The 1,148,673-nt window shown below is 41.2% G+C and overlaps 17 protein-coding genes and 3 long non-coding RNA genes across 45 annotated transcripts; 11 read left to right on the top strand and 9 right to left on the bottom strand.

Annotated features, from left to right (window-relative positions):
* Positions 1-39,672: 39,672 nt before the first annotated feature.
* On the top strand, positions 39,673-99,363 carry CTNNAL1 (catenin alpha like 1). 2 transcript variants are annotated; one of them, XM_075416657.1, is made up of 19 exons: positions 39,673-39,874; positions 58,519-58,708; positions 65,818-66,005; positions 70,179-70,298; positions 72,329-72,418; positions 72,728-72,898; positions 73,928-74,128; positions 76,958-77,044; positions 80,783-80,941; positions 82,673-82,765; positions 83,075-83,225; positions 89,915-89,952; positions 93,157-93,207; positions 93,309-93,463; positions 94,235-94,283; positions 95,412-95,468; positions 95,610-95,729; positions 97,966-98,049; positions 98,148-99,363. In XM_075416657.1, exons 1-19 carry the CDS (start codon positions 39,749-39,751, stop codon positions 98,307-98,309), a joined length of 2,292 nt encoding a protein of 763 aa, XP_075272772.1. In that variant the 5' UTR covers positions 39,673-39,748; the 3' UTR covers positions 98,310-99,363. The 2 variants fall into 2 exon arrangements, with proteins under 2 accessions (XP_075272772.1, XP_075272773.1); XM_075416658.1 differs by having other exon boundaries at positions 97,966-98,032; positions 98,148-98,233.
* A 26-nt stretch (positions 99,364-99,389) lies between these two features.
* ABITRAM (actin binding transcription modulator) lies at positions 99,390-102,429 on the bottom strand. Of its 2 annotated transcripts, XM_075416659.1 has the most exons (6): positions 102,369-102,429; positions 102,212-102,263; positions 100,709-100,838; positions 99,893-99,969; positions 99,752-99,821; positions 99,390-99,683 (listed from the first exon to the last, which is right to left on the bottom strand). In XM_075416659.1, exons 1-6 carry the CDS (start codon positions 102,421-102,423, stop codon positions 99,555-99,557), a joined length of 513 nt encoding a protein of 170 aa, XP_075272774.1. In that variant the 5' UTR covers positions 102,424-102,429; the 3' UTR covers positions 99,390-99,554. The 2 variants fall into 2 exon arrangements, with proteins under 2 accessions (XP_075272774.1, XP_009942486.1); XM_009944184.2 differs by lacking the exons at positions 102,212-102,263; positions 102,369-102,429 and adding an exon at positions 101,486-101,649.
* Positions 102,430-102,684: 255 nt separating this feature from the next.
* Positions 102,685-126,445, bottom strand: SLC39A6 (solute carrier family 39 member 6). Of its 3 annotated transcripts, none has more exons than XM_075416653.1 (10): positions 126,094-126,445; positions 124,999-125,758; positions 123,120-123,300; positions 122,665-122,834; positions 120,480-120,692; positions 118,783-118,852; positions 117,112-117,489; positions 109,823-109,903; positions 107,663-107,853; positions 102,685-106,883 (listed from the first exon to the last, which is right to left on the bottom strand). In XM_075416653.1, exons 2-10 carry the CDS (start codon positions 125,728-125,730, stop codon positions 106,731-106,733), a joined length of 2,169 nt encoding a protein of 722 aa, XP_075272768.1. In that variant the 5' UTR covers positions 125,731-125,758; positions 126,094-126,445; the 3' UTR covers positions 102,685-106,730. The 3 variants fall into 3 exon arrangements, with proteins under 3 accessions (XP_075272768.1, XP_075272769.1, XP_075272770.1); XM_075416654.1 differs by having other exon boundaries at positions 126,315-126,445; XM_075416655.1 differs by having other exon boundaries at positions 126,382-126,421.
* Positions 126,446-182,960: 56,515 nt separating this feature from the next.
* On the top strand, positions 182,961-311,855 carry TMEFF1 (transmembrane protein with EGF like and two follistatin like domains 1). The gene is made up of 10 exons (XM_075416651.1): positions 182,961-183,293; positions 254,194-254,303; positions 258,476-258,605; positions 266,795-266,821; positions 278,175-278,271; positions 293,306-293,454; positions 294,329-294,394; positions 304,455-304,578; positions 308,651-308,809; positions 310,382-311,855. Exons 1-10 carry the CDS (start codon positions 183,059-183,061, stop codon positions 310,464-310,466), a joined length of 1,182 nt encoding a protein of 393 aa, XP_075272766.1. The 5' UTR covers positions 182,961-183,058; the 3' UTR covers positions 310,467-311,855.
* Positions 311,856-312,039: 184 nt separating this feature from the next.
* On the top strand, positions 312,040-328,060 carry CAVIN4 (caveolae associated protein 4). Its single transcript, XM_009941294.2, has 2 exons — positions 312,040-312,547; positions 325,981-328,060. Exons 1-2 carry the CDS (start codon positions 312,137-312,139, stop codon positions 326,647-326,649), a joined length of 1,080 nt encoding a protein of 359 aa, XP_009939596.2. The 5' UTR covers positions 312,040-312,136; the 3' UTR covers positions 326,650-328,060.
* Positions 328,061-330,127: 2,067 nt separating this feature from the next.
* LOC104335546 (dynein axonemal heavy chain 5) lies at positions 330,128-506,865 on the bottom strand. Its single transcript, XM_075416652.1, has 77 exons — positions 506,825-506,865; positions 506,383-506,569; positions 502,340-502,440; positions 500,687-500,875; positions 500,515-500,589; positions 498,117-498,200; positions 496,638-496,709; positions 493,660-493,761; positions 492,559-492,745; positions 491,223-491,388; positions 491,023-491,116; positions 489,809-489,907; positions 488,246-488,427; positions 485,859-485,978; positions 484,956-485,157; positions 483,663-483,758; positions 482,756-482,929; positions 482,573-482,662; positions 481,701-481,856; positions 480,348-480,487; positions 478,545-478,696; positions 475,731-475,938; positions 474,835-474,922; positions 474,592-474,715; positions 474,316-474,479; positions 473,065-473,157; positions 471,727-471,930; positions 469,857-469,937; positions 469,369-469,773; positions 469,091-469,209; positions 466,774-466,910; positions 464,952-465,114; positions 461,418-461,529; positions 460,962-461,090; positions 459,424-459,623; positions 459,167-459,320; positions 456,521-456,787; positions 456,191-456,319; positions 455,575-455,790; positions 453,799-453,945; positions 452,032-452,204; positions 449,160-449,338; positions 439,146-439,333; positions 437,752-437,946; positions 430,336-430,470; positions 428,994-429,183; positions 424,913-425,130; positions 423,730-424,041; positions 418,462-418,551; positions 418,127-418,363; positions 417,438-417,605; positions 412,711-412,917; positions 411,443-411,772; positions 409,876-410,082; positions 409,546-409,788; positions 408,555-408,709; positions 405,588-406,252; positions 404,024-404,304; positions 403,445-403,660; positions 400,625-400,792; positions 393,662-393,880; positions 391,029-391,205; positions 387,111-387,305; positions 383,217-383,372; positions 382,776-382,958; positions 379,370-379,540; positions 378,560-378,938; positions 377,167-377,438; positions 375,164-375,328; positions 370,248-370,515; positions 362,167-362,288; positions 360,612-360,959; positions 354,268-354,456; positions 346,498-346,630; positions 337,251-337,459; positions 332,146-332,367; positions 330,128-330,825 (listed from the first exon to the last, which is right to left on the bottom strand). The coding sequence occupies exons 2-77, from the start codon at positions 506,543-506,545 to the stop codon at positions 330,607-330,609; spliced, it is 13,968 nt and encodes a 4,655-aa protein (XP_075272767.1). The 5' UTR covers positions 506,546-506,569; positions 506,825-506,865; the 3' UTR covers positions 330,128-330,606.
* Positions 336,497-341,721, top strand: LOC142360875 (uncharacterized). The gene is made up of 3 exons (XR_012763477.1): positions 336,497-336,660; positions 339,145-339,350; positions 341,000-341,721. It is a non-coding gene; the product is annotated as an uncharacterized LOC142360875 (long non-coding RNA).
* An 883-nt stretch (positions 506,866-507,748) lies between the features above and the next one.
* Positions 507,749-536,289, top strand: EXOC3 (exocyst complex component 3). 5 transcript variants are annotated; one of them, XM_075416650.1, is made up of 13 exons: positions 507,749-507,820; positions 510,971-511,155; positions 515,208-515,427; positions 517,429-518,110; positions 522,570-522,687; positions 525,495-525,620; positions 527,138-527,238; positions 527,719-527,829; positions 528,571-528,718; positions 530,037-530,159; positions 533,339-533,500; positions 534,803-534,930; positions 535,383-536,289. In XM_075416650.1, exons 2-13 carry the CDS (start codon positions 511,012-511,014, stop codon positions 535,552-535,554), a joined length of 2,235 nt encoding a protein of 744 aa, XP_075272765.1. In that variant the 5' UTR covers positions 507,749-507,820; positions 510,971-511,011; the 3' UTR covers positions 535,555-536,289. The 5 variants fall into 5 exon arrangements, with proteins under 5 accessions (XP_075272765.1, XP_075272759.1, XP_075272761.1 ...); XM_075416644.1 differs by lacking the exon at positions 507,749-507,820 and adding an exon at positions 507,938-507,994; XM_075416646.1 differs by lacking the exon at positions 507,749-507,820 and adding an exon at positions 508,587-508,736.
* A 797-nt stretch (positions 536,290-537,086) lies between these two features.
* PDCD6 (programmed cell death 6) lies at positions 537,087-547,654 on the top strand. Of its 2 annotated transcripts, none has more exons than XM_075416643.1 (6): positions 537,087-537,254; positions 540,185-540,246; positions 543,499-543,543; positions 544,710-544,862; positions 545,553-545,662; positions 547,111-547,654. In XM_075416643.1, exons 1-6 carry the CDS (start codon positions 537,169-537,171, stop codon positions 547,207-547,209), a joined length of 555 nt encoding a protein of 184 aa, XP_075272758.1. In that variant the 5' UTR covers positions 537,087-537,168; the 3' UTR covers positions 547,210-547,654. The 2 variants fall into 2 exon arrangements, with proteins under 2 accessions (XP_075272758.1, XP_075272757.1); XM_075416642.1 differs by having other exon boundaries at positions 537,090-537,254; positions 544,710-544,868.
* Positions 547,655-548,243: 589 nt separating this feature from the next.
* On the bottom strand, positions 548,244-585,266 carry LOC142360874 (uncharacterized). 4 transcript variants are annotated; one of them, XM_075416637.1, is made up of 16 exons: positions 585,133-585,266; positions 584,766-584,857; positions 583,742-583,810; positions 578,253-578,286; positions 571,086-571,136; positions 569,097-569,174; positions 566,199-566,335; positions 565,524-565,643; positions 565,136-565,166; positions 559,008-559,029; positions 558,379-558,403; positions 557,437-557,475; positions 555,949-556,050; positions 555,040-555,145; positions 553,736-554,605; positions 548,244-552,957 (listed from the first exon to the last, which is right to left on the bottom strand). In XM_075416637.1, the coding sequence occupies exons 2-16, from the start codon at positions 584,838-584,840 to the stop codon at positions 552,902-552,904; spliced, it is 1,815 nt and encodes a 604-aa protein (XP_075272752.1). In that variant the 5' UTR covers positions 584,841-584,857; positions 585,133-585,266; the 3' UTR covers positions 548,244-552,901. The 4 variants fall into 4 exon arrangements, with proteins under 4 accessions (XP_075272752.1, XP_075272754.1, XP_075272755.1 ...); XM_075416639.1 differs by having other exon boundaries at positions 584,766-585,266; XM_075416640.1 differs by lacking the exon at positions 571,086-571,136.
* Positions 585,267-593,374: 8,108 nt separating this feature from the next.
* AHRR (aryl hydrocarbon receptor repressor) lies at positions 593,375-679,827 on the bottom strand. The gene is made up of 11 exons (XM_075415289.1): positions 679,797-679,827; positions 662,966-663,037; positions 655,670-655,851; positions 621,372-621,472; positions 604,832-604,921; positions 603,388-603,517; positions 601,824-601,957; positions 600,285-600,484; positions 598,172-598,290; positions 597,073-597,214; positions 593,375-594,494 (listed from the first exon to the last, which is right to left on the bottom strand). Exons 2-11 carry the CDS (start codon positions 663,025-663,027, stop codon positions 593,375-593,377), a joined length of 2,280 nt encoding a protein of 759 aa, XP_075271404.1. The 5' UTR covers positions 663,028-663,037; positions 679,797-679,827.
* A 26,296-nt stretch (positions 679,828-706,123) lies between these two features.
* MSANTD3 (Myb/SANT DNA binding domain containing 3) lies at positions 706,124-724,545 on the bottom strand. 3 transcript variants are annotated; one of them, XM_075416635.1, is made up of 4 exons: positions 724,183-724,545; positions 720,856-720,913; positions 718,246-718,691; positions 706,124-716,904 (listed from the first exon to the last, which is right to left on the bottom strand). In XM_075416635.1, exons 3-4 carry the CDS (start codon positions 718,658-718,660, stop codon positions 716,495-716,497), a joined length of 825 nt encoding a protein of 274 aa, XP_075272750.1. In that variant the 5' UTR covers positions 718,661-718,691; positions 720,856-720,913; positions 724,183-724,545; the 3' UTR covers positions 706,124-716,494. The 3 variants fall into 3 exon arrangements, with proteins under 3 accessions (XP_075272750.1, XP_075272751.1, XP_075272749.1); XM_075416636.1 differs by lacking the exon at positions 720,856-720,913 and having other exon boundaries at positions 718,246-718,294; positions 718,388-718,691; XM_075416634.1 differs by lacking the exon at positions 720,856-720,913.
* Positions 724,546-724,648: 103 nt separating this feature from the next.
* LOC142360873 (uncharacterized) lies at positions 724,649-748,586 on the top strand. 4 transcript variants are annotated; one of them, XM_075416631.1, is made up of 17 exons: positions 724,649-724,973; positions 725,570-725,715; positions 726,618-726,686; positions 727,144-727,174; positions 730,166-730,225; positions 730,664-730,744; positions 731,403-731,539; positions 732,874-732,996; positions 734,581-734,623; positions 735,808-735,927; positions 736,981-737,113; positions 738,677-738,722; positions 739,041-739,100; positions 740,871-740,978; positions 742,668-742,764; positions 743,757-743,954; positions 746,406-747,154. In XM_075416631.1, exons 2-17 carry the CDS (start codon positions 725,665-725,667, stop codon positions 746,432-746,434), a joined length of 1,386 nt encoding a protein of 461 aa, XP_075272746.1. In that variant the 5' UTR covers positions 724,649-724,973; positions 725,570-725,664; the 3' UTR covers positions 746,435-747,154. The 4 variants fall into 4 exon arrangements, with proteins under 4 accessions (XP_075272746.1, XP_075272745.1, XP_075272747.1 ...); XM_075416630.1 differs by lacking the exon at positions 746,406-747,154 and adding an exon at positions 747,162-748,586 and having other exon boundaries at positions 724,650-724,973; XM_075416632.1 differs by lacking the exons at positions 726,618-726,686; positions 746,406-747,154 and adding an exon at positions 747,162-748,586 and having other exon boundaries at positions 724,650-724,973.
* A 2,138-nt stretch (positions 748,587-750,724) lies between these two features.
* Positions 750,725-812,627, top strand: TEX10 (testis expressed 10). Of its 2 annotated transcripts, none has more exons than XM_075416629.1 (16): positions 750,725-750,798; positions 751,253-751,365; positions 754,017-754,205; positions 755,039-755,745; positions 760,540-760,783; positions 762,782-762,894; positions 765,171-765,409; positions 770,064-770,199; positions 775,139-775,314; positions 775,578-775,755; positions 791,754-791,842; positions 793,037-793,170; positions 807,731-807,811; positions 809,698-809,879; positions 810,880-811,090; positions 812,316-812,627. In XM_075416629.1, the coding sequence occupies exons 3-16, from the start codon at positions 754,026-754,028 to the stop codon at positions 812,427-812,429; spliced, it is 2,784 nt and encodes a 927-aa protein (XP_075272744.1). In that variant the 5' UTR covers positions 750,725-750,798; positions 751,253-751,365; positions 754,017-754,025; the 3' UTR covers positions 812,430-812,627. The 2 variants fall into 2 exon arrangements, with proteins under 2 accessions (XP_075272744.1, XP_075272742.1); XM_075416627.1 differs by having other exon boundaries at positions 751,253-751,419.
* A 182-nt stretch (positions 812,628-812,809) lies between these two features.
* INVS (inversin) lies at positions 812,810-921,378 on the bottom strand. Of its 7 annotated transcripts, none has more exons than XM_075416620.1 (17): positions 921,360-921,378; positions 914,575-914,744; positions 907,020-907,186; positions 869,521-869,694; positions 863,817-863,984; positions 857,580-857,760; positions 854,175-854,284; positions 849,703-849,874; positions 844,821-844,976; positions 843,115-843,344; positions 841,442-841,548; positions 837,928-838,140; positions 829,420-829,721; positions 824,065-824,872; positions 817,630-817,862; positions 816,597-816,677; positions 812,810-813,719 (listed from the first exon to the last, which is right to left on the bottom strand). In XM_075416620.1, exons 2-17 carry the CDS (start codon positions 914,678-914,680, stop codon positions 813,604-813,606), a joined length of 3,324 nt encoding a protein of 1,107 aa, XP_075272735.1. In that variant the 5' UTR covers positions 914,681-914,744; positions 921,360-921,378; the 3' UTR covers positions 812,810-813,603. The 7 variants fall into 7 exon arrangements, with proteins under 7 accessions (XP_075272735.1, XP_075272736.1, XP_075272738.1 ...); XM_075416621.1 differs by lacking the exon at positions 921,360-921,378 and adding an exon at positions 911,533-911,588 and having other exon boundaries at positions 914,575-914,654; XM_075416623.1 differs by lacking the exon at positions 921,360-921,378 and having other exon boundaries at positions 907,020-907,113; positions 914,575-914,626.
* A 147-nt stretch (positions 921,379-921,525) lies between these two features.
* Positions 921,526-978,701, top strand: ERP44 (endoplasmic reticulum protein 44). The gene is made up of 12 exons (XM_075416616.1): positions 921,526-921,719; positions 945,831-945,903; positions 947,734-947,773; positions 950,877-950,992; positions 962,550-962,734; positions 963,225-963,340; positions 967,409-967,466; positions 968,814-968,930; positions 972,095-972,206; positions 972,660-972,801; positions 975,866-975,968; positions 978,121-978,701. The coding sequence occupies exons 1-12, from the start codon at positions 921,663-921,665 to the stop codon at positions 978,220-978,222; spliced, it is 1,221 nt and encodes a 406-aa protein (XP_075272731.1). The 5' UTR covers positions 921,526-921,662; the 3' UTR covers positions 978,223-978,701.
* Positions 978,702-980,663: 1,962 nt separating this feature from the next.
* Positions 980,664-1,016,326, bottom strand: STX17 (syntaxin 17). 2 transcript variants are annotated; one of them, XM_075416617.1, is made up of 9 exons: positions 1,016,231-1,016,326; positions 1,010,909-1,010,991; positions 1,009,441-1,009,622; positions 1,001,442-1,001,507; positions 991,783-992,002; positions 986,523-986,641; positions 986,391-986,441; positions 984,164-984,250; positions 980,664-983,458 (listed from the first exon to the last, which is right to left on the bottom strand). In XM_075416617.1, exons 3-9 carry the CDS (start codon positions 1,009,561-1,009,563, stop codon positions 983,219-983,221), a joined length of 906 nt encoding a protein of 301 aa, XP_075272732.1. In that variant the 5' UTR covers positions 1,009,564-1,009,622; positions 1,010,909-1,010,991; positions 1,016,231-1,016,326; the 3' UTR covers positions 980,664-983,218. The 2 variants fall into 2 exon arrangements, with proteins under 2 accessions (XP_075272732.1, XP_075272733.1); XM_075416618.1 differs by lacking the exon at positions 1,016,231-1,016,326 and adding an exon at positions 1,016,030-1,016,097.
* Positions 1,016,257-1,044,532, top strand: LOC142360872 (uncharacterized). Its single transcript, XR_012763476.1, has 3 exons — positions 1,016,257-1,016,578; positions 1,041,259-1,041,357; positions 1,044,400-1,044,532. It is a non-coding gene; the product is annotated as an uncharacterized LOC142360872 (long non-coding RNA).
* A 1,032-nt stretch (positions 1,044,533-1,045,564) lies between these two features.
* NR4A3 (nuclear receptor subfamily 4 group A member 3) lies at positions 1,045,565-1,074,873 on the bottom strand. Its single transcript, XM_075416615.1, has 8 exons — positions 1,074,440-1,074,873; positions 1,072,090-1,072,251; positions 1,068,555-1,069,441; positions 1,066,216-1,066,345; positions 1,065,122-1,065,294; positions 1,059,609-1,059,808; positions 1,058,199-1,058,377; positions 1,045,565-1,048,528 (listed from the first exon to the last, which is right to left on the bottom strand). The coding sequence occupies exons 3-8, from the start codon at positions 1,069,437-1,069,439 to the stop codon at positions 1,048,266-1,048,268; spliced, it is 1,830 nt and encodes a 609-aa protein (XP_075272730.1). The 5' UTR covers positions 1,069,440-1,069,441; positions 1,072,090-1,072,251; positions 1,074,440-1,074,873; the 3' UTR covers positions 1,045,565-1,048,265.
* Positions 1,074,874-1,097,857: 22,984 nt separating this feature from the next.
* LOC142360756 (uncharacterized) lies at positions 1,097,858-1,101,397 on the top strand. Its single transcript, XR_012763335.1, has 3 exons — positions 1,097,858-1,099,039; positions 1,100,224-1,100,375; positions 1,101,138-1,101,397. It is a non-coding gene; the product is annotated as an uncharacterized LOC142360756 (long non-coding RNA).
* The last annotated feature ends 47,276 nt before the right edge of the window (positions 1,101,398-1,148,673 follow it).

The following is a 1,148,673-nucleotide window of genomic DNA, read 5'->3' as shown; positions in this document are numbered from 1 at the left end:
TAGACAATAATTTATTCCAGATGATGAAAGTTGTTTATGTCTGAGAAAATAGTTGATTAAGACCTTGCCTGTATCTATGCATGACAGTTGCTCACCGTCCTGTAAATCTGGTTGAGCTTGGTCATTTGCAGTTCTTCCCTTATGGAGTCAGTGACAAGTTGGTCACCTACAGCTTTCTTAAACCCAGCTAAGCTTTGTATTCACCAAGAGAATAGAAGGTCACTGTAAAATATTTTTAAGAGGAGAACTAATCCACAGAACTGTCTGTGTTGCTTAACACCCTAACATCTCATGGTAGCAGCAATAATTAGATCTACCTTCTCCAGCTCCCACCGGTGAAGCTGGTTCCTGTTCTTGCTTTTCTGAGAGGACAACCTTTTCAAACCTTACAAGTTCTCCACGTGCCTTTTTCAGTGTTGTACCTGTTGCTGAAATCCCTAACACTAAGTCCTGGTCCTCCAGTTGTCCGTATTGCAGGCTGCCACCTGTCCTCCCCATCCCCGTGCCCTTTCTGTAGAAAGAGGAGCACAGTGGAAGGTAAGACATATCTCCCTCCCATCCGCCACATCAGTCCTGTCCCACTGCAGGGCCAGGAATGCGCGTACTAACCCGTAGGACCAAAGGTGATCGGAAGTCCAGTAAGATGGACGCAGCTTAGGATGGCAGGCTTTGCGCTGCGTTTCTGAGCAAACACTGCTGCCTTGCTAGCTCTGCTGTTGCCTGCAGCCGAAGGGCAAAGTGGGCTGGCACATTTTGTTATTTCCTAAATTGCTGATCCCCTCGCCCCACAGAGCGAATATCGTAACTGGATGTGACGCAACATTCATAAATGAGGACACTCCTTATCTGTCAGAAATGTTCTTATTTTCTGCACTGTTTTCATGTTCCAGCAGCCACATAATAAGATACAGATCTTCAGAACTGGCCTCTTTTTGTCAGGACATGTTGTGATATTCCTACATCTAGTAAGCAGCAGAGTTCCTTCAAGGCAAGTACAGTTACGTTTCAAATAAACCACCATGATGTCATACATTTGTTTCCATTCCCATTTCATTGACAGACATTGGAGGGGAAGAACAGATATTGTATTTTCATTCATTTTGTAGTCAATGGTCAGATATTTGAGCACCACTCGCAGAATGTATCTCGGTGCCTATATAGCTCTCACACGTAACAAAAATTTGCGCAAGCGCATCTAGCTCTCAAAAGCATGTCCATCTTTTCAATGTTATTTGGTTTCAAGCAGTCACTGATTTCAGTCATTCTAGGTCTTTTAGGTTAATACTTGTGACCCCAACGTTCTCCTCCGCTTCTGAGCTCTGTGATCAGTTTGATCTGTTTGAGCAACTGAAAGATGCGATTCTGATCTTCACTACCTGGAAACCCATTGCTCTGACATACAGGTATTTTAGTCCCATTCCTGAGCCCAGCAAATAGTTTACAAATAATTTTGGTGGCACTAAAGAAGTGCAGGTCTTGTTTTATTTTCCTTTGAGTGCAGGCTGGTTTAAAATAAACTCAGTTTGTGTTGGTGACCATCATTTATAAAGGCCTGGGAGGAGATCACAGGTAATGAAGATGTCTGAATGGGATGTGCTCTGAGCCCTGCATCTGCTGATGTGGCCCCACTATATACGGGGTGTATGGTAGAAGCTGGGCAGCCTGCAGCATGGCTTTTACCACAGTACACTGAGGTTTTAACTTTGCTAATGACAAAACTTAAATTAATTTAATCTCTGAAGTGGAAGCTAAGTCCTTTTGCTTTTCCAAATGTAGGCCCGGGGACAGTTCTGAGCTTTGTCAGCTCTGTAGAAGCAAACCACCCAACATTGTATGAGATGTGCTACAAACTTTTTCCAGAGCTGCTTTTGTACCGTCTACGCAGGCTGTCCTTGGCCTCCCACTAACAGGCTGGTCAAAGCCCTCTATGGCTAATTTTCTTAAACCTTGGCAAGTGGATCCCCTTATTTCTTCCCCTTGTTGAAAAGAGCTTCTGCCTGTATGTTGCTTTTTGCTGTGCTACAAAAGCACATGTATTCTCTGCTAATGAAATACGATAATAGCCTTGCCGATCTGTGCTGCGCTCCTTGATTTTCTTCCTTGTTCAGCTGAGGCTGATTTTCAAACCTTTTCAAGAATTCTTAATGAGAAAGAATTTTTGCATGGATCATCCTACCTCCCACTCACAGCAATTGTTGCGATTTTCTCCTGTTATTTAAGGCAACAATATTTCTAAAGAGACATTACTTATGTGGAAAATTATTACTTGGAAAAAGGTTTCTTCTCCCACTGCTATTTCACAGTTTATCAGGTAGGATCAAGCTAAAATGGCTAATCCTATATCCAGTTTGCAGTCTGTAAACCACATATAATAATCCTATTTTGAAGTCTAGCAGCACATTTAGGAGGGATTGGATGACTCAGAGGAATAAAAAAGGCTGGGTGAGTATCTGAAAACATTTTCTTGATCAGTCGGTAAAAGACTAAACAGAGTTTTCCCCAGGGAAAAAAAAAAAAAAAAAAGTTTTTAGTAGCTTGAAACATTGAAAACAAGGTCAGATGAGATAGTTTATAGAAGAAAAATGTTGTACTAAAGCAGATAATAAGCAAAAGGGCTTGAGAGTCTTTTCTGATGTTTCATCTCTATGGAAAGGTAATTAGGTATGTGCACAATTACAAAGCAAATGGCATGCTTGATGATGTTTTTCTCAGTCAGATTTGTTTTCCTGTTCTCCTAATTTGGCTTTAATTAATAGTAACACAAATAGTTTTTTTCTGAATATAAACCTGCATTAAGGTTTTAAATCATGCCTGTGATGCACTTGGATAATTTTGGTTAGTATCGGGGAGAATACTACTTTTTCTTTATATGTGCAGGTGGAGAAAACGGTACCCAAGTACAACACCAATAGCCATGCTTTGTTGCATGTGTGAAATTTAGCAAAGGGAATTAACAGCAGACACAAGTGCTCCCACATGAAGGATAATATTAAACAAATCTAGCTTTAAGTCCTGACCTTCCTACCCATAATTCCTGTCAGGAGGCTTTGAAGTCTGATACTCAAAAGCCTATGAAGCTTGGAAACTGGGAACAGCATTTCACAGGTATTAGCATGATAATTAGGACTCTGTTTTACACATCATTTTAATTTGAAAGTAAGTAATCAGAGTTTAGATGACACTTTGCTTAATTATATTGAGTGTTTGACATGAAAGTAAATTAATAGCAAATTGATTTCCACCATCTGCTACTATTAACACCGTGAAAACCAGAAGAACTTCAAACGCCACATCTTTATCCATTTTTTAATATTATTATCTAAAATAGATATTGCATCTTTGTAAGAAACAGCACAATGCACTTGATGGAAGAATAAAGCAGCCAAAACAGTTCTCTAGAGACACAGGAGAAAACTTTGGGACTCTGGGAGCAGAAGACGTTAGCGGGGTGTGTGATGGGCATTCAGCCTGTGGCCCACCACTGCCCACAACGTGCAAGGCAAACACAGTTTCCCGAGCGTTACGCATTCCAGAATGTGTGCTGGAATATTTTGGGTGCAACTGGATGAGAAAGGGAGAGAATCCTTCTACAACATGGAGACAACTGGAAACTAAGAGCACATGTGTTCGGATTTGTCATTATTCCTTATTGCTAATGAAGGCTCTGTACATCCCAGCCTGAGACAGCCCTGAAGTGTTAGCACCCCTCAGTTTTACAGACAGGTTAATGGAGAGACTCTTTGGAAGTGTTCTGCCTTTGTTAATGTCTTGGGGTGTTTTTTTGATCTCACAATGCAAGTTATTTGACAATTTAAATATAGGAACCGTTACCACACTAATATTTTTCTTATGAGGAATATGTAATTGGAAATTGCTTCCTCTCCCGAAGAGCATGGCCTTCTGTATAAATTATACAAATCATATGCAACAAAAATAAATACAATGAGAATGTGTTATGGCAATAAAGCAGTGAAGGTATTTTCAAGTGCAAATGTTTATTTGCTTTCACAATACAGTTTGAAAAAGCTGGACAAAATCTGGAATATTTCAAAGGCAAACACCAATCCCCACCTAAAGCTATTGTTGTTAGGGGTTCTCTCACACAGTGGGTACACTTCATTTCAAACCAAAGGCTATATTGCATCCAGCAAACACGTGCTGTTACTGTGATCTGGTAAGAGCTGGGAAAGGTTGTGCTCACTTTGCTGAGGAGTGGCTATTTTAAAATACTCACATTCCTGTGTCCGTAAGACAGAGATGTATGATAAAGGTGGGTCAGGTGTGGTACTAATTCACAGCAGCCCAGGGGTCAAATGGAACTGCCATGTTCTGTCTCTTGAGATGAAGGTACTTTGAAAACACTTTTTCAAATAATGTGAACACTCTAGCAACATCATTCTCTCTTCTCATTTTACTAAACAACACGCAGAACTACTGTGCTTGTGCTGTCTTCTTTACATTGCCTTTGGCTAATGGTTTTCTGACCATTTTAGGGAGCAGATTAGCTAAAAGAAATTATTTTAGACAATCTGGAAAATAATCCAGCCCAACAAAGTAGAAAAGCACAAATGAAAAAACTCCAGCAACTAAGTGGAAAACAGCCAGGTTGCGCCGAGGCAGAGCTCAGAGTCCTGCAGCCAGCAGTGAGCAAGGCACTTACTGCCGCCAACCCTTGGTGCTCTGCGGGATGCCTGCAGATCAGATTTTGACAATTTCTTATTGCTCTTGTTCACCGCTAGCTGAGCCTTCTCACCAAAGTTCCTGTCCTGGTTGTAAGAGTAAGCAGTGTCAGCAATCTATAGAAATGATAGACGTTAGGGGTTGTAATTCTCTGGGATCCCAAATGGGCATCTGTTTGAGCCCCTAGGAGACAAAGAAAATAAAAGTGCTTTTTGCCAAGGAATACAGCATTACCAGCTCCTGAAAGTGGAACAAGGCTATTTCCCCAGCAACCTCTGAGACTCCTGAAGCGTTATAAAGACATCAGCTTTATGAAGGCATCAAGAAGACCTGAGAATCTCCTTACAAAGAGCATCCCTCAGCAACCAGCCAAATGCTGTTTGTTTTCCCCTGTATTTTCTCTCAGCAGCAGTCCTCATGCCAGATTTGTAATCGGAGTACTTGGGTCCCCACCTCACATCGAAACCGGGGCTCAAGTCTTCCTCTTCAGCTGCAGGTCTCCTGCCGGAGATGCTCACCTGTGACCACCAGCCACCACCTCGTCAGGCATGCTGGCTGTTCTGGCCATGCTGTGAGCAGGCTGGTCTTTACAGGGCCCAGCAGAAACAGGGTTTCCTTGAAACTTCTATATCTGTGCTTTTTTGTTCACAGTGACGGTCTTTAAACGCATTAATACGGAATATAATTCTTTAAAAGCTTCTGGGCACCCTCCTTGGTGGGTATAGTTCTTAAAGCTTATTGCATCTTGCTAATTATGAAATCTAACCTAGTGTGAGTACAAACATTTAACATATACGCCATCTTCAGAAGAGATATACCAATGCCTTTGATTTATGCTGCAGCGATAGTGTAAGCTACGTGGATTGTAGATCTGTGTAGGTTTGTGAAGATAAAAATATCAACAGTATAAATGATTCTACGTTAGCTAACACCTTGCCAAACAAATTAATTTAGGTCACATAACTCCAGTGCAAAATTCAGGTGATTTCTTTGTATGAAATATCCTTAACATCCTATTTCATTTTCAGACAATATTCAGACAGCTCCTGAGAATGGCTGTGAAATTCAGACCAGTTTGTCAAGTATCACTCTCACAAAAGAGTAGTTTTAAATCCATTTTCCCTTGAAGGTCTCTCAGATCAGGTGAGTGGAAAGTTTGAAAGTTCTTTTACATAACCAAATTTAGACATCTTTTTATCAGCTCTTCAGTGGGTTTCCCAACCTAGTGGTGACTTGCTTTGTGAAACTCTAAATCCAGAGAAGCCAGACATGGCTTTGTAATAATTACCATTGTAACTGGAGAAGTATGTGAGAAAAAAATGAATCATGCTAACATAGCTAGAAAATAAAGGCAAACCCCTGCTTTTAACAGAAGAAATAGATTTGCTATGCTGGATTTCCATGAGAAGACTGGAAATTTTCCACTCCAAAGTGGGAGCAGTAGCTGCTGTGCTTATACAGTACAACTGCAGAGCCGGTGTGACGTCCCTGGGTGGGCTATGGGCTATCTCTCTGTGAGACATACCATGTGTGATAAAAAATTAAGAGATGAAATCTAGAGGCTTAGATTTTTACAAAACGTGTTTGGTGTGAAATTCTAGGGAGACAGTATTTGCAAATGGTGTTAGAAGCAGGCAGATATTATTAACTGATCCTGCACATCTACTTTACGTCTGTGGCATGAACCGAACTTATAGTTCTTACTGCATTAAATATGTAGTAAAAAAAAGCACAAAACATAAGAAGATGTTTCCAGCTTCTTTTACAAAGTGACTTTAACCACAATAGCACTTGACTTTGTATGACTGGCTGCTCGACCTCTGTAGTCAACATAGAACCAGTCAAGGAAAAACACTATCTTACTTTCCTGGGTCTGTCTGTACTAGGAATTTAGATTATTATTCTCACTGGAGCACAAGGCAGACTTACCTTCTCTTTAACATGAGAAATAAGGAAAAGATGCACCTGAATTTGGGGTAAACCTGCCAAATCTTGTCAAATCAATGGTCATATTAAGAAGTACAGATTCATTTCCTTGGTGGCGATCCTATGAATAAAAGATTAATCTGTTATACCTGTATTATACCTATATTTTTAAAAGGTAATGGGTCTTGACACTCAGGATGGCCATAAAAAGGCAAATTTATCATTTTCTTTTACCGATTCTTGTTTCTCATTATAATGCTGTGACATTCGATTGCAAATCCTTGAGGGAATATAGCCTCCCAAACACAAAATTTGTTGCTGAAGTGATTTTTAATGCATAAGAACAATTGCAATGATCCAGACTCCTGGGACAGATTTTCCTAGCAGTTATACTTGCACAAATCCCAAACTGGAAGCAGAGCTGTTTCTGTTAAACAGGTAGTGCTGTGAACAGCAGACCTCAGGAGGCCTGCTTGCTTTCGGTGGGATCTCCCTGCTGAGGTGCATTCAGCAGAGACACGCTCTGGTGGAAGACTAGGCTCCCCAGCATCTAATAAGGTATGAACTCCAGATGAAGCTTTCCTGAAGCTGGGGCACTGACACAGCACCTGACAGACTGGTTAATGTCAACCAGCATGGGGTGCCTTGGGTGAGGGTTCTGATGGCCATGTCTGTATCAGGGAGCAAGCGCAGACTGATAGGACCAGGTCTGTAGGGAGGAACAGGACATCATAGTCTCTGCTGTCTACAGTTCAGGGATTTTTGAGCATCCCTTGCCTAGTCTTATGGACTATATGCCCATATGTGACTGAAGTATGTTAAAGACAGTCCTGGAGAGCATCTCCCAGTTCAGTTTCATCAGAAAGGAATCCCTTTCGTACACACTGAGACCACCCCATGACACAAAACTATACAGAGCAAGAGTGGGCAAATGGGAAATTTGCTTAAAATTAGTACTTAAAAAAATTGCTAGAGTGCCACCTACATATATGGTCTCTCTCCTTTCTCACCTGCTTTCTTGAAACGTACAGGAAAATCGCATCTTTGAAGCATCTGTCTTTTTTTTTAAATTTATTTGCAATATACTGACGGAGTCCTTGACTGTGACTTGTGTTCAAAGGTTGTAGAGGGAAAATGAAGCACATCATACACAAAAAGCAGTATCACATACTCTATGTACATTAATTGGGGCCAGTGTAGAGTTACATGGGCTTTCCTGTCACGCATGTGAGCATAAAAATTAAGTCTTAGGGTCAGGATGTCAATTTATTTAAACGTTCACTGACTTCAGATTAGATGCGGTGTTTTACCTAAGTCAGAGACTTGGAGCCTTGTGTTTACAAAGTGCAAACTCATTTAACTCAATTGATCTGAGAAACACTTCTGATTAAAAAGACTTTATTAGGGATAACTGTTCATTATGCATACCCACAGCTTTGCAGAGAAACTCATTCTCGGCATCCCGCTGTGACAGAGATTAGTCATTATGCAGTAAAGCTGCACTGCTGGGACCACATTTGCATTATTGAATGAATTAGAGTCTTACTTAAGAAAAAGCAGTCCCATAGCTGTGATCACCACCCCAAACCTAGGCAAATGTGGCCAGCAAATGTTACAGGACACCTCTCACCGTTCGGAAAGAAGCCTGCATCTGCAGTCGTCTGTCACAGTTATTCAGACTTGCACTGACGTCTATGAAACACAACAGAAGGGACACATCATAGAAAATTTACATTAATAGTCAAGTACCTGCTATCAAAAGCAAATCAACAGTAGATACTGCTTATAAAACATTACAGTAGTGAGTTTTTAGCTTTTTTCCCCATTGCATGAAGCCTGCAGCACCACTGAAACACATCTACATCTGAGCTTTAGCATGGACCTTTCTCCCAGTGCGCTGCCTGACCCGCTGCTGCCATGGCCATGTTAGCATACAGCCAGGTACTACTCGGTCAGCCAGGAGTAACCAGCTGTTGAGGTGCAGTCAGGAAAAGCTGTTAAGTGGTCTTTACACAGCCATCTCCTCTCTGGGAAGTTCCCTCTTCATCTCAGCATAAGTTTAAGCAGGCATGTGGAAAGCATCTTTTTGAGTTTGAACTAAAGGAAACTAGAAGGACTCACACAGTGAACATGCATTTTGGGAGACCACAAAAACGAGCTGAGGCATTTCACCTTCTTAAATGGCCTCTTGGCCACCCAAGGACACTGAAGATTTTCCAGTCCTTTTCAAGACAATTTTAAACACAACTGTAATAAGGCAAGGTGTTTGACTTCAAACCTGTATGAATTAGGAGCCTTCACGTGTTCAGTGCAGATCAAAAACTTTCCCTATTTCTACACAGCTACAGACTGCCACCTTTCAGCCTCTGTTTCTGCCTTTTACTCACGAAAAGCGGGACAGAAAACAGAGCTGCCAGCACGTCCTGGCCATAGAAAGGGATGAGAAAGGGCTGGTGGCCAAATGCAACAAGCTGGTCCATTTCAGAGTACGAATACCAAATCCAGTAACATTTTAGACAAAATACCAAAACCATGCACTCCAGAAGCACACGGTCCCAGTCTGAAATGAAGGCAGCTTTTTACCCCCTACGGTAGCTGTTACTGCAAGCTGTGAGCAAACGGGTGACTTCAACTCAGTTCATGTTTTCAAGGTTATCATCACAATCATAATTCCACAGACCTAAACATAATAAGGTACAGATCCTGGCTGCTACAGCCCTCTCTGAGAAGCAAATTAAAAAGGAAGTTACAAGTCTAGCAAAATACCAGGAGCCTAAATATTTATTATATCTGGGTCTAAGTGCTTGAACTGTGGAGACTTCGGGCTATTGCAGATCTACTCTAGGACCCCCCCAGGGTCCAGTCAGACCAAATAGGCTGAACTGACCCAGCAGCTCAGGGCTGCTAAGAGGACCAGTCCTGCTCCCTCTCTTCCTCCTCCTTTTTGTCACCAGCATTCTCCTTCCTCCTCTTACTGCAGTGGTCCCCAGCTCTTTCCTGAGCTAACTTGGTGCTATCTGACCTTTCAAGGAGGCAGCTGAGCTCGTGAAAGTGGTAGAAATTAACCCAGGAAAAACAAAAACAAGAAAAAAAAGAGAAAACTAATTTTTAGCAATAGCAAGCTGTGAAGTCAGCTCAGCCATCTCATTGCATCTTTAGTCCTGCTGAATATGACACAAACAAACACTGGCTGTTCTTGAAAAAAATATGCCGAGTTTTTCAAACAGCAATATATGGCCTTTATTACTCTTGCAAAGTTGTATGAAGGTGCAAGACAGTAGAGTCTGGCTCAAAATTTGTACAGTTCCCTTGTGCTAATTAAATGTTCTTTCTTTGTATCAGTTCCAAGACGCTACCTGAATTTTCAAGTGTTTTTGAAGACAACTGCAATTCCTTACTTGAAATTAAGTACCAAAGGCTTAATATTTAACCTGTAGCTGTTGTCAGCTATTTAACCTTGTCCAGAAGTGAATGGATAATTCCCCTTTGCTAATGAAAGTGTAAAAATATCTTTAAATGACCTTGTGCCAATTTTATGGTGAAAAGTCACACTTCAGTAAAGCTACACAGCTAATAAAAGTGTTGACCTTTTGTTCTTAGCCATCTAAAGACGTTAAAATCTGACTGAAACACAATTATGCAATCTTAGACTCAAAGTGTAGTTAAGTGAACACGTATGATTAAATAAAACAAGGGGATACAACAAGGGGGTAGTGGCAGCGAGGACCAGCCAGGCAGAGGCAAAGCCAGCTGAGCCCTGAGGAAGAGCTGTTCTAATTTTCTCTCACTGATTCTCAGCTGGTTGTAACATTTTTGTTATCAGCATAGACTTCTTTATTTGGACAAAGAGTGACTAAGAAGGGGTGATTTATTCACATTAACAGACAGTCAGTACCAATGACTCATTAACATATGATCAGAGAGGGTTTGTAACCCTGCAGGCCTGTGAACAGGGCTGAGCAAATCAATAGAAGAAGAAAAAACAATGATGAGCTTGTGTTTGAAAATTTGTTTTAGGAAAGTAAGCCAGACAAGAAGGTCATTAGTTATCAGGAAACTAGACTGACTAGTGGATATTCCTATTCAAGGAACGAGCTTATTAATTTTTCTGAAACGGCGTCTTGTGCAGTCATATGAAACCAGAGACTATGCTGCAAAGGAAGGTCAAAGGACCTGACACATGGCCCAGGGAGCTGCCTTGGGCTCGGAATGGCTTGGAGGTGCCAGCCTAGTTACGCATCCAAAGGAAACAAGAGATTTGGTAAAGTGCAGTTCATCAAGCTCTGTTCATGGCCCTGAAGGCTGAAATACACCCTTTAATTTCATTCTGTCAGGGTGGGAAACACCTGGTGTAGCCCTGTGAAAGCTATAAAGGGTGATTTGAATTTTAGCCCACTGCTCTGCTACAGCCTCTTCATAGTTTTTAACACACTCAGGCTCGTCAGGCTCATCTGGACAAGAAATCCCCCTTCTTACAACTCTTGTGCAGCAGCTCTCCTGGTTTCCACTCAATGCCAATGACGCAAGACCTTGCTCCTCTAAAGAAAAAATTTTACAGCTCTCCACAGAGGAAATAATATTGCCTTCTGACTCAGACATCATAAAAAAAAAAAACATTTGCTTTGATGTGAAATTGTTCCAGAATGCACATAAACAGACAGGGTTTGAAATTTTAGTGCAGAATTTGTCCTTCGGGCACAGTTTACGGTCTCTGGCAAAACTGTGTTTTAAAACACTTGATTTCGTCATACTTCTCTCTATCGCTGAACTGGATTAAGTCCAAGTAAGCTCTTATCCTTTTCCCTGTAACCAGGCAGGTCTCACATCTCACTGTAACTGGAGTGGTGTCTCTGCATTTGAAAGGAAGAGAAGCTACTTTTAATCTCCTAACTCATAAGTGATCACCGTCAGAGTTTCTTCAAAAGCCTCCAACAGCCAGAAGCAGGATCACACTGCCAGTTTACTCTCCTCCTTATCACTCGTCCTGGGGGAGGATTGCTTGGGAAACAACATTGGGAAAAACATTGGGAAACAACATCCCGCTCCGCGCTGCGGGCTGGAAACCCCGTCTCTCGCTGCGGGCAGCGCCAGCTCTCTGGAGCGACAGACCCAGCGCTGCGTTCAGCGTTGCCTTTGCAGGCAGCCCGGCCGCTTCCCACCGCTGCGAGAGAGACGCGGTGCCTCTGCCCACGCAGGCACGGCAGGGTGGGCTGGAAATCACCCGGCGGGCCGGCACGGTCTGTTCCACACGCACGGTAAATAAACAGAAAATAATGGCTGGGAGTTTTTCATCTGTGCGCGGGAGCTGCAGCGTGGCCTGCTTTGGTTTCAGGGTGTCGGGAGAAATCTGTGTTTTGATTGTTCAGACTTCAGAGCAGCTGCTGCAAACGTGATGTGCCTGAATGTTTCTTCTGAGCAAATGCTGGCAACAAAGCAGCTCGCAAATTCTGCTAAAACAGCTTATCTTCCATCTTCCTGCTCACCCTTCATAGGGCTAACTGAAGAGTCATTAATCCTCGAAAATTCAAGACAGCTATAAGTCTCTTTAATTTGCACCTAGCTTCCTCTAATCCAAAATGATTGTTCCAGAAGCCAAAAATAGCTGCTGCACATATCCAGCTGTCCCTTCATTTTACCAGAGATGACCTAAATACCAGTGGGGATAAAAAGATCCTACATATTTTTTTGCTAAATATCTGTGTCCCATCACAGGCACTCCCCAGTAATAAAATTTTCTTGGGGGCTGTCACTGGCTTTGAAGCTCTTTGTGGCAGTGGAGCAGCAAAACCAAATCACAGCAGAAGAGAAAATTGAAACTTAGAGGACATGAGGCTGACACTGAACTCAGCTATTTGCTTAAAACTTTGCCAGAGGGAAACACAAAGCTGTTAATGATGGTAACATTCCAACCCAGAAGGCAGGTTTTTATCCCATTCCTGGAAGGTGAGCTATGCTCTAGTTTCCAGGCAAGGACAATGGTTCACAGCAAAGATGTGCAGGTGCAGACATAAGCCAGCAGTGGCCTTCGACTTCATTCAGGCTGGGACGAATGCACACACTGCTGCTCTCTTCCAAGGGGCTGGTGAAGTGACCCATTTTTTAAAACCAAATTTTAATTTGCAGGTCTTCCATGAGTTGTCAACATCCAGTTTGAAAGCACGTGCCTGTAGACATCATGACTTAGACACAGCAGCTTGGGTCTTTTGGCCACCTCGAGGCCGTAGAACACCAGACTGTCCTCCCAGTTTACTATGTTCAAAACCCCCCTTTTGATTTCAAAATTTATCGTACGAATACAGGAAGCATGATGACTAGAACCATGAACTCTGAACACAGGGCTCTGCCACCCAAAAGATGTTTTCCTCTGACCTCTAAAAGAAAACGTCTTCGCAGCTCTCTCCTGCCAGGGCTGTCTGCATCAGAAAGCTGTGTGATGCAGTTGAAGCGAATCTAACTTCACAGATTGCAATCAGAGGTTGTGGTGATGATCCAACGTTGATGTTAGACATGTTTCAGCTTTTGTCTGGTCACCTGGACTGACTGCCCAGTAATGGCTGGGCACACTAAGTGCAGTCCTGAAGCACACTGTTTGATGAAACCAAACCAAGCATTTTGTTTGGTATCATCTGAAAGGAAGTTTGGTTTAGGGACCTTGGGAAGACCTCATCCACACATGCCAAGACCACTCTGTGATGCAAACCAAAGCACAGTAAGTGGACACAATCAGGAGAATCACTTCAAAAGCGTAATTCTGATCTGAACTACATCATTAATGACAATACATTCTGAGTCAGCCAACATCTACCTGGGCTTAGCTAACCAGGGGCTAAGTTTCAAGGACAATGTCAAAAAATGGGCAGATTCTGATGCACTCAAGTCTGTAAAGGTTGATGAGATCCCACAAGGGTCAGCACTCTCTGCTGGCAGAATAACCTTTTTCACCATGATTGCACTCCACCTTTAATTGTAATTTTTTTTCATTCACTTCCCAGAAGGATATGGAGAAGGCTGAACCATTCAGTCAAACGCTACTGGCGTGAGTTTTGCCAGGCAACACCAACAGATCTAATTGCTGAGTGGAACTGGTTTCAGGCTGGAGTTCAGCCTGAGAAAATGAAATCTTTCAAAAAAATCTGAAGACAAAGCCTAGGAAAAAATATAATTTTATGTTATTCTGTGGGTATCCTGACTTTCAGACTTGAAATATAAAGTCATGGCTATGGAGTTTTATTTGAGATTGGCTTTTGAAGACTGATGTTCCCCCACTTTTATTTCTGCATTTGTAACCCACTTAGGGAAATGGCAATCAAAAAACAAACCTTTCAAAGGCTTCACTTAGAGCTATATGAATAGAAAATACTTAATGTTATTTGAAGTCTAATATGTTTTATTGCACGTTTAGTGAGTACTGTAGGAAGGGCAGAAACATGAAACAAACCAGCTCTTCTGGTTTCTATAATTTTTTTTTTTTTTTTAAGTAGTGGCTTTACCAGAGCTTTATGGAAGTTTCATAACAGGCTCAGCATCTTATAAATAAAGGAGAATTTCAGCAGCTGGGGGTTTTACTGTGTCACTAATGTGTTCTCACACACTCACGATCACATTCCACAAAGAAGAGTTATGGCCTTTTGAGGGAAGTGGCAAGCGTGCTGGGACCCTTCTGAGCTTAGGGCAAAGACCACATGAGTGTTCCAGAGACAGCAGAGGTGGAGCACATCCCCCCAAAAAACATGAAATGGAAATTCTTTCTGTTTTCTGAAGACTAGGAACAGTTGTGACAAGTATGGTGAGTGCTTACTTCTAAGGAGACTTGCGAGTGATTGAATTAAATCCTGAACTCCAAATTTCATAAATTCATTCATAAACTTCATATGGAAAGCTTCAGCTGCTGCTGAAGTGTAAGAAGATACATTAGCTATCTTCCAGAGAAGCTCTAGTCTACTTCCAAGATCTTCAGCTAAAATTACCGTCTACAATAATCCTCTACAGGATTGTGCTATCCTACCTGCTTAAAATATCATATACAGTCGTATGTGATGCCTGTCTATCTAATGGATCTGTACACAGGCACTAAAGAGGCAAATAATTGATTGTGAGTTAAGGTTGGCTGTGACCCTCATGTATTTCTATTTTTGTTTAATTATATACCTATGTACATGATGGTCATGACTTTAAAGATGATTAAAACATCCCATCAGCAAACCAAGAGATACCTTTTCACTGTAGAAGAATTCTACATAGATCAAAAAAGGTAAGAGCTTTCCAGCTTTTCATGCTGGATCGTCAGACATAGGACAGCATAGCAAAAGAGAAAAATCATAAAAATCAATTCCAGCATTTCTGCTAAGTAACAGCTTATTTTGTTGGTAAGAAAAAGGCAGAAGTGACTTCTTCTATAGAAGCAATAAAAAGAGTGCCAAGCAAAGAAATCATGATTATGACAGTAGATTATTTAACCTGAAGTGGGTGACTCTTCCACCTATAATTTGGAGGGAAAAAAAGCTTCATATATTTCAAAAAATATAATAGCTCCTGTTTTAAAAGTAGAAAATAATTAAAGACTGTGATGAAAAGGACATATTTTTCTCAGTGACCTCTGACACTTTATATAATTGGAATGAAGTAGTTACCATAATCATATTAATATAGGTTTACAAGGGGAATATTCTAGTATGTATCTGCATAAATTCAAAAATATTTCTTTCTATCTAATCAGTCAGATCTGCATAAAACAATGACATATGTAAATGATAACTCTGTATTTGAAAGTTACGCAAAAAAGCTTTCTAATCACTCTTATACGCCAAAAAGTCAAGGAATTTCAGGATATGTTTCGTTTTGTCAGCAGAATACACAAATATTCTGAGGCTTATTCACCAGAAATGGTTGTCTGTTTGTAATGCCATTGAGAGGAACTTAAAAGCTTTTCCAGCTTCTGTAAGTCACCTTTATATGTTAAGTGGGGATTTCTCAAATGAAATCTTTAAATTGGTTAAAAGATGATGAAGGTGTGGATGATGGAAAACCACTTTTGGTAACTGAATGCTACTTATGTTTCTTTTACCGTGTGCTAAAAGTCTTGTTATGGTGTAATCTCAGAGCAATCTCATTTTATATGCTGAGGTTTCTGAAATGATGCATTCCCTGCAAAGAGTTACAAGAACTGATGACAAATTCTTTTGTCATAGAGCTGACTTTTCTCTAAGAAACACATCAGAACAAAGCACAAGGTGTGAGAAGGGATTAACTCAGTGACACACCTCAACTCTCAGAAACCCAACTTGAGTTTTTTGTATCAGTAAACAAATTTTCAGCCACTTCCTGTGGAAAAAAAAATCCATTTTCAACAGGTCATAAGTATAATTGAAGGGCTGAAATGTGACAAAAGGCTAGAATTGGGTTGTTTGATAATAATATGTATGAAGCATAATATGTGTTGAGAGATTCGGTAGAGAATTATATATCTGAGGGAACTGTGAACTTGTACATAAAGCTTACAGAGTTCTCGCTTAAAACATTTTCTGATGTTTTCTGATGTTTTGAGTTATTGTCTTTACTTCCATCCAAAGGTGATCACATTGTTTTTATTGCTCTTGCAAAGTCCAGAGTTTTTAAGTCTTGCCTGACAATTCTACCTACTTCCTCAAAGACCCACCACAAAGAGTTACTAAGGGATTCCTGTGAAACACAGTATGTTTCAGGTACTTTGGACTTTGAGAAGAGATTAGAGGTGGCATGCAGAAAGGACATTTGGGCTCTGCTGATGCCTCCCTGCAAAACCTGGAGATCCTAGGGGGTCTGAATATTTTCATCAAGGCATGGTGGGTACCTTAACCAGGTGTTACTTGGGAGGTGAGGACAACAACTTTACAAGGAGAGCTGAGGAGCTGGTAGCTTTCCATTAGTGTCTCACTGAACGATGTACATCTTCAGACACAGGACAGGGCAGGGGAGCTGCACTTCATTTCTTACCGGGCAGTCTTCCTCAGTAGTATCACCTACCGGGGGGCTCCAAAAGTGCAATGACTATTTATTACACATCTTCTCCACAGAAAAAATGTTGTTTTCTCGCAGCCCAGTGGAAGTGCTCTCCAGGCAGCTCATCAGAAAAAAGCAGGGAACCTTCTTGTCATTCAGGGGTGCTAACCCCACACCCCAGACCCAGAAGTGGGGTTTTGTCATGAGAAACTGTTCTCAAACACCACAAAACCAAAAGATGCATATGAAAGGAAAAGAGCATGAGACAGCTGTAAAAAATAATTCTGCAGCTGTTGGTCTCAGTTCCCAGCTCTCTACCATTTTCCCCTACTTCATAACAGCTGCTGCATAGACCTTGTGGCAGAATTCCAAAATCTTCAACACAAGTTTACCCTATGAGAAAATCACAATTTCATTCCTATTTCCAGTTTCAGAAGAAAACAGCACCAGATTCTGGGGGATTTAACCCACAGTCTGCTAAATCCTGAGAAGGCTTTCAGAAATCACGTGGCATTTGCCATTGAGGTGGCTGTACACGAAGGTCAGTGCAAGTGCAGTGCAGTAACCCGGAGCAGTGAGGACATGAGGCAATAGTGCAGCTAAAATTGCTCAGCTGTAACATAAACATTGCACCTTCCATATTCTGACGGAAGGCAGCCCTGAAGACTACCCAAGTTGGACGCAAAATCTGAACACAGGTCAGCAGCAACAACTGACATGGAGTGGGGGACCACTGAAATTCTCTTAGCTGAGCAGTTCCTACAGGCATCCTAGCTTCACATGCCTCAGATGTATCAGTATGGGACAAGAGCAGTAGTTGCTCGTCTCATGGGTGATGAGTGATTTCACACTTATTATTCTCGGTCCTTTGAACAGTTATGCCATCCATTTAACTAATCAGCAGTATCAGTCAGCAGGGGAAGGGATAATGATCAATAGCAATGCTTTGACTTGGAGATCCTTCTTAAACATTGTCAGTGCCCCATGAGAAGCCAGTTACAGGAAGATTATTTATTTCTATAAAATGAGAATATGATACAATATGATACAAAAGGAAATTAGCAGAAGGGCCCTTGAGGAAAAAGTCCAAGATTCTTAAGAACAGGCACTCAAATGCTACTTTAGAATTGATGCTTATCATTACTTAAACTGTCATTTATCATTAATTTAAGTTTAGGATTAGCTATTAAGTTGTAGGAGGAAGTATGTTAGAATCATATGGAACACAATAGACAATCTTAAAAATCTTCACTGATGAGAGCAACACCAAAAAAGACTATTTACATGATTCTGCTCTACTGCAAGGGTTTCCAAATGCTACAGCAGATAAAAATGAGTGAAGAGGACAAGAATGCTTAGAAATGGCAGTTTGAGACCAAATATTAAAAAAATCCAAAACATGCACATTAGGGAAAATTAGCTGAATGCATAAATTACTGGGTGCTTGGAAAATAGCTGTGCTTCTCCTAAGTGTCCTGGTGCCTTATCCCCAGAGAACCCAGAGACCTGTGTTTATTTCCTCTCTCTGTCATAACACAACACTGAATATCTCATCTTTGGGTAATTTATCTACTCTTTAATCTCCCAAGTATTTATAATAGTTCAAGATATTTGTGCTTTAATGTAAATGAGAACTAGGACTAGGTATTCAGCAAAATAAAACCTCCTGCCTCTTTACATGAGCCTTGGGCCTCTGACCAGCCAAAGCTAATTTCAAAAATAAAAATGGACTCCTTCCCTGGAAATTTGAAATATCTTGTGTCATACCCAGCATCTTAGATAGTACCAAGAAATATTTTTGAAAAAAGATTAAGATAGTACCCGGCTGCCTGCTGTAAGGTCTGATTATTTCCTGTTATCCCTTGCTCTGAAGAAAGTTCTGTGCAAATCCACAAAACCATTTAGATGGGGTGAATAAGGGTGAATGAGAGCATGTGGAGCAACTGGAATTTGTTTTGTGGGCTTGAGGGGAATAATCTGCCATTAGCAAATTATACTCAGATAAAACACCATTAAATTTCAAGTAGTGAAGTGACAAAGTCCAAAATGCCTGGAAAAAAATGCTGTTGGACACTAGCAAACAGAAAAATGGCAAGAACAGTCAGTATAAAATTAAACTGATCAACCAATAACACCTCCAAACATGCAAACAAAGGGAACTTGTCTGCCCCCAACACACTGTGCCAGTCCTAATGTCACGGTTCATTGGAACCTCCCAAATTTACAGGACAACATACCCTGTGAACCAAACTTGAGTTTATGAGGTCATTTGGTGAAAATCAAACAAGGACTTAATGTGCTTCTAACAGACCAGCCTAACTTGTTAAGTTTCTAATTCACTGCTTCATAAACACACAAATTCCTGAACTCACAAACTCACTGACTCACACGTTCTCGCATGCTTATGTACAAGACAGGTCCCTGGCCGAGGGTGAGAGAACTCCTCCATCTTCCTCTGTCATGGTGCGTGCGTCCCCGGTATCGAGCCCCAGCAGTCCTGCTGCTCTTGGATCCATTCGAAAAGTTTTTTGGGCGAGTTGACATATTTTTACCTTCCACCTTGGAATTTTGGTCTATACTGCCTGTGTAAGCCACACCTACCCCTTCCCTTCCCTTCCCTTCCCTTCCCTTCCCTTCCCTTCCCTTCCCTTCCCTTCCCTTCCCTTCCCTTCCCTTCCCTTCCCTTCCCTTCCCTTCCCTTCCCTTCCCTTCCCTTCCCTTCCCTTCCCTTCCCTTCCCTTCCCTTCCCTTCCCTTCCCTTCCCTTCCCTTCCTTACCATTTTCCTCCTCTCTGTGACCTCTCTCTTCTTCTTCCCCAGCACCTCACTTTCCTGAAGCCAATGCATACCTCCTACTCCAAGAAGTATTCCTCATTTGCCTGTCCAACAGTTTGTACCTCCTCTTCATCCATCCTCTAACTTTGGCAGTGCTTCTGGTGCCATAGGACCTTCCTGAGACAGCCCAGCCAACCTCTTGGCCGGTCCATATCCAATTGTCCTTTTATTTCTCTCCACTACCTCAGTCCTATGAAAAATACAGATAATACAAAGAGAATGGAAGTCAGTGTCTCATGTCCAAGAATAAAAGCGCATCCTCTCTTAAACAGAAACAGAAACTATTGGCCTTGGAAGAAAAAAATGCCAGTTAGCATCAGGCAGGAGTTTGTCTTTGTGGAGACACTGTGAAACACGTTGAAGGGTGCGGTGATTCTTAACAATGACTGTGATAATGCTTAAAAAGAGGAATCCAAAGGCAAATGCTGAGTGGAAACAAGAAAAATAAAATGTTATTCAGCAAGGGTTCAGCCCATGGTCTTTAATAGCAATGTCTATGAATACGAGCTTCTACTGAGGTACATATTAGAAAGTGAAATACTCTGAAGTATCACAGCTTAGAGGTAAAATTCTTTAGAATAGGATTTGATACACACCTGTTAAAGCTATTCTTATTTCATATTGCAGGCCATGCTCTCGTTCTGTACGAACAGCAGGACACACTATCTCCACACCAAAATGGAAGCGCTGTGGAATAACACAGACTTCTGACTACACCAGCACAAGAAAATGCAGAAATTGGAAGGCTCTAAAAGAAAATGCAGAAAACTGCGTTATGAAGAAAAATACTTTGAACAGAAAAAATATTTCTAAGGGATTCTTTTGCTTGTAGCAATGAGAGCACTTCTGTGCCAAGGCACAGATCCTAAATGTTCTGGACCCGTCTAGTGACTTCTGTTGATGGAGTACTGCTAGTCTGTTCCAACAGATAAGGCATGCTGGCTGTCACCATCACGGATATGAATTTTACCTTTCTACAAATGAAATACAGGCTTAGGAAGCCAGCAAGCAGCCAAGCCTAGGAAAACAAAACTGGAATCCAGATCCCCTAAATCTTCGTCCACTGCTTTGCACAGTGACCTGCCATTTTATCTCAGTCTAAATTCTTACACCATCCCAATCCCTGCAGCACTGACGTGGGACTCACAGGACAGCCCAGCTGCTCAGGACCCAGAACTTTCAGCCCTGAAACAGCACTAGAAATTGAGTAATTTGGAAAGCTATTACTCTTGTGCCCTTCTGACCTGTAGTCTAAACAAGAGGATGTTCTTGGGTAACTGTTCCTGTAAAAGGTCTTTAAGAAGTCCACCACATTTTTTAGTTTTTAGTAGTATTTATTAAAAATGAGAATTTGTAGTTCCTGGGAATTCCACCATTGAAAAATGGATGGTAACCAAAAGCCAAAATACTGATTTATTCATTTTCAGTTAGCAAATTTCAGTTGAGAAATGTAAAACTACGTAATTTTGTCTTGCTTTGAAACTAACTTGTCCTTTGGCCTTCCCTTGGTACCTCAGATGCAACTCGTATTCCCACTCTTCTCAAGCGTCTGGGCTTCCCAGACCAGTTGCTTTTGCCATTGCCCGTGGCCCCTGCAGTGCCGTGCACCAGCTTAGTGATGGGGGAGAGTGCCTGACTGAGAGTAATTGGAACTAAGAAATAAAAACATTTCAAACCAAGCTGTCTCAATTCGAGTCAGCCACCTCTGAAATCTCCTAATGAAATAAGTGTACTTTTTTTGCCTAGATATTTTTTATTAAGGAAAGAAACCGTGTAAAACTTTTTACTAGCCTGACCTACATTGGGAAAGAAATGCATCTCTAGATAGATGTTTCATTATTGGAGTTTAACTGGAAAGTAAATCTGATCATTTTCCTTTAATCTCTACTTTCTTTTTCAAAAAGATATTCAAAGGAATGATAATTTATACTAAAGTGATGGAAATCCAATAATTTAAAAGTTATCTTTGGAGAATGACTCTTTTGTCAAACTTCAGTGATTTAGAACAACTCTGACGTAGTTCATATTCGTATCCACTCTGTATTAATTCTTCTGCTTCCATTTTTCTGTCATGTATATTACACAGTGCAGCTGCCAAGTACAGCTTATAGTCTGCTCAGCTTTCATGAATTTTTCCTTTTATGTTCATAATGAATTTATAAAGCAGTTTATAATGAAAATTCACCGTATGAGAAAAACTTATGAGATATTTTTATGGTGCATGTCAGAAATTTTGCAATTTAAACTGGGAAGCAGTAACTGTGAAGTCATTGCCATACCCACGGTATGTTTTAGTCATCTGTCCACAAGATGCATAAGCTGGAAGAAAAAGGATTTAAAAAAATTCTAAAGGAGATTTTCCCCTTCTCAAGAGCCAACAGAAATAAGATTCTGAGAAGTGGAGACTACCACTGATATCAACTCTCTGTAAAGATAACAGCAATGGAATATGCTGAAGGAATTGATTCACTGTCTGTTGTCTCCTTTGGTATGTAGACATAGATAAAAGGGAACCATAATACAACAACGGAACTAATGACGGTTTCACCCATGCTTGGAAATCCCCTTCCAAACAAACAGCAAAAGCACAAAGAGCACTTCCACGAGATCCTTCAGCTAAAAGTCTCTAACTTGAACATGACAGTTGCGAGGTAGCACAATACATAAGAAAATACAGCCTCATGAAAATAAGTCATGCTCAGCTAGAGATTTATATATTTAAAGCAATGCTTCTGAATCCCCAACTGTAATCCTCAACCAGCTGTTGCAGAGCAGAAAGCACTAGTACGCTTGCTCACAGTAAAATATCCTGCTTAATAAAGCCATCCATCTTGCAACAATCTCAGATTCTCACTGGATGGGAAACCCAGTCACGCCTGGGTTGCTGCTCTAGTCAAGCTCTGAGGTGCACCAGCAACGTGTGAATATTTGCCGGAGGAGATCACCAACCTCATCTGATCTATCCCTGGTTTGATTCAGTGTACAAACCAGCAGATAGGAGAGAGGAAAGTTAGGCCTCACTTGGGAGGGCTCATGAAGGAGTAGGACAGAAGAAGAAGGGAGTGGAGTAGATTCTTTCCTGGGTGAGAAGGACAGTTACATTGTGTTTGAAAACTGTTTTGGAAAAAGAGTGCTATTCCAGAGAACCACAGGATCTAGGTCTACCTGCAGCACTTTTCCCAGTGCTTTGAGTTTGGGGAAAACAGGAAGAGAAGGATGCAATCTGCAGAGGCAGAGGTCCTACTTAGAATCATAGAGTATCTCGAGTCAAAAGGGACCCATAAGGATCATCGAGTCCAACTCCCAGAATTTACAGAACTAGGCACCAGATGAAGAGATCTGCTACAGACCTGGATATAGTATGCATGACTTGGAAGGCTGGCTGACAGTGAAGTTTATGCCATAAAGGACCAGTAGCTGAACTCATGATGCTTTGCTTGACCTTAAAAATTGATTGCAGCAGAACTGAGAGCGTACCCTTCAATTTATTTTTTTCCATAAGTGGGTAGGAGAGAAGACCAGTAAACCAGAACTGAAGGTCAAGTTTGGGAGGGCCAGCATAAAACCTTGTCCACACACTCAGACAGCAACCACGTTTGGTGCATCGAAGTCATAGGTACACCTCTTCTGGCACCCTTAACAGAGTACATTTGAGATAAACTGAACAATAGAAGTTCTCACCATATTGAAATTGCTCAAGATGTGCCAAAAAGTAACAGTAAATTCACTAAGTATTAGTCATATTAGTAACATTTTGATTTATTTCATGAAGTTAGAAACATGACTCAGATTGTCAACATTTGCACAAATATTTGAAGCCCTTTTGTGAGCCCTTTTGAATGCCTGCACAGAAGAGTAAGGACTGCCTTCTGTCCTGCATGAGACCGCAAGGAGCTCTTGGCAGACAGATTTATCCTCTTCTTGAGGTGGGCAGAGCACGTAAAGCACTGTGGCCTTGTGGGTCAGTGGGCTGGGCTGCATGCCGGAACAGGAGAGGAGGAAACTGGCTGTGCCAGGAAAAAGGGTGGTGCAAACTGTTTCCCCTCTGCGACAAGGAGGATGCCTGACACTGTGAGTCAGAGTTCCCATAGCTATGCTTCTCCTTTATATAGGTTGAATTGCTTGGTGGAAAGCCAATGTTCCGGGTGGTTTTTTTGTTTGTTTGGTTTGTTTGGGTTTTTTTAGAGAGAAACGGTTAAATCCTTTTGTTAAAAGTATCTGCCTTGGGTTTCCCTTGGTTTAGGGTGGTAACGCTTCTTCATTGTATTATGCAAGGACTGGAGCGGTTCTCCCTGAGATTCAACAATACCAGTCTTTGAAGGGTGTTTTTCCATTTAGCACTGTGTTACAACAAAGTGTTACTGTTGTATTAGTCAACTTTCCAATTTGCTTGACAACTGAAAATCTCAGCCTCTGTGCTTCTTCCCTTGCCGTTATCTGTCTCTGCAGTGATCCTTCTGTTCTGTAATTATGAAACCTTATTAAATGTCTTGGAACTGATAACTTCTCCAATTTTTTGACTCCTATGGTTTCTCACTGCATTAATGGAAATAATAGCCAGTGTGAAAGTAAGCCTGAAGCATCCTCAGGCTTTACTATAATAAATATGCCTACTAAGGAGCCATCTACTATACATGCACTATCTTTGTGTGCATATAATGCTTGGCATATTTTGCTGCTATAATCAGAATTATATTCTAGATATAAATGATGCCTAACTGCCTCTCATGGAGCTTTTAGGTTGCTAGCTTCTCTTAAGCAGTATATTATAATATATTCAGAGATTTGCATAAGTAGTGGAGCCTACTGCAGAGCAGCTTAGAAACCCTCTCTGGCAAGAACAGAGTAGAAGCAAATGGATGGGCTGCAGGAGAAATACACAGCCAGACTGATGCTGGGTAGAGTGGATGGTGAGATTATGGCACCGGTTAAAAATATAATCCACCAATGACTCAGCTTCTACTTGGCCAGCTTCCTAACTATTCAGAATGCTGTCAGTGCAAAAACCATGAGCTATCACATATGTATCAGCAAAACCACACAGTGATTCTCATGGTTAGAGCAGGGAACGGAAGAACCTAGGCATCTGTTCCTGACATAGCTACAGATCTCCTGTGGATGTCAAAGTAAATGGAACTCTTTATGTTCCCCTAACTCAGTCTGCAAACTACAGAAAGAAAAAAAGATCTGGATATGTTGTAAAATAAAAGTCTTGCCTTTGAGGAGTTAAAGGAAAAGCAAATATGTTGAAGTTAGTCCTAAATCACTAGCTCTTTTTGCTGTAGCTCCTGGTAAATTCCTCCCTGTAAGAAATGCCAAAACGAATTTAAAGTTCAGTCTCTCCTGGAAGTCTCTTGCTTTTGAGAAGGAGGGGAAAGGAAAGGCACCAACCACATAAACGCGTTCACTGTAGAACTGCAAATGAGTCTGCACAGTGTTTTATCCTTCACCAGTGCTCTTTGTCTCCTTCTTTTCTGACTGCATTCTTGGAACATCTTGTACATGAATTTATAAGACTATTTGTTTTATTGCCACATTTTTAACTGCACAGGCCACACTGCAGCCTGAGAAATCCATTTGAAAGGAATGGCAAACTTTGGTTAACAACAATTCTAGCTAAAACTGAAAGCTATATGTTTTTCTTACATTAGAATTAAAAAAAAAAAAAAGGCGCACTTTGTCAGAATCAGGACATGAAAGGTAACTGGAGAGCTGAAATGTGTAAAGACCAAAATGCTATCAAGCAGAGTTTAACTGGAAATTATAGAATGTAGCATCGATTGCAAGTACTCATGAGTTTTACATATTCAAAATATACAAAAACTACCTCAATATTCTTACAGTGGATAAATAAGTGTCTTTTGCAACTTGACAACTATAAGCGAACACCTGTTGATAAACAGAATTAACGTCAGACAGAAATATTTAGAACTTGAGAAATGTTTTTATTACAAAGCGAGCTGGAAGTCACAAGCTGTGCCTGGAAGAGAGTGGGGGTGGGAATCAGCCCAACACTGTGGGTGTAAACAGCTGCTTGCAGGTGAGGTTCCTCCAGGTCCCTCGCTTCAGAAGTCAGCAGCACCACTCATCTGACGAAAGTGATGGATGTGCTGCTCACCTGATTGTCTGAGCAATGGCAGGGGATGGAGGCGCTGCAGGCACAGGTCCTCCAGCAATCTTTTTGCACCAGCTAATATTTCAGTTGTGCTGGGTAAATTTCATTTCATGGAAAACATGACAAACATCAGAGAACTAACCTAAGCACAGAGATTTCATCAGCAGGCTTTTGGTTATTGCAGACTGCATGGATGACAGGATCCATAAAACTATTGTAAATAATAAAGGAATTAGCTAAACAATATCATTAAAATGATGACAAAATAGAGTGTACTTGTTTGAATCATGCAAATTCCCTTGAGATAAATGACACAGAAAATGATCACAGAGACAAAATACAGGTTAGACGCATTAGTTGATGAAAGAAAATAAGTTAAGGGGTTTTTACAAATACATTTAGGAGAAATTAATATGGAAGGCAAGCTTAGGAGCTGCAGGGCTATACTTCAGGATGCAAAGACATGTTTCTTTGAGAACATCAATTCCTAGCCAGAAAATGTTGTTGGATTGGCATTTTTTAATGAGAAGATACAAAATCTGTTAAAAAGACTACTGGATACTTTTTTTACCCATAAATATTTAAATTAATTTGTTGCATCAATTTTATGCATTATTTTCTTCATTCATTTGACTGGTACCATCTGTGATATGTTTGCATAAAATTAATTTCGGTCTCACTATGAAATATTTGTTAAAAGTAATTCTGAATTTACTTTGGAAAATATACACTACAGAAATCTGATAAAAGCTCTGTATTCAACCAAGTAAAATAAATTGTCAGGGAATCTATAACCAGTTATGTTAGCTTTCAAATAGTAAAGAGCAGAGTATAGGAAATTAAAGAAAACTAACATTTTCCAGTAAAGCCTACACTGGAAAAAAATTTGAAAGAAGTGATATTCAGTGCATCACGATGTTATAAATTATATGACAGACTGCCAGCAAACAACAACAATGCTCTTTATAGTCTCCTGTAAGACATCACAGGTGTCTGGGCCATATTACTGCTATTGAGTAGATGCTGCTGCACAAAGACACTTCAAATTTTGTGCAACTGCTAGTTCAGGTTTTCCTTACCACGACTGATACATCGTTCCTGAGTCTTTCAGATACATAGCCATTTTCAGAAACTACCAGCTTTGTGACTTAGTACTAGATACTGTAACTTAATCCAGTATCTCTTTATTGTGTTGAAATAAGATGTGTTACATACTTATAAATGCTAAGATTCATACTCATAAAGTATCTGGGAACTCACTTTGTTATAGGATTGCAGATTCCTGTTTGAATCTCAGATTGAGTGATTCACAGCTTTCTCCAGGTATTTAAGCCCTGCGTCAGAGATGGTGATAGCTGAAGTTTACTTGCTCTGCATTATACTGGAGCAACAAGTTCCATGTATATTCAACTTATAGCTTAGGAAAATGTACTAGAGAAATTGCTCTAAAGAGAAAGCTTCGTCTATTAAACCTGCTTAGTCTGCCTGCCTTGCCTGTCCTCTGTGCTTTAGTGCTGTGGAACAGAGGAGGCTCAGCTGTCTCTGCTTGCCAACACGCTTAGATGTGAAATGTCCCTCTGAAAATACTGAACTCTTCCACAAAATAAGATTAAAGTTGGCTGAATGGTTGCAATGAACTGGTTAGTGCTTAACAACTTCATGGCTGGAAAAGTATGTAGAGTTTGAATGTCCATGTTGGAGCATACTGGTATTTTTTGATATGGAAGCATATGACCCAAACTGCATTACTTAGCACAAAGAAAGGCAGCTATTAACAACAAGGCTTTGACCTCAGATAAAAAATTGAAAGGAATGGGCTACATTTAGCCTTTTTATCCTTGATCATAGTTCCTTGTATTGTCTTCTACCAAGGCTGAACTTAATAAAGCCTTACTTTCCCACCTAACAAACTCTTCTCTTTCCCTTCAATTAACAGTTTCAAAATTTTGTCTATCATCCATTGGAAAAGGACAAAAGTGTCAACAGCAAAATGTCTCAACTAAAAATTGTTAAAACATCCACTCAGCTAAACCATGCGTATCCTTTCTTTCTTGGAGTAGTATGAGATCCTGTGGGATGATAATACCATTCGCTACTTCTTCTGACCTAGGATGCTCTCCAGGGTTGAGATCTATGGAAAGTAAAGGACAGAGAATTGAATACATCAGTTCTCCCAGCAGCCTCACACAATTCATCCAGAAAAGGGAACGCTAACTATGGTTGGAGAAGCTTTCGGTGCATTCTTAGGATCCAAGGAAAAACTCTCTGAAAAAAAAACCCCACAGAAAAATCTGTGACCAATTCTTCTGAAGCAAAACTCCCAAGACAGGACAAGAGGAAGGTATCATCTCCCTTCTTGGAGCAAATCTACTTCCCCTCTGTTGGAGGTTGTAATTGATTTTTGATCAGAAGAGTCTGTGTCTCTGAAAAGGAGAGGCATACCTGACATTCATCGTCGGAAGGTGAAGTCAGTCCCTATTGGGGACCTACTGGGGTACTTGATGATCAGCACTGTTCAGGGTGAGCGGGTGCGTCACATAATCAGCAGACAGCGGGGAAGGGTTTCCTCTCCCCTCCCTCAATTTATTTTTCATCCATCTCATTAGAAACAAAGTAAATGTATAAAAAGCTGAGTAAATAAGGATGAAATGTCTCTCATTGTCAGCCCTAGAAGCACAGGACAAAATCAGAGTCACAATGACTATAAATATTGTAAGGTTCAGTAGGTGCATGCTCTCTGCACCTAATTCCTTCCAGCAATCCTCCCACACTACCCTGCTGAAAACCGAGAGCATCCATAGTGCTGAGCAGAGGATACCTTAATAAGGAAGGAAAGTTTTCAGGTGGTAGGAAGCCAGAATACAGCAGTCTCTGAAGAACAGAGATTGAGCTTACGAGAAGGTGGGCTATAAGAAGCGGGGACTCACAAAAGTGCTTTTTATTGGCCTGTGCCTGACCCAGAGGACTCCAGATATGACAGCTAACTTACATGGGAACAGTTTCAGGCCAATGTCTGAAGGGTTGTGACTCCCACCACGGAACTCCGTTCAGTGGATCCTAATGGGAGAAGTGTAAGGTACCAAAACAATTTGTTGAGTTTTATTCTTCTTTGCTAGAGACTTGCAACCAAGTATAGCTAGAAGCAGGTTTGCTGTATTAAAATAAGGAATATGACAGACTGGTGATTCCAATCACATAAGCATTTTGCTCTGCAAAAGCTGAGAAAAAAAATCTCCGATGGGATAACAAACTCAAGATGTAAACGAGGAGAATGTTAACTGGAAAGGAGTAGTGGTATGTGATATAAAAGTAACAGTCGAATACAAACTGCATGGCTAGAGTACAATTTAATCATGCACATTAAGTCTATTGGGATCAGCCTATCTACATCCCCGTCTGAAGATAGGTGCTTATGCCTTCTGTAAGGCGTCCTTGGAATGGTGAACTTTCTCTGAAACTCTTATCACAGATACGACATTTTTTTAAGAAAGTTTTAAGAGGAAGACCCAAAATAATGCATGACTTACAAGTGAAAAGTATTCATTCAGTTTCTATTAAGAAGGTGTTGGGCGAAAATGTCTTAAAGCATCTTCAAATATGGAAAAGAACATTAGGAGTGAAGAAAGAAATATTTGTGCTTAAATCCTTATGTGGACTCTAGCACCATTTGTTTGGTATGAAAGGTTAACATTGCTAAACTTTAATATGAGCTGCTCCAGGCCACACTTTTCAGAGCCAGTAGTAGTAGCCCCAGGGCAGTAAATCATCAGTACATTAGTAAAATGTCAAGACTGAAAATTTCCTATTTAATCTATTAATTATTTCCAGATTTAGGTGAGAATTAATCGTGGGGAACACAGCAGTTTCTGGTTTGTATCAGGATGAAGAAAAATCCTGTCTGAGATTTCTTCAAAAGAAGACACCACCCTGAACCACCCACAGCTGAGCACGCACATGGGAAGTGGGAATTTAGTTTCAAGACCATAGTCTAAAGCTGGCTAAGCAGGGATTTTAGTCAGGTTCCGTAGGCTACATGTGTGACCTGGACAGCAGGCTACACTGATCTGTGTGGATCTTCATTTTCCGTCTTGTCTCTGCTGTGCTCATTTTTTTAAAAATTATGAATCCTAATCAGCTGCCTTTCAAAGTCAAGGAGAAGCTCTGCTAGAGCTAAAAGAATATTATCATTTGCTGTATTCCCTCAGAACCTTGATCATCACTTGTGAGAAGGACAGAGAGTAGACAAAATACAGTTGTTACACAGTTCCTGCTGAAAGGGCCAAGATTCGCTACCCAAAGCATGTCAGTATTTGAGCATGACAGGTAGAGTAGGGAGCAATTCATCCATATATATTGGTCTGTGATATTTTAAATTTCAAAATATATATTATGCCGCTCTGTTAGGACACGTAGTATTGTAAGAAATCAAAATGGGTACATATATAGATTTAGACACTAAATGAGAATCCTGAAGCTAGCTGTGGGCTAAATAGGTGACAAGCCCAAAACTCTGAAAACACAAAGTGTCTCTTATGGATTGGTTTGTCTTGTCTTCAGAGAAGCAGGACTTTTGCCATTCTTTATAAACAGGAGCAAAGAAACATTTTATTGGTAAATTATTCTCTCCTTACCCAAAACACGCAATTAGATTTTGCATTCTGATCAATTGCTAGAAGAGACTAACTGTGAAACAAGAAAGCTTGAACTTTGAATTGGCTTACACCTGCAATTTGCAAACTTGTTCCCATTAAAGGAACATGTACAGTGTGCTGAGCATGCCTAAATGTGCAGTCCTCATTTGGCACCACATCAATTTACATCAATGGAAGCATTTCCAAGTAAGGACTACTGTTAGTGAGTACAGGAAAAAAAAAATCTGTCAGTGTGCTCCTTACATTCCAACACCCCATTTTGCTTTCAAAACTTTCACCTATTAAGGCCTGTCTACATTATGGTATTTCCAAAAAATGGTTGACATTGCACTGGCAACTCAGTACAAGTGTCAAGTTCTAAGAAATACTTCTGGTACTTTGAACATGACTGAAAAAGAGAGGTTTCTAAATTTTCGTTTATTTACATTATGTTTTCTGAAACTTTTTATATTTAGTATAAACTTACTGAATGTACTTATTACAAAAATCCTTGTGTTCCCTTGGCAATAGCTTGCTGCTTCCCTTTCCATTTCAGCTGCACTTCCAATTTTCTGCTCCAGTTCTGATACTCCAGCATGTACTCTCCTGCTGCCAGAAACAGAATTGAATCCTACCAGCTGCCTGTAAGGGGTTAGGCTAATGATTTCTCCAAACAGTACAGCAGTCTAATTTAGCAACAATACACCCTCTATATTTTAGCATTAAAAGTACTTTGTTGGTAATGCATATTAGTTACGTCTTTGTTGGGTTTAAGTTGGTTTGTTAACTGAGAAACTTGGACCCATGTTTTAAAAAGAACACATATTGAAACAAAGTCTTTTTTAGTACCCTGTTAATAGGGAATTTTAAGCAATGCTATGACCAGGAGCTTAGAAGCCATCTTTTTTAGAACAGATCCAGGGTAATTTAACGATGTCACATGGGTAAAATTCCCTAACAAGTGCCAACAGTTCAGAGGTCTAGCAGGTATGAAAGACACAGTGCCCTTGGATAGCCTCAGTTTCTTTCCTCTAAGGAGGTAAAAAAAAAATAGGAGGAAAACAGAGCAACTGGGATAACCGATATCCAGTGAAATATACTCTTAGATGTTGCAAAGACTTACGCACGAGAGCAATCTAAATAGAACCCATGTGTATTAGCATCTGTGTAATTTTTTTCTACTATCTCATTAGCATCACAAAATGCAGACCAATGGGATTTTGATAGCCAGCCAGCTCATGCATGTTGCAATTACCCTTCCTCTCACATAATTCCCATACTTTCCTCACATATCTGTGCAAACTAACAGAATTATCTGTGAATATTTTTGAATCGTTAACATCTAGAAATGGTATATTTAAAAATAATACACAGATAATTCAAACTTTTCAAGGAATGTGATATTTATTGCATCAGTAAGCTAGCAAATGCAAATTTGAAAAGAAAATAGCTTCTAATCTAAGTATTCATTTTCTGATGAATTAAAATCACCAAGTCATTCAGCACAATTCAAAATGAAAAAGCTGACATATCATTTATTGTAAAGGCCATGGCTATAATAGGAACAGCATTGTTTCCCTTTCTGCTGGTCTCACACATTCTTTTCAATCTTGATTATTTGTCACCCTGTTAGGGGACTTCTTATGGTAATGAAATCCTTTTGTCACTGATGTAACTGGAGCCTTTTGCTGCATTTTCCCTTCCTACGTAAGTTACAATTGCAGTTATAAACACTGCGGAGGTTTCTTATGAATCACACAATTGCAAACTGTTCGAAGGAGACACGCTCCTGGCTGTTGCTAGGTGGCAAATGCTCTTAAAGATTTTGCAGGCTAGAGATTTCTTCAAACCTTTAATCCTCCATATTTAATCCTCCATATTTATTTTATAACCCACAGGAATGGTTAAAAAAAAAAAAAAACGCCCCTCAGTGCTAGGATAATAGAAGATCTGGGCTCCCCAGTTCAAGAAAGATGAAGAGCTACTGGAGAGAGTCCAGCCGAGGGCTACAAGGACGATGAGGGGACTGGAACATCTCCCCTACGAGGAGAGGCTGAGGGAGCTGGGCTTGTTCAGCCTGAAGAAGAGAAGGCTGCGAGGGGACCTAATAAATGCTTATAAATATCTGAAGGGTGGGTGTCAGGAGGATGGGGCCAAACTCTTTTCAGTGGTGCCCAGTGACAGGACAAGGGGCAATGGGCACAAACTGAGGCACAGGAAGTTCCGTCTGAACATGAGGAAGAACTTCTTCCCTCTGAGGGTGACGGAGCACTGGAACAGGCTGCCCAGGGAGGTTGTGGAGTCTCCTTCTCTGGAGATATTCAAGACCCGCCTGGACAAGGTCCTGTGCAGCCTGCTGTAGGTGACCCTGCTTCGGCAGGGGGGTTGGACTAGATGACCCACAGAGGTCCCTTCCAACCCCTACTATTCTGTGATTCTGTGATTCTGTGGTCTGAAAGAGATAAAAACATTTGGCTTCAAAGCTTAATCCAATCCCTAACTGCAGGTCAGCTGAGACTTTCACGAGGGATGATTATCACGTATCTGCATATTACAAAGCTGCTCATACCTTGTTCTAAATCTAGTGTGCCAGGTCCTGTTTAGAACAGGGTCCTAGATGCAATCAATAAGCCTCAGACATAGTCCTATGAAAAATGCACATGTATAAAAGAAGAACTTCATAAAGTGCAAGGAGAAAAGCCCAACTTCTTGCTTAGCATGTACGAACTGATCATTTTGGGGTTGATTTTGCATGATATGTTACAGCAGCACCGAGAGTTTTGAAGAGTATATTAATGCATTGATAAATCTATATAGTGTTCATCTGAAAAAGGTCCTGTGCTCTGCCGTCCCTAGGGTATGACTTTATAAAACTGCACTTTACTAACACTTCAAGATGAAACTGTATTACACGTGTCGCTTTTGAAATGAGGCCAAATTCACAGGTGAAGATCAACTGATGAGACTTTTCACCTCCAAAAGCTGTCACACCAACATCAGTAAGTGTTAGACACACGTCCACCAATAATATTCATTAAAGGACAACACAAGGAAACTCTAAACAATGGAAGAAAACACCAGGCTTGACTACAGAACACCTTCAGCTTCTCCTCAATACCTCATATCTGTGTCAAAGTCATAGGTCCCTGTCTGTCGCATGGACAGAGACCTTGCGAAGGTAGTTCCTGCAGCTGGAGAACACTGAAATCTCTGACTAGCACAGCACTTGCTTCCTCTTACACATCTCCCTCACAGCCCGGCCCTTATTCTCACGTCATTTTCTGCACCCTCTTTCAGCCTGCCCTTTTGTCATTTATTCCATCTCCTTACATTTGGCCCTTATACCAGGCTCTCAAAAAATAGTCCTCTTCAGTGTATGTGGAGGTTTCAGAAAATTTACTTGTTAGTCTACAAATAAATATTTCAAAATATAAAAATGATTTTCAGAATTGTATTCTTCAGCTAAATTTAGGAAAACTGTTACAAGGACTACAAAAAGCATTTCTCTGACTGTCCCATTCCATTTACATACATATCGTTAAATTTAACCTTTGTGAGCCAGCCAGAATCTTCTCAGCAAAACAATGGTAAGAATTACTGGGTTTTGACAAATGTAATTTTTGCTCTAACCACACTTTTTTAGACAAAGCTATGCCATTTCTTCTGAAAAATAAAAGAATTAAGCATTCTGAGAGAAACCCCTGTCAGAAAACCACATCAAAGTTTTTATTCATATAAACCAAAAGCACGGGTCTTCCAATGGAAAGTCTTGGGTCACTCTTGCAGTATCCATTGGTGTAGATTTTTCCTTGCCAATACAGTCTCATGCTATCATTAAAAAAAAATCTGACAGGATTGAGAATGGTTCCTTGGCTGTTCCCTACCTCAGGCACGCACATATGTGCTACAACTGTAGGTGGTTTGGGTAAAAAACATCAGTGAAAATGTTGGATACATTCTTCAGACCCTGATTTTAATGATCTTTCTTTAATTCTGATCCATTGACTAAAGTTTCTGTGCTCTTTGCATTCAGCATGTCACAGGAAATTTATGCTTTAGACCTAGATGTGTTCCCCAAAATAGGCTACTCATTGCAGAAGTCTCCTGATGGTGCTACGATTTGTGAAGCATACTGGGTCCTTACACTTCTTGGAGAACTAAACTGTATTCTTGTGTGCTCTGTAAAAGAGACACTCAAGCCATGATGGGAATCAATATCTGATCATTCAAACAAGGTTCCTTATTTTCTTTGTGACAGCCATAGGGAACAGAAGTGTTTTGTAGGGGTACCGCATCTGGTAGCATGGCCAAATAGCTGTTACTGCTGAGGATTTTGACAGCTACCAGCTTGTAAACTCAAAGGGAGCCACTGCCTGAAATCACCCTCGAGCTGTACAGGCACACAGGCATTCCGGATAAATATTCAGAATAAAAATAAACACTAGCTGTAGTCCTTTGAATATGTCTATATGTTATTTTTACATCCCCCTCTTCTTCATAGTTCCTATAATAACTGGTGCAATCCCATTGTGAAACTAGTAATTCACAAAATGACAAAAATACATAGTCACTGTGTAGTCACATAAAATGTTCTCCATGTAAAAAAGTAATGTTATCTCTGTAAAGTGAAGTATTTTACTATGGGGTACGAACTAACTGTAGGAGATTCTTTGGTTTTATAAAGAAGTGTAAGGTACTTTGAAGTTAATAAGCACTAATAATCAGGATTAGACATTTCAAGCAAAGCTTGCTTCCCATCTTCTGACATTTCTCAAAAGCCTAAAATTTTTAGTCAACTTTCAAATTACTGATTTCACAAGTTGGCTGCAAAACATCCCCACTGAAGCAAAAAGAAATATGACTTTGTCAACTTTTAGATGAAACTGGAGGCAATCAAGGGAGGAGTTTAATCTTAGAGTGGATTTCTAAATTTCATCTGGAGAGATGATTGATGTGCTTTCCCCTCCCACACTGCTCTAACTTTATTCTCACCCGGAGGAAAGAGAAAGGGAGCAACCTGACACTTAGCCCACTCAGCTCTGCTTTCCAGACTGCAGCTGGAGACAAGGAAGCAACAGAGGCACTGCTTCCTCTGACCCCTGGATATTTGGGATGCTCTCTATGGAAGGATAAAGAGCGATTACCCAATCTTGGAATTAATCCTTCAAGTGTTATTAATTTTGATAATTCCTATGTCTTTATCTGATTCATTATAAGCATGCATGGAAAAATGCTTATTATCAAAACCTACTGAAAAACACTCTTATACCACCAGCTGGCCTTCACCAGTATTTCCCTGTTCTCCCTGGTATTTGTGTTTCCTAGATCAACTGCTCTTTGCGGCCAGAAACTGTTAGGCTCCTCTTCACAGCGCACAAGTTCAAACCCGTCTTGACTGGTTAAATGGCATCTGCTTTGCTGCATGTGCCGCAGCAGCATATACACAACTATAACAGCCTGTTTCCTGAGGGTTAGACACAAGGTTTCTTCCAGTGGAAAAGGTTTCTGTCCTCATCACTGACCTTGCACCAGTCAAAATGACCAGATTAGCAAAAACGTTACTTAAACTGTTTAAGCGTTACCCGTCTCCTTCAGCTTTAGACAGACCAGGGAACGCACACATCTTAGGTGGAAGGTAAGAGCAGGTGCTAGCTAGTGCATCAAACTAAGGGTGACTGACAGCCTCTTCAGACAAGCCATGGTGCGGGTACAATGAGATGCGTTTACTCATTAGCACATTTCACATCATTCCCATCAAAGCTAAGGGGCCGGCATCCATGGCCAAAGGCCGAGCTACGTGTAAAGGCTCAAACCAGCTGCCCTTCTCAGGAGCACCGTCACTGTCACGGTGTGGACATTAGGACCATAGCTTAGAGAAAAGTCTGAGAATTTTGGCACAGCACTGTGCTGAACAGTAATGTTTTCTCCTACAAAAGATGCCTCGGATAGGAAAATCAAAGGTGAAGAGCTGGATGAGAGAAAACTTGTTTACCTTCTGTGTGAGAACCTGTCACAGAATCCAGGCCTCCGAGAGATCATGGGCAGAGGAGCAGAAGGTGTCACATCCTTGAGTGGAGTCTGGAAACAATATGAGGAGGAACAGATTGACATATTCATAATGCTACAAGGATATGAATCACTTCCTCCCCCTTGATCACTGACAAAGTTATGAAGTTAGAAATATAGCCCACCAGGCACTACTCTCATCTTCTATCCTTGCACTTCAAATGCCTTTCAGATGCAAGGTAGAACTAAACAGTGGTAGCTGTCTAGAAACTGCCATGGCCAGTGGTCCTGCTCCTGCATTACAGGCGTGAGGGACATTCTTTTTGGGCTGACGGGCTATTGCTTTCCTGAATCCATCACACGGGCTGAAAATGATAGTATGCAAAATATTCTAGTGCGGTGCACTGCACATTTAGAGGGCTCCCTCAGAAGTATGTGTGGGCATGCCAAAGGTGTGGTTGTAATCTATCACACTGGCTCATTCAAACTGTCTTAATGTAATTAAAAAGCACAATTCAGCTCCAGGCTATCATTTTTGAAGATCTCCTCAAGATGTCTTCAAAGATGTTAGCCTGCAGCATGCTAGAGCTTTTCAGTTGTGTTAAATTAAAACCATCACAACGGGCGTTCTGTTTGCCCAGCACAGGACCCAGAAGCAGAGCGTGTGGTTTCCATGTTTACGCTGGAAGTACCTGAGGAGGACAAGTGGGAGAACTAGACAGTGTTGTAACTAGCACTACCCACTAATGCTGCTTCTCTAGCAAAAACAGAATGGAAGCAGGAAAAGAGAGTGGTAGATTGGGAAGAGGACTTCTCTCTCCAGAAAGGCGCTGAAGAGTTCCTACCATTTGTCAAATTTGTGTAGGGATTTATTTTTAAACTGCTATTTTTGCTACCTTTCTTTTTTTTATACCAAAGTTGTTTTCTTTTTCAGTATGAAGTTAAGATCTTTCAAATTCATCGTTAACCTCTGCTATTAACTCTGCTTTGAATCAGTAAATGTCGTCCCTGGGAAGTCTGATCCATTATTGCATTGAAGAAGATAGACAGATGTCTTTGAAATTAAATGACGCAGACTTGGCTGACCATACCAAGTTATAAGCCATGTGTGCATCCAAGTGTGCATATGCTTCTAGTTCATTTCTGATGTGAATCTATGAATCACATCTGTAGATAGTGATGACGTAGATGATTTATATTATGGCAATATTCAGAGAAAAGTTAATGAGTGAGAATGAACAAGTCTGAAGGAGGAAACTTTAAGTATAAGGGGACAGAGGGAAGAGGGCAAAGGAATGCACTTCTCTCTCTCTGGTATTACTGACGCTTTGTCTGGTGTATGTTTCAGCTCCTATGACCCAGAAGTCTCCTGTACCAGTGTACAGTCCTGGGGAGGCTGCAACCACACCTGCCCTACGTATTCTACCAAAAAATAAAAGAAAACAACAGTTTGTTTCCAAAGGCTTAGAATCTGAGTATTGAAAAGTAAAGGGAAAACAAATGACCTGAAAAAGAATGAAAGATGTTGTTAAAAAAAATGAAAATTTTAGGAGAAAAAAACCCCAAGAAATGTCAAGTGTGCTCTAAACCATTTTGATCAAGCATGACTAGCATTTATTTCAAGTCTACACCATCATTTAGATGTTTTTATCCCATGGCAGATTTAAGCTTTCAGTTCTCTCCTGTAACACCTCATGTTATATAAGATGTCATTTTAGAAAACATGAGACCATGCTGGAAGCCAGTTTCCTGAAGAGCTACCAAGAGGGTCATATCGTTATCTAGGTTTATACTTGCAGTTCTGGCAGTTTTCTTTTTTAATAAATATGGATAACTCCATAGGACTCCATAGAACAACAAATGCTGTCCTTTATCTTATGTCTAGGTTTCAAAGCTGTGCAAAAGAGGTCAGAAATCTTTCCGAAGACAGAAAATGATAAAGAGTACTTGATCTAACAATGTAAAAAAGCCAAGGACACTTTTACAGAGTTGTGTTGCCTGAGAGCTGAGCAGTCAAACAAACACAAATCATCAGTTCTGAGCAGGAAACTAAGTGAGCAGTTTGCTCGCCTAGAACCCAGGGAGTGCTTGTCGGCTCGGGCATGTCGCTGCGCTGAGCTACCCCAGTTATGGACCATGGCTGCTTTGCACCTCGGTGACTTGGATCACAGCCAGAAGAGCTCCATTCTGTTCCCACAGTTCTGTGTAGGCAAGCCTGTGGAAGATTCAGCTGCACCAGGTGCATAGAGCCAAATCAGATGGGCGAGAATTCATGCATTGAGCCTTCTTGAACGCAGGTTGCAAACTAATGTGGGCATGTCCAGTTCTGGGCTCCCCAGTTCAAGAAAGATGAAGAGCTACTGGAAAGAGTCCAGCGGAAGGCTACGAGGATTATGAGGGGACTGGAGCCTCTGTCCTATGAGGAAAGGCTGAGGAAGCTGGGCTTGTTTAGCCTGGAGAAGGCTGAGAGGGGACCTTATAAATGCCTATAAATATATTAAGGGTGGGTGTCAGGAGGATGGGGCCAGACTCTTTTCAGTGGTGCCCAGCAACAGGACAAGGGGCAATGGGCACAAACTGAAGCACAGGAAGTTCCGTCTGAACATGAGGAAGAATTTCTTCACTCTGACCGTGACAGAGCACTGGAACAGGCTGCCCAGGGAGGTGGTGGAGTCTCCTTCTCTGGAGATATTCAAGACCCGCCTGGAGAAGTCACAGAGGGTCCGCTTTAGCCCCAAGGCTGGGCACAACCAGACCCTCACGATAGCTGTTCTCTTTCTGGAAGCGGCCAGCGTGCCCCGCACGGAACACAAACCTCTGAAGGGCAGGAGAAGCCTCCCCCCCCTTCTCTGGGGGGCTGCGAAGGGCAAAGCTGGCGGAGTCGGGCTGGAGACAGCCCACCGGTGCTCCCAGACGCTGCGGGGGACGCGAACCGTGGCTTCCACGCTCCCTGAGGAGAGAGAGCTGGCTCTGCCTCGCCCCGCACCGGCCCCTCCGGCCGCGACCCCCCCCCCCCCCCCCCTCCAGGTTCGCGCCAGCCGGTGCCGCCGCAGCCCAAGGCCGGTTACCGGCCCGGACTCCCGTCTCCTCAGTGGCCAACCAGCCCCTCGGCCACCGCCTGGTCCGCCCTCCCCACCCGGGCAGGGACAGACCCTCCAGCCGCCCCCGCCTGCCTCGGGCGAAGCGACGGAGAAACTCCCGCTGGGAGCGGTGTCGGCGGGGACAGACCCCGGTTTTCCTCCTCCGACGGCTCCGGGGCTCGGGCGTGAGGCGGCGCGGGAAGGGGAGGCAGCGCGGGAAGGCGGGGCGGGGGTAAGCCGATGGCTGCCGCTGCTGCGGGGCGGCAGAGGCGGGAAGGGGGCGCTGCCCCTTTAAATCCCGTCCCAAGGGGCGGGGAAGGGGCCGTGAGGGGGGCTGAGCGCGCGCGCGCGCGGCATCTCCCGGCGCTCCGGCAGCGGTGCCCCGGCGGGCGGGGAGGGGGGGGCGCGGCGGGGGCCGCGGCTGTGCCAGCGGCGAGCGGGAGCGGAGTTGGCCGAGGAGGGAGCGCGGGCAGGGGGTTCGCGGCCGGCTCGCCGGCCATGGCCACGTCCCCGTGCAGCAGCAGCGGCGTCTCCTCGTCGTCCTCGTCGGGGCTGGGCGCGGACGCGGGGCTGGAGATCCGCACGCGCTCCGTGGAGCAGACCCTGGTGCCGTTGGTGTCGCAGGTAGAAATGCCGCCAGGCGAGCCCCGTCCCCTCACGTTCCCCCCCCACCCCTCAGGGGCCCGCCTTCCCCCTTCCCGCCAGGGACGGAGCTCGGACCCCGCCGCCGATAAAGTTTGCGCGCTTCGGGGTCGCGGCGCTTCGTACCCCCCCCCCCCCCCTCAGGCCGCCGTGCCGTTGCGTAACGCCGGTGGCGCGAAGGCGCTGCGGTGCCGTCGGCGGTTTGAGCCCCAGGGAGACGCGGCGGGGCGGCGGGTGTCCCCGTCCCCCCCTGTCCGCCCTCGCAGCTCGGTGCCGGCGGGAGCGGTGGGCTCTGAGGGGATCTGGCGCAGGTTTGCGTTCGGGCGGTTCGGCCCCAGGGTTGCCTTGGCGGGAGCTCTGACCGCGGCCGGGGACGGCACCCCGGTTCCCAGAAGTTGAGCGGTAACGCGAGCCGTGCCGTGTTGACCTCGTAACGTGTCCCGCGCGGTGCTAGACGGGCTTAAAAAATATGAAAACATCAGGCTTTGAAGTCGTCTGCTAAGTAATTATATGCTAACCACTCCGGTATTGATGTTTTCGGGGTTTCTTTTTTAGATCCGTAGTTACAGAGTTAGTATTTGATATACCTGATGAAATTTTTCTTTCTTGAAAAATAACGCAGGAAAACAGCACCGTGTTTGCTTTGCAGCGTTTTTGCACTTTGAGCGCTGGTTATTGAAGTTAGCGAGTCAAAACTGATCTATGCAAAATCTTCAAACAACGTGTCACAACTATGCAAAAATAACCAGTCCTGGTGAGGTCAAGTTATGTTTCTGTTATTGTAGCCCATCTGGAAACAAACTGTTGTCAGCCTTGTTTTGCGTTTGTACAGCTGGGCTGTGGGAAATGTTTGTGATGGATAATTGCGGTTCTGTACTTATCGTGGTAATTTGTCTTTTTTTCTGTTTGAAGAAATCCCAGTCAGTTCAAAGAAGCCCATCGCAGGGATTAAACCTCTTGTTTCAAGGCAAAGTAAAATTAAAGCGCAGTGAATTTTCTACTCTTGAAACAATTGAGAGAGGTAAAATACGGAGACTGCTTTTAGGAAGCTTAAGAACAAATAGAAACCCCTCCCATTGCGAACTTTATTGCATATGTTAAATTCTTATTTTTAACAGATATCTGCAAAGATGTGCACATTCTTGTTCCTCTGGAACACTCTTTAAGAGCAGTGGTCTTATTTCTCTGTGGATCCATTGTGCCTGTAATGTGTCACGTATGGTTTTTCATTGACCACAAAACCTGTGACTGCGTCTTCCAGAAGTGCTAAGCATCTTTCACTTCCCCAGTACACAGTGTAAGGTGCCCGAGCATTTCTGAACGCTCAGAGCTCACTGTTCTCCTGGTAAAGCGCTTCAGAGTGCAGATGAGCTTGTTCCCTTGAAGCGCGAGCGCTGAGCTCCGTTCAGATTCAGGCTGAGGTTGCTGATGGTATCAGCAGTAGTTCCCTACACTTGCCTGATAAAATGCCCCGCTTCTGCTGTGCTGATTTATCAGTTCCGTCTGTACTGTTTCATCTAGTAGAGGTCTCACTGGCTGGCTTTGTTGGGGTATTTATGCAGAAAGGGTGTTCATAGATTACTTAATCTCACAGAAATTGTTTTTATACTCAGCATATACTATGTATCAGCAGTTTGGGTCAAATTCACTTGCAAAGGGGTTTGTTCTTGCTGTGAAGTTAACTTCCCAGTTTACCCTTTTGTTAAAAGCTGAGAAGCGCTATGTGATACCGGTGTACTACTGGGAAAAAAAAATAGTAGGAATGTTGCTGCTGCTTTTCGCTGCTTATTTTAAGCAAGGAGGAAACAAAAGGTGCCCTGTCTGACAAACTCACTTTCAATCTCTCTTGTGGAGCTGAATCTAGTTTCTTTAAGCAGGGGGGGGGGGGAGGGGGGAAGGCTGAATTGATTCTTATTTAATACTGCATTGTGCATCCTCCTAATTGACATGTAATACTGTAAATATGTGTTTGAACATTTGCTCTTACTCAGCAAGCATGAGGGTTGTTTTTGGTTTGTTTTTTTTTAATTGTACTTTGCAGCCAGATTTTTCTCACAGACTGTATAGTATCACAGTATATTTGCTGCCAGCAATGGTATAAGATTCCTGTTTTCCCAGCAGGAGAAATCACCCTTAAAGTCATTACTGGATAAGTTTATTAATAAATTTGGTTTCAAAACTTACTATTTACAGAGTTGAATTTGGTCTTCATTTCCTCTAGATCTATTCAGACACTGATGTGGCCCTTTTCTAACAATGCCACAAATGACAAAAGAAGATTGCAGATTTAAGCCACAGTATTAAGCGTATTTGCTAACACTTCTTTTTCACTATCTACATATCTGTACTGTAAAGAGAATCATTCTATGTTATTGTGCAATGCGTGTGGCATGCTGTTCAGAAAATACGGCTTTTGAGGTCAAACCACACAATTTTCTTTAGAACAAGTAGAATTCTCTTTTCCTGGATAAATGTCGTTAGTTCAGTGTTTCACATGTAAATAGTACAGCATTCTTTAAAATCTAGACATCTCCTTCACTGCTGCTACCCATTTCCAGTCTAATTATGTTGGGTTTTATTTTTTTATGGAAAGTTTTTGGCAACACAAGTCAGGAAGGGTGTTTAAAGTGGTCAGTGCTGACTCATTTAATAACAGGTCATTTAAACAGTAGAGGAAAGGCAAAGATGGGGAAAAAAGCACTTTCCAGGATGTGGCTCCACCAGCGACTTCCTCAGCTGCCATTATGTACCTGTTTGCTAGTCTAGCAGCAGTTGGGTATCTTCACGGCAGTAGGAGTCTGTCTGTCTGTCTGGATCTGTTCTAAGGAAGCACTCTGAGAAACTGCAGAATCCTTTTTTTTGTCAACCTTCACAGTCAGGCACTTTGGAAAAGTTCACTGAGAGCTCTGTCTGTCTATGTTTCTGAAAGAACAAAGTCAGTTTTCATCGTTGAAGGTGACCTATCCTCCAGTAGGTGTAGACCTGTGCGATGACAGCTCGCTGCTCAACCTCCAGAAAGCCCATTTTGGCGTAGGCACTTTGGAGAGTGATTGTGTGCCCGCATGTTACTGAACATGTTTTTCCAACTTTATTGTTACAGGAGATCCTGTCAGAGGTTTTGGAATTGACTTGACTTTTATTTTGACTATATAAGCTTAAATAACTACAAAAAACCCATGATACCAATGTTTCTGAATTTTGTTGTTGTCAGTCTTGGATTCTGAATGAGTTAGCAGTGGTACATGCCTTGAGGTAGATTAAAGAAACCTGTTCTTTACTATGGTATTGTTCCCTTGGCTTCTCTGAAGCTAGCTAAAATAATTCCCATTTCACTAAGTGTTATGTAGTTATATAATGTTACATAATGTTCTGCCAGTATTCTGTTTTTCCAGAAGTTTCTAGAGTTAAGTATTAGAGTCCAGAGAAGAACCAGCAGCTGATGTTTTCCCATTTATGTGAGAAGCTCACTGATGCAGGTTTCAGACTGAAGGTGTGACTTTAGAATAGCCATACTGGATCAAGTTAGAGGTCCGCATATAATCAGTGACCTTTTCTCTGTTTTTCTTGGTCAGTGACTGGTGGCGTCCCTCAGGGACTGATACGGGGACAATATTGTTTAACATATTTATTAGTGATCTGAATGTTGGGATGATGGGCCAGCATGTTCAACAGGCATGTGAACTCCCCTAGAGCAACTTGGAGAGCGTCTGATCCACTGGAGGGCAGAGATGCTAGACAGAGAGACAGGCTGGAAGGATGATCTGACAGGAAGTTTGTGAAGTCCAGTCAGGCAGTAATACCAAGTCCTGCATCTGGACTAGGAGAACACCAGGTAATAGCACAGGCAGGATTGGCTGCCTAGAGAAAACCTTAGCAAGAAAAGACACAAGGGTTCTGGTGGACAAGGAGCTGAAGAAGAGTCATCAATGATGGCCAGCTGCACGCTGGGTTGTTAATAGGACTGTCCTGGCAGGCTGCAGAAATGGTTCTTCCCTTCTGGTTGGCACTTTGAGACAGCACCTGGAGTACCACGTGCAGTTCTGGGCTCCTCCGTACAAGGCAAAACATTGACATAGTGGAGCATAGGGGAGAAGCTGAAGGAAGTGATTTTGTTCCATCTCAAGAAAAGAGGCCTAATAGTCAGCTTGGACCTAGCTTTCATATAGGAAGCCAGGATGATACTTTTCCGTCTGTATCACTTCAGTCTGCAGTGATTTTTCATCTGGCCAATGGCAGAGTTTACTGCGGTCTACTACTAGCCACCTAACGGGCAGTATGGAGAAGACAGAGGCAGACTGATCCCAGACATGTATGGTGATAGGACAAGAAACAATGGACAGAAGTTGGGGCATGGGAAAATATGAAATAAGAAAAGGCCTTTTCCAGTGTAAGGGTGGTTGGACACTGGATGAGGTGTGCAGAGCACCTACAGAGTCTGCATTTTTGGAGATGTTCAGAACTAAATGGATGAGGCCCCGAGAAACAAGCTTTAACTGGACTTGGTTTGAGCAAGGAGCTGGACTGGATAACTAGATAAAGTCCCTTTCATCATAAACAAGTTTGACTTTTTTTTTTTTTCCACATAGGTATGTATTGTGATGAAAAGATCTTGCTGCCGAGGAATAATGGTCAGCTAAGACCTGTCTTTTGTACAGGAAGCTAGGATGGTACTTCCCCATCTGTATCACTTTAATCAGCGGTAATTTTTTGTCTTCTTCCCTGGTCAGTGTTGCAAGATGTTTCTGCTGTTCTGTAGTCAAAGATTATCTTTAATGTCCTGAATAACTTAGGATCATCAGCAATTTTTCATCACTTTATTACCTGTTTATCTCTCCTCGTTCTTTATGATCATGTAGAATAATCTATGTCCCAGCACAGGTTTCTGTGAAATTCCATTGATCATCTACCTCTATTAAAATAAGCAATCATTTACTCCCTGCCTTTCTTCATCTTCCTTCTCATCATTCTGTCTGTTAATTAGTTAAATATTCATACAAAGGGCCTTCTTTCTTTTCCTTTTTTTTTGAAGAGACTTGCTTGGTGTGCTTTGAAACCTTTGGTATGGACTTTGTTTCCTATTTTTCTTTCAGCAGGGTGCCTCTTTATCCATGTAATCAGTGATGGCTACAGAGAAATCTGGTTGTTTTGTGAGGCAGGAATTCCTCTAACAAACACCATGTTGAGCCTTTGCCTATACACCATATTTTTTTGGGTGTCCCCTACTTCTCTTCTTCATATTTTTTTTTATTGATTTGCCACGTACAAGTATCTGGCAACCTCCATACCTCAACTGCCAATCTAGTTTTAAGCAGGAGACTGCATGAGAAAGTAGATATAATCCGTGACATTTTCAAGTGTCTTGAAATCTTCGTGACTAACATCTGATGTTGGCAAGTTGTTCTGGTTCATTTTATCTAATCGTTTCATAGCCTCTTCTGCAGTGACTTTGATTCTACACAAATTTGCTGAGTACATCACATAGATATACTCCGGGGTAGGCATCACTTCACTTTCTTTTGTAGTTGAGCACAGGTAAGAATAGCTGCTCTGTTCTGTTTTTATTTTCTGTCAAAGGGATGGAGCAAAGCTGTGTTAAGGAAGTAACTGAGTATATCAGGATTGCAGCTCCTCAAGAAATGGACTGTAATAGCTGCTGAGTTACTGTGTCTTTGGTGGAACTGATGTTATTCTCTGTGGAGCTGAACAAGCATGTTCTACCAAAGAGAGATTTAAGAGAAGCGTAAAACTCTAGACATGGAGTTCAGTATGCTACCTTTCCGTGACACTGGTCTTTGAATTTTTGTCTGTAGGCTAGCAGTGTCTTTGGGGAAGCTGTTTTGTGGTCTTGTTGGCTTGGAAGTCCTCAGGTGGCTGGAAACTACTGGGTTGCTCATGTTATACCCAGTAACAGCAGAACTCCAAATAGCAACTTGCATTCAGTTCTTCAGTACACTTACAGATGTGAACCTTAGTATGTCTTCTTGCTGAAGGATATTTCCTCTGAATATAGCAAAGGAACTTTGTAAGACTTTTTTTTTTTTTGTGGATGTATGCATGTGTGGTGCCCACAGTGGCCAAAACCTATGTAAGAGTATTATATATGATGTGATGTACATACATGTGAAACTTTTTTCAATGAGTGTTCATTTCTTCTAAAAATAGTTGCAAAACTAGTGTTCTTGGGAATTACTCAGTCATGGATTTATCAACATTTTTTTTGCTAATGGCTTTAAAGCAGAGTCCTCTGTCAAGAGAACTGTTAGACTTACAACTTGAGATCACTAGCTTTATATTCTTAGAAGTTTGCAAAAACTGGAGGGGAAAAAAAAAGCCACCACGTTTTCCCTGTCTGTTCTTCCTCCACATCATGCATCAGTCTTGTACACAAGCTGATGTTTGAATGTCTGTGCTCGTAGTATTGTACTACAGTGCAGGCTCATTACATACCGCCTTTTGAGCTGGTTGCAAAGTCAAATGCATTCTCTCTCTGTCCTTTAGAGACTAATTAGAAGTGTCTCATACTCTCTGGATAGCATTCATAAAATGAAGGAATATATGTAGTCTCATTCCCTTCCTGAACTTCAGCATTCAGTCCAAGCTCTCAACCATTTCAAATTATTTGCATTTCCCATGCAGCAGATGCACTGAGAGATTTGTTCCAGCAAGTCCCTTGGCTGCCTGGTTTCACTAGGCATCTTTTGGTACCTCTAGGTCTTTCTCTTTCCCACCTTTAAGGTGCTAAAGGATTCTTATGTTGTTGGCTGTTCTTGCTCCAGTATTATGCCAGGGCTTGTGCTTTGCCTCTTCTGGCTCTTTTTGGAGGATGGGAAAATTTCTTTTTGGGAAAAGTAGGGTAATCCATGTTAGTCTTAAAGTCATTGCTTTCTTCAGTGGATCTGATGGGGAAAAAAAAAAGGTCAGTGCACCGCTGTTAAAATGGTTCTTGGGTACTAGTCTTTATCATTCAGTACTTCAAAAATTCTGGTACCTTGCAAGCTTTGAGAAGCTGTTTCTCCCCTTTTCCAAGGATTTTCTTCTTTGTGAATTAATCTGGTACTCACTTTGGACTTGAGACTTGGCACTATGGTTGAGTAATAAAATTATGAATTATGGTATAGTGGCTTGTGTTGTAACTTGTACTGAGTGAGGCACTCCTGCTGCTAAACTCTTACTAAGTTTACGTGCTGTGCTGCAGAGAAACTGTGCTGTGGATGCAGTCATACGCATTAACTCTGCTGTCGATTGTGGAAGCATATGGCATGCTGCCTGTGTACAGAGCAGCACCTCGTTAGTCACTAACTGGCTGACCCTTCTCCCTTTGGTTCCATGGGTATCGTGGGTTAAGTTGTGAGCTTGTGTCTTGTATTGTGAATCTTCAACTCGATACAAGTTCTTTTTCTGGAAAATGAAGCTTGCAGCAACTCGACTGTTATTCAGTCTACATTAGGCAGTCCGTGCCCCTAAAGGAGCCTGTTTTTTTCTCTTTGATTTATGCAGGAAAGTTAATCTTAGGAGTTTGTCATCTGGCTGTAGATAATGTGATTGCTTCAGTTACAGTATCAGTTGTATCTTTGGGGTGATGTGGTAGCAGGTTTCCCTTTGCTGAGGCTGGTTTTTAATTGACAACTATTTAGTCAATGAAACTAGGCTGTTTTGAAACAGTGAAAGGGAGATAGCTAATCATTTACAGTTGTGATTTTTAAGGTATGCTGGCGAACACAGGAGTGCCTTAGAATATTCTAGTAGGTAAATGAAATTATTTTGTTATATTAAAAATTAATGATGTTAACATCACTAATGATATTCTGCTTTACAAGAGGAACAACACTTGGGCATTTCATCATGTGAACAACAGTACTACCATGAAACAGCTGGGATTTCAGTTTTGATTTTTTTGTGAACCCTTGGCTTGGCTCCTGCTTCATAATGCTCAGTACCTTAGTCTTTGATGCAATAAATGAGTCAGAGTAACACTTCAAGTAGCTGAAGTAAGGTGCTTCGTACTGACATAGCTGAAAAATCAATTGCTCTTCTTCAATGGAATCTTATCTTTCAAATTTACGAAATCTGATTAATGGCTTTTCTATAGATTAAGCAAATTTTTGTAGTTTTGCAGCAGAATGAGTATTAAAACAGAACTGCATCACAGTGATCCTGCACAAAAAGAATTAGAGCAGCTTTCTTGCTATTCGGTATTGTTAACAGATGGTTTTAGACAGATTAGGTAGGGAAATCCCCAAAGGGTGAATTATGAATTAATGATTGCAAACTACTCTGATTATAGTTTAGTGAAACTGCTGCGTGGTATGATGAGCCTATGGCTTTCTGCATGGATTTATTTTATGTTTATTAATTCATTGAAAAAGCATAACCCTTGCTAGATAGAGCCTTAAATGATAATTTTTACTCATTGTGTTGTATTGCATTCCATCAATAACCTTGTTTAAAACTAGTGGCATAAATGAGTGGTGATACAGACTCTAGTGCCAACTTGTAACTGTTAATCTACTCTGGATACTGAATGGGATGATTTCTTGGTTTTATACATAAAAGGAGTTCTTGAATAGTAACATAACTCCTGAACATAAGTAAAAAAATCATTTATGAGCAAATCCTAAGGTTCTTTCAGAATGTATATTGAAAAATAAAAAATTATGCAGTTGCTTTTGTCTTAGAGAAACATTTTTGTGTTAACTTCTGTATTAAGCAGAATGACTATATACACATATAACCACACAAATAATGTATTCTCAAATAACACTAAAGTAAAATTGTGCTGTAGTCCCATAATGTTGTAAACATGTTTTTTGGGGTGGTGGTTTTTTTTTTTTGTTCACGGGTCTCAAATTTGTTTAGAAGGGTAATATTGTCCAAGGTTGCAAGTGCTTAGCATATAGGAGTTAGACCATGTATGGAGTGTTCCCTTTTATTTATCAAAGATTCTGTATTGTATCTCAATGTTGTATTTAAATATTCTTAAATTTTCCAACTGAATGAGTTTTTGTAGCCCTTAAGCTCTTCAAGGAAGCAATCAGAAGAATATACAGGCTCTTGAACATAGAGATATTAACAGGATAATGGTTCATGGCTTACATGAAATTGTTGTGTTGTTTTACACTCCCCTGGGTGGATAGTAGTTGGATTTGCATAGCGTTTTCCAGAGCACAGTGTATTTCTGTATTAATCCCTAGGGCAAGTATGTGCTTTCCAAGATGAAATACCAGGTGTTGCTTTGAATTGAAGTGGTATGTCAAAATGCTGCTAAGGAAGCCTTCTCTAAAAAAGGCAGGAGGAGCCCTCCTGTCTGCTACATGCAGTGCAAGATGGATTGAATGTCTGGTATTGGTGCCAGTGACGCTGCCTGTTTATGGAACTAATAAGCAACTTTTTCTATCTTCAGAAGCTAGTTCCAATTTAAAGAGAAAGAATTCTCAATTGCAGGTGGTATCAGTGTGTTGTCCCTGTTACAACCTTTATTACAGTGTCTGAATTTTTTGCTCTACAGCAGTGGCTTTTTTTGAATAAGCGGCTCAGAGCTGGCTTGGGCATTGTTTGCACAAGCAGTAGAAGGTTAGGTACATTAACAAAGACAAGTTAGGGAGGAAAGCCACAATAATCATTTGCCATTCAGTCTCTGGTTTTGAGGTTACCGGATTGTGTTAGTAAATTTAGTTATTTCTGAGACTTGCATCTCTCTGGTGCTAAAAAGATGTCTGCATCTGTTTTGACCACATCTGAAAGTACACTTTAAACAGTGAACTTCCCACTGAGTTGGTTTTGTTTACTTAGGCTTGCTCATGCTCAAGATTTCTAGGTGCAGAATGAAAAAGGGTAATAGCTTTGTTTATGAAATCTACCTATTTGGGTAAGAAGATACTGAACTGGAGGGCAACAGGAGGGGAGGAAAATGTACTGGCTTGTACACCCCTGAAACCAATTATTGGGTCCATTAGCTTATGTTCGCTTTTTCTAGTGAGGTAGTTGTGCGTTCCAGCAAACTTCAAGACAGCAGTTGAGTTAGAAAGCCAATTCACAACAACAAGTGCAGTAAAGGCCATTATATTTTTGGATGCGTTTTATGATAGGTAAATGCATATTTTCTGATGTTCAGTATACATGTTGATGCACGTAGTCAGAAGATGTTAAATTGGACTTTCAGTTTGAAAAACAAATCTTGCCAACTCTTGTCAAGTTGCTCAAAGGTGCAAATTTCAGTCTGTAAGCTTCCATACATCTTCTCAAAAAGAGAAAGATGCTGAAATCTGAATTGTCTGAAAGTGAAGATCTTTATAATCATCACTCATTTCTACAGAAATTCTGAAGACACCTTTTGTGGGGGGAAGATAGGGCAGTCCTCTGACTTGTAAGGCATGTAACAATCAGAGTAAACAAGTTTGCACTGTTTGATCAGTGGTCAAGCCTCACTGAGCACTCTGCAGTGATCCTTCTCCTCCTCTCTTCTGTGTGTGGAAAAAAGAAGGGAGGATGGCAGGAGAGCAGGTCAGTTTTTGTGTACTTTTCTGCTTCGTATCTGCCGATCACTGGAGATCCCTGAGTTCATGAAAAGTGAACATTAAAAAGCAAGCGCATTTCACCTTTACAATAGTATTGCTTTAGTAACATTATTGAAGTAATTCAAACCTCCACATAATGTTTATGAGTCCACAGGTTGCAAGAACTAATCAGCTGTGTTCATTTTTATTGTTTCCCAGAGTTCCTTTTCATAACAATTTGCAAAAAAAATTGGAAATAAATTAATCTCACTGAAAAAGAAATTTTGAAGTTTCCAGAGTTTTCATTACTTTGAAAAAAAACCCACAAATCCCCAAGCCCCAAAAACCTCACAATGGAGGAAATAAATTGGTGTAATCAAAATACTACATCTCAGTTGAACCAGTTCATCTGTATCACTTTTTGGGTAATAATTTTCTCAATGCTGTTTGGTTTGGATCTTGAACTTTAAAGGGCCCTTGGTTTTCTAGGAGTGCGTTCAGCACAAAGAAAGGGTATTCACTACTATAGTACAGTCTTGCTGTGATTTGAATCTTTTCTTTTGATCTCTTAACAATTCCAAGAATGTGTAACAAGTACATAGCAATGGTACTAATAATCTGAGGTGTGTATTTGAATTTGAAGTTGTGTACTCTGTCTTTTCTGGCAAACTTTACAAAGAGATCTGAAGTAGATTTTGAAGCCTAGATCTGAAGGAGGTGAGGAGGACTGTTCTCACCTCTTCCAAGTAATAGTTTCTACCTATTGAAGCCATTGTGTTTGTGAGAAGTGCACAATGAAATGTTGTGGTGTTTTAAAATGAAATGTAAGATTTGCAGTTTAACCAACTATCTGGTTATAACGGCAATATAGCTAGTATCTCATTTGCTTGTTTTATTCTTATGCTGTTTTCTAGGCAACCATGTTTGGGTACTATAGGAGATAAGATAACTAGGTAAATTATACTAGTGATCTGATTTGGTAGGGCTGTTCTTGTGTTGCTTGTCAGCTTCTGCTTGTCACTGCAGGTCCTGAATTGAACCTTCTTCCTTTTCAGAGGTGGCTTATCAGCTTGTTAGACACTACATGTGGAAGATTGCCTGAGGCTCCTCTAAGCATGTTAGCGTTTGCCCACAGATAAGTGAACCAGCTTACAAGTTGTTAGTTTATTTCATTTGCTTCCCTGAAGGCTTTTATGAAAGATGTGTACAAAAGCAATGAGAAGATGCTTTTAAAAAGCCTTCAGGTAAAGTGTAAGAGAACTCGGCAGTCGTGGACATGCAGCGTATTTGTATTGCCCTTCTAGACACCAGTGCGTAGGCAGCATGGGGAAAATACAGGAATACGGGGTAGCAGGTTCATACCACTTCTTGGAAGCTGTATTTTTACAGAAGTAGTGGCTCAAGGCCCTGAATGATGCAATGGGATCTGTGTGATTTCTGTAAGAAGGGTTTGGTTGCCACTTTTGAATAATAACATGTAGGAGAAACTGTTCTGGTTCAAGTGTCCATAAAAGAGAGACAGCTGTCTTGGAGTGTTTTCAGGAGAAGCAGAATATGGATTCTTACAGTTAACTAGCACGTTAGTAGTTAATGTAGTTGCATTTCATTTTTGGTTAGTCTTTTCTAGCCTTTGAAAGCTTTCACTGTTGAGTTTCTACAAAGTTTATTTGTGGGATTTTCCTACAAAATGAAAACTAAGTAGGAAGATAAGGCTTTCCAGTTCTAAATATCTGTACCTTAACTAGACTTCTAAAAAAATATTTTAGTGCTTCATATCATAGAAAATACCTAGTAAGACTTTCATTAATGCCTGGACAGGCATCTAATCTTAACAGACTTTTGATTTTTTGGACAGATAAGCAGGTAGTCCTTGTTCACTTCTCAGGATCCCTGAGGCTTTTGTCTTTTGCGATGAGAAGTCTGTGTGACAGTTCTGCTTATAGCCCTTATGGACTGGATGTCAAATGCCAGCTGCTGCTTCTGTGCTCTCACACATGTGGTTGTATTCTGTAGCAGATGTGAGTGTTGGAACAACGTGTGCTGCTGTCTGGCTAAATGAGTTTGAAGACCTGTTTGTCCCAAAGTAGTACACGAGACCTGATGAGATACAGTACCTAAAATGTAATATTAGAAGTTTCCCCCTTACTTCACACCACCAAACTCAAGATGAACTAATAAAAGTGTGAGCAGTTTGAGAAAGGCCTTCTTGACCAAGTTTTCTACATGTCCTATCAAATGCTACTAAATTTACTTTAAGGCCCACTTCTGTTGTAAGTGTTTGTAGTTTCTTCCTTAATAGGTAGTGCTGTTGCATTTTCTTAGACAAGGCTCCGTTCCTGGTATTACTTTTTTTTTTTTCCAGAAAGCAATTTTCTACCATTATGAAATTAACAGAAAGCAGAAAATACACAAAATGGAAGAGGAGCTCTTACTCTAAGGATGCTGCAGGACTATAGCTAATCCTTATTGCATAGAGAAAATGTCTTGAATATTTTTTTAAGGCAGGAAAACTGATTAGTGTGAGGCAGTAACAAATACTACTCTTGAGAATCTGAATTGTCCTATGTACAATGTGGGTACTTACCCTAACCACCCACTGCCCTGGGTGTCTTCCAATGTGACTTCTCAGTTTAACTCTTGTGTTTGTAGCAGTGGCTGTGAAACAGCTACATTTCCCCTGGTTTTATTTATAGTTGTCTATAAATACTTCCTGAAACCCAGTCTCATAAGTGTCACTTAATTCTGTCATGCAAGACTTAATTACACTGATAATAAATAGACATTAGAATATTTTTAGCTAAGCATGCTGTCACGATGCTTCCTGCGCATGAAGCTTGTAACAAAAATGTCAGTATCTGAAGGCCCTCAAAAAGCTCTGAAAACAGCTGCTCAAAAACTGCCACAACTGAACTTGTTTCCTTAAATATGAAGTACATCTTGATACATTATGGCTATGTATGTTAGTTTCAGTAAAGTACTTGGGACAAGGCTGTTTTTCTGGGGCTGGTCATAACAAATGACAAAAGACTGTAACTGACAGTTTCTTGAGACTGCATGCTCCTTAAACTGATTGTCTCAAATCTCAGATAATCATTCCATGCAAATTATGTAAGAGCCCACATAAAACAGCGCATGAGTACCATCAAAAGACCTGTTTCCTTTCTAGGACCTGATCAGTTAATCCTTAAGTAAACAGCATGTAACGTATTTCTCTTGTTCAAAGAGACTTGCAGGTAATCTTTTCAGCTGTTAACTCCTGCCCAAACACCACAGATGTTAGTGACTGGGGATACATGATCAGAATAAACCAGATTAAATATTTGGGAGGTGTTAAGCTTAAAGGAGAGCTTAGATAATGTTCTTGGAGTCACAGGGACTTCCTACTTTAAAAAAAAACCACACACAGCAGTAATAGTTCTAGTCTGGTTGCAACTGGATGGGCTGCAGGAGAAAAGCAATTCTCTGTAAATTAAAATATCCTTAAATGCTGCAAGTCTTCACTAATTCGTTTTTTGATAGGTTCTTAGGATATCTGTGGAGGAAGATGGTTGGTTGGTGGGGAGACTGTTCCTTGTTAGGCTTCTTGTGGGTCCTTGCTTTTCTCCATTTAACTTAACCAATTTTATATCTTTGTTTTAGGTATTGTTTAAAAGTCAGGAGCAAAAACGTTGCTTATTCTTTATTCTAGAAGCCTAGCTTAGGCAAATGATACTGTATGCCTCTCCTCAACACCCCTCCAACTGTACTGCTTAGAGGTTTTTTTTTTTTTTTTTTTTACTGTGGTCTCAACTGGTTAAATAATCTTTGTGCTGTTTATTAGCATCAGTTTTTTCCACATTGATTATTAATTATAAGTTTGATTAAGTCTTTAAATGAATCTGAAACTGCAGTTGCTATCTATTATGTCTGCTTTTTCATGAATTTATTTTAAATGGAGGATATACCTCAGTTTATACCTGTCACTCTTAACACCTCATGAAGGGAAGAGAAAGATACGTCTCAGAATTACACATTCTCCTTGTTTGCAGAGCAGTGTTTTCTGCAGGTGGCAGGTTATGAGAAGCCCATCTGTATCAGAGGATCTTTCCTCATGCCTTTGACATTATTAAGCATTTTACGTTTAGTATTCATCTAACTCTTCTTTCTAGAACCAAAGGCAGCCCTTTTTCTGTTAGCTGATACATATTTCATATCTTCCTCTATCTCTTTCTTTTATTGTGACTTGCCTACTCCTGTTTGAGGGCTATCTGTTGCTTTTTTATAACAAACATCCTATGCCAATTTTACTATATTAGTACAGACTATTTGCTACATGTAATCATATAATCATAGAATGGTAAGGGTTGGAAGGGACCTTAAAGATCATCTGGTTCCAACCCCCCTGCCATGAGCACTTGAAATAGGTGTTAAATGGAGTTGTTTGTCTTGATATGTTACCATCTTCTGTTTTAGTTCTTTCACAATGTTTTTTTTTAACTGACAATCCATATAGGTTTTGGCTTATCGGGAAGAAAATGATGGAGCTCAACAAACTTCTCTCCATTCTAATGTTAAGATAGTTACTGCAGTGGCCCTAAGTTAGCCAGTCTGAGAAGACATTGTATTGCCCAGGTAAGGGTTCATTTCAGGAGATATTTGCAAAGGCTCAGCTGCTGTGTATAACCATAGGTTTCCAAACTGACCTTGAAAGTTTCCAGGGATGGGGCATCCACAACTCCTTAGGGCAATCTGTTCCAGTGTCTTACCACCGTCTTCATAAAATATTTCCTCCTTATGTCCAATCTAAATCTACCCTCTTTTAGTTTAGAACTGTTGTCCTCTGTCCTGTCACTGCAGGCCTTGGTAGAAAGTCTTTCTTCGTCTTTTTTATAAGCCCCTTTTAAGTACTGAAAGGCTGCAGTCAGGTCTTCCCGCAACCTTCTCTTCTCCAGGCTGAACAGCCCCAGCTCTCTCAGCCTTTCCTTCTAGGAGAGGTGGTCCACCCCTCTGATCATTTTTATGGCCCTCCTCTGGACCGACTCCAGCAGGTCCATGTCTGTCCTGTGCTCAGGGCTCCAGAGCTGGATGCAGGACTCCAGGTGGGGTCTCACCAGAGCAGAGGGGGAGAATCCCCTCCCTCAACCTGCTCCCCATGCTGCTTTTGGTGCAGCCCAGGGTATGGTTGGCCTTTTGTGCTATGAGCACACATTGGTGGCTCATGTCCACCTTTTCAGCCCCCGGTACCCCCAAATCCTTCTTGGCTAGGCTGCTCTCAATGCCCTCGTCCCTCAGTCTGCATTGATACTGGGGATTGTCCCAACCCTGGTGCAGGACCTGGCCCTTGGCCTTGCTGAACTTCATGAGGTTAAGATAACACTGGTAATGGACCTGCCAAAACAGCTGCTGATTCTTGCCTCACCTTATGTGGAGGGGATAGGGGGTGTTTTTTTCTGCAAAACTGATGATCCCCTCTAAAGAGAGTGCTAAAGAAGTGATAGAATTGTGAACTTCGCCTACCCATGTCCTAAATGAAAGTGTTTCTGAAAATGTTTTGGAAGACTTTATTAAAGCAACTTTAACTGGGACATTGTCATGATTTTTATCATTTGCATACCTCTACAATAACATGGGATTAAAAAGCCATTGGTGATTTGTAAGAGGCTGTGGGATTCCTTTCACTCTGCAGTGTTGGTTCCATATACGTTTTTTTCAGGGTTATGCAGAACATGTTTAAACTTCTTCTGGTATAAAATGCTGTGGGAGGTAAACTTGCAGCCAGGAAGTGCATCCAGCTTGTATTCTGTTTGTCTTAGACCAGTGTTATCTTACATGTTTTTGAGAAGTCAGTAACTGTATGAATGTAATAGTAGCCCTTTGTTTGCATAGCATTAAGTTGCTGTTTGCTTAAAAATCAGTTGAGGAAATGAAGTTGTGACTGTCTATCAAATTAGTTTTCTTCAGCGCTTGGTCTGATGCTCTCTGTAGGCTTCCTGCCCAGGACTAGTCAAGAATTCGCCAGCTGGGATTGTTAGATTAGCTGCTGTCAGGTATTTGGTACTTTAGTATACCTGAAGCTTCTACAGTGCAAGAATTCAGGAGAGCTGCATATTGCAGTTGTTTTTAAAATCCGTTTGATATTAATCTGAATTTCGACTGAAGTGATGATAATTCTCCAGAATGAAGCTGAAGGTGTTCAGATGTTTGCTTAGTTTGCCCTTTAATAGGACTCTGTTTCCATCCAAAGATGGTGTTTTCACTGGATGGGCATCAGGGGTTTATAGGCTTCGGGGCTGAAGTTTGGTGAACCAGGGGACTCGTACAGGGACAGATGAATTAATGACATTTTCCGTTGCAAAAAGTTAAATGCTGCAGACTTGACTAAACCAGCTCCTGGCATTCAAAGCCAGCCCCCGTAAGGTGTCAAAAAAACACTACTGTTTTTTTCCCCAAGAAATTTGATTCAGTGGTATCTGAAGGGTAAGTCTTGGACATTGATCAAATTATGAAGTGGAACAGTTCCTGCACTGCTTCCTGCTCTTTCCTTGGATCTGATGTGAGCATTACAGGTACAGCTTCTATGGGCTTGTCGTACCATAGGCATGACTGGTAGGAGAATGTGTGAGTGAACAGTGATTTATGGCTTTTTGAGGAACGGACAAAGACATCTGTGATTAAGCTGATACAGCTGAGGTGTTCAAACACTTAAGTAATTCATATAATTCTGAGATTCTTTCAGCAGACATCTTTGAGCCCCTGGGGGTGTGGCTGACAGTGAAGTTCTGTGGGCATTGTAAACCACACTGGTGCTGAAAGCAGCACTTCTGCCCATCCTTCTCTCTCCAGTCTGTACCTGTTCCCTTTTGTCACCAAAAGTATTCATACAGCTGTGCAGTGAACTGGACTGGGCAACTGATTATGAGGAAAACTAAACTAATAAACATCACTTCTCCACAACTGAGGTTTAACTCGCATCAGATACATTCATTGCAAAAATGAGAGAGGGAGGCAAGGACAGTCAGGACTATCTTTGGCAACAGTGATGGCTTTTATGCTCAATTAGGATTCATTAGGATGTTCAAAACTACAGAGTTCGACTTCTGTCCTGTATCTGCCTAGAAAATGATTGTCATACCAAAAATGTAAAGCTCCTATACTGTTTGTAATGCAGTTTGTAATTAGTTAATTCTGAGTGGCAGGACTGTATGCTGTTCTCGTGTTTGTTTGCCTTGATTGAGAAGCTACTCTACATTACCTTTCTCTTTGGATGTGAGAGGGATCTCTTTGTTTCCTTGTGTTTGCTGTTCTGGGTGCACCGTTAGTCTGCTGCAGCCCGCATCAATCGCGGAAGGTGATCTCTGGTTGGTGTTCAAGGAGGAAGGTATAGTGCAGTGTAGTACAGGGCAGAACAGCTGAGGATGTGGAGTTCAGAATAAGAAAGTCCTCGCAAATTGTTTTGCTGATAACTGGCATCTAAATGGCAAACTTTTTCTAAATTCTAGAACACGCACGTAATTGAGGATGTTTGTTACAAGTACAGTGGATATTTTAATGGGGGAAGGTTGGAATACTGAAGACTGTTTCTAAAAGACGAGTGGTTGTTCTTTTTGTGTAAAGACTGTGCTGCTGCTTGTTCTTAAAGCCTGCCTTAATCAATTGGATAACACATCATTTAGAAAGACTTATTTCAATAAAAACAGCCAAAGCTCCCAAATCCTAATTGATGAGTGTGTTTAGTTACCTGGCAGCACAAAAATTTTGTAAGACTTTCAGTGTTGGCAAAGCCAAAATGGTGTTGGTTTGTCTACTGTTGGACTCTTCAACTTTTACTGTGTCTGTAGTGTGAAAGCCTGTTGAGAGAGACCTAGGGCAGCTTATTTTAATACTGCAAATAGGAGGGGGGGGAAAAAAAGTCCCTCAATTCATTTGAAATGTGAGATAAGCTGAGATCACAGCAGATGAGCAAACTTAATTATGCTCCAATTTTTTTTTTAATTATCAAAGAAGTTAAATGATCTCTTATGACTCAAAACTAAATTTTATTAGTGAAGTATGGTAAAAATCTATTACTGAGTTCAGTTCAACTCTTTCCTTTAATACTGAAGTTAAAATGTCTTCTTGCATGCAGTTCTAATAAGTAACTCTTCTTGTTCACAGATAACTACTCTTATTAATCATAAGGATAAACCAAAGCGTTCAGACAAGACTCTGCAAGCAATTCAGCGAGTGGGCCAAGCTGTTAACCTGGCAGTTGGAAGATTTGTTACAGTAGGTGAAGCTATAGCCAACGAAAATCATGAATTGAAAGAGGAAATGAGCGTTGCTTGCATCGAGGCAAGGAGAGCAGGTATGTAGTTACTCATGAAATATGTAACCTGTTGTGCTTGTGCCATTTTTGGCTATTTTTAGTGTCAGGAATGATGTTAGAACTCCAATTGCTTAACCCTCCTCTTCTGGTTTATTCAAGGCCTGATCTGTGATCCGATTTTGTCACTTACTTAAATTACTGTCATCTTATGAACAGGGAACGGAATTGTGTGTTGGCTTTGATTTTTGTAGTGTCTTTTGCCACAAGGAATTACCTGACTGCTCTTTGTTTTATGATGTTACTCCAGACAAAGAGCAGAGTGTTGAGAATACAACTTTAGAGTTTATTGCTCTCAAGCTAAAACAGTGGAGCATTTAAAGTAATTTGAGTGTTACGCTATGGAGGTCACTGTTCTAAATATGAATGTCTGAATGAAGGTCAGTGTCAACCCATATTTCATGAAGACTCAGTAAGATGACATCAGTGATCTGATGACTCCCCTCAGTAGAATGAAAATCATATTGTACTTGTCCTTTTCCTGGATTCAGCTTGTGTTGCAAACTTGCTCTGTCTGTGGATTGAATGTGACATATGGATAATTGATTGAGTTGCCTGCTGTCACGCTCCTCTTTCCCCCCGAAGGTTCTGCCTGGGCAAGTAGTGGGTTATGGTCTCTGACACTGTACGAGAATGTCAGTGACATGCTAGAAACTACTTTCCTAGGTATTAAATACCGTTCCTTGCCTAATATTTCAGTGGCTGGTAGTAAAGGCATATCGTTATATCTGCAGTGCGGCCTTCAGGAAGATCACATCTAGAAGAACATTCCTTTTGTTGTTAGTGGTGGTGGGTTTTTGTTTTTTTCTTTCAAATACATTTGAATCATTGGAAATTCTGCTTGAAGCTGTTCCTGTTTAAGCAGGTGGAAGTAGCTGCGTGTGTGACAGACTTTCTGCTTACTGCGGCTTCAGGGAGACAATCTTGAGCTTGCAGATGTGGAGGCAAATAAATGACCCTTCAACACTAATGTCTTGATAACTTCAGAAAGGAGTAGTACTCTACTCTGAGACATTGGTTACTGTACTTAAAATTGATCCGTTAAGATAAACAGTGGACTTGTGGGTAAGCGTTTAGTTCTTACCTTTTAAATAACCTCAGAAAATCTGAGAAACTTGCCTTTTGGTGTCCTAGCCATTATATTTCTTGCTGAATCACTGTGCTGGCCTCAGACTTTGGGGATACAGTTCATACTATTTTTGTGATTTTTTTTTTTTTTTTTTTTTTTTTAAATTTAGAAACTAGATGTGGTACTGTAAGGAAATCCTCTGAAAATCTCTCAAAAATGAGTCACAATGTCTAGAGACACACTGGTGATGAATGATTGTTTTTGTGATTTGAAGGACTACTCTAGATAAACTTCAGATAGAAAATGCATGGTCGCTCCAGTAAACTTGGCTGCAAACAGAAATGCCCTAACTTGAAAACATTCCATTTGTTATGTGAAGCATGTGTTTTCACAGATCCAAGTGAAATGCTGACAAGCCAAAATTACTGAAGTTTACGTTGATAATCTCAGCTGCTAGAAGAGCAGTGCAGTCTGGATCTCTATTTCTTGACTTGCCAGTTATGCTTTGGTGTGATGGGTTGACCCTGGCTGGATGCTGGGTGCTCATGAAAGCTGCTCTATCACTCCCCTCCTCAGCTGGACAGGGGACCAAATCTTAAAACACCTTGTAACACCTTCCCCCCACCCCTCCCTTCTTCCCGGGCTCAATTTCACTCCCAATTTCTCTACCTCCTCCCCCTGAGCAGTGTGGGGGGATGAGGGTTATGCTCAGTTCATGACACGTTGTCTCTGCTGCTCCTTCCCCCCTCAGGGGGAGGGCTCCTCACACTCTGCCCCTGCTTCAGCCTGGGGTCCCTCCCACAGGCTGCAGTTCTTCACAAACTGCTCCAGCGTGGGTCCCTTCCACAGGGTACAGGCCTCAGGGACAGGCTTCTCCAGTGTGGGTCCTTTCCACAGGGTCACAAGTCCTGCCAGCAAACCTGCTCCAGCGTGGGCTCCTCTCTCCACGGTTCCACAGGTCCTGCCAGGAGCCTGCTCCAGTGCGGGGCTCCTCACGGGGTCTCAGTCTCCTTTGGGCATCCACCTGCTCCGGCATGGAGTCCTTCCATGGGCTGCAGGTGGATATCTGGTCCACTGTGGACCTCCATGGACTGCAGGGGGACAACCTGCCTCACCATGGTCTTCAGCACGAGTTGCAAGGGAAGGCTCTGCTCTGGCATCTTGAGCACCTCCTGCCCCTCCACTGACCTTGGTGTCTGCAGAGTTGTTTCTCTCACATGGTCTCACTCCTCTCTTTGGCTACAATTGATGTTGCGCAGCAACTTTTCCCACTGCTTCAGTACATTATCCCAGAGGCGCTGCCGCAGTCACTGATGGGCTTGGCCTTGGCCAGCAGCGGGTCCATGTTAGAGCCGGCTGGCATTAGCTCTGTTGGACATGGGGGAAGCTTCCAGCAGCTGCTCACAGAAACCACCTCTGTGGCCGCTCCTGCTACCAAAGCCTTGCGATGCAGTCCCAATATGTGTGGCCAACTGCTTTTTCTCAGGAGCTCAGAATCTAAAAATAGCTTACAGTATTTTCTCTCACCAAATGGTTATACTTTTTTACATTGTAAGTTTTATTTCTTGTTAGGCAGTAATATGCCTCAGTCTAGGGGAGTGAAGATATAGACTGTTTACTTTTCTGTGAAGCCTCACGTTTACCTTGGATGGGTCAGTTATTCTGTCTTTGAGTTATCTATTTGAGATCTAACTGAAGACTTACATGGGAAATCCAGTATATCAAAGTTACGTTTGCTGCTGGTTTTTTGCATGGTGAGTTTTTTGTGCCAGTATTATCCCTGTGGACTGTTAAGTGTTGGATGAGGTAAGAGAGTCCTTTGTGCAGAGAAATTCTTATGGATAGCTGTCCTCTGAATTCAGTCTCTGAACGCAGCTGCTCAGGTCCCATTTTTGAACACCTATTGTGCTCACAAGCAAGCCAATAAAATCTCCCAGCCAGTTATAGCCAAGAATATTGACTTCTATAAAAGAATCCCATGTTCTGATGGCATGGGCAGCAGAAAGCCTTTGCTGTTTAGGACAGAGGATATTGTTCATACTTTTTAGCCGATAAATTAGATGGTGCCTGAAAAAATAAAGGGACACTGTTAGGCATAGAAGATGGCTTTCAACACTAAAGGATTTAAAACATTAAGTGTCTCAGTTGTTAAGAAAAGTAGGGAGTCTTTAAATCAATTTCATATCCCGCAGAGGCTTTGAAGGACAACAGATGTCGTATATGTCTCTTGTGAAGGGTGTAATCTGAAGTGTTTCAGACTTGTTAAGACTATTTCCTTGTAATAAACCTTGTAATTTGATTGACTCAAAACAGAATCATAGAACACTGCAGAGGGTCATGTAGCAGATTTTGTCTAACATTAGTCTTGCGCTGTGTCAGTGTTTACAGTGACAGTATAGTAGTGAAATGTAACTCAACGCAGCACATTTTTAGATGCCCATCTGTGATTTTTTTTTCTCCTCCAAAACTAGGAAAGACTGGCTCATTTAAAAGAGAAAACACATGTCAAGAATGAGTTAGTGTCATAACATTTTCAGTGTTCTCTGCCATTTGACTACATAGCCCTAAAGTAAGACATGGAGTAAAATGGAAGAAATAAATTCCACTCTCCTATTTTTGCCTTGTCCTTTAGTACAGAGAAGGACTAAATTAAGACAGTTGAAAACTAACAATTTAAAGTGGATAAATAGAATCACAAAATAACTTGGTCAGAAGAGACATTTAACTCCAAGAATGGAGACTGTGCAACTTCTTGTTTGACCACCCTTACAGTGGCAAAAGTATTTTCTTATATCTTGTCCATTGCTTTTTGTCCTATCACCGTGCACCTCTGGGATCAGTCTGTCTCTGTGTTCACCATACCTCCCCATTAGGTACATGGTTGTAGACCACAGTAAACTTTGCCATTGGCCTTTTCTTCTTGAGACAGAACAAACCCCCTTCCTTCAGCTTCTTCCCTTATGTCACGTGCTCCACTATGTCAATGTTTTGCGTTGTACTGAGGACCCCGGAACTGCACGTGGTACTCCAAATGCTGTCTGACAAGCACCAGCCAGAACGGAAGAACCATTTCTGCAGCCTGCCAGTTACACTCCTATTAACAAGCTGGCATGCAGCTGGCCATCACTGCTAACTCTTGTTAAACTCCTTGTCCACCAGGACACCCATGCCTTTCACTGCAAAGGTTCTCTATAGACAGCTGATCCTACCTGTGTTGTTGCCTGGTGTTCTCCTAGCCCAGATGCAGGACTTGGTATTATTGCCTGACTGGACTTCACAAACTTCCTGTCAGATCATCTTTCCAGCCTGTCCTTCTGTCTAGCATCTCTGTCCTCCAGTGGATCAGACGCTCCCCCAGTTTGGTGGTGTTAGCACACTTGCTGAACATGCTGGCCCATCATCCAGGGAAGAGTTTTAATGACTTGTATTGGTCCCTGAAGGAGACCACTGGTAACTAACTGACTGCTGGTTGGACTTTGTACTGCTGATCGCCATGCCTGAGCCCAACAGTCAGGTCCATTTTCTACCCACCTTGTTCACTTGTTCAGTCCATATCTCGTGATTTAGTTATGAGGACACTGTGAGAGTTTGTTGGAGGCCTTGCTAAAGTTGAGATACACAGCATCTGTCACTGCCTTTTCTGGAGACTGTGTCATCTCATCACAGAAAGCATTCAGGTCAAGAAGGGACTATTCACACTTGCAGGTCTGTGCTGGCTGTTCCCAATTGCCCTTTTTCTGCTTTATATGGTAATGGCTTCCAGGATTATTTTAATAATATTCCTGGAGTCTGACGTGGGGCAGACTAGCCCATAATTACCTGAATTTTTCTTGTTACCTTTCTTGAAGATGGGTGTGACAGTTGCCTTTCTATCATTGGAAATCTGTCACAATTGTCACAATCTTTCAGACATGGTGGCAGAATTACTGAACTGCTCTTTTGACACTCTTGGATGTGTCCCATGGACTTTTGTATGCCCAGCTGGCTTAAGTAGTCCCTAGCCCAGTCTTTTTACCCTGCCAGGTCTTGCTCCTCATAGCTTACTCCCAGGGCATCATTCCTGTTCCTGTAGTTGCAGATCTGCAGGCAGAGAAGGAAGCCTTAGTTCTGTCGTCAGAAGTCTTAAGTTTCTAGGGCTGTCTGGAGCTTTTAACAGGCAAATGTTGGGGCTCTTTCTACGTTCCCTGATTAATCTTTATAAGATTAGATGCTTCATCTATGACTTGATAATTTATCTTCGAGAAAGTGAATACCACAGCATAAGAATGGGATGATGTGCATCCTTTCTTCGTTATCAAAAGCACTTTGTGTCTGTTTTAGTTGTTCTCTGTGGGTTTTTTTTATGTGACAGCATTTTATGTCATCACATATATTTTGAGGTCAAATGAAGAGACAGGGGTTAATCTGCTGACAAAGTTCAACAGTACCAGCTAGAGATTGGCCTGAACTGAAATGAATTTGACTGTGGAGAAGGCAATGGCCAATTTGTTTTGCTGTCACATGATCCTCTTGCCTGAGTGGACGCTTGTTCTACATCTTCTCTGTTAGTGTACCTGGCTGCCCTCACTGTTTGAATAATAGCCGTACTTTTATAATTTCTCTTGCTTCATTTTCAGGTGTATCAGCTATGGAACTTACCAATTTCAGTTTGTACTGTGTTTATCACGTTTGCATGCTTTGAACAGAGAGATCCTTGCTTTTATGACCTGGCCTGGTCGTAGCAAAAGTACTGGAACTTCCTTGCCATAATGCAAGACCCTGTTCGGGCAATTTAGGAGCTCAAAGGATTACACTTGTCAGAGGAGAGAAATCTGTACATAAACACTATTAAGCATGGAGTTCTGTGGTTTGAAGGGCAGTCAGGCCTTCTTTGTTCATTAGTGTTTGTGTGTGGCATTTCTGGAGTAATAATGCACCCTCGGGTTCTTCATATGGGACTTCTGGCTTTACCAGGCTTTTGAAGCGAGTATCCTGTCTGCTTAGGTGAATTACCTTAGTTGAGGTTTTGAAGATGGGTCACAGGGGACTTGATCAGATGTCCTAGATGTTATCTTCAAGGATGATGTGCAGGTCAGTTGTGGGTTGATCATCTTGCTTTTTGTTAACATGCAAGGCATGTCTCAGAGCTTGCCTGAGTTCCGTCTCCCAGCAGTCCTTCTGCAGTTATGGAATAAGAGACTGCTCTATGCCTTTTCTCTGTTGCACTGTTACCTAGGGTACTCCAGGAGCTGTAATCGGACAGGGGCCTCTGATTTTTCTCAGACAAGGAGATGCATTGGCTGCATTGGATTATAGAGTTTTTAATTGCATAAAAAAGTAGTCAGATAGTCCTATTGAACTATTATCATATTAAATTCTAGTTGAATAAAAAGATGCTTATGAACTGAAAATCAGTGCTTCTTTCCCTTTTTTTTCCTCTTTTATCTCTGACAACATACTGTTTGGTGGTCTTTCTTTGAGCATAAAATGCAGTAGTTTCACTATAATGCTTCCGTCCTATAAGTTATGAAGCTATTGTTTGGAATCTCTTTATCGTTCATGCCTGAAGACTTCTACAAGAATAGGGAATCCATAAATTATGGGAATACTAACTGGAATTTGGAAAGTGGAGAGAAATTCGTAGTTCTTCCTTGCTGCATCCCACTCCTTCAGTGTGTTGATGCTGCAGGTGTCGACACTGATTTGACTTCTGCTGTTAAAATTGGTAAAATATCTCCCATGAAGGTTTCCTCCCTTCACACTCCCCAGTTCCACCCCCTCCATCTCAAATAGGTGTAGACTACTGCTAGAAAATTAGTGTATGTTACAGATGGAAGATGAGGCAGTACTGAATAACAGCCCAAATTTAAATATGCAAAGGGTGCCACCAGCAGTCAGTAGAAGGAAGTGGAGTGAAATAAAAAACAGTTGTAGGTAGCTCTGAAATTGTTTTATCCCTCAAAGGTAAAAGTTAATGATGCATAATGGCCCAGTGTCTTTTTTTGTAAGTATAAGTTGTTAATTATTTATTTTTTCCCTCAAGGTGAAACAATTGCACAGCTTACGGATGTGGCAAGCTTGGATCATCCAGAATCTGATAGCCATATAACAATCTTTACGGACAAAACGGGTGTGGTAAAAGCTGCAAGGTTGTTGCTTTCCTCTGTCACAAAGGTGCTGGTGTTAGCAGACAGAATTGTTATTAAGCAAATTATAACTTCCAGAAACAAGGTATTTGTAGCTTCTTTTTTGTTTTGTTTAACTGATAACTGGAGTCAATGTAAGAGTGGTGCTAAATGAAGTGGTATTTTTGTTCCATCTCTAGGGAAAGTGCAAAATAAAGAGTTAAAAATGAATGTTTTACACATGTTCACCTACCAGATATCTGAAAGGGGATGGCTGTAAGTCAGGAATAACAAAATAAGTTTTCAGTGACTGTCTACATTTTGTAACCTGTTTTGCTCTGTTGACTTAGTATGCTGGAGAAGATGCTGTATTACGGCTTATTTAAGTTTACTGCCAGGTGGAAAGTGTGTCTGTCAGTAAAATGGCCAATAAAGCTGCTACTTGCTAAGGGTAGGATGATTGTACTGTCAGGATCAAGACAAGGAGAGCACTGTGAATGTGTCTAGGCAAAAAAGCTGTGAGGAACACTGATAAAAGTCTGTGTTAGTGAAGTGAGGCTTACAGATTAAAAGTTTTTTGTGCAGTTTAACTTATGGCTTGAAACTACTTAGTTGATTTAAATAATGTATGAAGACCCATTTAACCTCAAATGTAATCTATTTCATGTACTGCACTGTCCTGACTGTAGGATATTCTTTCTTTTTTTCTCTCCCCTGATGTGCTAAAATGAAAATAGAAAAACCTCGTGTTTGAAAAATGAGAGCCTGTTAGGCTCTGGGTTTTTCCATTAATTTTCAACTTGTAATCCAGAGTAAAGCCCCTCTTTCCTCTTTTGACTTCTCATACTATCTCTCTTCCTTTGTCCCAGTTTGCTTTCCAGACGTGCTGATCTCTGTTTTGCAGCTTCTAGATCCAAGACACTTAGCTGAGTCCAGGATTCAAAAACTACGGAAATACCTGCTTCGGTCTGGCTTTAGACTTAGCAACACTCATCTGCTGTCTCAGTGCACTTTTCTTCTCCCAGTGGTTGGTGAATGTGACAGTGGTTTTATCAGTATGAATTTGCTGAAGTTACTTACAGGTTTGGTCTTTTCTTGGGCTGGAGACAAGAATGGTGCATTTAATACCTTTTGCTGCCTTTTGTGAGCTTTTCTTCTGCCCTTTTCTGCAGCCATGCAGTGATGTGAATTAATTTACTTTTCAAAAAGTGGCTGCTGTTAAGACAGATTTTAGACTACAGAGCAACTGTGCAAGTGCTTGTATCATGAAAGGATAAGGAGGGATATATCCTTTCAGCAGCAGGACAGTGGTTTATGATAGTCTTAAATATATACGAAACTGTTGTCATATATAAAGTGATATGAATATAGTAAGAATAGGCGCAGGATTTAATTTTGAAGGTATTTATAATGAAGTCTCATTTTCCAGAGTAAGCGTGTCTGACTGGTTGCCAGAGTCACCCTAGTCTTTGTGGTCTTTTGGGTTTTACTGCATTTTACACGTAATCTAAATGTGAGAATGTTGCCTTCTGTTTATGGTACCAATAGAGCAACACACATCTCTAGGACCAAAGTAAACAAATTATGATGTCTTATACAGGCATACCTTGGTATTTATAGAGTATGCTCCTGAAAAGTGCATCAGATACTGGTATGATTGATAGCGAAGCAATTCTTCCTGCAAGAAATATAGTGGTAGAGGGAGGATGTGGGAAGGGACTTCAGAAGTATACACAAATACTCAGAGACAGTGTAGTATAATACAGCATAGAGGAAAGGCAGGAGCAGGATGGTCAGTACTGCCAACTGGAGCAGATGCTGGTTTTTTGGGATGGGTCACTGTTCCAGAAGTTCTCAGCTGCATTTTCATTGTAGAGACTATATGCCCAATATCAAACTTTTAGTGCCAGTTAGCTTACTGCCTCTTTCTGAACACCTTAATTTTCATTGTTATAATCTTCCTCATACAAATCATGAGTAGTTAAGTCAACCAAGAGTGAAGAACAGAAAAACAGATTAGTGGTTGGATGTCCAATCTCATAGATTGCTGAAATGATGGAGATCATCTGGAATAGTGATCTGCTCCAGAACCCAGCCTCTGGTTGATGATCCCGATGATCCTTCCTGTTCCTGCTTCTGCATCCTCTGCACCATATATAGTGTCCCTGTGTTCTTAAACTTGTGTGCATTTCATAAGTCCCTGCCCACATCTTTCCTGCCTTACCAAATGTTTCACTGTCCATCAGACTTGGTTGCTGCATCAGTGAGCTTAACATCTTGCTCCGCTTACTGTCGTCAGTCAGGTTAGGAGTGCCAGAACAGTGAACAGGGAAGTGACAGATAGTGGGGGTGTTGCTGCACTGTGCGGATTGGATCAAAATATGGATGTGCCCTGAAGTGATGTCAGCCTACAACTGCTGTCTGAAAGGTGACATTCATAGAGCAGCAGTAGCTGTGTAATACTAAGTTCTAATTTAGGTATTAATAGGAACTCAGAGTCTTTATTGATACATATTTTTAACCTAGTATTTAAAAATGTGCATTTTAATTACTGTGTGTTCAGTGTTGAAGAAAGTTTAAAATGAAAAATTATGAAGATATCACAGGTATTTTGCATTTTAACAGCTTCTTAAATAAGCTTTAGGCAAATTTAGAGCTGTCTATATGGTTTTTCCCTGTATGTAGCTTCTTGGAATGTCAGCTCTGCCTGGAATGTCTAGAACTGTTAGCTGTAATGGAAATGTGTGTGCTTTCAGTGAAATTTTTGTTTGACAAGAGATTTGTCATGTCAGAAAAACTTGCAGAGTCACTTGCAACCAAGACCGTACTCATGAAGTGCTATGCTTGCTTAAACCAGGAGTGATTGAGCATAATTGTTATTATTTTTTTAATCCATTCTTAGAAGAGAAAGTTGGACCTTAACTTGTATGTTTGCTCTTTTCTCCACATACATTTTTCTACATCCTTGCGTTCACAGTCCTGTGGTTCTCTGCTTCTTCCATTATTGTACTGTTATTTTCACACCATCTTTGTGCAGCTTCCTTCCGAGTCATTCATATGCCAGCCTTGCTCACACATAAATAACCAAATCATGGAAGTTCCTGTTTCTGAGTATCTTATGGTATGCAGCCTTTGTGGAACTGGCTGCATGACGTAAGATACTCAGACACTGCAGTCTAATACTACATGATAAAGCAGTCAGTTCTACAGTACTCACAGGTTTTAAGGGAACATTTGCTTTACATGGATTATGAGACTGAGTAGCTGCTCTATTACAACAGAAGAGGTGCTTCTAGCAGGTTTTTCCTGGATTGCAGGGAAGGGGTAGTTTGTCGAAATCAGATATGTAGACTTCTTTTTTTAGTTGGGAGGGAACATACTTTTGGCATAGGAAAGGAAAAATAAGTTCAAGTTTGTCCCTTTCAAGTACAGGTTGTTAAATTTTCATGTGGTATCTTATCTCCAGTCTGAAACGCAATGAAGAACTGCTCTGACTCTTCCCTTCTGAAGACATTTAGAGATTTGAAAGATCGCTTTGGGATTAGCAACTATACCTCTAACCTGAAACACCCTAATGTTCATCTCTGTTATAAAGCATATTATAGTCACTTCATCAGGATAGCTTCAGTAATTTATAAACTGTATGATAATTTTTGCTGAATGTTTTAAAAAATGCTGATTTAGCATGCTTTTGTGTATTTTGCATAAGAGTTTGATACAGCTTGGGTTCGTTTAGTTCTCTGTTTTATACAGAGCTAAAAAAATATTCAGAGTTAGAGTAAGCTATTGTGGAAAGTACAAAACTATATATTAACTCATTTCTAACTTTTTTGTTTTCTTTTGTGGAATGCTGTTGCGTTTGGTTTTTTTGATGCACACAGCCGTTTGGTTTTAGACTTTGAAAGTTAATGCATCTGAAAATGAACTTTGAAATTGAGAGTTACAACATAGGAATATAGTCAGTATATTATTTTCAATTACTTATGTTTTTAAATTTAATGAGAGTAACAGTTTTCCTAAATCTGGGAACTGAATCCTGTAATACTGTTACTCTTGAAATTTGGAAAAGTGAGAAAGATGGTTTTTGAGGGTTGACAGCAAATGACTCATTTTGAATGAAGCATGATTATTAATTTAGAATTAATACTTAAATAGTGACCAAATATATACATTTTAAACAATATGATTTAGAAGTGTCTGCAAATAATATTTCTAGTTTAGTAATAACGTTTTCTGTTTAGCATCTTGATAATCTACAGTATTTTACCTTATCTTGCAGGTTCTTGCAACAATGGAACAACTAGAAAAAGTCAGTAGTTTCCAGGAGTTTGTACAAATATTCAGCCAGTTTGGAAATGAAATGGTAGAGTTTGCCCATTTAACTGGAGATCGGCAAAATGTAAGTGTTAATAAAAAGCTGTGAGAGATGGTGTAAAGTATCAGTTTCATCTGATTCACTGGAAGATTCGGGTTCTTCTGGGATGATTAACTACTACAAAACAAAACAGTTGCTGGTGTCCTGTGTCTGAAACCTAACTTCTTCTTGCTCCATCCAAAGGATATCTTTTGATTTTAAAGCTCATCCTGAGAAATATCACTGTATTGTTTGATCTGCATATCTCCCAGAAGCCTGGGTGCATGTTATTTGGGATGTCCTTTTGCTGCAGTCACTGTCTCCTGGCTTTAAGTTTTCTGGTTTATTATGCTGGTAGAGAATTTGTCTGTCATTACTTGACAGAAACATTTGATATTTGGACATTGTGAAGGGATATGAAAGTAGAGTAATTATTTTAGAAAACTCCAAACATTAAATCTTTAGATCCTAATAAAGCAATTGCTTAGTTTTTTAATTTATTTTTTATTATTCTGGAATATTTTTCTAGATTTAGGTCAAAACCTTCTTATGTTGCGGTAATGTTTTTTTTTACTTCTCTCTTGCAGCTACTCTTTCAAAGCCTTTAATTCATGCAGGAAGCTTTTTTGCTGCTACTTTCATGCAAATAAAACATTTGCTGAGGCTGAAGACTTATGCTGTGAGCTGTAGTTGCTTCCCCTTGGCAATCAAATTATCCATTGAGAATTGAAACAGGGTCTGATATAGATATACAGAGTCCCTAATCCAGCAAAATTCAGAATTCAATTTGTATGAACAATTGGCCAACTTCATGCATATAGAAGTAATTTTTTGTGATATGGCGTAGCATCCTTCAGATAAACTTGGAGAACTTTGCTAAAAACACATACTGCGCTCCTTTTGCTGGTGTGTGTTCGAAGTCTGCTAAGCACATGCTCAGTATCAAAGAATCAGTTCTGGAACAGCTACATATAATTGAAGGAAATACCTGCTTGGAAATTAACTCTGTTTTCCCTGAAGTATTCATAGTGTTTTTTTCTTGGAAAGAGAAGGGTATATTACTAGTAAGTGATACTCTTTTCAACTGTATCTGTGGGTTTTTTGTTGGGTGTTTTTTTGGTTTTGTTTGTTTTTTTTTAAACGTGCTGATCTTGATCTTAAAGATTTTTCTGTAGTTGCTAAACAAGTTTTTTATGAAAATGTCTAAGTGGACTGCTGCAGTGATTTATCTGGGGTTTTTTTATTGCTAATCTAAAGTAAATTTGGATTAATTCCATCCTGTATACTGTTCTCTTTTTAGCTGGTCCCATTCAGTTGCCTGTTTAACACTGAGATAGGACTCGGCTACCTTTGCTAGCATGGAGATCTTAGTCATAGCTTTAAGTTCTTTCTCTTGTTAGACCCTCTTACATGTTGAGGGTTAAATGTCTTGCTGCTCTTGCTCCCTCCCATCCCAATTTGGATACTACCTTCTTCCCTTTTGATGAAGTTTTCTGGGGGGTTATTTTGGTTTTGCAGGGATATCCCTGTCCCTGGAGAGTTCTTGAAAGTTCCTGTACTCGCTGCTTTTCTACAGAGGAATTGCTTTTTTTAGCCTGTTAAAACTTTCTTTATTACTGCTATATAGTAAATATAACACTCAAGTGGACACATTCATTTTATATTTCCTTCACTGCAGTACAATGAAAAGCTGTTGTTCTCTGTCTTACCCTCCTCCCATTCCAGAAAATATTTTTTCATTAGCTATTTTTTCCTCTCATTTTTCTGTTCTATGAATAATGCTGTATGATAAAGATAGCAACATTAGTGACAGTTTACATAACACACTCTGTATCTCTGAGATCTTCCTTCTTTGAAATCTGAATTAAATAGAGCCAAGAAGAAATGCATAAATTAAAATCTGTCTGAAAAGCAAGTTCTAGATCATGAGTTAGGCTGAAAATAGCAGCTGTCTGACATAAAGGAGCTTTCGCACAGCTTATCTATCTGCAAGAGTTTCCTTTTTCCAGTCTCACAAGCAGTGAACATTTTAGATACTGTGTAATATTTGGGTCATTTTTTCTTTTGGTGTTTAGGATTTGAAGGATGAGAAGAAAAAGGCTAGAATGGCAGCATCCAGGGCTGTTCTTGAGAAGTGCACCATGATGCTCCTAACTGCTTCAAAGGTGAGTGAGTATGCACGCTCTTACACGACTTGGATAAATTAGAGTATGGCATCTTGCGTGATAGCTGACTCCTCTTTCTCAGCCCCCCTTTAAACTTCGTGCTAAAGATGGGTGTACGACTAAAGAATGAGTTGAGGAAAATCTATATTCGGAGTAACAGTATGAATTCTACTTAACACAGTATCAATTTAACAAAAAGAATTTATCATATTCTAACATGTTCTTTAGACTTGCCTTAGCAGAAAGCATTCATTTCGCTATACTCCATACGGACTCTTTCATAATCGTTACTGTGCTTTCTTTACAAAGACTTGTCTGAGGCATCCAGACTGTGAATCTGCTCGTATAAACAAAGATGGAGTTTTTCATCGGATGAGATTAGCTTTGGAACAAGTAATAGAAATTGTAACTGACTCTAGACCAAATGGAGAAAATGAAATGGCCCCCATCAGCATATATTCTGGCATCAAAGAATTCAAGGTAAGAGTAGGAATAGTGTTGTTTTCTACAGCCTAGTAAATTACCTCAAAACTAGAAATTTGAACAACAACAACAAAAAAGTTTAAGTCCCCAATGGTGGAGCTGCATCTTTTCAGCAGTGTTAACTTAAATAACTGTCCCAAAATGTTAGAGAATCTGACCAGAGGTGATTATAGTTTCATTGTCATTGCCAAAACACACCTTCTGATACTTGCTACCTTCTCCTGAATCAGAATACATTCAGAACTCAAATGTTTTGTTGAGGTGATGCCTGGAATGTTGAATAAACTTAAGTATAAGTATACCAATCAGAACTTTATTAAAACAGTTGTTGAAGAATTCTTGCTTTGTAATTGGTAGTATTTTTAAAACTGCACACAAAAATATTCATCCAAGCATTTAAGAGCAAACTGTTATTCAGAGAAAATGTTCTGAATTGAAAATGTATCTTGTAGATCAGTCTATTTTTCTTGATAAAGGCTTTTCTGAATTTCATACTCCATTATGAACGGTTAATGAACCACCATGTCATATATCTTTGGAGTCTGTCACTGATTTTACTATTATTTTTATTTGTGTGTTTCCCCCCCTCCTTTTAGAATTTGGTTGAAACTTTTGCAAAGTACCTCAAAATATCCAATTTGCTACTTAAATTTTTAGAAAAATACTCCAAATAGATTATATGGATGTGGAAAGATCAAACAAAAATCTGAATACACAATTAATTTCTGAAACTTAATGAACTTAAACTTTTTATTGACAGCAGTAGAACAGTAATGTATTTGCTGTTACTTCTGTTAAGTGGCCAGTAATTTGCTACTGGTATTGTTACATTAAAAAAAAAAATCCCAAACCCTAAACCGGATGTCTGGATACAAGCAAATTGTTGGATTAATTTGAAAATAAATGAATAATAAAAAAAAAGCACTGACAAGAAAAACAAAATGTGAAATGCATCTGCTTGCTCCATTTGCATCGCAACTGTATAACCACATGAATTCTCAAGGAACTGATATGCTTCTTTTTCAGAATAAGGTGGAGGGCCTTCGTGAAAATCTTTATTTTCTCTCAAAAGAGAACCTTTCAACAATGCTGGAAGTTATCCTGGAACATACGGAGGACTTCACAGACTCTGCCTATACCAGTCACGAGCACAGAGAACACATTCTGGAGCTGTCTAAACAGGCTAAAATGGAACTAGAGCAGCTGGTTTCAGTGTGGATGCAAGCTGTAAGAGCTTTTTAGCAAAGTAAATCTTTTCACCTCTACTTTGGAAAGAAATTTTTAATGCGGTGTTTCTGCTGGTCTAGGGAGAGAGAACTGTGTGTGTTCCTGACAGTAAGCTGATCAAGGAAGCTGGAGTTTGTTCTGTGCTTCTTCAGCTTTGATACCTTCCGTCCTCCCCCTGCCCCAGTGGTAGTGCTTCACTGATTCTTTGATGGCCAAATTAGGCTACTGGTGTAAGTGGAAACAAGAAGGCCAATGGAAGTATTGTGGCCCTGTGTATTTATCATACTGTCTTAAATAGTTAGGTCTTTTGGCTGAGTAGTTCAGAGGCTGCAGTTGTCTGGATCCCATGGCAGTGACCACAGTTTGTTTCTTATTTTCAACAGAATGTTGAACACACTAAACTGTCGAAAAGAGAAATATTCTAAAAAATTGACTGTTTTTTTTAATCTTGTGGAGAGAGGAGACAGAGGAAAGAGACAGTAAGACTTAGGGGGAATTTTTGTTTCTCCTTTTAACAAGATTTAAGTAGTAGGTATTTTTCCTATTTAGAGAAGAAGCACTTGAAGCCTCCCTTTGTCACTTGTCTTATCTTGTTCCTTGTACACGACAGAAGATACATGCAAAAGGGGGAGGAAAAGCAGAGGTGGAAAATGCAGCTTGTGTTTCTGATGCTGACTCTGAAATATGGCAGATATGTACTAGTATAGGATACCTGCTTAACTGAGTGTATTACTTACAACAAAGCATTTTTGTTCCTTTCCTCCTCTTTGAGTCAGATGCTGCAGGCAGGTGTTCTTAATGCAGTAGTGCAGTTTGAAGAACATATAAATCTTATTGGTAATACAGACTGTTGCTATTACAAAGACACATATAGAATATTAGTTGCATAGAATCCCGTAACTATAAGAAACTAAAACTGTGTTTAGCTTGGTGTTGGTGGTTAGGCCTGGTAGGCAGCAATAGGTAACACATCCCTGTGTTGTCAACACTGTTGTTACCACAAATCCAAAACAGCACTGTCACTGTACCAGATACTATGAAGAAAATTAATTCTGTCCCAGCCAAAACCACTACACTTAGGTATTTCTAAGCTGTATTACTGGTGGAAACTGATCACCTGTAGATAATTTACATGCTGCATTTCAAGTGATAGAAATGAGAGCGTAGTACAAGACTATGCATATATATGATCCGTGAAAATACTTGGGCGTGCACGTGGGTGCTTATGCATGAAGTAATTTCATTAATAAATAACCCAGCCTAGCTGTGACTGAAGACTCAGTAAGCCGATAAAATAGCATCAGCTCACTGAAGTGGCTTTTTAGTTTCAGCTGAATAGCTTCATTGGAGGGTGAATATTTTCTTGTCATTGAAGTGGCATTGTTGATTTAAAAAAAAAAAATTACAATATTATTGTGCCTTGGGGATACATGAACTGGGGGATGTGTAAAGCTCTTAGTGACCAATTATTTCTCTTTCCACTCGCCATATTTCCCTTTAGATAGCAGAGTGACTGTGAGTCTTCAGTGAAGAGTGTATATTAAAACAGAAGTGTCTGGCAGCGTAGGTCAAGTCTAAATTAGACTGGTATTACTGATCTGCTCTCATTTGTAGTATTATACGTTCATGAAAACTAGCTGGAGCACAAGAAATAATCTAATGCTATCGACTGAATTTTAAATTTCTGAAGTCTTTCCTGTATATGTTTGAGCTCATAAGATTGCAAGCTACTGTCCTGTTGTAGGTTTTCCTGTAACCTTATTTTGGCTAGACAATTCCTTCACTTGCATTTATAAAAAAAAAAAAAAAAAAAAAAAATTGCTTATAGGAGCAAAAATGTATACAATAAATATGTAAAAGAAATCAAAAGGACACTGTAGTGAGTGTAAAACATTATGCTCCTTGCATTAAAGGAGTTTTTGTGATGTTACACTTTTACACAAGTTACTTAAGGAAAGCATTAAATTTGAGGGACAGGTAGCTTTGAGACTTAGAACAGATAAGAATACCTGAGAAAATGATCATATTGGCTTGGCTAGGGTTTTTTTTCCCTTTAAATAAAGTGGAGGGTGTGCATGTCTATACCTACACACGTTTTGTGTGCGTATGTTCGTGTTAATTTAGACTCTGAGGGACTAATGCTTTTGCAGCTATTACCATGTTAATGGTCCCACCTAGGATAATTGTTTCCAATATATTTAGGAGGAGAATGCAAAATCTCTGCTACTTAACTCTTTTCTCGGTGTATGTCTCTTGACATTGGGGTTGTTCTATAGATAGGTGCGATTTGCAGAAGTGGGACCTCTGTCTTGAAGTTACCTCAAGAAAATGTTGTTAGCTACTGTACTTGTTTAAATTAGACAATGATCTACAGTCTTATAAGGATGTTTTAAGTAATCTTTTTGTAATTCAATATAGAACAGTTGGTATAACATTTTAGGTACCATTTTATTTTAAAAGGGTTTAAGAAAAAAAAAAAGGGTCTTAAACTGTTTTTCTACTTCAGGTTTTTTACACAGAACATTTTTGGAAGTTGTAAAGCTTAAGGAAACTCTTTTCCTGAAAAGAGCTCAGTGAGGTTCAGAAATTCCTGTTGAACAGAGGCAGTCAATTATCTTGATCACTATTATTTTTATATTTGATTTGGGGATAAATGTTTCTATAAAAGAATTTCTCCAGTAAAATATGCACAGGATATATGAATGAAAACATCACATCTAGAAAGGAAAGGTTGTCTTCTAAAGCAATTTGAAGTAATGACACATGTGAAAGTGGGATTTGCTGGGGTTTTTGTGTAACGTTTTGTTGGTTGCCTTCTTTGTCTTATAGCAAAACCAGAAGACAAAGGATCTCATGGAAGACTTGGAATTAGCCATTTTAAAAACATGCCAGTGCATGAATGAACTTAAAAGAGAGGTAAGTCTAGTTTAAGCAAGCATAATCTGAATAAAAGCTTGAATTTCTTACTTGTTCTATGTGAAGTTGTAAAATAGGATCCTGTACCCAAAAAGGCTAATATCTATTTATAGACAAGAGTAGCTAAATCTGAGTTACATTAGGGAGCTAGTATGCAGTCATCTTCTGTGTCCTTACTTAGAACTGGCTAGAAATCTGTTGGATGCATAGGCTCTTTGCTAACTCTGACAACCAAAAAAAAAAAAAAAAAAAAAGGTGTTTGGAAGTACTAAGTATATAATAATTACTTTAAATGTAAAGGCTAAACTTTCCTCTTGGGTCCATGCATCACTGTTTTAAATAGTCGGGTATTTTTCTAGACAGTTGGCAGCTGTGTATGTGCTTGTTGTAAATCATTCTTTTCCGAAATGCAGGCATGCTGGATGTCACCTTAAATACATGTAGGAGATAGCTGCCCCATTTGGTACATGGGATGGACTGCACTTACTGGTCAGGGTTCTTCCCCCTGCTATTAACAGATAGCATTAGTGCCTTGTCTGTTCCATAGGTTTCAGCCAAATGCAGAATTACTGGTTTCTGGCAGCTTCCAAAATACATGCAAAGCATTCAGATACCTTTTCAACCACTTTATATTATTGTTCCTTTAAACAAATGGAGAAATGAAGACTCAGGACAGTGAAGGTTTCAATACTAAGCTACAGATTAACGCAAAGATGTTAAAGCATGGTGAACTGAGCTCTCAGCTGCTATAACTGGAAAACCTCAAGTGCTCAAAAATCACGGTGCTTATTTTTTAATAGAGGCAAAATCATAGCATCATTTAGGTTGTAAAAGACTTTTAGATCATTTGAGTCCAACTGCAAACCTAACACTTCCAAGTCCACCACTAAACCGTGTCCTTAGGCACCACATCTACATGTCTGTTAAATACCTCTAGGGGTGGTGACTCCACCACTTCCCTGGGCAGCCTGTTCCAATGCTTGACAACCCTTTCAGTGAAGAAATTTTTCCTAATATCCAATCTAAACCTCCCCTGGCACAATTTGAGGCCATTTCCTCTCATCCTATCACTTGTTACTTCGGAAAAAAGACCAACACTCACCCCGCTACAACCTCCTTTCAGGTAGCTGTAGAGTGCAGTAAGTTGCCCCCTCAGCCTCCTCTTCTCCAGACTAAACAAACCCAGTTCCCTCAGCTGCTCCTCATAAGACTTTCGTCTTCCAGATTATAATTCCTGCAGCTATTCTGAAGTTTTGAACAGTGCTTTGACTCTGTCAGTTGCAGTGAAGTGCTTTGTACTTCTGTTGTCAGGCAGTGTTAATGGAGGAAGTCCGTAGCAGAGCTTTTCTGGAGTGACATTCAGCTGCTTTAACTGTAAGATCCTCTTTTTTGAGTAGCATTGTTCCTGTGTGCTGAATGAGGAGGAAGGGTTCCCAGTCAAACTAGTATGCAACTATGTAATTGCATAGATCATAAAGCCAAAGGTGGCTGGATTATAGTATGTGGAAGAAACCATTATTATCATCTTGTATTTTCTTGCAGCTCCATAAATGTAAATCGTTGCATATTGTCCTGCTCACAGGTTTCTATTTATGAAAATGGCATGCAACAAAGACTACACATTTACCACACTTTCAGTTAAAGAATTTTGTCAGGTGACATTAATAAAAAATTAGCTTCTGTAAACCAGCTAAGAGAGTTAAAAGCAATGCAGGTAAAAATGTAGCATGCTGGTGTAGAAATTGTGGAGCAAATTGAGTGGGTGTGGATTTAACAGATGCTAAGTTCTGTATGACTTGCTTTGGTGACCTGTAGAGTATGAAAGCTTGCTTAGTAAGAGCTTTTCTAAAATGCACAGGATTCATGCTACTTATTAGTGGAAAATTCAGAGTATTATGTCATTTTCCTTGTTCTCCATGTAGCTGTTGGCTTGATCCCAGAGTAGCCATGTACATGACTGAGAAGGACTGTCCTGTCAGTCTGATTTGTGGTGGTGTAGTGTATCAGTCAGTAACCAGGCTTTCTATTGGTGAAATGAAGTATTGTGACTCTAATTAAAATGTTTTTGGGAGCCTGGGTGGCTGAGAACACAAGACAGTCTTGTTAAAAGTAGCTGTTTCCCATCTCTTCATTTTATGCAAGAAACAAGAGGTATGTTCCTTCCTTGAGATTATTTTCCTGCTAATGATCAGAGACAGCATTAAGTAGAAGTAAATTTCTCTTTTAGATCCGGATGAAAAGAATCTCGGATGAAAAGGTAATCTCTCTGTAGGCTATATATAAATGAGAATTGCCAGTTCCTACTCTTAACATTACAAGCCCTGCAGATATCCTTTATTCACAGCTAACTTCATTTCTGAGATTAGTGATTTATGCCAATTTTTAATGGCATGCAAGCAACACTATGTAAATAGTTTATAACAGGTTTTCAGGGCTTTTTTTTTCCTTTCTCTAAAAAACAGTGGCAGCAGGTTTTGAGGCAACAATTCAGGTTTCTTGAATGAAATTAAAAACAAAATTTAAAAAAACACCCACCCCCACTCCCCAAAAAAAAACCAACCCACCAAAAAACAAAGCAAACAACCCCCAAAACCCTCTTAATTCTGGACTGCACAAGAAGTGCTGCCAGGGAAAGAGGGGAGGGCGAAATAGGTAGAGTCCAGTGGAATAAAAAATACATACCATTCTAGTAAACATGCTCTTCCCTACAGAGTCAAGGCCCACTAGTGTCACAACTTCAAGCTCATTGCATTTATGAGAGCTTGAAAACTAACTTTTTTCTTGGACAGCGAAGTTTGTTGTGTATTCAGTGCAGTCCAGCAAAGTGAGCATAGCATTAAAAGACTCATAACAGTCTTATGAGCCTAAGGAAAACAGCATGTAAGAATGCTATGCTCTTTCTAAAATAGGTTATTTTGGTTTTACCTATGTTTTTAAAATGGGGCCAATTACAGTGTGTAGGTAAACCTCCTGTGACTAGTCACTAGAACTAGCAGCAGCTGTTGCTGGTAGCTGTTGGCAAGCAGAGTCCTGCACAGCACAATTTCAGCAGATCCATGGGTTGGAAAGTGTGCCTGGGTTTAGGGATATGTTTTCAGGGGAAGCTTCTCCTTGCTTGTTGGGAGTGTGGGGAGAGTGTTTGAGACCTCTCCAAGACCCATCTCTGGCTTCAGTTTCCTTGCAGAAAAGATGCTTTTTATTTTTTCAAGGCTGTATCACAGGCTGGTATATTGAGACTTTTCTTTGCATCACTGAGAATACAGTTTATTCATAGGAACTTAATTTCTGATACATTATAAACTCAGGTGCTGTGTGGCTTCAGTCTGATTCTGTTAATATGTTTTCTTTGTGAGAAGTGGTCATTGTGCTGTGCTTATGCTGAACTCAGTGCCCCAAAAATTCATGCACCTGTTTTTCTCCCAGCTGTAACATCATCAGAAAGCAGCAGTGTGACAACTTCGTGTTCTCATTTTACCCAGCTGCTCTTTTGTTTCTCTTCATATTTGGTTGTGGGTTTGTTTTTTTTTTGGAGTGCAGTGGATTTTAGCTGTGAAGAGTAATTGAAGAATTAAAGCCCCAGATAATATGTGGGCTGTACGTGAGCTTTCAGGGCAGTAAATTTTTTGCTTCTTGGAAAAATCAATCTGTCTGTTAAAGTTATTTGACTTGGTACTGGATGCTTTTTTTTTTTCTTTCTTCTTCCAATGTTTATCTCTCCTTCTGCTACTGCTACTCAAGGTCCACAGTGCAGCAACATCTCTGGCAGCAGATCTGCTAAAATACCATACAGATCATATGGTTCTCAAAGCATTAAAAATCACAGGAGTAGAAGGAAATCTTGAAGCTGTAGCAGAATATACCTGCAAGCTATCGGAGCAGAAAGAACAACTTGTTGAGGTAGGTTCACGGCTGCTTTCGCTTTGTAAGGCACTGCGAAAAGAAGTGGCTGCGTTTGTCTTACTCTGTTCTTTAAGAAGGCTTTGGTCTGTTTTTTTTGTAATTTTTATTTTATATTCCTAGTATACTGTTGAATTTTGTATTGTTCTTGGTATGGTCCGCGCCAGAGGTATCACTGTGGCATAGAGTTGTTGTAGAAAGGGTGTACAGTCATACCAGTTCTCCTGGATCTAGATTCAGCCTTTTTGTATGACTCATTTTAGCCCCATACAGATAACAATTAATTAAAAACTAAGTTTCTATATCCAAGTAGAGATGATAGACTTTTTCTTTCCAGCAGTAGGCATCCAGCAACAGCCAAATGCAAAGACACGTTTTAAGATGTTGGGAATGTAAGGTTAAGTTTCTTGATGCAGTGAACTTGACTGTTTGGAAGATCTTGAGTAGTTTTTGTCAGTGAAGAGGGCCACTGAAAAGCTTTTTCTCCTGCGTGAAAAGCAGTGTGTGTTTCATGTACTAATGCATTCGTGGTTTCATGTGGTAGTATTCACGCATATGTGAACAAATAGGACTTCCAAGACTGCTGAGCAATCATGGCTCTTAGGAGTGCCTGTAGAGAGGGTGTCTAGCACGTGCACCTTGTTGCTCTCCCCTCTGACAGACAGATTTCTTTTTTTTAATAATTTGAATTATTCAAGAGTGTGTGCATACGTGGTTTTGCTTCACTTCCACAAATTCTGTCACATACTGTGGTCTTAAGATGGAGCAGAAGTAACTCTACCAGTAGGAGGCATACAAAGATACATCATTTTGGTCTGGAACATGGTGATGACAGAAGCTATATTTGCATGGCATGTAATACTCATTTAATTTCTAAAAAATTCTGATATCGTATGAGGCTTGAGCATTCATCCCTGAAGTATGAATATGCAGAAGCAACACCCTTGAACTTCCGGGACTGGCAAATCAATGCTGTGGTTTTTTAATTTCGGCTTTAATGCCCACTTTTTCTGTGGCTAATTCATGTTCCGGTGAGACACTGATTATTTTTTTTTTTTTCCGTCAGGCATAGTGGTGAGGTTAAATATTGTATGTGAGTCCTGATAGCATTTCTGATGATGGACAGTGCAATTAGTTTCATATGTGCTGTCTATGTCTTAAATTCTCCTTTTGATCCGAAAACTTTGATGTTCGTTCTCAGGCCAAAGTTCACTCTTAATCTTATTTAAAAAAAAAAAAAAAAAAGCCTACATTTTTGCTTACTGTAAAAGGAAACAGTATTTCTTCCCTAAATTGATTTGACGCTGATTTGCTCGAAGATTATTTGATCCCCTGATGACAAAAGCCTAAATTTTCCACATGGTTGCTAATTGCTGAGTAAGCCTGTTTTGGTGAAGTCATTTATGCTACAGTTTCTCAAAGTTCCGTAGGTGTCTGATTAGTTTCAGGTTTATTCAGTCATACATATGTGAAATCCTCGTTGTATTATGTATTTATTAAGACTTGTCTTTCTCTTGGTAATTTTCTGCACATTCCAAGTCAGGATTTAGCCCTGTTTTTGTTGTAAATGCTCCTTGAGAAACACCCAACTATGTGGTCCCCAATATGTTTCCAAAAGGAGTATCAGTAACCTTGTGTCTGTTTGTGCATATGCACCTTTTCTCACTACTAATGAAAGCATATTTTTCTTACTGTTCTTTTTTTATATATATATTTATAAAAAAAATTTAGATGTGCCGCTTGTTGAGGCATGTTTCTGGAACTGAGCCCCTCGAGATTACTTGCGTACATGCAGAAGATACCTTTCAGGTCACTGGCCCACAGGTATGTTTAGCTTTTATCTAGCCACTTCTACTGGACATAAATAAATAAAAATTACTTGTATGAATTTTTTGGAGACCTAATTTTGAGCTATTCAAAGCAGTTGTAAGAAAGAGTTACACTTGAATGTTTGGCCGTAGCTAAAGGAATGCACAAGGGAAATCATCAGTCCTGCAAATGTCAGATGAATATACTACAAAGACACAATAGTAGCAGCTTAATTTTGTATTTCGCCTGTAAAGGCATTTGTGAATTCATGTGCAACACTAATTACTAGGACTTCCAATGGTAAATACGTTGTTCTCTGTCCAGATAATTTCTGCTGCAGAAACACTGGCATTACATCCATCTAGCAAGATTGCGAAAGAAAATCTTGAGGTGTTCTGTGAGGCCTGGGAATCTCAACTGAGTGACATGTCTATGTTGTTAAGAGAAATCAACGATGTGTTTGAAGGAAGAAGAGGTAAGTATGCTATGTACAAATAGAAAAAGTGTAGTTTTCAAAACATGTAGTCTTAAGAATTTTAAGTGTGATTTCGGAAATACTGTTTTCTTAAGAGCACAATAAACAGTCCCCATGTCCTGTATGGCAATGTGGAATCTGGGTGGCAATACACAAATATTGTCATTGGGCCATGGGCTTTTGTATAGAGGTCAAATTAGGGTGCTTATTAGTTTTTTTCAAAGAAAAACAACCAAAAATTTAAAGGCCTGATTTGTGTAAAATTAGGTATGTTTAACTTTCTGCACTGTGATTATTTCCAGCAAAATCAAATGGAACTGTTAAAAGGACACAAAAGTACTTGACACAGCTCTTTGCCAGTGGTGTTCAAATATTAGGGGTGTGGGGCTTTCATCCCACGTTTTGGATTGTGTAGGACATACTGATTCATGACAATCAAGATATAACTTGAATTGTGTAACATTTTTAATTAATTTCCTATATTTCTGGAAAATATATATATATATATATATTCTGTACTGTCAGCTTGCCTCGTATTCACTTCATAATGTAGTGAATGTAGTTATTTGATTTTTAAACTGCTGTCCTTTCTCCTGGATGGAATCTCTGACGACTCTGCACAATCCTCTCATATTTTCTCTGGTTGGTAAGTTTATTGGTATTTGTACAACATGTAAAAGAAAACCTTGGAATCTTAAGACAAAAAAAAAAAATCTGTTTTTACTTTTAGCGTAGGGTAATTTACCTTAAAAATAGAAGCCATTTTGTTTTTCATTTTTATCTACCTTAATTTTTTTCAAATTATGTCTTTAGTGTAGCCTGTCATACTTCTTGTGGCTATGTGTTTCCTTCATTCTTTAAGGTATAATTGCATACAGATAGAATGTAATGTGTAATAATACTGAATGTCTTGTATTTTTAAGAAAAACACTCAGGTTTAAAAGTTTAGATTTAGTTAAATACAGGGACTTTGGGTTTTGTATCTAAGATACAGAAAAAGTAAATCCTTATTCAGGTTAGATGACACTTTATCAATGATACAATGCTTCATCTTACGATTAATGTGAGACCTTTTTTCATTTTTAGAATTTATTTTGTCCGTTTAACTTTCTGTACTTGGTCAGGTTTTTGTGTAAGCAGTTCTTTTCTGCCAGCTTTGCTGTGAGGACAGGAAACAACCAACCACAAAGCAGTAATATCTGAAACTATTGCTGATGGTTGCTAGACGAACGTGTGTCTGAACCTGAAGACTTGTAAACGGAAAACTTACATTGAAGTTCTGAGTGGGTTCACAATAATTTTGTGTAGCACAGGTTATTGGGAATTTGAAGCGTTTGAGAAATACATGATTGCTGTCCTACGTGTTCTTCCACCTTGGTCTGGAATGCCATATAAAGATGTGCGGCAGTCAAGAGATCCTGTTTATGGGCCTTTTAACTTTCAGTGGGGTTTTTGTTTGTTTTGGGAGCCAAGGGCATACTGACTTTCTTTAAACACAGTGTTAAATTTTATATAATGCAACTTAAAATATGGTATTACTCTTATATTAATGTGTTACTATAAATTTGGGAATTGCAAGGCTGATTATGCAGTTATCTGGTTTTTTTCATATTCATGCAATGGTCTAGCAGAGTTGAGTGATAACCTTTTTATGTATTTTTATATATGTTGCGTGTATACATATATATATATATATTACTGTATTTAAGAATAATGGGATGAGAGTCATGCAGCCACAGCAGATCATATACTTGGCTCTCCAAACAAATAATTCTTGAAGCATTGTGGCAGGTTCCCAGCCTCTCCGTGTTTAGTAACTTTCTCTTCTCTTGTGGCTGTTGACAAGAGATGACAGACATTTTCCACAAGCAGCACTTTCCAGTGTCTTTAAAGTGTCGTTTCACAAGGCAACCCAATGTCATTGCTTGAAGGAGAGAGAAGAGAATGGGTAGGTGTTACCGAGCATGTCAGAGGCTGTAGCGTGTGCGGGCCTGGGTGCGGCAGGGACTGTCTTCTCCTGTTGGACGTAGCCTGATGAGTCTGTTCTTGTTAGTGTCTTGTTTCCTCAGTCTTTCCTTCAGCACAGAGTGTTCTGATACCACCGTTGGTAAGACAACGAGCATAGCTTGTGTTCTTTTATGTGGCCTTGGGTGCACTAGGTCTGGTATTGCCAAAACAGTGCTTAAGAAGTCGTATCTCCATTTGCCTTGTCTCATGGGCCAGCCTAGTTAGGGATTTCTCTCTGAATCTGGATTGTTTCTTATTAACTGTCAGTTGTCTCCTTAGAAATAATTTGGTCTGCTATATCCACCCATCTTCTACAAAGTTTTCCTCTGTGTTATGGGCTGATCTTTGTTTCCTCATTTTCTCTTGTCGGACTTCAGAGCGGCTCTTGTCAAAAAAAGAGAAAGGAAGAAAGTCTTGCCAAAATACCCCACCTTTTTGCTTCCAGAAAATACCCTAAAGTTGCCTTGACACTTTCAACATTTTTTTTTTCTCCTAGAAAGCACTACTGATGACCCAATAAATAAAGTATTTGTTTGCTAAGAGATTAGAAGAGTCGCGTTGACAAAACTTTTGCCTCCAAACACAATGACGTTTCACAACATTTTGTAAGATTTTATTCTTCTCGTAACTCATGATACTTGTCTTAATGTTGAGGTTGGTAAAAGTGTCTTTATTTTACAGACTAAAATGTAACAAGTGCTTTATTCCTAGTAGAATTGTGTTTGTGTGTAACAAGAGATAGAACCACAGTAAGAAGGTATATATTTTTTTTTCCTCCTCAGTTTAAAAACTTGTATTTTTGTATTACCAATTTAAATGTTTGGCTTTGTTAAAGAGTTCAGAATACAGCTTAAGAGGTAAAAATTGAATGGTGACTACATGTGCTGGACACATCTAATAAAATAAGCATTTTTCTGATTATACTAGATTCACATTGTTTATACTCATTTTTTATTTTTTTACAAGCAATTGCATAAGTCCTTATCCAGTGTTTCTTTCATATCAGCAAATCGGGTATTTCTCACACTGAGCTTCAAAACTCACATGGAGAGCCAAATGTAGCTTGGAAATGAAGCAATATTTTAGTCAATTTTAATGTAATTGCACCAGATCATGCCCACATTGAAACAGGCTTGTCTTGGGGAGGGATGGGGGAGGTTGGGGAGCACACCACAGCCCAGTAACCCTCACGTGTATTTTGAAAATGTCTCTGTGCTGTGCAGAACTGCACAGTGAGGTAGGGTTGGATGACTTTTGCTCAATCCTAAACCACTTTTTAATCCAACAGTGAGGAGGCCCCTTCTGCACCATGCTGGTGTTTGAAATGTTTCGTGGTTGGTTTGGGCTGAGGAGAGCGCTGAGCTCCGCAGGAGCTGGGAGGGTTGGTTCAGCTGGTGGAGGGATGGGTTTGCTCTCCTCTGCCTGTGCAGAGAGCCGAGAATTACGAGTTTAAGAAAGATACTTAACTTTGAGACTCTTGCACTTTGAGATGAATCGCCTAATTAAAGTACCTGTCCTTGATCCAGTCTGTCGGGGGTCAGCCAATCTCTTTTTTACCTTCTGACTTTTTGGTTTCAGCACGTTGGGAAAGAACGTGAGTAATCCTCTGATTGCTCCATTGTGACTTGGTCAGAAGGGAGAGAATTATTTATGAAGACAGCTTCCTTTTCTGCCCTCCTCTCTTGTTTTGCCCACTTGCCTTTAGAGGAGTTAAATGACTGTGAGGATTTGGGAAGGCCGTAGTTGATGAATAGGGGATACAGATCAGAATTGCAGAATTTAGAAGGTGGAGTTCTAGAAAGAAGGGTGAAGCAAGGATGCAGCTCTCCTACTCCCAGAGAAGAAGTGAGAACAAAAGCAGGATTTAGAAGTTGAAATAAGAGACATTTTGGAGGGAAAAACATGGCTGGAACCACAAGAAAGTAGAAAATTGGAAGACAGAGGATGAAATAATACAAATTTTAATTTTAAATTTGAAAAAAATAGGAAAAATAGGTTAGAGAAAACACGTTAGGAAAAACAAAGGCTGACTGGAATAAGTAAAAGGAAGATCATAATATGGCAAAAAAATCTTTTGCTATCCTAGCAAAGACCTGACTTACAAACTAAGGAAATTAAATACCTGAAGAAATATAGATTTGTGTTCTCTTAATGGAACAAAATGCAAGTTCTGTGACTATACTGATACAATTAAGTATTTTCTGATGAAGTAGGATTATCTCTGGCCTGAGTTGATCTGTGGTTTTGAAAGGTCTGGTGGTGGTGTCCAAAAAGCAGATTCTTTTACCCAGTGTGCAGTAAGCCAGTTCTCTCACACTCAGGAGAGATACTGTTTTATTCAGGCCTGGGTCTTTGGTGGACTTTCCGCAAATCAAGCACACCCAATACTGGGTTCTTCATTAGATTTATACATTAAATTCATGCATATTCTACTTATGTAATACATATTCGTTCTAATTACTTAAGTTGCACAACTACGTGGTGTCATTCTTCTTGGCTCATTTTCAGACCCCTCTGCGCTTGTCTTCTTCCTTTTCGGGGGTCTGTGGTGGTCCTTGGTGGTCCTCCCAGGTGAAGTACCCTAACTCCTTTTATCCATATATGGTCACATGTCACCTAAGGACAACTGAAGGCTACTTTCTTTTGCCAACTTTCTTGCATTCCTTCAAGGAGAATTTGTCTGTAATTAATCAGATAGTGTACATGGCCAAGATATTCTGTCTCTAAGCTTGGGTTAAACGTTAACATGATTCTGGTCATGCACCACTTGATCAAAAGGACACTATTAAACACAAACCATACCCCTTCTTTCCAAGGGAAGAACTTGTTCTGTTATACTATCTGTGGTCCAGTGAGGTGGGTTTTGGGGGGGAGCAGGTGTGTTGGTTTTTCTTTAAATGTTTCAAGAAATATATAGTGAGATCCTTAGTCTCTTTGAATATGGTGAGCAACTAAACCTTGCAAAGCCAAATAATGGGAATTGCTTGAAGAGCAAAACCACATTTTTTTTTTCTTCTTACTTCTGTTCACCCCCTCTTTCCATTTGGTTTCCATAATTCTAAATGCCCACCTTTGTAGTATGCGAGTACCATGTCCTCTCAGCATGCATTTTGTATTCCATTTGTTATGTCAAAGCTTTCTGTGTTTTAACTTTTTTTTTAACATGGTAAAACAGGTTTTTACATAGCACCAAGGAGATATTTTATGCTACAGCATTTTAAACTTACAAGTTAGCTTTTGTTCTTGGTATGTCTTACATGCTTGCTTACATGCCCTCTAGCTGATGTTTTGATACATACGATGTTGTAAATCACTTCTCATCATTTATATTAGTCTTTAGTGAGAAATGTTGCTTGGAAACATGTTTGGGCAATTAACATCTGAATAACTCAGCATTCTTAAAAAAATAGTTAGGCAGCTTGTGCCCTGATGGCTCATTTCATCTTTCACAAAACTAGGTAGGGGAAGGAAGAGGTAATCTTACAAAGGAAGAATTCAGTTTTTCATACTTATCAAGAAGGTTGAGGGACACTTGTCAACCTACAGAAATTCATTTTTTAGCAGTCAGTTGCCTAGACATGGAGCTCATGATCTTTCTGTGGTGTCAGGAGATAAAGAGCGTACTTTCAGAAGATCGTGAATGCACAAGAGAACTGTCTTCTGAGGACTCAGAATGGAGTTCCTCTAGGAGCTGTTAGAAGAAGAGGAAATAGCAGTTGTAGGGGGGTTTACTGCTTGTCCTTTGTCTGCTGAGATGCATCATCTCGCTGCAAACCTGGTACCGATATCCATTATAGTAGCCCTTTGTTTCTTCAGGTAAAAATCTGTTTTTCATTAGCTTTTAAGCTTTTTGTTTATTTTATTTTAATTTTATATAGCAGACTTTCCACTCCTGAATCTGTTGTAATAAATGTAAGTCTTCACAGATGATTAAGTCTTCTGGTAACTGGAGTTGCAATCCTACGCTGTTAGCCCAGGCACTGTTTTGCTGATAAACTCTTCTTACCTGCTTTTAGATAACACCTAAAAGGAATTTTTTTTTTCCCTCCATTTGTTTTGCTTAGACTTGGAATATCTGAGGCTTCTGGGGATATAAGAAATAATTCAGTAAGTGTGTAAAATGCTATAGAACTGTTTTTCTTTGTAAAATACAGTGCACATAGGATACGTATAGTACAGTACAACATGGGGGTTTTATTGGCATTACTTACAAAAACCTGCCTAGGTATTCCTCACTAGTGGCACTGCCAACTCCAAATTTCATACCGTCCAGCCCATGCCAAGAAAAGCCTTACGTGGAGCCACCATTGTATGTTCTGTACTTTGCAACCGAATGAGTGCGCGTAGCGATAGCTGCTCCATCACTGGCGACAGTTTCTTTACTCGCTTGTGGATTGCACGCAGGGGACTAGGAATCTTACTGAGGGAAACTTTCAGAGGGAATTTCTTAACTGCCAGTTCCTGGGAGCTAGAATCTGAACAGAACAGAGTTCTTGGCTTGTCTCTTTGTGGAGGCACGAGGCAGAGGGGCAATCCTCTGCAATATTCAGAGAGGAGGAATTACAGGTAAGTTAATTTGCTTTTATAATACCGCAACTTCAGGAAGGATGAAGTAAGACATGTGATCCCATTGGTTAAAATCTGCATACAAATTTTGGTGTAAATGTGTGTGTTCTTCATAGGAGAGAAACGTGTCTACCTATCACTGCCCAGACCAGGGGTAAGTTACTTTTGGGACTGGTGTATTTACTATATATCTGCTGTTAACTAATTGACTTCTTCCCATGTTACACCTTGATGAGGGCATAGCAATATCTTGGTAACATGCATCCTGAGTGGACAGCTGACAGTAAAATATCAAACTATGTCAATTTATTAAATGAATAGCAAACATACTGAAAACTAGGGTGATTAGTTACATAATATGCTTTAATGACTTTGATCGTACATGAGCTTTAATTCCTGTTCATTAATATATTTTTTACCATGTACTCAGCTGTCACGCTAAATAATAAAAAATGCATTGTCACTTTTAAAACAGTGAGAACATGCTGCAACATCCTGAAAATAAGTCTTGGTAATCTGATTTTTTTTTTCGTTGTTGCCAGATTGACCTATTTGGAACAAATGGGTATGTTCAAACCTACTGTAGGCTCTTCAAATAATGGGTTCTTGCTTCCTTCTCTGATCTTAAATGTTTTTGATGCAGAGAAAAAAGCTACACCAAAATGTCCAGGTTTAGTTGTGAGCTAATTAATATCCTTAGCTAACTATAATTGATATCATGTTGTTTCTGAGAACATCTGTGTGTTAAGAAACCTCCTAAACTTTGTTAGTGTCATGTAATCAGCCATTTGATTCACTTGCTACATACTGAATCTTTTCATGGGTAGGAAGAAGGGAAGAATGATCTCAGAAGGTACAGTGAGCTCTAGCTTGTTTCTTTCTCTTCTCTCTTTCCTTAACCTGTAGTGTTGAGGAGTTTGGTTGTGAGATGATCACCTCTCTGCTGTAGTGCAATTCTGTGACTTCAAACACAGTGTATTACTTCTAACCCTTAACAAAAAGGGAAAGAGAAAAGGTCATACATCATACATCAAATCTGCAGATTTAAATACAGTATAATGTTAGGCTGGGTGAGCATGGGTAAATTACACAGTTACAGAACTAAATATTAAGGCTGGAAAATAGATTGGTTCAGTGACTTTTGATAGGGATTTTGTCCCTCACCGGTTTGACTAAGCTACATAGCTTCTGGACTTCAGCCAAAGTCTCTCTTAAAGAAGAGATGTTTGAAGTCAGATTCCAGTTTATTGACTCATACGCCTCTTAAAAATACTTTGAATAAAAACTTTGTTTCCAGGATTTAAACAGTTCTGCTTTGTTGTTGTTTGAAAGGTTGCTGCCTTTTGAATTTTGTCAGATGCATAGATCTGGGGATTTATAGATCAATAGACAGTTTGGAAGCAGACAGGAAATGTAGATTACCTCCATAAGACATCAGAGTTCTTCACAGAGTAGTTTCTTTGCCTAACTGATGCACTAACCTTTGGAACTGCCTCTCTTCCCAGTGCTGTGACTCTAGGTACTGCTTCTTCTCTCCCTGCTGCCATCACAGCTGTGCCTGGCTAACGCCCATGCTGTCCCTGCACAGAAGCCACACTGTTCCTGTCAATCTAATTAGATTACATATTTTGTTACACCTGTTAAAGGGTGACCGTGCTGTTTGCTGGTAATGAGTGGCATCCTAGACCACGCCATAGTTGAGGACAGAGCAGTAGTGATCATTTGTGTGTGTGCTTAACAACAAATTATGTTTTAAAAGCAGAGTAACTGCTTTGATTTTTACCAATTTTCCTGTTCAAATAGTGTAAGTGAACGCTCGAAAGGAGAAAACTGCAGGTCTGACAAACAATCTGCAGTTTCTTTAGTTATTTGGGGATGGAAAAACTTACCTGTGCTATAGCACTGTTTTCCTTGAATACCCTTCACTCAGCAGCTTAAATATTTGCCATACCTTGTAGCCCAAAATTTGTATTTACATACAAATCTAGTTTGGATTTATGTTCATTACTACTTTTAAGACTCTGCCTTAAAATCAGCATTTCTTGAACTGCCTCTCTAATATGCAGTATGGTCAAACTTAAATGACAATTAGGAGTACCAGCGCTTACACTTTTTGCAAATCTTTTGCTATGAGATGAGCATTTCTAATATGTAGGTGGAATTACAATGTCTAATCTGGGCAGACGTTCATAAGATTCAGAATATTTTAAAATTTTGGGATGGGAAAGGAGAAATGGCATGAAAGCTAAACTGAGCAGCAAATTGCAGCACTTCAGTGCTAGTACTTTATTTTTGCTGGAACTCGAGTGAGAGATGGAGACCGCACCTGGAGCTTATTTCTGATGCTGTTCACAATGAATGATGCTTTTCGTTCTCCCCTGCAGGCATTACTGAGCTTAATTTGCCCAAGTGCTCCCACTAATGAATAGCAGCTCTCTTCAGATTGTCAGACAAGGATCTGGGTCCCTGCAGTGTTACCATCCAGCCTCTTCTCGAGGCTCACACCTCTCCAGTTACAACACCAACTTTGTACTTTCCCTGGTGTGGTTTCTGAATGTGAACTGTGGCTCCCGGGTCTGTTGGGTTTTGCTGTCTTTGCACAGTGACAGCACCAGCACATGAAATTAAAGCCGGGAACTCGTGCTCTCTACATGCAAATTGATTTGAAACAAATCATGTCTTACTGCGTGCATGTGCTATGCGGTTGGCAAGCTGTGCCTTATCAGGTATTCCGCTCATCAGTACCATTGATTATTATTTAGTCTGAGCCAATATTTGGCTTGCAGCCAAACTGATACTTTGGATAGTTCATGACTTAAATAAAGGAAAGAATCCCATAAAAATATCAAAGTCTCGATATTTGTTTCCAGCTACTTCAGCAGTGACGCAGAACAAGCAGCGACATCGTCACACTAGCGTTTACGTGGATTGTACCCTACATCAGCTTGCTGCTAGCTAAATCGACTTCCAGGTCCCTCTTACATCAGTATTATCTTTGATGGAAAAAGCCCGTGCAGTACTACTTAATTAAGATTTTATTTAGTCCTAAGTATTACTGAGGATTTAGAGAGTAAAGGGAAGGATGGTACTGCATGAGGAAGAGCGGTCTGAGAACTGTGGAAGAGGTCTTTTCCTGGAAACTTTTGGGTTTCTGTAGGCACAGACCCTGTTTGCACATGCCATTTCAGGAGGACAGCCGGATCAGAACAGGTTCTCGGCTTCTACTGAGACGTTTGTCTGAACCATTGGAACTCTGCTGCAAAGTCTGCCTCTGAGTATACAGCGCTCTCTTAAGATTTGTTAGTAAAATTATGACTGATTCCTTTTATTTAAAAATATTATTTTTTGTTTGAAACAGAAGCATAACGCAAATCTGAAAGTATTAAAGCCAGTCAAACTAGACACTGAGGTAAGAAGTCATCATTTTAGTAAAAAACCTTTTAAAATTTTTGTTTTCTCTTGTCTGAAGGATGTGTTTTTAAGTGTCGTAAATATGGTTGCCATTTACAGGAACAGGCGAAAATTGCAAAACTTGGATTAGAATTGCATCTGCTGACATCCGATGTGGATTCTGAGACAGAGAAGTGGGAGGATCAGGAGAATGAAATTGTGCAACACGGACAAGGCATGTCAAGTATGGCCTACTCCATGTATTTATTTACCAGGTAATTACACTGTATGCAGCATGTTTTGGTGGGAAGATGAGCGTTAACAATGTTTATAAGAAATAAGACAATTTGGTTTTCAGAGTATAATTATTGGGTCACACTTAGAAAGGAGCTTTAATGTTTACCCTTATGCTGTATAAATTCTTGTACATTTCTAAGCTGCTTAGTAATAAAGTCAGGGTTTTTTTAAAAAGTGCTGAACATCTGTTTTGTTGCAGAACAGGTATTTAAATATCTCGGGTACGGAAAGCATTTTAAGAATGTTCATACTTTTAAAATCAAGGGAATTAAGGCACAGGTATATAACTGTAGATTAGAATTACTGATCTTGGCTGTAGTGAAAGGTGTTCTGAAACTTGCTCGTGCAATGTCAGCTTTCTTATTTGAAGAATTTAGGGGGGTTTGTGTCTGGTTTTGGGTTTTTTTTTGTTTTTTTTTTTGAAGAGTTAAGATTTTTCTTACCTAGTAGTCCAATAATACTCAGTATGCCAGAGACATGGACTTCTGTCCTTGTTCAGCTGATGAGAACTGAACTATTTCTAATTTCCCAGTATTGCTCTAGCCACTGAGGTGATCATACAATATTTTGAAATGCAGTTCCTGAAGTAAGTTATTGTTGTACATAGTATTTTTTAGAACAGTGATATTTTACAGTTCAGTGGTATGAATGGGGGTGAGAGGGAGATACACTATAAATTGTGCAAGTAGTAGACAAAATAATCTGCAGTCTATATATGGCATATATTCTGTTTTCATTATTTCCCACAGAGGAGAAGGACTTCTGAAAACTACTCAAGATCTGTTTAATCAAGCAGAGGTAATACATTTTTAACAAAATAGGAGTTAGGAACTCTGAGTGAAGAACTAAACTCTCTGATTCCTTACACATAAGTACAGTGTACCAGGAATTGACTGGCAACTGTAGTTTTTAAGCAGCCTAACTCTGGTAGGTACTTTCTGAAAGCTAACATTTCAGTGTTGCAGTGGTAGCGTAAGACAGCATTCATTAAACTGACTGATTCCAGTTAGAAGTAGGAATGGCATACTGGCATTATGGCAAATATAGTGGACTTCAATGCACTAGTAGTATTCATTGTGTCACTGAGCTCAGTCCCCGACAGTGACAGTCCTCCATCCTAGTCTGAGCAGCAGTATTTTCATGGGAAAGAACAAAGATGTAAAAATCTGAATAATACAAACAAAAGACAAGGGGCCAAATGAAGGAATGTGGTGTGATATCTCCCAGATACACAGAATCACAGGACGGTCGGGGTTGGAAGGGACCTCTGTGGGTCATCTAGTCCAACCCCCCTGCAGAACCAGGGTCACCTACAGCAGGCTGCACAGGACCCTGTCCAGGCAGGTTTGGAATATCTCCAGAGAAGGAGACTCCACAACCCGCCTGGGCCAGTGCTCCGTCACCCTCAGAGGGAAGAAGTTCTTCCTCGTGTCCAGATGGAACTTCCTATGCTTCAATTTGTGCCCGTTGCCCCTTGTCCTGTCGCTGGGCATCACTGAAAAGAGTCTGGCCCCATCCTCTTGACACCCACCCTTAAGATATTTATGAGCATTTGTAAGGTCCCCTGTGTTTAACAGGAGACTGGTTACCTTTGTCAGGACAATAAACAAACATGGCAGGTCTCATTGGCCCACAAAACTCTTGTGAGCTGCTACAGTGCAAAAAAAATAACTGGAAGTCAGTTTTTTCATATATAAAGGGAAAACCTTTAAACTTTGATTATCTGGGAAAACAGCAATTTGTAGTGCAGCTTGTTGTTTCAGATATCACTGCGAACTGCTGACTTGTTAATTATAAATGTATACAACTATTATAAGTATTTCCTGCTACCTTTTTACTTTGTAGCACACTGTTTATTAACACAACAAGGAAAAAGAGCCTCATCTTTGACTGTGGCTCACTTTATGTGCTTTCTCCCCCTTTCAGATTTTTGCTACAGAGGGCACAAAGCTCGCTTCAGCTCTTCATGCCTTTTCTGATCAGGTGATGTATGACCTCTAAAACCGCCGCTCCGCTTACGACACTAGGGATGCTGCTTTAAAGCTGACTGTGCTGTCTTCTCCATTAACTCAGTACCGCAGTATTTAACACAGAGTGGTTTTGTCTCCCTGAAACACATTTCAGGTACACGATGATGGCAAACCTTTGCTTCAGTTGGAGGCTGAAAAACTGATCTCTATGTGCAAGCAGCTCCAGATAACAGCTAAAGCTTCTGTTCAGGGTAAAAGTGCCACCTTTACAAAGGTAAGGTAAAAAATATACATATTCCTGAAAGTAAGACCTAACTTGTTTTGAAATATGGTAGCTTACTAATTTATGCTCCTGTTAAAATATGAAACAGTTCATGACAGCTGAATTTGTTAGATTGACAGAGGGCCATAAAAATTACTAAGTACAAAATTTTATGCTGTCATGCAAGCATTTTTCTGCTGTGCAGTATGTCATCCTTGCTGTTCCTTATGTAGAAGAGGAATTTACTTCAACCTGAAGTACTGTTTTGCACTTAACATGTTTTGAGATGCTGATGTGCAAAGTATGGAGGAGGAGCAGTAGGAACTGTTCCTCTGACTGAAAATGTTTTGTCTGTTGGGAAAGCCCCTCGCTGATAACTGTAACCCGAGCCATTTACTGTCAGAAAGGGATGTTCTTCAGCACGGGAGCTACTGTCTTCTAGACTTCTCTCCCCCCACACACACATGCACCTGCCCCTAGCAGAAGAGGGCTTCAGCGAAGTGTATCCTGACGGGACCCCCTCATCCATGCTGAGAGTCTGACAGGAGGCAAAACATGGCACACTGGCACCCAGCCCAGAGGGGAGCCTGCCAGCAGGGAGCTTGGATGGTGTTACTCTACAGGCTTAGGGGAATGTTTTCTTTAGGGAGCACAGATATCCCAGTTTTATGTAACTGGCCCACTGGCCACAGACATATGATTAATACTTGTGTTTTAAGAAACAGTTTCCCTACCCCTAGCTTACCAATTTTAGAGTCTAAGAATCGGTAAAATAAGTAATAGGATTTTTCTCCTTCCGATTACTAAAAATACTGAAATTGTCATTTGGGTTTTGGATTTCACTGTTAGTGAAAGAGTTTACAGAAATGTTTCCCAAGACAATGAAGTTCCGGGACTGCTCTTATTTAAAGGTGTCCATTGGCTTCCACTACTTTATACTGCTTTTTACTGCTGAGAACTTTGATTTTCAGAGAACTTCTGTCAATATTTCCCTCAACTCACCCACTAGACAAAGAGAGGTACTGGAATTTTATCACACTGCAACTGAGAATTCTCAGCTGAATAATATCAGATGGAGTAATACTGCATATAATAATACTGTAATCCACTAGATTACAGTAATAATACTTTAATCCACTAGAAGATCATTCAGAGAAATATGAACTGTAATTAAGCGTACCTCAGTAAGAAAGGACTTCAGTGATCAAAATATTAATGAAGGTAATTTGTATTTCCACCACTGTAACAATTACTGTTATTCTGTTCTTACTGATGCTTAACATAAACATAACAAATTCCAAAACCCGAATATATGTGCTTGGTTCTCAGTAGGTAAAGCACACCCTAGACTCCCAAGAGCTTATTTGATATTACTCACGCTTGTTTTAAGTAAATATGTATGCAGCTGCCATAGAAGTTTCAGCATTCTTACCACGATAAGTAGATCTGCAAACTTTAGCAGGTAATCGAGGTCAGGCCTTTTGCAGAACTCCAAGTATCCCTGAGCAGCAGCATGATCAATGTGAGCAAGACCATGTCTGGGCACCTGGGTGTTTGTTTCCTGTGAGCTATGGAAAACATGTTTCAGTTTTACAGCAGGGACTGAAATTGTTTGCCTTAGACCACCCAAGACCAAACTGTGCACCTCAGGGCTGCTGCATGGTCTGGTCTGCACTCCAGTCTGTTTATAGAGGGCGATGTATCACTACAGAGTCGTAACAGACGATCAAACTAATGTTTGTCGAGGGCCCAGACTTGTGACCTGTGCTGAGTGTTAGACTTGAGGCATAAATGCAAATGCTTTAAGATTTAGCTGACTTCTAGTGTAACTCATATCAAGGTAAGGCTTACGTGATGCATGGCTTCCTGAATTATGCTGGCAGGACATAAACCAAAAGGAAAACCATGAAGAACTGTGATGAACCATACTTAAATGCTAAGAGCTCCTTTCCAAGGCACTTAACATTACTGTTTAATATTTATTATTATTAGTTCCCTCTCCTGGGATGTGTGTCATTCCCTTCTGCTTCTTAGCTGAAGTCTTGGGTTAACAGAAGGGAATGCTGTTGCTTTACACGTACTATATAGAGAAATTCAACAAAGCCAGGCAAAACCTCTTGATTACAAGCTATTTATGAAGAAAAAATATTACCTATTCAAGCTTGACATAGATTATCATCTCATGCATTAAACAATTGCCTAATAAAAGTAATCAGTGGTGTTACTCTACTCTAATTGTCCTGTTTAGGTTGATGCATGCATTCTGAAAACAAGGAACGTGATGACTCTCTTATGCCAACTTCTTCCCCTTTGCTGTAAGTTACTGAGAAAGGTGAGCACTTGGTTCCTCTGCACTGTTTTAAACGTGGGGGGGTGGGGTGTGTTTGTTGCTTTTTGTTTTTAAGAAATCTTTTTTTTTTTTATACACAGAATAAAGCAGGAAATGGCTGTCTTAAACCTGCTCCACCATGGAGAGAAGACAGAAGACAGACTGGTACAAACGCGCATACTCCAGAAAGAAGAGCCGAGACATTCGGCATCAAGTCCTTAGAAAACCATGTAACAAACATGACTTTTTTGGAAAGCAAGTAATTATAGCACTTAGAAATGCAGGAACTCCCATCTGAAAATAACACTTGCTGAATTTTCAATATTGCTTTCATTTGTGGAAAGTCAAACCAGGTTAATTTCCATTAAAACTGTTGACCTTTGTCACATCTAATAGATGTCCCATTACTTGGCAATTCCAACACCAACTAGTCTAATTGTTAGGTGTTTTTATAATGTGAATGCTTTTCCTATGCTCACTATTGATACTGGTTTTGTAATTAACACTTATGAATGTCTTAATGGATGTTTCAACCCAAAGATGCTGCTAATAGACATTTTACATAAAAGAACCTTGCGCTGCATATGCTCTCTGTAACACTACTGCGGAAGTCTGTAAACTCCTCTCTGGCCTATTTCAGTCGATTCCTTTGATAAAGCAGGATCAGGAATACAGGCCTGGAAGGCTGCGGCCTAAAGCACTGATACGTTACCTTAGTTACCAGTTATACCTGCAATGAAGTAGCTCTACAAAAAAAAAAAAACCCTCCTTCAGTAGCTGCACCACTGAATTTTAATCTTGTTGACATGATTCGTATTTCCAAAAGTGTATTTCTAAGTGATTAATGCTCTTGAATCAAAACCTTTTTCTTTTACTATATTTGTAGATGGCAGCTCTTGCTTCCTTTTTTATTAAAATTTACTGAGCAGAATTTGAATTGCATGTAGAACCACCGAAGTATTATGTAGACTTTACGTTATACCATTTAAAATTTAAGAAAATAGATACTGATTATGACAGACTTCTGTACAAAGGGCATTACTTGACTTCAGGACGCTATGAAAATATAATCTGGTGTGAAATACACATTTTCAAGTTTATCTGCTCTTTGTACATAGGCTTCTGTTGCATTTTTATTTTCAATTCACCTTTGTGAAACTCCATATTGTATTAGTTTAGCTAAATTAAGAGATAGCTAAATCATACAGAAAAATTGTATGTTGTGCTTGCACTGAGCAGAAGCAAAGCTGCCTGTGGAACATAAATACTCTCCAGAATATCATTCTGTGCTTATTTAAAAACTTGTAGTGCTAGAATTAAGAAAAAAAAAAAGAGAAAGCAAATTTTAATATACAAACTATTTGAACTGTTTTATTCTTGTATGAAACAAGTGTTTAGGTTCCACTTTTAAAAACAGGCACTAGGCCTTTCAATACCATGAAAGTTACAGTGTACAAAAGAAGTAGCTTGCTTAGTATCAAAACCAGATGATACCTGTGTAATTCATTTCATGAGGAAGAATTGAGACGTTTCAACAAAACTTCCTCGTACTCCTTCTGCGTCAGAAGTCCCTGAGTTACACTCTTGCTTTCTTCAAATTTGGGTAGAACCACTGCGATGTATCCCTCGGTTGATGGCTAAAAAGCAAGACTGAAGTTAGTAGTCAAATAAAAGTTAGAAAATAAAAAGCAAAAACGTTTCTTACCTTTTCTTGCAGAATAGATGGATTGCTAAGAATGTTCTCATTCACTTCTATCAGGCGCCCTCGTATACAGCTGCAAAAGTGTTCAGTTTCAGTAAAAGTGCGTGGCATGTCAAGGTAAGAAGAAAAAGAGGAAAACCTTACCTGTAAACGGTGTATTCCTCTCCATCTGATGACGATATCCTGCACAGAGGGGCAAGTTCTGTTAAAAACTGAGCTCCCTGCATTTGGAGGAAAAAAAAACCACATATATATATATATACACACACACACATATATATATACACTTTTGCACAGTGCTTTTAAAAGTACTACCCTCAGCAACAGAAGATGACTGTAAGCTTCAGGACAAAACAAGGAAGTGTGATAGTAACAGGTCATTGCAAGTTACATAGCTGTGCTTCCCTGGAGAAGGGAATGTGACAACTTACTTGTGTGCACAGATACATTAGAAGCTTGTAAGAGCTTACAACTTTAGTCATAGTTAAGTTTCTTGTGGAAAAGCAGACCTGAAGTTTGACCAGATCAAAATCAGCAAAGAGGAGAAAACCAGCACAGCTGCCCTTAATGTAACCCACCCTGAAACACGCTGAACTAGTTCATCTGCTGTCAAGGTCCATTTGGCAAAAACAGTCATCTCCAAATCCTTGGCATTTTGGTGGAAACATTTTTATTTATGAAGGCATGTTTAAGTCCCTCTATCTGCTATGAAAAAATTACCAAAAGCAACTGTTAGCCTTGGTTTGAGAAAACCACTGGTGCTGCAGGAGCACCATGAGACCCTGGCTGGGACAGTCAGATAGGCACCTCTTGAGGAAAGTCTACATTCTTTAACAGTGGAGGGGCCGTTTTAAAAGAAAATGCAAAAGTGGCTTGGTAAGTGTTTGTCCTAGAAAGGACAAAAAGCCTCAGGCACTGCGAGAGATGAAAACAAAAACTAACCAAATTGAACAGCCATACCCTTTTTGACTTCCCGGAGACCTTGTTCTGGAGTCTGCTACAGTTGGCACTGATTTGGTAATTAATGCTGGTAATTGTTTTTCCACTTTGAAGAAGAGGATGGGCTTCTGCCAAGGTGATGACACAGATTCTGCAACAAGAAATATAATTATGAAGCTGTAGTTGTGAGAAGCCATGCTCTTGCATCCTCTAAGCCAGCTCCACAACCTTCTCCGCCTGTACTGGCAGGATTTAAACCCGGTAACTGACTACTTCATTTGGGCTCCTAGTCCAAAATGCTGACAAGACTTTGTGTTGCAAAAGGCGTTCTTTAATTCTGTAAGCACAGTCTTCTTCCTTCTAGGGTTCAGCAGGGAAGTCAAGCCGATCGTCCAGCGTGAGTGACAGGATGGACACCTGCCAGGCCCCAGGAGGAAGCCACGGCAGATGAGTCTGGGTGACAGCCTGGGGGCGAGCAGGGTAACCTAGAGCTCAGTCTGCCTGAGCTAATGAAGATGAACAAAGGATAACTGTTGGCTGTTGATCAGAGACAAATTTTAGTTTCACACTTACAAAAATGTCAGATACAGGCTCAAACTGGACTCGCTTCCTTCAGGGCATCGTACTTCACATCTGCTGCACCAAACTGAATTAAAATTGTGTTCCAGCCCAATGCAACCCCTGCAGAAGGCGCTGTATTTTGAGGCCCCAGACTGGATCAGCAAAAGCAAGACAATGCTTAGTTAAATAGAACCACAGCTTTTAAATGAGCGAGAGCTCTGCTATCTGTTGTCGTACCCCATGCGAGCATACTTGGTTCACTTGTGATGACAGCCGAAGCAGATATTCGTTTAAGGCGATGAAGGAAAGCACAGGATGCCAGCCAATGTTTCTCAGAACAGCTGCAGCCACTGGTGGTGCTCAGTTACAGCAGGTGCGTCCTTAGGTGAGCTAGGCTTTAGTTAACCTGCTGCTCGTGTTTCATCTTTTTCTAAAGGAGGGTTATTTCTTGTCCTGAAACTGGAGAGTTTGAGGCCAGGCCCACCGTCATCCCTGGGTCAGAACCACGCTGAACGCACAAACACGGAGAGCTCAGAACTTGCCAAGACCTGAGCAGAGATGAAGCTATGCCTCTGTTTAAGGAGAGTTTAACACCTAGCGCAAGGACCAGAATTAACAGAACAGTAACTGTAGTTACGGTTCCGACCGCCGAACGGGATGCTGCACCCTCTGCCTCCACGGGCACACCCCTGCCAGGTCTGGCTGCGCAGCTCCCCGCAAGAGGCGGCAGGGTCCCGCCACCGAGGCAGGCCCGCCAAGCGCCCTGCCGCTGGGACAGCCCGCAGCGGTGGGGCAGCAGCTGGGGAGGGCGAAGGGGGGCCCGCGCCCCGGGCCGGGCTGGCCCGCCCCCGCCGCCTGGACGTCCCGCCGCAGCGAAGCCCGCCGATTTAACGCCTCCCGGCGCGACAGCACGGCCGGAGGCCTCCCGAGAGCCCGGCCCCGGCGCCCGGCCCCGCCACTCGCCTGTTGGAGTGCTGCAGCACGCAGAAGTCCTCGCACGGCCGCCCCTTCACGTCTGCAACGGGGCACAGACATCAGTGACTGCCGCGCCGCTGCCCGCCCCCCCGGCCCGGCCCGGCCCGGCCCGGCCCCGGCCCCGGCCCCGGCCGCCCGGTGGTACCTGGCTTGTACCAGCGCGTAAAGTACCGCTCGGCACCGCCCCGCCCCGCCGCCATGGCGCCCGCCCGGCCCCGCCTCCGCCCGGCGCGCCGCGATGATGGCACCGAGGGCTGGAAGGGGCCGTCGCTGCCGCCCGGGTCCGCCCAGGCCCCTCACCGAGCCAGGAGCCGCCGCGGGAGCGAAGGCCGTTTCTGGCGGGGGGCTGCAGGGAGGCTTCCCCCTACAAGGCAGTCGTTTTCACAGAATTTAAGGAAATATTATTTTACATATCCCCCCCCCGAGAAGGTGAACGAAAGATGTAACGGGCCAGAACGACAGCAGTGAGGAGGAGGCAGCCGCGGGTTCAGTGGTTTATTTTCTCCCGCCCAGTGCAGTACAGGAGCAGCTACAGCGACCACTGGATGCACCGAAAGCTTATTTACAGGGAACACCCGTTTCAGAACACTACCCTTTTGTTTCCTGCTTGTGGCACACAGAATGACCTAGTTTTTTCACAGAAATGATAGTTCTCCGTTCAGGCAGCAGGAGAGCCGCTGTGAATTACGTTTCTGGCTTTGGCTCTATTTTAAATAAAGATAACCCAGCTGGGTTCCCACAGCCCCTTTCCCCTGGGTCTGAGGTGAGAGAAACCACACCGAGAGCTTCTACCCCTTCCACATGGCTCTCGCTGCACCCAGGGACTCCACGCAACATCTCTTCTGCACAAACGCAGCCCAAAACCATTCAAAGCCCACAGTGCAAGGAAAGTCACTCTGCCTCCAGCAGCGCCTGCCCACTCTGTTTACTGGCACCCAGCACAGGCACTAAGCAAGGCAGCTGTAACAGCATATAAAATCAAGGTCCATACCCTGATGAAGGTACGGACAGACACAGAAAGCAGACACAACTCCATTTGTCAGGTGGAAGAGCCAGGGACGTCACAAACTGCTGCAGAAAGATGTATGCATAAAAATAAAGGGCTGTTCAGAGGCTCTGCCCACCGCTTTGCCAGCCCACGAGTGTTTCCAACACGGGTACGTCACAGCAGGTGCGGATTCTACTTCATAAGGCTGACAAAGGAAGAAACAAACACACACCACCACAAACTGCGGTCACCTCGCTGGTACAAAGCTACAGCGGATTTCACTCCACCGTCTTCTCCATTCCGAGTCTGGACAGCTGTCCGTCAGACACTTCCCCATCAAAGGCTGCAAATGGGTGGGATACACTGGTGTCCAGCTTCTCAAGCTGTTTCTGCCCACATGCTCTAAAGGCAATTTATTTTCCACATTGTTACATCAGCAATGTGTTTTTATACGCAGATATTTTACTGTCAGGTGATTACATCAAAGGCCAGCTAGGAACCGATTGAAAAATGTAGATTTATCTCCACCACTTGGTCACTGACCTTACAAACCTCTCGGGCAACATGCCTGCTCCGTATTTCACACCGCCTCCTGGAGACGAGGAGCGCAGCTAACAAGCAGCTGTCAGGGCTGCGGGCTTACAGACACCACCAGGAAAAAATTTAGAGTGAACTGAGCTGGGGACCCACCCAAGTCTGAAGTCCCTCACCACCAGAGAGACAGAGCAAGCCTGATGTCTGTAAGGGCTGAGGGCACGCGGCAGAAGACCCACAGGGTAAAGCGCCCTGAATCTGTGGTGGTTTGCCAGACCCCTGGTAAACACAGCACCCAAGCCCTCCAAAACCCACCAGGATGCAGCGAGGCTGCACCTCAGACACTGCACTGCAGCGGAACAGAGCTCTGCCAAGAGGTCTGGGAGGGAAGCAACAGGAGGTGAAGCCATACCAAAGTTGTTTTTTCCCCAGGAACGCATCTTGTTCGTGAGGAGCAGCGCAGAAGCATGAACCAAGGCACGCAGGCTCCAGTGGCAACCAGCACCATCACCCCCAGCAAAGGCAGGACTCGTCAGACAGGACAGGGTCGAGTGAGAGCGTGCCAAAGGTGGGACTGCCAAGACAGGAGGTCAGTACAGGAAGAGGCAGTAGTCAAGGTGTGAAAAATTCAGTTTTGACAGGTTTAGTGTGCGTTTGTGCTGGGGTAGGGTTGAACTTTTTGTAAAGAAAGCAGTGATGTGCTCACACCAGAGACTGAACAGCTTTCGATGAGCCAAAGATTCTGGTATTCAAGCAAAGGAAAGATGAAGATCAGCAGCTGGGTTTTAGCCACAGTTTTTGCTACAACAAAGTCAGGAAATGGTCATAGCACAGGTAAGGGCAGAAGTGTCATAAGAATTTAGATAATTTGAAAAAAAAAAAACAAAACAGAAGTTACCATCTCTTCAGAGACAGTTCAAATGAACTAACACCTTAAAAGCACGGAAGATGCAAAAACAATGGGTAAATATCTATCCATTTTTCATCATATTCACAGATACTACCAATTCAAGCTTGGGAAGACTAGAATACAACTGCTGTAAGAAAGAGTAAAGAGAGCACAGCATGGATGACCAAGGAGATGCTACGAAAACGCAGCAGATGGCTGTTGCACCATGGCATGACTCTCTTGCACCTCCAGTTGAAGAACTCCTCTGGCAGACTGCATCTGCCCTTCGTTCACAGGTGTGCCTCTAACAAAAGTCCAGAGGCTTAATCAAGATGCAATAGCATAGAATAAAAGAAACACAAGATGTAAAGTGCTCGATGATGGGGAGGAACACACCTACCAATATTTTGTCAGTGTTCCTGTTAGAGATGAAAGCCCGGAACCAGAGCAGCTTCTAGTGATGGAAAGTCAGTCAGGGAGAAGAAAATGAGCGCTCCCAAACGAGAGGTCTGCTCTCCTCTCCAAACAGCTGCTCACCAAGCACAGAGAGAAACTGGTTCACACATCTGCGGATCTGGGGGAGCTGGTGAGACCCCACCGCAGCTTAGTGCTCCCCTCCGGATGCATCGGCAGAGCTGAAGGAAGAACACCGTTCTCTACCTGCCCTCTTCACACGGGGCAAAAACGGGGTTCTGTCACAGCAGAGAGAATTCCTGTGCAGCAAAGCTGAATCAGAAATAAGTTCCAACTGGCTTATTTCTGTGATTTTTGGCTTATATCTGGGATTTTTAAAGTTAGCTGGTTAAGGTAGCACAATTCTGTTACTTCTCATTATATAGACATTGTCTAATGTTTACCTTTCCTGCAAATGCAGAATTTAATTATTTTGCCATTGTCTCTTTTATCCTTCTCCTTCCTTCAGTTACTTTCAGGGTGGTTAAAAGGTGAAGACTGGAAGCTCAAACTACATACTTACATATACACTTATAATTACCCTTAACATGCTGCTTCCCTATACATGCTGTCAAAGAAATTTTGCTATTTTGGATTTCTCAGCTTTAGCTGTTGCGAAGAATATAACTGTTTGGCAAGCACAGGTTTATTGTGTGCCATCACACTGAACTGGAAGTTGTCAGCTCTCCCGCTCAGCTCATTTCCCAAAGTAAATCAACACTAAGAAAGCTGTTGCAGTAAATGACTGTTTGTCTCAGCCTGCAGCTCTCCTCCCCTTGATATCAAACAGACTTTAATATGCCTTTGCCACTTCAGGCAGCATAAGTGGGATATAGCACGACTTTAGAAGTCTTTTTGATGGAATTCACATCTATTAGAGCTAAAGCTATGCTTTTACAGACTAATAGCTGTACTTTTGTGTTTGATTTGAGAAATTGGTGAAGAGCAACTCACATCAGAAGGGATGAAACAGATAAAACACTTGGTGCAAATACTTAAAAAGGGATCTCGCAAGAATTTGTCTGGAGTAGAAACCAACTGGAATAAGGCACACAGAATCCACAAGCTACCAAGAACCACCACCACAAAAAAAAAAAAAAAAAAAAAAAAATGGAGTGGACTCCTTGCCACTCTGTGTAAACCAGGTGGACACAGAAGAGATGAGTTTCTACCAATATAAACACATTCTACCCACTACATCTCTTTCTTGTTTTACACTGCCCACTGTACTTTGTAGCCACTGATTTTGACTGTGCTAAAATATAAAACACTGTTTTATTTCTGTAAACCAACAAAACCTCTGAAGTAAAAAAAAACATTACATATGATTACATATAGTAAATAAATTTACCAAAAAGCCACCCCTAACTCCCCAGACAATACTCCTTTAATACATTTGGCACTTTTACCGTGCTTCACTAAGTACAACTTTACACAGTACCATATGCAATGCTAAATCCTAAGTGAAAAAAACCTTACAGTGTTCATCCTATCAGGGGGAGAAGGGAGGGATGGACACAACAACAAAGGACATCAATAAAAATAGCTAGCCTAGATCAAATGTACCTCTCTGTCGGGGAATTTCATAGAAGACGACCTACCCCTTATAACTTAACACCAGGCTCTCTTCCTGGCAACCAGGACTACAGGTTTATGCTGAATACAATCTTATGTTCAAATACGGAGATAAGCAGCATTATCCCAAAACCCAAGAGAATCCCAGCATTCTGTAAGAGGAAATATCCCCAGCGGCTGCACCCGTGATCGCTGGCGTCGTTGTGGAGCATTTCAGGCACCTAAACAAACAAGAAAGCGTTACATGCTTTTTTAACCGAGAGGCACTCAGGCAGTAGCAAAGTCTTACTCCTCCAGTCTTCTCTGTTGACTGCATTAATACTACTTGAATTCGGTATCACTCAACACGAACAACATTATCAGAGTCTACTTTCATATTTAGAGACAGAGAGAATCTGTAATGTTCTAATTACTGTTTTCATGATAATTACGGTGATGTTTTAATTGTATCCTGAGTAAATGGTTGGCTTATTTACCAACTGATTTAATCAAGCCCCACCAAGAATTTTATTAACAACAGTTAAGCTTTCATGAATATTAGTTAAGCTTTCACAAACATCCACCAAATACTCTGTACTTCTGTACAAATGTACTTCTGAGGTACAGTATAGGTTTTAATACAATTTTAGCTTCATCCCAAGAAGCAGTAATGATCTACTGCAAAAGCCAAAGTACATTTGGTGGCGCTGACAGCATGCAACTTGCAGTCTCACCGGCTACCTACTATACTAGCCACTGTCAGAAGCAAATTTTTTATTCTACTCCTGCTATTAACTGCCTCTGTTTAACAACTAAGGGAGAAACAATCTAAGTAACAACAATCTTCCACCTCAACATTTAACTGAGCACTTAACGCTGCGTACTCAACAGCACCTTTAAGCACACAAAAAGTTCACTGAGGGAGAAAAGGTAGAAGAAGTTATTTTGAGATCAAAATATAATTTGCATTAATTCTAATTAAACTACGTTACAGAAAATTCACGTAGAACTAGCCACTTACCATATCCACAAGAGCCACATACATGAACAAGCCAGCAGTAAGTGCAAATATCCACATGGAAACATTATCTGCATAATGACCGATAAGAATGCCAGTTGCCATTCCAAGATAGGCCAGCATAGCTGACAGGGCATTATAAAGCACAGCTTGCTTGACGGTCATACCAGCTTTTAGAAGTACAGCGAAGTCTCCTACAGCAGGGAAGAAAAACAAAAGAAAATTTTCATCCTCAGGTAACTATTGCAGTATTCATCAGTTCTCTTCTGACTTACAAGATGACTCTGCTGTTTTTATGGTGTCGCCTGCCTTATTTTATTCCTTCACAAAATTAGAAATCACTGGGGGACAAAAAATTAGAAAGCATACATGAACAACACAGTAGCAAATACTTTAACTTTTTAACTTTAAGGTCTTAGGATTTTTTGGAAGAAGTAGCTTTTAGTATAGTTTGTATTTAAGCCAACGCTGTAAGATGCTGAAGTACCTGACGCACGAATGTTCTGAAGAATTTTCTAGGATAAAATATTCCCACTTAATTGCATAAAGCAATGGTGATGATTCCATTTATTATCCTGTAAGTCTCTGTAAATAATTTCTTTAATTTCTATAAGTGATCCTTAACCTCCCTTTTTTACTTGGAAGAATGATAGATTACCAGCTGCCAGAAACAGGTTTTCTATCACTCAGAATAAAAATCTGGTTTAGATCTAACTTATCTAAACAAAAATAGTAAAATCATATAAGCTTATTATTTGGAAATAGAACTGTTTCTATATAAAAATCTAAGCTATCTCCAGTTAAACAAAAGCAATCTTCAAAGCCAGGTGGAGTAATTTGTTACAACAGCTCTTCCAGAATTAAGATGAACTGGTATGTTACAAACATTATTGAGAATCAAGAAGAGAACGATCCGATTTCATCCCAGGTAACTTCAGCTAGTTCCATTTGTTTTAGTATTCCTATGCCACTTCATGTCCTCTGTTAAACAGGGTATTTCTAGCAAGTTTTCTGTGCTAGTTAAACAAGCATGCTTTAAATTTAAAAATATTTTCCTTGCTTCCAAAACCAACAGAACATTTGAATCTAAATTATCAGATCCATAACATGATTTTGTGTATTTGTAGTAACAACATTTAGTACATGTAATTAATACAAGTTCCACAGTTCCTGTGGAATTTATATTAAGATGAACAAGACTCAATTGTTCATCTTAATTTCATAAAACCAGGTATGTTTTCTCCAGAATAATGTATTTCTGTATAACACGATTGTACAGGCAGACAAATATTTCCAATTGTTTAACAAACAGTTTAATGTATATGCATGTGGGTTTACAAGCTCCATTAAATGAAATGGAACATTCTACTTTCTAGGGAATTAACCTTAAAAAAGTGCAAGAAAGCTGTTCTTTCCTCATTCTGTACACCAGGTATGATTGTGGCCATGACAGCTAAGAAAGAAACACCAGCTGCACATTCAAAATGATTCGACAATTGGAAAGCTCAGCTTTATTCCAAGTTAAACTAAGCAGTTACGTCCTGTTTTCATGAGCTCCCCTGCAAAAGGGCCAAATACTAAACTTACAATGTAAGACACATGCGTTCCCATGAGAAATTTTGGTCATGAGTTTAAAATCACTTGAGCTTGAAAGACAAAGAAATCTTTACTAGAAATAGTAAGTAGTTCCAAGTTTAATGTCGAGCTACAGCGGTTTTTTGCAAGACTTAACGAAAAAGCAGAAAATGTTATCTGGAAAGGAGTTCGACTAATTGTGACCTTCCTTTCAACAGGACAAGCACAAGAATAAAACTAAACAAAGATGTGAGAAACGCAAATTTTGACATGCATTCTCCTGCAATTCACAATTTATGTTGCTAAGGAGAATTAAAAACTATAACTGAACTATACAGAACAAGTTGTAACTGCAAGCAACACTGAGCTTTAAACAAAGTAGCTGAAATACTTAGATTTTTTTAAAAGGAAGATTAATTGAACTATTACAACATTCTTTAAATAAATTACAAGTATTCCTGAGCAGACAATCTGAAACAGACAGTTTCCCGTGGCACAGTAAAATCTGATCAGAAGAAAATCACAATTCTCCAAAGTGCACCTGTAAGTACCTAGGTACTGCAAGACATGGAAATATTGGGGTCTTACCTAGCTCATGAGGTAACTCATGGCAAAATACAGCCACAGAAGTGCTTAAACCACTAGATAATCCTTCAGTAAAGGCTGCTCCTATGAAGAAACAAACAAAACAGAAACCACAAACCCAAAACATTATGGCATATTCAGGCATCAAGTGCAGAATCATTGTTGCATATGTTCGTATCAGATTAAGACCTATTAGTTTCACTCAAATTTTTCTTATGCTTGTGGAAGCATTTAAAGTTTAATTGAACAGTTATGATTCATAAGTTTCAAAATCAGAAGCAACAAAATCCTCCAATTAGTTAAAGCAAACCAAATCTCACTATCTGAATTCCAACCAAAGCCCAACACCTTTCAACAACACAGTCCTCCCACAAAACCCAATAAACGGAAATAATGTCCGAAAAGACACTCTTTTTAAACGTACAAAGGGAAGAAGGCAGCTCAGCTGCCTCTGAGGGCCAGGCACTGGAAAAAGGCAAGCAAGCTCAACAGTAAGTGAGGCTGCACAGTCATGTGAAACCAGCAGTGAAAGATTGGCGAATGCTAGGCAGCTTGCACATACGGTGAGCTATTATACATTAAGTGGGGGGAAAAAAGACCCTACAGCACTCCCTTAACTAGTCCAACAGCCCTCATCTTTCTTGTTTCCCCCGCTCCTCCTGTTGCCTGTTATTTTTCCTGTTCGACAGCAGCTGAGGAGGAAGCAGCACACGGCAGGCCGAGGAGCTGAACCACAGCTCACATTGCAGAGGAGGTCCCCAGCAGCCTAGGAAGTCCCACTGAGGGGTGCAGCAGAACCACGTCCAGCTTCCCCTTCACCACCAGGAGCACACCAGCAAACAAGAGGCTGCCCATAAGCAAAGAGCCCCTCAGCCCTGTCACAGCAGCTGGCATGCAGGGGACCCAGGAGTACTGCTCACAGAAGGAGAGCTACAACAGTGATGAGACCACAGGAGATCATCCCCGATCTCTGCCGGGGCTGCCACCCCCAGTACTCCAGCAGCCCCTACCCAGGTGTAACTCCTGACGGCAGACACTGCCATCCAGGTCTTCACCTGCAAGAAATGACCGATGCTCCTCCTTGCAGTGACAGCAACAGCAGCCTTACCTGTGGGGTACATGCTGTAGCACCTGGTGAAGGAGACGCAAGAAATAGCAAGCAGGCATCTTTGGTTGAGGGGTAATGAACAGGTGATTGAGAAGGTCTTCAGAAGAGGTTCTACAGAGGCAAGAGCCAAAGGCCCTTCAGACTAAAGAGGAAGGCAGGACCAAGGCAGCACTGGAAGAGGAAACAAACTTCCAGATGGGTAAAATCTGGCAATCGTGAAGCTTGGCATCAGGAAGAACCCTCCATCCCCAGCATATTTGCAGGTGCTAATCTAAAGAACATGGTCATGATCCTAGCAGCAGTGGGAGGATAAATGAGTTCTGCCCAGCCTAGAACATTTGCTCAGCACATCAGATTAGGGCCAGCAATACAAAAAGACAGGAAAGATTTTTAGGGATAGGAGATTCCCTGCCATGCAGGACAGAGGGCAGAAGCAGACCTGCCAGCCAGAGCTACTGCCTAGGGAAGCCCATTGCTTGCCTAGAGCCTGCCTTGACGATGCTGTGGAGACACCACCAAAGTTCATTTGGCCTGTCACGGATAGATACAGACTGCCTAGAAAAGACAGAATGTGTCACTTCCCCCCCCCCCCCGCCCCATACCTACATAAAGGAGTTCCTTGACTGCACAGAGCTCCAGCATCAAACTATGTATGAATGCAGATCCTTGAGCCTATTGAGTTTCTTGGTCAAGATCAGATTAACGCTAGGAATATGGTTATAAACTACATAACCAAGGAAAGGTGGTGGATAAGGCTACCTATGAACAACCACACAAGACATCACCATTCACATGGGAGCTTTCAGATGGGAAGGTAACAGCACTGGGCACACAATCCAGGATGTTCCTTAATTATGTTGGCAATGGTTTCCCAATACAAATGATAGAAGAGCCAGCCAGGATTAGAGTTGTACTTGACCTGCTGCTCACACACGAGGAAGAAATGATGGCAAATACAGCAAAAAATGGCATCTGGAGCTCCAGCGAGCATGAGGTAACCGAGTTCAGGATACAGAAGGAGGCTAGGAAAGGAAGAAGCAAAATTAGGACTCTAGATCTTAATGAAGCGGACTTTGGACTTAGGCAATGAATTTCAGGGTAGAATATCCTGGGAATCAAAGGGGAAAAAGTGCCCAGAAGAGGTGGCTGATTTATAAAGCACGCTTAATAGAGTGAACAGATCAACTACCCTGTTTGTGTAGGAACACTAGGACTTCCAGCAGAAGACAAACCCAGCTAAGCAGAGTGTGTCTTAATGAATTAAGTCTCAAAAAGGAAGCAAACAAGAAACAGAAACAAAGATTGGCAACAAGGAAAAAGCAGTGGAACAAAAAGGAGGAAGACCAAAGCCCAGCTAGAGCTAAGACTAACAGGACACCAAGGATAACAAGAAACAGTTCTACAGGAATACTAGCCGAGGAAAAAAAGTTCAGGAAAAATTCGGGTCTGTTGATGCACGAGGAAGGGGACAAAGCAGCAGACACAAAAAGAGGCCAAAGCACCACTTTCATCTCACTCTTCATAGACAAAGCCACATCCCAGCACGGTTCTAGAAAGAAAGGGACAGCAAACAGCAGAGAAGCAACAGTTTAGAGATACTTAGAACAAAATGGAAACGCTCAGATGCATCCCAGAATGGGACTCACCCAAGGGTGCTGACAAAAGTGACCGGAGTGACTGCAAGACTGCAGTCTACCACCTATGGAAAACCACGGCTACAGGAGGCCCCAGTGGAACTCTGGGAAAAGGATAACATTATTCCCATCTTGAAGAAAGGCAAAGAACAGGACTCAGGGAACAGTCAGCCTCTCACCTCAGTTCCTGGAAAGATCCTGTTGAATTATCCTCTTCAAATCCCTCTCCAAATGCTTGACCCAGCTTGGGGAAATAGCTGACTACCGAGATGGCAACAGCAGTGAATATAACAGAACTTGACTTTAGTAGGATTTCTGACACTATCTCCTACAGCAGTCTCATCTGGGAGCAGAGGAAATACAGGCTTGACAGACTGCACAATGGCTGGACTGCTGGGCTAACAGAGTACACCAGGACAAATACGGCAACCCATTTTCTTCAATATCTTCACTTACCTGGATGAAACAGACTGCACCATCAGCAAATTTGCAGATGACACGAAGTTGAGGGGCAGGAGGGACAAAGTAAGGGCTGAGCTGACACACTGAGCTCTAGAGCTTTAGACAAGAATGATCATGGTAAACTTGAAGACTAGGCCAACAGAAATCTTATGAAGTTCAAAAAGGAAGAGTTAGAAGTTCTGCACTTGGGGCAGAATAACCTCAGGCATTAGTACAAGGTAGGAACAGACTGGCTGAAATAGCAGCCTTTCCAAAAAGGACATGAGAATTATGAGGGACAACAAGTTGAATATGAGCCAACAGCGTGCTCCCATTGAAAGTATAGTGAGCCACACACTGGGTAGCCTCAGGAGAAGCAAGGCCATAAGCCTAAGTTCTTATTCCCCTCTGCTAAGCACTGGTGAGGTTGTTCCTGGGATTCTCTGTCCACTCTGGGGTGTCCCAGTTCAAGGTTGATACGAATACTGTCCAACAGAGGCTGACAAGATGATCAGAGCTCTACAGCATAAGGCCTAAAAGGTTGAATCTACACATATTTAACCTCCTTTTCCAATAGACTAAGGGGTGATCTAACAGCAGCTTGTAAGTACCTTTAATGCAGTCACAAGTATGAAGGAGCCTAACTCTTCAAAGTAGTGACAGACAACAACAGAGGGAGAGGCTGCAAGTCACGATTTGGGAGCTTCGGGCTGGATATAAATAAAACTTTCTGTATTAAGAGACCATAGGGCAACACTAGAAGAGGTCAGCTCCAGACATGGTGCAGTCTCCTCATCTGTAGAGGTTTTCAAGGCTTGGCTGTGCAAAGCCATGACTGACCCAGTCTAGTGTTCCCAAGAGCTGTTTCAAGCAGTGGGTTCGACCTGATGATCTCTAGAGTTCACCCACTTCTATGACTATTTGTGAAGTCCAATTCAGAGATGCACAGCATGCTAAGACAAAAGCTATTTTGACTTGAGCCCTCAGCAGGAGTGTTCTCCACTGCACTCTGAAACATTCAGTGGTAGGAGTCCACATAGTAATTAACAGGCAAGTAACAGGAGCTACTGCTACTTGACTAGCAAAAGAGGTTATCAGTGAACACCATCCATCTTTTCTAGGTATCATCAGTCTGTTTCCTCCACCTCCGAACACTGCTTTATAGTTTTGGAGTCAGATTTTGAGAGAGAGAGACAGGATAGCTACAGTTGTCTCCTAATAAGACAGGAGAATTCATCAGCATTCAATTGGGCTTTAGTTTCTGAGGAGAATAGATAAGTAGAGGAAAGCAGAGTTAATTACCCTCTCCCATGTCTGCATCCTCAATAATCTGTAAATTCCTCTCTACTACTGTCTCTATACAATGTTTTTACAGTTTTATCACTAATTACAGGAAAACTAAAAATACAAGAATCCAGCTTAATCACACATGCTAAATGTAATTTTGGGACCACAAAGGCAAGACAAAGACGACCTGACTGCCATGCAAAGTACCTATGTGGCTGACATGGCTGTATACTGTATGGATACATAGCAACCAAAGTACAAGCTTGAACAAGAATATCTATTTTTATTTTTCACTGCTAAAAAGATGTCTTGAAACATTAGGAAACTGAAGACTACATTAATATATCTGGTATTATCCCCTCTCCAGAAGCTGATTTAATAGTGTCATGGTTCCTTAAAATACACTTTTAAGACATCACTTCTCTCAAAAGAAAAAATATACTCAAGACTAGTGCAAAAATAGTATTCCGTCTTTTAGTTATTGAGTTTAAGCTACACAGAAAAGTTGAAATCACAGAAGATCATTTTGTAGAAATTAGATGCAACTATTCCATGTTTTAATAGAAAAATAAGCACTTTTATATCTTATCCCTACATAATCAGCATAACAGGTTTGAGGAAAAAAGTAACTGGTAGAAGCCACGAATAACAAATCACATGAAATGAATGAACTTCAGTGAAGGGTTACTCTGGCTAAAGCTATCTTCGCAGAAGCATTCACATCTTCATTTAAATACAGGTAGAATACTACACAAGTATCACTGGCGTTTTCACATCAAACTGATGTTTTTCCATTATGCTTTTGAGCATATCCAGAACTGAAGGAAACCCACATTTTCATTAGCCTGAACAAGCTACACAGCAGCTATTGCTCTCACTTGTTCAATAAGCCTTTATTAACCTTCCTCATACTTTTCCCTTCGTAACTATAAAGTCTAGCTCCTTCCCAAATCTCCCTAATGCTAAGCCGTAATTGATTCTGCCTGTCATTTATATGCAAATCCTCCTCCTCCTACCACATTTTCACTACTGATCTGCTCAGACATGTACATTCCATGCTCCAACTTTCAGAAAAAATGAGATTAAATCAGAAGGTCTCTTTTTACTTTGAATTGACTGAATCTGAACAACTGCAAATACTGCTGTGAGAAAACAGTTACTGGGTTTTCTCCTCAAAGAAGAATGAACTTGTTTCTACAATAAAATTTACAAAAGGACTGATACTGCTGAACTGACCCCAGTACGCTATACAAGCTGGAAATGAGTCCAGTACCTGCAGAGATTAGTCTTAAATACTAAAGTCAAGATTACAAAAGACTAGCATAAGAATTGAAGATTACTGATTTGACTTCACTGGCTATAACTTACTTTAACCTTTTAAGTTTAAAATACCAGTAGTCTAGCTTTCCTTCTAGGGAGAAAAAAAAAATTCCCAAACCTGACCTCCCAGCCAGAGGCCCTGAACATAAAATTCAATCTGTTATTTTTGTGATAAAGAAGTATCTTCACTGAACCATTGTCAAAAAAAGACTGAACAACTACAACAAGGGACAGGGACATGAACAAAAAGATGAATGTTCTGTTTACATGTAAAATAACTTTGTATCCCTTTAAAACTAAAAAAACAACCCCACAAAAATGGACTATTACACTCAACTTTAAGAACCAGATTGAATAGAGTATGACTAGTGTTCAAGAAAATCACTTTTTTTAAAATGCTTTTCCTAGAAGAGAGACTGAGCCCGTTTTGAGACTGAACCCAGCACATTGCGCATCTGAAGGAATCTACTTATGCTACACTCCTTTAATTGATATAGACACTCTTAATCCAAAAATCTATGCTGCATAAAGACAGCATATAGTGACTTTATCGGTATCTTCTCTGTGAATCGTATTTCTGACAAGTTCCTATCAATTAATGCCCTACTCACAGATCCCTAGGATACAAAAAGCAGCACAGACTTTCTCTGGAAAGTTAGTACAAGCAGTAGGAAGAACTGCAATGCTGCTCTTTAGCGGATGCAAGATCTGAGAATCTGGATGTGACAGGACTGCTACGCAAAAGTGTAAAAGCACCTTAGAGAACACAATGCCTTGGACCAAATTTATTTTACAGTAAAAATGAATGCATGCCTACCTCCCACAGCACAAAAATACACACGTATATTGACTGCCTAATCCATTTGGGTTATCTTCAGGCTAATGCAGACTGAAACCAGGGTCCCATCTTCCCACCCACCAGTGCTCTGGGGAAAAAACTTACACAGCATGTGTAACCAGGGGCCAGTACAGGCACAGTGAGATGTGCAAAGCATAGAACCTGACCTTGCTGCGTAAAACTAAAGATGGAAGAGAAAAAGAAAAAAAGAGCCAATGATACCAGTGGCCTCACTGAAGTGAAAAAAAGCCACAATTACTTTAAATGCAACCAAAAAGACAAGCTTGTCTTAAAAAAATTAAAAAGAATTGCTGAGCCCTTGCAGGCATCGAAATGTAAGTTCTGTTTTAAGTCCTAAATATTGTTTTATAAGCCTAGCTTTAGTTTTGAAAAACGCTACCTTTAACTTTGCTAAAAAATAGGAAATACAGCAAAGTTTACAGATTTCCTAAAGAAACAGAGCTGTAAGCACATAATTTCCATTTCATTTGTCACTGATCTCCAGGTTGTTTAACTGGGTTTTTCTTATTCATTCAGAGCTGCTGTCAGATAAAAGTTTAGACTTCAAAGATCCACCACTAATTAGTTATATTCCTAATAAGAGATAGGAAGACTTTGCTGTCCTCACATACAACAAAGCTGCAGTGTTCATGCTAACACTTACCAATTGCTAGGCCATCGCTAAAATTGTGCAGTCCATCTCCCATAATCACCATCCACGCCAGAGTTGCTATCCCAGCATCCTTCAGCTCTTCACGTGAGTAGCGCTGACTGTGACTGTGGGGATGATGGTTCTGATGATGATGGTGATGCAGAATATGATGGTAGTCATGGTGATGATGACTAAGATAATCTGTCTGTCCTAGAGTATCATGTAAGTGAGAATGACATTTGTTTCTACAGCCCCTGGATACATATTCATTGTCAACTTCCTCTTGATGAGAATGAGCTATCATCACTTCTTCTTCTTCTTGTACAGCTGGCTGCTGAGAAATGAAGGGCGACGGATCTTGAGAGTCTGTCCCTAGATAGCCCTCAGGCCCTGTTACAAAAACCCAGAATATAATATTACACAGCTTTAAAATCACCTAGGAAGCCACAATACAATAAACAAGTGATGCAGTAAAGAAGAAACTAGTAAGTCTAGAAGCTGAGACTAATACCCCAGCTACTTGTACCACAAGTTTTTTTTTCCGCCCCCAAGGGTTTTCACAACTTATTTTTCTTTAATCACATTTCTGAGACAACTCCCAATTGTTCAAAATAAGAAAAACTTCTAGTTTCTGTCCCCTACTACTGAAGCAGCCCCTACATTATGGCCACAAATGTCTTCTAAAAGGTAAAAAAGCTTTTAATGCAAGACCCAGCGCAACGTAAACTCAACAGCATAAGGCTCTATGTCCCAGCTTCACAGCATGAAGGCTGTTAGTTCAATTGCTTCAGAAAGACAAAGTGTGTGGAAAGCATGTGCCATTTATTAATTTTAGGGCTGAAGAATAAGAATGAGGAAGAGAATATGATATAGATTATTTTGGAAACTCCTGTATTTCATATAAATATAGGAACTTAAGTTTGAACAACTGAAAAATAAACACTCAAAGTCATCAACACTGACTATGAAACGTCCTCATATAAACATTAGTGGCACACCAAGGTTAGTTATTTTAACTAACTCCTAAAACTGGCTGAATTCTTCCCCTGCAATTAAATGAACAAATACATTTTTTTCACTGCATTACCAGCAACTCTCATTAATTGTAAAATTATTCTGAAAAACTGAACGCCTCTTTTGCCTACAAGAGCTAACAAGTATCTAGTGAGGTATGTTTTGGCTTACAGCATGATCATGGGGACACACGATCATCTGCAGTCCAAAGACTTCAACTAACCTCTAGGATTTTAGATTATCAGCCTTATAAATAAATAAATACTCAAACTAACAAAACCCAGACTTAAAATATACAGAAATCTAAATAATGGATCACACATATAACATCTAACAGTTTAAAAAGTGTAGAAGCCAGTAGGCACAGCTGTATTTGCAACAGGCATAGACAGAAGAGCTTCACAGAATGACTTCAACTTCTGTAGAAGGCTTAAGATTTCAAAACTGTGAGGTCGCTACTTCCAACCTATCAAACCTTTTTAAAGGAAAGCAGCAAATACAGCTAGTCCTCTACATATCAATGCACAGACGGGTTTTGTTTTGAAAATAATTCAAGTAGGTAGTGACCCAAGCTTCAGAAAGAAGCAGATCTGTGAGTGGCCACCAGTCAGGTGTTTTTTAAACAGTGGTGCCGCAAAATAACAACTGTGCAATATTACTGAGACTTACGATCGTCTGTATCTAACTTGTCTTCATTCGCTGAAAACTTCTTACTTTCTCCATCATCTTCATTTTTTTTCTTATTCCGAAAAAAAAAAAATACTGTAGTTACGAATATTTCACTTATTTTTCAGGATATACATGAGCAATATTATACTCACAACATTTACGCTGCCTGCACAGAAAGAGGACAACATGAAGGCCATATAAAGAGCGCAGAAGAGGAACATTAGAAACTCAGTTCTTCAACAGTAAGATGACAAAGGTTCCCTATGCTCCATGGAAAGAAAAAAAACACCACCAAAACCAAACAAATCCATATGCATAAATATCCCGCATTTTTGCATGAGGAATAAGCAGAGGGGTTCATCTGAGAAGTGAAACATATCAAATACTAAGTATAAGTTATTCCAGTAGTTCTTTTTCATTGTAATGTCAGTATAACGGTGGGGTTTTTTTTCCCTAGCACACTGAAGGAAAACCAAGTAAAATCTCCAATCGTTGCTCACTAACATCTGTATCACAACAATTTACTATCAGTGACTCAGTATCTAGAAGGGTATAATTAGTCTAAAAGGAAATCTATTCCCAGAGGCTGAGAGAAGGACAGAGGAAAGACTTGCTCCGCTTGCAACTCTTCACATCCTCTCTTGGCAAATAAATTTAACCAGAGATAGGGAAAGCAATCCAGTCACCCACAGTTAGTTTAGCTTCAGTATAAATCCCACAAACACAACCTGCCGTGACCAAAGTCAAGGAGCTTACATGGCACCTGCTCCAAGACTGCTGCCTTAATGACCAATTTAACAATAAAACTACACAGCAACTATCAGTCATTGTGGTAGCCTAGATATCAGCTATTTTTAAGGTAAGTAATTAGTAGTTTACTAACTGTCTTCAAGCAAAGCTTAAGATATCACCAGCCTTTACTGTATCTTTTTTTACTGAGCCACTTTTTACATCATTGTGTATTCCTGGCTACACTAGTCTTTAAAGAACTGTTACCAATAACTGGTGAGTTACCATCATTTATGACCTGCCAAAATTCAGTTATTATTTACCTTCCACAGAAAAACCAGTATAATAATCCGAAAGCTGTATTACTGTTCTTTTTGAGGGGAGAGAAAGGAAAGAAAAGAGGGGCTTGGCAGACTGCATTTCCAAATGGAACGCTATCCAACAAAGTCACTTTCTACAGTGTAGCTGGATGCTTCTTTATGTAAGCACTTTCTGCCACTCTTACCCGTTTTATGCACGTGCCCCCCTCAACAGGAGTACAATAACAGTACGAGGCCATTTATTTAATCCAGTATGAGAATTAAAATAATAAAACCAGTCCAGATAGTCATTTATATTATTGTTTTGGTATGTCAGAAGGAAGTCAATAATGAACAGTAACTTCTTAACTCACTGTTAAAACAAAGGGTGCAAGTGGCTGACTGCTTACTAAACAATTCACTGTGGTTTCAAGCCTGTACTGTATGGCTGGTTAAGGAACTACCTCAGAGCTCTTCCGTAAGAGGACCACAAAAAAGTTATCATGCAGTTTAAAAGTTTATGTGTCACTAATACAAATGAAATTACAATACTAATCAAGTAGCAATCACTATTAAATCCAGACAGATATGTGATACTCAGTTTTTTTTGTAAGTGTATTCAGAAATGAACATGCAATAAATATAGCTTCAAAATAACAGCTGCTCTACCTTTTTCTTCTTGTCTTTAAACTGCTTTATTAAAGTGATCAGATGCTCCACTAGAAACATGAAATACAAGCCTCCAAGCGCTGTAAGTCCCTTCCACGTAGAATCCAGGTAAGCACTCTCCTCTGTACTTTGAAAAACAAGATGTTTGAACGTAGAGCCTTTGTTCTGTTCAAGCAGAGGTTTTTCATGGTGATGGTGATGGTTTCCATGAGACTAAGGGGAGAACCAAATGGGGAAGTCATTATTATTCAAGAGAACTGATAACATAAGAAATACAGAAAGTATTCTTTATGTTCTTTTTTTCAAGTCTGGAGTCCAGACTTCACAATTTTCATAGGGTAAATGCTCCAGATACAAACTCAAACAAACTCAAACAACTACGAAGTCTGTTCATAGGAAGAAACGTTGCAAGCACTGAGAGCAGGCCTGGTATTCATCCTCTCACTTCAGCTACATGCATTCTGCTCAGAACAAGATGTACAACTGCCCCCACAAAAACTCCTGACACTGTCAAAGAATCTGCATTTTAAGTGGTAGTCACAGCCAGCACACCAATTGCCTTCCCATCTAAGACAGCTCATCAACATCAAATGCCTTTTTCTACTAGGAACTTTGCAGTAATTTCCTTTTTTAAAGGAAGTCTGACATTCTTCCCCTCATCACTGGCTACCGATATCTTCAGAATCAAAAAACTACTAGGATAACTCACTCACACATGTTTAGATTTACACAGCCTCACATAGCAAATGCAAAATTAACTGAAAGGAAAAAGAACCACCCGATGATCTGGTCTTGTTTAACATCAATGATCTGGATGAGGGGATGGAGTGCTCCCTCAGTAACTTAGCAAATGACACCAAGCTGGATGGGAGTGTTGATCTGCTTGAGGGTAGGAAGCCTCTGCAGAGGGATCTGGACAGGCTGGGTCGATGGGCCGAGGCCTACTCTATGAGGTTCAACAAGGTCAAATGCCGGGTCCTGCACTTGGGTCACAACAACCCCATGCAACGCTACGGGGTTGGGGAGGAGTGGCTGGAAAGCTGCCCAGCGGAAAAGGACCTGGGGGTGCTGGTTGACAGCCAGCTGAACACGAGCCACCAGTGTGCCCAGGTGGCCAAGAAGGCCAACAGCATCCTGGCTTGTCTCAGGAGTACTGTGGCCAGCTGGAGTAGGCAGGTGATCGTGCTCCTGTACTTGGCACTGGTGAGGCCGCACCTCGAGTGCTGTGTTCAGTTTTGTGCCCCTCACCGCAAGAAGGACATTGAGGAGCTCACGCTGGAACATGTCCAGAGAAGAGCAACGAGGCTGCTGAGGGGTCTAGAGAACAAGTCTCACAAGGAGCGGCTGAGGGAGGTCAGCTTTTTAGTGTGGAGAAGAGGAGGCTGAGGGGGGACCTTCTTGCTCTCTACAGCTACCTGAAAGGAGGTTGTAGTGAGGTGCATCTTGGTCTCTCCTTCCCTATGATTCTATGAATTACAGTCAGGATTGAGAATCCACCACAGGATCTGCAGTCCTTTTGATCCATCTTTTCTGAAAGCTGGAACAAGTTACCTTTGGGGAGGGGGATGGAGGGACTGTCTGTTTAAGAGCTTCAAGAAAGGCAGAAATTTAGTAATCACATTCCAATTTCATTGTCCGTACTACTAATAGCAACATATAACTCCAAAGTCTATCAAGTAATGTTTTCCCAGAACTTCAGAAACGCTTGATTCTGATAAAAAAATTACAATGGATAACCCATCAACATAAGCAGCTGATAACAGAAAACAGTGGATTATCTATTCCGTATTTAAAGTGTACAAGCAGTGATTTCCACTACCTATAAAGTTCATTAAACTGGAAAAAGAAAATAAAGAGGCAGCATTGCAGTAAGTGACTAAAAACATTTATGCCAAATTCTTGCATGCAAGGAACAAGGAGTGACTCAGCAGCACGTGTGACTAAGAACAGGAAACAGACTGAGGGATAATGGCATGAAGTTCTTACACTGTAAGGACTGTGACATGAATAATACAAACAGTTCCAAATGGGAAACCTTCCCATCAAACAATCTACCTTACAAGGCTGAGAAATGACTCATCAAATAGATATTAATTAATAAGGATTAACACTATCACTAAGAAGTACAGACAGGTGTGAAATTACCTGCTTTGAGATAATGAAAGAAATAGTAATTAATACTTACATGTGGAAGGAGATGTAAGAAAGCATCTCCACTCAAAGTCCCCACAGCCAATGCCACAAGAAAACTCAGAAGAAACTTGAAGAATACGCGATTCATCAGCGGTACCAATATAACGCCCAATAAGGAGAGAAAACTGATGACGGAGATGGATATAAAGCCACCAATCCAAGCTGGTAAAAAAAAAAGAAAAGAAAAAAGTAACAAGAATGAGTAACAGCTGGATGAGCTTTTATTTTCTTCACACTCCTGATATCAAACACTCCTGACCATTCAATTAATCGGATGTTAACAAATGCTATGCCAAAGATTTCCCTCTAGACATGGTCAAGCGCCAAAAGAAAACTACAAATTTCTTTCCACTTCAAAATGCATTTCTCAAATTTATAACCAACACAGATGAGTTTCCAGAAGCTTTCACTCCATGTTAAAAAAAACAAAAACAAACGACCACCTACCTATTTGCAGAGAGTAACTTTTTGGAGGAGTTTCCGTTTTTTCACTAGTTGCGTGGACTATGCAGTATTTGCCATCGATCTGATTAATAAGAGCTGGACAGAGGTAACTAAATTCTGTAGCAGTCAACAACACCTGAGTGCCTATTCCATGGGACTGCATCAGTTTTGACGCACTGGAGCACTGTGGAAAGACACTTATGTTAAAGATTAACTAGAAACAAAATACCATGGAAATATCTCAAGAAGACTGCATATCCCATTTTAATTGAAATGCAGTGGCACCACATGAAGACAGCTGTATCAACGGTAATTAAACACTCGCAACAAACCAATTTAGTAAGAACTATACCTCCGCCCCCCTTCTGGCCCAGAAAGCTAGTTTGGGAGTCCTGGTAGATGATGCATAATTATCACTTATTCTCAGCACAAGGGGGTCAGATGCTTCGCTGTGCAAACAGAAAAAGCCTAACACTTTTCACCAAGTTTTAGAGGCCATATAAGGAAGGACAAAAACCTTTTTATAGAAGCGATTACTATGGAAAGTCTTGTACAGGACATGTTCTACATACACCTCCTCCAGCGAAGGGTTCCCCAGGGCAGAACCTACAGTCTCGCTGGGTTTAAACAACAGCGGTACTTCTGCTCTGACTGTGCAGAACACAGTAACGGCTTGCAAATCCGGCACCGATGATCACCCGCCACCACACAACACCCGCTCTGAATCACCTGGCATGGCTGCGTACACAGGGACCCCAGAAAGATGCTTGCTTTTTAAAGCCTTTAATGGAGGAGGATCTGATTGTGCAAGAAAGCTGTCTACAATGCCACTATAGACTTTATCAGCACTAGTTTTTTACTGAAGTAACAGATAACATTTTGCGGCAATTTTTTTTACAGTTGGTCTCTACATGCAATCTTGAAGTATATGGGGATGAAGGGGGTTGAAGGAACAAGGTGCCAGTTAACTCCCTGCCATTCTACGCTATCTACCATAGGATTATCCAACACTTGGGAAGACACTTTGGTAAGAATGACAGTGTTCTAACCAGACTTTTTTTACTTTCACCCCATTATTAGGAAAACAAGCCATATTCTGGCTTTAAGGCAGAACAGCAAGTGGAGCCAACAGAAATTAGTAGGATTTAATAGAATTTACCATTCTATTCCCTTTTACTGAACATTTTACGTCAACTTACATTTATCTAAAATGAGAAGCAAAATGGTGATATAGTTACTCTAAAATTCTAACAGCATTCACTTATTTCCAACCCAGGGGAACATACTATTACTTTAGCTTTTTATTTCCTGGCCAGTCAGAGAAAACACACAGGTTCTATAGGCAAGGTCAACAACTACCACATACTCGCACAACTGTTTTGATGCACTTACACAGCAACAAGTTCATTTTAGAAAAATAATATTAGAGTGTTCATTTTAAAGTCACCTTGGGAACCTAGTATTTTCTTGCTGATTTTACAGGAAGAAAATGGAGTTTTCCTACAAAGTATTAAAAACTTTTCATATACTTGTCTGAGAACACAAGTTTTAAATGTAAAATGTTTTGCATTCTTAGTAATATTTAAAAATAATATATAAAGACATAAAACCAAGTGTATGCTTATACTTAATATAAATACACATTCCGGTTTAGGAAAAATTTAAAATAACTAGAGTGCACATATATTTTCCTCTGCGCTTGTGAAGGTAACATTCCTTCAAAACATTAAGTTTCAAGGAAAGTTGTTTGTGTGTGGTTTGCTATCAGCACTGTTACACTACAAAGCTTGTACCTGGCCAAGTGATAAGCACCTGACAAACAGGACATAACAACATTCCCGGTGGATCTGGATTCCCAAGAACACAACAGAATCAGTCTCACCTCTTGGGTATTTTGGTTTTTCAGTTTAGAATACATGTAACTTCCTTTTTCTGATTCCTTCAGAGAATTATGAGATTCATTTGCTTTGCTGTTAGCAAGCCAGCTTGCATTGCTGCCACCTGTGACATTAATGGCATTAGAGCTTGTCAGACCTAGACGAGCAACAGGCTTGACTTCTCCAGGTTGCACATTCTGTAACTCAGAGTGGCCACCCACAGGAGCAGCGATGATGGATGCCGTTATTTCATTAACGGTGTTCTTGCTGCGCACAAAGTTCTGCTGGTGTTCTGGTTCGTGAGGTTTGTGAGGCTCCTTTGAGCGGCTGTTCCTGTGGTCCTTGTTAGCATCAGATTCGTGGCTGGGACAAGCAGTCTTCTCGGAGTTTTTACTCAATGAAACGTGATTATGATGAAGGTGATGATCGTGGTCATGATCATGGTCATGATCATGGTCTATTTTAATCCTTTTCATCTTATCTATACCTATGTTCTGGAGCAGTTTTCTGAACCCTTCAATCGACAGAGAGTTGTTTTCTCCATAACGATGAAAAAGCTCTTGAAGGTGAAGCTTCTGTATCAGTCCTGCCAAGTCAGTATTAATGCCAGCTGCCTTTTCTGGAAAAGTCCTCTCTGACGCACGCACAACAGTAGCCGTCTCCACTCCACGATGGTAACTTTCACACAGCAGTATGGAAAATGACAGCAGGAAAGCAACCGATACCGCACTCTCCATGGTGGTTTCTTTTCAGCAGTGAAAAGATCTGGAAAGAAGAAGAAAATTTCAGCAGTTTGCATAAAACTGCTCTCACCTCCCTCTGTAACAGATGTTATTTCCTTAAACGAAAGAAACCCACAACAAGCCAAACCAAACCAAACCCTGCTCAAAGCACCAAGGAAGCAGGAGAAGAGCCATTTGTATTTCTTACACAGCCAGCCTTTCTCCCGGGTGCGTGGCCTCAGGCGAGCGGAGGGGCCGGCGCCCACCCCAGGGAGGTCCCCTCTGCTCGGCCCGGCCCCAGCCAGGCTCCCACCGAGAGCATCCCCAGGGCCGCACCCACCCGGCCCGGGCCCCTCTCCCGCTTACAGCAAGCCTTACCGCCTCACTCTTCGCAGGGAACAAATCGCGTAAGCTACGCGTTCCTGCTTAAAAATAAAACCACCGCCATTCCAGGCGTTCCACGCGAGCCCCGCGGCCACCCCAGCAAGGCCACGCAGCAGCCGGGCGCGGCCCCCCTCCAGCGAGCCGCAGAGGGCGGGCCCCACCCGGAGGCTCTCGGTAAGCTCACGGCCGGCCCGAACAGCGCGGCCCCGCCTCACCCAGAAGCAGCGGCTGCCGGCCCCAGCCCACCCGCGAGGCGCGCGGAGGGGTGCGTGAGGAGGTTACCGGGCCCGGCTCCTACCGCCGCCCGTGCCCACGCGCGCACGCCGCCCGCCGCCCCGCCCCTCTCCTTTCCTCTTCCGGGCGGCGGCGGCGTGCGCGGGCGGAGCCGCCCCCGGCCCCTCTGTCGGCGGCGGGCAGGGGCGGGCCCCCCGCTCCCCCCCCCCGCGGGGTGGGTCTGCAGGAGCCGCCCGGCTCGGCCCGGCCGCGGGGTGCGGGAGGCTCGGAAAGCTCGGGGGGCCACAGGCGGAACCCTGTGGGCCGGGCGGGTGGGAGTCGGGGGGGGGCGGGAGGAGGGTTCCTGTTAGAATCATGGAATCATAGAAAGTTTTGGGTCGGAAGGGACCCCTAGAGGTCATCTAGTCCAACCTCCCCGCAGCGAGCAGGGACACCTCTAACTAGATCAGGTTGCTCAGAGCCCTGTCCAACCTGGTCTTGAATGTGTCCAGGGATGGGGCCTCCACTACCTCTCTGGGCAACCCGTTCCAGTGTTTCACCACCCTCATTGTAAAGAATTTCTTCCTTATATCTAGCCTAAACCTACCCTGTTTTAGTTTAAAACCATTACCACTCGTCCTGTCACTGTTGCCCCTACTAAAAAGATTGTCCCCATCTTTCCTATAGGCTCCCTTTAAGTACTGAAAGGCTGCAATCAGGTCTCCCCGCAGCCTGCTCTTCTCCAGGCTGAACAGGCCCAACTCTCTCAGCCTGTCCTCATAGGAGAGGTGCTCCAGCCCTCGGATCATTTTTGTAGCCCTCCTTTGGACCCGCTCCAACAGTTCCATGTCCTTCTTGTGCTGAGGGCTCCAGAGCTGGATGCAGGACTCCAGGTGGGGTCTCACCAGAGCAGAGAAGAGGGGCAGAATCACCTCTCTCGACCTGCTGGCCACGCTTCTGTTGATGCAGCCCAGGACACGGTTGGCCCTCTGGGCTGCCAGCGCACATTGCCGGCTCATGTCCAGCCTTTCGTCTATCAGTACCCCCAAGTCCCTCTCAGCAGGGCTGCTCTCGATCCTGTTCCCCAGGAAGGCGGAGGTTTGGGTCGCTGGGGAGGAGGGTGGTTCGGCGGGAGGTGTGAAATACCCCCCGAAATGTTGAAAATCTGGGGTTTGGCCTCGCGTGTGCGGTCGATGGCCAGGGTTTTTTCGCTGCCCTCGGGTCTGGCTCTCCTGACGGCTCCTGAATGTTCTACCAACAACTTCTATTTAACTTCCAGCCCATTCTCGGCCATCTTTCCCCCGCTGTCCACTGCCCTTGGCCCTGCTCGCCATTCAGGAGGCGGCAGGTCTGCCTTCTTGATGCCCGACACCTCCGACTGAGCTAAACCTGCTTGTTCCCAGTTCAGCTGGCTGGAGGGCGAAGGGAAGCGTGTGTTGTGAGCAACGCTAGAGACAGAGCACAGCACGTCAAGAGGTGACGGATTTATTCCGTACAATAGCTTTCAAAGTACTGAAAAAATACTCTGTCCCTCAGCCTTACTCGTGGTTTTTTTTTTTTCCCCTGGAGGAAGAGAGGGAGATTATAAAATGCAGAAGTAAATGGGGTTTTTTTCTTCAATGCTAATTCATTTTGCATGAATGCTTTTTACCAGATGTAATATTTCAGTAACAAAATATTCATGCCTAAGATGCTAATGATGCTGAGGAGCTACTGGAGAGTGTCCAGCAGTGGGCTACAAAGATGGTGAGGGGACTGGAACATCTCTCCTACAAGGAAAGGCTGAGGGAGCTGGGCTTGTTCAGCCTGAAGAAGAGAAGGCTGAGAGGGGACCGTATAAATACCTATAAATATCTGAAGGGTGGGTGTCCGGAGGACAGGGCCAGAGTCTTTTCAGTGGTGCCCAGTGACAGGACAGGGGCAGCGGGCACAAACTGAAGCATTGGAAGTTCCGTCTGAACCTGAGGAAGAACTTCTTCCTTCTGAGGGTGACGGAGGACTGGAACAGGCTGCCCAGGGAGGTGGTGGAGTCTCCTTCTCTGGAGATATTCAAGACCCGCCTGGACAAGGTCCTGTGTAGCCTGCTGTAGGTGACCCTGCTTCAGCAGGGGGGTTGGACCAGATGACCCACAGAGGTCCCTTCCAACCCCTACCGTTCTGTGATTCTGTGTAATGTTAGGCATTTGATTGTTGTAAATGATATAATTTTTTTAATATTTTAAAATTACAGCTGCTAAACGATGGAGCCTATTTTTCTAACCTCTTGAATGGATCTACTGTCTCTGGCTGTTTCACCGTGTCAGTTCTGCAGTTTCCTCTCACATCTTGTCAAGGTCATGTACAGAGCCAAGTGTCAGAGCTTAGGTCACACAGAACAGGTCTTCAGTGCTAAAATGCTACTTTAATTTTAATTTGAGTAGATAACACACATCAGCTAGGCAAAACAAAAATGCTAGCGAAAACAATCCACCTAAAAAAACTTATTTACAGTAAAACTCGAGGTCAGATTTGGTTTACGCCACCTGAATTGATCTCAGTAAGTTTATCTCATGGTAAAATTGAAGTGCTTTCGTTGGTTTTACTCTTTCTGTTATCAGTGACTTAATCTGAATCCATGTGCAACCATGAGCTCTGGTGTAGCTGTGATCACGTAAAACAAGGGTCTTGGTGCTGCATGTGGATGTTTTAATGAATGTATAAAAATCTCTCAACCTGTGGGCACACAGGAAGTGTTATTTAGAGAGCCAACAGAGAGCAAAACGGGAAGCGGTTCGACTGCTGTCTTAATCCATCATGGGACTGCATCTTAACTGCAGCGTGTAGCTCCAGGCCTCGATTTCAAAAGGGTTTGTTGGGAATTGATAAGATCATCCTTGGGATCTTTGGTTTGGTTTTTTTTTCAGCTCAGAAGGGCTTTTCAGGAGGTGACTGGCTGTTCAGTTTGGAAAAGAGATGGATGAGGAAGAACATGATAGAAGTGTAAAAGTTTAAGAAATAATACCACCTCCTTAACTGTTGCAACCTGCGTTGCCCAAAAATTTCTTTATTGCTTTGCTGAGTATGTGTCAGGGCAAATCCTTCCAAACTTAGCAGTTTAAGGACCAGTAAGGAGCTGGCTGTTTATGCAATTCTAGTCTTTTTGCTTGCAATTGCTAGCTATCGCAGGGCTTCGTCACGAATGTGTTGTGTGAGCCCAACATCAGACACTGAACGGACGTGATGATGAGTAAGCGGGCACGGAAGTGGCCCTGACCGTGATGCTGACAACTGGTCTGCTGTGGTCCCTCTAAGCTTCTGCTTCTGACAGCTTCTTAAAATTTGAAAATTTTTATATTCCCTTGCCTTTTAAGTTTTCATTGAGAACAGCTATGTGATTAGAAGTACTAGATGTTGTATAAAATAAATGAAAACTCTGAAAATATTTGTTTTAAACTACAGGGCTGCTACCACACAATTTCTGGACAGTTGTAACCCCATGCAGAACTCCCATGTTATTTCTTTAAAATCTCCAGTAATCCTTTTCTTCTATTGACAGCGTTTCACAGTTGTAAAGAAATCCACAAAGCAGCAGTTCCTTCTGTTGTTGTTCCATCAGGTTCCTCTCTCCAACGCCGTACTGAACAACTAGTTAGCAATTGCATTTTTGATGGTCCTGTATTTTAAGTTTTAAAGATGTTTTTTAATGTAGCACTGGCCTTAGTTTTATTAATATGTGTTCTATGTTGATTTTCAAAATATTTAGAATTATATCTGGGAAAAAACAGTATTGCTAGTTATATCTGCTGAATGCCTGCAGATTTTCAAGAAGCTGCAAGCTGAGCTTTGGGGTTTTCTTATTAGCATGTGTTCAGGGCAAGCATTTCTTAAGTAACAAAACATTTATAAACATACATCTTTCAGCAGCGATGCTAACAAGCAGCGCACAAGCCCTTATATGAGAATGTCCAGGACCTTCTGCTATGCTCCTGTCTCTTTTTAGTGGCTCATTCTCATCTCATGTCAACAAATTATTTTCCTCTTCTGTCTCAGAAAAAGAGAATATAAAAATAAATTATTATTTGGAAGCTGCGCAACAAGACCATTAGATCCTTTTTTTGCTGTGCTTAGCTGCACAAACGCCTGGGGAAGTACTAACTGCCAGGGTAGCGTTTTGACTTGTATCTTTTTCATACAAATCTTTGCTATAGTCATGGCATTTCACTTTAGACCTGTTTACAAATAATTTCTAAAGAATAAGCCCTGAAATGATTGAAATAGTAAAGAATGGAAATAAAATATTGAAGTTATGCTGTTTTTTCACTGCAGAACCTCTTTTACCTTTAGCCTGATCCCTCAGTTATTGAAGTCAGTGGAAAAACTCCTCATGATTTGAGCATGTGGCCACCAGGTGTTTATAAATCTTTAAAGTTTAGGTCTGTTACAGTTCTGGTTTTCAGTAATTTTTATAGTATTTTGTGTTCTTCAATGCTTATGATGTATCTAGAATATTTTGGGGCTACTTCTGGCTGGTGACCGGTCACCAACAGTGTCCCTCAAGGTTCAGTTCTAGGGCCGGTTCTGGTCAATATATTTATCAGCAATCTGGATGCAGGAGTTGAATGCACCATCAGCAAGTTTGCTGATGATACCAAACTGGGAGGTGCTGTTGCTTCTCTTGAGGGACAGCAGGCCTTGCAGAGGGACCCTGGTAGATTGGAGCATTGGGCTATGATTAATGGGATGAAATTTAACAAGTCCAAATGCCAGATTCTGCACCTAGGAGGGAGTAATGTGGGCAGAAGTATAAACTGCAAGAGGCGTGGCTGGCGAGCAGCCCTGCAGAAAGGGCTCTGAGGGTGCTGGTGGGCAGCGGGCTCAGCAGGAGCCAGCTGCAAGCTCTGGCAGCCGGAGGGGGCAAACTGCACCCCGGGGTGCATCAAACCCAGCCCGACCGGCTGGCCAAAAGCGGTCGTTGTCCCACTGTACTCAGCGCTGGTGCGGCCTCACCATGGGTGCCATGGGCAGTTCTGTCCCCTGCAGTTTCCAGAAGGCTGTGAAGGTCCTTGAATGTGTCCAGAGGAGGGCAACACCGCTGGTGGCAGGGCTGGAAGGAATGTCCTCAGAGGAGTGGCTGGGGACTCCAGTTTTGTCTGGTTTGGAGAGAAGGAGGCTGAGGGGCGACCTCATTGCTCCCCACAGCTTCCCAAGGAGGGGAAGTGGAGAGGGAGATCCTGAGCTCTTCTCTCTGGGATCCAGGGACAGGACGCGTGGGAATGGTTCAAAGCTGCACCAGGGGACATTTAGACTGGGCATGAGGAAGCATTTCTTTGCCGAGAGGGTGGTCAGACACTGGAAGAGGCTTCCTAGAGAGGCAGTCGATGCCCCAGGCCTGTCAGTGTTGAAAAGGCATTTGGACAATGCCCTTCACAACATGCTTTAGCTTTTGGTCAGCCCTGAAGTGGTCAGGCAGTTGGACTAGATGACCATTGTAGGTGCCTTCCAACTGAAATTATTCCATTCTATTCTAGAATATCAGTATTGAAAATAATTTGTAAATTGTTAAGCTTTCCTTGATAATGTAACATTAACACAGAAGGTTATCTCAGTGTAAGCTGTACATGACGTGATCAGAGGCTCGTCACCATGAGCACAGAGGGGCAGTGACAGGCGGTGAAACTCCAGTGACCTAGTCAGGGAAAACACCCTGAGCTGGACCTGGGCTGTCAGAGCAGGAGGATCAGCCTCATGTCCAAGTGTGAAACTCGCCAGGCGAGTCAATGGAAGAGGCTCCCTGGGTAACTACAGACACCCTGCCATGCTGAGAGGGACATTGGAATCATTATGGGACACAGGCATAGAGATTCTTGGGATTATGCAAGACATTATAAAATGTTTAGGGGAAGGACCAAGATGGGGGAAAGGAGGATCAAGGTGATCTGAGGAGGAACAAATGTGAGAAGATGGGGATGGGATGACAAAAGGAGCCAGCTGCAAGGCTGCTGGTCATTACGCTTCTGTAGCCATGCCTTGTATGTGATCACTGCTGCCTGTCCAGCCTTGTTACTGAACTCCATTTCTAACTTTTCCTGGGAGAGGGCCTGTCTGTTCAGTGTGGATTGACATCGAAGTGCCATCAGCTGGAGAAGGGACTGGGGCCATGGGGATGCATGCATCTGTGATACCGGCAGCTGGAAAGATGAATCCGTGGGGGTCTGAGTGTCAGCAGCTGGAGAGAGGGCCAGGCAGCTTAGGTGTCCATGTATCTGGAGTGGCAGCACCTGGAGAGACTGGAGTGCATGCATATTGTGCGGGTGTGTACATCAGTGTGTGTAGTTGCTAATGAACGTTAAGTAGGATAAGAGCCTTGGGAGCCAAATTGTGAAGCAGCCATAAGCCTGGACTGCATACTGGCGAGACCAGAGCACCCTGAGTGCTGGCTGTGGGAGGGACCGGGAGGTCTAAGCCAGCTGCTGGAAGCACCCATGGGGTCGAGGGACCAGCTACGAGAGAGCCCGCCGAGGCCAGTTACGGGAGAGGCTCACAGTGTGTGCATCAGTGCGTGCCCATGTGCCCGTGCACTGGGGTTCAAATGCCAGCACCCCTGGGGGGGCTGTGGGCCTCAGGGGCTTGTGTGTCCAGGTGCCAGCAGCTGGAGACCCCAGAGGATCCAGAGGTCAGTTGCTCAACAGACGGAGAGTCTGAGAGCAGCTGCTGGAGGGATCTGTGTGTATCCATGTACGGGTTGCTGCTAACGGGTTTTCACCCCAGTCAGCCGAAGTGGGGAACAGGGTGCGGCTGCGGGTGCTGTTGGTGGTTGTGTGAGGACTGTTCCCTGTCTGTGTACCTGAGTGGCTGGCTCTGCGTGCACGCATGTGTCTGCGTCTCTACCCATTGAGAAAAAGTGTTCAGCCTCGCTGCTGGCTGGACCCAGAGAAGCGGCAGCCCAGCTCTACTGGGCAACATGATTAGGTAACCTCTAGTAATTATTGTTGTTCAGGTGTTGTGGTGGTATTAGGTCTAGACACAGAAAGGCTGAGTTTTCAGGAAAGAAAAGAGTATAACAAGCAGCAAAGTATACTAGAAAAGAACATGGAGAAAATGAGTAAAGAAAAAAAAAATATAAACACTCCAGAGAGACCTATTCAGAACTGTAGAGCAATGGATTTTGTTATATAGCAAGGCATATATATATATACAATATACACAGTACATCAATATACAATATACAGTAATTTTATACATTATTGTAAATGCTGTTGACTGGAAGATACTGAAAGAAGAGAGTAAGAGTATTTATTCATGCATGGCATGCTTTTAAGTAGCATAAGTTATTACATATCTTCACAGGGGAATCTACAACATAATTACAAGCTATCCCAGGGTGGAGATTCTGTTCCTTTGTGCCATAGGAATATAATAGTTAACGTGTCTGAGTGCAGTTTATCATGTGGAGCTTAGCGCTTTTATTTACTTCTAAAAGTTGCCATTGCAATTCTGCACCATAGAATATGTACATTTTATTTGTGTCTAAAACACAGGGGTAGCAATTCTTTCATCAACAAATTTCTGCTTAATTAGAAAAAGTTGTGTATGACAAACACAGCAGCAATAGCTTGCTCATTTGTCTGTTCCTTTTTTCCTCATTTGATTGTGTAAATAGAAGCCTTAATCTCAAATGCCCTGCTTCAGTCAGCAAAGGTGGGCTGCAAACTTACTGGGATAGCGTTGGGGTTTTTGACATTCACTGCCTTCATTTCTTTACCTGAGGTAACAATGCAACATTCACTTGCAATGAGAAAAGTCATGGTGAAGAAGGATGTTCATGGTAACAGCATATTCTCTCTAGTTTTAGGTGCAGTGTGCTGTTAGAGGGATGTTGCATTAGGATGACCTCTGTTGTGGCTCCTTCATTTGGGCAGAACACAGTGTTGTGTTTATGGCTGGCCACTTTTCCCTTTGACACAGTCTACTCCTTTTTTTGCACCCTGCTTTGCTTTGTCGTAACAGAAAAATGATGCCACTTTAGTTTGTGTATTTTGAAAATGGATTGTAGTAATTAAATTCATAGCTTCCTAATGTACTGTTGGAATGATGTTTAGTGTTCATGTTACTTTGCAAAGCTGGGAGAGTTAAAAGCTGGATTCAAAAAGTGTATATGAGCACAACAGTGGTTGCTGTATTTTAGAATCTCTGCTGGACACAGCAGATAATTGGAAGGCATGCACTCAAGAAGTTGTCTTTCTAATCTGAAGTTTAAAATCAAAGTTTTCAAACCCAAATGCCTTTGAAATCACTGGAGCTAATGGATACTCAGCATCTCAGAATCTAAGGCCATTTATTTACGTTCTTCAGCCTGGATCTAGTTCCAATGGCATTTTAAAAGGTTGTCTTTAATGAATAATGTAAGCTTAAATTCTGATCAGTTAAGCTTCCATGTCTGCAATTAAAGTAATGCTTGAAGCAAACTTGTTCTGACAGAAGGGCTAATCACAGTTCATAGAATGATAGAATCGTAGGTTGGAAAAGACCTCTAAGATCATCAAGTCCAACCGTCAACCCAACACCACCATGCCTACTAAACCATGTCCTGAAGTGCCACATCTACACATTTTTTTAACACCTCCACGGATGGTGACTCAACCACCTCACTGGGCAGCCTATGCAAGTGTTTACTGTATATTCTGTACATTAAAATTATTGCAATATTTGTCTATGGAGCTTTCTGGAAAGAAATAGCAGCATATGTGTTGGGTGAGTCTTGGGACATGCCCCAGCTGCTTGTTTATGTTCTGCAGAATAGGTGGTCTCCAAGATGCGTTGTGCTAATTGTACATCACTGGATGAGGATAAGCTCTGAAGCTGTATGTAGCACTTCTGACGCTCTAGATATGCTACACCTCTGCAATGACTTAGCATACACAGGGTTTCTAGGTGTCTAGCAACCCAACACTAATGTTCAAGACTTCCTGTAACATTTCTAGTAGGAAGAAGGAGATGTGGGTAGGAGATCTGTGGTTGGCCTCAAGACTTGCCTGTTTTTATAAACTGGTACACTGATGTTTTCACTCTTGCTAAATTATTTTTGTTTTCAGTGCACTTGTTTCAAAGCTGTGATACAAAAATAACCTCATACAGCGTATGACAGCTGCCACAATAATGTTTAGGATTATTGTCATTCTGGTTTCTTTTGCCTGGTATGTATTAAATTTGGATGGTATAATATCTCTTGTGAAATAGAACACCAGCAGATAACTTGAAAATGTGGCACTGCAATTTTTTTCCTATCAAACTAATTTCCTTTAAACCTGTACGTTCTTGAAGCAGCATCCATCAGATCTTGTCAGCAGCACAATGAGGCACCTACTGTATATTGTCAGTGGAATACCAATTAGCCTTTAATTTTACCGCATGTCCAATCAAAAGAGCTATTGCTTTCACATGATGGCAGAAGGTCATTAAAACAAATGATCTTGCTGCCAGACAACGACAACAAAACCACAGCTCAGTAAGTAGTGTATCTGTTATTGGGCCCTGACAGCACACTAAATGCTGTGCTGCACTCGCTTTTTCATGCTGACTTATTTCAGGTGATCTGATGACCTGGGAGCTATAGCTGAAACATGCTCTCCTAACTTAACCTTTTAAGATGCAATACTATTTGCCTCAGACATAGAAGTACACGGGTACTTTTAATGTCATAGCTGTCAAATTCTGTAGCTCTTCCTTTGCTTTCAGCTGTTGCTTGCAGTTTGAGTTCTTAACAGTCGCTTTCAGAAGAAACAGCAGCCTGTCCTTTAGTGCCCTGAACGGTTGTTCTCCAACCCCCCGAAAGTGAGTGCTGGTGGATTACTTAAGATGTTTGTCTGGGTTCGGTTATCTGGCTTCTCTCAAGTCTTTCACTTCTCATTCTGTTGTGATCCATGAACTAGTTCAGTGCTTTCTTCTGTTCGGGACATCACAGAAATTTCCATATTTTAACTCCCTTGTTTCTCATCCTACTCGGTCTTGAACTTTCTTCTTGTAAAACAATTAACTGGCTTCCTTTCTTCAGCTGGAGAGCAAAGTATTTTGCAAAATTCCAGAGTCATCCAGTTACTACTGTATAATTGGAAGGTACTGTTCACAGTTCTGAGTCAATCACACAAAGTTACTAAAAATGAGTGAATGCTTTTACATCCAAAAAATAACAAAACTTTACATACTGATAAGAGGTATTTATTCCCCTGCCATTTATGCTTTCAAGATCTCTGTGGAGAAGTAAAACAGAGAAACAAAATGGGAAGCAGAGCATTTTTTGACAGCAAAAATCCATCCTACTCTATATGTAAGAATTTCACTTCAAGCCTTTACCATTTTTTTCTGTGCTGAGTTGTTCTGCTGGTTTTGCTCAACAATACCATCAACACTGAGAGTTCCTGCAGAGATGCTGCACTGGTAGCAATCAGAAAAAAGGAGTTTAAGTGCTTACTCTACAATTGTCAAGTTTAGGCACCTAGTTTGTGATTTTTTTTCTTCCCCCGCCCCTGCCCTGGCGTATGCTTTCTGCTTGACTTCTCCTTGAAAAGCAAAACTTGCGCTGATGGTAAATGGTCCCCTGAGAAGTTTTCAGCATATATGTAAGTCAAGTTGCAAGTGAGCATCCAGAAAATGAGTATTACCATGAGCATCATCGACCAGATGACCACATCTCTTCCCCCTCCTCCACAGCTCAGGAGAGTTTATTTTCTTCAAAGTGTCACCAAAACGTTGTTACAGGGAAGAAGAAAATGATGTAGTAGTTACAAAAGTCAGTTGTAGTCTCCAAGCCTCCTGATAATAAGCAGTTCTTTTCATAAGCGGTGCCCTGAGAAGGGATGGTGGCTCCAGTCTGCTTAATTCACCTACTGCAGAGATCAGAGGTTTGGGCTGGAGACCTACAGAAACGTGAAAACCATTGCCTGTACCGTCTGCTCCAGCCCACCCCGGGAGGGTGTCCTGCCTTGATGGAGTGGGAATGTGTACTAATGCAGTGCAGCACAGCTCTGGTAAGTCTGATTTTCCACTGAGGTGTATCCTAAAAGCTTCACTTGAAGCCGTTGACCCAACACCCAAGGATTAACTTGGACTAAATATTGCAAGTTGGTGAAAGGATGGAGCAAAAGTGAGACTTGAAGTGAGAGAAGTCCTCTCCTCCAGGCAGAATGGTTGAACAATGTAACTGTGGGAAAAGGAGAAAGGTATTTTTACATCATCTCGTGTCTCATACCCCCAGCTGAAATCTGGAGGTTACAGAAAAGTCTTCAGGTATTCTCTGTGCCCTGTCTCCTGAGCAGTTACAGCTTAAATCATGAAGAAGGGAATGGAGACATGTAGGAATTTGCATGAAATGTATTTGGTGTAGAGGACTTAATACCTGCCTGTTGTGAATTCATGACTCCATGTTGAATTTTGTTTTATATTGTTTATTTTAAAGCCCTAAAGTATTGCTTATTTAATCATGTCTTTAGAAGTGAATATCAGTGTTCATGTCTTTAAAATACATTTCTAGCTCTTGCAGTTCCAGGGGGGGGAAAAGAAAACTTGATCCACATGCACTTTAGCATTTCAGAAATGAACAAAGAAGAGAGAAGGCCAAGGATCACTAATCATAAGTATTAAAAAACAGTGAGCCAAATGCTGAAAGCAGCCCTGAGTGACTTAAAGTCTCTACTCTTGTAAGATTAAAATAATAGTAAAAGTTTCCTTCTGATGTTGGAGATTCAGCAATCTCTGCTTTCATTTTTTCTTTTTGCAACCATCAGCCCAGAAACTTAAAACAGACTTTTTCAAATAACTCAACAGGCTGAACACCAGATATTTCTGGACCAGAAGTCACACTTTATTGTGCATTTCTGGACTCGTGATAAAACCTCCACAATTGCTAGCGCTGCAGTCATCAGCCAGAGAAAGCTCCAACAGGAAGACACAAAATGCAGAAAGATCTAATACTGCATTTAGAGCAATGGTTGCTGTATTATTTCCTGCAAATGCTTCCCTCATCACTTTGTCCTGTGACTTGCATACTCTGGTCTTATTTTCTAACTACTTTCTATTCCTTATACAAAGGCATTTCTTCATCTGAGTCTTTTAAATAAAATTTTACATACCTGAAAACAAAGTAGCTGCTCCTTGCACATGCAACTGCCATTTTTGCCTTCAGGAGGTGAGAAGAAATGATGAAGTTTTACATACTTGAAAAAAACCAAAATATTCCTTTGCACATGCAGCTGCCTCTGTGGGCATAAGCTGACAGGATTGATCGAGAGGGCTTTAAACTAGAATTGATGGGGTAAGGGGATCCCAACAGGGTCGTGGTAGGTAAGCCAAGGGTTGGCGTGGCATCGCCTGAGGGTGGCAATGCTGGTGGGAACATTTGCACTGCTCCTGGGAGCACGGAGGGCTCAGGACCGTATCTGAAATGCTTCTACGCCAGCGCATGCAGTATGAGAAACAAACAGGATGAACTGGAAGTGTTGGTCAGCTCCCAGAGCTACGATGTCGTTGGTGTTAGTGAGACGTGGTGGAATGAGTCCCATGATTGGAGTGCTGGGATGCAGGGCTCAGGCTGTTCAGGAGGGATAGGGGACAAAGATGGGGACAAACGCTTTAGCAGGGTCTGTTGCAATAGGACAAGGGGTAATGGTTTTAAACTAAAAGTGGGTAGATTCAGACTAGATGTAAGGAAGAAATATTTTACAATGAGGGTGATGAAACTCTGGCACAGGTTGCCCAGAGAGGTGGTAGATGCCCCATCCCTGGAAACGTTTGAGGCCAGGTTGGATGGGGCTCTGAGCAACCTGATCTGGTTGAAGATGTCCCTGCGCACTGCAGGGGAGTTGGGCTGGATGAGCTTTAAAGGTCCCTTCCAACGCAAACTCTTCTATGATTCTGTGATAGACAGGGCAGGTGAGGTGGAGGTGTTGCGCTATTTGTAAGGGAGAGGTTTGGTTGCAGAGCCCTTACAGTTAGTGAAGATGTGGTTGACAGCCTCTGGGTAAGGATTAGGGGAATGGAAAACAAAGGAGATGTTATAGTGGGTGTCTACTACCAATTGCCCAGCCAGGATGTAAGCACTGATAAGTTATTTTATAGGCAATATAGGAGGCATTTCTGGATCTGTAGCCCGTGTCCTTACAGGAAATTTCAACTTCCTAGACATCAGCAGGGAATATCATACTGCTGTGACAAGCATGTCTTGGAAATTCTTGAGGTTTGTAGGAGATGATAACATCTTGTCACAAGTACTGAGTGAGCCAGCTAGGAAAGATGCCCTCCTAGACTTGCTATTTGTGAGTAGAGAAGGACTTGTGGGCGATGTGATGGTAGGCAGCTGTCTCAGCCACAGTGATCACAAAATGGTTGAGTTTAAAATTTTCAGTGTAATGAGAAAGAAGGACAACGAAGTTGCTGCCCTGGACTTCAGGAGAGCAAATGTTAAGCTGTTCAGGGAGCTGTTTAGCAGAGTACCCTGCGAATCTGCTGTTGAGGGCTTAGGGGTGCACAAGTGCTGGTCAGTTTTTAAGGAGCAGCTTTCAGAAGCACAGGACCAGGCAGTTCACCTGCGTCATAAGTCCAGCAAGCAGGGCAGAAGACCAGCTTGGCTGAACAGGGAACTCCTCATGGAGCTCCAGAGAAAAAAGTAATTGTATGATCTCTGGAAGCAAGGTCAGGCTTCACAGGAAGATTACACAGCTGTGATGCAGAGAGAAGACACGTAAGGCCAAAGCTCAGTTAGAGTTGAATCTGGCCTGTGTTGTGTCAGATAACAAGAAGTGCTTTTTAATGTTAATAACAAGAGGAGGTCTAAAGAAAACGTTGGGCTGATACTTGTTGTGGGTGGTCATCTGACTAATAGGGATGAAGAAGAAGCGGAGACATTCAATGGTTTTTTTGCCTCAGTCTTTAATAATATTCATAGACCTTGGGCTGCCCAGTCCCACAGATCTGAGGACCACCAGTGTGGGAACAGTAATTTTCCATTTGTGGACACTGAAGTTGTAAGGGACCAGCTGTATCAGCTGAATGTTCACAAGTCCACGGGGCCTGATGGAATTCCTCCTGGAGCACTGATGAAGCTGATAGCAGATGCTATCGAAGGCCCCTCTCGACCATCTACCAAAGGTCTTGGGAATCTGGGGAGGTCCTTGCTGACTGGTAGCTAACCCATGTTACTCCAATTGACAAGAGGGAAGACCCAAGAAACTTGCAGAACAGTTAGTCTAACCTCAGTCCCTGGAAAAATTATGAAGAAGATCATAGTGGGTACTATTGGAAGGCATTTAAAGAATTATGCAATCATCAGGCACGGTCAACATGGGTTCACCAAGGGGAAGTCCTATTTAAACCATTTTGATGTCCTGCTATGGTAAGGTCACCTGCCTAGTGGATGAAGGGAAGGTGGTGAATGTAGCTTTTCTGGAATTTAGTAAGGCTTTTGATCCTGTCCCTCGCAGCATCCTTCCGGACAAGCTGTCCAACTGTGGGATGAGTGGGTTCACGGTGCTCTGGGTGAAGAACTGGCTGAAGGGCAGAGCTCAATGCATTGTAGTGAATGGGGCTACATCTGGCTGGTGACCGGTCACCAACAGTGTCCCTCAAGGTTCAGTTCTAGGGCCGGTTCTGGTCAATATATTTATCAGCAATCTGGATGCAGGAGTTGAATGCACCATCAGCAAGTTTGCTGATGATACCAAACTGGGAGGTGCTGTTGCTTCTCTTGAGGGACAGCAGGCCTTGCAGAGGGACCCTGGTAGATTGGAGCATTGGGCTATGATTAATGGGATGAAATTTAACAAGTCCAAATGCCAGATTCTGCACCTAGGAGGGAGTAATGTGGGCAGAAGTATAAACTGCAAGAGGCGTGGCTGGCGAGCAGCCCTGCAGAAAGGGCTCTGAGGGTGCTGGTGGGCAGCGGGCTCAGCAGGAGCCAGCTGCAAGCTCTGGCAGCCGGAGGGGGCAAACTGCACCCCGGGGTGCATCAAACCCAGCCCGACCGGCTGGCCAAAAGCGGTCGTTGTCCCACTGTACTCAGCGCTGGTGCGGCCTCACCATGGGTGCCATGGGCAGTTCTGTCCCCTGCAGTTTCCAGAAGGCTGTGAAGGTCCTTGAATGTGTCCAGAGGAGGGCAACACCGCTGGTGGCAGGGCTGGAAGGAATGTCCTCAGAGGAGTGGCTGGGGACTCCAGTTTTGTCTGGTTTGGAGAGAAGGAGGCTGAGGGGCGACCTCATTGCTCCCCACAGCTTCCCAAGGAGGGGAAGTGGAGAGGGAGATCCTGAGCTCTTCTCTCTGGGATCCAGGGACAGGATGCGTGGGAATGGTTCAAAGCTGCACCAGGGGACATTTAGACTGGGCATGAGGAAGCATTTCTTTGCCGAGAGGGTGGTCAGACACTGGAAGAGGCTTCCTAGAGAGGCAGTCGATGCCCCAGGCCTGTCAGTGTTGAAAAGGCATTTGGACAATGCCCTTCACAACATGCTTTAGCTTTTGGTCAGCCCTGAAGTGGTCAGGCAGTTGGACTAGATGATTTCTGGAGGTCCCTTCCAACTGAAATAGTCTAGTCTAGTCTGTTCTGTTCTATTTTTCCTTTATGCAGGAGAGAAAGGAAGGATAAGGGAGAGGTCGAGCAACGTAAGATGTAATGCTGAAGAAAAGTCGCTGTAGTAATGCTTAATTAGTTTGTAGGCAGCTTTGTAAAGCAGAGCTACAGTGTTGTATGGATGGCAGGTATGAACAAGCTCTCTGCCTGCTAAATAAACAGTACATGAGTCTGCTGTAGTCCAAAAGCTGGAAGCCACCTTAACAAGTCACTGAATTGGACATTTTCTCTCCAGTCTTCTCAAAGAACTTACTAGTTCAGGTTTGGTGCCAGGTACTAATGTAGTCACACATTTGTTGGCAAAACCAGCTTGCATCTGCCCACAAAGGTATTCAAAGATAGAAAATAAACTCTTCTTATGGGCAGTCCATTTCACATACTATAAAGTATGCTTAGTAGGTTTACGAGCTGAAGCAATTTGAACAGTCAAATATGTAAGTAAGCAGACATACGTACATAGATACTTACGTGTAAAATGTGTTGCTGAGAGGCTTAGGATGATTTGGTTGAAGGTCAAAAAGTGTGAGCTAAGTTGGCAGTATCCTCTTGACTATAGGTAAGATCTTCCTGTCAGCTATGTGAGCAGCAAGAGAAAGGGTTAACCACTGAGTCATCAGTACTGGGAATTTGTTCCTACATCAAAGTAGTGGGAGCTCTAGTCTTTGACTTTGTGCTTCCTGGCAACAGAAATTCATCTTATGCCTTAGTCAAGAATCAAACTGGGGTAGGGAAGGGTGATGGTAATAATTTCACAAAACTCATCAAAAACTTGTTGCTTGCTAAGTAGCCGTAGAGATGAATCAGACCATTTACTTACAAAGTGTAAAATAAATAAGAGGATAAACTGAGATTAATCTGACTACTGAAGTCTGGTAGTATTCCTGGACCCTACACAGCTTTGTTCGGGAGGCTTTTGATCAAGCGTACATTTTCTTAACTTTTTCTCCATGGTAGCCACTCAGTTACCTGAGGTCTTTGGTTGCCTACTCACATAAGAGCACGTTGTGAACATCGGTCTTTCTTACACTGACTAAAAGAAAGTAATATACAACGGTGTTACCAAGTGGAAGAGGGAGAAAACTCTTACTAATAGAATAATGACAAGCAAATGGCAATTTAGAATGTAGTATTATACATGGAATAACTTAGCTTTCCAAATTTTACTGTAAGTAACATTGTTAATCACAAAGTAACTCATAATTTAAGGTGTTAATTTTCACTTTTCTGTGATGATGATTTTGTGACTGAATGCATATTCTACTAAGTCTGTATAGGATGTTGTTCATTTGAAGCTGAGGCAAAATATTGGGACAGATTCTCAGTAATTATTGTTCTCTATATATGTACTATTCATTCTAATTATGGGCAGCTGAGAATGCAGCTGCAAGAGCATCATATCATCCAGTATACTGTTCGTATTCATTACTGGCAAGGTCTTTTAATTTTTAGAATACAGTATTTTAAGCTCTCTATATTCCTTGTGTCTCTCCACAGATGTTTTGAACATTATTTTCAAAACCTAAATTTTACAGACTCTGGACACAGTATTTTTACATTTAGGGTCTTTTTGTGGAAAAAAATAATAATTTTTGAATTAAGTAAATGCTTATAAGAAAATGTATACAAACATTTTAACAAGGCAAAAGCTTATAATTAGAGAGCAGAGACTTTAAACAAGTTTACCATCTTCCTTGAAAATAGATAAATAGCAAGCAAAACCAGAAGAGAAGCTTTAAAAATTTGCTAGGTTTTAAAGCTTTTAAAATTATAAAAGGATAATGAATTCTTTAGATCTGAAGGCGTGTTTCTGAACAAGGCAAAAAAAGACACGTATTACCTACTGAAGAGAAGTTAAAAAAAGCTGCTGCCAATCTTTAATATTCTGGGTACTGTATTCTTGTAGAAGCCTTAGTAGGCCTCCATTGTTACCATCTAAAATTCCATTTTCTTTGTTTCTTACAAATAAATCTTTTAAGAGAAGCTTATCTGTGGTGTCTTTAAACACATTTGCAACAGTTATTTTGACTGAAAGTTTCTTCTCTACAATGGTAGATAAAAACATGGCTAACAACTCTTTTTCATAAAGACATCATTCCCTTTGCTACTGTTACAACTATGTAATTTGTGATGTCACCACGTAGAAAGTCTGATGGTTTTAACACTTCATACTGTAAAAGGGACAAAGCAGTGTTCTTTTCCTTTCAACCTTTTTTTGCTCCCAAGACAGTTTTGCTGTCATACAGTGTGTGTTCATCCAGATCTGCAATTCTCAATTCTGTTGTCATTTTCTCTCTGTATACTTTTATATAAATTGTATAGTCTATACTTTAATATCTCTGTATACTTTTATATAAACTACATTTTTTGTGTCTTATAAATGGCACTGTTTACTCTTTCCTTTGAAGCATATCCTGTCTTCCAAAAGCTCTTTCCTCAAGCCTAAAATCCACTGATTTAAATGAGCAGTTTTTTATATTTTCCTAAATATCATATCATTGAAAATAGGGATAGAAGCCACAGCAAAAAAGATCTTCATTAATAAAGCTCATTCCAAATTGTAAAATTCACAAGATCAATTATGCCATGCTTGACAGGCCGCACCTGGAGTACTGTGTTCAGTTCTGGTCCCCACAATTCAAGAAAGACATGGACCATCAGGAGAGGGTCTGAAGGAGGGCTGCCAAGATGATCAAAGGGCCTTTCCCTGGAGAGGAGAGGCTTGGAGGGATCAAATCACAGTATTCCAGTACTTAAAAGGTGGCTACAAAGAGGATGCCCTTTTTTTTCAGAAAAAGAATTTGTTGAAAAATTCCTACCTTAGTCTAGAAGTGAGTCAGAAGCTTTTAAATCTTTGGTGCCTTATCAAACTAAATGTAAGCACTGCATTTCCAGTCTTCAATATAGATATTTTTTTAGAACCATATATTCAAAATTTGCAAGCACGTTTTTATTTGAAAAGCAATTGCTTGACATAATTATTTCATTACTGTATAGGCATTGTGATAGAAGGAATAGCAGCCTATAACTCAGTTTGTCTAGTGCTTTCTGTAATAAAAAAAAACGGTTATAACTTTAACAGCTCCAATTCTATCATGATTAGTTGCACATTTTGGAAGCTTGTCAGGAGAGAGTCTTTGGGTTAGAGAGGTGCCTTTTACTGCTATTATAAAAATTTCTATAGCATTGGCAGAATTATAAACTGTCAGGCATTGTATTTTTTTCCATGTACTGTATATTGTACAGATTGGAGTTTTTCACTCCTGCCAACACCCTTGACATCTGATCACGCTGCACGTGTATCAAGGAGGTATCCTGAGTCTTCATTCCGTACAGAATTCAAAGTCGGAATGGCCCATGGACAAAACTGATCTTCTCCTCTTTAGAAAATCTGTGGGGAATAGGAACCGATCAAGTAATAGATTAATTCTGTACCTTACTTTTTGTCTTCACTATGATCTGTACCCTTTGCTCCCCCTATTAATAAAAATGTCACTTACTTCACAAAGAATATGCAAGAGCTAGAGTGAGGAAACATCTAGGATGGATACATGAGCCACCTGTGAAGTTACACAAGGAAAGCAATACTTAAAGGTTCTTAGTTGTTTAGCCCACTAAAACAGGGCTTTCCAGGTATAAACAACCCTTTAAAAAGGCAAAAGAAAGTAATTTTGGCATGGCTTGGAAAGCTTTTTGTGGATATAATAACTAATTGTTGTAGGACTCCATCAGAACAGATAATGGTTTAATCCCCGTCTTGAACTGATGGCATCAGAAACCTCTGCAGACTTCCCAGTTTATATTCCACTAGTATTTGTTCCTCTAATATCAAGATGCTAAGTTTACTGATAGGAAAAATTTGGAAAAAAATAGTAAAGAGATAGCAAGGAATTATAAATCGATCTGACATTAAGACAAATCTGAGCTATGCCAGTCAGTGCATACGTCACAGTGAGCAACTTCTGTCTGGTAGCATTACAAATTTTGGTCAATAAAATTGCAATGACAATAAAATTAATGGAGAGTGCATTTCCTGAATGATAAGATTTGACTTTCGTAATTGTTTTGAAGGTGTCAAGAAACTGTAGAGCTGTTGTGGCAGTAGTGGCTTATGGCATACACTGATACATTTAACGCATATGATCACTGTAAAATAACTGCAGCTCGCTGGCAAGAAGTAGGCAGGGGAGTTCTGCAGATAAACTGATGTGAATATAGGTGCCCAGGCTTGTGAGAAGTGATAAAGTCACTTGTAGGCAGATCCCACTGCCTGTTTTCAGCAGGACCATAGCGAGTGTGCTGCGATGAGGAGGGTGCAGCATTCTTCAGAAAAACACTTTTGTACCTAACAAATCCTGTAAAGATTCATTGTGCTCTTCTAAATAACAAATATGATGCATGCAGTTTTCCTTTATGTATATTTGTGTGTTAAATCAGTGATTGCTGGAAAACTTATGAAGAAAGTATTAGTATTTGGACTGAGATAGCAAGGCAATCAAATGTCTAGCTGCTAGTTAGCAGTCCAGTAGCTGTGAGATAATATAGAAAAGAACACCATAAATGTAGTAAATGTAGTTCTGGGAGATATAAACTTTATAAATAGGACTAAGATAATTTAAAATGTGACATGAATTTGTGTAGCATTTTGAGTCCTGGAAGCAGCAAGTAGGTTAAAGAACAGCAAATGATCACAGAAAGTTTTGTGAAATGTAAGCAGATAAAAAACCCTTTTTGTCACAGATTATATTGCTAAAGATATGTATCAAATGTTTAGAACATTGTTCATATCTAAATGAACAGACTATTTTCAAAGCAAAGCAATTTTAACCTAGTCTAAACCCTTACTTAAGCAGGTTCACGTTAGAAAAGCTGCACAAGTTTTTAGAAGCTAATACGAATGAGCTAAAAACAGTTTGCGGTTGACTGTGATAAAAATTCTTATCTCTTGGCCAAAAACTCACCAGCTGAGAAATCTTTTCTTGCTCCTACCAATTAAGTTTGTTATTTACAAAGGCACAGGTTTCTGAAAATATGTAGCTTGTTTTCTACACTGGTGCTTTGTTGTCTGATATATTTAAAATATTTTTCTTCTCTAGAGTGTCCCATCTGGGGTCACAAAATAATTTTCAGTTTTATGTAATTAAATATTATAGTTCTCATTTGTAAGTATGTCCTCTGGCCTACAGAAGTGTTAAGGGACAAATGGCCAGTTACATCTAGACACAGAGAGATTGAGAGAGATGCGGCAAATTATTTTTCAAAAGTGTCCAAGCAGCATGGGCACTTAATTTATAGATTTCATTGGGAGTGACATGTGTGACACAGTGAGGTGCATTGGAAAGTCCAGACATGCCCTTCTCTACCTCTTTAGGATTAGAGTTTCAAAAATATCAGTGTGCTCAAGTGAAATGTCTACTGACATCTCTTTGCTGTAACTATGTGAGAGATAGTAGTAGGTCTCCAGAGAGCTTGTGACAAGATCATACATCTCCAGAAACTCAGTGCTAACTCTTTCTTCTCATAGAAGAGTGAGTTGTATTCTTGTTCCTTCTTAACTTTTATAATCTTTTCCGTGACTAGCTGTAAACAGCTATATTTACAGAAGAAGCAGAGTTTACTTGGACATTTTTAGAGGCTTGTTCTTCACCCACTTTATCTTCTCAAAGAATTATGAGAGATATTACAATAATTAAGTTTATTTTCCAGCAATTTCAACTTAAATAGCCATCAGTTTCTCTTTGCTAGTAGTGTATCAGCACAGACTCTGTAGCAATTTTGATAACAGAGGTACAGCCAGACAAGTATAAGTGGTGAGAATTTTCCTTCCTACGTATAAGATAATACACATTTTAATAGATCTTATTATTTGCAAATGTCTCTAGATATTCAGCATTCATCATAATTTGCGTAACTTTATCTCATTTACTAAATTCAAGATCCAGTTGACTTTTTCATAGTTTTTTTGTTGCTTCAGCTTCCAGAGCTTGAATTACTAAGGACCCTTCATCTTTTATTTTTGCCTTTATTGTAAAAGTTACGAAGGCATTTGATTGACCACGTCTGTTTAGCTTTGACCGAGGCTAAAAAAATAAGAGACCAAGGGAGCCCTCAGAGCACTGAAGTCTGAACTTCCCAGATAACAGAAAAGGATGTGTTATTTCTGTCTGAAACATAAGGACTAGTTGCTTCAGTGAATTGTTTTCAAAAGCTAGTTTCTGAAATGTAACTCAAGGAGAAGTATAAATTATTCTCTCTGTTGACATTCTCGAAAGGTTGAATTGGAAAGGCAGCTGTGCTTGTGTCTGAGGCTGTGGTAAATGGAGGAGGGGCTGAAACAGGAACGTTGCTTCTAGTCAATACAAGTTTTAAGTTTTGTAGTGCTTTCAGTAAGAAAACGCCAAGTACTCGGAAACGTGTTGCTTTGATTAAACATGAATTGCAAAGGTGAAAAGATTATTTAATCATATGGCTTTTGTAAAGTGACCTTGGAGACAGGACATAATCATACAGCAATTGTACACAAAGCAGTTTTAAGACAAAAGTTGGAGTAATTCATTTCAGTGTTACGTGGGCAAAATCAGCGCAAGTGGAAGAGCATCTGAGGTGGTGGCCCAGATCTTATAACCTACGTTCTTTATAGTCCTCAGTGCTTATGGATGTTTACATACCCAACTTCAGTTTAACACCAGCCACTCCCTGGTTTCATAGGAAATAAAGCTTCTAAATATAAATTCAAAGCCTAAGTACTCTTGTGAATCTGATTCTGCACTTCCCTCTGTATTCAAATATCTGTAAAATCAGTGTTGTCTGCCTTGGTTTTATCTCATTTCAATAAGGTACAATGATTATGAGTCCCTGTTGTGGAATGGCGATGATCCGGTGAAGGGATTCCTCAAAGGTAAAGACTAGAAGTGATATCTCCAAATAACCTTACTAGTAAATTGGAATTTAGCTTTGGAACAACAGAGATAAATGTAGAAATTAAAGTTTTTAAGCAGTGCAGGGAAAGCAAGTGATAAATGGGACGTTGTAATAGAAATACCAAAAGTTGTATTCAGAAAAGTCAAATAACAGCCGGTGTTAATTTAGCAATTCTTTGTTGCAGCTCGGTACTGTATATGAGTCACTTTCTACATTTCTCGCTTGAAGCTAGCATTGCCTCTGATGGTTTGTCCAAGCACATATTTATTTGTTCACTTTTTTCGGCTGATCTGGCTGAACAATCTCAGCAAGATTGTTCACGGAAGACAGAAAGATTACCTCAGTGTGTGAACCATTCACAAATGAACAGAAAATTCATTATGTTTTCTGTTGTTGGCGTTTAATTAAAAATTAAGTCCTCCTGATTGTTTTCATTGCTATTTCTGCTTTTGTTTTGAAACGTCACAGATTTTTTATGCCTTATGCTTTTCATGTTTTATGTTTTGAATGTTAGGTGATATATGTCTAATATTGAAAACAAGGAAAGGAATCTTAAATTGCATTTCTGATTCTAGAATTTCTTTTATTCTGGACTTTGCCACCACCAGATAAAATTTTTGTGTATTTACTATGATTTCAGTGTCACCTGTAAGTGTAAAATATACGCAGATGATACTTGAGCTTCTTATTTTGTCTTTTCGTCACATCTGTGTATAAATCAGCAGTGTTAAATTTTCGGAGTCAAGATTTTATTTTAGTGCTCCCACGATTTATAAGAAGTTAATTCATTCGGTAAACTACCTCATTTGTATACATGCTGTATAATTTTTAGTGCAGTCAAGTTGCAGATCAGTTGCTCTAGGTTTCAGTCGTATTGGATTCACTGAAGCTTTAACTATCCACCCTAATTATTTAGAGACCCCGTGTGGATAGTTATGACCTTGATTACTATAGACACAGGCAGAATTATAAGTGTAGAAAAATCATGTACAATATATAATAGGAAAAACAGGGAATATGCATCAGTCAAATTACATAAAAATTTAAAATGGAAGAGATCAGCTCTATATGCCTGGAGATTTAATCCTTAACCTTTTCCTTTAGTGTAGTTTTGAATACACACAGTAAAGTTTTTTCCACTATTTATTGATGGGAGCAATTGTACTACCTAAGAGTTTATAAATTCCATCTACATTTCAATTTTCATCTTATTAGTCATAGGATAGTGATGTAGGTGTTAAATTAGAAACATTCAAAGCTGACAAAGTTGAACTGGCTGAAGAAATTTTGAACAAAAATACATCACCAAGCCAAGGTTTTTCTAAACTGTTATAGCCATGGGGATGCCTGGATGTGTACTGCAGCATTTTGCCTGCTCTAGGTGACCCTGCTTCGGCAGGGGGGTTGGACTAGATGACCCACAGAGGTCCCTTCCAACCCGTAACATTCTGTGATTCTGTGATTCTGTGATTCTATGATTTCCAGAGCCATTCTTGGCAGCAGGAAAACTGCAGATGACCTTGTGGGGTCTCCCCAGAGGTCTCAAAGGAATTAGAGGGAGAAAGGTCAATTCTCCTGAGGGTCTACCCTAGGTATCCGTAAGCTAGTGTTATTCAGAAGTACTCTCAGAAAGCAGGTACCTAGCAGACTACTCCAGATGAGCTGTTTGTCCAACAATACTTCAAATCCCGCCGTTAGCATTGTCTGTCTGGGTGTCACAGTTACGCATTTACCTGGGGTCAGTAAGTTTCAGTATTCTGTTTAAAAAGAACGAAGATGATTTCTGCACCCAGAAGTGTGAGGAAAGCGGACACTGCTACTTTAGGTGGGGTTTGTAAGAATTTCCTGCCGTGAGACTCCACCAAGACACAGAAAGTCGTAGCTGCCTACATGCCGCCTCTCCCGCCTTTTGTGGAGGAGACTTCCCACCTAATCCATAGTCAGTCAATATTAGTGAGGTGCTCAGTAGGCAGGGCACAATCAGAGCTTACTCAGATCTCTTGCTCCAGCTTCCAGCATTGTTTGTCACAGAAGCTCCTCAGAATTGGAATCAGAAATTTGGAGGGAATTCTGACTGTGTGGAAAAAGACCTGTCCTCATTTCCAAACCTCTGTCAGAGCCTACTGTTCCGTTCGTATTTGTTGCGATTGCTCTTGAAGTGTGCATAGAGAAACTGAGGGGAAGTTTGTTTATCTGGATAAATGTCTCTGTGATAGTACTTTGCCCTCTGCATACACAAGCAAAGAATAGAGCTCTTTCAGCTTCTTTTGTAGGACTTGCTTTTGAAAAACTCTGGTAGAAACCACTCATTTGCATCAATCTCCTCAAAAAACTGCATCACGATCCTCTCGTTCTGGTAGTCAAAGCGAGAGTGTGTTCCACCGGTCAGCCAGTTTCTGCTTAACGTGAGCTGATCTCAGCTGGGGAATCTGAGGTCGGCTTACTTCACAGTGTTTGTCCGAGAGAGTTCCAGTATTTGTTTCTTTACTCCTCTGTTTCTACAACTCAACCTTTGTGTTTGAACTTTGCACTCCGAATGCCCATGTACTCACACTGGAAACAACCAGTTGCACGTTGTACATTTAAGGGAAATGTGGCGTTTGCAACTCTGATCAATGTGTTACTGGTCTTTTGCTTCTGGCAGTTATTCTAAAACTTCTCCTCTGAGGGGCTGTAATAGATTTTCTTGGGTCCTGCTGATGACCTGCTATGGATGTCTCAGTTTCCTCTGCAGGTTAGGTAAAAATTAATTTTAGGATCTGTTGTTTCTTACATTTTGCACTACTGTTGAAAGTGAGATAGCTGCATCAGAATGTCATGATTTTGGGGGTGGACTTTGTTTTCTTTTTTTGCTGTACAGGATGGATCTCTAGCCCACAGGCTAATTGGAACCACAACCAAATAAATTTATCTACCTGAGCTCACAGTTAGCCTGAAACAGCTGCTTTGAGATGCAAATTGCATCATTCATGTCAAGGAGTTACCAAACCCTAAAGCCACTTCTCCGAAACCCCCCTTCAAGAGGATGCTGTGCATGTGGCTGTCTAAACCTAAACACCGAGGAGCTAAGGAGAAAAGAAGTCTTTCCTGTTGCAGCCGAGGGGAGAAGAGCCAGCTCGTTCTCTTGAGAAGTGTAAATAGGAATGCTTTCACACCTTCCTTTCTGGGCAGGAAAGAGGTGTCCTCTGCCAATGTCCAGATCTTTCCTGAGAGTAGCATACTAGCTGTTTTCAGTTTGAGAAATTTGATCATCTACATTAATGCAACATTTCTTAAGGTGAATGAAAGTCCAGTTTTTCTAACATGGTTAGCCAAAATCACATTGAAATTCCATACATCTCTTTCCATTTTAATGTCTCTAAGATTTAGTAGAACATGTTTAATTTACAAGCATTAAATTTTTTTAGGATAGTTAAACTTTGAGCTCAGTTCTCATAATAAAACACAAGGAATTTAAAAAGATAAACTATTAATACTAATGGGATAAATTCCCTAAGAGCAAGAGAAAAAAAACTTCAAGAGCTTTCAGAAAATGCCTTCTGCCTTCCTAATGTAATTAAATTGTAGTTAAAGTCGTATTATACATTGTTAATTAAAGGAGGAAAACGGCACTAACATCTCCAATTAGTTTTTAAATAACATTAATTTGAAGAAAATACCTGCACTTCAATTTCCTTTAACTAAACATTTCAGACAAGATTTTCCCAGGTCGAGGAGGGGACTGTAGGCAGGATCCTCTTCACATGCTGTGATCAGTGGAGGAACCACTAAGTCACACTGATGGAGACCACTTTAAGGGCAAATATGTGATAGGTTTCTACCTCTGTTGTTAAAAAGGATTGACGTCCTACATTATTTTCACAACAGTCTAATTGATCAAACTTCCTTTGAATTTATGAGGGATTATTTAAATTTCAGAAAACTAGAGTGTAAATTCTTTGAGGCAGGTGTTGCATGCTGCTTTGTGTTTGCACCACACCTACTGTGCTGTGAATTCAACCAGAATACAAACAGTCTCTGAAACTTGCCCCAGACGAGTAGGCTGATGCTGAGGGATAAGTGTAAACTCCTACAGGACACCCTAGTTGACAATACAAGACATCGCATGGAAGGGGAGGCTGGTGTCCCAAGCGCAGGAGCAGCCATGCAACCCAGAGCCTGGGCACCCTGGGCTCAGGCCTTGGGGCAAAGACAGTGGCCAGCAGACCCCTCCCTGTGAGCAAAGTGGGAGCCAGCAGGGCAAGGACAGCGACTTCTTCCCTCTCCTCAGCCATTTGTGACACCACAGCTGAGGGGCTGGCTCCACCCTTGGAGGTCCCCACCACAAAGAAGACACCAGCCCAGTGGATGGGGCTCCAAGGAGAGCAATGAAGGGTTCATACTGCCCCTGGAGCCCAATACCTTGAGGGTCAGTCATGGGGGCTGCGCCACTGAACATCTGCAGGGGGCAATGGAGTGCTTGATCCTCTAGTCTGCACAGAGCACCAAACAGGAGGGAGCGACTGATGCGCTAGCGGGCAGGGCTGTTATCCGGAGCAACCCAGACAGACTGGGGAAATGGGCCAGCAGGGACATTTTGAAATTCAGCAAAGACAAATGCCAAGTGCTGCACCTGGGAAAGAAAGAAGCCTTTGCTAGAGTACCAGCTGGGGTCTGAAGGGTGGGGGAGCCGCTCTGTGGAGAAGGACCTGGGAGTCTTGGTGGACAGCAGACTGGACATGATGCAGCAGCGTGGTGTGGCAGCAAAGAATGCCCACAGCATTGCCAGCTGTATTGGCAGCCATATAGGCATTAGATGGAGGGAAGTGATTATCTGTCCTGACTTGGTGCTCGTTAGACCCTCTCTGGAGTATTGCTTCTGGTCTTAGGCCTTTTATTACAAGAAAGGCATGGATAAACTGAAGGAGGTCCAGTGGAGGGCCACCAGGGTGGCCAGGAGCTGGAATGTGTGCCCTGTGAGTGGAAAGGGTGAACAGGCCGCCTTCTGTCTGAGGAGGAGAGGACTTTGGGAGCCGTTCTCATGGCTGCAAGGAGGTCATGAAGAAGATGGAGTTCAGCTGGGCTCAGCAGTGCAAAGAAGGATAACGGGAGACAACAGGACTTGAAACCAGGGAGGTTCAGAGTTGATGTAAGGAGAACCATTTTCCCCATGAAGAGAGTTGTGCACTAGAACAGGTTGCCATGAGAGTTTTCATCCTTGGAGGCTTTTGAAACCTAAGTGGATAAATCCTCGAGCAGCCTGGTCTAACCTCGTAATAGTTGACTCAGCTGATCACCTACAATGCTGGTCTAGTATGATATGTGATGATGTGCACAAGTGAAGAAGCCAGAGTTCATGTCACCTTTAGGAACTCGGACAATGCCACCAGTGCACAGGGTGGCAGGGAGGCCTCCAAGAGTGCTGTTGGGGCTGACCCCCAGCACTGCAGGGACACTCTGGAGCATCATTGCTAGGTCATGGGGCAACAGGAGGGGATTGGTGGGGTAGGGGCGGTTTCTGAGGCCTGGAAAAAAGACCAGAGTGCCCCCCACCTTCCAGATGGGCAAAGGGGAGGGATGCAAAGTGCATCTCCACCAGCCATGCTTCATTGTTGACTCAGCTGGTAGCAGGAGGTTGGGTTAGACGACATCCTGCGATCCCTTCCAATGTGAATGATTCTACTATCATGTATCAATCCAGTAGGCCAGAAGTGGGCTGGCAGGCATCATGAGGTCATCTGCCAGCTCCCAGAGGCCAGGAGTCTGTAAACCAGGGCTGACCACATGCCCTGTGTCTCGGAGGCAGCCCAGGACAGCTGTAGCTACGGGGTACCTTCCCAGCTCTCCCTTCTCTGGGGACTCAGTGAAATGGGCAAAAATTTGACTCCTGAGTCTTTGCCCTCAACCCATACCTACTATTTTTCCACAGTATGTCTCATTTGGAGCTGATAATTCCTGTACAATTCAATACTGTGTTCATTTGCTGGCTTTGACCCTGATTGAGTTTCACCAGTATGATCTTTAAAGCAAAAATGTGACCCTGTCATGAGATACAGAGAGTAGGAATTGGGGAGAAGAGTTTTAGGGGAAAGATGCTGAGGTCAACTTTTGTTCATGTTGAATTTAAAAGTTTGTCAGATAGAGATGTGGAACTTGGGAGAAGACAAAACTATTGTTAGAGAAGAAAAGTCTGTGAGAGTGTAATTGAAATGGGGCCGAGAAAGGAAACCTGGGGATGAGTGGTGTACCACAAACTAGAAGGTAATAAGATATTGACAGCAGTCAGCATTGAGCTGCACAAATTAAAAGGTGTGCTAGAGAGGACTGTGCATGACAGAGGACCTTGAGTTCCTTGGTTTAACTTCTGTTTCCTTGGACAAATGCAGCAGCAGGACCTTTGCTTGTTAGGTTTAGTTTCTGTTCTGTTCAAATGAAAATTAGTCTACATCAGAGACTACCACAGACTGAGGAGTGTAAGCTGCCTTGGAGGGCACAGATGGTGGCATCACTTTGCTTAACTGGGTGGTGGGTGACATTGAAGCAGAGTTAGTATTGGCTGAAGTCACTGAACTTTGATGTAAGAATTTGTTCCTGAGATCGCAGAGTCCTGACTAGCCATTACAGTGTGAGGAGAATTGACCCAGATCAAGTAGAGTATTAAGGAATGTATCTTTCTGAAGGATACAATTTGCAGTATGAATTGCTTAAAAATGCCTTAAAAAATAAAAAGGTCTCCTAGTTTTTAACTTTTCCTTTGAAAAGCATGGGTAATTTTCCCAAAATAATCTGTCTTGATAGCCCAGAAAACTAGAAAAATGGAACTTCTGCAAATATACTGTGCAGAGGAATAAGGTTCTGCAAAAGGGAAACTAAGAAAGTGCCTAGGAAGCCAATGCATGCATTTAGCATAGTATGGTCTGCATGTAATGTATATCCTAGTCACTTCTTCTCTAAGATTACAGACTTGAAATGTGTATTCATAAGCTTTCAGACAGTGCCTAGTACAATTATGAAGATTATGAAGGTACTTGGTTCCTCTGAGTATTACTGCAATGAAAATTTTAAATTGTATTGAGATAACTATGTGAAAGGACCATCGATTTGAAAAGGCAAATATTGAAAAATTAGAAAAATGCAAAATGCATGCTTTTAAGACTCAATGTACCAGTTTAACTCTGCAGAGCAAGAGCAGTATGCAGCTTCCTGAGTCCTAGTCTACCATGATCTATAAGGAAAGGTCAGGAGGTCTCATGACAAAAGCTGTTGAACACTTCAGAGGAGTAGATGTGCTTCATCTACTGAACTGTAGATGTGCTTCATCTATTGTACTGTGTCCAGCTCTGGAGCCCCCAACATGAGAAGGACATGGATGTGTTGGAGTGGGTCCAGAGGAGGACCACAAAAATGATTGGAGGGCTGGAGTATCTCTCCTATGAGGACAGGCTAAGAGAGTTGGGGCTGTTCAGCCTGGAGAAGAGAAGGCTCCGGGGTGACCTAATAGCAGCTTTCCAGTACCTGAAGGGGGCCTACAGGAAGGATGGAGAGGGACTTTTCACAAGGGTGTGCAGTGATAGGACAAGGGGGAATGGCTGTAACCTAAAAGAAGGCAGATTTAGATTAGATATTAGGAAGAAATTCTTCCCCATGAGGGTGGTGAGGCACTGGAACAGGTTGCCCAGAGAAGTTGTGGCTACCCCCTCCCTGGCAGTGATCAAGGCCAGGTTGGAGCTCTGAGCAACCTGGTCCAGTGGAAGGTGTCCCTGCCCATGGCAGGGGGGTTGGAACCAGATGATCTTTAAGGATCCTTCCAACCCAAACCATTCTATGATTCTATGGTTCATAAGAGTGAGCACAAGGGCACCAGCAATGGCTATGCCATTTGTCTTGTGGTTTAGCTGTATGTTGCAATTGCTGTATTATGCTTGCATTGTGATTTCAGCTTATTGCTGTCTCGTGCATCTGAATCAAAATGGCATGTGACACCAAATATGTCAAATAGTTAAACTCGATATTAAAGCATTAAACTATTCTTGTGTGGAATATCTAGAAGAACCTGGTGAGAGACTTTTGGACTCTGATACCATGAGAAGTCTGGAAACTGTTCAAATAAGGCAATTTCATGCATTATTTATAAATGCATTGTAGCATCCTGATAGCAGATTCTGCTCAGTACTAATGCATTTCTGAGGTACGCATTTTTTTTCATTGCAATGTGGATCACTGTTCTAGAACGCTACATTTTTCAGGACTTGAAAGAGTAGTAATGGGTCATATAAACTCATTAAATAGATTGGATTCAGCCATAAACTCAATATTTGTAATTCCACACCAAGAAAAGTAAAGCCTTTTGTGAATGAAGCAAAGCATTATTAGACTATTCCTGTTCAGTAAAAGTCAAAATGATTATTCTTTCACATATGAAGTGTGTGACCAAATGAAATAGAAACTAAACTACACATTTCAGGTTATTGTCCAGGTAAAATCTAAAATGATGTGTCTGAGTGCTTCAAATATTTATCTGGGCTAAGAAAGGTGTGAAATGAAAACAGATTTTCTCTCCAAAGGGTTACTTTTTTGTACCTTGTTCTTTTTTTTTTTTAGTGTCTGGCATCTTAGATAGACTGCTCATTTGGCCAGGTATTGGAAATATCTGAATAAAATTTGATTTAAATAAAATAAAACTCTTTCTCTTTGCCTCTTTTTCTGTGTGAGGATACCACTGAATATTTTTGGTGTTAAGACTTATTTTTCAACATTTGCTGTAGCACAGCTTAACAGTCACAGGTTTTCTTCAACATCTCCTATTTATTTTTCCAAGTTCTATTAAATATAATCCTTTATGTCCCTAGAGTGCAAGTTAGTTTTCTTGCAAGGACTGGATTAAATTTGGTCTTGGCCTGTATCAGTGATTGCTGAACCAAGAAGGATAAATAGAAGCATAAATTCACAAATCACAGTGAAATCAGCATCAGTTTGTTTGAGAACTTTAATATGTTGGTCATGTTTATCCACCAAACCACTGGTGATTTACCATAAGGTTGGTCATTCAGTACATAAATATCCATTGAAAGTATATAAGCTTAATGAAAGTATATAAATGTAATTTGAAAGTATATAAGTGTAATTAGTATTACAAAAAGTTTAGAAGTTACAATGTCAGAAATGCAACCATGGCTTCACAAACTTTGCTTATAAAAGCAAGCATACTACAGTAACAACAACAGTTATTGCTAGTAAGTCACATCACAGTTGTGGTATGTGTTAGAAGACTGAGCTGTTGAAAATGTTAGTCGTAGTCACAAAAAACTTCTTAGCACGTGTCATCAATAAGATGTTCAGAAAGCTGCTTCATAAATAAGCCCTTTAACCTGACCATTTGGAATATTCGGTGGCAGAATCTCCTTCTCTCTTTTATTTCAAAGAAGTCTCAGAATATATCCAATGGATCTTTGTTCCCTCCTTTGCTCTGTAGAAAACATCTTTAGCTACACCTGGAATGCTGCCGGTATAAATAACACATATACATACATTTGTGGATATATTTGCATATAGATATATGTATATACCCATGTAGTTAAATAATCCACAATATCCAGGTGAACAAGCCCCTCGTACTTCTGAGAACTGACAAGTGGCTTTTCAGGTGAGAATATAGTATTTTTTCTCCTTTTCATGAAAAAGCTCGTAAGTCTTTAGCGGAAATATTCCTATTTAGGAATATTCCTATATAGGAGATATTTCCTATCTCTTTACATTAGCACTTTTATTTCCTCTAGTTATGAGGCTAATAAACCTGTCAGCTTAAAACAGATTGACTGATGGCCATGGGTAAGCAGAAAGTTTCCCCAGCACACTTGGACACTTGACCGGGAATCATTTGCAACAGATCTCAATCATCTCTGTCTCCGTGGAAGAAATCTACTGCAGAGCATGATGTTTCCACCTCTGGGTCAAGCGGTTTGATTTCTTTCAGTGAGCTCTTCTAACACCCAGTCTCCTTGTTTTCCCTCCTGGAGTAAATTTTTTTATGGCTTCCTCAGGGCAGCAGTCCAGCACTATAGGTATTTTTCCTTGTTTTTTTCCTGACAGGCTAAAAATTGGCATTGCTAAAAACCTACATATGCTGTAGCAACCTTCATAGTAGTTATTCCTTATCCATTAATATTGGCTAAACATAATTATCCCTGCACAAGTTAATATGCTGCCTGTTAGCATCTGCCAATGGGCTGCTGTTATAATGGATAGGCATTTGGCTTAAATACATGGCCCCGTGGTTACTGAGAAAAAAATAACGGTTACAAGTTATTCATATTCTCTGCTTCTAAGCAGGAAAAATACTGTTGCTGAAGAACAGCTGATTTTACCCCATCCGCTCTATCACTTATTTGAAGAAGCGAATGGCAGATGCAGGGAGGGTAAGAAGAAAGTGCCGTCTAATTCCTGAGCAGTCACTGAAAAGGGTTTTTGCATTTCAGTTGAGCAAAAATTGAATAAACTCATTTTCTTATAGCACAGCAGAAGAAAAGTATTTATATAATATATATTTATATAATATATATTTATATAATTTTACCCTCCAAACACAGCTCTGTAAAAACATTATGAACTGAAAAATAACCTGAAAAGTAACTTGAATTAAATCATTTTGCAGAGGTGAGTCTGCTGTTCTCTAATATTTTCTGCAATATAATATTCACAATGAAATTTGAGGAGTACAGTTTTTACTATATATACAAACTTACTAATATTATAGGGGGATCCCAAAAGACAAATAAATCAATGTGGTTTGAAAATACTGAATTATATAGCGGTTATTTCTGTTCTTTACACATAAAAAAATAAATCAGAATGTATCAGAATAAAGAGTAAGAAAAGTAAAGTGGAACATAACATTTTTAGGGTGAAAGAAAACTTCATTATGCTAACTGACCCTGACTGTGTACTGGATGAGAGATAAATTCCTGAAGAAGACACTTGTCCTATTTGAAAAAGTCCAGAGAAGTTCATCAAAAGATTGAATGTGATGTTTTAATGAACTTTTCTAAGAAGAGATTAACAGTGGTAACTTTTAGAAATATAATTTCCTTTACCTGGAGCAGACTCAGTGCCTGAGTATTGTCAAGGAACACTGAGCACAAGCCTCTGACCTGTGACTGGCACCTGAACTGTTCCTTCAATGAACAAGAGCTTAGACTTAGTGTGCTCCTTTCTCCTGCCCTGCTTATCAGGTGAAGAAAAAGAGCAGTTCCTAATTTTGACTTGTTCTAACATCCTCACAGGGTCATGGTTGCATTGCATGGGTAGCGATACCTTATATTTTCCTTTACCAGAATTCGGAACATGGATGTATTTGAGATTCTGGAAGGATTGTCTTGTACGTCTGACCATTCTAGCTCTCCTTTCTTCAAGGATGCCACACACTGTGAGGCTGAGCAGAGTGATGGAGAAGTTCAGTGCAGGAGTGGACCCCCTGTGGAGTCAGCTGCAACGTGTTCGAAGAAGACGATGTTAAAATTTTAAGCCAGAGGTGAAGTCATCCTACATCTTACACAGCACAGCATTCTCTGTCTTCTTTCCTACCCACTTTCTCCTGCGTTGCTTTGCACAGCCTTCTGCCTCTGAAAACTGCTGCAGTGGCAACATGAAGGCACAATACACATTGTCATGCCTGACAGTGGTTAAGCGGATCAAAACCCCTTTAGCATTGTAGGATAAACAATAGGCATGGCTCTACCTAAGAAAATGTACGTAAAGTGTGACTTGCTATATTGCCACAGCATATCTGCAGCCTGAATCCTTGGTTCAGATTTGACTACTTTTCTTGACAAGCTTGGCAGCAGTGATGAAAGCAAAGAGAGTATATGTGGGAGGGGAGAGAAATCTATATGCAATAAGAATTTTAAAGGAGGAATATTGTGCAAGTTCTATATATCAAATACTGTAAAGTAAGCAGACTTTGTGAACATTGAGAAAGTAACAAAGCAGAACACAAAATGTGGAAGCAGAATATTTAAAATTGACAAAAGATATACTGCAGCCAACACAAACACTTTGTTACCAATAAACGTCATGGAGTCAGAAAGTCCAGCAGGCTTGAAAGGGAATTGCAAAATGTTAATGTTATAGCATGAGAATATTATGGAAATGAGAAAAAGCAGGGTAAACCAGATGCAGTGTTTTTGTATATGTACTCTGGTTGAGAGGAAAGTGCAGAACAGTATCCATTAGTAATACACCATGTCTACAATATTACATAATAATATTACATCACAGGAGCATAATGTAATTACTGTCTGCCATAACTGAGCTATACCCAAGATCTGATCCAAAGTGCACTGAATATCAATAAAAAGAGCTTCAATGACTTCAGTATGCTTGGGATCAGTTTGTACAGAAGAAAGGGAATGGCTTGTGCTACTCCTGCCTCTGATAGCTTATTTAATTAATGGTTGGTTGTAAAGACCTCTTAGAGGTGGTTGCAGCAGCTCAACAATAACCAGAATGCCCTGTGCTGTGGAAACAGAGGTCTGGATTTACCCAGACCCTGACACAATCCTGTGTTACTACTAAAAGCGTAAAAAAGCAATTAGGTCTTAGCTACAACTGAAGTACCTGTGAACCAATTGTCACAATCCCTGAACACATTCAGATGGATTCTTCTTCAGCTTTCTCACATATCTTTGTAAGGACATGTGTAAACCTAAGGTGAAGCCAGCATTTGAGCCCCTACTTGGCTAATATCTATCCAGCTCTTAGCAAACACCCTGGGACCCAGGCTCAAGCATTAGGCAATGTGCAGAACGTGACGGCAAAGTTCAAGCTCCTACATGATTTCTTGTTACTGGTTATTTTGGAGTATGAATGGACTGCACATGAAGTGATACGTGTGTGTTCAACCCAAATTCCTTACCATATAACCCATAACACCTTGCAGCACTCTTATAAGGCCAATGTTAGATGGGCCAGTCTGCTTTAGGATGACTAAAGTACCAAAAGAAACATGGAAATACCCCATTTCATCCTAGTCTGACCTATGTTCTTCCACAGCAATAGAAACTCATTCAAAAATTAGGGGAAAAAGCATTGCATAGATATATGCTAAATATTCAAGGTGAAGCATTGGAAGGACTTTCCTGCCAGGAGTTAGGACTGCCACATACACGCTGGTTAATGAAGCAACAGTACAGGCTTGAGCACTGGCCTAGGGTAATCTGTCCTGTTTATTACAGAATCACAAAATCACAGAATGGTAGGGGTTGGAAGGACCTCTGGGGATCGTCCAACCATGCTGACAAAGCAGGGTCATCTAGAGTAGGCTGCAGAGGACCTTGTCCAGGCAGGTCTTGAATATCTCCAGAGAAGGAGACACCACAACCTCCCTGGGCAGCCTATTCCAGTGCTCTGTCACCCTCAGAGGGAAGAAGTTCTTCCTCATATTCAGACAGAACTTCCTATGCTTCAGTTTGTGCCCATTGCCCCTTGTCCTGTCGCTGGGCACCACTGAAAAGAGTCTGGCCCCATCCTCTTGACACCCACCCTTCAGATATATATAAGAATTTATTAGGTACCCTCTCAGCCTTCTCCAGGCTAAACAAGCCCAGCTCCCTTAGCCTTTCCTTGTAGGAGAGATGCTCCAGTCCCTAATTATCTTTGTAGCCCTCCGCTGGACTCTCTCCAGTAGCTCCTCATCTTTCTTGAACTGGGGAGCCCAGAACTGGATGCAGGACTCCAGATGGGGCCTTACTAGGGCAGAGTAAAGGGGGAGGAGATCCTCCCTCGACCTGCTGGCCACACTGCTCTTGATGCATCCCAGGATCCCATTGGCCTTCTTGGCAACAAGGGCACACTGCTAGCTCATGGTCAACTTGTCATCCACCAGGACACCCAGGTCCCTCTCCGCAGAGCTGCTCTCCAGCAGCTCCGCCCCAAGCCTGTACTGGTGCATGGGATTGTTCCTCCCCAGGTGCAGGACCCTGCACTTGCCCTTGTTGAACTCCATCAGGTTCCTCTGCGCCCAACTCTTCAGCCCGTCCAGGTCTTGCTGGGTGGCAGCACAGCCTTCCGGTGTATCAGCCACTTGCCGTTACACACTGCTTGCACATTTTTTACCTCTGTCAACTAGTTTCTGTGCCTGGGCACTGAGGGATAGAAGTACAAGGGGACTAAGGTAATGCAGACATTTGGGGGCTCCCCACTTTGGGGAGGGGAGAGACAGTCATCTGGAGAGGAAGCATGCTGTGTCACTTGACCTCAGGTGGCCAATGAATGGTTCTTGACCCTGTTTTAAAACATGTAGCCTGTATGTATACTGGATTTATCAAAGAAACATCTCTAAGAATATGTTAGCTGGTGATAATGACCTGGTATATCAAAGAGTTTTTTCAAGAAATGAACTTTATGCTGCAGTTGTCAATGTAACAGAGACTATGTAATGATTAATAGTACAGTTAGACAAAACACATTTTACTTTCTTGCTTGGCTACGTTAGATTTATTCTACTGCTATGCTATGCACATATGTCTTAGAGAAATGAGAATTGTGTAAAACTAGATGCGAATGAGAGCTCAGCAATGCTGTCAGGATGTTCTCATTGCTGCCCAGACATGCACCTTCCCATTGCCTCCAGAAAAGGCTATTACATTTATTGTCGTCTTATATGGAATGAAAAGCAAGATGCAGCACATGTGAATGGATATATATCATGTAGGATATTCTTGGGAAGGAAATGCATAAGGTCTGGCTATACATTTAAAGACAAAAAGATGCTTAAAAAGGGCTGTAAGAAAGATTTGAAGTATGTGGAAATACATGTGCTGTTTAACTGGCATCTTTTGAGAGACTAGATTCAATCTTGTTCCTAAACGAGACAGTGTTAGATCTCAGACTGAAGTCTACATCACTATGTAAGACCGTGGATTTGCATATAAGTTAAGGTAAAAAAAAAAAGTGTTGTTTTTCTTTAAGGATCTTTGAAATTTTCCATTTGCCATCACTAGAAGAACGAAGCAGTGAAAGAGTAGCTACATTTGTTCCTTGAAGTGTTTTAACAGTTGTTTTAGCAGTTTCATTACACTAACTGCCCTGTTTTCTTTTTAATCATTTAGTCTGAAGACAAAATATTCTTTATATTCCTAAAAAAATCTCATGTCTGTAAACAGTAGCAGGGATCTCATTTCTTAAGCTGTGAGTTCAGCATGTTGCAAGTTTTAATAAAGCCATTGTAACTGGCTACTGAATTCTCTCAAGTGTATCATTTTTTTCTTTTAAAACGTGAACAGCGACATTTTTATTGTGAAGGTTCTCCTTCTTTAAGTACTAATATTATTCTCTATAAGTCTGAAATATTTGGTGCTATTTTTCATACAACAGCAGTTATGGAGACTGAAAGGCGCACGGACTGCAAAAGAGCCAGTCTTATCTGGAAGACTCAGACACGCTAGAGGTGAGGACATAACGATACGTCAACATGGGCTATCAGTTCAAGGACATCCACTTGCTGATGTTCGTTAGGTAACTAACATACCTAATCCTCAGCTAGAAAAATTTGTAAGATTCTCTCTTCCACATAGTGTATTTCGTTTCCTTGAAGAGATATGGGTATCTAAGATCGGGATGCTCAAAAGCCCGCGCTCTAACCAGGAGTCACTTCATCTAGCTTGTAGGAAACACAGGAGTCTCTTAAGTAGCACAGTCCTCAGCATTTAGCCACCTAATGCTGGATGCTGGGATTTAGGGTTTCACTGGCCTGAAACACTTGAACCTTAATTTTAAGCACTGTCCTGGTTTTGGTTAAAACAGAACTGATTCTTTTTTAGTGATTTTTCCTTACAGCGAAGTTCTTCTAAGTAACTGCGTTTTTCTGAAGCTGGCTGCATATTTTACAGACAGTGTCTGCTCCAAAGCTGATAACACCTAATGTTTATCACAGAATCACAGAATCACAGAATAGTAGGGGTTGGAAGGGACCTCTGTGGGTCATCTAGTCCAACCCCCCCGCCGAAGCAGGGTCACCTACAGCAGGCTGCACAGGACCTTGTCCAGGCGGGTCTTGAATATCTCCAGAGGGATAAGAGAGAACATCTGCCACTCTGTTTATTGCCGCCCTGCTCCAAAAGGGTGACAAGTGCCTGAGCCCTTTCTATAACAAACAAAAAAGTGTAGAACAGCCTTTTATTTCAAAAGGCTATAAAATGAGGGTGCTGTGCATTCTCTTTCATGTGAACCCTGGAGGACCACCACAAGTTTTACAGTCTGCACAGGAGTGGAAGACCAGAGTCCAGTGCCCTGCTCTGGCTGACAGCGTGTAACTCACCTTTTCCACAAAGAGAAGGTTCTCCTTGGCCCGGCAGACATGTAATTGCTCTGCGCAAAGTTAGGCAGCGAGGAAGATAGATGAAAGGGAGCAAGCAGGTCCCATCCAGAGTAGTTTGTGGCAAAGCTGCACATGGAGGACCCTGACCCTCAGAGCACTGTGCCAGATATCGGGACGATCTGTTGCTCCATGTTTATCCAGAGATGTGGGATCTGTTTTCTGAAAGCAATGTATGCGGAGAACACTAGAGTGATTCTGAGTTACTTTTACGTCCAGCTGTTTAGTCCTCTACATAAGTGTCTGACAACGCCCCGCCATAACACCATCGACTCTGATCCCAGTTCTGAAGCTCTCGTATCCCTTTCCAATCTCTCTGGCTACCAGAAGCCATACCACTTCTTACCACTCCGCTGTCCAACCTTCATACCCTATTTTCCATGCATTCTACCACTTCAGCACTTCCAGGCCCCACAGGTCCTTTATTTTTCCTTACTGCATACTCCTACCTTCTTAGCCTCCTCTTCCATTTTGCACAGTCTTCTAGCCAAAGCTCTAGCTTCTTTATCCTTTCTGCCCTCCCCCCTTGTGCCAGCAGCCCTGTCCTTTTCCTGTCTCAAGCCTTTAGCCCCATGGCTTCATACAGAAGTGCTGGTGTCAGGAGGGACCCAGTTGCTACACAGGGTTTTGCTGATATTTGATATTTGCTGATATATGCTGGGAATCAGCAGCTGCTGTACTTGGGATGGGAAATTACAGGTCCAGGAACAACTTGCTGAAAGGTAAGAAACCATCATGCATCAACTGATCCAGGACAGCAACCCTTGTTCACATTATCTCCTCGTAGTAAACAGGAGATGGTTTGCCTTTTCGCTAAAGCATATAAACTTTACCCTGGGTAGGAACATGCCTATGGGCAGTTACCAGGAGAATTCATGTGTCCAAACAGCTTGCCTGACTTTGTCAAGCCAAATTTGCATGCACCACATGACTGGTAAACTAGTAATATCAGGTGCCACACTTGATCGTAGCACCCTGCTTCCTCTCCTCTGCCCATTACCATGGATGGGGTCAAAAGGAGAAAGGAGAACAATTAACAGAAACTGAAATAATTTTCTGGTCCAACAACCAGAAGAATGATCTGAATTATCAGTAAGGTGCGACATGGAAAAGAAATGACTTAACAGCACGTGAAATGGTTTGAACTATTGATCGAAATTGCCAGTGTAGCTGTACACTTAAGTGTAATTCTGGTACTAATTACCAGCTGAGCCCAGAGAAACTAGATTTTTGACTTGGGTAGCTGAAATGGCAGTCAGTAACAACTTGTGCACCCATGCATTAAAATTTCCTGTATTTAAATTCTGAGTTTCATTATGATTAAAAAGAAAAAAAAACAAACCTGGAAATGTTTATGAAAGTTCTCTTTCCAATGAAATCCATTAGAGAACAGTTCATTCTAATCTTATATTGTGGCACTGACTATTGATACTGATCAAGAATAGAAATAGATTCTTTCATATGCTTTACCACTTCTTGCCTGCTTAACAGGATTTCATTTAGAAAGTATGTTAAAAGGCCACTATTATTGTACAGCAATTGGCTCAAGTCAAAATTTAGTCTCAGATATCAATGTTTTTCACACTTTTTGCTGATTGTGGACTACATTCTCATTTGTTAAGATGAATAATGTCTTAGTCTGCAAGCAGTAGCTGCAAAACATGTACAACTTGTGTGCAGCTAGGAGTACTTAATTATCTTCCTGAATACAGAATACATTTGTGTTGTTATGTCTCAGTTCACAGAAAGTACTATATAAATGTATCTGTCTTTTCAGCATAAATGGCTCGTTTTAGACAAGACGGGAAAGATCTTGCTTGTACAATGTCATATCTGTCAGCCCACAGAAAATTTCCTAACTGTTTACTGAAAGTAGAGATGATTGACATTCCATGCATACAGTGGAAAAAAGGCATACTGATCTAAGGAGAATTATACACAAATATAGTTTCTTAAATATGAAGGTGGAAACAGCTGAAGAAAATTGCATCTTGTATGACCTAGAACCCTCAGAAACCTAGATAACTTAAAGTATGTGCACAACTGACTTCAGGGTTTTTATAGCTTTGTAAGTCACAGAAGCCACAAAATCCAGATGGTTTTGCTTTCTTTGATTTAAAATGGTGAAACTGATGATGACTCATGCATAGGCACTTTAATTTTTCAGAGTCAGCACTGAGGATTCAGAAGTATCCAACCAATATAAAAGTTAGATTTCCAGCGTAGCTGCAACACTGTAAAGTATAAAGTAAGCAAACAAATTGAAACACATTTTGTGTGTGTGCTAAAATCCGAGTCTGAATCTTCAGAGGCCGTAGAACAGCAGTAGTTACAGGATATATATTGCTTACTTGGGGATAGTGAGATGCGGAAATTCCAGGTGTTGTTCACAAATGGAAGGCAACCAGTGACTTCCCAGATGATCTGTTGAGGAACAGGGGTGGGCTTGGTGTGCAGCTAGGGTTAGGGTTAGGCCACTTGCCAGCTTGCTTCCTCAGACTGCTGAGGATTTACTGAACAACCTCTGCTCTAGCTCTGCCCAGCTGCCAGTCACATCCATGCAGTCCTGGCACAGGGATTGCTCTTCAATTATTTACAAAGTCACAAAGAGTTTGTCAACTGCTACTGAGTCCTTCTGTCATACAAGACTGGAAATAGCCTATGTGAAGTTCGGTTCAGCTGGAAACTACCTGACCCCACCAAAAGCTTTTGCAAGATTTTGCCCCTAATATTTCTAAGATTTTTCAAAATGTTTATTAGAACAAACACTAAACCTTTCAACTGAACTTTAGTTGGTAAACTTTAAAGTATTCTTTGTTTCACCTTAGAATACATGCAGTGTTTCACCTTAGAATACATCAGGTGCTCTGCAGCTACCAGAGTTTCGACTATACAAAGTGCCTGCATTTCCAGTCATAGGCTCAAGGCAACCTCAAAGTTCAGCTCAGATGTCATCAGATTTCATGACAGCATATGATTCAGTTCTCAGTGTCCTAAAATTCTCTGATTGCCCCCTCCTAGTTGGACAGGGATACTTGCTGGTTGTGGTGAGTTGACCTTGGTGGGCTGCCCGATGCCCACCCAGCTGCTCCCTCACTCCTCCTCCTCAAACATGACAAGGGGAGGAAATTGGTTGAAATAGCTCACAGGTTGAGATAAGGACAGGGAGATCACACAGCAGTTACCATCACGGGCAAAACAGTCAACTTGGGAAAGATTAATTTAATTTATTGACATTTAAAATAGACTTGATGGTAAGAAACAAAGACAAAACTCAAAACACCTTCCCCCCACACCCACTTCTTCCCAGGCTCAAGTTCACTACTTCATCCTCGACTCCTCTACGTCGTCTCCCCCAAGCAGAACAGGGGGATGGGGAATGGGGGCTGCAGTCAGTCCGTAACAGCTCCTCTCTGCTGCTCCTTCCTTCTCAAGCGGCTCCCTGCTCCAACCTGGGCCCTTCCCAGGGGCTGCGGTCCTTCAGCATACACCTGCTCCAGTGTGGGCTCTCCACGGCCTGTGGTGCCTTCAGGGAACATCCACCTGCTGCAGCATGCGGTCCCCCAGGGGCTTCAGGGCTCCACCATGGTCCTTTCCATGGGCTCCAGGGAAACACCTGCTTCACCATGGTGTTCTCCAGGGGCTGCAGGGGAGTCTCTGCTGGGGAGCCTGCACATTATAGCCCAAGTATCCTACGATCGATCAGCAAAATTCAAAATTACCCGAAGTTGATAAGCAAAATTCAGGATAAGCAAGTTACCTGTACACAGGTATTAAATAATTTCTACAGCTCCTATATAAGATCTTAGTGAAATTCAGATCTGCTTGGAAAAGTCAAACCTCAAAAGCTTTTGCAGAAACTGATGCCAGAAAAATGCTTACATTGGTGTCGTAGCCTGACACTCTCTGAGAAGAGAGTTATTCTGTGGGGGAAGAGAGAGGTCGTCCTGCTCATCTGCAGGGTTTTGTCGTCCCATAGGTGTTTTGTCCAAACCGAGAACAGATCTTTTTGTCTATGTGGTAACATACTACCTGAAAAACTATGCACAGGGAAAAAACTGGCTCAGATATGATACTGCCGTCATGAAGGGAGAGTTGCTAAACTGCAGTGACAATTGCAGGCAGCTCTCTGCAAAAGCCTTGAAAGGCCAAACCACCCCAAAAGCAGTAAAAACAAAGGACCAATTTCTGCTTGAAATGTTTTCACATCGTTTTTCAAGCTCTTAAATGAAAGGCTGTGCTTCTCTCCCAAAGTGCCATGATAAGATAAACAATAAATACACTTCAGCATTTGAGTCCAACAACTGGAAAAGTTTAAAGGCAGAGAGAGGGAAAGTTAAAGAAGGGAGCTGGTGATCCAGGAAGATACTACACAGGCAAATGGAAAAGTAAACATTTATGTAGGGGGGGTGTGGCTGGTTTTCAGTCATCCAGGCCCCATACGAGCAGATCTTTTGAGAATCTATCTAGTTATTTTTTGCAGCCTGACTACTTACGTGCACAACACATAGGCATTTTCAGAACTGGCGTCCCACAATATTAGCCAGAGTTGTTAGTGATGTGTTGTGCTAGACTGCAAAACCTTTTACTTCAAGCGATAGGGAACTTCCACTTCAGATGCACTTTTCCTGGTGACTGATGCATGCTCGTTCTCTAGACAGCATTCGTTTCTGCCAGGGCTAAGCCTGCACGATCTTCTCGGGGCCAGAGCTCGGGGCAAGGGATGTCGGAATAGTTAGTTCAGATTCAAAGAAAGATTTGGCCACAACTGCCACATATTCGCCCTTTCATCAGCTGGGCTTTGGTTTCAATGGAAAATGAAATGGAAAAGGTGATCAGACCTAACAGAACACATGAATTCGGTTCCTTTGGCACAAAACCAAACTGGAAGGTGCAGTCCAGGTGCCAAAAGGTGTGTATCTCATGGGACCATCTTCAGCCTGGCTGAAGACGTCCTCAAATGTGTACTGCAAGGATAGAAGGTCCTCAGAACCAGCTGCTTTACAGATCTGCTCTTGCTGGTCTTGAATACCAGCTAATGCGAACACAGCCTTTGTGGAGACCTGCCTTGACCTCAGCAATTCATCACCAAGTTTTCATCTCTCCAGCTACAGTTATGGCTTTGAGAGATTGTGGGCACTGCCACACGCTCTGTGAAGCAAGCAGGTACGTTGTGCAATCAGTGCAGGGCACATCTCCTGTCGACCAAGGAATATTTTGGTGACCTGAGGGGACAGAAGAGTGGGCGGATGAGCAGCATCTCTTCCTCCTCCATTTGCAATGCAATATTGAAATGCTGGAACGGCACAGGAGTAGGTTTCATGGCATTTTAATGGGTGTTGCCAGTATTTCAGGTTGGACAAAACAAATGACAAGTGGAAAATGCCAGGGCCTGGAAGTTGGTAACTTGCCCTTTTCTGTTTTTTATAAAGCAAACAAAAAGGATCCTGGCTTTTTGACTCAGGGCCAACCCTGGTGCCAAATGGTAAAACACGAAGAAACCACAGTTCTTTAAATATTGCTGCAAGACATTTTATAATGGAAAAAATGCTGGTTATCTTAAATAAAGGTCTCGCCACTTCTTGCCTTACCATGCAGAGTTTAAAATAATACAACAGAGCTTGCTGACTCACTTCAAAAGAAAATGCTGCTGTGCTGAAAGCATAATTGGAACATTACTATCCAGAATAAATTATATACCAAAGTTAGGAGGAATTGAAAGGTGGTGGGAAGATGCTGCAACAGAAGTTGCATTTCTCTGCTAGATAGAACGGTCTCTGTCACAGCTTTTATTTTAAAAGGATTATAAATGAAGCAGCCTCTAAGCACTGGATTTTTCAGAAGAGTTTGGCAAGCTATCAGCATTTAGACATCAAAATAGGTGGAGAGGTTTTCCAGAGAGCGTAGATCTGGAAACCGCTGGAAGCTGGGCTCTTCAGAGCATGAGGGTCCACGAGGCTTCTGGGCATTTGGAAGCATTAGTAAAATATTGCCAAACATATTCTAGTCTGAGGACTTACTTAAATTTCCAGATGCCATTCCTAAGTTTACTTGTACCTAGTCTTCTAAGATCAGCTTTTCTGAAGCAGTTTGAGTATTACTACACACAATGTGTGCAGCAGTTGCATGTACAAACAGCAGCTAGTAGAACCTGTCTGGATCTAGCCAGGACATTGATGGGGGCAGCATAGCATCTCCATATCCAGCAGGTTTTTTTTCTAGACATGGCTGGCCTTTTCTATCTTATGAGTCAACAAATGTATAAATATGTCTTAGAGCCTACATATAAAAAGGACCTATTTTTATATCTTCATATTACATTTCTCTTAATTTCATATTAAATTTCCTTGTCTAATTACATTTCCCTAACAAAGCTCTCGCTGTATCTCTTTGGTCAGATAGCTCAAACTAATAATAAGACATTTGAAATAGCAGCGTCATGCTAATCCTTTCTTGTGAAGACATCTCGCACATCATTCCTCCCAGATATTGTAAATAAACATGAGACCTTTTTCTATTTCTCTCACAATCATCTTTAGAACAATGGAAGCAAACCAGCTGTATTCTTTTCTTCTTAGATGTCCACGTACATATAATAGAAATAGATGGGGTTGTTAAATTATGTGTCGTAGGTATTTGTTAGCTGCTTTTCAACTTGGCATCTAAATACTTAAGGGAAACATGTGTTTTCAAGTGGGTAGTTGTATCCTCTTTTTCAAAAACATAAAGCTAAGTCCACCTAAGTATTGGTTGGGGGAAGATTCTGAAAACTGAAACCTTTTCATCTTAAAATAATGTAGGAAAAAACGGCCACCAAGACAGCGATATTTTAGAAGAGTGTTTATTGCCTACAGGAGTCAGTCAGCAAATAACGAACATGTACAGCAATAGTTTTCTAATAAAATACATGCTCACATGCACTTGTGCTGTTGATCATCACTATGACTACAGTGTTTCTCACAGTTCAGCATGTTTCATTTCAATCATAAATTGAAATAAATCAGGCATGTGACAAATCTGTTTCTATCCTAATTTGTTAGAACTCGCAGCTCTGGTAAGCGCCAGCTGCGGTGCTTCTTGCCGTGGCAGCCTTGCCATGGCCAGAGTCTCAGCTGAGTGGGGAGGTCAGTCAAGCTACCTGTTGAGGAGCTGAAAAAGCTGAATATGTCGTTCATCAGGTGGCGAGCAATTGCATTTGTGCATCACTTGTATGTATATTTATTATTATTATTATTATTATTATTGTTATTGTTATTATTATTATTATTATTATTATTATTATTATATCTTCCTTTGGTTTCCTACTAAGCTGTCTTTATCTCAGCCCATGAGTTTTTACTTTTTCCCATTCTCCTCCCCATCCCATGGAGTGGGAAGGGGGGAGTGAGCAAGCGGCTGTCTGGTGCTTAGTTGCCAGTTGGGCTTAAACCACAACAAACAGAAACATTTCTTATTCTAAAAATGGAGCCTTAAAAGCAGATTACATCCTACCATCATTACTACAATTCCATTTAAACATTCTTTTAAAAATGAGTTATCTCAGTGATACTGGTCGCTAATCAATGAGAGATTAAAAAAACGCTCCGTAAAATTCAACTCAAGTACCAAAGGCAAGTTTTTTATCATTTCCCCTCAGCCTTCATGTGAAAGTTCATTGTGTGTAGATTGAAATTCAGAACACGGTTCAGAACCAGTTCTCTTTCCTTCAGTAGCGATCCTATTGTCAAGCTCCACATGACATTCAGAATCATGTTGTGCTATTCCAGAAGTAATATAAATATCCAGAGCTGTGTCGACAATAAGTCCACTACAGATTATGCTACTAGGCATAGAAAGTGCTTTGGTAAAATATGTCTTTTTAGAGCAATCTGCAGTTTTTGTGTCTCTGATGCAATTCCATTTCTGCCTTTGTAAAAGCAAGGAGTGCAGCAAGTTCACGGTCTTGTGAAGTAAAACCCCTTTCATCATCTCAAGCATCAATAGCATGCATGACCTGATGAAGAACAAAGGGATTAATGATATTCTGAAAGTTAACTATGACTCACGTCGGTGTCCACGTCATGTCTTTTGAGGATGGAGGAGAGAATCAAACATAAATAACATTTCATTGCATCTCTTGGGGCTGCACGATAGTCGCATAATTTCTCTCTATGCAAGATGTAGTGCATCTCACTTAATAGTTTTAGCTGGTGCTTTCATATTGATTGATATATTTCAGCCAATTTAGCCTGCTCCCCACTTACAAGCAATTAGTGCCACTTCCCGACACAAAACACATATCCTGGGGAAGGGAGAAGGACTTACTTGAACCTTACAAACCTTGAAGCATCCTGTGATACAGGCAAAAGTTCCACATTTAAAAATAGTGTGTAATCGATACTATACTCCAATACCTACTGAATCTGCACCCTAATGCTGCCTGCATTTTCTGCACAAGAACCCTGACCATTAAACATAGAGCAATGCTGCTTCAAGAGCCTATGCAAATGCTGTATGTCGAATGCGTTTACACCAGCCACGTGCCTCTCAAAAGGAAAAGGCAGCCCCGCCACGCTCCAGGCAAGTGTCTGAGAAACAGAGATATGTCAGGAGACAACAGGACCTCCAGATATTTAGGCAGCTTGGCGATGAGGTTTCAGCCCTGAGACACAGTCGTCTGTGCCCAAGTCAAGTGGCAAAGCAGCCCCAGGCAGGAAAGCCCGGCAGCCTGCTGATGGCCAGGGAAGCCTGGAGAGCAGCATCCAGCCACCGAAACCCAGCAGAGCTGTGGCGGGAGTATCCCGCAGAAGGAGCTCTGGCTTTGCATGAAAAGTACTTTTCATCGGTCGGAAGCAGGTGGTCTTTGAGCAAATTAATGCTCATTGCAATATACGCATCTAGGGGAAGAGGCATAACATCTCCTGAGGGGAAGCTGGGACAAGAGACACTGATGCATACAAACCAACCATGTAATTACAGTAAGGCAAGAGATCTGCACTACCTGCAAAAAGTTATCTTCATCTCTTACCTTTCCAAGTACAAATTTCACTATTGCTATTAAGGGACTACTTATTAAGTCATTTTGTCAAAAAGACTGAAGCTGAATTCAGACCTTTATTACAGTTGTGTAACTGATTGATGGGAAATGCTGGATTCAGCTAGCTTTAAAAAAAAAAAAAATGGGCAGGGCAAGCCATTTGAAAAATCATCCTAATTCACTACAAACCCACTATTACTCATGGGCCAAAAGCGCCTCATTTCCAGGTGCACTCTCATCAAGGTGCACCAACTGTCACTCATCAGATGGTGACAGCTCACCCAATGCGTCTTGTTCTTATCTCAAAAACTTCCAGCAGACAGACAGAAACACATGGACCAAGATAGCTGATGCTCCAGACAGTCTAAATCCCTAGTAGTCTCATATGTCTGGGCACAAATATAATCATATTAGACAAGTTCATATGGCAATTTATTCATTTGGCTTTATTATCCACCAAAGGAGACTTCGCAAGGTTCTGGAAATCCCATAAACCTCCCATTTCGAAGTCATGGCTTGCAAATACTTAGCGATGCGCACCACTGGAAAACGCGTATTACTACGTTAATGGACACACACTGGGCTTCCACGAGATTTGGAAGTCCTTTCTGGATTTTTGTGGAAAAACAAGATAAGAATGTATTATTATTAAAGAATGTCATTATTCTAGACCCTAATCTCTCATTAACCTGAACACGCATTAGGTTAGAGTTGGCACCTTGCCTAATTCTTATCTTCTATGCCACAATCACTGTGCATGCTAAAAAAATACATTTTCTGTTTCTCCTTCTTGACAGTTATTTTTTTCTAAGTATATTGTTATATATTAATGTAATGATAATGTAATTGCTTTTGTGCTTATAAGCATTATATATAATGTGGATAAAGAACAATGTAATCTGTCTCTTTTGTGTAAACATCATTAACATAACCAAGAAAATTAAGTTTGGACAGTTTGGTAACGATACAAGCATGAGAAATATAGCTATTGATAACAACGCATATGGCTATGCTTGAGAGAGCTAACTGTATAATGATAGAAATCAATGTACAGCATCATGGAAACGGTTAATGAACTTTGAAAAGTTATGCAAAACTAGAGCACGAGAACAGCAGAAGGCTGGAGAAAATTAGACTGGGAAATGCAATGCAATACAGCAATAAAGAAAAGTTTATGCAATTCTGAATTACACACTGTCACAGTGGGGGAAGTAATAGCCCCTTACTATATGTTTTTAGTGGGCTGACAAGTTGCATGCTGCATCCATTCGCGTGGTTCTGTAGCAAAAATTAAAACAAAATAAAATTGAAATTACAGACCCCCTTGACAAAAATGTTTGAGAATATTTTACTATGTAATGTACTACTAAAACCAGTCATCAGGGACCATTAAATGCAGCATAAAACATGTCATTCTTTAATCTGCTTTTACATTTTGATTAAGAATTGCAGATAACAATGTGAAGGGTATTCTCAAAGCAAGGGGCATAATTGGCAAGAGCCCTAGTACTCATTAACTGAAGATTACACTTAAAGCAAACAGAATACCCATCTGATTCAGAATACGGAGAGCTGTCGGGGCAATACAGCTCAAGTTCAGTGAAATATGCTGTATTTTTGCCTTTGAGGATGCCAAAAGCTAAAAGCAGGATTAAAAAATCAGCATCATTTTACAGATACAGTGGAAGAACTGCAGAGCTGAACAAGGTGCGGCCTTCCTGGCACACCTAGGCGCAGACAGGTTACTAGGTTGTGAATTAGCTGCAGTCTAAATATGATTTGCTGGGGTCCACACGAATAAAAATTGAAATAGTCTGATCAATAAGCGACAAAAGCATGTATCAGCATCTGGAAACCACTTTTTACTGGTAAGTGGTTAGAGTCTGGCAGTATTTGAGTAAGAGAAAGATGTCAACAAATTAGAAGAAACCAAGAAAATTATAACAAACTGATTAATGTGCTGAAGAATGATTAATGAGGAAAGATTAAACGACCTAAATATGTGAAAGTGCTAAATGACAGCTTATATTTTATTATGTAAGCCAAGAAAGGAGAAAAATTGTTTGGAATGGATGAGTGAGAACCATGAACACGTATGCAATGACAATGCGAGATGGGCAAACATATTCGTGCCAGCCCTGAGAAAGTCTTAAGCTTCCACCACTGTTCCTGCCACCGCTCCACATAAAAGTGAACAGAAGGTGTTAGTGTTGGGAGGAACTACAATGCACTGGAGAAGCATGTGTTTGGAACTGGGCTTTGAAAGGTGAGGATTTTGTTTTGCAATGGCTACAGAATCCTTTGCGTCCTGAGGCTGTCGCTGGAAAAAAGAACTCTCTCGGTGCCCCGGTTTTCTCAGCAGCAAAATGGGCTCAGCAATATTTCTTGATTCATGGGGACATTTTGATGGGAAATTCAATAACTTGTATGGGCCAGCAGGCTAGTGTGGGGACAAGGTCATGATGCCATTAGTGGGGAGATGAACTGGGAATGTCACTATGAAGACACAAGAAGAAATGTATCTCTAGCCTGGTTCTTAAAAATCCTCATTGACCCAAACGGGTTTTTGGTCATGTCTTTCAACTGAATAAAGATATTCTGGAAAAGCAGAGGCAAAACAACTGCAAGAAGAGAAACAGATGTGGCATCATGGTGAATGGAAAAGTGAAAAGCAGAAAATTAGGGAAGACAAAAAATGTAGACAAACATTTGAAAAATTAGGGATTGAAAGAAAGGGAGGCAAACAGAGAAAAGAACTACAGGAGTGAAGTGTAAGATGCAAAACAGAGTGGCACAGCAAAACAAGGGAAAGGGATTGCAGCTTCCCAAGAACAACAACCCCGAACGTGTCACTGCCTCTAAAACCGGTGAGGCCCTGGGGCAGCTTTATGCGCTGGCAAGGGATGACGCTGCGGCACGGGGGATCAGGGTGCCGGGGGGTCAGTAGAATGACCACCACCCCACGGCCCGTGCTGCTTGCCCCAGAGCCACAACCAAGTTATACTGGGGGGAGAGTGAGCACAAGCAGCTGCCTGCCTTCCTTTTCCCACCTCCTCAGAGCAGCAGTGTCGAGCTCAGCTTTCCTGAGATCTTGCACTCACTCTGTCCTCATTACTGTCCCAAGAAATTCAGTTTGGCCTTAAAGTTTTTTTTCCTAGCTTGGAGAGGTGTTAAGTACTTGAATCACTTGATTGACCTTCTGGACCAAAAGTTAGACATGTGAAACTTTAACAGAGGGCAAGTATTGATCTGAGGCTGGTGCCCCGTATTTAGTCCTAGACTGAAAGGAGCAAGAAAGCACCGTGCCGAACACTCTTTCTGTTCAGCAAAGAGCCTTCCAGGCAAGAAAACTTCTCCAAAATGATGCTGACATGGCAGGTGGGTGAGTGTGGCAAGATAAACCTGTGCAGGCTGTGTTGCATAGGCTCCCATGCCCTACACAGTGACCTTGCTCTAAATCCTGTGCCATGCACTTGATTCCTGAAGCACTCAGGAATAATGCAGAAGAAATTCTGTGGCGCTGAAAAATAATTTTAATATGAATCAATTAAATATGAAATTTAATAGCTAGTGTACTTGGTATGAAACTAAATAACATAGTCAGTACCACCTGTTCCTTTCTTGACTGTTTTGATTTTGCGCTCATTTTATGTTACCAGAATGCAGTGGGATCGTATACGGAAGATCCTTATTTGTATTATCCAAGTTGTAAATGCTGAAGGTGGCAGATTTAGGCAGGCATCAGTAGAGATTTTAGGCACAGAAGATGAGCAGAAAAAAATGGGGACAGATAAAGAAGTTCAGCTGTTGGACAAACTAAGTATTTTTGATAAGGTAGCTTAAGTGAAACAGTTTATACGAGAGGTCTCCTGTGTCTTGAGGCTTTTGTTGAGGCTGATTCTAGATTTGGCTAGACAACAAGGTCTTTGATTCAGGACAAGAGGCAATGGGCACAAACTGAAAAACGGGAAGTTCTCCCTGAATATCAAGGAAACACTTTGTCACTATGAGGGTGACCAAGCAGTGCCGCAGATTGCCCAGGGAGGTTGTGGAGTCTCCATCGTTGGAGATACTCAAAATTCATCTGGTCATGGTCTTGGGCACCCGGCTCTAGGTGGCTCTATTTGAGCAGGAGGTTTGGACCAGATGACCTCCAGAGGTCCCTTCCAGCCTCAGCCTTTCTGTGATTCTTTGCTTCTGTGAACACTGTTCCAATTTATAGCTTTAATATTTTTTATGTCTTCTTCACAACTACAGGAGTTAGAAACATCTTTTGGTTAAGAATGGAAGTTGAGATTAATAAGTACAATTCTCTGGCGAAACACCTGGCAAGGGCAGGATTCTACTGCCTGAGGCACAGGGGGCTCCGAACAAGAGTTTAATGGTTTCACTAAACTACAGATTGCTGTTCTCCATTTCACTCTCGAAACAAACATTCTCTAAAATAAAACAGTGCTTTCACAATTAAGTGTATCTGTATTGTATCCAGATCTCTGACAGATGAAATCACTCTCGCTGGTCTGGCAGGTTCTCACTGCTTTTGCATGTTTCCTGCTTCCCTTTGGTTGTGCATCTTCCTTCCTTCACTGGAGAAAAATCAGGGAGGGCAGAAATTGTGTGAGCACCAGCAGTGAGCTGAAAAACTGCAGTCAGTGTTCAAGAACTCACTGAGGAGGACAATTTTCGACAATCTGTAGAGCTTCCTGCTTTCACAGGAGAGCAGTTGGAGGTGAGCAGAAGTGAAATTATTGTATAATTGCAATAAAGTCACACTTCCTTGCCGAAGATGGAAGGTACCAAATGTGACAGCGTTTAGCAGGATCTCAAAGACATACCAGATCTGTCATTTTGTCGGTGTGGCATTTCCTCTGCCTGTAACAATTTGTGCTGCAGAAGCAGCTTGTTCAAATTCTTTCAGAGTTCCTTCGCTTCTTTAGCTGGCAGGAAAGTGTGTAGGGTTTTTTTTAATATCAGAGAACAGAATAAGAATGAATACCCAGCTGGCATAGTGTGAATTTGCCAATCAAGCATGACTGTATCACTCACTTAAAACTTGCTAGAGATGCATCCAGGCAGATAGCACAACTCAGACGTGGCTTTTCTAGCTAAAAAAAATGTCATGTCAGCCATCCCGGGAGTCAAAAAATAACAACAACAAAAACCCCAAAGCCAAACCCCATGAGAGTTACTTGCAATCTGTCTGGACTTGTTAAAAGCTTTCATACGATGCCGCAGAGGGATTTCCTCGTTAAGCTGAAAGAGATGGGGAACTGAAACAAGGCCGCAGGTTCAGTTGGGAACTCACCACAGATGACAATGCACTGCCCTGGAAGGGGAGTGTTTAAACTGGGAGAAGTTACTGTTACTGTTTCTTAAAGTTTATTCTGGGACCAATCGCTTGAATTCACATGCATTTTCGATATTGTGAAGGTGGTAGTGCTCTGGAGACAAAGAACTGGGCAGGACTGTCAACAGAAAGGAGGTTCGGAATATCCTACAGAGATGACTACATAATCTTGAGGACCGGAATAACAGAAACGAGATGAAATGCAATAATGGAAAAGATAAGGTCATGCACTTAGACATTTATAAAAAGAATTTCTATTATGGACTGTAAATGACAGGCAAATAGAACGAGTTGGCTGTATTAGTCACTCACAGCATGACCCCGAACCATCAGTGAGATCTGGTCATATGAAAAGCAAATTGGCTGTATGAGAAAATGTGGTTTTCGAAGAAATCAGGACAGACTACCTCCCTTGCAAAGACTGGCAATACTTTGTGAAAAACTGCTGCACGTTCCATGTCAGCTATGCTGAAGAAAGCTGAACTCAAATTGTATCTACCGCAGAAAAATCTCAGTTACAGAGGCTCTGTGTTAAGGGAGAAGACTAACAAAACTTATTTATAGGCTAGAGAAGTTGAGAGTGGTTATGACTGCTGCCCATAAATGTATTATAGGTTTGATTGCAAGGGAAAGGGAAACGCCTAACTGAAACAGTGTAGGCACAAGGACAAATGGGCATGAACTGGTCTTGAATGTGTTCAGGCTGGACGTTAGAAGGAACTTTGTCATGCAGGGAAGGGGCAATTCTGGCCCAGCCCTCCAAGCAAGAAGTGCAGGAAAAAACTGTATTTAATGTAAGATGGATCTAGATTTGTTTATGGAAAGGGTTATATGGGTATTTGCTCCCACAACAGCAAAGTACTACCTTCAAAACACGAGATCCGTGCCAGTCCCATGGCCTAAACATCCAAAAGGTTCACCTGCTTAGCAGACCAGATGGCGGTATGCAGATCCGAGCAAGCTTTAAAAAATGGCCAATGTACCTCGGCAGCCCAGTTACAGCGGGACACTCTCCACATCAGTTAATGTACCTCACCTTACCGAGGAGCAGAGCTCTTCTGACATCGAGCATCACGGCTAGCAAAAGGAGCGAGTAACTACAGAAGAACGTTTACTTGGCAGAGGCAGCCAGTGTTGAACACTGTACGCCAGAACCACAGAATCATAGGTTAGAAAAGACCTCTAAGATCATCAAGTCCAACCATCCACACAATACCACCATTCCTACTAAACCATGTCCTGATGTGCCACATCTACATGTTTTTTAAACACGTCCAGGGATGGGGACTCCACCACCTCCCTGGGCAGCCTGTTCCAATGCCTGACCACTCTTTCAGTAAAGAAATTTTTCCTAATACCCAATCTAAACCTCCCCTGATGCAACTTGAGGCCATTGCCTCTCGTTCTATCACTAGGTACCTGGGAGAAGAGACCAAGACCCGCCTCACTACAACCTCCTCTCAGGTAGCTGTAGAGAGCAAGAAGGTACCCCCTCAGCCTCTTCTCCAGACTAAACAGCCCCAGCTCCCTCAGCTGCTTCTCATAAGACTTGTTCTTCAGACCCCTCACCAGCCTTGTTGCTCTTCTCTGGACACGCTCCAGCACCTCAATGGCCTTCTTGTAGTGAGGGGCCCAAAAATGAACACAGCACTCCCTGTTCCTGCTGGCCACACCATTCCTGAGACAAGCCAGGATGCCCTTGGCCTTCTTGGCCACCTGGACACACTGCTGGCTCATGTTCAGCTGCCTGTCGACCAACACCCCCAGGTCCTTTTCCTCCGTGCACCTTTCCAGCCACTCCTCCCCAAGCCTGTAGCGTTGCATGGGGTTGTTGTGACCCAACTGCAGGACCAAGCACTTTGCCTTGTTGAACCTCATACAGTTGGCCTCGGCCCATCGGCCCAGCCTGTCCAGATCCCTCTGCAGAGCCTTCCTACCCTCCAGCAGATCGACACTGCTGCCGAGCTTGGTGTCATCTGCAGACTCACTGAGGGAGCACTCAATTCCCTCATCCAGATCTTTGATAAAGATGTTAAACAAGACCGGACCCAAAACTGAGCCCTGGGGCTAGTGAGCGGCTGCCAGCTGGGTTTAACTCCATTCACCAGAACGTGTCCTGGACATTGCCAGCTCAGTCTCGGTAACACAGGACTTACCTCTTCGTATTTAAAAAGCCAACAATCTGACTTCACCTGTCTGACCTCTGAGCCCGCCCAAAGCTCACCGCTGGATTTATGGCCTTACTGCTCCGGTTAACGAACTACGCGAAGGTCTCCTCACACAAGCGCTGTACCTTAGAGCAAGCCAGGTCCCCTCAGCCAAGCGCCGCACCGTACAGCAGGCCGGTGGCACGCAGCAGCACAGAGACCGAGGCAATGGCCAGTTCTTGTTCCTGAAAAACGAATGGTTTGTACTGTGTGTTAGACAACCTGTGTGAAATGGAAGTGACAAGTGAGACGGGAAAAATTCTTGTTGGATGTGAAGCTTTGTCCCGTGTTTTCCCGACGTAAGGACGATAGCAGCGCTGTCAGTTCACGCGGAGCTTTCAGCCACGCGTCAAGGTGCTGAGGGTCTGCGCTGAAGGTAGGTGCCGGGCGCCCTGCACCCTGCGGCCCCTCTGACCCGCTGAGGCGTCTCTGCGTAAGGCGCTGGGAAAACCCTGGGTAACGAACGCCCCGCGTCACTCCGGCAGCACGGTAAAGGTAAAACACATCGCCGTGAACGCACTTAGTTACTTGGATTGGTACGAATGCTTCTGCCACGCGTGCCGGGCTTCCGTTCGGTGAACACCGGCCACAAGCCCTGCAGCTCTTTCACGCAGAGATGGTCTCTTGGCTTCCCTCCCCATCCCCACTCCGGCCGGCTCGCCGGTGAATAACGGACCCCCCCGCGGGACGGCACACGGCGCGCCGCTGGCCCCCCTGCCTCGCCCCCCCCTCAGAACCCGGCTCCGCTGTCGCTCGCCCACCGGTGCCAGCCCCGGTGCCCCCCGCCGGCCCGGCCCCACGCCGCCGCCGGGTCCCCCCGCCCGCTCCCAGCGGGGGCGGCCCCGCCGCGCTCCCGCCCTGCCCGCCGAGCGGGGAGAAGCCCCTCACCTCCGCTCTGCTCCCGGGGGAGGGGGCTGCCATCACGTGCGCTTCCTCCCCTTTCCCTCCCTCCCTCCCTCCCTCCTCCTCCTCCTCCTCCTCCCCCCCTCCGCGGCGGCGGCAGCAGCAGCCGCCTCGGCTCCGCTCCCTTTGTTGCAGGCGGAGCGGCGGCGCTGCCGGGCGCCGCGCACAAAGGAGCGCGGCGCGGGGCAAGGCGGCCCCGCCGGCGGCCGGGCTGCGGCGGCCGCGCTGCACCGCCGGGGCCAGCCCTGCCCGCGGCCCGGCGGCGGAGGGGCAGGCGGCGGCGGCGGCGGCGGCGGCGGCGGGGGGTCTCCGGCCGCGGGTCTCTGCGGCCGCCGCGGCGGGGATGCTGGAGGTGCGCTCCGGAGCGGCGGAGAAAGGACGGTCCCGCCCGGGCGGCGCCGCGGGCTCCGGTTGATGCTGCGGGCCTGCAGCCGCCATCCCGCTGCCCCTCGGCCGCCCCTCGCCATGCCGGGAGAGAGCCCGGCCGCCGCCCGGCCGCTCCTGCGAGCGGGACCCCCCCTGGCGCTGTGCTACACCTCGGCCCTCCTGGTGCTCGCCCTCTCCGCGCTGCCCGCCGGCCGTGCCTCGCACCCCCTGCCCGGCGCCGAGTGCCAGGGCGGCGGCAAGGGGAAAGGCATCAACTGCTCAGGTAACGCCCCGCCGGCTCCCGCGCCCACCCGGCCGGGCAGCCCGCGCGTGTACGTGGGGGGGCTCGGCGCGGCCCCCCCGCTCCTCCCGGCCCGGCCCGGCCCGGCCCGGCGCGGCGGGCGGCGGCAGACAAAGGAGCGGCGCCCCGGCCGCGGCCCCGGGTGCGGCGGGCCGGGAGACCCCCCCTCTCTCTCCGGGACCGGGAGGAGCCCCCTCCCCTCTCGGGGTCTCCCCGCCGGGGGAAGGAGTTCGCCGCCGTCCTCGGCTCTCGCTCTCCCTCTCCGGCCCCCGCCGCCGGCAGGTGCGCGCCGGCCGCCCCGGGGCGGGGGTGTCCCCGCAGCCCGCCCCGGCCCCCCCCCGGCCGCTCCGTCCCCGGTCGGCGGGGCCGAGCCGGGCGGCAGCCGCGGGCGCGGCCCCCTCCGGCGCTCACACGGGCCGCGCCGTCCCCGAGCGGGCACAGCCGCGACCCCGGCGCCGGGGCAGCCGCTCCGCCCGTCCTCTGGGTGAGGCGAGGGCGGCGAAACGCTCCGCGGCGTGCGCGGGATAAGCGGCTTTCTTGGGTTTTTTTTTTGGGAGGGGATATTTTTCCCCTGCTTCGGTGGCGTGGCGGGGTAAGGCGTTGTGGTGCCTGTCCATCCCCTGCGCGGGCTTACGCTGTCGTGTGGCGGTTCCCGTGGGGACGGGTCGGTTCGGCACGGCGGCGGCGCGTTTTCGCGTCTCTTGAGAGGGATGTGGCGTTTTTAAAGTAGCGAATACATACAATCTGAAGTTTGCGATTAGTTAGAAAGACTTGCTTCTCTTCTAAAACTCAATTTTAGAAAAGGTAGTTTGTCCTTTTTTTTCTCCGAATGGTTGCTGTGGGTGCCTCCGGCTCCTTTTCGGAGCGCTGGGTTACACCCCACGGCCAGCCCAAAGTGCCTTCTCCAAGGTGATGAAGGTTTCTCGCCCTGCGCTCAGAGTCCCCGTGGCCGCTGCCTTCAGCGGGATTGGGAAGGCGATTTCCACGTCCAAAGGAGCTCTCGCTACCTCCCAGGATAGGGGCCCGAAACTGTGTAACAGCTGTCAAAGGATGAGCGCATGGAATAGCGATCTTCCTCCCCGTTACATTTTATAATATGGGTAATGCTGCTGAAGCAGGCTATCAAATTCGCAGACCAGCAAACTGTGGCAAAATGGTTTTGCGATATAGTAGATCTAACTGCTATTCGCTCTTGATGTGCTCGTTCGTTCTTCGTTTGAGCCAGTTTAGACATTTGCTGTGTTCGTGTGCGATGCCACAGTGCTACTGTTTTACTGCTGCCTGACTTTTTCGTTCTGTTTGTCTGAATATCATGGTTATTTTTAAAGAGAGGTTAATAGGTTAATGTGTCACTGGCGTTAGCGGCTTACCCATCAGAGACATGTGGGTCATTAGACCACAGCGTGTGCATAAATCAGTGGGATTAAATATGGAAGGCTGATGAATATGTGAGGAAGTTTCTAAGATAATGTGGAACGCACAGATACCGTTATTTAGAAATGATCACAGAAAAAGGGCTTTCCAACCTGGAATTAGAGAACCGTATGCTGTATCAAAGACATTCGGAACGATTCGGTTCTAAAATCAGGCAGCAGCAAATGTATGTGCTGTACGTGTATGTGTGGCAGGTGCTGTTTTTAGCGTAACTACAAAAATATGGAAGGAAAATTCAATTTAAAAATGCAATAGTCAGATTCTGCGCTGTGTTAACTGTTTCGTGCAAACGGCAGTCTTTCAGTTCTCAGCGTTAATTTTGAAAGAGTATCAACACCTAATATCTGGGACAGATTTTCCCCTCACTTACCTCTGCACAGCTTCATTAACTTTCACTGGATAAACCACTCCCTGCAAAAGATGAGTTTCCAGTACTCACACGTGGGGCCAGACGTTGGCATTAGCACCTTTTGCAGTGGACTGCTACCATGTACATTGCTATTTATACTGAGAGTTAAACATGAGCACACTGTTACTACTTTTTCTTCAGAGATCTGAACTCTAAATTACTTTCCATACTTGGGGAAGCAAAATTCCTCTCTCCTCTGTTATTTTGTCCTTTTAGTATTTGCATCGGGTTGACCCACTGCCCTGGAACAGTTGCTTACACTTTTGGGGAAGGTTTCCAAGCAAGTAAAATTTTATCATTGCTAAATTATGCAGCTGCCTTTATTTTTTGTTATATTTTTAGGAAATGTTGAACTCCTTTCCTTTATTCCTCCAGAGTATACTGCTTAAGAAAGGGTTTGCTACAGCAAAAGAATGTTGCAAGGTGAAGGACGCAGGCAGGCAACATGAAAATTGAGACAGCCTTTTCAGCGTTGATTCTGCCCCTTTGGCACATGCATTTCGGTTTGGTCTTTTGTTAAATTATGATATAATTGCTTCATCCCTGGCCAAGGGAAGAACATATAATCAAGCGAGTAGAGTGGAAACAGAGAATGAAGACATATCTGGAGTTAACTGACGCTATGGACTTGTATGTGTTCATCTGTCAGTCTGTACTTTGCTAAGCTAGGAGAATGAAACAGCCCCATTTTACCCAGAATGGGCTAAAAAACAAGTTGGAGTTTCTTTCTGAAAAGAGAATCTTAGGTTGATGTTTTAGTGATGCTATATTATTCCCAGCGTTCCCTGTGGTCATGTTCTGTAGCATTTGTGGTACTCACTGAGTGTCCGTGAGTCGGGTGGCCTGATGCTTGCTGCTCTGCTCAGGCTGTAAGACAGTCGTGTCCTTAATAAAGGCTGTGAACGGCAGGGGTTTGTTAAGTATCCTGAGTGTAAAGGTAAGTACAAAGTGTAGTTAGTTCGTGAGCTCCTAATCCTCTGGAGCTCCCCAGGGACACACACTGTGCGTGGGCATCTTCAGTTCCAGCTTCAGTCCGGCTGAAGCTCTGCTGTGAGATACGCTCCGGTCACACGGGTGGCAGCCACAGAGGCTGTGATTTGATCGCAACTGATCAGACGCCGAGGGCTTCGGTGAGAGGTACACAGACTTAACAGGAGAGATTGATTGCTCAGTGCCTTGCTTTGGATTTGCGCACCCAGGATTTTAGTGACAGAGATACATTTCTGGTGGTAAGCCTTGCAGCTTGCTGCTCCTTCACGGGATGATAAGATGTGCTCATTTGGGACGATTCCACACACCTCCTGTGAGTCTCATATGCCATATGCTGGCCCCGGTTTCTTAAATTCTCCATGAGTGACGTAGGTAAAGATAAAATTGTTTTGAGATTGCTTACTGAGGATTGAATGAGGTCAAGGAAAAATTAAGGACACCTTCTCTTTCACAGAATTCCTCTTCTGAGGGGAATGGATGCTTTTCTTTTGCACAATCGTAACATGTCTGAAATAGTTTGTAGATGGAAATTACCAATTAGGGAGAGGGAAGGGGATGGGTTGACAAAAGAAAGTATCCATCCAGTGACAGGGTGATGGCTGAGTCTATGATGGGCTGTTTATCGAGCATGGAAGCAGAAGCTATCAAAAAGCTTGTAAATTTTTAGACAGAACAGCAGAGAAAGCTATAGTGGAGCCATCCTTCACCATATATACATTATCTTAACTTTCAGTATGCTTTAGAGAAACGGTTTCTGCCCTGAAGGAACTCATGGAGTAAATTAGACAAACAGAGAATGTGGAAACAACAGAAAAAAGAGAGAAGTGAGGCAGAGAACGTGGTGAGCCAACAGGAGCACAACAGGCACAAGCAAAACTCATGTGTTTTCATATTTTAAAATGTGGTAGGATGAGAAGGGAGGGGTAGACATCATCAGTGGGACGAAGGCATCTGAAGGCTGGACGACAAGAGCAGGTCCTGAAGAGGAATGGGAGTGGCAGGTGTTGGCTGATACATGAGCAGAAGGGAGTAAGGAAGCAGTATGAGAAAATATACACAGCTGAGAGTGGGAGCAGCTCATAGAGGGCAGAGAAGGGTGGCAAGAACTGGCCACATTGTGTGCTTTTGTTTTCAAAGCATGCCTTTTTCCCTTGCGTGAACACAGTTTTAGAGGAAGAAGCCTTGGGAAGGGCACAGAAGATGAGTGAGACGAGTAACAGGACATCCAGTTTAAATGCATATAAGGCAGGAACATGCGGGACCGTGATCGTAAGTCTGTGTAGTATAACAACAGAAGAGAAAAATTACATTAAATGTTGATTACTGCACACATGCGAAGAGGGAGCAGAGCAGTACATTTAAAGTATAGCTACTGTCACTGTTACTGGAGATGCACGTGACACCATGGAAAAATAATACCTCTTTTTATCTCGTCCTTGCTGCTGTCTACTTTCCACCATCGACGAACATGGTCTCACGCAGAATTTGCAAGTCTTTTTGCTCAGCATCTCCTGCTGAAGGTCGTAGTTCCCCCATATCCTTCACGTGCAGTGGAGGCCATTCAGTTAGGGACTCTTTGTTTCCATCACTTTGTGCCATCAAGTCTGTTCTCCAGACTTGTAGCAGGGATCTCAAAGCTTACTATTGCTGGATACCAGTGCTAGCAGAAGAGACATAGCACACGTATTTCAAGAAAAAAAATCATCTGCTTGAGTCTTATCTGTGTAGCATTTTGGGATGGGGTTTGTAGCATATTCGCACCTACTGTGATCAAGGACTAGAAATGAAGAACTTACCTTCTGCACTTTGTGTGCAGGCTGCCAGTGGTGTGCTCTTGTTCAGAGCTTGACAGCTTGTGGGGATGGTGGGAAATGGCAAAATCTGAGGTCACGGGGGCCAGACCAAAGCAGGGCAGTGCTTGGAATGCTTTGTCTTGGCAGGAATCTGTCTCTGCTTGAACGTTGCCCTTGCTTTTGCTAACTCTGCTTCCTTCCAAAGGGGTTTGACAGTGGCAGAATGAGATGATGAGAATTTTGTAAGTGCTAGAAACCTAAATGAACAAGAATATGGGAGGGTTAGAAATGCAGCATTTGGGGCACAAGCTCTAAATGCCTAAGGAAGCAGTTTCCTAGGGAGATGATTATTCAGTCACCTTTGCAAGTGTTTGTTTCTCAGAAGCATCCAAGATATATCAGCAGTGAGGAGAAGGCTCACTTTCAAAAATGCTGTCTGTATTTATTGTCAAATTACTGTTTTAGGGTGCAAACCAGGATGAATTGTCACTACTTTAAGGCATGTTACCTACTACTTATGAGCTGTTGTAGCTGAAGACTTCACATTTTTTCTTGGGATAAGTGGAGGTCTAAAACTCCTCCCATCTGGTACATCTACACTGTGAGGAGAAGACTTGCGTCTACGAGTGGGTTGGCCAAAACGAGTTTTGTGTGCACTCTTTCTCACTCTAGGCTTGTGTGTTGTCTGAGGCTTGAGTCCAGGCTGTCCCCGCTGTGACGAGGAAGAGCTGAACACGAGCATGTAGCTCCCTTGGTCCTGCCTGTGCCCAGTCCACGTGGCAGATGTGAACACGGATTTGGGAGGATATGAACTTCAGGCACTGCTGGTCTCTGGAGCTTGGCCTTGGTTTCTGCCTGGGCTCAGTGGGGACTTTCTGAACCAGCACGAGGTGTGGCCTCAAGACTGGCTTTCATCCATGCTTATCAGCTGGAACAGACACACCCTTCATGCGTTTTGTGAAGATTAAGTGGCTGAGAGGGTTTTTTTGGTGTATCATTCTAAGTTACATAAGGACAAAACAATTAGTGCTAAGGATGTGAAACCACATTGGTGAGAACGTAAAAGCAGGGGATGGAAGAGAGGTATAGGTTCAGGTAAATTAGCCTAACTGTTTTAGTACACATCTTTTTTTATGCTTGCATACATAAACTTGATCTGAAATGGTGTATGGGACTGGAATAATGGGTTATTTTATCTAAGATACTATGACTTATTGTCCCATAAATGAATTAGAACAGTTAAGCCAAATAAACTGTGATATGTGTTTGTGCCAATCGAACTTCTGAAATAAATGATCTAGACTCAGTCAGATTACATATCACTTTGAGAAACTATCGTAAGGCATGAATATAAATCAACTATAAGTAAAAAGTAAAAACAATGATTAAAAAGAGATATTAAAACTCAGACAGTAACATGCACATACTTGTTTCACTGTAGTGTAATTACCTAGACATGAAATGTCCTTGCAGTACAGATTCTTATGCTGATTAAAGAGCCGAAAGGTAATTAAATAGAATTCAAAGTGTCAGAATAGCAGAAAATAATCATGTACCAGGTGTCACTCCGTCATTGTCACTAGTGGGAACCGGTAGCATGAGGGAGGAATCGAGGCTTGACTGAAGGGACTGGATTGAATCCAGTTTCTTTATCACTTTTTGAAAAGAGGAAAAGAGGAGCTATGTTTGTTGTGGAAAATATTGCCAAGAAAACATTCTTTCTGTACCAAGACCTCTCTGATAATTCCCATTACAGGGAGAACAAGAAATGTCTTTGTTAAGAGCAGTCTGGCCCTTTTCTTGCTATTAATGTGAAGAAAAGTATTTTCTACTCATAGCCTGCTAGTTTTCTTCTAGAACTGACAGTAGACTGGATAAAGGGGAAGGTCAATATCTATTTGGAGTTAAAAAATTGAGAAGTTGTGGTCAAGGTCTTTGAGTAGAGAAGTACGAAGGCAGAGAATCCCACAGATGTCAACAGGAGGCTCAATTCACCCTTTTCCCATAAAGGGATTATCATGTTCCACCATTGATCCATCAACAGAAAGTGCTTGTGACTTTTCCAGCCTGTGGTCGGACCTGTGGCGAAGGTCCACAAAGCAGGTAGTGGCAGTAATTCCCAGAATAACAGTAGGTGTAGCATTTGGGGAAGAAAAAATGCTGACCACCAAGGATATTGGAAAAGGATGTATTTTTCTGACTCTAGACTATTGCTTATCCTCCTTGATAAGTCCCTGCAGATGCTGTGGAACGAAAGTGGAGGTAGAGGACACGTCTGCATTCGTGAGGTAAAAGCCTGATGTTTTGTTAGCAGTCTGTAATATTCAATCGAGCTGAAGACCAAGGAAGTTCTTTATAAATTATTCTTAAAAAAATTGTTCTATCCTAAGAATAGCTTTAGATAATAATAAAATTATAATTAAATAATGCACTGTAAACTGAATAGTCCTCTCTAATTGCTGTAGTTTTTTCTTAGATCATCTTGAAATGCTAACAATTTAGAAATACAGGAATAAAAAGAGAAAGAGAAGAAGCGTGAGAGAGGGGAGTTGTGTTTTGTGGACCTCGTAAGTGTGTAGAGAAAGGCTTGTTTGACTAAACCAATTCATAGTAAATTTTATTTTATGAAACCATTTCTTGGCAAAATGGGTCTTCTTTGTGCGATATTTTTCTTCCAGAAAAGGATAAGAAGATACAGGTAAAATCTGGTTAGGAGTAAGTTCAGCAATCAAAATTGTGATCTGATGAAATTAAAGTTTCCTGTAGAACCTTAAATCTGTCCCTTTGTCTTGATGAAGAGCTACAATGTATCTTTAGTTCTAATTCAGTTCACAGATGGCTTCAAGGCGATCTGAGAGCAGAATTACTTCATCTTGTGTTATTAGGTAGATATCTAGTGGTGCCATTAGTTGTTTAAATTTTGGGGATTTATGGGTCATACACTCTTCAATTTATTTATTTGTTGGTTTGTTTTCAAAAAGAAAAAATATCAAGTCAGTTTTTTCTCTTGAAGATTCTTACCAGGGAACCTTTGTCTTCTTTGGAGTGGGGAGCAAGATGCCGGTGGAGCTCTTTGCTAGAAGAGTACCTAGAAGACTTCTCTTCTTGCTACCCAGTTACATCTCCAGACCTGGTTGGGTGTGGGCTGGGAGTCTGACCAGGCTCTGCATGCATTTGCATATATATTGCTGATGTGAATGTCTCTGTTTAAGAGAGCAATTTAATGTTATGCTGATAGCAATGTTCAATTTTTTTAAGTTGCTCTAAAACTGCCTCATGGGTCGTAGCGCGGTTTGTGAGGAGGCGGTATTTGACTAGCAAATCGGGATTTATTTTAGGATAATTTAAATTCTCATTATAGTAGACAGTTTCAAAGGACTGAAAAGACAGGACTTTTCTGATAATAGATTATGTGTTGCAGCAACAGTGTTTAAAGGATCTGGTTCAAAATAAAATTAAATCCTTGTAATACCTCTCTTTTGACTTAGTATTATAAAAATAAATTTAGTTGCAATTACAGTTTTGAAACACCCACATTATATAACCGTGTTCAAGCTGGCAGGATCCTCATCCACGCTTCAAAAATAGTGTTAATTAAGACCAGCAGGAAAACATGTGAAAATGAAAGAGAAGAAAATCGCGAACAAGACAGATCTGTCAGTAATTTTTCTGAAGGGAGCTGGCTTCTCTCTGTAGCTGCTGGCTTCTCCCCTAGCACGTTTCTACCAGGCTGAGACCTTGCTGTGCTCCTGTATGTCTTAAAAAGGTGCCGAAAGCGCTGTGCTATCATAAGAGCATCCTATGGGGGACTGCTGAAGAAGAGAACAGGTACGATGTTCCTGACAAACAGCCAAAAGGGTGCTTAGGATGGGAAATGGTTCTTCTCTGGTCTGGTCTGGAGGCCACAACCTCCTGAAATCTGGCTCTCCCTGGCCACAAAGCCTCCGTAGGCAGCCTTGTTCCAGCTGCCTGACTTGCTGGCAGGCGACAGCCGGGTTCCTCAAGGAAAGGCCCTGGGCCATCCACTCTGCCTCACACCAATCTCATGGGATCAGTGTGGAAGCAGATGGAGTGAACGGGGGTAGCTGGGCGAGCCAGAGAGCTGGATCTGCGCAAACTCTGGTTATTCTGCTCCTGAGTGCTGTAGTGTGTTTGAGGTGAACACGAAATGCTCAACTTCAGGAGCTCCAGTTGCTTCACCCCTGATCCAGCCCAGATTATTTCCCAGACTGGCGCATTTCCACCCAGCTTCAGGAGTTCGACACGTTTCAGTGTTCACCTACTGCTGACCAAACAATCCCGCTTTAGGAGTGCTTAGCCAGTCCCCCTTACTAACTCGTGGGAGCACTGCATATGGTGGTGGAAGAAGAAACGCACAGCCCCCGATGAAATCATGCTGTCACATCTACTTGCATGTGTCTATAGAAAACCTTCTATAAACACACATGTATTTCAGCAGCAGGTGAGAAACTGCTCCCTTGGTTAAGGCTGAAGCCTACAGAGGAGTTTGTTGTGCCTTACAAGAGTTTTACTTGCTTTCCTGTTCAGAGACTCTTTCACGTGTGACTACAAAGGAGGAGGGATTAGATAAGCATCATGTGCCAAAGTTGCTATATTTCCTCTAAATTTTAAACCAAACAGAATCTTAACGAAAGCATCATAAAAGCTTGAGACGTGGGCTAGGTAAAGGTGCCAGTGCATGTGCAGAAAATGCCCCAAATAGTCTAGGCTTTCAAAATGAGTGAGCGCTTTTGAAAATTAAGTTTTAGTCCTTAAGGGTGTCCATAAAACACAAAGCCAAGATATGAAGTCTTTACTTGGTTGATGGAGACAGCTCAAATAATGTTTTCAATAGATATTCCAGAGAAAGTCTGATAAAAAATGGTGGCTGGATAGCAGTTTGTTGCTCTAAAACTCAGGGAAGCATTGATCTAATGAAATGTTTACATTTTGCTAATGAGCATTGACTCGTATTGTGTGCTCCGTTTTTCTGATCCCTCTGGGAGAGGCAGAGGTCAGTGTGTTGTGCCGGATGGGTTCTCCGGGGCGGGGGAGAGCAGCTGAAAATCCTTAGAAAGGCCGAAGAAGGGGACACCACTGCCCGCCGAGCGATACCGCCCTGCGCAGCAGTGGGTGGGTGAACTGTTGCTTTCCTAAAGCACTGTGTCCCTCCAGCAGCTTTTCCTTCGTCCTCCACCTCTCACCGAAGTTTACCTAGACATTTCTGCGAGGCAGAGTTCCTTCTCCCTGTCTTGACTGGATGTATAATTTTATGCAAGTATCATTTCAAGGTTATAAAAGTGGAAATAAAATAGGCAGGCTCCTGCTGAGGCTGTAGAAGTTTTTTCTCATATAAAACATGGATTGGAAAGGCAATTTATTTCGTTGTATTTCCTTTGCTTGTGCGGATATTTACACCTACAAAGAATGTCTTTGCGAAAGTAGTTTTATGTGTTTGAAATGTGCAAAATTGGTTCGGAGCTGTAAGAAATACTCTTTCACATCAGAAACTGGTGGTTGTGGTAGGAGTGAAACAAAAATTTTGTCTAGAAAACACAAAGAACAGCTGCCTAATTTTTTTTTTTTTTGAAAGCGAGAAGGGGTTTATCATTATCTCCATGCTCTTTGTTAAAACCTCTGTCTGTAATATAGAAGAGTTACCCAGGTGAGAGAACACAACCTCCACATTTGCAAGTGATATTCCTGCTGCTGGCTGCGCAAACAAAGAGGATCACTGGAACCAGACTCCAAATTTGAGTGTTTTGGGTGATTTATCTACCAGATGGTAAATGCAGTCCAATGTAAAAAATTAGTCTGGGAGCAGGGAATCAATCATCCAGCACACTGATCAGCAAAGGGATTTGGGTGTTATAGCAGAAAAATTAATGAGCTGGCAATCCACTGCAGAGCAGCATTAAAACAAAAAGATACTACACTGTAATAAAAGAGTCCTCACCCAGAAGACAAAAGAGATGAACGTGCTGCTTTATTAGACACTTGATAAACCTAATCTAAAGCAGTGTATTAGATACCAAAACCCCAATATTATTCACACATGATGATTAAAAAGTTCAAAATCTGGAAATCAGAGTTAATTTAGGAAAGTGAAGTTTTTCACTGTTCTCACATTTGTTTCCCAAATACATAGGCTCTTCTGTCATAGGAATTACTTATTAGTATTCTGTATTGCAGTAATAGATATTTCTATGCTATTTAAAGTCGCAGTACAGTGCATTCAGAATTATTTAATGAAAGATTATGATACCAATACGAGCTTTATCCTGTAATTATATCTTTCTATAAAAATCTTGAAAATGTGTCCCTAGCCCCTTTCAGTTACTCAGGCTACAAAAGATCAGAATAGCTTTGCCACCAAAAGCTCTTAATGACTTTTCTCTGATTTTTCATGGGAAGCCATTGAGTCTCTGTCGAAAAAAGACTAAGAAAAGGTGGCTCCTGAGCTCAATTTCCACTTGTTTTGTTTTTGGTTTTTTTTAAGGATTAGGTGCATGTTAGGCTCTTTGCGAAATTACATTGCGTACAGGCTGCCTCTGCAGGGAGGAAGGGCAGGAGCAGGATCTGGCCATGCTGGTGAGGGGACACTTGACACAGGTGGAAAACCTAGCTGTGGGTCCCCTGTCAAGCCTGAGGCATCAGAGTTACCTCTGTGACTGCCGGTAGCTGAAAGAAGTAGGTTGGAAAATATTTTCTTTTCTACTGGTGAACACTACCTGAAACTGCTTTTGTATGTCCTCTGTGAGTAACCACTTTTATTTCTGAAAACAGCCCAGAAGACAGGAAACCTTATGCCATACTGTCCTCCAATTTTGGCCTTTTCTTGTTTGTTTTTGTTTTTTTTTCTTGGGGCTGGGGACTGGTAAATTGGTGAACACCTAGTGAAGCACACAACAAAAATCTCCAGTGTCGCTGTACATCATGAAAATATAATCCCCAAATTGTCTTTCACTTCCTTAGTATTTCCTGCTTGGGTTTCTGGGGTTTTTTTGTTTGGTTTCGGATTGTTTTTTTTGTTTTGAATGATTGCTTGAGAAAGATTTGTACGAACACAGGGGAAAGGAGCTGACAGTCTGACTACCTAAACAGTTGAGTGAAGCCCACTACCTAAGGATTGTGCCAGAAGCACTAACCACTGCTTAAAATCAAGAAGAGTCCCTAGATCATGGTCCCTGTGAAAAAGAGATTTATTTATGTACAGAGTAAGCAGTAAGAACCTGCAAATATTAGTCTCGTACAGCTCTACAGATTAGGGGTGTAGAAACGATGCTTTTCCATAGACTTACAGGAGCTGCAGCCAAGCCTGTGCCAAAGTGATGGCCTCGATCCCCTGTATTTCTCTGTGTCACAAAGACTTGTTTGCCTTAAAATTATGCAGAGCATGTCAAAGCAGTTTCTGATGCTGTGCTGGATCATACTTACACGGCTCCAGTGCTAATCGAGTTCAGCCTGGCTGTAAATAGGAACTGTACCTCAGTCAGTATTTGCGTATCTCAGGGCTGAAATTGGCCTTTTATTTCATTTCAGCTGTATGGGTATGAGACAAAGGGCAGAATTTAGTCACAGGGATATTTACATGAAGGGTTTTTTTTCCCCCTGCTATATTTATATGAAGATTTTTGCTGGCTATGTTTTTTCTGCCATTTTGGATGTGCGTGAGACTGTTGAAGATGGCTGACCAAGGCTGTGGCCTGAGGGTGCCTGTGGTCCTGCATTTGAACAGACAATGCGGATTAAATTCAGACCGTGGTTCTGAGCAGAGGTGATAACGTGTCTGCGATACTGGTCTTGTGCCCCTGCTCGCCCTGTCCCGCTGGCCTGGCTGGCTGTTCCTGGGGAGACAGAGGGGCTCCGTGCCTTGCTCGCTTGGCCAACTGTTGAGGGATGCCTGGCAAAGTCACGACATCCTTTGCAGTGTCTAGGCGAGGGCAGAATGACAGCTGACAAGTCAAAGTTCCTTGATTCTCCGCTGAAAACCAGGTAATAGCAGCTAATTTATGGCAATTAGGAAGCCTCCCGCAAGAGCTGTAAGCTGACACAGGGCGTATTTTGGCAGAGTGGCCACTAGCTGTGCTCCTCGGCCCCGGGGACCGCAGGGAAGGCAACTCGTGAGTGGGCTAATCCGCCGTTACATTTGCCAAGGGAATCCCCAGCCGGGAACCGTGAATAATTTCCACCTGCTTCACACTGCATGAGTGGCACGACGGGAAACGGGGGGGAGATGGATGAATATATTGAAGGAGAGGTGGCCTCCTGTCTGTCCTGTAAGTAAGGCTGCTTTCTTAGGCTCAAATGCTGGGCATCGCAGGTTCTAGTGGCTTTGTCCAGCTGGCCAGTGTGGCGGGCTGTGGAGACGCCGTCGGCTCCGAGCGAGCTGGAGTTCATCAGTGCTCTGCAAACCTGACGGCTCCACCAGCCCTGCGACAGCCATCGCTGTAAGAGGCGATGAGGCAAGAGAGCGTGCCTTGCTGTGCGGATGCCGCGCTGTATCCCGACTGTAAGCTCCCAGCCTCTGGAAATCCTTTCAAGGATGTGAAGGCGGTTAGCAGGAGCTTTGGGAATTGTATTTCTCCCTGTGTTTCAGTAAGGATAAATGAGCAGGCAGAGAGGAATTAGTAGCTATAGATTTAGCTGACAAGAATGTGTACGGGAGAAAAACGTGTTTCAGTAAGCTGGAGCGACTCCTTGGCGGTGATTTGTTTTTTAGAAGCAGAATATAGTTGTTAAAGTTCGAAAGAAACGGAGCCGGGGGCCCAGGTCCTTCCTGGTTTCTGTGAGTTACTGGAATTACCAGAACTCATTAAGAAGCCTGAACGATCAACTGGGGGCTTGTTTGTTTGTTTTCTCCCTGTGACTTTCATGTGGCTGGTTATTTTGTTACTTTTCCAGGGGCTTTCTGACTGTTTAATTACAGTTTTCAAGACTAGCCCTAAATAGCATAGTGTATGGGTGTTTGGAGGAGAGAGTTTATGCAAACCTAATTAGGCTCCAGCGCCATTCATACTGCTTACGTTTCAGGGATATTAACCAAGAGCTTATTTATTTCCTTTCTCTGTATACAAAGTGGGAATCCAATGCTGTTTTTACAAAGGTATGTGTATCATAACAATGCACCGCAATGATTTTTTAATTTATAGATCTGTTAAAGGATTTGAATGAGACTGAATGGCAAGAGGAAACTGAGTTTTTTGTATTAATTTGGAAACTACCAGATTTAACTGTTACGTTTTAGTCTCTTACATGGAAAATACTCTCCTGTTGGAACTAGCTTCTATATAATATGCTGAAAATAAAAAAATACTTCTTCTGTCTTTTGAAATCAGTAGCTCCTTAAGATATTTGTATAAATTCCTGATTTTGATGTAGACTGCCAAGGTCTGTGGAGACCCGGAGGTATGATTCCCTTTAATGAAGTTTTGAAGTGTATCCCTGTTGTTTCCTCCTTGAAAACGTCCGTAGCTTTATAACACTCAGTGCTGGCACGGAAATCTTTCAGACCACAAATACTGCCACAGCCTTTACATTTTTTTTGTTGGATAACTCACCTTTCTAAGTAAGCCAGTGTTTCATTTCCTCCACCTAGTTAAGTTCTGTAACTTACTTAGAAATAGGTATTTCTCGTTGTGCTTTTAAATAGAAAGGTAATATTCCCATGAAAGAGCTCATCATAACACGCTGACTGTCATGCTGACAGTCTGTCATCCACGTGGCTGGAAGAGATCTCCCACGGCATCGAGCCTCCTTGGTCACTATTTCTGCACTCAAGCCTACTCCTCAGAATCACCCATTTCTTTCTGATTGACCCCACTATATACTATTTGCTTACCCGTGTCTTACCAATGGAATTTAAAATTTTGTTTAAAAATCTTAATAAGCAGCTTATACTAAAAAAAATAGAACAAAGAGACTAGACATTAGGGACATTATTGTAAATAGTCTTACAATAATCTTGCTCTTATAACTTCTGTGTTCAGAAATTTCCCACCTCAAAGAGATAACCGGTGACTTGTTTAGACGTGTTTTCAAAGATCTCTAAAACGTACACATGGACCAGACTAGCCTGAAAACTGCTTTATGCGGTTTTTGTGTTAATTGGACTTTAAATTTGGGTGAAAATGTTAGGAAAACAGTGGATTAGGGTACGTGGATTTTTTAAATAGAACTTGATATATTCAATGAACAGTTTCCACTGCTGTGAATTATTGCATCCCGCTTGAATTGCTTTGAGAAAAAAAGCATCCAGACAATGAGAAATGCCCAATTAGTGAATATGTATGTCTGGAAAACCTGATTTGAGCAACTTGTCTAGCATTGCACAAGGACATAAAAACTACATTTGCTCAAATAACATTAGTTCAGGAATCTTCTTGTTTCCGAGTACTTGATTTGCTCTTTTATTATGGCTTTGCTTAACATAAGTTCCTGTGGGCGAAAAAAAAAAAAGAACAACCCTCCCCACTAACAGCTAGGGAAAACACACATTTTGTGGGATGAGCTGATTTTTAAGTGACTGTGAAGAAGGTTAAAACCATTATATCCTGGCAGAGACCTCTCATTTGAATTAATGGTATAATGGGTACCACTGAGAGTAGTTCTTCTCTGTCAGCCAGCCACCTGAAAAACAGACACAGAATTTTTCTGTGTACTTACTGGAAAGCAAAGACCTAGCAACCCTGGGCTGTCTGTCCAGGCCTGGGATCCCATGTCTTCCAGTGGCTGTTTTTTGACCATCCTCACCTCTTCCACTCTGTGATCCCTCTCCTCTGGCTTTCCTTGTGGTCTTCTTTCCACCTCTGCTGTACCTGCCAGCTCTCTCTCCTTCATAGTCAGTTCTCAGCTTTGTGCTCGGACAGCTTTCTGCTCTTGGGCAAGGCGACCACTGACACCATACAAATATGACATGTATGACAAATACACAAGTTTGCCAACGCTGATTTTTGATGCTGAAGCCGTAGCTCACCTGGGACACCAGAAAGAAGGAGCATGTGGAAGGGGGAGCCTGTGACCAATTTTGCTGGCGGTGTGTTAGAGATAAACCTCTTCTAGTGGAAACTGTGTACAGCTTTTACTTCCAGGCTGCGTAAGCCTGTCTGTTTCTTGTTATGGAAAGGAAAAGAATACAAATGTAACAAGTATTTATGCTATTTATCTCATAGAAAAATCCGCTGAATAATATTGTTAGATGGTACTGGAAGATGCTTTTGCAGAGCAGGAGGGGAAAGTTACAGGGTTCAGTTTTGGGGAGGGGCTTTGGTTTGATTTTGGTTTTTTTTTTTAAATGTGACACAAATCCCAATTTATGGTTTTATGAGCCAAAGTATTGAGAATTGACCTTGCCCAGGTTTTCACCCTCCTGCTCCTGGCTGTGTATCCCACCACAGACCTTGTCCTATCTCAGCCTTCAATACACTCTGCTCTCAACTGGGTCACCTCACTAAAAAGTGGCGGAATACTAGTGCAGCAAAAAGTGGGTCTTCTCTTTTGTTCATGTTATTATTGGCTTGCTGACTGGTGTGACAAATACCAGACGTGACAGGGCCACGACGCAGAGAGCAAGGAGAGAGAACAAGCAGATATGAGGCCTCATCCCTGTCAGCACCAGTGAGCAGCCCCCTGAAACCGTACCCTTGCAGCACCTGGAGAAGGTCCTGTGGTGGGAACTCCTGCCAATGCTTCACTGCCCAGCTGACGGAGCGGCATAAACTTCAGGGGTTAACCAAATAGGACGAGAAAGTCTTTAGGAAAAAGTGTGTACCGCTTTGCTTGGCTAGTGAGGCCATGTATGTATTTTACACATGGAATGACTTTTGAGTGAATTCTTGGTATTTCTCTGTGAGCACTCATCATGTATTCAGACTTGCACCTCTCCCTGGAGGGGACAGAGTCGCTACAGCCAGAAGTACATCTTATGCCATAGATTTTCATCACAACACTGAAATTATGAATTTCAGTATTTGTCTTTCTGCATAATGGGCAGAAATCTAGTGGAGCAGAAATCTGATCTTTCTGAAAATGAGAAGTAGTGTGTGGGCGTGTGCAATCAGATTGCCAGGGAAATTTCCTGTGGACGTCCAGTGTAACCAAAGTCTGTCAGACAGAAAAGGTTTTGTTCCCTTTTTCAGACTCTCACATAGCCAGTATAGAAGCTCTGTGTATGATCCATTTTCTTGTTTAATTTGCCTTGTTCTTCATGTTACACTTCACTAAATATATTTACTTTTATTTCTGCCATTCCACATGACAGAGTTTATCTGCAAGAAAGGAATTTGAACTGCAAGAAAGGTTTTATAGACAGAATGAAGTGGCAAAACACGAGGCAGGAATCTAATGCAAGATGTTAAGCACTGTCTTTCCCAAAATCGAGGAGCAATTAAACTTCTTATTCCACTAAAGAACTTCAAACCTGTAAAGTAATATGGTAGCATAATGGGAAGCAGCTTTTAATGAGCTTATGCAGTTACTGCAAGTTAAAAGCGGTTGCATGTTTTGCTAACAAAATACTGGGAATACATTATCATTAACTGTTGGTGATAATGCAGCCACAACAAAAGCAATATACATAAGCCTCACAGAGCTATTAAATTTACTGTATCTTCTATGAGGAGCACAAACAAGCAAAGAAAACAAGACACAGCTGTAGGGGAAAAAAACCCCACAGGATTAAACCAAGAAAGCATGGTAGCTAACAAAAAAAAGGGCAATCAAGTTCACCTTGAATGGCAAAAACAAAACAACCCCAAACAAAACAAAAAATAAACCACCTATCTTAGAGGAATCCTCTTTTTCAGAGTTAGCGTCTCTGGCAACATGCTTGGTGGGAGATTTTAATCACCTAATCAAACAAGTGATAGAAACATTAATGATTTCTAACCTGCTGAAGCTCAGTGTCTCTTGGGGTTTGCTTCATCATCTGAACTTACAAGATCTGCATCTACCTGCTTGGCTCACGAGCATAAAACCCGAGGAAAAACGGGCTATTTCCGAGAGAGCTGTGTGAACCCTTCTTGCTTTAGCAAAACAGTTGATTTGAAACATTGTCTAAAATACAGAGTTTTTTTCCTTTGTGTTTATGGAAGCAGCCTTCCCAGGCACTGGACAGTAGGGAAGCTGAGGACACGGCAGCTGTACTGTCCTACTCTTGCCCCTCCCTGCAACCTGGCATTACCTGCGAGCTTGCCAGCAGTGTCTTCTGTCTCAGCACAGGCCGTGGGTGGAGATATTCAAGGGTACAGGTACCTGGTGTACCCGGCTTGTTACTGGCTTACCAACAGTATGTCAAGCCATTGACCACTACCTTTTGAGCCTGGCAGTCCACCCAATTTGCAGCCAGTCTGTCCCACCTGTATTTCCTTAGCTTAAAAAGGAGACTGCTGTGGGAGGTGGTGTCAGAAGCCTAAATATATTTCACCTCTACTGCTCTCCCTTCAGACTCTTCCTTCATGGAAGAGAGTGAGCAAAAAATCCATGCTGGCTGCTCCTGCTAATCTTCTTCTCCTGTCTGTTTTTGGAGATGGATTGCAAGAGGATGTTCTCCGGGGGGCTTTCCAGGGGCTGAGGCAAGGCTGACCTACTGATTGTTCCCTGAGTTCTCTTCCTTGCCCTCCCTAAAGATGGGAATAATGTTAGCCTTTTTCTAGCCATCAGGGACCTTCTCCTATGACCTCGATTTTTCACGGGTCATTGGCAGCAACTTCACAATCACATCAATCAACTCTGTCAGATCCTGGGTGAAACCCATCTGGCCTGATGGATCTGAACATACCCAATTTCTCCAAGTAGTCTCTAACCTACTGCTACTTTGCTGTTGGCTGGTAACGTTGCTTCCAACCCAAACCATTCTGTGATTTTATGATACTTGATGGGACTTGGGAGCAGGCTTTGTCTACAAAGATGTGTAAGAAATGACACTGAGTGCTTCAGCCTCTTCTTTGATGCCTGTTGCTTGGCTTTTCCCCATCCATAAACAGAGTCACATTTTTCCTGAGCTTCCTCTTGCAAATAGCATTCCCATAGAAGTGTTTCCTTTTAATCTTAATGTCCCGTGCTGGCTCCAGCTGGGGTTTTGCCTTCCTGTTTTTGTGCCAGAGTGCCCAGGCAATGTTGTTATTCTCCTCCTGTCTTGGCCTACGTTCATTTATACTTGTGTGCTCCCTTTCTGTATTTTCAGTTCATTAAGACTCTTCTTCTCAGGCAAGCAGATGCTCTGCCAGAAAGGTGAACTCAAGACAGGGAACAGTCAAAGCCATATAAAGGTGTACTTGTGAAAAATACAACGGGTCAACGACTATTCTAAAGGAGATAGATTTAGGCCGATGAGGGCAAGGACTTTAAAATAAGATGTAGTGGTGTCCTTGTTTGTCCAGGAAGAGGACATTGACTGTAAGGACATCGGAGTGGGTGAAATGTCAGACTATTCATCCTGGTTTTGGATAAATTTTTCCTTTCATGCTAGACTTTATATTATTGCAGCTACACTGCTGCCAAGACACAAGTCACTGTGCGGAATCAGCAGTGGACAGGACAGCAGGAAAGTAAGGAAAGCAGTGAGCTTTCTGAGGAAATGGAGGAGTTGTGCCTGTTGATCAAGGAAGAGGCTGCTGAAGGTTAGTGTATAAGCGGAGATAGTGAGGGCAGTTGGCTGGATGTCAGAAAAGGGGTGGCAGGATGGCAGAGCGAGCTCCGCGGGGTGAGGAAAGTTATTGCTCAGAGAAGAGGAATTTGAAGATTAAAAGATCAGAAGGAAGAGTTCATTATTAAGCCTGGGTCAAGTGGCTGAGACAGGCTAAAACAAGCAAGAAGGGAAAGGTCTTTAGTCAGAAGTGAATGAAGATTAAAATTGCTTGAGTTCAAGGTAAATGTTAAAGAAACGGGAAGAGGAAGAGGCAAATGTAAGAACAGAAGGAATAGTGAAAAGCGGATTTTGAGACATCAGCCTGGAAAGAAAGAGTAAGCATCTTGCTGGCCTCAAAAAAGGAGAAGGCACAAGCCCACAAGGGGAGAGCAGGAGGCCTCCCTAGGCATTGGTGAGCAAAACTGGATCGTCTCGAGAGAAGAGGCTGTGGGCGGCAGTGAGGCAGGGTGCAACGAGGAGGGCATGGCGCTGAGGGCATGGCAGGAGAGGTCATGGGCAGCAGCCAGCGTGTTGGCAAAGCAACTGGAGAAAAAGTGTTGAAAAAGGGAAAAGAGAGTAAGGGGTGGTGTTACATCTAGCCGAGGAACTGAGAAAAAGTGAATTAAGAGGAAAGAGAAATGTGTTGAAAATTCCTAGAAAAAAAACCTCCTACATTAGGAAGCAGGAGAGGGAAAGTCAGTTCGTCAAAATCTAATTTCTTTATTCTTTTTTCTGTCTTTCTTAAAACAAAAACCCAGAAAAATAAATCTTCCCCCTGCTAGTGTATCTTTATCTAAATCCTTTTATCAGTTATTTTGGTTTCCAGGATTTTTTCTCTGTTTAACAGACCATAAGGAAAAATGACAGATTAAACCCCTAATCCTGAAAATATGCACGTGCATAATTCTGCAGTCTTATACTTATGTTCTTAACTGTTTTGTTAGATCAGAGCTGGAGTGCTCAACTGCTTCAAATATTGAAAATGAAGATGCTTTCAAAAGGATTTAATACAATTTCAGACTTAACAGATTTGGATATCAGATCACTAATACCCCAAAAAAAAAGACCACCCTGAAAGACACCCATAATTTTTAATTTGTTGTGATGTCTTTATACAACAGTAAATTCCACTTACTTATCATTCATGAGATTTTCAAAACTGAAGTTACGTAACTTTTATTGGTACCTTTGAAAATCTCCTCCTAATTAATTTCAGAAAAATTAGGTTCAAATCCAAAATTAAATTACACATATGATGCTGGACCTAAGCTGCAGTGACTGGATCAAGCCTTTAAATTAAAACTGGGGAGGTATTTTTCTGGTCTGGAATCAGAAATATGGAACATGCACAAGCTGGTTTTTGTCTTCATCATTCATACCTAATCCATTCAGAACATTTCATAAATAATTTTTAATTGAGATTTTTTCATTGGAACCTCTAGTTATCCTGTCTAGTTAAAAAGAATTAAACTGTATCATCAGGATTTTCTGAGCAGACTCTGATTTTATTCCTAGAGTTCCATATTAAAATGAATGAGGTTGATAGAACAAATTTATAAACTCATTTAGAGGCCATTCTATTTAAAAAAAAATATAATTAATTTTTGCATTCTTTTCTTCTACATGTCAAACTTTTGATGAAGAAAATTAGATTGGTGACAAAGAGACTGTGCCCTTTTTTTTCTTCTGATTAATATTTTTTGTAAATATGGAATCACCCAATGTTATATTTTATCCCATAGTCTCTGTGGAGAAATGCACCAATGGTGGTGTAATTTTATATCTGTGACTCAGAAAAATACGTCTTATTCCTCTCTTCCTTTAGGTAGTTATTATCCAATAGAAATGTTTTGTTGTTGTTCTGTCAGAGCTTAATGTAGACATTCTGATCTTCATTGACTTTTATCTTGGCAACTGCAAGAGGTTTTGTGATGAAATTTGGTATCCTGATTTAGGTTCTCAAATCATTGCATTTACCTATGAGTGGGTTTTTTGCATATTTAGAAGTATAATATAAAGTTTAAACAGGTGAGTTTGAAAGACAGACGATTCAGAAAGAATGATAATTTTCTATGTGTTAGAAGATTTTTCAGAAAATTGATGTTGCTTTCTGCTTAGGTCTTAAGGGGATCATAATTAAATGCCGTTGGTATTGTTTTGATTTGGTGACCAGTAAAAACAGGGCATCTTGTTGCGTAGTGCAGGTGTAAAAGAATGTGTGTTTTGGAGAAAAACTGGTTAGAGAAAAACTGATGAAAACAAATGTTTTTGTATGGAACCATGGCTCTTTTGTGAAAGCTAGTATTTACAGCTGTATTTGAAAAACACCTGTTAAATATAGGAAGCACAGCCCCAAGGAAAATACAATGTCCTGGTGTGCTCTCCCAGAAGCAGCACAAGACAGTGACTGATTCATCAGAAGGTCTTCTAGCTGAATATTCCTCCCTTGAATGCACCTGCCTGCCTGAAAAAGGACCTGCTAGTTCTGGAAAACCTTTGCTGGCCCATCCTGGAAGCAGAAAGGAAAACAATGGTGTAACAAGTGTCTGTTTTTCTTTTCATAGCACGAGGCCATCTGGGTCATACTCTGCTCCCATAATTCATACTCCACACAGTGAGGACGACAAAGCAAATGCTCTGTTGGTGTGCTTATCTTGTGCATATGGTGTTTTTTATTTTGAGGATTTCCCTGGGACAACACGATTTAGATTTAGTTGTCTGACATTTGGACAGTGTTTGGGTTTGACTGAGCTGTCTGACAGGTGAATAACACAGTGGATTAGTGCTGGACGCAGCACATGTGCATTATGTTTGTGTTTAATTTTTGTAAGGTTGGATGAAACACATGGCCTTATGCCTATAAAGGCACATTCTCCATGTAACGTGCTCCCGTAGCAATATACTGGAGTAGCAATAGTATTACAGGCGTACTAATGCTAACATGTTACTCCTGTAGAAATCATGTGCTAACAGAACTCCGCTGGTGAAAGCAGTATATGTTCTTGAACAAGAATATTTCTGGCAGTATCTTTGTGAGAAATGGTCTTGCAGCCCTTGGGAAACAGCTTATTGCTTAATTCAGCAAGTGCCCCATCCTTTGGCATCAGCCCTGTGGGTGAGAAACATGCCAGCATCTCCAGCTTTTCACAGTGGACACAATTTAGAGTTCAGAAGCTTCCTCTGCAGTCCCTCACTTTCTTGATTTCATGGATCTGTGCTCTTTGGTGGGTCTTTGGCTCTCTTGCTTTTTTCCACCCTTTCCCTCTCGGAGAGTCTTCTTACTCTTCTCTTCTCTTCTCTTCTCTTCTCTTCTCTTCTCTTCTCTTCTCTTCTCTTCTCTTCTCTTCTCTTCTCTTCTCTTCTCTTCTCTTCTCTTCTCTTCTCTTCTCTTCTCTTCTCTTCTCTTCTCTTCTCTTCTCTTCTCTTCCCTTCCCTTCCCTTCCCTCCCCTCCCCTCCCCTCCCCTCCCCTCCCCTCCCCTCCCCTCCCCTCCCCTCCCCTCCCCTCCCCTCCCCTCCCCTCCCCTCTCCTCTCCTCTCCTCTCCTCTCCTCTCCTCTCCTCTCCTCTCCTCTCCTCTCCTCTCCTCTCCTCTCCTCTCCTCTCCTTTCTCCTCTCCTCTCCTTCACCTTGTGATATTTCATTATTTCATAACAGGCTTGTGGACAAAAGAGATAAAGGTGGCCCTTCCACCTCATTCTGCTAATCTGTTGCTGTAACAAGCCCACAGCCGTGGTATTTGAGTGCCTGCCTACTGCGCATTAAACAGAACAATAGCATTTGTCATGTAAGATCCTCTCCTTTTCTCTCTCCATCCCCAAGGGAAAATCAGATGCTGATTATATTGCTGTATTTAATGAGTTTATCAGAAGCAAAAGTTGAGGAGTAGGAAGATGCAGACAACAGGAAAAAAAATTGGAGGACCAGATTTCTCAAGACTCCCAGGCACTGTAAAACTGTCTGAGGCAGATCATGGCTTGTCTCAGCAGGAGATGGAGTTCTCCCCAGGGACTGCGGAGTATAATGTCTCTGGGTCCAAGGACCATCACAAACATCATCTTTGGATACACAAGGGACAAGGCGTTTCCTAGCATTTGTGTGTTCAGTCATGCTCTGTGTTTGGCCAAGTGCCGTCTTCTTCTTCCTTCATCAAAACTCACATCTTCCAAGAACTCTTCGTCCTTTATGCTCACTCTGTAATTGTACACTTTTTTTGCTTTTCTCATCTTGTAGAGAGATTGAATTTCTTGTGGGAGGACAAAGACCTTTCACTGTTGATGAACTACATCAGAAGCATTTTTTGCACTCTATGTTTAACTAAAAGTGACCCAGCAATCAGGGAGCACAAGAATTTCAAGCAAGACTTTATTTCCCAGTGCTAGGAGTAGCAAGGGGAAGACACACTCATTGTGTCCTTCTCCAAGAAGCATCCTTGGTCCAAGATGAGTGAAAATGCAAAGTCATGATTGGATCTATCACTTGTATCCAGTGTTGCCTTTGATCGTTCAGGATGCTGCTTTTAGTCCTACTGCTCAAGCTGCAGCAAATTATTTTTACTGACATCCCCTTATCCCTCTCTGAAGTATGTGCAGGTGCTTACAGCAGTCAACATATATCGATTGTGGGTATATGGGGAGGGTATTTGGACAGATGGGATTTTTCAGAACTGTTTGTCCAGCGCGGCCGTATCCAGCTGCTCCCTCCTTGGGCTTGTTTGATGCGCAATCAAAGAAGCGCTACGTCTCTCTTTCTGCTCCGGACCTCAGAGAGGTACAGACAAATTTGACTCACTGTTTAGATCCACTTTGGAAACCATCGTTCGAGTAGCCGTGTCTTGGAGATGCAGAGTCTTAATTATGGAGGTGTTCCGGTGCCCTGCCTGCTCAGTGCTGTTTGTTACAAATATAAATACCAGGCTCTATCTGTGTGCAACTGTAGGAGAACAGATATCTTAGCGTTTTGAGACCGGTTTCAAGTTTGGCAGGTTTCCCTACTATTTCAAACAAAACTGACGAGTGCCTGTTCCTACATTCAGAGCGCTCTACCAGTTCTTTAAAACTACAAAATAAAAATTTAGGTTGGTCTAAATCTTAATGTTGCAGAGCGCAGAATAGTGCCTCTCCCTCCTCAAAGGGACAGATGGGCAAACATGGATGCCCTGAAGGCTCTTCTCTAATAGGGCTTTGAATACGCTGCTACTCTGCCCAAAACCATCAGCCTGCCCACAGGCCACAAAAATCACTGATCTTCCATTTTTCAATATCATTTTTAGGAGTTGATGAGAGTACCAGAAGTGGTAGATTTCAAACACAGGTTTGGATTAAACTATGATAGCATACTTTAAAACAAAAACATTCAAAAGTTTCATATTTTGTGTTTGTGATGAGAGATTTAGATATTATTGTCTACATTTTTTACAAAGTCCTCAACTTTCTTTCTTATTTATACATATTTATATATACCGAGGAAAAAAATGAGACATTGTAATTTGTGAATTTAATTCAGTTGTGGCAAATATCCACAGAGAAGTTGCTTAAAAAATGTTATTTGCTTAGCAAGAAATGCAAATACTTTCTGTATAAAAAGTGGTAATTTTTTTTAAAAAATAGACACTAGATCAAAATACTTACTAGATCAATTTACAAATATGTGTAGTAAAGCATCCCTTTTTTATTAACTCTTCCTTGTAATGTTGTTGTCATTTCAGGACATAACAAATGGCCAGTCTACTAACTACTTTGGGGGGAATGTATTTTTGCAGAAATTGCATTGCACAGCAGTCCTGTGAGCTTATATTTATTGGATAATTAACATATAGTTCCAGTTGGTATAAATCATTGTGTCTGATATATAAGTATCAGATTAATTCAGTTGTCAACAGAATATGTGGAAGGCTACTCATGGAATGATATGCTGCAGGTTCTGTTAAATGTATGAATATGAAAATGAAAGTATTGCAAAAAGCATATGAAGCATTTTTACAGGACACTTGGTTTTCACATGACCTTGTAAAACTAATTGTTTATGGAAAAAGTGTTGTTCTCTCTTTTAAAGCCTGCTTAATATTCTTTAGTTATTTTATCTCTTTAAAGACAAATACAAAGGCAATTTGAAAGATTTTATACATTTCTTCCACCTTAGTCTCTCACTGAGGATAGCATTTTAAAGCTGGGTTTTTACAAGTAGTCTCTCAAATACTGTCACTGAAAATATACAGTGAACTGAAAACACAGCATTATTGCGGAATTGCAAAATTCTTCTGCAAATAATAGCATTTGAATATTTGAATATTGGACAGCTTTTAGATAATATAATTCAGATTAAGACTGGTTTACAAACATAAGCCTTAGTGAAACTCATTCAAGGCATGTGGGTGTGTGTAGTACCTTTCCTAAGCCAAGAGAAATTACATTTTTAAGTCATCACAAAATGTAAAACGGGAGGGGAAATAATCTGAAATTTAATTTTAAGGCCAGAAGGGACTGCTGTGAGCATGGAGCCTAACCTCTGCATGCGCTTGGCCTAGATGTTCATTCAGTAATTCCCATATAAAGTCCATAGTTTCTGGCTGAGCTGAAGCGTGGATTTTAGGAAGACATCCTCAGCTTGATTTTGCAAGACTTGAAAAGGCAAAGCGTCCACCAGGTTCCCGGGTACATTGCCTCAGTGGTTAGTCCTCCTCAGTATGAAATCTGATCCACATTGCGGCTTTGAATTTGTTCAAGCTTCTGCTTCCAGCAGCCAAACCTTGTTGTTCTTTTATTTGCTAAATTAAAGTGCTCTCTACTGTTAGGAGCCATCTTTCCGCTGAGGTGTTTGTATACAACATCATCAGCTCAGCTCCGGAGCTTAAAGCTGAGAGAGAGGATGCTAGTGCTTGGTTGCAGAAATTATATTGTGTTATATTTCCAGATCACCGACGACCGATGATGTAAGTGGTCTTCAGTGTCTATGGATGTGTCATAGGTGTTGTCTCAAGCCTAGCTGTTACAGACCACCACACAGCTCTGGGGGACGTAATGGAAGACCCTCGCTAAGAAGCTATTTTTAATACATATGCAAAAGCTTTGTTCTAACATAAGCAGTCAAGGTTCAAGAAACCTTGTGTGTGGGAGCTTTGTCCTTGAAATTTCTAAATACTCCAGAGCAGAGTTCCTCTGCGGATAGTCACAGGCGTGGGGTGATGGCACCGAGTCGCGGTGTGCTGCTGGGGTTCGGGGGCCCCGGGAGCACCTCCCGGGGTGCAGAGCCAGGGTGGGCCAGCTGGCTCTGCCTGAGGAGCTGAGGCTGGGGCTGTCGGCCTGCGGCCGGGCGGGAGCTGCCAGAGGGGAAGCCGGCATGGTGGCGCGGCCAGGGCACCTGGGAGAGGGCTGGGAGTGGGGTGCTGCCGGTCTCCTCCACTTCAGCGAATCCCAGCGATGATGGGAAGAAGATGCACATGATTCAGACAACTGTGCGGCCATGCATCTGCCTGGAAAATGTCTTCGACGTGTTGAAGAGTCCGTGTGGAGCAGAGCTTTGATGTCTCCTCTCTTTGAAAACCAAGGGCCGTTTCCCCGCTTACAGGCGGCTGTGGCAGAAGTAAGCTGCCCTTTTTGCAGAAAGAAGGGAACTCGTCACAAAAGCAGTTGTTGGTGCGGTACAAATAATCATTTTTGTTTGCACATTGCTAATACAATGAAGGCATAAAGCTCAGACAGCTGTGCCTGAGGATAGTGTATATGTATATATGTAGCTGAGCTTTTAAAAGGGCCGGTTTCACAAAGCTGATAATACTAGTTAAGCTCTGAGGAAAAAGTATTTTCATCGAGCATTCATATGGTTTTAAACTTTAAATTCCAAGTATATTCTACCAAATACTCCAATGTACGTATCCATCCACAGTCTGGTGCAGGGGGGAGAGCAGCAAAGTTAACAGGTAAATTAAAGTTTCCACATGCACATTAACAGATCTATTTATATTTTTCTATTTATATGTGTGTGTGTGTGTAGAATCGTAGTGTCATGGAATATTTATGCTGCAAGCCATCTCCAGAGGTCACCTAGTCCATCATGTGTAGCGGTGTATGTATATGTACACACATGTGTTATGCAATGAAAAATAAGGATGTTGATTCAATTTCAATGTTAAGAAGAGCAGTGAGTTGAAAAGGGAAGCAAGAGGACACAAATGAGAAGAAATCAATGCCCAGCAGAGGTAAGAACAACACAATGTTTTCAAGGCACAACAGGATGAAAAGAAACCTCGAACAAAGATAGTCTTTCATTACTGCATGGAAAGAGTACCAATAGTTGTATAGAAAAGTGCTCAACTCAGGAAGCATTCAATAAATATTTTCTTCTGAATTAAAGAAAACCCCAAATGATACATGTATATCAAGAAACAATGAGAAGGAGAACGAAATGTTTTCCCTTTCAGCAGTAATTGGGGAGAACTTTGAATTGTACCTGTTGGTAATTTTCAGGTAGGAAACTGAGGGGTTGTGTCAGTCACTATTGCTGAGCTGGAGTAAGCCCGGGAATGGGGATGTTTCGAGGACTCTTTCACCAATAATTAAAAGTGCCGGATAGGATCCTCCCCTAAGAAATGCTTGTTAACCACAGCAGGACTGTTAAGCAGGACTGTTCAGCTGCTTCTGAGCAGCAGAAGCAGTGGTTGACTGGGGACACGGCTGTGGCCAGCGCTGCCCAGGAGGAAGCCTGACAGGTCGCACATCTAGAAGTTCTTCATCCCGTTTGATCTAGGAGTCAGTGCATAGCTGAGCAGCTTGCTAATCACTTAAACAGGGTTTTTACTGTGCAGATTTTGGTTTTATTACTCATCCCTGATCTCTTAGTAGACTTCTAACACGGTTTCCTTTCTGGGAGGGAGTGGGAAGAGGAGTGTCAGTTCCTGTTAGCTACAGGTTTCAAACTCATTTTGGTGACCTCTGAAACCTTTCCTGAGGCAGTTTTACCATGACAAAGCTCCTTGTTCTATAGACACGAGCAACGTGTTTTTCTTTCTCCTTTTCTTGCCGTTGCCATGACTTGGTATTGTGGTATTAAAAGCCCTTCAGGAGTTCAAGCAAGCCTAAGCTACCAGGCAAAACAGATCACTGTGTAGGTCAGCCTGTCTCCATCATCATTCACCCTTTCATCTGTTGTGTGGCCCGTGAACTTTACTTGAATAAAACTACATTTTCTCTCAGACCATGGAGAGAGTGTTGAATGGTGTCAGGCTGAGAACAGGTATCTGAATATCTCATTGAAAATGCCCTCAGAGAAATCACAAATCCTGATTTACAATTATTGTTGATTTATAAGTCAATAAGTGTCACGGGTATCTGTGTATGATTTTTTTTTTAATAATTCTAAATGAAGTGCTTTTACCAGCATAGTTACCCTTTACAAAGAAACAGTAATCTCACCAGAGAACAGTATCAAGTTTGCTGTCTGTCATAAAACTGTTGAGTCACAATTATAAAAATAAATTACGAAACAAAGATGACCGCATAGTCATTTCATTGCCCATCTGCTGTTGTGTGATGTTACCCAGGATCAACATCAGCCTGACTTGAATTGTTAGGGGCATATGATGCAGTATTATTTGTGTAAGAATCTGCATCCATTACGCAGTCTCTCCTGATTAGCTTGTCCTGTCCTTAGTTTTCATTCTGCCAGAGAGAAACAAGATTACTCTCCAGACCTCTCCTAGCCTCAGCAAATTGAACCAATCCTCCACGCAGAAGGGGGACCTGATCAGAGGCTGCTGTGAATTTTTCCAGGATTAGCACAGGTTTTGTGAATCAACAGCAAAACTTGCTCAACCGGCTGGAAAGCAAATGAGCCCAGCTTTGCACATCACTCCCATGCCAATCAGTATCTCTGTTGAAGGAGCTAGCACAATACTCAAGGCTGAGGTGGGGTGGAAACCAAAGCCTTGCCTTCAGGCTGGTTCCAGGAGATGAAAATTGGTATTTCCTGCAGAATTCCTTGAGCACGTTCAGGAAAGTGACAGTGCAGATATGATCAGTTTAAATGAGAAGAAAGGGGTGACAGCAGACCGTTGAAGAAGTGCACACATTAAGGCACAGCATGAAGCAAGGCAGCTTACCAGATACGTCTAGAAAATATGGTGGAGCATGGATGCCTCCCCAGGCAGCAAGGAGGGAGACAGAAAAACTGTTCAGCCTTTCACTGCAACTGAAGTGAATAAATCTCCTAGTGAAGTAATATATCCCCTAAATGTTATGAGAAATGTTTTTCAGCTGCTTCCAACAAGTGCCAAAAACCTATCTGAATTTCTTCGTGACCTGACTGAGTAGCTGGGTACCACATGGACATCACATCTTAACTTTCATGTTTACTTTTGAATAAGCTTGCATTTCTATCTAGTCAGCAACCATGACCTTGTCAAGACTTCCAGAAACCAGCCCTCAGCAAAGGCTGGAAAATGAAGTATATGGTTCCTACAAACACAGACTAAGCCAGCCAGAGATAGCCTCACGAAGTCCCTTTGCTATAAGCACAACACAGGCACTTTCTGCTCAGATGCTAGCCCCTCCTGTTCTCGGTTGCTTCTTCTGTCACCGAAAAAGGAAGCTATAGCACAGTGGTGCTGACAGCGTTTGCAATAATGAGATTTTGAAAGTCTTAGCTCGTAGAAGTAAGTGAGCAGACAAGACGGTTAATAATTGCCAAGAGAAACTTTGGGAACATACAAATCAAAAAACAAATGTAGGGAACTTTAATTTATAGCTCCAAACAACATTTCATTAGTTTGACTGTAATATGGAGAGCCTGCCTCAATGCTTTTATAAGCTTGAGATTGGCAATAATGGATAATGCTGCTGTTTTCTTTGCCGTCATCTTTCTTGATGAAAACTACATCCCTCACCAGTCTCACAGTAGCAGGAAACATGCACTTTTCTTTCTGGAAACAGGAGATTATCCGGAATTGGGGAACCGGGCAAATGGATTTTCCGATCAACTCCTGTTGTGGTAGATATAAGAGGTATTAAATATCTGCAGGGCTGGAATATCACAATGACTGTTACACTTGAGATGGGAGGGGAGAAGAGTTGCTTAAGCCCACTGCTTGGGAGAAGTTTGTAGTGCAAATAACTGCAAGAAGAGCAAGACAGTTATATTTGGACTTTTTTTTTTTTTTTTTTGATAGCTACTTTCCTGCATAAGTCCTTTATCCCCAGTTTTTATTTTCTAGGCCACATCTGAGTTGAGCATAGTCTGACCAGGGTCTTTGTGCTCCTGTCTTACAAATCTAAAGAACCAGTGTGTTGTCCCTTTAAGCAAAGACTGGCTTTGGCTTTTGTAGCTTTCTTCCTTTAGCTTTGATGGTAAATAAATGAACTCCTTGGGGTCTTTTTAGAGCAATCTAAGACTTGTGATGCCAGAAAGTGTCTCTGAAAGGAATAGGGCTGTGAAATGAGTGTTCTCCATTATGCAACTGTCTTCCTCTAAGTGGTAATTATGATTCTCCTAAAAAAATAAAAAATACAAAAGCCAGCTAAAATGATGAACCAGATCAGCTCTTCCCTCTGTTCCACATAACAAAAAAGTGGCTATTAGCCTCATTCGTGCCCCATCCTCCCCAGCCTTCTGTATCAATTTACCTTAGTATACCATACAGCACAGATAAATTAGTTTTAAATGAATATTTAGATATTATGCAAGAATAAACCTATCAGGAAAATAAGTTAATTACAAATGCCTCCCCTGTATACAGGTTATAATTTAGGGGTATTGTGTGTAAGTAGAATAACAATAAAAAGAAAGACGCTGTGCTCGAATTAGAATTTTAATTTCTACTTTAAAATTTGAACACTATTGTTCAGAAGATTTTGTTCTCTTCTTTGTTGTAACTATTCACCCTGGCTTTTAAAAAAAAAAATTTAGTTGCATGAGACAGGAGGTTCTTTCCTTTAACAGCTACTTCTAGGGGACTTCTGGTAAAGGTGTTTGAAACTATCCATTTAATAAGCAGGCTATTCTGGGAAATTTTGGTGGCAGGAAAAACTATGCGAGAGCTGCCCAGGCACCTGGGAAGATGAGAAGTGTCATCTGTGAGTCACAGGAGGGGAGAACCTGCCAGAATCAGTTCAGTTCCCGGCAACGCTGCTACCTTGCCGTGTGGCTCCCTCTGGGTTGATCGAAACTAGAATAATCCATCGAGATTTCTAATCAATACTTCTCAGCCCGTGCTGCTGCTGCAATTACTAATGGAGAACATTCAAAGACGCGTGTTCCAGGTCGCAGATGGCTGTTACTGGTCATCATTAGCTGAGTCGAAGACAAGGCATCATGGGTTGCAGCATGCCTGAAAATCTTAGTCTGTGCAGGCCATCTGTTTTTCTTTTTACTTATCTATAAATAGGCTTAATAATGCAGCTGACATCTTGGGAGGGAAATGTATACTTTTAAGGGAACGAAGTCTTCAGATGGGAGGCACAGCTCTTCCCATGTACGGATTTGATAGGAAATGATGAGAGTTTGCAGTGGTGGGTTTCTGTAGATGCTGCAGTTCTTACAGTGTGGGCAAGCCGATTGCCCTGAAGTTAGGAAAGAGGAGTCCAACTCATGGAAATGAATGAGGGGTTGAAATACAACCATGAAGTCTCTGATCAACATCTTCCCTTTTGTCTAGAGCAACATGTGTCAGGGAGGCTCAGGATGTGAGCATGCCATTTTGTTTTTACTTAGTCATTGTTTGCAGAATTGAGTGTCTGTGTGCTAGTTCATGGGAAGGTGATGGACATGACTCAAAAACTGGAGCAACTATGAGAAAAAGGCCAGAGGGGATTGCCAGAGAAATTCGTCGTTCAGTTAAGCAATTAACTTTTGCTAAACAAGAAGAGAAAAGAGTATTTTTAAAACCATTCTATGAATTTGTAATCTGAAGTTCTTGGGTTTTACCAGTCAGTATTTAAAGGCAAGGCTTTGAAGGTTATATCGCAACCTTAAAACAGCACTAAAATTCAAAAATTGTGTGAAGAAAAAGGCAGATCTGAATGTGTTTTCCATCTTCCTGAAGCTTCTTCCAACAGGTTTCCATCTGTCCTCATAGATAGTTTAACCATAACTTAATCAAGTCACAAGTGTTTGAAATCTCTCATACATGCCAGCTGAGCTTTCTAGTGTCCTCCTGATCACGCTGCTGTGCACCCCACCTGGACCGACCCTCAGCCGGAGGACCAGCTCGTACCCGTACCACTCACTGGTTGCTAGGAGGTTGTGTGCAGAATCCAAATCTTACCATGGTAGTTTTATTAGTCCATCTCCTTTGTAGGAACAGGGTGCTAGGTGCATAGATACTAAATTTCAGGACAAGTGATATGCTTTTTATGGAATGCAATCGAAATGCAGTAAAACCAGAAAGAGCACAACAATAAATGCTGAAAATAATGACAGTGTAAAATCAAGTTGCTCTTGTTAACACCACCACTTAAGGGCATTTGAAGTGCTGTGGTACTTTTATCTGTTAAACTGGGCTGTATGTGTTTTCTCAGCTGTAAACTTGGTTAAATGTTTGGGTTTGTTTTTTTAAAATGCAGCTTTATATTAAATCATTGAAAAAAAAGTCAAGGCTGTAAAAAGAAATCATATAAAACCTCAACCTGTCACACATTTTAATGCTTGTGCTAGTAAGGATCCTACCCTTTTGACCCAGGGTCGTGAAATACCGAGCAAATGACACATTTACACCCACCCTCTGGATTGGGGAGGCAGTAGCTGTCCGACCTCCCACCAACCCAGTTCCCTCCTTCAGACCACCACCACCTTTATTTTGAAACCCCTCATCCCCTTCCCACCCGCCCGTCCCCACCTGGCCTTTCTGTGACCTCCCGTCCATCAGAATTCCTGACACCTCACTCCCGACCCCATCCTTCCCATCACTGCTCCCAGCTCCGTTAATTTGCTTCTCGTCTCCTTCCTGCCCAGCCTGTCTTTATCCCTGGGCTACCATTTTCCTCTCTCAGCACTGTGTGTTCAAAGTGCCCTGCTCAGGCTCGTGCCTGGCATATACGTCAGCTACGTGCCCCCACAGAGGAAATTTCAGGACCACCCAGGGACCGGTTGCTGAAAATATTTTCTTGCTTTTTCTGCTTTCTTCTGTCACACCTTGTCTTCTTCAGGCTCGGGTCATATGTCTGCATGCTTTTCTACAAAGCAGGCACTGGTTCCTTCTGTCCTCAAAAAAAACCCTTGCCCTCCCCACAGATAGTCCTGTTCCAAGTCGTTTTGGTCTCTGATACCCTGATGGCTGCCTCACCTTTCCCCTCTTATTTTGTTCAAATACATCATTTTTCCGCATCCTTCTTTGTGAATTTCTCTCACTGAGGTTTCTGATGATCTGGACGAATAACCTGAAGTAAGCTGTGGACCTGCTATCATTTACTTCATTGTGGTAGCTTAAGCTTACTGTAACACATGCCTTTGCTTAAAAAAAAAGTATTTTCAGAGTATGACTTTTTTTTTTTTTATTCCCCCCCCCCCCCCCCCAACTTTTGTCTTCTTCTAATTCTCATCATGCAGTATCCTTGGTCCATTGTCCATCTACGCCCCTGCCTCCAGCCAGCTGTATGTGAGCATTACACATTGATGGACTCGGGATCAGACTCTTGCTCGCACAGTATGCTTCCTCTCCATGCGATTTTCTTTCTTTCTTTTTCACCAATTATCCTTCCTCTTACCTGCATTTTCTTTCTCATATAGTGTCTTTCCTCTGCTGTTCTCCAGTGCTTTCTGCTGATGTTCTTTCTCGAAATGGCACCAGCTGACAGCATGTGTGTGGGAGTGAACTGTAAAGGTTTGTGAATGGCCTCCCTGTAGCATGGGGAACCTTCGTGGGCAGGGGCAGCCCGTCATACCCAGATATCTGTGTCTATTCAGGCACGGGGTGGGCCTGTCTTTGTTATTGCTGTCTCTTAAGCACAACCCTCTCCCCAGACCTAATTTCAGGAAGTGCAGTGAAGCTCCCTTTCTCTCTTCTGCTAGCGTTATTTCTGCACTCCGCATCGTTACCACAACCTCTGTGGCCTGCACGTTTAGGGTCTGTTTAAATCCTCTTTATTGCTCCTGAAGAACGTTTACCCTGGCTGGCCTTTTGTCCCTATTGCAACAGAAAAAATAAGATCTATGTGTTGCCTCCTGTTTTGCTTATTGTAATCTCTGCTGACACCTCCACCTCCTACTTCAAGCCCCATGAAAAGCAGCCGTCAAAATCCCCTTTCTTGCCTGTCACGATGACCTTATTACCTCCGTCTCTGAATCCTTGTGCCTCTAGTTTAAATTTCTTGTTCTTTTGACTTCAGGCCTCCCATAACTCTTCCCCTAGCCAAGCATGTTCCCTTTCTTTTTATCCTGCTCCCATCCCTTTCTGCTCAGACACTGCTGCCACTCACACTCTGCTTTCTCCTTCTCACCCAGCCCGCTCCCCTTGACCTAGGCTGTAAGTGCCTCAACTTTGTTGTCGTTGGTTATATCCATTCACAAAAAGCCTTGCTGCTTTTCTGCACAAACAAAGGAAGAAAGAGTTCTTTTTTTTCCATGCTTTCTGCTATGCCCTGACTAGAGGCACCTCACGGGCTTGCCCTGGTCACTTGTCCATCGCTCATCTGCCACTGCTTGGCAGCTTCTTGTGGTCAAGGTGCGCTGGGAGCTTTGGGGAGGGGAGTCTCTTTTCCTCTGTACTTGGAGGTCTCTAAGGGGCACTCAGGCAATGCAAAAGAGGTTTTAATAATTAATCATGGCAATTCAGACATACAGATATCAGGCGTTATTCTGGATTCAGAGTACTTGGTTGTCTCTAGGACAAAGCTGATTTCCCCACTGTCTGCACTGAGTTCTGGTCCAGGACACCACTGCCACGTCTGAGTGGAATTTCCTGAGTTGAAGCCTTTTATTTCAGTGACAAATGGCTTCCCGTATGCTTTGAAGTATGCTAATAGTATTGTATAGTTTGTGCTATTTGCGTTTACAAATCAGAGTTCAATTATGGATGATCACTATATTGAGCTAAAATAAATTGGTATTTTTATATTCTTCTGTTTTATTATGCTTTTTGGTCTTATTATCTTTCCCTATGTGGGCAGAATTCAATGTTTTAACAGCTTCAAGTAATTTCTAATATATTTGGTCTTTTTGAATGAATGAGTGAAAATCAGAGAAAGCTCTTGATGTTTCTGAATCTTCCCTATTCTCCCTCTTTGCTAAGGGTCTGCAGTAGTCACCTGCAATTTCAGTGTTTTGCTGGTAACTACTCATCTCTTTTTGCTGCTTGAGAGGTGTCATATAAGGATATATTGAGCCGTATTTTCTGCTTTGTATCTGCAAGTGTGGCAGCGTGTGACTTGCAGAGGAGAAGGCTTGGCAGAGCTGCTGCAAGGTGGGCAGCGGGTGCCCATGCCTTGGCACGCCTGGCACAGCCAGAGAGTCGGCTGTGGCCATACGCCAGCAGCACGGGCGGTTTGTCTGTCCACTGGATGGAGAAATCCCCTGCATGTTTTAGTCTGCTGTAGGGCCTGGCTACCAAGCAGCAGACGCAAAACCTGGTCAAATCTTGGCTGCCAGGTGTGGCGTCACACTTGCAGTCCATGGGAGAGCATTGTCTGAGTTCACTGGGGCAGCTGAATCTTTGAAATTGTTAATGTTTTATATTTCTAATATTACATTATCATATTTGTGCTATGTCAAACGCAAATTTACTCCTTTGGTTTAGTTTTTGTCTGTGCTGAAAGACCTGATTTAAAGGACTTCAATCAGGACTCTTGTTGAAAACTGATTGTATTTTACAGTGGTAATGGAGTTTGTCTGGGATGAGATAACATTCGGTATTACCTACTGACAAGCTACTGGTTTTCTTGATTTATTTTTTTTCTTTTTTTGTCAGTAGTTTTATGCTATGCCAAAGGGTTTAAGCAAAACCAATATTACTGCTCCATAGATGCTGTCCAGTTTTGTGGAGCTAAAAAAAGTGACTCTTTCAAAGAGTTCCTTGATGAAATTATTGTTAAGTCACTGGCAGAAGTGAGGCTTTTTATTTGTGTTTTATACACACTTTTTTTTTTCATTTATTGGAATTAGCATCTACATGAATCTACTAATTTCCTAATTGTCTGTACCTCTTAGAAAAATACTTTTCTGTCAATTACTTGGGTTTTTTAAGATAGCAATCATGTGCTCAGGCACTTTCTGGTAGTCTTTTGCATTGTTTCCCTCCTTATTTATTAGTAGTCATAATTTCTCACTGGTATTTCTTCACCCTTCACAGCCGCAGTATATTTATAAGAGCCCTTTTGTTCTTGGTAATCACTGTAGCTAGCATTAAATCATTCTTTTCTGCTACCCTTATCTTTTCTCAGCAAAGCTTAACCTACTGTTGTTTTCTTTCATTTTTCTCTCCTTCTCTGCTTCCCTTTGCACTCAGATCTGTGAGCAGTTCCTACAAAAACTGTAGTAGTTACCTCCCATCCCTCTTTTCTGCAACTGTTGCTTTCTGCTCCTTAACCCAGGTTTGCATTCAGAATTTTCCAGCCTTCCCTGATCCTGGGTCTGAGCACTCCTTGCCTCACAGTGACTTACAATAACACTTACTATTTGAAAACTGATTTTCATCTGCTAAGTCTTTTGTAAAAATTAATTGGTGAATAGTAAAGCGTTCTCTGGAGGCATTCTCTTGCTTGAAATCAAATGCTGAGCACCCTGTGGGCCTGCTCCCTGCTCTGAAAAGGTAGAGTAGCTCATAAATATTGCCCTCAGTGCATTCTTTTATCAGACATGTATGTCCTTAATCCTCAGGGAAGAGCTAGGTCTAACCTGAGTTCAGGGAGAGCAGTTGAACAAAAAATTTAAGAGAATCTCTGTCTCTTTCAGGAGAGGGTGTGCCTTAAAAGCTCTGTTTCAAAGTTGCTTCTGAAGTCAGAGATAAGTGCAAATAACAAGATGAGATGGAGATAAATGTTCAAATAATTTACCTGCTTCTGTAGTTTTTGATTGAGCTTTGAAGTAAAAGTATTATGCATTGATTATTTTGCTTTTTAATGATCTTATTAAGAATGCCTTTTGAATGAGGATATGAATGGGCACAAATAAATCCTCTCCAGTATGAATACCTGCCATTCAGACAGGATGAATTGCTTTTCAGAATTGTGTGGTTTCTCTGATCAGTTACTACAGTCAGGAGCAGCCAAGAATACCAACAAAAAGGCAGACTTTCCAGGACCATGTCAGTGGTACTCTGCCTGTGGTTGACTTCCCAGCCCTCTATCCCCTTCACTGAGCAGCAGGAAGGTCTTCTCCCACGTCTCCTTCTGTGCCAGTTTTATTTTGGACATTCTGAAGAGAAAGTCTTAAAATACAACAAAAATTGCTGACAACTTTGTAGCAGTGAAGGTAAAATCACTTGTTCTCACTACAGCCTGCAGAGATTTGGGTTTTTTGTTTTTCTTCCTTGTTGTAGATTTGATATTTCTCGAGAGTATAGGTTTTGGCTGGAAAATGGCTTATTAACTGAATTAAAACCTTTCCACCAACAGGCCACCATTCGGAAGAAAGCTTCCATGCCCCCGGAAAGGACAGGCAGCTGAGGCAGCAGTTTCATCCAACCCTCAGAGAAGGAGAGGCTCTCAGCCGAGGATGTCCCTCTGAAAGTTGGCATCTGAGCTCAGAAATGGTTTCCTGGTCCAAAGTGAATCCCCAAGTTGTCCCCACTTGCTGTCCTTTCATTTACGTCATGGGGTGGTTTTGTTGAACGTGCACTGGATTCATTTCTGAGAAAACTGAACTGATAAGTTCAGTTAAGGTTTACCCCTACCATGAGTCATAGAATCATACAATCATAGAATGGTAAGGGTTGGAAGGGACCTTAAAGATCATCTGGTTCCAACCCCCCTGCCATGAGCAGGGACACCTTCCACTAGACCAGGTTGCTCAGAACTCCATCCAACCTGGCCTTGAACACTTCCAGGGAGGAGACATTCACAGCTTCCCTGGGCTACCTGTTCCAGTGCCTCAGCACCCTCATGGTGAAGAATTTCTTCCTAATATCTAATCTAAATCTGCCCTCTTTTAGTTTAGAGCCGTTCCCCCTTGTCTTATCACTATACACCCTTGTGAAAAGTCCCTCTCCATCCTTCCTGTAGGCCCCCTTCAGGTACATGCGCCAGGTGCTAATGGACATTCAGTATGTGGGGCCAGCCCTGAGCTAGTCTGAAGCGGTGCCTGCGGGGAATACATGGTGCAGCTTCAAGTCCTCAAGACCAAATGTTTGGCTTTGCAGATCTTCCTGTTGTGCCTCTTTGGAAGACTGAAATTTAAGACAGTCTTATCTAACAACAATGAACTGGATACTAGCCATGATTTCTAGAGTTTTGAACTTGTGAGAGAGCATTTTGCTTCCAGTGTTCTTCACCATCCGTCTTTGCTGTGTCTTGTGTTTGTGTTTTTTGGAACAACAGGTTTAATATGAGGAAAGTTGCAAAAAGGTCCAAAAGCCCAGACTCGGAAATAGTGCCACATGTAGATATGACAATATCGTTTAGTGCTGTCAGGACAATCTCTAGGTTGCAGGATTGGGATGTTGTCACATTTCAGTTGAGGGCAGCAGGTACCATCTCTGCAATTACAGGCGTGTAATGAGTGTTTGGACTTCTAGCAGGAGAGACAGGACATTTTGTATAGCAAGTGCTCTTTGAAACGTGGGATGTCTATCACATCTTCCGTGGGAGATAACAAGTTCATTTTTCAGCATGAAGTACTTCCACCATTACTGGGAACAATTATTTTTCACTGGCTTTCACTGTCAGTATGAGGGCTCCAACATATTTCAGGACCTCTTGAGTCCAAGATCCATCGCTGAAGCTTGCCTATTGTTAGATATTGATAATTATGACAAGTACATCGCACACAGGGTGCCTATTTTGATAGTGGTTGTAACAACATCTCTACTTGCTACTTAGCAGCAAGCTTAGGTATCTTGATATTACTGTGGACTCCTGCTGTTTTTACATATGTGGTGCCATCTTAGGATGCCTACGTGCATTTAAGGCACTGCCCGAAAAGGGTGCAGTACTCCTGGGAATCCCCTGCTTTGTCTTTCAGCCCCACGCAAATCTCCCCAATACCCCGTAGCACCTAAAATGGCACTAGAAGCTAGTGGTTAGACAGCCAGACCTCTAGTCCAGCATGCTGTCGTGGGAGGTGGTGATGAAAAGCACCTCGAGAATCTCTCAGCCGCACCGGGGAAAGGGAGGTATTGGAGGGTAACATGGTGATTTATGAGATGGGCATCAAGGTGACTGCATTGCGGGAGAAAAGGAAAGAGTGATTATTTTCCCTTTCAAATTCTGTTCCATACTAGATGAAACGTTTGGCAAAGGTGTTGCATGAATCACCAGGGAGACGTTGTTTATCCTTGAATTGCCTGGACATTACATAGTTTGGTCTCTTTCTAGCTCTGGTCGTTCACTGCAAGTAGATCATGCACAGCTTGGTAGCAGCGTGATAGCCCCTGTATGTACTGTTGGTCTACACAGCATATCAAGACTTGAGGTGAAATGAAGTTTATGGCACCATAATAAGCTACAGTAGTTCTTTGCTGAAAGAGCAGATGGTGCTTTCTCAAAGGAAACAGAGCAGTAACTTCACCCGCTAGTAGAGACTCGCTGCCTTTGCCTCTCTGTCTCATAGCTCTGTTCAGATTGACAGGGGAGGTCAGAGCTTAATCTGGGAATTAAAAAGTTTTCTTGCTGGGACTGTGAGAAAGGGAAGCAATGTTAGAGACAGCAGCAGATGGAGCATGTGTCTAAGCAAGTTCTTGGCATGCCCCAGTTCAGCTAGTTATTTCATGACAGCATCCTCGTACGCTTTGCGGGGTCATTAATGGGAGGGGTCTGTTGGTGACTGCGGAGTATCACTGTGCAGAGCTACCCGAGTATCACTCCTCCACTGGTTCGAGCAGGTGTAGTGAAGGTTTTAAATTCATGTGCTCTTCTCCAGTAGGCACAAATCAAAACCCTTTTGTTTCAATCACAATGGAAATACCGAAAAAGAACATTTTGCAGAAAGTGCTGATGTTGATCATCTCTATTGCTTTATGTGTCTTATAGTTTGATTTTGAAAGTGAAAGAAAGCTAGTTTAGTTTCAGTGGAATACCACTGGGCTTTGATTATATTTGCTAGAAATGGGGTAGGGGGTCTAGATTTGCACTAGAAAATTCCACAGCTTTTGCTTGCAGTTAAATGCACATATAAGTTAATTTGAATTTTTGCAAAGCGAGTTACCAGACACTATGCAGAGAGAGAGAGAGAAGGAGAGAAATAAAGACTTCTCTAATAAAGACTTCTCTATCTATCTCACTTATTTTGAAGGTGTTTTTCAAATTTGTCTTTTCTCAGACCCCAATGCATAATTAAGATCCCTGTATTTCTGTTCAGCCAAAAAATTAGTCACATTTCAGAGAACAGAATGCTTTAATGCATACAATTCACATTCAGCACCAGAAGTAACATTTTAGGTATCAGCCTACTGCCTCAAGGTGCTTCTTTCTTTCTCTGCATTTCTCTTCATGCGTACCTGTGAAAGCCAGCTCTGCCCTTTAAAAAGACATTTTATTGTGGTTTCGAGTTCATCAGCTACTGGGAATATGCAGGGTAGCTAATATTTCTTTCACTTTGCAAGTGAGAGAGAGAGCATACCAACTAATAAGGGCATATCAGAGAATAAGGAAGCAAGTGAACAAGTAGTAAGAGAAAAAATATTTCTAGCTCTTAAAGAAAAATGTGATAAAGAGAGAAAAGGAAGAGGAAATAAACCAAAATGGACCTTTAAAGAACGGTATTATGCAGATACATATCTTGATTTTCACAAGTGTTATTAATTTTTTTAATTAAATTGGATCTTGCAAAATATGCAAGATTTACAGTTCTCGTATGAACAGCATGATCAAATGATGACAATTCTTTCCCTGCTTTGTACTCTCAATAGAGCTCAGCAATAATGCATTTTCTTAATTTAAAAGCTTTCTTATGTCTTATCTCAAAGATCAACTGTGGTCAGCTGGAAAAAAAAAATCAAAGAAAGCTTAAAATAAGGATGAAGTGACATGCATTTACTTAAATTTTCTTGAGAGTGCTTCTTGCAAATACTGTTTCTCATGGTAATGATAATCTATGCGTGAAAGAAAACATTTTACTGCTACAATGATGTTAGTAATACCATCTGGTGCTGTATCAAGACAGCTGAAGACCACTAGTAGTTTCACCAGGAATGTAAAATATGCTATTGGGCTGCGAAAAGGGAGAAAACAAATCAAAACCAAATGAGATATCTCAAAGTTACAAGCAACTTATCACAAAGCTTGTGTTAATGGAAAGAAAGGGAAAATGCTGTGAAGTGTATGGACATCATTATGGTACCCTTACTAATGTAAGTGGTGAAGATTTATTTCTGACATGATTTCAGTGGTCTTACCCCAGTTCAGAAAATCACCAGAGACAGAATTTAACTTTTAAGTGCGTTGGTATTTTGCACTAAAGTCCATAAACATATTTATCTGTATGTGCTGAGCCTGGAACAGCCTGAGGATTGAATCTTCATTCTTGGTACAGAGTCACGGGACTCTTCACTTACCAGAAGCAGAAGCTGCCCTTAATCTAGACAATGGAATTTGAAAACTCTGAAAAAAGTACTGAAAAAGAGAAAAGGGGGGAAAAAAAGTGTTCATGCCTTCCAGAAGAGTAACTATATGACTTTTATTGGTATTCCCAGCTATAAGCAGGTGTTCTTTGAAGGTGGCCCGAGCAAACTGCATCTCACGAGCTGCTGTTTCCAGCTTTGACCAGCTGCTGAATGACACCTTAATGTCTCAGCTTTGGGGTCTTTCACAGCCCGTCACCCACAGTGTCACCCCAGCTGTCAAGGATGTTGTGCAGGATGACAAAGAGTCACGTAGCAGCTCCCACTCTCTGCTGTGGAGCTCAGGGGACTTGCATAGGACAGCCAAGCAGGGACAATGCCTGCTCTCTTTCTTTCCCATCACCTGTGGGTGGGATGGGCTGAAGCCTGTTAGACTACACGGTCTTCTTAATCACAGTGGTTTGTCCCAAGAGCAGATCAGGAAGACCATGTATCAACCATGCCTGGAAACACCAGCGAGCTCAGAGCAGGCCTGGGACATGTTGTTGGCCACAATCACAAGGCCACCTGGTGCACCAGAACCAAGGAAGCGCCCCTGCAGATGTAAAGGCGACCAGCAAACATGGTTGGTTTTATTCACCGGGCATGAATTGGCCTAAGTAGTGTCAAATGCACCACAAAATACAAGATTCGAAAAGCACTGACTGTATTATCCTCATTTGATACCACAAAGCATCATCTGTGGTTTGCTTCACTCCTCATCCCGCATCCCACAGCCCCATGGCATGCAGATAGGCGAGTGCTGGGTGAGGGGGTGGATCATTCGTAGCAAGAAGGAGACTGAGTGGTTTGGGTGGTTCCCTGTTGTAACATCTGATACGCAGACACAATGCAAATGTGCACCGTTGACAGAAATGGCCAGCTGGCAGAGAATGTGTCTGTGCCTTTGATATTTTAAATTTAGGATGTCTACTGCTCCATCCGTATTCATGGACAAGATGACGAGTTTTTCAGAGCCCCTGACTGTTTAACATAATCTGTTTACTATGAAACATCTGATAGCTATTATAGAAAATGCCAGATAATTTATGTTCCATTTTTCCATCCTGAGGACAAAAAAAACAAAAAACATTTTATATCAAGAAACATTTCAATAGCTTATACACAAATGGACAAAATGCATAAATGTCAGATGCACAGCCTTGAGCAATGGGGACATGAGCTGAATAAAATTCTAGTTGCATTTGCTAATGCCCAGTAATTGACATGATAATAGAAGATTACAGATACGGGTACTGTTTGTATTCTAACCCTATTTTCTGTGATTTTCACACTGCAAAGACTATTCAAAAAATGATATCCTTTTGGTACTGAGATTAGTTTTATAAATAAATCGAGATTTGCGGATGACACTTTAAATTAGCACTAAGGTACTGTTCTGAGGGAGCTGGATAAAATGGATACTGTAAAACCTATTGCATTTTTAAGACGATTATAGTAATTTACCAAAGATAAGAAAGGATAAGAAAGAAGCATCTCTTTCACTTTTCTGTAATTATTACAGGGTAAATTTTTTATTATAAAATACAAAGATTTGTTTTCCAGTCTTATGAGTATGGCAAAAATGTTTACTTGCTTTTAAAATAAAATAATAAGCTCTAAGAATGCTTTTCTTTTCTAATTAAGAGACACAATGTATAATAGCACAATAATCAAATTATGGGATTTTATATAAAAAGACATTACTCTCTATGACTCTGTTTATTTACAGGTGAATATGAGCATTCCTGATGAATTTCACAGAGGCTTTATAGACACGCAGTTGTTTCAGTTTAACCCTTCCATTTGTATTTTCAGAGGAACAGAACACTAAAACCAAGCCAAAATATTAGTGCTGTGTATATTTGTGAAAGAAAATAGATTGTTATTTGAAGGCAGTTCTGTCAAATGAGTCAGTTAAATGTGAATGGAAATGAAAAGCTACAATTTAAAAGCATTTTGTGAATTATACTTTTTGAAAAAGGAAAGAGCCTGTGCCTTTGACAAGACAATTTGTAGGGAGACAGATTTTCCATGGCTTCAGTTATTGTGCTCCAGGAGCAACAAAGAGGCAGCCGGTATCCTCTTTGTCAGCTCAGGGGCTTCCAGTCTCTCTGTGTGTGGCAAAACACTATCAGCAGCACTCACAAATATTTCATAAGCTAGGAAAGATCGGCTGAGGTTCAATGAAAGGAGTTTCTTCTTTTTGAAATCATTGACGTTGTGCACAATCTATGTACATTCAAGGGAGTGATCTATTATTAGCAAAAACAATACGGCTTTTTAACTCCCTTGTTTGAGAGCCTGACTGCTTCACCCAGACCTGTATGTTTCTGAGAAAACATGATCTTTCCTACAAGCTTCTTGCTTTATAAACACAGAGTGAGGTATTGTGCACTGTTTTCACAACAGCTTTGTATACATTTTCATCCCTGAGAGTCAAGAGAAGAGAGAATTTCCCCTTAGCTTTTAGTCCCTTAGTTTTTTCTGGAGCCTTATGGGTTGCCACAGTTTTCTTCCATGGTCGTCACTGAAATACTACACTTAGAAACCTGCTTTAATGTTTAATAGTGGATTCAGTTCCCTTTCTCCAGATTTATACACAAGGAATCCCCTATTTTCTCTCTTCCCACGCCCAACACAACTTATTTCGCATAATTAAGCAAAGGAAAAATGCTGCTTTAGAGAATTCTTGATATCATAGTCGCAATGAAGGCAACTTAAGTTTTGTCCTTCCAGTGATGAAGTTTTTATCTTCCTTCATGTTTTATTTAAGGTGCTTTGGCTGGCCTACTTCTACTCTTGTTGGAAATTCCCCAGAAGATGCTCTATAACGCTCTGCTGATGGAAGAACTGGCAAGCTCCCTTGCCATTAAATGTAGTCAACAGAATATTCTCAATCAGAATTTAAGTTTCTCTTGTAACAAGTGATTAGAAGAACATTTTGAAAGTTTTTGACACAACTCTTTAATCATCGATGCTGCCTGTGCTTGTCCTCTGTGTTTTTAGAGGAAGCAGGAGAGCAAACTGAGGCATCGACTTGTTTAATCCTCAGTAGTTCCCTGCCTTGTGACTCCTTTCATGCAAACGGCAATTCATGCCAGCTGCCTGGCTTTCACATTTGAATCCTATACCACCATTTTGCTGTCAGCACTTCCTTCAGCGGGTCCTCTTCGCTCCTCCTCTTCTACTGTTGTCTTCCCCCAGGCCTCCCTGCTTCATGGGAAACACAAGGCTACCTTTATCCCTGCTGCTTCTTTGTCTCAGTCTCAAAAAAATGCTTTGTTTCTCAGTCTATAACTTGCATATGGGTTTGAAAAGTGACTTACCCTATGTTGAAGCAGAGCCTTAGGGTGAAGCATTCCCGAGCGACCTGGCTTCTGCGCAATCCTACAAACAGCAGTGTGGAATAATTATTGCTGATGGTGGCAGCAGCAATGTCTGACTATTTGTATCTGTAGCTAGGGTGTAGGAATGGCTAATAGTTCCTCGTCTTTAAAGCTGGAAGAAAACTGAGTTAATTACAGAGGGCCAGGGTACCTCATGGCTGCATTCCTAGTGATGCTAGTCAAGCCAAGCTAAATGCTCGTAATGCTGTAGTGACTTCTAGTTATCTAAAATAACCTTGCTTTGCTGAGATTGAACAATACTTAAACACCACAGTTAGATCCTGGAAAAAGGCATGGGAATTGCAAAACCCATTATTAGCATCTGGACACCTCAGAGTTAGCTAGACGCTGCCTTATTTGAACATCCACTTGGCAATTACTCTGACAAAGCACTTACTATTAGCACTGGGTCTGACTCCAGGACTAGGATTAGGCTTTAATTCTGAGCCAGGAACTTCTGAAGAACATCAGCGTTTCCTCTGAAGAGCATCATCACTTCCTTTTAAATCTTTAGAGCTTTAGAGAAGCATCTCATTCTTCAGCCAAGTATCTCTGTTATTACCAGTCCTGAGTACATACTGCCATTTGCATTGAATTGTATGCTAGCTTTCCAATTTCAGGCGATTACATTGCAGACACAAAACTTTGTAACAGAGGGTTAAATTTCACTGGAAGACTATAACCAGTCTATAACCAGAATGTAACCATCTTAGAAATGCTGAATGATATTGTATTCTTTTACTAGAGAACAGGTTTCAGCATTAATTAACTTGGATTTAATACATTTGCAATGGAAGATGGCTCTACATCTGACATAGTGAATATTGGATTATTTAGATGGGGTCAAATTATAAAGCATTGTGATCATTTGTAGTTCTTACTTTTAAATGAGTAGACTTCTTAAGCTTTTCAAGTAGTGTGCAATCCACTTCAGCCTTTTAATAAAGATGACCTGTGCTGCTTTAAACTCCTGGGCTTTTGAAAAGCGTTTAGTTATTCCCCCTCCCCACCCCCCGAATGTTACCCATGTGGTAAGAGATCTTCTCAGATGAAATATGTTCTTGTTCTTTTCTGCTTTTTCCTCAGTTTCTGCCTCACTGTCTTTTGTCAACTGTACTGTGGTAGGCATGGAAATGAGTGCAGATGCTTCCTGAGCAGTGGGATACTGGTTTTTCTGCAGACATGAGGGGGAGGGAAGGGAGAAGGGGAGAGACATGCTTTCTTTTCACCTCTGCTTGTGAAGGCTTGCTTTTGTTTCCACATTTGGCCAGGTGAAAGGAAAAATGGAGTCCAAGGCCAAACATCTCAGAGCCTTTAAAACGGTGCTATTGATTTGTACTTTACTTGACTTATAGGTAACAATATATGCGGAGCAGGCAGGGCACTCATCCTGCCTGAGATGGACCGCAGCCCTTTTAGGCTCTTTTTTTCAGACCTGAGCATCCAAGATACTCTCAGTGGTATCCACCCATATATTTTCACAAAGAAAATTCAGTCCAGCACCCATCCCAAACTGTTAAATACGGATATAATTGTTACCTGGATGTCAAATGTATCCCTACTGTAAGTGGATACAGCTTCCAAGTTTGGCTCAGTAACTTACACTTTTAGTCATGTTTACTTCTAGGATAGGATCTTCAAACATGGTAATCATTCTGTGTTTACTTGAAGTCAATGAGAGTAAACGAGCCAATGCAAAGCTCTTGAAAATCCCACTGCAACCCAAAGACAGATTAATATTAAAGTTCTGCCCCCCAAAAATGTAAAACAATGAAATTTATTGTTGGGCACTGAAAATGTTTCCCAGCACTTCTTAACAGAAAGTGCGATAAATTATTTACTGTTCAAGGAATGCAAGTATCTACAGTGGGATCTTTTTAACACCAGTATTACAGAATACAGTTTAGACATGTGACTTCATTTGGATGACAACAGTTTGATTGTGAACATTACCACTTGGGAGGGAAGTATGTTTGGTTTATTTTGCTTTCTTCACTTGTTTCTCCTATCTTGGGAATTTTTAACACCACAGGGAAGTGACTTCTCAAACAGGGTCACTAATATAAAGAAAATAAGCCTGGCAAACTATTCATTTTAAAAAAAGAAACAAAGAAAGGAAACTTAAGAATGACAGTGAAATGTAAGAGGACACTGCAAGAAATCATGCCAGATGGAGCATTTCTCCAACAGTCTGCCCAATCAAAAAGGCAAGGCATGATTTGTTTCAGTACTTTTCGTTGAACTTCATTGTCTCTGTGCTGATTTTCCAGCCCAGGTCCTGTAGTCTTTTGTTTTGCCATTGCTTCAGGATATCCAGGCAATGCTTCTGTGGGAGTCTAGTCGTTTGGCAAGGACTCTGCTCCTGGGCTGGGGGTGGCTGGGGGGCACTAAGGGGCCCAGGGCTTGTGAACAGCACTGAGCCGTGTCCCATTTGCTGCAGGCTGTCTCTCTCCATTGGGGGCCATCTTCCTCTGCTGTGAGAGTCTTTGCTTCAAGGTGACAATGTATCCCAGGCTTTCGTGGACATCGTTTTTGTTTTTTCTGCCCAGGTCCCAACTACTTTAGCCTCAATGTTTCATGCTTCTTCCTCCCCCCCACCCCCCACCCCACCAACTGCTGAAACAGGCTTCGACATTGCTTCTGTGGGGTCTAGTGAACGACCAACATATTGTTCCCTTTGCTTTCTCCTTGTGCTATGTCACAGGGTGCTCCTCATCCTGTGGTGAGGGTAGCGGTACATCTTCTAGTGGTAGCAAGGAAAGCTAACCACTGCCATGCTCACAGAGGGAAGGCCTTTATTGAAAAAGGAAGTGAAACAGAAAGGATCCACAGGATCGCATTTTTTTCCCTGGTGAAAAGTCATGGAATTTTATTTTGATATCTCTCCCAGTATTCTAAAGTTATGGTTGAGGAGACGTTATTTATTTTATTCCCTTTGTCTTCAGACACTTATGACTCTTCAGAAAATTTACCTCTGGGCTAAAAGATATTTACAGCAAGGATCTCATATGGCTTCATTTAGGGTACCATTTTGTACCAAGAAACTCTCATAGAACCACCTTTCCTACTGTATAATATTCTTTGACCCTTCTGTCTTATAATTTTAAATCATACTGCAGTTGCAATAGTAACTTAAATTGAAAAATGATGCTGGGAAAGTATCTTCATTGCTTATGGGAAGTGGTTTAGTTTCCATCATTTGTAACATAATAGTGATGACACTTTTTGATGGATCTTTATATTTGGAGGCTTTTCTGTGTAGTGCGTCAAATACTGAAATTCAGTACAAGCATTTGTAATCTTAAGGGCTCTAAACTACAGGCTTGTTGTCTGAATTTCAGGAAAACATGATCTGGATCACGTTGGAAACTTAGTGCTGCCTTTCAGCTTTGTGTATAATACCTGCCTGCTTCTCCTTCAGTCTTTCCCATCAGTTTTATTCCATATAAATGCTTAGACAGCATATTCAGTTTAGAATGTATAATATGGCCAACATGTGTCACAGACACCATGGAGATAACGTCCCTGACACTGAACATGGTGAACACTGAGGGAACCTGGGAGGCTAGAGGAAAGTCCTGCTGAATTCCTTCCGCCCCACGTCAGAAGGGGAGACAATCCTTACTTACTATTGTGTGCACCATTACAATGCTGGAAGAACACTTTGGTCACACTGTGTTTATCTGTGGGTAAAGGAAAGACTTCACTTCATCATTCTTGTCAACCGGACTCCATTTTAGAGAGGTGAAATATAGAGGAAACTTGACTTGCGTATGTAAATGCACAGATGTTTCCTCAAATACACCTTCACCTACTTCTAAAGAGCATCCTTTCTTGAAGTGGATGAAGGTAAAACTTTAGTATTATTCTAAAAGCTGTTCAGATGCATGTATCATAAGACTGGTTATTTTGCCTTCTCGTGCAAAAGTTGGACACTTAAAACCAGGAGCATAGTGCCTCAGTTTTCTTGGGAAGTATTGCAACAGAAGTTGAGAAAAGCTGTCCAAAGCTTAGGGCCCCTGCAGGTCCGACTCAGGTAAGCCATAGCTGCTATGAAGCAGGAGGATCCATGGCTGTACCTTCAGCTGTCTGAGAATTCATCTCTCCCTCTTCCCCTTTGAATCCTCCGTTTTTTGTTGCTTTCCTACAGAAGAGGCGTGATGGCTGCTCTGTGCCAGCTTCAGGATGTCACAATGACATGCCACAGTCACCATAGCAAGGGAAAATTTGTCTGTCGGGTTTTTGCAATGTCCCGTCAATGTAAGGCAGCGTACTAGAAGACTGCAAGCATCTGCCCTGTGGCTATAGCGTGTAGCGAGGATCTCAGCCTGAGTTGGGGAAACCAGTGGAGGTGGAAAACCAGAGCGCGTTGTGTCAGGGCTCCTGGTGGAGAAGGTGTAGAAAGATAAGGGAGCATAACGTCTGCCTGGCATGGGTGTTGATCAGATGTGTCTGACTGAAATGGACAATATCTTAAGTAAAATGCTTGTAGATCTGAGCTGCTGGGGGGGATTTGCACAGTAACAGCAGCGGCGTGGTGGTAGGTTGAATGTTGTGCTCCTCCATGACCAAATTAACTACCTGAGTTCCTCTTGGGAGGCAGCCAAAATGCTGCCAAAATTATGTCAGGTGGAGACCACAAAGCAACATGGATTATACCCCTAGAAATGACTCCTTTTCCTCTTTAGTTTCCATGCTGAGAAAATGCTTTTCTCAGAGTTGTGCTTGGTGGTGGGGATGGACATGGCTAGGAGCTGAGAGTACATTTAGCAGAACAAGAATAGAAAGAGCAGTGTGGAGTTTTCTCTTTATCTCAGGAGGAAGCTAAACAGTCTTTTTAGAGAATGTGAGACTCTTAGTGGACAGAAACACAAATTGTGTAGGATAATTTAGAAGATTGCGCCTTTAAATTTAGTTTCCGACACAACACTCCGAGAGTTTGCAGTAGTTTTCTGAAAAGTTTTTCCTCTTTCTCATTCAAGGATACTGGATAATAATGTTATTATCTACATGGTGATTTTCACCCGAATGTCTGTAATTGCTTTACAGCTGTAAACATCAGGTGTCTCATGTAAAGCAGCTGCAGAAAAACATGCTGAAGTTTGTAACATATTTAGGAATATCTTTGAAAAGGAAAAAATCTGTGTTTGGACTCCATTTTTGCTACAGAAGAACCAGATTTGATATTTTTTATCTTCCTTTTGTTTTCTCTGAACTTTTTTCCATTCTACTGTGTCCTTTTTGTGATAATGACCAGACGGCGCACACTATTAAAAAGGCAGGGTACACTCTAGATTATATGGTGGCATAATAATGCTCTCTGGTTTATTCTTTGTTCTCTTCCTAATAATTCATAACATTCAATTTGCTTTTTTTTATCACTGTTAAGTATGGACCTGACATCTTTGTAAAACTGTCTATTATAAGACCAGCATTTTGTTCTTAAATGGTAATAACAATCTCAGAACCTATTGCTAATATGTATGCGTATAGAAAGTTGGATTTTTCCCCATATGGGTTATTTTACATTTCTCTGCATTGAATAACATCAGCCATTTTAGAACCCAGTCACTCAGTCTCGTAAGGTTTCTGCAACATTTCTGTTAGCCATCTTTTTCATAACCCTGAGTAACCTGATGTTACCAGAAAGTCTTTTCACCTTACTCTTCATACCCTTTTCCCATCATTTATGAACAGACCGAAGAACAGGTCTGACACATAGACTCCTCTCGGACTGCACTGGAGACGACCCTCTAATCTGAAAAATGACTGTGCCCTGATGTTTCTTTTGGGTTAGCCAACCCTTTCTCCATGTGATTATTCCTTTGGAGCATTAGTTTACTTAGAGTTTTTGATGAAGGCTTTTATCAAATGCACATTTAGGCATCTGAGTATCTCCCTCGTCCACCTACTTCTTTATTCCTTCAAAGGACCACAGCAGGTTTCTAAGGTACAGATCCCTTTTGCAAAGTCACACTGGCTTTTCCACAGAATACCATATTTATTTGGGGGAGGAGGTTCTGCTATAGTTTTATTCTTCTGACTGCTTTTCTGCTAATTTGCCTGGGAGCACTCTACAGGAACCCTTCACAAATTAGCAAACTGAAAGTTTACCAGTCATCGGGTGCCAAGCTTCTGTGTATGAGGAAGGAACCTGAACCTCTCCCCATCTTCACAGTAAACACTGGGGCAAAGAAGCTGTTTAGTTCTTGTTGCATTTTAATCTTTTCTAAAAGCTCTTTCTTGCTATTTGGGCATGGACTGTCAGCCGTTGTATTTGTGGACAGTGCCTTCCACATGATTGTGGTCCTTTCATGCTACTTCAGTTGTAGCTATATTAAATAATGTTTTAAAAAATCTTAAAGCTCTAGTTTGTGGTTTCCCCATTGCTTCTGTCATGTACACTGTTCTCGATCCCCAAATGTAAGAAGTCAGGCAGAGAAGGGAAGAGACCGGCATGGCTGAGACAAGAGATGCTGGTCAAACTAAGGAAGAAGAGAGAACTGCACAGGCAGCGGAAGCAGGGACTGGCTTCCTGGGAAGAGTATAGGGAAGCTGCCCGGTTGTGTAGGGATGGGGTCAGGAAGGCCAAGGCACAGCTGGAGCTGAACTTGGCAAGGGATGCAAAAATTAACAAGAAGGGCTTCTACAGGTATGTCAGCCGGAAAAAGATGGTCAAAGAAAGCGTACCCCCGCTCATGAGCGAGACCGGCAAACTGGCAACAGCAGATGAGGAGAAAGCTGAGGTACTCAACAACTTTTTTGCTTCAGTCTTCACTGGCAACCTCTCTCCTCACGCCTCCCGAGTCAATGAATGGCATAAAGGAGACCAGGAGGGTAAAATCCCTCCAGCTGTAAGTGAAGACCAGGTTCGGGACCTCCTGAAGAACCTAAATGTACAGAAGTCCATGGGACCTGATGAGATGCATCCCAGAGTCCTGAGGGAACTGGCTGATGTAGTTGCCAAGCCACTCTCCATGATATTTGAAAAGTCGTGGCAATCAGGGGAAGTCCCCAGTGACTGGAAAAAGGGAAACATTGTGCCCCTTTTCAAAAAGGATAGAAAGGAGGACCCTGGGAACTACCAACCTGTCAGCCTCACCTCTGTGCCTGGGAAGATCATGGAACAGATCCTCCTAGAAGATATGCTAAGTCACATGGAGGTCAGGGAGGTGATTTGAGACACCCAGCATGTCTTCACCAAGGGCAAGTCCTGCCTCACCAACCTAGTGGCTTTCTATGATGGTGTAACAACAAGGGTGGACAAGGGAAAACCTATGGATGTCATCTGTCTGGATTTTTGTAAAGCCTTTGACATGGTCCCCCACAACATCCTTCTCTCCAAATTGGAGAGCCATGGATTTGATGGGTGGACCGTTCGGTGCATAAGGAATTGGTTGAATGGTCGCAGCCAAAGGGTAGTGGTCAACAGCTCAATGTCCAGATGGAGACCAGTGACGAGTGGAGTCCCTCAGGGGTCCGTACTGGGACTGGTGCTGTTCAATATATTCATCAATGACATGGACAGCGACATCGAGTGTACCCTCAGCAAGTTTGCAGATGACACCAAGCTGAGTGGTACGGTTGAGACACCAGAAGGAAGGGATGCCATCCAGAAGGACCTGGACAAGCTGGAGAGGTGGGCCTGTGTGAACCTCATGAGGTTCAACAAGGCCAAGTGCAAGGTCCTACACCTGGGTTGGGGTAATCCCCAGTACCAATACAGGCTGGGGGATGAAAGGATCGAGAGCAGCTCTGCTGAGAGGGACTTGGGGGTACTGATAGACGAAAGGCTGGACATGAGCCAGCACTGTGCGCTGGCAGCCCACAGGGCCAACCGTGTCCTGGGCTGCATCAAGAAAAGTGTGGCCAGGAGGTTGAGAGAGGTGATTCTGCCCCTCTACTCTGCTCTGGTGAGACCTCACCTGGAGTACTGCGTTCAGCTCTGAAGCCCTCAGCACAAGAAGGACACGGAACTGTTGGAGCGGGTCCAAAGGAGGGCTACAAAAATGATCCGAGGGCTGGAGCACCTCTGCTATGAGGACAGGCTGAGAGAGTTGGGCTTGTTCAGCCTGGAGAAGAGCAGGCTGCGGGGAGACCTGATTGCAGCCTTTCAGTACTTAAAGGGAGCCTACAGGAAAGATGGGGACAATCTGTTTAGTAGAGACAACAGTGATAGGACGAGGGGTAATGGTTTTAAACTAAAACAGGGTAGGTTTAGGCTAGATATAAGGAAGAAATTCTTTACAATGAGGGTGGTGAAACACTGGAACGGGTTGCCCAGAGAGGTAGTGGAGGCCCCATCCCTGGAAACATTCAAGACCAGGTTGGACAGGGCTCTGAGCAACCTGATCTAGTTAGTGGTGTTCCTGCTCGCTGTGGGGGGGTTGGACTAGATGACCTGTAGGGGTCCCTTCCGACCCAAAACTTTCTATGATTCTATGATTCTATGAAGTCCCACAGGATTTTTGGAGGGTTGAATCATCTGACTTCTCACTCAGACTAGAGGGCAGAAGCACTCATGACAGCTTCTGCAGCTGTGAACCCGTGGTTATCCAGACTGTGTGGCTGGTTAGAGGGTGCTGAGAGACTCTTTTGGGTCCTGTGCTCACATTTCCTTCTTAAGCAGTTGAGACATGTCTGGGGCATTCACTCAAATGCAGAAGCTGGAAAGTTTATATTAAGTGTAAATCCTACTCACACATCAGAAGAACGCAGTGTTTCATTTTTATCGTAGAAGGTATTGCTAGCTATGGAGTAGAAAGCTATTGCAAAAAGATGCTAACATAATATACTAAAAAAGTAGTTTAAATATAAATAATACAATAAAAAAGTTGTCATATTGAGCAAGCATTATTGAAAGAATCCTCTTCAACTGCCATTAAAAAAATCAGAGCTCAAGACTTTTAAGATCCTTTAAGAGAAATTTGAAATGTCAGACACAGAAAGCATAAATGCCGTAATGATGAGGAAGGGGTGTAAGAAGTACAACATTCAGGCATTCTGAAAGAGAGAAGATACTCCCATGATGACTGAAGCAATGTTTTCATATCTGAGTTTTGTAGTATATTGAATGGCTGTCTGCTTTCAGAGAGCATTAAAGAGTTAGATCTCAAATGAAGATACTGGGAAGAGGAAGGGAAATGTTACATTTGTCTTTAATAGCTTATTTAAAGAATTGTTCCAACCGTATACAATAAGTGAGAAAAAGGGCTCAAGAGGCAGAATCAGAGAATGTCACCATCTTGCTTCTTAGATAAAGTAACTTGTGTTGGACCTAGGCAAGAAAAGTTGTTTTCATTTCTATAATACATGCAAATATTATCAATGTCAGCATAATTTTGACCCACTCATGTAGAAAATATATGATGCTTTATTTGCAGTCAGTTAGTGTTTCCAAAGACAGATTTATTGACCCATCATTGCATATAATTTTAAGGTTACGTGAAGTAAGCTGGTGTTGCATAATTGCATTTTCATATGATTACTTTTCATCTTCATATTTTCTGTCATCTTTACCTTTGTTTACAATGAGAATAGGTCCCCTGGTTGGTTTAAAACTGTATGGTAACTACCCTAAGAATAGCCTACAACAACCTGTAATTCTTTGTTATGCTGCTTCTTATTTATTTTATTTCAAATTGTTATATTTACTTTTTACACATTCTGAATGCGGATGGTGCTTTTTGCAATACCTACCTAGATCCAGTTTCTTCTCCAAAGGGTCAGCTGCCTGTGTGTTCCAAACTAAATATAAGTTCCAGGTTGAAAACTGACCCAAAGTTACCATGAACATTAGAAAAGGAGGTAGCAAGCCTAAGAAGAGAAAGATAAGAGGTGGGCAAAGAAAGAATAAAGTTGGGACTACTCGCAGATAAAATGGAATAAAACTTCCCTACCTACCATGGTAGGTTTCAAATTGCTGATGAGTTCTACATCATGCTTCTCAGAGATGAACTTTTCAGCCCAGTTTGTTTATATCTTACAGTCTAATAGTATCATTGAACTATGAATCTTTTCAGTCATCCTAAGTATCCAAGATCGTGCTTATCAATGAAAATGTGACTTTGTCAAAGGTGGGGGTTTTTTTTGTATATATACAAAATAGGGAAGATGCATGTAGCCTTACAATAGAGTTGGAAACGGAGAGGAGGATGAGTGAACTCTGAAGCTGATCGCTAAGTCTTCCAGCTGCATGATTTTAAAGGTCCTTTCCATCCAGTGAAGGGTGCTGTCCAGCTGGGCAGTGCACGTGACTGAGGTTAATATTCTGCAGTGAGAAGGAAGAAATGAATACGATAAGGAAAGAAAACACATTTCTTTGAATCTCTCTAGGGCTTCACGCTTTCTGAGCTAGTTAGAAGTGGTAAAGTTCAGTCCCATGTTCCGTCTCCCCTGCATGCTGAAGGAGTGATCCCAGGGCAGCTGCGGTTCATGTGCTCAGCATAGGAGCTGCTCATTGTTCTCAGCACAAAGCCATAGCTCAGGCACGCACAGAGAGACAACCTTGGAAAGCTGCAGTGGGGCTTTACAGAAGCGTATCAATAAGTGTCATACGATGGCATTCGACACAAAGCGTTTCGTTTCCACATTAGTGTGTTGGGTAATGGCTGTTTCAAAAATCTCCATGAATTAGGAGGAAAGGCATGAAGTTCTAAATGCACAAAAAAGTGTAGAATCGAATGGCACCAGCAAAAGAAATTATGAAAGACTCATGCTGTTATAAACAGCAAGTGCTTCTAGCCTGCTCTTTTCCCCCAAACCTTCTAAAAGCACCCAGCTGTGAGCCCTTTTAATGCAAGTCTGAAATCTAAATTTAAAATAAAGATGTTAAATTTATGTTTTGAAATCAATTTGAAAAAGATTACATGGCCACTAAGCAATGCTGAAAACCCTTATTATGTGGAGCAGCTAAGAGTAACTGCTGAACACCTCCCAAGAGTTTTTCTTCTTATTTATTGTTAATGCCTGCCATCCTTTTTCTGACTGCTCGCACTGCTCTTCATTATCTATTCTTTTTGTGTTTTGATCTAACTGAATTACTATTTACCTTGCTTTTGAAATTTGTGTTCATCTGTTTTAAATTCCTACGGACATCTTAGGTTTTACAGAGTACATATTAATAATATCTTTGAAGTCCTTCAGTGGCACAATAACAGGTTTATGTGTTTGATATCTTAATGTTTCAGACAGCCTCACATAGACAGAATGTTTTTCCACAGTCAGCAAATCACCAAGAGACTAGCCCCAAACCAGTTTTTGTGGGAAACAGGTAGATGGTGACAAAAGTTTAACAGAAGTAGGAAGCTGATAAAGCGACTGCATAATTACCCATCAGTATCAGGTATGATCTGTTTATAAAAGCCATGTACTAAAAATAAGACTTGGCCAAGTTTTCTTGGCATTTCTGTGTAGTAACACTAAAAGGTCACTGCTGTGGAAATGTGACTTCTCTGTCCCTAAACAATCTGGTCTGTCTATAACAGCTTTTATGAAGTTTTTAGTATTCTAAAGGTATGTCAGCTACATCTTCAGATTGCAAAGAGCATTCTGGAAAAAAAAAATATTCCACACAGTGGCTATTGCAAATGTCTTTGTTCTGTTCAAAAGGGAAGGTGCAGACTTGGTGTTTGGGATTGAAGCACTTTTAGAGTGCCTCTGGCGCCATTTCGTTTTGGAGAAGGGAGCTCTTTCAGCCTGGTCACGGGGCCCCTTGAGCCAGTGTGCTCTAGAGATGTGCATTTAATGCACCCGGAGGCCCCAGACACATTTCATAGAGTGTTGTGCAGACAGAAGCAGAGACTTGCAAAGAAAGAGGTGGCCCATGGGCTGTGCGAATTTCCTGCAGAAAGTCTGAGTCTTGGAACCACCTTCAGGTCTTTTATCTGTTGTGAGAATATGGGAAAGTTCTTTTTTTTTTTTTTTTTTAATTTTTCCTATTGACAAGTGCAACTGACCTTTGAAGTAGCTACTGAGTCAACAGACAGCTCTAGATGTGTTCAGAGGCTTTGTTCTTCCCCTCACTGAGTGTAGCAAAAATAGAAACAAAGTGATTGTTTGAATAATGCATAGGGCATTATATTGATATATACAATTAAAATTTAGTATTAGTATATACACTTAAACGGAATCCTTCTTTTAGTGGTCATCTCCACTATTGATTAAACAAGCTACTGGCATGCGCATTTTTGTGGCGGGACCTGTGATATCTGTGTGTGTTCCAATGCACTGTATGTTTTCCCTTCTAGGAATGTGTAATGTGATACCTCAGGTCCATTTTTACACTTTTCTACCATTCTTGTAGGCTGTGATTTGGAAATGTATAAAAGCATTATAGTTAATATTCACGTAAGCATTAATAAAAAGTTTCCAGTTATGTATTTACTGAGAATTTCATAACATTATTATATGAGAGATAAACACCAAAAATATGGTTTCCTAGCTGAAGACAGTCCTCCTTCCATTTTTTTTCATTCATATTAAAGAAGCTGTTAAGCAGTTTACCTTAATGTTTCAAGATAACACCAGCTGTAACTGTTGATTGAAGAGCTAGTTAGGATAAAGGTGATGAACAATGTTATGTTCTTCTTGTTGAACCTGTTTCAAGTAACAAGTAAGTGAACCTAAGCAGATATTATTATAGGGAGTATCCAAAAGTAACTGGAAGTTTTTGCAAAGTACTACCCTGCTTTGTCATAGGCTGAGTAGTAGCAGAGCATAATGCAATTTAAGAATGAATTCCTGGTTCTGTTCCGTATTTAAGACATTCCCGTGCTTATCAGCTGCAAAGAAGAAATCATCGGAAAGCATATGGCATCTGTTGCACACCACATCGTGTATTTCAGTACCAGGAAAATTACAAAACTAAGGGAGGAGCCTGGGTATGAAAACCGCTTTTTCCCACCTACAGCAGATGGTCAGATTTCTAATTTAAAATTTTCTTGGAGTTTTGGCATACTGCCATCTGTCTCCACAGCTGCAACAGTGCAATAACTCTGTCACCTCTCTTAGAAAATGTTTCTTGAGAGTAAATTTAATGCCCAGTGAAGTGTTGAATTTACAGCTGCTGGGAGCAGAATATAATATGTAAGAGATGGCCAAGAGGCCCTGTTGATTTCCCTCACCTGGTTACAAGTAAGGTTATGTTTATATGAAACCTTTGCGAACAGCGTTGGGGAGTTGGAGGGAAGATGATTCCAGTTATTTGTCTTCACAGGCCCTTTAGTAATCCTGTGTACAAAGAATTGATCAGCAGTGTCAGTGGAGATCTTGCACAAAGAGTTTGACTGAGATTATGGAAAACATTCATGATCATTATCATTGCAAGAAGACTTTTCTGTAAAATTTTTCTTGTTCTCAACTCTATCAGTCTCTATTAATGTTGAAAATACTAGTGCAGACAGGTGGTTGTAATGTAATGGCCAAGTGTTCAACCCATCTATCTGCTTAGGTGTTCAATTGGAGGTGGTGGCCCACCTCTGGAGAACTGCCAAAATACCTTTCAGAAGTGGCACTGAACAGGTACTTGTGGCATGGGAAATGCTTTACTGATTTTCTCTGGTGAAGGCAAGTCAGACTTTTCCAGATAGAAGATGGGGATCAGGCTATCAACTACTAACTTGAATTAGATCTGAAATTCGGTTCTGGGATGAAGATCTTACTACCCCGTGACCACAGTCTGAATCGTCAAGTTTGATCTGTAGTCCCTGTGTTTGCAACAGAATGGTGGTTATGCATACATGAAATTTACGTTTTTTCAGAAAACTATGTGTAAGTTTGGCTGACTCTTCCACTTTATTGTAAACTTAGAAATAAGATTTATGGCAGGTTTACAATTTCCAGATCTAGCGAGGGTTTTATAACCTTTGTTACCCTCATCACCTTCAGATGACAGGTGACTTGCTGGCATTTTTGGAAAATGTCAGTTGGATACTCTGGACCCAGCAGGTTTCTCCCTTCATCCCGTCAGCCTTGAGCTGCATTCGTGGATGAGGCTTGCAGGAGTAGTTTCTGTTATGGTTTAACCGAGGAATGGATCCATTCCTGGAAAGCTCAGGTGACTGGAGAGAGAAGGGGGGGAAGGAGATGAGGTGTCTCCATTAGAAAAGCGGTGCTGGGTGCACAGGGCCGATGACGGCTCTGTCAGAGGAAAGCACACGGGCGAGAGCTGCTCGACTGGGAGAAGTTGCAGAGCAGAGATGCTTTTCCTCACACCCTTGTAAAGACAGTTTCTTTTCTGAAAAATGGTATTCATGCCTGATTCGAGCCCAACTTATGCTCCTCTTTTTTGTCTTCTTTCCCTCTCTGTCTCACCTTGTGCAGGGCAAAACATGCTCCAAAAGCATGTTCAGGCTCCTCCCTCATCCCATGTGTTGCTGCTCAAGAGCCAGCTCCATGCAATGCTGTATTTCTGGATGAACAAGAGCTTTTCCCAACGGGGCTGTGAGACACGTTTGAGGGTTTGCGTGGCGCTCCTGCATTAAGCTCTATCACAGCAGCGCAGTTTGAATTCTGAGCAGCGATTAGCAGCTATTTGAATACAGCGAGTCCTACAAGCTGCATTAATACATCAGCATAGCTCTTTAGTTAGCACTAGTAGCCTTAGCGAGTTAGCATTCATTTTTCTCTCACTTTTAAAATTGACTGACGTGTACTCCCTAAATCTTTTGTGTCTGCTCCGGTTTTGGTGGCTATAGTGATTTTCTAGGTGTGGTATTGAAGATACTTCTGTTAAGGGGAACGTGATGAGACTGAGGAAAGATAACCTTGTAGCAAACAATTGGACAGGGACAAGTTCTGTTGTGGCATCCTGTCTTGGCCTTGTGTTGTAGCCTTAGATAAATCATTTTATCTCTCTATACTTTTCTTCCTCATACACTCAAATGGACAGGATAATATCTAATTTTTATCACAGTTTTCATGACTTCTCTGCTTATGCTGTAAGTAATGGACTGGCTCTCATCCGTGTCTTTCAGAAGGGATCTTCACTGCAGCCTCTACGTATTACAATATTTTACATAGCTGTTAATGGTAATGACTGGAAATGATGAGTAATGTTTAAAATTTAAGCTATTTAGAGGCCACATTTTAGATTTCTGCTATCAAATCATCTTGCAGACAGCAACATTTTCTTCTTAGAGGGTTAATAATGAAGAGTAGATTAATACACTATCTGACAACTTTTTATCTTATTTTCTGTCACTTTTAAGGGAAGGTTTCAAATATGAGGAATAAACAGTGTCTTAAAATACTTCTCCACACTGTCATTCTACACGCATTTCTCCAATAGATGGAAGCCCTAGTCAAGTTAATTATTATTTGCGTAAAAATCAGGTCCTCAAAAAAATGCTTGTGTCCTTGATCCTCCAAGCACTTAAACACATTCTTAATCTTACACACGATCAGTTCCATTTAATTTATTTACATTCCACTGGTGCTCAAGGTTGGGATAATGGGAAGGTGGAAGGGAGGAGAGTAGTATCAGAGCCAATACTGAACATTGAATATATTGCTGAAAATATTTTGTTTGGACCACATGTATATACATATTTATTTTACCTTTTAATATATTTCTAATTTTTCACATGAAAAATACCATTTTTTGGCAATCATTTATAATCTGTGTAATATGCAGAGTATGTATAATAACCTGAGTTGTGTTGTATAATCTGTCAGCACTGTGTTGGTTTATCCCCAAGGTCCATGAAAACGTATTGGTTTCCTCCAGTGTTTTCCACTATCCTTGGGAGTTTGCATATTTAAAAAAAAAAAAAAAATTATTTTAAAGCTTTCAAAATGAGTCACAAGAAAATGGCTCCCAGAAGCACAACACATTCCTAAGTGTATTAGTTGACAACCTGGGAGACTGTTCCACAGTTGTGAACACGCTTCCCTGTGGAGCTGTGATGGATCAAGACTCTGCTTCTCTTTAAACTTCTCTCTGATGCTGAAACTACAAGAAGTGTAAGGCAAAGGGAAGATGGTGTGGTTAATGTAGCGTTTATAGTTGGTTTTGATTTCCCAGTCCCCCCCAAATGTCTTTAAGATAAAGCAAAACAAACAGAAAGACCCTGAGCAACTTTCATAACTTTCCTTAGAGGAAAGTGTAAATCCACGTACAGAGCCTGAGGCTCTCTTCGTGTTATGACTTCCAGAGCACTGAAGTCAAGCATATGTTGACATGACCTTGAGAGTGGAGAATATGTATGGGCTTTGTGGTAAATGGACACACTTCTGATGTGCTCAAGGTTCCACTGACTTCAGTTCTTGTTTCAACGACCACAAAAAACCTCATGATCAGGCCCTTTTACTGCTTCCCTTCCTATTGCTTGCAGAGGTGAAGGCTCCTTTTCCTGACAGCAGCACAGAGCTCTGAAGGCAGTGATCGGGGAGGGGAGATGACTGAAACAGTTATAGAGAGGCTACATCTTCTTTGCATCAAAGCACTGTTCACATCAGGGCCTGTTTCTTTTTCACTACAGAAGAAACTAAAGCGAGGAGCAGACAACAGAAGGAGTTGGGCTTTTAGCTCCATGGCTAGGTAGATCCATTAGCCATCCATCCCCCATCTGTAAATAAATACTATCATTCTAGAGGCTCGAGGAAGCGTGATGCCTCTCTTCCACCTCTTAATCTGGCAAGATAGTCCCTAGACTAAAGCAATTCCTTCAAGTTTTGTGCCAGAAATGGGATCAGAATTTGGCCAGGGCCATTTTGCAATTTAGAATCGACTTGAGTTATGTGTGTCACCTACAGATCAAAGAAGAAATTCTCTGTAATGTTTATGGAAGCTAATTAGTTGCTTCGGTGTTGATTTTTACCACCATTTTACTTTTCTTCAGCCTTCAGGTTCTTTAGGAGTATAAATGAGAGCTCTGTTGCTTTGGAGTGTTTGAACAGCTTGCCATTCCTGTACAGGCTTAGGGAAATAACTGTCAGATTTACTTTATGAACAGGACTAAAGAGTTTACCTTGGTTTGTAATTGGCATAGAAAAATTTCTTCAGGACAAAGATTTGGTAACCAAAGCTATAGCTTCCTTGGGACCAGTATGCTTGCCTGCTTGGTTCTTACATGGCCAATGATGATAGGAAGCAGGTGAAACTCCCCAGTTTGGGGGCCAGAGGAGAGGAGAGATATAACGTACCCTTAGCAAGTCACTTGGAAAGGTTTTGGATATTTGACCATCTACTCTGCAGACTGAGTGACAGAGCAAGTAGATATTAAGGGAGCAAGGACAAATAACACTTTCCCACTGTCTGTAATTGCACATACTGCACAACTGTAGGGAATTAACAGTATAATTTATGCAAATAAAAAATTTCATAGGAGTCTCACTAGTTGAAAAGCGCTGGCAAATTGTAAGAGAATGATTTTTGCAGTTATCCTACCAGAATGCATGCATTTGTATAGGTATTAGCATTCAGCAGCACAAGTTATACAGTATCCTAAAAAGTCCATGTGTTTAGAAGTGTTTACATGATCCAGGTCTAAATTTCCAAGTCTCAATATGCAAGGACCATGACAGTGTCATGAGTGGAAAACAGTCAATGACCACTTATTTGCATGTGTTTGTGAAAACAAACACATTGCATGTGTCTTTGATTTTGTTACATGAGCCTTGTCCTGATGTATATTCCCTCAGCATCTTCAATTAGTGTGACTTTGAGCCCCTCTTCTCCAAGCAGGCACTGATTTTTCATGAACTTGTAGTAACGTTATTGTCCCAGGCCCCTGCCGCTGCCGAATTTGGCTGGAATTGCCCAGTTAGCACAAAAGTTGTTGGAAGAAACCAACAGAGACCCATTTGGAGAGTCGCTGCTCTTGCACAGCCTTGGTTTCCTTAGAAACTAAAGATTGATAATACACGTTGTAATCAATCTTGCTGTACATACGCTATATGAGCACGTTTCTTTTCTAGTATTTTAATTGTATGTAAAGATATGCAATGACATACTAACTTCTTTATAACAGCTTTACATAAGCACGTTCAATATTTTTTTTTGTAGTAGGACAGATTCTTCTTTGTAAGCAAGCTTTGAAGGCTGTGTCCTGGATAGCTGCTAGCAGAAAAGCACACCAGACCTGTGTCCTGAAGACCAGATAGCTATACCGCCTAACCTTGATACAGAAATGTTTATGAGAGAGAAAAGCATTTCAGTTTCTCACTCTGTCTCTCCATGTCTTCAACCAAATGTACAGCTAGTCAATTTGTACCGATTGCTGAAATATTCACCTACAGATTATACATAATTTCTGAAATACTGTCAAAGCTTTTAATATAACAAAAAAGTGCCTCAACTTTCTCTACAAATACTTTTTTTTTTTCATGATGGAAACAGAAATGCACTATAGGCTGAATCCAATATTTTGACAGAACTGTCATCCAAACACTCATCACTATGACACTTTCCGTACTTTTTTCACGCTGAATAGAGTTAGTCTGAAGCACACTGGTAATGTGAATAATTGCAGTATGAGAGACTCTCAGGTTCAAAGCCAATCTTGTTACCTTGCTGTGCGAGTGCTAGTTGTTAAAATTTGCTGTGGTTTCCTATTGTGTGCAAGAATACTAATTACTTTAGCAGCACGTATGCATTCTGTTTTTCACTGTTTTAAAAGGAGATTATAGTGACTAGAAATATAAAAGTATAATCATCCTAGGTAAATTGGCCAGCACTTAAGCAATCAAATGTTAATGCAGTCTTGTAAAAGTAGTTTTAGGGAAATATTTCAAGGTTTATTCACTCGGATAGCATTCTCAAGAGCCAAAGTACAGCTTATTTTTTTCTGCACAATTGAGTCTTAAATATTGCATCAAGACACAACAAAACAGGTTTTAGTAGTCCTATAATGCTGCTTAAGTTTGTTTTGAAAACAGCAGATGTGCCATTCAGCCACCCAAGGCATTCATTAATAGGCCAATTTAAAAAAATGTCTGGGAGTATCTTAATTCCATTAGACTACGGTTGTCTATGGTTTTTACAGTAAATTCATTTTAATGATTTTGTTCCATTTTTTTTTTCATATAACCTCTAGGCTTTTCCAGTGAATTGTTTGCTTCTAATGCAGGTGTGAAAGAAAGTGATACCATATATTAGAAAAGGCATTTAAACGAATTTTAGCTGTTTCAGTTATTTAAAACTTACATTTGTCTTAGATTGTCCTGTGTTACATGTTTTCATTTTTCTCTTTTTCTTGTCTGATTGCTTTGTTTAAACAGCTCTTTTCCCTGTTCTCTTTCCAGTCTCCACACTCTCCACCTTCTTAATATAAGTTGTTTCTTGCTAAAACATCACGCAGCCGTATCTTCAAAGGGGACGTGCAGTGTCTGGAGGCATCGTCCTTACCCCTGAATCATTTCACCATAGATTTTGTCGTATTTTCTGTTTTGTTTTCTGAAAAATATACTTTTTCCTGTGAGCAAAATGGTATGATCCATTCTGTCTTGCTTTGACTTGCCTGACACAAGCAAGTATTATTTATTTAGACAAGTAATTACTAATTTTGTCTGAGGTGTTTATCTGCTCTGTTATTCCTCCTCCACAACCTTAGACAATTTCTGAGAAGAAATTCTGAAAAGAGATTCAACCGACATAAACTCTACAATGCAAATTACCACAATTTTCATAATCCACAACTGCTGAAACAGATGGGGACAGCAAAAAAGATATAGATAACTTAATGCAGAGATTGTTTATTAATTACCAAATAAAAGGTATTTTGAGGTTTTGTCAATGATACATATTTGTTTTGCAAGGTCGTGTTTCTGAAGGCACCGTGTTTTACTAATACTTTGTGCTCTAACCAATGAAGCAAGAAACAACACTCATTCCTTTGGCTGCAGCGCTAAAGCCAAGGATCCTTCTCGACCAAGGGACAGGCAGCAGTGGCCACTCACTCACTGTCTGCTAGGATGAGCTCTGTTTCAGTGAAACGCTTTATGAATGTGAGATGAAGAAAAAGCAGGTGTAAATGCCACGAAGTCTACAGGAAAAAGGCTGTTCTTAGCTAATCTCACTGCTGAGGTAGCGTAACGCAAATAAGGGGAATGCTCCTTCTCTGCTGAGGCTTGGTCGTTGCTTCTTCAGTGGCTCTGCAAATGGACCCTCCTACCTCAGAGATTTTTTTCCATTTAAACTTTTATTTCAACTTGCAGAGCAGAAACATGCTGTTTCCTGAATGTTGCTCTGATGTTTTGAAGGCGGCAGAGAAAATGTAGTGGATGAGCTGTAAAGAAAGATAGGTTAAGGAGGGAAACCCATGTAGTAGGTATAGTAGGAACCAGTGGGGAGCTGAAGGTCTTCAATAAAAAAAAAAAAAAAAAAACCAACAGAAACAAGCTCTGTTGTACACGGCTGTAACTTGCATTTATCAGTGAGATTTGTACCCAGTGCCTGAAATCGGGAATAACTTACACTGCCTCACTTCAAACACATTTGCTGGTGTCAGAACAAGGAGACCACACGGGGACTCCCAGAGCTGTGCCTCCTGCCCACAGCCTGTGCCTAACAAACAGCTCCACACGCGTTCGCATGGCGTGCTGCAGCAGTGGCCGTACTGGGGGCACCTAGAAAGAACAATGGGACGGGGCCGAGCCTGTAGATTAAGACCTCTAAATGTAAATGTTTATGTGTTGATGTGCACATGTGAGCTAAATGTCTGAGCCGAAGTCAGAGCTGCTGTAGGTGGTGGCAATCTAAAGTGACTTAAGCTGGTACCAGCTGGAATGCTCCTATGTCTGCGTGGGACTGGCAGGACCTTCAGGAGAGCAGCGCTGTTTTCTTCGGCGTCGGCAGCTGGAGGCGAGCAGAGATGTCCCAGGGGCATCCAAAATGTTCCCTGGAGAATCTTTTTTGCGGTGATTTTGTTTACCTGTGATGTCACTCAAACTCACCTTCATGGTTCAAGTGGGCAGGCTGTGCTTGTGACCAACTGGGCTGCAGGCCTGGCTCTGGGTGTGCTCTTTGTTGTGGGGCAAAGGGTGTGACTGGCAGATGAACTTTTATTCAAGGGTTAGATTTAAGACACGGGTTATTACTGCACTTGTCACATGAGCAGCTCAGCTTTATAATCCATAAGGGAAAGATTTTCTTTTTTGTTCCCCCCCCCCCCCCCATTAAGTTCTCCAGCCAATCCAGAGTCATAAGGCTGACTTCCAAAATGGAGGAGTTTATACATTTTCTGCTCATCGGACGTTGACTCTCTTCTGTGGTTCTGGCAGCTCATTCAGTCATAATGCCACTATCTCCAGTATACTTTGTGGGCCCTAACATAGCCTCACACAATATCATTTCTCCTCTGTAGAACTTTCCCAAGCCACTTGTTGATCCACTTCAGCTGTTCTTACAATTTTGGGGGTTATTTTAACCTGTAGAGTAGCAGACCCTTTACGAACTTTCCCGGGTCTCTGTGTGTGTCTGCATGTGACCTCCATGGGAGGTCACACATCCGAAATTAAAGCTTGGCTTCACAAAGAACAAGCTGGAAGACAGAAAAGCAGCAGTGAGGTGCCCTGCGCTGCCTTGCCTTTTCCCTCTAGTGAGAACGGTGCAAGTTGCTCCCCCTTTTGTACCAAACCCATAGGTCAAGAGGAAAAGGGGACGAGGGGTGCCGGCACCTCCCCTGGTTGAGGTCTTACCCAGAGGAAACAGAAAACAAGCAGGCAGGTAGGCAGAGAGGGTTTTTCCCAGGCACAGCTGAAATATTCAGTAGGGCCAAAGCTGGCAGCACTGCTACTGAACCCACCCACTCACTTCCACGTGGGAAAGGTATTTTTTTGGTGCCTTATGTCCATTCATCATTATCATGTACTGTTGCCAACCCCAGGAGAAACATGAGTTTTGAAAAAAAAAATTACTTATGAAGTTACCAGATTTGCCCAACTTAGATTTTATTTTATTCTCGAGGTATCCAGGTGGAAGCAACGTGTTCAATGTACTTTTATGTACAAATTTGATTTCATCTTCAGGTTCAGCATTTTGACATGTAATTTAGCTTATAATGAGAGGTTCATGCCTCAGAGCAATGTATTTTGAGGTCGAAGGCAAAAAGCCAATCTCCAGCTACTTGTATGGAGATGTACAAATTCTCTGAAAGGAGTCAAAATGGAGAAGGCTTTCCTCATTTTTACAGAGGTATCAAGTTATCACAAGGTGAGTTCATTTCAAAAGAGGAAAAAAAAAACCAGAATATTTTGATGCGGGTCTTTGCAGCCACATTCCTGCAAGCTGCTCTGAGCTGGTCAGCCCTCGCACCACCAGGAAGTGTATTGGCTGCACAGATACTAGCAAATCATTTTTAATACCTCATTTCAGGTCTTTGGAGATTAATTTTATCATAAATTTGGAAGCCTGATTTAATTGCACTAATTATATTTTCTCCTGGGAGTTGATGGATTACTACTTACCATCTTCTTGCTGTATGTAATGAATCACACTGAGGCTTTCTCTTATTTATACCTGCTAAAAGTCTAGGAAATGAGTTGCGATAGGCATTAAAGAAACATGTAAGAAATTACCCTAAACCATTTGCTACATGTTCTTACCCCTTTCATAGGTCTGTTCTCACATGTGATGATAATGATTCTGTTCTTCTGGAAATAATTTCAAAAACTCCATTTTAATTCTCTCTCTGTGGGCAATCCACTGAAGAGAGAGCATATTTCAGACATGCGAGACATCCACGGTTCCTCATCACACCGCTCTATTAGCATCCATCCTCATCTACTCATTTCTGAACCGAGTGCCTTAGATGGAGGCGTCATTATGGCCACCACACTCCCTGGTACTTGTGATTCCATCAGAGGTAATCGTGCGCTTGATTTCGCTGCTGCTGGAATTTGCCGCTGAATGGAAGCAGGAATTAGGTGACATCCTGTCACAGAATAAAGTTCATCTGTCACGTTCAAGTGCCAGTCACCAGGGTATCTTGTTCTTTGTACAGCTTTGGAAAATCACATTGGCTCCCAGTCTCTGAATTACCTTCCCTGCTCAGCATTCATCTCATACAAAAAGGCTTATAATCAGTATTTACCATTTATGTGGAAAGAAAGACAGTCCACTCCTAAAATTAAGTAACCACTGAAACGGTGTGCTTTCTGTCACCTTCATTCCTCCTGTGGATTTTTTTAAAAAAATGAAGTCTTGGTTTCTTGGGTTGAGGGGAGCTCACAAGGGCTGATTCCCGACCTCCATTTTCACATCTCCTGTTACACTTTTGTTCTGAAATCTTTCCCTTTCTCACTGGCTTTTCCAGCCAGAGCAATAGCTATGTTAGGAATAAGTACCTCTCTGGTTCAGCCTTGATGCTTAACTGCTAGCTGGGGACAAGAGGCTCCTCCCAGGGCAGTCGTGTGCCATCTTCACCCTGGGGGACACAGAGGTCAGGGGACAGTCTGCGCTGAACTGCTTTGGCAGCCAGACATTGCGTAGACCCTCAGGATTTCAGGCATGAGTTGCGTCTGCCATGGGGTTTCATCTGCTGGTGGGGGTACCGGGTAGGATGCTGCAAAGCACCGAGTCTGGCAAGCTCGGTTGAGAGTTGAAAAAGGGGGACCCACATCTCTTTAGTTTCCTGAGCTGATGAAAACAGGATTTTGAAAGCTGTTCATGCTGCAATTTGTCTATCTGGTTACTCCTCCCTTTCATAAATTGCACTTTTTCAAATGTGATATCACCTAAAGGTGGATCCTTCTTTCAGATACGACAATCATTTCCCCTTAATTAATCTTGATAGTTTGTTCATCTTCGTGGAACAGATCTTCACGAGGAGAAAGAAAGGCACATTTCCTTCAGGAGCAAGTTATGAACACACTAAATTGAAAAGCTGCGATGTTCTGTCACATTAACTCAGTCCCTACAACACAGCAGTCGCACTTGATAAATGGCGACATTAAGAATAACATTAAAGAACACGTGCACCGGGTTGTGATGGCAACCAGGACACCTAACTGCCCGGTGGCGTGCACGTTACCCTCCTCATTTATGCCTTCGGGAATGATGAACGTATAGGGGGAAAACCATATGTTTTTTTCATTTTTTTCTCACAATTAACAAAATATGTGATTTATAACTGGACTGTCCATTGAGCTGTAATCCCGTAACTTTAGCGCTATGAAAAAATACGTAGTTACACTGTATTAAATATAGAAGCATAAGATACATAGCATAATTTATGACAGAAATTATTATATAATTATGTATTTATTTATATAAACGATGTGTGTGGGTGTATAATGCTAGGTAAACCCACAGAAGCAGTTTTCCAGGGTGTCTGTCAGTGTCATACCAAAGTGCTGACACTGCTTTGAGTGGGAGGGTGACTGCCTAGTTAAGCCTGCAAGTAGCAGCGAGCATTATTTTCTTCTCTTTTTGACCTACCTTTTCCCGACTCTGAATGGCTGGTATTCAGTGTTTTCTTTAAGCCAGTTATCTGGATAGGGCTTGCTTATTAAAAGTCACAGACATTTTAAATCATGCCACTGCCAATGAATCTCTCTAGTGGGTCACATTGCTGTAGAGTCCTGGAGGTTTGTGACTCAAGCCGAAGCGCAGACAGCTTCGAATGATATCCTGTGATATCAGTGCAGCCTTAAACAATGGCAGAGGATTTTTCCAGAGCCCATGGTGTTATTTTCACCTTTTCACTGCAATCAATAGTAACAGCACCGTTCCCACAAGGCCTGGCAAGGTCATGTTTCGGCTAACACCAACCACTTCCATCATCCCACCGGTGCCTTCTTTTGCTTTGTCTCCTATACATAGTTTAAGTCAACTACTTATTTCAAGAGGGTATATTTATTTTCCTCTAAGACTGCCCTTGGATGCGGTGCCCAAAAAAGCTTGAAGCCATTGAAGCAACCTTTGTTCTGGAGCTGGTGCCTATGCAGTTGATGTCTGCAGCCCCTTGGCTTCCGTCTTGCCAGCTGTGCCTCTGCCGCAAGCTCACTGAGGCAGGAGCTGCATTTGTGCTCTGCATTTTCATGCAGCCGCTAAGACAGAGGGCTCTGGTTCATTACTCTGGTTCCTACAGTGCAAGCAAATTATAACACTTTAAACACACATTGGTTTATTTTTAGTCTGAGGGTTAAGAGTGTGGGCAAGGCAGAGACTGGAAAACCAGGCAAAGAAATAATGATATTTTAGCTTTTCTTCTTCTTCAGGACCTTTATGGTGACTAAGGCAAAAAGAGGTAGCAGGTGAGAAACGTGGGCTATGGCTCGTGTAAAGGTCCTGGCTCCACTTCTGCAGAGAAAGTTTTTGTACTGGGGACATCCACAACAGGGGGGACATGGAAGGCAATTTGGGCAGTGTAAACACGCATGCCTGCTCTGTACCTGTTTGTGTCCTGAAGCGGCGTTTCGCGGCAGCTGCTGTGCCAACCAGGCAAAGCTGCCTCTGGGAAGCAGGACCTGCCCCTGGGGAGCAGGACGGAGCGACAGCTCTGGCTGTTTCCTTTAATTTCCATACAGGCATAAGGCAGCGGGGGGGCTCAGTGGATTTAAGGACAAGGCATTCCCGAACATTACTCATCTTCTCTTTTCTGTCTGCTTTTTCTGTTTTTTTCACAGAGTTAAATGTAAGGGAATCCGATGTAAGAGTGTGTGATGAATCATCATGTAAATACGGAGGAGTGTGCAAGGAAGAGGGCGATGGCGTGAAATGTGCATGTCAGTTCCAGGTAAGGGCTGCTCACCTTTTTGTTTGCCATTTCTGACCAATCTGTTAGGTGTATTGAAGTATTTATAGAATCACTGCTTCAAAATTTTCACTCGTCAGCAGGCTCATAGAGTCTAACCATAGGCTCCTTTTTTAATGGCACTGACTGGGACAGTATGTGACTGAACTGTACCCGGGGCACTGACTGGGACAGTGTGTGACTGAAGTCTGCCAGGGTGTGCTCAGGGGGCAAGTGGTGAATGTGGCATCGCGTTTGCTCCCTGCATGGTTTTGGTAAGGGAGTGGGAAGCGCAGAGCGGTGTGGGGAAGAATGGAGGGCCACCACGTGCTGGGAACCCGCGGCCCCTGCAACCAGCATGGGCAGAGGTGGGGAGCAGCGGTTGACACCTGCTCTCTGCTTCCCCACCTTCCCTCATCCTGCCCCAACACACTCGAGATGGGAGGGGACGTGACCTGGAGCAGGGCGGCCGAGCATTGTCACGCACACTAGATGAAGCTTTATAAATGAAACACAGTACTTATTATGGATTATTATGTCAGTATTTGAAGGATTCTTCCCCGCTCTGCTGGTGGCCAAGTGTGGTACAGTAGACCCTGGAAGATCTTAAGGTATTTTGAAAATCAGATAATAACACGATCACCAGTTATCATAAAGTTTATGAATGAAAATAGTGAATTAGTCCCACTCAGGGGGAAAGAAAATAGAAATTTGATTTTAAAAAATACTCTGAACTTTTAAAAAGTAGTAAATAACAAGTTCAATTTGCCTCATTGGTTTTTGAGCCTTTAGTTTACAGTTTTTACAACTATCATGGCAATCCTTCCCACCCTGCCCTCACTTTTCAGATAAAAGAGAATACTGAACTTCTTTATTTTTACAATTTATAGCCAGGGCAAATGTATCAAATATTGTGGGACTCCCAGATGTGGCAGTGTTATCAATCAATGCTGGAGTGGGCTATCCTTCAGTGTTTTAAGAATAATCTTATGTTCAGTTTCCAATAAATAATAAATCAAGGGGAACCAGAATAGCAACAGTGTGTGTGTGATCTTACACTGGTTTTGGATTCCAGTGTTTCAGAGCTGGCTTTTGATGTGGTGTTGTTCAGGTGGGTACCTATGCTGGGGAGGAACCTGCAGCTTATGTCCCATGAGAACTATGGGATCTGACTGCCATTTAAAGGAAGAAAAAATTCTTAAGAGAAGAGGTTTATTCATCAGCCTTCACTCTAGCTGTAACTTTTATTTATGAAAAATAATAAAACCAAACCCTGTAATGATTTAAAAAAAAGGAAAAGAAATTCAACCCTAGGCTAAGCAAAAGTTTCATTTATTTTCTGTAGGTAGTAAATTTTATGACTTCCTAATATACAGGTCATGAGGACTGAAAAAGAAACTGGCCCATGTGATAAGCTGATACTTTTTCTAGAAGAAAATGCTTTTAAAACCGATATTATTTTTAGGGTAATTGTTAGCTTACCTGTACTTCTTGAAAAATTAATCCTGCACTCTAAGGAAAGAAGTCTAAAGATGAGGAGAAGGTATTGTATTCTTCAGACGTATCAGGCTGAATTCTTCCTGTAACTCTCAACCTTAATCATTCCACTGCAACTAGCACCACCACAGAGGGGCACAGCTGCCCGCAGCCACCCTTGAGCTAAGGCCAAGGCTGGCACAAACCAGCCCTCAGGTGCAAGGAAAATGCGCAGGGATTGCTCTTCCAGGCATCACCACTCTTCTTCTTCCTCTTTATCTGCCACCACTCCTGGCCTGGCAGCATTTCTTAATTGTTTGGTCTTCTAAAACTTTAAATATTAATGAGTCATAGTTTTTCCTCCTAGGATCCCCTTTGCAGATAACTGGCTGCCAAATTTCAGTGTTGTCATTGAAACAGCTATAACGTCACCGCAGCAAGAGCTCTGCGGGCTGCAGCCTCTCTGAGCACCTTGTAGGCTTTCTCTGTCTTGCCAGGTCATCTAACATAAAGCGACATACCAAAGTTTGATTCCGCAGAATCAAATTTACAAATTAGACTATAGGAGAGGTGCTGAAGGATACAGTTGTGCTCTGCTTGCAGTCATCTTAATGATATCCTGACTTTCTGCAGGTCTAGGCAGAAAAAAGGATAACTTCCTTTTTATTATAATGGAGGTGGGGGATAACACATGTTCACCAAAATTTTGGAGAGGTCTTTTGCTGTAATTTGGATGACATTTTACAAAATCTAGATTAAAAACTAATCAACACCTAATGAGTGTGTTAAGGACCGGCGTGGGGAGGTGAGGTGAGAGAGAGCCGACACGGGGCTCTTTTGATCTCAATAAGAAAGGCTTGAGAACAAATGGCTTAATAAGATAATTGCTTTAATAAGACGGGATAGGAAAAAGAATATAAATAGTGAGTAAATGTTACATCCCTTCAGGTGCTGGGCACCCTGCAATCATGGAGCATCCGATGGAGCCCCGATGGATTTTTCCACAGGATGCTGTGGAGATCCTGTCCATGGAGATTTGCTCTCCCTTTTGGTCATTCAAAGTATTAGAGGATTTCCTCACAAGAAGGCAACTCTACTCCTAAAGTATGTTTGGATGAGAACTTTTGGTTGCGCTATATCAAATCACTAAAGGCTTACCAAACTGTAAAAAAGGAATCACTCTGCTGCTCATTTTCCATCCTCAGGACAAAAACCTGCAGCTTTAAAACATCACACAGCGACTTTAAGATCGAATAGAGAATTATCTATTGGAAAGTATTGTCCCCCTCAAGAGTTACCTGTTTAATTATTCCTTAGAAGTGACTGTTCAGTGTGAGATATGACAGGATTGACGGTGGTGGTTGAATGTCTGAGAGCTGCTCACTGTGGGAAAGTATTACAAAACTGTTATAAATAAGTTTCAGAGCTGGCAGCACAATTTGTTTCTGTCTGTGCGTGCTTAGTTCATTCTCAGTTGGTCATCTATGGCAGGGTACAAAGGAAGCAGGATAATTCCCATCAAAATTACATTTTAAAAATTATTTTGAGGTATGTGTATGCCAAAGCACAAAGAAACTGTTGTGGCAGAGACTGTCGTTTGGAATTTGGAGGAGAAACTCTTGTCCTTTTGGGGCAGTTTAGCTTAACTGATGTTGCTGTTTCTGTGTGACCTTTCACTGATTGAACTATACCAGTTTAACCATGTACTTTATATGATTAAGAAATTTGGTGGATAGTCTGTGTCTTTGTTCATTGCTTTTTGTTGTTTGGGTCTTTTTGCCTTGGGGTGTTAAAGATGCAGAAGGTGCCTGGAATTACATTTGTGATTGCAACCCCAAGCAGGGCAACGTCTCCTTTTCCACGCAGTGAAGCGGGGCTTGGAGCTCCAGTTCAGCAGGGAGCGGTGCAGCACTCGCAGGTGTTAGGCGGATTCGCTGTCCTACTGTATTTTCCAGCATTTTAATGCACATTGTACACACAAAGGGTATATAATCCATCTTTCTTAGAATGTAAGGAAATATCAAAATACAGGCTGCTCCTACCAAAGCCATTCCAAATGATAAATTTTCCTTTCTTCCTTTCTTTTTGTTAAATGTACCAACGCTACCAAGTTTGAGCATAAAATTTTTCAGCATAGTAGTACAAAAGCGTTATTATAGTTGTTGACCAAGTAAAACAGATTCATGATGCTCATGAATTTAATGGGGCTTCTTTTCCATTTCCCTTGAAAGATCATTCTATGACCAAAAAAGATCATCAAACTTTTCCTTAAGCACTGTTCATCTTAAATTTTCCTTTGCTCAGTTTCATCCCCCTGTGCCTAGTCATGCATTCTTGTGTTATCTTGAAGAAGTTTTCTCCTTCCTCAGTGTGTTTATCCTTCAAATACTTCTAGATGCTTGTCATATTCCCTCTAGCCATTACTGAATCCTACTACAGTTATTTTGTTCTTTTAATCTTTCCTGCTGAATTCCTCTGTTCAGCCCGTGTGGAGTTGGACTATTATTTCAGTGATCCAAAAGGAATACGTACAGTGACATTGAGAAACTAAGCTATTTTATATTTTCCTGCAGTGAACAGGGTTATAAGTTACTGCTAGTAGTTCGTATATACACAACTATCTTCCTGTATATTAATATGCAGTTGAGATTAATCACATGATTTTGTATGACTGAATTACATTATAATTTCTTTTTCAGTGTCACACAAACTATATTCCTGTTTGTGGATCAAATGGAGACACTTACCAAAATGAATGCTTCCTCAGGAGAGCTTCTTGCAAGCATCAGAAAGAGATAACAGTGGTATCAAGAGGACCTTGTTATTCTGGTATGTCAAACATCACTTCGTGCCACTAATGAGTGATGTTAAATGGGTAGCTCCTTAGTTTTGCCCTTCATTCCAGAGATTTAAGTTTTCATGCTTTTCCTAGAATAACATAATATGGAAATCCCAAGTCCTCTTTAGTGATGGAACATAGTTACAGAGAAGAAATCGGGTATATCTTCTGATATGCCAACAGGTTAATAAATAAGCATTAGAGGTAGAAATACTTTATCTGAGAAAATAGTTTGTGAATGCTTCTGTTGTATGTATAGAGGAGCCTTTATATTCATCAGAAGGCTTACAATAAATTTGGAGCAGACTCCAAATCAGTAATTTTTTTAGGACTCATTTTTTGGATGTACAGAATTAGTCTGACATCCACCAAGTGACACTGATCATCCTGACTGCCACTCTACCTCTATCCAAGGCATCATCTTTGACTACTTTCATTTACGGTCATTACACTGAAGGTATGCGTAACTCGTACAAAATCTGTACCTCACATTTCTAATGGGCTGGCCTTTACTGTCTTTCCAGACACTTAAAACACAGATTTGCCACACATTTAAAATACATGGGACAGGCTTTCACTGTCTTGAATATTGCAGGCTAAAAGACTCAGTAGCATCAACAACTGCATTCTTTGGTACATAAATAACACATAGAAGAATTTAAGTTGTGGGACATCCCTGATCTTTTGATAAACAACAGTTACGCAGACTAGCCTAAGCAAGGTTACATCTGTATGGCAGCCAACAGCACGATTACAGATCGGGTGCACACTCCAAGCTAGCTTTACGTTGGCTAGTCTAGTTATCGATGACGATTTAGAGGCAGCAGCCTGGAACTTCCTGGTAGCTGCAACATCCTTTCTGGAAATTAGGGTAAATATTTGAGCAGTGTACCTAGGCCAAGTTCCTTGCTGCTGCCAGTCCCAGAGCTACCTCATTTAAATGCATTGTGGCTATGTTTTTACATGAGCTGCTCTAATGCCTCTGACTGCTGCACAGACCTGTACTGAGGTTTGGGGTTGTTTACGAAGGTCTGAAATAATCTGTGGCCTTGGTCCCAGAACTGAAGGAAACCTGCATTTTGTGCTCAGCTCAGCCGCGTAATTCCAGCATACCTCAGGCAGATGATTGAATCTACCTTCTTTCTCAATCTCCCACCTGTAAATTATCTCCAGACACTGCAGAAATAGGAAAAAAAAAAAGCGTTACAGTTTTGGAGCAATCACATATTCCAATAACAACACCCAAGAAGTATGAAGGTTTGAACCCAGGATGCATAAGTAAATATTTTTTTTTAACTTCACTTTAAGAAACGGACTCACAACATGAAAGTTTCGTTCCCTCACTAAAACAAAATACGAGGATAACGTTTTGGGAAGATCAAAAAAAGTGATTATTTTTATGTATGCTACCTTACTAAGAAAAAGACATTTTGAAATGAAAAATCGATTCTTCTCAGCCTCAAGTTGCTGGCAGCTAATTACTATGTTACTCAGCTAGTCTGGTGCCCTGGTTGTGGCTGGGATAGAGCTGCTGGCTGCCAGGTTAAACCACGACATCTGGGATTTTTTTTGAACCTGCCTCTCCTTTTCCTTAAGTCCTACATAAAATCCCGGAAACGCAGCATAATCTTTAGCACTTAGTGTAACAGATCAAGACGTGCTGAGACACAATTGACCAGAAAGTACTAAGAACACATTTCCAGAACTGAGGATGCGATTCAGGCTGCATTTACACTGGCACAATTTAAAGCGCTGCAGTGGGTTTCTACCAGAACAGTACCTGTGACCCCGAGTATCTGACGAGCTCTGGCTGATGTGAAAATACTGGATGATAAAAGCCATCATCTGAAACATGTCCACGCCATGGTCATCAAGAAGTCAATATATTTGTACTCTTGATCTGTAGCACATATACGTAGAGAATCAAATGCCGAAATTAAAAAACTCTTTACAGGCCCCCATTCATTTTCACTGAGTGCTTCTGATTTTGCTATGAAAACGCTTGGTTCTGGGATGTCATTGGGAGCTAAGCATAGGTTCGATGGCTTCCTATTAGAGTTTTGGTTTTTCAAAGCAAAGCTTTATCCTGGCAGGACACACCCGAGACAATAAGATGAAATTTTCCCATAGTGTTGTAACAACTCTTTAATATTTAAAGTACATCAGACTTCTGAATCGCATACAAGAATTAAATACTTCCCATTTGCTAGGGATTGATACCTTCTGAAGCCACGGCACTGGAACAGGCAACACTGAGTGATTTAGTCAGACCCGTTTCTTGGCAGTTAACATTTTGATTAAATTTTTACAGTCATGGGTGATTTAACAGCATATTAATATATTTATTTCCCTTGTCCGACTGCTGTCAGAGTTGCAAGATCCTAAAATAAGCAACATTAAAAACAAAGAGTCAGTCACAGTTGCTTTAGGAATGAACAAAATGCAAGTTTTGACATTAATAACGGTGTTTTAGAGAAAGATAAGAGAATGTATGGCTGAAGTTTTCAGGACTGCACGTACAGGTCTCAACATTGTCAAAGGCCATTTTTCAGTGAAGGGACATTGTTTTTTTCTTAAATATCTGGATTTACAAAGGCATTTCTATGGCTAGTTACCCCTGGCACAAGGTGTAGATGACGAAGGTCTGTGGGTTTCAGCCAATGTATGTAGCCCAATGTTGCAAAATACAGAGAAACTAGGGAAATGAGTGACATGCAGCTTTAGTGTTCTCTTTGCATAATACCTTAAAATGCCTTTGAAAAATGATGGGTCAAAACAAACTATACACAGTTTTCACCTGCAGCTAACCAGCATTTTGCATCCATAAAGAAGCAACCACCCTGTCTGTGACCAGGTGGAGATGCACAGGGCTGCGAAGCAAAGTCCTTGCTGGTAGTAATTCCCATCTTCCACAGCTTCTCCTCCTTGCTCTGTGGGATTATGTTATGAACTGTCCGAGCCTTTTCCTTTTGTTTTTTATTTCTCACCCTTATCAGTTCCCTGTTTGCAGTTCAGCCCACAACCGAATACAGAGATGGGGCCATCCAGCAGGGCAGGGGGAGATGACAATACCTACACTACGACTCCTGCCAAGCTCACAGCATCAGCGGTCTTGCTGCTGACCTGAAACCTTGATCAGTTCATAAAGGGTGACATTACACTGAAATTCATTCATGTTATGCTATCCTCTACTGGAGGTTATCCTGAACTGGCATGCTAAACAGATTTAAGAGACCAGGGAGAGAGGGCGGTCAGGGTGCTCAGAACATTGAGGAGTGTCGCCAAGTCCTTTGCTGTCTTCTGCCTCCTTTTGTTGGTGAATTTACTATCTTTTATTAGCTTAAATAAAATAAACTAATTTAGTAAATAAGAAATATACTTTATGATTCATTTCTAAGAATGTGTGCTTCTGTTGGCCTGCACACAGAACCAGGATTTTGACTGCTGTCAGATTTGTGTTACATGCACATGAAAATGAAACCACAGAACGGTGGAGTACTTGATATATTGTGCTTATAGATTCTGAGTGTATTACATATATTTGGAAGGCACAGTCAATTGCTTTTTCTACTGGGATTTCTAAAGTTTAAAAAAAAAGCTATTAGCAGAACTATAGCTCTGTTAGATTTAAGCAATGATTGTCTTAAGTGTGGCTTTAACTTAGTGTTCTTCAGTCTGAAGTAATCAAACTCTTACCCTGAATTTAAATGCACAGGTTTTTACAGTAAATGTTTTTTTTGTGTGGGAGGCTTACAGTGAAGCATAATTAGATGCACACATTGTCCTGAAAAGAAATATAATAAGCTCAATTTAATCCTTTTGAGGGAGTTAAGGAAGAAATTCTGGGCAACTAACTTCCAGATTAAGAAAGTGTGAAAATAACTCTTAATGCTCCTGCAAGAAAGCCCTAACAAAGCCAAAAACCTGCTATAAAAACCCTCGTTGATTCTGAGAGCGGACTGAGTCCCTTACTCCCAGATTCAGTGAAGTACAGGAGCTTTCCTGTCCAACCTGCAAGGAGGGTTTGCCACAGCACAGCATTGCCCTTCTGTCATTACAAAATGTTTTAGGAGCAAAGAAATAGGCTTAGCCAGACATATTTCATCAACACGTGCCAGGATTTAATATCTTCTACTTTTTTTTTTTTGTGTGGCATAACTAAGCAGAAAATGGCTACCAGGATGATGTGCTAGCAAATGCCTTTCCCCTGAAGATGTCAAGGCAAACAGATATTCCTTACAGCCAGCCTGGCGAGGCAGAGGTTAAAAGCCTGTCTCCAGCAGCTGGAGGCCTTGCAGCTGCTGGCAATTAGGCTTGTCAGCCTTCATCCCCAAAAGCTCCTGCTGGCATATGGAAATTAAGGGTAATTGCTAGCAGGCAGCCCTGCTGCTGGAGGGTGGGGATGTGAACCCAGCATGGGAAGTGGAAGCTTGCTTTGGTCTTTGGTTGGTGGCTTGCAGTGGGCTGTGCTGATTTCGGATCTCTTCCAAAACACTGGCCGTTGCACTGCTGTTGGGAGATTTTGGGGTTGTTGCTGCTGCTGCAGGAGCTGATGGAGAATTGCGCTGTGCTGAGGAAAGAGGGAAAGTGCAAAGCTCTCACTGAGCAATGCAATACTGCTCTGATTGCCATGTCTAGTGCCAACTGTGCATCAGGAAGGTGTTCTTTGGTAGCAAGATCTTGATAATTTTATTCAGTCTTTAGAGGCACTCTTGTGTACCCAGGGTTAAACTGCAGAAAGCTTGCCCTGTCACACCATGGAGAGGGCTGCTTTGCTAGCTGTATAAACTGGGAAATCCAGGCAGAATATAGTTAGCTAACAGGGATCTATGACTGGAGGTAGCAGCTGCCCTATCTGTCTTCCAGTTCTGTTTCATATGATGAGCAACTGAAGATAATTGAATAAAAGAGCCGATGTTATCCAGCACTTGCTCAGTGAAGTTTCTGGAGTGCTGGTGTGGGAAGACCGATTTCTGCTTAATGCAAAGAAGTGGCACGTACTGTCTTTGTACTGAAATCACCCCAGGTGCATCCCAAAAGCTTTAGGGAAAAATCCAGGACTTGGGTATAAAGAATAAAGTAAAATAATTCTTGGGTGCCAAAGTTCAGATACTGGAAATCCCTTCTCAGCTATCAGCTAAGACTTGCAATACCTAAATTCTGCAAATACATTGGTTTTTTTGCTTAATTTTCTGGAGAATGGTATACTGTTTTACTTCCAGTGTGTCAAGAGGTGTTGTGTTCTGTTCTGCCCATGACTAAATAGTTGCTGACCTGTTTCTTAAGTAGATCAACAAAGGTTCAGCGTTTTGGAATTTCTTTGCCTGTTTCTCTGTAAGCAGGATCTGATAGGCTTTCTCTGGAGGTGCCTGCTGGATCACCTGCCTGCCCCGTGTGGATCGAGTGGAAGGGTCTGCTTGCTTAAGATTTGTCAGTGGACTGTTTACCTTCCTGTTTGTACTTAGCAGTTTGGAGCTGTTGCCCTGAATAGGGAAGAGATGGGTTCCATTTTCATGCTAGTTTGAGTTAAAAGCCATCCCTCCTGAATGAGAGAGGCTGTAGGCTCTTTTGGGTTTGGAGAGTGTACCTGCTGCCTCTGCACCAAAGGAGACCCACGGTACAGAACTGGCTCCTGTTCAGAGAGAACCGTAAAAAAAAAAAGGGATTCTGACTGCAGCCTACTGCTTACAGCGTTCAGATGCTGTGTCTGATCCAAGTGCTTCTTCACGGATAAAAGCAACTCGCAACAGAAGCCTGTACATTTGTGTATAATCCTATTTTTACAAGCCTATTTGGAGAAGAGTGGCTTAAGTAAAGAGAGAAGTCAGTCACTCCATCTCTAATTACTGATCTGTGGCTGGGGGGGATGCTAGTTCTGTACAGATTCCTCACTTGTTTGAGCATCTTTCTTGCCAGGTCTTGGTGCATGGAGACCACTTTTGGAAATCCTGAATTGGTTAAGGGCCTGAAAAGAGCAGGGCTGCTTGTCCAAGTAAGCTTGAAAAAAAAAATGCTACTTTTTTACCCAGCAGCTGCTTCGGAAAATTGAGCCAAGGCTCAGAAAAATGTAGGAACACCGGCTTAGTTTAGCACTGTTACCCTGGAGACAAGAGTCCTAGCACAGGCCCCAGGCTCTGAGGGGAGGCACCAGCTCCCAGTGAAAAGTTGAAAACGATGCAAAGTGTTACAGAGGATGACAATCTTTTTTTATGGTTTCTTGAGATCTGAAAGCCCAGAGAAGCGAGAATGGATCCATCCTGTTACTATGATGTTCTGCCAAGTAGAGACCATTGCCTGTGGACTTCATGTGTGTCAACCCAACGATCTATAGATACGACGGGTGGTCTGAGCACCACCTCTGTTATTCACACGGCTCTCCTGTTGCAGCTCCTGCTGTCTGTATGATGGTAGCTCCCCTGTCGTACAGCAGACCCGTCTTGTGGTATGATGGGAGCCCCTTGTGCTGGAGCCGAGCGGCATTTCTCACCTTGGGGCTGAATGCGCAGGGGAAAGCAGTCGGACAGTCAGAGTTGGAAATAAAAACATGGAACAAGTCAAGTTTCTTTGAGACGCTAATTAGCCTTTGGTGTTTTTATATGAATTACATGTTGAACTTGTTCACATATTTGTACGTCAGCCTTCTGTCCTCCAAAACAGCTTATGACACCATTTCGCCGGTACAAATAACATACTTATCTCGCACAAGTAAATTATACTCCTTTGAATTTCTTAATGAAGCAATGCTGCATCAGAAGGCATATTTCTCAGTGACTCAACAGTGACATTTGATATGGGATTGTTTGCTTTGTCAGTAAAGTGGGTTGCTATCGATGGAACAGGAGCCCTTCTGTTTTTGCGTTCATTTCTGTAAAGTAATAAGCTCAGTCTATTAGACATGGAATAGTGGTGTAAGAGAAAAGAAAGGAAAATTTGGGCTGAGGAAAAAAAAGTCTCTATTCCTGATGCTCCACGTGACAGATTATTTTTAATGTGTGAAATGACCCAGTAATGTGGAATTTCACACTTTCATCCACGCACTAGAGGGAATTATTCTTAGAAATACAGCTGCTTAAAGAAAAGGAGGGAAGGGAACTGAGCAAACTGAGGATTTGGTTTTAACTCTGATGCAGACCGTGAGCTCATGCGTGGAAGTAAGAGCCCTGCTTCTCTCTCTGTCTGGTCTCCTTCTTCTTTCAGATTTGTGGAAATAAATTCAGCTGCCTTCTCTGTCACCAAAGCAGGCATGAAAGGAGAGGTGTGGGATGAGCAGAGTGTATGCTCTGTTCCTCTCCTCATCTTCCAGAGAAGCTGAGCTAACGGGGATGGGGAGCAATTCATTGACAGTAATTGCCACCCCATCCTCTCCTCTCCACCTCCTCTGAGCAAGAAAGACTGAGGGAGGTTTGTGACTCAGAGCTGTGTTTAAGGGCTTCTCTATACCGCTGTGCTAGCTGAGGACGCTGTGCGGAGCACTGCCTGGCGGGACACACATCCCCGTACAAAATCCCTAGCCTGCTCTCAGATGGAGTCAGTTTGCCTGGGGTAGTGAGGAAGCTCAAGTCCTGCTGGCGCTTGAACTGCTAATATAAAGGGGATGCAGATGCAAGCTGTCAATCATCAGATGCTAATCCAGTCAGTCTAATGTCAATGAAATAGCTATGCCATTAGAGCATCCTTATATGAAGTGATTGACTCAGCTGAGAAGAGCTAATTTGTAGTTAGATGACTTAAGCCAACTTTACTTTGAGGACCAGTTGTCTTCTGGAGGTAATTCTGCAGTTGGGTGATTTATATATTACTCCTTCATGTACCACTCCCAGGGCCAGAGGGTAAAAAAAAAAATATTCCAAAAATCAGACTCTGTAGTCTTCATCTGGTTTAACAAATTTACATCTCTAACAGTTAAAAAAAGGCTAAAAAAGCAATTTAGTTTTCAGTACTGAATGATGCTGGTCCTTGAGTAAAAATGTCTTGACAGGGAAGATAGACAGGCACAGTGAGCACAAACAAACTGTATTAAAGGATGCCAGACTTTATGTGGGATGTTTGTTTTTACACCTGGCTCATGAAATGTAACACCTGTGTTAATGTTTTACTGTAACTAGCTCCTGAACAGCTGCACCTGGAGCAATATTTTCATTTGCTTTCTTTTTTTTCTCCCCCTCTGTTTCTTTTTCAGATAATGGCTCTGGGTCAGGAGAAGGAGGTGAGTACCAAACCTTAGTTACACTTGCTTTTGATCTTTCTTATTTACTGCATGTGTGTTGGGTTTGTGTACGTGGTTGCTGTATACCATATGAATTAAGGAAAAGTTATGTTAAATTAAAAATAAGCTTTAACGTTGTAGTGTTACCTGACCATCTCAGATCAATGTTTGTATAGGAGCAGGTTGTAGTCTGCATTTATCCAATGTTCTTCTTTCATATTAGACCTATATAATTTTTCATTTGTTGCCAGCAATACAGTATAAAATTTAGATCCCTGTTTCACCTGTATTTTGCTCCTGGAAATGTCCATTCACAATAAATTTCTTAGCTTTTTTTTTTCTTGCATTCTTGCATTCATTTCCATAGTGTCTACAATGTCTAATTATTACTTTATCCTTGGTCAAACATGTTGCCTAAAATATAAAACGATTACAGTATGATATCTGTTTTTACCAAATATTCTACGTGTTTCTGTTCGAAGCTGTATATTGAAAGAGGGAATGTAGCACAGCTGGTACTAATAGAAGTGTCCCTATCTTTGAACACACCTTAAGCTGCTTCCAAGGATTGAAAAAAGCACAATTCAATTTTATCTTAGTTCTATCTTTGATACTGCTAGCAAAAATATCTATAGAATGAAAAATGTGAGATATAGGTATATACAGACACAGGAAAAGCCTATTTGCTTTTAGGCTTTGCTTGTATTAAGAAAGTGTTGCAGTTCATACTGATGGGACTGAAGTTTGAAATATCAGAAATCTTGTACAGCAACATGAAAATGTACTTTTGTGGAAAACGGTCAATGGCATCACTGTGTGGCTAAACACAACAGTTAACTTCCTAAAAATCAGGACCTAGCTCCCTCTTTTTTCATGTATTGAGTGAAGGGAAGGCATTTCCCTTCCCTTTAGTAAAATCCTATCTAAATTCCTGGGCTGCGGCTAGCACAGGGCCATTCTCACCTTTGTTACCTTTGGGAGCAGTGTCTGACAGAACAATTTGCTGCTCAAACACTGCCTCTTGTTACCTTCAGTGGTGACTTTTTTCTGAAGCTCTTCTTCCTGAGACTGCATCACGCTTTTTCTTCAGAAGCTCTGTTTGCTTCTGCTTCCCCCTTCATTACCCAGCCTGTTGTTCCACTACAGCTGCTCCCTGCGAGACGAGAGCTGCTTGCCTCGGTACTGCTGTGCACTTCTTACAGGAGACAGATGACAGTAATTTAGTCCACGTCTGACTTTTATTTTCGGAACAGCTTTAGAAATGTTTGAATGCGCTTGCCAATTTTTTTTTCAGTATTTCCCAATCGGATACAAAAATCCCTGTTAAAGTCCCTTGTAAATATTATTGTGTTGGTCTGGAAGAGACTGTCAGCTGACTGACAGATGTGGGGATTCTTTGGGTAATTTTATGAACAGTTTGGAGAGAAGTAGGACAGAACATGCTGCATTTTCTTGGTTAGGTTGCTCACTAAAGAGGTGAAAGTTTCAAGTTCAAATATACTCATTGCTTGATTTGGGGCAGGAAGCTTAACCAGGTCCACCGTCTCTTGGTAAGAAAGGACCAAAATGGGTTGCCCTTGGTCGCTGCTGTTGTTTTTGTTCTCAATTGAAATATTCATTGAGCCTCGGACAAATGGAGCGGGAGGAAGGTGACAGCCTGGAGGTTGGGAGGATGCGTGCTATAGAAAGGGTTTGTTAGCTGGGACTCAGTGTGACAGGGAATTTTAATTATTTATGCAAAGTAGATTGGCATCGGCTGAGGAGATTTGATGGTCCCTCCATGCTACCTTCTAGCGGTGGTTAGTGCATTGTCTTGGGAGATGGAATATGTAGGTTCAATTCACTTCAGGCAGAAAGAATTGAATCTGGGTCCCTTGGCCCCAGGTGAGTAACTGCACTGCCTGGGTATTGAATAAAGAAGGGACAACGTACCCACTACCTCCTCCAGCAGTTTTATGACATTAGCCCTTCATTTATTTGGCTTTCTTCCAAGTGCCTTTGAGCCATCTGAAGTGTTCCTGCTTCTGTTCAGTATGAAAGCAGTTTGGTTTAGTTATTAATTTTAGACAGAAAAAGTATTTTAAACAACCAGAAACTGAAAATCCTGCTTGGCACTTTTTTCTTTTTTAGGATACATCTAGGCTATTTGTGACACACTGAGTTAGGGCTGTCCCTGTCCACCTTCCTCACTAAAGGGGGTGTTGGGTAACTCCTCTGCAGTACAGCTGGCTAGTCTTCAGCATGTCGAGACATTTTCTGTGTCTGAAAACAATACTTCAGGAACTGGACAGGAATTGTCCTTCAGGAAAGGACAGAATCAACAGTTGCTTTGATTATTGAATGCTGTTCTGGCCAAAAACTCAAGAGTATTTTTGTACTCACAATATTTTTGTATCTGGAATTGTTTTAGTTCTATAATTCGAGGAACTGTAAAAGTGTTACAAGGAGACATTAAAAACATCAAACACATGTTACAAGTTAAGGGAATTTAGAATTAAAACCAAACTTCCAAAAGAATGCTGAACCTATATATGAGGATGGAGGTGCATACTTAGGGATCCAGACAAGGTGAAAGGGCAGGAACCCAGGCAGAGGGTGACCTGCAGGGTAGGGGTGCTCCCTGGTGCACACCACAGTCCTGCTTCTTGGCTGTTCCAGCTATGGGACCGACTGGAGCACAGCACATCTTCTTTCTGGACCAGCTTTCCCCATTTTCTTCCGGAGGAAGCCAGGACATGCTGAGATGTAATCATCACCCAGGCCTGACAGTTCGATGCCATACTTTCGGCTAAGGGTGCACAAATGGGCGCCAAGTTGCATGAGGAACTCCTGTGCCCTGTGGGTTAGGTACAGCTGCTGCTTGCAAGTACAAGGAAGCGGCAATGGAAGTGGAAAAATGCAAGGCTGAGTGAGAGAGAACAAGCAAGCAAGCAAACATGCTAGCTTAGAGATTTCTGTTTTCTTCCTAGGATTTACATTTCCAAATGTTAATCACAGAATCAGTGTTTGCTATGTTTCTTAAACACACAATTAGTGTAATTGTGTATGCACCAGTGATGCTTGCACGCATGGAACAGACGAGTGCAGCTGCTTGTACATATTCAGGGAGCATTGGAATTGCCGTGCAGGTACTGTTTGCTGGTAGATTTTTAACTGTGAAGGAAAGTACTGGGAAGGCGTCTGACAGTCTCCACTGCTGAAATTAGCTGCTTGCCTCATGTGCAGCAGAGATTTGTGCTAGTGGTTCACACTGTTCTCTTTCATTTTCCAGACACAGAACGAGCTCATTAATGATTCTGAAACTTGACTTGATGCAGATTTTTCCTCCTACTCCCAAACTGTATGATGTTAAATGCAGTCATTTTTATGTCAAAAAAAAAAGTAGGTTTAGAACTGATTAAAAAACCCACAAAAGTCCTCTTCCTCAAAGACCATTTCAGACAATGTCTTGCCTTAGAAGTTGTCATGTGCCACAAAAATGCTAAAGACTGTGCAATTACTGATCCAGGTTTTCCCCCAAACCATATTTACTGTTGCAAAGACAGTAGAGTTTAAGAAAAGAATTAAAAGTGGGAGAATTTTTTCAGTACGCCTGAATGAGATGAAGGAGTATAATTTTTAAGGGTGACACAATTGTCTCGTTGCCCTCTGACATTCTGGATAAGCGATTTCCATTTTCTATGCTCTGACAGCAAAGTATTAATAAAGAGTTCTAATAAAATTACTCATTTTGCTCATTTCAGAAGTCTGAACCTTCAATTAGAGTAATAAAAATTACACTTATGAAACCAAGCTGTTGATCACTTGTGGCAACGGGTATCCTGAAGCCACTTCTTAGAAGAGTATGGATTGTTAATTCAGAAATTAGAGATATTTCAACAACCTCATTACTCTACCATTATGGTTCACCTCTACAGAAAGCAATGTCAGAGAGTGGGGACTCAGACCTAAAAAAGTTTCGTAGTTGAGGTCACAGCTGAAGATGGTGGGATGCTTTAGATTTGCATTTAAGATATAGGCTTCTCTCTGTAATCTCACATGAATCATTCTGCAATTTCCCTGTTCTGAAGAATACAGTCATAAAACCGGCACCTGATGCACTTTGTTTAAATGGTGGCTGTGAGAGTTTGAGGGAGAAAGAGAAGTTACAGGTTTAGATTCATGTTCATCTGCCAGCTGTAAACAGCAACACTATTTGACCTGCTGTATGTAGCTCCGCAACTGGTAGATCAGGGCATGAAAAATGATTGGTAGGCTGTCATGCGTACATAAAGAACGTAGATTGCTAGCTTGCATGGAACATTTTCTTTTTTCTAACAAGAATTTAAAATTTTTATTTCTGATGGAATCTGCCATGTTCTCCCTTTAAAAAGAACTGTGTTCACCCATAATGTAGCCTTGGGAAGATTAACTTTGGTAGGTTTATATGAATGTGACTAAGCATGAGCTTTTACAATTTTTTCTTCAAGGTCCTTTCTGTGTGCAAATAGTTTTTTTGCTCAAGTTTACAACTCGATGCTAGCCAAGAACGTCTAAAAAGAAGCAGTCAACTTAGTGATCTTCTTGCCCTCTCACTATACAAAGGGTTGGCACTCGGGACTCTTAGTGAGGTAGAAGTCCTGTCATTTAGCTCAAGCAGATTCAATATTCAGAAGACCTCAGTCTTGTGTTAAAACCATTGTCCTTGTCAATATTCTAAAAAAGATCCTAGCACTACATTGCCTGTCTAGTAGTGAGACAACTGAAAGAGCAATTGGAGCCATTGGTCTAAATTCTGCTCAAATTTACAGTCACATGCTACATTACTGGAAGAAATGTTGGCCCACTGCAGATGGGAACACTGCTTCTTAAAGGAAAGCTTCTTGAAGACAAAGCTAGTTCCTTTTTTTTTTGTCAAAGGTATTGGTGTCAAAGATAATTTGCTTTCATCTGGCAGTAGTCCTTATTCGTAAGGCTTTTTTTGGTAGTACTTTCAGTCTGGCATCCAGGCTTAGTGCAATAATTTTGGAAGGAGAACCTTATTTCTTCTGAGCTCCCAGGTCCCTTCTTTGCTAAACAGGCACTTCTGAGCCATTCTTCCCGTGTCCCTCCAAGCAAAGGCCTTTTTTCCTCTCGTCCAGATAGTCTTTACTTTCTCTATTTCATACTGCCAACAAATGGCAGCTGTGATGTTGGCTTTGTGGTATAGTTACGCCTTTGCAAGGCTGTGTTGAAAACCATCAGCATGTGTTACGTGCACCATCAAAGAGCTGACAAATGGTAATGACTTTTCAAGCCAGCTTCTCAGAGACAAATCAGTGTCCTAGAAGAGGCAGGTTCTGCACTGTAGTAACCAACCAAAGAGGGTACAATTTCTGAGTGTTCTACTATGCCTATAGCATTAATTTTTTATTCTTTTTGTTCAGCATTTATCTGTGTACCTAAGCAAAATGCACTTTTGGTATTAAAAAAGATGTAATGGTAGTTAGACAGATGGCAGCCGATCATTTCAGGCTTTTAAGCTAAGGAAATAACATGCTTGCAATACGTATAGCTAAGTTAATGATTATTAAAAAAATTTGTTTTGAATTTCTAATCCCTCTGAAATTTAATAGCTAAAGTATCTTGTGATGAACGTCTAGCAGATTGCATTTAGTAATTAATAAATTGATATACAGTATGTGCTTTTTAGCAGGCTGCCATCTGTTCCTTCCCCTCACTGGGGACAACACTTACCCAGTAATTGTCACACAGTCAGGGTGGTATAAACAGACACACTTTAGAACCCTGAATATTTTTTATTTTAATTTGTAATAACGCTACTGATTTGTTTTAATGTATTTTAATTATTGACTGCAGAAACTTGATGGTGATTAACACCCTGGATAGGAGGTAACATCAGACTTCTAGCATATTTCTGTAATGATTCGTGACTTAAATCTTAAGTGCTGATTCCATCACATGGCTTGTCATGGACTATCACTTTAGCTTGAAATAGCCCTGCTTATTTCTGCTGAGATCCTGCTCCCTGTGGGTAAAATTAATACTGAACTAAAACTTGCAAGAATTACTGTGTTTTCACCAAAGATTGAACAAAGCAGAGGTAAAGGGCCTGAATGTTCAGGCCTTCCGTTGGGGAAACTTACTCTCAGCTGGGTTTTCACAGGGCTGGAGCTTGTGCGGAAGGATTCTGGAGCCAGGGGCACAGAAGGACAAATTTCTCTTGCCTCTTGTGCAGGATGACAGACAGCAAATGAGGGCAGGTTCATCCTATGCAGCCTGAATATGGCCTGCAGAACAGCGTTCAGCAGGTTCGTGAAATTGTGAGTCCCCTCCCTCGGTGTCTGGTGGCTTTCCTGGCCTTTCCGTTTTCCACCGTAATCTACTCATACATAATTTCCCTGGTGGTTACTGTGAAGTTGTTGTGTCCTCCTTTGGAGAAAAGGAGTTAGCTGCATTGGGTATTGTTCTCCAACCGGAGGATCCTGCAGCACAGGACCATTCCAGCTCTCGCAGTATGCCAGCTTTCCCCACCATAATCCATGGTGTCAGATACATAGAAGCTAAATAGAAGTTATATTTGTCACGTGTAAAATACCGTGCACATAACAAGGGCAGTGGTGGGAGGGAGTCTTAGAGTGCACGTCCTCAAGTCCTTTGTTTCAAAGCGTGAATGCTATCGTTATCATAACCACTGGGCAAACGCATTGCATTGGCCAGGTTGCAATTAGGGTACCAAACTTTGAACTGCCCTCTTCCAGGCACCTCAGTCAGAAACAGACCAGGCACCCTGGTGTTAAACCTGTAATGCCCATTCTCGTCTTTCTCCAGACATCACTTGCCGTGAATTTGGGATAGCTAAAAGCAGTTGTTGAACTTGTTTTAAATACATACTTACAGACAAAAGAGCAAGTTTGCATCTTGGCTTTAAATTAAAAGGGACAATCTCCATTTTAACTAAGCATGTCATTAAAGTTTCCCTAAAAATTGATGGAAGGAGGCTAAGTTACTAAAATGTTCAGCCTGTAATGTGTGATGCTGTGGACTGTGGTATTCTGAGAGGAATTTCCAGGGCTAGCTGTACTGAGGGCATCACAGTCTGATCTCAGGGGATTTCTTCTGTACTTCAGGCTGCAGAAGGGGATTTGCTGTGGCCCTTCCTATTTTTCCAAATGCTTTTTTGAGATTAGTTGCTCCCATGGGGTAGCATGTCAGTAAAAATCACTATACTCCCAAAACAGACAGGAATTGGTTTTCAGAGAGGCTTTGCCAGACAAGGGAATCTTTATTCTACCTGTACATGGCTACTGAGTAGGTGCAGCTCTCCACAAGCTCCCCCTGCTTCACTGGGAACAGTGATAAATACATATATAGAGCAGAGCTCCCTTTCCAGGCCATGCCCTGGGGCAGACCAAACTTCACCTTGACACAGACTGATGCTTTTGCTTCAGATCTGATTGAAAGCCCTCAGCAGAAACCCAGCCATATTACCATTGCAGGAACACACAAATGAGTTGCCGAGGGAAGCAATTTACTGCTGGCCAATTCCTCTAGCGCTACTGTCCATTTGCAGGCTCCTACCCTGCAGCTCCGAAGATATAACTGGCCATCTTCTGCGGAGGAATAATGACTCGAGGAGAAGTATTGGGGAACACTGCAGCTCAGAGAGACAGCTGGGAAACACAGATCCCATCCTTTTGCCTCATTTCTTTTGAAGGACAAAGCATTAATGAGGTGCTGCCCTGAAACATGAAAGGAAGCTGAAAAGAGAGGGAAAATGAGCTTTCACTCAACATGAAATTAAGATGTCAAAGAACAGAATTAATCAAGATAGCAGTGAAAGTGAGGAGAAGAAATTGTGTGATCACCTATACATCAACATTAGAATCCTGCATAATAAACAAGAGGAGCTGATTTGCTCATTTAGGAGCATATTTTGACCTAATTGATATTACTGAAACCTGCTGGGAAGATCTGATTGATTGGAATATTAAAATTAATGGCTACAACCTATTTAGGGACAACCAAATGTGGGAGAGAAAGGAGAAGGGAGGGACAATCTGTCAAGGGATGTGTTTCCTATTTGGAGACGTTTGCACCAGAGAAACTTATGTGCTCAAATATTAAAGGGTTAACTTATTTTAACAGTACACAAGTGGGGGACTGAAAATGTCTGCTACCAATTCAGGCTGAAAAACAGTGTTTATCTATTCTGTATTGGTGGGAAAAGCTGCATTTTCTTTGAGGACTTCAGTCTAAATTATATGCAGTGTCACATGCTGCTAGTACTAAAACATCATGCAGCTAGTAATGAAAGAAGCTTCTAAAAATTATAGATGACTATTGCCTAACTTGGAAATGTTGCCTCAATACACGTTCATCTGTATTACACCTCATCTTGACAGGTGTAAATTATTAGTACCTGAGGTACAGGTGTTCTTGACTTGCACATGTTTATTATATGCAAACAAAATAAAGTACAAATAAATAATTCTATATACATGAGGTCCAGCAAGTTCTGATCAAGAAAAAAAAGGCCACACTTTTTCTAAAACAAATCTAATTTTGTAAGGTAGAGAAGGCAATTTGAGGGAGGTGAGGAAAGGAGAGCGAGCGAGAAGTTCACACAGAATTGCATGTAGAAACAATGAACAAGTAGTTGTGGACTACTGTTTATGAAAATGAAAAGGTGCCAAGGCAGTCACAGGGAGCAGAACTAAAGCTGGTGAGGAAGGGTGTGCATGTGCGCATGTGTACGCCTGTGTGTTGCTTCTTTAGCTCCATTACAAAATTGAAATGCTAATACTGCAGCAAAAGTGCTCTGTAAAGCATTCTGGTTGTATTTGTAGCCGAGTCAGATAGCATATATAGGATATGATGAAATATTTTCCATACTAGCAGTACTGCGGAAACATATTAAGCATCAAATATCAAAGACAGGTGTTTTGTAACCAGCAGGTCTGGCTGCTTTGCACCTGAAAGCTTTAAAACTGGGTGGTAAAGAACTCTCTGCATGAATTACGACTTTTTTTGGTCTCTTTTTCTTCAGTAGAACAATGAGAAATAATGTACAACTATTTTGAGAAAAGATCAATGTGATGATCAAGGGGGCTACAGCCTCTCATTCCAGCACCCATCAGAAACAAAGCAGTGTAATAGATGGTGGAAGAATCAACTGAGTATAGAATGAAGGGAGGGGAAAATATTTAACAGCAGTCATCATCAGTTCATGAACACTCGATTGAGAAATCTACTTCTTTTAGAACTTATTTTTCCAAGAAAGACATTTGTACAACAGAACATTTTATGCACGTGTACCACCTCAAAAACACAACCTTTCTTTCTCAGTCAAAGGCAATCTCTCATACAAGTCTAGGTAACTAGAGGGCACGACAGCCACATTGTGCCCATCTCATGTGCAAAAATATTGCCAATCAATGGATCATTAAATGTTCAGGAATCATTACGAAATCAGTGTGTTTCTAGGGATGGTTCTTGTCCTCATGACCCCTTCCCCTGGCAACCTGGGAGCGAATCAGTCATTACTGATCAGGTCTGGGCCACAGAGGATGGATCGCTGAGCTAATGGGATGCAAAAGCAGGCAGGATTTTTATGTCTGAGGACAGAGTCACATGAAGCGAGTCCAGGATCTAGGCGATTCTTCTTGGATGTCAACCTTTCTCCTGCGGGCTGACAACCCTGAAAAGGACTTACTGGGGAATAAGGTGGATAACAAAGTGAATGTGATTAGCCATGGTCAGTGCAAAATAACGGTCACAAAAGTAATACGATTGCTGGGTCTTTTAACTGAAGGATGTCATAGGCGGTGTTTGGCTTTGATGACAACTCTTCTGGAGCAGTGTGTCCAGCTCTTGCACCCTTAACTCCAGAGGGTGTTAACATGCTGGGGAAGGGCATCTAGGGTCATAAGAATAGCAAAAGAAGTGGAAATACCATGAATGAAAGCCACGAGCAGTGCCATTTGTTTAACTTATTCAGACTGTAGGGGATCATTTATTGGTATGGAAGAGTGAAATCTGACACTTTTGGATGCTAAACACAGGCATAGGAGTGTGGTATCTATAAAGAGGGAAAAATCAAATAAGATGTACATTTGTAAAGATAAAAGCAAATGACCTCTACTGCAACTTCATAAGAGTGGTGACAGAATTTCTACAGTGGGAATTTTGTAATAAAGTTGTATATGTATTAATCTTTGAAAAATGCACGGCGTGCTTTAGACAGAATTTAATTCGAGAGGCTCACTTGCACTATTCTTAACGTAAGTGCAGCCCCACAGGTTGCGGGGAGAGATTTCCTTCAGCCAAGATCCAGGAAAATTCGGAAGGACTGTTGTGGATTTCTTTTTCCTATTTATATTTAAAGAATCCAAATGCAGCTGTTTAATAGGTGGTGTTCGATTTGCTGTTGCTACAGCACATAAAGCTGCTATGAGAAAGTGAACTACTTTCATCTCTGGCCATCCGACAGCCTTGTGTAGTCAGCCGTACACCACCAAGACACTGCGCTATGTTAAATGGTTCTCGATTCCTTCTGCAGATTTCTGTGGTTCTTTTCCTTCTTTTCAAATATCTAGCTCTCCTTTATCACTTTGTTAAAACAAAAAATAGGAGTGACTAATGGTAGTGAAACAGTATGAGTATAGTTTACTTCTCTTTTACTTGGTGAAGAGTTTTGATGTCCATGCCAACAGTAAGATTGGTGCAGATGTTTTTAGGATCAGAATATTTGAGACATTAACTTTACCTTTTAGGGTACATAACATTTCTATCAGTTTCTTGCTATGATGACTTTTTTCTTTTAGTCCTGTACAACTAAAGTAATCTGGAAAATATACCACAGCATATACAAGATATGAGCACAGTCTAATCCCATCGTCAGGAATCAAAAAGGGGAAAAAATGCAAGCATTAACCTTGCATAAGGATATCTGTGATTAAAGACTGTCAAAGAAAATAGTGTTCAAATCCCTGCTACCTAATATTCAAGGACATTAAAAGGCAGTGGGTTCATACATAATGGACAATTAAGAGTAGATGTGACTGGGACACATGTCAGTGCCGGTTGTGTGTCTGGTGGGGCAAGAATAAATACAAATCATGGAAATAAGAATAAAGAAAGAGTCAATCAATGAAGCATTAGTGTCTTCAGGGACGCTTTCTTGTCACTGGTACAGTTCTACCAGCCAACAATTGCCTGATTTTTTAAAAAAGAACACTTTTAAGGTTAATAGCTTCAGTATATGGTAACTTCATGTTGACAATATACCTGAAGGCAAATGGACTTAGGTAAGCAAAATCAGATCTTAATAAGAAAGTCATGCTTTCTGTTAACAATACCTTATTTTTTTTAGAGTATGAAGGATCTGGGACAGAAGTTCAGAGAAAACATTCAAAATGTGGAGTTTGCAAATATAGGGCTGAGTGTGATGAAGATGCAGAAAATGTTGGGTAAGTAAGAAGTTTTCCTTAACAATATCAGTGAACAAGAAGGGGAAAAAATGTTAAAAAAACAAGAAAAAAATATGTGATCATCTGCTTGACTATGTTTGTTCCTACTAATTGAAGCTTTAATTCTGTCCAATAATAACGTGTTTGATATGCAACTGTAAAGAACAAACCATCTGCAGTTGCAAGGTGAAGGGAGAAAACAACAAAGAGGTGTGTTAGAGAATCTTTATCAAATTTTTTCAAACAAAGGATCTTGATTTGTTTTATCTTGGCAACAGAAATACTCAAAACCAAACAAGAATGCAAAATAAATACTGGTAATTCATCTCTGAGATTTTTTTCTCTATGTTCTGCTTGTTCATAAAGTATTTATTATAGGCAGTTGTTCCTATCTGCGTGAAGCTTGGGTCTAAATATGAAGTTGAATTGGTCACCTGAGCCAGTCACTTCTTCCATACTCACTGTGCCACTTGACCTGCTGCATGCACCCAGGGGAAAACGGATGAAAAATGCCAATCACCTGTCAGAGCTCAAAATGACTGAGCAAGAAACAAGAGGATTTTAAAGACAATCCACAATGCACAAGCAGATGCACCAAATTTCCTTGCTCAAGGTACTTCATGGTTAGAGTGTACCCTGACTGTCGAGGCTCTCTGTAGGTGGCTGTCAGAAGGGGCAGAGACATCGTGGAGGAAGGGGCTTCTTTAGACAGCCCCGTGAGGCATTAAGGTTTGTTTGGAGGTAAAAGTCCTGTTGTCTTGGCAGCGGCCACCATTACGGAAGGAGCTTAACTAGTCTTGGCTGATGGTGGGTACTGGGGTCGCAGCTGCAGAGGCAGCACGTGAAGGTGTTTGAGAGCGCGCAAATGGTACGTTTTTGTGTACATGGAGGGAACAGCATCTCGGAATAAGAGAGCCTGAACATGTCTAATCAGGGGAAGCATCACTCTCCCTTCTCCTGTCTTCCAGCTGGAATCCATTTCATGTTGAAATATGTCTTAATTGCCCAAGATTTTATTGTGGGATATCAGCATGAAGACATCTCAGGCACTAAAGCAGCTTAGCAATAATATTCAAGATGTGTGTTCAAGATAAAATGATAGCGTACAAGGGAAACCAAAATGGTAATAGTTTTCATGAATACTAGCATGATACCTCACATTTCATAAAATGTCATAGTACCAAAGTAGGCTTGCTCTTTTGTGGAGAGACAAATGAGCTGTAGCTGTTTTTTATAATACTAATAATTTTCTGCAGTATTGCCTTGGTCTGTTTCATTTATGACTGGTAAGATGGATATAGATTTGTTTGGTATATGCACTGAGGTGCGCTCTTGGCTTTGGAAAATAAATCCTGAAGCATTCGACTTCCATAAAAGCTTGCCTATTCTTTCTGTACTTAGTATTCCTGTGGCTATGTGGTATCTATGAGAGACTTAGGATAAAGCTGAGGAGAGTGGAAGATTCATTCCCTACATCCTACTCACATAAAATGAAGCCATGCTCCCTCTTCTTGACAAGAGGAAAAGAGCCTCTAAGATTTCCTTAATTAGTCCTCATTAAAAAAATATCTGGAAACAAAAATTTTTATGTAGAAAATACTCGAAAGTTAGAAAATATTCCGTGGGGGTTGGTCACAATCTATCAGATCATTTTTTCAGTTTTGTCAGTTTTCCAACCTAAATAATTTAATTTCTTTTTTTTTCCCCGGTACCTTTGACTATTATAATAGTGTTTAGTGATATTCACTGTCTGTTTAGACTTAGATTAAATCAGGCTGCGTTAACATGGATTGCCTTCACAAAATTAATTTTCATAAGTCACAGAAAAAGTCACAACTTGCTTAAGTAGAAGTTAAGAGTTGACTTCTTTTTTTCCTAAAATCAAAATACTTATTTACCTGAGAGAAAAAAAGATAGGATTGAAATCTTTTGTTTGGGAAACTCTAGTAGAGCACTCCTTAAGAATGCTTTTTACATCTTATTTTTACTCCTTTTCTTTTTGGGTTTCAATGTATTTTTCAACCTCATAAAATTTTATCATGGTATATAAAATTATTGGCAGCACAAGTACCTTTCATCAGACTGGTAAAAACACTGTTAGGGTCATATTACTATTCAATTGAATTTTGCACCATACTACAACCATTATCACCCCTAGTTCTAGCAAATCACACAAGCACCCTAAGTTCATAAAAATATTCTGTCTTGATTTGCCTTTTGAAAGCATGAGAAAGGCCACTGTAACTTTTTTGGATAGTGGGGTAATGTCTACTGAACCGCAAACAAAACGTACATTTAGTTCTGTTCAGGTAGATTTCTTAGGCCTGGACACCCCTTGATTGGACTTTATGATGTTAAAACACTTAATAAAGTGATCCGTGTGATTACGGAAGGCATTTTAAGAGGATTTTGCTTCATGATAGTAACTGAATGAGTTAGCTGAACTGTCTCCTAATGTTCAGTAGATAATTTCAAGCCATATTCATGAGGCGCTGTCTAATACTTCTAATACATAATTATGCATTTTTTCATCCTCTTTTCCAAGCTGTGCAATCTGAGACCTTACAAACATCAGCTCCTTCTGTTCTGAGTGCTCTTGAAAAGAAAAATGGTTTCTGTACTCCCATTTTATGTATAAAGAAACTAAGTTACAGATAAAATGATTAGCCTGTGGACAGTTAGTGAATACCAATTCACATCTCCAAAGGGAGACATCCATGCCACAGAGTGTTAAGTGGTTTGAGATAAATGAGCTGGCATTAATGAGAAACCTCAGGACCTGCCAACAGGCTAGCCACAACAGCCTGGAGTGCGGAATAGGCAGATTTTCCCTTGAGAATGGAAAGATCCTGCTAAAGACAGTTTTATTCCATAAGGACTGTGGTTCATCTTTCGGGCCTGGAAAGATGTGGGAGTCTTGTGCAAAAAATGATGGCACCTGACACTTTCAGTGAAAACTGTAGGGTGATTCAACAAAGAAGCAGGAGCAAGACTGTAGGAGTAACCACTTGGCATTTCCTGATTTTTAGAGTTCAACTTGCTGATATCTAAGCAAGTCTTTTCTTCTCAGAGGTGCAATGATGGCGTGAGGGGCAACAGGCATGAGTTGAAACATCTTAGAGGTCTTTTCCAACCTTAATGGTTCTATGAGTCTATGAGAAATTCTGATTTGACGTAATGGAAAATGTTTCCACCGTGAGGGTGGTCGGGCACTGGAACAGGTGTCTGGTGAGGCTGTGGAGTTTCCATCCATGCGGATGGTCTGAACTTCATCAGACACAGCCCTGGGCCAGCTTTGAGATGGGCGTTGGACTAGATGGCCTCTACATATCCCTTCAAGCCTAAATTATTCTGTGTAATTACCAAATCTTGGTGCTTTGTAAAAGCAAATTTAAACAAATTCAGTTGTGCACAGCTGAGATGCACTCCATGTTACAAGTTAGTGTTTTTCACTTTTTGTTGCTCTTAAATTCTACTTTCCCCTTTGAAAATGTTACAAATTTTTAGTTTTTGTGCTTGGTGTTAAAGCGTTATAGCTGTCTCTGATCAAAGTTTCTACATATGCTTTTATTACACAAGATCATGCATAGTCTGAAGAATTCAGGCTTTGCACAGAATTTTAGATTTGTATTTTCATTTTGTTTGATTTCTCAGAATCATTATCTATCCAAGCCGGAAATGGTTACAACACGTAGTAAACTGAATGCAAAAATATAAATAACTTTATCATTTCCACTGCTTCTGCAAAAATTTCCAATGTGGATTTTAAGTGGACTGATAGAGACAAGGAAGTAGACTCTGAGGAGATGGTTCTCACAAACAGCATGCCATACTTAGAAAATGTTCAGCTGTATACAAATCAGTACATTCTTTCTTTGTATAATTGCAAAAAGGAATCAGGTTGAGGAAACATCATGGAAATATATTTCTCGATTTGTTGTTTTGGTATTCCCCCCCCCCCCATGCAACTTAGAAGTATTTCAAAGAGTTGTTACTTTATGGGTAGGCTTTTCAAGAGCATAGAAAATCACTTGTGAATGCACAAAACTAAACTGAACAAAACTAGGGTTGCATAAAGGCATTCTATGCCATATTGTCAACAGAGTGGTCTTCTGTGGGTCTGTGGTAAGAGGATGCAGGCAACAAGTTTCACATGGATTGGCCGTGATTTTTTTCCCCCCTTTAGTGACAAAACTGGAACATAGGTTGTATATGTTGCGAGAAAAGCTGCTGCCTGAGACCGGTTGGTCAGTACCTCCCTTTCCACCCTGCCCGTCAGAATGTCTCTCTAGCCAGAACCTTCCTCCACTGCGTCGAAAAGGCAATGTGTTACACGTAACGGTGCAAAACGTGTAACAGGGGAGTGAAAAAGGACACATGAGGTTGGTAAATTTAAACTTTTGTGTGGGAAACTGGCCAGAAGCCTAAAGACATAGGAATATGAGGTCGGTGTGTGTTTTCTGCTGGAATCTTGAATTGGAAATGGAGTCGGGTTGAGCGGTGGAGAAGCAGGTGGCAGCACAAAGCTTGGGGCCACCTAGAGCTGGTGGGGTAAATCCTATAGGGCACCAACCCAAGCACAGATGGTTTGCTGTTGTTGCACTCTGGGGTAACCAGACTGCATTTTTTTTTTTTTGTAGTACACATTGGACTTTTCAGTTAACCTGATCGGTCATGTGACAGAGATAAACAGATCACCCTATCAGTACGCAATCAAAAGATGGTATACCGATAATATTGAAACACTTAAAATAATACAGTATGAATGCAAAACAAATGAAAACAGATGTGCTTGTGAGATCATTTTCATCAGTGTAGCACCTAATTCAGCTCTTTCTTCAGTGAAAGCAGTGTGTATATATATTTGTAATACTGTTGTGTCTGTTAAGGACTCCAAGTGATTTTTTTTAACTGAGAGAAATAATGTTAAATGTAATTTTTTATAAATCTTCTAAACAACATGATGCCTAAGTTTACTGTGTATGATTGAAACTGAAATTATTATTTACAGTCCTTTGAGAGCTGAATAACTTTTTTTTCTGTTTTTCAATAATAGCCACTTGCGCACTGGCAAAGATATTGGTAACATAAACTTACTTGTGGTTTGGTTTTTTTTATATTGTGATTAGAAAGGTGGGCTCTTAAGTATATGTGTTTCTTCATAAGACTTCAATTTTCAAATGGTCTCAATTTCCATATGTTTTTTTACATCTTCTTACTATTATCTGGTTGTATTTTCCACAAGTTTCTTTTTAAATGTACCAAAATTCATGCTTAGAGTAAGGGAGAACATTTTAATACTTCTACATTAAATATAATAATATATGTATTTATAGTGAATAGTATATATTTATAGTCTTTTACTGTTAACATTGAAAATAAACTGAATTAATTGTAGAATAGGTGTTTCATTTCACCTTTTTTTCTTCAGATGTGAAATATCTTTTCAACATAAAAGGTCGTACTGCTTGTGAGGAGTTATATCCCCTGCTCTTGCACTGTGTGGTGTGTCTCTTGCCTCTTGCATGCCAAAGCATTGCTAGACACCTGAATAAAACAAACTGCCAATATCTAGTAAGTGTTGGAAGGAGTGTTGCTTTAACAGGCATCTTAAAGTATGTTGAAACTTCAGGAAAATAATATGTAGAATGAAATCGTGAACTGTAGAATAACCTAGGTTGGAAGGGATGTCTAGGGGTTCATCTGGTTCAGGATCCCCCCTTGTACTGCAGCCAGGGTGAGATCATTCAGGTGATTCAGGGTCTTCTGCAGGAGAGCTCTGACCATCTCCATGAAGGGAGATTTGACATCTGGGCATCTGTTCAAGGGTAGAATCATAGAATCATTGTGGTTGGAAAAGATCTCTAAGATCATGAAGTCCAACCATCAACCCAACACCACCATGCCTACTAAACAATGTCCTGAAGTGCCATATCTACATGTTTTTTTAAACACCTCCAGGGATGGTGACTCCACCACTTCCCCGGGCAGCCTGTTCCAATGCCTGACCGCTCTTTCAGTAAAGAATTTTTTCCTAATATCCGATCTACACCTCCCCTGATGCAACTTCAGGTAGAACTGCTCTGACTTTTAGGAATAATTTCCTTGTATTCAGTAAGAATTTCTCTAACTGCACCTTGCGACTGTTGTCCTTCGCCCCTCTGCTGTGCACTTCTGGGAAGAGCCTCACTCTGTCATCTTGACAGCCCCTCTTAGGTAGTTGGTGACAGCAATCAGTCACCTGCTTAGCCTTCTCTTCTCCAGGCTGAACAAGCCCAAGTGCTCCCAGCCATTCCTTAAGCAGCACACGCTCCGGCCCTCTACCCATAGCAGTGGCTCACCACTGGAACCCCTACAGTTTCTCAAAATATTTGCTGTTACTGGGGGGTCCCAAAACTGGACAGAGTGCTCCAGATGGGACCTCACCAGTGCTGAGTGGAGGACAACAGTCATTTCTCTTGCTCTGCTGGCAACCCTCCTGTGATGCAGCCTTCCAGCCTGCTGCTCCTCTGGACCCTCAGGTCCTTTTCTGCAGAGCTGCTCCCCTGCCAGTCTGACCCAAGTCTGTCCTGGGGCTTTCCCTTCACCTTCAGACTTCAGGAGGTTCCTCCATCTTGTCAAGGCCCCTCTTGAGTGGTCATCTTGTCCTCCATCTTATGCTCAGTAACAGCCTTCCTTTCCTTTGGTCCCTAAAAGGCTGGAATAAATTTCATTAAGTTTGGTTTCAAATACCATTTTTCTTCTTCTTTTTTTTTTTTTTTTTTTGGTCTTTATTAACTTAATAATTAAGGAAATTATTAACTTAAAAATAGCCTCAGTGTAAAAGTTCAAATGTGTCATTTTCTCAGTTTTACCTATATTCTGTTTTTTAAGAGATAAGATATGGAAATGAGATTCTGAGCACATTCAGTCTTTTTTTAATAAGTGTACTATGCTGTCAAAATCTGTTTTGACTCATAATGTAGATTTTCAAGAAAGATTGACAACTGATCCCCAAGTAGACCTTTCGAGATTAACATTTTACAAGATTTACTTTGGAAAGAAAATGTGTCTTGGCAACATATAGGTTCAACTGGCCTATAATTTACATAGTGTCTATTTTCACAATGTCCAAAGCAGAAATTCAGAAGTGTAGGTATTAACACTTAGAAATACCAAGGTGGACATTTTAAAGTCTCAGTCTCTGCCTTGTCTGTCTAATTTGTCTTCCAGGGAAAGATGTGGTCTGTTTGAACCAGCATGTTCGTTTATACTTGCCTCCTTTTGAACACTTTTTCACTCATTTACCATAGCCAACCTTTTTTTTTCATTTTGACCTTTTTAGCATATGTTATTGTATGTGGGTATACATAAGGAACGGTATCTTAATCCTGTGCAGATGCAATTCACAGCTTTCTGGTCCAGCAGAAAAAAAAAATCTGAAGTATCTGTGTGTAAAAACAAAACACACAAATACAAACAAGAGAGGAAATCAACCTAAACAACGGATTTATGATTGTGTTGTGGGATTACTGAATTATGTAAAATTGGGCTACAGGAAATCCTGGTATGAAAGGAATAATATAACAGTCTCTTCATTATACTGACTACTAAGAAATGGAATAGATACTAGATGAATAATAATCCAGGCCTGTTTTTTTCATGTATATTTTTAACGATCTTGGTAGCAGTGTGTGCAAGTCTTTGAAGGCTTCTGCTAATCGTGGGTGGAGGGAGGGTTAGGTTGCTCTTGTGAGAACAAGCGTCAGTTCCTCACGTCTGCTGCTAGAAGCTCACTGCAGTTTGGGACTGAATTTCTACAGTGGTCAGAGAAAGCCATGCCATGAAATGAAAAAAGGGAGTGAAGAGATGGGTGGAAAGTAGCTGAAGTTTATGGTATTTAAAGGGTGTCCTGCATTGCTGGGTGGAAGTAAAAGCTGAGAGGGAGCTCAAGCAGGACACAGAGAAGCTTGTAGAATTGAAATCTACTTCTCTTGCCCTTATCTCTGGAGTGCTACAAAGGCATTGTTAAAAAGATGCCAAAAAACTAATGAAGATTCAGCTTTAGTCAAATAGGTAGAAAAATCACTTTGAAATCCAGATTTTCTCAGTTCGGTTTTCATCTGGGAAGAACTGCACACAGGGGAAGAAACATGAAATGAAGGGTAATCCTTCATTTGATATGGTTATCTTCTTAACTGCAATTGCAACACCTTTGCTATTTCAATTCACCTAAATTTATTCCATCAAGCATACACTTACCCATCGGTGTGCATTCTACACATTTTATTTTATTCTAGTGTTTTCACTTTACATTTGTAAAGAGATGTGCCAGGAAGTAGGTGAGTAGCCGAGAAAACTTACTGCTGCTGTCGGCTGCTGGGAAGGGGAGCAAGCAGCCCTCTCTGTGAGGCCAGGCCAGAAAAATGCATTTGTGAGCAAATCCCAGATGGGCACAAATGCAGCAGCCTGACCTGCTGGTCCACGCCAGGCTCTCTCCATAACCAAGCCCGCTCCACAAATCTCTAATGCTTTTCCTTTCATTTTTTTTCCCTCCTTTCTTTGAATCCACCGTGGTTCTTAAGCACGCAGAACTTCCAATGAACCATGTACACCTTGAAGCCTGAAAACAAAAAGGGGCCTTGAAATATGTTCTGATCTCTGGGGATCTAATTAATCTACTGATAGCAGCAAGTGCTCTTACAGCTTGAGCTCATTTCAAACGTGTCGCATCATTTTACTAAACACATTTTCTTGGCTACACCTAGTAAACCTTAATAAATGAGTTGTACATTCTCATTTCTCATTTATTAAAACCATGCTAATGCCTTTTTTCTTAAGATATCAAATCTCTGATGATAGGTGACAAAATTAAGTGTTTTTTCTGTATACTCTAGTACATCGTGAAAACACCTGAACATGTCCTACTGACTTTCCAGGGCTAAGCAAGACAAAAGATCTGTTGAGGACACTGAGCAGCAACCCTCTCCAGCAAGACATCAACTTGGAGAATTAACTACCTGTTTCAGTCCTTGTGGTTAAAATCAATAGGAAGGCTGTCATGAAAAAAACTTTTGTAGTACTCTGACTTCTTTTATCATGGTGTGACTTTTACAACAGGCTGTTACAGCAAAAACGTGAAGCGCTCATTCACTTCTTTCTGGTATTGAGACATCAAGCACTTGCAAGACGTCCTTAGTACACGTTTCTGTTATGTGCCTTGTCCTCAAGTGAGTAACTCTTTTCTTCTGAAAGTCGCACTGATCAGCCACACGTCAGGCTGAAGGCGCCAACTGCTAGTTTTTCTTTATTTTTCCTGGCGCACCAAGCAGGGTTGTGTTGTTAAACACACACAAAAGCCTACAGCAGGGCGGTGGTGAGGCTCGAGCTGTGGAGTCCTCATTCCGCTCCAAGCGACAGTGGCAAAACACCCCGTATCGGTGTAGGTCTGCGGTTTTTGCCTTGACTCATACTGAGGTGTGATGACTGATTTGCCCAACATGGCACAGCTTTGGCAAGCCTGAGGGAAGAATGGCACTTTGAATAAGCAACTGCAGGAGCAGAGAAGGGTTTTGCAGGATTTTTTGAGGCAGACTTTGCTGTGCTTATCCTCGCTTTTAGCAGCTCAAGATCAGCTCCACACAACAATTTATGCTGGCACCGCTGCTGGACTTCAGGCAATTGTTCCTGGAGGTTACTCCAAATAGCAGAAGTGAATAATTGAGAGCTAGGACAAAGACACTGCGATGTTTAAAAGTACTCTGACATTCTTGTTTTGCAAGCTTTCAAAAGAATTACTTTTCTTTTTGTGAAAACCTGCGTGATTACGGCTTTTCTTTCATAAGATCCTTCCTGATTCCCTTGTGGGCTCCCTCCTGAGGAATAAACGCACCTGCCTGAGAGACGGGGCTCACGCCTCTGTGCTGCCCACCCAGGAGACTTCTCACCTGTGAGCTCAGGAGCCGGGCTGGCTGCTCACCTCAGCGCTGTGCCTCTCCCACATTCACCCTCCTGGTCTGCTTATGGTTGCACGACAGCAGCTCAGACCTAGGTTTGAACCTCGGGTTTTCCACGCTAGAAGCTGAGAGACGAGATGTTGTTCTGCAGTTATGTATGACTGACATCATCGTATGCTAGCGTCTCTTTGGATTGTGTCAGCCATCCAAACTCAGGCCAGCCTTTAGTATTTGTGAAAATATACCGAGGAGGCAAAATAGTAGTGTTCAATAGTATTACATATTAAATTACATTCTAAATTTGAGTAGTTTCCTATTATTACAAATAATGTCATGTGATAGGTACTAGTCTATTCTTTTTATCTTTTCTTTTTTACTTTATTGCAAACCAGTCATTTTTATACATTGTCATTTCAGTGTGCACCTACCTGCTCACACCAGAAAGCACATGTGTACGGCACACCTCATTTTTATTTCTACTGGTGATTAGGAATGACAATGCATCTTGCTGCTTGCCTTTTCTTTAAGGAATAAAATGAAATGTTACCTAAAAAACAGTGTTAAAAATATTTAAAGCTAGAATCAAAGCTGTGATGTTGTCTCAAAAATGCAGCATAGTGTTTTAATACATCTTTAAAGTGAGTAGAAGTAAGGTGGAAAATTCTGTTCAAAATACCTTTTTTATATGGATTAAAATCCTAATCTAAATCTTGCTGACATAGGCTTTCCAATGCTTCCTGTTTTATAAAATCATCTTCCGTTGCATATTATTATGTCTCTTCATTGTGTAGTCTAATACTTTTTATGCTGGGTGTGTGAATTTAGAAATACAATCAAAACCTTTACATCCCATGGCCCCTGAAGCTCAGTTTTCAGGCCAGTGCCCGTGGCGGGCCGGTGGCCGGAGGAGTCCAGCCTCACGCCAGCGCTGCCCTTCATCACTCATTCGGCCCAAGTCGTGTTGGCAAATGTCCACAGCTGCACGGCCAAACTCGGGGAGCTGCACGTGACATTGCCGTCACAGACCACTGGACGTGGACACAGTGCTGGTGGGAGCTAAAGGAGAAGTGAGAATTAGTGCTTAAAAGGCGGGATATTAGAAATTTTACAGTTAGGCTCTCCTCTCTCTCCTGGATGCCTCTTTCGTGCTCCTCCTGCATATCCTGCTTCCCCTTTCATGATCTCAGGTTTTTCCTGCCCTCCCTTCCTGAGCAGCTCTCTGTTTTGTCCTCTGCTTTCTTTGTGCTCTCTCCACAGCATCAGCGGGACTTGTCAGGGAACAAATTAAAATATGAGACTTTAATTGTGTCCAGTTTCCGTCAGCTGTGAAGAAAAACAAAGCCCACAGTCTGTGATGTCTCACACAGGTGGTTCTGCCTACAAAACACAGCCCTGATAAGATTTCTGCCCTTTGGGGCCTCACTTTTAGCTCATTAACACTGTCTGCTGCTTCTCCTCCCATACTTTGTGTGCTGCTTGCATGGTCCATGGGATGGGTGCAGCCCCCTGGGCTGTGCTTGGTAGTCTCAGGCTTTGACTTCTGCCTGGCTTTAGGACTCAGACTGGCTGGTGGGGGGAGTTGGCTCCACTCAGGAGGCTGGGTTTTCTGTCATCTCCTCAGTATCAATCTATTGTCTGCCCTCTGGAGCTCTCTGACTTCAGGGTGTAACATATTTTCAGTATTTAATAGTGGGTTCATTTGGGGATCTTCCAGTACTTTCCTGAGCTGCTTTTTTGTTTCAGTCTGTGGTGGTGGCCCTGTCCTGCAGGGACTCAGCTGCCAGTTTCGATGTGTTTATTGTGTAGCATCAGAGCAGCAACTTGCTCTCCCACGGTTTTACCATGTCCTCACCTTACCTCATTTCCTTTCAGCCCTCTGAACGGCTTCAGGATTTTGTGTTGGTATGATGGAGCGTAATAGTCTCAATATTTTTAAGTACATTGATCCAGTTCAGCTGTTCATTATCCCACAGTATATTTAGACCAGCTGCTTTTACATGCCAGACAGCTCTGTTGGAGCATCTACACCAGTAACTAACTGGCCAGGTGAAGGCCAGACTTATCATTTGGCATCAGGGTCATAGGTGAAGAAGTAGCTAACGAGGTCAGGCAGATAATTGTGTGCATGGGAGGGGGGTGAGCATCTGAAATTGAACTTCTGAGCTCCTGAGTTGCAACTAGCACAAGTTGGCTGTAAATTTTGGGCAATGCCTAGGCTAAACAAAAGCATCGCACCCTCAGTCCTCCCCAAGAGACAGAGTTAGCAGCTGGGAAGCTGGTCCTGCGGTGCGCTTCTGCAGATAGACTGCTGAGACTGGGAAACCGAGGGCCTGGGCTCTGGAGGAAAGAGGTGTCCTGAAAAGCAGTGCCCTTGGACAGGAGGACACAGGATGGCACCGATCCTGGAAGCAGGGGCAGACCCCAGAGATCAGAGAGCAGGCGCGTGTCCCACCGGCTGGCCCGTGTGTCCAGGGCGTCGCTGGAGATTCGGTGTGCCCACGGGTGGAAAGCACATACGTCTGCCAGCTGCCGTGCCAGCGGGGCCCCGCCAGGGATGTGGTGTGCTCACAAGCCTCCAGCAGCTGCCAGCATCCAGACTGGCAGCAGGCTGGCGTTTCGCTCGCTCCCAGCCCTGGCAGCGCCCAGCCCTGTCCTGCTCCGGCGGCACGGAGCAGCCGCAAGCCCCTTTGCAGCTGGTCAGGGCCTTCTGCTACTTCGTGCCGCTCCAGCACTCAGGGGCATGTCACGAGCTCTCCTCTCGTAGTTTAGGTTTGTTAATCTTCCTTCTTTTAGATGTAAATATTAAGTGATAAAAAGACATTTTTGTACATTGAAGAGATGGTTAGAGCTAAGACTGAGAATGTTTATCAGAAAAACAAATTCAGGAATTCACAACTACCCCCAAACCAAGCATTTGGCAGTGCTAAGAAAATAAACATTTAACATTAGATGTTAAATGTAAACACAGTGAAGCATGGAAACATCAGTGGTTTCAACTCTAGCCTGTAATGTCACCATGAGAAAGAAAAAATTATTTTCAAAAGTCATGTTATTTGTCACAAGGAATGACAAATCCAACAGTAATTATGATGCTACAGACCTTGGATGGTGACTACAGGCAGAATTAGAGCTGTTTGGACATAGAAATACAGATGGTCTGGAGATACACATATATATGAATGTGCTCTAACGAGACAAGGATTGGTGCATGCAAACAGTGGTGATCCCTGAGAGCTCAGGCTGAGTGAAGGTGTCTGTAAGCACATAGCCAGCGTCATACAAATTAGGACTAGCTCTCTGCTTGTTTGTGTCAATAGATGTGTGCAACTGCTGAGTGGTGAACCTTTTATTTGCATATAGTAAATCCTAATAAACCCTTCACTCGGCTTATTAGGCTGAAAATCATGTGGGAGCATGTAGACAAAATAGTACTTCATTTCCTGGGTCTAAGGTTTACAACTGCTACCATTTCTGGTTAGAAAAATTATATGTTCATCATGTTGATATTCAGCAGCTTCATGAGTACTTTGAGGCAGGTCCCCAAGATGTGAAGAGACTCATTACTGGGGCAGTTTTGCACTGGTCAGTAGGTGCTCTTAAAAACCTGTTTGCGCTACAGATATTCTTTTGTCTAGCAACAGTCTGAAGTTCACAGGCATGAAATATTACTGAAAAAATTAGCATCTTTAAATTTAGATAACAAAAGGTGCTCATGCAAAAAGGGAGAGAGGAGGGTATGCTGGCCATCTTTAGCGTGTCTGCGGCATAGAATTGGTTCTGCTGCGAGATTTGTTGCTGACTTGAGGCACACGTATTTAATCACTTAATTGTATCCGGAACAGCTGGAAAGAGATAAAAAACCTGGCAAGTTGGTAGCTTGGGGGTTTTTTCCCCACTCCGTGTCTTACAAGAGTGAGTCAAGATGAAGCCAGCAGCAGCTCCCAGCAGTCAGACCACGTGTCCCCTCTGTAGAGCTTTCTGTTGAGGAGAGGATGGCGTGCCCACTGCCACCTCCTCAGAAGACGCAGAGCAGCTCTTCCCGCTCTCACAGCATCAGGAAGGGCTTAGTGGAGAGCTGGACCAGGTGCCTGCTGCATCCCCCATTCTGCAGCCACACTCCTTCCTTTGCCCAGTCTGGGGGCGGAGTGGAGCTTGCAGAGCAATGTGAAACACACAGAGATACTTTCATTCAAAAACAGAGGTTCAGTTAAAAAATAGAACATTGATTAAAATAAGCAAGAACACTGATTAAAATAAGCAAGGAGGATGGAGCTTGTAAAGCTTGAAAGTTTTCCTGTGCCATTCACACATGTAAAATTTCAGGACTTTTTGCTGGGCCAACAAAACTGTCTAAACAAAACCACTGAAGTCATAGCCCTATCTAAGTCTTTGGCTGGCTCACATTTGGTGGTTAGGAACCAGCTACATGCTAGGTCTTCGTTTTTCCCACTTCCATTTTACAATCCTTAGTTGCAAATTATCTAGGATTATGTTCTGTGTAAAACAACCAAAGTGCCGACTGGATGCAATATGAATAATTCAGGTCACATAATCCTGTTTTAAATACAAGATAACAAACTCACTGTTAAGTTTCAAAGGTATGAATGAATGTCTTGACACAGTTAACCAAGCATCTTGATTCTATACAACCTCTAAATATAAAAACTCCTTTTACTGCTTAACAGAAATGGGAGTCCTTTTTGTTTCTCTCTCAGGGATTCTGACACCCCCAGAAAAGTAGAATATTCATCTGGTTTTGTTCACACTTGAGAACAGACACCACAAACTGTTATATTAATGTAGCAAATCCTCCTAGCAACTTGTTATCAATTCTCAGGTGTTAATCAATGAGATTGATATCATAGTAAAACTACAAGAAACATCAATACATTATTAAAAAGCACTCTGAAACACCTGTTCATAATTGTGTACATCCTGCTTGGAAGCCTGAGATGTCAACGAATTCTTCAGCATCCTCATGCAGCACGCTCTTCTCTCCTGGTATTAGTGTATGAGCTAGTGTTTACTCAGGGCTCAACATGACTTAATTTTTGTTTGCTGGATGTCAGTTTTGTTTTGCTGTATGTTTCAATTAACAGGTGTGTATGTAATATAGACTGCAGTGGATACAGTTTTAACCCTGTATGTGCTTCTGATGGAAGTTCCTATAACAATCCGTGCTTTGTTAGAGAAGCATCATGTCTGAGGCAAGAACAGATCGACATCAGGCATCTTGGACACTGCTCAGGTAGGCTTCATTTTGTTTTTTCTGGTAAATGTAAATTCTGACATAAGTGAGCTTGGTAGAGCTTTCCCCTTTCCATTTTTGATCAGAAGTCACTGATCCAGTCATCAGTGAACTCCCCACCTATATTTTAGAGTTCCCCACGCAGAGGTATGTTTACACTGCGTACATACATGCTGTGTTGACATTACCTTCCTTTGGCTGCTGTTACCTGGAAAGGCAGCAAAAGCTCTTAGGAGAATCTGAGCAACATTCAACAGGTCTTACACAAGGGGCTGGTAAGAAGTAGGAGAGCAAAAGGGATACCAGTGTATGGGAAACGTTCCCTCTTGCTGCTGTGGGCTGTACAATGTACTTCCGAGGTGAGCCGAGTAGGGCCCCCATTGCACAAATTTTTATCCATTTCCCTTTCCAGTGTTGGAACAGTCCGCTGAAACCCTCTGCCTGCTGCCTTGTAGTTAATCACGTGCATGACTCTTCAGTTTTGGGGTCTTGCAGGTAGGAGCTTCTCGTGGGAAAAACAGCTTTCCACCATCTCTCTGCCAGTTACATCTACATCTATAACTTGGACAGATCCAAAACCGAAACAGACTGTCACCAAAATAACCCAGTCCCATACCACGGAAAAGCTTTTGGCTCAGAACCCACAGCTTGAGGTGTGCCGTGTGTTGGTGTGGACGGTGGGGTTGCTGACTCCGTCAGTGAGCAGGCGTGCTACCAGCCTGGTCGTATGGGATGAACAATGTGGGAATGTGTCCAGTTTTACAGCGATTAAAATACTTCTTCGAATAGTATTCTGGCTTCTCAATGGCATACACCTAGTGGTCTGTAAATGAGCCTTTCCTAATAGCTGTCCTTGCATGTGTTTGTCATCTAGAAACAGACGACACAAACGCAGTTGGAAAGAAAGACGATGGCATGCAGTATCGGCCAGAGGTGAAAGGTACTGTGCTGACTTTGTGCTGTTTGGTTATAGTTTCACAAGATGAGGATGTAAAGCACACAGATCCCTTCTGGTCTGCCTTACAGCTTTGGTTTCTGTAACCGAGACCGACCTGTGAACAGCTTCTTTCTTACAGCACGTTGCAAGGCTGGCAAGAGGGAGATGTGCGTGATTTGTGACTTTTGCCTGCTGTATTCCTCTAAGATGCCCAGCTGCTCACCCTGTGCAGCGGTCACGGGATTAGACTCCCCCCAAGTGCTGTGAAAACAACTTTACTGTAAGACACCAAGCTGTGACATTCCTGATGAAATGACACAAGCCTCCCTCTGTGACCCCATCGTTTCTGTTAACTTCTGAAACAAAATGGCACATTCTGTGATTGTTAGGTTGTTTTAAAATGTTTTCATCAAACTGATAACACTGAATCACACTGGTTGAAAATGTTTTAACTATATGAACCTTACCTTATCTTCAATAACCTTAGTGTAAGTGAAATAAGGCAAAGTTTCACTTTCTGCTCAGTTATTTTAGGTAGCAGTAGCCCATGCATGTTAGGTGCATTCTCAGAATAAATAAGCTTCTGGATGTTGTGGCTCTTGCTCAAAGTGTTGCTGTCCAGGACAAAACACCTCTGTCTTTCTCAAGTTATCCACAAAGAGCAGATCTGCATAGGTGTTAACCTTTCCTCCTCTTCTCTCACAAATAATAGAATAGAATAGAATAGAATAGAATAGAATAGAATAGAATAGAATAGAATAGAATATTTCAGTTGGAAGGGATCATCTAGTCCAACTGCCTGACCACTTGAGGGCTGACCAAAAGCTAAAGCATATTGTGAAGGGCATTGTCCAAATGCCTCTTCAACACTGACAGGCCTGGGGCATCGACCGCCTCTCTAGGAAGCCTCTTCCAGTGTCTGACCACCCTCTCGGCAAAGAAATGCTTCCTCATGCCCAGTCTAAAACTTCCCTGGTGCAGCTTTGAACCAGTCCCACACATCCTGTCCCTGGATCCCAGGGAGAAGAGCTCAGCACCTCCCTCTCCACTTCCCCTCCTCAAGGAGCTGTGGGGAGCAATGAGGTCGCCCCTCAGCCTCCTTCTCTCCAAACCAGACAAAACTGGAGTCCCCAGCCACTCCTCACAGGACATTCCATCCAGCCCTGCCACCGGTGGTGTTGCCCTCCTCTGGACACATTCAAGGACCTTCACAGCCTTCTGAAACTGCAGGACCCAGAACTGCCCATGGCACCCACGGTGAGGCCACACCAGCGCTGCATACAGCCCCTGGCTGCAAGGGCACGCATCTGGCTCCTGCTGAGCCCGCTGCCCACCAGCACCCTCAGAGCCCTTTCTGCAGGGCTGCTCGCCAGCCACGCCTCTTGCAGTTTATACTTCTGCCCACATTACTCCCTCCTAGGTGCAGAATCTGGCATTTGGACTTGTTAAATTTCATCCCATTAATCATAGCCCAATGCTCCAATCTACCAGGGTCCCTCTGCAAGGCCTCCTGTCCCTCAAGAGAAGCAACAGCACCTCCCAGTTTGGTATCATCAGCAAACTTGCTGATGGTGCATTCAACTCCTGCATCCAGATTGCTGATAAATATATTGACCAGAACCGGCCCTAGAACTGAGGTGTGAGGAACACAGCTAGTGACAGAACACCAGCCAGATGTAGCCCCATTCACTACAATGCATTGAGCTCTGCCCTTCAGCCAGTTCTTCACCCAGCGCACCGTGAACCCACTCATCCCACAGTTGGACAGCTTGTCCAGAAGGATGCTGCGAGGGACAGGATCAAAAGCCTTACAAAAATCCAGAAAAACTACATTCACCACCTTCCCTTCATCCACTAGGCAGGTGACCTTATCATAACAGGACATCAAATGAGTTTAAATAGGACTTCCCCTTGGTGAACCCGTGTTGACCATGCCTGATGATTGCATAATTCTTTAAATGCCTTCCAATAGTACCCACTATGATCTTCTCCATAATTTTTCCAGGGACTGAGGTTAGACTATCAGTTCTGCAGTTTCCTGGGTCTTCCCTCTTGTCAATTGGAGTAACATTGGCTAGCTTCCCGTCAGCAGGGACTTCCCCAGACTCCCAAGACCTTTGGTAGATGGTCGAGAGGGGTCTTCCGATAGCATCTGCTAGCTCCATCAGTGCTCCGGGAGGAATCCCGTCAGGCCCCGTGGACTTGTGAACATTCAGCTGATACAGCTGGTCCCTTACAACTTCAGTGTTCACAAATTGAAAGTCACTGTTCCCACACTAGTGGTCCTCAGATTTGTGGGACTGGGCAGCCCAAGGTCTATGAATATTATTGAAGACTGAGGCAAAAAGAGCACTGAATGTCTCCGCTTTTTCTTCATCCACAACAAATATCAGTACAATGTTTTCTTTAGACCTCCTCTTGTTATTAATATACTTTAAAAAGCACTTCTTGTTATCTGACACAACACAGGCCAGATTCAACTCTAACTGAGCTTTGGCCTTTCGTGTCTTCTCCCTGCATGTTCTTCATCCACAACAAATATCAGCCCAACGTTTTCTTTAGACCTCCTCTTGTTATTAACATACTTTAAAAAGCACTTCTTGTTATCTGACACAACACAGGCCAGATTCAACTCTAACTGAGCTTTGGCCTTTCGTGTCTTCTCCCTGCATATAGGACTCACAGCTCTGTAATCTTCCTGTGAAGCCTGACCTCGCTTCCAGAGATCATACAATTTCTTTTTCCTCTGGAGCTCCACGAGGAGTTCCCTGTTCAGCCAAGCTGGTCTTCTGCCCTGCTTGCTGGACTTATGACGCAGGTGAACTGCCTGGTCCTGTGCTTCTGAAAGCTGCTCCTTAAAAACTGACCAGCACTTGTGCACCCCTAAGCCCTCAACAGCAGATTCGCAGGGTACTCTGCTAAACAGCTCCCTGAACAGCTTGACATTTGCTCTCCTGAAGTCCAGGGCAGCAACTTCGTTGTCCTTCTTTCTCATTACACTGAAAATTTTAAACTCAACCATTTTGTGATCACTGTGGCTGAGACAGCTGCCTACCATCACATCACCCACAAGCCCTTCTCTACTCACAAATAGCAAGTCTAGGAGGGCATCTTTCCTAGCTGGCTCACTCAGTACTTGTGACAAGATGTTATCTACTACAAACCTCAAGAATTTCCAAGACATGCTCGTCACAACAGTATGGTATTCCCAGCTGATGACCGGGAAGCTGAAATCTGCTGAAAGGATATGGGCTACAGATCCAGAAATGCCTCCTAATTGCCTATAAAATAACTTATCAGTGCTTACATCCTGGCTGGGCAATTGGTAGTAGACACCCACTACAACATCTCTCATGTCAACCATTTCAGCACTAACTGTAAGGGCTCCACAGCCATAGAATCATAGAATCACAGAATCGTTAAGGTTGGAAAAGACCTGTAACATCATCAAGTCCAACCGTCAATCCCCCACCACCGTGCCTTCTAAATCATGTCCCGAAGTGACACATCTACACATTTTTTAAACACGTCCAGGGATGGGAACTCCTCCACCTCCTTGGGCGGCCTGTTACAATGCCTGACCACTCTTTCAGTAAAGAAATTTTTCCTAATATCCAATCTAAACCTCCCCTGAAGCAACTTGAGGCCATTGCCTCTTGTCCTATAGCTAGTTACTTGTTACTTGGGAGAAGACACCAACACCCACCTCACTATAGCCTCCTTTCAGGTAGTTGTAGAGAGTGAGTAGGTCTCCCCTCAGCCTCCTCTTCTCCAGACTAAACAGCCCCAGCTCCCTCAGCTGCTCCTCATAAGACTTGCTCTCTAGCGCTTCACCAGCCTCATTGCTCTTCTCTGGACACGCTCCAGCACCTCAGTATCCTTCTTGTACTGAGCGGCCCCAAACTGAACACAGCACTCCAGGTGCGGCCCCACCAGTGCCGAGTACAGGGGCACAATCACCTCCCTACTCCTGCTGGCCACACTATTTCTGATACAAGCCAGGATGCCGTTGGCCTTCTTGGCCACCTGGGCACACTGCTGGCTCATGTTCAGTCGGCTGTCGACCAGCACCCCAAGGTCCTTTTCCTCCATGCAGCTTTCCAGCCAGTTCTCCCCAAGCCTGTAGCGTTGCCTGGGGTTGTTGTGACCGCAGTGCAGGACCCAGCACTTTGCCTTGTTGAACCTCATACAGCTGGCCTCGGCCCATCAAGCCAGCCTGTCCAGATCCCTCTGCAGAGACTTGCTACACTCCAGCAGATCGACACTCCCACCCAACTTGGTGTCATCTGCAAACTTACTGAGGGAGCACTCAATTCCCTCATCCAGATCATTGGTAGAGATGTTAAACAAGACCAGACCCAAAACTGAGCCCTGGGGAACACCACTTGTGACCGGCCACCAGCTGGATTTAACTCCATCACCACCGCTCTGGGCTCAGCCATTCAGCCAGTTCTTTATCCAGCGAAGAGTACACCCATCCAAACCATGGGCAGCTAGTTTCTCCAGGAGGATTCTGTGGGGAACAGCGTCAAAGGCCTTACTAAAGTCCAGGTAGACAACATCCACAGCCTTTCCCTCATCCACTAGGAAGGTCACCTGGTCATAGCAGGAGATCAGGTTGGTCAAGCAGGACCTGCCTTTCATGAACCCATGCTGCCTGGGCCTGATTCCCTGGTTGTCCTTCACATGGCCGATGAACGCACTCAGGATGAATCGCTCCATAATCTTGCCCAGTACCGAGGTCAGGCTGACAGGCCTGTAGTTCCCCTGATCCTCCTTCTGGCCCTTGGATGGGTGTTGCATTGGCAAGCCTCCAGTCACCTGGGGCCTCCCCTGTTAGCCAGGACTGCTGATAGATGATGGAGAGTGGCTTGGCCAGCTCCTCCGCCAGTTCCCTCAGCACTCTTGGGTGGATTCCATCCGCCCCATGGCCTTGTAAGTGTCCAGGTGGCATAGAAGGTCATTAGCTGCTTCCTCCTAGACTATGGGAGGTTTGTTCTGCTCTCCTTCCCTATCTTCCAGCGCTGGGGGCTGAGGACCCTGGGAATAACCAGTCTGACCGTTAAAGACTGAGGCAAGGAAGGCATTAAATACCTCAGCCTTTTCCTCATCCTTGGTGGCAATGTTCCCCCCTGCATCCAATAAGGGATGGAGATTCTCCTTGGTTCTCTTTTTGTTATTAATGTATTTGTAAAATCATTTTTTGTTGTCCCATACAATAGTGGCCAGCCTGAGTTCTAGCTGGGCTTTTGACTTTCTAATTTCCTCTCTGTACAACCTAACGTAGACCCCTGTACTCCTCTTGAGTTGCCTGCCCTTTCTTCCATAGGTGGTAGACCCTCCGTTTTTTTCCTGAGTCCCAGCAAGAGCTCCCTGTTCAGCCAGGCCAGTCGTCTTCCCCGCCAGTTCGTTTTGCGGCACACGGGGACAGCCTGCTCCTGTGCCTTTAAGACTTCCTCCTTGAAGAATGTCCAGCCTTCCTGGACCCCTTTGCCCTTCAAGACTCTCACCCAGGGGACCCTCTCAACCAGCGTCCTGAGCAGGCCAAAGTCTGCCCTCCAAAAGTCCATGGTGGTGGTTTTGCTGGCCCCCCTCTTTACTTCGCCATGAACTGAGGACTCTGTCATTTCATGGTCGCTAAGCCCAAGACAGCCTCCGACCACCACATCTCCCAGCAGTCCTTCTCTGTTAGTAAACAGCAGGTCAAGCGAGGCACCTCCCTTGGTGGGCTCGCTTACCAGCTGCATCAGGAAGTTATCTTCCACACACTCCAGGAAGCTCCTAGACTGTTTCCTCTCTGCTGGATTTCCAGCAGATGTCCGGTAAGTTAAAGTCCCCAACAAGAACAAGGGCTAGCGATTGTGAGACTTCTGCCAGCTGCTTGTAGAAAACTTCATCTACCTCTTCATCCTAGTTGGGTGGTCTATAACAGACTCCCAACAGGATGTCTGCCTTGTTGGCAAACCCCTCCCTTACAAATAGCACACCATCTCCACCTCGCCTGCCCTGACTATCATAGAAGAGTTTGGGTTGGAAGGGACCTTTAAAGGTCATGTAGCCTGACCCCCTGCAGTGAGCAGGGACATCTTCAACCAGATCAGGTTGCTCAGAGCCCCATCCAACCTGGCCTCAAATGTTTCCAGGGATGGGGCATCTGCCACCTCTCTGGGCAACCTGTACCAGTGTTTCACCACCCACATTGTAAAATATTTCTTCCTTACATCTAGTCTGAATCTACCCACTTTTAGTTTAAAACCATTACCCCTTGTCCTATTGCAACAGACCCCGCTAAAGCGTTTGTCCCCATCTTTGTCCCCTATCCCTCCTGAACAGTCTGAGCCCTGCATCCCAGCACTCCAATCATGGGACTCGTTCCACCACGTCTCACTAACACCAACGACATCGTAGCTCTGGGAGCTGACCAACACTTCCAGTTCATCCTGTTTGTTTCTCATACTGCATGCGCTGGCGTAGAAGCATTTCAGATACGGTCCTGAGCCCTCCGTGCTCCCAGGAGCGGTGCAAATGTTCCCACCAGCATTGCCACCCTCAGGCAATGCCACGCCAACCCTTGACTTACCTACCACAACACTGTTGGGATCCCCTTACCCCATCGATTCTAGTTTAAAGCCCTCTCGATCAGTCCTGCCAGCTTATGCCCAAAGACACATTTTCCCCATTGGAACAGGTAGATCCTGTCAGGCCCCAGCCTACCTTGTGTCTCAAAGACTTTTCCATGGTTTAAAAATGCAAAGTTTTGGCAGATGCGTCAGTGCTAGAGCCAGGTATTGATATCCTGGGCTCACCTGTTTCTTCCAAAGTCTCCCCTCCCTCCTGGGAGGATTAAGCAAAACACCACCTGTGTTCCCGAATTTTTTAGCATTCTTCCCAGGGCTCTGAAATCTCTTTTGGTTGACCTCAGGCTTTTCATTGCTGCCTCATTAGTATCCACATGAAAGAGCAGGAGTGGATAGTAGTCTGAAGGTCATAGTAAGCTCTTCAGTCTTGTGGTGATGTCCCTAATTTGGGCCCCAGGGAGGCAGCAAACTTCCCTGAAAAGAGGGTTCAGCCTGCAAACGAACACTTCCATCCAGCACAGGAGGGAATCACCAGTGACCATTACCCCCTGTTTTTTCTTGGTGCTGGTCTTAATGCAGGTTTTGTTGTGAAGGGTTGGTAACTTCTCTCTTAGCTCTGGTCTTAATTTTCTTCTGTCATTGTACTGGTTTTGCACTCCCATAGCCTCTCAGAGTAAAGCCATCCCACCATGGCTTTCGACATTCTTTGTGTACTTCTTAAAAAGCCATTCAGTTCCAGACAGCTCAGTATGTTTTTCTTTTTTCACAAATTGTCTTATTGTCACTCCATATAATGTACCAGTTGGAATGATCTAATGTCAATTTTCACTTACATTATGAAGGCATAAAAGGCACCAAATGGAATATACATCTTATTATGTGATGCAATAAAACACCACTTTTGGTTCCTATTCAGAAGTTACAGCCTTTTATTCATTGCATATAAACTGCCCTTGAAATCTAGTTAGTGGAAAAAACATTGCATATAATTATTATTATTAACATGTACAGCTTGTGCAGTCTTAAGTTCGGCAAATGAAGTGGATGGAGGGAATATGCCTTGTGCAAAAAAATTGTTTTGCCATTTTTTATGCAGTAGTCAGGTCTTTTTAGATAGTGAGAGCCTGAACTGAACTACTTTGAATGCCTTTTTCTTCCAGGATAAGAGAACAGTCCACACTTCTATCTGCTTGCTTTCGCTTGAAATTCTTGTGAGTTTTCTTGTTACACCCTGTTCTCTGAATGTATAATGCCTTCTACTCTCTAGAACCACAGGCATGCCAGTCTCCTTCTCCTGCAGTGCAAGTGTCTACCTAAAGTTACATCAGAAAGGTCTCTCTTCCTGGATTCAGCTGCCGTGCTGGTTTTATTGTGTCAAGATGGGCATCGGGGTTTCGGGTTTTGTGCATGCCTCTTCCTTCTGGTGAAGTATCAGAACTCTTATATCCCATCCCTCAGTCTAGCAGGCCCCTCAGATTGAAAATGGATTCCCATCAATAGGTTGGGTAGATGTCTGTACTGCACTAGGAATCACCTCCTGCATTTAATATCTCTTTGCTTAATGCAAGCTTTGCCTCTGACCTGGGTGGCCATGACTACCTGGCCACCTTTCAGGGAATGCATCTTTCACTGGGCCTCATGGTCTATATTGGTATATACAGTAAAACCAGACATGGTGCAGCTGTCTGAACAGACTAATAGCCTTTGACTGGGACTAGATGGGACAGTACTTAACTGCTTGGAGAAGGAGGGAGGCACCAGTTGTGGGATGAGCCATCCCCACTTTTCTCCTCTTAGACATGCCACGACACAGTCTATTTCATCAGGGCAGCAGCGGATATATTGTCAGTATTAGGCAATGTTCCTCCCTTGTATCAAGTCTTCTGTATCTTTGAAGCACAGCCTGAAACAGGCTTCCTTATATATAAAACCTCTAATGGTTAGATTTGTTTTTCCTGGAACACATTAGAAAACATTCCAGAAAATGCTCAGGGAAAAGCTAAAACAGCAGCATGCAGCGCTCTTTTTCTTGTATAAATACATTCTCTTTCTTGCTGGTGTTATTTCAAATATCTGCAATTGTATAAGAGATTTCTTCTTCACAGTCCTTTTTGCTTTGCACCTGCAGTTCATTATAATCTTGTGACGCTATAGTCTATTGCCATGGAAATGAACATAATTCCACAATTACGCTCACATCTTTATATCCCTGCTCTTTAGAGAAGTTCATTGTTGAAATACCAACTTCTGTGTTTAGGACTTTTTTGCAGAACAATTTTGCAAAAAAAATGGTTGAAAATGTGTGCAGCCTTAGGTAGTTTCAGTAACACGGCAGAAGCACAAAAGATGTTGGGGCAGCAGGGACTGCCTTCCTGTGCTGTGCTGACCCGGCCAGCAACTAAGCGCCCACCAGCTCCTTGCTCAGCCCCACCTTGCCCCAGCAGGATGGAGGAGACAATCAGAAAAGCAAACACAAGAAAAACTTGATAAAGGCAGTTTAAGAAGTGAAGGGAAACAAAAGAGAAAAAGAACAAGTGATGCAAAAGCCATCACTCCCAACGTCCCACCAGCAGACTGGTGCCCAGCCAGTCTCTGAGCAGCAGCCACCTTGCAAAGACCAAAACCCCAGATTTTGTTGCTGAGCGCGGTGTCGTATGGTACAGAGTATCCCTTTGGTCTATTTGGGTCAACTGTCCTGGCTGTGTCGCCCCTGCCAGCCTCTTGCCCACCTCCAGCCTAGGTGCTTAGGGGCCAGAGGGAGAAGCAGAGAAGGCCCCGACGCTGTGGAAGCACCCTTCAGCAGCAGCCCAGCCACTGGTGTGTTACTGGCACTGTTTCAACCAGAAATCCCAAGCACAGCACCGTACAGGCTGCTCTGAAGAAAATTAATTTCATCCCCTCCAGACGCAGCACAATTCCCAAAGGAAAGGGTATTTTAAGCTCATTTCAACCCTTTGAAATTCCCTCTCAGTAAAAGTGTTTCTCTGAGGAAGGCAGATATTTTAGCGTGTTTGATTTCAGCTATAATGACAGGTGGTACTAGTCAGACCTGGGCTTTATCAAGGTGTTTTTACACCCAGTAGTCGTAAAAGTTTAGCTTCTTTCTAGTCCTTCAGGTTTTTTTTCCCTCTGTTTAGACACAGGAGAGAGCTCTCTGTATCTATGTATTAGGTCTTTGCCTCTGTGCCACGGACAAAACTTCTGCTGATCTTCCTGCATTGGCTTGTTTCTGTCATGAATACTTTCGTCCTTCCGAGAAAGCTAACATAAGAAGCATATTTAGATGTCTCTAAGGATCGTTTTTCAGTGTCGTACATTCTAGCAGATCTCTGTGGGTGCCTCTGAAAGTACACCCTTAAGCCTTTGCTTTATTATTCTGTATTCCTTTATTCATTACAAGTTTTTAAGGGTATGCTATTCTTGGTTGATTTTTTAATGAATATCATACAGCCATTTGTAATTGTTGATGTATATTTCTTTTCAAGATGCCAGCGATCAAAGAGAAGACATTTACATTGGAAACCACGTGCCCTGTTCAGAAAGCTTCAACGGCTACTGTATACATGGAAAATGTGAATTCATTTATTCCACTCAGAAGGCTTCCTGCCGGTAAGTCCTGCATGCCTCCAAAATGTGCTTGAAATCGCTGTAAAGCTTCATCAAAATGCTCTCTAGACATAATTACAGCATGTGTCAGGTTGCAGTTATCTAAGCAGTGGCACAGGAGCCGCATCCCTGTGCTGCGGGCAGCCCCCAGCTGCTCCGGGCGTGCAGGAGATAGTGCTCAGAGGAGAGTCTCGGTCACTCAGGTAGTTTGGAAGCTGAATCCCTCTGAGGATTGTGGCCTCAGTGGTGCCTCCTTGTTCTCAGCTGCTAAACCCTATCTAAACACACACAAGAACCTGCCTTTGCCTCGCATGACTTCTCTGTATGACTGTCTGTTCTTATGCTATCTATATATTTTATTGTTCTTGTCATAAACTCTCTCTAGAGGATCAATATTTTATTTTTAACATTTATTGCCCTTTTTCAAAATAATAGGCTTCATCTACAGAGTATAAAATTTTGAAATACTCTTTAGCCCACATTTTTCACCTACAGTATAATCTAGCAGCTCAATACACTCAGTATTAAGCCACTCCGTGTCTCCCAGGAAATCTGAATTCCATTTAATTTCCTTAGCTTCCAGATAATTTTTTCTTTACATTTACTAACTAAATTCTGCCTCTTTGTTTTCTTTAAAAAAAAAAAATAATTTTAAAAGTTATTTATACAGAGAGGCCACATCTTCTTAATAACATGGAGTGCCCTACTCGTTAGGAGGTTGCACTCTTAAACTTTTGTCTTGCAGGCTTGTACTTTCAGGTTAATGTGGTTGATTGCTTTCCTTTGCTGTGGAAACGTCAGTTGTAAATCCATTAGATACTATTGCATTTTCTCCCTTGATCTTTATTGATCAAGGCTATTTAGGGGATTTTCTACTGCCAAGATTTAAGGGTTTCCATACTGACCAGGGAGCAGGAAGCCCAAAAGGCAGATCCAGTGTGGCTGTCAGCTTAAGCATTTGAAAGCTTATATTATTCCTTTTCCCATCCGAGAGCCTTTCTTGTTTATTCTTACCTTTCCAATGAGACTTGCTTGTTTTTCTCTTTTCTTTGGTTAGAATCAAGAGAGCTCAACATGGCTTTGCTTCTCTTGGGAAACTGGGTGCATCCCCAACATCCCTTTGGTGGGCATTAGGCAGCACTATTTGAGTACAGCATTCTTTTGATCTAGAGCTGTGTTTAACACAATTTCTGATGGATTTGTCCTCAAAATATTCAAGTACAGGTATTTCAAGGAAAAAATTCCTGGCTGAACGCACTGATTTTTTTATTTCTCAGAATTTTTTTCTGGATGGTGCTAATCATAGAGTCCTTTATTCATGTATGATTCAATTATTATTCAATCATTTAAATATTTATTATTACTCTAATAATTACAGATAGGCAATGTTTTGATGAATTTAATTAATGTACTGTCCCTTTAAATTCCATTTTGTAATCACATTTACTATTACTACGTTCAATTTTTTATTTAAACAAGCTGAACAGTATCTCAGCGCTGGACATAGAACAACAAACCTCACGTGGTTCCAGTCAAGAATTTCTGACTGTCAGTTCTTAACCCTAGGTATCAGATCTCCTTTGGATTTTTCTTGGCTATTTAAATACTGATGGTGTCATACTTTATGTGTGTTTCCTACTGGAGCAGAGTTATTAAGGAAACAAATTACTTATATCAGACAGCAATGCACCATAATAATCATGTACTTCTACCAAAGAAAAAAATTCTCTCTTTCTCTGGCAAGGAGAATACAGTGATGAATGCTAGGGGCAGATTGTTATCTGCAAATGCTTTGCATTCTCATACACATCTAGCATATACATTATTTAATTTGGTCCTCATTTGCTGGTAGTGATATACGTGAGGTGTCAGATGACTTACAAACCTGCAGAAAACCCGTGCGCAGAGCAACTTCTGACTTTCGCTTTCACTGAGGGCAGTGAATCTCCTTGCTCCTTGTACAGCAGCCCTCCAGGACTGCCATCAGGCAGGTGAGAAGAAAGTTGGTAGTAGTCCATGGCATATTATTTAACTGAGCAACCTTTGCACAGCTGGGATCTGGTCTACCCTTGTGCAGCGCAGTTCTGCCCTGTCCTTATGGCAGGCTGCAGGAAGAAAGCACAGTTCAGTGCTTGGCAGAGAAATCTAAACTTCATTCTGCTAACTCAGTTGACTGATCAGCACATTTTGATAAATCCATGCTGACTTCTATTTATCTTGCCATTGTATTAATGCTATATTATCTTGCTATACATTAATGCAGCAGAATGCTTTAAAATCTGTTTAAGGTACCTTAAACTAGTGCCTAGTACTTTATCCCACCACCAATATAGTTCTTAACACAAGCACTTCTTCTTTGCAGGAATTCAATACTCCTGAATCTCCACTCAGTATTTCTCAGAAATAGTTTCCTGCCGCTTCACTGTTTCTGAGGAAACATCTTCGAATTACTTGTGCCTTCTCTGCTTTGTTTTGCCTCCTCTGCTTTAAAGCAATTCTCACATTGATCACACTTTTCCTGTTGCCTTCTTTAATGAAAACAAAAGGAAATTAACAGTAAGAATTCAGTCCTCTTCACTAGCAAGAAGCCCTACTCCTTATTGTTTCTTTTTGCATGATTACCAACTTGTTCCCCATTTTCTTCCTTCTTGTTTGCTAACACGAATTTCCCTTCCTCGCCATTAGCAAGCTTACAGTGCATGGGGGCTTTTCTTTAATAACTCTGTTCTTACTGAAACTTGCTTCATGCCCGAACCAAAACTCCTTACACAGCAGCTCATGGCTGGAGAAAGTAGAGTCACAAGATTATGAACATGTAAACCCCAACCATTATCCCTGCATGCAAAGGGGGATTAGGAGTTGCATTAGCAGTTGTAGGAAGATCTGTGGCATAATTATTTTGTTCCTCCAAACAGAATTAATTCTTACCCTAGCACAAAGCTTTTGGATGGATGAGACTGATTTTACGTTGCGTTCAGGCTTGTCTGATCCAGTTTACAAAAGGATTGTTTCTCTGCCTGCGTGTGAGTATCTGTTCTCCAGCTTTCTGTGACAGAGCTGGAGGCCAGTTGTGTGATTCAGTTGCCCTAATAATGCATCCACATCGGTTGGTTTTAAAGGATAGCTGTACAAAGAACTTGCTCAGGGATGTAAGTGGTGGTCTTTGATTCTGCAGACCTCAGCTCAGTGTCTTGGGTAGCTCTTGCCTCTCCTTGTCTTGCTTCCACCTCTTGTGCCTCGTGACATGAATTCCTCCAGAGCGTATCTCCACTGCCACCTTCACCACTGGCACATCTCGCATTCCCTGAGCATGTGTCGCTGACGGGGAGCAGCCCCCGCTGGTTTTCTCATTGAGCTGACGGCTGCTTTGCTCGGGCATTTAGAGCAGCTGCTTCTCTTCTGTCTCCAGCCATGACCCCGCCACCCTGGCCAATTTTTATGGATTCTTCCATGAACCCTCACTTGAACAGTTTTGGGCCATTGGGTTTTCTAACCCAAGCTCCATCAAATTTTGGTGTGGTTACAAGGCAAGAGGGGGTTTGATGATGGTCGAGTCCAATAGGTTTTGCAGGATTCCACTTCTGTAGGCTGCAGCTGGAAAAGGGATCTTTTATTTTCCCCCATTTTTCAAGGTTTCTCTTTCTCTTTGTCACTTCTTGCCCATATTGACATTGCAGCTGAATGAGCAGGCTCACTTTGTGCTTCAGGAGCATGCTTCCTTGTGTTTCATTTAGCCTTGTCTGCTTGTTTCACCTAGTTGGTTTATTCTTCCTAAATATGGCCCCAATTTAGTAACGACCCTACGTATTTCATTTGCCCAATCCAGGCCTTCACCACGCTGGTGTATTTTCAGAGGACCATTAGTAACCTTGTCCGGGAAAGCAGAGCATACCTGCTCTGTGTCCTCTCTTGCCACAGAAATCCAAGCCATTCCCCAACACACGCGTTACCACACCTCCACCTTCTCACCAGCTCTTTCTCAGCCAGAGTCACCTTGGACTCTGTATTTCATCTGCAGAATGACTGGGCTGTTGTCAAATTACAGATTCCATTAAATATTCCTTTTCTTTTTCAGGTGTGAATCAGGATATACTGGACAGCACTGTGAAAAGACAGACTTTAGTATTCTTTATGTTGTCCCAAGTAGACAAAAGCTTACGCATGTCCTTATTGCAGCAATAATTGGAGCTGTACAGATTGCCATTATAGTTGCAATTGTCATGTGCATAACAAGGTAGGTAAAGACAAAAACAGTGAAAAATTACACATTGTGTGGATATACTTTTTCAGTCTTTAAATATTTGGCCCACAAAATTTTGTATGCTTTAAAATACCCACATAAAAAATACCGAGTGGCTGAAGCGGAAGGATTATGTAACATCCTATCACCACTCTTCTTTTTGTCACAAAACACACATTTGTTTCAATTCACAAAGCACCAGTAACCACTCTGAATCCCCAGACCAAATATCCAGCAGAGCAGGTCAGCCTTGAAACACATCCAGAAGGTCAGCTGCTGTGTTAGACCTTCACTGGAGTTATCGAAGTATTGCTGATACCTTATAGAAGCTATGATCCCCCGCTCCTGCCCAGTGAAACTGGAGAGGTTGACAAATGCTGTTCCCTGCAGTGCCACTGTAAATGGTGTTACACAGAGAGAAAAGTATCCCTCGCGCCATATATGCTTTCTGAAAATGAATGTGCATCTAGTCCCATTATTAGGCACTCTCCACGGGAACCTATTTTATGAAATGTGAAGATGAACAAGTACAGAGTTCAAGTTTCTGGGTTGTCTCAGACTCTCGCCCTGTATGAAAACTGAGGTGAAAGCCATGGATTCTTCATCCATGCCACACTTTGCCTTTTCCTCTTCCACTTGTCCTTCACTTTTTCAGCTCCGGTTACATTGGGCCATAAAACTTTCTGCTACTGCGTTAGTGCATGGCTTCCCAAACTCAGTGATGTGGAGTGACACCCCTATGGACGAACAATATAGGTCTCCTTCCCTATCTCTCTTGTAAGGTTCGGTGTAGTAGGTATAAGCACACATATCTAACACCTTCTGCACGTGTAGAAGAGTTATTTGGCTCATGCAATTGATGTCATCCCTTTTTCACTCAACACATCGCTGGCCAAAGCAGTGGCGTAGAAGGCTGTGGTTCAGCAGCCTCCTCTTCCAGCCTCCCTAGGACTGTTCCCCAGCTCACCGCCTCTCGGGGACGGTCTGTCCTGCTGCGTCCTGGCAGGACTGCTCCATCGTGCGTCACCGGCTGTCTGACAGGCTGAGTAAGTCCCGTCCCATTCAGAACTGGTGGCTTTTGTGAATCCTTTCTTAGCTGTGTGTCCATCCCTGAGAAAGGGATCGCCTGAGCCACCCCACAGAGAGTCCTGGGTGGGCTCTGTTACAGGGGCTGCAGCAAGCAGCAGGGCACCTGGAGGTCCAGCACTTCAAAAGGCTGATTGATTCAGCCTTGCCACCCCCTGGATTTTAAGTGTGAAATATGTATAAGGTAAAGCCGTGGTACGTGTTTTGCTGGATCAAGGCTGAAGGACGTAGCACCCTGCTGGTTTTGGTCTCAAGTTCAAGCAGAACTCACTTCGGAGTGATCTGGGCTCCCACAGACATCCCCAGGAGACAGCCCGGTTCCAAACAGCAGGAGCGTCCCCCCATCAGCACAGCTTATAGACTCCTCCCCACTGTTTAAGTACAGAAAATAAGGTCAATGTGTTATTGCTAGGTGTACTTTTATGCAGCATATATAAAACCAGCCCTCCTTTATCTTTCTTTCTCTCTTTTTTTTAACAGAAAATGCCCCAAAAACAATAGAGGACGTCGGCAGAAGCAAAACCTAGGCCATTTTACTTCAGATACATCATCCAGGATGGTTTAACTTAGTGATTTTTATACCTACATTGACCATGTGATGTACATTTTTATTATATCTTTTTTTAAAGAATGGAAATATTTATTTCAGAGGCCTTATTTTTGAACATTTTTAGTGTAACAATGTTGGTCTGTATTCTGAAAGCATCAGCTCTAACAGCTATGGACTGTTTTAGTATCTTTACTTTTATGTTTTTGAATACAGTAGATCATTTTCTGTATCTGTATCACATGGTTATATAATAGACTCGTGCTTTATCCATGGAATGTAGTATTTTTGGGAACACAGATTTATTCCACCAATGGTTGTAGATTAAAAAAAAAAAAACAGCAAACTGACAAAAAAGTCCCCATTACCTAGCAAACAAGGCATGAACTAAAGGTAAAAATGTTTACAGCTTACTTTTCTTATGAGAAACTAGAAAACACTGTGTTTAAATACCGTAGATATTTAAATGTTTTTGGAAGTTAGTAACTGATTTTTTAGACACTGCCTATCGCATGAACTGTGAAGCTGTGTGCCGTGTGTAGTTGTAACGTATTTATAAAACGTGTGGGCTGGGTCTAAGCACTGCCATCTTCATAAAGAACTCCAACAATTTATTTTTAAAGAGGAAAATTATAAATTTCATAATTTGGGAAGCTACCTGGTAGAGCAGATGGCACAGGTCCAAAAAAGTAGGTCTTCGTAGATTTAGGTATTGTAAAAATTGGTGTTGAATAATTGAACACACATAATTGGAATAAAGCCTACTTTATCACTGTTAAAGCTGTTTTAATACTTCTTAAACTTTTTTAAAGAAAATACGTGTTTTATCACCTACAATATGGATTGTATAGTGTTTGTGATTAAAATAAAAAAAATAATAAAAGTGAATGAATTACTAGTGCTCTTGTATAGAGTATTTTCAAGAGCTAAAGAAGTCCATCCAAATTAGTCTGCTGGTCATAGTTATATTAATAGACCGTTAGTTGTCGTTTGAAAGATCCCGAGATAAAGTGTGAATAGGATGTGTTCAGCTGTTTTAACATGTAGTTTAGGCTTTCAGAATTTTGCATGTAGGATTTAATAATTTGTTCAATAAAAAAAAAAAAATGCTTTCAACATTTTGAACTGGAAAAGCATGTCACAATACAATGTTTTCACTATATTGCCTCTGGTTGAGTGTGGTTATTTGTTACCCCTGTGGTAATTGCAGCAAGCTGAAGACCTGGAGTTGTTTTGCTGGAAAAAAAAACCGTGTTGAATTTCCTGACTGCTTTTTGAATTCCTCTTTTCCTCCTTGGAGGAAAGGACTCCAGTAACACAAAAACAAAAAGTAGATCATTAGAAATATGCAAGTTTGCTTTCCTGCTTAAGGAGTAAGTTGCTTAACTTTCCTGGATTAACACTAATAGCTTTGTCAGTGTAGAAGCGTGACCCTTTAAACGTATGTTCCTTTCCAGACATTGCTTCCTAATTTTAGGGGTTTCATGTTGCTGAAAGTATCCGAACAATCACGTGTGGGTATTTTGTAGTCAGAAGCATTTGACCGAGCTCCAGGAGCGGCGTTTCACGCCCTACTTTGAGCATCGCCGAAGCCAGCTGTCGCCCTGGCTCCCTGCAGCAGCGCCAGAATCGCTCTGGCACGATCGCCGAAGCTTCGCCTCCCGCTGGCCCGGCCGAAGGCAGGCAAAATGGATCGCTGCGAAATCACCTCGGAGGCTGAAAGAGCCCGCCAGAATCGCCTCTCCAGCGTCACCGAGGAGGAAGAAGAACAAGATGCAGCTTACACGATTGTGACGGTGCTGGACAAAGTGGCCAACATTGTGGACAGCGTGCAGGCGAGCCAGAAGAGGATAGAGGAGAGGCACAGGGAGATGGAAAACGCCATCAAGACCATACAGATTGACATTTTAAAGCTCGCCCAGGCTCACGGCAATACAGGCTACACGGTGAACAAGTTACTGGAGAAAACCCGCAAAGTCAGCTCCACTGTGAAGGAGGTGCGGGCACGCGTGGAGAGGCAGAGCGCCAGCGTGCGGAAGGTGGAAGACAAACAGGAGGAGATGCTGAGGAAAAACAAATTCCGGGTCGTCATCTATCAGGTAACCACGAGCCTAATTTCTTGTAGCGCTGTCGTTACGCCACCTCCTTGGTAGCCGCTGGTAGGCATCGGTTAGTGAACCAAAAGACGCAGTCTATTCAACATGAGAGCTATTTTATGCTTTCCTTGACAGAGTTGTGCTCCTCCGTGCCTTTCAGCACGAACCTACTGACGGCAGCACACCCAGTCTATTATTAGTGCTGCTAGGTTTCTGAGCCAGTCGTGTAAGATTAACTGCAGATCAGCAAGGACTATTTGTTGCCTCTCCGAAAGGTAACATGAGGCAGGCCCTGTAAATCTTGTCATACAAACCGTGCCTGACATTCATCCCTGTTACTTTTTTCACCGTATTAGGTTGAAGTCCAAATAGCAAAAGTGTTTTCAGGCTTCCTGGAACACAGACTTTCTTCTAGCACTAATTTCAAAACATGCGGTCGATTTAACTTGCAGCATTACTCAGGCTTTTGTGCTGCTGACAAATTTGGGCTTTTCTCATTGTCTCAGCCTATAGCAGTATATGCACAGACTACAGCTCAGACCCACAAACCCTTCACGACTGCAAGTAGTACCTTGCATGCTCTACTTTAGAACTGGTTTAACCCAGCGCTGTTCTTCCAGTCATAGTGGGCAAGCAAATCATACATTTCCATTCATTGAGCTCATTGTAGGATGTTCATTGTTCTTATAAATGATTGTGTTTGAACAGAAGTTTCATGAAATGGCAGAGTCTCACCTAGATTCACAGGAGCAGACAGTGCCGGCAGTTCATGGGGTCTGTCACTTGCTAGCGAGCGCTGTGCCACCCATTTGTCAAATGGCCTGATCCTGCCATTTGCTGAAACCTCCCAGTTCCCCAAGTCAATAGGAAGTAAAAGTGTTTCATCTTTTGCCAGAAGTGTAGTCTGTCCTTCATACCAGCGAGTCCCCAGAACTTCTTTCAAATGAGTCGTATTCATGGCTGGGCGTTCTTGAAAATACCAGCCCTCACGGGTAGCGCAGTGCACCCCAGCACCCAGCCTTACACCCTGGTCTGGCACCTGTTTGTACGTAAATAACGTTACTTGCAGTGAATGGAGCCGTGAGTTTTGCTGAGTATATTCACCACGGTACACAGCTGGCAAATCCTTGTGCATAATCTAGCTCTCTTAACTACCTTATTTTCTACTACTGGGAAGAAATAGCCAGGAAAAAAAACAAAAAGCTGAAGGTAGGAAGTGTTACCTCTTTAAAGTTATGTTAGTACCAGATGCAGCCAAAGCGTACCTCCCACATTTGCCGACTGAATGACTTGCTATGAATGTTCAGGCGAAAGCATGGCACAGTTTGGCCTATTATTACAATTATTGCAAGCTGCACCGTCCTGATGGAATAGAACACGGGCACTTTTGTTTATTCCTTGCAAATAATTTCCCAGCTAAAGGTAATAAGTATCTCTGACTCCCCTAGTTAATGGCATAATGCCGTTTCGTGGATGGGCCTTTACTATAATGTTTGCAGCAGAATCAATGCTTTGAAAATCTTTGTTCTTAAAACAGTATTCATCACATAACGTAAATTTTTCCCGTAGCAAGACGTGAGTTGTCGTTTATTTAAAAATGCAGGAAAATATTGTGGAAATGAATTTACACACAGCTGTAAAGAACAGCTGTTGCTATTTTCAGGTATTTCATACAAAAGGTGGCTCTCATGATGCACACTTTCTCTAAGAATCGCCTTCAGTAGGAGTTTCTGAACTCTCCGCTGGTTTTGCCAGACACGACCCGCACCCTGTTCCTCAGGTTTCATTCTTAAGGCAGTACCGGCTGCACTTGTGAAAGTCTCTTTCACATAAGCGCAGTGATTTTTCACGCTGTTGATTTACACCAGTGTAGGCACACTGCTGGAGTGCCAAGTTCTGAATGGCCGAAGCTTGGCTACGATGAGTGGGAGTCTGTTAATAGCTACAGAATCAGCATACTCGCTTCACTAGATTTTACAAATGGGTATAACCAAGTTGTTTACTTGGTGGCTGTGAGTGACAGCTCATCTGTAGTGAGATGTTTTTCTGATGAACCACTTGGGACATTGTGATGGAGCCAATGACCTGTGTGTAGCTGACATTGGATGTCTACGTGGGTGAGCGCACGTGGGCCTTAGCTTTAACTATTGCCAGAACGTTGGCATATGAGGAAAAGGGAGACACCAATTAAATCCTAAAGATTTTCTTTCAAGAGGATAGCTTTGATCTTGTCATTAATAGAAGGAGTAGGCAGGTTGAAAAGGACCATTGGCTGGAGGGGATTGTCCCATGAGACTTCAGCTGTGATGAAAAGAGTTGGCAATATCCTCGCATTGAAAAGAGACAAAGAGATCATCCATGAGCACAATGATCAGGGAAATCGAGAGCATTCATTTTTAAAAGGCCATGTGGTGGAGGAAAAGATCTGGTAGCAGGCAGCTTTCCTCCTCATGATGACTGCATGATCAAAAATGCCAGGTTACTTCAGAGTTTCTGGTGAGGTGTTTGACCCTGGCGTGCGATGTGCCTCAGGGTATAGTAGGGAATGCAAAGTACACTGCAGGTTGTGCAGGTCACTGTTCCCTTCTGCTCAGGTTAGTCGGAATAAGCAGCTGTGAGAGCAATCATTTCTCTGCAGTCAAAGAGAATCTAAAAATTTAACTCGTTCTGGCTAAATTATTCAGAAATGAAAGGGGGTTTGCGGGTTTTTTTTGGATCCTGAAAGAACTTGTTTCGTTTACTTTTCTGCATGTTCTGCAAGTCCCTCTTTGAACGTGGGCATACAGGCACCAGAAAGTCCATGTTACAGTTATGGTGCTCTTTTCTACTACTTTATATAAGCACCATGAAGGAGTAACAACTTCCTGTGAAGGGATGGACACACTTTTTCACTCACTGCTATCTGACTTTTTTAAAATTTGTGGACAGTCACAGCATTAGATGTGTTAGACACCAGGTAAGGTTATGGCTTGACTGGCCTACACAGACATGTTACAACCAATTTGTTTGCCTGGCGATTGCTCCACCGCACACACGGGGAGAGGCTAGCGGGAACAGCCTTGCGTATGCCACTCATATTGTGCATAAATAAATTAAAGTATAGGTGGCTTTTCCTGGCCATTGTCCTTCTGCAGCATGATGGCTTGGACAGTAAAAATGGTGAGACTGAGATGGGGACAATGACCTGAAAATCTGAAGTGGAAGCACTTCCATCTGAAGTGACAGTAAAAGTCAGGGTGTCACGAGCTGAAGAGATGGGGCTGCAAGCACGGACTCTGAAAGACCTGGTGGACGAACTCGCCGTCCATCAGCACGCAGTTTTAATTACAGCTATTCTGAGAAAAGCCTGCGAGAGTAACCATGACATGAAAGACAGCAAATACAATACTTCTATTTGAAAAAAAAGACAAAGGAAACGATCTGAACTGTTGCCATTCATCTGATATCAGTCGGGCACAAGAATGGCAGGATCAGAAGGGGCTCTGCAGAACAGAATCATTAGTACCATAGTGTTAAATAGCTCACCAAGAGCAGATTGTGCTGGGTAACTCATATTTGATCATTTTTCTGTTTCACAGAAACATGAGCAGTCTTATCCTTTCTCATATTTGTGTACCTGATATCTCACCTCGTAACAGACAACCTGGAAAAACAACAGATGACAGTGGATTGTGTTGAAATGGGAAGTGAGGCTCGTGGTGGGTTTCTAAAAGGGTTTGCTTCTAAGACTTTGTCAACTATTTAATATTTTTATTAAAGATCTTGGCACAGAAAAATACGTGGATAGTAATAAAATATGCTCAGAATGAGAAGCTGTCGGTCCAGAGAAAGAAATACAGACAAGAAATCATGTTTAAAGCCGGAGTAATGGTAATCAAAGTTTACACAGTGTCAGCTCCTGTACTTAGCAGAAGCCCTTGTTGTTCGTTTGTCTGCTGAGGCCCTGTGGTTTGGGAAGCACAGAAGATGGTGTGTTAATTGCTCACAGGAAGACTCAGAGCCCACTCGATGGTGTGGCTCTTAAAAAAAAGTGATCCATGGGCATGAAATGCTTCAGGCAAGGTATTTCCAGAAGTGATCCAGAGGCTGCCAGTACCCTCGTCCAAAACGCTTCAGAGCCCACCTGGGCTACCACATACAGCTCTGATCAGCCCTGGTGACCTAAGTTGTCTCCAGACTAAACAGGTTTGCAAAAGAGCTGCCGGGGCGATCAGAGCGATGGGAAGCCCTGGTAAATGAGGAGCCCAGGAGGTCCTCTCTTGGCTTATTCCAGCAAGAAAAGAGGCTAAGAGAGGGTGTGGCTGTCATCTATGTATACATTGGGGCACAGATGCGAAGTCTAGCAAAGATCATCAGCAAAAAGATGAAATGGGTGTAAACTGTCCATGCGTCACCTCAGGCCAGAAAGCAGGAATGGGTTCTTAGTCCTGGAGACATGAGGGCCTAGACAAAGCTTTCTGCTAGAACCCATGGGCAGAGAAGAAAACCTAAGTGCTATTAAGGTGGAGTCTGAAAACTTCATGGAAAAAAAGATGGCGTAGGTTGACTGCCTGTGACGGCAGAGCACTGGCCTCAGCCACAGAGGCCTCAGCAGCCCAAAAACACAGGGCCGTTGTTGGACTCTTGTGGCAAAACCTTATAAATGTTTTTACAGCTGGGACAGGTAATTGCCTTCGCTGAGATTACAGAGAATAAAAGAAACCGAGTGGTTGTGTCAGAGCTTGTAGCAGGAGTCCTTTGTCTGACGTGTCAAGCCCGGTCCTTCAGTGCAAAGCGCTGAGCTGGCCTCGTGCTGTGCAGCCAGCTGCTGGCAGAGGGGCAGAGCCAGCCCCGAAGTACTGGAGGCAGCCAAGAACATCATAAATTACCCGTGATTTTAGAAAAAAAATCAACCACTTTCAACCAGCTAAAGAAAAATATATTTCTAGGGACGTGTTCACAAGGAAAGAGGAGAAAGTGAAATAAAAACAATTTTATAAAAGCAGATGTTGGGCCATTTCTGTGTTCCTAAAATGAAACAGGTTGCGTATTTCACAGGGCTGTGTTCACAGCAGATTATAAACTTGACGCCACACCAGCAGATTATAAATTTGATGCTAAACCATTTGATCTGGTGTAGCTGGAGTCCCCAGACCTGCTCCTTTGTCCCAGACCTGCTCCTTTGTGGTGATGCTCAAAAAGGTCAGGCAGTCATCTTCTCAGGGCTGCCACAGATTTTTCTCCACCTGCTGACACCAAGTGGTGGAAACAAGTGATCTTCATTCACATTTGCACTGGATGCAGCTGCTCAGGGCTTTGCTTGTGGTCGGCCTGCAAGCTAGCAGAAGGGCATAGCTATGCCGTGATCCTCCAGTGTCGTGCCTCTCCCTCACAGTCATAGAGGCTGCCTGGAGTGGCTTATCCACGGGAGCTGTGGCTGGCTGCTGTGGGCTCACACTTGTCTTCAGTGACATGCTTCATTCCTGAGGCCCAGATTCAGGAAAGGACTTGACTCTGGGGACATGCAGTTGGGCTTTATATTCTCAGCACTACTGAAGATAGCTGAACCTTGCAATTATTCCCTTAGCACAGGAATAAGTTGATCAAAACAGTGCAGCCACAGACGTGAGGAATATATGAAGTCGTTAACAGCAAGTTCAGAATTTGGGATGGGATTCATCTTGCCATGCATTAGACATCAGTGATGCAGACTTTTGTACATTTGACCTGTAGACATCTTTCAAGTGAGCAGAGAGAAATGTATGAAGCCTGATTCACCTGACCTGTTGTAGACATCTACTTCTGAATATAGTTTCTACTTCATAAGTACCTGTTCTCTTCATTGGGTTGAAAGGGCGTCCAGAAGCGAGTTCATATGGAAACGTGTTTGCTTGGGCAGACAAGTTCAGCAGCTCCCCATGAATGTCTGGGATTCTGTTGTACTTGAGAGCACCTCCCTGCTCTAGCTAGCTTGCAAGAGCAGTCACCTTGTGAGGAATGAATTAATCAAAATATTACCAAACACATTTTTTGTCTTGCCATATCTTTTGATCACTCTTTCTCCTTTACTGCCAAAGGGTTGGCATCTACAGATAAATTAGAAGTGGGAAATTTCACCCATTTGCTTGCAAACCTGCGGACTGACCTGCAGAGCTATTCCCCTGGCTAGCTCCAAAAGCAAAGCAAGTGTGAAGCTGTAACTTTCCCCTGGAGCTGCAGTAGTCCTTTCTTTGCAGCATGTGGTGGCCTGGAGCCAAGGGCTTCTCCGAGTGATGTGGAACAACTGGGTAACGCTTGCTCGTTGCCTGTAGCTTGCTGCAGACAGATAATGAGAGAGTGAGCTGGGTTTCTTTATAGTCATTGTATACTCCTGGTTAAATTAATGAATTTCTGTCAGAATTTAAAGAAAAGGGATGTGTATTAGGCTTCACAAAAGAGAATTGTGGGGGGCTGGCTGTTCTGGCCAAGCTGCTCTTTCATCATGTAAAAATAACTCTGAAAAAAAAGGAACAACACTTGGTCATAAAGTCTTACATGCTGAAGTGTTTATCCACTGTGCTTGATAAAATCCCTTAGGTGTCCTTTCAGAATAATCCTATCTCTCTCTCATCTGAGCAGCTTTTTGGCCTGATGGCAGAGGTTCTGAAATGGCACATTTGCAGAAAAAATGAAGGGATCGCTTGAGATTTATAAAGCTTCGCTCTTAACTGTTAGAATATGAGCAAAGGGACTGAATGATTTGTAATTGGTTATTCATCAGCGGTTTTGTATTGATTTAGAGAGCAATTTCAAGGAGATGTTATAGTGATTTACCTTGGCTGCCAGTTTGAATAACAAACAATTCATTTAACATGCAAATTTCCAGGATTTTTTTAAACTTTGTGGCAATGCAGTTTCCTGCCCATGCGCTGCCCGTCGTTTGCATCACCAGTTGTCTTAGACACTGCAGCAGCGCCAGACCAGGCGCTGGGTGCCCTTCGACCGTTTTGCTGCTTCGTGCTCTGCTTCAGAATTGTCAGGTGATCACTGGTCCCATCTGTGCCCGTGTTAATCATCACCTGCACCTTCCCTGTCACACGTCCCAAGGCTGAAAGACCGTTTGCCGTGACCTTTTCCCTGTGCGACACAATGACTCCAAGTTGTGGAGATCCATCTGGCTCCCCTCTCTGCTTTTCCTGTGAGCAGTTTATTTAGGAGCATTTTGAGTCTGCATTTTATATATATATATATACACACAAAATATATATGCACTTACATATATATAGAATTTTTTATTATTTATTTGGTCATTCTAGTTTTCTCTGCTATTGTTCTCTGTATTTTAAAAACTTTTGTTCTGCTAAAGTTTTAATTGAAATTAGATAATAGTTCAGAGCTGGTAACAGTTGCTTTTATTAAAGTTTGTTAGAGTTATACTTTGAAGCTATTTGAAAAGAGAATGCAAAACTGTTATAGTGTTTGTAGCATATATTGACACATGAGACCATGTATTATATTTTTTCTGCCTTGCCAACTCTAGAAGCCCAGTCTGGGCCTTGATCTACAAACCCAGAATATGTGTGCAAAAAAACGTGAAGGGACAAAGGGAGTAAAGCTCTTGAACTGGCCACACCCATTAAAAGCCCTTATATCCCATTATTTTTTATTTTTAAATGACATTATAATAAAATTATTACCAAAATAATCATTGTTATTGCTCTTAAAGCCTAAGTATTGTTGTACAGTGACATTATGTCACTGCTTCATCTAGCAAATCCAGTGGACTCTAATTAGCAACACATCTTTTCTTAATAAAAATAATACTATTGCTGCTACTAATTATTGATCCCATCTGTGCTTGCAAAGATAAGGAGTGGAGATTCAGCTAACAAGTTTGTGAGGGAATTTTTTTAATAACCTTTTTCCTTCGCTCCACTGAAGGCTTGACATTGCTCTTCCAGCAGCCCCCTCAACTTTTGTGCTCCTGAGCTCGGCAACAAGGGAGACAGGTGCTGTTGGAGCTGACATGATCTCTGCCAGGACACAACTGCAGCGAAATACCCGAGACGGCACTGAACAACTTGCTCTGCCATTTCCCTTCTTTCCCTGCCCAGAGATGAGACGCGCCTGACTGTGCAGGCAGGGTTACCACGCAGGCGTATTTTGAGACAGTCTCCTTTCCCCCGCGGTTTTCAATTATCTGAGCATCACCACCTCGAGAGTTTCATAATGTTGATTAGGGGCATTGCCACATTTAAGGCTATTTACCTATTGTTTTTTAAGGTTTCTGTGAGGTGATAAGAGTCCACACCTTGCGTTTCGTGCAGTTGAAGGAGCAGGTGCATTAGCCTTCCTTCATAAAAGTCTTGATGTATCCTATGGGAGAAAAATGCTGCTGCTGTGATCCCTTCCTCGAGATCAGGAGACGCCGGCAGTGCCTGCAAACAGGTCAGTGCCCCCCCACACCGGTGCAGAGCAGCCAGCATTCCAGCAGCTGATGAAAAGTTTGCGGAGCGAAAAGCCTGTGTGAAGGACACAGACTATGTCCCTTCAAAAATTTTCTAATTATGAATTAAATTGAAATGGGAGCTGAGGGAGAAAATGACAGTGACAGAGTCAGATTGTCTTGGGAACCCTGTGTTAGAAACATCTGGGTTTCAATATTCACTGTCCCCAGAGCCACCCATTCAAAGACCATGCTGGCCTTCCTCACCAAAGCTGAGGTTTACTCGTGGGTTTACTTTGTATTCAGCCAGGCCATTAAAGCTCAGACTTCTTTGACTAGGCATATTTTAGAAGTTAAATACACAAAAAACTAGGAAAAGCCAAAGTTCAGGTGTAAAATGCTTTCTTAGCAAACTTTGTGTGCCAGGGGCATCACCAGCCACTCCCAAATTGTACCAGTGTTCTGTTACAACGTTATACCTTTAAATTTTGCTTGTTAAAGCTGTTCATTTAGCAGTGGCTCTAACTAACCTTACAGCTTTGTGGCCTCTATTTCTCTCCCTGCCTGGCGGAACTGCAAAGGTCTCCAAGCCTCTCCTTACCATTGCGACCAATGCCTTCAGTCCTTCCTCCGCTACCACAGAACCTGAGGCCTTTCTCCTTCCAGACCTCATTTCCTTCCACGCACGGGCATTTTTCCAAAATATTTCCAGTTTCAACAACACACCATCTAATCTGACTCCCTTGTCTCCTCTCCCCTCCTATGCCCATTCATAACACACTCCCCGCCTCTCCTCAGCACCCCCGTCACCTGCCAAAAATGGTGGGTCCAGATCCACAAGCAAGGTACCTGAGCCACTGGTGTGTTTGCTCAGGACAGACGTCAGCTGGGAGGACAGACAGAATCACTTGCAGCACAGCGGGCTCCTCAGCAGAGAGCTCATTTCTCTGTGTCTGAGCTCAGCTCCGTTCTCAAATTGGTGGAAAATGCCCACATGTTTACGTGTCAGTGGAGAGGCTGTGTAGGGGTGAGAAGGTGGGAGCTGCATAATGTCAGCATATACGCTACACTTTTTGTACAAAAACAAGACAATCTCCAAACCAACCACTTACATGATTGATTTCCCAGCTTTTTTATTGGAGGAGAAGGAAAAAAAATTGTTTTGTTTTGAAAGGTTCAGGCCTATTTTTAGTGTGTTGTGTGGTGGCCTGACTTTTCATGACGTCCAACAAGCATACCAGGAGAAGTGTGAGCACCCTCTGCAGGATGCACCCTCTCCAGGCCCTCCATCTAGGAGACGTGATGAGAGGGAAGGGGAACGATCAGCTCCCACGGCTTTGTTCCTTGCTTTCTGGTTCTGGCATGTGCATGTCTTTGGTTTTTGCCAGAAGGCAGGGCAAGCAGAGTACACGTCCTGTGTATTAACCAAAGGAAGGGCTATATGACTGCACTCTTCTTCCCTCAAGAAATCAGGTTAAAAATACCTGACCGTTTGGTATCATCTTTTGTTGTGAAATAATCTCCTGCCTTCATTTTATTGGAGCACTTGCAAATTTAGATTGAAGACCTTCCTTTACCTCCCATGAGGTGGTGGCGGCAGATATAAAGTCCTTCCTAGCAAAATGCTTAAGTAGAATTTTAACTAAAAGCTTGTAAGTAGCATAGAATCATAGAATAGTTTAGGTTGGAAGGGACCTGTAGAGATCATCTAGCCCAACCTCCCTGCAGTGAGCAGGGACATCTTCCACTAGACCAGGTTGCTCAGAGCCCCGTCCAACCTGGCCTTGAATGTTTCCAGGGATGGGGCCTCCCCTACTTCTCTGGGCAACCTGTGCCAGGGTTTCACCACCCTCATTGTCAAAAAATTTCTGCCTTATATCTAGTTTAAATCTACCCTCTTTCAGTTTAATGCCATTACCCCTTGTCCTATTGCAGCAGGCCTGGCTAAACAGTTTGTCCACATCTTTCTTATGTGGAAAGATATCCCTTTAAGTACTGAAAGGCCGCAATCATGTCTCCCTGCAGCCTTCTCTTCTCCAGGCTGAACAGCCCCAACTCTCTCAGTCTTTCATTATAGGAGAGGTGGTCCAGTCCTCTGATCATTTTTGTGGCCCTCCTCTGGACCCGCTCCAGCAGGTCCATGTCTTTCCTGTGCTGAGGGCTCCAGAGCTGGATGCATTGCTCAACTACTTCTCACACTCCTCCGACTGGGCTGCCCAGCCCTGCCATTTCCAGTCCCTCCTGCTTTCAAGCCAAGAAGAAAGCTGTCACCCGGTTTGGGGCTTTGTGCTATGCAACTGAAATCAGTAGGTGATTTTTCTTTCTTTTAGTGAGTCTAAAAAGGAGCTGGTAGGTACATGCTTTGAACCCATCAATTTACCACCTAGTGCTAAAACTTCTTGCTCCTGCTTTAGGAAGGATGAACTTCTACCCCACTGATACCTAGTGATAAGAAGAAACGGGGACAGACAGGAAAGAGGAAGGGAGCAGATGAGAAAGCTCTCCTACTGAGTCTAATCAGTGCATTTTTATTATGAAATCCCCCTAACATTTTAGCCAGTTTCGCTAATACTTTCCACTTTGGTAACATCTTCCATCTAGAAATCCTGAGAGGACACAGAAACTCACACTGCTTTTTAGCCTTGCTACATTTGGTTCTGCAAGCTGTGTGCAGAAACGAAGGAAAAAGAGAAAATCAGAGATTTGGCAAAGATCATTTTCAGAGTCTGTAGCAGAACGAAAAATGTTCCTCAGGACCTGCAGCTCTAGTTTCTGTGTCTTGTCTACAAGGCCTTCATCGCACACGTTATTGTTTGTAAGTCTTAATTAGAACACATGTGTATGAAAGTTAAAGCGCTCTCTTCTTTAAATAATAGACTATAAAGCTAAATACAATATAAATCTGGCAAACAATTGGCAAAAAGCACAGAAAAATTTGTTCTTCTTCCAAAGGAAGACAGCCTAAATATTGCAGAGGGAATAATCTCTCTGCTTTCTCTGTTTTTAAAACATAATCTTCATATGAACAGCATACCCTATTCACCATATTGTGTTCATTTCTGTGTGTGCTGGAATTTCAGAATAGTCATTCTGGAAACATTTTTGTTACCATTTCAGCTGAAGGAGTGGGCTATAATTTAAAAACTTTGAGAAATTATTATCCAGCTGTGTTTTAGTTCATTTTCAGAAAAGAAGGGATTATGTTTATATATAGAAGTCTTTATATAATTAATGTTAATTTGCACATGGTAATGAAGATGATTATTAGCGAAGCATTGTAGTTTTGTTCCTGCTGATTTTGACAGATGAGTTGAGTAACATTCTGCTGTAATCAGTGCAACATAACTTGTTCGTATTTCTCTAAGCATTAACAACTATTTTACTAGAGGGTTTTTAATGAAGCCAAGGCATGACGACAGACTCTTAAGTGAGCTTTATCTGAAAAATAGCTTAATGTATTTTATTTTACGTATTGCTAGTACTCTGTCATTTAACATTAAAGATGACTTGCTACTAATGAGTCACTGTGAAAAATGGCAGACATCTTTTTGGCCGGACATCAGTTCACAGCAAAATATTCAGTAAGATTGACCCATTCCTCATGGGTTCCCAACTTACAATAACTCTCCTATTTTCTGCATTGAGGTAATAGTACCAAGGATAGAGCCCAGACACTGTCATGCCTCAGAAATCAGCTGCGGTAGTTAGTACTAATGCGAAACAGCTTACTGAGGTTTCATATGGCTGTTGTACCTGTCTGCACCCTAAAGCGCTTCCCTTAGGAGAAGAGCACGCACACATGCACATAAATAGTTAGTAAAGAAGAAGGGGCTGGCACTGTCCATCTCATACACCTCCTACGAGGTATGGGTTTCCTGCTCTGCATGCAATAGTACTTCTAGACAGAAGCGACCCACTGACAGTGAGCCACAATTTTGTAACGTCCATGCAGACAGCAGTCTTCAGATCAGGCGATCAACTCTTTTAGGAGATTATCACCGTTCAGATAAATCTTACTACTAAATACTTCCATTTCTATAAGCTTTGTTCCTTTTTTTTTGCACATCCTTAACCACTAAGAGATTCTTGGTAAATTATTTGTTTACTGTGGACAGCTTTTGAAAATATTGTATGTCTTTGAGTTTTGAGCCTCCAGCAGTGTTTCTTTGGAGGGGCTACATACATTCCTAGGGCTAAGATATCTAGGATAGTCACCACTTACAAGTATGCAGCTAATGTGTGTCATATGTGTAATATTAATATCTAATACCACATGCTCATACAGGTCACCAAACTCACCACAGGAGATAGAGGTGCTGGCTCTGGGTCATTCATACTTTTCCTAATGGAACAAGTCAAGTTCATCTCAGCAATGATGCAGGTGCTGGGTGAATGGTATGGAATTGGGTTTAGCAAATAATAACATCTCATTTCCTAAGTGACTTTGTTCCCTTGTGGAGCCAGCACACGTAAGTTAGTAAGCTGGGGTTCATCCCCTTCTGGGCAGTGACAGAAATGTTTGTTAAGTTCCAACTAGTCAAAAATGTGCAAATGTCTTGGTGACAGTAAAGGGCTGTACCTACTGGTGTCAGTGAGGCGCTCATTTGGAAGAGTGTACAGCTGGCACAAGCCCAGGAGCCTATTTTTCTATAGGATGTCTACTTTTACTGGATCTAGGTCAAATCTCTGAGGAGCAGATCAGCTTCAAAAAACCCCCATGAAGTAGACAAATCTGCTCTGAAAACCATTCGGAACCAGCAAACATGGGACGATGGCATTCATTAGTTTCAGGAGAACCACACTGACAAGAAATCTTGTATCGGGTACGATGTCTTTACAGAACTTGGCAAAGGTTTCTTCTGCCATTTGTATTCTGTATAGATCACATATGATGGTACAAGCCTGCCTTACTTGGTCAGAATATTATATTTCAATTAATATTAATTAACTACAAGCCAGCAAACAAAATGCTTGAAACACCATCCTTTTAAAACATGCTTGCTGGAGGATGACTCTGTGCTTTCATTCACAGGAGGAAACCGAGTGTCCTTCATCTCTCTCTGTTATCAAAGAGAGGACAGCAGGTGAAACTCTAGAGGATGATTTCTTCCCACCTGACGATCTGTCTTCTGATGAAGAATATTATATCGAAGAAAGCAAAGCAACCCAGTTCAAGAAATCAGGCATGAGGCGCATAGATGATATCAAAAAGGCATTTTCAAAGGAAAATATCCAAAAGACGAGACAAAATTTTGGCAAGAAGGTCAACAGGCTTCGAACTAGAATAGTGACCCCTGAGAGGAGAGAGAGGATCAGGCAGTCGGGAGAGAGATTGAAACAATCTGGCATAAGAATCAAGAAAACCATTTCACAAGCCGCTCCAACGAAGGAGACGTTCAAGATCCATAAAAAAAACAAAGAACGAACAGGAGCTGAAGGTCAGGAGGGGATCCAGGAAGCCGGTGTGCACATCACCTCCGAGCTCGCGGCAGCAGAGCCCTTCACTGAAGAAATCTCTTACACAGAAGTGATCACTAAAGTCAAGAAAGACAAGAATAGTGCAACAAAAGGTGCTTCCCCGTCAACCGAGAAAGGAGTGACAATCCCAGAAGTCGTTCTCAAGCAGGAAGGAAAGGAAGGCGGAGGAGGTGATGACGTCCCTTTGCTAGACTTAAAGCAATCAGCATACGGAATTAATTAGCAAACACACCATACTATCCTTACTGAACAAGAGATAACACAGTATGTATTCACTCAGCTTCAGAAAGACGTGTGCATTTGTGCTACACCACGTGTTGGTGGTGTTCTCTCATTTACGCGGGTGTCTGTAGTGGTGTCTGCCTGACAGAAGCCCAGCCATGCAAACCGAGCGCAGGGGCTCCCCCTCCATCTTGCAGCGAGCCGACAGCCGTCATTAACCCAAATGGAACTCGCATGTCAAAGGGAGGTGCAAATCTGCTGTATTTTCAAGATTGATTTAGCAGTCACTTAACAGCCTCATTGCTCTCTTTAGTTTTATGCACAAGAGTATAAAAATTATTTCCATTATCTTACTCCGCTAATCAGAAAACAATAACAAAGCTATTACTTCATGTTAGTAAAAGGGAGAACTACAAAAAATGTTCATTCAGCTATATAAATCTTTTCGTTTAAGGGCCCTCACTGGAAAAGCAGAAGGAGAAAATTCCTGCTTTATCCAGGGTGTGACAAAATGTGGCAGGATAGGTTTTTGAGTCAATTGTGTTTCTTCTCAGTGAAGCTCCTAAATGACTAAAGATTATTTCCACAGTTCTGGAAGAGGAAGGTTTGATGTATGTAAGCAATGCATTTTCTGCACTTATAGAGGAAGAGTAAAAAAGCCAAAGACACATTAAAAATGGAATAGCAGGAGGAAAAGAGAATGAGGTATTGTATTCATGTTTTGGAAAGATGTGACTGTGAGAAAGGCAAGGTTATGAAGCAGTGAAAGAGGAATAAGGTTAATGCACGGGATCTGGGTAAACAGAGAAAATTTAGAATATTGTAACTGAAGTTTCCTTGAGAACTTTTAGAAAATTGTTACTCTATCCAGAGGATCATAGGGCTCACGAAGATAACTGACCAGACAGGGGAACTGTTTTGTTTTCCATTTTCTGTGCTTTTTCTGAGCTTCACTGCAATTAAATCTATTCTACAAAGCCGCTGAAGTACAGGGCCAATCTATAACCCAATTCTTTGTTTCCTATCATCATCGTTATCGACCAGCCACAGCCTCAGGGATTATGAGACAGACACCCTTTGGAGTATGGAATTCTGTGCGTTTGCAATACTCAGGAGCCAGTGCCCTGACATCAGATATGTTTGTAAACACGGCCACTATGCTGACATTGGGTGCAGAACTGTATTGCTCTCTTCATTTTTAAACAGAGTTGCCTTCAAAGCCCTTATCTAAAGCAATGTTAGTCATTACTGTGTGAAACTTGTACAATATTGCCAAAAGCTGTATTATTGTATTTAATATCTCTCAGATTCATTTTAACAGCAGAGCATAACTCTGTTATCTATATACATTGTTTGAGGACTCCCAGCTAAATGTTAATCTATAATTTAAATATAATTAGTTTGATTTCAAATGTTCTGCCTGCCAATTCTTTCATTTAGTCTGATGTACATCACATTTGAAGTGAAACGGCTTTAGCAGTAGTAACTAGGGAACACTGGTTGGGGACGGTCAATGTTATACTATGTCAATGACATTTCAAATCACATTAATGTTGTCAGATTGGAAACAGCAACTCCACTGCATGGAAGGGCAGGATAGGGCAAGAGATAGAGACAGGGGGAGGAAGGCATTTCTTTCAAAAGAAAATTGTACATCTCCACTGTACCGTAATTACATGCAAAAAGAAAAACAGGGATTGCTTATAGGATAGATTGGACGGTTTGTCTGGTTGTTCCTTCACTAGTTATAGGAAGTGTTTCCTGGAACCAGGCAACTGTGTGTTCTTCTTCCAGTTCTGTGCAAAACTGCAGCTATCTTCAGTGAAATACTGTACGACTTGTGTGGTTCTTCCATAATACAGCCTGCATTCTGCACTGCAAGATTTGACGCTTTCCTAAACTGACAAGCAGAGTTTAGCTATTGAAATGAAAATGCCAAAGTTCAAAGAAGCTATTTCTTTGCATTTTTATACAGCAGAACACTAAGTGCTAGAACATAATTGCCTATAGATTTTCTTTATATAGCATTAAATTTTCCCATTTTACTTGACAAAGAAAGGAAGTGATGCAGTTTGCATGGAGCTTATCATTTAGTACCGCATATAACCTCTATCAAGTAAGTATTTTTTAATGTTTACTTCTAACTTCAATTGTTCAGAGGATGATTTGTTTTCATAGCAAGTAGTGAGTTCTTCAGGTGTGTAAAGTATTTCAATGTACACTCTTCATTTTAAGGTATTATCAGTGATACTGACTTGAATTTTACATGTACCTAGAGATCAAAGTTAATTTACTCCACATCCTCTCCTACAGGTAGGAGATGGGAAGAGCACTATGGTTTACAACCTCAATTTCTGTACAAAAGCACAGCCTTTTGCTGCTTGGAGTCCCCCTTGTCTTTTTCATAATTTCCAAGAGCAATGATCTTGAAGCCCAACACTTCACCCTTCTAAGACACAAAATTCTCAATGAAATTGGTTGAGGTACAGTTGCACTGCAGGGAGGCTTGGTGTATATTTTTTGAACAGGTCGTTTCACTTGGTAAGATAATCTCTACAGCACCGCACGTGAAACAAGTACTGCTCCCGTCTCAGTGGGAGAAAGGGACCCTGTCCCTGTCTGCTCTGTTTTCCAAAAAGAACTCTGGCACTTTCTGCTTAGTTGTGGGTGGGAGTGTGAATATCAAACTTCCTCATGGAAAGCGCCCTGCAATTGCTAACTGCAGAGTAAAACTGGTTACGGGAAAGGATGAACTACTTTCTCAGATGCCAGATGAAAAGAAACTGAAGTGTTTATACAAAAATTGAAAGTGTTTACAAGGAGAAAAAAGCTGATTAGCAATGCATTCACTGCAAGTCCGTCTTTTGTAACATCCAACAGCAATTTCTTTTGCTTCGACTTTGTGCTAGTGAAAGAAGCCAATAGCTGTCCACCTATTAAAAGAGAAGTAGCAATCACTCTTCAATTACAGGGTAGACAGCAATGGTGGTAACACACAAAAATGACTTCAACCATTTCAGGTGAATCTAGTCCTAGAAATGGCCTGTGTGGCTTCTACTATTTTTTTTTTTTACCTAAACTGATGTAAAATACAGAATAGAAAGCACTTAAGAGTTTTGAGTTTGCAGGATTCAGGCAATAACGCCGATGAAGCTAACACTAATAGAGCCAAACTGGTATTCAGATGTATTTACACTGAGAAGAGTTTCAAAACTTTTTTCTTGCTAATAACAGGGGTGTGCACATCTTCCTTATAATGGCATATAGGTTTAGAAATTAGTTAAGATGTGCAAAGGCCACTACTTGTGCAAAGATAAACTCACCTGTTTGCACAACTCCTATGATCATTTACAGAAACAAGTGACTATTCAAGGAAATGGTAGCAGCCATTTGCAAAATCACCCAGTAAGTTTACAAATGCAAAATCAAAGGAACTGTGCATTGGAATATATGCAGACAAACACAAAGTTTTACCATAAGTTTAATTCACTTGTTATTACATCTTTAATAATGCTATGGATGGTAAGTTTTTATCTACAGAGTTGAATTTAAAAAGAATTGTATCATATTATAAAGAACTATTGTATTAGGATTAAAAGATAACATCTACAAAAGAATGACCATAAATGTTAGAGCAGTTGTCACTATCAGAAGCCTTTTCTTCCTAGTGTTTCCATTATGAGTAAGCTAGTCAATAATATTCTCATTTACTTTAGAGCGGTTGCCAAATTTTACTCCTGTAACTGTTTTCCATCTGATATTCCCAGGTTAAATACATTTAGTATTTTTGCTGTGAACAGAGTAATCTATGTGTAATTAACACAATCTCTATACGTCACTTGTTAATTCCACACCCCCATGAAAAGGTAGCCACCACTTTGTCAGTAACAACAGAAGTCCTACTGGGTGCAGATTAATCTTCCTAGGTGGTTCTTTCTTAATAGCTATCTGTTGGTCCTTATTTTGAATTGCATAGCAATGCAACCCCCCGTAAAGTCCAATGATCAGGATTCTGCACTGTTTTGAGATACAAAGAGAAAATGTACGTCAGATCTGTTCTCCGTGGCTTTTTGTAGACAGGGCAGGAGTACACACTTCCTTGTTGCTTCTTTGGGTCTTGTAGTGCTGTTGGGCTAACAGCATACACATGGACCACCGGAAGACTTGTGAACAGCACCTGAGCATGTTCAAAGAGACATGGGGGTCAGCATTAGAAAAGCAGGATAAGGGTGTCTGAACTCCAAACACTAGAACTACATTCAGTGATGGCTTTCAGCGAAAGCACCAGCACCTCAGCAGAGGTACACGCAAGAACACAAGTCCTCTGCTCACCACTATACTGAGCTTAACTTTAAGCCAGTGGCAGCTCAAGGAGCCTGGAAGGAAAAGAAAGCAGCAGCAACCTGGAAAACTGCATGCTGTGGAAGTAGATGGAAAAATGACAGAGTGGTTATCAGAGGGAGAAAAACCATTGTCTTTTTTCCCATCCTTTTCCCCTTTGGCTAGTGTTCCCAATTCTTTCCCGACCTCCTGTTCCCTGAATGGCAGGACTGCAGCTACAAAAGCGAAGCTGCATTTAGCAAGCCTCCTCGTTAGCTCTGCACTGCTGGCAGTGGAGTTCCAGAGATCCAAGGTGCCTCTTGGGTGTTTATCCAGACTAGATCCCCTCGGGTCTTCCAGCAATATAAAGTATTCATTGGTAGGGGAGGAAAAAGACCCAAACCCAAGAGCAACACAGAGGCTTGCTGAACACTCCAGAGCACTCGAGTAAACTCCATGCTTGAAGGTGTCTTTTGACAAACCAAGAAACAGCTGTCATCAGAAGCTACAGCTGGCAAGGTGTGGTTTGGAAAAGTTTGCTCTCAGACAGACACAGAAGCATTTTACCTATGTAGAGAAATTACCTCAACTCCAATTCCAGGACAGTTATCACTGGCTTGGAAAAAGTCAATGGCTGCTTTCCCTGGGACCACAGCATCTAACCACTACTCCATGGCTAGGTTTTAAAGCTGCTTAGTCACATCAGTAAAATGGAACTGCATGCATGGATAACTGAGCATAAGCCCAGAACTAATACTCTTCCTCTTATTCAAAAACAAATGCCAGAGATTTCTAGTCATCCAAACACTGACCTCCGCATCAGCTGTCATCAAATCCAGGCCTGGGTTTTGGAAACTATGATGGGGTCCCACTTGCTCATTCAAAAGAAGGTTGACTAGGGTTTGCACTACTTTATTCAAACATATCTGTCCTTCTAGGGCCCCTGAAGCCAAGAAGCTCAGCATCTGGTCTGCTCTAGCGCACCCTAAAATAATTTTCTGACAGAAGCCTTTTTGTTCAGTTCTGGTGGGTTCACCCCCTGTCCTCTTCCCAGCCCTGCTAGTGTTTTACTCTCTTAAAACCTATTGTGAAACTACTGCTGCAGGCACTCAATATACTTTGTGGTGTTCTCTGAACACACCATATTATGGCACAGTCATGCTCACTTGATCCTTACCTTTGGTGGCGACTCGATCAGCCTACTGTTTCGGCGGTCCCAACCTGCCCCTTCGAGGAAAAGGCCATATATGTAAACCCCACCAATGTCAGCAGGAGGAGGGCCAGCAACATCTTCTTTCATCATCTTGGTCACTTCATTGTGTAAAACAACACTGTCCAGTGCCCACCCTTTTGCTAAATTCATGCGAGTTGTCTCTTGCCTCATAGCAGTTAGGAATCCCTAAGGAGATCGAATATGACGTAGAGTGTTTTAAAAGAACTGGAATTTACCCATTTCCAACTTTTTTCCCTGTATAAATGACATCAGCACTATAAAACCTCATCCCACAGAATCTCACTTACATATAAAATGAAATTCAGTAATGTAAATCCAGTGCTTTCCTACAGTTGTCCAGTACCATGCATTCTCACATACTTGGTGGGCGTGCGTCAGTGCTAAGAAGCCACCAAGCTGGCTTATTTAACATGTCGGAAGCTGCATGTGTAACTCACCTCACCTCACATGCCTACTTCGCAATCAGCCAGACGGAGAGAGGTTTACAAGTCTGCCAGGTTAATGTCTTTTGTGAGGTTCTAAATACAGGTAATTGCTAAGCCACAAACAACCCTGGTATTTCATGTGCTGTATTACTCACCTTTTCTTATATCAACACTGTAAAAACACTTTTCAGTCAACAAATCATGAAGCATTTTATAGAACACAAAGGAAGTACAAACTGGAATTGTGCAATTAAATAGATATCTCTGTCACTTTGCTCGGCGCAAAGCCTTAATATACTACAGTAACATATTATTGTAAACACCAGCAAGACAAACTCACAGCACTTCAGCAGCACAGAATGAAGCTCACTCTCTGTCCTGAAGAGCTACAATCTCACAGTTACAAGCTCTCACAAGCCAAGTCAGGCTGAAGATGCTGGTTAGCTTCTCTGATATAACTGTCCACGTGCACGCACACAGCAGTACATGAGAAGCACCTTAGACCTAAGAGACAGCAGGGTAGACTGCTTTGCCCTTCCAGTGGACATGCTGTGGACCTACACCTTATTTCACCCTATGGAAACCAATTTGGACAGCCATGAGATGAATGAATACAAACCAAAAAAATGAAGATGCAAGACTTACTGAGGACAACTAGGAAGGGAAAAGTTTCAGAACACATTTCAGAGCAGAGAAAGAAGGTATCTGGAGACAGAGTTGGGGGAATAGAGCCACATCTGGAACACAGAGGTAGGTATTAGAAAGCCAACAGCACAGCTAGGAAGAAATCAGGAAAATGAGGGAATTGAACAGGCTTTTTACTTTTCTTCAATATTCACAGTGCCAGGACGCTCTGTTGAGCTACTGTTAGGGCCAAATGAACAGAGAGAAATCAGACACGGCAACATCAGCACGTTGGTCTACTGAATGCCGGGGCCAATCTCGGGCTGACGGGACTGGAGTGCTTGTTGTGTCACATGCTAAGCCCTTTGTAGCTGCTCAATACCTTTCAAGTTACGAGAACATGAGATGACATTCATGAACTCAGATGTTTCAGTTAACTGACATTGGTTGCTTCTCATTAATATCACTCCAGAGGCATCAGGACAAGTATTTTAAAGAGGTTTTGTGATAGCACAGATAATTGTAATTGCGCTTGAAGTAGTGAAGAACTCTAGCATGTAGCTAAGGGAGACAGGATTAAAGGCCAAGTTCTTCTATCAGAAATACCTTTAAATGAAAGCAGAATCTTTGTAGTTAATTTGTGGAATTCTAATATGTAGAAACATGCTAGTAGCAATAGTTTAAAATACATGAAGCATTCACTGTCAGAAGGCCCCAGAGGGCTACTGGATCCCAGATAAACCGAAAAATTAAAGAAAGAAGAGCCTGAAGAGGACAGGACAGAGCAATGACTGTATTGAGGGAATCAGTTCAAAGGCACTGTAGAAACACTGGAATAAAAGTAAGCTCAGAGCTGTGAGTTGTCTTCAGGGATAAGATTTAGATTGCAGATGACTCTTACAGCGATGGCAGGACCTATACGCTGTCTGCAGTGGGGCTTGTAACACTTACCTGCTCATGTGAATGAATCCTAGACAGTGTTTAATGACTACAGCTGCAAGATGGAGGCCCAGCTGGGTGTCCCAGAGAGGGTGAACAGCACAATAAACAGCAAAAAAGAATCAACTGGCTTGAGGTGCTACTGGACAGCTGAGGGCTTGGCTCCCCCCAACACTCTCTGTGAGGGACATCACGGACCACTTGCCATGACATTTGTTTGATTTCTGGTAGTCTTATTCCTGTTGGTTTTTGTTTGTTTGTTTGGGGGGGGGGAGGGGTTGAGGGGGCGTACTGAGATTTCAGGAACAGGGAAAATTATTTCTTCTTTCTTCACCTGCTTTTTCCTGAAGTTCTCCCTGGCCCGCTCACTGAAGGCTGCTAGAGCTTTGTCCCTTTGCCTTCTAACAACCCATGCAGACTAACTCTGAACCTTCTAGCGAGGGAGAAGCAGGGATCCATGGAAGCTATGACAAGAAATACGGAAATCAGTTAAGTCTATTGCTTTCACAATCATATTCTCTCCTTTACCTTGCTTAGGAGGTTCCTTGTTTGCCACTTATTTTGCAATTTCTACAGTGAGCAAATTACGGCAGGTTTACTAGAATTAAGTGGGCACTGAGGAATGGAGTCATTATACTTCATATTCTTGTTAGTATCCACATTGCTTTGGCATCTAAGGGTCTTGGAAATAGGCTGAGGGTTCATTATGCTAAGCACTGTACAACCAGAAAGACAGCTCTGCCTCACAAGGCTTAAAATCCATATACAGGACAAGTGACAGCAACTGACTACAGGGATGCAAACAAGGAGAAAATAAAACAGTATCAGCCACAATATGGAAATTGGGAGGTAGAAATGAGATATGCATAGTGTCAAGTTTTTTTGAGAAAACAATCCAGTAACATCAGATAAACTTCCAGGAGGGAAGAAAATGCATGGCACTTCTTGTTTTGTTCACCCCAGTTACACTGGCCCAGTGCAGACACACAGAGGAAATCAGGTTTCCTTCTTTTACATAGAAGCCTGAACCTGCTCTCATTTGTATCACTATAAATAAAGATTTAACTTCTGTGAAATTACTGAATTTATCCTAGTGTATAAACGGTCCAAGAGAAGGCAGTCAGGTCCTATATTATTTTTTATTGCCAGAATGTCTCATTCTCCCAGTGCTATAAATCTACTTTATTGTCTTGTGTTATCCATTGCATTTATCCATTGACTATAAAGCAAACAGTGAGATCTATGCAAGTAGGCAAATTACAAATTACTTAGGAGCTGCACTTCAACTCACAAATGAAAGGATTTTTCTGACAATCTCTCAGGTATCACAAACAAGCCATTAGAACTGCAGCACTAATACTTCATCACCTCACCTTGCTTGAAAAGATGAAAATCAATTTTCTTAACACATGAAATACTGATTTTAAAGACAGCAGTATGACTATTAACAAAATAACAGTCAATTAAAAAGAAAAGGAGTCTTTTCTCAGGCAAATTTCTTGTAGAATGAGTCACTTCCACAGCCTGGGTTACAGAAAATGGAGACTATAACAATAACCATCTGATTCTTCAGCTTGTGAATGTCAGCACAAATAAATTTTTAAATCAAGTAAGCATATCTCATTCTTGGATTTTTTTTCTCTGCACTATGTATTTAGGGACTTTTAGAACTTGTTATGAAGTGTTTAATTTTTGTATTTCTAGAGGCTTTCTCACTTCCTACAGTCTATTAAATCACAACTTGTTTGGGGACATTCTACTCTGATTATTTGGCAGCATTTTTGAGAAATCCAGATGTATGGATCCAAAAAAATGTAGAATCCCCAATTTGGGCTGGCAAAATTTCAGAACTGACGCAACCCCAAAACACGAAAAAGCCAATTAAAATGGCCAGTACAAAATCTGTAGCAGCTCTTGCTCATCTGTAGTGCAAAAGCAAACACCAACAAAATGAAAAGCCTATCAAGGTTGCAGCCAGCCTGATCATTGCAAAAGTTATGTAGGAACAGTTTCGAGTGCCACTATCAATGTGTTGGTAACAAACGAAGTATGGAAGCATAATCATTTTATTAAAACTCCTACGCCTTTCCCTCATACTTTTGCTTGGGAACCCTTTGCTCAGGGATTCCGTGAGTGCATTTCCATGCTATAAAGTGTTATTGGCAGACAGCTGACACAGACAGGATAGATTATAGATGGCTATTTCCCAGCAGTCGTCCTAGAGAATATTTGCCACTGTTGCTTTCTCTATTCTAGGCAGCTGTTTCAGCTAGCTTTTGCATTGCTAACAAGTACTGAGATGAAAATAGATCTTTAAAATAGCTTTTCGCTGAGGCTTCACAGAAACCTGTTGGCTGGATACTCTCACAATGACTCACTTCCACAACTCGCACTTCCCACAAACATCTGTGAATCATAAAAAGCTTTAATGAAGGTGGATAGCTGTGCAAAGAAACTACACATCTTCTAGGTATGTATACTTTACTTCTTTTAACTCTGTTCTCAGCTGTTCCCCTTTTTATGTTTCATTTTGTGCCAGGTTTTTATTTTAGATGGTGCAGGAGAGAGGCTGTACTTTTTATGTCTCTGCAGACCAAGTCTGGCACAATTCTGGGGTGGTATAAATAACAAACCTTCCGTTTCAAGGAACTGATTTGCAAGGATTGAGAGCCAAGTCCAAATCTCTTCTTCCTACATCAAAGTTTTGAAACTTACCTTGTTTTGTACTGGAAGGGATTTTCGTACAATGAATGAAAAACAGATTACTGTTATAGAGGTGTGAGAAAAAGAAGGATAATGTTGATATGTGAAAAGATGTATTTACCCAATTTCCACTCTATAATTCAAGCAACCACAAGATGCCTTTCATTATTGCAGTAACATTATTTTGGTCTAGCAAAAATTTCTTCAATATATGTTGAAGTTAATTCATCCTATATTGATGGTAAAATTGAATTTAGATTACGCTTCTTATAGTCACGATTGAGTCAGCTCAAAGTTCTCTCAAGGTCGAATTTAACTGTTACATAGGAGTTAGAAAGATCAATGTGTCAGTCTTACCTGTGGATTAAAGAATCCTGTCATCCAGAACTGATTTGGTCGGCCATCCTGCAACCAACTGCTGAACTGCTGGTTTCTTTCAAGTAGCTCAGTAAACCAAAATCCTAAAGTAGCTGACTCCCAGGAAATCTTAAACCATAGTTTTGGAATTCTAGCATCATACATATTATCCAAAGCATCTTGCAGTTCTTCTGACATAATTATGGTTCCTGGAAGATAAGTAAAACATTCAGAATTAACTTTCCCCTAGCTTGCAAAGGCAATTAAAACTTCCAAATAACATTCTGAGTCTAATAAACCCTCTTTTTCTTGTGACTTAATTGCACACCTGTTGCACTGAAGTCTTTTCAGTTTGCAGTTAATTCGCTCAAACTTAGAAGACTTGATTCAAAGTTAAAGGTGACAAGATAAATGTATTTCTTTTATTATTTTGATCAGAAATAAAGTAAACAACTCCTTCTCCCTCACACATAATATTTACATTCATTATATTCACACTATGTTTCAAATGTGATCAATCATTTAAATTTTTAAAATATATTTTAACGGTTCCCACATACATGATCAATGATAGAGACATACTGTGTAACTCATCTATATCCTAAGCATGTACTGACAGTGATTGTATTCATGGAATTCACTGTTACTAATGATAACTTTGTAAATTTCCATTATCAGGATTCCCAGTGGGAAAGCAGTACTTAGAATCAATCTAGAGGCAAGATTTTTTTATATATTGTCTTGGCAGTGGCAGTGTGTACTCACATATTCCATGCATAGTACTGTTGCCTTCATTAAAATATCAGCATTTACTAAGACAATGATTTTTCAGTGACAATCACGATTCCACGTGCCAGATGTTCCTATATCTTATCAGTTTGTACTCTCAACAGTGCTGAGAGGTGGCACATGGCAATGCCTCAAGAAGTCTTCTCTATTCCAGCTAAAATGTTCTAAATTATAGAAACTGGTCTGGTAGCCCCCATTCCAATTAAATGTTCATGTAATACCAATGTCCAATGCATCATCATACACAAAACTGCTGTAATTGCCACAAGGATTACATGACATACCAAACAGAATTAGATGGCTTTCACCACAGAAGAGGTAAAGGAAAGAGAAGTGGTCTGGGTGACTTCAAACAAGAGCTGCAGTGGCCCATCCAAACACATGTATGGAAATGTGGCCTGTAACAAGTAAGCATTTCAAATTCCTTCCTTCCTTCCATCAAGGCTGGCAGGTTCCCAGTTCAGGGGAAGGAAAAGAATATCCAGAAACCAAACACCAGCTTTTAATTTAGAAGAATGCAGTGGCTATTCTAAACACTTGTGTAACAGTGCATGCAAATCTGGTACTTTCTAATGTATACCAATGGCAAATAGACTTCATTTTCTTCTAGCAGATAATGGCCTGCTCTCATTTACAGACACCTCTTTTTGTGCAACAAATGCTATGAGAAAACCACCAACTTTTACAAAACTGCAATGTTAAAAAATATTGCCTATCCCATATTCTCTGTAATGGCTTCGTAGTCAGCTTCAGAATCATGCTTTGGGATGGCTAAGACTCTTTTACAACACAATTAATAAACCTTCTCTTTGTGTATAGATGTTCTCTAATATATAACAAAGAGCACTAGCATTTAAGAAAGAAGCCACTCTGTGTCATTTCCCCTTTGCCAAGAAAAATGTAATATTAGACCATACACTCTATTCACCCTCTGGAGGGAGAAAAAGTGGAAAAAATCATGCAACACATGTTGGTTTCAACTTCGGAGCAACCGTAGTGAGGGCAGAAAGAAAGTGAAGAGCATCCTGTTTGAGCCCTAAGGATCATTACCATCTGAACTAAGAAAGAACGAACTATTTCATCTCTGGTTCTTCCTTGTTTTCAGGCTGATGCAGCCAGCTTACTCCTGCAACAAAGGTTGTGAGAGAGCCATGTTTTCCTCCCTATTCTCATGAGCAGGATGGGGTTTTTCAAGTACGGAGATACAACCATTCTCTGCCCTGAAGTACGGTGAAATCTCTTAGGATGTCTGCCCGTTACGACTCAGAGCAGCTGCTAAGAACGCTAAGCCAGAGTGTTCTTGAGGATGAGGTATGTTCACAGTTCTGGCTTTGCCCGTATAGTTGCATAAATATTCCTAGTGAGTGGGTGTCATATCTGGCAGTAGGCATACAGTGCTTGAATTTCAGCACTAAATGACATCTGTGGGCTCTGGGATGCATTCCTGCAGCTAAAATACTCAAATAAAAATAAAAATAATTAAAAAAATAAAATAATTGTCAGAAATAATATTAGTAACACATGAGAAAAATAACAGCATCTTTCTGGAGAAAGGTGATACAGGTGTTCGAAAAACTGTATCTGATAAATTGAATGAGTAGCACAATACCTTAGGCTTCTCACATTTAACTTCCAAGAAACTCAGAGCACTGGCTACCACATGAAGAGACTGAATGTCCTGTGAACTTAACATGGCAGGCTAGAATGTTCTATGAATCAGACAGGCCAGCTGTTTATAACTTGGTTGTTTTGGGGGTTACATCATGATATTCCCTTTCTTGAATGGAATAAAGCCCATCTGAAAATGACTGATAAAAGGTGAGATCAGTTTAAGACATTAGGGTATTTCCATGCTTCAAAAATAATATGTACTGTAACCATACTATTTACACAGTATGCAAAGTTTGAAAATTAGGACTCATCTTTTTCATTGGCCTAAATTTACACCATCTCACTGCTAAACCACTTCTAAATCTATACAATTGCTGTGTAGTGAATAAGCCAAATAAAGCTATTCAGTTGTGAGGATAACTAGCTTTTATTGTTAATTAAATAGTCTGTTCTTTTAAATTGATCTGCTTTTAGGGTGATGCATTGAATAGATATAAGGCTTCAAATGGACTACATCAGGACCTTGTATTATTTCATGGAGTTGCTCCTTTTTACTACCATACACACCAGAAGCTGATTCCGAAAACTGTGGAATTTGTAAAAATTTGGATCTACTTTTTTGAATTTCGCATTTAGGAAAGCCTGTATCTGGACTAGAAAACATGTATCTCATTTAAATGAGTGGATAAAGTTAGGAACAAAGAAAGGATCTGAAACTCCAGCATGAACCAAAAAAAGCCTCAAACCACTGACTGATTCTCTTCCCACAGGCACAGATGTGACTCAAGAATAACCAGAATAATTATGTAGGATTTAAATGACATGAGAAGCAGCTAGTTTCTCATCAAGTACAGCGTGCCAATAGCTGACATCATTATAATAGGATTGGAAACTATCCCTTGAGGACAACACTTGCTAGACAATGAGTCTGTTAAGCTAGCCTTAACAGTACACAGCAGAAAAAGCTCAGTGAAAGCATTGATCCATTCTTGACTATCACAGTTGCAACTATAGAAGTTGATCTTCTCTGCCATTAATTCCCACTCAAGTTTACCTCCCAAGCAACCAGGTTTATTATTGCACCAGTCAATCTTTGGGGCCACTGCCAAGCTGCAACTCCCTCTTCTTTGTTGAACATGTTGAAGAGAAAATCCCAACTTGCTTCTAACTTCATGAGCTTTCCTCCCTTTCTGTCTTATGGCAACAGCTAACCTGATATGCTTTCCCCAAAGAAAGCATTACTTATCATTCCACCCAAAGGTATAAGGTATACAGAGTACTAGATAAAAAACAATAAAAGCTAATGTATGTTTCCCTGTGCCTAAAACTTCATCTTTTTTTTTTTACAGGCTTTAGTATGTTTCTGCTAGCTCAGTGACCACCATTGCTGTGCTGAAGGATGTCAACTTCTTTGCTTCAGGCAGTTCTTTGGATATTTCCCTCTTTCTTCACTTGCAGCACGTGGACATTTCAGCATTTGGAGATGATTCCCAGGAAGGTCTCAGAAGCTCATTTAATTTCACCATGTTGTTTTAATCCTGAGGCCCTCAGAAATTTATCACCTCCTTTTGCTCCTGGTCTCCAGAACAGGAAGACTAAATCAGGCAGCTGAGCCCTGCAATGCACAACACTCTCTCCATTTTTTACTTGTAGACTGTGGTATTCTCTCCAGCTGCACACAACCTTTGCCCCTGTTCTGTTATCTGTTTGTTTCCCACCTTCCTTTCCTGGTGCAGAATCCTCTGATTTAATTCTCCAAGTCAAGAGAGATGAAAGGAACTGAGAAACTTAAGTAGCATGCAAATTTTCACATAGAAGAGCACACAAATCCTAGATTCTCTGGAACAGCTAATTCCTTTAAGTGAGAAAGAAGGCAATTTGAAAGTCACCTTGCAAATTGTTCTGAAAACTTACCAGCTCCAGTACTAAATGCACTTGGCTACACCCACCAAAGCACTGAAAATAAAAATTTTAAAGCAATAATTTGAAGATGAAAATTCATGCACATCCCCCCAAAAGTAATATGCACACCCCCCTAAGCTACAGTAATAAAACAGGCATTTAAACTGTTTTCTGCAGTTTGTCCTAAATGTGCAATAAGTGTTTCTAAACAGTTGTCCTGGCCAACATTGTGGCAAGCACACATAACACTTACTAAGAAGTCCAGAAATAACATGCCACATTTTGTAAAAGACAACAGGAGGCATTCTGGCATCCTTATCAGGATGGGAAGTAAATAATGGATGAGAGCTGCTGAGCCAAGAGTAACTACACCACGAGACATACTACACTCATCCCCTCCATTCCACAAATGAATTCCCAATTGTTACATTCCATTAATGCCCTCATTGAGTGCTCTTAATCATCTTCAAATAAAACCCTCATCCAAAAGTGGAATACACAGATGATCTCTACAAGCCTTACACACACACACTGTAAGAATCAGTAAGGCAAGAACCCAAGATCTTTCAGTCCAAAAGTCTATTACCATCGTCAGCAGGCCAAACTAAAATTGTATTAGCTAGCAGTCTTAAAGCACTACGAGTCAGAACAGAACTTAGCCAGCCAGTGGGAATGAGTCCATACTCCATCCCTTCATGGGAAATTACCTTTCCTGTGCACTCTGGCAAGTCTAGTTTGCTGAGCTTCAGTTTTTCACCACATAGATTAGAATAAATTATTGGGTACCTCTTTTGGAGCTCATTTATATCCCTTTTGCAAGGTGCTAAATACAATGAACAGAAATTCCTTGCAGCAACGTGATGCAAACACTACTGTCATGATCATGGTATTCTGAGTTGGAAAAAAATAGTGAATCTTTACCTCATTCTTTCAGGCACTTAACACAAGCTTGTGTAGATGATGTAGGAAGCCTAAGCGATTCCAATTATGTATGTAGAACTATATGCTACCTCACCTCTACATGAAGTTCTGGGTGTTTCAACATGTTCTTATATGAATGACAATAAGGAAACACCTAAGGTCAACACACTGGTTAGCAATGCAGTATAAGGATGGTGAGGAGCTAAAAGCAGAAAATTAAATAGTTTTTAATAAGGTAGCAAATCAATGACTGAGATGTACAGAAACTAGTGAAATGCACCAGTATTACTGAAGGCCTTGTTATTAATAGTTACTATTCAGCTTTGTCTGAACTATAAAGTTGCAAAAATATTAGAAACGCATACAAAAATGCATAATTTTTTACTCTCCAGTACATTCTGTCTCAATAGTCTCGCCTGTATTTTCTCATACTTCTCAACCTGGCATAAACATACACCTGAAACATGCCAGTGTCTTAATTTTAATGAGTTTTCATACACATAACCTAACTATGCATCATTTAAAGAACATGCATATGGTATACATCTGTGAGTAAAAAGAGGGCAAATAGCAAAGTCCCGTATCCCTTTAGTAATAACCTTGCTCCTGATTCTATTATTCCAAAAGCTCTGATTGCCCTCTCAGTGTGGGGTAAGAGTAATCTGTGAACGCTTTTTCAAGTCCTGGCATGTAAGTTATATATGGTGTGCATTACATGCATGAAAATGTGCTGGATTTGTAACGAGGGGTAGTTGCAGTGGAAAGTTTTCTTAAGCCTAGCAGAGCTTCTCCGTGACAAATGCCATGATGAACAGAACGTTAAGTAGGTTAAAAAAAAATCAGAAAAAAAAAACCAAACCCCAAATTAAAAGCTGTGCTTATTTCCATTGCCAAGGATTCAATATCCACTTTCAGTGCTACTACAAGCATGCTCCGCTGCTGAGATTCATAGAAGTCACTCAAGGTGGACGAAGGATAACTCCAATAGAATTTCTCTTCTCACTTTCTTCACACATCAGGGTGCCCTCAAAACACTTCCCACTCCTACTTCAGTGCATGGAGATGTAAGCAGAACCCTCCCCCAGTCTCACAGACAGGCCACATTCAATTCCCCTCTACTCAAACAAACTCTAAGAGACTAGGAATAACTGAACGGGTCATTAGATTTTACTGCATTCAAAGACACTATCCTCATTAATGGAGAGGGGGTTTGAAGTGCCCACTCCCCAACAAATAGCCAGAGTATTAGTATTCTGTGCCAGAGGCATCTATGCTTCCACAGGAGGAACATAAGGCACATACACAGCAACTCTGTAGCTCATATACTGCCCTGCAAATAATGTGGTCACCTTCTGTCAGGGGCTCAAGGTCTGATGTTCACAACCTATTAGGAACTGGAGTTTTGGTTCAAGCCCCACATATTACTTCTCCCCAGATGAAAAGATGAGAAAACAGCTCTTTCCTTGTCTCTAAAAATGTTTCTCTATTTGGAACATTGCCTCTGTTTAGGTCACTTGAGAGGACAATCGTCATTGTTGTTTTCTGATCTACATGAAGCTCTGTATTATACTAACTGTGAAATAAATTCTGGGCAATCAATAAGTAATTAAAACAGAACTAATAGCTGGGACATAACTGAGATTACAAAGTGCGGCTACAATCTAATTACTACAATTTAATCCAAAAAGTATCCCTCCAGGCAGCAAAGTTCATTGGTGGTGATGCAGGCTTGCGGGGCACAGCTGCCAACAAACATGTTGGACACATCCTGAGCATCCTCACCTCTCCCAAAAGCTGAACACTGCTTAATCTGCCCTCTGGGTGGAGGGACAAAACTGACTCTGCTAATTCCCTCAACATCTCTCCTGCTCAGCTGCACGTGGGCTCTCACTGAAGAGGGCTTTATATTACCTCAAATGTAACTTAGTGAGCAACAGAAAAATTACAAGGTCCATCCATTCACATCCAGCCTGTAGAATCAAATGTTCAGACTTCCTTTCACAAAGCTGCATGATGCAACATGAAGACGCGTTATATTCTTAAAAATAAATTTTTTCTGAAAATTTAGATCTGCTATAAGCTGGTGCTCAGGCCTTAACAGGTTCAGGAAGCCAGAGCCAGATGCATGACCAGGGCAGATGCCAAAAATCACATAACCTGTTTGTGCAGGCAGATCAGTTTACCTCATTGTAAAGAAAAGGAGCACATCAGATGATCTGAGATTGCAGTTTTGGGGCAGAATCTAGTATGAGAGAGTTTTGGGTTCTCCCCTTTGCTGTGGCAAGAGAGAGTGCCTAAATGTTCTTTCCATATCTTAATGGTCTACCACATGCACTTGATGTATCTGAATCTGCCAGAAGCCATTAATCGTTATTGGTAACTATACATCCAGTTTTGTTTTCCGAGCAATTTTTCACTATATTTTACTTGCTTGTCCCTAAGAAAATTATAATGTTTTAGAGGATTGCACAAAAGTTACAGCATTAACTTGATTAAACACCTGGTAGAAGACTGTGCCCACTGTGGAACTGAATACTAAGTGCAAAGAATTATGTTACTCATCCATCCCTCTGCAGAATAATGTACATTTTGAGACTTTAAATATATCTATCACAATCAAGGAAAGATTAATACTTTCTTGGATGGAAAGCATTGTTTTAATTTACTTGAAAAGGGACTCTATGCATGTATAAAAGGCAACCTTCAGCTCAGTATTGAAACAGAGGACAATTGTTTCTTCAAGCTTGATCTTTGCACACGTTATTACAGGATATGGAAGCTAATTAGCCTTGGGCACATTCATAAACCTCTTTCCTAGATTCAGATTATAGGCATGATTTTTCTGAAGCATGCATTGTTGCCTTGGTGAATCATACAAATGATAGGAAAAAATCTTTTTTTATTCTTATGCAACAAAAACGCAAGTTAAAAATCTCCATGAAAGACTTGCTGTCAAAAGATTGGAAAATGCCAGTAAGACTGATCACAGTACTGCTGTTATCTATACGAGAAAGGATTAGTTTTGAGGCACTCCAACCTTCTCCCTTTGGGGACAGTTTGCCATCTCAGATATTTACTGCCTCTCTGCTGTAGAACAGCAGACTTGAGTGAGATCTTAAGCACAAGAACTGAACCATTTCTGTTTCATGTTCATTTACTGTTAATTCGAGAAGCTTGACTGAGTCACAGTATACTTTCCCTCCTGGATATTTCGACTCTTGCAGATGAGCAAAATGGGAAGTGAAAACAAAAAGCAGACGGTAACATCATCATCCCTTGTTTTTCCTCACTCCTTTTCTGATCAAATTTTCCATCTGTTTCTAGTCGCCTGAACTCTTGATTTATTTTAACTACATTCACCATTGCTCACTTCCAGACAAATACTCCTGTCTCTGAGAGTTACTGCGTACTGTTGCCTACCTCCTGTGATGGCTAAAAGCAGAATCCTGTCATTCTCTTTTGACTGGTGCTCCCACTTACTTCAGCCTCCATTTAGAGACATCCTATTTGGTATAACCAGTTTCACAAACCTTGCAAATCTCACCTTAAATTAGAGTCTTTACCACCTGGCATCCTGAGTGCCCTGTCTCCCAATTACTTAGCAGCAACACTTCTACCTTGTTCTGTATCATTATGTCTCAGCTTAATTTCATAAATGACTCTGGCACATGACCTGTGGACCTAACCACACAATTCAGCTCCTCTGAGCTCTGTAGAGATCCTGGAGAGAATCACAGAAGTGTAGTAATGCTGTGGGACAAGAACTGCAACACTAGAGTACATGCACACAGAATAAATTAAGGTGGAGTGTCCTCAGAGATGCAGTCAGGAGGCTTTAAGAGCTAGAATTAGTGGTCATATGACAGAAGAAGAAAAGAGAAAAAAAGGGGGAGGGAAAGAACAAAGAGAAAGAGATAGAAAGGGAGGAAAGGAGCTGAAATATTTATTTAGTTATATAGTATAAGCAACCTTTAGTAATAAATATTGCATCTTAATTAGTATGATTTTTAATATTGCAGCTTACCGTCGATAGCCAATTTCAGATCAGTCAGCGTAGTTCGAACTCTTGATATAACATGTTGCATGCGGTCTATTTCTTGACGGAGAAATATGTTCATGGGTTGAATAGCTCCCATCTTTTGAAGCTGGGCTTTCACCTAAACAAGAATAGTGCAATGATTATAAAATGTAATCTCCTGTTTCCCATGCAATTATTTTTGAACACAAAAGGATGTTTTTTAATTGTATCGCATAATTCCTGAGAAAAGAAACTTCTATGTGACAGATGGCCATGCCAGTCCTGTGCCAACTGTAAGATTTAGCACCCTGGCTCATTAGCTTACCAAAAGGAGCTCCTCCATCATTTTAAGCAGGGAAAGTTCCCTTTTTTTGAAGGGATACAGCAGTTCCTTCTGTCCTTGTTAGGCTGCATGGTCTTAGATCTCAAAAAAAAAAAAACCAAACCCATATGCTATACAAAAGCATGTTTGATGGTAACTTCTTCATATTTCCAAATTGCGCTAGGTGAACTTTTTCACCTCTTCTTGCCCTGCTGAGTTGAAATAATGCTGCAAATGGAGCTGGACTTAACAAGCACAATGATATACAAAAGCTGCTATTTCCAATAGCACGTGACTCTCATAATACAAGGTGTTCATGGATGCGTTACTAGAGAGGTTAAGATTGCCAGGAATATACAGCATTCTGTTACACCATTATGTGCACCATTTTGTAGGTAGACACTTTTGGCCTTCTTAAACTTTAAGGATAACAGTTTCGCTCATATTCAACAGAGAACATTTTCAAAATGGAACTAACTGTCTGTTACCTAAGGACATGCCACAGCAACAGCAGAAAAAGCATTCTCTGTCTCACTTTAGCATATGATGCATATACAGTATGCTTCAGACATACACTGTATGTTCCACGTATATCAAAGATCACAGTATGCAAGAGCGCATGAGAGAGGAATTCAGTGGCACCTGCAGAAATCATGGTGCCTACACCTCTCATAGTACCAGAATTCTTGGTTTTTAAGACTTTGAAGTGTTTTTCCCCACTATGACTCAGGTTTCAGAAAGCCAGCGGCTTCTCTCTATACTTGCTGCCGCTCAGCCACATGCATCATCTTTCACACTGAAGCAGCCTGAACCCTAATCTTTGCCATAGTCAATCCTTCCCTCTGTAGGTGATATTCTGCAAGGAGACTCTGAAACTGGAAAGCAGTATCTCATACAGTAAAATAAGATCCTAAATTCACATACCTATATGGCCATTAACTAATCATAAAACAGGTGACCCATAGGATCAGTATGCTAAAATAATTTAAGAGCTTATTTTGAGCTTAGTAACAAAAGATGAAGAAAGAGTTAGAAAGTCTATTCTTTCAAAGAGCAGAATATCACTGGATTTCTACTGCAGCCAAGTAGAATCCACAAGATTTGGTATAACGCATGCTATTTCATCATCAAGGCCAGAAGTACACTGGATTTTGGTTTGTGTTTTTCCAGATATACTGATACATCTCATCGTATACATTATTATGTATACTATACATTATATACACATAGCAAACGTTACTAAAGATCTTATTATTACACTGAATAGCAAGTTTCTGCAAGAGGAATACAATATAGCAGCTGAGTAGTTATAAATGCTGGTATAAATGAGCAAATGCTTTGACAATTTCGAATTCTCAAGTTTCAGCTCCAAGCCCAATAAAATACTCTTTTTCAGCTTTATATGCTATTCTCCTTGGGAGACAGCTATCAGCAAGGTTATTCATCATATTTTAATCACGAGGGCACATGAGTTTGTCAGACAGAATGTCCAAGAAATAGGTGCCAGCCAATTATGCTAATGCTTTGCAGTGTGACAGTTCATTTTACAGACTGAGTTAATGTGTTTCTCCTGTAAAAGAGAAAAAGAACTACTAAAATCAGCTATCACAAGACTAGAGCTGAGACAATAAACTCTTTTTGGATCATTTACACAGTGAAATATTTGACTTTTTTCATACAAAATCCAGGGAAAGCTTCTGCTTTCTGAAAATTTCACAGGGAATGATAATTCTCCCTCTTGCCAAAAAAGCAAATAAAAAAGTTTGAATTTTTATTTTTTCCAGAATACTTAGAAGTCTAGCACAGGTCACTAATAAGAAAGTAATTATACAGAATATAGTGCATGCATTTTATCCTTTAAGTAAAAAATACACTTTTTTTTCTAGTGTACAAAGCATGTGTTGCTTTTGGAGATCATTTAGAGGAAGAATTTCTCCCATTTGAGGAAAAATTGTATGGAAGATGCTATTAAAAGGGGTTATTTTCCAAAATATTGATATTGATTAATCTACAAAGTGAAGATGAAATAAATATTCTAAAATATTACTATACTGATAATCGCATAATTTTAGTGAATTCTCAGAATTTAAACATTCTTCTGAATTGTTTTGATGTACCTATAAAAACACCTGTAATGTTTTGAATAATAAACATTATATTTTGAGTAATGTAATAATGTAGAAATTTGTTAATCCATCCTAGATATGTTCACAGCACTCAACCTGCAGCACCAAGCATAACCATATATGAAAACCGAAAAAATTACTTACTTCCTACCTTCTTGTATACAAATCAATCCTGATCTGCATTGAGATTTACTAGATGTAACACAGTGCCTTTCTTGGAAATCTTGCTGTTAACATTAGTTTTATACAGCAGCTATGAGGTACGTTTGACTCTTTTTGTATAAGAATTCTTATCAAGCAATCACATGACTTACTTCCACTACTGTATTTATTATGACATAAAGAGATGGATCCCGACTGACAGAAAAAAACCTGAAAAAACAAAACTCACTGACCAAAATAGCCTTTCTGAGATGAATATAATAATTCCATAAAGCCCACTTACAACATCGCCTTTTCATTACACAAACAGCTGTCATCTAACATAGAACAAGGTGATTTAAGAAACAAGCAACTAAAATCATAATCTTAATAGCTTTTTCTAAATGATTTTGCAATGCACATCTCCACCGTGTCATATTCCTCTATGTACATTTCTTAGCTGTCCTCAGGTCACCAACTCCTTTGTCACCACATACTTTAGAGAACATTCAGCAGAAAAGCATTTGCCAAAGTCATGTCATTTAATGATCAGTGATCAAGTTACTGTAGGAATAAATGCCTGTCATTTTCAGTAAATGCTATACTTTTCAATTAGACTTGCCTACTTGCTGTACCCTTTGTCAGCAGAAATGGAAGTCCATCATTCTGAGAGAGAGTCTAAATAAGAAACCTGAATAAGAAAGACAAGCTCAAGGCATGTCCAAGTCAAATACCTTTTCAACTGGTGTCAAGGACCACTTCCCTGTTGTATACAAGGAAGCAGGCAGTGAAATATGTATCAAATAGCTGAAGCTCTAGAGCTGGGTGACCACCATATCTTACAGGGTTGGTAAATAAACCAGAGACACCTTACAAAGCATCTATGTTAGTATTTTAGCTCAGATCCCGATTTTTTTTTTTTTTGGTAGCAAAAAAAATGCACTGAAAAGTAGACTCCAGGCACACAAACTGGTTTAGCTTCAAATTAAACTAGCCCAAAAGGTATGCTTCAGGGAGTCTAACGTACTCCAACCACTAACAGGTATTCAGCCTACAGGCCCAGACTAGAGTTAGACCAAACTAAATTCCCCTATAAAACATCTAATGCAGGCCTGGGTTCCTCAGATGAACTCCTATTCCCATGCAATACTTGCTAATGTGTTCATAGACTTAGTGGTGGATAAGATGAAATCAATACTACACAAAATATTTAAGGAAAAAAAAAATTGCCACTTGGGTTAAAAGCCAGCCTCCAATAAAGCACGATATCTCTGGAATGTCTCCATGTCTATTCCCTAGCAAGCTGCTCTTCAAGCTGCAAGGATCACTTTCACTACAAAACTCTGTGTGTGACAGGCTGACATTTATTTTTGCATCCATATTCACTCACGTGGACTGACTGGACCTAATCATTTTACCACTAATCTCTCTGTTACCTGTGAGACTAGACCCAGAAGCAAAAATGGTAACGAAAGCAGAACTCTTACTCTGCCTCTGCCTTTGGAGTGAGAAAAATGAAGACAGTTTTAGGTCAGGAGGAAGGTTTATTTTTCTCCTCCATCACCTGTGTCAAACTGCAGTCTGATAAAGCAGGCTAAGGTGACTTGTTTTGTCTATAATCTTTTGGGTGGACATTGAGTCAGTTATCTGACTGGTGAGAGGAAGCGTTACGAGAACACAACAGCAAAAGAAGCAACATGTATCATGGGGTAAAAATGGTTGCCCTGTTTTGAAAGTTGTTGGTTCCAAAGTCATTGCACAGGCTAATAATTGAGAAATGAAGGCAGTGTGACAGCCTGAATTTTCTCTGGATTCACAATGTATCAAGAGAAAGTACAGACCAGAGTTCTGAATGTCAGTAAATGATTGGTTTTGGTACCATCTATCCCTAACCTAGTCTGTTGGGGTTTTAACTCTGATCAAATTCACTCCACCCTTTCCAAACGGAGACACAATAACTGATCAAAGATAGCAAAGGCACCTGCCACTTTCCGTGAAGCGCATTTGCTTTTAATTACCTTCATTTGTTTCCTGAATTTTTTGTTCCTTTTCTCCATTGATAATAACTATCTAACTGGATTTCCAGACTACCACATCATGGCCTTAGTGGAGTAGAACACTCATCTAAAGCAAACCCAAGTTGCACTGCCAGGACTAATGAATGTTTTTCTTTTTACTGCTCTTATTCATTGAATGAAACAAACCTACATCCTGAGCTCAGAATACATATACAAGAAATACAGGGGGGAACAGTAGATCCAACACGACATCCTCTGACTGTCCCTGTAAGAACGAAGCAGGGGGAGGAGGGAGAGCAAGCCGATCCTATAGGATTAATGTTGGTTTGTTCTGTACAAACACGGATCTTCTTACCTGAATCATTAGAAAACAGACGTCAAGCAAATTGAAGCAAAAGACATTTCCCTGAATCTCAGCAAAGATGTCAGAGAAGTGGTACAGAAGCAAAGAACTATCTAATTGTAAGCATCATTATGAAGATGATTGCTTATAAGAAAATGAAAACGTGCATGGCAGATCATGAGAAAAGATAATAGCTTGTCCTACTACTGGATGCTGAGAGTGAAACAGCATGAAAATAATTGGTGATTATTTTTTTATACAGTCACATGTAAAAGTATGTATTGTACCCAAAACCAGTAGTAAAATAGAGATAAGAGTGCAGGGTAGAATTTCAAAATAAACCCTCCAGATTCTTTGTCCTTAACAACAACTCCTGGCTCCATAACTTGTTGTCTCCATAGCTAAGACACTTGAGGAAGTAACTGAAAAGGGGCAGCCTACTGTGTGTATGTTTTGTGTCGATAACCTGAGTGAATAAACCAAGAAGGAATAAGAGTGAATGAGACTAATATTAAATAGAAAAATTGCCAGATAAAAATAGTATTTATTAAAATAATTTCAACCATTTAAAAGTGAAATAAGCATGTTAGAATTTTACAAGACTAAAAGACACTGCACAAATTTCCCAGGGGTAAAATCTGAGAGCAAGAATACTCTCTGGTTACAATATAAAGTCCAATGGAATGAAGAAATACTCCTTTGGAGGGCTTAGCAAATATATTGAAAAAATTAGCTCAATGCACACATTACAAATATGGCAAAACTATACATGCTACACAGGCATTCAGTATTCTATTGCTATTGCAAATTGAAAAAAAAATTTCTAAGGAGCAGAATAAAGCTAGAGGAAACTAGTTCCATGAAAAAGCTTTACTCTGATAGGAAGGATAAGGGACAAGGACTGAGAACAATCCAAGGTGTAAATTATAGGTGTAGATCCAAAGTGTAAATTAGCAATTAAATTTATCAAATTAGTAATTAAGTGTTATTGTCATAAGAATATAATAATATTTCATTTGCTATTTATATTTATCTACTATTAAACAGTAATGTGAAAACTAGAAAACTGAGTCCATTCCAAATCAAATTTTACAAATAAATTATTTATATACTATATATATATATTTACATACTATCACTGGGAATTACTCAATAAGCAGATGACAAAAAAAGAGAGACATAAGTAGGGATGGATGAAAAAATCACTACATAAAGAAAGCTGTTGTGAAACCTCATAAAAAAAAAGTTGCAGATTGTAAGCAGCTTGACAAGAAGGGAATGAGAAAAGAAGTTCTCAGTTGAACTATGACAGCACAGAAGAGGCTATTTATACAAGACATACTAAATCTGAGATGAATAGTAGAACAGAAGACAGGAAATATTGCCAGGGCCCCAGGATTATTGGTTGTAACATTAAGTGGACGTTCTAAGTTGTCCTGGTTTTGGCTGGGATGGAGTTCATTTTCTTCCCAGTAGCTACTGTATTTTGGATTTAGTATGAGAAGGATGTTGATAACACTGATGGTTTTAGTTGTTGCTAAGAATTCAAGGACTTTCTCCAGTCTCCCATATTCAGCTAACCAGCAGGTGTGCAGGAGCTGGGAGGGAGCACAGCCAGGCAGACAGCCCAGCTGGACAATGAAAATATTCCGTACCATAGATGTCACGCTCAGTTCATGAATGGGGGTTGGCCAGGGGGCAGGACTCTCTCTCTCTTTCTCTATTTCGTGGGCTTGAATCCTCGAATCCTCTTTTGTCCAGGAGTTTGAACTTTTCTGGGTGTTTGGTCTTTTTTATGAGTTTTGCAAAATCCACAAAAACCACAAGTTTGGGGTTCCACGATCGCTGCTCAGGGACTGATTGTGAATCAGTCTTCGGGTGGTGAGAAGATTGTATTGTATATAGTTTGTTTTGCATATTCATTATTATCATTATTAGTATCATTATTAGCATTAGTATTTACTTTGTTGTCTTAATAAATTGTCTTCATCTCAACCCATGAGTTTTACCTTTTGTCCATTTCTCCTCCCTGTCCCACTGGAGAGGGGAAGAAGGGAGGTGAGCGAGCGGCTGCCCAGTGCTGAGTTGCCAGCTGCAGGGTTAAACCACAACAGCTGTCCAGGCAAGTAAATAAAGTATAGCATAACAAGTTGCAATACTGCATACCGGGTGCTCTACAAGCTTGGACTGCAACCAGGGAAAAAAAGTACTATGAGTGCAAAACAGAATTGTAAATAAGAAAGTCATGGAAGTGAGGGGTTTTCCACAGTTACTGTTCATGAAACACATGGCAAGACTCCAGATCCTACTTACAAACTGATGCAAGAGTGCTTTATGCTGGATTTTTCCATTTAATGAGACTGTTAATGAAAAAAGCAAGAGGAAGTTAACAATTATATCTGTTGTGGCTCAATCTCCAAAAAATCTGGGACATGAGGTCAGTGATAAAATGCTTTATTCATAATGGTGATATCATAATAGAAGTAGATAAACTGAAAGCTGTAACCACTGTAAGATCACTGATCCTTCAGAAAGAGGCACCAGTGTCCCTCTCTAAGCTACTAAGGAGGGCAAGAACTTTCTGAAGTCTCTAATGGCTGTTCTGAGTTAAGGTGACTAATTCAGTGGACTATGGCATTTGAAATAAATGTTTCCAATGTAGTAATATTTTAGATAATAAACCAAAACAGAGTTATAAAACACTACGTATAATTTTAAGAGCTTTTTAAAACACGTGCCAGGTAAATTTGAGAAGCACAGTAAAACTCATAAAACATATACTTACATACGTACATAAAACATCTGTATCTATAAAGCAGCATATACCTCATGAGGGTTATAATCTGGAGGTAACTTCTCCAGCATCTCATCAGCAAGATGTTGCACCACTGCTTCTCGGGTTTCCCCTCCTCCAGTGCTGCTGTCTTTGGGCTGGATGCTTACTATTGTACTTAATGTCTCATTAGCCAGGTTAGTCTGGTAAGTTATATCTGCATTAGGGTGAAGTCCAAATACCTTAAAGTAAAAGGGAAAAACAGAAAAAAATTTGCAGTTTTCCTTCTCAAATTATATCAATGAAAGAATCCATAAAAATGGATAAACAAGAATAAATTCTCAGCTCTATAAAACAATAGCTATGAATAGGTCAGCGGAAGTGCACCCATTTAACTGGCCAAGGACCAAGCCCAAATTACACAAAAACATTAACATAGGCTGCATGTACTATAGCATTTTCATTCATATAAGTGGGATTTTTTTAACTGAGCTGATAATCTTCACACAGCAGGCTTTGGATCATGCTGTGGAGTGCTATCAGGGGGTACAAACTGATTCCTTTCCACTGGTTCAGACTAGAGCTTGGTGGAAACATGTTGTATGTGGACACTCACTCCTCACCACTAGCTCTTTGTGTCTACAGATCTATTGCTGTTGTACTATTTTAAGCAGATGCCTCTAATAATCAGACCAGTTACCATTTCTAACACATTTTGTTTTACTCAGTCTTTTTGGCTTATAAGGCATGCAGCACAATGAATAAAACACTGCCCGTATTCGAAGAACATAAAGATTTTATGACTGGTGATATATATTTAGGATATTTTATGGTTTAGCTATTTTTTGGTTTAGGTCTCCCACTTCTTTCTTCCCCTTCTATGAAATTGGATTATTTTATTTAAGATACAGCTAGCATGGAATTATTGCAAAGTTGCCCTTTGTCTGAACGATAATAACTTTTTCAGAAACTTCTGCTGAAATATCAGTAAGTCTATGACTGTCAGATTGACAATTGCAACTCTTCCCCAGGAGGAATTGTATTGTGACTTATTTCACAAGCCCTCATTTAATTATAGCTGTTAACTATCTCTTACAAACTTTGAACCACTGATCCAGTAATGAGGAAGGCTTGCCCTCAAACTGAGCACCAAAGCCAAGCAATATTCCACTTCTCATTTTTCATGTTTTCAGATTTTACATTAGAATTGATATGTTACAAGAAGACACTTCTGGTAACCAATATTTACATACTCTGAGGACAGAATAAAAAGGGCCATATGCGATACTGTTATGTTTGAAAATCTAGAAACTCAGAGACAACGGATATAAGTGGCTGCATCTGTGTCAAAGCCAGCAAAACTGCACTGATTTACACCAGCTGTGGATCTGATCCTTACCACAGCACAAAGAACACAGTACAGACCTAATACCATGTGTGAGTGAAGGTGTGACAATAACTAGCATGGAATTAGGTTCCAAGTAGGATTTAGCATGTTTTACTCATAGCAGTTTACTCAACCTGAATATTTAGAGCTGTAAAAAGTGAAAATATCAATGCACTTCAGTTATCATGGAATGAAATACACAGGTGAAGAGACAATCTTTTCTGCTTTTTGCTCTTGCACAATAAGGGTTGGTTTGTTTTTGCTCTAGCAGATTTTGTGGCCCAAGTTAGAAACATTAAAAATATCTGCTGTTATGAATGTAAATTGTAGTGCTAGTCCAAGGGCTAACTTCATAATTGGTGTAATATTGCCAAAGACAGGGACGTTACATGGGAGACAACGCTGGTCCTATGTTTGCATGCAAGTGATGTATGAAGGAATACAAACAAAGAAACCAGAGTAGTAAAGTAATGGGTGGACTAGTGTCCTGGATGTCCTGTAGATTAATCAAGCAGCCAAATTTCTCATTCTTTTTGATCCAAAATCTCTGGGAATTTTGATTAAAAAGGGGATGTTAGATTCTGTCTTTCAGGTTTTTTTAGCCTGCTAAATCCTCAAAACCAATTGCTAAAGCGCTATACCCCTCTGAAATCAAAGTAATTTTGAAAGGGATTGCCGAGTCAATAGCCCTCTTCAGAAGTCAGTGTTTATTCTGATCAGAGGTTGAAATTTCATCAAAAGAGCAAGGATATGGCAATCAGACTTATTCAGTCTTTCTTTCTCAACCAAAAATGGAAAGGGGAGGAAACAAAGATACACTGTTTTGACTAGCACAATAGCCTTTGTGGAACAAAGACAACCAGGAGCTTAAAAGGTTAAAGGCTTCCATGAGCAATTTTGACAGATTTTGCAATGACAGAAGCCGCAGCTTTCTTCCTAACCAGTGAAAATGTGGAAGAGAAAAAGATGTTTGTATTCCTGCATTTGATCCTATTTACATAAAAGTCAAAAGTAAAACATCTACATCAAGCCATACATACAGATTTTTCACAGGCATCAAAATACTTTAAAAATCCATTGAAGCATTGTGAGGTAGGTTCCTAAGTGCTTAGCAAAGCAGATCCGTGAAAGTAGCACCTGAATCTGATAGAGTCAAGGTTCATACATGGATAGGAACCACTTCATGGGCTCAGATGGATCCCACTGGTGCATCGTCATGGCTGCATTTACCCTGACTTGGAAAAGGTGGATCGTTGCCAGCACAAATACTCCTGCATTCTGCTTTTACTACCTTTAAAGATTCTAAACTTTTAAAGTTTATTTTCTGACCTTGGAATCTTCTTGCCCTCTTAGCCAGCACATTATCAGTAACAGAAAACCATTTTTTTCTGTTCAGTCCTGTCTATTTAATTTTAATAGAACCTACCTTCAATGGCATTTATCAATTTAATAGCAATGAGACAGAAATCCAGAGCATCCACTTCTGTTTCAGTTTAAACTAACTTCATCACATGGGTCTGTACTGGAGGGAGCAGAAAGTTGCGGTCCTCCAATTAATGTGACACTGTAGTATACACACACACACTGCGTCCTGTAAAAGTGGTTGCAACCAGGAGCTACCCTGCATCCTACCCCACCAATTCATGGCAACATCCAGATCTTCCTGTTGTAAAAATGGAATAATCTCCCAATTATAACTTGTAAAATGAGACCATATGGCTTTTATATTTTCATTATCTCTGAGTTCACGTCTGCTCATAGAATCATTAAGGTTGGAAAAGACCTCTAAGATCATCAAGTCCAACCATCAACCAAACACAACCATCCCTACTAAACCATGTCCTGATGTGCCACATCTACACATGTTTGAACACCTCCAGGGATGGTGACTCCACCACTTCCTTGGACAGCCTGTTACAATGTCTGACCTCTCTTTCAGTAAAGAAATTTTTCCTAATATCCAATCTAAACCTCCCTGATGCAACTTGAGGCCATTGCGTCTCATCCTATCTCTAGTGACTTGGGAGAAGACACCAACACCCACTTCACTACAACTTCCTCTCAGGTAGTTGTAGAGAGAGATAAGGTCTCCCCTCAGCCTCCTCTCCTCCAGACTAAACAACGCCAGTTCCCTCTGCTGACTTGCTCTCCAGACCCTTCACCAGCCTCGGCACATCAATCCAGCCTGTCAAGATCCCTCTGCAGAGACTTCCTACACTCCAGCAGATCGACACTCCCACCCAGCTTGGTGTCATCTGCAAACTTACTGAGGGAGCACTCAATTCCCTCATCTAGATCATTGATAAAGATGTTAAACAAGACCAGACCCAAAACTGAGCCCTGGGGAACACCATTTGTGACTGGCCGCCAGCTGGATTTAACTCCATTCACCACCACTCTCTGGGCTCGGCCATCCAGCCAGTTCTTTATCCAGCAAAGTGTACACCCATTCAAACCATGGGCAGCTAGTTTCTCCAGGAGGATGCTGTGGGGAACAGTGTCAAAGGCCTTACTAAAGTCCAGGTAGATAACATCCACAGCCTTTTCCTCATCCACCAGGCAAGTCACTTGGTCATAGCAGGAGATCAGGTTGGTCAAGCAGGACCTGCCTTTCATGAACCCATGCTGCCTGGGCCTGATCCCCTGGTTGTCCTTCACATGCCTGGTGAGCGCACTCAAGATGGACCACTCCATAATCTTCCCCAGCACTGAGGGGACAGGCTGACAGGCCTGTAGTTCCCCTGATCCTCCTTCTGGCCCTTCTTGTAGATGGGCATCACATTGGCAAGCCTCCAGTTGTCTGCTCATCCCCATACAGAATCACAAAATAGTTTAGTCTGGAATAGACCTTTGAGGGTCATCTAATCCAAACCATTTGCTCAAGCAGGATCAGCTAAAGCAGGCTCTCCAGCACAGGGTCCAGTTGCGATTTTAATGTCTACAAAGATCGAGACTTCACAACCTCTCTGGGCAACCTTTTAGAGTGCTTGAGCATCTTCACTGTAAAAAAGTGTTTTCTTCTTGTCAGATGGAATTTCCTGTAATTTACTTTATGCCCATTGTTTCTTGTCCTTTTATTGGGTACCATCAAAAAGACTCTGACTCCATCTTCACACCCTCCCAACAGAGGCCCAACTCTCTCAGCCTTTCCTGATATGACAGATGCTCCAGTCCCTTAATCATCTTCATGGCCCTGCTCTGGACTCAATCCAGTAAACCTGTACCTTTCTTGTACTGGGGACCCCAGAACTAGACACAGTACTTCGAATATGGTCTCAACAGTGCTCAGAAGAGAGGAAGGATCACCTCCCTCAACCTGCTGGGTCACCTCTCTCTTCCTACTGCAGCCTAGGATGCTGTTGGCCTCTTTGCCATGAGGGTGCATCGCTGGTTCATGGTCAGCTAGCTGTCCACCAGGACAACCAATGCAGGAATTGGCATTTCCCTTTGTCGAACTTCATGGGACTCCCCTCTGCCCAGTTCTTTGGCCTGCCTAGATCTCTCTGGATAGCAGCACAACCATCTGGTCTATCAGCCACTCCTTCCGGTTTTGTATCTCCTGTGAACTTGTTGAAGGTGCACTCTGCCCCATCATCCAGGTCACTAACAAGGATGTTAAACCACATTGGCCCCAGTATTGACCCCTGGCATACAGCACTAGTACCTGTCTCCAACTGGATTTTGTGCTTCTCACCACAACCCTCTGGGACTGGTTATTTAGCCAGTTTTCAAATGAGCTCACAGCATACTTATCTAACCCATACTTTGTCAGCTTGTCTATGAAGATGTTACGGGAGGTAGTGTCAAAAGACCTCACTAAAGTTGAGGTAAAAAAAATGCACTGCTCTCCTCTCATCCATCAAGTTGGTCATGTCATTGTAGAAGGCTGACAGCTTGGTTAAGCATGATTTCTCCTTCACAAATGCATGCTGACTACTCTCAATCACCTGTTTGTCCTTCATATGTTTGGAAATGCTTTGCAAGAGGATTTTTCTCCAGCAGGGACTGAGGTGAGACTGACCAGCCTGTAGTTCCCCAGATCTTTCTTCTTCCCTTCTCGAAGACTGGAGTGATATTTGCTATCTTCTCCTGTTGCATTCAGCAATGGACCTACATTTTCCCTAGTCATCTTTTTGATGTTTACGTACTTGTAAAATCCTTGCTTGTTGCCCTTCACATTCCTTGACAGATTCAACTCCACTTTGGCCTTGGCTTTCCTAATCCTACCCCTGCAAGACTGGACAGTAGCTCTACACTCTTGCTGTGTCAACTGCCCCTGCTTGCACCTCTTGTACATTCCTTTTTATGTCTGAATTCAGTTAGGAGCTTCTTGTTCATCCATTTAGGCATCCTGTTGCCCTTGATTTCCTACTTGTTATGATGGATATTTCTTGATCTTGCAGGAGGTGATCCCCGATTATAAACCAGTTCTCCTGCACCTCTCTTCTCTCCAGAGCCACATCCCATGGGATTCTTGCAAGCCTGGAAGAAACCTCTGTAGAAGCTGAAGTCTGCTCTCCTGAAATCCAAAGCTGTGGTCCTGCGTTTTGCCGTTCTCCCTCCTCTTAGGATCCTGAACTCCACCATCAGTCACCGCAGTCAAGGCTGCCTCCACATTTCACATCCCTGACCAGTTCTTCCTCACTTATAAGTACCAGATCCAGCTAAGCACCTTTCCTTGTTGGCTCCTCAGTTACCTGTGCCAGGAAGTTGTAATTAATGCACTCAAGAAATCTCCTAGACTGCTTGAACTCCACTGCATCACCCTTTCAGCAGATAATCAGGGTTGTTAACGTCCTCCACAAGGACCAGGGCCTGTGAATGTGAGACTTCCTCCAATTGTTTGAAGAATACCTCATCTACCTCCTCCTGGTCAGCACATCTACGCAAGATACACACTATAATGGTCTGCCTGCTAATCTTGACTTATACATTCATGGCTCTGGAAAACACACCTCGTTAAATTATTTATCTGACAAAATCTCCCTTTAATACTTTGAAATATTTTACCTCTGGTGTATCAATCACTGGCAATTGCTCTATGTACTGGAGATAGTCTTCAACTGTTTTCCCTTTTGGAATAACATAACCTTTGTAGAAACAAAAATTCTCACTAAACATATGCTCTCCAAACCACACTCTTGCATATGTATTCAGCAGTGCTTTGTCAAGGTCATCAGTTACACGGCCACCATACTGTACTTCTCCAAGCATATAGCGAACGCAGTTCCAGTTCACTCCACGTTTAATGTCCATATCATCCAAATGATTCTGAACAAATTGCACACTGGCTGTGAAGTCTGCCTGATTAAATTCATAAGGAATATTCCAGCCCAATGGACCAAACTTTCGTCTTTCCTGTAAAATAGACAGAGGTAAAGGTAAAAGGTTGATTGATAGCAATTGTGAAGAAAACATTAAGTGCAGAAGAATACATGAAATATGCTAAGATCGCGGTAGTCCAGCTGGGCTTGAATTTCACCAATTTTAAAAAAATAATTCTTCTCTTAACATGTACAAGGCCAAATGTTTGATTAATAATCTAGTAGTTAAATATTTCTTCATTTATCATCATCAGAGAGATATGAACAAAGAACAGGAATATTATCATTTTTACAAAGTCCTCTTTATTAAGTGCAGTGAATCCGTGACTCTAGAACTATAGTTTTTGAATTTCAAAAATGAAGCTACTGTTTTAGGACAGGATGTCCAAACTCACCATCACTGTCTCTGGTCCTCCTACGGACTAGGTATATTAGTACCACTGATGTCTCTGCATGGTGCAGATGCAAGTAGCAAAAGCTGCTTCTGACTGAAGCATTCACAGATGCAGCTGGCAGTACGCAGTTGTTAGGGCAATATGTGGTATTTAAATATTCTTAATTTCCACCAGGAAAAAAGCAATGGGCCAAAGACAAGCATACCACAGGCTTCCATTGGACCACAATGTATCAATACATGGATGCCACAGAGTTAAATTAACTAGGCACCAAATATAAACTAAGGATACTGCAATATCTATCAATAGAATGATGAAAAGTTGTGGTTAATCCATAAAGCACTTTCTTTAATAGAACTCCTGAAAGGCAAGACTTAAAATCATCCTCCACCTTCATTTCCTCCTACAGGTTTCAATGCAGGAAGGATTTATATTCACCCTCTTAGCCCTTCTCATTGTGAAAGCAGCAGTTTTAAGACTATGGTTTTCAGACCCAAGCTGTAAATTTCTTTAATGTGCTTTTATGATTTAAAATATTAGTAAAAAAAAGTTAGCTGAAAGACAGATCACACAGCCATGCTCAAAGACTGTAATGGAAGAGTACCCTAATTGATCATTGGTTGACTGTCCTTTTTTACTTTGAAATACCATCCCTGTTGGAGGTACAAGATCAACATGAGCAGGTCTAAGACAGCTGCAGTAATAGAGGCATGTTGTTTTCTATTTTATTTGTATTAATTTTCCAGCATGGGATTTCCATTTAAATATGTTGTTCATTTAATAACACAGTGCATTAATAAATGAAACATGGTTTTGCGACACAAGAGAAGAAACACATTTTTAAACCTGAACAGTCGTGTGAAGAAATGCTACAGCATATAGCAATGGTTTCCACTGTGGCATGTTGCTCACTTCTAGGTGATCCTGAGTAACAGCTGAGTATGTTCGTTTTAAGCCAGCTTTCACACCTAGAAAATAAGTACAAAAATGTAATATATGAGCAAAAACATGTATGGAACCCATAACTCCATTTTCCGTTAAGCAGAATTCTCTTTTCCATTTTACAGTATAATCTTATTTATAGCTTCAAATAATCTCTTTGAATCAATTATCTGTTCAGCTGGTCACAGCAGGCAAACTTCAGTTACATTTTGTTTCAGGTAGGTGACATACTAAATTAAGGTCAAGAGTCTGGAAGGAATTACACTTAAGTAATCATATTCTGAATGTTACCAATAACAACTACAATAGAAACATAACTATTCAGCAACTATATGGCAATCAAAAAGACACCTACCATCATATAAATATAGCACTGAATATCCAAGAGTTTGTGTTTCAATATTTACATATAAAATGAGACTTTAGTTCTACCAAAGATGATTTTGTTTATATTTCATTCCTATAATAGTCTCAAATTCTGTATGCAGCTTCTCAAAATGGCATACAGGTACCAAGCTGATGAGATGAGAACCTAAATTCATAGCAGAAATACTAATATTTGTGGAGGTTTGCTTGACCACTGACATTTCAGATCCCAGGAACAGCTTTAGGCAGATGACAGAGCTTTAAGCTAGACTTGAAGGGGGAGGGGGATAATGTCAGGCTTGCCAGTGACAAGCTATGGGACGACACACCAAGGTTAGAGGGGACAGGGTACTAGCGAGAGCCCTCAGCCTGTTGCTCCAAGATGTGCTGGCTACAGTGCAGCACACTTGAAGTTTTATGGAGATGAGTCAAGGACTCCTGAGGTAATAGGGTGTTGCAGTTTAGCCCCAGCTGGTAACAAAGAACCACGCGGTCGCTCTATCACTCCTCCTCCCCGGTGGGATGGTGAGGAGAATCGGAAGAAAAAGGCAGAACTCATGGGCTGGGATAAAGACAGTGTAACAGAACAGCAAAGGGAGAAGAAAATAACTACAATAATACTAATAAAAATAATATACAGAGTGCAATTTTCTCACTGCTCAATGCTCAGCTCACTCCCAAGTAGCAAAAAACCCTCCTCTGACCAGCTCCCCCACTTAAATATGGAGCATGACATCACATGGTATCAAACAGCCCTTTTCATTGGCTCGTTTGGGTCAACCCACCCAACTACTTGTGAAAATTAACCCTATCCCAGCCAAACCCAGGACATCTGGCCAATAGAGAAACACCAGCAAAATACCTCACAGGAATCAAGGGGTGTTCCTCTAAGAAGGTAATGAGGCCAACAGCCCAGCTGAAGTGCCTCTACACCAATGCACGCAGCACGGGCAACAAACAGGAAGAGCTGGCAGCCACCATGCTGCTAGAAAGCTACGACTTAGTTGCCCTTACTAAAACGTGGTGGGACAAATCCCATGACTGGAGTGCGGCTATCAGTGTTCAGAAGGGACAGGCAAGGAAGGAGGGGTAGACACATTGCCCTCTACATCAAGAAATGGATAGAGTGTGAAGAGCTGTCTGAAGAATAGCCATGAGCAGGTTGAAAACTTATGAGTAAGAATCAGAGACCAACAAAGTGAACCTTGTGGTTGGTGTCTACTACAGGCCGCCTGATCAAAGGGAGCTTATTAACACAGCCTTCTTCCTCCAGCTACAGGAAGCATCGCACTTGCAGACTCTTACCCTGCTGGGAGACTTCTACCACCCCGATATCTGCTGGAAAAGTAGCATGGCGAGCTGTAGGCAACCCAGGAGACTCCTGGAGTGTACTGAGGATAACTTCCTAAGCCAGGTAATAGACACCCCTACCAGAGGGGATGTGATACTGGACCTGCTGGTCATCAATGCAAGTGAGCTAACCAGTGACACCATGATTGGAGGCAGCCTGGGCTGCAGTGATCATGCACTGGTGGAGTTTGCAGTTCTGAGGAATAAGGGTCATGTGAAGAGCAAAGTCAGGACCCTGAATTTTACGAAAGCAAGTGTCCAGCTCTTCAAGGAGTTAGTCAATAGGACCCCCTGGGAAACTGCCCTCGGAGACAAGGAGTAGTACAGAGCTGGCAGATCTTTAAGGATGCTTTCCATAGAATGTAAGAGCGCTCAGTCCCCAGGTGTAAGAAATCAGGAAAGGAAGAAAAGCGACCAGCATGGCTGAGTCAAGACCTGCTGGTCAAACTAAAGGGCAAGAGGGAACTGCAATGACAGTGGAAGCAGGGACAGGTATCCTGGGAAGCATATAGGGATGCTGCCCGGTTTTGTAGGGATGGTGCCAGGAAGGCCAAGGCACAGCTGGAGATGAACTTGGCAAGGGATGCTAAGAATAATCAGAAGGGCTTCTACAGGGACGTCAAATATAAAATGGAGGTCAAAGAAAGCATAAGCCCCCTGAGGAGTAAGACTGGCAAATTGGTAACAACGGACAAGGAGAAGGCTGAGGTAATCAACAACATTTTTGCCTCAGTCTTCACTGTCAGCCTCTCTTGCCACACCTCTTGAGTGGATGGACTGCAAGACTGGCCCTGGGGGAGCAAAGTCTCTCCCACTGTAAGAGAAGATCAGGTTCGTGACCACCTGAGGAACGTGAACATACATAAGTCTGTGAGACCTGATGAGATACATGTTCCTGAGGGAACTGACTGATGCCATTGCCAAGACACTCTCCATGATATTTGAAAAGTCATGGCAGTCAGGTGAAGTCCCTGGTGACTGGAAGAAGGGAAACATTGTGCCCATTCTTAAAAGGAGTAGAAAAGAGGACGCTGGGAACTACTGACCTGTCAGCCTCACCTCTGTGCCTGGGAAGATCATGGAACAGACCCTCCTAGAAGCTATGCTAAGGCACAAGAAGGACAGGGAGGTGATTTGAGACAGCCAGCATGGCTTCATCAAGGGCAAGTCCTGCCTGACTAACGTAGTGGCTTTCTATGATGGAATGACCAGATCAGTGGACAAAGGAAGAGCTACAGGTATCGTCTACTTGTACTTTTGTAAGGCCTTTGACACAGTCCCCCACGACATCCTTCTCTCTAAATTGGAGAAATATGGATTTAATGCGTGGACTGTTCAATGGCTAAGGAGTTGGTTGGAAGGCCATATCCAGAGGGTAGTGGTCAATGGCTCGATGTCCAAATGGATGCTGGTGACGAGTGGTGTCCCTCAGGGGTCCGTACTGGGACCGGTGCTGTTTAACATTTTCATCAATGACCTAGTGACACTGAGTGCACCCTCAGCAAGTCTGCAGATGACAACAAGCTGAGTGGTTCCGTCAACACCCCTAAGAGATGGGATGCCACCCAGAGGGACCTAGACAAGCTGGAGAAGTGGGCCCATGTGAACTTCATGAGGTTCAACAAGGCCAAGTGCAGCGTCCTGCATCTCGATCGGGGCAAACCCTGCTATCAATAAAGACTGGGGGATGAAGGGATTGAGAGCAGCCCTGCTGAGAAGGACTTGGGGGTACTGGTGGATGAAAAGCTGGACATGAGCCAACAATGTGCGCTCGCAGCCCAGAAGGCCAACCGTAGTCTGGGCTGCATCAAAAGAACTGTGGCCAGCAGGTCGAGGGAGGTGATTCTGACCCTCTACTCTGCTCTGGTGAGACCCCACCTGGAGTCCTGCATCCAGCTCTGGAGCCGTCAGCTCAGGACAGACATGGACCTGTTGGAACACGTCCAGAGGAGGGCCACAATCTCTTCAGAGGGTTGGAGCACCTCTCCTATGAGGAAAGGCAGAGAGAGTCAGGGCTGTTCAGCGTGGAGAAGAAAAGGCTCTGGGGAGAACTTATTGCAGCCTTCCAGTACTTAAAGGGGGCTTTAAGAAAGATGGGGAGAAAGACTTTAGCACAGCATGTTGTGATAGGACAAGGGGTAATGGTTTTAAACTAAAAAAGGTAGATTCAGACTAGATATGAGGAAGAAACATTTTACAGTGAGGGTGGTGAAACATGGGAACAGGTTGCCCAGAGAAGTGGCAGATGCCCCATCCCTGGAAACGTTCAAGGTCGGTTGAATGGGGCTCTGAGCAACATGATCTAGTTCAAGATATCCCTGCTCATTGCAGGGTGGTTGGACCAGATGATCTTTAAAGGTCCCTTCCAACCCAAATTATTCTGTTCTACTCTAAGTAAAGCTGAAGCCGGAACCAAGTTGCACCACAGTAACCAGATGACCTAACGTCTTTCCTAGGACAGCTTTGTGAACATGCGATTATAGGTAGGTACATTCACTTTGCTGCATCCACCCTAGTTTAGAGTAATGTAGGTGATGTGTACATCGATACTGATATAATCTCAGCTTCCGGAATACGTAAACCCCACTACTCCCATATGCTTTCAGGCAGCACTACTGAAGCATGATCTGCCTTTGGCAGAAAACATCGAGCATGAGTTACCGAGACCAAGTCCCTGTTATGATGTCTTCCAATTAATCAGCTTAAGACAAGTTTAAAAAGACAGATTTCAAGTGCTGTGAATAGATTGTCCAAGTCATCATACTTTCTATGACACAATAGAAGACACACCCTCCTGCTTCTTTCCTACTTCACAAAAATCCTGTAAAATAATACTCAAACAAACAGCTTTTCAAAATAGTATAAGGGTATCAGAAGAGAATTCCAAAATCAAGACAAAGTAATCATCAAAAGTGCCTTACCACATTGTGCTACCAATGTGGCAGGACAGTATCAGAAAACTAAAACTGTTTATATTTCATCCTGACTTAAATTGTTACACCAGTCATATTTCTATTACTAAATGCAAGTTGTAAATCATCTATAACATGACTTATAAAATACCCTCTTGGAGCTATAAGGTGTTATCATTTGAATGATAAGGAGAGGTCACGGTACAACAAAAAGATGCTGAGAACTGAGAAATGAATTAAAAACGGGGGAGGAGAAGAGAAAGAAGTAAGAAATTTTTAATAGCAGACTGACATTGCTCTTAAGAGTGGTGTATATACACTGAAACAGGATGTCTTTCACAAGATCAGACATATTTTAGACATTTTACTAATGTTCAAAGGAAGATGAATACTGAAATAAGAGGTTTAAATGACTGAGGCATTAAATACGACCTTGGATAAAGATTCTCAGCTCCTACTGACTTCAGTAACTGAAATCAGTGGCAAGTTAATGCATTATACAGTTGATTAAAGATGTGGGAGTTAAAAGACAAAATAAGTGTCAGGCTTGAGGATTTCTTTCTGCCGTAGTCCAAAACACAAAGTAACCTTTCCTCATTATATGTAATGAGTAGATATAAGTCTGAGTAGTAAGTTGCTTCTATGAACATATAAAGGACGTCTGCAGGTAGCAGCACAGTTTGGGTAAGACAGAGACACTAAACAGCAGGAGAGCAACAAGCTAGAGACTACTTAGAAAAGCTGTGTGTTTTCACATCACTCAGAATAACACCAAACAGCTGAGGCTGGAAAGGACCTCTGGAGGTCACCTTGCACAATACCCCTTCACAAAGCCAGGCCAACTAGAGCCGGATGCTCAGCGCCTTGTCCACGTGGGTTTTGAGGATGGAGTCTACAAACTCACTGAAGAAGCTGTTCTGGTACTTTACCACCTTCACAGTGGGTTAAGTTTTTTCTGATGCTGAAGTGGAAATTCCTGGATTTCCATTTGTGTCAATCACCTCTCTTTCTGTCACTTGGCACCACTGAGAAAAGTCTTGTTGTCTACTTTACTCACTCCCATGACGTATTTATATGCATTGATAAGATACCCCTGCTCTCCTCAAGGTTAAACAATTACAGCTCTCTCACCCTCTCCTCGTATGTCACGTTCTCCAATCCCTTCAGCATCTTTGTGGCCTCTCACTGAACTCATGCTGCCTATGCCTTTCTTGCACTGGGGAGGCCAGACCTGGAAACACCACTTCAAATGTGCTTTCCCTATGGCTGAGCAGAGAAGAATCACCCCCTCCACCTTCTGGAAATGATCTTCCTAATGTAGGTGAGGGTGTTGCAGGCAATCTTTGCTCCACAGGTGTATTGCTTGCCCATGTTCCACTTGATTTCCATCAGGATCCCCAGGTCCTTTTCAGCAAAGGTGCTTTACACCTGGTCAGCCCTAACATATATGGGTGCATGAGGTTCTTTCTCCCCAGGGAGAGTTCTTGGCATTTCCTTGTGCTGAAATTTAGCAGATTCCTGTCAGACCATTTCTCCAGCCTGTGAAACTTCCACTGAACAACAACACAACCTTCTGGTGTATCAACCCCTTCCTCCCACTATATATCAACTATAAAAATGCTGAGGGTGTCCCATCATCCAGGTCATTAGTGAAAATTTTAACCTCTGCTGGCCCCAATATTGACCCATGGGGTACGTCACTGGTGACTGCTCTCCAGCTGGATGAGTCCAGACAGATCTAGAGAGAGATGAAGACTTGGGCAACAAAACCTGCATGAAGTTCAACAAGGAGTCCAAAGTTCTGCACCTGCAGCACAATAACCTCATGCATTTGTACAAGCTGAGATCTGCTAGCTGTGATCTACTGGTAAGCACTTCAGGATTATTGCAGATGTCATGTTGCCTATAAGCCAAAACTGCTCTCTTCTTGCAAGTAAGGCAATCTAGATAGTGTGCTACCTCAGAAGAAGCACAGCCAGAAGATTGAAGGAAGCTCTTACCGCTTTCCACTTAGCACTAATCAGAATTCCCCTCAGATATATTGTCCACATTTGGCACACAAGGGAGGCATGGAGAAACTGGATGGGGCAATAATTGTGGTCAGATACTGAGAGTGCATGACCTGCAAAGATAGGACAAGAAGACTGAGTTTGTTTAGGCTGTTGAAGAGGAGGCTGTGGTATGCAAAATCCAGCTTAAATTGTGAATGCTGAAAGGCAGCAGATAATTGCATGCATATATGAGGGATGGTGGCTGTCCAAAACTGAAATTTTGAATTCTCAGGGACAAGCCTGCTACTTCCTTGCTGAGAATGGTACAGGCTGCAAAAAGTGAAACCAACTGAATCCTGCAATAAATACAGAAACATTAGTCAGAACTGCCAGTTAGGATGCTGATCACACGTTGTACTTCTGCACATAGACCACTTAGGTTAGGAAAACCAGGGGCTTAGAGGCCCAGAAAGCACAAGATGAACATCCTAGCTTGAGCAAACATCCTGGCAGTGGGGAAAGATCCTGGAGGTAGGGGAGATGCATGGAAGCAAATGCCAGGGGATGCCCAAGGACCTAGGCCAGTAATGTCCATGAGTGGTAGCTGCAAGTAGCTGCACAGCATGAAACCAACACGACTTTTTGCCCAGACTTCCTGGACCAGCAGCAGTCTCTCCAATGGGAAGGTAAGTCAAGATGAAATGAATGCAACACAGAAGGTGGGGAGTATGAGAGACTGTGTAAAATAAGCAAGTAGCATAAAAGCCCTAATCTCATCACTTCTTCAGTAAACTCCAGTATTTAGATCCACTATGGGTTGTTATTAACTGTCTTGCCTGTGACAGAGGCTTAGCGGCAGCTTACAAATACTTGAAGGACAATTACAAAATATCCTGGGGTCAGTCTCCTGTCAGCAGGGCCAGATGACATAACACGAAGCAACAGCCACAGCTACATACTGCAGCTTGGGAGGCTGAGATCGGGTGTTCAGCAGAGTCCTTCCTTTTCCTTACCCAGCAGAGTAAAGGATCGGTCCCCCTTTGCATCCTTGGTTGGGGTCAACAGGACAGAAAGAAAAGAGTGCTGGAGTGTACTGAGCTTAAGAAAGGACCACTGACCTAGCATTCTCCACAGGTTCTACACAAACAAAATCACTATCAATTTCTGTTACAAAACCAAACAATATCCATCTTCTCCCCAAAAGAGTCACACCTCACACATTGCAAGACTGACTTACATAGTGCTGTATTTAGCTAATGAAACGACAGAGAATAAAAACTAAAACACTGCAACAGAACATGGCAGGGGGGGAGGGGGGTGTTAGAAAAAGCAGGCCCCAAAACTCAAACCAAACATGGTTTCCTACCTTGAGGGGGCTCATTAGTAAATTTGATAGAGGACTGCAAAAGATTAATAGGAAACTCTGGGTGAGCCTCTGTAGTGATCCAGGTCCTGAAACCTTCACTCACAGATTCTGTTGTTGCGATGGTGTCCATTAATTCACTAAGAAATCCCAAGCCAAGGTGGCAGTTCTGTAGAAGAAGCCATCCTCCATCTTGCATGCACTGATTTAACAGGCGCCTTGCATGGACTTCCTGACCCTGACCCATTGAAATGGCATGACAGGGAATGTTCTGGAAGGAAAAAAGAAAGTTTCTTTATATATACTTCTTTAGAATGATTATACACATGATGTATTGCTTCTATAGGTCCATGTGTAGTAACATTGTGCCACAAAGAAAACCACTAATATCAATGCAGACTGATTATATTAAAACAGAGTAAACAAAAAAGCAAAACCCTCCAGGTTGCTCATATCTTGCATCTTCTGAAAGAAAACTACACCCACCCAACATAATTTTTTTTGCAAGTCTGACAAAGTCAATTGGATAAGACTACTGAAACATCTTCCCTTCCTTTTCTTCACTTTCGCAAATAAAGCAGGACATACACGCAGCAACATAGCTGCCTATTCTTTCCTATGATGTGGACTATCTGGAGATGGACAGATATTAAGGCTTCACATCATAATTAATGCATCAAGTAAAGCCAACAATTTTGGTGTCTTTTTGCTGTTTGAACATATTTATTTTATCTATAGAGAACTGTCAAGGAAGCAGGCAGGACAGGAAAGACTGGTTCACATTAAGTCACTCCTTAGCAAACGTACTGTATTGTTAATTGGTAGCTGTGGATGCTCATTCAGAGGACTCTAGTTTTGTGATCTGCTAGCTCTAGCTAGTTTTCTAGCTGTTAGTTTTCTGGATTCAGAAGAGACAAAGCTCATAAATGCAAATACAAGAATTCTGGAAATTTATGAAGTCTTTCCTCCAGAGGCCAAGGGAGAAGCCAGTTGTTCAGAAAAACATAAGATGATACAAGCTCTCACAAGGAGATCTGAAAAAGACGAGCTGGCTGGGTTGTGATCAGGACCATACAAGTCTGTCAATAATGTACAGGCAGAGCCCCTCTTACTTATTTTTCTTACTACCCTCGTTCTTTTTAAGTAGTCCCCTGGCTTAGGCTGGCTGCCTGACTCCTAGCAGGGAAACACAGAACTGTCAAACCCACTTCAGCGTATTATTCTCTATACATGTTGAGAAAAAGACTTAGTTTCATGGACAGCTTCACGTTCAAGACCTACAGCTGAGTATCCCTCACGCTATGAGCAATGAGTTGCACAAAGACTTATCAGTCTGGGCCTGTCTTCAGCTGACTGAGATATACAAAGGTTAATCTTAAGTTTTCCTGCTACTGGGACTCGCTTACTGTGAAACAAGAAAGAAGGAAGTCATCCAGTCCTAAACAGCGTGGATGAGGCTGCCCTACTTTTGCAGGAGAAAAAGGTTAAGCATATGGACACAAGCTGTGCTGGGTCATTTGGCCTCAGGGTCAGAGAACAGGCCCTGACCTGATTTTACTGAACAGTATAAATACAGCTGCTGTATATGATCGTCCACATCCTGGCAAGATCTTTAAGGAGAAGAAAATGCCAAAGATAAGAAAGCAGCTAAATCCTGCTCTCAGGTCAGTAAAACCTGAAATTTCAGGTAAAAGAAGCAAAGCTAAATAGCCTGTGAAGTTGGCTGTGTGTTGGAGGAGCAAAAACTTTACATTTTCTAAGATGTATCTCAGTACAGCTAGCATTCCCATAAGTCAAAGACTGTGACTACCCCTGCAGAGTGCATAAATATTCAGCTGGTGCATTATTCCCTAACAAAACATCTGCTCACAATTTACTCTTCTCAGCAATGCTACCTGCCAAATGTACAATCATTAAAGGTCATAGAAACATCAAGACATGGAAAAAATCTTTTTCACTATGGATTGTCCTCATTTTACTCCTTCCGAAAGAACCCTATCAAAACATCTGCGTATAGAATTCTTCTCTCAATAGTGAGTCATACCAGTATATCTGTGTCACCTTAATACATCGCTATCCAGATGAAAATACTATCATTTTACCCTCTACAGTGGCCCTGACAGTTCTGTTGAAGGTTCTGTGGATAATTCCCTGAAAGAAGAAACTCTCTCTACAATAATAAAAATACCCAGTTTAAATGAAATCAAAGTGCTAAGTGTAATGAACTTCATTTTAATTCAGAAAGTTAAATTTTCATTCCGTCTTCAAGTGCAAGCAAAGGGGGCAGAAAATCAACTAGTTTTAAAGCAGAACTTGCTTGGTTTATAAACAAGGCTATATAGCTCACTAGTCAGAGATACTGTTTCCATTTCTTTGGGAGAAGGCCACCTGAACAGCTAAATTTTAGACTGAAAAATTCATTCTGGTCACAAATTCAAACATTTCCAACTGCAGATAATTGATTTATATTGTTAATATCATACTTAGAGGTACCATCAGTAGTGACAATCCATTGTAAGACTACAAATAATGCCTGTAGAAGAGAAATCACAGAAAATAGGCCCAGTACATCTTTTGGAAATTTTCTATCATTAAAAAGGAATAAATAAATAAATAAATAAATAGGATACTTTAGAGGTATAGAATCACATATATACCAAGATCAGACCCTTGGCACCGCTAACCTCTGTTAAGTCAAAGGTTTATTCTGGAAAAAAGCAGAGAAAGCCCAGAGAAAGACAGGAACTAAATACAATTTTTGACAAGCTAGCAAAATAAACACAAAGCCCTCTTGCAAATGTTTTGGAAAACTGTAAATGATTTCTAGATACATTTTTCAAAAGCTAGAGAACTACTGAATCATAGAATCATCGAATGCTTTGGGTTGGAAGGGACCTGCAGAGGTCATCTAGCCCAACCCCTCTGCAATAAGCAGGGACATCTTCAACTAGACCAGGTTGCTCAGAGCCCCGTCCAACCTAGCCTTGAATGCTTAAGTACTCCTCCAGTACCACAGTGTTAATATATATTTCTACTTAAAAAAAAGATCTGTTTTTGTAGTTTGATTTGCAGAATCTGAATGGCTTTTGTAAAGTTGAAAGGCTTCTATATGCTGTGTGGTAAGATCTTAATTCAAGAGATTGGACAAGAACTTTACAGTTAAACTTTACAGTTAATTTTACATTTACAGTTGAACTTCAGGTTATGACAGCCTAGCTGACTTTGCCTTGTTCATAAACCATGTGTGAATAAACAAAGCAATCCCTTTAGCTCTTTTGCAATCTCACTTTCTATCATGCTATACCTGTTTCCTTAAAGTATGAAAAAATATTACAATTGCCCACTGTAACATACTTTCAGAATGACAGCAAAAAACTGCTGTCTTTTAACAGCCACAATTACAGAGCACCTTCTACCTACTTCCCCAGACAGCCTAAGGTCTTGCTTAAGATCTCACGGAATGAGAAAGCATTTTGTTCCACTCCTTCAAAGAGTGACTCTCCGTGACCAGATGACTTCAAGTGACTCTGTTAGGTTAGTGTCCCTCATCCCCTTACGTGGCCAGTGGGACAGAAATACTCAACTCCTGGATGCCAGCCAGAGTTAAGCTTCAATCATTTGCTCTGAACTGTTTTCAAAGGAGTCACTCTTTCCCTCTATTGATTACAGAAACTAACTCCTATTGGAGAAAGGGTAAGTACCTATCTAGGAGTCTGTTTCACAGGATATGTGAAATGTTGAAGAGCCAAACAGGTGAGTGAAAATACCATCACAAAGCTGACACTCCATTTGTATTCATACCATAGGCCATGAAAACAGGAATCCAGCCACAATAACCTAATGTATTTACCTGGACTGCAAAAGGGACTAAGATAAATTGCCCATTTCTAGTCTATAAATATTCTTGTAGCTAATTTCAAATCTTCTGCAAAGTCAAAACATCTCTCATATCTTGGGAAGAGGTAACAGAATATTTTGTGAATAGGAATAAAATTGTTCTTCCAATGCATTGCTTCCAATAAACCTAGAAATTCTGCTCACCCAACTGCCTTCCTTCTCCATCCCTATGTTTCTATGTTGGCTGGCTATCTGGCTGCACAGTTTTATGTGAACAAGGATCACATCAACAACTTAACATTCCTAACCTTATACACTCAAGTGAGAGGTAGATCCTAAATTTAAGCACTCTTTATCACAGTCAGAAAAATAAAATGAGAGGCCTGATTTTCAAAGAGAACAAGTGTCTAAACTTTCTAATTAATAAGTTAAAGAGATTTGTGGGTAAGTAAGTCTTATTTAGCATGTAAAAAGTCTTGCACCTCTAAATGAAGATGCATCCTAACAGGCAGGAAAATTTATGGAGATCTACTGTGAATAATATCTTCTTGGGAAAATTATACTTGTATCTACATTGTGAACAATAAAACGTATAGTACAGAGTGTCTTAAAGTGATGCTGTGCTATAAGAAATGTTGAACGTCTCCATCATGTGAACTGACTGAATGGTAGGGTCTCCAAATTAATTTCTCTTGTCACCATATTTATGATTTATTTCTACATCTTCCTGTAACTGTCATTACTGTCAGCTCTTATAATGAATGTGACACAATGTAAACCACAAGTATTGCTTTGTTCTTATAGCTAAGTACTCTCACTAAGTAATGGACTATCACAGTCTGCTGGATAAAGACAGAGAGCTCACTGGAATCAAACAACTGGAAAAAGCAAGAATGTAACATTTCCATTTCCTCAGTAAATGCATTTTGGCTAGTGGTCCAAAATTAACTTCCAGAGAACACTGGTATGAATGTAAATATCTTCATTCAAAACATCTATAAAATGTGGAAATACCATTTCCAGTTCAAAGTATAGTTTTAAATGTCTTTATCAGCTCTAGAAAACTCAGTTTAGGAGGATACCTTTGATTTTGCAAGACGTTCTATATTTTCAGTGGGGTCAGATCCCGTTGATAAAAAGCATGTCAAAGGTGTTCGACAGTCACTTTCTATCCACATTGCCTCCATTTCAAGAATAAATCCTTCTGCATATTTCTCCCCAAGAGATTCTGCAATGTACAGTCGAGCCTAAAAAAAACAAGTTACCAGAAATACATAACTTTTTCTTTTTTTTTAATTTAGCATTAATCATTATGCGGAATTTACCAATACCTACATTGGAAGGCAATGACTTTCTAAATGGTCATTTTCAACTTTACTGTAACAAAAGGTACAGTCCACGGGAGGCAACCATTGAAATTCTAAAATAGCAAACTTCAAAACAAAAAAAAGAAGAATTCTGCTCACATAACAGTCGTCCTGTGAACACTGTTGCTAGAGGATGCTAAATGTTTTTTTTTAAAGAGAGCTAAAGAAATCCATGCAGAATAGATCCACTGTCAGCTCTGAGGACAACTCAGATATTGCTGCTAAATTACTGACTACTAAAGCTTGGTGGACAGCCAGACAAAAGAATTTCTCTATACTAGCCCCATTCTTAGCTCCTCTAAGCGTGCATTGTTGACACTGTCTCTATAGCACAGCAGATTAGACAGATCTTTCATCTGACCCAGTTACAAGCTTCCATATATCTGTTGGAACTTCAAACAGAAATTCTCCTGTCCAGGGGTTATCCACTTCATGTCTGTTATGCTGAATATCTATTTCTACAAAACATCAACACAGCTCAGGCTTTATCCTTAAAGGTCAAACCTTCCCTATGCCTCTATTGTCCTCTTTTCACAGACATTTTCTAAAAGGACTTCTAAAGCTATCCTGGTATATTAAATGCTTTTTTGATTTTCTGTGTAAACTACTAGCACAGATTCTGAGGCATGTATTCTGCAAAGAAACACCCAGGAACAAGGCAGACTGAGGAAGATGTCAATTCCAGAACTCAATCATCCACCATTAAGTGTAACCTCTGTCCTAGTGGAGAGAGGTAAAATTTTGTAACACTTGGGGAAAACAGAGTAGGAAAAGAAGAGATAATGAAGATAATAACAAAAATTCTTCTTTCTTCAAAATTTAGATTAATTACAGCTTTTGAAACCACTGTTCAGAGACTCTTTCTCAAAGATGGTTGCGCAAGACAGTAAGAGTGTTGATAAATAAGCAGTAGCAGCGTTGTTATTTGGTCTATTTAAATTGTGGCAGATGGACCCCCATACTTCCGTCTCATTTACCAGCTAAAGAGGAAAAAAGGAAAAAAGATGGAAGAGGTCTTGTTGAAAAAGAGGTTCATGAAAAAACGGTGTCCCCTACATGCAACACATGCTATCACAACATGTAACATGTAAAGTTGAGATATGCAGGAAATCAAAAGTACTTCTTTCCAGTGTAGCTAAGGACAAAAAAAAGTGAAAAGAGGATACTCCTAGGCTCATACATCTATTATAGACCTAGATAGAGAACAAAAATCCAAGTATCACAGACTGTGGAGAAACTGCTAGTCTATGGCAGTTTCTTTTATGATATCTGCCATGAGACAGTCTTAATTATTACTTCCTCAGCATAGAGGGTAAGAAAACACTTTATCTGCTATTTTAGAGCACCTGTCAAAGCGAACTGTTCTCTTTCCACTTCTGTGAAAAAATAGGGACATGTCTTCTGATTGACCAGAAGAATACAACTGCTTTACAAATGTTATAACTCCACTTTAGAAGTGCCACACAAAAAGTATGGTATTCTTACAGCTCCAACACAATTTATTTCATGTTTTGCAATGTCCTTTCTAATTAACTGCAATTAAATAAATTAATGTTTCTTTCACATATATTTACAAGGATTTCAAGATCTGATTTTCACAATAGCCTACTCTGCAACAAATATTAGGATAAAAACAAATTCAGAGCACCTAAGTTTGGAACTAGCAGTTCCACAGGAGATGTCACATAGCGTAACCACTCTGTGAAAGTGTATCTTACTTGGGCAACGGTATGATCAGGGCACCAGCTACGGACAAGAAGTAGTTTGCGGAATTGATCCAGTAAGCTGTTGTATCCATCAGGAATAACAGCTTTTTCAGGTGCTTCTTCATCAAACCAAGCTTTCCATGACTTCTCATTCCTAACAACTTGCACTAGAAGTTGGTTAAAAGGGTACAAGCTAGACAACTGCACGAGATTGAGCCATGTCATGTCAAGGATCCACTTTTTTGGTTTTGGTTCCACAGAATTCAGGTCCAAACTGGCACCCCCTGCAAAGTGAAAAGCATTATAGAGAAAAACAATCATTCTTAACAGAAAAATTAAAAGTAATACAAAATACCTATTTAATAGTTTAGTAAGTAAAAATCTTTGTAAACAGGATATGAAGACCTAGAATTCTCATGGAAGAGTCATTTAACAAAGACAGATTGGGGAAGTACTCTCAGCGACTCTCAAAGCTGATATTCCAGTAATGTTTGTGCTGCTTTTCCCCCATCTGTAGAGCTGGAATAAACCTTGCCTACCTAAAAGGATACTCAAACCCAAGCCTTTAGACAAGATGTAGAAAGGACCTATGGTTAGTCCAATTTTCCTTCACCTAGACTACAGAATAAGAAAGCACATGGTGCATTCATTTCCAGGACTGTGCAACTTCAACAGCCTCTTAGCTCAACCACCACTCCAGGATCATGCCCATTTGCACCTTCAACACAGCTGAGTCACAGCTGAACATTACTTCTGTGTTTGCAAAGCAAAGTTTGGAAGGCAAGTAACTGACTATACTTATCTCAGTGCCTGACTGTACTTATCATATCTTGGAGACAACTGGGTCCAGCTCCAGGAAATTTTATAAACTTTACTCAAATTTTCCTTTGTCATTGTGTCTGAGTAGTGGTATGCAGTGATGGCATAATGCAATGCAAGATAACAATGTTTTACGTGTCACAGATTTCCACATTTTTTTATGCTGACACTTAAATGTGGTACAGAGTCCTCATGCATTCACATGCCTGCTCACCAGCCATCAAATGAGATTTTGCTGACTGTCTCCAAGCTCACAGACATAGGTATGTAGCAACTCACAAAAGAGCCTCACAAGAGAAAACTATAGGGTCTCTTACAAAGTAATGGACATTTTTTTTTCTCTTTTTGCAATGTAAAGCAGGTAAATATCCTCATCTAAGCATTATTTTGATAGGAAATAATCTATATTGCTCATTTTGTAAAATTTGTCTCTTAATTCCTTCTTGGACTATACATGCTTTTATTCACCATTTAAAAAACATTAGATCCACCAGATGATGCAACAGAATGCTAGTGCAAGCACTGCAAAACCTAAGTTTGGCAGTTCACAGACATAAGTAAACAGGAACATTTTTAGAGAAATTACCTTTGATCAGTGTCTCAAACTCAATGTGCGAAATTTTCTTGGCCTGCAAGTCAATCTTCAGTGCCAGAAGCAATGTAAACAGGAATCTATGATTCTCATACAGCCCTCGAACTGTGTACTTGAAGACTTCATAGGTGAGATGCTCGATTACATATACCACCCTTTTTGCTGTGATCTGAGATTTCTGAGATCTTTCCACTGATAGGTCAAAAATGCCAAGGAACTGCCGTAAGGATGTTTGGTACATGACATTAACCAAGCTCATTTCCACAATCAGGAAATAAAGGATGCTACCGCGACCAGCAACAGGCCGATACTCTTCACGTGCAGCATTGATTTTCACCTCTGTCTCTGCTGCTATGTTTAATTTTTCACTGACCTTAAAATTAATGGAAAAGACCATGAAGATTAAGTCATGTCACTTGTGATTTATACTACAGAAGCAAAAAGAAAAGGTCTTGATTAAGATCACAATGGTATTTCTAGTCAAGCTTTGCTTCCCTCTGTCAGTGTTTCAACACAGACATTGCATTGCATCTTCATGTGTTCAAACACCAAGCACAGTGGGATTTGATTTAAACTTACACCTGCAAAGTATGTCAGGAATATAAAGTGGTATCCAGGTACTAGTTTAATTTTGCAATGTTTTATAAAGAAAAAACGATAGTGTTTCTACTATTTATTTGTTAAGAAGTCAGATGTTATATAGTGGCTCTGAATGGAAAAAACAAAACCAGAAAAACAAAGCTGTCTACAAATAATCTTTAAATTACAATTACATAATGTATCTACAATGTATTCAAAATTCACCTCTTCTGCTGTTGCTTTAGTGATTCTTAGGACTTCTACCAGAGACTCATCTTCAACCAAAGAGCCCTCTGTACTGGTTAAACGGGAGAGTAGATTATCTTCAAGCTCCTGCATTTTCCTCTTGTTAGACGTCACTTCTTCCATCAGTTTGACTCTTTCCGCCTCCAGTTCCTGTATTCAGAAATTTTCCTTAGAATATTTAAGATTAATTCAAAGAAAGATTTCTTATAACGACGCAGAAAACATGTGGTTTCATGCATGATAGATTGGGGGCTTTGCTGCTTTTTCTATAAAATACAGAAATATTACATACTGAAGTAATTTGTACATATACTGTATTTATTTGATCAATGCAGCATACTGAGGAATGAAAATGCACCAGAATTACCACGAAAAGCTTCCTCATAGTATGATGGACAAAGCACTAAAGCTAGTTTCCAGTGAGAAGTGATAAAAGCCACATTACATTAAGTACTTTAAATTAAATTAGACAAAGGACTGAAAGATGCATTGTATGGATGGATTTTACATTGTTACGGAGGTTGACTGGATGACCTTTTGCATTTCTAATTTCTATGATTCTGTGACTTTACAAGATACACTCCTCTACTGCTTATGAAATAGGAAATGTTACCATTATTATCTATGTCATATGGAATTTTTATGCTATTTCTAGAAGACAGACAATGGTAAGGGAACAATGACAGACAAGTCAACTCAATGCCAAGTGAAATGAGGCATCTGTACTGCACAGTCCAACACAGCTCAGGGATACTCTTGCTGGCTACCTTTATTTAATCCACCAAGTCAACCTTCCTGTAAGAAAAAGATAGTTAATAATATCAGTCTACCTACACCTGTGGCTTCAGTTTCTTTTCATTCTTGTCAATATGCCAAGTTACAGAAAAAGGAGATGTACAGAGTTATGCACTACAGGACAGGCTCGCCTGTATTTCAAAGAAGTGACAAATTTGTTTACTCTCACAAACTTCTTATTTGTAAACCTGTTAGCAATATATTCTAGGGCTATAGAATGTAGCCATGTGGAACCTACAAATAACCGCAACCTAAAAGAGGAAAATGAGTTAAGCATCAGTCATTCAGCTTCAAATTTTCTGCATTTTCTCCTCTTTCTTTACCATTAATGTATAAAAGATTAGAATTAGGCAAAGGAGTAGTTCTACAAAACACTCAAATGTTCATTTAAGTACGTGCTTAAATTCTACTTAAGGACATGCTTTGTTTAAGAACAGGCACCTCACTCATTCTATTTGTAAACCTGTAAAGGGTACCTTTCAGAAAATTAGCAAATATACCAGATGCTAGACTATTGTTTGCTAGAGGATTTCACAACCGCATTTGTAACGTACAACACAGCTGTTCTGAACACAAATAGTGGCAGTAACTTCATTAACAAAGTACAAAAAGATGCTGATAACAATTTTTTTTTCATATAGTTACAGGAGAAACCTTTAAAGCTGAGAAGAATAAACACTTCTTTGATCATATATTTCATTGATCACTATAGCAATCTTTAGAATGTCTTGATTCCTTTAATCTACTATTTTAGCTCAGTGATCACAGACTTGTCTTCTTGTTTGTAACAGAAACCCTGTTCTTCAGATTCTCTGTTCATGCTATGTCTTTTCTTTGACCTAAATTTATCAGAGCTCCACTGGGTCCAGCTATATACACCAGGACATTCATCTCTCATTGAGACAGAAGAGACAGAACAACCATGATTTCTTCACATCTGTAAGGGGAAGAAGTTTAACAAATGTTGATCACCTGCAGCCATGTCCCTGTGCAGCAAGTAGTGCTGATACTAACCAGCTACCTTGCAGCTCTCTTCAGCACTGGATGAGTATTTTTTTCGACCAAAAATACAGTCTCAGTGTTGCCACATACATTCAATATGAATTATCTACCAGTTTTGTCCAGAAAAAAACCCCACAGAGTAGGGGGGAGGGGGGGGATATGAGTTTTATATGTAGGTCATGAGAAAGCAATTTCACTTCTATCTTGAGTTAAACCTCTGTCTCCCATGAAAGGTCAGTTAGTCAGGATAGTCCCATCCACTCCTGTCGATGTTGTTGAATTCTGCTTACACAAATGTACATCTACTGGAGTAAAGATTAAAAGTTTTGCATCCCTAGCGTTTATCCCACCCTGCTAATGGACAGCTTTTCTCCAGTACCTGCTGTTGTAGCTTTTCCATTTTTCATGGAAAAATGCACAGGAAGTTTGGGAATAACAGTGACTTTCTAGCCTCTGGTTGTGACTGTCAGACTGAAGCAAGGGCACTTAGATTCCAGTCCTTACTTCAGCAAATGCTTGTTTGAGCAAAGTGGAAAGATGTTGGCTGGAGAAAGTGAGAGCACCACTAAAGCACACTGGTTAAAACATGCTTTGGGAAGCCAAAGGAGGAGGAATGAATTCCCTCAGGTAGGGAACTGCTCTCACATGAGCAAGCCTACCTGAGGTACTTACTGAAAGCAGTACCTCTGCTAATCCGAACTTTAATTTTTGTTACTTTTCTCACAAAGACACAATTACGAAATGTTCCGTTTGAAATAAATAAGTCATTCAATCTGATATGAATTACAACTTCTGTGCTTTCACTTTAATGAAAAAGGAAGAAAATATTTCATTTTATTGTAATTGGACCATAACATTCATGTATTTATTGCTACGACTGCCACAGTAAAAAACCCACATTTGTCCCCAGTGCCTATGATGAATTGACTCCTAAGTTTTTGGATAACCAGGCTGTTAAATTAGATCACACAAAAAGAAACAGGAACAATCTAGGAATTAAATTATTGTGGAGGTTGTCTCAGATTTTATATTATGAAATAAAACTCCTGAAAAACACCTGAGAGAGGATGTTCTTCCTTATATTTGCTTCCACATAATCAATGGAAATTTTAGTAAGAGCAGAGTCAAGTCAGTGTTCAGGGCTCCTTAAAAATCTCTTATCACCTTGCACACAAGAGCCTGGCTGGCGAAAGTAGCTTGAGTTCATAAGCACTTTTTCATGTAATTCAAATTAAGTTTAAAAGGAATTCAGAAATAAAAGAGGTTTCTGACTGAACAAGGAGGCTTTGCTATATACAAAGGAATAAAGATGCTTTATGTATGTGATGTATATGCGTGTGATGTATTATTAATCAATAATTTTCTTTCTACCCTTTCCAAGGCCAGATCTTAAAATAAATCTTTAGGTCCCTCCATTCAACTAAAAAACAGCTCCACATTGTCTTTCAGCAAATGCACAAACCCCTAAACTTCCATTCACATTTTTGTTCTTGAATTTGATTTCAGCCAAGACATTGAAATTATCCACTCATGGTGCAGATATTGAACAAGCCTTCCTTCTATACAAATACTGCAAGCTGCTAGATACCTGTTTTTCTGTGAGGATGACACGGCCAAGAAGCTGATCTTCCAGCCCTTTCACAGTAACAGTGAAGTCAATCAGAGTTGTTCTTGCACTAATTTCTGGAGTATAGGCAGGATTAGCCAATTTTGTTGTCATATAAAGGGTAAACCCCTGCATCAGATCTACCTCCTGGTCACCTACTTTCACCTGAAAATAAAACATATTACTCAATTTTCACAAGCTGAATTCAGAAAAGCAGTTATTTTAGCCAGTGAAAAACAAACTCTTTTTTTATATTTTCATTTACACTTTTTAAACTTTCTGCTTAAGAGGTTAAAAAAAAACAACCTCAAGAGTTCACTACTCATCTAAGTGTTGCAAAGATATGAATCTCGGTATCCAGGCTACCAGATACCCAGCATCTGTCTTCTTCTGTTTTAATTTCATGTTCACAATTCATCTTACTTTGTGCGTTGAACCTGATTTTATGAAATTTTTTTCCAAGATGTTATCTAGAGCAGGATCAAGTTCCTCTCCAACATCTTCAATTAACAAAGGCCGGCCAAGGGACAGGCAGTCTTCTATATGACTTCTGAAGAACTTGTGGTTCATAGCTGTAACCTAGGAAGATTGATTCACAATATAGCACGTTTTTGCAAGCACACAGAAAACAGTATGAAACGTACTGCAGCTTTCAAAAATTATACTAATCTTGGGATATCTACACAAATGATTACATTTTAGGGACCAACACTCACCTCTGCTGAAATGAATGGAAGTTTTACTTTAAGCTTAACAGAATAGAACACACTATTGTTATCTATTTATTTACTTACCTACATATATATCTAACCACTGTAGTATCCTCATATCTTTTAAATATTAATGGATTTATGCTCAGAACACTAATGGGAAGTAGGGAAATATTCACAGGGTTCAGACAGGGAACCAGTGTTACATAGGAGGCCTGGTCTCCCATTAAATTTTGAATTTCCAATTAACTTCCCATTTCACAATATACAGTCTTAAAATTGTGAAAAATCACATAGACTCCTTCTCATTTATTTAAATTTAATAAATTTAACATAAATCTCTGAGATGATAATTGAATAGCCTTTCCAGGCATCTGTTAAGCCATGGCTTTGGGGTGTTTTTTTTACCAGAAAAAAACCCTAGGAGAGACATGTTTATAAAATAAATCCTTGTCTTGTAGGCAGTGGTCTTTGAAAAAGGTATAATTAAAATATCTAAAGGCACATTACAAAGACTTAAAACAGTGTATTATTTAAAAATTAATACTATGTTCCACTACTCTGCACTTTTAGATTTATTATATTGTAAGCATATGTATATCCACCAAAACAGTACGTTGCCTACACTTCTAGTCCAAATGAAACTGAGGGATGAAGTTAGCGTCTTAGTGTCCAGCAATGTAACCCTAACAAGATCATAGCAAATTACAATACCCTAGATGTAAAGGCATAATCTAAACACTTGGGTATTTAGAGTCTTGACGTAACTCTGTTCCTCCTGGACTTTACAGGGGAAGAACTCATATTCTTCTAACACAGCTGACACCTGAGCCAGGGTATGTAAAAGCCCATAACTGACTGCATTTTGATCAGGAAAGCTTCCTCAGCATTTAGAGACTGCATCTGTGTGTATTCAAAGCCATGTAAGTTTTGAGAGTACTCAGAAGCACAGTAGTTAAGACCCAACAGGATTCACAAATTTCATAGGCTGGATATTCACACAAGGCAAGCCTGGTAGACATTTTTCTCTGGCTCATCAGTCAAATGTCATCATTGCTTATAGTGTATGAATAGTGGAGAAAGAGGAAATGGTATTTTAATATACATCTCCCCGTCCCTGCTTTGATGAGTATGTGATACAAGATCCTTATACAATTACTGGACCACAGAATGGAACCTGTGTGTTTGCAGTCCCCTTTTGCAGGCTCCACTCCAGCAAACGGTGAAAGCAGCCACTTGGAGGGCAGGCAATAGAGACTCAATGCCAATTAAGGGAGGGAAATGAAGCTGCAGCTTGGAATGCACTTTAAAATTATTGGGGAAAAGGCTACAGCATGGTAGTAAGAGTCAGTGTAGGTCCCTCACTGAAGCAGATTCACTGTTGCCACTCCTGAGCTCAGCTTGGCAAGCCCACTGAAATCCTGAGTAGGGCATGCAAGTCTCGAAGAGGATGGAATATGAGATACATCCTTTTCTCTATTATTTCCTGTTGTTTACTTACACTAGTGTTTCTTGATCAAATTGTGGGGGGCCAAACTAAGGTCTGATGTAATTTAGAGAAAGCCATGTTATCTACCATAAGACAGTAATTTCACACAGTCACAAAATGCCTAAATTCTTCTGTGAGTACAACTCATATTTCAGGAGAGCTTTTCATCATATTTTTAATAAAGGCATCAATTTTTTCAAGATCTTTGAATGTCGCACATTACTTTTTTGTTTCTTCTCAGTCAATACTTCCCATTTCTAGTTGTGTTTCTACACCATTTTATGAGCACGTTCAATTTACCAGAAACTGGGTTTGGTGTGGGATTGAATGTTGGGCCTTTGTTAACAGTGCTAGGAAATACATGTCTAGGTCAAGCTCCAGAAGTTTAAGGATTTAGCTAACGACATCACCAGGATATCAACAGCTCTCGGAATATCATCATCCTTCACTGCATTCTCAGTTTCTTTTTTTTTATCTAACACTCTTATTCTGAGTGAAGACAGTACACCATAGTATTCCTGTGATAATCTATAGTTGGAGAATATATTTGATTTATTAACAACTATTTCGTATCATGCTTGATCTGGCCTGAAAATATATCATGTGTTTAGATATTTATCGTAACCCATCTTATCCTTATCGGTGTAACAAAGCATGGAGGCTATGCTGTTAGAAGCGAAAAAAAAGAAAGTTTTAATTAAATAGAAGATCAAGATCCCAAACAGGATGCACTGCTAGATAGAAAGTGGGAAAGGTGGATAAATCAAGCAATAATTATTTTTATCGGATGCATTTAATCATCAAAGCTTAATTACTAGGTACAACAAGGCCAAGTGCCGGGTCCTGCACTTGAGTCACAACAACCCCAGGCAATGATACAGGGCTGGGGAGGACTGGCTGGAAAGCTGCTCGGCGGAAATGGAGCTGGGGGTGCTGGCTGACAGCCAACTGAACATGAGCCAGCAGTGTGCCCAGGTGGCCAAGAAGGCCAACCGCATCCTGGCTTGTATCAGAAATAGCGTGACCAGCAGGAGTAGGGAGGTGATTGTGCCCCTGTACTCAGCACTGGTGAGGCCGCACCTGGAGTACTGTGTTCAGTTTCGGGCCCCTCAGTACAAGAAGGACATTGAGGTGCTGGAGCGTGTCCAGACAAGAGCAGTGAGGCTGGTGAAGGGTCTGGAGAACAAGTCTTACAAGGAGCAGCTGAGGGAGCTGGGGCTGTTTAGTCTGGAGAAGTGGAGGCTGAGGGGAGACCTCGCTCTCTACAACTACCTGAGAGGAGGTTGTAGTGAGGTAGGTGTTGGTCTCTTCTCCCAAGTCACTAGCGATAGGATGAGAGGCAATGGCCTCAAGTTGCATCAGGGGAGGTTTAGATTGCATATTAGGAAAAATGTCTTTACTGAAAGAGTGGTCAGACATTAGAACAGGCTGTCCAGGGAGGTGGTTGAGTCACCATCCCTGGAGGTGTCTAAAAAACTTGTAGATGTGGCACTTTGGGACATGGTTTAGTAGGCATGGTTGTGTTTGGCTGATGGTTGGACTTCATGATCTTAGAGGTCTTTTCCAACCTTAATGATTCTGATTCTATGAATGATCAAGATGCAGTCTGAAGCTGGTCTTTGTGTTTGACATGCCTCAAAGATCACTAGACTTTCATTCTACCTGAGGCCACCATTCTTCTTGAATTTCCTCTCTTTTTCTTTCCCCTATTTCCTTCTTAAAATGATTACCCTCAAATGTTTTTGCCATGCAGCACCAACTGCCTGATCCTGTCTGGTCTTGATTTTGCCAATCATTTACTACCCTCTACATTTCTCTTTCTCTATGACAAGTAATTAAAAAATTCATCACAAAAATACATATGGTATAACATATAATTCCAGTTTGCTCTGGAAGCTGTCTTTCTGGGAGATGACAAAGCAGTACAAGCTATTTCACCCTGATACAGACAGGTCACAGATTTTGCGTCAGTCTTGTTTTAATTTCTGCCTAACTGCATACCATAAACATCACATTTAAATTACATGTGGCCAAAGCATGATGACAGAAAAAATCTTTTGCATTGCTAACTATGATGTGAAATGACACACACACAAAAATATTAAATGAACTGTTTACCTGGAGTCCATTATCTTTTTCCTTATTTTTAATCCAGATCTTTCCTTGACCTTGTGGATCAATCAGCAAAGGATATCTGGAGGCTTTTGTGACAATTATGCCATTCTGAATTGAAAGATCATCATTCGGAAGACCCTGGAGGTTCCACTCACCCACTGTAGCATTGTCAACAAGCATACCAGTCAGATTCAGGTCCTAAAAGAAAATACATAGTTACAAAATTAGTCCCAGTTAGAGGAGTTGTAACAAAACGTTATAGGTTTATAGATGGAAGGTTTTTCTTCTTATTCTGAACATAATGCATGATAGAATGTATTTGGTAGCTATTGTTTATTGTTTCCTTTCTTTAAAGTTTAGTAAATCACTGAAAGTTGGGCAGTAATGAAACTGATTTCTGTTCAGGCTTTGACGTTCTTCAAAGAGTATTGGAGAAACTCTGAAGCCAGTTCAATACCTAATGACAAGCTGATTTTGATATTGGCAAACTCTTTTCTTGCTAGGTCAAGAGGAAGGGTCATCTTGGTCACAAGAGCTTCCTCCTGTCGTAAAGTTGTAAAGTACCCTCCAAGTATGTACATGAATACAGGATGTCTTATGGGAGACTCAGAGGAGAAAGAGGAGATGTGCTATGGATCAATATCCACTACTCTGATTACTGAAGAATCTGAATGAAGCAACACAAACCATTCTCAAAAGACAGAGAAACTTTAAGAATCCAATTTCAATTTGTGAAAAGGACAGTAAGCATTTAATAGCAAAAATTTTCAGCAATTGGAACGTAAACCATACTTAGCTCCTTAAGCAGAAGAGTAGGGTCTAAATTGCATTTAATTTTTTCTTACTGCAGCAGGAAGTATCAGTCACTCTGCAACTCTGAAACTTAGCTAATTTAAGTGCCTAACTACACAGATAGATAGCTAGTTATAAACAGCTCTCTTTAAATTGTTATGCCTAAATGACTCATACACCTACAGCCAGTTAGTCTGTGACAAAGTAAGGCAGATGTCAAGCCTTTTGCTTTAACTGAATAGCTGCTTTCTTTCCTGTGGTGTGCAGTATCAAGAGAAGTCCATATGCTGCCTTTTCTGAGTACTTAATTCACCGGAAAAAATTAAAACTCTCTTCCACACACTATTAGTGAAAACATAATTCTGCCTTTAACAGCAACTGTCTAAACAGAATGGTAACTACAGTTTGAAACTCATTAATTATGGCATTCTGTGTCTAACCTGTCCATATAAAAAAAAAGCAACAAATAAATAATCAAAAAGTATTCCTGAAATTTTGAATGATGCAATTGAGTAGTAATGTGGTCAGAACATCTTCATAGAGACAGAACTTTAGTTCTTTATGTCATGCTTTCTAGGGACATTTTACACCCAAGTCCTTACCCTTAAATGGTAAGAATCTTGAGAGATATTCCCCAATGTAAGCAGCTTTTAAGAACATTTTGTACACTGAACTTGAGAAAGAGCCTCCCTGGGATGAATGTGTATAGGATAACTCCCATACCACGTAAAGAATCTTGCCTGAGACTGCACTGCTACTGGTACTTTATTAATAAATCCATCTTGGCCTTACATATTACTTATCAGGAGGATAGTAATACAAGGAGCTTTCCAAGAGCTTTGCTGGGCAATTCAAAATCATTCATCTTTGTAAGTCATAGCATAAAATGGGCTGGGCTGTGAGGTTCACTCTGTCAGGTCAAGGGTAATCACTGTTATGAGAAGCATTATACACCACCTAACGTAAAAAAATAAAAAAGAATCACAAGTAACTTCTACGAGATGAACAGCATGACAAACCTCTCATGGCAGAGAGGTCTCCCTAATGTAGGTTTTAAGTGTTAAATCCCCCAAGAACCTGAAAAGAAGATGCAGCAGGGATATTAATCTAACTTTAACTGTTTCACAAGGGTACAGCTACGGCCGTACACAGGTTGCTCACTTGCTCCCAGCACTTTCCAGCAGCACCTGCTCTGTCAAAAGCTTTGACAGCTGAGGACAGGAGCCATTTGGGCTTAATGCCTCTACTCCTGTACTGAGAGTAAGAGAGACTCCCTGAACCATTTCTCCATCTGTGCATAGATATTCACAAAACCAAGTGGAAAGCAACACAGAGATTATTCAGAAAGACAGTTTTGATTATTATGGCCTAAATTCTGCTTTCAGCATGAATATGTCTTGCAAGTGCAAGGAAGAATATTAGACAGACCTCCTAATAGTCATGGAATATGAACAAGGCTGCTGCTGCTGGCCACGAGCAAAGCCTACACACCACAACAGCCTCCAGGTCTGGCACTCCTGAGGCAGACGGTGGTAAAAGAAGAAGATCCATGTAAAGAAACCTGCCCTGTGTCATAGTCCCAGCACGCAGGTTGCTCACTTTAATACAGGTAATATGTTATGTGGCAGGGAACTAAAGCTGCATGATGGGACTGTAGCTTCGCTGCTCCACTGCATTTTAAGCCACCTCTGCCCACACAGACTTTGGCCAGTTGAGGAGAAGATGTAACGTCAGACTCACTGAGAACAGCCTCACCGGTGACAAATGTACGTGGATTTAAAAGCTTAGACTGGAGTAAGCTGACGTGGTGTAAATCAAGCTTTACAAAATCCAGGTTTTGTTTAACTTAATCATTTCAATAAGACACATCAAATTAAACTAAATTAAATGCTGTGGGTACACAGCAGAGGGTATGACAGGAGGGTATTAATTGATAATACACAGAGGTGCAGAGGTGATACTTCCTAGTTCAAAATATGCAATGGTCTTTTCTGTAATTGGGTAGAAGTGTATTTTCATGTCAATCAAGAATTCATCAAGTTATGCTAAGAATAAGAGTGTGAATCTTCAAAAAGGAAAAACTGTTTTATTCCATTTTGCAGATATTTTCTAGCAAATCTAGATTATTAAAATGTTTTACTTAAGTAATCCTAAATTAAAACAATGGAAATTTTTTTTCCTAGACTAGTTTGCTGTGTTCAAAAATGTAATCTATTAGGAACAGTAGGTTAAAGAATTTATGAAGTAATATGTCAGAAATACAAAAAATATGAAAAACCTTTCATTCACATTCACACTTTACATTATAGATTTAAGTTCAGAATGAAAAGCTGATATCTAGAGAGAGAGCAGACTTTTAACAGAAGCACATGAAACTGTAGGTGGTAAAGTTGAAATAGGGTAAACATTGCTGGGTCCCTGGGAGTTGGTTGGTGCATAACTCTCACCTAAGCCAGAAGCCACAGATCAATCTCCCCTCCTCTGCGCCATTCTGTGAGCCTAACTTCAGAGCTGCTTCTTCAAAGACTGCCTGGAAAACTACAGGGACACTGCAATACCAGTTGTGGGGTGGTACCACATATTCACAAGTTGTTCCTTGTAAGGGGATAACTTAAAATGCTGAGGGAGGCAGTTACAACTGGTATTTTCTTCAGTATACATATTTTCCACTCACAGTAAATGCTTGATGTGGCTGATTTGCTTGACTGAAGTTACGGACACAACACGGCATTTGAAAAAAACACCAGCTATGAGGGAAAACTGTGACTACTTGATGGAACCCCTTATGATAAGGTAAATTTATTTTAAGGTGGTAAATTTTACTTTTTTTCCCATATTGTGAAATTTCCTCCCAGGACAGGTGACCCCAGACAACATCTCTCTCCCAGATTTGCTAGAGCGATGGCCTAGATACCAATCCTGCAATGCATGACAGTATAAAGAGGATGTTAAACCACATTTTTTTTAGAAGCTCACTTGTTAACTGTTGAGATTTTTTGTTTATTAAAAATTTGATGGAATGTGACAGCCTCTAAATAATCTTCCAGTTATGTACTTTTCTGGAACAGCTCTGAACATTATCTCTCTGCAAGGCAAAGAGTGAGGTCAGGACAGCACATGAACACTTACATTACTGTATGGAATCTTGCAGTTGTCCATCTCTTTCTTCCACAACTGAAGCAGCAAATTTCTGTACTCCTGATTGAAAGGTCCAGAGTAAGAGAGAAATCCAGTGGCCAGAAGAACATTCCCCACTAAATTAATAATTTGATTTTGAAAGTTTTTGCTGCTTGCTGTCCAACGAAGCTATATGTAAGATATTATAAAGAAGTTAGATTAAGCAGGCACAAAACTAACATGCACATCTAACTTAAGAATTAATCTCTTTCTGGTAAATAATTGTTCTTTGAACCAGGAGTATTTCTGGCTTTAAATCGTTCTTTTCAGAAGCAGAAGTTTGCTTGGAAGACATGGCAACCACCTGACCAAATGGAGAAAAACCATCTTTTTCAACAGTGTGGCCAAACTTGCAAGAAGTGCTTTAAAGGAGCAACCAGGTGGGAGGGAGAGGATGACCAACAATCATGTGAGGAAGTGGAGGTCCCGGTGTGCAAACAAAATGTGTGGGGTAAACAGCATGGACCTTGTAATCAGTAAAACAGGGCTAATGGAGGACCTCCCCAAGCATATCCATATAAACAAAGAACAGCCTACCAGACAGAAAGATGAGGATAGCTTTCATACTGTTTCTGGGAAATTAGAACAGCTGGGCACCTCTCTGAAGTGCTTGTACACTAATGTGCACAGCACAGAGAACAAATGAGGAATTAGAGATCTGTATGTAGTTGCAGAGTCATGATCTCCTGGGGATCATGAGGACATGGTGGGAAGGCTTCCACAACTGGAGTGCTGCAACGGGTGTATACAGGCTTTTTAGGAAGGACAGGCTGCAAAGTTTTCTTTTATGCGAAAGACCAGGTGGAATGAATGGAAGCTCTGCATCTGAGACTCTAGGATGGACAATGAGCCAGCTGAGAGCTTACTGGTTAGGATTAGAGGGTGGTCATGTTCAGATGATGGGAAGAAACCTCGCATTCACAAGCTCTGGTCTACATGGGGGGCTTTAACCACTCTGATACCTTCTGGAGGGACAACACAGGAAGACACAAGCAATCCAGGAGGTTTTAAGCAGTGCACTGACAAAAAATTCTGAGCACAGGTAACTGAGGATCTAACGAAGGAAAGTGGTTTGCTGAACCTCAGACTTGCAAACAAAAAATAACTGGTCAGGGATGTAAAGTACGGGGACAGCCTTGGCTGAGAGAATCAAGGTAGTTTACCCTTGAGAAGAGACAGCTCAGGGGCAATTTTATCAGTATATACGAATAGCTGATGGGAGTGTATAAAAATGATGGTGTCAGACTCTTTTCAGTGGTACCCAGCGAAAGGACAAGGAGTGATGCGTACAAATTGAAACACAAGAAATTCCAAATAAACACACAAAAAAACTGTTTTACAGTGAGGGTGGTCAAGGATAGGAACAGGTTGCCAGGAGGGGTTGTGGAGTCTCCATCTTTGGAGATATTCAAAAGCCAGCTAGACAATGCCCTGAGCAACCTGCTTTCTTTGACATTGCTTTGAGCAGGGGGTGAGGGGTTGGGTTAGATGATCTCCTTTCAATATCAATTATCCCATGATTCTGCAATTTTCATTTTTGAGTTTTACTTATTTCTTTCTCTCCAGATTTCTGATCCCTTCCAACCATTCTGCATACAATCTTGGTCAGGACATACATGTTATAAACTTAGAAAATACACTTTTAACCCAGTGTCAGTTTTGCCCAAGGCTCCAAGTGCCATTACAGTCTTTAATTTTTTGTCTGAATTTTTGAAAGTAGAATGGAATAACAGCTCTTACAAGACCTCATAGCACAAAGCTTCATAAAACCCACAATAAAGCACTGTAATTTCCTATTTTAGTATTGCTTTTAAATTTAGAAATTTGCTGAAAAATATGATAAAGCATCTAACATTTTTGATTGCTATATATTGAAGTACAGCTATGCAAACAAATGTTGAAGTCCTGGCCTCACAGAACGCAACGGTTGAAATCAAAGCTCTCATTAATTTTGACTCTGTGTGAAATCAACCAAGGAATTATCAAAGCAAATAATCAGAAGGAAGGAAAAAAAAAAAAAAAAAAGAGTATCCTGCTTCCTCTGGAAACCTCCAGGCTGAAGCCAGAAAAATCTGCACAGGAAAGGTAAATTTCAAGCTCACTGAAGAGGATAACGATTAGCCCATAATTCTGTAAAAGGCTCCAGTAGAAATCTGAACTTCAAATATAATTCAGGAAATTAGTCAAACTTCAAATTCTTATTCTTGTATACTTCATGAGAAAAATAGATTAATCCTTCTTATAAATATTTAAGGGCAATTATTTAGGTTAAGCCTAATTCCTCTTCTTACTAAAACTAAAAGGAATTTGGCTCCTTGGCTTTAAATCTGAACTTTATCCCAATACAAGCCACACGATATGACATAAATCTTCATACACAGAAACTAAGTTAACACAAGAAATTGTTTTACTTTGTTAGATACATTTTCAAGCAAAAAACATACATATAAATGAAATAAAGTGTCATATGGTATCGAGATGTCACGATGCCTTGAATTTCTTGAGCACTACTAATGATCATTATGGAGTATTCTCAAAACCGAGCACCTACTTTGTGCTGGAAACATGATCATACATGCTAGTACCTTTTCTCCACCTAATCCTTCAATCAGAGCTGTAGCGTTGTTCATCTTCCTTCTGCATGCCTCAGCATCATCGAGTAAGGCCTGTTTCTCTTTCATAGCAGTATCATACATGGCTTGTACTTGATCCAGTTCCATCTGCTTCTCATCCAGCTGAATTTGTGCACTATTCAGTTCCATTTGGGCAGCTGCAAGTCTTCCCTCTTGCAAGGCTAAATTTGCCTAGAAAAATTTAAGAGTAAAGAGTAGTTGATACCTATTTTTTTGGAAGAGCAAATAACATTGATTTAATGGCACATATTGTACTGTATGGGTACTTTTTAAAATAATACATGTTTAAGATGACAGCAGTTTTTTTCCTTTCTTACTTTTCAATCTAAAACTGGAACACAAGCATAACATTAAAGTTATTCAATGTAATCTTAAAATGTTTACATAATATTTTCAGAATGATCTATTGATCACACAATGATCAATGATTTGAAATCACAATACAGTTGAAATAGCAGTATATTAGATATACAAGGCAACCCATACAATGTTTTCTGTAACATATTCTCAGTGCAAAAGAAAATTAAGATTGTCCTCATGAATTATAAAATAATAATAATGGTAAAGGAAACGACTCTTTTCCTCTCTTTTCCTATTAAATACTGCTACAAAAAAAATATAATAAACACATTTTTTGCTCCTCTGGAAACCGAAACTCCAGAGACTTTTCTTACATCTTTACATAAATTTGAATAGAGTTGCCAGTCATTTAAATGTGGCCTTTTAATTTGTATATTACGAATGGAGAAAAAAAAATATTCTGTGAATTCAGAATGTGTTTCCAAATATATGGTTGCAACGGATTACAGACTGACAAAGTCTTATGAAATTCACACTTACAGATAAAGGTTGCTTCCATATTTATGGAATTCTTAATATTTAAAATGCTTGTTTAAATACAATGTATCTTATTTCTATTTTTTCTGCTATAAGAGTTATGATGATGGAAATCAAGAATCTGTAAAAACTGTTTTACTGTAAATATGAAACTTGGCACTCACACTACCTCACAGCAGAAGAGTAATAGTACAACGAATCTCTGGGATGATTCTTAGTAAACCGTATAACCATGGGTTGGGTTTTAGCATTAGATCTTGGCTAAAAATATAGATATAATTATATATAGATATAGGTATAATTCTTATAAAAATATGCTAAAATCAGCAAATTCTTCTTGCTTTACATGGGGGGGCGGGGGGGGAAGAGAAGAGAGAAGCCAAGACAATATTTTGAGGTCTAGGCATGATAAAAAATGCAGCATGAAGTCTGCTGGATTTCAAAAGACAGGTCTGTGAGCCGGGAATTAAAGAAACACAATAGGTACTAACTGACAAAGCAGTATCGCTTTAGGAGTTACACATCTAGCGAACAGCACTGTCAGCAAAAAATCCATTTACCGTAGCCACTGTGTCTGCTGACAGATCCTAGATATAAGAAAATATTTTATAATGGAGATAAGCCAGCAGAATGGCTGCTCATGAAATTTCCATCATGTAAGAATGATGAAATATTTTTACTCCACTGTTTATCAAAGACCACATTAAACAGCATCTCCTAGAGATAAACACTGTTAAATCAGTGAGTCTTGTTAAGATTCAGCTAAGCAGATTTCAGAACCACTGCTGTTCTTTTTTACTGAATCCTGGACTATCAGGAAAAGTTTAAACAGTAAAGGAGTTTTGAGTAGGTGACATAGCTTTACTGTGTCCTGCAACCAGGGGAGAGGTGGTGAGGGTGAGGTAAGAGATAGAGAGAGAGAGAGAGATCCAGAAAGAGCTCTGCACCAGACCTTTCTCTCCTACCTTGCCCCCTCCCCCCATTCCCCAAGGCAGAGCTTCCTCTTATCCTTAAACTCTGTGAGGGCTAAAAATGGGAGTAAACCAAAGTTATGACATATTGTTTCACCCCCAGCTGACAAACAGTGAGGTTACACAGGGAACCAGATCCTTAGAGAGCTGGGAAGCACAGCCTAGGCAGAACAGCTGCAACAACAGAGAACTTCCACCTGGCTGTGTAGATTCATATTTCACCTTGACATTTATCACAGCAGGATGTGAACCTCAATGGAGAAGAATGGCTATATGAATTCCCAACACGTATGAGCAATGATGCCTTGTAAATATGAAAAGCAGACATCCATGCAGCAATAAACTACCCAGAAAGGTGCAGAAGACTGATAAAGCACACTTCCCAGTTTTTAAAAGCTCTTAAAAGGCTACCAGCTTTGAAGAGGTCAGGACAATGAAAAAATATTTTGAGACGAGTACAAAGAAAAAAAATATTGTATTCTAACATGAAAAAAACCCACAAATTATTTACACAAGACTTTATGGTGTCTCTTGAAGATTACTTGTAATAAGAAATTATTTTACAGACAACCAAAGTTTTCAGCCAAATTTAGGGTAATCATAACAAACCAGTAATACGTTTTGGTATTAGTTTGATTTGTAGGCTGCTTAATCATATGTGATGAATAACGGTGGGTTGCACAAGAATGACTGCTAACATACCGGGGTGACCATCTATGCGATTCCCAAAGGCAGAAAGATTACTTGTTTCAGATTACCCTATGAAATCATCACTACTTGCTCTCTCTCTGTCTTTCTTTCCAACTCCGTTTTTCACAATGACATGGGTACAAACACCGCTTTTATATTGACATCACTGGCAGGCTGGTTGGCAGCTTCCTGTGCAGAGCTTTGCCATGAGAGCAGGAGGCAAGTTCTGCTGCCAAGGAGAATCTTCTGCAGAAGAAGGCTATTACAGTCACGAGCAGATTCAGACAAAGAGTTCCAGCCAGTTACAGGCGGGAAGGAGATGTGTCTCCCAACCACAAAGAACCACTGTGGCCTTTCTAATTTTAGTGGCATTGCTATGTGAACGAGCTTCACACTCTTCATTTCACCCCTCTGAGTCATGCAGCAAAGTAAGGATTCACAATTTGTTCCAGTTGGATGCAGTGTGAAAGCCCGAATAAATGGATTTTATGTGAATGAATCATGAGGATTTGAGACATGAGATCCACACTCATCTGCGCTCCTGGAGAGGAGGGCTAGCCTAGGACACGCCTAGGCTTGTGTGACAGCAGCAGCTTCAGCCTTTTCTTGTCATTGGTATTGTGGGGAACCACACAGACAATCCTCTCAACATCTGCTCCAGCCAGTGCCTCTACCTGCTCTCTGCACCTGTCTGCACGGGGCGAGTATGGAAACAGTACCTGTGCCAACAAGGGCCACATTTTGCCTTCTTCCAAGCTGCCTTCAGAGAGGACTTCATATCAGGTGGTGAGAAGACCCTCTCCCTTTTAACCTTTTTGCATTCCATACAAAACCAGAATGAATAAACACAAAATTACAGTCCACAGTCACACTATTAAATTAAACATGACCAGGCCCTTTCTCTGGCACTGAAGTTAACTAGTGTAAAACAGCTCCAATTAAGCTCTCCCAGCCTCTACAACAGTATGGCTGCATGCAAACAGCCTCACGGATGACTCGTGGACCAAGCTAGCTCCTGAAAGATGCCCAGAGCTTGCTGAGAAAATGCTGCTTAGCCAAGACCAAATTCACACTAGGGATCATTCTAACAATTGAACAGTGCAGGTGATCACTTTCCAGTGTCTAGAAAAATTCCCTAGTATTATTCAATTTATTAGTATTAACATAGCCATAAGTTTCTCGTTGATTCATTGCAAACTCAGTTTTGCAAAGACCCAAGTATATCTGGCCCTGATCCAAGAAGGCATTTAACTAAAAATGCCTTCTCCAATTAAAAAACTCACAGCATTTAATGCTATCCCTGCTCTTGAACCAAATGTCCAGACCAACCCCAGATCACTCTGAAATACAGCTGTTGCTCAGTAAATTCAGGAAATGTTACTAGAAGTAGGAGAACCCATACAAAAAAAAGAGGCTGAAATTTTATAGTTCACCACAAGTATGGAAGGTTTGGTGCTTTCCTAGCATCTCCCTTATTTCAGGAATTCTAGCTTTTCAAGTCCTCTTTTCTTACTGCCCATTCAGCACTCACTACTGCTGGACCAGGCCACAAGGCTTCTCACACTTGGACACTGTCACTCTGCTCATGAGCCCCTGCGGATGTGCTGGGTGACCGCCTTTGCCTGTTGCTTCAGTCCTGTCCTGGGCACACGGCATCCGACTGACAACTCTTCAAAGAAATGCAATCTCAAGCTGTTCCTGTCCCAGATCACTGCAGATTTTTCACATAGACACTCCATCGGTCTTTCTCAGAGCCTTGATATCATAAGGTTGGATTCATCATTATTTAGTAAAACGTTATAAGAGAGGCAAACACATACATAGGTTTTGCAGACATTCCAAAACCAACTTTTTCACTTCACCAATCTAAAAATATTATACACTTATACATATGCACACATGCACACATCCATGGAGAGGGACATTAATAAAATCTGGGTCCCAATTTCTTTGCTATCCCTGACCATTCTTTGGGATTAAAACAACCACAGAGATCATGCCTCTTATCTGCTTTTCATAGCCTCTGCTAGCTTCTGAAAGATTCTCCATTTTTTCCATTCAGTTACATGTCCTGACTTCAATCTATTTTGTCAGGTGATCTAATCCTCCCCTGCACTCCCAAGAGTATACGCTTCCCTTCCACGCTTACTGTGGGCCTTGAATTCAGACTTGAATGCTTGTTTTCCTGCCTAGTGGACATCACCTTGACAAAGACACACTTCTTTTAACAGACGATCGTCAAATTTTGACACTCCTTAACTTCCTCAGGTGCAAGATTTCCTTTTATTGCCCATTGTGGTTTTTCATTCAGCATGAAGACAAATGACAGGGAGAATCCTCAATATCAAACAGAATTTATAAACCGTAGACAAACGTCCCTTGATCATTGTAACAGCCTAAGGAGAACTTAATTAAAATCACTGGAGACATCTCTAAGGGAAATGATAGCCCTGTACACAGTATCGTAATTGGAGGCTAACAGAATCACAGCAAAAGCCAGGGCTGCTTCATTCTACTGTTACATTCTTCAGTTAATGGATAAATAGCAGATGGTGTTTCAGAATTATCAGGTTAATCCAGCAGGCTTGTTTACTAGGTAACAAGCTAGAGAGGAACAGCTCGCGGTCGTGCTGAAGGTTTATAGGAAAGCAGCACACACATGGTGACCACTGCATGATAAGCAACTACACAGCATTGTATTTGCAGGCAACATTTGGTTATACTTTCTGTTGTTTGATTCTAACAAATGATCCTTAGGCTGCAGGCCACATACCTAAAGAATGTAGGTATCCATTTCTAGGAATGAGTTAATTTTTGCACACTCTATGTACTAAAATATAAGTCACTATTAATTTGTTTTCAAAAGTTGTCACATTTAAGATAAATGAGGCACTAAGTCTCAGTTAAGACGCAATTTAAAAATATATTGGATGGATTTTGCAGGTGTTGAAGGGGGTTTATCTCCTAGAACAGCAGTTAGGATAAAGCAGCTTGATTAATTCATTCAGTAAAACTGCTTTTAGCACTGGATGATTTAGCCTGTATTAGTACTTTACGCAGTTTAATTGTACATTTATTTTCAATTATTTTCTTAGCACCACTCCAGTGCTTCCTGCAATATCTCCTGCATACTTTAAACACTTCCTCTCTGTCATCTTCAGTTTTAAATTATTTGTGACTGTTGCTATACCTGACAATAGGCACCACTTTGCCAACAAATGCATGCTCAGTTTTTTATCAGCTACAGTGACAAGAAAGTAACTATTTGAACACAAAGTTAAATTTATACATAATCTTAAGTCATATATATTCATATAAAAACTGCAAGAGCACTTTTGCAGCTTTCAGAGTTGCATTTGCATATAAAGCCACTATTTCCTCTAGGTCTTGCTCTCTTTTATAGCTCTCAATAGCCACATATCAAATTCTGTTTTCATTAGTGAACATCCCATTATTTGAAAAGGGAATTGCTACTTACTTGTCACATAAATCTAGTCTTCTTTACGAGTTACTTGAATCAAAAATATCATGCTTTTAACAAATTTGAATCAGATCTGTCTAGATATACTAAAAAAATATGCCAAGAGTTTTGAGTCATTGATACAGTGGTTTATACTGACTGAAGGATTTATACTGATTCAGAAGACTGAACATCAGTACAGTGAAGCACAACCAATTGAATGTATTTCTTCAGAAAACAGCCATAAAATCCCCTGTAGAAGCAATGATTATAAATCACTATATAAATATTCAAAGTCTTTTTTTTTCAATATGCTCATAAATGAAACATTTCCAAGACAATAAAGCTATCTGTAGGAATGCAGACAATGGTAGCTGATCCCTTTCTACTGTAGTTCAATGTTACAACAGAATTGTATGCCAGGTGACTACTTACTTTATTATCTGTATACTCACATGTAGCAGTTTGACACTGTTTTGACACAAGTTTTATCAGAGAGGTGAATTGCAGCTAAATTCATTAAAGAATACTTCTGTGCCAAGAACGGTCTCTCCTCTCCCAGATTCTACCAAGACCACCGTGAGGATGCTCCTTCCCAGGCCAGTAGGACTGAGCAGGAGTTTTCTTAAAACCATAGTGCCTGGCACCCAGTCCGAGAGCAGAGACAGTATCGGTGTCTCCCATTTGCAGATAGCCAGGCTCTATAAAGAACCAGTGTGCTAAGGCTCCCACTGAAAACTGTGTTCATACAAGTAACAACTGTACCACAGGGTACCTGTGTAAGGGGAAGAAATTACCAGGACGTATTTAACCTCTTGTGTGTTTCACTTCACAACTGGATGTGAAGGAACAAGAACCTCTTGTAACTCCTGATCTTTCTTAGACAAAACAATGCAACATTTTTTCCACTCAACTATAGTCATCCCTCAGGAAAACAAAATGAGTAATATGAAATACCTTAAGAGGAAGAACTTCTTTATTAATACCATAGAAGTAAGCCATTGCTTGTGTCCATGAGCAAAGACCTGCTACATTTCCACACACTTTTTTAGCAGTCTCAAGATTATAATCTTCCATATCCAAATAAGGCTCTAAAAGCTCCACAGTTTCTCCTGTAATTGAGTCCTAGTCAACAGAAATGAAAAATTATTTTTAAATGCATTTTAGAATAAAGTCTGCTTCACAGAAACATTTTTTCTTTTTAAAAACATGCTGCTAGCACTTCTTACAGAAGAAATTAATAGAACAACACTGTTGCCTTTCACTCTTACAAAGGACAAAAGATTAATTGGTTTTTGTGAACTCAGGTGAAAATAGCCCCCACTTCCATTGCAACAGATGGACTTCAGTTTGCATTTGATATCCCTGTTTGACCCATAAGATTTACAGACATTACCCGTACTCATAGCTCCATGACAGTTTAAGCTGATCTAAGTTATTGCTGCTACAGCACTGTGCCTTCTTTCCTCTTCCTCTCAACCAGATGTTCTTGCCCCATCGTTAATACCATCACCAATGCTCAGTGAGCTGGTTTGGAAGCTAGTATGACAGAAATCTAAGTCAGCAAACTAGTGACTGGTTTTCTTCTAGGCTAGTTCCCTAAACAAGCTCACCATGACATCAGACAGGCACCAGCATGAACAGAGCTAAGGCAGTCAAACACGCAGCTTTAGTAAGGAGAAGGGTGAAACTGCAAGGCAGTGACTTCACTTCACTGAAGCTAACCCTTTTCCTTAACCATAAAAACAATTTCTTTCAGCTGTTCACTTGATATTCTAATCTCAGCTTTTTTCCCCCCTTCACAATCTGTTGAGAACATGAAAAGCCAGATCTTTGATGATGGTGGTTAATCTATACTTATGTAAGTGTCAGAAGAAAAAAGAATTCATCTCCTTAGGCAATGCAGAGAGTAGAAGAGCTTATACAGGGTAGCACTGGTTACTTAACAACAGAGGCATTAACAATCTTCCTTTTTTTGATATGTATTAATGCCTTTCTTTCAATGGATCTAAAAATCATCCTCCATTCATACTGTCAAGCAATATACCCTTTTCCTGCTTTTCTGCATAGCAGAAGGGACTGTCTTGTACCTGTCTGATCCCTAGCTACTATAATAACAAAGGCATTCATAATAATATTCCTAAGATTAGACATGATGATGTTTTCACTATGGGCATTTACTAAAATGTAAAGTAGTGCTGGACAAACATTTGGACTTTTTCATTCTACTACTCAAAATTACGAGCTAGCAAGCTGGCAAAGGTGAAGCAAAGATCAGTCAGCAGTGGTGTAAATTCATGTTCAAAACCTTGAAAAACATCTTGCTTTTGCTTCTAAGTAATGAATTTTAAACCCAAGAAACTATTTCATTCACTAATCTTCCCTGCCTAAAAAACCAGGAAAGAACAAAAATCTCACAAACAAGTAAGCATTGTAGTCTCCTCAGAACTTCAGACACGATGAGCTTTCTTCTCATATATACTCAATCTCCAAAACAAGAAACAAGCAGGAGGACAGCATGTGAAGTACCTCATCAGGGATAGGAGTAGTCTTGTGTTCTTCACCACATTCATCAGTATCACTTCCTGCAAGAACTTAGTCCCACAGAGGTTGTTCTGACTCCTCTGAGTAAAGTTAAATGTGTTACAAACTACCAGCAGGAACACATACACTATTAATAAGTCCCAAAACTGGAAGCCTCATTAGAGAGAAGCTTGAGTAAGGAGTGCATAATTAGTCCTCATTATCTTTAAACTCATTTCCTCTTTCTGCTTAGTGAAGATAGCACTTGGAAAAGTGACCAGATTGACAGCCCCAGGAAGAGACTGTCTACAGAGGCAGTGCAAGTTTCCACTTGGTGCCTTGTCAATATGGCTCACTGGGAGAAACGACTCCTGGGGATAGTGAGAATCATGGTTTCCAGCCTCATCTGCACAACAGAAACATTCCAGTAGCTTACAAAAGGCATCAGCAAAATGCAGATTAAAAAAATCTGTGTACAAATGAAAGAGTATGTTCTGTAACATTGCAGCAAACACAGGTTTTGCAAAGACCGCCTTGGTTTTCTGGATTTTAAAGTTGCACCATGATTCTGCCATTCCGTACTCCAGCCTAGCTCTTTTTCTGGTCCAGCTACCTGTGACATTTTTCTTCTCTTCCCTGCAGAGAGATTCCCCTTTTCTCACAGTCCAGTGAATTTTGCTGTAAATAGGACAAGCTTCTGTCCTGACCGAAATAAAAAGCTGTGTTTGTTTTTATTTTTCCTACAGTTGATACAAAGGTTCTCAGTTCTTTCTGCATTTCACTACTTTTCTAGTGAAAGAACCCCAAAAGTTCCCAAATATCCCAGTATTTTTCCTGACAGGATGCTAATTTTCTTCTGTATTTCCTCTTAGCTCCCCACTAAACAATTCTGGGGACGGAGTTCTAGAGTGCCTTATACGTAAACAGGCCTGGTAGCACTGGAGATGGTGAACCACTTGAATAATCAACAGTGAGTCATTTTACAGCAAATTCCTACTAAGAAGCAGGAACTGTCTGAATAAAGATGACAGTAAGCTTCTCAAGCTCTGATCCAGTGCTTGGGATACTTGTGTCTGCCATCAAAACTGTGTGGCTCAGGAGAAAGATTACTGAAATAATGAACCATGAAAATGGAGAGGAATACTAGGACACAAAAGCACCATCTGTTTCAAACAGCCTTCAAAGATAGAAGACACTTTCAAATGATCTCTAAAGATAGTTATAGGAGTAATAGTGCCACTATTAACTTCTTACCTTCTGGAAAGTAAGCAGCATGCTAAGAAATCCTGAATTATTCATTAGCTTCAGAGCCTCAGTCCACGATGGCTTCACACATGGACGTTCTTGATCAGGTGTTACTGAGTCTATTTTTCTTTGGAATAAAAGTAGCACACAATCCATAATTCGCATTATCAAGTGAGGAGGTTTACCCAGTTTGCGAACAGTTGCAATGTCAGAAGGTTTTATTGTCTGAAAAATTAAAAAAGAGAATAATCCATTTGTTTAAGCAATAACTTGACGGTAGAGAAAGATGTTTTTTGGGAGGACTGTGTGTGTAATGCAATTGCTGTAGTTTTGCTAGTCACTCAGAACCAGTACTGCAGAAAGTCCTTAAAGGTAGTACCACTCAATGACTACTTTATTACCTGACAGTAGAGGAGGTATTGCCCATCTCACCTCTCCACTGCCTCAGTTTTCCTTTTTTCTCTCAACAAGGATTAACAGGTCATTGCTAGTCCTTTCAATATATTTTTTTTTAAATCAGAAGCATAAGCCATATTATTACAAAAAACAATTAACTACATGCATGTTAAGAATATCTTTGATTCTGACCTGTAGGGCGGCCTCGGCTTCTTCCAATGCAGGTCTGGCAGCTTCAAGCTTCTCTTCTGCTGCTGCTTTATCAATGGCAATATCATCCACAATGGCCTGAGCCTTGTCTTTTACCTTTTGCACCTGCATTTTCACCTTTTCAGCAGCTTGGGCTTTCATAGTTACTTCCAATAAAACTTCATCAGCTTTTTTTGAAGCTACAGCCAAATCTTTCTCTTTCATCACCAACTCTTTGGAGAGCTGATTTACTGCAACCTCAGCTTCCATCAGTTTTGCAAGACCTGTGTTGAACAAATTCCATCTTAGCAATAGGAAGGCCTATTCAGAGACAAACCTCAGTGAAGCAAATAAGTCACTCAGATTCATATTTAGGAACCTCTGTGAGTGATCCTATTTGTTGAACACCAAAATTAAGCAGGGGCAATAGGTAATATCCATTTGTTATTTAAAGTGTTTGTGGTTTTTTGGTTTTGGTGGGTTTTTTTGGGGTTTTTTTTTTGTTTTTTTTTTAACTGAGTAAAAGTCTTCAGAATCTCTCACTTGATCACTTGTTTGTATTCTTATATATGAGAGGGACACTAAATATTAAACACAGATAATGAAAAACTTTAGTATTATGAATGGCACACTGAAAAATTGTGTGCAATTTCAGAAATCCATGAGACCATAAGAAGTACTAGACTGTACTCTCTGTACAAAACAAAGAGGAGGAACCTCGCATCCTGAGCAATGCAAGTGAAGACACAAGGAGGCTAGGCTGAGCTTCTAAATTCAACATTACATGAACATCCAGACGAGATCGGGATAAAAGACACTAAAGATTCTTGAACAATGCAATGCTCCACCATAGTTATCAAATGATTAGAAAATCACCTAGAAAAGCTATAAGTATAAAAATTCTTATATATAAATGCATACATCTAAACGTAAAAGTATCATGTAAATCTTTCTAACCCTCAACAAAAAAGCACATATGGTCCTTCCAGACAGCCAGTCACCCTCTGCCTATGGAGATATGTGTACATAGCTCAGCTCTGCAAATGGCAACAGTGGGAGAAGAAACAGTTTAAGTTCACATTCACCTCCAAACAGCATTCAGTTTCAGAAACTGTTTGTTTACTGTGTATGACCTTGTGCAGCATAACATTTTGGAAATTCTACATTTGATATATAACTGTTTCTTTAAAAGATTCTTCAGAGTGACTGAATCTGAATATTTACTCACCTTCCCTCAGATTTACTTCTAGCACATTTCAATGTGAAAACTAGGATCTCAGTAGTTCCTTGGCATGCATACATGTCAAAGCAGGAGTTTCAGGTATTTTAACTGCTAATGCTATTTTCAAAACTCATCTGTAATCTGCAACATTCACAAAGTTCACTGAAATAAAACCTCTGCATATTTTGTAATCACACACAACACAGCTGAAAACGTATGAGTCTGCTTCAAAACAAAAGTGCGCACTCAATTTAAATCTATACTTTTATATTCTTCTATTCAGATTCTTTTCGCCTTTTCAGGAACAGACAGACAGACAAACAAATCAAACAGACCTTACAGTACCTGTTCTCATGCGTTCAGACAAACTTCCAACACTGGCAAACTTCTCTTTGTAAATAGCTTTGTAGCCTCCAATGAAGGACAGGTAAGATTTTGGAGTCACAAATGTTCGTCGCCTGTATCGTTCAAAGTATTCAACACATTTTTCAGCCACAATATCTTGAAATGTTCCCATGGTGTTAACAACACTCTGTTTCACTTCATCTGTGCACTCAATATGGTAGGAAATTAAAAAATGCTGGGCAACTGCTACAAGAGCATCTTTAGGCCAGGGCTGGAACCAGTCCATGGTACAGCCTGAAATCAGACCTGGAAATTTGAGTGCACGAGTTCTGAATTTTTCCCCAACAGGAGAAAAACAAAGAACAACATGCAGGTTATTACGAACTCGAGCAAGAAAATAATTATAAAGATTTTCACTAGTGGGAGTACGCCTTGGATACTCCTTCTTCATTGCCGGTATCAGGTCTTGTGTGATTTCACTTATTTCATCTCTTGCGAAAAGATTTGAGACTTCACCTGAAGCCAAAACATTGTTTATGTACTCAAGAAACGATTCATCCCTGATTTCGTTGTCTGTGAATATAAAGACAATGCCCTTTCCTTTTTGCCCAGCAGTGCGGTACAAGATTTTCAGATCATCCAACAGGTTATTGGCAGCATATGTTCTGGGGTAGAAAAGGAGTAAAGAAAAAGAAAACAAAAATTGCAGATAATTTTAGGAAATATCTATCATATGGGTCAGCTTCCGTAAGGCAAGAAACGATCTACATAAGAACTTAATATCATATCTCCCAGTTTCATTTTTTTAGGGTTTTTTTCTTCAACATTTTCCCAAAGTGAATGATCAGTACCATAAACCATGGGAAAGGAAGTGAAATCAACAGAATAACATGCTGGGAAAAGAGATGGTAAGAGCAACACTTGACTAAGGTAAGTATGCTGCTTTGCCTCCCTACAGTCTGCAGATGTAAACTCTCTAATAGAACTGAAGGTTGGTACAGCTGATTAAGTTGTCAGGTAGGTTTTGATACCTGTAACCATTACATAAACACAGCTGGATTCTCTTTTGAAGATACTGAGAGCAGGTTAAGAGACTAGAATAATCAAAACTGATTTTTATTGTGTTATTTGGTTTAACTGAAATCAAGCACTAGAAATTATGTTTGAACATTATCACTTGGGCTGATTAACTCTGCTGCAAATAGAGACCATGACTGGTTTTTTTCATTATGCCTCTTACAGCTGGTGCATACAAGTAAGATTCAGATGAAGTCCATGCAAATTCAACTACAGATTTTAGATTATGCAATATCAAATGAAGTAAATCAAGGTTAATAAAGTGGCAGTTATTGTCCCTTAGGTTCTTAACCAATTAATGCTGAAGTTAAGAACCTCTTTTATTTGAAACCAATTTCTTATTTCCAAGAGTCTCTTCAAAGAAGTAATACTTGCAAAACATGTCCCATTCTTCAGTATTTGAAAACAATACTCTATTTTGAAATTAAATATGCCATACAGAACATCTCCCAGTTCTCTTCCAGCTCCATCTTATTACTGTTCCCTAATATCCCTATATCCCAGTATCCCTAATGCAAGCACTGCAGAACTTGTAAAACAATCTAACTCTTCAGTTTGCATGTGTCAGCTACAGTTATTACAGTGATTAGTGGTATTCTGGTAAGAACATAAGAATTTCTCTACTGAGTCACAATGATAGAATGACAGAATCATAAAATCATTTAGGCTGGAAAAGACTCTTAAGATCATTAAGTCCAATTAACTGCTATCCAACCAGAATAGCAGGCCATCTAGCTCAATACTCTTAACACCAGCAATGGGAAATGCTACTTAGAGAAAAAAGATGATCCAGCATCCACTCTTCACTGCTCATTTCTTTCTTCCCCCTTCCATACTCATAGCCATTGTATTAGGAATAGTAGAAGGTATGTCCATCTTGTCCTCTCAGTATCTGTTTACGAATCTGCTGATACTGTCTTCCTCCACAGCCTCCTGTGGCAAGTTACAAAAGATGACTACCTGCTTTGTAAATAGACACATTCAGGTACCTGCTTTTAGCCCACCTCCAGTTAGCTTCAGCAAATGAACATTTCTTAAGTGACTGAAATATTTATTTGCCTTATTAATGTATTTTGAATCTTGCAAGGCTAGGGACTCTCTTCTATGACTCTACACTTCTTTATTTCCCTCCATTTTTTGTTCCCACTCTTCCTTCCCTCTGTTTCTGGGACACAGGAAGAGGCAGTGATATGTCTCTCTTTCTCTCTCCTTTCATCAGAAACTTCATAACACTGTTCAAAGACCTGATATCTCTCTCTAAGAAAGATTTCTCAGTGTGTTGAGTCATTTGCAGAGTGAAATACATACTGCCGGCCCTCAGTGGTTACCCCTGTAAACTCTATGTCAAAAGAGAAACAGATGGAAGGCAGTAGTTACTCCCAGTCACTTCACATTTCTACAAATTACTAATTTCATAGAATCATCATAGAATCATAGAATGGTTTAGGTTGCAGAATTCCAGCACTACGTACTATTAAGTCACTGATAGCAGTTGTCATAATATAGTCTGGGTACATAAGCATCTATAGAAAAAGCTACTACTTCCCCTGGCCATCAGCATTTGCCCACTATGCAGAATAAACCAGTAGGTTATTTCATGTTATCTCTAGTGCAAAGTGGTATTTTAGTGGGATTTCACAAGGATGCATTGCAGACTCAAATGCTGAAGGAAAGACAGAATTCTTGTCAATAGCATAAAGGCAGCAAAACATAAACCCAGGATCTGTCGTCTATAGACTGTGCATTTGCACAGATGCTTTTCAGCAAAAATGTAGTTTACAATGAGGGATAAAATCTTTCACAGGTTTGCATTTCTTTAAGTTGATTGTGAGATGTTCATTTATATGGCAAATTAAGGAGCAAACGTCTGTGTAAACTGCATCGTGTTACCTTGTTAAAGTAATCTGAAAGGTCTCATATCCAGCAATATATGATGCTAGTCTGGTCAGACTCTGTTTTCCAGATCCACCCACACCCACCAACAATGCATTTCCTTGTGGAGTACGAATAATCCGTGATATTTTAATCAAATGTATGATTGCATCCTGTGCATTGAGAGAAAAAAGGATGAAAAGACGTAAAAATAATATAATGTCTATTCAACTAGAAGCTCATTACCAAGCAACTGCCTCTCAACAGCTAGATGACTTGACTTCTCTGGAGCCTATGCCAAAGACTCAGTCCTGTACTCATCAACAAGAGATTTCCCCCTGACTTCAGTAGGCAGCAGGGCTAGCCTAAGAGAAATGTCTTTAAATAAAGTTCATATGAAGCAATGTCATACGCAGTGTTTGTGCTTGGCAGGGATGAGGGTGTTTTTCTTACGGGACAGAAGGAAAAGTAGAAAGGATGTGGATTAACACCCTCTGCCAACCTTTTAGCTGAGCTATTTAAAGGCTGTCTAAATAGGCTGCCAAAATTAAGATACAAGTACTCTATAGACATTTCTTACTCTACTGCTGTATTTATCTTAGAGCAAGAACTAATCTGAAATGCCAAAAAAATCTACCAAACCACCCATTTTAAAGCTGAAAAAAGCATCATGCATGAAGAGACCTTTGAGAAGGAGGTAACTTTCGGAGATGCAACATGACATTCACAATGTACGTTGTAGAAACAAATGAGTTGTGCTTTGCATTATGCAAGGCAGAAGAAAGAAAAGATGGGGAACTGCAAAGAGATGGAATAACTTGTGAGAGCAAAGGCAGCCGGGAGACACCAGCTTGGCTTTACAGAGTTTATTTGTAAGGCTTGTTGGATACCGGGCTAACCATTCTGAGTTATCTCCAATATAACTTGATAGAAACCCATAAGATTCACGTATCAGTAAGTGCAAAAGACCCAGCACTTTCAGTATTAATATAATTATAGGCACTAATACCTTGAAAAATACTAAATCCATCTTTGATCCTCTGATGGTTTCATTGTACTGTTGCATGAACATCTGTAATTTTTCAGCCAAATAATCCAAAGATGGGATAGGCTCGTAAATTTTAGGAGCCTTCAACTCTGCATCATCAGGTTCATCTCCAGTAGCTTCTGGGACATCACGCAAGAAATCCACAAAGTATAATTCTGTGGATTTATCTTCAAATAGATTTTGACCATGTTCTGCAGAAGCAATCTACAAGAATACATGAAGGATTGCTTTAGTAACAAAACATTTCATTGACCTCTTTCTGTGGCAAATACTGGATCTCTGTTTGCCTACCTTTTTCATCATCTCTTCAAACCAGTCTTTATCTGTTTGGCTGATGAACCTGTCTGCAATAACACGTCTGCATTCATGCTGGAACAAGCCCACCAAAGTACTGATGCGCTGGCAGACTTCAGAAGTAACTGTAAGTATTCCTTGCCAAATACGACTGAGGTCTCGTAAATTAAAGATGTAATGAAATTTAGCTGGAGTTGGTAACATCTACAAAATAATGTCATAAGCTATATTCATATAACTACTAAATAAAATCATTTTCTTGCTAGTATTAAATGAATATGGAAATTCTCACAAACTTAAAATCCATATTGCATTAAAGCAGAAATACATGCTTGGCATTTAAGAGACAACAGTAAAAATGAAGAAATGACAGCAGCAATGACCAGCTCTTTAATTTCACATAGATTTCACTCAAGTTTCTTTGAATCTTTCCAGTCCCAGGAACATGGACTGAAGGGTAGCCAAGACAGGTTAGTTAACGATGGTATTAAAGGCCACAGTAAAAATGTCAGCATTGCTTAACCTCCAGCGTTGCTCCTGCCTTTTCTTCCAGATCTTTTCTGTCACTCTTTTTTGTCCTTTCCAAGAACATGTGAGGAAAAGTTCATGAGGAAAAGGAAAAGTAGATGAGTAAGAGCAAAGAAAAGAGAGCAGAAAAACGAGAAAAGAGGATTTGAAAAAATGCACAACTTCGCAAAAGTCACATTTTCTCTATAGGCAGTTAATTAGCAATAATAAGCACCATTTCTGTGGAATATTCTGGTCAATAGTTTCAGTAGAACTCTCTCTATTTCTCTGTGTAAGCCAAGTTTATGTCTACAGATGAGCTGTTTGGGAAATTCTAACAAATCTTTTTTGGACTAGAAAATATCATTTATCAAATCCTTGCCTATCCCTATCTTTCCACCACTCTCCTCTACTTTTATCATTAGAAGATCAAATTTGGCACATATTTCTATGCTGTAATGTTACTCTCAACTTTTCAAATTTCTTTCTACACATAAATTTTATTTTCTATTTCAAAGCAACATTTGCTTAGGAATTGCAGTTAAAAGTTTTACAATCTGTTTGAAATGGAAGAAGTAAATATTTAGAATTTACTGACTATGATATTTCATTTCTTTTTAACTGATTCCCTCTCTGCCAAATTTGACTTCTTTCCTTTAATTCAGATCTTCAGTTTCTCACAATCCCAGACCTCTTTACAGAAGATTCCTATCTAATTTTTAATTTATGATTCCTCATACCCTTGACATTTTCTCAACCAGAAGACCTCTAAATCTTCCTATCAGCTATGCTTGCTATACATTATAGAAGTCTAATGACTTCTATAATGTAATTCTTATACTAGCTATAGAAGGCACTGCAGATGACTATGTTTTTAGTCAGCTAACTAGGTGCTGATAGCAACAAATTCAGAACAAAGGCATCAGCCAGCAGTTACACATACAGGTCACAGCTTCAAAACATGAAGTATGAACACACATGACTACAAAAGACCTGGGTCTTGTTGCTTTGTCATGCTACAGACATTTCAAAGGCTTCTTAACAGACATAATTTTACCTTCGCTTTTGTTGTTTGCCAAATCTTTCGAGTCGTAGATACTAATGCTGAAGCCAGTTTACATATTTCTGCAGGGAAACCTCGTTGTTCACAGAAGTAGCCTTCAGCTATTGTTTGAAATATTTTGTCAACAGAGGAATTGGAAGGTAATGTGCAGTTGTAGATGGTGAACTGGCGTTTCAGGCGCTGTGGGATGTCATTCCGACCTCCCCCAGGGTGAATCATAGCAGCTACAAACTGGACGTCAACCACATTCATGAATTCTCCTGGCTTCTCCAAATTATAGAAACCTTTCTGTTCCATCAGCTGTCTTACAATCTCATTGGTGATCTAGTTATTGCCAAAACAAAAAGAAATGGAGCATTAAGTATTCCAGGATCCTCAACTCAAAATAAGGAAAGAGGAAATCTTATCTCTTATCTTTCTTAATTTCAGGTATTCTACTGGACACTTCAGCAATTTATAAAGCCGTGCAACATGGTACAAAGTGCTCTGATGTAGCGGATTGGATGTAAGCTTCACATGCTAAGTAGTTGTGGACATGAGGTCAGACATTCAAATGGATTTCCATAATATCAGTTTAAGAAAATTCAGCACTTTAAAGTTTCAGGCCAGACTATATATTCAGATTGACACAGGCATGTCGATAGTGGCAAAGAACAGTTAGTTTAGCACATAGTAACACATTCACTTGTATAGAGGCAGTGAGAGAACAGGATTACGGAGCTATCCAGAGAGCATGAAAATTACTTTTTCTTAGCAGTAGTTTTTTTTTTTAAGTCAGATTTTCAGAGTATGGGTCTACAAGTATTCATTTATCAATACCTCAAGACATCTCGCTAGTCTTGGATGTCAACTGTGATGTTAGATTTCACCTAATAATATCTGTACTTTAAAGTCCAGAGTGTATGGAAGAAGAACAGAGTCTCTGCTTCTTGGATTTGTATGCTTCCTCTCCCAGACTGGTTCTTAGTACAGCTAATTTGGAAATTTTGCAAGCTCTGTCTGTAACCAAAACAAACAGCTTAAGAGCTACAATGATCGCACCAAGTGGCTTGATGTTAACTCTAATCTTTTTGGACTGACAGCTTATCACTCTCGGCAAAAACTGGCTTGGGGAAATGGCATTTAGTAGACATACTTGGTCTAGTCCATATTACAATACCTTTTTCCTAAACTTTCCTATTTTTGCAACCCACAGATCATCATTTCCACCAGCAGCAATGGTAAGACCAACCAATTCCCAAATTTTAACATTTTCCTTTTACCTGATCACCCCACTCATTAATCACAGGCATGTTGATGTCATCAATAAAGACAGTCATTTTCTTCCCTGCCGGAGGACCATATGTGGTGCCCATTCTTTTATCTATGTAACTTTCCATGCTCCTCTGGAACATATTTGGCAGAGTTGCAGAAGAAAAGTTTAGGCATTTGGTCAAGTGAACATCAGGATCATACTTTTTTGTGTAATCCTGCAAGATAAACCAAATTTAAGTAAAGTGCACCAGTAACTCCAGATTAATTCAGCCAAAAGGAGATGTAGATGTTCAGTAGCCCTGCAAAAACCAGACATCTACAAAATCTCAGCCCTGCTATTAACTTCAAAATGTGAAACAGCAGTTTATTTGAGATAAATATACCATCTCCAACTTCTCAATTAATGTTTCGTATGAAGTTTCTAAGTAGTAAAATTTATAAGCTTTTAACAGACTTCACTAAGTGTAACAACAAGCAGATGTGACAACTCAGGATGCTAATAAACTTTGCATTAGCAATTTTTAGGGTTTTTCTAAATTCAAGCTGTTAGTGATGATCTGTTACAGCAGTTTTCAAGGAACAAGTGAAAAATGCAATCCTTTTCCATGTTTACACTACAGCAGGATATCTTACAACAAAAGCAGTGTAAAGGAACGGTAGTGTAAAATTAAACCCAGCTACATTGCATTTACTGATATTTATCCTCTCTTAATGAAGAAAGGAATCCTTGGGGTTTACAAATGCATACAATTCCCACAGCTGCTGCTGATGCCCTAAAGCAACAAAGTTCCCCTTTACACATTTAGTGAGGTTTTATAACAGAAGCAGAAAGAAAAAGATGTAACCCTGGAGTCACACCAAGGCATATATAAAAAGCATGGGAAATATTTTGTTTAGCAAGAGTCCTGGGACATAAAAATAGTATCAAAAATTACAGTTTTCTGACATTATTTCTTTTTATAGATTCAATTCTTCTGCAATGATGACAAAGTTTAATATAATTTAAATTCTTATCTTTATAACAGGGTTGACTAGAAATGTTCCCATTTTGATACCTTAGAAAAATAAACCTGTATCATTGCTGATTTAGTGCTCTAAGAACAACTCCAGTGAGATACACTCTGTGCGACAATAGAAAATACAGATAAGCCCCCTCAAATATTTTGACAAATAGTGTTAAACTGTTAATTTTATTGATACAATGTTGATACAGCTAACTCAGTTTAAGAAAAGGTGCCCTTCAGAACTAAGTTTTTCTCAGACATCGCACAAATGACAATCTACGCATGCAATGTACATGCAGCAGTCCTGTAATTGATGACTACTCTTGACAGCTGATGGGTTGGTGCAGGTCACTGCTCAGACCTCTCCTTGGGGCTCCAACAGATTGTACAAGACTAATGTAACAGGTTCAGGTGCCCACATGCTGACAGTGGGGTTCTGGGGCAGCCCCTCGCAAGAACAGGGTGGGGCTTCCCCATGCCAGACACAGTCGGTTCCAGCCAGCTCCAATGGACCCACCAGAACCACTCAGCCTGTGTAGGAAAGGGCAAAAAGCTGCCTGGAAGTTGAGAGAGACAAGTGAGAAAACATGTGAAACAGCCCTGCAGACACCAAGGTGAGAGCAGAAGGAGGCGGATAAGCTGCTCCAGGAGACATGCCCCTGTAGCCCATGTGAAGGCCATGGTGAAGCAGATTATACCCCTGCAGACCTTGGAGGACCATTTTGGGGCAGACATCCACATTGCAGTCCCTGGAGGTCCCCACGCCACAGTAGGTGAATGTGCTCTGAAGGAAGCTGTAGTACGTGAAGAGCCCACGTCAGAGCAAGCTCCTGGCAGGAACTGAGACCTGCGGAGAGGAGTCTACACAGGAGAATGTTTTCTTGCAGGAACTATAGTCCATGGGGGACCCACACTGGAGCAGTCCATTCCTGAAGGACTGTGTCCCATGGAAAGGACCCATGCTGGAGCAGTTCATGGAGGACTGCAGCCATTGTAAGGATCCACGCTGGAGCAATTCATGAAGGACTACATCCCCTGGAAGGGACCCCATGCAGGAGTAGGGAGCAGTGTGCGGAGGAAGGAGCAGCAGAAAGGAGCTGTTATGGACTGACTTCAGACCCCATTCCCAATACCCCTGCACTGCTTAGGGGCGAAGAGGTAGAGGAGTTGACGATGAAGGAGTGAAGGCCTCATCTGGAGTACTCTGTCCAGTTCTGGGCTCCCCAGTTCAAGAAAGATGAAGAGCTACTGGAGAGAGTCCAGCGGAGGGCTACAAGGATGGTGAGGGGACTGGAACATCTCTCCTACGAGGGGAGGCTGAGGGAGCTGGGCTTGTTCAGCCTGAAGAAGAGAAGGCTGAGAGGGGACCTAATACATACTTACAAATATCTGAAGGGTGGGTGTCGGGAGGACGGGGCCAAACTCTTTTCAGTAGTGCCCAGCGACAGGACAAGGCGCAATGGGCACAAACTGAGGCACAGGAAGTTCTGTCTGAACATGAGGAAGAACTTCTTCCCTCTGAGGGTGACGGAGCACTGGAACAGGCTGCCCAGGGAGGTTGTGGAGTCTCCTTCTCTGGAGATATTCAAGACCCGCCTGGACAAGTTCCTCTACAGCCTACTGTAGGTGACCCTGCTTCGGTAGGAGGGTTGGACTAGATGACCCACAGAAGTCCCTTCCAACCCCTACCGTTCTGTGATTCTGTGAAGGTGAGCCTGGGACAAAGGGAGGGGTGAGGGGAAGGTGGTTTTAGTATTGTCCTATTCTATTTTTAATTAGCAATAAATTAAATTAATTTTCTCCAAGTCAAGTCTGTTTTGCCCATGACAGTAATTGGTGAGGGACCTCCCTGTCCTGCTGAGGAGGGGCAGGGAACCAGCAGCTGGGTGGGGGTCTTGTGGCTGGCCAAGATCAACCCACTGCAACTATGAATACACAACCATTCAAAAAACATATTTGTGTTTTATTCATTATGGAATTTCAGAATGTTTACATGGTAGCAGCAATATTCCACAGTACATAAATGAGAGCTATCTTTGAAAAAGAAGAGGTTATTTAATGGGATTATTTTTGTTAGTTAAATTGTCAAAGAATCTTCAACTATACGATACCAGTTTCACATTATATTCTGGATTTTTTGCAATTCATGAATTAATATTACAGGTCTCAAATAACACTCTAAGTTATTTATTTTGATGTATACTGATGCCTTACTCAGTGCTGAAGACTACTTCAGATTAATTCAGGTTGCTACCTGAATTAGTCTATATTAAAACCTTTTTATTTTTTCATGAAACCAGCTCCTTATATCTGGAAATTTCTTTTCCACGAGGTGTAGTAAAGCAAAATTCTACAAAAGGTGAAAGCAGAAAGGGAACAGTTGTGAAGGCCATTAAGTTTCACTCCTAACCTTAAATGAGATCAAATATCTACTGGCATTATGCTCCTTGTGTAAGGAACATACTCTGCTCTATAGAATAGGCACAGGGTAAGCAACTCCCAAGAATCAGCTGCATTTATTTTTAGGGACAGGAATGGCAGCTGAAAGCTGGAGGTTGACCCTTATCTGGCCAAAATCCAGTATGCAGAATATCAGGACCACCACCCAGACCCTGCCTCTGCACTCTGCTAAAATAGTTCTCCAGTTGGTGCCAGGAACAGAAGTTGACATTACACCGGCATGCATGTTGGCACCAACAGCTAAGCTGAAAAATTAGTATGAATGCCTGCTGGCATTGGTACAACTTGCTTTATGTCATGGCTCAGAAAGCACACAGCCGGGGGACACAAAAAGGCTCCAGATTTTAAGAAAGCCAAAGGTCAGTTTAGGCCAGTGTTTTTCAGTTATTTTCAACTTCTAGACTTCTGCAAATCATCCACTGGAGGTACAGATGCTTGCATGGCAAATTCAGCTGTCCCAACAGTAGATCAGTTTTATTTAGCTGCCTCTCATTGATGAAAGAGTCTACAGATTGCCCTGGAAATCACAGGCATCATGCTGAAAACCACTACACTTGCATTTTTTTCAAATAAGGGATGTCAGGTTTGATATGACATCTGGGTTTGTTCAGCCTTTTGATCATTGGCTCTTCTGTAGTAAGTTATTAATTTTTTTAAGTATCACATGATTAACCTGCACCATTCTACAACATGGAAAGTACATATTTGTTAATTTAATAGCAATACTGTTATTATTTACTTCTACAGAAAGAACAATATGTAATTTTCAGTGAAGGAATTAAGAGAGCAGATAATAAATACTAAATTTACCCTCTGAAAAATTACCCCGAGTAAAGGAGGAAGTTCTTTATTTCTCCTCAGTTTGTCTTGTGAAGAAAGCCAGTGCAACAAGGGTGCACAAAAGCTCAGTTTACACACAGCACCGCTGACAAAGCACAGGGAAATAAAAAAATCCTCCAAGGATCAATATTTTCTTTGCAAAATCTCCAGTTTGACTTCTCAAAAAGAAAAGAAAGCATATGAAAGAGCATTTATCACATGACCTTGTGGCCATGGTTAGCAAAGTTTAAAAGAACCCTTTATACTGAAGTATAGATACTTACGGTTTTTTGTTTATAGACCACGTGAGTACTGGCAAAATGCTTCAGTAAGAATGCTAGTATGTAATCTGAGGAAAAATCAAATTACTCTTACGTTTCAATTTAACTTTTGTGTCAATGTCAGTTATTGCAATGTTACCATACAAAGATATTACACATCATTCCACCTACCTTTATCATAACTGTTTTTGCTGTTCCCTGTTCCCCAATTAGCAGAACTGCTTTTCCTTGCCTCATGATAGTGTGCATTAGAAAGTCTGTTCGGACACTGTCTACATTTGGAACTAAAATGGAAGTATATTCTTGTACTGAATCTTTAGGGTAAATGTATTCAGGGACCTGCATAAGAAAGAGACGCAAAAAGTTTGACACTTTCTACCTGCCCACACAATCACATTGCATCAGAACATAAAACCAAATGCACTTTAGAAAATGTACATTAGCAAAACTTTTCTTCCTGAAAGCCAAGCATCCATTTATAATCAGTCAGTACCTTGCCAAGCCTTTCTAAAAGGGTGTTAGACTAACGGGATATTTTTGCTCCACTATCCTCTGTTACATGAAGAGTTCCTTGCTGGGAGTTCCTAAACGGTACGGTGATAGACAGTAGACAAAGCTAAGATCACTTCTCTTTCCCTTCCAAAGCTATATATTTCAAATGTATGTTCCCATTTTCTGCCAAATATATTTATGGAGAAAAGAAAAAAATCTTTCAAAAAATAAGTTCTTGAGCATTTGGTAGGGTTAATCTTCCTAATCAAATTATGCAGGGTTTTAAATAATAAAATAATATGCCTCTTACCAAATACATCTTTCTTGTATACCCATCAAGAAAGCTTAGCATGTCACAGCATACAAACCTTCTTTGACCAGTGTTCCCACTGGCCACAGGCATTGATACCAAATTCAAACATGGTTTCTTCTCCATTCACAGCTGGAAGTTCTCTCACTGCAGAGTGCTTCCGTAGGAACAGCTCCATTTTCAGCCTGTCATCTGGTTCCAAAAGAGCTCCAGCTGACCACATTACAGCAAAAACAAACAAGCGAGCAATATGGACCTCGCTGAGCTGCTTCTCACATTGGTCAGACAATAAACCCTGCAAAGTAAATGCAATATGTAAAGACTGTCCTCCTAGAGTAATGTCCCAGCACAAATAACAGAATGAGAGAGAGCAAAACTGAATGTCATACCTACCTGTAGGAGGTCAATAGCTTGTTTGATGTGCATACATTCTAAAATTGGCATTTTTGGTGTCACAGCAGAGAAAACAAAATCTATCACATCCTGGAAAGGAAAAACATCATTTAAAGGACCTATTTTCCAGTTTCAATGGTATTCTTAGATGAGACCAATTTCTTAATTTCAAATATATTCTAAACTTTATTCCAAACAACATTTTCCCCCATTTCTGGGATTATAAATATTCAGACTTAGACCATGAAATTTTGCTAACAGTTGCATATTCGAAAAACAACATTGATGTACCACAGTCAGCAGAATTATTCATATGAGGTCCATACAGTAATTTCCTGAAAAGAAATTTGAAAACTGTTTTTCATTTACATGGGGGATCTACCTTTTGTGCTCTCCACTGGAGATTTTAGTCTGCCAGTGCCATTTTTGTAGTGGGAAGATAAAAGCATTAGAGTTGTTGTAATGGTATGTATACAATGCACAACCTCACCACTATAAATCTGATCTGTTCTGACTGCACCATAATGTACCTGTCCCTCTTGAAATCAACGCTCTCGGTTTTCTGTAGAACCCTGGCAGGATCCAAAGGTAATCTTGATTGATTTTATTAGAACCTGGACTTTCCTCAGGTTACACCATAGTGACGGCTACCATGCCTGCCTTTGCCAAGTGTTCTGCATCATCTTTAGCAAAATTTCAAATTGATGTAAAGTCCTCTCTGAGATTTGCAATGTAGAACTATTTTAAAATATCAGTTACCATCCTTACTACAGACTGATGTAAATTATAACCTACTTTCACCTTCATTTAACAATTTGTAAAATAATTCCCTCCCCATGGATTCCATTTGCCTTTGTAATCTTTGCAAGTCAACACTGCCTACTCACTCTGGGAAGTAAAAGTACAACAGGGACACTATGGGAGATAGTAATCCTGGAGGATTTCCATTCATGGCACCCATGTTCTGTCAGTGAGAAAGTTAAGACAATGAAGACATTCACAGAATCACAGAATGGTCGGGGTTGCAAGGGACCTCTGTGGGTCATCTAGCCCAACCCCCCTGCCGAAGCAGGGTCACCTACAGTAGGCTGCACAGGACCTTGTCCAGGCGGGTCTTGAATATCTCCAGAGAAGGAGAATAAAACCAACCACCCAAAAATGTAAACAGTCACCTAGATATTTTTGAAAAATCAGTGAGCTGCTTACTCACATACTCACCAGGTTTGTTCCAATTTTCAGTTTACTTCTTTTGCCACTGAACTTCTCTAAAATTACCCTGTGCTGAATATTTATTGGCACAGAGACTTAATTAAGATTTTTACCCATCCTCCTGAGTTCCATCTCACTTGAATACTGGGTAACACACACATCAAAGACACATACTATGAGAAAAAACTCACTTAAGCATCTTACTCTAGCATAGGGCTCATGGCTAAGTGGTCTGAGAAAGAAGACAGTCTGAATGTGTGCACACATAGTGGGAGGGAGGCTTAGAAAATGTCCCTTTCTATGTCACTTCTTGTTGACTAGCAAAAGTGCTTCCAAATCTGTGTGTCGCTTTTTGTGGCTTACCCTCTAAAATGCCTGTTTTGCCCCCAGCAGTACATAGGGTGCTCAAGTGACTAATCGAGGGGTTGTGGGTTCCACAAGCAATGGGTTGAAGTAAGGCACAGAAAGCAGTGTGGGAAATGCTAATCTAAAGACCTGTAAAATTTGGACCTAAATATCTCTGAGATTTAGTTCCTTCATCTGTAAAATAGACTAGATGTCTCACAGGGAACTGCAAATTGTTTAATAATTGATTTGAGACACTCAGAATAAAGATATTCCATGAGTGAAAGTACTCTGTACTTTCAAGAGCTCAGTTTTCACCAGAATGAGTTTTACAGTACTTATGATTCCAGTGAGGTTTGCGCAATTCTTGTTCTTTGAGTTTATGGAAAAAAAAAATAGTCAGGTACATATACACTAATACTTTATTACTACTATTTTTAAAACAATACATGGCAGAAAGAAGGATGCAAGATCAAGATAGCAATTAGCATGAATTGACTACTTATTACGGTATTTTGTTTGGACAGGGAGTCTGGAAAAATTATTTGGGCCATGACAAATACTCACATCTTACAGAGTTTGGATCAGGAATTTGCTATCCCTTAAAAGGAGACTGCAAAATGAAGTCAGATGGTACAAACTCATATGAGAAAAGACCCTTTCGCATAGTGTACAGTCACTGTGGAACTCACTGGACTGTAGAACACTTTGCAACAAGAAGTTCGCAGCGTAATCCAAGGGTTTAGACCACCACAAGAACAATTAAATAACGCAAAGTTATTAGTATTTGTCATATTAATTTGAACATCAGCGTTTAAATACTAAAGCTAAGTAACTCTTTGGATTATATATTCAACTGCAGAGGCAACAGCAGCCTTTATTCAAACAGGAATAGAGTGAGATTTAATGTGGAGGGAGGAAAAAGTCACATCTGACTACTCCACTGCTTTTAGGACTTCTCTGAAGTCTCCAGAAAAGATCAATAAGGGATCCAGGACACCAGATTTTATTAAAAAAAAGGAAAGTGAGTGTGATTTAAAAATTACTAGATTTTTTTTTCATTTAAACAATATATAGACATGCTGAAACCTATGTTACTCCCATAACATACCTCACTAGTTTGAGCCTTACACTTCGCAGACAAACTAAATAACGCCACTCAGGTAATTATTCTAATTATTGCAGTTCTTTGAAACTGTATCAGATAATTACTTCCATCAGCTAAGCAATTCCGTTGCTTACAAGTAGCAGCATCATTCACAGACAAGAACTGGCAGCATAGATTCTAAATTTAAGAAAGTAGATACTTTCTACAGGGATGGGAGTTTACTTGAAATTACTCCTAAGCAGGAAATGTTGCTGAGAAGAAAGAACTGGGAAAGGGAGGGTGAAAGTCCAGCCCCTCAATCATGGTCTTAAAAAAACGCTGTGGAAATAGAAAGGACTCAAAGAAAACCTCAATTCAAAATAAGGTTATATTTTGAGGGTTGTTTTGGGGTTTTTTTGTTTCATTTTTTAAAATTTATTCTTGTCTTTTGGACTACTTCCTGACTTTTATATAAGAACTAATGAATTACAGTGGAATTTGTAATATACATAAAAAGAATAAATACATTCTTTCTACCGATTTGCAACCATTATTCTCTGGCGTTTCCTTCTACATTATTGCTACTTGCTGTACTACCTTCATTAATATGGTTTTTATCCAATATGCAGACTTTCAGAGACTAATACTATTTTTATTAGCATAAATAATGAGTGTTTCTTGTAAGCAAATTGGAATTACTATAGCAGTTGTTTTACACTGATTTTGGCTGAATTTAAATTGATTTTACAAGCTTTCTATAGGTATAATTAAAGACTGATTCTCCTTAGTTGCTATGTTTCCATCTACAGCTTAATCTTCATTTTCTTCTAAAAATCTGATATTTTTAAGCTGCTTATATCCATGCTTTTCTTAATACCAGCATTAAATTCACCAAGGTCTGTATTTGGGGTTTGACTGCCACTGTTGATGCACCTTATTTCACAAATTTTCTTTTAGAATTTATTTATCCATTTTTTTTTAATGTGGGGGGAAATAGTAACTGTAAAAAGAGTCACCTGAGTACAAAAGTGGTGTTACCTTCATCTGTAAAATCACCTCTATTATCTGAGAAGCAAAGACAGCTAATTAAAAGTGAAAGAAAACTGACAGTGTGACAGCTTTCATTTACATTTCGATAGTTCCAAATGCAGCCTTCAGCACAGGACTAACTTCATATTTCACTGAATTTTCCTCCCTCAATCTAATAAAATACATACTTTTCTGGATTTTATTGCTATTGCTTCAGGCTTGAGTATTTCAAATGTTGTTATTATGTTTTCAGAGCAAGTTGTACCATAAAATATAAATAGAACTGTGGCAAAGAAGCAGTAAATTGACCCACATATACATTACTTTGAAAGCATATTTTAAAATTCATTATCAGAATTGTTCCTCTTGCTGCTGCAGTAAATACTATGTCATTTCATTATGTTTTGGTGGTAAAACGAAATGAATAGCTTGTTAAACATTGGTTTTAAAGTAAATGGGCACTGAAAAGAAACATATCTGTAAGAAGACATTTGTTAACATTCAAGGCATTCCAAAACTATATTCATCATTGCTTTTATCATGATTTATAAATAAATTTTCTGAAATGTCACTCAAAGTTCATAAAAAACTGCATTTGTAAAATCCAGCAATGATGAAATATATTACAGGTGAAACCCCTGTGAAATCTCACACCAGCTACACCAGAAAACTGGCAGGGGAGAGCCAATGGGAAAGCAAGGTATACAAGGAAGTCGCATTTGCTTCACAAATGTTTAAGAAATTAGAAGATAACAGTGCTGAAAGATTCCAAAGGAATAACTATTTCTTAAAAAAATTCCAAAGGAAAAATAAGAATTTCAGTGTATCTGAAAACAGTATACTACTGAGAATATGCTTTTAGATCCACAATTGAGTGCAACCATCCATAATCTTAATGAAATCTTTTTAATGATTCACTATTCTAAGGCCAAATCAAGGGGAAAAAAATGTTCAGAATTTTCCCTTTGGATCTACTGATTGAACATGATCTAGTAAAAGAACGTATCAGAGAGATGCCATCTCAAAAATCTTTGGAACAGAATCATAAATTATAAAATCAGAAGAGTCCACCTGTTTTAAGCTTCAGAAAACCACAGAGCTCAGAACTGCCCTTAATGTGAATTATAGAACATTTTTACAAGTAACTAATGGGCCAAATGGATTCCTATTGCAGCCAAAATTAAAAAAGATTCCACCAGAGTGAATCTAGCTTAATTTCCTCCTGAATTTATCCACTCCTTTTATGTATTCTAACAAGAATTAAAATTTCAGCAACAACTACAGTCAAAGACAGTATCTCTGTTTTGCCAACGTATATTATAAAATAATCACAGATTTAACAACTCATTGCCAACTAACCTATGCAGACAAAACAAAGCATTCAAATTATTCATCTGTTATAGTTGCACTCATTCATTAAGGTTAGAGACAATTTTCTCTTTTTTTTTTTAATCCTTCATCCTTGTTCTATTACATAAACAAAGAAAAGTAAATAATTGAAAAAGCACTGAGGAAGAAAAAATGCTTCATTAAATAAAGAATAAGAAATGCAATATCTTAATTCAATATTTTTTTTCTCCAGTTGTTGAATTAAGTACCTGAAATACAGTATTAAAGCAATTCCAGAGGACATCAGAGTATGTAACAGGTAGCGTTTGCAGCCAAGCTCTTAAAATGGGCTTCCAATCTAACACTGAAGAACTCATGAAGACCATCCCATTACGAGAAACTGTTGCAGGGGAAGCATTGTCAATGCTGTGAGGTTCAAAAATAATTTTGCAACTGGGGGACATCGGAATACGATCTCCATTGGCCAAGGTAAGGGTCTTATTATCGTCCAGAACGGAGTTTAGATTTTCAATCCATATTGCATCAACAGGTCCATCCAAAACTATCCAGATATGCTCACCCTAAAGAAGGGAGACACATGCACATGCAACTTTATGTACATAGACCAAAAATACACATTTACTTAATCTCAGAGAACGTACTCTCAGATACAAATAATGAGTCACAATTTGGTGCTGATTAGCTCAGCATGAACTGCAGTTTTTATAATTTGCTCAGTGATTTTAATTCTTCTTTTGTTATTCTGTGTCACAACAAAGAGGATATTAAGGAGTAGTGACAAAAATTAATTTGGGCTGTTCTAAGCATAAAGCTGCCCCTTTGGTCTACAAAAGTACATCAGCCAGCCCAGTCTCCATCAAGGTGGATGAAAACATTTCCCATTAAACACAGTATTTCATGTAAGGCTTCCCATTTTCCAAGTGAGAACCGAATGAAGATTCTGAAGATGTGAGTGCAGCTATGATTCCATGAAACACCATCCGCAGGTTTGACAAGAGAATTGAGAAACACCTGTACTGATTTCTTACCAGAGCCTCCTACATTCTGATATAATTACTGAAAGAGTGGCAATGACATAATACCAGACATGATACAATTAACTTTCCTGTCCTGACATCAAAACATGAACCGCCCTTGCTTTTGCATTTGAACAGTAGGACTACCTGCTTACAGCAAGAAGGAAAACCCTTAAAACATTTTCCAATTTAACTCTGGAATCTCAAATGCTTGGGAAACCTATTGCTCTCTGGCATATACAAGTAACTGTGACTCTGGCATACATTGAGCTATTCAGACACACAGCAAAACTAACACTGTATTTTCCCATTTGATCTTATACTGTAAGATCTTTTACATAAACGACAGGTAACGAGACCTTATAGAAACAGTATTAAATGTCCTTATTAACTGTCATGATACAGAATCCATTACCTTCTTTGCTTTTAAAGTTTTTCTCCATAACGTAGAGAAAATACCATCTGTCCAGTCATTTGTAGCAACGTCAAGGTTACCAAACATCTGGGAAGCTGTGATTGCCTTTGGGTTCATTCTCATCTCTTTATGAGGAGCACCGCAATCTGTCATTGCTTTCATCAAAATATTAATACATTTTGTCTTTCCTGCACCAGTTGGACCTAGAGTCATCATACCTTAAAACAATACAAACATGGTTTAAAAAGAAATTTCAAAATGTCATGCTACCATTTAATGGTTCTTTGTATCAATGATCCTTGTTTACGTTTTATCAAAAGCCAATACAAAAAAGATGTTTCTCACTCCACTTACTCAGTGTTGACTGAAGTGGAATTTAAAAATACTATTCAAAGGCCTCTATAAATGCCTGGTCTATTACGACAGGCAAGCCCATCTGGGTCTGTATCCTCCCTCAGGCAGTTCTGTTCCTTTTCCTAACTGGAAAACACAACTGCCTTCTGATATTCGCATGCAATGACATTGACACGACTGCTGGTAAACAAAAACAGTAATTTTTAAATGTATTTCATGAGAAACATAGAATCGTAGAATCATTAAGGTTGGAAAAGACCTCTAAGATCATCAAGTCCAACCATCACCTCAACACCACCATGCCTTCTAAACCATGTCCTGAAGTGCCACATCTACACGTTTTTTAAACACGTCCAGGGATGGGGACTCCACCACCTCCCTGGGCAGACTGTTCCAATGCCTGACCACTCTTTCAGTAAAGAAATTTTTCCTAATATCCAACTTAAACCTCCCCTGATGCAACTTGAGGCCACTTCCTCTCATCCTATTGCTAGTTACCTGGGAGAAGAGACCAACACCTGCCTCAACACAACCTCCTTTCAGATAGTTGCAGAGAGTGAGAAGGTCCCCCCCTCAGCCTCCTCTTCTCCAGAGTAAACAACCCCAGTTCCCTCAGCCGCTCCTCATAAGAGTTATGCTCTAGACCCTTTGCCAGCTTCACTGCCCTTCTCTGGACACACTCCAGCAACTCCATGTCCTTCTTGTACTGAGGGGCCCAAAACTGAACACAGTACTCCAAGTGCAGCCTCACCAGTGCCAAATACAAGCGCACACTCACTTCCTACTCCTGCTGGCCACACTATTTCTGATACAAGCCAGGATGCTGTTGGCCTTCTTGACAACTTGGGCACACTGCTGGCTCATGTTCAGCTGGCTGTCGATCAGCTTCCCCAGCTCCATTTCCGCCGAGCAGCTTTCCAGCCACTCCTCCCCAAGCCTGTAGCATTGCATGGGGTTGTTGTGACCCAAGTGCAGGACCCAGCAGTTGGCCTTGTTGCAACTCACATAACTGGCCTCAGCCCATCAATCCAGTGCAGAGGACTCTGCAGAGACTTCCTACCCTCCAGCAGGTCGACACTCCCGTCCAACTTGGTGTCATCTGCAAACTTACTGAGGGAGCACTCAATCCCCTCATTCAGATCATTGATAAAAACTTTAAACAAGACTGGGCCCAATACTGAGTCTTGGGGAACACTGCTTCTGACCGGCCGCCAACTGGATTTAACTCCATTCACCATTCTCTGGGCTTGGCCATCCAGCCATTTTTTATCCAGCAAAGAGGACATCTGTCTAAGCCATGAGCCGCCAGCTTCTTTAAGAGAATGCTGTGGGAGACAGTATCAAAGGCTTTAGTAAGAGTCCAGGTAGACAACATCCACCGCCTTTCCCTCATCCACTGGGCGGGTCACCTGGTCATAGCAGGAGATCAGGTTGGTCAAGCAGGATCTGCCTTTCATGAACCCATGCTGCCTGGGCCTGAACATGCCTGGTGTCTCCTGCGTGTCTCCTGTGCATGCCTGGTGAGTGCACGCAAGACGAACCGCTCAACAATACACAATATGATTCCCAATGATACACAAAATCGAATGTATCTTTCTGAAGCAAAAATAACAAAAATATGTACTTACATCCACCCATGCTGACATTTTAATACATTTTTCTTACACAAAAAAATTTTAACAGCAGCTACACTTTTAATTTCATCAGTGTATACACATATTGCCTGAGGAAAAGAAGCCATGTCTTCAACAATAAACTGATCCTACAGTTGATCCTTCTTAGTTATATTTTCCATATCAATTATTCAAAACGTCCAGAGTCTATCTGAAAGCAAATGGGACATTCACATCGAGACTTCCAAAGTCATCTAAGGGAGCTAGATAACACCTACTAACCTTAGAAACACCTGGGCAACATAATCCTTAGTTGGCTTTGAAAACCTCTTCAACAAACGTATGGAACAATCAATCATGAACTCAAGGTACAGCCTAATCCAGTACAATGCAGACTGCCTGATTTTTGTCTAAAACTGAAAGAAGCTGAATGTTCCCAAAACCAATTTGGGCACCCAGATAATCACTTACTAATGCCATATGTTACATATGGGGAGGCCTAATGCAAGCCCCTAAATTTTAATGGAACAGCCTTTCTGCTGGTGTCAACAACATTTGGATCAAAACTATCATGCAAAAGAGATTTCAGGATCCATGCACCAAATCTCTACGCATATGCGCATGTGTGTGTGCGCATGAGCACTGCATTTGCATATATTGCCTCTATTTCAGTCAAGAGAAGTCACGCATTTTACAGATTTTTCCTCATTACTTGAAATCCCATGGTGGCCTCTCCATAAATCCAAGTGTGCATGAGCAGGACAAATGGATATCAGGAAAACAGAGATCTTTTTACCTCCATGCAACAACTTGTGTTATAGAAAGGCCCTGGGCACCCAAGTGTTAGGCCAGTTGGAGCTGCACAACCCCTGGGAATAGTAGGGACAAGTGGAGAGAAGAGGCACCTAAGCAGAATGCCACAGAGGATCCCGGAGATTTTGGGGGAACAGTGATCTGTGGTGTCTCACAGACCAAACAGCTTCTTCTAACAAGAGGCACATTTAATCATGACTGAAAACTCATTAAAACTTTCATGGTTCCAATATAGAGATAGGTGTTATGATTTGGTATGGAACACTGAACCCAGCAATGTGGATGTAAATTATTAACTCAGCACAGCACTAACCAGTTCTTTGGTCCAACCAATAATCTAAACTAAACTTTTGAGGCATTAAGCTCTCAGACTGTACTATGCGAATGAGTATTTCCTTTTACTTGTTCCATTAGTTTAAGCTTACTATTCTCTTATTATGACATGAAAAGAGAGAACAAAAAGGATGACATCCTCATAAATCTTTGCTCCTTTAGTTACAATTCCTTTATATTTTTTCCTTCATATGCTAAAAAATCCTTAGTTGTTCAGGGGTGGCTGGGATGGGGCACACTTCAAAGTAGGGGAGGGGTTTTTTTCCACTCTGCTATGAATAGTAAACCTGGTTTTACTACTGTCTTTGGTAACCTTCCTAGGAAAGGATAAACTTTACTCATTAGGCTTTTGTGCACTGTAAAAAACATATTTTCACAGAATCACAGAATGGTTGAGGTTGGAAGGGACCCCTAGAAGCCATCTCGCCCAACCCCCCTGGGTCCAGCAGGAGGTAGGCTTATTCCTCCTCAGCTGAAACAGCCAGAATGTAACACAAAGAACAACACTTGGAATTATAGTGCCTGCTTGGTAGAATCTATCAAAGTAAAGGTTTGAGAGATTATTTTTTGTAATCATCTCGGCATCATGATATCACAGTAACATGAAACATGAGCTTCATGACTGAACTGTGTCTGAGGGCAACAATTGTTTTCAGAACACTGAAACTGGCTGTTTCTGAATTTTAATGTATACTCTACATTTTAATGTGTTCCACAGAAATTTCAATCACTGAAGGCCACACTCATATTTCCCATAAAAATGCAATACAACAAAGCTAAAATGTGTGCATTGCCCACCAAAAAAAAAGTCATAACAGTTTCGTAGCAAAATTTCCACATAGGCTTTAAAAATGACATCTGTTCAACTTTAAAATACACTTTTTGTGAAAATAATCTGCATTCTGTAGCAGATAATATAAAAAACTATTGCTTTTACACAGTCTCAGAACCTGATCTAGCATGCTAACCATGTCGGACTCGCTGAGTTTCATACAGCTGAACGAGTTTAAGTATCCATGGTGGATGATGAATAAGCCCTGCTTCCTCTGTCTGTTTCTGAATGGCTGACTGTAGTTGAGGATACCCAGCTTTATCCAGAGTAATTCCAGGGAACAGGTCATTAATGAGACTCATAAATAAAGGTTCATCTTCATCCACCTGTCAAGGATAAAGTAGGGGGAAATACATTATTTATTCATTGAAATTATTACAGCTGTAAACAATCTTCAAGAATATGCCATTTAAAAAATAGCAGTAGAAAACCTTATCTTTTCCAAAGCAAATATTATAATTATCAATAAATTTTATTAAGTGAATTTCATACAATGCAATCACAAGTAGTAATTTCTAAATTAAATACTTAAAGCTTATAAAAATGTTAACATCTTAATATCATTTTTTTCAATATATACACACACATTTCTTCGTTTGGTCCATGAGCCAGCAAAATTTATTCAAATCGCATTTTGCCTTGCATTTTTTATGATTTTTTTTTACTTCTGTAAATCATAGAAGCATGCCTATAGGTTTGAATGCATGTACCGATACACTGCATAGATTAATATCAGAAACAGAGTAATTGGTTGCATTGCAAAACTGGCTCCCAAGGTAAATACACAGAGTCTAGTTGTGTTATAACCTTTCAATTACAGCAAAAAAAAAAAGATGACTACTTTAAATAGCAACATCAAAAGAGATTAGCCTATACAAGTAGGTGTTAGCTGCTTCCAACTACCTCACTCATTGCAATTCTTATGATGTTCTGAAAAGGCAACAGACTCCCAAAAAATTTATAAATTGAAATTCTGGATTAAGAAGGATCTTTAATGACATTATTAAAAGTTAATAAAATGTATTCTTCCTTTGTCTCCTTAGATAGGGCAGAAAGAAGAAACAAGAGCCAATTACAGGACTAGGTTAGGTCCCCTACGTTCTGATGGTATTTCCAATGATTTTTTCAGCTAAGGCTTCTGATGTGTTTTCCTCTCTTTAAAAGACAAACAGTGCTCACACCATAACTGTATTCTGGCTCTCCACTCACTAACAGACCACAATAAAAACTGTAAAATGATATATCCAACTGCTGAAGAAGATCTTTTCAATTGCATAATAAATACACTTAAAAATGCAAACAAAATCATAGAATCATTGAATCATAGGTTGGAAGAGACCTCTAAGATCATGAAGTCCAACTGTCAACCCAACACCACCATGCCTGATAAACCACATCTCGAAGTGCCACATCTACACATTTTTTGAACACCTAAGTGTTGAAAGTACTTTCTGGGAAAGTCACCAATGTTACAGTACCAGTTTGGAGAGGTTCATGTCCCGAAGAACTCTCATCACTATGGTTTTCTCTGGCTCTTTGGGATTAGATCTTTTCACTGATCCAAGTGTTCTTAAAACAGACAGGATATTTCTAAGCCCGAAGTCATAGTGAACCTTGAAATAATGCATAATCACAATTGGTACCACAAAGATTAAACACTTTAAAATCAAGAGAGGGTTGAATACTAAATTCACTAAAGAAATAAATATGCCATTGAACTTCTAAAGATTACTAATTTTACAGCTCTTCATCTTTTCCACTGGATTTCCAGTTTGGGGAAAACTACTTCAATTTATGGCCAACTAGGATATATTTGGACGGCGAGAAACAAAGACAAAACTAAAAAAACACCTTCCCCTGAGCCCCCACCTCTATCTCCCAGCTGACAAATTGGAACAATACATTGAGTACAACCCAGAATTTTCAGCAAGAAATAACTTACTGATTAGGTTTGCAGATGATACGAAGCGAGTGAATTAGATCAGAACCAGAGTTCAGAATTACCAAGAGAAATTCAATAAATGATAGGATGCAATTAAATAAAGACAAGTGCAAAATACTACACATATAGAACTAACGAACTGCACAAATAAAGAAGGGTAAGAACTCATCTTCATTCAGTTAAGAAACAAGTCAGGTGCAGAAAGCTTTGCAGAAAAGTATCTGACATGGGACACAAACTCCCCAATGACATATCTACAATTACAGTGGGCAATAAAAGTGTCCTTTTTAGGACTGTTGAAAAGACATTTCCACTGCAGTTGGCACTTCTCTACCAGAAGATGAACCCCACTGAAGAGAATTTAGAAAAGAAATTAAAGTTATCAGCTGACCAGGAAACATGCTATATCAGGAAGAAGTAAACCGAAATTTACTGCAGAAGTAAGAAGAGCAAATATGTAGGATGAGTTACAATAAAAGTCTTAGACATGTGAAAAATATCTGCAAAGAATAAGACAGAAGGAATAGAACGGAAAAGAAGTAATGTACATAACTACAGCAAAAGAAATTCAAGTTAACTTTTAGAGAAAACTTTGTGACCATACAGAAAATTAAATTTTGGAACAGATTGTCTGGAAACTGCAGGCTATCTGTCAACAGAAAATGTTAAGGAGAGTCACAAACTTTTACAGCAAATCATTTAGCTAAGAACTTTCTTTCCTCCAGAAAGGTAAATGGATGACTTCTTGAGGCTCCATCCACCTTCATTTTCTATTATTCAATCAGGTGCCAAGTTGTTACCAGTTCAAGAAGTTAGACATGAATATTCAGCCATGTACTGCCAGGAAATCTCATTTGCAGACGGAAGGATTAAGACAAAACGATTAACAACTTCCTGTGAAGTTTGGAAGGCAGATTATATGTTGATGATGAAATCCAATATCATTTAGTAAATTATATGTCCCAGTGAAATATTCAGAATCGTGACAAGGGATGATATTTTTCTTTTTCTCCTTGCTAGATGACCATCATTGACATGCTGGAATGTGCTCAGCAAAGTATGACCAAGCAAGAGGAAAACAGACAATGGTCAAAATTTGCAAAAGGGCAAATTGCAATGGTTTGCATAAGGAAAAGATTCTTCACAATTAGAGTGGTCAAACATGGAAACGGTGCCAAGAGACTGAATATCTCCACCCTTGGAGATATCCAAAACTCAGAAAGTACCTTATCAGCCTGCTCTAAATTGACCCGTGCTGAGCTAGAAGTTGGACAAGATGACCTCTGGAGGTCCCTTCCAACTTACATGAGTCTATGATTCTACAAAAGTGACGACATTGTTAAGTTTGAAGAAATACTGTCATACCTATTAGAAAATTTAAAATAAACCAAAATTACTTTTAAAGACTGGTTTTCTGGCGCATTCCAACCGACCTACATGACAGGTGGTTTAAAGTGACCATCGTTTATTTTCCTTAATCAGTCTGCCAGTTTTACCACTGCTTTGCCTTTCAGGAATGGCACAGAACAGCTAGAATTGACAGGCAAATATGGTTTATGAGCTATTTCATTACTACATCTTTTAACAGCAGGCAAAAGATTGCATTTCAGCAAAACGGATGGCTGTGGTACAGTTGATGCGCTTGTAAGGAAGAATTAAAAATCTGCAAATAAAAATCTCAACACTAGAAGCATAGTTTGTGGTTGTGGCGAAAAGAAGAAAAGTAGTATCAGTGGTTTTCTCCTTATGAAAGCACCTGAAACAGATGATCCTCAAAGAGAGATTATGGACTCCTTTGCTTTCAAGTTTTGTTAAGCTTTTCTTTCCATTTTCTATAGTTTTCCCTAATCTGGGTGATGCTCTATGGAAAGAGGCAGAAGACAACTGTTTGTCCTATAACAAAGGCAAATAATTCAGCTTTGGGGGCTCTGCCAGAATAACTGTTTCACAGGCTTGTGGACACCTTGGGCTTCCTACATTTGCTAAGGGCTATTCTTTTATTTTTGTATGTTTTTCTCTACTGAAGGAGACGATAGTCACTCAGGGTGCCTTTGGCTATTTGTGAGTCAGAGTTCCTCTGTCTACAGAGTCTGCATTTATGAGTGTAAAATGTCTGGAGGACTTCATGTATTCCTTCTGGCAAATTCATTTTAGATTTCGTGGAGGTAAATTCAGCTGGTGTATACTTTGTGGTTATTTTCTTCTGTTGAGGTATACTGCATTTGCTGAAAACAGGAAATGTTCTGCCATTTCCTATTGCACTGGCTCCTTACATGATCCTGTCCTTTCAAGTCAACTACCTAGATACCCGGCAGTGCTTACTTCAGATTTAAAATTTACCATTAAAAAATTAAATAAGTCAGTTCCACTGGGAAAGACAGACTAATATGCCTTAAGAAAGCCTATCTGTACTTTACAGTTCTAGTTTTCTGGCTAGACAGAAGCAATTTGTGTCCCACTGTACTCTTAGAAACATCTACAGTTGATGGGACTCCCATATCTAATCAGATGAACTCATTAGATCTCTCTCTACATACAAACACACATTGCATCAGATGTATTCCCCAATCTACAACAAACTTCATGAGGAACTTTAAGAAGTCTTTCAAAATATCCCATTGCTACTACAAGCAACTATGAACAATAGGGGAGGGAGACAACTCACGTTCAAGTGAGGAAGTGGTGAACCCAACTGAAAAGCAAAAGATGCAGTCTGAGGTGGACAAGAGAATCCTCAAGAATGAAAAAAGGTTGCGGAAGGCAGCCCATCTCAAGTGTATACATACAGACAAGGAAGGGCTGAGAGGACAGCATCATGGCAGAAGCTCTGACATTTTTCTCAGGTAACCAGCACAAGCAGGTGCCAGTTTGAAGTGTCTGTTCATTAATGCATTCAGCATGGGAACAAAACGGGAGAAATTAGAGCTCTATGTGCAGTTACAGGGCTACAGTCTAACTGGGCATTATGGGTTTATGTTGCAAGGTTTTGGTATCGGGAGGGCTACAGAGGTGGCTTCTGTGAGAAGCTGCGAGCAGTTTCCCCCATGTCCGATAGAGCCAGTGTCAGCCAACTCTAAGACAGACCTGCTGCTGGCCAAGGCCAAGCCAATCAGCGACGGTGGTAGCACCTCTGGGATAACATATTTAAGAAGGGGAAGAAAAAACTGCAGTGAAACAGCAGTTGTGAGAGAGGAGTGAGACGATGTAAAAGAAACAACTGTGCAGACACCAAGGTCAGTGAAGAAGGAGGGGGGAGGAGGTGCTCAAGACACCAGAGAAGAGAGTCTTCCCTTGCAGCTCATGACGAAAGACCATGGTTAGGCACATTATCCCCCTGCAGTCCATGGAGGTCCACAGTGGAGCAAATATCCACCTTGTGAGCCCCTGGAAAGGACCTCACGCCGGAGCAGGTGGATGCCTGAAGGAAGCTGTGACCCCATGGGGAGGAGCAGGCTCCTGACAAGACCTGTGGACCCATGCAGAGAGGAGCCCACGCTGGAGCAGGTTTGCTGGCAGGAACTGTGACCCAGTGGGGGACCCACGCTGGAGCAGCTTGTTCCTGAAGGACTACACCCCGTGGCAAGGACCCACACTGGAGCAGTTTGTGAAGAGCTGCAGCCCGTAGGAAGGACTCATGTTGGAGAAGTTTGGAGAACTGTCTCCCGTGAGAGGGACCTCATGCTGAAGCAGGGGAAGATTGTGAGGAGTCCTCCCCCTGAAGAGGAAGGAGCGGCAGAGGCAACGTGCAATGAACTGACTGTAACCCCCATTCCCCGTCCCCCTGCACCGCTCGGCGGGAGGAGGTAGAGAAACAAGACTGAAGTCAGGCCCAGGAAGAAGGGAGGGGCAGGGGGAAGGTGTTTAAAGATCTAGTTTTATTTCTCATTCTCCTACTCTGATTTGATTGGTGATGAATTAAACTTTCTTTTCTCCCCAGTTTCAGTCTGTTTTGTCCATGACAGTAATTGCTGAGTTACCTCTCCCTATCCTTATCTCAACCTTCGAGCCTTTCATCATATTTCCTCTCCCCTGTCGAGCTGAGGAGGGGGAGTGATAGAGCAGTTTTGGTGGGCACCTGGCATTTATCCAGGCCAAACCAAAAGCACCTGGCATTTATCCAGGCCAAACCAAAACACTGGGATGGCAGAAATGTGGTGCGATTGCTTGTAAGACTGGAGTGCTGCAATGTATGGACATAGGTTCTTTAGGAAGGACAAGCCAGGAGGGCCGGATGGAGAACTGCCCCCTTTAAAGAGAAAGAGTGGGAGTGCTTTGCCTTGGGATGGGTGATGAGCCAGCTGAGAACATTTGGGTTAGGATTAGAGCGCTGATCAACATTGGCAGATGTTTGCTACAAGCTTCCTGGTGAGAAAGCAGTTGGTGAGACTTTCTTCTGATAATTGGAATTAGCCTCATCTTTGCAAGCCCTGGTCCTCACTAGGGGCTTGACATACCCCAATATCTGCTGGAAAGGCTGTTGCCAGCTGGGCAGAGGCATTCCAGGAGATTTCAACGGTGTCTTCAACAACATCCTCGCAGACAAAATGGTGACTAGACATGGTGGTCAGACACTTCAACAGCTTGACCAGAAAGACTGTGCAGTCTCCATCCTTGGAAATATTCAAAGTTTATCTAGACAAGGCACTGAGCCACCTGCTTTATTTGACCCCACTTTGAGCACAGGTATAGGACTAGCTGACCTCCAGAGATCCTTTCCAAACTCAGTTCTCTGATTTTATAACTGTATATAAAGCATTTATGCAAGAGTAGGACTGTCCAAAGGGCTGCTGACAGGCACAGGCAGAACAAACTAGCATACTACCACAGGTCTGCAGAAAGCTATGCTTTCTAGCTCATATTACAGAGTACAGAATCACAATCCGCAATGTAAACCACCAGGAGCAAAGATCAGCATAGCAGGCTTCTCTGATGGATGCTGGAGAAATGTTAGAGGGTCCTGAAGAAATTATAAATACACATGGAAGACTGTTCCCCACAGACATCATGGCTTGTACAGTAAGAACTATGGAATTTAAGTTATAAGTGAGAAATAAGCATAAAATTTGAATATATAATTTTGATGGGTGTGAGGGCTGTGCACGCCCAGTGCACTTGGTCATTAATTTCCATTAATAAATAGGAAGGAACTCCCTTGCCAGCATCAGCGTAGATAAGGCAAAGGACTGACCTGGGAAAAGGTAATGGAGCTATAAGCCTTCACAACAAAGCATTTGACTAATTGGTACAGGAGTTCTCCAGATGAGAATTTCCGACAGTTCCACAGAGTCCTCCAGGCAGTTCCTATGATCCCTAGGCCAACTGATGAGCACTACTTACATGCTTCAATACATTGATTAACACGCTGAGCAGAGAATAATGCTGTCTCAGAGACTCCAGGGCAGTTTCTGCTGCAGAAATGACCAAACTATACATAGAAACTCCTTGTGTGGATGCAGCAATGGTCATGTACAAAATATTGTACGTTAGGATAGATAAAATAAGTTTTGTATACAGTTAAGTTTTGTTTGGGGCTGTGTGTATTTTTTAAGAACTCTGCCCAGGAGTGAAACAGTTCCAACACAAAATAAGCTGAGCACTTAAGCGGAGGTATATGGCCAAATTTCTGATGCCTGCTTAAATGTCTCTTCCTCAGTGAAGGAAAGAATCATGTCCAGGACAAAAATGACCATATAAACTGAGGAAATGAGAAAATTTAATCCTATTGAGGCCAAGCCTGAGGGAAAAAAAGAGAGATCCATATTCAATATTTTGGAGACAAGCTATGTTGCTAACTGCTGAAACTGTTCATACACAAATTTTCCTAAACAATGTCCACAAATTCCACTTAAGAGAGAGCTCATGGAAAATGATCCTCTGACAAATGCAGCCAATAAGCCTGGTAACTATAAAGGACAGACAGATGACAGAACTGAGACAATAGGTTGGACAGCAACAAATGGACTAACACTAGTGATGCTAGATCAACACAGGGCGATTCAGATTGCCTAAAAATCAACTTGAACGCTAATGGAGACGCCCTGGGCAATATTACAGGGAAGCCAGTAGCAAATACGACCCTTCAGAAGCCAGTCTACAGCATAAAGCTGGTGAGTAAAACTCCCCCAGAAAAATAAACCTGAGAGAAATGAAAATTGGAATCCAGTTTGGTTATATGTATTGACAGTGAAATTATAGAAGTACGGAGAAAGAAAGAGAAAATCCAAATCTGTACTTTTTTGGTTTAACTCTGAAACAATAAGGGTAATATGATGCATCATTATGTTCTTCTGGTGTAGGCCAAGATCTCTACATGGAAGTCAACATAGTCACTAACAAATATGTGGTATAGAACTGAAATAATACAATGGAGACTGTAGTCAGTATGCCCAGGTTCATTAGGATCCAGCCAAAGCAGGCTTCTCATTTGAGCTGCAACTTATCTGCCATTCACATGGTCTCTCTTTGAGATGCTCTAGTGTACAGGCAGCAAAAGGCAACAACTAGATCTGTTCTTAAAAGCAGCTTTACCCTTTGTTTCTACTTAAATACCCCATACCAAACATAACAGCACTCAGCAAGACATTGCCTTCTAGGCACTCTTCAGCTATTTACAATTCTTACACTGCTTCTCCAACAGATCTAGCCTTCATAAGTGAGGAGCCTGAAAAATGTGTCCTCTACAAAGTTCAGCAGAGCAATATACACCATTCCTCATAATTTCTCCAATAACTGCACTGTTTAAAAATCACAAATCAAACTTCCTTTACGACATAAATTAGTGTGAAAAATAAAAACAACACGATGATTTCAGACCCTGTTTTGAGAACTTGAAACCAAAAACCCTGAAAAATTAATAGGGTTACAAGTGGAAAAATAATTACATATTCTGTGAAAGTAGAATGCTTTTCACTAGTCCAGTGACAGCTTACAGTTGGACAAATATTTATTTTACCTGTTTAGATAACTGCTCTTCACAGAGTTTGTAGAGTGTATAGAATTTTCGACTGAGGACTTGGTTGTCTCGGAAACCAGCGCTTGCCAGCTTGACTCGCATAATAATGCTACGGTCGGGCACCATCATAGCGACTGTGCGAAACTGAATCTTCAGATTTTCTGGAAGTTCCTGTCGTCCTGCATAACCGGGGTTCTCAAAAATGCAAAACATAAAATAAAATATTATATGATGAAAGCAGGACAGGAAGGTTTATCTTTTCTGATAATTCTTTAGTAAACACAGGAGCACATGCCAGGTTATAAAGGGTAACTCGAGCATGTCACGATTACACATCACTACACAGTCGCCTAAATATTGCAGGTCATGAAATACATGGTATCACACACGTTATTTGGAAATGCCCAGGACACACAAACAGACAACCCCTTACAGATCTTGATGGAGCTGTTTTAAATGGTTAGTTCCTCAGGGTCTTCCTAGTGTTCCAGTGCTGGAGGTTACTGTCCCTTGTGACCATCCCCAGACCATTTCAGTGCAAAGTCAGTCAAACAGTGCAAGCTATTACTGAATATAATTTAAACTAATGGATCTGACCTTTCACTGAAGATGTCTAAGTCATTCATGGGACTACTGCATGGCTCAGTTGTGAGAACAGCAGTCACTGGTTATGCAGTGACAGCTTCTTAAACTCTTCCAGCTGTTTCGAAGTTGCCTTCCCACTGGCCTTTGTATGCCACTAATTTGTCCTCTTCTTCAAATTAAAGTGACAATATTAACACCTTTTCAAAGGTAGGAAACCTTAAAATAAATGCTTTCATTTTGAGTTGTGGGTATGTAGCCTACAGCCAAGGAGGGGGAGATACAAAGAGGCTTTTAAGGTATTCTTACACATTCCTGCTTCTTTGCCTCCTGCACTGCTAGAAGCAGGCACCAAAGACAGATCTTCAGGAGGCCAGTAAACCAGAGTGAGGGCGGTTTCCTTCATGCTGTCCTATAGCAGGATTGTGGTCAAAAGCTCTTCACAGGTGGTGAAATCCTGACCAGATCAACTACAGTAGTCCTTGCGGTGGCCAATTACTTCTGGGTTTTTTCGACAGATTTTGACTAAAAATATAAGATGGCTGGGTTTAGTCACAATCTGTCAAATACTCAACTAAAAAAAGCCCTTAATATGTAGTTAATGATAATTGCATACCTGAAGTCCTAAGTGCCAGTTAAAAATATGGACAAAAGAAAATTTCATCATTATTATTTGACCAAACTACTGTTCAAATTGTGTTCTCTATTTTCTAACAGACAGTTCCAATGATTTCAACATGGAAATTTCAATCAGAAATGAAATAGGAAAGATTTTTCACAATTATGCCATTTGCACATATTCACATACATACCATAGTCAGAAATATACCAAATTCTCTGTCCATGTCAACAACATCACCATCAGTGAAAACGAACTGAGGTTTCTTATTTTTCTTACACTGAAGTACGATATATATCTGCTGAGCAGCTACTGACAAAACTGGAAGTTCAATGCGGTTAAATTCATCAAAGCAACCCCATGCACCTGACTGGGCTAAACCTAAGAAATAAAAAGAAAAGTGTTTTGTTAAAATATCAGAACAAACAGGAATAATTTACACATAAAATATAGCATGTTCTATACAACTTAATGTAACATGAGAAGAACAGACTAAAATGAGAAGTAAAAACTCAAAATAAATTGCACTGTGCATTAATGATACCCAGAAAAAGAATTACCCCTTGGAAGAAATATATATAAACTTCTTGCTAAAGAATCCTACACTTCTACAGCAACCATAAGCAGAAAGTGTTCAATAATATTGTATATAGCACCTAGAAGCATAAACTTGCATATAGCATGGAAACTCATCTATGCAGAGGGTGAAATTGTCAAAGATGAACTTGGAAGATATCTACCTAAATGAAAACTACAGAAGTAAATGCAGAAATCACTACATTTGTGACTGAAGCATTGTAGCATTTTATAAGAACTAATTCATAGGTCAAAAATTGTTGGAGAATAGCAGGAGCTCTCAGTCCCCGGGTGTAAGAAGTCAGGCAAGGAAGGGAAGAGATCAGCATGGCTGAGTCGAGACCTGCTGATCAAACCAAAGGGCAAGAAGGAACTGCAATGACAGTGGAAGCACGGACAGGTATCCTGGGAATTGTATAGGGATGCTGTCCAGTTGTATAGGGATGAGGACAGGAAGGCCAAGGCGCAGCTGGAGCTGAACTTGGCAAGGGATGCTAGGAATAACAAGAAGCACTTTTACAGGTATGTCAGCCAGAAAAGGAAGGTTAAAGAAAGCATGCCCCCCCGATGAACAGGAATGGCAAAATCGGATCAACAGATGAGCAAAACGCTGAGGTACTCAACAGCTCCAACAGCTTTTTTGCCTCAGTCTTCACTGTCAACCTCTCTCCTCGCCCCTCCCCAGCTGATGGACTGCAAGATGGGGACCAGGGGAATAAAGCCCTTCCCACTGTAACAGAAGACCAAGTTCAGGAACACCTGAGGAACCTGAACATACATAAGTCTATGAGATCTGACAAGATGCATCCCAGAGTCCTGAGGGAATTGGCTGATGTCATTGCCAAGCCACTCTCCATGATTTTTGAAAAGTCATGGCAGTCAGGTGGAGTCCCTGGTGACTGGAGGCAGGGAAATATTGCGCCCATTTTTAAAAAGGGTAGGAAGGAGTACTCTGGGAACTACCAACCTGTCAGCCTTACCTCTGTGCCTGGGAAGATCATGGAACAGACCCTCCTAGCAGCTATGTTAAGGCACATGGAGGACAGGGAGGTCATTCGAGACAGCCAGCACAGCTTCACCAAGGGCAAGTCCTGCTTGGCCAACCTAGTGGCTTTCTATGATGGAATGACTACATCAGTGGACAAGGGAAGAGCTATGGATGTCGTCTATCTGGACTTCTGTAAAGCCTTCGACACAGTCCCCCACAACATCCTTCTCTGTAAATTGGAGAAATACGGATCTGATGGGTGGATTGTTCGGTGGCTAAGGAATTGGTTGGATGGTCGCAGCCAGAGGGTAGTGACCGACAGATTGATGTCCAAATGGACACCAGTGAGAAGTAGTGTCCCTCAGGGGTCCGTACTGGGACCAGTGCTGTTTAACATTTTCATCAATGACTTAACGACATCGAGTGCACCCTCAGCAAGTTTCCAGGTGACACCAAGCTGAGTGGTGCAGTTGACACACCAAAAGGACAGGATGCCATCCAGAAGGACCTTGACAGGATTGAGAGGTGGGCCTGTGTGAACCTCATGAGTTTCAACAAGGCCAAGTGCAGCGTCCTGCATCTTGATCGGGGCAAACCCCGCTATCAGTACAGGCTGGGGGATGAACGGACTGAGAGCAGCCCTGAGAAGGAGGACTTGGGTGTACTGGTGGATGAAAAGCTGGACATGAGCCACCAATGTGCGCTCACAGCCCAGAAGGCCAACCGTATCCTGGGCTGCATCAAAAGTGGCGTGGCCAGCAGGTCAAAGGAGGGGATTCTGCCACTCTGCTCTGGTGAGACCCCACCTGAAGTCCTGTGTCCAGCTCTGGAGCCCCCAGCACAAGAAGGACATGGAGCTGTTGAAGCAGGCCCACAGGAGGGCCACAAAAATGAACAGAGGGCTGGAGCACCTCTCCTATGAGGACAGGCTGAGAGAGTCAGGGCTGTTCAGCTTGGAGAAGAGAAGACTCTGGGGAGACCTTACGTAAGCTCCATAATCCCCTGCTATTCCACGTCTACTTCACTACAGACAAGGCTAGTAAGCCTGCACAGGAACTTCACGGATGCCATCTCATTGCTTCCAAAAGCCAACACCAGACTAGTATTTCCTGTTGCCTGGGTCCAGCAAGGACCTGCATCAGTAATTTAACTGGTGCTATAAACAAACGTTCAGAGGTGCTTAATTCATTCCACTGGGCCAGTGGAGGTCAGTTTGGCCTAAGCTGTTTGAAGGCAGTGTTAAATTCAGAAATAAAGCACATGTCCAAGTAAACACATTTGTGTGTTTGCAATGTTGGACATGTATGCCCAGAACTCCCCTGAATCCCCATACTTTACATGGCAAAGCCTATAGCACTGGTAAAATAAATAAAGGGGTGGTTTATGTGTAATGTTAATTCCTTAAGACACTTAAGCTAATGGAAGAGTAAGTACTCAGAAATCAATAAAAATACTATTAATACATACTTTTTCTCTCCCCTTTGTTTTGTTTTCTCTTTCATGTTTTCTCTTCTCTTTACTCTGGCCTGTTACGCTCATATTATCCATTTTCCCTTCCCTCTACTGTTCCTTGTCTGATCTTCTCTTGCTCTTTAAGGTGTTCCTCTAGGAACACTCATCTACCCCAAATCCCCTTGAGGCCCCTCTTACCTTTCTTCTCTGCCCTTATTCTACTCTGTCCTGTCTTCTACTGTGATCAGCTGTCATAGCCAAATTAATACTTGTCAGTTTTTGCAGATAGTAAATAGAGAAAAAAATATGAAAACAATTCTAACATTCATTTTTTACCTTTTTTCATGCCTATTAACCACTTATTTTAATATTGTTGCATTGATTTGTCTTTTTTACCCATGAAATACTGGAAGAACTCTTCAGCAAAATTAATGAAGTCACACCAGATAAAAAACAGTGTTAGCAGAGCGAAAATTGGCTCCTTAAGATTTTATTCATCCAGGGCAATACTGCAGATTTCCCATGAAATTCAGTTCAATTCCATACGTACAGTAATCTTTTTACTAAACTGCTTCTAACTAATTTATGTGCTATTATAAGGAAAAACCTGCTCCAAAAGAAAAGAATTTGAAGAGAATAACAAGTCACATAGACTTACTTACAAAATTTAAAAGCAAGTGGAATGTGTACAAATACCACAATGCCATAACAAAGAAAAGATTAAAGTAATTCTATAGAATCATAGAATGGTTTGGGTTGGAAGGGACTGTAAAGATCACCTACTTTCAACTCCCCTGCCATGGGCAGAGACATCTTCCACTAGCCCAGGTTGCTCAAAGCCCCATCCAACCTGGCCCTGAACACCTCCAGGGAGGGGGCAGCCACAACTTCTCTGGGCAACCTGTTCCAGTACCTCACCACTCTCATCTTAAAGAATTTCTTACTTACATCTCATCTAAATCTACTCTCTTTCAGCTTAAAGCCATTACCCCTTGTCCTATCACTACAGGGCCTACTAAAAAATCCCTCTCCAGCTTTATCTGCCCCCTTCAGGTACTGAAAATCTGCAATCAGGTCTCCCTGGAGCTTTCCCTTCTCCAGGCTGAACAGCCCCAACTCTCTCCGCCTTTCCTCATAGGAGAGGTGCTCCAGACCTCTGACCATTTTTGTGGCCCTCCTCTGGACTGCTCCAACAGGTCCATGTCTTTCCTGTGCTGAGGGCCCCAGAGCTGGACACAGGACTCCAGGTGGGGTCTCACCAGAGCAGAGCAGAGTGGCAGAATCACCTCCCTCAACCTGCTGGCCACTCTGCTTTTGTTGCGGCCCAGGATACAGTTGGCCTGGGCTGTGAATGTACACTACCATGTCATTTTGAGCTTCTTGTCAACCAGCACCCCCAAGTCATTCTCCTCAGGGCAGCTCTCGATCCATTCTCCACTCAGCCTGTATTTGCTTGGGATTGCCCCGACCCATGTGTAGGACCTTGCACTTGGCCTTGTTGAACTTCCGGAGGTTTACACAGGCCCACCTCTCAAGTCTGTCAAGGTCCCTCTGGATGGCATCCCTTCCCTCCAGTGTGTCAACTGCACCACACAGCTTGGTGTCTTCGGCAAACTTGCTGAGGGTGCACTCAATCCCACTGTCCATGTCGCCAACAAAAATGTTAAACAATACCAACCCCTGAGGAATGCCACTTGTCACTGGTCTCTGCTTACACATCCAGCCACGGACTGCAACTCTTTGAGTGCGACTATCCAGCCAATTCCTTATCTACTGAGTGGTCCATCTGTCAAAACCATGTCTCCCCAATTTAGAGACAAGGATGTCATGCAGGGCAGTGTCAAATGCTTTGCACAAGTCCAGGTAGACGACATCAATTGCTCTTCCCTTATCCACCAATGCTGTAACCCTATCATAGAAGGCCACCAAATTTTTTGCCCTTAGTGAAGCCATATAGACAGGTATCAAATTTAAAACATGAAGGACTCAACCCTACTATCTCTGAAAACAAATGAAGAATGCTCCTTGACTTCACTAGTGTGGCAGCAAGTACTTTAACTAACGTTCTCCCTCTTGTACAAGGAATATCATACCCTGGATGCACCAAAAGGCTTTAATTGCCCTGACCAGCCTTACATGAGGCTGCCATCCACATTCTCTGTCCTCTAGTCCAGGACCTCCATTTCAGCTCACACAGGTCTGAGACTTCAGTCTTTGCCTGAGCTATGTTGCATGTAGGGCTGGGCACAGCCCTATCTCTTGTTATCCTGACTTGCTGATTGAACTTCCGGGAGCACCCCAGAACTATCTATAGTCTTACCTCCAGTCTCGCCTTCTGCTGTTTCTAACTGAACTTCCTAGACGAACCCTGGACTCAGCTTGATATTTCACCTTGTCTGATGGTCACTGGACAGCTGATGGAACAAGCTGTCACCAACCTGCCCTGCTCAGGCACTGTAGGACTATGCCCTGGTCAGTGAAGTCCCTGCCCCTGCCTGTGTGGTGGTGACCCTGGGCTCCTGGCTTCTATACCCTCATCGAGCTGTCCCATCCTTGCTGCTCCCTGATGAAAAACACCTGCAAAGATTTTTCAAATGCATTTGGCCCCTTTTTTTACATGTGTTATATGACTGCTAGGATCCATTCCAAAAATAAAGGTGTTTTTTCTACTTTGTTTATTAAACATCAAGTATTTCCTTTTAGATGCAAGAAGGAAAAGCCCTAAAGCTGGACATTCTTTAACAAAAAGACTTTATTCCACATAATACTGTCTCTTACCCCTTTCTTTATAGAATGCTGAGGTTCAGTTCTAACCAAACAATTTTTCCTTGGGAAAGATAAAAAAAAAAATCACTTGTTCTGTAACGCCACCTGCTGCATGGAGTTAGGAAACCTGATTCTCAGACAAGGGCAATATCCCACAGCTTTGAATAAATTCAGTTCTTTCAAAATTATTTCATTCTGATGGTGTTTAAAAAGAAAAAGGAAAGAAAATACACATACATGCGTACACTCACCCACACACAAGCAAAGGCGCAGCAAGCAAACTTTCAGCTGCACAACAGCTTAGAGACAATGTAATTTTGTTGTGCACCGTCATACTGTGCTTGAATTTCTGTCCCCACACAGAACATAGTATAGTAATCAAATACCAAAATGGAGTAAAAGCAGAAAATAAAGGACAGGACTAAAGAGATCTTTACATCTAAGCAATATGACCACCACACACACACCCATCCCCAATCAGTACAGATATCCTACAAACCTCATCCTCACACGATACAAGAATCAGACAGCATGGCTACTCCCCCCTCAGAAAGACTTCAAAACACATCTCTGCAATGCACTGCCACATCTCTTTCCAAGTCAGTGACCCTATGGTCTATAGACAGGTGGGTGACCTGACCCTTGAAAGCTACACTGGGGCCACAGCCCCCAGTGCAGGTACTAGGGCCGCCCACACAAAGAAAGCACGCAGCAGCCTGCTGTGACAAACCTTGTCCTGCCAGGTGACCCAACAGGCCAGGTGACAATACCCTATGTACTGTTCCTGGGTACAGGGACTGGCTGAAAATACTGTGCCAGTGCAGTAATTACTCGTGACAAAGCAGCTATAAACTCTCTTTTTTATTGAAACAACACATCTCTTCAGAGTTTACACAGGGGTACAATTACAGTGACATAATTCAAAGCAAATTTCCCTAAAAGAGAGCACTGGCTAGCCAAAGTGCAGCCCAGAAGCAGTAAGCTACAAGGTACTCGTTGGTCCCGAAAGAATTTACAGAGCTCCACACTCGTTTATTCACCTTCTGAATTAAGACAAATCTCATATGAAATACTGCATTAAATATGAAATCACAAAAAGGTGCCTCAGGTAAGACCAGAGTTGTTTGTAACTACAGAAAACAGAACCAAAGCAAACACAACTTTTATACTCAACTACAGACAATCACAGATCCAAGGTTTCCTAAAGTATGTTCATCGGCACTTTTCAGTAACAGTGATGAAGTACCCCTGATTTGCTGTTCCTGGGCAATTTTAGCACTGAATTAGATATACTAGAAAACCTGAAAATTCACCTTCTCCCTTGCTTCGCTGGTACTTTTATGGGTTAACTTTATTCCAACTCCAACGACCAGTTACACTGGAACCCAATTTTGGTTCAAATTTCAAAAATAAAGCTATCAAAGATGAAAGCCCAAGCCTTGGACATGTTGACTAGACCATCTGCCTGTGAACAGCTGGAGTTGCACAGGAAAACAAAGGAGATAGGAAGACAGAGAAACAGGGAGGCAGAACCTCAGCTCTGAGCCAACCAGAAGAACTTTAAATTATGATTTTATAGTACATAATATATTGTTATGTATTATAGTATAGTATAGTATAGTATATTTTTCTACTTCTTTATTCTGAAGATCTAACTTATTGCCCCTCCAGAAAAAATCTGGAAACATGGCTGCAGACATGACAACACCAACTCCACTCTCCCTTTTTCTCCTCACTGCTAAATCTGCTAATATCTGATAACTTGACCCACAGCACCAGATGAAGTGAAACCTTTGGAAGAGAAAACACTGGTGATGGAGTACAAAGCCCATCACAGACATGTGGAATTCTGAAGAATTTCTCAATGTGTGCACTAAAATATGTAGTATGTTTCATGAGAACTTTCGTATCGGTCTGCATGAAAGTGCGTCTATAGCTGTGAAGAACTATCCTTCTTTTCATTAAAGATCTCATATGCACTAAAAAATTTTCTCTAAACTCACTTTGCTCCTCCTGTTAAACCAAAAAGAGCACATTTCCTTCCTCAACTTCAGTATATCCACTCTTCAAGAAATACCAGATACCTTAGAGATGTTCCAACATAAAAATTGTGATTCCAAGCCAGGCCCTTCCAAGCTGTGAAAGTAAGTCCAAAGCAACTGGTGCCCTTCACAAACGAAAGCATCAATGACTTACATAAGAACAGAATCTTCTTTTTCCTCCCAGACACACAACAGTGTGATGAATGCTGAAAAAAATCACCCTATTCAGGCTCTGTTCAGCTGGATGTATTATCTAATTCCCAGGCAAACTCTCTGAGAAGTAAGCCACCATCTCACTAGCAAATTGACTGAGATAAGCAGTCACAGGCATTGTGGTCTCCTGAGCCACAATTTGTTGGGTTCTTTCTATAAGCATCTTTTCTAACTCCTATTGAACACTACCACGCCATTAAATGAGGCAGCCAGATAACAAGGACACATTACAAATTATTACTTAGCTTTTGTTCATATGATGACAATACTACATGGAAAATGGTCAGCTTCTAGAAAAACAACAGAGGAAGATAGCTGAGCCCTAGAACTCAGCTCATGTCCTTAGACACAGAAACTGTGCCCAGTTTTACTAAAAGAAGGCAAAGGCAAGCTGCAGATACCACTATTGCCTCAATCTGAAATGCGAAAGGACAAGTTACCGAAGTGCTCAGGATAAGCAGGCAGAAACAAAGCAAAGATAGAGAGGCTAGATGTTTGAATTGACACAAGTCACAAACAGTTTAATACAAAGAAATGAAATCACCAAGAAGCCAGGAAAAAAGGTGGTAACATTAAGACATACAAACATCCTCACAGAAGGAGCAGCAAGTAAAAAGACAACAGCTTGGCGAGATCAAAGACAGACCCACTCCACAGAGAAACATCCCCCCTCCAGCCTGATGACTGAAGGGACAGCAGAGACCCAGTAGATGACCACACCTGGCGTCATGAGCATATTCACGCTTAATCAGACAACAAGCTGGTCCCAGAACTCTTCTTTTTATTACCAAGGAGTAAAATAAACTTGGGACACTAAAATTCTGCACACACAATAAAAGACATGAAACTAAAAGTTGGCCCAAAGATCTGGGGGTTACAAGAGGTGATCTGAGAAACTTGTGACCTTGACTGACGGTATTCACATATGCAGCTAGTTCAGTTTCTGGCTTAGAAGTGTTCATCTGTTTGTTTGGTATTACATAAATGAGCAGCTTTCCATAGCTCCTGGTCACTAAGAAACTATCTTCTCTCTTGATATGTGAAGATCTGGCCTTGGTTATAAACACAGTATTTAGCTCAGGTGAGGACTACAATAACACAATATATCCAGTATAGAAGACTTCAGCTTGCACAATAATTTAACAGAGGAGGAAGAACAGCAGTCCAGTGAAGTCAATACAAGTTCTGCTTTTAACTTAGTTCTTCCCAAATATATATTATTGGTCTTCTTCGAACTCAGCCACAAACCCAGTAAGACCACAGAAGAGAGAAGAGAAAAATATAGAAAATCTTTTCACAACTAAACATAAAATCGCTTTAATCCAAATCTGGCATACCTTTCAGGCTTTCCATCTCCATTACAAAACTTAATTGGATATTCTTAAACTTTTAAATAAGAAGCCAAAGACAAAAGTTACCTTTATTAAAATCTTGACCAGCTTTGCTGGCTTCTTAATTAAAACTAGAAATAACTTCCAAGTTATATTTTAACCTTCAGGAGCTATCACGACAGTGCAAACTATGTTTATGATACCTTGTGCTAGATTTAAGAACCCACCACTCACAGAAAATGGTGGTGTTCTGTGGTCTCCCCATCTGTATAACCACTAGTAGTTACGTACAAGAAAAAGACATCATAGAGTCCACACATATTGGATCAATTGATCACTGTTTGCAAAACTGAGTCATAGCTCTGCTTGTCATGAAAAATTATCAGAGTTTGACTGTTATCTCATTTTCCTGGTTTCAAAACAGTTCTAGAGTTCAGAATAAGACACTTCACCATTTTGCATGTTTCCCTGTCTTGTGCAACATCATTGAGCTTCATATGTGTTTGTCTTGCTTGATAAAAAAAGGCAATGGAAGCCTAAATATCCTCCCCCTTGGGATGGGTGGGATAGACGCATCAAGAAAATCAGTAAAAAGGATTAAAAGAGAAAAGGAAAAGACGACGTAGATAGGATACACTCTCCAAGAATATACAAAAGACTGGAAAGAATGCAGGAAGAAAAACAGAAATAAACAAGGTGAAATAATCAAATATCAGGAAAAGTTGATGAGTGTCTGGAAATAAGAGGAAACATAAAATACCCTGCTAATCATTGATAATTCACTAGTGAAGACACAAAAACTTACAACTCTAAAATAAACAAACCAGATTATTTCTTACCTTTATAGATACGGCCAAGTCCTCTGTAGTCCATTTGGTCTGAACAATTGAAAACAACAACATACTTTCCCAGACATTTGCCCATGTCTTTAGTTGTTTCTGTCTTCCCTGTTCCTGCAGGTCCTGCTGGAGCACCACCCATACTCATGCCCAGGGCCTGCGCCAGAGTGATGTAACACCTAGAGACAGAACAAAGAGTTCTATTAATCTTTTTCTACTATTAATTACTTGAAGTCCATTAATGTAACCGCAGCAGTTGTACCATACAGAGCTGGGGAAGGGGGCAAAAATGGGTGTGCTTCCATGTGGTAAACCCTCATTCCCCTCTTTGCCCACTGTGAAGCTGAGTTACCAGGTACCACCTCTGCTCCACCTGCAGAAAAGTATGCATCCAGCACAGTGATGACTGCAACAGCCCAGGAAACGCACAGGCCAACTCCAAATGCTGAATACCAAAATACTGTAGTAGTGTGATTTTCTCACACTAATCACACGCCCCCCCCCCCCCATGACTCAGCCTCATTCTGCAGCACCAAGACCCACTGGGTTTCTGCCTTTTTTCCCACCCTCCTACTCTTTTCCAGAGCACACAAGATGGGCTCTCTGATCTGACAATAGGAAGGCACAGAGGCTGGAAGTAGCTCCTGTTCTTGCCATTTCCCTACCAGCATGCCAAACCAGAGCAGTGCTGCCAGTCACATGAGGTCTCCGAGTTCCAGGAAGAGAATGGACGAGAGGGAAGACTGTAATTGGCAATAGAGAAAGGAGGGATCCATGAATCCTAGGACTATCTTCCCCTTCAGCCTCCATCCTGGGTTGACATCCTCAGATTTTTTATTAAGTCTCAGCCTCCCTTGATGGTGCAGAGACTACTGAAGGGTGTAGGAAGACTGTTGTTCTAACCTACAATGCTTCAAAATCCCAATAAGTCTATTTCAACACTGTGAAACTCAATACCTTTATGATATATCTAGGGAGAGTAAATGGGCACTGAAAAAAACCAAATTATGTCAACTAGTATCACTTCCTACAAAATAACCCAGTATTCATTGTAATATAAGAGCAGTAATAATGCTTTATCATCTTATTACTCAGTGATCAGTTAACAGGCACCCAGTCAACACAGAAAAAATACCACTCCTAACTATTCTGCTACTGAAAATGAGGTAAGAAAAAGCTGTATATATAGCACAAGTCCTAAACAGAACATCCATTTCATATTTTGTATCTACCATGACATTGTCTGCATCTGACATGATGTTTAGGAGCATTCATTTTCAGTCCCATTATCTTAATGTAATGTACTATCACCAGTATGTATTTATCATGTGCTTCGGGAATCTTTCTGAACACAAAATCATTAGCCAAACAGCACCTGACTCCAAGGTGATTAACAGAGATCAAAGATATCTTCACCTGAAAATTGTCAGAAGCTCATATAAGTTCATACGGCAATATTAAAAATATTAAAATGGAAAAAGCCTATAAGGGGAACAAAATCTGTTCTTATGCAACGCTGCTTAGGTACTTAAGTTTCCCATGCCAACACCAGAAAATATCTCTGCCTTAAATACTCTTTTAATATATGAGAGCGGATAGCCACAAATCCCTGCAGCTCTGTTTGGCTCTTCTTGGTTTGCCCAAAGACAGATACCTGTGCTCTTCTTTGTTGCTATTATTATAGTTTAAACTTATTCAAAAGACTTATTTTCTTTAATAATGTCACCCTGCGCTGGTTTTCAGTCTTATGTGATAAGCCACCTCGAATCAATCCCTAAACAATGAAGTTGCATTTTAATTCTGTAAACAAATTTTGAATGACAACATTTTCTTGATACTGTCTCTCCCAGTGGGCAAAAATATTGTCTGCGTAGTAGTGCTGCCATACTCACCAATCAACTGCATGCTTACTGCTGCAAACAGATCTCTGTCCAGCTTAGGAACAGTAGGCTACGTAACATAGAATTTGGCAGATGCGTGTTACATATTAAAAGCCAGGTAACCAAGCATAGGGGTTTGGTTCTCTTAAATAGTTCACTGGGCATAATTTTGGTTCAGAAATTGGCTAAAGTCTGAAATTTCACTAGTAAATAAAATCTAGTAGCACAGAGAGTGCAAAGACAATCCCAACATTAATTCAACAGCCTGCAGTCACTCCTCACACAACAAATAACTGAACATGCATGGTGTTTTGACATTCCTATCCACACTTAAAAGAACAAGCTCTGGCACAGCAAACACATCTGCCTCCTGCCTAGCTGAAGCACTACCAAGTACTTTAGGAAAATACGCATCTGATGGAGTTTGTACTGTTCTGTATAACTGACACTCCAGCAATGAAAAAGTTCTCCCTATGTTTTGCCCTCAGAGCTTTTTCTGCATTTGTAGTCCTGTAATTCTCCATAGACCTTGCTTTAAACCATATTGGCACTACTTTCTCAGTGCTATGTCCTGAGTTACTGCTTTTTCTTCTAGGGTGACTTCAATTGAATCATTTGCCATAAACCCAAATTCTCACGCAACTACTAGCTGATTGAAAGCAGCAATATATTGTTTTTCAGATCCACTCTGTTTAGGCTCGTGAAGTGTATGGTGTTCAGCTATATTTATCTAAAGCACAAGTGCGTTTTTCAGTGCCTACCACAGCACATATAGCTCAAGCAAACACCGAAAGAGAATTCAAGACCCCTCCTAGGAGTGCCTGCTTTCACTAGCTCATTACATACTCACTGGCCTCAGCTGTTCACCATCGACATTGCAGCACTACAGTGCAACCAAGGTAAGAATTCTGACTCACAAAAGTTAAAGGAAATAAGCCAAAGGAATTAAGTCTTAGCTCCAGTACTATGCATTGCATTCTTTTTATAACTACCTGTCAGTTAAGGGAGTTATAACAAGCCTGTCTGTACACCCTAAGTATTCATTGCAGTAGGTGAACTCTACATCAGTGATTTGGACAACGCATTTATCCAAGTCTTCAAGAAAATAAAATCGAGACTGTTTTTGCCATTCAAAATCAGATGGAGATCTAATATTCATACGGACCTATAATGGAAAAGAAAAATCATTAATACAGAAATGAAATAGTATAACAAATTAATATTAAATTCCATACAGAAAAAAGTCTACTATGCATAAATTCAATAGCTGGAAGAATAAGCATAGAATCTGTAGAAGTCAAGACAGCCAGAATTATCTTTTCAAACCTGTGTATGACGTGCTCTGAATATTTCGACCACTTTGATTTTCCTCTGAATTGTGTACAGAGATGATGAATTGTGTTTTACAGAGCTACTGAAGCACAGTGATGGAAAACTTCATAAAAAACATAAGTAACAATACTGCTTACAGTGCATGGTATCTGGTGCCATTACTCACAGAAATACTAAATCAGGGACTACGCTTATATATATTGTATACTTGTCTGTGTGTTTGCTTATTTGGGATGCGTTTTTTGGTATGAACTTGCCACATTTAGATTTGTAGCAGATTAATAGATCTTGATTCATTATTTTTGACACTTGATCTCAAAACCACCGGCCTCTTCCAGAATACGTAGTCCTGGTTACCGGGCTTGCAGACATGGTGTAAGATGACGAGCAGGTTCTGGATTCTCAGCCACTTCCCTCTACTTTCTCTCAATCACAAAAGGACGCGTTTATCAGGCAACAGAATGTTTTGAGAGAAAAGGATAATATTACATGTACCAATTAAGAATCCTTTCCCCATTTTCGGACTTGCCCCTGATGTCTCATTTCACATCAAGACTGTTAAAATTTAACCAATTTTCTGTGATTTAATTTTACTATAATATGATATTAAATTAATTGATAATGAAATGTCCAATTAAGAAAATAATTACATAAATAAATTTATAATTACAGGCAGAGGATAAAACCCCATGCCTATCTTAGACCTGGCAGTTTTCTTGCTAACTTTCAGTACTTTTCTCTATGAATTTCTGTCTTTCTTTACACATACACTTAATTTTTATCTTTCTAACTTATATGCATAAATTAAACAATGCAGTATTGAATTATTGACCTTTGCTCATGCAAGCTTTTTGAAAGTTATTTTACTTCCATTTTTATAATTATAGTTTCATTCAGTATACTTATCTCAAGGAATTCTGATGCAACTCAATTACAAAAAAAATTAAGATACCTGTTCTGGTTATTGTTGCTACCATTTTCAAACATATGAAGCCTCACCGCTTTAACCTTTGAACAACTATTACCTTAAATCAACACACAGGTTGGGCTGGAAATCACATGATTGACAGCAATACTATAGGGACTTTTTTCCCCTTTACATTTCAATTAAATAATGTATTACATTTTCAGTTTGAGAGAATAGATTAATTCAAAAAGTTCAGCTCTTTTGCTCAGAGTGAAATTGTGCATTATGAGTACGAACAACCATTTTAAAAACTGGTCTGAACCTATGAACTTACCTATATATAATTCACCCTTATCTCTACATGACATCTATACAAAATCAAAGTAAATCTGATATGCTATATCACAGCACCGATGTCAGAACTACTCAAAGCGAATAGATTGCACGGTTTGCTTAAAAATTTTTTACATGTGCAAAAACTTCCATACAGAAACCCCTTTAAAGGTTTTCAGAAACTTACCAAATCATCAAAGATATCCTTCTGGTGCACGTGAATGGTAATTAAAGTTTCATACTTTGTGCGTTCCATTCTTGTCAGATTCTGTGTTGTCATGTCGATCAAATCATTTAAAAGTTCCAAAAACTTCTGATTTGTTGTGTGCATTACCTTTTCCACATAGCAAGAACAGCCATATTAATACAAACATCATTTGTTCCTCCAATGTTAGAATAAAAAATAAAAAACACCTGCAAACATGTGGGCTCATGATATCTATGATCTGCTTTGTATTTATTTGGCTTGGAATCCTAAATTTGAATTTGCAGGCTGCCCTCCATGCATACATTCTTAGTCCAACAGAGTACTACAACAAGGCTATATCTAGATGAACATCATAAGATTTTATTCCAAGACTGTTGCTCCTTCTACTACATGTTACATCTTCAGTTGATTGCATCCCTGCATATTTTCAGAACCATCAGTCTCTGGTTTTGGGTACTGAACATCAGCCCAAGCAATATCTACTCTTCAGGGGGAACAGGAATCTGGAGATCTATCACACCCTTTAACCAGAGGAGAGGGAAAAACGTAGTGTAATTCTAGATGCCAATTTTAAAACAGTATTTTTTTTTGTGGAACCAGATTCTGTTACAAAGTTCCACAAAATACAATATTGACTATACAATACTAACTTAGGTAAACAGCATCAGCCTTTGTCAGTGATGTTGCCCGTACACAACAAATTATAAAGCACCGAGGTCTCAGAAAGGGCAGCTCCTACACACTCCTGTTCCAAATTGTGAGAGAACAATCACACTAGCTTTCTGTAAATATATGCAAAACCTCACCCTGTTTGCTGAGAAAAAAATGCTAAAAACACTTCAAAACTAACAGAGAACTAAACAACCTCCCCACCCCCCAAACACACACACAAAGTTCATCCCAAGTAAACAAAGGCTGTTTTCTAGTTAATGCAAAAGAATCTTTGTGTCTAGTTAGTATATAAACTGGAGTGGACTACAAGTACGTTTACGCCTGTTTTAAACTTTGTATAATGCAGAAAATATAGCACTAAGTGGTCTTCTCCATAGTCTAGAGTCTTTGTTTTCATTCAGTATCAAAGCACAGCATGGCACCATTTCTCTGCATTTACTTGTATGGTAGGATGGTGTTACTAGTTCTCAGTCCAATTTCACTGTATAGTCTTGATTAATGGTAATTTGCAACTCTTTAGTTCACATCTTCTCCTTCCCCCTTCACAGATTCAGTGTTAGTAATAACACCTTGGTGTTAACAGTATCTTCCCTACGTGTTTGAGATTAAACCAGCACCTCCTCAAATGGCTTCTATTTCTTTCCTTCCCCAAAAAAAGAGCTCATCAACTGATGAATCTAATACACTCTGTTACAGTAGACCAATGCCCATGAAACACAGCTATTTCCCCAAATTTGGGAGCTCCTATTTCCTTCCAAATTTGATTTTGGGAAAGTAATAGGATAAGATTCCCTATATTTCCAAACTGAGAAATTGTCCCTTCCCAAGATGACTGTGCTTACAGAACAATAGAGAAAATCGCAGGATTAAGAACAATTCTAAAGCACATGCTGGGGGATGGTGAGGAGGTGTGACCTCTTAACACATTTTATTATCATTCTGTTTTCCTGTTAGTTTATTGGTTATTCTGATTACTTAACTAGTATTTTGTGCTTTTTCCTACACGTTACTTTTAACTTTTCACAATATGCACTGTTCCAAACAATGTTTTTAACTAATCCCCAAAGATTCATTAAATACTACCTTTTTGTCTGTTTTGGTATTGTTCAGTGCATTCTCTGCATCTCTGGTCCAAATCATTTGAATTCCCAGAAGTCCTATTTGTGCAGGAAACATTGCCTGAAAGTCATGCAGCTTAAATCCTGAATCGCTAATGGCCATTGCTGCCTGCCTAATGATGGTGTGGATTGTTTTCCTAATCCCATTCAGCAGCTGACCTAACCAGAATTCCACATTGCCCTGAAATAAACAAAAAAGTACTTTTAAAGAAATAGTTTATGAATAATTCGCAAGGAGAAAAAGCCCTACGTGACTCCCCTCCCCACCCTCCAGTCCTATGTACTCCCATACCCCTCTTTGTTATTCTTTAATCTTTAAAAGACTCCTCTCCTCCTTCTGCTCCATTGTCCTTCTAGAGATACATGATGGATTTGGCACTTCACATCAGTACTGCTGAAAAAACAGGTAAAGTAATCGTTACAGAATGACACTGCCCTTTCTGGCCTTTGCTTTTCCTGTTCACATCGGAAGGTTTTCATTCAACTAGTCAAATAATAGCATGATGCAAAACTCTTGGTCTCTGAAACATAAATCTACCTTAAATCAAGTCATTAAAAACTACAATATATACTTCCATTACCTGAGCTAAAACTGGTTCAATAATATTGACCTGTTCTCCTTCTTGAGATTCAAACAATAAAATCTGGTCGTAGTTTTTTTCATTAAATTCCACTCGGTTAACATTGTCAAACAAACTTAATAAATGTGCCTACAATAGAATCAGGGAAAAAAAAAAGATCCGTAAGCTGATCTGATACAGCATTCTTACTTTGCCTTTAAATACTGTACTAGTAGATTCTGTAAATCTTTCCACAAGTGAAAGAAATTTTCTCAACTAAACAATGAAATCCTCCATGGTTCTCATTCATTGATACTGACCATAAGATCATTATTGCCTTATTACTTGTACCTGAATAGTGTGGGAATCAGATGCCTGACCAAGGATTTCCAGAAGAGCAGGGTCAGATACAAAAAAAAATCTTGGAAATATTAACCGTTTTTTTTCCAAATACCCAGTCAGTGATTTCTGACAGATTTCCAATTGTTCCAGCAAATGTGGTAATAGCTGTGCCAAAGTCTCATCTCCAACGCAGCACTGCACGATGTTTGACATTTCATGGGCTCTCTGCATAATTCTCTGCCATGATTTATCAATGTTCTGAAATCTTCTGGCTTCCTGGAGTACATGAAAAATGCATTAGCTCTTCCTCATGTTCGTCAAATGCTAAAAATTCAAGAATTCCATGAGACAAGGTAACAGTTTAGTATTTCCCTTGCTGTTCAAGTCTTATTTGCAGGACTAATGTATGAATATTTACAGGCATGCTTATAATGATCAGTGCTTATAGTGACCAGAGTTCAAATTGCAAGAGAAAGAGTCCAATGGGACAGCTCTGAAAATATCTTTTATTTTGCACTGGGCACCAAAATTGCCCATATAAAATGATTGCATCACACACCAGAAATTTCCAACAGCAGCCTCTTCAGAAATGACAGTCTTCCTAATAGCAATACATAATGTCATGTAATAGCTGCTCCAGACAGGTTATGAGGAGTAAGTTGTTAGTAGTAATACTTGACAAACAAAAACAGCATAAATACTCTGAAGCTGCCACACTTGTAAGGTATTGTAGGTGAAGGGTGAAGGGAGACAAATTCTCAAATACTGCGAGCTGGAGAATAAATATTTTTCTACACTGGGTATACTGACTTTAAAAACTCTTTCTTCACCTATGACAAATGAAATGTTAATGGGATCACAAATTATCTGAGAGCTAGAATAGATCTCAGGAGACCATCTAAAGCCATTTGCCTGTGACAATACAGGATCATACCCATGCCACTCTTGAAAAGCATTTGTCTGTCTTCAGTTTAAAGATGCTCGATGCTGGAGATTGAGAAACCTCTCCAGGCAATCTTTGCTACTGGTGACTATTCGTACCTAAGCTTAACCTTTCTTGTGTGGACATCAATTACTTCTCATCATATTCATAGATACAGAGAACACATTGTTTTCTTCTAAACTTATCACGTCTTCTCTTCAGTATTTCCTCTCCTCCAAGCCAAACAAGCCTGGTTGTTTGAATCTTTTCTTGTGCATCATCCTTCATGGGTAGCTCCTCATTCTTATACCCCTCTTCTGTGTTCTCTCAAATTCGTCTATATGTTTCTTTGACCAAAACCAGGTACAATAGTCTAGTTATCAGTTATTATTGTGCATGCATTCAACTCACCTGCCTGCATTTTGCACACTAGCAATCTAAACCTCATTTTCTGATTTTCTCTATGAGAGGCAGTGTCAAAAGTCTACCAAGATATATACCAACTACGGGTTTTCCTCTATCCACAAAGCTTGTTGCCCACCTTAAAAATAAATTAGATTGGTTTGACAGGTTTTGCACCTAACAAATCCACACTGACTGTTACTCATCTCCTTGTTAACTTCCAGATGCTTACAGACAGCTATTTGTTGCAGTATTCATCCAGGAATTGCAATTAAGCCCAGTCATTAATCATTACTCCTCCAGCAAGATGTTCCTTCTTCTCCTTATTTAAAAATAGCCACCACGCTTGCTTTTTCCCAGAATACTGGTTCATGTGTCATCGTTGTAAGTAGCTTTAGCAGTTATCAAAGACCACAGCTGTGCTGCAGCATTCGTTCATCTGCAAAACCTGCTTATTCTGCTTATTAATTCTCTAATGAACTTAAACAATATAAATGTACCTCATGAACCAAAAAAAACCTATTGTTATCTTAAATAACAGTTAAGAAAACTTTACTTAGCTGACAAAAATTAATGTGAGTTTTGGAAATTGTACGCCTTGACTTATAACAGATGGGGTCTGAAATAAAATCATATTTAACAATTTCCCAATAAGCATGGTTTGTAAAGTTACAACACTGCTTCATTGAGTGCTACTGAACTTTGGTGTGTTTGAACTATATGAAAACCTCTCATTAGGAGCCACAACAGAGAGGATGACTTCTTCTGGTATTTCTCTCCTGGAGGAAGTCAGAGCATTCCTTAACTCTTTTGCAGCCGCTGTCATGGAAGGTCATAATTGCCTTTTGAAGAAGTTGCAACAGTTCACATATGCAGCTGCTCAAGTCTTGCAGCATCTTTCTCTGGGCCTTAGTTATACTGAGTCCTAGCAAGTATGACAGAAAATCTGTCATTCTATCATTACATAACTTCGAGCCTACAAACGTGCGCACAGGAAGAAACGGATGTTGGTACATATGGGAGAAGTGATACTTCAGTTTTGTACTATTAAGTAGTTCTGAACCATGTGCTATCATAGGATTCACCAATATTGCAAGCTGACAGGAACATTTCAGCCTGAATTACAAACACTCCTGCTCCTGTAGGTTTGACCAAGTTCTAAGCAGCTCAACCAGACAGACCTCGGTTTGGCAAAACTTCTTCTGAACTGCCTATGTACAGCCCACAAAACTTCTATGCATTGTATGCTTTGGCAAGTGAACTCTGTGATGCAGCTCATCTCTTGGTACAACATGTTGCCATTAACATATTGGTATCACAAGTCAACATACTTGAGGTAGTTGTTTTGCAATGTCTCCACCAATAAACACAGCTTCAAGGTAAACCCAGAGGTTTTGTACAGTAATCCAGTTTTCTATTATCTCTGCAGTATTGGTCAACTTCTGAACCCACTGTTGTATAGTGGACTTAAACGGTGCATTATACCTGTATGAACATGAGTTAAAGGGAAAAAGAACCTAAGATGATCATTGTTTACTTTTGGGTTTGAGTAGATTTACACAATATGTACATTTATTAAGTTTTGTACCTGTTGCTCATGAGTGACCCCAAGATCATGAGGCTGTCTTCCACCAAATATATTTTCTCCAATATATCTGATCCTTTCAGAAGGAGTTCTCCTCGAGTTTTGAACTGTCCAAAACTGAAAGCATGAGTACTCCATTCACTGATGACGTGCTTCAATTTTGCTTCAATATCCTTTTCTTTAACAGCACTGATGCAGATATCCTGTGTAAAATTAAACTAGTAAATTATATTCCCCTAAGGCTAATATCATGCACACTTACAAAGACAATTAAAATTCATTGGCTAGATCCAGACTTCAGTGTAAGTTCTAGCTAATGAAAATATACAGTGAAACACCTCAATATCATTATATTACAAACTAGATTACATTATACCCCTACTTGTAACTGTAACATTTTATGGGTTATACTCCATCTTCACTAGCACTAGCCCCTTACACTTTTGAAAATTTATTGGCTCAGAGAATCTGCAGGCAGAATTTGTATTAAATGTATTAAAATTTGAAGTCAAATATACCTACTGAGGAGGTTAAGGAAAATACACATTACCAATCAAAACCAATATACAGTCCAAGAACAGAGCATACGTGGACAATGATTGCCTGCTACTTCTTGAAGACAGTGAAGGCAGGACTGTCACAGAAATGGTTATTGCATCAGAGACAAAAAGGAGCAGCTACTCAGATTGAACCCCAAATTCAGGGTTCCACCACAGGTTTAAAGTCTTTCCTTGAGTGTAAGGCTATCACACTGAACCTTTCACATGGCTTAAATTCTTGTCTGGAATTGGGTACAGCAGAGGTTTGATTTCATGTTTTTGTATTTGAAGTGTTCCTTTGAGGAACAGACAAATCTGGTCACTGCTATGAAGGGTCCACAAATTTAGCTAAGTGACAACAGAACTGAAGTTAGAAACTGTTGGGATTTTCCTTCTTTATATTTAGCTATCCTTTGTTCTCACAAAAGGTAATGAGCATAAAGCTAATGTACTTGCTGGGTAACTACTGCCCCCGAAATGGAGGAGGCAATAGCTTTGCAGCTTGTGCACATTACATAAGCCTTCACATTGCTCTGTGCTCTTGCGAAGAGACACTTTTCAAATACAAAAGGACCCCACTCTCCTCTAAACCTATATTCTCCACTTCTACTGTGTTCCAAGGATTTTGAACACATAACAGGATGAGACTTCCATCAACTACTTTTTCTCTCTGATGAGACATTTAAAGGGAAGAAAAACTTGTAAGTAGGCAGACCCTAAACCAGCAGCATGACAGAATCACGCTACTCTTAAAACAACAGAATTCCTTCTATGGAAGGATTAGTGTATTACCATGTAGCCGTCTAATCCTTCTCCAGAATAAAAAGGAAATAAGCTAACCATCACTTCTAATACCAGCTACCAAACTCCAATCTTCAAAAGAATTCTCCAACTACAGTAAAATTTATTAATGTTATGAAGCTGACTATAAACACGATTCCAAAAGCACAGAGCCCCAGATCACAAGTCATTCATTAAAAATGAACAGAAAAGTACATGTACCTCAATGTCTTCTTTATATTTTAATAAAGAGGCATCCATTATGTTTTTCAAAGAGAAATTTTCAGAGCCAACATCAAAGCGATGCCCAGTTACTTGTGCAATTCTTTCCCAGTGTCGTGACATCATTGCCTAGAAAAGTCCATAGGAATTGGGGAAGATTTTTTTTAATTGTATTATTTTTAGGACTAGAATGATCACATACTTTTCACTGCATCTATTAAACAAATAGAAGAGTCTCAATTTCAATTCCATTGAAAGCATCAATAGTTCTTCTAATCAAATTATGAAGTCTTTTGTTTTACTTTTCTGTAACTAAGCCTAACTAGAATTTTGCCATAAATATAGCTGCTTTTACCTATAAAAAAATGATTATGGAAAGCATCTTATAGTCATACAACAGTCTTCAATAGAGTTTTTCAAGTGAATCTTATCTTCAAATTATTATGCTGAACATACTTTGTTTGCCATCATTTCAAGCAAAGGACAGGTCTCCGTAAAGTCATCAATTTTTGTTTTTAGGTCTTGAAAAGCTTGCCGTTCCTTCAATGCTTTCGGTAACTTACGGATTCTTTAAAAAGCACAAAAAAGAAATACTTTATTCTTAATAATCACAATCCACCACTTAATAGTAAAACACATTCTCATTTTTCATCCAGTGGACCAGTAAATAAAAATCCAGTTGCAAGTTGGCAACATAAGATATAGCTGATTATTTCTGACCGCAGGCATGAAACACTGTCAAAGACAGTAAAAATGACACTAGAATGGTTTGGTTTCTATTTCAGTTTGAATTAAAGGAGGCGAATTTCATGTGCAAACCCATGTCTGAACTTAAGATTTAGCAGTGTCATTTTTTATTAAAAATTTGAAAATGTACCCGATTTTATAAAGGAGAAAAAGGATTACACAACACATATTTTTCCAAGCAAAATAAAGTACCTCCTAAACCAAAACTGATCTGCTTGTATGCAGAAAAATACTTCTGTTTCAATCAAACAAGTCCTATTTTATACCTAGTTTGTACAAGAGATATTTAAAGAAAAATCTTCCTTTATGCACAATTTCAAGATGAAAAAAATTGAAAATTAAGAACCTCTTGTACTGCAAATTATCACAGTTCTACTCACTTCTAGAAAGTCATGCGAATTTTCATCTTCCAAAGCTACAGACCAAAGACTGACAGCAGTTCTCTTACAGCTCAACATCAGAAACGAAAAGCTGCATAAAACCAACCCATAATGAAAAATTCCTTCAAAGAAATTCTCCATTTTTCACAGATCAAAATCAGACAGATCTGTCACACAACGCTGGAGCATATGTGAACTCTTCACTGCTTGCTGATAAGAGGTAGATGAACATATGCATACTGTCATGGAACTGCAATAATCTCTGTAGCCTTTCATCTTGAATCCAACAATAGACAGTATTAAATATGCTAGAGAAAAGCATTGCAGAATGGAAAGTCATACTCTGCCATGTATGGATAAGGCTTTAAGAGGCAGTTCCTGGCTACTTCCATGTTGAGGCACAAGTATCATTCTTACAAAATTTGTCTTAGGCTGGCAATTGGAAACGGGATGTCTTAGCTTGGTAATGAAAACTGCTCAGTTTTTATACAGATACATTTTTCCTTTGTCTTGGTCTCAGTAATATCTTCTAACAGCAAGCTCCATGAGTTAACATACTATGTTAAAAAAATACTCCATCAATCAAGTTTAAATTTCTGTCTTAAACTCACTGGACATTCTCTTTACTCTATATTACAGTAAAAAATAAAGGGAAACATCTCTCTAGCTGTTATTATAAACTTCTATAACGCTCTCTAACAAATGCATTTTCTCTAAATATTTACCCTTTTTATCTCTTTTTAAATCAATTTATTTTGACCTACAGTTATTTTTGTGATTCTTGTTTTCACGATTCTAGGTTTTCTATTCTATTACTATTTTTAAAAGGGGTAGCAAAAAAGAACATTAAAGAACTATGCATATCTTTACAATTACGCTAAAACACTGATTGCATTGCCATATTCCTGCTCCTTCTGACACAGCATACTGTCTTAGTCATTTATGTGGTTACCCCATGTACATTGCTTTACGCTTCTCCAGTTTTAATTGAATAGCTTGATGCAAGAATACTAGCAAGCCTGCCAAAGGAAGGACAGTACTGGGTTAGACTTCTATTACAAAAAAATCTTTACTGCCTGTTGGTGCTCACCTTGCTCCAAATATAGCTCAACACTTGAGAGGAAAAAAAAGTCACACATGAAGTAAAAAGAGAAACACATAGCTTTCAAAACTGTTGTCACTTAAAGAATTCCAGGAGAAGGAAGAATAAAGAGAGTCCTACCAACCTGTAAAATACAATTAACTACAGAAAAAATGATGATGCAGATTCCAGAATTCTACTGAAATGATATTGAGACTTACAGGTATTGTCCAAATGCAGAAGTATATATATTTTGCATACATTAATTTTTACTATTATTATTTTAAAAAGAGGGGTTTTTTCAAATTAATGACTAGAAGACAATTCACTCATTTTTTCGAGGAAAAAAAGGAAACCTCCACCCCACTTCTTCAGTGTGTACAGAAACAGACCCTGTTAAAATGGTGACGCACTCAGAATACCATATGACTAAAACACCTGAGCACAAATACCTTTTCCTATGCTTTCTAAATATTTGGGATGAGATGAAAAACATAGATTTTATCTCATTCTCCTGAATAATACCAAAATGTAAGTGAAGTCCCCCTGAGGTCACATTGGAGAATCCAAAATAAAAAGCTGGTCAAAACTACTGATGAAGCAGAGAGACACACACACTGGCTGTACCAGAAGAGAGGCTCTGCAGAAGAGAAAGCTCTTTATATTGAGTATGAACGTGTCTGGACAGAACTCACTGAGAAGGTGATCAGAGCCACTGTGTAAAGAGGTGAACAAAATGCTTAAGCAAAACAATAAAAGAAGAAAGAAAACAGAGAGGCAGTTCACGTATTTTTTTCCAATAGATAAGTACAAGATAAAAATATTGCAGATTTATTTTCAAACTTTTGCATGTAATTTGGTTATCATATATATTCTGTAATTCCCATTAAAAGTAACACATAGACCAGTACAGATAACTACTCCGAATGGATGCACAGAATACTTAAGACCTGCATACAGACTCTCTGCTTTTGCATGTAACAAAATTCCCCTTTTCTAGCAATTCTGTCCATACCCAGTGCCACAAATCAGTATTCAAAGCAAGCTGGCAAAGGACAAACAATCCAAACCCTGCTGGTTCATAAGCTCTTGCCTCTGAGAGAAGCAACAAGCTGAGTCAGGGAAGTCTTGCAGACCCAGTCATGGCTGCTGAAAACCAAAGGTGCTTCTTTACCAACAAAGTAGAAAAATTCCTCTGACTTCAGCAAAGCATGGTTTCACCTAGCAGTTATTCTGCATGCAACGTGGAGAACATTCTTGCTCTTAAACCTCACAAATAACCCCTCAGAATTTAGTGTGGCTTCTTACCCTTGTCAAAATAACAATTTCAATCCACACAAATGCACAGAAGTAGACAGTAACGTCAAAATTCAGTCTGACATCATAGACTTACAATTAATTAGCTGCAAACTAAATCACTGAGAAGGTAATACACGAAGATCAGCTATGAAGGTTATTTGTACTTAAAACTATCTTGCCACCAGCGTATGCGCCTTATTCATTAAATAAGCTACAACCTACATTACCTTACAGGAACCTACCTATTCATTAAATAAGCTACAACAAGCCTAAAGTGACTCGCAGGTGGAGCTAAGTAAGGTCACACACTAGCTGCTTGTGGCACTAGAGTCTGCAAGAAGTAAAGCTGTGCTGAGCACCTGATCAAGGCTGAGCTTGAAACAAACTGACAGATTTTTGCCGCTCAGGGCAATTTTCACAAGATAATTAACATGGCACACTGAGAAACAAAAAATGTATGCACTTCAACAAACAATAACTTGCCTGTTTTGAAAATCCAGAAGATCATTGTTAATTTTTTCAATATTTAAATCATTCCAAAGCATTTCATTGTATCCATCGATGTTAGCAGTAACTGAATTATAAAGACTGTAAAGTTTCTGAAGTAATGAAAGCTCACGTTTAATTTTGTGCAGTTCAGGATACTCTGTTTAAAATTTTGAAAGAAGAAATTTGTAAATGTTAATAAGGTACAACTGTATTCATGAACACAAAAATCCATATATTTCTAAAATTGGTATTTAATAAATGTCTGAAACCAGACTTGCAGTCTTTTAGATAGTGTCTAATAAGACAAACTTTTCCAGTTACATTACATAAGAACATCAGATTTTGATGCACAGTAATCATACAGATTGCTGAGCTTTTTATAAATATTCTTCTATAACAGTAGATGCAATCTTATAAGGGAGGTCCTGCACCTATGTGTGAAGAAGATTGTCGCGACTTCAGCTGGGATAGTTAACTTTCCTCTCAGTAGCTGCTGTGTTTTGGATTTAGTATGAGAAGAGTGTTGATAACAGTGATGTTTTCAGTTGTTGCTATGAAATCAAGGACCGTGTGCAGTTTCTCATATTCAGCTAATGAGCAGGTGTGCAGGAGGGAGCATAGACAGACAGACAGCCAAGCTGGTCAATGGAAATGTTCCACACCATTCACGCTCAGTTAATGAACGGGGTTAGTAGGGGGTGGGAAACGATCGGCTTTTCAGTTTTACAGGAGTTTTGAATCCTCTCTTGGCCGGGAGTTCAAACTTTTTTTCAGGCTGCAAATTGGTCATCGGCTGGTGAGAAAAATTGTACTGTACATAGTTTGTTTTGCATACTTATTATTATAATTATTATCATTACTGCTCTTAGTATCATTAGAAGTATTAGTATTTCCTTTGTTGCTTTACTAAACTATCTTTATCTCAAGCCTTAAGTTTTCCCTTTTGTCCATTTTCTCCTCCCCGTCCCACTGGGGGGGAAGGAGGAGAGTGAGCGAGCAGCTGTCTAGTGCCGAGTTGCCAGCTGCCAGCTTAAACTACAACAAAGATAATGTTTAAAAAGTAGCTGAAATGGCAAAGGAATGCACTACAGTTTTAAACAAGAACTAAAATACCCTCATCTCAATTTGCCTTATTTACTTAAGTGGCAGAGGTTGGGGATGGGGGGTGTGCTTTCAAAATAAAAATATAAACTATATTACACAATAAAAGTATTTTAAATGGACCTCCTTAACTGAAATTCTTTGTTTAGCTTTTCTCTTCTCTTTCGGAATTCCTAGTTAAATATATCATGATTACGGTGTATGTCTTCAGACAGGAATATATACCGTATTTAGTATATGCAAATTAACGTGCTTATCATATATTCTGCTGTAACTTTAATTCACACCACGGTCTTCCAAACTTGAAGTGTGTCTGACTAGGAGGCACAAGGATATTACAGATCAGTTGCACAGCCCAAGTGAATTCATTATATACCTGGATCAGAGACAACTTGAGTACTTCAGCAACATGTTCCCCAAATTTGGACATGGAGAAATACAGACAGGAGATGTGCTTAGCTCCGAACAGAAAAAGCAAGAGCGCTAAGCAGCTGGACCCTGAGATACATGGAACAGTGCAATACTTTTCCACCTGATGTTTATGTACGTGCAGACTGAGAGCCAGCTTCACACAGCTGCTTTTCATAGGGAAGACAATAACAATTTACTGCAATGACTTTGTCTGCAATGAATCCAGCACTGAATGCATTTAGCAGGACTCACAAGAAAAATTTAATAGCCTAAGACCAGGTATCCATATCGCCTGAGAAGCTACCTGTGATAGGAAGACCAAATAATTCTTCCCCACCAGAAAGAGAGATATACTTCCTCCATAGCTCATCAAATTTGGCTTGAAAGATCTGTAATCTGTCACTTGCTTCATGGGGAGGAACATTCTTCACACTGGGGCCCCTGTGAAAAACAGAACATTCAGTGCAAGTATCAACCATACAGGTACCACGAAGAAGCACAACAGAACTCAGACCTGACTTACTGGACAGAATTTCATATTCTCTAACATTTTTTCTAGAAATTTTCACAAAAGACACTAGAAGAGAAAATGCAAAGTATATTCAGTGTCCCAACATTACATAGCGAGTAGTCCCTGAAAGCAAGCCCAATTTATTTTCTAGTAATAAAATCCATCTCATTACCATACATATTACAAACAGCTAAACAGATCTACAAATGTTTTGACTTTGTTATTTTCTGTTTCTTCTGTAAAACACATTTTACTGACTATTTTTATTTAGATTCTTAAAAAGGGAAAGACAACAGGTATATAATTCAGGCATGAAAATTTGATAACTGGTACTAGAACCATCATTAAGCACTCAGAAAAATAACAAAAAAAAAAAAAGATTTGCCCCAATGAGTACATCTCAGCTGCAGGACTGGGTGTAACCCCCAGCTCTCACGCCTGGGACCACTTCTTCGCTGCAGAAAAATATTTTGGGCTAAGAACTGTATGTCATCTTCTGTTGTGCCATGGTTACTTCTAGAGAGAAGTACGGGCACATGGGCATCAGACAGCAGTGCAGGCTGGCTGCTTGGAAAGGAAAATGGAACCAGGAGAAGAAAGCAGCAATACAGTAAGCAGAGACAGTCAGGGCCTGGTCTCACAGTACCTGCGCAAGGAGAGCAGGGCAGGCCTCGGGACAGTAGTCAGGTTCCAGTTAGAGTCCAGATCTTCAGACAAGTCCACAATAATTACATAGGACGAAGGTCAAGCAGGGAAGGTGAGTCAGCAAGTCAGGGTCAGGAGCAGGTCTACCGAAGGTAACCAGCATAAGACACAGTCCAGTGGTTACCTGGCTGTTCTAAGATCAGGCCAAGTGAGTCTGTGCATTGGGTTCCAGGTACAGCTGGAGCTGCAGGTCAGGGGGCCAAGCAGCGAAGCCCCAGCTTAAAAGCAGATCCCACAGGGAGGGGGTATCAGCCCTTGCAGAGGCCTCCCAGCAGAGCTGCGTGGGAGTGCTCTGTCACCAAAGGAAGGGGGAAGACCTCAGAGTAGCTGAGCCCATGCAGCTGAACCTCCAGGAGGGGGAGTGCTCTCAGGGTCCCCACAACTGGTGAAAGCCACAGGGTGTTTCCATGAATTCCTCTGAACAACTCTGCGAGAAGAACTGCATGCAGCTCTACACATGCATTCACACTGGCAACTTGGTGCTCTAGCAAGTTTCTTCTAGGTGCAAATCCACCTTGTATCTATAGCTGGAGTCTTGACGCCTGCACTCAAAGGCACTGCTAGCATGCCTTCAAGAAGTTTCACTCCTTGTGTAGCCAAGGTTGAAGCCAAACACCATTTAGACCATCCTGCCTGTAAGACCAATGCAAAAGCACTCACCCTAGGAGAAGAGTATATATTTGCCAAGACCCTCCAGGAGCACATGCTCTATGTGTGCACTGAATTCTGTTCGTAACAGCAAGGCAGCCTGCAGAGGCTGTACACAAAGCAGCTTCACACTGCCCACGGGCTGAAAGCACGGAGTGCATGCCTAGGGTCAGCTGCTGATATGAACTGCCTTGCCAGAAAACATACACTGTGCAGGTATTGTCCTAGCACCACAGCAGATCACAGCAAGCCAAATTCTAGTCCTTCCTTCTTTGCTGTTAATGTAGAAGTGTCCAACGAAGCACAGATACCCCGCAATTTAAATTAAAAAAAAAGCCAAAGTAAGCTTAGAAATAAGACTGAGAAAGACCCAGTGAACTTAGAAACACACAGAACTGGAATCTCCACTCACACCCAAGGTACTACTTACATACTTAAATATCTGCTTAAGTACTTTGTTGAGTTTAGAACCCAAAAAACACCTTTAAATTTGCATAAGGATTGAGAATTTGATTTCTTTTTCCACAACCTATTAACTCTTCTGAAATTTCACCGACTCCAGCATTGAAATCATGGGTATGAATCTGTGACAATAAGAGTATCTGCTCATCTTTCATTATTCTGAAATTTGGCTTTTTTTATGAGCTGTGACATATACATTGAGGCTGTGCTGTGTTTATGTTCTGAAGCCCTTTAGATACACCATTTTGAACCATCATTAATGAAGCATAATTGTATTGCACCACAGGTCACCTACTTTTCATCATAATCTTTGTAAAATTCTGCAGTATCAATCTGGAATTTTTCAACACCACTCAGAAGATCCGTTTTCATGCCTGACTGTACCTTCAGCAGCAAGTCCTCAACCTGCAGTGCCTACAGGCAGACAAAGAGGAAAAACAGGCATAAAAGAGGAAGGAAAAAAAGCAGAGAGTTTTAACTAAGAAAATAGTTTTGTTCTAGCATTTCAACACTAAAACAGCTGACAATAACTTTGCTATATATATGATTTGAGAAATAATACAGCTGTGATACCTGTGTGTTTAGGTTCTTCCAGGCATAAGCCAATCCATCAACTCTTTCTGTATTTCCATCTTTAAAGAGCAGACTGTATTTATGAAGCACAGAATAAGATTCTTCTATAGGTCCAACTGTCATGTCAATTTTAATCTCATTCTCTCGTATTTCTCTTAGTGCTTCCATCGTTCCCCGTACATCGTCAAGGTCATGGATAGGTCTGCTTAATCTCTTGCTAACATTTTCAATGAATGCATAAATTTCATCCATGTCTGTGGCAGACTTTTTATTCAAAGCTAATCCAAAAGTTCTTTGTCTTGAGCGGCATTCCTGAATTAAAGCTATTTTCAATGACTCTGTCGCAATATCCACTGATTCCAGTACATAGTGATTTGGCAGTTCTCTGATTTGCATTTCTAATTGCTAAGACAAACACAGGTTTTCAGCTTTTAATTTCACTAAAATTTCTCTGAGCAGTTCATTTTTATTAAAGATATAATACTTACAGAAAAGTACCTGATTTGAGTTTGGAATTCAGCCATTGTTGGTTTAGTATCTATAAATTCCCTTACTTTTTCCTCTGGATCCTATATAAAAAAAGTTTAATTATTATTCAGCATTGGTATTACAATAACCTACAGGGAACCCAGGCTGCCTGATGCACTGTGCAAACACAAATGATCCCTCTCCAAAAACGCTTAAGATACAAGCGTTAAGATCAAACTATTTCACTTGAACTCCTTTTACTGACTCTTACTCTTTGTACAGTTCTCTTTAAAGCACTTGAAATCCATCTGTAACTCAAAAACTGACACACATCAGGATATCCCTTACCCATGCAAATATTACTACAAAAATTACAATGTAGCTGCTAAAACTTTGCTGGAAATATTTAATTCCCAGTCTCCCTTCCGCCTGAAAACCCCTAAAAGAAGCTCACGTCCTCTAACAGGTATTTAAATGGTAGCGATTGTACTCAGCCATCTCCACTCTTGCTGAAACAGTATATTTAACTAAGTTTCTAGCTCCAAATGGACTGGCCATTTGGAGCAAGCACAGTTTGGCAGGGAAGGATGGATTTAAGGAAAAGGGGGTATTTAGCTTGCTGAAGCTTGTTCAAAGGCAATAAAGCACTGAGAATCCGTCCTTTTCATACGGTAGGCCAATCTCTGCACATGTGAGAACTTCAGTGTCACCAGCTCAATAAATGTGCTAAATTCTTGATTCAATTACAGCCAAATGATCTTCACTCAGCTCAATGACATTCACCTACAGTCTGCACCGTGAGGTCCTTGAGAAGCTGTTACGGCTTCTCTGGCCAATGAGTTACCAGTGACAGTTCCCAGTGGTCCTACAGAAATTACAAAGACGAGGGGAAACAGTGACAACTCCTCAGGAGTGTTAAGGTTAAGGAGCAGATTAATTGCTTGTTTTAGAAGATTGTAGTAAAAAGGAAATATTATCATGCTACTGCATCATCCAACCTGATTGTGCCTTGTCTGGGTGAAATGATGTACCGTCAACATGTGGTTAGCTCAAACAGTATCTCCAAAAGCTGAAGTAGCTAAGCATTAAGATTTGGCACTGTCTTAGCCTGAACTCTAGCTGCAGAAAAAGTCAGCTGTGGGAACAGGGTCACCTATGAGTTGGTTTAGGAAGAGGAAGTTAAAAATACTGAGCAGTTCCAAAGACAAGATTACTCCTGTTTTGATTGCTTGTTTCTCAGCCTGACTAAAGCACCTTTGATAGGTAAGTTGTCCATCCACGCAGAGTTGAATTTCACTAGTCAGAATGTACACAAGATTTTATTTCTCAATATTCCTCCCGCCAAAACAATCCTCAGAGCTTTACCATTTATGTGACTGGACCCACTTCCCAATGAAGACAACTCCATCAGCCCAGATTAATTTCTGCTTTGGAATCCTTATTACTGGAAAGATTTGCTAGATGTAGTTTATAGCTTTTCTATTTCTTCACAAAAACTGCTGTCAGCAGTGGTTGCTGAAGAACTAGCCAGTTTAATATTCAGGAGCAGTTATGTAGTCTGCAGTTTCTCAGACGTTCTGCTGAATTATTCTTTTTTATAACCTATGCAGACAAAATGCTGTGAGAAAGATGCATAAGCATACGAGAGCATAAGCTTGTTTATGCTTCGACGTGTGTTTTTGTTCTGCTTTCTTCCTCAGACGGTTTGATTGGTAAAGAATTATGAGTTCTGGTCAGCACAAGAGTAGACAGAGGAGGTAGGATGGGTATATGGATTCTACCATGAAGCCAATAAGCCTACTGAGCACACAGTCTCCTTACGCAACTGAAAACAGCTCATTTTTAAGATTTCACAGGATAGCAACATACTTTATTAAATATGTATTTAACCTTGTTCCAGATGCCTGAAAATTCAGAAAAGCTGTTCAGAAGATCCGATGCTTCAGTTTTAAGAGATAAAATAATTGTATTCAGTTGGACCACCACTTTGTTTATATCCTTATGCTCGATGATTTGCTTGTCTAAAGGTTTCAGTGCCACCATCCTTGTGAGTTTGCTCTCATCACCTAGCTCTACAGCAGCAGCTTGTTCAATCTAGTATAAATTAAACAAGAAAAAAACATATGTCCAGTAGTTTTATTTATTTTTAACACTACGAAATGCCCAATAATGCACACACATTAAGTATTTCTAAGAACAGAAAGTGCAGAGAAAGCATCCACAACGAGACTCCCTGTTCTTAGATTAGATTTCTACAGAACTCTAGTTCTAGTGCTGATTTTATAAAAAATTGCCATATGGAGCTATATATTAACCATCTCTGAATGACATCTGTCAAATATGCATTATGTATAACCGTGCTGTTTCTTACTCCTACACAGCTGCTCAGGTCTTCCTCCTTTCTTTAGTGTGGAATTACAATCTATACCCTTTCTTGGCCAAAAAAAGTCCTGGAGGCAGTGGACAGTTGGCTGCTTGGAAATGAGCAAAAAATTCTGCTTGAGGAAACTGAATTCAACCCACTCTCTCATGGTTTGTTTTTATTATTATTATTTATTTTCAGGACTTGAATGGTTTTTTTTCATTGAAATGAGCTTAGCTATTTTTCATGTCAGATTGACAAAATAGGAAGACATTTTTACAAAGACACTTTTCAGCACAGATCTACATAGATCTATATTTCATTATCAGAGGAGAAAATTAAGGGCATTTGATTACCATTACTGTGCATTTCTGTACTTCAACAAATTTCAGTTTCTATTTATACCTCAGATCTTCCCAAGGTTTTAGTGCTCATTTCAATGCCAGTTAAAATATTTATATTGTATTTACCACACCATTATAGGTGCTGTAGGCAGCCCGAAAGTATAACTTAAAATAAAGTTTTTGCCTGGGAAGAGTAATAATAATTTATACTCATCTAGTAGTACCTGTGCATAATTCTCACACATTCTCTACAATATCATCATCCTCCTTGAACAGTATTTTTAAAAGACTTTTATTAAAGCAACTTTTTATTTTAATATTAAAAACCACCAAACATAAGGTTTATGAATTATTGTTCTTATATTCAATTACTTGGTACAGAGATTAAAAACTAGGCTTTCATTTAACAGGAAGATCCACCAGATTACAAGTCAAAGCTTTGGCACAGAACATATTCTTTTGAGATTAAGAAATGTTAACCAAAATATTAAAATTTTAAATTAATCAAAATAAAATACTCACCTGCTGCTGTTTATGATTTAAGTAAGCAAATTTCCACAGCGGGATATCCTTGGCTATTGATAATATGATATTTACTGCTCTGTTTACAGCACTCTGAAAACAGCAAAACATTCACTTCGATTACACAGAGAGATCATGACATATGAGGGGGAAGAAAGAAAAAAGAAAAAAGGGATCCTCCAAACAACACCAAAATGGAAAAATTATACCTCCATCTTTACAGGAAACATTAATAAGCATGAACTAGGATCACCCAAAACACATTTTGTAAGGGGAAAGCATACTCCATAAAGCTTTATCACAGTCCTTCTACATTTATGTGGTTTTCAAAGAGCAAGAGGGACCTTTACGAGCAGTAATTATCAATCACTGGGGTTCATAACTTAATTATAATCCTATTTCCCCTTAAACTGGTTATAAGCATAGTTATTTATTATTAATAATAATAGTTCTCACATTCACCTCAGCATCCCTGAATATGTTTGTCTGAATTTGTGATGGTATACTCTATAATCTATACAGGCAGCTATATAAACCATTCTACAACTTCTTCTATCTACAGTATTTTTAAATTATGCTTTTTGGTCTGATTTCTTGCTGACAACACCACGAAGGCTGCAAACAAAATCTGAGAAAGAATTCACTTACTGATTTTGACAGTCACAATGCTACATGAAAAGTCCACAAATCAACATCATAAACAACTAGTACTTTGTGGATAATTTCAGACATCACAGGAGACTGTAAGTACACGTGTAAGAATTTTGCTGAATTAGTAAAAGTTTAAAAGAGTGTATGAATTTTTCCACAGTTTAGGGCTTCAGGCTGGTAGTACTTTTCTTCACAATTCACTATTGCAGATTGCCAATTTTTTAATGATATTTAAAACTGATAACATCATTTTATACTTTAAAAGAGTTTAAAGAGACCAGGAAGCCAAATCAGGCTGTATCAATGGCATTCATTTTTATTTTTGCATCCACTGAAATGTTTGCCTCTAAGTAGAGGGTTGTGAACGTGAGTTACTGAGCTTTTAGGAAAACAGTTCCTTCTACTGGCCTGCATAACAAACCTGATGAGTGGCTTCTTGTCCTTTAGCACCCAATGATGTCACGAACTCAAGTGACTTTTAATCTTTTTTTCCCTTCCTTTTAGTTCTTGTAACAGATTAAACTTGCAAATGTTGTTTTTAAACAACGCATTTATAAATGTTTTGTCATAAATGACCAAGATGTGCAATTCTTTTGTTACCTGAATATCTTCAAGACTTGGTCTCAAGACAACATTTGGAATCGCCAGCTGAATTTCAGCTTTGAACAAAGGAACCCTCTGTGTCTCTACAAACTTGGTCATCTGATACCTCGAGTTAACAACATGCAATCGATGTCTTAAGGACTCTAAAGAAATCTTCATGCCTAAATAAATATAAAATTTAAGTGAGGTTATATTTTTTACCACAATAAGCTTTGGAAAAAAATATTTAAATTATATTAAAAAATTAAACATCACTGAAAAAGACAGACTCACATCTGACCAAAGAGTCAGTATTCTTCTGACAAAGCTGTCCCAGTAGATTATAGTAACTACAGGACAGGCATTCTTGGCAGCGTGTTTTCTGTTTCATGTCAAGATGTGTACAGGCATATAAATCCTGAAGAGTTAAAGGGAAATTCTTAGGAAAATAACCATATTATCCAGCACGTAAGTGAAATATCACATATCTGACTAGGTCATAAAAGGTTACTTTTTAAACTATAGAGGTCTTCTTACCTCCAGAGTTCTCCTGGCATCTGCTTTCAGCCTATGCTTAAGAGTATCTACCAGTTCGTACACAGTGCATTCCACTTGATGACTCTGTCTACAAAAACAACCTTACAGTCACCCACAGGGAATCAAACATAAGGAACACTCTTTGCTGTTCTGCAGGCACACCCCCCCCCCAGGTCCCACTGCACTGTGAAGAATTGTACGTGCAAGGAAATACTGTTATACTTTTCCATTTGTTCGTATTGCTTGGGCATACAGAGAACGGAAGACATTAAAATATGCAGACTATCAAGAAACCCATTTGTCAGACTCTGTTATATCGGATTCAACTGGACTTCATACTAATTAAAGAGAAATAAGTTTTCTAGCTATAGTTAATAAAATAGGCTTATCATGATGATAGATTAAAATAATCTGTGAAACCCGAATTAGTAAAATAAAAGCAAAAAAAAAGGTATCTTATTTTGCATAGCGAGCATAGACTTTTTTGGAGAAGAACTGAACAACTGTCCTGTTATAACCTGGAAAACAAGCAGAGGCCAAAAAATTTGCAGCACTGGGAAAATGGGAAATCTTACATTAGCTAGCTGGCATTAAGAATCAAGCAATTAAAAGGCAGATGAGATTTAAAGTCTCATCCATCTTCATTTTTATTGCTACTGATTAAAATGCCATAAGAAGAAAAATATGAAACGCTAAACACTTCAGATGCAATCTTACATCTGCTGTATTCAAGATACTTGGGAGTTTCTCCCTGCATCCTGAGACTACCGTTTTGCTTTAGACTAGTACTCTGTTAAAGTAAAATTTTAAAAATAAACTCTCTATACATAAAAACATAATACATACATAATCCCTCCCAAATATGGCCTTCAAATCTATGCAGTGAATAAACCTACTGAGACAGTTTGTGAGCAGTAGAGATAGCAAGCTTTTCTGTCTGTTCCAGGAAAGAAAGCACATCTATCGGTTCATCTGCTGGCAAAATTATCAGAGCAGTGCTTGACATATCCTCCAGAATTCTTTCAATTCTGCATTCTAGGATATCAGCCGCTTCTTTGACTACATAGTCCAGCTCCCTCAGGGTACTATAAACATTCTCAATAACTAAGCAAGGAAAAAAAAAATGAAAATAAATCATGTAAAATACAGACCCTTTAAATCTCATCTCCCTCCCCCACACCCCATATTATAATAAAGTCAGGATTCAATGGCAAAGAAATATGCATTTAAGGCCTGGAACCAAAACATGATGGACTTACTCTATTATGGAGTCTTTAAATTAAACCATTTTATAATAAACAGTACAATAGCCTTCAAAATCTCTCTTTTGTATTAAAGAATATTGCAATGAAAGGATCAACAAAATATAGTGGCAAATAGACACGATACAACTGTTCAAAAATTGTTTTGGTCCCTCTACATAAATCCACAGGGAAATGTACTCTTCTCATTGTAATTAACTTACAAATTTAATGTCTAAAATTTCTCAAGCCAACACTACGTACTGGTTAAACCATCAGATTTCTTCTTTCATGCGTATGACCTAACTTGCTTTGGAAAGACATAAACTGAGTCCTTTAACAGATGTGTTTATTAAACTAAGTATATATGACTGCTTCTGAATAGAGTGGATAAATTCTTTCCCTGTCTTTTGTACTTTCATTGGAAAAAAAGAAAGAAATATGTCACCTGACACCCTTTGTCTTTGTAATTGTTATTACCAGACAGTATCATTTGAATCACCAATACTCTTTCTTACCGTATGTATAAAGAAACCACTATGATATCTAGACACAGAAGTGTGACAGTGGTGTCCAAATGCTGATGCTTTAAGTGGAAAACTTCATGTATTCCTATTAGGAGGTTAATGATGGAGCTTGTCTTTTTTATTGACTAAAACAAACAAATAATCCAACAAATTCCTTAGCTTTTTTTAAATATATATAAATTAGGTAGTCCTAAATCCTTTTTCTCTTCCTTTTCTCCCAAGTTTTAGTCTAGAAGGCAACCATGGGCCCCCATACTTCTACATATTAGATGGAAATAAGGCACTTAAGGCATTAAGATCATGCACAGCGAGTTCAGCACATCGCTGGCAGCTCAGAGTTATTTTGTATGCACTGAATCAATTGCTAATTTGAAAGTGTCCAACTTCCAGTCTGGGCACACTAGACATTGCACATCCTCAAAGAGATATGATGCATACACTCAAGAAAAGCATTCCTTTCTAGGGGTCATTCCATTCCAGCTGCAGCAGTAGAAAACAGGAGGTAGCCCATATGCTTCTGCTGCATAACCTCTACCTTGTAAAAAACATCAGTTTCCACCAGAGCAAACACTGATCCAAAGAACCATTAAAGTCTGAATTATAGCTATTCATATATTTAACGTAGTGCAGAAAGCACCTAAATGAATAAATAAATAATATTGTAAAGACCTTCCTTATGATGCTTTATTACACTACGCAAACCAAAAACAAAAATTAATTTTAGAGCTATAAAACAAACATGAAAAACCACTTGCATTGTTTTTTGTGTTCTGGTCAGGCAAAAGTCAAGTAAAGCTAAAAGGTGGCCAGCCCTCCCTTAAGCATCCTGCCATGGTCAGAGCCACATGGCACTGTGACACATAAACACTTGCACAATCCCATACCACCTTTCACATTCAGATCTAGGCTGCATCTGTTCCTGTGTATCTTGCTGCTTTTCGTTCTGAAGAAGAAAAGTGAAAGCCTAACATCAGTCTACCTCAGCTGAAATTTGATTTACATGCGTGAGCTATTGTTTTTTCATGGAACTGCAACATAAAAGTCTTGCTGATGTTTTTATATATGTCCACTTAAATGGCTCTTTTATAACAGTTAACCAATTTTATGCTGTATATGATAGGGATAAGGATGTATCTCATTTGTTGTGTGGAAAAAGCTCAATGCGTAACTGGGGATTAAAACCAAGTTTTCTTAGAAAAATTTAGGATTTGGGCAGAAATCTCCAAATACTATTTATCTCTTACTAGTTTCAACCCTGAATTTAGATACGTCAGTTTTAGGATGTTCAGCATAAGTTATGATGTGTGTAGGGGAGCAAAACCAATTATTTTACAACACTAATTATTTTCCATAAGTGAGGAGCCAGGAAACCTCTTTCTTAAGGGAAGAAAAAAAAGTAAAAAAAAAAAAAGAAGAAAAAAAAAAGTTATAAATATTGTATTGTTTTTACATTTTTTAGCACCAGAACACTACTTCTCTCACTGTGCTCCTTACCAAGTCACTTGAATACAGTGACCAATAATGTTCAGTATGATTAAGAAATTCTGACAAGTTTCAAGAAACCGCAATTCTACAGTTATTTTGCTTCCACTTTATCACAACAGTAAAAAGGGGTGGGTTGCTTATGTGGGAGGGCATTAAGAGTGGTAAAGGAGCATCCCCAGGGAGGGGAAAAAAAGACACCCTGGTACAGCAAACGACTGAACAAGGGCTGTTCAAAGATAGCTGTCAAACAGCCACAAACTGTGGCTTGATCACCACAGTTTAGAGCAGGACACCGTTCTCACCTTACTCAAGTCCGACTTTCCTAATCAGGAGGGAGGGACCTGGCATGTTTTTCCCTCGTACAGACAGAGTGCTCTTCCTAAAACTGACAATGAAATATCTGGCCTGTACAACCTAACAGCATCAACAGTTCACCACTTCTTCTCCTACCGCATACATTTTTTGATGTTCAAAGAAGTCCATGACAGTCGCATCAGGCCCGGAGTAAGGGCATCCTCAACTTGTCCTATGAACGGTTTCATCAGTGGCTTCAGCATAACAGGAATCCTATTCAGGCGCTCTTTGTAACTGATCAATAGATTCTGGAGTCTGCAAGACATGATCATGTTAAGAGTGTGCTTAATTCAGATATTTGAAACATACAGAAGTTTGGACACATTTTCTGTTAATAAGATTTGCAAGTTCTGACTCCATGTTAAAAATAAGAATTCTTCCCAACTAAGCTCAAACTAAGCCTCTTTCTCCCCACTAACAGCAGAGCGAGACTGGGGAAAGAAGTACCACCAGTAAAGTGACTGTGATCGATTTAGAGAAACTTTCTCCTGAGGCAAATCAATTACAGCAAAAACACCCAGGAAACTGAAAACACAGTATTTTTGTTCCCTTCTTCCTATCTCACAAGATGTGGTATGAAATGAAAGTGCTTATAAGAAAAGCTAAGTCCAAACCACTTAGGACACCAAATCCCAAAGAAAAAGGGGCCAAATTCTGAATCAAGACTTACCAATATCGCTCCATTTTCATGGAGCTACGTAATGAAGCTGCATAAACAAGAATTAGAAGCAAATGCAACTCAGAAGTCAGATACATAGTGAGTTCCTTACAAGAAGTGTTACAAAAAAAGTAATAGCTGTGTTCCATGCCAGATTAAAAACATGACTTTAAACATGATTCTTACAAACCACACACCGAGATAACCCACTTGCAATATACCTCAAAGTGTTTTTCCAGTGTTGCTTAAGCAAAAATCTACAGTCTCTGAATATCCCTTCTTTGCTTGGGGAAATCAGTCTGAAGTCTTTTTCAGAGTAGAAAGTAAATTGGGATTATTTTTGATTGCAAACATTTCCTGTAATTTTTTGTTTCTCTTGGATGGCATAAGTTGGGGCTTTTGCTTTTTAGAGGACTGTAGCACATAGAGTTTGCCTTGCACATTAGAAATTTTAGGTTAATTTGTCCTAAAACACTCGACAGACAATTATTTTAAAAAGTGCTATCATAAGAGTGAAACATTGAAAGTTTTAACAGCAGAAAAAGGAAAGAGGGGTTGAATTCAAGTGTTTATGAAACTCTTTGAACTTTGTCCCTTTTTTGTCCACTTCTATTTAAAAACTACCTGAAGAACACTTCTCACAAAGGATGACTTTTTAAAGACTTATCATCCTTGTTCGGTGAGTTAGAGAATTAATAATCAGCATCCCTGAGAATGAAAAGAACTCTTCCAGCCCAGAATTGAACTGTCAGAAGAAGCAGAAAGAAATTATTTAAAATCAACAAAAATTATTTCAAATATTCCACACAAGAGACCAAATTATAACTTAGGTGGTGTATTACCTATAAAAATGTTTGGGTTGTGCCTAATCAAGTGATAAATTCCAGCTTTTTTTTCTAAGAGAGAAAAGCTTTTGATATTAACTGTAATATTTAGGCGTGTAATCCCTATATTACAGTGCATGGATGCCTGAGCAGTACGTAGGAGCTCCACTTACAGAGCAGCTTTTGCAGTAACAAAACAAAGCACGTAGGCGTTTTCTAGTAATGAGATATTTGTGGAGATAGGAACAACCGCATGTTACCAATGTTACCAATATTATTCTGGAAATGCAGTGGAAAGCAATTATATTTCAATTTAGCTCCATCAAAGAGAAAAATTATAATAAATCAATAGCATATGCAACAGACTCAAAGCTAGGGATTCCCATTTGCAGACGAGAATCCAATCCATAAAGTGTTCACTCACTCCATTTGATGTCTTTTAATCTGTTCTTCATCTGCACATAAGCCAAGGACAACATCTGGAACTTCAAAATGCATTTTTTTCAGGTATTTTGTTTCATAAAGGACTTCCAGAACCACTGGGTCCAAGTTTACAAGTAATTCCTTCATGTAGCAGTACAGGGGGGGAAAAAAGAAATAGAAAATCAGGCAGTAGTTTGGTGTTTTCATGTAATGTGATACAACTGGATCACATATCAAGACGTAGATGACTAGAGAAGATTTTTTTTTTAAAACGGATACCCATGTTTCTACACAGATCTTCATCCTCCTCTACAAATATCTGGATTTTCCAAAGTATTAATCAAGCAATATCTTACACTGATTTCAATTTCCTGTGACCTTCACTGTGCCAAAACCACTTGGCTCCTGTGACCTCCTAAGTTTAATTCTGGTTCTGCAGCTACACTCTGTGGAAACTAATTTGCCTTTTCATCTCATTTTCTCCATTGGTAGACTAGGGAGAAATGTTGTGAAGGTTAACATCCGTACACTTTTCGGGTCACTAAATGCTATTAAGATGCTAAAAAAATTTGAAAACTAGGCTCTAGTTCTCCATTATGGAATCTTTAGTTCAAAAAATGCCACATTTTAACTTTAATTTCTCTACAGCAGAAAAAATAATCTAGGAAGTAAGAATGGTAAGATTTTCTGTCTCAGCAAGCAACTCTATAAGCAAATGAATGAATGATTGCAATATACCCAACACAGTGATGCTGACCACCACAGAAAAGACCACAATCTAATTAAAAATTCCATCCTTGACTAAAATTTTGGTTAACATAAAAAATAAAACATGAAACAGTATATAAAAATATGTAAATAAGTCAATAGTGGATATGCATTTCACAGAATCACAGAATGGTAGGGGTTGGAAGGGACCTCTGTGGGTCATCTAGCCCAACCCCCCTGCTGAAGCAGGGTCACCTAGAGCAGGCTGCACAGGACCTTGTCCAGGCAGGTCTTGAATATCTCCAGAGAAGGAGACTCCACAACCTCCCTGGGCAGCCTGTGCCAGTGCTCTGTCACCCTCAGAAGGAAGAAGTTCTTCCTCATGTTCAGACGGAACTTCCTGTGCTTCGGTTTGCTGGGTACTGCCTCTTTTATGCCCTGAATGAGGCAGGAGCGTCACAAAGAAGAGACATGATGAAGTCTGTACAATAAACATACGCAAAAAGGAAAAAAATATACCAATTCAAGCAGTTCATTTTTTAATCCTATTTTTTTAATGCTGTGCTTATCTATCCACGATATGACTAAAGTAGCATATGTAATACTAAACAATGCAACAGTAATACAAAGAATAAATCATATTTACCTTGGTTTCCGGATGCCTAACGAGTAGGAAAGCACACAGAGCATTTCTAGCCTGGTCAGCAAACCTGCACCAGGCTCTATGATAAATAAGTTCAAATTCCAGAAGAACTGCAGCCATTTGATTGTAGCTCTTAACAACCTTTTTCATTTCCAGTGTCTACAATTCAAGGGGAAAACAAAACCAAACACACCACTTCATCAATTCAATGAGTCTAACACAGTAGAAATGACCTCCACTAGGCTTTTCCTCATCACCATTAGGAAAACAAAACAAATAGAAAGCTTGAAGTTATGCTATTCTAGAGATAAGGTAAGACACAGAAACATATATTTAGAAATTCAATTATTAAGAAGTATTTAACTGCTCTAAACAACATAACTCTTTTCCTGAATTTTCCTCCCAGTCTTGCACACAAAACAAAATCTATACTATGACCTACACAAGCCACTGATGTCCCACTGAGAAAACTATAAAAACCATATTCTTTCATGAATTGTGGTTAGTGTTTGAGGTCAAATATTTCAGTCCTCTTCATTACAGAGCATAGCAGACAGACGGCTCTGAGCTTAGGTACATGGCCAACAGTGCTGCTATCAGAATTAACAGGAGTCAAGCCCCAGAAAGGACAAAAGCACCAGCCTAAGTCATGAGCTTAATGTGTCAAAGGAAGTAACTGTCCTCAGCTGCAGAATAATAATGCTCCAAAAACGAATTCAAATCCTGGACCAAACACTAACACCTATCCTGTTGGATGAGCTTGAATACAAGTTGCTAGAAAAGTGACCTTAGGAGTAAAAAAAAAAAAAAAATCATATGTTTATTAATAACATGCTTGAAAGCTTAGCAAAAACCCTCTTCTGCTCGTTTCCAACCTTCAGAAGTGTGGTTTTCGTTTTAAGGAATGTCATTGGATGGTCAATTTTTCTGTATAACTGCTGAGCCCACATAATCTTCCCTGTTACCTAAAACACAGAAGATGTGAGGTTTTATTTCCATTAACTTAAATACAGTTGAGAAGAAAAGTCTTTTCTCTCTCTCATTTGTTTTATTCTTACTGGTGGTATATTACGTGGTATAGGTGGATTTTCTTTTTGCTTCTGGTAGAGTTTTCGAACAAACTCCAAGTCTCGGCTGTACTGCTGAAGGACAATGGTATACTTCTCATTAAGATCAATATGATTTTCTCCTATTTGCTCAAGCTTCATCAGAAGACCCAGCATCTGTTCAGTCTAATAAGGAGGAAAGAGCATTTACTGCAGAAGATGTTACTAGTTCAGAAAGTCATTGTTCGTAAACCATTTTTTAAAATTGATAATATGTAAGTTTAAGTTGTTTTCTAAGAAACACAGAAAAGTCCACCCAGACAAGTTAACGAATTTTATGTCTGTATTTTGTCCCATATAGAACATATTTACCATAGTATGAACCAATAAACTGCTACCACTACAATATAATGGAATATTAAATTTTTTTCTGACTCTCAAATCATCACTCTTTTTCTGTCAACAGTTGTGGTAGAACACCTACACCTTTACTCATGCTTCATTAACATCTCATATAATGATCAGGGCCTGAACCAATGAGCAGTACTGACATTAAGGTAACAGATCGCAGAAATTATTTCATTACTCCTGCCACTCCAAAAGGAATAATTAGAAATGCAACAGGAAGCACAGGGAACACCGGGATGAAGAAAGAAAATAAACTTAAAAAAATAGGGCTGTAAAATTAGTAAGAAAAGATGGAACATAAAACTGGCACCAAGTAATAACGAATATTCCAGCACTTCTGCAAGCAGCTTTTAGAACACTTACAATAGGCTTGATGTCCTCCTACATTATCTCAGGCAGCCACCAGCACAGTACAGAACACTGACAGTAATGAAGTAGTTTAGTAGAAGCTGTGGGTGCTCAGGCTTTCTGAGCACCAGAACAAGGGGTTTGCATTTGTGAAATTACGTACAGTTATGGTCTTCTCAAACCAGGAATCCACAAATTCTTGTAGGGACTCGTACAATGCTGCAACTTGGTTCTTAAATTCAATGTAATCTTTTTCAAACTAGAAAATGGTAAAAGAAAAAAATCATCTACATTGTTGCTTTCATTTCACCCAAAATTCTTTCCCTGAAGTTTTTGGGGAATTTGCTGTATCTGCCCAGTACATGTGTTCAGCACCGAATTACAGAGAACAGGGACAACACCAGTAACAAAGGCATGTACACTCTGAGCAAAGCAAACAAAAAATAAGCATTGTTAGGTTATATGATTAAAGCCTCTATCAGGCTACCAAATTTGGCAGCTCCTAACTATAAGTAATTTGGGTATTTACCTGTAGTAATTTTTCTTAAACATCAAAAATACTGAGGACCTACAAAAAGACTTCATTGCAAACTTCCTCTCAAAGAAAGCATTCCACGAGTTTGGGAATATAGTCCATAATCTACATTGCTCCAATCATTTATGTGTAGAAAAGTCACCCAACTTCTAAGCACCTCCAGATTCCAGTTAACAGTAAATGTTCTCTTTCAGAAAAGAACCACACAGCAAATATTACAGAAAAGTAAGCCATCGGCCAGTTAGAAGAAAGTCAAAGGTACTCTAGACTTAAACGTTTAAGGGAAAGTGCCTGACAGTTGCAAGCTATAGTTCAGGAAGGCAGGAGAGTAAGTCAACGTTTCTAGCATCTCTACTGTGAGGATATTAATCCCACAAAGCAAGCAGGCAACAGTGTAAAAAGAGCAGCTCAATTCTGGCATGTGCAGGATGTATTAAAACATGAGTCTAAAGCGCTTGAAAAGCCACTTCAGTTTTTACCACCTCGCTCAGTGCTGGGTGTTCGCTTGTCCCTATAAAATATTAATCTAAGTGCCTTTACTACCTTTACTATTCCACTAAGTATTTTCAGTAACACTGAGTAACTCTTGCAACTAGATAAACTGTATTTAGCACACTGACCTGCCTGACTGATTTTTCAGTGTTCAGTTCGAAATAAATGCACCTCAAAACAAACAAGTTTAGGAAAAGTTGTTTGTAGTGCTACATATCACATAAAACCTCATTTATAAAAAATTAACAAAAACATCTGAAATAAAAGCCAAATTTATCCACTTTCAATTTATACTAAAAGATACGAAAATATTATCATTACAGCCAAATCCTATATGCATTGTTATAAAATTTAACCTTCTTTGCATAACTCCAGTGAAAAGCATAGAATTAAGGAAGTAATTGTCAGACAAGTGCTGAATGTATGTACCTCTTTTTTTCTGTGATCCAGAACATCATACTGTTTTGATTTGGTGTTTGTAGCAATGCTCTGGTAATGAGCACTGATTTCTTCAATACCTTCTATTTTTATACGCTGGAGTTCTAAAAGGCTTTCCATAACATTGCTCATATCTGAAACATTCTCCAAACGTTTACAGAATGTATCAAATTTTCCAAATATATAGTTTTCACTACAATAAAAAAGGAACGGAGGGATTGTTACGCAAATCTATTTGTAATAGATTTTTTTCTGTTTAACCTACATATATTCTACCAGAATTGCTACCAAGTTTCACATAAAAAAATCTATACTGCCATAATTACAAATCAAGTAAAAACCATTTTAAAGTAATGTATATAAACAAGAAAATGCTTAATCCTAATATATGTCAATTAAAAGCCTTTACAGCATTTCACAGGAATTACTCTTTTAAATAAGATATTTGCAGATCAAAATGTGAATGTACAATACTAAGAAATGCCCCATGCCTTAAGTGCCAATATAGGTAAAATTCCCCTTGGCATTGTGATAGACAATCCAGCCCAAAGCTGACTAAATTCCCCTGGAGTCTCTTCACTTATATTCATGACTCAAATTTGTTGGAATTTCAGACAACACATAAACATATGTATTCAATTAATACATGCAAAAATTCCCCTAAAGTCCTCTTGGACATCTGTTAAATCAACAAGTGACTGGCAAAAACCTATCACTGGCTTATTGCCGAATCAAAAAAAACCAAACCAACCACTGCAAGATCATGGTCTGATTATAATAAATACTACATTTTAATTTCAGTATTTAGCTTTTCTGCTAGCCAGCAGATGTCATCTAAGCTCATTTATAAACTGTATAAATGAATATGATTCAATATTAGAGTCAATTATTTACCTGAAATCAAATTGCCTGTCACTTGGATTTTCCTTTAGCTCCTCCCTAATTCTCTGAAAGGATGTTTGGTACTGTTCTTTGAGGGAAATGCATTGTTGTACCCTCTTTAGCAATTCTTGCCTGAGGAAGAAAGCACAGAAATCACCCTAAGCAGGTCTCCAAAAGAGTATAAATAAAAACAGAACATTTCATTCAGATGTGCAACTTTGCAAAATAAGAACACAAAATGACATGTTACCTGAAAAACATTCAAAATATTAGGATTACATTAAAAGTTTTTGGTTTAAATTTGTTATCTAGTTTGGATATTCTTAGTTTAGGTTTTATTCTCATCAAACCAAAACTTTCACAGCACAGTCCAGGAAAGACTTACACCAGGTAAATCCTGGCTACTGAATGCCTGCAGTTTGGCCATTTCTCATTTTCTGTAAACTGGGTATTGCTGACGGATTTTCCTTCATTTGTTTCTTTGTTTTTTCTAAGCAGACAAGACGGGAGAGGTATTTTTCCAGACTACATTAAGCATGAGGAAAGTCTTCTTTAAAAAGATACACCAGGAAGATCTTGATTCGTAAGGCCACAGATAGTTACATCTTACACACAGTTGTTCATTAGCCCTGAGGTACTACTGTACATGAGATACATAGATGAGGCATGGAAATTAGCCATAAGCCGTTTACCCAAAACTGATGCTCCACCTTGGTTTTGTCTTTCATCTTCAAAAAGATCATTGGGAATTAAAATGATAGTTAAACTTTACAGATTGAAACCACTAACTGGGACAGAAACTTTTGCAGGGACAGCAGCAGCAAAAAAGTAAATGAGAAGAATGTCTCAAAAATAAACAGCTAGAATAAACAAAAAATGTATTCTACTTTTATTTATACTAATTCTTTTGAATAAACATGGCCAGTACTTAATTGATTACAGGTAATTTCTGAAAACTTCCCTTTACCCACACCAAAATACAGGAGGAATCCAAATTATTTGTTAGATTTACTTCTATGCCTCCTAGCCTGTCACCTCAGCGTCACCTTTGACTTGGCTGGAATTTAAGCCCAGACATTCTGACTGTTTATGTCTTGATGAAGCTTGTAATACCCTTTCCTTCTCACCTCAGTAACCATACTCTTGCTCCACTTATACTCTTTCAAGAGACTATTTCAATCATTACTTTTCTAGCTGATAACTTTAGATGTCATCCTCATCTTAACCCCTCCCTGTGGTTTCTCCCTTCTCTTCTGCATGAAAATAGTTGACTTGTTCTTATAGTATGCGTTCTTCCGTGGCTATCTCCACTTCTTCCGTGGCTGTCTCCACTTAACTTCTCATTCTTCAGATACCCTTGTTCTGCCAGTGACACCAGTATTCACCATCCACTTGTTAAGTTTCATAGAAACACTTCTGTGCTTCCACCTATGCTGTACGTAGCACTTGGGAGCAGCTCCTTGCAAGTAGCCATAGAGCAGCTCACTCGTCCCTTCCTTGAAATGTCTCCTTTAGTTCTCCTGGCAGTGCACCCAAGGCATCACAAGGTTTGCTGACCAACACTATCATTCCAGCTGACCAATACTGCATGATTGCTGGTTTTTCTCCAGCCCTCTTCCCTCCCTCCATCTCACTATTCACTTCTTATGTTTCAGATTGCAAGCTCTTCTTACGTTTTAGATTGCAAGCTCCTTCGAGCTAAGGCAAACTTTTTGTTCATTTTCTGTATAGTGCCTAAACATCTGCTGAAAACCAGAGACTCTTGCTATACTAACAGCTGTAACAAGAACAATAGAAAGAACAAAACTAGTCTTAGGCAAGTCTAACTAGCAAATCTACAGTAAATCTAGCTTTTTAAATTTAAGGTGCCTTACTGTTTGCTCATACAGCATTCTCCACAGAAGACTCAGAAAATACAAGTCTGAGTCCCATGCTATCACCCACATACCTCGCTCCAATTAGAGTACAATTGAACTGTGATTCTACTCCTGGTATATGTTGCCCCCTTCCTCAAACTGACTTTTCTGTCCACTAACAGCCAAGTATAAATCTTAGATGGAACTTTGCTAGTCTGTCCTCAGAGCTTCTTTATGAAGAACCTTAGCTCTAAGTTCTAATTGCTCAACAGTGTTCTGGTCTAAAAAAAAGCCATAAGCACAAAATATTGAGTGTTGTATACTGATATACATTACATGTTTTTCAATAATAGTTTTCTTCACAACACATAGTAAATTTGGTTCTGCAAAGTACTCAATTCTACACAACATTAGTAGTCACAGGCTTAAAATTAACATGGGAATCAGTGGCTACTTAAATTTACCTTTTAATAATCTTCATGACTATTCTACAATTTTACTTCTAGTGTTAACAAAAGAAGATGAAACTAAAAAACTATTCACCTGTCCAGATCCCAGATTTTTGAAACACCTTCACACAGATACGTCTTGCAAGTGTTAATCATTTGATTAGTGATTTTAAGAAGAAGAGACGTCATGCGCTCTGATGTGTTGTAGTATGGTGAAGTACAGTAGATCATACAGATAGCATTCATTAAACTGGGTACATGTTCCATCATTGTTACCTACAACAGGAAAAAATGGGAAGTCAGCAATTCAAATTTCCTAAAAACTAACACAATGGAAAATGTGACAGCTCTGGGAATACGTTTGTCAGTGGGTAAACATCTTTTTGATTGTAACACATTGTTATTGTAGACATCTCATTATAAACTGGACCATTCAATTCATTCGTGGGGACCTAACACACTATGACCAGGAGTAAAAATGGGGAATTGGTAATGAATAAATGAATAGGTCTTCTTCCAGAGCAAGATTTTCCAGAGGAAAAACAGAGGCTGTACACTTTTTGGCCATGACCTCCACTATATGAAGGTACCGTAGTTTGCTTTGCAAAGGAATACGCTACCCGAGGAAAAGAAGTCTCACACTGCCACAAAAGAGCTGGTCTGCTGTAGGAAGGACAAGAAGAAGAAAGTTGACCTTTGTTCATTTTGCCTAGATCTGTACAGAAGAGAAATCTGGAAGGGGAAGGCAAGGTGAGAACAATCTCTCTCTTACTGAGGATACCGAACTATAGAGTTTTCTGTCCCACAGAAAGATTCCACAGAAATACATGCAAGCCAGATATACTGAGAACCCAGAACAAGAGACAGTGACTGGTCTAGAAAAGAATTAAAAAAGTAGGTTATCTAAAAGTGAAGTTCAATATGGCAGAACGGTGAATATGTGCAGAAGAAAAGCAGTGTAAAATAGCACAATGGATTCAAACAGAGCTCAAGCTTTGAAAATGATATTTAGAAAATTTGTAAGCAGCTGGATTACATGTAAATCTTCTGAACCATATAAGCTTAGACGGTTTTGCTTGGTGGCTGTATCTTCAAAATTCATGCTGCTCTCACTTAAAAAATGAAATCTGACACCCACATGGTTATGAAAATATGGTTTATCATTTGAACCAGGATGACAGTAAAAACGTGCTACCTGCAAGAGAAACAGCTTTAACCTATAAAAGAAGTGGAAGCTGCCCAAATGTCAACTCAACTGAAGGCTTAAGATCATATTACAATATTTGCACTAAAACAATCACAAGTAATGGCTAACTGAAGCATGGAGACAGGAAGAGGTACCATATGTAAGGCCCAGCATCACAAAGACAATTCAGCTTGATATCAGGTTTGGAAAAACATCACATTTTGCTTATTTTTCTTATGCTCTTCAGTTGTTTTCTGGAATGACAACTCCCTCCTACACAAAAAGTAGTATTATCTCTGGCTTATTCAAAATCTGTAAACTCAATTTATTAATGCTAAACAAGTTAAGTTGTCTACTAATCATTAAGCATAGTTGTTAAGTACCGAAAGGAGAAATATTTTCCTTTCAGCATCAAAAGCCTTTCCTTTCTTTTCTGAATTTCACATTAAGTGCCTTCAGACTACTACTTACAGGTGAAGCTTGGGCAAGAGGACCGAAAAATCTATCCAATGTATATAAATATCTCACGTTGTCTTTAGCTTCATTGGCAGCAATCGTTATGTTACTATCCTGAAGGGAGAAAAAAAAAAAAAGAAAAAGAATTAATACTGTTAAAATTTACTGAACAGGTTCTTGCTCTTTTCCAATGCATGCTACCACAAGACTATTGATTCTATCTTGCAATCATTTTCTCACAGTTCTCTCAAATAAGCCATTTCTTCTTTATATAAGAAATAACTGCTTTTACATGCAAAAATTGGTAAGAGCTACTTGGCGATCAGCAACTTTTTGGATGTGATTTAGAGGAACTCCTTACTTAGATCCCCAAAGTTTTTCTTTCCTCATGGAAGTACAATAGTGTGGTTTCGATAATCCAATTTACATTTTAGAATGGTTTTAGCACGGTACTCATTCTACAGAACTTAGACAAGATCCCTGAGATGTACCAGGACGTTTCCCATGATTTTTTAATAAACACTTGGTAGGGAAAATGAGTTCACACCTAATGCCTGTATATCCTTCTGTTTGTGACAGGTGGAACTATCCAGTACTTAGAAGGCAATTCTGTATGAAGAAAGAAATCTAGTTCATCATCCTTGGCCTGTACTGGCTCAGTATAGACACTCTCATCCAAATTCCATTTACCATAAAAGTCTGCAATTACGTTCAGCACAAAATCAAAAACTCCGTAAGGTGGCACTGTTTTCCTGGTCTATTTTCAAAACAGTAGAATACTTTCTTAACTGCTAGAAGATCTACATTCTGGTGTTTTGGGGTGGTCTGACTGGCTGTACATGGTCTACAGCTTATTTTCTGCCTTGCCTACAAATTTGACTGATAAGTTTACATTACAGATATCCACTTATCTGAAGTAGCAGTTACACTACAAGAAGCCATCTGTCAATAATTCTAAAAGCAAAATGTTGTATTGCTGCATTGCTTTACTTTTGCACAACCATTCTGCCCACCATGTTAATCAAAGACACATTAAAGAAGCATTGACTCCTTTTCAACTTCAACTTAACTTCAGAATCATCGGTGTTACATGTTTCAACAAACAGATAATAAACCACAGTACAAAACCAGCATAAACACTAAAAATTATTTTTAGCTTTGTTTTCAGTTCTGTATTACAAATACAGTACTGTACTAATTTAAAACTTTTATTAAAACATAGTAATTACCAGCTCTTTCCACTGCTTTAACGTCTTTGATCTCGCTGTCTGAAGAATACTTATAATTTTCTTTACTCTTGAACTCTTGATCTCATCTAAAAGGCTTTGAAGAAAGAAACACATTTAATACTCTCTTTGGAATGAAAGTTTACATTTATTTTTAAATAGGTTTTTTTTCAACTCTGTGAGAAATAGTGCAGGGATTTAACCTGTTAAATGATGACATTCTTGTCTTCCAGTGTTCCAGCTCTGCAGAAGGACCACTGTCATCAGCTTCTCTTCTCATTTGTTCACTCTCTGCTAAAACTTGTCTGATCTGTTTGACCCAAATCTTCACCACTTCTTCCAGCTTCTCAATGACCTCTATGTTACTGCCTTCAAAATCATAAACAGCACAGTCTCATAAATACCAAGAAATAAACACAGATTTTAAACTACAGAAGTGAAACGTCTTTGTCAAACATAAGTTGAGACTCTATGTAAGCTGAGTATATTCAAATCACTGACCAACAACCAGAGAAGATTAAGACTGTAACAACAAGATGCACACACATGCAACTTGTATCCACCTCCTCTGTTACTACTGCATATCCTTTACAACAGAAACAGTTAAAAATACAGGGAGTTCATAAGGAAAAAAATACAGGTTTCGAGAGAATCATGTTCCAGAGGTCCAAGAAATGCATTAACTATTACATGTGTATTTTTCTTTCATAAGTAAAGGCTTACTTCACATTTGTCTCTTTCTGCCACTGCTGCCTACTCTACATTAAAAGCATCATGTAACAGACATCATTATTAAGTCACAAAAAAACCCTATAATTTATGTCAGCACAGCTTTTAGATTGCCCTAGCAGCTGAAAGAGTCCAGTTCACTTGATGCACTATATTTAGGACTGGTGGAGCTTGTACTGCTGAATGGATCTCAGAACTCGTCCAGCTATATAAAATTATTGCCTCATCTTAGAGTCACTAGTTCTCCTGTGGAAGCTGTCCTGCCATAGGCTTATGTAGGATTGAGAGGGATTGCATAAGTATTGACTAGTTTGGCACTGTTTCACTCTGAAAATCCATGTGGTGATAAGAAATGGTGGAAAGTTATTGTTCAGAGAGGCATATCTACTCTTTTTGTACATATACATATACGTATATACATATAAATTTTTATAAATACATCTTGATTTGACCCACAGCCCTCCAAGCCAGACTTCATATTGGATAGGATTTCACCAGCATCAAAGAAAGTGAAGAGCTAGTAGATGGCTTCACTCAGAAACTACTTGGCCAGCAAACTAGGAGGAACACAGGCCACTGCATACATGCTATGTCAAGGACCTACCTAATCCTTTAAGATCTATGAAATAAAGGAAGGGCAAATTATTGATGATTTTATGATTACACTGTCAGAAATCTGGCAAGAGTAAGCAGAAAAACGTATACAGCTCAGGGAAGATGAATTCATTCTTCAAAGCAAATTTTTACTAATGACATAACATTTATTTTATAAACAGCATCATTGTTTGCTTTGCCATACAAATTACTCACCTGCAGTTATGTAGTCAGATGGGTTCTGCAAGTTGCTGACAAAAATATCAATATCCACTTTTGTGAGCTGAATTTTGTCTTCTATATTCCGTCTTGATGATGACAAAGTACCCACAAATTTATCCACTGAATACAGAAAATCTTGTATCTGGCTGTTCTTCAAGCCTTCCTTCACAGCTCCCCAGTTCTGATTATTTTATGATTTATGCAAAAGAAAAAGTAATAAGAGGGTCACACTTGCTTTCGTTTTTTGAACACAAAGATATCTTATTTTCATTAGAAACGTATTTCTTAGTTATGGGAGTACATAAGGATTTATCAGTATGCCCTTTAAAATACACTTATCTGTACTACAACATAAATACTTTACAGTGTGCATTGATTTAATTATTCTGTTAGACGAGAAGAGACAAACAAGCAAGAGGCTCTCAAGAAATAAAAATGTCTCCATGCTCTCACTGTCTTTACACTGAATTGTCTTTTTTTCAGTCTGATTTGGCTCTCTCTGAACAGAGAAAACAGATTCTAATCTTCTTTCCTGCTCTTGGGTTGGAGAAAATGGTAGGATATGGCAACAGCATATGACACCATCATTCTCAACAGACACTGAGCTTCATTACATTCCCTACCTCTGAACGTGTACTTCTAGAGGCAACAGAACTAACTGCGATGCTTTTTGAGTGACATAGCACAAGGACAACTCAAAGAAGCTGGATACTCTGGCTGCGATATAGTGCTTGCTGTCCACACTCCAGAATAAAATCATGGACTGATCCCTTGTGCTGCCAGAAGGACTTGACACTTCTTTGAAACCAGGCTTAATCTATTTTTGATTAAGTCATCACAATTTTACCTTAGTATGGCTGCTATGCTACGCTCTCCTTTGTCATGAGCATTACAGCTGGTGCTATTGCTTGAAAATAAACAACTATACAAATTTCAACATTTATATGCAAATTGCATAACTCCCATAAAGGCTTATATTAGACTTGTATCTTTTTGTATCTTCTGTTTTATGTTCATCTGATGCACAAACAGGACTGCAGCCACTTGCCTTAATTCCACATGTTCTTGAAAAAAAAAGACTAGCTATTTGGTTACCTGTTGGGATTTAAGTGCTGGTATCATGATTTGGGACAGGAAAAATTCCAGGCCCTGAAGGATATTTCCATTAGTACAATCAAATATGCCAAAATTCACCTCCTTCAGGAAGAAACAAAAATTAGCAGAGTGCATGTAAACTTCCGCAACATTGTACTATTCAAGTGAAATTCAGACATGTGATAGACATATCTACAGTTCATAACTTCATAGGTTCTGTGAGGATATTGCCCCCTGCTGCTGAATTTGGATTGGACATAGACTAAAATTCAACTGGAAATCCCAAGACTTGCCCTTACATTTGAGTCACCAGAAGAATCAGTCCCATATTGTACGAACACTCCAGCAACCAATTAAAATTAACTATTTAACATCAATGCATTAATTTAAATTAAGCCAATTATATGTCTATATTTCTTGTTTAGAGAAATAGCTTCGACCTATCATAAACACCTAAAAAATGACAACAAATATATCAAGCAAGAAATGACTCTCTCAGTTGCACAGTTCTCTCCAGTTCATTGTTAACAAACGTATGCTTAGGAAGCATTTCTTCGCCGAGAGGGTGGTCAGACACTGGCATCGGCTTTCTAGAGAGGCGGTCGATGCCCCAGGCCTGTCAGTGTTTAAGAGGCATTTGGACAATGCCCTTAACAACACATTTTAGCTTGGTCAGCCCTGAAGTGGTCAGGCAGTTGGACCACATGATCATTGTAGCTCCTGTCCAACTGAAATAGTCTAGTCTAGTCTTTTCTGGTTAATGTGAAGCAAGTAGTAGTGAATTGCTGAAGCTGGGGACAGGGAGAGACAGTACTAGTGAGTGGAATTTTACTGCAGAACATAAAGCATAAATTGGAAGAAGTGAGGGACTGGGTCTTTTCCCAACACTATCCGCTTATGGATTGGTTGGCTTTTCTGCTACAGGCATTTTGCTTACAAATGTACACATCCTGAACACGGGCCATGTGCTTTGTATGACCCGTACTGACCAGCCATTTCGGCTCTGGGTATGTCTCCTGTTAGCAGAGAGGGAGTATTATTCAGAACTTCTGAACTGCACAAACATACACTGATTTTGCCTTCATCATAATGAATGCTTCACTGATACAGGGGAAAGCGTACTGAGTTCTGCCCTGGAAGCTTCTACTCCCAACTTTCGCCTGTGCAAAGACAGCAGTTCCAGAGTGTTTTAGGAACAGCAACTACAAACTAATTTTTGTAGAGGGTTTGACATTCTTGGCTATCTTGATTATTGATTTCACTAATGTTTTTCTTGCTAGTTCCCCATTTTCAGGCAGAAAAGAGCATTTAAGACAAATAGTTGTTATGCATGGGCAGAATACTATGTTCTAACAATATTACAGTATTATAATCCCACTGGAGTACAAAAGGGTAGAAAGCTCTTTCTCAAAACGTGGAGGAATTAAGGATGACAATCAAGGCATCATTCTGCTTGAAGAAGTGCTTACGAGGACAATCAGATTTCTTTGCATGTCTGAACATGTTCCCTGGGAGGCAATGCTCACAAGGTTGTTAACAAGGAAATGCTCCTAAACTACTTCCTTCTGCAAAAGGGTGTGCTAACAAAATGGCAGAAGGACAGAAGGGTATTGAAGCAATGAACTGACCCCTGTATTTCCACTTCAGATGCTTTTAACAATGAGTTTCTCCCATATGACAGGGTTTGTTGCAGGTAGGGGGAGACTGGGAAAATTAAGTCTTTCAAGACTTCTGAACCTCTAGGACAAGGTCGACATAGCAGCTGATCCATTTCTTTCCACAGGATGCTGAAGATTCAGCTATTCCTCTTCAGAAACAAGGGACACATCCATGTATTTCTAGGGGTTTCTCAGATTCTCCTTCTAACTGTTCCTACATAGCTCTCCAGGATAAACCAAAATTTACCAAACCAGTCTGAGCCTGAGCGCCAAGTCTCATCAGTGTGAAGACTGGCTGACTGAAAACTAGGGTGTATGTTGCCTTCCATAGTATCTAAAAATATTGCCTCACATAAGGAATGAAGTTTGATGACTGCTACATGACAGCCCTGCCAAAAGAAGGTGATCACAAGAGAACCGCAGAGAGAAGGCACCAAGGCAACTAACTGAAGGGGTTGGACCACCATTCTGACAGGGAACCAACTGAAACAGAGCAGCAGGAGTGACAGGGCATGACAAGAGGAAGCCTAGAAATTACTTTTGCACCCCTGGATGCGGTATTTGTAAAAATACTGTTATAAATCAAGTCACTGACAGAAACTGAAGTACTGATTTCCATGACTGTAGCTGAGGAACAAACTTACTGCAGCTTTGGCCTGCTCAAATGGAACATATCAACCTATCAGTGACAAATAAGAAGAAAATCTGTACAGCGTAAGAATGAGTGCATCAATATTTTTGAGAATATTATTTCAGGATTATTACTTTTTTCTTTAATGTCTGCTCTTAGGTGTTAGTATATGGATGCTCTTCTATTGCAAATATTTCCCAAGAACGTGAGTATCTCTGAAAGTCAGAAAAGGCTGTTACAGTACTTTTCTTATACACTACTAAAGCTATCAGGGACAGGAAAAACTTACTTTAATTAGTTTCAAGTATGATGTTTATTTTATAAGTTTAAAAGATACAGTAATTTAAGTGCAGCATTTCCATAATTTAGGCTCATTACTTAAAAGAAAATCTCCTGGTTTAGGTCTTTATTCCCTCTTGCCATTAAAATTTATATTTTAATAAGCGATTAATAATGAATTTTTATTAATTAAAATCTTGGTTTTAATAATATTGCAGTTGCTAATTTCCAAATCATTAGAACATTACTTTATCATAAATAATCATTCAGATGAAAAAGAACTTCTGTTAAACACGAGCTAGCCATTTTCATGAAAGCACTCCCCACTTCTTTTTCTGACTCCAGCTGCGTGAATAAAGGTCTAAGAAAATATTAAATGTACTGCAAACACTGCGTGATTTTGGTCTGACCTGGGAAACATTTGATGCAGTTACAACTTTATCTGATGTCCTTAGGAAAAATGCGCAAGTTCCTGTAAAGTTCTGTAAAAAGGACAAAATGAATACAGTTAAAAAGAATACACATGTACTGTAAAAGTAATTTGCTTCACAACTTAAAAATGTGGTCAAAACAAAACTGTAAAAAATTAATTAATCAAAAAAGTAGTGAACTGTTTGAAGGATATTTCAAAATCTGTCCCTCTCAAATCAAACACTGCTTTTTCTCCATCTGATGTAGTAACATCAAAAATGCCCTTCTGGACAAACCAGGCCAGTATCGCATCTCTACCAAGAAAATGCAGTTCAGGGAGTGCTTGTGAGCTAGGTTGCTTCCTGGGCTCCGTTCCTCTTGTACTCCCTGACCACCTGCAACTGTTACATGAGACCTTTTAGATGGCATATTCCTGTCTAGTCATTTTAGTACCTATTTATGGACCTATCCATGTGATTTTCTAATCCCTTTCTGAATCTGCCAACATTAATTCACTGAAAAAAAAAAAATCAAGATATCCTCAGCTTTCAAACATTTAAAGTACCTTTCATAGATACCTAGAGCAGAATGGATCATCTTAGAATGACCTTTATTTCATTTTTTAAAAGGGAACTTAAAAATTACTAAAAACTGATGATCCAAATACGTTAATGTGTTATTTGCATCTTTTCAATGGATTGAGGTAATGTAAAAGTTTCAAATCAGTACTGCAGCAATGTTTATGTTTAATCTATTAAATCTAATAATAATTAAACTATAATAAATTTGAAAAGCCATTCCAATTGGTCTAATTGGCAAAGGAATGAACCTCAACTTCTTTGAAAGCAAGAAAGAATTCTTCAGCTATGGCTTCTCTAACATAGCTTCCTGGAGAAAAAAGAAGCAGACATCACCATACCCTATTCAAAGAAAATGGTATATGGTACACCCAATTCCCCCCCAGAAGAGATGGAAAGAAAGAAAGAAAATTAATCAGAATTCTTAATGACTATGCTGAATACACTGTTGAATAATGCTTAGACATTACAGTGAGGAGGTTGTTACAAGAACTGGAATGGAATAAAGGAATTATTAAAGGTATTTTTGGAGTACTACACAGTATTATTATATTAAAGGAAATAAAAAGCCACTGAAGAACTGCACTTTTATACTGGAAGTGCACAAGCACTGGAAAATACTTAAACATGCAGTCATTAACAAAAATGTTAGGATCTGCGATTTTTTAACAAGGGATTATTTGCTCTGCTCTCCTCTCAGATAGTCAAATCCACTAATCACTACTTCTTTACTAGCGAATTCCAGCTTCAGCTCAAGAAATGTTGGGAGATCTTGCATTATAAGCACATGGAGTTCAATATCTACCCAAGAATTACAAAAAGCTGTTTAACATTGCTCAATTTTATATATTTTCAGTATTTTACTTTTCAAATGTCACCTAATGAATTTCTCAACAATACCTCAGTAGAACCCATGGTAATAAATAACTTCTTCTGAAGCAAGCTGTTCGTTGACCCATCTGACCTCAATGACGCATTCGACTTCTGCTAGCAATTAAATTACAAATAAGAGGTTAATAAAATAAAAGCTAATATCATACAAAGATCTCATTCTATTTGAATATATGGATCATAACTAAACTCATTCTGAATCAGTAATTCCCAGATAGAAATCGTGAGGTTGGCTTTATCTGGAGAAAAATCTTTACATGTATCTCACAATCCCCAGTAAACAGTTTCATAGCCCTGTTCTTTCAGAAAACACTTAAAGAGGAATGGGGGAAAATCTCAGAAATATAATGAAATTAAATCTGAAGTGTTTCCTACAGCAGCTTCCTCCATGAAAACAAACTGGGTGTCTCGCACAGAGAGTCATGTGCCTGGTCTGCAAAGCCATAACGTAATCGTGAGTGGGAATCACAAGGAACACTGTCAGCTGGATTCTGCCCACAATGCAAAGAAATCTAGTTTTCTGTCCAAGTCTTTAACCATACATCACTCTGAAAAACTTTCTCTCTGAGAAGCCTTGCTGCCACTGAGATGTATCTACAAACTCCGCTCTTTGAAGCAACAAAACAGTTTAAGCCTAACAAAGATCTCCTTCCCTTTAATTCTCTGTCGTGCACTTTGGAAAATACTCTGTTGAAACTTGGAAGAATGTACCACAAAATAATATGGAAGAAGCCTGCAGGTATATTCCTCTTTCAAGTTTGAGGAGAGGTCTCTTCCTAAAGAGTCAAATGTTCAGCTCCTGCTAGACTAAATGTGTGATATATGATACACAGTGGTGGCTCCTGACTACCACCCCAAATCAGCATCTTCTAACCCCTATGCACAGTCTTAAGTGAACATCATGCACCCAAGCTGGTGAAAAAGAGAGGTGAGCAGCACTGAAGGAAGGATCTTTGAGAAATCTTGGAGAGAACATGCCTACCAGGTCAGGCCAATGGTCTGCCCAGGCCAGTATTCTGTCACCAAAAATGGATAAGAACAGGGCGAGCATGTACGATACTGCCCCTGAGTAATCTCTCATCCTCCAATATGTTTGAAATCAAACTGTTGGCAGAACAGTCAATTTAATGAGATCTCTTGACTTATCAGAATAGGATGGAAGATGCTACAAATGGCATTCACACTTTCCATCAGAAACATTTATTTTTATGCTATGCTACTTTTGCAACAAAATTTTCATAAATTCATATTGTAAAGTTTAAAAAGACCAAAATAAAAGAAAAGTAAATGCACAAATGAAACATTTCACTTAACCCAAGCTGGGCATTTACTTCTGGCTCGTAAGTTAAGGAAAACACTTTGAAGATTTTTAGTTTCGTCTAAGTCAGAGAACAACATGTTCATCCCAGAAATATGCATGCACAGTCCCAGTGAAAGAAAAAACTGATTAAACTGTTTTGACAGCTGAGCTGATTCTGTGCTTTGTAAGGTCTCTAAGCAATTCCAGTAATGCTCAAAAGTTCTTTTAACTTCTATAGGTTGTAATGAATCTGGAATTCATTCTTGCACTTAACTGACAATCAAGCATTATCGATCAATTTTTTTCTCCCCAACAAGCCTAAAATGCCACCACATGGTGAGTTAGCTCACCCTAACACGGCTCCTCAATGGCATAACCTCAAAGGACTGAGGAAGGACTTCTGTAGTTCAGGAAGCCCACAGCAGTCATCTTAGGCAATTTCAAGGTCACTTGGCACCTTCTGACACCACACACTGAGTGGAAGTTGAACATACGATTTTGCTTTTTATGAAGCGGCTTCTCCTCAAAACTGAAAGGGGGAGAAATACATCCTTGGGAGCACATTTACCTTATTTCTAGTTATAGTTTTCCAAGCTTGACATTGTTTTCTGCAAAACAGGACAGACCTGAACATGAAGCCACCTTAATTTAGAAAGAAATTGCATCATTTTTCACTCTCTTGAATCAGTGCTTTGTTCATAGTAAAATTGGTGCAGTTCAAACCAAACAGCAAAGACTGTTCTTACAGACAGTTCCCCATTCCTATAATACTGAAGCTAGCTGATCTAGTCTTTGTAAATTCTGAATACTGTGAACACTTTGACTCAATTATTTCTATCTTTTTTTGAAGTCTGGATGATTACTTTACTCAGCCATTTTTAAGTTTTCTTCTGTGAAAACAAGAACAAGTATCAAAGCATGCCACAAGGCATTCTCCTGTTTCCAAGTAAGCCATGATGGCAGTATCTAAACAATGAGATCTAGGTTCTTTCCACATCAGCATGCACAGCAAAAAAATCTCTGTGAAGATTTTCCGAATTTTGCAACCGTCATGTGATTTTTTTTTTTTAAATGCAACTTTGCTTTTGCAGAATAACAGAAACATACCTGCAATATATCTTGGTAAAAGAAGAGCAATTTTTTAAGTCCCCTAGGGGCGAAGAATTGTTCTATAAGTTGAAACTAAAAACAAAATTGCAAGTAATTAATTGTACAGTAGTTCCAAAAGACTGGAAATTTTGGAAAAATATTTAATAATAATAATTTAATTAATATTTACCTTGTCATCAGAAATAATGGCCTCCTCCACTTGCTGATCACTTAGGCCTATCCCATCTGCTAATCTTGATACCAGATACTCGTATCTTCCATCTATCTGAGCTCTTCTCTCCTCTTTGGTGACTTTGGCTTGCTTGGCTAGTTCTTTTCTAGTTTCACTGGAAAGTACTATACATTTCTTATCAGTTGTCTAGAAAATAAAAGTTTGTTTTAGAGAGATTCTTTCTCCTCATTTACATAAGGACTGTATTTTATATCGAACTTTAAGCTGGTTTCATAAACTACTTCAAGCAGGAACATAAAAAATTACATCTAACGAATGCAGAGGAAAATATCAGTAATAATTAACTTGTTAAGCCAGACTTAATTCTCAGTATAGAGCCGTTACAATGAAAACTTCAGACCAGGACCTCAGAATCAGATGTGGATCAAGGCTAAGGTGACAATACAAATTTAGCATTATAAGGGCTCTAATTCAAACGTCAGCTTTGTGAATCTACCTTACAAACTTCTGCATGTCCATATTCCAGATTTGGAATCTATCTCTATACTGCCAGCATCTTAATATAGCCTATCAAGTTATTACCTCATTGGAAACAAATCAAGTAAATCCACTATAAAATCAGTCAGCACTGGAACAAATACACAATTCATGTTTAATATATAGGCCATATAAGGGTAGTAGCAGAGTGACAAAGAAGGAAATTTATGTAGACAAAGGATTTTTTAAAAATCTTCGTAACAGCGTGAACAAGACTGAAAATAGGTATAGTGACTAACATTTTTAAGTCAACAGATAATCTTTAGAATCTATACAGAAAACTAAATTTGGGGGTAAAAAAAAGTCACCACACTGAGCGCTTCCCCTCTATACACAGCTCCCACTGACATGAGTATCTGGGGATGCCAGTACCTCAAATCGTTATTGGAGAGAAACTAAGATAAATTACATCGTCTTCCCAGTACACTGAAAACAAATTGTAATTGATCAAATCCTGATTTACTTTTGGATTAAAAAAAACAAAAAGCTGGCCAATGTCCGCCTTTGCATCCCACTATTTGGTCTTATCCCAGCCCAAATGGATGTTCTACATCACTCCTGTCTCTACCTGCACCTCTTTGAGACCAGGAGACACCAAGAATGCCTGAATACTTATAGCTGTTGGTCAGTACCATTCTGATGTCTCTAAAAGCTGTATCTTTTCTGATTCACAGTTAATTCTTCTCCCATGTAGGTGCCAACTCACCTGTGCCAGTCTTTTATCATCTCTGGCTTGCATGCCAACAGCTAGATCTCGTGTTTTGCATATGCCTTCTCTGATGCAGCATGACTTTATGCAAGTATTCTTAACCAATATTAATTTTCAATTTGGCAAAAAAAGGGGATTAACCAGTGGATGGTCAAAAAAAAACGCAAATCAAAATCCCAGACACACATTATGAGCACAGAAAGTAAATGGCCTAACATTATATAAACTTTTGGGTGGTTCACTGTTCTTTTTCCTTGTAATTAACAGAGATTAAAGGAACTCAGCACCCTCCAGTATTAGGCCAAATTCTGTCAATGAAGACTTCACGAATAATCTGTACAGAAGAAAATTTAACAGGCAAAAGGAAGCTGAGTCTCCACCTATTTTAGCATGAAAGCACTTGCCGGAAGAAGAGCAGTCAAAGGTGATCCTGTGACAGCAGATCCTAGCTCAGTGCTCCTTGTCTTCAGGTTCCCTCCACGTCTATGATGCTTACTTTCTGTGTCTAGTTAAAAGAAGTGACACATTCTAATTGTTCAGATATATGCACAACAAATGCATTTACAAGACCTGCAATGATGTCACTACGTTGTGTCTCAGTATCTGCTAGCTAACCTCTTTTGGGCAAAACGAGACATGAGAGGAACATAAGAAAACCTGTGCCTCAGCAGAAACTGCTAGAAGCTGTTAAGGGCAAAGGATGTTTTATAGTAACTTTTATCTCAAGTTCAATTATGAAGAATCCCTACTGGTAGCAGTAGAGGTAAGAAAAAGCAATTTAAGGTACTAGCTTGAAGAAATCAGTTCTGGAAAAAACAGAGACTCTGAAATACTGCCACTTTTCACATTTGCTACTGTCACCCAGTTATTCCTCTTCCATTACTACTTTATCTAAATTCTGACTAAGTCTCATGCATCTCTGGCAAACCTGCTACTTGTAGAAACCTGCAAGACAACCTGAGCCTGTGGAATATTTGAAGAATAAAGATGTCTAATATTTGCAATGAAAACAGGACATATCATTAGAGTATCTTCTGTTGATTGTTTAAGCCTCCTTAGGAGCTTTTGAAGCCCTTCAAGTTATTTAATAAAAAATTTATTGCATGCCTTTGTTTTTCCTAGATACTCAGATTTGTATATTTTTAAGTAACAAATAAGATTTATGCTTTCCTAAGTACAATAACTTCTCTTCAGCCAGCCACAATTTCTCTTTTAAATTGTTATTTACAAAGCGTTTCTAAATATTGCTTTACCTTTCCCTAACAGAAATACTGTTTTAGTTAGCTTTAAAAAGATAATTATTTGAAAGCATTGAACAATGCTATTTGTAATTGCTACAGCTTGCTTTTAGTCCAAGACAAAGCAATCATTTTATTTCTCAGAAGATGGTATTTAGGTCCCATTCTTGGCAGCAAATAGGATCCTCAGTGGAGCATGCAGTAGTGCTAATAAGCAGCACATTAAACTTTCAGGAATTACTGTTTACTCTAAATAAATTCTGAGATTGTGACCAAAATTACTATTCTAATAGCACTGATTTCCTGATTTCCTCATAAATTTCTTTATAGATTGCGTCTCTTTTCCAACGAAGTCTCTCCTGATTACATAACGTATTATTCACAGAGTGATAGAATGGTTGAGGTTGGATGGGACCTCTGGAGGTCACCTGGTCCAATCCCACCCTGCTCAAGCAGGGCCGTCTAGACCCTGTTGCCCAGGACCACGTCCATAAGGATTATGAGTATCTCCAAGGTGGGAGACTCCACAACCTCTCTTGGCAATCTGTGCCAGTGCTTGATCATCCTCACAGCGAAAAAGCGTTTTCTGATGTTCAGACAGAACCTCCCGTGTTTCGGTTTGCGCCCATTGCCTCTGGTCTTGTCACTGGATACCACTGAAAAGAGCCTGGCTCCATCTTTACACCCTCCCTTCAGGTATTTACACATGCTGATGAGATCCTCCCCAATCTTCCTCTTCTCCAGCCTGGACAGACCCAGCTCTCTCTGGCTTTCCTTATCAGAGAGTTTCTCCAGTGCATTCATCATCTTTGCAGCCCTTCACTGGACTCTCTCCAGTAGGCACATGTCTCTCTTGTACTTGAAAGCCTAGAACTGGACACGGCACTCTAGGCGTGGCCTCATCAGTGCTGAGTGGAGAGGATGGGTCATCTCCTTTGACCTGCTGGCAACACACCTCCTCATCCAGCCTATGGTATCATTAGCCTTCTTTGTCACAAGGGCCCACTGCTGGCTCATGTTCAACTTTGGTGTCCACCAGGTCCTTTCCTGTCAAGTTGCTTTCCAGCTGGTCAGCCTCCACCTTGCACCAGTGCATGGAGCTGTCGCTCCCCAGGTGCAGGACTTTGCGCTTCCTCTTGTTGAACTGCATGAGGTTCCTGTCAGCCCAACTCTCCAGCCTCTCAGGGTCCCTATGGCTGGCAGCACAACCATCTGGTGTATCGGCCATCCTTCCCAGTTATATGTCACCAGTAACCTTGCTAAGGGTACACTCTGCCCATCACTCAGATCATTAACAAAGATGTTAAACAGGACTGAAGCCAGTATTGACCCCTGGGGTACACCGCTACCTACTGGTCTCCAACTGGACTTTGTGCCACTGATCATGAGCCTCTGTGCTTGTCTGTTCAATTAGTTTTCAACCCATCTCACTGTCCACTCATCCAGCCCACAGTTCATTAGCTTCTCTATGAGGATCTTCCAGGAGTGAAGGGGAAATTCAAGTTGTAACTACTCAGCAGTGGTAACTTGTGACCCAGGAACCATCTGGCATAGAGAGTAAGAAGGCCCAGCTGCAGGAGTTTGGCTGGCTGGAAGCAGGAATGCCAGAGACCAAACAACTCCCTATAAGGGAGTGTAGTTTCCCTTGGTGATAAGATAAGACACAGCCACAGCATTGTGAGGCTCAGGGTCTACCTTCGGGCAGCAGAGCTGGTGCTGAGGGATGGACCCAACGCTGGGCTGAGGTGCTTCATGCTGATACTCACAGGTCTGGTGCTGGTGTAAGCATATTCAAGGAATCGGCTCATGAAGTATCTTTGCAGACTTCTTACAGAACCGGCTATCCGATACGACTGCCCAATACATTGTTCATTAACCTTTTTTTTCTATATTCCAGCACAAATGTATGTTTAATTCACCTCAAGGGGCACAACAAATAATTCTCAACAAAAGAATGTCAAAAGCCTTACTGAAGCAAAGGTACACAATATCCACTGCACTCCTCTCACCTACTAAGCCAATTTCATTGCAAAAGGCAATGAGGTTGATCAAGCATTTCATCCCTTGGCGAATCCATGCTGACTACTCCCAATCACCTTCTTGTCCTTCATGTGCCTGGAAATGGTATCTAGGTTTAGCTGCTCTATTACCTTCCCAGGGACTGAGGTGAAGCTGACTGGCCTGTAGTTCACTGGGTCCTCCTTCTTGCCCTTCTTGCAGACAGAAGTTACATTAGCTTTTCTCCAGGCCTCAGGCACCTCTCCCAGTTCCCATGAACGTTCAAAGACTATCGAACGTGACCTTTCAATGACATCAGCCAGCTGCCTCTGTGCTCCTGGGTGCATATGTAAACCCATGGGCCCTGATGGGATGCACCCAGGAGCACAGAGGCAGCTGGCTGATGTCATTGAAAGGTCACGTTCGATAGTCTTTGAATCATAGAATGGTAAGGGTTGGAAGGGACCTGAAAGATCATCTGGTTCCAACCCCCTTGCCATGAGCAGGGACACCTTCCACTAGACCAGGTTGCTCAGAGCTCCATCCAACCGGGCCTTGGACACTGCCGGGGGGGCACATCCACAGCTTCTCTGGGCAACCTGTTCCAGTGTTTCACCACCCTCATGGTGAAGAATTTCTTCCTGATATCTAATCTAAAACTGCCCTCTTTTAGTTTAGAGCCGTTCCTCCTTGTGCTATCACTACACATTCTTGTAAAAAGTCCCTCTCCACTGAACTAATTACTTGTGAAAAGTCCCTCTCCACTGAACTAATTATTCAATCTATTATCACAGTTAATATATTCCTGAAAAGAGGTACCATACTATACGCCATACTACAGAGCATACCACACTACAGAGTACTATTCATTTTAATTCCAGAAAAATGGTTCTAATCATATTGCTATGATTCATCACTAGGAAATCTGCTAAGGGATCAGAGTTGCACTGTGCATGACCCTGTAAATACATAGAGATATATATATAAAATATATTGATTTATTTATATGTAAATATTTATTTATGAATTTGAAAATTGCACATTGCAGTCACTACACTGGCACATTCAGAACAGCACGTACCCACCCAGTATGTCTAAGTACCTGTTATAAACTTAAACACTCTATTTAACAATTGGTTTCTCATTTTGTTCCTAGAACTTTTTTCCATAGAAAGCCAACATGAAGTACTTACGATTATTTTCTCCCTTACCTTTTTTTATAGAAATGAGAGGTGGACAGAGATCAGTGTCGGGTTTCGGAGAAAGCTGCGCTGCTCTCAGTTGTTCTGATTCCTGCTGTGCAGAGTGACCAGCAGAGGAACGAGGCTCGACTCTTCCCCCCAACTCAGTCTCACCTCCCACAGTCTCCTCCATCTCCAACACCACACAAAAATCAACCTAAACCAACAATATAGAAAATGACCTGACAATGTAACATCGTAACAGCTAATCACACCTTCAGTATTTTTATCCCTGTTATAGCACCAATACGAGAGACTAGCAAGGAAAACAAAACAAAAAATTTTGGTTGCTAATTTAAAACGAGAACATCTAAGCAGTTTACAAAATAATAAAAGCTCATTAACAAAACTCTGTTCCTAGTTGCATAACTGTGATTTCTCTCTCATGAGACTGCTGCAGGTGGGAACTCACGCATTGAGGGTCAGGTTAAGCTCCTTCTTACACAACAGCTGGAGGTCCCACGGCAAAGCACTGGGCGCAGAGTTCCGGCTGAGGCACTTGGTTAATCTCAAGCGGGTTTTTAAGCCTGCGGTCTGCCTGGGCACTTGGAGTTGCTAGCAGCTGCTATGACAACCCCTACACAAACCCAGCTAACAAGCCAGTCCCCAGGAGGCACCTCCTCTGTCTCCATTTCCTCTTGTATCCACCAACCCTGTGCTAACTTCATAACTACTTGTCTTTTTAAATGCACCATAGCTTTCCCTTACATATAAACTAGATGCCAAGCAAGCAGCTTCCGTAAGCCTCGGCATTTCTGGCGTGCAGAGCTGGGGGAGGGTGCAGCTTGCTGCGGCAGCCATGCTCTTCTCTACTTGGCCCTTCTCGGCACGGCAGCACCCAGGTTCTGGGCAACGTGTGAAAAGCCACGGCCGAGGCACCGGGCTGTGGGAGGACTTTCCTGTTCCCTCCACCGGGCAAAGCCACTTCCACACCGATCCAATGGGCACCGCACACCACGCAGCGCACCCACCCGCAGCACCCTTACTTCGCACGCTTCCTTTCTCCAGGCGATACCCAACCCCCAAGCCTTCACCGCAGTGGGCGGCCATTCAAATGCAAAGCTTTAATACCTCAAAGGACTTCTGCGTTTTATTTTTTTAACCGATCTCAGTGACCTTGAGTCAGGCCCCACAAGCACTGACAGCGCCCTCGATGCCCAGACTGTAAGAAAACGAGGGAGGAAGATGAGGGGGCGCGCAGGCTCCAGCCCCGCGCCCGCCCTGAGGAGACGCGGGCACGCGTACGCAGCCGCCTCGCCACCGCGACGAAGCTCTTCAGAGAGCGCAAGCAGCGCTGCCCCGCGGCCATTACTCCAGCCCAATGCGCTACCGCTCTCCCACAGGCTTTTTCGGCGAGCGAACGCCCCTCTCCCGGTGCCGCGCAGGCGCACCCCGCTCCCGCGAACAGGTGAAGCGTCCCAGCCCACATGCGCGTCGCCGAGCGGCGGGGGCGAGCGGAGGGAGCGGGGGGGGGGGGCGGCCTCGTTCTGCGCCTGCGCGCGGGGTCGTGCGCCGCTGTCCGCGCCGGGCGCATGCGCAGTGCCGGCCTGTCAGTCCCTTCCCGCGGGGCGGGCGGCAGCCGGTAAGTGGCGGCCGCGGGTCCTGCTGCCCCGTCGCTGGCCTGGTGCCAGCGCCCCGGCCCGGGAGCGCCGCCGCGCCGGCCTCGACCCGAGTGTGGCACAGCGGGAAGCGAAGGCGGAACGGGCCGGGCAGGGCCGATCTGATCCGGGGAGCCCCTCGGGCTGGTGGGGCCAGTGCGGTGCTGAGGGCTCCCTCGGGCGCGGCGGGCGTCGGTGGGCCTCTGCCGAGGAGCGCGGCCTCGCCTGCGTGCGCGGGGGCGGGTCCCCGGCCTTTGGCCGACAGGGACGGGCACCTGCGTCGGTGCGGTTAATTCGAGTTGAGCCACCTCGGTCGCGGAGCGCGGCCGGGAGGCGCCGGGCTGCCGGGCGGAGCGGGGGCTGCCGGGCGGGGGCTGCCGCAGCTTCCTCCGAGCTGCGTTTTGCGGGGTTGAGCCCCGCATCTGGACGTCGCTGCGCGCCGCTGGCCCCGAAGCTCGTTTCTGGAGGGGGCAGGGGCCATTCCCCCGAGGGCCGCGGCGTGGCCCCCCCGACCCGTCCCCGCTGGCTCGCTGCTCGGCTCCGGAGGGTGAGGGTGCGCCTGCAGCTCTCCGGGACCGCTCGGGGCTTTCTTTCGTTGGCTGCTTCCAGTGCGTACACTGGAAGGTGTTGGCGGTAGCCTCTGTGTAAAGTTGGCACGGTTTCTCGAAAGTTTGCCCTTCCTTTGGGATGGTTACTGGTTGTGCAACAACCTGTCTACCTCAGCAAGTGAGTACGTAATCGGTTAGGAGATTGCAATATACTGACTACTAATTTCGTTCGTGAGGTCAGGTTAACGTGCCTGGGTAGTGGCTGTGTGGGTTAAAGCTATTGTAACTGTGTTGAATGTGTTCAGTGCTGTTAATAAAGGCAGTCATTCAGCATAAAGCCGTCCACTGCAGTTACCATTTCTGTAGTAAATTCATATTTTAAAATAACAGTTTTCTTAAAAATTCTAGATAGAGTCCTGGCAGCTTGGAAATGGATTGGGCTAAACAAAACCGGAGTATTCATTCAAAAGCGTGAGTGGTAAGAATAGATCCTGCACCTTGAAGTGTAGAGTAGGAAATCAAGCATTGAGCTAAACAGGCCATTAGCAGAGAAGTGATGGGTATGGTTGCACAGCTGAGGAGGTAAAGTAGGCCATGAGTTTGCGCTGTAGAAATAATTCTGGAATAAGAGCGTACTTATGCATGTAACTTTTGAAGATGCTAGAGATAAAGATCTTGAGATGTCGGATGAAGGAAGTTGAGATAAAGACTTAGGGTCTTAAAGACTAGTTTTTGGGCAACCCTTGCTTGGAATCTTTTTTAACCCTGTGAAGTTCTAAAATGACTAACTCCAATAGTGCTGTACTGGGTCTGGCAGCAACGGAGTTAACTTTCTTCATAGCAGTTGGTATGGTGCTGTGTTTGTGGCTAAAACAGTGCTGATAACACACCAGTGTTTTGGCTGTTGCTGAAGGGTGCTTGCACTGCATGAAGGCTTTGCTTTCTCTTTTTTGTTACTCTGCCCTCCACTCCCCTTGGGTAGGTTGAGGGTGTGCAAGAGATTGAAAGGGAACACAGCCAGGACAGCTGACCCAAACTGGCCAAAGGCATATTCCTTACTGTATAATGTCATGCTCAGCAATAAAAAATGGGATAGAGGAAGAAGAAAGGGGGAGTGGTGGCTTGCAGGGTGGGTGTTGTTCAGAGACTGGCTGGGGCACTCATTTGCCTATGGTAGGTGGTGAGCAATTTCCTTTGCTTCACTTGTTTTTTGATTTTGTTTGTTTTGCTTTGGGGGTTTGTTTGTTTGTTTGTTTCCTTTTTCTTTCACTTATTAACTGTCTTTCTCTTGACCCATGAGTTTTCTTGGTTTTGCTCTTCCAGTTTTCTGCACCTGGTGCAGTTCTTCATCAGATCACGAATTAATCTGTTGAGATTAAGTGATGTACTGGATATGTGAATGCGGACTGCCTCAAGAGTAGATTCTTTCAAGGAATAATACGGATATGAGAGAGTATAATCTGCATCGTGGCAGCAGAACCTAAAATATTATATTTGATTCCAAGAGCGGAGATGTAAAATGTTCCTTTCCACTTGGAAGGGATGAGGAACTCCAGTTGTGTTCACTGGACTTCTGTGGACATGATGTTTTTGCACCTTTGTTGGCTGGGATCCTTCCTGCCTGCTACTAGTAGCTAGTGAAGCTTGAGAGAACAGGTCTGGTGTGATGGCCAGCAAATTTTACCTATTCTGCATTTTAAATCTAATACTAGTTTACATGCATGTCTTGACTTCAGTAGAAATTCCACTGGAGACTTAGGTGAAATACTTGATTAATTTTTTCCTGCAGACCTGCACCTCTGACGGACTGGTGCTGTGGGAAGAACTGAAAACAATGAGTAGGAAATGAAAGAAATAATCCATCAAAAGTGTAAATGGACGTGGTTTATAGTTAAGTCTCTGGATTTGGAGCTTCGACAGCTATGTTTCTTGTCACTTTTGGTACCAAATTTGAGCTATTGCAGGGGGATTATGATTTTCTTAGCTCCACCAGATTTTAGTTCAGGAAGAATTAGGATTTTTGCTTGGACTTGCCACAAGATTTCTTCATGCTTATCTCATTTCCCTTTTAATAGGCAAACCTACTCTAGGGTAAGATAGAACCTTTTTAAAAAGATTTTTGCTTTTCTTTTTCTGTTGTTGTTCTTTTTTTGATACAAACTTACAGAGAGCAAGGTAAATGAAAAGACAGTAACCAGACAATGTTTCAGATAAACTAATGAAACAGAATTAAGTGACTTCCGATGTGATTCTTTAGAATTCTGATTACTGCTGTTTGTAATGCTTTCTAATGGTGCTTCTGTCAAGTTACAGTTTTTACTGCCAAAGTTAGCTCTCAAATTTTTAACTGTGAAATGACACATAGCCATCAAATCAAAATATATTTTCTAAAAATGTCATATTTCTTTTCAGTACTGTTAAATTATGACGGCGTTTTGAGGTCCTAATCAACAATGGAGGAAACGGATAGGGAAGCAGTTGCAACAGCTGTTCAGAGAGTAGCAGGAATGCTTCAGCGTCCTGATCAGCTGGATAAAGTGGAGCAGTATCGCAGGAGGGAAGCTCGTAAGAAGGCTTCAGTAGAAGCTCGACTCAAGGTACAAAGTTTGATAAACCTGAGTGTCTGTGATGCAGCATGAATGTACTTTCTTTTTTTATCCTTCTGGTTTTTTTTTTTCTACATTTTCACCAGATAGAGCAAAAATTAAAGTCCATGGTTTAAAACTGTGTCCAAACCAGAAACTTTGCATCCTGAAAGTAACACAAACATGCTGTATCTCTTACTGAAATTTTATTCAAGCATTTCAAGTGTTCTGATGTCTTGTAATTTCTACAGTTTATCCATGAACATCTACCCTCGTGCTGTGTAGCTTGTCAGCCAACAAACCTTTGTCTTAATGATTGAATACTGACCTTGAAACAAAAAATTGATGATTACATCTGAAAAAGATCAGTCAGTTTAGTCTCTGATTTGTACATGGGTTTATGGAAGATAACTAAAATCTGTCACGTTCTTGTCTATTGTGGACATGTACCCCATGGTTTTCCCCTTCCTTCATGTGTGTACATGTGAGTACACACACGCACATGCACGCACACAGACTTAGCCTGAAGTATGAGTAAGGTCATCCTATGTTTAGTGTCTGTATGTTACTGAGTTTTGTGTTCTCTTCCGTTAGTGGTACTCACTAGCCAACAGTAATCTTAGAGCACTATATGAACTTATTGGAGTAGAGCCTTAGAAGAGTGTTTAGGGAAATATTTTTGGGTTTACCATATCAAAATGGCTGGTATACACTGTATCTAATCTTATATTTCAGATTAAATTAGTTTGGTTTACAACTGCTTGATGGCTCCTTTGTGTGAGTCTGCATGAAGTAGAAGAGAGCCTGGCTTCTTTCACAGTGAATAAGTCTGTTAGCAAATTACACGTTAATTATGTCTGTAGCATGGAGACAGAAATTTTCCTAGTGACTCGGACTGGGTTTTCAGATTGAAGGCAGGAAGCATATAACAGAGTCTATTAATAATGGATCAGCTGTTTAGTTACTGTGATCTATTTAGAATATATGAGCACAGTCATTTGCCTAGTGGCTGCTTCTATAAACAGTGATGATGAAACATAACTTCGTAAGTTTTGTAAATGCCTAAATCCATTTTACAGCTATGAAGTTTTCTTGTCATTTTTCTGAAGTTACCTTAAAGTCAGCCATCTATAGATGGTCAGAAATACCTGTTCCAAAAAGAAGTACAATACCTCTTAATGCATTCAGGATGCATTCCTGAAACAGGTGATGGTTAGTGATGCAATGGATAGCAAAGCAGTTTTTCCCATAAGAATTACTATAATGTATGGGAGCACAGAGAGGATGTAAGAAATACTCTTGCTCTGTATTTAAACTGTCTATATGTATAGTGTGGAAGATGGAGAGATAGGGTCATCAGGATCATCAGCTGGAGAAGCTGCTGACTTGTCACGTTGGATCACTGTTGAAAAACCTCAGCTGCTTCATCCGTGTGAATAAACACATAGTAAATCTTTTAGTGTGAACATGTTGGTGCTTCTTTCTGACTGGATATGCTTTCTTCTTTCTCATTGCTTTCTTCGGATGAACCAAGATTATCACGTCAGTCAAGGGTGAAGGGTAGAAAACCAGGGTAATAGTTGCCTGTCACTTCCAGGAATGAAGCAGCGGAGATCTGGAGTGGTGTTCTGCCCCAAAAAACAGCCTCTTCTCCAGTTGATTATCCTACTCCTCTCTCTATATCCTCTCCCAAAGATTTCATTATGTCCATTTCTTGCATCCTTTTCTGCATTGCTTCCTGTGTTATATAAATTCTTACTGGAAAAACTGCTTTGAAATGTGTCAAACTCATCTGCTTCGTGTGTGAGACTGATGGTGGTTAGTGAAGCAGTATTTTTAGGGATTGGTAGCAGAACTCTGAAACCATGGGTGGATAAGCACCAGCTAGCAGCAGGGTAGGCTGGTGCTTCTGGGCTCTGCGATCCAAAATGTAGGCAAAGAGCTGCTTGGACTCTTTTTCAGAGCCTGAAGTTATGAGCGTTGACAGCCATCTTTGTGCGCTTATTCAGTCAATGGGAGAGCAGGTTTTAGTTTTCTCCCACCCTGAATAAATACTGTGTACATATCCTAGGAGAGTTCCTAGGTCATGGGTTTTCCTGAGTATAAATATGCTTGAATCCTCTACCTTTTGATTCTTAGCTGCTGCGTAACCATGAAATTGAACCATAGGGCACTAGGAAGACCAGGCAGCCACAGTCCTGGTTGCATGGTTTCATGTTGAGGGCTGTCACTTGAAAAGAGATACAAGTGAAGTTGTGAGCCCTTTTTCCTAGGATGGGTTGGTTTTGTTTTCATTTTTTTAACACAGTGATGGTCAGTCCAATCTAAGGTGAATCTGCATTCCAGGAAGCAAAGCCCACAGTGCTAGGACATGCCTTGCTCCCCAGCCCCCTTCATTCCCTCCACTGTCCCCAGCTGACTATTAGAAGACAAACTGAGCATGGGTGGGTGTCTGGTTTTAGAATTTTCCTTGGTTGTTTGTGTTGGTGATCAAGATTAGTGATTGTTGCTGTTTAACTTAAAGTTTCTGTAAAAGTTAAAATGGTAAAAATTTGAATATGTAATACTTGGAAGATCTGCCTCAGAAGAAATGGAAATATAAAGTCAGAAGTATTGAACATCTAATGGTCATGTGTTTTTTTTAAAATACTTTATGGTCAGCTTCAGAAGATTGTGTTTGAGTATCTTAGTGAATTTCAGTATCCTAATTACCTCAGTTCCTGTAGGGGAAAAATGTGTTAATGCAGCAGTTCTGTAAATTGATATTGTATAAAAATGCCTTACCACTGCTTATTTGTACTGACTCTGACAGGAAAATACATTTTTATTGATAAAATCAGCATGTTATAATTTGAAAGTACATAAATAGTGGCAGTTTAAGAATTACAGCATTTTTCTGGGACTTTCCGAGTGCTTTTAAAACACAGTAAATGTTGTTCATAGTTACCAGGATTTCCTCTTTGGCTTCTAGTATCAAACAAAAAGTTCCATGACTGCCCAAGCTTTTTTGGCCTTAAAAGTACGGCAAAAAATGTTTTTCACGCGTAGCAAAACCATTAGTGCCTCATTTCTTTACTGGTTACTTCAAGTCCTTGAGATACTCAACTGAGATTTCAATGATGTCTTGCCTTTGGCTTGTCTTTTGAAGTCTGTTATTTCCAGTTTCTTTTTCCACTCACCTGATCTCACTTTAGCCACAGATTTTTAAAAATACTTATTTAAAAAACATGCTATGGATCTGATCTGATTTCTTTCACTCATACAGGCACTGTAATGCATGTTCTGTAAAGTGTCTGGACCATCAAATGATATTCGGAACTAATAGCCTATTTGAAGGATCATTATTTCAAGTGTCACCTGTCACCAGAGTTATCTATATCAATAACCTCTCTTCATGCCAAAATAATCTAGTAGTTGGATTGTTGGTCTGGTTGTTGATGTTTCACAGTGTGGAAATGTTACTCAGTTTGGGTTTTTGTTGGTTTTTGTTTTGACTGAATTTCTTTTGATTTTGGGGAGTTTCTGGCACAACAGGCCAGAGGGAGTTTTTTAGAACATTTCAGAATGTTTTGGGTTTGTTTTTTTTAACATTTTCATTTGCCAGTCAAAATTTGTAATTGCTTTAGTAAAATGCTTTGTGAATCTGTACATACCAAGCATTCTGTTGAAAGGTGTGGATCAGCTTTCTTCCAGTATCTCCCTTGGAAATTAATTTATGAAGGAAGCGCAAATAAATCTCATTCTGCCTTCCCATAATCCTGGTTTAGTATAGATTTATAAAGGTGATGATGCATCTGCCTAAGCTATGTTAGCTTTGTGGGTGAACCAGTTGTATCTAGGTCCTTTAAAACTGAGTACAACTTCAGAACTTCAAAAAAAGAATGTGTGCACACACACAGTAAGTTACACATTTGTAGTAAGCTGTAATACTACCTTTTCAGTTTTTTTTTCTCTGAAAAATGTTAGATACTGAAATGAAAATTATTTCTTGACAAATGTTGGAAATACAGAATTTATAATGATTGATATGAGTTCTTTCTTTGTCTTTTTGTTTGTCTTTTAAGGCAGCAATCCAGTCACAGTTAGATGGAGTACGAACAGGTTTAAGTCAACTTCACAATGCACTGAATGATGTGAAGGACATTCAGCAGTCTTTGATAGATGTCAATAAGGACTGGAGACAGAGCATCAACACCATAGAAAACCTCAAGGATGTTAAGGATGCTGTAGTGCAACATAGCCAACTGGCAGCTGCAGTAGAAAATCTTAAGAACATCTTTTCAGGTAATCTAATGTTCTTTCTATAATCCATCGCGTACTGAAAGCACTTTAAAATGGTACTAACAGCTGTAAGGTTATCAAGTATATGTCGAGAACTTTAAACCTCTGGAAGTGAAGAATTAAGTAAGAATCACCTACACATCATGTTCAGGGAAGTAGCTGGTAACCATTTAATATATATCGGGTCTAAACTGTGTTGTAAGAGCTTCTAATCTGACCTATCTCATCACCAAACACAAGTCACAAAGAAGCTTCTTGCTAGCAATCAGTAGCAGGGATCACATGTTTAGTATAAAAGATTGTAATACGCAAGCAGCACGTACAGAAGGAAAATCCTGAAAGAACTGGAATGTTGCCAGCAACTTGGGCACGTGCAGCAAGCCTCTTGGTTAAAAATAATCTCAGATGATGTTAGGAAGTGAAAAATTTTGCAAACAAAGGCAAAATATGAAACAGCAAGATCTCCAGTCAAAGATTCCCTGGCAGTCTTTCTCATACAACAGTTAGGAGCCTAAAGGTTTTCCATTAATATTACAAGCGTTGGTATAAACTATATGAAGTTGTTTCAGATGTGCCCAGTCCTTGCTTCAGAATCAGGCAGCACAATCACAGAAACCAACTCATGCATAAAGAAGTTATACATGGGAGACACTACTTCCTTGCACAGCTGCGCAACTAGGAAAGTTTGAAAAGTTAAATAAGGTTAATGTGATATAATGGATACTGTAAAGAGAAAGAAAATGGGATTACTTCTGCCCTTTCATGCAGCCTTTTTGGTGCACATTTCATTCTGTCTTGAGTGAGGGTAAATTCCTTGCCAGGGCTTTTCTGCTTGGGAGTAATTTTAAGAATTTTACCCCTGTGATGGGGGCTAAACCTATCATACCCCTTTGATTTCATTTAAAGAGTCTTTTATGTCCCCTTCTCTCCTGAGAGTAACTCCTAAAATGTACCTGTAAAGAAAAATTGTTTCCCAGTCATACCAGGTTGATTTGTTTAACCTCTGTAAGAGTGTATCTAACTGCTACAGTACCAAACTGGAATACAGTGTACAACTTAAAGAAAAAGAGTAGTATTTCTATTTACATGCAATGTCCAGCAATAAAAAACAAAGACCAATGAAATTACTTTAGAGGTGTTGTTTTCTTTTATACTGATGAATGCAATTGAGAAAATAAGCCTTTCTGGCATTCTGAGGGGTTTTAGTGTGAAGCATCTCCCCCCCCAGGGTTGTTAAACAGTGTAGTTGATGATAACTTCATTCTGAGCAAAACAAATGTTTTATAAACCAAGAGGTTTTCATCATGATTAATCATTGTGTGTAACTGTCTTTTCCAACCTTTTTTTGGGGGTGCTGGTTTTATCACGAGCTGCCTTTTTTGTAGTGACAATTTTTCTACTCAGATTTTCAGTTCTTCCCCCACAGGATCCTAATCCTCTTCTACAGTATTCCTCAAGTACTGAAAAATAATAAAGAAAAAAAAAATCTCCTATATAGTTTAGCAGCATGGGTAATTATCCCTGTTCTTCCTTTGCGCCTTAAGCAGGCAAGAACTGTTCCTTCAAGAAAGGGGTAAAATTGAGTATTTTTTGGGTATATGCAGCCTCAGGTTCAAGAGGGTAAGTGACTTCTAGTCAGGCAAGTTAAAAGCTTTTTGTATAAGGAAAGCTAGTGCTGCAGTTTGTTTCATGGTAGACTTTCATGGACTTTCTTTTTGCCCTTTTTGAGGGGGGAGCAAGAGAGAGAAAGGAAATTATGTTCTGTTGGCACTGTGATCTTTGTTTAGCCACTGATCAAAATGGAGCATTATAGTTAATAAAGATACACAGCATTTACTAACAATTTTTTAAAACTTCAAAATAATGTCCTTTAAATTATTTCAAAAGAATTATTACAGCTGTTCTCCAGTTTGTTTCCTAGTGTTTTTTATTGTCTTGTATTAATTTTTTGTATTTAGATTGTGTTGGTTTACTTTTTTTTTTCCTTTTTTGCTTTTGTTTCAGTTCCAGAGATAGTCAGGGAGACCCAAGATCTGATTGAGCGAGGGGAACTTCTGCAAGCTCATCGAAAACTGATGGATTTAGAGTGTTCTCGTGATAACCTGATGTATGAGCAGTATCGCATGGACAGCAAAAACACACATGACATGAACCTCATTCATACATACTTTGGGGATATGCAGAAACTTTCTGAGGAGTTGGCAAAGCAACTTTGGATGGTGGTTCAAAGATCGCTTGTAACAGTCCGTCGAGATCCAACCTTGCTTGTTTCTGTTGTTAGGATAATTGAGAGGGAGGAGAAAATTGACAGGCGCATGTTAGACCGGAAAAAACAAACTGGATTCATACCTCCTGGCAGACCAAAGAAGTGGAAAGAAAAGATGTTTAACATTTTGGAAAGAACTGTGAGCACACGAATTGAAGGCACTCAAGCAGATACTAGAGAATCTGACAAAATGTGGCTTGTGCGTCATCTAGAAATCATACGTAAATACGTCCTTGACGACCTGCTGGTGGCTAAAACCCTGCTGGATCAATGTTTTCCTCCCCATTATGACATTTTCAACAAATTGTTAAACATGTACCATCAGGCTTTGTCCACCCGCATGCAAGAGCTTGCTGCAGAGGATCTGGAAGCAAATGAGATTGTTAGCCTTCTAACCTGGGTTTTAAATACATACAAAAGGTAAGGTCCCCTCATCTCTTCTGTTAGCAGTAGTTGAGACTAAGTATGCAAACACAGTTTATGTGCTAATATTTGTATGTCTATTAATACATAATAAGAAAAAACAAAAGAGAAATAATAAAGAACTTGCTGGCTTTATATTTGTTATGCATTTTACTTTTTGGGAATTGCTCCTTAAAATTAGTTTGGATTTTCTAATGTGTGATATTTTTTTTAAGTAGCTTTGTAAGCTTGAAGTTTTAATGCAGTTACAGACCTGCGTGAAGCTACAGTCACCTTTTACTTGTTTGCCAGTTTGGTGGAGTATTGGGAAGAGTAGAAGAGACTGAGTTCACGTGTGTGAAACAAAATGTTTGGTTCTGGCCACAGCCCCAGAAAATTTGTATGGGTATTAACTTTCTATTGTTCTTTTTTGCAGGGGTTGGGACTGTTTCAGTGTTGCCTCATTAGTGTTAAATGGAAAGAATGTAGTAACTTCCTCCAGGCTTTTTCTCAGAACTGTGTGGTGATTTGTTTTTTTAGAAGAATTTCTGCTTACAGCTTGTCTCCTGTGATACTCTTAAACTCTTTTCAGTTGTGTAATTTGTTGGGATAACTTAAGTATTACGTTGTTGTCTTCCTCCCCCCCCATCCTCCAGGTAGCAACAGCTCAAATGGTAACTGCTTAGTTTTTGCTGGCATGTAGTTACTAGAGCAACTGATTTGTTTGGGAAAAAGTAATGCTAGTCTTTCTGTGGCTCATGACTGTAACCCTGTTCTCAATAGCTGGCATTGACCCAGAGTCTGCCCTGTGTAAACTTTCGCTGTCTTCAGTTGTTCAGTCTCACTAATTCAGCAAATGGGACGCTTGATAGGTTTAGAGTAGAATACCCTAAAGCAAATAGGTAGGAGATAGTACTGTTCTGTAGAATTTTTATAACCAGCTTTAAGATTCATCTTGCATTCAGAACTCTGTTCTTTGCTCTACACAGTGAAGTTCTCCTGCTTTTCTTCCCTGCAAACAGCAATCAGGAGCACCCACTAATGCATACTTACATACCTGTGCAGGATATATGAGAGATACAGCTACTAATAAGGAACTGAGTTCATTGGTCGTTTCTTCTTTGTTAATAGAAGGCCAGAGGAATAACTCCACAGTGAATGAAAGTCAGAAATACGTGAATCGCTGTACCTGTAGGGGCATGGGCTCGGCAGAAATCCTACTCCCAGGTTCTTCATTTGTGTCCTGGGGCTGATGTTCCAGTAAAGCAATTCTTGGACTTAGAATTGCCCTTCTACCCTTCCCCCAGAAAGCAGAGCAGATTGCTATTGAGTTAGACAATTCAGAGCTAGAGCTCTCTCAATCCGTATCTTCTATCATAGGAAGGGCAAAGGGAGGGAGCAAAGCCAGCGTGGTGTCTATTTACAGAGCAAACAAATGATAAAGGGATCACTCCTGCTAAAGCAAGTTATGTGGCTCATAGAACCTGATGGCAGAATCTGTAAAGGAAGTGAAACAGCAAGAGGAGTGGACGTGGTACAAGATACCTGAGAATGCACTTCTCCCATGTAAATCCATGTAACAGGAGTGATGGAAATTAGAGGAAATATCTCGGGAAAGAAATTAAGGCTTTGAATTTCTCTCTTCTCTAAAAAAAAAAAAAGTGTATGTTTGCAGCGGAGAGTGGAAGAAGAAATTGGCTCAGGCTTGTGAATGGGGAAAGTGAAGTGCTCAAGCAGGATACTTGCAGAGCTTACCCAATCTCAGTCGCTGGATATCAACAATACAATAAGCAATTCTCTATAGGGTTATGTTTATAATAAACTGTGAAGGAGGATGCCCTATATGACATCAGGAGTACTGTGTTTCTGTGGCATTTCACCTTCTTTTCCCTGTGTGAAAAACAGGTTCTAAACTGCTATTATGTTCTTTGTTTGCTTGTGTGGAACATTGTGGTGGAAGATAGTGTTGTCCTTTTCTAATCTTTCTCTGCTTTTATTCAATGTAATTGAACATTTTCCTGTAAGTTTCCTGAATGTAATTTTCCCTATGCAAGAGGGAACGTATAAACTTGTACTTGCATATTACAGCTGCACTTCAAACCCAGCTGAGAAAATATTAACCAATTAAGAGAAGCGTTAAAGTTTTTTTTCCATGAAATGAACTGATAAGAATGCCGTGCATAACTTCTGTTTACAATATTTGCAAGATAGGAGTTTTAAAATAATCATGGTGTTCTTTACCAGAGCACGTCTTGGAAGCTGTTTTTAGAACTGTATTCAAGTCATAGTTGAGAAATAAAGTGATGCTCCATGTGGAATAATACCCTTTAGTATTTGAGTGAGATGCAGTTTTACTGTACTAGATGTATTTCTTTTTCATATTTAAGTCAATGAGAGCTTTGGAAACATACTGCTATTGCTAGATCTGTACCAGGTTGGGACTAGTCTGTGTTTTAGGGAAAATACAAGTCTTGTAAGATCCTGAAGCCCGCGTTCATAACATTTTATCAGATATTGATCAGGTGTTGGCAGAACTGCTGAGAGCTCACCAACATTGCTACAGACAGTGTCAACAATCTTCACTCTTAAGGCACAGAGGAATGGTACTATGTATCTGGCTGGATGCTGTCTCTGGATTGAGTACCTCTTTTTACAAGACAGAGCAGGATTAGTGGCAAGCCTGGCACAGGAGGCAGAAAAGCAGCTTTCTAAAGTGTTAGTTTCCAGATAATACAATTCTAGTTGAAATTTCAATTTGATGATAAACTTTTTTTTTTTGAAGCGAAATAATTATTCCCTACAGTTAGAAGCCTCCTGATGCTTCTAAGAGAGTTGTCTATCAGTTCCTTCCCCCTAGATGCTTGGGTTGTGGCACACAGGAATGAGAACTTGCGTATAGGAAGAATTTTTGTCTTTGGGGGCTAGAGGTAGGAGCCTGTGGTCTTTGTTTTGGGGTTTCATTAGATAAGCTTTGAGAAAGATTATATGTCTCTGCGGCCTTGTGAAGCAGGGATAATGATTGTCTAATGAGGCTAGAAATATTTTCAAATATGGCACATAAACAGCTTCTCACATTTCCCCTAAATAATCCTAGGGCAGGTCCTACTATTACATTTATTCTTTATGTAAACAACAACAGACTGGAATTAATTTTTCTGAGTAGCTTGAGCCACTTAAAATATCTTCACTCTCTTCCTACGGGCTGAGGAAGATGCTGCAAATGTAAAGTGTTCAGTTACAGTAGCTTTTATGGTTTCAAAGACACAAATTTTGGTTTTTAAGTAGTCAGCCATAGTATGGGTTTTTCAGTGCTTTGAGATTTTTTTCATGCTGTGGAAGCACCACTATGCTGCTTTACTACATGTACCCAAAGAACAACTTTAACTTGCAGAAATACACAAACTAAACACTTGTTTAGGAAATTTATTTTTGGTTTGCTATTTGTTTTTTATAGTTGCCACTGCAAATATAGAATGTGTGGCTTCCTTCTGAAAAGCACACTAGAAATGGAATATGAAACAATTTATGTTATGATTTAATATATTTCCATCAACTGTTAATAAAGCACTCTCTGAAGAGTGTGGGTTTGAGTTATTGATTTTTTTTGAGCATGAAATATTAACAGTTCTTGCTATGTTGTGCTTTGGCACAGCTTTGGGTATTGTGTTTTAGTTACACAAGCAACTCATTATGTAACTTATAGATGCAAAATATCACTGTAATGTATTAATTTCGTATAATCCTTGTAAAAATATCTTTGAAGGTTGCTCTAGTTTCTTTTTAATCCTATAAAATAAAGAATTTTCCTTTGCAAGCAACTATAGCTAGTGGTGCTGTTACAATACAGTAGCCATGAAGTACAGTTTTGATTTGACATGCAAGATTCCTCCTCCTCTTGCATTAGCTGTATTCTCTACCAGTACAGGAAGCATTGGTAGATTTTCTTTTAGTATCTTTTAGCTTTGATATGGATGTGATACAAGTAGCAAAACAGAAGCTCTGTTGAGAAACTGAGGAGACTGTTTCATACTTTTCACTGATCTTTCCCATTCTGAAATTCAGAATGTGTAGGTTGTCTGTTATCACCTCTGAAGTTTAAAAAACATATAAAAATATCCCCTATTAAGAGCCCAAAGGTTGAACTAGTTGGCTTTTATTCAGTCTTAAGCAATTGCTGATTCTTGTACATAAAAGTTAGAAACCCATGAAAGAGTTGAATATTTAAAATGTCTGCAACATTTTTTTTAATATGTGCTGGGCTATAGCTTTTACATCCTGTTCTTTCTTTTATGTAGTTTTATTCACATCCCTTCTAAATGCATTTATTGTTGCAGTTACTATTAAGGAGTTTTTGAAATGTGTATGTACTGGAAAATTGCTCCTTACAGTGGTCACACCAGAAAAGCTGTATAGTTTTTAACTTTTAATATCTTTTTTTCTTTATTAATCTGCAGTGTCTTTTTTTTTTTAAACTCAGTGCAGAGATGATGGGAAATTCAGAACTGTCTCCCGAAGTGGATGTAAATTCTCTGAATCCTCTGCTTTCACAAAACGTGGTAGACCAGCTTCTTAGCAAGTATATGTCAACACTTACTGTGAGTAATAAGAATGCAAAGACACCTTCAGATAAGTTTATAGCTGCATTAGTGCCTCAGTGCTGTTCCTCCATCAGAGGAAATGAATGTCACAAATGCAAATTCGGTATCATTACTTTTTATAAATTTTCATACACTGTGTGTAGGTTTGTTCATAAAGTTATAATCGGATTATTTTATAGATGTAAATCATGATATTTCAGGGAATAATTTTGCTTTACAGACTTAATCATAATTATTAATCATATTCTGGTAGAAGGGAAGGAATTACAGTGTTCATATGTCTAAATTTATAGTGCTGGTACATTAGGTATTACTATACCTACAAGCCACTGAATGCATCTTGGTCCCTATAGTAGCTACATCAACATTTTATACAGATGTGATCTTTTCAAGGCAATCAGGATGTTCATGTTTGCCAGTTTGATTCTTTTAACAGTCTTTTTCCTTTCATGCCTGTCGATTGCATGAGCAGAATTTCCTTTCGTAGATGCTATTTCAGGTGCATCTTAAATGTAAAGACACTGCTTCTTGGTTATCCTAAGAGTCACTGGAAATTGGTAACTACACGGCAAAGGAATCAGTATGTGATTGTCAGGTTTTTAAATGTATTTTTCTTTAAAGATCCACTGTTGGTTGCCTCTGAGACTAGCTATTGGGATAGCTGGAACTTTGGAATTGGTGTTCTTACATTGTTCAGTTGAATTCCTACTCCTCCTAAGTTTAGGAGCTCTGCCATGCAGAGGAGGGAAAATTTTGGCCTCTTTGGATGTGTCAGCTGTTAAAATATGTCCAGCAACAGCAACTGCTTGGACTTGATACTCATCACGATAATACAAATCGATCTTACGTCTCAGGGAAGTTGCCAGTGGAAGCTCTGCTTCACATTAACTTTACTAGGACTTTTATGCAAGTTTATTTTTCTGCACTTACCTTTAGGACAAGAAAACATTGGTTTATTTTCTCTAGCTACTTTTGGCTTGGCTCAGGAAATACCTTTGAATTAATTTTGTCCTCTATTAAGATGCAAAAATATACCTGTGTTGGTTTTTCAGAAATGTTTTTCCCTGCTTACTGAAAAACATTATAAATAGAACATTGCTGTATTTATATTCTATAAATATTTATATTTATAATATATTGTGTTATTCTGTTAAACACAGAGTGGTTTTCTTTTGCTGGTTTTGATTTTGTCTGTATCTACTTTTTAAGGCAGAAAATACTGAAAATGCCTGTTTGTTTCACAGGATTCAACCTGATCTAATTTTCTATGCATCCCTACTTACACTTCTACTTTATTTCTTTTGATGTTGTGTTTAAAACTATTTATAAACTAAATACAACTAGTTCTCTTTGGGTAAATGAAAGTGTTTCCTGATTGCGACTATCAACTTAAATATTGATGTTTAAGTCAATAAAATGTCTCATTTTCATGAGACATAAAATGCTAATAGGTTTTTAACAGATTTGTGATAGATATGTTTTTCCAAACACCTCAGCTTGAAAACACATTCTTGTAAATGATGATCTCAAGGTGAAAAACATTGATGTCTACTGGGCTGCTGGCTTAAAAGATTAATTCTTCTTTGCAAACCATATCTCATCAGAGTAGTTCCATGCTTATGAAGAAAAGACAGTATATCGTTTCACATAATTGAAGATAGTACTATATATACTTAGCAAGTACAGCACTTGACAGGCCACCCACTGGCTAGTCAAAAAGAGAAGTAAACTCCAGGTCTGTGTTTGGTTGACAGCCTTTCTTGTGCAGGAAGATTGTAGAGCTTTCAGTTTCTTCCTTTATCCTATCTGCTGATAGGACTTTGACCAAAAGATACTGATCTAATACATTAAAAAATGTAAACATAATAAAAAAGTACCTATTTTAGACTTTTTTCCCCTTTTTGTACATGCCTACTGGTTGTGTTTAATTTTGCATGGTAAGGCACACTAATACATGTTGGAAAGAAGTATGAACCTTTATATTACTAGGGCTTTTATCTAAGTGTGAACCAAGTAGAAGAGAGGCAGAAACTTTCTGCCCTTTGAAAACATAGGGATAATTATTTTAGATAGACAGAAATCAAAGAATCCAATTACATATTTAGCAAACATGCTGGTCTTTACTACCTACTCTTGCAAATTACTCCATAATATCTGTGACAAGCAAGTGATGAGAAAACTGGCTTAAGCTAGTTCTAAAAGCAATTGTTCTTAGTGTTTGTTTGCTGTATAATGTGCTTGTCGGGTGGGAGGAGGGCCAACTGTTGTATCTCTATCACTGTTTTCTGCAGCACTTAAGTTCCAAGAAACACAACTCAATCTAATCTGGGTTTTTATCCCCAGCAGTAACAAGCATCAGTTTCCTAAAATGTAGGTAAAAAAAACTACAAGCAGATATGTACTAATTTGCCTGTATTAAGTATTGCCCTATTTTTTTCAGTTGTTGAAAAATTCAGTTTGAAACCTGAAGCCTGAGGCTTGATAAATGCTTCCAAAGTTAGTCAACTAAAAAACATTGATTCTGACAAAGTGACTTGCTCTTTGTGTTTGGAGCACTCCCCTTCCAAAATGTGCCTAGGCTTGATTCAAACTACATCACTATATTACCAATACTAACCTTTGTCAATGCAAATTTTGTCTAAGTTACCTATATCTTGTAGGGATGACAAGAGTGGTCAACATTATCTGTTACTACTCCACTCTTCATTCTGGAAATGGCTGGTATTCCAAATATTATAGTGGGGTTGTTTGTTGTCTTAAATTAAAAAATCTTTTCTTTTTCTTGGTTGCTTTATTTAATATAGTCCAACATCATCGGCTGGCTACGAAAGGCGCTGGAGACAGACAAAAAAGACTGGATAAAAGAAACTGAACCAGAAGCAGATCAAGATGGGTACTATCAGACTACGCTCCCAGCTATTGTTTTCCAGGTACAAGAGAACTTGGTTATTCTAGAAAATCTACAGAAGCAGTACATGCATTTGGGAGAGTGGAGGGGTGGGGTGGGGGAACCAAACTGTTTGGAATGCCATTGTTTCTATGTCTATTGAAGTATAGTGTTTTTTTCCTGTAGAGCTGTTAGTTGGAAGGGTTGTTTCTTTTGAGGTTTTTGTTTGCCTTTTTCACTTTAACACTTAGACTTAGTTCTTTTTATGTGTAGATTAGAAACATTTTCCCCAGCCTACTTAGTTAACTGCTTTTACTTAGGTCTCTTCCTGTAAATTTGTAGTGTCAGCCTACCAGATGAGATGTTTGAAAGTTATTATAATATTGTTTGTTAATATGGTACTGAGGTAGTTAGGCATGTATTTGTTCCAATAAATTATTCACTGTACAAACAACTTAATACTGGAAAGAAAAGTTCTGTTGAAGATCCAAAAATGTTGCTGTTTAAACACTACTTCTGTTAACATTAATGCCTGTTCAAATTATTAAATGGCTTTAAAAGAGAAAAGATAAGGCTATTTCTAAGATGTAAAAAAAAAAAGCCACAAAAAAAGCCAAACCCAACCTGCACCACCCTGTTGTTGGTAGTAGAAATGGAAAGTTTTTAAAGTGATCTTTATCAACCAGAAAAAGGTCAGCTTACTACGCTCATTTTAAAATTTTTCTTTACAAATGTTGTGTTAGGTACCTGCAATTAAAGATAGATGGTCTCTTCTTCCTGCATTTGTTTCACACTTTATTTTTTTCCTGTCTTATACCAGGACTTTTGCTACATTCTTTCACATTTGTATTTTTGCCAAGGTTGACTTCATCTAATCCTTTTTGGAAAGTGTGTGATGTGAAAGAAACTGGTGGCCGATTTGCTCTAGTGTCATGCTGTCAAAGGCTGCAGTGTTGAGATTTGTACAACAGTGAAACTTTCAAAATCATCTCAGCATAAAAGCAGCTCATGTTTCCACCTGGCTTTGTACCCGTCCTTTCCAGTCCCCTTCCTCTCAAACACAGCTCCCTCTAGGTCACCTAGATCTTGTGCCTAGTTGTGTTTCTAAAGTTGAGCTGTTCCTTCTACTTCACTAATGTGAACTTATTACTTTCATATATGGGGAAAGCAAAGGAATTTGAGTTATAAGGTTATTCATTATTAGCTGCAGGACCTGACCCAAGAACTTTGATCCACTGTAAAGCAGAATTCCTACTGAATTAGAAATATTAAGTACTTTTTTTCTGAAGAAGAATGCAACTGTTTTCAATATCAGGAGAAAACTACAGCATACATTAACAGTTGTCAATAATTTATTAATTACACTTATGGAAATAGTGATTTTTGGTTCAGTCAGCAGCAATTATTTGGGCTATTAAAAAAAAAAAAAAAAAATCCAACCAAAAAGTAACCAAAAAGCAAATATAGAGCCGGTGCTAGTGAGTCTCCAACAAAATAGTTCTGTCTTTGCTTTACCACTGGTAAAGACCTGTCTTTATAACTAAACTATTTTTAACTTAGATGTTTGAGCAGAATCTTCAGGTGGCTGCTCAGATAAATGAAGATTTGAAAACAAAGGTACTCCTTCTATGTCTTCAACAAATGAATTCATTTCTAACCAGGTAACATAATTTTTTAAATATAAATGCTCTATCCTGCCTCAGCCTCTCCTTGTTCTTACAATTCCAGTACTTGTTTTTCTTACGAATGTTTCTTTATTGCTTTGTCTTTCTCCTATCACATCTGTGCCAACCCAGCTTTTTGTCCCTTTCCTTTTCTCGCTTTCTTCCTCCCTTCCCCAGTTTCACTGCAGAAGTTCTGTGCTGGTGAGTGGCACTTTCAGTTCCTCTCTGCAAATAGCTCTAATTTTTGGAGTCAGTTCTGCTTTCTTTTATATCTCATATTGATATCCCTTTCTCATAAGGGAGATAGAAAACACCTCCTTGGCTGAATTCTGCCCAGAATAGAGAGACCAAACATCACATGAGCAACAAGCCCTTTATAAAGTACTTCTGAATACCTGGCAGGCCTTTATGGAGCGTTTGGTCCTACAGGTGTACTGATTTCTGTCTGTTTAATCCCATTGATTGTATATGTTACAGGTACAAAGATGAAGCACAGTTGTATAAAGAAGAACATCTTAAAAATCGTCAGTATCCTCAATGCTATGTTCAATACATGATTGCAGTCATCAACAACTGTCAAACCTTTAAGTAAGTCTGCATGTTCTTGCAATATTGTGAGAAAAATAAGTATTCATATTTAATTTGTAATACTACATGTTCCTAGGACCTGCTCTTCTTTTGTATACAAAGAGTGTTTCACTTAAGATGGTTTACTTGACTAAACAAAGACAACAGGTTTAAATATATTACTGTTTTAGGAGGCAGATACTGTGATTGCTCTTGCCTTTGGCAAGGCAAGGCACTGCCCCTCACCAGCAAAAATCCACTTGTTATTCCAAGAATTTCATTGCCAAAGAACAACTTCCAAAATTTCAAAAGGTCATTTCAGTTAGTTTCTCTGGGGCCTGCCATTTTCTCTTACATTTCATCTCTCTCAGTTCACCTTTAAGCAGTGTGATCAAGGTGAACTGAACTGGACAAAAGTAAAGGTACAGCTTGCTCTACAAAGAATGTGAAAACAAGAAAGAAGCCCTCATTGCTCATGTTTCAGTGTTCAGCAGTCCAACCCCATGTTCATCTATATCTGCCATTCTCAAGCTTACAAATCAGCAGTAGTTTGTTACCAATATACAAGTAGTCTAGGTTGACCACTCTAAAATAACGCTGGAGGGTAAAGTACGGCTTCCAAAGCAAGCAGCAGAGATATTATTTGCCCTTGCAAAAATAAGACTATATCTAGTAGTCTTTTTCCATGTGTGCACTCCGAAAATTTAGTAGCAATGCAATTGTGCGTCAGTGGATGATGAAAAGCGTTGTTATTTGTCACAGAGAATCTATAATCAGTCTGAAAAGAAAGTACTTGAAAATTGAAATGGAAGACACGTCAAGCAGTCATACAAGCATGGATGCAACTTTAGACATCATTGCCAAAGAAGGATGCTTTAGCCTGCTAGATGAAGTCTTCATGGATTTAGAGGTTAGAGTTTTTTTCCTCAAAAAAAACAGAAGTGGTATTTTGTAAGGAAAAATCATTCAGGAATGAAGTAGTTATGAAGCCTTTTGACTGCTAAACATATTTTACATCTGGTGTGCTAGCAAAATGCCAGTAAAAGTCAGTATTGTTCTTCACTGGTATAATTTGCATGTAGGAGACTGAAAGGTTGCTTAATTATATTTCACAGGATGGCTTCAGGCAGGTGCTGTGTATATTGTGAATATTTTCTAGCAGATAGTCTTATGTAGTTGTGTTTTAAGAATTACTTGGGAAGCTTCTGCTGATATTACCATCTTTATACAGGTGGAGTACTCCTGTAATTAAGACAGTTAATTGACTCTAAAGGTGGGCGCTTTCTGACTGATAAATTTTCATATTTAAGAATTCTAGCTGCTTGTATAGAATCAGGGAAAAACAAAAATCTTTTAACAGCTAAAAAGATATTAGGAGTATGGGGGGTGGAGGTGAAGAGAGATGCCCTGGGACTTGTTATGTTTGTAATAATATTTTGAACTAATGTAAACACCTTGAATGATTCACAAGAAGAAAAATGTGGGAGAAGTGTTTGTTTTAAACTTGGAGCTCCTAAAGAAAATCTTTATTTCTTATTAACTATGCTCACTGGTTTTGAGAAGACACTCCATCTGGTCTAATGACTGTTCTTTGAAATTCATTAACCTCAAGCTTCATGTCACTATTATAATTTATAAAATACTATGCTCTAATATGTAAATAATTTTTCCTCTGGGGAGAATAAAGCAAGATGGGTATGTAGATGTAGAGAGTACTGGAATTATGTATTGTGGGGTTCTGGTAAAGGAGTAAAGCGTACAGGCCACTAAGTTTGGTACAGGCACAGGAAATTTGTGGGGCCATCAAAGAGGAACAACTGAATAGCCAGTAGCAGTTCAAGAAATCAAGCATGAAGTTGCATTATCACAACAGTTTAATAGTGGAATTGTCAGCTCGCAATCCAATTTTGTCCTTGGACCTTAATTTTTTTACTTAGCATAAACATTTAAATAGAGAAACGTAATAAAGAATTTTAGAGAACTCTGATGAAACAAATGCTTAGGTTAGTGCAGTTGGTTTACATACGCATCCACTGTGTATGTCAGGGTAGCGCTCCATGGCAGCTGTCATTCCAACAATTGATCATGTCATTTTCCTACACTTCTTTTGAAGTAGTGTAGTTTAGAAGGGTATGACACTTAAAATTGCCTGCTATTTTTTTGTAACTGAACTGATCTGATGGAAGTGTCAAAAATTTGTTCTGATCAATTGTTTTTTACCTTCTTAGCCACATCTCAATGAGCTGATGACAAAGAAGTGGTTGATGGGGTCTAATGCAGTGGGGACTATCTGTGTCACTGTAGAGGATTATTTCAATGACTTTGCAAAAATAAAAAAGCCTTATAAAAAGGTAGGTGCAAAATATTCTATGATAGTTTGCTAATGTACTCTCTTATATCTCCGAATCTCTCTTATCTTTTTTGTTCACAGCCATATAGTATTGTCAAAGACAGATCAGAGTTGCAGCATTTAGTCCAGAAAATGTATTGGTGTGTTACTAGATTGTATTCTTATGACCTTTTACTTTTCTACCTCTCCTCAGAAGTTTGTAGTCAGATAAAATTAGCTCTTCTGAAACTAGTGATGCTGGCCTGTAATTACTTTTTTTATAAAAGCACATTCTGTAATTCCTAGTTTTAATATGTACAAGGAGTCATAGTTCAGTTGGTGCCATAAGGTTTAACAAATGCATAACTCGGGTTTAAAGTGCTGTTACAGCAGCATATGGTGCGAGATTACGTTGTCTTAAATTTATTTTTTCCCCTGCAGTCTGTCAAAGGATATCTGGATTTCTCTATTATCCTTTAATCTTTAGTGTTATTGTACCTGGTTTTATCCTTTATTGAATTAGTCGGTTTTGTATAGTTAAGTAACATGTCTTAAATGATTCCCTAAGATTTAGGAAATATTTGAAGCTAGCAAGATCAAGATTTAGGTGAGGTCTTTGAACAAACTCTTACTAAGTAGAAATGCTTAAAAGACAGTCTCAAAATCATACATTTACTCTTTCTTCCCTTAACTCTTAAAGAGATAAGAGGGGACTGCTCAAAGTTCCTCTGATGACCTCTTAACCTTCAGTGTTTGCAGATCCTAGAGGCCTGGTTATGTAAGTAAATAATACGTATTTTCAGTCAAGAAAAAGTATACAAAAGAAGTTAGGTTGGTCCTAGAATTAGTCTATATCCATGGAACAGCTTTCTTCTCCAGATTCGGTTTGTTACTGTGAGGTAGTAGGGCTTGGCATAAGTTTCTTGAAGTGTTAATGCCAGTCTCTGCAATCACGTGTGTTTCATCATGTAGCATTTATTGCCACCTGATGGGGAAGAAGATGACAAACACATTTTCTGGCATTCATCACACCTGCTATTCTACTGTCTCCCAGCACAGAAAAAATCTGCCACACAAGGCACCGTATGTTCTAGCACTGGATGGGACATGCTTTTGTTTCCCTAGGGTCTTTTTTTTTCTGGTTTTAAAATATTCTTGGATAATCCAGTTTTTAAAAGCCACACAGATGGAGCACATACAAAAAGCCTATAGCCCAGCGGGAAGGACGCTGTTTTGGAACAGGGAGGGTCTGGATCTTGCCGTCGTTCTGCTTTGCCATTTTCCTCACGTGTAACATGAATGCCCTGTCATGGATGGCTCTTCTTGAGTGCTCTTTTTCTCAGTTGTAGTAGAACTGTTCTTCTTCACTTACTTTTCAGTGGGATGGGGCATACATGTCCATCTCCCACAGTCTGTTCTATGGAGTTAATTTTCCTCTGTGTAATTAGCATCAATTCCACCAATGCAAGAGAAGCTATTCCTGAACAACCAGTAAACTGGAGGAGGTTGCCTATATGTGGTATTTCTGCTGAGTCTTGGAGTAGGATTTGAAATCGTATTTTTTGTGTCCTGGATGAGGGCTGTGACTTCCAGTACTTTGCAATCTGTTGTTTTCTCTCTTCTTTTTTTTTCTTTTCTCTCTTTCCTGAAACCTTTCTACAAAATTCTGACTGCAGCTGGAAGCACACATTGGCTGAAACTAAAGCTTGACATACAATAATAAAATAGGATAAAAAGTTTGTGACTACCTGATATGCAGGCTTTTTCTTAATCATAAGTAACTTTGCCACCGTGCTTGAGGGGGGGGGAAAAACCCACCTAAGGCCTTGTGGATTTAAGGATTCTCCTCACATTAGAGTTGAAAAAACATGTAAAGGTTTTTTTGTGTTTTGTGGGGTTTTTTTGTTGTTGTTGGTTTTTATTTGCAAACCTCAGCATTACTCTTGCACCAATACCAGATGCTGACTTAGTCACCAGTAGCTATTTCCTATTGTTACTGGAAAGCGGCAAAACAATTCACTCTCTAAAACTGAAGTTTGGAGTTTTAGAAAGCAGGCGTTCTTTACTGCAGCACTGGACGCACAGGGGGTAGCTCCGCCCAAGATGTGAGTGCCGAAAAGACACAATTATTAGGTATTCGTGCTATGTTAATGTACATATTCATTACATTCCTGAAAAACATTTATCATATTCATGGTTTTTCCAAGAACTCATTAGAATATGTTAATGTCTTTCGTGCATGTCTGTTGGCACTGTCAGGTGGTCCTTGGAGGTCTTAGATGAAGGCTTATACTCTTCATCACGGTGTCCGCTGGCTGACCTTTGCTTCTGCACAAGGTCAGTTCTCACGTATACCATGTCCTTCAGGGTTGCTTCCTTACGGTCTTATGGTCACTTTGTAGCCTCCTTATCTTCATGGTCCTGCGCATCTGCTCTCCCAAGGCTGAGCTGTCTAAGAGGGATTATTTGGGAGTCTCTTACCTTACAACCTTCCCAATTATTCACAGAGAACCAAGACATGCTTTGGTTTTAATTAATCTGTTGTGCAATGATTCTGAGACCTGAGGGGATAACTTTTATCTGCATCCGCTACATCTGCTACATTCGCTGCATTCACAGGTATCACTATAAAAAGACAAGTGGAGAACAGCAGAGCAGTCAAGGAAGATGTGAGAAGGTGATTGCTGCTGGCTCTCCCCGCTTCCTACCAGACTTGACCCAGAGCACAGTTAATGTAGGCAAGCTTTGCAATGCTTTATGCAACGTACTGGAGTTCTCTAGCAGAAGCCTCTGTGACGGCTGGTCGTTCCTTGACCAGATATAAAGAGCAAGTGTGGAAGGCCAAGCACAGATCTGTTCCAGGGGTCATCCAAACTATTTCATGTTTGTTCTTCTATCTTTGGATATGCCTGTGTTCCTCAAAAATAATTCAGACATGTCATTAGAGGTATCTTCGTTTCGTTGTTTCTCTTTCTTGTAATTGGCACATCCTTTTCATTAGGGAAGGACAGATTTTCATTTCTGTTCACACTGTGAAAATCTAAAGCGACTTAGAATGTGTAGTATTAGCAAGAAACACGTGTACCGGTGATGAAGTGCAGATACATATTTCAAAGCCTAATAATTGTTCAAAGACTAAAAATAATGGCTGTGCTTGCAGGTATCACTGGCATAATCCACTACATTTTTCTTTTCTTTCAGACAATGACTGTGGAGGCCCATCGGAGAGTAGTTGTGGAATACATCAGAGCAATCATGTTAAAACGTATATCTTTCAAGAATGCAGAAGAGAGAAAAGAGGGTGCAGAAAGAATGATCAAAGAAGCAGAACAGTTCAGATTTCTGTTTAAGAAGCTTGCGGCTGTAAGTATTTGCTTTGGGTAATGCTGTTAACCTGGTAATTTAAAGTAAAATATACAGGTTTACTGCTTGGGGAAAATGGCGACAGTTAGGTCTCTGTGTCTCCAACGTGTTGGGTGACTTGTGAATATCAAAGATGGCAGCTGAGGGCACAGACAGAGTTTCTGAACACACACAGGCCTGCTGAGAAAGTTCCTGAGCACTGGTTTCTACTGTTTTGTGTTCATACAGCTGTCTTGCAGCTGAATATTTGAATGGCTTCACAAAGATAGGTACCCTGAATTTGTAACAGTAAATGAAAGAAAAGCAGTTGTTTGTTAAAAAAACTACTGGGCTTTGCTTTCCCTGGCTGGAAGAAAGGGCAGTATTGCATCAAAGAGACGCAGTTACTTACTGTGTAAGTAACGTGCAGTGTATTCATTTAGAATCAACAAGAGAAGTGTGTTGACCTCATTTAAAGCACAATAGAAATGGAAAAGCGGGGCCACAAAAAGTGTTTGAGAAAAAATGCACAAGATAGGCCTAAAATGAATACTAAATATTTTCTTAACTGCAAAAAGAGTAGGAAACTGCTGGAAAGCTCCTAGGGCCAACAGATGGCAAAATGCAAAAAGAATGCAGAGAAAGATACAGCCTGAAAAACCAGGGGGTGGGGATGGGGTGACATTCATCTCTGCTTGCTGTGGAAGATGTTGGGTCCACTCCTGAGTCAGAGTCCTTCATTATGTGCAATTCTGTGTAAGATCTGTTTCAGATTAAGGTGTGGGTAGAAGAGCTTATGGTATAAACGAACAATACCAGATTGGCAGGACCAGGTGACCTGGAACTAAGAGCACTAAAACAGTCCAGAGATTAAATAGATATTACAGTTCAGCTGATCAGTCGCTGAAAGCTGCTTTGGTGGCCAGATGACTAGAAGGAAGCTAATGCAGAGCCAGTTTTTAAGAAACGTTTCAGAAGAGATCTGGCTTTCACATCAGTTATTCCTAACCTTTGTGCTGGCAAATTAGCAAAAGTTAAAGACTGGAATGCATCACCATGTGGGTAAATACAACGTATTGTTTGTAAGACATGACTTTCTTCACTGACACTCTGAGAGTAGGTCCCTGTATGAAGAACAACAGGGAAAGAGGGAAGAGGCTTATGGTGAAAATTCACAAATAGTTTCTTAATGTTTGAAAATTCAGATGTTTGGGGAATTCAAGAGTGTTGTCAGACAAAATATTAATTAAAGGATTATTTATAGATATTGAAGAGGGATTGCTTTTGTTTGGGGGATTTCTTTTTCTACTTTTCATCCTGCAGGGCTCTGGAGAGGACACTGAAGGACTCTGTGACATCATTGAAGCCATTGCAGAGGTTATCAAGCTAACTGATCCTTCGCTGCTCTATCTGGAAGTTTCAACTTTAGTCAGTAAATACCCAGATATCAGGTAATTCTCTTTCCCCTCAAAGTTAAAAGATAGGTAGATAACATCGTAGTTTCTTTGTAGTCTTGGGAAAATTTTAAAACCATGTGCACGTGTTGGTATTTCTCATGTGTTAGAATTTAGCCACTTTCTTATGAAAAATAATGCCAATACAAAAATGTGCATGACCTGGACTAGGAGGTACACATACTTAAGTACTCAGCAAAGGAATAATGAATATACTTCCATTCTGTGTTTTGGGAGGATAAAATATGTTTTCGAGTCCTAAGAGCAGGCAAAATAGTGCTTTATCTTGAGCTGGAAAAGCCAGTTGTAAGTGACTAGAGATCTGATTAACAATTAAAAGATCACACTGAAACTGAGTGACAGGATTGCCAACTAAGTGATACTTCTGACAAGATCTTACTCGTGCAAAGCTTCCTACTAATGCTGGTGTTACCATTTTTCTTTTTAAGGGACGACCATATTGCAGCTTTGCTGACAGTGAGAGGCGATGCCAGCAGAGATATGAAGCAGACCATCATAGAGACTTTGGACCAAGGTCCCAGCCAACCAAATCCAAACTATGTGCCAATTTTTAAAGAAATTACAGTTCCTACTCTAACTGTGCCAAAACTTCTTAAGTAACTGACAACTCTGTCTCCTTACTCCTTGGGGATCAACAGGCTTGAAATATTTGAGGGCAAATTTGTCAATGCTGTTTCGAGTAAAGCTCAATGTACACTGATACTTGCTAGGCATGTTTCTTTCTAAAGACTTGGATGTGAGGAAATGTAATCAGATTTCTGAAAGGAGACGGCTGTAAAGGTCATGTGTGAAGAATGAAGCTTGTAATGGCCAGGGGGCTTTTTACTGACCTATTTGTTACAGCCGTTTTTGCTGTCAGCAAATAAATTTTTCATGTGGAATATGTTTTCACGGTGCACTGCAGTGCCGTATAAAGATAGTTATACCCAAAACAACAGAGCTGTATTAGTGCTGCATATACTAACACACATCGCTTACAACACCTAAGCAGACTCCTTCTGAACGGTCTTTATATGGCACTGCGTTGAGCATATATTAACATCCTCAATCCACTTTTGCATTATACTTTGTGTATGTACTTACTTTGGTGTAAAATAGTTTATTGCAGAGGACTTAATTATGAAATCAGTTTCCTGACTAGGGGACTGAACAAAATGTCTACCGTGCAATTTGATTATAAGGTGTAAAGACACGAGGTACAATTTTTTTTCTTTCGTTGATTCACTAAAAACAGCACACAAAGCGCCACCTGTTCAATAAAATGTTAAACCATTGCTACCTGCAGCTATGTATTCTTTGCACCTTTATAGATTTACGGTAGATTTAAATCTTGTTTTGTTTGAAATGTGAATAAACTCAGGATTTAATAGTTTTCTGAAAACACAAGATACTGGTTTTTATTTCCCCAGTATTTTCAGTGTTATCTGTTCTAACTATAACATATTACTAGAAAATTGTGGACTTAAAAGACAGCGATAGCTGCCACGGGAAAAACGAGGACTGTGGCTTTCCTCGTGGACGGGGAAGCGTGTCCCAGAGGCTGGGGACGGTTCAGCAGAGGAGCTCCAGTGAGGTGTGGAGGCCCGACGATGTTCCTAGAAACTGCAGGCGGGCAGGGGAACTGGGCCGATCTTCGGGGGGCTGTGCTCAGCCCTCAGCTCAGAATACTGAGCTGGCACCGACCGATCTGGGCTGTGCTGCGGCGTCAGTCCTGTACCTGAAATTCTCGTCCTGCCTGCTTGTGATCTTCGGGCTTTGCTTCTCCCCGCGGCAGCAGCCCTGCGTCGCCGGGAGGTCGGGCCGACGCCGCCTTCCCCCCCGCCGCAAACGGCCTCCCCGAGCGGGGACCCCGCGCCCTCTCGCTGCCCGCTCCCGCCCTGCAGCGCCCCTGCGCTGCCTCAGGGCTCGGCTCGGGCGGCGCCACGCCCCCGTCGGGGCGGATCGCGACGCCCCGCCTCCGCTCGTGCCGCGGCCGCCGGCCCCGCCCTCCGCCAAGCGTCTCGAAGGCCCGCCGCGAGACCGAGGCACTCCCCGGGCCCCGCCCCGCAGCCGTCTCCGTGGCGACGGGCGGGCGGCGCGGCGGCTCCTCTCGGGATTGCCCGGGGCGGGGCCCGCGCGCCCGCCCCGGCTCGTCGACGTCACCGGCTGCCCCGCGTCAGGTGCCCCGTGCCGGAAGCGCGGGGCGGAAGGCTCGAGCTGCCGGGCGGCGGGGCGATGGCGGCGGGCTATCAGTACAGGCCCAGCGGCGGCGGCGGCGCCCCGCTGCCCGACCCCTCCTTCCTGTGGAACGTCTTCCAGAGGTGGGGCCCGGGCCGCGGCCTGCCGAGGGGGTACCGGGAGGGAGCGGGCGTCGGGAGGCGCCCGGGAGCGGTCAGGTGCTGCTGGGGGGGGGCCGTGACCGGCGCTGGGGGGGCGGGGGGAGCGTGAGGGGGGCGCGGGGAGGGCACGGCTGCGCGTCGGGGAGGGGGCGGGCGGGAGCGCGAAGGCAGCCTTGGGAGCGGTGGAGGGACCTTGGAGCTGGGAATGCAGAAAGGGCGGTAGCGCCCGGAGGGTCGGCGGAGCAGGGCGGGGAGGCTTGTGTGGAGGAACCGCGTGAATGCTTAACGGCAAACGTAAAAACTCTTGAATGCTCTGGATGCTCTTCGGTGCGTCTGAAGCGGGAACCTGCACGGGAGGGAGCAGGCCCGTGCTGTAAAAAAACCCCACGCTGCCGAGAGAGCCCGTGGCGGTGATGGAGATGAGGGGGTTCTCCCCCTCTGTGTCATGTCGAGGAAGCAGGGGAGGTGCCCACGCTGGATACGTCCGTGTGGGAGATGCGTCAGAGGATCTGTCTTGATTCCAGTGACAGCACGGAGAGGTTGAGGAGCGGACAAACAGCAATAAGTTGCTAAAACTGACTAGTATTTACTTAGTGACTCAGGAATGCGGCAGCTTACCTCCCCAGCCTTCCGTAAATCCACTTCCCCTGGAAGCAGCATGCATGATGCCCTCTCTTTTTTCTAAAGGATCCAGAAAGAAACAGATTGCCAGTCTGACTTCTGCACCAGGCAAGCCAGAACGAACCATTATTTTAAATAATGTAGCTAGTCAGGAGAGTTGCATGGCTTTGCATGAAGACATGGAACTGTTGGAGTGGGTCCAGAGGAGGCCACAAAAACGATCAGAGGGCTGGAGCACCTCTCCTGTGAGGAAAGGCTGAGAGAGTTGGGGTCATTGAGCCCGGAGAAGAGAAGGCTCCGGGGAGACCTTACAGAAGCCTTCCAGTATCTGAAGGGGGCCTTTTTATAAGGGCATGTAGTGATAGGACAAGGGTAATGGCTTTAAGCTGAAATAGGTAGATTTAGATTAGACAGAAGAAAGAAATTCTTCACCATGAGGGTGGTGAGGCACTGGCACAGGTTGCCGAGAGAAGCTGTGGGTGCCCCCTCCCTGGGAGTGTTCAGGGCCAGGTTGGACAGGGCTTTGAGCAACCTGGTCCAGTGGAAGGTGTCCCTGCCCATGGCAGGGGGCTTGGAGCTAGGTGATCTATAAGGTCTCTTCCAACCCAAACCATTCTGTGTTTCTATGGCTTGTGGTGAAAGTGTTCCTGTCTGGCAGACCACTGTGTAAGCCTCGGAGCGTGTTGGATGAGGACTGGGTGTGTATATAGCTAGAACTGGTGCCATTGGCATAACCTGTACAGTTTCTAGAGAGGCTGTCGGCAAACATGAAGTGTCAGAGGCCTTTGAAGAAATCCAGAAGGCACAGAGTGAAAGGGAGGGTCCTTCGGTGGATAAATGACTGGCTAAAAAGAAGAGCGTGTGGTCGCTGGCAGCAGTCACAGACGGAGCTGGTCTGGCATCTTCGTGCAGTGTGTTCAGGAGCAGCTGGGGGAGAAGGGGGTGAGCGATCCGATGAAGTCTGTCGGTTACGCTAGCCGATTCCTGCAGCAAGTGAGGCCCGTGAAGACTTGCAGGAGCACCTTACGGTCCTGAATGACTGGGTCAGATCACCCTGGCATGGCCAGATCATGATTGCCGCCCCACGGTCAGGTGAAATCCAGAGTAGATACCTGATGTCCATGAGGAAGACCCACTTTAACTTTGCATCATTTTGTATATAAAATGGATGTGCTCTAAGCTCATTGATCATGCTCAGGAGCAAGAGAAGTAGGTCGTAATGCATTTTTGTTAAAAATACCAGCTTAGCACCTTAGTAGCAGCTCATAAAAGGTAAAAAAAAAGTTCAGAATACCTAGAAAAGAAATAGAGAATAAAAAAGGGGAGTATCTTTTTGTTATTATAATCTGTGTAAGTTATGCTTGCAATTTGAATGTTGTATGTGGTTTATATCATTTTTGAGATGGGGAAGGAATCTAGAATGAGCTGAAAAGGCTTAGAAAAAGACAAGGACTAAAGGGAAAAAAAAGAACAGCTTCTGCAGTGGGATCACCTGAGCAGGGCTCTGCTTTGGAGTGGTGGTAACTGAGGGGAAGTAACAACTGTCTGTGTCAAGGGGAAGGTCCTTGTGGAGAGTGGAGGGAAGTCCCCGCCACCTTCAGATATCCTTCTAGAGAAGGCATGATTCTGCTTTATTTGGGAAGAAATTACTTAGTTTATTAATTTGGGGCTAGAACTTGGTTCTCTGAAACAACAGACTGTGATGGCTCAGTGGAAGCTGGCACCTGCCTGTACTTTTTTGCTTTCTGAGCCCCTTTGACAGGGGTCGAGGCCTTGCAGTGGATTCTGTCAGGGCTTTGCACTGGTTACATGAGCGGCTTTCTCTCCATTGCCAACATCTTACTGAGAGAAACTGGGGGCCAGACATGGGGCTCCAGTCTGGGAGCCCAGCAGCTTACTGCACTGGCATCAGGCATTGTGTGGGTTTAACCAGCATGGTGTGCTCTGAGGTTCTTTTAAAAATAAATAAGTACAGAAAAAGCCTTTCTTGTGCGATTTGTGCCCAGACTGCTTTATTGCCAGTGTGTGTTTGTGCGTGTCTCTTCACTGGCAAGTAAGTCTTGCAGTGTTCTTTGTAGCTGATACCACATCCCAGAATGTCTCATCGGTCTGAATGAAGCATTTAATTTGCAGTAACTGTGAATGGTTTACCAAGTAAAATGCAATTAGTGACTTTTCAGGAAAAGATTAATCTTATCTGGTGAGTAAGAACCAGAATGCTGAAGTCTTCTGCAAGTGGAACCTGTTAATTTCAGCCATTTAAAGCTTACCACTTTTGTTTTTTTCCCCAGGGTTGATAAAGATAGGAGTGGAATAATATCTGATAATGAACTTCAGCAGGCATTATCCAATGGTAAGTCTGTGAATGAGCAGTGAGGTGGTTCATTGCAAACCTAATGCTGAATTTCATGTGAGACTGCTTACTTGATGCCAGAATTCTTTGGCTGGGGGCGGGGGTTGGAATGTTCCTACCACTGATTAATACTACTTAACCTACAGCAAAAGGCTGGTGGGGAGGAAAAAAGTGGACAATCCTCTTGATTTTATTGATTATATTTTTCCCTGAACCCATTGTTCTTCGGGTTTTTTTATTTCAAGGAAAGTTTTCTGGGTTTGGTGCATGTAAGTAAAAAATGCATTATAAATCGAGTACCTGTTGTAGACATTACTGATTTGTATTCTGGGGAATGAAGGCATGTGCATCCCTTTATTTTTTTTCCAGCTCTGCTTCCTAGAAAACATAAACGGTGATTTGTATGTTCCTCACTCATCACTACTGAATCTTTGTTTTTTAACCAGGATCAGTGTGTAATCTGGACACAGATCAGCTGTTTACAGCCAGCCTTTTTACTGCACATAAAATCTTTTCATACAGTATGGTGCAGGAATCGAAGATGGTAATTTTTAATTTTTTGTTTTCCAAATGAGGCATGTTTGGGGTTTTTTCCTAACAAAGTAGAAAGATGCACTCTAGATCTAGTAATAAAACTTTCTAGTAGTCTGTCAGTTCCCTGTCAGAATGTTTAAAGAGTAACTAAGGTGTGGCCAAATAACTCATGGAAGCAAAATAAAACCCGAATTTTTTTTTCCCGTAGCCTATTTTTACTGTCCTCTGGTGACTTGGGGTGGGTAGGGTTGTACTTTATGGTTGGTTTTTTTTCCACTTAAAATCTGAAAAAGTGCATATTGAAGCTATTTGTGCACCTGTGAGCCCGTATCAAATTCCCGTTCTCCCAGGGTTTAATTCCTTCATCCTTCCTGTGCTTTGTGACTGAGAAGGGCTTAAACTGATGTTGTGAGCTGCAGTGCACAGACTGAAAGACTCCATTTTGTCAGTAATCACGTGACTCGAAATAAATTTGGATGGCTCTATTTAGTAAAATTGTGGTCTTGTAACTAAACTGGATTTACTAGAATATTTATTTAATACTATATCTGATAAATTAGAAGCAATATATTGTAGCTGCTGCTCCTGATCCATAACTAAAATACTATTTTGAATAACAACTTCAGCAAAAGCTAGGTTAAATTGATTAAGTCACTCTTTTCATTTAAGATTACAGTGCTGTTTATAACCGTGTGGGAACCTGGCTTTACCTGCCATTTTAAACTTGATATATTTTAAATATCTTCTCATCTGATTGAATTTAAGGGTAATAGGCAGTGATGACTATCTGAACTTTTTTTTTTCCTTATTTACAGTGTAGATTAGCAGTTTCAGTGCTTTGCAGTTATGAAGAATCCCCACCAAGTGAATTCACTATTAGACAAAATATGTACAGAACTGTAAGCTTCCTTCATTCCGAGAGATTCTAGATCTTGTACACCAAAGTCACTAACAATTCACTATATTATTTTCAAAATATATCCTCTAGTGAATGGTTGCAAGTAGCTGTCCTGTATTCTAACATAGGCTAAAAGAATGTTACGTGTTTATTTCTAAAACATTAAAAAAGGCTGCATAGTGCTTACTAAAATTTGAAGTTCAGTGTGTTTTTGACGTTCAGCTTTTCAACATGTCAGGTTTACGCAAGTAACAGTATACTTACCTGGGAGGGACTGATCATCACTTCATATAGTTGTTTGCACAATAAAATCCTGTGCTTTCTTCTTTGTGGTTGTTGTTATGGTTTGGTTTTTTTCCTGTGCTGCCATGTAAAGTTAACAGTAAAGTCAGGGGAGGGAACAGTCTTTTCCTTTTTGTTGGAATAGGCTGAAATGAGCACAGTTCTTCAGCACTGGAGTTGCTTTGGTTTGACTTTATAGTGTCTGTATGAGTCTCTTGAAAATTTCCACATGAAGTAAGTTAAATTCCAAACTGTGTTTTCCCTTTTTCCTCTATACTGTTCAGAGTTAAATGCTGGCACCCTATTTATAATTTCTTTTTTTTTTTTTTTTTTTGTCAGGAGACATAGAACTCTACGGTACTGATGTTCTCTGTCTAAAATACTACTTAAGCATTTTCAGAGCCATTTTTACTCTTTCTATGTTTCTTTTTGTGTGCCATCATATGGCCTGCCTACAGTACCAGGTTTTCCCCTGTTGCTGCATGTGTAGACTTACACTGATAGAGTTTCCCTTCTGTGGGATAAATTCAGCGCTGGTGTAAGCACTGCTTACACCACTGCAGCTCGATCCAGCAAAGCAGCCATGCCTTCACCCAGCCTCCTTAACACCAGCACTGCCTTTCTGTTAGGGATTTGTGGTCAGCTAACTGCGTTGCTGCAGACGCCTCTACAGTACCCCTGGCCTTACTGGGTCCTTTGTGGTCCCTGCACTCCACCTCAGTGAATTTCATACATGCTTTTTGGTCCTTCTGATACCTTCACAGGCTCTGGAGAATCGATGGTGAAATTCTAGATGAGGCACAGTATTTTCTTAGTTTAAAGCTTAATGCTTCCAACAGAGTGAAAACTAGTCCAAAGTGACTGGCCTGTCGAAATATTCGGAGAAGTACAAAGCTCCTCTTCAGATCACTGCTGCTCATGCCCTTTCACACAGCATTTCTTGGTCTGAAAATACTAATTTAAACTAACACTTCATTGATTTAGCAGTGGAGGTGGGATTTACACTAAACTGAACTCTAAATTGCACTGTGTGGTTATGCCGTCTTAGGAACCTTTTCATTTTACTTCTGTCAGAAACTAAATGCCCTGGAGTAACCCACCTGTAAAGCAAGAACTAAGCAGAGGAGTTTTTACTGAGGAATAGATGTGAGACCTTGTTGGAGTTACAACTTAAAACTCTTCTGCTCCCATCAGTAGAAAAAGTGGGACTCGATTTTGATCTTGCCTTTTAACCAACACCTCCTGACTACGTGGGATGAAAAAAATCCTTCTTAGTTCTTCCAAGGTTTTTGGTGCAACCTGGAAAATGTTGGTTTCTGTGCAGTATCTGTAAAGCATTGGTCTGAAGTCACCTCTGAATGGTCAAGAACATAATTACTTCAAAGCAGCCTTATTTTATAATATGCTAGCTCCCTGTCATCTCGTTCTCAATTCAGTGTTGAAGTTCTTACCTGATTTTTTGATTGGTTTGTTGGTTGGTTGCATTTTTTTAAAATGTTACTTGGTATTGAGGAACTAAGGAATTCTTTCTGTTTCAGGCACGTGGACTCCATTTAATCCAGCAACAGTCAGGTCAATTCTTGGTGAGTGTAGCTGTGTGATGTGAAATAGTCAAGATACTGTTTTGTGATCAATTGTGATAGAACAATTGAGAGTGCTGTCAATTGCTGTACTGTTTTAGAGAAATAAGTATGTACAAATATTGCAGTACATATACAATATGTATTTCTACTGCAATAATGAATGCCTGTTTAAAGGTCTTTTGAAGTAACTTGGCTGTAGTGTTTACAAGTTGGCCTTTCATCATTAGGTGGTATGTTTCAATCTGTCTTTAGTCTTTTTTTATTCATTGCTTTTCTTCCAGGTAGCCCAGCAGTAGCAAGTTAAACTCGTATATTTTCCCTTTTGCATAATACGCCTGTATGATATGCCCTTTGCATGCACACACACGCATGTGTCGAAGTAGCCTGAGAAAATGTTACTGTACAACTGAATAGACAGCAAATGCCATTTATGTGTGGGGAAATTGTCAACTTAAACGTTCTAAAAAGATACAACATAACTTGTATTTGTAACTAGTTTTTTCTGTCTTGCATTTTAATCCTATGTTCTGCTCCAAAAAGAACCTTTACAATATATGAATTCTTTAGTGTCCTAAAATAATTTCCAATAACATCAAGGATGATGGTGGTAGAACAGGAGAAAAATTCAAGCAAAAAAAAAAAAATCTATCATACAGTTCACAAATCCAAGGACTAAATTTTCTGTGTTGTTTTTAGTAAGTATTCAGCAGCAGTCTGCGTTCCATCGCTGTGCGACATGCTTTTTGTGTAACGATGAGAGTGTCAGTAAGTCAGATGCAGGTGAATATCCCAGCAGTTTTGGCAGTCAGTAGACTTTCATCTGTCCTTAGAAGAGAACAACCTACCCCCCCCCCCCCCCTTTTTTGTAACTGGATGATCAATCAAGCCCGGAATATTTTCAAGCTGGAAATGAAAACCCAGGAAAAGTCAACATTCTGTGACTCATTCTGGTCCTCTTTTATCTTGCTTTATCTTTTCTTCCTTCAGTGGATGACTGCTTGCTTTTTTTGGCAGAACTTTCCAAAGTATCACTTGTATTTTAGTGATTTCTTTTCTGTCTTCAGTACCTTCCACAAAGCGCTCTTGCTGCCTTCATGAAATAACAGCAGATCTTACTGAAGAGTGGTGTAATTAAGGTTTTGTATGTTTCCTACTTTTTATTTCAGGCATGTTTGACAGAGAAAACAAAGGTGGTGTGAACTTCAATGAATTCACAGGAGTCTGGAAGTACATCTCAGACTGGCAGAATGTCTTTCGAACGTATGACAGAGACAATTCTGGAATGATTGACAAAAACGAACTAAAGCAAGCACTAACAGGTTTTGGTAATTCATTTGTAATTACAGTATTTATGACTGGGTTATGTCATCAAATTAGCTTTTTATTCTTAGGGCTGCACTGCTCTGACAAATGCGACTAAAAATGAGGCAGGTGAACTGCAGTTACCCTTTTAGGTGTAAGGCACCTTTTAAAGATGTCCATGCCACAAGCACTTCTTTTAAATCTGTTTCCTTTTATGAAAAAAGTGAAACTGGATGTGTCAGTACATGCATGCAGAACGTTTTCTGTCTCCCCTGTTCGCTGCTCTGAGAGCGTTACCAATGCTTTGGGTAAATGTCTGAGCTTACAAGGTACTGGATACAGCTTTCTGCGTTTGAAAACGAAGCCAGCTGTCTGCGCGACGGTACCGTTCTGGTGGCAAAAGAACTTTCACTCCATTGGCTTCACTTAAAAACTTGAGCTGCAGTGCTAAACCGTTCCCTCAAGCAACTAGTCACTTAATTATGTTTACTGTGACTCTGTCTATAATTAAGCACGGTTTTTAATGCATGCATTTTAGTTTAATGCCTTCGTTGTGCAGTGGAGAAATTTGGAAAAAAACCCAAACTTGTCTCTTGTAACTCCTTACTGTCTTCTGGTTTTGTTATACACGCCTGCTGAACAGCCCAGTTCTTTTTATAGAATGGCTGCGGTAACTGAAACCTCCTAAAGCATTTCTGTTTTCCAAGGTTACCGACTGTCTGATCAATTCTACGATCTCCTTATTCGGAAATTTGACAGACAAGGAAGAGGACAAGTTGCTTTTGATGACTTTATTCAGTGCTGTGTTGTTTTACAGGTAAGAAAGGAGATGTACTTTCATGCCAATTTAAAAAAAGAAAAAAAAAAATCACCTTTTCTTAGACTTCTATGGTTCTCCGTTTAACTATTAGATCCAGAACTTGCTTATAAATAAGCCATTTGAATAAAGTATACAAGAGGTGCTAGAAGCATCTTCATTTACCAGTCTTCGCTCATTATCCATTTGCATCACAAGTAAATTTGGTACATTTTTTTTTTTGTCCTGTTAAATACTTTTCTGGGGAAAAAAAATGTAAAATAGTCTCAGAGTTTTAGAAGGAAAACACTTAGCAATATTTCTGTTAGTTTAATACACACACTTCATCTGGATCTTGGGTGCGTCATGTCCTGTGGTGCCCGTAATTCTCCTACCATCTGAATTGTGAGGTTTTTGTTTAGCTTTCTGTTTAACGCTTTGATTAAATGGAATTTGACCTAGCAGCTGAATTATTCAATCTTCCGTTACTGCTGTTCCTGCAGGGACAATGGTAGTAAAAGATGTTTAAAACAAATAACCAGAAACCCTTTCAGTAACAGAAATGCAAGTGTGTATGTATATATAGAGAGAACACTGTCATTTTACAGGTGTATTACTTTGTTTAGAAATCAGCTCACCTCAGTGCTTAAGGTTTCTCTGCATGTGTCTGACTTTTCTGAAATGCGTGTAGGACTTTGGGAAAAAGTTAGTGAACTGTAGCAGTGGACAAGCTGAGTTTTAGTAGGTTAGGGAACAGGTTGCTCTTACGCTGGCCAGCACTGCAACAGTATCTTAAGATACCTTCTGATACGCAACATGAAGAGAAAGGAGTGCCCTGTAAAAGTAGTATCTCTGTTATTTGCATACAGGTGTTTTGTTCTTCTCCTTCATGTCTATAGCCATACGTCTGCTGAAACATCAGTGGCCTCTATATTCATTTGTAATGGAAGCCAATTATACTGTATTGTAAACTTAAACTCTGGTAAAGGGGGCTTTGAGCATCATCCAGCTGGTGTTAGTGAAACCATGCTGGTGGTTAGTTTGGTCCGCAGTCTGTACTGCCTGGCACCCCCGGGGTTTTACAGAGACGGCTCAGGCGCCACTGATACACAGAGCACAGCTGGCTAGAAGATCAGACATGGACACGGCCCTCATTGCATTCTGCCTCCAGGTGACTCTCCGATGTCGCACAAGAAAGGTGTATCGTTCCCCTCCCCCCCTCCCCCGAAGTGCCCAGGTAGCCTTAGGCATTGTATTGTAAGCTGGTTTTAAAATCGGATCTGCTGCCCAGCTCAGGCACGAGACATGGCAAAGGGCCACCTCTGTATGCACAGGATTGTGCAGTGTCTGCAGGGGGATGAGCAGCGAGGGTTCACGAAGCTACAGCAAGCTAAGTGGCAAGGGGAATACATGGCAGTCTGCACCTTCCCGATGTACCACAATGTCTGGTTTTATTCCTCCCTTTTCAGAGGCTGACTGATGTGTTCCGCCGTTACGACACTGATCAAGATGGCTGGATTCAGGTGTCCTATGAGCAGTATCTTTCCATGGTCTTCAGCATCGTATGACACTGATAACTAGGAACTGCACACTTGGCATTACACAGACTGGAGTTGCCAAATCATCCTGTACTGAATAAGATTATTAATGTATTATAATGGATATAACTTCACATTCTTAAATTTTGTATGTTGCTCATCACCTTCAGAATCTGTATTTGAGTTGGTTTTTGTTTTGTATGACTGTACGATATGACCATCTCTGCTGACTGTAGTACAGAAAGCACAGAATCTAGATTTAATTGGTGCAATGTCAAACTTAACCTTTTTCCACATATCCTGCATGGGGAAAAATGACTCTTTAGAAATGCCAAATTCAAATAATGCTTGTTAGTTTGTAAGAGTTGAAAGTCAGAAGTTGCACAACATGTTTTGCATGTGCCTTACTTTTATAAGAGTTTATCGTATTAATTTTTAATACAGGATTTAAAATTAAGTAAAAATATTAGATCAACTTTTATAGTCTACTTCATTTTTGTACAGCCTTTTTTTAGGGAGGTGGTGGTTTTGTTTCTGTATTCTAGTTTTCTACAGTTCAGGGGTCCCTCCCACTGAACAGCAATGGCCTTTTTTCCTTGCCTTATCTTTTTATTTTCTAGCTGCCTCCTCCTTTCAGGGTATCCTTGGAACATCTTCAAATACAGCTTTTTCACACCTGTGTCCAATACTGCATCTTCCTGTGTGAGTTCCCTACAAAAATAAACTAAATCTAACTACTCAGGATATATAGTTCCCTCTGCGTAGTGGGCTCGTTTAACACCATCAGTTTTTTCTTTTTGTGCTGAGGCACTTACTTGTAGTGACACCTCACCCTCCATCTCACCCTTTACAGAAGGAGAGGGACTCGGTGGAAAAACTGAACCAAAAAAGGTAATGACTGATTTCCACCACCATCTCCTGATCACACACCATCTCCTGCAGTAACTTTGAAGAAGCAACTTGGAGGAAGCAAAGAGAAGTTAACAAGTTATCTTAGACTATGCTAAGACAATCTTAACCAGCATTATCCAAAGAACTTAAAAATACTAAAGCAGCACAATTAGTTACCCGTAACTGCTACTTTTAGCTTTTATTCAAAGGCTTTCCAAAACTGTAGCCATACTGATTTATTCGCAAGCCCTCTCCCCTCCCCAGCTCACTGTACGCAGGCAGTCTGTGTTTCGTAATTACACGCAGCCCCAGGCAGGTAAGCTGGTGAGGCGAGCGCCTGTACATACACTGATGCTGTCAGTGATCCCAAGCAGCTATTTCAAGAGATCATGCAGAGGGTTTGGGGTCCACAGCCCACCTGCTTAAAAAAACCCAACATCATAAGGTTATTTGCAAACGTCTCAGCCAGTATCTGGTGTCAGGGTGAAGACAGCCAAGGGGCAAGTGCAGTTAACAACTGAACATCTGTCCTGCAGTGAAGCTGCTACTAGTTGTCAGGTGATGAGCAAACAGGCCCTTAGTGACAGTTCAGCAACATTTTCTGAACACTTCTCTGGCGTGAAATACTTGGGGAGAGACTGATGGTCCCCCCAGCGTAAGCACACAGAAACAAGGAGCTCTCCCAAAGCACTCTGGGCATCGTCAGCCACAGGGCCAGGGATTGTTTCTGGGTGAGGTGGGGGAGCAGGAATGTCAGAGACCACCTCATCCAACAGCCCTGAATGAATGCTGAAAGTTACTTGTCTTCAAGGAGGCAAGGAAGCAAAACTTCCATCAGTTACTGCTTGACCCTTAGCTCCCCAGCAGGCTGAGATGGTCACTAGCTATGTTCTTTTCAGAAACAAAGCAATTGAAGATCCCCAAAATTTTGGGCGCAAAAGAGCTTCTCCATTAAGAGGCCCCATTTAAAAGAGCTTCCCCATTCCTCTCCCACTAAGGATTCTGTCCGTTTGGATAACGGATCCGACCAAATGAAATGCAGTAATTCTGGGAAACATTCTGAGGAACATTAAGAGATTCAAGGTATCAAACTGAAACTAAGAAAAGCTGGAGCCTGAGAAATTTCCCAAGTCATCTCCTGTGAAGGATGTCTCATTTTTGCAGCCAATCTCATTACGCTTCACTGCCCTTGGCCTGGAGCAACGGGCTCCAGCGCTTTCCAGAGGAGCCTCACTGCTGCAGAAAGCCATCACAGTGGCTCTGGACTGGAGTGACCCAGCTCAGTGGGAAACTGCTGCTTCTGAAGGTGTGAACGCAGGGACACCCCAGACCACGAAACTGGCTGGAAAGCAGACCACGTATCCCCCCAAAGCATGTTCTAGTCCAGCTTGTTATCAATGGCTTTTTAAGGAAATCTGAAATTGGTTCAACAGCAGCCTCAGAACTCTTGCCTCAGCGTCAAAGCTTGTGGTGTAGCTTTATTGGCGCTGGAGGACGGCAAGCATTTAAAGCGATGCTGCTCTGCAGGCTCTCAGTGCCTACTGTGGGAAGGTGGTTTCCTGAAGAAGGACCAGAGTCTAGAGAAACAGGAGCAGGCCCGGGGCTCATTCTGCTCCAGTTCTGTACCACACGGGAGCCAGATAAGGCAAAGAGATTTCTTGAGAGTAAGGAGTAGCCAGAAGTTGGTTCAAGGAAACTGGCCAACGCAGCCAAACAGAAGCAACAGGAGGTCTCAGCTTATGCAAGCCTGTTGAAGAAGTAACTGGTAGGATGACAGAACTTCCAAGGCACATTTTACTTTTATTTCCTACGAGATCTTCTTACCTGGTGCCTTTGTGGACCCTGCTGGTCAAGATGCCAAAAAGGTCAGAAGCCTGGATTTATGTTTTCCTTTCCCTAGCGTCATTTGAATCCCCCCGTAAAGGTTGGCAGGGTTGAACTGAGTCAGAACGAGTAAGACAGGCTCCAAAGTCGGCACCTCTCAGAAGCTGTGTTTGTAGGATGAGCTGCTGGCTAGAGAGAAAGAAGTGAAACGGGCAGACAGATCCTCAGGAAGGATCCTGTAAAAGGAACCAGTCCTAGCTGCAAGTGCCTGCAGCGGAAGGGAAGATGTTACGGAAGCCCTCCAAGTGAGGCAGTGATGCTCAGTACTCGCAATTCTACACAGCTCTGGAAAAAAAGGAAAAATACTCCTCACTCCTGTCACAGGGGTAAACAATTCCTTTGCAGAGCTGTGCCCTGAAGATGCTTCTGTCTATTTCTTTTTGCCCTTGATCTGAATGCTAGGAAACTGAACTTCGTGAAGGAATATGTTCCTGCAATAACAAGGATGCGAATTGTTTGACACAAGTCAGCTACACCTGTTTGCTGGTATGGGACACAGGGAAAAGGAATTCTCTGAAACCGGTTGCGGAGGTGACGGCTATAGACCAAAAGTCAGTCAAACCTGGGAGTGCCACGTGGCACACCCAAGGCCAGTATCAGTACAGAAACTGCACAGTGAAGCTCTTCATTTCCAAAGCTAGGAAGATCTTTGGGAAGAAGAAAGTTAAAATGAGAACTAAGGAGAAAGCAGTGATGCAGCTGAAACTGGCTCAGCCAAGTGACTGAAAGAACCTGAGAACACCACACTGCTGGTAGTAATTGCACATAAGAGATAAAGCAGGCCTGGAGTGCACGTGACAAGATACCACCAGCTTAAAAAAACATTCCCTACATGATAGTGCTTGTGTATAAGCAGCAACAGACAATCATCTTCAGAACTTCACTGATCTGGGCAAGAAATGAAAATTGAAATGGAGAAGCAAAGGGCATTTATGAGACTCCAAATACTATCTACAGCTCAGGAAATCTTCAGTAAATCAATGCTGAAAAGCATTTCCTATCTTAACATGGTCACTACTCCAACTCCATTTCAAAACACAAGAACCATTTCCCCAGTGCAAGACCCTGCACAACAAGCAGGGATGCGGACTGTTCCCCAGAACAAAAAATAAGAAGGAAATGTGGAGGTGGAAGGAGCATCTAATTTGGGCAGAGATCTTCCAGCCATTGTATGCCATTGGGATATACCGTCAGGGCAGTAAAATCCCAAAGGGAATGAGAAATGGGAAAACACAGCTCTCTACAACGACCTCAGATGAAACGGTCTGAACTTGACAGAGCTGTAGTAGTAAAATCCTAGTATTTTCTAGCAACATTTTTCTACAGTTTGAGGATTTTAGTTGCACTACACTTTCTGTGGAAAAAAAACCTACAGTAGTAACATTCACACAAATAATTTCTGGTATTTTTTAAATGTAGATAATAACTGATCAGTCCCATAGAGTTTTAAATCAAAACTCCGGCAGACACCTGCATAGAAAATATCGTTTTTCTCCTTTAAGCAAGAAAGTCTACTTGTAATTCAACAGATAAAAGTGTATGGCACAACTACTGAGTCTGTGCCATTAGAAACTACTTAAATCCTTCAATAAGTACGAGAAGGAGAAAAGGAAAGAGTGAACAGGACAAAAAAGGAACATTGTTCTTTTCTGATGCACAAACAAAACAATTACAGAAGAATAATTTTTGGGAATCAAGTTTATATGCCCCATCTTCAATTGCTTTGTTGCCTTTGTGTTAAAACTTACATGACAGGATCAAAAAAATTATCTTAGTGAATGCCAAAAGATGTGTGACAGATCATGAAGACTAACCCTGGATTAGCACAAGTATTTAATGCACAGAGACAGAGAAATATTTCAGGTGCAGGTAACAAGAAAAATGATAGTCCACAACACTGCAGTGAAAAGGAAAATGGACACTGGGGAGTAAAGTGTTTCACTTCACCCCTTTTCTTTAGCCCCACGTAAGCTGGATTTGACTGGATAAAGTAGACATCTAAAGCCAGGCATTCATGAGCATATGGCTCAGAAGTGTGGGGAAAAGCAAACATAGGTATGGACGACTGATAAACATCATGAACTGGTAAGTATTTCTCACTTAGTATGTAATTTTGATTATTTATTTTTCCCTATTATTTTATCTGATTGCCTTATAGGTTCTCCTACTTCTTAGTATGCTTTTGCCAGTAGAAAGAATCAAGAATTTTTATTTTAGTACGGATCAATCCATCAAATGAGTTTTTAAGTCGATTTGCAACCATTTCATTCTGAACAACGTGATAAAATCTGCATATATTCCACATGTCTCTCTATACTTTGCAAAAATGAAAGCCAGAAATATGCCCCATTACATACCAATCCCCTAGAATAGATTACATGTTCCTCACATAGCGTCATGTTAAGACAGATACCTTTGCTGTGAGATTCTCCTTTCTTTATCTAAACAGAAATGTAGTGTATCAGTTTCTGAAATATGCTAATTATAAAGCCTTACATTAACTGAACTGGCCTTACGTTTGTGTGAAGTAAACCTGTATTTTCATGCAACTGGCCTGTATTTTCGGTGATTATTCTTCTTAAGTAGATAACATAAAAGTAAACCTTTCTTTTTTTCTGAGTTGGGAAGGGCGATAAAAGGGTTATTAGCTTTTTGTTGACAGAATAACATTAACATATTTTCAAAAAATAACAAAAGATTTTTTTCGTAATATACTAAGATATAACAAATACATTAAAAAAGCCTAAACAAAATAGTATGTTCACCTCCATTATGTGCAAGTTTGTGTTCCAGCTATATTTCACATGTTAAAAAATTAAACCCTACCTCCCTGCCCCCTTCCAAAACCAGTCAAGCACAGAATCAAATGCAGTCTCGTTCCTGAAAGCCGAGAGACAGAGATTCTTCAATCTGTTCATCTGTTTCCAGTTCAGCTGTTGTTGCTTCCTTAATCTTTTCCTCTAGTTTCTACTAGCACATTCACTAATGTCTGAATGTTGAGTCCTAGAAAGGGGAGATAAAAATGTTTAGAGTTACTTCTATTTCATATTTTTTCACATAATACAGCAAAGGGAATGTTAAAATGCAAGTTTCACTATTAACTAGCTGTCCTAATTCTAGTATCGTAAGCATAGTTTGCATTTGTCCAAACTCACGCCCAGTGACAGCTGTACAATAGTAGCTTATGCCCAACTCCCTTTAAATCCCTCTTATAATCTATTTCCAAAGGATAATCTTTTATTTTGAACAGTAGATCACTATTTTTAACATTAAGGAATATTTTTGCAATAATTGGAAAAAATAATTTGTCATATAACAAACCATCTCTTTGATAACATCTCTCTTTTGTTATCCCAATGCGTTGGGTCCATCTGGAGTAATTTCATCTATTATCATGCCATCTAAGTTTGGTTCTGCATGCATTCCAATATTTTTTTACTTTGCGCCAATACATTCCCTCCCCATAGTTGCCACCCCAACAGTACAACCTCGGATCCTGATATAAGATGCCAGTTAGAAAGATGACCTAGGACAAACCTTTCAATTCAGGAAATTTTTGTGCTATCAAAATTTCCTCCCACTCACAGCTCTACTTAGTTGTCAAGAGGCCAAGTCTCCTCAGAGAGGCAATTAACGCCATTCCTCAGTTGATACGGCTGTTGAGCAAAATGAACTCAACTCCTCTGAACGGAGTGTACTATCTCTGCAACACGCAATCTCCAGCTTATACTAAAGCAGCTATGTTGATGTAACTCATTTTGAGAACTAATCACAATCTTACTTTGAAGTGCTGGATAATATGGAGCAAACTGTTTGCGCGTCCTGGTCACTGTAGGTATATCCTGTCCTCGTAGTCTATTCAAAATACTGGGAGAAAGACCAACAGCATCTTCATCAAACATCTCTGAGCTTCTGAATCGCTGGTAGTCTCTGTATGAACCACTGCCAGAAAATGAGTACTGATGTGAACTCCAATTACCCTTGTAACCTGACTTCTGATGCCTGAATCCTTGACACCTAGATTCCTGGTTCCACCTAGACTCCTGGTTCCAGCTAGAGTCCCCGTTCCACCTAGAGCCACCTCTTCCCAAAACAGCAGAACTTGCAGAAGACATACAAGTATTCACAGACTCATCATTCGTGTAAGAGGAATAGTTTTGCGAAGAATAGTTCGTAGAATATCTCCCAGATGAAGGATATGAGGCAGAAGACTTGGGATAGGGGAACCCTTGATCATCTACACTCCTTGCTTTTGTACACGCTTGTCGATTCCTCCAATTCGTACTTTCCCCACCATATGAGATTCTGTTATCACGGAGCTTACTTCCTCGCACATCGCCAGACATATATTCTGCTGAGTACTCGCTCACTGGACTTATCTCATAGGAAGAGGCCCCACCAGCCGAATTACTGTCAGATGCAGACCGGTGGAACTGTTGCAGCCATTCACTATTGCCACTGGCAGGACTTCCAGTCTGAAGAGCAAGAGAGTCCCTGAGTACAGACGTCACTGCAAAGTCATTAGATCTCAGTCCATAGGAAAATGAGCCATCATTTGTTTGGTAACTGTATGAGTCAGCAGGATCAAAAGAAGCATCTGCAGAACATTCTTCATACTGAGACAAAAAACCTTGATTCCAGTAACAATTTCCTGCGTGAACAAATAAATAAATAAAGGGCACTAAAAGTTAGCCAAATATTAAAACACCAACTGAAAACACAACTACTTCGAGGTTTTATGAAGTGGCCTTCTGTTCTTATCACATTTCCTGCCTTTATGTCTTACCTGAGTCCGGCATCTTTTCACCCCAAAATCCTGAGGTTAAATAGGTTAGGAAAAGTTACTGCTTGGGTTTCCAGTAACCTTTACTGCTGTAATACTGTTCAGTGAGACAGAAGTGTTCCTTGACAGTCCAGGTTGAAGTCATGAAGGCTTCAGAAAATGGTATCCTGAACTGACTCAGAGGGCAAAGACACACAGTACTCTAGCAAGGAATCACGATGGATGGCCATAAAAGTAAATTTTTGCAATCTGTGCACTGTTAAGAGTAGACTTAGAGTAGTAGAACAAAATATCTAATTCACCTTTAGATTTTCCATATGGCTTATAGTGTTTTGGGATGCTTTTCCTTCCTGGAAACTTTTCTTGAGATACTGACATCAGTGGCCTCAGACTGTTAGTGTAATTAACCTAGGTAAAACAAAAGGTCAGAATGTCTGTTTTTAAACTCAAATCTTGAGCATTCTAAAAAAAAAATAGCAAGTTCCCCACAGAAAGTTAGCAGAGTACAATTTTAGGTGGCAGCAAACTCCATATGAAGGATGTGGTGTTCACAATTACCACATCAAATCACAATTTCCAAAAGCATTTCAGAAAAATACATACTGAATTTTGTGAACCAGTAGCTGCCAGAGTGATGAGTCACTTTAGTACAGATTCTGGTCCTTCTTCAGACCCTTTTTTCTAGAGGTATTCCATTTTAACACAAAGAAGGTCTGGAGGTTTGTAAGGACCAACAGAAAGAAAGGAACATACTACCAACCTTAGTCTTAACAGATTAAAGCTCTCAAGTGGAAGCAGAGCTACAAGCCACCAGAAGGAAAGACTTATCCACATGCCCACAAAAGAAAGAAGTGACACATTTGGGTAGCACTTAAAGCATGATTAATCTTAGAAAAAAAAGCCATCATGCAAGGGACCAACTGCAAAGGAAGGATGACAACCAGACATCACAAAGCAAAATTGTACCTGTAACAGGGGAAGAATATATGCAAAAGAAAACCAAAACAGACAGAAGATGATGGAAAACTAACAGAAATGTGCCATCCAATCAGTGTATTTGGTGCTTAGAAACTGTAAAAAAATTATAGTTAACTGGGGGGTTTTGACCTATGCCTGAACTGTTACACTTTGGTAGGGTGTAAACACAATGAGTTCAACCACTCCTTTCCTTCCAATGGTAAAACAATTCTGGTCAAAATTAAGTTACTTACTGCTGCTTTCTTCTCACAAAAGGCCTTCAAAGCTTCTGTAAGTTCCTGTGTGATATGAACAACAAGTGTTGCTTCCGAGTCTGATGTGATGTGAAAAGTCTCCTGTTGAAAAACATCATTAGAATTGGTCACTAGGACGCCATAGGATCATATACACAAACAGATCAAAGTTATACTTCGATTTTGGTATAACCAAGTTTATACTATTAGTTGATATATAAGACATACAAAATATGCATACACTCACACATATGAAAAAATAAAATTGTGAACATTAATTATGGCTTGATAAAAGGTAAAACATAAACCTGGATGTCTGTGCCACTCCTATACTGCCAATCATGAACATTTTGCTGCAGATAGAGAAGGGCACAAGTCCTAAATTTATTCTGAATAAAAAGTAAGCTTCAGCACCATCAAATGCCTCTGATTCCTCCATTTTAGTGACAAAAAGATGAGAGTTTTCATTATAACTTTCCTACGTGTAATTTTGGGAATAAGAGATACCAAAATATATTGATACAGTTCTACAAAGCACAGAACAATTATGGCTATCTGTCTTTCTAATGTCCAAAGAGACTGATTAGTAAGTGTATGAAGTTATAAGTAATTACAGTAAGTTAAAAGAATATAGGCAGTCTGCTGTAAGAAATTCCTGTAGATAACAATCAATTAATGGTCTGCCAAGCATTTCTGGTAGTTTGCTGATTATCCTCAGACCTGCTTTTTCTCTGCCTCTTCCTAAAGTCACAAGTAACCACAGCTGAAAAGAAAAAAAAAAAAAAGAAGAAAACTGGAAGAGACAAAAAATCTCTTCAGTTGGTAACGAAGCACACAAAATATTCCACTTGTGATTTCAGTGTATAAACACAATTCAGACTCAAAGGAAATTTTGTAATTGCCTTAGGTACAGACCCTGACTTTCACGGGGTAAAATGGTGAATATAAACAGTCAGATCTTTTCACAACACAAACCCAAAAGAAAAACCGAGGCTTACGACGCCACCGCTAACAGCAACTGAACTGCCAAACTCCCTGGCTCCGGCACGGGCAGCTGTGCTCCGGTCTCACCCACTTCCACCCAGCTGCCCAGCTCTGCAGGAGCAGCGCCAGCTGCAGCACCACGGGCAGCACGGCTGCGCGGGCTCCTCTCCCGCAGCGTTATCAGCGATCCCCTCAGACACAGACAGCCAACAGCACCTGAGCAACACCACTGCTGCTCACGCCGCTTGGCCCTCAGCAAAAGGAAGAATGATCCCGTGTCCTGGTTTCGGCCAGAGAACAGGTAGAGAGCTCACATTTAATCTAGCAAGTTGTTCTGAGACGACGTTATGCCACAGCTGCACTGGCTTTCCAAAGAGCAGAGTCCATTAAAATAGGACTTAGAAATTAATGTGGTGGTGAAATGAGAGGCTCCATCACAATATTCACTGCATCATACTGGTGAAACTGCACAACTCACCACAATTATTTTACATACATACATACCAAGAACTCCAGAGCCTTCTGTTTCCGAACAGGATCATTCTGTGGGATTGCAGAATGGAGAAGAAAAATTAAAAGACTGACTACTACTACTATTTGTTGCACCATCTTGTACAAAACAAGACCTTTTAACCTTTTATCCAAAAACAATAGTCAACACAAAGAAAAGACAGCAACTTTAGGTCACAGCCACAAATGTATAATGTTAGAGCCTCAACAGCAATTAGGTTGCAGCTACTACAAATGCAACTGCTTTACTTCCAGCACTGGAAAGAAGACATTTCACATCTAAGCTACACACCTACAAGAGCTACCTTTTCCCAGGCTTTCCTCACCCAGGACCCACCTCATGTTTAAAAAAAAGTCAAGTGCCCAGCTGCATCTAGCATAGTACCTGACCAGCCCGAGGCCGAGCAGAGCCACGGAATACAGCAGGTTACAAAACCACCTCTGCCACTAAGCTAAAATGAGGCAGCTCCTAGTGCGTGTGCCCAGTGCTATTCAGGACAGACACTTCAGACGTCATTTTGAGTTTCAGCTTTGAGTGAGAAAAAAGGACTGTAAATCTTTAGATTTCTCTTAAGATTTAAAGCCATCCTTCAGTATACAACACCTTTGATCTGAATAGGGGCAAAACAGAGCAGTGGAGGCTGCAGCACAGGCTGGGAGACCTGGCCTGCAGACACTGGGTCTGAGACTCTCAGTGAATTTGAACAGGAATTATGAGAGCTAAGGTGGATGAGCATCCTGACGTACAGTACTCATTTTCCCTCTGCTGTGATGAACACAAAACTCTGGTCACTAGGTCAATTATTTTGCTTCTGCAATAATATTAATAAAATAGCAGATGAAGCCAAAGAGTGAAAGTTTTTCAGAAAAATGAGAAGCAAGCATAAGGAGACTGCTACAACATAAGACACTCGCAGAGTTACTATCTCTACATACCTCATGCTTATAATCATCTTCCCACCTTAAAAAGAAAGAAATTAGAATCTTATGATGTATTCCAGAGATTATGAAAAAGTTAGGTTTACTCACAGTATCTAGAACCAAAATATTTCAATTTCCAAATTTATATCACTTACCAGTGTAGATATCTTATTCTATGGCATACTTGAAATACTGTTACTGCTTAAAGCTCCTTATTCTGACTGACTCTCAAAGAGATCAGTAGTACCGATGAACTGCTTTACAGGTCAGCTAAAGGCAATGGCTAGAGCAGTGGTGGGTTTTTTCTTCCTATATAAGCAGAGGTGCCTTTTATCCAACTTACACAAGCAATGGCATCCCAAATAAAGTGGTAACAGCTTGAAATTTGAATTGCAATTTCTTTGTGTACAAGTGCATCAGACTGCTACTGAACTGCATAACCAGCACAAAATTTCAAAAGCCATAGCTACTATTTCCTCACAGACAGAAAGGAACAATTTACACAAAAAAATACGTACAGTAGAAAGACAATATAAAATATTATCCCCATGTCATGATGTTACAGAAAAGTAGATCATCTTAAAAAGTAAAGGGGCCTAAAAAAAAAATCACTTTTGATTCCCCTGTGGGGGTAGCATTCTCACCTTGCTTTCTTCTTCGATGGGGCTAGAAAATTAAAAAGAATTATTAGCAACATCATAGGGTTTCCACCATATTACTGCAATAGAAGCATTACACAAACAGAACAGCTACCGGCCCTGAAGCGGCTGCGGTTTCTTCACAGGACAGGACTCAGCAGCCTACACCCAGGCACATGCTGCCGTTTCAGAAACCACCAGGCATCCTTGCTGGAAGGTCTATGGGAGCCTTGTGCCCCAGCAGCTCTGCAGGGTACCCGACAGCGTCTGCGTTCAGGCAGCTGAATCCCACACAAGAAGTCAGTACAGATTGAACTGAGGTGGGTATGTCTCCTCTACACAAAAAGTGAAAAGGTTTGGGGCTTTTTTCTCTGAACATAGCAGTGAACCTCAAAGCTGCACACGTAATGGTTCGGTCTCCAACAAGAAGTTATGGAGATCAGAATGTCTAATCACCTCTCTTGCCAGTACAGTGTATAAGCACGAGCAGGGAGGGAAAGCTCAGTAAAACAAGGTAGTCTAAGGCAGTAGCTATGCTTCAGAGAACAGCTACCGCATGGTACGTAACTTATCACTTCTTAAGTATTTATCAGCACAGGTGTTGCAGGATAAGCAACAGGACAAGTAATAATTCTCAGGACAAACAACATCTTTGCCCCTACAATATGAGGCTGAAAGAGTCATGTTACTGTTTTAACCACCTGACGTTGAGCACTTGCTGATGATCTGCAACAAGGAGTTGTACTGTAGGTCCCAAAGTTCTCCAAATGCCACGAAAGAAAAGAACTGCCACCATTTCACAGAAAATATCCAACGAATTAAGAATCATGGAAATGCAGGATGGAAGGGACCTCTGCAGGTAGAATCACAGAATCATAAAGAAGTTTAAGTTGGAAGGGACCTCTGGAAGTCATCTAGTCCAGCCTCAAAGGTAAGAGAAAAGTACCACAGAGGTGGTAAGTAACAGAAACAGAAACAAACAACTGTAAGATGAGGACACTGACAATTAAATTTCCTTGAATTACTTGATTTGTGCTGTCTTTCCAGTAAGCTTCCAAAATCCTCCTTGTATGAAAAGAAGATGGATGGAGACAATGAGTGCTACTCAGTGCTTGGAAACTTCACCCTACTCCAGCTAACGGCCGAAGTTCCGCTCACTTTGACAAAGACTAGCCTCAAGATTAGATCAGGCTGCTCAGGCCCAAGTCCAGCTGAGTTTTATGTCTTCAAGAATGGCAATTTCCCACTTCTTTGGGCAGGCAATTTCAGTGCTTGACCACTCACTGTGCAGAACTTCCTGAATGTTCAATCAGCATTTCCTTTACTGCAGCCTGTGAATGTCGCCACTTGTTCTTTCCCTGCACACCTTCCTGAAGTTGCTCCTTCTCTGTAGCCATGTTCTAGGTAGCGGAAGACAGTAATTAGATCCCTTGCTTAGCTGCTGCCTTCTCCAGGGTAAGCAAATCCAGCTCCCTGAAGTTGTCCTCCACACCACATGCTCTAGTCTCCTCTTGATCTCTTGTAGCTGGCAAGTCTTCTGCTGACTCCCCAGTTCACCAAAATTTCTCACGTACACAGACACGGTATTCCAGAAGCAGCTTAATGAGTCCTTAACAGAAGGCAGTAAGCACTTCCCTCAACCTGCTGGCTACACTTTGCTAATGCAGCCCAGTATGCTGTTGGCCTTCATTACATCAAGAGTGCATTGCTGATTCCCGTTCATACAGCTGTATATAAAAACCTACAGGTTCATAAGACTTGCTCCCTAGCCCAACACTACCCAGTCTGTATCCAGCAGGGTGCTGCTCCATCCCAGATGTAAGATTTCACATGTACCTCTGTTGAACTTCAGGAGGTTTCTAACAGCCCATTTCACCAACTTGTTGAGATCCTTCTGAATGGCAGTCTTGCTCCACCATACACCAGGCATTCCCCTGATTTGATGTTATCTGCAAATTTGACAATGGTTTATTCTACCCCATTATCCAGGTCATGGACAAACATGTTAAACAGTGCTGGTCCCAGGACAAACCACTGAGGAACGCCACTAGCAACTGGCCAACACTTAGAATCACCGACAACTACTCTTTGAGCTTAACAGTTCAGCCACCTTTTATCCCGTAGACTTACGTTATCTCCTCAGTTTGGCTGTAAGCAAAAAATGGGAGACTGTGCTGAAAGCTTTGCTAAAGTTAAATGACGTCTGTCCTCCTTCCCCTGTCCACAGAGCCAGCCCACGTCATTACAAAATGCAATCAATCTGGTCAAACCCAGTTTGTCCTTAGTAAATCCATTTGGCTATTCCCAGTCACCTTCTTGACCTTCACATAACAGTAAATGATGTCCATGAGGACTTGCCCCATGATTTTAATAAGGTCTCAGATAGCCTGTAGCCACGTTTTACTTTCGAAGAGAAGCACATTTGGGTTTTTTTGGGTCCCCAAGGAACTCCTTTGATCACCGTGACCTTTCAAAGACTTTCTGAGGGAGCAGACAGCTCCCTCAAAACAGAAGCATTCCTTTTTGTCCTATGGCCTTGTACAGGCTCAATCTGCACTTCCCTAAACTGATCCTTCTCTCCAGTGGGTAATGCCATTCTCCCCTAAGCCTTACAACTATGCACAAAGATCTGAGAGCAGACCATCGTAAAGACCAAGGCAAAGAAAGCTACAAATATCTCAGCCTCTTCCATGTCCTTCATTGCCAGGCTACTGGCTCAGAAGAGGGACCACATCTTCTTTTGCCGCTGTCATATCTGCAGAAGCTTACGCATCGCCCTTCATATTCCTTTCACCTCCAGGCAAGCTTTGCCTTCTTAATTTCACCCCAAATATATCTGTAATTCCAATACATTTCTTCCTGGCAGCCTGCCTCTGCTTCTGTCCTCTGAATGCTTCTTTTTAGCATTTAAGATCAACTAGTAGTTCCCTGCTCAAACACACTAACCACCTGCTATGCTTGCCCATATTCTTGGACGGCAGAACAGATCATTTATGCTTTTTGAGGAACTTCTCCTTGAAGACTGATTAGCTCTTTTGGGCTTCTTTTCCTTTCAAAACAGCCTCTTGAGGGATCTTGACTACTAGTTTTCTGAAGAAGCTGCAGTCTGTTCTCCTGAAGCCCAGGGTCATTAGTCTGATACATAACTTCCTTATTGCCCAAAGGGTTTTAATCTGTATCATCTCATGATCACTCCAACTAAGACTGCCATTGATCATCACATTCCTGACTTTTCTCCTTCTCTGTGAAACACTTCTTCTTGTTGACTCATCCAGTCCCTGCATGAAAAACTGGCCTTGACTCACTTTTGGATTGTTTGCAACTTGCCATGCTGCTCTTCCAGCAAAAGTCAGTCCTCCCAGGAAAACTGTGACCTGCAGTTGGGAGACTTCTTCCCATTATGTAAAGACAGCCTTGCTACAGACTGCCTGTTCAAGAGGCGCAGATACCTACCATGATGCTGTTCTTGCTGGCCTTCCTGCTAGTCCTGACCCATAAGACCTCAACCACCACCAATCACGGCTTTATACAGAAAAGGTGCTCTTGCATCCAACACAACTTCTACTGTCATCTTCTATGCTGTCTTTCGTAAAGCACCCATATCGATCCATTAGAGCACTCCAGTCGTACAAGCTATTGCATTGCATCTCTGCAGTTCTGATGATGTCATAGCTCTGTGGCCACAGAGTAACTTCCAGTTCCACCATCTAGTCCAACCTCCCACTTGAAGCAGGACTACCGCCAACATAAGATTCTACTTTTGTACAGCCAGGTCTTGAAAACCTCCAAGGATGCAGAGTTCACTACCTATAGATAACCTGGTCCAGTGCTGTACTACTTTCTAGAAAGTAAGTTTTTCCTGAGTTCAGCCTCTCAAGCTGCCATCTGTGGCTGATATCTCTTGTTAATTGCCTGAAATTCCTTTGGCTTTGTCATCTCTGTACCAGTCTACAGATGCTTGAAGGGCAGTTATAAGATCACCCCCTTACCCTGCTCCTTCCCATTCTAAACAAGCCCAGTTCCCTTTAACCCTCACACTGGGTACATGCTCTTGACCCCAAAGAACCTTCATAATCCTCTGCTGGGTCCTCTCCAATTTCTCCACCTTCCCCTTGAACTAGAAGGAACAAAACTAGACACAATATTCTAAGTCTGGTCTTACCATCATCAATTGTTCATCAATTGACTGTTCTTCAGTCTGCTGCCTCTGCCCCCCCGAAAATACCACAATACGAGATTTGCCTTATGTGAAATGAGAGCGTTCTCTTGGCTCATATTCAGCTTGGCATCCACCATAACCATCAAGTCCTTTTCAGCAAGACTGATCAGTCTGTCACTTCCCATCCTGTACTGCCGCATGGAATTATCACTTCCCCACTGAAGATACAGGCAAGCTTCTCCAGGTATCTGGTGTAACTTCAAGGAAGCAATAGTTCAATCTGAAAAGCCTGGTCCAAAATAGCACAGAATCTCTGGACTTTTTTCAAATTTGCTGCTGTGTTACGTAGCAGCATTAAGAGCAGTTTTTAGAAAGGAAAAAAAAATTACACAGGCAGAATTCAGAGACCAAATCATATCAGAACTTCATATGTCATACCACTGCCCTGTGCTTACACACAGTGTCATAAGGCCTTCAAGCACAACTCCCTACTTTGAGTAACTGGTTATAGGAATTACCTTAGTAAGACATTATTTCTAATCTGAAGCCCAAGACAAAATGCAGATAATCTCTCTTCTTTAAAGAATAAAGAAATATCATAATTTTTCCTTTAAGAAAAGCAACAAAACAATCACTTCAAGACCTTTCATACATACATATATATGTGTGTGTACATATATATAAAAGAAAACATAACCTTAAGTTTTGCATATGATCTCTGCAGCAGCCAAAATTTGGTGCTAATGTTTGCTTTGCCACTTACAAAGTAGTACATGCCACCAAATGGCCTTTCTTAATTATACCCTCAAACTCACTCTTGCGTTCAGAATGGAGTTTTGAAGCTGGAAGTCATTCTCTACCAGTATGATCTAGTCTAAAGACATACAGCTCCTAAACCAGTAAGCATGATTTTCCTCTAAATAACCAGAGTATGTTTATTTTGGAATTTGCTTGATATTGCCCTTACCACCTAACCAGAGCAAGCCTTAATACTGAATGAGACAACATTTTTGCAGCTAACTTCGCTCTTGCCCATTGCTCCAGTTCTTCACGTCCTGTAGGACTGGGTGGGATCGCTCTCTTTGATGTTCTGGTTTGGTATCTGAGCACTTCTTCCGGTTCTACAGAAGTCAGTCAGCGTTGATGTCAATTTACTCTGACCTGAGAATTATTGAGCAAGATTACTGCGTCACATTCCCTCTTCTTCACGAGAAAGACAAGCGGAGCTCAAAAGAGGCCTCTGCCACCTTGTTTTGCAGACCAAATTTAACAGGTACGATCCACAGAAGGCACCAATGATTAATCCAAAAAAAAGCACAGTAGGCACTGATAGCAGGATTCACAGTGACAAACTGCTGATCTGTGCAACATTCACTCACTTCAATCAAACCTACCTTCCCACTGATGTTAGTACTAGGGTCAAAAGGTAGCAAGTAGACATTTCTTCACGTTGGCATCATTAAGCATCAGTAGCACATCAACAGTAACAAAGGGCATAGCTCAAATATACTGTATGACGGCAGATGCTGGTTTTATGTTTGAGAGCTTGGTTTCCATTGCTTGTTCCAATTGACTTGCTAAAGAACTGTAACTTCCACTTTTACCAGTGATTCAGCATGTATGTCTTTTGATGACTGAAATGAGGTTGAAAAGGCTTTATCAGCTTATTCAGAGAAACCCATCAAATACCATTTTTCCATACTTTTTCTCTTTCCTTGTAGCAAATCACTGTAGTTATCTCAAATACCTCCAGAACCAAGCAGTTAAAAATGTCTAAGAAACACTGCAAGTCTGGCAATTCCCTTCTTCCCCCATTTCAAATTCACAAAAGCTGGAAAATCTCTGAAAACATTTTGTGCTATTACAAGGTGAACATTTTAAATCAGTCCCACCCTCTGAGTTTAACTAGTAATTCAAATCAGGCCAACCACCAACTACGTCAAATCTATTATAGTCAAGTAATTCATAGACTTACGTGAGGTACTTGGTCTTATGTAACCTTCAGTCTAGGAACAGAAATAGTTTCGTATTAGATTTTCTGATTAAAATTTCATAACAACAGTCTGTACTGCAACTGCCTTTATAAATGGAACAAGTACTTTTATTTATCCCAGCATAATGTGGCCCATAATTTTATAAAAAACTTTGGTTTTTTCAGATTAATTTCAATACTACTGTTCTTTTCCCCAGATTTTTTATGGCAACTTTAAGTTAAGCCTTAGTTCAACTTAATACTACACTTCCTAGAAAGACACAGAAATTTAACAAGCTTTGTCAGCAGTACTTTTAAAATTTACTAGGTCAAATGTAAACGCACTGATAAAGGACACATTATGGGATACTTTACATTTATTTCCAATTACCTTATACATTTTTAATCCTTCAGTCTTCTCTAGCTCTCCTGCTATCCGTTTGAGAAATGAGACTTTGCATTCTTTTACATCTGTTGCCTTTCTCTTCATTTTATCTGGAAATTCTTTGGACTGTGGACAAAAACAGCTTGAAATGGTCAACATCAAAATTCACCACAACATCCAAAAATTGGCACCTTTACCTTTTGGATAAGCTTCCAAAAGACTGATAAACATCATTTTGAACATTCTGAGCTAGTTTCTTCTCTGTAACACAACTAATTTATAATGTTAAAGTTTCTCAAGTAGTCTTCAAAACAAGAAATAGACACTGCAAACCTTGCTACAAAAAGGTAACATGCTCTGTACCATATCAAACAGCACTACGGGTGTGCCCAGGAATGAGAAAGAACCACGGTGTTCTAGGAACGTGATCCTGGAGGCAGTCAAAACACTTAGGAACAGACTTTGAGCAGATACAGACAAACCTCTGGATCGCACCTCCTTAACAGCTCACAGCTTCATAGCTATTCATGTTGATCTGACCCATGAAGAGGCAACCATACACATATTCGCAATTTATCGTACAGGGGTTTAAACTTCAAACTTGATGTAAGTATTTATAGAAAAAAATAAAAGGAGAATATCATAAAGAAATTGTGATCAAAATGCATCAAAATTACTCACGATGTATGCTCTTCTGTGTTTATATCCACTAAGATGTTCTATCATAGGTGCTATCTCTGTATTCAACCCACACAGCTTGCACTCATAATGCGGCTCTTTTCTTCCTTCAAATCTGATTTCAACCACATGTTCTAAGCCTGTAAGAGTCACAAATATCTATATTTTACTATAAACTACTATAAAAAAATGTATTCTCTTCATTGTTGCTCATTAAGAGCCAAAATGAATGAATAAATAAAAGTATTCGATTTTCAGAATTTCAACACTTTTTCAGGATCACTTCAACACTTCTTCGGACTTATTACCCACATAAGTCAAATTTACCTCTTTAGAATGCTTTATTCTGAAAGGAGAAACAGTGTCTATGGCAGATTTGCAAGGCCACCAAAACAAAGTATTTCATGTACCTTTTTTCTTGCCTGGGATAATTTTAAGAAACTAAGAACTAGCCTTCTATTCAATACAGTCATGTAAGAGAATTCATGGAGAAGTGCATATAAAAAAAAGAATGAGACTAGGAAATGCCACGCAAACATCTAGATTAAAAAACTGCATTTAAACTACTTAGTCAAACATAATTTGGACAGTGTCCAAGTAGCACAAAGCAGATGTTGGGAAGACAATAATCACTTCATAAAATTGAGTCCTTCTTAATCTAAAAATCTTCCATAAACTTTTAAGAATTACAGGAATGAAAATGGGATTTTTCTTCATTTTTCCTAGAAATGACTGAAAGACTATGCCTTAGAAGCATTCAGAAATAGCTAAGTTTGAGGCTTATACCTAGCATGGAAAGTTTTACTCTGAACAGCTCAAATGTAACAAGTTTATAAGCAGCTTAAAATAAACAGGAAAAACCTGCAGCTGTTCCCCATTATCATATTTTCCAGTACTGTGTATTTGTGATGGGTTGACCCCAGCCAACAGCCAAGCACCACATAGCTGCCTGCTCACTCACATACACACCCCTCAGCAGCATGGGGAGAAAGCAGGAACAGCAAAAGTGAGAAAACTCATGGGCTGAGATAAAGACAGTTTAATAGGCAAAGAGGTGAAAAAAAGAAAAAAACAACATGCTAAAACCAGTCACTCGCCTCCCCACAAGCAGACCAATACCCAGACAGTCTCTGAACAGCCACCTTGGAACCTAAACCCCACACGCCCTTTTTCTTCCTTTACCTCAACTGTGACTGCTGAGCACGACCTTCTGCGGTACAGAACATCCTTTCGGCCAGTTTGAGTCAGCTGTCCTGGCTGTGTCTCCTCCCAGCCTCTCGCCCACCCCTAGACTACTCAAGGGGTAAGCGGTGGGGACCGAGAGTGAAAAAAAGAAAGTCTTGACGCTGCGCACTGCTCAGCAACAGCCAAAACACTGGTGTGTTATCAACGCTGTTTTAGTCACAAATCCAAAACATACAGGCTGCTGCGAAGAAACTCAACTCCATCTCGGACCCACTACAGTATTGCTAAATCTTAACTCTGAAAATAAACTATCACCAAATGAACTGAGTATAGCGGAAAGTAACATTTTGTTATTCCCCTTTTCTATTAAAAATCCTTACAATAAAAAATTTCTGTGCTTTTTAATATTAATATTGTATGCAGAGTAACAGGCAATTCACTAAACAGAGAAATTCTCTGATAATACTAGGAAATTTGTATATCCCACCAAATGGAAAACCACAAAGAATCACCAGATGACAAGTCACCAGTGGCATGAAGTCCAATTGGAGGCACAAGGATCAATACTGGGTGCAGTCCTGTTTAACATTTTCACTAATGATCTGGATGATGGGGCAGAGTGCACCCTCTGCAAGGTTGCTGATGACACAAACCCGGGAAGGATGGCCGATACACCAGGGGGTTGTGCTGCCAGCCAGAGGGACCTCAACAGGCTGGAGAGCTGGGCTGACAGGAATCTCATGAAGTTCAGCAGGGGGAAATGCAAAGTCCTGCACCTGGGGAGGAACAACCCCATGCGCCAGTACATGCTAGTGGCTGACCAGCTTGGCACAAAAGGACCTGGGTGGACATCAAGTTGAAGATGAGCCAGCAGCAATGGGAGCTTGTGGCCAAGAAGGCTAACAGTATCCAGGCTGCACAAGGAGGAGTGTTGCCAGCAGGCTGTGGGAGATGATCCACCCTCTCCACTCAGCACCAGTAGGGCCATACCTGGAATGCTGTGTTCAGTTCTGGGCTTCCCAGTACAAGAGACATGGACATATGAGGGGCCCTGAAGATGATAAAGGCACTAGAGCACCTCGCCTATGAGGAAAGGCAGGGAGAGTTGAGACTATGTAGCCTGGGTAAGAGAAGGCTCAGAGGGGATCTCTTCAGCATGTATAAATACCTAAAGGGAGGGTGCAAAGAAGAGGGAGCCAGGCTCTTTTCACTGATGCCCCAGTGACAGGACCAGAGGCAATGGGCACAAACTGAAACACAGGAGATGCTGTCTGAACATCAGGAAACACCACTGACTGTGAGGGTGACTGAGCACTGACACAGATTTCCCAGAGAGGTTGTGGAGTCTCCCACGTTACACATATTCAAAAACCATCTGGACATGGTCCTGGGCAACTAGCTCTAGGTGAACAGCAGGTTAAGACCAGATGAGCTCCAGAGGTCCCTTCCAACCTCAACCATTCTGTAAAAAGTTTTTTTACTAAGACGGCTCCTTCAGGGACAAGTTGTCTAACAACTAAGGTGTATAGAAGAGGTGGCCTTTACAGTACTTAGTGTAATAAGCTAAACTTTAAAAGGTGTAAGAGATAAGATATACCCTACAAATTATTCAATTCATATACAGAAAATGACATAATATCTAAAATTCCATCTTTCATTTCAAAACACAAGCCCTTTGGTAACAAAGACATACCAGTTAGAAAACAAAAAACATACCAACTAGAGGTTCTTCTCTTTTGGGATCATTCATAAAATCCTTCAGACAGGTGATGTCTTTTGTGAGCCCTCTCTTCACTGAAGTAAAAGACATACACATAAAGAGATATTACACATTTGACAGTTTGCACATAATTTCTGTGATCTTAAAGGAGTTTCTAATGAAGACTTAAGTGGAACAAAACTAATTTGCACTCTGAAATGGCCAAGGAAAACGGGCAAGATCTCAAGTCACTCACAAAAAGTTTCCAGCACACTGTTTTCCATAACAATTTCACGGACAAGGAATTAATGTCTTCAAGAAGAGAACCAAATAAGCAAAACAGACCTTCTAACACTATCCAGTTTACTAAGGAAAGATACCAACTTCACATTCATAGCATGTCCCAGACCATGCCAGTTCCCATTGAAAAAAAAAAAAAAAAGCCAAGCCTCCTCCTTCCCCTAAAACCCTAATAGGCGTATAGCATACTGAGATTGCTTGCTTGGAGCCTGAAGTTCAGGAATCATATTGCTTTAAGTCTAGTAAAGAACACATAATTTTCACTAATGCAGCAAGCACCTCTTGTACTCTGGGCAGACCAGAAGCTGCATAGCCACAGTTAGTGTGTTCCCGAGCCTGAACTAGCAGTGTTCCAGTCAGGGCTGTATCTTGCCCCTCACTGAGTTTTAAGAGCTTGGATTTTGCACTGCCTAAAACACTTTTAAACTATTCCTGGTCAACTCAGAGCACCAGCATAGTTCAGCTAAACGTATCTGAAAAACAATCTCAAAGAGGCATTAAGTGTATTCAAGTGTTGGCCATTATAAAAGAGCATGCTGAAATGTTAAAATACAGGTCTTTAATCTGAGATAGATTCAATACATAATTTTAATCTGAGATAGCAGAAATAGAACTCATCTCCCTAATTAAAGTACAGCTGTACTTTAACTGACTGATGAATTTCAGAGTCAGAAACACTGCTAGTTTCTTCAAATCGGAGTGAAGAAGTAGAAATACCACAAGCACTGAACAGTATGGTACTGTATTCTTCCCCCCTAGGATGCCAGGTTATGGTTTAAAAATAAAAAAAATAAAAAACCACAAACAAAACTTCAGAAGGCTAGGGAATTCCATGCTTATTCTTAAATATTCATTCCATTAGGAATATGTTTGTGCTATCATTAAGTCAAACCCCAGGGCTGCAGACTGAAAAAAAAAATTCATCAAGTTCCAGCAGAAGTTTATACGGGAAATCTATTGTAATTTAATTGTGGTAGAAAATACTTGATAAAACACCTCCTGCCACAGCAACAGTGTGGCCCATTCCTACCAAAACTTCACAGTCTTGTTAAAATCTTTCTCTGTTGCTTTTTGCCTGAGGTGACATGCAGCAAAGTGTGACAAAGTTGACATGTTACAAGTTGGTGCCTGTGCAGCAGCTCTCAGTGTGAGCTGGCTGTTCCCAAGCTGACAGTGAAAGGCAATCTGGTCTTTTGGGCTTAACAGGGGAAGATCCACACAGAAAACAGTTAAAGGTGTCTACAAGGTAAGGGCTATTTTCTTCTTGCTTCCTAACACACAACTAAATAATCTTATCTCAGTATCAGTCAATAAACAACCCATATTGCTCTTGGTTAATATGCTTTTATTTTGTTAAACTTTCACTGTACTGTACGGGTACACACACTGCAAAATTTTGTTGAAAACTTTACCAGCTAAAAAAGCATTAGCTAGATTCATTGACATCAGAGGTTATCAGATAATCAGGAAGAGACAAACTATGCCTCAAGTTTGAAAGTCTTTCTGTGAAAATACTTGTAACTTCATATTCTCTCAAGATCTTTTCTATAAATTAACCAGTGCACAAAAAAAGCAATGGTTCAGGTGTCTGGTAACTTGCATTGCTTCTTCCTAAACCATAATCAACCACCTGCTTTGGTCATCACTAAAACACTGCTTTCAAATTTGCACCTGAAAAGGACATTATCTCATTTGTATTCAGCTACCTGGTCTCTGTGTTTCATACTTCATCGGAGTTCCAGCTCCTGTTGGAGGACCTAGGATAACAGTTTGACAGTCAGACTACTTCTCATTTGCTTTTATTAAGTACCTAGCAGATCACCCAAACAAGTTAGAGAATTCAACAGTTATCTCATTTTACAGTTTAATATAGGCTCAGTAATAGCAGTATTCCATCTTGGTACACTTTCCTTTTGTAACTTTATTGCTCCAAGTAAGAAAAAGTTCTTATTTCCACTCCCCTTCTCCACCAACACAACATACCAAACACATGAATGCCAGAGAAGCATAGAGTATTCAATTTTTATTTGGTTTTTAAGTACTTTCCATAGTACCTAGTTATTTTAATTACTTTAACTATTCAGTATTGTGCATGACAGTCTATCTGTGTTACAGGTACCTGACAGAATACTTCTGGTCTAAACATTCAGAGGCTAAACACAATCCCAGAGACAGTTCATAAAGCCATTAAGCCACATGTTTCACATAGGGTTCTGTATATATTCTTAATCACTCAGAGCTTCAGAGTGAATTTTTGAATATGTTTTCATAAAGGTACTTCCATTCCCCTCCTTTGGAACTTCTTTACCTTGCCCCTTTCTTCCCCCAAATCCACAGACGCAGACACAGCACAAGTACGCTTTAATGACGTTCTCAGTATTTTTCAAGTTGCAGCACTCAAGATTAAAACAAGATGACATACCAGTACTCATCTACTGGAAAAAGTGAAAGTTTAAGTTAAACTACATATTTGCCCATGTACACATGTTGTACACATCAATGGTTTTCTCCTCCTTCTGCACAAGATAGGCAGTTAAGAAATACGTATCAAAGCTGTAAATTAAATCAAAGTTGTAAACATTTTGCAAAAAGCTCTGCAATATGAACATAAGGAAGGGGTATGAGAAAGCATGTCTCCCTTGATTTCCTACAATAAATTATCCATCTTTTTCAGTAAAAGGCTTCAAAGTCTCTGGTAGCATGAACAAAAGACCTCCACGTACTCTGCAAGTACAAAAATTACTTAATTCCACAGCTGTTCAGTTAGTGCCTGAAGCTCAGCTTTGACTCTAGGTCCAGCATCTGCAGACTGACAACATGGCCAAATGGTAAATGACACGAATAGGTATCTGTGAAATAAGATTTATGGTGCTTTATTTTCTGTTTATTTCAGGAACAAATCGTATATGCAGAGAATAGCACCAGAAGCAGGTCACAGTACAGTCTGCCTTAACACGGCTGAAGTTTACAAACATGGTCAAGCTAAAAATCAAGTTCTAGCTGCTACTACCACCAAACGTAGCAGTTCAGGGTTTTGAGATTTTTTTTTCTTTAAAAAAATAAAAGAGGCATTTAGCAAATATTATCAACTGGGGGGTTGGACTAGATGACCCACAGAGGTCCCTTCCAACCCCTACCATTCTGTGATTGCTGCCTGCAAAAGTTTAACAAAGCAATGATGATCTTGAAAACACTCTCCCATTCAGCAACAGCAGGTTTCCAGGCTAACATTTAATTCACATTTATTAGCCACATGGCTTTGTAATGCTACAACAATCTAAGTTATATTTCTTAAGCATCTTTAAACCAAAATAGAACACTATTTTCCCGTAAAGCATATCAGACTGACCAATAAGCTGAAAATCAGCTCAACTGCCACACTCACAGGACAATGATGAACAGCCCTGCCTCTTGGTGTTCAGTAAGCAGCAGAGTACCCCAAAGCACTCCAGGGCCCACAATGATTAACATCATCATCAATAACCTGGTTGCGTATGCATAGAACACCCTTGGCAAATTCAGAGATAACAGTAATGTAGGGGATACTGCCAAAGTCACAGCTTCAGTTGAGCAGGACCCTGGGAACATTAAGGATTAAAGAAACCTTAAAAAACACAGAAGTGTAGAGTTCTGCAGCCGCAATAATCCCATTCATGAGTACAGGCTGGGACCTGGCTGACCAAACAGCTGCCCTGTCAAAAAGAGCCTGAGTTACGATGAATGCTAAGCTGAATACTGGCCAAAAGCATGTCTCCCAGAAACTCAGCAAACCGCCCGTTGAGATACTGCACAGGCAGCACCCTTCAGAATGTCTTATCCTCCATTATTTGGCACTTGTGAGGCTGTCTAGTTCCACCCTTCTCCAGTTCAAGCTGGAAGTGGAGAAACCAGAGAGGGTCCAGCAGAAGGGCCACCAAGACAAACAACCCAGGGCAAATAACTTACGAGAACAGGTTTGGGAGCTGGACTTGTTTAGTCTGGTAAAGCGGGCAGACTAAGAGGAGACCTAATAGCATGGATACCTGAACAGCAGCTACAAAGATGAGTCAAACCCTTTGGGGATGTGAGAACAGCATAACAAGTAGCAGCTAGAAACAGCTGCTCAGGTTGTACAAATTCGATGTTTGGAAAAAATTCCTCTTTAAGACAGGGAAGCAACTACAGACTGATTAAACACAGGTAGCAGGCTCTCTGCCCTTGGAGATGTTCGAGGCTCCAGTAAAGCAAGTGATGATCCAGCACCAGCAGCAGTCCTGCTTCAGTCAGGAACTCAGGAAGTCACCTAATCAGTCTCAGGAAATCCCTTCCTAAGGCATATTTTCCAGATACTAGTCCTCTATATGAACAACAACAAAAAAATCCCTTTCCTTTCAATATTCAGTGACATAGTGCTGAACATGTTTCTTTGTTCTCCACCTTTTACACCTATACATGTATGACTGCCAGAAATAAAACAGCTACGTTTCAAAACTTAAGGACAGTTTCAGACATTATCAACTCAGTTCCTTGGCAGCAACAAAGAGGTACTGGACTCAGCATTGCAGATCCACTTGTGAATACAAGAGGTGAAGTGCACAAAGATTCTATATTCCATTGTACAGGGGAACGCCCTGACAGAGGCCGTAAGGGAGTTGGAGTAGTGTTCAATCTTAGTACTTCTAAGGTTCTGAAACCCTTCCTCTTCTAGTCTAACTCAGAAAAGAACTTCCAGGTTTCCTTTCTTTGAAAATGTAGCAGTATTTTTAAACCCCAAAACGTTACACATACTAATCAATGCTTGACAGCCATCAAGCATGGAGGGACCTGTTAAAGTAGGTAATTTATCTTATATCATAAAGCTGAAGTGCTGATCAGGATACCGGTAAGATTGTCATCAGTGAACCCAAGACAGAATACATGACATTTGTGCAGCTTATCTTCAGATCTGATTCCTCCCTTTGACTCTACACTTTACAGAATGACCATACTGAAGCTTTCTTTACTCATGGTGCTACTTAAAGGTTTTAAGTTGAAGAACATAGACACAGGTTGCTAGATCCAGCAACTAAACAGCTACAACATCCCGTACTACACTTTTCAATGCTTCTCATTTGTATCGTTGTAAGAGAAGTACTGCAAGCTAACTGCAACCTCCTGTAATACAAGAAAAATTCCACAGCCTGTGCAACAAAATTGCATTAATCCCCTCTTCTTTGTGCCAAATTAATTTCACCAATAAAGCTAGGCAGCCCAAAATGGCTTTAATAGGGCTCATACTCTATACTATGTCTCCTACCTGAGCTGCCTCATTTTAGTAGTAAACCACTGGATTTTGCTATTGCCCAGGGAACACCTGCCTAACATATATATTGGTATTCCCCCATCATTTAATGCCTCTTGTTCAAATCAAACTGTTTTCCAAACGTCTTCCTGCTTTGGCCAAAAGGTCCCAGGAGAGAAAGCAATGTTGCCTCCTCCCCTCCTTATCCCTGAACACATACGTGCAACTGCCTCTAACTAGAGCTGAAAGAAGTCTTCCATCTGTCCAATTATATCATTGTGTAAAGAAACCACATGACTGAAATTTCTATACTTAACTGAGCTTTGATTTATCTCTCTTAGTAAAGTCCTAGAACTTCAGCATCATGTCCTCTCACATCTTCCATTAAGCTGCTCTCCTCTGAACTGCTGGAGAGCAGCCAAAAAACTCCACCCCAGATATCCAATTCTGTTATTACCACAATAATAACTTGTTGATAGTTTTGCCACATGGAAACTCACAGGGCATCCAGATGTCTTTCTTACAGAAAGTCGTACTCCTCCAAACACCATCATCTGGAAACAGATGCATTTCCCAACTTGATCGACTTCAAAGCCAACAAGATTGTACAGTTATTCAAGCTCATCACTTCTGGATTATGAACAGTTACTTTTGATGAGTCCAGAAAGAATATTTTACATGGCATGCCCCATTTGAAAATACTCAGAATCCAAATCATTCGTCTTTTCAAATTTTGGCTTACAAATGATAGCAGCATTGGTGGTGTTCTCCCTACTGACAAAGGAATTTTTTTTTTTTAATTCTGCAGCAAGGAGGAAGTTGCCGATATTGGTGTAAAAGATTTTAAGTACATCAAACCTCATCCTCCGAAGTACCTGTTCTTCTTTAGACAGTGTACATTTCAGATACTTGTCAGGTTTTGCCCCAAGTGATTTCCATGAAAACTCATCCTTTACTTTGAGAACATCCATACATTTTTGTTCGCGGCTCTTTGACCTCCAGCTCTGTGAACACACTGCCACATGTCACTCTCACTGGAGTATTTGGCAATATGAACATTACAACAGGACTGCAAATCCAGCAGCAATAACAAGAGCATTGCATTAATTTATATCCTGAAATACTAGACTCGTACTTTACACAGTGCACCTAATTTAAGAATATCTATACTTTCCATGCTCATTCACAAGACTTCACTACTTAACTCCACCAATGCAGTATAATTTCTGTTCATGCTTACTATACACATCTGCAAACTGCAGAAAAAAATCAACTACTTAAAATGAAAAAACAAAGGTCAAGCAAATTCAGAATTTATTCTTGTATCTCAGTGACAAGAGTACAATGAATTTCCTGGATATACAGGCTCCTGAGGGAGACTTATTTGTATAATTGGTAATAAGTCCATAGGAGAGTTTCAAGGAGTTCTGCATATATACTGAATATATGATTCTTCATTGCAGTTCCCAAAAAGAAATCTGAATTGCCATCTTTGAAAAGTTACTCAGGTGAAAAGCTTTTCTACCTGTAAAAAAACCACCAAACAACACAACTAAACCCTACAAGTAAACTTCATTGTGCCAAATTTCAGCCTCTTGGACAAATAAACCATAACAATGGCTTGCAAACTGGCCTTTCACATCCGGATATTCAGTGAAGCAGAACTCAATATGGATGAAGAAGAATAAAGACGGCATCAATAGTATGAATAATCATTTCATATTAGAAATAAAAGAGGTTAATAGCTTCAGAATGATAACCAAGACACAAAACGTCCTGGATTAAAGCACATCTTGCAATGCTTCTGACATGTGGTACCCTGTGATGCTGAGACTCCTCTGGAAGTTTGCTCTAACGTGTTTACCAAAGTTTCATGTCTAGATTCTTCATTTTAGTAATCAGATATTTTAACTTCTCTCTTCTTTTTCTGTAAGATATATCCCAGTTGCAAGATTCTAAGCTATGACATTTCCAGAGACGCAGTGTTTATAATGAGCATATGTTCTTAACCTAAATTCTCCATGGAACGCTGAGCTTGCAGTATATTAAGCAGTACTGTTTTCTAAAGGTGTAGGTCTTTGCAACATGCTCCTGTATTCCACCAGTCTTTTTACAGCTTTCCTGCCACACCTGTCCTCTTATTCAAGTCCCTCTTTGTCCTATACATCCTTTATATTACTCCTCCAAAACAAGATTTTATGGTCTTGTAGCAAGAACCTCTTCAGTGAACGAGTGTTATTTGTAATGACCGTTTCTGACAAGAAGTACAAAGAAATCTGTAGAACTTGTCTTCCATTAAAAACACTAGCCCATAGGCAAACAAATCTGTTGTTGCTGAGGTATAAACACAATTTTGGACTACTCAAATCCACTGGACTTCGAGGAGACCAGTATGTTCTCAGAACTTCTGCAGAAATTCCGTCAAGGAGCTTCATTACGAGTATTTCTAAAAAGATAAGATCTACATGCAGTTCTCATGTCTGCTGAGGCAAAACGTCTCCTAATTGTTCACACACTTGAATAATCTGTCTTGCACTGATATTCTCTTGTCAACACCAAACCACAAGAGCAGCTAATGAAACCCAGTCTCTTCGAAAATGGACTCGGACCAGTGCCTTTCTGAATCTTTTTTGTGTTGATTCTTCAGGGTCCAGTAAGTGGTGAGCTCAGTCTGCCGCACTTCCCTCAGAAGAGGACTGACATCATCACTCTTTTCTGTGCAGATGTGTATGTTCAGGAACCCTTGATGAACTTGGTTCAAAAGATACTGGGGAACAGATGACAAAGCTAGAATGTAAGCCTTGTTTCTTAGGACAACAAGCTAAGAAGATAAAGTAGAAGTGAAAGGTTTATTTCTTGTGATGACTGACTGTATAACCATTTTGGTTTTCAATCTTCTCATTGTTTTTTATCAGTATTCCCACATCTGCCAATATGCTTTGCTTCCTGTACTTTAAAAATCTTGTATGTTATCATCAGTGCCTTTATAACAAGATTTCCATTTCCACTGAGAGCTAGTTATACCCCACATTTTCAACCTTTCACCAAAACTCTTATTTTCATTCACATATGACAATCCAGATTCACATTCTCAGTTTCGGGGGGAAAAGATGCTCTACAACGGAGTTTACCTTGAATAGGTCTTTGCTACTCCAAGTCCACTACAACAGAGAGAGGCAGAACATTCCAGCGATGCAGCTAGGCAACACTGGTAGAACTGTATCTGCAGTGCTGTGTTAGCCTGCTGATTCAGCTTCTTAGCATACTGCCTGAAGCTTTGCAGTGAGCACATAAAGCTGACAGACAAGTGGGAGATGGTTTAGCCTGGGAAGGTAAGAAACTAAAATACTGACTATCCACCCCTCTACTAGATAGATACACAAATACTTAGAAGTGGAAACGCAAAATTAAGGTTTCACGCTCTAAAATATTTCTTTGTTCAGCAGTTCACTAGATAGAAATCTCAGAAGTGTTCAGCATGTAAAGAGCGGCAGTTATAGACACATAAATCTGGCAAATGCAAATACCTGAACTACTAGAAAAGCAACAAACATTAAAATCCCCAAGCAATATCTATCCTAGGAGGCTGGAAAGAAAAAAGTGTTATACTTACAACAGACAGTCTTGGGTCTCAGGGATTTTTCTTTCTTTAATTATGAAGATGCAAGTCATCCCAAAATAAAATAAGAAAAAGAAATTAATGTGCTGCACCATTTGAAGGAAAAACCCCTGTACTTCCTGAGAACTCTTTGCAGAAGTATTACATTACAGGCCAAAGTTTCCATTATCAAATAGGAAAAATTAGAGCCTCTATGATTTTCTGCAAAAGCTGAAGTACTGACAAAAGCGTATTTTCAGTTAATACAAGGTTAATTTCAAGAAAGCCTTGTTATTAATGAAGTTCTAAGAGATGATAATGGCTTGAAACACAACATCTCAACGATACCAGACAAAACCTTGAGTTCTGCATGATTAGAGCTCCCAAGTTTTCAGAAGTTGTAGTTCAAGCAAAGAAAAAGAAAACTCGCCCCAAAAGGAAAAACAACCTAACAAAAAGCACCTCCCCCACCATTCTGAGTGGAAGTTCATTCATATCATGAAGAACAGGAAAAGTGGTTTTCATCAGCTGAATCCAGAACAGATCACTTTTTGGCAGAATCTAAGGAAATTAAGAACTCAAATTTCCATTTTAGAACAGGGCTAAAACAATTCTGACTCATTTTGAGAACTTTTTGGCAAATAAACACAAACTTGTCAGTTACAAGAATGAAACAATAAGCATCATCATTCTACTGGTAAAGCAGTTCTCTGCCCAGAGCAGTCCATGGAGACGAGTGCTGTATTTTCAGTAGTCAGTGGCATGGAAGAGATGCCACAGATCAGTGTGACAATTCAGCAGGAAGCAAGACTGACACAATAGTTTACAACTCCAGATAGCTGTTCTTTCGCAGCAGTTACAAAAAGGAAATTACCCAAGTCGCAGTATCGCCACAGACACTGGGTGGTGCATGAGCTCAGCAGGATTTTATAATCTGACAGACACAGTCTCCCTTGTAGTTATGCTGCCACGAGTGTTTTTGTTACTTGTCATTCTCTAGAGTTTCACAGCAAACAACCGCTAATACCTAACTTTTTAGACAAGGGTAGAAAGCATTAGCAACTGTGAGCTGCTGCTCAAAGAGAGTTTCTACCTGAAATTTCTACCATTTTTGGACAATCAACTTTGATAGCACTTAGATTACTGCTTTTGTTACCATTAGAAATGGAGTTCCACAAGCTGTGACCCTTTGTTGAGGTTTCTTTAAAAAAAAAAAAAGGCAAGAAGCACAAAACCCAAAACTACATCAGGAATGAAGATTCTCACACATTAGGTAAGAAACTTCTCTGTCCTGCATCAAGTGTTGCAAGTTGCAACAGCTGTTTTTGAGCTGAGACTATGAAAAGTTAGGGTAACTTTTAACAAAGTTTCTAACTTTGAGAAGCCAAAATTCAAAAACTGCTGTTTTTTAGGGTTCAAACCTTCCACGCACACTGTAACCTGTAAGAGCTACTGCATAAATTTGTTTTCCACACAATTAAAGTTCACATGTTATCTACCAGAACAGTTTCACATGCATAGTTCAGTATTATGTAAACATAATTCAGTTGTTCCTAAATACATAAACTTTTGAAACATATCAGCTAGACGTTAGCAGCCCGTACACAGAAATTATTTTAACTCTTCAAGCTCATATTAAGCAACTTGAGTTTCTTTGCAAAAGAAACGGTCTACAGTTGAAGCCTCTCTGGATCATGAGCATAAGCTGCAGAACATCACAGTATACTTCTGGAGACCAAACACAAACAGTACAACATCAGGGCAAGCTTCCTGTAACTGGAACCTAGCTATGTTAACATTCCAAAAATCAACACAAAAACGTCTAATTAAACTGCTTTTCCAGCATGGTTGATTTCAATGCCATACAAAAGGGCAGTAATGTTGTCTGTACTTCAGGTATTTTAAATTGCAGGTTCTGATGCACGACAGTGAGGGGCAAGAGGTATGTCAGAAATAAGAACACAGAAATGGTGAAGACAAAAATTAACAACTCTTCAGATCTGAACATTCTTTGTTTCTAATGAGGCTGCAGAGTCCCAAATGCAGTTTCCTCTCCTTTTGGAACACGGTAGGCATTTCCACCCTACCAAGCCCCAGATACGGAGGGAGAGCAAGGAACCTTGAACCCTTGCTAGAACCAGAACAACCTTCGTCTGTGCTCCAAATACAGTTCACAGAAGAGGCAACACTTCTGGTGTCGTATCCGCAAAGAACTGTTCAAAACACATGGAAAAAAGACATTCCGCTCTAGGATTTCCTCTCTAGCAAACTGAGCAACAAATCTAGCGCATATATGCAAAACCAGAATAAAATATATCACATACCGCCATATTCCAGGTATATGCACACCAGGTGTATTTTATCTGGGGATTGCTCCCTAAAAAGGCCTAGCTTTTCACTCAGCTGCCAAAAAAAGCCCAAACCCACCTTTCACACAGTATTTTCCCCATCGTTCTTACAGACTTGGTTCAATGAAAAGCATTAGTGAATTTACATAAACATTCTTTTCCAACCATTTAACCATAATGGCTAAAACTAATATTCAACTGTTTTTCAAAGTATATAATACAATCCCATTCCAATTTCCAAAGAGCCAAGAATTACATGCACATGTACGAATGCTATTGTAAGTTGCTTCCGCTCACTCCTTTCATCAATACCTATTCAGCAACAAAGCCACAAAACCTGTCAGTAAGCAAATATATAAAGGTCACAATACACTCAATGCACCACATACACACAGCCTTGTACTGTGGTCATCTCCACCCCTTAATCTTTTGTCCGTCAGTACTTTTTACAGCGGTTTGGCCTCATGAACTATCATCACTAGAAAAAATGACTGTGTATTCTGCTTATTACCCAAGCTCCAGGACGCAGAGAGCATCACCATCATGAACAATAAAGTCAGTGAGAAATACAAACTCTTGGCACAATGCAGAATCAATTGTCAGGGATAGAAACTAAATGAACTCTGAAGAGGTACACCACACAGAATTTCCTAATATTTTACAAATTTAAAAAAAGCATTCAAAGACTTGAGAACTTCTGAGTTTCATATATCATAGAATGCAAGTGGCAACAATTTTCTCTAATTAGATTACTGATCATCTATTATTTGCCTAAAGCTACTACTCTAAGACTTGTTCAGAAAAAAATATTCACATAAATTTGAAAATGCAAATGGAAAAGGCTTCAAATAAATAACACTTAATCTAGTAACAAACTAGGAAGAAAGTCATTGCACTGACTGATCGTGTGCTTGATATATTTTTAAATTACTTCTATTGTATGATGCAATACGTCATCTAGTCTATTTCTATCCCTATCCCTTGAGATCAATCACACATCAATCCAGGGGGTTACAGAGCATTAAGCCTGCAAGTATACAAATAAAAATACAAATGAAACAACCCAGAAATCCCTTTCTTGTAAGAACATAGACTCAACTTAGTGCACCAAATTACTAGCCTCCAACAGAGTCAGAGAAATTCCACAAGGCTTTAAACAAAGTATTATTCTCTTTTAGTTTGGGAAGTAACAAAATATTTCAGGTAAAACTTCTGTCCAATTTATAAGACACCTGGGTAATCTGCCTAAGCTGCCATAAAGCAACAGATATTATTTACACCTTCCCCTCCAGCAGCAAATGACTTGGGCACTGTCATTTCAAGCACACACATTAAGAGTCAGTACAGGAAAAACATCCCAACACTCTCCAACTCATCAAAAGCAATATTCCTTGAGCCTGAGGAGCGTAGCACATACGAATTACATTTCCTCAAATAAAAAAAGTAATCGCAGTTCTTTCATTATACATAGGTCACTAAAAAATCTCCCTAGTTTTATGGAAGCAATGCATTCCATACAATTACCTAAGAAGTATGCTCAGATGTTCAGGAAGCGGTCTCTTTCAAAGAAATTATGCATTCTGGTGCTATTGTTTAGGAGTCAATGGTACCCATATACAGGTGAACAAACCAATCAACATATAGAGATGAAACAAAGGTATGAAGAAGTAACCTAGATAAATATCTTGTGTAGACATCCAAAACCCAGAATAATCAAACCACCCAGGTGAAAAAAAAATAGATACAATAACCATGTACACAAAGTCAACTGAAGTATTCCTACAGATCCCTCAGACAGTAAAGTTTTACTCATGTAGCTACTCAAAAGAATACATTTTACTGTGAATAGCTATGGGAAATATCGGCCAATGAAATAAGAATCATTTCATACATATAGCAAATGTTCACATTTATTTCTTGGAATTTTCCCAGTGACTGTCCTTCTCCTGACAAAGGGTTATTTCTTGTGTTTTTGAAACTTCCTCTAGTGGAGGACAAGCACAAAGTACCTTTACTGGTGCCATTTGAAAAGCAAATGGGTAGCTGAAAGAAAAAGAAGTCATCTGACTAAAGTCAAAAAATGGCTGGTGGGTTGGCTACTGCTGCGATTTAGGTGAAGACCTACCACCTTCTTTTCATTTTGTTATGTTGTCAGCACATCCTTTGTATCATTTTGAACAGGAATTCCTCTAGTAAGGAACAAACTAAGAGCTATCCACTATCAACACCTGTATCAAAAAGGAACATAAGCTCAGGATTTTTATGGTTACTTCAAACTCTGTGTGGTAACTCAATGAATTCTGATCTTCTTACACCAAAACATACAACAGATTTCATAACAGGTAACAAAATACTCTTAATCTGTGTCAAAAACCAAGAGATAGTGAGATTCCCCTCATCTACAGCTCAAGAAAACATCAGAGCAGCCACTTCAGTGCCCCAACAACACAATCTGATGACAGCAATTGTAAGTAACAGAGGAAAGTACAGACAACTGAGTACGTCTCAACTTTTTAGACTAAGAATATAGACTTTTAAAGAAGAGATAATCATCAGCCAATCAACAGTCAAAAGTTCATTCAAATAATATTTATAAAAGCCTCATCTCTAAATACAGCCTCACAGAATGTTGTCTAATAATCTAAGCACAAAACAAGCAAAGGCAGTAAACCAGGAACCTGCGACTGAGGTGCGCTGAACAAACGGAACCATATGAGTTGGCAGCTAAGCCTAGGTAACTCCTGCAGGAAATCCGAATTGGTGTTATTGTCAAAGTAACAAGTAAGCTAGTTTTATTCAAAGTACAGGTGAGTTGCGTAGACTTGTAAAACAGCACAGTAATTTTACCAACTGTATCCAAAACAGAAGTTTGCATTCTTTCACCACCTGCGATTTCCAGGTAGGTCAAATGTTAACTTCACAATTAATGCACATTTACCTTTAGGTAGAGTTAATGTTTCAAGTTACATGCTGAATAAGAGTCACGAGATTCCCATCTCATCTTTTTCTTGGCATTTTTCAAGCAAATTACTGTTACAGATCTATCAATGAGTTAGACAAGCACTTGATGCCATATGAAATCAATTACTGATTTTTTACAAGAAACCCAGATTTATCATTAAATTTTCATATATATAATATGGGAAAAAAAGTTACCTTTCTATGCTTTGCACCACGATAGTGTGACTGAAGACTTATAGAACTCATACATGGAACTTTACAAACCTAAAAAGATAAAATAAAATCACTTCTTCAGTTATGCTGTGGATATTCTGTAGTTGACAAGTTATAAGAACTGGAAATACATACGTTTCTACACCATAATTCCCAAGGCGGTCTTCAGCTTAAACAGTACAATTTGCGTGATGTTTAGGAGAGCAGCATACCACTAAAATGACCAGAACTAGTGTGTAAACCTGCTCAAATACTTAAATACATGTTTAAATATACCAGATGGTATGGATCCTTTAAGAGACTCCCCCTTCCCTCCTACCACCACCTTCTGGATTCTTAGTTTTCTGAACTTCTACGGGCTGGAAAGTCATCAAAAAGGGATGATCATACAGTGATTGGAAAAGCATAGAGACAAAATTACGCCCTAGAAGAACAGCAACTCCATTCATCGTTACATCGAAGTGATCAGAAAACCAATGAAGCAAGACATCTGCACTTCATTAAGAACCACTGACACACATACATCATTACAGTAATTAACAGAAGACAATACAGATCTACAATTATTTCTTACTATCTTTAGCTAAAAAAAGTAATGACTAATTATGCTAATCTTGTCTACTCTCTTGACATACTGTGACAGAAGTTTAACAGGCCAGGAACAAAAAAATCACTGCAAGAATATGACTGACACATTTAACTTGTTCTGACCCAGAGCTGTAGCCCTTAAAGATAAATGAGCCTTTACAATCGCCTCTGAAATCTACCTAACAGCCATTTGAAAGATCATTAAATTGCACCTGTCACTGCTCAAGTACAAACCGAATTCACAGAATCCTAAAACAAGCAGCTCTTCCAGAGACTGGCCACGTCAAAAGCTTCTCTCACATATAAGATTGCCACGCTACATCTAGATTAGGTCTGCATTTTTAAACACATGGTCTTTAATTCTTTAGGCCTGCATTTTAGCATATAAGGCTGAAAAGCCATCAAGAAACGCACTCACTTCACAATAAAATATTTTTTTTTCAGATTCCGGCTTGCCATCTTCCGGCTTAGCTTCTTCGGCCACAGCGCTCATCCTGCAAAACTGGCTCACTGCGCACAATGAGAAAAAATGTAAATAAATCCAGCTCTCGTCTATACGGTACTTCGCAGCAAACAGCTGGGGACGGGAGCGAAGCGTCAGTCGGATGAACTAAGTCGACTGTTTCGCTTCAACGCATTCCCAGGCGAAACCACATTTTTCATCACCGGGACACCTTTACAGCCTTAAGGCGCCCGCCCCGCTCGCCTTTCTGGAGAGGCTTCAGAGAGGCAACGGCCCCCGGGGAGCACGGCTGCTCCCGCCTCCCCCGCAGCCGCGGCGGTACCTCAGCGGGGCGCCCAGGCCCGGCGCGTCTCCCAGGCGGGCCGGTAACGGCGGCAAAACCCGCACGGCTCGCGCGCCCAACGGCATCCGGGGGCTCGAACCCTCCCGCGCTCGTCACTTCCGCTGCTCCGCAGCGACGAGGAGACACCCGAGAGCCGAACCAACGGCAGCACCACACCCCCGCCAACGGGCAAGTGGGGGATAGGCAAGAAGCCGCCCACCTCAACCAATGGGGAGCAAGCACCGCCTCTCGCGGCTGGGAGCCTGAGCCCTCCCCTCCCCTCCCGGCAGCCCCGCCCTCCCCGGCGGCTTCTTGGCGACCCCTGGCGCGCCGGAGGACGCCAGCGCAAGCGGGCTACCGGCAGGTACCGGGCGGGTTCGCCCCGCCCCGCCGTTCGGCCGTGGGGTGGGCAGCCTCCGGGCCTTGGGACAGGGGCAGCAAACACACTGGGCAAGGGTTTTAATTTAAATGCAAATATTTATTTTAAAATGTCTTAACTTTACGCTTCCGACTGGTAATAAATGTAAAATATAATTTAAGAAATACACTTGTAAGTTCCTTCTAAAAGCAGACCAAGAAAACGGTACAAAAAAACCCACAAACAACAGAAAAGTGCACCGGGTTTAGCAAAATTCCAAGACACCACACCCACGTTTCACTGCCTGCGTTTAGCGGGCCGGCTGGCGACACGTGGTGACGCCCACGACGCCCGCGACGCCCGCCGCACACGGGGCAGCACGGCCGACGCCAGCCGGCTGGGTGACCCCGCTACGGGCGCCATTGCCGCCGACCGGCCGCGCTCTGGCCGGGCTGCCTTCCCCGGGGCAGCGGCAGCGGCTGGGGACGGAGCTGCCTGTGCCCGGTTCCAGCACGGCTCGGGTGGGTGCCGTGTGCTCGCCAGGAATGGGCCCCCCGTTCAGGGAATCGTGCAACACCAGTGAGGCCACAACGGTCTGTAGGTCTCCACGCGCCTTTTTTTTCTCTAACCTTGTCCTCCACTGCGTTTGCTTAGGAGGAGCAGGAATGGCGCTCCCAGGGCAGGATCGTTAGCGGAGCTCGATGGCAGATCACACCCCTTTCCAAGACGTGTGATACGATTTGTGCTGGGATTTTTCACGGGCGTTTCTCTAACAGTCAGAGACCTTCACATGGAATCACATTAAAATGCCCGATAATTCTTTGTGGTTCTAATCTCAAAACCTAAAATGGACTAACTGAAAACACTGCATATGTTGTGTAATGCTTCCATACCCTTCCTTAAAAAAAATAAAATTACATATTAAAGTGCAGTTGCGCAGAGAACGAATAAACACGTGGGGAAGAGACGCAGAAAGGAGGAAATTAGTTTCTTGATTTTTTGAAAGAGAGACCAGGCCTAAACACAAAAGGATTTGGCGTTATATATACTCGCAGAACTAAACCGCTGGTGGTGGCTCCGAGCTTCTTGGCGGTACGGCCTCCCGAAGAGAGGAGGTTTCACCAGCAAAGTGACTTTCTTTCCATTTTAGTACAGCTGTAATTAGTGAGTCAGTACTGCTGTCTTCTTAAGGAGGGCAGGGGGGAAATGGGGGATTGCACTGCTGCCTGACGTTGTTCTTTTGGCAAAACTTTTGAAGCATGCCCAAAGTGGACATAAAGCTACAGACGCAGAAAACAGAAAGGGTGGAGGCCACAATGTGCCATCCTATAAAATCAGAAAGGTAGAAAAGCTAGAGGAAGAAAAAGGGAAGATTTTTTGATGGACGCAACTGCCTTTAAGGAAGAAAGTGTTCTTTGGTTTTGTTAAGAAGCTGTGCAGGGGGGAAAGGGTGTGAGAAGGGACCCTTTCAGAAGAGGGAAGGTTACTGACCACGTAGAGAAAGAACCTTTTTGGCTACGAGAAGTGTAGAAAGAAAACTGAATACAGTTACTGAGAACTGAGATAGCTTTTGCCTCTTGGAAGTTCTTTCTCAGAAAGACAAAATTCAAAAAAAAAAACAAAAAAACAGTTCATGGTTGCCTCACCTTATCACACATTTTAAATGAACAAAGGGACAATGATAGGATACAAAAGTTTAAAAAAAAATTAAGAAAAATAAAAAAAGAGGTTCAGAAGGGAGAGTGGTGGGATAAGGAAGGGAGAGACCGAGGTGTAACCTGGAAAGAGGCAGAACAGCCGTGTAATTCCTGTTACACCCTCCTGTGGAAAATGGGGAGCTCTAGACCAGAACTTGACCTGATTTTTTGAACATAGCCTTTTAATTAATTACATACAATTACTGAGACTAACTAAGCAGCAGATGTTCCTTCTATTACCTTCTGCCACGTTTTTGTATGAGTCATTGGAATGCCAGAATTCTACCAATACAAATGTGAAACTGGAAGTTTTGGCTGTTGTACAGCTGTCCCTGTTGCATCAAGGAAATCCTGAGAAACTCTGGGCTGCACAGTTAGAGCACCAGCTGCACGACTGAGCTACAACGACCAGCAGCAAGAGAGCTGAATTTGCTGGACTTTTGAAGACCAACCTCAGGAAGGGAGCAGGAGCAGAACATAAGAATGATGTTTTCGGTCTGATTGAGAAATACAACTTAGTACTGAATTACCTCAACCTTTGTTTTCAAGAAATTATTTGCAGCCTGAAAAGTTACAAATTCAATTCTACAGAAAAAATAAGGGCAAGATTTCAGAGCAGAGAGTTATTAGCGGTGGGTGGAGAATTAATGCTGTAGTCACAGAGTAATTACACCTTGACAGCAATATATCAATCAAGGTGATCGTTTTCCTCCCAAAATTTGTCTTAACAATCTTTTTTTACTTTCCCTCCAAACCTCCACCCAAAGAGAGTCTTTGCCTAAGCACAGAGAAGTGCTTGGATCTCCATATGGGTTTTTCTTAAAGTATTTTGTGGTTTTAGTATATTTTTCAGCCTGTCACTGATGATTTTGTTCAGAAGAATTTCTGATAGCACGGTAGGGAAGTGTATTTACAATGACAAGAACATACGCCACGTGTATTCAAACACGACAAAGATGTATTTGTCAGGGTGGTAGTGTCTATGAGCATAAGCTACTGGCAGCCCTCTTGCACGAGTCTCCTTCAGCTAGATAAAATCCTTGTGATTACAACCTGAGCATGGGCACCCACAGAATCTCTTTGCTCGCTACGCGTGTTACAGAAGTCTGCTTCAGTTGTGACACATGATTTCACATAGGACTTTGCAAGATTTGAAAGAGAGGGAGAAACTCCAGGGAAAGAAACTCCTTTTCCAGCGAGAAATTTTCTAGAATCTCGTTTAGGTTTAAGGTTTTTGTCTCAATACAATCAGAAAAGTCTTTCCATTTTGAATGTTTACGCAAAGACAGTAGAGAGAAAGAGCGGAAGAGAGCAGAAAGACAAGAAAAATAGAACAACGGCTCTATACCTCCGTCATTCTGAGGTTGTTTTTTTCAGTTTCATGACACTGATGAAAGAAAATGAGTATTTTAACTTTTCTTCCACTACCTAACGCAATGTATGTATTCATAAGTAGGGGAAATGGTGTCTTTTAACTACTCCAATTAAAACCACACATTGTCAAGACAAATTAATGGCTTTTCTAAAATAACTACAGTGGGTGAGGCTGTCCTACCTAAGTTCCAATATGGCTTTAACACAAGGAGTTAAAAAAGGCATCTAGGCAGCAGAAGCTGATCTTATCCCACAGAATATTCATTGCCTCAGGCTTTTTGCCTCCCACTCAATTATTTTAAGCACTAGGCATTTCCAGAAGAATTGCACATGCCCTGTCCATCTCAATACTGTATCCAAGGATCAGCACCCAAAGTCTTACTGAGCTGGCTGATGCACAAATGTCAGACCTCCCTATGCCATCCAGAGGAGACTCAGTTCCAAGGATTTTCAGACTACATCATCATGTTGTAGTGAAGGGTGATTAAAACACAGAGATGCACTTCACATTACCATCTTACAACCAAGGAGTAGCAAGTCAGGCTTTGCTACAGAGAATTTAGGTACAGTCCCTTGATCTTTCATTTCACTAGTTAAATCTCCAAACTGAGGACCAGCTGAACCCAGCTTACCCCTTGCACGCTGCTGCCCTTACTTCAGATTTTCAAAACAAAGCTCCACGTTGGTATCTAAAGAGTTTAAAGTGAATATAAATAATTCATAGTGTTATCTACAGTGGAGGTCTGACCCAGTTTCAGCCACTGGTGTAACTGCATCCCAGCAAACCTTAGAAGCAGCAGGAAAATCCACTCTTTCTGCTGTACGAGTTTACCCCTAGCTCAGATCAGGTTGGTTTTCAGTCAAATAGTGGCTTACAATGGTGCATTTCAGTTGGACTAGCATTTGTATGGTGCTCAGCAGCAGTCCGCTGATAGCTAAAATCAGGCCACATTCTCAATAAAGACAAGAACCTCATCAGCAGCTCTAGCACTGATAATAGTCTCTGCTGTCTGTGGACCAAGTAATATCTCAGAGGGAGACACATTCTCAGAGCTTTTAGAACTGCTTACCTTCCATACCAAAAAATACCCTCCCTGCACATCAGAATTAAGGAGTTCATTCTGTCTCTGCCTCTGGAGAGTTTATGGCTGAAGAGGTTTGAATGCTATCATCAGTCAGGTGTCAGAGACACACACTGGAAAAAGAAAGGCATTTCTTTCAGCCTGAATGCTCCAAGTTCATGTCAGGCAAACGTTTGACTAGGCATTTCTTCTACAAGAAGAATTTCTTTATTGTTTTTGCAATAAATGCATTGGGAGGCTCCTAAAACAGACTTTAGGGCTGCGTTTGACAGATCCAAATACCAGCTCATTAAGGATAAAAGCCAAATACCAATGACTGAATACATCTTAAACCCTACTTTTCAGTGTTAGTTTTTAAAATAATAACAAAGCAACAACAACCACTAAGAAAATGTAACCATTTAAAACAACCGCTCTGCTTTCATGCTATTTACTGGTCTGTGTCAGGGCATCATTAATGTCTGCATACAAAAAGGTTTTATAAGATTAAATCAGTGGCAATTTAACAGGGTACAATGAAATGTCAGATTTCAGTCCAGACTCAATCCAGACCACATGTCGTGCAAAGAGGATGAAGGAATTATATCTGTGCCTTAAAAGCAGATAGCAAGAGTCTTTTTTTAGCATTTATTTCCTCTGTTCTTTCCAAATGGAGTGACACACCAAGTACTTAGAAGGAACTGGTCTTTGTTTACTATCAACAGTGGTTAGTGATTGTCCAAAAAGAGGATAAGCTGCCCATCTCTTCATAAGCACAGTTCTTAGGAAATTGCTGTATGTGTGTGATAACTCAAACTAGAAAGACTTCCACTAATGCCGTATTTTTTCATGTGAGACCTGGAATAACAACTCGGCTACAAATTAAGCCGGCCAAACTCAAACGTGATGCACAGGGTAAGTGCAAGTTACCATGTATTTTTCTTGGATTCAGACTTCATGGAACAATAAAGCAGCAAACTTGACTGCATTTACACAGGGGGGGAGGCCGAAGGTGACATCTCATTTTGAGTCACACATTCATCCATCCTCCTTGAAGAAGGCCATTGCATCTCTTATATCAGATTAGATTCTCTTGTATGCAGAAGCTTCATCTACCTTTATATCAGTTGAGTAAAATGTGACTGGTTTTGTTGGGAACATGAGCAAAATCATCCCAACTGAAATAAACCAGGAAAGCCTTAGAGGAGATAGAGTTATGTCTGAAGAGAGAAATCTGGCCACTTAGATCCACGCAAAATGGCACCAGCATGTCCGGATGAGGATAACAGTGTTTTACAATCTTGTTGCATCGATGTAAATGACGAGAGGAGGTGTGAGGTAGTGCGAAACCGGGCCCAGGTACTCTCATTCAGAGGGGTGTGACAGTGAGTCCAAGCGTGGAATTAAATGAGCAGCTTGTCAGCAGTCATACTGGCATGTCCTCCACTTGCCCCCAGCCATCTGCGCCCACACTACCCTTTCTCCACACTATCCCATTCCCGCCAGGCAGTTGTACAAGGAGCTGGACTGGAGAATACCGCAGAGTTCACAGCGCAGCCCTACCAGCAGCTGTGCTGCCACAACAGAGTGTCTGGCACTGGGATGTAAGCAGTGCCACTCCTGCACACCAGGCAAAGGACTATGAGAGCTGCTCTGAGAGCGTCAAAAAGGAACTGCTGCTCTTGGTTTTGTGGATAGTGAATCAACAAGGCAGAGCTGTGCAGCACCACTGAGATCTCACAGTCTCACTATACATGAGTACCCAGTCTTTTTGCGACTGGGATTAAATTTATGTGACATGAACAGTGGTGTGCCAGAGAGCAGCGTAAATTCCACCGTTACAGTCTCATCTCTGAAAAGGGCCTGATGTTGCATTGCACCCACTGGCAAGAGTATTAAGCCAAGGATACCAAGACTGCCTCAAATAAGAGGCCGCATGGAGCCAACAGGGAGCTGATTTGCCTCAGACACAAAAAAAGCGAGACGTTCTCATGGCTTGGGTGTGGTTAGCTGGACTATGGCAGATTTAACTTGAGCTACAGTGAGACATTATTGCACTTCTTTACTGTCCACTCTTGCCTTTCTGCTGGGAGCACTGCGTTCTGCGGGACAGTCATCAAATGTACATGTGTTATCTCAACCATTGCAGTGTAAAGTACAGCATTTCAGATCAAACCATTATTCATAAGCACTTAACTGACATGCAGAGAATGTATATCTTCACATCTGCCAACTCTAACACATAGGCAGTAATTTCTATCAGAGAAGACAGTCTTGGAGAATAGCAGCCTCCAAGATGCAGAACCATTCCCCTACCTGGAAACTACATTTGTCCCTCATATTTATAGCATTTGGGAGAAGTTTATGCCACTTTGCTGGCATGTAAAGCCATGCCCTTAGTAGCTAGTAGATATAGAAGTGAAGACATTATAATTATTTATAACATTTTGAAGAAGAAAACATTCATTATAGGGCTTCTTTCAGAAAGCACATATACATCTAAGCTTTTTTAAAATGATGTGTTTTTTATATAGGTGAAGTCGATATAAAGTTGAAATAGTGCAATTTTTAAAACAAAAGTTAGTGCAGGAGTCAAGCTACAACAACAGCAAAAACCAAAACAGAAGTTGCAGATTTTTTTTTTTTTTGTGGAAATACATTAATATCTGGGTTCAAAGGAAAGCATATGAATCTGTTTTCAAAAGTGCACAAAGTGCTTTTGAAAGGTATACATCCTCCAGCTAGCTTTCGGTGAGATTAAGCTTTTCTTTCAGGAATGAAACTAGGATGCTTTTGAAAATAACAGGTCTAATCGTAGCGTGGGATTTGTTTTTTGATGTCAGGTGACGATGTCTAACAAGCTGCTAGCAGTCAAAGAGATACCAACACATGAAAAAGTGCATTTCCATTGTTAATGTTACAAGTAACAGCAAGGAAAATAATTGCAGAAATATTTTCTTCTCATGTACATTTAACAGCACTTTGTAACTCATTTATAGAAGTGGATAACATGCCATTGCTCAGTTTTTCAAACAGCAACTTGAAAGGCTGATGTCTTTAAAATGGAAATATATGTATACTAAAACATTAGTATTATCAAGGAAACTTCGGAAGAACTTCAGTTTGAAGTGAAATAATTTATAATGCATTCTATGAGAGGAATTTGTTTCAATTAATGCTATCCTTTTAAATTAAGAAGTTGTGTTGGGATGTACTTGCCTGTTGCCAATAATTTATGTTGAGAGAATGGAATAGCTGATGCTTCTTATTAGAGTAGCAAAAAAGTAAAAATGCAAAAACTCGTAAAGTAAACTGGCCATACTGAAGACTGTAAATATTTTCTCTTTGCACAGAAGCATCACATCAGCTTCAGAAAAACAAACAGAACAAAGGCAGGAAACAGAAATGGCTATACCTTGGTCGTGAACTATAGACAAGAGAGGAAAGATGATACATAAAAATTAGCAGGCATACCTGCGCAGGGAGTAATGATTATTTTTCTGTGCCTGAGGTTTTTTGGTTTTTTTTCTTTCCAAAGATCACTAAGAGAAGGGTGGGGGGAGGGTGGGTGTGAAGGGTGTGTGTGTGTCTGTGTCTGGGTTTCCTCACACACAGATGCACACACACACACACACACACACTCAAAATCTTTGCACTGGCTTTTAATTTTAGTAACTCATTTAACTCAACTGGGGAAAAGAATCTACAACTTCTTGCTTTTAACATTATAAATATTCCAAATGTTATAAAAATTATTGTAAAAATGTACATTCAGTGGTTTTATGAGGCATGGGACCTGCTAATGTATTTTCAGGGAAGCTTGCATGTACTCTGTTCTGTCCACTGCTGGACAACGGTGGAGAATCCAGGGGCTCACGCTTGATTGCTTGAACCACGCAGGGGTTTTTAAATTCACATGGCATTTTAAAAACCTCGTTATTCTGCTCCTTCTCCTGCCCTGGACTGGGGCTGTAGAAGTGGCCGTAGCATGCTGTGTGCGGCAGGTCAGGCATGCTTTCCAGACACCCAGAGGAGTTCTGAGGGCAAAACGGGGCCACCTCCTTGCTACGTGAACCCTTGCAAGGTCTGTTCAGGCTTAAGTTGTTGGGATAATTTGCTACAATGCATTGCCAATTATGCGGCGCGTAAAGGCAGTGCCTTGGCTTCTGACAAGGTGAGGCTGGCTCACAGAGGTCCGGTTCTGTTTTGAGGTGCACTTTATTGGGGTAGCTAAACACCTGCTTTCTCACCGAGCCGTTCTCATCCATCCAGGCACGGTTCTGCGACGTCAGGTAGTTATCGGCAATGTTTTCGGAATCGGAATCGTATTCCGTTTTGATAGGCATCTCCAAGGGAAAGGCTGCGTCATAGAGAGACTCCGAGGATATTAACGGTCTCTGCAGTTTCAGATGGTCCGTCACATAGTTCTCCGCACAACGCTGCTGTACACCCGAGTAAGACTGGCAGCTTTCTGTGCCTCCCCAGTGGGAAGGGCAAGTTGGTGCTGAATTTAAGAAACTTTGGTCTCTGTTGTAGAATGATCCAGCCCGCCTGTTTGAACACGTGTTCATTCTCTGGCTCACAGAACAGGAGCTTGAGTTTCTTGAAGTCCAGCTACTGTTTGTGGTGCAGTTGTTTTGAATGCCTAAAACTGACGTATTAGAGCTGAGAGGTTCCTCTTGCATAAAACACTCACCGTTTGTATGAGGCTCAAACTTCACTTTTACATTATCTTGTTCATTTTTCACTGCTGCCCAGTTAAGATGCTTCCACTGGCCCAGAGTTTCAATGGCACTGTTATAGGAAAGGCCCTCCAGGTTTCCTTTCAAACTGGCAAAACTGCTTGGTATCTTCAGTTGTTCATCTTCTTCCCTTTCAATAACAGTAGAAAAAAATCAGTCAATCAGAGGTTTCTAAATGAACGTTTTCTGGGATACAAACGGAGTGGCTTGACATACATTACATGTCCTTAGCTTAATATGGGACTCTCATGCTCTTGTCCATATAAACTTTGCATTTGTTTGAGAGAAAAAAAGAGTGTGCATGCATCTGGGCATCAATGTGTGTGCCCAGCTACCTTTCTGTAGCACTGTTTCATTTGAATTCTGACATGCATTTATTCTTCCATTTCAGGCACACAGTTCACAAAGACTTTAAATATTGTAGTACAGTATGGTAACGGCCTTACACTTTTGTTCATCACTTAAAATATATCTAAATAATATTTGTGTGCAGAAAAATCTAGAGATAAAACGCAAAGAGCATCTTGAGATGTATTTTGTTAACAAGGAATTATTTGGACACATAAGAACTTTCTGATCAAAGTGATTTGAGGGAGAATCATGGGAGTCATATTTTGAGAATGCAGAGTTAGCTGACAGGAAATAAAATGCTTGAATTAAGTGCCCAGAATAGTCACAGATGTTCGTATTTGGCGTAGGTTTGTTTTACATGTCTAACTTAATTCAGGTTGTCTTTCATTTTCTAAGATGGCCAGTGAATTAATTTTCCATGACCTCCAGCTGAAGTACTCAACATTAGTGAAGAGCTCTGGCAGAGAAAGTTGCCTGAGCATTTCCATACCCGATGCAGTAGTTTTCAGAGCTTGGGGTCCAAATCTTCAGGCTCAAGATTTGTCTGGAATTCACTAACATGCTGATTCCCAACCAAGCAGGATCAGTGCTACGAAACCACCCTCTCCCTCTTCAGACAAGAAGTGGACATCTCAAGAAGAAAACGAGTATGAAAACCTGGAGAGCTAGTAACGGTTTTTGAAGGCTTTTTCTTAGCTCATTGTTAAGAACTTTTTCCTTGGGTATGGACTCAATGTGCAAGTATAGGGTTTTCCAGTAGAGGGAGTCCGTGTTGTTACAAAGAGAGAGTGTCCCGCTTTAATAAATGTACACCAAGAAAGGAGAATATTTTCTCTCTTTTTTTCCCATGAGGTATTAAATATTTTCGGTCCTCTGCTAAGTATTGTTTTTATTGATAGTCTTGAGATGCAAATGGCATGATACAAGTTTGCTGCAGAACTAGCTTCTCAGGAAATGGTCTAATTGGGAAGCAACGGACTCAACAACATGCAACAGTCACAAAAGCTTAGAACCCAAATGAAGAATTTTACAGAGAAATAGTACCTAGTGCAAATTCTCCAAAAGAATGTATGTTTCCAGGCAGACAGCATACAATTTAACAAAAAAAGTAGGAGTAAGGATGAAGACTACTGCAGGCTATCAGGAGGACAGAACTGAGTATAATCTCCAACTCTTGTAACAACTCTTGTAATGCTTCAGTCTGCAGGAACTATCAAGCACAATGGAAAGATTTTAACCACTCAGAGGGTAAAAATGTACCTAAATAAACATCAAAGAGCATGCTTAATTACAAAAAAAAAAAAAAAAGGAAATAGAGACTTGAATAAAAGAAACAGCCCCTTTTAATCTGCTTCTTAATAGAAGTTCATTCCCTCACATGGCAAGATGATGGTTATGCTGTCCTGGTAAAGGTAAAGAGTTCCACCACCCTCAGGTGGGAGCTTCTCTGCTATTCACAAGGATCCTGGGAGATACACTGCCTGTAAGGGTTATCTACTCCAGAAGTTCAAAGACTTTTTCTTTTCTTTCTTCCACCTGTGAGGCATCCAAAAGGAAAAGAATAGAGATAACAGCCACATTTTTTCCACTGGGCCAGATGGTGGCTGTGTACACCTCCTGGCCCCTGTTCATTCTGTCCACCCTCTTATCTCTTCCCTCAGACCAGCTTGAAGAGATACCTCAACAAGGCCCACAGGAACTGGAACAGACAATCCCGTGGGGGAAGGAAGAAAAGCCTCTTTGGAAGGAAAGGTGAAACCCGGTGGAGAGGTCCTCTTTGAATGCAAATCTGTGAGATTAGCTTCCACTTCAAGGCTGAGCCTACAGCCAACTAGATGTATGTGTCTACAAAGATACCATGAATATAGGCATCCCTGTTTAGATTATGTTGAACATCCACAACTAAAAACATGAGCTCAACTGTCATCCATAAAGGAAAAAAAATAAAATAGCTTTGCATGATCAAATGCTAAAAAGTAGTAAAACAAGGACAATAACTCAGCGAAGAGTTTCAGTTGCAAAGTAAAACAAAACCCCAGAATACATTTCTGTGCAAGAAAGTCAAAACATATTAGTAATATAACATTTTAGTTTAGAAGTATTCTTTTTCAATATGCATGTACACTGAACTTCAGAAGAAAAAAGACTGAAGAAATAAATATTGTTTAGGATTATAACAGCCATTTCATATGATCCACAATAAAAATGGATTTCCATTTGGTAAATAAACTAAACCCTTCTCATATAGCTCTTCTCTTAGGTCACTACAGTCCTTATAAAGATCTCATACATAAAGAATACACTCATTTTTTTCTGAAATAGAGGGGCTGGTTTTTAGTATTGGAAAATATACTTACTTCAACATTTGCTGTTGGGCAAGGACATATTCTGAACAACCACTTCGATACAGAAGTTGAGTGTTGGCTTGAACCCAGACCCAGTGATCTTCATTTGTTTGTACTTTGACTAGAGAAATGCCATTTTCTCCATTATTCTTTGCTATGCAATTTAAAAGAAAATCTAGTTTAATATACGCAGTATTTAATATTTTTTCTTACCTAAACTACGGGTGAATGTTCACAGATTTGTTTGCTGCCCTGGAATCATCAGCATGGGAAAGCACAAGCCAAAATTGTCACAGAACTAGGCAAATTACATTAAAAAACATGTGGAAAACCTAATGAGGCAGTTGGAAACACTTAAAATGTAACTAAGGAGTTTTCAATATTACTAGTTCTTTATCGTTTTTCCCTCTCAGTAATAGAACTACACCAATGAGAAAATGTTCATGAAAAATGGGGCTATGACAGAGGAGCGGTTTTAAGGAAGTCAAAGGTTTCCAGCCCGTATGGACAGAAGGCTGAGTACAGCTGAACTCAAAAAGAAGTTGCCCAGTGCAGAAGACTCACCATCAAAATTTTATCCATTGTGAAATCTGAAATACGGCATAGACTTTCATAATATTGCCACAGCCAAACACGGGAAAAGCATGAGTCAAAGCTGCAAGCAAATTGTGAGTTTTAAAGACAATGCATTCTAATTTTCTCTGCTTTCTGATCTTTGTGGAAAAGTAGCATTTGTAGCGTATTATCCAGTTTTCCTCAAAGAAGGGTAGATCTGGTAACGTATTATTAAGATTTTCACATAATCTTGTTAAATTCCGTGCCACCATTTTTAGGAAAGCATACGTTGAGTATTACTATTTACTATGATTGTTCATGTGTCTGTAAACTTGGCATCACAGTATTTCTGCCCACTTTGAAACAGCAGACTGATTCAGCACTATCTTTTGAGGCAGACAATTTTTTTTTTTTCAATTTTTTACAGAAGTGGTTTTAAAGAGAAGAAAAAATAGAGCATTGGGACCAAAATCTGGAAAACTTAACAGGGGAAAAGAAAAAGCAAGGTTCTTTCTCCATGAACTATATATAACCCAGAAATGCTTAGCAGACGCACCTTTGATTTGGTTTTCAGCAATCTGTAACACATTGGTGAAAGCTGCACCTTCATGATGGCTATTTCTTCCATATAATTCAGCTGCTTCACACAGAGCTGAATTACCTTTGGAACTGGGGCTGTAGAGGACAGAAAATGTGGAAAATTCCTTGTCGGTGAATGACAGTAAAATCACAAACTCTGAAAGGTGTGATCTTCAAGCTGTTGACCATTAACAAAGACTTTTGGTTTAGGTATACAGTAACCAACACTAAATAATTATTTATGTTTCCTGCATCATTCAGTTGCTCAAACTAGTGTATGGCTGGAATTCTGCATTCAGTTGAAAGGAATAGTTATGTTTAGGAATATTCTGCTCACAACTTAATATATCTGGAATAATAAGTTTCAGCTTGAATTGAGACAAACACTGTGTATATTCTGCTCTGCCTGTTCAAGGTACATTCAAGGCACATACATCACAGTCACCAGCAATGCACTTAAGAGTTAGCATGACTTCAATTTCCAATAATTATCATTTGATCGAATGGATTTTTTTCAATCTTCAGTTCAAAATGCATATTAGGGCTTGTAAAGTGTGCAAAAAGTCCATCATGATGCTTTACAATTTTTTCTTTGTGTTAAGACCATCAGAAAAGAAATGACTATATAAATTTGCCCACCTTCCCTGGTCAGCATGCTTCAGGCCTGAACCAAAACAAAGTTAAATGCCCACTTCATTCTTGTCAAATTCTTGTCCGGTCAGTTAGTAAAACTTGAGTAAAGCACCTCTCTTCTAAGAGCTGCATTATGATCATCAATTAATTTCACATGGGCCACTGAAAAACTAGCAAGTTGAAATGATTTTCCAACTCCGTTCCACAAGCCTGCACAGTCCATTATATCAGCGCTCCAGTAATTTAATTCTCGTCAAAAGGATGCATGTGCTAGAACCACGTTACACGTCTGGATAGCAAATCCACACATACAGAAGCATATTCTAATTAAAAGCCAAATTATGATGCTGTCAGTCACACTGATAAGCACTGATGAGCATTTTACCTCACAGCAATGGACCTCATTGCTGTAAGGTTGTATTTAACCAAATAAGGGAAAACATAATCTTAGCCCCAAACATCAACTAAAATTCAATCGTAGAGGAGTAGCAAAAATAAGTGTTAGGAAGCAAATGAGTCTGAACACAATCTGTCCTGATCTTCTGTGATTGCTACCAAGTGATCAGCCCCAGGCCCTTTAGTGCAATTGTAGACTTATGTGTTCATAAGCCTTCTGTTGTAAGATAAATACATACACCAAACACATCTCATTTAACTCCATGTGAACACACACATGCACATTCAGCTTTCTGAAGTTCTCCTTTTCCTTTGTTTGCTACCAAAATGCCCAAGTCCAAACAATTGTACTACCAGAAGATACTGAAAATTGAGAACTCTCAGTAAAAATACTTTGTTCTACTTTTACAACTAGTAGAGTGACTTACTGCATTGGTAACTTCTGAAGGTTAGGAAGATATCCTAACTTTCCAGATTTTAGATAAAATTATGGATAGAATAATATAATACTTAATATGCATTCTAGCTAAAGAATGTTGTGTTACGTTACGTTACGTTACGTTGCGTTGCGTTGCATTATGTTATGTTATGTTATGTTATGTTATGTTATATGTTATAAGAGGAAACAGCCTCAAGTTGCATTAGGGGAGGTTTAGATCGTATATTAGAAAAAATTACTTTACTGAAAGAGTGGTCAAGCATTGGAACAGGCTGCCCAGGGAAGTGGTGGAGTCTCCATCCCTGGAGGTGTTCAAAAAGTGTGTAGGGAGTGGCACTCTGGGACATGGTTTAGCAGGCATGGTGGTGATGGGTTGGCAGTTGAACTTGATGATCTTAGAGGTCTTTTCCAATCTTAATGATTCTATTCTATTCTATTCTATTCTATTCTATTATACCACAGTTATGTTTTACATTGTTAAATCCAGAAAAATTATTCACTTTTCTAAGACACTGTTTTAAAATGGAGAGTGATTTAGCCTAATTTGTGCTTTTTACATGCTTAATAAACATAAAGCTCATAGTATATTTTACTGACTGCTAAAAGATTAATTTGAAAATACTTTGTATTCACAGCTGCTGCATCATCAGCTTTGTGTTTTGCTTTCACAAGCAGGCTTTTCATCTTCATTTCTGTCATGGAAGGGAGCAGAAGTGGTACCACTATGCAGAATAAGGACAGCTGAGGTGGCAATACTGTTCCTGATGAGGACTTCTTCCTTTGTCCAAAAAGAAACTTCAGTTTGCCTTGGAACTGCATCGTCTGTTACATGTACACAAAAAAAAAAAAAAAAATAATTGCCTTAAGCATTTAGTGGATAAACATTTACAATGCGAATACAACCTAGGCCTGTGTTATTTAACACCAAAACTAGTCTTGAAACAGGGAGAAGAACGAGGAACTTCATTATCTTTATACAATTTAAACTATGCCATTTCAGAGGCATGGTGAGTGGAGGTACTACCAACAGTAAAATTAGACATTTGAGGCTGGTTTTTGTTTTTTTTTCTTTTCTGTATACTTGAAGGAGAAGTTCTGCATTATATTCTGCTTGCTGAGACCGGCAGCACATGGTGGTGCAAACAGCAGTTTCCTCTGTGCCTCACCCTGAAGCTGGAACGATTATTTTTCCATACTCTGTTCTCTCCAGTGGGATGGTTCGTGAGTTTCTTTCCTCTTGCCCTGCACTTTCTCTTGGAAGTATACAGGCTGGTATAACACAAGGCCTGCGCAGGCAGACCCCAAGGGAAAAGATATGCCCAAATAGCCAGGTACAAAGTACATTGCTTGGCAGGAACCATCTCTCCCCGCCTCAAATCTCCATATAATCAGAAGGCAGAGATCGAGTCAATAGCAAGCTGCTGCCTCGCGGTGAAACAATTACCTACCACAGAATCAGTCCATTTGAGTTGGGCATTTTTCAGAGCTACAAGATCAAAACGGGGATGCAGAAATGACTAAGTGGCGCGTCTGTTCAGACCCACAGCCTTCCAGCAAGCCAGCGTCTGAGGCAGAAGTTGCATTTCCCTGTCTCGTGCTGATCCTCTCGTTTTGTTTGCACATGCCGGACTTCGTCATAAGAAGAAAGAGCACTGGTCTTTACTAAGGAAATGGGGAAGTGATTTCTAGAAATGAGCCGCTCCTCGCAAGGGTATTTGAGGAGCATGTGAGAGACTTTCCAAGTCTGGTTTTTATTATGAAAGGACCCTTTACAAAAGGGGAAAATGGATCACTATTATTCCTGTTCCTTAAAGCAAATACTTTGTGCTTAAATGTTAATGCTTGAAACTCAGGCTTGCCGCCCTTGTGCTAGGCCCAGTACAAATTGAGGGCAGATATTGTCCAAAAGAGCTTAAAACACAGAAGTTTATAGATTCTTTCAGTTTTAAATCTTACAACCTTCTTTTCTCCCATCACTCTTTATACACATCAATAAATGTCTTTAGATGTTTCTTGTTAATGCACAGCAAATGAAAAGTGCATCCTGTCCATGACTCTCCACAATATTAATGTTCAATATTTACATTCAAATATTTTTCATATGAAGTAATTAAAATCTAGTATTTCATGACTACAGTTCTCTAAGTGAAATTATACTTACAAGGAAGCCAGAAGTACTGTCCAACAAGCAGCGAACTCGACAGATGAAACAACGAGTTAAGAAGGAGGAATAATCTGTTGTCATGCTGCCATTCTCCTGTGCTTTAAACAATTTACTGAGAATATATTCTTCTCCTAGGAACAACAGTGGAGGCAATACATATCAGATCACACAGAGAAAGAGTGAAAATGTTCTGTAGCCAATTGAAGAAGCTGGTATGGAAATCGCTAAAAATTACTTTATGGAAGGGCAAATATTCTGCACATGCTTTACCAAACAAAACAAGAAAAGCTCTACAATGGGATTCAGGTGAGTTTCTTCAGAAATTTTGACTTGTTTCCTGAGTTTTTGTGATTTTTAATGATGCAAAGCAGGGTAATAGATGTTGCTGATTTTGAGATCAGAGATCACAGAAAATACATTAGAAAAAGGAAAAAAGTAAGGAAAAATCCTAATGCAGGAAAAAAAACAAACAAATGAACAGTGCCTGATTAGCTAATGTTCAGCTGTTGCCTCCTTGATTTTCAATGAAGTATTTTCCAGTTTTGGACTACAAGTGCATAGCTTTTGAAATACTTATTTCCCAAAAGACACAAGTATTTGTACAGAAGTATGAACTCAGGAACTGAAATTCTCCACTAGGACAAAAATTCCGAATATTTGTAAGTTTTTATAGTTTGAAATATTAATGCACATTGTTCAGGTTTTTTTCGGTGTGCTTCCTACAAAATCTAGCAAAGTTCCTCAGATATCTGTAAGACTCTTGCAAAACACAGAAACTGCAAGAAATTCTACCAAAGTTTCATGACTGTTTTCCTGAGGAATTCAGAAAGGCTGCTGAAGGATTTCTTGCAAGTTGCCGCCCACCCATCTGGAGGCTGCACATCCTCAGTTTCTTTCCTCAGTTACTTCCTCACCTTCTGGTGAAACACAAACATTTTGATGGGATCAATTATTCTTCATAAACTTAACAGTTTCGACCCCATGGTATTTTCTATAGTCATGATTTCAGCTTAATGCCTCATGTAGGCAAAACCTTGAGCACATGCATCCACTTGCCATCCCAGGGAAATACAGCCTCAAAGGAAAAAGTGCATTCCTAAACCGACTTGTTCTTCCGACGACTCCTGTCTACACAATTTTGCATGGGAAAACAAATGGCAGAAAGTGATGTTGCTGCTGTGGTACTGTACAGGAATGGTTTGCGTGAGATTTTTTTGCATTAATGAGCAGAATATTAAAGTCCTGCTCGGTCTGAACAAAAGGTTGGCACGATGAACACTGATGCTGTTCATTCTGCATGGACAAGATTATCTGTAGGTACATTAGTCAGAGAAAAATAAAGGGAACATCAACTTTGTAGCCTCAATGACACAAACCACCTTATAAATGTCAAGAATCGGGAAGAAACATCATCCATGGGGCAATAACATTATAAATGGCCACTATGCAGCTTTCCAGGGAAGAATCTGACTTGATGTGGAACAGACATGAGCGTAGGTGGAGTTCAATTCCACCTCTATACAGTGGTGCCTATGTTTCCAATCAACATATACAACCCCACCTGTTTCTGTCTGTAGCTGCTGTCCAGACAACATCTGGGGAGGATTCATGGCCCAGTGCAGTTGTCTACAGAAATCCTGGCGATCATCCACATGAATGTAATCATATATGTTTTGATGCATTACATCAGTCTGAAACAATTGCAACAAGAAATGTTTAATTTGTAAGTGTAGGGGGGCAGACACTTATCTTTAGGTTGATACTTTCCTTAAAATAATGATCGGTGTAAGATACCTTCAGAGCAAATATTGATTGAGGAAAGTTATTTCAGAGGCCCCTGTTTTTCACATCTGCTTTTGGACTTCACATCCTAGGATGATTCTTTTTATTCTTAACTCTTTTCTGCATATGGAAACGTGAGTCACAAAAAAGTCCAGCTGGCAGCCGGTGACTCATGGTGTGCCCCAGGGATTGGTGCCAGGACCAGCCCTGTTTAATTTCTTGATTAGTGAATGATGGGATAGAGCGCACTCTCAGCAGCTTTGCAGAGGGTACCAGCTGGGGAGAGCAGGCTGGCTACTCAGACCTTGACAGGCTGTAAAAATGGACTGACAGGAACCTCAGGAAGTTCAACAAAGGCAAAGTTCTCTCTAATTTTAGGTACCCCAGGAAAAGAAAGATATGAGCATACCGAAGTGAGCCAAGGAGAGTGCTACCAAGACACTTCAGAGGGCTGGAGCACATGACATATCGGGAGAGGAAAGAGCAGAGTTTGTTCAGCCATAAGAAGAGAAAACTTCAGGAAGAACTTACTGCTGTCTACATCAACCAAACGAGCGGGTGTAGAGAAGGCAAAGCCCGAGTCTTCTCAAAACAACAAAATGGGAGGACAAGAAGCAACAGACGCAAGTTGCAACATGGGAAACTGGGACTTAATATAAGCAAAATAAAACTACAGTCAGGGTGGTTAAACACTGGAACAGGTCTTCCAGAAGGGTCATAGAAACTCAGATTGACTAGATGAGTCGTGGATCAACCTGCTCTAACTGGATCTGCTTGGAGCAGGAGGTTGAACTAGATGACCTCCAGAGGTCTTTTCCAACTGCAGGGTTCTGTTATTCTGTGACTTTACGATATATTTATTATACACAGGCAACCAGTCTAAAATAGCAGCATCTTATACTGAAATTGGAAGGAAACATTTAGCTAAATCTTATTTTTGTGATAGATCATGTTTCTGTAAACAAAAGCTTTACAAAAGGAAAAACATTACAGGGAATTCAACTTCACCTGTCAGATCACAAAATAAAAAAGAAAAATATTATGAAATGGCATAGTAAAATAACTTAATTTCAGTAATAGTGTGTGTCTAATCACCAGTAGAAGGAGAGGGCAAAGCAACATAGCCTGCATTTTAGAAAGCCAGTTAGCAGGAGTGGCTACAAGAAGGGCGTTACAATGACAGTGAAATAGTAAACATTCTAAATATTTGTTAATATATTTACCTGATGAAACCCTAGATAATCCACAATCGTTGATGACGCATAAAATATCATTCCATCTGCACTCACCACCAACGCAAAACCGTTCAGTGACTAAAGAAGGGAAAATAAAATAATTTAAAAGATAATCAGAAAGTAAAGTGTAAAATGGGTATAAAATGTAATAATCTTAAGAATAGTCTAGATATGAAAAAAATCACTCTGCAAAGAAGTTGGACATCGTATTTTTGCAGAAAGGCCTTTTTTTCCTAACATGAAAAAGTGGATAACAATCCAGAACATGCTTTTTTTTCCTTTTTAAAAAAAGTTAGGGTAGCTAAGTACAGTGTAAATACAATATTGCAATACAATGGTATTATCTACTTTAAATTTTAATTTGTCATTAATTCATATAATTAAAAGTTTAATAGAAGTATCAACTACATTTTTGTTAATTTTAATTTAAAACATTACATTCCATAATAATTACTTTGAATGTATATGCATTGATATATTTATTGATATATACATTGATATACATATAGATAATGTATAATTTCCAACAAGAAAATTAAATACATGTGCTGTTGTAGCTATGACTTTAAAATTGAACATGTATATTTAAGTATGGTTATTTTCTTAAGCTTCTATAAAACACATTGCATAACTGCACAAATGCAATAAATACAAAAAGTAGGCAATAAATACTTCACTGATATAGACCAATGTTTAGCCTAAAAAAAAGCAGAATTAATTGTCATAGACTCAGTGATGCAAGGAAAGCAACCAGAGAAATCCAGAAATAAAAGTAATGACTAAATGAAATACATGATGTAAACATGAAGATCCATCATGCTGCAGGCAGACTGACTAATTTTGCCTCTCTTCCCTTGATAAAGATCCAGTAACATATCTTCATTCCAGCAGGCTTGCATTCCAAGGTAGTTTAGATGATCCTTTCATGTGATGGTTTTGAGGTCTTTTGAGATTACAGTTCAAATAGCTGCTGAAGAAATACTGCTATGTTCTTACAAGCCTTGCTTCACCTTTTTCTTACGTACTGATGTAGCGATGTGCCTATTAATCCTGAGTTAATCCTGAAGCACAATGAGGGCAGATTTTCAATCACTGGGTAACCAGATACACTGACATATTTTTGTGAGCTTGATTCTCTTTTCAGTTCCTAAATCAGGACCAGATTTCCAAGACTGCTCGAAGCCTGTTCCCACTGTGACAATGGCGGGCAGATTTTCAAGAGTTCAGTGCACAATAAGCCGACCTCCTCAGCAGATTTGGCCGCAATCATAAATGTGGAGCACCTCTGAAAGCATGGCCCAATGAGGCCATACACGTCCAGGGGCTCTGCACCTCCAAGAACCTGTGAAACGGTGACTGGAGAAATCTGGTGGAGAGACTGCAATGGCTCATCTACGTTTGAAAAGAGCTGTAGCAGCAACATATTCAATTAAGTCAATGCTAGCCATGAGTCATCGCTAAGATCAGTCAAGAGCAAACCATGTTCAGCTCCAGGTTAGCTCCATAGATACAAATCCTTTCCAAAATAAACGTTGTCTCTGCCTAGTTGGGTTTGTGTTGAACACTAGTTATCCCTGTCGACTCTTCAAGCATAAGGAGTTATTGGACTGGTGCTATTTTCTGCTCTAAATAATGCCCAAATTTGTCCCACCTCGCCAACCAGGAGATGATGTGTCAAGATTTCTACATCTTCACATCTGTGCCTTTCACTGCGCTGAGAGGAGCCTCCATAGATGGTATCTGTCATATCCATTTCCAATGTCAAGTGGAAAGAAGAAAGCTTTTTTGGCACCTTGTCTCTTTGGACTCATCTTCACAGCAATGAAACCATCAGCGATGTGATGTTAGAATTTTATTACATTTTTACCATCTGGCAGGCCTGTTAATTTGGACAGACTAAACATTTCCACAGAGATAACCACAGGACGTTTAAGGGAGCTCTTTCATGAGGTTGTCTATGGCTCTACATGTACCAAAAGACATTGTGTCCAGCCCACGCAGCCGGGGCAGGCAGAAATTAAGAGCATTAAAGAAATGTTCTTAGCCTGTGCAAATGAATGCACCATGGCCTATCTGAGCAGGCTTCAAAAAAGACCAGAAGGTCTGAATATGATCAAAGAATCTCACACAGTATCACACTGAGACGCCTTAAAATGTGCCTACCATTGTCCTGCAGGCAAGCTGGAGTTTTTCAGCCCTGGTAGGAAATAGATGGAGGAGCACCTCCTTTGCCAAGGATTGGTTTTATGAATCAAGAAATAAATACTGCTATTCAAAAATGAATCTTCTTTATCCAACATGTGGGTACATACTCTTTAGGCCCAGACATGTACCCTAAGAGATCCATCTCTATCTTTAAGATGTAAAACTTGCTCACCCTCAGTGGAAGGCGGGCAGCTTTTCTTTACACAGGTTTTTCTTTCACAAAGCCAGAGTTGGGTAGCAGCAGGTGCACCAGTTTGTAAAAATGGGAAGGGGTAATGGGACCATGGGTATTTCTAAGGGTTCAGATCAGTGGACTGGCAACTACATCTGTGACGTTGGAGGAGGTGTTAAGGAAGGGTGGGAGGGAGCAAGAGGAAAGAAGAAGTGGAGGAAGAGTTCAAGGAGCCCGATGTTTAAGTCAAGCCACAAATGAGTATGGATCTGAGGGAGGTATGTAAATGAAGAGAATGACAAACTTCCCTGGATTTGTTTTTGTTTTGTTCTCAAAATGCTGATGTCTTCTCCTGAGTTAAGATCTCCTAACTAAGCATCGCCTGGTTTTCACGACCCCAAATGCAAATGTCAGATGCTCTGCCCTGCAGGCAGGAAAAGCAAAACGCACTTTGGTGCAACACTGACTTTCTGGAGCCACACGAAGCTATTGAGGATTAACACAAATTCCATGTGCCTAAACTTCATTTTAGCTGGGAAACCTGCTGCTTCAACCACACTAAAAAGAGACAAGCTGGACATGGAGTAAAACTTCATAACTAGTGAGTCTTACCCGTGACTGCAAATTTTTCTGTTTTCAGAATATTACGCTGAAGTGCAGTTCAGTGTGAAACCTGACATCTGTAGCACAGAGGACTCTGGATAGAGCCTGAGTTGGGCTGAGATTTATGCTTTTCTTACCTACTTACCACAGTGGGGGAACAGGAGGAAGGTGTTTGCTAGCACAGGTCTGGTACCCCAGAATTGAGTAGCAGCCATTGCAAATTACTAGGAAAAGACCTCTTCTGACCTCTCAGAAAAATCTCTCAGGTATTATCTACAACTCCATACTCTAGCCCTTTACAGTAACACTGCATAGAGGTTTTCTTTTATTCTGGCCAGAATCCTAGTGATTTGTTAGACTGAGTGGAAGAGCGAGACAGCTTCAGTCCACAAGAAGACCAAGACCTATCCCCAGCTTTTTTGTTCTAAGTTACTGGGTCTCACATTAAACAGGACAACAAAGTATACGGCTCCACTTATGACTTTAAATGTTCTCAGTTACTGAAATGAAATTCTCAGCAATAGCTTTCTCTTGTTCCCCGTGAGCAGGAGACTGTGCTGGTGTGCTGTGTCAGAACCGCAGCAGCCATCTGCCTGGGTTATCAATAACCTGGGGGGAGGAAAAAAGAAAGAAGACACGAACCAGCCTCCAACCTGTGTAGTTCGCACTGCCCAACGTAAGCACGTTTCTGCCCGAAACACAGAGGGGACAGCACAGAGAAGTAAAGGCAGCTCTCCTCACTTCACTTATTCCTTTCAGTAGAAATAATAGAAAGCCTAAAATAGGGCTCTTGGATTTAGAGGAAATAACCAAACTCCACAGCTCAGTGTCACTGTTATTTGCTTTGTGTACAACTGGTGTGTTTTAATCAAAGTCCACTTGTATCCTACTACAATTTTTAGCAATTTTGCATACACTTACACATGCACAGAGGGACACACCCGCACCGAGGGATACACACACACAAATATGGAATCACAGAATCATATATTAGTGTGGACATTAAAACTTGCAACAAAAAACAACTAACTTTGAATCTGCAACAAATACATGGTTGTAAACTACCATTTGGTAAAGCATATGGATTCAATGACAGATGGAATTTCTAATCCAGGATAATAGCTGAAACATGTGAGACAGACTTAAGTGTGTATTGTGAACATTTGTTTGTTTGTATTTGGCTTTTTAAAAACACTTACATGAGTTTTCTACATTGTACTTAAAAAATGAAATCCGTTTTTGTTTTTCCCACCAAATGGAAAAAAAAAAAAAGGGCTTGGCACCAGACAGGGGCCTGTGTTCTTTTGAAAAAACATGTACATCCAATTATGCACTCACGAAAAGCTGCACCTGCTACTGAAACAAAAAGCAATTAATCTGTCAGTTCAAAGAAAGTACGACATTATTCTGGTGCTCGCAGTAGCTGTGAGATGAAAGTTATCAGTTCCTTCCATTAAGAACTTTTTGAAACATTATTAGTCAAGAGGTTTTCTTTGGGAATGAAGGCAAATATTTTGAGGAAGATAGGACTTCCTTTGGCAAGATCCTTTATATATCCTGATATTTTTTCTGGTCCCATAGCAGAAAATCAGCCAGCAAATACTTCAAAGATATTTTGGTCAAGGTCACAGCATAGTAAAAATAAGGGGGGGGGGGGGGGGGGGGGGGGCGGGAAGAGAGAGAACAAGTTCCAAGCCACATTTCTCTTATTACTCTTCCTTGAAATAAAGGAAAATTCACTAGCATTAGGTCTCCAGAGACCATGTTACTATGGTTACTAAAGTACAACAGTCAAGGCCTGCAGCCATGCCTTGCTTTGAACAGATTTTCGAGTCACGCAACTTGGGTACTAAATTTCCAGGGTCAGTTGGCTCGCAGTTTATCTGGAACGGCTTCATTTAATAGTGGATCACTGGGTTTTTGCATCCTATGTGCGATGGGGCCATTTTCTGGTGATCTAAATAAGTAGCTATTTAAAAACTCTGGAAATGATATACTCATTCTTGTCTTATGAATATTAGGAGGAAAATGCAGGCAGTTAATATGTCTTCTGTCTTTAACTGTATTGTTTAGTGAATCAGTATTTCTTTCCAGTGGTGTTTTTAGGATTCATAATTGCCCTTCTCAAAAATCCCTCTGGAATCCCTGAGGTTCTCTTTATAAACTGAAAAAAAAAAAAGAAACTCTTACAGAACCCTGAAATAAAATTCTGCATAAAAGACTATTCAGAAATACCGTATCTGGTGACATCACAATATGGCCTTTGCTCAACAAGTACAGTATCTCTTAGCCCTCCGGACTCTTATGTATTTCTCTGGTATCTACAAAGCAACTTCAAAAAGAATATTTCTGTGAGTAAGCACTATTTCGTGCAAAGGGGGAGTGGCAGAATTGTTTGTAGCATTCATTTTTGATCAAAGGCTTGCATGTACTGCTTAGTTTTCAGGCAAAAGAAACAAACCAGAAGATGAATTTCCATCATGTGAGCCAAGGGAGGAAATAATTCCTACAGGCTGAAGCTACAGCCATGGGTTTATGTGGGAAGCCTTTCGGAGGGAAAGTGTTCGATCTAACTGATTGGTTTTCATAGATGGTAGAAATGTTTCTTTTCAAATACAAAGAAATGCATACGTATGATCATTATGCCCCTTTCACTCTTCTTGTCTTCCCAGACAAAACAAAGTTCACATTCCTGCCTATGTCCTTGAGCCTGGATATCACTTCAGACGCCATAAAGACAGTATGGAAATTCAGCATCTAGTGCTGAGCTACCCAGAGCAGGGCCCGGCAAAATTTTCAAAGATCACTGACACTGCCAGAAGAACTTGAGCCCTGGCCCTCCCATTTATTGTCAGAGGGAACAGCTGTGCCATCTGAAAGGCACAGACCATTGTGAACTGTTCAGCTGGTGAAATTTCTCATTATTCCATTTTTCAGTATCCCATCACTTCCACCAAAGAATTAGGACAACTTTGGAGATACTTGTTTACATATGTGCCTTCAGTCTAACGAGGGAGCTGGAACGCTGTGACTCGTCAAGAGGCGGCAGACAGAACTGGCCTTCTGGAAATCAGTTAGGAAAATGTAAGTCATTGGGCTCTGGTAATTGTGAGCTATAAACTTTCAAGAAAACATAGTAGTTCCCTGGAGGGTGAGATTGTAATGTGTGCGCACATGTAAACGCATTTTAAACCATGGTGATGTTCTTTTTTATATGCTTGATATGTAATAAATATTGGACACAACCAAGAACAACTTTGCCTTTAAAGTTGTTTTGATTGCATGATGTGAAATTGTAAACATAGTTTTTCCTCCCTTGAACTTTCCTTCCAAGCTAAGCTTTTGTAACAAAGCTTGCTTGGTTTGTGTCAAGTCCATGGGGTAGGGCCTGTCTTCTTTACTACATGCATGAACCTCTGGCCTCCAATGAGCCCAGCACCTAAAACCAACCACTCTGCCCAGGATGGTACTGGGAAAGAAGAGCTGTCTGTGGCCTGATCTGATCCATCGTTTGACTTTCTATGTGCAGAAGGTCGATGTGGTGCACTCTAGAAAGAGATGCATGCCAGCTGAATCCCATTGTTTTCACATGTACTAAAGACTGGAAATGAGAGCACAGACCGTGCTTCCAGCACGGAGCAGCACTAGCGACTCGTAGCTCAAAGACATGTTAGGGAAGGTTTTGTTGCTGCAAAAGTGAATTCATGGGTGACATCAAACACCTCGGTAAAAATTTGTTATATGGTATGTTTGTTTAGAATAAATTATGAACACCAACAATGCTTACTACTGATGGCAAGGTTTGGTGGATTTTTTCATGTCTAATTGTAAAAAATCCATGATTCTTTTGTTTGCATTACCAATAGGAACAGAATTTTCATATGGGAAGTGAGTATATGAATACTACCTTAGATCAATAGATATTATACAAATACTGAAAACTATTTATAGTAATTAAAGAAGAATATTCAAAGTGTTATTTCTGAAATTATCAGAAAAAAGCACATTTTATTTATTGATAGATATATGTATCATGATCACTGGATACGCTAGTGAGTACATGGATGAGTAACATGTCATTTACCTTAGCAATTATCACGAAAGGACACTGAAGTATGACATAATCTTGTATATTTTTTCCTTTAGCCTTCTCGTTAATCATGATGTTGAGTTTCAAATTGTGCTCTACCAGTAACGGCACCCTACTGTCAATGCTCTTTCACAAATACTATGCCCTGGACTATGCTCGGAAATAGCAACAATCTTTATATTGATTTATGCAGTTTCTCATCTCACTTCCTCAAAAGCAGATGTTGTATTCACAGATGGAAGCAAAGCTGGGGCAATATCGTATCTTCAGTGCAAGTTCAGCCCTTCATTCTTTCGGAGTTTTGCAGCTGCTCTGGGCTTTTCAGTCTTCTCTTCAACAATTTCAATATAGAAAATGCAAGCCTGATTAATTCCATTTGAGAAGACTCAAAATGAAGCATTAATTGCTCACTACTCTGCACTTGTAATAATAAATTTAGTTAGGTAGCCTTTGCAATAACAAATGTAGTAAGATTGCCCATTATCTTCCACAGAAATAACTTACTGAAAAGAGTCTCGAGTAATATTTAACCAACATGTTGGACAATTAGACATATGTAAGTACCAAATGTCTGGATTTTTTTTTTTCAGTGTTATTTACATGTAAGTGCATCAAGTCCCGAAGAGAAGAAGCCATCATAATATTCCATCCACAGCTGACTTTTATTTGTACTTGCAAACTGTTAATGAGCATGAATGGCAGACATCTCTTGCTGTAAGGAATCAAAACCTAAAAGACACAACGTTGCAGCCTGTATGCTGTAAACAGAATGTGATGTTCTAATTTCGAAGCACTATTTTTCTGTGTATTTAGCACTACGTATCATACTTTCTAACCCAGAACTATTTCAGGGGTGAGGAGAAGAGCAAAACAATCTGTATTTCACATTCTCTTCAGTAATATACACTAAACTAGCTTTTTTTAAACACTGTTTCAGAGCAGCAGAGTTTGTAGGGAGTGTGGCATTCCCGATCTTGACTCTAAGAACTGTCTTGCTGTGCTAGTTATCATCTGATGCACGTTTTGTATCCTACAAGTGTCCTGTATCAAACACACCCTGTTCTATGCTGGCAACCGGTGTGAATTCTGCCATTAATGTGTTATGCTGACCCAGAGAGGCAAGCAGTAATTTCTCTAATCCAGGTACCAAGTGGATGACAGTGGATCGTCTGGGAAGAGGTAAGGATGGAAAGTTAGAGACAACTCCTCTAACCAGCAGCAATGACTGCCAGTCTTTAGCTGAGTTATAGATGAGATGAATCCTTTCCCAAGGCCCTTCTGCAAGCCCCTGCTTTAGTTTGAGCAGACAATTGTCTTCTTATTGCTAAAAAAAAGCCCAATCTCAGTTACTGGAGAATTCTGGGGGTATTGCAGTACTGGGAGGAGGGAGGAAGGCGTAAAACACATTGGGGAAAATGCCTGCTGTTTGCCACTGTCAGCTTTTGCAGCTAGGAATTCCTGCAAGAACTGCAATTACAATGGCATACAAAAATCATCTCATTTTTCTATTTTTCTATTCACAAAATGTCAGGGACAGTTAAAATCAGAATGATGGTGATTTCTCTTGAAGTTCTTGGAACAGGAATAGAACTATTGGAAAGGTGCCTATCTGTCCTCCTGTCTCCAAATCAATACTGTACCCTTGCTAGTAGGAAACACTACATTTAATGGTCAGCGTCATGCTTTTTAATTGCAGTTTTCGGTTCAAACCCACCAAACAGCATATTCAAGTTTTATTAATAGAGGTAGGCAAAAAATAAAATTGAAAGGTACTCAACATTTCTAGTAAAATATGTAAGTTTTTCTTCTGAAACCTTCATAATCATGAAACAAAATCACTGCAAATTTGCAAAAAAACTTAAGACAACACACAATCTTGCCTGGACCTGATTTCTTGCTCATCACTTCGCCTTACTGAGAAGATAGCAAGGCTGCAGCTCGTTACCTTTTCTGAGGTGAGAATGAGGAATATACTGAAAGCAAGTGTCAGCTGTAAATACAGATTAGGTTACTAACTTATAATTTCACATCAGCCAGTTGAAGACCAGTTAAACAATATAAGATTGCAATTATCTATGATAATAAACAGGCATTATTTAAAGTGTATTCCTATTTCTTCTGAGGTTTTTTTTTTACAAGACATGACTTTGCTATCTTCAAAAACTAGACACTTCCCCAAAAGCAAATGCTCATGCAGAAACTTGTATGGAAGGAGCAGCGTGTTACGATTGCCTTCATTACTTGAATGCTGAAAGTCCAGTCCTAGTAGAAGACTAAATCCTGGTGCATCTGTGTAACACAGTGCTCACATACAGATATTGAACCTACTGACTGGCAAGAACAGTTGCCAAAGCTTAGCTCTGAAGTCAGTGAGAGGAAAAAAACCTCACCGAGCTGAAACAGGAGAATATGTTTTGTTGGGGAGGAAGTCACGTGGCCACTGGACCGTCTCCAGAGGCACCGAAATAGCCTGACCAGAAACAGAGGAAGCGGCTGTGAAAAGTGAGCTGGGGTGGAGTTGGCTGTGATGAACAGTCTGGAGACAGCAGCAGCGATTTTAAACTCGGAATCACTGGTCTGTTCCCAAAGCTTATCGATTCTTTTGCCTCAACGCTGCTGATGGACAGCTTCTCCATTCACCAGTACACCTAAGATTTCTCACCTAGGCCTCCTCATATGACAGCAGGTTTGCCTCTGCCCTGACAAATGGAAGCCAACTCTTCTGATGTCAGCGCAAACCAGAGAGGATGCTAACTGTCCGTCCTCACCACACACCTGAGCTGGCTGCCCACTCCCCCTTCACTATCACATTAAACATAAGCTGCTTGTCCTGATTTTCTGATCTGCTCACAGCTTGCTCCCCCCTCAATTACAATCTGTCATTTCATGCTGGAGAGGCTAAGTACTAACTCTCATCAGCCTGACACATTACCCTTACCCATACGCAAGATCTGAAAACAAGCACTTAATGGTGACTCCCATGTTGCTAAAAGGCTCCACAAAAACCTCTGCAGGGGTATCTGATTTTTCTCCATAAAATCCCTCCTTAAAACTCTTCCAAAAGTCCTGGCAAAGGTCAAGCTGCTTGTACACTATGAGTACTGGCAATCACGGTTACCATGTTGTTCACTATTTCCGTGCGCTCTGTTGCCCATCAAAATGCATCTTTTCATCATTTGTCTCGTATTTAGGCTGCAAATCTGAAGGGAGAGGATCCTATCTTTTTGTTTTGCTCTGCCCCGCTGTCAGGCTGGAGGGTGCCAACGCCTGTATTTCGGATATCTCAGCACTGTGGGAGCATCGTGATCATTACAGTCGTAACAGTAGCACTACGGACTGGAGGAGAGAGCAAATGGTATTTAGAGGTCACAGGCTTTTCTATCCAGATTTGTTTGAGAAGAAAAAAAAAAGAAGAAAGGAATAAGCGAGAACATTAGTTATTTGTTTAAAGGGCAACGGAAAGGATATTTTTTACACAAAGTTGTGGCCATGCCAAATTTCAAGTCTGGATTTTAGAAATCTGCCTATTTTCAAAGAAGAAAAAAAAGGGACCAGGGCCTCTGAAATGTTCCTTTGTGTTTTGCCTGTGCCTGGCAAGAAGAAAGTGAATGTACGCATGTGACAAAGTGGCAAGTTACTCCTGACCCCAGTTATGGCTCTTTTTTTCATGGATAAATTCTCTGTAAGTCATCCCAAGTGACTAATGTCAGCTTAAATCATGTCATCTGAATTACTGGGAGAAGGTTCACGTCTGAAAACAAAGGAAAGCAAAAGGGTTGTTTGGGTAACTTTTAAAAGTTATATTAACTGAAGAAGAAAATGCACTGAGACTATGAGCTCTTTATAAGAACTTCCTATTTTGATGGTCCCATTTTAAACCAGTAGATTGAAAGGTAAAGCATAGTATCAAAATCTGACAGGATTTACTTTAGAAGGACTGTGCTAAGAGAGTCAGCACTGTTGGAAGCTGAAAGGGAATTCAAGACCAGAATAAATGAAGAAGACTCTCTCTACCAGCTTTTGACTTCTGAAGTCCGTGCCTTGGTCATAGCCCTGTATAACAACCATGCACTTTTGTCTGACTCCAAATTTTCCTTTTCAAGTTTAAATTTAAAAATAACAGGCAGAGTAAGATCTCTTGCTCTCAGGCTGAAGTTCAAACTGGAGTACCTTTTTCAAGAGCACAGTTTTATTGAGCACTGATGACATAAATCAGTTTGGAAGGAGGAAGTGGAATTACACTAACAAGTTTAAAAAAATTACCGGAAACCAAGTGGGAAAAGGGTTTCCTATGTTATTTCCTTATGCAGAGTGAAGAAGAGCACCAATAGGATGTTTTCTGATGTATCATTTTCCAAATCCTTTGGAATGAAACTTGAACTTTAGCTCAACCTGTTAGTAAAGGCCACCTGGAAATACCTTGCAGTGCCAAAATGTGCACATATGCCTCTCTGTTCAAAGTAACTCCCAGAAACCTTATTATCTACAGCCACTTTTAAGGCAAAGACGTAATGTTAAAAAATATGCTTCAAGCTTGCATTGTATCTTGAATCCTTTACTTAGAGAAAAAGTCTGACTTTGGTCGGAATAAGAACTGGACTTTGGTTTTGATTTAGAAGACTTGGGCTCTATTTTGTATTAAAGCTAGCGAAAAAAAGCCTCACCGACATCAGTGGGAACTACTACGCAAGAACCAAAATTTTCTGTTCACGATAGCGCCCAAATCTGGGATATGGCATTAAGAAATAATGTCTAAAGGACTTGTCTGTGTGATGCAGTGCCAATACCCGATTATGCTATCACTTTGCACCAACAGTCAATTCAAAGCACAAAGCTGCTGGTTCAGTAGCTGGATACCTGGTTACTTACTTTTCAAATCTGCAAGCGGGCCTACAAAACACAGAAGCTCAGTTTAAAAAATCCAACTTTAGATGATTAAGTGCTTAATGTAATGAAGCTAAGATTATTGATGCCAGTGGAGAATTATAAGGGCCACACCACCAAAACTATCTTTCACTATTTTTCTCCACTTCGAAAGACAGACATAATTTTCAATAAGTTGGGTTTTTTTTAATCAAATAAAAGACCATATGTCTGTGATTTTAAGATTTTTTTTTTTAAGATGACAGGCAGCTGACAGTCTTTGACTAAAAATTTAAATAAGTTGTAATTGTAGCGCTGTTTAGGAAGGGTGGAGAATGAGACCTATGCCATAGATTAATATACAAAATGTCAATAATTTGCTTTTTCTGCCATTGGTGAAAACTAAGAGGTCTGTCCTGTGTTTGGCCAGAAGAAACAAAGTCTCTTTCATACATGCAAGGAGATTCCAGAGCATTCAGCAGCCTGCTGCTAAGTATATACACTGAGTGCACGGGTCTCCTGGGCAGTCTCCTGACATGCTCAGATGAAGAAGGATTGGCATAGTTACCGCCAGATGCTCCGGAAGGGTGGAGTGGGCTGCAGAAGCAGGGAGGTGCAGATGTTCCCATTGAAAGAGCAGGTGATTTCGGCATCGGAGCAATGGCATGGAGGCCTTCGTAAGGGAGCCTGTCAACACTTTGAAGTATGTACAGAAAAATAGGCGATGTTTTTTTTCTCTTCAGCACACAGACACGTTGAGTCTGCAGCCACCCTTCTGAGTTGTAATAAAATTATGACTGAAAGGTCCTTACATTTCTTGCTCCCACGCATGGGTTTTGTAGTGAAATAGCAACCAAATCCAAGACCTTGTAATTCAGTCATATGCCATCATTTATTTTCAGCAGGAAAAAGGCAACTTGGGCATACATAGCTAACTACCTCAGCTCAGGAAGAGTAAGCGTACAGTGTCACTGAATAAGAAATACCAAATACCAGGACAGTAAGATGACTGGCATCTTCAGTGCAGTCATAAAGAAAAACACGAGACAAAACCACAGAAATGTGATTCTTGTGCCCTGAAGCCTGAAGAGTAGAGGACTCATGTGGAAAGCTGTCTGTGAACTGGGCAAAAGAGTGGCTTGGAACATTCTGAAAACAACATGGGCCTTCCCTGAAAGAGTGTGAGCTGCCGGTGACCACAGAAATGACAAAACAGGCCAGGTCTGCCCTTTATCAGTATTCATCAGTGAGATGGGGCATGACAGAACCAGGCAGTCTTACTCCATTAGCATCTGTTTGGGAGCTTCCTGGATCATCCAGATTTCCTTTTAATTTTTGTGACTTTTTGGATATAAACCACTATTTTCACACCTGAAAAGAATTATGTCCAGTACACCTGGAGACAGAGATACCATAAATCCTATGCTGCAGCCTACAGCAGCAGAACAGAAGAACAACAGGCATAACAAAGAAGGAAAGAAAGCCCATCAAGACATGTCCTTCGGCAGCTAATGTTGAGACAGAAATTTGAACATCGGTGATTCTTCCATAACAAGCAGAAAAACTGCAGGAGCAACTGCAAGATGATCAATAAGGTCGAAGCGACAATTTTAGCAGGGTGCCACTTAGTATAGGGGTGACAATTACACAAGAAGCAGGGTCAGTGGCGATGACAGGGCCACTGCCTGACTGCATGTCATCGAGAAAAGAAGTCCAGAGAGGAAGAATTTAACACGTGAAAATTACACATGCATTTTGGATGAGGAATCACCTGCACAACAGTGTAGACTCTCAGTCTGGACTTGAGACTGCGAGTGCAGCATAGCTGGAGGGAAGAGTAGGAGGTGGCTAACAGCCATGAGATGATTACTGCAATCAAGGCTATTGCCTAGATACCCACCAGTGATTCATTCTTATTTTTCCAAGTCACCATTTTATTGTGTTTCTCCACCCCATCACCCTATAAATTCTATGAGGATGCATTGACTGCCAATACAATTTATTTTCCCACTTTTCTGGCTATGGGTTTGGCCCAGTGTTCTTGAAGTATTCAGCAACAAGTTTCAGAAACTCACTGTGGCCCTTTTCTGCCAGAAGTCTTGTGGCATGAGGGTTGCAATACCACCTGTCTTGGAAAATATTTTGAAAGTGCAAAGTTAAAAATCATCACTGCAATCAAACAGTTGGAGTCTGAAGTCTCCAAGGAGAGCAAAGATTGCAAGAATGGGGTATGTTCAAAAAGACCATTAATAAAATTGGACTTTGGTTCTTAGAGCTTTGTCTGTCTTCCCTCCAAAGGGAAACAAAGATGGCAAGAAAAGACTCTCTTATCCAGGAGAAGTGATGTTAAAACACTGGAAGAAATTATTTATTTAGATACCTGCTGTGCTCCACTAAAAAGTCTTTGATAAACTGGTATCATTGTTTATGCTATGATTGCTGATGAAAGCCATTTGATTATAGCTGTAAAAATCTCTATAAAATCTTCAATAAAAAACACATGTTGTGGCAGAGGCCTTTAGAAATAAAAACCATTTTAAAAATACTTTGAAGACAGCCTAATTCCATTGTTTTCTTTCAAGCTGAAAGGGGAAGTACTGCATTGTTCCAAGACTCAAGAGTCACAGATACTTTACCAGTAATTCTGTAATTCAAACAGTTCTTGTTATTCCATATTTCTATCTATGCATAGAGCACAGTGATCATACTGACTAGGAAAAAGAAAAAAAGCAATTATCCCTGTCCCCAACTGCATTAACATTGCAGTTGGGGACAGTATTATTCACATATATTTTGGTGATTCAGATTATTCTGGTTTGTATTACATTAAGCATCTAGGAGAGGTGGCATAGTGCAAGGTGGTGTCATGAGAAGGAAAGCGGCTTTTGACAGATAAAAAATATCTTTTGAGAGCCAATAAAGTGGCCAGATTGACAAGTCAATATAAAAAGCACAGCAACCACCGAGAAAAATGTTTGTTTCTTCTTGGAAGGAATCACAAATGCAACTATTTTGTTACCCCACACTCCTAATAACCAACCTCACAGTCCCTAATAACCAACCTGGTGAATTTGGTTGAGCAACAAAAAACTCCACTTTTTTTCACGTGCTATGGCCACTGAATGAGCATTCGGGCCAAACTCAGTCCCTGCGGAACATTCCCAGCAAAGCCGAAGGAAAATTCACCTGCTTACTCCAGGTCAGACGTGCCCATAAATGAAGCCTGCTGAACACGTTCATACTAACATAAGCTTAATCAGCTAGTTAATGATCCACATTAAGTATGATCCAGGATAAAATATCTGCCATGTATTTGAAAGCAATGTGACTCTTACATACCCTGTAGTAAGCAGACCATTAGCATATTCAATAGTATTAGTCTCTTGTAACCAGCCTCAAATTATGTATCAGTATTCTCTCCATGTGCTCATAGCAGTAGGGCTACTGTTTGAAGATCTTTAATGATTATAACTTGTGGGCATGTACTATACACTCAACATGAAATAGACTAAAGATAAGAGAGCCTCATTAAAAATTAGACACTCACCGTATTTATCATTATTGCATGCCCTGTACTCCCTGTTCATTGCGAATGGAAATGATTGCAAGTAATACCTGACAGCCAAACATCTCATTTTGGCACTAGCACTAACTAATCAGATGCCTCTGTGTTACTTGCTTTGAAACACAAAATTAAAATCTTCTAAAGCATTAGGAAGAAAGAAAGCAGGTTGCCAGTTTCCATTCCATAGACTTGAATGACTTATGATATTGGATCCCATGATAAAATGTGGTTTTTTTCCTTAATAGTATACAGCATTTAGTTGGTGGAGGCTGCTATTTAATTTACATTTACATGTATCTCAGAGCTGTCATTAAAACACAATTTTTATACCATGAATATTATCCTATCCAAAAAATCCATACATATGTATTCTTAATCACACAGGAATTTCCAAGGACCTCAGCGTATAAAAGGCATTATTACATCATGTGTTTGAAATGCAGATATATCTGGGACAGACTGCTGTGCTCTAGCTGGTTCAGTAGTTCACAGCAGTATTAATTCTTCATCCAGATTAATGGATCCAATTCTCAGTAACAGTATGGCCCCTTTATGCTGCTCTGCCAATATAAAGTCATCCTAAAGGGGATAAAAATGCACAGGAGTAACGTCTGCACACACGGCTTTCTCAGAGCACAGAGCTGAGGAAGTGGGATAAATTAAAACATCCCAAATAATCTTAATTCGGATCAGAACCCAGGCAAACTCCTGTTGGCACCCTCAAAATATGGGCCAAGCAAAGCAAACCTCTCCTATCACTCCAAGTGGAAAAGAACTGTGAACTGGCCCACTGGAGTGCCCTGGTAATTTCCAAGACGTAGGGGTGCAAAGGACAATTGCCCAAACAGAGACTGACCAGGATTATCGCGACGGCCAGTTTTGCTCTTGCAAGAAGCACTCACAAGCATGATTCTCGAATGACTCACACCAAGACCGACCATTTGTTCAAAGTTGCCACAAAGCCTTAACCTGAATGTATGATCAAGCTGAAGAAATCAGAGCCAGAAAAGGCAGCGTTTTTTTCACTCACTTCTAGTAGAAGTCCACCTTCTTGTACAGCAGTCTTGTTAGTTATATTGTCTTCTTTTATCATTTGGCCAACTTGCTTCTTAAAGTGCTTTTCTTGAATGGCTGTTGGAAAGAATTATTATCAATTTAGAAATCGTAACAATTAGGGCTGCTAGACTAAAATTCTTATTTAGGCACTGAACATGCATCGATTTAATTGGGAGTTACTGTCTTTGCGGTCTGGATCTCAGTTACTGACAACTTTCTTTTTCTGTGAGGGAGACAGATACATACTTGGTAGTCCAGATGGTTTTTATATGAAATATCTATCACATTTTTTATTGAACATATTTTTTCCATTAGTGTACTCTACATAAGGCAACAACCAAAACCCACAGGAAAGAAACAAAAGAAAGTTAGCAAGTTGTTTTGTTTATAAAAATATGTATTATGACAATATAAAGAAATGCCTATACAGCTCAGAAGACAAGGGACTGCAATAAGTTTCTTATTTTCAGTGCTGACCTTCTTGGCATCAGATTATTTTCAGTCTCACTTTACCCTATTCACTTGTATGAGTCTGAGCCTGACTGTGAGATTCAAGGGGATGTTCTTAAACTGTTTCATTTTTAACCAGAGGTTTAAAGTTTGTTTTTAGCAGGTCATTTACTACATGAAATTAATTAAAACCTCTCACTACAGATTAAAATTGCATATATTTTTCCTAATAATAATGAAAACCTTCATGGGAGTCAAAACTGTTGAGTGCTCTTCCTGCACATGGGTTATCATTGCTTGATCTGAAATACCTTTGAATACTCCAGTTAAAGTCTCCATATCGATATATCCCACAGAAAAATCCCTGCAATACAGTCCCATTTCTGGTAAAATGGAAGAATTTCTGAAAAGGCTGACATCCCTTGATACACTGGGCTTCTGCACCATCTGGGGACTATGACAGGAGCCTGTCTTTATCATTTGGCCAGTAAAAATTAAGGAGTCAGCTTCACTCTTACTGCGCCGTCCCAGAGATGGGTCATACAAATATCCCAGTAACAAACAGGGATTCAGTTTTCTGTTCATTCTCCTCTCCACGGAGAGAATGAGAGAGGAGAGCATACCAGTGAGATTAGCTGGGACATTTGATACACATTGTCCCTTCCAGCTAAAGGAGAGATGGAGCTGCCACAGCCAGAGACGGCTAATAATCCAAAAAAAAGGACTGAGATGGACAGGAATAGTTTATACCAAATCAGGGTAAGGAGGGGAGACCACCAGCAAGCCTCTAATACTCCTGAGCTTGTTGCTAGAAGTCATGACAATGGGATTCAAATTTTTAGTGAGATACCAAATCAAAGAAAAAGGTCTACATTTTTAAATGGCTTGAATAATATTTGTTGCAGATGACTGAGGCTATGATTGAAATGGAGTCACTTCCTTTCCAAAGGGCTGTACAAGAGCCCCTTACCAACGCAACAGCCTAGTGAGGGACTGTCGCAAGACACATCAGTGTTTTACAACAGATGATGGCAACGCAGAACCACACTGACTATTTGTGATGTTTTTTAGCTTACATTGTAAATATTTGCTGCCAGTGATAATGTTGGTCATTACCCCAGAGCAATCATCTCAAATGTATAATCAGATGTAATAAATCCCTCCCCTGGGCACGGGAAAACACATCAGGAAAATCCCAAGCTGCCTAAACCAGATCCCTACTCATGTTTTTCCAGCCAAAACAATTTTGCAATTTCAGACTTGTAGGCTAGGCTGCTCTGAACAGGGTATACAGATTCTTCTATCTGCATTTCCATTTTGGTATACCTTTCGAACTAATTGGAAAAGGTTGTGCTTTTTTTCCCCTGATCAGCCAAGCCTCCTGCTACGCCTGCCTGTAAGAACATACATACGGGCACTCGTGACAATAGTTTTTAAAAGCCCAGCCCCTATTCCAACAGCCTTTTCCAGAGTTCCCCCCCCCCCCCCCCGCCCCGAAAAGATGTTTTTGTAATTACTGACACGGTGGTTTGCAGTCTGAGTGCAGGTTAAAGGACAGACAGGGAGGGGTGAAAGGAAACGAAGGTTTATTTTTTTGATGCGTTCTTTTGGTGTTGTGAAAATTCCACCAGTTCTAACTTCATCATTAGTGGAAACTATTATTTTACCCGACTGAGCGGGCCAGAGCTCCCTGTCTGCTTGTTAGCCTTCAGGCTCACACAAACACAGCAGCAGAAGCACAAGAGATGTTTGTTCCACAGCTCGTCTGGCTACTATAAATTCCATCTCCAAATGGAAAGTATTTTAATGCTACTTTGCCAGCTAGAGTTACCCGTATGTTAGGCCACACACATCCATTTCGTAACATGCCCTACTCGCTGGCCTGGGCTGCAAGGAGACCCACTGCACCGTCGAAGACGAATGGCACGCGTCGCGCCGAGAAGGACGGGCTCCTCAGAGACAGGGACGTCTGTCTCTTCACGCTCGTCCTGCCTCCCTGCGCCGGGAATACTCCATTAATCCACCCGGGGCTTGGCTGATGCCGCAGCGACAGCCCAGAAGAGACACTACTGCTGGTGATAGCCTGTCAGCCGGAGAGAGCAGAGCAAGCAAGGCAGAAAACCACGCAGATCCCCAAAATGGACGAGGAGGAAGCAAAGCAGGACACGACAGGGTGAGGAGGGAAAACTGCAAGATGTTATTCGACTAGGCAGAAAAACAGGGAACAGAAAACAGAGCAGCCTAACGACACCCCTGTCACCACCAGGAATCACGTGGGAGAACTGAAGGAAAGTTGGTTATGACGGGTGGCTCGACAGCGAGGGCCCTGATGCCAAGACAGCTGCAATCAGGCTTAGACACTACATAAAATGGTGGCCCTCTGGAGCAAAGGCAAAGCCTACGACGACGAAAACAAACGCAAGGCCGGAGAATGCAGGAGTGCTGTCTCTAGTAAGCAGGGAGGAGCAAACTGTGGAAAGTTAAAAAATAACAAACAGCAAAGGATGACTCAGTGACCTGAGGGGAAAACTTCTGGTTGTTGGAGTTCCCATATATCAAGAATGGGGCTAGAAAAAAACTGATATTGCAGGCAGTCTGATGAATGCTGCTGGGGGTTAAAAAAAATGGAAAGTTTTAGCTTACGGAGCCTTGGACTGCTTTCTGCAGGAGACGCAACTCTTTGGACTAGATCGTCAGCAACTCAGCGTAGAACTCTCACCTACGCGGTTCAAAACCGGCAAACTGAAGAGACGGGAGGCAGGAACAGCAGAGACCTTTTCTGAGCACTGCTTATCTAGCCTGCACTTCCAGAACACAGAATAAAACAGAAGATGGAGCTGTTCTGCCAAAGAAGATGAATGAGCGTATTGATACCGTAGGGTAATAAATACAAGTACCAGGGCTGACCGTTTTGCAAGGTGATGCGACCTAGTGAGCATGGTGCAATTCCAGGCAACATGAAAAGCTCATGAGTTTGGAAATGCTGGGTCCTGCAGAAGGACAACACCGTAGAAATATACAGGGCAGGGGGGAGGGGGCTAGGAGGAGGAAAAGGAGAAAGAAAAAAATGAAGAAATATGGCCAATGCCATTTCCTGAAGGAAAGGTCAAAGATCTGAGGACATCGTTCCAATTTCTGGTCTAAAAGAGGTGAAAGGAGTGGAAATAGAAAAATAATGTAGTTAGAACCGACAGCTAATTAATGCAGGGGAAAAAAGTCCACAAAAGGGATGATAAGTTTGGCCGACTGGAGTACAGGACTGTCTCAGACAGTGCTGCTGAGCCCTTCACAGCTGTGCTGTCTCTCCTCAGAACACTGTAAAAAGCTGAGATCTCTTCTGAGCCTCCAGTTCTGGTACAAGCATCGCTATCTGCAGTTGCAAACCCCTTGGCTTGAAAATCAAATGAAGAGAAAAGCTGCCTGATACTTTAAAGTCTATAGAAGCATCAGGAAACCAGCCGTTCCCTTTCCCCCAGAAATAACAGAACATTTATTCATTGCAGAATACTCTTTAGTTCAGAGGGGTGGAAATTTCAGGACTCTCATAAAACTGTATTTTATAAACCCCTAGGATTACATTCCCCAAAGAGTTTCTGTACCTCTTCCCATACAAACACAACCTTCTTTCTTCAGAAAACAATCAGCAAAATTACCTGCTGAGCTAAGCTCTGTAATAAACTAATGCATGGCCAAACTGTACCTCAGCCATCCCAGGGGCCTTCCACTACTCCGGCTACTTGCATCAAGCAACCGCCCAGGCGAGAAATGAGCGGTGAAGTGATGCTGTTTCTTTTCTGAACACCCTGCCTAGGTTCATCTGAGGTGTAAGAAGGGGACAGCACTGTCTTCTTCAGACTCGGTACGATATAGGGGTATCAGTTTCAAGCCTTTCTATGAGGAGTACCTGTGAGACCATTTCTCTCCAGTGATCCCCAGGGGATAAATTGTATCTTAAAACGGGCAGATGAAAACACAGAAATGCAGCTCGCGGGTTCGGAGATACTGCTTTATGAATGCGAGTCTTACTTTCGGCAACTGTTAGTTGAAAGGAAGCGAAAACAGGGTCTTTCTTCATGGATCTTCGAGCTCCAGGAAGAATCAGCTATGCGTGTTACCCTGAATGCTAAGAAAACAAAACAAAACAACTAGGAAACACTCGGTAGCAGCAATTCTGCTCAACGAACCTACAGCTACGAACCGAAATGGTCTGTTTCCTCTTGCTGCATTACAGAGAACACCCAGTGACAATAAGGACAGCACTTATTCGACACATGCTGAAATTAAACAATACACAGCATAAAGAACAGTTATTATACATTGCCAAAGGATGTGAAAGGGATGCTTGCACTCTGAAATGCCACAACATCCAGGCTGCACAAACGCTTTGGGAAAGAAATCAGCACCAAAATGCACCCACTGAATAAAAGATGTATGGTGCTCAGTCCCATTGCGGAGGCTACCAGAACGCCAGATGAAATTATGCTAGCAGTAATGCAAAGTTTTTCTTCCCAACTTAGCGGTTTTCTCAGTCTGCTTCTTCTTAAGAGATGCTTTGAAATCTGACTGCCCTTTGAAGTTTCTTGAGTACAGCATGACATTTATTTAAGGTACAACCCAAACCGTTTGCTTTCCAGATCCCGTCCCCTCTTTCTTTCAGAACCGCTGTTCCTCTTCCCCGGCGAGCCTCCCCCGTCTTCCCCTGAGCACGAGAGGGCCACCGCGGAGACCCCACAGCCCAGCAGCCGGAGCCACCTCGCCCCCCGAGACCCCAGCCTGTGCCCCCGCCCCGGCCTGGGGAGCCCTTGCGAAGGGGAGGCGAAGTCCCCGATGCTGCAGAGGAGGAGGAGGAGGAGGAGGAGGAGGAGGAGGAGGGGAAGGAGGAGAAGGAGGAGGAGGAGGAGGCAGGCTGCTGACTAACCCCAGCCCCACTGTCACGCAAGCCTCGCCGCCTGTCAATCTCCCGGCGGCTCTGACAGGGGCCTGGCGCCCGTTCAAACCCTTGCGTGCGAGCAGACGAGCCGCATTACCCTATGAAGTATTTCATAATAACAACAGCTGTTAAATATTGATGACTCCTGGCAAGCGCTGAATGCTTTTCGAGAAGGTTAAGCCTTGGTGTAATGGAACCTAATTCCTCATTATACACTGTATCAGATATCTGGAAGTTGCCTAAAAAAAGCAAAGGGGCTTAAAGGAAAGGATCAGAAAAATAACTTTCGTGCAGCAGGGAGAGGGGAGAAAACCCGCAGTGCGGAAGGTGGGGAGCGTTTCCCCGAAGTCAAATCTTTTCCCAAACAGTAAAAAACGCTGCCGGAGCGATCCTTAAAACAGTTGGTTTCGCTAGATTCCAGCGGACAGTTTTGTGTTTTTAGAAATGACTGCAGATGAGATAGGCTTTCTAAAACGGCGATCCAGCTGCCACTGCTGTCTGTCTATGTTAGAGTACACATGGAAACGATTTCTACAGAAAAACATAGAAAAGAGGGAGAAAGCTCACATTCCTATAGTTTTTCTATGAACATCAGCCCCAAAAGATCCGTCTTGTTAGAAGATTTAGTGGTGACCAGACAAGATGTTAAGGACAAGATCTGAGAGAGGGTTTCCAGCAGGCAAGAAAGGGAGAATGGTGAGCCTTGTGCCTTGGGCAAGTCCTGATGTGCTCTCCTCCAGTTCCCAGAAGAAATCTCCCCTCCTCCTCACGCAGCCCTCTAAAACCTGTCAGTCCTATCTTTTCCCTCTTGACTCAACTGTTGAGCAAGCTTGTGTCAGGAAGGGAATCAGTTTGGGGCAGGAGTTCTCGACTGACAGACCGAGTCTTTGGGATGGAGCTGGTGTGACACCAGGGCAGGCAGTAGCGGGGAGTCCAGCAAAAAGGCAGCATGAGAGTCAGGGTGCGGGTGAACAAGAAGAAAGACGAACCGAGGACTTCTTGGGGAGGCAACTAAGACAGGGTATTTTTTTCTTGCATGTGAGAAAGAGATCTGTGTGCCTTTGAGGAATGCAATTGAGATGAGGCAAGCTGAGAAGCTGAAAACAATTACCTGCTTATGATCACTTGTGCTGTGGTGCAAGGAGTTCTGTGAAGCTGTAGGAAAGTATTTTACGTGTGGGGAACTCAGGTCTGTTTATCGAGTCGGGACAGGGAATCGCGGAAACTTAGGAAGTTGTAGGTTGGAAGGGACCTTTGAAGGTCATAAGCCCTACCCCATCCTGATCAAAATAGAGCTAACTTCACCTAGGCTGCTTGCTCAGGGTTTTCGTTGAGTAATCCCAGTAATGGACATTTCACATTCTCTCCAGGAACACTTTCATTGTTTACTTACAAACAAGATTAGTTCCGTAAGGTAAGAGCTGCTTACGGATTTAGGTGAACGTGCATTAGGATAAGTTCTGGATGGACACTTCCTGTTTCCACAATTCTTGGTCTGTAAAATGTGTAGAATAATTTAAGAAATGCTGCGAATGGTTAAGTGGCTGTCATGAAAGGTGTGTGTATATGGAGAATGCATGAATTAAACTATTAGCTGTTCTTATAATGTTTTTTGGTGTTTTATTCTATCGGTATCTCACACAACCTACTCACAAGAAACCACACTTGTACATCCTTGTTTTTATATAGTCTGGGACTGTAACATCTCCCTTATCCCAGGACTTCTGAGGGATTGCAAATGCAGTGACAAGCTGTGCCTCCATGCAAAACTGAATTCTGTGCTAACTATACAAGCAACAGACCCAAAGAACTTGCCTAGAAAGCACATTTCCTCTCTGCAGCTTCCTGTTGTAACCTCTCTCTCTTCATATGACTCAACAGATGATCTCCCCAACAGACAACCCCACGTTGCACATTAGCAAGAAGATATTTTCAAGATCTGTTTGCGTCACTGTGAGTAAATATTTCAGTTATCAGTTGGTCTGGTAGACTGTATTGGCTACAAGACTGCCAAAAACATGCAGTCATTCTAAATTATCCCAAGATATAAGACTTATTCCAAATAATTGTCTTCCGTTTCATCTTCATAATTCCATTTGATTACCTACTAATTAAATATGATAATTTGATGATGGGAACCTATTGACTTATAGGTTCAGTCCTGGGGCCTTAATTTTGTCCCTGTATTATTCCATTCTTTGTTTGATTAATCTGTAATACATTAGCTTGCCTGAGTGTGTATTTGCTTGCACACCCTTTTGGACAAATACATAAAAGGTAAGTACAAATGGATTATTCTGTCAAACTACAAAATGGATCGCAAGCCTGAGTTATTGGCAATCTTGAGTAAGAAATCTGCAAACCACTTGGTCCACTTTAAAATCAATACCCACATATCCCATAAAAATTAAGATAATCCCAATGAGTTTCTTGCCCCTTAAGGCATGATCTTGTAAATTACATGTCCATTAATCAAGATCTACAGTGTAAATTCAGTGTAGAAAAAAAAATGAATTTAAAAGAATTTTTCTGTATTTAGAGAACATGCTTAACACTTTTTAATTCCAGAGTTGAGGACCTCAGAATGTACAATCAATGTAGTTTTATGTCTGTTTTACTCTAGTTTCCATTTTCCTCTGTACTACACTCTGAAACACTGCACATCAAGCCCATGTAGAGGGATTCAGACTTCACCAAATTAATCCACATTAGCCTTAAGTGTACTGCAGAGTGTTCTGACCTGCCACATCCTGGTTGCTCAAGTGGGATCTCAGCAAATGCCACTGATCATGATTCACACAGGTATTCAGAGGAATAGCATGTCAGGACACATTGATTCTAGGATCTATCAAAACAACTTGCAGATTTTCCCAGTTCTTCTAAGTGTCCTTCATGATGGCTTGTTGGTTGAAGAACGGTTCATCTTTTCCCTTGTCCAGATATTTTAAAAAATCTGTATGGGAAAAAATAAAATGTAGGTTCTCTATATCCTCTGAATTCCCAGCACTTTCTCTCTCTGTGGTCCAAGAATGTACTCCTCTTTTGATATGGCTCATATTATTTCATTGTCCCGAGGCCATTTTTTCAGTGGTTTGATTCTCCCAATGAAAAATAGTACAACGGAGATCAGGGTCCACAGCAGAGGCAGCTACCCTTTGAGGAGAGACTAAAATGGCTATGACTGTTCACTGAGGAGAGAAGGATGAGTGGAGACGTAACAGAGGTTTACAAAATTGTAAAGCCAATGGATAAACTGAATGCAGAACTGCTGTTCACCCAACCCCACAATGGAAGAACTGTAAAGTGCCCAGTGACGCCGATACAAGAATGCTTTAAAGCAAACAAAAGACAGCAATTCTAGAGGTGAGAATACCAGACTAGATGGACCACTCGTGTGACACGGTAGTGCATTTCTTATGTTGTTATGTTCTCACTTCAATGCCATGACCTTGTCCACAAAATCTGTTGCAAACAGAAAATAAACAACAGATGAACAAGTGCAGCATCTGTGATGCGAAACAAAGTAGATCACAGAAGTGATAATAAGAAAAATCAGAACCTTATGAGAAAGCCTGTATGTGACTAAAGTTAAGCATACGATGAAAGACCAGCTTGTGATTAATCATTGCATCCAAACAAAAAAAAATCTTTTATGATAAACAGCCTATTAAAATAAATTTGAGTGTGAAATATTTTTCAGAAACATAAGTAATGAGACCAAAATTCATTTGTACCGAAAGGCAGCTAAGAGAAAAGCTATGTGTGTTCATAGGTAATCAACTACAGTCTGCTGGAATCTTCCCCACTTTAACAGTTGCATCTTACAGAAAAAATGCAACGAAGTCCTGATAACAGATTTATTGTGAGAATATCAGAACACTTTCAGTCTTTATTGGCTGCAGAAGGTGTGCACTATTTTACCATGTTCAATTTAGATCTACAGTTCAGAACATTTGGTAACTCAGTCCCTGAAGAAGGAAACCAAATCAAAGACCAAGCGTGAAAATAAATGCAACTAGGACAGCGTATGAGAAAACATCTCTCACCCTTCCTGACTGAATCAACCTGACAATGACTGACTTATGTGAGACTGGATGATTGGATTTGATGATAACCTCTCTTCCAGGGCTATGTGTCTAACAGACTATCTCCTGAGCTTCTACTCCGCAACTTTTATTGCTTTTATAACAGTCGTGTCCCTTTATGATTCCATTTGCACCACTCTGCATGGAAAGGCACGGGCTAAATTCATACCTGCTAGTTCCAAGAGGGAGATTAAGTCAGTATCTCTTAGAAGGGAGTTGAAAGAGCATGTGTCAGTGGGCCAGTATATCACCCAAGAGACTGTTTAAAAATAGCCAAAGCACACGATCCGGAGAGGATGAAGGAAACTTTTAAGATTAAATAAACATTGCATCTAAAATATTCAGGCTGAGACCTTAGTGCACAGGATGTGCATATGTCACCCAGAAAACCACATCTGGCTTCGTCAGTTTCAGAGTCAGAAATATTACCTTAATACCTGCTTTATATAGCAGCCATACTGTATCCGATATTAAAGGCAAAGACACAGCTCCATTTGCTTTCCAGTATACTTTAATTAAGCAAACACACTTGACAGAAGAAATGTGAGGCTCTCCACCTTATAGTCAGATGGATACCTCAGCACACTGCTGCACAATCACCGATAAATACACATACACCACACTCGTTCTAAGGCAGAGCTGCTTTGCCTTGGTCTTTTCTGCTGCCTGCAGAGACTAATGTGATGAGATTGACTGTGTGAAGAGATGCCTTGAGAGGTTAAATGAACCTAACAAGCTATGGGAAAAATATGCCCGAGAGGAGGTCCTTGAGCTTTGGCTTTTCTACTTCAGGACGCAGAAGAACGTGCCAAGACAAGATACAGGCAAATGAAACATCAGGAACAGCAACTAAATGTTTAAAAAAATCCTTTCAGAATCAATTTTCAGGATAATTTGAAAACATTGAACTATATTCCAGAACTATTAAAATGCTGAAGAAAACTAGTAACATGAAAATCTTACTTAAAAGATCACAAGAAGAACAAGCCAACAAAAGAAGTAAATAATTGAACTACCAGAACCCTAAACTGATAATGTTATAATCCCTGGATATGTTTAAAGTAGTTTTATACACATCAATATTTTAATGTATGCGTTTAAAGACTATTCCTGAAAAGCTATGCAAACAGATGGACCTTGCTCCCAACTGGAATCCTTTGTAAGTCGGAAGCCCTGCAGAGAAGACGTTATGGTTTGTCCAAAAATAAATTGCTTTGCAGAACAGGAACCTTCTGCAGAATTAGAAAATGCAGGCACATGATGTTGTCAATTACTACAAGAACCTTCATTTTTCACTTCCTCACAAAAATTTTGCTTTGCCTTTTTTCACGGCCAGGTTCCATGCTCAGAAAAAGATCCCAGGCAGATCCTAAAGACCCTAGGCAAGCCAGTAGTAGGCTTGCACGTTCTCTCTAGCTAGCGCTAGAGAAATTAAGTTTTTTTAAAAAAATAGGTTTTTAAAAAATGCTACAGTCCCTAGCTCAACGACCAGAATTCGGACCTTCAAATTCTCTAAGCATAATAAAAAGACTGTCTTTAAAAAAGGCGGGAAAGGTAACATCTGAAAGCCTTAAAAATGCAAATTGTGGCCCTGCTCTGATTTGATTTTTGATTTTTAAAAAAAGAAACTACTTAGGTATAGTGATAAAATCAAAAGGCAGCCACAGAGTTATCAGACTTGTCCCATGTGAAGACAAGGAACAACCAAACAATGCTCTGTATTTCAGAAGCAAAGTTCTAGCTAATAAAATATAACCTTTTCTCCAGTTTCAGCTCTTCTGCGTACGTGTCACTGACTTGAACAGGCAAGTCTGCCTCCTGTGCAGGTGCCTGCTACCTTGACTCATAGCAACCTATCAAGGAAATAATGAGGAGTCCTTATGGGATAAGGACAGAAAACTTGGCTCCCACTCATGAAACATACAGGATTGCGACCTCAACTTTCAAGGCAATTATAGCTAATTACAGCTTTCACTGGGAGATCAATACTAGGTGAATAATATGCATAAAGAGAATTATGATACATAAATTACTTCTAGTGCTTCATATTCTGTCAAGGTCTTCTGGATAAAAACTGGTGATTTCTTACCTATTGACTCATCAGATCTATTTTACACTCATTGTGTGACACAAACATCAGTTTTACTGGTTTTTCATCAGTTATAATATGATCTTCATTGGATATACGCTGCGACTTCTGCCAGAGTCAGTCCAATAACCATTGAAACAAAACTTATTAGTATTATGCTAAGGAAAATATGCGTAGGTTTAAGGCGGAAAATGAGTACTGCAAACTGCAAAGAGCAAAAGCAAAGACGCTTTTGCACGTGTTCTTGAAAAACGTGAAAGTTAACTGGAGAACACGTATACTCTAGAGCCTCCTTTGTTTTAAGCTGAGTCTTTTCCAGAGGAATCGTTAAAGACTCAGCTCGTGAAGGCTGCTGCATCCAGAAGAGGAACGTTTTTTCTCATGCCGGGGCAGACTCGCGGGGAGGCGGCTCATTTCTGCCTTGCCGGTCTGGCAGGCAGCGCAGCTCGATTCCTCTGATCAAGAGATCACTTTCATAACCACTGCTCTGAGGTCACCAGCGAGGCTGCTGCAGTCACGCAAGCCCTCGCCTCCCAGACCTCGCTATAACAACACAGGTTCGCGGAAGCCTTTTAAAGAGGCAGCCCGTCCTTTCGACCCGCGCACATATGAGGCACACGCGTGTTATCGCACGGGCTTCCCCCAGGCATGTCACGGGGCTGTTTTATTTCAGTTGGAGCAGGGAAGAAGCGTATAGCTTGGAGTTTTGTCTGGATGGAGTCACGTCACATGAGTAGAATTAAGTAAAAAGTTAAGATAAATAGTTCTACAATTCTTACAAACTACAGTGGCACCTTTTTCAAATATTTATTCAGCCCGTTCCTTTTTATTATCTTAAAGGTCCACGCCTGCCAGCCATATGCTACTGTGAATTATGCTAATTAAGATATTTAAAAGCCATGGTAAACAGTCAAACAAACATTAGATTCAATAAACAACAGATATGATTGCCCTGAATTAAATACCGCCCTTCTGCAGCGCTACAGAAATGGAAGATCAGGAAACAGGCTTACTATCGAAAATTTATTCTGAAGAAATACTGTGAAAATATGAGTACTAAGCAGAGCCTGTTTCTAGGACAGAAAAACCTATTGTATGTTATGGTCGACAGAGTGTCCCACAAATGACAAACACACTGATCTGCTGTATGGATATGCCCTGTAGGTGGTAGCTGGAATGGCCTTCGGGTGATAGGGAGCATTTGGGAATTTAAAGAAAAATTTTAAAGACATTTTTCCTCCTATGGTAAGTCAACTCTACCCAACGAAGTGGCGGGTGGGGGGTTGGCCTATTTTCACAAGCCGTTAGCGCTATGAAAGCAACCGTTGTTGTTCCATCCTGAATTATTTGCACTAATTACCTGAAATAAAGTTTTCAAAAGCTGTTAAATTACTTTGGAGCCTACAGTTTAAAAAATGAAGTTGGATGTATTGCTCATTGACATTTTATGAGGATTAGTATACAGACACATTTCATCTAAAGGCTTGCCCAAACCAGTTTTATAATCCAGCTTAAATAAGCAACAAAAGCAATGAGGGCACAGCATTAAACTTGCTGAGGACTCACAGCGTGGGCTGAGATGACTCGTTCACACACTGTCCCGCAAGTTCATGGCTATTATTAGCCACGCTAGCCAGGTGAAAGCTTGTTCGGGTATGCCCAAACATGCTACAGACAGCTTCAGGGACTCTGGAGATGCACCTATAGGTTGTGAAGTGCCCTTGGCTTCATCCAAAGTGATATTCAGGCTTGTCCATGATGTATGTCTTCGCCCAGCAAAAGCAGTGGGAGAGGTCCCCTCCCATCTGCACTGCAGTTTGCTGTTTACACAAAAGATCACCTCCCAGTCTAGCTTTGATATGAAACCAATGACACCCTAAATTCACCCTTGTCTCTGCTCCAGGTCTCGCCAGTGTTTATGGAGGGGAACTAGGCCGGAAACTGGACAAGGGACTGTGAGGTTACTGCTGGTGGACCTCACTGTCAGAGCCTGGCACACTCACGTCATGGGTGGGAAGTCACAGTTGCGAGGCAGGCTTAACCTCAGACACCGAGCACCACCACAGCTCGGACAAAGTGCTGGTGGAGGTGATGAGACAGAGGCGCTGGACTCTAAAGGGAGGATGTCAACAGCCTCCAGAGTGACCTCGAGGGTAACAGCACCAGTGCAGACAAGGCTGCAGGCATTTTTGCAGATAGGCCATAGTTTCAAAGGTTTCTGAAACTTCTGAAGATGTTGCCCTGAGTCTTACGCTACTGATTTGCATGCATTCACTTACCACTACAGTAACTTCCCATGGAAATCAAAAATATAGAAGGTCAACTCCTGCCTAAACAAAGAGATGTGACGTTGTCCCGTGTTATGAACTTTGGCTAAACCACAAGAGGTTAATCTAAAGGGAAAGAGCATTGGATATTAATGTAAGTATTTCATTACCACGGCAATTTTTCCTGTCTAGTTATGGAAAGAGATATGTGAGAATACTGTTGTGCTACTTTACCTTTACAAACAAATTATATTGTTCTTCTGGAGGCAGCTGGCAAACAAATCATTGGTTAACATCAAGAACGAGTTTACATCTGGGTATTTCAGGGTAAACAGATGCTAGAATGCTTGCTGCTCTGCTCTGTTCTGCACTGCAGTCCAGCCACAGAGCTGGTACCTAAAAAGTCTTGCCTTCCTGAGAGTCCTTTTTATATTCCTTATTATATGAAAATAAAATATTTGCAATCTTGTTTCAAGAATATGACCTCTTCTACTCAAAGACTGTGTGGTCAATTGCTCCATTTTCTAAGGAGATGCAAGAAGGTGACTAATATATGGGCCTAAGTGCCATTGGACCTGCAATTTCAGAGAAAGAATTGGTCAATGTTTTAGTATAGTGAAATCAAGATAAACAATGACCTCTGATATGCCAATTTCCAAATAATTACCACAGGATTTCCTCATTCACTCCACAGCTCTAAAAACTTGCACCTGACAGTCAAAGATCTGTACACCACCTATACATATAAGAGAACATGTAGATACAAATTTGAATTAGCTGCAAATCTGCCTTTACAGTGTTTCTTTAGTCCTTTTGTGAAGTTTATTTAATTTGAAAATTATCCAGAGAAATGTAACGCAGCTCACATATACTCCAGCTAATAATCCAAAATCAAACGATTTCAGATTAGTGTAATAATCATTATTTAATAAATAAATTGACTTTAAATAGCTACTAAGAGGTATTCTTTCATTAGAAATAAGTTTAAGTACTGTGAGAAATTACAGTAATGACAATCAAGCTTTAAGGATTTCTCTGTAACTCAGTTAGAAAAATGATACCAAGCATGCTCAAAAAAAGCTTCTACCCTCACCCTCTTCCTGCTGCCCCAACATACGGCACATACTTGATGCTCAGCTGCCTTTCTGCCATGACCCAGTGCTTTCCAGACAGTTTTTGTCTAGAAGTGGAGGAAAAAAGCGTTCTGTTGCTACAACGTAAATGAAGTTCTAGCTTGTCCAGGACTGCTGAAGGATGCCTGGCACTATCCAAGGAGAAGGCAGATTAAAGAGGACAGCAAATAGTGCAGCTGCAGAAATCAGTTTAAAGCAACTTGTTGTGACTGAGCCTTCCGCATGTGGTGGTCCATACAACCTCTCCTAGCATGACACAGCCTTTGCCTGACGTGTAGGACGACAAAAGGGGCTGGAGTGCCTAACTGAGCGCCCTGGCCAAGACAACACAGCCAGGAGTCGATGGAGTCAAGGCAGTATGGGGCAGGCTGGGAACGGGGCAGATGGAACATTCTTCTGCCTGATGTATTTTCCACTGCCCAGATGTTCCCCAGTTGACACGAGCTGTGAGAGGCTGGATGCGCCAGTCCCGGAGGGTGTTCTGACCCCTGGGAAGCACTAAAGAGGCCCAGGCCTGCCCGGCATTGAGAAGGCACAAAGGTATTTTGAAGCTCTGCTCGTCTTTTCTCCCACTCGGTCCCCGTGCCAAGTTCAGCTGTGGTGCGGGAACTCAGCTGTGGCGCAAGATTCATTTTGTACGTTAACCCGATGAGCTAAAATACCATCTGAGACCAACATGTAGTTAATTGCTGTGAGAACAAAACTTTGAATTTCCTGACCTATTCAAAGTTTGCATTTCCCATTAACCCCACTCTCCCATACTGACAGATGGTATACAGGGTGTAGTTTCAAAACTCCCTGCGTCGGAGCGTACACAGAGAGAACGAGATGAACTTAACTGCACACCCCTGGAAACCTGCTCTCTATATGCAGAATGGTAAACTTCTAAATAAATCAGTTAACATGCCCAAGCGGCCCCCCCTTCCGTGCGGATAATCCTGGCTGAAACTCTTACGCCAAAGCCATCCCTGCCATGGGGAGCTGGGAAAGCACTGGTTAGCAGAGCTGACTCATCAGCTGACTAGCCCACAACATCAGCCACAAAGGACTGAGAATGCTGGTGGTGGCATGAAGCGTGTGGGTGGGAGCAAGGAATAAGCAATCATCTGGCAGCCTAATGCAGTCGGGAGGGTTGACAACAATTCATTATTTATTCCCCCCTCCCACCCTAAGGCTTCATCCCTCTGCTGCGGCGATTCTCATCATCTTGACGCTGTGGTAGGGCTCTGCGTAGGGGAGGGAATGAAAGGTACATCCCCTCCCTGTGGCCCGTGCAATGAAAGGATCAGCAGGCTATCTGAGCTCACCACACCCAGACCACATAGGGCCAGAGGCCCTCATGGAGGAGAAGAGCAAAGACATTTGCCTGGTCCTTCTGGCACCCAACAGGAGACGAGAACAATGTCTTACCAGTGAAAAAAAGAGACCACCGCTTTCCCACCAACGTCAGTCTGTTAGTAGAGAGAAGAGATGGAGATCCACTTCTGGAACGGCAGAGGACAGATGTAAGAAAAGCTCTTAGGAGTGAAGTACAGAATGCAGGGACAAGGGAGAATATCATAGCAAAGATGGGAAAGGGGGGAAAAAACCCTATATGGAGAAAACAGGAAAATCTACAGATGACGAAGATGCAAAAAGGAAAAGCATTCAAAAACAGGTGAGGTGGGTTAGCTCTAGAAAGGCAGCTAGAGAAAAAGAAGTGGAAAATATTTCGCAAAGATTTTGGAAGAAAACAGACTAACAAACTACAGACACTGAAACAGGGAAGGAAAGTCACCAAGGTAAACAGCAAAAGCGTATACAGGAAAAACTAAATTGGCAGATTTAATTAAAAGCTTGACATGAAAGTACACTGAGAAAATCCCCCAAATCTTTCACACGTACCCCGTTATCTCCATCTAGATCTGAGTTCACTTTCCAGTGTTCTTTCCCTCCAGCAGCCTGCCACCACTGCGAATCTGGCTGCAACAGGGCTAGCTGGTCCCTAGTTTACCTAGCATGAAACATTCTCCAGCTAAATTACTGCTGAAGGTGTGAGCTCACCCCTCCCAGGATTCAACCTTTTCAATGCTATTTTTGCTTTGATTCCTAAGAACACATTTAACTTCAGGCAATGCAGTTTTCAAAACACTGGGCCAGATTTTGAAGACTTGACTTGTGTTACTCCACTAATGCCAAAGTCAAGCAAAACATACTAAGGAACTAAGGGCTCAACCAGTTGTCTTTATGTTTCCTTCCCAGCCAAACCTGTTGTTTTCTGAGCAGAGGATTTTTGACCAAATTTTGCCTATAGTAGGCCTTTCTTGGCAGATTGCCTCAGTGGGAATGAGATTAGCTTTTCACTGTCCTCTTCATCCTGGGAAAGTTTCTGTTACATTTTTCTGTCTCCACTACAGGTATTTCAGGGCTTAAAAGTCTTTCCCAATGTGTTTTTCATGTGCTGCTGTATGTACCATTTGGCTAGAGAGCCATGGAGAGTCACAAAATTGTAGTTTGCCATTGCAGCTTTTCTCTAACTGGAGAAATCATTCCACTTCATTTCCTGAACCATTAATCTGGTTGAACATTATCTTCAGAGATTCTGAGGATGGCATATCTGCTGAGCTAGAATATCTAAAGCAAGCATGCTGACTTCTGTCTGGAGGTTGTGACTTGACTTGACTAGGTAAAGACAACAAACAATAAAGAAACTCCTTTTTTCCAAATGACCTCTTGGGACCTGATGCCCCTGCGGTGTTGCTACAAGGGGCACATCCTCTGTCCTCCCGTCTCATTCTGCCAGAGGTGACTATCTCAGTCACATTATTGGTTTTAAAGACATTATCAGTTACCACCATAATACTTACAAGGTGTGATCATGAAGCAAACCTTCAAACTGACATTATTTCTGCTTTCCTAGCCATAAATCATCAGCAACAAATGTAGGGTGGTCTCCAAATAATATGGCCCTTACTACCAATTTCATTAAATATTTCTAAAGTCAATAAGAATGAAGACTGAATATTGCAATATGTAATACCTTCAAATTCTGCCGTGTCACCAGGTATATATTTGGCTCACAAGAAAGAACTCTTCCCTTAAACAGGTGTATAGAGCTATACTGCTAGGGTTTAATTATTATACAGTTCTGATGGTTCTGAAGAAGTGTTGTAAACAACCAGTTCTTGTTGAACACAGTCATTTGAGAGCACTCTGCACCTTGCACGACTGAAGATTTAATAACTATTACAGTAATTCCCGTGATTTTAAACATCTCTAATTTCCTCACACAAATATTACTTGTTTTGAGATGTACAGCTTTTTTCTTTAGGCAGTGACGTAGATTAAGACATAAAAAAGTATGGAAAGAAGAAATGCAGTTCTGTTTTTCTCCACTTACTGTCTTAGCCCTCATAAAAATGTATTGGAATATTTTCCACATAAATCCTTGTATTTATCAGTTCAAGATGTATTATCAAGGTTAGATTATTTCTCCTCTCAATAAATGTTTTCTTAAAGTATTCTTTATTGGGCCATTTTCCCATATGAGGTTTATAGGGGTCATCTGATGGCACACTATCATTTTAATAAATTATTTGGAACAAAATCCAGAGTTTTTATGACAAGTTTTCAGTGACACCGGTATACAACATAATACTAACACAAAGAAGATAGCATTTTCTGCACAGATGCTGAAACACTCAAGGGACCAATATAAGCTTTTGCAACTATACAATTAGTAAAGTGGTTATGAAGTTGTAAATGGACTAGAAAAAGGAAACTTACAATATGTTTGATTTAGATCTGATCATTACTTGTTTTCAATCCTTTTCTCTCAACTTCTTTCAGCTATTTCCAATGTGTAAGTAGCCAATTCATGTTGCAGGTTCAGAGGTAAATAAGCATAGCAGACATTTTATTTACTATAACAAAAAACTACAGGCAGAGATTTACTATATATACTTCAACTTGATATATTCCATGCAGGTATAAAAAGCGAATGCATTGAGGGATTTCAGTGGAATTTTAGGGACACAGTAAGTCCACGTGATATGTGTTTAGCAAGACTGTTATATAGCATCAAACTTTCACAGAAGAAATTATGAGCTTTTTTGAAGGAATTTTTAAAGTCTGTTTGTAACTTCTCTTAGCAAGCATTTAATTTAGTTTACTGATATGCATTCTGCTTCCACTTCTACCCATACAGATGTCAAGATTTTAGAAAACTTATCAGTTGCATTATCTGCATGATTGCACCAAAAATTATAATCAAATTAAAACTAGATTTATAAAGGGAAATCTGCTGTGCTTCATCTAAAAAAATTATTTCATTTCATGACGGTGAATGTTCAGAGCACTGACTAATATCACTGCTACATTACACAGAGAATAAAAGCATCTGTGTTACTCAGCTGGGATTTTATTTCCAATAACATAAAAAAGACACTAGGCCAAATACAATTAAATGAAAACAAGCCCTTTAGAGTAATCCATTGAGCTAAACTGTAGGACTAATCATATAGCAAAATGAGGCAAGCTTTGCAGAAACCAGCTCCCATCTCATGTTTTCTGATTTCCAAGCATCTAAATAAGATCTAGTCACAGCCTAGAAAGACAGTTGTCTTACATGGATTCAGCCATATAAATCATGTGATAAATCACAAACTTTTGGGTTTGACTAAATCAGCAATTTATTTATTTACTTTCTTACTTCTATAAACCTACTACCCACCTGCAGCTGTGCTTATAACTAACAAGACTTCTGTGCAGGAGGAATTGTGGGTAACATGGGCACGAATTCAGGAAGGGCATTTCATCCATAAAGGGTGATGTGAAGAAAATAAATGACGGCTGTAGAAGAAAGAGTCAAAGCTACAGAAAGAGGAGTGAGGGTTGATAAGAATAAAGACTTGACAGGCAAGGATTATTATAATTACATGGCGTTAATGGGAAAAAGCCAGGCATAGAGATGCCCATGGAGGTGGCAGAGCAAGTCACTCAGAGACATGGGCAAGAAAGAGCAGTTAGTAGCTATGATTCCTATGGAGCACAAACACCAGTGATGTCAGGAAGGCCTGCGATACAGAGGTTACAAAATGAGACAGACATAAGATTTGGACAACAGTCTTTGCATCGTGTTCAGAAAGGAGGTTACGGTCCACAAGTGGTGGAAGGGGACAATATGTCCCCAGGGTATGGCTGTGAGACAGACAGAGGGTAGAGCGTGGCCTGAGCTGGACCCTGGGGAGGTGCCCAACGCCCTGGTTTGGGACTGTCCCCGGTGTCCCCTGGCTGCCCTGCTCCTGGCTGCAGCGGTGGGACAGGCCCTAGTGGGGATGCCCTGATGGACACTGTGGGGACCCTTCATGCCTGCGGGAGCAGCCAGCCCTCACGGCACCCTGGCAGGTGCTTCTGACAGCAGATGCTGGAGCAGCAGTGATGTCGGCAACCAGACAGACAGGGGTTTAGGAGAAAAGAGAGGAAGCACCAGTCTTGTCCACGGACAGCATTGAGACAAAGATATGCCAAACTGTTTTGGAAATTATGCAACAAGGAAGACTGAAAGGCGCAAACTGAAGAGACTTTAGTCCTCTCCAAGCCTGTGAGGACTGGTCAGAACGTGAAAAATCATTTATTAAGGAAATCCTGAGAAACGGTGTCTGTAGGTCACCTGATAAAGTTCTTCCTCCCATGACAACACTGAGCAAATGCCTCAGGCTGCTTACTCAGAGAAGATGTCACCGCTGAGTGTTGCATGACATAAGAGTTTCCAGATATTGGCACACGTTTGCTGAAGCAGTAACTAGGTTAATCAGGGCTGCCTACTTGAATTCTAGTGAGGTGTTTTGTTTACTTCTATCATTTAATTTAGATTTCATTTGCTTCGTTTAAACTCATTTAAAACTCCAAGCACAGTATGTAAAAAAATGCCATGCACCCCCAGTACATTCCAAAAAGTCAATAAAATGTTACCAGTAAACAAAATTTAAATTGAATTTGTCAGAGACTAAATAAAATCTTAAAAAGACACAATGAATTACAGAAAACCCTCAGGGCACTTAGCCTTGCCCTCTTCCTTGTCTTGTCCCTGGGTTAAGTCGTTCTGGTGGATCTTTAGGGCCATTAGAGATGGAAACACACTTGACTCCTCAGAATAAAACATGGGTCACTCACCGACAAAGCATGCACACACCTAGTGTAAGACAGGAAACAACAAACACATACAGACAATGCAGAGGGAGCAATACAAAAAAAATCCCAATGAGACAATACTGATGCTGATGCACATGACAGGCAATGGTCTCAGAGCTTCGGTGGCCTAGCAATTAGCAGGACTCTGGGGAGCAGAACAAGAAAGAAGTTTTTTAAAATAAAACTCTTGAAAATAGATAATAAGGTACATCTGTGAGTGGTTAATAAATAGAAGCAACACAGCATTTATTTGAAAATCTGGTAAGTGACGGAAGCCAGTTAAGGATCTGGCTATTAATCTTTATCTTCTCACCTCCAGCCTACACTTCATATATTAGGTATGAAGTCCAGCTGAAAATCGTGACAGGGAAAAGTGATTTTAAATACAGTTTAAAATAATATAATTTTGTCTAGTCTTGACACGCCTTTGCAACCTCAACATTTAACCTGCCCCCATGCCTAAACTTCAGACTGCATCTCATGGACTTCTTGGAGTCCCAGCAACTACCATGCATTGCTAGTGAGGCATCTGAGATAGCATTTCAGAACTCCAAGAAATGGCTCTATGGAACTACCACAAAGTCCAGAAGCTAAATGGTAGTCTCGTAATTAAAATTATTTTTAAAAGATCTTAAAAAGGAAGCATTTTTTTAGATTTACATCTGAATGACAGGTTTGTGATTCAAAACATTAATGGGTTTGCAGATTACCATCTCCATGGACCACAGGTGTCATCCTGAGATCTGCCTTGGCATAGCCAATGTAATTGTACAGAGTCAAAAGATTGAAGTTACCTGATCTGGCAAGCACCAGAGAGGTATGTCTGCACTGGACATGATGGAGGGTAGCACAGAGATATTTGAGTTAGCTCTAAGGATGTTGGTACGGGCACACAGTGTCTTATGCTGCTGCATGGAGATAAGACAGGCTTGAAAAAACATGTGGCTGTATTGGGATGGCAAGGCACATACTGGAGTAAGCTGTGCCTCTCAGAAGGCGTAATTCATGTGGGCTTATCCCCAAAGTGACACAGCCACTCTGCTTCTTGGTACAGGACCTGCTCTAACATCCACATTGTTTCAGAGTTCTCTGCAGAGAGCTTCACCATGTGCTATAAGCCAAAAGTGAGGTGCTAGCAAACAGAATAGAGAAACCAGGACAGTCTCCCACAGTGTTCTCTAGCCTAAAACTATTTGTCTTCAAAGCCCTATGCAATAATATTACGCCAAGCTAAATTCCTTGTTCTGTTGGGTAAGAGGTATTGTCTTTCCTTTAAAACATATCTGTGTTTAAAATAAGAAACAAAGTAAATCATTTTCTTGACAGTAAAGAAACATGTTTCCTCTCAGAGATGGTAATCACTTATGAAGCTGAGAACAAGTGTAAACCAAGCCAAAGTTCATGCCTAGGGGAATGCTTTCCTACCTCCCATCTGCTGCAGCAGTGATTAGGACAGAATTGTTGCTAGGACCTTCTACAATCACTGCAATTGCTCACAGTTTCTTGGGTAAAAATCCAATCTTTCCTATGATGAAAACCAACCTTGCTTCCATATCCAAGGAAAACTTGGGATGCAGTTGAACTGAACTTATGCTAAGTTCTTTTTCAGTCTCCAACATCCAAACATAATTTAACTCAAGAAAATGAAGTCAATAAAATTTCATTCATTATAGCACAGGATAATAGAATTTGATCCACAGGGAACTATGACGGCATTTCAACAGCTGGTACCAGGCTGGGCCAGGGAGGGTCTCAGCTGCAGAGGAAGGATTGAGGAAGCACAGTGCTCGAGCAAGATGAACATCACTGAATCAGTCTACAAGATTAGATGGGTCCAGTTTTTAAATTGCTACATACCTACTTTTATTTACATTAATGCTATGCAAGATGCATAGTGTGAGCTAACCAAAATGCAACTGAGCATAGAAACCTACCAAAAATGACTAACCAAGCTGGAGAAAGATAAAGGCACGCACTTAACGGCTCAGAGTATTTTGGGACTTCCCCTAGCATGGGACCAATCTAGCAGCTGTGGTTTGTGGGAACACCTATAAAACCAGCCACTGCATATGCCTGCAACCATGTTGTCTGGTTCCGAGTGTACTTCTACTATTGCTAGAAACAGTGGAACTCTTCCAATGCCAAATGCCCTCAGCAGCAACCCATGTCAAAGATTCCCCTCCCGTCACTTGTCATTTCCAACTCCCTGGTTTTATAGTCAGCCTTGCCAATGCCAGGAGAAACGTTGAGGCCTACAGGGATGTTTACTTGAATGGCATCCAACAACACAAAAGTGGTATAAGATAAAGATCCAGAATCACAAGAGGAAGTTCTGCAAGAAGAACCATAACGATGGTGTATTGCCCAAAGACAGCACAAAGTCTATAGAGTCAAGCCCTCTTTGTGCAGACAACTCACTCAGCCTAACAGCTCTGAGCTTGTGAGGTCTGACAATATGAACAATGCACCACTCATGACACGAGTACCCAAGGAGTACCAGAAAAGATCTGACACTTATTTATAACTAAGGTCCTTTATTTGCCATTACTCAAAAAAAATAGGTACGGAAATTAGAGCCAGTCTCAGAATATGACACTCAACATAGTGTTGAACCAACAGGTTTCCTTGGTCTTCAAAGGTGACAGGAATTTGAGCTATTTTAGAATCCTCTTGTTCTTCCTAAATATAGGCTTATTCTGAAGTAAATCCTGCTTGTAAATCTGCTTCTACAAAACCTGTCTTGTTTGCAGGAAAACAGAAAGCCAACTATCAGAAGGAGGTCCATCCTCTTACAACGAGGCACAAAGAGGAGATATGGTCCTCTTCCAAGAGTCAGCAAAAGTCTCCCAAGGGTCAGAGAGATCTCCAGGCTATCCAAGAGGACATGTAGTGCAAAACAGCCTCAGATATTTGTTACATGGAATGAATGGTGTCCCCAGGAAACAAGGGAAAGAGAGAAAAGTGAAGCATTGGTATAAGCAGTATGCCACAACATTGCACAAGCATTGGTATAAGCAATCTGTCACAACACAATGGTCTCTCTGGCAATTAAAAATGTCAAAAAAATCTAGTCAAAATAATCCACTCCTTGAAAATGGGTAATATAGGGGAGAGTCAATGTGCAGCTGCTTCTCCAGAAATGAGTCCTGCCACATCTCAGGAATGAATATATGCAGATAGCCTGCTTCAAGTCTTGATGCTTGTACTAAAATTTCACTGCTGTAGTATTCTAGCACTTGATTAGATAATGACTTGCAGACAGTAGGTCTTCCTTCAAAGATTTACTTACATACCACTTACACAGCAGAACACTTTTTCCTCTTTTCAATTGCTATATTGTTATAAAGATGCTAAAATTATAGAGCAGCAGAGTAGAAAATGTTTCTTTCATGAACACTCCCTTTTTGGCTGAAACACAGAATGCTGTGGTAATTTGAATACGATGATGCAACACAGCCACAGGAATAACCTTACCTGTTACCCACTCAGACCATGAAGGTTCCTTCTCACTGCAAGTTGTTGAATATGCTGCCCTAAGAAACCTAAACAAGCTATGACTGTGGTCTGCAGCAACAGATACCCTAAAGACATTTTGTATATGTGTAAAGAGAAAAGTCCTTATTTCTCTCTCAATAAAGAAATCATTCAAGCATTCCATTTCAGAGGACAGCACTGGGAATGCTCTGAATCAGTAGAACATGTCTTTGAAAAACAAACTTGTAATTGTTAAACTGTTCAGATATGTTAGGGACTTCTTGACTCCAGGTATTAGCTTCAACCCTAGCTAAGCAGAGAATCACAACTGAAATCCTAGATTTATAACTCAAAGCACAGGTTTCATCAAAAACTAGAGGCTTGTTGATAATCTGAAAGCCTCTTATTATTTCCATAATGGAAATTAACATATAAATCAAACCAAGAAAAGATCAGTAGGAGTGAAGAAATGGAGTCAAGAAGCTGCAAGTCCATGATTGTTGATTTACACATTTTATCCTGTTCTCAATGTAGACTCTCTTACAATCTTTGTATGTATTTCAGATCTTTTATTATTTTACTTTTCCTGTATCTGTTCTAAATATGTCCATTACAAAGGATCTGGAGACAGTCCAAAGAAAGGACACAAAGATGATGAAGGGACTGGAGCACTTCTCCTATGCGGAGAGGCTGAGAGAGCTGGGACTGTTCAGCCTGGGTGTAAAGAAGAGGGAGCCAGGCTCTCAGTAGTGCCCAGTGACAGGACCAGGGGCAATGGGCACAAAGTGAAACACAAGAGGTTCTGTCTTACTGTCAGGAAACACCACTGACTGTGAGGGTGACTGAGCACTGGCACAGGTCACCCAGAGAGGTTGTGGAGTCTCCCACATCAGAGATATTCAAAAACCATCCGGACATGGTCCTGGGCAACTGGCTGAAGGTGGGCCTGCTTGAGCAGGGGGGTGAGAGCAGATGACCTCCAGAGGTCCCTTCCAACCTCAACCATTCTGTGATTCACTAAGGCTATGGTTTTAAATATAAGCGAAAGCTTCAGGCTACTGGAACCAGCTAACAAACGAAGAAAGAAATTCATTCTTTGCTCCTCTACCTCTCTCAAGTCTAATTTCTTAATTTTCTGTGTCACTGAAGTGACAGGCGTGTCACGTCAGAAACAGGTCTGCAAGCTATGTAGAGTGGACTGCAGCCTTAAATATTCAAATATTATGATAAATAATAGCTGTCCTTCCTCAGGACAGCCTAATCTAAAGAGTCTAATGAATGAACCTAAGGAATCCGAATCAAAGTAGTAAGAAGTCCATGTACGTTATTGAGCTATGAGATCAGTGGCCATAGATACAGTAGGAGGAGATGAAAGCTGAAACAGACTGCAAGTAATTGAGGATACTGAAAATCAGGCCAGCTGGAAGGAATCCTTTGTTGCTTTCTTCTTAAAAGGGATAAATCTGATTTCCATGAAAGATAAACTTCGGTGGGAATTGGATCACACCAAAAACATAAATGAGTAAAAGGAAATGACCCACTAATATAAATGCTAAATCAGAAGAAAGACAGAAACCACACAGTGTGTGCTATCCTGCCAGAAGTGGGAAAAAAAAAACCACATAAGAGAGATTTAATTGAAGGGGAGAAACAGGTTAGAAAGAGGCAAGTCAGCTTGGTGAAAGCCACCAGGAAATCCTGGACCTGATGGCTCTTCCAGCAGCAGTAATCCAAGGCACAGCAACGTGAAGACACCAGACCTAGAGAAGCGAGACTTCAGTACACCTGGAGAACTGGAAGAAAAAAATCTCAGAGGACAGGTATCCAAGGGAAGCAGGAGCTGGATGTTTTTTCAACAAAGCAATGTGTAGGGGATAAGTGTAAACTTATCTCAATGGCAGTGAAGGGTGGGAAATATACGAAAATACCATTTTAACAAAATCCTGAGTTCTTCAATGACTGGAAGCTCACAGAAAATAATTATTAAAATTAATAAAATAAAGCACAAGTGTATAAGAAGAAAAAAAGAAAATCCAATGCATAAAATAAGATGTAGGAAGAAAAGGAAAGTTATAAAAAGCATGCTGGAAGTCCTTTAATCGTACATGGCTGGGAAAAGAGCTTTCTGCTGCTCAGCAGAAGGGGAGCTACAGATAATGAAAAAAAAAGTGTAAGTGTTGCCTTTTTGCTTCCATCAGCTGGATCAGACATACACTGCCATTAAACACCAGCAATAAAGCTAACACGCTAGGTACTTGGATGAGTTAAATACTTGCAAGTTAGTTGCATCTGGTGAGAGTCATTGCAGCATATTCTGAGAATGAGCTGAAGCATACCCAGAGCTATTCGTTATTAGTCTATGATAAATCATGATAAAAAGGGGAGATTTTGAATGACTACAAGAGCAGAAACGTGGCACTTTTCTTTAGAAAGCATGGGAAGAGGAAACCAAAGAATAGTAGAACCACTAAGCTGAGCTTCAATCCCTAGAAAAATACTGAAGAAAAATACTAATCAACCTCTTTGTAAAGACTTAAAGGTAACAAAAAGCCAAGCAGAAATCAACAGATCTGCTAAGGATACGCTGCCATGTTACGCAAAATTAATTACCTTCTACAACTGGACATGTGGATGGAAAGAACAACAGATATACATCTTCATAACTTTTAAAAGGTTATTCCTACTGTTTCACAATGTTTTCGTAAGTAAACTGAAGACTCCTGTTGGAAGGGTGTCTAAGATTACTTAAGAGCCATAATCTGAGGAAAGTTATCTGTCATTTGCTGTAAAATGGAAGGATGCATTGCACATACCCGTGATTAATTTTGAAAAAAAGACAAAGGCAGAGCAACAAGAACAATAAAGAAAATATAGCCCTTGAGAAAAAAAAAGCAAAGGAGCAGGGGAGGGCTGTTTTGTCTAAAGAAGAAAAGACTGAGGGAAACACGGCACACCTTCATTGCTGTAAAAGCAGAGGTGCTACAAGAAAAGGGAATAAAGTGCTCTCTTCTACAGAAGGAGGGCTTAAACTGCAGTAGCAGAGATCCAGCTTGGATGTTGGGGATTGCCAAGGAAGGTGTGGAAGCACGCAGGTTACAGATTTACAAAAACTTTAGCTAAATGTCCCTCGGGTCTAGGCATAGTTGATTCTTCATTGAGGAAACTCCATTACAGGCCTGTTTCCTAAAATCTTAAATTCTGCTTGGAAGAAGGTGACATAACATTTGTGACAAGTTTCTCAGATTCTACTGCAATTCATTTTAAAAATCCACATATAACTTCAGTCTAAGGCAGGTCAAACAGCATGTCTCCATGCTTGACTGTCACTAATTTTTGAAAGATTTGGATTACAATTTTAAGAGACAATACACAGGAACCTTGAATATATTTATTCGCCAAGTTAAGCCAGGATTCTCTATATTCCTTATTTAGTCACCCATAAACTTATCAAATTTTCAGCTTTCAAGATGAAATGAAGTCTGGAGGAAAGTAAATACAGAAAAAGCACTGAAGTCTGAAAGTGAATAAACACAGAGAGACGGAATAATACTGCAAGGGAGGTTTTGTTGGGAAGACACTGGTTTCGTGTGTGCATGCAGGTCTCTGCATACGTGTACGTGTGTATAAACACAAAATGTACATTTGTGCATGCATAAAATGTCCAGATGAGAAAAATAACATAAGCTATTGAATTAAATTACTTTTTATCTAAATTATGTAATGAGGGATTTAAAATACCCCCACTTCTTGAATAATCAAAAAATTGATCCATATTAAGGTCTCTACATCTGCCAAGACTGTACTCAGCAACATTAGTTATCATTTATTAGGCATGCTCACGGCTAAAAAGATTAACATTAATGAGTGGTATGTTGAAGGAAAGTTTGAGTGGCCTACCGCTATGAGGTTAGTTACACTAACTGAAAGATGAAGAACTTTAAGCCCTAGTTGCAGCTGTATTGGTCTATACAAATTGTTGCATCTCTTCTCCTTATAGGTACTGGGAAGCTTAAGTTAGCTGTCTCTCAGATTCTGAGATACTGAAAGAACAAGGTGCTATTCTTTTTACATTGATTTACAAAATTACCACTTCTACTAGAAGGGAACAATTTAAACAATCAACAAAAGGGAGTCGCTTTTGAAGTGGAGCAAGACCACCATTTTTCCGCCAGTGGAAAAACTGAGAAATAAGAGGTGCTAGAGGATGTATTGTCAAGAGTGGTAAAGGAAGACAGACTACAATTATCCAAGGTGGAATATGGCCAAGACAGGGGCTCAGCAAGCTCAAGTGGTCACAGCCACCAAGTACCACCCCACTCCCACAGGAGCCCCACCCAAGGCAAATTTTGCTCAGGGCCAAACGACCGGCACAGCTTCCTGCAGCAGTTGATGTCTCTCAGTCGAAGCACTGTTCCAGATCTGTGCGGCTTTATACGAGAGATCTGATGAGATTGGAAGGTTACTGCCGCAAGCCATTTTGAAGTGCTTATCAGGAAAATGCAAAATGACTAAATGCATATAGCTTGGCGGGGAGTGGGACTATTAATAGAGCCACTGCCAACTGATAGCAGAGATAGGAAGACTGTAAACCAAGCAGACAGAAGAACTGCTCTGAAGCCAAAGGAAAACATTTCTAAGAATGAGAGAGGGAATCCACCATTGTGACTGTTAAACTGCACAGTACAAAAATCAATCTCAACAACCAGATCTAAATTTTAGAAAAGAACCAGGCCCTTGCTTAAACAACTTAACTAAGACGAACTGGCGTCTGCTTCAAGGTACTAACCTGTAATGGTCACCAAAGAGGGAAGAAGTGACTGATGAATATTCTCTATCCCCTTATAGCTAAATCTCTGCAAAATGATTTTCATACCTGAAATCAATATGGTGAAGTCACTCCGTGCCCTTTACTTGGCCGTTGATCTTTATAAATACAACATTTGTGCTACACGCTACAGAGTAGCAGAGTAGCTACTGAAAGGACACCTAGTGGTAACTAAATGAGTACATCTAGAAACCGCTGGGTCAGCTGAAGATGTATGATTATAATTGCCACAGGAATTACCGAATTGTTACGGGTTGAATCTGCAATGTCATATATGAACCTATGCATCAAAAAGCACTATTCATGGTTTTGAAAACATTGCAAATGGCATTCTTACAACCACTTTTTAAAAACATGGAATTTAAGCTTAGCTTACTTAAAACTCACAGAGCCGTATTGTAAACAAAAGATGCATATGCCTGTGTGTCATAGATTACAAATGTCAGTGTCCTGAATCCCCACTGCATCAGGTTTAGGAATATTAAATATCTGAACAGAACTCACTACAGATATGTTTTGTTTGATATTCAAGCCAAATTTCAGCTTGCTCGTCATCATCACCATCAGCTGGCAAGGGATGTCAAAAACAACAAGAAGGGCTTCTTCAACTACATCAGCAGCAAAAGGAAGGCTAGGGACAACGTGGGGCCGCTGCTGAATGAGGAGGGTGTCCTGGTGACGGAGGATGCGGAGAAGGCAGAGCTACTGAATGCCTTCTTTGCTTCAGTCTTCAGTGCTAAGACTGGCCCTCAGGAATCCCAGGCCCCGGAGGTAAGAGAAGAAGCCTACAGAGAGGACGACTTTCCCTTGGTCAAGGAGGACTGTGTGAGGGATCGCTTAAGCGATCTGGATGTCCACAAATCCCTGGGCCCCGATGGAATGCACCCACGAGTGCTGAGGGAGCTGGCAAATGTCATTGCTGAGCCACTCTCCATCATCTTTGAGAGGTCCTGGAGGACAGGAGAGGTGCCCGAGGACTGGAGAAAGGCCAATGTCACGCCAATCTTCAAAAAGGGCAAGAAGGAGGACCCAGGGAATTACAGGCCGGTCAGCCTCACCTCCATCCCGGGAAAGGTGATGGAGCAGCTTACCCTGGAAGTCATCAACAAGCAAGTGGAGGAAAAGAAGGTTATCAGGAGTAGTCAGCATGGATTCACCAAGGGGAAATCATGCCTGACCAATCTGATAGCTTTCTACGACGGCATAACTGGATGGGTAGATGAAGGGAGAGCCGTAGATGTTGTCTACCTTGACTTCAGCAAAGCTTTCGACACAGTCTCCCATAATATCCTCCTAGGGAAGCTCAGGAAGTATGGGCTGGATGAGTGGTCGGTGGGGTGGACTGAGAACTGGCTGAATGGCAGAGCTCAGAGGGTTGTCATCAGTGGCACTGAGTCTAGGTGGAGGCCGGTAACTAGTGGTGTCCCCCAGGGGTCAGTACTGGGCCCAGCCTTGTTCAACTTCTTCATCAACGACCTGGATGAAGAGTTAGAATGTACCCTCAGCAAGTTTGCTGATGACACCAAACTGGGAGGTGTGGTGGATACACCAGCAGGCTGTGCTGCCATTCAGCGTGACCTGGACAGGCTGGAGAGTTGGGCAGAGAGGAACATGATGAGGTTCAACAAAGGCAAATGCAGGGTCCTGCACCTGGGGAGGAACAACCCCATGCATCAGTACAGGCTTGGGGCAGACCTGCTGGAGAGCAGCTCTGCGGAGAGGGACCTGGGTGTCCTAGTGGATGACAGGTTGACCATGAGCCAGCAGTGTGCCCTGGCTGCCAAGAAGGCCAATGGGATCCTGGGGTGCATCAAGAGGAGTGTGGCCAGCAGGTCGAGGGAGGTTCTCCTTCCCCTCTACACTGCCCTGGTGAGGCCTCATCTGGAGTACTCTGTCCAGTTCTGGGCTCCCCAGTTCAAGAAAGATGAAGAGCTACTGGAGAGAGTCCAGCGGAGGGCTACAAGGATGATGAGGGGACTGGAACATCTGTCCTATGAGGAGAGGCTGAGGGAGCTGGGCTTGTTCAGCCTGAAGAAGAGAAGGCTGAGAGGGGACCTTATAAATGCCTACAAATATCTGAAGGGTGGGTGTCAGGAGGATGGGGCCAAACTCTTTTCAGTGGTGCCCAGTGACAGGACAAGGGGCAATGGGCACAAACTGAAGCACAGGAAGTTCCGTCTGAACATGAGGAAGAATTTCTTCCCTCTGAGGGTGACGGAGCACTGGAACAGGCTGCCCAGGGAGATTGTGGAGTCTTCTTCTCTGGAGATATTCAAGACCCGCCTGGACAAGGTCCTCTACAGCCTGCTGTAGGTGACCCTGCTTCGGCAGGAGGGTTGGACTAGATGACCCACAGAGGTCCCTTCCAACCCCTACCATTCTGTGATTCTGTGATTCTGTGATTCCTTGGGTCCTCCACTGCGCCCTTCTAACCTATCCTAAGCAATTCCTTCCCTTCTCATCCTTCTGTCCTCTGCAGACAAACATCTGAAGCATATACATTGCACATATTTGAGCTAATTTCACTCTTTTTTATTTTTTGTCCATCCAACTTTGTAGTCACTTCTTGCCTGTGTTTGTTCCACACCCCTTAATATGTACTAATGCCCTTGTGACCAGGAGATGCCCACAACAGAAAGCTGTATTCCAGATGGAGTCATGCTGGTCTCATGCAGAGGGGGATTATAACCTTCCTATGTAGTGAGATGCTGCCTCTGGGCAAACAGACCAAAATCCACACTTGGCTTTCTTGTTTATGTCAACATATCATATTACAAGCATAGAACAACTTGCTGACCACTGTCTCTCTTCGATTATTGTTTTTATGTTCTCTTTTCCAGGTTTCTCTCTTCTGTTGAACACCAGTTGCTTTGGATTAATTTTCCCTGAGTGAATTAGTACATATTTGCTAGGTCAGTTTTTCCAGATACATTTTATTTTATCCAATTTTATCACATCTCTGTATGCCACTGGCCTGTTCTCTGTCCTCACAGTGTTTATAGCAGCTCACAGCTTAGTACCATCCTTTGATTTAAAAAGCCACAAACAAGCCATTTCTGCTCTTCTGTCCTCTGTCATCACAACAAAGATCAAAACACTGGGATGGATATTTTTTGTTTGCTTTTTTTAGGTGGCTTCCAACCAAAGTTTTCGTTTTTAAAAAAATCAGATTCTGCCTTATTTCTCCACAACTACAAGGAAGTAGACCATGACGTGTCATGAAGCTGAGGCTACAGCTCCTGCTCTTACCCAGACTTCGGCACCCATTCCTCACCCAGCTGTGTTTCCACCACTCACCTCTCCTCCACTCCACCCTTTTGAAGCTCCAGCCTGCTCTCTTGTCTTAAAATGGCACACAGTTTCCTTCCTTTACTATAAACAATGCTTTCTGTAACCTTAGTTTCATGATGTAAACATTTAAAAATAAGAATGAAGGGAACACAAACTATGTGCTCAATTAGGCAATTTGGGGATTAAACTAAATGAAATCTCTCAAAACATGGAACATTTCAGAATAATGAAGTCTGGCTTTACTTGTTTTCCTTTTATCCCATCCCTTTAAAAAAAGGAGACAATGGATCTTGGAAACTCCGGCAGAAGAGCAGCAATAGAGGCAGCTGAAGACAGTTTATTGCTTGTGAATCCAAGAGAAATTAAATTAAAGCTCAGAGGAAGGGGCCGTAACACTCAGGTATGTGTTCACAGGGAAAGGGAGCCACTCTGTAAACCGCGGGATGCTGGAGGCTGGGCAGCCAGCTGCCCCAGTTGACACGGGAGGCTCCTGCTATCAGTAATGTCACCATCTGTAATGTGATGTCAGCTTGTAAAGTGCCCTGCAGTCTGCCAAAGCCTCTTCAAAATCTGGCATTTCCTTTATACTAAAATATATTTAAAAAAGCAAGAAACCAACCAACAGATGTCATTCTTCAGAATGATACAGAATGATACATTCATTTTGTATCAGCCAAAATAAAAAAATAGGGTTCCCTTGTACACACTGTGCATAATAAGGAATAGTAACAGGAAGCAGTAGTACAGAGCAGTAAAAGAAAAGCAATATCCATAAAAAAATCTCTGCAGTCCACCTATAAGTTTTGGTCAACTATACTCCTTCAAATCGGCTTTTTTTTTTCTCTTTTCAACAACTCTAGAGATGATTTTCATTGTTAAATCCCTAAACTGGATTTTGCTCTTGTGAACTCCTCAGCAACAGAAGAAACTAAAACTGTCTGCAAATTTAGAAGAATTCTTATTATGTGCATCTGAACGTGCCCATTTGGCTTTCGTTGTGCAGTGTGCCAGACAGCTACAAAAACAAAGCGCAGCCTACTATATCTTTAGTCAACACTTTAAACCTGAGATCTCACTTCTCCTGAAAGCAAGCGATCATTCTGGCCTTTCAGGCAAGCCCATTTCCTCTTGGCATACAGCAAACACAGGTAATACTGTCCTTGCTTGACTTCCATACCATATCCAAACAGACACTGCAAACACGCACGACAACAGCTCCAGAAAGGAAGTTCAAAGTATCTACAGGTATTACATCTGCCCCAAGCCTCTTTGCCACTTTTGGGATTTTACAGCCATATTTTTGCTTTTCCTAAAGCCTGCCGGGGAAGGATGGGGGTTATCCCACTATTTGGTGAAAAACACGCAAATGGCATAGGAGGAAATGCACGAAATTTCCAACTCAGCACCCCACGCACAAAATAAGTTCAACAGCAGATCTTTTTTTTTATTCCTTTATCAATACAATACTGCTTGTTAATTTTACTCAGGATTAGTACAAAGCAGCAATAAATTAGAGGGAGACTTTTAATGGGATATTGATAACTTAAAGAGGCCTACCTTGAAAGAAACTTTTGACTCGGAGATAGCTGACACTGAGGCGCAAGACGGACAGTTTGTCCAGCTTCGATATGATGTCAGGTGGAAAAGGCAGGAGGCTGGCCAGATGGTCCAGTTCCGCGTTCAGACGGTCCCTGTGTCTCTTCGAAGGATTCGATTTTTCATTCCCAACCGCAGGCCTTCTGTGGTGGAGAACACATTTTCGATTACCTGTTTTACCTCCAGACAGTACAACTGGAGACCGAGACACTGTCTGCAATTAGTTGATAACTGGCATATTTAACCTTGCTTCTATGAAAATCTTTAAAGTATCTACACCCTGCCAAAAAGAGATTTACCATTGCGCATTTGCCATTGTGCAAAGACATGGACTTTGGCCTCTCTTTTCACATCTGCCCAGTGGAAGAAAGATGAAGAACTGATACTCTCACTCAGGACCTTCTCACCTTAGGGGAATGGGCACTATCTTCATGTTTCAGTGAATACCAGGAAAAACGATTTCTTATCTATGTTGTACAAAGCAGGGTCAGAACAGCAGAGGAAAATTACTACAACTAATGCATGAACCTATTCAATGCCCACTGTATTAATTCAAAGCATCTTAGTGCCCTCCAATTAATGACTCAAAGTTTGCCTGTGAGTCAGGAGATAATTAAGAAAAGAGCCTGTCTTTAGATATTATTTTTAAAAGTATGGGAAGCAAGGTGAAGAGATGTTCTTTCCTCAAGCTTAAAAATCATCTGAACATTCTTACATTTGCCTTCCTATGTCAGTAAAAACGATTATAAGAATTTGGTTTCTCTCTTAAGAACATTGATGTTCCTCCCAAAATGTAAAGACTAATGTTACTCGGATTTCCAGGCCAAGCATTCCTATTCCATCCCCATTTCATGTCCCTCTCATGCAGTGAACAGGACTACATGCCTCCGAAAAGCTGTTGCGAAAATGCGTTAAGACGAAATGCATCACGAATGAGGAAGCTCAGTTTTGGGGTGTCCACTGATACTCTTCTCACAGAACATGTAAGATGCTGTTCTCAAGAGGGAGAAAAGGAAAAACTGGTGCTCTTGCACACAGTCATGGGAACCTGATTTCCAGCAGGACAGCAAGGAATGGTCAGTGCTGAAGGACAGACTTGCCAATTAAGCAACAAGACCTGAGTGGTAAGTCTGAGAAGGTGGTTAGCTCCAGCAGACAGCCATTGCTGGACCCAGCAGTTGTCAAGCAAGCTATCCAGGAATGAGCCACAGGCCACGGGAGCCGTAAACTGCACGGATTCATGATCTCAGAGGCAGTACAGCTGCCCAGCGGTGTAGCTGAGCCAGCATCGCCCAGGGGACTGAGTGCTGTGTCTGCTGGTCCTCCACTTGCTCTTGTAATGCCCATGTTCAAGTGCTTACTGCAGCATATCACCACATTCCTCCTGAGGCACTTTCTCCAGAATAAGAGACATTGAGAGAAAAATCAAGGCGGAAAGAGGGAAAAGTACTCAAGAATGAGAAATGGTAGGCAAGGAAAATACAGGTGTGCCAGCAATTTCCACTTTCACCTAAGAGCAAGGATCATAACCTTATGTAGCTTAGCTGATGCTCCAGTGGAGAATCAGAATAAAACTAATTATCTGTAGCACTTTACCACTGCATTTCCACACTGCACACATTTACTGTATTTTTCAATCATAATTTTGATTTTGAGTATTAGCATTTCACAAGGTGGTTAAAGGGTTAAATTATAACATACTTGGAGTGTTCCCTTCTTATAAGTGTAATCTTAACTTACTGTAACTGTAGTTAGGAGAAAAATGTTGCGTTTAGGAATTATTTTTTTAAAAAATCAATGTTTTGTGCATGTGATTGCTGACTTTGCTGCTAATTGAAAATCTCCTAAATCAAACCAGGTATGAAAAATTCATTGCTACTTTTACGAGTCTTCAGTTCGCTTTAACAGAACAACATTGATGGACAGAACAAATGAAAAACTGTTTGAGGTAGGTGTCAGTGAAAACATATAATTTCTGCTTTTTCATTCAAAATTACCAAAACTGGCCCTTCAATAATAAGACGAGTTGCTTTCAAAGACATGGGGAAGATTTTGTTGACTGGGATGAATAAATAACTTTCTTCTATTAGAAAGAGCAAATGTGCAACAAATAATGCAATCAACAAAGAAGGAATACTCTTTTTTTTTACTTTTCCAGAGTTAGCTGTTTTTCAAAAAAAGGTGTACATATTGGGTACTAATTTGGGGGGAGGAAACTCTGAAGCTCATCCATTCTTACTATGACACCAAAAGGATGTCTGACCCATGGAGAGCAGTAATTCTGTGGGAATATAACCTATAGTTCAGTAGAAGCTAAAGAACATCAGCTTTTATTAATTGCTCTTTGTATCTGACAACTGAGCTGAAGCAAGGAAGCAATTTAGGGTGGAAAAAATTAATTCCCATAAAGAAAATCGAACTGATGAGTTCAAGGGGTAAAAATTGTCAAGACTAACACGGAATAGAAATGGAAATTGTTCAAGCCTATTTACCATGTAAAATAGTGACTGCTCTATGCCAGCGAGGTAGGGCTTCAGCAAATACGTGGACTGCATTTGTACTGAGTGTAAAGATGGAGTTCCTGGAGATTGCAAGGAATGGTGTAAAAAGCCTACAGGAGAAAGTTCAGGACAGAGTCTTCCTGAAAACTCAAGGAAATGATTCAGTAAGGGAGTGAATCCAAACAAACAGGGGCTTGATGTAAATGGTAATCAGGTGCCAAGTGGATGCGATTTAAAACAATGCAAGTTCCATGGAAAGGCTAGCTTAGCTATCCATAAACAGAAAAGGGCAGGCAGGGAAATTCTTCAATGCGCTGTTTTGAAGCAAATGGAAATTCTAGCCCTTATTTTGAGCTGAAAGTAGATGGTGCTTGTTACGTCTGCCTTAAAACAGGGATTCTCAAACCGTGTAAATCAGGTCTGAACAGAGACATAGCACTCACTCTACGATATCTCTTTTACTCTACTACAGTAAAGTAGCACCTGTAATTAAAACAATAAAGCTGGCATTCCCTTCTTTGCGTTGTTAAACCGTCCCAATTCTGCTCTGCAGTAACAAGCCCTTGTACCTGTACAGGACCCGTATCACCAGCTCCTGTTTGGTGGGAGCTGAGTGTGGGAGCTGGCGCAGAGAACATTTTCTGTTTTGGTGGTACGCAAGGCATTGAGTCATTTGCGCTTTCACGATTCAGAGTGCCCATGACACACAGACCAACCGACTGCCACTAGAGTAAACCAGTTTGGCGAGCCCGCCGAGGAATTTCCTGCAGCTACAGCTCTGCCTGCTGATGGCCACCCTCTGAGGGAGCCCTACACAGTGAATGAAAAGCAAACCGTGAGTAAGTTTTTCAAGTGTGCTGAAGTGTTCAACCAGCAGATGACTGAAACAGAAAAATCTAATCATTTACTACGATAGCAAGCTTTCAGTAAGAAGGGAAAGGGAAGAGAAGAGACCATGAGATGCAACAGATAGGGTGAGTGCAAAGTAACAGCGAGATGGTTATCACCAACGTGCTGACCGGCGGGCGCTGAGCTGTGCGTGGGCATTGCACAGGTATCCCCGCAGAGCTGAGTTCCGCTGCCAGCTGTAGGTGTGTAGATGCTCACCATCTCCTACGAGCGAAAAGGACCACCTGAGAGCAAGCTGCGCAAAGGAAAGGGGGCCCTTTGCCACCTTCTACCTCTTCTGGGTCTTCGCAGTGAGGAAAGGAGAAAGCAGAACTGACGGTCAAGAAGACATCACGCTGGCAGAGCAGAGGAGAGGTAGGACAGTGTGATACCAAGTAAGAGGAAGGGCTACGCCACAGAGGGCCCTAAAACGAGAACCAGGAAGTAGGAGAGAGCTGCACCTCCTGAGGTCTCTGTTTACCCTGGCACTGGCACAGTTCTGGCTGAAGTGGGCAGTCTGGAGGAGTTATAGGTACAGTCAGAGCTGGGGCAGCTGTAGCTTGCCTTTAGACAGCTGTAAAACATTACAAGAAACGTTTTGTGGAGGGAGAGAGTTTTACAAGATGCCAGGGCTTGAGACAAAGAAGTGGCTGAAGCTCTCAAATGGTGACTGTCCTGAAGTGTTGCCTTAGCACTGCTAGTGTAAGTAATAATTTCAGCACAGCGATTTTAGTCTGAGGTTAAAAACAAGATCTGTTTAGTTTTCACATGCTTGAATTACCAGTAAAATGTTAGCTTTCCACAGGAAACAAACACTTGGTAAAAAACATTTCCTTTAGTCAAAACTCTGGTTCTCTGGCTGCAAAACATATCTGATGGTAATCTTTCAATCAGTCTGAGCTCCAGGTGTTTGAACTGGTTCCATAAAACCCAAAATTCTTTCATGTAGACCACATTTGATGGGGCTTGTTTGGAAGCTTTCCAGGGAAAAAGGAGGACAGCTAGGGTTTTTTATTTATTTACATGTGTAAAAGTAGAACTTGAACCCCGTCTATTGTCTGAAGAATGACACCCTAAAGAAGATGGTCTCTCCTAGTTCTATGTAGAGAAAAAGACTGAAACATATTAGGTCTTCCTGGTAAAACAAGTTTTCCCACACATTCTTCCCCAGTCTTGTGGGTCTCTGTGTTCTCCAATGGAGCTTCTTCATACATTTTCATCACTATTCTGTGAAACTACCTCAGAATAGAATTTCTGTGCCTGAAAACCCATCGACATCCTGAATTAAAAGCCAGCCGAAGGGTCATCACCTGGCTTGACAGCCTAAGCATAAAAATCTGATGGAGAGGCAAGGAGTTGGCCTCGGGATGCACTGAATATGGGCAGGCACAAATATCCCAGTTGTTCTGCAAAGGGGAAAACTGCTCCTCTGTCCTCTGAATCCTGGCCTTCAAAAGGACTAATCCATTAATCCCTACAGAAATACAAGTATCCTGCTCAGACTAGCACCCGAGCTCACTTATTCTTTTGTCAAAAGAAAGTTAAATTTCTAGAGGCTATTAGTGGATTCATTATTAGGACTAGAAAAAGAATTCCCATCAACTGTTTTCCTGTGAAAAATTAGGTTTTTCAGCTGAACAAATACCACTCCCAGAACAGGTGACAGCATCTACCATGGTTCATTATCGGAATGACAGAGGGGGAAGTAGAAAAAGGCCATAGAGAAAAATGTGCTGTGCTATCAAACAAGATAGAAAAGGTTGTAACAGAAATAGTATGACATGGATCAAAATCATGATTAAATATACTGTTCAATGTCTACCCCTCTAAATTCAAGATAAATGCTTTGACGCAGCATAACAGTAAGGATACCCTGGAGTCCTGAACTGTCAGTAAGGTCTGCACGACTGAAGGACAGAGACCATGAAAGGAGCTCCGTCAGCCAGTCGGTCTTGGGCCTTCAGAGTTAGGAAGTCCCCGAGTGAGGGAATGAGCACAGGAAAGGCTCTACCAGAGACCAAGCCCACAAACAGACAAGGTTTGAGGAAGAGACCAGTGTTGCTAGGAACTGAGAAATCATCCTCAGCAAGCGATAAGTAACCAACCACAGAAAACAGAGGACTGTCTCCAGTGGGGGAACTCAATAGTCTGATAATCCAAAGCATATGATTCCTTCTATTTTAACCAAAGGCAAGTCTCTTGATCAAAATTGTTTATGTCCTGGTTGGATAAGCTCATGCTTAGGTATCTGTACTGGAATCTCATAGCAAATCTATTTTCAAGTAGCATTACTGATGATGGCTCACAAGGTGAGAACTTGGCTCCGTCCAGTTCAGTGAGAATTTGCTCTGATTTTGTTGAAGCCAGAACTTCATAAAAAGCTCCTGAGGACATTTACATTTTTTGTTAACAAGTATTCTTAGCCATTGCATTTATCTAGAAGTCATCTCTGAGAGAAGTTCTTCTAGCTAGTACATATGCTCCAAACATGAAGCTTAATGTCTGTCAAAGCAACTGCAACTCTCCTTTTCTCACAAAAGCTATGATTCATAAACAGTTCTGCACAGAGGTAATTTCATGTACTGGAGCAGTTCCATACCTCATGCAGTGACAGAGTTAAATATCCACATCCATACTTGAACAGCAGTGCAGAAATATTACATACATTTTGGATTTAATACTCAGGTTTTGCAGCAAGAATAATTTTCTTCTGTCATTATCTTTGTCTATTGAAATTGTCACCTATGATGTATTTTACAGTAAAAGAAATCATTTTTTAAGTGGGAAAAAGTGGTTCATTTGTGAAAACTCTCCAAAATCCAAACAAAATCAACAGATTTCACTCAAACATTCTGAGAAACTCCCCTTTGACTTCAGACCAATATATACAATTTTAAGCCAAGTGGGTTATTTTTAGCAGTTCTGAACAACTGAAAATAGGGAAATCTATTTTAGTTACCTTCTCATCCTTAAATTGTCTGTGAAGGCCACCAGTGCTAGCTTATAATTTTAACACAGTGAAAAATGTGTGTTTCATAACCATGTAATCAAGTGCAACACAGAAGATATGGGATGATTATCCTAAAAAGCTTCATTTCACAGCGTGGTTTATGGCATCTGGAAATCTTTTTACATTTGAGTGATAGCAAACTTTTTCCCCTCCCATTTCAAGCATCTTGTAGTAACAACTCCCCATTGCTTTTTTTCTTTTTCTGCTTTGCATTCACACATACAATTCCTTTCCCCTTTTCCTCCTAATGAAAGTGATTTCATAGTAAATAGCGGTTTGAAAATGATGTGCTCTTTATGCAAAAAGTGAGTCACCAGTCTGCTTTTTCAGTTGGCTGAACTGACCCACTTTCCAGGCTCGCACATGTTGGACCTAGCGATGCCCCAAGCAAGACTGAGCCAAGGAAGGGGGAAGGGGGGAGTGCAGTGTCAGCGCACTGGTGCAGCTCGACACACCGCTTCCCAAAAGGCTCCTTGAACAGGCGGCAGTGGCAGCCACCCCTCTGGTCCATCGCCCAGCTGACATTTAGCCCCCCCAGTATCTTCTGCTTGTGAAAAAGCGCTGTCCCTCTCCACTCGTCATGGCAGCACACTGCGGTACGCACCACAACCACCACTGGCCTCCTCCTGGGGCACTCAGCGATGCGTAAGGACGGTTTGACCCATGCTCAGGCATCCTTTCTAGAGCCTGTCTTAACCATGAAGAGCCAGACTCCCGACCAGGGGTTTCTCGCTGCAGAGAAAGAGGTGGTTAGGTCTATCCTGCGTCGGCAGACTGCAGGAGGGACTCGCTCCTTCCACCTCGTTTCTAGCATGTACATTCAGAGGGAGATGCCTCCTGATGAATATGATACTTAACTGTTTCTGAATGGGTTTCCTCCTTTTCCTCCCAGCATATAGGCATTCCCCCGGAGGTATCATTGTTTTGATGCTGAAAAACAAAAGGAACAGGTTTCTTAGTGTAGAGGTTTCTGTCTTTCATACCGCTGTACAAAATGACAGCACCGAGAAAGCTCAACCAAAGAAAATGTTTGTTCCTGGAGTGTGGCATTCAACGACACTAAAAAGCACAGTGGCATTAGTTAAGATAGAAGCTTAAGGCTTATTCCAATTTCCTACGTTAATATTATTAGAATATTGATGTTTATATTCAACTGTCATTTTTTCAAATTAAGCATACTATACGCAGTATAAAAATGGGTATAAAATACATCCTGTTTACTTGATATCCAAAATTAATTTTTTTTCCTTCTAGGCTCAATTTTAAATTCAGCTAAACAAATAAATAAGAATTAACAACACTACCCATCATCTTCTGCAGGGAGGATTTCACAGCTTTTTAAATACACAGGAGTGTTGCCTTCCCTTACTGACACTGTGATAAGTAGGATGCAATTATTCAAATCAGCATTTTTCCAGGTCCTCACATCCTCATTTTTAAAGACTGAAAGTATATCTGTCGGCAGCTCAAGAAGTGACACACAGTGTTGTGGTTAGTGCTAGGACCCAATGTAGTGCTTATGGAGGTGACAATTTTCAGACAAAATTAAACCTTATTATCTCTCTGTTTGAGCACGTTAGCCTTGGAGATATTGTAAGCTCTGCATTCAGGCTGTTTAAACCTTCTGGACATTAGCCAGTTATCAAAGTCTCTTGATTTTGTGTCTGAAAGAGTATTTCAGTCTTGCTGCATGCTGTTCAACAGTGGGTACGTGCTGCCTGAGAGGTTACTGTATCTCAAGAGTATTTGCTGCTTTGTGTAATACTTAAGAGGACCTTCTATGTCACTGAATCAAATCCCAAGATATTGAAGACACCTATATCATGTAATGCAAATCATAAACTTACTGAACTTCATTTAAAACTGTTTAGAGGAGCTTTGCTTTTCATTGAAAGACAGCTTTCTGATAACTAGAAACCTTTTGCTTTCCAACTTAAATTTGTTCATGGTCATTTTATGCCCATTTGTTCTTCTGCCAACATTGTCTTTTAGTTTAAATAGCTCTTCCTCCTCCGTTGTGTTTACTCATTGGCGTATTTTTAAATATCAGCCACATCTTCAGTCAGCCTTCATTTTTCTACTCTAGGACAACCCAAACTCTTTTATTGCCCTCTCATGTTACAAACACTTTATTCTTCTCATCATCTTTGGAGCCTTTATTGTCTAATTTCAATCAATCTGTCTCATGGGTAAACATAATCATGCGCCGTACATTAAGTAAAGTCTACAAGTATTTCATACATACATATACATATTTATTGACAAACCATTATTTATTTATTGGAATTATCTCCTGTGATATTTGTGTGACTGCATTTTCCTTTTTCATAGCCATTATCAAATTCACAGCTCACAGTCATCCTGTGGTCACCTAATATGCACAGTTCTCTGTCTTTATGTACAACTTACAACAAATAAATGTACAATTGATGGAGGAAATATAACTTTTAGTGCCCAAGTGCCTGGCCATCCCACTCACACAATTAACCTCCAGTTCATTTTTGTTGTGTGAGAATTGTATCTTCTTCTGTATTGATGGTGCAAGCAACTAAGTTTATTGGTACACTCCCGGTTTTGCATGGAATTGCTTGGTAAAAATATGATCGTCTCCAAACTGATAGCTGAGGAACTCTCCTTGTACTTTCCCTCCTGATCAGTCATTTTGCTTTTAGCACGTGTTGTTGATCCAGTTCCGTAGTTTGGAAAATCAGTTATGGTATCAATGGAAAGCTATCAGGTTACTTTGTCAAAATCTAAATCTACGTTCCATTTTTATTCCATTACAGAACTAACCACAGCCATTAATGGTTCCTTCCCTGAAAATTCATTCTAAAATGATGCGTAGTATAGAGATCAGACAAACAGGTCAGTAGCTGATGGTGGAAACACCAGCCATTCTCCAATCAGTGTGGTGTCAGGTATAGAGTTCTTCCAGAAATATACAGACCAGTTCTTCTCACTATTACTGGGACAATTTCATGTGAAATTAGATGGATGAACTGCTTGGCCAAAGTCTATGGGGATAAGACACGGTGCAACAAATACTGCTCCAGGTTAAGCAAATTTGTTTCTCCCACAGCCTTCTTGCCACCTTCAAAGACCTTGTCAGGTAAGGCTAGTCTACAAGCTCTTTTTTTGCAAGAGTCTGCCAGTTTTTAAGATTTCATCTACCCTGACGGGTTGTCTGCTCCAGTGTGAAGTTGAAATGGTGTGAAGATGCTGAAAGAATTGCTGCAGTTTCTTGTGAGACCTTACATTAAAAGGTATTTTCTTTATATTGCAATACTATTGTGTTCTGAGTCCTTCCTGTCCAAAATGTAATTCTATGACTCATAGTTTGTGTTTCAGAACAGTGTCACATGCTAGACTTCCCTTCTCTTGCCTTCATGAGCAAAATTACAAGGAGGAGAAAGACTTGGACAGCATAATTCAACAGAAAACTGAAAGTTAAAGAGTTCATTCGGTTTCCCAAAAGGACCACCTTGTTTTAAAACCCATTCTGGTTCAGTTGATGAATATGTAACAGAAAACAGAAATAAATTAAAAGACCTCAGCATTCAAACAACTGAAAACCAGGAAATAAACAGCAAACAATATGAGCTAGAATTTATGAAGTGCAAAACGTTGCTTAAGAAAGATAAAGGCCCAAAGGAAAATTCACAAGTTGCAGCACTGAAGAGAAAAGATAGTATGCTTTTTAGAACAATATTATGAACAAAAGAAGTCTAAAAAAGTGTGTACAGTGCTTATTAGATGGAGATAGCTGTATGTTAGAACTGCACAGACAGCAAGAGTGCTCAACAGATTTATTTCAGGTCTCTGAAAAGAAGGAGAATCATGCAATTGCATCAAATGAGAATAAAACATGCACTCCTCAGGCTTTCTACAGGAACTTTCTACAGAATGAGGACAAGGGGTTACCACAGCAACATCGTATGAAGTACTGCCTCAGCAGCTGAACACCAACATCCTAGGTATGCGTACAACCAAGAGGTGCTTCTGCTACTACCACTAATGCCAACAGTGCTATGCAAATAAAATGAGTTTCAGAATGAATGTACAGGAATAAAAATGAAGTCAGAAGGCTCCCAGCTAGTGATTCTAAAAATATGGCTGAAAACAGCACTTCAAGTTGTTGAGCTGCACAGAACCATAGACCAAGAAAACGTTTCTTCTGAAAGCTGAAGGGCATGTATTCATGGCCCTGCCTGGACCATGCCCTCGTTGATCATTTGTGAGCTCTCCTCTCCACTGCTGGGACAGAACAGCCATCTCCACTGCTGCAGGAGGCTGAGGGCTCCTTCCCCTACCAGCCCACCAGCCTCGTACGTGAGTAACAGGAAGAAGTTGGGGGGCCAGCACTGGGCTGCCCAAGACAATCATGCTCTTGCCTTTCACTTTCCTTTCTCTTTCTCCTTCTCCCTGTAACACTTGAGAGTCCTCACGTGCTCTGCCCCTGTTTGAGGGAGGACAAAGATGAACCCAAAGCTGCAGCCTTCCACCCCTCCAGCAGCAGGAGAGGGGGCTCACAGGCTTGAGGAGCTGCAGGAGGAGGATAGCTAGGACTGAAAAGAACAGAATTGCTGGGAAAGGGCAGATGTGGGCTTCGATCGTTCACTTTCTTATGTCAGACGCTTTTAATCGCTGCTGACATTAGGTCATAATGAATCTCTGAACACTGGGGAAATCCAAAGGACTGAAAGACAGCTGCTCTATGACAGTCTTCAGAGCAGGGAAACATAATGATCCAGCTAACCACCGGATGGTGAGACTGACATCCATCCCAAGCAAAATACCAGAAAAGTTGGTAATAAAGATGAATGACATCACTTAGCAGAATCCTATGGCATATCATGCTCTTTGGAGTGGAACTAGCTTACTGAGAAGTTATCACCTCTAGCTGATAATGGAATTCCCTTCTGTTAGTAAATCATTCAACTTCGCAGCACAACATTCTGATTTTAAAAAGCTACCATGAAGCATTATAGAGCACAGTTTCAGTAAGTACAGAATTTTTCAAGTGACAGATCCAAAAGAAAAAGAGGAGTAATTCTTGAGAAACCCCTGCTAAGTAGAAAGGTTTCTATAAAGATCTTGCAGGCATCAAGGTTCAATACAAAGCCATTGGTGATAACACTTGCGAAGTTATACGGATTTAGAAGGGTGGTAAATAACGCTGAAGATGCAGCAAAACAGAGCGATCTGGAGTGCCCGGCAGGCTGTTTCTGTTTATTCACAATGCATTTTAATACCGCCAAATGCAAACACTCGCATCTCAGAACAGGGAATGCACGTCAGTGCTACTGAATAGCGACTGCATCCTGAAATGCCAGTGATTCTTGAAAGGAATTAGGGATCAAAGTGAAAAAAAAATACAATCCATACCCTGAGCTCCCAGGGAGGATCTGCCGCAAAGGCAGCTAATGCGGTTGCTGACCCAAGTGAAGTGATTTTACCTCTGTTTGCAGATATGAGATATGACGAGAGTGATGCTGGAACAGAACGTACAGTTCCCACGTAAGTGTTTTTTCAAATAATGTTAGGAATCGGAAGGGGCAAGGAAAGAAGTTAAAAAAAATGCTCACAGGCTGAAGAAACTGCCTTGCAGAGAAAAAAGAAATAAGTGACTTGAGTAAAGTGAAATACTTTCATGGGGAAGATATGGGTGCTGAATTATTTTAATCTGAAACATAGCAAGAACTTAGAAAGTGAAGCTGAAGCCAGATACTCCAAATAAGAAACAAGGCATTAATCTGTAACATTGTGAGTATTTAAACACTGGTGCAAGCTACAAGGGATTTAAGGGATCCTGCTGTCTTGAAATCAGTTAGCTGTCTCTCTGTAATGTACACTTTACCCTAACAGGAGGCATGCTTAAATTAAATACAAGCAGTTGGGCTGGATGCAGGTATACTCAGAAAAAAAAAACTGGTAGCTTTGATAGCTATAGGAGATCAAATTACATTATCCAATGATCTCTCCTTTCAATAAGTTTTATGAATCATTTCCCACCCGAATGTGATCACATACCACACATTCAATGCCTGAACTGCACCAAGGGGCTGTGCAGACCGCAGCTCCGAAGCGGCGCAGGTTTCGCACAGGCAGCCTGGGCATAAGGAAGCTGTGTTCTCACTCCGCTGCACTGCAGGACCGCGGCGCAGCGTCACTGGCAAAGCGAGAAGGGGATGGTGCTGGAGTATGGCTCAGGGTTCGGCAGGATTGTGTGCTGCTTCTGCCCGGGGAGGCAGCGGCTGGACTTCCACTCGTGATGGCTAACCAGTGGAACAGAAATCTACCTGCCTGCTGTCACTAAATTAATTGTGATTAGCACGTTTCTGCCACACGCTTTGCTTCTGATGAACAGTCATGTTTTAGGAGAAAATATGATAACGGCTTTGGACGTATCATCTTCGCAAATAGCTTGCAATACTGTGTCTAGAAGCAGCCACACTTCAAGAGAAACTGGAGCAAAGAGTCACAAAAATGATTAAAGGCTGAGAAAACAAGTCCTGCAGTCAGAGTCCAGGAGCACAAACTGTTTGGGTTATCATGAAGAACTGCAACAGAGAACTTCCTCACAAGAAGTAACTACATTAAGTAAGAAACAAACATTCCGTGACAGAGATCAAGCTAATTCTAGCAAGATCCAATTTCCAGAATTTGAGGCTAATTAAATTCAAACTAGAAATAAATAAGGATACCTATTAAAATAATTTACGCAGGACTGTAGAGGACTCTCTATCACTGAGCATTTTTTTTAATCAAGACTTTTTTTCTTAGCAAAACTATTAGACCTGTGTGGCGAAGGATTTGTTTAAGGATGTCTGACCGTCCATGAGATCAAAACAAGATTACAGTGGCTCTTTCTGCCCTAAAATTTACTTTTCAGCCTCCATCTTCTCTCCAGTGAAAAAGGAAGAAGGTTAATTCACAGACCTGAAGAGCTGTTAGAAATGTTAGCTGACTAATGAAAACGTATATAATGCTTGACTTACTGAGGGTGTTCTGCAAGTACCAAGGAGCATATGCTGAGCTTACAGCACATCTAAGGTGGTCCAACATGGCATATACAAAATCTCTCTTTAACTTCCTTGAAAGAAAATAGGTACGAATTTGGCTATGTCTGGAGCTTCTGAGAAAAAATCCAGTTCGCGTGTGCTCAGGAGACTTATTGTGGTCTGACAGTTATCTATAATTTCTGCCTGAGCTGAGCACACGTCATCCCCTTCATTCCTCCTACAGGCATCCGCACTATACGTATGCAGCCCCCTGCGCTTTACGTGCCTCCCCTCGGAGCCGCAGAGGCAGAGCCAGGCTTTCCCTCGCGCTGTTCCTCGCCGTCCTGGTGTGCTCTCCCTGCTCCAGCCGCTGCAGCCCAGAAACAAGGGACTCCAAATATAAGGCATGGGAATAACGGATCGGCCATGGGAAGGACTGGGAGGCAGACTGGGATGAGGCAGGCAGGAGACAGAAGCAGACTGTTCGCGGTCCTGAGCCTCAGCATCCCTAAGACCTGCAGACAGACGCTGTGCTTCGTAACACTGCAGAAGGGGACCACTGGGAAGCACTGCTTTTGAATTATCATTAGGACTTCAAAGCAACCACCCAAAATTCGGGATTTTTGCCAGAAATTAGGTGGCCTGCATCTACCTACTGCCCAGATCTCCTTCAGGCTCCTTTGCCATCGCTGCCTGCGTTACGGGCAGAAGGCAGAGCACGCAGAGCCAGACCCCCGCCCCGCTCAGAGAGCTGAGGGGAGGAAGCGAGGGCTGTGCGGGGGCAGCAGGAACGAGGGCTGCGTGACGCCAGTGACATCAGAGGCGTCAGCCCCTGTTTTCTGGGAGCTGTGGTCTGATTTGTACAAGTGACGAGCGCTCAGTGCCGCAGCCGAAGGCACCCAGAACCGCTCTCTGAACGAACACACACCAAAGGCTGCGTCTTCTGAAAAATCACCCCCTGAGTGCCCAGCATTGAGTAAATGGGAATACATCTTTCAGACGTATCTCTACTAATAAGACCATATGTCTCAGCAGTATAATAAAGTTTAATTCAGCGCTGGTTTTGATGTACTTAGAGTCACAATTATCACAGAATAGTCTGTGACAAAAATAATAGCACTGTGCACAGGGTTTGAACAGTGCACAGTACAGAGCTGGGACCACAAGGTGAAGGAGGATAATAAAAAAAAAAATACGTAATTTCTATTTCTAGTATATGAGATCGAGTTTAGTGCCTGCCCACATAGGTGAGGAATTCACGTTTCATCTTTAACTCCCGGGTTTCCTAATTTGCAAGCGTCTGACTTCGAAATATGGCAGCCCTTTGCTACAGGGTGGGTGTGCAGCTACACTCTTCAGGAATCTTCAGCAGAACAATAATTTCAGTCACTATTCTTCCCTCACAAACAAGTTCATTTGGGGACTAAATTATCTCATCAGCCATCCTTTATTTGTTTATATAAGAAAGCCCAAAATTAAGTTCAAGGAGAATTTTTTTGAGCTTCGAGGATGTAAATAACTTTTTTTAAAAGCTTACATCCAGGGTTTGGTGGTTTTTTTTAAATTAAGCTGTTTTTAGAACTTCCAACATGTGCACTGTGTCACTTCAGGAAGGATACGGACCATAGCACATACAAAACCACACAAGAAAGTCAGATTGGTCATATGTCTGTACAATCCTTTCTAGTCAGTGGAGTGACATCTCTTACTGCCAGGCTTGACTTTGGTCCTCCGTTGTGTTTGCCACAGACCATCTGAGAAGAATGCCGGGTTGCGGCTGCAGCTGGACTGCCCTTTCCATAACAAGGTGTGAGCAGCGACGAAAAGTTTGGCTGCAGCTGGGGGATTTAAGATATTGTCTGAATCACATGGATTATTTGAAGATTAACAAGACACGCAATCTCACATAGCAATCTTGCCCTCAGTAGGGACATTACTGCAGCGTGTTTCACCTTTAAACTCTCAGGAACATAATATCTTTGAGATCTCTGTCCCTGTGTTATGTTTGCTGGAATCTACCTAACAGGTCAAGATAAGTAACTTCTGGAGACTGAAAAGCAGACACTGTGAAAGCATAAGCATCATTTCCATAGCAAATTTGACTAAACACAGTAAGATAGGACAATGAAATATTTCTGCCATTGATGTGTAGTGTAGCAGGGCCTTAGTTCAGCTGCGTTCAACCTATAGCTAGTCCAGGTTCTGGGAGCAGCTTTACGCTGGCAACACAGGGCTCAGTAGAGGCTAACAACTCGGGTATGTTTATCAAGTGTATATATAACTTTTCAGATAGGTTCTGCACAGATTTAGCTCTCTGCTGTCATGATAAGGCTGCTAGAGCTAATCAGTTTGTAAAGTTTGTCTAGTTCATTAGCTTGTCTACACTACTCTGCAACTGTGAGGGATAAATGCCCTTAGATAAAAAGGATAACTACCACTTCGAATGGGTTGTGTCACTTTTTTCACAAGACACATGTGGCCCTGCACTGGCTGCTTTTTGCCTTGTTTTATCCTCACGCCCCACTCCCTTGCTCCGCCACAAGGTGGTCCATGTTCCCGCACCCATAAACCGCTGTGATGGGGTGGACTAGACATCACACTTTGAGTCACAGAACCAGCCACAGGTTGCAAATGCAACTATGAACTACGAAGCTATGCCAGTCCTCCAAACCCTCTTGTAAGTTCACCAGCATTCCCAGTGTTGCTCTCCCAGTCACCTAAGTTTTAACACCCTGCTTGTCAATTCATCAAGCTTTGATTGTCTGGGGTTTGGGGTTCTCTTTGAAATACTAGAAAAATGATCTTTGAGAAGACTATTTATCATCCTGCATCCACCACGCCAAACAAGAAGCATGGTGCAATTTTGGAGCAAATGCTATCAGCGTGATGAGAAACCCTGAGGTACACAAAAGGAGGCTACGGATAGATCAGAGGACTGAACCGCTGAGACAGAAAAAGAGAAACACTAGGAACCATTTTCAGGAGTTTTCTACCATAAAGCCAAAACGGAACTAACTTAAACGGAATTTTTCTCAGGAAAGGATTGTTTATCAAAATCAGGGAGACTTTCCACAGTAGCCAGTAAGCTGGTGATCCCCGCCTGCGAATGGGCCAAGATCCGGTTCCAAGTCTTTCGAAAAAGTCTGCCATACACCATAACTGTACTCCCATTACCCCGACTCGCCTCTTCTTTTCCACAAAAGGCTTCTTAAAAGGTTTTAGTTGCACTTCAGTGCAAAACAGGAGTAAAAATATGTGACAGCTCATATATTTTGTATATCTATTTTTTCATGTATGTATTTTATATATATCTCATATATTTGTGTATTTCTGTATCACCAGAGACAGTGTGGAAAGAGAAAGAAGTGGCTGTCTCTGGCTCAGAGGCACAGCCTGTCCTCAGAGGAGCCTCTGTGACACCAGGAGAACACAGCACAGCATTTTCCCCAAGAAAAGAAGCAAAAGAGGGCTAAATCTAAGGCCAACAAAATGGGGACTGACATCTTTGTTATTATAAAAGTTATTATGAAATGTGTGCGTGTAAGAGTAGGAGAGCAGGGAGAAAAACGATTTATAAACCTAGATGTAACATCAGCTTGTTGGGAAGATGCAATCCTATTCTCCTGGCTTTGCTCTTCTGTGTTCCTCCTCCTCAGTCACTCACTGGAAGAAAGCGAGAAGCAGAGGATGAAGTGCCAAGAGCCCCGTAACGGAGGTTCAGCAGAGCTTAGATCTCTGAAGATCCACAGAAAAAAAACTCCAAAAACTTTCAGAGTGAAAGGAAGGTGTTTTTCTCAAAGCTTGAGATGGAAAATGGGAATGCAGGGAAAAATTGTAATGAAACATGAAATATCTTCTCCTAGAACCGAGCAAGTTCTGCTAGCTTGGCACTTAAATTGACATTGTTATTATTGTTATCACTGCAATTCAGTCTTTTAAAATGTTTTTGCTCCCAGAGTAAGAAATGCTGCAGCATTTGAAAGAAGCAGGTTTAGAAACGCACACCGAGAGCCAGGCTGGCGTGCCAGTTGTCAAGGTTTTGCTCAGTTCTTGCAAGTCCTCAGTTTAATGAAGTACATGACAACCAGACTGAAAACTCAAAAGTCCCTGTTCTTTCAGAGACAGGATCTGAAGACGAAAGTAAAAATAAAACCTGATGGTGCTACTATTTTTGAGATTATAAAAGTAGCTAAACAAGTTATACTGGTTGAAAGGCTGGCTAGTTTTGTCTGCTACGCTGACAAGGCACTACTCCAGCACCCTGGTTCGGATACGTACTCAAATTTACTGCAGGTCCTTAACTACGGATACGTAAGTATACGATTTCCTCTCCAGGAACGTGAATTTCTCCTTTGTGAGCACTGCAACATACATATTCCCACTCTGTTTCTGAAGTCTATAGACGTATCTTACCTTTTTTTGTTCCTTATTTGATAATTTTGGCCTCTTTCTATTGCAAATATTTTTACTGTTTTAGAGACACGTCTCCAGAGGGAAAAATATGTCTAAATACATTTGCAAGTTGCCTGCAGTACAACTATGTCTTCTAATACTATTTATATCTATTACTACCCAAAAGTCTTCAACATATACAAATTCATTCTCATTAATAACCCCAGCAGTAGTATTTTCTGTGTGCTCATTACATTTTTCATCACGTATTTGTAGGTTTTTTTAAAAAGAATTAAATGTAACTTTCATAAACAAGTAATGATGCAAGTATTTCACTTCATACAATTAGGGCAAGAGGTGGGAGAAAATTTGACCTCTTGCCTTCAAAACACCCAGAATTTTTTTGCTCTGTAAGATAAAACAGCAAGTGTTTTATGGATACATCCTACCACAATATAATTTATCATAAAGCATTTGCTACCATCCAAAACCACCTGACACTAATAAAGCAGCCAGTTTAATGTTTACTGATTCTCATCCACTCCTGAAAAGCAATAAACAGGAATTTTTCATGGAGTGAAATTCTTAGGGAATCTCCCCAGTTGCAGGGTAGGGGAGAGCTCTTTTATCTGCCTTTATAGCATGCCTTCCCTCCCCAGTCCCAGAACACCCATCTATCCCAAGACAGAAAGATTTTGTCTATCGTTACATCTTTGCAGACGGGGCTGTAAGGACCCTCAAGTGATCACACAGAACATCCTTCCCTGCTTCATACAGAAGCAGCTGTACCAAAACCATTCAGAGGTTTCAGACTGGAGAGATGGCTTCTGAGCATGAAAGCCCTGTCTGTTTTTTCGAGCTAAACCAATTGATATAATAAAAAAGCGCCACATCTTTCTAGTCTTTTCCATTCTTACATGCTTAGGCCATCATAACTGTAACAACACAGCTGTTAAACCACTCCCAAAAGCTGCTTATTCTGAATATAGTTTTTGTGAGCACACCAGAGATTTTTATTCTAGCATTTAACTGTTACTAAAGTCACAAAATTTTTCTTAAGCATCTGAACCTATATTTTCCTTACTGCAATGTATGATGATAATTTCTTGCCCCAGCTGACATGAAATTAAACAGCAGTTTAAGTTCAAACTAACTTTCCAGCTAACCCTGTAGAATTTGAAAGATTTTTAACTTTTTTCCCTTTACTCATCTCTAAACCAAACAATTATTTTAATATTTTCTTGTATGTTTTTTACGTATCTGATCATTCCTGCGCTCTCCCCTGGACGCTTACTTCTGTCTGCATTTTTTCTCAAGTACCATGCTCCCAAACAAGCACAATATTCCAGCTAAGGACCCACCGGGGCTGAGTAGGACGAAAAGATTTTTCATGTATCTTAGAAAAAAAGCTCCTATTTTTACAGTCCCATTTTTACACACCATTTTCACAACAGTGCAGTGCTACTGACTCACGTTTAGTTTGTGATCCACCAGATTTCCATCTCCTTTTCTCCTCAGCTGGTGTTGCCTAGCCAGCCATTCCCCGTGCTGTATTTGAGTACGTGATTTATTCCTGACGGAAGAGAAACTTTTGCACAAAACATTACAGACCCACATCCTGCTCAGTTTTCTGGAGGTTGTAACCATCAAAAATCACTCTGAATTTGCCTCTCGTCTTCCAGGGTGCCTGACGCCCGTTTCAGCTTGGTGACATCTGCAGGCTGAATGCCCAAATGCTCGCACCCGTCCTTCGAGCCGCTCATGAAGCAGGGAACAGCTCTGACAGCCCGCTGCGGAGTCCCAGCCTGAATGACAGCCTTCTCAATAGATACCCCTCCGAAACCTCTAGCACCCGTATTCTTCGCCCACAGAACAACCCCAACAAATTCTGCTTCTCTAGAAATGGCCCGAAACAGGAAGAAAACGCAGTGTTTGTGGAAGGATTCCTCATCTGAGGACAAGGAGAGGAAGACTCCAGCTGACAAGTGCACTAGGAGTTCCCAGACATCAGAAAAACATATGTTGGAGAAGCAAATCCCTGTGAAAGACAACGAGGCCAAGAAGAGCCCGCTTTCCAAACAATGCTGCCGTGACTGCGAGGTGAGAGCATAATATTTGGAGTTTGAGCAAAGGAAAAAGTTTGAGCGGCTACTCAGCATCCTGACTCCCAGGGATCAGTGTACTACCAAATGCAGCAAACAGCTCCCGGGAAAGCGAGACGATGACCCCAAAACTGCCACGTATTCAACTTCACTCTGTCTCTGCTCCAGCGTTACAGAAGAGGAAGAAATCCACTAATGGTGGATTTTTACAGTCCTAACGAGTGACAAAATTCGATTTTACGTTAGCACATGTTTCCAGCAAGCTAAGCCTACTGAAATGACCGCCATTTAGCATCAATACAAACAAAATTTAAGAGTAAAGAATAAATGTTTAATATATTTAACGCACGCACGGATATTGCTGTTGAATCTAAAGCGATAGCTCTGGTGCACCGGGCACCACTGCAGTCACAGGGCAGGTCAAATACGCGATTGCAAGCAACACGCTTCGCAGTCCCGGCTTAACAGGCAGCATCAGGCAAAGTATTTATTCGTTGTCTGCAGATGCAGCCTTGATTCCAAATCGCAGGCAGTGAGGTCCAGCCCAAAGCGACCTCGTCATCCAGCAAGTACCCGGGTACAGACTAAGGGCTTTGCTCGCAGACGCTCATGTCAGAGGTGTTCCACCGACACAGGCTGCTGAGCACAACCACCTCGCACAATTTTACACCACCATCCTGCACTGGCCCTGCTGCTGCGTACCGGAGGGCACCTACCAGAGGGGAAGGGTAAGATCCAGAATAAGGTTTCAACAGCAAAGGTGAAAGAGATACACTGGGTTTCTTGCGATTGCAGCCTGCGCACCTGAGGATTGCACCCAAGTGAGCAGATCCTACCTTGTCCACACTGAAACGGTCGCATCACGCACAGGCATGAGGGACCTCAGGGGTTTGTAAGTATTTGGGGTGCATTTAGTTGGCATTGTGGTGGCAGCACCTATATTTTGTCCGTCCCACCTGTACAATCGTGTAAGTACACCCACTGAAGTTCTGCAGCTACCCATGTATTTTTTATCTTCACAACAGGACAACACAGCCTCAAATGCTATAGAAACCTCAAAGATCACTGCTCTGAAGGTAAGTGGAACTAAATCCAAAATGACCGCCAACAACCCTGTGGGAGCTCTGGACTGACAGAGACGTACTCCTAAAGCATTTCTGTCTCAGGACGTTCAGCTGGTCCCTAACTTAGTCACAATTTCTTGCACAGCACCCTGAAATTTTCAGTCTTCGTGCAGACCCAGGAGTCCGCATTAGGGTCATCTTCCTCCTAAAAAAAGCATCCGCTTGGTACGCTTAAGGCTGCATGTTTGCTCTTGTGTCCACCTTCTTTGCTTTGACCTCAAGATGTTTGTGGAAATCCTGGTCCGCTTTTCCCAGTAGTGATTTGCGTAGAGGGCCAACAACAGAACTGTTTCTCCCAAAGCAGCAGCTCTTGCTTCTGCTAGCAAAGTACAGCTGGATTAATTTTTATATATATTTTTATATATATTAGCATATATCTTTGACATATAACCGACCTTCTCGTACCAGCTGGTAGCTGACAGGAAACGAACTTCCGGGGCAAAGACAATTTTCTGCTTTTCACCTCTGATTGCAGCCGTGCCCCATTCGGAGCACAGGTGAGCGCTGCCAAGTCCTTCTGTCCTGCTCGCCACGGCCGCGTGGTGACCACCACCAGCGAGCCGTCACAAACTCAGCAAGTCAGGCAGCGCTCGCGTGGGAACATTCCCGTTGACAAACGTCCCGTTGCTTACCTCATGGCCCAACCGATGACACCGTCACGCTGCCTGTACCAGGGAAGCAGGCAGGCACTGCCAGCTGCCCAGGTAACCCCGTTCAAGCGGGAGCAGCCAGAGCTGAGGAAAATCGCACTTGTGCGGTTCGGGCAGATTGTGTTAGCAGTTGATGAATTGTGGTTATCATCTGAGCTATAGCTTATTCCTCATGGGTAAGCCAACTCAAATTGAAAACATCACCACTCTTCAGCGACGAGTTTGTGTGTGTGGACACGAGTCAAATTAGAAGCAACGTCTGAGTTAGGACTCCAGTTATTCCATAGTGAAGACAAGCCCACGTTCTCCAAACTCACCCCCTTCCCGGGACACAGCTTTATTGGTTATTCAAACATTTCTGTAAAAAAAACAGCCTGGCTGACACTTCCTACCCAAACTTGGCAAATCCTTAAATTTTCCTCCAAAATCTGCTTTGTCCTAGCTGTCTCTGGGCACAAAGAGACACTCCCACATCCTTTACATTCCAGTTGGGGCTAATTGAACTCACATGTCAGCATGAGTCAGCAGTAATTACCAGGAATATTAAGGAAAGATTTGGCACCGGACCTTGGTTATTCAACAGCAGAGCCCCCACGTTTCGTGGGGTCTTGGGTTGAACCGAATCCCTTAAAAACACCACAGCAAGAGCTGTACCAAGTCTTGGTCTAGTTCAGCTACGTACGGGTAGCTCCTGACACCAAAAGCGTCTTTACCATACTTTTAAGTATACCTGCAGAAAGGCAATATAATGGAAAAATAATTTCTGACTACTAAATCCTCCACAGTGGAGTTTAAACCCGTTTATACTCTGAAACCGATGCATCGCTATTAGGCCAGCTAGCTGGTTTTCATAAGCATCCGCGCTGCAAACAGGGCCTGGCACCGCGCTTCCTCCCGAGGAACCCCAGGCAGAGATCCGAATCGATGGGAAGTCGAGGTAATAACGTACCTCCCCCTCCCACAGCCCATGTGGAATAAAAATTCTTGAAACAACCCAGCTTTTCTGCATGCAAGTGTTCCGTTTCCCCGCCAAAACCGTCCCCCTCGGTACACCTTGACCCGACGGGCTGCGGAGCCGGGGGCTTGCAGAGGGGTTCACACACCAGCCCAACGCAGCCCCTGGAAACCCAGTCCTCTCCCTCCAGACCGGAGAACGCCCGAACACGCTTTTACAGCCAACCACCAGCAAAAAAAAAACAAAACAGGTTGTCGCAAACGTATGTACCGATGCAGAGACGCGGTGGACGCGGCGGTGAAAAGCGAGCGCTGTCTCAGCCCGTGCCCAGGCAGGGAGCGCTGGCAGCAGCCCCGGCGTCGAAGTTACTGCCCAGACCTTAGCCAGTAACTCCTTCTGGTTCGGAACATCGGCGGTGTTGGGTACTTTGTTTTTCACGGAAATAAATTCTTGCTCTCGGTTGTAAATTAACCGAGCGTTTTGCCAGTGAATTTGATCTCGTCAGTCGTTAAGTCTCTCGCTTAAATGCGACGATTTAGTCTTAGCCCTGGATAACAACACTCTCCACGGTTCATAAAGGAAAACTGTTTTATTTTATCTGCTCCAAACATATGTGCATCAACATTCTTCTCAACAGACTACTTCTGAGCCCAACCAGATCAGTCGGTTTTATTTAAATCCCGTCCCAGTCGTCTTTATGAAACCTCCAACTACCAAACAACATCAAGCATATTTCTTAGGTTTTTTTCTAGCGGGTTTTGTTTCTTTTTTTTGTTTGTTTGTGTTTTTTTTTTGGTCTTAATAGCCTATCTCCTAGAAACTCGCTAAATGACGCACAAATATTGCTTGTGCCCGTCTTCGGGGCATAAAAAAAGGGGTTTTTACGTGATATAACTTGGTTTTATGCTGTTTGTGATATTCTTTAATAAAGACACCAAACTACAGCTTCACCCGCAGACGCACCAAATCCCTGTTCGCCAAACAAAGTCGCGCAAAGTCAGAAAACCAGCCCGACCCCGGGCGCACGCTTCGCCCCCTCGCTCCGCTCCCTGCCCCCCGGCCCGTCGAACCGAGGGGCGCCCAGCGCTGCCGGCCCGGGGGCGCGCCCGGCCGCGGGAACGCGCGGGTTTCGGGGGGGAAGCACTGAGACCCCCGCGGCGCGCCCGCCCCGCTCCGTGCCCAGCCGCGGCACCAGGGGCTCCGAACTGGCGACGCCAAACTTTTATTCCTCTCGCCGTCCCCGTCCCCCCCGCCCCGGGGTGTCCCGCGGCATCAGCGGACGGGGGTGCGTGAGGGCAGATTTGGCCGAGGGGCCCCGGCAGAGCCCCCCCCCCCGCCCCGGTCTCCGCCGGCGGGGCAGCACCCCGGGCATCCCCCGCCCGGGGGCCGGCGGGGACGCGGTCCCCCCGCAAAGCCCGGGCCGAAGCCTCAACTGCCCGCTCCCGGGATGCGACGGCTCACTTACCCCACGGTCCCCGCCACGACCCCCGGGGGCGCAAAGTTTCTCCGGGCGAGGAGCAGCCCCCCTCCCCCGGCCGCGGGGCAGAGCGGGCGCGGCGGCGGCGGGGCGGAGGCGGCGGGAGCGGCGGCGGCGCTGGGAGCGGGACGGAGGGCGCCGGGGGCGGGGAGGATGCGCGGCTCGGCCGCCGCTTCCCTCGTGATTCAGGTGGCGGGCGGGCGGCCGAGCGACAGGGCGAGCCGCTCGCACGCGATCCCCGCACCGCCGCCGTCACCCCCCGCCGCCGGCAGAGGGCGCTGCGGCGGCGCCGGCACCGGCCGCGGAGTGGGGGGGGAGCCGAGCCGGGCACACCCCCCGGCCCCCCCCCTCCCCAACCCCCCGGTGGGGTGCACCTGCCCGCGCCCGGCCCGGCTCTCCCGAAGAGCTGAGAGGGACGGGGACGGGGTCCCTCCCCGCCCGCGGGATGCCCGGCGCGGCCCCAGCTCCCCTCACTGCCTCCGGACGAGGGCTTCCCGCTGCCCCCACCCTCCGCTCCCCTCTGCCCGGTGCGGGTCCCTCGTGTGGTGCAGCCGCACCTCCCTCCCCGCGCCGGAGCCTTCCGTGCGGGGCTTCACCGGGAGGCTGAGCGGCCGCTGGGATTCCTTCCTTAACTCCCAGTTCGGTGGGGTTTTGTTGTTGGGGTTTTTTTTCCCTCCGTTTTGCCGACGGATTTCTGGTCCGTGCCGGAGGCGGCCGGGGACCCCCGCCAAGCAGCAAGGCCTTCTGCTGGCGTTTGGTAAAGCCCCTGCAGCGGCTCCCGCGCGGGAGGGCTGGGGGGTCCGAGGTAACGCAGCGAGTAGCGATCCGCTGCCCGGTGGGACGCCGGCCCTCGGCGAGGGGGTCCCGAGCGCTGAACCCGCCGCGGAGCTGCGGGACTGGGTGCTGCGGGAAGGAGCTGCCCGCTGCTCCTCGGCCCCGCGCTGGCCGGGTGTCCCGTCGGGTATGGTCCTTCAGACGGCAGCACCCTGCTCCGCCTGCCCTCGCCCGGGCACGGCGTGGCCGCTTCGCAGGCCCCGGCTGGCTGAGCTCCGTGTCCACGGGGAAAGCCCGGTTACCAGCATAGCGTATGGGAAAGCAAAGAACTCCCCTTTGGCTAATCATAGAATCACAGAATGCTTTGGATCAGAAGGGACCTTTAGAGGTCACCTAGACCAACCCCCCTGCAGTAAGCAGGGGCATCTTCAGCTAGACCAGGTTGCTCAGAGCCCCGTCCAACCTGGCCTAGGATGTCTCCAGTGATGGGGCATCTGCCACCTCTCTGGGCAACCCGTTCCAGTGTTTCACCACCCTCATCGTAAAAAATTTCTTCCCTATATCCAGTCTGAATGATCTATCAGATGCTTCATCCATACGAACATTTACTCGCAGGTTGCTTGTGGTACAGATTGAATGAAAACGCAGCGCCTGGGTGTGAATTTACCGGGGAAGGAGTGGAGAGGAACAGGAGTGTTAGAGAGCACCTGAGCCTTCCCTTCTCCCCTCTTGTCCAGGACAGAAGCGAGGAGGGATGGCACCAGCTCCATGGCAGGTCTCCATGGTCACACTTGAGTGGCTTCCCAGCTCCCCCAGCAGCTCAGAGCTGTGTCTCTCTGCAGTGCCCCACCGCCTGACCTCACCATCGCTGTGAAGTCTTTGGCTTTACCGCTCTTGTCTTGCTTTTGGCGGGGAGACCTCACTTTGACAAATGCCCGCACATAATAGGCTTCCATCCCTCCTTTGCACGCGCGCTTCAAGAGGAGGGGAAGCCCAGACCCCAGCCCTCCTGTCCTGCATGTGAAGATTGAAGAGCCCGGCTCGCAGGAACTCTATTGTTCCAGCAAAATAGAGCCAGTCAGTGCTGTTGATTGCTCTGTTGCATCTTCCCAGACAGAGCCTTGGCTATAAAAATAGATGCAATAATCCACATGGACAGTTGCAATTGTAAACAACGCTCAAAAAGCAAAAACAGAATTCAGAGTTTGACACAGACGTATCCCCAATCCGTCAAGATGTGACACATTGGCAGCGTGTCTGTGCCAAACTATGAATGCCGTTATTTACTTTTCTTCTGAACTGTATTTATGATTGCAACCTTCACAGTAAATTAGTGTATCTATTTTATGTCGGACGTTTTCTGAGAGGCTTTGGTATTGTCTGCACTCATTATATTCACAGAATTGATGGAGGTTAGACCAATCTGGGCCACAATAAATCTTCGAGAACTACAGACTGTGCTTATGTTATGAGGATCTGCCAGCAGAACCCTACCAGCAAAATCCTATCTGGCAGAGCCCAGGCCTGTGTTTGGAAAGAGAAATCAAAGGCCATCAACACTGAATAGCTCTCCACTAGATGGAACAATGGTGCTTCTCCTGCCAGGCCATTGACAGGGAGTGATTTACCCAGAAGAGGATTGGGGAGGGGGAGGGTGGAGCCCAGAAAGTGCTGGATAATGGCGAGACAGTCATGGGACAACTATTGTTCATCACTTCTCCCGGTGAATGCAGTGCCACGAAGGAGAGCCAGGGAGATAGGAGGTGCCTTGGTGTGTGGAGACACATCTGAGCTCGCAGACCAGGCATGCACCAGCTCTGATTTAGAGGCGGTGTCACCACGTGGCGTTCAGGCCATCGCACCAAATCTCTGAGCGAGTTCGTTTGACTGGGAGCGGTGCCGAGCTAGCATATGTCCAGCTTGGTATTTGGTACCCTTTTGCACCTGTCGACGGTTCAGATGTTTTATGGGAGCTTATTCCATGTACAGATGAATGACCCAGCCTGCAGAGAGAATATTTGTGCTATGTTCACTTCACTCCCTGGTTTTTAAATTTTGTTAAGAGTAATTACATTTGCCAGGCTAGAATTGTTTTTCGTAATCTCATGCTGCTGACTGTTTATACTTGTACCAGCTATGTGCAGATCTTTTTTATACAAGTTAGGTTTACTGAACAACTGCCAGATAGTTCTGCTTTCCTTCTTGAATTTTAATTGCTTACTTGCCCAGCATCTATTTTTAAAATGGAACTGTAAGTGGAACAGTAAGTTCCATCACTCACCGGAGAGGCAGGGGGTCAGCGCCCTCCTTACTCCTCCTCCGCTCCCTCCTGCAGGGAATGTGTAGGAATCGGGACCTGAGCTGCCAAAGCATTTAACCACGGGCATGAGCATTTCAGTTCAGGCAAGACGTGCATCTAGGCACTTTGCAGGACTGGAAGTGGAGCTCAGTGTTTCATAGGGCTGAGACCGAGGTTATTGGGACATGCTGATTTTATGTTAGCAGGGTGGTCATCTATAGACTCACATGCACAAATGCACACGTATACGTAGAGATGCAGAAACAGCTGTAGTCGCAGCACGCAGAGAGGAGGAGGCTAGACACCTGTGCAGTCTCAGCTGTGTTGTGTGACCAGGAAAGCAGGTTCTGGGTAGTGCTACGATGTGGCTTGCAGACCCTTCATCCTCTTGATAAGGCTGTGCCTGCAAGGGGTTTCAAAGCGGAAACTGAAATGTCGGTCTGCTTTCTCCTCAGACTCCCTCTACTTGGTGGAAAATGTCTGTTCATTCAATGGGCTGGCTTGAATGCTGAACCTAGACTCTCATCCACAACTTTGTTTTCAAGACCACATGCTATCAAATTCTCCCATAACACCATTTTGCTTCTGAAAGATAGTTATAGACCTTAGTCTTCATCTGTCTGCTTATGGTCATCATTCCTTCCAGCCCCTACACACTCAGAGCACCCATTTGACCTCTAGCATTATTGCTTCTTGAATGTAACTGGCTTCTCAGCTGTATCGTTTTGCTCATCTTTTAATATTTCCCATTATTTTTAGACTACCAGGAAGGGAGGTGATCTTGTGCAGGAAACTAGCAGGGAGCTGGAAGACAGTATAATTTTCTTCTTCGTGCTTTAAATGACACACACTATTTGAAAAAAGAGACAGGCATTCTTAATATTCTCATAAACGCAAGCATTTCCTCATGAAGCAACACTGGTTGCTTCTTGTTCCTTCCATACTGCTTTCATAAACTTTTAAAGACCAAAGTGATTGAAATACACTAGGTCGCCAGATTGCCAGAGCTAGCAACTTCAAATTACCTTATTTTTTTTAATTAGGGTTTTTCAAAACTGTCATATCCTATTTAAGGGGAAAAAAATTTTTAAAAAGATGTTTCTAAGATGTTTGGGTAACATTCTTATTAAACTGCAAGCCATCCTCACTCCTTATTTAGTCCCTGATTCAATCAAATGCCCGTAATTAACGCAGAAGAATTCAAATCGCAGCTCAGAAGAGCATCATTATGACCAGTTGTTGAGGGTTTTTTTAATTTTTCAAGATGTGTTTAACTGATATTGGATAGCTCTCTACACTTGCATACTACTTCTAAGAGTTGTCTCTATTAACCTTGTCTGACTGTGTTATACAACAAAAATGTCATTGTCTGAGCTACTTTTGCTCCCATTTTCCTCTTCCTGCTCCTCGGAGGGCTGTAGGTTGGTAAGGCTGTGGTGCTGATGTCTTCTTATCGGAGGCTTCTGGATGCTGCAGAAAGGGAAAGAGGAACCTGGGCTGCTGCGCAGCTGCTGCCGGCACGCAGGGGCTGCCGCTTGCTGCTTGCTCGGTGAGAAGCTGGTGTGGGAGCCACGGGGGACAGAAGGCTGAAACCACTGCTGGCTGCTGCCTGGAGTAGGGGTAGGTGCGAGGTCTCAGGTAAGAGCACCCTGGGAGTGACAGTGACCTCAGTATTGAAACGCAGTCACTTCTGCCATCGCTTCCCTGCCAAGGGAAAGGATGGCTTCAGCCAGGGCTGGGTCCTGGTGTCTGTCCCAGAAACTGTGGGTGGGTGCCTGGGGAATGGAACCACCTGTACAAGCCACCAGAGGAAGGGAGATGGACAAGAAAAATGAAGTGTTTTAAAATAAACGCAGAGAGCTCAAAAGAAGAAGGAGTGCTCATAATGAGCTACTTCTTGCATCCTTCTGTGGCACTCTCTCATCCTTCTGGGTGCTCCAATACTCTCACTAGTGATTTCCCTGGCCTGTCTTACCTAGAAGTCCAGATGAGCCTGTGAGCTACAGTGAAATGCAAGGAGAAATGTTTAGTGCATTCATATAGAAACTGGACAAAGAAGAAAATATGTTTAGAAATCTAAATTCTAACTGTATTTTCCCAATGGGAGTAAGCAGAAAGAAAATGATCAGAAAATATTTGTGACAACACATTATGATATACCAAAACACGATTTGTCATGTTATTCATTTATTGTGAGAAGGCATACAGACAGTAAACGGACTCAATCTCTGTAAGTATTAAAAGAGGGTGCTAAAGCAACAGGGAAATGGCAGAGCAGAGCCCTTACAGGTCATCATTGTCTACAAAAATCAGTAAATAACTGCATCATGTCAGTGAATTTTTAAGCCAGTTCATTCCATGTGGTCCATCTTTCCTCAGACAAGTCGGTTGCTAAAAGCAAGCTATAAATCATCCCCATTCTTTTATTTTAATACTGTAAAGAATATTTGTTTTTATAACCAAATTGATTTAAGACTTAGCGCGGCCACAAAACATTCTAAACAGATGTCTAACTTGAAAGTCACTAGTATACTTTCTTACCCTGTAGTTACCGAAATTCAGGGTGTGTGCAACCTGAAACCTAGATTTTTAAGCCCAAAGGAAAATGCGTTTAGAGAACATATATGTTATTACAAATATGTATTTGCAATAACTGACTTCAGTGAATAGAAAACAGGCTTGCAACACAGCTCTGTAACTGAATTAAAAGCTATGCAAACAGAAAAATTGTTATGATACTTAGGATTTATGTGCAGAGGAAGTATCACTATTAATATGCGGGTTTCTGTTTACAGCTATAGGTGGTTCAGAGAAGGGACAGGTTTTATTGACACATCTGTGAAGAATCTGATGTGTAGCACAGCCCATGAGCTTTGTAATTGTTTGCACATAGCACTTTCTCTGGGAAGTATTAGAAATGTTTCATCCTGAGAGATGCAGCAACAGAGGAGTACCAAATGCTGCTTTCTTCAACCTTGGGCTCCAAGTTATGGCAGTATGGCAATCATATTCTCTTTCAGAAAATTGCTTGCTGCCTTCCTCTGACTGGTGCATTGGCTGGTAAAAGTGGGCATTGCACATTCATCAGACCATTCTGGAGCTTTTCCACTAGAGGATTAGGACTGGTAAAGAGGTTAAATTCATATCAAAGGGGCAAAACCAACCACAGTGAAAAGGGGCATCGTCCTCATCTTTTTCTGAGTCCTGTATAAGACAGGGGGTATTTCTTCTATCAGGAAAAACCTCACAGATCTGATGTGAAGCTGTGCCAGTCCATCTCGCCCCTGCACACAGCTCCCTTGGACAGTGCAGGCAGCAGGAGCACTTCTGGCCAACTAGCACCGATCCCAAAGTGCCCCATCGCTGACTTTCTGCCTTTGCTCACCTCTCCCCCTCTCTACAGCTCCCAATTAGAGGTGACTCGAGGCAGGCAAGCGAGGCTGTTTGCTAAAGGAGCCTCTGGCCTATGAAGCAGAGTGATCTGGGAACGGGTGCCAGGCTGTGATGTGGATGAGCAAAAACGTGGTGCCGGGCAGGGACATCCTTAGCTCAGCTCCCAGTCTCGCTGTGGAGAGCTCCTAGAGGTTCTTGGAGCAGACTTCAGCTGCCCCTTCCCAAAGAGCAGCAGCCCATGAGCTGAAGATAAGGCACAGTGGACTTCTGCTGTGGAGGACAAAGATATAGAGCAAATTTTTTTTCATCCTCTGGATGTCCTTATGAGTTTTAAACTGGCAGAACAGCACTTGCCAGTTCTAGATGTTTGTGTATGTGCATGTGGTGAGGAACTGGAGGGTAGATCTGGGCACATTTTTGTATTTTTGTTGAATTTAAAATGTTCACTACTGTAAACTGTAATTTGGTGTCCAGCGTGAGTGCCTGGAACTACCAGGTTGCTTCTGGAGGGCTTGGAGGGAGAGAGGGATTGCATATGGTTAATGGGACAGAGAACAAGAGCTCTGCACAACTCAACAGCTTCCTGCCTGTTCCGCCATGAAGTGTTCATCTTGGGGGGGGGGGGGGGGGACAGTACTGTCTCTTGTGTTCCACCAGGAAATAGTTTGGCTGTAGTTATTTCACGGACATGACTTTGTATTTAAAGTACAAAACGTGTTACCAAGCGTGTAAATATTATGCACTGTACTAATGGTAAAGGAAAATGGAGTATTTGAGATAATATCTTGAACACAATGAAGTCAAAGCTACTAGAGTAGACTGTCTTCATCAGGGTTGTTGCAAGAAGACAGAAACCCAACTTTTAGATCAAAAGGCACTTTGGTCCCTCAGGAAGGGAAGAACTGAGACAGGTGAGTCTTGTCAGCACAATACCTGGCAGTGGTTTAATCACTTACGTGCTGACAGAAATAAGATTTGGGAGCCCTGTAGCTTAGAAGATAGGAAGCAGGCAGAAAGTTTGACAAAGGCTGTCCTTATGGAGTTTGGTTGTTCAGCTCTGCAAGATGCCATGTCACCTCTGTATCAACTGGTATTTTTAACAGCCACATCCCATTCAGCCACCTCAAGTCCCTATTCTGCCAGGTCATCTGGCCAGTTTAGTATTTTCACCTCCCTCTGATGTCATCCTTGGCCTTTTGTTCTCTGTCTTCTCCTTTGCCTTTTCCTTACTTTAGAGACACCTTTGAGAAACCCTGCAGTTTGTCCCAGAGGCCTCCCTTTCCCGCAGACAAGTCAGAAGTTTGGTCTTCCTTTAGCTCAGCAGATCAGTACATTTCAGGAACAGGCACAGAGCTGCACTTGTCAGTACAAAGCTCCACGGAGAAGACACAGCCAAAGTGTTGCTTCATTGTGCTTTTTCTGCCTTCTTCACTGTGATTTATAGAAGATTTGAGATAGTGCTTGATAACTTTACCACCAAAAATTGCTCTGCCAAGATACATACTGAAAATTTACAATCTTTTTCTGAGGTTACTTCCTTTGTGATCAAAATCTAATATGTACACTGAGGAGACAAATCCTCAGCTATGCAGTGCTCTGCTCTCCAAGGTTTCTGTGACAGAGTTCATGGTGTGTTGGGATGGCCTATGAAAGCCAGGTGCGCAGCACCACAAGAGAAGCAATGGCCAGGTTAGAAAGCTAGGGGAGATGCAGTGCTACAGGGATCGATTTGACTGATTGCAGGGAGTCAGGGGAGAAAAAGGTGAGTTTTTCCTTTAGTTATAAAAGAGTTCTAGACTTGTGGATAACTATAAAACACATTCAATACATTTAATTAAGGAATTCTCTTCATTCCTTGGTAGACACGTGAAATATTCGAGCCAAATTTTGGCTTCTTTTGTAAAGACAGGGTAAGTAGCATCAGCAGGTCTCATGCTGAACATCCTGAAATCGTTATACCAAAACCAATGAAGCTTTAGAGTTTTGATGTGGCAGGTCAGCTGAACCGGATGGCACTAGACCTTTACAGTTGTTTCACCAGCTCCAGCCAATCTGGCCCTGTCTCTTGCTTTCCCAGATACTCGCCGCTTGCGCTGCGGTGGATTGCTATCCTTTCTCTAAGCTCACAAGAGGCAGAACTTTTATCCCTTAAAAATGAAGGACACACAAACAAGAAGAAAACCAAACTGAGATGACATAGGTAGCAGGCTGGCAGGGGCTCGCATTCAGTCATTTTCACCGGTGTACTAATCCTGATATTCCAGTAAAAAAGCGGAGTCGCTGGAGTGAAAGAAGGAACTTCTAGTCTCTCCCTTAGGGAATCCTAAAGGAATTTTTCTGTGTCTCTGGAGCTTTGAAATCAGCATGCCAACCTCAGGCACAGAGTGGTTTTTACCATCTTCTCTGAAGCGCTGCTGACAGGGCAAGTGTTCTCAGGGGAAGGAGGCTGGCTGGTGGAGGAGCGAGAGGATAGGGTGCCACCTCCATTTCTGCAAAGTCTTGTCAGGCTTCAGCTATCTGGTGCACTCTTTCAGGACAAGTCATCAATCTTGTTTCCTTGGCACTTGTCATCTGTCATCAACCTCTCTTCTGTTGGCCATGCCTAAGTGTGTGGGTCTGCATGAGTGTACCATGCCAACAATCCTGTCCAATTTCAGAGCTGGGAGACATGACGGGAGCCTTGCCAAGAGTGCTGTTTGCCTCGAGTGCTGTTGTTGGCCACTTTCAAACCCCATCCTCTAATTTCACATTTGCAGCCCTACACAAGTGTTACACCAGCAGTACTACCAAGGGCATCAGCTTCTGCCTTGACACAGGACTGTCTGCATCGTCACTTTACCCCAGGGGCAGGCACGAGTCGGACTATGATGACTAGGACTAGCTGAAGAACTTCACATGCATTTGCCAGGGTGTGCCTGTTGAGTCCTAGATTGTGCAAGTGCAGCAGGACAAAGACTTGGGTGTACCGTAACATCAAGGTGGAACAGTAGCATCTTCTCACTTTGACCCCAGGAGCAGTACCACCCTTCACATTTCTCCCCCTACCCCTCCCGTTCTTCCCACGGAGCACAGCAGCAACAGGTACTGCTGTGGCCGGAAGCAAGAGGCATCTGCAGAACAGCAGACCTTTACAAACTGGCTAGCCAGAGCTTGACTATGCTATTGTGATTGCCCCTACAGATGGGACAGGCTTGCGTATCTGTTTGAGCCAAGAGATCACGTTAGGCAGCAGGTGGACTCCAGTCCTGGATACTTAGACAGAAGCATAATCAGATAAGAACTTGCAGCTGGCTCCCTCTGTCTTTCACAGGAGCTGGAGAACTACATCAGGACTATTGCCAGAGTCACTGTGGTGTGGGAAGCTCATCTACCATTCACCAAGACTCTTCTCGTTAAAGTTTTCTTGCACTGTCTTTCCTCAGGAGTTCTCTTTAGATCTCCTCTATGCGTCACTTTTTGCAAATGGAGAGTCTTTGCTTGCTTTTGAGTGCCCAGATGTGCAGATAAATTTTCCTGGTTTGGGGGTGAGGAAATCAAGGCATCTTTCTTAAGCATTTTGGCATGTATGCCTGGAAATTGAATCCAGTCCCTTTTACAGTTAATCATTGCCTGGCAAAAAGCTTTATATAAAAAATTGGTTGGTGATGCAGAGCTTAGTACTGCGGTCACAGATTTACACCAATGGTGAGAAGCATGCAATAGTGTTATTTTTGCAAACTAGATGGTTAGTTTTGTACTTTCAGAACTTTTGCTTACATTGTTCTTTGCCGACACTCTTGAGAGGCTCATCCAGCAGGTTTAAGGACAGAAAGCCACTTGCAGACTCTGGTTTTGTTTTAGGCTCCTAGTGAAAGAAGCTACTATTAGAAGATCACGCTGAGTGGTTACAATATTGTCACAGTGACTTGTGCTTCTCACCTATTCTAAGCAATTGAACCAAGAGAAATAGATTTCTAACAGGCAAAGTGATATGGTGCATCCCATTTCCCTCTTCCTCTCCTACTCCAGCATGATCTGATAATGTTATTCACATTCTTGTAGCTTTTGAGTACAGATATACTTAGTGAGGGATAGTGAACAATCTTGGCATTAATCTTTGTTCTAGTCTTTGCTTTATAAGGCTATTTCGTGCAACTCTTGGGGGAAATATGCTCCCAGAAAATTCAGTATAACTTATTTGAGAAATCTCATCTGAGATTCCTATTTTTTGACCAACACTTAGAATGACAAATGGATTTCCACAGATCACCAATAAAGTACGGTACCAGAGTGATCTTTCATCCCTGAAAGCTCAGAAGCGCCGATATAAATTAACTCAGAGGGAATATATTTGTATAAATATTGGAGAGGACTCCAATCTGCTAAGCAACTTTTTACACACTACTGAAAGAAGAAAGTGGCACCCCTTGTACCCATCTACCAGTTGTTCCCCAACAGGTACTCCAGCCAGGAAAGGGAGCTACTCCTCATCAGCTTTTCCTCCTGTATTAATTGACCAGAGAAAGGAAATCAGCCATGCGCTCTTTCCTTTGTATTGCTTTTCCTGGGAAGACCTGATCTGTGGTGGGGAGACGAATGCAGCAGGCACATAGCTATCAAAGCGTCAAAGACTGAAGTAGGAATATGCAACAGATCTGAAAAGAGCAGTCCATGATTTTGTCATTTCATGTGTCATGCTTGTTTGGTTCAGCTGTGAATGTCAGTGAAGAGATGGCTTCATTTCACACCTGAACCTCCTCTGCTGCAGATGGAAGTGTACAACCTCCTCTTAAAGTCCTGGTCCGTAACATGCATCACTTCTGCCTGAAAATGATATGTCCTGTTCTTACAGTTCATCGTCTTTCTGCTTTCCTGAGTGGCCAGGGATAAGAAGGATTAAAGCAGTGAAGCTTGGAGAAGAGTAAGGGAGAATGAATTGGGAAGAAAGTAAACAAAGCTGTTTAGAAGACAAGCGATCAGAGCCGTTCCCTTTAAGGCCATCCTTTATCACTACATCCACTCTACACAGGTGAGGCGCAGGGCCCAACGAGGTTATCCTCTCTAGGTCAGATCCCCGAACCGAGACATTACCAGTTATACGCAGACCGCAGACTGATGACAGGCTGATGCTGAACTGAAGAATAAAGAGCTCCAAGTCAGATTCCAGAAATTCCTTTTGTATCCTGTTCAAGTGCTTCTATATCCTATTAAAAACTTTCCCATTATTATTTTCTGCGAAGCAAGTCCATTTATTCTTGTGCTTTTCCTAGCGGAGGCTAGTCATAAGTAATCACCATTCCATTCTAACATGCAGAATTTAATTTTTTTCTCTAGAAAAGAGAGAAAAACAGAAGAAAGCCAGTCTCCTCCTGTCCTATGGCAGACATCATTGTTTCTAGAACTATGATCACTCTTGTTGCCCTACTTGGGTTCATTTTTGGGGGTCTTATTTACTTGAAGTATTGTGTTTAAAACTAGGCACTGCTTGAATTTGCTAGTAGCCTCTTATTTGAAGCCAGCACTCTCACATGGCAAGATTGGCTAGGTTATGTTTGTCCAGCATGGCTTAGTTCTTCAGTGGAAAGGTAGATAAAACAGGAGGAACAAAGCAGTTTAATTATGTTTCCCTAGAGGAAACGTGGGCTGGGGAACACAAAGATTCCAAAAATCTCATCAATACAGAAATTAATTGCTTAAAACTATCTTTAATAAAGGGTTATAAAGTTATCCAGTGGATACTTTGCAGACTTCCAAAACATCCAATTCTGCTACACTCAGATCTCTGGAGAGAAGGCAACACACGTTTGTCCCAAACAAGAACTCAACTCTGCGTGTCATTTCTCTCCCTTCAAAGGTTACAGGAGATTTTCAGAATAACCTAACCATGATTTTTTCCATAAAAAGACTCTTCAGGATAAGATATGGCACCCTCTTTTGAAGCAGACAGACCCAATCTGCTCTTTGCTGTGTGTCAATTCCTGTCCATTATATTAGGGGCTAGTACACCAAAGAGTGACAAGATGAATTAAAACAGCCTGGCAAAGCTGTCTAGGGTAGGGGAGCTGCACTGGAATATCCCGAGCCGTATTTCAATGAAGAGTTCTGCAGATTGTGTCAGTGGCAGCCGTCACGGTCAGGAAATTTTCCTGCCTTAGCAGTGCCAGCCTTGTGCAATAGCACTCCCCATAGCTTTAAGAATGACAAGTCTCAGCAGGAAGAAAAAATGAAGCAATGGTGATTTCTGGTGGTGTTCCTGCAGCATTTGGAAGCTTTCCACCTTCAAGACTTCACTTCCCAGTGCGGAGAAAGACTGTGGCTGCAATTGGCGTGTCTCACTGTTGCCACTGGTAATCTTACCTTCACTACTGACATTTGGGAGGGGGAAGCAGGAGAGGGAGACTTTCACTGTGCATTGCAGAAGGTGGGTCTGCAAGACTTCTACTATTTTTTTATCCCCTGTTTTCAAAACGTAGCAGAAGTCTTAAAGGGGGGAATTAATGTCAAATAACAAAGAGGAGGATAGCAAAAGAACACAAGGAACTGATAAGGACTAGCACTGCAGCCTTGAAGAGCCACAGCTGTAATTAAAACAAGGTACTAAGATAAGTGCAAAATGAAACAAAACCGCTGATAAAACAAAGACTGCTGGAACCATCCTAATTAGCGTGGTAAAAAAAGCGCCCTCGAGTACTGAAAGCCCCCTGCAAAGAAAAGCCCCTTCTTCATGGAACACGTGCAGCAAAAAGAAAGGATACTGTGACTTCAAGTGGAGATGAGACACGTGAGGACCAGTGGGAAAGAGGGTGATTAAGCATAACTGTAAAAGTGCTGATAACTCTTGCTCGAAAGGTACAACTGTTTACCACATGTTAGCCAAAGTGTGCTAGCCTTGTGGAGTTACCACCTCGCACCCATCTCCGCGCAGACATGAAATAACCAAATGTCTTGACTCTGTGTGTTGATCAGCTCTTTGCACACCAGGTGAAGAACCCTGATTTTGGAACAACAGCTACACCATGAGATCTATCTATGGGCAGACTGCAGAGACAGACATTAATCTGCTCTTGGAACCTGCAGACTTCTACCAGCATCTCTTAGTGTGTCTTTCTTCCTCCTCAGCTGACCTCTAACTTCTTCAGGTCTTTTGGTGTTTCTGCCTCTACAGCGCCTGCCGTCTTTCCTAACCTCTTCACAAATGCTTGTGCCACGTAGAAACCGAAGTCCTGCGTGGCAAAGAGCTCTTTCCCCTTTCAGCAGCTGACTTCTTTCCTGTGATCATCTCCATAGTAAGGACAGATGGCTCCGATCTTTGCCTAGGAGAAGGAGTGGACTGTTCCTCTGCCAGTCCCAGCACAGGTCTCCTCCCGCTGCAGTGAGACAAAAAAACGAGGAATCATCTCAAAAAGTCCCTCTCGCATGCCAACTGGAACACTGTCATTTCTGAGTCACCACTGGGGCTCTGAGTACTCTCTTCACATGTCTCTTACCCACTAGTCCTACCCTGAGAGACAGTGTGGGAAGAATGTAAGTGGTGTCATTCCAGAAGTCATCCTCCGCTGTCCTCACAGCCAAAGGAGAGGGTTCGAGGCACAACTGTGTTGCTGTTCATCTCTACTGAGCCTTCTTAGTCCCAAGCTTCAGGCCTGTCTCACCGGGGCAGAGAGTTTTCCTGCTGTGCAGGAAGAACAAGGCATCTGCCACAAGCCTCTTGCCAGCAGAACTTCTATGCACCAAAGATTCCTTTGATTTTTGGGGCAGCCCAAATGCAACCCACATTTTCAGACTGTTAAAATATTTGGTAATGGTTATCAGCAGGACTGAAATTCCCAAGCATGATTCTTCAGAAAAAAATACAGGCAATAGCAAAGGTATTTTTCTGCTCATTTTGTTCTTTTGGCTACTTTCTTTTACTAGCAATTGGAGGGAGCTTATTTTGTCAAAATGATTATACCCCTAGAATGGCAAAACTTTGATCTCCTTTAACAAGTGAAAGAGTGCAGAAATGAAACCCCAAACAATCTGGACATCTGTGTTTATAAATGCCACTTGGCAAGTGGAATAACTACACCTGGAGCATGATTTATTGATTACACATTGTGATATGACGTGCTAATTTCTTAATATGCTGATTTAGAGTGGCTTACAAGTTTCACTGAGGTGTTAATTTTCTGAATCAGTTCATTGTTCTTTTCCAGTATAACACTGGAGTTAAAGACAAACATTTTTAAAGCACAAATGGATCATCACTGGCATCACATCGTTCATAGATTTAGATCATTTCTGACACCCATTCATACATGCTCTGTGGACTTAGTGCTTAATTTAGCTTCTCTAGCTTTTTAATTCAGTGTTTCTTTGATTATATTTAGATAATACAGAGTATCTTATATTGAAAGGGAATGAAGACATATATGAAAAAGGGGGAATCTTAGCAATGTATATAAATACCTGAAGGGAGGGTGCAAAGAAGAGCCAGGCTTTTTTCACTGGTGCCCAGTGACAGGACCAGAGGCAATGGGCACAACCTGAAACACAGGAGATTCCCTCTAAACATCAGGAAACACTTATTCACAGTGAGGGTGACCAGGCATAGGCACAGGTTGCCCAGCAAGGTTGTGGAGCATTCACCCTTGAAGATATTCAGAAGCCCTCTGTACATGGTCCTGGGCAACTTGGTCTAGGTGACCCTCTTTGAGCAGGGGGGTTGACCCAGATGACCTCCAGAGATCATCTTCCCACCTCAACCCTTCTGTGATCCATTGCGATCTATGATTCTGTGAAAAAGACATGATAAAATTTATTTAAAAGTTAGAATACTCTCTCTGTCAAATGTTTCTGTCACTACAATAAATTATTTGTTGAATCATAGTTTAAAAAGTGTCTTTTTATTTCAGTTAAGTATAGCTTAGTATCCCCTTGTTTTGCTAAGGAACAGTTAGGTACTAAATAACTTCCTTTCAAAATACAGAATTTCTACCCATTTTCTACCCATGCTGTCCGTATCTCCTTCAGTCACCCAGAACTGTACTGCATAAGAAGGGCAAACCATTTCTTTGATGAGTCAGCCTGCTTGTTTTTCTGTCCGAGTTCAAAGTTAATGAAGCCTGGCTTTCTTAGTACTCAGAAGGAAGGGAGATGAAGAGACAGAGATACGCAGGGTATTCCTATGACAAGTGCGTCAGCCTTTCCCTTCTCCTGTGGTTTTTGTGGTATCCAGTACGATACACATCATTCTCATTGCTGAGTGCATTCATTTCATCTGAAGCCTGATGTCTGATGTCTGTCTCTTGTTTATCAATTACACTGTTGACACACTCCATAAACCTAAAAGCAAGGAATTTATCATGAAAACATAGGTATTACCAACAGCACAACAGTAATTTTGTGTACAGTGGTCAGAGTCAAATATCCCTCGTGGTTTTCTTTGCAACAGCTTTGCTGACGTATCAAAAAGGGTGGAAAAGAGAGTGGAGCCCAGCAGTATTCCAAAGATGAGTACTTCACAGTCCTTCCTCCAGAAATCACCCCAAGTCCCAGTGCAAAAGAGGACCCCTTCAGCTGCCTTCAGCAGTTGACACACCAGAAGGATGGGACGCCATCCAGAGGGACCTGGGCAAGCTGAAGAGATGGGCCTGTGTGAACCTCATCAGATTCAACAAGGCGAAGTGCGGGGTCCTGCACCTGGGTCGGGGAAACCCCTGGTATCAATACAGGCTGGGGGATGAGGGGATTGATAGAAGCCCTGCTGAGAAGAACTTGGGGGTACTGGTGGATGAAAAGCTGGACATGAGCCACCAATGTGCGCTCACAGCCCAGAAGGACAACCGTAGTCTGGGCTGCGTCAAGAGAAGCGTGGCCAGCAGGTTGAAGGAGGTGATTCTGCCCCTTTGCTCTACTCTGGTGAGACCCCACCTGGAGTTCTGCATCCAGCTCTCAAGCCCTCAGCACAAGACAGACATGGAGCTGTTGGAGCGGGTCCAGAGGAGGGCCACAAAAATTATCCGAAGGTCTGGAGCACCTCTCCTATGAGGAAAGGCTGAGAGAGTTGGGGCTGTTCAGCCTGGAGAAGAGAAGGCTGCGGGGAGACATGATTGCAGCCTTTCAGTACATGAAGGAGGCCTGCAGGAAAGATGGGGAAAATCTTTTCATCAGGGCTTGTTGTGATAGGGCAAGGAGTAATGGTTTTAAACTAAGAGAGGGTAGATTTAGACTGGAAGACAGTTTAGTATGGAAGACAGTTTTTAAAATGAGGGTGGTGAAACACTGGAATGGGTTGCCCAGAGAGGTAGTGGAGGCCCCATCCCTGGAAGCGTTCAAGGCCAGGTTGGATGAGGCACTGAGCAACCTGGTGTAGTTGAAGATGTCCTTGCTCACTGCAGGGTGTTTGGGCTAGATGACCTCTGAGGGTCCCTTCCAACCCAAAGCATTCTGTGATTCTAAAATTCTATGATCTTCTGCAATAAATGGTATCAAGGAAGAAAGTCTGGAGACAGCAATTTCAGAACTGTACATGGGGATGCCAGTGGAGCAGTGAAGCTAAAGTGATAGCTGGTGGAAGAGAGGAGAACTGGGACGATCCTACGAGGTGTACTGTTTATGTAGGGTTTGAACATCCTGACCCCAGTTCTCTTGGCGGAATGGGAAGCGACCTCACGCCTCCTGCTTATACAATCGGTACATTCTCTGGGTGAGGGTAGTGATGCACGGCAAGAGAAGAAAGGCAGTGCAGAGCTGGTTTGGACCTGCCTCTAGTGGTCATGGCTGTAATATTTCTAGAACGGAGCTGATCTATCATTGGCATTGGTGCTTAAATAAGGCACGGAGCTCAGGCTCACGGGTCCTGCAGGACCTCTGACTGTTTGCATGGAATACGTTTCCCACAACTTCAGGTCTCAGGAATGTTTGTCAGCTTGGGCACGATGTCAGACTGAAACCACTTCTGGGTACTGATGAGGGCCTGCACATTGACAAATAAACTTCCCAGACAGTGAGAGACTTGGGAGCAGGAGACAGATACCTAAGGAGTTCTCCTGGTGTCAGGACAGGTCCGGTGGGACTGGCACAGATCCAAAGGTAATGGGCTATCGCTGAACGGACCGCATTCTGCCGCTGGGCATCCGCATACCGCACACCGCTGTGTTTCAGCGGTAGTGCATTTTTCTGCAGCCACTAAATGTCGTGAGACAAAAACTGACCCAGGCTCTCTCCCCATCTCTTACCTTCCTTCTTTCCTCTACCGATCACCACGTTGCCCATAGTTATCTTGCTGTCACAGTAACCCCGACGCGGTTCACGTCCAGGAGGCGCTGCATGCTGTAAGCCCTCCTGGACTTCAGAGCAGTGGGTATCGGCATAAGACGCTCAGAAAGCACTGGGACATTGACAAAGGTAATGAGCCCAGACAGACTCAAGCTTATAGATGTTCATCAGTTTACTTAACGTAGCCCAGAAACAGCTTGGCTATTCTGCTGACAAGGGTAGAGCAAAACTAGTGGAAAGCAGTAACTTTACTGGCTAGCAGGAGTGCTCCAGACTTACCCAGACAAGCAGTGGTCTTTAGTTTACATTCTGCTTCTTCAGTAATACAATAAATATCAAGTAACTCTTCTGGAACTTGAGATAGGGATCTGTCGCATTTTTCAGTCTTGGCACAAATACTCTTTATTAAAAACAAAAATTGGAGGAGGAGGGGGAGTTGAAACCAGAAAATTTATCATAGATGGTTCTTCTGTTAGAATGAAGGAAACTGATAGCGTCTATAGATTTGACTTCATCGCAGTTTGCGCAAGTGCCTGGATAGCAGTAGTCCACGGGCTCCTCTTTTCTGCCCATTGCAGTCTTCTGATTTTCCCCAAGGTGACTAGGAGCAGAGAACAGTTTACTATTCATTTAGTTCGCTCTACTATACGATACATGGCTTACTAGTCACTCCTTGAATAGCCTTACTTGTGTCTAGAAAATTCCTTGGCATTTTTTTACATGTATATTGGCAAATTCAAACAATATTTCTGTGTTTAGCTTATGTCCTCTGTGGGTTTGGCCGTGCCATTTCTAACTTCTCCCAGTGGCCAGAGAGCGCAGAAGGGGCTCACTCAGGGCGGCCACCTGAGAGGGAGGGGATGAGCCCCTCTCAGGCCTCCTGCATCCGGCAGAAAGGCCATGGAAGCAGCTGACCTGCCTGGCGTGCACCTCAGTTGATGCCTGTTTGCGGCTTTTGGTTGACAGCTATCCCATTAAAATGAAGGTCTGGTGGCGGTAGGGCTGTATTTGTATTTAATGACGGCGTGCCAAGAGATGCGTGGCTGTGCAGCTTTGATGCTTGAGATAAAGCAGCCCTGGGCAAGCAAGACAGGAGAGAGGGAGAAAAAAATTGCAATAAAATAAGCATGTCTTTCTTTGCTTATAGGGACTAGATGTGGATCCTGTTCACCATTCATTTCTCTGCTAAGAAAACAGACTTGTGGTACCCACACAGACTTGTGATGTCCCGGCAGAGTCACAGAGGCTGGGGAGGCAGAACAGGGAGTGGGCTGCCGGGACAGCAGCGGCTGGGGTGGGCAGCAGTGACTTGTTGGACTAGATGATCCCCAGAGGTCCCTTCCAACCCCTACCATCCTGTGACTCCGCGATGCTGTGGTGCTGTGACTTGCAGGCAGCCGGCGGTGGCTGCTCTACCAGCCAGTGCCGAGGCCGCTGCCTGGAGCGGGAGCACTGCCGGGGCCCCAGCACCAACCCCCGGAGCACTGGGATGTGTCCGAGCCAGGGCGATAAACTGGGAGCGGATGCAGCTCCCAGCCAGGGCAGTGTGGCTGTCTCACCAGCCCCACGGTGCTGAGAGTCAGGAGCGGGTCGGGACGACTGCCAACAGTGGATGGCTACTTCTCCAATTAGTTAAGCAGGTTTTCCAAGTTTATGCGTCGTCGTGTTTTTTTCTCTTCTCTGGCCTCTCTCCTTGGGTCAGAAAATGTGTACGTCTAGAGCCTTTTGTTTAGCTCTCCGCTTACGAGTGGGAAAAAGTTACTCATGGCTGAGTTGCTCATTACTCGGCCTGTAATTTAATTTCCTGGGTCTGGGGCTAGTAATTTAAACTGGTGTCATTAGGAGTTCTTTAGCAAGAACACCGGGAAGCTGAATTGGTGGAAATGGTATGACGAAGTATAGGTATGCTTTCTTTGAAAACCAGAAACAAATGTGAAATGCTACCAAGAACGGGGAACTTCAGTTATTTTGTGTGTACTTTAGTGTTATCTGCGCCGATCAGCCTCCCCAGCCTTCGGTTGTCTTTGTTTCCATTTTCGCATGAACACAATGATGGTGCTTTTAGACGGAGGTATTTCAGGCACTATGTCTTACGCAATTTGCTCTTAAACAGCTGAGACATGGATGCCTGTCTGTGTATGACAAGGATTAGTTTGTTGTTTATTTAATAGAGATCTTGAAAACTTGTTTATAACTGTTTACATACAATTTTTTCAACAATTCGGATTGCCTAAGGCTACAGCATGTTCCCCGTGCTTATATGCAGTGTATAACCCCCCCACGGCCTCAGGCAAATGGAGTGGTTAGAAGATTTATGTGCTGTGTGGATAAACAAAATCTGGGAGAATTTCCCTGAGGCTTTGCCTGGATTGGCAAAATGGTGTGATTTTAAAACATGATAGTTAGTACCTGGCATTTCTCATACACGCTGGCTTGATGAGGAAAAACCTGTGTGAGAGAACCAGAGATTTTAAAGAAGCCCCACTTGGGTATAGTGCATGTTTACAGCTTGCCCTGTCTAACTATTTGTAAGACAGCGACTACTGTCACTGAGATACAACCCTTCTTCCTCGTGTAGACGTAACTGGAGAAAAGAAATGCCCCGAAGGCTTTCGAGCATTTCCCTGACCGGGCCACGGAAGGATGCGCTGGACTGAGATGGAGATTTCGGGAATTTCCCTTTCTGGCGGAGGAAACGAGGAAGCTGGCAAAAACCTCCCATGGGTTCGGATCCTGCCCTGACCCTTCTCGAGCCCGGGATCAGTGGGAAAACTTCCGCAGGCTGAAAAAAACGTGAGGATTTCACCTGCAATGCCCTTCCCTTGTTCTGGTTTTGCGTTGGACCCACAAAACTCTAGACCTTGGGGCGCGGGGTTGGGGGGGGGAGTAGCAAAGTGTTTGGAAAGCCTTGTTCCCTCTAGTTCGGCTTTCAAGCGAAGCACAAGGGGCTATTTGTAGTCTGTAAGTAATGCTGATGTTTCTAGGAAAGAGACTGATTTCCTTGCAGTGTAAACGAGGCCAAAACGAAATAAAGATGTTGGCTTGGCTTCCAGCACCGGCGAGGAAATTCGTTTTAAAACAGCACTGCCGGTTACACCAGGCCAGCGTCCGTCTGGGCCTCACACCACCCCGGGAACTCCCAGGCGCCGGCCATTTTCCTCACACCTGCGGCGCGGACCCCAGCCCCTGCGGGGAAGCGGCGGGTCTCGGGGGGGGGGGGGGGGCACCGCCGACCCCCCCATCCCGCCCCCGCTTGAAGCCACCGCCGGGGCCAGCCCGGTGAGGGCCGCCGGGTGCCGGGGGACGGTCCGGGGGGGCTCCCGCAGCTCCCGGCGCGGATCGGGGCGCAACGACCCGCTCGCACACGGAGCAGGTTTCCCGCCCGGGAGCTGCAGCCGCTCGGCGATGCCCGGGAGACCAGCGGGCCCGGGGACCCTCCTCGCCTACCCCCGCCCCGGGGACAGCGGCGGCCGCCCCAGCAGCGCCCCGGCGCCGGGCTGACCCGGCCCGCGGCTGCCGCCCGCTGGAGGGAGCGGGCAGGGCCCGGGGCCGGGCCGGGTCGGCCCGTCGGCCCGAGTCAGGCCGTAACGGGGTCACGGCACCCCGCCGGAAGGCACCCGGTCTCCGTGGGGCGGCACCGAGCCGTGGAGCGGCACCGGGGCGGTTTTAGGATCACAGAACCACAGAATGCTTTGGATCGGAAGGGACCCTCAGAGGTCACCCAGCCCAACCCCCTGCAGTGAGCAGGGACATCTCCAACGAGACCAGGTTGCTTAGAGCCCTGTCCAACCTGGCCTTGAGTGTTTCCAGGGATGGGGCCTCCACTGCCTCTCTGGGCAACCTGTGCCAGGGTTTCGCCACCCTTATCATAAAAATTTCCTTCCTTATATCCAGTCTAAATCTACCCTCCCTTAGTTTAAAGCCATTGCTCCTTGTCCTATCACAACAAACCCTGACGAAAATATGTTCCCCATCTTTCCTACAGGCCTCCCTTCAGGTACTGGAAGGCTGCAATCAGGTCTCCCCGCAGCCTTCTCTTCTCCAGGCTGAACAGCCCTGACTCTCTCAGCTTTTCCTCATAGGAGAGGTGCTCCATCCCTCGGATCATTTTTGTGGCCCTTCTCTTGACCTGCTCCAAGAGGTCCATGTCTGTTGTGTGCTGAGGGCTCGAGAGCTGGATGCAGGACTCCAGGTGGGGTCTCATGAGAGCAGAGTAGAGGGGCAGAATCACCTCTCTCGACCTGCTGGCCACGCTTCTCTTGATGCAGCCCAGGACACAATTGTCCTTCTGGGCTGTGAGTGCACATTGGTGGCTCATGTCCAGCTTCTCATCCATCAGTACCCCCAAGTCTTCTCAGCACGGCTTCTATCAATCCCTTCATCCCTCAGCCTGTATTGATAGCGGGGTTTGCCCCAACCCAGATGGAGGACCTCCCGGCAGCTGGCTGCCCATTGCCGTTCATAGTTCTGAGAGTCAGGCTTATTATGCTGGAGCACATCTCTTCTCGATTTAGAAGCCTCTCAGCAATATATTTTTTTTATTCCTGAGGGGAATTCTTATGCGCTCAGATCATGCTACTTTACCAAATTCTTATTTATACAGCAAAAAGACTGGTCGCATTGAGATGGCTGGTGTAAGAACTCCTTTCGTTCCCATCGCTTTCTGGCTCACATCAGCACCCTCAGCCACCCGGTTTTAATATCGGTGTAAGGCATAGGCGTGAGGTCCAACAGTATGTTGTTGTTGGGTTCCCCAGGGCTACGTGGGGAGGTATCGCCTCCATCTCTTACCACCATTCGTCCTTTACATTTCCCTTTAATCCCCTTTGCGGGCGCTTGCCCACCAGAGCCTGGGTCGGGTGCCTGCCCCGGTGATCCTGAAACACCGCTGGCCTGGAGTGTCTGTTTTTCCCGTTAGGCACGGCCTCGGGGCGACAGTTCCGCATACAGAGTGCTGTGTTTGCATTGAGATGCCTTTGCAGACTCCCACGCAGCGAGCCAGGCCGTGTCACACCTCTCTGCCTTGCCCCATCACTACTCTTGTGGCAAACCTGGTGCTAGCTGTAAACAAGAGCGAAGACTTGTACGTTTACTTCAAGATTATTCCTGCTACCAATGCCTGTGGAACGTCTCCAGAGAAAGCTTTGACCAACAACTGCTTTTCGAGTGGTTTTATGCCTGTCAGTCAGGCAGGTTTTAAGCCATGTAATTTGGACCATTCCTTTTTCAGAAATCTGAAGCAAAGAGTTTATCAATGTCCATGTGTTTTTGATCAGTGCAGTTATCTCTTTTATCACAATTCTGACTTTGTCTAAGAAAAAAAACCAGACTTATTTGACAAGTTCTTGGGTTTTTTGGGGGGTTTTTTGTTGGTTTTTTTTTTTTTTTTTTGTAGAAGGGACTCTGGTTAGACTCAAATTTCCTGCATGACCCTTCCCTCAACTAGCAGCTATCAATGCTGCTCCAGGTTTCTGATTTTCCCACTCTTCTGACACAAGTATCAGTGGAGCAGTAATGGTCAGTCATCGTTCCTGGGACTCTTGGTACAAGTTTCCTGCACATTTTAATGGAAAAATGCCAACCCCCCAAGCCCGGTCTTTCCCTCTAGCAGAAATCTGATGTTCTCTTTCTGCAGAAAGTACTGTGAGGTTCTTTGTCATCCTCATATGACAAATTAACCATCACCCATAAACAAATATCTTGCTGCTTTCTAAATACAGAAGAGACTATTCATTTTGCTATTTGGCTTTTCTGTATCAATAACAGTTTAGCATTGACATACAGTAACAGGGCTATATAGTTTAAATTTTTAAGTGTTTTTTTTCCCTGTCTTGTACACCTCAAAAACTCTTTTCCTCTCTTTAGGTCTGCTGGTCAAGGCTTCTTTTCCTACTGTGTTTAGCTTTGTTTATCACGATTGAACTTCATTAGCTTCTTGTCTACACAATCATAAAATCACTTAGGTTGGAAAAGACCTTTATGATCATCAGATCCAACTGTAAACCCAACACTGCCAAGTCCACCACTGAACCACGTCCTAAAGCACCACATCTACACATCTTTTAAATACCTCCAGGGATGGTGACTCAACTATTTCCCTGGGCAGCCTGCTCCAATGACTGATAACGCTTTCAATGAAGAAATTTTTCCTAATATCCAATCTAAACCTCCCCTGATGCAACTTGAGGCTATTTCCTCTCATCCTATTGCTACTTAATTGGGAGAAGAGACTGACACCCACCTCTCTACAACCTCCTTTCAGGTAGTTGTAGAGAGTGATAAAGTCTCCCCTCATCCTCCTTTTCTCCAGGCTAAACAACCCCGGTTCCCTCAGCCGCTCCTCATCAGACTTGTGTTCTAGACCCTTCACAAGCTTTTGTTTCTCTGTATAAAAGATAAATAAAAACTTGTCAAACAACAGAAACTTTCTCATAGAATCATAGAACAGTTTGGGTTGGAAGGGACCTTTGAAGGTCATCTAGTCCAACCCCCCAGCAATGAGCAGGGTTATCTTAAACTAGATCAGGTTGCTGTATCCATATCTTGCAATCTTTTGCTCTATCTGTATCTTACTATCTGTTTTCATTTCCTTCTCTTTGATAAATAATGCCCTTACTGTCAACAGGTACGTTTATTTCTCCTGTGAAGCAGACTGCGCTTGTGTTGTTCTCTTCACCACCAAGAGCATGAAGTGTGGACACTGTCCTCAACCAGCTGGTTGAGAAATTAAGGGATATGATGGCAGCACAGTATTGGCTGCCACTATGGGAAGCCAGTCGGGTTTATAATCATTGGTCATATGAGATCCTTCAATTCATGGCTCTACCTTTTTCAAGGAGCACTCAAATTAGCTGCGAAAAAACTCCAGGTTATGGCATAATGTGCTGAATCTTGCAGATTCAAGTACAAAGAAAAACTGCTGAGTTTGATGGTGTAATCAGTTGCAAATCCAGCTACTTGTGTTCAGGAATCAACAGCGGTAAGATAAAGGTTGTAGACAGAAACCTTCAGGTGCACAAATCTGTCTCCTGCTGTCCTGTGGTCACATTCTAGAAGTCTTCAGGGAGATGAAACAATCTGAGGGGCATTCTGCTGGCGAAAAGCAACCATCTAGCACAAAGGCTTTTTTAACTCAGTGGAACTATGCTTTCCTGTTGAAAAGGAGCTAGCGAAGAAAAGCAGCAACTTTATTTCTAAAAGTGAAGAGTGGCTGCTGGAAGGTATAGAAGTGAAGATCCATCCCTACTTTTATACGCAATTATGCTACCCTTTCTTTTTTCTTTCGGATTTCATGGAAGTATTTGTTGTCTTCTGATCGAATGAGAATCTCGAAGAGATTTGCTGGTATTTTTCTGTATCAGTTAAAAAACAACCTTGTGTTAATGTAAGAGAAACCGACTGAATGAGCTTATCTGATTTGAACCAGTCTGAAGACCTACCAGTTTCTAACTCAAGGTTCTTCATAAAGAGATAGTGCAGCAAGCTAAAATAGCAGGGGCTGGCTTCAGAGCAAATAAAGGCAGGCATTTCTTCATGCTACATGTGTTTCAGCTGTGGAACACATGGTTACTGATAGCTCGCATACGTTCGGAAAGAACTTGGACAGATTTATACAAGAAAAATCCATTGAGGATCATTATACACAAAGATACCACTTCAGTCTCATGAAGTATCTGCCTCACGGAGAAGTACGTACTATGAAAGTATTGCACACTTGCTTTTATTTTCACTTTTTGCTGGGCAGATACTAATAGCTGCTTTTGTAGGCAGGATACTGGACTAGATGGAGCTGTGGCCTCATCCAGAGCAGCTTTTGCATGGTCCTCTGCACACGAATCCAGGCACCTCTGAGGTCTTACCCCAATTCCTCTGGACATCGTACTACTCACCACAAAGTTCTATCGGTGGTATAGGCAGGCGAGACGCTGGTGGGAAATTGCCCTGTCCCATCGTGGCTTGCAGTTCGGCTGGCCTGCACAGCAAATGCTGGAGAAGCAGTGGGAAAGCTCAGGTTGTCCCTACCCACTCGTCACTCTCCCTCTCTGCTGCTTCCATCTAAACACTCAGCCTCGTGGGTTTTCACACACCGCTGTTCACCTTGCTGCTTGTGAGTGGGACAGAGGGATGGACTTTCACCTTCTTGAATGTGCCACAGCACAGTTTAGTTTCCTGGATTTCTATGTAGCCTTTGAATCGGTGTTGTTAAGATGCTTGTAATAGGTACCCAATTATTTTTATTGCCCATCCATGCACGATGCAGGCTGCCCAGAAGCAAACTGCCAGTGCCTAACTCAGGTTCAAACCTGATCTTCTCAACACATCTACAGGATGAGAACTTCAGAGGAACCCATGACTGCATCAGCATTTAATCAAACAAAATATAAAGGTTCTGTGGAGCATACGTACAACGGACGACACAAACGGCACTTTCTCCCACAAAATTTGACAGTGCAGCTAAGAAATTTTCTCTGTTCCATGCAGCTGAGTGGAGTTTAGTTTAAAAGACAGAAATAGCACAGTCGTGTGTAAATTGAATGACAGTATTTGAAAACAACTCTGAAAGAATAGAGACTAAAAATCTCATCTAATTAACGCATAACAATAGTTGATGATTTATTGACTTTTCTGTGAATATGCAGTTTCTATTAACAATATTTAGATACAATTTCTCAGAAACTCTGAATGATTTATGTTTAGTAATTTATGATTAAACATTTTACAAGAAACAAGGCACTAAACTGTACAGTTAGTCATCTTATTACATACGCCGTGAGTTTCAGACATACGGTAGATTCCCTTCACTTCGACAGTTACTGAGTCTCTTCCTCCAATGGTACATTTTGTTGCGTTTCATGCATCCCAACCATTAGAAAGCATACACTTTAGGGCCCTACTTTTGTCTCCTTTTAGTCGCTGTTTCTGTAGGAAAAATAAAGAATTTGCTATGAAAATTAGCTACGCAAGAACGATGACGAAAACTCCATTCCTCACATTTCCAAGGACTCGGACATGTTGTGAGCTCCTTAGAGATCCAAACTGTAATGTGAGCATTATTTATCAATTAAAAGAACAGTAAAAAAAAAAAAAAGTTTAAAGGTGCAATTCCAGAAGCTACTTCCATGCAGGGTAGAACCAGCTTTTGTGGTGTTTGAGGCACTAGGATACTAAGCCAACAATTCACAACAGGTGAGACGACTGAGGCTGACACCATTCTAGGGAAATCAGGTTAGCCTAGTGGCTACCATTTGGCTGTGAAGGGGCTCTTAAACAATGTCTGGTTTTTAGTGCAATTTAAAAAGTAAAACCCAGAAACTGTTGCTAACAAAAGGCAAAGACCACAAGAGAGACCGTCCCATACTCCATTAAAATACCTAGTGTCAGAAGGAGTGTATACATTTTCAAGGATCTTACGACAAATGGCCCAGTACTTAGGTGCTAGTTCTGTTTCAGATGCTCACCGACTATAAGCACAAACACAGCACAACGTAATTTTATATCTTGTGAAAATACAACAGAATCCAACGTCACATAATAAATACAACACAGTGTAAAGAAACAGTGGTTTCCTAATTATTTGACCACTGCTACAAACATGATGAAGACAAGCACCTAGATTCAAGTTTCTTCTTGAGATTCTCAAGCTCTTGTGCTGGCAATATTTTAGAGGTCTGATTTTCAGTGCCTCTGCATGTAGACTGCAGTGATCCTGTGTCCCCTGAACACACCAGGAAAGATTACCGCTTTCAGAGGTTTTCAGAGGATCCTTGCAGTCTCCTTGACCAAAGAAATTCAGGTGCAATTCCACTGCTGGTGGAATATACGTGCAAAATAGGGGAAGTTTCTGCAATATAAGGAAAAGTGATGGTGGAGAGAGAACCTTGCGCAACAACCTCGAATAATACCCTGGGTCATTGCCAAATTAATTAACCTTGTATAATATCCTGGGTCATTGACAAATTAAAGTGAAAGTTACTTTTTCCCCTTGGAAAGATAAGACTTCTGAAAACCCAGCCAATAAGACTTCTCAAAACATGGCCAACAGGATGTACCATCACAAGACGGTAGTACTGGCAGAGATGACAAAAACACATTTGGAAACAAATAATCTCTTAAAGCGTTTTTGCTTCTTGGGTATTGTAAAAATGCTTCTGTAAAACAGCATGGATTTTTGGAAAAGAGAGGTTCTTACTCACTGAACAATATGAGTCACTCAAAGATCACAGGAAGTATAGATGTTCAAGAAAACCACTGTGTGATTGCTTTTGATAAGCAAAAACTACATTTTTTTTCCTCGTCGTCACCTAGGTTGGAAATCCCAGAAGATGCCTGGGGGAAGTGGGGCTCCAGCGCTCCCTGGAAATTGGTGGGTTCTGAAAGGGTAACAAACGCGCTGTGTTGAAAATCCCACCCATGGTTTCTCGAGCCCACTTTGCCCAGGCACCCTGACTTGCCATGACCCCTGCCGAGGACCAGCGACTCTGAGGAGCAGGCCCTGTGACTACACTAGTGCTGCTGGGTGCTAGGTGGTGGTAACATAGCTTGCGCACGTTGTGACTGGAGGTTCAGAAACACAACCACAAAAAGAAAGGTGTTATTAGGGCCATGCCTTCTAGTTCCTTGGGAAGTAGAACAGACTGGAATATCTCTGTATTTGCTTTTGTGGATTACTGGAACTTTTTCTGGTAGGGATCTAAAATGTCAGGACATCTGCATCTTGAGAAGCTGAAGATCAAATTTCTCATTATTTTTAACCTTAGACTCTTCAGGAAAAAAAAAAAGCGGAACATATAAATAAATACAAAAGCCCACACATATAGCTGAAAATAGAAAATACTAGAAAAATACTTGATATATTGTTCATTTGGTTGAATTGATGTATATATCCAACTGGGGATGGATTCACATAGTTGGCTTTTTTTTTTTGTTTTAAATTAAGAATGTGAACCAATTTGATGGAAGTAGCAAAGATTTTACAAGGAAGAAAGGTGAAAGCTTGCCTGTGTGATATATTAGCCATACGAGTTAAGCAAATCCTAACAGAAAACTGAATCTGTCAGACTAAAGCTGTATTAATTTATTGCTCTTGGTAGTTGAACATTGACAGGGCATAATTGTAATCTGTCCCACGACTTGGAAGATTTTATTACGTGACAATTTTAAAAAACAATTGCTTACCACCCAAAGCCGTTTTTACAGATAACCAAAGGAACCCACTGCTGTTGTCATGTGCATACTTGTTTTTTAAGTTGTGACAGGATGTGGGCTTGAGCTTGCTGTGCCATGGGGCTTGAGCTGCTTATGTCCATGCTGTGTGGAGGAGAAGGGCTTCAGCTTAAGGCAGTCCTTTCCCAGGCCTGATTTTCCTGGCCTGGCTCCCTGGCAGTGCCCTCGTGCTGGATTTACAGAAGCAGTACTGGCAGCTGTGGTGTTTGGACCAGGATGAGAGCAGAGATCTACACTTCTCTGTCAAGCATGTGGCAACATGTAGAGAAATGCATTGGCTTCAGCGGGACTGTCGAAGTGTAAACTGGAAGCAAACAATTGATTTGTCGGTCTACAAGAGGAGTAAAAGCAAGATTTGCCCCAGAAGGCATTGTCGTAATTGGCTGAGATAGATACGAGTACCATGGTGATCGGTTATTGATTACACCTCTGAATTTGTTACCTTAGCAGTGTGACTGGGCACCTCAGTGACACCGTTAGCAATGATGGCTGTTCTTGCTGGCCAAAGCCCCTCATTTTTAATTCACATTCATCTACCACCGCTGATTTGGTAATTGGAAAAGATGCAGGGAGTCAGCGCCAGACAACTTGAGAACGTGAGCCCCTCACCGTGGTCTGATCAGCACCACCGCATGGCTCAGTGCACCTGAGTAGAGTACTGCATTCAGGAGGAACAGGACAAAATCAGTGGAGGAAGTCATCTTCAAATGCTGTCAGCCACCGACGGAGTGCAACGTGAAACCCAGTCTAGCCTTAGAGCCCTCATGCAAGCCAGTAATTGAAAGCAAAACAAGTGCACTTTGGAAACTAATGTTGCTTTATTTGGCAAGAACTTCTCATTACACCTCATTTTAGATGGAAATTTAGAGGTAAGGCAATACTTGGATTGGACATTATTGTTCCTCAAGCAGAAGTTGAACCTCTCTATTAGGTCAGCACTGATAACTTCCAGCCTGCCAAAATTTCTGCCTCGGATTAAATACCAAATTCATTACATCACCTCCCTAATTTGTACTTTTCAGAGTCTCAGTATGTGACAGCATTTGCAAGATTCTTTTCGGATAAATGGAATTTATCACGTGTGTCAATTCAGACTTTGTACAGTCCATAGGCTTGGTACTCAAAAGTTATAAAGCCATGGGGCTCATTGGGTTGGACGGTTCTGTGGGAACACACAGGTGTCTATTAGAACCAAACAACTTCTAGCGAAACTTCAGTGAGACCAACCAGTCAAAATTTCAAAACTTCACAACTGAACAGAAGCAGGTTTTGTTTCCCAGCATTACATTGAGATGCAGAACACGTGGCAGGAATTTATATAGACGATTCAGTTGGTCCATTTGTGGCTTAGTACATAATTTCAGGGCATAATTCTAAGAAAAGGGAAGGGGTTTGTATGTGACAGTGACCAAATAATGGACAGAGCTTGAGCAGCTCTTATGTCACCTTGTTAGTGCCACATAAATTATAACTTGCTATTAAATTGGCGCATAATGCCAGTTTCAAATGCAGGACTGTCCAAGAACAGCCTCTTATATCTAAGAAGAAGTGTCTGAAGACTTGTGGAATACAATCCATGTCAAGTCGTGCTGAATGCAAACCTACTTCTACTCTCTTGCCAAACAAATTTGATTAATTATGTGCTCTAACATTTGGTCAGAAACTGAAGCACACAACTATTCTGCAGCTGGACTGAATAACAGAAGGAAAACAAACAATCTCAATCAACGTTTTAAAAACCCACATAAATTAAGTAAGGACAATCTAAAGATCTATCTTGCTTTATTTCTGTTACATTAGAGAGTTATTTTCCTAAATATATATATATCTATATATAGTGTAGTTTTTTATCTAGCCAGCTTTTCATCAGGAAGGCAACAGATTGTTTCTAGCTATTTTGACTGCTTAATTTTTTTTTTCTTTGTTTCTCTTTTGTTTTTGTCCTGTGCCTGTTTTGACAGATTGGGAAATCTAGACTAGGATGAATTACAAGATTTGGCAAAAATACTTCTTGACTCTTTCTGTTAAAGAGGTTGTTGGCCACCCAGTCAGATGCATCCACACACCCTCATGAATAGAACAGTTTTATAACCCACAGCCATGTGACAGACAATCTTTTCCTTTTCCTTGTTATTTCCTTGCCTATGCCGTTTGGCAGACTACGTGCTGGACAAATTTCATGTGCCTTTCTGCAGTGCACAGCATGCATTGTCTGGATAACACAGTCTTAGAAAATTGTCCACTTCAGTTTCGTGAAGAATGAGGTCTAATAACTCTGGCGGGATTCCTACTTGACGTGGTTGCTCTTCTTATTGTCGGAGCTGTGAATGGTACAATGGAGGTGTCCAGAGTCTCAAACGAAGAGTAACCAGGGCAGGTGAAGACCACGCGGGGGAATTGTTTGACGCGCGTAACAGTGTTACCTCTTAGGACAGCTAAGAGCTGTCTTCACTTCTGAATCGCTCTGAAAATGACACCAGCCCATTTTTTTTTGCCTTCGCAAGTTTTTAATTTGTTTCATGTTGTTAACGTGACTGATGATGGTGTGGGATGCCTAATGCTTCCACCACTAGAACAGCAAAACATTCAGATCCACAGCTAGTATTCTCTGTTTTATTGCTCTTGTTTTAGACCCAGAAATCTGCCGATGTCTGTATGTGCACCTTCTTTACATATAAGGGAATCAAGCTGTTTTATGTAATTCCATGACAAAAAAAAAATTAAAAAGAAATTAAAACAATTAAAATGTCTAAGAAGAAAAATCCCTTGCAAATCAGCAGCACAGCAGTTAATCTGTGATCCTGGAAACAGAGATCACTGCTTGCTTTCTCTGTAAAAATATTTTATTATCCTATTCTTATAGATGGCAACAAATCATCTTCTTTCTTTCTACCAAACGTACAGAGCTGTCCTCTGTAATGTTTTTTAAATTATATTAACAGTTGCTGCAGATTATCCTATTATCTTGCTACTTGGTTTATTTTATTAGCCTAAATGTATTAACTTTTGTACACATTAGTACTTACTTTGCATGGAAACATTTGTGAATATCTAACTAGAGACAAAGTTCAGGAAGAAGGATAATGTGTGAGTTTACAGTCAGCTGCTTTGAGAAGAAACAGAAAAATAATGTGAAAAGACAGGCAATTATCTTAAGAAAACAACTAAGATGCATCAGTCTTATAAAAATAGTTTTGAACAAGCTAGCTCAAAATATGAAATCACAGGACTACTTGTGAGGAGTTTTACTTGCCTGGAAAAAAATACAACAAAAATGTTATTTTAAGATTTACATGTAATTCCCCTATCCCTAAAGTAACAATACATAAATGTGTTGCAGTTTATTGTTTCAATGTGATAATGAGAAAAATACCTGAAAATATGATACTGCACAGATATGGGGTTGTACAGATTGTAACCACAGAGACTCAGAGTGAAACTGGAAGCATTAGAACATAAGTGAGGAAGGAGAGCAGATCATAAAAGCCACCGCAGCTACAACCAGCAAAAAAAAATTTCTGCAAAAGTTAATTGAAAAAACACCTATGTAATGACACAAATCCTTGGGAGACTGCTCAAATTTGGTATTGGAAACACACAAAGATAAATGACCATTAAATAAAATTCAGGACTACAACCTCAGCTGTGCTAGACGTGGTATAACTCAGAAGAGGGTAGCCCTGAGCCACCCTTCCATCTCTGCAGTATAGGAAGGAGCATCACAGGGAGGATTTGAGGCAAGCAGCAAGACCCCATGCTCCTGCGACAGAGCAGCCTGGGAGTTGAAGGATGTAGTGAGATAGATTGCAGGATGGGTTATTTCTTTGTCAAGGTAAGAGCCTCGATTTGAGGAAGTATCTGTGAAAGTCTTCCACTGAGCCTCTTCCACTACCTAGAAAGAAGGAACTTTGTTATCGGGAAACCTCAAAACTAACCTCTGCAGAACCGCAAGTATTTACAAAGAATCAGAACCACTTAACACAGCTTCAGTGTCCTGCATTAGCTCTGGTCCTGATAAATGACTTTGTAGTCACAGACTGTCCCTCCAGAATTACATGGAGCTCGAATGGAGAAAGTGCTTTTCTGTGTACAGCCCTTTCACTATACCAACGCCTCTTCAAAATCCTCTAATATATTTCCTAGCCTGTGCGCAGAATCCAAAATGCAAGGGCAGCTGTGTAGAAAAGGTTTACTGAACATGCTTTCTGTGGAAAGGGAAGATGATGACTGCGAGGAGCACTCATTTCATGCTCAAATGTTGTGATAATGGGCAATCTGGGCAAGAGAAAGGAAAGAGCAAAACACATGGCTCTGGATGAAATCCCCTGCTCGTATTACTGGTTAAATAAGGTGGAACACAGACATAAGAAATACATACAGGAGGAAAAAAATCATCAAAAAAAAAGATCACGCTGGATGACAAGTTAGATGATCTCCAAGGGGAGACAGCACTAGGAGCCAGGGCAGTGTTATTTTGGGGAGCATAAAGGAATTTACTACACCTTGCCTAGGTGGTCATGGTTTCTCTTCATAAGAGCGTAGAGGCTGAGAACAATGGCCACAACATGTCTGGTCTATATTTTTTCTTATGCAGTTAAGCAGGGATCATTTTGCCCAGCCTATCTTTTAATTACAGTCTTGCCAACAATTTGTATAACAAATCCAGAAGAATAGGCATATTATTCTTCTTAAAATACTGCCATATTGTATCTATGAAAAAAACTTGGGAAAATGCCTATGTAGCTTGGCCAAATGGTTAACAGGAAAACACAACTATGTGAAAGCATCTGAATGATGTAAGCTAGAAAAAAAAGGGCGAGGAACAAATGGACGTATTGTCTGATGGCTATATTACATATAAGAAAAGTTGAAAAAAAGAAAAGATAAACTCTAATACCAGAGGAAGTCATTGCGAAAAAAATTGTAAAAGCCACTTTTCTCAAGTTGTTTGAACTCCACCACACCAATCGCTTCATAAAGCCTTTAGATGGAGAAGCCAAGGCTGGGCAAGGAGACACATTACTTCATCTTGTTGATCTTTTACATTTTCCTGTATCTATCACCCAACGTTACAGCAACCAACAGTCAACCGCAGATGGGAAAGCAAAAGCCAGTGTCACCAGTAAAGCCATCTATCACCTGTACCACAATAGTGTCTTTTGTGTTAGGTGTGACATTTCCATTCTTCCTCTACTCATGTACTGATCATTCTTTCTTTCATATCTTCATCTTGGCTCATTCTAATTTTTCTCCTGTGATTGTCTTTCAGAAGTTGAATTAAAAGTCTCTATTGTTCAGCCTAAGAACTGTAACTTTCTGTTTCAGAATAAGTATAGACACCAAAATGCAAGGCATTGCCCACTTAGTACAGTCTGAAAACATGAATAATTTAAATGTTCTTTTTTAATATAAAAATAAAAAAAATCTTTCAGAAGCAATGGTATAACTTTCAGGAGTCAAAACTACCCTTATCTCAAATATCATGAGATTCTCCCTGGGCTATATCATACCTTCTCACAGGGCTATCTAGATCTGGATTGTCGCTCCATTCTTGCTCTCCTCACAGTGCTGAAATTGTCTCCATCTGTCACCTTTTGACACCTGAACATACATGGTTTCAATTTCCTAGTTTCAAATTACTTTCACTTACAAGCTGAGTGGAAGGGATCCCATCACTTGTTAAGAGAAATGTCTTTCCTATTCTTTTTTCTGGGTGGTGCCTGAGCAATTGTCATAACCACTCAACTGACTCATCTTCCAGACCACAGAATGCAACCTCAGAACAAAAAGGTCCTCACTCCCGTTTACTTCTTTCTTTTGCCTCTACTGTTATTATACCTCCCAATGGTGTTTCCATTCAGCAGACAAAAAAAGTGCCCATAATGATATCGTTCTTTGGAAGTCCTGTGCTTCCTTCATACAACCAATTTATAAGAAAACTGGGTTTGCAGTCAAAAAGATCTGTCTTCAGATTTCATACACGGCCTGTTTTGTTGATCTTGCAGCAGCTCTGCAATTTTTTTTTCTCTGTCATATAAAGCAAGTTGTAATAAATCACTCCCACTGTGATGACTGGTGTTAGCACGTTGAAGGGAGCAACGCATACACCACAGCGTTAACCACAGTAAGTGCTGTGGTTGATAATGGCAGTGCTTGCAAAGATGAATCACCAGCAGGGAAAGCAGTTCAAGAAAGACAAAAAAACCCCAACCCCAAAACAAAACCAAAAGCATCTCACTCCATCAGAAAGACCATCCAGGGAAGAGGTGGGAGTGTAACTGGGAATGAGTTTTGCAACATACTCTAATTTGAATATGTCGCTCACTGTGTGGACTCGCCTTCACAAATCACAATCTGAAAATACTGTATTGAATAATGGGATACTCAGGTATTTCAATGAAAATTTATGGGTTTGTCCATTTGTCTCACTGCTTCAAATGATGGTTCAGTTATACACCTTCCTGTAAAACAGCTTTTCACACATCAGTAGTTCTTATGAATCTTTGCAGAGATCTATATTTCATGTTTTCTTAACCCTTGCCCCACTAGAATAAATGATTGCCTGGGGAAGGATTATCTTTATTTGTGCTTTCCTACCATCTACTGTTCTGGATCCCCAAAGTCTGTGGGGACCTTCATGTGAATGCTTTCATACAAATCATGTCCATCACGCCTCACTGACAGCAAAGGCAAAAAACACACCACCATAACATACAGGACAGAACAAAACAGAACACTGCTCCAAGACAGGAATGATTCCCTTGAACCGTCTCCCACCCTACACGAAGGATAAGAGGGCGAGTCTTTGAGAGGTTGAAAGGCTTAAGCTAGCTGCTTTGCCCTCAAGTATTGCATAGGGAGGTAGAGGGAGACTTTGCCAATGGACTGACTGGCTCACTACATTTCAAGAGCTTTATGAATTGTTAAAAAGCTCTTCCTCTCAGAATGACTCCAGGTGAACAGCACACAGCGCTGGCAGCAGCACGTGACCCTCCTATTTCGGTATTCTGCTTGAATACAGGAGGGGCCCGGCAAAGAAAGGACAAGCACAATGGCTTTTGGGGAAAAGGTCACCTTCTTTCCAACTTCTTAAGGGTCAAGGCTCAAACAACCGGAGGGCCAGTCCACAATCATTCTCTTAATTAGCCAGTCAGCTGGAAAATACAAGTGTTCTTCACAAGCAAAGGGCTCGGTAACTACAGTGGTCCTTTCGCTACTTCCTTCATTTTCACATCTGTGAAGAATAAGTTATGAACTATATTAACTGGAGACAAATTTTTTTCCTCAGCCCCAGCATAACAATCCAACCAATGCCTGTCAATCAGCTTTTGTCTCAATCAACTCCAACCCTTGCCTTCATTCGGGAAATGGTAGATAGGAAGAGATTGAAATCAAACTGAACACTATAACCTGCTGTTTAACGCTGTTAAGTTTTCTTAAGAACACCCAGTGTAAGAATACCCAGAGTAGCTTAAATTTCGAAAGGATGTTAGGGTATTTGCAGAGGGGAAAATATGTTCACGTTTTAGAACACTGCGCATGTCAGAGTGAAACAAATCAGAACTACTTACAAATGAACAATAGAGTTTTCCCCTCGGTGGACTCTACCATTGTTTCCCTAAACATCAAGAGTCAAAGTGTGTTCACTATCAGCCAGGCACCTATCCTGTCACTGTACATTCACATTAAAAAAGCCTCTTTCCAGTGCACGTTACTCATAAGTGTGCTCAGTCAGACCGACTCTCTGCCCATTTATGTTCTAAGGTGAATTAGGAAAGGGTCTATTAAAGGATGATACAGGCCATTCTTTTGTGATGGTCTGCAGTTTTCTCTCCCAATACATTTTCTTTTTATTTAGCACTTCCATTTTTATCCTGTGTTCCTCTTCAGCCATCTCGCACTCTCTTTCTATTTGCTGTATTTTTGCCACATGAACTTCATTCATTTGGATTAACTGGAGTTGCAAAATTGACATTTGCTGATGATGTTCCTCCTCGTGCATCTTTTTCAGAGCACTTTCCTGAGATGCTTTACTTCTGTAGTTCTTATCTGCTGCTATTCTGACATCAGAACACGAAGGCTCAGGTTGGGAGGTACCTTCACATACTGGGAAATGTACCAGCTCTTTCTCTTCATCACAAAGTTCTCTATTTGAGACAACAAATGACTCTGAAAAACATAAGAGGAAAAAGTATTATAGTATTCCCTTCTTCTCCCCCAAGAAACACAAACTTGTCATAATACAGTTGCTGGTTTGTACATCGAATCCTTGTGCTTCTGTACCATAGTCCAGGAGCCACTATACAATGCAGTTCTGTTACAGAATACTTGGGGCATAATGACCCGAACGGAACAGCTTTGGGATCTGTTGATAGACCTCTGTGGCTATAATGGGAGCTCAGAATACTAAAGCGAGTGTAGACATTCATAAGTGGTCACCTAAATTTAGGTGGCTGAGCCTGGAGCTGAACATTAATGCAGCTGTTCAAGCCAAATTCATATGTGACTTGCACCACTTTCATGAAAGATCTGAGTGTCAGGTAAAGAGCTGTACCAACATGAATACCAAGAGACTGAGGGAATACTAGGAAGAATACTACTTATTCCTTCCGTATTGCTACTGTACATGTCGTAAATGCAGTGGTGTATATTTTTAGGGAAAAATTACATTGTTCTAACTTTGAGAAGGCTCTACCAATTCTTCTGAAATAAAAGAAACTACTCACGGAATGAAATAGTCACCACCACAAATAAGGGTCTCAAAATACATTCCTTTACAAATTCTGATGACTACTTATAGTAAACACAATTATGAAAGAGACATTGTAAGAATGTTATCTAACAATGTAGCTACTGTTGTAGTTTGAGCAAGGACAGTCTTCCATGTGTGATCCTGACACAATAAAGTTTGCAAGAAATTGCTGTAGCTACCCTCTCTTCTGGTTTTGGATTATTCCTTCTGTGTATGCTTGCCAAACAGAGAAGAATGCAGTGCTGAACTTTTTCAGAAAGGCCATTCTGCAATGTGGACTGCAGTGTGAAATGTGGCTCTACATGCTCTTTTTAGTCCTTGAAAACAAAGGAGGAAAGACCAACAGGGAACTCTTGCAGCAGGCAATTGTGTATCAATTTGCTGCTGGTGGCTGTTTCTGGTTGTTTTTTTTGTTTTTGTTTTTTTTTTTTTTTTAATGCTCATATGACCTTTTCCCAGTAAAATGATACTTTATAAAGGATCAAAATATCCTTGGGACTGTTCTCTGGAAAGCCAGCATGATAGCTATCGTGATGCCTGCCACACAGTAGCAGATAAAAAAAAATTGAGTAAAACCTCAGTTTAACTCCTGAGGGCCTAGGGAAATACACAGAGTCTTGTAATATCATAGGTCTGAAATTACTTTTCTATAACCAGCAGTCACAGCTAAGTGGAGAGATTTAGACTGCTGGAAGCGAATCACTGGCAAAATCACATACAAAACAATACTACTTGCATCATTACAGTAACATTTATACCTTGACTAGAAGCATCAGGCTGATATTCAGAATCTTCTTCTGGTGGGCTCTGCAAAAAGTACATTTGCTCAGGCATTATGCCAGCAATCTTCTCTTTCCCTATGATGTGAGTATTTATAAGTGGACTAATACTTCTTTTTACCTTCTCCCGCCTTTCATGTGCCATTATCTTTTTTGTCCGTGCCTTGATATTTTCCCAGCATTTCTTTAACTGTTTGAAGTCTCGCAGTGATACACTGGGCTGTGAATTATATTCATGAGCTAGTGCTTGCCAGGTACGTTGTTTCAGAGCAATAGTCCTTGCATCGCTTTTTTTACATTCAAGCACGTATTTGTATTTTTCAACTAATGCAAGCAGCACGCTCTTCTCCACTTCTGAGAAGTATTTAGCAGGCTTTATTATTTCGTTTTGCATTTTCTACCGTTTCTCCAAGGAGCCAAAAATCCTATGAAAACAATGTTGAAAGCAAAAAAACAAACACAAATTAGAACTGGTTACAGTATCAGCAAACTCCGTTTCAGCAAATAACTCCTAAGCACAGCTTCTGATTCTAACACACCTCATTTTCTAAAACAGTTTCTGAGTAGGTTTAAAGTGCATAATGAAACATTCAGGTAAGATAATGTATAATTACACGCTATTTTCTATTGCCACTTTAGTGGCTACACAGTTACAGAAGTACACCACATTGAGGAGAAGCTTCTTGTCTTTTGTTACAATTTGTCTTGATAGAAAATACTGGGTATTCAATTAACTTAGTAACTTAGTTTCCTACTCATTGCACTTTGTTACACCCAGAGAGTTTTCAAAGCCCCAAACTGCGGACCAAATTCTGAAATCTAGCTCTTGATAGCTGTAAGTTTAAAGCCACCTTCAGCAGGTTAGGGTTTCCTTTGGTATGCAAAAGACCCTCTTAAGCCCTTACTGACCGCATATAACTAATTTCCCCCCCTCTCGCTACAATATTTGGAAGTTGTGTGAGAAATGATAGCAAAAAGTTCTCTTTGTAAAGACTTCTGTCGGTTTGGTTCTCCTCCATGCTCAGCCCTCCTTTAAGTGACATCCAACAGGCAGCAGGACCCCGACCAGTATTACAATACTGAGAAGAGGCAAGGGTTGCAAGAAGACATGGATTAATTATGGGAGCTAACTGCTCCGAAAGCACAGGACCCTCGCCCTTTACTGCTGACTCTGCGTGTGTAGCACTCCTCCTTGCGCTTGCACTGCTGGTCACTCTCAGGAGTGAACGACCAGACTAAAAAGAGTTTTGGCCTCACTCAATATGGCCACTGCTATATACTCACACCGTGTTAACAACTGCCTTTCTTCTCAAGCCTATGACATGTAGTCAATAGGAAAAGGGTAGCTGACGCCAGGGAATGCTTATTCATAAACAAATGAATAAAGCAGTATTTCCTTGAATTACTAACACGACTGTGCTGCAAAATGTGTTTTTTTCTTTTATCTTTCCACACTTATTTTCCTATTCCTTCCCACTGCAACTGTGTAGCCCCAATTACTTTCACATTTTGGGCAGAAACTTATGAATAATTACGTGGAAAAAGAGGGAGCAATGCTGACTGAGCTCAGATTTCTTCTGGTTTTACTCACAAAACCTGGGATGGGATGTATATAACAAGATAATTGGTTCATATTCCTAACAGTCTAGGACTCTCCCAAAATGAATTTTCTAGTACTTTGCCTATTGTTTCCACTATTTCCCTCATAACATTACTTGAGGATGCCATAGATATCACTATCAGATTTCCTCTTTTCAATATTTTTTTCCTTAACTCCACTGCACTAGCACTCTTTTCATACCATCCTTATAATTCCTTTCCTCCAAATGTCTTAATACTTACAGTTATTCTCACCTCTTTCACTGAAGGTAATTACTTATATTTACAAAGAAATCTAACAGACAAGCTAATATCAAAATGAGAACCCAACTCTGACATAAGAATGGGAGCTTTCTTAAGCAGCCCGTAACATATGACAAAACCCAGTCAAAAAACAGAGGAGGCAATAGAACAAAGCCTAGCATAACAAAACTGAAACACAGTGAATAGAAATCAGTAAGAGTCTAAGTACGTTAGGTCAGTAGCAGTAGCTAAGTTGTATCGCTACTGAAAAAGAGGCAACAAACTCTCGGTTTGTAGTTTCTGTCACCGCTCATCTGGGCCATCACCGGGCACAGACTGACCGGACAGCCAGCACCTACGTGGCTCCTGGCTATCACAGCTCTGCTGTCTCTTTCCAAATGCTGGTGTCATGAGGGCATGGGAGAGCTGGAGTTTTTACAGCAGACAGAATTTAGTGGACAAAGGGAAAGATCCATAGGAAGCCAAACTTCATCAGTTCTGCTGCTCACCAAACAGCTTCGTTTTTTGCAAGAAAGAAAAAGGCAGAAGAAGAAAGAGAGCTGGGTGGCTGAGTGTAAGGAAGACAGTTCCCTGATCTAGCATTTCCTCCATCACACTATATCAAGTTATTTATTACTCTCTGTGAAAACTTGTTAACCCCACATGTTGGTGACAGAAATTCTTACACACCTATAAACCCACAGAACAAACTAAGTGTATGTACACAAACTTGAAAGTATCACATACCAATGATTACAAATGTCTAGGTCTAACAGACAGAAGAGAACATCTGCTTCAGAAGTTCCTTAAACAAAAAATAAATTTAAAAAATAAGCATAATGTCCAGAAATGGGTATCCTAACAAAGAGATCCTGAAAACTGGCAACTTTGCTCTCAAAACATGTATAACAAAAGAGACCTACAATGAAACGGACTCTACCTACTAATCTATTTTACTTCTGTACTTCTCATACGATTCCAAACGATTGAGCTGCTTTGGACAGCTGCTGAAATGAAATTCTTGGAACTAAATAGTGACGCTTCAAACTGTCTTAGCCTCAATTTCACTGAGGAACAGAATGAAAAGCAGTCCCACCAGCAAGTCATAAGGTCTGACAGCTAATGACCCTGAAAAACCAGGATCAGAGATGCCATGTGATCAGAAATGGCTGATTCTGCCTTCTGTTCATGCATGTAAGTCTTATTTCTAGCTTTCAAAATATGTGAGAATCTCAGATCATAAATCATTCCATGTTTGTGAGTAGAAAATACCTTTAACCAGAAAAACAATGAAACAATGGATTTAAGAACTTTGGAGACTAAGTTCAAAAAGTTAAACAATGATACCGTGACTTCTGGATTTCAGATGCTAAATATTTAGACACACAGACTGACAGAGATCAACTGATATCAGTAAATACTTAAAACATTTCCAAATATTACTTCATATATGTTAACCACCTATGTACTAGGATAAAAGCCCATCTTTCACAGATGAAGCCACGGCAAACCCTTAAGTATCACTTTCATACCACACTTATCATTTATTACTATTCTTTTTACCGTGGTAGCATCAGAGATCCCCAGTCACAAGCTCAAATACTTCACATTTAAGAATGGAAATGTAGGTCCTATGCTGAGAAGAATACAATATTTTAGTCTTCCCTTCCCCCATACACATTCTTATCTATTTTTTCCTACACAGACACACTACGCTTGTGTCCTTTCCATGAAAAAGCCAGGATTATGACCTAGGATGCATAAAAGAACTCAAGAACTGGTGAAAGCAGTTTAATGCACTTAATACACAGAAGAAAAGAGTTCTTCAAGATTCTTTTCAAGCTCTTACATGCTCGCCTGCTTCCTTCAATACATTAAAGCCCATTTTCAATTAGCTGAGCAGAAAGCACTCTGAGATGTCAGAGAACTCAGAATACTGAGAAGTTGCATTAAAACACCACCATATACTTATATTCGCCTCTTTTTCTTTGTGCATATCAATCACTTCCTTGCAGTCCACTGGCTCCTCTGTGGATATGAGAAAGGACACCCACAAGGCCAAACAATTTCCATTTTGAGGCTAAAAGATCCTTCCAGGACATATGCCCAGAATATAATTTATCATGTAGGAATCTGTGCTGAAATAGAAGCAGTTTCTGTGTACAGCTCATACAGTAAACAGGATTGATTTCGGAATGTGTAGGCACATGAAGACAAGTGCACAGTAAATTCTAAAAAACAAAGAATGAAAAGCTTCTCCCACTCTTACAGGTACCTAGGATTTAAGACATGTCCAATAAGGAAGTACTTTACCCTAAATATCTTCTCCTGGCATGGCTCAATTCACAACTTGCCTTAAAACAAATGAGTATCACAGAATCACAGAACGGTAGGGGTTGGAAGGGACCTCTGTGGGTCATCTAGTCCAACCCTCCTGCCGAAGCAGGGTCACCTACAGCAGGCTGCACAGGACCTTGTCCAGGCGAGTATCCTAAGTACTTGTCCTCACACAAACCTTTATCACTTATAACCCCCCTCAAATATCTCTCAACTCCTCATTTTTACTTTGAAATGTTGTGTGGCATTCTTCCTTTAAAGACTATAAGGGATGTGCTGTGATCTGCTGGAAGAATATCTTGAAAAGAATCTACACGAGTGAAGAAGTGCACATACATTCATCAATATCTGTATAAGTATTATTTTGCTTGCACACACCTAAACATACACCCAAACTCCAACCAGTTGCAGAGAAGCCCATTTGAAAAAATAGAATCATTTCACGTTGGTATGTGTGAGCATTTTCAGCCCCTGAAAAATTTTTTTACGTAGAAGAAAATGCAAAGAGAAAGTTGCGGTGGAATAGTCAGATTAAATGTTAAGGTTACACTAACCAAATCCAAAGAAAATAGTTTGCTAGCAAACCGTGGTCACTTATGGTGTGAAAATGGAATTCATTTACGAATGCCAGCAGGATTACTATCAAAAATAGTTAAGGACTGAAAAAAAGAAAATTTATTTATCCATCTTAAATTGCAGATGAAGCTTTAAGCATAATCAGTAATTAACAGCATTAGAAATCAATCATAATTCTATCCTTTTCATCCAGTGTTAGAGGGTGAAAGAAAGGCATGGAGATGCAATGACCCAAACCAGTCACAACAGACAGGTTTACATTTCATTTGAATGACATAACCAGCAGTAAACAGTGTCCTTCTTCCTCCAATGTTAGATTTCCTCACAGAGCTTCCATCACAGTGACCCTGTCTACCGTGAGACCTGAAATCACTAGGTAATTAGGTGCACATTACAAATATAAATGAAATCTATATGGAAATCGTGTCACATATAATCAGATTTAAAAAAACTCTCTGTAGATGCTTTCCCCTCCCAGTTTTAATATAAATTAATAGTTATCATGGATCACCCAACAAATGAACAAAATAATCTGCCAGTGAAAATTCACAGTACTTTGCCTAAATTTCTCCTGGCAAATTTTAAATACGTATTCAAGAAAATGTATTTTTAAAAAATAGATACGATGTTACATTGTACATACACACACACAGAGATACATTTTTAAGCGGGTCACCCCGCTACCTATGGAGGACACCCAGAGCAGTTTGTGCGAAGAAAGGTAATGGACGCGGGTCGTTATTTCGAACGATTGTCTGAAATTCATAAAAAATAGGCATAAATAGGAATCCTACCAGACTCTCGTGCACCCGAACTTCCCAAACATTAACTCGAGCTTGTCTTTATTTCCTCGCTGGCTCCTCTCGCGCTCGAACGAGAGGAGAGCGGGTCCCGGCTCGACAAAGACAGCCGCTCCCCCCAGGGCGGGCAGCTGCGGCTGAGGCGCGGCTCCAGGGACCCCTCTCCGCGGCGGGAGGAACGGCGGGCGGCCACGCCGCCACCGAGACCCGGCTCTGCCGCGGCGCCGGGGACGGCCCCACCCTACAGCCCCCGGCGCTTCTGCCTCCTCGTAACAAAGCGCCGCCGGCTCCGCTCCCCTCCCCTCCCCTCCCCTCCGCCACGCTGAGCGGCCGGGCCTCCCTCCCTCCCTCCCTCCCTCACCTCCTCGCCGGCAGGTCCCCGGCGCTCCTCCAGCTCCCCGCAACCCCCGCGCTGGATTTCCGGCGGTACCGGCCTCTCCCACGGGAGGGCCGGGCGGCGGGGCCCGCCGTGCCGCGGGGAGGAACCGTCCCGGGGGTCCCCGAGCCCTCAGGTGCGGCGGCGCTGCGGGCAGGCGGGGGGGGGGATGGTGGTTATTCCGCCGGGAAGCGGGTGGGCAGTCCAGTCTGCACCTGACGCCGGGCCGCGGGCGGAGCTCCCGGGCCGCCCGTCGCTAGCGCGGCACCCCGTGCCCCCCGGTGCGGAGCGGGGTGGGAGTCCCCGGCTCCACCCGCCCGTCCCGGTGCCGCGGCGGGAGGCGCCAGTCCGGGCTTTACCTCCGACAGCGCCCGGCGGACCCGCGCGCGCGTGCGGCAGCGCCCCCGGCGGCGGCGGCTGGGGCAGGCGGGTCGGGGGCGCCGCGCCGCGCCGTTCCTCCGCCGCGCCCCGTCCCCTCCCCTCCCGCCGCCGCGGGGCTCCCGGCCCTTCCTACCGCACCGTCTGGGCTCCCGCGCTCCTTCCGCGCCGAGCGTGACGCAATTCCTGCCCGCCCGGTGCGCCTCGGGCCCCGCCGGCGGCGGCGGAGGCGGCGGCTGGGAGCGTAACGGCGGGCGCGCGCGAGCAAACGAGCGGCTGGCGGGAGGCGCGCGCGCTGGCTCTCCCTGAGCCCCCTCTCCCCCCCATTCTCCGGGGCCGCCTGAGGCGGAGCGGGGAGCCGCGGCGGAGAGGCACGGCCACCCCGCTCCTGGGCTGGGGTAAGCTGGCGGCGGCGGCCCGGCGGCTTTCCCGGCTGCCTGCGGGAGCAGGTGTCCGTCCGCCCGTCCGTCCCTCCGCGGCCGAGCGGGAAGTGTCGGCGAGGCCGCTTTCCCGCGGGGTGGGGTGGGCTCGGTGGGCGGCCCCAGGGCCGGCTCCCTTTCTCGGCGCCTCATCGCTTGGGGTTGTGGCTTCGCCCCCCCCCCCCCCCCCCCTCCACGGTCCCGAGTGGGGCAAAACCCGACCGAGTCTTGCTGCGAGCGCAGGCGCTGGGCTCTGCGCGCCTGGCTGCTGGCGCTGCCTGCCGGCTGGCGCGGCCCGGGCACTCGTTTCGGTCCTAGGGAGGAGGAGGGAAGCTGGAAATAGTTCGGATGAGTTTTGTTTCTGCGTGTGCGTAATCTTCTGGTGGCTTTGTGTTTCCTGAGGGAAAGCCCGGGAGAAGAATTGTTTCTTTCCGCGCTCTACTTTTGCTCTCGAGTTAAAAATGTTTAAATCGAGTTAAAAAGTTTAAATCTCCATTAGCCTGGAGATTTAAAGGCTGAATGTCACTGAAGGCGAGGCACAAATTAAAACTGGAATATACATGACATTTAAATAGGTGGAACAAGAACATGAATGACCGTGTGAAGCTAAGACAATAGCTGGCAATCTTTGCGGTTTGCGTAGAGTTTCCTTATCCTCTAAAGATCAAATATGGACCCTGAAGCTGAGATAAAGAAGCAAGTAAACCCTTTCTACTGCAATGTAAGTATTCCTTACTAAATATTCTAATACAAAATAATTTTGGTAGAACAAAGTTGGACTAACCAAGTGTGAACTTTTTTTTCCCCTCTTGAGCGAAATTGATACATAGCACCAGAGTTGAACTTACTTTGCTGTCTTTGTCATGTTTGACTTGAATGTGTGTCAGGAACCAACTTGTTAAAATGAATAACTTGAATAATATTATGTTTCTAAGTAAAGGTATTCTTTTAAAATGGAAGATTAAACTGCAGCTCCTGTTCAGAAAAAAAAAAAATCCTAATTTATCTGGTTCTCAGGTTTATTGCCGTTGTTTTTAAGAGTCTTGGGATTTTTTAGAGGAGGAGAAAATATTTGGACTGCCTTTGTTCACTCACATTAATTTAAACCTAATCTGCTCCTGTTCTGAACCAGCCCAGGTATAAACCAGCTGTTATTGGAAAACTTGGTATGCTCGTGAGTGAGGCAGGCCCTGAGCTGATGAGAGTGTTGGTCTGCGTGCAGAACTGAGGAGAGAACTGTCTCCTCTTACACGGGTGTACTGGCTTGTTAGGGTTATGCTGTGCCTTTGTTTTGGGTTTGTTTAATACTGTGTGAGGAAGATATTGGATCTGTCTTTACTTAATACACGCAGAAATACGCTATGAGGTAGCTGTAGGGTTTTGGAGATGTCTGAAATTTTTATGTGATTTGGAGATTACTTTTCATTCCACTGTATTTTGGTGGTCTTGGAGCCTCAGAAGAAAAGTTCTAGAAGCTGCTTTTGTTTGTCTTTGGAGGAATAGTACTTCTGTAGAACTTACCTATACTAACATTTCAATAGCAGATTTGTTTTGTTTTGATATCAGTAGTATTTTTTTCTGTTGGTTTGTGTGCAATGATAGAAATACTTCTCTTTAACCTAGATTTGCAAAATCTGGTGTGCTTCTGCATTAAACTTGCAGACACACTTCCTTGGCTTCAAACACAAGACGGTAAGATCAGTTTTTGAATGCACCTTTTGTCAGATTTTACAGATTTACTTAGCAATAGAATATGGGTTTGAAATCTGTTTTTTAATGTAGTTTTAAAATGTGCAATCTCAGATATTTAGCTGGTTTTATTGCTTTACTGTTTTGTTTATTGCAATAAAGTAGAACTTAGTTTTGAACATAGTCTTATCAGAAAATGTTACAACTTTGTCTCATATTCTGGATTAGTAGAGACAATACATGAAAACACATCACTGTTAATAAATGCAAAATGGAATTATTTAAATCATAGACAATCTAGGAAAAAAGATTTACGTCTTTCAATTTTCATGTACTTATCTATTCACCTGATGTAATCTGTGGTGTTAATCTGATTTATTTTATAAATAAGTGCATTTTTAATTTTTCAATCTTAAGTGTCTGTCTTTCTTCCTTGTTGGTTGATGACTTGGTAACTTAGGTTGAAGAAGCACTAAAAGCTCACGGCATTTGTAAGTGCAAGATTTTTTTACTTCCTACTCTGTTCTATACATGCATCTTTCTCCCCACCCCAGCGAGGGTGTTTACGAAATGAACAAGAAAAAGACTTTTTCAAGACCTGTGCTTTATGACCTGTCTTTTGTTCTTTAATGACATAACTATCTAATCCTACAGAAATCAATCAATAATATGAGCAAGAAGTATGCAAAGTTTATTAAAAAGTGCTTGTAACAATAGTACAAATCACCTTAGTTAAAGTTTTGAGAAACCTTAAAGAATTGAAGACATTAGACACCTCAAGATTTAAAACATATTTTAAAAAATATGCTTCTTAAAGCACGTTGAAATTCTTTATTCTGTATGTACATTTTTTTTAAAAAAGAGCTTATTAAAAAGATCCAAATTAGCTGAAGCAAAGTACTTTTAATAGGTTTAATATAGCATTAAACCTTCCCCAGGTCTCTATGAACTGGGCTAGTTCCAGAAGGAATGAAGGTCTAACTAGGTTCATAATTGTTTTCCTACTTCCATTTCATAATGCACCAAAATGTATTTACAGACTGCTCCTAAAATTTAGTTTGAAAGTTGTGGCCCAAGTTATACATGGTCATTGCACTTACCCAATCTGGGAATTTTTATATGGACTGTAAAGGAAATTCAAGTGATTAAATTTTCAGCAGCTGGATGCTGTCATGAAGACTGTCACTGTAATCAAAGCACATGTGACACTTTCTGAGGGAGTAGTATAGGTTGAAGCCTTCTGACTCCCACCTTCTGTTTAGGGTTTATTGTAAGCTTTATGCTCAACTTCTTATCAATATGTGAAGTTTTTTAGTAAGAGATTACTTGCAACAGGAGAGTAACAGGGTTGAGCGTCATTTAAGAGATGAAAAATTTCAAATTTGTCGTTTGCTGCCACTGTTTCAGAGACTTCTGGGGATTTATTTATTTCCATGTAGTAAAATGCTGAGCTTTGTGAATTTCTGAAATCCTATTCTTATTTTCTTATTGTGAGCGCATTAAGCCACTATTCAAGGAATAGCAACTTGCTTCCTTTGCATGCTTGTCATTCCACTCCCAAATACACAGAATCTCATTTGGTGTAGATGTCTTCCTCTCTGTCCAGGTTCCTCAATGGCAGATAATGTTATATGGTCAGCTCTATCTCACCTTTGTTAAGGTGTTGCGTTATAAGGAATGGAGCAATTTGGCAGAAAGTAAACCCTCTTGCTTTCTAACTCTCCTCACTGGAGTAGGAGGTTAGGAGCGGCTATGTTTAAATTCTGGGTGATATCCAATTTGCCACTACCAGTCTAGTCGCGTTTAATATGTATATTAAACTGCCACGATTCTGGATACAGTAATAGCGGTCTGCACCTTCAGTCCAGTCATGCTCATGAACTAGCATGGCCGTGCTCTAGAGTTTGGTTGCGTTTGGTGAGAAACTGTGACAACTGGCTACTTAAACAGTGCTGTTTTATTTGTGCAACAGATATATAGGTTTTTTGAATTGACTGTCTGCAAGAAAGCGTGTGCAAATATGATGTTATTAAGTATCAAATGCGTGAAAAGGTTATAAATAATACAGCCTGGCTATAAACATTAGGGAGTAACTCCCTAGAGAGATTTCTAAGATTCCCGAGAAAAGCGCTTAGTCTGAGTCTCACCCAAGGTGTTCTGGGGGAGAAGCAAGGCTCAGCCCATCGGCCGATCCCGGTTGTCGGAGGCAGTCTGAGGTGGAGTTTCCCTTGACTCGCTCATAGTGGTATCTTCTCCAAAAATCCCCCATTTCCCTGACTATTTTTATATCCTTTCTACATTCAAGGTGGAGTTTGAGTGACTGTAGTCATACATACCTTTTATCATGATTGGTGTAAAATTCTCTCGCTTCACGTTTAAAGGTATAGTTTACAAAAAATCGAGGACGCAGACTCAAAGAGGGGTGGTTGCACCTCGGAGGTGGGTAGCCTGCGGGATGGAGGTGTGTTTTGATATTAAAATGACACTAAAATGAGCAAAGTTCACTAAAGGATAGCACTTTGGCAAGGTTTCGAAAAACTGTTGGCTCAGGCGGCCAGATGAGCTGCTTATCAGTTCTAGAGAACCATTTCTTCCCGCTTTATCATCATGGAGCATGGCCACGGAGTCTCCGCTCCGCTCCACCCTCTATGGTGTGTTGCAGGGAGTTGCTGTGTTAGTGGATTCCTCTCATGCCTGCTGCACCTGTGTCCCATCCTCAGAACTCTTTTTGATTTATACTTTTCCTCAATGGGTGAACAATGCTATGTTTTCCATATAAACCTTAATTTTCAGATGTAAACCTTAATTTTACTAATAATTCCATATAAGGTTCTTCAGCCCCAGCTGTATCACATGCCATATGTGGATAGAAAAAAATACTTGATTGGGGAGGGGATAACTGCAGACTTTTTGAAAAAGACAGCAGGGTTATGGGCTGAGTCAAGTGCCCTGGCAGGCAGTATGTGAGCTGGCAGTTTAAGCATCTCATGTTCAGTGGATTTAAACTGAATTGCTCTGACGTAATGGATTAAAGTAGCCCTGAAATGAATGAAATGAAGCTTTGTTCGTTATAGAATAAAAGATATTTGCATTGCAGTGAATCAGTCAGGCTTTTCCTTGTTGCAGGTTGTCTTCTTTATAAACTAAATTACAGTCATAATTACTTAGAATTTAAGCCACTGTTTAATAATTGAATTTTGTCATGTGTGTTTGAACCCATGTTGTGTGCTAACTAGCGGCTTGATTGGTCTTCCTCTCTGCTTGCTTTATTGAATTGTCTGACATTAACTTTGGTGTGAATGTTTTTTGTCCGTTTTTGCAAAAAAAAAAATCTGATAGGACATTCAAAACTAAACGTAGCTTATTTTTCTCATGTCAACAAAAGCTCAGAGTGTGTTCTTTTTAAAAAAAATACATTATCATGCCAAATTGGTTTCTGTACTTAAAATTTTATTTCCACTTCTGGTTTGTTTTTTATTTAGTTAAAACAGCAAGTGGCTCAGGAGACCAAGTGAAGACATCTGCAAAACTTCCTGATTATGGTAAGAATGTTTAATGCAAAAAAAAAAAAAAGGAAGAAATAGAATAATAAAGTGTTTTAGTGTTTTGGTGTACAATGTTACAAGTGATGTCTAGACCTTACCAGGTCATTGGAAATTCACTTCTCTTCATTGTATTTTCCATCTGCAGTAATATTTGGTGATAATTCATAAAACAATATTTGCAAACAAAATTATATAAAAAGAGTATAGGATTGGGGGGATAATGTTTCTCAATAACTGACTTAATTTGTGGTGTGAGGCAAGGTGTGAGCAGGGATTCACTTGAATATGAATTTCTCAGTGTATTTTCTCTAGGCCAGAGGTTGCACTCAGTAGTTCGTTTCATTTTGGAGGGTTTTTGTGATGTGACTTGAGACCATGAAGACTGATTGATAGATGGATGATGTGGGATTACATAAAATTGATTTTATCTTACAGTGCAAACTGAGCCAGAGAGGTTTCACGGACAGACCTTGGAAGAACAGCTTAATACGTGTAAAGATTCAGAACCTGCACTTGGTGAGAGCTTTTAATACTGTAATTGTTTGCTTGCGTGATGTTTGCCTTTACAAAGTATTGATTAATTTTTTTAAAACGTAAAATTAGGTAATGTGTAATAAAATCTTACTATATTTACACTGAGTACCCAACAGTATGGTATGAAAGTGACTAATCTTAGTGATAAAATAATTAGATTTGGCCTGGTATATTTTTGATTAGGGTAGATACCACATATTCTAGAGAATCGAAGGTGATATGACAGAAATGAACTTTGACTGAAATGATCACTACTATTCTTTACAATTTAATTGCCCATCCTGTGGAGGGAAGGGAGAGTGGAGTGGACAGGAAAAATAACTACAGGGGCATACATTAAAATACATTCCCTTCTAAATAGTTACAAAAGAATTGTTGCTATTATTTTCTTAGTTTTTTTTTTTTTAATTGTCAAGTCCTATGCAGTAAACATAAGGCAGCTTAAAAAAATTTTTGTACCTTTGGTGTTGAGGAAGTCTAGACACCCAAAAGATAAAGTAACTCATGGTTCTAAAAATCTTGATTCATGTGTTTGGCATGCAGTAGTGATAATCTCCTTTAAAGTTTCTTTTGTAACTAGCACTGATTATTTGTTTCAGTGAACATCAAATTGCCTGATTTTTTTTTTTTATTAATACAGGACTCAATTATATAATTGAATACCAACCAAAAGACAATTTCCCTTTTTACTATGAATGTCAACTGTGCCACTGTAAAACAGGACTGACTAACATGTTCATGCATGTTTGTGGTTCCAAGCATAGACTGGCATACCTGGTAAGTTTTTAGAGTAATGATTTTCAGCGGTTTTTTTTTTTTTTTAATGTAATGATTTAAGTAGAGAATTTGCTAGTCATATTATGATAAAAAAAATAAAATTAAGGTGTTACATGAGCTTTTGTAAAATTGTGTCTGTATTGCAACTGTGCAGCTGTGATAAATGGATTTTAAATTCTTCTCATCGTTATGGTGTATGCCAGTCCATTGCTGCAACTGAGTTTTTAGTTTATTCTGTTTTGTTTGACCAATAATGCCAACAATGAAATTTACGGCTGAAATTGACTAGAAGTAGGCTTTTGACTAAATTTTGTATTATCTTAAAGAACTGGATCAATGAAGAAATTGCTCCATCTTTCAGATGCTTTAGATTAAAAGGAACATAATTATAAATGAACATGCTAGGTATTGAATAGAGGCTGTGACCTGGAATTAGGAATAAATTAAAAAACATTTATTCTCAGTTTTGGGGCTGGACAAGCCATGTAAGTTCTGTTTTATGGAAATTTGCAAAGTTCTTAAGGTTCATGTCAGCCCATGAACGTTCAAGTACATTATTTTTTCAGTATATTTAGAGAAGTGAAGCTGCCTAGTCTTCAGATGTTTACTTGAATATATTTGTTTAGGATGGGCTTGAACAAAACTGAGAAAGCAATATTCTGAAAACTATTTTAATACTTTCCATAAGATATCTGCTCAAATTTGGTACTATATCTCACATACATAAAAGTCATAGAAAGTTGAGTTTGTATAGTGTTTTGAGGCAGTTTTAGAGCTAATGGTGTTATCGGGTGTATTGCAATGGATCCACAATGATGTCCTTCGTAAACATCATGCTGTTTCTGGTCATTAATTCAGATGTATATGCTGAGGTTTGATGTTCTTGGATTGTTTATTTCTTGTTTACTGTGAACTCTTTCTTGCAATTATGAATCTTATGCTTCTTAACTGCATTTCTGCTATATTCTTAAATACTGTAAAATACAATAATTCAGCAAGGATAACTTCTATGTCATGGAGCTTTTAAGGGATGGATTAACCCTAGGCAGTGGCAAAAGCAGGAGACTAAGTGGCTTGAATTTAGGTTTTTAAGACCCAGGTTGACAAAGCCCTGTGCAACCAGTTCAGCGTTCAGTGTCAACCTTGTTTTGAGCAGAAGATTTTACTTCAGTCCCCTAAATTAGTCTGTGATACTATACATAATAATTTTAATAAGTTCTGCTATTTGTATGTAAAAATTGATTTATCTCCCATGATTATCGTCAGTGCCAGACCTAGAAAGACTTGTGTAGGATAAAGTTTGACTTCAGGATTTGCGTTTTCTTATTTTCTAGAAACAACATTATCCTGAGATAGCAGAATCTGATGAAGTTAAGGGTAAAGGCTCCGAACTGAACAGAAAAGTTAGGCAAGTTGCATTAACAATTGAGAAGAAAGAAGGAAGAAAACAAATAAAGGTACGTTTCTTTAAGAACTCCAGAAGTTTTATATTTATTAAAAAAACAAAGAAAGTAATTTCATTTACGGTAGGCAGATCTTTGGATGGTAGGAAAATCTTGCTTTTTTAACCTCTATTGCAAGTGCTTCTTGTCATTGTAATATTCTTCCAGGATTATTCTGGACACAATTTCCCATCGGTCATTTCTGTCATAAGTATTTCTCTTGTTTGAAATAATACTCATGCTACCTGAGTCTACAGAAATATGACTCTACAGCGCACAAATAACACAATATATATATATTAATATTTAATCAAATCCCAGCTGGGGTTGTATCTGTGTAAAATAACTTGCTTCATTGTTGCTAGGAAACTACCTTTGTGACTTTTCTGAATTAGTTTCTGCTTTGTTAGCACCTTGTGGTAATTCTCGGAGGAACCAGGTAAGAATTCTGGTAGTACAGAGGGAAGTGTGGGAATTTGCAGGTGGATACGAGGCTATCAGCAATGCCGTGGGATCACAGGAGAACCATAAGCTTTAATTCTTGGGGAGCTGCACCCTTAGAAGCATGTTTTTGTGATGATATCTTCATACTGCTTTCTGTTGATGTTTATGCCACAATAGTATTTAGAAATGTTTACCACATTTATCTAGGCACCAGTTTCTTCTTGAGGTGTACCTTACCACTCTGATTCATGACAAGCTTACTCAGGTGCTTAGTGTTCTTTATGGGTACATATTAAATTTGTTTTCTCCATAAATTTCAATGTTTCTCAACATCCTGCTTGTTAAGCAGCATTTCTTGGCAAGATCTCTAGCTAATGCTACTTTATGTGCATAGGCTATGTCTCGTTTCAAAGTGGAGTTTGCAATGTTACTGTGTTTAACCTGGCTATGTCCCGCCAGTCTGAGAAAAGACCCATGTTTCTGTGCGATACTATCACAGCCAGACTTCAAGAATGAGAGCCTGTACTGATCCTACTCTTTCTTTGATTAAAAAAAAATTGGAATATTGGAAGATCAAGTTGTTGTTCTAGAGTGAAGAGAGAGATTTCAGATCATTAAATTCAATCTGTCTGCATATTCTTATTTTTTAACCTCTGCTTAAAAAGAAACATAGAACTGACTCTTGGGAGCAACTTTTACTTTTGACCTGCTTAATTCAAATTTCTTCTTGACTCAAGACTGTGTATTTTACTTGAGGTTTATGTTCATGGATATAGAAATAATTAATTCCATCTATGTTTTGCAGACTGTTTTTCTAGGAACAGTTTTACTACATCCATAGCAAATGCATCCTTGATTTAAGGAATTTTTAAATAGACCATGCGTAACCTGGTTTAATTTTACTGCTATATTTTCTGAAACCAGCTTTTTTTTTTTTGTTTTGTTTTGTTTTGTTTTAACTGTGGTAAGTGGTAAAGAAGTGTCCAGGTAACTGACTGACTGACTTCTTGAATATCCATTCAGGGATTTACATGTTTTACGTGTTTAACACTATTGATCATATATCCTTAAAAAAATAAATATTTAACTCTGATGAAATACCTATGGAATAATTTTATCCACAAAATAGCTAACATAAATGGATTTTATTTTTAGGTTGTTACAGATGCTCCAACAATGAGGAGGAGATGGCAAGAATGTAAGTGCGCTCAGTAGGATGTAAATTGTACATTTCTAATTTGGGTAAACTCCTTTTGGTCTGAATCAGCTTACTTTAAGGCCAAATTGAAAGATTTGGTCAGTAATTGTAGTGTGTGCTTATGTTCTAAGCTGCGTTTTGTACGGTTTATATTGAAAATTTGACGGATAAACAAGTTCTTCCACGGGCAACATAACTAGAGAGACCTGTTTTATATGGCTGTGTTCTCTCTCACTCTTTCCATCCCACTCCTCCTCGCTTCCCAGGATCCTTTAGTTACGTGTTGTTTTTGTTGTTGTTGTTGTTTTTTTAATCTGGTAACTGCTGTAGACTTTGCAGTGCCAGCTATTCATGAGCATTTTGGTGATCTGGGCAAAAGGAGCAGGTTGGAGCTCCACACATGTATTTAATTTGCAGTCCAGAAAGCCAGACAGAATTCTTAAAGCATAGCTATAGCTGTTATCCGTGGAAGAAAACTTCCTGTTTTACTGGCCACTGATGCTCACAAAACTGTAGGAACATGGTATCTGTGAGACTTCACCACTCAGTTTAATCTTTCAAAACTCATTGTAGTACTATGTCATCCAGATGGACAGGCAGTACAATTGCATGCCACCTTAGGAAATAGCTAAAAATTGCTGAGACCCTCATTCTCAGACCTGCATGAAAAAGATTTGAATTAAAGCTAATGTGCTTAATTTTAATACATATTAGTATGTAAATGGTGTCTTAAAATAGCTCAATAGAAGTAATGAGCAGATTATTTCTATGATCTAGATTAGCAGCATCATACTCTGAAAACAAAAGATAGCCATTTTGAATCTAGGAAAGTGTTTTGATGTAAGTTGAATCATATTCAAATTACATTTCTTGACTGTAACCTTTTGGTTCATGTGTCTGTAATTTTGCTCATAGCTATGTGGTATTCTGCTATATTTATAATATTTACATCTTTTAAGAAATGTATGTATGTAATTATAACCAGGGTATAAAATACTTAAGACTTTGTTATTAATCTGTAGTTTGTATTTAATATACTGTCATATAATAATGCTAACAAAATTATTAACGTTTGTCACTAATAGTGCACAGAAACAGAGTTAATTGAAATTGAAGTGCAGTTTTAGAACCCTCCTCTATCAAGATAATATCTGTTGTGCTACATATCAAACATGTTTGTTTAGATCCTAATGCAGACGACAGCCCTTCAAAAGCTGAAGTTCACCATGTGGATATGTCACTTAGTAAAGAAGAAAAAACAGGTTGTAAAAATTATGATGGAAAAATGCCAGAGTCTATCCAAGGTAAGATAAAAAATATTTTCCAGATTAATTTTTTAGAAACTTTCAGCAATGCCAGAATTATTTACTTTGTATGTGCCTGTTTATAGCTTCAATAGTTCTACTATAGGAGGTGGATTTGCGCAGTGTGTAGATGGGTTTGGGATCTGTGGCAAAGAATAATCCCAGTGTTTGAGAAGAAAGAAGTCCAGCTTTACTTAATGTCACGGGATACTTTAGAACAGAAACAAGACAAGGTTCATACTTAGAAATTTTTACTATGCATCATTTTGAGGGAAGAGGCAGAGACTCTTTTTGGGCATATAAGTTGTTCTTCGATGTCAAGAAAAAAACATAGGAACAGCTGCATGCTAGACTGTTTAGAGCACAAGAAGAATAAAAGGGAAATAGATTGGATAGATTTTTTTTTTTTTCTTTGAATGACAATTCAGTGAACACTGAATCAAGAGGACGAGGCCAGGCTCTTTTCAGTGGTGTCCAGCAACCGGACAAGGGGCAATGGACACAAGCTGAAGCATAGGAAGTTCCGTCTGAACATGAGGAAGAACTTCTTCACTCTGAGGGTGACGGAGCCCTGGAACAGGCTGCCCAGAGGAGTTGTGGATTCTCCTTCTCTGGGTCTAATCAAGACCCGCCTGGATGAGGTCCTGTGCAGCTTGCTGGTGACCCTGCTTTGGCAGGGGGGTTGGACTAGATGACCCACAGAGGTCTCTTCCAGCCCCAAACATTCTGTGATTCTGTAACACCATGTAACTGAAGAAATATCAGGAATTGCCGCTTGTTTGTAGACTTAATGTGAAAGGTGAGATTAGGGTTCTGTCTAAATGCATTGTACTTATTCAGAATATTTCTGATCAGGAACACAAACTTGTGCCTCGTGGCTGAACCAAATCTTTGGTTTTTAGGTTCGGTTTTTATTTTATTTGTTCACATGACACCTTACTTTCACCTTCAGGTTTTATTGATGTTATCTTTAAAAAAAAAACGAAGCAAAGAATACATTTAAATTAAAACACTGGAAAACCATTACTAACTATACTGGGTTTATTGTTTTAGATGAAAAGAATGTTCAAGAGGAGCATGAAAAAAGTCAGAAAGAACACACAAAACCAGATGAGAAGGTCGAACCTAATAAGGCTATTGAAAGCAGCAAAGGAAACAGGACTGAAGAAGGCAGCAACTCAGAAAAGTAAAACAAATAAAAACAATCCACCAAAAAACCCCCAAAACACTGGAAATTTACTCAAAGGAAAATATTGTAGATGATAACGGTCTACCCTGGCATTGCATAGAGTGTGCTGAGGAAGAAAGGCATGCAATAACAGTTAAATGCTTGTGTTCTGAAATTGTGCTCAGCTGTAAACTTCTCTCATCAACAGAAAATCTGGTGTATTTAAAGTGACCTCAGATTTTGCTCTAGATGAAACTAGTTTTTGTATTTAAGTGTGTTAGCTTTAAGGCATAGTCCTCACCTATTACAAGTTCAAAAAGAATGTTCCCTTGTGGTTCAAGAAACCCTCTGTTATGGGTTCATGTCAGATAATTAGGGTGGTATATGAACTGATTTTAGAAGGAAAAGATAATGAGTAAATAGCTGTTACAGTTGGGGTTCATCTTTACAAAAGACTTCATGGAGGAACAGTAAGTAGTACTGTGTGTGGTTCTAAAATGCTGAAACTGCCTACTGTTTGTAAGCATCTTTATTAATAACAATATTGTTAGTTTAGTTTGAACTATCACCCTTTGTGTGAGGGAGGTATCTTCAACATGAATCATCTTTGTGCATCTTTGCGTAAGGGATGTACATGCATCAACCCAAGCATACGACTTTTGTTATGGCAGTTAGTTCTTTGGTTTTGCTCTAAAGGCATTCTCATGGAATGTTTCTTAACTTTAAACCAGTAGTATCTCTTCCAGACACGGAGGGCTAACACCTGTTGCTTCTTTACTGTTACCCAGTAAAAGGAGAAATTTTCTTGTTCCTGAAACATCTTTTTGTAGGACTTCTGCCTCTTTATGAGGCAACCATTAAGGAAAATAATTAATTGAAACCAGACTCAGATCCAGGTTTATGAATCTTTGTGTTCATCTGTCTGGCTTTCCAAATAACTGTAACAGTTCTTAATCTAGAGAGTGAACTGGTTCGTAAAAACATAAAAAGTTGGGAACTAATAAAAGCTCAGACATTCACATCTGGAAATGCTGCTGTCTCTTTCTACCTGGCAGTGATCCTCATTGTGCAAAGGGAGGGAATGCATCATTAGTAGTTGTAGTTGCAAAACAGTGCAAATATTGATTGGTAACTTTTAGCCACATGAATCTTTGTATGCCTAGTATCTCTCTGGCTGCATTGTAAAATACTTCTTTTTATAACTAATTTTTTGTAAAGGCAGGTTTGTGAAGTTCTGATAAAAATGCTGTAATTAGGGGCCTTGTATTTCTGCAATGCATACAAAAAGCTTACAGCTTTTACTACCAGTATCAAACTTCTTTCTCAATTTTGGGTTTCAGAACTTATGCACTAGCTAATTACACTAAAAAAACCCTCATAAATTTTTATTATGATGTCTGGAACTACTGGTATTTCTGTAAGGAAGTAATGTGACCTTTCAGAGTGTGTCAGAACTACTGTAGTAGTAGTAGTAGTAGTAGTTTGTCAGGAATTTAAACTAATTGTCAGTTATTGACTGGCTACACATTTTTGATAGATCAACCAACTGTATGCTGTTTTATTTATTTATTCTGTATTAAGGTGTGAGACTAATAAACAATCGCAGGAAGAAAACGAGGAAGTTGAGGTGAGTATTTTTCCATTAATAGGTTGCCCCAGTTTACAAATAGTTGGGGAAATAATACTTTAATATATAATTGGCAATGGTGTTTGCTTTTGCTTATTCGAATTAATAATATTTTGACAATAAATTAGCTACAAGTTGCTAAGCAGAACTATTAAGAAGAAGTTTTGTTCCTACTTTGTCATGGAAACCCATGTACATGTTTCATACAAGCACACACATTTAATTAGAGCAGGAATCTATAAACCATAATAATAATTACTGTTTAGTTATAATTACTGCACATAGTAGACCTCTGGACTTTTTTTTTATGTTAAACAGCATGAATTTACAGCAAATCCTGAAGAATTCACTAGTCAAGAAGAACTGTTGGGTTATTTGGTGAGTGTTAAATCTTACCTTGCAATGTAATTTTTTTGGGGAAAAAAAAATTCATAGACTGACTAAGTTTAAAATGTATCAAGTAACATAAAAGCCAAAATATAAGCAATATATTTGCTAATTTAAAAACGTATTTTGTTAGAAGATAGGATTCAGAATAAAATTAATATCATCGAGTTTATAGTATATCTATTAATTCTAAAGTTTCTAGACAGGTTTTTTGCCAAAGTACTGCTTTACTGTCAGAGGAATGACTTCCATTGAAAAATTAATGCATTTTTCTCAGCTATAGCTTAACTCTACTCCTGAACTACATGCTTAAGTAAAATGACCTTTTTTTCCTTTCTTTTATAATTGGTCTATCATTTTCGAGTGAGGAATTTGGAAAGATGTAATTCAGTGATGGAAGGAAGCAGAATGAAGAAAAAAATATCTGAGATACGCAGAAAGGAAAGAAGCAAATTTTAAGAAATAAAACACAAGTTGTATACTTAAACAAAAAAACTTCCCTAAAACCATAAACTAAAAAAAACTACCTAATCCCTTTGTAAAGTAAGTGGCAGAACACCTGAGCTCAGTTCAGTTGTTGAAAGCATGTGTGTACACATTCCCAGCAGAGATACAATCAATAAGAGTGGAAAACTAGCAGTTACCAGTTGTTATATGTATTAGCAATGGTAATTTAAGCACTATTGACTATCATAAAATCTTTTTTCCCCTTTTTAATAGGGAATTATTAAGTGTAATGTTTGCTTCCAAGTATCTTTTTGGGACTTGCTGTTCATATAATGGAATAATTCCAGTTCAATAACTATCCATACTGTATACTTTTTTAATTGTGAGAATCGGTATGCTCAGCTTTGTCATTAAAATAATTGTATTTCTTTTGTCACCTGATAGCAGAGATATCCTTGCCCAAGTTTAACCTTCTTTTTGCACCTAGTCTTTGACAAGATCTTCTTTAAATATAACTTATGCAAACTTGGAGAGATAAATACTATTAGTGTTAAAAATATAATATAATCCCTGTTATACTGTCACAGATTAACTTAATGCTAGGGTTTTTATTACGTTTTTCCATTGTGTGTAGTGTTTGAAGGTGTTTGTTTCTAATCCAGGACACTTTGAACTGTTAGGACAGACCTGCAGGCCCAGTGGAAGTATTTTCAGCAGTACTTTATTAGTATAGACAAGAGGATGACGCATGCAGTGCTCTTTGTGAGGGCTGTTGGTGCTAGAACTTGCCTCCCCTATTAGAGCTTCAGAGTTTCAAAGACTGCTTTTTCTTCAGGCTTTTTTTGGGAAGAAGAAGGTTGGTATAAGGCAAGGCGGCATATGTTTTTAAATTCAGTAGTGTTCTGGTTTTTTGCTACCTTCGAGAGAAATGGGTTATGACTGTGTTGCCTCAGGGAAGTTGTACACATTCATTTGTATGCAGGTATCCTGGGAAGAGATCAAAATACTTAAGGAAAAGCACTTTCCTATATGTATTTCCAGGCATATTCTTGGGTTGTTCTTTTTAAAGGATTGCATCAGGTAGCTAGAGCTTCCTTCTGTTAGGATGCTCTTCCATTCTGCCTCCCCAACCCCAATTTCATTTGGGGATTAAAAGTAAAAACTGTATTTCCTTTGTAACTTCGGCCATATCTGACAGAAGGATAGAGACAAAAAATGAGGTTCCGGCAGGTTTTGTTTATATGTGGTGATATTTTAATCTTTCAGAGAGCGAATTTTTGTATTGTGTGGTGTTTTGGTTTGTTTTTTTCCTAGCAAAGTTTTGAGATACTGAATGAAGATGATGCTTCATTTATCCTAAAAGTTACACAGACTCTTACAGATGCACTGGTGGAATATCGTCAGCGGGCGGCATCAAACAAAGTAATGTGGATTTTGTTCTAGTTTTTGTTCAACATATCTGTAGATTCCAGGGATTATGCATTTTTATTACTGCAGATAGTTTAATTAAACAAAATTGCTGTGGAGACTGTATTGGAAGTTTTGTCCATTAAATATTTGAATTTTTGTAGCGATGATAGGATTAACTTCCAGCTTTTCTGTTGAGAAGTCTTAATACTTTCTGTTCAAAAGTGTGTTTTTTGTTTTTTGTTTTTTTTTTGTGGAAGCTAAAATTATCTTGTCTTGTTTCTCATGCTTTTCCTTACATCTAAGTTTTTCTGCTATTTTTGCCCCTTTTCAGTTCTAACTGAAGTTTTTCTCATCTCCACTGACCTCCCTGACACTCTTACTGTGTATCCCATTTCCATTCCCAGCCTTCACTCTCATCACCATGTAATCAAGCATTATTGTCATCAGTTTTCTTTCTTACACAATTTCCGGTCATACTCTTTGGACTGTTCCCTTGGAGGTCTCTTTCTTCTCCCACTACTAGAAACCCAGTTTTTCCCCTCTCTGCTATTACTTTTGACTGACTTGTCTTTACGCAGGCATAGGGTGGCGGTGTTTTGAGTACTTCTTTGAGGCTGCTGTGGTTGCCACTTATGTTCCCTACACCTCCAGTTTACATTGTTATAACCTCCAGAGTTTCCATGCTTGGAATGCCTTTTTGTTCATTCCCCCTTTGTCAACAGGGATGGTAGGAATTTTCCTTTTGTTAGTGATCCATTCAATGCCATTCATCTTTGCCATAGGAAACATTATTCCTTATCCTTCCCAGTGTTTCTTGCAGAATTGTCAGTGTTGGAACAGTTTTTTCATTCACCACAACAGCTATTCCTACTACTACAGCTACTTAATTACCTTTTTATTTAAAAGGTGAGCTTAAGTGGATAATGCCAAATGCGGGGAAGTACCAGCCAACAAGCTGGAGAGAGTCACACATATGACACTTCAAGGAAAAAATAATTGCTTTTTCTTTTGTCTTCAAAAGCCTTTCTTAATTCAGGGTTTTATTATAAAGTTTATCTTTGTTCCCTGTGTTCCATCTTTCCTCTATTGCTTTCTTTCTGCCCCAAAGGCAATACTACATCATGATAAATTCCATGCCTATAGTTCTTACTGATTATTTACTGCTTTTTACTTCCTCATTAAGCTTCTTTTCACCTCATTCCTGCTGGTTTTTCCATATAGAATTTTGTTGGTTTATTCATGTGGAAAGAGGGCAAAAACTGACATGTTCCAAAGCAATGGAGTTCTAGCTGAAGTAACTTCTAATCTACTAGTTGTAGAAAAATAAAATGTTTTCCTGCATCGGGGTTTTTTAGTATTATCAACTGGGATCTTTCAACTGGTAAATTTTTAACTAAATCTTTTATTCTGAGTGTAAAATGCTTCCTTTTTAGACCTGACAGGTTGAGAATTTGGCTTTATAAGTGCCACTTCATCTAATACAGTGCTTTTTCAGATGTAGAGAGATACCATGAACAGTGTATATATGCACAGAAATTCATTACCAGCTGCGTGATTTTCAGAGAAATACTGGATTTTTCAGATTTGGTAGCAGAAATACTGGTCTCTTATTTGGTCTGTGATCATCAAAAATGTAGTAGTTCATCATTTCAAGAGGTTCTCTTGATGAAATTCTGAACACAACTTTTTTCAAACTCGTAGGACCTCTTAGATACTGAATATAATGGAGAAGCAGCATTGGAATATTCCACAGAACCGTCTGACCTGACTTCAGTAGATATTAGTGACTCTGATACTGGTAATGTTAGCTTTGCAATCTTGAATGTGCTTTAATCTTAACACTGAACCTTGCATAAATTTTAGCAAGCCTCTTTTTCCTGATTCTCTAAACGCAGAGCTTAAGGGCAAAATAACGGCAGGGTCAAGTAGCATAAATTAATAGTTTTGGGTTTCTTTTTTCCATCCTCTACAAATATTAGAAAGGGCAGACTATTAAAAAATATTTTAAAACTATAGGATTTGGGGAGAAAGTGAACTAGTGTTGACTCTGACTTTCCTCTATCCAGAGGCGACTGTTTCTAAGCAGGCTTTTGAAGTTTAACTCTGGCTTCCCACCCCCTCGGCCATTTTATTCCGTTCTTGGTGGAGAAGAGGCTTAGTGCAGGTCTAGCCCAATGAAGATGTTAGTGGAAACAAAATTATGCTGTGTAGGATGGGTAATTCTGTTTAATACCCGAAAATTGCAGCTACTTGGCCTCAGTACTTCTGATTAATTTTTTTCCAAAGAATCTTGGATTTCTTTGAAGCCACTTCCTTCTTCATGTAAACAAATAGTTATTTTTCTCAAGCATAGGAAGTACAATCATATGCTTGGAGAGGCAAAATACCCAGAATACTAGTGAAGCTATTTTTTTTTTCTGTGCAGTGTCAACTTTCTTTTTTCTAGGAAGTTTACTTTTTTGAAAACCCCAATTAATATAATGCTAATAACAACATTTGCAATGATTTACAATATGTGAAACTTGGAACTTCTGGTTCCTTTTTGTAAGCATAATGAAAATAGCTTTCACCCATCTCCCCACCCTTGATTCTCCAGGATTTTCTGTAAATGGAAAGCATTCCTGACTCTCGCTTGTATGAAAATGGAACGAAGTCAAATGTTAACCTTACCAGCAATGCTGGTGTGCCAGACTGGAAATGCTTGTTTTGGAAAGCCCAATTTAGACAAATAAGTAATGAAGACTCTTCAGAATCTTCTGTTAGTGAAAAACAATATTTCTCTTCTTTAAGACTATTCAAGCAGCCGATCAGCTAAGCAGTCCTTGTCAGTTAATGAAGATGATGAACCCCAAAACTTTTCAACTGGCTCTTTGGAAACACCATATGAAAACATCACTACTGAATTTCTGAACAGTGTAAGAAATATGAATGTTGAAGAAATTACTGCTACTCTACACAAAATAGCAACAGCAAATCCAGCTTTCAGAGGTAATTCGTATATACATGCATACGCAAATACATGTATAGAAGTATACATAACATAATTTTGTTAGCTCTGAGAAATATGAAGGACTACACGGGTCAAAGAAATTTAAGTATTAAGGAGGGATGAAGAGAGTCTTTTTCCCCTTTAACTTTGCAGGATCTAGTTTAGGAATGGTAATTCAAAATGGCTGCCTTCCCATGAAGGTGTTAATAATTGCTGAATTTCTTTTTAAATTCTTTTCTCGTTTGAGCATAGTAAGATTTACATGGTGAGAGTTGGTAAACTAAAATCAAGCGTATTGTTATTAGAAAAAAGCAGAATCTTTTGTCTGTGATACAACTGGTGAAACACTGGTTTTGGGAATGCCAACAACAAAGACATTTTTACTTGTTGATTCCTGAAGGAACTGTACTTGCACAGTAACACAGAACTAATAATGAATCGGAGACAAGTAGTCTTTCTTTTGCTTACAAGTTTCTCGTAAGTTTCAGCTACTAAACCTTCCCACATCTCCAGTCAGCTGCTGCCCTTTCTTCAGAAGTTTCCTGTGTACATTTCTAAGCCTCTCAGGGTCTGTTTAGCAATCATCAGGGTAAAAAAAGGACACTAAAGATGAGTACAACGTAGAGGAGCTAAAGATAGTCTTTGCCTGAGTGCTCACTGTGGAAGAAACTGGAGAGGCTGCAATCCGTGCCATAACCTCTCCTTGCGGATGTGTATGCACACAACTCAGCAGAGTATCTGTTTGGAATGGAAGTTCTGGAACAAACTGACAACACAACAATTTGCTACTTTCGTGGTTGTAGCTCTTCCATGAGTATCACCTGGTCCTAGGGACCTCCAGAATAGAATGGTCAAGTTACTGACAGTAGTGATTTCTCCCATAAAGCTTCCTTTGGAACCTGACATTTGTGGGTGGCAAATGTGGTTCTCTTTTATGTGTATTTGTCTTTTTTTTTAAAACATTTTTTCCTGTGTTGAACACAGCTGCTTGCTCACTGTTGTGTCGTGTCCCCCCCCCCCCCCCCCCCGCAGCTGGACAGGGAAGAGAATGGGAAGAACAAAAGTGAGAAAATTTGTGGGTCATGATAAAGACAATTTAATAAGTGAAGGGAGTGGGTGGGGTGGGAAACAAGTGATGTGAAGACAATTGCTCAGCACTTACCACAAGCAGACTGACGCCCAGCCAGTCTCTGAGCAACAGCCACCTCGGAAGCCGACCGCACTCCCCCACCCATTGCCTCCCCAGCTTTTATTGCTGAGCAGGTCATATGGAACATCCCTTTGGTCAGTTTGGGTCAGTTGGTAGGGGACACAGCCGGGACAGTCTTTTTCCCATCCTCAGGCTACTCGCTGTGGGGGTGCAGAGTGGGAAAGAGAGAAAGTCTTGACATTGTGCAATTACCCTTCAGCAACAACAGCCAAAACACTGGTGTGTTATCAACACTGTTTTGTTCACAAATCCAAAACACAGCACCATATGGGCTGCTATGAAGAAAGTTAGTTCCGTCCCAGCCAAAACCAGTACAGGATTCGAGGTAACCTTTGAAACCACCAGTTTCTATTGGACAGATGAATAGAAACTGTTTAGAAAAACAAGGTAGGAATTAGTGGACACCTGGAAAAATATTACCTGCTCAGAGTTGGTTGGGTGGTAAGGAATGGCTTTTGTGATAAGAAATCCTTCCTTACAGACTTTCTGGAGTTGTTTGAAAGGGGTCAGCAAAGGAGTCAGATAAAGGTGATCCAGTTCATACAGTCTGTTTGGAATTCTAAGAAGCTTTTGATGCATACCCTAATCAGAGGCTTTCAAGGGCACTATTTGGCTGTGGGAAAGGAGGGAAACCGTTGTATTGTTTTAATAATAAACAGATTGCAAATGGGCAATTACTTTTTACAATGAAAAGAGGTTCCAATAGAGAACTGTGTGCCAGTGCTTAAGACTGGTGCTGTTTAGTATCTTCACAAATTACCTGGAAAAAGGGATAAGTATCTGGATGACAAAATTTTGTGATATGATGTCATTCAAAACAGTTAAAGTGTTGGTTGACTGACAAATTTCAAAAGCCACCTCATCAGATCAGTGGAAATACCAACTTCACAGTCAGAAGAATACATCGACTACAAATAATTAAGGAAAGAATGGAAAGTAAGATGGGAGCTCATTGTTTTGCTGTTGCATAAACTCATGCTTTCCCTGTATCTGGCATAAGGCATATATTTCTGTTTCCCCTATTTCCGATAAAAGACTTTATTGCTACAAAAGGTTTAGAGAAGGCAACAAAATATGGGAATATCTTCCATATAAGAAGCAACAGAAAGCTAGGACTCTTTTTTGCCTGGAAAAGAGATGACAGAGACATTATAATAGAGATTTGTAAAATCATGAGTGGATGGAGATAACGCAGGATTCTGTTATTTCCTGTCTTTTTTGATCCATAAACCTGGAGCAGTGAGGAAATCCAACTTCAAAATGGACTGAAAGAGATGGCTCTTCAGGCAGTAGGTGGATGATCTGTGGAACTCCTTGTAAAAGGATGCTGTGGATACAAAAATATTACATGTTCTTGTCTTCACTGTCTGGGCCACAATGGACAAGTATTTGGAAGTGGGACCCACTGAGGGCTACTAAGAAGTCTGCCATGTCAGACTTAGAAAGTTTTCTGAGCTGAAGGTCATCTGAGATGGGAGAACATAGTATTGCCACACCCTACTGAGCATCAGGCACACTTGCCCTGCTCTCATTCTTCCCTTAGCATTTGGTTATGGACACTGAATGGTTATTGTTACCACTTAAGCTGTCCCTGTTTTTTTCTGCTCCTCTCCCCCTCCTAAAGTCATGCGCATTAGTTTCATGAAAGCAACGTGGCCGCCTTGTGTTCAGAAGAGGATGCTTTGACTTATAGTGATAAAATCAAGTGCGTCTGGTCATGCTTTCTTGATTATCAGCTGCAGATCTTTTGAAGTTGGAGACAGAGTAGAGGGGTAAGACAGACCCTTTAGCAGAACCAGTACCACTGTTCATAGCAATATACAGCAATAGTTTCCAGACACGGTCTGATTGTTAACAGTAATGGTATTTGTCATTTAATAGGAAAAGATGCAAAGTCATGGCAGCACCTAAATGTTTGAGTATAACTTGTGCTTTTAAATATATTTTATCATGAAAGCACTTATTTTCTGTCTTTGTTTGTTTGTCTTGAACTAAGGAATTGATATTCCGAATGTTATAAGGATCCTGACTGAAAGTGGAACTCTGAGAAGACCAAGCAATGGCAGCACACAGTGACAAGAATAGAGTTAGTGTAGCAATGTTTCCGTTCTGTTTACTTAATATGAACTCAATGTAGCTGATGTTGCTATGTTCAAATTCTGTACAGTGCTATTTGAACTAATAACTCGTTTTTAAGATTCTTGTTATTTATTTCTCCATATAGCTGAAATTTGTATACTTGTGGAAAGGTTGTAACACTCATGTTCATTCTTTCCATGTTAAAACATACTTTTAAAACAGGTTACTGTTTTTTTTTTTTTCAATATCATTAAATACCATACATGGACAGTCTGATCTTTTTTTACTGTTGGTTCTTATATGACGAGTTATCACCGGAATGAACTACTGCAGTCAGCGGCACAAATTCACCCTACAACAAACACTCAGAAGTTATTCCCTGGGGCTGCTGGGCCTGACTCAAAAGCTTTTGCAATCAAAAATCCCCTCCCATGTATGAATTATGAGTAGGTCTCCATGTATTTTTTTAAAATGAAGATTAAAAATTATTATAAAAAGTCTGTGATGTCAGTCTAGTTATGAGTTGAGAAGTTCCTGGATTATAGCTAATTTAGGGACTTCAGGTAATTGGAAGCTTTAGCAAAGTCAACAGAGGTTGGCTGTTCTTGCAAATTGAGGGACATGAGATCTCCCTTGAGATCTAACCAGACTATGCTTCCTGCTTGTGATGTTGGGTAGCATTCAGTGGTTCTAATTAAAGTTCTTCAGCTTTGCAGCCAAATGCTGGTATGACATAGACATGCTGGGGCCAGATGGTAAATGAACCCTTTAATGTTAACTTACAATTTTTTGGAGATCTGGATGGAACTGAGAATCCTTATCCTGATGGTTTCACATCTTCATGTCACGGAATGCAAGATGCCATAAAAATAAGGTAACAAAGAAAGCAGCAACAAAATTGGTTTGCTCTATGAACAGACACAGGAATGCACGATGACAATTAAAGAAATTAAAACAAAACCACTGCTTTAAAGAAATTATGAAGGATTTCTAGAATGCCTCTAAATATGTTCTTGTCAGAAGCAGAGATAGAACCAGAGCTCTTACAGTGCATTTACTCTGTAACAGGGACAATGTTAATGCCTGCTTAATGAAGAGGAACTTGATCAGTAAAAACATCTTTTAGTGGATGTGAAATTCTGAATTCTGTTCCTGTAATACGGATAATAAAAACAAACATCTTTTTATTTGTTTGTTTTCAAAGTTTAGAGCATTCTATTAATTAGAATAATAAAATCAGAATGTTGAGCTGTTGTAAGTGGCCATCTCCGGGACAACTTCTTTTTTCTCTTCCTGTGGAATCATTCCTAGTGGAAATAAAATCAAGTTGAAATTACTCAGATTTGAGTATTTTTTTTCCTTGGATGCAGGAGGAGCATGCTGAAAATGGAAAGACCTCTGGATCTGTAGCACACTGACGTAAGATGGTTTGAGTGCTGCTGGGCTGCTCACAGACAGCCGAGAAAACTCAACGGCACAAAACCCACGAAGCGCATGCTTCTGGAAGTGCTTTTTGGGAGAAGGTCTAACAGAGCCTATTCTGTTGTACAATTATCTCCCCCATAAAGTTTTTTTCTGGTGCAAACAGGCTGCAAAATAATGATATTATTTTGTTCTTGTATCTGCCCGTGTTTTGTGATGCCTTGGTATATTATTTTACTAATGGAAAAGCGTGTGTTTGTTCCAAAACAGTTTTTAATGATAGTGTTTTACTTATGACAGCACTTCAAATTAAGAAAAAAAGGCATTATCTTTCCTAATGATGTTTGAACGATGTTTCTGACTGTATTTAATATTAGAGGTTGTAATTGTTTCTCACAGTAACTGCAAAGCAGACATCTGGGGTAACTGCAGAATTAACAGAATTAAAACTTAAGCAACAGCAAGAAAAATTAAACCTAGAGAGAATAAATTTTTCTTTCCACTCTACCTTAGTTTTACACGTTTTACTCTGAGACCAGAGGGCTTCAGTGAAGTGAGCTTTAACAAAAAAATGCAGAACTTGAGACTCCAGTTAGAAGGCGGAAAGTGGAAAGCAGAGTATTCACAGGTGAGCTGACAGGGAGTGAAAAGTTCCGAATGTGCAGCAGAAGAGTTGCTGTCTGGTGTGAACTGTGACCACGATCTCTGTTCTAGAGGTGTGGGAACGTCCCCCTCTTGTTCGGCTTCCCGGGTCTCCTCAGGCTGTGCTCTGCCATGCTGACTGAGGGGCTCGTCGCCCCTCCTGAGGCAGCAAGCCCCGTCCCCTCAATTCGATCTAGGTATGTGTGTGCAAAATTGCAGAGCGTGCCTGATGGCTTCAGGCCGCACGCGAAACCTGGAATGCTCAGGCTTGCTCTGTGTTGCCTTCACCAAGAGTAGTCTCTCTTCGAAATGTTCTCCCACTCTATAAACCCAAATCTTGGTATTTGTTGTTATGAATGAATTCTTCCTGGAGGAGAGAAGATGCAAACCAGGAGTAAAGCAGCTGGGCTCAAAGAAAGCACGAAAGCGATCCTGTTGCTTGCTGCAAGCACGAGCCTGAGCCGAGACCTCTCTGATTCCAGTAAGGGAAGGGCAACACAGATCGTGAGGGGACTGGAGCATCTCTGCTATGAGGAAAGGCTGAGGGAGCTGGGATTGTTCAGCCTGAAGAAGAGAGGGCTGAGAGGGGACCTTATAAATGCTTATAAATATCTTAAGGGTGGGTGTCAGGAGGATGGGGCCAAACTCTTTTCAGTGGTGCCCAGCAACAGGACAAGGGGCAATGGGCACAAACTGAAGCAGAGGAAGTTCCGTCTGAACATGAGGAAGAATTTCTTCCCTCTGAGGGTGACGGAGCACTGGAACAGGCTGCCCAGGGAGGTTGTGGAGTCTCCTTCTCTGGAGATATTCAAGACCCGCCTGGACAAGGTCCTGTGCAGCCTGCTGTAGGTGACCCCGCTTCGGCAGGGGGGTTGGACCAGATGACCCACAGAGGTCCCTTCCAATCCCTACCATTCTGTGATTCTGTGATTCCAGTAATCAAAATGATGTAATGCCTGATGCGATGGGACGCGGACATCCTAAAAAGCGCCACTGAACTTTTAGCAGCCGTCCGTGTTTGCCCAAACCGGTGCCATGCAACAACTGGAGCGGCCCAGCTGAACCATCCTCTGGCCCGACGTGGTGAGGTCGGGCGTCCTGCCGCGGTCCCAGGAGGTGACTTTCGAGCGGCTCTAGCGCCCCGCTGCCAGGGCGTCTCCTTCCCTCCAGAACCTTCGCCGGGCCGCGGCCCCGGCGCCTCGTGGGAAAGGAACCGGCACGGCCGAGGGTGCCCACGCAGGGCGGGAAAGGGGCGCCCCGCTCAAGTTCTGCAAGAGGCGCCGCGAGCTGCGCAGCTCCCCGCCGCTGCTGCAGGGGGCGCCAGCGCCCCGGCGCCGGAGGAGCGGGCAGGAAGCGCGCTCCTTCCCGCGGGGCGCGGGGGGAAGGGGGGGGCGGTGGCAGGGCGCTCGCTGGTCGCAGCCGCTCACGTGGGCGGCCATTTCCGGGCAGGTTCTCGGGGGCGGAAGGGGGCTCGCGCTGCCGCGTGGTTGGTGAGTGGCGGGGCGCGCGCGGGGCTCGGCGGCGCCGTTGCCGCTCGGGGCGGGGAGGCAGCGCCCTGCCCGGCCCGGCTCGGTCCTGCAGCGCGGGCGCGGCCGGGGGCCGCCGGGCTGGCCCCGCCCTGCGCGAACGGCCGCCTTTTGTGTGACCCACCCCCTTCCCGCACGCTCCTGCGCAGGGCGGCGGGAAAGCGCGAGCGCAGCCGCGGGCGTGCCGGTCCCCGGGAAACCGGCGGCCTCGGCTCCCCAGGCCGCGGGCGTCGTCCGCACCCTCCCTGCCCCCCATCACCTCCCCCGGCGGGTTCCCTCAGCCGTCGCTCCCGCCTCGCCTGCCGCTGGCGGGGCCCCAGCTCTTCCCCGGCGCGGCTGCCGGGGCTCCCGGGAGCCGAAGCGGCGGCCTCCCCGGCACCGGGCGGGCACTAACGCGCTGTGTTTAAACGCCTCGTAGAGCGACCGGAGCGGAGCGGCTCTCGGGGAACGAGGCGAAAGATGTCCCGGGACGGCGAGGAAGGGCGTTTAGCGGCCTAGACCCGCGCCAGGAGCCGCCGCCTCAGCTCCGGGGTACGGCGTGGGCGCGCGGTGATGCGGGAGCCTCGGGGCGTTAACGGCCAGCAGGTACCGCCTGCGCGGGGCGGGGGGGGGCCGGGGCGCGTCCCTCGCCGCCCGGTTGCTCTGGATTTTCCTGCCGGTGCGGCCTGGGAGGTGCCGGGGAGCGCGTTGCGGGTGCAGCCGCCCCGCAGCCGGGCCCCGCAGCCGGGCGGCTCCTAGCGAGCGACGCCTGCAGCAGCCGCCCGTGGAGGGGAGCTGGCGTCGGGCCGGGGCTGCCCCGGCGTCGTTGCGAGGGGCGCTGGAGGAGGGCCGGCTGGCGGCGGGGCTGAAGGCAGGAGGCGAAGAGTTGTTTCAGCAAGAAGTTCCGTTAAAATGTTCACGTAACTTCGCGAGCTGCGTATGCTTTCGCTTAATGCCCTGTAACGTGGGCGCTGTGCTGTTTTCGTGGCCTTGTAACCATTTTATCTCCCATTTAGCATGGTAGGTGTGAATTGGAAAGCGATATATTTAAATTTCCAATAAATTATTTCCGAAATAAGCTAGCTGTGCTTCTTTAGTTCAGTAGGAGGAAGTATGTTTTGCAGGCCTCCTCCTTCAAAAGAACTTAATTGACTTTGTTCAGATGTCTGCACCTGTATGGTAAAGGTTTTTAGTGCCAACTGGAAGCCAAACATTTCACCTTGTAGAGCGAGGCTTCCTAAACGTCTCCATTAAAGCAAGCTTTGTGAGTGGAAAGAACATCCGTGTCAAAGGCTGCTAGCTGTTTCTGTGTGTCGTGCAATCAGGTGGTGAAAATCTGTATGTCATTCTTTCTGGAAAGATGCATATGGTAAAAATCAAAGCTTATAAACCCATAGTTGTTATACTTGGACGCTAAATGACCTTTTTATTTTGGCACAAAACCCCAAGTTTTTTTAAAGTCTTTTCAGTTGGTAGGTTACTTCTGCTAAATTTACACTTCAGTTAAAAGTGGCCTTGCATACAGCTGTTTTAAGCTGGCATGTGAAAAGCAGAAAGAGGGAAATGTAGTCAAATGTTTATGTTGTCAGTTGTTTAAATTGTTTTAAAATAATAGAAAATTATAGTTGGATCTAAAATATTACTCAGTGATTATCCTGAGGATACGTATATGAAATACTGTAATACAGCACAAGTTTACAGTTTGAAGCCCATTGGCAAAATCAGCTGTAGAATTCTACTTTCTGGAGTGAATGATGATCATGTCAACCATAGAAGAATCATTGTGTGGTATTTTATTTAGAAATTTCTAGGTTTAGTCAGCTGTATTGTTTTTTTTTTTTTTCATTTATTTTAGTTTGGTCTTTAAATGTGAACATTTCTTTTGCAGATTTTTTTATGTACTTCTGATATTAGGAGTGTGCAAAACCTAGTTTAGCCAAAGAGTAGTTTTGAAATAGGGAAGAAACAAAAAGTTTATGTACCTGACAGCATGAACACTTACACTGTGTACAGTGAGGACTGGCAGTACTCAGATTTCAGCTCTATAAATTACCTGTTACTCTTAGAAAGTTGTGAGGTGTTAAACCTCAACATCGTAACGGCTTTGTGCTTGTCTCCCCCTTCCCCCTTTTAAATTCTAAGCAATTTCTATGACCACTTCTAGAAGTCATCAGATCATGGATTTAGGGTCTTAATTAACAGAAGCCAAGGCACAATTTGAATGTGATGTTGAATGTTTTGACATCAGCTTCTGGAGTTTTGTTATGAATGAATTTAGAAGTACGGAGATAGGGGAAAGGAAGATAAAACAAAGGAACCTATGGTGTAGTGTGTGTTGATTTTGGGGGTGGTGTGTGTTTTTTTCTGTCTGGTGGAATTAAGAGTACTTACATCAGTACTGATACATCAAAGCCAAAAAACCATTCAGAAACTGAAGAGTGGGTTTTAGTTTGTTTTGGTTAATGTATGTCTATTCTAGTATGTCTGTACAACTTACTTGTAAGTACAGCTACTTACCTTCTTTCTTTCTTTCTTTTTACCTTATTTCTTATGCCTTATTAAATATGGCTTAGTTTTTCAGTCTCTTTTTACTTTATATGTGTCAATATAACCTTTTTCTTTTCCCCCTCATTCTTTCTAGTTACTGTTTTTAAATGCACAGACTGGACTTTTCAGTGCGTAGTGGAAGTTTTCTTAGATTCTTGTATACTGCTGTTATTGGTGAAGGTCTGATTAAACCAATGATTTTATGTGTGCAGACTGTATGCTATTAATGATTGAGTTGGTAAACAATGTACAAATTAAATGAAACAGTTCATTGAGCTCCTTTGGCTTGACAAGAGCCAACTATGTAAAAAGTTTCTTTATTGGCAGGAACTTTTTAAAATGAAACCAACAACTTAATCTGATAAAGCAGTGGAAGATACAGATGCTTAAGTGAGCTTCTTCAGTAAAGCAGTTCTCAGGGCAAAGACAATCAAAGCAGTAGCAGAGTGTTTTTTGGACAGTAGAAGAACAGCTGTACTGGATCAGTCTGCATGTCTGTTTAGCCTAGTATCTTATCTTGGGACGGACACTAGTTTATGCCTAGGAAAAAGCGTAAAAACAGTAGCCTTCATTAGGAAGTTGCTGCTCTGTGGTGGAAAAAATACTTGTTTGTAGTGTATTTAATAGAATTAAAATTCTGAATATCTTTTTTGCAGAGAGTCAGAATGACTAAAAAAAGGAAACATCAAGAAGATTTCCAGAAAGTGAAATTAAAAGTTGGGAAAAAAAAGCCTAAACTAGAGAATGCAACTGATACTACCTTCAGAACAAAGGCCATACAAATTCCTGAGCAGCTTAAAGAAGATGGAGTGCTTCCTACGCAAAATAGAAAACTTAACATAAAGGTATCTTGTGATGTTACATTCTGAAATGGCAGAAAATTACTTGTCATTTATTTAGGTTTACTATGTATACTAGAGTATAGGAAAAAAAATTTATTAAAAAAAAAAAATCAAAAAACCCAAACCACCAAACTTTAAAAAAACCAGCAGAGTATCTCATACAGCCTCTTTGCCCTCGACAATAAGCTGACCCATGAATTTAATGACTTAAATTGCTGGACCAGCACATAACCCAAGGGAAGGGTTTCCAGCAGTGTGAAAACTAAAGGTGCATGCTGGTTGAGGTATCTGGGATTAACATTTGGTTTTTGAAAGTCTTGGATCACAACTCAAGGACGGGGTTTTAAAAAACAGACTTCCTGAGATGATGTTTTTAAAAAATCTTGTATTTCTTTGGGTGGTGGTTCTGCTTTCTGTCCTTTGCATCGTCTTCTATCTGTTGCAGCTCTCTGCTTAAACTGAAGAAAGCTGTTGAGACTGAGATTTTGTAGCTCTACTTTTGAGAACAAGCGTGAGAGGACTTACTTTTAGTCATCTCTCTGTTAAGTCAGTAGGGTTGTGGGTAAACTTAAGGAGGATTTTCGAATTACCTGAAGGACAAGTCATGATATCTTGTTTTTTTTCTGTCATTGAATTTTGATGATTTGTTCATTGTTACACTCCAGACTAATATTATATTTGTTGTGAACATACTATGTTGTTACAAACAGCAGTACATCATAAGAACAGATTCTGTGTGTTTGAGTATTTAAGAAAAATGTGCTGGGAATAGGTGGGGAAGTTTAAGGAGCTTAAAGTAATAATGATAGCAAGTGTATGTGTTTCTTTCCTTTTAGGATCTGCTTTCACAGATGCATCACTATAGTCCCGGGGTTAAGCACAATGCACTTCTTGGGCTCAAAGATCTCCTATCTCAGTATCCGTTTGTAATTGATGCACACCTTTCAAATATAATAAGTGAGGTGGCAGCTGTGTTTACAGACAAAGATTCTGGTGTCAGAGGAGCAGCTGTTCACCTGCTGCAATTCTTGGCTTCAAAAATAAGAGCGGAACAGATTGCTCCGTTTTTTCCTTTGGTAAGTGCCCATCTCTCCAGTGCCATGACTCATATCAGTGAGGGAATTCAGGAAGATTCATTGAAAGTCTTGGATGTTTTATTGGAAGTGTACCCAGCTCTTCTCACAGACCGCAGCAGTATATTGTTGAAGAATTTTGTAGAGCTTATTTCTCACCAGCAGCTGTCAAAAAGACTGAAAAGCAAAGAGAAACTTTCCTGGATGCTCTCTGTTAACCCAAATCGCAGAGTAACTTCTCAGCAGTGGAGGCTGAATGTGCTTACCAGGCTCAAGAAGTTTCTCCAAGCAGTGGTGGATGGATCCAGTGAGATAGAGGATGAAGGGCTTCAAGAACAAAAGGATAGCCCTCAGTCTATGAGGAGCCCAATATGTATAAGTTGGAAGGTCCATGCAAATAATCAGCAACATATACAACTGTTTGAAAATGGTGGCTTACGACCAAAGATCAACTCATCGTTTAGACTGAGGTGAGAAAACGTCAGCTAATTTGGGAATTTAGTCAGCTGTACGATCACAGTGTTAAACTGTGGTTTGTTGCTGTTGGAGACACCATTTTAATTTTTATTGTGAGATTGTCCCTTAGCCACATTTTAGGGTATTTAGTGTAATGTACCATATTGCTGCAGTGGCTTTTAAATATGGAAATACTCAGCAGGTAACCGTGCTATGCATGTATCATGAACTTTCCCGTTGTCAAATAAAAGCTTTATTTTTTGCTATTCGTAATACTTTTGGCAGACCAGCTCTAGCATTTTTTTTGGAATGCAAACTGATAACTGCAGGTTGTTGCAGGATATCAGACAGCGCTGTGGCCAAGCAGGCAAATTTCTTTACACTAAACATAATCTTGTTTCTTATACTGTAATAGTGAATTTTACTGAAATTTTGTGGTTTTACCTGCAAGAGTCTGTCATAATTTTAGAAGTCTATTTTCTTTGAATATAGCTCCTTTTACAAAGGACAGCATGATAAGATGTATCTGACTGTATAAAGTTGTGCTGAGTTTCTGATTCTAGGTACTTTTAATGAATTCACCTGTTTATATCTTCACTATGGTTAAAAGATGTCTCGTCTGAGACGTTGATAAATATTGAAGAAAGTGTAGTGTGCTTAGCCACAGAGAAGTTTGTGTGGTTTTTTTAGTAGTACTCTAAACAGATTTGAGGTGAAGTTAAGGGAGAAATGACTAACCATCTTTATTTCTCTTCCTCCTTTCCGATTCACCTGCTCCTCAAACCAGAGGGGAACCTCCCACCCCACTTTATGATACCTTTTAAACATTGGCATCCTCATCTACGTGCATTATGATAGGTGTTATGTAGCTGCTGGTAGGAGACCTGGAATGACGACTTGAAAAATGGAAACTGTTTAGCTGTTACACAGCATTTGTAATCCACGGGTGTCAAGGTGGTTTGAAGAGAAACCACAATCCTTGTTTTACTGCTGAGGGAGACCGAATAAGGGGTATAAGCAGTTACACCAAATTCATCTAGGAGGTCAGTGGGAGAGCAGGGTATAAAACCCATTGCTATGTCCATCTCGTGTCTTTGAATGAAGTGCAGAAGAAGAGGTGTTCTCTTTTAGTACCACAGGTTTTGGACTGAATCAGCAGGTGTTTTCCATCTCTACCATGGAGACACACAAATGCCCATTCTATTCCCACTCTCCTAGGCTTCCTCTTGGTAGACTATGTATTATTTGTGATAAGTATAGGAAATTTATATTAACTAAGTAAAAAGTGGTTGTTACATAGCCGAAGAGTTTGATCGTGACCAACAATATCTGCTGCAGGTAAAACTTTAGTTGGAAACTAGACAGGTGAAGCCTACTTGAGGAATGGGGAAGGGCTCAGTGCTGAGCACAAAACAGTCCTATGGACTTCATCTCTGCAGTCAGAAGCGTACATCTGTGGACCAGAGGATTCTTGTATTGTGCCCTTAGTGATATCCAGTGTGCAATATACTATGCCCTGTAATTGCTGAAGATGTGTTGTATCCAAGGTCTAGGAAGATAAACTTTATACCTTGTGTCACCTGAATTGGATTCCACTTCCTGAGGAGCTAGATTTTCATGAAACGTTGTGATCCACTTGTGGGTATAAATACTTTCAAAAAAGGCATTAGCAAGCATGAGGAGGAGCCAGAAGAAGGAAACATTGCTAGAAACCAAGGCGAGATTGGCAAAGCGAATTGATGGCAGCAGAACAGAAGAATGGAAAGAGAAGGGGCATCTGCAGAAGGTACTAAAATCTTCTCATTTCATTGTATTCACACGTATTTTTGATACGTTAATTTTGCACAGAGGGCCAGTACAGCTTATTTTAGTGGATATCCATGAAATTCTGAGAGTGGAAATTACTGTGGTGGCCTTTGTATTTGCCACTGAAATCTTTTCTAGTAATCTGAAGTTGTTTAATTCTGTCTCTTCCAATCCCAGTTGTGGCCTTTTACAGGCATTCCCAGGCCTCTGGTATGGCCATTACTGTAAGGATAGAAATTACTTCTAATAAAAGGTGCAAAACATCTGTAATGCTCCTTGAGTACTTCTGAAATGTCAAACATCATGTGTGTTTTTGTTTAAAGAAGTCAATGCACAAATAGTCAAGTCCTAACTATAGATAATGAGTTGACCAAACCATAAGTAACTAATTGCGGTGTGTATGTATTGATGGCCTCATCACTAATACTGCAAGTAAGTTTCGACTTTGTTCTTTAAAAAGTAGGCTTCCAAACACCACTAATAGTATGCTAAGTTTTTAAAGTTCCTATATCTTTTTAATCTTGCAAGTTCATTGGGTATGGATGGCACCTCCTTGATAACCTAGTGATTACAGGCAAAGATTTTCAGGATCAGTGTGCACTATTAATGTTTAGTAAAAAGTGTAGATTCTGAGCTTGCAATGCTGGATGGTTCAACAATGCGAAGCTTGAAAGACTTTATTGTTTTCTGTTGTGTGCTAGGTCTTACTGTGTGTGAATTAAAGATTACAGTGAATTAGGAGATAATGAGAATATATCCTCTGCCTTATGTGCTGACTGTGCTGCTTTTTCCACCAAACTCATTTCAGGTATGGGAAAACAGCAAGCTTTCACAACTTCATGAGGTGATACCAAGGTGTGTGATCTGTTTTTGGACTGGAACTGGTGCTGAAGAGAAATGTTACAGCTTCTGTTTCTGCTAAGAAAGGATGGAATGAAGCCGCAGAGAAAAGTGAAGACTTGAGAGACCAAAATGGAAGACAAAGCATAGTGAATAAATATCTATATGCTGTTACCTGTGCATCAGCTAGAAACGGAAACTACAGTTCACTTGGTGTACAGAGTGTTTCTTTGCGCACAAAAAAAAGGACAGTAAACTGGCTTACACTCTGAGCCATAAAAACTTACAGACTTCCAATGACTTTTCCTATTTTAAAACAAGGGAACAACTTTCTGCTGCTTCTGTTTCCTTTACGCTTCCTTGACTTCGCTTTGCTGTCTTCTTACTGTCAAATGGCAGATATGTTACACAGTTTTCTTTTGGTTCTGCTTTATAAAGATATTGGCGTTTTAAAGAAAAACAACAGTTTAAGGGGTACACAAATATCTTGCAGCTCCCCGCAATAGTATTTCATACTGATATGAAGGTAATATGCTTTATAGTGTTTGAGAGCCACCTTACCATTAAAGAATAGTGATAATAGATAGGTGACAAAAAGATTAACGCTCTAATTGACATAAAATCCTTCCAGTTCCAGTGGACATGTATTCCTAAGGATATTGCACTAATCGAATGCATACTGGGCAGATTACTGTAATACTTTGTCATCATCTGTTACTGGCAATCAGATTTTACTTATTGTTAACCTTAAATATGTGGAGGAGTCTTATCCTGAGACATGGGAGGGTCTTTTGCAGGGGTACATGAAAGCTATGCTAAGTATTCTTGCCCAAATCCTTTCAGTGGCTGGGTGGAGTATACCTTTTGGCATGGATTCTTTCTTCTTTTTCCATCCCTTGTTTCAGAAAAGTACTGAAATAGCTGAGTGTGCATGTTATACTTTTGTAGTAATCTCCAGGTGTGTGTTGCCAAATTCTCAGATTTCAGGCACTGTTCCCTGTTTAATGGGAAGGGTTTTTTGTGTTCCAGAAACAGATTGCTCGAATTCCAAAGCTCTGCTGTAATATCAGGTATTATTTTTGAAACGACTGAAGGCTACTACTTCAGAACTATTTCAGCCAATTACTGACATTTCAGAGTCTGAGCTGACTGTGTAGTCTTGTCGTGGTGTATGATTTACAGGACAACTTAACTTTTTCAGTGAGGTTATCCTCTTGCTATCAACTAGGTTGTCCAGTGATGCTTTAGAATTCATTGTGGTTATAACTGGAAGATGGGATTTGTCTGCTGTGTCTTACTGAGAGTTAAATGCTGTGGTTGGAACCGGAGTTACTCAGGGGTTTCTTTCTTTGCAGAACTTTTTTTTAAATGGATACAAATCACCTGAATTTCTCCAGGAGCAGGATTTGGTCATTTGTGCTGATAATCCCTTTTGAAACACAAACAAAATGTGTTATAAGAGGGGAAAAAGTCCTTGATTTTCTTGCTTTCTGGGAGATGTTATTTTAATTCAAACTATATATCTTAATTTTTTGATAATTTTTGTTTAAATTAATCATTAGATCATTTTAATAATTTTCCAGCTAATTGCTCTCCAGAGCATTATAGTTAAACATCAGGTGGGAACCAAAGTTAGATTTTTGCAGAATGATATTTTTTTTTCCTATTAGAATGAACAACCCATATGTTTATTATAGCTGGAGATGGTTATTAACTGTAATAAACCTCATAAATTTGACAATACTCTGTAGTCAGTTTCATTATTTTGCTTCAAGGAGCTTAAAAGTTAAAGCTTTTATGTGTTGTTGTGCCGAGTATAGTGAATTCTTATCTGTTGGTTGAAGGTGATAATGATAATGCACATCATATTTCTCCACTTTATAGACTTTACATATAGCAATGGGGAAAGAAATACTGAAATCTAAGAAGTTGTTACAGAAGCACACAAACTTTCAGGGAGACTCGGGAGCAGGTTTGTTGTAGATGGTTTGAACTCCCTTTTTTCCTTACTGAAATATCTAGCAAGAAAGCAAGCCAACATTTAATGTGTCAAAAAGTAATTGTTCCTGTTATTCAGAGAGCAGGAAAGTGGTATTGCTCTAATCTGTTTTTAAAGGTGCGATCTTCATATTTTTTCTTTTTTCTTTGCTTTTGTCATTTAGGTCTCTGACAAGTGTAATGGACAGTGCAGAAAAAGGCCTGTCCTCGGCTGAAAACTTAAAAGGTTTTATTGAAATAATAATTCCATTATTGATTGAGTGCTGGATTGAAGCCTCTCCTGCACAATCAGCTCCCATTCTTGGAAACCTTTTGGAATCAGAATCTCAGCAGCTTATGCAGCAAGTGCTTAGTATAATACATTTATTGTGGAAACTCACAAAGCGACATGATGAAACATACAAAATGGTAAGGGAGAAGTGATCTGTGGCATAATAATGACAGTTTGTTTTGATTGGAAACTATTGATTTGGTGATCGGAAGTAATAGAAATATTTCTTTAAGAGAAAAAGCCTAGGTTTTGAGTAGAATTTGGGTTTGGATTTTGTCAAGTATCTTACTCTAGAAGAGAATCTGCTGAACTGAGCAGTGAGTTCAACGATCAGTCTTCAGGAATCCTTGACAGGCTGCAGCACAGAAGATTTTGAAAATGGAAGAGGTATTGGAGAAGAGGAGCATTTTGTCTTCCAGATAACCTCTAGAATATAAATTTGAACAAAGCTTAGAATGGAGTAGTTTGTTCCTTTTTTTGTGTGTTGAAAAGTTTTACAGGGGTGAAGGGATGGAAATGAGCAAACCCTAAACCCTTGGAAGGATAGGGGACAATGGTGGTATGAGACCCTGTGATTGCTTGGTGCAGCCTATGTTGTTGTGTCACGATTGGTAGTATCACAAGACGTTGAATCAAAACCTCAGTAAGAATTATGGCAAATATCCTTGAAGTTTTTGTGCCCTAATTATCTAGTCTGTCTTTTACTTTGAGAAATTAATTGCTATTTTTTGTAACTTTTGCAGCTCTTCCAAAATTTTTTGCAAACTGGAAAAAGAACATAATTCTCTTCCCATTTTGGCTGTTGAGAGTAGCTGGAAGGAATGTCCTGACAGCTTTTTGTTTTACCTGTGTATAGGACTGTATGTCCATTTGCTAAACACATCTGCATAAAGAATAATTACTGGAAATTTGTTTGTGGAATCATTCTATTAGACCAGAGTTAGCCAGCATACACAGCCTGACGGATGGATTCAGTGCGTCCGCACAAAACGTGCTGTTCCCTTTCATCTGTGGTACAAGGCCTCTTTGAAGCAGGAAGAAAGCAGGCTGCTGGCCTGGTAAATACCTATAGCAGCCTGCTGCCCCTAGCCTTTTTCTGTAGGGCACTGCAGAGCTGCTGCCCTTAGCAGTAGGATGTGTGCTCTTCAGCCACGTGAAAGGAGTGGTGCTGTGTTGAGATGTAGCTGGTTTAGGTACACACAGTTGCATTGTGACCTTTGGATGTTTTGCAGGAAAAAAAAAAATCTGATGGTCCATACAACTTCTTTTTTTGAGCATATTGTCTTTTAGATACAATAAACTGTTTATCATATTTTTTCTTTATAGTCACCTTTATATATAAAATGCATTCAGATGGCTCAGTTTTTGAAAATGGAAGCTCTGCTAATTTTATAGCCTTTGGCCGTACAGACCAACGTGGTTATTGGAGACACTCTGGAAAACCACTATGAATATGCCTGGTGGAAACCTGTTAATCTTTGAAATAGTTTAATGGCCATTCTCTGTTTTTTAACACTTGAATATCAATAAGATTATTCTGCCTGACCGATTTGATAGCAGTGCAGGCTTTTTTTGTGTTGAGTTCTGCTGAATGGTTTGTGGAATGGTGACTGTGAGTATCTGCTAACCCAACAAGTAAAATTATTTTTAAATACTGGAAAACAATCCTTTTTCTATAAGGATGAGCTTTCTACCATAAAGATGTTTTGTGTCAGTGGGCTTTAAACTACATGTACACTAGTGACAGGGAGAGATGAAGGCAGTGTCAGAATATGTCTTGGTAGAAAACTCAGAACAGTCACTGCAGTGATGTAAAAGCACTTCCACATCTGTAACTCACTTGGTTTAGTATTGCATACACCCACATTAATATGTGCTGAGAAAATATACTGATCCACTTTGGATTAAATGTTGTCACTCACTCAACCTTCACTTATGCCGTTATTCTATGGGCCTTCAGGCTCATGCGCAGGACTTCACATTTGTGTGTGAAAGTAAATATATATGAAAACATGCAAACAGAAGCTAAAGTGCCTGTTTTTCATTGATTTCAATAATGGATTGTGGAATATGGCTGCCTTGATGTGTTTCACTTACTACCATGTTTTCTGTCTATCATCTGCTTTCCTTAACAGGAGCTGTGGCTTCGAATGAATTACCTTGTTGATTTCAAGCACCACTTCATGCGTCATTTTCCTTATTCTCTACAAGAAACGGTAAAGCACAAAAAGAGAGATTCGTGCAAAGGGTAAGAATAAAATCAGTGTCATGTTACAGCTTTTAATTTCATAAGTGAGACAATGTGAGTCATATGCTTTATCCAGTATTAAGTTTTTAATGTTGGGGAAAAAAACCCTATTTATTGCGTATTCCTTCAAGATCTGTAGAGTTGTTTTTATAGGAAGGTAGCATTGCTTTGAATTGCTAAGTTTTATTTGTGCTTTGTAAAAGTATTGTATAGGAAGTCATCTGAATAGCCTCCAGTAGAAATTAAAAATGCAGTCTTACAGAAATGAAAATATTTTATTGAATGCTTGATTGGGAATTTGCATATTGCTATATGGTGATTTGTGTTAGTCTGACTAGTTTCGTATTTCTGCATGTTTTCTTCAGTTGACTGCTGAATTACATCAAAACATAGCTAAAACATTTTTCTCACCCAGATCTACTCTTCTGTAGTTGTATTACAGGGCTGGTTAAATACAGGTAGGATGGGAGATGGGACGTACTGTTCCTGTCCTGCATGGCCAAGCAGTACTGGAGAAGTCAAACACTTGTGTGTTTCTTCGCTATTGAGCTAGCAAGAGTGGGTGTGCCAGTTTTGTTCTGGTACAGGCCAGTAGCAGGTTGTCTCCTCTTTCCGCTCCCAGGTGTGAGACTACATTCATTCAAAGTTTGTTCTGGAGTCATTCTGTGCCACTGCAGCCTGTATAAAATGCTGGTGTTACGGGTATAAGCTGGTGTCTGTTCTAGCTTGAAATACTTGCAAACTGTGCCACTGCAGTCTAAGCTGTAGTAATATAAGCAGCTCTTGTTATACTAAGGGTCTGCCAAGGTGCAAGTGTACTTGAGACTGAGCTCATGTTTGATATTTTGATTGTTGTGTTTTCTCTTCCTGGAAGGGCACATAGATCACAGGTACAGCATAGCTCTTTGTTAAATGCTTTCATTTCAGCTAAGTCTTGCCCATCAAGTTCATAAAGCCAAAAGGTGTTTTGCTTTTCCAGGCTTTGACCTGAAGACCTTTCTTTGAAACTGAAAAATCCCAGAATTAGTAGTCAGGCAATGCAACCATCTTGTCTTATAGGCGGCACCCTGACTAACCATATTTCTGTTGACCCTTCTTCACTCTTCTACTAAGTTTTGCCTCATTCTTGAACTTTAAAGTAAATATATTGTTGGGTACGTGCAGGAGAAATAATCTGTGAAACTCTTCTTTGTGTTTTTGACTGTTACTTCAAGACTTGTGGAAACAGCTTCATGCTGTGAAAATAAGAATAGATGCTTTTGTTTTGCTTGCTTACTGATATATTGGGTTACAAGCCTGCATTTGGAAACCTTGCATGACATTTTGAGGCTTCCTTCCTTCTCTGGTTTGAAAAGTGTTGCAGAAATTTACCACAGTACTGCTGATAGTGCTTAATACCTACATATTCTGAACATGAAACAGTTACTAGCACTTATGCCACGTGTACGTGATGTCCACAGATTGAGAGTTATTTGCTCATATTGTAATGGTTGGCTCTGAACTGAAAGGTGACTACACTTAAGTTAGCGCAGGTTAAAGTGCTACTTGTTATGGCATTTTCACAGCTCTGCTTTGTGTTCTGAATGTCGGCATTCATATTGTGCAGCTTTCTGTAGCTAAGTGCTATGGGGATTTTTTTGTCTACTGGGAGTGACTAATTGGCAAGTAGAGAAGTTCTAGCATTGCGTGTCAAGCTGCAATACCCTTGATTTCTCTCTTGATATCCCTGAATTTTGTCTGTCAACCTCTGTAGGGCAACAGGATGGTCCTACAGAATATTGTGGTGGTGAAAAATGTGTTTCTCATTTGATGGAAGTTTGGAAAAAAGTACATAAATGGATTTCTTTATACTGTTCATGGTGCTTTTTGCCATTATGGGATAATGACAAAATTCATGTGATTCCTCAGAGAAGAAACACAGAAGAGACTGAAACTAAGGATTAACTTTTTTTAGTCTTCCTTTGCCAGTTTCAGTCACTTAAAAGTGCTGCTAGGCCAGAGTGAAGATGTCAGTTAAGAGAAACCAGCCATAGAGATACAATTTAGAGCTTTGTTGTTGCTGCCACTATGAATATGAGAGCTAGACATTTTGGTGGCAGAACAAAAATTTTGAAGTACCCAAATGTCAAACATGAAGACTTTTGAAATGCGTATTGGCTTTAAAACATAGATTTTTTTTTTTTTTTCACAGTATAATTTCTACCAAAGTAACATATAGTAAAAGGCACAAAATTTTTTTTACATATCTTTTTTTTTTTTCTTGCCCTCCCCCTTAGCAACAGGTATTGTATGTCATCCTCAAACAGCGTAGACCATCTTTTACTGAATTTAACCTTGTGTGACATAATGGTTTCACTAGCAAGCACTTCAACACTGCAGATGGATTCTGGCTGGCTGGACATGATACGGAAATTTGTGACAGACACTCTTCAGGACGGCAGCAAGCTGAATAGTAAGCAGGTGAACAGATTGCTTGGTGTGACTTGGAGACTAATGCAAATACAGCAAAACAAAGGTAAGATACGAGTAGTTTCTGAAAAGCAAAATTATGCTCTGACAAAGAGCTTGAGTTATTCCAGCGTTTTCAGGTCACTTCATCTTATATCCTCAGTTGTTATATCATGATGTATTTTGTCTTACAGAGGTAAATTGAATTTCATGGTCATATCCCTGTATGTAGCATTGAAAACAGCTTGATTTTTAACAGTGCTGTTAGATTCATACTGTTGATATACTAAACATTAGTATATTTGTGTATCTGTTTTCTGTTTTTACTATTTAAGGTATTCTTATAAATGGGAAGATGATTTTTTTTCACCGAAAAAAGATAATTGCTATGATAGGTAGAGATGATACATTAATATTCCAATCCTTATTTAAAATGTTTAACATAGCTGGTAGACTCTGTTGAGTACTGTCAGATGACCGTTCTAGTTCTGTGATGACATGAAATGCCAAGGTAGTTCTGATGGAAGCTGCTGTAGAATGCTTTCCAAGGTGTTTGATTTGAATCCTTTTCTAAGAGAAGACATATTTCCAGTTGTGACTTGCAAGACCAGTACAGTATTTTGGTTTGGCTTGCTTGCTTTGCTTTTCAAGCACTGCTTGGTTGTGTTCCAGGTGAGAACTTGGTCGACGTGTCTGTTAAGTGATTGATGTAGGACTTCTTCAAGAAAGGAATTTTTCAGTAAGTCTAGAGGTGGCAGGGATCTATTGTGTCTTACTAGTCTGACAGAAGTGAATTCCACAGCCATGGAGTCAAGTGGAGTTCATAGAAAATGCTTTGCGCTTAGCAGCAGGTTTCATTTAGTGTTGCAAGATGAAAAGATGTCAGATGTCCCTCAAATATATTTTGGCAGTTAGTTGTATCTCCTTCCAAATACGTTTTAATTAGGAAGCTGTCTATTCCTATGTCCCTGATGACAAAGATAATAAGTAATCATTCCTATCCGCACTGAAAATTTTAGCTTCCTGTTGAAGGTGAATAATGGTCCGGAGATGTGCTTGTTTCACCAGCTGAGCTAAAGTAGCAGAGTTGCTACTCAGAAAAGTAGTTTCCAAACTATTGTTAGGCTGTTAAATATTTCACACTTTTCCTTATAGTGAAACATTGATTTTTCCTTTGCTGACCAAACTTTTACCAGACAGTGGATAATGGCTGGTATTTTTCTAACTAAAGTGGTTATTTTAGTGCCATAATTTTCCTCAGGAATGCAGAACATAAGCTTTAAAAAAAGATTAAATGAAATTCTGAAAGATAAATATGTATGGATCTTGTCTGCTGATCCTGTAAATGTTCAGGAATTTCACTGCAAGTAGGAGATTCTTTACCTTGCGAATCTGTATCTGTCTCTGTGGACAGTTTATTTCATCCCTTCAAGATAATCGTTGTGCAGTACTGAAAGCCTGATGAGATGTCAGACTAAAATTCATTTACTAGCTGTAGAGGAAATACAGCCTCGACATGCTGGAGAAATGGGCTGATGATTCAGCAAGGAGAAGTGCGAAGTCCTGCACCTGGGGAGGAAGAACCCCATGCATCTGTACATGCTGGGGGCTGACCAGCTGGAAAGTAGCTTGGCACGAAAGGACCAGGGGGTCCTGGTGGACACCAAAGTTGAACACGAGCCAGTGGTGCGCCTTTGTGGCAAAGGTGGCCAGTGGTGTCCTGAGCTGCATTAGGAGGAGTGTTGATAGTGATCCTTTCTCTCTATCTGTTCTGCACTGGTGAGGCTGCACGTGGAGTATTGTGTCTGGTTTTGGGCTCCCCGATACAAGAGAGATAATGGACATACTGGAAAGAGTCCAGTGAAGGGTCATGAAGGTGATGCACAGGAGCGCATCTCCTACGAGGAAAGGCTGAGAGACCTGGGACTGTTTGGCCTGAAGAAAAGGCTTAAGGGGGTATCTCACCAACTTATGTAAATACCTGAAGGGAGAGTGCAAAGAAGAGGGAGCCAAGCTCTTTTCAGTAGTGCCCAGTGACAAGACAAGAGTCAATGGGTACAAACTAAAACTCAGGAGATGCTGTCTGAACATCAGGAACACCCTTCTTCACTGTTAGGGTGACCAGACACTGACACAGGTTGCCCAGAGAGATTGTGGAGTCTCCATCACTGGAGATATTCAGAAGCTGTCTGGACGTAGTCCTGGACAGCCAGGTCTAGTTGATCCTGCTTCAGCAGGGGTGTTGGACTAGATGACCTCCAGAGGTCCCTTTCCATCTCAACCATTATGTGATTCTGTGGAAGAACAAAAGCTTCCTTCCTTGTTTTTTTTTTTTTGTTTTTTTTTATGGTGATCTAGAAATTCTGAACTTTATTGTGTCAGATGATACTGCAAAAGATCGTACATACCAAAAATATAACTCTGATTTGTTTAAAACTTACCCAACATTGAGATTAAGAGCTTGGAAGGATATGTCTTCTTTAGAAGATGATGCAAAGGAAAAAGTGAACCATTACTATCAAATTTTTTTTAGAACAGTGGAAATCAAAAGGGGTCAAATTTAGAGAGAAAATACAAAAAGCTAGTGAATGAGAGATTAAATAACACCAGTCAACCTCCTGTGCATAATGCCACAAAAGCATGGTGGTATCTTTGCAGTTGCATTTTTCAAGGTTGCCTGTTTTGAGTAGCTATTTAGGCTGGGGTGAAATGCACCTTTTTTTTTGTGGATGTGTAGAAGAGCTTTGAGCTGTGACATTTGAAGGTTTCTCTCCCTTGTTTAAGATCAAACTCTGGGTCTGCTCTCTGTAATTAGGAGGTCTGCTCTTTTCTTGCCTCTCTCAGGTATGACTTTAGCAGCAGCTTGCCTGCTAGTTGTATTTTTTGATACATTTTCTTCCAGTAATGAAGAGAACACACTCACTTCAGAAGGAGGCTTGCCATGTGCCAATTAAAACTGAAGTATGTTAAAACTCGTGAGGACTTTGGGTGTGTTTTGGAAGTCTGTATAATGAGGACCTTTTAAGTACTACTTTTTAAGAATACATTTTTAAATTGCTTCCATTTTTAAACTTGTCTTGTTCATATGAAGCAATTCAAATAGTAGGATCTGCTTTACTAAATGTGCCATAGAGAGTTATTGGAAGGTGGCTGAATGTTTTACACACTTAGAATATTTATTTCTTATTATGTTTGTTCAGTTAACAGTTAATTAGCTAAAAACTACACAAAGGTTTAAGTGATGTTCAGTGAAAAATAATCCAGTGTTCTGTTTAAGAAATGCTGTCCAAGATAAATCTTTACCTGACGAGTATGTGAATTGAGTAAGTTGATGCTTCTGATGCAATGAAAATAATTTATCTTAATTAAAATCCATTCCAATATCTGATGTACTTTCCTGTTGACCAATATGTTAATTTCAACTTCTAAATGGCTTCTGGCATTATGCTTGAGTATGACCATTTCATTTCAGGTGCTCTTTATAGAGTATCTTTTAGTGAGAATCCCTATATGATAACTTAAATACGTTCCCTGGTAAGAGTTTTGATGATGAAAATGAGCCCATGACTGGATTCAGAATAATATTTGGTGTGATGCATTCTTGTCTTTGTGAGCAGAAGTAGCTCAGTTCAGTGTGGAACACAAAATTGTATGTGTTTTTGAATATATAAGTTACTACAACTGCTCTGTACACCTAGATGGAAAGACAAAGGTTTCTGAGTCTTGGTTTGTGAAGGTAGCAAAGTGGTTGCTACTACTTAAGTATATCTTGACAGCAATGAATTTACTGGGACCCCAAGCTCTTCTGAGACAGATTGGGTCAGGTTTCATACCCTTTGTATATCTCTTAGGTTTTCAGATGCTTCTCCTTTCTTTATAGGCTTGTCTTCTCTGAATTCAGATATTTTTCCATACTTTGTTAGTTTTTATATCCAGTGGTTTAATTAGGTTTCCAAAGACAATCTTTGGTCTGTTTCTCAGTCTACTATAATAACTTCTGCACTTGGTGTCTGGCTTTAGCCAACATAACAAGGATCTCGTATATGATAATAATGTCATAAGGATAGAACTTTCATACATTGTTTTAAGTCTGGTGGTAAAGCATAGCTGACGAGACTTCAGAGGAGGAAAGGTTTCAGTGGAGTTTAGCAGTTTTCTTTGCAGTGGCTTGCCAGAGGGCTCTTGAGGTATGTGTTTCCTGGTTCGTTAGCAAATGAGATTTGGAGCCAGCTGGTTCAAAGACATGGAGAGCTGAGAAGGCTGGTGTGTGTGACAGAGAGAAGGGGATAGTATGGAAAGAACTGAAGGCACTGTGAGAGTGAGGTTTTGAGGGTGCACGGGTGAGGAATAAAGGAGACTGGTGTGAGGTTACTGCACTAGGGGAAAAGGATGTGGAAGATAGCTGTGGAAAGCAGAAATTTATTTGTTCTCAGCTACCTTGCAATGTGTGCACTGGCCTTGTCTTCAGGAAGTTCTGAAGTTTTCACTTGCATGTTGTCTTTGTTCTTTTGTGTGACCCTTTCACAAGCTACACAAGGAGAAGTTATTTCAATAGTTTAGAAGTCTATCCTGTAGTTGTTTTAAAAGATTTTGGTACTTCCCTGTGGAGTTACGTGTTTCTGCAACTATCTACATTTTATAGCTGTTCTGTGAATGTGTATATGTATAAAATTGGAAGATCAAGAAGTGCTACTTCAGATTTTTGTATATTTTCTTTCTAGTGGCAACAGAACCCTTGATAAAAGCAGTATATACACTATACCAGCAAAGGAATCTCCTCTTTCCGGTTCGTACATTGCTTTTGAAATTTTTTAGCAGAGTTTACCAAAAAGAAGATTTGAGGACTCAAAGAGTCAGGTAAAAACCATTTGCATATTCTTTTTCATTTCAACATAATATATTTATTTCAGAATTTAGAACACTGGATTTCTATGTAGATGTTATAAAACTTCATTCTGAATCTGTATTGGCACTGTGTCACTGATACTTGAAAGCTTAGGCTCTCTCCGAGATTGGGATGTGTATTAGCTTAGTTGCCTTCTATATAGTACTTAGGTTAAGAAAAATTTTAATGATTTAAAATTTAACTTGAGGTACACCGCTGCAAACCCATAGTTACTGGCTGTGTGGTAGTAGCAGATGTGTTAAGATTGTGCAGCTCTGGCCGTGGAGCATTTCCATGACTTTAGCCCGAGGTTGTGGACTCGTGACTTACTGCCTTTGGTGGTCTGGTAGTGCCTGTCTAGTCTTCTGTACTTATTTAAGAAAAGTATTCCGTTGTTTTGGATGCGTGGTTCTAAAGAGACTAGGTCTACGAAAATGTTCTCATCCTTTTGCGTTCCTGGTTTCACGCAGCTCTTAGATACCTGACTTGCCTCAAATGACAGGAGATTATTCTCTATATTGCTGTTTTTGCACTTTTTCATCGTAAAATTTGTCCAAATTGTCTCCAAGTCTTATCTTTTCCAGAAGGTATTTTTCAGCCAAGTCAGTCTGGTTCGAGCTACGTAAAATCCTTAAACACAGATCAGGCTGCATCAGTCCTACCTCGTTTGAGAACTGCAAAGGGATGTGAGATCGTACCCATGATACCTGTTTCTGCTGCTAGGTAAAAATCAAACCTCAGGGCCCCAAGAAGTACTGGCATCCACTGGCAGAGTCAAGCTTTGGGAAAATTGTTCTTTTCTGAAGCTTCTTTGCTTTGTTAAATCTTATGTTGTGGTAATGCCTGAGTGCGTGTAGTTAGACATACAGCCAGAACGCTACCCTGTGAACATTGTAAAAAGTATGGGGAATTTGAAAGACGGACAGGAAAAAGGCTTGGGAATATTCTGTTTTCCTCCTTTTTTCATCCACAGTGAAAAAGATCTTTTTCATACTGATGAATTTCCCCGAGGTTATGTAACCACTGTTTTCTGTACTTACCTGGAAGTCTTGAGCATCTCATCTAGTTTCATGTGATCATCTAACTATCTAGAAAGCTTTAACTTTCTATCTTTAGACATCACAAATAGCAGTAGTTTTCCTGCTGTTCCGCTTAGTCTTCTACTTGGAACTGTGACATTTTTAGTAACAGAATGATATCTCAAAAATTCTTTGCAAAATGGATAATTGCACTTATGTCTGACAAGATATCTTAAGATGACATAATGTTTGTGCACTGTACTGATCCTTTTCTTTCCTTTAGAAAAAAGTGGGTCTTTTCTTCAAGATGTGGACTGGGGAGTAGATCGTGGATGGCATTCATGTTACTCCGTTCAGTTTGACATCATAGCTCCTTCAGCCCTCCTATGACTGCTGTCGTCATTTTTTTTTAATTTTTTGTGTCTCAGAAGCTTGTCAAGAGCAGTCTAAGAGGAGCAGAATTTGTGTTGGAACATTTTCAAAGAACATTAAAGTGAAGGTGTTTTATTTTAGGTATATCTGATTCAAAGGCTAGGTAGGAGCTTTTGGCGTATTGCTGCCCTGTGAAAGAAAACTTGATTCATTTATTACGAGGTTCAGAATTAATATTTTGGTGTTCATTATTGGTGTTAGTTATTGTCACCCCTAATCGCTACACACATGTGTAGTTATTGTGTGTGTGTATGCATGTACAGTTTGTGTGTATACACACGCACATATGCATGTATATATACACACTGGTAGAGACTTAAATGGCTGTTTAGCCTCACAACCTACATTCAACACTGACCCATGTGAGGTGCTGTAGGAAGAAGGCAAGAATTACTTTCCCATAGTACTCTAAGCTTCCAACCATTTGAAGCCTGTACTTCCTCACTGTGCAGAGCTTCTGTGTGTTCAGTATCACTCAGTGGATGTCTTTTCCGTGAGCTTTTCCGGTCATTCCTTGGACCAGTCTAAATCAAGAGCAGCTGCAGCATCCTCTGGCAAGGAGTGACAAAGCTCAGCTGTCAGAAGACTGACTTCTTTGTTTTGATCCTGACTCCTTCTAGCTTCATTTGATACCAGCACCCACTTCTTCTGTGGGAAGAGAAGACAAACTTTTTATTCCCATCCGCCATTTGCATGTCAAGTGATTGGAGACCTCCAGACGCCCACTTCAGTTGTTTCCAGGCTTCTCCTACTGTTAAACACAGTTAATCTCTCTATGCAAGGGCCTGTCCGCTTATGTCATGGATACTTAGTGTCTTTAAAAAGTTTTTGGTGAGGCATTTTGTCAGGTCTTTTGAAAATGAAATAATTATCATCATTATGCTATTCTTGTTGACACCTTCAAAGACCCAGTTTGACTGTCTTGATTTACACTTGGCAGCTTCTTTCATGTAATCATAACTTTAGTAGTAAGCTGATGAAATGCTCTTGGTTTATAAATTATACTTGATTTGATAAGCGAGATTGTCAGAAAGTGTAGCCCACGAAATACAGGATTGGTCTATAAGACTGTTTCAGTTTGCAGTAGAAAAGGTAAATGGAAGCAGATCTGTAATGGAGGTTGTCAAGTTTTAAAGCTCAGCACCAAAGATGTTTAAAGGAAAGAAAAAACCTAATTAGTGAAGTTTCCTGAAGTATGAGCAGGCCAATTGATTGGATTGGGGAAGGAGGTCTGGAGAATCAAGTCATAAATACAGATGAAAATTTGTCTTAGGCTAGGGAAGAGCTTGTCCAAGTTTTTTTTTGCTGTTTCCTGACCGGCTTTTAGGGGGTGTTTATGGCAAGCAGTATTTCCAGAGAATGGGGAAGAAAGGAATTCAGAAGTAAACTGGTTTCATTCATGTTTTTCTGACAAGTAGGTTAGAAATAGCAATTCCTAAATGGCAAGCTGAATTATTTTTTCATAGGATGTGAAAATAGCAAAATCTTCTTAACCAACACACTATAGGATAAGGGAAGAAGTGGGTCTGAAACTAGGATGAATTCAGGTTGTCCTGAAAAGATTATTGTAATTAGTATCAAACACAAGGGATGGTCACAGTCCTCAGATATGGAAACAACAGTGCTGTAAACAAAATTGAGTTGAATACTGTCAAATGAATGCAAAAGAGGAGGATTAGATAAAATTTATTCCAGAGATTTGAGAAAACTGGTGTGTGAAAGTGCAGATAGTAAGAACTTTGACTGTTACCTTTACAGGCAAGTAATGCAATCTGGATTTGGTATGAAAGATGGCATCTCACTTAAAGACAGGAGTGAGTACAGTGGGATACAGTACATAAGTGACAACAATAAAACCGGAGGGAGTCTGCTTACACAGTTCCTCAGCTCTCTTGAAGCTGTATTTCATATTATCATTCATGACTGGCACACAAAGCAGGAGCGTGTCAATAGAAACTTTCTGGTGGCATGTAGTTCAGAAGAATTACCTGAACAGAGGAAATGAGAAATAAATCAGAAGAATTGGATTAGCTGAGAGAACGGTAGAAGTGGGAAGAGGTGTACTTGTGCAAAACAAAAATTAGTGTGCTTGGCAACTAACAGGATTTTTTTTTTTCCAAATGTAAAATTCAACCAGGCAGTTGCAAACAATAGCACTGTGATTGATCTTTCTTGCTCTGTATGCTGCCTGTGTACTAAGATTGTGGGGGGAAAAAGCAAGTGTAATTTTTAAAGATACTAAGCTGTAGCAGGAGATAAGTGGAAGTATTGTAATCTTTGAACAGGCTCATTTGATACCTCATTCAGTTGCCCTTATTAGTAGTTCCTTATGCCCAAGAGAGCCCAAACTGTAAGAGCTGCAGGGGCAACCTGAGCTGTGGATTCCTTCCACTTGTATTTGAATTGGCCAAAACACCTCAGCTGCGCTTGCTTGAGGCTCTGGGTGGAGTCAGTAGAAAGCTAGATGTTCCGGTAGAACAGGTAAGGTCTTGTGTAAAAAAAAAAAGCCTCTTTGTGTTTAGCAAATGAAGAATGGGGTCAGCTGAATGTGGTGAAATCTATGGGCCAGGTAGATGTACAGGGATATACCTGAGGGTGCTGAGAAAGTTGTCTCGTGAACATGAGGCTGCTGTTTGTCATCCGTGAAAAACCATGGGGACTGCGGGAGGTTCTGTAGGACTGGAAGAAGACTTACTAACCCATCTGGAAGAGAACCTAGGGAATTTCAGGCTGAGTCTCAACTCAGTCCCTGGAAAAATCATGCAGGCCTTTGCTTAGAATTAAGATCTGAACATGTGAAGGACAAGCAGGTAATTGGGAACAAGCTAGCACGTATGTAAGAGCAAGTGATGCTTCACCAACATGATAGCCTGCTGTGACAGACGGCTGCACGGCCAAGGGGAGAGTGTCTGACACAGTACGCTTTGTTAATAAGGTTGGTTGGTGCTGCGTTCCACCAGTTCCAGTTTTTCATTCTGCTTTAAGAGGTATCTGAATTGACAAACAAGATATCAACAAAGGTAGAATTGAATTTTAAAATCTGGTGTAAAGAGTAGTAGCTTGATTGGGGGGTTCGGTGGTAGGTGGTATTGAGGGTCTAGTAGTTTCATGGCTTGTTAGCCTGACTTACAACCCCTTAAATATAAACTGATAAAACTAATGAGAAATGGAGACATTGCTTTGCCAGCTTCTGGTCAGTTCACACAAATACTTTCTGAAAGAGCTGAAAATACGTGGTGCACAGCCAATGGATCAGATAAATAACTTCTGATGTAACTGTGGTAACTCACCAGTGTGCTCTGATCTTCTGGTGAAATACTCTCATCAAATCACAGTATCGGAGTTCATTGCAATTTAATTGTACCTGATGTTAAAAGCAACGTGGTCGAGACTGGAAAGAGTAAATTTGTGAGGGTTTTGTTTTGTTTTTTCCCCAACTAATTTCCCCTTCTTTCTTTAGAAGTCGAAGTAAAGTTCTGTCTCGTTGGCTGGCTGGCTTACCTCAGCAACTTGCTCTGCTTGGCTTGCGAAATCCGGAGCTCTCGAATCAGCTGATTGACATCATACATTCTGCTGCTTCTCGTTCGAACAAGGAACTATTACAAAGTTTACAAGCCACGGCTGCTCGGATATATGGTGAGACTTTCATGCTACAGCATGATGAATTTTGTCCCATCGCTTGGCAGGGGAGTTGCAATAGGTGGAAAATATTGGTGTTTCCTGGGGGAAAGGGGGGGCAGGGGTGGAGATCGGTTCAGCCCCTCGTAATAAAGGTTGAAATGGACTTTAATGGGATAGACGAGAAGCTTCCGCTTTTGCGAACCCACTTCTGGTGGTGTTGCTTCTCCCCCCCGCCCTGGCTCGCGTCGCTAACCGCCCATCCATCCCTGTGCCGGCAGATCCGCTGGACGGCACGCTGGTGCTGCTGCCGGCCGAGGCACAGCGGCGGCTGGTGCAGCTGGTGTACTTCCTGCCCTGCCTGCCGACGGGGCTGCTGGCTGGGCTCAGCCGCTGCTGCATCATGGGCCGGGTGTCCTCTGAGCTGGCCGCCACCCTCATCGGGATACTGCACATGAGGTACAGCGTCAACGGGCCGCTCGCGCCGCTGGTGGGGGACAGAAAATAAAGCAAAACCCAAATGCTGCCTCGTTAAGCGGGAGCACTGTTGCTGGTTTGCACGTGTAGCATGTGAGAATTGGCATCGTGGAGGAAGTTAGTGCGTCTGCCAAACTTTACTCCTACTTTTGCTTCGACTGGCTTCGCGCTGGCCGATCTTCTCCAAGGCTCAATAACCAGATCGTATCAGTTACCTGCAAGGCTACGCAGTGTTGCATGCCCTTGGCCCAGAACACCCATCGCTGGTGGTCTCTGTTCTGCCACTGATTGCAGCTTTTCCTTGTGAATAAGCTGACCTGACACTGTTTGTAGTGAAAAATAACCAACCAGCATGTATTCTCCACGTTCTGCTTGCTTTCAAATTTTTAAAACTCGTTTTTGCTATGATCACCATGCTTAGATAGCCAAATCATAGTTGCTAGGCAAGTGTCTTGTTAGAAATTATCCACGCTCTTGTTGGTTTTGTCCTGGCTTGAAAGAGGGTAAATTTGCCTGCGAAGTCAGGGAGAGAGGCTGCTGTTCCTCTGAAGTGAGTGGAAGGCTTGCTGGGATTTTACAAGAGTGTTCTGTTTTGCTGCTCCTGGAAAAAATTTGCTTGCTTTCTCCATTGCTCAATATTGTTGAACCTTGGATAAATAAGCAGGAATTAAGCATGTATGAATTATGCTTGAAGTGATTTTTTTTTTTCTCAATGCTTTTTGGAACTTCAGCAGTTTTTTATTAAAATATGACGCAACACAATGTATTGTCAAACACAGACCTGTTCATATTAGGTGTATAACATTTGAATAAGGTGACTAACATACAAAGTGATGGTGGTGAAATTTATAATATCCTATATATAATGCATTACTACTGTAAATACGAAATTCTGTCTAGCTTTGGGAAGGTGGACCTCAAATTTTATCTTAAAAGAAAGTTCTTTGGCATATACTGGAAATTCAGTAGCAAACTAACCAAATCAAATACAGTCATAAGCACTGAAGTGCTTATTTTGTTACTAGATCTTACTGGATTTTCAATGTGGGAGATTTTTACGGTAATAGTGTAACTGTTTTCTAAAGATTATCAGACAGCTGCAGGTGGTCTCTGGGCATTTGATCTTTTTGGCAGAAGATGCAAGAGGCAGCCAGAGCGTGGTTGTTCTTACCAAAAGTAGGTTACATCTTGACAACCGAGAAGGAGGAGCAATTTTTCATTTTGCAGAGATGCAAAGCAAGTTCTTATGGCATTTGGAACATGTTTGAAACTAAGTTGGATTGAGAGATTGTGGGTTATGTACCCAAGAAGTCAACGTGAAGTAACAAGATGAAAAAAAGAAAAGGTACTGATGTAGTTACACTAGTGCAGTTTCTTCTGTTGATCAGCCTTACCAGTCCTCCTTTCTGGAAGTTTACAAGTTTCGATGAAACTTGGAAAAGAGAAGTTACTCTTGACTGAGCGTTGTTTTTCTTTGATAAGGCTGTTGCCACCTCACTGAGTGGATTCAGTGTTAAAAACAGGAACTTGATCAGTTTTCTTTAGAAACACATCTGAAAATAATGCAAGGCATTGGAAGCATTGAAAGAAGTCTTTTATAGACAAAGTGAATGCAGCAGAATTTAAAATAATTTCTCACTTATATAACCAACTTTAAAAAATTGTACAAGTTTTACAGGGCTTATTTCAGTTGTGGGTCAGCTTGTCAATACATAGGTGAAATTTTGTGAAAGACTTTTTTTCTTACTGTGATTGTAGGTGTTTTTTGTTATCGGTAAGAACTTCATCCTAGGATGCCTTAAAGAATTAGAGAATGGAGATGATGTCAGAAATGTTAGTGGGAGCTGAAGGAGATGGGTTATCTTGTTTCTTGCCCCACCCCACCCCCCCAAAAAAAAACTGTGGAAGCCTGCAAAGACAGGGAGATACTTGTAACAATTCATATTAACTTCTTGAGAGCAAAGGAGTCTGATACATCTTTTTCCTTGGGGAAAAGAAGTTATACAGTTAAGGAAACAGTAGTAGCTTTTCTAGATCTGAACATTAGCTGAGCTTTATGAGTTTCATGACCTTCCATTGCACACAGGATACGTGAACTAATTTTCCATCTCTTCTCAGAAGAGCCAAGCTGGATTATCGTGTCCAGTTTTGTGGATTGCATTTAGATAATGATGTGGACAAACTGGATTGCGTTTAAGAGAGCAGACAGTGAATGATAATCTGTAAATTGTGATAATAGGGAATGACTGACAAATTGGCTTTGTTAGGCAAATAGACTGGGAAGGAGGGGGGAACTTGTCTTCGTGTGTGTAAAAGGGATGGGAGAACGCAGTTTTAGCAGGACTAGAAATATGGACCTTAAATATCAGAAAAATATTTGGTTGAGTGCTAGTAAAATTGTCTAATAGCAGAGATGCATACTGGAAGGGGGTAGAAAATATACTTCACAGGAGATACGTAAAATCAGGTTGGACAAAAGTATGTTAAAAGTCTTGAAGGAGGTAGAGGGACCAGGCAAGAGTTGTAAACGATTACCAGAAGTTGTGATTCTCAGAGTTAAACATCCAAATTTTGGAAATGCACAGTATCATAACCGAAAATGTGTCTTGCTTCAGTTCTGTGCCACCGTCACACTTTGTGTAGGTTTAGATGAGGATAGTTTTGCTTAAAGAAATGGATGCAAATCAGTCTGTCAGCAGATGCCATTTATGAGTAAACCCGATGTTGTCAGTAGATGGCACTGTGTTTCTTCCGTAATATTTGTGCTCTCTTTCGTGAGGGGGAAGTTTTTGTAAATTTGTTTTCTTCTAAGCCACCTGCTTGTCTGTTGTGCTTTAAATAGATTGCATTCAGTAGCGTCAGAGACTCACTGCTGTATTTGGTAATTGTTTTTAATTTCTTTAAAAGCCTTTATTTCCGCATTATTCTTGACTGGTAGAGCATTGTACATTCTTACGTGCGTCGGAGAATGCACATACATACCCATGTATATTTGCCAGGGAGAAGCTCCACTAAAGTGGATTTGATGAGACTACATATGGATGATAACAAGACTGTTGCAGTTATTTCAGGAACAATTATTATAAACTCAAGAAACTCATAGCTTGTGTGTAAACTATAAAAGTAGATAGTAAATTTATCCAGATGGCTTAAACCACAGTCTTGTCATGATACCAGACGGTAACATTAAATTATAATTATTACATAGTAACTTTTGGAATTTTTTGTTGGTTAGAAATGAATTTTTAAGACATTCAGTAGTTTCCACTTATTGGTTTTTCGCAGTGGTGAAATGATCAGGTGATCTGCTAGAGCTCTGCCAGGTGATCTGCTGGAGCTCACTAAGTGAGCTATGGTGAGCTCTGCATGCTGAAAATAAAGATGATGTTGATAGTATTGCCATATATAGAACATTTCTATAATGGGAGCATTTCTGAGCATGGGAGGGTAGTTATCAATACTGTTAATTATTAGGATGGTTCCTGTCATGCTCTTGGTCTGTATTCCCGAAGGCTTTACCACTTAGTGCAGGGCAAGGACTGTTCTGAAAACAAAGCTGAAATGCAGCCACCTCATTTTGCATGCTGGCAGTTAGCGGTATGAACATGGCCAGGCTTAAGCTAACTGGTCTTTGTGCCAAGGAACAGACCCTGCTGCTGTGTGGGTGCCTGGGACAGCTGCAGCTGGTGAGTTTCGGGTGAAACTGAGGGACACGGCGTTGTCTTGGCTTAATTTACCTGTTGTTCTCCTCTAGTACCTGCCTCGTACCTGTTGTGTGGGACCTGAGATGTAAGTAACTTTAATAAATCCAGGCGGGTAGGGTTCTGAGAGATGGAAGTGTGCCAAGGTTTTGGGGTATAAATCTTTCTTCCCATTCCTGTTCGTACACCAACAGGAGGAAAGGTGTGGAGCAATATGAGCGGACAATCTGTGACTTCAGACTGAGAGAAATGGGAGTTAGTGGCTTCTTGGAAAGAGATGAGTTTTCTGATTTAAGCCTCTGAAGAGCTTAAATTTACGGAGACAAATGGAATGTGTGGGAAGTATTTTAGAAAGTCTTTACAATTAATCTGCTGGATGGATTTTTCTGTGGTCTTTAGGTGGTACTACTTCGATATATTGAGATGAACCATTTGCCTTGATGCAGTGTCCCACATTTCTAAAAGAATAAACTTCAATATTTATTTTAATTCATGATTTATTGGAATAACTGGCAAGTACTCAAACAGTAGTTCTCTTCAAATTAAATATGAATGGTTATAGTGCTGGGTGGGAATATGTAACGTTTGGCAAGAGTGGACCTTTGATTTGAAATTCCAGTCTTAACTTCATCTTGATGGTGGAGTTCTGGCAGTTCCTTGAGGGTGTGTGTATGGGCAGGCAGACAATTCTCTCCAGGAAGTGAAGAAATGTGATAATTGTTGATGGCCTAGTAGGGATTAAGGTCGTAAACTTTAGCAGTATTACAGGTAGAGCTGGAAAGAAGTTTTTGGTGTAATCCCTCTGTGGCTACTTTCTACATTTGTGGGGCAGATGGGCTACTTCAGAATGGTTTTTAAAATACTTGAGGCATGTGCTTACTTTTTTGATACTTTTTGGAGGGCTGGCTTTGAGGCAAATCTTTTTGTCAAACATGGAAAGTATTAAATGTCGTAAATTCACCTTGTGTATTGTAGATTGTCTTGTCTGACAAAAGGGAGGTCTGTTTGCATACAAAAATCTGTACTGTAACAAGTTGCAGAGGAACAGCATTTGTCACCATTTGTCAGGCTCAATGTTTTTGTTTTACTTCTTAGTGACTTTATGGTGATTGAATGGCTGATACTGTTGCAAACACATTTCGTTTTTGCTTCACTTTTGTAGAAGGTAGGATATTTAAGATTAATATATGATCTGAATACTTACTGTGATGTACTCTGTGAAATATGGATTGAGAAACACAGACTATGAGACTGATCAAATATATAAACTAGGAAGTAGCTTGCTGACTTTATGGGAAAAGTTTTCTGTCTCCTCTTTAACATATCTTGAGGTACAAAATAAGGAAAACCTATTCAGCGTAATTGCAAAAATGCAATTTATGTGCCTTATTTATGCATCATAGTTATGATATTTTAGAACTTATCCATTGGAACAGTGTGTCTGGAAATTATTTCGCTGTAATAGAGAATTGGACAGATAATTTCACTGCCTAGATGTAAATTAACTCCAATTGTTTTTTGGCATTTCTCTCTTGAAGTAGAGTGTCCATAAATGAGATTTCCAATGGCTTCAAACAGCTATTTCTTATTCTTGTGGGGCTCTTTCCCTGCTGGGGTCTCTCAAAGAGTTGTTTTCTGTTCCTGTAGAAAAGGAGAAGGGCGAGGACCATATAAATAAAAGCTGAGCGCTCTCTCCCAGTGAGACATAAATTGTGTGGGAGTTTCTAGTCTTTGCAAGTTTGAGATAACTATGGGGGCAACTTGCATTCTACTTGTCGTAACTATAGACTCTTTCCTTAAGAGGTAGTGCCTTTTAAAATATTCTGTTGCTTTCGAGACAATGATGAAGGAGCTCGGCTGGTGTCTCATCAAGCAGCCAGATATGCTTGTTGGTTCCTGCTGTCCTCAGGAATCTGGTGTTTAGAAAGAACTGGGATGGTCATTTTAACATCTGTTTGGTATCAGGTGTAAAATTCAGTGTCTCCAAATACATTACCCAGAGATGTTTTAGGGTCATAATAGAGTTCAAAGTTTTCTATAGATATTTCCTCTGCAAGTAAATACTACTTTTACTTTAATAGTCATCTTTGTTATGTATCCTGCAACCTTTCACAGTATAGTATGAGGAGGCACAGAGAGAATACAAAATGGAGGTAGTGAAGAGCCTATATACTACTTCATTAAAGACTTATTGAATGCATTATTGTAGGCAAGAAAAAGAAAAACATGGTATTCCCAAGAAGTATTTGCAAGCTGGAGAGAACCTGGAGAGGATATTGTAACCCATTATTGTGAATAACAACACTGATGGAGCAGAGCAATTGAATACGATAATTCTCATATGAATGAAGTGTAGAAAAGATTACAGAACAGTATGACTTTTTAAAAAGAAAGACATAAATAAAATTAAAATTTTACCAAAATAAGCCAAGTTCTTATTTTAAGTGGGGGGGGGGGGGGGGGGGGGGAGAGAAGAAACACTTTCAAGTCATTACAAATGGTACAATGGAAAGCTGACTGTCAGGGTTTAGAGCAGGGCGGCAATAAACAGAGTGGCAGATGCTCTGTGTTAACCCTCGCTCTCCCACCAGGGGAAAGGAAAAAGGAGGAAAAGGGAGAGACACTTACAAATTGAATATAAAACCAACTTTACTAATAATATTAATAATAAGAGAAATAAAATACACAAAACCGATACTGAGTTTCCCGGAGTTGGGTGGGGGGGCGCTGGCGTCCCACCAGCAGCTGCCAGTCAGGCACCAGGCAGTCCTGGACTGGCTCAGCAGTAGATGGGAGCTGGACTCAGGAATGCACGGACTGGGATCTGGATCAGGATCGCAGGCAGGCCAATGAGCAGGGTCCTCTTCAGAAGGCGGCCATGGACGAGGAGAGCGAGACCCTCGTGATCCCCCAGCTTTAAACTGAGTATGATGTGCATGGCATGGAATACCTCGCTGGTCAGTATTGGGTCACCTGTCCTGTCCACCCCTACCTGCAAGTGCGACCCTTTACGACTCCTCACTTGAGGGACCTAAGAGGTCCACTGGTGACCTTGGCTGCTATAGTGACAATTATAAACAGGGGCCTTTTTCTGCATTCCTTTGCTACTGTTAGCTCAGTGTAACTATAAACATTAGGTGTTATCAGCTTTGGAGCAGATAGTGTCTGTAAAACATGCAGCCAGCTTTAGGAAAACACAGTTACTTAGAAGAAATTAGCTGTAAGGAAAAATCACTAAAAGAGAACCAGTTCTGGTTTAACCCAGACCAGGACATCAGCTCTGTACATCTTGGAGAATAAGCCGAAAAGCATACATGTATAGGAAGGTGTAGTAATTATGAATGGATTGCTAAGAAAAATATAAGAATATTAAGGTCTGTGTTCACTGCAAAGTGCTTTTGCTGGCTATGTTTTCACATCCCTCAATTTAGAAAAAAAAAAATGGAGGACATAAGTGTTAAAAAGGTAACAAAAAAGCCTAAGGCACTATTGAATATAAACTAAAAAGAAGAGTGTGCTTTCAAAATGCTGGCATTTCCCTGACAGGGTGTCACTGAGTATGAAGGGTAAAAGATTGATCTGTTTTCCTTGCTGCAGGATCACAAAGGATCCCTAGTTCTTGAGAACAGGATCCCGGGGTGGGTTACGGTGCGTTCCTTCATCCACATCTGGTCAGCAATTTTCCCTTTCCTTGCTCACCGTTTATGTAAAGGTGTCAGACATGAGAGAGGGAGAAGGCTAAGCTTGTGTCTAACTACACGGCCCTCTAAATTTGTCCCCAGGTGGTTGTTTGTGGCTTGATATTCCTAGCCAACGGGAAAAAAATTATGTTGGTGCACTGACGGTTGTACCAGTCAGTAATTGCTGTTTGCTTGTTAGTGAATGTTTCTTCTGATTTGTGATCTTGTTTATAATGTGTAAGCAGTTCTTTTCTTCAGACTACCTTTGCAACTGTGGAGCAAATGAGTAGCTGACAGGCTTACTTTTAACAATGCATAGCTCAAATTGTTGTTTTCTTAAAATAGGTTCATATTTTTCCCCAAATCCCTGGTAATTCCTTACAGATGTTTGTTGTCTTCAAATGGAAACAGTTGATCTGTCAAAAGAGATAACGAAAGTTAAAACAAAAAACTCACACTAACAAACCATTGCCTACATATGGTAACCTGTTAGAGAAAAAGGAAGACAAAAACTCTTCACTTGCTCTCAGAGTTTCTGTTGAGGACCTGTGGTACCTGGAGTGAAGTTGCTGTGAATGATGAGATGGGTACAGGGCTGGAGAAGCGTACAAAGGTTCGTTTTATTTAAAAGCGATTTCGACATAAGTTTGACAGTCTTGGTTTCCTGTCTCTTCAAGAACTGGGATGAAAACTGAGAGTGCTGATCCTCGTTGACAATGTAACACTAAACTGATTTAATTAAGTTGATCCAGGAACCTGAATTTATACTTCATTGCAGTTGCATTTCAATTTGATGGAAACTATTCTTCATTAAAGCTAAATGGGAATACACTATGCCAAAGCTGAGATAAATACTGGCACAGGGCTTTATAGTGTTTTAAAAGAACGTATTTTACAGTAGTGCAAATACATGCCTACACTGGGGGAAGGTGTTTTATATTTTTCTTCCACAAACATACAACAGTCTTAGTATGGTACTTGCACGTGGTTTTGCTCTTTCCAGTGTCTATTGTTGTTCATACACACACAGTTTCCTGAGAATGAGAACATGGGAGTGTTTGGGATATATTGCAACATACTTGCTAAGCTCTCTAGAATAGCTAATTCCATAATTGTTCCATAACCTCATATTTAACACATTTTTACATATAAGCACCGTTTTAAATGGTTGTCAGACAGCACTGTTGCTAGTTATGCAGCTAGGTATCTATGTAAAACATGAGGCGTTCGTGGCAGTCCTGTGAGGAGGCTGGCTAGAAGACAGCGGTGTTGTGCGGTGTTGTCCTGCTGTGGTTTTATTCAGCAGAGCGGTGTTCCTGGGCTCGGACAGTGACCCCTAATCAATGTGCTGAAGAATTGGAATGGTGTCCTCTTAGCTCTAGAGAAGGATGCTGCAGTATCTCTGTGGAAGTCCTCTGCTCCTGATAAGTACTGATCAGTAGCTGAACAGTTTTGTCTTGATAGATAAACTCTCTGGGCTGTTATTAGACTCACTGTGTTGAGAGGTCATAGATGGACAGGTAACAAAAATAGGAAGCTGAAAGAGAGAGGAAACCACTTCTTTACCCTCTTTCTGTCAAGCAGTACAGACTTTTTCTCAACACAACGCCTGATTGATCACAGTGGAAGATTGTGATAAGGGATATTGTCCTGCACACTAGTGCTCCTGGGTTGGTTAGGAAAACTCAGTCCTGTTTCATGCAGTGGAAACAACTTCTTTATGATCCTTGGTTGCAGTGTGATTATTTTGGCTGTTGTGGAAGAACCACTTTACTCTGCTTCTCATCTTTCCAAGGCCTAAACTAAATTCCTGGATAGGCAAAAAGAGCTCCTCAGCTGTATGTTGATGCACTGCAGAATAACAGAATGTGCACCTGGAAGGTGGTGACATGTCATCTTCAGACTGTAGGTAGATGAACTGACTGAATAACTTTGGCAAGAAAAAAAAAAAAGGTAGACTTGATTAGCTGCATGCTGCTATACTAAGTACTTTGATGTACTAAAGAACGTGAATGTTGTTAGTGGACTTTCTTATCTCTTTCTGGGTTGTTCCTGCATAGGCTGTACAGCCCAGTGCCAGCACAGATCTCCTGACCCTCCAGTGATGTCTGTGTTCTGATCAGTTAGTTCTACCCACCATTTCCTACCTTTAAACCAATGATCTCGTCATGTAGGGACATTCATTTGTACACTGTGGTTTCTGGAATTCTTTTTTCATAAGTATTAGAGGGTTTTCCATATTCATGTGCACCTACCCCTTAAGAAGATTTCCAAGAGACAGATAATGCAAAAATTGGTTTTTTGAGAAACCATTCTGTCTGTTCGCAAGCACAACATAGGTATTCATGTGTCAGCTCATTTTATCCAGCATTATAGTGTGTATTAATTTGCCTCCTGCAGGCATTAAAGTTACAGACCTTAATTATGTGGATCTTATTTTTTAAAACAAAACCAAAAAAACCCCCAACAAATAATCACATCTGCTAATCCACAGCCTGTAGGTGTCAGGGAAGTTCAATGGCAGGTTGCTTACAGCTGCTAGTACTTCGCTTCATCCTTGCCTTCTCTTGGAGCTACTTTGCTTGGTGAATGCTGTCTCATCCTGGTAATTCTTGTCTGCTTTGCTGGCTTCCATATTATGCTGTGCGGCTGCTAGAAGTGACAACAGGTCTTCTTGAAGAGGCATTCTGGGATGGGAATCAGCACAGTTTCTTCTCTGATGCTCAGAAGTGGGCAGAATTCCTGTAGCTTCTGTAGTATAGCCTTATTTTGCCTGAGTGCTGCTCTTGTGCGCTGTTGGTCTGCTGGATGTACAGAATATTGGGAAGTTTTTTGTTCCTGATGTGTTAAAAGGACAATTTTTTGTTAGTATCTCAGTGGTTAAAGCGCTTGCTGAGGATGCAGAAAATTTGGGTTCACTGGCATCATCTGAAGGGGAGGTTGATTTCCTAACAGTGACTTACTCATTGAACTATTTTGAGGAGGTGTACTTAATTTAATAATATATAAATAAATTATATTAATTTTATTAAATTTCTACTGAGTTGAGGCCTGGAATGCAGTTAGGTTTTTTCAGGAAATGATTGAATCAGCTGGTGGCTGTGCCTATGAATATTTACATGTTCTATGTGGAATAGATGTATCAGTGGAAGAAACTACTTTTATAAAAATTTTATAACCTAGAATTAAAGAAACAATTGTGGCCGGCCTTTGTTTAAATTTGTGATCAATGGTTGATAAAATAATTTTAAATGGCATCACCTACCACAGTCTAAGTTAAGTTAGGTTTCTCAGTCTGTTCTCTTGCAAATGTCTAAATAGCTCTGTAAAGCTTCAGGAACACCCTGCACTAGAATATTCTTTATAGTGATGCAAGCACTTTCCTGGAAGGTAAACGAATGGGATTTTACTTTGCTTGAACAGAAAACCCAGACCCTTGATCTTAAATTTCTTGAGTTCTGTAACCCTTGCACTTATGAACAAAAAGGTGATAGTATCAATGCCTCAGAAGAAGCATGAATCTTGCATTTGCTTTTTGTTGTTTTACTTTAAAAATACTTGAAGACTGAACTAAGGCATTCTTGAGATTGATCACACTTTTTTTCAGTTTTATTGCTGAACAACAAGAAAAAAAACCAAAGCCCCAACCCAAATTCTAAGCAAAACTTGCTGTTTGATAGGTGCATGCTGTCTGAGTTGGGCTTTGAGCAGTGTGTTTTATAGGAGGGCAAGTGGAAGGATAATGTCTAAAATGACTGCAGCAAGGTTCATCAGAGTTCTTCTACCACACACCTCTAACTTGACCAAAGAGTACTTATGACTATGTAAGTCAAAACCAACACCTTAAACCTGAACCAGAAATCAATTGGTTAGCTAGCTTAGGTCAGGAAGCACAAACAGAATAGTCCATAGTTGAGAAATAACCAGTTGTACATGAACTGCAGTTGTTTTCTTTTGCAGCTGTGTGATATAGCGCAACCTGAAAACAACAACAACAGTGTGTTCAAAAGTAGCGAGGTCGGTCTGGAGTTAAAAGAAAAGTTAGCAGCAAGCGAAAAGGAATGCATTGCACAGTTGCTGTGACTGAGAAATATTTGCTATGCTAATGGCAAGAGCTGCAATGATTTTTAAGTTAATTAGATTCAGCTTTTCTTTTAATACCATTTGGTGTACAGAGCAGGTTACCTAAAGGTGCAATTCTAAACCTCAGGAGAGAGGTTCGCATGGAGAGCAGGTAACCTTATGGAAATTGCAACATGTAATTCATCATAGTTAATGTGGGTTTGGACTATCTGACTGGAGAGGTCTCACTCGTATGCAATTTGATAACAGCTTCCCATTGTCAGTAAAAACTTATTCAAAAAAGGGAGGTTGTAATATGCTTATTACCTGTCTTCTGCCTATAAATCATATTTCTTTTTTAAATGTCTAACATGTAATTTACAAGTATCTTGAAAATAGATTTTAAAAGTGCACATAGTTCTTAATTATCCATAGTAGTCTTAATATATGAAACCAAGATTTGAAATAATTCGTAATGTATTTGTAGTACATCAACATTTGTTCTAGAATTAAATTTCTTCTGTGTTCTTTATCTTATTTCTGATATCCTTTAATGCAAACCTCAAAATTGAGCAGCTTTAACTGCATTATAGACATTTGGGTTGTAAGGTAATTGAGGCTGTGACAGCTGGTTAGACTTGTATTTGAAGAGATTTCTCCTATGCTGTAATTCTGTTCTGTTTGTATTTGTAAAATTAGAAAGACATTGGTCTTGATCTTAATTTGTTACGATATATCTGTGAGACCCTTATCTAGTCGTTGATTGCATGATCTCATGTCATTTTTCCATCCTACTTTGTGTTGAGTGCATCATACTCACTGGAGGAGTGTTTGCATAACGTTATACTTTGTCCCCATTGTTTCAGTAGAAGGCTCCATGGTTTGTCTATTGTATTGTGTCTCACTTGGAAAACAAAGTGATTCCCCTGACCATGGGATTTTGTGTTGTGCTCGAGTATTTTCACAGCTGTAGGAGATGAGGAGGTGGTATTTTTCCCAACTTTACAGATGAGGATCTAAGGCAACGAAAAGACGTAGACAGACGTACATAGCAGTACCTGCTAACTTCAGGAATTCAGCATGAAACATTTGGGCACTGATTTTTCAGAATATTTAGCATTTTCTGTGTTGAAAGCAAAGGTTTGACTTCAATTTCACTGTAAGTGCAAGTGGAGCAGTAGAGATCAGCTGGGTCTATGTGCTGCTCTTCAAGATGTATGAAGCTGTATTGCTCCACAGCTGTTACTGCCCTTTCAGTCTTTACTCACTGTTGAACTGTTGCTGGGCTAGTGATAACTAGCAGGAAGAAGGGATGAGAGAAGCCTCCTCTATGAATAACGTGGGAGTTTTTCTATTCTAAAAGTAAATTAATACTTCATCTGCTGCTACTTGGAGAAATGCATTACCACTGACTTTCTGTACTCTAGTTTTAAAAAGTATTTACTTAGCATCTTGTAGAACCTCTGCGATGTAGATAGGGTGATTCAGTACGATGCTTAAAACCTATTTGTTTACCTGAATTTGTGAGCTAATGCTTCCTTCTACTTTTTTTAACCATCTCGTGCCCCGTACGCTGTGCACATTATAGATGATGCAATAAATAAGGCAGGAGCAGGTCAGGCTGTGTTACACTTCATTGAATGGATCTATCGGGATTATACATCCATGATTTGAATGAGGCATAGATTTTATTTTTTTTTAGAGAAAATATGACACATAATATTATCATATTCTAAGGCATATGCACAAAGAGGCCAAGCTGAAGATTATAGGCAACTTTCTCTGTCACTTTCTAAATTGAATGTAAGATTATTTTTAACCTTAATGCTTTTAACATTGAAGCTTCTTTTATGTGTGTTAGCTTTTACTTTTTTAGATAAGTAAACTGCAACTGAATTTGGGGATCTTGGTTTTGTGTGTGTGCGCGTGTGTCTCAGTGTAGCGCTGCTTGTAGATGAGTCTTAAAGCCATTGAGTAGCTCTGTCAAGTGTTTGTGTCTTACACTGCCTCCGTGTTCCCCGGGCAGAACAGCAGTGATTCACTCTGCTTCCCCTTATGTCTACGCTGGTGACACTTAGCTTGGCATGCTGTTAGGGTGCTTAAAATGCTTGTCCTGTTGTGTGAGTGTGCAGATAGTCAAATGTGGGTTGAAACTGCTGAAGTGTTTGAAAATGTCAGTGAACTTCAGAATCATTTTTGATGTCCAGGTATCTCCTGAACCTGCTGCAGTTTATGTGTTTGCTAGCCTGCAGTGAATCTTGAGTTTTTGTTCAGTGTCTTCTGCAGTTTGTGTAAAAAATATTGCATCCACTGGTCCTATTATGAGGAATTTGACACATCTTCTAACTGTTGCATGGGAAATATTTTTATATTGTATTATTTTATACCAGATTCTGACTAGCTTTGCCATGCAAGTTCCTGCTCCCCGAATGGGGGCTTATCACAGTTTCTTTCCATGTTGTCTGTCTTCCTGCCCAAGATGTTTTTATCTTCATGTTTCCCCGATTCCCTTTGCAGCTTGTCATCTGATGTATCTCTTCCAGCCTCTTGCGTTCCCACCATTTTGCTCAGTGATTGCATCACAGTTTGAATTTCTGTGTCCAGTAAGTCCTAAATTCTCCTGAATCTCTCTTCATGCTCCCCAGTGCTTATTTTTGGTATACGGAGTGACCTGGAGTCTGACTCATGGTCCCTCTGCGTTGGATTCAGGCAGCTTCTTCCCTGTGCTGAACAGGACATGGGTTTCGTTCTCTCTTCTGGTATATGGATCTAATTCTTGTGTGTATATTTACCTTACGTAGAATCTCTGAGGAAGTAGGTTGCAAGACCTCTTGCTGATTTAGTTGAGTGTGTGTGAAATCTCTTTGATGCTGTAATGAATCGGACTGGGACCTCCTTGGAAGCAGGGAGGAAATCCTCCCTTCTCCTGGGAGAAGGCTCCTGGCCATGGCCAAGGGGTTTGTCTCTGGAGAGCTGGATGTTGGCAGCCAAGTGGCAGCCTTATGAGCAGAGAGAGATTGAGAGACTGCAGCTTAGGAAAAAGAAGCAAGGAGCCAGGCCTCAGAGGAGGACCGAGGAATGAGAAGGGACCATGCAGCACTGTCTGCATTGCAGAGTCGCTAGGTCTCCTGAAATATACCTGGAAATAAGGATTTGCCATTAAGGATACAGCGTGAAGTGGGAGCTTTAGTTGATAAAGCCTTGCTTTGTTCTCTCTCACCTAGCTGTGATTTTCTTTTTTTTTCCCCCTAGAATTATTTATCCTATGTGGTAGTTTGATTAAATCATGATTTTTTTTCTTTAAAGAAATTCTGAAATTCCTTTTTTCTTTCTTTTGGAGTAGCTGCAGACACATGCATATTCTAGCTGTCATTTTTGTGAATGCTGAAATATTGTGGATGAATTTTCATAGGGTGGCAAAATGTGTGTGCCTGGTGCAAAGGTATTCCAAATTTTCTATTTTTGCTCCCAAAGATGGAGCTGTAACAAATTTCTGAAAAACAAGCTTTCCAGAATTTTGTTACCCATGAGCTACGCCATTTTGGCTGTTAGCAGAGAGAAATTAGGATAAAAGTGATCCGAGGCAGATAGCTGGCTTACAAAATTGTGTTCAGAAGCTCTGAAATTTCACAAGGTTGTAAGAACAGAAAGCAGCAGTCTCTTGCAGCAGAGATCCGTGGTCCGCAGTGCGAGTGCCAAGAGCAACACACAGCCAAATGTGAATAATATGCGTTTGCATAATGTGATGTAGGTCTGAGTGAGCCGCAGCCTTTTGAGGAAAGCGTGTGTGAGATGTGCTTGTTCCCAGCTCTTGGCTTTCTCCTGGGTCTGCACAGATACACGGGCAAGACGCTACCGTTAGGTGGTCGGTGGTGTCTGTTTGCTCCGAGTTTCCACCAGCGCGTAAGGCTTCTAATTGGAGAAACAAGAGTAGACTGGTGTTCCACTTCTTACGGATTGCCCCTAAAAAGCAAAGTGTAAGGCAGCTTTGATAACGGGTTTGCTCCTGTCTTTGCTCCTTTTTGTGTTCTAAATCTCGAAGCAAGTTTTTAATTTAGTTCTGTGTTTAATAGCTTTAGCTACTCTAAAATAGATGCTGAGACTACTTTTAAACGGGATCTATTGTTCATGTAAAGAGCTGTATTAAAACTAGTGGAGATAATGAAAAATGCAGCCCAGATTTGTAATATGATGACTTTTACCAAATAAGGGAAATAAAACTAATTTAATTTACTTTGTGTTGGCTGTCATCACTATATTAAAGGTTATACCGGTATTTATGAAAAGTTGCTATCTCAGTAATTTAATCAACTTAACAACCTAAGCCCATAGGGGTGCAAAGTTCAATATTCCTTGTCTTGAAAAGAGCGAGTTCTGCTTTTGAAGCTATTTAAAATGCTACTCTAACAACAGCAGTTAGAAACAGGAATGCTAAAATTAACAGTTTAGTCATGCTAATTGATTGTATTATGCAGGTAGGTTGTGAATTCTTAATTACATGGTTTTTAATAAACTATCTGCTATTGGTTTTGTGTAGATCATCCTTTGCAGGCTGGAAGTGCCAAGTGCAGGATAATTCAGTGAATGATGTGGACTATTTCAGCTTCTTGTTTTCAACCCTTATAGGTAATCCATGTGAATGTCATGATTCAGAATGAACAAATGAAATTTGTTTTGATAGTCAATTACTGGATTTAATTTAGAGTAAATGGTGTAGTAAGTACTTCCTGAAGTAATTCTAATCTTGTTACATATTTTTGATAGGAGATACCCTTTTTTCTCTGGATCTGAATTGTTTGATGTCCTATTTTTACACTTTGCCATTTGGACCTAGTATTTGCATGCTTTTTCTTCATTCTAGCAACTTTCTTTAGAAAATATGAGGAAAACCTAAATTCAGCATATGACATGAACAAGAATTTTTTTCCTAGATTTAAGTAAATGCCTTTTATTGGCTTGTAACAATATAAATGAGTGCCTCTGGGATTTCCTGTGGACATGCTTATGCAATTAAAAACATTCCATCAGAATAAAGTAATCAAAGTGTGTGTTGAAGTGAGCTGCCCAAGGTCAGCACGTGAGCAGAGTTACTTCTGCTACTATATTCTTACTCAGATATAAAAATAGTTGTATTCTGTGGTGATGCGACTTTGGGAAACTACAGTGGTTCAAATGGCATAATGTTACTGATAAATATCTTTCAGTAACTTGTCCTGTGGTAAAAAGACTCTTCTTCACTTCAGTTATTCATGATGTTCAACTACTTTGCTTTCAAAAATTACTTTTTTTTCCTAAAATAGTGAAGAGAGTTCTGTACTGATAATTGAGAAAACAAAAGCAAAACCAAAGTGACTGTTTTGAAGCAATAGTCCTGTTTTACTAACATATCTAACACCTGGCTACAAATAACTAGCCAAATGATTTTTGTATTTTTTTTTTTAACCCTGAGGTTATGTTAGAAGGTTACTGAGTTATTGTGAACACATGGTGAACTGTCTTGCATTATACCTGGTTTTTAAAAATATTTTTAAAGATACATACATTGAAAATAGCAGCATAACATTGGCCTTTTACAGTTTTTTTTAATACCACATTATAGTTTAAATGGGTATGCCATTGATTTTTTCAAATATTTTTGTTTTCTTTCAGAAGTCAGAATTTGTATTTTGATATACTTAATTTAAAATACCAAGCATGAGCTTTTAGAAAAAAATGTTATGCAGACATAATTTAAAAGACCGTTTTTGTCAGTGATGCTGTTGAAGTAGAACAGTGCTTGGCTTGTTTCGTGATACTGTTGTACTGCTTCTTTTTCTCTAGGGTTTTCAAGAGAGGAGTTGACTAGTCTCCAGGGCATTAGAGGAAAACCACACATTAGCCAGACACAGCTTTCACCTGTCCGTCTTTACCTAACTGATCTGGACCAGTTTTTACACCACTGGGCTGTGACAGAGGTAATACATCAACACTAATTGTAGATGACAGCATACAAACTCCGAGTGCTCTCCATCCCTTTGCAGCAGATGCCTAAACCTTGTTGTGAGTTGAGTTGAAAAAAGAATGAAAAATATAATAGCTGTCAAACAGCTGATGTTTTTCTAGTGTCATCAAATAATACTTTGAAGGAAGCTGCTTTAAAAGGTGAATGTTCAGACATGTAGTATGCAAAAAAATACTCACGGAAAAAATGGGTAAAAGCCTTGCTGGAAAATTCTTAAACACTAGTAAGATTAAGACCAGCAATATGTTTGGGCTTTCAAAAATAAATTAATTGTAAAAATACTAATTACGAAGAGTTTCCTTGAGAGTAAATTCCACTGTTAATTAAAAAGCGATTGCATTAAATGAGATTTTAACTTGGAAGTAATATTAAGTTGGTATTGGTGGTTATTTAGAATAACTTCCGATGCTTATTTAATCAAAATTTACTGGGATTAGAAACTTCACTGTGAATTCAGTTCCTGCTTGTAAGATTGTAAGAACTGGAAGCTTAATTTTATTTCTGGTTCTAAAGGGATCTGAGCCACCAGATTTTACTCAGAACAGGTGCATATTAGTCTTCATTCTGACTCAACTCTCTTTGTTGCTTAGCCCACCATAAACCACTTTAAGGTGTGAAATCATGTTTTAATGACATGCCAATTTGACAGTATTTATGAAATGTGTCATGAATACAGGAAGAACAGTGTAACAGAAGTTTTTAGTTATATGATTTTTTTCTGGATTTTCATGGCAATCTTTTTGGTTCAAGAAAACAGTATAGTAGATTTTTTCTCTTCCAAATCAGAAAGTTTAAAAGATAATCTACTGAAACTAATGGTAGTCCCAGGCATATATTGCATGTGTGCTATTACATGTTGAATAGTATTTTAAGCAAAGGTGTTACTTGGTACTGTGACTGACACATCTCTCTAGATGTCCTGCCTTCTGTCAAGTTGGCCTTTGGAGCAGCTAAACTTTCTTCCCAAGTTGTTTCACTGTGTCTCTTCTGGGCAGTAATGATGTGTTTTCTCACCAAAACACCCTTCTCCAGTATTGAAAGACTGGAATGGGTTGACCGTGGCTGGATGCTAGGTGCCCACCAAAGCTGCTCTGTCACTCCCTCTCCTTAGCTGGACAGGGGAGAGAAAATACAATGAAAGGTTCGTGGGTTGAGATAAGGACAGGGAGAGATTACTCACCAATTACCATCATGGGCAAAACAGACTTGACTAGGGGAAAACTAATTTAATTTATTACCAATCAAGAGTAGGATAATTAGAAATAAAACCAAATCTTCAGACACCTTCCCCCTACCCCTCCCTTCTTCCGGGGCTCAACTTCACTCCCGTTTCTCTCCCTCCTCCCCCCGAGTGGCGCAGGAGGATGGGGAATGGGGGTTGCGGTCAGTTCATCACACGTTGTCTCTGCCGCTCCTTCCCCCTCAGCGGGAGGGCTCCTCACACTCTGCCCCTGCTCCAGCCTGGGGTCCCTCCCACGGGCTGCAGTTCTCCATGAGCTGCTCCAGCGTGGGTCCCTTCCCACGGGGTTACAAGCCCTGCCAGCAAACCTGCTCCGGCGTGGGCTCCTCTCTCCACAGGTCCGCAGGTCCTGGCAGGAGCCTGCTCCAGTGCAGGCTTCCCACGGTGTCACAGCGTCCTTTGGGCATCCGTCTGCTCCGGCATGGGGTCCCTTCCATGGGCTACAAGTGGATATCTGCTCCACCGTGGACCTCCATGGGCTGCAGGGGGACAGCCTGCCTCACCATGGTCTTCTCCACACGCTGCAGGGGAAATCTCTTCTCCAGTGCCTGGAGCACCTCCTCCCCCTCCTTCTGCACTGCCCTTGGTGTCTGCAGAGTTGTTTCTCTCGCTCTCACCTCTCTCTTTCCATCTGCTGTTGCACAGCAGTTTTTTCCCCCCTTCTTAAGTATGTTATCCCAGAGGCACTACCACCGTCACTGATGGCTTCGGCCTTGGTCAGTTGCGGGTCCGTCTTGGAGCCGGCTGACATTGGCTCTGTTGGACATCAGGGAAGCTTCTCACAGAAGCCACCCCTGTAGCCCCCCTGCTATCAAAAGCTTGCCATGCAAACCCAGTACACCTGTACAGAACTGTTCCTTTGTGAATGCAGCAGAGATTACTTCTAAGTGTTTCTCAGAGTTAACATAATCCCAGATGTCTGAAGGACTTACGTATACTTTACCTGCTTCTGAAAATGCTGCCCCTCATGCCCTCTTTCTTATCTCTTTTTGCTTCACTTCCACAAATCTGTCAGAGTTGGTTGAGAAACCACACAGTAGGCATATTTTCATTTAGGGAAGGTGAAATAGTTCGATTGTAGAAAGCGTGTTTGTGCCTTTGGTTCCTGGTTGCAAGCTTGATTTTCTTCTCCTGCTGCAATCTTTTCAGTGTTTAGGTGCCATCAAGGAGAGTCATTATTTTCAGAAACTTGAGACTTGCTTTTGTTAAGTACCTTTTCTTGGTAAAGATGCAAGGTGCTTTCTCAGATTCTCAGAAGTGGATGGCAGTCATTAAGCAAAGAGCTGGATATGCTTGGTTAGTAATGAAAGGGGATTTGGACATCCTATGGGGCATTGCGCTACTTCTGCAGTTCTGTGTCAGCCTGAAGTCTTTTCTGGAGACCGAGTTATGAAAGAGAATGGGAACAAAATTCCTATGCATCAGAAGTCTGTGTGAAGAGTGTTGAGACCTTCTAGACCCACCTCATTTTGTAGACTTTTAACCACAGGGAATTCTGGACTGCTGCTTACAACTCTGAACTTGAGAAGGAGATTGGAGGCTTTTCCTCATAAGCGTGTTGATGATTGTGGAAAGAAAGGTTCTGGTGAGCTGGGTTGTACCAGATACACCTAGGATGTCATCAGTAATAGTTAGCAAGTATTTATGAAAGGCAGATTGTGCTCAACCAATCTGTTAGCCTGCTACAACAAGGTGAGTAGCTTGGTGGGTGAGGGGTGAGCAGTGGAGGTTGTTTATCTTGACTTGAATAAGGTTTTTGATGCTGTGTCCCATAACATCCATGTCGACAAGCTGACCAAGAATGGCTTACGTAAGTAGACAGAGCTGGACTGAAAACTGCCTGAATGGCCAGGCCAGAGGTTTGTGCTCAGTGGTGCAAAGTCTAGTTGGAGGCAAGTCACTATTGGTGTACCCCAGGGATCGGTACTGGGGCCAGTACTTTCTAACCTTCGTTAGTGACCTGGACAGTAATGCCGAGTGCACCCTCATCAAGTTTGCAGGTGATAGAAAACTGGGAGGACTGGGTGATAGATGAGATGGTTGTGCTGCCATTCAGGGGGTTATGGACAGGCCGGAGAACTGGACAGAGAGGAACCTCATGAAGTTGAGTAAAGGAAAATGCAGAATCCTGCACCTGAGGAGGAATAACCTCAGGCACCAGTTAATGCTGGAGGCTGACCAGCAGGAAAGTAGCTCTGCAGAGAAGGACCTTGAGGTTCTGGTGGACAACAAGATGACCATGAGCAAGCAATGGACTCTCATGGCAAAAAAGCCCAACAGCGTTCTGGGCTGCATGAGGAGTGTTACCAGGAGGTTGAGAGGTGATCCTTTTTTACTCAGTACTGGTGAGGTCGCATCTGAGGTTGCAACTTTGTCCACTTTTGGGCTCCCCAGTACAAGAGACATGGATGTACTGGAGCATCTTTCATGTGAGGTGGTGCTCGGAGAGCTGGGACTGGTCAGCCTGGACAAGAGAAGGCTCAGGGGGGTCTTATCAATGTGTATAGATACCTGATGGGAGGTAACGAAGAGGATGGAGCCAGGCTTTTCTCTGTTGTGCTCAGTGACAGGACAAGAGGGCACTAATTCAAACACATGAAGTTCCATCTAAACACAGGAGAACTTCTTCTGCAGTAAGGATGGTCAAACACTGGTAGGAGTAGCCCAGGGAAGTTATGGAGTTCCCATCTATGGACATATTCAAAACCTGGCAGGACACAGTGCTTGGCGACCTGCTGTAGCTGACCCCGCTTGAGCAGGAGCGTTGGACTCCAACTTGAGAGGTCCCTCCTAACTGCGGTGATTCTGTGACTCTTTGAAAACCTCTCCTCTTGAAAAGACAGAACTCGTGTTTCACCATCAACAAATCTCTGTATTAGTTTTGGTCTTGGAGCATAGTGAGATTCCCAACATGGGGAGATTTTATTTTTTTATTTGGCAGGTTGTTAACTTACATATGATCTGGAAGTCAAACTGTTCCCATTAAATGCTAGCCAGAAGGATTGGTGCTATTACAATGCTTTTTGGGGTGTTCCCCATAGAATTGCTTCCCCCCCTGGAATTTGCAGACAGAAAAGTAGGAACATCTCTTCAGTAGCTTTCTCTCCTGCTAGAGAAAAATTAAAATATTCTTTCCCCTTGCCTCTAATCTGGTAATAATGGTCTCTGGGATATGCTGTGTTCCAAATCTCTTTGTTTTGACAAAGAGATCAGTATTAAGGCAACCGCTTCCTTTTAAGAGTCACAGGATTCATTTTTTTTCACTTGGCTGGTTTTGATTTCAGTTGCAATTCTAGGTATGGTTAGTGATATATAAACAAAACTGCTGAAGTTACCACTTAAAAATCAGATGTGAGGCTTTTAGATGACTGTTTTCTCTGTGTTTAAATATGTTCATTAAGTTCTAGGGGTTTTCTCTTTTTTCTTGCCGAGTACCGTTCTCCAGCCTCAAACATGTTGACTCGTATTTTCTGTCATGTTCAATTTGTAAAGAAAACATTCTGGGGACTTTAGTCCATAAAAAAATGTGGGGATTTGGAGTCTGGACCATTTAAAAAAAAAAAAAAAAAATCCTGGCTTGGGGAAAAAACTTTCAGTTCAAGACTTGCCAAAAGTTGCACAGGAATACTTTTTGTAGAGCAAGTTGTTTCTACCAGGTATTGAACAAGCTACTCTCCTCTCAAAAGCAAATAAATAAAATAGCAACAAAACGTCCCCAAACCTAAAGCTGCCGCCTCTGAGAAGAGAACTGCCAGCGAATCACGGGGCTCTTCTAGGATGTCTTGAAAGACGGTGTGATACGATGGCTCTGTGTGCGTTGAGTTTGAGGGACGTTCGTTCGGAGACCACATTCTTTCAAGTGGACATAGCTCAAGGTGTGACAGAACTTCTGAATCAGAATATTTTTAGCTGTGACAGAATTTTTTTAAAGGAAATTCTACAGGAAATTATAAAGACCTGCTTGAATTAGTCACGCTTTCGTTGGAACTGAGTAGAGTGGCACAGCTTCTGAATGCTGAATCTTTCATGCTTTCCCTTGCTAGGTGAGGAAGTTAATGGTGATGCTGTAATGTTAAGCGAAATATTTGTAGTAATTTAAAATATGTAGTAAGTGAAAACAGCCCTCTGGTTGGCTGCAGAGCATGCAGCATTCAGGCCTCTACTTGATGTTGAGAATTGTTCATTTAAGAGTTCTCACTGTGTAGTTGTAATTTGGAGTTTCCTCATAATGGAAAAGTATTTTATTGTGGATGAAAATAAATAAGGAACTGATGGAATTAAGATTTCACAGCCTGCTTTCCTATGAATAAAGGAGACTAGGGATCAGATTCTTCTTATTATTTGTCCATCCATCTTCCTCTTTCTTCTCTTCATCCACTAGTTTTGTGTAAGCTGTTGGCTAGTTCTTGGCTCTCTGCTAGAAGAATAAACTTGGAAATACTAGTTGCCCTTAAGTTTTATGAAAATAAAAAGATGGAAGAGAAAAAACTCCAGATCAGCACAAGGCGGGTTGTAACTCGGTTTCTGCACCCTGCTTGGCAGCAGCCAGCTGGCCAGCCCCCATGTGCATCGCTCTGAACCAGGCTCAGGCTTTGTTGCTTGCTGCTCGACTGTCTTTTCAAATCCCGAGGAAGGCAGCCCCAGCTTTCTGTCCCGAGCTGGCTGTACCGTGCAGTGGGTGGTATGTATTCCTAATGGTAGTTACCTGTAAGAGGGAATTTAATGTATGATGTATGCGTGCCAGCGACGTGGAAGAAGAAAAGGTGTGCCTCTGGAGAAAGAGCAAGTTGTATAAAGGAAAAAAAATAACTTGTGGCATTTTCAAATGACAGTTTGGACTTTTGGAGTGTTAATATAACCAGTGCACTTGCTAGCATGTGAAAAGGCCAAAGATACGCACTTCTGATAAGAATTAGTGCTTCTAAGTGGTTTATAACAAAAACTGTTTTGAGATGGATATTGTTTGTAACTTTTTTTTGTCTAGAGGGTGGTAATTGGTATAAAATCTGAAAAAAAGAAAAAGGTATGGAAATCTGAAGCCATGTTATTTTTTTATGGAAGCTTTTAGGTAATGGTGATTTTCACTAAGGAGCAATGCGTAAGAAAAGCATCCCTTCAAATGCTATTTTGCATAGCTATAAAGCTTAATCTTCGTATTTTGCCTAAAAGATAGGTTAAATGTGGAAACCTTGTTTCCTTTTCTGGAGCAGCTTCCACTTAAAATGACTTCTGCCTTATTAAAGCCAATTATTTAAAATCATACCCCTGTAGCTGAAATAAATGGGGCTCCAGAATAAATGGTTGCAGCCGTAGGGAAGAGGCTTCCGTCTTCGCTCATTTTAACTGTGCCTGTAGTGTTTGTCGGTAATATTGTGCACTGCCCTGTAATTGAATTGCTCTGCTAGTATCAAATGAAATAGTGCCATCAGAAATGAGCAGTTTAACAAGGTAGCCATGTATACATGGTAATTTCTGTTGTAATATTTGATGTTTGTGACACTTGAACGTTTTAGAGGGGGAGAGCAAATGATAATATGAGGTTTCTGCTCGAAGTTGAGATTCTAGAGTTATATTGAGCATGTAGCTGACTTGAAGAAATAAAATACTCAACCAAACCTTGAAAACATTTAAAAGCAAACACTAGGGAAGGCCAGCTGCTTTTGAAAGCAGTCTTGAATTCACAAGCATTGGGATGCATGTAATGGAGTATACTGATGTTTGTCAAAAACAGAGAAGTCTTGTAAGTGAAACAGAGTTGAGAAGGCTGTATCTGCACTGATGTGCTATCAAAAATTAGGAGAAATCAATAAAGATAGCAAGTCAATGCATGTAAACTAAGTCCTGTGAAGATGTTTGTCTTGAGAAGTTAAAGGTGGTGATGCAGCGCAGTAACTTAACTTCAAGCAGAGATTAACACTTAAAAAAACCACCGAATTTTTAAAATGTAGATTTTGAGTTGAAGTTACTGGAAGATTTCAGCTTGTTGTCTTTATTGAGATTTCCAGATTAGAGTTACACTGGGGATAAAAAGCAGCTGAAGTTAAATAGTATCCCTTCTGAACTAGAAATACGCTATAATTTTTATCCTCTTTAAGGAAGATTAAAAAATTCTGTATAAGCCCATTAGTGTTTTTGTAAAACTGTCATATCCAAACTTAATCTTTAGAAATTAAAATATTGTTTTTTTCTTGAAAACTGGTGCAGATTCCAAATAAATGTAAGACAAATCATATAAATAATGCCTCCTAAAACGAATGAAGCTCTCTTTCAAAGGTCTCTTCCATAATTTTCTGAAGACATAAAACTTTAAAAACAAACCCAACACAACAAAACCCAAAAAGCCAACCAAACAAAAAAAAAACACCCCACACACACCAAAACGCAAGCTCACAAAAAACCTAACTTTGATCTTCAGGCTAGTGCTCCATTGTACCTGCATCGTACTTCTAGCGTATCTTCTGGCTTCTTACAGCTGGGAGCTCACATATTACTGCCTGTAACTAATGTGAAGTTACATCTCCACAGCTACTGAGCGTGGTGCTATATATTCACATCCTGACTTGATACCTAAACTAAATTTGCTCAAAAAGTCAGGCTTAGTGGGACAAGAGCTAGCTTCCTAAGTGTACGGTTTTCAGTATTTTCAAGGCCTTTTGTTTGGGGAAGAGGCAGGCAGGGGAATTTTGAGACTTGCACATCAGATGTTCCTTTGACTGTCCTGCACGTGGTCCGACAAGGAGGCATCACAAGGAGGAGGAATCAGCCATGGTGACATTTTATAGCTGTGAGGAAGCTGCAGAGCTGTGAAAAAAAGGCTTATTGTGGCTGCAAGAGGGTGAAACAAGCTCGTTGGGTAGCAAAGCTGTTTCATGGTGTCCTTTCTTTGAATTTTTTTAGTTAGATGGCTCTGAGAAGAGAACCAGACCTGTGCCCTTTTTCAGGTACGGCTTTGTCTGCTTCTGGATAGTACATTAGCTGTTAAGCATAAAACCTGGTTTTGCTGACAAAAGAATAATATTTTCAGAAATGCCCATCACTTGGTGAGCCAGTAGGATTGTCTCCAGCCCATAGTTCTCTGCCTCCTGGCACCAAGTCTCACTGGTACCCAGATTTAAACAGGTGATCAAATTGTTGCACAGGAGGTGAGGAGTGGTGATTGTCACTCATGTACTCGTGTGCAATGGCAAATAAAGATAATTTCACTTGGTTTAGTTGACTCTTAATATAGGTTTAACATCAGACTGCGTGCCACAGCCAAGGAGCCTGCAGACAGGCAATCACTGCGGTCCAGCAGATGCAAGATGAGTTTGTGTGCTACAGTTCTGTTTCTGAGCCAGCAACTGGTCATTAACTGTGTTTCGTAATCCTTCTAAGTCTTTGGAAATATGTACTTACCAAGATGTGGGACACAATATGTGTTCTTAAGCATTTGTGATGCTTAAACAAGTTTCTGTATTCCTGTGTTGCTACCCCGACTGTAAAATTAGCCCCGTGTTTTTTCCCTCCCTGTTGCCCATCTATGTAATGTTCTTCTGCAGACTCTGTTCCTTCTTTTGGGCTTTTCCTTTTTTTTACCTAGGTTTTGTTTTGTTTTATTGTGGTAGTGTGTGGGTTTCATGTGGGGCTTTTTGTGGTGTTTTTTCTCTTTTTTTTTTTTTTTCTGGAGTCACTGAATCAGGAATACCTTTCACGTCCGCCCCTGTGAGCTTAGCCAAGGCAGATGAACAAAGATCTCTTGTTGTACACAGCTTTCTCAACAACTCAGGGCACTGTTAATATTGCCCTGTCAAATCAATTTATTTCAGAAGGAGAAGCAGCACCTGTCAAGGGAGTACTCTGTCTGATAAGCTAGGGTGCTTCAGGGGAAGCTGGCCAAGCTTCAGATGACAAGCTTCATTGCCTGCCCCATCACCTGAAAACTTAACGTTTTCTACGCTCTGCAGTAACATGTTACACTGGATAGAGTCCTGCTCCAAACAGTCATTTCATGAGGGCTTGGGAATTGACTGCAGAACAGCCTGTTACATTTTAGCTACCATGTTTGAGGTGGATGTCAATGCGAATTGAAAAATATATTTTAAAGTTCACATTAGGATATAGTGTCTGGTGTGTGCCAACTTTCTTTTTTAATAAAATCAGTTCTCTTGAAGTCTGAACTGTCTTTGGTCTGACTCCACAAGGTGGCTTCCTAAAATACTTGATCCATTATCTTTCCTGCTTGCGTGGTTCCTCTCTGTGCTCATGCTTGTGTGTGTCTTCAGAGGAAGGTGAGTATTTTTCTTTGAAAAACAGTCCTTTGCAGCATGATGAAACTTGAAATAATATGCGGATTTTCCTTGGAGAGTTTCTGATAAAATATTTCTCTTGAGGCTTTTCGAGTCAGGATTCTATCACGTTATGGGAAAGCATTTGAGTGATTTAGGGAGTGGGAACAGTTAAATAATGAACAAAACATTACTCTTGGATCATCGTTTGTGCGTGTTCCTGTTGCCATGAGGGGCTCAGATTGAGACTGGGCTTCCTCGAGTCAACCCAGCTCTGCCTTTTGGAGTTGAGAGCATCTTACAGATAAGCAATGTTAAACTGGTGGATTCCTCTGATTGCACATTAGAGCTACGAAAAGCCTGTTTCAGGTTGGATTAAGAGTCAGGTTGGCTGTCAGCAAGCAAAAATGCTTTTCACTCATCCAGCTGAAGACTGGAGTAAAATACTCCATGGTATGGTGTCAGGATCTCCAAAAAGTTCCGGGGGTGCTCCTGAGCTGCCTGCGCAGCCTTCCCCCCCATCTTTGGCCCCTGTTTTTGCTGGCTGCTGTTGGAGTGTCTCTTCAGTATGGCAGGCAAGGAGGCCTGTGTAGTGACGAATTCCTAAAGCACTAGTAGGGCACCTGCTGTTGCAGTTGTGTGGCTTGGGGGTATGGTGGGTAGTTGGGCTTGTCTGATCAGTAAGGTTTGGTCTGAAAAACTGCCACTGGATTTACGGAGGCTGTGGTATTTGCTGCGTAATGCTAACAGATAATCCCTGTATTTGAAAGAATGCTTTTCTTTGACTTAATTTATTCAAGTGGACACTCAAACAAAATTAAAAAGGAACCAGAAAACCCAAAACCTCTAAATCAAACCTGTTCTAAAATACTTGTCTCAAAAAGATATAAACCCCCGCTATGATCAGAAGTGCTCGTTCTCTGTCCATGCACTGCAGTAATACTCTGAAACAGAACTACTCCGGCTTTAGTTCATAACCAATCTATGAATGCGCCAAAAACGTGATAAATGCTAATCAAATGTAAAATAATGAATCAGCTGTGGCATTTTATTATGGAAATTAAACATCATGCAAACCCTTGCCTAACGAAAAGAAATTGTCAGGAAAAATACTAATTTTCATGTGATAATTAAGTTTTCTTTGCTTTTCATTTCCATGTCTAATAACGTTTCAGTTTCACTTTTTATAACAGGCATTTGTTATGAAAACCTTTTCAAGCAGGATTTAATTTATGGAATTGAAAAGGATCGTCACTCCCACTTAATTGCAGGAAAATAGAACTGGATGTAGGGAATAGTTGTGCTATTTTAAGGGTCAGAAAGATCTAAAAAGTTGAAAAAATAACTTGCCAATGCACTTTACCACATCCCTTCTAAGCAAGTATGCTGCTCTTTAATGGTATGATGCCAATTTTCCTTGCCAGTTCTGTAAGAGTGTGAGTGCCGGCGGATTGTACCTGTCATGAAATGCTCCTACAACTTGTCATCTCGGGGAGCACCTCAGTGGACTGGTAGGCCTATTCTAGGGACGTAGTTCTAAGTGTGAAATATTATTAGTGGTTTCATTAATAACAAAACCTTAGCTTGCTGAGTGGGCCTGGTGGATTTGCCTTCAGAGTGTTTAATTTGTTGACCTCTTGTGGATGTGTGTTGAATTCAAAGGGCTCTCTGTAGCATACTGTGTCTGGTGTCACATGCTCACTAGTATGTGGCGTACCCTGTTTGTAAACTTCTGCGCTCCGTCTTACGAGCAACAAATGTCTCCTGCGTTTCCGCTTCCATAATCACTCTTCTCAATTTCCATCTCATCTGCATTCCCAACCAGCTATGATCGCCATTATTTTTTGCTGCTGTTTGGTTATATTTCTTTTCCTGCAGTGGTTTTCACCTCTGTTATATTTGTAAGCGACAATAATAGTATCGTTTTGCCAGCCTAGGTATGGGGTAAGTTCTTTCCATTGACACCTGGCAGACAGCATCTCTGTTCTTTGTGCAGTTTCTTTATGCCAGTTCAGTGTGAGTTTACTGTTCTTGAAAGAATGACAGTATGCAAAAGATAGTGTGGCCAGCAGGAGCAGAGGGGTGATCATGCCCCTGTACTCAGCACTGGTGAGGCCGCTCCTCGAGTACTGTGTTCAGTTTTGGGCCTCTCAGTACAAGAAGGACATTGAGGTGCTGGAGTGTGTCCAGAGAAGAGCAACGAGGCTGGTGAGGGGTCTGGAGAACAAGTCCTATGAGGAGCGGCTGAGGGAACTGGGGCTGTTTAGTCTGGAGGAGGCTGAGGGGGGACCTTATTGCTCTCTACAGCTACCTGAGAGGAGGTTGTAGTGAGGTGGGTGTTGATCTCTTCTCCCAAGCAACTAGCAAAAGGACGAGAGGAAATGGCCTCAAGATGTATCAGGGGAGGTTTAGATTGGATATTAGGAAAAATGTCTTTACTGAAAGAGTGGTCAGGCGTTGGAACAGGCTGCCCAGGGAGATGATGTAGTCTCCATCCCTGGAGGTGTTCAAAAGACGTGTAGATGTGGCCCTCTGGGACATGGTTTAGAAGGCATGGTGGTGTTGGGTTGATGGTTGGACTTGATGATCTTAGAGGTCTTTTCCAACCTTAATGATTCTGTGATTTTGTGAAATAGTCTAAGGTGGGGTCTTATGGAGTAGTACTGAATGATGACCCATATTCTCTCTGATCACTTCTGTTGTGATTATCTTTGTTTTTCCATCCTAGAGTGACATTTGCCCATTTCACGGTTGTATCATAACCACCTTGCGGTCAGTTGCTGTGCACAGAATTTTCTCCTCGTTTCCAACTGTTAAAACTCCTAGCTGCATGCAGAAGCTTTTGTTAGTCTCCAAGTGTATGACCTGCCATTTCTGTTTCACTGGGGTTTGGGGTTTGTTTTTCTGTATCTCTTATTCATCAAACCTATGTGATCTTTTCTATAGGTTAGTCCAATTCTCCTGTCTTGGCAGGGTTTCTCCACTTTGAGCTGTCAGCCGACAGATTTCATCGATGTATCTTTACCTTTTGTGTAAGTGTTACTCATTAAAATACTAGGTCAGACTGGTGTCAGTTTGTGCTTGACATGACAATCCCCAGTAGCAACCTCTGTCTCAGCTTGACTTTATTCCTTGACACTGCTAATATGCAGACATTTTGAGTGCGCTTCTTGGGAATATTCCAGAGTACTTAATGTTTTATCACTTTCAGTGTACAGAAGCACTGCCATGTGTAGGATGGAGTACACAGTTTTAATAATATTATTTCATTATCAAATAAATGTATAGTATCAAAAATAAGGGTATGCAGTGTAAGAGTATCCATACAATTCTTTTAAATAGCCCTACTAGTCAGACAAAATACTTGCACAGTTACACCTGTAATACTGATTAACGTGAGCAGTGTCCTGACAGGCTGACGATACTGTGTTCCCTCAAGCAGGTGGGTTAAGGATCTCCTGAATTTGGCCAGCGAAGCAGGGCTAAAAGCATGCGTGGCCTGTAATTTTGAAAAAAGCTGAGCACGCTTTGATATCGCCACAAGTGGCAGTGTTTGGCCATTTCTGATTAAACCACCACTGGCATCCAAATTACTTAGGATTGAGTTTTCATACTAGAAGACCTTGAGCTAACGGTTCTTTTCCTGACCTTTCCTTTCCTGGCAGTCTCTCTTCAGCTGGAAATGTTGTGGACTGTTACTTTTGACGCAACATGAGTGGTGTTTTCTGGTTTGTCATTATCTTTTGTTTAGGTGTCTTGACCTGCTCTGATTCAGCGTAAGTCTCAAAGCCAGTACGCTCTCACAGAATGTAATCCCTCAACTCAGAGCATTTTGTGACAGTTTTCTTTAGCTCTTTCTTCCGTCAGCAAGGTATCTTAGAGGAATGGTTTTTCCTTAGTCAAGATATTTCTAAAACTTGGGGACTTAAATTCCTCACTCTCTCAAACGTTTGGTCTTGCTGTTCCCTTTCTGGTTCCCTTAAGCACAAACAGGAGATTTAATTCCTCATGTATTGGTTCTTCAGTCGTCCTTCTTCCTCTGGACATCATGACTGCGAATGATCTAATAACGCATTCACGCTGCGCACGTTGCTTTCTCTGGAGGCTTCAGCTGACACTGGTGGGAGAAGCACGAATGCAAACAGAGGGAGGTCATCCAGGCTCTCTGAGTGGTTTGCAGTTTGTTGGAATAGATGGAAATTGAAAAGAGGTAGAGAAAGCCACCAGCTGAGGACTGTAGTATGGCTTACTAGCAGATCTGCTAGAGCTCTGGTTTCTTTAGCCTATCCAGGAGCCATATAGCATTTCATGTGATCTTGGTCAACTCTTCCCCGACACCCCCCCCCCCCCCCCACCCCAGTGGCCCTTCTCACCCATATGTTTTTTACTGAAAAAACCCAAGATCTGAGTCTTCGGTTCACTTTTTTTTTTTAACCTCTTTCTATCATGCCTCTGGGTAGCTAGTACAGTTTGGTAGTGCCTGATTATATAATACCAGAAAGTTTTTGGCAGTTCATAAAACCAGATTTCCCTTGTAGTATTACATTTCGTATCGTCTTTGAACATGACATTTTTGACGGTGTAGAGGAGAGTAAGTTGGAAATGGTTCTTTGCTACTTTCTTCTTTGTCACATTATTTTTCTGTCCTTTTTCACTGCGATTCCTCTGTTTCGTGCTTGATAAAGTTACTTGTGTTTTCTGAAATTCTTAAGCTCTGAGGAAGGGCAGGTGGAGCTTTGGTGTGGTGCCATAGCTGGATAGAATGAGGGAAAATGAAGGAAGCCACTACTGAAAAAACCTGATGGTGTAGGCCATCATCTCTTTAAGCACTGGACAGTTTGTTGGCCACGTTGCTCTTGTGTACTGTAGAAAATGAACACTTGGAGACAAAGCTGTTGTATCCCCACAGGTGCTTTGTATTCAGGTCTGTCAACAAGGCATGACTACACAGTGAGTGGTTGCTGGTTGCATTTAGAGTACTCACATGTAACTTTGTCTTATTTAAACAGATGATCTGTCACAGCTTGTCCACTATACCTTCTCAAAGTCAGTGTTTTGACATTCTCCAGACTGGCATCTGTAAATATCTGGTAAGTACCATTTTGTCTCCTAGGTTAACTTCCTTGTGATAGATTTTTGTAACAGTCTCGTTAACCCTCAAAATCCACTTACTCCGTGTATTTCATGTATAATTTCAACATTTGCAAAAATTTTCAACAAGATTAGCAGAATTTAAGAAAAAAATCTAATAACTGTTGGTATCCAAACTTACATGATTATTTTTGTCTGATTTGTGAATACTTCAGCTTGTTTTCAAGGAGGGGCAGCCATAAATGAAAGGTTTCTTGTTTTGTTTTGTTTTTTAAAAGAGCAGCTAGCAGCTTTAGAAGAGTTTTGTAGTCTGTCTCCTAATCCTGAACGCTCCCTGAGCAAGGAGGGGATGGCAAAGCCAGTGCTGTGAGGGACAGAATTTGCAGTCGAGTTACCTTTGCTAGCTGCTGAGAGGGAGGACCTGCCCCTCCTCTTGTCAGGATGCTTCTGCAATCCAACAAAGTACCTGCAGTTCCCTGTACGGAGCCTGACTGGAAAATCCCTAGACCAAACTGCAATGTGTGTGTTCACGTCATGCTCCAGCCCGGCCGGCTGGCACGTTTCATCAGCAGTGTTGGCTGATTGCATCTTCAGGATGCCGCTTCCTGTGCGGATGTCCATCTAGCTCACTGTCGTTATTTCCTGTTTGTGGCTGGCCAGGAACATCGTTACTAGTTTGTATTATTCAGTGCCTCAGTGTCCTGTGGTGTCCAGCAGTGCCTTGGTGACAGCTGCAGTCCGTCTTCTGTCGCGCAGGAACGCCGTCCTGCTCTTACCTCTGCAGCTGGCTGGCGCAAGGTCAGCTTGGGACAATGACTGGCGTGCGCTCTTGGCCTTGAAATACACCTACTGCCTTATGCTGGAAGTATTTGAAAGTTTGAACCTACCGTTGTTCTTCATCTTTCACCTCTCATGAGGAATCGTACCAGTGAAATACATTCCGTATTTCTGTAGCTTGTACTTCTTGATCTTTTTCTAAACATTTCTAAACGAGACAGCTGACCTTGGTAAGTGAACCAAGTGCCTCTGTCATCTTAAAGCAATGTACTTGCAAGTGAGCAAATTAGGCTACTCTGAAACTCCCCAGGTTGTTTTTTTAACAAGATAAATGGTGCCACATTAGCAATGCATAATTTATTTTTTTTACAGCTGTACGGGATAAAAATCTAGGATAGTTACTCAACAGCACTTCAAAATTTAAACTGCTGTCGAATTCATTGCCTCTACCCAAAAAAGAGATTTTTTTTTTTCTAAATTATTTTATTTATCCTGCCTAATAAAATCCTTACTCAAGATGATGTTCTCATTTTAACAACAGAAGAGTATCGCTCCAGCTGGGGGCCCACCGTGTGTTTCGTTAGTTTTAATTTAACTCTGCTAACAGTGCGCTCATTCCTGTGGAGCCCGTCGGCTTTCTGAGGAGACCGGCCCTGGTGAGGATGATGATCCAGTAGAAGCTTTTCTTGCTGGACAGCAAATCCGAGTTTCCTTCTACCTCAGCGACTGCTCGCTGGGGTTCCAAGACACTGAAAGGCCGCTCTGTCCCGTGGTGTGTGCTGAGAGGGAAAGACCTGCTCTGGCCAAAAGATTCTGTTTGTGCCGCTACCAGCACGCAGAGCAAGGCTCGGGTTTCGTGAATACGTCTGAGATGAGTGTGTGCTTAGAGGGGATGGAATGAAGATGCCGCTTTAACCTTCTGTTCACACGGTGGCAATGTCGTGGGAAAATAAGGATTAGGGAAAAATGCAGTAGTGTGTAGAACTTGAAAAAGACACAAAGTAATATATGTCATGATATGGAAGAGACTTACTCAGGTGTATCACTTGTGTATGAAGTGATGAACTTGTGGGGTTTTTTTTGTTGTTTTTTTCTGTTTTAATCCAAGGTTGGATTGGTTGTAATACCCGATAGCACAGCTGGATCTGTTCTATGTGCCATAAATAAGCTCTTGGATCAAGCCTGTATCCTAAGTGAAAACCTGCACAAGTTCCTAGCCTCTTGCTGTTACAGTCTTCTGTACTTTCTGCTGACTTTAGACAAGGAGGATGCAGAACACATACAGAAAAGGTAATGCTGCTTTTCTTACCATGTTCATTGCCTCTGCCTTTACACCCACAAGTAATTACAGGTGTAAAAAGAAAGGATACTGCCCCACATCCCCCCAGTTTATTTTGCAGTCTTTCACTTCAATACTTGGATTTAAGAAAACCAGCTGCAAAGTTAGCTGGAGTCATTTAAAACAATAACTGAAGAAGGTTTCACCTCAAAGCTTTTACTTAGTTGTTCTAGTTCAATGTCAGAACCATCCTGAGTTTAGAAGGGTGGATATTTATACCTCAATCTTTAGCTTTAGCCTTTAGTTTCATTAGATACATTGAAAAGTAACATGCAAAGGATTTGGCTTTATAACCTTGTACTCCTAACTGACTTGGTATTTCAGCTTTAACGAACTTCTCAGGCATCATTTTATAGACTGCAAATCCATTTGATTTAAAATAAACAGAAGCTACAGATACCAGATTTAAATAAGTTTATTTACCTGTGTAACAGAGATGTCTTTAAACGGTTTACACTTCAGATTTTTCCTCTGCCTGTTCCATATAAGGGGAAGTTGTTCAAAGCTTACTTAAAATTGGATACATGTTTTTAGAGCTGGAGTCCTCCTTCACACGGTATTTAATGACTTGCATATTGCAAAAAGCCAATTCCATTGTTTGATTTCTTATGAGTCTTAAATAAAGATTGATGTGTACCTGAACTATGACTGAACTAAAAACCTCTTTTGAGCTGCATTGAGCGGAAATTACACTCTGTAAGTGCTTCAGCAACATCTGTAGCTCCAGGGCAAGACATTAAATTATTTCCAGTGCTGTATATAATTTTAGAGTATTTTCAAGTTTAGCATCTTCTGACACAGATTTTCTGCTTCGCCGCTAACGATGGTGAAGGCAGTTGGCATGTTTACATTGAGAGGCACGTTTCCTCGTACAGCTGTGAGGCTGTCACAGAAGCACTCTTGAAATACGTGCCCTTGATCATTTCAGTCTGTGTTCTCCCTTCCTCTCAGAGATATGCTGTGGGGATCATGCATTTCTGCATTAGCACTCCTGCCACGACTACTGAGACTGATGCTGCAGAGTCTGCAAGTGAGCAGGATCTGTCGGGAAGAGCTGCCCGTCGTTGCTCAGTTGCTTCGCTTACTCATGCAGCACGGTCAGCTCAGGAGCCATATGATCACCAACGAATTTCTGGTGCAACAGATTATCAAGGACATCATGGTATGAAACTTCTTTTTGTTTCCCAGAGACTACAAGGATACACTTTATGTTTAAAAATCGTTGCAAACCCTGAAGAAGAGATGTTTAGCAAAACACAAGTCATGATTGGCTTTTATTTGTCTTGGAAGTGCAGGCTGTGTAGCGCCGTGTCCGAGCTCCTGCGGGCATTGCACAGATGAGACAGCTCTGAAGGTTAGCTTGCGCCCAGGCCAGGGGTCCTGGGCAACAGTTGGCTTCCTAACAACATGCCCTGGAAGCGGGTTGCTAACAGGCAGTCAGGCTGAGGGACAGCTGTCCCAAGATAAGGAACTAGTTCTTCTGTTTATTGGAGCGGGGGTATACAGGTGTACGAAGATGTTATTAGATCGGACAAACCCTCTTAAATATGCACAGTGCTAAATACACTCTCTTTCAAATAGCGCCAAACCCAGCACTTCTGTTCCCATACCTACGTTCCAGTGCTTTTGAGACTACTACAGCTGCTGATCTCTTCAGGAAAAAAGCCTGAGAGCGCCTTCGCACAAGGCTCTCACTGGTTTTGAGCGCAGAAAGCTTGTGCGGCGCACAGGTTTGGAGAAGTGAGCCACACGTGCCCATTAGTAGCTTGTGACGGGTCTGTTGCCAGAAACGTAAGGTCAGGGGTGACAAAAGCAGGCATAGAGGCGTTGTGCCAGTGCTCTAACGGGGAATGGAGGGGTTGGTTTCCTTTGGTGTCGAGAATGCCTCAGCCCGGTTTTGTGATGTGCCACTGGGGAAGGGGAGGGGGGATGGGTGATACTGGTTATGGTTTTTACTACTGGTGACTGCCAGGGAGAGTGAATGACTGACCCGTGGGCTGTGTTGGTCTGTTGGTAGCAGTTCTCCTGTCGACTGGGGTGTTGAGCGCTCCTGCTTTAGCAGAACCATGCTCATTTGCATTTTAATTGACTATAAACTGCAGAATTGGAAAGTGAGCAAGCCACTATAATTAAGAGTAAGGAAACCACATCTGGTGTAATTCACACACTTTGTAATGTAACACCACCTTGGTGTACCAAGCAGTAAGGCTTTGTTGATGTACCATGTGGAAATGTGTCAGTGAGAAGAATTAAGGTCACGGGGCGCAGGTGAACAAGGCCGTCTTGTACCTACAGCAGCGACCCGGTTAACTGTAAAAACAAAGCAAAGCTTTACAAGTGCTGCTGGTGAAATTGAGTTTTACCTTTTTCTCCCCCCTTCTTCCTAGACACTGAAGAGTGGTGAAGTTCAAGAGCAGTGGCTAACAGACCTCCATTACTGTTTCAACATCTACCTTGCCTCTCACCCCCAGGGACCTGGCCCTATGAACGCAGTGTATTAAAGAGGTCGAACTGCATTTATTGTAAAGCATTTACTTCTATTTAGTTTTGAATGGAAGATGTTGGAACAAAGCTCATCAATTTTTTTGTAAGTGAAACAGAATAAAAATTTTACAAAGAACTGCACACCTCTATTGCCTTTCTTTTCGAGCAAGTGAACGTTACTGGGAAGTTGTGTTAGGAGATGTGGTGACCACACTGAAGGACGGTACAGAAGAATCCGGGCTCCTTGAAGCTTAAGCGCTTGCAGAGAAACAGACTTATACCGACTCCAGTCACCTATTATTTCAAAGCATTGTATTGATTAAAAGAATTAGAATTATGTAATACCAACTAGAAGAAAAAACAGAAAACAGTATACTTTGAAGCAAGAGTAACATTTTTTTATTCTTGCTGAGTTTATATTTTTAAATACTTAGTGCAAGGTAAATACTGTACACTGGCAGCTCCAAAGCTATTTTAAGGACAAGTTTTCTTCTAGAATAGGTCCCATCTTTTCTTGCTTTATGTAGAAACTTTTTGTGATGTACAAAAATAGTTATTAACATGGAAAGCATTTGTGATAATCTCAAAGGGTCGAAAACACACCCCTAACAATTTCCATAGGCCGTGGAAAGCAATTTATTTACTGAGTGTTTTTTGTCAACATTTCTACTTTTCCTTCCGCTTCCATAGCTGGCTAAGAAACAACTTGCTGCTTTAGCGCAGAAGTGGAGCTTGAAGGCTGTGCTTCTGTTCCTGTTTAGATTTTGAAATACATTTAATAAATTTGAGGTGAAATCGAACAGCAGTCTTTCAGAACTGTTACATCTTTCGTACAGTTTCCCTCCCCTTTGAAAATGGCATTTGATGAACACATTCAAAATTCCTACTTTTGGCAATGGAAAACGTTGGGAGCCCCTGCAACTCCATTGTAATGCTGGGCTTTGTGCTGCATTTTCTGTTTGGAAATGCAAATCAGATTTCATCTTTCAGTAAATAAATTAAGTTGTGTTTAAAAACTACTTTGTACACAAAATGGGTCCAACTCCTTAAAAGTCTGCTCGGCATGTAAAGCTGAGATAACAGAAAATTGAAAATGTGTTCAAGTTTAATACATTGTAGATGACTTGTGCGTTAGGAAAGGTAACAGTTGTACCAGAATTTGTTTTCTAAATTCCAAACGTTCAGTTTTGCTTAGTGCTTGAGTCTTGTACTTTTGGATTTTGCAGCAGTGGTTGGTGTCATGTTGTAGGAAAACTGCTTTGATTTTCCCATGTTCTCCAGCAAATTAACACACTGTAGGTTGTTTACTGCAAAAGAACAAAATGGTTTTGATGAGTAGCTCTGGTGGATAAAAAGGAGTCTACACCACGCCCTAGATTTCATAAACGATGAATATCCCCTGAAGAGAACACGCCTTTTTCCTGACAGCTCAGTGCTGACTAGCTGTCAGTAAGAGTTCGGTCTCGGTGGCAGCCAGCACCGCTTGTACAGAATGCTGCTGCCCGTGTTTGACGCAGCCTGCGATAACGGAGCTTAACTGGAGATTTACTTTGTAAACAAACAGGTTTCCCAGCTGATGGTTCAGTTGCTAACACCATGCTCTTGGCGGAGTCTGCTGAAGAGCAGCGAGAGATTTTGCTGGGCAATATTTAGCAGCATGAGGTACTGGGGCCTTTCTAGAAGGTGGGGGGAGCTAGTCCAGGGGGAAAATGAGTACTCTGAACTATTAGAAAGCAAAAATTAATGTCAGCTGACCATTCTCTAAATTTTGAGTCTGGCTGAATCTCTGGACTTACTCAATGTTGTTACTGTTGTGTGTTTTCCTCTCCCAGTTCTGCAGAGATGGGATGCAAGCACTCCCGTGCTTCATCCCACTCTAGCCAGGGTCATCCCGAGTGCGCAGCTGAATGTTGCACCGCGGGGCAGAACCCAGCGCACCGCGGGGCGGGCTGTCTGTCTCATGCCAGAACCGCAAACCTCCTCCTTTGCACCTCTGTACGCACACATCAGTGTCCACAGCGAGACAAAGAAATGGACACGTCGGTCTGGCCTGCTGCAGAGAGCCCGTAAGCGCCATGTACTGAATTGAGAAAAGGCGCCTGTTTAATAAAAAAATACGTTGAAAAAGGATCGACTTTCAGGTCCCAAAGTGTTTTAAGTGTAACAAGCATAGAGGCCCTATTTGCCAGAGCGTTTCGAAGTGCCTGCCCGCTGTCTGTATGTCCCATGGCCTGTTCATTCTCTGCCTGTCGCCCTCTGCCCCCGACTTGTGCGTTCCCACTCAGCCGTCTGCCTGTCCCCGCTGCAAAGCCTTCGGACTGCTCCTGCCAGCAAGCCAGCCGAGCTTGGTGTCCTTCCCCGTTACACATTTGTCACTGCAGGCTTTTTCCGCTGCCCCGTGCACGTTAAAACTAGGGCTGGCGGTCAGCCTTCGCCTCCCCAGCTGTGCCGCGAACCGCACGGCCGGGCCTGCGCCACGCCGGGCACCGGCGCAGGGAGGGGAGCGGCTGGCATTCGCCACTGACAGCTCTGAACTTTCCCACCAGCCGTAATGTCGTCACGCGCGAAGGCAGGCAGACGAGAAACACGTTAGTGTCTTTAAGTACGGGCTAAAGGTCCCCGAGCTCCTAGCAGGTGACTGAAAGTAGGCAGTGTTCTGGGGGAACTGGGCAGAGTTCCTATCGCTGGCCCACTCGTCACCAAGTTATGAAAGCAAAGGACACTCCAAACCTCCAAAGAAAGCCTTTGTATTTCAGCAGACAGGGAGAGCTGTTGTCCTGGGAAGCTAAACGAAAAGAAGCATTATTTGCTAAAGTTCTTTTACAATTTAGATTCCTATCTGCGTGAAGAGGTGGCAATCAAACACCTGTCTGGTCACACCGCTTAATTAAAACAGTTTTCAAACAGCGGATGAAAGGCGCCTCTGTCTCTTCGACAGGCAGAAACTCACCTACAGTTCTAACAAACCCAAGGATGGGGCTGCTGTTGGATTTCCTTCTGACTTCAGAGTTTTGTTAAATGGGTCAGAAAATGCATTTACTGCCCTTTGCGAACTACCGGAGCCACTGTCTCCTCGAAGCGTTTGCTGTGTTGCTGCCTGGCTGGGGCCTGCCCATGCACCATGGGCGCTGCAGCCGCGGACGCCAGCCGGCCAGCCAGGCACTACATCGTCACGCGGTGAAGCGCTAGGATTATTTTAGCTCCCATCCCCGAGCAAGTGCATAATACTCTCAGAAAAGTCTTAAAAAACGGCACTTAGTAAAGAAGTGTTAAGAGAGATGATCACGTACGCTTAACTTAATTTCTAAGCTGCAGCTGTCAATCAATGCCACAAGCATGAAAAGGTCCAGCCTTTAATGACCTTGATAACACCTCTACAAGCTCGTTTTACGCTGCTGTTTTACGTGGTGTAGCTCCATCTGGCTGCCTGCAGGGTCTGCCAGTCCTCCTCGTGCCAACCCTACCGCCCCAACAGCAGTTGCACACGTAAAATTTCAGTTACAAACAGAACTAAGGCTTTCCCGAGGAAGACCTGGTAATGACTGCGTGGCTTCTGAGTTAAGCAGAAAATAAGCGCATGGTTTTGTCAGAGCCTTAAAACTTCTGCAAGTAGAATTTGATGAAGGAATTGAGGCTCTGTGCCCAGCGCAGGAACCCCATTTCGCCGTTTTAAAAGCAAGGGCAGGGATCAGATGAGCAGCTTCGGATGTTGAAGTTTCCGTCTATGCGCTAAACCATGCATTTCTGACAGGTGCGCAAACTCTTGCCACACGTAGCAATGCACTTTCTTTGCTGCTGAACCAAAGTATGAGCATGTGTAAGCAATTTTAACCACAGGTGAATGCTACCTGGCTCATCACTGTAAAAGTCCATTATATTAAGGGCTTTCCTAGTAACAGCCCAATGAAAACTGGTTTTCATATAAATGATTCAACATCAGGATGAAAGTGCAGTGCTCAAAGAAGTCCAAGAGTAGTGAAAGAAACAACAGCTTGGTAGTAGTTATGTGTTTTCATACGAGATCCCATTTCCTGAGCAGATTTTTTTTTTTTCTTTTCCAAGATGAAACCATCTTGGAAATGAAATTAATGAAATTTTTATTTTGAATTGAAATAATTAATGAAAATTAAATTACCATTGAAACCAGGTATCTAAACGCTGTTCTTAAAATGTACGTGTCCTACCTGAGACCAGCTGCACATCAGAAAGTTTCAGCTTAGAAGGAGGTCTTGCTGGCTGATACACTTTGCCTTCCTGAGAACGTCCTTTAACAAACAATATGAACAGCTCTGTGTTTATTCGCATAAAGATGTGGTTATGCATAGCTGTAAACTATTAAAGCAGGCTACAGGATTATTTTATCCTAAAAATTACTCTAATTTATGATGAGGAAACTCATGAGACATTCTATATGACAGAAAATTGTGACAACCACAACTGAACTTTAACTAAAGTTAAAATACGTCTTGCAGTTGCTATAAAAAAGAAGGAAAATAAAATTATTAGCTTTATTTTTTGTAATCCTTTTTGGCTATCTACACTACAGAGCCATGAGAAAAGTGACTTACCACCTGGTAAAGTACATATAGTTAGCACATCCTTACTCCACCAATAATCCAGAGTGTAAAGGAACTCAAGGTTTGAAAGCAATGCTTTTCTTCTACCCTTTCTTCAGGACGCATTCCTTTGCACCATGCAGAGTGCAAAGCAGTGCAGCCTGATCATAAAAGATGATCTTGCTCTTCCAATAAAGACCGGCTGTCTCCAAACAAGAAAGTTATTAACGTGGAACAAGACTATATTCTTCAAATGGAAATATTTTAAAAATAATACAAACCCCAAAAACTTTAAAACAATGCTTAAAAACATTAAACTGTGCTCTGGCTAGCCACTGTGCGTTGACAGAGCCAGCCACCCCCAGTTTAACTGCACTCTTCTCTTTCCGCACTGACACATGTGAGCAGCTCTGGCAACAGCACTATTTGGCTGACCAAGTGGTGATTCCAGCAGCTTCAGCAGCAGCCATTTTAAATCACAGAGGTTTGGGATTTTCTTCAGCCTGAGACAGAAATACAGTTACCCAGGACACCTCAGATTCAGAGTCATTTTTATAAATAGCTGAAATCCCTAACAAACAGGTAAGAAGTGTGTAGAAGAATACACTCTGTTACAAAAATAAAAGCGTAGCTATTTAAGGTACAGTGAAGACAAAATTACCATAGATCTGCTTAAGGATGGACTGCTTGCTGCTTTTTGTGGCTGAGCTGGTTTTGTTTACAGCTTTCAGGCTTTTACACGAAGGACCTGATTTCAGAGGGCTGTGGTTCAGCTGTTTCTTCCAAGCAACCTGAATGAAGAAGGCAGCTGTCTCTTGTCTCCATTTGTCTTCATCTTCTTTGCACTGCCGCTTAGCACCAAGAAGCTGAAACAACTCCTGTCTTAGCTGGTAACTAGGGAGCAGAAAAGAGAAGAGCACTTGTTTTAGGTGACCTGTTTTAACTTCGGTGCTTTCCACGCATCAGTTCACATGGTGGATTACGTGAGTAACTGGGAAAACAGAACTCCCACTGATGCGCCAAGTCATTTGGATGAGAAATGTTTGCTCGGAAGAAAAACTAGGAGGTGGGTTCAACTCTGGATGCGTCCATTACTTCACACGGTTAATAAAGATCTGGCATTACAGGTATGAAAAGTTACAGCACTGCAACATCAGCTTATCAGCTGCTTTACAATATAGAGAAGATCTGGAGCAGACAAAACCGATAAATATTTAGGATGTCACAGTAGAACTGTTTTCTCATTTTCACAGTACGCACAGCCTAGTAGCGCCACATTTTCTCGTGTTCCTTACCACTTTGTATTCTCCATCAATCAGCGCCAGAGACGAGCCAAATCTACCTTGTATGGATTCAGCTGCGCAATTCCTCTACAGAAAGGAGCTGCTTTCCTCCCCTCCTCCGAAGGCGCTCCCCTCGCTGTGTTCTCAGCGATCTGTTCTGGCTTTTTTCACCATCCCCTCAGCGGCCCCCTGTCTCCCAGCCCAACGGCTGCTTTGATCTTACACGCGGTCGCAGCCCTGCTCCAAGGGGCAACGGCAGATTATCCGTCCTCCTCCCCACTTCGGTGCTAACGGCACCAGCGACAAGGAGTTGTCTGGGGTCTCTTCTTGTGAATCAGATACAAGTATTCCATCAGACATTGGCATTTCAGACTTGCAAGTTAATTAACTGGCCTAGCAACTAACTCTGAATCTTCCCAGTACAAACCTGTCACAAATGAACACTGAGTAACGCTTATTAATTATAAGTGTTTGGTAATGGGCCGAAACACACTGATCATCACCACCTCCGGCATTCAGAACGGCTTCTACTGGGTACCCCAGTAAAGGGAACGAGAAAGGAAGGAGAAAGAGGTGCTTCTGTTCTGTTGCTCCATCTGCAACAAGTTCTAAATTAAAACAAAAGCCAGCACAACCAGATACAAATTGTTTAAATATATGTTACAAGCCAATGAACTATATAATTCAAACAAAACAGCAGCCGTATGCAGAAAATGAGTACATAAAAGCGCAACAGAATGCCAAAGGGGGATGATATGCTCAGTTATGGCCCCAATAATTTTAAGCTTTCAATAAGCTTAGCTCTGTGAAATTTGCTGGGCGAGACAAACCTATTTAATCTTAATTTAGTGGAGCTTCAGAACTCAGGCATGTACTGTTACACAGCTCATTACAGTACATCACGAACGTGGGGAGGAACTGCATCTCACCGCTACATGTCCGTAGTGCCTGCAAGCTGCCAAGCCCCGTGTGAATTCGGAACAGGAGTGTTCTCCAGCAACAGAAGAAAAAAATGATGCGGTTTTGTTAAATAACACATCACTTAGAACTTTGCAACGGGGTAAGGGAGGAAGATAAAACAAGGGGGAGGGGGCACAATTACAGTGACTTGGTAACATAACGTGAGCTAAGGAGGGGTTATGTGAACACCGCTGCAGGAAAAACAGCTGGGGAACTGTTTTATACTTGAGCAGGAAAGAATACCAAGCTGTTCTCCTGCAACTCGGTAATTACTGCCAGAGGCCTTTGCTGACACGTGAAACGACCCATTCACGGGCACTCCAGCTTCACACCCAGCTGCGGTTTTGTGTTTGTAGAGAACTTCTGGTAGTTTTTAGCAACAAGAAAACAACTGTGAGGCTCGGACACTGAGCAGGCATCGGCAGGTATCTCTAGCACATGTGCACGTTATTTTAATTGAGCTCTCCCGTAACAGCTCGCTCTGATCCTAGTGAGAAAACAGAACGGGACCGAGTTCGATGCTCTGTGATCTGATGTGGTGCATTACCAAAACACCCAACGCTTAGTCAATGAAATTACTGCACATAACACAAACGTGGAATATAAGCACAGAATGACAAAGCTGGCTAAAGGTATTCAGATTCGTCATTAGGGAAGCTCTAATCTTAAAAACTACCACTGGTCAAAGCATGCGCATAGCAATAATATATCAAAAAATACAGCTTGACTCCAGCAGGAGAGCAACAGTGACAGCGACCAACTCATCCCCAGCTTCTGTCGCCTGGCTGGACCCTGGAGAACGGCCCAGGCCTCAGCAGCCCCCACAAGAGAGCGGGCCAGACACGGGATCGGTAAGCCTCAGCGAGCAGGAGAAGCAATTAACCTTTGGCAAGCCACACACCTTAAAATACACTTTGGAGGACTACATTTATAAACTTTGTGGTCTGTGGGAATTGAAACGTTTTCCCGAGAAAGGCAAGTTTAGTACACTTACGTAGACCAGTACCGCTGCGCTGCTCACAATAGCTCTCAATAAACTCTCAGTAAGTAAATCACAACTATGAGTTTTGCAGAGTGAGACAGATGGATTTAATCCCAATTTAGAGAAATGCCAGAACTCAAGCGTGTACTTCTACACGTTTAATGTAGAAATATATATTAATGATGTAGAATTGTATTGCTGTCTACAAGTCCATGCTACTTACCGGTGCAAGCCTGGACCCAGAAGACAAACACAGGACTGAGTGAGACCCACAGCCACACAGTGGGAACCAGCTTAGGAACTACAATTCATTGTACAGTGGATGGGAAATGAGGTTCTTTCAGAGAGAGTGCCAGAATGACTGACATATTAGTCATCAGCACATACAGCTGCCTAGCGTGAGCTAGCTGGAAATGCTAACCATGACTTCTTGGCAGGCAGCTGCCACCATCTGACTCCGGATCCACATCCTAAAATACCCAAACCACCTCTTTTTTGAGACATATATGAACTCTGCTTCAAAGGAAGAGGCAGAAGTCGTCTTCTTTTTAAAATTAAACATTATCACTGTAGTATGTAGTTATCAAACAAAATAAATTATCGCTGTAGTAATGTAATGTAGTGATGTACTGCCTCCTGACCTCAGAGCCGGGCAAGATTACGGCGCAGTTCATCCTGAGTGCGCTCACTGGGCCTGTGAAGGACAACCAGGGGCTCAGGCCCAGCCAGCATGGCTTCATGAAAGGCAAGTCCTGCCTCACCAACCTGATCTCCTGCTATGACCAGGTGACCTCCCTAGTGGATGAGGGAAAGGCTGTGGATGTTACCTACCTGGACTTTAGTAAGGCCTTTGACACTGTTCCCCACAGCATCCTCCTGGAGAAACTAGCTGCCCGTGGTCTGGATGGGTGTACTCTCTGCTGCATAAAGAACTGGCTGAATGGTCGAGCGCAGAGAGTGGTGGTGAATGGAGTTAAACCCAGCTGGCAGCCGGTCATGAGTGGTGTTCCCCAGGGCTCAGTTTTCGGTCTGGTCTTGTTTAACATCTGTATCAATGATCTGGATGAGGGGATTGAGTGCTCCCTCAGTAAGTCTGCTGATGACACCAAGTTGGGCGGGAGTGTCCATCCACTGGAGGGTATGAAGGCTCTGCAGAGGTATCTGGACAGACTGGATCGATGGGCCGAGGCTGGTGAAGGGTCTGGAGAACAAGTCTTACCAGGAGCAGCTGAGGGAGCTGGGGTTGTTTAGTGTGGAGAAGAGGAGGCTGAGGGGGGGACCTTATTGCTCTCTACAACTACCTGAGAGGAGGCAGTAGTGAGGTGGGTGTTGGTCTCTTCTCCCAAGTAACTAGCGACAGGACGAGAGGCAATGGCCTCAAGTTGTGTCAGGGGAGGTTCAGATTGGATATTAGGAAAAATGTCTTTACTGAAAGAGTGGTCAGGCATTGGAACAGGTTGCCCAGGGAGGTGGTGGAGTCTCCATCCCTGGAGGTTAAATGTGACACTTTGTGACATGGTTTAGTAGTCATGGTGGTGTTTGGTTGATGGTTGGACTTGATGATCTTAGAGGTCTTTTCCAACCTACAATTCTCTGATTCGCTGACTCCATCCCTCTGACCATTTTTGCAGCCCTCCTCTGCACCCACTCCAACAGGTCCATGTCTATCTTCTATTGCGGATGCCCAGACATGGATGCATAAACAGCAAACAGAGAACAAAGATGATAAAAGTACAGAAATAGGTGATACTGTACAAAAAAGTCAGAATTTTGACGGAAAAAAAAGAGGCTCCAAAATGAATTAAAAATACCACGTTCCAAAATTTTAACTTTTCACTGGAATACGAACGTACTCACAAAAGCCAGTGTAACTTCTATACTCCAAAACCAGTGGACAGATAAGATGGAATATCACTGGACTGCAAATCCAACCTCATGCTTGGAAATATTTAGACTGATCAGTAAAAGAGCTGGAGCAAACAGAAGTATTTGCTGAGCCGACACAAATATTTAAATGACCACATTTCAGTTTAGGAACGAAAGGACTGCCGGCTCTCGACCACGGGGTGTCTGGTCTGGTGCCCCTTCCCTAGTAACAGGCAGCGTCAGCTCTTTCTGAGAAACACACGATTTCTTCAGATTTCGTAAGTTAGCTTTCAAAAGCAATGGGAGAAATACTGGGTCTCAGAACTCCCCAAACAACCGGGTAGTGATACTTGTCTCTTAGCTCCCTGGTGTTTTGTACAACAGGGAACACAGGTAATGCTTCACCTTGTAAAATGAGAAATGGGATTTTTTTCAAGCCTGGAAGCACCACTGAAAGAAGGCAGCACAGCCTCGTGCCTCTTTTCAGCTTTTCAGAGCGATGTGGTACTTGGCGAACAGAGCTTTTCTTGTCAAGGCACCAGGCCAGTGCAGTAAGTATTCAGAACTCTTCTCTCTTAGCTTTTGGTCCTGGCCTTGTTTGATGCGGTGCAGAGGACGTTACCAGCACGGCCAAACAGCCCGGGGTGGCTGCCCACGGTGGCTGGATGCGGTGGCAAAGAGAGCAGACCCTGACGCTCCGGCTGCTGCCAGCTCCCCTCTGCGCCGCGCTGCGAAGACAGCTAGGACTTGGCTCCTGGCGCAGCAGGGGGAAGAACCAGCCCCTCTGAGCTTCCCTGCGAGGGAACCAAAGCTTCCAGCGTGACCCAGAAGAAGGGAGGTCTACCAGGGACTCAGCATTTGTTCCGCAGGCAGCTGGGCATTAAGACCCGATTCTGCTGTTGCGGGGAACTTGCAGGTTTCCCCGGGACTAGTACAAGGGACGTTACTACCTCTACATGTAAGGGACGTTACTACCCTCTGTACGCTCCCAGCCATCTGTCAGCTGCTCCCTTTGGTACAGTTTGGTTGGGGGAAGAATTTTTGCATCGCTACTGAACTACACCATAGGGTGCAAGAGTTCAGCTCTTGCATGACCTTCCTTGTTATTTTTTAACTGAATACTAAGAGGTATTAAAACGTATATGAAACTGTTAAACTAGTGAGACACCTGGGAAGATCAGTCATTAGTAAAAATCAGCAATTTATAGTTTTCTGCATCAACATAAAAACTGAAGGAGATTTCAATAAAAAATAGGAAATCAGAATTATGTACATATCAGATGATTCACTTACAGCTGCCATACTCTTCCTGTCAATGTTGATAAGAAATTAAATAGTAAGGAGCACATACGTCAACAATGACAGTATTTCTGAGGTTGAAACTCCTGCATTCATGCAAGCAGGACAACGTTTCGGAAAGCAAACACGGGGACATCTCACTCTCGCCGCTGTCTGCCTCTCCTGTACAGCAGTTGTCCCTGCTCAATCAGGTTATTCAAGTCAGCTTCAAGTTTTGGCAGTGAACTTCCAAAGCTTCCAAACCTCTTGTGGTTTGGATATCCGACTAAAAGTCAGGTCAGAATACAATTTCAAGCATGTCAGTAAATGGTGGCAAAGGATCTGGTTACAAAGACCTTTTCAGGAAAAGCCCTGTATCCCTACATTTGCAAGTTTGCTAATGAACACAACAGCAGTGAACCCTAGGCTTAGGCAAATCTTGATGGGCACTCTCTAAAGAAATATCAGTGCTTGAAATAGAAGTTTAGTAACTTCTCCAATTATTAAAACTCATCACCTACCTTGCACTTGTTATGAACTTCCTAGTGTAATTCAAGGCGACTGGAACCTGCTTCCACTTGTTTGGTGAAAGATTATTAAATACCTGATTTAGCATTGGTAATGTTGTAAGCAAAAGGACCAAACAAAGCGCACTGCCAACAAGCCTAATGTAATTCACATCTACTTGTATCTCACTCTTCTCCAGCTACTGAAACAGTAGTCTCACCTTCTCCACGTCCTCTGGATGACTGTAGCAGCATAGTTCTTCTTCCGAAACAGCTCTTTCCTCTTCCTTTCTTTTTCTATAATCTGCATTCGAATCTCTAAAGGGATTAGCTCAATATTTGCACTTTGCCATGTGACAGAACATAACTGATCATCTGCCTTCCTGGATCCAATTATGCCTGTTTTTTCCAAGTTCAGACTGTCATCGGGAGCAGAACAGGCTGCTGAGTTTCTTGGCAGAGTTCCAGGAGGTTCTGCCTCAGCAGTCAATGAAGGGGACTCCTTTTTTGCTAATTCATTATTTCCCACTTTGTTAGCTGGTTCTACAGCATGTGCACTGTCATTTCTGGTGTTTACAAATATCGTTTTGGCACTTCCTGGCCTACTAGAGCCAGCTGGGGACCATCGCTCATCATTTACCTCTGCATTTCTGGATTTCTGCCGATGCCTTTTGCCTTTGGAAACAGCTTCACACTGCTTGGAGTTTCTCGCAGTTCCACCGGTACAACTGACATTGCAGAAGAACACAGCCGTTCCTTCGCAGTGGTCCCTGTTGCCAGATGAAGACTGACTTTGATCTTTCAATTTTTCCCCGACACTAGCAGTCCCACAAGCAGAAGAAGTTTGCCTTCTGCTCCTCCGAGCACAGGTACTGGTTGCCTCAACAGCGTGCTCCTTGCGCTTTGCTCCATCCAGTTCCGTAGCAGCTGCAACCTGATGTTTCACTGCAACTTTGGTTCCCTCTTTTGCTTTGCCACTATGGAAATGGACACAGCTTGACTTGATGTTGACATGTTTCCTCAATGAATCTTTAGACAGAGAAATGGAAACCAACATTCAGTCTCTGATTCAGCAAAACACAGTTTATGTCTCTTAACTTTTTTTTTTGCTTGGTTACCTTTGATGCACACTGGGACTTACTTAAATGAAAAAAATGTGTAAGCCGGAAGAATCAGAAAAGGACACGACTGCCTGTAACAGTACAGTCCCAAACTTCTTCATCAGCTTACTGTTCTACAAGTATTTTTCCTCTCACGTTACATTCAAGTTAGATGCCTAAAAAATCTTCCCAAGGAGAAACTATTTCTTCATCTCCCTGACAATGCCGGTGTTCTCCAAAAAAACCGGCTCACCACACAGCACAGGAACGCAGCCCCAGAAACGCTCCTGCTCATTCTGGTGAAGACACCATAACAGACTGCCACTGTTTCAAGGTTATTTGCTAAACTTCTGCTCCAGCCACCCTCTGTCGTGGCACACAGTGACGGACAGGGCAACCCACTGACCCAGGAAACCCAGAGGCTTTGGCTTCTCAGCGCTCTCCTTGACGTCCTAAGCTAAACTATGAAGTCTTTCCCATTTCGCCCTTGCTGCTGTGCGATAGCTGCTTCTAAATACGCTTGTGAGGGTGACTTGGAAGCCAGACTGGAGTGCACAACTGAAAATCTCCCATCTCCCATCCACCTTCCATTTTGTTTGGAAACTAACAGGAGAATGAGAAAATAGACTAGACAGGATGGCATGTAACAACCAGACAGGGTGTTAAAGGGTAGGTAAGAGGGGAGAAAGGCAAGGAAGAGATCTTTGACATATTGGAATCACAGAAAATCTTCCGGATCATCCAAAACCTGGTGAAACCATGCTATATTTATCCTCACTGTAACGCCTTTACAGGATACTCTTCTGACTGGATAACAGAATATGGCACACTAACAGATTATACAGAAGAAATTAATTATTAACATCAATGATATTTCCAACAGAGAAGACTTATCACAGTGACAGGTCAGTATTGGCTGAGAGGCTACTCTAACTTCTACATGATTGTCGTATGGGTAGATAGCCCTGTATGTTCTGGGACAGGGAAATTCTATTATTTTAATCTATTTTAATCTATTATTAATTTAATCAATGATTTCTTATGTATTTTGATCTATTACTTTCATCTCCCACAGTGGAGAAGGAAATTCCCTCTCTCTTGCATTACACCAGGGGAACAGACAATTTAAAAAACGTGTGTGTTACAATTTTTAAAACATGCCTTCTGCTGCCAAGATTTCTGTGGGCATAGCCCCACTCCCAACAAAGCCAGGTAAAAGACTGCCAGTGCCATCAATAAGAACAGTATAGGGCTCACAGTCAATTCAAACATATGAAATCTCCAGCACTGTGCAAACCAGGCAGCAGGTTTTGGTGACTTCAAAATGATAGGCCATTTTTTAAAAACTGTCTTCTTTTTCCTTGTTGAGAGGTCAAAAGAGTGTTGTGACAGTGCTGGAGATTTCATATGTTTGAACTGCCCGTCAGCCCTACACTGCTTTTATCGATGGCACCGGCAATCAGCATGTTTGGCACGGGTGCTACAGCATGTAGAACGCTTTTTTACTTCAACCATACGACATTTAGATATTACGTGCAAAGCTTCCCAATCTGAACAACTGGGTAACTGAATAATGGAAAAACCATAATTTAAGTAGTCTAGCTCATCTTTTGAGGTTGAAATAAACTTGCTTAGACAGGAAGACCAAACAATAACAAGAGCAGAGCACAAAAAAGAACTTCTCATTTGTGCTTGTCCTGGGTTTGGCCAGGACAGGGTTAATTTTCACCGGACTCCAGGAAGGGGCACAGCCAGGGGGTGGGGGCTGACCCCACCTGGCCAAACAGACCCCGGTATTCCATACCATGTGTCGTCACGCTGGGTTCCGGTGGGGGGGGTGGCACGGCGGGAAGGCTCGCGCGGCTTGGGGGGGCGCGGCGCCAGTGCTATTCGGGAGAGCGGCTGTCTGGGTCGTTACGGTTCGTTGTTGTGTTTTCTCCTTATTTGTACCGTTGTTGTTCCTGTTTCCCTCTGTTTGCTGTTCTGTTAAACTGCCCTTATCCCGACCCACCAGTTTCTGCCTCTTTCTTTCCATTCTCCTCCGCACGCCGGCGGGAGGAGGGGCGGCCGCGTGGCTCTTTTGTTGCCGGCGGCAGCCGAAACCAAGACAGTGCTACAGTTAAGGCAAGTAAAATAACTTACGTGGGAAAGAGTATTTCATTGTGGAGAATAGATCAGAAAAGACTCACCAAATAAATCACGTTTTTCATAGCCCACAGGATCTAAAGCTATATTTAATTCTAATACAAAGTCCAAAGAAGTCCCCCAAAGTTTTGGTCACAAGAGGATTGATTAAAGCACCCAACGAGAACTGATTAAAGAACTTTATGATTTAATCCTTGTTCCATCAACTTTCCTGACATCATTTCAATAGCAAAAAGAGAATGCATACCTAAAAATGGCATAGCATTTTATTTCAAACACAGGCTTTTTGGATTGGCCATGAGGGGGCTTTCTTTACAATCTCTGAAGGTAAACTGGTCTCTTTGTAGAAGAAGTTGACATGTTACATATTTTCAGAAGAACCTTGAGTAAACAGTTTTGTTCTCTTCACATTCACCACTCGTGGTGAAGAAAGATAATAAACAATAACAAAGAATTTCGTATTTAAAATTAAAATTCTATCTTTTGCAGAAATTATATTCTGCTTTTAAAGATGTATTGAAAAGCAAAAAATCTCCAGGCTATAGCCTAAATGATTTAAAAATTTTACTCATAGAACCATCAACATGGAAAAATTACTCTGGCATAGCTACATCAGGAAATCTCCAACTTCAGGGAAGCCTTCAATCAAAAGTCCAAGCTACATGCTGCTGGCATTCGCTGATGGTTTGAACTCCCTAGGTTACTGTAGAGGGTAGTGTAGACAACTGAACATAAATGTAGTTTTTCAAATATAAGTATCAATATTAGAAATTAGAATTAGAATATTTCCTCTGCAGAAAATCTGGCAAATTCAGTCCTGATCTCTGTAGTCAGCTTCACTCTCTAGCCCATGTTTCCCACGGACTACCTACTGCCTCCTTCCTTAGGTGATTCCCTCAGTGCAAAACCATTATACGCATTCCAAGACACAGTGGGAGTCTGACTGATGCAATGCAGTTTCCATTGTCATAACCAAGGGAAGATTTTGGCTAAGAATGGATTCTGGAGTCAGTAAAAGAAGGCTGTTTGTTCCTCTTTTGTGGTCTCTTTGTCCTTCTCCTTCTCTTCACCCCCCTTCACAGTTGTAATACTCCCCATATCCTTCTGTCTCCGTTCCCTTTTTTCCACTCTTATCAATTTCTCCTCATTATGTTCATTACAACTATCCGTTTTTCATTTGGCAGCCACTGTTTCTGATTATTCTTACGTGTTTTACTTTGCCATCTGAATATTTTAATTTGTATAAAGTTAATACACATGCAGGTAAAGCTTGCTAGAATTTTTAACACCTCTGTTTACCATTACTTAGCTGTCATAGTATACGTTAGGCTAAGATATGTATGTCTGCGTTTACTATGACAGTATGGTCAAGTATTCTGCTTACCAAGATATTTCCATGTAAAAGCTAAAGAAATCTAGGTAAAATGATTCTGTAGGAACAGCTCTTTGACTTTCTTCCCTTTTGGATTATTATAATATTCTGATCAGCAGACCTTCCAGATGAATTAGCAGTAATTTTACACCTGAGGAGTTCTTGCAACTTACCTTAAATAAACTACTTATCCAATTTTTGCCTCTAATGATAACAAAGATGCTTTAACACCACCAGTTTTAAAAGATTTGAGCCATGGGCTCCTATAACTGGCTGAAGTCAGAACTGATTGAAATGTTATTAAAATGTGTATCTCACAAAACTAGTATAGGAGTGGTCAAGAAATGGTGATAAACTGATGATGTATTCTGAGATAGAACAAAAGAGTGCAGCAGGGCAGGAAAGGTACTAGAAAGAGCTTTGGCACACTGTTTCACAGGACAATTTCTAAAAACAGTCTCAAAAAATATCCTAGAGTGTTCTCAAGAAGCGGACTTTGGAGAGAAATCATAGGAGAACCCTGCAGTGGAAATGAAGCTGACTGAACACCACCCTCTGTATGCTAGAGATGTCACTTAGAACAATTTTAGCCTCATTTTAACCTTGTTTAAAAACAAGAGTTACAATTTCTCCATTAACATTCTTCAAGTGTCCTATAGATATGCCAAATGTCTTTAATCTCATTTTCTCCAAACAGTGCAACTAATAGAACAACTCCCAACAACCTGTTCTCACATATTTTAGGTATCTTTACAGACACTGTAGATACTGGTATTTTTGGCTACTTCAGTTGACAGAACACACGCAGTAAAAGAATCTCTATCTAACTCTATCCTACATGAATTGCTTAAATAATGAAAGAATAAGAAATCACAGAAAAATAAAACAGGTCCTACATACAGAACACCCCCAGACACAGACAAAAATAATGATCGGGACAATTACAAAAGATTACAAACCTTGCCTGATTTTCTGACCGTCACTTTGAGGCTCTGCTGACAGGCAAGTCTCCTTTGGCGTCCCCTTGGTATGACAAGCTTGAGGCGAACCTCTGCTGTTTCTCCCTGGTTGAATTTGTGAAGCATTGAGGGACAGAGGTCTCTTGTTCTGTATGTCGGTTGGTTTATGAGGTAACTGCGAGATGCTGGTAGTCTTCTCTCGATTTGCAGGATTCTGTTGTACTTGAAACCGATTTTGTTCCACGTTCTGCAACCCTTTCTGTAGCTTGGCTTCTTTTCTCTTACTTTCCTCTTCACGTTTCCTGTAACCACAGTCAACACCATAAGAATTACAAAGACAAAATCTTGGGAGCACGTATCTAACTTGAACACATTCCTTTCTAGAAACCGGACACTGCCACCATAAAACCTTGACTACGACATCTTTTTCATGAGAAAGGGACACCTATTGCATTGAAGCGTCTTGGTTCAACTCAAAATAACTACTGACTTGCAGCTATAGCCTAATGAAGGTGAAGTCCTTACTAGCCAGCTGCCCGTTCAGTTTGTGGCAGTTTAAATTGATTTTAAAATACTCCCTTATTGAAAACAATGAAATTTAGTTTATTTTTGAATATACAAAAATTAAAAGCAGGATTTTGAAGAGCTGTCAGAAGACAAGAAATATGATACTAATAACTATGTTTTTAATTAGTAATGAACAATGCTTTAATATAAGTAGCAATGCAATGCACTGTATCTGAAAATCAGAAAACTTTCATATAAGACGTCATGTCTTTGAATATTATTTTTCATACTTACCTGTGTCATAATTAATACAGACAATTATAAACCAACTTCAGACTAGCTACTAGTACGAACTTGCTGCTATACATTTATTATAAGTAGATAATTATTTTATATGAACAGATTATACATTGTACAAATTATAAATACTGAAAATATGAGATGTGAATGAAACACTTGTGTGCACGTAGTATGCCATTACAATTATGACATTTGGTTTTCAAAAATGAACAAAGTCATGCACCTCAAATAGTTTAGATATAAAAGAGAATTTTGGACAAGGTTAGGAAAGGCACATCTGTTGAATAAAGTTTTGCAGCCTATTTTGAAATACAGTGGCATATCATTGCACTTCAGCTTTCAAATTCTTTTTCCTACAAAGCAGAATAAATCCAATAGCACACAGCAAACATTCCATACCTACTTACCATTGAATTTTGTTTTTATAAATTAAGCCCTGGCTGCAAGATGAAGTGACGCTTTTCCTGTTGGAATGGACAGGTGGTAAATGTCGTATCATGTAGCTGCCTGATATTTTCACTCGCTTCCAGTGCTACAGCAGAGTTTGCAGACTGCTGACACATTAGCTCACAGCCCAGCACACTGCAGGTTAGTTATGCAGCATGCCATCCTCAGTTCCTGGGAGTCCTATCAAGGCCAGTATATGTCATTTCAGCGTGAGCTGCCAGGGAGCAGCCTTATCTGTCAGTACTATCTTATCAAGTACGCTCTGCAGAAGCAGCTGATTGAACTTGGTACCTGAAAAGCTGCTATTTGATCTAAAAAATACACTCCTGGCAGCCTGAGGTTCAGTATTCCCTCTGGCATGGAAAAAAGGTGGCTGGTTTCAAACAATATCGGCATTCCACAAACAGACTATGTGGGGATGTCTGTCTCTTGTACAGTATGGATCTCACTGCCATTACTCTGCTGTTTGAGCTGATAAATCTGATCTCACTATTCACAGAATAGTCATTTTCTTCAGAAGAATAAAGCAGCCTATGACCAGTATCCTCCATTCAGCGTATGAGAAAAGACAGCGTGAGAGATGTTATTAAGCCCAAGTAGCCTGCACTCTTTGGATCAGCGGATTAACTCAAAACACTAACTTCAGCAACATACCAGTTGTGAAGTACTGAAATGACACAGGACTAGAAGCTGAGAAGTAGTAAAAGTTGGGTTTTTTTTAAAAAAAAGGTCTTGTTTGTGTGCTCATTTTTCAGCTGAAACTAATGAAATAATGGAAGGGATTTCAAAGCTCCCTGTTCCTAGACCATCATCCTAATTGTCACAGTAGAGCTTAATTGATTAATAGACTCCTGAAGAACCTCCCCTTGCAGTTTGCTTTATTTAGTTAGAAATACAGTTTGTTTTACAATGAGGGATATTTTCAAAACTAAAATTTCCAAGTTTTACTGTTGTCTGAGTTGAGAGACTAGGTTTCATGAACAAGTAAAGCAATTAGACAAGTTCCTAACTTAAGGGCTCTCAGGAGGTTCTGGTGACTCAGCAGGATCCAAATTTTGGCTCTAAAGTTAGAGAACTACTCTGTGATAACAGAGCCGGCATGCCAAAATTTTCCACTTTAATTGCAACAGAATTTTGTATTTCATTACAAAAGTGAGAGAATGGAAACTGAGCCTTTAGCAGATGTAAAGGAAGAGTTTCAGCCCTACACGTCTGTGAAGACACAGAGAAGCTTTGAATTTTTGATGCTGCTAAAATGAAACCATCCTTTTCTATTCTGTTAAGAACACTCCGCTTTTTGAATATCTACTGTGTAGAGAACGTTTTAAATTCAGAACATGTCCATGTGCCTGGAGAGCATTTTCAAACTTATCATTGTAAAAAACACTTACTTAAAAAATCGTAACTGAAAATAGATCTCCAGGTATGATCCTACTGCTCCTGAAGCTTTATCTGGATGAAGAGGAGTTATATTTTGTGTTGTATAAATAGCTGTACAATCTGGCACGATGGTTGTTTCTGAAAGCATGACACTGTTGAATCACAATATGCTAAAAAGACATTTAATTTCCATCCAGTATTCCTGTGTTGATTGGTCTTGCCAAATGTGTAGAGCTGTCCATTTGTGCTTATCTAACCATCTATTTTTTCCTGAACCATTACGTATTAACACCATTCTGACCTCTGCTTTAGTCTTCAATGTGCTTACAAGTCTTATGTACCCTGGTGCAATCTGGAAATTTAACATTTTACTTCTTAAATGAAAAGACTGCATACTATCAGATTCAGGATGGATTTATGTGGAATTCTCATCAATATACACTTCCAGTTTAAAGTTGAACCATTAAACTACTCCTTGCTTATGTTCTTCCAAGCAGTTTTCACCGATCTAATAACAGTTTAATTCAAGTTACACTGACCTACTTTGCTAATGAGAATGGCACATGAGAAAGTATGAAAATTTTAGGCAAGTCTGAATGACAGCTACTGTTTCTCCATGGCCACAAAAATTGTTATTCTGTCACAAAAGAAAATTGAGTTGGTTTGATATGATTTGTTCCTAGCAAATTCAGACCAGCCATTACTTCTTGCTCTGTTATGTTCCAGATGCATAGCAGCTTGATTACTCATTCCAAGATAAGAAAGGCATGGAGTTACTGTAATGTGTCCAGTGAAAGGCCATGGAGAAGCTTACAGGACTGGAGCATCTTTCATATGAGAAGAAGCTGAGAGAGCTGGGACTATTCAGCCTGGACAAGAGAAGGTTCATGGGAAGATGTCACCTATGTATACCCGATGGGAGGGAATGAAGAAGATGGAGCCAGACTGTTCTCAGTAGCACCCACTGACAGGACAGCAGTCGTTAAGTATAAATTAAAACTCACGAAACTCTATCTGAACACAAGAAAACACTTTTTTTACTGTGAGGGTGGTCAAACACCGGAACATGTTGCCCAGAGAGGTTGTGGAGTCTCTGTTTGCATAGATATTCAAAACCTGACTGGACATGGTCCTGGACAAGCTGCTCTAGCTGGCCCTGTTTGAGCAGGGGCAGGGATGGACTAGGTGATCTCAAGAGGTCCTCTCCAACCTGAACGGTTCTGTGGTTCTTGGAGTTGAAGTTTGTAGCCCTACAGACTCCTCTTCTTCCCCTTTGAGAAAGCAGACACTTTGCTCATTTCATGAAATCCGTAGTCCCACCGGTCCTCCTGAAGTTTTTAAGGTTAACCATTTTAAGATTATATCATTAAGTTTTCTAAACACCTCAGGATGAATTTTATCAGGATGAGCTGATCTGGAGGCATCTCATTCATCCGATTAGTCTCCAAACTGTTGTTTCAGTAATTTAGCCTGCATTGCTGCCCTTCGTTACTGGTGTGAATTCCATTTGCTAATGAACATCATTTGATATTTAAGGAAGACTGAAGCAAAAAAGACAGAACACTTCAGCCTTCTTCGCATCACTTGCAGACCAACTCTTTCTTTGCTCTTCCTTTTACAATGTGTATGTTTACAATGATTTATTGTGATACCTCACATCTCTTGCTAGTTGTTCTTATTTTGCACCTCAGCTTGTCTAATTTTACCATGGTATGGTTGTTATTACCCTCAGTTTTAGTGACTGCACAAAATTTCCACTATGTGCTTTCCCCTTTCACGTTGCTGAAGAGCTCATTATCTTCTCTCTTGCTACACTTCCTATCTTTTCTCAACATGCAGGCCTTACTGCCAGTTTTTTGAAGATCCTCACAATCTACTTGTACGATCCTGTTCTTGTAGAACATTTCTCTAAATCTGTTGAAGGCTGTTTAATTGAACTGTTTTATTTACTTGCTGTTCTTCTCTTCCTAAATATCATGAGTTACTTACTCTTATTCACTTTCATCCATTTCCCTTTCATATCCACATTCTCGGTTTTCTCCAACTAGTCAGAATGAAATCCAGAAGACTTAGTAAAACCAGGAGTATGGATTCAGGAACTTATTCTGAGATAGTCAAAAGGAAGGTGAACAAGTGATGAACGAGTTCTGCAGCCCTTTCAAAACCCAGTATATTGGACATCAGTTTTCTCTGAATATGCTTTAAACCCTTAAATATTCTTTTCCTAAAGACCTGGTTTTGTAAAAACTAGAACAAAAGCCTCTTTGTAAAAAAGTTTGAAAGGTCCATCATTTTACCTGTATGTAGTCTGACTATTTTTGAAATGACTCCTTCCCAGATTGCCTCTGTGCTACTCTCCTAAAGCACTGCTTCCCTCCTGCCAGCTTCTCCATCCCACCAATTAATAACCAGTTACTTTCATTCTCACTGAAGAAGAGCACCTATTATATTGACACATTTACGGCTGTTAAAATGTTTAATGTTCACACATCCCATCAACATTGTCCTCTTCCAAAAGATCACAGGATCATAAGGCAACACATATTGGAAGGGATCTCAGAAAGCCATCAGAGCTAACGTTCTGCTCAAAAAAGGGTCAATGATGAGGTTAGACTGGGTTGCTCAGGGTTTTATTCAGTTGGGTCTTGAAAACCTCTAAGGATGAAGACCATACAACCTCTTTGGTCAACCCATTCCACTGCTTGATTTTCCCAAGGGTGAAAAAATTTCTCTTTATTCCAGTGAGAGCTAAAATCTCCCTTGTTTCAATTTATGTCTGTTACAAGTTTCCCAGGGACGAAAGTGAGGCCAACCAGTCTGTAGTTTCCCAGATTGTTCTTCTGGCCCTTTTTGAACTTGGGTGCAACATTTGCTTTCCTCCAGTCATGGGGGACCTTCCTTGCCCTCTGTGACCTTTCAAAAATATTGGAAAGTGGCCTTTTAAGGACATCAGCTAGTTCTCTCAGCACCCTTGGATGCAGCCCATCTGGTCTCATCAACTTGTCTCGGCTGAGTTCTCTCAAGCGATCCCTGCCTTCATCCTCACTCACAGCTGGCAGTTCTCCTCCTTGAACCACTCCTCTAAGCACAGTGGCCTGGGAGACCTTCTTGATAAAGACTGAGGAAAAGGCAGCACTGAGTGCTTCTGCCACACCAGTGTCTGCTGTCACTAAATCACTCACACCATTCAGGAACAGGCCCACTTTTTCTTTGCTCAGCCTTTTATGATTAATGCAGAGGCAGAAGCTCACCTTGTTACCTGTGACATCCCTTGAAAGCCTCAACTCCATTTGAGTTTTGGCTTTTCTGACACCATCGCTACATGGCCAAGCAATGTTTTTACACTCCTCCTTTGCAGTCCATCCCTGCTTCCACCTCCTGTATACTGCCTTTTTGCATTTGAGCTCTGTCATGGCTTCCCTGCTTACCCAGATTGGTCTCCTGATATGTCTCTTTGCTCAGTGACATGATCACAGAATCATAGAACAGTCTGGGTTGGAAGAGACCTTAAAGATCACCCAGCTCCAGCCCCTCCACCATGGGCAGGGACACCTTCCACTAGAACAGCTTGCTCAAAGCCCCGTCCAACCTGGCCTTGAACACTCCCAGGGAGGGGGCATCCACAGCTTCTCTGGGCAACCTGTGCCAGTGCCTCACCACCCTCATCATAAAGAATTTCTTACTTATATCTAATCTAAATCTATTCTCTTTCTGCTTGAAGCCATCACCCCTTGTCCTATCACTCCATGCCCTTGTAAAGTCCCTCTCCAGCTTTCTTGTAATAGTGTGCATGTTGTTTTGGCCTGCATTAATCTTCATTTTATAAATTACCATTTCTTTGATATAGGTTTGTTGAACATGCGATAATATGTTTGTATAGAAATATTTCATAGGCATTGAATACAGTGAACGTAACCTTACCAGAAAATAATACAGGTATGAGATGTTGGTTGACTTTTTGTTAAGGAAAAAAACCCAAAACCAGACTAATTAAAACCATGCAGACTTAGGAATGATTTACATCAATGAGACTCTCTAAAATAATGTATTACAAAGCAAGCTTTAAATACATACACTGAAATAGCGGGGGGGGGGGGGGCAGTGCTCAGTCTAGGAGTTCACCATCATTCTGGATTCCCACGTAATGTCTACTTTTATCTGGAGAGCAGATTTTTAAACATCAGTAGGAATATTAGGTTTTTGTACGTAGCAACACCCTGGCCAATTTTAGCTGTGGAATGCACAGATGGGTACGCAAAATGATGACAATACAATGTCCTCTCCAGTTTATTACAGGTCATAAAATTGTAATTAAATAAAATTTGTTATGTGACAACTTGATTCGCTTGTACACTCCAATTGTATTTTAATTCTGTTTTTATGGTATTTGGTACACAGACTTTTCTATTGTTTTCAAACAAATCAACAACAGCTTAGTAAGGTTCAGAAAGTACATCAGAAACTCACAAAGCAAAACAATTATAAAAACACCCCCAAATTTCCATGAGGCAATCCCTTTTCATTTTATCTTCTAGATGGGGTATCACAGATTCTTCTAAAAATTACTGTCATCACAAAGAACAAAGTTATCTCATTTGGTAAAGTCAGTTGTAACCACACAGCAGGAAGCAGAATTCTCCAAATTAAAAAGAAATACATAAGACATTCAGTATAATTTCAAAGGCAGCTTCTCCATGCATGGGTTTCACTTCTGACTTCAGCAGAAAAGGCAAATAGTAGGAGGGCTGCGAATTACAACTTTAGGATCTAAAGACGGGAGCAAGAGATTAGTGCTCTGGTATTTCTGGCTTTGGTTCTTATTGGGCATTAACAGTTTGTATAGTAGTAGCATTCAAACCCAATGAAGGTCAGTTATGGCAGAACATCAAACTACCGAAATTGAACTAGTGCAGGGTGCAGCAGAGTTTTTCCATGATACATGGATGCAATAAAAATATCTCTAGGTGCAATAATTATGTTGTGTGTTTATTCATATGACCTCTCTTAAACAAAGTAATAGTACAAAATCATGCAGAAATCTTTTCTGACTGTAACGCTTTTTCATTCCAGAATCAGATTTTTTTTCATGAGAAACCAGTTGCTAATTTGTTCGTCTTCATATTACGAAACTTAAGGATAAAGCCCCAAGCAAGCGAAGTACTTTAATGATCATTTATGTACCTTCTGATTTTAGAATTTCAGCACTTTGCTACCATTACCTCATTTAAATAGGGCAGAAACTCAGAACCTACACATCTTACAAATAACTATCGGAATTGCATATGTTAGTTATCTATAATATAACGATGTCATGGTAACTCTTTCATTCAAGAGCAGAAAATGTAAGCGTGGAGAATGATACTGCTAAGACAGAAGTTGCAAATAAAATCCAGTAGTTCAGTTCGCTACAAAAGGACAACTTCCCCTGTGAAACAGTAAGTTAAGCCTTGTTAAACCAGGCTTTTCCTGCTTGTTTCCTTCATCTACTTACTAATTTTTTTTCAAAACTGGTGTCAAAGACTTGACAGGTCAATAATTATTTCTATAACCTTAGAGTGATAAATGTTTTCCAAGGCTTTTTATCATCATGCAGAGTATCAGGTAAAGATTCACGGATGCTAACATGCTCTAACAACTTTTGGCATTTTGCCTTGTTCTTGTATATTATATAAAGCTTGTTATTTAATTTAGAATTATCTGGAAAATAATTTTGATCTATAGGTGTATGGAAAAAAATCCATTATATGTTTCCTACAGTTTCATGGATTTTACTAAGAGGAACAATAAGTGATGACAAGTAAAATCACACACTGATATTTACTAATTTATGACAAATGTCTATTTGCTGGAGTAGATTTCAAGTCTCAGACTTACTTGGCAGCAGCATCTTTTCTCAGCTGTTCATGTTTCATTAAAAGATTCTTCCTCTCTTGAAAAGCCTTCCTAACTTTGTATCCTTTGTAGACAGCCTGAATTTTGAAAGCAGCAATGTCCTGTATGGCAGCTATAGACAGAGCCCCGTGTTCTAACATGAACTGAATCACTTCGTGGTGTTCACCAAGCAAAGCATAATCAAGTGGAGTATATCTAAAAAAAAAAAAAAGCAACAAAACAAACCCACAACAATTATCACTGAACCAGAATTCTAGTCGTAATAGGCATTTACTCCATCCTCATTTCATAATAAGGCAACTTCCAGTATGAAGACAGGTTAAACACCACTGTTTTCAGTAGGCTGTTTCACTGATTTTTTAATATTATTTTCATGTCTTACTCATTCTACACACCGTGACTATGTTTAAGGCTTATTTTAGTCTCCCAATATAAGGGGCGGGGGGGGGAAGAGGGCAGACTACAGGAAGAGTTGGATCCAAATCCTCCAAAGCCCTATCTGTAGAATTAAGTGCTTTAGACAAGCAATCTTAGAAAGGTGTTATTGAGGTTCTCATATAGAAATACCATTTCAATTAAAAGCATGTTAAAATATTTTTCATGCTACTTCCCTATGAATTTAAGTTCTACAGATTTACTGTCAAATCTGGCTTAGCTTCTGTAACAATGACTGAGGACAGTATGACTGACCAAGCAGCAGGGTTACACCTGCATCAAGGGATAATTTATTTCTTTAAAGCACCAAGTCTGTTCTCAAATGCACACAGGTGCTAAAAATATTAAATGGCTTTGCTTTTTAATGGTGTCAAAGATGCCTAAGCCCTTTTAAAAATAATTCCCAAATTTCCCATTGTCAACACAGGAGCAAAACCTTCTTCACCAACACTGAAACATTAGGCAAAGATATTTAGTGACTGAAAATTATCAGTCACAAACCATAATCAAGACCATAAAATACAAGACTATCAAACAGCAAGTGTCAATGCATGTGACTGTGAAAATTAGGGCTCTTCTTGATGGTAACTTGCTAGGACGCGATGCTGGTAAGCAAAGAAGAAGAGACAGAAAGCACAATTGGACTTGCCACACAGCAATAGTTTGATGGAAGGAGTAACAGTATCTGAACTGAAGTGTCTGCGGGAATAAAGACAATGACATAACATGAAAATTTGTATGTCAAGGTGTGTTGCTGATAGCATTTAAAGAGGTACAGATTTTTGGTAACCCAGGAATGGGAACTTCAGAAGAGACCTCATTTCAGAAAAACACATTTTTAAAGTATACCTAGTTTTGAATATTTTAATTAACAGGTACAAAAGATACCAAAGTAAACTTCACGCTACTAGCATGTATGTAGCAAGACAATGTATTATATTACAGATCCCAGTCATGAAGACCCATATTCTTAAACGTGGATTCTACACCTCCACTGGACCTACCTTTGGAAGTAAAAAATCACTCAAAAATCAAATCTGGATAGGGGTTTGTATGACTGGACACTACCCATGCAAGGCTGCTCACATACACTCCTCACAACCAGCCATTACTCGGTTGTGCCAGTTGAAAGCCTGTTATAAATTTTCTTTTCCACCAGTTATCTCTAAAGCAGATAGCTTTTAAATCAAGCTGGCTTCACAGGAAAACACGCAAAGAAGACATCAGCCATCAGCTGTTATATGTAATTTAGCATGAAGTTGGTCAAGCGGCAGCTAGTCTGGCATCACAGGAGGCACCCAGGACATCAAGTTGGATTCCAGAATAAATTTGGAAAGGACAACCAACTTACCACGCTCCAGACTAGCACTTGATCACGTATCTGCAAACAAGTGGGCAGCTTAAAATCCTAGCTGCAATCTCAGCTCCATCTTTTCACAAATCTACTTAGTTTTAACCACTATGTTTGAATTTTGAACTGGTATCTCATATTGCACTCTAAGAAAGTAAAGCAGGGGAGCTTCTTTCTATAAGTATATTGGAAAAAAAATCACTATTTGGTGAAATTGTTACTGATTAAAAAACAATTTCACCCAATTGCGGATGAACCATATCCATGAGGTTATTTTTACTCTCTCTTACAAGACTCGACTTGATTTTTCCACTTTTCAAACTTCCAATCTCTTAACAATAAAACAAAGTTTTGTAGATGTTTATTAAGAGGTAATTGTGCAATTTTTATACACAATATATATAATTTCTTTTAGGACAATTACATTTAAAGACTGATTCATCTAGAAATGTTGGGGATCATTTTTGTTCTGCACACTGACTAGTGCTTAAGGGCTGACATTTGGAATGCCGCTAATTATAGTCTGAGTAATCTAGATTTATACATGAGAACATATATTAATGCCAGAAGGGAAATAAAAATGGATACTAACTGAATGACTATAGTAAAACCACAGCTAAGGTCTTTTCCTGACATTTGAGCATCATTAGTACATTTCTACAAAGTAAGGAAAATAGCAGCCTCCTTTCTGGTGAAATACTGGCTTTTAATTTTATTTATTAAAAGTAATTTAATTACAACTGTTTATTTCATTTTCTATCAAAAATTACTAAAGAGAGCATTGGTACTACTTAATTAGGAACTACTTATACTTTCATTTGTGTTTCTCAATAAAAAATAACAGAAAAGGAAGAGAGATCTGAATGGTTTAGAGTAGAGAACAAAAGAGAAATGATAGGGGAAGAAAGCAATTAAAAACTGGGATAAGTATGGAAGTCTCAAATTTAGCACTGAAATATGGGGTTTCAAAGTCCTTCAGTTATTTAAAATGCTGAAATATTCAAATTTATATGGCATACTGATCATCATTTTATTTATAATCATGAGGAGGTCACCTACTCTAAAAAAGGTATTATAAATTTCTGCTAATAGTAATTATCTTCACGGTCAGGTGACTAATTCAAACTCCGAAACCCAAATCACTTTCAAAAAACTATTATTTATATGTCAATGAAAGACAAAGAAAAGAGATGCAAATGTACTGTCTCTTTATGATTATACGAGGAATTTTTTTTTTAACTAGGCCTTTCAAATACAGTTAACCACCAGGTAATTTGTAATCACTATTTGAAAACATAACATTACATGTCTCCCTTTTTCTTTCTTCTCACTGTATTCCTACCAAACAGAAAAATTCCAGTCTACTCCAACAGCAGCAGAAATGCCTTTTGATCCTTTGTCCGTACACATCCACTGTCAACTTCAGAGAAATGAAAAAAATCTTTAATATTTCAAACAAGACTAGAGTGAGTAAATACTCACAGAAATCTCTGTAAGTTCAAGGTTCAAAAGTATGAACAGTTCAAGCTGCAATGCCTTACTTAAAGAGAATTTTCACGTTAAAAAAGCTGCTTACACTGAAGCCCAAGATTACAGCACCCCTTTTAGATACAAGATCATGATTCTCTGGCAACATCTGAACACTTCACATATTTAAATGAGTAGGTGGCCCTTTAGCCATCTGAAGTAATGCATTCACACAAGCAATACCTCTCCTCGCTGTTCTCCATGTGATTAGGGAAAGCATCAAAACCAAGCAGCAACTTTATAGCATCAAGGTAGCCGTTGTTACAGAGCCAGTGCAAGGCAGTTCTTCCCTGCGAACAACAGAACAGAACAAAAAATAAATATTAGCCCCAAACTATACTGTAATTCAATGCTTTTATGGACACGAAGGACAAACTAATTCTTCTAAATAAACTTCCTTGTTAAAATAAAAAAATACAGCACTTAAAAATGAAGTAGCTTTTTTTTATTATTAAACAAGATTGTAACACCGGTGCTTTTTCACCTAAAGCAGCTGAAAAACAGCATTAGGAGACTAGCTCTAGAGCTGAGTTCTTTGCAGCTATGCCTTCCAGGTCTGCAGCAGCTCTCATCCACCTTTGTAGTTCAGACTGTTTTCTAGGCTGCTCCAAAACACTGTGACAAGACTGAAAGAATTACTACAGAATTCAAAACCAGAGGAAAGCTTATCAGCGCAGGCAAACAAAGAAGGCCTCCAGCTGTGCTTTCGAAACGAGCTTGAGTTCAGAAGTCTACTGTCTCTCACACGAAGCAGAAGTCCAACTCCCAAGCTGCACTCTGTGCACCCAGCTCATCTATGACCACTTTCGGGACCGGGATCACAGCACCACAATGCAGATATCTCAAGCTCTGTTGCTATCAACAAAAAATAGATATTCCACTTCACTTCCTGGCCATGCCTTCCGCCTGCCCCTTGCTTTTCTGAACTCCAAATGAAGGAAATACCTAGAAGGGTGTGTGCCACAGAAAAGCATGGAGACATGCTGATTTCTGTGCCGGCAAGCCGCCCCCTGAACCCCGAGGGCTGAAGAGCATGCTGTGGTATCTCTGTGTGAAATAGGTGGAGCTGGCATGGTCAGCTGTACTCGAGCTGACGTCATACAGAGCACGTTGGAAAACCTCCCCAGCATGTGCTGTAGAGCTCATAATAAAAACCACTTTTCCATTACCTGGAATTATCCATGCCCTACAACGAACAGAAAAGTTTAACAAATTGGTTGAAATTCTTTTAACTGATGAAGTTCTACCAATTTCCGAGAAATTATGTCATGTAACAAAGAAATCTGTTATATGTTGCACAATTTTTCTGGCTCCTAATTTCACCTACTGCTTGAATACTGGCACAAAAGAGCATATAAACTAATCAGTGTTCTTTTTTTTTTTCACCTTGAAGAGTGATATGTATGTGGATATTTATGTGGCTAAATAATTGACACAGTTCTTGTGCACTCTTACTTGCAATATCTTACTTGCTCTATCTCCATGCTGAAGAAACATATCATAGACTATAAAATCACATTCCCATGTCAGCTGTTAATAAGGAATGATAGAAGTTAAGACATAAGATGATTAATATGACTCCTCATAAGATCATATTTTGACAAGGAAAAGTCAAAAGTGATATGGAAACATATGAATCTTTAATTCACACTGCATATTAAAATATTACTTTTCATTCAAGATTTTATTAGTGAAGCCATAGGGAAAATTATGTCAGGATGCATTTCCTTTCGTGATAAACAGCAGCAAAGATGCTTCTATGTGCCAGAAAAGAGACTAACATTGAAGAAAATAAAAATGTTTGGACTTATCGTTATTCTGAAGTTAATTAAATAGCCCGGTGAAGAACAACATACCTCTTTATCCTGAATATTTGGATCTGCGCTGTTTTCCAGTAACACGACCATACAGTTAATGTAACCTCCATAAGCAGCACACTGCAGAGGCGTTCTACCTGCATAATCCTGCACATTAGGGTTGATTTTATTTTCTATTAAGATTTGGCATACGTCAGCATTTCCTCCCAGGGCTGCCCAGTGAAGGGGTGAGTGGCCATCTTGGTCCACCAAATCGACTCTTGCTCCTCCTGTAAAAACAAATACATTTTTGAACATAAAAAGAAAATATTTCTTTATTAAAAGAAAAAAATGTTTATGTTCAACTAGAACTTATTTGGTGAACTGACAATTCAGAGAAATATTTCTGGAAGTAACTTCAACTTTGCTACTCAAGTCCTAAAGTCTAAATCAAAATGAATTGGGAATGAGATCGTTTCAGTGAGGGTCAGGCATCTAACTTTTTTACGAGCTTGTGAGTATTCTCTCAAATGCTTTAGAATCTCCAGATTTGTCAAATGCCCCTGAAAAACCTAGACTTTATTTGTTTCAGGCATATTAATTTTCAGTGAAATTTTTATTTCTTAACAAGAAACTCACTTTTGAAAATTAGACTTCAGATGAAATATCTTTTTAAATCTCTAAAGCAGACAAAATAGTCACAGTGTAAGAATTACTTTTAAAAAAGCTTGATTTTTTTTAAATTCAAGCATGCTAAGACTCTTTTATGCAGATTTCTCTATGTGTTCTCGTAAGATGTAAAAACTCCTTACAAAATAAAATTCCACAAATATAAAAACTTGAACCAACCAGCAACAATGATTGTCTACATCACAAAATATTAAACGTAACTCAGATTCTGATAATCAAACTTCATACATCTACAAAAGCTAAATGGCGGTGGGGGGTGGGAGGAAGAGCTTAACAGGAGGTTAAAATATGCCCAGCAGATCCCAGAGGGAAGCACGCTTCTCAGTAAGAAAGGTTGGTTGACGGAAAACTTGCAACTTGTTATTCTGGATAGTTCAACTGTCCATAAATGGTATAATAGCTCAGGTAGAAGGGAGACTGCTTCCAGCAACTTACAACTTTTCTGTAAAGCTAAAATGACAGAAATTTGCATCTAAGATACCACTGTCCTTTCACCATACTTCAGCAGAGTTTTTACAGTGATCTAAAACTGTATAGGTTGTTAAATCTTACTTCTGTCTACAAATAAAATACTGCTTATAAAAAACAACCACAAGAAAATATTAATGACTTAGGATTTGTGATAGCTACCTTCATTAAAAAATAAGATTCATTTAAATAGTCAAAAAGTCTTCAAAGATGACTAAAAAAGCTTTCTCACAAAGGAGAAGAAAGCTTAGTTTGGTCTTATTTACTGGAGGAAAAAAAAAAGAGAGAAAACCAAATACTTGCTGCAGGAAGAGGTGATTTGAGAGGCTATAGAACATACTTGAAAAGGCTTCAGCAGAAAAGAGCTGTGAAAAGAACTATCCCAATTCTGAAAATTTTCTGTCTACCTCTTCTAAACACATTGCACAATGCTCTGATAATCTTTTACATTTACTACAGGTGTTCCACAAAGGGTACCTGCAGACAAAACCTGCTTTAGAGAAGTCATTTTCTACCCCACCTCTTGCTCAGCTGGGCTGTTTATTTCCCAGTCCCCCAGAAAGTAGCACCAGACCTCTGAACAGGTTTGTGAATTCGTAACAGCTGACCTTTAATGAGTGTTTGTATCACTTCTTTGTGTCCCATCTCACAGGCTCGGAAAAGCGGGGTATGTTTCATGACATCCAAAGCATCTACCTGGGCGTTATGTTCCAACAGCAATTTCACTGTGCTGACATGGCCGGAAAGGGCAGCAGCGTGTAACGCTAGAAGAATAAAGCAGCAGGATAAAGAAATCACAATATCATGAGCTTTGGAGAGTCACAACTAGAACAGTCAAAATAAAAATTAATTGCAACCATTTGGGGGGAAAAAAAGTGCTTTTCAACCATAAGAAACTGAAGAATCATAACCAGGGATCACTAACCAGATTTCCTTGCCATACAAGCAATAGAGCAATAAGCAGAAAAACTGCTAGCCCTGAAGCATGGTTTTGACTTGTACAAATTGGAATTTTAACCTTCAGACCACTAAAATTGGCTTATACTGATGATTTGTGGAAGGTTAGCAGCTTCTGATTTAGAGAACGTAACATGATCTACTTCCGCCTCTGTTTTGCGGCATTTTTTACATCACCCCAATGAAAGCAAGCTTTCATTATTTCTCTGATGTTTTCCTAAAAATATATTTTTTCCCTTCCAAATAATCAAAGCTGCCTCAATTAAAATCAGATAACCACTCAGCTGGGGTTTTTTTTGTAATTACTTGGAGAAAATTTTACACAAAATTACATAGCAAGGCCATCACATCTCACACAGTATCTGCAGCTCCTTATTTTCTTCAGACAAAAGATGATGGACAGATCAGATACTGTATTTTGTCTCATCCCTACAATTTATGAAGTTCAGCTGTATGAAAACTATGCAAAGTTGATTCTGCAGACTCCTACTCTTCTGTAGTTTTCTTTGCCTTCTCACCTTTGAACGCGTGCAGACTTCACCAAGTCCGAACCAACAAACAACACAGAGCTGCCTCAGCAGGGTAAGACCTCAGAGGTAACAACGTGGTGCCCAACAGCTGAAGCTGCTATGGGCTCACACAGCATCCTGCTGGCACTGTCAGCTGGAGTTGAGGAAAATGCTGAAATGCCAGCGCAACCAGTCAGTGTTCTTTTTGAAGGAAAGGCAAACTACACACAGCAATGAGATTTCAAACCAATGGAGGACACGCATATTCGTGATTTCACTTACAATTTATTTCAAAAGGCTTTGGATTATTTCCTATAGTCAGCAACCGAATCAGGTAATCAACATTCTCATCCTGCCTTACATATAGAGTATTTCACAGATGACATAATCAAAATAATTTCGAATAAAAATACAAAACAGCACAATTCATAAACGTGCATTTGGTAAAGTGAATTCCTGTTTCCCCATTAAACTTCACAAGTATTCATCCTTGGTAAGAAGTCAGTCTGCTCAAGCAAGCGAAACGTGGGGCTGTAAACAGTACCTACATGTCTCTCCTTGTTTAACGTTAAAACGGGCAGGGTCAGGACCCAGCAGAGGCATTCTACAGAAAGGCACACCACCATGGCCAGCGTTAGAAGGGGTTGCTACTTGAACCCTAGCCAGCATATCAAAACAGTCAGGCTTCTTCTATTTGCCTGATACTGTTTACCACTGGTACCAGCTTCACACAGTTGATGAACCAGCAACCCAGCGTAACCTGCTACACAGGCGCTACTAAAAGGCGCAGGCTTTTCCTACTGCCCATGAACCAAGTGCAGCTGAGCTGCGTCGCCTTAGAACAAATGCTCAAAATTAGCAGTAGTAACTGGAACTGCAATACAGAAAAACGAGGCATCTCCTACAAGAACTGGGGTCACAGCCAGATATGCTATGAGAAGTACTGCCTTAGCAAATGAAATCACGCCTTTAAGATGACACTGATGTCCAGCTGCTGCAGCTAAAAAGCACAGGGGCACTCATGAAAAGTATCTGTAAATAGCAAGATCTGCAGTAGCTAGGCAAGGGGGTGGCTACCAGTTGAAATTTGACAAGAATGAGATCTCTACCACTTTGTACATTTGGACAGGCCTGGTTTTCATGGTCTGACCTCACAGTAAACTCTAGGTTCTGGTTTTTGTACTGCACTGCTTATGAAACCAAAGGCAGTAAACCACTCCGTCAGATGACACATGGGGTGTGCATAACAATACAATAGAAAAAGAGCTGCTGTGTCAGCTTGGCCGGTTCTTCCCCCCCTATCACTCATTCTGACGCAGGCATCTTGTTTCGCACTTTGTGCTCAATATTTTCTTGTAAGCCAAATTTTCTGTGATGGAGTCACGGTGACTGAAGAGATTCTTCGGCCAGCTGGGCACAATAGGCTCTTTGTTCCGCCGCCAGCCAGAGCCCTCTCCATTGTAGGCAGTGACGGCAGAGCTATAAAGCTGCCCCTGTAATGCTCCTGCAGCGCTGATCTCCCAGAACAGGGAAATTCCTTTCCCTTGGTGTCATTCTCCTACACAATAGGGAGAGTCTCCATGTTCTAGTAAAGCTGAATGGAGAGCTTGCTCTTTTTAAGTAAATGCAAAAGGCTGCGTTAATGCAACGTTATAACTGAGCTTAACGGAGTCTGCACACAAAAGTCAGAAAAACACAACCGTGAACTCTCCTCAGCAACTGTATCCTGGGCACGGCGGCATGTACGCTATTTTCTGTTACTGCATAGTTTCCTGTCAGAGTACAACGCTACCTTTCCCTCACCAAAACTTGGGAATGATTAAGAACCTTTGGGAAAAAAAAAAAACAGGTCTGAAATCAGAGAGTGATATACTGGTGGGCTTCCTTTTAAGTTTGCAGCTCACTATAACAAAGCCCATCCTACTGCACATGCTCACACAACGGTAAAATCTGGATCGCTCGACAGCAACCCACGAACAGCATAGCTCCCCACTTTACGCCTGTTAGTCTGTTCTACACAACAGAAGTTTCAAGTAAACGGAAAATCCAGTCATTTCCTTGGATTAAAAGCCCTACAACAAAAGATTAAAAGGTGATTACACATCACTGCTATGAAAGGTTTAAGACAGAAAGACAGCAAGCCCAACCACCTGAATTATTCAAGCATGAAATCCACACCTGAGTAATCTCAGAAACACAGTATGTGATTACTGTCTGCAAAGAAGAAAACCCTTTGTAAGGAGGTTTGCACAGCAACTACAACACTACTGCACCTTAAGGTCTGAAACAAATACTGGGAGGTACTTAAAAGGGAACTGTCAGGAAGGACCAAATCTAGGTGAGACTAACAAAAGATGAAATGACTCAAATTGTAGAGTCTGTAGTTTGTTAAGTCATCACATGAGGACTGAGATTTTCGTTGTTGTTCTCAAGCTCAAAAATTACAAACTAGCATAACTTGGAAAAACTGATTTTTTTGTGTGTTAATTTGTAAGGAAAGCAAGAATTTAGATATTTAAATAGAATTTTATGGTAACTGTATTTGGCTTTTTGTGCCAAGACTCCCCACACAGCCAAAGGAAATAAAAATTTAAATTTCTTTTATGTGAAAGTAATATTCATACATCCAGTCTTTTGAATCCTGAACCACACAACACTGACATTGCATTTATTTACCATTTGTATGCAATTCAGAGTGTGATCTGGAAAGAGAAAAGCTGCTAAACTTGTATCTTTGTTCCTTGGTTGGGATAGATCTACACTGCTAGTTCCCTAAATTTAAGCACGCAGCTTAGGTTAGTTTGTGTGTGTGTGCAGCCAAAAGATAATGCTTGAGTATGCTTTAAAACAAATACATTAAAATTTACATGAACAAACATCGCAATATACATTCTTCTTTGTTTAAAATAACAGTTTTCTTTTCAGGAGAAATGCCCTCTACTGTATTATTCATGGGTGTGTGCTCTGACTATCAGCTTGGCTATCGTTTTGCTACTTACACATACGGGTACGCTTTTGCACTTGCCTTCTAAATTTGTGACCCTGCCGTGACTGGCACAGGGTAGTTCACGACCTCTTCCCATACAGGTTACCCTTGCACAGCCCTGCTACCAAACCCCTCCAATTTATGCCCAACATATCCACATTCTCCTCTTTTATTCAGAGGTCATCAGCACACTACACGGCTCCACGGATTTACTTGTATTTCCAGCACTCTTGAATACATATACCTTTCAACACCTGTCCCTCTGTCAGAACTGTTATTCTATTTTTCTTGAAAGTACTACATAGGTAAAATATTTCTACCACAAATTCTTACAATTTTTCATTAAAGCAGATAAAGTCATCGTTGCTATAGGAAATTTTTAATTTCGTGACTTGCATGCTTGAATTCTGAAACACTGTTTGGCATACCTGTCTTTTGCTTCAGGCCGATAATAAGATGATAGACTTGGGGGGTTACCAAGTTTAATCTCTTGTTTGGACAACAGAAGTGCAATAGCTCTAATCTTTATCACACTACCTTTACAAATAACTATGGTACTTATGATTTGCATGATAATAATTTAGCCACTTTACCGGTTATTTTGCTCTATATTGTTTCAAAGTATTTATTTACTGAGAAATTTTTTAAACAGCTTTTTATGCAATTATATTTCACTTTATTCATTTTTTAACATTAATTTTTTAAACAGCTTTTTATACAATTACATTTCATTTTATTCTTCAAAATACAGAACAGCTCTTCCTCTCCCAGGATTACAGATCTAACTAAATAGCAGCATAGCAGTACATTTCTTCTTCTTGCTGTTTCAAATGATCTCGTCCAATCTGTGCAGGAAAGATTTGTTTGCTTCCCATAAGAAGGCAAAGAAGCAACTCACACAAACTAATGCAGAAATATTTTCAGGATTAAGGTACACATCCAGGAAAAGATTAATATAGCTTCTAACAATGTTTTTTATTTGGTGGAAATCACACTAACTAGAAACGTCCAGCGATTCCTTATTGTAAAGCATCTTACCTGTGCCAGCGTATTTGTCTGTCATATTGATATCAATATCCAACTTTAATGTCAGCATAGTCCTAATGACATCATCACTGCCTTTGCCAGCTGCCCACATGAAGGATGTTCTTCCCTCAAGATCTGAGTCATCTTTTACAGAAGGATGTTTCAAAAATACTTCAACTGTTTCCTGAAAAGACACACTATTGAAATTAACATTAAAAGGATTCTGTAACAACAAGAAACTACTGTGTCTCATTTAGCTGTTTAGAAAGTGAATCAAAGCGTCATTTTTCCTTTTTATGTACATGTAGAGTAATAGCTCAACAGGAGCTCTGTATTTTCTGCTATGCCCTTTTCCTCATCAATGTTCACAGCGCATCCTCAACGATGAGTTTAATACTGTCACTTATTTCATACCTTTTTCTTTTTAGTGTCAAACATAATGTGTTCATCATAAAAAACTAAAAGAAACTGCAGTCAATGTGAAGAAAGAAATTGGAAAAATATTATCGGCTCATCAAAATACTACTGTAATACTGTGATGCTAAAATAATGTTCCTTCAAAATATTCTCCTGAGACATTTTTTTGCTCCCATTCTAAATATGACCGCACACATAAATATTTTAGTTTGCCAAACTCTAATAATTTGACTATTCCAAAAGAAGAACTTTTGGAGCAACATACATGTATTTCCTGATATTTAATAATATCAACAGGTTACTAATTACTGAAATGCTATAAATCAAAAAGATTAAGAAACACCTGAGTCTAGGCTTTCCACTGTAACTGTTAGACTGAAATCTCTATTTAAATCAAAGCAAAAAAAATTATTTCTTCAAATGCTGTGTTTGTGTTTAGCTCTCAGCAAACAAGTCCGCTTGTTTACCCTGCTGCTAAATTCTTAGTAAGCCACACAGCAAAAGGGAGAAGAAATCACTACTGCAAGAAAAAGAATGAGGGGAAAATTTCCCCTTTTCTTTCCAATGCCTTACAAAGACTGCATATTTAACAGCTGATAAGCATCTCTCAAGAGCCACTGATAGGCTAGCCAATAAAAACTGCAAATTGTATTTTATTTTTAGAGTTTGGTATTAACACTACTTTATCCTTTCCCCCATGCGACCCCAAAATAGCTCTATCACTGCTCTAGGTAGAATGAGAATTCCTTGGCTATCAGAAATCAGATGCTTATTATCACAAAGGCGTTTAAACGCCCAAGTCCTACTGTTAGGATTTTTTTTTAACTGCTACTTTCATCCCTCTAGAGAAATAGGAAATTTCTCATTTATCTTATGTTAATGTGATCTCAAATCCTAACAGCTTCATGAATTTGGGTCCATATCTGAACTATCAGTTTATTGTAAAAAAGGTCCAGCCAGTAATAATGAGGAAAGGAAGCATTAAGCCTTTCACACAAACCAGCATGTGTTTATAGCTTTGTACACTCACACTGACCACTGCTACACCTCAGACAAACAGCTACTCATTAGGCCAGGAACTCAGCACCCGACCAGTACTCTGCACTGCTTGACATCTTGCAAAGTGAAAAGCAGTATGCAGGCTGGACCTTTTCAATACTGAGGCACGCATCCTACAAACATAAATAAGTAATTTTATTTTTTCCATTAAGCTTTAGAGAAGTAACCTTTCTTTCAACCACTCTTTTTTCCTAGAGTTTTTAATGGCAAAAAAGTGGAAGAAAATCCCATAGTGCTATAAGAGTCATTTTCCAAAATGAAGTCATAACAACTTGAAAACAAAATTAAATTAAATTAGAACAGGATGGTTAAGAAACCAGAAAACAGGAAGTATCAATCAGTTTATTTCTACATGTATTTTGTCATGAAAAATCATATGTATTTTATCTCTATCAAAGAGAGTGGAGAAAACAAAATGAAAAACAGCAAAGCTGAAAAACAACAGTAAAGGAGAGAAGTAAACCTGGATCATTTCATTCTGTGCTATAAAGAAACTTTAAAAACCACTAAATATTATTTTTGACCATTCAAAAATAAGACAGGGATATCCACATTTCATTTACTAGATCAGTCTATACAAGTATGTGAAAGGGAAGTACATTGCCTTGGACATCTCTGAAAAATTTCAGGAAAAAAAAAATATATTTAGTCCTGCATTCTGCATACTAAAATCAATACTAATAAAGCAGCTGCCTTCACACATGAAGTTCAAAAATTTTAAAAGGATGTTTATTTGGACTTTCTGTGGGATACATAAATCATCTAAATTTCAGGCAAGCTGTTGGGGTGGTTATATTAGGTAACTTCTCTGCTTCCAGAACCTTTCCTTCTATAATCAGTGGGGATAAGTTAGTCTTAGAGAACAAATTCTTCACCTAAATTAAGTGTCAGCTAAGTCTCTTCAGTCTTTAAAAAACAAAAATGACACGTTAGAGTAAGTAACCCACAGAAAAAAAGAGCAAAGAACAAGATACCAAGTTAAGTAAAACTGAAAGCAATGAAATTTATAATAAACACAAAGGAAGCAACTTTCTTCTTCTTCTTGTTAGGGACTAAGAAACATTGCATTTTAATGTACCACGCCTATCCAAACTTGGGCAGACTGAACAGAACAACAACACGGCTCTCAAACCATAAATAAGGAGATGCTACTGCCAAAACAAACATGGATGTGTCTCCACTCAATTGTTTGACTACGTATAGGGAATGCAGTGGTGGGAATTAACTGAAGAAATTGTATGTCATCGAGAAAAAAGGCAAACAGTGGTGTTCAGAAACAACCAGAATGGTAAAAAAGAGAGGAGCTCCAGACATAATTTAGGCATGCATAAACAGGGGCTCTTGGATACATCACCGGCTAAAGGAGGCTTGCAGATCTGAATCAGACTCTCATGTTCGATTCTTCATGATAGATGGGAAACAGTACATTCATTGTAAGTACACAAGATTACAAAAGAATGTCTGATTCCATCACCTACTCTTTCCCCAGAAAAAACCTAAACAGTATCATACTTTGGCTGGCTGCTGGGATCAAAAGGCAGCAACATAATGAAGATGTTTCATACAACTGAATCAAGCCCAGAGAAAGAAGGCCAGTAATGAAAAATCATTTTTTATGAATGTATCAATACAGAACAGAAAAAAAGATAAAAGCATGTGGAGATAATCACCAGACTATAAATAAAAACATTCTCTTTCCCATGAGTTTGACTCAAACTAGAAAGAAAGGATTTTACAACATAAATATTTTAGACATGAGTCAGACCCAAATTGTACATACCACATAATGGACAACAACCAGCATCAGTAAAAAATTCTCTAAAAAGGCATAAATTGGACACAGAGATATGCTCCAGCGAAATCAGAATTTAAAAAATATCTGTACGGTCTTACTAAGACCACCTGCAAAAACCCCCACAACTCAGTCTCTCAGGGAAACACAGGGTGACAGCTGTGCTATTAATACACATTGGTCAGTTCCCTCTTTCAGTAGGACTTCTGGATTTGTTAACTTGAATGATTCTCAAGGGCACTGAAGTTTTACTTGTTTTGTTAAAATTAACATGTGGGTAGGCAAGAAAGATCCATTTAGTATCCCTGTTACCAAAATACCACAGTATGCTCTACATAACTACATTAATTAGGCACTAAGTAACCCTTTTTTGTAAATGGAGGTTATGAATAATACATTAAAAAACCTTAGATCGGAACTCTTAGCTTACTATGTATGGCATAATCCAACTACGAGAGACAGAGCAGCCATGAAAAAAGCCTTCTTAAGTTCCAGTGCTTGAGAAATACTTCTATAATAACACCTATGACCAGCTATCATTAAATTGCTGAGTTTTATACTTAGCTCTACTGTATCTATTATCTATTACCTATTCTACCAAAATATAAGAATTAGGCTAGCTAAGAAACCCCTTATTTTTGTTGTCTGAAACAAAAAATATTTTTAGAATATTAAAACCTTTAAAAAACTTCAAAAAATACAGTGTTAATGAAGAATTGTGACAAAAGGTACTCGCTCCTTAGCCATGCTTTGTGAGACAATGGCTCATTCATAACAGCAAATATTAACAAGTTAATCACCTTCTTGAAGGCAAAGACTGGTTTGACTGGTACTGAAGCAGCTGTGTAAATATTCATACAGGTAATCTTACTCTAGATACCTTGTAACTTCTCATATTTTGCTATAATGAGCGCCCTGTAAAATAGTAGGTGCCATTCTCCTTTCTGTTGAAGTACTTAAATGACTATCATGTGTTCTGATGCAAGCATATAGATCAAAGGGATTTTCTTTGTACAGCAAGTTATTTTTTTAAAATCTATTTTGAATAGTTTGAAATTAACCATATTTATATCACAGAACATAGGAAGACTCTGAATTAAGCTTGTGCAGACAACACTGTGTTTCTATTATTTTAAAAACAACTCAAACACTTCATTACATTATAAATACTTCAGCAAAATATATTTATTTCACATTTAGGGTATGTGCTACTTACAGCAAAGTTGCTCTGCGCTGCATAATGTAGGGGTGTCGCACCTTGACTATCAGATGGGATCGTTCCAAACTTATTTCTCTCTAATAAGAGATGGACAATCTGTGCATGACCTGAGAAAAATAATACAATAAAACCAGATATGTATTGAATCCTCAAGTTAAACATTTCCCTATTAAAAAAACAAAACAAAACAAAAAAGAAAACCAGAAGAAAATGAACGGATTTCAATAAATAATAGTGTGTTTATGTTGTAGCCATTATAGGCTAAACATAAGAGAGTAACCCAAGACTTGATATTTGAACTATTAAGCCTGGCATGCACCTTCTTCCCAATAGCGCTCCAGTTCCACACTGTATCCTCATTTTTGAGAGGCATCTGTGAACAGGAATGTGTGGAAAGATTTTCTATATCTTTTAAAAGAAATCACTAAAGCACTTCCCTAAACAAAGAAACCAGCAGTTGAGTTGAGTATTTCCAGAAAAAGCTTCTGATAACTCAGCTGAGATGCTGCATTTGAGCGAGAGGTCAGTTAGAAGCAGTAAAGTGAGCACAGACTGATGACAATGAGCATTTGTCCATCTACATTAAAAGATAGGCTAAACCAACATTGACAAATTCACCCTACCTCATGCTGCTTTAAAGAAATTAAGTGCAAATTCTTTACTTAGGTTTTGTTCTATTAGAATTTCAACTGAATATGTATAGCAGAATCTGGACGCTAGTCTACTACCAACTGCCATGTCTGCAATAAACAACAAACTGACATACGCAACTCCTTCCATCAAAACAGATTTTAATGTTTTTAGATTAAAATAACATCATTCTGGGGGGATGGGTAAACTTCTTATCCACAAACAGGAATAAAAAGACACAATATAGTATATTGCCACTAAAGTCAACTGATCCGTTCATATTCTTTCGTTCGTAGGCATATGCAACTCACAGAATATCCTAATGATTTGGTATTTTAAGAGAGATACTATAAGGCATAAATCACAACAATACTCTGATTTTACAGGAGAAGTCTCCCAGTATCTTGCGTGTGTGGAAAACAATCAATTTTGCAGCTTGTTACTTTTGCACAGTTGATCTGAATTACTGTAGAATAAGTGACAAAAAGTAGGCAAACATTTCTACTAGCAGTAGACTTTTTAAAATGAAAATACCAACAATTACAGAATGAAGCTATGTAATAGTTGTGGTCTGTAGCTTTTAAAAACCTAAGAGGTAGAGGACTAAACAAGCCTTCTTTTGTGGAATGGCACTTTCGGGCTTTATAGATACAGAAGTATCAGAAACAAGAGAAAATGGTCAACTTGGGTCAAAAAGGACGAAGAGCTATATGGGGATTATATTTTTCTAGGGGCTTTAGGGTGTATGGAAAGGCTCCTCTTCCTTTTCAGCCATTAAGACAAGCCTGGACCCAGAACAATGCAACCTTCTGTCCCTTCCTACCAGAAAAACACTAAAAAGAAGAGATGTAATGTTGCTATGCTCTTCCCTTCTCAAGACTATAAGAAGTGAATTGAGGTGCACTGGAAGAAGTTGGTAGTAAGTGCAGTTCTAGCAAGAAAAACATGAGTACTGAGCCTGGAAAAAAAGTTGACTGAACTTTCAGGACACACAATTAGAAAAGAGCGTAATTAAACTCTGTAATCAGGACAGGAGGTCTACCTAAATTATCTACGAGAAGGAAGGCTTGAGGGAGTCGAAAATATTTTGCATTGGGTGCAGCAGTAAATAAATTGGTGGAAAGATGGATCTCACTTGGACATTAATGTAAACATTAAAACTCAATTCTTGAGGTCAAGAACTGTAATTTCTGTACTACTTTTATTTAGTTGAGATGTAACTTGGCTGAGACTTATCTACACAAATGGTAACAGAATCAACAATGCCCGAAGATGTAGTCACATGCAACCCATCACCTTCAAGAGAGTATTTGTGGCTGTATCCACGCACTGCTTAAAACCTCCTAATGTTAACCTATTTAGTAACATTAATTTAGACTCTTTGAGATCTATATACAGCATCCAGGATCTAACTTAAAAACAGAACCCTAATTAATCATGATCACCAGTCAGAAGTTCCCCACGAGCATATGCCACCTGGAGACCTCAGGAAGTTCACAAAGGACTCTGGAGGTCTTGGCACATCTTCCCGCTTTACTCCACATTGATTAGACAATCCATTTTTCCAACAGACAAAATCTCTCTATTAAATACAATCAATTTCAAAACACAATAACTTCTTGGACACAACCAAGTGATAATGACTTGGGAGATCGACCCTATGACACTTTAAATGTTTCACAATTTCTCTGTGAAAATTCAATATCCCTACTTGAATGCAAATGCAAATCTGAGAACACTCTTTCTTCTTTTTTTTTTTTTTTTTTAAATAAACATAATCAAACTATATTTATATTGTCACTGGACTTGCAGTAACTCGCTCCAGTGAGCAATCAGATTTTTTTATTGGCATTCTTTGCCTGCAGTGTCCCAAAGGGTCATGGGGATGAAGCCTGTTAAAAGGGGAGAGAAAGGGTTTGAAGATTCTTTCTTTTTATTCAGTACATGGTGGTTTCTTTTCCTTCCTGCACAAAAGAGAATGGAAAGTAGGAGGTCAATTTTCTAAATCTTATTATTTTTATGACTGTCATTTTATGAGTTGCGTTTCCCTGTATTTAGACTATTTATAATTTATCAGGTTTTTACCTGTTTTGCAAAGATCCAGTTTGGCAACTGTAAAACCAAACTGTGTAGAATTCACATATGCAAGATTATAATTTACAGAGCATCTGAACCTCAGAGTAGGAATCTGAACAGAAAAAAACTTCATCTTCTCCATGTTATGGAGCCCTTATTTCCCTCAGGCACCTCGCAAACCCTATGTGACCATCTTACATTTGGACCAAGTGAGGGTGTTAGCATCAATCTGTATATTAAATATTAGTAAAGTTTTCTTTTTTTTTTTTTCAGATTAATAATAAACAGAAGCTCTGATATTTTCTTCATGCACCCCAACGGACTGTCTTGTACACATGCTGAGGTGTGCACACCCCACTTTGGACACCACTGCTCTAGAGTACCAGGTTGGTTTTTTTTGTTTTTTTAATTGTGAACAAAGCTATACATGCAAGAACTTCTCAATATGTTCTAATTGTTCTTAAATCATCAGCATATATAGCCTGCTGAAGTAATGCATTTTACAGTGCTTTGGAGAATCTGAAGCTAAAAAAAACAGTCTACAGACAAACTTCTAATCCTGGTCTAGCAGAAACTATTATTGTTCTAAGAGATTAGTTAGCATAATGGAAGGTTGGAATTAAATAAAAATCAGAGACAAAGATTAAACACCACAGTCAATTAATTATCAAATGACTTCAGCATTGTCCAGTTTACCAAGTAAGGCTGCCCAGTGAAGGGGAGTTCGAAACAAGTTGTCATAAGATGTCACATTGCAGCCTTCATAGGAGGTCAGGACATCAACAACTGCCACATTTCCATCAGCAACAGCAAAATGAAGGGGAGTTCGTCCTTCATAGTCTTGCCAGTTTAGCAGAGATTCTGTAGGTGCAGCTTCCTTTAAAAAAAAAAAAACACATAAAATTTAAAAAATACTTAATTTGAAGAGAAAGACTACATACTCTTCACAATTTTTTTTTTGTCTTATAATAAGGAGATAAACTGTCCTTGTTCAGTAGAATATAGCTCTACAACCACATACTTTTATTACAGTGTAGGCTATTTTCATGGGTTTTTTTTATACTTAATTATTGTACAAGATTTATGGTAAATATCCCATAGTTTTACAAGTCTGTTTTGCAAGAGGCTCCTTACACAGATCTTCAAAAGACTAATTCAGGCTTTTGCGAAAATAGCTAGATCTTCTTACTTGATTATGTAAGTTGAACATGACATATGTATCTTCGTATTTTTCTCCGAGGACACTCCCCTTTTTGCACAAGTAAATCTTATGGCTTTCATTATAATACTTTTTCAGCATTTTAAAACCACACTATTACCAGAGTATTTCTAAAGGAGATGTCAGGGTCTCTAGCTGACACGATAGAAGTAAATTAGAGAGTACTTCTAATGAATACATCTACTTGTAATGGGCTTAATTATGAATTAAAAATTTTTTTAAAGTATTGCGATCAGTCATTTGATCATACAACATAGGCATTAATAGATACAACTTCACTTTTCATCACATTTTCCAAAAAAAACTGCAAAATTACTTTCACATACGGCCCCTAGCTACCTAGCTTCGTATTCTGATCATTTCTTCTCTCATCACCTTTTTTCTAGGCAGATTTCTCTTCAAGACTTTCTCAGGCACAAGAACAGAACAGGTACAAATGAACATTATCTTAGCGTTACAGAGATCTCCGTACGGCAAGTATCATAAAGGCCTGTGAAATACAAACTTTAAACCTCACTTTCCTAAAAAAAAGAGGTATCTCTAAACAAAATGGTAAACAATAAAACAACAGAAACTCCGGATACAGGACATCAAACATCTAGAGCAGAAGCAGAATGTCAAAACAAAAGCTTAAATAAACTATAGGAAGTAAGTCTGCTGTTCTATCTCCAATAATTCAGAACAATTCACCGAAGTCATGGGAACTCTGTGCAACAGAAAAAAATTAATGTAGTCCTGAGATGTTTAACTTCCAATGCTAGAGTGGATTTTAACACATGATAACTGAGAAAAACAACCCTCATGAAAATACAGAGCCACACTACATCTTACAATGTACTTATGAAAGAGGAGGGAGAGATTGTGATCAGTGCAGCTTGTTAACTGTTAAAGCAAGTTCCTGCTCCCTTTCTCACTAAACTAATTGCAATTTTCCCTATTGACTTCAATAGGTACACAAATAGGCCATAAAATCACTTGTATTTGAATTATTTGAAATGCAGTAACTATTACATAGAAAATGAATATCTAACATTGAGAACAATAAATCAAGAAGCAGAAAGTCAGGAAATTCCAAAGTTATGGTTTCTATACAAATATTAATTGACCAAAGTTGTACATTCTATATGTTCTATTTAATAGACACAAAAATAAATACATTTAGAGTGATATTTAACCATACTTCCTAAGTGTCATCTGGCTAAATTAATACTGCAGTAGTAACCTCAAGTCTGCAATGTCCTCATTCATTACTTCTTACTGTTTTACGTTCTAACAGTGTCAACTTAAACCTCCTAATACTTGATTAAGTTTTCAGAAGTTAAGCATTTACATACTTTGCATACTGTATGTAAACGCTAATTATGTTGCCTGTCTCACATATAAAATAACTGCAGTTTTTTAGATATCAGTAATTAGATGTGTTTTGCTAGAGAAAAAATTAACCTGCTTGAAACATACTGTAGGTCATTACTATATCTAGCCACTACTACAATAACAGGTGATCTATTAAAAACATTAAAAAATCAATAAATGTGAATCTTGTAACTACAAATACAAAGTTACCCTTGTTACACGCACAAACCACAATAATCAAAGCATGAATAGCACTTCTTTTAATAAGCATTCAAAAGCATTTATCTGAGCCATTACAGTGAAAAATGAAGTTTTATGTTCTTCCCTAGCTTTAGTAATTCTCAGGAGAAAGCGAACTGATAGTATGCTTACTTTCTGTCTACTCAAATTGCTCAGCAGAGGGAGTATAGAGCCCACTGTAAAAATTCAGAAGTCACCTTTACAACAATCACTTTTAAGAATGACTAAAAATGAATGATGATATGCACACAAGTTATTACTGAAATTCTAACTCCACCAGAGGAAAACCTGCTTGGACAAAATAGACGAACAAGAAAACAAATGCTTCTTCACTTTGCCTATAATTTATTGATGTAATGTGGAAAGCTAATCTTCATGCCTTGTAAAAGAACAACATATCAAACAAATCACCCCTAAAACTCCTGGCTCAAAGTCACCGATGTTCCCCAGAACGCATCCCCATAATCAAAAGTGTTACTTTTGCAAAATGGTAAAGAATCTTTTAATGACAAAGCCAATATTTATATTCTAGTCTAAAAGTATTTGTGTTTTGAAATTTTTGGCCACATAAACTAAAATTTTCTAGGCCTCTTTCTGCCTACATTCAAGAGTATAATTTCTTTGGAATTTAAGTGGTTTTGGTGTAAAACTAGCTATAATTAAACTGTCATACTATATTAATATTTTAAGCATAATACACAGAAGAAATAGAAGCTATGCATTTTTCTGCAGCAATAAGAACAATGGAATTGTAGGCAATAATGGAAAGTGTTGTATAAATAAATGTCATGTCTCTTACCATGAAGAATACATAAAGAGAAGAGATACAAAATAGACAGAGTGTACTAAGCAGTTGCTTCCACCATATTAATGGAACCTTATTCTGTTCTTTTCTCCTTAAATCTTCCCAACGTTTTTCATGTAACCAAGCACTGCTGAATCTGGAAAGGCGGAAAAGGAAGGTGACTATGAGAGGATCTCCAGATTAGAGTTTCTCTCTACTTCACGTTTACTTTCTAAATATGTCACGAGTTCCATTTTTGCTGTATTTCATGGGTTTCAATATTAGGTATAATCAGTTTGTGCATAACTGTCACCCCTGCAAACCCAATCTACTTCTTCAGCATTCAATTGAGCTCTTTTCATTATTGTTTATTTTGATTATTTTGACAATTGCAATGGACTAAGTACTATACAAACATCAGACAGAAAGATGACCCTTAATTTTATGTATTTCCAAAAAGAAGGCAACAAATGGACATATCCAGATGGCACAGCATGGAAAAAGAAGACAGTATTTTTCAGTAACATAGTCTGTGGTCTCAAGAAAACCAGCAGCTTAACTTCTGTCATGTTTTTGTAAAGCAGCACTGGAGAATTCTGAGTGGGACACCAAATAAAAACATTTTTCTGAGGCATTCTTCCAGAGTGTTAAAGATAACATGCGAGAAACACCAGCAGTGTTGTTTTTCATAACTTAGTCAGCAGGCAACAAAGGCTGCCAATGCAGATTGACCAGCGGTAGATATCAATACCTGATGGCTATCTGAGCAACAGTACAGAGCTTACAGCTTATGGCACTCTGTTATGAAAGCAAAGACAAATCATTTTTGTTGGATGTGATTAAAAAAATGGACAGGCAACAGGGACAGAGCAGTAAACCTTCTGCACTGCTATCACTACAAGACAATATTCTCATGAATTTAGAAATACAATTATGTAAGTTAAGACACAAGAGGACAAATTTTAACTGCATGGGTATGTACATTAGAATTACCATGCAGAAAGACTGTGAAAAGCTATAAAGTTAACCTGGATGTGAAGACTTACAGAGGAATGAGAATCAAAGGTGGTGCTTGGGCAACAGATCCAGAACCGGGTAATATGCCAAAAAGTAGCTAAGAAAGGAGGGGAAGATTGCGAGCTCTGCTAGGTAGATATCTATCAAGACAAGTAAGAAAAACACTTCAGTTTGGAGAGAAGACAAGATCTTACTAAAGGACTAAACTCCGAGGCACCACCACCAATAAAAGAAAGGTATTTATACTCAACAACAGACTCAATTAACAGACTGATTACCTAGTAACAATGTTTCTGTATCAACTTTTACAGCATATTCTGTAAGCTGTATTACTTTTTCATTTAAACTAGTTATTATCTTACACCATCAATAAGCATATATCAGTATAACTATTTGGAATATAAGCTATTTAGATGATGCATGAAAAAGCCTAGATGGAATCAAGAAGACACTCTTTTAACTGTCAGAGTTAAAAAAAAAAAGAATCAAAAAAACCTGGACATGATCATGACTCTGTATTACCTAAAGAGAATCTTTGAGAACATCTTCAGTAAAGAGAGGTGTTTTTGACCTTTTGTAGTGCATCTGGCTGGGATGGAGTTAATTTTCCTCACAGCAGCAGTTATGGTGATTTGTGATTTAAACTGTTGATAACTCAACAGTGCTTTGGCTATTACTGAATAGTGCTGCACGGCATCAGGGATTTCTCTTTTTCATGCCCTGCCCTGTCCTGCTTCCCCCAGTGAGTGGGCTGGGGGTGGGCAAGAGATTGGGAGGGGACAGAGCTGGGACAGCTGACCTGAACTGACCCAAGCAATATTCCATACCATGTAACATCATGCTCAGCGAAAAAAAAACTCAGGGAAAGGAGAAGGCAGAGGGGATGCTTATGGCTACACCGTTTGTCTTCCCAAGCAACAATTAAGTGTGCTGAAGATCTTCTTCCACTTTCCTGGGAGCTGTTAACATCTGCTTGCTGATGGGAAGTAGTGAATAAATTCCCTTTTTTGCACACAGCTTTTGCTTTCCATGCAAAACTGTCATTATCTTCATCCATGAGTCTTCTTGCCTTCCTTCTGTTTTCTCCCAGTCTCGGAAGAGGGGAATGAACAAGTGGCTGTGCAGGTGTTCGGCTGTTGGCTGGCGCCAGGCCCACCACAACTTTTAAAAACATCTACCTTGAATATCTAATGTTTGAAAAAGTCTGTATTTGAGTACAGCAATCCTTACCTACTTATCAGCAAATTTATTTCTCTATATGTGGCAGAAAAGTAGGTGGTATATACAAGCCAAAACTTTGTAAGGAAATTTTGCTTGTGACAAATTATGTCACAACTCAGTCCAATTTATAAATATCTTGAATAAACAGAAGTAATACAGAAGTAAAGCCACATTAATTTAACACTGGTAACTCCTCAAAGCCTACTTTTACAGTAAAAAAAAGTATCAGTAACTTTAAGACTATCAATGTGATTTGGAGAAAAGCAAAGCAAATTTTCATATGCCGCACATAAGTTCTCAACTTGCAACCTTATCAGGCAAACAGATGTAGAAGTCACTGTAGACAAAGACAGAGAGATTGTTGTAACATGAGAGAAAAATTCAGCTGAGACTTCTGTATCTTCCCACGTTAGTGAAATTTAGAGATTTTCACAGAATAAAAATCAAGGTAAAAACCAAGCTGAACATATGATTTCATTGTATTCTTTATAACTGTCAGTGTAGAAAATGAAACTGAAATACCGCAGAAAAAGAAAATATGCCATGAAGGAAAAGTTATTAAATCTGTACAGAAAAATATTTGGAAAGTCTCTCAGTAAACTGATCATGGGCTGACTGATCATTGACCAAATATTACCCAGAATTCTGACTTGAAAGAACAAATTAAATTAGACTTTTCAGTACAGTTCACTAGAAATAAGCTTTCAAATAATGAAGACAAGACACACAGCAAAGAAATCAGTGTGCAAGATGCAACTGAGATGAGAATTATGACTGGTCATTTTAACTAAGAGAACTTGCAGCCCCTTCCTCCCTCCTTCTGCCCCAAATGAATAGTTACACACATCAAACTAATTAATAGCATACATATAGCCCATGAGTTAGAGCAAAAATATTCACCCACCAAACTCAGAAGAAACCCCTTTCAAGAGAGCAAAAACATTTAACATTATTTCTTACAAAATTCTGGATATTAGGAAAAGCAAATTATTTCAAAGAGCCAGTGGACTAAAATGAAAAATTTCAAGGAACTAAAAATATTTCTATCAGAGTGAAGTAATAAATACAGAAAGTGTTTTATATACATAGACTTTCTTACCAGAATACATTTCACTGTGTGAATTGCACTAGGGTCCTTGTTGTTAGCTGCCCAGTGAAGTGGGATTTTTCCTTCAATATCAGGGATTCCAATATTTGAATCATGTTTTATGAGAAGTTTCACATGCTCTGGGTTATTGTAGTAGGCACTCCAATGCAATGCAGTTTGCTGGAACACAGTATTCAAAAGTTTCACAAACACATTGAAAAAAACAATGTAAGATGAAAATTAAAGTTGGTTAGAACCTGAAATATGATTTAACTGTATTTTCACAGAATGAAAGAGATCACCTAGTCCAACTCCTCTGATCAAAGCAGGATCAACTAGAACAGGTCGATCAGGACTCTGTCCAGTCAGATTTTCAGTTATCGCCACAGATAGAAACCTCACAACCTCTCTGGATAATTTGTTCTAGTGTTTTATCTCCCTCACAGTAAAAAAATATTTTCTCAGGTTTAAACAGATTTATTATATTTCAGCTTGTTCCCATTGCCTCTTGCCTTGTTCACTGGAGACCACTCAGAAGAGTCTGGCTCCATCTTCTTTACTGCCTCCCATCAGTATAATCACCCCTGAACCCTCTCATCTTCAGGCTAAACATCTGCAGGTCTCTCAGACTCTCCTTGATGTCAGACGCTCCAAGTGTCAATCATCTTTGTGGCTCTCCACTGGACTTGCTCCAGTACGTCTATGCCCTTCTTACTGTACTGGAGAACCCGGAAGTAGACACAGCATTCCATCTGTGGTGTCACCAGTGCTGAGCAGAGGGGAGGGACCATAGGTAAAACCAGCTTTAAACAACGGGTAAATGAGCAATCTTTTGTTACACTTCAGTAAAGAGGACTGAAAGAAAATGGAGCACATGTACCTAGGGTGGGTGACAACTCAAAATCACTGGAAAACAGGTTTTAAACAAAACTGAACCAAAGGCCCATCTACCTAAGTAAGAGTAGCTCACCTACCTAAGTAAGAGTAACTCACACATATTTGCTATTGCAGTCTGAATTAGGTCTAAGCTACATCATAGAATCACAGAATAGTTTGGGTTGCAAGGGACCTTTAAAGGTCTTCTAGTCCAAAGACCCTGCCATGAGCAGGGACATCTTCAACTAGATCAGGTTGCTCAGAGCCCCATCCAACCTGACCTTGAATATTTCCAGGGATGGGGCATCTACCACCTCTCTGGGGAACCTGTGCCAGTGCCTCACCACTATCTTACAGGAGACCCACACTGAGAAGCCCTTATGCTTGGAATATAAGTATTTCTGGTAGAACATTAATTGCTTCATATAAGGATTTCTTGGACTATGGCAGGAGAATATTGTCCACGAGACTTAGCCAGCCAACAGGGCAATGGCATCAGATGCAGCAATTTCAGGCACGGGGAAAATATCTGAGCTTGGTATTAAGCAATCATGTGCAAGTTAGAATGATCATCTGAAGCAGGCCCCAGTACCAGAGCTGCACTGTAGAACAATTACAGTAATTAGTTTGGTCCCCTTTAATTTGGTAATCTCTTGGAATAACACAAACTGATAGAGAAGCATATGACAAGCTTACTCTTCCCTAGAAGATGGCACTGAATACTGACACTGAACTTGGATCCATCTTTACTTTCTGCACTGTTCTGGACCACTCAGAATTCTGAGATTGAATATTACTGAATCTAATGTCCACCGACCCATGGCAGTGCAATAAAACATCAAAAGGCAACCCATGCTCCAGTTGCCAATTCCTGACTGCCAGAGGGTTTTTATAGGCGTTATCAGTGTTCATAATTACATAAGCAAACCAATGTGTGAGGTTTTTTTAAACAGCAAAACATTGGTATATTAGCAAGTATTTTATTTATCAGACACATCTCTCCCAACTGCCAAGGAGCAGAGGGTTTTAAGATACAGAATGCATTTTCTTTGCCATCTCTCTTGCCCCCTACCCCTGCAAAATATTACATGGCACTTTGATTTGAAAATGGAGACAAATAACTGCTGCGGGATGTTTGTGTATAAGCCTACGATACCCTGGATTAACATCCTTGAACAGTGAGACAGAATGCATGAGTTCAGTATTGTATCCTTGAAGTCTCTGTAAAGGAGGAAGGCAAAAAGGAGCCTATTTTTTGTTTGTTGCTTTAAGCTGTTAGTTTAGTACCATGGTAACAATACGATAGCACAACCTTTTTGTCTACTTGGTAGTTCACTGAAAAAGAGCTCATTGTAAGACATAACTGCAGGGGCTGCAAAGGAAGGTCTGATAACTGACACCACATACGACACACAGCCTAGCACCACAAAGCACGTTCAAACCATCAAAGCCTGCTGGAATTTGAACTGAAAAAACTTCTAGCAGTAGAAATTTGTAAGAAGCTAACAAATGTTATGTCTTTAAGTGGAGCTGACCAGTATTCCCTAGAAACTGACAGCTGCAATGAAAGCAAAAACTTTTGATTACCAGGAGGCCAATGCAGTCTTGGTTTACCGGCTTCTCTCACCTACAACCTGTTTTTCAGTCAATTGCCTACATGGAAGTAGATGTGAAAGACAGTTGTTCTCTCTCATGTTCAGGAATTAGATCTGACAATTTTGATGTGCATAGTTGCCGTAAGGGAAATGAATAAGCTATGTGCCCAACAGGGTCAAACTTGTTTGACTCTGTCCCTGAGACTGCCTTTCATCAACCTGAATTCCATCTTTGCTACTGTGACTACTCACGACACAAACTGGAATAAAAGTGTTCTACGTTGTGTGGGAAATACGGCAATGCTTTAATACTGCCTTGGAAATACGTTAAACAGCAGGCAAGGTTCCTACAAGGTTTTGGCTGGTTTCTATATATCTTCGTTAATTAATTAACATGGTCAGGAAGTCAGCATGACCTCTCCAGAATGACTGCTGTAATTATAGCCAGGGTTTCCGTGATACATGTTAGAATGTCCTGGAAGGCAAACAGCTGATTGCTAGGGCATAGGCTGGTTCAACTCCATTGTCCAGAGGGGACAGCAGATTCATTTGTTGGAAACTGGGCTTGCAGCTGTCTTATCGTGCTTCCTAGATGATAAACTCAGGCAAGGATTTCAAAGTTTAAGCAGTAACACCACTAAAAGTCCAGTCTCCTTCTCTTACTATGTCCTCTTGTGGCAGAATGAAAACCCACTACATGAGACATGGAACAATGATTTCTACTAAGATCAGCCTTGCCAAGCTGGTATGTTGGTTACCAGCTGATCCAAGTACACTTGATCAGGGCACTCACATTTGAATCAGTGGTAGATTAGTGCCGGTGGGGAGAGTTTCTGCATCAGTTCCAAGCTCACCTACAAATTGTAGGAAGGAGACCTTCCTATTCCGTGCTTAAAAAGCCTCCACCATCAGGAGCAGTTCTTCTTGTATTCGATACCATGCCTACCTTGGCAATGGTAGTTACATAATTGTTTTTTGCCCTTCCTTTTGCTATCTACATTCACAGTGTCTCACTTTTTGTTACTATATCCTTGGGGGAAAAATTTGGCTTAGAGAACATTCATATCTCTGGATTCTTTGAAAGAAGTCTCTTTCAGATTTCAGGATACACAAACTGCTCAATCACATGAAATTTAAACCAGATATTTCCAGATTAACAGGTCTGCAATAATAACTAGAAATCTGTCTGCTAAAGGCAATGTGATCGTCTCCCAAACAGAACATGCATCAAGCATTCCAACAAGAGGGATGCATCTGTTTTGTTAAAAACCTGTGTGGAAACACAAGAAATCCTCTACCTAGAATATCTGTCAGGACTGCGTGAAAGTCCTACACCTCCTCATACCTTTCTATTAATGCTAATGGAAGCAACCATTTCACATCAGTTTTAAATCAAGCATGGCTAAGCACTCAAATTTAAGAACCACACTAATCTGAGTGCCTCAAAAAAACACAGTTACTATATGCTAAATATCTATTCCTTCTTTTAAAATTGGTTAGTGTGCTATTACTGTGGACTGGCAGTCGTCTCTGTATGAAAGAAATAATAAATCAGTTGTTTAAGAACTGTACCACTTCCCTTCTAAGATCTGTCCTCTCTTCTGGCTGGCCATTTTAATGGTACTCCTTTTTAACAAACATCAGTAGATTATTTCCTGAGGGTCTCAGAAGTCAGGGTGCTTCTGAAGCAGGCTTGTAATTTTGTTGATGTGGCAGAGCATGACTTGACTTTGCAAAGGGATATCAGACAACTCAGGACAATATATGCACTATATGATATACCTGGAAAGTCACCTGGAGATTTCCTGGCCTTTCAAGCAACTGTTGTCACTACAGATGCAGAAAATTAGTCTGAAGGACTTTATTCAAAGAAAGTACTAATGTAAAGCTATGAAGATATTAAGGTTACATTTTCTCCCAAGGAAGTCTGCAGTTTCACAAAACAAACATCAAAGTGACTAACTGCTGCTCTGCTTCAAATGAAAGTCTCATGCCAGAATGTCAATGAACTTCATCATCACATCCTTCTCACTAAGTGATGCACTCATGGAAGCAACCGTGCATGTGCACTGATAGCAGACCTTCTACTGCCAATTGGTCCATAAATAATAATAATGACAATAATAATAAATCAACAGCTTGACACTTTTTTATTGTCTCTGTTAGAAAATCTTCTTGACCAACGCCATCACATTCTATCCCAGGCCAAAAAGTCCTGTATGACTACAGGACTCTAAAAATTGTCCATTTTTAATTACAGAGATACAGAAAAAAGGACAGTCGACTAGATAGATTTTAGTCTATGAATACATTTACCCTTGGATCATCCTTGTGCACAGAAGTGAAGGAGTGGAAGTGAGGGAGTAGAAGTGAGGGAGTAAAGCTGAGCCAGGAAAAAACAGAGGGTGGTGGTTTGAAGGTGGTGTTCCAATGTTTGTCTCTGTTTCTCACTATCCAGAACTATTTTAACTGACAAAAAATTAAGTTCATTTTCTTTAAGTGGAGTCTGTTTTGCCCATCACAGTAAGTGGTGTCTTTATCTCAATGCATGAGCTTTGTCAACCTATTTTCTCCATCTGTCCCATTGAAGAGAAGGAGCGAGAGAGTGGTTGGGTGGGCACTTGGCTGCTGGCCAAAGCTAACCCACAGCACATTTCTAAAAGGTAACACCTACGGACAACTGTGTCATTATCACCACCATTTTAGTGGCCCCAGTGCAGGACAAAATCAATCACCCCATGTTAGGAAGGATGTCTGCCAACAGCAAACCTGCATTCAGCTCAGCACCAAAGGAATTTCCTTTTTTTTTTTCATCTAAAACTCACCTTTGATATTGACAAATACTTTGAAGGTCTTTTGCACAAAGTTTTCTAGTAAGTCTTATCATTAAACGATTCTAAACATAGGGTTTTTCCAAGGAAGAAGAGCAAGACAAGCAGATGCTATTCAGATTCTAACAAGGATCCCAATGACTTAGATCTTTAAAACCAATGGGTTTTGAATCCTCTATTATTGTATGTACTGTCAATAAGAATGTCAGTTAACTCAGTGCAATGAACTTCTACATTATTATGTCAGGAAAATATTAATGTTTCTAAAGGTGGTCATTATACCATTAGCCACTATTTTGAAAACACAGAAAAAGTTTGTTATGACTGAAATAATTTTTTACATACAATGGTTTGATGTGACACCAATTTCTAAAGCTGCTACAAGTGTTGTCTTAAAATAAGCAGTATATTTACCTTGTTTCTGTCCTGGGTATCCACTTCTCCAGGTGCCATATGTTTTAGCAACAAAGCTAAACATTTTGGACTTTTGTGACGTGTAGTTAAATGTAATGGTGTCATATCCTCCAAGTCCTTCTGCATCCAGTTCCCTCTACGAGCCAGCAAAAGTTTCATGAAGCGGTAATTTCCCTGAGTAAGGAAAAATATCAGAAATTTATTCCAGTTTATCAAACCAAATGATGATACTGTTTACATATATTTACTATTGTATTACAGTGCCAAAAAGCCCAATCAAAACAGCTCTGAGCTTTGGAAACCTCTAATGAAGTATTTTTGTTAAAAACCATTAACTCTTGTTTTGAAATCTGTTTTGCTACTCGGTATTAGATACACATCGTCCATTAGCGGAGTCTGTAGGACAGGGTTCAGTAATACTGAAAATTCTGCAACATTGTCAGAGTTTCCTGACAGTTTAACCTCAATAAACATCATGTAAAAACTGAAATAAGACCATTACCTGCTGGTTTCAGCAAGGTAGACAGTTATCAGATGAGGAATAAAACTAAACATGAAGAAAGATTACAATTTTCAAAACTAAAGTAAGAAAAATAACAGGGAATGATGCTGAGAGATAAAATGTACTCATCTGAATGAGTAACAGATACATGGAAAAGTGCTTGTTTCTTACATTTTTAAATTGGGAACTGTATATGAGGTTTTGATCTACTGTATGCATGATAAATGGATGGGACAGCTAGCTTCGTGACACATTTAAAATTCTTAACACTCTGGACTTTCTAGGTTTTCAAAAGAAATAATGTAGAAATGCTTCTGTGACTAATAACTGAGGGTGGACCCCAAAGAAAACAATCTGGGTTTATTTCTCAGAACACTGAAAAAGCCACTGAAAAACCAAAGATATAATCAGGCAATCATCAAGAAGCTGTAGTGATTTAATGTACAGCCAGCCTTGACTTGCTACTGCTCCTTACTTGGAGGTTATTTTCCATATAACAGAGATGCTACATACGATATTTTGGTGCTTCTACTTCACTTCAATACAAAGTCCACCAGGTTTTTCATACCACCTTCAGCAGTTAAGTTTCAGTTAAGGACCAGTAACAGCTGGAGCAATAACTCATTAAAGCAAAACATCTGGATCTAGCTCGTGTGATCATGTTTTAAACATCCCTATTCTTTCCCTGCTCAACTTCTAATCTTTCCTAAAGAGAAAGTAGTGTGCTTTCTCCCAATTTTGCTCCCCAAAATATCACTTTTTGCCAATTTCACATAGTGACAGTTTAAGTAAAAGCATCAATTACCCATAAATATAATGAAAATAGAAAGCTCAGAAGAGAAATTGTACTAATTCCCCCCACTCAGGGAAAAGCCGCAGCATTTGATGAAGCTTTACTAGACAACATACACAGGAAAGATGACACTCAAATCAATACAAGTCATGTCTTTGGATTCTTCTGCTTATAGAACTACTTGCAAATTAACACATTTCAGCCTGCTACAATTCCTTTATAAATCCTGTAGGTTAACTTAGTCCCTTTAGACTGTCTTTGGAAAAACAATGAAAAAAAGGTGGCCATGCAGACAAGTGCAAGCAGTGCTGATGAATGGGGGCACTTCTGTATGTCACAAGACTCACAATTGTGAATCACTTTGTCAGCAGAACGGTAGGGTGGAGATGGGCCAAAGGATTCCGGAGGCCCCCACAGTACCCAGTGCCAGGGCAGAAAAATATTCTAGTTTCCTTTTCCATAGCAGCCATAAACATTGGAAGGGCAGATTTTACATATGTTACTGTTCTGCTCTTTGTCTAATAAAAACAGAAGAGTTGAGCTTTATGTGGGCAGAATGGATTTCATCAAGTATGCCTAAATTAATGTGATTTTTTTTCCCCGCTACACTGTTTTGTTTTAAAATACAAACCAAGGGAAGCAAATCATGAATGAGCTCAGACAAGATAACCTTTTCCTGCTTCTACAGTTTGTCATCGGTCCTTGCACCTCAGTGGACTCCTGCAAGAGAAGTCTGCAAAAAACCTCACCACAAACCTGCCTGAAAATGCAAACTTCTCTTGCCAGAGACAGCATGGCTATTGTACTCTTCAACAGCATTCACAGTGAGCGCCTAATTCTCTTTCTTCTGCTGGGTATCAGGGGAAGCATAATCTTAGGATTTTGTCCTTTTAATACACAGATCGACATCAAGACATACACTGAAGTACAGAGGCAGAACAGCGTAACGTCTGCACAGCTACTAACCCACACAGAACACACTCAAAATGAATTCATGAGAAATCTGTGAATGAGTTAGGGATGAGAAAACTGCTTATTATTGCCATTATATTTTACAGGTAAATATAAGAAGAAGAATTTGCAAAACTCATCAAAAAAGAAAAAAACTAGCAAAAAATCACAGTGTATCATGATGTGGTTGGGAATGAGACGGAGGGAAGACAACATTAAATAATTTGAGAGAGTATCAGTCTTGGAAGAAATATAGCTGCTTTTCTCCATCACAGAAGATAACGTATTTGGTTTGTTTTCAGTATTTCCTGCTCAATGCATACACACGAAAGAAAAAAAAGATTTTCTCTTGTTGATGGAGACTTCTTGGAATATTTACAAGTATATTGTGCTTTCTGAATGAATTCAGCTGAAAAGAAGAGTCAAAGTTAAAATAATAGATAAAACTAAGGAAACATACATTTTTATTATTAGAGTTTCTTTCCCTATACTGTATTTTTGCTGTTACACATTTTTCCACCCGTTACTACGATATTATTCTGTTGCATGCTTGGCCACCAACAAATCCTTCTCCTTAGGAAATGAATCTGTAATAAATCCCCTCATTCTGAAACACAAAATATTCTGTTTCTTCCAAAGGATTCAAGATCTTTTTTAAAACACCACCACAGAAAACATCTGTACTTACATTACTTATTTGTAATGATCTTATTCATGCTCTTACTTGTGACTACTCTTCTTTTCTTTAGTAATACCATGAATGTCGCTGTGTTCCATTCACTTGTTAGAAAACAATACCATCCCTATTCATGACAAAGGAAAAATTCACCACCTTCAATTGACTACTGCTGAAGTTTGTAAATATGCAATGTATCAACATGTCTTGAAGGCAGATTTAACTTAGGTCTTACTAGGTGGAAGAGGAAAAAAGTATGCATAATTTGAAAAGCAGTTACTAGCCAAATTCCTTCATTTTTATAAAATTCTTGTGTATAACAAGTCTTTAAGCTTGCTAGTTTTCACTCATAGAAAATGTACTGGATTGGCCTAAAGATTCCTGGACAGCATGAAGTGCTTTGGTCAGCCCATGGTCTCTTAACATTGATAGTGTGTTGCAGTTTAACCTGGCAGCTGGCAACTCAACACCAGACAGCCGCTTGCTCACCCCTCTTTTTCCTCCCCAGGGGGATGAGGTGGAGAAAATGGACATAAGGCAAAACTCGTGGGTTGAGCTAAAGGCAGTTTAATAAGGCAACAAAATAAATACTAATACTACTAATGATAATAACAATTGTAATAATGAATATGCAAACCAAACTATATACAATACAAATTTTCTCACCACCGATGATCGATTCGCAGCCATTCCTCGAGCAGCAATCGCAGAACCCCAAAATCCCAAATTTCCACCCCCCCCACCAAGTTTAAACTCCCGGACAAGAGAGGATTCAAACTCACGGAAAAGAGAAGTGCAGAGATCTTCCTGCCCCCCTGACAACCCCATTTATAAACTGACCACGACGTCTATGGTATGGAATATTTCCATTGGCCAGCTTGGCTATCTCTCTGGCTGTGCTCCCTCCCAGCTCCTGCACACCTGCTCTTTCGCTAAATATGAGAAACTGGAAAAAGTCCTTGATTTCATAGCAACAACTGAAAACATCAGTGTTATCAACACTGGTATTCGTCTGGTACTAGATCCAAAACACAGCAGCTACTGGGAGGAAAATTAACTCTATGCGAGCCAAAACCAGCCCGCAGTGTCTCTAAAATTATTCTGTTATACTGTGAACATATTATGAGCAAATAGGATTAAGTACTGGTACAGAAAACTCAGTTAATGGTAGCCAAAATTTACTATTCCAATACTGATTCTTAAAATTCCTTTATATTCTATCAAAATTATTTTTAGCTAAAAGACTCAACTCTGTATGCAAACTACAGCATAGATTCAGAGAACAGTTGACAACTAGCTTCAGCATAAACGGAAGAAATACTTCTGTTATTTCAAAATTTCAGCCACATACAGCAACTGCAATGGAGTATAACACATTTTTTGGTAGACAGATAGTTCAATAAGCAATCATTGCTCTGCCACCAAGTAATGACTTTGAAGAAAGTTCTGGACCCTAGGCTTAACTGCTAAGCAGTCAGAAAAACTTTCCTTTCCTGAGTGTTTCAACACTGAAAAGAGTGATGGAAGAAACATGGTAGTTGGAATCAATGAATCTGCCAGAATTCAGAATATCCCTGAAACTGAAAAATTCATCCCCAAAACTGCAAATTCACCCAGAAAAAAAAACTGTCTAGTATTTTCAATATGACTCTACTGCCAGAAACAGGTTCCAGTAGAAAACTGCCAGTAAACTCTTTTCTACCTACTTTTCCAGGCCTACAAGACAATGCGTTTATTTCTTTATCCATCTTAAGCAGCTTTTTCAACGTATTTTCTCTCCCTGGTCTGTTGAGGAGGGGGAGTGAGAGAGCAGCTGGGTGGGCATCTGGCAGCCAGCCAAGGTCAATCCAGCCCATATGGTCACCTAAGTAAAAGACTAAAGAAAAAATGAGCTCTCTACTGATGACAGTGTTGTTATCAATCATAGACCGATACTGAAATTACTGATGGTTGCATTACTAATGCACTAAAAACATTAGCCTCACACCTCACATCATGCCACCCTACACAGCCTGGCAGAGTCTTGCTCCAAGTCGCCCTGTGCCTCTGCTTCAAAGACTTCCTCAGAACTCGGCCCCTGGTACCTTCACTCAGCAGAGGGAAGATTTGGGAAAGAACATTTTTTTTCCCCTTTCCTTGGATCAGCAGCAGTCCTCTTCTTCCCTAGAAAACTTATGGAGAACAGCAGATGCAGTATGTGACTGAACGTTATGCGGGCATAAAGGTATATGGACAAAGAGGGATTCCAGCATCACTGTGAAGCCGCTCAAACATCTAAAGACCTTCTGGGCCAGGTTTCAGCTTTACACCATACAAACAGGCAGACACAGGTTCCTACTGGTCCATTGTCCGAACCAGTTCAATAGTACTGCAACATTTAGAGCAATCGTATTTTTGTATTACTGCTGGGAAGGTTCAGATAGCATTACCCTCCTCTACTAGCTGGCTCGCTGGTAATAGGTAGCATAATAGACCAAACCAACCTAACACAGAAAACACTATCATAAAAATACAGCTGTGCAAATATTCCAGTAACCAGAATGAAAAGGAGGATTTGGCAGATTTTTTTGTTCCCCACATGATATCTAGCAGTATAAGAAAGATTTGGAGTTGTTAATGGATTTCTTTAATTTACCTTTTCAATACCTGTAGATAATTTAATACATTCCAAGGCATATTGTTAAAGCCTGAATCTTATGACTAACACAGAGCTAACAACAAATTGCTGCAGTTAATCCTGTTTCTTGTGAAAGGTTTTATTCTTCATGTAAGCAAAATTCTTCCAGAAACTTCTTAGTATACACCAGTGTTAACCTCCTTAACAGGTAACAGGTTATTCTCTCCTCACACTTGCCAACCGAGAGGTCACGTACGGTGCTCTGCTGCATCTGGCAGCAGCCTGGCAATGCCAGCAGTGGCAGTTGGGATCACCACTCAGCTACCAGGAGATGAAAGAAGAAAAACAACTGCAATTAACACTTACTAGGAACATCTTACTTTCTTCTCCTCTTAGCTGGCTAAAATCTGATGCTTTTCTGATTCAGAATTGAAACGAAACTGAGTACAGTTCCTGTAAAATGTGTAAAATTTACCTTCTGTGAACTGAAAGTCAAAGTCTGTAACAGCAATAGGGACATTCAAAGTAACATCACATAAAATACATAAATGTAAAATCCTGGATTACTGGCTGTTTTTATGTAAAATAAAACACCATCTGAAATGGAGGAGTCATTATCATCTTAATATCAAGTGTGCATATATTGAAACTAAGTTTCACCATAGATAGTCTCCTGGATAGCCATTAAGCAGATAAGAGTCCAAATACTCTTCCAAACTACAGATAACACCAAGAGAGTACACAAATACATTTATTAATAGAACAGGAACCAACCCTCTCAATCTGCTAATATTATTTCTCCTTATATTACTCCCACTTTACGTGGCTAAAACTTCAGTCAATCAATATCCCTCTTCTGTAGCAGGTGTGGTTCTAGAAGAAATAGGAAGGATAAGGGGAAAGGGAAATGGAATTATTTCATCTAAATCCTAAATGAGTGGCAGCGTATCAGTTTCACTGTAGTCCACAGTGCTATTTACTACGCACCAACAATCAGGAAGATTTTGCAGAATCCCAAATAGAATTCTCCTGGGCACATAATAATCAATGACAATTAAGTATTTTGCATAGCAAACTTTGAAGGATTTCAGAGAAATACAAGCTTGCTTTAAAGAGTTCACTTGGGTTCTAGAACATTCTGCTGATGTACACTAGAGCTCCATGAAAGCTTCTTTCCCTTCTCACCTCACTATTCTTTGGTGAGTTAACTTGTGCAGTACAGAACCATGGCTTCTACGCTCTGACAAACCACTTCTACCCTGTAGTGTGGATATACCTCTGAGTTGCACTTTTCATCTTTGGATTTTAAAAACATACTACATAGGCAGATAAATGTAACACCATTTTATAAAGGGAGAAACTGATCTGTACAAGTTTAAGGCTAAGAGTCAGAGGAATACGTACACCTCTCCAAGCATCAAAAGCACATCCACAGATAGGCTACCATCACCTTGTCATCAATGGGTTAAAACGGGCCAATACATGCCGAAAAATTGCTTATTTCCCTATTCATTGCTGAGACTACATTTTCAAAAAGCGTAACAATTCTAATCCATGTGAAATATTATACATGATGTGAAGGACTGACTTGTAATAATGTATAACGTAACACACATGAGCTGACTACTGCCTGTTACAGCACAACTACCCTTGGTTTTCAGAATACCTACAATAGGCTTGCGAAGATTTATTTGACTGTAAGCGTTGCTAGAGAACTAGGAGAAAGGCAGCCCAGCATCTCTATATAACCTCCTGGTAAACACGGCAGGGGTCATAAAAAAGAACACCAAGCTGTTAAACCGTGAAGATGCTCCTTTGGCTCCAACTCAAAATTACATACCTGCTTTCCCAGTACTGGGAAGAGACAGACCTAAAGAACAAAACAATTTAAAAGCAAACCTTACAAAGGAGGGGGTTTTTAAGGGCTCTTCATTGCTGACACTCATGAGCACTGAAGATGCAGTCAGGGCATATACTTCCAGCAGAATAGAAAGCCTTAGAAATGTTTACAGACAAATCACAAATTAGACGTGAAGGTTAAAATTGACCCTCTAGGTTACTGAATCCAGTCCTTCAGCACCATAGGGAGTAAGGATGTCTAATTTTTCAGAAGATTCCTAGAGATTTATTTTAAGTGGAATTACAGTGTTCTTGATTTTTTTCTGATTTCTCTCAGTTTTGGACTGGGTTTTTTAGGGTCTTTTTTTGTTGGTTTTGGTTTGTTGTTTTGTTTTTTTGTTTTTTTTAAGACATCCACACCCACGCACTTCACTCCTTCTACCCATGAAAGTACAGTGCAGGTGTTAAAACCTAAAGCAGCACTGGTCTTTTTACCTCAGTAACAAAGCATAAACCCTACGTTTCCCCCAAAATATCACCAGCTCTCTGCACTCACGCTAGTCTGAACTCCTTTGGTTCGCACACCAGCCAGCAGAGGTTACAGAGCGTACCAGAAGAGGTCCCACTAAGCAGCCTACAGAATGGCAATGATACTTGCCTGTTGGTAGTGGAAATAGCTTGTCAGCTATACCAAAACCTGCATTTCTCTCACCAGTTAAGTACATACATCAGTTAGCACACTGACCTCCTTCTCACTCATTTTCAGATAATAAATTCACAATACATCGAATGAATTGTTCTGCTCCCCGCCCCCCCCCCTTCCCCCGCACACAGACTTGCTTTTTGGACTACCGTATTTCCAACCATTTCAATTACTTTCAGTATTCTGCTACTTCTGGTATCTCAGACACTCCAAACCTGTCTTTGACTGACAGTAATGCCTAATCTCGTGTCACTGTGAAGTATCCTTAGCAAAAGTACTACTTGTGATGCTAAGTTTGTTCATGAAAAATATTGACCAATACTACATTCAAGTGCAACTGCTGAGGAACTCTAATATACACCTTTCTGATCTTAAGTTCATATTTCAACCGCATTTTTTTTCAGCTTATTATCAAATTCTTCACTATACCCTTACATTTTGCGTCCTAATTTCCTATTTAACTTGCAATTTCACACCTAGCACTACAGTAAATGTTTTTGTACAGGCCTAAAAAGGCAATCTATTGAATTTATTTCTAGAAAATCAGCTAGCAAAATCTCCAGTTAGTGCTGAAGAACCTACTGCTGACAGTGTGGTGCACATTTTACCCAATTTTCTATTTATGTTTATGTACTTATCCCTTAGAAACTAATTTTAAATTTCTTGCATGCTACTAGAGTCAAATAGGCTACTGTGCTCAGCTACTTTTCTCCCTACTGAAAATAGTATTTACCAGCATTCAAAAATGTTATTGAATACCGCAAATTCTGCTATAATTCCCAAAGAATATATCATTGATTAAAACTCTTTTGTGCCTTGACCCTTGGTGTTTCTATACTGTTAAGATGAGATTTATCAAAATCAGGCATTAACCACTGACCACAGCCCCTGATAGAGCGAACTGCAGTAACGAAGCCTGGTCAGCAAGTGCGCAGAAGACTGCAGGCAAGCTGTAAAATAAAAGTCCCCACAAAAGCAGAAGTGCGAAGGTCAACCTGTTTAAAGCGGCCCGTTCGAAGACAACGGAGAAGGAGTAACAGTGCAGCAAGTCCACCATCCATGACGGTAGGGATTTCGGAGATCTGACAATTATACATCCCACCATAGTTTAATAATTTATTAGCTTATTAAATTTTGATTTTTGAAATATATTAATTATTAACTAAGCAGCACTTATGTAAGACATTTTAGCACAATTTTCTCAGTATTTTTTTGTCCAAAGAGAGCCTATTTAACGATCAATAACTCCTCTTCAGAGGAATATAATATATAATTCAGTTACTTTTACTGTCTCACAAACAGAACACCACAAAATTATTACAGTTGAATTAATTGCAAAGATAAAACAGGTCTGCTTTTCTAATACTTCACCAGTCATAGTATGGGCAGTGGTTATACTTTTACCGTCTTTAACTATTATTCATGTTTTAATTTTCCTTTTTAAACTCATAAATCATATTTAAGAAAGTATAGCTGGATACATAAAAATAGCTTGAGAGCTGGAAAACAAATTATATTGTAGGTTATTACCTACATAATTCACTCACATACACTGTTCCTTTAGTTTGGGGCAGAACGAGAACTGGAAAGGTGCATGGAAATTTAGCACACCAGGCCACAGATCTCCTTTTCCAGAGAAGCACATTCTGCTTCAAATATACTAGTTCTTATTCTAAGAAAACAAAAAAGGTGAAACAGATTGCTATGATTTTCTAACAGTCAGATTAGACATTAAAACTTTTAAACCCAGGACTCCTTAAAAGTTAAAGTCAAGGTTTAATCATTGCTCATGTCTGAAACAAAGTTGTCTATACATTTTAATAGTGACATGTGAGTTTGTAAAGTCAGTATAAATCCATACAATGACAAATAATAAATTATATTGTGCACTCACTCACTGAACATGAACAACGTGAAAGTCATTTAGATATTAGCTTAAAACCCAAGCAGAATATAGCAGCCAGCTTGCACCACATTAGCACACAGATCAACTTGGTTACAAGTTTTCAAAACCTGAGAATTTTAGTAACTTTAGAAAGAACAGGGGCTGTGCATGTGGTTTCTTTAGAGGTTGTTTCATCTATTAGTATCCCTTTGAGAAGAAGCATGTTCTCAGGACATCAGAAACAACTTAGAATGACAGGGAGCATATGAAGGACTTTCTGTCACCAATATCTGCCAGTTTCAGAGAACTAAGCACTTAGAAAAACAGAAGCTGTGATTACCATACTTCTAATTTGACATATATAAGAACAGAATACTGTTCCAAAAGCAATGAAATCCATACATCAAAAGGAGCATTTTGATATGCTTGTATTATCAGCCAGCTGCCAGAAATATGACACTGTTTCTTCAGAAGAAAACTTATTAAAATAAACACTAGTAGCAAATAGATACATTAATTAAATTGCAAATAAGAATTATTTAGATTTGCAAATTAACAACACGTGTGTTTTGAAAAATTATCTATTCATGAAATAGTGAATCTTCTTGATTTCTAATACACTGAAACTGAATTAATATTGCTTGGTCACAACAGCTATAAGCCCTGTAAGAGCTACCCTTTAACCATATATGACTGCATCATTCTTACACTCCTTGAATAACAGTAATTTTTTTTTAACATTTCCTGAAACAAATAAAATAAACTCAATACTGCTAATTAGAACCTCAATTTCTAGTTAAAATGAGTAAAGTCACCATCCAAATAGACGACTGTTTCTCTGGTTATCATGTGCTATATTGCCATAAAAGTTCAACACACAGAATATTCTTATTTGAGCAAATAAGCTCATGACAAAGTTTTTATATAAACTCTGAATACGTTTAAATGTTAATGCATTTTAATATATTTTAAATTTCAAATGCTATATCAAGAATACACAAAATTAGAATCACAGACAAGCTCCCTTGTCTTTTTCCTTCATCTCTGCCATAATAAATATGATTTTGGTAAGTAAACCATGAATAGGGAAGGAAATTCTATTTTATGCATAAATTTTAACAGTTGGATTAATCATTCTTCACTAAAACATAGCAGGTACAAAAATACTGTCACTGTTGAATGAAACCACACCAAAAGAAAGGGTAAATAAATCAAATTATTTCGCAGATTTAAAGGAAGGTGATCGTATCCATCAATCTGACTGCAAAGTACTACAGAACAAATACAATGCAGCGTTCCTATTAAACTTAACAGTTATAAGGACATTCTCATCCCTTCAAAAAATCCCCTCAACCTTTGGGGCATATGCTTGTACACTGGGCAAGAATTAAGACACTGAAGACAAAAATTCTTCGCTAATTTTTGCTGCACACTGTCTACTCACCGTGGTAGCCTACACTAACTACATTATAAACAAAGTCAGCAGAGGTAGTAGAGAAACTGCTCCTTACTGTTCTCTGCACATCCTAGTCAGCTGGCAGACGATAGTCAGAAGACTTGATTTCGATATGCATCTTCAGTAAAGCTGCTGCAGAGTGAATGGAAACAACCCACCTCTGACAGACAGATAAAATACAATAAAGTAAATTTTATTAATCATAGGGAGTTAAACCAGTATTTCTTCTAGCTCTGGTACAACTTCAGTCACAGCTGGACCAGTTTAACTCAAGAAAACCTGAAATCAAGTGTTTAGGTAGTTTTGAGCAAAACTAAGCAGTTAACTCGATTAAAAATGTAGCTAAAAAATAAAAGTAAGTAAAAGAAAATCTTTAGGATTATTGTTTTAGACATAATCCTTGACACAGTCACCCACTGAACTACAGGTCTGAAAAAAAAAATTCTGTAAGCTATTTATTACCCCTGCATCAACAAGGATGATGCCATGTCTTCTAACAAACCACTGGCAGATTTAAATATGTGATGCTTTGCTAATCCTTTCACCATGGCAAAAACATCACCGATTTTGACATTGGGTTTAATCTGACAAAGTACCCTTTCAGCAACTTTGTTAGCAGCATCCGAGACTGAAAGTAAAACACTCAGCTGGAGAGAACCTCTCAGACAGCTGAATAGAAATCTTATTTACCAGCTTCCAAGCTGAACGTGTTCATCTGTCTTGCAAAGCATCTTAGGCGATGCATCAGCCAGCACATCAGTACGACTCCAGGCCAGTTCTGACTGAAAGCAAGGCCGTGTCTGAACTTAGAGCACTTCTCCCCAAAGCCTCTTGCAAGATTGGCTTCGATATCTTGGTTTCCATAGGAATAGACAGAACTATCAGCTGGCACACAGTCAAAGAATACAATAGAGAAGACAACTGACCAGTGCTGTAAAAGCCAAGGTAAAACTGTTTCCCAGCATAAACTGAAGGAAAATAGGTGTTTGTATCTTACAGCCTTTCACCTCATTCATCCATGGTCTTTACACACTGTCTCTGTGTAGTGCTCTCAGCTCTTAATTTATGGCCTACCTATAGAAATTAGGGGCTTTTGTGTAAAAAACACTTCAAGGATGAAAATGCAATCAGGATTCTCATTTCCAGTTGATCTCTTTTACTGTCACTGAACTTGTTTTCCTGTAGTGTTCTTTTGAAGTCATTCAGGCAGAAGCACCCACATCACACAATCTCTGGGGATTTACAAGAAAACCTAAGGCACAGCATCCACAGTTACAGGATCGCTGCCCACCTCTCCATAAAGAATCAAAGACTAAGTTTTAAAAAAACACTGTATTTAGAAATATATTGTGATTTCAAAGATTTGGCAGCAAGTACTGACCTCTCCTCCCCAAAAATACAAGTGCTAGAAAATATTTACTACATTCATTTTCTTCACCTTAATTGTTTTAAGTTGAATAGTCTTGAAATAAGAGTAGTGCTAAAAAACTAAGAAAATATATCCCTGAATGTATGTATTTCAGTTAAAAAATAGCATTTTCACATATTCACATTTTCCCCAAATCCTAGTAAAGTTTTATGTCCATATTTATCACGTTCTTTCATTTTTAGTAATTATCTGTATACTTCACATAACTGATATTTTGCAGATGTCCAACTCTCTTATTGCTTAATTATACATACAGTACACCTCATACCTCCTAAAATACCCATCTCTCTTCCAGAAATATAAGACAAGTTAAGACGGTTGCTCAAAAACATTTTAGCAAGACAAAAAAAAAATCCTCTGTAACTTGCTTACACACAGAAATTTTTACATGTGTAAACTCATACTTTAAGAGGACAAACCTACATTTAGACAGACTTCATATGACTTTCCATTCTTCTAGATATGTTTATATGCTACGTCCAGATTTCTGTTTAAAATTTCATAAAAATATTACAAAGAACAGTATTTTCCATGACAGAATTGTACCTGAAAAACAAGTCTGAATGACAGCCATCAGTCCAGTCAAAGACCTCACTTTTTATCCTGACTTTGTGCAGTACTGTTTCATTCTGGAAGCAAACTAATTGCCATTGCTACTCAGCATCGCTCTGACCAGTACTGTGTCACTACTGCCTCGTACTTCTTAATGGCACCCCTCTAAGGGCTTGTGCATGTGATGTCCTCACCGACTCCTGGAAGCAACGATGCTTGCAAAACGAAAACTTTGCATATATACTCATTTTTGAGCGTATCTTCCCAGAATTTTTTTTGTGATGATTTTAGCTGCTGTTTTATCTGAAAATAAATCCATATGTTTTAATCAATTTAAATATATTTCAAATATCTTAAGTCCTGTAACAAACTACTGTGTGAAATAATTACAAGACTACATACCAAATTTTATCTTATGAGAAAAGTTCTCCAGCCACAGTGAAATTTCCAGAACTATTACAGAAGCAGCCAGACAACCCATAACGAAAACAACCTGCAACAAAGGTAGGTTTACCCTTACTTTAAATAATTATTGATACACTTGAGGCTACTTTTATATACTGCAATATTTATAGCTTCTATAGACACTACAATGACGTTTGAGATTTACAATGCAGTCAGAATCTACTTACAGTAGTGGTAAATAAACCAAAGCCTTAGTAAGCTACTCAGACTACATCCTAGCAGTAACAGAAGTACTGGATTTATTTTTCTTTGTTCAGAATACAGGCAGTTAAAGTAAGAATTCAAGCTTGGTGTTTCTTAAAATCTTCCCAAATCTGTATCATACTAACAGAATATTGAAAAAACATATCCTATGCACGTATATATTTATGTTTAAATGTTCTCATCAGAAGGCTCAACATATACAGATGATATTCATAACATAAACCACTTAATATTTCAGTAGAAATCATTCCTCATTAATAAAAATTGGTAGCGTTCTTAATTAATTCCTCATTCTTCATTAACAAAAAAAAAAGTGTAATAAAAAAGGATTTCAAGCTGCTCCACAGAGACCAAAAATGAAAATCTTAATAGGTAAGGTAAACTAATTTTGCATTTTATGAAATGCTGTTATTGGCTGTTGCTTTCCAGGAAAGAACAGAATTTGCTTATGTAGTTTATACATATCCATTTTGACCTGAGTGTGATTTATCTAATTCTCTTTAATAAACAATTTAACGAACTGTTTACAGACAAAAAGGGAGACAAATGAAAAATTAATGCTCCTGGAGTTTGTAGCCGGCCACAAGATCTGAATTTATTTTTCAAATACCTTCTATAGCAATAGCCTTGCATGCAGAAGACATCCTATCTAGTATACTATTGATTCAAATGACAAGCCTGAGCATCAGATTAAGGACGTGTCATACACCTGATAGAAGATTCCTGGAGAATTCAGCAGAAAGGTGTCCTGTTTCAAAATGATCTATTGCTGGTACTACATTTATTGAAGCATATGTGGAAACATTTCACATAAAAATGTTTTCCTAATTCTAAGTGAATTAGTTTTAATCAGTGAAAACAAATACTTTCACTTTTTACTACAGAATACCTGGAAAAAGTCACCTCATTCAAACAAAAATCACCAAACAGCTCACAAAACTGAACTAAATCAAACTGATGAGCTCATACTAGGGATGGTCCTGTTTTAATTTGTCAGTGCCAGATCTGGACACAAATAAATAAGCGGTTTCTCAGTCCCAACAACAATATTTCTTCTTGTAACCATTAAAGATCAGTTGTGAGGCCAGCTGTGGAGGGGCAATTAATGCAAGAACGATGTTTTACAAAGGACACTCAAACAGAGAGATGCCTTTGCCCATAAAGCTATTTTTTAAAATACAGACTTGGCAGCAGACATCAATGTCCTGGGACAAGTGCTGGGCAAGTCTCTTGTGCACCGAGGGATACCACAATGCTAGACATGCTAAAGGAACAGCAGTAAGTGAAACAAAGTGACAGCTATTCAGATATGAACTGTAACACTCCAAGTATAGTACTATGTTTATAAAGAATCGCGTTTTTAAGATACAACTATTAATTTTCAAGTTCAAAAGCTAGAGAAATTTTCATCTATCCTTTGAATAAAACAAAATGAGAGAGAGGCGACTGCAATTTGGTAACAGAAAGTAAAAAAGACTTAGCAGTTGAAAACCAGGATAATTAATTCAGCCAGACATCAAGTAACATGCAATAACGTTCTGTAGAAAAAGCACTGCTCATGCCTGCAAAAAGTACTTGCCTCTGCTGTTCAAAACTTTGCTGAACTGTCCTAAATCATGTCTGAATCCTGTTGAGTTCTAGTCCATCTTCCCACCAAAATATCTGAGTTTAAGTTATGCACCAGTTCAGGTTTTTTTAGCCTTACGTGGTCACTTCAGATTTTTTTTTTTTTAAGGACAGGACCTCTTTACTTTCTAACTCTTTTAACTGAATTTCTTCATAAACTAATATGAATTATTTTATTCATTGATATCAGCCTGAAAAATTATCGCTACGGAAGAGGATTTGGAAAAGATCTGAAAATGTAACAATGGGCAAGTCATCAGCCCAGATGCTCTGTTAAGTTTGACTCATAAAAGTACAACCATGAATTTGACAGATGAAAATAAAGTAATTCTACCAGCTGGCTGTACAGATATTTAAGATATCATTCCATATGCTATGCAGAGTTAGTTCCTTTTCACTGGGAAACACAACACAAGCAGGGCTGCTCTATGTTCTGCCAGCATGTCTTATACTTGATTCGTATTTTCAAAATCTTTTAGAAAATCACTGCAGCTGGAGACATTTCTTATTCTTTTCAATGAAATCTGAAATGCTTGAGATCACGACAGCTCAACAGAGGCACCAGTATGAGAATACAATATATGCTTTGGGCCTGACAATATCTTCTTTGGCAGGCTGGATCATGAAAGCTTATTTCAAGCACAGGAAACATGGTAAAAGAAGATATAAAGCCAAACGGTGGAAGGGAGCAAGTAGCAGAGCAGAGATGCAGAGCAGTGGAATTACATCGTGCTTGCAAATGAGAGAGAATAGTTTGTACAATTAAAATAAGTCAATTAGGTTAATAAAATTCACTGCGATATTGCTGTGGGAGAAGAGAAAGAAAACACCACTAACAGTGACTAAGATGGGAAGAAAATGGGGAAACCACAGATCACTGCAATTGCAAGGAAATTGTGGGGGCGGGGAAGAAGGGCAGGGATTTTGGTAGCAAGCATTAGGTAAAGCTCTAGAAATTAAGATCCTGAATTATGATATGCTTCTTATCACAATGAATAAAGCAGGAACTTGACAAAAAAGTATTTTTTCAGAAGAATGGACAGATTTTCAATAAGCTAAAAAAATAATTTAAAAATCATCTAGTAATAAATGGGCCAGGGTTTATTTTATTATCAGGAAAAAGCCCATTTTATCACAGTGCTTCTATAGCGCAGACTACAAGAGAGTGTAGAAACAGTGGGTCAGCATCATGGATACTGGAGTCAACCTGGCCACAGCAGCACAATACTTCTCTTGCAGCTCAGCAATCTCAGCCATCTTCACCAAAATTAAATCTGTAAGAGCAGGCCATTATCTCAAGTCTTCATCTGTCTTCCTATAGTTTACATCAGAAGGTTAAATGTGATTAAATCAGATTATACAGACTCAAAACTGAATACCAAGATCATGAAGTGAGAGCTGGGGAAGCAATGAAACAAAACAGAGAGGGAAAGATGATGCAGCGAACTGGATTATGAGAAAAGTTAAAAGTTTTTGATAAAGCCTTGGCTAGACATGACAGAGGTACAATACCTGTCAGATAACTAACTGCAAAAGCAAAAATGATTCAAGACCTGTGAATCCAGACTCTCACACAAAGATGGGTCTTTGGGAACATGGCAGTCAATATGAGAGGGGAAAAAAGCCACAATTTCTGACATGTTAGCCATTGAAGCGTGATAACGAATACATTCAAGATTTCTGCTTCTGAAATACTCAGAGCATTGTACTAGCCTACAAAGATAAACCTGAGATTAAGGACGGGTTTGCCAGCATTTACAGCAGACCACCAGTAAATACATCGTCATGAGTCCAAATGGCCATCAATAAGTGGTGTAGAACAGAGAAGAGCAGCAGGGGAATCAATCCAAACTGAAACACCAACAGTAAAACCACTAGAATAAATTATCAAAACCTGAGAAAAAAAAAAATCTGAGATTAAAAAAAAAATCTACCAGCTTGTAAAAAAGAAGAAAAATTTTAAATTGTCCTTTTTTTTAATTAGCCAATACAAAATAAAGGGCTTTTCCCTCCCCCCCTCTAAAAACTGCTATTTCGAGGTCATCAGCAGTTAAGGATGCTAGCTCATTGTAACAGATGGCCACTTTATATGAAGAATAAATTGGCCAAGTACTACAGATCTCAGGAAAAGTGTGTTACGTAGAGAAAGGAGATACTGGTATGGTTAGTTATGATTTGCTTTGAAAAGAGTGACAAAGTAAGATGACAAAGAAAGAAACCACTATTTTAGTAATTTTATAAATGAAAAAATCCTCCTTTAAAATCTAGTCCTATTATTCATTCTAGTAAGGTAAATATTGGTACCATAAGCCTTCTGAGACATTAAACTGAAAAAAAAAATATTTGTTGTACTAGCATAATGGCTCTTTCATCGGATTTATCTTCTTCAGAATAATTCAAATCTTTTTCCAAGAAACAGGCAGAAAGCAAGAGATCAAAAGCAACAATTGTAAGAAAATACAGACAAAATTCAACTGTCAATTTTATTGTCCAATGCAGGACTGGATCATAGTACTTATTCTACTTCCAGCAACACTGAAACAACTGCTTATATCTCAAAAAACATATTGGTATCATCAGACCGCCAAATCTTTAAGCAAAATATTAAAACAAAATATTCAGTTTCTTTATAGCTTCTGCTAAGTGATTCCCTCCATTGGTGGCTATTTTGCTCTCCTGTGTCATAATCTTTCACATTTACATTCCCCATCTGAGTAGTTAACTGTCTTTTTCTCAAGACATAGAACCAGTCCGATTTGGTATCACACTGCCTAACCTGTTTCACCCAAATTCAGTCTGTCTATGTGTGTGTGTGCCTGCGTGTGAGAGAGTGAGCAAGACACAGAGCGCGCATGCCATGCATCCTCATTACCTGGAGAGATATATAATTAAACAAGAAGGGGTTAAAGCATATGTTAGCCTATTCTACTTTTCTATCTATTACTTTTTAAAATGCTTTCATATGTCTTCTCCCTTGTTTCTGAAAGCTAACCATCCCTTCTTCCTTTCAGGAAGGCTGACATTTGACAGCTTAACATAGCTGACAGGGTTACCCAACAGCCCACCCTCCCTATTCTCAATCCAATTAGACCTCTAATCCTCCAGATGAAAGGCCCAGCTACTCACGTTCCTCATGACAACGACAGCTATTGATTATTTGTCACTACAGCTAACACCTTCTCTGTCGAGGCCACTCTGACAGAAGCAAACCTACCAAATTAGACAGCACTTTATCCGCCCTGGAGGCCAAATGGCACAACAAGTAAAGGCTAATAAATGGTATAAAAATGAACAAATCATAACATTATGACAGGTTGATCGTTGCCAGCAGCTTCACAGCTCAAGCTTGATGCTCCGTTAGACCTGTTCCTTCTCTTTTCTCTTCCACTCCTGCTCCAACTTTGACTGAATTAAAGGCCAGAACAATTAAGGCATTTGACCAGCAAAGATAAGCTAGGATGGAAGTATCATCAAGGGACACAAATGTCAATAGCAGACTGCTGCTCGTCAATAAAAACATTCCAGAGATGCAAATGCTTATGACTCCGCTCTCCACTAGGCTGTACTGACTCCCTTTGCACAGAGCTATTCTCCAGTCCAGACAGAAACGCTGGGAAAATTAACCCCAGAAAACCAAGCCTGAGCTGGGAAGCGTTCTCATCAGGCAAGTATTTGCATCATTGAAAAAGGAGTCCTAATACCGAGCTACATGACAGACAGAGGTTACGGTTGTTATTCCATTTAATATCTACAATTTTTTCCTTTCTTTTTAATGGAGTGATATAAGCCAGGAATACATCATTTGAATTTATCACCATAAATTTTCTTCAATTGTTTCTTAAGAAAAAAAAAGTCCATTTCTAGGACAATAAGCAGTATCAAGTAACACAGGACCTCACAAGTCACATCACTCTAAGGCAAACCGAAAAGTAGCAACAACATTTATCATTTTTACAGTGGTACTATCAAAAAGCATTAACAGCTAGATCAGAGGCGCAGTCCCCAGACTGAGGCTGTTTAATGCAACAAATGGCGAGAACATTAGGAAAAAAACCTAAAACACCACAACCACAGGAACATTGTTTAGATCATGCAATCACAAGAATAATGCAAGTAAAAATACACAAGTTCTTCAAACAGTTAAAAGGCAATTAGTAGTACTTGGCCATAATTCATTAGCTGACTTCTGAACTACGCCAAAGAGAATGTATTTTCCAGCAAGGGATTCCTACACTTGTGAAATTGCCTTCTAACAATAAAATAATATTAAATCAAATTCCACTAAAACTTAGGTAAAACAAAAGCTTCTTCAGCTAAAGAAGACATAAGATATGAATATCTGCTATTCTACTTTGGAAAAATCTGGTTTAACTGAGGACAATGTTACTATGTAACATCTAGATCATACAGATATAAGAAACTACATGCAAGTGCAACATAATGCTATTTCTTAAAAAAATCTAAACATTGTAAAATGATTTATTCATTAAAAAAAGTAATCAAATTATGTGGTATTTGTCCTCACACTATTTTAACTTCTTAGGTTTACAAAACACTCTTACGGATGAACACATATTTACTAATCGCTTCAATCAGACACAGATGATTAAGCTCTTTAATAGATGTGCATGTCAGTACAGTAATATCACAAAACATAGATGTTAGAACGAATAGTTTGGCAAACAGATCCCTTAAGATTACTACTGCGCTTACAAAAAAATGAACCTAGAGGAAATTTAGTTAACTTGAGTCTCACAAAACTCAAGCAAACTGGTAAAAAAAATGAAAAGTTGAAATTGTATATAATATTTCTAGGAATAAATTTATATTATTACTATACTGCTCTAAAATGTACTCCAAATACAACAAATCACTGCAAAGAGGAGACAAATATTTAAATTTTCAAATAATGCAGGGTACCATTAGTAGATATGTTTTCATTTGCAGTGATGAAACCTGTTTTTAATACCATTCCATCCTTTCCAAAACCAGGTGAGCTCAGAATCCCTAATGCTGAGCCCCCCCGAAGCACCGACCTCTGCCCAAGCAGAAGTCCAGCGGCGCACCCAGCCCAACCCTCCACACCGGGGTGAACTAAGCAAACTTGATCCAAACTCTTATTCACACAAAGACATTTATGCCTTCACGGGTGACAGTTAGTCCACAGTGTTCTTGGGAGCTGTTCAGGTTTACCAGCATGAAAAATTCCCTTATTGTTTATACTATAAACCTCCTACTTATCCTACGTTATATTTACTGCTATGGTCTGTTCTTATTTAGCAGATTCTAATTCTTTTTAACACATACCTTGTTTACATAGGAAAGGAATACATATGACTCCCCTAATCTGGTTTTACCTAGTTCATTAAAAGTATTCTCATTTGGCCTTTTTCCCCCCTTTTTATTATTTTAAGAGCTTTTTTTTTTTTTTTTTTTTTTAATCTTTAACTATGATTGCTAAAAACTCAATGTTCTATTAGAGGACTAGCTGGTGCCAAGTAATCAAGAAAAATTACTATTCTTCTTCATTTCTAATCATATCAGAAAAATCAGAAAATACTTACACAAATGCCTTTGTGTAAGTATCAGACTTAATAACCTGGTAAATTGGCTCCCCCATTATTATTCCCCAGTTTTCGTCTGCAATACTTACTTATAACATTTAATTTATGTCACTATTCTTGATAAGTGTGAATCTTTTCCATCATTCTAGGTCACAATCAGAACTCATATACGGCTGCATTTTTTAAGTTGTGGCCCAGGAGTCGTACCTCTTTGAGAATCGTATCTGAATATCCTTCACACATAGCAAGAGTCCATCCATTCATCTTCACAAAAACCTTAGATGTATTTATTCTTTGTTCTACTCTTAAATTAGGTTTGTAGCCCTCATGATTAAAACATAATTCTTCAAAATATGGATGCTACAATGACAGCTGCCAGTCATCAACTGCCGTAGGCAACTGGAGATCACCACTTCATGTGCATGTACAAGAGAAGGCACTACGCTCAATCCATCCCTTTCCACACAAATATACTCTATCTTGTAGCATTTGTCTAAATATGCCACAAGTGCTCCTGCTGCAAATCCTCTCTTTAAACCTCGCCCATCCACCTTCAGCTTTCACTTCTATTACTCTAAATGGGGAAAAATAGTATTTTGCTATTACAAGTGGAAGTAGGTAGAAGCATTCTGTCTACAGCAGGCTATGGAGCAAACCTGTCAGATATTTATAGTATAAGGCATTTTAGGGCCTCACCCAGCTTTATTTGTTCTCTGGCACAATCCAGTCCTATCCAAAGACAATGACAGACACTACATTTTTTGTTTAGCCATGTGATAATTCCTTTGATGCTCAGAATGACTACTGCAAAGTAGGTATATTCAGTGAGGTAGTGACAAATTGCAAGCAATATTTTCAAATACAGTTTATAAGAATATGCAAGTTTAGTAACCAACAGTTACTAAAGCAATTTAAAAGAGTCAGTTTTACATGCGCTGTAGCCTAACGACATTCACACCATATTTATCAGTGCAGTCTGTATAGAGACAAAGTCTGATCTTTAGCTGCTCTGAAATTCTGATCTTGAAGTCAAAAGAGCTACTTTGGCATGTAAATTTTTGCATAGCCTTGTCTTAAACTGTGATTTTATACTAACATAAAACCAGTGAGAAATCAGATTCAGATGCATTAGTATCTGCTATGCAACTGAAACTTGACTTGTAGAACAGTATTTCCACAGTTTTCTCTTCTGCAGACAAGAGAACTGGCTGGATTTTAATACACAGTTTGACAGCAGAGACAGCTGATTGCTGGCTACCACTACAGTGACTTAACACTTAATGAGCAACCAACAATATGCATGCTCTTACCTTCTTCTAAGGAGTGACAAAGTGTGTAAGCTGAAAATACATTGCCTCAAAATACTAGAATCACATAGCTGTCTTGCAAAGTAATGCCCAAATCAAGGTCCCCATATCAACAAAACCATTGTCAAGCTTTTACAGAAAGCTAAAGTACCCACACGAACCTGGGCTCCAGTTGGCCTCAGTTACACTGCTCTATAATGTTTACTACAACTGATTTGGGAAGCCTTCCCTCTCCTTCACATCTGTGATGTGCTAACGAATGAAGATACAGAATTTCTGAAGTTGAAGAATATACAAGGCAGTGTTCTGACCATTCTCTTAATATCTATTGTTGCTTGATTTCCCAGAACACTTTCAGACCAATCATCTCTTTCTCTAGCTACATGCAAAAGAGCTTACCTAATGCTGGTCTCCACAAGATGCTTCTACCTTGTATTTTTTTTTTTTGTGTATGAACATGTTCCAAGCCACCCTGAATGTTTCAGTGGAGAAATAATGAAATTTAAGGTGCCCTGGAGCTATGTTGGAACGTTAAGTTTCACAAGAGGAGATCAATACTTTGATTTCAAGATCACCATTTCATACTTTAGTATTTTGCTCACTGATCACTAAATCAAGACAGGTTAATGCAGAGGCAAACAGAAGTATTAATGAAATCTAAAGAACAGTCTGTAGCAGAGTTAGAGACACATACAAGATCCTGAAAGAAAGCTACAGCTACTATTTATCACATTAAAAAAATTTCAAAACGCTTCCCTTGTCCTCCCTCAACTCAAATGGAACACTGCTTAATTCTTATCTTAGGTTTTAAGAGTCTTTTTCATGATGTCAAGGTTCATTCAGGAAGTTAGAGCCCTGCACAGTCTTCAGCTGCTTTATTATTCTTCCTCAGCAGTGACAGCACAACTTTCTGGGGGACCGTATTGTAAATCAGATCTCTGTAACAACGTCAATTTTTTTCTCCCAAACTTTTCCTGCAGTTATTTTTAACCATTTCAATTAGGCTTACGGCACAGATCAACAGTAGCATCAGCACAACCAATAGTGAAAAGCTTTTGGGAGCATGAGGACCTGTGCTAAAGAGGCAGAAAAAGAATCATTATTTTGTAGAGTTCATTTTCTGCCAACTCACTGAACAGTGAGCAGTTTTGCAGTTGTGAAAAGGGGTCAGGGAACATGAACTGACCACCATCATCTCTGAAAGGCAGCGTGATATATTTCTTTTCATGATATAGATTAGGAAAGAAGGTTAGAAGCACATGTGCTCTTTTATGCAGCTCAAATAATGCCTCATGAATGATTTGAGAGACTATAGCTCTACAAAACACATCTTGAAAAAGGTAGTAAAGGAAAAAAATATAAGCTTGCTCCCAGGCAAGTTTTATTCAGGAGCTTTTAATACAAACATCTTTTACTTGGACAAGAAAGGGGAAATCACATTCTGGTTTTGGGGCTTTTGGACTACCCTGAATGTACTCATTAGGTAAGACTTGGGGATAAGCTTTCATAAGTTAAGTGAACTACAGATTACATTCTGTTTCTAATTTTCTGCCATGTCTTATCCTTCCACAGGCTGTCTTTTCTTACTTCCTTCTTCACCTGTGTGGTTACTGGTGAGTATACACGAACAACCACTTTTTCTAGTTTGAGAAAAATTACAACTGAAGATCATTAAAATACACCCCCCTACTTTAACACAGAATTCCTAACTGCAGCCTGGATGTACTCTTATTTATTAATAACTGTGTCAGCAAAGAGTTAATATAACCTACAGAATATTTAATACTTCTAGATAATGAAAGCCACATTTTCCCACTGGGGTGGTATTAATCTTCCCAAAACGAAAATTAATATTCTCCTGAGAGCTGAACATCCTGATAGATTATTTCAAGTGCATATTATTAGTATCCAACAACAAAACTACTGAATTCTTTCTTCTATCCTTGTTAACACAAAAGGCTGTGCTTGGGGAATTCATAGAGATTGTTACTTCCCTAGATTAAACAGAGGATGCTTGCTAATAAGTGAGCATTCTCTGTGAGAAATTCTGAAAGAAGCAGGCCTGTTTTTTTCCTTATATTAAACTGGAATTACTTAATGAAAGATCAATGAAAAAATCATATACAGGTAATTTGGGTATGTAGAAACACTTCCATTCAGAAGTATCACGTGGGTGTTTAAGCAAGTTGCAACTTAAGACAAGAAGCAAATTGCTGCCAGAATGCTTACAAGAAAAAATGAATGTCTGTAGTTAAACTGGAATCCCAGTACTCATATCTGCCCCCACAGTATGTTTATTTCATAATAATTTAAGTTCTACCAGCTTAAACGATCTGTACGCACGTAGTAATACAATTCCTCAGTGTGAAATCACTGGCAAATTATGTTAATGATTTCACTTCTGTTGCAATCAGTCACTGTTTCAGCTCCTGATAAATTACATCCATGTTCACGATGTCACAACTGCCCTCTGAAACTCCTACGACAATCTTCACAGGTGCACTCCTGCAAATAATTTGTATCATTTTCCAGTGGGTTTGGGTTTTTTGGCTCTTTTTTGCTCGACTGTTTTTTAATTTAAATTTTTTGAAGTTAATGACTAGACCTCTCCTTTTTTTCTTTTTTTTTTTTTTCTTTTGTTTTTAAGGGTGTGCTCCTTTTCAAAATTGCTTCGGAGACCTGCCCGTTTAACGAGAGACACCAAAACATTCCACTTTTGTAGTGGAACAAAAGATGACACAAGAAGAAAAAGCAAGTAACTTCATTTACATGGCTTTCTGCATACAAATACTGAAATATCTCCATCGTAAGTCTGATGAAGAAAAGACAGCTACTACACCTGTCCCCTCCCTGGTAGTGTTCAAGGCCAGCTTGGATGGAGCTCTGAGAAACCTGGTCTAGTGGAAGGTGTCCCTGCTCATGGCAGGGGGGTTGGAACTAGATGATCTTTAAGGTCCCTTCCAATCCAAACCACTCTATGATTCTGTGAAAAGATCATGTCAATGAAGAACTGAAAAAGATGGCTTCCTAAAAATTGTATGTCTTGGGTAAGATTCGTCACAATTCAGACATCAGCAACATCAAAACCTACGTGAGTCACATGCCTGAAAGGATGACTGAGCTAGTCAGTGTGTCCTAAGGTACTTATCTATACTTCAGGGTGAATGAACTGCACCCTAAAGTGCATTAACTTTTGAAAGTGATCTAGGTGACTAGCTCAGATGTACATGTCTGCAGTGGAAATTTCTACAGTTACATGAAATTATTGTCACCCCATCACCTCAAATTGCATTGTAGAATATTCTGAATATTATCCATCAAAAGAAAAGATATATTTGTAACATTTAAGTAAAGAGTTTAACTTTCTAGCTCCTTATTCATGCTAAGAATCTTTTTTAGACCAACAGATGTGTAAAGCTTAAAAGCTGTAATACAAAGGAAGTCCATCACCAAATGGAAAACTTCTCATTAAGAACACAATTATTATCATTAAGCAACCATTCATCAAAGGTTATCATACCAATGTATAACCACGGTTGCTTTCAAAGAGCATTGCTATTTCAAGTAGTATTAAGAGACGAAATTTCTGACCCTAACTTTAACTTGAGGAACTTTCTGCAAAGGTGTCTTGGTTTCGGCTGCCGCCGGCAACAAAAGCACCACACGGCCGCCCCTCCCCCCGCCGCCGTGCGGAGGAGAATGGAAAGAGAGAGGCAGAAACTGGTGGGTCGGGATAAGGGCAGTTTAACAGAACTGCAAACAGAGGGAAACAGGAACAACAATGGTACAGATAAGGAGAAAACACAACAACGAACCGCACGACCCAGACAGCCACTCTCCCGAACAGGACCGGCACCGCGCCCCCGCAAGCCGTGAGTCAGTTCCCGCCGCCCCCCCCCCCCCCACGGAACCCAGCTTGACGTCACATGGTATGGAATACCGGGCTCTGTTTGGCCAGGTGGGGTCAGCCCCCACCCCCCGGCTGTGCCCCTTCCTGGAGTCCGGTGAAAATTAACCCTGTCCTGGCCAAACCCAGGACATTATCCACCCCTTATTCCATACCATCTATGTCATGCCCAGGTCCCCCATTGTCCAGTTGATCACCACCACTTGTCCTCTCTCCAGATATCATTCCCTTAGTCTATGGATCATCACTCTAAAGTGTCCATTGGGTTCATTTAATCCATGACTTCAGGCTCCATCTGTCGTTATGGTCTTCCGTGGCAGGAGAGGTGATGTGTGGTGATGGGCGGTCACTTGCTGCATCCGGAGCTCACGGCTGATGTATCTGGTGCGGCCCGTGCCCACAGTCTGCAGGAGATGTTGATCTTGATGAAGTTGCTGGATGCCAGTTGTTGAAAACCAGGTCCAGTTCCATCATCGCTCTGCTCTGCTAGGTTTTCATCAAAAAAGTCCATCCTTCTTTAATCTGGACGATTCTTACTATGCTACTACTGGTACAAAATATAACAATTATAACAGTGATAACAGACAGTGACAGGGTTATTTAACAATTAACGTTATACAATTTATTTATGGACTATTCTCGCTCAAAATCAAATCCCCATGAGGTACACATCGGACTTCCCCATCCTTCCGCATTACCCACCAGGTACACCCAAGCCCTTGAGGAAAAGCAATCCCGCGGACGGGCTTGCCTTTGCCCGAGGCAGGACTAACCCAAACCGTCTTCCCTAACATGTTCCGCATGTGCACTACAGGGACTTTATCCCCTTCTACAGGGCGCTGAGGTTTTGACTGGGCAGGACCAGCCCGGTTGGTGGACCCTCTGGTGTGAACCAACCAGGTGGCCTTTGCTAAATGAGTATCCCAATTTTTGAAAGTCCCACCCCCCATTGCCCTCAAAGTGGTTTTTAGCAGCCCATTGTACCGCTCGATCTTTCCCGAGGCTGGTGCGTGGTAGGGGGTGTGATACACCCACTTGATACCGTGTTCTTTGGCCCAGATGTCTATGAGGCTGTTACGAAAATGAGTCCCGTTGTCCGACTCAGTTCTTTCGGGAGTGCCATGTCGCCACAGGACTTGTTTTTCCAGGCCCAGGATGCTATTCCGGGCAGTGGCATGGGGCACAGGGTAGGTTTCCAGCCATCCGGTGGTGGCCTCCACCATTGTGAGCACATAGTGCTTTCCTTGGCGGGTTTGTGGCAGTGTGATGTAGTCAATCTGCCAAGCCTCCCCATATTTATATTTTAGCCATCGTCCTCCATACCACTGAGGCTTTACCCGCTTGGCTTGCTTGATTGCAGCGCATGTTTCACATTCATGGATAACCTATGCGATGGTGTCCATGGTCAAGTCCACCCCTCGGTCACGAGCCCATCGGTATGTCGTGTCTCTTCCTTGGTGGCCCGAGGTGTCATGGGCCCACCAAGCTATAAACAGTTCACCCTTATGTTGCCAGTCCAGATCTACCTGGGCCACTTCAATCTTAGCAGCCTGATCCACCTGGTGGTTGTTTTGATGTTCTTCAGTGGCCCGACTCTTAGGCACGTGGGCATCCACGTGACGGACTTTTGCAACCAACTGCACTAGCCGGGCAGGAATATCTTGCCACAATGGGGCAGCCCAGATAGGTTTGCCTCTGCGCTGCCAATTGTTCTTCTTCCACTGCTGCAGTCACCCCCACAAGGCATTGGCCACCATTCAAGAGTCGGTGTAAAGACAGAGCACTGGCCACTTCTCTCGACTGGCAATGTCTAAAGCCAGCTGGATGGCTTTCACCTCTGCAAACTGCCTCGACTCACCTTCTCCCTCGGCAGTTTCCACGACTTGTCGTGTAGGGCTCCATACAGCAGCCTTCCACCTCTGCTGCTTCCCCACAACGCGACAGGACCCATCCGTGAACAGGGCATACTGTTTCTTATCTTCTGGCAGCTGGATATACAGTGGAGCCTCTTCAGCACGTGTCACCTCCTCCTCTGGCGATGCTCCAAAATCTTTGCCTTCTGGCCAGTCCATGATTACCTCCAAAATTCCTGGGCGACTGGGGTTTCCCATTCGGGAGCGCTGGGTGATCAGCACGACCCACTTACTCCACGTAGCATCGGTGGCATGATGCGTAGAGGGGACCCTCTCTTTGAACATCCAGCCCAGGACCGGCAATCGTGGTGCTAGGAGGAGCTGTGCTTCAGTGCCGACCACTTCTGAAGCAGCTCAAATGCCTTCATATGCTGCCAGAGTCTCTTTTTCAGTGGGAGTATAGCGGGCCTCGGATCCTTTGTATCCCTGGCTCCAGAACCCCAGGGGTCGACCTCGAGTCTCCCCTGGTGCTTTCTGCCAGAGACTCCAGGTTGGGCCATTCTCCCCAGCTGCGGTGTAGAGCACGTTTTTAACATCCTGCCCTGACCGGACTGGATCAAGGGCTATGGCATGAACTATCTCCCGTTTAATCTGTTCAAATGCCTGTCGTTGCTCAGGGCCCCATTCAAAATCATTCTTCTTCCGGGTCACGTGGTACAGAGGACTTACAATCTGGCTGTAATTTGGGATGTGCATCCTCCAAAAACCCACAACACCCAGGAAGGCCTGTGCTTCCTTTTTGCTGGTTGGTGGAGACATAGCTGCTATTTTGTTGATGACATCCATTGGGATTTGACGGCGCCCATCCTGCCATTTTATTCCCAAAAACTGGATCTCTTGCGCAGGTCCCTTGACTTTACTTCGCTTAATGGCAAAACCAGCTTTCAGAAGGATCTGAACTATTTTCTTCCCTTTCTCAAAAACCTCCTCCGCTGTGTCACCCCATACAATGATGTCGTCGACGTCCTGCAGATGTTCTGGAGCTTCACCCTTTTCCAGTGCAGTCTGGATTAGTCCATGACAAATGGTGGGACTGTGTTTCCACCCCTGGGGCAGTTGATTCCAGGTGTACTGGATGCCCCTCCAGGTGAAAGCAAACTGTGGCCTGCACTCTGCTGCCAAAGGGATGGAGAAGAATGCATTAGCAATGTCAGTTGTAGCGTACCACTTGGCTGCCTTTGACTCCAGCTGATATTGAAGTTCTAGCATGTCTGGCACGGCAGCACTCAGCGGTGGTGTGACTTCATTCAGGCCACGGTAGTCTATTGTCAGTCTCCACTCTCCAGTAGACTTTCTCACTGGCCATAAGGGACTATTAAAGGGTGAGCGAGTTTTGGTGATCACTCCTTGACTCTCCAGCTGGCGGATCAGCTGATGAATGGGGAGAAGGGAGTCTCGGTTGGTACGATACTGTCGCCGGTGCACCGTTGTGGTCGCGATTGGCACCTGTTGTTCTTCAACCCTCAGCAACCCCACAACGGAAGGATCCTCTGAGAGACCAGGCAAAATGGACAGCTGTTTAATTTCTTCCGTCTCCAAAGCAGCTATGCCAAAAGCCCACCGATGCCCCTTTGGGTCCCTGAAATACCCTCTCCTAAGATAGTCTATCCCAAGGATGCACGGAGTCTCGGGGCCAGTTACAATGGGGTGCTTCTGCCAGTCCTGCCCAGTGAGGCTCACTTCAGCCTCCAGTACACTCAGCTCTTGGGACCCACCTGTCACTCCAGAAATGCAAATGGACTCTGACCCTTTGAACTCTGATGGCATTAAAGTACACTGTGCACCAGTGTCCACTAGAGCTTTATACTCTTGTGGATCTGACGTGCCAGGCCACCGAATCCACACCGTCCAATAAACCCGGTTGTCCCTTTCCTCCACCTGGCTGGAGGCAGGGCCCCTCTAATCCTGGTCAGAGAAATTGCTGCTCACCTGCTGTAAAAATGACTTGGAGGTCCCCTCCAGAGGATCGGAATCAAAATCAAACTGTCTACCTGGTCTGGAGAGCTGGCTGCTGGAAACTGGAGCAGCATTTTTCTTAACAGAATCCCCTTTTGTGATTGTTTTACCTCGCAACTCACGGACTCGTGCCTCTAGACTTGAGGTGGGTTTTCCATCCCACTTCCTCATGTCCTCTCCGTGGTCACGCAGGTAGAACCACAGGGTGCCCCGGGGTGTATAGCCTCTGTATTCCCTCTCCTGAGCAGAGAAACGCTTGCCCCTAATAGCTGAGACACTGGCCCGTACAGGTGGGGAGTAGGACATATTCCTTTCTAGTCGCTTGACCAGTTTCTCCACGGCTGAGACAAGGGAGGAAGAGAGACTTTCCTCATATTGCCGGAGTCTAACAGCCACCTCATCCACTGTTGGTGTGTCTTTACTTTTCCAGTTTACAACTGCCAGTGAGTTGGCATATGAGGAGGGTGCGCTCCGCACAAACTTCCTCCACATGGCTTGTGAGCACTGGAGTTCATCTGGGTCTGTGGGTACCTGCTCATCGTCTGTGTCACAGTAAACCAGCTCCTGCACAGCTAATTCCCTCAAGTACTGAATACCCCTTTCCATATTGGTCCACTTGCCAGGATAACATACAAAATCGTCACTGAAGGGGTATCTCTCCCTCACGCCTGACAGAAGTCTCCTCCAGAGGCTGAGGATTTGTTCCTTTTTCCCAATGGCCTTGTCAATGCCCCCATCCCTGGCCAGGGATCCCAGCTGCTTGGCTTCCTTGCCCTCTAATTCCAAGCTGCTGGCCCCGTCATCCCAGCACTGCAGCAGTCAGGTGACAATGTGCTCGCCTGGGTGGCGGCTGAAATCTTTCCGCATGTCTCGCAGCTCGCCCAGGGACAGGGACCGGGTGATGATCTCTGTCTCTATCTCCCGTGATGACCCTGGCTCATCGTCATCCCTCCCGGAGCGATCTGCTCTCTTTGCGTCTGTCTTTAGTTTTACAGGGGCGACTGCTACCGGCACGGGTTGGTCACTGGGCTCAGTCACTGTGCCTGTGGCTGGACCTGGGGCTGGAGCAGCTGCTGTGCCCACTGGGGGAGTCGGGACCACGCCAGTGGCTGCAGCAGCCGTGGTGCCAGTCTGGGGGGCTGTGACTGCCTGCTGGGCTGGAGGGGCTGCAGAGCCGGCTGGGGGGGCAGCGCCAACCGCAGTGCCTGCCGCTTCATTTCCCCCCCTTTCCCCTTTAAGGCACTGAACAGTGTTGAACAGGGCTCGGTAGGTGTGGGCCAGACCCCAGCACATTGCAGTGATCTGTGTCTCTCTGGAGTTCCCAGGGTGACAGCACACTTTTTTCAGATATTTTACCAGATTGTCCGGATTCTGTATGTGTTCAGGGGTGAGTTTAAAACACACTGCAGGTGCCCACTGCTCTAGACACCTGCCCATGCTGTCCCACACACCCAGCCACTCACAGCTATCCGGCCCCGGGGCAGGTCTCTGCACGATGTTCTTAACGACTTGTTTAACCCTAAACAAAAGCTGCAACCCATTCAGGAGGGAGAACAAAAGGAGAGTGCTGGCCTGAGCATCCCACGGGTACTGGAAATTCTCAAAAACCGTTAGGACCAGCCTGAAGGAGGGGGGGGGGGGGGCAAAAGAGTGGGGGAGGGTATCCCCTCCGGTTTTCCCCACAGATTGGGTTTGATTATTCACATATTCTAAGACACAGGACCCGAGGTATGGAAATGAGCACAGTGCCGCATACAAATACAAGCCTAATTTCATGCACATTGATGTTATCATGTCATAAGGCGATATCGTACAGTAGAGGAAAATCATCATCCTGGTCCTTTTCCCAGTGATGATGAACAGCATGGCAATGAACACATAGTGCAAGTACGGATTTACATAGCAGAGCCACTTGATCAAAGTCAGAAACGTTTTTTTTACCGGTGACTACTTAACGCAGAAAAATGCGTATAACAAAATTTAACAAAATCTAAGAAAGCAGTTTGAACACCCGCTGCTCAGCCCTGCCGTTATCCCCGCCCCACGCTCGAGCGCCAATTTAATGTCTTGGTTTCGGCTGCCGCTGGCAACAAAAGCGCCACGCGGCCACCCCTCCCCCCGCCGCCGTGCGGAGGAGAATGGAAAGAAAGAGGCAGAAACTGGTGGGTCGGGATAAGGGCAGTTTAACAGAACAGCAAACAAAGCGAACAGGAACAACAACGGTACAGATAAGGAGAAAACACAACAACGAACTGTACAACCCAGACAGCCACTCTCCCGAACAGGACCGGCACCGTGCCCCCCCAAGCCGCAAGTCAGTTCCTGCCGCGCCGCCCCCCCCCCCCCCCCCCACCCCGGAACCCAGCGTGAGGGCACATGGTATGGAATACCGGGGTCTGTTTGGCCAGGTGGGGTCAGCCCCCACCCCCCGGCTGTGCCCTTCCTGGAGTCCGGTGAAAATTAACCCTGTCCTGGCCAAACCCAGGACAAAAGGTGTGAGACCACTTACACTTAATCTGCTGTCAAAGAAAGGTGGCTAGGTGAACCAGAAAGTGAGGGAATATCCTAACTCTTACTTCCTGCAATAGTCCAGAATGACATTAATGAAGTCTAAAACAGGGAGATTACAAGAACTCTTTGTTGAGAACCTGATACATCTTTCCAGGTAACTATTGCTTTGTAGAGATGCTCCAGTGACAAAAGCCATTTGGATGAAGCATGGCAAGACAAGCATGACATAGCAACTTTGAGTTCTGATATCTCAGTTTCCTCATTAACCAGTAAAGATGATCTAGATATTAAAACCGCATTTGATGAAACCCTTGGACCTGAAAGAATGTGGAATAGCATGGGTCAGTCTGACTAGCTATGCTATCAGAAGTATTTTTGACAGAGACTATGAACAGCATTTATACCAAGTGCAGAAATTTTGATACTGTTCACTGCTATCCAAAGCAAAGCAGACTTATTTTGACAACTCACAGTTCTGAAAGATGGCTTCTAGGACACTTGTGGGCACTTGAGTGCAGCAGAACAGGCAGGAGGAGATCAACTATACACATGCAAGTACCAAAGTAACTACCTAAAAAGGAGTTAGAGGTGCCATTACGAAAAGATGAAGTATTAAGGAACTACTGTGAGACACTATCACATCAGATCATAGTTTTTATGACCATATGGGTAATGCTGTAGGAAGAAGTCTCTATTAACAAACAAGAAATTTAATTTTGAACACTGGATGTGGTTGTTAGCATTCTGAAGGACTGGAAGAAATGCTTCTATGAAATAAAATCCTTATGCAACAGTAATAACAAACATTATGTTGCTGGAAGTATAAAACTTGCAGAGAGGTGGAAGTTCAAAATAAAATATAATAGAGAGCTGATATGTACCTATGTATATGTATACACACACTCACCAATTATAGCCAGGTTTGTAAATAAGTGTTAATGGAATGATGTTACAGCTATTCATTTAAGTCCTATCCAACCAGAAATCCATCCTAGAGAAAAAAGGCCATTAGAATCCTAATTCATTTTACTCAATACTGACAATTTATGACTGAATTCAGGGCTACTCCACATTTCTGGATGTTTGTTCTATTACAGGGATAAAAAAAAAAAACAAACAACCACAAAACCAAAACCATACAAGCTATTTTACTAGGACTGAAAGACATAAGCTGGCAGCCCCTTTATCATCGAAATCTCCAGACAGAAAAACGGGAATAGCTTCATCTCAAGTGAGCAGGCATTTCTGCCAATACTTTAGCACTTGATGCTGGAGAAAAAACAAAGTAAAGAACCTTATGTCAGCTGTAGTTTTAGCTGATACTGAGGGAACGCAGTATTGCACGATTCTCTGGCAAAAAGACAGACAACTGGCAAAAAGCATCCTGCAGAGAATGAAACCAATTTTTCTTTTGCTAACCAGTACTACTAATGGGAAAGTCACCATCTTGAATCTAAACACGTGAAGAAAGACATTCAGCTTCCTTCTGTCCAAGATGGCTAAATCATTCTTTCCGTTTGGTGTTAGAAGAATATCTTCTCATAAACTCTTTGCCTCCGAGACAGTTCTGCAGCTCCCAAATACAGCAGAGACCATTTTTTGTCAAATCAACGGCAAGACTGTTTCAGAGCAACACCTGCAAAGGGACTTTTAAAGGAAGCTGTAGAATGATAACCTAAAGAGACTCAAATATTCTGGCAACAAACTCTAGTCCTCAGGATGTCTGCTGCGATCTGACAAGTACAGTGTTCCAAAAGTACTCTCAGGAGACAGCAAAAAAATGGCAAAAGTAATAGTAGTATCTAGAGAGGAAGGTTCCTGATCAGGAAACCTCACTGCAGCTTACATCCATCTGCTTTAGCTGAGAACGCATGTGTGGAAAAGTGTCTTTGTGCAGCCTCTCCACTGGCTGCATGTAAAGATTTGTGCATTAATCTTAACCTCTCTCTCCAAAGAAAATGAAAATTAGGATGTAAATCAAGTGCAGTTGAGGAATCTGAAGTCTCCAAGCACTGTCATTCTGTGACTACAAATGAATGCAGATTTCGAAAGTCCTGTAAATCGGATTTGAAGAAGTGCAGGACAGTGACTGACTGACTCCTTAGCTTGAATACAAGGAAACTATAAAGTTGCCCTGGTAAATACATAGATTCATGATTAACCAACATTGTCAATAAAACTTTGGAAATGGGTTATCTCACAGCATTTTTCTTTTCCTGTCTGAAAGTCAACTTTCAGTATTGGTTACTGAAGACTTACTGGAGATTTACATTGGTGAAAAAAAAATAAAAATTTGCCCTTACATTAGGGGAGAACACAAACCAAAAGTATCAGAGACGAATAAGAAGAATGCAAAACTTTAGTTAAACAGTCCAAATTGCATGAAACATGAAGTTGTTTTGAATTTAAATTTTATATACTTTGCAGAAGTCATTCATGACAGAAATGCAGATTTTAAAATGTTAATAAGGAAAGTCTGAAGACAAAATTTTACACACATGTTAATTTCGTAAGCTGACATCAACGGTAAGTAACCGAGAAGCAGGCACAGAATGCAGTTTCTCAGGACTGCTAAACAGCTGCAAGGGCTGAGTCCTGACCACTTTGAGCTATCCCCACACTATGATGGCACAAGTGCTTACGTGGCTATGGGGTGAATCACATCTATCTAGTAGATTACACAACAAGTGGGTGACCACGTAAAATCTTCTGCTAAAACAGCATGAGGTAAAGACAGTACCTTTTTTTTTCAGCTGCACTGTCAACTGAAAACACATCTAAGATGGTCCAAGTATCACGTGGTACAAACTGCCCTTTCATGATTGCAGCAAGACATAAAGCAAATAGAGAGCACATGCAGTTAATTGATATTATGCCAAGGCAAAATATCTCTTTGCCTTGAACAGCTGCAGTACAAATATCCGTTATATGAACATACAGACAAAGATTTAAACAAGAATTTATATTGTTTTGATATGCTACAATGTATTTTAAAAACCTGGGGGAAATGTAATTTTTAAAATTAAGTTTTTAATATTATTAAAATGTTCATGTGAGATCACATCATAAAATCTAAAGCCTGTATGAACACCAGGCAAGTATAAGTATCTTACAGCAATTTTTAAAGTCTCTGACATTGTTACATTTATGAAACACCTTTGAAACAACAACGTTCACAGTAAGATGGTCACTTTGAAATATGAAGTTAACTCTGGTACACTAGAGATGAGGTTATGACGATGTCTGAAATACTTCATCAGGGTGTGGTGGTATGTAACCAAATAGATGAATTGGCCTATTTCAACTCAACTATAACCTACTGTAACTAACTGCAATGGTAGTCAAGTAATGTAGTGCATCACTGTACACATTTCAACAGTGCATTCACACTAGCTTTTAACAGTTAACATTTTTACCCAAGGAATTTGTAAATTTAGAATAGTAAATGAACACTTAATTCCCAACAAGGGATGCAGTAACACAGACCACACAGTGCTTATGGACTCTCATGCAATTGTAACTGAACAATGCCATCTTATAATCTTCCCAAATGGTTCTCTATTCAATTGCAAATACTACTCCTTACTAAATACTGTGGCCATATCACAGCTACCTTTATGTAAACGTAACTGCAACAAAACAAAATAAAATGCAGCATATATTAAAAAATATATAAAACATCAGAATAATATGAATGATTATGAACAGGGGACAAGCTATTTCAAACAGAAATGGTTTGCTACAAAAATCGTGGCAGGCACTCTAACTGGTACCAAAAGACACAGCTTACATGGCCAAAATAACTTTAACTTTTGAGTAATTACAGTTTTAAACATACTATAAAAGTTAAAAAGTAAATAAAAAGCTGTTCCTTTCAGTTTGCATATTTAATCCTCACTGTGGAGTCTTTTTCGTAGTTTATTTAAACTCAACCTTCTTGGTTAGCTAGCCAACCCACCTTTTTTTTTTCCTTCTCCTGTCAGCAGTTTGCTCATTCTTCTGTAACTGTGGACACTTCCCCCAGCTCTAAACACACTCACAATTTATTTCAGCTCTGAAGTTACACTTTAAATCACCTTTGATTTTACTGTTGAATACTTCCTTTAGCACCTCTTCAGTGGGACAAAGTAATTGGACAATATTATAGACTAAAATTGTAGACGGAAAAACACACAGTAATGCATTATCCTCCTAGGCCTGGAAATCATTTGGTATTCCATATACTTGAAATTCTCAGACACGGCATTAACAGTATACGGCCTGATATCCACTGAAATTATTGTTAACATCCTAAGGAGTATCAGAGTGCACAATATTTAGTCTTTACTTAGAACTGGCTATCCCAAAATAGACAAGGCTATTTTTCCTAGAAAGTACAAGTTTTTAAAACAGCAATGAATTATACTGTCTCTGCAGGCAGCTACAAATACACTGAATAAAAATATGAAAATATAAAAAAAACCCCTCTCAAAATATCTACTTTGGGATAGGCCAAGTTTTTAAAAAACTCATAGCATTATTTGCCTCTAAAATAATGAAAGCCTCTAAAGATACAACACTTACTCAATACAAGAAAATCTCCTTTACACCTGTTGTGAATGCTGCAAGTTTATATGATGTCAGAGGACTTTTAAAGTAATTACCTTTTGTGCGGCAAGATGGAGAGCAGTTCTTCGGCTACGATCAGCTCTGTTAACATCAGCTCCAGCCTTCAGCAATGCCTCTGCACAGTCCAGCCTGTCAGCCAACACACAGTACATAAGTGGAGTTCTTCCAAACTGATCCTCTTTATCTTTCAGCTCATAGTTTCCTAAAAACAAACAAAAAAACCCAACATCACATGAAACAATTAAGTCTATGAGTATCTAAGAGCAGTACTTTTTTTAAAAAAGGGTACTTTAAGTAGTACTTTCTTACTATAAATGAACAGTGATCAAAATAAAGGAGTATACGATAAACTCAAAGTTACTACCTTTTACCCTGTGTTTACTGACATTTATACGACATTCCAAAATGTATTTACAGAAGAAGTACACTCAGAAAACATTAGTTCCACAAGTACACATACCACCAGCAACATTCTGCAGAAGCATAATTATAATTTTTAAATAGTTATACAGGTCTTGGCTGCAAAGATTACTTTAAAAAATATCAACAGCAAGTAAACCAAACAGTACTTCTGAAACCTGTGAACTGTAACTAAAACAAGCTTTGAAGCCTACTCATAGCAATATTTATTTAAAAAGCATACACAAGTCAATATTACATCAATATCATTATTTATTTCATAGTGCCTTACAACACTGAAACTACCAAAATACTTCCCAAGCTATCTTGAATTGATACAGTTAGTAAGGCAGCAATTAAGCTAAATAAGAAGTTTGAGGTCCTATAAAAAAATCAAAACATTGTATTCCTATACGCAGTCAAAAAAATCCCAACCCCAAACCAGTACGCCTCCTCCACTACAAAGTTTCGTATTTCTATTATGTCACCACACAGAAACTAGCACCTCCAAATTCATGGGTATTGACTATCTTACATGTCCCAACTCCAAATACATCTCCCACGTAGCAACATCATCTACAATTATTCAAGGAACATCGAATTTTAACAGGTAAGTTGATTTTTCTTTTTAAATATTCCCTTGTTTGCATGATTGCTGATGCTTCAAAAGAACTCCAGCAGAGGCATGCTTCTCCCTTACAAACACAATCTTTGCTCTCCCCGAGTATATCATACTTACCCTACATACGCAGTAATTGTGTTCTCAATCATAATTTCTATTGATTCAACCAGCAGAAGAGTCAAAAAGATTAAAGGTGAATCAAGGGAAATATCAAGGATTAAAATTCATTCCCTACCAACCAAGCCTCTCACAAAAAAGCACTTTTATGCAGGATATTGTCAGTTAGAGCAACCACTTGCTCACTCACTTAATATCCAAGTTCCTTTAAAACTGTTGACTGAATACCACGTTGCTCTCGTAACTCCTTCTGTAACACCTTCTCTTGCTTAGAAGTTGAGATTTGCATTGAGAAAACATTTTCTTCTCTGTAGAAAACAGTTTAGGAACCTTTCCAAGCTCTTCTGTGCCTTGTATTCTCTGACTGTCCCTTCACCTTCACAATCCACTAGTTTTATAATGAATTTTTATGTCTGTAGCAAATTATTAAAAAAAAAAAAAAAAAAAAAAAAAAAAGACTTTTACTGACCTGCATCTACTTTCCTCAGACACAGGTAACCTTTTCTGAAGAACACCTCCTTGCTTTTAATCCCACAGTTACACTGCCGTTTAGCCACAGTCACTTCCCTTTGACCTTCCTAAAATTTTTCTCGTTAGGTGCTTTTGCATTTGCTTCACATATGTGTGACATATCACCACTTGGTCAGATCAACAGTACTAAACTGTTAGTACTATAGTTTCTTATTTAGACCCGTAAAAGCAAGCATTAAGCTTTTTTTGGTGTTTAAGCGTGATTTATAGAGTTATTTGTTAATTTAATTTGGATCCAAGACTTGTATTCTGCTTTGGTATCTAGAAGTGTAATCACCGCTCCTCCACCTACATGGCTTCCATGGATATATCAGGATACAAAGTATACAGAAAAACCATTCTCCACATTGATGCCTTCCTTTCCACAGATTTTATATTCTCACCGTATTATCAACAGCCTCATTTAAAACACGACATCCCAGCTTTCCTACCTAATTTTTTTAGACTTCCATGTATGTAGAAAAAACATAATACATTTATTTTGGATTTCTATGCAACTTCAAACGGTTTGAATAGGCTGCTATCTTTTCCTACTGTATCATAAATGTGTACATAAAAGAAGATACAGAATAGCTATGGTTCCACCTTCTGCAGATAAGCCACTGTGAACTGCACATATCCTTGTCAGCTTTTCCTCATTTTTACCTTTAGAAAGCCTCCCATACTGAGCATAACTGCTGAGTCTTGAATTTTTTAAATAAATGACCAGAGCATGTTTTTTTACTGAATAAAAATCAAATAATAAATCAAATAATAGAAAATTACATCTGTAAATTTATACAGGTGATTTTTTTCCTGTGGGACCTTGCTTAAAAGCTGCATAAGAATCTGGTCTGAACTTTGCTTAGATTTAGAGAAGATAAAGTATTGGATATATGTTATTCATTACTCTTCACATCGAAACAAAAGATATCAAAAAGCTTAATTTCATGGTAATGTTTTTAAAAGTAATTTTTAAAACTTTTAAAAAATAATTTGCAATATGTGTCTAAAAGAGAGTTAAAAGCTGTGTAAGTTGAAAGGTATCTGGATTATTATTTATGTCCTATTACATGTTGCTACATTTTGATGTGAAAAAATAAACAGGTAATATAATTTTTACTAAAACGATATACATATTTGATACTGTTAAAATTCTACTTTATCAACATTTTTTGATAAAAAGGTCACGTACTGTCTTTAAATACTCACTTAAACATCATCTTATTTTCATCAAGGCCTATAGCTCTGTACTTCTACTCAAAACAAAGTTTTAATATTTACTAAATGCACTAGAAAGCAGCATGTAGAAAAAAATAATGTCACGTGTTTAATAAATTACATGGCCATCATGAATAATTCAAAATGTAACTTAGGAGTTACACAGCGGAATCAAATTTTTTTATTTTCCCTAACTTGTAAAAACTTTTGCTAGACTTTCATTTCACAGTATTACAATTCCATTTCAAATTGGATGCAGTTTCAAGATCATTCTTTCCTTCACTATGACATAGAAGAATTTTAAAAGTAATACATACATACTGTGAAACTGTCAGCGTCTTACGTCTCAATGTTTTAGCTCATGACAAATGCTTTTTCCATTCAACAGAGCACAGTACAGAAGCATCAAAGCCAGTTTGACCAGCCATGCAGCCCTGTGCAGCAACATATAGATACTGCGGAGCAGAGCATAATTCAACATGGCACTGCTCTCAGTCAACAAGCCAGTTTCTTTAATTAGTACAGTCAGGTGCTTTTCCAGTATTAGTTTGCTCTGGTAATTCAGACATCACTAAACAATACTGCACAGTTCAGTGTTAACATAGCCTCAATAGTGTGTTAAATTTGTTGAAGATGATGGGACCTACACAATCACATACCTTTCAAAAAGAAGTATACAAACATGCATTTCTCCCAATAAGACACGTGCGCATGGCTTATGCTCACACAACACTTGTTCTTAAATCAGCTGTGTGCAAAGCGAGTCCCTCTCCCTCAAATTCCACGTTCCCTTTCTGTTATATAATGTTAGAGGATATACAGAATATAGAGACCATAAGGAAGAAATGGGTATGGTCCAGACAAGCAAAAATGGCCTAAAGCTCAAGTACTTCCCAGCTAAGTAGAGCAACAAACATCTAATTTCACGTACACCTCTCAGAGTGATGTAGTTGATGACAAAGACTTTCCACGACTGCAGCCAGTGTGAGTGAAAAATGACCAAGACTCGATGCCTGTGATTCGCCTGAAGCTGCTGCACTGTTATTTAAGGGAAAGAAACTATCTTCAGCTAACAGTAGGTTTCTTTTTTACTTTTTTACTTACAAGACTCTGCAAGGTCCTTAGAATTATTAAGGTTCTGTGGCATCTCCCTGAAAGGGTGTCTCTGTGCTCAGGGAAGGACTAGGAGCTACTGTACCACTAAACAGGTGCCAAGGGGGACTAACCTGATGAAATGCACTAATCACAGCACCCTGAGGTCCTTGCAGTCAGAATAAATTATTATTTTCTGCAATGAAGAAAGCACAGGTAGCCTTCTAAACATCCACATATTGGTGTATCTAAAACGTGCCATAGCAAAATCAAATTCTCTTCCACATATCTGCCTAAGAAAGGAAAATTGTTTGATCCCCCCCCTTTCAGGATCAACATCTGCAGCTCACCCAGATTATGCATTTCATAAGTTTGCTGCCAATGGTGGTCAGGAACACCACAGAATCAAGTGGCCCAATTCCAGAACTTCACTCTCACATTCATACCTCATCATTTCCTCACAGTCTGTGCAAGCAGTCACATGAGACACTAACATTTCTACGCATTTTTCAAACCAGAAGTGGAGAAAGGTAGGAAGAGGACATGAATTCTGCTTAATCATTAAAAGACAGACCATCTCTTGTTACCTGCAAGAATTTTGCCTTTTGTAATATCCGCTTTGAGTTTTACTCCACCTCCCACACTTCAGAACATGGAAGAGAGAAGCAGAGAATCAAACAAAAACATGCAACAGCATATATGCAACCCAGAATTTATAGTTAAGATTTACCATGAAACTTCGTATCAGAGTTTTAGAAGCACTTGTATGGTTTTAGAATGAGGAGTTGGAGTGAACAGACAATTCAGTATAATGACAATTATACACATTGTTGTGTTCTTGTAAACAATTAATATGATGCATTTTCCTGCAACTCTACATAAATGTGTTAAACGCAAAATCCAAACACAAAATTAACTTTGCTCCCTTTTTTGCCTAAGATTAAAATCATACAGATGGGTTTTAACACTGAAGAACAGTTAATTTAAGACATGTTCAGTGTTGTATAAAACACAGAAAATACTGTGAGTATTCTCCAAAGCCTGAGATCACACAATTCTAAAACAATGCAACACAGTACTAAGCAACTCATGCAATGCAAACAATTAGCACACTTTTGTTAGAGCATTGGTTATACAATAAACACTTGGCACGTACTGCACTTTACGGTATTTAACCCATAGGCTGTTTAGGAAGTCCTGTAATTAAGCACCAGTAGTGGGTAACGTCAAGGAACACCTTGTTCCAAAGCCCTCTTTCTCGATACAAATTTTCTAGGTACCTTTGAATCTGTCTAGTTATGCCTCTTATTGGTACAGGATGTCAAAAGGAACACAGTATCCAGAAGACACTGTATTATTTCAAACATCTGTTCCTTTAAAATCGCAGGCTACTGGGTGGCAAATTACATGTGTCCATACTCATGAATTACATGCAAATACAATGTATATGTTTGTATGCAGTCATACACTCTATCAGACTACAGACAGGCAAATAAATGATCACCAAACAGGTTAGAGGGGCTGCTCTAAGAGACTGTTTAACCAGCCTCTATGCCCCTCCTATGTTAAGAACTGAATAGGGAAAACTCAAAGAGGAAAGTAATCATGAACTTAGGAGTAGAAAGCCCTCCCTACAAGAAGAAGAAAGTCAAGACTTTATGTTACTGCACATACCACTAGCCACATAATCAAGATGTAAAGCCTAGTGGTGTTAGGAGAATGCCATTAAGCAACGCAGCATACAACACACACGTAACTGAAATACTGTCCTGAAGTAGATGCTGCTGCTACGTGCAGTCATGAAGTTCAGTGAATAACACCAATTGCTCAATTTACTTCTGGCACCAAGTTATACTTTCAACAGTGCCTGGTAAACAGCTAAAAATATTACTCTGATGCATTCTTCTGCTGCTAGGCAATACATTTTTTTTTGGTCCTCTCCTGGCAAAAGTAAGGTCTGTGTCATATCCTGTCAAAACACGACAGAGCAGAAAAGCCAAATTTTGCTATTACAGCAAAGGCTGCAAGGATTACGCAGTTTTCTCTCCCATGTAAAAATAACACCCAGCATTTTTCTTTTGTTGCTGCATGACTGCCATTAAAAGAATAGTAATTTCCGTATCTAGTTCTAATGGCTGTTTTGTGGTATATTTGACAAGGTGTATCAGCAACACAGAAGTATTTGTTCCTTTGTGTTTGCAAAACACATCTTTTGGCTGTGAGATTAGCAAAAACATACTGAAGTCAGCAAAAACTCTTTATTGTCACTTCTGATTGTTAGCCAGGATTTGAAAGCTCAGACTTGTCTTCCCCCTCCATATGCAGGCAGAGAACTTAAAAAACCCCAGGTATTTAAAGCTACTTTGTAGCTGCATCCCACAGATTTCTAGAAGTATCTGTACATCAACTGTTCATACATCGTTTATAAAATGTTCTACAAAAGAGCGAACAGATAGTACTAAATGCAGTCAGTGTATTTTTTGAGCCATCATATGACATGATATGACCAAGTCGAAGGCCCAACAAAAAATATTTATTTCAACCAGTGGAGCTTCTATAAAGTCAGTTCCTTCAAACTTTTTCTCCTGTTTCAGTTTAATCACTCCTAATTGTCTTTTGAGAGAATTAGATATACCTTGTAAAGAAGAATGATTTACTGCTTTCTATACAGCTTAGACAATAGATCCATATAGTTTACTATCTTGTCTTCAACACAGGTCAGCAGAAGATAAATAAGCTTCACTTGGTTTAATGTGATTACCATTAAATCCTTTACACCAATTAAGACTGACAGTTAACGGCATAAATACAGACTAAGTTTCTTATTACTTCACAGTCCTTCACCCTCATCAGGCTCCGGGAATGGGATTTGCCAAAAAGGCTGAGCAAATAAAACTTCTACAGTATCAGCTGGAATTGCATTTAATCAGAAACTCTGAAAATCAAAGTTTTCACCTATCACATGAGAGCCTTCCAAATGTATGTAAGATTGTTTTTGGAACACAGAACATATCCTGCTTTTGAAAACTACCAACCTGAAACGCCATACACTTCTTGGACAGAGAGGGAAAGTGAAATCCTGGGCTTTTTAATGGATGAGAATTTTTTTTTTTTAACTTCTGCTTCAATGGGACCAGACTCTCTCCTTACATTTGATTTATCTTGAGAAACATTGCTAGTGCATCAAAGTAACATATAGAGCTGGTTCATTTTATCCCCAAATACTACGCTGTGACAAGACTTCATCAACTATAATAAACAATCTGTAAAAACAACCCTATCAAATTTCCCACAAAAGCAATAATTCAAAAGATAAGGATTAGGGACAAAAAATGTTTCAGCCCAAAGCACTTCTCCAGAAGTTCAACTTCCCTGCAACAGGAGTCCTGAATAACTCTTCTGGTTGTCTCACTTAACAATTTCCTATTTTACTTCACATAGAACTACCAATCAAAGGCAACAGATTATAAAAAGCAAGAAAAATCAGTCCTATTTTCAGGACTACATTTACTCTAGAAATACATACAATCAAGAAATGAAAACATATCTTAAAGATCAGAGCAGTAAGGCAACACCAAAATGCTTCAGTTCTGAAGTCATCAAAATGCATCTACAATGAAAACATTTACCTGCTATAAGCTTTTGGAGGGTACTCTTATCTCCATTAACAGCAGCAGCATGCACTTCAGATGCTAACGAGGAACCACTGAAAAGGCAGTTTGCTGAAATATTCATACTCTTTCAAGGTATTACCATAGGTCAGATCTGCACCACCAACATTGTTTATAGGAATTCAGTTCTAGGAAAAAAAACAATAAAATATAACGAATTTTACAATGAGTCATTAAAATTACTCAAACAGTGCTAAAGAGAATAAACTGTTCTGTTAAAAACAGAAGAGAGCAAATACATTTATTTCGTGGATGAAATCTACCTCTAGCCAAGATTCAGCCAGAAAAAGCCTACATTAAGGAGATATATACATATATATATTATAGTTTTGTTGCCTTCAACATAAATATCAGTCAATTAGCTTTGCAAAAGTCTGCAAATGGGATAGTGTTCATCTACAAATCCAACAGATTGCTCTTCACAGTGTTCGCGTGCATACTTCAATTCCATAACCAATGAAGTCTGTTATCAAGGATCAACTTGATGTATTTGTCTAGTACTGGACATCTGGTGGTATTTTACCATGATGGTCTATGGACATACACAGGACAAGGTTTATAAGTTGAAGTAGTACCTTTTATTTGACCATATGTAAGTGTTATTCAAACCCAAACAGAAGTGGGAAAATCTGTGTGTAAGAAAAGTCACGATGAATTAGACCAGAAGTCTTGCTCTAAATTCTGTCTCAAACTGGCCAATGGTAGATGCCAAAGAACAGAGCATATATACATGTAAAAAAATAACAGTTGACATGCCTGAGGGATGCGATGCCATCCATAGGGACCTGGACAAACTCGAGAAGCGGGCCTGCGTGAACCTTATGAGGTTCAACAAGGCCAAGTGCAGGGTCCTGCATCTGGGTTGGGGCAACCCCCACTATTAGTACAGGCTGGGGGATGAAGGCATTGAGAGCAGGACTTGGGGGTACTGGAGGATGAAAAGCGGGACATGACGCAGAAATGTGCTCTTGCAGTCCAGAAAGCCAAACATATCCTGGGTTGCACCAACAGAAGCGTGGCCAGCAGGTCGAGCGAGGGGATTCTGCCCCTCTGTTCTGCTCTGGTGAGACCCCACCTGGAGATCTGCATCCAGCTCTGGAGCCCTCAGCACAAGAAGGACATGGACCTGTTGGAGTAAGTCCAGAGGAGGGCCACAAAAATGATCAGAGGGATGGAGCACCTCTCTTATGAGGAAAGGCTGAGAGAGTCAGGGCTGTTCAGCCTGGAGAAGAGAAGGCTGCAGGGGACACCTTATTGCAGCCTTTCAGGAGTTAAAGGGGACTTATAAGACAGATGGGGACAAACTTTTTAGCAGGGCCTGTAGCAACAGGACAAGTGGGAATGGTTTTAAACTACAAGAGGGTAGATTTAGACTGGATATAAGGAAGAAATTTTTTACCATGAGGGTGGTGAAACACTGGAACGGGTTGCCCAGAGAGGTGGTCGATGCCCCATCCCTGGAAACATTCTAGGCCAGGCTGGACAGGGCTCTGAGCAACGTGAGGTAGTTGGAGATGTCCATGCTCACTGCAGGGGGGTTGGACTAGATGACCTTTAAAGGTCCCTTCAAACCCAAACTATTCCATTATTCTATATATATGAATAAGATTTGTCCCCCTCTTCCAAACACTCTCCCAATCTACAATTATTTCTAGTTCAATCAGTTCGACTTGGTTTCTGTATATTTAGCATATTCTGCAAATTCTGTTAATTTTTTTCAATTAATTTCTCTGCTATAAATGTGTCCAGTCTCCTCCCAAGATTATGCAAATTTATATCATCTACAACATCCACTGGCAAGGAGTTCCATGCCACAACCAAACAATGTATGGATGAAGCACTTGCTTTCATCTGTCTTGTCCTGGCTCTCACCATCTGAGGGCCCTTAATCCTTGTCCTGGAAGGGACAGTAAATAAAGAATTCTTATTAATCAGTAAATATTCTACAGATTTTTAACATATCCTCCCCAATCATATCTTTGTCTAGCTAAAGAGTCATAGCTTACCTAACTGTTACCCGGCAGCAGCTTTTCTGTATGCATGACCATTTTAATTGCCCTTTTTTGGACCTTTACACAGTTCTGTTCTCTTTCGAGAGTTAGACTAGTTATTCAAGATGTGGGCAAAACATGGATTTATGCAATGGTATAACAGCATTCTCTTCTTTCTTCTCTATTTCTTTTCTAAACCACATCTATCACTACAGTTGCCTTCCTAGCCTCTTCTGAAACAGAACCGCTCCCTTCGCTGAACTCAAGGTCTTGATAATAACGAGCTCAAGTCCACAGAGTATTTTGGAAACGAAGAAGGACCTGCATGCATGAGGACTTGTTGATTTTCTCCAAAAGTATCAAACACTTGAACTTCTATTTTCAATTCCTGCCACGCTTCACATTTGCAATGGAAAACAGACCAAGGTGAGCAAACAATAACTGTACACACCAGAAAAAAGAGGTGATATCACCGAGGCTGTCTACTGAATTCTGGGAATTTTTCACCTCATCTTATGTTCCATGATAATTTAAACACACTCCTTTAGCCATGGCGCACATTTACATTGTAGTACACTTGGAAAACAGCAAGAGAAAGCTATTTTTCTTCAGTTGTTATAGAACAAATAAACCAAAGATGGCTGAAAGTAAATTCTGTATGTCGCTACACAGTATCTGTTATTAAGATAGTTGCAGATATATACATATCAATTTTCAGGGGAAATGTCATTGAAATACCAGAAAAACCTTCACTTTTATGTAAAATGTAGCAGAAATTTCTACAGCAGATATTAATCATGAAATAATAAAGGTAAAGGTCTTTATCTGCAAACAAAAAAATCAAATACAACTTCATACTCTTAATATAATTGTAGACCCTTCTTCACAAGCTCCAAATTTCCTTGGAGAGTGGATAAGAAAATTAATGCAGGAAGCTTCATGGTAAATCTAATCAGTTACTCAAAGAACATCTGCACAATCACGGTATCAGTTCATACCACATCCCTGTAATAAGCACAAATACAGAACCACGTGCTTGTGCAAACCTGCTCAACAACACATAAACATACTGCATCCACTCCACATGAAAACACCCAGGTATAACTCAGACATTGCCTAAAGTATACCACACGATGACTGCAGATGAAGCTTTTACCACACTAGTGTCCAAAAAGCTGCTTGCCCATCTTGTCCTCAGACACACAAGTGCACGCTATGCCACTTCTTTGATCGGCTAACCATATCGCTGAACCCTCCTTTCCTGAAGTCTGTCTGGATGAGGTTTCACAAGCCATGAAAGTGGGTTCATCTTCTCCTAAGAAAGGTAACACCTTAGCTTCCAACCTTTCTCCCCCACAAAAACTAATAATGGTGTGACTAGAAAGGCATCAGAAGGTAGTTTCCTTGAGTACACATACTAGAACTCCTCACTACTGGAACAATTCCTTGCTTGTGTTCACGGATCTCCCTCTGCTCTCTGTCAGTCTTCAGAAACAGGAGTAAGTATGGTATTGCCTAACTGTGTCACTCCTTACAGAACGTGTGTTATGGAAACGTGCAATGGCTCACTATATTAAAGCAAACAATTTCCCCAAACCCAGCTTTTGTTTCAGGGACCCCTATACAATTATTTCAGAAATCACCCTAGTCACCCAGCAACCAACTTGCCAACACCAAGGACGTATGGCATTTGTACCCATCTGAAGTGGCCAGTTACTAGAGCTCAATAGTTACTTGCTCCTACACCAGCACCGGTGCACTCAGCTGAGAACGCTGGTGCAGAAGCATGAGGACAAGCTCCTCACACATCTCTATGAAAGTATTTTTTCTCTTAAATAGTTCTGGAGCCATTTCCAGTCATCTGAAACCTATGGAACAACACGATCCTATCCTATCACTCTCCTGTTATTCTGCAAACCTCAGAATTAACATGACAATGATGACGTCGGAAGTCATGAATGCTTCTGTTCTTACTGAGTCTGGTGAACCTCTCTACATTTCAGGAAAGCCATTGAACATTTTCTTGACACGCTTGTTTTACCGCATACGTAGGTGATCCTTCCCATAATCAGAACTGTGTCATTAATGGATTCAGGGCTTTGTTGACTTCTAGGAGCAGAGAACAGAAAGGCAGTTCAAAGAGTCTAAGGTGACAGGAGGCTAACAATATTGCCACTTTGAGTCACGTAAGACAGGCTAACAGTGCCACAGTACACCACAATAAATTACAGAAAAGCTCAACTTGACTTGGTGCTTAAGAAAGCCAAAGAAAGTGCAGATGCATACATGACAACGCAGGGTGGAGAGAGCTTACGCAAGCCCAAACAAGCTCAAATGCACTTTAAGACGTAAAGCACAATTATTTTAATTTTAATGTAACAGCCCTTGAAACATTCCTAGTGCTAGCTACAATCATCGTTTCCTTTTAAGGCAGACAAAGAACATCCACATCTTTCAAAATACTCACACCTTTCTCTGCTTCCCAAGTATCCTCTCCCCCTCCAGCAAAACTTCTCTTTTTGTCCTTTTAGGACACAGAATTGGTATGTTTCATTCAAAGCTGAACCTTTCCTCCCAACCTAGCAATATGGTTTCTGCTTTCTGTTATACTGGATAAAAGCAGGTGAGGCAATTCTGAAGAAACCAAAAGGGACAATAGGAAATGAGTGTCAGTTACAGGCAGTCTCAGTGCCTCCCCCAGCTTAACCACTACTGTTTTTACTCCTCGGTTATTCCTACAGCTACATACATTTGCCTGCTACACGAAGGAAACCACAACACTCGACTGCAATCTGAACAAGAGGAAAGAGAAGGGAATAGGCTGCGGAGATGAATCATGCGCTACACAGCTTAATGTGCGCTCGGCATACAAGACTACAGCTTGTCTTTAACTTGCCTCCACCTTTTCCTCAAAAGCTTCCTCTGGAGACAGAGAATCTCTACGTTATTAAGTGGATCTATATGCACCATTGGAATTTTACGCTTGTTGGAATTTTGAGATACTAGTTTCACTTCCCAAAGTTATCACTGACATTTTTTCCTCCATTTTCTTTACATTTTGCCCTTCCACAAACAAACTATAACATAAAACATTCAGGGGCAGCAGTGTAAAATCCAGTGAATACTGGAGAACTCAGTAAAGCACCAGAAGCATTCCAATTACATCAACGATTATATAAAACTGCCTGCATACAGAAGAGAATTAATAATGAAAGACATTCGTAATTTCCAGATGAAAAAAAGCGCCACATCTGCATGAAGTGTTAGTAATCACACAGGTGAGAGAAGCAACCAATTTTCTCTACAGCAATTCAATTATCTCTACAGCAATTCTCGGTACAGTACCATAAGTCCGTTGAAAGAGCTAATTCTGTTTCAGAAAAAATCTGAAATATTACGAAGAACTATAAAAGGAAAGTATGTAACTTTCCCCGGATATTTCTCTCATGTATATGAGAAACAGATGAATCGGCATCTGGAGGACTTGTATGATAAAGATCCACATTAACAAAGAAATGAGACATTTATTTGTAAGGGATGAAAAACAACAATCAAAATCAAGAAATAACTACAAGATCTGACTATAAAAAGTCATACAATTGACATTATCTGTTCTACGCACTCTATTACTGGAATGAAATAAACAATTCACTTTCTCTTCTTTAAGCTATCACGCAGAAAAAGACCAGCCTTGTCGAGTCACCTGAAACGAAGGGACAGTCCTATGGACATCAAGAGCTCTTCAAGGTAAGTGAAATTTCATATAAAACTATGTCCACTTTGCATTACACAGATAATCAGAATTACATCATTTTCTTTATTAAGCAAAACTGTGGTTCTTAAAATTTAATTAAGGTCACCCTATCAAAGTTTACTTATACAGTTTCCAAGTGAAGAATAAGCTGCTATGAAAAAATTCAAAAGTATTTTCCAAACATGAATGAATTCAGAAGACCTTCACGCTACAGATAAGAGCACAGGTTCTTCAGGTAGACATCATAGCCGAACTGAAATTCTAGTTTCAGACTATAAAAAAAGACATGATTTATGTGTGTGCGTATATATATATACGTGCGTGTGTTTTCAGCTAGGAAACTCACAGGCCAAAGGATTTTTGCAGGGTCACGCACAAAGCCTGAGCCTGTCAGGCTTTCTTTGAGGCCAAACCAGGCTTGACTTGCTAAACGCTCACGCAACGGATTTTCGTCTAACTGGCGTCACGCCCCGTTTCACTGCTGACGCTTGGGCACACACTGTGCACACACTGGGGACGCGCAGAACGCAAAGTGCGGCTTCCCACGATCTTTCTGAGACCGCTCTGCCAGGTCTCAAACCACGTAGCTACTGCCAGGTCCAAAGTTTTACTGGCGGAGGGCGAGGCACCGACTTTCGGCTGCTCCTCCTTCCCAGCGCCTGGAGCCCAGGAAGCGGCAAAAAGCACGAAACCCGCTGAAGCGCCAAGGAACAAAAACGAGCGGCGGCGCTCCGCTTGAACCCCACCGCCACGCTGAAACGTTCCCATCCGCCGCGCTGGGGCTCCCCAGGGCCCCGCCTCAGCCGCGGAGCCGCCGCCCGCCACCGCTGAGGGCCGACAGGGACCCCGGGCCCCGTGACCGAGCCCCGGAGTCCCACCCAGAGCGGAAGGGGCTGCGGGGCCACGGGACAGCCTTCCACCAGGGTCTAGCACTGCCTCGCCCGGGCGGTGCCAGCCACCTCCCTCCCTCCCCACCGCGGCTGCGCCCCGCAACTCACCGCGACCCCACCCGCCGCCTCACCGCGCCGCCGCCAGGCCCCGCCCCTCCGCGGCCGCGCGGGGGAGCCCCGGTGCGTTCTGGGATCGCCGCGCTCCCTCCCTCCTCCCTCTCTCCCCGAGCGGCGGGAGCGAACTACGCTTCCCGGCGTGCCGCGCGGGAACCCGGAAGTGAGCGGCGGAGGCGGGGAGCGCGGGGCCCCGCGGTGGAACTTGCCCGGGTGTTTCCTGGCGACGGGGGAAGTGAGGAGCCGCCGCGGAGAGCGGGAGCCGCGTTCCTCCCCCTCCCGGGCGCCCGATCTACCATGAGACCCGCCATCTTCCCGCTCCTGCCTGACCCTGGCTGCCTCCTCCTCCTCCTGGTGAGCAACCGGCTCCCCGCAGCCCTCCCCTTCCCCGCCGCCGGCAGCACCGGGGACGGCCGGCGGGCCTCGCCTCGGCGCGCGTCGGAGACCGGCCCCCCGCCCCGCCGCCGCGTTGCCGGGGGCCGGGGCCACCCCGCCGGCACCTGCTCGGCGGGGGCAGGGAGGCGAGCGGCGGCTGCGGGAGCGGCCCCGGTTGGCGGAGCCCGGTGTTGTGGCCAAGGCTGATAGGCTGCGGACCCGGAACGGGCCGGCGGCGGGGCGGGGCCGGGCCTGGGCTCGGCGCTCTGCGGGCCGAGGCTGGGGAGCCGCCGCGAGCCCGGGGCGTTGGCCTGGCGGGCGGTGGGGCCTGGTCCTGCGGGGAAAGGCCGGCGTGGCGCCCCCGCGCTTCGGGCAGCGGCGGGGGAGGGAGCGGGCCCGGGGGGAGCGGCGTGGGGGCAGCGCAGCCCCTGGGGCCGCAGCGGGAGCCGCGGCTGCCGGGAGGGAACCGCCTGCACGGTGCCTCTGCGGAGCCTGCTTGCGGTCCGTGTTTCGGTGCCGCCGCCTGTAAACGGAGGGGAGCGGCTTCCCCTGCCCGAGCCGGGACGGGGCTGCCCGTTCCGCGGGCACGGCTGCCGTGGAGCGACCCCGTCCGAGCTCAGTGCCCGAAGCCGGGGAGACTTCCCGGGCTCTCACGTTTGGCTTTAGTTGTCAGGCTGCAGCCTGCCTTTTAGTGGTTTTGGGTTTTTGTTTTAGGCTGACATTACGTGCGTGACCGCCTAAGCCACCTTCCGGCTTTGCACGCTCTCAGTCACTGATGCGTGTGTTCTGTGGAGATAAATTGCTGTCTTATATTTTACCTATCTTTTTTTTTATTTATTTTTTTTACACAGGCTGATGTAGTGATTCTTACTTTCCCAGATTGTGTTGCGCCAGATTCGGTGCCTTTCATGGCCTAAGTGACTTGCAGAGCGAAAGGGGACTTGTGTGAATAAGTTTAATAGGTTTTGGTGGTAAGATACTCCTGTGTCTAATCAATCTATTTTTAAACATTTGGGAGAATAGAACTGGCCAGAAAATGAGGGAATAATTGGAGGTAAAGGTGGACAGAGCTTTGGGGATGCATAAGGCAGTACGTAGTAATATAGCTACTAAGGAATGAATTAGTTGAAAATGTGAGGACGTGTACCTAATGAACAGAACAAGTATTCATTATCTCTTTGAAATGTGCACTTCTCCCTGGATAAGCTCTCATTAAATTATTATAGACTTTCTATAGTTCCAGGGTTAGTAGATACACGTGATCGATAGGGTTTCAAAAAACACACTTGAAATGTTTATATATAGATGACTATTTAGAGTGTGTTAGCTCACTGTATAAGAGACTAAGGTGAAGAACCTAGTTTTTTCCAGTCACATCTGTGCATTAAATCAATGTTGCTTATGTGCTAGGTTGGTATTTGCCATTGTTTTAAGTACAGACTCCAATGAGCAAAAACAAGGAGCATGTACTGTTTTAAAAAGCCATTTAAATGGGCAAGTACAAGTTTGGAAAACTGGACATGAGTTAATGGAAGCATTTTTCTTTCTTCGTGGTACAGTGGATCAATGCAAATTTAATATGCATCAGTTAGATCTATGTGTGCCAACTACAAAATAGGAAATGGGTAAGATTTGGCATTTACCCATGGTTTTAGTTCCTGTTTTTTTCATGTGTGGGTTACTTAAACCAATTTCTGATGTGTTTAAAAAGAACCGTATATGTAAAACCTCAAGAAGAATACTGGTCAGAGTTGGTTTTGGGTTTTTTGGGTTTTTTTTAAAGGTACAATGTTATTTGTGTAATTCTTTGGCATCATATCAAATGTGGCCCTGTGTTGTAAGGTGCCCAGTTACATACTTGGATCAAGCCAATGAATCATTGCGTTTAGTAGATTTGTTGAGAGTTTTGAAACTGTTTGCCTCAGCAGACTGGGAGTGGGAGGGATCCTTTTTCTTTAAAATAGCTGAAAAACTCTTTTACAAAGTGTGGTGTCTTGTTTTCTTGTGGCGTTGAAGAATCTGGTAGGGCACACCGGATTGGCTCTAAAGTTCTGATAATTTTATTTTTCTTGTTACTGGCAGTCATGAATACTTAAGACCAACAGCATAACCGTGGCCTTGGTTGGTAAATGTTGGGAGACCACTCTGCTCTGCATCCAAAGGATGTGCCATCTAGCAGAGCCTCTTTGAGCATGGCAGCTGGCATATTTTGTGGAAAAGTGAGCTTATTAGTATTATGTCAATGGTTCCTAAAACAGAACACAATGATATGTAGCTGTGAAAACAGCTTGCTAAGCTGGTCTTGCTCAGTAATAGCAATGAAGTTAAGAATTATTTAAGTTTCCAGACTTTTGGAAAAGTATATTTCTTTTCTAAATGAGGAATTAAAATGCTGCAAAAGGAAGAAAAGACACAATGTCAAGATCAAAAGAAGTTCCTTTGTATAAAGAAATTTGACAGTAGGAGATCACTGGAATTTCAGAGGGCTTTGGATTTCACTCTTAATATTATTCTCCCTGGTCTCACTGAAGGTTGGGTTGCTAGGGTGGAGATTGCAGCACAAAGCATGACAAGGACACCCACCAGTCCCAGCACAAGTCTTTTCGCTTTCAACTTTTCAACCTCATCTGCTAGCATTGTATTGGGCTGCTGGGAGGCGAAAAGGACTGGAGAGTGGACGGGGAAGGTGCAGGCTGGCACAACCGCTGCCTCTGCAATACTGGAGCTGAGTGGAAGGGCAAGCAGCGCACAGCATAGGCTGTAGAGGATCGTATACAGCTGATTGCAAGGCTGGAATAAGAGATGCTGAGTAATGTCACGTGGCCCCTTGCGTTTGTAGATTAAGATGTTTCTGCCATGTTGGTGTATTGCTTAATAGTGAGTAGGACAGATCTTTAAGATGAATGCAAGACAGTGGAATAAATGCTGACAGGACAGTGGCTCGTCACATTCTCCTCTAAGGCAAGGTGTGGTTCATTGGCTTTGCTCAAACCAGTCATTCTGTATGCTTGCCTCTTCTTGCAGATGTGTATACTTTGCCTGTAAAGAAAATTCTAGAACAAGACACTCTGTTGCACATGCTTCTCTGCATATGTATGAAAGACATTTGTCGTATTACTCAGTGCTTCACTGGGAGGCTCATGTGCTGTGTCCCTGAAGAATAGATGTGACAGGAGGAAGCCACCAACTGACAGTGAGGGAAACAAAGGGGGAAGTTGTCTGTGGTGTTTTTTTGTTGTTTCCTCCCCCCCCAGCTGTAAAAGGATTTTCCAATTCTTGCACCTCAATCTGTGGAGGCTTATTAGGTTTAAAAACACCACTACTATACCTTTTGTTTGTAACTTGTTTGGAAAGGTGTCATGGAGAAACTGAGAAAGCCTACTTCTTAATGTATTTGACAACACCTTTGGAAGAGCGTATTTGTCCTCTCGTATTCTGAGAATGTGAAATGTTGGATTGTTTTCTCAGTCTTAAAGCTTACCTAGTTTCCTAATACGTAGTAGCTTCCCTTCACTTGGGGTTATTACGGAAGCCTAGTGCATGTTCCGTTTATGATTCAGTAGCCCCACTATCTGTGTATGCTCTTCCCTATAACCTGAAGCAGTTTATCATTGCCAGATAATATTTAGCATTACAGTTGGTCTTACACTATAATGTTTTATATTTTTAGTGAAGCTTTAAAAATACTACTTATATAGCAATGCAGTTGCAGCTATTAGGAGCAGTAACTTAGAAGAGGCAGTAGTCAATGAACTTTTGAATTTCCTGTTAAACTGTTAATTGGAAAAAAATACTGCAGGGTAGTATTTCCGTTTCTTGTTTTACTGCCACTGCCTTTCTTGACATATTAATACAAGTACCCAAATAGTGAAAGTCAAATGAACTAAAATTGTCTTTTAACTTAACATTAAATGTTGCAGTAAGTAGTGTGTTGCCCAAAGAGAAGTTCAACTCTCTGTACATTTTATGTATAGTGCATATTTCTGTTCATTTGCCTCTTTCTGCTTATGTATTAACAAACAAATATTATGGTCAGGAATCCTGCATAAAATGTAGTATTCTGAATTTGAGCATTAGTCAAAGATTGTAGTTACAGGCAAATTTTAGGCCACTGAGCCTTATACAATGAAAGGGGTTCCCTTCCAGGAGTAGTATGGAAGTTCTGAGTTGTCCATCTATCATGCCATGGAAAGAGTGAAATAGTAGTTAACTGAGGACCTTTCCCTAGGCTGGGGCGGGGGAGGAGGAGTAGGGCAAGCTTAGACTCTTGCTATGAAGAAAAATTGAGTTCTTCTTGCTATGCCATGTGATGGGCAAGTTTCCTGTTTGGAGTGCTTAGGAGGGAAGAGAGGAGAACCTGAATTAATTCTTCAAACAAAAGACTTGGGCAATGCTGGAAAATGTATAAATGAGTTATTGACAGAGATCCTGTTGCTGGCAGCTGAAGAACTGTGTGGTGACAGACTCCTTCATTTTCTTTTGGTATCCTTACTGTTCTTCTCTGTAATTTGCCTTGGGTTTTTTTGGCAGGACAGCTTTCTTAAGCAAGGGACTGGTCCTCATACTGCTTTCTTGGGAAAGAAGAATTACCACTGGTTATTCTTCTACATGCACAGCAGTTATCCTCTGTGTTTTAATCAAACCACCTTGCAGGTTCTTTTGTAAGCCTCACTTACATAGTTTCTAGATATTTTGTTTTCTTGAAGGGAGGGAGTTGTCTCGTGAAAAGCAAGTATACAAATATGCTGTAAATTTTATACCAGAGCTTCTTCAAAAGCTCTTCGAGAGAGTCTGGAGATATTTTCAAGCAATGCGTGCTTCAATAATGTAGTGTGTTTGGATGCATTAGCAATACCTTCCACTGCCCCTTTTCTCTTTCCCTCCACCTTGTTTGAGAGTGAGTTCTCAGTGATTTGGGGGAGGACCATTTGGGAATGTAAGCAGAAGCAATATAGAGTCTTGATTTTGGAGCCTAAACAACGTTTGCTTCCAAAACTAAACTGCAGAAAGCTCCCCTGAAACGTAGAGGAGGGTGGGTGCATTGTGTAAATTAGGAAAGGAAGTGAGATCAGATTTCTTTCTGAGTTCTGCCTTTGCACTTCTTTCCTCCCTGATGTGTGTTCGTTCATCAGAAGCATGCTAACCATTGGTAGAAACACAGGTAATTTTCTTTTCCAAAACTGTTGGTAATGTCAAACTGCTCATATGATCTAATTTAAAAGAAAAGTGTTCACAACACTGACATTTTAGAAGTTTGATTAACTAATTATTTTAATTTACTATCAGGTATTTCATTTTACATTGTTAAGGGTTATTTTGTAAAGCTGTTGCTGTTCTCGACATTAATTCATAATATTTTTTTCACTGCCAGTTCGGGATGCTGTATTTCTCTAAACCAGCTGTAGGACCCTGTCCAGATTACATTTTGCTCTGGTGATAACAAAAAGTGGCAAGATATATTGCAAGAGACTTCCGTGTTTTTTCCTTTTCTCATATATGCTACTACTGAGAAACTGACTACCCTGATAATACACCCTTCACAGCTAAGAGCCATTCATGTCATTAAAACATGTGCAAAGTTCCAGTACTGTGCTCTGCAGATAAGCACCTGTTACTTGCAGCCTCTGCTAGAAATGAACCAAACTTGGAAGCTCCTTCACATGCAGGCACGTACACCTTGTCTTTAATCTGGTAGTGATCGACAAGATCTGCTCTTTGTGTGGCTGACGAAACATAAATGTTACCTTGTTGGCTGCAGTGGCACTAAGCAAAGTGCAGTGGTCTGTATCTTAAGCCATATACCGAAATAGTGAAAGCAATGAGGACAGAACATCATACATGGTTATCAAAATGCAGGTGCTTAATGCATACCTTCAGCAAACAACTGGTTCCCAAGTAATTGTACATGCAGCACGAGGTTTCTGGTAATGACAGAAAATCTCTTGTTCATCTGTTTTTTTTATTGTAAATGTTTTGGATTTCTTCCCTTCCCTTGTTTCTTAGTCTACATTAGTTTGGCTTTAGCAGGAAAGCTTTGATGAACAGGAGTCTCACTGTATTTAGCTGATAGGGTCAAGTTATAGAGTTTTAGTTTTTGATTGCCACTGGAAGTTTGATCATTTAAATTGGAAGGGACCTCTAAAGGTCATCTGGTCTTACTTCCTGCTTAATGTAAGACTAACTTAGATGGGGTTGCTCAGGGTTTTTACCAGTTGAGATTTGAAATCTCCAAGGATGGAGGTTCTACAGCTTCTCTGGGCTCCTGTTTTACTGTTTGATCAAAATCTTGTTGAAAGTTTGACTTGAAAAATCTATTCAGAGCTGCAGCTTATGTCCATTGCCTCTTGCCCCATCACTGTGCATCTTTAAGCAGACTGGCTCTGCCTTCTCTATAGCCTCCAACTAGGTCGTTAGTAACAGCGGTAATAGCTGCCTCTTCTTGAGGAAGACCTTCTTTACGCTGAGGGTGATGGAGCACTGGAACAGGCTGCCCAGAGGGGCTGTGGAGTCTCATTTCCTGGAGATAATTCAAAACCCACCTGGATGTGGTCCTGTGCGACCCACTCTAGGTGAACCTGCTTTAGCAGGGGGGTTGGACTAGATGAGCTCCAGAGGTCCCTTCCAAGCCCTACCATTCTGTGCTTCTTAAGGCTGGACAAATGCAGTTGTCTCGGCCTTTGCTTGTACACCCTGCTCTCCACCCACCATTTGTCTTGGTAGCCATCTGCTGGACTTCATTCCCGTATGTTAATATCTGTTTTGTACAGGCAGTCCCGAAGCTGGACAGAATCCTTCAGATGTGGTCCAGCAAGTTTTAAATGAAAGGAAGTATCACCTGTGCTAATGCAACATTATGCATTATTACGTAGCATAATGCTGGCTTTTGCTAATGCTGGCCAGTATGCAGTTGTCCTTGGTGCAAGGGGCACGCTGCTACCTCCTATTCAATTGATCCCCTAAGACCTTTTCTGCAAAGCTGTTTTCTATCTGTTTGGCTGTATGGGGTGGTTCCACCCAAGATGCAGGATTTTGCCTTTGTTGAACTTCATGAGGTTTTTGTCAGGCCATTTCTCCAAGCCAGTTGAGGTCTCTCTGAATCGCAGATCTCCCCTCTGGCGTATAAGCCACTTCACCCAGTTCAGTGTGCTCGGGAAGTTTTCTGTTCCATCATTCTGGTCACTAGTGAAAACAAACCTTACACCCAGTATCGATCTGGAGAAACTCCATTAGGGACCAACTGGACATGGTATCTTTGGTTACAGCCCTTTGAGCCCAGCAGTCCAGCTGCCATGTCACTCCATAGTTTGCTTACTCAGTTCATATATCACCAATTTAGGTCTAAGGATACTTTTAGATGCTGTGTCGGAAGCTTGCTAAACTCAGGGCAAAAAATGTCCAGTACTCTTCCGTCATTTACAGAGCTAATCATCTCACTACAGAAAACAGTGAGATTGATTTATTTATTCTAAATCCATGCTGGATGGATGTGGCTTCTGGAAAGAAAATTTGTTTCCGTAATCCTCCTGGGGACCCAGGAAAACACATTTTGTCTGGTTCTGTGGCTCTTTATGTCCAACTTGCTTAAGAACTTTCTGACTTGGTCTTTTACTCACATGGGTGATGCTTCTCTTTCTTGGTACTCTACTACTAGGCTCAGACTTCATCCGTGGAAAATCACACAAAGGTGACACTGAGTATCTAAGCCTTTTCCATGTCCTTTGTTACCGTGTCCCCTGCTAGTTGAGCAGCAGGCTGACAGTTTCCTTAGTCTTTCTTTTGTTGTCAGCGTAGCTGTAGAAACCCTCTGTGTTACCCTTAGTATTCCTCTGTAGTTGCAACTGCAGCTGTGCTTGGGCTTTTCTAATTTCATCCTGCCTGCTCAAGCAATGTTTCCATACTCCTGCCAAGTATTTATTTTCTTAAGTCTGCCTTCTATGTACTTCCCCCACCTTCTTTTTGTAACAAAACAAACGTCGTCCAGAAATTCTTTATTAACCCATGTAGGTCTTCTGCCATACCTGCTTTCTGCACAGTGGAGTGGATTGGTTTTGTGCTTTGAAGAGGTTGTGCTTGAAGATCAGCAGGGTTTCATGGGCCCTTTTGGCTTTCTGAGCTGTGTTCAGTGAGTGGACTGAGTGTCTAAGTGTCTTCAGTTCTTGTCACTTTTTCTCAGGGTTCTGCAAGGTATATGTTTTTCTCCTAAAAGGGAAGTATTGTAGTAGGTTATAGATGGGGATTATTGTGAGACCCAGTCATTGGTGAGCTATATCTGAAAGTTTTATCAGCAGTGGTGATGAAATGAAACACTTGAAGATCCCAATGGCTTGCTTCCTGGAAGAATTAGGTTACTACATTTTATGTGTTGGAGTCTCCCAGCTACTTCACTTTGGATCCAAAATTAAGGATATGCTAACCTACAGGGACATTTCAGGTATATGGTTTGCTTTGTTCAGTTTCAAAGGAAGATCCTTCTCTGTGGCATCAATTCTTTACTCACTGAAACTTTGTATCCTGAATGGTGTTCATGAAACAGGGACCTGAGCAGAGGGTGTAGAGCCTTAGGGATAGAGTCTGGTAAGTGACCTGGTTCCTTGGCCTACATTTTGCAGCCAGCATGTCTGCTGTCTTGCCTGGCATCCGTGATTCTTGCCTGATTTTTGCGTGTGTTTCATTGAGATGCATCCAAAAACCCCCAAATTGTCTGTAAGGATGTCAGGTTTTTTGGTTTTTATTTTTTCAGACTTGTGAAGAGAAGTGGGGAGAAGAAAAGCAATCTAACCTCTCTTGTAAGATAACTGACAGTAGAGCTTATGTTTCATCTCCAAGTGGATTCGTGTGGCAATTGAGCATAAACATGGAAAGAACTTGTTCATTAGGAACTCTGCAAGGAAGTATTTTGAAAGGCAAGGAATAGGTGCCTGTTCCAATGATCTCAGAAAGGGAAACAACAGCTGTGATAGTGTTTTGCTGTTTCCCATAGCTGTCGTGATTATGAAGTGATGATATAATTAACTTTCTCAAAATCTTCACAAAGGGAAAGCTTTTCAGTGATGTATCCACATTTGTGATCCCAAGAAGAGCTTTTTGTTCCTTTAGTCACTGTCTATCACTTCTGTCTGTTATAGTTTATTGAAATCCCCTTTCCTACATCTTACTGGAAACACTTAGCCCCTAAGTTCTTTGCCAGTCATAAAAATTGTGGATTTTCATAAATGTGAAAATCTTTCCTTTTTTTTACTCCTCTTCTCCCTGTTCAGTCAATTCACTTGAGATTTTGGACAGAATGACTGAAAGACAAATTGGTTGCTTCACAAAGGTAATTAAGACAGTATGTGGTGCAGGGGATGAACGACTTGGGGTTCTTTCCTACTAATGATCCGTTAATTAGTGAAGGGAGCTCAGCAAGTGTATGGGCCTCTCGGGAATTACCTTTGAATGACATTTAAAACTCCTTTGGTTAAGAAGGCATAGTTGCAGGGGGAGAGGCTTTTTTTTTTTTTTTAGTATTTTTTCTGTCAACATAGGCCAGCAGATTTTGCTAAACCAATGCAAATATGTACATATAATTAGTGTTACATAGCTGTTAAACGTTATTTTAAAATAAGCCAATACACAGCTGTGATATCTCGCTAAGGATTTTGGTAACAATTTTGGTTGCGGCAGTCCTCTATTGAGAACAGTAAGCTCGCTACATGGAGCTGGTTAACTGCAGAGCCAGCATGTCTGATACTTGCTGCCAGTTGAAGCCCTGCACCATGTGAACTTGTTAATATTATTTTTAGGACCAGTCTGGAATACTTGCTTGAATGTTTTTGTGGGAGTCAGCCTGAAGCTGGCAGGGTTAGTATTACTTGGGGGAGGTAAACCAGGAATGGGGTATCTCTGTATCGTGTTCTTTTGTGCATTTCAAAATATCTATGGCATGTGTCCTGTCCTCTGCATTATTTACTCTTCTGCTGTCCGGAGTTATCCAAGATGAATTGACTGCATATGTGCACGCATTTAGCAGCTGTTTAGGGTAGACAGAAAATAGCTCTTAGGCAGCCTGAAATTAGCCACTCATTCTTCAAGCTACATGCAGATGTGGTCCCTAAGGTGAATTTTTCTCTTCAGATCCAAGCAGCATTGCTTTAATCAATGTTCTTCTGTAGAAGATAGCCAATGGATTAATTGTAAAATATTTTTTTTTCTTTTTTTCCTCATTTAAACTGGGAGATTTTTCCACAGTCAACATGTCAGTTAGAATGCAGCTATGGAGTAGTATTTCTGTTACTGTCTTTTTTTGAAGGATCTTTATCCCTTATCCTCTCATATGTCATTTTCAGATAGCGAGTAATAAATACTAACCTAAAAATTGAGGCAAAGTGTTTGTTAGAGACAAGTGAATGGATTGCCAGTGAGTTTCAATATGCTATGATTGGTTGTTTGCATGTGTAGAATGGAAGTTTGTGGAGTATGCGTCACATGTTTGCCTGGAATGAAGAAAAAATAATGGAAGTAACATAAATTAAAACAATATTTTAAATGTATTTAGTCTAAAGTTCAGAGTTCTGATGTTAGGTGGATGGGAAGCTGAGGCAACAAAATTCCACCGTATTTTAGAAAGTTTATAATTTAAAAATTGCAGGGTGTTCTTCCGCATTTCGTTTCCTCAGAAAAGGAGGGAAGAGCAGCCGCAACACAGGACAATCTCAGGCGGTTTTAATGAATGGATGAAAGCTTCGTACACTATGGATGACTGTGTCACCAAGTACTGTAGTTGTCTTTTGGTAGTTGCGCAAAACCTTAGCCTCCAAATATTAGGTGGTAATCTGAGCAAGTGTGGCATCTCAACCATGCTGAAGGAAGAAGAAAATCTGCAACACAAGGAGGATGTTGGTCATATTGGAAGTATTATTGTTAAATGCTCAAGATCTGAGGTTAATAAATTGGGGAGTTGCGTGCGTATCCACGAGTGGGTTAGTTCTGGCTGAGTTTGCAGGGTGTAGCATAACCACGTAATGCTAAAACTGGAAGAAAGTGAGAATTTAACTTGAAGTGCCAATAGTAATCCACGTGTTAGCTGCTCTGTGTTGAGTGTGTCGCTGCGGTGTTCAGTTCTAATCGTCATTGCCTTCAGCGTCAAATAAGGATGAGCCAAACCAAGCTGGCTGTGCTTCTGTGCTCTCAAGCCGATGTGGTTATTCAGAAGTACAAATAGGCAGCAGCACTAATACGAAGGGTACAATTGCAGCAGTGTTACCAGAGACTGGTTTGCCGGCTTGACTTCCCTTTACCTGCTCTGTGGAGTGGCAATTGAACCAGTACGTTTTGCTTCCCTTCAGGTGGACTGGGTGAGGAGAAGGACCCTACCTGTGTTTTTCACTGAAGTATTTTGTTTGATTGTCACTTTCATTGCTTTTTTTAACCCAGTGCCTCAGCTGCATAGTTTAAAGTGGTGTGGATTCTGCACTTCTGGAGTCACAGGATTGTGATATTTCATATACGAACGCTTATAAGAATACACAAGATGCAGATTTCTCCAACACTGCAATTCCGTTATGCCACCTGACTTCTAATTTGTCTAAATTGGTTCTTCAGTATTTCTGTCATGGAGGGCTAGTTTATATGTGTTTATGATAGTCCTTATGTTTGTGTTTAAGCATTTGGTTTTGATAATTCATGCCTACTTTTAAAACAAGTTCCAAGCTGAAAGGTAAATCTAAACAGACTTATATTTTCTTAAAGTTCTCACCTTTCTTGATCACAAGGAGATAACTTGATGTTTTGGAGCAGAAGAGTGAAAATTTATTCAGTGTTGTAAACACATTATATGGTAAATAAAAAGATAGGCAGCTAAAAGTGAGTAGGTGTTGAAGTTGAGCATTCGCTTGAAATGAATTGATTTTAGTCTTGTTGAACAATAATCTCACCATGTATTAATATCTACCAGAATAGAAATCGTGAGTTATTTTTAAAGCAGTAGAATGTGTGTAGGCAGCAAGTATGGAAAATTCAGTTAACCCCTTATGCGTTCAATCCTTCAGATTATTCCTGCCGAGTTTCAGCATCCATGCAGGGACAGGAATGACTCTCACACATTAATACAATGCACAGCCGATTCCTATTTATTGGTCTGCTTGCGTGGTTATATACATTTTCCGTATCTGCACACGTGATCACGCTTATTCGGATAGGCTACAGACATAAATCACGCGCTGTTCACGCACCCCATATTCCCTTATGATTGGTAACTATGCACTAACGCCAATAGCAACAGACGGCCTCCATGTCCTTGAACACATCTTGTTTTTGCTAACCCACATCATGTTTATTCTTAGCTGTCCTTTCCAGCGGCCTGTCCAGCTATGCTAACTGTTTTGCTTAAGCGGCCTAGTCATGCTAACGCTCAAACTACATCGACCCCAACATCTCCCCCTTTTTCTTTTCAAAAAAAGCTAAGCTATCTTATCATTGCCTTAAAAACATTTGCTCAATTGGTGTTAGTTGCATCACAAAAATTTTCTTCAGTTACCTTTAGTGCCTTTTGTGTTATGCGTATTATACACGGAACCAATATAATTACTGCTTCCTCTACATCTCCCCCTTTTTTATTTAATGAATTTAAAGCAAGTGCTACATTGACACACCTAAGCATCACTATTGGCATTATGGTCCAGTAACAGCCCCGCTACAGTGCAACACTAAAAACAAACATAAGAACACAAATGCTAATAAAAAGATATATAGATGTGAAGTGCATACCATAACCTGTATTCATATTAATCACTTAGGCTAAAATCAATGTATCTAAGGGTATAACTCATGAACTATATACAATACCTGCAGAACTCACCAAACCAAAGGCGCAAAGGCAGTTACTTAGTCCAGACAAATCCGTTAGATCATAGAAACCAAATAAATCCATCAGATCACAGAAATACAAACACTATGACAACAAACACATAAAATCACACATTATAGTCGCGACCGCACATGCACAAGCACACCAAGTTTTCAACTTAAATCCAAATATTGCAAAGACTTATGATTTTTTTTGTTTTTTTTTTTTCAATGCAAAGACTTATGAACAGACAAGGACTTACAATAACATTCAACATTTAACAGACAAATTCCCAAGCCTCAGTTTCAGGAAGAGTACTCTCTTTTCAATTCTGTTTTAGGAAGGGTACTTTCACTTCTCCCCAGGGATATAGCCCATTGCTGTGAAGCTTTCACTATGACTAGCAGGCAACTAACAGGCAGGCAACAAGAAACAATACTGGAAGAATGTCTTTGTCTTATTAGTGGTTTGTGCTCAGAACTTTTTGGTCCAGGGATCAGAGGTTCTCCCCGAGAATACCTCGGTGCCGGCTGGAGGTCCTGCGATCCCTGGGACCATTGATGTTCAAGAGCAGCGTCCTACCTGGGTACCCAAAATCTATTACCAGAAAGCAGCAAAATAATTCACTTTCCAAAACTTAACTCCAGAGCCCCAGAAAGCAGGCACTCTCGAGAACTCATTAGCATACATTAATATAATAATCAGCTGGAACAGTTTGCAGCGATAAGGATACAAGGAATTCTACTGCAGTAATTGAATTATACACGCTTTTTCCAACCAAGTCCTTGAATGTCAGGAAGATGGTTCTTGCCGCGCCGCTTCTGGGCTGGCCGGGACGGGCCGGCGCGCTGGGATTGCGGGGAGGGGGGGTAGCCGGTCCGTGCCGCCGATTGCCCAGGGGGGGCCGTGTGCCCCACCAGGTGTAAGGTTCGCTGACACATCTGGTGTGGTGGTTGCTGGCGCTGCAGGCTGTGCTGTGTCTGAGGGACTGCGCGGTTTTATGCTGGAATTCACCTTGCTTTGATCTCAGGTCGGGTACGCCAGTTGCTGTAGAGGGACCCTGTCGTACACTTTCGGGGTGCCGGATTTTGCACCCCACTTCCCATTTCTCTGGATTTAAAGGATCGTCAGGTTCTGGCAGATTTACTTCCTGCATCTCTCGTGTTGGGTTAGGAATTTCATCGTATGTAGGGTTAAATTTCAAAAGACTGCAGCTCTGTCCTTGCTTTTGAGATAATGGTGGAGGAGTAGCAGCCGCTTCTAAGATAGTTTCTACAAGTTTTAGAGCATTTAAAGCTGTATGCACTGATTTCCAAGTAATGATTTCCTCAAGGATTTTAAACTGCAAGACTTTGTTCTTTCAAAATTCTCTGTAAAATCTTTCAATTGAGCTTTCGTTCCTTTCAGCGGATCATGCTTTTGACAACTCGAAAAACAGGGGCTAATAATCGCTCCTCTTTGTTGCCATCCTGCACAGAGTCCCCAATTCTCTGCCTCACAGCCAAGTCGAACAACCGATCTGTCTTTGCTATCAGCTTTCATCGGCAGTACCACAATAATAGACCCGATATCTCTCCTTCAGTTAACTTCACGTTGGCTCGATCCGTCAATTCCGGCAGGCTTTTCTGTGCCGCTGTTTCCAACACTGATACAGTGGAACCCATACTGCCGATATTCACGCCCCCCGGCGTGCCATGGGTCCGCTCCTGCCTCTCTCGGGCAGCCCGGCTTACCTCCCCGGCCGGCAGTCCCCTGCCTTCTTCGGCTGCGGTATCACGTCGGGGTCACCACAATGCCAAGTTTCAGCATCCATGCAGGGACAGGAATGACTCTCACACATTAATACAATGCACAGCCGATTCCCATTTATTGGTCTGCTTGCGTGGTTATACACATTCTTCATATCTGCACACGCGATCACGCTTATTCAGATAGGCTACAGACATAAATCACGCGCTGTTCACGCACCCCATATTCCCTTATGATTGGTAACTATGCACTAACGCTAACAGCAACAGACGGCCTCTATGTCCTTGAACACATCTTGTTTTTGCTAACCCACATCATGTTTATTCCTAGCTGTCCTTTCCAGCGGCCTGTCCAGCTATGCTAACTGTTTTGCTTAAGCGGCCTAGTCATGCTAACGCTCAAACTACATCGACCCCAACAATTCCAAGGTAGCAAATGTTTCCATGATGTGGAAATACCGTTTCTTGTGAATATACTACGTCTGCTTTTGGTTTCTTCCTCTAAAATTATACTTTAAAGGAGAGATTCTGAATTCTGTAGCCACTCCTTCCAGAGAAGACCATAAGAGTGTTGGTTCCATTTTAATGTCCATTTTCATTGCTAGTCCAAGAATGAACAAAACATGCATATGTATATATGTTATTAAAAATAGAAATCTCGTTCTGCGGTGGCTGTGTGTGTAAAGACTAGAATAAAGGGCACAGGAAAGACTGTAGAAGATCATAATGTAGAATAGGATACTATGTTGCTTTCTATAATGACCTATGAGGCTGTGAAAACACAGTTCCTAATAAGCCTTCTATTTAGACTCGGCTATTTGTATGAAATGACTCACAATTTCTTCTCTACTGCTACACATCAAAATAATGTTTGAAATATTTGAGTGCGAAAAGGCTTTGAATTAAATTATCTTAAAACACAGAGAGGAAAGTACTGAGAAATGATTTGCCTTTCAAGATTACGTATGTGATCTGTGACATGAGGAATGGAGTTACAGGTACATACTCTCCAAGGTCTAAACTCTCTACAATGAATGATTTTGGTGATGGGTTTTATGTGTAACAGAAATCGCTGAAATAGAGAACAGGCCTTTTTCCTTGACTTAGTGAAAAGGGGCAGCAACCTATTCTGCTCTGCTAGCCTGACCAAAGTCTTGACAAGACCGAGCTGCCCTTTATTCCGTATTGCTGGATCACAGCTTTAATGACTTCCAAAACTTTAGGGTGCTGGCTTTCATATACAGCACCAGCTGCTTAACTTGTGCTGATCATTTTGGAGATTGCATTTGTATTTTACGTGCTCTATTCCTTCTTGAAAGTGAATCCTTATGTCTCCAGATAATCAGAGCAGTTGGTAGACATGTAAAAGAAGGAGTTACCAGAAAATGGGGTTGTGTTTTTTTCCTGAGAAGCTGAACAAATTATACCTTTTTTCCCCGGGGGAATTCTAGCTTCTTGTGTAAGAGTAAGAAGCATGGTAAATAAAATATCTAAAGATCCAGAGTTTTCAGTAGTTTCCTGGTGAGCTGAGTTCATGGTTTTAAAGCTGTGAAACAGGCCTTAAGGTAGCTTTGTATTTCTAAGGATGTGGAGCACACTAAACATTATTCATGAAGTAATACAGTTGTTCAGACATCTGTTTACATCTCTTGTAGGTATGTGGACTGTGTTGCCTCTAAGTGGGTGTTTAAGACAAGGAAACCAGTGTTATGGCCCGGACTGGAGATCGCCCTTTTCCCTCCAGGTCAAGAGAAATAACTGAAAATTAGAAATAGTTCAACTGAAAATAAATTACAGGTCTTATCTCTGTGACATTTTTTTAGACATGCCTCATGTCATTTTTTGAGCCCTGACTTAAACATTTCTATAAAAGACAACAATCCATAGGTTTGTGCCCGGAGACTTAAGCTTTAAAGTTGTGTTTGCATGGTTCTGCTACTAATAGCTTTATGGAAAAAATGCAATGCATTGAGCTGCAGCTTGTAAGAAGGAGATTTAGTTCTCATCTCTGCAATGGACTTTTAAAATTAACATCTTGTGTCTTCTAATAGTAACCTCTCAACAGTTTGTGAACTAACTTACCCATTTTTCTGGGAACCTTCAGTGCTGTACTAACAGGCCATTGAGATATCTCTGTGGCTATGAATCATTCCCAGTCATACACAACAATCCTTCAACTGCTTTGCTTGTGCCTGAAGTTCAGTTGTAGGAACCATTAACTGTGAGGTTTTTTCCTAATTTGGTGTGTCAAAGCTATGTAATTTGGAATTTCAAATATACTATTATAAATTGTGAATGTGTTTTTTTTTTGTTTCCAATGTTTTAATTGGCAAAAGTTCTTCAATATTCATAATACATGTACCTACACCAGGTATTCCTGTCACACAATTAAAATGGGAGTAGATGACAAGATACGTGGAGGAAAAAAAAATCACACCACCTCTCTGTAGTATGGTGGTCTCTCTACCTAGCTCTGTGTAGTTGGTGCACTGTTTGGCTAAATCATTGTAAAATTGAACTGTCTATCAAGGCTAAAGAAATAAGTTTACTTTTCTAATATATATAGTATCTGTATTTCAGTTTAGTTACATTTTATCTCTGTTCACATGGAAGTTAGTAACTGCAATCCTTAAATTTATTTTCAATAGCTTCCTTTGAATGTTTTAAATTTGCCTGATTAAATTTAAGATATGGCTCTCGAGAGAAAGATAATAGGAAAAGTATTTTTCGTATCAATTTAAAAATTGCTCTGAAAACTTAAATATAGCTCAGAAGTGATCATTAGTTCATGTTTTGAGCTAATACAGTTTTGTCTCGTAGTCTTACAGTGAAAGTAGCTTACATTGCTAATAAAAACTGTGCTTAATCAACAGGGATGGCAGCAGTTAGTCTAAATTATGAAAATGTTCAGGCACAGTCTGGAATCAAGTGGTGACAAGAGTTGAACTGCTCTCACTGAGAGGGTGAATAATGCTCTTTTTTATTTTTCCCCACCATTCTCTATTTACTGTTATCTCTCTCTGCTCTGAACTTTGTGGTTCATTATAGGGCTTTCTGGAAACACCGCCAGCGAGATGCTCCCAATTGATGGTTCTGAAGCCAGACTTCAGGGGCTCTTACCATGTCTGTCAGCTTTGGTGTTGCTGTCTCCCGGGATTGCTTTCAATTTGTATCATCCTACAGCGGGCTGTAAACCCGTCTGCTTCCTGTTGTCGAGGAGTTTAATGCAGACCTCGGAGCAGCAGCAGATTAGCAGCATGCATAAAGAAAAAGGTACTTGGGGACTGAAAGTCAGCTGCAGACTTCTGTGGGGCTAGGACCTTCAGGTAGTGACTTCAGCACGTCAATCTGGATTAGATGCGGGCTAGAGCTGGTTGCCAAACATAAAATGATTTTGTGGTGGAGAAAAGTGGTTTAGTTGTGTGCCTTTAGGATTTCCCAGCAGGAGGAAAAGGTAAATGGAAAGTTTAGCAATGGAAAATGAAGGCTGTTCTTGTTGACTGCCTGGCAGGTGTAGTACTAATTAGAAATCGTAATGCTCCAAGAATAGATCTTCTGTATTCTTCAGATAGTTTGCTCTGGAAATTATGACCTCTGTTTTGTTATGTGATTTAAAAAATAAAGACTTGAAGAACTAAAATGCAACAGACCTGTTTTTTTTCCTTTTCTTGTAGTTTTAAGATTGTGCACAGTTTGTTAAACTCTTCTGCAAGAAAGTGGTGTGTAAAGTATGATAAACTTGGAAAAGAAATACCACTAAACCTGTAACCCTGTCTCTTCTGTCCAGTTAGCAATTAAAGAACTAACAGCACTAACTGATGAGAGTAAAATATTGATAAAAAGTTGACCTAAATCTCCTGAATGACTAGTGGGCTAATTGGATGTGTGGAGTGGCTATTGAGCAGCAACGTTGTCAGCAGAAGAGGAGTTGAAATTGGGTATGCTTTTATTTCCTCCTGGGAGAAGGGACACGAAGCTTGGCAGAGGTCTGCCGTTGGGGTGAACGGAACGGGTTTTGTCCAGGCGTTTTGTTTTGTGTAAGGCTGCTTGCGTAGCCTCGTGCCACATGTCAGAGGAGGATAAGTGGTCTTTCATTAGAAAAAATTAGAAGATGACAGCTAATTTGTAGTAACTCCTCAGAAGCAACTCACTACTGGCTTCTGGCAGAAGTGGCTAAGTCATTTGCTAACTTCAAATAAGGGTCAAAATTGGATCAGAAATACTAGGATTTCTGTACTAATTAAACTGCCCAGTAAAAACATGAGCAGTGTTATTTACAGAAACTTCCAGGAACCTGAGCTGATACATTCCTGCTTTATTTGACAGTGTTTCTGAGGACCAGAAGAGTGAAAATACATGTGCCATATCTTCTTCTTCCCTCCCCCCTCCATGAGCTAAATTTTATCTTTGTGAATGCGTTGTTCAGTTCTTCAATTTTTCCCCTCAGCAGTGTGTTCTGTAAGTGTATAAAACTCTCTGCATTCCTTTGTTTTGGTTTATAGTTTGTTTTGTCATGTTTCTATAGTGTTAAATGATTGTGAGTAGATTAGAAACATGCTTATCTAACTGGTGCAGTTTCACACTCAAATATTTAGTATTTTGATATTCTACTATATGTTTACTTTTAAGTCTTTTTCTCAGTAAGTTTGCAGATGACACCAAATTGAGCGGGACTGTTGATCTGCTCGAAAGTAGGAAGGCTCTGCAGAGGGATCTGGACAGGCTGGATCGATGGGACCAGGTCAATCATAGGAGGTTCAACAAGGCCAAGTGCCAGGTCCTGCACTTGGGTCACAACGACCCCATGCAGTGCTACAGGGAGGCTTGGGGAGGAGGGGCTGGTATTACAGCTGGGAAGCTGCCCAGTGGAAAAGGACCTGGGGGTGCTGGTCGGCAGCCAGATGAATGTGAGCCAGCAGTGAAGGCCAGCAGTATCCTGGCTTGTATCAGGAATAGTGTGGCCAGCAGGATCAGGGCAGTGGTTGTCCCCCTGTACTCAGCACTGGTGAGGCCACACCTCAAATACGGTGTTTGGTTTTGGGCCCCTCACTACAAGAAGGACATTGAGGTGCTGGAACGTGAGCAATGCAGCTGGTGAAGGGTCTAGAGAACAAGTCCTATGGGGAGCGGCTGAGGGAGCTTGGGTTGTTTAGTGTGGAGAAGAGGAGGCTGAGGGGAGACCTTCTCACTCTCTACAACTACCTGAAAGGAGGTTGTAGTGAGGTGGGTGTTCATCTCTTCTCCCAGCTAACTAGTGATAGGACGAGAGGAAATGGCCTCAAGTTGCATCAGGGGAGGTTTAGATTGGATATTAGGAAAAATTTCTTTACTGAAAGAGTGGTCAGGCTTTGGAACAGGCTGCCCAGGGAAGTGGTGGAGTCCCCATCCCTGGAGGTGTTCAAAAAACGTGTAGATGTGGCACTTCAGGACATGGTTTAGCAGGCATGGTGGTGTTGGGTGGATGGTTGGACTTGATCTTAGAGGTCTTTTCCAACCTTAATGATTTTATGAATCTGTGATTTCATAACTACTTAGTTTTACCCTTGGACTTCAGTAGTTTAAGCATTTCAATACAAATACAGAAATATAGCTATTTTCATCCAATATAAAGGCAGCAGCCTGACCTGTTTTCAGGTGTACTTGCATAGCAAATTTTCAGTTTGAATTATTTTTGCAAGATACTTTCTTCAGCGAGTTTGTAGCCTTCTTGTGAGGTCAGTTGGAAAGTTTGGGTTTTTTTTTTCCCCAGTTACAAATATGAACAGTCATCCATGTGTCCTGATGTAGACCAGTGGAAGGCAAAGTCTACACTTACAAGTAAAAAATTCTGAAGACTTTTTCTTAGCCAGTATGTTTTTCAGAACATATGTTCAATACCTGTTTTATAAAGTGTGTAGCTGACAATCAAAAAATGATTTCTTAAAAAATGTCTTGTGTTCTGCCCATGGGTGTCAGGCACAGGCCTCGTCAAAGGTCAGAAAACATTCTCAAAACAGTGTAGCTTCTTAGCAATTTAAATAAGAATTTGCATTCTTTCAACTTAAATATTAATACTAGTAATATCATGAACCCTCTTGCATCTCACGGGACAGCAAGATTACTGGGTCAGAAGGATGTGTTTTCTTCCTTACAGGCATTATACCTTTATGGAAACTTCAGCTGAAGTGAGTCTTGCATATTTATTGGCATTTCTTAAGGAAAGCTTTTTTTCTTCCCCGAGTCTATCTACTTATTATGAAGGTTTTGGCACCCACAACTATTTAGGCAGTATAAAATGTTTAAGAATGTGATTATGAATGTATTTTGTTAAAATAGAAGTTTTCATACTTCTAGTGGAAAAAATATTTTTATTATCTCAGATTTTGTGTGACTTTTAAGGAAAGGTGTTCTTAGTCTCAGTATTTTTTCCACTACTGCTTAATATAAGGAGACCATAGGATATACATCTTAATTTCATTTTCACCTTCAATATATGAAGACATTTGGGGTCTTTGTTTCCGTCCATGCAGCTCACACCACATTTTTCCACAAGAAGAGTTAAGAAAGCAATCAAAACTTTTATTCATGCTATAAAGAAGTATTAGTTTTAATTTGCTTTTTCTGCACATAGCACAGTCTAGTAGAGGATTTTGTTGGTTAGCAAGCCCTGGGCTTTGATTTTGTGGTTAAATATTTGCATTGCAAGTTAAGGTGTATTGTAGCAATCTACAAACGCAACTACAGTTCCCGATCTATTTAAATATATCTGTTGAATAACGTAGCCTGTTTCCCAATTGCAAATAGCATGCTTATCTATGTTATGTTTAATTTATGTATAATTTATCGTATTAGATAAGATTTGTGTTGCTGCTGTAAAATTGCATTAGAAAAAGCCACATGGGTTTAAGAAATTGGTATCTTGCCCATTCTGTATGTTGAGACAATACAAACTGCTGAGCTCCTGTGAAAATAGTTTCACCAAGAAACCACTGTGGAAATTCTTTCCAAGTATGAATGCTGATGCAGAGCTGTGTGCAGCAGCTAGCATGTTCCTGTTTTCTAGAGGTTTGCGTGGCTTTTCTGTGTAAACGAGCGTTGTCCAAGATTATGAGCAGTATAAGTAACTCCATGGTCTTCAAGGGAACGATCAGAGGTTCTTGAGCTGCCTTGCAGGGCAGCTGAAGTCTTGGACCCGAGATGAGTTTGCAAGGTCACCTGTGGTAGGATTGGATGACGGCCAACTAAGTGAATGTGGAGTTACACTGTCCTTTATTGCCTAGGGTGATATTCCAACTGTTGTTGTTACTCATAGCTACTGCTTCAGTCGTACATGAGTTACATCTAATCTAACACTCACCACAAAACAGCATGTGCGTACAAACAAAAACCATGCCAGCTCGTTCACACACTTAACTGACCCATTACTACGAATGTAACTACTACTGCCAGCACCTCCACATAGCAACACCAGGGAAGCTGTCATCCCATGCACCACCCAAGGGGTGATGGAGAGGTAGCTGCACTGATGGTTGGTGTCAGCTGTCACTCAGCTGTGGGTAATCTGACTGGTGTGGAGCAGGGTAGCTTCTCTCTGCAAAGGCTGAAGGCAGTCATGCCACCTTGCTGCTCAGCAGCACCAGCGCCTTCAAAGGAACTTGCCCAATACCAACCTGCCGCAACTTGTGCATTGCATAGCTTGCTTAATCAGATGTTTTTGGCAGACCATGTTTTTAGGCTGGTAGTTTCAACTATGGACCTTACAGCTCAACCGTTAGTTTTGTTTCTCCACAGTGATCTTACAGCCACGGTTCAGGCGTATGCATCGGGCAGTTTAAGTGCCGCAGGAAGGCTGTGCAAACTCCGCCACAGATCTTAAACTTGCATCCGAGATAAGTGTCTTGTCCAAATGCCAAATGAGAAGCATTGGTGCGTATTTTGTATTACAACAGCTGGTGCGTTTTCAGCCTGTAGTGTAAGGTGGAGTCTGTATGCTACCCGGTGGCCTCTATATGGGAAATATGGAATGATCAGTATCTTCACCGAAAAGTGTTTGGTGATCCCTGAATCAGAAGGAATTGAAAATTATTGCTGCTGACCTCACCTGTGTGTCATTTATGGTGATAGTTTGCGAGCTGTGACAATGTCTCGCTGCTGAAGTCTGCCACAATTTTTGAAGCTAATCTTAATGAAAGCAGGCATCCAGTATGGTGAATGGTTTTGAGAGGCCAATTTTTGATATACGTTTGCAACAAATGTTAGAAAACTTGATGTTTGACATTGAATTAGTCTTTGCCTCTCTAGCCATAGGCAGATTTTCTTTGCAGCTGCAAGGACTAAACTAAGGCTGTGGGAACATCAATAGCGTGTATGTCGTGTGCTACCGCATCTCAGTGTGAGGACTGATTCTTCAGGTATCACCGAGAATCTCCGGTCTCTATCTGGCTACTTGACCTGTGCGTTCCTGTCGGTTATCTACCAGAACCCTTCCTACTCCTTTCCTGCTGTCTCTGTTAGCTGAATCATGGGAACCATGAATGGAATCAAAGAATCATGGAAAATGAGGCTGGGAGGTGTCTCGGCAGGGCATCTGGTCCAAGCCCTGGCCTTGCTTAGACAAGTGCTGACTTCCTGACCAGGGTGCTCAGGATGGAAACACTCACATCCCAGATCAGAGTCTGTATTGTCCTGCTCAAAAACTTGCACGCTTACCTCTCTCCAAGGAAAAATAAGTTGTAACTCACTGATATCTCTCTCACCTGGGACACAGCAGCAGCTCTACCCCCTTTTTCCCCGACACTTTTTGAGATAAAAGAACTGAGCCTGTTGTAGCGAATGTGAGAGTGCTCTTCCAAAAACTGCGTGCTGCTGTGATAGTTGTGTTAGGAGTAATACACATGTTGCTTTGTAGCTGAGTGATCTGGCTGACACGGTGTCTCCGTTTTTATAGTCTGATATGCCAGTCACGTGTTGGGACTGAAGCAGGGTCAAGAAAAAACACAGAAGGAGGTAAAAGACTGTAGCTGGTAGAGTTAGATATATTGAAACTGTTTTCTAAAACAGCAGTAAAAATGGAGGCAATTGGAAGCTTTACCGAATGAGAAGCTTTTTAGCCAGACAAGCCCTGTAAGCCACAGAAGGAATTGCTTGCCTCTGGGTGAAACCGCTGTGCCTACACGCTTCGGGCCTGTGTGGGATTGTTAGGTGGCTAAAAGGGGGGGGTTTGTTTCTTTCTACAGAGTGAATTTATGAATAGAAGTTACTCTTAAAGGTACAAAATTTAGCTGTAACGTTTCTTCCAACGTAGTAGAGGATCATATGAAGCGATAGCCAATTTTGTTTCAACTGTGAAAGTATGTTATATCTGTAAGTAGTGTTTATTTGTATATTTGTAGTACTACTGTCATCTGAAACGCGTTGACTGAATTACAATTATTTTACTGTTCTTCTCCAACTTTTGAGCTGCAACATTTAAAATCATAGATGTTTTACTACTTTATTGCTGAAATTTTACGTACTTACTGGTTTGCTTTCTCTTTTTAGGTGTCTTGGCTTTTTAATCCAACAAGAAGTGAAATAACAAGTCTAGATAGTGGAAATATAGATGACATTTTAAGTGAGTACTTCGATTTTTTTTTTTTCTCTTTGTATGTCTGTCGTTATTTATCTATGTGAATCTTGCAGTGGTATTAAATGAATATACATGCCTTAACTTTGAAAATATGAATTGCAATTGGCATTGAAGTATTAAATGCCTGTGATCAAAATTAGCTGTCTAAATTAATGTATCGCTCAACAAATTACTTCATTGTAGTCTCACTGAGGATTTGAAGTGTCTAAGAAAAATACTTGCTGTCTTGTTTGCAGATGGAATGCTTGATTACATAACAAAAATGTGTCAAGAGAGCATTTTAAAAGTTTCCCCCAAAACAGCAGCAAATGAAACCCATGGTGATGGGCCTTAAGTATCTTGTTTGATCAGCTATACTTTTCCTCAGGTTAATTGTCCTGATTCTGGTGGCTCATAGAAAGAACAGAAATTAAACAGATGTATATTCCTTGTCTGAACAGTATCAAATTTGCCTGTATGTCGTTGTCTTAACAGGAAATAAGTTATTGTTTCAAATATATTCAGAAAAAAATCTTTTATGTTCTTTTATTTAGGTCAGTACTAGAATCTTCCTACTATTGCAGGATTGCTTTATGTAGTAAATGTATGATTAGATAATATAAATCTGTTTATAAATACCTTTTATACAGTGGAAAATATAGAATCCTGTTGTAAAATGTTATTCATAAAAAGGAATATATGCCAAATGTAAGTACTTTTAAAATTTATCCTATTACTTTCAACAAGTACATTATGCCTTGGAGGTAACCCTGAATTTCTCTGTGTTGGTTAATTTCCTGTTCACCACTTGCATTCCTTGCTGATAACGAAAATCTTAACACCATAATTTCAATCAAAACTGTAGTTTTTCCCAGACTTCTCAAGAGTCGACTTTTCCAGCTTGTTGTCTCTTCCAGGCTTCCAAAATCTGAATCTTATCTTTTAACTGTTTTGTGACTTTGTCAATAGTACAGATTTGTCTAGCAACATTTCTGCTTATAAAGCTGTGACTGATAGTTCCAGTATTTATTTCAAGGTGGTTTTTTTTTAATGTCTAGGCTACTACTACTACTGAAAATCAGTTTACAGCATGGTTGTTACATTGTGTAGAGATCACAATTTATCTTTGGGCGGGAGATTTGTCCTTCTAGTTTTCATATATTTTCCTTTTTTGGTATGTGAAAAATAACGCATAGGAGCATTATTTCACTCATCATATATATCCCTATAGTACTGCATTTTGTTTTTTTAATGTCCCTTAGAATTTTTCTTTTTGGGGGTTGAAGATTTCTCTGCTACCTTTTGCCTTAGTATCCAGTTTCTTGGCAAATAAGGTGGGTAAGGACTGACCAGAGCAAGTTGCACAGGCAGGCTGCATGTTGGTCATTCTTCTAACCTAAATAGTTCACATTTTTTAACTTTTTTTTAACACTTATGAAAGATCTAGATAATGCTTAAGAGATATACTAGAGTACAACTTATGGCTTTGATTCGTGATTTTAATTTTAAATCCAGAATGACTTTGTCTCATGTGTCACTTATTTACTTCTTTTGTGTCTTAATACCTTAAGTGTTGACATTTTTAATGTCGAATATATCAATAAGATCAATAAAATACTCGACTGAAGACCTCTTTCATCACTTTCCCATTTGATATAGATTATATTTCAGATAAGATTTATCCTTGCCGTTTTCTAGCAATCGGACTAAGTTGTATGCTGAATAATCTTGAAATATTTGCTTGTATAGATTTTGTGCGTATTTTTATAACCTCAGATAAAAGCACTAAGAATTTTGCCTCACAGTGTGACATTGGGTTTTTTCTTTTTCTTTCAGACAATGCAGATGTTGCTTTAGTTAATTTTTATGCTGATTGGTAAGTAATACAAGTGGTTTTTTTCTATGTTTAAACTTCTGTCTTTTGAAAACTGTTATGTTTGTTCTAATTGAAAATACAGTGCTGTTGCTTTCAAACTAGTTCTTTCCTGTTTTTTTTGTTTTTTTTTTAATGTCCTGATTACTACCCCTTCTGTTGTTCTAACATCTTTTGTTTCACTCAGGGCTCCTATCAGAGAAAAAAGACTTTATAGTAGTATGGAATAACATGCTATGTAATTGATTTTTTTTTTCCCTCCCCCCTGCTCTTGGCAAGACAGTTTTCATTAACTCTTTGCTCCTTAACATAGAATAGTCCAAAATATGCAATTTTTCCATTTTCTTATATGTTGGTCCCCTGCATGTGTGCTAGAAAGGAAAAAGCCTGAAACTACACCAAAAATCAAACCCTTCTCTAACGTGGAACACCTTTCAAATCCTTCTGTAATCTGGAAGACCATCCAAGTGGAGAACTAGGGAAATTATAATTGAGGGATGAAATCTGAGCAGCTGGAAAAGGAAAGAATTTTGGGCCAGATTGGTTAGACATTGTGAAAGACGTAGAGGGAACTGTTTACCTGATTTTTTTTTTTCAAGAAAACTTGCATACCAAATCATCATCAGAATTAATTTAAACACCATACCCCCTTTTTTTTTATTGTGTAAGAAGTAAGTTTAAATGTTCTGTTCTGGTCCACCATTAATATTTTTAAAAGATTCTTTAGCTAGAAACCAGAAGAGTATTCAGAGAAAATAAAATTTAACATGCGTATGAATATAGAAAATGAAGTCAGAAAAATAAATAATTTTCTGACTTCCTTGATTAAAGTAATCTTGGATGTAAATAGCTTTATAATGTAAAGCGATATATAAACCGAAGTACTGCACTTTTAGATATTCCTCTCCCTGCTGTTTTGCTTTGTGAGCATAAAATGTTGGCCTCATTCCGTTCACCTCTTTCACATCCTACTATATGTCTACGTCGGTAGATCTGTATGGCCTAGAAGTAGCAAGTGCACAGAGCTTTACATGAAAACAATTACACTTTGCCTTTACTGATAATTCGTTCAACTGGTAGCAGGCTAATTTTAACTGTTTTTTTTTAAACTGATTTTGAAAAATTCATACCCAGTCTTTTCATATAGAATGAAGTTGTCAAAGATGTTTTTAGTGCCTTCATTTAAACTTTGCATAAAGATAGACATTATACCGACCTAAATCAGTTTAATAACCTTTGTATATACCTCTGTCATTTTATAGACAATTTTTATGTTCAATTAGTTTGCATCTGTTCATTTGCTACCATAGACTAAATTGATAGTAAGCACATGTAAACCAATAGAATTTTTCTGTAGAGATTGCATTCGTTTACCAAGCTATTTGTTTGAAATATCTTTCTTTATAATGATAGTACAACGAAATAACTAGTTAAGTAAGAAACTAGGTCTAATACCTGTTCTGTATTTACGCTATAAAGGCTGCCTTTTAAAATAAATTAGTGAAACTTTTAAGATGGTTATTTTCAGTTTGTGATCTGCAGATACCTTTTGAAGTAGTCCGTGATCCACCAGATATTGTTAAAGATAACCAAGGAAAAAAAACCTGCAGACTAAATTGTGGGGTCAGTGTTGCCACTGAAAAATCATTTTTAGATTTTGCAAAAGACAAACTGCAGGATGCTAAAAATCCATGTTCTGATACCTCTGTTATAGAGGGAGGATACCAGTATTTTAAAACTTGATACAGCAAGGTAACCAGCATCCTGTTTTAGGACTTTATTAGCACAGCTCTTCATGCAAATCCCCACTGTTATCAAATCCTCTCTAGAATATGTTTGCTTTGGATGTAAAGATTTGCATATACTTACAAGTTGGTTCACATTATAGTAGGCCATAATTTTAAAATGTTACAGCCTTAATTATGCTGATTACATGTAGGCATTCAGTAATAACCCCTCAACATAGCATATGGCCAGTCTATGATGTAACGTGACCTTTGAATGAGAATATATCACTTTCACTGATGTAGATAGTCTGCTGTAGGGGTGGAGAACAATGAGGGACAAGGAACGCGTAATCTGTTCATACATGCTACATAAATGTGTAGCATACAATTGTGCTGCCCAGAGTCAGGTTTCTTTCAGAAAATGGCCTTAAGCCCAGTTTGTATTTTGAGAGCAAAACCTGCCTTTTCACTTGAATGTTTGCTGTTGTAGACGTAACAGCATGCCCAGGCTATCACTGTTAAATTTAAGCAGGGCTGCTACCCAGGCTGTTTTATTGCAAGTCTGTTCCATGAGGTCTCATTCTGACAACTTCTACAGTGCCGTTATATGTCTTCAATTTAAAATTGTGCTATGTGTTTAGAAGAACAGAATATAAAATAATTTTATTGACGTATTAATAATGGGCTGGGGCACTCATGTCACCTTAAACGCCCAAAAGCCACCAAAGCATCTTTACAATCCTACAGCCTTTTCCGTGGGCAGAGAGACGATTTTCCTCAAAATCTGACATGACTGGAAGAAGGGACCCGTGGGATTCTCTTTGTTCGTAGTGCTGTAATAGCAGTCTGTTCAAATTCTATCAAACGTCAGCAATAATACAATAAGCAATACTTACAACTTCTATTGTTGATCCTTATAAAGTTATCTCTGTGTTATTTCTTCAAGGTGATTGTTGGTGAATATTTGAATCTCAATAATGCAAGTAATTTCTTCTACTATATTTCGATAATTACTTACCCAGGGATAATTCTGGTAGAAAAAATGAAGAACAGACTTTCTGAATAGAACATATTTCCGAAAGGATTATAATTGATTAATGGTGTTTCTTAAGCAGATAAAGCAGGGGCACACTTCTTGAACTGTGTATTCTTTTAGAATGATTTTTTTTTTTTTTCCCCTCTCCCACCTGAATTATTCAAGTTACTTTTGAACCTATTTTTATCCAGTTAGTTACTGGGATGGTTACGAGTGGATATTCTTTTCCAATGGATTTTCTTTTTTTTTCTTTTTCCTTCAAAGATTGAAATATACCCTGAGTCATCAATTAAAATATTTCAAATTATTTTTTTGAAGTTACAATTTTGTGTTCTGTCCACAGGTGCCGCTTCAGCCAAATGCTGCATCCTATTTTTGAGGAGGCTTCTAATGTAATTAAGGAAGAATATCCAGACAAGAATCAAGTGGTGTTTGCTAGAGTAGACTGTGATCAGCATTGTAAGTAAATCCCTGTTTAGGTTTTTCTGTGCTATCCTGCCAGTGTTACTCATTGTATTGAATAATATACTAGACAGCAGTCTAAGCGTGGTTGGACCTGCCCCATCATTTAGCCCAGAATTGCTTCTGTACATCAGTGTACCTGTTCTTCCAAATTTGTTCAGGCGATCTCCAGTGTTGCTTTCTCATTGCATCCATAAACATGCATTTATATACATTCAGCCTATCTCATTTAATGGGGAAAAAGAGCTGGATTATAAATAGAATTGGCTCATTGAGGGGTCAGAGAAGCACTAGTGCTACGAGTGGTGCAGGTCTTCACAGCTAAAAAAAGAGATGGGTAACCCTCCATTGTCAACGTCAACATGATGTTCTGCTCAGGTCTTCCCTCTGACTAGGACTCATGGTGGACTGGAAGTTGACTTTCGCACAGTCAGGAGGGGATCAGAGCTTTTCAGCTTTGCTGTTTGTACACGTGCCAACAAATGGTTGCCTGTTTGAGTTCTTGGCCCCCCGCCCCTGAAATACATGAAAACAATATGCCAAAATTTACTCATTTTATGCTGATACTGATCCCAAAAGTTGCTTTTTAATCCTGTAGAAAGTCAAACGTAATGAACATCTGCTATGCATTGAAAGACAATTGGATAGCACTGAGATTTTTGTTAATGGTGCTTTTTATAGTGTAATATCAGCTTTTCTGTTTTATGTTTCTGGAAGAACAGCACTTGCAGACATGGTTTCTTTACAGTGGCTTCTGATTCCTAAAGAGTAGTACCAGTTGCAAGTGGCTTCCAATCGCAACAGAAATTCAGTTCTAACCAATACTGATTATAGTGTTTGGGCTTTGGAAGAAGAATCACAGTTAGAAATTTGATGAATCACTGTACAGAGTTATTAGTTTGTGTCTGTAGCATATGCCTAGGATTTACCATTGGCCTAACAGTTTTGTTTTAGTGCTCTGTAAAAACAAACAAACAAACAAAAAACAACTAAAGAGAACCTTATAGGACAGAAAAAAGTCAATTGCATATCTGTGAAAAGTAACTGATTTCATTCAGCTTTTTCTTTCTCCTTTTGACAATCTGACTTTTTTTTGGTCTTAAAGGAGATGTTTCCCTGTAGTGGTATTTCTTGGGTTAAAGTGTCTTGGTTCTTGCTTGCATATTTATAAGTCAGTCAGTCCACTTGAGCATCTCCCACTGGCACCATTTTGTGCTCTATTTTGTATGCTTACATGTAGTTAGTTGTCCAACAAGAAGAGCACCTGTCTTGTGATCTTAAAAGAGATCTCAAGCATAAAAAAAACCCAAACCAAAACACTGAAGGGAGCAAGCAGTATTAACTCAGTTTCTGAAATACAAGAAAAGCTAATTCATCAGACTGTCAGGAGTGCCCAAGGAGATTCTGTTTTATCCCTTCCCAAAGATCAGTAAGATCGATTCATGACCACAGGAAACTTAAATGCCTCTGGGATTAAATCTTTGAGTGACTGGGATATCAGACCCCAGCTGGGAAACAGACATGACAGTATTCGCCCAGGGTATGTGAGCAGCTTTGAAGCTTTCAGCTGCCTTCCTGTGTTGGAGTGGCAGGGACGTGTTGTGGAACTGATACAAAAGTTTGAACGTATGTGCTCTTGAGGAGCAGTCACATTAGACGCACAGTTGTAGCATCTTCTCCTCCGAGCAGATCTCTTCTAGTGCCTCGAATACGATGTAGAACAGTGCACTTGTGTAACTGCCTGTAGCATTTCCAGAGCAGCAGCAGAATGGAGAGGCATGGCTATACTTAATGTACTTCACAATATACGCTTTTTGTCTCCTGACTTATAAGTCCAATAGTATTTTTTCTTTCTCGTTATAATGTTGTCTCTGTTAAGTGAATGTCTTCCTACCACCTTCCTGAACAACCTTTTCTAGATTTGGGGGGGGAAGGGGGTTCGTGGGGGGGGGTTTGGTGGGGATTTTTTGGGGTTGGGATTTTTGTTTTGTTTTTTTTTTTATTTTGGTGGGGGTTGTTTTTGGACCTGGAATACCTACCAAGATCTCAAATACTTGGTGTTCTCTTGTGCTTCCCATCATCTTTCTATGTGGTGTGTGCTTGAGAGATCTTAACCAAAAGCATAGCATTAAGTATTCAAATTTGCCATCCCTAAAGTCTGTTTTCAAGTAGGGCAATGAAATCCTTTGGAGGAGTATAATGAAGGCAAAGCCTGATACGTGGTCTTTGCTGAAGTTTTCTTCCTGAGTTTTTTGTCTGTCTTTGTTCTGAGATGTACTGCAGGATCTACACAAATTAACTACCTCTGATCTTTTAACACTGCAATTGTAGAAAATAAAAGCAGTTACAGCAAACGTTCTGATTAGTTTTGTATCGGCTTATTAAACCAGCCACTCTACATACTTGAAATTACTTTTGCATATACTTTTGTATATATTCTATCACTTTCATCAGTGATAGTTTCTCAAATTCACTTGAATCACAACTGAAGTCTGTATTTTCTTTGCTGCAGCTTTAGTTGCTTGGGTAACATGGAGAGTCTTTGGGCTGCTGGATGCCCAGTGTTTAACCACGAGATGTTCTTGGTTTAGCAGTTATGTGGCTAAGAAAACTCTTCCCCCCCCTCCTCTGATGCCCCCCAAGTATTTGAAACAATTCAGAAGCTTGTTGCTTAATCTTCTCCTTGTGCTCATTAAATTGAGTTCATCAGAGCTTGTTGTGGAGGGCTAAGGCCTGGATGGAGGAGGAGATGCTGCAGCAGAGATTGTCTGTCTTCCCCTGGGAATAGGTGTACTGGGCTAAACGGTATGAGGCAGCCAAGAGATTTGATCTTTCTTTTTATTACTGGAATACCATGAGTTCTCTGTGTTTACTCTGTGTGCTTAATTTAAGTAGGTGAGCATGACTTCTGCTGCAGAAGATGTAAAATGTAAGAATTAAAAATAAAATCCTTTAATGACAGACCAAGTCTTTTTCCTCGGTTTGCACTGCCTTTTTGAACTAAAATAGCAAAGTTGTGTATGTCATTCCTGGTTTCTAGTGTTTATTTGCTGGATTGTAATCAATGGTACATTTCATGGAGCACAGTTACTGGGTGTGTCCTGACGTTTTAAGTATTTTAACTTTGATTTTGATGTGTGTAATAGCAGCTTTTTAGTAAGAAGGTGAATGTTACTATATTATCCAGCTTGGGCCTGCTGTTTACCAAATGTTGGAGACGAAATTGTTATTGTCTTCTTTTTGCTCTTTCACATTTATATTTTTGTATATGTTTACATATTTTACCAACACTAGAAAGTCTATGCCAATATTTTGGGGTTTCTTTATGCCTGCAGATTTCGTACCTCTAGTAGTGCACTATTAGGATGATGTTCCAGAGATGGTGGATTATTTGCATTACAAATGATCTGTTTCTTTTTGAAGCCAAGACTCTGTAGGGAACCCAAATCGCTGATTTCAGGCCACTCAAACAGCTTTCAGAATGGTCAGCCAGGCATAGATACTTTCCATTTAATGCACTATTATTGAAGCACACTGCAGGGCCCAACAGCTCACACCAGCTTCTGAGGATAAAGCAAATTAAAGGGAATTATTGATGCACTGCCAAATGTTTGATGCTTGATGACAAAACCATCATTCTGTCTGCCTTTATAGCCAATAAAAAGATGTTTTTCTGGAAAGTGATAGGCCCCAATGTGATTAAGTACAAAATTTAAATATTAACACTTTAGTAAGCCTCTGTGTGTATTCTATTTTACACCGGTTTATAATTTTGTGGAAGATAACTTACACATTTCAGTTATAATTAAGTCAGACTGTTATTAAGCTGATGTGGAACATACACTAAAGGTAAATCTGGTGAAGCAAGTACTCTTTCAGTTTCCAAGACCTCATCCTTTTATAACATAGAAATATCTAAGTTCCACTACATTGTTTGCTGTTAAAATCTTTGGTGGTTTTGGTGTGTTTGATTTAGTAATTCACTTTTCTTATAAATTATGAACCTCTACTCTAAGGATAATACCTAGTAAAAGTGACCTTCTGTATAAAATTATAGAAGATCTTTCTGCATATACATTATTAGGAAGGTTTTGTTTTAGCGGGGTGAGTTTTTTTCACTTGCTTGCTTGTGAGGTTTTTTGTGGGCTTTTATCCTTTGTGTTAAGCAGCAAGATTGGAAACTCACTTGGTACACGGGTTTGCTATGTTTCTGTTCTCTGTGAGTGAATATTGCAATATAGAAGAACTCATGTTTCTTGAGGAGAATTTATATTTTGAACAGCTTCAATGAATTCAGTATTGCAAGTTGTGGTACAGAATTATTATAAATTAAAGTATATATTGGGGGTTTAATTCTACTGCACTGTTATTTCCTTTGGTTTCAGAGTTAAAAAATAAATAATAGCTGGTTTGAATAAATCTTTGTGCTTGCAAACAGAAAACAACTTCTCTCTGGTGGGGTGTTGAGAGGTGCTTTGCTAGACAGATTGGGGAATTCTTGTTCTTTCTTTCAAAACGTCCAGGAGTGGTACTCTCATTCAGTATGGTGAGCTGCTGAGCTCTCTGGGTCTGGCCATTCCTGTATTGTGTGCTAATGTTAGTCTTTAGAGAGTTGCTTAGATTGTGTTGCTACTGTGCCTTTGGTAAGTGAAATAATTCAGTACAATAACAAATTTGGAGGTTTATAAATTAAACTCTAAGCAAGCATGAAGATTTCATTGCATTCCTGTCTCTTTGTCGGGGGGAAAAAAAAAAAGCAGTCTTGAAAGAGTTATCTTTGGATAAAATAAAAAGTGGAAGTGATTCGGAGAGGTGGTTGATGGCTCTCCTCAGGAGAGCCATTTTGTTAGCCCGTCAGAAAAGGTTATGGGATACCTACTGATGAGGCCCCGCTAAGAGCAGGCACGGCTGGTGTGAATGCTCCTTTGCAGCAGAAGGTGGTCTAGATTTGCTGTTTCCCAGCATCTTAGTAGCAGAGTTTGATGTGGAACATTGATATTCTTGCACCTGTTTTGGTCCAACAGACAAGTCACCAGTATCGCAATTGTTGGGGTAGGATGCCTAGTTCAGATGGTTTCCCAAGGTCCTGCCTAATTCTGCTTCCTGTTAATATTCCCAGGTCTCTTGATTGTGTGCAAGTGTCATGAGAGGAGTAGTTTAGCTGGGGAGAATTAATGCTGCATTATGAAATACTTAACAGTAAGGTGACTGTAGTGCTGCATGGAGGAAAGTAGGAGGCAAAAAGGCCTTTGAAGTGAGAGAAATTGAGAGAAAAAAAGCTTGAGGTATTAAGTTAGAAGGTACCTATCAAAGACAGATTTCATTTTGCATCCATAGTGTGCCCTGGCAGGTAGCCTGAGGGACTTCAAAAGATGTGATTGATCTCAAGTGGGCAAGCAGAATACTCATTTGGTAGTCCCTGCTTCAAATGTACAGCTGAAGGAATTTGTTTCCTTTGAGATGGAAGGTATTGCATAAGGATGAAGAAGACTTAAGATGATTTGACACAAAACCACCCTACTGTTAGATCCAGTAACTTCAAGCTATGTGTCTGTATATACATAGCTATGCAACTTGTATAACCATCTTGTGAAAACAAAATTAGAAAATGCAGTAGCTGGGCTTGTGCTACCTCTTCCTCAGACAACATGAAGACCTTCCTTGGAAAAAGGGACACTACAAGTATTTTTCAGATATTATTTTTATGGAGTTTGAGTTTTGGAACTTTGATTTTTCTTCCAGATGATTTTTCAGGCTGTTGTAGCCCTCTGTTCGACATGTGAAATTGCTTCAGGTGGTGTCTTACATTACGAGATGGACATTTAGGATAATTGTCAGTACTGTTAAAATCCTAGTGCACATGTGTTTTGAGAGTCAGTCCAGTAGACTTAAAATCTAAATATTTGTTCCATGTAAAAGTTTCTTTCAAAACATCAACAAAAGCTGCTGTCTGGTCCCCATTGTAAGAGGCAGCTTTGCTGTCTCTTCAGTAGTTCAGGAGGAGTATCAACACAGCGCATGTATGAAGAGAGCTGAGTGACTATGAAGACTTTCCAGTTAGTGTGTGGAACGAATAGTAGAAAATACAGTCTGGGCAGTTTAGAAATGGTTGGATGCCAACCGGTGTACGTACAAAATGGGGAGGAGAGAATCATCTGAACTCAGTAGTCATTGCTCTGCTTGAAATTTCTGATTGATAGAAGATGAGAATAAGATCAAGTATGTCAGTAGCTTCCTGTTGTGTAACAGTGTGAAACTGTTCTGGTGGCTCAAGGTTTGTACCTTTTAGGTACCTTAGTACCTGACAAAAATGTAAAGTTGTAGCTGGGGGACTTTTTTTTTTTTCTTTTTCTTTAGGTAGGTTACCCATGTCTGTTTCAAATACCTCTTTTCATCAGAAAATGGGCAGTGAAAATGTCTGGCAAAATTTTTATATTTAATTTAGGATTTACTATAACTAACGCGATCTATGAATGAGTTCAAACAATATTTCACGTATTTGCATTGTGTATTTCCAATTTTAAAAGCAATGTAATTTTGTAGTTGCTCTGCTTGTGCTAACTCTACCTGTATCAAATGCCAGGGCTTAATGAAGCATTTAAGGTTTACTCTATTTGACTTTTGAATGAATTCAAACAATTTTTCATGTACTTGCATTTTATATTTTGTAAAAAGATGGTTTTCAAATACTCACTTGTGTAGGACTGTCATCTCTCTGTGTTAGCTCAAATACTAGTATTCATGGAATCTCAATGTAATTTGTAAAGAGCATGCAAGTTCTCACTTACGAAATAATGTTTGAATTCAGTCTTGGCAATGGGCATTTTATTACCATTAATTTTTTATGCAACTTCAGGACTTGCTGAAGAATCACATCCCTAGGGACTGCAGTCTCCATCTCAGAGAACCTTGAGGACCTCCTGAATGCCCATTCTGCAACCTGTGCATCCTCTTATAATTGTGGAAGTAACCGGAAGGAAAAAGTCCATGTTGTGATACAGAAAAGTGTAGCTTTCATGTTCTCCTGCTGTGGAGTTCTGTACCAGTAACAGTCTTTAATCTCCGTGTGTTTCTGCGAAACCTTGATATGTAGTGCTCCTTGTCTCTTACCAGACCCTGCTCCAGTAGGTAGACTGACATACTGTCAGAGCTAAAGGTCCCTCTGTCAACAGGAGAGAAGGGCAGCAAATGCCTGGTTTGCTGTCGCTGTTCGTCCTCCACCAAGCAAATAAGAAGCGATCCCTCCCTCACTATACTTGCCACCTTCTTGCAGGCAGCACTTACGTACTTTAACTAAAAAAGGATGGAATTTAAAGGAAGAAAAAAAGTATTGATCTAATGCTTGTTAATGTTGAATATATTTGCACCTTCCCCTGAGAAATTTTGTATTAATTTGAAATGAAAGTACTCTGAATTGAGGACATAAAATGCCTTACCCTTAATTTTAGCTGTAATTAGGGCATTAAGAAACTTCTGGGATATTTAGGAAACAAGTCAAGTTGAAACTGATAGGCTGAATTCTGTGATATTTTATAGCAATACGAAGCTTGTGAGGAACTGGGCTTAGCTGGTGAAGTTTTTAAGCTTACTGCTTAGAGGGATGTTAAAGAACAGTTTTGTGCAATAGGTGTGGTTCGTATGGTTCTTATTCCTTTGCTGTGCGCATTTTGTTTTCAGTTTTCAGACTAGTTTGAAGTTGTGCAGCTGGTACAAAGATTGTTTTCAGTAACTAAAGCTGCAAGATATTAGTAGTATTTTAACAGCAATTAGAACTACTGATGATTTCACTGAGAGTTCTCCAGGCAGCAGGGAATTCAGACATTTTTTTATTTCTTAGAAGTCTGAAAGGTGGAGATTTTTATGTGCTGGAGGACAGTTACAGGTGCAGTTCCATAGGGCAATGACTTATTTCCAGCTGTGCAGGGTTTTAATTTTGGTTTGCGACTGAGGGGTGTACATTAGCTGCCCAGTTTCAGCAGTTTGCTCATGACAACTCCCGCTAAATAATAGTTCTCACAGGACTTCTGTCTCCATTCTCTTTAAAAAAGAGTAAGTGTAGGATAGAAGGCAAATCTGTTTCGTGGGAAATACATAATTGAGAAGAAAGGACATTCTTGTGAGAAAGGCTTAGTTTTTACGTTGTTCAGTACTGTGCCCGATGCACTGATGGGCCCTCATCTGGTCGCCTTCCTGCTGTTGGCCAGTCCAGGCCACCTGAAGTCTACCCTTCGGCTTCGGGGGAGGCAGCGAACAGTAACAGGGCATGCGTTCAGCCCACACTGTCAATGCCTTCCTCTCACTGTTGGTGGGATGAAAGCTCTCTGTCTCCAAAGGGCAAATCGATCCACTGAAGTTCACAGTCTCTCTCTGTCGCAGTCTCATAGGTAACTTGTGTCTCTCTCTGTCCCAGAAGAAGAGAAGGCTACGAGGGGACCTTATAAATGCTTACAAATATCTTAAGGGTGGGTGTCAGGAGGATGGGGCCAAACTCTTTTCAGTAACGCCTAGCGACAGGACACAGGGCAATGGGCACAAACTGAAGCACAGGAAGTTCTGTCTGAACATGAGGAAGAACTTCTTCCCTCTGAGGATGATGGAGCCCTGGCACAGGCTGCCCAGGGAGGCGGTGGAGTCTTCTTCTCTGGAGATATTCAAGACCCACCTGGACAAGGTCCTGTGCAGCCTGCTGTAGGTGACCCTGCTTCGGCAGGAGGGTTGGACTAGATGACCCACAGAGGTCCCTTCCAACCCCTACCATTCTGTGAAAAAAAAATAAAAAGGAAGGCGAGATGGGAAAGTGGAGCTGGTGTGCTTGGCCAGAGGGAGTCACCTCAAACAATTAAGCAGCTCTGGAAAGTGGGCAGACTGCTCATGTTTGGGGATTTAGTTGGACTTCAGTACAAACATGGCAGAGGTGTAGGTGAGCTGCATCCCACCCTGTAATAGAGGACACCCAGTTTTCACAGGGGCTGTGAGATTTTTGTTTTGTTTCTAGGTATATTTCCCTGGGAGGAGTGAACAGGAGGGCATAATTAAACAAAGCAAAAGGAAAGTGCTTGCGGAAAGCTACTTGGCATTGCATGCTTTGTCTCTATTGTTTGTTTTTAGTCTTGTTTTTAAGAATCCAAAGTGTATCTGGTTACCTTGTTTCTCTAGTCCTTCCTCATAAAAACTCCTTGAAGCTTTTTGCTGAACTTCAACCACATCTGAAAGGGAGAAGAGCGTTCAAAGCTATTAAGTACTTATGAACTTCGTTTAAAGCGGTTGCTGGGTATTGGAGAGGCACAAAACCGATTTCTGCACTGTAACAAAGGTTGCTGTGAAAACCCAAGGCTGGTGGATCACAGAATCACAGAATGGTAGGGGTTGGAAGGGACCTCTGTGGGTCATCTAGTCCAACCCTCCTGCCGAAGCAGGGTCACCTACAGCAGGCTGCACAGGACCTTGTCCAGGCGGGTCTTGAATATCTCTAGAGAAGGAGACTCCACAACCTCTCTGGGCAGCCTGTTCCAGTGCTCCGTCACCCTCAGAGGGAAGAAGTTCTTCCTCATGTTCAGACGGAACTTCCTGTGCCCCAGTTTGTGCCCATTGCCCCTTGTCCTGTCACTGGGCACCACTGAAAAGAGCTTGGCCCCATCCTCCTGACACCCACCCTTCAGATATTTATAAGCATTTATTAGGTCCCCTCTCAGCCTTCTCTTCTTCAGGCTGAACAAGCCCAGCTCGCTCAGCCTGTCCTCGTAGGGGAGATGTTCCAGTCCCCTCATCATCCTTGTAGCCCTCCGTTGGACTCTCTCCAGTAGCTCTTCATCTTTCTTGAACTGGGGAGCCCAGAACTGGACACAGTACTCCAGATGGGGCCTCACCAGGGCAGTGTAGAGGGGAAGGAGAACCTCCCTTGTCCTGCTGGCCACACTCTTCTTGATGCACCCCAGGATTCCATTGGCTTTCTTGGCAGCCAGGGCACACTGCTGGCTCATGGTCAACCTGTCATCCACCAGGACACCCAGGTCCCTCTCCGCAGAGCTGCTCTCCAGCAGGTCCGTCCCAAGCCTGTACTGGTGCATGAGGTTGTTCCTCCCCAGGTGCAGGACCCTGCATTTGCCCTTGTTGAACCTCATCAGGTTCCTCTCTGCCCAGTTTTCCAGCCTATCCAGGTCACGCTGAATGGCAGCACAGCCTTCTGGTGTATCTACCACACCTCCCAGTTTGGTGTCATCAGCAAACTTGCTGAGGGTACATTCTAACTCTTCATCCAGGTTGTTGATGAAGAAGTTAAACAAGACTGGGCTGAGTACTGACCCCTGAGGGACACCACTTGTTACCAGCCTCCAACTAGACTCAGCGCCGCTGATGACAACCCTCTGAGTTCTGCCATTCAGCCAGTTCTCTGTCCACTTCACCGACCACTCATCCAGCCCACACTTCCTCAGCTTCCCTAGGAGGATCGTGCTTAGTGTTTACATATGAGTTTCCCTGTCAATGCGTAGCTGGCAACGAGCTGCAATGCCTATTGCAACTTGCTGTGTCCCAGTGATTAAGCAAAGCAGAAGAGGGATAAAGGGAGGCTTAAAGTGCTCTGGTGGGGCATAGCAAAGAACCCAATTATTGCCTTAGCAGTGGTTGAAGCTGAGGGGCACAGGACGCACATTCATGGGAAACTGGGCTGTATTGCTTCCGCTCGGCTTTCTTTGCTGCTCTTCTATTTTTACTATAAAACCTGTTTTATTCTTCTTTTACATTTGTAAGTCTCGTAACTTGCGTAACAGGTCAGTTATTTAACTATAAAGGTGAACGTAGCCAGCACTCTTATGCTGCATGAACACAAAGGCGTGTTACTTCGCTGTATGAAGCTCTGTGCGGTCCAAGTCTAGCAGAGGGCTGGGCTGCAGGTATAGATGTGAATGAAGAACTGCCTTGAAGGAAGTGCTGGCACTGGTTGACCAGAGAGGTGGTTAATATAGAAGCCTGAAATCTTGTGTACATTCAAAATCTGAATGGCTCAGAACTGCAACAGCAGTCTTCTGGCCTTCATAGGCTTCAGGAAATATTTTGCACAAGGTTCACATCCTTTAAAATTTGAGAAATGACAGTTATTTTTCCAGCACTGTAATTGAGATAAAAACCATAGTGAGTTTACAGAAAAATAGGGGATAATTTATTTTACTAAAAGTTTCTCATGTGGATTAACTAACTGAGATTTGGCAAGCTTCTAAAATCCTCATGTTCTTTTTATGCTCCTAAACTGGCTTTCCTGGTTGTTCATAGGAAGTGTACTGAATGAGTACAGCTGACTAAGTCAAGTCTTTACTTACCCCAGATTTTGGTCATGAGTTTTTAATGAAGATCAGTTCATGTGAGAAATATTGTAACTGCTCTCCGTTCTCTCCCCTATGGCGGTGTTTGGGTTTTTTTTAGTCTATTATTGTTTAAAGATGTGGAACTATAGGTTCAGAGATTCCATTTACATGCGGACATACAAGTATAAGATACCATGTTCAGTGTATTTCGGTATTTGTAGTGTTTTTGTTTTATTTTCTAAATTTCTTTTTAGCGGATATAGCTCAGAGATACAGGATAAGCAAATATCCAACTCTGAAACTCTTCCGGAATGGAATGATGATGAAGAGAGAATACAGGGGCCAGAGATCTGTGACAGCAATAGCAGATTATATCAGGCAGCAAAAGAGTAACCCTATTCGGGAGGTCCAGGATTTGGAAGAAATCAATTCTCTTGATGTAAGTCTTGAAATTTTATTCCTTCTAAATATATTCGTATTCTTTCTTTTTTAAATGTTGAACTGGTGAAACAAATGTATTTGAGGTGCATATTTACATCTTTTTTTGCATTCAATAATGTTGAGTGCTTTTTTTAAACTTCATGGAAAACTGGATCATGTCCAGTATTACAACTTATTCTAATATAATCACTTTCATAGAATCATAGCTTTCAACTGCATTCATTTTGTTACAATAACTCCACTACCAAATTATTTCTTTTACTTTTAATAATTTGAAAAGAATCATATGTTATATTTGACAAGATAGATCTAATATTCCTCACTGTAAAAATATTCACAAGGATGTTTCTGAATAATGAAAAGGCAGAAAAGAAATGACAGTTACTGACTGCTGAATGAATGGCACCTCTATGTTTGATATCCTTAGGGAGTAATGGTAGGGTTTTGATAATTTGTGGTAAGTTATAATTTAAGCTTTGTTTTAACAGCGCAGCAGAAGAAGTATTGTTGGATACTTTGAGCAAAAGGACTCTGACAATTACAGAACCTTTGAACGAGTAGCGAATATTTTGCATGATGATTGTGTATTCCTGTCTGCCATTGGGTAAGATAAAATTTGTTGATTGCATGACTTCATTATTGAAATTATGTTAATGAGTGGTATATAATTTAATTGAATGGACTTTAATACTTTCAGTGTGGCATAACTGGAGAGACTAGGCCTTAACGGATAAATACACTGAGAGAAGGATAGGAGGAGAAAACTCCTTCTGGCCTTAATGTTTGATTTGTTTTTTTGCCTCCTTTTTCTTTTTTTTCACTCCTCATCAGTATAGTTTAAATAGAACGGGGGAGGTTTTAGGATACTAGACAGTTGTGTCCCAAAAATACGCTGCTTTGGAGAGAGAGAGGAACAGGTAGGGAAGAGTTTGAAAACATTTTGGCAAAAATTTTATGAGCTTTGCAGACTGAGTAACTTTTTTTCTTTTTTTCTTAGCCTTTTAAATCTTTTTCTTTAAAATATGACCGGTTTTGGTAGGATTTTTTTCCTTCTCTTCATAGTGTTTTTTTTTTTCCTTCCTTTTTTCCTGGAAAGAATAATTCAGTAGTTGCTTGCTCATTTGCTCTTGATGTCGGGGGAGAGGACCTTGTTCCAAAACGCCTGATTTCTGTGCCTGTGTCTGTTTCATGCAAGTTCTGTGTCACTGCACATGGTAACAGTTTAGAAAGGCAATTGCGTTGATAAGCTTCATAGTGTGAGCCTAGGACAACAACCTACAGAAATTCAAATTTCTCACTGTTATACAAATTTACTTAAAGATCTTCAGTGGAGGAAGAATAAATTGGGAGTGAGTGATTCCCTTTTTAAGTAGCAGAATAAAATGCAATTGTAGATTCTTGCTGCAGTGTTTAATGTGCCAGCATTAATCAATTTGAAGTGATAGGGCCTTAATGTGAATGCAGTGGTTTGGAGCCTACTCACAGTTGCAAGATCAGGAATTTTGCATGGGTTATCCTAGCTTTTATACTCCATACAATAGCCCTACGGGTTTTTTAAATTGGATGTAGCGAAGGATAGCAGACAAACTGGGAGGATGTATCAAGGTAGACAGTGGTTCATCTGTTTGAACAAAATTTGTTGTCAGTCACTAATGCCTCTTCCAATGTGTTTCCAAAAAGAAGTTTTGGGGTGGGGGAGAGTATTTGTAGTACGCAGGAGTACATGTGGCTTTCCTTCAGTTCCCAATTAGGTGTCCTATGACTGTGTAAGCAGCCTTAGCTGTGAGAGAATAATAAAATCTTGTAAATCTGTGATCTGTAGGTCTGTCAGTCTTATCCCCAAAGAATGGCCGTTATCTCAGATGTTTTCTGATGAGTGCATCCATGCTTGTTCTCAGGGCAGCCAGTCCGTTATTACTACAACTTTAAATTATTTTTTGCCCCGTCATATGACTTTTGATTCTTTTCAGGAATTCATTTTGAAAAATGGTTAATAAGATAGCAATACTTTTAAGGTTCTCTCTTCTGGTTTTTGAGTCTGTTCATCTTTGGTTTGCTATTTGTCAGCTTCGTACAATGAGAAGTAGTCTCCCACCACTCAGTGTTAGCATTTGGTTGTTGTACACCATTCTTGAAGTAGTTACTATGGATTCTTTTTTTCTTTCTTTTTTTTTCTTTAGAAATAAGCAAACATAATGGAGCAGATCAGAGTTTGACTATTTATAACCTGCTCATGTAACTACAAACTTTTCTGACTGAGCATCCTAACAGCCCCTGGGAGGAAGTTTTGGTTTTGTTATGGACAGAGTTCAACAGGTGTATGGTTTGAGAGATATATGGTAACATGAGCTGTCTTGTTCAAACTCTAATAAGATGAAATAAACTCAAAACAATCAATTTGACAGGAAAAAAAAAAAATTATTTTGCTAACTTCTGTCAAGGCACAACTGTTCCCTGCTATGCCAAAATTATTCTGGCTTTAGGTAGGTGTAATAGCTTAGACTGTATTAATGGTACTTACTTGCAGATCATCTTGGTGCTTAAAACTATTCTTAAATCCTTACAGTTCTATTAACATCTGAGGTGACCACAGTGCATGATTAATGAGTTGTAAGCAGAAGGAGATAGGAGGGATACTGGTAAAGAGATATTAGAGGTAGATTTTGGAAGTAGAACTAGAGAGGGGTAAATCTGAAATGGAAGAGAATGGCGTTGTGCCATTGAGCCAAAGGGTAGGAAGATGAATGCAGAAAACCAAAACAAATGGCAAAAAAATAACTTTTTATCTTAAAAGGCAATGGTAAACTGCAGATAATTCATGGAAGAGAGTGACAAATCTAAGACCTGTTTTAGTTTTATGTTAGCAAGCAAATAGGAAAGGGGAGTGTTGTGTGGTTCCAAGAGGGTCATCTTCTAAGTTACTGTTTCAAGAAAAGACAAAACACAAACTGAAGTGTTTTCTTTTTCATAGTTGTTTTAAAAAGGTGTATCTTCAGATGTCTGGGATTTTCACATTATGTCCTCACTTTTTGACTTGCCTGAAACAAATCAGTCACAACAGCAGTTACTGAAGTGGAAGAACACCAAAGAGGACCTTTTGGGTTCCACCGCAGGCTTATTCTAGAGCATATATTTCATTATAGATTATTATCAGTGTACCAAGCAGTGATTAGGCAGGTGACTTCTGTGTCTTCACTTTCTTCTTATCCAGTGAAGGATTGTTTGGGATGTAAGTGGTTTATCTCGGTGGCGATAGTCACAAAGAAGCCTAATTTCATATTATGGGAGCAGTCATCATGTCTGGAATATAAAAATGCATTTTAAAATACACATCTCTAAACTGGTGCAAATACTGACAGGTGTAACACACTAGGCAAGATGTCTTTCGTTACATGATAAGAAAAAGGGTAGTTGGATCAAATGAATTAAATAACACAGGTACTTTGAGTTAAGCTTTGTGATGTCTTTTTTTTTGTTTGTTGGCCCTGTAAATTGTTCAGACCCCTGGAAGATTTACTTCATTTTGCAGTGAGATAAATTGAGATATTTTTACTTCTCTTTTTTTTCCTTCTCCTTGCATCTCATAAGCATTGAAGAATACTGATCAAATTAGTCCATAGAAGAGATACTGTAATTGGAGAAGCTGGAACACTTAGCGTTTCCAAGAGGCTGACATGCTTTCTTTTTAGCCTGTGCTAAAAGGAAAATAAGTAGGTAGTTCATTTTGCGCTTTCATAGCATATGCAGCCAGTCAGTTCTGTCTTGCCAGTGTGAGTTACACTGGAACAGCAATGTGTGAGAGAGAAGAAGAGAGGAGACCTCTTCGAGATCTGAAGGTGGTGAAAGGGCTTAATTTTGTTGAGAGCTTTCTTTTCTTACTTTTTTCTGTCTCCTGTGTTGGATGCATATCTGTCCCCATTTGTTTGAATAAGAGATGATAATTTATGGGGTACAAGCTAGCAGCTTGCAGGGATTAAGGAAGCACAAAACATTCCAGAGGCAGGGGGGGAATTTACTACAGTGACACAGTAAGCTGAATACCAACCAAGGAGGAACTGCATGTATTCTCCAGGTAGACACATACCATATCATCAGTGGTCCGAAACTGCATGCTGTGTCTTGTGTTCTCTGGATCAGTTTTGAAGGCAAAATGGACAGTCTGAGCTTATTTGCTGTCCATTTTCTCATGCCTGTTCTGGTAGAGGACCTCAAAGCCCTTCTTTGTCAGGGTAGATAAGACATACATTCCTAGTGTAAGCAATGGAACGGGAAGAGTAAATGCAGACAAGAATCCACATTTCTCTCCTTCCTTAAGAATAGGTATTTATATTTTTTTAATTGACATGATTATATTAATTCATTAACATTTTTCTCTGGTGGGCTCTTATCCAGAATTGTGCCAGCATTCATCACTTGCACGTTGATGCCTTTGGTCCACACTTCTTATCTTAGGGATACGTCTTGCTGACTCCCTCAATGCCCTCTCATCTAGATGGGCCAAGTTTCTGTGGAGTCACTTTGCAGTTTACTTTAAAGATCGAGGATTTTAATTCTCAAATTTTGAAGGAAAAAAAGAAGTAAAGAAAGGATATCAAATTAAAATATGATTTTTGGTATCTCAGCTATTTTATTTGTCTGTGCCAAGACATGCTTACTGGTTGGTTTGTTGTAGGGCTATTTCAAAAGCAGAGAGATTTAGCGGAGACAATGTAATCTACAAGCCACCAGGGGTAAGTGTAACTATGTATTTTATTCTGCTTATTGTCATTATATGTGAATATGAACTAATGGAGACTGTATTCAGATCATTCAGCATGTTACTGCATCTCAAATCTTAATTTTATTTCATCACTGAACAGTGTGAGAAATAGGGTCATAGGAATTAGTTTCTGAGTCAGTGAAAAAGATCCATGTCTCATTTGTTGTCAATTAAGTGCACAAAACCTAAATCTGTCATTTGAAATGTGAATGTCCAGAAATTTTTTTTTTTCCTTAGAAACACAGTTGTCTCATCATGTGTATAGATACTTCGCGTTCTGTAGAAGTCTTAAAAATCTGTGAAGTTCAACAGCTGGACCACTTCATGTTTTCCAAAGCAAGTGGCAATTACTAAGTACTTTTCTGACTGCCACTTGCCTGTCTTGTGTGTCTTAGCCCACAGGGGCCAAGAACTGTTCTTTTAATTGAAAAACAAAAAAAGATTTAGTAAAATTAGCTGTATGTTAACAAACTCTCATAAACATAGTCTGATTTGAGGAAAAATTCAGTACAGAAGAAAATCTGCAAGAATTGCTTTTTAGAAACAATTAATATCTGAAAATCTGCTTTTTCAAATTTAATGTATGAAAAGTATTGCTTACAGAAGGGAAATGAATAAAAAAAGACCAAGTGGGGGAGGGAGTTTCAAACTTTTTTCTGCGAATCCATAATTTATTAGGTTACCTAATTTATATGGCATTTCTGAATGGATGTGCTTAATCATGGCTACAGCTTGCGAAGTCATGCTTCACTTCATGTTAACCAAAATCGTAATTACATTAAAAGATGGCAGCACTGAATTCTGAGCAAAAGCTATTAGCAAATAAAGGAAAACTATTATTTATTCCTATCTTTTTGGCAAAGCAAATGTACCAGTTTTGAGTTCAGTAGCGCATTGGGAGGGATTTTTGGTGAGTCTTTGTAATTATCAGCATGAAGAAGCTTAAGATCTGCATTTAGTTTATATCTAAATGGGTTTTTTGGGTATGGAGTTACTATTTCTCAACCTGAGGGATGTCTAAATAGTTTTATTTGAAGCATCCCTAATTTGGAAACAAAGTATCTTTTCAATTTTTCTTAAGTTGTCTTAAGAAGTGGAGTTGACTGCATAAATTGTCAGATATAATATTTCTTTTTCTGTTGTACTTTTGTAATATAGTTAATAGGAATGTTGCATGCACAAGGGTTGAACATTGGTATACAATTGGCTTGCAGTATTTATATGGATGTTGTTACTTTAATGTCAGTTAGGTAATCTGCTTTGTAGGTAGCAATGTCATTTTTACTGTTTCTCAACTAGTGTATTTTTCTTTTTACAGGAAAATGCTCCAGATATGGTGTATTTAGGCTCGCTAACCAATTTTGATTTGATTTATGCATGGACACAAGATAAATGTGTACCACTAGTTCGAGAAATTACATTTGAAAATGGGGAGGTAAGAAGTTTTTCTACCATTTTACTTTTGGTGTTTCTTTCTCAAAACCAAAATGTCTCCTGCAATGTCTTTAGTCCATGCCAAAGAACTTTCTCCATGCTTAGCTTTTGACAGAAAACAGCTGTCAGGGATTGTCTTTTCATTCTTGTGGAGCTTTTTGGTTAGACTTGAAGTTCATTGGAGGCAGATTTGTTAGAAGTTTCATACACTACTGAAGTAAGAGGTTATCATCATGCATCTAGATCACAGAAGAAGTGTCTGGTGATTTGCAGAGTGTGGACACTTGGATGCTAAGAATGTGCGAGTGTGAGAATGTGTGTGTCTGAAAGTGTGTATGGGTGTGTAACACCTTGGGTAGGTTGTGTTGTTCATCTAAAGTAAATACGTGTTATTTATACGGGTGTTATGACTAAATGGCGATTTAAGATCCAGGCATAAATGTTATTTAAGTGCTTTTTGCATCTGTTATGACCTTGAAAAAAATGTTTCTCATCTGGGGAGAAAATATCCATGTCAGCACGTACATGACAGTTTGAAAGAGTAAAATAGTTGTGAGCTATCCTTTAGTTATAATCAGCTTTTAAAATTTAATGTTAAAGTTAGTAGTAGAAAAATGTTACTGTATTAACCACTTACAAAGCATTATCTAATATATAACCACATTAAATGGTGGCTGACCATCTATGGAACTGGCAGTCTCTGGGAATTGTAATAAAAACCATGTGATTTTTTTTTTTGTCAGTCTGTGCTAAAGCACTGGTACTTTCTTAATCTTTTTAGCTTCACATTTTCTTTCCCTTGGGTTTCTTCTTTTAGCTATAATTCATAAGATGGAATTTGGGGGTTTGCTTTTAAACATCTGTTTTCTTCTCATTATCCCAATTTTCTTTCAATGCTTTTCTGTTTTCTTTTGTAATTTACTCTTCTTTCATCTACTTCCAACTCCATATTATACTGTTTTTTTTTGCTAAAATAACCAACAGGAAAAAAATCTTCAGAAAATTAGGAAGTTTGTAATATCTCAAAAAGAGTATTTGTACACAGCCACAGCATCCGATAGAACCTCTGGTGAGGTTTGTAACAAATTGCAGTATTTTGTCTGCACTGGATTGGAAACCAAAGAATCAGTCATATGATTCATTCTCAGTTTGCATGCTTAATTTTTTTATCCTGAATCTGCAGTGTATGTAACGCTGCTGTTCTGGGCACACACAGCGTGTCGGGCTACGTGACAGAAGGTGAGATAAGGTGGGATGCACAAAACGGTTCAAGTACAATCTTCTAGTCAACCCCACCAGCTTTTATTGGAAAGTTCTTAGTTAAACAAATTTTATTTCTTCATTTGCAACTCAATATGTAAGAGATGCCACATGTTAGCGTGTTTAGAAGCATGTGGTGGATTTTCAGTGTACTTTTCCCATGGTGAAATTGGATTCTGAGCTTTAGAAGCCAATGTTCATCACTGTCAGCTTGTACCACATTGTGTTGTGGTTTTTCTGGTTCTCTCAACCGTCGATTCCTGTTTACTTAGGCAGATATTTACAATTCCAATGTGACATTTTGCCTAGCAACATTTCTTTTAAAATTTCAGTGCTGCCAGTACCCAAACAAATTTAAACACACCAAGATTCACATACTTCTTCCTGCTGAAATTGTATAGTATTTAAATGGGCTCTTAATGCCTACTGCACAATACTACAGGATAAAAATATGAAGTGCTGTGACTGTTAGGCTGTGTTTATGGTACTAGAATACCGCATAAATAAGATAAAGACAAAAATTTCTACCACAGAGTTTAAATTCAATTTCAAAATCAAAATGGGCCTCTGTAAACTGCTGGTAGGTTTTCCCTTCATTTTCTTTCTGAATCTTTTCATTGTCTGGTAAGCGTCATGGGCAGGCTGGCCAGGAAGATGCCCAATCTGAACAGATTTCATCGTTGTGACTTTAGATGACACATAGTAATTCAACACTGAAGCGAAGTCTTCTGCTTTAGAAGACTGTTAGGGTTAGAGACGGTCCCTGTGCTTGACAAGAAAAGGCTATTGGGATTAGTAATCTCATTCAGAAGAAATCACTGTTTAACCTGTAATCAGTCTGTTTAGTTTTATCTTGTATGAATACAATGAACCGTATGGTCTAACAATGGTGCTGAACTGTAAATTTTTGAAAGGGTAAAAAGTTTCTTGAAGGCATACAGAAGTAACGTGGGAAGCTCAGATCTAAGGAGAAACCGTTTGATATTCTCAGTGCAAAATGAGACAGTGGCTTTTGAGGGAGCAGTCCAAAGCAGATGTTGAGTTGATGTTCAGAAAGTGCCTAAAAGTCACTTTTTGAAGGAGCAATGCCTGTTGTTTGTCTTTTGTTTGGTGTTTTGAGTAAAAGAAAAATCCTGAATAAATTACTCAAGGAGTCCTACATTTATCTGTCCCTGGACAGAGATCTTTAAAAGGCACCTGGGCTGCAAGAACGCATTTCTACAAGGAACTAAAGTGTGCCTGTCCAGCAAAGATTTTTATTACTAAAATTGATGAAGAAATTGACGCCTAGCCTGTGAATTTAAGAATGGTGTTTTACAGATGACCAGTCAGGACACAGTTACTGGCAAAAGAGTAGTACTTAATTCTAACTGATATAGCTGTGTAGTTAGCTTCTGCCTTTTTCTTCAGTGCTTTGGGGTTTTTTGGGGGGATAAGGGGGTGGAGTTATTCAAAGATATTTATTGTGTTATGCTAAGAAAACGCCAACTTATTACATGAGCCAAGCTAGGACTGGGTCTAGAATACACGCTCAGCTTTTCATAGCATTTAATACCATGCTGTTCAGGCCTTGTTGCTGTTTCTCTGAAGATGATGTGTTTTTTCAGAACTGAGCTATTTCTTTTGAGCAAGTATTCTGGTGCAAGTGTGTCCCTTCCTGAAGTGTTGATAATGAAATACCTTTACCCTTTATCTGCTGCATATAATACAGCGGAAGGAAACACGGTTAACTGTATCACACGGGTATCTTAGGTGAAGGGTTAGACGTTCTTCACATCTCTAGTCCTGTTCTTTCAACTGTTTTTAAAGTAGAGATCTCACCGAGTTTGAAAATTGCTGGAATCACGTACTTGAGTGCTCTTAAGAAATGGAAGAGATGAGATTTGTCGCTTGTTTTCTGTGCAGGAACTGACAGAAGAAGGCCTTCCTTTTCTCATACTTTTCCACATGAAAGATGACTTGGAGAGTTTAGAGAAATTCCAACAGGAGGTTGCACGACAGTTAATAAGTGAAAAAGGTTTGTAGCAGCTCCTACTACTTCTTGTTTTTACTGGTGTAATTTTTTTGAGGCAAACTCAGAGTGGAAGCAAAGGCCAAACAGAATCCTAGCTTTAAAGCTCTTGAGCCCGCAGGGCTTTATGTACTTTTGACAGTGAAGACTGGCTCCTCTCGAAATAATTAAAATAGATGCACAATTTATTAGTAAGTAACTATTTCGGAAATCCTTCTTGTCTAAATGACTTCGTGCAGTTTGAGAGGGCATTAAGCAAAACTTCAGTTTGTGTTGTGGCAAAAAACACTTGCAGTAAATCTGTTATTTTGGTGGTGTTAGTTATTTAAATCTATTTTCAAGTTTTGCATGTTGTGTCTATCTAATATCTTCACCTTTGTAATACTTAAGGACAGTGTTTAGGGTTTCAAGATAATAAAAAGATCTTAACGTGGATTTTTCTCTGCTCACAATTTTAAGGTACAATAAACTTCCTCCACGCTGACTGTGATAAATTCAGGCACCCACTCCTCCATATTCAGAAGACTCCAGCAGACTGCCCTGTTATTGCCATTGATAGCTTTAGGCACATGTATGTCTTTCCAGACTTCAGTGACTTGTCGTAAGTATTTTTCTTTGTGCATTTTGATTTGTGAAGAACAAAGGAAAAAGCATGTGCTCATATTTTAATCAGTAGTATGATAGGAAGATGAATAAATCTGGGATAGGCGAGGCTGCCTGTGTATGATTCAATGTCAGAGACTTAAAGTAATATGAATTGGCGTGAAGCAATTGTTTAAATGGAATTGCACTGATTTATGCAAGAAAAAAATCTCACATTAAGTTTCTTAGATGCTGCTGCTCTTTGAATTAAAAGTTTTGCTTTTTTCCATAATAGTTAGGCATTTGAAGCCTGGCACAATATGTTTAGTGGTGATCTAGATATAGCAATTAACTTAAAAAGGTTTAAAATACTGTGTTACGCAATGATTACTGTAAAATGCATCGTGTAAGAACTCCCAGCCTGCTGGTTTGGTTTTTCCTGCTGTACAATTCCAGTCTTCCTGCATTAGTCTAAACCTGGAAAGCTGACAGAGGAATCTTTGTTGTATGCGTTTCTGAAATTTTGCAAGTGTAGCTTGGAAAATGGCTGATCATTGGCACGTTGTCTGGATAAAATATGTGAGCGAGAAGTATCGGGGTGCTTAGGCGAAATGTCGCTTTGGTAATCCTCTTTACATCAGCCTCCCTTTATGTTGTGCTGCCTTGGAAGGAGACGTTCTGTCTCTCGTGGTTCGGTTGAGGAGTGAAGATGTGTACAAGTTATCTTCTGGGGCTTTCAGCAGGAGACAAGCGTTCTGTCTTTGTCTTTAGGTTGTGTGGTAAACTCCAGTTGCTGTCTCAATGGAGGTACCTGCATATACACTGCTCGTTAAGCCCTGGTTAGATGCTCAGGCTTCAAGACTTGAATTTTTGCCCATTCATACTTTTAAAAACTCAGCGTATTTCATTTTTGTCAAAGTCAAGGATTCAAAGCTCAGACTTAGCATGCAATGTGAACATAACTCCATGCCTAATTCTGCCATTCCAGCAGGCATTTTTTCTACCTGAAGTGTTGACATTTGGAAAGAGGGTTCAAACCTAGCTTCTCTCCGTAATTCTCCACAGGCTTGTTGTAAAAATGTAGTCTCTGTTTGATGTATCTCAAATAGTGCCTTTCAAATAGCTAAAGCTATGTATGTGGAAACTCTGATAGTGACTATTTTTCTCCCTGTGTTCCCGTTTCTTTGGAAGATCATGTTCACCGCACATGCCAGCTCTTTAAAAAAAAAATCGTGGGATATTTGCATTTTGAAAGCACTCTTGTTATTGTCACTTTTGAAACAGCCCTAAAATAAATTAATATCTCTTGTAGAGGAATACAGAAGTTTAGTTTAGACTTTCATGTTATGTGTCTTACATGTTCTGTTTCTGTGAAACTCTATCAGAATAACAAAAGCTACTTGCTTGTTTGTATACCAATTGTTACGTACAAATGAAGGTGTGAGAGAGAGAGAGATGTCAGAGTTGTAGGCAGTTGCTTACTGATAAACAATTATTCAACCTTCCTCTAGGAGATTGAGCTGATACTTAGGAATACGTAACAAACAGTTTGGAAATAAGGAGAGCTTGGAGCCCCTGGGGTGATATTCTTTTGTGTGTATGTTGTTTGTTTTTTTGTTTTGGTTGGCTTGATGTTCAGTTTGTGGTTTGGTGTTTTGTGGGTTTTTTAATAATGGGTAAAATCTTAAGTCTGATACTTTCATCTACCTGCAAGGATTTCTGTCACTTTACATTTTCTGGACTGTGGTGCAAACTGGCCCCAGACTGTCTCTTGTAATCTCAGTGCTGCCACCAGCGAGTAGGGTTTGGATATGGTACTTTCAGAACCGGCCTGCTAGAAGATTTTTGTCTCTCTTTAGGGAGCTGTCTTTTTGGAGAATAGCCACTTCATAGGCAAATCAGGCCACCACCCAATGGTTTGTCCTCATAATTTGGCTGCCTGGCCCTATTAATCCTGCTGTTCCAGGTCAGAAATGATAGCAAGGAGCGTTCAACAGATCAGTTGTAGCTTCTCAGCGAGAACTGGCCGAGCTAGAAGAGGCTGCAGGCACCAGATGCCCTTGCTGCATCCGGAGAGTACAAGAGGTTGGAGGGAAATGTCTGCAGCAGTGTGCCTGACCTAGAACAGGGCAGGAGCCCAAGGTGAAGCAGGGGACAGCAATTCTGCTGTCCTACAGCAGAGCTGGAACGAACCCCCTTTCTCTCCATCAGTACTAATCCCTGATCTGACCTGGGAGGTGGAGAGACCCCTCAAAGTACCACCGTCATACTGATGGGTTACAGACGTTGCTGTAGTGGTACCTTCTGACTCTGTGGATAAAGCGTAGTATAATGTAGAGTTTTCTAATGGTCTGAAATACTGCTGGTAGCCCGTCTGACCACACTTTGTCCCTCTTTCCTCAGTGTAATAACTGGTCTGACAAAAGTCTCCCCACAAAACCTGTCTCCATTCATACATTACCTTTTGATTGCATGCACAGTGCTCACGTTATCACTTTTTATCTCATCTTTAATACTTATTAGATCAACTCTTCATTTTAAGCTTTTTAGTCTATTTGACGTTTGGCAAATAAAATTGGATGCTGTAGTTCAGCACGTTTGCTGTGGGTGACAGTAGGTGATCTCAGATTAGATTTACATTGATGTCCTCTTAGAGCTTATCCCCAGTATATATGCAGTTGCTCAGGCACTAGAGAGCCTTTCAAAGGTGTTTTGTCAATAGTGCTACCCAACTGTCATTTGTATCTGTAAACTGTGCATTTGGAACCTGCTGTTCCCTCTTACATTACGGTTAGTGGGGAGCTGAAGTGAGTATACAATGAAGTTATCGGCTAGTACCACTCTGTGGGAGTTATTGAAAAGATGAAATACTTGCTGTGTTCTCAAGAGACAGTGGAAAGAAAAAGAAACTGGTAGGATACCTTAACAAACCCTTTGGCTCCCTGTCCTCTATTAATCACCTGAAAGTGGACATAGTGTGCCAGATAAACAGAAATTGGCTACTCTAAACAGCGCACTTTAAATCTTCTGTGTTTGGATTTAACTTGTAATAAACGTGGGTGTTTCTGTTGGATTTGTTCCAGAGTTCCAGGCAAACTGAAGCAATTTGTACTAGACTTGCATTCTGGAAAATTGCATAGAGAGTTTCATCATGGCCCTGATCCAACTGATGTAGCACCTGGTCAGGTAAGGTTACAACAAATACATTTAATTTGGCCATGTAATAAAGACCTTTTTTCACTCCTTGTCAGAGCTGTACTTTCTAACGTGCGTGTGCTTTTAACTTCAGTTTCCTGAAGGAGAAACCTGTTTATAGAAGCCTAACGTTGCCACTTCTGCTTGGCTCTTCCTTTAACGTCCTTTGGGTAAAGGCAGGGAGAGCATCAGGGGGAAGTATGGTACCTGTTTGCCTGGCATAAGGGAAGAGTATAAGAATATTCCTTCCCCCCCCCCCCCCCCCCCCCCCCCGCTGAAACAGAAGATCTTGGGGTAGATGCCTGTTCTGAGCTCATGGAGCTGCTCTTACAATCTCATGTGATTTCAGTGCAAAAACTGATGATAATCTTGGATGCGTTATTTCCCAGACGACACGCTATGAGAGGGTGCTTCTAAGGGGAAACATCAGTTGATTGAATGTTTCCTGTATTTACTCCTGTAGTCACCAATCCAAGCAAGGAGGCAGGTTATTAGAGCACCAACAAAAGATTGATAAGCAGTAATAGGGCTTATCACTTTTACTAATGCAGTTAACAAGCGGCATTGATAGTGGTCACAGGCTGCATTTGTCGGTTTGGATTTGTCACCTGTCTGCACCAAGGTTGTCATGCTGTATAATTACATGCCTGGAGGATGTATGTTCTGGGATCTCTTCAGGAACCACAGCTACTAGTTCCTTCTCCAGACAAAACCCAGAAGCACCTCAGTGTTTAGTTTAATCCAAGAGGCAGAAAAGACGGGACATTACCAGCCCCGATTCCCTCTGCTCAGCCCAGTCTTCTAACTGTGTCTTCATCAGCCTTGTGTCTTCTTGATACACCGCTCAGCTCATACGCTTGGTGTCATGCTGAAAAGTGCAAACATAACTGCCTGTCAGTTATTCTCATTACCTCAGGCCCTCTCTGAAGAAATAACTGGTTTTAAACACTTCTTAAGTTACATGTTACCTTGTCTAGGGCTCAGAGAGCCACGCTGGTCGCAGAGAAGACCCAGTGCCCTTGCGTTGGGGTGCCTCAGCCCATCGCAGAGCCCGTGGGTGGGGGACAGAAATGATTTATGGCTACAGGCTCGTTTTTGCTGGTCATCCGTGGGATGTGGTAAGGGTGGCTCTGCGCTAAGCTGTGTGCATGCAGCCTCCTGTTGTCCTGCTCAAAGTTAAAAGATTTAAAAGCATGAAAGCCCTGGAGGGCTTGCCTTGGGCCAGGAGAATGACTGCCTTTCAATGTTGTGATGACTGGCCCTGAAAACACGAGGGCTGAATTGTCTCAGCAGTAATTAGTTTAACTGGTAACTCCCTGTGTTTCTCAGGAATTCACTGAGTAACCAGAACTCGGGTCAACAGGAGGAGGCACAGAAAGCAGGGCTGGAGACCAAGGCGTAGGCCGAGCAGTCGGTCAGCTCGGAGCTAGCCGGGCATGTGTGGCTTCGGGAAGCCTCCTGAGCCCCTGGATCCTGCTGCCTGTTGGGGCACAGGCTCGTTGCCTGGAGCTGAAGGCTTGCTCTTGACTCCATTCTGCCTTGAAAAATGCTCCCAGAACTGGGGACGTTTGCCTGCTCATCTGCACATGGCATCCTGCCATCTCGTGGGAGACCGGTCAGCCTGTGCGGTGGGCGTAGTGGCCTTCGCTGAACGGGAGGCTGCTGTCCCAGGTCACGTGTGTCCCTTGAATTGCACGCTTGGGTTTTGCAGTTTCCGCAAAAAACAAATTCTAAAATGTTTTGGCAGTGGTGTCGCTTCTGCCCTGACGCATCTCAAAAACAAACACACAAACCAGAATACCTTCAAAGCGAGGGGTAGACAGGCTTGAACCAACCTACAGTGCCATGCATCTGAAGTACTTTTAAGTCACTTGTACAGAAACTTGTGTGATGGCCATTACCTTCGAGATGTGCCAACTATAGTAGTATCCTTAACTGACGGTGCTTAATTAATTAGCGTGTGTTTGTGTATTCCACCTACTTGGGACTTACAATATGCCTTCCAAAACAAACCCACCTCAATTTGTGAGAATGCTGAACGTTCGTGCACTCTCATAATTAGTGTTAGAAGTTCATTTAATGGAGGTGATGGATTATTAAAATTAGTCTAACAAGCAATTTTACTGTTTGTTCTGTTTTTCAGCCAATTCAGGATTTAGCAAGCAGCCCACCAGAGAGCTCATTCCAGAAACTGGCACCCAGTGAACATAGGTACACCTTATTGAGGGAAAAAGATGAACTTTAAAAACTTGAAATAATCTTGCAAGCCTTTCAGACAGCAGCATTGACTTCGGTGTGGTGGAAATAGTAAACCTATATTTTCATAATTCTATGTGTATTTTTATTTTGAATAAACTGAAAAATAATTTTTTTCTCCCCAGGCTTGTAAATACATTTGTTTGGTGGGTCATTCTGTACAGCATCTTTCAAACAGTACGTTCCTAATGCTACAGTAAAATAGCAGAGACCCATCCAGACTCTCGATCTAACCTTTTATAATCCAAATGAAGGTATCCGTGCCAGAGACATACTGTTAACTTGCACTATCCCATTAAATAGGGCTTTTGGGTTGTTTTCTGTGTAACCTTGGTAGTATGTGCTTTTTCTTCTTCTTCATGTGAACAGCTATCCTGGTAATCTATTTCTTTGTCACATTTTTCTCCAACTTAAGAGGGTCTTCTATTCTGGATACTTGGGAGGGGAATAAATTAAAGTTTTACAGAATCTTGTGTGGTGCTTTACTGGGTGTAAATGTCTATAGCGATTAAGTCATTCTGACTACTAAAATACCAAGCGAGGAAAGGAAAAGGTTTTTAATGATAATGGTTGTACTTTGAATGAAGGGGCTGCGTTGACCTGCTCCGACGTCCTGGAATTATTGTTGTATTATCCACACAGTTGTGTTAAAAGAATACGAATGTTGGAAACCCTTCGAAGTAGGAGAGGACTAGGAGTGGACTGCCATCTTACTTTCGCCAGTCTTAAATTAATCTCTGGATGTACATGTTATGTCTTTTTTTTTTTTTCTCCTTTGGGTCTCTGCCCTCCTGGCAGACATCCACTGGAAATTTTCTGTTTCTCTTTTTGTCTGGCTTGTGCCTTATTTATTGCATATTCTTTGAGAGCGCTGGGTTCGTGTTTACTTCGGTGAGTGCCCCAGCCCGTGCAGTTCACCGCTCAGGGTTGCTTGCGCCTCTCGGCTAGGTGCCGCCTCCTCGGTTACCAGCGGAAGGCCGACAGGGTCCTATGCAGCTGTGGTGAAAGCGGATCCCAGGAGAGGCTGCTGCCTCCAGCCCCTGCAGCAACAGGGACGGGAGCCTTCTCGGGGGTGATTCCGAGGAGGGAGTTGCTGGTACCAACCACCACCAAGCCGGAGCTAACTGGGCGGGTGCAGAATTGGTAGCTAAGATGAATTGCAAGATGTTGGTGATGGGCATACTTTTTTTGTTAGTTTTGTGAATCTGCATTTCAGCATGCACTGTAAGTGCTTGAAAGCCAGGTCTTCTCCTGTCCCATTCTCCATCTCATGCCAGATGAAGCATTTTTGGTAGTGGACTCACACCACCTTCCAGTTGGAATCCAAAGATGTGAGCAGGGTCTGGTTTTAAGGCTGCCACTTCTTATCTGCAGGTGGTGCTGCAGAACTTCTGGAGTTGTTTGGGCACCTAAAATTCTAGTCAGCTCCTGCATGGTGCCTACAAGTACTTATCTCACTCCTCTGAGGTTCCTGTTTTTCCTTGGGCTTCTTATTTCCAGATGTCTTGCACCCAACAGCAGTTAAACTTCTCTTTCTGGAGAGAGATGCTACCTTGTCGTACACCCAGCAGTCACAGCCAGGCCAGCGGCTGGTGCTTTCAGCCAGAAAGTGAAAGGGGCGAAGCTCCTCGGCCATTCCTTTATCCAAGTTTGCTTCTCTGAGTCAGGACGTGTTCCCAGAGCCTTGGCACCCCAGGTGGACAATTAGATTTAAGAGTTTTATGACAATTATGCACTCGAGTCATTTCAGCTCCTTCTCTGGAGATATTCAAGACCCACCTGGACAAGGTCCTGTGCAGCCTGCTGTAGGTGACCCTGCTTCAGCAGGGGGGTTGGACTAGATGACCCACAGAGGTCCCTTCCAACCCCTACCCCATTCTGTGATTCTGTGTGTCCAATTCAGCCATTGGGGGTTGAACAGCTAAAGTCTAGGTCTGCCTAACATGATGTTGAGCATTGCTTGAACTTTTGAAGTACCTGATGAAACGGGGAATTAGCCTAGAGAAAGCAAGTGTTGGACAAAACGCGAGAAGTGTTTCAAAGAGCCCTTCAGTTCTGATCGTGTACATCAGTGGTTTTAACCAGTCCCGTCAACATTTCTTGGGCTTTCATGGGAAGTTGTCAAATGCTGTTAGTGTCAGGCCCCTATGGAGCAAAACCATTCCAAACTCTCTTAACTGAACCTCAGGAGTCCCTTTCCGAGCTAGCGTATGCGTGTGAATTAGTACGTGCATGCAACATCTTAGGAAGCTGTGTTAATTTCGGTCAATGTAAATATTTCAGTAGCTGAAGCATGTGTTTGGTAACTCAATACAGGATTCTTACATCTTGGTAATACAATTATTTTAATATAGAAAATGTGAGGGATTAATCTTTTAGATGCTAAAAGGAGATAAACCCCAATGTTCTCAATAAATGCTACAACCAGGCTGACGGGCAAAAATTTTTATTTGGTGTGAAAGAATTGTGTATATTTTTACATTTCTTCCGAGTAACGTGCCTAGCACTTTAAATGCTAGTTTGGTTACTGAGATGCCTGTGTTTCTTCACATATGTAAACAACCCATCTATTTTTAAAAAATCATACATTAAATAATAGTCTCCCAAGTCTAGTTGTGTACACAATGTTTTGAAATTGCTTCCTCAAAGATGCAAGGAAGAAGAATAGTTTTTGTGCTAGACATTTAATAAAATGAGCACATACCACACTGAGTTTGTGTAAGCTGTGGCAAGAATTCGGTTTTATGAATTTAGATTGTCCTGGCATAGCCCCGCCCGGGGGGAGAGGGTGGAGGCCGCAGTGTCTCCGATGTGGCTGCTGTCATTTAAATGCACAAGGTTTCAAAGCATACAGGAGGAAAGCAGACACGGCTTTTTAAAATCATACAAAGAATCAACCACAGTTTCTGGTTAAAAATACTTTTTTTTTTCCCTTAGTTTCTTCCTTTAAATGTAGAAATTACCTATTAAAGGAATGAATAGCCCTAGCCTGAAGTTGCTGCAAGCTCATTAAATGTGTTTACATCCAAAGTAGGTGCATCTCGAGAGAAGTGTTTTTTGCCTGACAGGAGCAAATGAGCTGAATTACTTATGTTTTCTACTCCAGCTGATTTTAGATGTAGGCACTGTGGCTTTAACACATGCAGTCTTGATGATGTTTGTGATTCCTTGTGAAAACTATTCTTGCACACGTTGCTTCCCTGAGCCTCAGACCCACTTAAAATGGACACAGTTTCATTAATAGCAGTTTCAATCATATTTTAAAAGTAGTAAGGAAGAACTCTTCAGATAAAAGTGTTTGTGCTGTAGCTAACAGTTGCTTACAGTGTCTCTAGGCACAAAAACCTATCATCTGTCATTAGCAGACAGTTATTTCCAATGATGATATCAAAGTACCGGTTAAGAAAAGAGAGCTCTCTCTCCAGCCTGCTTCCTCCTGCAGCGCTCCCTGCTAGGGAGCCTGACCCCTAAACACTGACTGCAGCGGTCACCTAACAAAACTCAAGCAGAGCTCAGGATGAACTGAACAATTTAAAAACCTTAAAAAGCGGCTTCCCAACCTCAATTTCTGTCCGTCCCCCACCCCGAACAGTAGCAGCAATAGTGTGGGAACTGTCCTGGAAGGATGGAGGTAGGACCATGTGCTGAATGATAGATCATGTGACAACAGTATGATTATGCAACAATAAAAACACGTTAACACTCTCCTATTTAACAATGGCAGTTTCAGAAGCAAAAGGCTTCTTAAGCAGCAAAATAAGGAGGGTAAGAATAACAGGCATGGACTATAAAAAGCTCGCAAAAGCACTGACAGCATCTCACCCCACAGCACATCCCAAAATCTTGCAAAGGCTGAGAAGCCACCCTGGGGTGCGGGTGGGAGCGGCGGTGTCAGACCTGCACAGCGTGCAGGAGCGGTGCAGCCGGCCCACACAAGCACGGCTCGCTGTAAACAGCATCAGGGTGGCTTCTGCAAAACAGTCCCCTCATCTGGGGATGCCGGCTGACGCGGGCACCCTTTCAGGGGCGACACGCTGGCCTCGCCATCCTTCGGCCTGGTGCCTGACGCCACAGATTGCTGCCACACCGCCTTCCAGGGAAGCTCCTGAGCCCTCCCAGCAGAGACAGAGCTGCAAGAGCAGCGTCTCGCCGAAGCCGAGGCGTTGGGCGCAGAATGCCGGAGCTTGGCACCGCAGCCGGCGTGGTGGGCTCGGGACAAGGCAGGTTCCGTGCAGCCACGGAAAATTACTGCTCTCTGGCAGCAGTCCTGCAGGGTTGCTGCTTTGACTGTTTCATTCTTAACTACACTTTGAACAAGATGAGGAGTTTACAAATTAAAAAAACAAAGTACCAGAAAAAGGGTAAAAAGCTGCTTATGCTGCTGAGCTGATCTGGCTGATGGAGGCAGATGTGGGATGGACCCAACTGGTTTTTTCCCGCCTTGCTCAGCCAACATTTTAAACTTTTTCCTATGGCAACCAGTGCTTCCCTGTGCGTTACTGAACAGGCGTAGTCAGGCATGTCTCAGGGGTATACACAGGAGGAGTCCAGATAAACGAAAGTAAATGTAAAGTATTATGAAAGATAGATGGAGCTTACTTCCTTTTCTTTGGTGCTCTATAATGAAAGCCCCAGCTTCTGGGTGGCGTTCATGGGAAAGCACAAGGGTTTCCCAAATGTCCCTCTCTCTACTGTCTGCAAGAGACTTTGTGCAAATTTGGCATGAAGCATCTGTCGCCCATCATTACAGCTGTGCACGTAGCGCACCTAAGAATTTTATAATTAAAAGTTATCCATATAATTTTCAAAGAACTGATGTCACCACATCTGAAAAGAGAAATTCTGACATTACTGTTTCGTCCCTCCCAATTAACAGTAATGTCAAAATTCACATGCCCTCAGCCTTGTATTTAAAGCATAAGGCTGCAAGTCTGTCATTAGCACGGCTACTACGCTTTTGTTCCAAGTCATAATGAATCTATACTTCAGCTGGATTTTTTGGCACTTTGTCGAGAAAGCTCTGGACAGCTGGAAGAGACCTGCCCCATCAGTTTTTGTTTTCTTCTTTGTATCAATTTTCCACCTGTGAAACCCAAAATCCCACCACCAAGTGCAGCTGCAATTCCTGCCACTTTGAAGCCTGCAAGGAGACCAATGGGACCCCCCACCACTCCACCAATGACTGCACCTGCCACGGGCAGAGCTGCCAGCTTGTATTTTGCAGCCTGTAAAGGGGGGAAAAAAAAAATAGTTAGAATACTTGCCTGTGGCGATGTGCATTTCCCCCTCATTGCTCTTGGCAATGACTTGAATGCTCAGTGATAAATGAACTTTACAAATGGGTATTTAAAAAAAGATGAATTACTATCCCACATATGTATGACAGAATGTACCAAAAACAACTCAAAATTGAGCTCTCTCACGTACGCAGTTGTGAACCAGGTCCTTTTCCATGGTTCTGCCTGATGCTATTTATTACCTGGTCTTCATCATTAAATCAAATGAGAAACTGAGAAAATGCTCAGACTTTTCAGTAACACGCCTGAATCTAGGTTTTTGGGTTATTAGCAACTACCACTGGCACCTCCACAGAACAGGACTGCAGCTGCATCTTATCATCAGCCTGCTGTTGTACGCTGCCTTGATTCTTGTGAGCCAATCACTGAATGTGCTCATCTTTGCAGGTAAACCAAAGTAGCAGCGGAACAGCATAAAAAGAGGCAAAATTCGTATTTCCTAGTAGCCTGGATGTGATAGAAAATTACAAGAGAGATTGATTTTTTTTTTCCCTGCTACCTGTGGGTCATTTCTTCCTTATTTCCTTAATTGCTGGCTCCCTCAGCATTAAAGACGGCAGATCAATGGGGTTAATACAGAGGGCTGCTGGGAGGCAGAGTACCATTGATTCGCCAGCGGGAGCAGATCCCTACCTTCCCCAAGTTTTTGGTTCCCTCTTCAACATTCGCAGCAGCACTGTTGACATGGTCTTCAATCCTGTCAATCTTCTCCTGCTGGGACTAGATGCAAAGGAATTATGAGTGAGGTAACCCGCTGGGAAGCAGCAGTGAGCCAATACACACCATTTTAATGCCTGTAATCAGGGTCCCACAGCCGCTTTCATCTGCTCCACACTGCAGCTGTGCAGCCTTATTGGTGGTTCATTAATAGCATCTGATAAACTGTGATGAAACTACAAACTTACTTTAAAAAAATCTTAACTATTAAGTAATAATATGGTGTGGGTATCATACAATGTGCTGCTGCAGTTGGAGAAAACAACCCAAAACATGTGATTTCTAAATCTTTCCTGTGAACAGATGAACTCGCACTCCAGAGGGAAAAACAATCCAAACTAGCCTTTTTGTTTCCTGCTGAGTTGCACGTTCAGAAAAAAAATTCTATAAAGAGCATTTATATCAGTACCAACTCCAAAATACAAAGCTGCACCAAGACATCTAAATAGAAGTGTTTAATTATGACATTATAAAACACTGACTTAACTTTACAAATAGAGTAGTGACAGTACTGAAAATATACTTGCTGTTGCTCTGTTATTTTACTGTTTAATTTTACAAAAACGTTCCGTCCTCTCTCCAAATGCAGTCAGATTCCCCTGCAGTCTCTCTCGGAGAACGCACTGGAGCAGGAGATAAAGGGGTTTGTGGGTTGGTTTGTTCTTATTTTAATCTCAGCGGTACCCAGGCTGTTTCATGTCACAAAATAATGAGATGGCAGCTTAAAATAAAAGGCATTCCTCTTTCTCATCGAGAAACTGCCGAATCCACCAGCTCTGGTATCTTTATCTGCTATCCAATCCACGCACTTTAGCTGCTTGCTGTTATATCTAATGATGATTATGTGTAAAATCCAGCAAGTTCCGGGAACAGGAACTCCTCTTTTTAGCTAAAGCTGCTAACATTTAGGCTACTGAATAAAAATTTTTGCAGTCCCTTTCCAGCCTAATGTATCTTAGTCTTTTTGTGTGTGTGTGAAGCAGCACATATTCAGCAGAAAGGATAAAAGCTCTTTTATCTACCCCAGCTAACCCAACAACAAGGAGATTGAAGAACTCTACTAGGAGATGAGTATTGTGGGCTTAAATTCCCTGTGGCGCAGGAAGAACTGAACATTGGGAACTAACTAAGTGTGGACGATGAAGACACACAACCTTTTGGCAGCCACATTTGTGAGAGCAGAGAAAAGGCATGACAAAGGCGAGGGAAACCTCAGATTTTTCTAGTACTCCTGATTAAGCGAGAAGAAAGTCCCTGAGAAACACCCACCCTGTGCAGTGAAGGCTATCGTCACCATTATGATTAGAAATTGTAAACATCAGTGGGACTGGGGTAGAAATCTGTGGTCAACACTGCAGAGCTTCTGCTGAGGTCCAGCTTGTGGCCAAGAGCACCGGCAGCCGGGCTGGGAGTAGGCAATCTTTAAGGTCCCTTCTAACCCAAACCATTCTGTGATTCTATGAACAGCAGTAGTTGCCCGGGAGACAAGAACTTCGGAGCAATTACCAGCACCAGTGCTGAAATAGCAAACTGTGAGCTCCTCAACAGGCTCTCTTGACAGAGCCTGAATCAGCTGGAGAGCCACAAAGATACTGGGAGCAATGAGTCACTGATGCGGGGAGCGAAGAGCTGTTAGTTCTCTAACCAGGCGGGGCAGCTGAGGAGTTAAGCTGATGCTTTTGAACATTCCTCCCTGCTGCGACTTGAAAATCAAAAGAAAACCTTTCACCTCACTGCTAGACAATCTGATGTAATCATTATATGCATCACCTATGACTTTGGAAAGGATCTAGCGTACAGGCCCTGAAACTCTAGGTGTATTTACCGTAGGTCCCAGTAGCAAAGGCAGCACCTCCGTGCAGGCATCTCAGCTCACTGTGAGGAAACTGCTCTGCCTGTGCTGGCGTCTTCCTGAAGTTCCTAACAGCGACTAGGATTTTGTAGTCCTGAATGTTGGACTGAATAAATTCAGGTAATATTATTCTGCTATTCTGTCACTTTGATTCAGTGATAGTAGCTCAGCCTGAGTTCAGACCACAGGCAGCAGTATTGCTCGTCTTTCCTCCCCCCAGCTAGGAGCTACCCCTTCGCCCTCTCTTTGTACAAACCTCTACCTAGGACAGAGTGCAGAGTTCATACTTACACTCACTAAGAGAGAGAAATCAGTCACCAACTGGCTAAGCTGAATCAAGTCCTGCAATAAAAAACAATGTTATTTTGTAACAGTTGCCAAAAACAAGAGCACCAATGTGGCAGTAAGGGAGTTTCAACATACCTCTTCTAAGGTTTCCCAGGACTCAGCTGCGTTTTCCTCCTGAGGTATCTGGGGAAGGCAGGAGTAGATCTGGATTAAGCTCTGGGAGCCGTCCTTCACTTCCGTGTTGTGTAAAGTTTCTGAATGAGAAACGTGACGTTTATAAATAAATGCACTGGATCAGAACACAGGTCATGTGCAAAGTTTCTCACTCTTAATGTTTCTCGAGGATAAGCTGATATTTAACCTAACTCAAGCCAAGCAACAGCCCCGAAAGGATCGTATAGGGAAAAGTCTTACAGCACTAGACAGTTTCTTAAAAGGAAGTTATTACCAAAGAAATGGATTAATTTCTATCAGCACCCTTTCACAATCAGTTCTGAGAATTATATTAGATTATGCTCCTGAATTCAAAGTCAGTTAATTAATTTTGTATCAACCGAGCTAAGAAAACTGAGCCTGGGACAAAACCTTTTCATTTACGTGCAACACCTAACAACAGCGCTCTTCCAAAACCAAACAGTTATTCATTTTATGATTGATTATCATGCTGCCGGCTTGATGTTCAGCCACTGAGGGCTAAAAGAAGCCAGAGGGAAAAGCTTTCCAAACAAAAGCAGTGAAAACCTAGTAGCATCCTGCCCAGCGCTCAGTGCTGGACGCGGCTGGGCAACGGGACCATAAGGACAGCAAATGTTTGCAGCTCAGTAGTGTAAAGGAGACATTCTCAAGTATCTTCCTTTCCAAATCACCTGGACTGAACGCAGAAAGCATTAGGACAAAGTACGGTGGAAAAAATGGGGAATAAGAGAAGCTAGGTGGCATGGGGGAGAGCAGAAGAGCCCAGTCTTGAGCCGCTACAGATAGAATGGACACGTGCGTAATTATGGACAAGGAATTATCTGGTAATAAAGAATAAGAAGAAGTTTGGCTTGTCATAGCAAGGATTAAGGAATAGCTTGAGAGTACGAAAGGCAGACTGGAGGGTGTATGTATGTGAACAGACTGCAAAGATCACGTTAAATTAGACAACTTCCATTTCTGAAGGAAGATGGCTACTTTAGTAGGACACTGACGTTTCCTTCCCTGGGAGGGCAGTATCAAGAGAAAGCTTAACACGGGGAATACTGGCTAGCTATGTCTCATACTATTAAAGTGTAAATACTGCATTAAAATCTTCTTTAGAAACAATGAATGTACCAAGGTACTATAATAATATTATATAACTGTTACTACAACAAACAATGGAAAACAAATAAAATTAATCATATTCAGTAAAAAGTCAGTGCATGTGTACTCATGGAATTAATTTAAGATAAAATAAAACTGATACATTTTTGTAACATTTGTCCATTTCTCAACATTTTTATCCCAGTATCTCAAAATACATTAAGGACCTAATCTTCCTGCTCTCAGATCAACAGAAGTCTAACACAGCGAAGCCGATACTCAGCTGTAATTACTAAGTAAGCAGAGTAGCAGAGTAACAGGGATGCAGTAAGGGATTTGGGGTTTTATTTTGGGCTTGGTTTTCCTTCTTTCTGCCCCTTTTCCTTTAAGAATCCAGACATGGAAGGCACTTCACCTTCTACAATCATCATCTTTTCTTCCAGAACATATTTTTGATCTATAGCATCAGATTATTTAATGTTACATACTCAGTGCTGAAATATGCCTTTTCCCTTTTCAGTATAATTAATCATGTATCCAAATGTGTCCATTTTTGAGTAAACCAATTCTGCTACATATTCTGACATTTAACATTGGGTTTGAGTATTTTATTGCATTTCAGTCCTTCACAATCTTATTTCAAAATCAAGTTTACTCTGCCAAGAAAAGTGTGCTCTTCCCTCATCAGCCACATGCATGCTAAGTTGGTTGAAATTAAAATATTCATAATTCGAAAGCAAAAAAAAAAGCTAACTAAGCAAAACTGCCTCCTCACAAATTATGTTCCCTGTTCTGGTCTGTCCTTAACAATCTATGCTGACCTACTGTAGACAACATACATGAATGATACTGAAGTTTTGCACGACACACATTCAAGACAACTTAAAAGTAGGCTTACACTGCTTTCATATTCTAATAACTAAAAATCGGTGCAAAAAATCCCTCAAGAAAATTCTTTACTCACTTCAAAACACTAAAGAATAAGAAGGGTAAGAGAAGGTGAAGTCACATTTGGCATGAAAGTATGAGTAAAAATTCATATTCACTAGTTCATGTTTTATCAAGTCTAACCATTTTTAATAGAACTGAGAATGGAAGTGGCTCCACCGGTTCACTTACAGCATCTCCACAGAAATGCAGTAACACAAAACATCTCTGCAGATTTCATAGAGCAGCTTTGCACCTCATTACACTCAAGATAAAAATCCAGTGCTCCAGAAGATTCAGTACATTGGTTAGAAGATACTAGTAATTTTAAGAGCAGTCTCACCTTTTGTTAATATTTGTTCAAAATGCAATTAAATTCGATTTCTATTGGACCTGAGGCAAGGATAGCGAAGGGGGGAAGGGACCACATCATTTCACTGACATGCCTTCTAAACGCGCAATTTGAATTTGTAAACTCCTTCCTTCTCTACCAGATGGGAAGCAACATGCTACAAAGAATGGGCAGACTGAAGCTCCTGTGATTAAAATCAGCAGCCAAGATTTGCTTTCAGGACTGCAGCCTCTATGAACAAAAGAATAGGCAATATATTGCAACTGTGTTAGCAATTCAACAGAGCTGCTTTCACTGTCAGGCAAACTTGAAAAAAAAAACTGTTTAATTGTATTTAGTTGTCTGCCTGTCAGTATGTTTCACTTTACATGTGGTGAATTATTTCCTGTATTCTTGAGCAGCCTTGCAGGAGCGTATCATTCCTGCAATATTTTTCTGTTCTTCTCATCCCAATCTTTCTGATCAATTTCTTCTCTTTCTGAAGAGCATTTATGCTCAATGTCCTCCATACTTAAAAGGTATTTCAGATTAAAAAAGCAGTCCTGTTCTTTGAAATGAAACTCTAGTTCCCATTTAATACCCATGTAACTCTTAGAAAAGCAATAAGCCAAGACAAGGCTGTTCCAATGAAATACCAGAATGTATTGAAGACAACTGCAGAAAGTTAGCAAAAGAAGAGATATTTTAAATTTAATTGTGATCGTAACAGAGAAGAGCTCACAAAGAGCCTGTAAGTAATGGCTAATATGGTTGAGGGGGGGATCACTGAATACCAGAGTTCACTATTCTAAAACTCAAAGACTGAAGACAATGAGCTCTGCCCAAAAGAGTTATTAACACATTTGGCAGATTAATAGAAACTATGGGGAAGAAGTTCCTAAAAGATGAAGAACTGCAGAAGAGCTGGCAGACACTAATAAAACAGTCTATACTATACTATAGTGTATATACATATATACTAATATATATGAAATATATACTATATAATATATATATACACACTAAAATAGTCTATACTATATTACACTAATAAAACAGGCTATACTGAAGATGAAAGAAAATTTTCCTGATGCAGAGGAAAATGTTTATTGATTCAGCAAGAGCTCTTCAATGCCCTGGATATCAAGAATTTAACACACAATTAAAATGAGTACAAGCAATAATACAAGCCTGGAAAGTTGCTATCATAAGGACTAGGACACAAATAAATTGCAACTACCAAGGGGCACAAATGGTAGCAAGAAAGTTTCTGTGAATGCTTTTCAAGTTAGGGGAGGACAAAATAAGTACAAGCGCATTGCCAGGTAAAGAAAGAAAATAACAGCTGAGCCAGAGGGTCCCAGAGGACTGCAAGAGAACAGACTTAGTTATTATCTTATTTTTTTGGAGGGGAAGGACAATGAAGCAAATAACCAGACTGTGAAACCCACAAAGAGTATTAGGACAAACTACTGAACAATCAACTACAAGATGCTGAAGGTGTTCAGAAAGTCAAGACGCGTACATCAGAAGCCAATTCAGTCTTTTTTATTGGCCTGGTAAGAAGACAGAATTTTTTATGATGAGCGTGGTGAGACACTGGAACAAGTTGCCCAAAGAAGTTGTGGATGCCCCCTCCCTGGAAGTGTTCAAGGCCAGGATGGATGGGGCTTTGAGCAGCCTGGTCTAGTGGAAGGTGTCCAAGCCCATGGCAGGGGGGTTGGACTAGATGGTCTTCAAAGGTCCCTTCCAACCCAAACCATTCTGTGGTTCTATATTCAATATATCTTGACATTCATAAGGCTTTCTGATACTACTGCAAATTACATTCCCAAAAGCAAGCCCAGTCTTCTAAATTTACTTCTCTTTTCTCCCTGTTTGACCATTAGACTTGCTGGCTTGTTAATCACACTTGAAAGAATTCTTGTAGTTCTCTATATAGCAACAAGAAGGATCATGAAATCACATTTGATGGCAGGTCCTTCTACAATGCCATTAACTGAGAATACTCTTTCGATTTTAGACACATGAAATTTCAAAACAATTTTAAACAATACTGCTACTGCAGCAATCAAACTAATTACTATTATGTGGAAGAATTTAATCCTGATGCAACCAACTTTCTCACAGATCATTAGAAGAGAACACTAGCTGGTACCAGGGCATAATGAGGGCTTCTCCTGAACACAGAACGTTAGGAATGCAAGACATTTTCCAGAGAAAGGAGGGATAAACAGCAAACATGTCTGACTCATAGCACGTTACAGTGTGTTTTCAAAATCTTTTATTTAAATGGATTTATACTGTTTTCTGCTTTCTTGTCAGTTACCGAGACAAAATGCTACAGGAAGAGATATTCTCCTTTATATAGAGACTCACTCCTCTTTTCCGGGTATTTCAGCAGTGGCACATTATACTGTCTGTCATATAAGAACTGTTTTCTTCTTGATGTTGCAAGTGCTAATTCAATGAAAAGGGCCTAAATTATTACTCGCACACAATCAAGTGATTTGCAGGGGCAAGCGAAAGAAGTCAAGCTACTGCAAAACATGAATGTAAGCGTTCTTCTTGTATGAAGAGTCTTCTGTTTCAAGATCCAAGGCTACAGGATCTCTTTCATGGAAGGCCACAACCATCTCATCTCTTAAGATACTTCAACTAGAGCATTCTCCACTTCTGAAAACTCAGTCACGGGTCATGAGAAAAGTGTGGTGTAGGGAAAGAAACTCCACTTCTTGATTAACAAATATTCTTCAACTGAAATCTCATTTGTTTACTTGTTACTCTGGTCAGAAAATGCGGACTGCATACAACAATACAGATATCAGAGATATAGAAATGAAATTCTGCTACCTCCTCCTACAGTTGCAGATCTGGTTAAAGAGGCATCCTCCTGTCCTTCGAGCTGCTTTTTAAGCTCTTCTGCAGATTCAGAATGGAGCTGCAGGAAGTCTTTTATGGCAAATGAAGCTTCCTCTTTAACTGGATTTATCATTCTCTGCAGAACTGGGATGTCTTCCTGTCGGACTCGCAAGCAGAGTTTCTCCATCTCCCTCATATTGGCTCGGAGTTGCTGTAACAGTTTTAAGAGTTATTTTGTAGCTTACTACATAAGAGCACCAGACACTTTTTTTGTTTGGGAAGCAATTTTCATCCTGATTATCTTTAAATAATCATTAAAAGTGCCATTTCTAAGTTTTAATAACCCATGACAAGAAAAACCCTCAGAAGTCCCAGCGTTCAAGCAATCCCTATGTTCTAGATCACCTCTCCACTACATACACTTTCGTTTCCGGATTGCACCATTTGACCACAGCTGGTTCGCCCATCAGAGGCACCCGAAACTGCTGTAAAAGCCGGTGAATCCTCCCCTTGAACCCACCCTGGGGGGCTATTTTGTGACCCAGTGCTATTGCCTGGTCTTTTTGCACTGTTCCTGTAGAAGAGTCACCCCACTTCCAGAGGGACCTGGACAAGCTTGAGAAGTGTGCCTGTGTGAACCTCATGAGGTTCAACAAGGCCAAGTGCAAGGTCCTGCACCTGGGTCGGAGCAACCCCCGCTGTCAATACAGGCTGGGGGATGAAGGGATTGGAAGCAGCCCTGAGGAGAAGGACTTGGGGGTGCTGGTAGATGAAAAGCTCGACATGAGCCAACAATGTGCGCTCGCAGCCCAGAAGGCCAACTGTACCCTGGGCTGCATCAAAAGAAGCGTGGCCAGCAGGTCAAGGGAGGTGATTCTGCCCCTCTGCTCTGCTCTGGTGAGATCCCACCTGGAGTCCTGCATCCTCCAGGAGGAGGTCCAGAGGAGGGCCACAAAAATGATCAGAGGGATGGAACTCCTCTCTTATGAGGCCAGGCTGAGAGAGTTGGGGCTGTTCAGCCTGGAAAAGAGAAGGCTCCAGGGAGACCTGATTGCAGCCTTTCAATACCTGAAGTGGGGCTATAGGAAAGATGGGGAACATATTTTCAGCAGGGCTTGTTGTGATAGGACAAGGAGCAATGGCTTTAAACTAAGGGAGGGTAGATTTAGAGTAGATACAAGGAAGGAATTTTTTACTATGAGGGTGGTGAAACACTGGCACAGGTTGCCCAGAGAGGTGGTAGATGCCCCATTCCTGGAAACATTCAAGGCCAGGTTGGACAGGGCTCTGAGCAACCTAGTCTGATTGAAGATGTCCATGCTCACTGCAGGGGGTTGGGCTAGGTGACCTCTAAAGGTCCCTTCTGACCCAAAGCATTCTATGATTCTATGATAAAAAACACAGCGCTCTGCAGAGAAGGGCCCAGTCCTCACTGAAAGTAGCTCAACCTCGAGATGAACTCTTCAGAGTCAGTGACCCATCTCCTGCTCCTCCTTGGGGGGATGATGCCAGTCCCGCAGCGGGCAGCGATACCCAGCTGCCCACAGAGGAAGGCTCTGGTGCCTCCGAGCGCTTCTCACTCAGAGCTGCCGCTGCCGCAGAACCAGCTCGCTGAGCCTGCTGCAGTTTTAATATTTGCTTGTGTTTGTTGAGTTCACTCCGTTCCCTATCTATAAAAAAATTAATCAGGGGCTGTAGCTGCCAGCACAACAGTGCAGCGAGGCATCAGCGGGACACGCTGCTGAGTCTTTCTGGACATGGCCTGCTTTCCCTGCGGGAAACTAAGCTCTCTGCCCTAGGAGCGTGAGAACCACAAATCGAGGAAGAGATGGTACCTATTACCTTCTCCGGAGGACTAATTTATCCATAGTACCAGCCAACCGCGAAACAAGGGAGAAATATTTTTGAAGCCATCCCCCTCAATATTTTTTTTCTTGCTGTCAATTTCATACTTTCTCCACTTTTTCAAGTAAAGAAGTCAGTTTGTTTTATTTTGGGTTTCAATTAAGGTATTTAACTAATCAATTCGCTATGTAATTACTCAAGTTATTTTGGTGTCTGTGATCAGTTTAGGCCTTTGCCAAAATATTTACACAGGTTGCAACAAATTAAAATAATAGCCAAATAAAGTAATTGATTGCTTCTCAAAGTTTGGTGGTGTTTTTATTTTTTTTTCTAATAACTGATTGTGGCGATTATAGCACTTCAGGATACAATCATTCACAACCCCCAACTACCCCAAAACTACCATTTTCACTTTGTAAAGATAAATTCAGGAACAAAGGAGAAGGATTACTCTCTTTTTTTCAGTATTTATATATATATTTGCCTTTCTTCTGAAAAAAGCATTTGTTTGATTGGAATATCATATATAATAAATATAGAAATATTTCTTTAGTTACAAAAGTTTTGAGAAGATATAAACTATTCACAACTAGCAAGAAGAGTCTGTGTGCAGCCATCTCCTGTGAGATAAACTTCTGTCTACAGCAAAAATAGAGGGGTTTTCTTATTGCCTAGGCTTTTAAAATCTGAAAATGCACCCAACTGTTCTTTTTCTACAAATGAAAAGAGAAAATTTGTAGTTTAAATTATACCACTCATTGTTTTAGGACAGACTTTTTATCTAACTATAAAAAAGTAAGACTGTAATAAAAATAACATTAATTGCATTATGTAATTAGGTGATATAATAAATTATATTATCTATTGCACTATTTACCAGTTCTTTCGAATATTCTTCTCACAGAAAAACAAGAGAATGGATTAACACCGGCTAGTGGTTAGAAAAATACGGGTTTTCTTCAGTAATACAAACCAGGTATAGGTAATGCCTTAGAAAGGCAATATTGCTCACCTGGAAAAGCAGGAACTAGATGAAACTTATTTTATTTATATACGCTAGTAGAACTAATTTAAAATATATGAAAAAATAGTAGAAATATAATTAGAGAAGAAGGACATTAATTCAATAAAAAACTGAAGTAACACTGCACTTGCCATATTAGGCAAGCAAAGAAAGAACTATTATTTCGTAAAAATAATTTGTCAAATTACTAAGCGTATGTTCTGTTGTATGCTTAAAATAAAAGGACGACTCGTCAATTTAGGCTGCATTATTTAAGGCTAACCCCAAGTAAAAACACTGAATAACAATTTAAAAAAAGGGAGACAAAAAATAATTTTGTGAGATACTGAGTTGAATTAGAGACAGCTACTCAATAATTTTCCTCATACATTTCTCATCTCAAACCACCTTGCTACCAGTTAAACAGAAGCTGAATGGATTCAGTCTAGCAAGAAAGCTCAGCCCCGCTGCGAGGAGACACGTCTTAGGAGCTCACCAGGCTGCGACATGATAAATGTTATGGATATGCAAATGACTGTGACTTCTTTTCATAATCATTTTAATTGGATAGAGTTCAATTTCTGGGTCGAGCATAAAAGTGTATCACCTTCTTTCCAACTGTTTCCACTTTTAAAACCAAGCTCACTCAATGAGGAAAGTAATACAAAATCCTGCTTTCATTTACAGGAACTCCTGGTTTAAAACTCACCAAATTCAGCCCAAAAGACACAGAATTTTTCTTCCTAATATTTGAAACTTTGGCCTGTTAACTTCCAAAAACAATTAACAGTCTTGGTTTCAAACAGCTTTCTCACAAAAACTGTAGGAAAGTAAAGCTGGCAAAAACCTTGGGCAGTCATCCCTTCTGAGCATGATCTGTGGTCGCTGTTTTATCTCTGACCGTTGTCTATCTAATCCAGTCTTAAAAGGACTTCTTACGAAGAGCTACAACCTCCTTGATATTATATTGCAAGAATTCATTATCCTAATTGCTACAGTATTTTCCTCATGTCTAACAGAAATTTCTCTTGCCCTGGTTTAAACCAGGTGTTTCTAACCCGCTCTGTTCAAAACAGAGAAAGACAAAGACAAGCCCCGTCCTCTTTGCAGCCATCTTCTCCATGTTTGCAAACAGTCAGCACGTCACTGTCAGGTGTTGTTTGCGCAAAATAACTAATTTGTCAGTCTTTCCAAATAAGTCTCGTTTGCTCAATTTCTGACCATTTTTACTGCTCTCCCTGAATACTCCCTAATCAGTCTGTAGCTTCCCTAAAAGTGTGGTGCCCAAGCTGCACTAATTATTCTACCTGGCACCCTGACCAAAGCGACTTTATGAAAGACCACACTGACTGCTCTCCTGTTTACATCCCCCCCTACATTATTTGGCTTTTCTGTGTCACTGCCACAGTACTGGCTCACTTTTACTCTGTGTCCCTCAAGTCCTCTTCTGCAGAAGGCCTGCCCCAATAGCTTCCCATGCTGGATCTATACAACCAACAATTGTCTCCATCCAAAAACACACTCATTTTTCAGGTCTTTTCTCAACATTATGAATTCTAATCCTATCCTCTCCACCAGAATCCCTTAGTCTCTCTCAGCTTTATGCTGTTTGCATATTTTTTCTATATAATGAAAATAATTACAGAATCAGAGAATCATAGAACCATTAAGGTTGGAAAAGACCTCCAAGATCATCAAGTCCAGCCGTCACCTCAACGCCACCATGTCTGCTAAACCACATCCTGAAGTGCCACATCTACAAGTGTTTTGAACACCTCCAGGGATGGGGACTCCACCGCTTCCCTGGGCAGCCTGTTCCAATGCCTGACCACTCTCTCAGTAACGAAATCTTTCCTAATATCCAATCTAAACCTCCCCTGACGCAACTTGAGGCCGTTTCCTCTTTTCCAAATGTTACATAGCTATTATATAGTGGTTTCATCCCTAGGTCTCAAAGGACTTTATCTGAGTAAGGTTCACTGTTCTTCTTGAATGGATGCAGAACGGAGGTAGGGACACAAAGTCTGAGCCTAATTTTTCTAAAGCATCCACAAATTTGGAGGTAGGTCTGGGAGATCCAACAAGATGGTGGATTCACTATATTATATGAACAAATATAATGGATTTTTTTCAGAAAAGTAAATGAGAAGTGGCATGGTTTTCACAAGTACTGTGAAAAATCTATTGACTCTATCAACACATCCAAAATGGGAAGAAACAGAGAAGTCATACATAATGAAGTTGCACTGTTTTTCCATTCTGTTCAAAATCTTTACAAACACATTCAATAAAAAAAAAGAATAAATTACAAATTTATGTGAGAAAGTAAAATACAAAAAGAGACAAATGAGCCAAAGGAGGGTTTCAGTGAAAGTTGTCTTTTTTAAATCACTGTTGCTGAAAATGACTGTACGCATCTGCCCACTAAGCTTACCTTATTACCCAGCACACAATTTTCAATAAGTGAAGGAATTATCATAGGTATTTGAGTTTTAGAATTATCTTTAAAACCACAAAGTATCTTCCCATGTTCTGCTCCCCCTAAGTGGTTTACGAACAGGAGTTCCTCTACAGATGTCTTGGACATGAGAAAAGCGATATACTCCCTAAGGAATTCAGAAGTCTTAACAGGAATTTTCAGAAAACCAATAAACCTTATTTACAGAAAAGAGTAAAAATTCTTCATTTTTTTTCAGTATTTGTTTTTCAGAGCAGTAATTTTTCATCACTAATGGTGACAGCTGAATTTTCAAACCTGATGAAAAACACATGCTGTATTTCCATGGGCTTACTGTAGGCCGCCTTAAAATATCATCATCACTCCACGCTCAAATACTTAACACTCGGGAACACCACCACCAGTGTTATACCAGCAAAACCTGCCTCTTCTGTGCAACCAACTTCATTACAATTGAGAAAAAGCAGTGGATGACAACAAGGAAGGAAATAATGAACTTCCTGTTCAACAGCAGGCAAACGCATGCAGCAACCCCCAGTACCGTGCCCATGGCAGGGACCTGGGCTACCCTGCCATGGCACGCTGTTGATTAGGGACACGTAACAGCAGAAGGAAAAGAGGTAGTAACAAGAGCGTAAGGACACCTCAGTGCTTCAGTGCTGACTCAGCGTGAGGCCCCTGGGCACCAGGATAAACACCAGGTCCGCATGGCTCCACCTTGTACGAATGTCAATGGGCTGAGATGGCACCAAAACCCTTGAAAAGGCAGCAGTGACTTGAGCTGTAGCATTATTTCCATCTAACATATCTCTACCAGCTACAGAAATAACCTGAAGTTCTGTCTAAGGCCCCCAGAAACAGCTACCTGAAAATCGCAGTGTAAGCATCCGCTTCAGCCCCGCAGCCTTGGCAAGGCCGATGTTCCCTGAGCGCTCAGGAACTCCCGCACGTCACTTACTCTGTCCCCATCAGCCTACACCAGCTAACTGAATCATGGTGGTCATGCCATTATTATACTTAATCTCTGCCACCATCATTCTCTTTCTCGTCTTCTTGGTTGTATTATCATTAAATGTAATGTCACATACATTTTCTGATAGTTTACACTTCAGACTCTTTATGTTGAAATAGTACATGGCTGACACAGGATCTGTCTTGTCCAGCGCATCAGTCCCTTTTTCTCTTTATCTCCTGTCTTCTGTGCATTAATGACCGTCAACTCTCCCTTCATTCTGCATGTTGTTGTTTTAATTGAAGAAGTAAACAGTGCCTCCAAACAAACCCACCACCTTAAACTCTCTCGAACATAAATATGATTTTTAAGAAAATATTGCAGTAGCTTAGCTGTGCAAATGTAATCTTACCCTCACCTGTCTTCTCTGGACTTTGTTCAAAACAATGTAATAAAGGATATATGTGACAAATTTCTTGGCATAGGTCAAAGAAAATCAGAGTTTAAGGATATATTTACCCTACAGATGCCACGGGCTGCAATAGTCAGCTGGTTTTACATGACCCTGCACGGATACCACAAACAATCTCCTGCAGCAATACAGACACTCATCTACCCTGCTTCTCATGCTCTCCTAGCACATAGTGTAGTACTCCAGAAAGACATTTAATCTGAAGACTGCATAATTTTAAAGATGGTACAGAAGACATGAGCCATACAACTAAGCTTTGGAGATTTATGCAAAAGAGAGCTGACTGAAAACCATCTTTTACTTGTAAACCATTTCCAGTTGAAATGGAAATCATAAAAATGAAGAAGAAAAAAAAATAGATTAACATCTTTCAAGTAGCTTTCCATATTAGAGCAACACAGTGGAGAGACTACGTCTGCCTAGGTATGTTTTGCAGAACAAAATCTCTTTTTGTGGGCTGAATATAGACTAAAGCCAGATAATTCATCAACAGTATTTTTTCTTTTTTTGTTCAATGCTTTATATCCTCTCTAGTAACTGCAGCATTTTTCTGCCTCTCGTTATGATCAAGGCAGTCCTTAGGTGTTACAACAAAATACTGCCATTCCATTGACAGTAACTTAAATCTTGCGATAATTAACTGTGTGGTACAGTCAGCATATATGTGAGTAAAGCCTAGCAAAACCACATATTTATTCAGGCCCTCATACTTTAGTCCACAGATCATACCTAAAAATTAAAATCTACAAGAGCACATTCATGAAAACTAATACACAGCATACAAGAGCTTTTTTCTCAGTATTTTTGAATGCCCTGTACGAAGATTTCCCCAGTTTCTTCACTTTCCTTTTTAGAAGATTTTTTATGTGGTATCCAGTCACCAGAAAGAAGAGGTATATGTTATGCTCATCTATACTTCTATTCTAATTTTGACCATCATCAAAAGTACAACAGAAGTAATTATTCTGGGTAAACTGAAAATTCAGAAAAATGGCTAATTATGTGCACATGGATTAAATGCAGAGTGGCTGTGCATATAATTGTCTAAAACCTGTGGCGGATGCCTTGGGTCAATATTGACTTAGGGATTCCTAATGTATTTTTACAACATCTAATTTTGAGAGCAAAGTGTGTGCTGAAGAGAACATTTGGTATCACAATAATTAATCTGATTTCTTCGCAAACAAACAGATCACAAGTCCGTTGGTAAACATTTAAACAGCTTACAGCAAACACATTCTACATGTCATATAATTTATTATCCAGTACTCCAGACTCCTAACTATTTAATTAAAACAAAGAGCTAGTCTACTTTTCTTGCGTGGACCCAGATACTTATTCTGCTCTCTGAATATCCAAATGTGTACCACTTTAATGCATAACTTGTGTCCAGATCTAAAAGCAGTAAGCATGAAATAAAATATAAGAAATTTATTTTGGCTGAAAGTGAAGATGGCAGGCTTCAGGTTCCAGACAAATATAAATGTTTCTAGAGACAAATAGGAGGTTTTATTACTAAAACACTTAACATATTTAAAAACATCTTCAACATGATTACTTTTTCTCCAATTATTGATAGATTTTGTCTTACTAAACAAATTGTACTGATAATAAAGGAGTTCCAAGAGAAGCCTTTCCTACTCCTCAGATGTGAAAATAGATTAGAGCACAAACATAAGCAAACACATGCTTACTACACCACATCTGTTAGGATGCCATTGTTTTAATAGGACTACCACCTTTGGAAGACTCTTTCAATATTAAGAATAAACTTCTATTCCAATTTCAAAAACACTTGGTGAAAAATCAAAATACACATTCAAAACTCCAAATAACAGAAAAATCAGGTGGATTTCATACATACCTTATCATCCACACTAAAAAAGCCCATTAACGCCTTCCACTCCTCAAAAAGATACGTAACTCCAGCTCTGCCTACTGTCTAATATTCTTGTTCAATTAGGATTAAGTTCTTCTTTCTGAGTTTTTTTTTTTTTCATTTTTAGCCTGGTCTAATTTCCCACAGGAGTCAGTAAGGCATTGCAACAAACACGGGAACTTACAGTATTAGAATTATGAAATACAGTAGTTTAGCACTGTGCTACCCCTGCTGGCAAAGCCTGCTTGTCTAGATTCAGCGTAGCTCACAAAAGGTTCGTTCTAGTAACAAAGTCACGTCCCTCCTCTGAACAACATCTGTGAAACCAACACAAGATGCCTCTCCCGCTGGCAATGATATGTCTGCCCCCAGAATTTTGCCAGTACAGCAGGTTATAACCACTAGCTGCTACGCTTGTGTCAGCAGACTCTGCAGTGCAGATCTGGTCTTTGTGTTTATTGATCATCTTCTCTGGCTGTGTGCTGTTTCGCAGTGTGAAGGCTGATGTTTGGCATTAGCTTTTGCATCATTTTCATCAAGACATGCATTTTTTTGTGAATAGACGTGAGATTCCCCATGTGCTGAGTCATGGGTGACTACGCATGAGGTCACTGACATGATGCCATGCTAACAAACGCGTCTGGTATTTCCTCCTTTGATGATATGATGCATCTAACAAGACACGTGCACACCAAACTAGTAGTCCAGATGCTCTGTGTTTGGTCTGAAACCATGCTTTAAAATTAACAGTATCCCTTGTTGCAATTCATGGCTTCTAATTTAGCAATGTAAGAGGACAGTTTGCAAAAGGCTAGAGTCTCCAAACCCATTTGTTCAAGAATCCTGAAACATTTCTGACTGTATTTGCCTCATAGGACACAATTAGGAAATCCCTACCTTTTAAATGAAGTAAAGCAATACCATGTATTTGTCGAATCCACCTGTCAAATATACGTCTCTGTGAAGATCCATCCCTGAGGTAACCAGTACTACATATGTAATTTAATTCCATTAATATCACAGTCATTTTAATATCCTTACCTGAACCGTTCGTCCTGCATTAATGTGCTCTTCATGCAATCTGTCCCAGAGCCTGCACCTTTGATACTAAAATAGAGGAAAAATACTTTTTACCAACTGGCTGTACATAAAACGTGAATCTTCAGTAAATAACCACTTCAGTTTTCCGAAATTGACAGTAAAGAAGCTGAGTCATAGGCATTTCCAGTGCAAAATTAGAGAGGTAAAAGGCAATGTATTTTGTACAATGTATTTTACTGAACTGCAGATAACCAGGGTTTCAGCATCAGTTTTAACAACAAAGAAATACTGCAGCCTCCCGATACTTCTGTGGCATAAATCACTTGGTGGTCAGCAAAACAAAGGGCAGGAGGAGGAAAAAGGAATAGGGGATAAGCAGTACCGGTTGTATAGGACAACAAGGTATCTGGTATTATTTACAAAGAAAATTGTATTCATTACATAACGCCACTGTCTACATTTACGCTTACCATTTCCATACAGTTACAAACACAGTTAGGAGAACCATCAGGGCAGATTTGGCACCTGCATGAGGCTCCACCAACTTCAACAGGAAACTATCCAGACAGCACTTGCCACGGGACAGAGACCAGAGTAATTCTTCCATTAGCAGAGAGGAAGTTTTGCAAAACCACTGCATATCATCAGATGTAAACCTTTTCATCATTAAAATAAATCAATCTCTGCTATTGCCAGTTGACATAAAGAATATAGAGACATTAATAGGAAAAAGAGTAGTAAAACAATAGAAGTAGAAGCTGCAATTCCTGGAACATGGGCTGAAGCCATCAAAGAATTCATTTACAATACCAGACAATATTAGAACATTCTTTTTAATGTTTAAATAACAAGACAAAATATATACACCATGACTTCTGAGGTATTTTTATGTAAAGTTTAATTCCTTAATTTCTTAATATGCTTTGTAACCAATAAAAAACTTTATCAACAGCCTACACATTTCCTTAATTCTTTTCATAATCTTAGAGGCCACCGCAATAAAGATCGTAAGTTACTCAGCTTCCTAAAATACAACAAGAAATCTGAAGTTACTTCTCATTTTCAGAAAAAAAAGAGTTATTTCATGTTAGGATTTTGTAGTGCTATGGAAGAGAAAAGGTTTTGCGTTCAATTAAGTCAGGTAAAAGTGATTTTTCTAGGAAACTAGCAACTTCTGCATAAATTATTATGCCATTAAAATTACTGCCATTGTTCTTTAAAATAAAACGAACAAAAAAGTCTGTATCAACAGTAGATCTTCCAATTCAGTCACCTCTGAAAGAGTACTGAAACAGGAATTTCTGAGGGTAGAACAGAAGAGGCTTGAGGAAAAATCACCTTTTCAGTTTCAGCTGACTGTAACACAATGTCCGCGTACCAAATAACAAAAAATCCTGTTTTGCAGCTAAGAACAACGAGAAGAATTCCTCAGGAAACCTTTATTGCTCTTTAAAATTTCTACTAGAAATGCTCAGCACATTAATCAGCTTTACATATTTCAAAGTTTTATTACTTTGCTTCAAATTCCTAGTATGCTAGTGATGACTTCAAAGAATCCAATGACTGAATACACCCAGAGCAATGACATTCATGTGGTCAGAGAATTCTTCCTTGTTGACTTCTCTTTGTCACCAAACACAAAATAGGCCATACTCCTGGGCAACGTTCACTCTATGGGACTCAAGGACAGCAAACCTTGAGAGACAGTATTGACATTATTTACCATTAATAAATGCATGCAAAACTAAGGGACAGCCATGTAGTAAAAATACCTGTGGAACCCTAACCTGTTAGAGCAAGTCCAGACAAGGGCCACTCAAATGGTCAGAGGGCTGGAAACACCTCTCCTATGAGGAAAGGCTGAGAGAGTTCAGCCTGGAGAAGAACAGGCTCCAGGGAGACCTCACTGCAGCCTTACACTATGTAAAAGGGGCTTCCTAGAACATATAAGGCTATATAGAACATATAGGCTTATATAAGACAGACTTTTTACTAAGGCTTGTAGTGACAGGACAAGGGGCAATGCTTTTAAATTGAAAGAGGGTAAGTTTAAACTGGACATAGGAAAGAAATTTTTTACTATGACGGTGGCAAGACACTGGCACAGGTTGCCCAGAGAAGCTGTGGCTGCCCCCTCCCTGGCAGTGTTCAAGGCCAGGCTGGATGGGGCTTTGAGCAACCTGGGCTAGAGGAAGGTGTCCCTGCCCATGGCAGGGGGGTTGGACCAGATGGTCTTAAAAGCCCCTTCCAACCCAAACCACTGTATCGTTCTATGATCTTTAAAAATAATTGTGCTATTGCCAAATAATTTATATTCCACATCGGAAATACAAAACATAAGCTTGCTCTTAGACAATCTTTTATCCTCTTTGTCCCTTTCTGATTTGGGAACTCTCTTTAGAATGAAACCTTATACAAATGTCTGTGCTCTGATGAAGACTGCAGTAAGACTCAGACACCTTAACTTCTCCTTTTGTGTCACCTTTATGTATCTTCCCACCACAACAATGGTCCCCAGCCAAAGGTAAAAAGTGTTTCACACAACATCCTTTAACTTTGGCACAGTTATGGGAAACAAAATTAAAACTGAAAGCAACAAAGGCAAGGATGCCATGTCTTACAGCACTTTTTTTTTGTTTTTAAAGGATTGTTGCTTATCACCAACAAAGTTTAGGGCAGCATGCCAAAACCTCTACCTTCCTTTAGTACCATGACAATTGCTTTCATCTAACAGAGGCTAACAGCATGCATTTTATTCCCTCTTTTGGAGTGAAAGGCCATCCAATCCACAGAATGTGCTTTCAAAACCAAGAACTCTACAGGGACAACATTAAAAGAAAAAAAAAAAACAACAAGTATAGGGTACTGATTTCTTAAAGATGTAAGTCTTCAGAAACTGTCATATTGAAAGTTGCACTCTCAAATAGTTGAGAAGCAATGCTATGACGATGGATTTATGGTAGCCACTTCCTCTGAAAAGGTGTACTCAAGGTCAAATTTCATTATATATTGATTTTATAGTTTCTTCAAACAGTGATTTAGTAGATTAATTGTTTGGACTATCTCTGGAACCTAAGGTTTAAATCAATATTCATGAAATGAGGTGAGAGATATTGGCTTCATCATAAGTAAATAATGTTGCTGCTCTAAGCAATTTGACATAATTAGTGATTTTTGCTTAAAAGTAGCCTCTAAAATAAACAGGACCAGATTCTACAAAATTATCCTTTTACCTCTAGGGATGTTTGGCTTACATGGTTGAAAGTTAATTTTACAAAAAGTATTTTAGAGAAAACCATTTAAGCTGCTGACGCTGACAGCTCACATAAGTACTGTAACACATTCATTATGGCTACAATGTATGTAAAAGATCTAAAAATGTAAATTATTATGCAAGTATTTGAACTAAACTATTGCTGGTGTTCTGACAATCTAAAACCATCTCGGGTGACAGATTTCAAATTCAGATTTGTCATATTTTTATTCTTTCTCATAAATCAATAAACTTCTGAATATTTATAGTTCTTACAGCAAGAAAATTATTTTTAAAAAAACCCTAAAACTTTAAAATTTTAAGAACACTTCACTGAGTGTGGACTTTTTAAAGAACCTGGCATTTAGGGACTATTTTTTTACTCAGATGTTATTACTTCTCATAAATGCTCATACCTTATATTTTTTGTCAATACACAGCAGTTCTGAAGCCTTCAGTACTGCTGAATACCTTCTGGTAGTTACCAATTGTTTATTTGAAGGTTTTATCCATAGTTACTTGTTTCTAATAATTCTGTTAATTACTAATCCAAATATCGAATCTGCCAGGACTTATACTCTCTAGAGATGCAGAAATTTTTAATTAAAAATATTCTGTAATCAAAGACAAATCTGTACTAAACATTGCCACCACTTCTTGCTTTCATAAAAGTGTTGTTCTAGAGGAAACACAGTTACCAGTTTAAAGAACTCTTTTTACAATTAAAGGCTGATATGCAAATATTTCTGATATGCAAATTTTATTATGTTGACTGAACAGATCATTCACATTGCTACCAGCAACCTGAAAATCTCAAGAAGTGTCCAAACCAAATACTTCTAGACTGCATCAGATCTTTACATTCAAAATACAAAATTCAACTCAGTAAAGCACCCTGGTATTTCCATGTGGTCACCGAGTGCCGCCACAGAAACGCTGCGGTTTGTATTGCCTATAATTCAACTCTGGCCATGCACGAGTTTCTCTGACAATGCTTTGAACAAAGTGCTAAATCAAAACGAACCTAACGACTCATTTCATCCTGAGTGCTAATATTTTCTGCATTTTCTTCTGGCCACAGAAAACTATCCTTACAACGATCTCCCCTTCTGCCTGCAAAACAGGAATGCTTGACTCAAGTGAGCTGCTGGGCCAATAAAGACTTCAGCTGACCAACACGTGGCTGAACTAAGTGGAAGCTATTTCACCCCTTCCCTGACACCATGGTAACACTATCTAGCTGGATATAGCATAATTATCCTTTGTCTAAATATGTATAAGATTTTCAGCGGGATCAACCAGTAACTGGCCACCCCTCCTCACTGACCAGGTTCTGCAAAACGCAGTGATTTCCAAGATCATCTCTCACACTGGTAAGTCCTACACAGTGCAATAACCGACCACATCTCCGATTTTCACTGTAGCACCCAATGCCTTCTGAAGCTTCTTGTTAGGGTGTTTACACATCCCTAAATGAGGGGGGCTTTACATATATGGACAATACTTAGCAAAGAATCTATTTAGCTGTACAAAGTAATATTCTTCCAAAAAAAAACCAAGCAGCGTAACAGTTATGCCCATCCCCTCCATCGTCTCTCCCTAATTACTACCTGACACACATCAAAAGCTTATTTTTGCCTTCAAAGTGCAACAAAACCATTTCCGTACTGCTAATATGCCCTGCTAATCGCTTCCCATTCTGTACTGGCAGGTCAGCTCCCCCCTCCCATCAAGAGTACCTTTTTCCATTAACCACCTGTTTGCTCCTCTCAAGCAAGGCTGTAGCTTTTATGCCACCCTTTAGTGGGTATTTATTAACTGCATCCCTTCATTTCTGGACGCCTTCCTCAAGACTCTGAAGAATGGTACGCCTCACTGCTCCACACTCATTGATGCTGGTGGTGTTAACTGGAGTGCTGCCCTGAAGATATAATTTTTAACACAATTTTAACATAAGCCAACTACAGACCAAAAACTCTACCTTTCCAACCAAGAAATCTCTCTTGGTGGATTACGGCAAATGTTGCTTCCATGAGCAGTTGTGCAACTTCTGGTTAGAGCAAGAAGGGAACAACCTAGCTACCAAGACTGTCTCTATCTGAATGAAACAGCTTGCATGGCAAAGCAATTATTATGATGCTTTCCTCTCGGCACCTCCGAAACCTGCCCTGTTCTGCATTATTCTTCACTAGCTGCCCTTAGCTAGCTCTATGGCCACTGCTAGGTACGGGCCATGCACATGGAGAGACGTACGCACTGATCCCTGGAGGCCGTACACCTCTCCAGGGCAATCAACAGTCGGGGCTCCCTGGTCCCCCATCATCTCACCCAAGAGCAAGCTAATACTGACTCCTCTGTACTCTGGCTACAGTGCAAAGTAACTCAATTAGATGTTCTGTGTGGGTGAAGCTGAAAAACAGAAAGCTGCTCCTGGCCACTACAGTACAGGGCTGCTGCAAACTGGCCAATTCCAAGGCAAAAAAATGCTGAATCAGATGGCATCTAGGTAATGTCATGAATTATACAAATATGAAATAGCAAAGAGTAAATAACATGCTGTGACTGAAAAAATAGGTCATCTCATTCAGAAGCTACTGCTTCAGGCAAATATTGTACTAATACACCTTTCATTTTGTGAATATTGCAGTTCATATCCTTATTGTGTCCTCATTACATCCTTACCAGAAAAGAGTCAAACAATCATCTCCCATCATTACTCCCAGCAGCCCTAGGTCTTACGCTGTCCCAGTTTTTCTCCCTGGTCCCATGGTTAGCTACCATTTCTGCACTTCTGTCTGAGGTATTTCTTCCCTGTTCTTTATCCTGTGTTTACATGAGCCAGGAAGAGTTTCCTCCCGCACACAACTAAGGGAAAGTAAGAGGGTGAGGCTGCGGGAACACCAAAAAAATCCCCGTTTTCATTCTCAGATTCACGACCAATCGAATTAGCAACTCCAAGAATGAGCTCTGGTAATTTCTAGCACAGGAGCGTGCCAGTGTTGGGTTAATCTTTAGCAATCTCCAGCTGGTAGAGTTTAACCGGTATCCACCTGCAAACCACTTTGTTTTCAGAATCGTACCTCTTGGCCAAAACATGGCAGATTTTTAGAGGCACAGCAAAATGTACAGTCCAAACAAAGATCACCCCACAAAAAATCTCAAGTTATTGTTCTAACATATATTACTGCTTTGAAAAGAAATTATCACTAAGCTGTCAATCACTATCACTTAAACTATATATTTTTTATTAAAAGAAATTACTATCACTTGAACAACACATTATTTCCTGACTATGTTCTCAGAAACAAATACATGGATTTGTTTTCCCTCCTCCCCCATTGCCAAACTACTTAAGGCAGAAACCTGGCATGGAGAATTTAATCCAAAAGGTTACTCACTTGGTAAAGTTACAGCAAAGTTATGGTAAAGTTGTGAACAAGTGACAGCAGCGAAATACAAACCAGTTTCATTTATAACATTATATACACCCTTCAGACCCCACCTTTCAGGAAATCACAATCACGTTCACATGTTTTCTTCCCATTTACTCACTCCTTCCCAAGGTGTTAAAAAATGTAGTTAGTTATCCTACAGGATCCAGACTGACATATATACTTGATTTTATATAGCGTGAACAAGCCTAGTGAAATTAATATGATGTATGATTTTTCAGAAACACGTCCAGAACTTCACAGAACTACAGATACTCACTGTCACTGATTTTTCTGTGGTTTTAAGTACAATCTCATCTAGAAAAAAAAAGTCTTTTACCAGCCATTTCAAAAATTCCATTGCAATGTTGGTATTACGACTATAAGCACATTTCCTGAGTCACTCACTCTCTTCCTTTTTTTAGTGCCATCACCTGTTTTAGTAAATCTCTTACCACCTTCCTCAACAAACCAATTTTTCTGTTTCCACAGGCTACAGCTACACCAATAAAAGGAGACTGCGAATGCTTCAAGTCTGAAATTTGGTCATCTGTGCTGTCAAATTGTTAGCACTGTCCCTCGCATGGTTCTGGCCACGCCAAACGGCTTTCTCAGATAAATAATTCCTGAGAACGGTTAAGGTGTTATAAACGCAGAACAGAGGCCATTCCCAATTAGCAGTGTGGATGCAGCCACTGTGTTTGGCAGAATATGAGGGTTTAATAATACGGACATAGGCCAATTCATGCCACACAACTGTCCCAGGCATGTTTACTTTACCAGTAGGGGCATTGCCACAGTATATGGAAGAATTTAACATGGCACTAATTTTTCTTGGAAGTATATTCAATTTCACTGTCAAGTGTGAGCTAATGTCAACAAGAAGCATATAAACATGCTGCAATTTTGCTACAATTCTTTTTCTATTTACTTAAATAATTCAATTTCTCTATTTTTCTCATCTCAGCTTAAAAATATATATAGAACAAGATAGGTACAAACAGTAAGTTATTCAGAATAGTTGGCGGCAAACCACTCTGACTCAAAAATAAAGGAAGACTATTGGGTTGCTCTCCTTACAATAAGTTTTTAACACAAAACAGTAACGTTTCTCACTCTGTAGACTGACTAGTTACTACAAAGGTAAAGGTCTTTGTACACACTGAAGTACCAGACAATACAGAAGCTTCATTTTCAGACAAATTGAATTAAGGCATTTCATAACCAACTTGTCATCAAAATCTCTACATAATCTTCCAGGGTGACTGCTTCTATACTGTAAAAAGAACTACGTTAGTAAACACTGAACACTAACCTTCTCAATATTTATTTGGTGTTTTCTTAACCTTTCCAAATCCGTTGGAATTGCCACTTTAATGAATTTCTGAATGGCAGGTTCAATTCGACGGAGTTTAACTTTTTCGTCATCTTCTGACATCCTAAAAGCAGTTTTCAAGTCAACACTTGTCCAATATACCTTCACCAAGGTAGAAATCCCTGAAAACCAAAGAATTACAGACTTATAAAACTACAGTAATCTAGAATCACTTTTTAAAAGAAAGCAAAATAAGGTAAATCAGTCTTTCTAATAATCACATCTATTCCAAAACCACATTTGAGCAGTATTAACTGCTTAAAATCTGGGTACTCTATTTGCATTTAAATTATTATTTCCATTTATTTTCAGGCCTTGGGGATCAATTTTCATAGATAAAACTTAGCACTAAGAAAAAAAATGAGCTAAATAATTAAGGCAGAGGCAAACATGCTTTGCAGCATAATGATAGATGGAAGCCTTTGAAAGAAACTTCCAATTAGATGCTTTGCTTGATCAGAGTTCAAGTTTTGCCAATTTACATTCTGAAGCATCTTAAAAATTGTAAAGCGTCCTGAAAAGACACCAAAATAAAATTAATTTTGGAAGTCCATTTCCTAGGAAGATTAAGAGCTCCTGAATTAAGATTTGCACTCCACGTTGCATTTGTCCTCTATTGAAAATGACTAAGGCATCGCCTAACAAGGGGTTTTAAACAGGTTGCTGAAATATTTGCAGGACTGGTACATAAGCAGCCTGAATTCTGTTCCCTGCATACCCATAAAACATAACTTTGAAGTTTCACTTCTCTAAAAGAAAGATATGTAGAACTGTATATAACATCATTTATCTACAGAACATATCAGTAATATAAAGGAATTCCATTAAGCAGAATGCACACGAGGGGCAAGAAAAAACTATTTTGCAGTTTTAATACTGTATAAACAGAAATTATTTAAATGAGATTTTCATTCTGTGTACTCCTTTTTTAACAAAAACAAAAAGCTGAATTGCAGATAAGTACGAGAAAGTTTTGTCACAAGTGTCAGTAAAAAGGCACGTGCTGACTCGGTTATAAGAAAGTACCTGTACTACAACAGCAACTGCATCGGAAGGCTTTCCCTCATTTTCCTCTTCCAGTAACCAAACTAATGTAAAATAATTAAACTAGCATAACCCTCCTGTTACAGATGAGGCACAGCAGAAGACAGCACGTTAAAAAAACCTTCCTGTTTTTCATGCAGCCAAACAGTGAAATTAGACATTATTTTTCTCACATCCAGCTATGGTGTGAAAGTGAGGAGGGAGAGCGCTGAGGTTTCTCTGAGACCTGCGATCCCTGCAGGCAGAGAGAACTCAAAGGCAGACACACCAGTTGGTGGCACTGGGTCTTCAACTGAACCGCTGAAAGTTCAGCCACAGCCCTCACTTGTAGGCTGCAGGGTGGATATGCACAAATCTCCCTCACCTTCAAAGGACCCAAGCGGTAAGCATCTTCCATCAGGCCAGGGAGAAAGCTGAAAGCGCTTCTGGCGAAGGGAAGCTGGTTTTCTAGAGGAAAATAGTCCCAGATTACTCACATTTTCCAACACAGCTGCAAATAAAACTATGTTGTGTTTTTCTGAAGAAAACAATGCTAAGAGAAGACTCTCCTTTATCTATCCCATCCAACAAAGAAACTGAAAACTGTGGGAAATGGAGCATTTACTGACAGAAGAACAAGTTAGGGGAGTCAATCTATACGGTTTCACTGCATAGTTACCACTGACACACCTTTTCCTTTTTCAGAACCTCAGAAGGAACATATTTCATCAATTGACTTTGCAGTCATTGCTAAATCATCCCTGCTCCAAATCATAGAGATATACTATCAAGTAGTCTTACAAATCCCTTTCTAACCCAATGCATTTAATACTAATAGGCCTTTGTCCAAATCTGCAAACAAACATGCAGTGGGTGGTTGCACATTTCACTGGATGCAAAAAGAATTTTAATCCTTTTCTGTTGACTTACTCTTTCCACCGTTCTAAAAACAGTAGCTTAAATGCCAGATGATAAAAAACACATTGGTTCATTACACCTTGTTCACTACGGTCCCTAACACTTTTGAAAGAGACACTTGTATCTCTCAGTTGAACTCCATTTTGAGCCTAGACCAGATTATTTTTGCAATGAGCAAAAGACAAAAATCATCAAACTCCAAACTGCAGTACCTCCTCTTTGAATATACATTTAATTTCCTGACAGCTTACATGCTAATCCACGAGTTTATGAGCTAGAATTTATTAAAAGTTGGTTCCTTAAAGATATTTAGCAGCCATGTCATGCTTTTCTTTAATACTGAATCATCCTGAAGGAGCGATGACACAAATTCTTCAAACTTATCACCCAAGGTGAACTCACAGAAACCCACAGCCCATTCTGTCTTACAACAAATACAGGAGAGACTAAGCCAAATCCATCACAATTTTGTCCTTAACCTTCAATGACATCTAGAGATCGGTAATAGTCAAAACTGACAGTTTAGATGACTTTTAAGCCAGACCACTGTGAAAGCAGAGTTAATGTAACCAAAGGCCCTATGTCTTGAGTAGGTGATCTGAATAAGCAACAGGTTTAAATTCAAAGATTTGGTTGCATGCGGCACTCTGGACAGTAATTTTTTTCTCCTTAAAAATTCCTAGACAGTAAACTAGCCTTCATGTCAGCGTCTATGCATCTGTTTAAGACACTGCTCCCTAAAATTCACTGCACAGTAAGTGTGAAAAATGAAGAAAGAAATATAAAAACTCCTTACACTCTCATCAGGTCTCCTGCTTAACATTCTTTCAAACAGTCTAGTAGCTTCTGTAACAAAAATTCTAAGCCATAAATTACCAATAAGAAAACATGCAAGGTCTTACTTTTCTTTTAAGTTTACACAATATGGTAAATAAAACTGACATTACAAGTTTTTGTGATGACCGTATGTTCGTTCCAGATGCAATTTCAAGGAAATGTGAGGTTCTTGCATACTTTATCAGGTTTGTGTCATCCTAAGCATAACTTTAACAATTAATTTCTAAAGCCATCATGCCTGTTTTTTGAGCAATCGCAGAATAATAACAGGACAGTTTAGGTTGGGAAGGATTTTCCTACGCCATCCAGCACAAGCTGAATTAGAGGTGGTTGCACAGGCCCTTGTCCAGTCAAGTTCTAACACCTCCACAGACAGATGCTCCATACACTCACTAGACTCCTCCTTCAGTGTTTGACCATTCTCCAGGTTAAAAACAAACAAACCAAAACCAAAACAACCTTACTTGTCACTAAACCAGCTTGTGTCCATTGCCTCTCATCTCACTGTAGCGCACCTCCAGGAGGAGCCTGGTTCTCTACCTTCCCACCCACCTCACTGCGACCTCCCCTTCCTCCACCTTCTCTTAAGGCTGAACAAACCCACCTCTCTGTTTCTCCTTGAATGTCATGTGCTGCAGCCTCCTAACCACCTTGCTAGTCTCACAGGTGCCACACAGAGGGGAAGAGTCACTCCCTTGGCCTGCTGTACCTCAGCCCCCTTTACTAATTCAGCCCACAATGGGGCTGTCCTTCGCTGCAACAGCACCCTCAGACTCATACTCATCATGTGGTCCACCACAACACAGAGGTCCTTTTCTGCAAGGCTGCTCTCCATCAAGTCTTCCCGCAGCCTGTTCCAGTCATCAGGCTACTCCATTCCAGACGCAGGGCTTTCTTGTTTCCTTTGCTGGAACTTACGAGGTTCCTGTCAGTCCATCTCCATCCCATCAAGATCCCTCTGAGTAGAAGCTCTGTCCAGCCTACCAACCACTCTCCTCAGGAAAATAAAAAACACTGCTCTCAACTTCAGCTTTTTAACAAGATAATTTTCTCTGTGTCCTTGGATTGGGATTGCAGTCAGCACATACATGAACCTGCATAAGCTCTGAACTCTTCTCAGACGGTGCCATTCAGACACCATGAGGCTGTGTGAGCCATCACCTTCCCCTTCTGATTGTTTCTGTACAGAATGATCCTTATGGGTCCCTACCAAATTGAGATATTTTACAACTATCACTTGAACAGGGCTGGGGCGTCCTTCCTACAGGCATTTACCAAGCTCCAAGCACGACAAAATCTCGAGTTCTCCGAGACTGGAATACATGGCTCTGATCCTCTAAAATATAAATTGAAGTTTCAGAAAAAAGCCCAAGAGAATACTGTATCATTAAATCAGTAATTAAAAATGTTAGATATAACAATTTGTAATTAACTGTCCTTTATTACATTCACTGTGTGAGACATTTTCATAAACAAAGAAACTACAGAACCTTGTCTTTTCAAACGCTGATGCTACAAGCTTGTTAGGGGTTATCTCCCAAGTAAAATACTTTCAATTTAACATTCAAAATTCATGCACAAAAATTCAATTATATTTCAGTGACAGAAATAACACTTATCCAGAAGTGATCAAGAACCAGAAGCAGAACAATTTTCAGTCAACTGTGTTAATAAACAAGAAGACGTATCCAAAGCATACTGTAGCAGCATTATCAATGTATTAGATAGTGACAAAAATTATATACATATCTCCCTTCTTAATATTTATACTTTCTGGAGACTGCCCCAAAACTGAAACTGTAATTGGGAAGTAATATTAGCATAAAAGAACACCACTAACTTGGTATCTGCACTTAATATGAAAGTCATCCCTGATTCTTACGACCCAAGACATGGAAAAATTCCTTAGCCAGTTTCTTCACCTCATGGACTTGAAATTATTAAAGTGTACCTTCCACAAAGGATTAGTCCACATGTTCTTTGTTTGTAAGCAACAGAGCAAGAGAACTGAGGAGTTCCACTGTTTTGATCTTTGCTTTACCAAATAAACAGGTACGTAAAGCAAAAAACAATTTTCAAAACCAGATCACTTCCTCTTCCAGCTTTCAAAGGTCCAACCAGCATATGGTATCTCACTTCACTGTTTAAATCAAGTAATTGTAAACAGTAAAAGAATATTAAGACATCCAATTCCAAGCGGTGAAAGTGTGAATGTTAATTCTGACACTAACACAAAACCTCCTCTTACTTTGTGGTGGTGCATAGAAAGCACACAGTCATTTAGCTGCAGTCAATCAGAAGTAAAAGTCTTCTTACGTATGCTAACATACTTGTATGACAAATATCAGTAAATGCTGTTAATACACATCAAATGTAACACTCCTGAACTTCTGTTAAACTGCCTAGTGTTCTCCATTCAAACACAATAGCAAAAATGCAGCATAAACCTGAAGAGTTCTGCTTGCCCAGAGAAACGCAATGTAAAACTCCTGTTTGATTTTAAGTCACTTCACCATACTCTGGACATCCACTGCCACTAGAAGAAGTACTTCCAGCATAGATGCCTTGTTTCTAAGGGTTGTAATGCCAAAAGGATTTTTCCTTTTCTCAATGCAAATAAAATAAATTAGAATACAGACGCTAGAATACAGAGACTTACAACAGCTTTCTCACTAAGGTGACCTGAAACACTACTTCTTAGAGTAGCACTGGCCCCAAAACTGCAATAGCAAAGAGTATGCACTGTCGCTCACTTGGCTGGGGTCTGTAGCTAGCGAGGAACACGCTCCTGTGGCAGGCTACAGCCAAACTGTGCTATGGGCCCGAATTACATCTTCCTCCTTTGGCTGCAAAAGGAACCAAAGTCGAACAGCTTTGTTAGATTGAAATCCGGCACCGTCAACAGCCCCAGCGTGTTCACAAAGTGACGTGAAACTTCTTAGTGGGACGAAGAGCTGCGCGTGTGGGATCTCGCACCCGGCACCCAGACCCAGCAGCTGTACGTAAGGGGCTGCGGTTCCAAGCAGATCCGTGCGCTCGTGGACACCCAGCAAGGCATGCTTGCTCCAGACAAGCCCAGGGCACCCAGCTTTGAGAAACCAGAGCGGACGACAGGCACTTTGTACTGGTTTCACGTGCTTAAGCCAGGCGCGGAAGGGCAGACAACCCCTAATGACTCGCACGCCAGAAGCTGAACCGGTGGGGCGAGTCTGTAGTGGACGGACACCTGCAATACGTGGCCACCACAGCTCAACCTGCAACCAGAGCCCCAGTACCGACTTTTCTGCGCTGCTGAGCTACGGCCCTGTTCTCACCCCGGCAAGCAGGAGGTGACAGAGGCCTGCGCTTCCCGCACCTCGCCCCTGACAAGCAAGGGGCACGTACAGAGAGCAGCAGCATGAGGAAAGCCCCCCGCCACGGCCCCGCCGCTCCCGGGGGCACCCCCACGGCTGGGGCAAGCCGAGCCTCTCCGCCGCCCTGGCCGGCCGCGGGCACCGGGCCGCTGCCGGGCAGGGAAACCGCCCGCACCCGAGGGGGGCGGGGGGAGCGACACGGACCGGCCAGCCCCGGGGCACCGGGAGAGCGGCGGCCGGCCGAGGGGCGCGGGCCCGCCGGCGGCAGCAGCAGGCCGCGGCCCACAAGGCCGAGGTGAGCGGGCGGCCGCCCGCCCGGCCCCCGCTGAGGGGCAGAGACCGGGGGTCGCGGGTGTAAGGGGGAACCCGGCGCTCCGCTCCCCGCCGCGGGCTCCTACCGGCAGGAACCAAGCCCAGGGCGCGCTGGGGGCCCGCCAGGCCCCCGGCCTTCCGCCCGCCTCCCCGGCAAGGGAAACGAAAGCGAAAGCGGCGGGGCCGCCGCCGGTGGGGGCCCAGCAGCCGTCCCCGGCCCTCCGCCCGCCCCGCCGCCATCCCCTCCCTCCGTGCCCCGCTGCCCTCCCCCCCCCGCGGCCCCTTACCGTGCGGCGGCTGCGGCCGAGCCGGGGACGGCGGGCAGCGGCGCCCCGGGACGCTGGGCGGGACCCGGCGGGAAGCGGCCCGGCCCCCGCCCGCCCCACGCACACCCCCTTCGCCGCGCCCGGGGCGGTTTTCCTCGGGTTCGGTTCGCTCCGTGACTCGGTGCGGGGCCGGGGCGGAGGAGGGGGAGGAGGAGAAGCTGCCCTGGCCGGGGTATGGGGGGAGCAACGGGCGCCTGGGGTAAGGGCTCATCGGGAGAGAAGAGTTAAATTTCGTCTTCTGAGAGCCAGAGGTTGCCGCCGTCGTTTCAAGAACTTTTCTCGAACCAACGTTTTCACTTGCCTTGACAGGTAATTTCGGTGATGCCAGATTGGCAGGTGGGACCCTGGGGACACCGCGCATCGATCTGTGGGGGACAAACGCCGACTGGGCCGCGCCAGTGAGGCTCCTTGCTCCCCTCGCTCCTTCTAGCAGCATTCAGAAAATAAGTATCTAGCAAGCGTGTCTGACCTGTGTTTTGAAACTAGGCGTAACCCGTTTGTGCCTGACACCGATCGCTGGGTGCTGCCCCAGCCCCGCGTCCCGGCGGGCAGCCTGGCAGCGCTGGGGCAGGTAGAGCAGAACCTCCACGGGCAGCCTGGGGTCACTTCTGGTCGCTTTACCACCTCGGAGTAGAGGTGAAAAATTACCTGGCCGCCTGGCGATACCCGTAGAGCAACTGTGTTACGCCACTATTAAAACAGGACATTTTTTAACTGAACTCAGCAGCATTAATAGCACAGACTTAAGATTTCCAATGTATCAAAGACAAATTTAAGTTGATTTTGATGTTTGGAGCAAGATTTACGTTACCTGTCCATCCGTCTGCCAGCCCGTGCCCTTTCAATCTAATTTGGAGAAAGTCATTACAGTCCTATAAGTTTTGTGGAAATTGATATGGCAGTGAGGGAAGAAACCTAAATTTGTTTCCTCAGCAAAGGAACAGTGAGCAAAAAAGTCATCTCTGACACATTCTTGTTAGCAGCAATCAGCCGGACAATCGGTATAAATACATTAGCCATCCACGTTGCATATACATCATTCCAGGCTGCTAGGTGAGATTTTCACAGGGCAAATGGAGGATAAATTGTAGTTATTATAATTAAGGTTATTTCGTGACTGAAGGATCCAAATCCACAGGGTCCAGTGTCTTCATTAGTTCTGTTGCTCAAAGGACAGCTGCTGGAATGACAACAGGGTACTGGGGGATGGTGGAATACTATCAAAAAGCTTACACTGAACATGTATTTTGAAAAGGGTAGAGAAGATGACACAAGCTAGCCTGGCACAGCCAGTTTGACATGGATACGGGGCACAACCATGGAAGTGCTCACCTGGGATGCTGTCATTAAATGCCAATAACTAAATACCAGCCAGCACACTTATGAAAAAAATTTGCTTAAACACATTTGGATTTAAGTTTGGTTGACAAAGGTAATAATGTTGATGTAATGACTTCCATCAGAGTTAGAACAGTATGATATTTTCATAAACACAACACGGAATATGAATCCCACATAGTCCATAATAAGTGATTGAGATGACAGTTCTAAAGAGAAGTAATTGTTAAGTGAAGATTTGTCATATGGTTGTCTTTTTGGGTGGTGCTATTTTTAGCCTGGTACTATTGGGAATGCCCTAGACAAAGATACCTAATTACTACTTTGCTGTTGTGAATAAAGGGCAGATTGCTTTGATAAACTCTTTTGAATTGCATTGTAAGATCTTCTCACTTGTAATAATATTCCTCTGAAGACAGTCGGATTGGAGGTTGTAGGTTCAAGATAAAGCCTCAAAGCCGCTCTCGGAATCTGAGGGAGAGCAAATAGCGTGCGATAATGCTGAATAGGACCTGGACGCTCTGGTAGAGAAGCAGCTGAACGTGAGCTTCCAGAATAAAGTTTTTGCAAACTAATGCTCTGAAGCAAAACCAGAGGAACATCAAATACAGCTGGAATGGATGTTACCCCTGTTTACAGCGCTGATGAAACCATTATTGAAATAACGCATTCGGTTTGGGCATTTACACTTCAAACTGATGTTAAATATTGGAAAGAGTCCAGAAGAAAGTTATGAAAGGTCTGGAAAATTTGCATTAATGTGAGACATTTTAAAAGCACAATCCAATGCAGGTGAAGAGGTACCTTTCTCATAAGCATACTAGTGCTTCTCTGGGTTAGAGATGTTTGAGAAGTAGAAGCAGTTTCTGTCTTTCGGAAAATAGCAAAATTCTCAAAGCAAAACTAAAAAAAAAGAAAATACTAGGAATACAGCATGTCTTAGTTGGCTGTAGGGTTAAAGTCTCCATGAATATGTTTTGAAACAATACAAAATTGTCAGTAAAAAATTCAGATTTTTTCAAAGATGTGCTGTAGCTCAAGCATATGTGTGGAGTATGTTGGCAGAGGTTCTGTGTGGTCTGATACGGAGGTGATATGACCACAAGATTACACTCGGTCCTTTCTCTCCTCAAACTTTATGACTCCAGAAGAAGACCAAGAAGTCTAGTTATGTAGCAGCAAAATAAGGACTAGGATCCCACAGATGTTCCCAAAAAGAAAGACTTTTTTTGTGAGTTCTAACAGGCAACATCTGAAGAGCTTCTGGCACATTTCGCTGTGAACATGATGTTCATGCCCGACTATCCAGTTCTGCTACCTTTGCTGACGTGCTCTCTTAGACAACCCAGCAGTGACTTCAGAGAAGTCCATATGTCCTCAAGGGAAAAATGACAATGCAAAATGCTATGTCACTCATGTAAAGATAATCAAAGGAACAAGAGTTCCACCTTCAGGTCTGGGAAAATACTACCTCTGATGGCAAAAGATATCAGAAAAAAATGTAATGTGTAGATGGAGTTGGACTTCCTGAATTACAGACAGGCTCAGACTTGTATGTCTGTGATAAATTTTGAGTGGTCTCCTATAGATCTGGTGACCGTGTGTATTCCTATACAGTTATTGGAGAAACTGTTCTGTATCACCAATAAACAACGGAGAAGAAAATCTCAAAGACTCCTAGAGAGGCAGAGAACGGTTGTACATCAGACTAAGGAGAGCTTGCAGCAGCTTCTTTTTCTGCAGGAGATCATTCGTAGTTTTCAGATATGTGGATTTAGGACCGAGATCCAAATGTGCTGTTCATTTAACATGGTTACTTCACTTTGTCTTACTGCTTGGCTCTCTTCTCGGTGATCCTTCCTTCACACGCAGGCTCTCAGTTAACTCATGCTGGGGACGGTGTTTCAGTGAGTGTTGCTCAGCAAATACAGAACTGCCCAGGTACTTACATTATGTTCCCAAAGATATATCTGTTTCCAGTAGAGCATTTCAGAATTCTGTTGCCTTTTTCAATGCATTATTACTACAGATATGCTGATTTTACTATCAAAAGAGTTGTACTGGCAAGGACCGACAAGAAAGTTTCCATTGTGTCGTGGAAAACAGCCATTACTCTGTTACAGAGAACACCGCACTCTCTCTCAGTCTTTCAGGAGCACAAGGCTGTTCAAAATGAGACATCCCTGAAAAATAAATCAAACTCTTTCAGTAATTCTTGATATGAGCAAAATACTGCAGGTTGGTGTGGGGGGAAACTGTTTGCTACTGTTGACAAAAATTGCGCTGTAGTTTTTTACCATTGTTGGAATTCTAATCCAATGCCCTTTTAGTGTAATATTGCTGCAAAACTAGCTCGGATTTGGTTGAGGATCATTTGTACAATATTGCAGAAAGCAGGTCTCCCAAGTGCTAATGAAACAGAAGTGGTTTATTATACATTAACATATTCACAGTAGCAGTAACACTGAATAGGGTGTAAAAGTAGGAGAGAAAGCAATTAGGACAAAGCAGATTTTATTTTGAGAGAAACACTTCCTCGCTGGTTGCACCGGTTATTTGTGCCTTTTCCAGCATATTCACAAGTCTCACACCGTGACTTTGATGCGGGAATGGCTTACAGCAGCCGCCACTGATCTACCCCTGCAACAGCGGTGCAGGAAAGCCTGTACGGAGAGGACCGTAGGTACAGGCAGTATCTGTGCGCAACACCCGGTCTGCAGTAGGGTTTCCCTGCTGACAAGCGCAGGGCGGAACAGGCATCACTCACTGGTGTGAGCTCATGTCGCCGGCACTCAGGGAACGTGCCCCTGCAGCACTTTGCCTGGGAGCCTTAGTGGTCCACCACCAGCATAACCAAAGGAGATGAAATATTAAAACAAGTGCTGCTGGGGTTGTGGCCCTGCCCGGACGCTTCTCGATGACTGAAATTTCATCAAGACCCATGGTATTTTTTCCCAATGTCTTTTCATTCCCACTGGAGCTGAAGAGGATTTCTCACACTCAGAAATACTGATCGACTTTCGGTATGTGCTGTAGCAACGGTGTATCAGACATTCTCAGTTTCATTTGTAAGGTCATCTAAGCAGTTTTACCTTATTGCAGAAGAAGGTTGAGCTAACTCAGTTAAAAAGCTTTTAGTGGGACTGTCTTCTGTGCACACTTGTCTCTTGTTATAGGACAGAATTACATTGTCATCACCTTAAGCTAAATCCCTACAAGTTACTCTAACTAAAAAAAAAAAGTGTTTCCATACAAGGCAGTTTTATCAACTGAATGAAACTGGTCCATTTTATCTTGTTTTCATACAAGGCCTTAGAAATTCTGTATCAAATCTTAGTGCCCTTCAAGTCAGTGGTTTAATTTCCATTAAATTTAGCAGGGTAAGGATTTTGTTCTTTGTCCAGGTTCTAGTGCTTCCTGACACAATAAAACGCAAACTGCAAGCAGGGGAAAAAAGTAGCTGGTTGTGAATCAACTGAACAAACATTTATTTATCCAGTTCATCCACCATACTTACCAGCAAACATTCCTTTTGTAAAACCATTCAGCCTTGAAAAAGGTATTCAGAATGTCTTTCAGTTGCAGACCAGAGGTGTAATATTGTATTGCTTGCATTCATAATCAATTTATATTAAAATGTTTTTAAAACCATTTTTAATTTTTCTTGCTTGGTTAGGAAGGTGATTCTGATTCTGCTGCTTCTCTGTAACACATGCAGATCATAAACAACGGCCTTTTGAATAAAAACTTCAGGGAATTTCAGAAACAAATGAAAATTTAGAATACTCACATGCATTTGGGGTCGTTTTCCAATGACTCAATGTTAATACTCTACTTTTAAGATTTCTAGAATTGTCTTTGCCTTCTCTCTTCGCTCTTGTGGGATAACCGGAAAGATGTTGTTCAGCTCTGCCAAAAAGCCCCTTGTGCTGAGAGGTGGGGTGAATAGACATGAAGATCTGTAGCCCAGATAGTTTGGATTATGGAATATTTCTTGGATATTGTTTTTCTGGAGATAAAAAGTTCATCAGCCTGTTTGTGATTTAAAATCCATGTCAGGCTCCAAGGCATACATCGAGTTAATCAGGAATTAACCTGTCTGTATAATGACCTATTAAACACGCTACTAGTTCAAAGGCCTCGTGTGCCATCTAGCTTTGGATCGTCTCCAACCGTGGCCACAAGTGCATGGTGAGGGAAGAGTAAGAATAGGGCAAACATACATGCTAGTTCCCCCTTAACGTTCTCGCAGTCTTCAACTTTTCTCACATTGGGAGTTTCCCAAACCAGATGTGGTTTGTTTCCTCAGTAACCCCAGTGGATCTCTCAAATGCTCACCCAGTCTCTCCTACAAATTAAGTAAAGCCCTTTCAGCCACAGAGCCCTTTGGCAAGGATTTTCACAGCTCTGCTGCACTCTGCATAGAGGCTGGCTCTTCTGGCATTTGATTGCTGTCCAACCTCTCCATGCTGCTGATTACTCTGTAGACCTCTTTGCTGCTCTACATTGTTGTTTTTTTTCAGGCTCAGCCACTCCTTGTGGACAACTTACTCCATAACTTTGATCATCCTTGGTGTTTTTCTCTGGGCCTTTTCCATTTCCTAAATATCCTTTTTTTTTTTTTTTTTTTTGAGATGAGGGGACCAGAGCTGCATACAGTATTCATTTTGCGGCAAATACAGATTTATACAATGTTATAATAGTATTTTCTGGTTTGTTGTCTATTACTTTGCTAGCAATTCCTAGTGTTTAATATGTGTCCCCCTCTTGGTTTTTTTTTTTAACTGTGTCTGAGAAGTTTTCCTGCAAGTCTGCATTATAACCCCAAAGTCTTTCATTGAGTGGTAATGGCCAGCTCAGTGGTTAGCTACTTAGCTTAGGAACTGACCATACAGTTGCACTGAAAATGATTGAAAGCAACATAATAAATAATGTAATTGTACAAAGGAATACTTTCACTCGCAAGAAAGTGGTTCATGCTGGAGAAGTCAGTAAGTCAGAAGTGAAGAGGAGGAATGGCTGAGGTAGAAAGTGTCTGTCACTTCTAACATGTGACAAGTGGTATACAATCTTAAAAGTAACTGAAACGTTATCTTAGTAAGTCATAAAATACACATTCTCAAATCAGAACCTTCTTTGGTCCTGTGCTGCTTGGTTTCTTTCCGTCTTACACATTTTCCAGTATTCATCAATTTCTTTGTATCTAGGGAACCTCTCATGACCTGGATCTTTACAGTGATGCTTGCTGGTATTATCTTGAAAAGTTTAAGCTGCTTCTGGCAGAAGTCAGACCCTTTTCTCTTAAAGACACAAAATGAGAAGATAGTCACTTACATTTAACTCCTTCACCGTCTCCTGCTTCCTGCTAGGTCATAGATATATCTAAGCCATGAGAGGCAATGCTGGCATAAGACAAATCGCTTAGGTTCACATTTCAAACCTGTTTCTTTCTCCCACGCTAGTCGGTTTTACTGCGGAGATGCTCATCAGTAATCCTTGAAAAAGAAAACTGGTGGTCTAGCATCAAAGATGCAAAGCTGAAGGATATCAGCTCCGTTGTCACGTCAGGTAGACTTTTTCACTATCCCACAGGCAATGTCATGTGTACGCTAAAACTGTGAAGTGCTCAAGTTCTGTAACAGTAAAGTGGGGATGCTGCATAAAAAAACAGGCATGATCCAAAGGGACTTAATTCCACAGTAAGGACTGGTTTTATAAGTAATGTTTGAATTTCATTCTATGTACTTTTAGTATGGCATTAACACTGTGACGCCCTTAAGTTCAGTCTTGTAGAGATAAACCTACTTTAAAGTTTTGTCTGAGAGAAAGAAAGCCTCTAAAGCCTATTTTAGTTTGAAATGTAATTGAAAGTTTGATTTTCTTGATGAGTACTTTGGGGTACATGTTCAGCTAGCTATTTGGAGAATTAGCTGTGCAAGTCCCATTACTGCTAATGCTACTACTAATTCCCTGCACAACATACTGAATATTTACATATTCGTTTAGTATTTAGATGAGCCATTAAAATATTGGTTTCTCACTGTTACAGTCATCTGTAGCACAAAAGAAATCCTAAATATGTGGAAATGACAATTTTTAGTTAAAGATGTTTAATGTTATTTAAAAGATAGCATTATTACAATTCCAGTTAAACCCTAAATTGTGACTAAAATGACTTAATTTCTTACCTCGGAAATAGTAGATTGGATTAATGTTCTGTGGACACCAAGAATGTAGATTATTTGCTTTGTGTGAAAAAGCTCTGGTGTCAGAGAAGCTTAAGAGAGGCATTAGCTTAATGCTTGGGTGTTACAGAGAGCGAGTTATTTTAGCAGTTTTAAATGTGGTAGCAAATACTGTCCACAGGATGGATTTTGATCATTTGTGAATGGTTCTCTTCTGTGTCAGCTATAGACAGGTAAAACACTGGGCAAAAAAAATTTTATTCGGCATGTGACTGTGTTTGGCAATCTTGCACATCGATAGCATCGTTTGACTACCGTGACCGAATCTCATTTTCAGTCAGACTGCTTCGTGCTGAGGGTCATCTCTGAACTGGACAGCAGTCCCAAAGTGAATAGGATGGAAGCAATAAATACAAAATAGCTCCTATAAGCCTTAGGCCTCAAAAGAAACCAAGACAACATTTCTATGGATCTAAGCACAAAGGCTGCTATTCAGCCTTCTTTTACAAGTAGTTGCTTAGATCTCTTAGTTGTTCCTCTAAATTGTGATTCTTAATGTAGCTGTGATTTTCTTAGGGTTTTATTATGAGTTTTACTGCTCCATCTCTGCACATATTACTGCCTTGTCCAGTCTCTTGCTACGTTTGGGACAGAGCGATGGCTCAACAGGAATAGTTGTCATCATTTTCTGAAGCACTACACCAAAATTTTGGAGGGAGGGGGCATCCAACACCTCAGGAGATCACCACTGTTATTCTCCTTCTTGATTCCTCTTGTGAAAAATGAGCAGCTTCGCTTCACTACTCCCCGTCACTCCTTAACATCAGGCCTGGGGAGCAAATGCCAAATCTGCCAGTACTTTTCACTTCTAGCATCGGAAAATTTAGAGGTAAGGCCAGGACAAACTTGATGTGGAGCGTGGCTAGATGTGGGGGACTGACAAGAAGCAGAGCAGAGTGGTGCAGTGCCTGGATGCGAGCAGAATACACCTGAACAGTGGGGAGAAGGGACTGCAGTGAAGGTAGGAGTGAGTCCAGATTCGATTTGTTTGTCTAGGAAGTCTAGCAGACACGTGGGAGGAAAATAGTTCAAAAACCAAGACAGAGTGGACGAGTGAACACTGAAATTTTACACTGGCATGTTTTTGATCTAATGCTGTGTGGGTTAAACTTCTGGTTTTGGGGATGTGACTCAGGAGTTTATCAAATTGGAGTCTGGCCCTCCTGAAGACAACTCTCGGCACCTGAGTAAATCAGATGAAGTTTGCCTGGAATTTAAAAGTGCCATGTGTTTCTCAGGACTGTTTCAGAGCTGATGACTAAAGAAATTTCCTGGGACCAGTTGAACCTCAGTCTTATTGTTTAGGTTAATGGACTTACATCAGAGCTTGATGTTCAAATGTTACAGACAAGATTTCTCTAGGCTACTTCAGGCTCCAATTATTCTGGAAGACTTTTGCTACGCATACATCTACCACTTCAGGAGCATCTTCAAGATATATTTCAGGAGAACAAGTTAGTCCTTCCTGAACTGCCTCGCTGCAGTCCTCTGCCCTCTGTGACTTCCCTTCCAGGTGACAGGAATGCAAGTACTCAGCTGTACAAAGTACAAAGAGCTGTCCCACCAGTTGTCACTGTTCACGCAATATCCATTTCCAGCAGCAGAAACTCTCTACAGATGGTGAGTCCTCGGAAGCAGGCTGCACGCAAATGCAAGCAGAGTAGCAATAACGTGACTTCTGCTTCCTGTGGAAGTCCATTGTCTTTACAGGTCGTTCTGCAAAGAAGGAGCATAAATGGGATCATAGTTTGGCTCTACATCCTTTGGATAAGGAAGGAGGCTTTCAGGAAGCAGTAGGATGAGCTTGCCAATGAGGATTCTGGGATCTTCCATCTTCCAGCCCACACCCTACACGTATTTCTTGTTTTTAATAGTTTTGTTCTTTGCATTGTCACCTTCAGAGTATTCTGCCACAAGTCTCTCCTCTCTGTTCTTCTAGAAGCCCTGCAGCAGTGCTAAAAACATTCATAATAACAGGTAGCAATGGTATCAGTACTGTAAGAAGAGAAAGAGATGTCAAAGATATGCTTTCACTGCTACCCCTAGCTGAAGCAAAGAGCCATCAGACAGCACTGGTGGTCACCATACCAATGTAAGTCATCAAAACTCTAACAAAAATGCTGACATGTTCTGCAGGAAATGCAGAAATGTGCTCCGCATCTGAGGCTATCACTCCTTCTTCTGCAGTCAGTGCCCTGGATCTGTCGATGAATTGCAAGGCAATGGCGCTTTTTTGCTCCCTCTGTATGATCAGATTCAGGTGGGAAGTATGTTCCTCTCTCTTCCACGAGGCTGCCCTAGACCTTCTGGACCCATTCAAATGCATAAGGCTGTCTGGGACACCTTAGTACACAGCATCATGCCTGTTAACCTCATCAGACTGTTTTAGAAGTTAAGACTGGCTGTAGGTTTTGAGACTCGTTGCTTGGTATTGTTTGCTTCACAAGGTGCAGTCTTCAGTAGTTTTATTCTATCTACTCAGTTGCGATTGAAGCAAATTCCAAAGACTGAGTAGTAAACTCTGATGCAACAAATAGTAACATTTCACAAGAAGATTGTAAGAAAAGTTAAAATGTTCATGTAAAAAGTTAGAATTTCCTTAGATTTACATAATTATAGAAAAGTATTTCTATTTTAACTCTTTCATGCTTTTGGATGTTATAATAAGAAATTGGAAGCAGTAGCATCTCAAGCTATAGCAAGTTATTTGTGTTTTTACTATTTTTTTATATAATTTACAAAAGGCACTAGGAATGCAGACGTTATGATTTAACACTCCTACTTTATTAATGTAAATTTCTCAGATAATGTTTAAATTTTATCAAAGTGGGGATAAAAAAAATGTCCCATTTCAATATTGACATACTGAAAGTCAAGTAAAATATCTTAGCATACTTACAAGGCATAGAGTTGTACTTCAACATTTAAGTTCCCTTTTTTGCTGTATGCTGGAGGTTGATACAGTAGCTTTTGTAGTGTTTCTTCCCTTGAGCGATGTCCAGTCTCACTGCAGCCTTTCAACAGCCGTTTTCTGCCAAGGCAGTCTGTTCTTTGTCACGAAGTGCATGTGGGTACACACTGAATCATCAAATCAGGACTCTAAGAAACAAAAGAGAGAGAGGAAGAAGAGGTGATCACTCTGTACAAGGCAATTAACACTGGGACCTTTACAAAATGGAGAAATGGTAATTCTTGGGAGATGGGTCGGATATACACGGACACAAGCAGATTTGCTGCAATGTATTACAGGTAGTGCCAGTCGAATGCACCTGGAAGATTTTGTAGTTTTTCACTGCCTGCTACTTCATTTAATCATTTGCAGTGATAAGGAGTGACCATAAATCCACGAACACCAAAAACAATGTGATAATGTGTGCGTACGTATTGCATGGCAGTTACGAGTGTACCAGAAGTTATCAGCTACGTACTGTTATACCTCTGTCTTATGAGAGAAAATGGAAGCAGAATTTGAGTAAAAGGAACAGTAGGATTTAATCGATTTCCTGCCAATATGCAAACATCTGTATTGATACTATTTAGCAAAATCACAATATGCTGTCCGAGATCCATATTTGGCAGAGAAGGCTGATGAACCCTCAGCTAGTGTGCTGATTTTTTTTTGTTATTTTTTTTTCTGACACAGGCATTATTGTTGCGATCTGTGACCTAGCTCCATTTCAGCAACGCTGAAGGATATCAGAGACTGGGTAGTCGCTGGAAACATTGACTGAAGGGTGACTTGTGTGCATAGAAAGAAGGGGAATTTTATCGTCTAATACTGAAATTGCCCTGACAAGCCTTGTGTGTAGAATTTTTACCGCAAACTTCCAGGCTGCAAGCGTAAATAGCACAGCCCAGATGTTCAGCTTAAAGGGGGATCCGTAACGGCAAACAGAGTGTGCAAGGTGAGGGGGAGCTATAGAGCCAAAACGCAATCAGCCAGGCAAAAGCTAGAGCCTGGGGGCAATGGGAGTAGCAAGCGGCAGAAGAAGAGAGCAAAACCAGGTTTCACCTATGTGAAAATGGGTACAAAATGATTTTCAAATAAAGATCAGCTGCTCAGAGCGGAGAGGCTGGGTGCGGGCTGCAGCGGGGCCGTAGCAGGGGGTGCGGGTGGTTCTGGTGCAGCAGGGTGGGTGAGGGCAGGTTTTCAGGGGGCTTGGGGCTGAGCTGCCTGAGTTCTGGCGGCAGAGCAAGCTTCACCTTCAGCTGTTACTTCAGTGGAGGCATTGACAGGGCCTTCGCCTTTCCTCGGTGTCCTCAAACTTGGAGAATATTTTCTTCTTTAAAACCTCTACTCTTCTGTTGGAAGCACCCAGTGGGTTCAAAAGTTCTTGATGGGGTCTAAAGGACAGAAGCATAGCATGAGGTTTGTTTGTCTAGGAAACTAGGCCAGAGGGGATATTAAATAATCTTACAGGTGTTTGTGGCGCGGGTGGCTCATGTTGAACAATTTGAAGAGAAAAAGGTGGTCATTGGATTAAACAAAATGAATTCCTGAGGTAAAAAAGCAGGTTTTTGTGTAGTTAAGGACTGCATCATAATAGTTACACCAGAAGGGAGGGGAAAAAAGTTTCTTCAGGCACAGAAGAGTCTTCTTGGCTTTTTTATTTCCTGACTTCTAAATGCTTGACTAGAGCTACATAACTTTTTAAACAATTTTTTTACGTGTGTGTGAAATGCATGTATCGAACAGCCACTGTTCAAGTGCAAATTTATTTTTAAATAGAATTGACTTCTTGTATTAGTATAGGTGCTTCGGAAGTAGAAACATTTCTATGTTATCACCACCTATCTTTTGAGAAAGAGATGGATATTTTTACCTTGGCAATTCTGGTAGCAAGGTGGAGGCAGTTTTACAATAATCTGAATATATTTAAGGTGTGCAGTTCGTTTTTGTACCTAATGAATAACTGTGTGCCTGAGTGGGCGGATGGAAAATAAGAAGCTCTCGGATTAGATAGAGAAGGTAAAACACGTTACACTTATGCACATATCTGCTAATATTCCAATACATTTGATACAGTCACCGTTAAAAGCCATTTTTTATGCATGTGATGGCAATCAGTTTTCTTTGAAAACTGTGATCGCAGGGGGACAAAAAATGTCCACACGTTTTAGAAACCAATACAAGTGTTTCATCGAATTAAACCAGAAATCACATTATCTTCCAGTCATATTTCTCCTGTGGTCCCGGTGTAGGCAGAGATGAAACAGAAACTGGCGCAGGCTGAAAGGACTACGGGCGGAGCGGGGGCTCGCAAACAGGGCGATACATGATTTCTTCTGCACCTGGTGGAGTCCAGCACCTTTGGTCTGCAGCTGCCCCGTGTGGCTACGAGAGACAAGCTACCCAGTGCTTTGCTCGTGCACCTCTGGTGATTGATAGTAAAATGATGACTAGGAGCATTGACGCAAATTAAGAAGCACGTTATCAAGAGAGTACTGCGGAAACAGTTCACTAGCCTGTGTCAGAGAGTCTGAGGCACGAAACGTGAGGAGACCCGTAGAGACGTCTGAAGTTACAAAGAAGTGGGTGAAGCAAGGGTCTTCTGCCCCACTTCTGTGCAAAAGGATGGCCGATCCAAGAGCGCCCGGCAGTTGTGCCTGGGTGGTCTCAGCCGGAGGCAGGAAGCTCCATCAGCACCGTCACTGTCGTCACAGGCTGCCCGTGCTGCACAGCTAACCAGTGTCTGTAACTGAGCGGCAGCTAACCAGCTGGAGTTTGGGGAAGATGTTCCATAGAAACTAGACAGTCATCTTTTGAGAGGACTGCAGGGCTTTGCTTCTTTCCAGTGGTCACATTTGTGACCTGGTGTGATGAAATTTTCTGTCTTCTTGTAGTTTAGCCCCAGCCAGCAACAAAGCACCATGCAGTTGTTCTCTCACTCCTCCCCCCCGGTGGGATGGGGAGGAGAATCGGAAGGAAAAGGCAGAACTTGTGGGTTGGGATAAAGACAGTTTAACAGAACAGCAAAGGGAGAAGAAAATCACAACAATAAAGATAAAAAGAATACGCAGAGTTCAATTTTCTCACTGCCCGATGCTCAGCTCACCATCTGATGCTCAGCTCACTCCTGAGTAGCAAAGTTGCTGTTACGCAGGGTTGTTTTTTTTTTCACCTTCTTAAATATGTTATCACAGAGGCATTACCACCGTCACTGATGGTCTCGGCCTTGGTCAGCAGCGGGTCCATCTTGGGGCCGGCTGGCATTGGCTCTATCAGACATGAGGGAAGCTTCCAGCAGCTTCTCACAGAAGCCACACCAGTACCTCCCCTACTACCAAAATCTTGCCACACAAACCCAATACAATTCTTTAGCCTTTCCTTGGTAAAGACAGCAAAAATGCCTCCTTTATCTGTAAGGAACATTATGTGCTGATCTACAGGAGGAAGAAAAACTAAGTGTCCCTTGGGAATTACCTACGACAGCTAATGTGTCATTATTTTCTTTAGCCCTTCCTCTCTATGGACAACAAAAAGGGATCATTCACTTGTAAGGAACATTTTGCATTGATACAAGTTATCTGAGAGAAAAAGAAACATCCATTGGAAATGTTAAGTACAACAATCGGTTTGGCATTGATTTAGTTGCTTTACATTTCTTTTTTTGTCAGATAATTTTGATATAAAATATGGAACAAGATACCTGTAGATTGCTTCTGCAGGAGCCCTGTGGCCTCAGAGCTGATGATAGTCTTTCTTGACAATGTGCTATTCCTTTCAGAGCAATTCCATTCAGCCTATGTATTGGCTTCCACTGCATGTCTTAGAAAAGGTGAAATAATCTAATGCAGCATTAATTGATTGCTGCATATCGATGCAGAAAATGGTGCATTGTAACGTTCTCATCCTTTGTGCAAAAAAAAAAAAGCAACATTTTTAATGAGATAGGAAAAAGAAAGTATAACAATAAATTTAGGAGGCTGCTATTTAAGTAGCTTCTAAATGAAACATTTGGATTTTGTGAATAAATCTACATTCTGATGTCTGATATCTGGAGCAAATGTTGACACACCTTGAGTATCTTCATGCTTGGGAGACAGATCCAGTTATAAGGGTAAATGTGCCATCTTGCACACATTTGGCTCTCAGTACCCTCTTCTCAACACATGATTGCATCTTAAATTCTGTCTTTAATACTTTGTGTGACTGGAATTAGTGAATCTTGGGAAGTGGACAGAGCAGAGGGAAAACAGTTACGCTGTTTCCTGACTTTCAGGTCCCATGTGAGCAATTAGTTACAAAGCAGCCTTGTAAAGAATACCGATATCCATGTATAGACACCCTTACCAACATAAACTTTCTCCAGAATATACATACACTTTTAAATTTCAGAAATAATTTCAACATGTAGGAATATTACTTGTAAATGCATTGCCCTAGGATACTAGAACAAAGGGTGAGGCATGGGAAAGGGGAGACAAGAATTATGATACAAACCAAGGCTGGTACCTGGGAAAAAAGGTATATGACAGCTCTACTGAAGACTTTCCAATTTTCTTGTTGGTTTGGAAGATGCTCTCTCCCATGGAATAGCTGCCTTGGTCACAGCAAGAGGGGGGCTGCTGCCCAAGCTCAGCACTCTTGTAATCTATGAAAAATAGCTAAACCCTGATCTCAGAGGGGGCTGGCAATTTTTAAGACGAGCTAGATGTAGCATTTTCAAGTCTTCAGATCATTTCTCTTTTATGTCAGACAGAGCTGTGATCACACCTTTGTGCAGAAAGCATTACTTAATGTTTAGGGAGGAACCAGTAAACTGATGTTTGCAGATGAATCTCAGCTGATTTATTTTAAATATTGAGAGGTGTGTGTGAGAAGGAGAAGGAAGATTTTAGATCGTCCTTGCTTCCTGTGACTGATACCCAGCTGCTACCATCTTTCAATCTCAGTAGTTAATGTTTTCAAGATTGCCCACAAAAAAAAAAATGTCAAGAAAGTTGGTTTTAAAATGACACAATCTCCAAAATTCATGGCATTTGGGATGCCTGTCACTGAAAGATAGTGCTTGAAATAAATTGCGAGTGCGATGCGTATGAGGATAAACCTCAGAATTTTCCCAGATATCCTGAAAAGGCTGGAAAAAGAGATTGGTGCCTGGGGCCCCGTTTAGGCTTCTGTTTGCCATATGTTTTCACTAAAGAAATTAAATGAAATGTTACAAAATCTGCAAGAGGTAAGATGTAGGAGGCACCAAACTAAAACCAGCAAGGCTTACATGGAGACTGGACAAGTGAGTCTTCATGGGCTCAAAATGGAGTATAGTTAATGCAGTTTTTACCAAGGGCTTCTGAAGAACAAAGGTACTGGTTCTCACAGAAGCCATATCTGATCCATGGATCTCCACCCATACAGACGAAGACTAGATTGCCTACAGGCAGATATGGGATAGACTAGAAACATCAACAAGTTAAAAGTTACTTGAGGTGCAGGTGTCAGATGTGAAGGGAAACACATCATGACACCAGCTGCAGACTATCCTGAGATTACCCTAGGAAACAAGAATGTCAATGTGTGCTAACGGATACAGACCACTGGCAGTGAAATACAGATAAAAGCGGCGTGCTCGACTACATGGGGAACCGCGGGAAAGACAAAGTGTCACAAGGGAAAAGTTGATGAAGAGAGACTTGCATGGAAGTTATGGGAACAAAAGAAAAGAAAACTTGGAGCAACAAGAGGGAAATATTGCAGAAATCAGAAAGTAAATAGGTACAGTAAGCTGCATATATTGGCTGCATATATAAGGTGTACACAAAGAATATTAAACCTGTTAAAAGCTAATATACATACATCCTTCAGAAAACAAACAATCCATAATATTTTGTTATTACCATGGCTATTGATGTTGTTGCTCAGCTCTAGATTTTAAGCTGGTGAAACTGGAATAGCTTTGTCAAAACTAATGGAAACAGCAGTTCAGACCAGCAGGAGGATCGGCTCTTCCCTGTTTCCACGGCACCTTTATCAAGATGGTGTGTGAAGAGATACCTCCGCTGGTGCCTGAAAATAGGGTAACTGGCTGGGTCAGTGATGCAGAATTAGCATGGATGTTACTAGGACTGGATGAATTATTCATTGTAAATCGATTATAGGATAATTTTAGCTTTTTTGTGGGTGTTCACAAATAATTCGTGAACTGTTTCCTCGTGATAGACTGATTTTCAAAGTCCTCACCTGAAGACTTAGAAGGAAAATATTGTCTATGCCTGCAAGTTGTTAACTTTGACTATTTGCTACTTGTGACGTATAATTGGTCACTTCAGTTGCATTGCAGTTTTCCTACTCCATGGTGGATTATTGGAGTTTGGATACAGAATTAGAGCATGATTACTAATGATTAGTGAACAGAACATACTCTTAATTATCCATGAACAGTCATGTTTGTATCTGAGAATTCAGCTGAAGACGGACATTCCCAATGCATTTATGCCAATAAAAATCAGAGATAAGGAATAAAAATGATCATGAAGTTGGCAAGGAAAGATACATTCAGAATTTGAATTCTGTTCTCCTTCCCCTCTACACTGCCCTGGTGAGGCCTCATCTGGAGTACTCTGTCCAGTTCTGGGCTCCCCAGTTCAAGAAAGATGAAGAGCTACTGGACAGAGTCCAGCGGAGGGCTACGAGGATGATGAGGGGACTGGAACATCTCCCCTACGAGGAGAGGTTGAGGGAGCTGGCCTTGTTCAGCCTGAAGAAGAGAAGGCTGCGAGGGGACCTTATAAATGCTTACAAATATCTGAAGGGTGGGTGTCAGGAGGATGGGGCCAAGCTCTTTTCAGTGGTGCCCAGTGACAGGACAAGGGGCAATGGGCACAAACTGAGCCACAGGAAGTTCCGTCTGAACATGAGGAAGAACTTCTTCCCTCTGAGGGTGACGGAGCACTGGAACAGGCTGCCCAGGGAGGTTGTGGAGTCTCCTTCTCTGGAGATATTCAAGACCCGCCTGGACAAGATCCTGTGTAGCCTGCTGTAGGTGACCCTGCTTCGGCAGGGGGGTTGGACTAGATGACGCACAGAGGTCCCTTCCAACCCCTACTATTCTGTGATTCTGTGATTCTGTGATTCATAAACTTTATTTCATTTATCGTGTTCTAAATTTTGACTTTTCATTTATGCATTTAGGAGCTCAGGATTGCCCTTCCTTGACTGGACTCATATTTGCAGGTTGGTCTACAAAGTTGCAGGAAAATATAGGTCTCTCTCATTCAGAGCCAGAAAAAAAAACCTGTCAGAAAATTCAAACTTGTGCATAAAGATCATGAAAGCTCATCCCTAAAAGGAGACCCAGAACTTCAGACACACTGAAGCATTTCCAACTCCAGTCATTAGGTTCCACCAAGGCTCCCATTCCCTGCCATTGTCAGGAAACAATTAGCTACACTGGCCTCAGCTTAATTTGTGATGATCCAGATGTGCTTCTCTGAGTCCCTGGTCTGAAGTGAGTTTTCAGTACTGTAAGACTGTATTTCTTACTCCTCAGTGTATGTCCTCAAATCTCTGTCCAATTTTTTAATATGCTCTTTTAACGAAAAAGTTCAGATCACTGTCTACAAATTATCTGTTCTTCTTCCTTACCATCCCACTTGTTTCTGTATCGTGTGCAAATTTAATCAGTGGAAAGTGTAGCAGTGACAAAATTCACTAATAGCCTGATACGAACCAATTCCCAAGTTACATCCTTTTAGTTCCATATGATGTGATGTTCAAACTCCGTGGTCAAATGATTTGAACACACAGGCCTATGAATACACTATATGAACACGGTCATCCTTGTGAACCAGAGCAATAGCTGTGAACAAAAAGAAAATTGAAGATGATAAAATAAAGAAGGTTTGTTGTACAAGACCTGCGTGCCATGAAATCATATTGATCATTATTAATTGCACCTTAAGCATTCAATTCTGCATTGGTGGGCTCCTAAATGAAACTTCTCATTGTGTGTCCAGGTTCTCTGTCTGACTAGCAGATCTATATTTTCCTGGATCATCTCTCTGCTCTGTTTTAATATTTGGAATACATTGGCAATTCAATGATTTTTGAGAATTTTCCTGTTTTCCATGCTGCTTGTTTCCCTCTAGGCTGCTTGATTTGTACGTGTGTAATTGCAGCTGATGCTGCATCATATTTTTCTTCATTCTGGATGCCAGGCCTTCTGTGCCATCTACAACATTTTATTGGGTAGATTTATCCTCCTGCTTCCTTCTGATATCAGGAGAGAAATAGTGATGAACACATCCACCTTTTCTGAGCCTTTGTTCAAAATTATAATACCTGTTTCTAACAATCGACCAATATTTGGTGCAGAAATTTTTTACTCTGTGTTTCTTGTGTGTTCCTTCTGACTACATCACCCCTTGATCTTTACTTATATAGCTGTTTTCAGCAGAGTACATCTTTTAAAATTTGCAGTTTACTGCTATTGTCCTTTTTTTGCATCCTTTGTATTTTGGTTGCTAATGTTTCACTAGCATTTCTGCATCTTTTTTATTTCACAATTTCTTTCTTCCCCAGCATGAATTCTTTTCTACTTGCAATGATGTGGCACTTTTTTTTTTTTTGATACCCACCAGAATGTTCTTGAAAAATTTCCAGTTCTTATTAATATTCCCCACATTAAATTGATGTTCCTAGCTTGTTAAAGCAACAGGGGTTTTTTTTAAGCTTGGACAAATTGTTCCTTTCTGTTTCTAAGTGGTATCACATTCAATGCGCATGAAGTAATTGTGAGAGGGTCATGATTACTGGTAGCCAAGTACAGCAGGTCTTTACCATCTGAATGAGGTCCAGTAACTAACGTGTCTACACTGGCTGCAAGATGCCCTGTGTTTAAAAAGTATTATTTATTGCCTCTAGAAATGCTACTAAAATGATAGGACATCGTCTATAACAGTGGTCTCCAAAGCGGAGTGCATTAACCCCAGAGCATCTGCAAGATGATCCATTGGGGTGCAGGAAGAAAATATAGAACTTTGTTAGTACAGGTATACAGTTTATAAATAAATTAATACATGTATATTGGGGGTATAATATTTTACTGGTAGGGGTGCACAGTCAAAAAGGTTTGGAGACCACTGTTTGATGAGATGCCTCGTAAGTACATTCTTAGGTTCCAGCGATCCTAAAGGCAAGATCAGTCCCCACAGCCTGTTTCTAGTTTGTCCTGGCCACTGTCAGGATGCTGGGCTAGACAGACCCTCACTTGGAACTAGCACATGAGTCCTTATGTAGTCTTCATCCATAAAATTAAAACCCTCTGTGATTATGAACTGTCTGCAGCTTTCTAAAAATGTATCGCTTTGGGTTTAAGTTTTATTTTCTCCCTCTTCTGTCCTTACAGCATTACAATCTTTTAAATGGTCCAGTCGCATGAATCACTCTTATAATAGTGACTATTGAAAACAAAATCTCTTATATGATCTGTTTTCTTTTTTTTGCCACCTACTCCGATTGTAATCACTATACAGACAGTTACAGCAACAGCCTTTGCTTTATGTTATGCCATGCAGGTTAGTGAGAGTGGTTTGGACTCCACTGACTGGATGGTGACAGCTCCCCACAGCAGGAGGAGCTGCAATTTGAGATTCAAAGCTGTGGTCCCCTTCCAAAAGAGTTCCTAAGGTTTAGAAATTTCTAAGTTTAAAAATAATATTGGAATGATAACTAGGCTGTTGTTTTAGGGCAACCTGTTAGAAATGCTGCCCTTTGCAGCCTCATGTGTCTCTCTTTAAGTGCAGAACACACAGTAATTTTAGGAGGATTTACTTTTTGGATCGTCTTAACATTCATCCTAGCTCTACGAACCTGATGGTTTTACAGTCCTGGCTGAGTCTGATCGAAGTTGACATCTGTAGGCTTCTGCGAGGACTGTGGGAAGAACATACTAAATATCTCATGTTAGAGTCTCCCCAAGCAATTTGGCAATTGTTAGTCTGAAAGCATCGTTTTGGAAAAGTATGCTGACTCATGGCATAAGAGAGGCAAGATTTATTTTTTAAAGCAATAGGCTATTATGGTGGGATCTGGATTAACTTCTTAACTTTTCCAGAGTTCCCATATGACAGAGCAAATCTCTGTCCATAAAAGTTCTATCCATACAGCACCTATAACACTTTTTTCCTCTGTCTCACTTATTACTTGTAAATGTCTTTGGAGTAGAGGTGTCTGGGTGTGTTTCCAATTATGTATGTGAAGAGGACTTGGCATACTGGGGCCCTTATTTCAACTGGGAGTTCTGCAGGCTACTCCTGTGCAAATAGTACATGGTAGTAAGATTCAAAAGAGTACCCAAGGCTCCTTTTGCTTCTATTTGGTGTTATGGGCATGCAGCAGATCTAAAAATTGGGCCAAAGTATCCTGACAGCAAATGGGAAACTAAGTGCATATTAATAGCATCGCAGACTGGTAAGGTAAGGGCAGGAATCACAGACCCACAGAATGGTTTGAGTTGGAAGGGAACTTAAAGATCACCCAGTTCCAGCCCCCCTGCCATGGGCAGGGACACCTTCCACTGGACCAGGTTGCTCAAAGTCCCGTCCAGCCTGGCCTTGAACACTACCAGGGAGGGCGCAGCCACAGCTTCCCTGGGCAACCTGTGCCAGTGCCTCACCACCCTCATAGTGAAGAATTTCTTTCTTACGTCTAACTTAAATATACCCTCTTTCTGCTTGAAGCCATTACCCCTTGTCCTATCAATCTAGGCCCCTGTACAAAGTCCCTCTCCAGCTTTCTTGCAGGCCCTTTGAGATACTGAAAGACTGCAATCGGGTCTCTCTGGAGCCTTCTCTTCTCCAGGCTGAAGAGCCCCGACTCTCTCAGCCTTTCCTCATAGGAGAGGTGCTCCAGCCCTCGGATCATCTTTGTGGCCCTCCTCTGGACCCACCCCAACATGTCTTTCTGGACCCCTCCATATCTTTCCTGTGCTGAGGGCTCCAGAGCTGGATGCAGGACTCCGGGTGGGCTCTCACAGGAGCAGAGATGAGACTCCACCTGGGAAAACCAGTGTAGTTTTGACCCAGATGAATTTCTTGCTCTGTCTCTCCTCCCATCCACACGATCCCTGACACTGGTTCGAGGACGGGAAGGCACCACAGAGGGAAGAAGCGGAGCGGGCATGGTGTGACTGCTGCTGGCAGATGTCCTGCCCTATGCCAGCTAGTCACGTCTGCGAAGCTGCAGCCTGAACGATGTGGCAGTGCAGACCGAAGCAGGTCTCATGTTTTACTTGCGCTGTAAGAATAATGCACCATGGAGAAGTGGAAAATACTAACTCCAAATAGCTCTTCCCACTGTATTTATTAGATTTCCGTGATTCTGCCCCTGAGAGGCCAACAGCATGATTCTGCAGCCTTTTCATGTTGTGTTAGCAACTCCATCTTGTGGGAAGAGAGGCTGCTTTGGAGGCATGGAGTAAAAGAAGCTTTTTTACAAAAATGTCATGTTTTGTAAGAGAATTTGAAGATTTCCGTTAAGTTCATGACGTCTGTTTTCTTAGTTTCTCAGGTTCAGCCATCCTTGATAACTTACCTTGAAAAGTCTTTCACTGGAAGCTATCACTTAGGTCTGAAGTGGATGTGATTCTGTGTCTGAACGTGCAATGGATCCAGATTCTTCTTCCACAGGACTGAACTCTGTCAGCTTGCCCGGTCACTGCAAATACTTTCCATTGCACTTCCCTCAAGAGATCAGTTTAAAATGCAGCATCGGTACTTCTGTAAAATTTGAATGCAGAGCCCTCCAGCTTCGGCATTTTATTTTCACAACTTAAATTTGTTCCCTGACTCCTTAATTTCAAAGGGCTAGCAATCCACCAGGCTCTCCTTTAGAAATCGGATGAAAAGCAGATGTCCGTGCTGAGTATTGCATGGCTCTGTACAGCAGGCGGGAAACTTCATGTAATAAAATTACTCCGTGTGGAAATTCTTGACTGTGGCCCAGTTCACAAAGCTTACAAAGAGCTCTGCCATGAGTTTGATTATGCCTTTTGAAATTAAGTGTAGGGGGAACAAAGTTCAGTCACGAAAATGAAATCCTAAAGGCTGGAGGGCTCTGGGTTCAAGTTTCTCAAAAGCATTAGGGCTAGGTTTTAAAACTGACCCTTGCAGCGAACTACAGCAGGAGGTGCTGTCAAAAACTGGGCAAGCTGGCACACTTCAGTCTTTCCTCAAAAAAAGGGAGGCAAAATGTACACTTCTGAGGCAATAGTTTTCTTCAGTAAAGGCTTTCTTTAGATGTTTGTGCTAGCTTGTCTCAGCATCTGTTGGAATACAGGGCTTCTTCCAATGGTTCACTTTGGATTTGTATGTCTAAATCCTTCATTTGCTTTTTTAACACATTGTACTGTTTATTTCAATAAGCTCTCCTTATCAAGTATAGTAATTCTGTCCTGGTTTTGTTTACAATCTCCTAAAAAGATTCAGTAATTTACTGTCAAGATGAACTCTCAATTCCTTCATATCTTATGAGACATTTTCCCATCATCTAAGAGGCTTTTTACTTCCCCATTGCGTAGGGAATGAAGATGGTGATCAGACTCAGAATTTATTATTCTAGTTTTCTGTTCATAATGCACAAAATTCTTTCTAAATTAGAGACAAATTGTATGATGTCACCTGTGACCTAACAAAGGTGCTTCACATCGTGCTATTATTTTTATGTTCTTTTCTTGTTATTTACAGTGGCTTCGAATATAAATATACTCTAACCAGGCTGATTTATTGTCTTCCTTTCCAAATTAGGGCAATACTCTGCTTGGTTTTATTTTAATATCTGTTATTGGGAGGGTGGTTTGACAACAAGCTGGGACTCGTTCTCAAGTGAGATGCAGAACGGGAATCTTACTTCGCTCACTAGACACAGCTCTTTCTTACCCTGAGCATGGCAGATGAAGTAAAACCTCCCCTCTTGCTGGTGACACCATCATAAATTTGCCTTTCTTTGTTAACAAATTGATACATTTTGCTTTTAGAGGGGCTCAGAAGTTCACTACCAACACAAGATTTGATAAAGCAATTAGTATAGAATCACTTTGGTTTGGGTTGGAAGGGACTCTTGAAGATCAGCTCATCCAGTCTGCCTGCCATGGGCAGGGACACCTTTCACTAGACCAGGTTGCTCAAAGCCCCGTCCAACTTGGCCTTGAACACTTCCAGGGAGGGGACATCCACAGCTTCTCTGGGCAACCTGTGCCAGTGCCTCACCACCCTCATAGTCAAGAATTTCTTCCTAATGTCTAATCTAAATTTGCCCTCTTTCAGTTTAAAACTGTTATCCCTCATCCTATCACTACTCTCACTAATAAAGAGTCCTGCCTCGTTTTTCCTGCAGGCCCCTTGAAAGTACTGAAAGGGCACAAAAAGGTTTCCCCAGAGCCTTCTCTTCTCCAGGCTAAACAACCCCAACTCTCTCAGCCTGTCCTCAAAAGGAAGATGCTCCAGCCCCCTGATCATCTTCACGGCCCTGCTCTGGACCCGCTCCAACAGGTCCATGTCTTTCCTGTGCTGAGGGCTCCAGAGCTGGACGCAGGACTCCAGGTGGGCTCTCACCAGAGCGGAGCAGAGGGGCAGAATCCCCTCCCTCGACCTGCTGGCCACACCGCTTTTGATGCAGCCCAGAGTACGGTTGGCCTTCTGGGCTGTGAGTGCACATTGTTGACTCGTTCAGTTTTGCATCCACCAGCACTGCCGAGTCCTTCTGCACAGGGCTGCACTCAGTTGACTCATTGCCCAGACTGTATTCACGTTTGGGAGTGCCCTGACCCAGGTGCAAGGCCTTGTCAAACTTCATGACGTTCACATGGGCTCACCTCTCCTTATTATTACATAGTAAATTAAATGTCTATAAATGTTCTTGATATGCTTGAATTAAAATATTTCACATGATCTTCGGATGTTTGCAGAACTTATGCTTCTGTGAACAGAAGGCTTGTACTCCACCTTGAGCAAGATTTAGCATCTACCTTTAAAAATAGCTTGCCTGGGAGGATGTAGCTAAGCCTCCATACCTTTCCTTAACGCTTCTGCGCATGCTGGCATAGAAACCAGCTGGTTGCACTGAAACTTGGGTTAACTTCAAGCGTAAGAAATGGAGCTTAACAAATGCAGGTAGGGACTGCAGTTACTTCTTAACTGGGTATGTGCGAAGGTGTAAGAAAGGTGGCTGTAAATCAGAGAAGGTGTTAACTGAATCCTGAGGACATGGAGGAAAAACATGTATACATACTGAAGAAGTCAGTTGTTAAAGTAAGGTGTAATGAGAAATGGATAAAAGAGGGAAAATTATATGGGACCGTACAGAAAACATTCCAAGTTGCCAACTCTAATTAGTGTTTGTGAAATCCCAGACTGTTGCCATGGCAATAAATGTGATACTACAAATGCAGCATTCTGACTTCTTCACAGGATCAAGCGGAGTTGGAAAGGAGCAAATCCCTGTGTAAACATCAATATCGTCAATTAATTAGGAAACACAGCAAGATAAATAATAAGACCCCATGAAAGGTAAATTAATTTCTGTTTTCTGTCTGCTACATTGGAAAGTTTCCCCAGTATCAAACCATCTCTGTAATTCACTTTCATTCTACAGTAGTGCTTAATCAGAGATCACAGTGGAAGTTATTGTGGAGAGAGTTTCTTAATACATTACTTAGCAGGTTAAAGACTTTGGTTATTTAAGATATTTCAGCTACTTAAACACATTTCTTTCTTTAAATGTTACTTAGCTTGTTTATTTATTTATTCATTATATGAGATAAAATTCCAATTAAACAAGACCATAGAGCTCTGTTTCTTTAAGAAAAATTGATAAGCAATCTAAAATGGAGCAGATCATCTTGAGTGCCATCACAACGGCACGAACAGGACCACCAGGGGCTCAGGCCCAGCCAGCATGGCTTCATGAAAGGCACGTCCTGCTTGACCAACCTGATCTCCTGCTACGACCAAGTGACCTGCCTAGTGGATGAGGGAAAGGCTGTGGATGTTTTCTACCTGGACTTTAGTAAAGCCTTTGACACTGTTCCCCACAGCATCCTGCTGGAGAAAAGGGCTGCTTATGGCTTGCTCAGGTGTACTCTTTGCTAGTTACAAAAAATGGCTGGATGGCTGGGCCCAAGGAGTTGTGGTGAATGGAGTCAAATCCAGCTGCTGGCCTGTCACGAGTGGTGTTCCCCAGGGCTCAGTATTAGGCCCAGTTCTTTTTAACATCTTTATTAACAATCTGGATGAGAGGATCGAGTGCTCCCTCAGTAAGTTTGCAGATGACACTAAGTTGGGTGGGAGTGTCGATCTGCTTAAGGGTAGGAAGACTCTGCAGAGGGATCTGGACAGGCTGGGTCGATGGGCTGAGGCCAGCTGTATGAGGTTCAACAAGGCCAAGTGCCGGGTGCTGCACTGGGGTCACAACAACCCCATGCAACGCTACAGGGTTGGGGAGGAGTGGCTGGAAAGCTGCCTGACGGAAAAGGACCTTGGGGTGTTGGTCGACAGCCAGCTGAACATGAGCCAGCAGTGTGCCCAGGTGGCCAAGAAGGCCAACGGCATCCTGGCTTGTATCAGGAATGGTGTGGCCAGCTGGAGTAGGGAGGTGATCGTGCCCCTCTACTCGGTGCTGGTGAGGCCGCACCTCGAGTACTGTGTTCAGTTTTGGGCCCCTCCCTACAAGAAGGACATTGAGGTGCTGGAGCATGTCCAGAGAAGGGCAATGAGGCTGGTGAGGGGTCTGGAGAACAAATCTTATGAGGAGCGGCTGAGGGAGCTGGGGCTGTTTAGTCTGGAGAAGAGGAGGCTGAGGGGGGACCTTATTGCTCTCTACAACTACCTGAGAGGAGGTTGTAGTGAGGAAGGTGTTGGTCTCCTCTCCCAAGTAACAAGGGACAGGACAAGAGGAAATGGCCTCAGGTTGTACCAGGGGAGGTTTAGACTGGATTTTGGGAAAAATTCCTTCACCAAAAGGGTTATCAAGCGTCAGGCTGCCCAGGGAAGTGGCTGAGTCACCTTCCCTGGAGGTGTTCAAAAGACGTGTAGATGTGGCTAAAGGGACATGGTTTAGTGGTGCACTTGGCAGTGTTGTGTTAACGGTTGGACTCAATGATCTTAAAGCTCTATTCTAACCTTCGAAATGATTCTGTGATTCTATGAAAATATTAAACAATGAGAAAAAAATGGCTTTTTTTCCCTGTGGTCTTGTCTCTTGCATGACTTCAGAATCCTGTACTTGATATTAAAGTAGTTCCATTAAACACCCTGAAGTATCTTGCGATATACATAGTATCTCTTGACAGCTGGAATCCCACCCTGCCCTTTAAAGAAAATCCTTGCTTTTGTAAGTTTAAGTCAGAATCTTGATCTTGTCTGACTTTTACAGCCATGTCACAACTTCATGTGTTCCAACTTCTTCTGTAACCAAATGCAGCCAGGACATTCCATCTTATGAATATAAAAGTGAAGGTGTCTAATGTTAAAAAAGAAAACAGAAGAAAAGTTGCTAAAAGTGTTTGCATATGGTAAACAAGTTTTCTTTTACTTGACAGATCACTGTATTGGTAGTTCTCACAAATGTAGGTCTAGAATACAGTTCTCAAATATGTCATCTGCTGCTAAGAATTTGATTAATTGACTCCCCATTTACTCAATTACTGCATCAATAGTTTGGCATTTTTAAAAGCTAATCTTTTTTATCCATTAGTAATTATTGTTTAATCCATATCTTGCAATATTCCTAATGATCAGTTTCATTAATTTAATGAAGAACAGCTAAATATCTCTTTTCCAAATACTATCTAGTTTGTATCACAGCTTAGTTCCGAACCTGTGATTGACCAGGATTTTGAATAGGTTCACGGGTGATTTATATATGCAGAGTAAACAAGATCAGTTTGAATACATGGGTTACTTTGAATTTTTCAATGCTTTTATTGACTTTGCATAAAATTCGATACAGTGGCAGCATAAATTGCCCAGGGAAAGGAAAGGAAAGGAAAGGAAAGCAAAATCAAAGCATTCACTGGCCACTAGCTCAATGAACAAAAGTTTTAATTTGCCACTCTCTGACTGAAATGCTATACGCGCTGGGGCATGGCACTCTACTCCTTTTTTTCCTGTCTTGCACCTCTTCTCTTGTCTATTTGGACTGGAGCTTCTCACGGGTGGGTGCTGGAGGTGCTAATTAGGGTAGGTAGCAAAATGGGGTCCTGATCTCTGTTGTGGCCTCTAGGTGTTGCTATAATACAAATAATTAATCAAAAAGCATGCTTCATAGTGTCCACAGAGGGAGTTGCCAATTTTTGTCAGAGCCATGCTTCGTTTTATACAATTAAACCTCTCTCCCCTCCCTCTCTGCAACAACTGAAATTTTAGCTTTGTATACTGGACAAATGAACCTGAACGTGAAAAGGCAGGAAAGCTGTAGAAAGAGATTTGACTCACCTCTAGTTGAAGTTGCTCGTTTTGGGGTGCTCTGGTGCCAGCCTCCTGCCGAAGGATGGTCTCTACCAGAGGAACCCTCTGTCATAGTCCTGACTCGTCCCACCCTTCCACTGCCAGAGTCAATCATCGGGCATCACATCTGTCGCAAGGACTCTGATGTGGTTTAGGAGAGCACGTCAGGCGCACATGAGGACACAAATGATCGAGATCAGGGCACAGTTCTCACGTCGAAGGACACAACCTACGGCCCCTGAAGTAAGTACAAACTGAGATACTCGTGAGTTTAGTGAGGAAAAGCTTTGTCTTGTAGGGTGAAAATTCAGACCCTGGCGCAAGCTGGTCACAAGATCTGTGTGTTTTGCCTAACAGGGGACTATTATGCAGAACTCCTTGCTGTTCTCATCAAGGATTATAAGATTTTCAGTTTAATTTTAAAAATAAGGCATAGGAAAAAAAGCAACAAATCATTCAGATTAGCCTGAGCAACCTTTTGTTTTGTCACATTTCTGAAGAAGAAGCTGCTGATCCGGCAGCCCACCACAGCACATCGTTTGATGTGGCCTCCAGCCGAGCAGCTCCTGCAGCAGAACAGCTCTCGTGGAGGTATGCCAGAGCCATTGGTACTTATGGCGATACCCGGAACAGTGGCAGATGCCTCTCAGAACTGCATTTGTAGAAAATGCATTTGTAGCCAAACAGTTTGGTCTGGCAGGGGATAAGCGATCCCTCCTGCAAAGCAAAGGCATGGCAAGGAGAGGAACTGGAGGCACATTTAAAGAAAATGCTGCAGGTGCCTGCTGGAAGGATGTTCTACCAGGCACAAAGGGGCAGAAGATGGGATCGGAACTGTGTCCTGTTTCTAGCCAGGCATAGGGGCAATGGGACCACGAGCCCTACAGCCATCCCCTCCCTCCCTTGTGGCTGTCATCGGCTGTGAGATCATTACCGTCTCTTCCCGGCATGGAGGAGAAGTACAGCGAGGGGCAGGTGGTCTCTCTGCTCTCATCCCCAGGTAGTTCAGCCTCTGGGACAGCTGTGGTCCAGCTCCCAATCTCTAACTGAGATTGCATACCCAGGTACTGCAGGTCTTACTGTATTTATATGAAAGCTATTTTAATCGAAAGACTAGCCATTAAATTGCCAGTGTTCTTAAGCATGCTTCACCAATTTTTCCACTTTTAAGACTCAAGTAGACAATTTTTTTAATGTTTTATAAATGATAGAAAATTCACATCAGATTTTAACAGAATTAAGCATACTTATTCAACACACATGGGGCCTCTGAAAAAAATGTTATTCAATTTAATAATTTTAATTTACATTGTATATGTACAAGAGCATTTCTTTCAACCCACAGGTTAACACCACCAACAAAAAAAAAAAAAAAGAAAAAAAGTACTGCAGTTAGCGGAGTGAAGAAACTCTTGAAACACTGTCTGAAATAAAAGCAAGGCACTCTCCCTTAACACCTGATATATTCCTGAATTCTGCCTAGACAAAGGCATGTTCACACTGAGAGAGCTCTAAGAAAAGTAGTAGATTTATTCTGCATTACCTCTTTCTTTTACCACTGTGACCTGTCACTGGTTGTACTCTAGGATGAATCTGTGTGTTGAAGTTGACACGAAGGACAATTCCACAGAGGACGGGATTTGGGAGAGTATCACAGTTAAGACTACCTATGGAAGACTGGAGGACACCGGCTACGTGAAATCTCACGCGGGGCTCTGGACCTGCTACCTCCCACTCACATCCCACTTAATAAATAAACCTTGCTCAACAAAAAAGCAACTTTACTGTACTATGCTGATTCGCCTGAAAAGTCTTCGTAAGGGCCCGCTCGCAAGAAGCGCCTGCAAGCCCTCATCTGGTGCTCAGCACCTGGCAGGATTTGTCCCTAGATAAAAGTCGTTTCTCAAGGGACCTTGTGTCTTACACAAGGAGACAGAAGTAAACATACTTTCAGATTCTGCGTCTGTATGTTTTCGTATGCGCACATGTGTGTGAGTGTATATATATATACGTGTATATATATATATTTAGTATATACAAAAGCAAATTCAGTCAAAATATATTTGTCTTGCTGGTCAGGCTTGTTACAGCAACCTACAAGAAACATTAGCTTCTCTGATATTTAATTATGCTATTATGTTTGCACATAAGCTTAAAAGTCAATACAAAAAGCAATACTTTTCCAAATATTATCTGCAGGTAAACTGGAAATATTAACTATAGTGATTAGAAGTCTGTTTCCCTATTGACACTACTATAAATCTTGATATAAGAATAATTTTTTCATAAAAGCACATCCAAACATAGTAAGTGATAAAATACCAGATTACTATTTGAAAACCATACAGTGACTCGATATCTGGGTTATCCTTTGCAGCAATTAGGCAATTCTTTTGGCATCTGTTTGATTGTATAATTTAATTTCCATATAAACAGCATAGTTTAAAAAAAGACAAAAGCTAGAATGTTTAAAGCTAACAAAAGATACAGTGACATCAGGTTGACATTCAAAAATTTCCTTAGCAAAATGATCAACAAAATTTCGACTTAATACAGTGCATATAAAGTTTTTTAGAACTAAACTTTTTAAATATTATTTGAATTTAGCAAAACATGAGCAAGATTTTAATATCAAAGTGCTAAACAGTACTGCCTTAGAAGTCACTGCAAATAGGCTGTAAAATAACTCTGCTTGTGATTTGACAGATATTTTATATACAAATGGTTAATAAAAAGACACGCGCACACACACACGCACACAAATATAGGTATATACATATATATATACACACCTTATATATATGTATATAGTTTTCCAACTGGTGCATCTGAGTCAGTGTGAACACCCCATTTAGTTCTCGTGTGTAACAGGGCTCCCATGAGCTGGCAGTCATTGCAATAAATACAGGCAAAGCCATTACAATATACCATGCATACAAACATTTATACAAATAAAGACACTATGCAACAAATTATCTCATATTAATATGGCATCAACAGTATAAACATACAAAAAGGAGTACGAACACGGAATGTTTAAACGCAGCCCACTATATCCTTCCTAGCACTTACATTCATACTATTTTACAAGACTTGCTTGTTCTTGAAAACCATCTTCTGTCTGTTTAATAACTAGTCGCTTACGTGAAAAGTCTAAAACCGAACTATCCCTGATGCTGACCCTGTGTGCTCCAGTCACTACTTACTCGGATTTCCTTAGCTGAGGAACAACTGAGCCACAGTTGCTCCCGTGTCTTCCACATACATTTGTCAGTAAGTCACGCTACATGGAATCAAGTTTGGAAAACTCTGTCAGGTAAGTTAGTGCATGTGATTTTCTCCTTGATTTCTTCCGTTTGTTTTCATAGTAAAATAAATTAGTTAATAAACAAGACTTAGTAAGACAGCACTTCAGAAAATTGCACTTGAACATGGGAGCTAACAGCCATTGTCATTTTGCTATATTTGATTTGTATGAAATGTTCAATTCTACGTACTTTGATAAAAAAGTGGATTCTGGTTTAGATTGTGCTGATGTATGTGCCCTTGATGCAGGAAGTATGCTAAAGGTCTCCTCACAAAACACATACTACCCTGGCAAACAACTATTTGCTGTTCTTGTTTTCAAACACAGCTTCTATCATTTTTTTCCTCACATACCATGAGGTGTTAAACAACAGATTTAAAACAGTCATGTTAACCTTTTACTGCTGCTGGGATAGCATTGTCCAAAAGTGCCATATTAGCCATTTAAAAAACCCAAATCACACAAAAGAAAACAAAAGAACACAACCCCAAACCAGTAAGCCAGTAAGTTTCAGGCCTCAGGTTGTAAGGACAAAGCGCCAGAAAAGACCTCAGTTTAGACCCGGAGCTGCTTTTCTGTTAAGTGAGGGCAGAAATGTTAGCTGTAAGTCACGATCCGTTTGCCTGCTCTGGTGGGCGTCTGCCTTTCGGGAAGGTGGTTTGACTCAGAAGGGTAAGGTGTCCAGAAACAGCCTGTCGATAATGGAAGGGGCTGGCACCAAATCTTCCAGTTTCAGGTAGAAGATGCGCTGCAGTCCCAGTGTGCAGAGAGAACGCAAGTCAGCCAGAACACCCAGCACCTTCGGCTCTGCAGACTCAAGCGGTTGTCCTTTGTTTTGGCAACTGAAAGTTAAGTGATCTTTCAAACTGCTTGTGATCTTGTTGCATAGCTCTTCCACTTTCTTTGGTTCTTTTAATCCATGTCGTTCTGCAAAGGGAGAGAAAAAAAAACTCATCAGCACCCCTACCACAAATTGAGAGAACTCGTCTTCTTTGGTGTAACCCAAATCCATGCTCCAGCACTCAAAGCAAAAAATGCTCTGAAAGCATAAGATTTCACAGACCAGTTGGGGTGATCCGACGTCAGTTACCCTTTCTGCCACACAAAATAGGAGACAGCAAGTGCCCTTCTCTCTTTAGCTGCTAAAACAGGCGGCAGAGATGCTCAATTACAGTTGAAATTCTAGTACAAGGAGTCCAAGCATCCTGCCTATCTCCCATAATTTTCATGATATGAGACAGAATTAATTGGGTGATTTTCCAGCAAAACTGTCACAGGAGGTGTTTTGGAGATTTCCGTGCTTCCCCACCAGTTGTGAATGCTCAATAACTATGGCAACCATTATTTATTCAGTGAATTCAAGTGGCGATCGATATCCTTAGCCAGCTCCATCAGCGCCAGACCTAGAATTCCACCAGGAATTTGCAGATGCTCTTATAAGAAATTAAAGACACCTTACCACCCTTTGTTATTTTGATCAGCTGCTGCTTTTTAGTTTATTAATCTTTAAAAGGTCTAAGATAAAAGAAGCGTTGAAGTTAACTATTTCGCTTTGAGTGAGCAATGCCTGAAGTGAGCAGGCAGCTGTGTTATCCGTCGCCAAAACCTCAGTGTTCCTAAAAGGAAGGGGAGCTGGGGTTCGTCCCCTTTAGAATAGCTTTTTAAAATGCTACAACCGTGGTAAATGCATCCACAGTTCTTTAAGCACAAGTAGAACGGATCAGATTTGTGATTCATTAAAAGCAGGCTCTTTACTGGTACATGGGTAAAGATAATTTTGTGCTGTTTGCTGTCAAGATTTAGTGGATAAATTCATATAACATTTCAGAACAAATAGGTTTGTGATGTTTTGATTTGCCTTTGACGTTGAAATTCACAGGTAAGCAAGAACTTGTTTAATAGCAAAGTCAGAACTATTTACGCATGAAATAGAATAATAATACCTGATAGGGCAGTATAAGGAAATGCAGGTTAAATTAATTTTAACCAACTAGACATACAGAAACAGTGACAGCAGCAGGCGGGGAGTGAGTAATTGCGGCAGTTCTCATGGTTGATGCATCTGAAGTCGTCTGCCTTTCCTGCCCCTCTCTCCCATCCCTGGCAGCCACGAGCCATATTGTGCCCATTGCCCCCAAGCCTTGTCCCTCTGCTCCAGAAGGAGCGGGCAATAGATACTTTCTCTGTCCGCCCCTAACAAACAGTGGAAGGAGCACAGTTTCCTTCACTTCCAGAAGCAGGCGCAATGTCTGCGCAAGGTGCAGCGGGGTGCATAAGCTCCTCGCTGCCTCCCCTTACCACCTGTTTTGGCTAGGTGTTCTTGACAAACCAGTAAGACAGATGGGACTCAGTGAAGGCAGTCAGAAATGTAAAGGTCTGATTTTCCACCGACACTCACCCATTTTATGCTTTTTTCAACTTTGTGTACTTAGGCAGAGCTAGCTCCCGAAGAACACTAGTTTGGGATCAGAATCAGAGATGTGCAGACATGTACATCTCCAGCCAGAAGCTACTGTGGTCTGTCATTTGAGTGCCATCAATCTGCCCTGTTGCTTCAGAGCAACACTCAGCCAAGCAGCAACATCTGCTTCAGACGTCTTTTTCACCTTGCAGGAATTAAAAACCCTAGGTATTCTAAGTGCCTTGTTTACATTAGAACACGAGGACTCAATGAATATTTAAAGCCTTTCCAGTAAATGGTGTATAGTATAATTATGTAAGTCTTAACTATACAAGTTAGTGAGAGTAAATACTTAGGCAGATTCTGCCATTAAAAATCTTGCCGATAAATATTTTATAGAGATTTTAAAAGCTGTAGGGTGTTTTTATTTACCACTAGCCTACTGAGAGAATCTGCAGGACATTAAATTAATCTTTCAGTCTTTGAAGAGTTCTCATCTTTTAATCTGTTTTGAGGTTGTTTCCTGGCTGTGTAAGTGAAGATATCTTTATAGATCCAGGGAGCTGAAATACTGGACTGGATCTAAAACTTGACTACAAATTAGCAGAGCACATTTTTAAACCAGTGCCTCAGCTGGTGCGTACCTTGCTGCAGAGTATGGAAAATTATCTCTGGCTCTGGAGCACACAGCAATGTTGTTAACATTTCCAGCCAGAACTAAACACTCTTTGTTTCACACTGACAAGTTCAGCAGGTTTCATGAACAAATCATGTGTTTGGTGGCCAGCCATGAAATATATCGATGCAAAATACGATATGTGCAAAGATTATAACATTAGCAGCCTTACTTTAAATAACAAAATCATGGAAATTCAGAATTAAGAGATATTCTGTCCTTAAGCTGCTCTCTGGCGCTACAATGTTAAAGCAGTCTTTGATAAACCAGGCTGTCCTCTCCTGCATGAATCGCCACGCAGTGCCCTTTGCTACTTGCAAATCTCTACAAAGGTAATTCCTCATGACTGGAACTGCCTCACTGGAAGAAGGGGTTTTCAGTCGCCAGTCCCTAAGGCATCCCTTGTGGACCTACAGAAAGTCAAAGCCATCTATGTGGAAGCCCTTTGGCTCGCAAAGGGCACTGCACACACTGAAACTGCCACGGCAGTGCCTGGTGTCAGTATCCAACTAGCTTCTGGGGAACCTAGTAGTGTAAGAAACAGCTTCTCTCTTCAGGAGACTTGAGGATTCTTGGGTCTAATTTACTCAAAGATTTATACTGAATAGGGTTCAAATAGCAGGGAGCATGTTTTCTTGCCTTTTCCACATGACCGGTCTCATCTGGGCAAAAAAAGACCCATAGTCTTTCTTACTCAACCTAAAGGGAGCAGCACAAGACACCTGTAGTAAGTGTGTGTGCTGGTGCTGAAGCCGATGGCCTCTGAGCATGTGCTGTCTTCCACAGGATGTTCTTATCCACACGGGAATGATAAGGCCGAGATTTATCCCAAGAAGGACAGCTAGTCAAAACCGATAGATTTTCTCTAACTGATTGAGGAGGTGTGTAAATATTATTGTATTTAGACTTTCTTATAATGACAATTAAAAAGGCACTGAGTATAGGGAATATAGGATTTCTCAGACTTATGTTTTAGGATACCATTGGTTTTTGCAAGAAAAATGGTGATTTACAGCAAAGATGCTCTCCATAAGCCTGTCAAAATGATTCATCGGAAGTCTTGCCTCTAAAGCTCTGCAAACTTAGCAGCTCATCCTGGCAAACTGAACACGGCAAGTATTTTACACCTTTCTCCTTTTCCCAGGAATCTCAGTGCGATTCTGTGCTATAATTACGCTGATCAGCAAAAATCTGATAGGAAGAAAGTAAAAGAGCAGGAAAACCCGTCACCAGCTGTGCTAGTCCTTGCGTCCCTAATCTCTGCCGCGGGGTAGGTTACGCCAGGGCTAGGCAGACTGAGTGCCACCTTTATGAGAAACACCTCTCAAAAAGAGCAAGGATTTCAAAGGCCTTGGGTACCTCAAAGACCCTCGGGCTCTGCGTCTGTGTCAGGGTGGGTCGGTTTCAGCCTTAATTGATTCTGAGGCGTCAGCCCAATCAGAAATGCGACAGATTTATGCTGCAGACTTAAAATAGGCCTCTTGATTGTCTCAGTTTCAATAGTTATCTGATTTTCTCTTCCCCCTTCACAATCCTCTTCCCCTTCTATAACTTAAAGAAACCTGAGGCTCGGCTGCCTGCAGCTTTCTGCTTGTCTCGGGCATGCTCTGTCGCACAGCAAGATTGTGACTCGGCAGCTCCAAGAGTCTCCTTTCCTGTTGCAGTCTGGCCCATATTCATCCTGCCTAACCCTTGGGCACTTCACAGGGGTGCCCAAGCTAGGAGTGCAGGCTTCTTGAGCTCCTCCTAGCATCAGTGAGAGGATGGGCATTTTTAGAAGACGATTCAGATTCTGGGTGGATGAATCGTCTTCTGTAGGTGTCCTGTATTTCTCCATCAGCCATACAAGGTACCTAAAGCCAGATGAGCTGAATGACCACGCAGGACATCACAGTTTGCTCCCTCCTTTAAGAAAACCACAACGTAGCACAGAAGCCGCTGGTTGCTGTAGGAGAAAAGAGTTCTTGCCTCAGCAAAAAGGTGGGAGGGGAGAAGGAGGAGTGAGTCCTTCACTTCGACGCTGACAGTATTTCCCTCAGCAAAGTGACAGGGGGGAAGGCAGACAATGCAATCTGGAGGGTTTGGTGGTTTGTTTTTTTTTTTTATAACTGGCTCTCCTACACTCCTCCAGTCTGCCACCTGCTTGTGTGTAGACCCAGCACACGAAGCACCCACTCCGGAGGATCCTGGCAACAGGACTGAAGGATATCTGCTGCTGAAGAGTAGGTGAGCCTCCCTTCTGCAGGGAAGCTGGACAAATCCCTGTTCAGAAGGGAACTGCAGCAGGCAGACCCCTTTCAGGCAGACCGGACTCCTTACTATTTCTTGGTATGACTGATGGTGCTAAAAATTGTGTTTGTAAACTGGAACAGAAAGCCCAACAGCAGGAAAACAAACACAAACTCATACTTAATTGAAACCTCACAATATTCTTCAATGTTCTGGTGCCAGTCTAACAAAGCATTAAGAGTGTGAATAAGCCAAATATATACAGTGGCTCTGGGCTGGTCTGTAACACACTTAAAATAAAACATATGATGAAAAGAGCTTGGCTGAATGAGGGCTACAATGCTCTGTACTCGGCAGAATCCCACTGAGAGTGTCAAGTGGGCAAAACAATAATATTTTGACGTGGATAGAGAAAGGAAGAAGCAGAGAGGAAAAGAGAATCAACAAGAGAGCGAGAGAGAAAACACTAGCAGTTTTAGAGCAGGCAGAAATCTGAGGCTAAATTAGAGTGTGCCCTTGAGATGATCTGCATTGGAGTCTCAATCTTTGTATTTTGACACTGTTAGGAAAACTGTAAAGCAGAGCACTATAAACAGCCATTTGGGGAGTTAAGCAAGCATTTTCAAGAATAGGCTGAGTCTAATATCTGGTCCACTCTGCAAAGCTTCATCATCAATACTATCTAGTCCAGCACGGAGTGGTTGCGCAGGAACACTTGTCGTCCATGCAACACACTGAACTGACAGAAACCGTCCATGTGGAACCAAGGACAGAACTTGTCCTGAGATGACCAGCTTTGTCTTTCCACATTGGCACTCTTCTTTAGCTCATGAGATCCTACATCCCAACAAAATAAGCAATCCAGAGAAAAAGACCAGGACAGAACTCATTTCTTGCTTTCACGGGGATGTTGGGTGAGTGTCACGTGGTGGTTCCTAACTACTTTCTTCTGGCTGATGCTTAGAGTGCTGCTGGTGTGCTCTGCAGGAAGTTGTGTCCAGCCCTTCTTAACCAACTGAAGGAAGTTAAAAAAGAGAAGAGAGACATAGAGAGGAAGATCCTAAAGGAGTACTTTAAAGAAAAAAAGATGTGTTTTGGCATTGCAGAGTTTTAAGTTAACTATTTGCAAGCCACCCACAATAAACCAGATGTCACTTCTTTCATTCTCAGTGCTCTTTCAAGCTGATGTCCTACCTGAAAGGACTTGAAAATTCAGCAGCAATCTAACACGATGCTTTTCCTGCTAGGCAACATACTGCAAATTCCCAGGAAACATAAAATAAACAGAAAAAGCACAAGTATATGGATTTTCTAATGGATTATACAATGCAAAATATTACAAAATTTTTTCCTGTTTATTTTATGTTGTGCATATCTTTCGTTTTACTCAAAGCAAGCAGTGAATTAGAATACTCAGTATTGTGATACTCACTAAGTCTCCTGCCATTCTCTTCAAAATTACTAAACAGAGCAAATGGTCACATATGCCCATAACCATGCATTCGATGCTGCGACTTGCAGCTCTGGTTAAGATAGGACGTGGAGCTTTGCAGCTCCAGACAAGTCAGCAGGGTCAGTTAAAGGGCACTGGAGCTACCAGGGCTGTTACCGGGGAGCAGATTTGACATCCCAAAACGTGAGAACAGCCTTCAGTATCTTGGGACACTGGGAACAGAGGAATGTCTTCTAGTCTCCAACACTATTTTTTTACACATATTCCCTCTTCCTTCACTGGGAGAGATGTTAGTTCTCCCTGTCACTCTTGCAGAACAGAGGGAGAACACGTGAAAGAGAGTAGCAACATCTCTTACTTATCTCCGTCAGCAATACTGCCAATGACTAAAATACAAGAGGGTTTGTTTTCTAAGAGCACGTCTCTGTTTGGGCTATGGAGAGCACTCATGAAATCAAGAACAAACAGGTCTTTATTTCTAGGAGCGTTTATCTTTACCCGGAGAGACAATTCTTGAATTTGGTGCTACCTAAGAGGCTGTACAGTATCAAAACAAGCTATGACTATTACAGAACACCGCCTTCTTGTCTTTTTCTTTCTTTGGTTGAATATCAACTCATGAAAAGTTGACTAATGCAAAATAAGAACTGGAGGAATTTGCGTAATAATGAAGAAAATTTTGCTCAAGCCAGCGTTTCGGTTTTGCAGTGTTGCTAATAAAAGCAAACAACTCGATTCACAAACCAGAGCTTTCTTGCTTCTTCCTATCTTGCAACCCAATGACATGGATATCCATCTGGGACATGGGAGATTCACGGTCAGATTCTCTTCCTGTTGGAATCAGACCAGAGACTGGGCCTTGGGTGTCCCTCTGAGCACCAGCTTGTCCCCAGATCATCCTACACAACAGCCCTTCTGCAGCCTGCGAAAGATGTCAAATGGCCTCAAGACAAAAGACAGTGACGCTCAATTGTCGGATATCCTATGTTCCTGGCAAAGGTCACTCTCCCCTGCTCTGACTCACAGCAAGGGCTTGAACCAGGTTTTGCTAGCTACCCATTGCCTCCAACAGTCCACTACAGGAGAGAAGAGTATTTTCTCCAGGGATAAAGAATGGCACCTAAAACACCCACTTAGATCTAAGCCAAGCCTCAAAACAATGCTTAAAAATGTTCAATGGATTTCAGATTTCCAAAATTTATCTTTATTATTTCTTCTCTTTTCACGGGAGTAGCTGAAAACCAGCACATGGCTTGTCATACTCCAGCTGCGGGCAGAAGACAAGAAGCCATTTCTCACGGGATGCCCTTCCAGAGGCATATCTCAAGGCTTTCCTGAACATAAAATTTCAATATACTATCACTGAAAAAGTCTCAAAAGAACCCTGCCCACCAGCATTCTGTGCTGTAGTGCTCTCTTAGTCCTAAATACCTGATTTCCTCTTCCAGTTTTTTTTTTAATATCACTTATCATTATACAATACCATCCGTTTTCAGGGGACCAAATTTCTGTCTGAGTCCCTAACTTGGCTAGCTGCCCTTGGAGATCTGAAACCTGTGAATACAAATCACTCCAAAGAGGAGCTTTGGTCTAATCTATATCGCATGAAAGCATACTCTGTCCTTAAGAGCAAATCAGCAGAGATATACTGGCCTCATGAAATAAAACAATAAGCACAAAATTACATTAATTTAAAGCATCATCTCATACAAGTGAGAAAATCAAGAAAAGCTTGACAAATACAGAAAGAAATAAAGCTTTTATGGACAGAAATGCTCTCCTTTTAAAGGCAGCAGTTACTTCCATCTGTTTAGAAATTTTTGGAAGACCAGCACAATATAGCCAACTCCTGAAAGTGTTATTATCAAGGAAAGGAAGAAATGTGGGGCATTATCAATTAAAAGCTATTTTGACTAAATATCTTAGGCTTTGACTCTTTATGTAAGGGCAAGCAAACAGCATCTAACTGAATAAAGAATTATCATGCTAAAACAGGGCATGGGTTTGTAAGGAGAATAACTTTTCTTCCTATGCAATAGATTTTTCTACATTCACTTCGACAGCTTGCTGAGGATCCTGTTCATCGACCTACATCCTCTCAGTTGTCAGGAAGATCAAGAACAAGCTATCTGTGTCCATCTAAAAAAAGACATATCCAATATATAGTAAATAATCTAAATCAGTGATATGTGCTGTATATATATATATCTGTGAGCATATAAGCCTATATGTAAATATATATGGAGAGAGACAGCATCTGTCCTTGATTTATAGATATCTAAACGCATACACATACATATATACATTATATATGTATATAAGTATGTATATACACACACATATATATGTATTTATAATACATATATGTAAGTATGCATGAACACATGTCAGTGGATGTTTATATATAGGAATGAAAAAATAAGTTGGGAATGTTCTTTCTCACTTTAACGTATCACTCATTTTGAAAAATTTTCATACAGAACAAAGCAACTCCAATGAGTTATTCTGGAGTTAAGCATTTTATCAAGGAAACTAGAATCTGGACCTTAAAGTACCCTTTCCAAGTGCAGAAGAAATGAACAGAAATTCATCAAAAAACCTGAAAATACTTTTCTTGAGAAAACACAGAGTTACATGTATACACTAACCCATCACCAAAATGCAGGAAGGAAGCATAGCACGCAAACCCTGAAGCCAAAATCTTGGGCCCACAAATGTCAGCAAGAATTGCCCAATTTTAGTTTTTATATTTGCTATTGAGCGTTTTATCTCAGTGTTTCCCTAGCATCATCTCATCCCGGGTAAAATGAAGACTGCAGCTGATATTGTTGAGGCCACCACCTGCAAACTGGTGGATGCCTGAAATGCAGAAGGAAATCAATATCCATCCCAGTGGAGTTTATAGCATCCCTGGGAAGATCCCGCTGAAGCCCTGTCTCACACTGACAGCACAGTTGCACCTGTACACTACCAGCTTTTCGGAAATGAGCGTGGGGCTCTCTGTGGAGATGACTGCTGCTCTGACTTCTGCTGTGTGGCTGTCAGACTCCCAACCCTTCCTGCTTCCACCAGCCATGCCTCTTCAATCGCAAGAAGCCCAAGGTATGCAGTTAGTACTTTGAGGGGCTTTGTTGTTTCAGGAACGAGGAAATTACACTTTATAAGGTCATGCTCCCCCGTTTTGTACTTCCTGGCCAGATTTGGCAGATTCTGACCTTAGTTTCCTGCTGTTCGCCCCAGCAAGCAGAAAGGGTGATATGGTCACATGCACACCCAAAAACCTTTGTACAACTGCAGAAAATGATTTTTTTAATACTATTCTCTGATTTTCTCTCTCAGAAAAGCAGTACACGGAATACCTACAGTAGCTTGGCTACCACAAGCAGCCTGCCTGCCCTCACGAAGCACTCCTTCTGGTCTAGCTATCTTGCTCAGAGATGAGCTCTACCAGCTGTATGGCTTCTGGCTCTCAAGCTACCTCGATACTAGCATTCCTACACAGAAGACCTAGCTCTGGTCATTTCATTAGGCTTTTCTCGGAATTCAGCAAGTATTTTGAACATCTTTGTAGGAGCTACACAATTTGCTTGGAAGCAGCTTGCTTTTTAGAAGCTATTCCAAGAAAGCAATGAAACCGTGAAGCGAGAGAGTCAGATTACATTTTAGTAGGGCTATCTTATAGCCTAATGTTAGTCCACAGTTTCAGTATGGTCATTCCAATGCTTAAATATCATACTCACTTTATCCTGAATGTAGCCAAGTTAACTGAAATTGCTTGAATCTACATTAAAGCAAAGCACTGGAGTCTGAAGTTTTCTGTTAATAAAGGAGCACTTACCTGTAATCATAGTTAGAGCTGATAAACTTGCTAAGGCTGGGATATCAAGGTTAAGGCTCTTTAAGTTTAAGGAAAAGTCTTTAATAGAGTTGAGCCACTCCCCAAATCCACGAAGGCACTGAAGTCTATGAAGCACGAGTCCATTGCAGAATACAAACTTGTCCTCAGCAGTATCAGACCTCAAATGAAAATAATTGAAAAAATTTTAAACGCATTTTCTACTTTACAGCAAAATGCATAACCAGTATTGAAGTGTCTGTCATTTAAAATCCCAAGCATATTATCCTGAGACATATGTGGGCATTCACGTTTGACAATATGCTTCTCCCTTGGGGCCACAGTGCAACAAACAAGCTTCTATGATTGCTTACTTGGTAGACTTATAAGCCTGAGGTTAGCTGTAGCATGTGGTGTAGACTGCCTAATTAGTTAAGATTTTGGTCCTGCCCAAAGGCATAAACAGAGAAGACATTTTACATTAAATATTGTATGTTTGAACCAAAGGAATACTAAGTGAGTGCATTTTGAAATACAAAACTAATAAAAACTGGGGAAAGAAGAGATTCTGCAACTCTCAGCATTTCCTTAGTTTCATCTGCATTTTTCAGATTGTAAAAAATGGATAAGGAAAAACCAGTGGAAAATGCATGCAACAATGCACCACAATACATGTAACATCATAAACTCTTTTATATGAAAACCTGTGTGTAAGAGAGATATTACAGCCAAGCTCTCCTCTCCTTCCCCTCCCCATTGCCAATATCCCTGTTAAAAAACGCATGCAAAAGTCATTTTCAACCTAAAGAAACAAGGGCATAATTCAAATCACCAGTTTGGAATATCCCCATCCCTGAAAGTGTTTTTAGTAAAGTGTCTTAACCGGTGCCAGACTGATAAATAGCATCTCACTCTATTAAATGACTTGGTATTAAGAAGAAAAACAATCTGAAAAAGATTTAAAATCTTCTTCGTCCCCAAAAGAGACAACAAAGATGTGCATGTGCAAAAGACGGGGGAAAAGGAAAAAGCTTTCATACTGAAGGTGCTTTTCTACAGTTTACACTGTTGAGTATGAAGCAAACTTGCTCAAACAGTACCTGAGGATCAATTTCCATGACTATGGAAGAAGAGGATGGGGTATATCAAACAAAAAGGAGGACATTAGTGAGACTAATGAGTGACTAGTGAGACTAGTGAGAGTGAGCTCTCTTTTTAAATCACTTTCTTGTTTTTTTCTGCAGCATAAAACAAATCAAACACCATATTCTTTGGATGACGACATTGCTGATGTTTTGTGGGGTTTTGGGTACAACTGACAATATTCAAAGACATCACCATATTTATTCCTTAAAAATATTTAGATGGATGATTTTTCACATCAGCTTAAGAGGAAATGAAATAAATAGTTACCTGATGGAGAGTCTTAGTACAAACAGCTCCAAAAAAGCTGATTCTATGAGTAATGTCTGATCTTCTTTTGGGAGGTCAGTAAATCCTGGGATTTTTTCTGCCCAGCCTCTAGTTATGTCAACGGAGGCAGTCAGAAGATTATAGAACTGTTGTACATGTTCTGCATCTGTGCCTGCAGCAGCCTGATCAGTGGAACAGTACTAAAATGAAAGCCACAGAAAGCAACGTTACACGCATTTAAGGGCATTCTGTGAAACATACGGCATAACTTGCCCGACAACATTTCCTTCTGTGGCAAAGCTGGTATAATTATCAAAGGCATAATAGTAGGTCTACATCCATCTACCTATTTGGCTACCTAGAGGCATTTTGCTATTCAGAGGTATATTGCAAAAATATTTCCACACATGCAGAAACCATTTAAAATTTATAAATAAAATATAATACTTATCACAAGTACCTATGTGCTATTAGTAAACAGAAACAGAAAACTGGTGGGTAGGATAATTTCCGTCACACTAGAAGAGGAATATTATTTAACTTACTACAATTCAATATTTTTCCCATTGATGAATTTGTCTCAGTATGTCCAAAATGCAGATTTCTTCCAAAACCTCTCTAACTGCATTTTATCTGACAGTGATAGAGACATGTACGATAAATCATGTTTTATCTGACACATGCAGCATTGCTTCATTTGAATACAGAATTGGTTCAACGTAAAACAGCTGCCCCATATCACCTCTTATCCTTCAAATAGAAGCATTGAAGGTTCAGGAGAACCCATTATGCTGCTGATGCGGCCATAACTCTTCTCGACAACTGTTAAGACAGGCTCAGCTTGCTCAGCTTCCCTGTGACCCGCTGACAGCTCCCTCCCCGCTGTCTCCTACTTCCTCACCAGTGGATCCCTGTCGCTCCCATGACACTGCTCACTTGCTCTCGGCAGAAAATACAACAGGAGCTTTCGTGGCTTAGCTTGATTCCGTGCTTGGAAAGCGCTGCTGGTTTTCTGAGCAGGAACTGAATAATTTGGGATTTCTTGTAACAACATCCTTGCCATCAGACATCTGGTCAGTTATTTCTGGGAGAGACTTCATAGCCACTCTCTCTCTGGGACTCAGCCAAGGAAAGGTTGGGGTGGTCTCCACGGCCGCAAGAAGTGTGCATGCCCTTTGGAAACAACTTTCCACACGCCGTCAGGGCTTGAATCCCTAGCAACTCCCCAAGCCAGAGTGGAAGCAGAAAGACCCACATCTCTTTGCCAATCGGTAACAGTGGGCTGGCAGCCTGGGAGGACCTTATTACAGGCATGCCACTTGGGCTGCAAATATCACCCCTGTTGCTAACTGCAACCCAAAAGTCACCTCTGTGCAGGAAAGGAGCGGGGCGTGGGGAGAGGGCAGCAAGCAGAACTTCTTGGGCTGTTCTCTGCCTGTCCTAGCTGGAGCTGGTTGCTCTTGGTAGGTAAGGGATGAAGGACAGATTGTCAGAGTTACTGACTGGAGAACCACAGCAATCCTAGAGACCTCTGGCCGTATCAGGGGTACTGGTGCTAGTCCTGATTGACTCTGTTCTGCTTACCCAGCACTAGCTGCATGAGTTTCTCATGGTAAGCTCCAGCTCACATCCCTAGTCAGCGGGCGAACCATGTGTGATCCCTCTTATAAAATTCATGTGGAGACAAATTCTGCCCCGGCTACTCTGAAGGATCCTGTGACAGTGAAGCAGGTAGAGGCCAAAACACAGAGAGGATGGAGAGCAGCAGCAGAAAAGTCTGTATGCTGTCTCATTTACGTGTTCAGTCCCCCACCTGAATGGAGCAGTTGAGGATGCTCAAGCAGCATGAACTGACTACTCCTGGCACTGGACTGCAGCAAGATGCACCGGGGTGATCAGCAGGTAGAAAAAGATGACATGCTTTTTCAGACACCTTGCATGTTCTAGACCCTCTTAAAATGAAGCTGTGGAGCAAGCCAAGACAGTGCACATCTTGGCTCTGGGAGATGTGCTTTGCTGCACTGGGGCTGACCTATAACTCCTTCTTTCTACACGGGGAAACCAAACGGGCTGATGGAAACTGCTGCCTCACCATAGGTACTGTTAAGGCAAGACACGTTCTTGATCCTTCGAGCAGTGAAGAGAAAGGAAAAGAAAAGCAAAACAAAAAAGATACTACCCTAAATTCTTTCTAAATATAACTCATCCCAAGTCAGCATAATTATGCCATGTATTAATTTGTTCCCAATATTTATAAAACATTCCTTAGGCAAAAGTAAGGCAAAGTTTTAACATTTTGTAACGAAGCTGAATGCTGCATAATGTCACATAAGTATGAATGCTACAGTACAGTATACCCCACGTGGGGCACTTAATTAAATTAAATGCATCTAAATAAATTACAACCTGTATTTGCTGTTATAGTTTATCCCATGAGAGTAATTTTAGAAGAAAGGTAAGAAATTATATGGAATTGTATAATTTTTAGCTGCTGTAATACGTCACTGCTCGCCACAAAGAGTTAGCACTTAAAAAGAAGAGCTAAAATAACATACTATTTGCTTGTAACAGACTTAAGAGTATATAAGTAACCATACATAATATGCATGGTTCTGTTTTATGCACCAAAATCTGTGGGTTTTTTTCCGTGATTATTTCATTGAGAAGAGCTGATATTTGACCTAACTTCTGACCAAGACAGCTGGTAAGCCCGCCCTTGGTCAGGAGGCCAGGGCACGGAAGGGGTCCCGACCTGCATTTCTTAACCTGCCCTGTGCAAATGGGAGGCATGCTGGGAGAAAGCCAGAAGGCAAAGCTCTGCCTTAACCCCTTGCTCAGAGCTCTTTCAGGAATTAAACGAAACCCGACTGATACCCAAGGAGGGGGTCGCATGCGTAGCGAGCAACCTTAACTTGTACAGCATAGCTAAAGTGATTCGGAAAGCCTGATGTTGGGGAGCCTGACAGCACAACCTAGCTCTATCCTTTGCCTGCTTTCATCAGCCCTTCATCAATTCCTACAGCTGCAAAAGCCTAACAATAACGTCTCTGCACAGAGGAGAAGCTACGCTTGTTCTTCCAAAAGCCCTGATACTTGCTTAATTTTGTGTCTGGGGATGGGGGGGGATTATTACCTAAATGCTGCACTCTCCCTCCGAAAAGATAACATTTCTGTTTAAGTTGATAGCCATTCTGCATGAATAAGGGCAGCAAGATACAGGGTCTGTTTCTCATCTCGCTTATTTAGAAGTGTAAACTCGTGGAATTGTACCAGTAAAACAGGTGTGAGACCGGACTGCGGCCCTTGGCCTTTAAGGAGTTCATAAACCAAATTCTCTTCCTAGCAATAGCTTTTTGAAATCAAGTACCTAAATATACCATTGCTGTGGACTGGTAAGTTAAAACCACTGCTGAAATGAAAAGTAGCCATGTTCTGAACAGAACCAGTTCCAATCTGTTTTGGTTTAAAATTCATAGCTTATGTAATTTATTTTTGATTTGGGATTTGGTTTTTTTTTTTTGTGTAAGTTTTTTGGGAGGGAAGGGGTACATGTTCCTGTCTGAAACTCTTAACAGCATTTTTACGATGGTCAAGACATTACGGCTTGCAAACATGAAGACCATGCTAAACATTAAGGTCGTGTCTGCAGAAGTGTTAGGACAGACTCCAAAGCCAGGTTTCCAGATCTACCCATTTGTGGTGCTCGGCAGGGTCACAGCCTAACCGAGTGTGCCGTACGTTAGTCTTTACAGGTACAGGATTATTCTCCGTGGGGATTTTTTTAGCATTGCAGTGTGTTTATGGCATATTTCATTTAGTTAATCTCAGTTTTCACATAGCATTTGTTTCTGATCTCCCTTAGCTTTTCAAAATAAGTATAAGGCTTCTGAAAAACATAAGAATCTACTAATTTCTTTTAGCATATTTTTGTCTTTTCAGTATTGCTGAGCATAACAGACTATTACATATTTTATTATAAAGAAAAACTTGACCATTAATATGTCCTAACAGACAATCGTACTTAATCTTTCAGCTACCAAGACTAAATTAATTTACTGTCAATCATATGCTTTCTGTAATGTCCAACAGAATTGTTCAACAATTAGATCTGTGGGCTATTTTCATTAAAAGTGAAATAATTACTGCAGGACAAAGAAAAAAGTCACATAAAAATACACAGTTTTCATTCACTTTTTTTGTAAATGCAAAAGGACTTCGTATCTATAAACAAATAAATACATAAGGTTAGATATTGCTTTCCTGGCCTGGGCTATCATGCGCCTGTAATTCTGTGGAACCCAGCAGATTTCTGTCAAAGAGCACAGCTCGTCACACGCCTCGGTATCTGCAGAATGACCCCCTGAGTCATTCTGGGTAAGGTAAAATATGTGTAAACATGGCTAAAGCATTCTCCCCCTAAAAGGCTGTCACATACGGAACAGCTAGATTCTTAACAATAATCTGGAAAATTATATGATTGTATACTTACAGATTAGCTTGAAGAAAAAATGTTACAGCATGCTTAAAATTGCTAAATGATATATGTAAGTGTAGTCTAAAATAGAATAATGTAATTTTTACATAATTACAATCAAATATATTTTAGTATTAATTACTTAGCAACAAGTGATAAATGGCCAGTGTAGATGTTGTCTGAATAGAGCTGTATTTTTTACGGTCTCAGACTTAATCATAATTCATTAAGGGGAAGGAATTTGATCTTGTTTTTCCTTGGCTGTATTTTTTTCTTTTGTTATATGAACCTGCCTAAAAATGTATTTAAGAAGCCATTTCAATGCTGTATTTTACTAACGATTGAACAGTTTTTTAAGCTTTCAAAATATTCCATGAATATTTAAATAGTAAATATGATACATTAAAGAACAAGGTTACAAAAATATATAATCTCTGGCAGAGTTTTGCTGAGGTAATTCTTTAGAATTTTTATTTTAAAAGGTTTGTTTTGCAAATGTGAATTTTACTGAAGAAATATTCATGTTGGGGTATCCAAAGCCAGACCCTGGTTCCAATTAAATCAGGGCAAAATTCCTATTGATTTCAAAAGAAATGGCCCTATCCATCCAGGTAACCGAGTATTAGGGAAGTGCCATGAGATTAGAGAACCCAGAACTTAAGATACTGGACATATGAGTACTGCTCTTGAGTTTGGTAGATTAATCGATTGCGTTTTAATTGTTAAGTGTTTTGGCACAGCCTTTTGCAAGGAGAATGCTCTATTTATCTATGCATTTTTGCTTTCACTCACCCATGGAATACACTCCAGATAACTCTGAGATCCTCAGGATGAATAGTTACTAACACTACTTTCTACTGCACCTCCTTTCCCCTCATTGTCCACCCACCGTGAAAAGAAACGGCTGGCTGGACAAACTTCTACCCTCATCCAAATTTCACATTTAATTCCATTTTAGCAAACCGGCTGGGAAGTAGAAATGCAGTTTGCAAATCATTTCTACACGAAAAGCAAGCAGGCAAAGAAAACTGAGACATACTCTCGAATAGTCAAGCTCCCTGGGCGTGGAGTCGGTTAAAGCTCGTACGAGGGCGTTCATCATGCTGATGGGAGGAGAAGGCGGGGAGGGCTGAGAGGGTTCTTGCTGTAAGGGGCTCTTTGGTTTGGAAGGCAACCGACCTCTTCTCCCTTTCAGGCTGTCGGTACGGACAACTGGATGAAAAAAACAAAAGGGAATCAGTTGTGAAGATACCAGCAAACGACGGATCAGAATGAACACCTGCTTTTCTTATGGTGGCCAGCCCGGCAAAAGTAAGAGTATTCTCCAGTTTCAGCACATGCTCTCAATGCCTTTGATGGCAAAGGAACACAAACGATACCAAAATTGCGTCAGACCTACGATCGTCAGCAGCAATGTAGCTGCTTGCTTAAAGCCCAGCTGTGTTCCCAGTGTTCACGCTTTCTTTGCAGCACACCTACACGTCCGTGGATGTGTGCTCATGCACACACACAGACACAACACAAATTCTAATATTCTTGCTGCTGGTGCGCCTTTTGAATGGCAGAGTCATTCATTCAAAGTAATTTTTGCTTTCTTGAAGCATTTGAAAAAATATGGCCATGGCATATAGGTTAGATTATCCATGTTAGTATTCACAATGGGACTGCTCACACAGTATTACTCACATACTTAAACATTTGCAGAATTGGGACTAATGAGTTGATCCTGTTTCAATTTAAATTAATTGCAAATTTACAATCAGCTTATGGGAATGAGACAAGATCCTATGTCAAAATGCACACAATCCAGTGAAGCGCCCAGTGTGATAACAGGGGGAAGCCGACAGCATTATCGAGCAACGTTCAAAGTTAATAAAGGAGACATTTTGGCCAGTGTCAAATTATCCTCTTGTGACCTTGCTATTCTTGAACTCTGGGGTCTAAAGTCTAAATATGATAATATGAGCGAAAAGAAGAAAATCAATACATTATTACACAAGTGCACATATTTTGGGGTAAGTTACGAATCTCATCACTGTGAAATTCATTGTAAAGGCATCTATGTCCACACACACACAGATTCATTAAATGCAATATTTCACTGTCTGGGATAATAATAGAAAAAGTCCTTACCTTCTTTAACCATGCCGACACTGAGACACTTCTGAAACCGGCAGTACTGGCATCTGTTACGACGTCTCTTGTCCACTGGACAGTTTTTATTTGCCAGACACACATATTTTGCATTTTTCTGAACTGTTCTCTGCAAAAACACAACACGAAAATAGTAAACTGATCATTTCTTGAACAACTTAGAACCTGACAAAACGTGTTTTAATTACAACATGAAAAGCGACAGTGCAATTCATATAATTAGATAAAATTAATTTCCTAACACACTAGCCTGCAGGAAAAACAATTTTATTAGTGTTAGCTGCTGACAATGAAAATCATCTAGGATTGTTCTGAAGCAAGTCTCTGGAGACAGGCAACTTTGAATGATAAAATCATATCTGAAATTACCAGGTCATCGCATCTACCTTTGGGGATTAGATTATCTCCGCTTTTAATATCCCTTTGGGAACAATTTTCTACTTGGTTCATTCCCTTGATTATTGCTGACCTTATTAAAATAAAATCAAAATGATCTGCCATGTACTTCTCTTGCTATCGCTATTGTTAGTCAAATACCACAATAACTGGTTTGGTTAGCCATTAAAATCATCAGGGAGAAAAATAAAAACACCAGAAAAATAAAACCAAAATATGTTTAGTTAAATATTCTGGGAAAGCTAACCTGACCTGGGAAAAAAACAGACAGAATTATACTGTAGTTATATACATTTAACTAACTGTAAAATGATCTTAAAGCTATACAGTAAATTTAAAATTTGTAAAAACCTGGGAATCCTTGGCAGAACGTAGCAAATATTGATGCAAAAATGTATTATGTGCTCCCATAATTAAAATCAAAGATACATCAATAAATAGCACAAAAAAAAAGAGACACTAACAGGAAAGACATCAGAACAGGAACAAATTCATCAGCTCAACATTCAGTATTAAACCTTGCACTGCGATTAAATGAATGGAAAAAAGTTATTTCACAAATTGTGCTCCTTTTCAAATAGCAGCCTCAAGGTACTAAATAGAAGAGACACAGCAAATATTGTTCATGGTGCTTTAGAGCTGAAAACTGTTTAATTTTGCAGAATAAGCTCTAGATACTGCTCCCAGACAAGGATATGCTATGGATTTCCACAGGGGCAGGATCGGGCCCAGAAGAGCTGCTATTTCCAGGCTGTTTGTGTTTCCTTTGCTAATTATATTTAAGTGACAAACGAGTTTTACAGGAGATGTGTATTTTACCACGTTGTCACAGGATTATTATTTAGTAACATTAGCAGCTCTGTGTACAATAAAAAAAAATGTTGTAAGCCCTCCCCCCCCCAACTATTTTTGGACTGTTTTTCTTCCCATCGTATCTTTTACCAGCACAGGGGTGCGACTGCTGGCTCTGCAGGAGGGAATATACTGAATCAACCCCAAATGTATCGAACCTTCAACCTGCTGACCAGAGCCCTCCCACCAGAAGTCTATCCCAAATTCTTCACTTACATGAGCTAATTCTGAAAACAATACCGGAATCTGAGCTAGATCTGCTGAAAGGAAATTACGAGGCGCCCGAATCTAAGGGCAAAAAGAGACTGTTTGAATCCTAGAAACGTCAGCAGTCAGCTTCCGCTGAGAACCGGCTGCGTACGAGTTATTCGTGTTGCTCTTCAGCCTCAAAGCCTCCTCGGTCGCAGAGCCGGCGCCGGGCCCCTCTCTGCAAGCAGCCTTCCAGCAGCGGGGACTCGCCGGGCTCCTGAGCTCAGGAGTAACGAGGGGGCACCACCCAAACCAAACCAAACCAAACCAAACCAAACCAAACCAAACCAAACCAAGCCCCAAGCGCTGGGGTCTGCCCCACACGTGAGAGCAGTTTCCTCCCGGCGCCGGCCCCGCGGCTCTCCTCACCCCAGCCACGCCAGGGCAACAAACGGCCTCCCGCCGCCACCAGCTAAGACGTCAAGCAGACTTCACGATTTCGGGATTCCTTTCCTCACCTGACGGCCAGGTTTAATTGGAACGAGCGACCGAGTAAAACCCAGGTTGGATGTATTCCAGGTGGGTTTCGCTAGGGAAGAACGGCAGTTTATACCTCGGGGAGGGGTGACCCATGCTCCGCTGAGGGACGCTGGCAGACTGGGGCTGCGGTTTGCCCAGCTGGCTGCCATGACCCCTCCTCAGCCGAGGCTGGCCGATCCTTCCACCCCACGGAGGGCTTGCTCTGGCCTCGTGCAGAACCTCGGGGTGGGCGCCCGTCCCGCTGTGCCGGGGGGCTCTGAGGACCGGGAAGCTGCCGGGATGGATGGGCCGGGAGGGGAGGCTGGGGAAGCAGGGAGGGGAGCGAACCGCAGAGCTCTCACCTTGAAGAAGCCCTTGCAGCCCTCGCACGTCCGCACGCCGTAGTGCTGGCAGGCGGCATTGTCCCCGCAGACGGCGCAGGTGCCTTCCCCGGACGAGGAGCTCCTGCTGGGCGGGGACGGGAGGCCCCCGCCGCCGCCACCGCTGCTCTCGCCCATCAGGCCGGAGGCGGCCGCGTTGAGGCCGAGCGGTGAGAAGGCCAAGGTGGCCGGCCTTTTGGGCAGGTGCAGCCCGTAGGAAGGGCTCTCCATGGACGCCTGGCTGGCGGCGGGTCTGTCGGAGCCCAGCGGCAGGCTCAGGGAGGCAGGGTCGTAGCACATGTGGGAGGCGGCGGGCGGCGTGTGGGGCGGGGAGTGCTTGAAGTGGAAGAGGGGGAAGCGCGGAGGCACGGTCTTCATGGGGGCAGCGTCCATGAGGTGGCCGGGCGGCAGGCAGGTCTGCGCGGGCTGCAGCGGGGGCTCGTCCCACAGGCTCTGGTGAGAGAGGAAGCCCGGCGTGGTGGGCGTGGAGGGCGGAGATTGCTTGAAGTACATGGAAGTGCTGGGCATCCCCTCATCTGTGGAGGGTGGCAGCGAGGGCTGGTACGGGGAGAGCCGGGTGTCCTCCATCTTTATGAGGGGCCTCTGGCCGGAGGAGGCAGATTGCATTTGGTAGAGGCAGGAAGGCTTGAGCTCGTAGCTGCCGGAGTAACCCTCCATGAAGGTGCTGAAGCTGGGAAGGGAGGTGGTGGCAGTGGCCGTGATTTCGGTGCTGCCCAGGTCCATGGTCAGCTTGGCATAGTCGGGGTTCATGATCTCCGAGCTGTACTCCGAGCCATACGCGTAGGTCTGAGCCGCATAATTCGAACCGGGCGGTGAAGGGCTATACTGCGCTTGCACACAGGGCATATCTGCGAGGGCAAAGGGGGACGTTAGCAGCCAGCCCAGCACGCCGAGGCCGCGGCCCCGGCCCTCGCAAACTGCTTTCCCAGCAGCTTGCCCACGTTTCACGGAGCTCAGTTAAGACACCCGACTCCCACTCTCACCCAGACAAGGGACATATAAATTAGCCTCGAGTCTTTGCCTTTCAGCAAGAAATACGCATCGGGGGTCAACTAAGCATCAGGTATTCTGGACCCTGCTCCTCACCCAGTTGCAGGAGAAACTCAAATTTACACCAGCGTCAGCAGAGAGAAGAATCCGTCTCAAGCTGCCCTACATCTGCTGCTTAATATACATAGGTGTCAATGAGAATTAGATGAGCAGGATGGAAACAGTTTATGGCTCTAAATCTATCTCTGCACGCGTGCAACCGTGCCATAAAATTTTCACGAAGGCTAAACGAGATTATCAGATGCATAATATTAAAAACTGTATTTATATCAAAAGAAACAGCATCTGCTGTGCACGTCAGAGGAACGACTCAAATCACAGCGTTTGCTCCTTAGGACTTGCAAACATCAATTTTGCTTACTCAACTCTGGGCCTTTGAAGCATAGTTCTGGTCAGCTAATAATTTAAGGTTGCTGTCTAACTGGTAGTTTTAAGGCTTATCTGTGGTGGAACATTCTCCTAAAAAATGTGGCTAGTACAATATATCCTCAAACTTGCAAAAAATGGAAGAGAAAAAGCATGTGGTATTTTTGTTTCCATTTTTATGGGAAAGCAAGGTTGAAGCTGCTAAGATAACTGTTTTTATCCATTAGTCATAAAAGTTAGTGTGGTTCACTGGTAGCTGGGGGGTGGTTGAAGCAGCACAGTGCCTGGTTACAAAGATTCAATTTTTTTCTTTCTTTCTTTTACCTTTCCTGCTGGTCTGCTGTTTCCTTTGCTGCTCTCAGGAAATAATGGACCCAGTTCTGCAGTCCACTTGAGGTTTGCCTGACTAAACACTGGGAGATTCTAGCCCAATATTTGCAGCCCAAACTAAAAGGCGTGCTGTGTTTCGGTTCCACAACAGGGGAATAAAATGCACAGATTGGTATAAATTTTCTTGTAAAGAGAAAAGACAAGGAAATATGGAGAAAATGTATATGAAAATTAAGTGCGGTTCATATCTTCTTAATTGTGGTAATTTATATTCCAAAAGCACTTGAGAAACAATTCATACAAAGAAAAAAAAAAAAAAAAGCTGTGTTAAAAATAATGGGGTTTCCCTCAGTATTTCAAGAACTCCTTTCACTTACAATTTCAAAATGTTCACTCGAGCCTTTCAGGCAGGAATTCAAATAATTTGTGTTAAATCAACTTCTAATTCTTTCCTGCCTGCTTTGCAGATAAACATATTTAAACTAAGCACCAGATTTCAATTATCGTACTGTCACAAACCATTCAGATCCGTCTTCTTCTCGAGCAAACACTGAAAACTGGGAAAAAAAGATAGTGCTGTTTTTTGAAATTAAGACCTTCTTACTCATAAATCCAAATACTTGAAGGAAAAAGCAGGACAGCTCTTTCACAAGCCTTGCCTCCCAATGTTATTTATGTATTTTCTTCCCGTTCTCTTTCCTCCTATCAATCAGTTTCTGCCCGTGCCATTCCACGCACGCACACTTCATGGCAATCCCTGTTACTGGCATTTGTTAGCTTAAGGGCCGTCTCCTAAAACGCAGCGAGCGGTGCTTAATCAAATGAAAAGGGAAAGCAATCCCTTCCACCACCTCCACTGAGGGCTGGTGGAGGAGCACAACTGAATGAGCGGACAGATAATGTCACGGGCGGACAGATAATGTCACGGGCGGACGTGTTGACACACGGCCCTGTGAAGGAAAAAGGCTTTTTTTTTTTCGCTAGCTCAGAAAACGAGCTCCAGGAGTCCAGGCAAGCAGATCACTAGGCTTTTTTTCCTGCTTTTTTTTTCCTGAGCGTTACAGGGTTATGTCGCTGAATTCTGCGCAAAGTGAGAAAACATAAGTCTAAAATAAGTCCGACCTGAGGACAGGAAAAATATCCCTAACCTAAAGGTCTGTGGGGCTCCTCCTACCTCGCCCTTTGCCAGTGCGCTCGACTGACTAATTCTAACCCCTACTTTTCCACTTAGGGCACCAATATTAATTACCCTGCAAAGTAAATCACCTGGGATTTTTTTTTTCCTTCTTCTTCACCCAACAATACTAACAAAAAAAAAGGCAAGCAGCCCCACGGGAGGCGCACTGAAGAGCGACCTGTCACCAAAGCCCAGATGAATGGGTAAAAAACCCCCACCGAACCCCAGGGCCGGGAGGCTGCGGGCTGTCAGCTCACCCTCCTGCCGTCGCTGCTGACGTCAGGGGTGCCCCGTTCCACGCCACGCAGGGCGGGCTCCTCGCGGGCACGATGACCTCCCCCCCCCCCCGAAAAGCCCCCTTTGGGCGGGTGGAGGGGGGTCGCAAACGCCCGTGCGCCCGGCCAGGCACAGCACCGCGGGCGCTGCCCGGGTCCCTTCGGGCTTTCCTCGCCCCCCGCGGCCCCGGTAACGGGACGTCGGGGGTCCCTGTGCTGACGCCGAAGGGATCTGGGAAGGGCGGGGGCCGCGGCGGGAGCTCCCTCCCCCCGGTTCCCGGTCGGAGCGGCAGCTTACCTGGCGGGTATCTTGCGCGCTGAATGGTGGGGCTGGAGGTGCGGACGGCGGCGGGCGGCGGCGGCGGGGGCGGCGGCGGCGGGGTGGGCGCCGGCTGGGACCTCTCTGCGGCGGCGGGCGCGGGGCCTGGCCTCGGCGGGGCGCGCTCTTCCGACCCGGGCTCTGTCCGCCGGCGGCGGGGGGAGAAGGCGCGGTCAGGGGGCGGCGGGGCCCGGCGGGCCGCAGGGGCTCCCCCGCCCCCCCCCCCCCCCCCCCACCGGCGGGTCGCTTCCCCCTCCCCACCGCCACCGCCGCGGGTGGGAACGGGGAGCGCGTTTCCGCCCGCTCCCTCCTCACGGCGAAAGGCAGCTGGAAGTTTCCACGCAAGGCACCGGCCGGACTCGCGGGGTTTCCCACCGGCCCGGCCGCCGCCGCGGGCGTGGGGGAGGGCCCCGCGGCCCTCCGTCCCGGGGGAGCCCGCCCGGCGCTGCCGGCGCGGCGGGGGGCTCGGCGGCAGCGCGGGGGATGCGCCCCGGCCCCGGCTCACCGGCGGCTCCTTCGCCCGCTCCGCGTCTGCTCTATTTCGCCTCCCCCCTCCCGAGCTCCCGGGATGAGAAGTGACTGTCATCTCGACCCTTCGTCCCCTGCGGGTTTTGGGGGGTGTGTGTGTGTCCCCGAGCCCCTGCGAGGCGGCTCCCCGCCCGGCGCGGAGCGCCCCGCGGCTCCCCCCCGCCCCAAGCCGCCGGTTACCTAGAGACACTCGCTGCGCGTTTAACCACGCTGCACCCGTCCGGGCTGCGGCCGGGCCGAGCCAGGGGCGCAGAGCCGCGAGGGCCGTAAATTAGGAGGAAACAACTCCCCTCGTCAAAGCCCTTTAAAGCCCTTTTCTTCCTCCCGTGCACTTTACATTCAGCCCCGAGTGACAGCCCTCCCCGCCCTGTAATACGAGGAGGGAAGCCGTGAAACACTCCATTGTGATCGTGACTTCTTCGGGCGAGTTTCGAAACCTTCATTTACCCGGGAGGGACCGCGGAGGGGGAAGCTCCATTGAATTAAAAAGTTTCGAGCCCGGTTTCCACCGCCGATTAGTTCGCGATTTGTTTTGGAGGGGGGGGGGAGGATCGTCCCGAGTCGCACGGTCACTCCAGCGAATATCCACGAGCTCGCGTGAGATCCACCTCCGGGGAAACCGCCGGGTCTGCTTAAGTCCACTGGGGTTTTTACCGGGGGGCTTGACTGCAGCACGCAACGGTCTCCACGGAGGAGAGAAAAATAGGGCGAAGAATGTAATCGGGTGAAGCGGCTTGGATAAAAGTTAGCGATTCATTCCCAAACTTTTCTTTTTTTTCCTCCCCTGGAGAATAAAAAAAAAAATCCGATCCCAACACACCAACCCCCCCTGCAGAAAACAGCGTTTTCCGCCCCCTTCCCTGGGAAATATCCTCGCGCGGAACCCGTCGCCTCCAAAAACTGCAAGTTAACCAACAGCGTTATTCACCGGAGCCGCATCCCCGCGCGGGACAAGAGTATCGCGACAACGCCGTCCCGATAACCGTCCCCCGACACGGTATCACAACCCAGCGCCGGCGCTTTCTCGCCACTTTCCAAGCCTGCAAGCCGTGTCGCGGCTACGAAGGCGAAGGGAGGGGGGCAGCGGCGGGGCAGCCCGGCCGCCCCGCACTGCCCCGCAGCAAGCCCCCTCCTTGCCGCCTCCGACCTGCGGAGGGAAAACCCCGCATTTCCCAGGAGCAGAAGCCGGGCAGACGTGCCGAGCGAAGATCCCGTTTCGGTACGGTACGCCGCATTCCAGCCATCACCTCTCCCGGGGCCGGCCCTTGTCGGGCTGCCGAGGGGGGGGGCTGCTCCCTCCCCGAGCGAGAGCGGGATCAACCTGCCCCGCCGTCCCTGCCAGACGGCTCGAACTTGTGCAAACACCAACCGCCGATTTCCCAAGCGCAGTTAAAGGAAGGAGGCGAATTACTGCCATTCATCACCGGCGCTGTAAACTCCCCGCCGCCGCCGGCAGCATCATTTCCATGACAACAACGAGCAGAAATACCTCAGTACCACCGGCTCCGGCTCCGGCTGCCCTCAGCCACAGCCCTCCCGTTTTGCCGTGGGGCGGCGGTGCCCCGGGCGCGGCGGGGGTCGCCGAGCCGGCAGGGAAGGCTCGGAAGCCGAGCGGCAAACGAGCATCCCACGGCGGGTGGGGGGGGGGCGGGGGAAGGAGAGGGAAAAGTTTCGGCGAGAGCCCGGGAAGGCAGCGCGCCGGCCGAGAGCCGCGTCCCCCGCCGCCGGCACCTCCCGAGCATCCGCCCCCGGGCCGGCGCGACTTGGTCCCGCTCCCCTGGGCCGCCGGTGCCATACGTACTCGGTTGCTGTGGAGGTTCCGTCTTTACATGCAGCTCCTCAAAGGCGCATACAGGCGCTGTCCAGCGGCGGGACCCCAGACGCGAAACCCCGCAGGCTCCCGGCGGCGGCAGGTCCGGAGGGCGCGTTATCCCGAGGCATGGAAATGGGTGGCGAAAGCCGGAGGGAGCCGGGAGCCCGCCCGGGAGGGAGGGAGGGAGCGGGCGGGCGGGCGAGAGGGGATGCCGAGCCTCCGCCGCCGCGATGTTGCCTTTGTGCGTGTGTGTGTGCGTGTGTGTGTGCGTGTGTGTGTGTGTGTGTGTGTGTGTGCGCGGCGGGACCTGCACCCGCGTCCCCGGTGCGAGTGCGAGCGCCCCGGGGTGCGCGTCTGCCGGCGCGGAGAGAGGGGACGGAGGCGCCTCTCTGCGCTGCTCTCCCGCTCCCTCGCTCGGAACGTCATTTATGTGAGAGGAGCCCTAGCGGCCTCTCCATAGAGCGGCTGGAATGCGAAACGTCAATAGTGACGCCATGGGAGCCTGACGCTACTGACCCCCCCCACCGCCCCCCCACCCCCCCCTTCCCGCCCCAGTGGTGTGCGCCGCGCTCCCGCCGCACCGGGCCGTGCGGAGCAGCGCCGGGCCGGGCCGGGCCGAGCCGCGCCGAGCCCCCGGCAGCGGGACCGGGTGCGCGGCCGCCCGCCGCGGGACACGCTGCACGCCGCGGCCGGGCGGGTCGCTCCCGAGGCAGATTAACATCGTCATCATTATTATTATTATTGTTATTATTATTATTATTACTATTCACAACAAGAGAGGCCGCGCTGTGGTGTCTTGCGAACGCAGCAGCTCTTTCCTGGAGCGGTTCAACGGGGAAAAGCGCTTTGCTTGGTTCGTTAGTGGCACTTTCAGGAGGGACGATTAAAGCGTGCGTTCTTCTTCCACTTTTTTTACCCTTTTTTCTTTTATTTTTCTGTCTTTTCTTTTTTCGCCTCTTTTTCTTTTTATTTTACTTTTTTACTTTTTTTTCCTTTTCTTTTAGCTTTTTATTTTTACTTTTTACTTTTTTATTTTTTCCTTTTTTTCTTTTATTTTTTCTTTTTATTAATTCTTTTCCCCTCTCCTGCCCTGTCCCGTTGCAGCCCCCCGCGCGCAGGAGCAGACAGCCGGTTGCGGAAGGCGCCGCTCCGAGCCGGCGCTGGGGGCGAGCGGCCCCGAGAAAAGCCCGGCCTCCCGCCCGCGCCCGTCTGTGTCTGTGTGCCTGCCCGGGGCACCGGGGCTGCAGCGGCTCGGTGTCGTCGTCCCCCCCACGCCGACCCCCGCCGCGGTGCCCGGTGCCGTGTTTACTTCCGCTGTCGGCAGCCGGGCCGCCCGCGATTGTCGTTGCGGCCGTTGCGGCGGTGGCAGTGCTCGTGCTTCGCGCGGAGGGGCTCTGCGCGAGGGGTCCGACCGCCGGGGACCGGGACGCTGCGGGGCCGGGGCCGAGCGGGGCGGAGGAGGAGGGAACGGCGGCAGCGCTTTCGCTTTGCCCGCTCGGCGCCGGCCCCGCCGCACAGCGCGCTGCCGCCCCGGCCGGCGGGGAGGGGACCCCGGGGCCAGCGCGGGCCTGGGCAGACGCCGCGGAGCAGGGCGGCGCGGTGGCCACCTGCGGGCCCGGGATCCCCTTCCCGAGGCGGCGGGGCCGGCGGTGCGCGCCCTCCCCCCCCCGTCCGCGGGCGCCGGGGCCTCCCTGCCGGGCCGGCGCGGCTGCCAGGCCCCCGCTCCCCCCGCGGGGGAACCCGCCGGCCGCCGGGCTCCCCGCACGGCGACACTTCCCCTCCGGACGCAGCCAGCCCCCGGCGGGGCCAATCAGCGCCTCCACGTCACCGCGGAACGCCATCCTCGTGCCGCCGCGGCCAATCCACGCACAGGACGCGGCGGGCCCCGTTCCGAGGGGCGGGGCGTAGCGGGCTGACGCACGGCAGTCGCGTCATTGACGCAAGCGGCGTTGCTAAATTTAGCCCGCCGGGCCCCGTGCAGGGCGATCGGGATCGCGCGGGGGAGGGGGCGGAGCCCGGACCCCATTGAGCGGCGGCAGCGGCGGCGGGTCGGGCGGGCTCGCGCGCGCGCACGCCAGCTCGCGCGCGGGGCTATTTTTGGCGGCCCCCCCATCCCCCCCCCCGACCGGCTGTGATCCGGCCAAACCAAATATAGACGCGGGCGGGTATTTATAGCGCCGGCGAGTCCCATTGTCGTGGGGCCGCGCCCCCGCCCGCGCCGCTTCCTCTGCGCAGGGGGTGGGGTGCAGGGACCGCCCGCCCGCGGGGACCCCCACGCGCCCACGCACCACCCCCCCCCCCCGCGACCCTGTCCCGCGTGTCCGCGCCGCCGGCTCGGGGGGATCCCCTGCTTGCCCCCCCCCCCCCCCCCCAGCGGAGACCGCCCAAGGATGCGGCCAGGCTCCCGCTGCCGGGGGCGGCGGATCCCCCTCCTCCTCCCCGCCGGCGAGGGACACGCGTGGAAGCGCGGGGTGTTTCCGCGGCGGGGATGCCCCGGTCGGCCGCGGCGGGGATACCCCCTGCCTGACGCAACGGAGCGGAGCAGGGGCGGCGGGCGGGCGCGCATAGCGCGGCGGTGACCTCATGGCAGAAGCGGCGGCTGGTTGGGAGTCCTCCCCCCTCCCCCTCCCAAACCAACCCCTCTCCCCCTCCCACCGCGCGTTGAGCAAGCGCCGGGAGAAGTGAAACTGCCGTGACGGGCCGGTGCGCTCGTCCCCGGTGCCGACACGCCGCGGGAAGGGAGATTCCCTTTGATGCCGCGGCCGGCGTGGGCGGCGGAGGGCAGGGGAGCGGGGAGGGTGGCACTTTCCGCCCGCCGCTCACCCCGGGCACCGGCCCTGGTAAAAATACTCCGTTTTCCATGCTGTCATTTCTCCTTCGCGCCTCGGCTTCTCTGCTGGGAAAAGGGACTCCGCCGAGCGCGGCTGCCGACACGGGGCCGGCCCCCCCCCTCCCCTCCCCCCCGGGGGATGAAGTCCCACCGTCATCCCGAAACTCGCAGCCCCGCACGGAGAGTGTGCGCAGGCAGAAGATGTCGGTACCGGGAGGGCAGCCCTAGAAACCGTATTGCCTCCCCTCCCTTCCCCCGCCTTTCCCCCTCCGTGCACTCCGTGCAACTTCGCGGCTTCCCCGAGGTGTTCCCCTCTCCCGCGACGCGAAGTATCGTCCTGCGAGCAGGATTTAAAAAAATAAATAAAAAAATGCCCACCCCAAATCCAAAACTGTCGGCGAGAGTGTTTTGAAAGTCTTTTAAAACCATCTTCGAGGTGCTGTTTAAAGAACCGCTAGGCAGGAAAAAGGGGTGTTTGGAGAAAATGGGCCGAAAGCGGCGCGGAGCATGCGGCGCGCTGCGGGGAGACACGGGTGCCACGCAGGGAGCCGGGCGCTCGCTCGCCAGCGGTTTCCCCCTGGGGAGAGCACGGCCTGCTGTTCTGCAGTCATTTATGAAACGAGAGGTCGCTCCCTACGCGCCGCGCGCTTCCCAAGCAGCACAAGGGAAGTCCTTCGTGCGAGGAGCTCCCCATCTAAGGACAAACGCCAGGGCGGAGGGAGAGGTCAGGGGACAGGAACCACACGAGGCGAATGGTCTAACTGGTGTGTAGATGTCAGCTTGGTTCGCTGGAGGCGGCGGCGGAGGAGCGAGGGCCTGAAGGATGGCCTTCCTGGGGCTTGCTGCGTAACTTGGGACCATCAGATCAGGCACTGGAGGCTGTGCGACAAGGGGAACGCGAGGGAGGCTTCTGGAGAAACAAAGCTGCAGGAGGTGGGGAAGGCTGTCGAGGGACGTTTGCTGGGTGATGCCAGAGTTGGGAAGACTGGAGGTTACACAGGGGCAACAACGTGGAGAGGCTGGAGGTTTCACTTCCAGGGCCCACCCTTGCATTCGCATTTATGGCTAAATAACTTGAGGACAACTCCTCATCGGAATTTGCAGTCGACTTCTCCAAGACCAGAGCTTGTGCAGTCCAGGCCAGTCTTGTGGCTGCAAGTTTCTGGGACCAAGGCAATGAAACATCGCTGGTTTTAGGTTTTTACTGCACAATTTAAACACCCAGTCAAAAAGCGCAATCCAGAAATCCTGCCTGGCTGCTGTCTAGCTGGAGGCACCTAAATGCAGCAGCGCCGCGGAAGTGCTCTTTGGAAGGTCACCTAGTCCGACCTCCTCCTCAGAGAGTATCCCCCTGTATTACTTATAAATTTCCCAGTCTTCCTCCAGGATGCAGAAACCAACCATTTCTCTGCCTAAATGCTGCCTTCTAGGAAAACCCCAAAAGGGGAGTCTGTTGGTGCACCCAAATTACACCATAGCTCGGTAGTTTCAGCACTTGCACGGGAAACAGGACACCCAGATTCACGTAGCTTGTCTGGGGCAGGGGTGGGCATGGGGAGAGCCAACCTGCATTCCCCGCCTCCCTGGGGATCGCTGTAATCCCGGCACCACTCTGGGTGGCATCTCACCCACGCGTTTGAAGTGGTGAAACCGCTTTCAGGCTCGTGTGCAGGCGCTGTAGCCTAGTGCTTCGGGCTGTCTGCTGGAATGGGGGAGATCTGCCCACCCCTTCGTTCCTGCTCCGAGGACGTCTGGTATGTTTTATGTTAAACACCACCTATAGTATAAAAATACCGCCATGGCCTGACGCGAACTTTCTTTCTTGCCTGATTAATCCCTTCCTACTGAGCATGATCTCTACAGTGAAAGCTCCCTTTCCCCTCCATACCTTCCCAGACAGCCAATAACCTGGTGATGAGGCCGTTCTCTCGGGTAACCGTCGGTCTGGATTTAAGTCTCTCTAAGCACAGCAAGGAGCTGAATCCCAGACCTTCTGTTTTCTAGGGAGAGCCGTAACTGACAAAGCTGCAGAGTCAACAGAGGGTAGCACCCACCTTCTTCCAGCCGTGTTTTTGACAAAGCTCATAGGTGAGCATCCTCAAGACAGGGTTCTGATGTCCTGAGCCTTCTGGCAGTCCTAAGCTACGTTCCCTTGCCCCAGAGGGGTGGGATTTGCGGTGTAGCCCCTGTCAACTTGTTGTGGGTAGTCTGTTTTGTACCTTTTTTCTCTCCCTGAAAGCATGCAAAGAGTTAGATGATGAATTTCGGTTTCTGGATTTCTTTCCGGGGACGCGGCATTGAAGAAATCACTGCAGGTTTTTAATTTGGTCACCTAAAATCTGCATTGGATTTAGGTCTGGGTCAGAATCCCACCCTTGAGAGGTACCCTGCTGTTCAGAAAATAAACGTAAAAGGTTCTGGTGCTGATCGAGGTCACTAAATCAGTCCTGAAAACAGGAGGTGAGCCCCGTCAAAATGACACCTAGCTGAGTCTGGATAGCCTGGAACAGCAGCTCTGCCTCGGCTGCCTCACACGGTTAGGCCAGCAAGTTTCTGTGTGAGGTAGCACGGTAGGCGCTCAGGACACCTAATTTATCACCACTGTGTTTCCAGACCGAAGGAGGAACTCATCCTGCCTCCTTTGCTTCTCCTGGTGGGAAAGAAAGGTGCCCTTGTCATACAGAGGCCATCCTGGGGACGAGGGGACGGGCTAGCCTAGCCTGTGGTGGTGTGTTCGGCAGGGTACTCCCTGCCAAAACTGAGTCCTAGTCTTGACTAAATTAAGGCCCCATCTAATCTAGCCTGCTGTCATACTTTTATAGTCGAAGGTTTATATTTTCTTTTCCCAACTAGTTAAAGAAATGGTCGGGAGGTTCATGCTTAGATTTTCCAAATGACTATAATTGGAAAGAGGCCATGCATTGGAAATTTTTGCCCCAAAGGAAGAAATTTTGAGAAAGATTCAAATGATTCAAACCCAGTCTTTTATGAATGTTAGAAATATGTGCAGTATGCTTTGTTCACAATAGCTCTGTTTTCCCAGACAGAAGCTCCACCAACTGGTGGAATTGCCCTGGAATTCTGCAATACCACAGATGGGGAGGCTTGAATATTCCTGGACTGACTCAGCCTGTTCACTTTGCCTGGCTTGTAAGACAATAGGCGATTCTTTCTCGCTCATGGAGAGCCAAAATGAAAAGTAAAGGAGGTCGCACATTAACGAAAGGAACGACTCCCTTTCAGACAAACCCACAGACCGAACCGCATCATACTAAGCGGAGGGGCTGTTGAGAGTGCGATTCCTACTGCCCACGTAAGGGCCGATGAGGAATGGGAGAAGCCAGGGCCAGACAAGGTTCAGACATGCAAGCATAGCAGATTATTAAATAAGGAGATGAAGAAGCATTCAGAGGGATCTTAATTTAAGTACATTAATTATGTAATAATGAAGCAGCTTTAAACTGGATTTATCACGGATACAGAAGAACTACAACTTGCATTGCCCTCGATTCTTTCAGAAGGACAATCTTATTTGACTGTGTTCACTTAAAGAAAAATGGGGGGGGGGGAAGCTCATGCTCGTCTCATTCTGGGTGAAGATCTTGAAGAGCGTAACGTTTATTACAGAGCGCTGGATTTTAATGAAGGGTCAGGGCCATGGGCCTGGTTTATAAACCCCAAAAGTTAGTATTTTTTTTCCTTTCTACCTTATAATTAATAAAATAATAGAAATTATCATTATTATTTTGTAAGTTCTTTTCCCATGGCTTCCTTCAGAGCCCTTCATTTCTAAATGTAATTCTTGGCTGGATTGTCAGTCTCTACTCCTAAAAAGGAGTCTCTTTACTTAGTGCATGGAGTACTACACAAATGCAACTGTATCGTTGTAAAGAAAATTTATACCAGATAATAATCTGGTATAATTAATAATCATAATTTATACCAGATAATCATTTAGGCTTGTTCAGCAGGCACTGCCGTTCTGGCAGACTAATACTTTCTGTTCGTGTTGACAAAGGGTAGCTCCTCAAAAGCACCAGCTCTTTATTTATTTACTTTCCCTAACATCTTTCTATGAGCAGAACCTTTTAGATTCCATCTGTTCTTATTACCTTGTCTTTCCGGTTACCCTGTTTGTTTTACTCCTAATGATCTCCAAACCATTTACCCATGCTACCGGGCGTTGCGTTTCATCTACTGCCTCTCTCACCTCTTCTTGGACTGCACTTTCTTTCCTTCCTACTGTTTCCCTGTCTGTCTCTCTCCCTTCCCAGTACTATGCTATCCAAACCGCCCATTTGCAAGAGCCACCGAGCAGCAGTTCCTCAACCAGGGCAGGACGAGGGGCTTGAGGGGCGGACAGTGGGACGGTCCAGCTGCCAAGGCAACTGACTGTCCAGGCTTTGCTTTTGGCTTCCTCTCTGTCCTGGCTTTGCACAGCCCCATTTACCTCTGCTTGCTTCGTTTCCTCGTCTGTCAAATTACAACAGGGGATTCGGGAAATAAAGGCACAGAAATGAAAACTAATTACTATTATTGTTTATGCCTTACTAATGCACAAGGCCTCAGACCCCTCAATGACAATGATTCCTTTTTTTCTTATCAAAGAATCATTAAGGTTGGAAAAGACCTCTAAGATCATCAAGTCCAACCATCAACCCATCACCACCATGCCTGCTAAACCATGTCCCAGAGTGCCACATCTACACGTTTTCTGAACACCTCCATGGATGGTGACTCCACTGCTTCCCTGGGCAGCCTGTTCCAACGCCTGACCACTCCTTCAGTAAAGAAATCTTTCCTAATATCCAGTCTAAACCTCCCCTGACGCAACTTGAGGCCATAAAGAAATATAAAAAATATAAAGATTTTATATATATATAAAGAAATTAATAATTTACCCGAGAAGATCTGGACTCCTTCTTTCAAGCTTATCATGTCTTAAAGATCAGAAGTGGGCTCTAGTATCATGTCACAGGTTGAGAGAGTTTAAGCATCAGCTTTCTTCAGTTATGACTAAACCTTCTGGCGCCTCTGAATCAGCTGAGATAGATGCACTGTTGGAGTGAGCTGATGAAACCAGCCCGTCTTTCCTTCCCTGCACCGTATATGAAAGACCAGACTGCGGTATATGCACTTTAGGCCTGAACTTACAGCCCTAGCTCTGGGACGAGGGTGATGAGCTCAGAGTCTAGTCTTTGGGGTTGTAAAAATCATCCTGAAATCCAAACCTGAGTGAGACTGGGAAGTTGTGGCTGCTCGAGCCCATAGCGGGCTGGAAACGTCCTCGCTGGAGCGGCGTTAGGCGCGCTCCTCGGCACAGCCCTCTGGAGACGGTGGGAGGGAGCTGTGCCAAAACAAACGTGCGAACAAAAGGAGCAAAGTGCGGCGAGCGCAGGTGTGCTGCTGTCAGACCAGCTCGGGGAAGCCGGGCTGCTCCTCTTCCACCGGAGAGGAGGAGTCTGCTGCCACTTCTGTGGGAGAAGCTGTGAGGAAGGCAAGGGAGGATGCTGTTGCCTCGCACTCTCCAGGAAAGCATTTGCGCTTTGAAATGCGTCTTGGAAAGTCGACCTTGAAAGTTAAACCAAAAAAGCAGCTGAATTCCTGACTTTGTTCCCTCCCATTTCAAGGAGGCAGAAGACTGGACAGTCTCACCTCATTATAACTGCGCACGACGCAGACGTGCAGGTAGAGTGCCGTACGACACGGTGACGCGGCCCCAACGGCAAAACCTGAAACACCAACAAGTCAAAGTCAGAACCATCTAAGTGCAGCTTTGGAAAACACCCATCGCTGCTTCTGGGGCACCTAGAGCGGAGATCCAAGATGACAGGAAGGCTACATGCCTCGGCGATGGAGAGCAGGGGGAGAACGACAGCGAGGAGAGAGATTCCACGCCTCGCCTTCTGCTGGATGAAGTGCTCCTCCCTCGGGCGTTTGAGCTTCACAAAGGCACAGAGGAAGCACCGCAGCGGGACCGAAAATTCAGCTGAGCCGCTCGCCGCTGTACCGGCCGGTGCACGTGTTTTGCTAGTAAAAGGACCTCCAGAGGGACAGAGCCGCAGCAGATTCCGATTCCTGTGACTCCAAGGGGGAAGGCCAGCAAACGCCTCTGCAGAGACCCCTGACAGCCAGCACCGTCCCGCGGAGCTTTGGCCGATTGCAAGACTCTGCCTTACGGGAAGGGAACGGGGCGTCGCGCAGCACCAGAGCTGATGTTCGAACAGCCTCCTGTTTTTTACCAGGATAATGTTTTGTATTTTTATAAGGAATTTGTTGGGGGTGATGAGACAAATGCTTCGCCATGGCGCAGTTAAATTTGGCCATAGAAACTAACGCGTAATTAGAAGTCCCGGGCAATTAAATGACGAAATTTCATTCCCATTTTCTCTTTCCCTCACCAAAGCTTTCACGTGCTGACTGCTCAAACAACTCCGGTGCCTTCACCCTACCAAAAATCCCCCACGGATCATTCCGTGCGTTTGCGGTTCCATGCAAGGGGGAGGAAAACGCTTCCTGCCATCTGTTGCGAATTGGGTGCCTTTTCCTGCTGTATTTTCCCGCTGTATTGCTCTCGTCGTTATGAAATAGTAACTTAGATTTGCAGCACGTGTGCCTTGAAGAGTTCCGGCAATTCCCTCCACTTTCCATGCTGCCGCTCGTGAATCAAGCCACCGCACCCCGTCACCGGCGGGCAGGCGACACTGCCGGGCATCACCTTTCTGTCACCCGTCGCACCTTTTCCCGGCACGGGATTTTCTAACGCCGAGCTCCCGGAACGCCGCCATAAACGGGCGTTCGTTTAAAAACCACGCCGTGCCGCCATCGCGGCCGCGGAGCGTGGCCGGGACCTCGCCGCGAAGCAGGGAGCCGGCACCGGCGCCCCTGCCCCGCCGAGGCCCCCTGACGGGACCCGGCCGTTCGGCCGCGCTGCAGGGCTTTAGCCCCCTCCCCCCCGGAGCCCGGGCGGCGGCGGGCAGGTGACGGCGGGCGCGGCACGCGCGCCCGGTCCCGTGACGCCGCCGGCGGGCTCGGAGCCCGCCCCGGCGCGCGCCCGCCCGGCTGAGCGCCGCGTGACGGCGGCGGCGGCGCTAACAGGTGCCCGCGCCCCCCCCCCCCCGCCGCCGGTGACCCCGGCCGCACTCTGACCGAGAGGCTCCCCGGGGACAGAGCAGCCGGCTCTGCCGCCCTGTGCTCCCGGCCGCGGCGGAGGCCCGCTCCTCCCACGCGTGGGGCCGCCGGGCCGGGCCCCGCCGCTCGGCCCACGCACCCCGCAGGAGGAGCGAGCCCGGCCGGGTCTCCGGGGGCAGAGCGGCACCGCCAGGACCGGGCGGCGGACTCCGCTTCCCGGAAGCCCGGGGCCGGTTCTTACGGTTTTATTTTCCGCGGGGTTTTTGCCGGGGCGGGGCGGGGTGGGAGGGGGAATCCCCCGCCTGGCCGCGGCCCCGCACCGCCGGCCAAGGGCGCCCCCAGTCACGCGCTGCCGCCGCAGCCGCGCGCCGCCCGCCCTCCCCCGCTCTCCGAGGGGGCGGGGCATCGCCCGGCCCCTCACCTCGGCGGCGCCTACGCCGCTCGCTTAGCCCCACCCCCCCCCGCCCAAGCGCGTGCGGACGGCAAACAAACGGCCGGAGCGCCGCGCGCCTCCTCCTTCCCCCCCTCCCCGTCTTCTCCAGCCATAAATAGCTCGCGCCCGTGCGTGTGTCACGTTCCCATTACGTACACCTTACGCTGACGCACGGGGGCGGTGCGCTCCGTGACGTCAGCACGTATCCGGCCAATCTATAAATAAACTTCCGGCGGCGGGTGCCAGGGGCGGGCGGGCGCGGGTCGCGGCGGCGCAGCTGCCGTTGTCGCCGCTGCTCCCCGGGGAGCGGCCGGCCCCGTTGCCATGGCGACCGCGGCCTCGAGAGGCTGTGGGGCGGCGCCGCCGCCGCGCCCCGGGGGGCCCGGGCCTGTGCCCGGGCCTTCGCTCCTCCGCCCGGAGCCCGCGGCCTGGCTGGGCAGGGGCGCTGCGGGCAGGCCCTGGCCTCCGGCTGGAGGGAGCTGGGGACGCCGGGCCGGGCTTGCTCTGCCGGCGCACCCAGGTCGCGCTTTGTCCCCGCTTTGACGTAGTGGCTGCTCCCTGCTCTCGCTGAGGCTCTACGGTGCCGTACGGCTCGTTACGTCCCCGGTGCTAAGGCGGCAGGCCCTGTGGGGCAGGCCAGGGCGAGGAGGCCGCGTGTGAGGTTCCGGGACCGGGAGCAGCCTCGGGAGCTGCCTTCGGCGCCTGCGTCTCGCCCCCCTGAAGGGCACCGCTCCCCATCACAGGGGTGAACGTGTGCGAAGGGTGACTGGTGCAGCCTCCGCTGCATCTCCTTGCACCTGGCCATATCACGAGTCCTGAGCTGTGGGAGCTTGCAGCCGTGTGTTTTAAGTCACACTGGGTCTTCAGGTGTCGACTGCGAGTTGGTAATTCCGTAGCTGTGCTGCAGTCAGCCCGAGCCCACCACCGCAGAGACGGAGTGCAGAGCAGAAATGGTGGCTTCAGCGGTCCTGCTGTGCCTGTTCTAGCCTGAGATTCAGAGTCCCCATGCAGTTTAAGGGGATCTGTATGTGTTTTAGCTGGTTGTTAGAAACAGAGGTGATGCATTGCTTGCTATGCAACGGGTGTCTCATGGGCTTAGCTGCAACAACCTAAGCGGTAGGCAGTGCTTTTCTGGATCCCTTTGGGTCGAGGAAGGATGTGAACATAGCCCTCTTGCTGTCTGGGCAAGTGCTCGAACCACTCGCCTGCTGTGCTGGCGTGGCTGTGGTGGCCGGTCTCGGTGTCGTCAGTATGCACTGGGCCCCTCGGGTCTAGGGGTGTAGCAAGATAATTCGTTTTGCAAGCAGCTGTGCTGGCTGAAGATGCAGCTCTCTCCCAGTGATTCGTTGCCGTTCCTCTGCCAGAGTTACCGCCCCCACAGCTCTGGACTTAATATTGGATAAGTGAGCAGCTGGGTGAACTGTACTAATTTTGCCTGAAGCACGCTGGGGAGGCTTTGTCCGATCTCTCTCGCTGGCAGAGGTTTGGACTTGGTTATCTATGGCACACGGGTGATGACAGTGTTACATGGCAGTGATAATGCAGTGATGTTTGAAGGAAGACACCTGCCTGTTGCTTTACGCATTGGGACAATGCTTTTGTGAGCACGTGATGTCTCTGGGATTCAGGTGGGTCAGTCTGCTCGGTAATACTTCCGGGCCTGTCCACAGCGGCGCCCAATGCCCCGGTAGGCTCTTCTGGTGAAGGCATAGGCAGCGTGTTTGGCTCTTGTGTCTGGGCATCTCACTTGCACCCTGAATGTGTAGGGCTGGGTTCAAAGAGAGACCTGCTCGACTGGCTGAACAACCTGTTGAAAAACTACTCTGAAAAGAAATCCAATTCTAGCACTTGAACTAGTGCTAAATAGCATGATAATGAAATTATTACCCATTTTTGATTGTAAGCTTTCTGGGCTTGGGAGCATCACAGTTATTGGCCATCTCAAGTGTCTTACTGCTTGTACCAAGATGTGGTTTCTGGGTTTTTTTCCCAAAGAGTCTTTGCAAAGCAGTAGCAAAGTAAATGTGAATAGCAGATTTACTTAAGCTCTTACAGTGCTTGGGGTTTCAGGAAATCCGGCCATCCTATTTGTTCTCTCTTGCATGTATTTTTGTCCTTCATTTTGTAGGTCAACATCTAAAACTTGGTGTGCTTAAATTATGGGTTATGAAGTACTTGATGTCACACTTGTCTTGTGCTTTTATATCAGTGGAATTTTAAAAATAACTTCTCTCCTTAAGACAACTAGCCATTTCAGTGATTCAGGGTTTCCACTGACTTCTGTGCTTTTGGGGAGTTTTGTATAAGTGTTCTCTAGCCCTGGTAGAGTAGACAGATTAGTTTCTGTCTTTCTGCAGAGAAAGTGAGAATTTTACAACTAGCAGTGGGTTAAATAGTGATACCTGGCATTTCTAATCTGTAGGCAGCTTTCCGGGGCATATTGGACATGGTAATTTCTTAGAGATGTTGGAGCACTTCTTAATCTTGCAGTTTTTTTGGAGGTATGCCCTTCTCTGGTGTACACGCTCTGTTGGAACGTCATACGGAGAAGACATCAGCCTTTCGGGAGTTCAAATTTGATGGTAATACTGGCTTCAGTTCTCAAGGAAAATGTTTTGCTTCTTCAGTAATTGCATTCTTGGAGAGGAACTCCAAGTGGTGGTTCTGCAGTTGCTTTATCTGTAAGGTTTGTGGTTTGCTGGAGGATTTTCCTAGATGGCATGGGTGGCTGCACAGGTGAGCCAAAACTCGGAGCGGCTTGGTTTTCTGTGACAGACTTCCTCTGATGTTTGCCACTGTTGCGGTAGGATGGATTACCTGCAAGATCATCGGTGGGGCGGCTGGTAGCTTTCCCCCTACCTGGTCATCCCCAAAGTATGAATTCCAACCCATTGGCGTCTCTCTAGAGGCAGGTGAAAAGGATGAAAGGATCTAGTTACGAACAAGCCCTCAATACTAACCTACTTCTCTGAAAGTGGTGGAGTCAAGTCACAGCACTCTATTTCCAGGAAAAGTTGGCTTAGTATTTCTGCTCTGTGATATTCCGAAGAGAACTTTGGGCAGAGGTGTTGTACAGTGACACTGGTGGGCAAAATGAGATCTTTAGATGTGTTTGAACAAAACACTGTTAGCAAGCTTCCATTAAACAGATCTTAAGCTTTTTTTGTTAATGAGCCTTGTGCCATTTGATGCCTAAAGGTCTCCTGCGGGCTTCAAGAGTTCTACTAGTTGGTCAGTTAAAGTTTTTTTTGATAGCAAAAGCACTTATGTGTGCACTGAACTCTCTTCCCATGGAAAGACTAGGGCTGGGACACTTGAACAGTGGTCCAAGGGAAGCTGACTTTAACACTGTGTCACTTCTTAATGCTGGGTCCCAAGGCCTTGAATTAAGGCGGGTGAAAAAGGTGGGAAGTTTGAGGTAATCTTGGTGGGGTTCAACCTAAAACAAAGGAAAGTAATGACTCTTTCAGTTCACGTGCACAGGCAACAATTCTACCAGTGTAGTGACTTGTTTGAATAGAAGACAAAATAGAAGAAAGATCGAGTTTAGAGGAGAACAGAGGAAGATGACTATGACACAAAGCCATAATGGCTTTGTAGGGTACAGTAATGAAGCAAAAAACTTGTCTCCTTTATAGCTGTCTCCCCAGGCTCAGATACCTCTTAACTCTCACTGCTGGGAGTAAACGTCCTCTGCAGCGATGCTGTCTGTGATCAGGCGAGTTGTCAGTGGTTCTGTCATTGAGTATGGTAAACAGTAAAAATATTTTTGCAACAACGCTTGATTATAAGAAAATCTGATGTCAACATGACAATATTGTACATTCTTTGAGTACTGTACAAAAAAATCATACTTTTTTTGAATATCTTTTTTTGAAAGGTTTGCTCTAAAACTTCAGATAGACTGGGATACTTTCGTAAGTGAATCCACTGCAGTCTGTTCTACAGAATTCAATGTGTCAGATTAATTTTTTTAATAAGAAAAGCATTCTGTTCCTTCTGTGATGTATGTCTAGGAGCAAATTTGCTAATGTTTGTCTTGAACAAATTCTTATTGTTTCTTTTCCAGAAATGTTTCATTTGTTGAAGTAAAGAAAATTAAGTTAGAAAACATATTTGGATAGAATATACCAACGCGCATGATTGTATTAACATGCAGCCTGGTATCTGAATTACTAAAAAGTGTAGCTTGATACAGTTCTTGAATGACTGTCAGAATCCTGTATGTGAGGGCTCCATGTTCTAAAAAAGTTTTAATTGGCATTGTTTTCCTTGTTCCCTTGTTTTTCTTTTCATGACAAGCAAAAACGGGCTAACTTCATGATTTAAGTGGGACATCGTAAGTAGAAGAGCACAAGATAATGTGGTTTGTTAATGTCAGCCTTCAGCTTACGTCTGTGGCCACACTTAAAAATGCCATTCTTGATTTCTCTGCCTTCTGTTCTTCTTTTTACTCTGATCCCTCTTCTGCCTTATACCTTGAGAGTTTCCAGTCTGTGTTTTGGCTCTCCTTCCTTCCTCAATAGGCCAGTTCTGGACTTTCCCGCTTTGCGTTTCCCTAATTGAGTAGTTTTCACAGAATCACAGAATGGTAGGGGTTGGAAGGGACCTCTGTGGGTCATCTAGTCCATTTATGTATTAAAAATATGGAGTGATTTCATGTTAGCTTTCTAGGGTTTTAATAAAACTTACATTTACTTTTTTCCCAAGCTGATCTCCTTGTAGAAGAACTGCTAATGAAACCTGTTGATGTCTAAAGCATGCAGCTTTTTCTTGTGCTACATTCAGCCTTTTTCTAAACGTTTTTTGACATTTGGTTTTCATTATGCACTCTTCTGTCATTCAGAACTGACTTCAGTCATGAATAGAAACTAGGAAGCAGTTTTGCTCTGGGATCTGGCATGTAATGGAGACAGAGCTACTTACGTATGATGAGATTTGTGCATGCCTTTCCTTTTGGTGTGTTTTCTCCTAGTGAATAGATCTTCCCTCCCTCCCTTAATTGGTCTGCAACTTGCTTGATCTTCCATGGCAAAGCCAAGACTTTCATGCTGGGAAGGAGGTGCAAGCCCGAGACATGATCTCTCTTTTTCTCCTCAGAGTTAGAGAGTCAGTCTGCCCTTAATATTATGAAGGCCTCTAGACCCATAGAGCAGCAAGTAGTCATGGAGGACTCGTGACTGCTTTCCATTTTTCTTTCCCCAAGGTGACCGGAAGTGTTTGGAGAAAGACTAATCCCCTCTGTGTTGGTCGTAGAGATGTGAGAAAAGCAAATGTGGTCTTTGTGGGAGGAGCACCGGTTACTATTGTGTTAGCCCTTGTAATCCTGTGTGTCGAAGTGATTTGGTATTGTATGCATTTTCAGAAATGTGTTTGGAAAAGTTCATTGCTCCCTGTCAATTAATTTGATGCTTTAGAAGTGCATGATGCACTTAATTAACACTGCTTGTGCTTTAATCGTGGAAACAGTGCTGCAAAATAATGAAAGGTAGAAGTAACCAGTGTAGCCGTCTGCAGTAGGTTTTAATTTCGTTTGAATCTCCTCAGTCAATGATGGAGAAAAGCTAGAAAATGGGTGATTGAGGCTTGAAGTGATTTTTCTTGGCTGTAATCGTTTGGACATTGGGCCAATTATTGCTGGAGATGGTTGGGTAGGGGAAGTGTGGCTGAACAAGATAAATGATTTGGAAATCATTGTTGATAGAACTTGGTAGGGCTCATAAAACAGGAGGAACGGAAGGTAAGAAGTCTTGTTAGTATTTGGTAAGATCTCTTAGAGGTCAAAAAGTGTGGAGTAAGTGCATGGTAGACATTTTTTTTTGAGGAACCTGAAGAAAATGTGGGAAATGTCATAACTGAAGTTCTGCAACTCAAGAAAAAAGACTGATTTAGAGCTTGTTTTCGCAAAATTCTACAATGTAGACAAAAAGTGGCTATGTTAACCTCTGCCTCTGAGTGATGCCTGAATTCCCCATGTAAAGAAAACAGTTTGCGCATCCTGGTGTAATAATTCTATAGATGTAAAGATGCGAGCTTGCGTATACACTTTCAAATGAACCATAAATGTTTTCTGTTTGAAAACTGTTCTAATTGTTTCTTAAAACTGAAGAAAGGAGTTATGTTAAGTATTAAGCTAAAATAAATTCTTGGCTGAACAGTGTGTGGGATTCAGTAGAGTCATGGATGCATAATTGTACAGATTTATTTATATTTAAACAGTTTCCTGAATTCAGATTGTGCCTCTCGCTTGTATAAATACTGAACCAGTCCCTCCCCCCCATATTTTCACAATAACTTCAGAAGCTGCAAATCCTTGTGCTCGCGTTGGCTACTGACTTTTAGTAGCCAGTCATATGGTATAGATTTGTGAAGCTGACGCAAAATAGAGCAATTCATCTCCTCTATAATACAGGCTGCTGAAAGCATATCAGCCTGAAGCTCTGCTCGTTGCACTGTAGCCCTGCTGAGTACCAAGACAAGTTCAAGGTTTTGGTTTTGGTCTTAGACTTTACAATGCTTGATGGCGATGGCCCAAGCTGCCGGAGGGAACACCTTCTGCAGTCACAGCCCGCTCATGACAGCTGCATTCCACTGGAACAATGGCATTGTTGGCGAAATGGGGGATGAATGGGAGAGACAAACTGATTCTGCAGCTAGCCCACAACTGAGGGCTTCATTCCTGGAACACATCAGAGTGACTATAAACCTCCCTGTCCTCCGAATTAAGTGTAAAATTCACTTGCTTCAATCCTGACTTTCCACAATGACCAGGAAAAATAAGTCCCTGGGGAACAGACAAGGATGATCTCAGTTTCTTTTTAAAAAGCCCGAATAACAATGTATGTGAAAGTGCAGGAAAACTAGTGTGAATTTTGTCCACTATTCCTGTGCAGTTCTCTGTAGCCTTCCTCATGCCTCCTGTCCTCAGAACTTTCACTCTGCTGGCCAGCAGTAGAAGTGCTACTTAGGCTTGTTTTTTGGGTGAGGAAAAATCCCAGTTGAAGAGGAGACAACAGAAAGCCAAAAGTAAAAGCAACACAGAAGAATGTTTAAAAATGTTTTAGCTTCATTTTTTTCTCTCTTCCCTCTGCACCTCTATTCTTAGTATACTTTTTATTTACAGATGTGTTACTGATTGTTGAAATGCAACATTATTAACTGCTGCAGGAGTGTTGCAACTGTTCTTGGGGCAAGAACCTCGCTGATCTGTTGTAGCTTGCACTTGAATGGGAGTAAGATGATTGAATAGCAGAGAGAAAATACCCGCTACAATTTTTTTTCCAGAAAAGCATTCGGCAATGTTGATGACCCATCTGGCTGTTGTAGTCCTTTTGCCTGATAGTTAAATTTTGGGCCTGAGCCTAAGGAAACCGTAAATCTATTCTGAAATAGCTAACAAATGGCTCAGTCTTCAAAAAACAGAAGTCCACCGAATCATGGGTGTCATTGGAGGGTGACTGGGGAGCGAATGTCTGCGGTGCCAGAGGAAGCTGGTGGGTGTCAGGTTCAGAACAAGAGGAGGTGGTTCTTTGCACAGTGTGTCGCTGTGCTCTGAAATTCCTCGCCTGAGGATATGACAAGTACTAGAAGTTTGTCTGGGTCCAAGGAGACAGCCGCATGGAAAAGCAAGCCACCAGGAGTTAGTAGCTCTGAAGACGCAGTGTGCAAACTCAGGAGTGGTGGAGAGTGGAAAGCCTTCCAGGGATGTGTTCAGACGCTGTTGCCAAAGCGTATTTTTTTAGTCAATATTGCACACAACGCTTGGTTAGGGGGATCACTGATCTGACACAGTGCAGCTGTCTCTGTGTTTTTATGTTTAAAAGCAGTCTGAGGAGGATGGAGGGAATGACAAAGCTTACGGAAAAACCAGACCTAAAGCTGGCTGTAAAGCAGTGCAGAAGATCTTGCAATTCTGCGTGACTGAGGGAGAAGATGGCAGATGAAATTCGGGATTGATAAATGCAAAATAATGCACATGGAGAAAAACAACTAATTGTACATACACAGTGATGCACTCTAAATTACCTATTATCACTCAGGAAGGATCCTGGACTCATTGTGCATAGTTCTGTGAAAATGTCAGCTCAGTATTCAATGGAGGTCAAAAAGGCAAGCGGAACAATGTTAGGAAGGGGTAGAAAGAGCAAAAAGAGGAGAAAAAATAACAGGCTGTTGTATGAATCCAGGGAGATATTGAAAACTGCATGCATTCTGGGCTACCTTGTCAAAAGTAAGATAGAGTTTGGAAAACACCTGAACAAGGGAACAAGGCTTGTTGGAATGGTTTTCATATAAGGACAGAAGAGGTTTTTCACCTTAAAAAATAGGTTTCAGGGGAGAGCGATTGAATAGGATAGCTCTCTGCAGAGGGATAAATGGTGAACGGGAGGACACAGAGCAAATAATTCTTTTCTCAGCAGTAAACCATAAAGGAAAATGAAGTCTTCAGGATGCAAACTTAAAAACAAGCAAGAGGAGGTACTTTTAAAGGAAAAAAGCCCAAGAAAATAATTACATTGTGGCATTTGTTGCTGCAGGTGGTTTGCATTAATAGGTTAAAGCAGTGATTGACAAATTAATGGGTCAAAAGTCCGCCAAGGATTACTAAACACAAAGGTGGTGATGCTGCTTCTGGTTCAGAAAGAGCTTAAACTGCCTGTGGCCGAAGGGGGATGATGCTATGCTTTTCCCAAAGTGGTCAGCGTAGGCCACTGTCAGGGACAGGGTAGCAGAGTCAGTGAAATTACGGTCTGAGGCAAGGAGTGTGCCTTGCGTTCCCAGCCCTGACATTGGGAGTAGTCGCTGTGGTGCTCTGCAGTGTAGCTTGTGGCGGATGAAACGTCTTGTTATATGCACACACCACGTCTTGTGAGCAGCTAAGGAAATAAAGACTTTGTTCCTGGGTATAAAAAGAGGGAAATAATTGAAATTCAGTGTAAAAAAAACATACAGAAAACCATAGCGTGGTCTGTTGCCTGTCACATGTTGATTTGATGGGTGGTGACAGTATCAGAATGTTTATAAGCTTTCAGTAGGCTAGGGGAAGATGACCTGTGGGGTGGTCTGAGGGCACGTAGTCTTAGGTGCACCTTAGTAGTGTCCAAGCACATTTTTTTATATTCTCATTCCTCACTGCAGAGCCTCTTTTTTTCCCGGAGTTTGTCTTAATGATATATTTTTTGACCAGGTACCAATTTCTGTGAGACATTTAGAGTCACGGGAGATGGTGGTGTCTAAATTCAAGGTAGTGAAGATCAGAAGTTGGGTGTTGCCTGTGTTTTGGCGATACTGCAGCCAAAGCTCTCTCACTAGTTCTTCCAGTCACTTTACAGAAGCCACTTCTGTCTGTGGAAGAGCAGCTGGTCTTAACAGCCATGAGAGTGGGTCCTGGGGTGGAGAGTACTTGTTTTCATCCCTGGACACTTTAGAAAGTAAGATGGGAATGAGAAAGTTGTTTTTACTGAACTTAGTATATTTGTTAAATTTATGGGCTCAGGCAAAAACATAACAACTAAGACAGTCTTGTATATACATATACGGACAGTATGTCAGATGCATTTGCTGGACCACATTCCAGTAATAAAAAGAGAAAATGAAACTTATGAAGTTACCTGTTAAAGACTGAATCACTCACACTGGTTCCGGTGTTTGTTTGTTTGGGGTTCTTTGTTTTGTTTTGTTTTTCACATAACACCCCCTACAAAGCAAGTGAGGTAATGGTGAAATACATGTTTTATAGTACCAGTCTGCTCAGCGTCTCATAGAAAATACCAAGAAGTTGTCCGCATAGAAAGTATCTCCTGAATCAGGTGAAGGCAATAATAGAGATTCTGTGGTATAAATTTCTGCCTACGAAAAAGTTCTGAGTATCAGTGTTCCAACTCCCATCTTCAAAAAAAGCACAATAATTAGATAACTAGGGGGACAGTCAGTATGAGGAACAAAGATGCTTCATACAAGCATACCACTTTGTACAATTAATGGACAATGCTGAGTGGTTTTTAACTCTTAAAAATACAAGAAAAAAATCTGGCATACGTATGCTGATTTGAGTAATTTATTCCAGTTACTGGATGTCATTTACTTTTGTTGTACACAGTGTTACTCTTACCTCCTGTAGCTAGGTCTTTGCTGAGGGCTGTAAGTGTTCGTTTGACAGTTAGACAAGTGATTGTCAACCTTTCAATTTGAAGGCCCAGAAAATTGTGCAGTGGTGGAAGGAATACCTGTGAGTGCAGATTTAAGCCTGTGAGAGTTCTCTGTGTGGTTTTGTGATCCCTGCATCCACTAATGCTTTGGGGGTCTCTGGAATTTGAAATGACTTATTTAGACTCTTTAAATTATGTGTTCAAAATAAATAAATAAAAACCCCAAACCTGTTCTCTGCATGGGAGCTAACAATTTAGATTAAGTATGTTGCTGGCTTTGCCAATAGCTTGCTCTGCACATTTTGTAGAATCATAGAATAGTTTTGGTTGGAAGGGACCTCATAGATTATCTATTTATTTATGCATGGACTAGAGTTTTTCTTTCAAGAATCCATTTAAGTCCTCCTTCCTGCGATGCTAAGGAAGTTATGACCTGGTAAGAAAGCTGGTGTTCTGTTCGAATATTACTCTATGAGTCACCAATTCTTCATTGTTAAAATAGATGAACTGTCCCTGTCTTTTCTTCTTTTCTTTTCTTTGTTTTTGGTCTTTTAAGAATTTAGTCATTTCTCTTCTACTAGTAGCTTTTGCTGGTTTGGTCGGTAGGGAGGTCAGGTGTACCATACAGGATTCAGCTGACTCCAGGTTTCTGTCCTAGCATTCAAATTGTGCTGGCCTTGTAAATGGCTTCATTCCTGATAACAGTGACTTCTGACAATAGCTGCATGACATTGTAGTTAAAATAGTGTGAAAAACTCACAAACCAAACCAACAAACAAATCCAAAAGGTAGGGAGCTCGTGAGAAAAGACCCAGTCCCTTTTCATAGAGCTCATTCTGGTAGTCAGCCTGTCAAGGAAAGAGAATGCTTATTAACCTCATGGTGTTATGTACTTGTCTGTAAAATGGATTTCTTTAATAAAAATTGCCTTTGCTGATCCTTCAGATGCAACTCAACCACTATTAGTTTTGAAAATGAGAAACACAAAGGACTATGAAGTTGCTGAGTCCTTTCTACAGGGGCAAAGGATCAAAGATGCAACATGTGTGCTTGGACACGTGTGCTTGGCAGATGTGTTTATAACACTTTCTCTCTCTTTAATCTGCTTGCTTCTTTACGTTTTTTTATGCAATTCTGAATGGGAATCAGGAGGGCAGGAAGGTGGAGGAGGAATGTGCTCAGCAGAATTGGTGTTCCCCGATACTCTCCTAAGCAGGACCTCTGGAAGAGGAACCTTCTGTTTCAGGACTCTGATGCATCAGTAGTGTTATGTCCTGCCTGCGCGTTTGGAGGATACCCATTTGGCTTTGTGATTTCTGCAGGGACCTTTTGTATGAACACAGCTTGCCCAGTGAAGGAGTATCTCTCCCCGTGTGTAAAACTAAACTGGGCCAAATAGGGAGATTTTGCCAGCTAGGTGGAGCTCCCCCACTAAGTTTATTCTTGTCTTGATTTTGTACAGCCTTAGTCACTATCACTGAATCTGTAAGTTCATTTAGTAGATGAGCAGTTTACAAAGAAAACTAAAATAAAAATGTAGGAGAAGCTTTCTCCTCCATTGACTTTGCCACAGGCGGAGGTGAGCACAGAGTAAGGTGGGCTTGCATGGATCTGCGCTGTTGTGGCTGTATCTCTCTGTGGTGCTTTCATTCAGCAGAAACCTGGAAGTGCTGGCAACACTTTAAGTAGTTTTCTTTCTGGATAATAGAATGTAAAAAATACCTCATGATGACTCAAACATAGCCCACGGGTTACTGTAAGATAAACTTACTACTTAGCTGTAATAAACACTTGTTCATAGCAAAACTTACTTTTCCTCCTTCCCTCAAAGTGTGATTCTCTGAGCCTGGCATCCTTTGTTTCCATACTTGCTGAGTCCCTAGAGAGCACTGTAACGAGTGATTTCTGTCCATCTGTGACAAGGATGAGCCTTCCCACTGCTGCCTGAGATGCGAGGATCAGATGAGATTCATCATGTGTTTTTATGCTGTCTCTACAATAAAGAATCTGCAGGACATTTTAGGGATTGATGTAACCACGCCATTTTTCTGTTAGACCTTTAGTGACACTGAAGACACTTAGTCTTTGTGGTTTTCAGTAAATACAAGAAGTGAAGCTTAGTACATGGTTTTGTTGACACATCAGGAGGACATAGAGAATCTAGATTGCTGTCATACAGGGAATTCATATTTTGGAAAACCACGATTCCTTTGCTGTGGCTGTGAGGTGAGCCTAAAGTATATCCTAATCAGTGCTGAAAATAATGGGTCTGGTTTTGCTAAAAGCACGCATGGGCTCAGTTACTGTTGCTCAGCTGCTGAACAGTAATTCATTATGCTACAGTAATGTATTGTTTGCTGTGATACCCATATGCTGGAGTAAAAAGTTATGGTTCTGGATTTGAAATGTAATAAAATAGCACTAGTAAGAAGCTAATTTCTTTTTCCACAGAGCTACTTTTCGGAGTAAAAGTTAACTTTTTAAAGACCGTACTGAAGAATAATGAAGTAAAGCTTTTCTGGGGGGGGAGGGGGGGAAATAAAAGGAAACGGTGAAGAAATAACTCTCTGTGCCAATAATCAAAGACATTTGTTTGAAACCAAATTTCTTCAGCAGAAATTTACGTGTATGTGTGTTTCTACTGTAATATAACACTAGTCTGTAGACTTCTGTATGGTCGTGTATGGAATGTAGTCAACCACTAGCAATCATTGTTTCAATTCACCATGCAGCCAATTAAAAGGAGAAAAGCAATACCATTTTTGGCATTAATAATGGCAGTGGAAGAGTTTTAGATGGAGACATGTCTTTTTTTTTTTTTTCCTGAAGATATGCATACATTGGTCTAATGGCATGGTCTTTAATTCCACCCTTAACAGTGTGGGAAGGTTTAGAGGATTTGAAGAATCCTTTCAGTTCAGATGAAGGCAGGCTCTGAGATATCTGCTGACTGATTTCTGTAAAACAGTGCTCTGGGGAGCAGCAACCTTCCATCAGTTAATGCCTCATGTTTTAATAACTAATGGCGGCACATACACACATTTTATCACAACTTACATAGAACATGTAAGATGAAACACCGAAGGAGAAAGGAGGAATTTGGAGGAATCATCAGAAAGTCATTTTCACATGCCTGACTGGAGTGGTAATTACATTTATGATGTTGTGGAAAGAAGGATATTTCAATGCAATGCTAATTTAATTTTATAAATACAGAGCTGTTTTGTCATGAACACAGATCTATTTGTATACTATTCCAGTAACATTGGAAAATTGTTGACCCTAAAACCTATGTAATTGTTAAAGCTTAGCAGCCTGTGTATTTATTTACAATTCGAATTCCATTTGCTTATTAACTGAAGATTTTTTAGCATAGTGTGTAGAGTGACTATATTAAGTATTCTGTGCATTCCCATGACACTATAGACCTAAGCTGTGGAACGATGACCTTTTCTTGTTTCTTATGAGCACATGTAAATTTTGGAGGAAGATAGGGGTTTGGGGGCTCGGTCTGAAGGAACAGATTCAATCCTCTCTGCAATCCTGAGTGCGCCTTTCCAGCTGATGATTTTGAGCTAAGAAGTGACCTGAGGTTCGCTGAGTACTGTTGACTGTTGGTTCAACACAAATATTCGAAGCATGATCTTCATCAGTGACTCAGTACCTATGCCAGTACTATAGAAAAAGTTTAGGTTACAATGGTGCATTCACCATCACGATTACCACTTAAAATAAAAAAAATATTTGACTTCTTCCTCAGCAGAGCTATCCAAGAAGACCTGCATGTTCTGACATAGTCACCAGAATATGTCAATACAAGTGTTCTTCTTTTCGTAGAGTTGTGGAATCACCAAACCATAGAGCGGTTTGAGTTGGAAGGGACCTTTAAAGATCATCTGGTTCCAACCCCCCCTGCTGTGGGCAGGGACACCTTCCAGTAGACCAGGTTGCTCAGAGCCCCATCCAGCCTGGCCTTGAACACTTCCAGTGAAGGGGCACCCACAACTTCTCTGGGCAACCTGTTCCAGTGCCTCCCCACCCTCATGGTAAAAAATTTCTTCCTTGTATCCAGTCTAAATCTACCTTGTTTCAGTTTAAAGGTGTTGCCCCTTGGCCTGTCACTACAGGCTTTGTTAAAAAGTACCTGTTTTAACTCAAAGTATTAGGCCTTGCAATGTAGTGCCATATTATACTCTAGAATACTTTTAAAAACTATACCTAAGATTTGCCATCAATAGTAATGAGTGCCATGATATTGTGTGGCTAGGGTGAGAATCATTAGGCTAAAAGCACAACAGCAAAGATGTAAAACTGGTATATCAGAGCAACTTATTTTTTTCTAAGTGCCACGTAATGAACTTCGCTGCTTTTGAAGCTCACACTAGTGTTAGTGATTTTGTATTTGCATAGACACATAGCAGAGAACTTAAATGCCATCATACGAGCTACTAATGTTTCAAACCAAATAACAGGGCCATACATTTGACTGGAGAAGAAATTTGACTAAATAGTTTATGGGACCCTTGTGAACCAAAGATTATGGTAGTTTTGCCTTTAGGTTCATCACTGATGTAATGGAATGATTTTTTACCTGTTTGCATATGATGCCGCTTTCATACTGGGGTACCATAACGCGATTGCAGAATAATGGACCAAAATATTCAAGCTTTCACTGACGCCCTCTTATTTTTCTGACTGTTACTATGGAACATGAGCATGTATTTCAGTTCAGAAGACAGAGTAACAATAAGCCCCTGCTGGAGTCAGGAGCCAGATTTCCGTCAGTGATGCAAGTAGTGATTTACAGGTATCTCTGTATTAATGGCAGGGAAGTCCCCATCCTTGAGGCAGTATGTAGGTATGAGGTTGTCAGTCAGTACCTTCAGACGTTACTAGTTCACTCTGGAGAGGATGCCCTGCAGGCTGAGCAGGGCTACGTACTGGATCCCCGACAGGCATTGTTTTCTTCTGAGTCATAGCTGCTGCAGGCTGTGGTGACAGCTGCTGACTTTGCAAATAGCTGGTCTGTTCGAGGATGTTAAAATATCATCTCTTCATTACTGGTCTTGCTGCTGTGGAGTATCACCCTGGTAAATCTTGTAATGGAAATAAGTCTGCTCACTTCGTTCCCTACAGGCCCAGCAGGAAGGTTTGATTAAAACAGCTGATGACCTTGAAGACTGGACCAGTGTGAATGAGGGAGGGCTCATACAGTCTCTGTTGTTAGCAGGGCTCTGCAAGGGGTAACCTGCAACTGATGGGTTATGAGGAGCAACCAGGGGTGGCAGCAATTTCATCCTACACCGCTGGATCTGAAAGAGGATACACATGTGCAGAAAAGCTTGTTCTTACTCAAGAGTGCTATTACTTCAATTTATATTGGTATGGGAAAAAGAATACAACTTCCCCTTCTCCAAACACAATTATTACTAGTATGATTTTGTATTTTAGCTGTGAGCTGTGCCAGTGTAAGGAGTTTTAATATCCAGATTGGTATCTCTGTGCTAGGAGGTCTGTATTCACCTGATAGTTTTGCTAAAAACATCACACCTTTTACTGAAATTGTTATGTGGCTGGAAGAAAACAAGCCTTAAAATTTACATAGGTAAGCGTTTGTGTGGTTTCTCAGTAATGTTGCTCTAGATAGAAAAGTAATTTTAAATGTTAAAATATAATATTTTTTTGAGTTGTGTAGGCTGCTCATAATAAATGTAGTAGAATAAATAGGACAGAAATTTGTTTTTATCTTTGTTGCAGAGTACAAATATTTAAAAGGTGTCTCAATCCTTTGCTGACTGTGTAATGGTTTGGTTTCTGGCCTGCAATTTGCAAAGACTCAGAAAAGGAAGTGAAAAGTATTTTACAAATTGAATTAGTTTTAGTATCTAACAGACTTGTTGCAACATCTGTACAGGAGCCTGTGGAGAACATGAGTGTTCTGAAAAGAAAAGCTTCATTCCTGCTTAAATGCGATTGTAGGTTTACTTGTTTGGCATCAGTGAATGGAGTGGCCTGGCACCTCAAGACTCACGACTAGGAGAATAGTGTACTTCAGAATGACTGTAGTTTGCAGATGTGGGTGTTTTGGTTTTTTTAGTTCTGTATATGATTAGATTCATTAATACGTTTTTTTTTTCTTTTCAGATTACATTGCAAAACCATCATGAGATACGTAGATTGCATAACATTTGCTGAAAAGATTGTATGTTGTCGGGGGTAGAAGGGGATTTCAGAAGCATTTCAGTATCAAGAGACAATTTCGAATCACGACATCTTGCTTCACAGGAAATTCCCTCATGAACTGTATTAGCACAATGAAGACTACTGCTGTCTTTGCATCACATGTTTAAATTAACTCCTCAGCCACAAATGAAAGGTTATAAAGGTAACAAACAATAAAACAAAGAAGAAACTGTACTTTCTGTATTTGTCAGATGAGGAAAAAAGATAAATACTATGATGATGAGATTAATATGGCTAGGTGTGGATAGGGTTTATATTATCATGCTCTGTGCAATTTGAAGGGGGTTTTGAGGGAATGAGGAGCTGCCAGCAGGTGTAGTTTTTTATTTGTGATGATGGGTCTGGCAAGTGAAGAAAAATACATACATGACATAATTTCTCTGATACTAACAGTGCTGAGCATGCTTACACCTGCAGATTGTCCTGCACTTACGGTTACAGCGATAGTATCAGCTGGATAAAAAAGAATTACATACACGTTTCTCCACGGTCTTTACAACGCTAATTGCAACTGCTTATGCTTCTCTGCTGTCTACTGTTGTCTATGCTGATGAGCGTTACTAATGTGACTAATTTTCCCCAAAGCAGTATTTACGAGACTCTTATGCTGCACTAGGGAAAGAGGCTGTCCTAAGGGTGTTCAGGACCTCTGGTGAAATAGTTTTCAGCAGTAACACATTCTTTGAAAGTATTGACAATTCACAGAATATAGGGCCAGTACTTCACATTGTTTTTGCTTCTTGCTGACAGTTTTCCTTCCTGTGTCCGCAAAGAAATGTCATTCATCCTGGGGAGTACAGGAAAAGGCAGAAAGGTGAAAATAGTAATGCCAAGGACAGGAAAAGGATGGGAAACTGAAACTCTATTAAGCAAAACTAAGACTTTTTGACATTTCAAAACACAGTCAATGATTTAGCGGCTCAATATGTTATTTGTCCCCAGCTTTCTCAAACTGGTAAGTTTCTAATGTGTCCCTTATATTTTATAGTACTAGGACAAAATATCTAATAAGTGGGGAGATGTAGTAGACAGCAAGTCTAATCTGGGGTATGGTGATGGTTCTCAGAGAAGTAAAAAAACTAATTCTAATACTAACTCCAGGAGCAGCTTTGCTTTGTTTTGTTTCTAGGCAGGAGATACCTGGAGACATGTTCAAGGTCAGATTTAAGTGTCGTATTGACTAAGGAGACATTAGAAGGTGGTACGTTCTCCCAATACGCACCCAGGAGAGAGTTTTACGATGTTAGGTTTTCAGAAGATGTTAATGACCTGTATTGTAGAATTGGTAAAGCCGTGAGACAGGTGTCAAATGTGCATCCACATTTGATGCTAGCTGTTACGCAAAAAATATAACCTATAGCATCTCCATCTCAAAAAATACTCAAAATGAACATGAAAAGAGTTGTAGATCCCACACATGCTGTCAGTCACCTCACATGGTGTTCGTAATTCCACAATGACATTTTTTCATTTAATGAATGAATCAAATATGTAAAGAGTCGCCAAGTAAGTTGCAGTACAAGAAACAGGTAGAATATACAGCAGGATGTGGTAGGAAGAAATACGACCTTTATGGGAATAGGTTTTTGGCTTGTCCATAAGTGAAGGCTAGGTGGAGAGCAGAGGTTAGAATAATACCACCTCTGAAAAGTACCCTCAAGGTGAGCGCTAGGAGCTGAATGGCACTACGTTTCTGTGACTTGCCTGTGTCACAACTACCAGCTGATCTAAATTTGTAGAAATACTTCTTCCATCTTAAAACCACAATGAATGGATCTTAGAAAGCCATCTTTTCTCTTTTGGTACTTGGAAGGAGTAGCTATGACTAAGAGCAGTTTCTTAGGTGTGTAATGCTCCAGGCATTGCCAAAACCACAGTGTGGTTTTGAGTGTGCAACATCTGGTTGCTCCCTCCACAAGGGAGCAGACTGGTAAGAGAGGGCAGGACAGACATCTGTAGCGACGTTAACTGGTGTGAGCTTCTCTTGGTTAAAGGACAGTCTTCTAGTCTGGCATGCTGTGTGGTCAGCAGCTGGGAACACCACCACTTTCATTTCAAGTGGCCTTGTGTAAATGACAGGGGACTTGTAGGTGTCAAAATTCATCGTTCTCTTCCTTAACCACAGAAATCTTACGCAAGTTGAGATCAGGCAATCTAGATGCCATAAAACTGAGTAGGGAAAGTGTTGGGCAATGCCTGCTGACATCAGTATCGCTAGACATAGACTGTATGTGACTGCTGTCAGCTGAAGTATGTAAACTTTACTGAGCTGTAATGTGCTGCAAAAGTTAGTCATGCTGGAACCCTAGAAAAGGTCTCATGAATGGAGTCCACCACTGTGGCATTCAATACCCAAAACAACTGAAAAGGCAAAAGTTTCCTCTAGGTGGGCATGTCCAGGTCAGTAGGGTCATCATCAAGCTGAGCGTTGTTTTGGATCTGGAACCTGCTGCTCTTCAGAAGAGCTAGAGCCTTAGTGGAGAAGGGGAACTCTGGTCAGGGTGCACGCATGCTGTAGCGTTAAATCTGTAAAGCGATGCCTGGCAGAAGGCGGCTGAAAAACTCTGTCAGGAGTACGAGGATGGGGGGCTAAGTGGTCTAAGGTAGTACTTCCCAAAGTTTCTGACTGATGGATGCCTGTTAGCTTCATTCTTTCTCTGGTAGTGCCACTGAGCTGTTTTGTCCAACCTTTAAAAAAGATACTGTTGAAAACAGCGTTTTTATAGACTTTTGCAGCGCAGCCTTAGAGCGTTTAGCCTGGCCTGGTGGGCCATACTTTGGGAGTGCCTTCTTAAGGGGAATTCTGGTCTTCTTATTGTAATAAAGTTCTCGATTTATTGTCAGAAGACAAACTCTTTTGGGGATTCTGCTCTATTGTCATTTGACATGGTGACTGTCGGGGATTGTGGTTGGTTTAGAGGCATATGGGGGGTATTGGCCTATCACAGATTCCCTGGGAGCTGCTGTGTGCCATGGGGGGCCTTGGAGTCTATTCTCTCTTGCAGGAGGAGCATGCTCTGCCACCCTCAAGGAACAATAACATTCAGACAAAGAACATTTTTTCCAGATCTCTTTTGCAAACATGGAGCTGAATGTAGAACCCTTTCTGAGCCAAGAGGGAGCTGCAGATTTTAGTATATCTGCTCTACCATGAAGCTGGGACGAATATTGGGCAGAGGGTGACATTTTGGGACCATCTGAGTGCAGGTGCTTCTTGCTAGTCTAAAACCAGGCAAAATCTTCTGAACCCTAGGCAGAAGGTTTTCCATCCTTGTTAAAAACTTCTCCACTGAATTGTGGAGACATGGGTAGTAAAAGCCAAAGCACATAGAAAAGCAGAATGGAGTGCTCTGAAGCTGCAGGAGGAAGTCTGATTTCTGAGTGAATAAACTACTTCTGATGGAATTCCAGGATAGCCACTGCATCACTGAGGTCAGTTGTGAGTCTGGACCAGGTGTGGAATGTATGGGACGAAGACACAGACATATTCTTTCAAGTGGTATCTTTTTAGAGGGTGGTCAAACAAGACAGAATGAGCGGACGTGCCAGTTCATCATTAACAAAAATTGAGATCCTCTACCCTTCTCTCCCTTTCTTTTCCCATCACATACTTTGTGTTTTCTCTGACACTTGTGTTCTTCAGGAAACTGATTTAATTCACTTAAATGACAGACCAGTTATGCCATTTATGTTGTGGGTAGTTTTCTGAAATTTCAGTCAATCAAATCAGGTTGTAGAAGAGACTGATGCTACAGATATAAACCTTGACAGTGGATTATGCAGTTTTGACCAGGGGAGGAGGAAGATAGGAGCTGGAAAGAGAGAAGCAGCAGCAGAAGAAAGGGGAAGACAGACTTCATACTTTAAGCTGCGGGGAACCATTTGTTGGGTTTATCTACCCATCAAACTTATGCTGTGGCTTTATGCCACTTAAAACAATTTTTCCAATTAAAATTGAAGAGTTTTCCTTACTAATTTTTGTAAATGCCTTCTTTTTTTCCTTTTTTTGCTCACATGAGGAACTGATAGATAAACTATATTTTTAGCTCTTCATGTGGCTGAATTTTTCTGAACTTCACTGAATTTTGTGACTTACATGTTGGTCTTCTCTTGTTTCATGAGGCATGTTGCATGTTTTCTGTAATTATTTTGTTTTCATGTGAATGATTTCATTTCTAATAAAATCTTCAACTAAAGAAAAAAATAGACAAGGAGAATTTAAACAGCAGGAAAATACTGAGTATCAGCCATATGGGACTCAGATTTAAAATGCGGGGTAAACTTCACTGCTTTACTGCATGCAGTTGTTCCTGTGGGCATTCAGATTAGAGAAGAAGAGACGGGCCATAAATACAATGGTCTTTCGAAGCAAAGACTAGTAGGGGAAGGCAGGTCAAATATCAACCAACAATTTTAGCCTCAGTCCTGTGAGGGTTATAGACAAACAGCTAAATATAGGAGCATTCTCCTAAATTCAGACAAATTAATTAAGGCCAGAGAGAATTTTATGTAGTTCAGAGCCCAGTAGGAAAAGCAAAGTCATATAATTTCATAAGTATGATTTCTTGTTCTCAGTGAACAAATTGACTTGAGTGACTGATAACTTCAACACTCTGTTGACCAGAACAAAAACCTATCCCTTTCACCCAAGACTGTAGAATTTTCTTCACCGTTGAAGGTCCTTCTTTCTATGACAGAACCTTGGGAAAACCCAGGTTTTAAATTTTGGAGCATTAGACTTCCTAAGTACTCTGTTCTTTTAAAAATTATGTTTCTCAAATGATAACAAAATCCACCAACAGCTAGACCCCTTTTTATTGGTACAGGCGTTAGTGGTGCAGGGATCCTGCACTTAGACTTTGTAACATCTGTTGAGGAGTGGTTTTTCTGTGCTGACACTGAGTAAGAAGACAGAGACTGAAAAAAGAACTGTAAGAATGACGTATCTTTGCAGCCAGCTCGCACCATTGGCCACATATCCCTACCACTGGCCCTTGGTAACCTTTTGCATACAGATTCGATGCGGCTATTTCAAGGTTCCTTTTCCCCCTACGTGCCAACTCATAGCTACGCTTGCTCTTTGGATGGGACTATGGGGTTTTTTGTCGTTAAATTGTTGTTACTTAAAAGTAAATGAAAATTTTCAGTGGATGCTGAAATGGCTGACAATGAGAAGGGACCAGGGAGGGGCTACAGCGCTGTGACTTGGGGGCAGCGAAGGTGTGACCTGCATAGTCAGAGACCCTGGTACCAGGGAACAGGGGGATGACGATGGGGTCATGCAGAGCAGCAACCGGAGAGGAAGAATGGGAAATGCTGTTATGAGATGCACATTTAAGTTAGATGCTGTTATGAGGAGCATGAGGAAAAGGGGGGATTGGGAATGTGGCGTGTTACAGCAGTTGTACTGCTTTAATCTGTCAGTGTGGTGTGACAGCGGATGAAAGGGATCCACATTTCTGCCATTTCTTACACATTCTTGTCATATTGGCTGGTGTGCAGGAATATATCAGAGCATTCATTTAAATTTTTTTATATATATCTGAAATCTGCTCTAGAGGAATTTGTAGGTCCTTCAGCGTCGACATTTTCTCCCTTTGTCTCTGTAAAAGCAAAGATCAACCCACAACCTTTCATATTTCTTAACTAATTTTGTATTGAGATGTTTATTACATCTTTCTTGCCTGGGGAAAATCCCATTTGTCTCGAGCACACAGTAGTTTCTTCTGTTTCCTGTGAAAAGCTGTTCTTCTCAGTAGGCTGTGCTTCAAAGATATTTGCTCTAAAATGCAGGCTCAACAAAAGCCATGCAGTTTACTCTATCCTATCTGCTTTGAGCAATTGCATAGTAAGAGCTTCTAAAACAAACAAACAAGCGTTCTGAAAGCTGAGTATCTTTGTAAAGGTGCTAATGGAGAAGTGGAAAAGAAATCAAGTTGATGATTTTTTTTAACCTACTTTTTAAACCTGTTTTAAACTTCAAGTAAGTAGAAGGGTTGGAAAGGGAGAGTGAAGAAAAGGATCTCCCGCTCTCTATTTCTCTTTCCAGCTTGTTTAGTCTGTCCATGTGCCAGCTCAGTGTGGGTATTCAGTTTCACTCTTTTCATAAGAGTTTTATACAGACATGCACTGATTTTTTTTATTTCTATGATTATTGCGTATGTTATTAAGGGATGTGAAGCCTGTTAAAAAGATAGAGGATCCATACTGTAAAGCCACAGAAAATATCCCAGGGGATTTAGGGACAGATGTGGGATTTACCCCATTTCAAACCAACTCTAGATTGATTAGATATCAGCATAACCTAGTCCTTTTGAAGAGATGGCTGCTACAGCCTGTACGTCTATGAACTGCTCTAAGGGTGCCTCCAGGGCACGATAAACTACCTTTGGCTGATACTAGGAGTAGGTTTACAACTTCTGAGTCCAGCAGCACACACCCCCTTCTTGTCATGTATGCTGGGTAACATATGATGGGGGGGATGGAGTAATGATTCTCTAGATATCTGATCAATCACAGGAAATAGCTGGCACAGAGTCATTGCTAATCTTTAATCTGAGATCGGTTGCATGGGAGAATTTTCTTACTTCTTCTCTCCATGGTTATAATCTGGCCTGGAGTATTTTTACTCTAGATAACATCTGATAAGAGATTAGGAATGTGATAAGAAGCTGTTTTATATGAAATTTAAGAGGCCATTAACATTCCATTGAATTGTAAAATTGTGAAGCTAAAAACAGCTCTCCTGGTGTTCTGCACAGATGCAATAGCAGATCACTGAGTCACAGGAAATGATTCAGTCAACATTTCTAAACTTTCAATGTGTGTTTTATGGAAGAAACTTGATGTAAATGTTTAGACAGTTATGGTTTTGGAGATAAATATTGCAATTTTATGGAGTTTGACGTACCAGAGTCGTGGTGCATAGTTGTCAATTTACTGAACATCTAAAGCTGTTCAATTATTATATTCGGTTCCAAAGTGGGATGTATTTTCTTTGGCTAATGAAACGTTATGTCATATTTGGGCATAACAGACTACACATCAGAAAATCAAAGGAAAATTGATTTTTATTGACCCGGGATTCCCTCTGCACTGCTGCAGGAGAGCTTGCATAGGCTTACATGCAGTTCTCTGTAGTTTCTTGTCTCCTCATCCTGTACATGCAGTGCTTCAGTGAAATGACCTCTCATGACAGGTTATCCTCTGCCCTGACGATCTCACTGGGATAAACTGCTTTAGAAGGTTAAGTTAAAATGTTTCTTTGCTCCTGATTTTAATTTCATTAATTGCAACAGACAGAGTGCTGACAATTCAAAATTCACTTTTTTTTATGTTGGTTACTTGCAGTTAAAGTGTTTCTTGTACTTTTCAGATATTTTATTTCAGTAAGATTTTCTTAAATGTTTACTTGGTAAGAATTTGAATGGACCTGCTGTGTGCTATGGCTTAAATATCATGAAATCAGTATTTGGGTTACTGTGTAAAACACTTATACATAGGTATGCGTTTGTGAATCTGATTTAGCACTAATAAAGCCAACGTAGGTTCTCTGGATTTACGCTGATTTAACTGAGACCAATCCAGGCCTAAATATTAGTATTCGAAATTGCAATATAAGCAGTGAGGCAGGCACTTAGGGTTTGTATTACTTCTTGTCATTAAATATCCCGTGGCAGGACTTTTAAAAAAGACTTGTTAGCACCAGCATGATAGACAAATTCTAGCTTCATCCATATAATTTCCAAGTGCCTAACTTGTCCTTACAGGAAAATAATCCCAGGAGACAGCTTCTGCAGATGAGCAAGTGTCTGTTGGTGTGTGGGAATCGATACTTGGACCAGAGACGGTGTAAGAACTACAGGGTGTCTAACGTTTCTGGCTGGAACAGGTGAGGACAGGCATGTCAAAGTCAGTATTGTCTTTGTGGTTCTAGATTTCCACCCAGAGGTGGGCTAGGCTAGTCCAAAATGGAATGAGACATTCCTCTTTGGATGTCCCTGCTATGTTGAATGGTCAGGATGAATCAGCCACCCCAGACAGCGCAGGGTGTGTGGAGACCAAAGACTGTGGTTCGATCTGAGCGATGCTATGCCAGGGGCTGGCAGGGGGCTGTGGGGTGGCTGCGGGGAGGAGAGACCAGGGCTGCCCCATGCTGGACACAGCCAGCTCCAATGGACCCACCGCTGGGCACGGCTGAGCCCCGCAACCACGATAGCAGTGCCTCAAGGAAAGCCTGTGTGAGAAAGGGCAAAACCCTGCCCGGAAGCGAGGGGTGAGGACAAAAGTGAGAGAAACAGCCCTGCGAGGGCCGAGAGGAGAGCAGCAGGAGGGGAGGACGTGCTCCAGGCGCCCCAGCAGACACTCGCCTGCAGCCCCTGGAGAACACCATGGTAGAGCAGGTGTTTCCTTGCAGCCTGTGGAAAGAACCATGGTGGAGCAGATGTCCGCCCTGAAGCCAATGGAGGATGCCGTGCTGCAGCAGTCTTATCCTGAAAGAACTGCAGCCCAGGTGAAGGGCCCAAGCTGGTGCAGTTCATGAAGGACCGCAGCCCGTGAAGAGGACCTGGGCTGGAGGAGGGAGCAGCATGAGGAGGAAGGAGCGGCAGAGAGGAGCTGTTATGGACCGACCACTGCACCCATTCCACATCCCCCTGTGCTGCTTGCAGAGGAGGAGGAGGTAGAGGAGTCAGGGATGAAGGAGTGAAGGTGAGCCTGGGAAGAAGGGAGGAGTGAGGAGAAGGTGTTTTTACTTTTGTCTTTGTTTCTCAACATCCTATTCTATTCTTAAAGGGCAATAAATTAAATTAATTTTCCCCGAGTTGAGTCTGTGACAGTAATTGGTGAGTGATCTCCCTGTCCATGAGCTTTCTCATTTTATTTTCTCCTCCTCTCCTGCTGAAGAAGGGGAGTAAGTGAGCAGCTGGGTGGGCAACTGACAGCCAGCCAAAGTCGAGCCAGCACAAATGCACTTTATTGTATGTGGGAATCATGAATATTCTATTTCAACCAAATACATGCTATGTAATTCCTGATGATGACGTCTTTGATGTCAGGTTGTTTTTGAGGGAGATGTAAAGAGAAGGAGAGAAGGGAAGCAGACCTAATATTGAATAGATACTCAAATGGAAAACCAAGCACAAGTAGCTTTCATTGAAAATCGTCTTGATAGGTTTGTAATGACAAGGTTTCTTGATTTTTTTTTTTTTAATTTCCGGGGTGAATTTTCTAAGTAAAGCCAATAAACAGTTGAAAACCCCACAGTGCCAGTGGCATGTAGCAAAAAAAATGAAAGCTTTAAAAATGAAAATATTTCCTTTGTTCAACAGCCTGTAATAGCTAGCTCTGAAAATTCAGTCCTGAAGCTTTTGCATTTTCTTTTAAAAAGTTTACACTAAGTATTAATGTGGCCACTTGGGATTGCACACAGTCTCCTTGAAAGGACAGAGAAATGTATCCTACTAGGGCTTATGCTATGTATTCAGTTTTGTAATTTATAGCATCTTTTTTTGAAAACTGCAATATTCTCCCTGAAATTTCACAGGCAGCAGTTGGCCAGAAATTATTTTCACAACAAAACAAAAAATTCCTTAAGATTTGCTGATATATGCAATTAATTGAAATGTAATGAAGCTACTGTTATTTAACTTGTCAAACTTGCATTTCTCACTTACCTATAAATCCTTTTCAACATACCTATTTCCAACTAATGTTCACTTTTCCTGCAGAGTCCTTATTACTACTAACATCAGATTGACAAAGTAAATAATTTAAGGACTGTCATAGCTAAGATTTAATATGGAAATTGTTGAAAATGTATACACATAGAAAGTGCTGTGACTCGGGGCTTATCAGACTAACTCAAGAGACAAATGTTGATTTTTTTAGTATACAGCTTCTGTAAATTCTTACGGGTCTGTCAAAGCCAAAGTAGTTACAGCAGCAAATGTAAAATTATATGTGACAGGTGGAAGACAGTGAAAAAGAAATTCTGTGTGAAAAACAGGACAGACTTCTTCGTCTCTCTTTTTAACGTAATCAGATTTTAAATGTATTCTGAATTATGTAATCCGCCTCTTTAAGCTAAATTGTAGTAAAGCGAGTCTGCAATAGTAGAGCAAAACAGAAAGGAGGAAAATGTCAAGCTCCTGTTTCAGAACCAATCCTTGGAATTATCTGTCATAATGAAGTGAACAGAAATTTGGCAAGGACGAATGCCACACCCTGCGCCTCGGAACGAGGGACCCCACAGAGGAGCACAGGCTGGGGACAGAGTGAGCAGCTCTGCGGAAGGGACCTGGAGGGCCTGTGGACATCAGGTTGGGCAGGATCCAGCAACAAGTCCTGGCAGCAAGGGAGGCCAGCAGCATCCTGGGCTGTAGCAACAGGCGTGCGGGCAGTAGGTGGAGGGAAGTGATTAGTCCCATTTACTCAGTGTCTGTTGGATCATATTTGGATACTGTGTTCAGCTTTGGGCCCTTGAAAACACGAAAGACACTCGCCCCGCAGAGGGAGGCTGAGGGAGCAGGGCTTGTTCAGCCTCAGGAGGAGACTCTGTTGGGGGACCCTAACAGCAGCATTCCCCTACCTGTGACAAGGCCATCAAGAAGATGGAGCCTGGCATTTCTCAGTGGTGCAATGTGGGAGAACAAGAGGCGGCAAGCAGAAGCTGAAACAAGAGAGGTTCACACTGGGTGTGAGGAGGAACCTCTTCACCATGAGGAGACTCCGATACTGGAGCACCTTATCCAGAGGAGGTCACACGCTCTCCATCCTTGGAGGATTTTGAGGCCAGATTGACTGAAGCCCTGAGTGACTTCAAGGCTCACTCTGCTTTAAGCAGGACATTGGACTTGGTGACCTCTTGAGATCCCCTCTAACTTGAATTATCCTCTGATTCCATGTGATTTTATTATTATTATTATTGCTATTTTCTTTTCTATAAAAGGCTGTAAAAAGTGACTTTTCCAGAGTTTACTTTCAGTCTCATTTCAGTCTTACATACTTTTCACTTGCGCTAAATGTGATTTGATACATGTGAAACAAATTGTGTCTGACACAGAAGACTTCAAAGTTTTTGATTCTATGATCTCAAGACATTTAGATACCTACGTATTTTTCCTCAAATAAACATACTCCTCTGCTCATTTTGGCATCTCCCCTGTTTTAATTCGTAATTAAATGAGTGGAGCATGAGTTCTTTATCAAATAAATACTTATTTTAGAAATTGAGGGTATAATTTGAAAATAAAAGTTAATTTTTGAGTTGAACAGATTACTTGTATTCAAGAACTATTCATTATCTATTTTCAATTTATGTCTTGGCTGTATAAAAGGATTTAAGAATATATTCCTGAACTTGTCGTTAGATGCAGTAATTCTGTTTTCTGGTTGGAAAGTTACGTTCTTGAACAGACCTTACAATAGGCTCAAGTGAGCTAAAAATAAACTCCAGGCAGTTGATATTAACTGGGTAATAACAGGCAACAGCAGAAAGCAGTATCCAGCTATGATGAAAACAGGAAGTTCATTACACAAGCTGCCCTTTCCAGATAGGTATGAATTCTTAAAGGCTTAACTAAAATAATAATCCCTCAAAGTTTTTAATAAAAGCAGAGAGTTGCCTATTGTTCACAGCTCAGAGGAGACAAAAAACATGCACCCCAGTACATTGTGAAAGATCTGCTGTGTTCTGGGAAACAACGGTGTTTCCATTTAGTTATTGGTAACCCTGATTCCAATTTTAAGTCACTGTGGATTTGGTCCGGCAAAGGGCTGAGCATCTGAGCCCTGTCCAGCAAAGCCACGTAACACCGTTAAGCCTGGGAGCGTGGTGAGATTGAAATGCATAAGCTGCCCCTGATTGACTGGGGTCAGGACTGAGCGCTGAAGCTATCTGTGCTCCAGCATCTCCCAGGAAACCACGTTCCTCCTCTGAAGCAGTGGTGTCCTCTCCACCTTCTCCTGGCAGGTGTAGGTGGCCACAGGGTCCTTTCCGTGGAAGTTACGAGTGAAGCGCTGGCTAGATCTAGACCACTCCTGGAGAGGTTTTGCTGGAGGCATGCAACTCGTTTTATTGCTGTGGTAAGAGGCAAATGGAAGGAACAGCTCTCCTGCTGTCCACCTGAGGTATCTAGAGAAGATCTGCATTTTATCAGCCCCTTTATATATATATATATATATATATATATATATATTTTTTTTACCCACTGTATGCTGCTTCCCGCTGCATGTGCCAAACGTTGATTGGAGTACGCAAGTAGGGTGTTTTGGATGCAGGACCATCTCATTCACGTTTCGGGGGGCTTAACACTTTCCCTGATGTATGAAGGGACAAATTACAGCAGTTCAGCATGCCATGTTTTGGAAGTGCCACGCGCTGGGGACCCAGCCAGACCGCAGTGACGAAGGGTGTCGTCCCTGCCACCCTTTCACCGCCCCGTGCCCCGCGCAGCTGGGATGCCTCTGCGAGGAAGCTCTCGCCCACCTTTCGGGAGAGCACTCGTCCGCGGCGTGGCTCTGCTGCTGCGGCCTGTGATAGGAACCCGTCTGTACACAGTAAATGTGGTGCAGCACAACCCTCTCTCGCCCTGGGTTTTCAGCGTGCGTTTGCATGACAAAAGAAATGTCAGCGTGTATTTCTCTTGCCAAATGAAATCAGCTTAGACTTTTATGTTTGCTCTAATTTGGGCGCTTTTAATCTAATGCTGCCCATCCAATAAAATGATCTCTGAAATTAAGATGTTTGAAAGTCAGAATTGACTGTTTCCACCCAGCAGGATAGATCGCAGCCATGTTATTAAATAATGACAATGTTGATTTACTTGTAACAAATTCTTCATAGAAGCTAAGTACATTAGGCAGTCTATGCAGATAATACTGGTATTAAATCCAGACCCATGGACGAACTACTGCCATTATGCTCTTATCACACAATTTTGGTTCTCAAACTGGGAAAACTGGTACTTTGTGTATTAACTTAATGACTGTATAGTCTGCAACATCTCCTTATTGTGTTTCAGAAATACATAACTATAATGATTCTTGTGATATACGACAGGAGAAAGCTTCTTTGCAAACTTGAGATAAGGCTTCCTTTGGAATCTCCTCAGGTTTGAAAATCGGAAGTCATATCTATCACTCACTGCTTAATTTGTCTATGTTTAGTCATGGATTACAATAAGTACTTCCACTTCAAACCACGTCTTGCTCCAACATATTTCTTTTTGCTGCCACTCTCGCTGTGCTAAGTCCAGCTTGGATTGCTGTGCCTGGTACAAACACATGGAAAGATGCAGTTCTCTCAAGCTTGAAGCCAAATTGGAAAGCCTCCAAGTGAGGGGAAGGAGGAGAAAATGATGACATCTGTGCAAAATTATCACAGTGACCTGTTGGTCTGACATCTTTTTGGTGTGTAGCACTTTATTTACATTAAAAACATCTAGTTTCAACATTTTGTCAAGGCAATTTTCATGATAATGATGTGGATAAGAGGATTGTTGGGTTTTGCCATGGGGGAGAAAAAAAAGAGGAAAACTAGGAATGCGTGAAGGGATGAGAAAGCATGTGTTCCATTGGGGACAGTATGGACACATGGACAGTAAAGCTGAATGACTGATGTGTCACAGAGGTGAAGGAGGAGGAGATGATGGTGACAGGCAATCATCAGTGACACAGTTCAGTGGCAGATCTGCACCTCTGGCCCATATCTTGCTGTTCCCTTCTGCAGTAAGGGAAAGAAGCTGCTGGATTTCTTGTCCCGGCATTCTTTCATTTTTTGTCTTCCGTGTTTGCAGTCTATTAAGTAATTTTTTTCTAACAGATAATTCTTAAGCATCCCCTTTATTTCATTAACTTGCCAAAGCAGGCGTAACACTGAATAGCAATGCTTATGATTTTTTTCTTTGCATTTTTATACCGTTCAGATTCAGATTACCCTGGCTGCTATTTAGGTCAGAATGTGTGGGGACACAGCTGCTGAAATTTTCTTTCAAGGAGCTTTTTTAAATACTAAGGAAGTTGGGATGTGACTGGCAGAGGAACTTTACCAGGTGTCTCTAACTTCTTTTTGCTTTCTTGTGAAGGACTCCCTTTTCAGCTTATGGGTGGATTTTGAAGGCCTCGGGAATTCTCCATTCCCCCATCTGCCTTCAAAAACCATAATTAAGCTGCAAAGACTTAAGGCCTGACACTAAGATGACACAGTCTTTGTGGTTTTGACAGATTAATATGGAGAAATGCCAAATAAGAGAGTTGGGGGTGAGGTCCTGTCTCTGAAGGGCTGTTTTGTTGTCTCCTGCTGACTAAGAACACTGAGCAGGGAGAGTCAAGGAGGCCATCCTGACTGCAGATGCTTCTCTTTTGCAGAGGGCCTGTGTGAAACAGTGTTGCCGTGGATTGTGGTAGAAGGGACAAAAAAATAACCCCTCAGCTGCTGTTGGGAGGCAGTGGGCAACAATGGAAAGGCAAGTGCCTAAAGAAAGGCATGGGATGGGGAAAGAGCACATCTGGAAGGAGAAGAGATAGAAGTAAAGCTGTACCTGCAAATGACAGGGTTAATTAGAATTTTAACATGTTAGGGTAGAGTTGGGGGTGTAGTTATTATTTTCCAAGATAATTTTTGGAAGGACTGAAACAATTATTCACCTTATACAGTTTTCTATATGCTTTATGTATACAACCCTTGAAATACTTTACCAAAATTTAAAAAAGAATCTTAAAACAATTCAATCTGAAATGTCAACAAGCTAATGAAAATTTTTCATGAAATTACAATTTCCTGAAAAATTTGTCAACTTGGTTCAAAATTTCCCAAAATTTCTCATAAAAAAACTTGAAACCTCCTCCTATTACATTCCCTAGTTTTGCCTACTGCAGTGCATTCCCAAATTATTGTAGATGCTAGTGTTTATCTGATCTACTATTATGCCAATTAATTAAATTTCAGAGACCAACTGAAGTTTTCCCTGCTAGTGAACTTCAGTGCTCATCACTTAATTTTTCCTTGATATTTGTGTAATACTCTCTTGTGTCTCTCTAAATGATTCTGCTAATGAACCAGTGTAGAGTTTGCACATTTTAAATATTTGTTGTAGATGTAATCATAGCTTAGCTGTCATATAGCCAGCACTATACATGTATTCCTCTTTTCATCTTTCTTTTACTTCAGTATCCCCTAATTATTTTCATAGCTTTTCTTTGAACTTAAATCCAATTTGTCTGTGTTTTTCTGGTAATTAAGTGATGATAGCAGAAAAACATTTGGACAAATTCCACCTGTTATGTGAAGAATCGTCTCCTCTTATTTCTTTGAACCTGTCTCCTACTAGCTTGCTTGTGTTTGAGAAAACAGCGAGCACTTGACTTCTAGCCACCTTCCCACACATAGCTTGATCCATTTTGTTTTCTGTAACTCTTGTATGGTTTGTTTCCAAAATTACTTGCCCTGTTTTATTTTTGTATGGGAAAGAAGTTAGATTTATTCTGCTAGGGGTTTCTGGAGCAGTATGGTTTCCTTCATTAAGCAATAGACCCGTCTCTGGTTTTCTCTAAACTTCTGCTATTTATTTTGTTATAAATTCTTTACTTAATAATTCAGCAGTTTCTAATGCTTGCCCTTCATCTATAAGTATGCACACAGCTAATCTATTAAAATAATATTAGTGTGGCAAAGTGAGGCTCTCAAAGGAAAAACAGAGTTACAGTTGCTCAGGCAATATTAATTATGAGACCTCCTGCACTTGTATGATGTATCTTTAATTTATGATGATACTCGTCTTTTCTTTTACATAGGATTCTGTCTCACTAAATGTAAGGATGGATAACACTGAGTGACAAAAATCTTCCACATCTCCTCCTTATCCTTTAGCTGGAGCATCCTTATTTTACAGGCAAGGAAAATATGTGAGACGGAACTTTTAATGAGATGACAGAAGAAAATTTTGCTGACATTACGACAATGTCTATCAGTGTGGTGACTGAGCACTGGTTTTGTCTTCAGAGCGGGCCATGAAGATGCCTGGGAGAGCACATGTTGCGGTGACCTTGCCACAGAACTGAGCGGTCAGGTCACACCCCTGAAAGATAGCACCTGAAGAAAGACATACCAAAAAAGAGGACTGCAAAATATTTCTTTCTTGGGGCAGGAAGGGAAATCTGGAGATTTCTGTGAAATCTGTGGAAGAGGCAGGGATGGAGGTGAGTTCACCTGACAATTTCTGCTTCCTAAACTGTACATCTGCTGTCACCTTCAAGTCCCCCTGCCAGCTTCTTGTAATGTTTGAAGCCTTGTAGGAATCGAGGCAGGGACAGAATCAAGAATATTAAGTGCCCTGGTCTGTGTGTAAGTGCCATTCTTTCTGTGAGCTGTCAGGCAAGGGGGATATCGGAAGAAACAGGATATGAATGTGTAATTTAAACTAAATTGTTTTCCATGTGGGCGGGGATTGATTGAGCAGTCTTAATTCTGGACTTCCTAAGCCTTGAGTGCCAGATCCTAAAAATTATTCTTTGAATGTTAGTTTACCGAAAGAAGGATGAAAAGTAGTAAAACTTGTCACTTCATTGGAAGACAGAAGTTGGGCTTCTTCTCATTGCTTTTATGTATAATTCTAGCACCCTTGGTTTTTTGAATGGGTTTCTGCCAATTCATTTAATGAAATGAAGGCTAATTCCTCCAGTATCTATCTGCTATGGCTTGCAGGCCAAGCAGTGGAAGATGATGTGACTTATAATACACTGATAAACTCTCTATGATACAAAATACTCACTCTGTACACAAACATAGTAATTTTTGTTGTGTTGATTTTAGGGCTCATCCTGAGTTTGTCTGCAAAGCCAGCACTGGTGTCTGTTGGCAATGAGCCTGCAAGGGTGGCTTGAGGTGAGGCCAGCTGGTGTCATGCGTGATGTGCAGATCTCTCTGATATGATGAGTGTGTGTAGCTGTCATGTTGGACTGACAGCGTGTAACTGCTTTCTGTATGTTCTTTCTTTCTTAATATACAAGTAATGCTCTCAATCTGCTTAATAAATCATTGCCACTTAAAAAAAAAATCTTTCCTCTTCTTATCAAGAGGGACATTTATTGCAAGTGGGACAAAGTTAGGATGTGAGGTGCATTTTGTTACTCTCTTTCTCCCACCAGACCTTTCATTTCTCATTCTGAATTCAGCCATTCTATGACAATTATATGCTCACTCTGTGCATGACTGCAAGTGGTTACATGTCAGTTTTACAGCACTGTTTCCCCTTGCCTGTAAACCAGTACCTGCGAAGTGCTTCGTGCCCTCTTGCTTTCCTTCCCTGAGTACCTGGAGACCTGTGCCTCTGCTGCTGGAAAGAGCTGTGTGGCAAGAGGGACAGGGAAGGGCAGAGCCAGGCAGTAGGTGAGTACCAGCCAGTGCAACGATCAAGGTGCTTGTCTAGATAAATTGTGTAGTTGTTTTTTTCAGTATTTTTTCAAAAATAGCAGACGTCATAGTAGTAGAATGCATGAATTTGTAAATAAATCCTAGTTCAGTTCCGGTTACAGAGTGATTCCCTGAAGTGGTAGGGATTTCCTTCACCTTGCAGTGGATTATTGTATAAAGCCCATGTTTTATCAAATATGAGACAAGAACCTTAAAGCTTTGCGTTAAGATGATAAGCTTTTCTCTCAATGGAATATTATAAAGGTTACAGGCAGAGTGAGAAGAATCAGAAATCAGATGCTGAGGACTGGTCTATCACAGAGTAGTTGAGCAAAAAACCAAACCCTGTAACTACTCTAGACTATCATAAGCGTTTTGTGTTATGATTTAAAGTGAAATAATTTAAGGAAGTCTCTGATAAAGTTTATTCCTTCCAGACTGTGGCCACAAAAGGATGCCAGGAAAACTGAGGAAACTTTATATTCAATGAGGTTTGTAAAAACAAACAAACAAGAAAGACCCTTGCTCTATTTTGTGAACTTTTCATTAGCGAGTATTTGTGAACACTAGGGATTTCTGCAAATTGGTTTTAGCAAAGTAGATTTTGGCCATACTAAATAGCCCCACTAGTGCATTTATGTAATTTTTCATTGCTCATGGTTCTGCTATGACAAAAGAACTTGATCTTTTGGCATCCATTAGTATGTTTGGTTCGATCCTGTAACCAAATGATGCTAGCCACAAAATTATTTTAATTTTGTCATGAATGCACTTGGGATACTTACTCTTCATTTTGGTTTTGGCACTCACAGCATCAAAACTTAACCCAAATAACCAATAATGTGTTTGCAATAATGTGAAACAATATTTGGCAAGTATTTCACTGTTTGATTCAGGAAGGTGTTTGACACTGAGCTTATTGCATCTGGAAATAATTGTGAGTTTACGGAACCAAGAGTGGAATTATGAACTAAACAGCTACTTGTCTATGACAGGAACATAGTAATTATACTCTTTGAATAATATAGTATTTTAACTGGAAATCAATACATAACAGGTAAGAGGTGGCTAGTAAGTCAAATAATTTCTACCAAAGAGGCTAAGAGGATCGCTAGGCAAGACTATGCTTTGAGCTTTACATTTCATCTTAATTCTGTTTCATTTTAGTGCCCATAGCTGGGGTTACAGCTTGCTTGAAGTCATTCAGCCTACTGTGAAATAGTAAAAAAGAAAGATTAATTGGTGTGTGTTGCTCTGTTTGAGACCACTGATATATTGAGTGTACAAATAGTGATTGCAAAGGGATTGAAAAAGTTCTGTACAACCTTGAGTTTTATACAACCAGGAATTTTTAAAATCAATTGTTGGTCTTTGTCTTGCTAAATGAAGAAAAGTCAAGTTATTCCAAAACATAGGTATCCTGGATGTACAGGTGAGTCTAATAGGTAGGTAAGCAAACAATATATTGCTAATAAAAAGAATAATTGATACTACCTGACTGAGGTCACAAACTAGGAGAAAAATGATGAAATAATGTAATTTATCTGGTCATTCCTATTGATCTTGGTAGAAGGTCTGTAATGGGTAACATTATTGACATTTAAGACTTCGCAAAGTCTGAGGCACAGTCAGTTAAAGGCATTTGGTTAGGAGCAATGATAATTAGCTCAAAGGTTTTAGTCTGGTTAGACTGGATTTGAAATGTCAAATCTTTATGTCATCTAAGTACTAGTTCACATGTCTTTACCAATTTTAAGAACCAGATAATATTATCCATTTTTTATAACTTACAGGTAGAATGAATATGGCATAAAAGGTTATTTACTGAAAAGATTCATAATATCAACACGCAAGTAACTAGTTGATGGTTTTAAGATCATTAGTATGGTGGTAGATGATGGCATTATTGTGGTTATTAACATCATCATCATCATCATCATCATCATCATCTCAGATTTTCACAAGGTCTCCAGCCAAATTTGTTCAATCTGGATTTAGGTCCTAATACTTTCTGCCATTTCCTAGTGATTGAGCATAGTGGATAGGTACATACATTAAATTTCAGTGGCATTTTCCCATGGATAAATATACTCAAAATTTTATTACACATAGGAAAGTCCCAAATCTGCCGAAAAATAAGTCATTAGGTAATTTATTGTTTGCCATTGAATTCTATGACAACCTGAGAAAAAATTCCCTGGGTTGTGTTATTTTCCTATCATTAAAGCTCAGAATCAGAGTGGCATTTCCACAAATAAATATACCACTTCAACATAAAAAAAACTTCCTGAAGAATCTGAAAAACAATTTGCCAGAGATAAAGGATCAGATGGTGAAAGTACTGCTTTGGTTTTGTTGCGCAAGTCTGGGTCTATTTCAGAGGCAAGAAGAGTTCAATTTTAACAGGATAGTTCTAATGGTGAAACTAAACATAGTCTATGAATTATTGGTTAGTTTAAGATAAAATATACAATAAACCTTTATGTCTGGACAGACATATTTAAAACCATTTACATGCATCTGTTATTATGAAGTTTTCAGGATGGATAGGCTGTTCTGGTTTGCTTTGTAAAGGAAAATACTATCATATTACCAAATAAAACAATAATCATAATTATTACTGTTTGCCCTAACCTCTCCATTTTATTTGGCAGAAAGCAGCATGGAGCATTGCTACTCTTTCCCTTGCTCCTGAGCCTCTGCAAGGATGTCTAGCCAAGGTGGCTAGATGACATGTTGGCGTAGAAAGCAGCACATTTTCTCCTGCCAAATCCAGATAGTTCACATATGCAGGTGAAATGTTGCTCTCGCTGACCTTTGGGATATTCTCAGCCTCCTGTCTGCCACATACATTAGGAAAATGGGAAAAACTTGAAGTGTCATTCTGAACAGGTGCAGAGATTTATTTGTTTCACCCCCCAGTGTATTGATATTCTGGCTTGCAATGTGAAGGACACTACTTTACTATGACATTTAACTTGACACCCAAAAATTGCAGCTTCTGCTTTCTTATGGATGGATCCTAAAGAGGAATTATGAACAAGTTAGAATCTGTTGTCGTTTCTCTCCAAGCATTCATTCTGTGCAGGAGGGATGGATGAACAAGTTTCACTAATAATCTCAAAGTCACGTAGTATATTAATTATAGTGAATTCTAACAAAAGGAAGTTCTAAGCATTTTTGATTCATAACTGCCATTCTTTCTTGTAAGTAAGCGCTTTTGAAGTATACCGAAAGCCATTCCTGCCTTGCCGTTTCCTTAGCTCAAAAACGTGGCTTTGAAGGTGGAGAAAGTATGATCATTGGAGACTGACTCCTAGAACTGCAAATTACTTTTTGGTGCATTTTCAAATTCGTTTTGTCCAGCCTTTATGAAAGGTAAAATTTTTTCAGTCAAGTCTACTGGACATTATTTAAGTTGCACACATTGAATCTCACGCAGTTGTATGGTGAAGGGATACATGCCTTGCTGGAAGAGAGTAGTCTTTAGAATGAGTTTCCTATTTAAACGTTTACTCGAATACTTACAGTTTTGAATATTGTAATTTCCATATCATAGAAGCACATTCGTTATGTTAAAATATTATCAGAGGCACAAAAGCAGTCTCCATTCCCTAGAACTTTTCATGTGACTTCCTGATTCTTGCCCTTCTTTTCTTTGTCTGCAGTAAATCATTCTGAAGAACAGAAGATGATGGCTGTCTTGGCAGACGTTTGCTTTCTCCAGAGTCTCCTAGAGGATGCTTCAATTGTTAAATGTGGGAATTGCCCATAGTGGACCTGGTAAAGGGTTCATGGATCAAAGACATTGCTGGGCACTGTCAACAAGTGGTCTGTCACTTATATAGGACCTATTAATGCCTGCTTTGAGTTCTTCAATGGGATTTGGCCATAAAAAAAATTTTGGGGATAGTCTTCTACAGAATGGTGAATATCCTCCATTTCTCCATTTCCAGTCTGAATTTTCTAAGGTTGTTTCATTTCCTCCTTCGTGCTTTGTGAGGCTCAGGGTGAATTCAGTGTTCAGCTATTCTGACATCCAAACCTTTCAAACAGTATCTCTGTGCCCAAGAAGTCTTATTTTCAGTGAATTCTATTTGTTATTTCAGTAATACCTTGTTTAATATCATCCTACCATTCGAATTTAAATTGATAAATATTCAGAAAGTACTTGCACAGAAATGCTTCCATTTTAACCTTGTCCTGGTGGAGGAATCCTTGCATTAAGCAAATATCTTCTCTTTTAACCCTCCTCCAGTCTGCTGGAAGTCAGTAGGCTGATGATGTTGCAGTGGCTGCCTTTCTCACTGCCAGGCTGAGAAAATGACTATCTACAAAAGCATTCTCCTGTCTACAGTTACTTGCATGGGCTCTCACCTCTCTTTCTCCCAGAGCTGAGAGAGACTTCTTCAAAAAAGAGGTCCGTGTTGGCCACTTAGCAGTCTCTAAAAATGCCCAGTGCTGGGATGTATTCGGGTTCTGTTCAGGCTGCTTGAATTTTGTGGCTGGCCTGACTTGCCCTAGGAATGTATTTGAAAATCCAGAGAGAGCTTGGAGCTAGGGTTGTGGAATTTAATAGTTGCTGTTCTGATTAAAATTCCTTCTTCAAAAAACTCTTTGTGAGCAAGCATAGTTAGTTGTCTGATGAACACTGAACTGAGGTGCTTCCTTTGCTAGTGAAAATTTTGTCATGCAATACCTGAAATAGAAGTTTCTAGTAAAAAACCCCAGGTATTACAGATGTTTATAATTGGGCTTGGTGCAAAAAATTATTAAATTATTGCATTTTGAGTGTAAAGATTCAGAATTGTAATTTATCTTGAAGATAGAAGTGTATTTATTTTACAGTTTACAAACAAGAAAATCATGCCACAGTAGGTAAAATCAAGATAAATTCCTAAATGAGACATATTGACATATTCCCCAAGGGAATGTCTGCATTGTGTTAGTTCCACTGTGGGAAGGGTTAGGTAATTTTTTTACCTGCTGCTCTAAACATTTTATAAGAAGCTTTCCCCCAGTGTATTTCAGTAGAAGAATCAGTTGTCTGGAAAGTTACAGATGGGCTCCTTTTGATCAGTGCTTTTCATAGGTGTTTATCATAACTCTTAGCTCTGGGGCCAGTCCTAAAAAATGGAAAAGAAACATGTCATTGTTAATTGACAGGTGTTAAAAAACCAGGAAATTAACTGCGAGCATTAGGCATCCAATTCAGCTGGCTTATATATACATACTTTGTTTATATGTAATTAATCAAGAACAGTTTTTCATAGATACGAAACTGCTGCTATACAGGTAATATTTGTCTGTGACCTCTAAGCTTGACAGGCAGAAGAATTAAAGTCTCCCACATTGAGTGAAAAAACTTGGGAAATGCTTGCAAAGATGTATGCTTGCCAAGCAATTGCTTCTGCCGCTATGAACAGTGCAGCTCCCAGTTTGCTCCCAGGTCAGCTCATTGACTTATGTAGACCTTTGGATGGTCCTCAGCAACTTGATTGCATAGCAAAGATGATATTGGTGGAGAAGAGGTTACAGCAAATGTCTTTGTTTCCTGCAAACTTCAGCAAACTTAAGGTTCCCTAAATGTCAAGTGACTAAACCTTATATTACTTAGAATTCATGATCTCACTGCCTTTTTATGCCCATTCCCTCATTTTTTTTTGCATTTCAAGAAATATGAAAGCATCTGACGATTATTAACTGACATTTTGGAAGTATTTAGAGAAGAGTGCCTGGGTTCCGTAGTCTAGTAATGATACTCAGAAAGATAGTTCTTGTACCCAAAGATGGAGAAATGTTATAGAGAAATCATATCATTGTTGCTGAATAATGGGATTTTACAAGAAAAAAAGTCTCTGAGGTTGAAAGAAAAATTCTTATAACTGTCAAGAGGATTGAGATTTCAGGAGCTTTCTGAATATTTAAAATTTTTTTAATAGGCAACAACAAGTTTTGGAATCACCACATGGTGAAAATTACAATTACTTTTAGAACATTGAAACCTCACGTAGTAATTCCAGTTGAATGGATGAATTAAGATAACTTACTTTTTAACTTGATTTCAGGATTTTTGGAAGAGACTTATGCTGTGGCAGAAGTGTGGCTCGCTACAACTACCTGAAACGAGCTTGTAGTGAGGCGGATGTTGGTGTCTTCTCCCAAGTAACTAGCGATAGGATGAGAGGCAATGGCCTCAAGTTGCATCAGGGGAGGTTTAGATTGGATATTAGGAAAAATTTCTTTACTGAGAGAGTAGTCAGGCATTGGAACAGGCTGCCCAGGGAGGTGGTGGAGTCACCATCCCTGGAGGTGTTCCAGAAACATGTAGATGTGGCACTTCGGGACATGATTTAGCAGGCATGTGGGGTTGGGGTGACGGTTGGACTCGATGATCTTAGAGGTCTTTTCCAACCTTAATGATTCTATGATTCTATGATTATCTGTCTGTCTGCCTGTTCTACACTAATATCTTTTGAATTTCTTGATCAAATTCAAACAAATCGGAGTTACCTGTAAGAGTTCTAGCGTACTTTATGTTCCTTCAAGTCATGTGAAAAATTAGGGGCTGTATGGAAGAAAGACACTCAAATTAGCGTACTGCTGAGGACAGGGCAGGCAGAAAGCAAACACTTTACATTTTACTAAGCAGCAGTGGGCTAAGTCTAACTTTGGACTATCCACATTGCATGAACTCTTTTGCCTGGTTGGGGTGACATGATGAGAAATGGTGGTGTTGTGCAGGTTTATGGGGTGAAGAGAACCATCTTTCATTAGTTCCGCTACTCACAGAAGAGCTCATTTGGCTGGCATTGCTATAGCTACCTTAGTTCAAAAAGAGTAGATTTTGAAAACCAATAACACATGCTTTATTAAACTGAAGTCTTAAGTAAGCCTATATATAATCATTTTAATTTCTGAGGCTTCACAAGTAATCCTCCTTAAATATATAGAGAAGATTTATCATAAGATGTTAGTGCCATTTTTCTTGATTATCACTTACTGAGGCTTCAAAGTACTCACTTCAAAGTGCTTAAAAGCCAAATGTAGATTTTTTTCTTTGCCACAGCATCCAGTAAACTAATAAAAGGCAGATTATACTGATTTACTGTGAAGCACAAGGGATGACTAAAATATAAGGGTTTTTACATGTCTGCCCTGTAGGATTGTGAGTTATTCCAGGACTACAGGCAATGTAGATAATTTTGTATTACGGGTACAGAACAGTCATGTTTTTAAAAAATAATATTTTGCTTCAGGATGACAAAGGACATGCCAGAAAGAAAGCTTTGCCTTCGAACTTAAAGCCACAGGGGCTTGCGCTCATTTGGCATTTCTGCTCGAGGCATCTCTCTCAAGACACAGTCGCTGGTGAAGCACTGGCCTGCATTGCCTTTGGTAGGCGGCTGCGAGGACGCTGCACGGCAGAGTCTTTTGCCCCCTGAGCATAACACGGTCTTGCAGGCAAGCCACGGCTGGCCGCTCTGGTTGTGCCTGGCGTACTGGCAGGCTGCCCGACACTGCTCTAAGCCCCTGGGCGTTCTTGGTTGCATGTCTGGTGTCCCTCTTGTAGTTCCTCTGTAGGAACAGAGGCTTCTCAAGGCACCTGAAGGCACCCTTCAAAAGTCAATCTGGACCTGTTCTTTGCCTTGCCAGCACACTTTAAGACACTAATGAAGCTGTGAATTTCACCATTTGAGAAAGTTTAAGTGGCAAATAGTTTTTGCTTAGGTGAGAGCCTTTTAGGTAGCCCACGGAGGGCTCTGAAAGGAAGAGCAGAGTGATTTCATTCTGATGTAACCTGACAGAGTCAGGGTGCTGGGTGCTGGGTGACTGGTGTGGCTGAGAGAGTTGGACTGATGCCCTTTGAACTCGATGAAGCAATTTCAGGTGTCAGATAAAAATGACAAATCTGTCTTGGAATAATGAAACCTGGAAGCTATGCTTAGAAGAAAGAACCATGGCTATGTCAGAATGTATAAAAACAATAATTTTAGCAGCATCTCTGTTTGAAGCTAAAAAACCATTGAGATCATCTTGTAGTCAAACCACCAGTATAGATCTCTCAGCCTTCAAGACTTTTGTTCTCAGCTTCACAAGTTTTCCACCTTGTTGGGGTTTAGTTCCATCTTGGCAAAGCACTGGAATGGTTGGGCTGCAGGACCAGTTGTGCCACACCTAAAAGATGCATGCAACTGGTTTTCCTCAGTGTGCACTGGATGTTCAATCTGCAGTATCTTCTGAATTCTGCCAGCACTTTCCGGTAGCTGTTCGGTGAGGATGGGCATGAGAGTGGACCTACAAGGGACATGAACAGACATGTCTGAGACATTGCCACAGCAGACCCCTCTGGGATCAGACCACAGTTGTGTTTGGCTACTGTTTTGTTTCAATTAGTGACTAGAACAGGCTGATAAAATAGTACTGAAAATTTACCACTTCTGGCATAAAATCCTTTTCCCTAGCCTATTAAAAAGAAAGATGAGAAAATAACATTTGTGTTTTAAGTTACATTTTAACTCTTACTTAGATACAAAGAAGGACACTAATTATACGATTAAAATATGTCTAGCACTAAAGTTGGTTCTCAGTGGCTTTAACAGTAATATGTTGTTCTCTGCTGCAGAGAGTGGCAAATGTACCGGAATGTACTGGATGATATCAGAGCATGGCTCATACTCCTATCCTCTCCACACAAACTGAAATGCAATGTTTATTAACTAACCAGTGCTGTATGGTAGATGTTCTAGCCTACCATCCTATCTCCTGCTGCTTCTCCCTTGCTGTGTGACCTCACATGACCGCTGACTCCCCAGCATGTGGCAAGTCCCACATGGATCGTCCACAAGACTCTAGGAGTGGTTCAGTGCTCCTGAGAGGTTTGGGAACATTGATTTATCCTGTAGCTAGAAGAAGATTATCAAAGTTTTCCTTTGGTTTTCTCTCCTGTTAGTTGCTGACGATGTTTGTGAAAGAATAGGGTCACTGTCTTTTCTGTGCCATCAAATGCTTCTGCAGTTGGAGACCAGATTAAAGGGAGGAGAAGGATGACACAACACTCCTCTTACATTTTTTTTTTCTATTAACAATATATTTCTTTTTATTCTCAATGCGTTTTTCAGCTTTATAAAGAGAGCTGGGATTGGATCTGTGGAAAAACTCCACAACTTTCTTGCCTTGTTTGCAAAATTAAGATTGCATCTCTGCTCAGGAGAATGCAAAACTTGAAGTTTTAGTTATATCTCATGGTGGTATCTTCTGTTTGTGGTACTTCCTTTACCCCAATGATATGGACAAATTTATATGGAACTTTTAGGGAAATAATAAATGTTCTGTAGTATATTTAAAGGACTATATGTGTTAGTCCTTGTTATTTTTATGTAGTAATGTACTACCTTCTTTCTAATCAATGTGTTTGTATTGCCTTTGTCCTGTCATTGCCCGGCGGTGGCGTGCAGTGAACAATATGGCATTAACCACAGAAAACCAAGATATACTCACTTGTAGGCATCTGGAAGTCTTTAGAACCAAGTGACAGAGGGTGGTGGTAAGAAATGACAAGCAGCCTGGAACTGGAGACTAAAGCCCTGCTTCAGAAGGTTCTCTGTTCCAAAGCTCTTTCCTGCCATACTTTCTGTACTGTGGCAGCGGGCAGTCAGCAGTATGGATTCTACCTGTCTCAGCTAACAAGAGGGAATGTAAGAGGCTGGACAGGAGGAATTTTGTTGCTGACTGTCTTGAGCTATTGCTCTGAAACTGCCTGGGTGGCAGGAGCCGCAGCCCAGTAACAGAAGAGACAGATTTCACAAGATCACAGAGTAGCTGATGTTGGAAGGGGCCTCTGGAGATTGTCTGGTTCAGCCACCCTGATCAAAGCAGGATCATCTAGTGCAGGTTGCTCAGGACTGTGCCCTGTCAGGTTTTGAATATTTCCAAGGACTGAGACTCCCCAATTGGCCTGTACAATGTCTTCCAGTCTCCTGTCATCCTTACAGTAAAAATACAATTCCTCATGTTTAAACTGAGTTTCCTGAATTGTGGTCTGTGCCCATTTCCTCTTATCCTTTCACTGGGTATCACTGGTAAGAGTTTGGCTCTGTCTTCTTTACTGCCTCCCGTCAGGTATTTATACACATTGATAAGACGTGGCCCCTAACTCCAGCCTTTTCTTCTCCAGGTAAAACCAATCCCTGCTCTCCCAGGCTATCTTCTTATGTTGGACACTCCAAACTCTTAATCATCTTCATGACCCTTTGCTGGACTTACTCCAGTATCTCCATGCCTGTCTTGCACAACACTCCAGATGTGGCCTCATCAGAGCTGAACTGTGTGGAATAGTCACCTTCATCAACCTGCTGGCAATGCTCCTCCTAGTGCAGCAGGCTGCTGCTGGCTGCCTTTCCTGCAAGGATGACTTGCTGGCTCATTTTCAACCTGTCAGCCAGGACACCCTGGTCCTTTTTTGCAAAGCTGCTTTCTAGTCAGGCAGTCCACATCATGTACTGATGCATGGGGTTATTCCTCCCTAGGTGCAGGATTTTGCATTTCACTTTGTTGTATTTCCTAACATTTCTGTTGTCCCAATTTCTCCAGACTGTAAAGGACCCTCTGAATGGCAGCACACTTGCTGGACCTATCGCCAATTCCTACCTGTTTTAAATAAACTGCAAAGATACTGAGGGCGCACTCTGTCCCATCACCTAGGTCATTAATGAAGATGCTAAACAGTATTGGATCTATTATCAGCCTGTGGGATACACTGCTGGTGACTGGCATCCAGCTGGACTTCATGCAGATCAGCAGATGGCAACCTTTTGAGCCCAATGTTTCAGCCAGTTTTCAGTCCACCTCACTATCCATTCATCTAGTCCCTGCTTCATCAGTTTGTGGGGATGTTATGGGAGACAGTGTCAAAATCCTTGCTCCAGGCAAGATCAACAACATACTGTTCTTCCCTCACACCAAGTCAGTTATCTTATCACAGAAGGCTGTCAGGTTGGTCATGTGTAAGGTCCTCTTCCTAAATCTGTGCTGACTTTCCCCAGTCACCTACTTGTCATTCATATGTTTGGAAATGGTTCCCAGAAGGATATGCTCCATCACCTTGCCAGGTATTGAAGTGAGGCTGACAAACCATAGCTGTCTGGATTCTCCTTCTTGCTCTTCTTGAAGACAAGCAGTGACATTTGCTTTCTTCCAGTGCTGAGGAAGCTCACCTGATCCCTGTGACCTTTCAAAGATTACTGAGAGGGGCCTTGCAATGACATTGATGAGCTTCCTTGGTCCTTGTGGATGCATTCGATCAGAACCCATGAATTTGGGTATGTCCAATTGCTTTAAATGTTCCCTGACTTGATCCTCCCTAATGGAGGAGAAATCTTCATTGCTCTAGGCTTTCCCACTGACATCAGGGGCCTGGGATTCCTCAGGTCAAATCTTACCAATAAAGACCAAAGCAAAGAAGGCATTGAGTGTTTTTAACTTTTGTCATGAGGTGCCCTGCCCCATTCAGCAGCAGGCCAACATTTTCCCTTCCTTTTGCTGCTCATATACTTGTAGAATCCATTTGCATTGCCTTTCATGTCTATCACCAGATTCAGATCCAGATGGCCTTCAGCCTTCTTTACCCCATCTCTTCATGCTCAGACATGGGTTGCCTTACTCTGCTTCCACCTCTTACATGCTTCATTTCTGTGTTTTAGTTAGAGCTCCTTTTTCATCTGTACAGGCCTTCTGCCACTTTTGATTGATGTCCTGCTCTCTGGGATGGACCATTCTTGAACTTAGAGGAGGCGATCCTTGAAAATCAACTATGTTTACTGTACCCCTCTTCTCTCCAGAATGGTCACCCATTGGGATTCTTCCAAGCAGATCCCTGAACAGGCCAAAGTTTGCTCTCCTGCAGTCCAGGAATGTGATCCCGCTTTTTTGGTTTTTCCCTCCACTCAGCTCCACCGTCTCATGGTCACTGCAGCTATGGCTGTCCCTGATCTTTACATCCCTGACCAGTTCTCCCTTGTTTATAAGTATAAGGTCCAGCAGAGACCTTGTTGTCTCCTCATTCACCTGTGTTGGGCATTTATCATTAATGCACTCCAGAAACCTCCTGAATTGCTTATGCCCTGCTGTATTGCCCTTCCAGCAGGTATTGTGGTAGTTTAAGTCCCCTCATTTACCTATAGTGTTCTATTAGCAGAAATTTGGTAAATTACCAGAAAGTATATATTGTTAAGTCCATTGCAGTTAGCCATTCTCCCCCTCCTCTCTTGCACACCTGTGTATGGACAGCTAAAAGGAAGGCATAGACCTCTGTGTGGCATGCTTACATGTGCTCCATGTACGTGAACAGCTTAAGTGATGTACATTTGCATTTTCAAAAGTCTATTGCCATATGCCACAAAGCTCTAAGGGCTGCTGTCATATTTCCGAAGAATGGTAAGCTCCCGGAAAAGTACTAGTTAAGTCAAGATACAGAGTCAAAACCTTGTAAGATATTTGTGCTGGCCATGTTCCAGTTATTTAGTGAAAAGAAAGCTGTCACCCACTTATAATTGCTGATTATAACCTGAGAATATATCACTTGTATTACAGAACTAGTGTAGAGTTTCCAGGGGGCAGGGAAATCTCTGCCATCAGGTGTAACTCTATCAGTAAAAAGTTCTCAGGGTCCTGAGGACAAAATCCTTATTGTGATGGTGAAATATTCTGATGATTAGACTTCAGTGGAAGCAGAGCGAAATCAATGCTTGTCACGGGTTAAAACCAGGACAATGCTGAACTCTTCTTATAGTCCTACTTTGAATATTCAGTTGTGTATCTGCAATGAGAAATTGCCTCTTCTGCATATCAGAATCTCCCTTCTTTGAAGAAATGCCCAGATGATGCGCTTTTTTTGAGTTTGCTGCCTCATGTATTCAAACACCTGCTTCAAAGACATGATACTGTTGGTTGAGCCATGCCTAATCCATGTGGGTGGCTGGTGGCTCTGCTTAGGTCTCTTTTCTTTGTGTATTTCCTTGAACAAAAAGGTCTGAAAGGCCTTATATAGGCTGTTTTCTTCACTGTCTTGACGATGGGTTTGTGACACGATGTGCACAAATTAAAAGAAAGATTAGTTTTATGCTTGAAAACTATCAATTTTATGCGTGTGAGATACAAGTGGAAGTCAGGCTGAAACTCAGTGATGGAAGGTGCTTTGTTTTCACTCTGCTGCTATGATGTTTTGCTCCTTTATAAAAAGAGACAGATAGAGTCAAGCAGAGATCTCTGGAGGAAGGGGCAAATCACTCTTTGAGATCATCTGAGAGTGTAGGAGGAGAAAAAAGCTTTGAAATATGCTGGTCAGGCAGAGGAAGAGTGTCTGAGACTGAAAGCTAGCTGAGGAGCTGGGAGATGGCTAAAGAGAGCAGGGAGCAAACGCACACCTAGGCCTGAGTGATTTCTATGCAGGGCACTGCACAGAGTTTAGCTGTGGCCTGAAGACAGCAAGTCGGAAAGGTTGCCAGAAAGCCCAAGAGAAAGGACGTACTTCAGAAGGATAAAACAAGCAGAGGACCTTCCATTCCAAACCATTTAAAATTTCATTTCTCTTACCTAATCACTTGATTTGTCTCTCTTACAAAAGTTAACTGTTCTTGTTTGTGTTTTAATAGAATCTGGCTTTTCACATGAAAAGTCCTTCCACTTTTTAGGAACAAGGGAAGTTCATTTTACAAGCTTTAAGCAAATCTGCCTCACGGTTCCTATCCAATTTGAATTTTAGTCCGTGGCTCACCTGAAAAAGTGATTTTCATATTTTTCAGAAACTGCTTCTAACTTTGCATTTTTCTAACCACATGCAGACGGCATCAGCGCAGTGCATGTTTAATTTTGAGGCTTACTGATGTAATACAAAATCTTTTTTTTTTTGTCTTGTATGAAATGTGCAGGCTGGATGTCGACCAGATGTCAAACTTTCTGCAAATAGTTCCTCTTTTGGGAAAGATGACCAGACTTTCTGTGTTTTGAAGGAGATTCCTTATTTCATTATTTTGTCACATAAATAAAACATTTGCAGAGTGATGCTAAAACATATACTGTTGATTAAACCTTGTTTTCAGTGTGGAACTCATCCTGAAGAAATATTGGCACTATCCAGAGCCATTCACATGTGACAAAAGATTTAAAATGTGCTCACTTCCAAGGTTCTTCCACAACTAAAGTAATGCTTCTTGGCAAATCTAGAACTTTATCTACATGGTAATAATAATTCCTCTTTCAGTGAGAAAGCAATTAAACTATTAGGTTTGAAAGGGCATATATTTTCTCTCTGGCCACCAAGTCAAATTGCAAAAATGTCAATGTTTCTGACAGCTGTTCATTATCACAGCTCTGAAAGGGGAACAAGCCTCTGTCTCTCAATTAGGACTTGATGATCTTAGAGGTCTTTTCCAACCTGTGATTGTGTGATTCTATGGTTAATTAAAACAGAAGCAATGAAACTGCATTAGGAATATTTGCAAATGGGAAAAGTACAGTGCATTCAAATGATTTGGCTTTTGAAAACTTATAATCATTTATACTGATAGAGCTAATGCTAACTTTCCAGAAACACCAGTAGGTTCCTGGCTCTCTTATTCCCTAACATAGCAAAGTATGCTGTACATAAATAATTAGTTTAAAAAAAATGTGCAATCATTTTTGTAGTCACTTTTCTTCAATTGCCGAAAGAATTCTAGAATTACAGGAGACATTTTATTTCATCAGCTTTGAATATTTGGAACTACTGAAACATATCTTCACAAAAATATTATCTTTGCTGTTATTTTAAGATAACGGCATTGTCTTTACTGTGCAGCTGAAGGGATCTTGGAAAGTTTCCTCACTATTAGAACTTAGTTTTCTACATTAGGTGAAGATTGCCCAGCTGAAATTTCAAATTTCTTTAAGGATGATGAGGAATGGGAGTTATGCTGTTAATGACTAAACAAGTACTTAAAAGGGTTTTTTTTTTTTGTGACACAAAAATCATAACAACCTCCTCTTCTGTATGCTGGAGTTAATGATGTAATGCTTTCTGTGAAAGGTAAGCTAGGAAAAAGAATTGACAACTGATTCATGCATCACAGTCTAATTCTTAAAAACACTTCACGTCGCAGCAGAAAAAGACACCAAGCATTTCATTCACCTTTCAAATACCTGAATTTGGATTAAAGCCGCAACAAACGTGACTAAATTTCAACAGAGCCATTTGCTTGCTCTGGAAAAAGCGTTGGCCTTTCAGGAAATCACAGGTATTTGTGGCAGACTGAACTTGCAAGTCTGGATGTGGAATCTTTGCCTGAGGAATTTTGTGGTGGGTGAGAGTGTCAGTAATACATCTTCTGCATGAGCCTTACGTAAGGAAATTGTCCATGGCTCTATCCTTAAGCTCTTTTTCTCTCAATTTCTCTAAATTAGTTTACTTCAATATGCCCTCTGCTAACTTGAGTGTGCACTCTAAAGAATATTTTTCTTTTGAAAACAGATGGTATGGAAGTTAAATATTGGTTCTGTTAAGCCTAAGCTACAAAATAAAGTTAATTTCAGTTAAATGTGTGATAAGACGTACAAATTGATTTTTAAAAACACCTTGAGAACTGAAATATCTTAACGGGTATTCATTATTGGTTTTCAATAAATTGAGTATGATAGTGTGACAGTGAGGGCAACAGGAATGCTGAATGAGAGAAAATTGAATGAGAAATAGTATTTCCCTTTTGCATTATGTTTTCACCCCTGAAAGATGATAAGCCAACTTCCAAGGCAATTAAAAGCTGCGTTGTCAAGAGTATGGCATCCCATGTGGATATCTGGTAAATGTACTGGTAGTCTGCCCTTTAATCACAGCAAAACTGGTCTTTTTAAGCTGTACCTAATAAATAGGTGTCTATATTAAATGACAGTAATTTCAACTTGTGCAGCTTTCAGCCCTGAAGTTTCTTCTATTACATTTTTGCTCTTTATAAAGGCTCTACTCATAAACATATTGCGTGTATTTATTCATGACTTGTCTTCCTTACACTGATAAGTAATAACACGCAGCGGCTTCATTTGGGTGGGCAGGGAGAGCAACCAAATGTATCTAGGTCCTTTAATAAACTTTATAGGTTATATGTTCTAGTTGATTGTTCTTTGGTTTATTTTTGGGGTGTGGTTTTTTTTCATAATCAGCTTTTAGAGCTGTGGTACTCAAATCCAACTTCCTTATTCCAATTAAGGCCTAGTCACTGCTGTCTAGACTGCAGTAATGATGTTGGTTGTTTTCCTGTAATAACCCTATTGATACTCCCCAAAATAGCACTGGCCTTTTTTTTTCAAATAGCTGATGTTGGCTGATCGTGCAAATAATGGACTGTCATCCATTACATGCAGTCAGGAGTTTTTTGCCATAAAGGGAAACTGTGCATTAAAGACAAAAATCATCTTGAAAAGAAAGGGAAGGTTTTAGCCTGAAAGATGTTTTTCAGCCCTGTTTGGGGAAACTGTCATTCAGCCTCTACATACCAGGGTTGTATGGTTCTCCTTTGTGTCTACTGTTCTCCTAGTCCCTCATGCAAAAGGGTGAAGGTGAGAGCTGGGGTCTAATGAATTGCAGGCTAAGGGCAAATTCACCTTCCTGTGAAAGATGCAGTTTAATACCTTTTCAATAAATTGCACATTGGCCTGAACCTTACTGTATTATTTTTTGCTGTTTTGTTTTTCAAAAAGCCATCTTAGTTAGCCGAAGCACCAAAAAGGCCTACTTCTGGGCACTAAGGATTATGTATCTCTGTTGCAAGTTGGACCGGTGTGATGTAAGATTATAAATGCCCTGTCTGGCACTTGAATGTCTCTGGAGGCAATTCCATAGGATCACTGGCTATTTGGCAAGGCAAGAAAAATTTCTGAAGTAGCCTCTTCATGGTGTCAACTTAGCTCAACAGGTTCATACTTTTTTTCTTCAATTTTGAAGTCTCCAACTCTTTAATCTTAACATTAGTCTTAACAAAAGGGCAGGAAGGTACAATTTCACAAAGCTGTCACAGGCTCAAGGTATATGTTTTGAGCTTGAGTCTCATTTTGTATAGACTCATATATCTGTGGTTTAGTTTGAAGCTGTGTCAGAATAGGTTACTCTGGCTGCTGTCTTTCTTTATATGTCTGGAGGGACTTGCTTTACCTCTGTACTAGAAGATTTCTGGTACCTCTGGAGCTGCCATGGTATTGTTGAAACTGTATGATTTATTGTTTTTTCTCCTTTCTTGAGAATGTGCCAGGTTCTTGTAGTTAAGTATTACATGAACATCCACAAAGTTTTCATCAAATATTAGCAGCAGTGATGGGAGTCCTTAGGTAATGGGAATGGTATGGGTGGATTTTGCCAGGCTGTTTTGTACTGGAATAAAAGAAGAAGTCCGGTACAAGGACCTCTGCGCTAGATGCTTGGGTGAATACCTGGCCTTATGCCAGCTGCTGCGATCAGAGGATCGTCGGTCAGCCGGACTGCTGTCCCATAGGAAGAACAATCTCTGAATTTCCCCAAAGAATAAAGTGACTCTGCACCATCTGTAATGACAGCCATTGTGCTCGCTGCACAGACATCCTTCACAGGTGCATCTCTGTCTGGGAAAGACACTTATCTTTTGTTTGTTTGGTTTTGTTTTTTCCCATTAGTATTCACAAGCTAGTAAAGCAATAGGCCACAATATACATGTAGTTTGAATTGCAGTATGTGTTACGGATAAGGAATTCACACAAAATCATATGAGAGGAAGAAAGGCACATGACCAGCTTTGAATGTATGCTTCCCACACAACAGAAAAAACCACAAATATGTGCAGTGGGTGAGCAGCTAAATCAAATGCTCTGTTGTTTACCATATTAGCTTCACATAAGGTGCTCTGCTTGACCGCCACTCAAGAACTTGTGCTGTGAGTTCTGCTAGAAGGTTGGATTTGTTTCACACCTTCCAGGGTGTTTGGGACATTAATCCTACAAGAATCGAGATGCCAGGCCAAGGGAATTGGACTATCATGGGATGCTGCACGTAACCACATAGGCTATGCATGCGTCTTCAGTTGACCTCTGCTGACTGGTGAGTGTATCAGGCAGGGAGATAGGAGACCAGTACTCTCTTCCTGATTCTGACAAAGATCTACTGGTATTTCCTGGCAAATCACTTTGTCTGTCTGTGTTTCAGTTTCCCTGTTGCTTCAAACAAGGGATAATGCTTTCCTGGGGAAGAAGAGCCAGGAAGCTCATCATCACAATAGGGTTTGTGCTTGTGAAGTTGCTACAGAAAGTACCACGAGTTTGTTACAGAAAAAAAGTTCCTTGCTTCTAATCCATCCATTTCCTTTCTGCTAGGACTTTCCACAGCGGTTGATCATGGATTCTAACTATTCAATTTTAAAGCAAAGCAGGGCTGAGTGGCTTCCATTAAGATGCATTCAGTCAGAGAGAGAAGTGGATAGAAACAGCACACAATGCAATCACGTATCTAAGAGTATTTTGTATCATCATTTTTTGCTATCAAGGAACCAGAAAAAATAGAAGACAATACTATTTAAATCTATTCTTTTTGACGGGATTGGTGCAAATTTAAGATTTAATAATTTTTTAAAAACTGGTACTGCTCCAGGGAGAGAAATGAGATTTATCTGTCTTGGCAAGAAGCTCCAAAGATTTGACAGGAGAAGTGTGAGGGAGAAAAGACATTCTGAAGTATATAACCACTTAAATAAATAAATAAAAAACAAAGAATGGAGAGAAGAGAATGAAAACTCAAGGCTCTTTTTTACGCAAGATATTCTATAGTAGCAAATTGGTGATAGTGTAATGCCAATATTAATAACGCATATCTGTGTGTTTAAGTATATGAAATGAACTTGTATAGATCTGTTCCTTCTGCCTGTGTCCATACTGTATTTAGCCCATAACAGTAAGATACCTGTTATGGCTAGTCCTGAGTATGACAACTATGAGAGCTGGAGACAAATGACTACATCACTGACTAGGTCCTGGCCTGAACTTAGGTTAACAGAAGAGAAATTACTGGGCATCAAATTAGAAACTCCTGAACATGATACAATAAAATAAGAAGCTGGCAAAAGCTGCAGCTAGTAACCTCAGGAATGGCAGAATCGCCTGGATTGGAGTATCAAGATATTTATGTAATAACACTGGGACCTGTGGGAAAAACAGTTAACAGGGGTGGTTGATGTTCATCTGGGATAGAATGAGGATGGTGAAACGGAAGAGAGTGAGAAGGGGAGTGCAATATAAGGGGTAGGAAGTTGTGGTTAGTGCTGTCTGGGGATACCTGTTGGGCAGTCTTGTGCTTTGTCATTGTGGACTAAACTAGGACAATAAACCAAACTTCTTGTTCTGACCGTAGCACATGCATCAAACCTGCTTCCCTAGCAGCGAGGAGGACCAGGGGGAGCAGCATGCTTTCCTTAGCCAGCAAAGGAACACCTGAGCCGCATCAGGCATCCTGGTGTCACTGTGACCATGCCTCTCCAAAGCCTGACAGCACTGGCGTCCTCCTAATGACATCCTTCCAACATCAAAAGATGCCAGTGGAAACATCGTGCAATCAAACCTGCTAGAGGCTTTTGAGTCTGCTTCTTCGTAGTGTTGGTGGACTGAACCGCAGAAACTGTCTGAAGTGGTGGAAAAGACCTCCGATCACTATCTGTTCCTCAGTTTGGCTAAACATAATTCCCCTAAAACTAACAAGGTTCATTAATGTGCCATCTCTGGAAAGTAATGATTCATCAAAAGAGCCCTGGAAGTACTTCTGGCGTATTGTACAGTTGAGACTTGCAGTGTGATTTTATAGCTGTTGTTCACTTAACTACGTAAGTGAAAAGAGAAATAGCAGTAGAAGAATCAGATTTTCATTGCTAGAATGAATCTGTTGCTTTCTTCTTTAACCTAGTTTAGTGTTAAGAGGGATCTCAGAAGCCGTAGCAAGAACGTGTAGAGTGGACGCAAACAAAACCTTTCATAGTCTGCAACCTGGGCAAGTTTAGCAAACCCTGTGTTGTCCTGCCAACAAGCTGCAAGGTGCAGTTTGAGAGCCAGCAGTACCAGCAAACAGAGCTCTCATAACAGAGAGGCAGCCCTTCCCTTTGGGAGTCTCTAAATTATCATCCACAACTGTAAGAGATTTCCTCTCATGCATGGTTTTGATTTTTTCTGTGTGAGTGACTGTGTCTTTTGGATGGGGAAATGTGTATAACAGTAGTCAGTGTCTGCAAGCACACGCTTGATACCTCCAGATGACCTATGCACCTGCCCAGAAGGTATTTTTGAATAGTGAGGCCTTTTCCTTTTTAGCCTCATGGCAAACTCTGTGTATGCTGTATAGCTATCAGCTGTATATTAACTTGCCCTTTGAAAATCTACTTGCTAACAAAGCATTCTTCACCTGTCTGGAAATGATGGCAAAGAGGGGGTGCAGCTGGGTGGGACTCCTGTTTGTCACGTGGCAACACTCTGTCCTGGTAGACCCAGCGAATCTTTCAGGAAGAAAGCTGTGGCAGTGAGACAAAGTGAGGGAGAAACCGCCACTGGGATCTCAAAGAGTTAATATTGCCAGAAATATCCCTGCTCTGGCTTACTCGAAACTAGACAGCACAACAGGATTTTAGAGTTTGAGATGGATCACCTGATAATTAGCGTTTCTCCTCTGTGGGTGGATCAGAATGGGTTTTTTCCCCCTCCAAATGACCTAGTTTTCAGTTGCCAGGCAGCCCTGTCTGCACTCACCTATGGGCCCTACTCATCATGCAGGCTGAGAGGTTCGTAAGTGATGTTTACAACTAGATGTTTACAACCTTATTGGCCAACAGAAATGTTTTCAAGACCTGGAAGGTAGCTCCAGACTGCTTGCCCACATTCACATTGAATATGCTAGCTGGTATGCCTAGATGCATGGAAAATTTATAAATTTTCACTCCAAAATGACACCACTTCTGCTAAAAAAATTGTTGAAATTAAATTTTTTGAAACATATAACACAACTTTTGATTTGTATTCAATTTTTCCCTCTCTGCAACATTTTAAAATCAATTATAGAACTTCTCACAATTTCATTAAGTTAAAGAAAATATGACAGTTGTGGGGAGGAATTCTCCTTCCTGCTATCTTGTTCTGTCATTGCTGTGACAGACTGTAATGGCTTGTGGGATGATGGGAGGCAACTCCGAGGAGCAGCAAACTCAGGAATATTGGGCTTATCCTCTATGAGCTCTCTAACAGTGCCCCAGCAGACTTAGGTAAGACTGCTTCTTGAGACCAAACATTTTCTCTTTTGGAGATCGGGGGATGCGTAGGGCTCCGTAGTGATGCTGTGCAGGGGTAGGTTTTGTGGAGGGAGTAGAGAGAACTAGAAGGTCATTTACACATTGTCAGCTGAGAGGAATCCCCTAGGCAAGAGATGGGAGCTGTGCCAGAGAATATGTGATGCTGCAGGCTTGGCCTTTAGGGGCTGGCTGTGGTGGACTTAACTGTGAAGTTCTAAAGGGATGTCTGGTCCGCACCTGCGTCATTTGCCGAGGGTTATTGCCTCTGCTGCAAAGGTAGTAAAGTGGGATTCACATCAGTTGCTTGGCTGCCCCAGTCACTGTGCAGAGGTGTGCAGCAAGCTACAGCGATATTTCCAACTCTATTAAATAAATCTTCCAGAGTTTTTCTGCCACTCATCTCACAGGAGGTGGAATCCAGGGATGGCCTGGTAGTGAGGGGTGGTCAGCTGGAGACCACCTCTGCCTTCTCCTGTACCACTGGCACTCTTTAGACTATGATTTTCCAAAGATAGATACAGCATGTTCTTAAACATCCCTACCCCACTGACCTGCATAATCTGAGAAACCTGTGCCTGAATTTGGTTGATATTGTGAAGTTATTTCTTAGCTCTGAGTATGCATGCTATTGTATCGTAAATACTTTTTTCCCCATGCATCCATTTTTGTAGGTGAGACTCTGTCACATCTCTTCAGATCGAGGGCGTTAGTTAGCTCCTAGATTGCAATGATTAGTGATTGAAATAGAAAATGTTTGAAATAGAAAATGTTTGAATCAAGGAGAAACCATTCTGCCTGTCTTGTATTTGAACATAATGTATGGGTTAAGAGAAAATTATCAGGGAGAAAAATGTCACATATAAATGAGGAAACACAGAGAATCCTCAGGAGCAGACAAGATTGGAGAGAGGTAAGTTTCTCTAATGGGAAGGCTGGGTTAGAAAAAATAGCGTGGTCTGGCAGTACCCCATGTTTCAAGAGAAGGGTGTGATCGGGTCAGAAATTCCCTGTGTAGTTCCAAACGGTCTGAACTGAGCTCAAAGGAAGGCTCTGATTGGAGGGCGAAAAGGAGGAAGCCCTTGTTTTTCTATAGATCCATGTATTTATTATGGCACAAAGTAGAGGTGGAGTCTTAATGAACTTTGCCCATAAGTCTCACTTTTGTTTTTGTTTTACTTAGCTCTACCAAGTACTTGTAGAGAGCTAAATGGTATGCTGGAGAGCTTGCATTTCCAGGGTTAAGTCCTGGGAGAAAATTGTTTCAACCCCGAGGGACCAGCCTTAAATCCTGTGGGGTCAAAAATTGATTCCAACTTTTGGATGCCCAAGAGAGGATCTAGAACCTGAAAACTAGAGACACCAGGTGAGTTGAGTGCTCAGATACTTCCCAAACCCTGGAGGTTTCAAGTTTGAGGGTGGTCACTGACCAGATTTCTGGCACTTTCCTATTTGGCTATGAACGGCTCTGTAGCAATAAAGTCTTGCTCTGTTCAGTGTCTTCCTAAGGTAGGCCCATTTCCACCAGATCATAACTATGGTATTTCAGTGTGCACAGTTTTTTTTTTAGCATGCTGCATCATCTATTAAAATATGTGTTCGATGTTAGACACTGCATGTTTATTCCTTATGGCTTGCTTTCCCACCGCTCACTTATTGTGGCAAGGGCACAGGGCTGTTCCCTGGATATCCGCCTCGTCAGCATCTGAGTGAGTCTGCATTAACAGACCTGTGATCCAGAAGAAAAGTCGTAGCTAGAGAAAGGAGTTGTGGATGGGGAGGCTTGAAAGGCTACTGATGAAATGTCAGAGCGCGGCCAGATATTGCATGCATGCGTTCCTTACATTGCATAATTCCATGTGCTCTTGTGCAAACTGAAAGTAGAAATGGCGTCACAGCGTCTGTTTCTTATTTAGATCTGCTCTGTACATGTGTTTGTGCATGCGTGTTGGTGTGTGTGAGTAAAGTACCGGGAAAACCTGGGACAGAAGGAGTCCTCTACTAGCCTGACTGGGAAGGTAAGGACAGCTTGAACTGTGGTTTTGCTGTCACACAGCGTCCAGAAGAACCTGAGGCAGCAAGTGCTTGTCCTGTAAATTCCTCATCCCTCTCTGACAACACTCAGTGGTCTTAAGGACTGCCCCTGTTGGTTTCTGAAGGTATGTCCACTTACCCCTGATGCCCCAACTACAGTTTCCCAGGAATTTTCCAACCTTTAGAATGGCTTTTTGGGATTCCAGTGGAGTTGCGTTTCCCAGAAACAGCAGAGACCCTTCTCTGAGTGCATTCACTTGTGTGGACTGCTCGTGCTCACGGAAGCACAGAACTGCAAGGCAATGGCAGGTTCGATACAAAGGCAGCAGGCTAGTGAGTGCTGGGCAAACAACTAGCTTAGGGCTGCACGCCTGCCCTCAGTTGTGTAAGGAATAAAGTTAATGGTCACCTGGCCTCAGTTAATGGATGACCGCATGAGCAATAGCGTGTTTAATCACAAAGCCACTAGAAACAACATGACATGAAATGGAATTACTTCGGCAGAATTTGCTCTAAAGGGATCAGGGAGCAAAGCAGCAAGGATACGATGTGCTGCCGGTACAGAATAAACCTTCTTGTCTCTCTCCTTCCTAAACAGGATTGTTCTGAACCAGTGGAACAAAAATGCTGCCTTCTGAATGGCAGAACCTGCCTTGAAGATTGAAGTCAAACCCACAGATGAGAAATGGGGACCATCACAGGCACTGCATTGCAGAACCCCACTTTGTGTCTGAGGTGCTGGGTGAGATTTTCAAATATATCTGAGTGCGTTCTTGCATGGTGCCTGGAACTCCGAATTAATTGAAAAACCTAGCAATTAGCTCTGCTAAAGAACACAAAATGGATAAGTTCTTTCTGAGGGGTTTTGAAAATATTGTTACTTTCAGTATTGCTGCCCCTGTTACCTACCACGTTTCAGTCAACTGAGTTGCAAATTTTAGCCTGAGAAACCGAATTGCCTTGAGACAGGTGAAGTAACTGTTCTGAACAGTTTGTCTTCTAACAGGCTCTAAGCTCTTCAGGAAATGGAAAGGAAAGGAAAGGAAAGGAAAGGAAAGGAAAGGAAAGGAAAGGAAAGGAAAGGAAAGGAAAGGAAAGGAAAGGAAAGGAAAGGAAAGGAAAGGAAAGGAAAGGAAAGGAGAAAGGAAAGGAGAAAGGAAAGGAAAGGAAAGGAAAGGAAAGGAAAGGAAAGGAAAGGAAAGGAAAGGAAAGGAAAGGAAAGGAGAAGGAAAGGGAAGGAAAGGAGAAAGGAAAGGGAAGGGAAGGAGAAGGGAAGGGAAGGGAAGGGAAGGGAAGGGAAGGGAAGGGAAGGGAAGGGAAGGGAAGGGAAGGGAAGGGAAGGGAAGGGAAGGGAAGGGAAGGGAAGGGAAGGGAAGGGAAGGGAAGGGAAGGGAAGGGAAGGGAAGGGAAGGGAAGGGAAGGGAGTCTTCACAAATCTCTGAAAGAAACTGTCATTTTCCTTCTATTATTGTTCTCACAGAAGAACTGCACTTGAGTGACTAAGTTAAATAACACAAGCAAAAGATGATGATTCATGCTGCTTTTCCTGATACTTTCTAGCATTCAAAAGCCAGTATCACAGCTGCAGCTTTGAATAAATGCGTGGGGAAAGGAGTAAAATTATAGTAGGTATGTTAGCGTAATGTTCCCAATGGCAGCCTGTGTATGTGATTACCTAATATTCCTTACCAGCTGTTTCTTAACATTAGTCATAGTGATCTAAAACAACCACCCTCTCTTCATTTATCTCAGTAAACATTGTTCTTTTTTGAAGAGGTAAGCTGTTTAGGAACAAAAGTTGTTCCCTCCTCCCCTTCAGCTCTTTCGTATACATGTCGTAATCATCTTGAATTGGAAACAGCTATAGCTGACCATGTAGGTAATAAACAGTGAAGAAATATTTAAATATGGTAATAGCTATATTTGAGTATCATTGTGAATGTGTTTCCTAGTAGTGTCTGGAAAATGCAAGGCTCTGTTCTCACGCCAGTACAAAACAAAGATAAAAGAAGGAAATGTTTTCATTTTCTCATTTAACACTACACTTCTGTCTTTCCAAATGGAATCAAGATATCCTCTGCAATTCAGTGTATGTCTTTTAATTTGAAGCTGCTTACACTGTGCAGCCATTTTTGTTTTATTTCAAATACACATTGTCATCATTCATTATCTATTCGTGCTAGCATCTTCATAAGTGTCTGTCTCACTGACGGTGAGCTGTGCTCTATTCCTGCCTAGCTCCTATGAAACTTCGTGGGACATGTATTCCCAAATTCAAAGAATTACAGAATCATAGGGGTTGGAAGGGACCTCTGTGGGTCATCTAGTCCAACCACCCTGACAAAGCAGGGTCACCTACAGCAGGTTGCACAGGACCTTGTCCAGGCGGGTTTTGAATAGCTCCAGAGAAGGAGACTCCACAACCCCTCTGGGCAGCCTGTTCCAAGGCTCCGTCACCCTCAGAGGGAAGAAGTTCTTCCTCATGTTCAGACGGAACTTCCCGTGCTTCAGTTTGTGCCCATTGCCCCTTGTCCTGTTGCTGGGCACCACTGAAAAGAGTCTGGCGCCATCCTCTTGACACCCACCCTTAAGATATTTATAGGCATTTATAAGGTCCCCTCTCAGCCTTCTCTTCTTCAGGCTGAACAAGCTCAGCTCCCTCAGTACTGACCCCTGAGGGACACCACTGGTTACAGGCCTCCAACTAGACTCAGCGCCGCTGATGACAACCCTCTGAGTTCTGCCATTCAGCCAGCTCTCAATCCACCGCTCTGATCACTCATCCAGCCCACACTTCCTGAGCTTACTTATGAGGATGTTATGGGAGACCTTGTCAAAAGCCTTGCTGAGGTCGAGGTAGACAACATCCACTGCTCTCCCCTCGTCTACCCCGCCAGTCATGCCATCATAGAAAGCTGTCAAATTGGTCAAGCATGATTTCTCTTTGGTGAATCCATGTTGACTACTCCTGATAACCTTCTTTTCCTCCTCTTCCTTAATGATAACATCCAGAATGAGCTGTTCCATCATCTTTCCCGGGATGGAGGTGAGGCTGGCTGGCATGTAGTTTCCTGGGTCCTCCTTCTTGCCCATTTTGAAGACTGGAGTGACAGTCCCAAATTCAGTGGGACATGTTCAGTGGAGCAAAATGATGCTCAGGGTGAGGAGAATCTGCTCAAGGTGTGTCTGAAGAGGAACAGCAGGAGTGCTTGTGAGAATGAGAAGAGGCAGCAAGTGGATCTCCTCACCCTGTGTCTTCAAGTACCTTCTCTAGGCAGAGTGATGAACTTCCTTGACAGGACAAGCTGCAACCCAAAACCGTCCTGTAGCTGAAACCACAAGACTCATTCCTTGCTCCAGAAGAAGGCCAGAGTCAAGACATGAAACGATATTTAGGGTCATAAGCTGATCATAAGCAACCTGGTCTGGACCATGTGATCTCTAAGAGGGCTTCTTTGTTTCTGTGTTACGTCTGTGTAAGCATGAGTGTAATTTTGCCCAGCACTTAAAAGTAATCATTTCTCATGGCTTGGTCTAAGGAAAGATCAGATTAGTCTGTATTCTAGTATGTGTATGATACTGGAGTGGAAGCTGAAATTTCCTACCTGGTCTTGAGCACAGAATGGATTGACAGGAACGCTTTCTTGTCAGCTGTCAGCAACGAGAAAGATTTGTGCTCCTCTGCAAAAATAAAGCATTTATGAAACAGAGATCAGTTGATAAGTATTTGGATAAATCTATGAATAAGTATTTAGAAAATTCTGTTTAAGCCCTTGAACAACAAGAAACTCAAAGGACTAACCATTATGGAGAAATAATCAAATAGGGCATATATGGAGGGAAAAAATACTTTATTTGCAAGTTTGAAGGCTAGTGAACAGCAGCAAAACCCAGATATCAAGGAAAAAAGTAGAGAGAGGCTCAGCTGGGGTTTGATTAAAGATCAGTGGGGAGGTCTCATTAATATGTAAAGTGCAGTGTATGTACCTCTTTGTCAACATATAGCTGGCGCAAAATCAAGGTTGATTTCTGCATAATCCCCCCCATGTTTTCTTTTGTCTTTCTACTAGCCTACTCAAATGTTGTTGTCTTCTCTTTCTGCTGGCACCATGTTCCTGATCAAACTGATGGGCAAAACAGAACAGAATACTTCTGATCTCAGGCTGTGTTTTTTTTTTAAAAGGAGAATGATCAACAACTAAAAGAAATTCAAGCTATTTTCTCAGTATCTACTACTATTTATCTGAATAGCCAAAGCTCTTTATAGAAAGCAATCTTGAAAATGCAGTCCTAGAAAATGAAGTGTGCCACTCATAGACAGTAAAGAAGCCTTCAAAATTGGAGCACATTGATCAGTACAACACATTCTGCTCTTAAAGTTATTTAATACATATAGAATCCCAGCATGAAGTATGTACAGTCAGTGTTTCTCTTTGTACTTCCATTTAGATGTTTGCTACAGCACAAGAAAGATGTATCAACTGAAGCATATGTTAGGATATCTGACAGACTAAAATTCAAGGCACATTATTCAAATACTAAATTCAGGTCTTTTGTATAGGTAACCAGCTGTTATTTAACAAAAAGACACCGCGTAATTATTCATAGTGAAAATATTTATAGTGAGTGCATAAGCAATGAAAGCATGCATTCTGGAATATTTTAAAAACAACTGTGTGAAGCAATTTGTTTCTGAGGAAGTTTAATCCAGTGTACTGCCATACTAGCTCACACTCCTGCTGTTGCCCATACATTATGTTCATGAAAAGTAACAGCTGTAACATCTGTTATCATCACAGCACATTTTCAGCACAGCATTAACCCGCAGTTATACCATATATGCAGTCTTTCTTTTCTCCTCACCTCTTCTCCTGAGATAACTACCCCTCCTTCAATATAAACATGTTGTGCTTGTATAGCCCCAGCCTCCAGAAGTCAAAAGGCATTCACAACAAACCTGGATCTATTGCCAAATCCGTCCTGACTTGGAACGTACAGAAGACTCTGGCTGGGAAATCCTCAGCAGTTAGAGCATTTAGGGCTCTTGAAAATGAGTACTTTCTTCTCTTTAGTTTATCTGATTCAACAGGGATGTTCCTTGTAGACAAAATGTTAATATTTCTGGGATGTCAGCAAAACCAGTAACCTATCTCCTGGATTTCTACAAAGCATGTTTACTTCTTCTTAAATCAGTTGAATCAAAGAAGGGATTTAAAAGCTTGAAACTCAATTCTTCTAATTCTTCCTTTTAGCTTGCTTGTTGTTTTTTTTTTTTTTTTTGTTGTACTCACTGGGAAGGAACAGTAGTCAGCCAGCTAATAGGTAACTGATACATTCAAATTTCATGGTCCTCTCTCACAGTCCTCCATATTTATACATCCACTATGGAATTTACATTTTATTTTAGTAGGGCCTTGTCTAGTGGAAACATGACGAAATAGCTACTGTTTATCATCAAGCTATTACAGATGGGCAGAACAAACTCTGCTAACATATATTCGGTCTCTTTCTTCACTCTTTGTCATTCAGTTTGTGGGTGTTTGGTTATCACTCAAAGCCTGACTGAGTCTGATTCACCAAGCATTTGAGCTCTAGTTTACCAGTAACACCAGCCTCTATGCAATACACAGAGTTATACCTGCACATCCAACTAGCTAGGTCCTGTGTTTTTCCATGCATCCTCCTTCCCTAGTCAACCATAGCAAGAATTCATGAACAACGCTAGTATGCACAGAGTTTCAAGAATGTTCCAAAAAAAAGCCCCGACATTCAATGATCTGTGATTAATCGCTGATGTCTCAGGTGACTGCTTCCTTCCAAATAAGAGTATTTCCATAAATTCTGGTTACCTCCTAGGGTCTAGCTCTTGACAGTCGTTGACAATCTTGACAATCATTGTCAGTCATCTAAGATTGCTGTCCATGTTGATCCTATCTGGGCAAAACAAGCAACTCAGAAACCCGTATGTTTCTCCCTTATATGATCTGAAAAGGGTGTAATTGTTATGTTTGTTCTGTGTGACTTTGAAATGACTATCATGTTCAAAACAGCTTTTGGGTCACCACTGTTATCTGTGATCTGTCTTGTTACAAATAGCCATAGTGTCATTTTCATGAAACAGTAGTAAAACTCAGAATCTCACATTAAAATAAGTCTTTTTTTTACACTACTCTATTAATATCTGAAAATCCCCCTTGACTTCAATAGCAGTTTGCTAGATGAGGGAATACAGGTTATTGATTGTATACTTCAACCTATATATCACTGCAAGCTGCTTACTCCTTTGTTACTAGTTGGTGGCTTACTATTAAACAATATTGCATAAGGCATGATGCATCTAGAGAAAGCTGTAAGACAAAAACATTGTAGTAATCATATTTCAGGGAAATCATAGAATAGGAGCATAGAGTTTACAGCCCCTCTCCCATAGAATCTGGAAATATACTGTTCTCACCATCCTGTGCTTAGACTTTTTAGTATGGTCTCATGTGCAGCAGCAATTTCTGAAAGTCTTGGTTTACATTTCATCTAATCCTGGTCTCTGGTAAATAAAGACGTGGAACTTTGTATGATTGTAGATCACAACCAAGATCAAGTTTTTGCTTACACACTTTGCCATGTAGATTTCCTGAACTAATCATGCTGCCATAAGAGCAAAATTTCTTCCCTGAAGATTTCAGTAGAC

This window comes from Opisthocomus hoazin, chromosome 3 (genome assembly GCF_030867145.1).
Source record: "Opisthocomus hoazin isolate bOpiHoa1 chromosome 3, bOpiHoa1.hap1, whole genome shotgun sequence".
In the NCBI taxonomy this organism is placed as follows: domain Eukaryota; kingdom Metazoa; phylum Chordata; class Aves; order Opisthocomiformes; family Opisthocomidae; genus Opisthocomus; species Opisthocomus hoazin.
This window is presented reverse-complemented; position numbering and strand designations above follow the sequence as displayed.

What these genes read in the sequence shown, in the direction of transcription:
- CTNNAL1 (XM_075416657.1), top strand. Translation starts at nt 39,749, where the DNA reads ATGGCCACGTCCCCGTGCAGCAGCAGCGGCGTCTCCTCGTCGTCCTCG. An exon ending in TGAATGAACTTAAAAGAGAG is followed by an intron (nt 77,045 to 80,782) that starts GTAAGTCTAGTT and finishes CTGCTACTCAAG; the next exon opens with GTCCACAGTGCAGCAACATC. An exon ending in TATCACTGCCCAGACCAGGG is followed by an intron (nt 89,953 to 93,156) that starts GTAAGTTACTTT and finishes TGTTTGAAACAG; the next exon opens with AAGCATAACGCAAATCTGAA.
- ABITRAM (XM_075416659.1), bottom strand. Translation starts at nt 102,423, where the DNA reads ATGGCGGCGGGGCGGGGCGGTGCCGAGCGGTACTTTACGCGCTGGTAC. An exon ending in TCTCCGGGAAGTCAAAAAGG is followed by an intron (nt 99,970 to 100,708) that starts GTATGGCTGTTC and finishes CTCCAAATGCAG; the next exon opens with GGAGCTCAGTTTTTAACAGA. An exon ending in GAGGAATACACCGTTTACAG is followed by an intron (nt 99,822 to 99,892) that starts GTAAGGTTTTCC and finishes ACACTTTTGCAG; the next exon opens with CTGTATACGAGGGCGCCTGA.
- SLC39A6 (XM_075416653.1), bottom strand. Translation starts at nt 125,730, where the DNA reads ATGGAGAGTGCGGTATCGGTTGCTTTCCTGCTGTCATTTTCCATACTG. An exon ending in TTAAAGACAAGAAGAAAAAG is followed by an intron (nt 118,853 to 120,479) that starts GTAGAGCAGCTG and finishes TTTCGGAATAAG; the next exon opens with AAAAAAAATGAAGATGATGG. An exon ending in TAGCGATGGCCTAGCAATTG is followed by an intron (nt 109,904 to 117,111) that starts GTAAGTGTTAGC and finishes GTTTCTTCATAG; the next exon opens with GAGCAGCCTTTACTGAAGGA.
- TMEFF1 (XM_075416651.1), top strand. Translation starts at nt 183,059, where the DNA reads ATGCTGCGGGCCTGCAGCCGCCATCCCGCTGCCCCTCGGCCGCCCCTC. An exon ending in GTATCGGCCAGAGGTGAAAG is followed by an intron (nt 294,395 to 304,454) that starts GTACTGTGCTGA and finishes TTTCTTTTCAAG; the next exon opens with ATGCCAGCGATCAAAGAGAA. An exon ending in ATTGTCATGTGCATAACAAG is followed by an intron (nt 308,810 to 310,381) that starts GTAGGTAAAGAC and finishes TTTTTTTAACAG; the next exon opens with AAAATGCCCCAAAAACAATA.
- CAVIN4 (XM_009941294.2), top strand. Translation starts at nt 312,137, where the DNA reads ATGGATCGCTGCGAAATCACCTCGGAGGCTGAAAGAGCCCGCCAGAAT. An exon ending in TCCGGGTCGTCATCTATCAG is followed by an intron (nt 312,548 to 325,980) that starts GTAACCACGAGC and finishes TTTCATTCACAG; the next exon opens with GAGGAAACCGAGTGTCCTTC.
- LOC104335546 (XM_075416652.1), bottom strand. Translation starts at nt 506,545, where the DNA reads ATGGAGGAGACTGTGGGAGGTGAGACTGAGTTGGGGGGAAGAGTCGAG. An exon ending in GTCTGAACGCATGAGAACAG is followed by an intron (nt 404,305 to 405,587) that starts GTACTGTAAGGT and finishes TGTTCAACACAG; the next exon opens with GTCTTGCAAAACTGATGGAA. An exon ending in TCATCCTCACAGAAAAACAG is followed by an intron (nt 379,541 to 382,775) that starts GTATCTAGCAGC and finishes TTCTGAATACAG; the next exon opens with GAACTGGAGGCGGAAAGAGT.
- EXOC3 (XM_075416650.1), top strand. Translation starts at nt 511,012, where the DNA reads ATGGAGGAAACGGATAGGGAAGCAGTTGCAACAGCTGTTCAGAGAGTA. An exon ending in TGTTTAAGAAGCTTGCGGCT is followed by an intron (nt 533,501 to 534,802) that starts GTAAGTATTTGC and finishes TTCATCCTGCAG; the next exon opens with GGCTCTGGAGAGGACACTGA. An exon ending in AGTAAATACCCAGATATCAG is followed by an intron (nt 534,931 to 535,382) that starts GTAATTCTCTTT and finishes TTTCTTTTTAAG; the next exon opens with GGACGACCATATTGCAGCTT.
- PDCD6 (XM_075416642.1), top strand. Translation starts at nt 537,169, where the DNA reads ATGGCGGCGGGCTATCAGTACAGGCCCAGCGGCGGCGGCGGCGCCCCG. An exon ending in CTGTGGAACGTCTTCCAGAG is followed by an intron (nt 537,255 to 540,184) that starts GTGGGGCCCGGG and finishes TTTTTTCCCCAG; the next exon opens with GGTTGATAAAGATAGGAGTG. An exon ending in GCAAGCACTAACAGGTTTTG is followed by an intron (nt 544,869 to 545,552) that starts GTAATTCATTTG and finishes CTGTTTTCCAAG; the next exon opens with GTTACCGACTGTCTGATCAA.
- LOC142360874 (XM_075416639.1), bottom strand. Translation starts at nt 584,840, where the DNA reads ATGAGCGCTGTGGCCGAAGAAGCTAAGCCGGAAGATGGCAAGCCGGAA. An exon ending in GTATGAAACACAGAGACCAG is followed by an intron (nt 569,175 to 571,085) that starts GTAGCTGAATAC and finishes CTTTTACTTCAG; the next exon opens with TGAAGAGAGGGCTCACAAAA. An exon ending in AAGAGAAGAACCTCTAGTTG is followed by an intron (nt 566,336 to 569,096) that starts GTATGTTTTTTG and finishes TGACTCTTACAG; the next exon opens with GCTTAGAACATGTGGTTGAA.
- AHRR (XM_075415289.1), bottom strand. Translation starts at nt 663,027, where the DNA reads ATGATACCTCCGGGGGAATGCCTATATGCTGGGAGGAAAAGGAGGAAA. An exon ending in AGGAAACCCATTCAGAAACA is followed by an intron (nt 655,852 to 662,965) that starts GTTAAGTATCAT and finishes TCTCCACCACAG; the next exon opens with AAGGCCTGCGGTTGGGAATG. An exon ending in ACAGTACTTCTGGCTTCCTT is followed by an intron (nt 600,485 to 601,823) that starts GTAAGTATAATT and finishes TACATGTAACAG; the next exon opens with ACGATGCAGTTCCAAGGCAA.
- MSANTD3 (XM_075416635.1), bottom strand. Translation starts at nt 718,660, where the DNA reads ATGCAAAACGAAATAATAAAGCCTGCTAAATACTTCTCAGAAGTGGAG. An exon ending in GCCTGATGCTTCTAGTCAAG is followed by an intron (nt 716,905 to 718,245) that starts GTATAAATGTTA and finishes TATGTTTTTCAG; the next exon opens with AGTCATTTGTTGTCTCAAAT.
- LOC142360873 (XM_075416630.1), top strand. Translation starts at nt 725,665, where the DNA reads ATGGACCCTGAAGCTGAGATAAAGAAGCAAGTAAACCCTTTCTACTGC. An exon ending in AGCATAGACTGGCATACCTG is followed by an intron (nt 731,540 to 732,873) that starts GTAAGTTTTTAG and finishes CTTATTTTCTAG; the next exon opens with AAACAACATTATCCTGAGAT. An exon ending in GAGGAGGAGATGGCAAGAAT is followed by an intron (nt 734,624 to 735,807) that starts GTAAGTGCGCTC and finishes ATGTTTGTTTAG; the next exon opens with ATCCTAATGCAGACGACAGC.
- TEX10 (XM_075416627.1), top strand. Translation starts at nt 751,387, where the DNA reads ATGCGGGAGCCTCGGGGCGTTAACGGCCAGCAG. An exon ending in ATCGGGATACTGCACATGAG is followed by an intron (nt 775,756 to 791,753) that starts GTACAGCGTCAA and finishes GGTTTTGTGTAG; the next exon opens with ATCATCCTTTGCAGGCTGGA. An exon ending in AGATTATCAAGGACATCATG is followed by an intron (nt 811,091 to 812,315) that starts GTATGAAACTTC and finishes CCTTCTTCCTAG; the next exon opens with ACACTGAAGAGTGGTGAAGT.
- INVS (XM_075416620.1), bottom strand. Translation starts at nt 914,680, where the DNA reads ATGAATATTTCAGCAAACTGCCTTTTCAGTGGTTCCTCGTTAGCATCT. An exon ending in ACACAGTGAAATGTATTCTG is followed by an intron (nt 857,761 to 863,816) that starts GTAAGAAAGTCT and finishes TTTTTTTTAAAG; the next exon opens with GAAGCTGCACCTACAGAATC. An exon ending in ATGGAGAACAGCGAGGAGAG is followed by an intron (nt 838,141 to 841,441) that starts GTATTGCTTGTG and finishes TTTTTTTTTTAG; the next exon opens with ATATACTCCACTTGATTATG.
- ERP44 (XM_075416616.1), top strand. Translation starts at nt 921,663, where the DNA reads ATGAGACCCGCCATCTTCCCGCTCCTGCCTGACCCTGGCTGCCTCCTC. An exon ending in GTTAATTTTTATGCTGATTG is followed by an intron (nt 947,774 to 950,876) that starts GTAAGTAATACA and finishes TTCTGTCCACAG; the next exon opens with GTGCCGCTTCAGCCAAATGC. An exon ending in GTATTCCTGTCTGCCATTGG is followed by an intron (nt 963,341 to 967,408) that starts GTAAGATAAAAT and finishes GGTTTGTTGTAG; the next exon opens with GGCTATTTCAAAAGCAGAGA.
- STX17 (XM_075416617.1), bottom strand. Translation starts at nt 1,009,563, where the DNA reads ATGTCAGAAGATGACGAAAAAGTTAAACTCCGTCGAATTGAACCTGCC. An exon ending in ATGCAGGACGAACGGTTCAG is followed by an intron (nt 992,003 to 1,001,441) that starts GTAAGGATATTA and finishes AAACTGTTACAG; the next exon opens with CAACTCCGAGCCAATATGAG. An exon ending in ATTTCTCTCTCTTAGTGAGT is followed by an intron (nt 984,251 to 986,390) that starts GTAAGTATGAAC and finishes CTTTGCATCTAG; the next exon opens with TCCCAGCAGGAGAAGATTGA.
- NR4A3 (XM_075416615.1), bottom strand. Translation starts at nt 1,069,439, where the DNA reads ATGCCCTGTGTGCAAGCGCAGTATAGCCCTTCACCGCCCGGTTCGAAT. An exon ending in GCTGCAAGGGCTTCTTCAAG is followed by an intron (nt 1,066,346 to 1,068,554) that starts GTGAGAGCTCTG and finishes GTGTTTTTGCAG; the next exon opens with AGAACAGTTCAGAAAAATGC. An exon ending in TGTCGGCATGGTTAAAGAAG is followed by an intron (nt 1,065,295 to 1,066,215) that starts GTAAGGACTTTT and finishes TTTTTCATCCAG; the next exon opens with TTGTCCGTACCGACAGCCTG.